The sequence below is a fragment of the Narcine bancroftii genome, chromosome 4 (genome assembly GCF_036971445.1).
Source record: "Narcine bancroftii isolate sNarBan1 chromosome 4, sNarBan1.hap1, whole genome shotgun sequence".
Lineage (NCBI taxonomy): Eukaryota > Metazoa > Chordata > Chondrichthyes > Torpediniformes > Narcinidae > Narcine > Narcine bancroftii.
The window spans coordinates 118,386,412-119,481,282 of NC_091472.1; the positions used below are offsets into that span (position 1 = coordinate 118,386,412).

Here is a 1,094,871-nt window from a genome sequence, read left to right on the forward strand (position 1 = left end):
GTTTCTTTTCCTTAAAAAGCTAAAGTTCCAACTTGCAGAATTCCTTGGGGTCAAATGTATTCAGGAACAGGCACTGGAAGTCCCAGGATTTAGGTTTCCTGTCCTGTTTTTATGGCCACATTTGCAAATAGTGAATCAGTTTTGTGATAACTGTGAGGGCAATACAAGGTAGCATGAAAGCAGATGATATCTTTTGTTTTAAAAGATAGTCTCCTTTCTGGAGGATGCTGATCACATTCACACGATTGCAAATTATGACATTTACTGGAAAACCAGAAAGGCACAAGCTTAGAACGTTCTGGAGTCAAGGTTGGCAGAGTTCAACATGATTACTCCAGGGGAAAGGAAAAGACAAAGCATTGGTTGTAATGCCTGTTGTCTCAAGATATTCAAGACTTGGTTGCATAAAAGTAAAGGGAAATCCTGAAAATATTAATTAGTGCTAGGAATCCAATAGTACTACATATGGAAGGAGAAACTGGCAAATACATTTCAATAGATGTATATCTCTTTGAGACTTTTAGAAAAATCCCAGTAACATTCTCTTTTAATTGATAAAATTGACTGCTGCAAAATATATTTGTTTTGAAAGAGTCATTTGAAAGGTTTTGGATTTATGTTAAATTTATTTAAAAGAACATTCTGAAAATATAAAGATTTTATAGAGACTTGTCTTTTGTAATGGCTTCTACAATAAAACAAGACTTTAATATTACTGCTAAATACAATAAACAGGTGTTTAAGGAAGCAACACCAGGGTGATTGGAACCCAGCTGCTGTTTCTCCTTGTGTTTTAAGTGCAACATCCACATGAAATTACAAAGCAAGGCTCGGAATGATATTATTATCCACTCACTCATCATTTTAAAAATTTCTCTCTGATCGTGTGTAATTTTGTTTTGATCTTCTTGTTTTGGTTTTTGCGACCCCACTTCTGAACTGGAACAAAAACCCCCCCTTGATGTTTCCAGATGCCCAAACTCCTTTCCCACACTGGTCCTTGATTAGCATGCTGTGGATGCATGCGAAGACATTGTTTAGTTAATGAGACACATGGTTCATTCCAGTCAACTTAATTCTGTCTTCACTGAGCACCCATTTCAAAAAGGGATCAGTGATTGGTGATCGATTTAAATACAACTCAAGTTTCCCCAATCCATCCCTCCTCATCACGCCAGACATGTTGAGATCAGGCCAGATGCACTGGGAACCATTCCAGGCACAGTATCTTAATTCAGGATCTTCCTGATGAGTGACTCAGCCTCACTAACACTTAATGCTGAACTTCAAAGGATTTAAGTCTGGTGGAAGTATATTTGCCCAGGTAAGTGGATAATAGTATACTTTGACAAGCATCAATCTTCAATCAAAAGGTACATTTCCAATGCCTTAACTTTACAGAATACTTGACTATAGAAAGAAAGGTTGCAGCAATTCATTTCCCCTTATATTTTCTTTAACAATACTACAAACTGCTACATAAATGCAATGCTCTTTGATGGTTGTTAAACCATCCACTATCACATCTTCCAAGTAACTAGGAAACTTACGAGCAGGGGAAAAGGGAAGGGACTGCTTGAAATGACTGCTGGTAATATCCATTGGTCTATCTGTAAAAAGTACAAAAACTAAAATGCAACTGTGAACATTTAAGAATGTCATTAACAGGATGGCAATGATTAAAGATCAGTTCACTATTTGACCAGTTAAAACAATTCAAATGTCTAAAGAAGGGAGAAAAAAACTGCTAATTTCACTAATGATTTTGATTCTCATTAGAAAGAGTCTGCTATTACATTCCAGTAGAAAACATGATATACATAAAAGACAGAAGACATTTATTTCAGTTAAGTGGGATGGGATTAACAGTACAGAACAAAGACATCAATTTGAAAGAGGGGCTAACAGCTGATTATTTCTTTATCAAAGATTTACAAGATAAATGTAGCAATTCTGTGCTTAAATACAAGTGAAAATAAATATTTTTCTATTTTTTTTACATTTAAATAAACTCATGCAAATATATTTACAAGCACACACACAGAACACATACCCATAAATGAAGTTTAGTTAAGGAAGTCAACACAATCTTCTCCTCTGGTGGATTCTTTGAATGCCAAGCCAAAGATTAATTTAATGGGGTAGAGGAAGGGGGTGGGTGGGAGAAAAAAAACCTCAAACTGTTGTGGATAAATAAAAGCATAAAATATGGGAAGAAACACCAGGTCAGCACTCAATCAGACAAGATTAGTGCTTCAGGTAGGAACAGGGTGTCCCAAAGTGCTTTACAGACAATGAAGAACTTTAGAAGTGTTGTCAGTGTTGCAATGCTGTGAATATTAGACAATTTGCACAAAACAAGCTCCAGCAAGTAGAAATGTAATAACTAGATCATCAATCTTTAGTGGTCATGTGGTTGGGAGATAAACATCAGCTGGTCCATGAGGGAGAGCACCATTCTTCAAAATAAAGACATAGGATTGTAGCCATCCATCCACAATTGTGAACAAGGCCTTGGATGAACAGAAGTGGTCATCAGTACTGGATCACCAATCAAAATCACTGTGCTTGACTCCTTGTGGCAGGACCTGCACTCACACCTTTTAATAAATCATGAATTGACCCTTTGGTCAGAGTTGGAGAAAACGCCAATGTACAGAGCATCCTTAAAGATGCTTACTGTACATATGCAGAATTTCAAATATTTGTAGCGGTTAGTGCAATGCCTTTACAGCACCAGCAATTGGGACCAGACCAGGGTTTGAATCCTGCTGTCTTTGTACGTTCTCTCTGTGTCCACGAGGGGTTTTCTCTGGGGGCTCCATTTTCCTCCCACCGTTCAAAACATACCGGGGGAGGAGGTTAATGGGTTGTAAATTGGGCGTCATGGACTTGTGGGCCAAAATAGCCCATTACCATGCTGTATGTTAGCAAATTTAATTCAGCTTTCCAACACGTAATTACTTTTTTTTAAAAAAAGAAAAAGGGATACAGAGTTTAAACATTTGTTCCATTTCCATTATCTAGAGAACCATGTACTGATTTTACAAAACCTTTGACAGCAAGTTAATCTTTAAAAAAGACCAGTAGCCATATAATTCTTTAAAACAAAATTACTATTAAAACACCTTCATGAAAAGGCCCACCATATTCCAATAAGAATTGGAGTAATCCCTTTGATAATGTGGCACCAATAGTGAAGGAGTACATACCAATGTGTGCTTACAACACTAGATGTTTAACATTGAAGATATAATAGCTAATAACCAAAGAGACATATGACACAGTTTTCAGACCCAAAATAGTTAAAACTGCAAATTTGCAGAAATTGCCAATCAGAATTTTAGTTATATTGTGTTTACGAGGTCATTGTCTGACATTCACAACTGGATCAATGTGACAAGCAATAGAACCAAGCAACAGATTTAGAAGCTGAAGCGTACATTGAACGTGGACATTAATTGGAGAGGAAACTTTTAAGTTTAAGTTTACTGACACATGTACAAAGATGCAGTAATATGGAAGTTATTTTGTGAGCAGTCCAGTAGGCATCTCATACATAGTACAAGACATACAAAGTGCTGAATTACAGAGAGCAATCAGTTGAAATGGAGAAAAGCAGCATAATTTTTATTAGTCTGGGGTTCATTTAGGAGTCTCTTTGCAGTGGGAAAGTAACAGTCCTTAAATCTGGCACTACATGAACAGGGCTTGGTTCTCATTTGCCCCCAGGCTCAACATCCCAGCTGATATCAGATTCCTCCGTGGATATTCAAATTTGGACCAAACTTTGAGGAGTGGGGTGGCAAGGGAGAGCACATGCACAAGAAATGTCAGATCTTCCGTAATGATGAAGCCAATAAAAGCCGGAGAACTACAGGATCCAGCGTCAACAATCTCCCACCCGTGGAAGTCAATACTTCTGACAAAAAAAGGATAACTGTCAGCAAAAGCAAAAGCTATGCTCCCTTTCAGAATTTTCTTTCAATAATTATTATTTTTGCAAAAGTTTCCATTTCTAGGCAATAACTTGAAAACAGGATAATTAACCATACATATTTATTGTTAATTAATTTGCCAAAACCAGAGGCCAGAACTGATCACAATTGTTGGACACTGGAGACACACAGGTGACTGCAGATGCTGGAATCTGGAGCTAAACACAATGTGCTAGAGGAACTCAACATCAGTAGGAGAGAAAGAATGGCCGACATTTTGAGCTGAAACCCTTTATTGGAACCTGTTAAAAAATGTAGGAGAGAAAGAAGACAGTGCTGGACAGAGGTCATGTTTGACCAGGGGTGTCATTTTTGTGGCCTATTTAATTTGCAGTATTCTCTCTCCTGTAGCACTTGCTAAATCTTATTAAAGAATTGATTCATGTTTGAGGAAAAGGAGCAATTTCTAATATTTTTAGATCAACTGGACAGCAGACTGGAGGAAATAACATCAAAGTTACAACAGTGAAAGCATACAAAGAAGAATACAAGCAAGGAAAATCCTGGCTGTCATTTCAATATTTCCAGGAAGAAATGGAATCCATCAGTGTTTATCAAGTACTACATGTGGACAACATTAACCAAAGGACTGGGGACCACTGAAATTTTCAAACAACATGTAGATTCAGGAAACCCGAAATAAAAACATGGAATGTGCTGGAAACAGTCAGAAGATCAGATAGCACTGTGGAAAGAGGAAGAGGCCAAGGGCACTTTGTCAGTTCTTCTGAAGGGTCTCAGACCTGAAACATTAACTGTTTCTCTTTCCACAGATGCTACTTGACCTGCTGAGAGTTTCCAGCATTTTATGACTGCTGCCAGTAAACTTGAAAAAAACATAGAATCAGGAAAAAGCAAACGTATCTCAAAGGCATTTCCCTATCCCCAGATACCTTAATTCACTTAATATCCAGAAATCTCTCAATCTCTGAACGAACTCGATGATGGAGATCTTTGGGGGAGAGAATCGCAAATGTCTGCATGAAGAAATTTCACTTCACCTCAGTCCTAATTAAACCTATGCTTATTCTCAGGGTGTCAACCTTCACTCCTGGGTTGGGTGAATCATCAACCCCACCCCCACCTCCCTGCAACTAACCCATTGAGCCCATGAGGATTTTGAAAGTTTCAATGATGCTCTCCACTCTCAATCCCTTAAATGTATAATTGGAAATTGTGGCTCTGGGAATCATCTGACAGCACCTGCATCTAAACTATATCACTATTTGTTTTGCTGTGATTATTAGTTTTCATCCTCTCTGGATTCTTGGCATGAGACACTAATCTGGGGATCTGCCTACGGAGCTGATCCCGGATATGGACGTCAACTTAATGCTAATCAAAACTCCCCATAACAGTACGGTCATTATCAGAAGAGGAAGACTGAAGAAAAATGATGATGAGGACTTGTGGTCTCACTCCTTCCTGCAAAAGAATACAATCTTCTGGAGGAACTCGGGGTTGAGCAGCATTAGTGGGAGAAAAAGAATGCTCAACGTTTCAGGTCTGTGAAGAGATTTGGTTAAACTTTGATTTGAAGTAATTAATGAAAGCATTGGTGGCGCTGGGATAGGAATTCAAAATCTATGGGGTTCTGGGGAGTGGAGGCAGCCTGATACTACAAATATATTTCAGACAAAGGCATTTCAATCGCAGCTTGACCCTAATAATTCAAAGAAAACTGATGTCAACCACTGCTCTCTGCTGAGTAATACACATATGCACATTTCAAAAATAACCTTATGCTGATTAGTTTGTTTAAACTGTGGTCCAGCTGCATAATTAACAAGAGTTTCAAAGATTCAGGACACCACTGCCTCATATTATATCAAATGTGCCATATTAACACGACATTGTATAAATCATGTGTATTAAAAGGGACAGAGATACAATTTTTCATTCATTTTCTCATACATCCAAGATTAATTCCCTTGAAAACCTGCGTTTGAGCCTGCTTCTGAAACTTATGCAGTCTTCTGATGAAGGTACTTCCACAACATTGGGTAGGAAGTTCCAGGTTTTAGACAGTCTTCTGATGAAAGAACAAGAAATATTTCCATGTTGGATGATACATGATTAGGAGGAAGACGTACTGCTGGGAATGTTGCCAATGCACCTACTGGCCTGGTGGTAGATGCCACAGGTTTGTTGGAAACAGGTCTTCCTGCTCGCTGCTTCATTCACTGTAGAAATGCCAAACAGTGCCATGACAATTGCCATCTTTGATTCAGTGATGGAACCAAGGCCTTTTGATGAAACAGCTGAAGATGGATGGCTTGAGGCCTTTTCCTGGAGGCATTCTTAAATGATGTCCTGAGGCAGGGATTGACCTCCAGTAACCACAACCTCTGTGCTTGATGCAAAATTTAATTCCAACTACTAGAGTGCGTTCACATGACGCCCATTGTTTTTAAATTACACCAGGTGTTCTTGCTTGATGCTGCACATGGTCAAGTTAATTCTTCACATCATGGGTGGTCAATTTCACATGGAATTCAGCTGTTTAGACCATGGTAATGTTGAGGTCTCAAGCCAAGTGTTGGTGAAGCTCAAATTGGGGATCAGTAAACAAGTTATGATGAATAGTTGTTTGACTGAACTGACCTTCTTTACTGATGACTGAAAGTAGATTGTAATCACTGGGTTTTGATTTGACCTTCTTTTCATGAACAGAATGCACCATAGGATTTTTTTTTAACCACATTGCCAAGTTTATACAGTATTGTAACCATACTGGAATAGCTTGGCAAAAGATTAAACTAATTCTGGGGCTCAAGGCTTCAGAATTACAGCTAGAATGATTTCTGATCCTATTTGCTGTACTAATTCATCTATTAGTATCATTATGGAGTGAAACAAATTAGCTGGAGACCAGCGTCTGTGACGTGGGGCTCTCAGGAGGAATTTCAGGTAGATCTCCCACTCAGTACTTCTGGCTGAACATGCAGTAAAGGTTTGGCCATTAACATGCTGGGGCCTGTCATCATCAAGGAGAGGGAGGTTTTAGAGTTGCCATCTCCTATATAATTGCCCACCACCATTCATGACTGTGGCAGGACAGTGAAGCTTTGATTTGATCCATTGGTTGTGTGATCACATAGCTGTTATTTTATGCTTTTTTAAAAAAAAAATTGTAGGAATATTAGCAAAACCACAAACCACAATTTGCCTGATGTCTGGGCAATTGAGGCATTCAATTACATTGAAAATGTAAAGGATTGCAAAGAAGATTGGTTATAGCATCAGCTCTGTATGCACTGATCTGTTCACCAAGGATGATTGTGGTTTAACCCAGCCATTCTCAACAGGAGCCAAAACAGAGTCAAGTAAAAGCCTTGTTTTCTTTTCACCTCACGCAGCATAAATATTTTATATGTAGACAGTAGAAATATGGGAAAAAAACAAAACACGACTGCTTCACAGGAAAGGGGACCCATAAACATTGAGTCCAGGAAGTGGGGGGGCATATCCAAACAAAAATTGAGAATGGCTGGTCTAACCAACTGTTATCCAAGTGGCCTTATTTCAACACTTTCAATTCTATAGTACCCCTTATAACCATAGGTCACCTCAAAGCACTTCAACACAATGAATATTTGTACAACTTCAAGAATCATTTTAATCAGATTACAGACACTGAATAAACACAAGTTTCATGTGATAATCATCAAAGAAAATTTGACAATTACAGGGATGCTGAAAAAGATAACCAAAGGAATTGGGAAGATAATGTTAAGGGAAGACAGAGAAGCCGATAGACAAAACAGGTTAGGAGGGAATGACAAAGCTTATGGTCTTGGAAGCTGGAGGCACAGTCCCTGATAGCAATTAGAAGGCCAGAATTGAAAGTGATTATAGAAATCAGGAAAGACAAGACCATGGTGGGGTTTGAACGTGGTCTTGGTGAGACTTTCATAAGCAGTTGAGAATCTGGCACTCAAGTTTGAGTGATTTTTCATTAAAGTTACTGAGCTGTGATGTAATTTACCAGGATTTAGATAGCTTCATAATATGAAGCAAAGAAATTGTATCCCTTTCAATTGAGTTGTAATAATCAATGATAGGATTAGATTCTGCAACGTTAAATCATGTTGTGTCCTTGAGGAGCGAGTCCATTGTCTACAGCAAAGAATTTCACCAAAATTGAGGGGAAACATTGTCTTGTATCAAGTGATAACATTTCAAAAAATTGTTTACGTACAAAACAAATGAAGAGCTAAACAAATGGAGAGAGAATGCAACCAGAAATGCCAAAAAAAAAAAATTTGATGTGAGTGGAGTGATTGGAATGGGGTAAAGAGATGGATTAGGACAAATCCTAAAGGACACAATCCTGACATTTGGCCGATAAACCAATTGTCAGGCTGTGAATAGTGCAATGGCATGCAATGATTCATTTTGGGATCATTGAGTTTGACAACGCCATACACTTACATTTGCTGACGGTTCAAAGTTCGGCAGCAATGTAAGCAGTACAGATGAGTGCATTCAATTAGAGATCATTAATAAATTTAAGCAAAGGGGCAATATTGTGCCAAATGGATTTCAAATATAAGTAAATGAGAGCTTAATTTTTTTGAACCCAAATAGTACAGAACAGAGCACAATCCAAATGAACTGTGTACCTCTGAAATGCAAGCAAGAAACAGGTGAGATTAAAGTATACAAGCTTGGAAAATATGAACAGAGGTTGTATGTAGGAGGTATAATTACCAAAGATTAGGCTACAGCAACTTAATGTCATGGTTTACTAAATTTGGAGCAACATGGGGACAACCAACTTTAGAAGGATATACAGGTCTTGGGTGAAGTGCAAATTTATCAGAATAATAAACTATACTAAGAGTTTAATAATGATTATATATAGAATGGAGTGATATTTGTTGGAATTTAGGCAGCTGAGGAGGAATTTCAAGGTTTTCAAGATACCAGGAGCTGGAGATTTGGTAGAACAGCAGAAACTATATTTACTAGTGCATGTACAAAATAAAGCCAAGGCTTTCTTGAATGAATGCAGCAAAAATGCTAAATTCCTCTACAAACTAATGATTGAAGCTGGGTCAAGGGATATAGGTCAATTGAGTTAGATCATCTATGTTCTCACTGAATGATGAAACAAGCCCAAGAATTATTCTTGTACCTATCAAAAATTAACCAAAATTAGGTTGAACCAGAGATGCAGAATAACAGGGGAAACAGTAATCGTAAAAAAACATGAGAAATTAATGAGGTGAAGATGAGGAGTTATTCCACACATAAATTGATGAACTCCATTAACTGCATCAAAATATTATAAATGAAAATGTTATTTTGTTTTGCAATTAAGAGCAAGAAAACTGGGGTCCTGGAGTGAGAAAATAAAGTGGATGCCAGACATCGATGGGATTAATGTTGATTTTAACTGCAAACTTGAATTTCCACAGTGCCTTTCAAACTGCTTTTAAGATATTGAAAACCATTTTGCAGCTAATAAAATGATTCAGAAGTGCAGCAAAGATTCTAAAGTAGGAAATGCACCAAGCTCTGACAATTAGCATGCTGACCAGCTCATGGTGCAAATGTTGAGAGAGAAATAAGTATTGACTGAATTTCAGGGCATTATTTCCCTGGTCATCATGCTGACATATATATTCACTTGACAGCATATCTAACAATGCAGCCCATCCTCAGTACTGGAGTGTCAATCGAGATCTTTGTGCTTACAATTTTAATGTAATCTTGAATATGAAATGCACACAGGAGGTGACAAGACAAGCCTCCGGCCCATAAGTGATATTGCAAGCAATCAATTTTTAGTCCTCTCTTCAGAATAACTGGGAATGGATTGTTAATATAGGTTTGGTGATCTTGGAAGCAGCATATAGCTACTGAAAGGCTCTGCACATCTCAATGGAATTAAATACTTGAATAAAAGATGGCTGCATTTTTCTTAAAATAGTAAAAATCTGACACATTTCGAATTTTATTCCACAAGAAAACCTTTGATTGTTCCACCTCAGACCTGCTTTAAATGATCAAAAGGATGAAAAACATAAACCAAAATAATCTGGATCCAAACCAAAAAATGTAATACCCTCAAGACAAGATGGTGCAAGTACAACTCACAGGTTTACTTTGGCATTGGTAACCAAGGTCCATTTAAGTGGTCAACATCACAATGTATCACTTTAGCTTAAAATGCATGATAAACATGCATCTGAGTTATTCGCTGGCAACTCATTAAATAATATGCATGATATTGTATTGGAAATAAATGACACCGGATTTGATTGGTTCCTTCCTTTTATCAGTGCAACCTATCTCCAGCCACTATTTTAGTGAAGGAATGGAGAAGCAAGAACCCTGCTTCCAGCTCTGTCATCATCAAAAGATGCAGGGAGGAATACTTGCTGACTTGACTTGTCTGCCTGTAAGGTAAAGTTGCCTCACCTCACTAGCTCAATAAAACCATGTCAATAACCAAAAACTTATATTGGTGAATCACAGACACACAACCCTTGCATTTGACTGTGCAATGTAAAAATGACCTGAATATCTGATACCCTACCTATCCACAGATGGAATCACCAAAATTGTGAAAACAAGAGAAGTCTAACTTTCTTTTATCTTTATCCCAGGTGTGATCATTCCTCTTCTGGGTATCTATAAAACTGTCAATTCCAACTTTTGTTTACTGATGAGAATCTTTAATAATGTTTTAATAAATTGTATTATTTATCTCTACAAATAACCTTAAAGCTTTGAGAGTCTTGTGCCCTGAAGCAATACACTCCCATATGGACTTCATACAAGCCCGCCTAGACACACAGGTGCGCGCGCACACGCACACGCACACACACACACACACATTACACTCACATACAAGGTTGTCTAATGGCATAACATCTCATTCTCGAGAATTTTAAACTATCTTTTGGCTGATGTATGAGCATCACTTCCTCCAAAGAAGGAAGGGAATTGACAAGCTTTGGTGCCACACAATTGTGCCAACATCTATTATCACAAAATAAAAGGTACTTCATTTGTCAAACTATATTGTCAAGTTTGAATGGCAGGCCAGACCAACTCTTCATCACCATAAAATCATTCAGAGTTCCAGGTTAATACTAATGCAACACTGCATGAACTTTTACACAAGATCGCCATAGATCGGCAAACACACAGCAGTGGCTTCAATAAAAACCACAACCTCCTTGACAAGATGCTAAAATGTCACTTTACGGTGCAGAAGAGACAAAAAAAAGAAGCAAATATTTGTGGTGGGCCAGCCCTGGTTTGAAACCATGTTTCAGATTGATTTTACCACCTCTGGAGAAATAAGGCTGCAGCTGGTTGGGCCAGAACACACAGAGCTGCTGTGACAGAGTCTTCACAGTGCGTCCAACTTTACAGCTGCTGTGGTCAATGGCTGTTCACACTGAGATCTCGTAAGTGGTCCCGCCCACACCCGACACTTTTTTGACGTTTGACTGCCTGGTGGGACTGACTGTAGCACCGTGGGAAATAGAGGATGAGCTTAGCCGGCTATCGACCCTGGACAAACGTTTTGGCTGTCCATTAATTTTGTTGTGAGCCGTCTTCATTTGAACCTCGTCACTGAAAAAACAGAAAGGTAGTCAGTTCATACATTCAATCCACATATTCCTGGAGCACACCGCAGGATTATTCAGGATTATGACCAACTCTATTGTGGAGGGGGCAGTAAAATACATTTGTTTTTATGGAGTCATGAAGTGAACTAATGCTGTCATTTCTATAACCAAGCTCCCCATTTACACATTGTTACCAACATGTTACAAATAATTTGCAAGGTGGCAACAAAGACTACCTTCATGAGTACAAAGATCAAGACAGGGGCCATAGACCCTCTAATGAAGACCTACACCAACATCTGGAGAAGGTGAGTTGGGTGTAGGGGGAAAGAATAATATGAGGCTGGAGTGGAAAGACAGATTTTGGGCAGGAATTAGAAAAGTGGTGGGCACTGGGCATTAAGACCACCATCAAGAGACTCACTCTTTCACAGAATCAAGACGATAAATCAATCAAAGGAGATGCATAGGAGACTACAGATGCTAGAATCTGAAGCCAAACACCAACACTGCTGGAGGAACTCAGTGGGCCAAACGGCATTAGTGGGGAAAAAAGTATTTTGGTCTGAATCATCTACCATTCTTTCTCTCTGACTGATGCTGGCCAAGTTCCTCCAGCAGAGTGCATTTGGAATAAGATCAAATAGTGAGGGAGCAGCCCTCAGGTGGAAGGTTGAGAGAAATGGTGAGTGTAGGGCCTCAAACAAGTAGGAGACTAACTTTAAAGGGAACTCAATATGCTGTAGTGGCATGAAGATCTAGTTGTCTTAAGGGTGCCCAACCACAATTGAACATGGGATAACATAGTTTAAGATCCGTTTAAAAGCTGCAAAAATAAAACTGCACAGTTCCCATGTGTAAATAATGCAAAAGTCACACAAGGAATGCAATGGTGACTTATGCTAGGAAATTCCCAGTTAAATTCCTGAAATTATCCCTCATATCTATCGCTCCAGAAAACAAAATGATATGTTGGTGCAAATTGTGAGTGTATTTCAGCTTTACAGAGTGGAGGAGTTTTACCTACCGTGGGGTTATCAGAGGCTGAGATACTCCTTCTGACATTTCCATTGCAGTGACAAAGGAGAGAGGCTTTTGGCTTCCATAAGTTGGGGATCGAATCAATGAGGAGGGTGGGATTTGATGTCCTGGAGACCTATATGAGGTCTCAACAGATCTGCTTTGCAAAGTGTGGTTGGACTGCACATTGTTGTTTGCTATATCTGCATGGAGAGAACTAGTGGAAGTCCTTGCTACCCTTGACACTGTGCTCGAAAGGGAGGAGGCAGAGGCGCGCAGTTGAGGGCTCCTCGTGTTGCTGGTAGCAGCAGACACAAGGTTATCTCGAGAACCACACATGCCAGTAGTTGTCCTTCTCGAGTCCTCTGAGAAAGTGTCCATTTGTTGCAAGTTGTATGACGCCGGCGCATCACATGCCCCCAAGTCCAGTAACACCGAATCAGGTGAGGCTCTAAGTTTTCTGCGCTCTTCCATTGCCTTTCTCTCTTGAATGGAGGCCATGATTTGCTTAGAAAGGTTGTCATATCGAACTGGCGATGGCTCCCGTTGCTGTGGAGAGGAGCCCCTATGTACCGGGCTGTAACCTTGCACAGATTGATGCTGAAGATCTGCCCCACGAATCTGGCACATTTTGGCTGATAAATATGGGGAGTGGTACCCTGTGGTTGGAACTCCAACATGTGCTGTGGAATCTACCCCTGAATGTGTAGAGGGGGGATTTAACAAACTATCATAGGATAGGCTTCCATTTCTGTTGGACAACGAATTCAGACCCAAATTATTTTTATGCTGATTGGGGGATGAGCTGTCAGACTTCATTTGGTGTATCTGAGCCTTGTCCATTCCTCTCCTGTGGGCAGATTTCAGGCTCAAAGAGCGAGAGTTAACAGAGAGTGAGTCAAGCTGAAACGGTGATGATTGGTAAGTCTTGTGAAGCGATGGTGACCGGTAGTCAGGGATGTCGAGATTTGGCTCCGACCTGTAATCATGGGCTCTGCGGCATTCTTCCATGATAGGCGCCTCTTTATGTCCCTCCAGCATGGAAATCTTTCAGATAGGAGATTTAACAATTACCAAAATTAATCAATTTCATCAGTCAATAATCACAGCCAATGTTATTTTTTTATTTAATTCAGTTGATTCCATATGATCCTGCTTGAGTTAAAGATAACAAGTGGTTTTGGTTTTAACTCACTGTAAATTTGAATTTAAAATGTCTGGTGGATCAGTTGGTTCAACTATCCCCTTTGAAGTGGAAGACTGTGGGTTCAAATTCTACTTCAGACACTTGAGCACAAAAATCTATCAAGACATTCCACTGCAACAGCAAGAAGTAAAATTTCCAGATGAGGTGTTAAGCTAGGACCCCAGCAGCTCTAACAAGTGAAAAGTTCCAGTGGTGCAGCTCTGAATTACAGGAGGGATGTCCTTCTTTTGGCCTGACTCATATTTCATCCCTCAATCAACTTCAATTAAATGGACCACCTGAAGATAATCCCACTGCATGTTGTGATCTTGCTGTGCTACAAATTGGCTTCCACATCCTTCACTGCAAAAACAACCAGTTTCCAGAAGGAAAAATTTCTGTGCTTGTGTACCTCGTAAAATGTACATGACAATAAACTCATTATCATTACTTAAATTGTTTTGGGATGGCATGGGGTCATGGAAAGGCACTGGATAAATGTACATAGGCAGTCCAATGGTGCACCTCAGAGTCTCAAAGCTCCAGTGCTCTGAGTTCAATCTTGATCTCTGGTGCTGTGTGGAGTATCCACCTTATTTTTCTGACTGTGAGAGGTTCCTTGGTTTCCTCTCACATCTCTAAGGTGCATGAGTTGGTAGGTTAATTGACTTCTAACTTGTACTTTGGTTGTCCGATTAAATCTCCAGAGTGTTGCATGCACAAGCAATGAAATGAAGCATTACCCAAAGGTGAACCAGACTGCAATGTAGCTTTATCTTACTTAGAGATTTTAAAAGCTGAGCTGTTATTCCAATGGTTAGAATACCAGTCTAATATAGACATTTGGTAAATTCTAGACTGGTGATATTTGATTAAAAAACTGATGGCTCATTAAGAATCAATCTATACCGAAAATCCACTTTGAAATCTAATTCATGCGCTATATTTTGTGACAAATTGTTTGACCACATTAATGGCAAGAAATTAATTGAAGAGGTTCCTTCTTTCTGACATTTTTCCTTGTTGATTCACAAAGCTGATTTTCCATTGTCTTCTTATGTAATGTGAACTTACAGACTCGGCAAATTACTACTTTTATAAAGTGAACTGTTTTGTTTTTAAATGTAAATCAAAACATTAAGAGTTTTAACTGCAATATACAATATTGATGGTGACCACAGTGAGATTCCAGTTAATCAATCTTAACTTAAAGTATCCAACTCCTAAACCTTTTTAAACGTTCAGAATGACAAAAGAAATTCATTTTTGAAAAATTTCAAGACTTCAAGAATATGGTTCAGATTCCTTTCCTTATTCAAGGTCTAAAACATAGAATAGCAATCAAAAATTTCCTGTTAAAAACTATACAATTTATTTAATTTTCTTGACATTCTATAGTGACGTAATGGTTTATAGATGTATCCAGTAGAATACTGCATTCTTTGAGTTATATTAGTGTTAATTACTTCTATACTCAACTCTTTCCATCCTAACCAAGTTATGTAAAGCAAAATAAAAGTGCCCCATCAAAAAGCAGTGCCCAAGGATTATTGTCTAGCACCAAACCCTGCATTTCCTCACCTTCTCACTAGCAGCATGGTAGAGAACTTTGGGGTTTGCACCTGAACTGCTGTATGCTGGTCGATACTTAAACATGGCAGGAGTGGGTGGGTTGATGGGCTTGGATGAGAGACCACTATCTGCAATAAGACAACGACAATGTAGTACAGGTAGCAATACACACAGACACAAAGGTACACTCCAACTACTGAAAAACAACAGAAGGGAAGCAGTAGCTTTAAGACGGATTGTAATAGAATGAGGATGTATTTAGGAAACTGGTAGAGACAAAAATAAACCCTTTGAATACTGAGGTAGTATTTATAATATGTTTAAAATAATTTATAGAAGTAGCCATTATTGTTATTTTCATGTGAAGACATATTAAACAATCTATATGAAATTTATTTTCCATATTACATCACAATAGGCTCCAGTTGAGTGCAGAATTTACAGTTTTCCATAAGTCAATCTTTTCACAGTGTGCGGGAAAAAAAACCAGCATTCAAAAAGAGTTTATTACGTAAACTGAACTGTAAGATGTTTGACTAGGAAGTTCGTGTTCCACACAAACATTTAAATTGTATTTACAATTATACCTCTCTCATCTGACTCTTTGTGGTCTGGCAACTCCCATGATCCTGCATGTTTGAATCTGCTGCTGTTTGTACAAACTCCTTACAGACAGCGCAGGATGCTGATGCTGTAATGGTGTGGCACTAACCGCGATGCTACGGTGCCCCCCCGCACAGTATTATTTCCTGTTTTAACCTTTGTTCTATTTTTGCTATGTTTACACAGGGGGTTCTCTTTGGGGACAATTTCTGTTTTCTGGCATTTTCCAGCAATGGCCAGGTCCCAATGTCGCCAGATTAAAGAGGTATAACACCTGTAGTAAGATTGTCTATGAATAATTACAAAATGTCATCAGCATGAACCTCCCATTCCCACAATTCTTTATCACAATAATTGCTTTAAATCTGTTAACAACTTAAGCCCTAATTTTTTTGTATTCTGAAGCTTTAAAGAATAAATTTGGAAAATGATGAAGAAAATATTTTGTGTGATAAGGTTGATTATGTCAAGAATACACCAAGTTAAGGTCAGGTCAGATGATTTCAGTCAAAGAGATGACTTAATCCTGATTGTTGTTCTTTTGTTCAGGGAACAACCAGGAATTCTGGTAATGATTATTAACCAGTGATCGTGCGTAGGCACACGTGGATATTCACATTCTGGGTTAGAGTGCTTGAAATGTAGTTGAAAAGTGCCTTATTCTGTTCAAATGTTTCACAAATCTCAATACAGTGCTGTTCACTTTAGCAATAGAGTTGACTATCAGAATCAACATGGGCCCTTCAAACTGTTTCCTTTCCACTTTCCACTCACATGCAAGTATATATTCACACACGAGCAGAAGAAAGGAACATCCAGTCACATATTTCAAACATTACCAGAAAAATACTTGTGGAACAAACGGAATAGTTCATAGTTAAATGAATACTGTAATTATTAACTGCACACATTATTTTACCCCATGGCACATGACGAATTACATCAAACCACTGGGTGAACACCCGATCTGACAGTGCAAGGAAAGGAAAATGAGACATTTTATTGTGGACCTAATGTGGCCTTTCCAAGAGCACAGAAAACATTTTCCATTATTCTCGATCAATTATAAACAACCAATTTCTATTTGTCAATGATGATCTTGAGCGGCTAATTTACCGTGAAAAAGATTATGGTTCAGAGAATGAAGTAATTTAAAGAAATGAATGGATAAGGACAGAAAATGTACACTAATTATATTAAAGCAATTTCACTTTAAGAAATGCTATCAATTTATATTTAAATCTCAGCTAGCCAGTTTTGTTGAAAAGAAACACCAAAGGTTGGCGCATGGGTCAGATGATAGATCAGTCAGGAATGACCAACAGGATTGGGGGGCTGAATGGCGACTTCCTTTTATATCGTGCCCTCTATCACAAAACTTTAAAAATACAGGAAATAAAAGAGAAGTTTGTCAGTATCTAAAATCAAACAAAGGTTAATGCTTTGCTCAGCTCGGTTTCTAATATTTGTGTAATTTCTAATGATATTGCTTATCTAAAAGTAGTCAAACTAAAAGGAACAAGGTGCATTCCCTCAGCAAGATGCAATGACAAGTTGGTGAAAATATCAAGGAATCAAATGATTGGAGAAAGTTCACAACAATACAAACTTAAAATACTGAAAATCAGAAATGTGAAATGCTGGCAATGTTTAGGTTCAGGCACGTAGGAGGAGAGTCACAGTGAGTTCATTTTTTTTTTTTCGGTCTAAAATTATCGGATATTTTTGGGTTGAGAGGCCAGAACAATAAATTTCTACAGGGATCAGTACTGGCAAGCTCCATCCATTTCAGTGAGAGGATGATGTACAGTACATCCAAGTTTTGCAGATGCTACAAAATTAGCTGCAGGAAGCAGGGAAGTTTCGGGGGATATAGATAGCTAAAGAAATGGGTAAGGAAATTTCAAGTGGAATGCAAGATGAAAAAAGTAAAACGTGCACTTTGGTAAAAAGAATAGAGTACATTTTCACTGGGTGGAGGTTGAAAGGTTTAAGTGTTAAGCAGAATTTGTCTGTCTATGTATAACTAAATGTTAATACACATGCTCATCAGGTGGGTAAGAAAGTGAACAGCATCTTGGTCTTTAAAAGTAATGATATCTTGCTCCAATAATAGTGCTCCGTGAACAGACCCACACCTGGAATACTGTGCAAAGATCTGGTCTCCTTGTGCAAGGTAGTATAGACCCATGATAGTGGAAGTATAGCAAAAGTTCACTAACAGATGATCAAAATTAAACTTACAAATTCTTACAAAGCTTGATAGGGTTTTGTGGAGCTGATATTTTCCTGGATGGGGTTTCTAGTGGAAAAGTGGAGTTGGAGATTTATGATGAGGGGGGAAGTATTTAGGAGTGAACTCAGAAGAAGGTTTGTACATAGAATGAGCCTTCAAAGGAAACTTTACAAGCAAACACAATAAATACACTCAAATTAAATTTGAACATGAGGGGCTTGGAGAAATATGGGCCAAATGCAGGCCAAATATGGGCCAAATGAACATGAGGGGCTTGGAGAAATATGGGCCAAATGCAGGCCAATGGGATTAGCCCAAAATGCCAACTTGGCTGGCATGGACAAGTTGGGCTGAAGAGCTGTACAACTCAATGACTTTAAGAGAAAGATCAGCAATGATTTCATTGTCTGGTGGAGTGAATTTTCAGGGCCAAATTGGATCCTGCTGTTTCCATTCTTCTGAAATGTTGTTTCTCATTCTATAGAGGCAACCTGACCTTTCAAATATTTCCAATTTTTTTTCTTATTTTTTAAGCTAATAAGAATAAGCTATAACACAGGTTGAAGGGAAAGAATAAAAATAACAATTGTGATTTCAAGGAAGTAGAATACTTATTATCTAGCATGAAACTTCCATTCCATTATCCACCTAAAACAATCAAATAACAATAAGTTAAATACTTGCTTGGAACAGAATTATTGCTATTTCTCACTGAGTTAATTACCTTCATTGACTGAAGTACTGAGTTGGTTTTTAAGATTTGAATATTTGCTTGGACCTAGTTTAGGTGGGAGGGGGGGCTCGACGTCTGTTGATTGAACATCCAAAGCCTCCAAACTTCCTTTTGACTAAAAAAAAATTAGAAAAGAAATGCAATTTTTAAATTTGGAACATCACAATAGCTATTTTAACTTTAATTTTTAAGGTCAGAATTTTTTTCTTGTATATTCATATACTTCAATTAAAATGTGTAATTTTGAGCCTTCACATCAGAAATTAAAATCTTTGCATTCTACAAAGGTGAGAGAATTTTATACATTTTAAAGTCAAAAACCAGGTGCAAAGTGTCCAGAAATCATGGAAATTACAGTGGTTGATAAAGGATAAATATACTCATGGAATAATAATCAAAATGGACTACAGACAGTGCTTTATTTAATACCCTTTTTAAATTCATTGATTAGGCTTGAATGCCTGCTGCAAGTAAAAAGTAATGTATTAAAAGGCATTTTGGTAATGGGAAAATATTTGATTGTCACATTCAATATTTTAATTGGCCAGGTTTGTCTGACAGACAATTCAATTTCCCTCTTTCTTTCTCCAAAACTAATTATGATGCATAATTTAATAGATAAAAATAGTTTGGACACCCAACCTATTAAAAAATACGCAAAAAAAATTGGAGATCTTTGCTCCAATTTTTATCTTTCGCATCAAAATTGAGATTACACAACACTGGGTTAACATCATAAGTGATAAAACTGATAGGTTCATTAAATTCTGAATCCTTTATGCTGAGCTACCAAATATACAGTGGAACCAAATTAAATTTATAACTTTATAATCTGATATCATAGCACCAAGAAAGTTTCTAGAGCCATAAAATGCTTAGCAGCAAATGTGTCCAATACTGTTATATTGCTATTTTCTTGCAGTTGCAGAATCATGGGCACGTAGCAGCTACTACTGCTGGAGAGGTTACGCTCAAAGAAGAGACACACACTAGGGGAGTGAATTCAATACTGGTTTATTGAGCCTGCAGCTCTGCTTATAAAGGGCTCAGAAGCCCATCTCTGATGTCATTATGCCACCCAACTGGTGGCAATACAATCCACTTCCTGAAATTGGTTGTTTTGTGCTATCTGGGGAGTAGCCAATCAATGAGCCCCTCTGATCCCCGGGTGTGGCTGCTTCCCTAACTCCACTCGATGGGCTGCCGCTGGCCAACCCATCAGAGTGGGGCAGTGCAACTGCATACTGCTGAGTTGCCAACTTCTAAGAGCGTAGCCCAACTCAGCTAGCTGTGTAGGCCGCGGGCTCCCGGTGTCAGGTCACCGCTTTGGGCATGGCATGTTCAGAGGCCCGCAACAGGCAGTCAATCCAAAATGCAAATAGTTTATAAAGCCAACTAGAGTAGTACAAATATTCAACAATTTTAAAAACACAATTTCCATCTCTTACCTTGGTCCTATTCAGATTGCCCTGAATTCCATTGTCATTTATCTGAAGCGTAATTTGTTTTTCAGACAACTGAAGTCTAACAAAAGGAGATTTCACTGTTACTGCTTCTTCTTTTTTGTAGTCAACTATATACCTAGGGACAAGATAACCACTTACGTTATACACAGAAGTATTAAAATTATAATAAACCAACATCACTATGATTAAACCACACTATTGGATAATACAAATTGTATATCCAACATCATTAAAAAAAACTGATTAAATCATCCCATGAAGCTCAATGAATATTATGAACGAAGGGAGGGCAACCTATGGCTTGCAATCCAAATTAATCTAGCCTGGTGCACTGCTGCCCCACTCAGTGTGAAGGCCCCCCCCCCAACCCCTGCTCTCGGTGCATTGGAGACCCCACCCTCTGTTGTGGATACACCCATTTGCCTTCTACACTGGATAACTCCAGCCACCCTCTGTGCAACTCCCCCCCCCCCGTCCTCTATGCTTGAACATCCCCCGCCCTCTGTGCTTGAGACTCTTCCCCGTCCCCTCCCCCTATCTGTGCGTAAATCCCTCTCTCTCTAACTTCCTCTCTCTGTGACACACCCCTCTCTTTGTGTGATATTCTCCCCCTCTCATTGCTGTCTGTTTTGGGTTAGTTATTTTGTTTTTATTGTGACTTATTTTTCTCCTTTTTGACTTTGTTTTATTTATTTCATTTTAACTCGTGATTTTTGGTGCATTTCCAGATTTGAAGATTCCTTCCCTGACCTGAAATGCATCATTGTATTCATTGCATTTATCTATACATTTATTTATTTCATTTATGGTTACATCAGTGTGACCCGCTGTTCAACCAGTGACAAACCATCCAGTCCACACATGGTATAAGGCTGCCCATCATTGTTATAAACAGTAAGAAAATCAAACAAGGTTACATTCCACAGGGGATGCATTAAGAGCATCCTATGTAACTGCATCACTGTCTGGTCAGGAACTGCACCATCCCAGAATGCAACTCCCTGCAGCGGAAAGTAAAGACTGGTGAAGGAACTATTGGGGGTCTCGCTCCCTGCCATGATGGACGTTTATAACAGCCCTTGTTTGCGGAAACTCATAAACATCATGAAGGACACCACACACCCCTCCCGCAATCTGTTCTCCCTCCTGTCATCCGGGAAGAGGTTCAAAAGCTTTCGGGCCCTTATGACCAGATTACAACATAGCTTTTTCCCCAAGCTGTGAGGCTTCTGAATTCTGGGGACACAGGGCTAGCATACATAATATGATATTTATAAGTGATAATGTTATTTATAAAAAGTTTCTGAGCAAATTTATCCATGTAAATAACCAGTTCCACGGTCCGGAGAAACACTATCTTGTTTTCACTGTATACTGCAAGGTTTATGGTATGAATGACAAATAAACATGACTTGACTTAATCAGATAATATTGAGGTCCATCAATGTAACCACGTAGCTACTATAGCAAATTAACATCTGCCACCCAAGAAGGGAATTTTAAATCAATTTAAATAATTATTGAGATGATGGGCCCGTTTCAAACTAAGGGAATAAAGATGTCACATTGCTATCTGGTTCTTAAGTTTTGAAGAGACACAGAGATTGTAGATGCTGGAACCTGGAGCAAAATAAAACTGCTGGAGAACTTCCATTTCCTTCAACAAATACTGGAGCAACTGGGTTTCTCCAGCAGGTTGTCATTTTTCTCAAAAGTTTCAAGAACCTCATTTATTTGTAAATAGTACAAAGAAAGCACAACACTTGGCCATGCATTATCTATTAAATTTGGGACAAAATACAGAAGTAAGGGTAAACTCCTTGAAGACTTTTCCAGATAAAACATCATGAAGGACAAAGTTTGGAATTTTATAGCATGAGAAGAGAGCTTGTTAACCAAGAAAACCAAGTTATAAGCAAGAGTTAAGTCAATTCAGTGCTGCTCAGGCTCAGTATCATGGGGGGATGCAGGGGCATTTGTAGGCCATGCCCCCAAAATGAGTTATTGTGCCCCTCCCACCCACCCGCAGCACTAATGACACTAGGGGATTATGATCCGCACCAGGTGACAGAATCAGAGGAGATGTCACCAAAATGAATCCTGTGGTTTCATTTCCACGTGCTATAAGCATGCATTTGTCTTTGAACACTGGAACGAGGAGGAAATGTGACAGCGTGGCAGACAGAGGAGGTCCATGGCAGGTATGCCTTCACTCATCGCCCCAACCCCCCCCCTTCTGCTGAGTGAGTTCTCGAACAACAATTTGTGCCCCTCCCCTGCGGTTACCCTAATGCCCCTCGATTAGACAATAGACAATAGGAGCTGGAGTAGGCCCTTCGGCCCGTCGAGCCAGCACCGCCATTTTACAGATCATGGCTGATCACTACTATCAGTACCCCTTTCCAGCCTTATCCCCATAACCCTTAACTCCTTTGCCAACTTCAGCCAACTCTGGTGCTGCTTCTTAAGAATTAATTTTAATGTAACCATAAATACATAGAATTGTATAGGTTGTCTTTTAAGGGAAAAGAAAGTATTGCCTGAAAGCTGTCATGAGCATTTGATTTATCAAATGTGCCAAATTCAGAACAGTAGTTTATTTATATCCCTAATCAGCCATCATCAGGTGTGGCTATAACTTGTTCTTTACTTAAGATGTAAGCTGATGCACTGTTGAATGCACTGAATATTTTATAAATTTAAGATGCCAGGCTTTCAAGTTCAACAACCTTATTGCCAATTTCACAATTAAACTAAAACCTTTATCCAGCCCAAGTTTAATTCAGATACTTCCCCCGCTGCACTACAAATGTGTTGCATATTTATTTTAAAACATTTTAAATGTATAAAGTTCATTTTAAATTTCGCGCATCCATTAAATATTCCGTTTATAGAAGCAAGATGTTGGAGTTGTCATTATAAAAATATTCGCAACAAGAATTGCAACAGAAACACCTACCTGGGTGCTAGAGGACTGCAAAGTACATATTCCACATTACCGTAGCATCCGCGGGTGAATGGGTTTACACCACCTCGAAATTTACCTGTTACCTGCATGATATGCAAAATGTGTTTAGTATACAGCTCATATACCATTTCTGTCCTCTATGACATGAGCAGACCTATTAAATTATCTATTAAGGATATTCATGATAATTTATTATGGTTTTATAAATCAACTTAACACTTCCTGTGAACAGATAAAATAAAAGTGACCAGGGCAGTGACATTACTTTGGAAGCTGAATGCCAAACTTCCAGAACATGCAGCCACTTTTATCCATCCTGTGTCTGATCACCTACTTGTTCATTTGTTGTCCTCCCCCTGGCAACTAAAACCATGTGGAAGCCTGTGAGACCCACAACAGGAATGAAGAAAAGACCTGCTACACACATGACAGCCATGCTTTTTACTTTGGTCAAGGAAAGATCATTTAACATTCAATAAGTACTCATTTATTTTGCTCCGTAATCACAAGAATCCGTACACAAGAGCAAAATTGTTAATTTTTCTCAATCAATTTAATCCAAAGTAAACATTTCTGGATCAAAATTTCTGGATATATTAGGCAATTGCATCAGCACAGTGTGTCAGTTTGATGCTTCGTGAAAACTACCTTTCTGAAATATTATTTTAAAAGCAGGCAGCTTGAAATTGGTCTTATATGAATATTAGAGTTTCTCCCTTTGATTATTAGTGGTGAAATTATCAATTATATTATATAATCAAGTTTCATAAATATTACTTTCGTATCCAATGTTTCCCATATTTTCTGAGGGAATTGCTTCGTAATGATGCATAGCCCTCAAAAGCCTCTGACACGATTATTCATTCATTGATCAATTGCTATCATGGGGACATCAGAGCCAGATCAGTTCTCATTCTTTCTTCAGTTCCAGACAATGATATGCACTACACTGTGAAAGTGCAGGGATATATCAGTTTATATCAAGGGCAGCAGGAGATCACTTAGGAAATGAGAACAATCATTAAATAACCTGATAGAGGTAAATAAACCATCTTTAAACTTGTTGGTGCATACTTTCACCTTCAAACAATCTCCTCAAAGGGAAGAGGGAGAAGAGAGCATGGCCAAGGTGGCAGCCTGTCTGCCAACACCATCCTTCAAATAACTGTAATTTGAGATATTAGTTCACACTGTTCCAATAAAGATAAATATTATCTTCAAAATTTTCTCCAACAACTTCCTTAATGTTTTTATTTTTCACACTATGAACCATATCAATCAAAATATGTACAAACGTTTCTCATTAAATTTACAGTGGTCTTTTCTCCCCTTTTTTCCCCTTTCCCTCCCTCCCCTCTACCCACCCTCCTCTAAAACCCATAAATATTCAACATATACAATAAAACAATATTTTCACACAAAGGAAAATAAACAAGAAAAATGCATCATCTATTTATTACACACTGAATCTAGTTGTTTTGTCTTCTTATCATTTTCATTCTCATTTTAGGGGATGGAGGTCGTAGGCAAGCTCTCTCTGATATATTCCATGTATGGTTTCCAAATTTGTTCAAACATTGTGTCTTTATTTTTTAAATTATATGTTATTTTTTCCAATGGAATACATTTATTCATTTCCATGTACCATTGCTATATACTCAGGCTCTCTTCCATTTTCCAAGTTGACCTTATACATTTTTTTTGCTATTGCTAAGGCTATCATAATGAATTTTTTTTGCACTTTATCCAATTTGAGGCCTAATTCTTTGCTTCTTATGTTACTTAAAAGAAATATCTCTGGTTTTTTTGGTATGTTATTTTTTGTAATTTTATTTAGTATCTGATTTAATTCTTCCCAAAACGTATTTACTTTCATACATGCCCAAGTTGCATGTAGTGTTGTTCCCATTTCCTTCTTACAGCGAAAACATCTATCCGATAATGTTGAATCCCATTTTTAAAATATTTTGAGGAGTAATATATACCCTGTGTAACCAATTATACTGTATCATGCATAACCTTGTGTTTATTGTATTCTTCATAGTTCCAGAACATAACTTTTCCCATATTTCATTTTTTATCTTTATGTTTAGATCCTTTTCCCACTTCTGCTTAGGTTTATAATTTATTTCATTTTCCTTATCTTGCAGCCTAATGTACATGTTGGTTATAAATCTTTTAATTATCATTGTGTCTGTAATCACGTATTCAAAGCTGCTTCCTTCAGGCAATCTCAGTCTGCTTCCCAATTTATCCTTTAAATAAGCTTTCAATTGATGATATGCAAACATTGTACCATGAGTTATTCCATATTTGTACTTCAACTGTTCAAATGTTAATAAATTATTTCCCAAAAAATAATTTTCTATTTTTTTGATTCCTTTTCTCTCCCATTCTCTAAAGGAAAGGTTCTCTATTGTAAAAGGGATTAGTGGATTTTGCATCAATAGTAATTTTGGTATTTGAGAATTAGTTTTTTTCCTTTCTAAGTGGATCTTCTTCCATGTATTAAAAATGTGATGCAGTACTGGTGAGTTTTCATATTGCACCAGCTTTTCATCCTACTTATAAAGTATATGTTCCAGTACCTTTTCCCCTATTTTATCTAGTTCTCTCTTAGTCCAGACTGGTTTTTCCCTTGTCTGGTAAAAATCTGATAAATACCTTAATTGTGCGGCTCTATAATAATTTCTAAAATTTGGTAACTGCAAACCACCTTGATTAAACCTCTCTGCTAATTTTTCTAATGCTACCCTTGGATTCCTCCCTTTCCACAAGAATTTCCTTATTATTCTCTTTAGTTCCTTAAAGAATTTTTCTGTTAAAGGAATTGGTAACATTTGAAATAAGTATTGTATCCTTGGGAACATGTTAATTTTAATGCAGTTTACCCTCCCTATCAACATTAGCGGTAATTCGTTCCAATGTTCTAACCTGCAATTTCTTTATTAGTGGCTGATAATTTAGTTTGTACAAGTGGCTTAAGTTATTATCTAACCTGATCCCTGGGTATCGGATTGCTTGTGCTTGCCATTTAAATGGTGATTCTTTTTAAAATTCAGATAGTCTGCATTACTCATTGGCATCACTTCACTTTTATTTGCGTTGATCTTGTACCCCGATATTTCTCTATATTCCTTCAATTTCTTATGTAATTCTTTTACTGATACCTCTGGTTCTGTTAGGTATATTATGATGTCATCTGCAAATAAGCTGATTTTATACTCCTTCTCCTTTATTTTTATCCCTTTTATTTTATTTTCTATTCTTATCAGTTCTGCCAAAGGTTCTATTGCTAAGGCAAACAATGAGGGGGATAGTGGACATCCCTGTCTAGTTGACCTACTTAATTTAAAGTGACTCAATACATATCCATTTACTGTTACCTTCCCCCACGGTCCATTATACAATGCTTAAATCCAATTTATATATTTTTCTGGTAGATTGAACTTCTGTAATACTTTAAATAAGTAATTCCACTCTACTCTGTCAAAGGCTTTTTCTGCATCTAGAGCAACAGCCACTGTTGGTTTCTTATTCCCTTGAACTGCGTGGATTAGATTAGTAAGTTTGCAGACATTGTCTGCTGTTCGTCTTTTCTTAATAAATCCAGTTTGATCTAGTTTTACTATTTTAGCTACACAATCGGCCAATCGGTTTGCTAATAATTTTGCTATTATCTTTTAAGTAGAGATATTGGTCTATATGATGCTGGTATTTATGGATCTTTCCCCATCTTTGGTATTACTGTAATTATTGCTATTTTACATGAATCTGGCAAGTTTTGTGTTTCTTCTATCTGGTCCATTACTTCCAGGAGAGGAGGAATTAATAACTCTTTAAATGATTTATAAAATTCTATTGGAAATCCATCCTCTCCTGATGTTTTATTGTTCGGCAGATTTTTTAATATATATTTCCTCTATTTCAAATGGTTTTATTAGTTTGTTTTGTTCCTCTTCTTGCAATTTCAGCAATTCAATTTTAGCTAAAAATTCCTCTATTTTGTCTTCTTTCCCCTCGTTCTCAGTTTGATACAATTGTTCATAAAATTCCTTAAAATTTTCATTAATGTCTGTTCGATTATATATAATTTGTTTGTCCATTTTCCTTGATGCCAGTATCGTTCTTTTAGCTTGTTCTGTTTTAAGTTACCAGGCTAATATTTTGTGTGTTTTTTCTCCCAGTTCTTAATATTTTTGCTTTGTTTTCATTATGTTTTTCTCCACCTTGTACGTTTGTAATGTTACGTATTTAATTTTTTTGTCCGCCAATTCTTTCCTTTTCGTTTTTCATCCCTTTTTACTAAATCTTTTTCTGTACTTACTATCTCCCTTTCCAACTGCTCTATTCCCTGATTGTAATCCTTTTTCATCTTAGTCACATAACTTATTATCTGCCCTCCAATGAAGGCTTTCATTGCGTCCCATAATATAAATTTGTCTTTCACTGATCCCGTGTTTATTTCAAAATATGTTTTAATTTGGCATTCAATAAACTCCCTAAATTTCTGTCTTAAGTAGCATGGAGTTTAACCTCCATCTATATGTTCTTGGTGGGATGTCCTCCAGTTCTATTGCTAATAATAGGGGCGAATGATCTGATAGTAGTTTAGCTTTATACTCAGTTTTCCTGACTTTCCCTTGAATTTGGGCTGACAACAAAAACATATCAATCCTTGAGTAAGTTTTGTGCCTACTCGAATAATATGAAAATTCCTTCTCTCTTGGGTGTTGCCTCCTTCATATATCCGTAAGTTTCATTTCCTGCATTGATTTAACCATAAATTTGGCTACTTTATTCTTATTACTTGTCTTCTGTCCAGTTTTATCCAACATTGGATCCAAATTAAAGTTAAAATCCCCTCCTATCAATATATTTCCTTGTGTGTCTACAATCTTCAAAAAAATATCCTGCATAAACTTTTGATCCTCCTCGTTAGGCGCATATATATTGAGCAAATTCCAAAATTCTGAGTATATCTGACACTTTATCATTGCATACCTCCCTGCCGGATCTATTATTTCCTCCTCTATTTTGATTGGTACATTTTTGTTAACTAGTATGGCTACACCTCTAGCTTTTGAATTATAGGATGTTGCCGTTACGTGTCCTAACCAGTCTCTCTTTAGTTTGTTATGTTCCGCTTCAGTTAGATGCGTTTCCTGCACAAATGCTATATCTATTTTTTCCTTCTTCAATAAATTTAATAGCCTCTTCCTTTTAATTTGGTTTTGTATTCCAGTAATGTTTATAGTCATATAGTTCAACATGGCCATATATCTTGCATACACCTCTTCGCCACCTCCATCCCCCCTTTCCGCATTTTCATCTCTTAGTTTTCTCTTAATACACTTAATGTACGATAACACATATAAAACACAAAGTATCCCCATAGTTCCCACACCCACTAATACATTGACCCCAAAAGACCCCCCCCCTCTCTGAGTTGCCCCATATCCCTTGTCGGGCAACCACAACTCCCCTTTTCATTGGGATTGCGATCATGTTCACAGTGTCAACTGATTTTGCAGTGATGGTTATTCCCCCTCTACTCAGCCCTCTCCAGAAAAAACTTTTTTCCCCTCTTACTCCCTTCCTTCCCTTCTCTGTTCCCTTTTTAGTTCTTTACATATACATTGCTTTTACATCTTTATATATACTTCATCGCCGTTCTTCATTCTTGTTACATCTCTTCTCCTGTTCTGCAAACGTTCTGCGAATTCTTGCGCTTTCTCTGGATTCGAGAACAGTCTGTTTTGCTCCCCGGGTATAAATATTTTAAGCACGGCTGGATGTTTTAATATGAATTTGTAACCTTTTTTCCATGAAATCGATTTCGCTGTATTAAACTCCTTCCTCATCTTTAAGAGTTCAAAACTTATGTCTGGGTAAAAAAATATTTTTTGACTCTTATATTCCAATGGCTTATTTTCTTCTCTAACTTTATTCCTTGGCCATTCCAGTATATTTTCTCTTGTCGTGTATCTCAAAAATTTTACTAAGATGGATCTTGGTTTTTGATGTGCCTGTGGTTTCGGAGCTAATGCTCTGTGTGCCCTTTCTATTTCTTCCTGCATTTCTGTCATTCCCAGGGCCTTCGGGATCCATCCTTTTATAAATTCCTTCATGTCTGTGCCTTCTTCACCCTCCTTCAGGCCCACTATTTTTATGTTGTTTCGCCTACTATCATTTTCCAACATAACAATTTTCTGAGTCAACAACTCTTATGTCTCTTTAATTTTTTTGTCACTTTCTTCCAATGTTTCTTTACTTCCATTTCTACAGCCATTTCCCGCTCTTCCACATTCTCTACTCTTTTCCCTATTTCTGTCATTACCAGTTCTAACTTTTGCATTTTATCTTGTTCTTTTCATTTTCCTTTTAATTGCATTAAATTCTAATGATGACCATTCTTTTACTGATCTCATTTGTTCTTCAAAAAAGACTTTATCTATATTCTGTTCATCAGTTTTACCTTTTATTTCTCTTTGTCCATCAGTTTTTCCTTCTATTTTTTCTGTGAAGATCTTGATCTTCTTCCTCTTCTTCTGTGTCTGTATCTGTGTTTGTGTCTTCTCTTCTTTGTGTCTGTGACTCTTCTGTTTTTCCTGATGAGCTGCTTGTATCTGTTTGTCGTGCCTCTTCTTGCTGGGCCTCTTGTTGCTGGTCCTCCCCTCCTGGGCTGCTCGTCTGTTGTGCTTGCTGACGTTGATCTTGTCGGTCATCCTTCCGTCTATCTCCCTCATCTGTTTCATCGCTCCCTCTTCTGCTTCCTCGTCGTCCAGATGAGCGCCCTGGTGTTGGGTGTCCCTCAGCTGTTCGCTCTGTGACAGCCTACTCCTCTGCTGAGCCCCACCTCCCACTGGTGTCCTCTTTCTCCTTTGATTGCGCAGTTGCGCACTTTTGTTTGACTCGTCCTCCTTCTTGATACTGACACGGGCTAGAATATTAGCATAACTCTCTTAACTCCCTATCCCTGGTGAATTTCAATGAGGTATTCATTAAGTAACCCACTGGCTCTAAACAGACTAAGAAAGCCTTAATAGGGACAATATGGGAATTAACAGGGAAGATGGTGGATGGAGTTTATGACTTGTTACAGTGATAGATATATGATTCTAAATGCAAAGTTTTAAGTGTCAGGGAATTTAACATGAGAAAACATTTTCAGGGTGGGAACAGGAGCTTAATCAAGTTGGTGGGATCAGTGGTTTTCAGGGGGAGGGCTCATAGCACTGCAGTGCAGGATAGAAGGGAAAATAATGGTACTTGACAATGGGGTCCCAATTCAATGTGACACTATGAAAGTATGGCTGTGCTGCACTCTTGCAATAATGTGGATTACTTTTCCAAAATTACTGTAGAGCAGCGGTTTTCAACCTTTTTCTTTCCACTCACATACCATTTTAACTATTCCCTATGGCATAGGTGCTCTGTGATTAGTAAGGGATTGCTTAAGGTGGTATGTGGGTGGAAATAAAAAGTTTGAAAACCACTGTTTAATCATACTTAAATGACTCATTATGTGCATGGTTTCATGGCTCCAAAGGAAATGGACCAATTACAATTTTTCTCAAGCAAAATATTTCAGTAACAATTAGGTCGAGAGCAGTGATTCTCAACCTTCCCTTCCCACTCACATACCACCTCAAGCAATCCCTTACTAATCACAAGAGCATCTATGGCAAAGGGAATACTTAAAGTGGTATGTGAGTGGAAAGAAAAAGGTTGAGAACCACTGCAGTAGAGGGAGCAATTATTACCCACGGAACAATAGCATTTGATCGTCTGCTGATGCGGCGGAACCTCTGAGTAATGACAAACAAGTTCAGTTACGTCTTTTATCAAATATTCTCGCTTAGAGAATTTTATTTTCACACTTGGTATAAAACATGACGTGATTGAATTTCTAAGGCTCATATTTGCAACACTTTTGCATATTTGTAGATTACTGTAATATTTTGTAAGCTGGTGAATCTTATAGCTAATGAAATAAGAAGCACCAAAGGTTTAATCTTTTCTCAAAAATAGGTTTTAAAGACTATCTCAAAGACTTGCTTACTTGGCTCAATGTAAAATTTTGTTGGTACTCTGTGTGAAATGCTCAGTATCTCTACTATGCCAAAGGGACTGTTTAAATTGTTGATGCTTACTTATATCCATAACTATGTGCAGAGAATATACAAATTTAACATATCAAAGGAGGTCACATCAAACAGAACAAAAGATTATGTTGTAATACAGCAAAGGATACGTGATGGCAGTACGTGGGGTAGAAAGCTCTTTAACATGGTGTAAGACATAAATTAGCCCAAAAATAAACACTCCAACCATGTGTGTGCTAAGGGAGAGGAGAAAGAGGAAGAAGTAGCGGTAATTTCTTCGTCCTATGCAGTTGTTCACCCACGGACAGTGATGATCAAAGTCCTGGAAACAAAATCAAGGGGACAAAAATCATCATTTTTTTTCTTATTGTTAAGTTTTGATACAAAATCTTTTCTATTACAGGCTATAATCTCTTTGAAATAATAGGTACAAATGTTCAACTTTTATGGTCTGCTTCTCAGTGTTTCTCATTATTATGAAAAATAGTAGCAGAAAATGAAATGCAGCCACTCTCTGGTGTCGCATTTCACTTCCTTCTCAGAGTATAAATGTTGTGCTACAAGTTTTTAGGCTTCGTAGCAGTGTCAGCTGTGGGCTGTTAGCGACTGGATCATGGGAACCCTGGGCACCGAAGACTTCTTGATCATGTTGGTGGCTTAGATCTGGAGCTCAGGTTGCCAATTAATTGAGCAGAACTCTGTGTGGCTGCAGAGGCTGTGGCAGCTCTGGAGAAGAATCTATGAACACTCAGTGACTCTGAAGGGTCTCTCTTTTGCTTCTTTTTCTCTCGTAATGTAAAGGTGGGCAATACTAATGGTGTCTGTTTGTCTGCCTTACGGCAGACAAAAGTCTGTTATGTCTTTTAATGTATTATTACGTGACAATAAAAATAACCTTGATTTCTTAGAGATTCTACTTAGTTGGTATTAGTTGTGATACAAGGCCTGTACAATCTTTACAAATGTTCAACAATTATTTGGTTGCGATATTAAACTGTCAAGAAGAACATTCTGGAATGACATGCCAGCAAGAAAAGTGCACCAAGACAAATTATTAGTGTTGTTTTTGCACAATCCAAATATTTTATGGATCCAACCCAGTCTTTTAACTAACTGTAATTTGAGATGTGAGTTCACACTTGAATTAATTTTTATGCTTTTTAAAAAAAAATTGATCTGATTTTAGCCAATACATGAAAAAATGGTTTTACAGAAGTATAGCTATCAATAAAGAGAATTTATAAATGTTGTAAGCCATCTGGACCAACAGAGGTAGACTAAAGGAGACAATGGTGACAACCTTGTTCAAAGAAGGGTCAATTGACAAGCCCAGCAACTGTAGGATGGTCAATTAATCTAAATGGTGGAAAAATGTTTTGGAACAAATTCCAGAAGAGATTTGATACAGCGAAGTTTATAGAAGAAAGTAAAAACTGATGGCGTAGCAAGTAAATATTATACTTGGATTCGGAATGGGGCCTCAACTTTTTCACAATTTATATAAATTATTTGGTAAATGCCACTGAAGATACTAAATACGCTGATGAAACAAATATAGGTTGGAAAGGAAGTTGTGAAATAGACAAAGGTGTGCAAGTAGATTAAACTAATCGAACAAACACCAGGGAAATGGGAGTGTAATGTGGGGAAAAAACAGAAATGGTGCACCTTGGTAATGAAAATATGAGAGATAACACAGCCCAGATATGCTGAGGGATTTGGGTGTCCCAGTACAAGATTAGCAGAAGGGCAAGAATTTTGGTTATCTGATTTGGAAAGGTCACAGATTTATATTTTCTATTGCTGGGGGGGAATTGAATGGAAAAAGTTAGGAGCTGATGCAGCAATTAAAGAACACGTACACACATTGGAAGCAGTTCAGAGAAGGCATGGCTTCTAATTACTGTTCACAGATCTCACTGGAAATACATGGGTGGGGAGCTCATGATCAGGATTCAGCTAGGGATATTGGTTATTTGAGCAAAATAAACAAAAGTTCCAAGCATCTGTTAAGTCACAGCCAAGGAGCATCCCAGAAGAGGGGAAATAATTGGCAAGACAAATGCAAAAGGAAAATCATTGTGCGTGTGCTAAGTTATTTAGCAACCGTAACAGCAGCATCTCTTACCTCAACGCAGTTATTACATACACTGCAATGAGAACATCGGGGTGGTCTGTAAAAATGGCATGTTGCGCACCATTTCATCCGTACTTGGATTCCTTTGATTTCCACATTCTTGTAGAGTGGAGCTCGAAAGTCATCGTCCTTATCCTCATCCTCATGAGCTGAAAGATTTAATTATTTTTACCAATAGATATCATTGGAATTTGAATTATCTTCTTTATTACACAAATTTCAGATAAGATGATTGTAATCATAAATGATTATGCATCGGTGCCTAAAATACACAACTTTGATTCAATACATTGGAATCCCTTGCATTGAAGATATGCCTCAATGTGGCTTCAATCCTTACTTTGCCAAGTGTTGTGAATAAAAGTTGTGGCCACAAAAATTTTATTTTTCTCCATAAATAAACTTCATTAACAATAAAACTATACACAGAAGAAAAGAGTGCAAAGTCTTTGCACATCCCTCGTGTCATATTCAGAGATACATTCCATTCCTGTACATTATAAAGTTAATCTTCTAATTTGCGACATCACTGTTGCAACAAATAAGGCCCATTATAATTATTCAATCCCTCTATTGTTTGAGGAGCTTCCCCTTCAGTCTCACTCGCTGAATGCCCACTGTGATCTTCACCTCACCCCCCCCCCCCCCACCACACCAAAGACCTTGGTTTGGCTGCACCAAGCCTAAGTGTGGCCCTGACCGGGTCTCCATTCCATCACTCACATCTCACTGTCAGACCAAAGGGCACCTTTCACCGCACTGATGATATTCCAGCAACTCTGGATGACTGTCTCTGCATGCATCACCAGGAACAGCCAGTAAACCAGAGAGTCCTCTGTTATTAACAATCTGGAAGAGGGGACAGAGTGCAGTGTATCTAAATTTGCTGATGACACTAAATTGAGTGGAAAAGCTAATTGTGCTGAGTATATGGAGACTCTGCAGAGAGCTATAGATAAGTGAGGTTAAGTGAGTGGGCAAGGATCTGGCAGAAAGAGCACAATGTTGGTAAATGGTGAGGTTATCCATTTTGGAAGGAAAAATGGAGGATCAGAATATTATTTAAATGGCAAGCAATTGCAGCATGCTGCCATGCAGAGGGATTTGGGAATGCTTGTGCATGAATCGCAAAAGGTTGCTTTGCATGTACTGCAGGCTATCAAGAAGGCAAATGGAATATTGGCCTTCATTGCTAGAGGGATTGAATTTAGGAGCAGGGAGGTTGTGATGCAACTGTAAAAAGTACTGATAAGGCTGCATTTGGAGTAATGCATTCACGCAGTTCTGATCTTTTTACTTGAAGAAGGAGATACTGGTTCTGGAGGTGGTCCAGAAGAGGTTCACCAGGTCGATTCCAAAATGAGGGGGTTAGCCTATGAGGAGAGATTGCCTGAGCCAGACCCTCCAGCTTACAGTACTATAAAGTCAACCACATGCAGTAGCTCTTCCTCTTCAGCCCTGAGAAGATCTCTGCTGTGGACAACACTGGAGTAGTCGCTGGTAAGGTGTACATTACATAGGGATTGGAGCTGTTGTACACTAAGTGCCTACTTTAGTCAAGGAACAGCATGTAGAGTATGATGCTCCTTGGTTGTGATAAATTTGTATGAACAGTTGGTAGCATCGGTAGTATCAAGTTTAATGCGACTCGCTGCACTCTGTTGTATGATTGAGAATACTTGTGTGTGTTGGTTATGTATCTTTAGCTTTGCTATATAAAATAGAGTTTGATCTGCTAGGTTTTTCAAGCATTGTGTTTAATCTTCAACCACAGTGTATGCAGACTTTTGTGTTTAATTGCGTGTGTTATCCCTGTTGCAATCCCCTTACGAGTGTTTCAATAAAGTGTTCCTACATTCAGCCTGTGTCCAGACCCACTATTCTTTGAACCCACCAAATTTTTCCCTTCCCACACAACAAATGGTGTCGTGAACAGAGTTCATGATGTGTCTGAATTTCCTGTCGTGTGTATGTGTTTATGCATACTTCCTCTTGAAAAGGAAGGATCCCACAGCTAGGAACTTCAAGGCACGAGAGTAGAATTCCTGGGTAGATTAATGATAATGCGGGATTTAGTAAGTTAGCGAGTTTACTGGTGAACCATGGGAGAATGTTAGACAGGGTGACAGTATGAACCCACAGAGGTAAAAATTGGGCATCACGTGGCGTCCCTCCTTGAGAATTCAGGATTTCCTGAGACCAAGGGAGTTGTGGGGAGACCCTTTGGCTTATGGCATCTCTCCTGAGACACCAATGGGGAATTATAGCAGAGTTAGATCAACAAGGTGCCCAGAAGGTAGGGAAATGGAATCCCTCCAGCTTTGCTGTAGTGCCCTACAGGAGGCAGTGCAGACTGCCCTGACATCCCACACTGGCCACCCCTGCCCTGATGTCCCACACCGGGGAGGGGCAGCGGGGAGGGTGGCTGTCAGGCGCTTGCCAGCTGATTGTCATCCCCTTAGCAGCCGCTTTCAGGAGGCTGCATTCAGGTGTCTGGGAGGACCTGAGCGCTCTGGTGATTATCCCTCCCGGAGGAGGGTTACAAAGTGCGCCTCGCAGGTGCCTCCTGCGCTTTCAGGTGGCCTCCCGACAGCCACATAGGGGTATAATATGTGACTTTACATTAGGGTATTTTGGCCATCTGTAAGTGCCTAGAGAGAGAGGGAATTCAGTTCTGCAGTTTTACAGTCAGCATCCTCAGCAGGAACTGGAACAGGATAAGCTGGAAAGCTTGTGAAAAAACCACATTTGGAAAACACTCCATTTGGAAAACGGGTTGTAACTGCTTAGTTCAGCCTGGTCAAAGCCCTTGTGGTATATGCAAGAGGACTGGCTACCTAATGTTCACTTGAAATAAGGGAAACAAAAAGGAACTCTGTGGTGACCTGAAAGAAAGAGGTTATCATCTGGAGAACTCTGATGCATTTCTTCGGCAAGATAATGAAGTGGGTGATTACAAGGAATCAGTTGTGGGTGTCCAGTGAACAACAAATCTCTCTCTGAAAACTGACAAGAACCTTCCTGAGCGGTAACCATTTATCTTTCAAGTACCAAAGCCTGATGAACTTTATAAATGTTAAATTCTGTGCACAGTCTAAGAATTGCCTGCAACCAGTGAACTTGGTTGAATAAGAAGTGAGATTGGACTGTAAATCAAAGAACTTTTCTGAACTTACACACACATTACATACACGTGCACTTAGAATTAGAAGGGGGTTAGGTTAGGTTAGTTAAGTCAATAGTGAAGTTAAAGTGTGATTCTGTTTTCATGTTTAAATTAAAAGCAACTTTTGTTGAAGTAACCATTGTCTTGGTGAATTATCTATTGCTGCTGGGTTGTGGAATCCTCTGGGCTCGTAACATATGTGACTAAGTTGTACTGTGCTTGTGCAAGTGTAAGCAGTTACTGGTATTGGTAGTGTAAAGTCCGATGTGACAGATTGTGTTTCAAAAAAGATTATATCTGCCATTCAGCCTGTGTCCAGACCTGCTATTGTTTGAACCCAACGAACTTTCCCTTCACTCACAACAGATGCCAATCTGATTTAAATGCATTAGGCCTCTATCCTTCCACAGCTCTCCAAACCAAGTACCTGTCCAAGTGCTTCTTCCAACTGATTTGTATTTACCTTCAACACCTCTTTTGGCACCTCAATACTGAGCACTGGTGTCCCTCAGAGTTGAGTGCTCAGCCCACTCTGTTCACAGTACTGACCCTCAACTGTATCACCAGTTCCAGCTCCAACAGTGTCATTGTTTGCAGATGACACAACAGTAGTTGGTCTCATCAGCAACAACGATTGAGTCACACTACAGAGAAGAGGTGAAAAATCTCCTGAAATGGTGCTAGAGTTACAACCTGAGTCTCAACATGGACAAGATGAAGGAGATGATCGTGGACTTCAGGAGGACCATGAACGACCACCCTCCACTATGTATCAACAACTCTGCAGTAGAGAGAGTGGAAAGCACCAAGTTCCTTGGAGTTCACTTAACTAGTGACCTATCATGGACCTCAACATCTCCTCACTTGTCAGAAAGGCACAACAGTGACTGCACTTCCAGATAAGACTGAAGTGGACAATGCTACCAGCCACCTTTATGTCAATGTTCTATAGAAACTCTACTGAAGGTGTCCTGGCTGGCTGCATCATAGTGTGGTACAGTTGCTGCAGAGAACTGGATTGGAGGTCAATCCATAAGGACAATAGGATCAGTGATCCATAGGATCACTGAAGTCTCCCTCCCCCCAATCAATGTGATCTACTGGGATCATTGTCTGAAGAAGCACAAAACCATTGAGGACCCCTTCCACCCTGCATAGAATATCTTTCAGCTGCTCCCATGGGGGAAGTAATACAGGGGTATCAGAGCCAGCACCACCAGGCTGAGGAGCAGCTTCTTCCCACAGGCAGTGAGAATACTGAACAAACAAAGGAATTGCTCACACTAACCATCCGAGACAACTCACATTCATGAAACAAAATTTATTTATTTATTTGTATGGATGAAACAAGACTTCAAAATGTATTGTTTGTGTGCATGTGTATTGTCTGAGTACTTTTGCACCAAGGACCGGAGAATGCTATTACTGATATTCACAATCCTGTGTGTGAAAAAAATTATTTTCAGATCTGTAAATTTCTCCCCCTCACTTTGAACTTCTACCCTCTAGTTCTGGACTCTCCAACCTTGGGGGAACAAACAGACTCTGCCTATCTGTCCTATTTAAGTCGCTCAATTTTATAAACTTCTTTAAGATCACCCCTCAGCCTCCTGTATTGCAGTGACAATAAGCTCAGCCAGTCTGCTTTCCATGTAACCTTTCATCTAGGTAACATCCTGGTGAACCTCTTCTGCATTCTCTCTGTGGCTACTATATCCTACTATAGTATAACAATCAGACACAATACTCCAAGTGTGGTCTGACTGATTGCTCTTTATCTAAATCCTTGTAAATACATGCATTGTGACAGGCCAGTTTGGCCCTTAAGACCATGCCGTCCATTTAACCTACAATCTTTGGCATGTTTCAAAGGGTGGGAGGCAACCAGAGGCCCCAGGGAAAACCCATGTAGACAAAGGGAGAACGTACAAACTCCTTACAGACAACGTGAGATTTGAATCCCGGTCCCAATCGCTGGAACTGTAACTGTATTGCATTAATCGTTAAGCCAACTGTGCTGCCTTTATCTCCTTCAAGCATTCATTATGTTCTTCTTGAAAATTACGAATAAAGCTGCTTCCAACATTTCTGAGCTCTTAACTCACTGTGGGCGGTGGGGGGTGGAATGGGAGGGAACCTTCACAAAGTACAAATTCCATCCATTATTCACAATGAAAGATTCAACTAATGGAAAGCAAAAGATAGATGCAGCTTGTGACAGAAATCAGGCAAATTAAGGATCTTGTTGAGATGTAAATTATTATAATAAAACTGTGATGTGCAATTCATCCAAATTATTAAATAATCAATATTGAAAGTCAACCAGAGATCACATAATCAGTACATGTACACTGAAAATTTGCCAAGATGCAATTTCTAAATATATTTGTTCCCCTGTAATGCTTCCCCATTTCTGTAAACCTTGTACTGCTTTTGCAGCAAGCAACACAATCAGCTGGAGGAACTCAGCAGGTCGAGCAGCATCACTGGGAGAAAATGAATTGGCAGCACTTGCACCCACACCTCTTCCCTCATCATCATTCAGGGCCCCAAACAGTCCTCCCAAATGAGCCAACACTTCACTTGTGTATCTGCAGGAGTCATCTACCACAACTGGTGCTCCTGTTGTGGCTTCCTCTGCATCGGTGAGTCTGGATGCAGATGGGGAGGGATCATTTTATTGAGCACCTTCACTCTGTCTGCTGCAAATTATGCAGACCTCCCAATGATCAACTTTGAATTGCACACCATATTCCCAAACCAATGCCTGTCCATGGCCTTATGCATTGTCAAACCGAAGCCACCCACAAATGTGGAAATAATAACATTCCATCTGGGCTCTTTCCAATATGGCATTAACATCATCTTCTCTGGATTCTGTTGGGTGCTCCCTCTCTCCCTCCCTTCCATCATTCCTTCTCTCCCACCTATCCTCCCTCTGTCACTCCCTCTCACCGTCCCTGTCTCCCTCCATCATTCCCTCTCTCACGCCTCCCACTCTCCCTCTCCACCTCCTACCCTCCCCTCTCCTTGGTCTCCCTCTTTCCCCCACCTCCTACCCTCTCCTCTCCTTGGTCTCCCTCTCTTCCCCCACTTCCTCTCCTCTCTCTCCCCCACCTCCCTTCCTCCATCTCCCTCTCTCTCTCCCCATGTCCCTGGCTCCCACTCTCCCTCTCTCCCCTGGCTCCCTCGCCCCTCCCCCTCTCTCCTCTGGCTCCCTTGCTCCCCCCTCCCCTTGGCTCCCTCGCTCCCCTCACTGGATCCCTCATTCACTCCTCCCTCCAGCTCCCCCCACCTCTCTCTCTCTCTCTCTCTCTCTCCCCTCTTCCTCCCCCTCCCCCCCCAGAACATAACTCCACGATCAAACAAATGTCTATCTGATTATAACCTCACAATTATTTTTGCACAACCTATAACTGTGAATATTTATCTATCCAATTATTTTATTCTCTTTCGTGTGGTAAGTTCATTTATACTTGTTGATTATTTGTGTAGTTTACGTACTGTGTGGATTGTAGAGGCTCATGTGACCTCTCTGGCTGGAAACTAGTCGGAAGACTTCACCTGCCAATCAACATCAAGCACCACCCACATATCAGTGCATATCTGGTCTTTGGCCCCTATAATGACCTCATCAATATCTGGGCTGGACTCTGCAGCCGATATAAAGCCCACCATGTGTGGACCATCTGCCTCTTTCTCTTCTGGGATGAACCCCAGCTTCACTCCAGGTTGTGAACCATGGGCAGCGCTGGAGAGTCATTGGTAAAGTGTGCACAGACAAAGGATTTGGAGTTGTCTATGGTGTATCTGGAAATCACTGTCCCCAGTTTAGAGTAGTTAAGAGTCATGCCTGCACTATATCAAGGGGTAACAGGTATCGTATGCTATAACTTGATTATAAAGCTTTCTATCTCTTGAGTGGTTGCAAGTGTATCATATAATTGAGTGAGCGATTGAGTCTTTAACCCCTTTTGTGACTCCACTGCGCATGTAAATAAAAACCACTGTTCAGCCAGCTTGTGTTCAAGGTGATTGCTCTAACAAACTTGTCAAACTTGTTTCTTCACACAACATTGTGGCTGCAGAAAGCAAGAATTTCAGTGCATTGTACTTATGTGCATGACAAACTCATCATCATAATATCAGCAAACATTCTCAAGTCCAGACTGACTTTTCCCCCCCAGTAAACTGTTTAACATTATTGACGCAATTGCTGGTCATGAGCATAAATGCCATTATGAAAACAGGTTAATTTTAGAGCGGGATTTTATTTTACTAACTACCTTCATAAACTCTGCACTAATTATTTAGTCTTTAAAAAGTGCAGAAAATTTGCAAACTGAAGTCATGTCATCTCAGCATACCAACCTCGTGGAAATATTCCAGGGTCCATAAACGTTGCCATGCTGAAGTTTGCCAAAACAAAGAGAAATACGAGGCCATTGTAGACTGGAATTGCTGGCGAGATTTCTTTTGTTAACCAAGGACACCTGTTGTTAAGAACATAAAAAGTGGATTAAGAAAGGAATCAACCAATGCTCTTTACTCATGGTTTCCATACAGTCATTTTTGCTGGAGTAATGTATCAATGTTCAACATTCACTATTTGGACAGAGTGCTGCAAATACTGCAAGCAACAGATGCTTTTCCTGAGCTACAAACAGAGGAATAAACAAAATAAAATGTATGAACATCCTGAACAGCCATCAGTAAAAAAAAATACTAAATAGAAATGCAATCGGTCATTTAATAGTTGGAGCTCATAAGCTAATTGATGCCTGGGCATCTACACCTCCATCACTATTTAGGATGGATGGCCAATTGAACCAGGGACAAATCAATGCACCATCCCACCAATGGCACCTTGAGGTTGAAGTCATGTATCCATTTTCTATGAGAGATCAACAAATATTTGGCAAGTCACTTTATATTTCCTGTATTCAAATCATTTTACAGTAAATCCAAAATACCAATGTCTTTGAAATAACTTGCTGTAATCCAATGTCGACGGTCAATGATGTACAAGGACAACCAGATCTCTCTAAACAACAAAAACTTTCAATCTCTTTCCAATAATAGTTTTTTTTTAAATATTTTTCAACCTCCCATTTTCACATTGTATTTAATTGGTTTATCCACCACCGTTCACTTAAACTTTTTAATTTAGACATACAGCACTGTAGCAAGTCACCTCGGCCTATGAGCCCATGCCACCCAATTAACCGACAACTCCTGTAATGTTTTGAACAGGAGGAAACTGGAGCTCTTGGGGAAAACCCACAAAGGCATGGGGAGAAAGTACAAACTCCTTACAGACAGCCTGGGATCGAACCCTGGTCCAAACCACTGGCGCTGTAACACCAATCATGCCACCCTTAAACAGCCCATATCTGCCTGAAACTTCTTTCTCACATATTCAAATATTTTCAAGAATTTACTAAGTTTGAGTGCCATATATTTCATGATCATCTTCATAATATGAAGGCCCAAAGCCAAGAATATGATTATTGGGAGTTATGAAAGAATTTGTCAACCCAAAACCCCACCAGTTTCCATTGCAAGCAGCCATGCTTTAAACTGCCAAAGTCCTTTGAATTCTCTCAATTTTTCTTTCCATTGACATTTATTAAAATGAGCATATTTTTAAGTTTTGGTTGGTTGTCCTAATATCTATTTCAGAGTGTCTGATGTAGATTTTATCTGATAATGGGAATGATGAACATTGCAGATGGATGTCTGAAATAAAAGCAGGAAGTGCCGGAAACATTCAACAAGTGTGAAGTCTTCCGATAAGGAAGCTCAGAGTAAAATATTAACTTTACTTCTTTACATATTGCCTGACCTGCTGAGTGTTTCTAGCATTTTCTGATCTTCTTTTGTCTGATAATAATGCTGTGAAGGGCCTCTGGGCCCTTCACTAGATTAACACTGTCAATTAAATGCAAACTGTTCATTGCAGGGTTTGTTTCTTGCAAAGTCCTTTGTCATAGCTCTGTTCAGTAAAAGCACAATATAATTATTACACAGAGAAATTGGAAGGCTTCTGGAACCTGTTAAGTATTTCTCTTTAACCAATGAAACCTTTTCTTGTTTGCAGCTTAACAAATGTTCTTTTTTAAAAAAAACTATTGGTGGAAAACAATGTTCAAAGTGAGTATCTAAAGGAGAAAAAAAATGAAGCAAGAGAAAACATTCCCTTAACAACTTCTGCAGGAGCTCCGCTGAAAACATCCTATCAGGATGCATCGCTGTGTGTTTATGGGGAATCATTCCACCAAAGACAACAAGAAATTGCAGGGCAGTGGGAATGTAGTTCAGTCCATTATTCACCCAACTACCTACTTTTCTCAATCAATTCCATCTACACTTCCTGCTCCCTTGGTAAAGCAGCCAACATATGAAAAGACTCATCAACCTCAGCCACACACTCTTTACCCCATTCCCATCAGGAAGAAGTTTCATACACCACTAGATTCATCAGCAGTTTCTTTCTTAACAATGTCAGATTCCTGAATGAATCCCAAAACTAGAATAATGTCACCTTTGCTCCTTACCAAGTGATCCCTCTGTAACTCAGCATTCTTGTTCTGTGTTTTACTTCTTCTATATATCACAGTTCTGCTGGCAGCAACTTCCTTTGAAGAAGACCGCAGAGCCCACCTCACTGACAAAAGGCAAAGGAGGAAAAACCCAACACCCAACCCCAACCCACCAATTTTCCCTTGCAACCGCTGCAACCATGTCTGCCTGTCCCACATCGGACTTGTCAGCCACAAACGAGCCTGCAGCTGACATGGACTTTTACCCCCTTCATAAATCTTCGTCCGTGAAGCCAAGCCAAAGAAAGAAGATATAAGATGTCTCCTGGTCAACTCACAAAACAACCTCTCATTGTATCTTGGTACATGCACAAATAAACTTGAACTTTTAATAAATACAGTAGCATGGTTACAAACAACACCAATATCACGTAATGGAGCGCACATTCCAATGGTATTGTCCATTCAATACACTCCACACTGAATAAACAATTCCGTGCCACAACTTCACAGATTTCACGAGCGACCTTGTCCCCTTTTTAAGTTGCAAGATCTGAGCAATCTCTTAACAACTGTTACACTGTCCATGAAACCCTATAATGTATTGGTTCCAGAGCCATTGAGACTGTGCAGGATTGGAATGGAATGGGTCACACAGAATGCTGCACAATTTAAATTCTGATGACTGAAATTTCAGTGCAGCTGGTTGTAATACTAAAGGAGAAGCGGCAGGTGACAATTGGCTTGAGCCGATACCTCCCAGATTGGTTTGTGTCATGGTGGAATCCTCTTTCTAGTGTAAAATTGAAGCAATATCACAGGAGTTTACTTCTCCATTTCTAGATTAATTTAATTGCAACACACATCGATTCTCTCATCATTTTTTCACACACCACATATCAGCTACTTTTAACCTTTTTATCTTTCCCAATTATTTAGGTGCATCCCACAAATTCTTGAGTGGCAATCATGAAATTTAATGTTTTGATTCATTTGTGTACATCTGAGCTACTGATACACTGATATACCACTGGAAAAATGGAACAAATCTATCCTCAAAACTTTTTTAGAAATCTAAAGGGAACAAAATAATGAGTATGAAATACGAGTACTATATTGCCTGAGCTTCATATATTCTGTAGCTCAAGTTTAAAGACCAAAAGTGTGCCAAGACTATAATCTTGAAGCTGCCTGCTGTTTACAAATGCTGTAATCCAGAAGTAATGATACATGACAATGACATGCAAAGAAACAATTTTTTTAAAAGCTTACAGTCGTCAATTGTTGTTGCTGAGAGGGCTATCAAAAATAACTTGGAATGTTTAAATCTTTTTGGTTAATGTAAATGTTGAACAACAAACATCATTCAAATCAGAGATTTATTATTTTCAGATATTAATCTGTTGTTAATTTAAAGACAAAGCATGAAATTAGGAAGCTCAGCAGCAAGGGGGTTGGAATACAAGTGACAATTACAGTTTTAAATCACCTTATTTCATGAAGTATCCATTTGCTTTGTCAACAGTGTAACAAATTTTGACTACATTGGGTCATAGATTGACGAGGCAATGATAGTGCTACAATAGTGCAGAATGAATTCATTCCCTGGTTCAATGAATGAGAGATGATCTCATAGAGACGAGCAAGATTCTAATGGAACTTCTCAGAGTGGCTGTGGAGATGTTCTGGTGAGTACAGAGGGAGGGGCATAGTCCTATGATAAGGCAGACCAAGGAGAAATTTCTTCAAATCTGTGGAGTTTACATTTCCTTTTGAAATAGGAGTGTATTCGGCCCAAGTTTATGTCAGTTTTCAGAGCAAAGCCTTCACTCATATTCCCCACTTATTTCCCAGTATTGTATTCGCCGTTTACATCCTGTACCGCACGGATGGCAGTCTTTTCAATCTGAGGCACCTGCAAACTCACACCAAGACACAAGAGAAACTTGTCCGTGAACTACTCTTTGCAGACGATGCCGCTTTAGTTGCCCATTCAGAGCCAGCTCTTCAGCGCTTGACGTCCTGTTTTGCGGAAACTGCCAAAATGTTTGGCCTGGAAGTCAGCCTGAAGAAAACAGAGGTCCTCCATCAGCCAGCTCCCCACCAAGACTACCAGCCCCCCCACATCTCCATCGGGCACACAAAACTCAAAACGGTCAACCAGTTTACCTATCTCGGTTGCACCATTTCATCAGATGCAAGGATCGACAACGAGATAGACACAGACTCGCCAAGGCAAATAGCGCCTTTGGAAGACTACACAAAAGAGTCTGGAAAAACAACCAACTGAAAAACCTCACAAAGATTAGCGTATACAGAGCCGTTGTCATACCCACACTCCTCTTCGGCTCCGAATCATGGGTCCTCTACCGGCATCACCTACGGCTCCTAGAACGCTTCCACCAGCGTTGTCTCCGCTCCATCCTCAACATTCAATGGAGCGCCTTCATCCCTAACATCGAAGTACTCGAGATGGCAGAGGCCGACAGCATCGAGTCCACGCTGCTGAAGATCCAGCTGCGCTGGGTGGGTCACGTCTCCAGAATGGAGGACCATCGCCTTCCCAAGATCGTGTTATATGGCGAGCTCTCCACTGGCCACCGTGACAGAGGTGCACCAAAGAAGAGGTACAAGGACTGCCTAAAGAAATCTCTTGGTGCCTGTCACATTGACCACCGCCAGTGGGTTGATATCGCCTTAAACCGTGCATCTTGGCGCCTCACAGTTCGGCAGGCAGCAACCTCCTTTGAAGAAAACCGCAGAGCCCACCTCACTGACAAAAGACAAAGGAGGAAAAACCCAACACCCAACCCCAACCCACCAATTTTCCCCTGCAACCGCTGCAACCGTGTCTGCCTGTCCCGCATCGGACTTGTCAGCCACAATCGAGCCTGCAGCTGACGTGGACATTTACCCCCTCCATAAATCTTCGTCTGCGAAGCCAAGCCAAAGAAAGAAAAAAAGATTCACTCAAGCAACCTTCCTACACATCCCCAATCCTCTTTTCACCCTTCTGTACCAATTAATCTCATTACCAGCACATCTTTGGGCTGTTGAGGGAAAGTGAAGCATGCCACAAGATACATTGGAAATATGTAAACCCCACACAGATCTTCAACCCAGTCAATTAAATTTTGGTAAAAATAATTCTCAGCTACAGAGAGCTATGGTGGGTGCTGACTTGTTAGCCTTTGTGGGTGCAATATGGATAAGGATAATATTATGGTTGCAGGTAGGGTTTGGCAGAAATGGTCTTTTCTGACCTCAAATAACAAGACTTCCTAAAATTCCCTAAACAATCAATATAAATGGGAGGAGTCACGTGATGGAGTAGTGGCCGGACGGTGAACTCCAGCCCTCTCCAGAAAAGTCGGGAAAAACAAGAGAAAACACAAAGGCACAGAAATAAAAGTTACGGAAAAGTGAGTATAAAGGTGGAAAGAAGATGGCGACAAAAAAAGAAAAATCGAAAGCAACGGTAAGAAGAGAGGAAGAGAAGACAAAGGAGGAAAAAGGTGAAGGCCTTACCTGTCCGAAGAGGCCCGCTGCGGAGAGAGAAACCCGCTCCCTCAGGTCGGTAAATAATGGACTACAAAAATGGCTCGCAGAGCCGAGTAAAAGTGCGCAACCGCGCATGCGCGATGCGAATGAAAAAAAACACACCGACGGGAGGGGGGACCAGCTGGGGAGTCGATCTCCACAGCCGGCAACGACAGCTGCAGAACACCTGCAGCAAGAAGAGACCACAGAAGACAATAGAAACAAGAAAGAAGAGGAGGAAAGGGCAACAAAGAAACAACAGATGGCCAACCCAGAGGAAGAAGAAGAGGAAGAGTATGGTGAAATAGAAGAAGAAAAGAAAGGCAAGGTAAAGGATATACTTGCTCTTATTAAAGGATACATGGAGTCATTTAAAGAATGGCAAACACAGGAATTTAAGGATTTAAGAAAAAGAATAAACAACACAGAAGAGAAAATAAATAAAATAGAGATGACCTTAACAGAAATGGGAAAGAAAATGGACAAGATGGAAGAGCGGGCAGTAGCAGCAGAAATGGAGGTAGAAGACTTAAAAAAGAAATTGGAGAAATCTAATAAAAAAACTAAAGAGACACAAGAACTACTAGCTCAAAAAATAGATACAATGGAAAACCATAACAGAAGAAATAACATAAAGATAGTGGGCCTTAAGGAAGATGAAGAAGGCAAGAATATGAGGGAGTTTATAAAAGAGTGGATCCCTAAGACCCTAGGATGTCCAGAACTACAGCAAGAATTGGAAATAGAAAGGGCACATAGAGTATTGGCCTCTAAACCACAACCACAACAAAAACCAAGATCTATTGTAGTAAAATTCCTAAGATATACTACAAGAGAAAAGGTACTGGAGAAGACAATGGAAAAAGTAAGAGAGGGCAACAAACCACTGGAGTATAAAGGGCAAAAAATCTTCATTTATCCAGATATAAGTTTTGAACTCCTAAAGAAGAGAAAAGAGTTCAATACAGCAAAGGCGATTTTATGGAAGAAAGGGTATAAATTTATACTAAAGCATCCAGCGGTATTGAAAATATTTATTCCAGGACAACAAAACAGACTATTCTCGGATCCAGAAGAAGCACGAAAATTTGCAGAACAATTACAAAAATAGACTGAGGGAGGAAGAGGGGTAATGAGAGTTAAAATGATCACGATTGATATGTATGTGGGTAAAGACAAAAATAGACTGAGGGATGAAGACGGGTAATGAGAGTAAAAATGATCACGATTGATATGTATGCGGGTAAAGAGGTATAAGAGGGAATAGAGACAATGAGCATACATGAATGTATCTGTACTTAGAGGAAAATATAGATAGTATAGACAAGAATTAATAAGGGAAGGTAATGGAATAGAGAGAATAAGGAGGAAATTAAAAGAGTGACCTTTGTGACATATGAAAAGTGAAATCTTTTCTGGGGGAGGCGGGGTGGGGGGAAATAGCGGTCATTGCAAAATCAGTTGACGCTTGCGAGTGGATTCGCAAATCCAAATGGAGAGGGGAGATGTGGTTGTCCGACAAGGGATAAAGGACAACTCAGGAGGTGAAGGGGAGATTGGGGATAAATAAGATAGAAATAGGAGAATAAGGAAAATGTTGGATGTTGTAGGAATGTTGTCTTATAAAGAGTTGAAAATAAGAAAACAGAAATGGAAAAGGAGGAAAGGTAATGATGGAAAAACGGAAAGAGAAGATAAACAAAATATAAAAGGGCTACGCTGAACTATATGTCTTTAAATATTAATGGAATACATAACCAAATTAAAAGGAAGAAACTACCAAATTTAAATGAATAAATGTATTCCATTAGAAAAAATAACATATTGGTTAAGAAATAATATTGAAATATTCGAACAAGTATAGGAGCCTTACATTAAATACAATAGCGAAAACCTACCGGGGACAAACATTACCTAAGTTGATGGAAGGAGAAGGAAAGAAAAGACTCAGTAGAATTTCTGGTGTAATTTTGTTGAATGACAACATTGTCTGACTGGCTTAATGCAACCTAGATTGTATACCTAAAATGGATGAGAGGGGGGGGGGGTGGGGGGGTGGTTTGGGAGGAAAGGGGGGGGAGAAAAAGTCACTGTATATGTGTGAAAAAGAAATAGTGTATATCATGGCTAATGTGATTTATGGTGTGAAAAATAAAAAAATTTAAAAAAAAAACAATCAATATAAATGCAAACTATTATGAGTTAAGAATACTTAAAATTTCAAGAGGGTTTACTGGTGACATGGATTATAAATATCACTGTGCTCTGTAAAAGAAATATATTATAATGAAGCCACGTTCTCCATTCGAAGGCTTGATATCTAGATTTGATGTTTCAGCAAGGGAGAGATGCACTATTCTTAAGACAGCTTAAGATGGATGAAAAGATCTCATAATTATTCTGAAAGACAAGGGAATGTTCTCAACAATATCAGCTTTGTTGCTTTATAAACCTGCTAGTCTACAAATATTTTGAACTGTTTTAACAAAATGGATTGTTGATCTAAACCAGTGTCCTAATACATAGACAATATAGACCAAGTAAATACACATTTGACACGATTATAAAAGGCCTCCAATTGGAATAATTATTTAAACTGGGGATGATTAACACTATATAATTAAATTCTGTTGGACAGTCAAAGTAGTCAAATTAAAATGCCCACTAATACAGCTAATCAAATAGCAAATTATTTTTGCCACAGATTGAACAGTATATCTAGGTTATGACTTAAGGTGTGGATTTGTAAAGGAACTTTTTATTTTAAAAGTACTAAAAATTTGAACCTGCAACTATTAATAATTTACAGAGATTTTAAGGGGAAATCAAATAAACACATCAAGAAAAAAGGAATAGAGCACACATGTCAAACTCTGGCTCGCGGGCCAATATTTGGCCCACAAGATCATATCAAAAGTGTATTAGAGGTGGCCCGCTGGCCGCCGCGCCAGTATAGCGCATGCACAGTAACCGCTGTGTCCCAGGGTGAGAGAGAGAGAGAAAAATCCTGGTCATTGAAAAGTAGTGGTGGGTGGTTTTATAAACACGCTGTTGTGTCCCCCCGCCCCCCCCCCCCCCCACTGCAGCGCGACCTGGCCAGTGTCAGGGGAAGCCAAGGCCGCTTCCCAGCGCCCGGAACCCCAGTGGCACAGCGTTTCTTCGAGCTGCAGATGGAGTCGGGATGCCGGAGGGAAGATTGGGGCTCCCCGCCAGGCGATGGGGGCGCCAGCCGCCCTGTGCCTTCCCACCGGACCAGCGGCGGGTGCCCGGAGTACACGTGGAGAGCGAGGGTGGTCGGGCAGGTAGGGTGGAAACCCCCACCAATCTCGGGAGTGGCGTGGGCTGGATCTGGATTAGCCGCGCTCACCTGCTCCTCCACCGCTGACCAGAATCCCAGCGTGGTCCTGAGCGCGGAGACTGCCCTGGAAAGGTCCTGGCACACCGGCACGGAAAGAAGAGCAGGGTCCGTAGAACATTACAGATCAGAAACAGGCCCTTCGGCCCTTTGACTCTACCTCGTGAAAACCCAACACTGGAGAAACTCAGCGGGTTAAACCGTATCCTTTATCTAGCAGAGAGGTACCTGACAATGTTTGGCCCTTGATCCCCCTCATCAATGTATGAGCAAAAGTCTGTGGTTCTCGTAAAAACACCAGAAGGGAGAAACTCAGCAGGTCAAAGGGGGTCCGGGAGAAACTCAGCAGGTCAAAGGGGGATCCGGGAGAAACTCAGCAGGTCAAGGGGGAGGGGTCCGGGAGAAACTCGGAAGGTCAAGGGGAGGGGGTCCGGGAGAAACTCAGCAGGTCAAGGGGGGGTCCAGGAGAAACTCAGGTCAAGGGAGGTCCGGGAGAAACTCAGCAGGTCAAGGGGGGTCCGGCAGAAACTCAGCAGGTCAAGGGGGGTCCGGCAGAAACTCAGCAGGTCAAGGGGGGTCCGGGAGAAACTCAGCAGGTCAAGGGGGGTCTGGCAGAAACTCAGCAGATCAAGGGGGGTCCGGCAGAAACTCAGGGGGGGCCTGACCTCGCCAGGACCGTTGCCCACTCCCCCTCCCAGCCGCAGGCCGACCCGCGACTCACGGTGACGGGGCCGCTGATCCGCCGAGATGCCGCCCTGCAGCGAGAGCCGATGCTCCCGCACTGTCGTTGTCCAACCCGATCGCCCGCAAACCCCGCCCTCCCGCACACAGGCCTGAGTAAGTATTATGAACTTTAATCTCAGGATAAAACGATCTTCCAATAGTTTCATGTCACAGTGATAAATATATTCCTGGTTAAAAATGGTCCTGCACCTGGATACAAGCTCATTAGGCATAAAACTTGAAAAGTGTGTAAATCAAAGGATATCTGTACCAATGGAAAAAGGGCATGGCAAATAACCCTGCTAGAGTTCATGCCCACAATCAGTCACCCATTTGATTGTTTCTGGAATCATGTTATTCTCCCACATTCTCAATAGCCCTCAGATTTTACTATTCGACAGCACACTAGCAACATTTGACAAATCCTCTATAGAGAAATATTATTTATTGAGTATTTTATATCTCATTTGTTAATGCTTCTGAAAAGAGTTTATCCAAAACTATTATTAAACATTTATTTTAGTAAGAAAAAGTTTAACATTACATATGTTGAAAGAAGAGAAAACATGCAGATGTTGTTGAAAATTTTCAATAAATATTTAGTTTGGCCCTCGACTTAGTCCAAGTTTTTAATTTTGGCCCTCTGTGAATTTGAGTTTGACACCCCTGGAATAGAGGATCATGTTGAGATTAAAAAAAAGAGGCTCAAGGCTGGAGACCTGTGACTAGTGGTGTGCCTCAGGGATCAAGGCTGGGACCATTGTTGTTTGTCAGCTATATCATTGATCTGGAAGATAATGTGGTAAATTGGATCAGCAAGCTTGCAGATGACACTACGATTGGAGGCATTCTGGACAGCAAAGAAGGCTTTCAAAGCTTGCAGAGGGATCTGCACCAGCTGGAAAAATGGGCTGAAAAATGGCAGACGGAATTTAATGCAGACAAGTGTGAAGTGCTTCATTTTGGAAGGATTAACCAAGCAAGAACATACACCGTGAATGGTAGGGCACTGAGGAGAGTGGTAGAACAGTGGGATCTGGGAATACAGATACATAATTCCTCGAAAGTGGCGTTACAGGTGGATAGGGTTGTTATGAGAACTTTTGGCATATTGGCTTTCATAAATCAAGGTATTGAATATGGGTGCTGGGATATTATGGTAAAGTTGTGTAAGGCAAATTTGTTTATTGTGTGCAGTTTTGGTCACCTAACTACAGGAAAGATATCAATAAGATAGAAAGAGTACAGAGAGGATTTACTAGGATGTTGCCTGGACTTCAGGAACTGAGTTACAGAAAAAGGTTAAGCAGGTTAGGACTTTATTCCCTGAGCGTAGAAGAATGAAGGAAGTCTTGATTGAGGTATTTAAAATTATGAGGAGGATAGACAGAGTAAAAGTAGATAGGTATTTTCCACTGAGGATAGGTGAAATACAGACCAGAGGACATGGGTTAAGAGTGAAAGGAGAAAATTTTAAGGGAACGTGAGGGGGAACTTCTTCACACAGATTGTGGTGGGAGTGGTGAATGTGGGCTCAATTTTAGCATTTAAAAAGAATTTGGATAAGTACATGAATGGGAGAGGTATGGAGGGCTATGGACTGGATGCAGGTCAGTGGGACTAGGCACTAGGTTAAAAAAAAATGGTTTGGCACAGACGAGAAGGGATGAAGGGGACTGTTTCTGTGGTGTAGTGTTCTATGAATCTAAGTGGATTATAAGCATTGATATTGAGTGGTTGGGCTGAATGTCCTTGTTCAGTGATGTAACTCTGACTCAATTCATGTGTTCTAAGCAAGCACCATTACATTAGATGCAACATCATTGACCAAACAACTACAATACATATATTGCACTTTGGATTTTACTTCAAATGTTTCAGATCTTGCATTGGAACACCAGATGGCATAGAGAGATTTAATTAATTTACAAATATGTTTTGACATAAAAAATCCATTAACACTTCTATCCAATATTATACACCACAGAACCAAGAATTATATAGGAAAAGTTAAAACATCCATTCCAGGAAAAAGGATAGTTCCTGTGTACACATGAGGAATGGGAACAGGAAATAATTCTTGTACAATGCTGAGGAATGCTCAGTTATCATTACATTGCTCTGTAGCAAATTAAGTTTCCTCAATTCTCCACGTAACACTGCCAATTGTCTTTCCAAAGAAGAGATTATGTGAGAAAGAGAAAACCTGCACTCTTGGGTATTAAAGAAGATAGGCAAATAAATCAATGATGTGGCATTCTCAACGGCAGTGAGACCAAACAGACCTAACTAAGCAAATGTAGGTCCAAGATAGAACTCCTGGCAACTAGCTACTTGAATTCCCCTCACAATTCCTATACAGAAGGTCTGCGCTTGACCTCATTCATTGACAGGGTGAGGCTAATGTAAAGTAGAGGAACAGGACATTATATTCCTCCTGGACAGCCTTAAACTCAAAAGGCATGAACAATTAATTTTCCAATTTTAGGATAACCCCTATTTCTACCTTTCTTTTACTTGCTCCCAGCCTTGCTTTTCTCTCCAACCTTCCTCTCATACCGAAAAAATGATATAGTAAGCATTGGAGGCAGTCTAAATGAGAGATTTAACAGGCTAATTCCTGGGAGAAGTTTGTCCTATCAAGAGAGTTCCTTGCACTTATCCTAGTAGCTGTCACACTGATATTTGGCTATCAGGAAAGACTGAGACTAATTACACAGCTCTTTCAAAAGGTTGGCAAAGGCATGGTTGGTCAAATGATTTCTTTCTAAATGGGTGATGCTACGATTTTATATATCCTGAATACATAATAAATCTAGTAGTCATCATAAAAACAAGTCAATCTTCAAAAGCCACTTAATAGCATTCAGAAATGGTGAAATCAGTATCTCTAAGAAAAAAAAACCAACACAGAAGAAAACATTAAGAACCATGAAATTTGAACACATGTCTCATTTAACTCATTCCACAATGGGTCTATTCTTTCCGCAGCCAAAAATCTGGCTTGATTGCTGAAGTCTGAATGATTCACTGGATAAAATATAGCTCGAAGCACAACAGATGTTAAACTAAACATCAGCGATTTTGAGCATTGGACAATGGTTGAGAAACTAGCCACCCACCAACATGTTTTGAAATAAGAGAGAGAGCCACACTTAGGTAATACGTGCCAAGCATTTGAATTTGTTCATTCTCAGGTTTAATAACCCCTTGACTTGTTAAATGCCGCCCTTTAGTTGGTTAAGCATCTGGTGACTAAGTACCAACATCTGCTGTAAAACACAAAAAGTTACAGACACTGTGATTGAAGTAAAAACACAAAGCTGGAGAAACTCAGCAGGTCAAGCAGTGTCCTTGATGTAGCAAAGGTAAAAATACATAACTGACGTTTCGGGCTAGAGCCCTTCATTGAGGTATGGAAAAATGTCATCAGGCATCCATTTCTTCATCAAGGACACTGCTCAGCCTGCTGAATTTCTCCAGCTTCGTGTTTTTACCAACATCTGCTGGTTTGTGCAACTTGAGAATCATGCAAATGAACGGGAGCACAGATTGAAGGTGTGTGACCTCTCTTTTGCTGTGTACCTAAACTACTCATAACAAAAAGTGGGCTTGAACACATCAATTTAGACGGGTAAGAGTCAATTCCAAACATCATAATATTATCAGTAATTGAAAAAAAGTTGAATGGATCTAAATAAACTGAATACAAATTATTTATTTTCAAATGTAACTTAATCTACTTTGAATTCACAATCTTCTTCTTTGGCTTGGCTTCGCGGACGAAGATTTATGGAGAGGGTAAAAAGTCCACGTCAGCTGCAGGCTCGTTTGTGGCTGACAAGTCCGATGCGGGACAGGCAGACACGATTGCAGCGGTTGCAGGGGAAAATTGGTTGGTTGGGGTTGGGTGTTGGGTTTTTCCTCCTTTGCCTTTTGTCAGTGAGGTGGGCTCTGCGGTCTTTTTCAAAGGAGGTTGCTGCCCGCCAAACTGTGAGGCGCCAAGATGCACGGTTTGAGGCGTTATCAGCCCACTGGCGGTGGTCAATGTGGCAGGCACCAAGAGATTTCTTTAGGCAGTCCTTGTACCTTTTCTTTGGTGCACCTCTGTCACGGTGGCCAGTGGAGAGCTCGCCATATAACACGATCTTGGGAAAGCGATGGTCCTCCATTCTGGAGACGTGACCCATCCAGCGCAGCTGGATATTCAGCAGCGTGGACTCGATGCTGTCGACCTCTGCCATCTCGAGTACTTCGACGTTAGGGATGTAAGCGCTCCAATGGATGTTGAGGATGGAGCGGAGACAACGCTGGTGGAAGCGTTCTAGGAGCCGTAGGTGGTGCCGGTAGAGGACCCATGATTCGGAGCCGAACAGGAGTGTGGGTATGACAACGGCTCTGTATACGCTTATCTTTGTGAGGTTTTTCAGTTGGTTGTTTTTCCAGACTCTTTTGTGTAGTCTTCCAAAGGCGCTATTTGCCTTGGCGAGTCTGTTGTCTATCTCATTGTCGATCCTTGCATCTGATGAAATGGTGCAGCCGAGATAGGTAAACTGGTTGACCGTTTTGAGTTTTGTGTGCCCGATGGAGATGTGGGGGGGCTGGTAATCATGGTGGGGAGCTGGCTGATGGAGGACCTCAGTTTTCTTCAGGCTGACTTCCAGGCCAAACATTTTGGCAGTTTCCGCAAAGCAGGACGTCAAGCGCTGAAGAGCTGGCTCTGAATGGGCAACTAAAGCGGCATCGTCTGCAAAGAGTAGTTCACGGACAAGTTTCTCTTGTGTCTTGGTGTGAGCTTGCAGGCGCCTCAGATTGAAGAGACTGCCATCCGTGCGGTACCGGATCCAAGAAAAGTGCAGAGAACAAAACAAAGGACTCTACATCACCTTTGTTGACCTCACCAAAGCCTTCAACACCGTGAGCAGGAAAGGGCTTTGGCAAATACTAGAGCGCATCGGATGTCCCCCAAAGTTCCTCAACATGATTATCCAACTGCACGAAAACCAACAAGGTCGGGTCAGATACAGCAATGAGCTCTCTGAACCCTTCTCCATTAACAATGGCGTGAAGCAAGGCTGTGTTCTCGCACCAACCCTCTTTTCAATCTTCTTCAGCATGATGCTGAACCAAGCCATGAAAGACCCCAACAATGAAGACGCTGTTTACAATTCACAATACACTACTGCTAACCACCTGGACCACACCCCATCAGGTTGAATTTGACTTGGTTCCACTTAAAGCAGTCCTTTTTGTTAGAAGCAGATTTTAACGTTTTCAAATCTTTCATCATTCTCCTTCCCCACTTCCAGTAAAGCGATAAAAGATCCAAAAACCACCATGCAAGTACAAGTCATCGTCTCCCTTTCTCTCCAAGATACTTTCTAATTGAAAGGCACATCTGCCTATTCCAAATGATACATGACAGATTAACAAAAAAGTAATTTTTGCTCAGTATTGTAACAATAGGATTCCATTCAATCCATGTATTTTTTTTTAAATATTTTATTTTTGATTTTTCAGACTCATGCAAATCCAATAAACAGAATTTACACTCTCTTTCCAAATAATATGATTTACAGTCTTTATTTCCCCCTCCTTATACCCTCCCTATCCCTTAAATTATACACATACCAAAATATAAAAATACAGACATACAAAAACCACCTAAATACCAACAAAGAAAACAATCCTCCTTGAACCTAGAGGACCTAAAAATAGGTAGAGGCAAAAACATGTCGTCTGCATCACATCCTTCATTTCATATTCTTAATCCTTTACCTGCTGGGACAGATTTTTTTTCCCTCTTACTGGGGGTGGGGGGGGGGGAAAGAAGAGAGGGTAAATTATATCTGTGCACCTATGTGCCTCAGATACTGTCACCACACCTCAACGAATGTGTCATATCTCTTCCGCAAATTGTAGGTGATTTTCTCCAGGGAATGCAACATTATATTTCCATATTCCATTGTGCAATGTTTAGCTGGGAGTCGGACTTCCACGTAACTGCTATATACTTCCTGGCTACTGACAAGGCAACTTCACAAACTGAATTTGGTGTTTGGACAGTCTAAACTACTTCTCCAATGCCCCCTAGAAGGTACAACTCCGGATTCTGTGGAAAGTCCACCGTTGTAATTTTTTTTAAAGAGTGTCCCCCAGGTCTTCCCAGAAGGATCTCACACTTGTACAGAGCCAAGTGGAGTGGACAAAGGTTCCTACCTCCACACAGCACCTAAAGCACATGTTCGAGATTTCTGGCTTTGAATTGTGTAACTTTATTGATGTGAGGTATAGCTGATGCAAGAAATTATTATTGCACCAGCATATGTCTGGCAGTAACAATCTCAATCAATGGATTTTGACCAATCTTCATTTAGGTCACGCCTGAATTATTATCGACTAACAAAAACAACCCACAATCCACATTTAAGAAAATGAGAATGCTCAAACACAAAATTCTCTATTTCTAAGATCCTTGTAATTTCAGATTCTAATATGAGGGAAAAAAATGGGTGTAGAAGTATAACTGGCATACAATATTCTTTTTCTATTTGGCTTCACTCTTTTTAAGTACATTTGTGTTTGATACAACTGAAGGAATTTATTCTGAAGCTATATGAATTTATTCAATTTGAAACTTAAAGACTTCAAAAATGTCAGTGCCTTGTAGCTGTGATTTTGTGAGCTAATGTTTTATGACTGAAAATATGGAGTGAATCGAGGCAAATGTTAGTTAAACAAAACCAAAATATGAACCTATTTAGCACAATTCAGTTACAAGTACATTGGTTGTTCTTCCTCAATATATCCATGAACCCTGGTTACTGCCCCTCCTGTCAGCAAGTTTTTCCACATTTAGTTTATTTTCACAATTTTATTGGCTCCATTACATTTTAATCTTCTCTGTTATCTCTACATAGAGCATTTCACAAGGTGATTTCCTCATTTCTTTATAACAAAGGAATTGCATACAGCAAAGAATATAACATGATTTAATTTCTCATCCTTCCTTTCACAGAAGAATTTTATCTTGTTTAGGTTTTTGTTTTCATCATCCCCTCAGCTTCAGCCCTTTGCAAGGGTCTGAAGTTCATTGGTTGATAACTCAATTGCACAAAAGGGTAGAAATGCTGATGCACCATCCATTTGCCCAAAAGGAATTACTCAGTCTTTATTCCCCCCCCTCAAAAAAAACACCCACCAGAAAAGATGACAGTCTCCCGACGAGAATTCCAAGGGAGTTCTTAAAAAGAAAATGATACTCATATGCAGTCAGAAATCCAGCTTCCGTGCAATATTAAATTTTAAAGCACCACTTTGTGTCCAATTTATTTTTAATTTGCATGAGTAATTCTGTTAATTAGAATAGACAGAATGAGGCTGCCACTTTTAGGATACTTTATTCATGTTTTTTTGTTCTGTCATGCACTTAACTCTTCCTCTTCATCCCATGCTTGCATTCCTCATCAACAACCTGCTACTTGCACTGAATTAATTTTTATGCTATTTGTACTCAGATATGGCACCGAACATTGAAAATGAAAATCTTAATCTTCTATTAGACTGAGAGGTTTGGCCATGTTAATATTAAAATATTTAAGGCCGTCAGCCATTAAAAATGAACTTAGATTAAAAACGTTACAACCTTCAAGAATCTCATTGCAAGAGGATCTTTAACTTAAAATGCATGCTTATTGTTTACAATAAATAAAAATAATGAAAAAGTACTTTGAAGTAAAAATGTTCTTCGCAAACCAGTTTTGGCTCAGCCATGGTAATGACTAATAGATTCAAGTTTATTCAGAAGCGATTTCTCCAAAATCAGGGACATCAAATGAGCTTTGTGACATCAAACCAAAACCATATAGACATAGTTTGAGGATTCCCAGCAGTACCAATGGATTCATCACTTCTCCATTGTCAGATGATTGACATATTTCAGCATTACTGAGGTGATTCACATTAAAGTCCTTGCTTATTGCTGCATTACAGGATTACACTGAAGTTCAAGCATCATTTCTTCCTAGGTAATGCATACATTGTGTACATCCTGATACCATGCCACTTTAGTTGCTTACATTCCATACTCTGAAAATGCATACTTTAAATATAACTATTTGAACCTGATGATGACTTGAACCTAGAGATGCATACAACAGGATGCTCTTTATCAACCACAGTTCCACATTTAACACCATCGTCCTCTCAAAACTGATCAGCAAACTCCAAGTCCTGAGACTCAACACCCCTCTGTGTATTTGCATTCTTGATTTCTTCACCTGCAGACCACAATCAGTGAGGATTAGAACACCTCCTCCACAATCTCCATCAGTACCGGTGAACCAATGGGCTGTGATCTTAGCCCCCTGCTCTACTCACTTTACGGCTACGACTGTGTGGCTAGGTATGACAGTAACAGCATTTACAAATTTCCTGACAATAACATGGTAATGGGCTGTATAAAGAACGAGGGTGAGTCGGCATATCGGAGGAAGATTGAAAACTTGGATGAATGGTGCACCAACAACAACCCTGCACTCTATGTCAATAAAATAAGGAGATGATTGTCAACTTCAAAAGGGAAAGGCAGAGGTTTACAATCATTGGGGGATCAGAGGTGGAGAGGACAAGCACTATCTTGAGGATCTTTCTTGAGCCCAACACACCAATAGCATCGTGAATAAAGCTCATCAGCACCGAAACCTTGGCAAATTACTTCAGATGTGTCGTGGAAAATGTGATGACTGGCTGAATTATTGTCTGGTATGGGAATACCAATACCACTAAGCATAAAGCCCTCCAAAAGACCAGGACATCACAGGCAAAACTCTCCTCACGACTGAGAACATCTACAAGGAACACTGCCATTGGAGAGCAGCAGCAATCATCAAGGATCCACACCACCGAGCACACACTCTTGTTCTTGCTGCTGCCATCTGGAAAGAGGTATAGGTGCCACAAAACTTGGCACCACCAGATTCAGGAACAGCTGCTACCCCTCCATCATCAGACTCCTCCACAACAAACTCAACAAGGGACTCATTTCAGGACTCTTCTTGCACTCATTATTGATTTTTAAATTCTCTCTGTATTGCACAGTTCATTTCCATTCATTATCTGTTTACAGTTCTTTATTTATTTAGATGTATATGCTGTGTATATTTTTTACACTAGCAATAAGTGGTAATTCTGCTGCACTCACAGAAAGAAGAATCTCAGAGTTGTATGTCCTCTGACAATAAATCTGAAATCTATGGCAAATGTTCTTTGTCCACTTTCCACCTCATGCGTACAACAAATTATAGAAAATCACAGAAAGCCATTCAAACCATTATGTCCACAGCAGTATAAAAAGTTCTTCAGTCTAGTGTATCCTTCCAGTACTTTGCCTGTACCTACCAAACCTCCACAAACTCCTGAGGAAGTAGAGGCGCTTATGTTCTTTCTTCACGAAGAAATTAAGTGTGTTAGGTCAATCTCCCTCCTGTAAGATGATTCATCGCCCATTTTTTTATACAACAATTTTGTATAAAATTGCCAGGTAATTTGTAGATAGTATTGTTGTACTGAGCCACACTGTCATAGCTGTAAAGGGAGTAGAGCAGGAGAATGCACCCTTGTGGTGCTCTGGTACAGATGAAGGATATGTTCTTACCAATCCTCCTTGATTGTGATCTAGAGGTGAGTTAATCCAGGATCAGCGAGTTGGAGCTTGTTGGAGATTGCTGATCAATTTTGTGGGGATGATGTTGAATGTTGAATTGTAGTTGATAAAGTGCATCCTTATGTAAGTGTTTTTGTTGTCCAAGTGATCCAGGGCTTTGTGTAGAACCAAACAGATGGCATTTGCTGTAGACCTGTTGCTGCGGAGGGCAAATTAGAACAGATCTATATTGCTGCTCAGACAGGAGCTAGTAGACTTCAACACCATCCTCTAAAAACATCATCACTGTGTATACAAATTTCACTGGTTGGTGACCTTTTTGGCAGGTTACAGTTGAGGCCTGTTTGAAAGAGGTGGATAACACGTCTTGCAGGAGTGAGATGTTGAAGATATCCAAGAATACATTGGCAAGTTGGTCAGCACACATTTTTCATACAAGGCTACTAGCAGTAGCTTGTACTAGCAGTACAAGGCAAAGTACTCCATCTGGACCGGATGTTTTCCTTGGATTCACTCTCCTGAAGGCAGCCTGCATGTCATCCTCAGATACTGACCATAGAGGATCATCAGGATACATGGGGGAACACACTGGTTCTTCCTTGTTCTAGTGGTCAAACAGAGCGAAGAAGGCATTGTGTTCATCTATGATTGAAGCTTTGCTGTCTCCTACTGCAATGGATTTTGTTTTTGTAATTGGTTATATCATTTAAGCCATGCCTCAATTGTTGTTTCCATTCTTGTCTGGAATCTCCACTTCGCCTATGAGATGGCTTTTTGTAGGACATACATGCTCCTTGTGTAGGGTCTAGATATCTGGACTTAAATGCCTATGATCTAGCTCTCAACAGGTTCTGAATTTCAATGTCTATCTAGGGATTTTTGTTGGGGAAAACCCCAAATAATTTGATGGGGACATGCTCGTCCACAGCTTACAGCAGGCAAAAGGAAAGTTTGTGTGAACTACAATTTTAGTAGTCTTATGTGTCAAATTAAGTAATCTTGAATCTATAATCACAACTCTTGAAGTACATGTGCAACTACTGTTTAAATGTGTTATGGGTTTACACTCTATTACCTACAGTATTTGGGCAGTGAGTTTTAGACTTTGTCACCTCTTAGAAAATACAGTTTTATTCATCTCCCCTCTATTCCTACCAATTACTTTAATTCAAACCCCCTTCTTTTTTGACTACCCTGCTTAGGGAAATTGAACCTTCCTAATTGTTCCACTTGGGCCCCTCAATTTTTATATTCTTCAGTTAAGTCTCTGCTGAGCATCCTCTGTTCCAAAGAACACAATTTTTACTAGTCCCAATCTTTCCGCGTTTGTATTTTACCAATGGAATACAACTTTGAATCTCTGTTTGCCGTCTTCCTAGTGTTTAAAAAAAATCTGATTTCAAATAATAGCAATACATTTCCTTGCTATTTTTACAGTTTTGGGGCCCGTATGCTCGAACATTAGGTTTGAATTTATAAATAATTCCTTTGAATCCTCTGGACCAGAGAAGTCTTCCCTAATAAATAAATAAAGAATGTTTTATAAGGCAATCCAATTCAATATATATTCATTATGTATTTTAGCAATTTAGTTTCCTTTTTGTAGTTTATTTTAGTTTTTTTTAGTGGAGGGTAGAAGGGTTTGGGGATTAGGAGGGTGTTTAGTTTGGGTTTAGATGGGGTTCTTTCTGTTTGTTATATATGTTGTTGATTTGAAATAAAATATTCCAAAAAAAGTTTCTATTTTACCAATGACAGCAAAATTTAATAATGGGAGATTGAATTGACCTATGAAAAGGAAGTAGCTCGGAATGGGCTATCTAGACAAAAATTAAGAAAACTGAAATGTTATCATTAAAATTATGACTTTTAAAGAAGTCTGACAAGAGAGTGCATATGCAGCTTAGAATACTTGTTCTGGCTGAAAGCGTTGAGGTACATGTTTTGGGACAAAGATTGGGCCATTCAGGGCAGAATCAGACGAAGTTTCTTCACACAATTGTTGTAAATCTATGGAATTCTGCTCGGGACATGCTTGCTGCCTTCAGGAGAATGAATCCAAGGAAAGGATCCGGCCCGGATGGAGTACCTGACAGAGTATAAAAGATCTGTGCTGATCAACGTACCAAGGCATTCACCGATATTTTCAATATCTCACTCCAGTAGGGCATGGTACCCACCTGCTTCAAACAAGCGTCAATCATACTGGTCCCCAAGAAGATTGCAGCAACCTGCCTTAATGACTATCAACAATGATGATGTTTTGAAAGGCTGCTGATGAACCATATCAGCTCCAGTCTGAGCGGTGATATGGATCCATTCCACTTTGCCTATTGCAGAAACAGGTCTACGGCAGATTAGTGGTAGTTCTGCCGTGCCGGAAAAGGAATCTCATCTGGAGAACCCCAAGGGGGCAAGTTTCTTTGGCAAGACTCTGAAGTAGCTGATGGAAGTAAATCAGTTGTGGGTATCCAAGCATTCTCACTGGTTCAAAACAAAGACCTGGTACACTTGGACTGCAAAGATGCATACATCAGGATGTTCTTTATTTGACATTTAACACCATCATCTCCCTCAAAAACAATCAGCAAGCTCCAAGATCTGGGAGTTAACACCCCAGTGTGTAATTGGATCATGGATTTCCTTACCTTCAGACCACAATCAGTGAAGATTGGTAAGAACTTCTCTTCCTGCTCTACTCACTTTACTCCTACTTGGTCCAACAATAACACCATTTATAAATTTGCCAGTGATACCACGGTAGTGGGTTGTATAAAGGAAGGGGATGCATCAGCATACAGAATAGAAATGGAAAACTTGGCTGAATGGTGCACCAACATCCACCTTGTAATCAATGTCACCAAAACTAAGAAGCTGATTGTTGACTTCATGAAAGGAAAATTAGAAATATACAATCTGGTGATTATTGAGGGATCAGAGGTGGAGAGGGTGAGCAAATTTAGGATTTTCCCTGGACCCAACACACTAATGGCATCAAGAAGAAAGCACATCGTCTCTACTTCCTCAGGAGTTTGTGGAGGTTTGGTATGACACCAGAAACCCTGACATATTTCTACAGAGGTGTGGTGGAGAGTCTGCTGACTGGCTGCATTGTGGACTGGTATGGAAACACCAATACACCTGAGCATAAAGCCCTCCAATAGGTAGTGGACCAAGCCCAGGACATCACAAGCAAAACCCTCCCCACTGTTGAGTACATCTACAGAGAATGCTACCGTCAGAGGGCAGCAGCAATCATCAAGGATCCATACCACCTTGCACAAGCTCTGTTCTTGCTGCTGCCATTAAGTGGTATAGTTGCCACAAGACTCGCATCACCAGATTCAGGAACAGCAGCTACCCCTCCACTGTCAGAATCTTCAATGACAAAGTCACTACCACATTTAATGACTCATACTTGTGCACTTTATTGATTTTCTTTGTTTTCTCTGTATTGCACAGTCAGTTGGTTTACATTTGTTATTGGTTTACAGTTCTTTTATTTGTTTACATGTTTATGCTGTGTACAGTTTATTTTTTGCACTACCAATTAGTGGTAGTTCTGCCGTGCTGGAAAAGGAATCTCATGGTTGTATGTAATGTCATGTATATATACTCTGACAATACATCTGAAATCTGGTTGTTCATCTATTGTCAAGATTAAGATCAATAGTCTATTTTAATACAAGGATATCTGGGGATATCACACAATTGTGGCAAACCCCATTTAGAAGACGGGTTGTGAGTTCTTAGTTCAGCCTGGTCAAAGCCCTTGTGGTTAATGCAAGAGGAGAGGACTGGCTGCCTAATGTTTCACTTGAAATAAGGGAAACAAAAAGGAACTCTGTGGTGACCTGAACGAAAGAGGTTATCATCTGGAGAACCCCAAGGGGGCAAGTTTCTTCGGCAAGACACTGAAGTAGCTGATGGAAGTAAATCAGTTGTGAGTGTCCAGCAAACAACAAATCTCTCTCTGAAAACCAACAAAAACCTTCCTGAGCGGTAACCATTTGCCTTTCAAGCACCAAAGCCTGGTGAATTTTATAAATGTTAAATTTTGTACACAGTATAAGAATTGCCTGCAACCAGTCAATTTGAAGGAATGAGAAGTGAGATTGTGTATTCCCAGACTCCTCAGCATATGAATATCTACAACTTTATAACTAGTTATTTTTAAAAATACCTTTTGATGTTCTTCTGTGTAAATGAACAGCTTTAGACTTTCCATATTAAATGTTACTTTTTACCTTCACATCCATTCATTTAAACTATCTGCCTCCAATTACAGATTCGGCATCTATCTCAAAAGATCACTTTCCCACCAAGCTCCAACTAAAATTCTAAAGTTTAAAAGAATGAGAAATAATGTCATTTAGAAGAACAAAATTCTGAAAGGGCTTTTACCAGGTAGATGAAATGAAGGTGATTTCCTGGATTGTCTATAGCCCCTTTTCCATTGGCATCCCAGTTAATTGGCTGTGCAGTGTCCCAGGATAGGAAGCCCTTTGTACCATTTCCACTGGGCCACCCTTAACTGGGACACTAATTGCTTTTCCACTGAACACACTCATCCCCAGGTTTGTAGTGTTCTACCTTCAACTGGAAAGAGGTGACTTTCTGCTGTCCCTTTTCCACTGGTTTTATCAGCACGCCGGCATCAGTATATGTCAGGGATATGGATTGGGATAGAGGGGGTTAATCCTTGGCATGAAATGACATCATTTGACGCCGACATTCAGACAATGTTCCTTTTCCACTGGACCCTGTCCCAGTAAATTCCCAGTTCATTCCTGGGACAGGGTGCCCGAGGAAAAGTGGCTTATAACTAAGGGTCATAGTCTCAAAAGATGTGCTCAGGATGAAAATAATAATAACTTTATTGCCAGAGTCGTTGAGATTGAGCTATATCCTTATTGAATATTCAAGTGAACGCAAGGATCCAAATTGCCTATTCCTTATTCTATTATATTGTTAAAAACAGTTTGTTTTAAGTTTGTTATTTGCCTTCAACAATATGCAGTAAAATTAAAAGCAACAAAATCAAATTCTTTGAACTAATTGGAAGGAACTTCCATACAAAATTATTACAGAGTTTGTTCTTCCAAGGGAAAGATTAACAGCTACTTACCTTAATCCCAGATCAAATCCTGCTTAATCTATTTCAATTCACAAGTCTATTTCAGTTAGAACATTATCTGAACGGGAAAGGTTGAAATGATATATGGAGTGCCCTAAAAAGATCAGATTTTACAGCACAAATGAATCAGCAGTCAGTTGACACTCTGCTTCAACCTGAGCATAGCTGCCATCCTCAGCGTTCCTTTTCCAATGTAAAGAGTAAAGTCATACTCCCACCATTTTTAGAACCAGTGGGACTCACTCCAAAGCTTCAGCTTATGTCACAAAAGAAGTGTGCAAACCAACTCTGATTCTGATGTGACCCCTGTACCAAGGGAAGAAGCCATGTATGATCTATCTTCGCATGACTGAAAAGGAGCAGTCTATGACTATTTCCATGTTCTTTAATTTAAAAAAAATTCTGTTGTAGTAGAGCCCAATATCACTATTAGCATTCTTAAAAGCCCAGTGCACTTTCACATTGACCTTCAGTGACTCCTGTTCCAGTGCACATAGGTCCCTTCGAATCTCATCACCACCTAATCTGTTATCATTAAATAAACAGTCCACATGCTTGTTTTGGGTACTAAAGTGGATATCTTCACATTTTTAGGTTGTACTTGTCATTTATCCATATCCTCAAAAACCCTCTTTTCATCCTCTTCTGTCCTTAATTCTCATATTGTTGAGCTTCAAATCAATAAAACCATTTTCTAGTAAATATTCACTATTTGAAGTTGTACCATTTGACAAAATGTTTGGCCTGGAAGTCAGCCTGAAGAAAACTGAGGTCCTCCATCAGCCAGCTCCCCGCCATGACTACCAGCCCCCCCCATATCTCCATCGGGCACACAAAACTCAAAACGGTCAACCAGTTTACCTATCTCGGCTGCACCATTTCATCAGATGCAAGGATCGACAATGAGATAGACAACAGACTCGCCAAGGCAAATAGCGCCTTTGGAAGACTACACAAAAGAGTCTGGAAAAACAACCAACTGAAAAACCTCACAAAGATAAGCGTATACAGAGCCGTCGTCATACCCACACTCCTGTTCGGCTCCGAATCATGGGTCCTCTACCGGCATCACCTACGGCTCCTAGAACGCTTCCATCAGCGTTGTCTCCGCTCCATCCTCAACATTCATTGGAGCGCTTTCATCCCTAACGTCGAAGTACTCGAGATGGCAGAGGCCGACAGCATCGAGTCCACGCTGCTGAAGATCCAGCTGCGCTGGGTGGGTCACGTCTCCAGAATGGAGGACCATCGCCTTCCCAAGATCGTGTTATATGGCGAGCTCTCCACTGGCCACCGTGACAGAGGTGCACCAAAGAAAAGGTACAAGGACTGCCTAAAGAAATCTCTTGGTGCCTGCCACATTGACCACCGCCAGTGGGCTGATATCGCCTCAAACCGTGCATCTTGGCGCCTCACAGTTTGGTGGGCAGCAACCTCCTTTGAAGAAGACCGCAGAGCCCACCTCACTGACAAAAGGCAAAGGAGGAAAAAGCCAACACCCAACCCCAACCAACCAATTTTCCCCTGCAACCGTGTCTGCCTGTCCCGCATCGGACTTGTCAGCCACAAACGAGCCTACAGCTGACGTGGACATTTACCCCCTCCATAAATCTTCGTCCGCGAAGCCAAGCCAAAGAAAAAAAAAATTTGACAGGAACCAAGATATGCTCACTCTATTTTTCATTTGAGATTGCAAAGTCATTGTATTGAAGAATTCACCTTCCACTACTCCAAAAGATATTTCCAGAGATGTTTAGGTTTTCTCAATTTGGGAAATGGCAAAAAGTGAGTATCTTGGGAGTCAAAAAAGATGTTGAGAGATAGAGGAACAGTAGCATGCCAAGTCAGATGATTCTTTCTTTCATAAAGATTGGTTTTAAAGTGGACACTTGCTGAGGAGATGAAACTGTTCATACTCATTATTACCAGCCCAGGGAAGTAAATTGGGTGGAAAGCAGTTGAGAGGGAATATGGCTAAGTGAACATGAAGAGGTCTCTAGGAAAAGGTGAGAAGGGCAACAATTATGAAGGTAAGAGAAACATCAAGAAAGAAAATGTGTTCAGACCAGGGACTTGTATCTTTTCCACATTCAGAAGTCTCAAGTGCAGCAAAAAATTGAAGTAAAATTGTAGTGGGGCTAGAAACTGAAATAGAACAGAAAATGCACAAAAACTAAGCATTGGAAAGAGAAACACATTTCAAGACTTTTGGTAGCATTCAGTAAATTTTTATAACTTTAGTTACACAAATTGCTGAATTGGAAGACTGGATATTTTTTAAAAAAACAAATGTTCAATTATAACAGTGGAAATTGCTATTTCACTTTTTGAGTCTTTGCCATCTTCCATAGAGCATGGCCATTCTCATTCCCACTCTTCCTATTTCCTTGTCCCAGTGCAACATTCTCTTTCATGTGGCATCAATTGCTCTTTGATTCTTTTGCTAATTACTTGAAGCAATGGGCAATACAGAGTAACCGATTTACCTACAGGACAGCTTTGGGACAGAAATTCAGGTGGTCACAGAGAGAACAAGCAGATTGCACCCAAGATCAGGATCAAACCCAAGTCCTGGTAGCTGAGGCTGCAGCACCAATTGCTCTGTCAACTAGTCTCCTAGTGTCTTGCTTCTTAGCTTTATGCCACTTTTAAGGTGGTGTATCTAGCATTGTCCACTTATTGGCCAATTTTCATTCAAGAAACATTTTGGACATTTTAATTCCTTTATCTTAAATGCGCGTGTTTAATTATAGAAGCTTTGTGTGTTTTAAATGTTTTAACATCTTTTCTAATTTATCATTTAAAAAAGTTCCAATGTAAAAACATTCCGACAGCCTTCTCTGCAAGAACTTTAGGAACCAATTATTTGTTTGCCATTGATCCAGGATCAGCAAAATCTAGCCCAATGACAGAGGTTGATAAACTGAAATCCTTGTTAGAGGGAGACCGTAGGTGGCAGGGAAAATAGATTTAAAGGTATGGATGCATTTTCAACAGATTCCAGAAAAGTAGTGGGTGCTTTTAGCAGGGCAGGGTAAAGCACAGTCAAAAAGCACATAATCTGGTCCACCCAATGATCATGCATTATGGAATTACAGGTGCCTAACCTTTAATTCAGGATTCCAAAAAACTGCAACCTCCAAAACCCGACACTTTTTTTTTGTAGATGACGTCTGTTCAGCAAAGATGGAGTTTGGTGCCAAATATGACCTGGCATAACCCTTGCTCAACTCCTGTGTATCCTGTCATGTTCAGTGTCGCTAATTAGTGGTATCATACCTATTGAGTATGATCCTCGCTCAACTCACACTGGAATATCCTGTGTCGTTTCACTACTTTATAAGCGCTTCTGAATCGCTGTATACTGACACACGTCCAGCATCACGGCACTTGCAGTCGTCCTTGCAGTGGCTCAATGCGAGATCAATGACCATCATTGCTACCCATAAACCCCCATGCAGCTGAAATCGCTGTACCAGTGTCTGCATAGGGAAACTGAGAATGGAGGCAGTCCCTCTGGTGTTGGTACAGTGGTGTGGGGTGGGGGTGAAGAGAGAGATGGCAGCACAACTCAGGCAGGTGAGGGGGGGGGGGGGGGAGAGAAGAGAGACAGCAGTGTGACTTGCGTGGGAAGGCTTAAAGGGACCATCATTTTAAAATGATTCCAAAATCCAGAAGATTCTGAATAACGGCAGGTGTCCGGACCCAACGATCCCAGATAAAAGATTAGGCACCTGTATAAACATGTGACAGACATCCAGAAATGACTGATTTGCCAATCAGATCTGGCAAGGTTGATGGTGAGACTTTATCTACACAATTATACTTTTCAAGGCAATTTCATTAACGAGGCTGGGTCTCTTTTCCTTTTATGCTGTTCCTCAAAAGCCACCCAGTCCTACATTTTCATTAGCCATTCTTTTGCTTGGTGTGCAGTTTTCTTCATTCCTTGAGTGTGATTTGTTTAAAAAAAGGTACACATGCAAAATGATGATATTCTTGATTTACTGAGATAAACAATAGTTACATGCAACTCCAAACTGTATTTGCCCCTCTCCTTCACCCTACCGAAGTTAGAACAAATACATCCTTCTGACACAAGCTTTCCCCAATTCATCTGCATCTTAAAGAACAAATTAGGCAGCTCAGAGTACACACAAGGTTGAAAGTACTCCATTTTATGATATCCCAGGAATGAATCTTCCAGCTCCCTGAACTCAACCGCCTCATTTCACCATGGACTTCTGATTATTATAGACCTCTAAACCAGGGGTGTCAAACTCAAATTCATGGAGGGCCAAAATTAAAAACTTGGACTAAGTCGAGGGCCGAACTAAATATTTATTGAAAATTTTCAACAACATCTGCATGTTTTCTCTTCTTTCAACATATGTAATGTTAAACTTTAGGATATAACTTTAGGAGGATAATGTTACAGGTCAGGAGTAGGTAGCTCAAGTTCACCCTTTGCTTGACCTGAGGGAAACATATTTGGTCCCTATGGAGATGTAGTCAGCATTCACAGGCTGTGTCCATTTTGGCCTGCATCAGGACTCAGCATTTCCTGCTCACTCCTCAGGCTCTAGGCCTCTATTCACCCTCGACCCACCATCACTCTACCTGACCAGTCCTTTACCCAACCTCTACTCACCCCTCACTCCACTCGCTCTGCCTCTACCCACCCCATCCTATACACGCCCCTCTACTGCCTCTCCCCTCAACCTGTTCCTCCCTCTACCCGTCTCTCACCCTCTAATCACCCCTCCCCTACTCGCCCTGCCCCTCCCCTTTCACCTCTTCCCTATCCACCCCTCCTTCTACTCATCCCTCCCTCTAACTGCCCCTCGCACCACCATAACTTCCCCTGCCCATTACTCCTCACCTACACCCTCTGCCCACCCCTGCTTACCCACCCACTCAGGCCCAGCGTGCTGCCGATCAGCCTTTGCGGAACAGCGGGGGCCGTGCGCAGCCTGTCATGTCCGTCGCGCCGACATGAAATCACAGGCGCTCGCCAATCCGCCGCACCGCTCGACAGGTGGGAGAAGTGACTGGTTGTGCAGGGAGCCTTCCAACTGGCTTGCCGGCTGATGACATCGACAGACTTCTCGTGTTACAATTTTGTTTTCCCCGTTCTCAAAGTTTGCACGGTCAACCTGCAACACTCTTGCTCCCTCCGCGTCCTGTAGATCTGATGCCCGGGTGTTGTTAGGATTCCCAGCAGAAGGTTTGTCGAACTTTACCATTCTGGATTCCTTTTTGAGAATATTCTGGCCATCTTTTAAGGGGGGTGGTTTTAGGGGGGAGGGGATAGTTAGGAGGTGGGGAAGGATGTGCAATGAAGGGGGAGGATGGTGGGGGTGACATTACCAAAAAAACAGCATCGGCTCTCGCTGCAGGGCGGGCCACCTCTAATACATTTTTGAAATGATCTTGCGGGCCAAATATAATTATATCGGCCCGCGGGTCAGAGTTTGACATGTGTGCTCTAAACCCTATACCGAAGTCCTCAAAGCCCTTTGTTTCTTCCTTGACAACAAACCCAACTTGTCTTCCTCCACCTCCACCCTCCTCCGAATGGCAGAACTTATCCTCAACCTCAATAACCTCCTTTTACTCACCCTGCCTTTCTCCAAACCAAACAGGTAGCCATGGGTACATGCATGGGCCCCAGCTATGCTTTTTGTTGGCAACATGGAGCAATCCATGCTTCAAGCCTACATAGGCACTTGGGGATACCTCCGAGGCTTTTAAATTAAATTTAAAGAACAGTGGCAACCCAGAAAACCATTCAGCTGCAACCTGTGTGGGTTGAAAAAGAGCTGGTTGGCCTGCATCCTCTCTTGAGCAATCTCATCTTTCTTGTAACAAGGTGACCATGATACTCAAGCTAGTCTAACTAGTTGAAAACAGTTGTAGGACAGCATTCCTCAGCTAATGCCCTTTCAAACATCTTTGGCTTAGCTTCGCGGATGAAGATTTATAGCAACACACAAAATGCTGGAGGAACTCAATGGGTCAGACACCATCCATGCAAAATAACAGACAATCAACATTTTGGGCTGAAAACCTGCTGGTTGACCTGCCTGGATGTTGCCACACCCATCCAGCATTTTGTGCATTGCTCTAGTTTTCCAGCATCTGCAGTCTTTCTTGTTTGTCCTTTAAACCATCTTTGAGATTTATGGGCAGAAGGTCAAAGTTCCTTCTGTTATTCAACCACTGGATTTTATTGCATTTATTGCGTGATCTGCTGCACCACTTCATTTGTCAACTAACCAGACTATCTAGTTTCCTTTTCACTGTCAACCACATGGCCAATTTATCCATTATACACAAAGTACTTCAAAATAGCCCCAATACACAAATCTAGATCATTAACATACAAATTCCTAATCTCGACTCAGATGGATTCAACATTTTCCTCCTTAGATCTTACATTTGATTTTAGACATACAACACAGTAACAGGCCATTTAGGCTCACAAATGAGTGTTGCCCAATTACACCTACAACTCCCGGTACGTTTCTAATGGTGGAAGGAAACTGGAGCCCCCAGGGAAAACCCATACAGACATGGGGAGATCATACAAACTCCTTGTAGACAGCACAGGATTCAAGCCCCAGTACTGATCGCTAGCATTATAACAGCGTTGCGCTAACAGCACAACGCTGCCCCCATCTCTCACTATTGCCCTGATCTCATCCTTAACTAAGAGCACTACTTCGCCTTCCTGCTCCTTCTATATTATCTGATAACCTTGGATATTTAAATCCCAATACTCTCCACGCTGCAGCCATGTTTCTGTATAGCCACTAAATCATACCCCTTAGTACTGGTTTGTACCACAAGTTCACTGACCTTGTTTAGAATATTATGGGCATTCAAATAAAATGGTCTTGTACTCATTGTGCTTTTAAAATCTGCTCATCTTTGCCTCTTTTGCACTTGACTTTTTATACTCTCTTACTTTCCTCTTTTTTAACTTTTGCTTTTATTTAATCCACACTCTTCTCTTTTACTTCAACTCTCTCCAATTTGTTGAACCCACCACCCCACTATTTAGTTTAAAGCCCTATTAACAGACCTAGTTATCCGATTCACCAGGGTCCAGGTCCAATCACAGTTCATATAAAGGCCGTCCACTGAACAGTTCCTTCCTTCCCCAATACTGCTGCCAATTTCCCATGAATTGGAACTCCCTTCTCCCACACCAATGCTTGAGCCACACATTTAACTCTCTAATCTTTTTGACCCTGCGCCAATTGGTTCTGCTTTTTAATTTTGTCTCTAGCTCCTCATATTCTCAGCAGAACCTCTTTCCTGGTTCCATCCAAACTGCTGGTACCCAGATGGACCATGACAACTGGTTCTTACCTCTTCAACAGCAAATTCTTCTGCAGGTCATATAAGATAACCCAAGCCCAGGCAGGCAATACATGCTCTATCCCTGCGAGAGAAATCTGTCCATTCCTGTAACTATACTGTTCCCAATTATCACTACATTTCTCTTCTCTCCCACCCCCCCCCCCCCCCCACTTAAATGGCTTTCTAACCATGGTGCCACAGTCAAGTTGCTCATCTTTCCTATAGCTCCCACACAGGAAGTAAGAATCTCAGACCTACCAGACAAGATCAAGGACTGAGGCTACTCCAGGATTGTTTCTTGGATCTCACTACCTACGTCACTCACAGACACACCCTCTTGCCCTTGACCACAGACCAAATTTGAGATAGCTAATCTAATGGGCGTGACTGCCTCCTGAAACAAAGTGTCTAGGCACCGCTTCCCCTCCCTGATGTGTCACAGTGTTTGAGGCTCAGATTTTTGGTCATCAATTTTTAACCCGAGTTCTCAAGCAACCAACACTTGCTGTAGATGTGCCCATCAGAAACTATTGGCTCCCTTATAATGCAGTGTCCTGACCCAAAATGTTGAATGATAATTTCTCTCCATGGACACTGCCTGACCCACCAGCTTCCCCTCACTTGCTCAAAATTTCATCATCTGCAGTTTTAGTGTTTCTCTGGACATAATTAATTGATGTGAATAATATTGAGATGACTATTTAGGATACAAAGGAAAGACAGTATTAAATTACAACAATTTGCTATCTGGTGGAGTTAAGTGACTGGTCTGTAATTAGATTATGCCTACCTCACATTTTTTAAAAAATTTGTACAACGTTAGCAGTCCTCCAATCCTCTGGCACCAATACTGAGAAGACTGAAAATTTGCAGTCAGAGTGTCTGCAATTTTCTCTAACAAAGAGTAAGTTTTGCTTTATGCAACCAACTATAACTTTACCAGAGCTAAGGGTGGACGATTTTCTCAAGGAAGTGAACCTGGCAGATTTTAAAGCCAACCTAAAAGCTTTTATATAATTTTTGCCATATTTCTTCATGAGAAGAATTTATGTTTGCCTATTTTAGAGACAAAGCCTGGCTTCTCACATTTGTTATGCAACATGTGTTGTCAATCTGAGAGCTTGGCTCAGAGGTACTCAGAAGCCAATACCATTTGCAGTCCCAGTGATAAGGTAAGAACAGAAGGATCACGTGACAGACTGTTACTTCTGTCTGACTGAAGTATTTGACTTCTCTGCTAAAAGAAATCTTTTGAATACCCAAATCTGTCTTCAGACAACAGTTTTCCAGTTCCAAAGTCACCAGAGAAGGTGATGGATTTTGCTATTTGAGACAGATGTTTCCAATAATAACTGATGCCAACATTAGGGAAGGCATTTTTGTTGGTCCACAAATCAAACATGTTTACAATGACAGGCGAGTCGAAGATCTGCTAGTGAGACTGGAAAAATAGTATAGAATAAATGGTTATATGGTTAAAGCATTTAAGGATGGTGTTGAGAATTTTCTTGGCAACTGCGGAGCACCAAACTACATCCAGCTGATTGACAACATGCTTCACGCAGACAAAACCATGAAGTACAACGTGTCATTGAAAATTCATTTTCTGCATTTGCACTTGGACGTCCTCCTGGCTGATCTTGGTGCAGTCAGTGGCGAACATGATGAAAGGTTTCACCAGGGTATTGCAACCATGGAAAAAGTGGTATCAGGACTACTGGAATCCATCAATACTGGGCGACTATTGTTGGACACTAACACGAGAAGCATCATTTGCCAAGTACAAATGAAAATCAGCAGCCAAACATTTTTAGGTCAGTTGAACTAACATTTTTTCTTTGGCTTGGCTTCGCGGACGAAGATTTATGGAGGGGGTAAAAAGTCCACGTCAGCTGCAGGCTCGTTTGTGGCTGACTAGTCCGATGCGGGACAGGCAGACACGGTTGCAGCGGCTGCAGGGGAAAATTGGTTGGTTGGGGTTGGGTTTTTCCTCCTTTGCCTTTTGTCAGTGAGGTGGGCTCTGCGGTCTTCTTCAAAGGAGGCTGCTGCCCGCCAAACTGTGAGGCGCCAAGATGCACGGTTTGAGGCGTTATCAGCCCACTGGCGGTGGTCAATGTGGCAGGCACCAAGAGATTTCTTTAGGCAGTCCTTGTACCTTTTCTTTGGTGCACCTCTGTCACGGTGGCCAGTGGAGAGCTCGCCATATAATACGATCTTGGGAAGGCGATGGTCCTCCATTCTGGAGACGTGACCCATCCAGCGCAGCTGGATCTTCAGCAGCGTGGACTCGATGCTGTCGACCTCTGCCATCTCGAGTACCTCGACGTTAGGGGTGTGAGCGCTCCAATGGATGTTGAGGATGGAGCGGAGACAACGCTGGTGGAAGCGTTCTAGGAGCCGTAGGTGGTGCCGGTAGAGGACCCATGATTCGGAGCCGAACAGGAGTGTGGGTATGACAACGGCTCTGTATACGCTTATCTTTGTGAGGTTTTTCAGTTGGTTGTTTTTCCAGACTCTTTTGTGTAGTCTTCCAAAGGCGCTATTTGCCTTGGCGAGTCTGTTGTCTATCTCATTGTCGATCCTTGCATCTGATGAAATGGTGCAGCCGAGATAGGTAAACTGGTTGACCGTTTTGAGTTTTGTGTGCCCGATGGAGATGTGGGGGGGCTGGTAGTCATGGTGGGGAGCTGGCTGATGGAGGACCTCAGTTTTCTTCAGGCTGACTTCCAGGCCAAACATTTTGGCAGTTTCCGCAAAGCAGGACGTCAAGCGCTGAAGAGCTGGCTCTGAATGGGCAACTAAATGAACTAACATAATGTGCCAGCATCATTACGTGATTAACATGCTAAATTCAATAAAAGTTCATTTAATGTTTCTCCAATTCCCTAAGTGATACAGGAAATCTGAAATCATCTTTGTGTTAATCTTGGTTTTCTATCATAATCCCCAATTTCAGAAAGCAAAACTTTTGAAAAAAATTGTTCAGTGAAACCTGTCAGCCAATTTACTTGCAACAAATTTTCAATAAAACCGATGAGATAACTGGATTATCTGTACGAGTAATGATGGCTGGGATTAAATATTGATCAGAACTCCTGGGAATATTTCTCCGGAGTAAACATCTAACTGGGAGGACAAACAGTGTCTCAGTTTAATGTTTTATTTTTTTAAATGCCAGTTCCGCCAGCACAATGCTGTCCCTCAATAGTAAAGTTCAACTTGAACGAGTTTGTCATTGATCCAGTGTGCATTTGGTCCAATGACTTTTAGTGCTACCATTAAACCTTAGCTGACACCCAAGCTCATCATGGTGGTATCCTCAGAACAGAGGATACCAAAAGAGTTGATAAAAAGAAATATATGAAGCAAAATTGAGTGGTGGATTTTATGGTTTTTTTTTTAAACTTTTTTTTCCAAACTCCTCTGCAACTTTGAGGCAATTATAATTTTTTTGTGGTAAATGTTAAGTGCATTGATCAGTCATTTAAATTGCATTAAAGGATGAGTAGAATATTTGATTGAGCACTTAACAGACCTTGGCAGACAAACCAATCATTCATTCTGCTTCAAGCACTCCAAGATCACATTTATTGCTCAATGAGCATTTACCCAACTAATTTATTTTCACAAAGCAATCGTGTCCTGCTTTGGTACCACTTTGCTTATGACTAATTGAACTACGTATCTAACCTCATCCCAGGAACACCTGGCTGTACCATTGGCTTTCACCTCCTGTGCAAATGAAAATGGAAAAAAGGAACTCATTTGAGATGGGTGAGAGGCCTATATCTGTGCCGTACAATTATAAACACCAGGAATGAACAATGTTGGAGCATGGATTGATTTGAAGCTTGTTTACAACACAAAGCTGTTCCACAAAGCAACCCCAATCACATGCTTCAACAGTAATTTGCTGCATCAAGGCACTTGGTGCCTGAGGATGCAAAATAGGGTATGTAAATGAATGCTTGTTCTTTCCTTTCACATTACCATATTGGAGAGCCATGGGAAATTGGCGAAGATGGCACAAGAAACCATGCAGATTACAATTGCAGATAAAATTCAATGAAATGTATGAAGCAATAATTCAGAATTAACACAGAAGTAATACAGAAAAGACATACCCAGTGGATAATTAGATTTTCAAAGTAGAGAAGGGACTTAAAACATGTCATTGCAAGCACATTAAGCAGGATAAATAAATTGGAAAAAGGAGTTTGGAGGAACTTGGAACTTGTTTATACAAGAGGCTAGAATATAGAACTCTCTCCACTGTAAAAGGTCTGTGACTGGCTTAATAAAAAGCAATAGGGCACTCATATCAAAAGTAACCTCAAAAAGAACAGTGTATCATAGGAATTAATTAGAATGGAGTATTGCCAGGAGGTGCCAATATGGTCCCTTTCTGAGCCATATATTTTATGGTTCAATGCCGCTGATTCAAAGGACGATTTACTCAAAGAACAGTGAATGACAATGACTTTGCATTCTCAGTGCCTTTTATCATAAACTGTAAACCTGCACTTCTCTTAGATGAGAACTTGATTTTACTTCATTCTCACTCCAGAAAGTACAAAATCTAGGCCAACTCTTCAATGTTGTACTGCGGGTATGTTATATTGTCAGAAGTTTCTTTTTGGACAGGTTGCTAAACCAAAAAACAATGACCATTGCCATTGCCAGTAATTTGTATAGTAAATCTTCCTTACTGAAAATTGTGATCAACACGCTCAGTCCTAGTAAAATTTCTGCCTCACTAGGATTGTGAACTGGGGATTTGAAAAGAAGCTAGTTGAAAGAGGATAGGATGGCAGGGATAGAATTTGGGCGTGGGTGGGGGGGGGGGGGGGTGGAGAAGGTTGTAAAGAGTGCTGAAGAATCCAGTGGGGAAACTGGGGCAGAAGGGGATTGAAGCATAGAGGAGTGGGTAAGAACTGCACACAATATTCCAAACTTGGCCTCACCAATGCTTTAAACAGTCTCAACATCACCTCCCAGCTCCTATATTCTATGCTATGATTTATAAAGGCCAGCATACCAAAAGCCTTCTTCACCACCCTTTCCAGATGGGAATCCACCTTCAGAGACACGAATAGACTGAGTTTAAAAACAGACCAGAGACTGCGCATCCTGGAGTGAATACTCCACCTACAAGGCATTTTCCTGGATCAGTGATGACAATAACTTTGAAAATCTCAACACAATTCAAAACAAACTAACCATCCAAACATTAATTCTCTCTGGCATTAGTACACAGTGGCTGCAGTTTGCAACATCAACAAAGTATACTGCAATCACTCTCCCAGGAAGTTTGTTAGTCCCTCCCAAATCCATGATTTCTACTACCAAGGACTATGACAGCAGATGCATGGGACCATTGCAGGTTTCCTTACAAGTTGCAGATGACCGATCTCAAGCTTACTATGCTGCTTTCGGCTCTTCAAGACCTCTTACTTGCATGAGGGAGACAGTCAAAGAGCCACTCAGACAAAGGAAGCTGTGGACACAACAAGAATCTAGTCAATCTTAGTGAAGCACACACACAGAGGACATCATGGAAAGTCTCCCTGTAAGTCAAAAATATCAAGTTTTACATTTATTAAATCCAAAAAAGGAATATATCATTGTTTACATTGATCATAAGACTCCAGTTTCCATATCACTGGCCTGAAGTGGCAGGCTGCTTTGTGACATTCCAGTGCCAATCCAATAGGGAGCAATCTTTGCTTCCACAGCCGCACTTTGTAATTTAACAAGTTCACTGCTTTTCAGTAGTTTGAAGGTGGTTCTTTGCTTATATCAATGATTCTAATATTAATTATATAACCTCTGAATATGGCTCTCTAGAATTGGGGTACAACATCTTATTATACTATAGTATATTTCCCATTATACACCACCAACATTCTAACCCCAGTTAAATGACTGCACTTACTTTTCCTCATTCACGGTGCAAATGCCCATATCCACAAAGGAAAGAGGATTCTTGTTAAAAGTTTTGAATGACCTTTCATGAGATTTCCTCCACTCCCCTCTGGAGTAGAGAAAAAAAGTTTTGCAAGGTGGGAAACTGAATCCTTAGTCACAACCTTGAGTTTAATTATGTGGAAAACTGACTTCCAGTTACTGAGATATCAATGCAGCATTTGAAAAGTTAGGTACCATATGTTATTTCGGTGATAATGTGTTGAGAGATGTCATATTTTTCCCTAAAGGTTTTTAGTAGGACTTTATCTTAAAAAGTGCACTGACAACAATCCTTAAAAGCATATTAGTTTGCTTGGATCATGTCTTAAAAGTTTTAACCATATAACCGTTTACAGCACGGAAACAGGCCATGTCGGCCCTTCAAGTCCGTTCCGGTTCACTTGAACAACTCCACTAGCTCCTCCGCAAACTCCTGAGGAAGTAGAGGCTTTCTTCATGATGCCATTGGTGTGTTGGTTCCAGGAAAGATCTTCCGAGATAGTGACTCCCAAGAACTTAATTTGCTCATCCTCTCCATCTCTCTGTTCAGAAATCTGATGGCGGCAAGGAAGAAGTTGTAAGTGCTGATTTAAGGTGATGGTGCAATCGCTCAACTAGCCCATTGGCCTCATTGTGATTCCTGCACACGTGCCAAATGGTGTCATGCACTCTTTCCCTTGTGGTGCACTGTACATGGTGATCATTGACTTTCTGCTGAGCAACAATGGACCCAGAGGCCAGACCTGAACTTGCAAGAGTTTTAGTCGACTAATTGGCTGGTTCTCTGCTGAAAATCTGCAAGGGAGGGAGAGAAAGGAAGTAAAACATGGAAGTCTGCAAACACCATGGTTGAGGTAAAAGCATGATGCTGGAAAAACTCAGCAGGTCAAACAGTGTCCTTTATGTCAAAAAGGTAAAGATACAGAACCAACACTTCAGGCCCGAGCCCCTCATCGAGGCAAGGACAAATGTCGGCAGGCGTCCAAAGAAAATGGTAGAGTAAATAAAAATTTGCTTACAATTACAGATCATGCAGAATTAAGTCAGATAGCTGAACTATCCATACCACACGACTCCCAATGACCGCTTTATATTTTTTTCTACTGTTCAGAACAAGGATGTGCTATTATAACAGTTCTTTCATATTTTAACATTTGTGCACATCTGCAAGAAGTTTAAGACAGATCTTTAATTTGGACAAAAGAAAAATGCCTGGAGGAAGGAACTGAGAGAGAAAAGCAGCATCTGGGGAAGTTGGGCGAAAACTGCCAAATCTCATTCTGAAACATCGATAATTTCTTCCATGACCCCATTCAGTCTCCCCGCCCCCCACACAGTTGTTCCATAACCCATTGAGCTTTTTCAGCAGTTTGCTTTTTGCTCTAGATTCCATTATCTACAGTCTCTTTTGGAAGCAGTCCTTTAATTTGGTCTATTTTACTCAGATTATTTGACAATGAGTGTGCCACAGTGGTGTGAGTCCTCAATGCATTTCACCAGCTTTTGAAAAATCCTTTTAACAGAAGTGACAACTTGTACAATATTTAATTAAGTCACATTAAATCCTGGTTAAATGGCAATATTTCCCTAAATTTTGTTTAAAATTATATGGCATAAGCTGCAAACATGTCTTCTTTACTGTAACTATACAGTTGATCTCACTGTGATAGATTTAAGACAATGTAGAAGCATAATCATCAACAATTTGAAATACAAAAAAAATGTGAATACATTTTCTCATCTTCCCTTACAACAGAGGTGGCTATTTGGCACTTTCCCATCGGTCTCAATCACTCTGGATTTCCCTGTAAGTAGCTCTCGTTCACATGATGTAATAGAATGGAATAGTACATTTTTGGCCTTCTATTCTGCTACTTCTGGCAAAGACCATCGAATAATTACATCAAAATGAGAAAATACCTTTTGTTTCCCCCCTCCCCCCACCAGAATGAAATATTCTGGCAATTGTTGCCCATCTTTCATCACACTTAAACTTACTAGGCCATTGAAAAGTCAGCCACTTTGGTGAGTACAGAATCAGACAAAGGTCATTTTAGGTAAGGATGTTGTTGACTTTTTCCTCCTGAAGGGATGGATGCTGAACCAGTGAGATTTTGTTTTCTGATAAGTCTGATAAAATCTAATAACAAGTTCATGTGCTGATAATCCAGCACATGAACTTGTTTTTTTTTCCCCTCAAAGAAAAATTTACTTTCAGGTTTCAAAAGCTATTTTCTGCAACTTCACGAAGGGTGAAGATAACTAGATGTATTTATGAATCACAAAAAAAATATTTTTTTCAATTTCCTCAGTTCTCTGGACATTTACTGACTGAATTTGCTCTGTTTTTTACTGGGTTTATTAACAGAATTAAATTCCATCACACCCTTAGTGGAATTTGATCCACTTCCACCATCATTGTACCCTGATACATTCATATCCTGTTAAATTCATCATCATCTGTGCAAGTGTAACCTTTGTAAATTATTTTAAAGGTCTGTACAATGTCCATTCAGAGTTTAAACTTCACATTCATGGATAAGTGTTTGTTGAAGTACAGATTGAATGATGACAAGCTTAGCAGTGAAGATAAGACATCACAACTCACATGTTCAACATAAAGAACCAGAATGGCAACATAGAATGCAGATGATACTGGATTCCACATCACAGATCACTGGATCACCAATGCTATGGATCTCAAGAATTCTTTTGCAGTGAGGAGGAGTCACATGATGCAATAGTGGCCGGTAGGAGAATATCAGCCCTCTCCAGAAAAGAAGAAATGAAGTGAAGAAAACGCAAAGTTTAAGAAACACAAAATACAGCAAATAAAAGCTAAAGGTGTGGAGAAAAGAAAGAAAATGGCACCCAAGAAGGAAAAAAGCAAAAACAATGGGAAAAAAAGAAGAAAAAATGCTGGAAGAGAAAGGAGAAGGCCTTACCTGCATGAAGAGGCAGGGAGCCGGCATGGAGAGAGGAGCCCGCTCCCCAAGGTTAGTGGTGACCCCGTAGAGTCGTGACCTCCTGACCGCGGGACTGCAAAAATGGTTCTCTGATCCAAACAGAATTGCGCAACTGTACATACCAAGGAAAAGGAAAGCCCCGACGGGAGGGAGGGGTGGGTGCCAGCTGTGGAGTGAACTGACACAGCGCGACCAGCTGAGAGATGCCCAACAGCAGGGCTCTCAGCTGGAAGAAGAGGGAAGCAACAGGAAAGGGAGTGATAAGAATGAAATACAGCAACAGGAAGCCCAACAGATAACTAGCCAAGAAGAAGAGGACCAACAACAAGAAGCTATGCAAAAAAACACCCAACAAACTGAGGCAAGCAGCTCAACAAGAAAGTCAGAAGAGACACAGATACAAGGAAGAGAAGTAGAAGACACAAACGAAGAAGAAGACGACGACGAAGAAGAAGAAGAAGACGACGACGACGATGACAACGACAAAGAAGAAGACAATGACAACCAAGCTCTGCCCAGAGGAATAGAAGGTAAAATAGATGGACAGAATGTAGATTTTAAAAAATTTCAAGAACAAATAAGAGCATTAAAAGAATGGTTGACATTAGAATTTTGAAAAATGAAAAGTACAGAAGAAAAAGTGAGTAGAATAGAGCTGGTCATAACAGAAATAGGGAAAAGATTGGAAAATGCGGAAGAACGAGAAATGGCTGTAGAAATGGAAGTGAATGACTTAAGAAGAAAATTGGAAGACAGTGACAAAAAAACTAAAGAGTCACAAGAGTTGTTAGCTCAGAAAATTGATATAATGGAAAACTATAGTAGGTGAAACAACAAAGATAGTGGGCCTAAAGAAAGATGAAGAAGGCACAAATATGAAAGAATTTATAAAAGAATGGATCCCAAAGATTAAGGGAATGACAGAAATACAGGAAGGAATGGAAATAGAAAGGGCACACAGAACACTAGCCCCAAATCCACAGTCACAACAAACACCAAGATCCATTTTAGTAGAATTTCTGAGATACATGACAAGAGAAAATATATTGGAGAAGGCAGGAATAAAATTAGGGAAGACAAAAAACCATTGGAATACAAGGGTCAAAAAATATTTTTTTACCCAGACATAAGTTTTGAACTCCTAAAGAAGAGGAAGGAGTTTAACATAGCAAAATCAATCCTATGAAAAAAAGGCTATAAATTTATGTTAAGATATCTAGCTGTGCTTAAAGTATTTATCCTGGGGGAGCAAAACAGACTGTTCTCGGTTCCGGACAAAGCACAACAATTTACAGAATGCCTGCAGGACAGAAGGAGAGATGAAGAGCTGTAACAAGAATGAAGAACGACGACAAATTATATATAAAGATGTAAAAATAATTTATAAGTAAGAACTAAAGAAAAGGGAAGTAAGGGAGAGGGAATAAATGCGGGTGGTGGAAAGAGGGTGAGCTTTGTTAAATGTGAAGATAAAAGTCTTTTCTGGAGGGGGTTGTGTGGGAGAGAATAACAGTCACTGCAAAATCAGTTGACGCTTGCGAGTGGGTTCGCAATCCAAATGGAAAGGGGAGTTGTGGTTGCCCGGCAAGGGACAAGGGACAACTCAGAGAGACGGGGGGGGGGGGGGGGGGGGGGCTTGGGGTTAAGGGAATTTTAGATGTGGGAGTTGTTGAAGTATTTTATGTTTTAAAAGTGTTGTCATACATTGAGTTCAAAAAGGGAAAACTGAGAGATGAAAATAGGGAAAGGGGAAAGGTGATGGTGAGGAAGTGGAAATGAGGTGTAAACAGAGTATGAGATGGCCATGTTGAACTATATGACTATAAATATTAATGGAATACATAACCAAATTAAAAGGAAGAGGCTATTAAATTTACTGAAAAAAGAAAAAATAGATATAGCATTTGTACTGGAAACGCATCTAAATGAAGTGGAACATAATAAATTAAGGAGAGACTGGGTAGGGCACGTAATGACAGCATCATATAATTCAAAAGCCAGAGGTGTAGCTATATTAATCAATTAAAATGTACCAATCAAAATAGAAGAGGAAATAATAGATCCAGCAGGGAGGTATGTAATGATAAAGTGTCAGATATATTCAGAATTCTGGAATTTGGTCAATATATATACACCTAATGAAGAGGATCAAAAGTTTATGCAGGATATTTTTTTGAAGATCGTAGATACGCAGGGGAATATATTGATAGGAGGGGATTTTAACCTTAATTTGGACCCAAAGTTGGATAAAACTGGACAAAAGATTAGCAAAAAGAATAAAGTGGCCAAATTTATGGTTAAATCAATGCAGGAAATGCAACTTTTGGATATATGGAGGAGGCAGCACCCAAGGGAGAAGGAAAACTTATATTATATTATTCAAGTAGACATAAAACATACTCAAGGATTGACATGTTCCTGTTGTCAGCCCATATCCAACAGAGAGTGAGGAAAACCGAATATAATGCTAGAATGCTATCTGATCATTCACTCCTGTTATTAGCAATAGAACTGGAGGACATCCCACCAAGAACATATAGATGGAGATTAAACTCCATGTTACTTAAAAGACAGGAATTTAGAAAATTTATTGAACGCCAAATTAAAATGTACTTTAAAATAAATATGGAATCAGTGAAAGACAAATTTATATTATGGGATGCAATGAAAGCCTTCATTAGAGGGCAGATAATAAGTTATGTAACTAAGATGAAAAAGGACTACAATCGGGAAATAGAACAGTTGGAAAAGGAAATAGTACAGAAAAAGAACTAGCAACAAGGGAAGATACAACAAAAAGAGAATTGGCGGTCAAAAAATAAAATACGAACATTACAAAAGTATAAGGTGGAGAAGAACATAATGAAAATAAAGCAGAAGTATTACGAGCTAGGAGAAAATACGCACAAAATATTATCCTGGCAACTTAAAACACAACAAGCTAAAATATCTGCATTGGCATCAAAGAAAAAAGACAAACAAATTACATATAAGCCAACAGAGATTAATGAAAACTTTAAGGAATTCTATGAACAATTATACCGAACTGAGAACAAAGGGAAAGAAGACAAAATAGATGAGTTTTTAGCTAAAATTGAACTACCGGAATTGCAAGAAGAAGAGCAAAATAAATTGATAAAAACCATTTGAAATAGAGGAAATACAGGATATATTAAAAAAGCTGCTGAACAATAAGACACCTGGAGAGTATGGACTCCCAATAGAATTCTATAAAACATTTAAAGAGTTATTAATTCCTCCTCTCCTGGAAGTAATGAACCCAATAGAAGAAACACAAAACTTGCCAGATTCATGTAAAACAGCAATAATTACAGTAATACCAAAGACGGGGAAAAATCCACTAACACCCCTTTCCATAAGAATTTCCTTATTATTCTCTTTAGCTCATTGAAGAATTTCTCTGTTAAGGGAATTGGTAATGATTGAAATAGGTATTGTATCCTTGGGAAGTCAACCCTAACCCTAACCCTAACCCTAACCATCGTATAGACTAATATCTCTACTTAACTCAGATTATAAGATAATAGCAAAACTATTAGCAAACAGATTAGCCAACTGTGTATAAAAATAGTAAAACAAGATCAAACTGGATTTATTAAGAAAAGACGAACAACGGACAATGTCTGTAAGTTCATTAATTTAATCCATGCAGTACAAGGAAATAAGATACCAACAGTGGCTGTTGCTTTAGACGTTGAAAAAGCCTTTGACATGGTAGAATGGAATTATTTATTTAAAGTATTACAGAAGTTCAACCTACCAGAAAAATATATTAATTGGATTAAAGCATTATATAAGGGACCATTGGCGAAGGTGACAGTAAATGTATATGTATCGAACCAATTTAAATTAAGTAGGTCAACTAGGCAGGGATGTCCACTATCTCCCTCACTGTTCGCTTTAGCAATAGAACCATTGGCAGAACTGATAAGAAAAGAAAATAAAAAGGATAAAAATAAAGGAGAAGGAGTATAAAATCAGTTCATTTGCAGATGACATCATAGTATACTTAACAGAACCAGAAATATCAATAAAAGAACTACATAAGAAATTGAAGGAATATGAAAAAATATCTGGGTACAAGATCAACACAAATAAAAGTGAAGTAATGCCAATGAATAATGCGGATTACAGTTTTTAAAAAAAGAATCACCATTTAAATGGCAAACACAAGCAATCTAATACCTAGGTATTAGATTAGATAATAATTTAGGCTACCTATACAAATTATCAACCATTAATGAAGAAATTATAGGATGACTTAGAACACTGGAAAGAATTGCCACTAACATTGAAAGGGAGGATAAATTGCAATAAAATGAATGACTTCCCAAGGATACAATACCTATTTCAATCATTACCAATTCCTATAACAGAGAAATTCTTCAATGAGCTAAAGAGAATAATAAGGAAATTTTTATGGAAAGGGGTGAAACCGAGAATAGCACTAGATAAATTAACAGAATGGAACAAACAAGGTGGTTTGCAGCTACCAAACTTTAAGAATTATTATAGAGCAGCACAATTAAGGTACCTATCAGATTTTTATCAAACAAGGGAAAAACCAGATTGGACCAAGATAGAGCTAGATAAAATAGGGGAGAAGGTACCAGAACATAAGTGGGATGAAAAACTGGTACAATATAAAAGTTCACCACTACTGCACCATTTACTCAACATATGGAAGAAGATTCACGTAGAAAGGAAAAACACAAATTACCAACTACCAAAATGATTAGTGACGCAAAATCAACTTATCCCTTTCACAATAGATAACCTTTCCTTTAGAGAATGGGAGAGAAAAGGAATTAAAAGAATAGAAAATTGTTTTTTGGGAAATAATTTATTAACATTTGAACAAATGAAGTAGAAATATGGAATAACTCACGGTACAATTTTTGCATACCACCAACTGAAAACCTACTTAAAGGACAAATTGGGAAGCAGACTGAGATTAACAGAAGGAAGCAGCTTTGAATATGTGATTACAGACACAATGATAATAAAAAGATTTATAACAAACATGTACATCAAGCTGCAAGAGAAGGAAAATGATGAAATAAGCTATAAACCCAAACAAAAGTGGGAAAAAGATTTAAATATAAAGATAAAAAATGAAATATGGGAAAAGTTATGCTCTGGAACTATTAAAAATATAATAAACATGAGGTTACGCATGATATAATATAATTGGTTACACAGGTTATATATCACACCCTAAAAGTTAAATAAATGGTATCCAACATTATCAGATTGATGTTTTCGTTGTAAGGAGGAAACTGGAACACATGCAATTTGGGCATGTGAGAAAATGAAAATGTTTTGGGAAGATCTAAATCATGTATTAAATAAAATCACAAAAAACAACATACCAAAAAATCCAGAGATCTTTCTTCTAAGTAATATAAGAAGTAAAGAATTAGGCCTCAAACTGGATGAAGTGCAAAAAAAGATTTATTATGATAGCCTTAGCTGTAGCAAAAAAATGTATAATGTCAACTTGGAAATTAGAAGAGAGCCTGAGTGTACAACAATGATACATAGAAATGAATAAATGTACTCCATTGGAAAAAATAACATACATTTTAAAAAATAAAGTCACATTATTTGAACAAATGTGGGAACCGTACATGGAACACAACTGAGAGGGCTTGCCTTGGACCACCGCCCCCTAAAATGATAAAATGAGAAGACAAAATGACTGGGAGCAGTTCAAGATGCACCAAAGGAGGACAAAGGGATTAATCAAGAGAGCAAAAATAAATTACGAAAGTAAGCTTGCGGCAAATATAAAAACCGACTGCAAAAGCTTTTATAAATATGTCAAGAGGAAAAGATTGGTGAAATCCAGAGTAGGTCGTTTGCAGTCGGAATCAGGGGAATATATAATGGGGAATAAAGAAATGGCAGACCAATTAAATTCTTACTTTAGTTCTGTTTTTACAAGAGAGGATACAAATAACCTCCCAAGGATGTTGGGAAACATAGAGACTAATGCAAGGGAGGAACTGAAAGAAATCAGTATCTCTAAGGACTTGGTCTTGGGGAAATTGATGGGAATGAAGGCAGATAAATCCCAAGGGCCTGATAATCTACATCCTAGGGTACTTAAGGAAGTGGCCACATTCAGATAGCAGATGCTTTAAGAATTATTTTCCAGAACTCGATAGACTCAGGATCAGTGCCCATGGATTGGAGGGTAGCTAATGTTACCCCACTATTTAAAAAGGGGGGTAGAGAAAAAGCGGGGAATTATAGGCAGTAGTGGACAAAATTATGGAATCCATTATTAAGGATGTAATAGCGGAGCATATGACTAGCAGAGAAGGGATCGGACGGAGTCAACATGGATTTACAAAAGGTAAATCGTGCTTGACAAATCTATTGGAATTCTTTGAGATGGTGACAGGTAAAATAGATGGGGGAGAGCCAGTGGATGTGGTGTACCTGGACTTCCAAAAGGCCTTCGATAAGGTCCCGCATAAACGACTGGCTTCCAAAATCAAGGCTCATGGGATTGGGGGCAAAGTATTGATGTGGATTGAGAACTGGTTGGCAGGTAGAAGACAGAGAGTTGGGATAAATGGCTCATTTTCTGAGTGGTAGGCGGTGACCAGTGGGGTGCCACAGGGATCTGTACTGGGACCCCAGCTGTTCACAATTTACATTAATGATCTGGATGAGGGGATTGGATGTAATATCTCCAAATTTGCAGATGACACTAAGCTAGGAGGGGTTGTGTGCACGGAAGAGGGGGTCAGGAAGCTCCAGTGTGATTTGGATAAATTGAGGGACTGGGCAGATACATGGCCAATGCACTACAATGTGGATAAATGTGAGGTTATTCACTTTGGTAATACAAACCAGAGGGCAGATTACTATTTGAATGGCAATAGATTAAGAAATGGGGAAGTGCAGAGAGACCTAGGGGTACTTGTACACCAGTCTCTGAAGGCGAGCATGCAGGTACAGCAGGCGGTTAAAAAGGCAAATGGTATGTTGGCCTTCATATCAAGAGGGTTTTAGTATAGGAACAAGGATACCTTACTGCAGCTGTACAGGGCCTTGGTGAGACCCCACCTGGAGTATTGTGTGCAGTTTTGGTCACCTGATCTAAGGAAGGATGCTCTTGCAATGGAGGGAGTGCAGAGGCGATTCACCAGGCTGATAGCTGGAATGGCAGGAATGACTTATGAGGAAAGATTGCACAAATTGGGATTGTACTCCCTGGAGTTTAGAAGATTGAGAGGGGATCTCATAGAGACATATAAAATTCTAGCAGGACTGGACAGAATGGATGCAGATGGGATGTTTCCAATGATGAGAAAATCCAGAACCCGGGGCCATGGTTTGAGGATAATAGGCAAACCATTTAGGACCGAAATAAGGAGGAATTTCTTTATCCAGAGGGTGGTGAATCTGTGGAATTCATTGCCACAGAGGGCAGTAGAGGCAGGTTCATTAAATATATTTAAGAGGGAATTAGATCTATTTCTTCAGTATAAGGGTATTAAAGTTAAGGAGAGAAGGCGGGGACGGGGTACTGAATTTTAAGATCAGCCATGATCTCGTTGAATGGCGGAGCAGGCTCGAAGGGTCGAATGACCTACTCCTGCTCCTATCTTCTATGTTTCTATGACTTGATCCAGTGTGTAAAAGTAGATGACACAATTTTCTTGTTTATTTTCACTGTGTGATGACATTGTTTAATGGTTTTATTGTATTGTATATGTTGAACGTTTAATGGATTTGGAGGGGGGTGGGAAGGAGGGACGGAAGGTAGGGGGGAAAAAGGGGAGAAAATGCCACTGTGTATATTTAAGAGGGAAATATTTGTATGTATTTTGATTGATAAGGTTCATAGTGTGAAAAATAAAAAAAATTTTTAAAAAAAATTATTTTGCAGCTTTAACAGCAGAATGCCAAACATGTGCATGCTCTACTTTTTCATGACCAATGCTAACAAAAGTTGGAGAGAACCAGAGAACCAAAGAAAACTACAGCATAGAAAACAGGCCATTTAGCCTGTCCGTGCCGAAACATCATTTCTCTTGTCCCATTGACCTGTACCCATTCCATAACCCTGCAGATCTCTCCCATCCACGTATCTATCCAATTTATTCTTAAAACTTAAGAGTTCCCTTAAAAGAAGCATGATTGGCAGCTCCTGGCATTCTGTTACTTGTGTGAAATATAGTGACAAATTAAAAACTGCAGTGCTCAAGGGTTATGAATCTTTGAAGATCAATAATCATTTTCTTATGTTTCTATAGGGCCAAATATCAAGCCATTTAAAAGACACACAACATCAGATTGAACTTATAGTTGTTATGATGGCAGCCTCGCAGCAATAAACTCTACACGCAGCAATAAACTCTACAGCAGTTCAATATGCCAGTACCTTCCAAGAAGAAATGTCAGCCACATCTGAATTTGCAAAATGAAAATGAATTCAAATACTTTAAAAGTTTTATGCGTCCAGTTCAAATTTTAGTTTGAACTGAAAGGACCCAATATCACTTGTTACAAAATATTTCTTAACATTTCACTCAAAAGCAGCAGCAAAGCCCACTCAGAAGGAAGGACAGAGGATTTCTCCCAACAACATGCAATTTAACACATGCCATGAAACAGCAACTTGTGTCAGGACAGACTCAATAAAAAACTAAACCAACAGAATTAAGTTGGATAAAATAAATAAAAACACTGCTTACTTCCAATAAGATACTCAGAGAGAGAAGCATCTTATTAAAGTAATAAACAAAATGTCACTCACTGTGTGGTCCTAATTTTACATGGCAAGTCAATGTTATCAATGATGTGAGAAAGGATCCACCTTAATAGTGGAGCAGGTTCAAGGGGCCAAGTGATCTATCTACTCCTGCTCCTAACTCGCATGTACCATTACTAAATATGCTTTTAAAAATTACTTACCAAATTAAAATAATCAAACAAATTCTCATTACTATTGTGCAAGGATTGAATACAGCTGTGTTATTCTCAAATTATCAAACGGCTGAAGAACTATTGATGCTACAAATTAGAAACCATGCGTTGGGTTGAGGTTAGGTAGCTTCTGAGGAGACAGAAGCTATGTTTCAGGAGAATAACTTTCTATCCTGTAATGATCAAACTTCACAGTAAAAACAGGCAATTAAATCTCAGTTAAAAAACCAGCTCATGAGAAAGGGATTTGAAGCAGAATCTGTTCGCGACAGGTGGATGAGGGGCAGAAGAGGGAAAAATAAATTTTATGAAGTGTGAAAATAACATTCTGTAAACAGTAATAGAAAAAAAAACTGGAAGCACTCAGCAAATGAGACTCCATGTGTCAGTGCAGAATAAATATTTAATTTTCCCCATCCTTATCCACAGGGGATATGTTTCACCTCTCCTTGAAGACCAAGTTAGGAAACTTGAGCTGGATGAACTCCAGATAATTTGGGAGGCGGAGGCTGTTAATAGAGAGGTGCTTCAGAGTGACAGTCATTCTCAAAAGTCAGGAGGCAGGTAGCAGGGTGACTGTTAGAAGAGGGAAGGGGAATAGGCAGACAGTGCAGAGCACCCCTGTGGCCAATCCCCTCAACTGTTTGGAGGAATGATCTACCAGGGACAAGTTGTAGTGGTTACATCTCTGGCACATAGACTGGCCCCTCAGCTCAGAAGGGGGGAGAAGAGGAGAGCTATGGTGACTGGGGACTCATTGGTTAGACAAACAGATTGGAGGTTCTGTGAATGAGAGTGAGGCTCCCAAATGGTATATTGCCTCCCAGGTGCCAGGGTCAGGGACGTCTGAGTGAGTTAACAGCATTCTGAGGTGAAGGTGAGCAGTCAGATGCCATGTTTCAGGTGGGGTCCAATGACATGGATAGGAATCATGATGAGGTAAGAAAAGGGAATATAGGGAGTTAGGAAATTTAAAAAGCAGGACCTCAAGGGTGGTAATCTCAGGATTACTGCCTGTGCTACATGCCAAAGAGGGTAGGAAAAGGAAGTTATAGCAGATTAATGTGTGGCATAAGAGTTGGTGCAGGGATTCAGATTTGTGGATCATTAGGGTCTCTTCTGGGGAAAATTTGGCCTGTTCAAAAAGGACAGGCCACATCTGAAGTAGAAAGGCACCAATACCCTGCCAGGCAGGTTCAAGCTGTTGAGGAGGATTTAAACTAGTTTGGCGGTGGGTGGGGGGGGAGGCTGGTTGGGAACCAGAATGTGATTGCAGAGAATGATATAGAAGGTCAAAAACATGATGCCATGTGGAAGGACAAGCAGGGGACAAAACATGAATGTGGCCAGTTAAGGGGGTTGAAATGTGTCTATTTCAATGCTAGGAGCATTAGGAATGAAAGGGATGAACTTAGGGCATAGATCAGTATATGGAATATGATGATCTGTTACAGCGCAAGGCTGAGGGAAGGGCAGGATTGGATGATGTAGGTACCGGGGTTTAGGTGTTTTAAAAAATTGGGGTTGGGGGGGCAGAAGTAGCATTAATGCTCAGAGATAGTATCCCAGCTAAAGAAAGGGAGAACGCTGCAGTGGGAGTGTTTACCGAGTTGGTGTGGGGTGGAAGTCAGAAATTGGAAGGGAGCAATCACTGTAATAGGAGTAGTCTATAGGCTCCCAAATAGCTTTCAGGACACCGAGAAGCAGATAAGTAGGCAGATATGGAATGGTGCAGGAAATAATAAGGTTGTTGTTATGGGAGATTTCAACTTCCCTAAAATTGATTGGCACTTCCTGACTGCAAGTGGGATAAATGGAGCTGAATTTGTCAGGTATGTTCAAGAAGGATTCCTGACACAGTACGTGGACCAGCCAACAAGAGGAGCGGCTATAGTAGATCTAGTTCTGGGTAATGAACCTGGTCAGGTGGCAGACCTCTCAGTGGGTGAGCTTTTTGGTGAGAGTGACCACAACTCCCTGAGCTTTAGCATAGCTATAGATAAGGATAAAAGCAGACAAAATAGGAATGTGTTTAATTGAGGAAGGGATAAATACAAAGGGATGAGGCAGGAACGAGCGAGAGCCAATTGGAAACAGATGTCCAAGGGTAAAAGGACAGAACTAATGTGGAGGAAGTTTAGGGATCACTTGCTGGGTTCAGGGTAGGTTTGTCCCATTAGGATAGGGAAAAAATGGTAGGAAAAGGGAACCATGTTTGACAAAACAGGCGAGGCAGCTAGTCAAGAGGAAGAAAGAATATATAGGAAGCAGGAAACTGGAAGGGCTCATGAGAAATATATGGTAGCCAGGAAAGAGCTTAAGAAAGAAAAGAGCTGGAAGTGGGCATGAGGCCTTGGCATGAAGGATTAGGGAGAACCCCAAGGAGTTCTATGCGTATGTGAAGAAGAGAAGGATGACAAGAATGAAGGTGGGGCCACTGAAGGATAAAGAAGGAACCATGTTTCTGGAGGCAGAGGAAGTTGAGGAGGGCCTAAATTAATACTTTGATTCAGTATTCAGAAAAGAGGACCTTGATCAGAGTGAGGTTGGAATAGAACTGGTGTGTGTGCTAGACGATGTTGAGATTAAGGAAGAGGAAGTGTTGGATCTTCTTAAAAACATCAAGATTGATGTCCCCGGGGTCAGGTGTGCTATACCCCAGGTTGCTGTGGGAAGTGAGGGAAGAGGTAGCTGGGGCAGAGGCTATGATCTTTGAGTCCTCTTTGGCTGCAGGGGAGGTGTCAGAGGATTGAGGAATAGCAAATGTAGTCCCCTTGTTTCAAATAAGTAATAGGGAGAATCCTGGGAATTATATACCAGTGAGTGTTGCGTCAGTGATTGTGCAAAGTATTGGAAAGAATTCTTAAGAAATGGATTTAAGAGCATTTGGAGAAGTACAGTCTACTCAAAGATAATCAACATGGCTTTGTGAAGGGAGCCTAATTGAGTTTTTTGAGGAGGTAATTGATGAAGGTAGGGCAATATGGTCTATATGGATTTTAATAAGGCATTTGACAAGGTCCCCCATGAGGGACTCGTTCAGAAAGTCATGAGGCATGGGGTCAGTGGAACCTTGGCTGTGTGGATAAAAAATTGGCTTGCATGTTGAAAGCAGAGCGTAGCAGTGGAAGGAAAGTATTCTGCCTGGAGGTCAGTGACTAGTGGAGTTTTGCAAGGATCTGTATTGGGACCTCTGTTCTTTGTGATTTTTATAAATGACCTGGATGAAGAGGTGGAAGGATGGATCAGTAAGTTTTCAGATTATACAAAGGTTGGAGGAGTTATTGATGGTTCTGAAGATTGTCATGGGTTACAAGGGGATATAGGCAGGATACAGACTTGAACAGAAAAGTGGCAGATGGAGTTCAATCTGGGTAAGTATGAGATGATACATTTTGGAAGGACAAACTAGAAGGCTGATTACAGGGTTAATGGCTAGTTACTTAAGAATGTGAATGAACAGAGGGAATTTGGGGTCCAATTCCATACATGCCTCAAGTTCGCTGCGCAGGTTGATAAGATACTGGAGTTAAGAAGGCTTCATTAAAAGGGAGATTAAGTTCGAGAGTCAGGAGATCATGCTGTAAACTCTACAAATCTTTGGTGAGACCACACTGAGTATTATGCTCAGTTCTGGTCACCTCATTATAGGAACATTGTAGAAGCTATGGAGAGGGTGCAGAGGAGATTTACCAAGCTGTTGTCTGATTGGAAAATAAGTCTTATGAGGAAAGGTTATCAGAGCTGGGACTTTTTCCTTTGGAGTATAGAAGGATGAGAGGATACTTAATTGAGCTCTACAAGATTTTGAAAATAATAGATGAAGTGAACAACCAGCACCTTTTTCCTAGGGCAGGAATAGCAAACACCAGAGGACACATGTACAAAGTGAAGGGAGGAAAGTTTAGGGGAAGCATCAGGCGTAATTTTTTAAAATATATACAGAGAGTTGTGGATGCCTGGAATGTCTTGCCAGGAATGATGGTGGAGACTGAAACATTAAAGGCATTTAAGAGATATGGGTGTAAGAAAAATAGAGGGTTACGGGTAAGGTAGGGTTTTGTACTTTAGGAATATACAGATTGGCACAACATCAAGGGCAGATGGGTCTGTATTGTGCTGTAGCGTTCTATGAATCTGTTAGAAGAAAAGAATCTAAATTTATCTTTACTTTTCATAAAGTAATTAGTTAACTGATGTTAATTGGAAAAGCTTTTGTTTCATCAAAAAGTACTGAAAGCAAAATTCATAATTTAGCTTTCAAAAAGGAAATGTGTAACCATCTAGGAGCAGAAATATTTAAACTAGCCCAAGGATGTGGAAGGTTAATGGGACATGAGGAGAAGTGCCTCAAAAGACTGGAACTGCCCGTTTTTAAAAACACCATTCAAGGTTAGTCTTTAATCCTAAATTATGGCAAATCTTAAATATGACATCCAAATTTGGTGATTTGCTATAACAAACAAAAAAAAAAACAACTCAGTTTCTAACTAGCAACCTTTACAGATACATTTTCCCCCTTATCTGTACTGATGCACATAAAAAAATAAATTATCTAATGTAAACTAGTCCCAGACTGCCAAAAGATGTGTTTGCACTATTGAAACTTCACTACCCCCTCCCACCAACCCCCCCAACTTTGCACTAAATGTAAATTTGAACATTTTTCTCCTATCCCTTCTTATTATTTTCTCTCTTAGCATATCATTTTAATTTATATGGCACTCTCACAGTTGGCATATCTCACATATCTGTTTTTTTAAAATTTAGAGCTCTAGATCCAAACTTCCCACAATCAGGAAGACTTTGGGACCCCTTCTTGCCATCAGCACCCCTCAAATCATGGCTCAGTACCTGGTTCCCATGAGCCAGTGTCCAGTAGCCCACAGCCACTGTGGGTCCTTTGACCCGCAAGTTGCCAATAGTTCGCAGCTTGTGCGGGTCCCTCAGCCGCATGTTGCCTGCAGCTTGTGTGGTTCCTTTAGCCGCTAGTCGCCAGCAGCCCACAACCTGTCTGAGTCCTTTAGCTGCTGAACCCCTTGCTGGTCCACTACTGTGCTCACTGTAACAGCATCGTAACAGGCCCTTATGGTCAATTACACACCAACATGACCCTGTTTGACTGCAGCAATTTAGAATTCTGGCACATCTATATGTTGCATTCATGTACGTAACAATAAACTCTAATTCTTTGGCTTGGCTTCGCGGACGAAGATTTATGGAGGGGGTAAAAAGTCCACGTCAGCTGCAGGCTCGTTTGTGGCTGACCAGTCCGATGCGGGACAGGCAGACACGATTGCAGCGGTTGCAAGGGAAAATTGGTTGGTTGGGGTTGGGTGTTGGGTTTTTCCTCCTTTGCCTTTTGTCAGTGAGGTGGGCTCTGCGGTCTTCTTCAAAGGAGGCTGCTGCCCGCCAAACTGTGAGGCGCCAAGATGCACGGTTTGAGGCGTTATCAGCCCACTGGCGGTGGTCAATGTGGCAGGCACCAAGAGATTTCTTTAGGCAGTCCTTGTACCTTTTCTTTGGTGCACCTCTGTCACGGTGGCCAGTGGAGAGCTCGCCATATAATACGATCTTGGGAAGGCGATGGTCCTCCATTCTGGAGACGTGACCCATCCAGCGCAGCTGGATCTTCAGCAGCGTGGACTCGATGCTGTCGACCTCTGCCATCTCGAGTACCTCGACGTTAGGGGTGTGAGCGCTCCAATGGATGTTGAGGATGGAGCGGAGACAACGCTGGTGGAAGCGTTCTAGGAGCCGTAGGTGGTGCCGGTAGAGGACCCATGATTCGGAGCCGAACAGGAGTGTGGGTATGACAACGGCTCTGTATACGCTTATCTTTGTGAGGTTTTTCAGTTGGTTGTTTTTCCAGACTCTTTTGTGTAGTCTTCCAAAGGCGCTATTTGCCTTGGCGAGTCTGTTGTCTATCTCATTGTCGATCCTTGCATCTGATGAAATGGTGCAGCCGAGATAGGTAAACTGGTTGACCGTTTTGAGTTTTGTGTGCCCGATGGAGATGTGGGGGGGCTGGTAGTCATGGTGGGGAGCTGGCTGATGGAGGACCTCAGTTTTCTTCAGGCTGACTTCCAGGCCAAACATTTTGGCAGTTTCCGCAAAGCAGGACGTCAAGCGCTGAAGAGCTGGCTCTGAATGGGCAACTAAAGCGGTACAAGGACTGCCTAAAGAAATCTCTTGGTGCCTGCCACATTGACCACCGCCAGTGGGCTGATAACGCCTCAAACCGTGCATCTTGGCGCCTCACAGTTTGGCGGGCAGCAGCCTCCTTTGAAGAAGACCGCAGAGCCCACCTCACTGACAAAAGGCAAAGGAGGAAAAACCCAACACCCAACCCCAACCAACCAATTTTCCCTTGCAACCGCTGCAATCGTGTCTGCCTGTCCCGCATTGGACTGGTCAGCCACAAACGAGCCTGCAGCTGACGTGGACTTTTTACCCCCTCCATAAATCTTCGTCCGCGAAGCCAAGCCAAAGAAGAAAAAAAAAGGTTTAGATCTTCCCAGAAAGTTTTTACTTTTGAACATGCCCACAACCTGTCTGAGTCCTTTAGCTGCTGAACCCCTTGCTGGTCCACTACTGTGCTCACTGGAACAGCATCGTAACAGGCCCTTATGGTCAATTACACACCAACATGACCCTGTTTGACTGCAGCAATTTAGAATTCTGGCACATCTATATGTTGCATTCATGTACGTAACAATAAACTCTAATTACTCCTTACAAATTCTCAAAACAAAAGGTGAAAATTTTCAGTAAGTTTTACCATTAGCAATTTGACACTAACTGCATAAAATAGATTACCAGAATAAAACTAAAGTTTTAGTTTAGCTTTTATACTTAATCAGGTGCCATTTAAATCACAAGGCACCAAGATTTAATAATTCCCCTTCAACATGCCATCTTTATTTAAGCCGATTTTCTATTTCTTTTCCGTCTATGCAGCTGTTCAGATTTAATTTGTGCTGTGAAATGACTATAATCATTAATGAATGAATACATGGTTTGCTGTCAAGTACAAACAGATTAAATTTATGGACACAAGGAAATGGAGGTGGAGGAATATACTGTAGATGAAGAAAAAAAGCAAGCTGCTGGAAGAAGTTAGCAGGTCAGGCAACAACCATCGAAGGAAATGGATAGTCGTCGATGCTATGGGTTAAAACCCTGCTTCAGGACTCAATGTGACCTGCTGAATCCCTCTGGCAGTTTGGTCTTTAACCACATTTTCTTTTTCTACTTCAAAGTTAAAAATAAGAATAAAAGTGAAACTCACACAAAAGTGATACCTGTCCAATAAACTATTTTTCTTTTGATGGCAAGTTACAGTGAGTTTTTTCAGAATTCCTTGTGTATATTGAATGTACATTACAGATAATTTAGCATGAGAAAGCATATCACAATTATGTTTTCATTAAACATTTGCCTCTTCTTTTCATGTTATCTGACCTATGAGGCACATTCAGCATTTTTAAAATATATTGGCATCTTTACAGAATTAAAATAAATTTCCCTGTTTAATTGTCATGAGCTCTATTCATCTTTGGCAAAAAAAAATCAATTGGGACTTCGTCATGAGCCATCCCGTCCACTTCTGTGCCTTGTGCATGATTTGTAGAAATAATGTGCTTCTTGTTCTCTTGTTTGAAACAAAGTGCATCATCAACTATCAGATTAATTTATTGTCAAGGTTATACAGTACAGACACTGGCCTTTCAGCCTAATTCATCCATGTCAACAAGTGGCTCCAATTCAAGTTACCAAGGATTGTTGCACTTTTAGTTGCCCGGACTCAAGACAGCATAGAGCAGAAGTAATTAAAAAAAAATCAATAGTTGTTCACTCTTGTGCACATCGGCAGATAAAAACAATTGGAAAAAGTATACAGGTGGTCCCCACATTTATAGAGGGTCCCCGCATTTATAGAGGGTTGTGTTGCTAGAATAGACAATCAACAAGAAATGAAAAGTTTAAGTTTTGATTTTCGACCCCCTCAATACAAAGTCAAAGAGAATGAATCAATTCCGAATCTCAACCTTTTGAGTCATGATATGTGAATTCTGCAAGAGCAAATATTCACAATTGAACAGGCATAACACCTGTACCTTAGAACAGGGATGGAACTAAACAGATACTTGAAGAAACACATCAAATTTTTTTGCCACTTAAATAATGTTTTCTTAAAATAAATTTTGATAACTAATCAGGCAAACAAATTTGTAATCCATAAATCAAACTTCACAACGTTAACCAAATAATTAGATAACAGAATTTTGCTAATGTCAAGGGACACTTACTGAACTTGTATTATGTGAATATTTAAAAAATATCAGAATAATTAGCTTGTATTAAAAATTCAAACTGCTCCTTCAACTGTTAGAATATCAAATGATATTTTCTTGCTCGAGGCCTGATATTTGACAATCAACTTTCGTGAGCATTTGGAGGATTGACAGGATGGTGGCTGATATTTTGAAATGAAATACTCAACACAGATCCATAATACCCTGTAATGTTACGTCATTCCGATTCTTTCTTCCAAAGTGCATACATTACAAATGAAATTCAAGGACAAACTATTTGAAGAAATCAAGACAAAAAATGCAATTTGAGCACACTAGTAATGACAAAAATAGAAATTTCCAAATGGAAACAGGGCATTCAGCTGTCCAGCTATTTTTAAACCCACAAGGTCCTCTGGTCAGACTCCAGTTGTTCCCATATCTTTAAATATTCATGTTCATATCCGAACATTTCTCCGCATTTATTGAAGTTGAACAGGTAACCTCCAGCATTTTCCCTTAACTAACTCCATCACAAGTTAATTGGTCATTCAAGTCATTTCTGATGAACACTAATGGTTCCCACATTTGCTGACGTAACAGTCAAGAGTTAAGTTTTGTTGAGAACAAGAGTTAAGTTTTGTTTTTGAATCATTTCAAGACTCAGTATAAAAATGTTTGTCTTTCTGATTTCTTATTTTGAAAGGAATCCCATCAGGACAGCAAAAACAGCCTTGAATAAGTTTACCACAAATAGAAACATTTATATTACAATCAAAGTATTAGTGCAAGAAATTCTTTCTTCATTTCACCACTGAAATTATAACTTAAATAGAGCCTTGTATTTAGAGTCAAAGGCAAACATGGCAAGATTAAATACAGCTGTTCATGCTCCAACATTCAAATTGTACTCCACATGACTGACGTCAGTGCAAAACCAAAATTACTGCACACAACTTATAGAGCGAAAAGAATTCAGAATGACTTATTTTAGAATAGTTTTATGAAGATCACATTTTATGTTGCTAAAAGAAAAAAAAATTAGATTATGCAGGTACCATGTCTTCAAATTTTCTTACCAAGGTTCTTTGTCATTTTTAAATGATCAAAACACACAATGACTCAGAATTAAAAGTACTTCCGCAACACAGAATAAATCGCACATGTTGAATCATGAAATGTTAATTTTTTTTATCCCATCAGCAGCTGAATTTTGAACTTATCAAAATAACTTGGTATACAGTGTGTATGATCAGAACTACCTTGGAACATCCAAACAACCTATTTATAGCCTGAGAATGTTACAGCTAATACATGGGACCAAGTTCCAATGATGAAATCATGCCACATGGCACTCAGAAAATGTTACTAATTGTGTGACAGCATGTCAAAGTACAGTGGCTATATTTTCAAATCAAATAAATTTACATTGAAGCTAAAATAAAATTTAATCCAAAACACCAACCAAAGCATTATTCTGGTTTACTGGGCGACTATCTTAATTGGGAAAGAATGAAATTTCTATCCATGATTTTTCTGATAGATTAGTAATTTGAGATACTAATCTTTCAATTGAAACGCATACATATAACCATTTCTCTTTCATAAGGATCTGTGTTACTGCTTTCATAATTAGGACACAATTAACATGTGGAAGTATATAATTCAATTATTACAGAAGCATGGATTGAAAGTCACTGCAGACATATTAATGTTCCTGGCTATGGGGTTTTCAGATGAGTTCAATACAGGCAAAGGAGGAAAAACCCAACACCCAACCCCAATCAACCAATTTTCCCCTGCAACCGCTGCAACCGTGTCTGCCTTTTATACATTTTTAGAGAATGAAGCTGGACAGGTGGAAGAGAATCACTGGGAGAGAATGTTTATGGTAATAATTATAATCTAGTTTAAATTTAGCATAGTTATGGTCAAGGATGAAGTAAAAATGGGAATAAATGTTTTTATGAGGCTTATTTAATAGGACCCACAAGAATCCAAAATTAACTGAAAAACTATGAAGGTAAATCAAGACACAAAGATGCTGGAGGAGCTCATTCATAGAAAAAAATTGATTTTATTCCTTATTGAGCGTTCTAGATTATTCATCTACCCTTTCCTGAACTCACCATCTTCCATATCCTTCTCCTTAGAGAATACAGATGTGTTCATTTAGGACCTCGTCCACATTGTCTGGCTCCACATTGATTATTAATTTGGTCCTGAAATGGACTCCTCTGCTCTCTCTTCCCTCCCACCTCCCACCCCCAAACATTTTTCCTGAATGCAGTCTTGCTTTTGATGCACAGATTGTGAAAAATCTGGAGTAAATTTTTCAGTCTTACAGATAATTTAATGGATACCTGCCCAACTAGTCTGTAATGTTTAGAGTCTAGACTTCCCACATTCCACTAGATTTTACTTAATCTTGCTCCTAGTTAGACTGTGGCAATTAGTGGGTGAACATCCCTCAGTTCATAGTTTATGAGATTATTGATAGTTAATAAAGACAGATAATTGAAATACACCTATGTGAGATTTTCAGAGAAATACATTAAAAGTGTAAAATACAAGCAGAGGCTTCAAAGGGCTAAACTGAAAAAGATGTGCATGCAACACAGACTTCAAATCTGAGCAGATAAATAACAGCATTTGTAAATTATAACATAATTTGTAAATCAATTTTCAGCTGGCCAACAATGGTCACCAAGCTTGCCATCAAGTAAGGTGAGGGTGTGAGAGGGGGGGGTGGGGGGGGTGGCTTGGGAGGAGGGGGGGGGAGAAAAAGTCACTGTATATGTGTGAAAAAGTGTACATCATAGCTAATGTGATTTATGGTGTGAAAAATAAAATTTTTTTTAAAAAAAGTAAGGTGAGGGTGGTTAAAAATTTAAAAAAATCTAAATCTTAGAACTTTTGAAAAAATGCTTACAGAATTCAGAATGAACACAAGAGTTATCACAAATATGTGTGCACAAGGTTCTTCTGCTCTTCAAGTTGATACTGGTGATTTAGACTCTGTTTCAAAACTCCCTTTATTTTTGGCTTATTTCCTTAATCTTCATCTCCACTGAAGATCAAAAATTATGCTGTCTCAGATTTGTATATTCTAATGGCAGTTCCTTAAATGTCATTGGGGGAAAAAAAATCCCAAAAATTCACAAACTTTACAGAAGAAATTCACCCTCACCATTGTCTTATTCTGAGACAATGGACCCTTTTATGAATACAGAGGAAGATACACACAGAAATAAATTTGTAATAACCATCAGAATACTGCGTGTTCCAATGAGATTACATCACATTCTTCCACATTCTTGATGTTAATTTTTCTTTGCAATCTTCCATTCTCATTCCAGGAATCAATTTATGGGGTACTGTACCTTCAAGTGCACAACTTCAATATACAGTAAAACCCCAGGTAAACAACACCTATGGTAACCGGTAGATGCCGAAAAAGTTGGTTGAGGTTGAGAGTTGCATCATTGGTGAATTAATGGCAAGGCGAGCCAATTTTAAACTTCCTTTTTTTTAAACCTATTTATTTTTGGCTTTTTTTTGCCAGATGCTTGAACTCTGGATAATGGGGATTTTACTGTATGTTGTCTCCTTAAATATGACCATAACTGTACAAATCATATTTTGGTCACTTATTTAACCTGTCTATAAAAATTTTATTCAGAAAATTCCAAGAAGTCTCAATAAAAATCATTCAACAATTATTTACTTACAATGCATTAAATAATTTCAGTGAGGGAATGAATCTTATTTAAATTCATTCCACAATATCAACAGCGCCTCAATAAATCTGACAACATATACACTTGAACATGCTTGGCTCACAAAAAGTCCAAAATATATTATGATGTAATATGACAGGACCATTCCTCCCCCCACCCCCAAAATAAACCTCCACAATGCAGGCTTGCAGAATAAAAGCTTCAGAATTTTGTGCAATTGAAAATGCGATCAAGGCCTGCCAGTATTATTCAAGCATAAACATTCCTCACCATGGGAATTTTTCCATCATGTATAAAAGGAAACATTTTGGAATACAAACTGGGATCAAGCAAACTTCCTTAGATGGAAATTTATTTTAGAAACAATTTCAAAATCTTAATCTCATACAGCAACAATGTTTTTTTTAAAAGTTAGTTCTCCAATGTGCGTCACTCCAAATGGTTGGAACACAAAATATTTGCCCTTGTTTTCAGCTGTGTTGCAATGAGGATACATTTGGTCTGAAAGGTGGGAAATAAAATGAGTAACTTACTTACCTTGCAAGTTATAAAACTATTATTTCCAGATAGATTAAATCTTCCAAGTTACATTCAAGGGCAATTTTATTAAATGGTAAATAACAAATAAAATTATACTGGTAGTCTCTTAGCAACCTCAAACATACAAAATATTAACAAATCAAAATTATACATCATAAATCTATGTTACTATGAATTAAAATCTTCACTGATGTTTAATTAAGAGGTAGAACAAAGGGAAACAAATGTACAAAACAAATATTGACAAAATCAAAAGCAGGTTGCGCAAACAATGGAATGGATAATCATTTATTAGAAGCCAAAAAGTCTTCTGGTTATTCCAAATTTACAATCGGTGCCGAGAAGGCCAACAATATTTGCCCTATATCATTATACCGTCTTCTAAGCACTGCCTCTGAAGAATAAAGAAACCTTGATATAGAGCTTCCCTAACAGGCCACTGACAAAAATAGATTAAATAAACAAACTCAATTATTCCAAGAGCTTAACGGAGCTTAACAACTAAAATCTGTCTGGCATGGAAATCAAGCTTAGAATAAACTACCCTTTTTGAGCTTCAGCAATCACAGCAAGGGTTCAGAATAATGCTCTGCAGCAATGAAAGACGGAAATAATATAGCAGCGGCCAATCCAACACGAATCAGGGTTTTAAAAAAATATTTTATTTTGGATTTTCAAAGACTAACAATGAATCAGTCTTGGTAACATTTTATACAACGGACTTTTTAGAACTTGCAGGCGCATTTTTGAATTTCAAAATACTGTCAAACAATATTCCCTTGACAAACATATGCTTAAAAAAAACCGCACAATAAACTATTTATACAGCACCTTTGAACGTGTCTCAATGCAGTTCACAGGAATGCTCTCAGGAAACATGTGGCTGAGGCACAAAAGGCCACATTAAGATAGCCAGAACAGTTGATTGAACAAAAGTGGCTTCAAGGTGTGGGAGAGCTGAAGGTGGTTAGGGAGAAATTTTTAAGAGTTCAGTCTTGGCAGATGCAAGTAGGGCTGCGAGATGGTGGAATGATCAAATTCAGGAATATGCAAATAGTCAAGCACAAAGGATCCTGTCAGACTATTGGGCTAAAGAAATATCAGGAAAAGGTGAGGACTTTGAAGTTCAAAGATGTGAATTTTAACAGCTACAGATACTGCCGATTCCTGCTGACAAACTATTGAAGATTTTCTTGGCATTTGCAGAGCTTGCAGGCACATTTCATTATAAACAGGTACATTCATAAAAACTCCTTAATGTGTAGTGTCATTTTGAAAAGATTTAATTTTGGCATGGTTTCTGATATTACTCAGACAATTTTCAGCTTTCAGAATAAAATAAAAGTTCTTTCAAAGAGACATATTGTCAAGAAACTTCAGTCACTTTCCTACTCTCTAAAGGAGAGCAAATACATTCCCTGATATTGAAATAAATGACCACAAACTGGAAGAGTAGAAAGATAAATTACAAAGACTGCTTGATAATTTCCTAGCGTGGTTTGAGGACATGTAGAAGCTGAAGTCCTGCTTCTCCTTTCTTGCAATTCATGGTTGATGTGATCAATGATAGTTGTCCAGTTCCTGGCTCTCTGGTTATAGATTCGTCTGCCATGGAAATGGGACTAATGGAATTACAGGAGGATCTGGGTCTAAAGATGATTCATAAATTGAGTTCTGAAAGCAAGTTCCAGAAATAAAATATCCTGATCTGAAGAAAACCAGAGTGTGACTCATCTCAATTTTCAGTACAAGATACTGCTGTGAATCACTGTACTCTGTCATGAAGCTTGTGAAGTTGAAGCATCATGCAATGCTTACAAATCAACACCTGACAGGGCTAATTCTTATAGCCTTGACAACATATCACCTGGATTTTCAATGACTCACAGCCAAGATGGAGGCTCACAATAATCAGTCAGTATATGGTATGCATATGTGTACTTTTTGATTATTGAAACTAATAAAAATTAGCAGTTTAAAAACTATATACATGAATAAATATTATGTACAAGTATTTTCTTAAATTTGTATAAAATTTTTACAACAAATGTGCATGCAAGAGTAAAAACGCACATCTAATATTTTTCATGCCTTGAAAAACATCTGAAGTTTATCATATGTGGCTCTTAAGTTGAGCGCATTTCACCACCCCTGCTCGAGATTGTGGTCCTTCCCCCACAATGCCCTTGAATTGGCTGCACCAAGCCTCTGTGCATCCCTTAGCATGTACTCCTGCAGCCTGGAATGTGCCAGCCGGCAGTATACACTCACTGACATCTCCGTGTGCTGAAACACCAACAGGTTTCAGGCAAAGCTAGAATTATAATTAGTGGGAAGTCAACACAAACAAGCTAATCAATGCTATATTGTAACTCCACAAATTACACCATTACAGAATTCGCCTCATCAAGCCAACTTAATGAAATAAATCACTCATTAAAAGATACCGGAGACTTTCAGTTGGCTGCAACATGGTGTAACAGCAGCAGTCAAATGCTCCTGTTCCATCTATTTGGTTCTTTATTTTTACAACCATAGTTTTTCATATTATTCACCTTTCCTTTCTTTTACCTATACTTGCATTGAAATGGTTACAAGAAGTGGCAAATCAGGGAAGAAAGGGGTGCCAACTAATCTGACTGTGGAGGCTATTACTGAGCTACTGAATAAGCATAGACAGTCATTAGCCGACGATTTTAAAGATACCTTGGGTCAGGTTAATACTAATCTTGACCATATCCGGAGATAAGCCGAGGAACATTGTGAACGTTTGTCATCTGTTGAGCACTAAATAAACAACTTGCGTGACCGTGTCGACGAAGCGGAAAATTATGATCCAGATTAAGTAACAATAATTTGAAGCTAACAGCAAAACTCATTGACCTAGAAGGCAGGAGAAGATGACAAAATCTACATATTCTGGGCTTGGCTGAATCTACAGAAAGTGGCCAAATTACAAAATTTTTTCCGGAGTTGTTTTGTGTGGTTTTTGGGAAGGAGCTGCTTCCGTTACGCATGCATCAGCAGAGCAGCCGCTTCAAAGATCACGCCGCACGGCCTTTTTCCGACAGAATCTCAGGGCCTGCACGTGCACTGGTAGCACACTCTCGTCATAATGATGTGGTTTCTGGCGCACGGGCGGGAGCATTGAATGCCTTTAAATGGCAGAGCGCAAGTTCCCACCGACTGGTCTTGTTCATTCACTTGGTTAGCTCACTACATTGGTGACCCCGACAAGTCCAAACGTTTATTTGGACTGCCCAACATGGACGGTGTAACAGTAAGTGCCATTGTGCTAAAATTGCCTACTTTCTGGCCACTACAACTCTGCACGTGGTTCAAATAAGCGGAGGTACAGTTCCAGATTAAACAAATCTCTTCTGACTCTACCAAATACTATCACGTGGTCAGCTCCTTGGACCAGGAGACCACAGCCAGAATAGACGACATCATCCAGGCCCCACCACAATGAGCTGAAAGTGTTAACCATCAGCACATACAAGCTCTCCAGACACAAGAGGGCAGCCAGGCTCATGCACCTGGACGGCCTGGGGGACAGAATGCCATCTGCCCTCATGGACAAGAGGCTGGCAGATGGTCACAAACCCTGTCTCATGTTCGAGCAGGCTTTTCTTGAGCAGCTGCCTGTTGACGTTCAGCTACTGTTGGTGGATGCAGATTTCAGCAACCCCAGAAAAGTCGCTGCCAAAGCAGACATCCTCTGGTCTACCAAGCAAAAAAACAAGTCAATCGTCAGTCAGCTGGGCAGATCTCAGCCAGAGCCACAAACCAAACCCCACTCGTCCCGAGACCAAAAATGCCCCCGCAAAGCATCCAAGGGAGGAGACAGCAAATGGTGTTTCTACCACTAAAGGTGGGGAGGAGACATTCATAAATGCAGACAGCTCTGCACGTTACCGCTGATGGCTTCAGTGGCTGGCCACCCCAGACAGCCTCCCAGATTTCTCATTGACATAGGCACAGAAATTAGCGTCATTCTGCCAAATGCACTGTAAACCGATACAAAACAGCGTGGCCCCACTCTGCAGGCTGTCAACAACGGCTCGATAAAGACTTAAAAAGCAGAGTTTTAAAAAATATTTTATTTCTTTCTCTACAAGTCATATCAATAACAACATCCACAAATGATCATCATCAATACATACACAGTTTCACACATTTAAATCTTATTGTGCTCAAAATTATGTTTTTTACGAGATGGAGGTTTGTGGTCGGCATTCTCCAACATATTTTATGTCTGGTTCTCAAATTTGTTTAAATAATGTACACTTGTCTTTCAGATTATATGTAATTTTTTCTAATGGAATACATTTATTTATTTCTGTACCAATGTTGTATTTTAAGGCTTGTTTCCATTTTCCAGGTTGTCATAATACACTTTTTTGCTCCTGCTAGCTCTATTATAATAAATTTTATTTGTGCTCTGTCTAATTTTAGTCCTAATTTTTTGTCTCATTATTTAACAGAAATTTTTTTGGATCTTTTGGCATATTATTTTTTTGTGATTTTGTTTAATATTAGGTTTAGATCTTCCCAGAAAGTTTTTACTTTTGAACATGTCCAAATTGCATGTAACGTTGATCCAGTCTCTTGTTTACAGCGAAAACATCTATCCGATGCTGTTGGGTACCACTCTTTTAATTTCTGAGGAGTAATGTATCATCTATGTAGCCAGTTATATTGTATCATACGTAATCTAGTATTTATTGTGTTCCTCATTGTTCCTACACATAACTCCTCCCATGTTTCGTTCTTTATCCTTATATTTAAATCTTTTTCCCAACTTTGTTTCAGTTTATACTTTGCTTCATCTTCTTCCTTATGTTGCAATTTGATGTACATGTTTGTAATAAGTTTTTAAATTATCATTGTGTCTATGATTAAATATTCTGGTAATCTCAAGCTATTTCCCAGTTTATCTTTTAAATAAGTTTTCAATTGGTAATATGCAAACATTATACCTTGTGTTGTTCCATATCTATCTTTTAATTGCTCAAATGTTAATAAATTATTTCCCAGAAAGTAATCTTCTATTTTCTTGATTCCTTTTCTATCCCATTCCTTGAAAAATAAATTATCTGTTGTAAAGGGGATTAATGGGTTTTGTGTCAATAGCATTTTTGGTATTTGATAATTTATCTTTTTTTTCTTCAAGGTTTATTCTTTTCCATAATTTAACTATGTGATGTAGTACTGGTGAATTGTTGTATTGCACCAATTTTTCATCCATTTATAAAGTATATGTTCTGGGATATTTTCTCCCTGTCTAATTCTATCTTAGTCCAGTCTGGTTTTTCCCCTCTCTAATAAAAATCTGTAAAGTTTCTTAACTGTGCTGCCCTGTAGTAATTTTTGAAGTTTAGTAGCTCTAACAGCCCCCCCACCCCATGTTTGTAACTCCATGTTCATTTTTCTTGCGCTATTCTTGATTTCTTACCTTTCCATAAACATTTCCTTACTATTTTCTTCAGTTTTGCAAAATATTTTTCTGTCAGGGGAATTGGTAATGTTTGGAATAGATATTGCACTCGTGCAAACACATCCATCTTAATTCAGTTTACTCTTCCTATTATAGTTAATGGTAGTTCTTTCCAATTCTCTAAATCTTCCTGTATTTTTTTTTAATTAATGGTTTATAGTTTAATTTGTATAAATGTTTTAGGTTGTTATCTATTCTGATACCAAGGTAACGTATCGCCTGTGATTGCCATTTAAAAGGGAATTATTTTTTAAATTCTGTATTATCAACTTTGTTCATTGGCATCACTTCGCTTTTGTTAATGTTAATCTTGCATCCTGATATCACTCCACTCTTTCAGTTTCATATATAGCCTTTTATTTGATCTATCTGGCACTGTTAAATACACTATGTCATCTCCAAATAGGTTGATTTTATATTCTTTCTCTTTTTATTCCTTTTATCATAGTTTCCTTCCTTATCAACTCTGCCAGTGGTTCAATAACCAAAGGGAACAGTGAAGGGGATAATGGGCATCCCTGTCTTGTTGACCTGCTTAATTTAAAGTGATCTGATACATATCCAGTTATTACTACCTTTTCTAATGGTCCATCATATCATGCTCTAATCCAGTTGATAAATTTTTCCCGGTAGTTTAAATTTCTGTAACACTTTAAACAAATAATTCTACTCTACCCTGTCAAAGGCTTTCTCTGCATCTAACGTAACAGCTACCGTTGGCATTTTATTTATTTATGCTGCATGAATTAAATTGATAAGTTTACAAATATTATCAGCTGCCCATCTTTATTTTCAACAAATCCAGTTTGGTCTTGCCTGACTAGTTTTGGTACATAGTCATTCAGCCTGTTCACGAGTAATTTTGCTATTAATTTATAATCTGTATTCAATAATGATATTGGTTTGTATGATGTTGGCAATAGTGGGTCTTTTCCCGCTTTCAGAATTACTGTGATTATTGCTGTTTTACATCATTCTGGTAAGTTTTGGGTCTCTTCCACCTGGTTCATTACTTCTAGGAGGGGAGGGATTAATAGATTCCTAAAAACTTTATAAAACTCTATAGGGATTCCATCTTCACCTGGTATTTTATTGTTTGGTAGTTTCATTAATATATCCTGTATTTCTTCAGTTTGTGTTCGTCCACAGAGACGTGCACTGTTCGCCCCTCCAACCAACTTACAAGGACCTTTAAAAAGTAATACGGAACAACGGCTCTACTTTCACTCTGGACATTGGGGGAAAGGAGGTGTAGTTCTACCATTGACCATTTGAAACCAGCACACCTGAATTTAAGTCAGCCTGTCTCACTATAGCCGGCCGAGTGTAGAAGATCCCCTAAAATGAAGACTGTGCAAACCTTGCAGAATGCAGACACTAGCACCGGTTCTGGGGTGGTGGGGGTTGTGTGGCGAAGCACATAATTGATGGCCAAGCAAACGGGCTCCGCGTGTTATGCACATGTCAGCGGAACAGCAAAGATGGCACAATGCGGCCTTTCTTTTCCAGCAGAAGCTTAGGTAGTGCCCTTGCACCATAATGTTGTGGTTTCTGGTACGCAGGGGCAGGATCTTTGAATGCTTTAAAATGACACCGCATCAGCCGTAATAAAATTCACAACTTCTGGTTTCTTTGGTTAGCTTACTTCACATTCATTTTTCTCTTAGTGATAATGGTTCAAATTTTTACTTTATCATATAAAATTGCATGAGAATTTTTTAAAAAATGTTTGTAATCATAATAGAATTAACAATAGTTTGGAAGAGCTGATTATATTTACATTAACAGCAATGGAGCTAGAGATAACAATTCCAGCAGGAAGATTTGTTTGAGTGCAAAATTGATTGTTTTGAAGAGCTTGCTGTTGACATATTTGGCAGCTGTCTGGCTTTGGTGTTGGAAGGAGGGTGTGGGGTTGTTTTCTTAAGGCTGTGCCAGCTTTAGGAATCTGTACAAGTTCCGACATTGTAAGGGTAGTTTACAATTTATCACTAGTTTCAAATTTTTGCCTCCGGTTGATACCTGGAGTCTAGATATTATTTGTCCTAATCAACCCATTTTTTAATAAAAAAAAGTATTGATAATGTTGTTAATTTCCTTAGTTGGAACACAAAAGGTTTGAATCATCTGGTTAAGAGAGGAAAAGTTTTCACATATTAAAAAACAAAGCTACTATTGTATTTTTACAAGAAATGCATATTTGTAGTTGTGATAATTCTCAGCTCATGACAAAGTGGAGGGGCAGCATTTTCATTCCTCCTTTCAGACTAAAGCCAAGGGCATCTCAAATCTTATTAATCAAAATATTCCTTTTGTTTTTAAATGTTGTATCAAATTCAAATAGTCCTTATGTCATTGGTTCAGGGAAATTGTACAACAAAATGGTAGATTTTGCTAATATTTATGCCTCCAATGAAGATGATGTGGGGTATTTTTAATTTTTTTTTCTTCCTTGCTGGACTTGAGTTTATACTCTCTGGTACTTGGTGGGGATTTTAATGCTTGGTTCGACCCTGCTTTGGATTGATCATCTCTTAACCCTACCACAATGTGCAAATCTGCCTCATTAATTCATTCTTTTTTTAATCAAATTATTGTATTTCTAATGTTTGGTGTTTTCTTTACCTTTTCACATATTCATCACATTTATTTGTGAATTGATTATTTTCTTATTGATAATCAACTGATCCCATTGACTCAGTTTTGTAATTATCAGAGTATAGTAATATCAGATCATGCCTGTTGTATTATCTATGACTCTTCCTAGCCTCACTCAAATAAAAAGACATTGGTGTTTCAATTTGACTTTATTATCAGATAATGAATTTGTTAAATTTATGGAGGAGCAGGTATCTTTTTTCTTTGATACAAATATTTCATCAGAAGCTTCTAGTTTAATTATTTGGGATGCTTCGACAGCTGAGGGTGGAAATTATTTCTTATACCGTGAATATAAAAAAAGACAATAAAGAAATATTAGAATTAATCAAATAGATCAGAATATGCTCAAATTAAAATCCTGAGTTATATAAAAAGCAAGTTGAACTTCAAACTAAATTGAATCTCCTTCCAACGTATACAATTGAATGCCAACTTTTGAAGAGTAAATCAGTTTTATATTCATGGTGATAAATATGGTAAGCTTTTAGCTAATCAGTTGAGAGGTTTAGAAGCCAAGCGGCAAATTACAAAGACTTGAATGGATGATGATAACATTACTACAGATCACTCTGAGATAAATGATACATTCAAGAAATTTTATTCCCGACTTTACACTTCTGAATTCACTAATGATAGCAGTTCGATAAAGAGTTTTCTGGATCACAAATATTCCCACACTTTCTTCGGATGACCAAACGAGACTAGATGAGTCTATAATCACAAGAGGAAATTGCTGCTATTTCTTCATTGCATTCTGGAAGAGCTCCAGGACCTAATGGGTTTCCTATGGAGTTTTTCCAAATCATTTTCTCAATTCCTTTCACCTCAATTAAGTTATGTATTATCTGATTTGTTTAGGCAGAGTAATCTCCTGCAACATTTAATGAAGCGTGTATATCATAGTAAAAAAAAGGTAAAGAGATCCAACTGAATGTTCCTCCTACAGGCCAATTTCTTTATTAAATGTTGATGTTAAAATTTTGGCTGAAAATTTGGCCCATGTTTTACTATCTATCATCTCTGAAAAATCAGACAGGTTTTATTAAAAACATTATTCTTATTTTAATATACATCACTTATTGGATATTTTGTGCTTAACTTCCAGTGCGGTTCCTGAATGTGTTCTTTCCCTTGATGCAGCAAAAACATCTGATTGTAAATAAATACATCCACTCAACCCAATCTTAGAAAAATTCAATTTTGGATCGTTTTATTGCATGGATTACATTTCTGTATTCATGCCCTACAACTTCAATTCTCACTAATTTTCAACAGTCACAACCTTTCAATCTCCAATGAGGAACCCGTCAAGGGTTTTCTCTTGGTCCAATTCTTTTTGATTTGGCCATAGAGCCATTAGCGATTTCATTTTGAGAGAGCGAGGATATTTCAGGGATTTGTAGGAAGGGAATCAAACTTAAAGTTTCACTTTATGCATATGATTTTCAACTTTTCTTATCAAGCCCTGACACTTTATTACCATCCATGCTGTCAATACTTTCTCAATTTAGTCAGTTTTCATAATAAATATTAAATTTGCACAAAAGTGAACTTTTCCCTTTAAATGCATCTGCATCAGTGTACACTAGTCTTCATTTTAATATTGTGAAAAATCAATTTAATTGTCTCTGTATTACAGTTACAAAGAATCATCAGTATATTTTTAAACAAAGTTTCTTACATTATTAAAGCACATGAAACAGTCTTTATTTAACACAATGGTCACTTCTATATCTCTGGTTAGTTAAAATGAATATCTTACAAAAATTTTAAATTTCTTTTTCAATCTACACCAATTTTCATTCCCAAATCACTTGATTTGGCTATATCATTTTATATATGAAAGGGTAAGCACCCTCGTCTAAATAAAGTTTATCATCAAAAGATTTTATTATCGGGCAGCCAAAATATGCAACCTTTATGTTTCGGTTAATTTTTCAAAACCGAGCGGACCATCCAGTATGGGTAGCAATGAAGTTGAATTCTACTCAAAACTTTTCCCATTTCAGCACTTCTTGGATCTTCACTTCCCTTCTCTAAATAAATCCTGTTGTCAGGCAGACTGTGAGAGCATGGGAGAAGTTCAGAAAACACTTTAGACTTCATGATTTTTCTCTTTCAAGCCCCAATTTATCCAATCATATTTTTCATGATCAGTTTTTCAAGATTTGGGTATTGAAAGTTTCAAAGATCTTTTTATTGATAACAGCTTTCTAAAAAGTTCAATTTACCAAACACTAATTTTTTTTTAGATAGCTGCAAATCAGGCATGCAATCTCAGATACCTGATTTTCCTTGGGAACCCAATGCAAATATTGTTGATCTATTTTCTTTTAAGTTTACAACATTTTTGCAAAGATTTAATATCCATTATTTATGATAAGTTGGTGGGTTTGAGACATGCGCCTCTAGTTTAAAAATGCCTGGGAAGAAGATTTAAACCTCATTAATCGGACTAAGGTTTGGGATTTAATTTTTAAGCTGGTTAATACTACATCCTTATGTGCCTGTCATTGTTTGCTCCAATTTAAAGTTGTACATAAGGCCCATGTGCCTAAAGTATGGGTCTCCAAAATGGTTGATATCTACCCCTGGGGATTGATTAGACTATCCAAGGGGTCAAAAAATGCCAGGGGGGGGGGTCAAAAGGGGTTGAAAGAATTATAGAGCCAGAGTTCCTCGCTCCTGCCCAATAGCCCAAGCTGACTTCTTCAATGTGGAGAGCACCGCACCCGATATTGAGAATGGAGTTACTGTTGCTAATGCTGGTCTTGGACCCAGCTAGGTTTGGCATCTTCCTGGCCAGAAGTTTTTTTTTTAAACTGTTATTGTAATCACTTGCTTGATTAATTTACAGATTTGTTATGTGGCAATTAAGGTTTTGTAACAAAGTTTGGGTTGTTGCTGGGAGGTCTGGACACCATATATATGTAGTTTCCCTGACTAATGCATATAGAAACTGCACATCTATTTAATTATCTATTTATTTTTGTGTATGCCTGGGGGTCTATGAGGGATCAAGAATTCCATGAAGGGGATGATGGTCTAAAAAGTTTGGTGATCCCTGGTCCAAAGTCAAATTATATCATATCCATTCAGATGTAAACTCTTTTTGTGATAAATGTGAGGGGAGGCTTCTTAATTCATATGTTCTGGACAGCTCCTATCCTTGAAAAATATTGGAGGGTTATGTTTCAAACATTTACTTTAACCCTTAATGTATATCTAGCGCCTTATCCTTTGGTTGCCCTTTTTGGTACAACTGGAGAGGATGATGCTCTGTTAACTCCAATCAAATGTCATCCTCTGCCTCTCTTTTGGCCAGATGTGTGATACTACTTAGATGGAAGGTTGCTGCCCCACCCACTCATGCTCAGTGGCTGAGGGACATTATGTCCTGTTTAAATTTAGAAAAGATCCGTTAATTAATAACTCAAATATAAGGTTTCAAATGCTGTGGCCACCATTCCTGAATTATTTCCAAAATCTCTAGGCATAATATTAATCACAAATTTCAGTACTTTAGTGTTTTATTTCAGGAATGAAGTACATTTTTTCTTTAGTCGTAAAATATTAGTTTAGGGATGGGGTTTAGAGGTATGCCTATATGTGATAACATTTTCTTTTTGATGTACTTTTGTATTATGGATGCGCTATATGTGCTTTTATATTTTGTTGAGTTATGTAATGTTATTATTGCATTTTGTTTATTTGTGTAAAAATCAATAAAAATATTAACATTAAAAAATACCAAACATCTGACCACAGTTTGACTGAAACACTGTGTGCATAATTAGCCGAGGTTTTGAAATTCAATGCATTTAAAAACAAATCATGAATTCCCCAAAGAACATTTATTACAGCCATCAAGTAAGGATCAGCTGATGCAGGCCCCCTTGATGTCTGTAATCCTGCCTTTTAAGCTCATGCATTATAAACCACTGTCACTTCATGACAATGACAAGGCAAAAAATTGTTTAAAGGAACATAATTTAGTCTTACTCTTCCAAAAAAACACAAGAAATAATAACTGGGAAAGCTATTCAAATTTCGCAGGGAATCAGAGAGCTGTCCATTTATTAATTCCATCAATAAAGTACAAGTGCTTCCATAGGAATTGCCATAATGTCATGAAACAACTCAGGAGTTATTTTTCACCAGCTTTTGATGAATGCATCTGAAACATCATGTCACTGTCTCAGATGTTTTATCAGACAAAATTTTAAAGATATGTAATATATAATTATTCTGAAGAAAAATAAACTTCCTTCTTGACGACATACTTCACACTTAGTTCCCTAACAGATGGCTTCAACTAGTTCTTGGATGAGATAAATAGCATTTTCTATGATAAATTAATAATTTGTCCATACACATCTGGCTGTACAACTCTGCATCTTTCTGAATGTGAGATTATACACGTACAATTTACCTATCAGTGCCAATCTATTCTGGATTTGCATGTGCAGACAGATAAGGAGCAATACAAGTCAGTACAGGTGCTCCTCAACTTATGAAGGCGTGGCATTCCGACAAACCCATCATAAGTCAAAAAAGAATACAGGTTCACTTTGTATAACACCTACAGCACTGTATCAGCCCCAGACTGATCCCGCTGCTCTGCTCTCTCCCAACAGTGCTGTATCAGTCCCCACATTGATCCCACTGCCTCGCTCTCCCAACAGTGCTGTATCAGTCCCTGCAAGCTTTCCAACTGAACTAAAAGAAGTGATTGACCAAGGATGCTACAAAGAATTCACCTTAGAGGAATTATCAATGTTTATTAGAAAATCATCAATGCTTGCAATTACCTTACTTTAACGTATTACATGAAAGTAAACAAGTCACGCTATTGTACCTTCGAAAAATCGTAAGTCAGATCATAGTAAGTAGGGAAGCACCTGTAAAGGAAATTTATCATTTCCAGTCTCAAAGGGCCACACATCATAATATACAGAGATACTTGGGGCAAATTTCTGTTTTGCCTGAAATGGGGAAACTGAGTGTCAACTGGATTTAGTTACAGTTCGTGTTTCAGTCTTAAATAATGAGGATAATTGTGAAATCTACAGCTTTTGTGAACGAATCTTTCAACTCAATTCATTATTTTCCTTGTTCTTTGAACTGTGAACATTTTTGGTATACTTAAGTTTAACAATCCATAGTGTTAGAATTACAGCTGAAATTGGGCACATCACAAAAGAGAAATTATTTTGCTTCTGAACCTCCACCTGCAAATATAGGGTAATGTGAATTTAAAGGCAATTTGATGACCTTCCTTAAATGAGTTCAACAGAAACTTATCAATTTTGGGTTTTTTTTTGATGTTGGACTATGATAATATTTTTAGAAATGATTGGATAGATAAAATTACTTTTAAACCAAAGCTAAAGGCAGCAGAAACTCAATACACTTTAAAATAATTTGCATTTAAAATTCCATGATCTTTTGAACTGGTTTTGCCAACATCAAGAGAATTACAACAACAAACTTGCATAATTTTTAACCCACCATGCTTTGCAACAGAAGAATTGTTATCTCTATCTGGACAAACATCTGTAGGGTATATTTTCAAATGATGTGACTATGTGGTTCGGTACACCATATACAAATTTGCTGACGATACCACTGCAGTAGGCTGTATAAAATGCGGTGATGATACAAGAGGGAGACTAAAAACTTTGCTGAATGGTGTATTAACAACAACCTCTCACTCAATGTCACCAAGACCACAGTTTATTTATAATTCATTCTTTTGTTTACATTCCTTTTTTTGTATACATTTCTTTCTTCTTGAGTACAGTTTCCAACCGATACAGAATCTCAGGGCTGTACATAATGTCATCTATGTATTCCGACAATAACTTTGAACATTAATTTTAAAGTTACATTCCTATCCAGCCAATGGAATTGCAAAGTTTGATAGGCAGCAAATGGTGACAAATAGTTTCAATTATGACACCTTGATACTTTTGATATGGGCAGATTCAACTAATCAATTTCTATCCATTGAATCAGATATTTATTCAACATGGAAACAAGCCATTTGGCCCAACTTGCTCACACAAACCTAAAATGTCCCACCTACCTGCATTTTGCCCATATCCCTCTGAACCTATCCTACCATGTATCCTTTCAATTTTTGTTCTTAAACAATGCAATTGTACCTGCCTCAGCCACCTCTTTAGGCAACCTGTACCATACACTCTCCACCTTCTGTGCTAAAAGGTTATCCTTCGGGTTCCTGTTAAATTGCTTCCCCCTCACTTTCAACCCAGGTTCTCTGGCTACCAATTCCCCAATTCTGGCAAAAGACTCTTCATTCACTCGATCCATTCTTCTCATGATTTTATACACCTCTATGAGATCACCTCTCATCCTCCTGCACTCCAAACAACAAAGCCCTAGCCTGCTCAACCTCTCCCAATTACTCAGAGATCCAAGAGTCCTAGAAACATCCTTTTCAATCTTCCCTGCATATTCTCCAGCTTGACATCTTCCCTGCAGTATGGTGACCTAAAATGAACACATTACTCCAAATAGAGCTTCACCAATGTCTTATACAATTACAGTATCACCTCCCAATGACCATACTCAATACTCTGACCGATGAAGACCGACGTGCCAAAAGACTTTTTGATCACTATCTACCTGGGATGCTACTCTCAAGGTTCTATGTACCTGTACTCCTCGATAACACTTCCCGGATTCATAACGTAGGTCCAACTCGTGTTAGAAAATGCAAGATCTTACATTTCTCTGTATTAAATTCTATCAACCATTAATTCTTCTGCCATCTGCCCAACTGATCAAGACCCTGCTGCAATCTTTGGCAACTATCTAATGGCAATATCTAATTTCTATTGAGAAATTAATTAGTGAAAATTTCCTGTATCAAATAAAACTTTTGCAGATGCTATTACGAAAATCTTATTTTTTTTACATCTTCTATATTCAAACTACCACCAAACTAGTTATTCTAATTACATTGACAATTCTCAGAAAATAAACCTCCACTTGCCATGCAAATTTCAGCTTAAGGCAGCAAAATGATGTGAGGAGGGGTGAATAATGCAAGTGCTCAATAAACAGCTAAGAAACATTCCAGCTTTAGATTCAAATTTCACAAATGAGAAAATCTGGAATTTCACATGGAAATAGGCCATCAAGGGACCTCTATAAAATAATGCAAGGACAACATCAATTATTTATAAACAGACCTCGGATTTTAAGGAACTTCAACAGGATTTGGCCTTTGATGAAGTGTGCCAAAGAGACCGATACTATTTAAAAATAAAATTACAATCAACAAGGAACATTTGTCGAGACTGGACTTGATGTAGGGTGACCAATCCTTAAGAATTATCCTGGAGTTTAAAAACCTTAAAAATTAATCTGAACGTGATTCCAAGGGGTAAAATCATTGAATTTTTTTTAATTGTTTCAGTATTAGTTACACAATTATCACAGGCAGAATAAAAATATTTTGAGACAAAGATCATCTAATCAGATCAATAAATTCATTTCACTTTCTAATAGTCATGCAAAGGTCATGCACAGCAAGCATGGACATGTTTGTTGTGCAAACAAAGAAGAAAAAGGGGGCAGGAAATGGATGACAGGAAATCACTCGAGTTCAATCACAATCCAATCATAACTCACAGGACATAGCTCGGGTTCAACAAAATCAAATATTTTATTTTGTTAATGTTAAAGCTTGTATCTTTTATTATTCAAATTCAAATTTGTGCACCCTGATTATTTCAGTTCCCATAATTTAAAAAAATTCTATTTAATATACCAGTATATAAAAAATGCACAAGTTTTTCCAAGGTTGTGAAAGGCCAAGCACATTCATTCATCACTCCTAACTCAGTTTAGTAAAATGTACACTATTCACTCTGACCATAAAGGAAAATTATAATTAAATAAGAAAGTCTGTAGTTTATACAAAATTTCTTGAGAACTCAACAAGTTACACAGCATTCTTGATGTAGCAAAGATAAATATATGTAATCAATGTTTCAGGCCTGAGCCCTTCATCAAGGTATGGGTAAAATGCAGGCAGGCAACTGAATAATAGTGGAGAGAGGGGCAGGAGAAGCACAGGCCTATGGGCAAGAGATCATAGGTGGATATGGGAGGACACATGATAAAAACAGGTTGAGAAGCAAAAAGGAGAGGAGAGGGAAGGAGTGAAGAGCCGGAGGAAGAGGGATGGAGAAGAGAGGAAGTAGGGGAGTGGCTTAACTGAAACTGAACTTAACGTTAATGACATCCATTTGGTGAGTGCCCAAACAGAATAGGAGGCGTTGCTCCTCCAATTTACAGGTGGCCTTGGCTTGGCAGTGCATGATGCCATGGACATACATTTCAGAGCAGGAATGGGGCACAGAATTGAAATGGTTGGCCACTCATCGTGTGATCCCATCATTGCTGCGACAGTGCGAAGGTGCTCAGTGATGCAATCTTCCAGTCTGCCTCCAGTCTCTCCTATGTAGAGAAGGCCACAAAGGGAGCACCTTATGCTGGAGATGACCCATGTAGATTCAGAAGTGAACTGTTTAACTTGAAAGGACTGTTTGGAGCCCCAAATGGTGGTGAGGGAAAATAGGTGGGTGCATGGTTTGCACTTTCTGTGGTCACACGGAAGGTACCAAAATCTACCCTCTTTTCCAGACTTTCTAACCAAAATAAGACCAGAGGCAGATTAAAATACCAATTTATTTTCTTCCACTCTTTTGGCACAATTAACTGATGACACCGATAGCAAAAAAGAACAAATGCATTCATTTTGAGAGAAACTATTGACAGAAGTTCACACTTGTTTTATAAATTTGTGCCTGCATTTAAATATTTTGTCAAGCAATTTTGTTTCCTGGTTCTTCAGACCACATAAAAGAAGCAGGATGAATAAGTGCTGAAATAAATGTAACAGATATACATTCATTCCAGAGACTGGATATTTTAAATGTATCTGCCTTAAGAAATTAATACAAAAGCAAATTGCAGGAATTGCTGGATTATTTATATTAAAAAGTGAATGAAAATGGTCAAGGATGATAATGGGAGGGAGCCTAATGATGTTGATAAATTAAATGGCCGGGGTAGGTGATCGACTTTCTATTGTTGGCGGTGGCACTCCTGCCTGGCACTTTTGTGGCACAAACATAATTGACCACTTGCTAGCTTTGTTTGCACCAACGCTGTGATAAGGTCAAAGACCAAGGGAGTAACTGTTAGGGACAACTATCATTATTTTCTTGAAAAAAAAATCACACAAATGCTGGAGAAACTCAGCAGGCCAAACAGTGCCTTTATGTAGTAACGTTAAAGATACATCACCAAAGTTTGGTTAGGGTGGGAGACTGCAGGGGAGGGGGGGGAGGAGTCTAGGCTTGGTGGGGAGAGAGAGAAAGGAAGTAGGAACTGGAATGACTGGTTGGGGTGGGATAGAGGGGGAGGAAGAGGCAAGATGATTAGTGGAATACAATGAACTCAATGCTCATGCCCTGGGGTTGGAGAATGCCCAGATGTTCCTCCAATCTGCAGGTGAGTAGGGTGGGTTAGTGTGAAAGGCCATGGACAGACATGTGAGCTTTAGAGTGTGACTCAGAATTGAAATGGTTGGCTATGGGGAGGTTGCTTTTGTTGCAGATGGAGAGGAGGTGCTAAGTGAAGTGATCTCCTAATCTGTGACTGGTCTCTCCAATGTTGAGGAGGTCACAGAGGGTGCAGTAAATGAGTTCTTTGGAGGTACAGGTGAAGTGTTGCTTCATCTAAAAGGTCTGCTTGGGACCTCAGACCATGGTGAGGGAGGAGGTGTGGATGCAGGATTATACCTCCTATGACCACAGTGGAAGGTGTAAGGGGCAATGGGTGGGCAGTGAAGAGTACACAAGGAAGTCACAGAGGAAGCGGTCCCTACAGAAGGCTGAGTGGGGAGGAGAAGGAAAAATATATCTTGTGGTGGGATCCTGCAATAAGGGCCGGAAATTCTGGCTGATAATGAATTAAATGGGAGGCTGGTGGGGTGCTTGGTGAAGTTGAGGGGAATTCTGTGTTTATTGTTTCTAGGGGCCATGGAGGCTAGGGCAGATGAGTGGAGAATGGAGGAGATGAGGGTGAGGGCCGAGTTAAGAGTGGTGGAGGGGAAGCCACGTTTGTTAAAGAAGGAAGACATTTCAGAGGCTCTGGACTGGAAGACCTCATCTTGGGAGCAGATGCAGTGGAGACGGGAGAAATTGAGAGAAAAGGATGGAGTCTTGCAGGTGTAATACCTGCACCCACACCTCCTCCCTCACCACGGTCCCAGGTCCCAAACAAACCTTTCAGGTGAAGCAACACTTTACTTGTACCTCCAAAGAACTCATATACTGCATCCAGTGCACCCTCTGTGGCCTTCTCAAAATCGGAGAGACCGGGTGCAGATTAGGAGATCGCTTCGCCCAGCACCTCCTCTCTGTCCGCAACAAAAGCAACCTCCCCGTAGCCAACCATTTCAATTCTTAGTCACATTCTCAAGCTCATGTTTGTTCATGGCCTTTCACACTACCCCACCCTGACCAACCGCAGATTGGAGGAACAACACCTCATTTTTCATCTGGGCACTCTCCAACCCCAGCGCATTGAGTTCACCGCATTCCACTAATCAGCTTGCCTCTTCCTCCCCCTCCCTTAACTAGTCATTCGAGTTCCTACTTCCTTTTTCTCTCTCCACCTAGCATGGACTTCTCCCACCTTCACCTAACCCCCCCTCTTTTTTCAGACATCTCTCATCTTCCCCCACACCTCGATGAAGGGCTCAAACCCGAAACGTTGGTGATGTATCTTTACCTTTGCTACATAAGGGTATTGTTTGACCTGCTGAGTTTCTCCAGCATTTGTGTGCTTTTTTACTTAACCACAGTGTCAACAAAAACCTGTGTTTTATCCATCATTATTTTCTTAATGTTTGTCTGGTTGGTATTTAGTCAGATTGCTCATTTAAGCAGCAGTTATAAGGAACAAATCCAAACACTTGGCCATCTTCTCGAGCATCTCCTTTAATGGCTTGTCGGCAAGTTCTGTTTGGAACATTTCTGTGAAGAATCTTGGAATATCTTACTTTGGGAAAAATGCAGAAAGAATAGCAGACAGCATAGTGAAGTACAAGTTCCATAACCAGCATTGCTATAAAGTAACCTTGGAAAGTTAGTGGTAAATATGATCCATTTATGCTTCTACAACCATGATTCAGAAACATAGCAAATTGCTACTTCTTTGTAACTTAAATGCAGAAGATTCTGCATTAAAAAAGGATAATGCTGTAAGATCACAAATGCCAAGTACACATTTCCATCATAACCAGCAGGACTTAAGTGGAAGTGAGTTGTTTTTGTACTTACTCATCACTAACCACTCACTGCCCACATCTGTCATATTCTTTTCCTCATCCATTGTCTTTTATCCTGTCCTCCCCACAAAAGAATATGAAGTCACTTTTCTATTGAAGAAGAAACGAGAGCTCAAGAGAAAATCCCAGGTAGTTACAGGGAGGTGGTTCAAACTATACACAGTCCCAGAGTTTAGAATCAAAATCCTGTACATGTAGCTGCAGCTCTTGTGAGACAATATATTGAAATCCCCCTCACCACCTTTTCACCCCAAGGTTCTGAACTGAAATGTCTCGATGGATTTATTGCCAACTCCCATTGTGTACATTTTTGTCTTCCACTGCCTTACATTCTTTGAAATAACCAAAGGCCAGTGTCCCTCCAAAACTGCCAGCAATATGAGAAAGATCTTGACCATTTATTCCCCCCACCTTAACTTTAACGAATTTATTCAGAAATAGCTAATTTTCTACCATCACATTCCTGATTGAAATAGAGAAACCTTATCCAATTAGGTTGACAACAACATTGCAAACCATCCTCTGGTGCTTCTCACAACAGATCACATTATACACAATTGGTATTTTTTTAAAATATAGATCAGTACTAAAAAGGAGCAGAAAAGTAGATATCAGTAAGCATTTGTTGCTCTTTGGTGTTATTTTGATTCAATATTCCATTTATTGTTATGTACACAAAATTTCCTTTACTTGCTCTGTAAAGACCCACAAAAAGGCATCACCAATACAAGAAAGAGAGCATCTTCAGAGACATCAAGTGCCCATGGATCCTCCCACCTCCTCTGATGCTGCCACCTCCTGTAATCACTGTTGCTACAATGTGTAATACCCTATCCAATGGTGAACCCAAGTTTGAGGCAAGTCACCCACCTCAGTTCCGAACCCTCAAGGCGATTAGGAAGCTGTTCATGCCAGAGGTTTTTTTTGGATCCCTGCTCACTATCAGCACCCTCATGAATTCTGGTCCCAGTAGGTGGTTCCAAGAAGCCTGGGGTGCAGTCCCAAGGTAGTGCTTGGTCCGCTCCAACCTCACCAAATGTCTCGATGATATAAAGTGCCAGATGGCCCACAACTTCCTCCAACTTAATGAGACAAAATCTGAGGTCATCCTGTTCGGCTCCCCTAATTTCACCAAAAAGTTACATGACTCCCTAGGTAATCTATCCACTCTTATTAAAGCCCACATTAAATCCATTGGGGTGCCATTCAACTCTGCCTTCAAATTTGACAAACAGGTCAACGCTGTGGTGAAGGCCTGCTTTTTCCAGCTCTGCACCATTGTTAAAGTAAAACCGCACCTCTCACTCAAGGACCTCGAAGGGGTTATTCACGCCCTTATCTTCTCACATCTGGACTATGTTAACTCTCTATACACTGGAATTAGTTCAGAATGCCATGGCTAGGGCCCTAACAGGTGCCAAGAGGGTCCATATCACCCCAATTCTGGCCTCCCTCCTGTGGCTGGCGGTGTGGCTCAGAATAGATTTCAAGTTGCTGCTATTTAAATACAAGGCCCTCAATGTCAATACCCACCAGCCCCACCTCTCTCCCACATATCTGATCTGCTTACACCCTACTCTGCTCTCTGCTCCCAAGCAGCTCAGGTCAGCTACCACAGGACACCTGGCTGTTCCACACACTAAGCGCACACAAAAAGAGACTGGGCCTTCGCTGTTGCGGCCCCCAAACTATGGAACAGCATTCCCTTGACTATTAAACTAGCCCCCTCCCACAACTGCTTTAAATCTAGGTTAAAAACATACCTTCTGTCCTTAGTGTTTAATGCCTAAAACCCTTTGTACATTCCTAAACCTCCCACAGCGATTCACTGAAACTGTGGTCTATTTATAACGTCTGTTATGAATCGTGTGTAATAAGCAGCAATAGGTAATGAACCAAACAGTTTAATTTTAAAACACTAATTTTATTTCTCTCTTAAACTATAGTCTTAATTTTTAAACTTTACTTAACACTAAATCTATCCCCAACCATGCACAGGTATTCTTTGTATGTGTGTGTGTGCGTGACCCAAACCAGGCCGAAATCTAGAAAGTTCAGTCTTTTAAATTCAGTGTTGAAGTGTAGGCCTTTGAAATTTAATGCCCAGAATTAATGTTGAACTGATGGGAAGACAGGAGTTGTGGCTGCTACAGACTCAAATTCTTCTTGCGTTCCCTTTGAAGAAATGTCCATCCACACAAACTGTGGTCACAACACTCCTGGTCCTTTTGTAGGCAAGACTCCAAATGGGTGGCCTCCACAAAGCTTTCAAGACCCTGGCACCAGTCTCTCCAAGTAACTTCACTGCTAGTCACACTTAAGATGAAGCAGTCTCTCCAAGTGACCTCCACCGTTAGTCACTATCAAAATGAAGCACTTTGCTTCCCAAAAAAAACCCTCCTGGCACAGGTCATTCCACCAAAAAGGCCCAGTCATTCACAGAACATGCTTTGCTCTGAATTCCACAAAATGGCTGGCCACAAGGGTTGCTTTGAAAGCTTGTATTCTCTCCAGCAGTCAGAATGTGATTTTGCAAGGGAGAACCAATGTCTCAGCAAATGTATCAAATTCTGGAACAGACTGAGACAAGCCTTCCTTCATTTCTTCCAATGTATCGAATTATTGCTGGGCTATGACTTGTGTTGTGCTTGTGTGAAATGTTAAATGTTAACGGTGACTATTCAGTCCCTCTTGTCTATCCTATCCCTTACAGTAATAATACCATTTTACTAAAACAGGAGGCCATAATACGTCTTAATCCATTGTTCTGTAAACAGTTGTAGTTTCAATCGATGGCCTTGGTTTGTATAGTACTTTGCTCAATGCAAGTTGAAAAAATGTGCTATATAAATTAAAGAACTTGAACTAGGTAACTGCATTTAATGGAAGACATCTTCAAGATATTTAATAACATTAATAGATACAAATATTTAGAAAGTGTAGTTCACTGTCTTCATGCACAATGTCCTTTTTGTGCAGAACGGTGACATGAAAAAGTATTTCCAGCCTTTACCAATTGTCAACGTCTGACTTACACCAAAGGATCATCTCCCCACTGCCCCAATTGGCTTTGGAATCAAAGCTGCACGTTTCCTCAAAATTCAAGAGTTAGGCCCAACGGCATGGTAATCCATATTTTACCTGGCTTGAACAAGATTTGGGGGGGGGGGGGGGGGAACAGTACTGGCAGCTCTTTTTTTTAAAAATTCACTGGACTTTTGGGTAGACTTTCTTCCTATCTTTTCTCATTCTGGTTTTCCAGTGCCATACAAATTAAGCTCATTTATTTTTCATTAAACTCTTGTTAAAGTTATCTAATCTTAAGCAGAATTATAAATTACAAAATGGAGTAAAAAGATAGCGTTGCCACATCCAACTTTGATGTATTGCACAAAGTCGATGGCAATGCAGATTGAAAATTTGTAGTTGCAGGTCTGGTAGCAGACATGCTGCATTAGGTAACCTTGGCTACCATTGATTTAATTGCTGTGGCTGGAAATTGAAGGCTAATGAGGGATGGAAGAGAGAAAGAAGAAAAATGGGCAGCATAGTATCACAACAGTCAGTACTATTGCCGCTCAGCTCCAGAGGCCCAGGTTGCATCTTAATTTCCACTTTTCTATGTGGACTTTGCACATTGTGACTTCTGCCAGGTGCCCTGGTTTCCCCCCCAGATCCCAGACATAGTGGTTGGTAGCTGTAGCCAACACCTGTAAACTAGCCCTAGTGTAGCGGTTTTGTGACGAAAACTGGACGGTTATTGGGCATGCAAGAGAGATGTTAAAGGGAAATAAGTGGAGGAATTGGATTGATGGAATTTCCTCAGGGAGCTGGCATTGACTTAAGGACTGGTGGCCTCTTTCTATATCATATGAAAAAAACATTTTCCAGCTTCAGATGCCTCTCCAAAAATCTCAAATAGAAAACAAACATATGGCTGGGTACTATTGTCCACTGACAAGCCTGTAGTTTTAGAGCAGTTTTTCAAACAATTACAAATATATCCATTTGAAAACAGAAATTGCTTTGCACTTTAGAGGTTCATTACAATTGGCATTTCAGTATTTAGTTAGGCATCAAACACCAGAAAGCTTTAGCTAATGCAGTATTTTGTTCATTTCAACAGGTAGGCATACAGACACCAAACTGCAAGTGAGAGTCAAGCCCCTTTCACACTTGCAAAATGATCCCAGGAATTTACTGCAAATCAGCCTTTTAAGTGGCAAGCGTGAAAGCAAAATCTGCTCAACGCCAACATCAGATGACGTCAACCTGGCGTCTGTAGATGTCGGCGTTGAAATCAGTAAAGTATGAAACGGGGCTCCCTCGGCATTGTGAGATTGAAATGACCCAAGTTTTTGTGTGAGTGAAAGAAGATTAAAATGAAGGTATAAACTTTGCCATGGGAAAGTCGCAGAGGGGCAGGGGGAGAAGAGAAAGAGAGAGAACAAATAAATAGCAATAGCGGACAATTTTTAAAGAGTGGAAAAGTTGGTAGTACTGTAAGCGCACAATTTATAAAGACTGTGGGGAAAAAAGCAATGGTGGACCTAACTTCCCAGAATGCTGAGCAGCAAAGAAACCCTTCTATACACCCCTTTCTCTGCCACATGGAATTCTGGGAGGCAAGGTCTGCCATCGCATTTTCCCCCTCAGTATTTATAAATTGTTTGCAATAGTGCTACAAGCTTTCCCACACTATATAAATTTGAAGCTCAGAATATTTGGGAATTAGTTCAGGAAATTAACCAGATAAACAATTATGCTTTTTACACAATCACTTCATTCTAGCCCCATCTTTTTTTTTCCACCAAGGCACCTATTAAAATTTCCAAACCATTAGCAGTGTAAATGGCATTCTGGGATCAAATTGGGTCATCATGTGTATTGCGTACTGTAATTTATTTTAGTGCCTCCTGCTCTCTCCCGTGGCCTGCTGCCCCACTGTCCTAGCAATCCGCTGCCCCACTCTGTTGTTGAGTGCTCTTCATTACCCTGTGCCTGGAATTCCTATGGAAAAAAAAGTGGAAAGATTCAGGGAGGGCTTAAACTTCACCAAACCCCAAATCATTGGAAGAAGGTACAGAGAGGAAAACTCACCCCAGGACACCCTAGCACATTAAGTAGCAAAGGAGAAGAAGTAAGGCACCGATCCCACCAGGAGCTAGCAGTGTAATGAAAGCATGGGCCAACCAAAAGTGGGAGTTGATAGTGGCACAGAAGTTCAGAGGGGACTTCAGTGAACACAAGAGTGATTATTATCCTGCTGACAGCATCTTGACAACCTAATCCTAGATCTGCCAGATTGTGAGCAAGTTGGTCTATGGGTTTTTCCTCAGTTTGAACAGTCTGAAGCCCACTCCCACTAACCCTAACTCACCACCAGCCCCCAACGATAGGTAGTGGTGAATAGTAAAGGATTACTTTAGGTGGTATGTGAGTGGGAAAAAAAGTTTGAAAACTACTTCAATAGATCAATATTTGCAGTAGATTTTCCCACACTCTTTATAAACTGTGCGCGTTTTATGAAATTGTGCTTGTTTTTTCCCCACATCCTTTTTTAAATTGTGCGCGTATGTGTTTTATTCCTGTTACACTTTTCCTATGCTCTTCAATTAATAGTTGTGTGTTAATAAAAGTTATGTTCGATTGCAAACCCTTGTGTCCAGACTCTTCCTGACCTGACACCTTCTCAACACAATAATGACCAATAGTGCTACTAGGCCTTTTCAAACTGCCATGTGAAATGGGGTTAACCAGGCAATTTGCCCAGTAAGCACACCAGTTATGCGGCAGTTAGAAAAGGTCTGATTCAGTCAACCTCATTGGAATCCAACCAGGTCCCTGACCTACCTCTGAGGTAGGTCAGGGAACCCAGTTAAACTTACCTAGATCATGTCCACAGGCAATGTGAACACAAAAATAGCCAACCCGCTTATTCTGGTGACGCCAATGCTTGCGTGTGTGCATCACCGGGTAGCCAGCATCTGAATATCCAGCAGTACTTTCAGTCAGCGCATGATGCATCATTGCAGGGGCTGGATCCCCCTTAAATTGTCGGGTTGACAATTTAATGGGTCAATCTCCCTGTTATTTAAAAAGGTGCTTCCTCGGTAATCACACCTGGGTCCCAGGAGGGCTACCCAAATGCTGCAATTTAAAAGGGCTATTGTCTACATTACTCACCATTATCACCCTAATTTCAACCTGGCATACAAAACTGGGGGAGTATTTTTTTGAACCATTTTTTGGGAAAAAAACAAGTGGGACTAACATGGCATCAAATACGACATGTTAATCGTGACACTAGATGCAGACACCAATGCTGTTGAGTTACACATCCCGCCCCTTTTGTTCGTGGATTGCCGACTTGCTGTGTAAAAATGACACAATTACCCTGAAAAATGCCAGCTTTGTTAGTTTCAGTGTGAATGCCCAATGCCGGCATATTGGAGGATCTTCATCAAGGAAATATTGCTGTATTAAAAAAATGACACTTATTTGTCAGACTAATTGCAAATTGAAACATTTTAAAACAGAATGTTTAAACTTCATTTTAGAGTACCAAAAATGTCCTTAAAACTGTAGATTGATAAATACTGCCCTAACATATTATATCCAAACTGAATTAGTTTGTTCCCATGCAAGGTTAATTTTTTTTGCTCTTATAAGATTGTTACATCATAGTAATTAGTGAGAAGGCAGAGGATTGGCAAGTATTTATAAACTTGCAGAAGGTATCAAAAACACTCACAAGGAGCGAAAAGATGAAATGTGAAAGTAGGGTAGCAAAACAGTACAACTCTGATTAACCAAAATCAGATTCTCCAAATTTCAGATAAACGAGGATATTCAAAACATATCATAAATCCTTATTTATCAGAATTTTTTTTCAGAGCCAAAGTAACTGGGGATGTCGGGATCCCAGCGGTGGCAGGGATCTCACGCTCCCGGGCAGGAGCAGGACTCTTGGGCTCTCGGTGGGGAGGTATCAGTGATTGGTAGTGGCCAGCATTTTTTTTTGGTGAAAGCGCTGTTGCAGGTGATATGCTGTTGCTACTGGGCTGTTTTTTAAAAAATGATCAGTTCTCCAAAATAAAATAGGCTCAGTCCCGACCATTTCGGATAATCAGAGTTGCACTGTAATATATAGAGGATGCAAAAAAACTTCAAGTATATAAAGAATAAAAGAGAGGTGAGATAAATATAGGACCATTAGAAAGTGACATTGGAAAATAATAATGGGAGACAATGAGATGGCAGAGGAACTAAATGAGTATTTTGCATTAATCTTCACTGTGGAAGACATCAGCAGTGTCCCAGATGATAAAGCGAAGTGAGTGCAGTTACTATTTTAAGGGAGAAGTGCTCAGAAAGCTGAATGGTCTAAGGGTGGATGCCTCCTGGATTACATTGATTGAACCCTTGGGTTCTGACAGAAGTAGTGGTAGAGATTGTGGGGGCATTGGAAATTATCTTTCAGTAATCAATGGATTCTGGCATGATCCCAGAGGAGTGGAAAAGCACAAATGTCACTCCACTATTCAAAAAGGGAGCGAGCCAGCAGAAAGCAAATTATAGACAGGTTAGCCTGATGTCAGTGGGAAGATGTTGGAGTTGATTGCAAAGGATGAGGTTACAGAAATATTATGTATTATAAGTGTTTATATAAAACTGAAGGACATTTTTGTATTTGGATATTAATAAATGTATGAAATATAAATAAAATTTAAAAAGGATGAGGTTACAGAGTACCTAGAGGCACATGACAAGGAAGGCCAAAACCAGCTTTGCTCGACAAACCTGCTAGAATTCTTTGAAGAAGTGACAAGCTGGCTAGTTTGGTTGTTGAGTATTTGGATTTTCCAAAGGCCTTTGACAAGGTGTTGCAACATGAGGCTACTTAACAAGATAAGAGCCCATGATGTAAGAGGAAACATGCATGAGTGGTGCATTAGCTGATTGGCAGAAAGCAGAGAGTCAGAATACAGGAATATCTGGTTGGCTGCCAGTTGGTAGTAGTGCTGTTCTTCAGGGGTAGGTGTTGGGGCAGCTTATTTTAAACCGTAAATATAAAAATATGGAATTAATGGCTTTGTGGCTAAGTTTGCAGATGATCAAAGGCAGCCTTGAGGAGCAGGCAGCCTTGAGGAGCAGGCAGCCTTGAGGAGCAGGCAGCCTTGAGGAGCAGGCAGCCTTGAGGAGCAGGCAGCCTTGAGGAGCAGGCAGCCTTGAGGAGCAGGCAGCCTTGAGGAGCAGGCAGCCTTGAGGAGCAGGCAGCCTTGAGGAGCAGGCAGCCTTGAGGAGCAGGCAGCCTTGAGGAGCAGGCAGCCTTGAGGAGCAGGCAGCCTTGAGGAGCAGGCAGCCTTGAGGAGCAGGCAGCCTTGAGGAGCAGGCAGCCTTGAGGAGCAGGCAGCCTTGAGGAGCAGGCAGCCTTGAGGAGCAGGCAGCCTTGAGGAGCAGGCAGCCTTGTGGAGCAGGCAGCCTTGTGGAGCAGGCAGCCTTGTGGAGCAGGCAGCCTTGAGGAGCAGGCAGCCTTGAGGAGCAGGCAGCCTTGAGGAGCAGGCAGCCTTGAGGAGCAGGCAGCCTTGAGGAGCAGGCAGCCTTGAGGAGCAGGCAGCCTTGAGGAGCAGGCAGCCTTGAGGAGCAGGCAGCCTTGAGGAGCAGGCAGCCTTGAGGAGCAGGCAGCCTTGAGGAGCAGGCAGCCTTGAGGAGCAGGCAGCCTTGAGGAGCAGGCAGCCTTGAGGAGCAGGCAGCCTTGAGGAGCAGGCAGCCTTGAGGAGCAGGCAGCCTTGAGGAGCAGGCAGCCTTGAGGAGCAGGCAGCCTTGAGGAGCAGGCAGCCTTGAGGAGCAGGCAGCCTTGAGGTGCAGGCAGCCTTGAGGTGCAGGCAGCCTTGAGGTGCAGGCAGCCTTGAGGTGCAGGCAGCCTTGAGGTGCAGGCAGCCTTGAGGTGCAGGCAGCCTTGAGGTGCAGGCAGCCTTGAGGTGCAGGCAGCCTTGAGGTGCAGGCAGCCTTGAGGTGCAGGCAGCCTTGAGGTGCAGGCAGCCTTGAGGTGCAGGCAGCCTTGAGGTGCAGGCAGCCTTGAGGTGCAGGCAGCCTTGAGGTGCAGGCAGCCTTGAGGTGCAGGCAGCCTTGAGGTGCAGGCAGCCTTGAGGTGCAGGCAGCCTTGAGGTGCAGGCAGCCTTGAGGTGCAAGCAGCTCGAGAAGTGGCAAATGAAATATAATATTGGAAAGTATACTGTCATGCAATTTGGTAGAAGAAATAAGCAGCCAGACTTTTTTTTTTAAAATAAATGGGGAGAAAATTGAGAATTCCCAGATGCAAAGAGACCTGGGAGTCATCATGCGGGATAGCCTGAGGGTAAACTTGCAGGTTGGGTTGGTAGTGAAAAAATGCAAATTTTAAGAGGGAATGAATACAAGAACAGTGATGTGATATTTATGAGCAGTTTTAGGCTCCTTAATTAAGAAGTGATGTGCTAAAGCTTGAGAAGGTTCAGAGGAGGTTCACAAGGATGATTCCAGGAATTAAAGGGTTATCATACGAGGAATATTTGACAGTTCTTGACCAGTACTCGCTGAAATTTAGAATGAAGGGGACCTCATTGAAACATTTCAAATGTTGAAAAGCATGGACAAAGCAGATGTAGGAAAGCTGTTTCCCATGGTGGGAGAGTCTAAGACAAGAGGACACAACCTCAGGATTGAAGGGCGTCCACTTAAAACGGATGCAGAGGACTTTCTTTAGCCAAAAAGTGGTGAATCTGTGGAATGTTCCCATAGGTGGCTGTGGAGGCCAAGTCATTGGGTGTATTTCAGGGGTAGATTGATAGGTTTTTGATTAGCCTGGGCATCAAAGGTTATGGGGAGAAGGCTGGATAGTGGAGCTGAATGGGAAAATGGATCAGCTCATGAATGAATGACAGGGCACACTGGATGACTGAATGACCTATTTCTCACTCTATGTTTCATGGTCTAATCTCAAAAGACATTTACTTTCCTTTCCCAATTTTAAATGTTATTGTATCCACTTCTACCATTCCTTCTAGCAGCACATTTTGTATACCCAAAATGTGAATAACTTGCCCCTCGAGCCCCTGTCAAGTCTTTCCATTCTTCCCTTAAACCAATGCCCTCTAGTTTTATATTTCCCTACCACAGTAATAGCTTCTTGAACATATGTAGTTTGGACCTCCTGCCCAAGGAAAGATGTACTTGCAATAGAGTGAATGATAGAAAGGTTTACATCATAAACTTTCAGGACAGTAGGTTTGTCGTCCATAAAAATTGAAGGAGGCTCCAGAATTTAAGAATAAGAGGTCATCTCATTGAAATATCAAAATTATAAAAGGGTAGGTGTGAAGTGGTTGTTTTCTCCATCTTGTGTATTCAGAACCATGTCAAAATTAAGGATTGACCACTTTGGATACATGAGATATTCTTTCCTCAGAGGATAATGAACATTTTGAATGCTCTGTCCAAGAGAGGATTGAAGGCCCAATGGCTGAGTATTTGTGGTGGTTATGTAATTATTATCAAGCTGTGCAGTAGGCACGAGAGGCTCAACAACCTGCTCCTACTTCCATTTTTTGAATGTTATGTGACTTTATCTTGTCACAAATGCCACATCGCCTGCAAAAGATGCTACACTGCAGAGCTAGAAGACAGCAGGTATTTACCTTACATTGTACATTGCCTAAAGAAATCTCTTGGTGCCTGCCACATTGACCACCGCCAGTGGGCTGATATCGCCTCAAACCGTGCATCTTGGCGCCTCACAGTTCGGCGGGCAGCAACCTCCTTTGAAGAAGACCGCAGAGCCCACCTCACTGACAAAAGACAAAGGAGGAAAAACCCAACCAACAAATTTTCCGCTACAACCGTGTCTGCCTGTCCCGCATCGGACTTGTCAGCCACAAACGAGCCTGCAGCTGACGTGGACGTTTACCTCTCCATAAATCTTCATCCGCGAAGCCAAGCCAAAAGAAACAGAGTTGTCAACAGAGTGAATCCAGAGACCTCTTCCCTTGCTGCTTGAATACAAAATCTAGTCATAAATTTCAGATTTCCATACAGAGCATCATCAATGCAAATGATTCCTTTAGCATAGTCCTTTTATTTCTACATTAGCGTGTAACCAATACAAGGAAACCAAAAAGAAGCACATTATGCTTCTATGTATGTGTCAAGTGCTGCTAATAGCATACAAGCAGATTCTACAAATTGGAATTTATGGTCGTAAAACTAAAAATGCTGGGCAGATGAATCTGCTGATCAATGGCTAGGGTTACCTGTTCAGTATGGACACTGCAATTGAAGGCAGCAATGGGAAACCTTTTCAGTATATTTTCCCTTGTATAATCAAGAACACAACATCAACTACGGTCTCAGCTCAAAGATGAAGCCTTCACCGAAGAACAGGAGAGGCAACAACTACAATTCAGAGGGTCAGAGATCATGTCGGATGGAGAGACAAGATCACCCACACTGAACAGCAAGGCATCTGAAAAATGAATAGCATAGACATTCTCAACAGACCAGGTTATAAGTGAGAGGAGAAAACAAGCTACATTACAGAAAGATGACAGCCAAAAATGGCAATGCCTGGTGCAAAATGAAAGAGCAAGCTACCTAAATAGAAGAATTTGATCTCATATCCAGATGGCTGCAATGAGCTCAAATAAAATCAATATCGTACCTCAAGCCACCAATATTGTAAGAAACCAGACACAGGAGAGTGGGAGTGAGATGGACAATTTCAACTGAAAATTCAAAGTCATGCTTGTGGATTGAACACAGCTGCTCTGCAAAGCTAATCTACATTTTTTTTTCCAATGTAGAGGAGACCACATTGTGAGCCCCAAATGTATTACACTAGATTGGAAGAAGTGGAAGTGAATTATTGGTTCACCTGCAAAGACTGAGGGAGGCCCCATGATGGTGCAAAAAGAGGTTTAAAAAAACTGCTACATCATCTGTGGTTGTACGAAGAAGTGGCATAAGACAGTGAGGAGTTCATGGAAATGGAAGAATGGAACAATAAGACATGAAGGGAATGATTCCAATAAAATGCTGAAAGAAGAAAGGAAGAAAACACGTCTAGTGGTGGAACCTTGTTGCTTTAAGGCAGAAATTATGAAGAATGATCTGTTGTACAGAGTACCTATGGATAGATGTTAAAATTCTCAAAGATACACTACACTTAAAATCACCAATGCCTGAAGAGGGCGCACAAAATCAGTGAACCGGTGCGGACTCGAAAGGCCAACTTGGCCTACTTCCGCTCCGTAAATGGTTATATGGTATGTACAGCTGATGGAATGGAAGTGTTCTTCCCTGAAATTTCCACATTCCTGCTATAAGCAAGACTCACAAAGCAGCATAATGTGCTCCCAACTGCAATATTTAGACTCAACTTAGTGATATTTTCTCTGTTCTACCCTTCCCTCCCGACTTTCTTTGCAACTGAAGCCTATTTATTTTCCACTCTCTCAGATCCAGTCTGTAACAATAGCTGTTTTCTGTCTACGGATGCTGCCTGATCCGCTGATTCTTTCCAGAGATTCCTTTATCCCTCAAAATTACACCTTTGAGACGGTTCTTTTGAAAACTGCTGGTACTTAATCATGTTAAACAAAAAAAATTACAGATGCTAGGTCTAATGCCATACACAAAAGTGCTGGAGATATTCAGGAGGTCAAGCCACATGTATTAAAAGTAAAGGGCAGTGGACGTTTTGGGTCAGAGTCCTTCATCATTCCATTTTGAAGAGCAACTCTTCTCCCCATCGTACTTACAATGCAGCATCAGCTCAATGTCTATTGATCCAATTGTTCAGTGTCACAGTCACTAATGGAGGAACTAAAAATAGCACCATTTCATTGTAGTGAACTTTCAGTGGATGGCTTCTATTTTTATACTGCCTTCACTAAATTTACGAATGTTCACTCAAGGTCAAATGTATCTTGACCTGTTATAGACCACATCTTCCATTCCAGATGGGCACAGGGAAATTAAAGACTTTACAAGTCCTTTCCAGATTGCTAGCTTCAAGACTTTTAAATACTACCTCTGGTTTCCACCTTGAAACACATGGCTTTGCACTATGCTACATTGGAGGAGAGGTTATTATTGAAAGCCCAAAGATCACATTTGCTGCAGTATTATTTTCCCAATCAAAGAGAGTTTATGGGACTAAGGTAATACCATTTACACTCGTGTAACAGTCGAGTTTTTTTTTTGGACCAATTTTTCAGGTCAAATGGGGGGGGGGGGGGGGGTGTCAAATTTACACAGATCATACTTTTGACTGCACTTAGTACCTACATCATTCAAGGTCTCTGGAGTTCGTATGGGCTGGCTAGGCCTAGGAGAGAGTCTGTGGCCTGGGTGATGGGACCTTGGATGGGCGATGGCTGGGGGGCATCTGGAGCACCAGTGGGCGGGTGGCTGGGGGCACCTGGAGCGCAGGTGGGCGGGAGGCCGGGGAGAGGGACCGTGGTCAGGACATTGCGAGTTCTTGTGGGCAGGCGGCTGAGGCGAGGATCTGAGGTCGGGAGCACCACTGGACTGGTGGCATGGGCGAGGGTTCGTAGTCAGAGAGTCAGGAGCTCGGGTAGGCAGACGGTCAGGGTCTACTTTTACGTGGGATATACAAAAAACACGTGATTTTTGGGCCAAATAAAGGGGGTTGTTGACTATATACAGTAATCAATATTATGCCAACAGTATATGTCTTTTCACTTTGGCTCATGAATACTGTTGGCATTGTTTTTACAAGACATTATAATAATGAGGGAAAGTGGGAAGAGGAGAATGGGGCAGAAGGGGAGAGGATAGGGGAGAGAATACATATAATTTAAATGGAGGCTTTCATGACCTCAGACTACATTTTAAAAAATAATATTATTTAGGAATCTGCATGAGCTATTTTATACTTAAATGACATACCAACAAAGAGTGAACAATAGCCAGAAAATCTTGAGATATTGGTTGTGTTAAATATGGGACTGAGTGCTCAGGGATGTCACCTGCTCTTTAAAAAGTATGCTAGGATCATTTAGGCACATACAAAAGGACAACTGGGCTGCTATTTATCTGATGTTATTGTACTTTATAAAACTTTTACAAATATGATTTGGAAGCATATAACAAAATTCAATTTGTAACAAGACAACACAGCTCCCTGAAACTGCTCCAAATCATTGTGGGGAATTATTTCAGTGTCCAGTGATTCAAATTACTTTGCTACATATCTGAAATTGTCACAGACACACCCTTCTGTGGGGCTAAGAATAGCTGCCTCAAAAGTTAAAAACATACATTTGCTTATAATGATGTTGTAGTGCATAGGGTGAAGGTATAAAAGTTATATGCACAAGGAATACTGGTTGTTGTCGTCCTGAGGAGTAGCAGATGATAGTTTTGAGGTTGAAAACTTAAGCGCAACAGAGAAAATGGGAATTACGGAAAACCCACAGCAACATCTAGCTTAATTTGCAAATCATTTGAAAAGTAACATACATTATTAAAGATCTACACCAAAGCACATCAGCTGTTTCCTTTGGAATTTGAGATAGGGAATCTCTTGGCAACAATCTTATTTATAGAATCCATTTAAATGTCATCTTAAATTTCAACCAGCTAAACTTTCTCCTTCAGTTTAAAAGGCATCGACAGCAAATACGCACATGAAACATGCCATTTTTAAAATAATCTGACAACAACAAGAAAAAAAAGCAGAATTCATTTCAAATCATAACCACCTTATGCATCTGCTGCATCATTTTAAAGTTGGTTTCCCACTTAAAAACAGTTTAAAGAAAAAAAATCAGTTTCAGTCTAATTATTACTGAAGAACTACTTTCAAATGTTGCTTAAGTGAGACCTGTATTGAAGACAAAGAAATCAGTTGTTAAAATGGCCTCAATGAAATTATTTTATATTAATGCAAGTACTCCCTATAAAATTACTCACAACTTAATTGAATTTCATCTGTAGGACATCAAAAAGTCAATAACTGTATTTGAAGTATGTCAAAAATCACAGCAATCTGCAATTACCTCAAGGATTAATTCAAATGAGCTGATCAGTGTGACAATTTGAACTGGGACCTCAATGTTTTAAAAGTATTTTTACAGTCAGAAATCACTCTTTTGAAGAGTACTTTTAATTGGTGCAATGTACGAAGCACAGTATTCAGTCTTCAGAAAGCAACGACTCACAAATACCAATGAAATATCTGGCCAGATCTTATTTTCTTGATTGTAGCTGTGAGATGTGTATTAGCCAGGAGGCTGGGAAAAGTACTGGTGCAGAAAGAACTTTAAATTCACGGCAGATGGGTGGAGACTCAGTTCAACATCTCGTCTGACAGCCAAATACACCCTAATCATAAATAACCCTTTTTCCATCACATTGGCTGAAGCCACAAAAGGCAATCACTTAACTGCATCTCTGAATCCATACAACACCATTTTACATAGAATCTGCATAGTAAAACATGGTAAATTCTCGTGCAGAAATAAAACATGACAAAATACAAGGAAGAACGGATGAAAAACCAACAAAATATATAATGATTTCTTGCCTAATGGAAGTACATTGTCCAGCATGGGAACAGGCCCTTTTGCCCACCACGTCTATGCGAACTATGAAACAAATCTAACCAATCCCATCTGCCTGCACATGGTCTGTATTCTCCACCCCACCATTCCTTGACTGTACTTGCACTTGTCTAAATTCAGACTCTACAACTATATCTGCCTCCACCAACACCCCAGTTAATCAGTCACCTTTATTTAAAAAGATAAACTGATCTTCGGCCTGAAATGTTAACGGTCTTTTGGTTTTTTTTAAAAAGGATGCTGGTGGCCTGCTGAGTTTTTCCAGCTCTTTTGGTGTACGACATTGCACAGAATGCCATGCAAAATCTAATTCCCAGATAGTAAATATTTTTTTAACCATCCACAAGTTGGAATTGCGGGTAAAAGCTATCAGTTTTCTGAGTTGTAAGCTGTTCTGCTAAAATCAGTACTTTGAAATAATTATTTTAAATAATCATCCAAAGGGAAAAATAGCAGTCAGTGGAATCTGAGAAGTAATCATCATCTTGAATTCACCAGTGAATAAATGCGAGCACATCTTTCTTGAAAAAATTATTGAACAATTAGTTAAACAGCACTTTACAATTTATCAAATTGCCATTTAACATCAAGTAGTTAACCAGAGTCAAATTATTCATCAGCTTCAAAAGAAAGACTAACAAGAAAATATATTTGAAATTCTATAGCTGCTCAACAAAGCCAAGAACATCTCAAAACACACTTGGAACTAAAAAGCAAACAATCACAAATTTATGATCAGAAACCAAACCACGCAAGTGGTTAAGGCTTTGCAAATACATTTAGCTGGAAGTGATGAGTGGTTGATGAAGCTAAAATTTCAACCAGACATCCCCAACATTACAGATGCCAATCAAATTTACACCAATGTGATATCAAGAGAGCACTGTTCTCATAGCAGAGGCTATGGTACCAGACATCATTCCAAACACAGGTTCAAGTTTATTGTCATGTTTACCAAGATACAGTGAGAATGTTGTTTTGCAAGCAATTGAACAAGTCAACCCATGCACAACAATAAAGACATATTAGAGAAGAGAGAGAGAGAGAGAGAGAGAGAGAGAGAGAGAGAGAGAGAGAGGGGAGATCTGTTGGGACCAATGTGAGGCTTGTTCTTGAGAATGATAACAGCAGGGATTGAGAGTTGTCCTGGCACCAAGCCATTATCTCCCTTCTATGTTAGGATTTTTTTTTGAGATCTAGCATATGGTGGTGGGATCATCTATTTATGGAACTAGAGCAGTGTTTGGTTGCATAGTCATTGGTGTATGGCAGGGATGGCCAACTTGCATTACCAAAGAGCCACATGCAATAAACTTCAGAGCTGCAAGACATGCATGTTTTTTTACTCCTATATGCACGTTTGGTCACAAAAAATTGTATAAATATTAAATACTTGTACACAATAATATTTATTCATGTGTGTAGTTTTTTAACTGCTAATTTGTATTAGTTTCAATAATCAAAAAGTACACAAAAATAGCAAATATTTTCAAAATCCTGGTTGATTATTGTGAATCTCCATCATGAATTTTCAACATATGAGATGTTGAAAATCCGGCTGAAATGTTGTCAAGGCTGCACGAATTAGCCCTGTCAGGTGTTGATTTGTAAGCATTGCATGATGCTTCAACTTCACAAGCTTCATGACAGAGAACAGTGATTCATAGCAGTATCTTGTACTGAAAATTGAGATGAGTCACACACTGGTTTTCTTCAGTTCAGGATATTTCATTTCTGGAATTTGCTTTCAGAATTCAATCACAGACTGGGATTTATGGATCATCTTTAGACCCAGATCCTCCTGTAATTTCATTAGTCCCATTCCCATAGCAGATGAATCTGTAACCAGAGAGCCAGGAATTGGACATCACATTGATCACATCAACCATGAATAGATTTACAAGAAAAGTGGAGCAGAGCTTCAGCTTCTACAAGTCCTCAAACCTGACTAGGAAATTATCAATCAGTCCATAGGCACTCTTACACAGCCACTGAACAGCAGAAAATTTCAGGAAAATTTCTGCTGTGGTGGCAGTGTAAAAATGTCAGGTCGAAATTTTTTATGCAAATTCCATCCCATAATTTTTCCCTACACAATTTTTCTCATAGCCCTACACATTTTTATGGAGCGGTTGCAGTGTAAATTGACTGCAGCCACTCCGTAAGAAACAGGCCTAATGAATATGGCGTTCCTCTGACAAACTCCCCAACACAGGAAGACTGTGTAAAAGTGCCCCTGTGTAAGCAACCACATCAAGACACATCAGAGATAAAACTATGCTAATTTCTTTTCAGAATAATTCCGAAGTCTCTGTGTAAAAAAATGCCTTTGTATTCTTCCAGTTTTGTAGTTATTTATTACAATATCAGGGAATGTATTTACTGTCCTTTAGAGATTGTCAAGAAACTTCACTTTCCCAATGTGTCTCTGAAAAACTATTTTATTTTGAAAATTGTCTGACTAATATCAGAAGTAATCCTATCTTTCCCTTGGAGTGCCAATTTGAGTTTGTAGAAGATTCACTATTATATTCTCAGGAACATTAGATCTTGCATCATTTTCTAGTTGAGGAGAGAATCTTTTCTTCAAGAAAAGTAATAACAGGTTCCAACAGATACACAAACTGACTCAAGACATTGCTGGTAGACAGCCAACTCACACTGCAGAAGGAAGAGACCTAACTGGATTTATCTTCATGTTCCAGTTCTTCAAAAAACTTTTTGAACTGTCGGTGGGTCTTCCCATTTAAACGCATGAAACATAAACTGATAATTTCAAGGACAGATTTCATGACAGTGTTCGGGTGCCAGGAGCTTGGATGGGAGTGTAGTCAGGGCATTGGGAGCTCAGTTGGGAAGGCAGTTGGGGCCTTGCCAAAAGTCCGCAGTTGGGGGCATCAGTAGCTTGGACAAGGAGACTGGGGCGTCGGTAACTCAGATTGATGGTCAACCAAGGCCTAGGTGGGAGTCAGTAGTCTGGTCATCAGGAGTTCGGATGAGAGGGCAGTTGGGGCGACGGAAGCTCGAATGGTCTCAGCCAACATATTTTCACAAGCTGCACATTATACATCATAGAGCCTTGTGTGGCTCATGAGCCGCGGTTTGGTCACCCTGTACAGGGAGTATAGTGGAGCTTGAGTACAGAGCCATGTGGGGCACTTACTGTTGGAAAGTAAAACTAGAACAGCCATAAGCAAATATCATGGGAGTCTCACAAGTATCTGCTAGCAGTGTAACTCCACCATGTTAATTTCAAGGAACTAGGAATTCAATGGGCTGTAGAGAACATAATCTGTCTTTTGATAGTTAAAAACACTTCTGCTGCCATCAATAATTGACTAATTATTAATAAGCAGCATTTAATGCAATTTTTTTTAATCAATAAAAACTCTAGAAAATGTAATATGCACATCTTAAACGTCAGAGCATCAGGAAAAAATTGTAAGCACTCATTTGGATTTGGATACCTAATTGAGCATCTATGATTTAAATGATTGGTGAAAGAGATTTGAGGAAGTGTGTACTCTCCACTTGTTCACGTGACACATCCTTCCTAGTCTGGATATTTATCAACGTCAATGCATAAAAGGCAAAGTATTAAGAAGTTCTGAAATAGAAATAATAATGGCTGGTAATAGGATTCTGCCTCATCCAATTTCACCTTCTAATAAAAATTATGCAGATATTTGCTGCAGAGTATAGTAAATACGCAAAAACAGATTCCATAGCAGTCTCCAGCTGTGTTGTGGTGTAGTGAAAAGATGAAATATGAACACAAATAGAAGCCAAGTAACTGTGCTCAATGTTCAAATGTCACAACTTTCTGAACCTAAATCCAAACAGATACTGTTCACCATTGAAATGTGGGTTCAAATGTACAGTTGATTCTACAATTGCAATCACTATCAGTGTTTAAACAGCAATTATGTTACCTACTGGGCTCATTCCATCTCTACTCAATCTCTTGTGTACTTCCAGTTCAAACATTAAAAAAGGCTGTTGGCTTGTTTAAATATTCATCCTTAGGACATAAGCAACACTAAAACCATTTCATTTAGCCCAAGCCAGTTTCGGGTGATCACTTTCTTTGCCAAAGCCAAGTCAGTGAACTAGTTATATTTTTACAGCTTTAAATATACACTTACACTTTTCCTGACAATTATTTAAAAAATACTGTGAATTCAATTTCTCGATTTGTCATGACAGTGTTTGAAATGACGACCAGTCCAGGTTCCCAGCCCTGACCATAACCATCAGGCTACCGTGAACCTGACAAATACAAAATACCACAGACCAACTTTTTATTAAGTGTGGGTATTTTGTTGAGAAGATTAGCAGTATACAAGACCTCGAGGGAGAAATACTTAATCAGTTTTATCAATATTTATCAACACGAATAGCAGCCAAATTTAATGTTGAAAGATTCCAAGTCATAGTTCATAAAGCTTTCAGTTATGAAACTGAGTAGACATTTCTCCAGCATTCTGCAAACTAGTTTGATGCACAGAAAAGCTTAAGTTCCAATTTATAAATTGAAAAGCCAACTTCTGAAACTAATATAGCAATAAGCACACGCTCAATAAAATCCAGTGGGATCTTATTGATATAATCTCTGACAGATTAAAAGATATAGGCCAAAAGAGCTCAAATATAATCTTCATCCAGGACAAAATCTTTTACAAAAATTATCCATCTAATGTTTTTTTTGCATTTCTAGCCTCCACAGTAACTATAGACCCTTTCACACTTGCCAGTGACCCCAGGAATCAAACACCAATTGGCCTTTAAAGTGGCAAGTGTGAAAGCAAAATCTTCTCAACGCCGGTGGTGTCAGATCACATCATCTCACATCGGGAATTGCCAGCCTCAACTCCTAGTACAATCCCTGCCATCTGTAGATGCCGCCATTGAGATCAGGAAAGTGTGAAACTGGGAATTGCATTGCAGGCACTTTCTATTAAAGGTAGAACAGACCAAACTCCAGGGATAAACCCTTGCAAGTGTGAAAGCATTCAGTGTCCCAGTTAGGAGTGGTTTAGTGTTAAAGGCCAAACTCCCATTCCTATCCCGAGACACTGACCAGCCAATTTACTGGAATATAAGTGTGAAAGGGGCTTAAAATTCTGAGTGTATATCCCAACTTTCAAGTAACATTTTGTATGATAACAAACATTGTTACAATTTTTACCTATGTGACCAAATTTTCACAAGATCACTCTATTCAAAGCAATTTTTACATTACTGGCATGATTTTGCAATTATTTTTCCATAATCAGAATAATTATAATCCAAATTTATACACTCCTCAAATTAATTTTAGATTATTATATCTATCAATTTGTAATTAAGATTATAGAAAATAGATGAAAGCACTGGATTATGCAAATTTTGACTGTCGTAATATTCATCTTTTATTCAGAAATGTTGATTAAAACACTCAAGTTTTGATTGAAACAGATCTATCAAGAGCAAGGTAATGTACAACTGTGAGAAGTAGAAGCTGTATCCAATTTTTTAAAAGACTCGAGTTCATTTGACTGCCATGTTGATTTAAATAATCTCTTCAGTTTTGTGAAAGGTCACAGAGACACCTGGACCTACTAATTAATTGTTAACTAAGATTTAAAAGGATGTTCTGCTTCATGAAACAGCAGAAACCACTACAAACAGTACCTGATTCATCCAATCAAACACAGTTCATGACTCAATAGAGGATGAAGTAAAACACAAAAATCTGTAGACACCACAGTTGAAGTAAAAACACAAGCTGGAGAAACTCAGCAGGTCAAGCAGTGTCATTTAAATAGCAAAGGTAAAAATACATAACTGACGTTTAGGGCTTGAGCCCCTCATAAAGGTATGGGAAAATGTTGGCAGGCATCTGAACAAAGCCCAAAACATCGGTTATGTATTTTTACCTTTGCAGGGGTTATAGATGGGGAGCAGTGAGAGAGAATCTGTTTGACTTGCTGAGTTTCTCCAACTTTGCATTTTTACTCAATGGCGGATAGTGTGAAATATATCAAGTGATTATCAAATGACATGGTCTTTGCCCTCAGACAGCTCCAAGAAAAGTCCAGAGAACAAAACAAAGGACTCTACATCACCTTTGTTGACCTCACCAAAGCCTTTGACACCGTGAGCAGGAAAGGGCTTTGGCAAATACTCGAGCACCTCGGATGCCCCCCAAAGTTCCTCAACATGGTTATCCAACTGCACGAAAACCAACAAGGTCGGGCCAGATACAGCAATGAGCTCTCTGAACCCTTCTCCATTAACAATGGCGTGAAGCAAGGCTGCGTTCTCGCACCAACCCTCTTTTCAATCTTCTTCAGCATGATGCTGAAACAAGCCATGAAAGACCTCAACAATGAAGACGCTGTTTACATCCGGAACCGCATGGATGGCAGTCTCTTCAATCTGAGGCGCTGCAAGCTCACACCAAGACACAAGAGCAACTTGTCCGTGAACTACTCTTTGCAGACGATGCCGCTTTAGTTGCCCATTCAGAGCCAGCTCTTCAGCACTTGACGTCCTGTTTTGAGGAAACTGCCAAAATGTTTGGCCTGGAAGTCAGCCTGAAGAAAACTGAGGTCTTCCATCAGCCAGCCCCCCCACATCTCCATCGGGCACACAAAACTCAAAATGGTCAACCAGTTTACCTACCTCGGCTGCACCATTTCCTCGGCTGCACCATTTCCTCGGCTGCACCATTTCCTCGGCTGCACCATTTCCTCGGCTGCACCATTTCCTCGGCTGCACCATTTCCTCGGCTGCACCATTTCCTCGGCTGCACCATTTCCTCGGCTGCACCATTTCCTCGGCTGCACCATTTCCTCGGCTGCACCATTTCCTCGGCTGCACCATTTCCTCGGCTGCACCATTTCCTCGGCTGCACCATTTCCTCGGCTGCACCATTTCCTCGGCTGCACCATTTCCTCGGCTGCACCATTTCCTCGGCTGCACCATTTCCTCGGCTGCACCATTTCCTCGGCTGCACCATTTCCTCGGCTGCACCATTTCCTCGGCTGCACCATTTCCTCGGCTGCACCATTTCCTCGGCTGCACCATTTCCTCGGCTGCACCATTTCCTCGGCTGCACCATTTCCTCGGCTGCACCATTTCCTCGGCTGCACCATTTCCTCGGCTGCACCATTTCCTCGGCTGCACCATTTCCTCGGCTGCACCATTTCCTCGGCTGCACCATTTCCTCGGCTGCACCATTTCCTCGGCTGCACCATTTCCTCGGCTGCACCATTTCCTCGGCTGCACCATTTCCTCGGCTGCACCATTTCCTCGGCTGCACCATTTCCTCGGCTGCACCATTTCCTCGGCTGCACCATTTCCTCGGCTGCACCATTTCCTCGGCTGCACCATTTCCTCGGCTGCACCATTTCCTCGGCTGCACCATTTCCTCGGCTGCACCATTTCCTCGGCTGCACCATTTCCTCGGCTGCACCATTTCCTCGGCTGCACCATTTCCTCGGCTGCACCATTTCCTCGGCTGCACCATTTCCTCGGCTGCACCATTTCCTCGGCTGCACCATTTCCTCGGCTGCACCATTTCCTCGGCTGCACCATTTCCTCGGCTGCACCATTTCCTCGGCTGCACCATTTCCTCGGCTGCACCATTTCCTCGGCTGCACCATTTCCTCGGCTGCACCATTTCCTCGGCTGCACCATTTCCTCGGCTGCACCATTTCCTCGGCTGCACCATTTCCTCGGCTGCACCATTTCCTCGGCTGCACCTTTTCCTCGGCTGCACCATTTCCTCGGCTGCACCATTTCCTCGGCTGCACCATTTCCTCGGCTGCACCATTTCCTCGGCTGCACCATTTCCTCGGCTGCACCATTTCCTCGGCTGCACCATTTCCTCGGCTGCACCATTTCCTCGGCTGCACCATTTCCTCGGCTGCACCATTTCCTCGGCTGCACCATTTCCTCGGCTGCACCATTTCCTCGGCTGCACCATTTCCTCGGCTGCACCATTTCCTCGGCTGCACCATTTCCTCGGCTGCACCATTTCCTCGGCTGCACCATTTCCTCGGCTGCACCATTTCCTCGGCTGCACCATTTCCTCGGCTGCACCATTTCCTCGGCTGCACCATTTCCTCGGCTGCACCATTTCCTCGGCTGCACCATTTCCTCGGCTGCACCATTTCCTCGGCTGCACCATTTCCTCGGCTGCACCATTTCCTCGGCTGCACCATTTCATCGGCTGCACCATTTCATCGGCTGCACCATTTCATCGGCTGCACCATTTCATCGGCTGCACCATTTCATCGGCTGCACCATTTCATCGGCTGCACCATTTCATTGGCTGCACCATTTCATCGACAAGGATCGACAAAGAGATAGACAACAGACTCGCCAAGGCAAATAGCGCCTTTGGAAGACTACACAAAAGAGTCTGGAAAAACGACCAACTGAAAAACCTCAAAGATTAACGTATACAGAGCCATTGTCATACCCACACTCCTGTTCGGCTCCGAATCATGGGTCCTCTACCGGCATCACCTACGGCTCCTAGAACGCTTCCACCAGCATTGTCTCTGCTCCATCCATAACATTCATCGGAGCGACTTAATCACCAACATCGAAGTACTCGAGATGGCAGAGGCCGACAGCATCGAAGCCACACTGCTGAAGATTCAACTGCGCTGGGTAGGTCATGTCTCCAGAATGGAGGACCATCGCCTTCCCAAGATCGTGTTATATGGCGAGCTCTCCACTGGCCACCGAGACAGAGGTGCACCAAAGAAGAGGTACAAGGACTGCCTAAAGAAATCTCTTGGTGCCTCCCACATTGACCACTGCCAGTGGGCTGATATTGCCTCAAATCGTGCATCTTGGCGCCTCACAGTTCGGCAGGCAGCCCAACCTCCTTTGAAGAGGACCGCAGAGCCCACCTCACTGACAAAAGACAAAGGAGGAAAAACCCAACACCCAACCCACCAATTTTCCCTTGCAACCGTGTCTGCCTGTCCTGCATTGGACTTGTCAGGCACAAACGAGCCTGCAGCTGACGTGGACATTACCCCTCCATAAATCTTCGTCCGCGAAGCCAAGCCAAAGAAAAGAATCATCAGTAACTTTGGTTTAATTGGCAGAGGAATATGCCTCGAGACCACAGAAAGCAAATCGGCTTCATGAACCCAACAGGTAGATAGGACTCCAAAAGAAATCTTTGTGTAAAGCAGCTCAAGTAAAATAATACAAGAGCAAAATGAAATGCAGCTGATATGGTCATAATTACCTTTATTTGACCAAAGGAGTTCAGACAATAAAATCTCTTATTAAATTCACAAATCACTTTAGGCAAGTTAATGTCAAAACAATAATTTTGCCAAAGCCCAGTCTTAGTCTAGTGTAGATGTACTGAAGTCCAAAGGCATAATTGAGCTTCTAGTTCAGGGGTGGCCAAACTTGCTTAACAAAAGAGTTTCATACAATAAACTTCAGATGTTTGTGAGCCAAAAGACATGAAAAATATTATACTCGTTTTTAACCTTACATGTACATTTTGTTAGAAAAAATATATACATAAATATTTAGAAATACATGTATATAATATTTATTCATGTATGTAATTTTCAAACTGCTATTTTGAAGACAATAATCAAAATGTACACACACCATATACTCATGTAATAGTTAAATTTTGTGGACCAACTTTTTGGGAAAAATTTAGGGGTCAACTATTACACACATACAATTTTTTAAATCGCAGTAAGTACCTGAGTCACTCAAAGGGTCGGGAGCTCATATGGGCGGGTAGCTGGCTGAGACCTGGTGGCAAGTCCACGTTCAAGATGTTGGGAGCTCCAATGGGTGGGTGGGCAGCCAGGGCTCAGGTGAGTCTGCAATCAAGAGCTTGATAGGTGGACGGCCAGAGCATTGGGAACTCAGATAGGTGGGAGGGCAGGGCCTAGGTTAGAGATGGGTGTCAGGGCGGCAAGAACCCAGATGGGCGGACAGCCGGGGCATCTGGAGGGTGTCCTGGACCATATTTACACTCCACAAATTTCACTTCCTGCACCACAGCTGCACGTGCCACACCCACTAATACCACACAGCCAACATATTTCCATGAGCCGCATATTCACGTCAAAGCGCTGCATGTGGCTTACGAGCTATGGTTTGGCCACCCCTGTTCTAGTACAATGATTCTGTGTTATAATTAAGAATTTTTTTCTTTAATTTTTTTTTTTTTTTTAAAAAGTCTTGTGTTATTCAGGTTGCGTAAAATCTTATGACCAAAAATAGGTATGTTATGATAAAAGTAGGAAATGATGACCAGTCATTTAGACAAAGAACTGGCCTGGAGAGGTGAGGCTCTGATCCAAATCCATTGCTTACAATTGCATACATGGTCAATAAATATTACAAGTTAACCTACCTTAGAATTGAATCAAATGGAGTCAACCTATCAACTATGCTGATTGCACCATTCAGTAAATCCTATAGTTGACATTGCTTATGAAGAGGTACGCTCATGCTCTGTACATCAAATTCATAGAAACATTTATCTGTAAAATTATACAGAAATTGTGCTTGCCTGACATTTAGATTTGGCCACTTCGAACAGAGAATAAAAACAACTACTGCCATTCCTTTAATTTTCTTTGCACCACTGCAACTCACTTTATTGCACTAGATTACTGTGAATACCTATTATCTGTCGTATGTACTATATATACTAGTGTAAAAGTCAGCCTCAGTTGCCCGCAACATTTCCCACAATGCAGATATGCAACGCGGTCCCAACCTTTCCTGAGGTCAACCCCATAAATTTAACATTAAAAATAGTTCAGAAAATGTGAATTTTACACAAGTATATATTGTCTTTTTTAATTCACTTAGTTTACTGTTAGTTTTTTCCACAAGTACCAATTCAGTTGTAGCAAGAAAGAATTTGGTGTCCATCTACAGTGTTTTAAGTGACAATAAACATTATCAATTTCATTGTGGAAGGGTAATTGAAAAAGGATGTCCTAATTTATGCATCATATATTAAAAAAAACAATTTGTACCTTTGAAATTATATTTAACAATATGATTCAAGATTATTTTATTATGTAATAGAACAGAAAATGTAGTACAGTTTTACACAAAAATTCATTTAGTCTGCCATAAGGCAAAAAATTGCCATTAGTGTTGCCAGGCGCATGTTACTGCAAGAGATCAAGGGTGGCACGGTTGGCATAGCGATTAGCGCAACGCCTTTACAGCACCAGCAATTATGACAGGGGTTAGAATCCCGCATTGTTTGTAAGGAGTTTGTACCTTCTCCCCGCCTCTGTGTGGGTTCCCCAAGGGGCTCCATTTTCCTCCTACCATTCAAAACATACAGTGGGTGTAGGTTAATTGGGTGGCACTGACTCATGGGTTGAAATGGCTTCTGACTGTGCTGTACATCTAAATTTTAAATTTAAATTTAAAAAGGATAGTAATTGGGTGGGTTTTGATGTAATAAACTAAGTCTGTCTACTCAGAGAGGTGGCTCCCAAAATAAGGGAAGTAGTCCATATTTTTCAGCATCTTGGTATGATCCTTTAATTGATAGATAGTGCCATGCTGCAGGGCAAATTGATAGAAGAATTCTGACTTGCAAATGTTGTGTGCAAGTTCATCTCTTGGAAGAGTTCTGTGAGAGTCTCTCTGCTGCTCTCAAGCTCTACCACCACATTCTGACCCAGACTTGCTTCCACACCCATTTGTCTTTCCTGCCTACTTTTGTCCACCACCACCATGGATTCCAGCTCCAATTCCAAGCTTTCTCGTTTAGCCCCCACCGGGATCTGACTCATGCTCTCTTCATTTCTCCTGTTGTATCCTACAACTACCCTCAGCTTGAAGTGCAGATACCAGCGGACCCTTCACTCTCTCACTACCACAGCGCTGTACCTTACTCACCATGATCTGCCACAAACCTCTCCTACACTTCATCCTCTGCCTCATTCACACATTCAAACGCCAATTCTACGCACACCTGACATTCAAGGATCATAAGCTCATGTCTCTAAAGACTGTTGCCTCGAGGGACCCACCCTCCCCTACCTGAGTCTCCACCTTTGCCCAGTGATCTACAGGACAAGCCTCTGACATGAACTTTCACCCTGAACCCGCCGGCCTACAGGACCATGCTTCACATGCAGGTCTCCAAATCGATCCCAGCAACCTTTGAGATCGCACCTCCAACATGAACTTTCACCTTGAACTCAGTGACCAACAGAACTGAGCTTCAAAACGGGTTTCCACCTTGTCCCCTGCAACCTACAGGACCAAGCCTCCAATGTGAGCTCCCACACTGGTTCTGGGAGTGCACAGGCCTCTCTCTCTCCACCCTCTGACTTTCTAACCCTTCCCATCCTCCCTTGGACTCCTCCTACCCTTCACCTCCTGATCCACTGCCACCCCATCCTCCTCCCTGACACCCTCCACCTCATTGAACCTCTCCATTAACCCCTGCCTGGTCTTCACCATCCCCTCCAACCTTCCCCTCTTGGAGGCTGAACATTTGGTCCTCAGTGGAGGCCTCACCTTCATCCACATGTTAATGAGTTCCGTGCACGCCATGTTGAACTCTTCTTCTGTCAGCTCCATCTCCATGCTTACTTCCATAACCATCATTCACCACCCCCAACTACAGATCTCTTTCCTTGCTTTAAAACATCTTCCTCCTCCTGGACACCTAGCTCCAGTTTTTTTTTTAAAAATCTGCTCTGGACATTTATAGTTCTAACTGCCGTAGTGTCATCAACCATATCGACTTCACTACTCCCTTCACTCATTCTAATTCACCCCCTTGGAACATCTGGCCCTCCACTCTCTCCAAACCAATGCAAACCTCACTATCAAACCTGCAAACAAGGGTGTTGATGCTGTGATCTGGTACACTGATCATTATCTAGCCAAAGCCAGACAATAACTGATACCTCCTTACTTACCCCTCCAACAGTACCCCACCAAAACTCATCAAATCACTTAATCATGCACCATCTCTGAATGCATAGCTTCCAGTCACCTCCCTGGAACGGCTTCAAATTTTATTGCTTCCTAACCCTGTACAGTTGTCCCACCAGCAGACCCATCATGTCCACGTGCTCCTGCCCCACCAAATTGGTCTCTCCTTATTTTGAGTGTTTTGTCCCCCCCCAGTCCAGTCCCTCCCCACCAACATCTGAGACACTTCACATCCCTTCCATCACTTCAACAACTTCCAGTTCCCCAAACTCGATCACCTCATATTTGCCATTGATATACAAAGCCTATACACCTCCATTCTCCATAATGAAGGTCTCCAAGGCCTTTGTTTCTTTCTGGACAATAGAACCAAACAGTCCCCCTTCACCACCACCACCCTCCACCAGCTGGAAGAACATCCTCATCCTCAATAATTTCTCCAGGTTAAAGGGGTAGCCATAGATACCCGCATGGTCCCCAGTTATGCCTGCAAGGCCCCTCAACTCTTTCTCTGCAACAATGATGTTAGGACTTTATTCCTTGGAGTGGAGAAGAACGAGGGGAGATTTGAGAGGTTTACAAAATTATGAGAGGGTATAGACAGAGTAAATGCAAGTAGGCTCTTTCTACTTAAATTAGGAGAGATAAATACAAGAGGTCATGGCTTTAAAGTGAAAGGGCAAAGGTTTAGGGGGAATATTTTCACTCAGAGATGGGAGCGTGGAACGAGCTACTATCTGATGTGGTGAATGCTGGCTCACTCTCAATTTTTCTAAATACATACATCTTTGTCTAATTGATCTTCTTTCATATAGTCCTTTATTTTAGATGCGCAATTTATTATTTGTCTTCTTAAATAGGCTTTCATATAGCCCCATATAATAAATTTATTTGCTACTGAGTGTTCATTAATTTCTAGAAAAAACTGTCTTATTAAATTCACAAAAGTCCTTCTTTAAAAGTAGCTTTAAATCTCCATCTATAACCTACATTTTGTTCTTCTTCCAACGCAATTGACATCACTAAAGGTGAATGATCCAATAATATTCTTGTTTGATATTCAATCTTCTGAACTTTAGCTTGCAATTTAGTAGAGACTAAAAACAAATTAATACGTAAATATATCTTATGTCTAAAAGAATAGTCCCTATCATTAGGATGAATTTACCTCCATCAACAAGTCTCATCTCATTCATTAAATCGGTCACGATTTTAACTACTTTATTTTTAACAATATTTCCACCTGATCTATCTACTTTTGAATCGAAAGTAAAATTAAAACCTCCAACCATTATTATTTTCCCCTGAGCACTTGATAATTGCAAAAAAATACCTTGTATAAATTTTCCATCATCCACATTTGGTGCATTAATTCATTAATGTCCAATATTCTGAATAAATTTGACAATTAATCATTACATATCATTCTTGAGTTTTAAGAATAAATTGGATAGATAAATGGATGGGAGAGGTCTGGAGGGTTATGGAATGAATGCAGGTTGGCGGGACTTGCAGAATGATGTTTCAGCATAGACTAGAAGGGTCAAATAGCCTTTTTTCTGTGCTGTAGTGTTCCATGGCTTGGTTCAGCATCATGCTGAAGAAGATTGAAAAGAGGGTTGGTGTGAGAACACAGCCTTGCTTCACGCCATTGTTAATGGAGAAGGGTTCAGAGAGCTCATTGCTGTTTCTGACCCGACCTTGTTGGTTTTGGTGCAGTTGGACAATCATGTTGAGGAACTTTGGGGGACATCCGATGCGCTCTAGTATTTGCCAAAGCCCTTTCCTGCTCACGGTGTCGAAGGCTTTGGTGAGGTCAACAAAGGTGATGTAGAGTCCTTTGTTTTGTTCTCTGCACTTTTCTTGGAGCTGCCTGAGGGTAAAGACCATGTCAGTAGTTCCTCTGTTTTCGCGAAAGCCGCACTGTGATTCTGGGAGAATATTCTCGGCGACACTAGGTATTATTCTATTTAGGAGAATCTTAGCGAAGATTTTGCCTGCAATGGAGAGCAGCGTGATTCCCCTGTAGTTTGAGCAGTCTGATTTCTCGCCTTTGTTTTTGTACAGGGTGATGATGGTAGCATCACGAAGGTCCTGAGGCAGTTTTCCTTGGTCCCAACAAAGCTTGAAAAACTCATGCAGTTTGGCATGCAGAGTTTTGCCGCCAGCCTTCCAGACCTCTGGGGGGATTCCATCCATACCTGCTGCTTTGCCACTTTTCAGTTGTTCGATTGCCTTATATGTCTCATCCTGGGTGAGGACCTCATCCAGCTCTAGCCTTAGGGGCTGTTGAGGGAGCTGGAGCAGGGCGGAATCTTGGACTGAGCGGTTGGCACTGAAAAGAGATTGGAAGTGTTCTTTACATCCGGTACCGCACAGATGGCAGTCTCTTCAATCTGAGGCGCCTGCAAGCTCACACCAAGACACAAGAGCAACTTGTCCGTGAACTACTCTTTGCAGACAATGCCGCTTTAGTTGCCCATTCAGAGCCAGCTCTTCAGCGCTTGACGTCCTGTTTTGCGGAAACTGCCAAAATGTTTGGCCTGGAAGTCAGCCTGAAGAAAACTGAGGTCCTCCATCAGCCAGCTCCCCACAATGACTACCAGCCCCCCCCCCCCCCACATCTCCATCGGGCACACAAAACTCAAAACGGTCAACCAGTTTACCTATCTCGGCTGCACCATTTCATCAGATGCAAGGATCGACAATGAGATAGACAACAGACTCGCCAAGGCAAATAGCGCCTTTGGAAGACTACACAAAAGAGTCTGGAAAAACAACCAACTGAAAAACCTCACAAAGATAAGCGTATACAGAGCCGTTGTCATACCCACACTCCTGTTCGGCTCCGCATCATGGGTCCTCTACCGGCATCACCTACGGATCCTAGAACGCTTCCACCAGCGTTGTCTCCGCTCCATCCTCAACATCCATTGGAGCGCTTTCATCCCTAACGTCGAAGTACTCGAGATGGCAGAGGTCGACAGCATCGAGTCCATGCTGCTGAAGATCCAGCTGCGCCAGAATGGAGGACCATCGCCTTCCCAAGATCGTGTTATATGGCGAGCTCTCCACTGGCTACCGTGACAGAGGTGCACCAAAGAAAAGGTACAAGGACTGCCTAAAGAAATCTCTTGGTGCCTGCCACATTGACCACCGCCAGTGTGCTGATATCGCCTCAAACCGTGCATCTTGGCGCCTCACAGTTTGGCGGGCAGCAACCTCCTTTGAAGAAGACCGCAGAGCCCACCTCATTGACAAAAGGCAAAGGAGGAAAAACCCAACACCCAACCCCAACCAACCAATTTTCCCCTGCAACCGTGTCTGCCTGTCCCGTATCGGACTTGTCAGCCACAAACGAGCCTGCAGCTGACGTGGACATTTACCCCCTCCTTAAATCTTCGTCCGCGAAGCCAAGCCAAAGAAAGAAGAGTGTTCCATAGAAAACTCAACATGCTCAATTTTCTGGAACATATTAAATCAAATTTATTAACTTCACCCAAATATGCAATCTTGCCAAGGCACATGAACTGATTACAAAACACTGCATATAATTCTCTATCCTCTAAAATTATGGGCAATGATACTTCAGGCGACATTTTACATCTCAATCTTAGCTCTTAGCAGTACTGCTTGGTGCCAAAAGAGAACAACTTGAAGCTTGGCTTTATATTTTCAAATTTCTGGTGCTATTTACCAGAATCTTTACAATACAATGTACTTGCAACAACAACAAAAAAAAAATCACTGTTCTGTCTCCCTACCTTTTCCTCTTGTAATTAATAATTAAAACCTAGGCCTGTCCAATCTTTTGGTTACTGGCTCAGCATTTATTGTTGTTTGATTCAGTTTTTATGAAATCTACAAATTGTACATATTAAGAGAGTTATACAAATCCAATTTGTTATATAAATACAACAGGTTGTTTCTGCAGTTTTCTGATACATTAAAGATACGAGCTCTCAAAATTTGGCTGCTGATGCATTATCTTTTTGACTGCTTATGCTTTTCTTCTCCTATAATTTAACCTTAGATAGTGCTCCAGTCTTTCTGGACTCTTCCACCATCAAACATACCAAAGTTTTGTCTTCTCCCAACAGACCTATTCTCCGGTCTGATCAGTTTCATTTTGCATTATCTGCACTACATCTCTGTGCAATTCACAAGTGCTGGAAAAACTGCAGACTTTCCTGTCTAGCTCCCAAAAGTGACCTTTTGTGGACCCAACATACAAACGTAATTGTGAGGAAAGTACTTCAGCACCTGACTAACTGCATCACAGCCTGGTATGGGGGGCACCAATATCTCCAAACAGAATGCCCTGCAAAAGGTAGTGGACATAGCCAGTACATCTCAGGCAAAACTCTCCCCACCATGGAACACTGTTGTCAAAGAGCAGCAATAATCATCAAGGATCCACACCACACAGGACAAGCTCTGTTCTTGCTGCTGCCAACAGGAAGGAGGTATAGGTGCCACAAGACTCCTGCCTCTAGGTTCAGGAACAGTCTCTACCCCTCCACCATCAGACTCCTAAACAACAATCCAAGCACATTATTTATTATTGTGTATTGCAGTTTGTTTGCATTTTCTTCTTTGTTCACTTTTATTTCTTTGTATATGTATCTTTTCTTGGTACAGTTTTTTGCAATACCAATAAGTGGTAATTCTCCTTCACCTACACGAAAAAGAATCTCAGGGTTGTATGTAACTTGAGGACCTCTGCTGTTTCCCTTGGTCCAAATTTCCATCGAAGCTTTCTCCTCTTGTTCTTTTCTGAAATTAAAAACTGAGATTCTAGGTCAACAGTATTGGTAAAGATTGATCCAAAACACAGCTGTTCAGCAGGAGAGCCTCTGGATCTACTAGTCTAACCTCAACTACCTTTGAGTTCACGAGACTTGGTACAAAAGAATGAGACAGTAGTTATCCCTGCCCTCCTATATGCTTCTGAGGCTTGCAACACAAGAAAATAGCAGCACAACACTGGACACACAAAAACTTCCAGTGTTCCTTCTCAAGCAAGCATTCCCAGCATTCAGGCCCCATTCCTCTCTGTCATTTACGTTGGACTAACCACATCATTCACATGCCCAATATTAATCTCCTGAAACAAAAACTGCTTTCCAAGATTTGATGTTAAACAATTTATCAGGTGGACAAATAGTTTTAAAGAGTGTGTTGAATAGCTTTCTTGAAGGGCAATCAAAAGAAGTACATTTTCTTGACTCAAGGATAAACAATGACCATCTAGTTAGGTATGCGCTGAACTGACCAACATAAAGAGAAATTCCTGAGAATGGATTACTTGGGCAGAACAGTTCCTGTACCAAGGTGTGATGCATCTGTGAAGAATATTTTCTATTGTGTATTTGTAAGAATTGTTCAGAGCAGGGTTGCCAATTTCCTTAGACTTCTGAGAAAATTCCTGACACCATGCCATCAGACCATCTTCTTTCTGTTCAGTATTTCCTAAATGCATCAGATGGCCACACTTAGTATTGCTTTATTCATGTTAAAAGTTTTAACTGTAATCCAGTTGTTCGTAATTTTTTTGAATGGAAGTCCCACTTGTCCTCAGTCAGTAAGTTCCACCCCCACTGTAAATGCCTGATGACATCACTAGTCTTTCTTTATAAGGGAACCAGCAGTGCCAAGTACATTTCATTGATTTTTTGTGAGAATTTTCTTATATGTAAATATTATCAATGACTCACAGTCCCCATGTAATGTTTGCCACCAAATTCTTCCCTGCATTCTCCTCTCTTACCACTTCCTCTGACAGGATCGTGTGCCCCAGATGGGAACCATTGCTGCAAACTCCCAACTTTCAGGGGAAACAAACTAACTGTCCCTGTGGGAACATTGAGACAGCTTACATCTCACCAAGTGATAACAACATGAACAAAACAAAAAAAAAAATCACAGCAAATGACATGCTACTTGTCAGAACGATTAAATGATTAATTTTTCTATAAGGGCACAGTTCCATAACATTGCCCACGCTCTTCCACATTCCAAAAGATGAAAAGATCAAATTCTAAAGGAAGAATGAAATACAATGACCAATTCTCTACTCATAGAACATTATTTAAATTAACCTTGCTCAAGCATCAAAGCAATGAGTTAATAAACCCTCTGCAGGCATTTTACTCTTCAACCTTATGACAGGCTTCAGAGTTTTCAATAAATAAAAGCCCTTGTAACATCTGAGAATAAATTATTCCCATTTCATCTTGACATTATGCCCAGCAGACCATGGGAGAAATTCACTTAGATTATTTTATTTTATCAATTGATACTGTGTCTAACAGGACTAAAATTAAATGTAAAATTTATGACAACACAAATGCTGCACATTCAGACTGAATTAATTTCAAAATATTTTTAATGATTTCTTTTTACTAACCTGCGGAACTTAAGAGAATGGGTTTTTATTTCCATTTGAAAGGACGTAGTGTAGAAAAAGGAATGAACACAACCATAAAATCTGTGTGGCAAATACAGAAACTAAATTAAAGCAACACATTTCCAGGTAAAAATAATTCTTAAAAAAAGGGTGATCAATCAAAGTGACAAAGACAAAAATGAATACTCTCTATGACATTACTTTAAATTTCATTGTTCTGAATTTGCATTTCTGATTTATAAATTAGATGATTTTTTTCAAATCTTTGCTTCAAGTGACAGGTGACTGAAAGCTCAGGGTTGTCCCTGGGAATGAATAGAGATATTATGCAAAAGGAAGATATATTTGGTGTGGATTCCCACTGGGTAGTTGAAATGATGGAGGATGATCCATCGTACATGAAGGTGAGTGGGGTGGAAGGTGAAGATAAGGGAACCTCAATCTTGTTCTGGCTGGAAAAGGACAGAAGCATGGGAAATGGTAGAGATGCAGTTGAGAGCATCATCAACTATGGCAGAAGGGAAGCCAGGTTAAAGGAAAAAAGCTCATCAAAGACTACACTTTCACAAAAACATTCCACTTGCTCTCACATATTTTATCCTACAACTGTGTCGAATGCAACTTATCCCCCCCCACCCAACCCCTCCAATTCTGCTTCCTGTTAGGACACCTATCCCTACTCCTGGAATTATCTACCTGCAGATGTGGTGGAGGTTCCAAGTGGCTTTGTAAGAGGGAAATGGATAAATAACAAGAAACTGCAGTGAACTTAGCTCAGGCCTTCACACATACTTCCTGTCCATCAACTCCATTTACAACTCCCAAAGCCTTAGAAAAGAAGCCAACATATTAAAAGACTAATCGCACCCTTTCAAATTCTCTTCACCCCTCTTCTACTAGGAAGAAGATTCACAAGTATGAATCACACACCACCATATTCAAGAATAGTTTATTTTCTGCCATTATCAGACTCCTGAATGAATCCAAAATTTGTAAAATTATGTTGCCTTTGCTCCATATCAACTGATCCCTCTGAGTAACTCTGTACTTGTGCACAGTGTCTTTCTTGTTCCAAGTTTCTTGTCTCACTATGCAAAAGAGGGCCACTGTTTTGCAAGCAGACCAGTCCATCACTGCATCTGGGAATGTGTTAATAAACAAATTTGATGATTTGAAATACATGGTCAAGAAAATTTTTAAGATTATGGAGAAAGGTTGAAGAGAGTTGCTTTGGTCGAGAGCTCCCATGGACATTATGGGAATAATGGCTTCCTTCAATTCTGTAATCATTGATATTGTTCTATCCTCAATACTACTTCAGAAATTTTTTTATTCAAATAACATCTGGATTCATGTCACAGTTCAACCTTGACTTTAAAAAAAAAATCTACTTTTCCATTCTCTGTCAGTGATCACACCTCTCGGATTCTACATGGCAGAAAGAACCACATCATCTGATCTGCTTTCAAGTTACTTTCAGAATTCCTTCTTACATCAGTTTATTTTCAGTCCACTATAATTTTCATTTCCAAAGATTAAAGGAAACTTATTCCTGAAGGTCTTTCTTTATTGGTATCACCAAGAAGCCTTAGAATCCATCAACTGAATGCTCTATTGAGTCAAATAGCAGGGATAAAATGTATTTGATAAAAATAGCATTGCCATTCAGATCCTACCTGTGAGATCAGAATCAGGATGAGAGACCTCATTTGATTTCATGGCAATTTTAGGTTTGAGAGATTAGAAAGGGAAAGTTAATTTTTAAAAATTATCTTGTTGCTTTAGTATTTTTATTATTACGAGCTTTAATGATATAATCAACATCACATTTTAAAATTAAATTATTTACTCCAATTTTAATAGCTGAAGGAAATAGTTCAAAACAGAATATTAGTCTTTGCCTAATGTGTTCAAAGACAAGCGTCCAGACACATGCACGCAAAATGTACCCAGAATATAATAATGTCCAATGTTCAACAGTCTATTGTAGCAACATTCATTGGCTAACTGAGCTTCATATAAAGTATAGAGATTTTGGAAACTAACAAAAGAACTACAAGCATTTACAGTCAACTTTGTACATCTGGTCCCATTTAGTGCATCTTAAGTGAGGAGGTTCTGCTGCAATTGTTAAGTTATACTTGAAGTTCCCGGACCCCTTACTTGAGAAATTATATGCTGAGTCTAAAGGTGGTGTAGAGTAAGTGCACTGAGTTGTTTCCAGAAAAGGATTCAGCTCTTGAGGGTAATTTGAATAGTCTGCAACTATACTCATTGGAGTTTATAAGTATGATGGAGGATCTCAGAGATATACAAAATTATTAAGGGAATTAATAACAAGGAATCAGAGATTGTTTTCACTAACAGATGAGAGTAGAACTAGGGGACATATTTAATATCATAAATTTTATTTACAACATGGTAAAAGCCAATTCCAGCCACTTCAACCCATGCTGCCCAATTCTTTCTTTGGCTTGGCTTCGCGGACGAAGATTTATGGAGGGGGTAAAAAGTCCACGTCAGCTGCAGGCTCGTTTGTGGCTGACAAGTCCGATGCGGGACAGGCAGACACGATTGCAGCGGTTGCAAGGGAAAATTGGTTGGTTGGGGTTGGGTTTTTCCTCCTTTGCCTTTTGTCCGTGAGGTGGGCTCTGCGGTCTTCTTCAAAGGAGGTTGCTGCCCGCCAAACTGTGAGGCGCCAAGATGCACGGTTTGAGGCGTTATCAGCCCACTGGCGGTGGTCAATGTGGCAGGCACCAAGAGATTTCTTTAGGCAGTCCTTGTACCTTTTCTTTGGTGCACCTCTGTCACGGTGGCCAGTGGAGAGCTCGCCATATAACACGATCTTGGGAAGGCGATGGTCCTCCATTCTGGAGACGTGACCCATCCAGCGCAGCTGGATCTTCAGCAGCGTGGACTCGATGCTGTCGACCTCTGCCATCTCGAGTACTTCGACGTTAGGGGCTAAATTAACCTACAAGCCCATACATTTTGGTCAGTGGGAGGAAACCCACACAGACACTGGTTTAATGCACAAACTCCTTACAGACAATGCTGGATTCAAACTTGAAAGTTGGCACTGTAATAGCGTCGTGCTACACTAACCATACCGCCGGAGCATAATTCTATGCAAGACACAAATAGATAGATTAGGGGAATTAAAGATTATGGTGACAGGTGAGTAAATGGAGCCAAGTCAATGGTCAAATCAGCTATCTTACTGAATGGAACAGCAGGCTGAACAGGCAGCATGGCCGATTTCTACTTCTCCATCCCCTCCATGAATGCTCCGTGCATGCAGCTCTTTCTCTGCCGCATGGAATTCTGCGAGGGCAGGTCTGCCATCACTTCCCCCTACCCCCCCACACTATTTATAAATTGTACAATATAGTCCTACCAACTTTCCCAAGTTGTAGAAATTGTCAACTCTCTCACCATTTAAAAATTGACCACTATTGCTATTTATTGGAAGCACTTTCCCACGGTCCCTTATAAAGGTTTATATAGGTCAGCACAACAACAGGGCTGAAGGGCTCATACTGTGCTGTACAATTGTGCTGTACATAAAGTATGTTATAATTAGGCATGATTAATTTTGTTCAAATACAAGATCATAATAAATCAATCTGGATTTAGGGCAATGCTTAAGGACATCACCAGTAACATTTAGACAGTCCTAACACTGGGGATGGCTCCTTGCAAGTGTGAAAGCATTCAGTGTCCCAGTTAGGAGTGGTCAAGTGTTAAAAGCCAAATCCCCATTCCTATCCCAGGACACTGAACTTAAGAGCACGCTCATGGCATTCTCAGGAGTAAGTCAGATGTGGTCCATGTGGAGACCAATGGCATGGGTAGGAAGAATGATGAGGTCCTGCAAAGAGAGTTCAGGGAGTTGGGCACAAAGTTGAAGGTCAGGACCTCCAGGGTTGTGATTTCAGAATTGTATCCATACCACATGCTTGTGCAGTAAGAAACAGGAGGATAATGCAGTTTAACACATGGCAAAGTACATGGTGCAAGAGGTAGGGCTTCACGTTTCTGGATTATTGGGAAGGTGGGACCAGTTCCAATGGGACGGTTTGCCTCTGAACTAGAAGGGGACTAATATCCTTGTCGGAAGGTTTGTTAGTGCTGTTCTGGGGGGGGGGGGGGGGGGGTTTAAACTAGATTTGCAGGGGGCTGAGAATGACAGGGGAGGGGAGGAGGGAAAAGAGGACGTGAAAATTTAATGTAATGTTAGAAGTCAAAGGGTCATGCGTGGTGGAATTTTTCTCAGGTGCATCTATTTTAATCCAAGAAGTATTGTGGGAAAGGCAGTCGAGCTTGGAGCTTGAATTGGCACATGGAATTAGGGGCAGGACTGGCAGCTCAATGTTCCGAACTTCTATTGTTTCAGATGCAATAGAGCAGGGAAGATGAAAAGGAGAGGAGTACCATTGTTCATCAGGAAAAATATCACAGCTGTGCTCAGGCAGGACAGACCAGAAGGCTCACCTACTGAGGCTTTATGGGTGGAGCTGAGGAATGGGAAAGGTATGATAACAATGGTGGGAGAGTTGATAGCACTTTAATGCACAATTTATACAGTGTAGGAAATGTTTGCAGCACAATTTAACAACTTGGGAAAGTTGGTAGGACCATCATGTACAATTTATAAATAGTGATGGCAGACCTGCCCTCCCAGAATTCCGTGTGGCAGAGGAAGAGCTGCATGCACGGAGCATTCATGGAGGGGGATGGAGAAGCAGAAATCGGCCATGTTGCCTGTCCAGCCTGCTGTTCCATTCAATAAGATAGACCACCAAGGAGAATTTGAAGAGCAAATCTGCAGAGAGTTAGCAGATAGTTGTTATAAACACAAGGTTGTGATAGGAGATTTTAAATTTTCCACCAATTGATTGGGACCCCCATACCGTAAAAGGGCTGGATGGCTTGGAGTTTGCCAAATGTGTTCAGGAAAGTTTTCTAAACCAATATATACAGGCACCAACTAGAAACTGCAATACTGTATCTCCTATTATGGTACAAGACAGGACAATTAACCAGAAGTATGTGTCGGTGAACATTTGGGGTCCAGTGATCATAATGCCATTAGTTTCAACTTAATTATGGAGAAGGATAGGTCTGGTCCTCAGGTTGAGATTCTCAATTGGAAAAAGGCCAATTCTGAATGGATTGGGTTAAGTTATTTTCTGGCAAGGATGTGTGAAGCGAGTGGAAGACCTTCAAAGTTGAAATTTTGAGAGAACAGAGTTTGCAAGAGAGGCAACATGGAGCAAATTAGGTACTTAAGGAGTATAAAAATGCAATTAGAAAACTCAAGAAAGAAATCAGGAAGTCTAAAAGAAGACATGAAGTTGCTTTGGGAGACAATGTGAAGAAAACTTCTAGGGGTTTCTTAAGGTATATTAAGATCAAAAGGATAGTAAGGAACAAAATTGGCCTCCTTGAATGTTTGGAACCTAAAAGACATGGGGGAGATCTTAAATGGGTTTTTTGCATCAATATTTATTCAGGAAACTGGCACAGAGTCAAGGGAAGTTAGGAAAACGACCAATACAGATTAAAGAGGAGGTGGCGCTTGCTGTTTTAAAGCAAACAAAACTGGATAAATCCCCAGGGCCTGACAATATATTCCCTTGAGGGAGACTAGTGTAGAAATTGGAGGGGCTCTGGCAGAAATATCCAAAATTTCCTTAGGCACTGGTGAAGTATTGGACATAGTTGTTAATTTGTTTAAAAAGATCTCCAAAAGTAACCTTGGAAATTATAGGCTAGAGAGCCTGATGTCAGTAGTAGGAAAATTATTGGAAGGTGTTCTAAGAGATCAGATATACAAGTATTTGGATAGCCAAGGACTGATCAGATACAGTCGTAGGTGCGTGGTAGGTCATGTTTAACCAAACTGATAGAGTTTTTCAAGGAGGATATCAGGAAAGTTGAAGGCTAGACTTTAGTTAAGTCTCTGATAAGGTTCCATGTGGGAGGTTAGTCAGGAAGTATTCAACTGGATTCAACATTGGCTTATATGGAACAACAGTACATGCAATTTGGGCATGTGAGAAAGTGGAAAAGTTTTGGGAAGATCTAAATCAGGTATTAAATAAAATCACAAAAAGCAACATACCAAAAAATCCAGAGATCTGTCTTCCAAGTAATATAATAAGTAAAGAATTAAGCCTCAAACTGGATGAAGTGCAAAAAAGATTTATGATAGCCTTAGCTGTAGCAAAAAAATGTATAATGCCAACTTGGAAATCGGAAGAGAGCCTGAGTGTACAGCAATGGTACATAGAAATGAATAAATGTATTCCATTGGAAAAGATAATATATAATTAAAAAATAAAGTCACATTATCTGAACAAATTTGGGAACTGTACATGGAACACAGAGAGGGCCTACCGCAGTCCTCCACCCCCTAAAATGATAAAATGAAGAGACAAAGTGACCTGATCCATTGTGTAAAAGTAAATGACACAATTTTCTTGTTTATTTTCATTGTGTGATGACATTGTTTAATGGGTTTATTGTATTGTATATGTTGAACGTTTAATGGGTTTGGAGAGGGGTGGGAAGGAGGGAGGGGGTAAAAAGGGGAGAGAATGCCACTGTGTATATTCAAGAGGGAAATGTTCGTGTGTATTTTGATTGATATGGTTCATAGTGTGAAAAATTAAAAAAATTTAAAAACATTGGCTATATGGGTGAAGCCAGAGAGTAGTGGTGGATGATTGCTTCTCAGACTGGAGGCCTTTGACGAGTGGTGTGCCAAGAAAGCACATACATGGTAAATGGTACAGCACTAAGGAGTGTGGAAAAACAGAGGCATCTGGAAATAGATACGCAATTCCCTTAAAGTGGCATCACAGGTAGATACTGTTATAAAGAGAGATTTTGGGATATTCGCCTTCATAAATCAAAGTATTGAGTATAGGAGCTAGGATGTTATGGTAAAGTTGTACAAGATATTGGTGAGGCCAGATTTTGGAGTATTGTGTGCAGGTGTGGTCACCTAATGACAGGAAAGATATCAACATGATTGAAAGAGTGTAGAGAAGATTTACTAAGATGTTACCTGGACTTCAGGAACTGAGTTACAAGGAAAGATTAAACAAGTGGTGGTGGGGAGGGGGGGGGGGCGTGACGTTGGGGGGCATCATCACATGATGCAGAGAGAATAGGAGGCAGAATCCAAGAGCCCCAAAGACAGAAAGAAAATGAGCAGAAAAACTTCAAAGGACTCACTAGAGTACACACAAAGGACATAGGAACACGTCAAGAATACAAAAATGACAAAGAAAGGCAAATCCTCATCCAGAAATGGAAAAGAAGCAGCTTTGAAGCAGAAGATCAGATCCAAGGAGCCTCGTGACGAGGAAAATGGCTGGGCCACGACAAGGCCCGCTGAAGGAACTGTCACTCCAAATGTGCAGCCAACCCAGCATGAGAACTCAGTCCAGAGAAAGGACATTGCCCAGATCGTCGGGTAGCAGCAGAAAGCTCCAAGACAAGCAGTGGGGAGAGATAAAGGTTGAAAGCCCCCTTCCCCCTTGCAGCTGGAGCGTTGGAACGAGCAGCTCTGTGGTACAGGTGATCCCTGTGGCGGTCCCAACGGGCGCGATGGTCGCAAGATAGAGGAGTTGAGAACCACAGAGACAGACCCAAGCCTGCATACGAGGAGGTTGGGAAGGTCCGATATCAGGCCTGATGTTGGTGTTTGTGTCTCTTTTTATTTTATTTTGGTTAGCTACTTTAGTTTTTACCTTTGTTCTTGCTGTTGTCCTTGTTTCCTATTAGTAAAATATGTTACCCCAGTCTGTTATTGTGTTTCCTTTTTTATTTTAGTGTAGTTAGTTATTTTAGTTTTTGTCTTCATCCCCCAGAGTCTGGTGTGGTTCAAGTGGTCAGGGGCGAATGGCTGATGGTGGTGGGCTAGATGAGGAGTGGTCTCAGGGCAGCAGAGGTACAAGGAAATATTACTATGATAACCCCTGGGGCAATGGCCAAATGTATAAGGTTTCCAAGTTTCAATGTTAATGGTCTGAACAGACAAATTGAGAAAAAGTGTCTTGGCACACATTAAGAAAATGGGAGTGGACCTGGCCTTCCTCCAAAGAAACTCATTTATCAGAACTAGAGTACCAAAAGTTAAAAAGAGGATTGTGCCAGGTATTGGTCTCCTCGTTCGGTTCAAAAGCAGTGTGGTGGGGGGGGGGGGGGGGTGGGTTCTGATAGGAAAAGTGTTCCAGTGAAAGTGCAGGGTGCGATGACAGATAAAACCGGTAGATTTATAATAGTTCACTGTCAAATATACTCAGAGTCCTGTACCCAAATGAATCTACCGGCCCCCAATGAATCTACCGGCCCCCAATGAATCTACCGGCCCCCAATGAATCTACCGGCCCCCAATGAATCTACCGGCCCCCAATGAATCTACCGGCCCCCAATGAATCTACCGGCCCCCAAAATAGATGAAAAATTTATGCAGGATATTTTCCTGAGATTGGCAGAAGCAAAAGAGAATATTGTAATTGGGGGAGACTTTAATTTTTGTCTGGACCCTGTTTTGGACAAGCTAACAAAAAGAATTTGATAGATGTGTGGAGGCGGAAGCATCCGAGGAAGAGGGATTATTCGTTTTACTAAAGACAACATGACTCCTACTCTAGAATAGATTTTTTTCCTGGCTTCAGCCCATATAGAGGGTAGGATCAAGAAGGCTGAGTACAAGGCAAGACTTCTCTCAGGTCATTCGCCTTTAGTAGTCAAGATTCAGATGCTGGATAAGCAAGAAACCAGAGTTTTGAAGTTTTATAAGAACTCAGATGTGTTTTGAGGCTAACTGTACCTCCACTCAAGATAAATTCCTTTTATGGGACAGCCTCAAAGCATATTTGAGGGGTCAAATAATTGGATATACTAAAACAATAAAGAAAGAATGAGGGAGGTGGGCAAATTGGATCAAGAAACCACTCATCTAGAATAGGGCTTTCACAAAAAATAAATAAACAGAAAGAAATTATATATATTTTTTTTTTTTTTAAATCAGGCTCAGAAGACCAATATAGGGTTTTAACAAATAAGAAGTTGAAGCATAACACGCTTCAAACATAGAGCATCGAAAAAGCCATAATACGGTCTAAGCAAAAATACTATGAATTAAGGGAAAAACCCCACAAGATCCTGTCATGGCATTTGAGAACAGAGCAAGAATGATCAATGTGATACAAACAGGGGATGGCAGAACATCTTAAAAACCAAAGGAAATTAATGACACATTCTGGAAATTTTATGAAGGTTTATAAAATCAAAATTGGAAGGGAGATCAGATAAAATTAATGAGTTCCTGTCTAAGATAAAGTTGCCAAACTTGGATCCGGAAAGGCAGGAAGGTTTAAACTGTCCCTTTATGGAAGAAAATGTGAGTACATTGAATTCGCTTCAGGGGAGGATGGGTTTCCACCTGAGCTCTACAAGGAATTCAAAGATCTGTGGATACAAGCCTGTGTTCCCTGGAGAAAACTTGAGGGGAAGGTAGGGTACATTCCAAAAAAATTTGGCAACCGTACCTGAAGCATATAGGAGCACGGTTATGAAAAGGACAACTTTGCCTTGAGGCCTGGTTCACCCCAATCCCTCCCCAATTCTGGGGGGAGGAGGGGTTATAAAAAGGTCTGCCTCAGTCCAGTATCAACCATTACCCACTGAAATTTGCAATCACTGCTTAACCTTGGTGTCATGATAATGAATATGTATGAGATGTACCGGAAGTCACGTGGTATGGGAGAGAGATAAGAACACAAGCAGGAGAACAAAGGAAACGGGAGAATAAAGCCACTGAGAAGTTTACCTGATATAACTTGTGTTTAATGTTTTATTAACTTCACATTTCGGGCCACAAATGTGACATTGGCGACGAGGATGAAAGAAGCTTGAAGAAAATTAAAGACTAAACAAGATTAAAGAGGATTACAGACATCTTCAAGGTGATAAGAATTTTCTCTTGTCTCAGTACTTTTGGGGCTGGAATATTTCCTCATGGCTGGTGCAGACGGTGACTTTCTAACACATAGTGGAATTGCTCATTTTGACCCAACGGGTGATGCAAGCACTGTAAGTGTGAAGTGGAAGGTATGGCTGGAAGAATTTGAATCCTACGCCGACAGTCGTGGCCTATTTCTAGATACTGGTACGGTTGAACAAAAAGCGCAGAGAAGGGCGTTACTTCTTTTCACTGCGGGAACTGCAGTTCAGGAAACATTTACGACACTTTTGAATACTGGAAGAAAGGATGAGTACCAGAAAGCGGTAGATGCATTAAATGCACACTATGTAGTGACACCGAATGCTACATTTCAACGCCATTTGTTTTGGAGAACGAGACAAGAAGATGGTCAGACAATTGCTCAGTACGTGACGAGACTACGCCAGCTAGATGTTGGATGCAATTACATGTCAGCTGATTTGGACAACCAATTACTGGATCAAGTGGTACAGCACTGTAGATCAGATAAACTCAGAAGACGTCTACTGGAAAGAGGTAGTGAGTTGGAACTCTCTGATGCTTTAACCATTGCTGCTACATTAGAGGCTGTTGAAGGGCAATTTCATACCATGACCCTGAAAAAACAACTCAAGCCAGCAAATTAAGAGGCTCTCACATCGCCATAATCAGCCAAGATATTCGTCGACACAGGACGTGGAGTGTTATCGATGTGGAAACCGAGGTCACTTTGGAAAAGACCCATATTGCCCGGCCAAAGCCAAAGTTTGCAGAAAGTGTGGAGGTAAGGACCACTTTGCAAAGAAGTGCAAAAGCAAGTCCAATGCAGACCAGAAGAGGAAGAGTACAACTTCCAAAGGCAAAGCCTGGGGGAAAGGAAAGTATCCTGGAAAGAAAGATACCATTCGCCAGATAGACGGTGACGATGATGATACCCAGGAGGAACAGAGTTGTTACCAATTTACGTTGAATGAAGTACATCATGAGAAGGTCCCAGTGATCATTGGTGGAGTGACAGTGCAGGTCATTGTAGACTCAGGCAGTGACAGTAATGTGATTGATCGACATTTATGGGAGAAGTTGAAAAGGAAAAAGATCATCTGTACCTCAAAGAAGTATTCCAAGAAACTGTATCCATACACAGCAACCAAGTCATTACAGACCATTGGATGTTTTACTGCAACTGTTGAAGCTGGAGATAAGTACACCGAAGCAGAGTTTATGGTCATAGAAGAGAGGGGAGAACCATTGCTGAGTAGAAGCACAGCGCAAGACCTGGCAATACTTCATATTGGAGCTTGTGTCAATTCAATTCAGTCATACGAGGATATGAAGCAAGAACTCCCCGCAGTCTTCCAAGGAGTAGGAAAGCTGAAAGGTCAACAATTGAAGCTAGCGGTAGATGAAATGGTCAAACCCAAGGCACAACCAATGCGCCGAATTCCGTTTGGACTTCGTGGGAAAGTCGAAGCCAAAATTAAAGAATTGATCGAACAAGACATTATTGAACCGGTGGAACATTCGACACAATGGGTCAGTCCCGTAGTGATTGTGCCCAAACCAAAGGGTGACATAAGACTATGTGTTGACATGAGAATGGCCAATGAAGCTATAATTAGAGAACGACATCCTATACCAACAGTGGAAGAAATACTTCAAGAACTAACTACCAGGGGGAGTCACGTGATGGAGTAGTGGCCGGACAGTGAACTCCAGCCCTCTCCAGAAAAGTCGGAAAAAACAAAGGAAAACACAAAGGCACAGAAATAAAAGTTAAAGAAAAGTGAGTATAAAGGTGCAAAGAAGATGGCGACGAAAAAAGAAAAGTCGAAAACAACGGTAAGAAGAGAGGAAGAGAAGACAACGGAAGATGAAGGAAAAGGCCTTACCTGCTCGAAGAGGCCCGCGGTGGAGAGAGAAACCCGTTCCCTCAGGTCGGTAGAAACTGGACTACAAAAATGGCTCGCTGAGCCGAGTAAAAGTACGCATGAAAAAAAAACTCACCGACGGGAGGGGGGACCAGCTGGGGAGTCGATCTCCACAGCTGGCAACGACAGCTGCAGAACACCTGCAGCAAGAGGAGAACACAGAAGACAATGAAAACAAGAAAGAAGAGAAGAGAAGGGCAACAAAGAAACAGCAGGTGGCCAACCCAGAGGAAGAAGAAGAGGAAGAGGAAGAGTACAGTGAAATAGAAGAAGAAGGGAAAGGCAAGATAAAGGATTTACTTTCTCTTATTAAAGAATACATGGAGTCATTTAAAGAATGGCAAGCGCAGGAATTTGATGATTTAAGAAGAAGAATAAACAGTACAGAAGAGAAAATGAATAAAATAGATATGACCTTATCAAAAATGGGAAAAAGAATGGACAAAGTGCAGGAACGAGAAGCAGCAGTAGAAATGGAGGTAGAAGACTTAAAAAAGAAATTAGAGGAATCTAATAAAAAAGTTAAAGAGACACAAGAACTGTTAGCTCAGAAAATAGATATAATGGAAAATTATAACAGAAGAAATAACATAAAGATAGTGGGCCTTAAGGAAGATGAAGAAGGCAAGAATATGAGAGAGTTTATAAAAGATTGGATCCCTAGGATCCTAGGATGTCCAGAACTACAGCAAGAAATGGAAATAGAAAGGGCACATAGAGCATTGGCCTTTAAACCACAACCACAACAAAAACCAAGATCTATTTTAGTAGAATTCCTAAGATATACTACAAGAGAAAAGGTACTGGAGAAGACAATGGAAAAACTAAGAGAGGGCAACAAGCCACTGGAGTACAAAGGACAAAAAATCTTCATTTATCCAGATATAAGTTTTGAACTCCTAAAGAAGAGAAAGGAGTTCAATACAGCAAAGGCGATTTTATGGAAGAAAGGGTATAAATTTATACTAAAGCATCCAGCTGTATTGAAAATATTTATTCCAGGACAACAAAACAGACTATTCTCGGATCCAGAAGAAGCACGAAAATTTGCAGAACAATTACAAAATAGACTGAGAGATGAAGACGTGTAATAAGAGTAAAAATGACCACGATTTATATGTATGTGGGTAAAGAGGTATAATGTGCATACGTGAATGTATCCATATTTAGAGGAAAATATAGATAGTATAGACAAGAATTAATAAGGGAAGGAAAAGGAATAGAGGGAATAAGGAGGGAATTAAAAGAGTGACCTTTGTTACATATGAAAAGTGAAATCTTTTCTGGGGGGGGCTGGGTGGGGAGGAGTTGCGGTCACTGCAAAATCAGCTGACGCTTGCGAGTGAATTCGCAAACCCAAATGGAGAGGGGAGATGTTGTTGTCCGACAAGGGATAAAGGACAACTCAGGAGGGGAAGGGGAGATTGGGGCTAAAGAAGTTTTAAATCGGAGAATAAGGAAAATGTTTGATGTTTTAGCAATGTTGTCTTATAAAGGGTTTAAAATAAGAAAACAGAAATGGAAAAGGAGGAAAGGTAATGATGGAAAAACAGAAAGGGAAGATAAACAAAGTATAAAATGGCTACGTTGAACTATATGACTTTGAATATTAATGGAATACATAACCAAATTAAAAGGAAGAAACTGCTAAATTTACTGAAAAAAGAAAAAATTGATATAGCATTTGTGCAAGAAACACACTTAACTGAATTGGAACACAAGAAATTAAAGAGAGATTGGGTAGGACATGTAACAGCAGCATCGTATAATTCAAAAGCAAGAGGAGAGGCTATATTAATTAGTAAAAATGTGCCATTGAAAATAGAAGAGGAAATAATAGATCCAGCAGGGAGATATGTAATGATAAAATGTCAGATATATTCGGAGTTTTGGAATCTACTGAATGTATATTCACCTAACGAAGAAGATCAAAAGTTTATGCAAGATATCTTTTTGAAGGTAGCAAATACGCAAGGGAACATATTAATAGGAGGGGATTTCAACCTGAATTTGGATTCAAATATGGATAAAACTGGGAAAAAAATTAACAGAAAGAACAAAGTAACCAAATTGAAAATTAAATCAATGGAAGAAATGCAACTTTTGGATATATGGAGGAAACAACACCCAAAAGAAAAGGAATATTCATATTACTCGGCTAGACATAAAACATACTCAAGAATAGACCTATTTTTGTTATTAGCTAGTATACAAGATAGAGTAAGAAAAACAGAATATAAAGGTAGAATACTATCGGACCATTCACCCTTAATATTGACAGTAAAGCTAGAGGTCATCCCTCCAAGAATGTATAGATGGAGATTAAACCCCATGTTAATTAAAAGGCAGGATTTTAGAGAATTTATTGAAAAACAAATAAAAATGTATTTTGAAATAAATACGGAATCAGTGGAAGATAAGTTTATACTATGGGATGCAATGAAAGCATTCATTAGAGGGCAAATAATAAGTTATGTAACCAAGATGAAGAAGGACTATAATCAGGAAACAGAGCAGTTGGAAAGGGAAATAGTAAATATAGAAAAAGAATTAGCAATGAAGGAAGATACAACCAAAAGAAGAGAATTGGCGGATAAAAAAATAAAATATGAAACACTACAAACATATAAGGTGGAGAAGAATATAATGAAGACAAAACAGAAATATTATGAACTGGGTGAAAAAACGCACAAAATCCTAGCATGGCAGCTTAAGACAGAACAAGCTAAGAAAATGGTATTGGCATCAAGGAAAAAAGACAAACAAATTACATATAATCCAAAAGAAATTAAGGAAAACTTTAGAGAATTCTATGAACAATTATACCGAACGGAAAACGAAGGGAAAGAAGGGAAAATAGATGAATTTCTGACTAAAATTGAATTACCAAAACTACAAATAGAGGAACAAAATAAATTAACAGAACCATTTGGTATAGTAGAAATACAAGAGATAATAAAAAAATTACCAAATAATAAGACACCAGGAGAGGATGGATTCCCAATAGAATTCTACAAAACATTTAAAGACTTATTAATTCCGCCCCTCCTGGATGTAATCAACCAAATTGATGAAACACAAAGCTTACCAGATTAATGTAAAACAGCAATAATAACAGTAATACTAAAGCAAGGGAAAGATCCACTCTCACCAGCGTCATATAGACCAATATCTTTACTAAACACAGATTATAAGATAATAGCTAAACTATTAGCAAACAGATTAGCAGAGCATGTACCGAAAATGGTAAATTTAGACCAAACTGGATTTATCAAAAAAAGACGCACAACAGACAATATTTGTAAATTTATTAACTTAATTCATGCAGTAGAAGGAAATAAAGCACCTACAGTAGCAGTTGCTTTAGACGTAGAGAAGGCCTTTGACAGAGTAGAATGGAATTATTTGTTCAAAGTATTGCAAAAATTCAGTTTACCGGAGAAGTATATTAATTGGATTAAAGCATTATATAAGAGACCGTTAGCGAAAGTGACAGTAAATGGACATGTATCAAAGCAATTTAACTTAAGCAGGTCAACGAGGCAGGGATGCCCACTATCACCTTTATTGTTTGCGTTAGCTATAGAACCACTAGCAGAATTGATAAGAATAGATAATAATATAAAAGGAATAAAAATAAAAGACAAGGAATATAAAATCAGTCTATTTGCGGATGATGAAAGAATTATATAAGAAATTGAAGGAATATGGAGAAGTGTCGGGTTACAAGATAAACGTAAATAAAAGTGAAGCAATGCCTATGAATAATGCGGATTTCTCAAAATTTAAGAAGGAATCACCATTTAGATGGCAAATGCAGGCAATAAGATACCTAGGTGTACAAATAAACAAAAATCTCGGCCAACTATATAAACTCAATTATTATCCACTAATGAAAAAATTACAGGACGATTTAGAGCATTGGAAAGATTTGCCACTAACACTAATAGAAAGGATAAACTGTATTAAAATGAACATTTTTCCAAGGATATTTTACTTATTTCAGGCATTGCCAACACAACTGACAGAAAAATTCTTCAAGGAGTTGAAGAAAATAATAAGGAATTTTTTATGGAGAGGGGGGAAGCCGAGGATAGCACTAGATAAATTAACAGAATGGTATAAACAAGGAGGCTTACAACTGCCAAACTTTAAAAATTATTATAAAGCCGCACAATTAAGATACCTGTCAGATTTTTATCAAACAAGGGAAAAACCAGACTGGACGAGATTAGAATTAGATAAAATAGGGGAAAAGATACCTGAACACATATATAAATGGGATGAAAAATTGGTACAACATAGAACTTCTCCAGTATTACATCATCTCCTCAATATTTGGAAGAAGATTCATGTAGAAAGAAATAAAACAAATTATCAATTACCTAAACTAATATTGACGCAAAACAAGTTACTCCCTTTTACAATAGATAACCTTTCCTTTAGAGAATGGGAAAAAAAGAGATCAAAAGAATAGAAAATTGTTTTTCAGGAAATAGATTCTTATCCTTTGAACAAATGAAAGATAAGTACAATATAACTCAAGATTCTTCTTTTCTTTGGCTTGGCTTCGCGGACGAATATTTATGGAGGGGGTAAAAAGTCCACGTCAGCTGCAGGCTCGTTTGTGGCTGACCAGTCCGATGCGGGACAGGCAGACACGATTGCAGCGGTTGCAAGGGAAAATTGGTTGGTTGGGGTTGGGTGTTGGGTTTTTCCTCCTTTGCCTTTTGTCAGTGAGGTGGGCTCTGCGGTCTTCTTCAAAGGAGGCTGCTGCCCGCCAAACTGTGAGGCGCCAAGATGCACGGTTTGAGGCGTTATCAGCCCACTGGCGGTGGTCAATGTGGCAGGCACCAAGAGATTTCTTTAGGCAGTCCTTGTACCTTTTCTTTGGTGCACCTCTGTCACGGTGGCCAGTGGAGAGCTCGCCATATAATACGATCTTGGGAAGGCGATGGTCCTCCATTCTGGAGACGTGACCCATCCAGCGCAGCTGGATCTTCAGCAGCGTGGACTCGATGCTGTCGACCTCTGCCATCTCGAGTACCTCGACGTTAGGGGTGTGAGCGCTCCAATGGATGTTGAGGATGGAGCGGAGACAACGCTGGTGGAAGCGTTCTAGGAGCCGTAGGTGGTGCCGGTAGAGGACCCATGATTCGGAGCCGAACAGGAGTGTGGGTATGACAACGGCTCTGTATACGCTTATCTTTGTGAGGTTTTTCAGTTGGTTGTTTTTCCAGACTCTTTTGTGTAGTCTTCCAAAGGCGCTATTTGCCTTGGCGAGTCTGTTGTCTATCTCATTGTCGATCCTTGCATCTGATGAAATGGTGCAGCCGAGATAGGTAAACTGGTTGACCGTTTTGAGTTTTGTGTGCCCGATGGAGATGTGGGGGGGCTGGTAGTCATGGTGGGGAGCTGGCTGATGGAGGACCTCAGTTTTCTTCAGGCTGACTTCCAGGCCAAACATTTTGGCAGTTTCCGCAAAGCAGGACGTTTTTCAAGCTTTGTTGGGACCAAGGTAAACTGCCTCAGGATCTTCGTGATGCCACCATCATCACCCTGTACAAAAACAAAGGCGAGAAATCAGACTGCTCAAACTACAGGGGAATCACGTTGCTCTCCATTGCAGGCAAAATCTTCGCTAGGATTCTACTAAATAGAATAATACCTAGTGTCGCTGAGAATATTCTCCCAGAATCACAGTGCGGCTTTCGCGCTAACAGAGGAACCACTGACATGGTCTTTGCCCTCAGACAGCTCCAAGAAAAGTGTAGAGAACAAAACAAAGGACTCTACATCACCTTTGTTGACCTCACCAAAGCCTTCGACACCGTGAGCAGGAAAGGGCTTTGGCAAATACTAGAGCGCATCGGATGTCCCCCAAAGTTCCTCAACATGATTATCCAACTGCACGAAAACCAACAAGGTCGGGTCAGATACAGCAATGAGCTCTCTGAACCCTTCTCCATTAACAATGGCGTGAAGCAAGGCTGTGTTCTCGCACCAACCCTCTTTTCAATCTTCTTCAGCATGATGCTGAACCAAGCCATGAAAGACCCCAACAATGAAGACGCTGTTTACATCCAGTACCGCACGGATGGCAGTCTCTTCAATCTGAGGCGCCTGCAAGCTCACACCAAGACACAAGAGAAACTTGTCCGTGAACTACTCTTTGCAGATGATGCCGCTTTAGTTGCCCATTCAGAGCCAGCTCTTCAGCGCTTGACGTCCTGCTTTGCGGATAACTCAAGATACAGTGCTGGCATATTACCAATTGAGATCCTACTTGAAGGATAAATTAGGAAGCAGTTTGAGTTTGCCAGAGGCAAGTAACCTTGAATATGTGATTACAGATACAATGATAATCAAAAGATTTATAACAAATATGTATATTAAACTGAAAGAAAAGGAGAATGAGGAAACAAATGGTAAAACTAAACAAAAATGGGAACAAGATTTAAATATAAAGATAAAAAAGGAAACATGGGATAAGTTATGCTCTGGAACGATGAGAAATACAATAAATACGAGGTTACGTATGATACAATATAACTGGTTACACAGGCTATACATTACACCGCAAAAGTTAAATAAATGGGACCCAACAGTATCTGATAGATGTTTTCGATGTAAAAAAGAAATGGGAACAACAATTCATACAATCTGGACATGTGAAAAAGTAGAAAAATTTTGGGATGATCTCAATCAGATATTAAATAAAATAACAGAAAACAATATACCAAAGAATCCAGAGATCTTTCTCCTAAGTAACATAAAAAACAAAGAATTTGGAATTGATTTGGAGGATGCACAAAAAAGATTTGTTAAGATAGCTCTAGCCGTAGCAAAAAAATGTATTATGTCAACCTGGAAATTGGAAGATAATTTGAAAATACAACAATGGTATATAGAAATGAATAAATGTATTCCATTAGAAAAAATAACATAGTTTAAGAAATAATATTGAAATATTCGAACAAGTATGGGAGCCTTACATTAAATACAATAGCGAAAACCTACCGGGCACAATCATTACCTAAGTTGATGGAAGGAGAAGGAAAGAAAAGAAGGGACTCAGTAGAATTTCTGGTGTATTTTTTTTTGAGTGACAACATTGTCTGACTGGTTTAATGTATCCTAGATTGTATACCTTAAATGGATGGGAGGGGGGGGTGGGGGGGGAAGAAAATGTCACTGTATATGTGTGAAAAGGAAAAAGTGTATATTATGGTTAATGTGATTTCTGGTGTGAAAAATAAAAAATTTAAAAAAAAAGAACTAACTACCAGCAAGGTATTCTCAAAAATTGATCTGAAATGGGGCTATCATCAATTAGAGCTGGATCCAGGTTCCCGAGATGTGACAAAATTTGTGACTCACTGTGGATTGTATCGTTACAAGAGACTATCATTTGGAATTAATGCAGCTTCAGAGATCTACCAATATGAAATCCATCGAGTGATTCAAGGCATTCCTGGAGTTGCCAACATTTCTGACGACATCATAGTCCATGCACCAACGAAGGAAGAGCATGACAAACGGTTGAGGCGTGTACTATCTAGACTACAGGAGGCAAGCCTTACCGTGAATGGAAACAAGTGCCAGTTCGGTGTGTCAGAAATGGACTTCATGGGACACAGACTTACATGGGAAGGACTAAACCCTGCAGAGGCCAAGGTGAAAGCTATTGCAGAGGCACGTGCACCTCAGAACGCAACAGAGGTGAGGAGTTTCCTGGGATTGGTCAATTTTTGTGCAAAGCAGGAGAACAAAGGAAACGGGAGAATAAAGCCACTGAGAAGTTTACCTGATATAACTTGTGTTTAATGTTTTATTAACTTCACATTTCGGGCCACAAATGTGACACTTGGTAACAATAAACAATGTCAAAAGGCCTGTGATCAAATCAAATGAGTAGGAAGAAGATGGTCTATATTGAGTAACTCAGTTGGATGAAAGGCAATGATGGGATAAAGAAGAATACAAAAAATGCCACTGTTGGAAGGTCACAGTACAGAATTTGCCTTGGATACAATGATGTCCTGAGTTCACACTCCAGGACAGAGATTTTGGTGAACTATTAAATGCTGTTGGTGCCTTTGCTGTTGAAGGCATGGTCAATGCTAATGGGGTGATTAAAATTGGAATTGCATTGGAACCCAAAACTGCAATGTTGAAATTTGAAGATTTTTGGCCTGGAGGTGAAAGGGAGAATGAGAAAACCAAGGAAGATTTGTGAAGGAGAATAAGAATTTCAAAGTCAAAGCTTTTCTGGACTTGGAGCCAAACACAAATCGGCGAACAACCAGGCATGGCAAGTTGCATCTCTCATTCTAGCAGCTACCAGTGCACTTCGGTTGCACTTCGGTTGCTGAACCTCAGTGTTTCTCCACCTCCAAGATGTCCTTATTAACTAGCTTCCTGGCCAGCAGCCTGATTTCTCTGCAGCTCATGCCCAAATGTTCTTATTCAATTACTCTCTTAAGGAATGCCTTGGAATGATTTATCACATTCAAGATGCTACAAATTCAAGCTGGTATAGAGTAACAATCACCAAAATGTAGGGAACCAATTACCACAAAATTGAGTAAAGTGGGAGAAATAGCAGCATGGAAAATACCAATAAATTACTGTTTTACTATGTTTAACAAGACAAACCTTTGAGAAGTCTATTCAAAAACTGAAATTTCAGTTCTGCTATTGATTGAAGTAGAGCTTTCCCACAAAGAAAGCAGCCGTCTTTAGTTCCCAAACACCATGAAATGGCAAATAATGTGAACCTTTACAATGACATTGTCTTTATTCAAGTAACAGTTCAAGGGAATGCAAACATTTTTTCAAGTACAATAACAGTTTAAATAATGAGATGTGACAACAAAGTTTTGCTCACCATTTTGTTATCTATAAATATTGTTTAAAGAGGTAGACTCTTCATCCCATATATTAGTAATGACTAAAGTATAGGTATCTGCTCACGCTTCCAGCAACTTACAGTGCAAAATTAAAAGGAGTTCATGGGCAAAGAGAAAAAAAGATCAGTTTATATGGGTCACCAGAAAATTCTCTGAAAAGCAGAGAAAAGAAATATATATCACATCAGCCAAAGACTGAATGTGAAACTTGGTCTCCACATGAGCTTCCAAACATTTTTGTTCATTTGACTTGAATCAATTTATATTACAGGCAATGTCCTGCTTGAGAAATTATTGGCCGAAGTTACAACTTACCAATTTGTTTCCATATTTTGTGAATTACCATATTTAATAGCAGACAAGACCCACCCGCCGCCTCCCCCCCCCCAAAATAAATGGCTCAAAAATATCCCCTAGGTCTTGTATGCAAAGTTGAAATTAGGGTGATAATGGGGAGTAACGCCGACGGTGATTATCGTCACCGTGTGGCTCACTAGCATCACCACCATTCATCATTGGGGGCTAGTAGCGGACTGTCGGGAGGCTCTCCCAGCGGCCAATTGTCACTTCCCACACTGATCCCACCATCCTGCTCTACCCCCAACAGCCCTCCATCAGTACCCACACTGATCCCACCGCTCCGCTCCCTACCAACAGCCTGCCACCAATCCCCACACTGATCCCACCGCCCCACTCCCCACCAGGAGAGAGTGGGACAGTCAGACCAGCACAGGAACCAACAGCAGCAGTTTGTTTTCACAAAATGTTTTCTGATATAGCTAAGCTACTTTCTTTTGTAAATTACAGCAGTATTATTTTTCCTCCAGTCCAGTTGCATGTTTTGTCCAAGTCTTTTTTTGCTATACTGTAGCTACATATTTCAGTTACATTAAATACTTACCTGTAAATACACAAAAAAATTCATAATATTCCCTGCTGAAATGGGGGGGGGGGGGGGGTCTTATAAACCATCAAATACTGTATATAGCTAAGTTTTTTTTTGTCTAAACCATCTCTCATACCAGTGTGTATATTCAAGAGGGAAATGTTTGTGTGCATTTTGGTTCATAGTGTAAAAAATATTTTTTTTTTTTAAAAACCATCTCTCATACCAGAAAGATAGAATGTTCCTGAATCACTCACTGCTAAAATAATGCAAATGACTCTTCCAAATTGAAAGACCCTGAAGTATTTATTTCATCTGGAAATAACTGGAGTGCCATTTAGCTACAAGTTGTACAATTAAATAAATGCAGAACAAAAATCTACATTTCAAATGCTTGAGAATATGACAAATCCTGATGCAGAGGACAGCTAAAGAAAATGTACAATATTTCAGTGCTGATCAAACCAATCACAAGCATTTGTCATTTATCTCGAATAGGAGTGCAAATCAGTTCTGGGTCATCTAAAAAAAGAGAAAAATCCTTTGTTGCAAGTCCTTTAAGATAAGCTTCCAAATATACTGAGATACCCTCAAACCAATATTTTTCATTATCCTACACAAAAAAAAAGTTGAATGTCCCTGACCAATCTGAAATATCAACTTAAATTCTCTCACCACAAATGGTGCCTGGTGTATTGAGCATCTCCAACAACAATCCATGACTTTTATTGAAACTGAAACCTTCTTGTGAAAATAGGAACTTGTACAATGAAGCAATGCTTGAAATTTACTTCTGCATTCAGACTTTCACCAAAAGATTGCTGATTCAATTTTAGTGTGAAGATCAAGGTTAAGATGATAAACATGAACATCACACACATCCAAAGGAAATACTTTCCCTTTTGTAGTCCGGTCGCTTTCAAACCAACAGCCATAGATCTTATAGTTCACAGTGTAACAACATGGTCTACACCCACACAACTTGCTTCCCACGTGCTCATTTAAAATATTTTCAATGGCACATCACTTCAGTTGCAAGAGAGTTGATCACATCACATGCAACCCTTGGGCTATGGGTTCCGAATCACAGTTGTGGTCACAATGCCAATTTAATCGTTTAAATGTAAAGAACCCCAGTTGTAAAGCACACCACACCACAGAAATGAGAAAGTGATCGTGGCATGCTGTCCAAGGCTTGTTGAATATAGAACATTTCAGCACAGTACAGGCCCTTTAGCCCATGATGTTGTGCTCACCTACATATTACTACCAAAAAAAACTAAACATTTCCTTGTAACCCTTCATTTGAACTTGAATCTCATCCAGTTTTCCTGAAATTGTTGACTCTCCCCAAGATCCTTCTCAGCAACCCCAGACTCCTCACTATTGTTCCTTGTGGCCCTAAGGTTCTGACCTCCCCCTTGTCTCTGAGCTCCTTCCCTGTCCACACTTCCCTTCCCTGCTCCGGTAACTAATGCCTGTCATACTCGTTGTTCAAACTCCCACTGTCCAACACTTACAAGCGGCATCACCCCATTGGCCAATAGAAAGCCGCAGTGGCTGTGTCTGACCAATTGCACACTAGGCCAATAGAAAGCCGCAGTGGCTGTGTCTGACCAATTGCACACTAGGCCAATAGAAAGCCGCAGTGGCTGTGTCTGACCAATTGCACACTAGGCCAATAGAAAGCCGCAGTGGCTGTGTCTGACCAATTGCACACTAGGCCAATAGAAAGCCGCAGTGGCTGTGTCTGACCAATTGCACACTAGGCCAATAGAAAGCCGCAGTGGCTGTGTCTGACCAATTGCACACTAGGCCAATAGAAAGCCGCAGTGGCTGTGTCTGACCAATTGCACACTAGGCCAATAGAAAGCCGCAGTGGCTGTGTCTGACCAATTGCACACTAGGCCAATAGAAAGCCACAGTGGCTGTGTCTGACCAATTGCATACTAGGCCAATAGAAAGCCGCAGTGGCTGTGTCTGACCAATTACACACTCGGCCATCGCTGGACTGCCTCCATATAAATTGAGATCATGGCAGGTTCCCCCAACTCCCATGGAGACCTGGCGGAAGGTGAGTAACATTTCCTGTGCTCTGGCATTCAGGGAGTCAATCCCAGCACCTGTGACAGGATCACCATAAGCTGTAAGGGTACAGGATTATGCCAACAATTAACATGAGGGGTGAAATCTAGGCTGAGGGCAGACTACCCACAATGTCCCGTCTGGGAGATCAGAGGGAGCTTCACTCTATACCCAACCGACTTGGTCGGATGGTGTGGAGGGAGTTTCACTCTGTATCTCACCTCAGGAGTGTGTGATGGGACAATGTGGAGGGAGCTTCATTCTGTGTCTGACCGCCAGGAGTTTGACGGTGCGGAGGGAGCTTCACTCTGTGTCTGACCCTGGGAATGTGTGATGGGTTGGTGCGGAGGGAGCTTCACTCTGACCCTGCTAGCACAGATCCCCTCTAGAAGAAAGATTAAAATCACAGCTAATATTCAGAGTAGCATACTGGGCAAAGGAGGAGTAGATTTCAAAAATCTTTGTCATCAATAACAGTAACTGGTCCTTAAGAAAGACAATGCTGAGAGGTGACTAATCACTAATCAGTTACGTTCTTCCCCACAGGTAGCAACTTTTCTCTTTTTACCTACTTCACCTAAGCACTGCAGAAATAATGCACATCATAGCTGGAAGTCATCAGTCATCATGAACTCCAGTAGGGATTGCAATAAAACTTTGCATGAAGTGTGATGAGAAAATGGATTTGACTCCTATTGGGAGCAGAAGTGAGCAGTGTTGATGTTTAAAGAGAAGCTGGACAAATATAAGGGAACAGAGAAAAGAGGCTACATATCAATTTATAGGAAAATGACAATGCTGGCATGCACTGGTGATGCTAAATGGTCTGCTACTTTAGCATAGGTCCCATCCAATTGAATTTTGCCACATACAAGACAAAAACAGGTTAAGAAAGAACGCCATGTAAATTCAGAGGTGAATCACAATTGGGAAAAACTGCTTCATGGCAAATTTGTATCTGTCAATTGGAAGCCTTTTAAAAGTGAAAAAGCAAGAGTTCACAGCTAATGTGTTTCCTCAAGGGTCTCTGTGGGTCTCTGTATGAAAAGAAATTAATCAGGCCAAGAGGAACCAAGGAAGAATGTTCGGAAATAAGGATTTAAGGATGAGGAAAAGGTGTTATACAAGTATTATTTCAAGAACAGGAAGGTAACCAGGGAAAGAATGGGACCCAAAAGAGATCAAAGGGGTAATCTGGAACACATCAAGACTAAAAAGTATAAAATTTATTCCATTTTACACTTGCTCCTTTTTAGTCTTGATGTGTTTCACAATATTGCCTTCAATCCCCCTGATCCCTTTGCCTACAAGGTCTTTCCCTTCAAATACATATGAAAATCCATTTAAAAACTTGCCCATGTCTTCTGGCTCCAGGCCCAGATTACCTCTTTGATCTCCATTGGGCCCCACTCTTTCCCTGGCAGGAAGGGAGAAGATTCCTAGCGACCTGACAGAGATACCCTCCTTAATGTTTGGTACAAAGATTTTTCCCCCCCCCCTTTATTTACCCATGCTCCATAGTTACAAATTTGTAATCAAACAATTCACATGATTGAAGTGCACATTCCAGATTTTATTAAAGGGTATTTGTGTACATTTTGGTTTGACCATGTAGAAATTACAACACTTTTTATACACAGTTCTCTCATTTCAGGGCTCCATAATATTTGGGACATAGCAATGGTATGTACAGTATGTTAAAGTAGTCCTGTTTAGTACTCTGTTACATATCCTTTGCAATAACTGCTTGGAGTCTATGAATCATAGACGCCACCAGGTGCTCAGTGTCTTCTCTGGTGACGTCCTGCCAGCCCTCAACTGCAACCATCTTCAGCTCCCATTTGTTTCAGGGGCTTGTCCCCCAAAATTTTCTCTTCAACATATGGAAGGCATGCTCAATTGGATTTAGATCAGGTGACGGGTTGGCCATTCAATAATTTTCCTGTTTTTAGCTTTGACAAATTCCTTTGTTCTTTTAGCAGTAGGTTTGCAATCAGTATCTCGCTGTAGGATGAAGCAGCATCCAATGAGTTTAGAGGCATTTGCTTGAACTTGAGTAGATACGATGTTTCTATACACCTCAGAATTCATTTTGCTACTGGTACAGCAAAGTTACAGCATCCACGAAGAGGCGCGCACCAGTACCTGAGGCAGCCATACATGCCCAGGTCATAACACCCCCGCCACCACGTTTCACAGATGAGGTGGTAGGCTTTGGATCTTGGGCAGTTCCTTTACGCTTCCACGTTTTGCTCTTGCCATCATTCTGATATATTTAATCTTGGTCTCATTTGTCCACGAGACCCTTTTCCAGAATTCTGCAGGCTCTTTTAAATACTTCTTGGCAAACTGTAATCTGGCCATCCTGCTTCTGGGCAAACGAGTGGTTTGCATCTTGCAGTGTCGCCTCTGTATTTCCGTTCATTAAGTCTTCTGAAGATAGTAGATTTTGACACATCCACACCCACCCACCTCCTGAAAGGTTTCAGATCGGTTGGACAATTGGGGATTTCTCTTCATTATGATGAGAATTCTTGTCATCAGCAGTGGAGATCTTCCTCGGCCGACTAGTATCCTTGTGATTGCTGAGATCACCAGTACGCTTTCTTCTTAATGATATTCCAAACAGATGGTTTTGGTAATCTTAAGGCTCTGGCAATTTTTATTCTGGTTTTTCAGCCTCATAATAGCTTCTTTGACTTTCATTGGCAAATTCTGGTCTTATATTGAAAAATGTCAACCCTTGTGATCGCTGCTATCTTGGGCACAAATCTCGTGGCTGCAGAATTTTGCAAACTCTGGGGAACCCGCGGACTGACATAGGGCACCAGAAACTGGGATTAAACACCCCCTCCCCCCAACACCGACAAGGAGAAGCATGGGACACCACCCTACAGGTGGTGACCATGGCAGCAGACTAGCGAGGGGCTCAGCAGCTGAGAGACCACACAGTCTGCAGGCAACTTGCAGTCAGGAGACCCACACAGGCTGCAGGCTGCTGGAGACTGGCTCATGGGAACCAGAGCAAGAAGGGCTCCCGAAGGACCTTGGACGCTGAAAGCTTTCTGATCCTGTTAAAGGTTTGGACCTGGAGCTCGGGTTGCCAATGAATCAAAGTCTGTGCAGCTGCAGAGGATGCAGGAGGGCTGGAGGCAAAACCAAAGACACTCAGCGAGTCTGCAGGGACTCTCTTTTGCTATTGTTAGGGGCACCAGGTGCCTCTTTGTTTGTCTCACAACAGACAAAAGTTAAAGTATATCATGCATGTTACCTTTTTTAAGTATTATATAATAAAAGGAACCTTGAACCTCTCAAGTCAATTAGGTATGAGTATTAAATATAGGTAAACCAATAACACCCATATCCCAAAGAAATAATAAAGTATGAAAGTACTGTCACCATCCCCCTCCATTGCAAGTCATCCTTCCATACCCTCAATAATAACTCTATGACCTAATGAAGCTGGAGGAGAAACTGCATATAATCTTGTGAAAGCAAGATTATAATTAGCAAAGCTAATTATACAAGTGCTGTAAAATGGAATTTGAATTCAAGAGACTAAACATCAAATGAGTAACCCTTAACTGCCAACCATATTTCCATTATTCCATCAATGCTCTCAAATGTCGAGCAGGAATCAGACTAAAGCAGTGGCAGATGGATGGAAGTGGCTTAGCCACAGGCAACTGCAATACAGTGCTTTCCAGTTATTGCAAAGTCAACAAGAAGCCAAGCATCCTTCTAGTTGAAGTAGAGCCAGTTGCAGAGGAGAGAATTAAAAAAAACAATTATTTTGTAACATTATTCTGATACATTGCAACAGAACTTAGAACAGGGCTTGTCAAACTTGCTTACACAAGAGCCACATATGATAAACTTCAGATGTTTGAACACAATAATTGTGAACGTAGTTTGCGATCATGTAATGTTGCTCATACGATTTCTATCTCCGCCAACATATTTCCGCAAGCCACACATTATAAGTCAAAGAACTGCATGTAGCTAGGGAGCCACAGTTTGGCCACCCATATGATAGAACAAAGAATACAGAACAGTACAGCACAGAAGCAGCCGCTTCAGCCCACAATATCTGTGGCAAACTCCATTCCCTGCATATTCATATATTCATCTCAACCTCTTGAACAATGCCATTGCATCTTCTTCCACCATTACCCCTGGCAACCCATACCAGGCACCTATCACTCTCGAATTGACCTTTGTGTGAAGTGGAATGAAGTGTGTGGCACAAGAAGCTAAAATACAACTTTTTCCGAAGTGTAGTGGCACCAATAAAACCAATCTAGATGCAAGGTATAGATCTTAAATGAAATTTGTAAAATAGTAAATATTCAATAATATTGTATTGTTTAAAAATAAAACTAGTACATTATTTTAGAAAGCACAAATGGGTATAATTTGTAATAGCTCTTTTTCTACTTAATATAACTGAAGCTATGAACATCCACATGCTTACAAAAAACTATCCATTTTAGGCTTGGAAATGGAAATTGTCTTTAGCACAACAGCCTCTTGAGTAGCATGTCCCAAAATTCATTCAATCCACACTTGGAAGAGGATGCTACATATTTGACTTAGTTTGGGTAACACCAGAAGTTCAGTATTGTTATAACACACATTATTTGACAAGTTTCATTCATAATATGGATGTTTTGTCAGCATTTGAATTGTAGATATGTATTTCACCCATGTCTTCAACCTTTGTACACAGGTTACTCCTCCAAGTACAAATCATCGTCATCAGCGTGTGAACACAAAACATGTATCCATTACAATTATTACACAGCAAAGTGAACCTTGATTTTCTCTTTTATGAAGGGTCAATGAGGAAAAAAAAAGATAAACAAGTCTGACTTAAACCCACTAAGAGAGAACACAAGCTAGGAATCAAGAATTAAAATTAAATTGAAAATTCAATCTTGTCAAGTATAACAAGGGAGTTATTTAGAGAGTTGCAGAAACCAGGCACAACAGCTATGAAAATAAGCCAAATTATAAACTGGAAAAATAAAAGCATTTTTAGTACTCAAACTGTTAATACTGCCCCAATGAATGAGATTTTATCTTTTCTGCCAGACATTTCCATTATCATCAGATCTTTAAAATAGACAATATTATCCACAATCAAACCATTCGGTTCCAATTTTACTCAAAAATATACTATAAAAAGGGCAACAGCAAATTACAATTATACAGCACATTTAACATACCAAACCAATGCAGAAATGTTACATGCACAGTGAGTCAATTTCCATATTATACACCTTAAAGAATAGAAGTTTACAAAGATTAAACTATTATTTAAGATGTATATGTAAATAATGCTATTTATTAACAAAATTATGAAGCTTTACACTCTCAACCCCTCTTTTAAGTCACTCTACAGAACAGATTGCACTTTAACTGAAAATGTGAATATTCTGTACGCTGCCAAACAATGGGCCATTTATTTCATATTTGCTCTGAGCCCATAAGCAACATTAGCAAGATTTCCCATCCAGTGACTAAAAATGGAGATGAGTGACTCATTCCATGAATCTCTCCAGGTTTTACCTCCACCTGATGATGGGTATAGAACTCGAGGATAAAAGACTAAAAATATCGTCATGTTTGCAGCATTATTTTGCAGAGAGGAGCCAAATGCTTTGCTGGTCTGTGTGGGTCAGTCTGGTTCTTGTTAACATTGCCCTTAAATGTGTTGCAAACTCTGGAGTCACCAGGAAATCCATAATTTTAGTTAGGTTCCACAACTCTCTCCCAGCCAGAATAGAAAGTGTACCATGAAATTAAATATCTAAATGATAATGAATTTATTGTCACATACATTGTAACATGTATACTTACCTGTTGCAGTCAAACAGACACTTCATAAAGAAAATCTACAATATTATATATTAAATTAAAAAGAAATAAAATATAATAAATATTCAGTTACCATTATGCAAGAAAAAGTCTTACAATAGTGTAGACAGTCCTTTTTGCGTTGGAGCAGTCCACAATTAGTGCAACAAGAGATTCAAGAGCCTGTTAGCCACTTTATAATACCCTGTAGCATAAATTTCAATTACGTAACAAATGTAATGATTTTAACATAATGAAGTGTATCAATAATATATCTGGCATTCAATGCTGACAAAGCATCCTTATTATGAATGAAACTTGTAAAACGATGCATGTTATAACAATGCTGTAGTTCTGTGTTACCCAAACTAAGTCAAATATTTACCATCCTCTTACGAATGTGGATTGAATGAATTTTGGGACATACTAATCTCAACCAAACATTGAAATCTTTAACCTGTATCAGTAACTGCTTCTCTTTCCAGTTTCTGTTTGACCTGCTGAGTTCTTCCAGCATTATCTGTTTCATCTCTCTAACTTTCCCAGAAGCAATGTTCAAATTACAAGTCTACTCCAAGAGAGCAATAAATAAAAGCAGAATAATCAGTACTCAATGAGCCAAGTGCACAATCCATGGCCCACATGCAATAAACAAATTTGTCAATAATAGAAAAATATTTGCATGCTCTATTCAATAATCTGAGAAAAAAATGATCAAGGTGCAGCATCAACTCATTACCTTAGCATCATAATTAACATACATCAGACCTAAAGTACAAAGAGTGGAAGAAAATATTTTGTTGCTCTCAATTCACCACATGGAAGCTTCCAGACCTCTGCTGCAGTGGGGAACATGGAGTTAAAATAAAGCAAAAGTGTAGCCCAATCCCACTATTAACCAAGACTTCTAAATTCCCCAGCAATAATGTCACATTTTCCCATTCCTGTCATTACCTTCATCTCAGTCATTAATATCTGCAGACTACTCCAACTTTACTGGCCAATCTCACTTCCATCTTCCATAATTTTGCTGCCTATATCCTGACTCTCATCAAGTTTGATGATCACCCTTGCACCATGTAAACGAAACAGACATGCCATTTAAAACCACTGCAGACTTAAATTTCTCAATTATTAGACAGTTCCTCAGTTTCAAGAATGCCACTCTTGTTCCATGGTCAGTGAGCCAGCCAATGAGACAAAAGCACAACCTGCAGATTCTGTCACAAGTGGGATGAGGTGCATGTCTATGTAAGTAGGTGGTAATTTGGAAGGTGGTAATATCCTTTTTATGTTTACACCTGTACTTCTATATGATCCTGACAAATGAACTTGGGACGAACACAATTCTAAATTCTCTTTTCATGATTTGAGCAATCTAATGGAAAATGGATTCCTGATTTGTTAGGTATGTTACATTTTCTACAAAGAGGCTTTGCAAATGTCCATGATTCATTTCCTCATCCCACCCAGCAATCTATTGTCCCAACAGAACTTGAATAGAATGTCAATCTTCCAGGGACCCATCATGGACCTTTATTATGGAGGTGCATGATCAGTGATGTACTGTAGGGTCTATGGCCCCTTGACAGTCAAGAATTTTGAGTTCCAAAAATGGCAATACATATCTGGTTAATTAATCTTGCGGCATTTCATTTGTCATTGATGTGTGCTGAAGATAAGTCCACACGGTGTTAGGGAGATGGATCTTCTGCTCTAGGAGTCAGTCATAGAATACAGAAACCAATCCTTCTGTCTCCCAAATCTAGACCAATCATTCAGAAACCATTTACATTAGTCACATCTCACTAGTGGCAATTTCCAGTGGCCAATTAACTTTATAACCAGCAAGTTTGTCTAATGTGGGGAAACGCACGAGGTCACAGAGGGAATAAGTAAACTCCAGACAGACAGCTCCAGTGGTCTGTACGGAGCCCGGATCACTGAAGTTGTATTGCACCATAAGCAGCCCCTGCGTCAGAAGAGGTGGTTGATAAAGACCATGCTTGTCACCAGGCCTCAATACCAAAGAAAATGCTGTCAACTCTGGTAGTGTTGACTTTTCTTATGACAGTCAGCAGGAAGAATCCTCTGTAATTATTACACTTAATTAAGTTTATTTTAACATTGTCATAATTACAGCAGTCTGTGATTCCTTGGCATACTGTTCAAAGCTATGGGAGACAAGACTGAAGTTTTGGGAACTTAAGTAGGGAGTAGGTTTTCAGGTAGCACTGTGTCTTGTCAATCTTTTGTCAAGCCTGGGATGGCATTGCTGTTAAACAAAAAAGTCCTCAGATTCTGGGGTTGAGTGCAATACTCAAAGGTTCTGGAGAAATTTAGCAGGTCATGAATTAGGAAGTAAAGGGTCACCAAGGTTTCAGGCCTGGGCCCTTTGAAAGTGTGTCAGATAGATTCTAAAGGTGGAATCAATGACACTCATTGCAACAGTAGAGCTGTGGTTGAAAGATTATTGAACCATGCACTGGCTGCTTCTTTATTTTAGACATAAAGCACAGGAGCCCATATATCCCAAATACACCAATCAACCTCCAAACCCTATACATTTTGGGAGGTGGGAGGAAAATCTCGCAGGTCACAGGGAAAACATACAAACTCCTTACTAACAGTATCACGTTTATATCCAGATTGCTGGTGCGCTGTGCTAATCTGTGTTGCTTTCTCTATGATTAGCTCATCTCCCTAATGTTCCCCCTAAACCTTTCCCCTTTCACTCTAAAGCCATGACCTCTTGTATTTATCTCTCCTAATCTAAATGGAAAGAGCCTACTCACATTTATTCTGTCTATACCCCTCATAATTTTGTAAATCTCTATCAATCTCCCCTCATTTTTCTACATTCCAAGGAATAAAGTCCTAACCTGTTTAATCTTTCCCTGTAACTCAACTCCTGAAGGCACGTCAACATGCAAGTAAATCTTCTATGCACTCTTTCAGTCTTACTGATATCCTTCCTGTAGTTAGGCAACAAGAACTGCACACAATACTCCAAATTTGGCCTCAACAATGTTTAATACAACCTCACCATGACATCCCAACTCCTATACCCAATACTTTGATTTATGAAGGCCAAGATGCCAAAAGCTTTATTTCCACCCTGTATACCTGTGATACCCATTGCTGTATCTGACCCGACCTTGTTGGTTTTCGTGCAGTTGGATAATCATGTTGAGGAACTTTGGGGGGCATCCGATGCGCTCTAGTATTTGCCAAAGCCCTTTCCTGCTCACGGTGTCGAAGGCTTTGGTGAGGTCAACAAAGGTGATGTAGAGTCCTTTGTTTTGTTCTCTGCACTTTTCTTGGAGCTGTCTGAGGGCAAAGACCATGTCAGTAGTTCCTCTGTTTGCGCGAAAGCCGCACCGTGATTCTGGGAGAATATTCTCGGCGACACTAGGTATTATTCTATTTAGTAGAATCCTAGCGAAGATTTTGCCTGCAATGGAGAGCAACGTGATTCCCCTGTAGTTTGAGCAGTCTGATTTCTCGCCTTTGTTTTTGTACAGGGTGATGATGGTGGCATCACGAAGATCCTGAGGCAGTTTACCTTGGTCCGTGAAGCAAGGCTGTGTTCTCGCACCAACCCTCTTTTCAATCTTCTTCAGCATGATGCTGAACCAAGCCATGAAAGACCCCAACAATGAAGACGCTGTTTACATCCGGTACCGCACGGATGGCAGTCTCTTCAATCTGAGGCGCCTGCAAGCTCACACCAAGACACAAGAGAAACTTGTCCGTGAACTACTCTTTGCAGACGATGCCGCTTTAGTTGCCCATTCCAACCTTGGTTTGTCCTTCCAAAATGCAATACCTCACACTTGTCTGCATTAAATTCCATCTACCATTTTCAGTCCCATTTTTCCATTTGCTCCAGTTCCCTCTGCAAGCTTTGAAAGCCTTCCTCACTGTCCACAACACCTCCAATCTTAGTGACATCAGCAAACTTGCTGATCCAATTTACCACATTATCATCCAGATCATTGCTTTAGACAACAAACAAAGGACCCAGCAGCAATCCCTGAGGCACATCACTAATCACAGGCCTCCAGTCTGAGAAGCAATCATCCTCTACCACTCTCTGTCTTCTCCCAATGAGCCAATTTCCATATAACCATATAACAATTTATGGCATGGAAACACTCTGGTTCACTCAAACAACTCTGCTAGATCCCCCAACCTATTCTCCGCCCATAACCCTCCCACCCCCTCTTATCCATGTATATATCCAGCCTCCTCTTAAATGAAATTAACTCTGCTTCAACTATTTCCTCTGGAAGATTATTCCATTCAGCCACCACTCTGAGTGAAGAAACATCCTCTAATGTTTCTCCTAAAATTTTGCCCCCTTACCCTCAACTTGTGTCCTCTTGTTTCAACTTCCCCTCCTCTCAGGGAGAAGAGTCTACTTGCATCTAATCTATTCCCTTCATAATTTTAAACACCTCTATCAAATCCCCTCTCAACTGTCTACGTTCTAATGAATAAAGTCCTAACCTTTTCAATCTTTTTCTCTACTCTAGGTATCTTAAGCCAGGCAACATCCTTGTAAATCTTCTCTGCACCCTCTCCACCTTAGCTATATCCTTCCTATAATTTGGAGACCAGAACTGAACACGATACTCCAAACCTGGCCTCACCGACGCCTTAAACAGTCGCAGCATCACTTCCCAGCTCTGATACTCTAAGCTATGATTTATGAAGGCTAACATACCAAATGCCTTCTTAACCACCCTGTCAACATAGGAATCCACCTTCAAGGAATAATGCACCACAACTCCAAGATCTCTTTGTTCTTGTCCATTCCCCAATGTCCTCCCCTTTACTACATATGTCCTATTTTGATTATTTTTTCCCCAAAATGAAGCACTTTGGAAAGTGCTTACACTTCTCTACATTAAATTCCATCTGCCATCTTTCAGCTCAACTCTCCAGACAAACCAAATCCCTCTGTAATCCCTGAAAACTTTCCTCGCTATCCACCACTCCCCCTATTTTCGTCTCATCTGCGTATTTACTTACCCAGTTAACCACCCCATCATCCAAATCATTAATATAAATTATGAACAACGGGACCTAGCAAAGATCCTGGAGGCACACTGCTTGTCACAGGCTTCCATTCTGACAGACAGTTGTCCACCATGATCCTTTGCTGTCTATCCTCTAGCCACCTCTGAACCCATCTTACTATTCCTCTATTAATCCCTAGTGACTGAACCTTCCTTACTAACCTTTCATGTAGAACCTTATCAAAAGCTTTGCTAAAATCCAGATAGACAACATCAACTGCCCTACCTCATCTACCTTTCTTGTCACTTCTTCAAAAAACTCAACAAGGTTTGTCAAACATGACTTCCCCTTCACAAACCCATGCTGGGTGATCCTGATCAATCCCTGCTTATCTAGATATTTATACACATCATCTCTAAGAATACCCTCCATAACTTTCCTACCACCGAAGTCAAGCTTACAGGCCTACAATTACTTGGCCGACACCTCATGTTTTTTTTAAACAATGGAACTACATTAGCAACCCTCCAAACCCGTGCCACCACACCCTCCTCCAGTGATCGTTGAAAAATCACTGACAGTGCCTCTGCTATTGGCTCCGTGACCTCCCTTAACGTCCTGGGGAAAATCCCATGAGGACCAGGAGACTTGTACTCTTTAACTGACCTAGAAGCTCCAAAACGCTCTCTTTACTAATCCCTATCTTTTCCATAACTAAGCCATTTGCCCCATTTATCTCACATAGTCCAATGTCCTTTTCCTTCATGAACACAGATGAGAAAAAAAATCATTTAATATCTCTCCCTTCTGGTATGGTTCCTCACACAGTTCACTGCTCTCATTTTCCTGCGGTCCTATTATATCCTTAACCCTCCTTTTACTATTCACATATCACAATCCCTTAGGATTCACTTTTACCTTATAAGCTATTGACACCTCATACCTTCTTTTTGCCTTTCTAATTTCCTTCTTAAGGTTTTTTCTGCAATCCATGTAATAATCATACATCTTATCCATTTTTTGCTTCTTAAATTTAGTCAATGCCCCCCTTCCTAATTTTTCCAGAAAACCACGGTTCCCTTAAGCTTTTGGCCTTGCCTTTCGATCTGACTGGCACATAAATATCCTGTACTCTCAAAATTTCTTCTTTAAATACCCTCCAAATCTCCTCTACATCCTTTCCAGAAAAAAGACCAGCCCATATAATTTTCTGCAAATCCCTTCTCATTTCTTCAAATCTAGCCTTCCCCCACTCGAAGACCTTCAACCTCGGACCTGACCTATCCTTTTCCATATTTAAGTTGAAGCTAATGGTCCCATGATCACTGGATCCAAAGTTCTCACCAATGCACACTTCCATCACCTGCCCTATTCCGTTCCCTAACAATAGATCTAACACTGCCTCCCCTCTAGTAGGCACCTCAACATACTGCTGTCAAAAGCAATCCTGAACACATTGTACAAAATCTAAGCCATCCTGCCCTCTCACTGATTGTGTTTCCCAATCAATGTTAAGAAAATTGAAATCACCAACTGTCACAACCCTATTTCTACTACACATCTCAGCTATTTCCCTGCACATTTGCTCTTCCAGTTCCCTATCCTCTTTTGGCTGCCTATAATATACCCCTATATTTGTAGCCTCACCTTTCTTATTTTTTAGTTCAACCCTCTGAGCCTCGCACAATGAATCCTCCAGTCTATCTTGCCTCAGCACCGCTGTAACATCTTCCCTGACAAGCAATGCCACACCTCCCCCTTGTACCCCACCAATTCTGTCATGTCTAAAGCAGCGAAATCCCAGAATATTTAGCTGCCAGTCACAATCTTCCTTCAACCTTGTCTCACAAATAGTTATCACATCATAATACCACGTGTCAATCCACACCATTAGTTCATCCACCTTATTTACCACACTCCTTGGATTGAAATAAATGCATCTCAGAGATCTTCCATATTTAACTTTCTGCCTCTCACCCTCTCTACAATTGTTACTATGGCCACTATTTATTACCTGCTGCTGTTCTACCTCTAGATTGTGTGAAAAAGCCTTTTTTCTTTGCCTAAAGACTCCATTCTTGCTCTCCTCCCTGATATGAACCCTTGTCCCCAACCTTACTAGTTTAAAGCCCTAGCAAATGCCCTTGCCAGGAAACTGGTACCTCTGGGATTTAGATGTAACCCATTATTAGAGTATAGGTCCCATCTCCCCCAGAAATGGTCCCAGTGGTCCAAAAAATTAAAACCCTGTCATTTACTCCACCCCTTCAGCCACACCTGACTCCATTTTTGTCCTCACTGTCGCATGGCCTAGGAAGAAATCCAAAGATTACACCCTTAGTGATCCTTCTTCTGAGCTCCCTCCCCAACTCCTTATATTCATTTTGCAGGATAACTTCTTCCTTCCTACCAATGTCGTTGGTACCGACGTGAACCACAACCTCATGCTCTTTCCCTTCCTCCTTTAGGATGTTCTGAACTTGTGTAGCCACATCTCGACCCTGGCACCAGGGAGGCAAACCACCATCCAGTTTTCTTCATCTTGTCCACAAAATCCTCTGTCCATCTGCCTCACCAACGAGTCCCCTATAACTATTGCCCTATTCTTACTATTACTTCCTTTCTGGGCTACAGAGGCTGATCCTAACCTCTGCCTACCTTTCCCCTTCCTCAGTACTCAAGGAGAAGTTCTGATTTCTAAGGATTTCAGGCTCAGATGCTCTCTCTAGAGCCCGACCTTTCTCTTTCTTCTTCCTAACAGTAACCCACTGCTCCTCCTCCCGTGGGCCAGGTGTGACCACCTGACTATAACTCCTATCTATGACGGCCTCAATCTCCCTGACCAAATACAATTTACAACTTCTCCATATGTCTGAACCTTCTGAACTAACCTCCCACATAGGACCTTGTTAAAGGCCTTACTAAAGTCCATGTAGACAACATCCACAGCCTTTCCTTCATCTACTTCCTTGATAACCTCCTCAAAAAATCCTTAAGATTCATTAAACCCGACCTACCACACACAAAGCCATGTTGACTATCCTTAATCAGCCCTTGGCTGTCCAAATACTTGTATATCCAATCTCTCAGAACACCCCTCAATAATTTACCTACTACTGACATCAGGGTCACCAGCCTGTAATTTCCTGGTTTACTTTTGGAGCCCTTTTTAAATAACGGAACAACATGAGCTACCTTCCAATCCTCCGGCACCTCATCCGTATTTCTGCTAGGCTTCCTGTAATTTATACACTAGCCTCACTCAAGGCCCGGAGGGATACATCTACCTTTATACACTAAGGCAGCAAGCATCTCCTCTTTCATTTCTAGATGTTCCATAACACTTCTGCTACATGCCCTATAATTTTCCCAGATATCTGCATTACTCCAATTGTTTTCCCTCAGGCTTAAGTCCTATTATTTGGCCAATGGCCCATTGTTCTGCAAACTAAATCTTTTCACCTTCATCTCCAATAAGATACTGCTTTATATTTTTTCCCCAATTAATATTTTGGCCTCAACCCACCACCTCCTTCAGTGGCTCAATGTCAAAATGTTGTGAACATTTCCAAGTAGTACATCAGGATGTTTCAGTATTATTAAGGTTACTATACTATGGAATAGAACAAGTAACCTCCATACAACTGATTAACAAAGCAGTTGCCCAACATCCTTCCAGTTGGGAGATGAGCTCACGTTCAGGAGGGATTTTGTTTCAAATTGTTCAAGCAAAAAAACTTTGTAATCATTCTTCACATTTTATTTTACTGAATCAGATTCTAAATCAGTAGATTGTAAATGTTATAATGAGCCCACCTCACTGACAAAAGGCAAAGGAGGAAAAACCCAACACCCAACCCCAACCAACCAATTTTCCCCTGCAGCCGCTGCAACCGTGTCTGCCTGTCCCGCATCGGACTTGTCAGCCACAAACGAGCCTGCAGCTGACGTGGACTTTTACCCCCTCCATAAATCTTCGTCCGCGAAGCCAAGCCAAAGACAAAGAATGAGCATACTGACAAGACCAAACCTAGGCATGATTGGGATGAAATAAACACACAACTGACAACTTGTGAATCAATAATGCAATGAACCAACTTCCTGACTGCTATTCTGGAGAAATACCCTATGAACATCATAGGCATTTTTTTTTTTTTAAATAAATGTTTCACAAACTGCCACTGATTTCCAGATTAATGTCATTCAACGGCAACAATAGCAAATAAAATATGAACAGACATCATTCTCTCACAGGACTTCAGTAATAACAAAGTGTCTTTTGCCACAAATCTAACATGCACCCAAGATTACGAGATTTAAGTTCCCAGTCTGTCCTGTTCTACATATCAACTCAAACTGGAATAATAATTTCAAGTTCCACAGACACAAGTTCTCTTTTATAATAGTCAAGTAAACAGTTTTCAGATTTCAGAAAAATAAAGTACTTCTTGGACCCCATTAGAAGTATCAAATCCTTACATGTTGTTCTAGTTGTATTTTGTATGTTATCTGTGTAATGGACAACACCAACATGGGTTGTTCGGACACTGATCACAATGGCTTTAAAGAATTTGGATGTTCTGATAGTGAATAACCGAAAGATAATATTCAGGTGCAGTAAACAAAGAAGCATGAAAAAAAATAGGATTTATTGGAGCTAAAATACAACACATTTGTGCGTGGAAGGTCGTGTTTGACCAATCTTGTTGAATTTTTTGAAGAGGTGACTAGGAATGTTGATGAGGGTAGAGCAGTGGATGTTGTCTATATGGACTTCAGTAAGGCCTTTGATAAGGTTCCGAATGGAAGGTTAGTTAGGAAGGCTAAGTCCTTGGGTATTAATTTAGAGATAGTCAAATGGATTCAACAGTGGCTGGAAGGAAAGTGCCAGAGAGTAGTAGTAGATAATTGTTTGTCAGGATGAAAGCCGGTGACAAGCGATGTACCTCAGGGTTTGGTATTGGGAACGTAAATTGGATTAGTAAATATGGAGATGATACTAAAATAGAGGGAATTGTGGATGATGAAGAGGGTTTTCAAAGATTGCAGAGGGATTTAAACTGCTTAGAGGAGTGGGCAGAAAGATGGCAGATGGAGTTTAATGCTGATAAGTGTGAGGTGCTTCATTTTGGAAATAATCTAAGCAAGATATATGTGGTAAATGGGAGGGTATTGAAGAATGCAGTGAAGCAGAAAGATCTAGGAATAACGGTGCATTGTTCCCTGAAGGTAGGAGCACATGTGGATAGGGTGGTGAAGAAGGCCTTTAGTATGGTTGCTTATATAAATCAGTGCATAGAATATAGGAGTTGGGAAGTAATGACGAAACTGTACAATGCATTGGTGAGGCCAAATTTAGAGTACTGTGTGCAGTTATGGTCACCAATTTATAGGAAGGATATTAACAAGATAGAGAGAGTGCAGAGAAGATTTACAAAAATGTTGCCTGGATTTCAGCATCTGGAATACAGGGAAAGACTGAGCAAATTAGGTCTTTATTCCTTGGAACGTTGAAGGCTGAGAGGGGATTTGATAGAGGTGTTTAAGATAATGAAAAGGATAGATTGAGTTGATGTGGAAAGGCTTTTCCCATTGAGAGTAGGAGAGATGGATACAAGAGGTCATGGGTTGAGAATTGATGGGCAAAGGTTTAGGAGTAACATGAGGGGAAGCTTCTTTACTCAGAGAGTGGTTACTGTGTGAAATGGGTTTCCGGGAAAGGTGGCAGAGGCAGGGTCAATTTTGTCATTTAAGGAAGAGTTGGATAAGTATATGGATGGGAGGGGGATGGAGGGATATGGGCAGAGTGCTGGTAAGTGGGATTAGAGGAGGGTACTTGGATCAGTGCGGACTAGAAGGGCCAAAATGGCCTGTTTCCGTGCAGTAATTGTTATATGGTTACATTTTAAATATTTATGGCTCTTGTAAGATGTTTGGAGCATAGTGCTTGGAGCATAGTGCAAAGGTTTGGTTCCCTCGTACATTTCTTTGAAGGGAGTGAAACAAAAGTTCACCCCATTGATTCCTGAAAAGAGAACACTGCCAATCAAGAGAGACACAGAGAGACAGAATGGGTTCCTATTTGATGAGAAGTGATTTCATTTAAAAAAATTAGAAACTATCTTTTCAAGTTCTCAGAGACCATTTGGAGAGTGGAAAACTCAGGATAAGAATCGTTGGATAAGCCATGAATCATTTGGGATGAAGTTAAGACATTTCATATGAATATTGGGTCATTATTTTGAGTTTGAGTGGTCAAATCTGAAATTGAGCAGATTCTGAATTAAGGATATAGTGATGGTATAGGAAAATTAAGCTAAAGGTATCAGCCATCGTTATACTCAATGGGAAGGGTAGCTTCAAGGTCATCTGCTCCTATTCCTATTCCAATATCTTCCTAAAAAACATGAGACAATTTTGTTCTGTTATAAAACTTAAATATTTAAATACAACTTGCTGATTACAATGATAGTACAACACTGAAATTTCTAAGCAACAAAAATGAAAGAAAGTGGACAAATTATTTAGATACCTGTAAACAAGGCTCATTTACTGGGCTGTATTCTCCTCCACCTATAACATATCACACCATACGGGACCACAGATTTCACCTCTAGGAGTTTAATTACTAAGATACAGAATGATTGCATTGGAGTGCATTTAAACATTTTTATTGCTATGTGCATCAAGATACAGTGAAGAGCTTTGTTTTGCTTGCCACTCAGGCATCAACACAGTAGGCAGTGCGATAATAACAAATTAACTAATAAATAAGAACATTATTGGGAGCAATGTTACAAAATAATACAGGCTATAAAGTATAAAAATGTAATGCAAGGCAGAGAGAAAAGTACAGTTAAAGGCAGTGCAAGTAAGAGATCCATTTAATAATCTCATAACAGGAAGAAGCTGTTCTTGAATCTGGCCCTTGCCATATGAGCACAATTTCTGTGCTTCATATTATTCATATTCCTTAAGGAATTTTGATGTTCCACACCTTCCTACACTGGAATTTCCAGCTGTGACAACATTAGTACAAATTTCTTTGATCAGAGCCTTCCATCCAAATTTGCATCTTAAAGCAAATTTAAAATATTGATGGTCCACAAAACAGTAAACTTTAATTGAAGTCTTGCTGTCTCCTCTATTTCTGCCACTGCAATATTCCAGTCTTATCGCCATTAAGCAACCAGCTCACTCACACAATTTTAATGTGCAATCAAGGAGATCCACATCTGATCTCATAATCCAAGTAATTGACACAAATTTATACATTGACAGGCTTAGGAAGCAGGAAATCTTAGAATCCTGCATACAAATAAAGCATAGAATAAAAGGGGGGAAATGGAGCAGTCACATTGGATGGTAGAATGTATGATTAATACTCCACATTATAAACCACCCTTCCACAGCCAAAATAAAATCTTTACATAGAACAGAGCTTGCAGCACTTAAAACGCCAAAAAAAAAAAAAATCACAACCAGCATTAAAAATCAGTCTGTCAATAAGAATGTTTTTTTTTCAACTTTGGCATAAAATATTGACTTGGGCAGGAATGACCTGCCAAACAAGTTTTCCAAACCCAAACTAAAATGTAGTACTGAAGAATCATTTCTAGCAGAAGCAACACAAGAAAATGCTTTTCCTGTCATGCCTCATTTAATGATTGAAGCTCTTCCATTCATGGATTTTATTAAAACACTGCAGATTCAGAACAACAAATCTTTCAGACTGTACAAGATAACACTTCGCATTTGAACAACTTAAGTGCAATTTTTAATAAGGAATTTTAAAAAGAGTTAGTGTAAATGCTGTATATAGGAAGAGAAAGTAATTAGGAAAGCCAATTGAAGGTCACCATTTATTTCAAGGGGGACCAAATACTGAACTAAAGTGAGGAAATCATGTTTGAGTTATACTGGACATTGGCAAGACCACATATGGAGTACTGTGTACAGAATTGTTCTCCCCTTAATGCATGGCTGAGGTTCAGAAAAGGTTTACCAGCCTGGATAGATTGTCTTTCAAGGACTGGTTTGAACATACCAGGATGTGTCCAGAGAGTGAAATTACATTTGGAGAAATTAAGATCTTAAAGGGTCTTAAAGGGACATGAATAGAGGTTTCTTTTTGTGGGAGAATCTAGAACAAAGATTCATCATTTAAAAATAAGGGTTAACCATTAAAGACATAGATGATATTTTTTCTTTTTTAAAAAAAAGGCAGCATGGTTGGCATAGTGATTAACGCAATGTCAGTGATCGGGACCAGGGTTCTAATCCTGTGCTATCTGTAAGGAGTTTGTACATCCTCCCCAAGTCTGTGTGCACTTTCCCCAGGGGCTCTAGTTTCCTCCCACTATTCAAAACATAATGGGGTGCGTTAAATGGATGCTAATTGGGAGGCACGGACTCATGGGCCAAAATGGCCTGTTACTGTGCTGTATTTATGTATATTTAAATCTTTGGAACATTTTCCCTGAAAGGGCAACAGAAATAAACTCTCTGAATATTTTTGTGACAGAAGTAGTAGTCATAGCAAAGTTGGCTTGCAGGGTTGAGTGGCTTACTCCTGTGCCAAACAGGTATGAAACTAAAATTGGCCAATCAACTTCCAAAATGAGAGGTGGGAAGTAGAAGGAGTGGGGGAGCCAAAATCTATAGTTCCTTATCTGAACTAGAATTTCAAAAGCACAAGAGACAATATTATATAGAATATACAAGGACAATCCCAATTGGTTTAGACATGACAAGAGAACAAATTGCTGATGAACTGAGCACACTCTGAAAACCTACACAGGAAAGAAAAATATTGCTGAAAAAGTAGATTTTGACAGAGGTATGATCCAAATAAATGGACAAGCATAGTGAGGCAACAGAATGGGAAAAGTGAAATCACAATGAAAATGGAGTAGTCCTGGCACAAAAAAAGGGGCAGGAAGTCAAAACAAGACTGGAACAGAAAAATAAATTACAATCATTGGAAGTCTGAAGGGGAAAAAAAACAGCAGAAAATCCAACAGCATCTAAACACAAACTGGATAGATGAACTATTCAATCAGAATAAATCATGTTAGAGTTGACCTTGCTTCTAAATAAATCTACAGAATTTAAACTCAACACAAGGCCAAACTGGTCAAAAGTTTCTGCATAACTATTCAATAAATGTGTGTTTTTAATATACACCTATTTATAGGAACTCTCATTGCAAAGAAAGTACAAGAGTGAAATTTATTGCAATAGCCCATTTTAATAAAATTAACCTTTGTCAAAATTAGGATAAGATTTCAGATTCAGTTTACTTCAGAACTACCATTATTACAAATCTCGGAGCACTGAAATCCATGCCAATTCAAAACAATGCAACTCAACACTTCAAAACTCAACACGTTAAAATAAAATAATAATTTTTATTTGCAAAATTATAAACAAGGAGAAAATATTTGTTTGCTATTTCTGTAAAACATCCAAAATCTTTTTCAATATGTACCATCTAACACCATTCATACTAGCAGTGATTTAAAAGCCAGATCCCACCATCTAAAGATTCTCTTATTTTAAAAAAAAATTCCTAGTTTTCACATCTAGCATCATTTTTCTCATGACGGAACTAAAATTTCAATGTTACATTTTCTGAACTGCAAATGAGAACACCAATCTCTAAATATACAAAGCAATCTGCACCAAATAGTATGCCACAGGTCTCGCCTGTAACACATGCACATACATGTACGAGTCGCCACACACATGTATACCACACATCCCAGGCCTGATCTGGGGTCTCCGCCAGAAACGTCGAACTCTCGCTCCCGAATGTCCTCCCCCACCCCTCACTCCCACTGATGCTGTCGGGTCCCCGAGTTCCTCCAGCAGTTAATTACCTCTGTGCACATGCATAACAGCACTCGTACGACGTAACCCATCGTTGGACACAAACATAGAACACTTCTACGTCGAAGGGAACAGTCAACATTTACACGCATCGATAGAACAGTTGCGTAAACCGCAATTTGTTGAAAACATATCACAACAAACCAAAAAGGTGGGACATTGATCTATGTGCTTGGTGCATAAATACAACGTCCAGGGCAGATGTTGAGCTGGATCAGCAGCCCCGGGGCCTGCGGTTCCTGTCCCCTCACCAAATAGCACTCAATCCCTCGCACCCCAGCCGGCCCTCGACCCACCTCACCCCCTTACCCTGGGACTTACGTGAAGGCGAAAAACAAGGTGGTGGCTCCCACTAGCAAGGCGGCGGCTGTCGAGACCGGGATGTACTGGGTGGGTTTAAATTTCTTTCCACTGGGCATCCTGTAATTCCCACATAGTCTCGAGAGGGGGGGGGAAAGAGTGTGACGGGCCGAGCCGAGCCGCGCCGCGCGCAACAACTCCTTCCACCGCCGAACCGATTCACTGGGTGGGCAGGCGAGCGGCCGACTTTGAGGGCTGAAGGCCGCAGTTCAGAGGCGGCGGAGGAGGAAAAAGAAAGCCCCTCCCCCCCCTCCCAGCAACCTAGCCCGGGCGGAAGGCGGGGCCTCCGTGAGCGGGACGGACGGGTGGGAACGTCAGACGGTAGGACACCGCCCCCTCCTTCTAATTGGACGCTCCGGAACCTCCGCCCACCTGCGGAGAAACCCGTCCTGATTTGCATCGAACAATAAGAAGGAGACGATGCTTCTCTTTCATTGGTGGTTCGGTGTCGAGGCGAGTGCGTTTCTATTGGCTGTTGTGAGGGGGCAGGTGCCCCCCCCCCCCCCCCCCACGCATCTGCTCCATTCATGCTGAGTGCGTGAGATAGTTTCGTGTAATATGATCCCGAGCCAGCGTCCTTGTTCATCTGAAAATGGCTTGTCTTCCCAGAAAAGGAGGAGATTGAGGGGTGGCCTTAGGCCCTTCAGCCCAGCTTGTCCATGCTAGCTAAGGTGCTTTCCGAAGCTCGCTCTTATTTGCCTCACATCCTCCATGTGTGGCAGAGATCAGGTCGATGTGAGTCAGATGCAGGCAAATAAGGGCGAGCTGCTCCTGAAAGCACCTGGACAAGTTGGGCTGAAGCGATGGACGTTCAAGCACAGAGCTTGGCCACAACAACACAAAGGTTCAGAAGCCAGCTGCATGAATTACTATCTCCTATTTTTTTAAAATAAATACAAATATATCGTCGGAAGTAAAGTGCATCACTATAATCAGTGGAATTTAGAAGAATGAAGGGTAAACTTGCTGAATCACATAAATTCTGAGGTGGTTTGACAGTCTGGAAGGAGAGATAAAATGTACTTTCGGGGCTTTTTTCTCTGGAGTGTAGAAGATTGAGGGGGGACTTGATAGAGGTGTTTAAGATTTTGAAAGGGACAGACAGAGTAAACGTGAATAGGCTTTTTCAATTAAGAGTGGGGGAGATTCAAACTAGAGGGCATGGTTTAAGATTGAAGGGGGAAAATTATAAGGGGAACATGAGGGGAAATTTCTTTACGCAAAGGGTGGTAGGTTATTTAGTCTGCCGATGTAGTATTGTAATTTTTATTACTTTATGTTTAATCTTTTTACTGGAACTTTCTATTTTATTCATGTTATAAAAATCTTAAATAAAGTTTTTTAAAAAAAAGCAAAGGGTGGTAGGGATGTCGAATGAGCTTCCGACAGACGTGGTCGAGGCGGGATCATTGGTTACATTTAAGGAAAGACTGGATAGTTACATGGATAGGAGGGGATTAGAGGGGTATGGACCGGGTGCTGGTCAGTGGGACTAGGAGGGTGGGGATTTGTACGGGATGGACTAGAAGGGCCGAACTGGCCTGTTCTGTGCTGTAAGTGGTTATATGGTTTTATGGTTATAGGTACGTGGATGGGAAAGAGATATAGACCAAACGCAGTCAATTGTGTCAGCTTAGCATATAAAGTTATTATAAAAACTTAATATATATTTATCATTTCCAAAAGCAAACTTTGTTGCAAGCACTATGATTGGATAAAATGATCACTACTGCTTTATGTTGTGAAGGAAGTATTTTTCATGACCTCTCTTTGATCAGAAGATATTAGTCAGCAACATCACCTCCTGCTAACCTTGAAGAAAACTGCCCACATTGATCTTTCAACCTGACAGTGGGCGTTTTCTCTTTCAATTGTTACTGAAATATTTTCCTTGAGAAAAATTGTCATTGACCCATTTCCTTTGAAGTTATGAAATCAAGCACATAACTAGTCAATTAGGTACGATTAAAACAGTGGTTTTCAAACTTTTTCTTTTCACTCACATCCCACCTTAAGCAATCCTTCACTAATCACGGAGCTCCTATGGCATAGGGAATACTTAAAGTGGAAAGAAAAAGTTTAATTTCCCCTCACCCTTCTACGCTCCAGGAAATACATTTATAACCTCTTTAACTCTTTAACTCAGTTCCTGAAGTCTCGGCAATGTCCTAGTAAATCCTCTCTGCCCTCTTTCCATCTTATTGATATCTTTCCTGTAGTTAGGCAACCAAAACTGGGCACAAAACCCCAAATATTTCCTCACCAATTTCTTCGATACAATCGTAAAAATATCACAGTGCACTGAAATGACCATGCCGCAATGATTTGATTTGATGACAAATTATTTTTGGGGAAACAAGAACTGATTTGTACAATTTCATTGATTTAAAGTTAATGACATTTAATTTCACTCATTTCTTCTTAGCCAGTCTCTTGTATAATCCAAGTACAGAAGTCTCAGATGTACAGTTTCTGAACCATAACGAAAAAAAAACCAGCTCAGTAGGTAGGACCAAAAAAAAAGCCATTTCCTCATTCCTCCTCCCCTATTTACCTTGAACCATATTTACATATTTCCCTATAACATAGGAGGCTCTTCAGTCCATCAGCTCTATGCCAGCTATTCTCTATAATCCATCCTCCTCACATTACCCTCACTCTACTTCCCACCTGCTCACCTGAGGCAATTTATGCCAGGCAATCAACCCAACAATCTGCACCTCCTTGGAATGTGAGAGCACCTGGAAGGTGGGTGGCGAACCCCATGTGGTCACAGAGAAAATGTGCAAACTCCACATAGATGGCACTGGAGATCCAGACTGACCTTAGGTCATTGGATCTATGAGGCAGCAGCTCCACTAGGGGCACCCTGTGCTACACTGAAACTCATTCAGAGAGTAATAGGACACTAGCATGTGCTGATTTATTATTCTGCCTAGTGCAGAATTAACCCAGACCATAACACTCCATACTCCTCCCATGCACATATCCATCAAGATGTTTCTTAAATGTCAATATCGAGCCCACATCCATGAGTTCAGCTCGGAGCTCATTCCACACCCTCACCACATTTTGTGTGCATTTGCTGTGAGCAAATTGTTTGCTGTATTTCCTGCAATGCACAGTCATTGCAACCCATAAACTCCTCTGAATCTTCCAGAAAGGCATAATTACTTTCAATTTAAGTGTTATTTTGATTGACATTGTGGAAACCTACCTCTTGTCAGCACCTTATCTCACAAATAAATTCATGAACTTCCACTAGATCAGGAATGGCCAATCTTTAAATTTTTAATTTAGACATACAGCACGGTAACAAGTCATTTCAGGCCATGTGTCCATGCCACCCAATTAACCTACATCCCCAATACGTACTCGTGGGCCGAAATGGCCTGTTACTGTACTGAATGTCTAAACTAAAAATTAAAAGGTTGCCCATCTAGATTCCTCTAGATCACACATGTCAAACTCTGGCCCGCGGGCCAAATTTGGCCCGCGATATAATTATATTTGGCCCGCAAGATCATATTAAATATATATTAGAGTTGGCCCGCTGGCCGCCGCGCAAGTATAGCACATGCACAGCAGCAAGCAATACCATAGTAGTTTTTAGCACTTCCACAGCAGGCACAGCAGTACACTGATATAGTTAACGGGAACGTTAATTAGATATTCACAGCGGCGCCGATACAACGGACCCGCCGCCTAGCTACAACGGACCCGCCGCCTAGCTACAACGGACCCGCCGCCTAGCTACAACGGACCCGCCGCCTAGCTACAACGGACCCGCCGCCTAGCTACAACGGACCCGCCGCCTAGCTACAACGGACCCGCCGCCTAGCTACAACGGACCCGCTGCCTAGCTCCATGTGGCTGGACGTGGTGGGACACCTCCGCGTCTCCTTGAGCTTCATCTGTGGGCGGGTGCTGCTGGGCATCGGACTTTCCGCTGGGGTGGAGGTCGTGGACGAGTTCCACCGCTCTCACGATATTCCCGGTGAGATGGCGAGACCAGCGGGACTCCGTGGGTTGTTGGCGGCGGTTGCGGCAGGCGGAGGAGGGAGAGGGGGCGGGGGGGGATGCCGCTCGGGTTTGCTGGCTGGGCTGGGGAGGGCTCCCTGCAGATCTCTGCTCCCTGGCATGCTTCTCGGCAACGTGCGATCCTTGGCTTAAAGGTTAGAGAGAATTATTATTTATTGAATATTTTATTTCTTATTTGTTAATGCTTCTTGTGGAAAGAGTTTAACCAAAACTATTATTAAACATTTATTTTAATAAGAAAAAGTTTAACATTACATATGTTGAGAGAAAACATGCAGATGTTGTTGAAAATTTTCAATAAATATTTAGTTCGGCCCTCGACTTAGTCCAAGTTTTTAATTTTGGCCCTCGGTGAATTTGAGTTTGACACCCCTGCTCTAGATGTTCTGAAACAATAAGGAAAGTCCTGTTTCAATTTAATACTTTAGTTCCCTCTTTTCTCATCAAAGTAAAGGTAGCTAGCACAAAGTATAACTCCATTGGAAAGCAATTTAATTATTTCACTTTCCAAAAACTTGTTCCAGCAAACCAAATTATCTGTAAAATTCTGTTGCACCAATCAGTTGTTTAAATCATTTGATCTCATGCTTCATTAAATTGTCCTGAGGTGCGTTATTGGGGAATTAGATTGGAAAATGATTACAATAATTTATAATGTTGTGTTGCCTTCTGAACCCCCCCCCCTTCTCTCTAATCTCCTCATGACATAATTCTGCCAGCATCACAACTATTCATTCACTTCTACTTTCAGTGCTGCAAGACCTTAATCTCTTCAATTAATTCTGTAAACCTCCCTGCCTCTCTCTCAAGTGAGCTAGTGATCAGGAGAAATAAAATCTATTGGTACAGCTGGTAGGATTCTGTTCAAGGAATAAACTCGGAATTAAGGAATTAATTTCAAAAATTATGTTCATGAAACTGACAAGTCTTCATTTGAAAAAAATCCAAATGGTTCATTTGCAATCTTTCTCTTTCTGATCTCCATGTGACCTCAAATCCAGAATAAAGCATTTGACTTTACCCTGTCCCTTGAATGCTCCAATAGATTGCTCCAGTACAATTGTTCTGATGCTGGTGCCATGGCAGTATCTTAACCGTGAGAAAATGCTCACCACCATCAGGGTCCAGTTATAAAATGTTGGCAACAAGCAGGAATAAACAGAAATATGGGCTAGTTTTCTTCATTATGCAGGCAGGGCTTTATTCTACTGCACATGAAACAAGCCCCTGAGACACCAATCTTTGCAAACAACAGTATTTAAAGGGTCAAAGAGATTAACCTTTGAATCAAATCCTATAATCAGACAATCAGTGACAATAAACTCAGATAAAATCCATCAAGTCAGTTGCTCTGTTGCCCAAATTAATTTTCATGTCCAAGAACAAGAAAGATGAAGGAACAGCATTCGGAATAATTTTTATTGTAGGCAATACCTGACAAAAGTAAGTCAAAGAGAAAATGGGGAAAAGGTGAATCAATGGTCCTGCCCCCCTGGCTTAGGAAGAACCAATATAGCTGATTCTGGTGGTTATGAGCATAGCCATTGCACCATTTGTGCTGATTTCAGGATGACACATTTAATTCTTGTGGTGAGTACTCTGAGACTGGATTACAAACTTTGCCTTCCTCTTTTGTTTGTTTTCTGTACGTCATTTTTATATCAAGATCGAATATTTGACCACATAATAGCTCAGACCCCTAAAAAGCAACAGAGTTTGCAGCTTGGATCTAAAATGACGCAACTATTATACACAAGCCATGGAATCATAGAGCTGTACAGCAGAATACAGGCCCTTCGGCCCAACTCTTCCAAGCCACCCATATCCTGCCAGGATCCATCAATGCTTGGTACAGGAATTGCTCCACCAAAAGATCATCAGAAATTTCAGAGTGGCAAACACATTTCAGACCATCACACAAACTCCCCTCCCTTACATCATTTCCATCTACACTTTCTGCTGCCTTGGAAAAGTAGCCAACAAGTAAAACGACACATCAAACCCCAGCCATTCTCTTTACACGCACCTTTGATTGTGAAGGAGATTCAGAGTACATGATCCTGCATCACCAGATTCAAGAACAGTGTCCTTCCTGCTACGATAGTTAAAATGACTACCAACTACTGTCTTCACAAAGTAATTGTGTTCTCTAATCCAGTTGAATAGATTGTTCAAATAATTTAATGATAAAAATAATTTAGTTGAGTGTTCAGAGTTTGGGTTCAAAATTCTATTTAGCATTGGGACTGCTCACTGGCCCTATTCAAGAAATTCCAAGCCATACTTCTGCTCTCTTAAATGACATTAATTATATCTGAGGAACTACTGTGAGGCCCTGCTGCAGCAGTAAGCAGACACAAAACTCGAGAAAGACTGTTCAACAGGCTTTATTTAGTTAAAAGTCTCTGCTACAGTGGTAGCTGTACTGTTGCCTCTTGAGTGACTGCCTTGGGAGGGGCCGGCTCAGGATTAGATCCCAGGCAGTTGATTGACAGCTGGCCAGGTGGAGTTAGGTCTATTCAGGTCAGCAGATTGACAGCCGGCCAGATGTGGTCTGTCCTCCTGTGATCTTCCTGCAGGTACAGAGATCGCCTCCTGCAGTAGGCTGTAACACCACCATCCATCGATTGAAGCATAGATTTTACTCCAAACAAGTAATCAACTGAATAAGATAGATTTAAATTAAGACATACAGCAAGGGAACAGGCTCTTTGAGCCCATGCTGCCCTATTACACCCAATTGACCTACATTTTGAAAGGTGGGAGGAAACCGGAGCCCTCAGAAAAAAAACCACACAGACACAGGGAGAACGTCCAAACTCCTTACAGACAGTGTGGGATTTGAACCCACAGTCCTCATCACTGGCACTCTAAAGGCATTGCGCTAACCACCAAGCTGACCATACTGCCATGTGGAGGTGGGTGAACAGTATGAGATTGGGAAGGAACACAACCTTCAGATGTCTGCTTCCCAAGGCACAAGGAGATGAGGATAGAATCAAGGAAGAGAATGTCAATTTGCATTCATAATTCTCTGGAGGTATTTATTTCTGAACATTTTATTTAAATTCCATGCATGGGCATGAATTAATCCAAATGCAACATATATTTGGAGATGCTCTTGAAGCAACTCCGACATGTTTTCCAAAAAGCATCATTTCCCAGCATCCCTGTTATTTTCAGGAGCTTGTTGAATTTATATTTATTAAACTTATTATAGCGCTGAAGAGCTGGCTCTGAATGGGCAACTAAAGCGGCATCGTCTGCAAAGAGTAGTTCACGGACAAGTTTCTCTTGTGTCTTGGTGTGAGCTTGCAGGCGCCTCAGATTGAAGAGACTGCCATCCGTGCGGTACCGGATGGTACCGGATGTTGAGGTCTTTCATGGCTTGTTTCAGCATCATGCTGAAGAAGATTGAAAAGAGGGTTGGTGCGAGAACACAGCCTTGCTTCACGCCATTGTTAATGGAGAAGGGTTCAGAGAGCTCATTGCTGTATCTGACCCGACCTTGTTGGTTTTCGTGCAGTTGGATAATCATGTTGAGGAACTTTGGGGGACATCCGATGCGCTCTAGTATTTGCCAAAGCCCTTTCCTGTTCACGGTGTCGAAGGCTTTGGTGAGGTCAACAAAGGTGATGTAGAGTCCTTTGTTTTGTTCTCTGCACTTTTCTTGGAGCTGTCTGAGGGCAAAGACCATGTCAGTAGTTCCTCTGTTTGCCCGAAAGCCGCACTGTGATTCTGGGAGAATATTCTCGGCGACACTAGGTATTAATTTATTTAGTAGAATCCTAGCGAAGATTTTGCCTGCAATGGAGAGCAACGTGATTCCCCTGTAGTTTGAGCAGTCTGATTTCTCGCCTTTGTTTTTGTACAGGGTGATGATGGTGGCATCACGAAGATCCTGAGGCAGTTTTCCTTGGTCCCAACAAAGCTTGAAAAACTCATGCAGTTTGGCATGCAGAGTTTTGCCGCCAGCCTTCCAGACCTCTGGGGGGATTCCATCCATACCTGCTGCTTTGCCACTTTTCAGTTGTTCGATTGCCTTATATGTCTCATCCAGGGTGAGAACCTCATCCAGCTCTAGCCTTAGGGGCTGTTGAGGGAGCTGGAGCAGGGCGGAATCTTGGACTGAGCGGTTGGCACTGAAAAGAGATTGGAAGTGTTCTGACCATCGGTTGAGGATGGAGATCTTGTCGCTGAGGAGGACTTTGCCGTCTGAGCTGCGCAGCGGGCTTTGGGGTGAGGGGCCGTACACAGCCTTTAGAGCCTCGTAGAAACCCCTGAAGTCGCCAATGTCCGCGCTGAGCTGGGTTCGTTTGGCGAGGCTAGTCCACCACTCATTTTGGATCTCCCGGAGTTTGCGCTGAAGATGGCTGCATGCGCGACGGAAGGCTTGTTTCTTCTCTGGACAGGACGGCTTTGTAAGGTGAGCTCTTCAGCGCTTGACGTCCTGCTTTGCGGAAACTGCCAAAATGTTTGGCCTGGAAGCCAGCCTGAAGAAAACTGAGGTCCTCCATCAGCCAGCTCCCCACCATGACTACCAGCCCCCCCACATCTCCATCGGGCACACAAAACTCAAAACGGTCAACCAGTTTACCTATCTCGGCTGCACCATTTCATCAGATGCAAGGATCGACAATGAGATAGACAACAGACTCGCCAAGGCAAATAGCGCCTTTGGAAGACTACACAAAAGAGTCTGGAAAAACAACCGACTGAAAAACCTCACAAAGATAAGCGTATACAGAGCCGTTGTCATACCCACACTCCTGTTCGGCTCCGAATCATGGGTCCTCTACCGGCACCACCTACGGCTCCTAGAACGCTTCCACCAGCGTTGTCTCCGCTCCATCCTCAACATCCATTGGAGCGCTTTCATCCCTAACGTCGAAGTACTCGAGATGGCAAAGGTCGACAGCATCGAGTCCACGCTGCTGAAGATCCTGCTGCGCTGGATGGGTCACGTCTCCAGAATGGAGGACCATCGCCTTCCCAAGATCGTGTTATATGGCGAGCTCTCCACTGGCCACCGTGACAGAGGTGCACCAAAGAAAAGGTACAAGGACTGCCTAAAGAAATCTCTTGGTGCCTGCCACATTGACCACCGCCAGTGGGCTGATAACGCCTCAAACCGTGCATCTTGGCGCCTCACAGTTTGGCGGGCAGCAACCTCCTTTGAAGAAGACCGCAGAGCCCACCTCACTCACAAAAGGCAAAGGAGGAAAAACCCAACACCCAACCCCAACCAACCAATTTTCCCCTGCAACCGCTGCAACCGTGGCTGCCTGTCCCGCATCGGACTAGTCAGCCACAAACGAGCCTGCAGCTGACGTGGACTTTTTACCCCCTCCATAAATCTTCGTCCGCGAAGCCAAGCCAAAGAAGAAGAAACTTATTATAGTATGTTCAGTCTAATCATCAGCAGATTTGGTTTAACCTTTCAACAATGTGGCAATTATCAATTATCCCCAGACTGACACGTATTGTTGTGGTGGATGTTTCAGTGCAACAGAAAACTAAACTGCCTGCCCCCTCTAGTGCTGAAATGAGAAATTACTAATGCTTGTGAAGAGTGGAACAAGGTGAATTATCGACCACAGAAAATTTGTGCAAGACTGTCTATTGATATTTAAACCACTTCTTGAAATCTGCCCATCAACTAATCTTTCCCTTAATTTATTCTTTAGCAACATGAAAACTTCTTTGTCAATGATGACATCGTGAAAAGGTACGAGACCCAGAAAATACATCCAAAGTAAAACCTTTCTCTATTTTTTTTAGAGAGGCTGTGAGGTTAAAGTGTGGGTTTTGGTGAGCACTGGGCAAAAGAGAGGAGAGCGAGTACTGATCAGGTATCAAACAGGTGATGGGCATCAGGATCTTTTGGGTCATAATCCCAGGATCATGGGGCCATGTTCTACTGAGAGTAGAAAAAAAGGACAAGAGAGATACATAGAATTGGTTAAAAAGGGAGTAATTTAGATCTGGTACAGGTGGGGCCTATACAAGGAGGACAAATTACATTTAAACTGGAAGGGACCAAGATCCTTGAAGTTGATTCTTAGCTCTTGGGAGGATTCAAATTATTCTCCCCACCTGCCTGCCAAATTGACTCAAATACAAGGCAGTTCCATGAGCCCAGCAGATTATGGATCATTGGGGAGCTGGCAGGCTCAACTGTATTTACTTTAATGAAAGAAGACACATGGGTACAGGTGATTTTAGAGCAAAGTATTTATGTTATTGCAATCACAGAAATAGGATTCAGTGATGGGCAAGAGCTGCAACTTAAGGTTCCAGGGTGTTCCAGGGTGCAAAAGAGGCAGATTTTTAAAATATTATATTTAATCAACATATGCAAGTTTCATAATAGAATGTTAACAAATACATCCTGAAACTATATATATAAAAAAACTAAAACTGGAAATTAAAAAAAAAAGTAAATCTCTCCCCCTTAAAATGCCAGATAAGTTGGCATTACCACCCTCCGTTATACAGGTTGTGGTCAACCACAAAAATACATGCAGGTGTCAGAGAGCAACATGTCCAACCTCCTACTCCCAGTGGAAAAATAAATTTTCTTGTCATCAAAATATCAAGACTAACAGAAAGAAAAGGAGAGATTCCTCCCCCCATTCATCGACAAGTCATTTCAACAAGTCTTCTGTGTGCCAAGCCTTGGGTAAATCTTTAACATAGTCTTCAGCTTGAATATAACTGGTGAAGAAAGTACACTGTTGATCTGGAATGAATACTTTCAACGGAGCTGGATAATGAAGCACAAATCTCTAGCCTTTATCATATTATAGAACCTTCTTAACTGGGTTAAACTCTTTCCTCTTCTTCAAAAGAGCTCAACTCCAATCCAGATTAAAAAAGATCTTATCTCCTTCATAATTAAAAGGCCCATGTTCTCTAGATCTTTGCATTGCCAGTCCAAGTATCTTCTCCCCATCCTGATAATTAAGAAATCTGATCAATATAGACCGAGGTCTCTGATTTGGTCCCAGCTTTGGCTGAAGAGCCCTATGTGCTCTTTCAATCAAAATCTTCTCTTCAAAATGGTCTTGCCCGAATATTTCAGGTATCCAATTCTGAAAAAAAACCGAATTACATTCTTTCCTTGCAGACACCTCTATAATTTTATGGTTGTTTATTCTGCTATAATTCTCCAAGATATCAACTTTCTCTTGTAACTTTTCATTCATAGAGACCAAAGCAGTAACAGAATCTTCATTAACATTCACTCTTTCTTCAATTCGCTGAACCTCTTCACGATCATCTTGCATTCTGTCTTCTAACTTATCAACCCTTTGTGAAACATTATTTATTGATTTAGTCAAATGCATTTTAACTTCTTGTAATTCCCCAGTTAAAAATTTGAAATTATTTTCCTTTGCATTTGTAAGTTTATCAATTTTATTCATTTTTTTATTATGTAACTTGACCTTGCCTTTAAATTCTTCCTCTTTTGTACTCACATCATCTTCTTCATTTGTAGAATTGCTAGAATCCTCTTCTATCTGGAAAATAATCTTCTTGTTCCACAGCTGGGATGCAGGACAGGCCCTTTAAAAGTATGGAAGACCTTTTAATTGCTTTTGGGTATCCCCAGCATGAGGAGTTGCGCATGCGCAGTGGAGATCCAGTTTTTGAAATGGCGCCATCTTTGCGAAAAACCGCAGAGGTGGCCACGTGAGATGGTCCCTCACCGGGGCTGTCTCCAGCGGTCCCAGGAAACACTTGTCAAGTTCATTTGCAAGGTAGGCCCAAGTTCTTTTTTCCTTCGCGTTTTTCTTTCGGTGTGATCTTCAAGTATCTTGCTTGGCGCGGTGTCATTGTTTTCTTGTCAACAGTAACTTTACATTAACTTTAAAATAGTTTTGACGAGTTAAACTTTATTGAATTAGGACTTTTTTTAGTAATTCCTCTGGGAGACGCGAGGGTGCGTCGCGTCCTCCGTCATCACATGACCTCCTCCCCCCAACCCCCCCAGAGTTTCAGTTCTGATAAGGGGGAACTTCACAGCAGTACCTGAGGATATTTTGAAGGTATCAAAGAGGCTTTATGGGTGGGGGGGGGGGGAGAGGAGGAAATCACTGCTGGAATTCTTCTGCATCCTTCTCAAGAATCAGCAGAAATAAAAGGATCAAATATATAAGCAAACTCCAGAAATATGTAATGCAATAGGGATCTAACAGGGTTGTCTAAGTGCAAGGTGAATAGATGGGGTGGAATTTTATTATTATTATTGTGACGCCTTAAGGGCAGAGCTACAAGCAAAACGTCTGACTCAAGTGGAAGTCAGCAAAAAATGCTTTAATCCGTTTTACAGGCAACTTTTATGTCACTTCCGGTTCGACTGCACCGAAACCAGAAGTGACGTCACGACTCTCCCAACGCATTCCCCAGTCTTCGTCCCCGAGATGCAGGGGATCTCGCGCAATCTTAGCGCAGATCCACTGAACACATGGTCGGCCGGAATCGTGGGGGCGATTCAAGCATGAAGTCCCACGACAATTATTATTATCTTTATAAAATGTAGTCTTTCCAGAAAACGTCTCAAGAAATGAAACAAAGCTGGTGGAAATGTCAATTCAGGAATACTTTGGATAGAGTGATGATAATTCTGTACATTTAAAGACGGTGGTCAACATAAGGTCCTAAAATGAGGAAAATGATAATTTTGCTTTCAGGAGGAAGAATCCAGCAAAAAGTATGTTAGGAGCACAAATGCAAGCAATTAAATAGGAATCTGACAAATGGGAATCTCTTAGATGAGTTTGCAAAAATTCAGGGACATGTCCCATGAAGGGTGAAAGGCAAATATGGAAAGATGAGGGGACTTTGGATGACAAAGATTCTTAAAAGTTTTGATCAGTAACAAAATAAAAAGAAGCATCAGTGTAGGCAGCTACAATCAATCATCATTTGTGGACTATAGAGAGTGGAAGAGAGCACTTAAAATAAATTATGGGGATAAAAAGAGGTCCTGAAAAATCCTTGACTTGGGATTCTCCTTAATTACATCAGGAGCAAGAGTTAAATTTATCATAGTAATAAACAGTGTCATACTTCATGAAATTTAATTTTGTCTGCTGCAAAACAGACAGATTCGCCACCAGCAGGAATTGCCCAAGCACCTCATAGACTTAGTCAGAGAGAGAGAAAAGCAAATAGTTCCCCCAGAGTCACTGAGTTCCCATAGATTTGATTCCAGTACTTCTGCAGCCACAAAGTCCAGTCCAAACCATTGGCAACCCGAGCTCCAGATCTGAACCTCTGACACAGTCAGGAACCCTTCCGTGCCCTCGGCACCTCCTCACATCCTGGTTCTGATACCTGGAACCCCTCCAGCCAGTTTGAGCCAGTCTCCAGTCGTCTGCAGCCCAGTGCGTCTCCTGACAGCAGTCTCCAGCAGCCCATGGCTTCCTTGCCTCGAGTCACCAGCAGCCTGCCGCATGTACTGGTCCCTCAGCCGCAGGGCCCCCTCACTGCTCTGCTGCCGTGGTCCCTGCCCTCACAGGCCGTTTCCTCCACTTCTCAGATGGGGGGTGGGGGTGATTTTCCTGTCTTCTGGTGGCCTGCTCGTCCTCCACTTCCCTGGAGTCTGCATCCCATTAATAGTCATCACTATCTTGGTCGCAGGATTTCAAATAAATCCACTGTCAGTGCTTTCAACAGGCCATTCAAAGCCTGTGTGGAGCTGATGGTAGCTGAACCCCAAAGGAGTTCTGTATCTCTGCTCTCACTTCCTGTGGGTCCGTACCAGCACTGCCATTATCAGAAGAGGGTACCAGGTTAATAATGGGTCTCCCATATGTGGAGCTCGAGGTTGTGGAAGACGTCCCAAATACATTCCTTGTAATATTTTATTTATCATTTTAAATGTAACAATCATAACAAATACAAATCAAGAAAGCTCCTCTTTCCACCCCTCCCCTCTATATGTCCTATTAAACAGAAAGAACAAAGAAAAAGAAACACAAAAGAGCATCCCATTGTCAGTGTGTATAGTGAAACATATGGAGTCATGATAATACCAGAGTTAAAATCTTTAGAGGTCTACTGGCTAGTTAGTAGCAAACCTATATTTGGCACCAGTGAGGTACCTATATGCTCCAAATAAGGCTGCCAGATTTTTTAGGAAGGTCTTGTATCCCTTTGTGAGATTGTATGTGACCTTTTCAAATAGGATGCAGCTATTCATCCCTGAAGACCACATATCCACGAGTAGATGGGAGTCAGACTTCCATGCTACTGCTATGTATTTCCTGCCCACACATAGGGCAATTTCTGTGAAGTTAATTTGAGAATTAGTGATCTACCAACCCTGGTGAAGTTCCCCAGAAAACAAAGCTCTAGGTCTATTAAGGGTATAAGTTCATTCTGCCTTAAAGGTGTCTTCAGTGACAATCCTCTTTTCACCTGAGCCTCCACAGGTCTCACACCCATATTTTAACCAAGTGTTTTAAAATGGGGTTGTCTGTCCTGCTGGCTATAAATCTGGGATTCCATTTAAACATGAAATTATTATACACCTTTCAGAGAGTACAATCCAATTTGTACCCAGAAGAGGGTATCATCCCTCTTTAAAAAAATAAAGAATCTAATTTGGGCTGCCAAATAATATTTTTTGAAGTATTGATGCCTCCTAACCTATAAACCCATGTTAACTTTTCCATGGACATTCTAGGTACCTTACTGTTCCAAATAAATTGCTCAACATACTTATTAAGGGGGTTTAAGGTTTGAGGTCGTTGAATGGGGAAGGACTCGAAAAATATGTTGCAATCTGCATCTTTACACAGTTGACTCTGCCAATTAGAGTGATGGGCAAATTCATCCACCTACTCAAGTCTTCTTCAATTTAATTAAATATCAAGAGGTAATTGAGTTTGTACAAGATCACCATCCACCATTATTCCAAGGTATTTCCAAATACATATATTTACGAAGGAGATGGGAGATAGAGTTCAGGGAAGGACGTGGTGATAGTCTGGAGTATGTAAGTATTATGAAGGTAAAGGAGTTAAACGGTCTTAGAATATACAACAATGTACAAATCCCCAAGACCAGAAAGATCCATCCCAGAATGGTCTGGGAAATGGAATCTCTGAGGGGTTGATGGAAATTTTTGTAGCTAATATTGTTCCATTATTCAAGGGTTGCAGGAATAAGCCAAATAATTTCTAGCTTTTGTGATGAAGGAATTCACATTTATTTATGATGAAGGGTGTGGAGAAATAGACAGGGTGTAGGAAACGAAAGCAATTTAAAGGTATCGATCAGGACAAGTAATGGCAAGAACTAGAACTATTTGACAGAGGACCAGAGAATGCTGTTTCATCAGCTTGTACAGATGACAATAAACATGATAACACAATCAAAGACACCAGGGCAGTAGATGCGATTTGGTTAAAAAAAATTAATTAATCCTCCAGTTTATGTCCAAGATGATAAAGATCAATGAAGACCAAGAGAAGGTTGAGATTGACCTGGGTGGATGGAGACAACAGTAAATGAAACCAGACACCATCAGACATGATTCCTTCAGATGAAATTTTGTAATCTTTGGTTTTATATCTTCCCCACCCTTCTCTTTGTAAAATTTACTTACAGAAAACCATGCAACACTTTTTTCTAAGTCTAAGAGGTCACACAAGCAAAATGTTCCAACAAATAGATTCTTTGAGACAAACTAGTCACAAACAAATATTTAAAGGGAGATTTTCCCACTTGACTCCAGTTTCCTCCTACCCTTCAAAATGTACAGGATTGTAGATTAATTGGTGCATTAGGGAAGCGCGGGTCAGAAAGACCTAAATTTAAATTTGTTATATTTTCCATTGATGAAATTGCCAAATAGAATAATGATTTTTATTAAAAGCATGTCTTCTTTCAAAACCAGCAATTCATCCATTTTGTAATTTGTGGGTTGCACATTCTGAATTTCCTAGTCTTTGGAAGGAAGCTAAAAATGGGAAAAATGCTTAAGTTAGGAAAGAAATGTCAAGACATTTACATTTTAAGCAGATGCAGTATGGATTCAGGAAATAGAGGTCATGTTAAAAATTCACTGGAGCTCTTTGAAGTTAGAGAATAGGTGCACATGGTATACTTTGATTTCTAGAAGGCTTTCAAAAAGCTGTGTAAAAGACGTCTGTACAGGTTAACTGATTTTTTTTAAAAAAAGCAGAGTTGGGATAAATGGGTGCTTCTTTGGTTGGAAATCAGTGGTTCATGGTGTGCCACAGGGATCGGTGTTGGGCCCACAATATGCACAAATGATTTGGAGAAAATAACTAAATGTAACATATCCAAGATGGCTAACACTAAAAGCAAGTTGTGTAGAGGACAGATTGCAGAGAGATTATAGATCAGAAAGTGAGTGGTAGAGTATGACACAAAATTAAAAGTCATCCACTTTTGAAGGAAAAATACAAAGTTTGACTATTTAAATGAAAAATCGTAGCCTGCTATTGTGCAGACCAAGGAGTGCTTGTTCTCAAAAAGATAGGTATCTAGGCAGCAAATGGAATGTTGGCCTTCATGACTTAGAGGTATTCAATTTGAAAGCAGGAAGGTTCTGTTTCAACCACACAATATACTGGTGAAGCTGCACCTAGAAAACTGCATGCAATTCTAGTCTCTTGTGTAAGACTTTGGAAATTGGTTCCACAATATAGGGTAAACTTGTGATGAAAAACTTAAGATTTTCACTATATATTCATTAGAATTAAAGATTTTTGTTGCGGGGGGGGGGGGGTGAAATCTTTGAGAGAAAGGGAGGTGGTTTCCACTTGCAGTGAAGTAATGGATATACAGTAGCCTCAAGAATCTTGGGGAATAGATTCAAAACAGAAATGAAGAGGTATATATTCTCCCAGGGAGAAATAAATCCATGGAATTCCAATAGAGGCTACCTAACAAAAAATATATTGAAGGCAGACTGATACATCCTTGATAAGGGACAGAAAGGAGCTGAATCTTGCCTAATCAGCAATAATGGCAGAGCAGATTTCATGAGCCAGATTGATTACTTCTGCTTCTAATTCTTATGTTCTTACACGACGAACAGGATCTCAGAATGTGGCAGTGTTATTCCACAAGCCATGATCACTACTAACTAAACTGAGGATCAAAAGACATGAAACAAATGACAGAATAGGTCAACATTTGAAGCATATTACAGCATAAGCTTCGAGTTTTTTTCCCTGCATTTCCACACCCCTAAACCAATCATGTTAAGTGAAATGTAATAATTGCACCATAAAAGCAACCCTTTACTGAGCAACAAGACATCCTGAGAATTTTCTTAATCAGACACTGAACAGTTCAGAAAAAGGGTGAGACAAAAATCAAATCAAGTATGGAAAGAAACAACTGGAAAGAGAAAGGAACATTTTTAAAACACAATGATTTATTACATCCATGAATGAAACAGTTAATGTTCTTGCTGTATGAGTTTTATATGCATATCAGCAATTATCAATAAAAAATCACTTCCAACATTAATGCATTAATCAACAATTTGTTAAATGACTGAATGATGAAAAGCAATGCTGTTTATGCAAGGGGGTATTGCAGCTTAAACTGATCAGCCAATTCTGAAGTTACAAAATATCCAAATACCATTAACTCAATAATTGATCTGTTCATTAATAAAAACCGAGCTCCATATTCACAGAGCAGAATGGAAGCAGGTCAAACTCAGCAGATGAATATAACGTGCACACAAATACAATGAATGAAAGGGTTTGGATGATGTCTATCAACATTCAACAACCCAATAATGTAGAGCAATGGTAAACAAAGCTGAACTAGGATAAAACTTGACCCAAATAGTTGAACCATGATAATAAAAAGGATTGATTTTGGGCAGCATGGTGAGAGTAGTGTTTAGCGTGATGCAATGAGTGCCAGCAACCTGGGTTTGTATCTGGCATTGTCTAAGGATTTTGCATGTTCTCCCCCTGACTGCTTGGGGTTTCTCCAGGTGCACCCATTTGCTCTCACTCTTCAAAACATGTGTTGTCCATTAATTGGGTATAACTGGGCAGTATAGGTTTCCATGGCCAGAATCAGCTTCAACCATGGTTGCAAATAAAATGTATTTTTTTGGAAAATTACTCTCAGATAATCCACAATACAATAGAACAATCCTATCCATCATAGGATTAACAGCCAAATATTTGACAGGAAAAAAACCAGAACGCAGCAATATACAGCACATGGACAACCCTCCACTTTTATTAGTTCCATGTACCTATTGATTATGGAGTCTTAAAAGATCCCATTGTACTTGCCTCCACCACATTGCTGGCAGCGCATTCCATGCACCACCACTCAGTGTGAAAAATGTACCATTTACACTCCCCATACTTTTTCCAAACACCTTAAAACTATGCCCCCCTCAAGTTTGCCATTTCAACTCTAGGGAAAAAAAGCATCTGGCCAGCCACAAGATCAATGCCTCTCATCTATCTTGTTTATCCCTATCAAGTCACCCCTCATCTTCTGTTGTTCCATGGAGAAAAGGCCAAGCTCACCCTATCCTTGCAAGGTATGCTCTCCAATCAGGCAGAATTTCTGTAAATTTCCTGTACCCTCTCTTCAGCATCAACATCCTTCCTGTTATGAGGTAAACAGAACTGGACACAGTATTCCAAGTGGGGTCTAAGGTCTTGTATAGCTGCAACATTACTTCATGCCTCTTGAATTCGACCCCACAGTGAACAAAGGCCAGATTTTATCTTGCGAGTTTAAAAGAGCAAATTCAAAGAGAGGAAGCAGTTGAAGAAAGGAATTGAAAAGATTAGGTAGCTGAAGGCAATGAGCAGTAGAAGTACGAGATATACATGCACAAGTAAAGAAAGAGTGTCCAGAAATACAAGAGTTGTGAGACATTCAAGTCTGACATAGGGTCAACAGCAAGGGGGAGCATCCACAGGCGTTGCCCCCTCAGTCATGACCATCGCTCTATGTCAGACCCAACCCTCCTGCATCACTAGTGTCTAGCTTGATGCAAGCGACTCTTCACTCAACTCTGGCCACTTTGCTAGTGTGCGTCAAAGGTCAGTCGTGTCTAGTGACACTTGACGCAATAAAAGTAGTGCCCTCATCACCTACGTTGGAGGAGTGGTGTTAACATTCATCCACAGGTAGGCCCCAGCATCCAATAGTACCGCCCCCCCCCCCCCCCCCCCCCAAAACTGAGCAAGTTTATGGGCATTCTATTGTGCCCTCCCAACATTTGTTCTGGCGCTGTCCCTGGTCTGATATTCTGAACAAGAGAACATCTTTCATTGCCAGATAGCACCAGAGGAAGATATCGCAAAGAAATCTGGCTGGGGAAAAAACATTTCAGAAATATCAAAAATGCATAAACTGAAAATTTTATGAAATATATGTCACCAGTCTTACAAACAATACTGATTAGTTGTTTAAAATCACAGCCAATAGTACAGAACTCTTTCTCTGAATGAAAAGCCAAGACCTAGGTGTGAATCAAGTCTGATAGTAGTGATGTATCAGAAATAATCTTCAATGTTTAGATCAACTGCTGAGGCATACCTTACTTCACTCACATGCGATAGGAAAACCTCTCATAGAAATGCAACTTCACGTGAGTAGATGGAAAAACAAAATCAAATATAACCCATAAAACATTGCATGCTGTTTGCAAAAACCTTTATTGCAAATTTCCTAACTATCAATTTTCAACAGTTTCAGTTATAAGTTTCCCCGTTACAAAACAGAAGATCAAGATGGTTTGTTCATTCCAACAGAAACAAGATTATACACAAATGTTTGTGGTCCATGGCAAGCATGTGCAAACTATCAGAACAAGTTCTCCCTTCCAAATTGAACAATGTTTTCTAATGGATAAAGCTTGTATAAGAAATGTTGTGCATGCCAATTGAACAGCTACGGTTATAGATTCTGTTGTTACCAACAGCATAGCTGTAGTTTGCAGGAAAAATCAAAGAAACCCATTGTTAAGCTATCAGCATCACTCCCTCCTTGCATGCAATACTTGTGTATTTTATTAGTACCATCAGACAATATTTGGTGTCAGTTCAAGATGTGATAGTAATGTAACTGGACTTATTATTAAATGGTTTGCAATTTTCTGGGGGTACCACTGGGGCAACAACAGATCCAACCTAAAGCATTGACACTTACCAGTCTCCTGCTGCTTGACAGTTTCTTCATTGGGATACTCTAACCAAGCCTGGTTAATTCCATTTTGTTTCTCAGTTTAAAAGCCCAAAAATTATCAGGCTAAAACTTCAACTAAACCTGCAAAATGAACTTGCCACAAATCTTTCTATCCTGTAATCAGTTACCAATTTGACAGGGGGAAAAAAAACACTACAGTAAATTTTTAAAATAATCTTAAATGTAACCTTCTAGCATTGGTGGTCATACTTGGCCCAGAACTATTGCAGGGCAAAAATTATAATAAAAGACCTAAGAATTTTTTTTTGTCATGTACAACTAACTGAATTTTATTTGGCTGTAAAACCATTTGCTACCCAATGTGGGAATTCTGACATGGAGTCTCATTCACAAAACAAAATTTAAAAAGTCAGTCATACACTGTAAAGCATGTTATAATCACCAATTTTCAGAATTTAAAGCAATAGATTTAAATATTTCTCTCAGAAGACTGTAAATATATAAGGCAGTAGTTAACACTCCTAGAATTTTCACCAAGGAATACATTAGCACATTTATTGTTGCTGATGACTGAGGAATGGCATTCTGTGAAGGTACTGTATCTTCAGAATCAATTTGGGAGCACAGGGCAAGAGCCTTAGAAAAGAGCTCGCCTGTGTCCAAACCCAGTTCATTACAGTCTGCTGTAAAAAAAGGAAAGGGAAACAAGGACCAAAATTAATTAATTCTCTTCATTTTTTTCACTGGTCCCTTCTTTCTTCTCACATTCTTCTTCTTTGGTGGATTCTTTGTTATCCTCCTTTACAGACAATTCCTCTAGTTTTTCAGCAACCTTATCTGCATTTTCATCATCACCTAATAGGAAACATATTGAGAATGTCAATTAAAAAAAAAACTTTATTTAAAGAGAATAGATTATTTAAAAAGGATATTCCCAGTTGCCAACAATTTTAATTCCTCTTCCCCAATTCCCACACATCTGTCTTTGGCATCCTTCACTAACAGAGTGAAGCCAAATCCACCAAGGTAGCCTATAACCAAATGGCACAGAGTTCTTCCCTTTCAGGTAATTGCACCACCTTAGTTCTGTTCCCTTTTCTTCTGATACACCCAGGTCCTCTCAATTCCTTCCCTCAATCCAGTTTCATTTGCTCATCACCCACCTCACCTTTCAAAACCAGTCAACTTCCCTTGACACTCAGCTGTGATGCAAGGTCTTGAACAAAAACTATCCACATTTTCCCTCCACAGTCATTGCCTAGTCCACTGAAATCCTGTGTTTTTGATGGAGATGCTGTCAAACTGGACAACAACCAAAAACATCAGGAAAGTCAATCACCTATACTTTTGCTGCCATATTTTCTCATACTGTGCAACAATAAATATTCTTAAAAGTCATTCAGTGGGTCTAAAGGTTTTGGAAATAGTGACCAGGAGAAAAGTACATTTCATTAGAAATGTAATTTTTTTTAAAAAAAATCTCCCAAACAGCAATCAAGATACCCACAATACATGCACACAAAAATGGCAGATGGACACATTCACACTTAAATGTTTCATCATTCAGTTTCCTAATCCTGCAACATTCAGATTCCTACCCACCTTCCAGATCCCTCAATTCCTTTAATATCCATTGTAGCAGCTCACTGGAAGATTAATCGAACCTGCATGGGAGGTTCCAAGTGATATCATGACGTCACAATACAATGACATCATTTAGAACGCGTGCTTCATTTCGCACTGGAACACAAATGACCCCTGACAGGTTCAAATGGATTTTGGACTCAACGTGGACAACGCAATGGTTTTGCTCCAACTGCCTGTCTTTTGGACCACTCAAACTGAAGTAAGTTTCAGATAGGCTGAGGTTCAGTTCCACATTTGCAAGATAGAAGTGGTGCCACTAAGTACTAGCATGCGAGCTGCATGGCTCCTCCATATTGATGGCTTAGGGCAGGGGTGTCAAACTCAAATTCACGGAGGGCCAAAATTAAAAACTTGGACTAAGTCGAGGCCGAACTAAATATTTATTGAAAATTTTCAACAAAATCTGCATGTTTTCTTTTCTTTCAACATATGTAATGTTAAACTTTAGGATATAACTTTAGGAGGATAATGTTACAGGTCAGGAGTAGGTAGCTCAAGTTCACCCTTTGCTTGACCTGAGGGAAACATAGTTGGTCCCTGTGGAGATGTAGTCAGCATTCACAGGCTGTGTCCATTTTGGCCTGCATCAGGACTCTCACTCCTCAGGCTCTAGGCCTCTATTCACCCTCGACCCACCATCCCTCTACCTGACCAGTCCTTTACCCAACCTCTACTCACCCCTCACTCCACTCGCTCTGCCTCTACCCACCCCATCCTATACACGCCCCTCTACTGCCTCTCCCCTCAACCTGTTCCTCCCTCTACCCGTCTCCCACCCTCTAATCACCCCTCCTACTCACCCTGCCCCTCCCCTTTTACCTCTTCCCCATCAACCCCTCCTTCTACTCATCCCTCCCTCTAACCGCCCCTCGCACCACCATAACTTCCCCTGCCCATTACTCCTCACCTACATCCTCTGCCCACCCCTGCTTACCCACCCACTCAGGCCCAGCGCGCTGCCGATCAGCCTTTGCGGACAGCCACCATCTCTCTCTTCACGTGCAGGGCCGAACCAGCCGTCCCTGGGGTCCGCGCGGGTGCAAGCGCTGAAGGCCGTGGAGACCGGGAGAAGTGCGCTCGCGCTGTGGAAAGGCCGTCCGGTGCCAGTCGCGCAGGGCTCGCGCTGCCCGGGGGCCGTGCGCAGCCTGCCATGCCCGTCGCACCGACAGGAAATCACAGGCGCTCGCCAATCCGCCGCACCGCTCGACAGGTGGGAGAAGTGACTGGTTGTGCGGGGAGCCTTCCAACTGGCTTGCCAGCTGATGACATCGACAGACTTCTCGTGTTACAATTTCTCGTGTTACAATGGGGAAGGATGTGCAATGAAGGGGGAGGATGGTGAGGGTGACATTACCAAAAAACAGCATCAGCTCTCGCTGCAGGGCGGGCCACCTCTAATACATTTTTGAAATGATCTTGTGGGCCAAATATAGGGCCAGAGTTTGACATGTGTGGCCTAGGGGATTGCATCCCTTCAGAGTTAATGAATGACATTTTGGTACGAGCAGACAGCCATAGACCTTGCTTGCTCTTCAAGCAGCTGTTTTCAGAGCATATGCCAGAAGACATCTACCTCATGTTGGCTGATGTGGACTTTGATAATCCTTGAACAATGGCTGCCCATGCAGACATTTTGTGGCACGTGAAACAGCAAGGCCCACAAAAAATTAGTGTTGTATCACACCCAAAGGCCCAGGCTCCAATAGTACCAGCGAAGAGGGCGCATGTTCCCCTGGACAAGCATTACTCTGTGATAATGGCTACAGCGGCTGGCAATCATAACAGCCTACTCTATGTCTGGGACGAACTCCCCCAGCGCAAATTTCTAGTGTGGAGGTTAGTGTCCTTCCTCCTTCAGGCTTTGACACTCTTACCAGGAGCGCTGATCTAGTGCTCACTGCAGTGAATAACAATTCGATTTGTACATATGGCACACAGACTATACCACTAAAATTCAGCAACAATAAGCTCACATGGAAGTTCATTCTTGCTGCTGTGTCCCAGCTGTTGCTGAGTGCAGACTTCCTCAGAGCCCACTGATGGTGGACAACATTTCAAACTTTCTGCCTTGGAAAAGCCAAACTACCCGACCTGCACCAAGACACCGTGGAGTACTCAAACAATGAATGAATTCGCCACACTTTTTGCAGAGTTTTCGCACACCACATCCTCACCCAAGGACCTCCTCTACGCGCCTACTGCCCTACAAATTACAGCTTGCAAAACAAGAGTTCCACAAAATGGAGGAACTTGGAATCATATACAGGTCTGATAGCCCATGGGCTATTATACATGGTGCCCAAAGCCATGGGAGGCTGGAGACCTTGCATTGATTACAGGCATCTCAACGATGCTGCAGACCACTACCCTGTGCCCCATATATAGGACTTTACAGCTAATCTTCAGGAGGACAGGATATTTTCTAAAATTCACGGTGCATGGGTACCACCAAGTACCTGTAAACCTGGAGGACTGCCATCATAACACTATTCGGCCTCTTCAAATTTTTGAGAATGCCTTTTGGACACAAAAATGCTGCACAAACATTCCAGCAATTGATGGATGCAGTGGGGTGTGACATGGATTTCCTTTTCGTATACTTGGACGACATACTCGTCGCCAGCCACTCCTGCAAAGAGCACCTGCAGCATGTGTTTACTCTGCCGCCACCTACAGGAGTTTGGGCTAACTGTAAACCCTGCCAAGTGCAAATTCAGGCATTCCTCTATTGAGTTCTTGGGACATCAGATCAGTAGATGGGGTGTCATTCCATTGCCTAGCAAGGTGAAAGCCAACCTCAAATTTGCTAGGCCCAATACTATTAAAGGACTCCAGAAATTTGTGGGGATGGTCAATTTCTATTGTCATTTTCTACCCAGTGCAGGTCATATTATGAAACCCCTCTTCGACCTCATATCCAGTGGACCCAAAGAAATCAAATGGACAAAGGAGATGACAGTAGCATTCCAGCAGACCAAAGACACCATAGCAAAGGCAACAATGCTGGTCCATCCACAAACGGATGCATAGACGATAGACGCGGCAGTAGGCGGGGTCTTGGAACAGTACACCAATGGATAATGGAAGCCTCTTGTTTTTTTTAGTAGGCACCTTTGCCCTCTGGAAAAGAACGCAGCTCATTCAATAGGGAATTGCTGGCGCTGTTCTTTGTGGACAGACACTGTCTCCATTTTTTTTGAAAGGGAGGGACTTAACAGTTTTCACTGACCACAAACTGTTAACGTTCACCTTCATGAAGGCATCAGATCCCCAGTCGGCCCATCAGCAATGCCACCTATCTTACGTAGGTTTTATGCCTATTTGAGTAATATGAGTACTCTTTCTTTTGGATGCTGCTTCCTCCATATATCAATTAATTTCATATTCTGCATTGATTTGGTAAATTTAGTTACTTTATTCTTATTGTTAATTGTTTTCCCAGTTTTATCTTTCATTGGGTCCAGGTTCAAGTTGAAATCCCCCCAGCAAAATATGTCTCTGTATCTTTAGAAAGATGTCCTGCGTGAATTCCTATCTTCTTCGTTAGGTACATAAATATTTAGCAAATTCCAAAATTCGGAGTAAATCTGGCACTTCATTATTACATACCTGCCCGCTGGATCTGTTATTATTTCCTTTATCTTAATTGGAAAATTCTTGTTAACTAGTAGAGCTACTCCCCTGGCTTTTGAATTGTATGATGATGCCACTACATGACCTACCCAGTCTCTCTTCAATTTACTATGTTCTATCTCAATTTAAGTGTTTCTTGCACAAATGCAATGTCCACTCTCTCCTTTTTGAGTAATGTCAGTAACCTCTTAATTTGGCCCTGTATTCCATTAATACTTAAGATCATAATTCAATGTACCCATCTTATACCTCCCTTTTCAGTTCGCTCGCCTCCTCAACTCTTCCATCTCCCTTTTTCCAGTATTGCTCTTTAAATTATTCTTGCTCATCTCAATGCACGACAACACAACTTAAAAAAAACAAAATACCCCAGAAACCCCCACAAAAACTAACACACAATATACTCCTAACCAAAATAACATTAACCCCCCCCCCCACATTTGGTTGCCTCTGACTCCTTGCCAGACAATCACAACTCCCTTATCCACTTGGGTTGCGATAATAACGGCAACCGTCAACAGATTTTGTAGTAGCAGATCTTTCTCTCCCCCCCACCCCCCTCCCCAGCACCCCCCAGAGAAACACTATAGATTTTTCCATAAATATAAAGTGTGGCAGCACAAATCCTCATGGCGAACTGGCCCAACTTGTATCGCCACGTGGCGGGGCAGCCATGGGGAAATGGCGTCGTCAGAGGTTTCTCTCGGACTCCAGCATCCCTTCCAGCGTGCACCCTGAGCAGCGATTATGATATCACAAATGCACCAGGTGACCGAGCTCATGGTACCCTTATAGGGGCGTGCTGAATTTGCATAAAATCAGTTGTTAACAACCCTCAACGTGGGTTGTGTTTCTTCCACTGCTCACACCACCACAGCGGTGACCCTGACGAGCCCAGACGTTTTTATGGACTCCAAACACCATGGATTCAGCAGAGGTTAATGCTGTCTCCATCAAGCTTCCCCCCTTTTGGACCCACCGACCGAGAACGAGAAGCACAATTTCAACTGCGCAACATCTCCTCAGATGCCACGATGTTCTATCATGTTGTGAGCATTCTGGACCAAGATACAGCAGCAAGGGTAGACATTATCCACCCCCCCTCCCCAGCTACAGGCAAGTACACCACCCTCAAAGATCTGCTGCTTAGAACTTTCTGGCTAACTCCCCAGCAACAAGCTTCCAGGCTCCTTCACCTAGATGGGCTTGGGAACCGTAGTCCGTCGGTGCTGATGGACGAAATGCTGGCCCTGGCGGAAGACCACAAGCTTGTTATTCCTGGAACAGATGCCGGAGGACATCAAGCTGCTCCTCACAAATGAAGACTTCTCAAACCCGAGGAGAGCAGCAGCCCGTGCGGATGCCCTCTGGCACATGAAAAGGGAGAACAAGGCAGCCACGATCAGAGCCAGCCGACCGCAAATCTCCCAAGACCAAGCCAGAGAAGGGCCAGTTGACCTGGTGTTTCTACCACCAACACTGGGGAGCGCCAGCCCGTAAGTGCCACCAGCCCTGCAGGTTTGAAATAGGAGAAACAAGAAGAAACTCTGTGGTGACCTGAAAGAAAGAGGTTGTCATCTGGAGAATCCAGAGGGTAGCATTTGTTGTCTTGGCCCAACTATAGATTCACATATATAAACATTCTATAAATTACAACTTCATAGGAAATCTATGATAAAAATCAATCATTTGATTTCATGTGAAGACTCAATTTAAATGCAAACATTTTTGTAATTTTCAAACAGCATATTCCACTATTTGTGGTTAAAATAGGTTGCACCAAAATTTGAGATACATTACCCTTTAGTTTCATCTTCTCTTTGCAATCTTCAAACTTTGCCTTAAACTTCTGTGCATCTAATAAGTGGAAAAAACATTATTCCCAATTACAATAAAGTTTTAAAACTATGACATTTTTAAATGAATTAGTGTGCAATTTAATATACAGCATGAGTTGCAGATTAAAAAGTGTAAAGACCAACTTAATGTGTAGCAATTTCAGCACTCTGAAATTTCTTGAAAACTTAGTAACCACTCTGTTATGAATTTCTAATATGCAAATTCAGACCGTATCCAAATTTTCCACATGGATCCTGCAAAGCAGTTTTGATAGTACAACTCCATTTATCTGAAATTGGATTATCCAAAATGTTTTTGGACCAGAAAGTGACGCCTGGTTGGCTCTGAAAAATTTCGGATAACTGAGGATATCCAAACAACCATAAATCCTAGTAATCTGAAATATATTTGGAGCTGAACTGACCTCACCAGCTAAAAAATAATTCACCTCATATGAAATTAGAATGACCATTGTCCTCATTTCAGGCAACTCTCTTTCCATTTCTTCTTTGCCTATCCCATTGTCTTTTCTCTCCAACTCTCCCTCTCAAACTGCGTGCCACTCTCTCCCAGCTGCAAATGGTCGGAAGAATCCCTTGACCTGGCCTCATCAAAGAGAGTGGCCAACTGGTGGATTGGGGACCTCGGTGGGGAGGTGTCAGTTGGCAGCGGCTGGGAAGGAGAGTGGGCACAGGCAAGGACTGGATCTGTATTGGGTTCCAACATAGAGAACCAGGATGCAAAGCTGGAACAGCCCCTACTGGAACAAGTCCACAGGGAGACAGGAGCCCACCAACTCACCAGTGAGTGTTCCCCAGGGATTGGTGGCAGCGGTGGGGACGCGTCAGGCATCAGCAGCAGCCAGCATTTTTTTTGTGAGAATTAAACATTATTTTAACATTTAAAATGCTTTCCCTTGTTTATTGTTGTTTAAATATTGATAGAAGTGATTTGCTGTTGCTACTGGGCTGTTTTTAAAAAAATGACCAGTTATCCAAATAATTCAGTCATCTCAAATAGGTCGTCTTAACCATTTTGGACAATCGGAGTTGTGGCGGCCCACTCACTACGCACATGAACAGCTCCAAAAATGGCGGTAGCACGTCAGCAAAGAGGCCGGCTCCCAAGATGGTGTCAGACTCTCTGCATTGAGGAAAGCCCACGTGCAGGAATAGAAATGCGTATGAAGTCAGGGCTACAGGCCCAAATAAAGAAGTCTTGAGTACAACTCCAAATGTGTACATAGTTGTTACTTTAGTACTGTGTGTAGCACATTACTACAATTAGTAACCACAATGGTCCAGATGTTATTTGGACCAAAGATAACAAACTCATCCATGCACACAGTCGCGATGAAACTCCCAACCTTCTGGATGTCGCAGCCAAACGCGTGGTTCAACCAGGTCAAAGCCCAGTTTCAAATTCGGCATGCAACCTCAGACTCAACGTGCTATTATTACGAAGTAAGCTTCCTTGACCAGGAAACGGAAAGCTGGGTTACGGACTTTATATAGGAAATGCAGTATTCAGAAGAACCTTTGGCCTTTCATGGCGCAAGCCTGCTCTACATGGACAGTCTGGGGTACAGACCCCCATCAGCATTGATGATGAGATGTTGACCCTGGCTGAAGGACACATGTCCTGCGTTATGTTTGAGCAGGTTCTTGGAACAGCTACCCGAGGACACACACCTACTACTGGCCGATGCTGATTTCAGCGACCCCCGGAAGGTGGCAGCCTGGCCAGATGTGCTGTGGAAGGCTGAGAGTGTGGCATCCATTGGACAGGTTCTGAGGTGTCACAAACAGCAACAGACCAGATCAGGCCCAGCAATAGAACGCTCACAGGCAAGTGAGCAGTGGTGTTTCTACCACCAGCAGTGGGGCAGAAGCCCACTAGGGTCGCCCACCCTGCACATTCCTGGGAAATGCTGGGGCCACCTGCCGTTGATGGCTGCGGCAGCTGGCCACCAGGACAGCCTCCTGTACGTTTGGGACAACCAGTCCATATCCTACTTTTTGGTCACCACAGGAGTGGAGATCAGCATCTGCCTCTGATGGGGCACGACACCAGCAGCAGGAAGACAGATCCACGCTGAGGGCAGCAAACAGCAGTGCGATAAGGACAGACCAGCTACAGTTTGGCAACAGCAAATTCACAATGGCCGCTGTGGCCCAATTGCTCTTAGGGGCAGACTTTCTGTGAGCACACAGCCTGCTGGTCAATCTGCTTGTCTACACCAAGACATTCCAGACGTTCTCCTTGGGTGAAGCCAGGTTACCATTCCCACACCTGGACTCCATAACACTCTCGGAGGACGAAATCACCAAAATCCTGGCGGACTTCCCTTTGGTGCTGGCCCACAGTTCATGTCAACCATACCCAAGCACGGAGTGTAACATCACATAACTGACCCAGAGACTACCACTCCAGGCCAGAGCACGGAGACTTCCCCAGACAAGTTCTGCCCAGCTAGAGGAGTTCAGTGGATAGAGAAATTAGGGATCAAACAGCAATCTGACAGCCTATAGGCCTTCCCCTTGCACATGGTTCAAGGCAGCTGGGGGCCATGCAGCGTCTACCGCCAGCTGAACAAGGCATCAAGTCCAGACTGCTACCCCGTGCCATACATACAGGACTTTGCAGCGAACCTGCACAGGACAAGCATTTTTCCCCCAAAGTAGACCTTGTCCAGGGACACTATCAGATCCTAGTACACCCCAAAGACATTCCCAAACAGCCATCATCACCCCATTCAGCTTGAGTTCCTCTGCTTGCCATTCAGCCTAAAGAGTGTTGCAGACATCCCAGCGGTTAATGGACGTGGTGGGACACAACCTAGATTTTGCATTAATCTATCTGGAGGATATCCTGGCCAGCAGCAGTCACTAGAAACATTTGTCCCACAATTTTACACCTGCCAGAGTGAGTTCGGCCTCACGATCAACCGGGCCAAATGCCAATTTGGACTTGACACCAAAGATTTCCTGGGCCACAGGATTACCAAAGACTGCGACGCCACTACTCACTAAAGTAGGTGCCATCTGACTATTTGCCAGGCCCAACACACAAGGACCTGCAGGAGTTTATCGGCATGGTGAATTCCTATCATCGCTTCATCCCTTCTGTAGCCCACATCATGTGCCCCTTGTTCGCCCTGATGTCGGGTAAGGCCAAAGATATCACTTGGGGTGAAGCCTCCACAGCCACCTTAATGCAAGCAAAAGAAGTCCTGGCAGACACCATGCTTCTGACCCATCCCAGGACAAATGTCCTGACTGCCATCACAGTGGACGCCTCCAATACGGCAGTCGGTGGGGTGATGGAACGATTCATCAAAAGGCAATGGATACCGCTGGCATCCTTCAGTAGACACCCAAGGCTGCCCAAGCTTAAGTACAGTTTCATCTGGGAGCTGTTGGCGCTGTACTTCGCCATACAATATTTCAGGTACTTCTTAGAAGGCAGACCATTCACCACTTTTACAGACACTTTTGTGTCGTGTTCGCAAAGAGGTCGCATTCTTGGTTAGCCCGCCAGCAATGACATCTGTCCTACATCTCCGAATACACAACTACTATCAAGCGTGTCTGGGGAAGGGCAATGTCATGGCAGACACACTTTCCAGACTAACCATCCAGGTGGTGTCCCAAGGGGTAGACTTTGCAGTACTGACAGAAGTGCAGTAGGCGGACGAGGAAATGCCCAGCTACAGGACCAAAGTCTTGGGTTTGCAAGTACAAGACATCCCCGTAGGCCCAGGCGGGAAGACTCTCCTGTGTGATGTCACTACTGGTCAACCTCGCCCCATCGTCCTGGCAGCATGGAGACGGTGAGTTTTCGACTCCATACACGGGTTTGTGCACCCATCTCTCAGGACAGCAGCCTGGATGGTTGTCAACAGGTACGTGTGGCACACTCAGAAAACAAGTTAGCAGAACGGCAAAAATGTGCACACATTGCCAAGCAGCCATGGTATAGCAGCACACCAAAGTAGTTCACGCCCACCCATTGAAGGTTCAACCACATCATTCACATAGATATCGTGGGGGGCCCTTGCCAGTGTCGTGGAAAGCACGGTATTTCGTCACCATAGTAGATCACTTCACGAGATGGCTAGAGGCAGCCCCATTCAATCGACACAACCACAGACTTCTGCACCAGATCATCAATTGCGACCTGGGCAGCATGTTTCGGAATACTGGCCCACATAACATCCAGCCTGTGGTCAGCCCTAGCTAGCCTTCGGGAAATGCAGCTACACCTCATGATTGCATATCACCCACAGTCAAATGGACTAGTAGAATGTTTTGACAGACACCTAAAGTCAGCACTTATGGCTCACCTGAAGGAGGCCAACTGGGTAGATGAGCTTCCATGTATCCCACTTGTAATCTGCACGGCACCCAAGGAAGATTTGGGCACCTTGTCAGCAGAGTTGGTTTACAGAGCACCCCGGATGTCCCTGGCGAGTTCGTACCAGCCCTACAGAGGTTCTTCTTAACCTGCAGCAGTTCTGGTCAGACTACGCAAGAGGCTCAGAACCCACCCCCATGCCGACATCACACCACAGATGGACCCATGTCCCCAAAGATTTGCAGAACTGCTAGTTCGTTTTCATAAGAAGAGGGGCACATTGGGCATCATTGCGGAGACCATACAAGGGGCCATTCAAAGGGTTCAAAAATAATGGGTTGTGGTGGCTCACCACGAGGCAGGCGAACCAGCCCCGCAGCAAGGCAGCCGGCCAAAATGGCACCATCAGGGGTTTCCCTTCCTTCCAGTATGGGGCTCAGAAACCCACATTGGGGGACCACGTGACGCCTGGGTGATGGCAGCGCCCTCCAGCGTAGTTCTCAGCCAGGTCCAGGCTGGGAGTATAAGTGCAGCCCAGCAGCCTGCAATAAACTAGTCGTGTAGCTGCCGTTACAGGGTGCACGTTCTTTCTGGACATGAGGGAAAGAGGAAGTTTTCATGGTTAATTGACTTAAACTGGCCCACGTGGACTTGGCTTAACCAGTAGTGTTCTAGACACCATGGTGCAGGGGCAGACCACCCGAATAATAACTGATCAAGACTTTGGGTGTCAGAACATGTATCATCAGATTTTTGGGGGGGGGGGGGGGGTGGCCCACTCACGACACACGCAAACTGGCTCCCAAAATGGCAGTCCCACATCAGCAAAGAGACCACCTCCCGAGATGGTGCAGGGCTTTCTTCATTGAGGAGAGAAAGCCCATGCGCAGGAAGAACCCTTTGTATTTGCTGGCAATGTCATTTCCGCTGGAAGCGGCAGGAACAGAAGTGCCTATGAAGTCGGGGCTGCAGGCCCAAATAAATTAGTCTCAAGATTAGTCTCGAGTACAACTCCAAATGTGAACATTGTCACCTGGTATTGGATGAGACTACCTTAAATTTTCCGGTTCTCCTCTTCTGGAAAATACTATGGAACAAGGTTGTTAATCTAGGTGGTTTGTAACTTCAGGTGCGTATTCTACAAATTTAAAAATTGTACTTTGATAGTTTATTTCCTATCTAATACTTACTTTCTTTGTTCAAGAATCGGATTGCCAGAAGTTCAGGTTTTGGTTCTTCATCTGCAAAATCAGCAGGTGCATTCCACACCCATGCCCGGTCACTACCCACATTAGGCCTTAGTTCCATGGAAGGTGTAACTGGAAATAAAATTAAAAACCAGACATTAAAATAAACAATTTGTTGAAAAAAAAAACGGTTTTTAGCAATGTCTGAACTATCTACACAAATAAAATCGAGTCATTCCATAGCATCAGGTGTCAAGTTCAAATTTATTGTCAGAGTGCAGACATGACAACACATACAACCGAGATTCTTTTTCCTACCACTTATTGGTAGTGCAAAAAATTATACAAGATATGTATACATTTAAACAATCAATCAAGTGCAAGAGTCCTTGAGTTTGTTGTTGAGGAGTCTGATGGTGGAGGAGGTAACAGCTATTCCTGAACCTGGTGATGCAACTCTTGAGGCACCTCCACCTCTTTCCTGATAGTTCCCTGTAGATGTCCTTGATGGTGGAGAGGGTTTTGGCTATTAAGTACTGAGCTGTGTCAACTAGCTTTTGTGGGCTTTTGGCTCAGGAGGTATCGATGACCCCATATCAGACCGTGATGCAGCCGGTCAGCACATTTTCCACACCTCTATAGAAAATTGCCAGCATTTCCAAAGTCATACCAAACCTCCACAAATACCTAGGTAGAGGCGCTGATGCATTTTCTTCAATGTCATTTGTGTGTTTGGTCCAGGAAAAACCTCCGAGATAGTGACTCACAAGAAATTAAATTTGCTCACCCTCTCCACCTCAGATTCCACCAATGATCACTGGATCATACACTTCTGGTTTTCCCTACCCAAAGTCAACAATCAGCTCCTTGTTTTTGGTGACAATTTGGTGCACCATTCAGACAAATTTTCAATCTCTCCTGTATGGTGACTTATTGGCCCTTTTTATACAACCCACTACTGTGGTATTGTCAGTGGATTTTTAAACGGAGATTGTGGAAAAGACGTTCTTATCAATCCTCACTGATTGTGGTCCAGAGGTGAGGAAATCCAGGATCCAATTACACAGTGGGGTATTAAGGCTCAGGTCTTGGAGTTTGCTGATCAAATTTGAGGGGATGGTATTGTTGAATGCCGAACTGTAGTCAACAAAGAGCACCCTGATGTATGTATCTTTGTTGTCCAGGTGTTCCATACTTTTGTGTGGAGCCAGTAAGATGGCATCCATTGTAGATGCAAATTGATAGAATCCATGTCACCGCTCAGACAGCAACTTCAATACCAGCCTTTCAAAACATTTCATCACTGTGGATGTGAACACCACTGCTCGATAATTATTTAGGCCATTACCACAAGCTTCTTGGTTCTTGATTGAGGCCAGTTTGAAACAGGTGGGTACCATGCCCTGCCGAAGCGAGATGTTGAAGATATTCATGAATACATTGGCAAGTTGAACAGAACAGATTTTAAATATTCAACTGGTTACTCCATCCAGACTGGATGCTTTTCTCAAAATTACTTCCCTGAAGGCAGGATGCCAATCTTCACCTGTACAAGATGACAGTTTCTGATTAGCCAGCTCAGCAGAAGACTGGAATCTCGTCTCAGTGGTCATCACACCCACACTGAAAGCTTTAGCAGATTTCTGGAAGGTCACATTCTTTTGTGCAGGGTCCATCTGGAACCCAACAGCAAACTTCAGAATCACTGAGTAGTCAAATAAATTTTTCCACCATTGCAATCATATTGTGTGCATGTGCATACTAAAGCAAATGTAACCAGTCCAAAAAAAATCTCAGTACGCTTCCCCATATCCAAAACGCTTGGGACCAGACGTTTTTCAGTTAGTTTTTTTTGGGTCATCAGAACAATGGCTTTAAGCAGCTCAATAGCATCAGCAAATACTTGTATCAGCGGTTAAACAACAAAAAAAAACACAACGGCAGGCTTTTCAAGCAGAAAATAATACCTATCAAAAAAAATCTCTATTTACAAAATAAGACAAATATAGTACCAAACACTAGAAATTCTCCTCGATGACCTTTTCAGGTCAGAGATTGTGATAATTCCAACACCATAGTCTTCTGCAAGATGTCTCACACTTACACCACAGTCCAGTTTTGCCAACAGGTATAGACAAACATAAACCCTTCCTCTTTTTCTTTTCAATGGCATCCATACTGCTATCTGGAGACCTTTATGCAAGTTGCAACTATATCTTTGTACAGTACACGAGAGCTTTGTTGTTATTAAGATGGCACCAACACAGCATCAGAGCCCCACATATGGTCAAGTTGGGTGATAAAAATTTTTTCAACTTACAATGACATGTTGTCGCTGCAAAAAAGTTAGGTTTTTGGATCTTTTGGGTATTCAGAACTTTGAAATCAATAAGGGCAGGGAACCACCACCATGAAGTTAATGGAGGGAAATAGTTGAAAAAAAAATTATAAATAATAAACAGATCCAATGACAATATTAGATAAAAGGAATCCAGTGGATCTTCTGCATTTGGATATACAGAAGGTCATCAGAAGAAAGCTGGGATAATACACCAGTTAAGGGTAAAAACCAGGGAAGGAATAAATGCAATATTTGGATTGAGGCTGCAAGCCTGTAACTGGGGGTGCTGCAGAAAAACAAGCTATTCAGTTTAAGATTAAGATGAGAAAATCAAGTACAGCAAAATCTGTTATCTGGAATTCAAGCAACCAGCAAAAAAATTAGGGAAAATACATATTAAAAAACATGGGAGTTTAGCACCTTCTAGTTCGTCAATCACACAACACACAATCTCAAGCAACCAGCAAATACACTTATCCAGCATCTACCAATTCATAAGAACCAGATACTAGGGGTTTTATTGTATAAATATATCCATCTACTGATGATACTGAGCTGGATGCTTGTGTGGAGTGTTAAAAAGAAATAGAAAATAGGGGCAACCTCCTCAAGCCTTCTTCGTCATTCATTTTATTGAAATTGATTATGTATTTCAAACATTTCATCCCTTCCCATTCCTCTGGATTTCCCATGTGTCTGGAAATTTATCCAATTATCTCCTAAAATATATTCAGCGAAAGCCTCCAAAAACTTTGATGGCACCAAATTACACAGATTTACCAAGTGAAGTCAAGAAGTTTCGTCAGTCCCAAATCTCTTGCATTGCAACACTATTGCAATTCTCATTCTGGAAATCCGAGCCAGAACCATCATCGTCCCTCAAGCAACCTAACACAGCATAATTCAATGCATCCTCCTAATAGCAATAAATATAATTATAGCCAACCAGATCTTTTTTCACACAGCAGTCTCACAATCCTAAAGGAGTCTTAACTTTTGTTGCACTCCCTTTGTGTCCTTTCCAGGTCTGATCCCATCAAAATAAGATGCAAAGTTTCAATGGGATATGGGCAGGCTATACCCTTGAATGGGCAAGGATATGACTGATGAAATAACATGGAAAATTCCATGTAATCTACTTGAGCAGAAAAATTAAGAATATTTTAAAATGTGAACAGAATAACAGGTGTCAACATTAGTGGATATATTTGTAAACAAAGATGCACAAGTATAGCAAGCAATAAGGAAGACAAATAGTATATTGACCTTTATTACAAAATGATATTTTGCTGCAATTATAGGGAAGGGGCTGAGATGAGACCACATCTGCAACATTGTGCACAAGTATGATCTCCCTAATCAAGTAGGTATATATTTAAAACAAAGGTTCATACCAATTCCAGAATTTTGGGAGAAAGTAAAGGATAAATTAACTCATTGTTATTTAGGAATTTTTATACATTTGACCACATAAATATTTACTGGCTGGGCATCCATCATCGACCACAGGTTGTCATTAATCTCACATTCCCAACTCCTCTCTAATTCCATCCACCAGTCTATAACCTATCGTTATAGTCTTAGGGGGTTTGCAACATTGCAAAGTTTTGTGTCGTACACAAGTTAAAAATTTGCTTTGTACCCTAGTTAGTCATTTATATGGAAAAAAAAAGCTGTGCCCCCAACATCAATCGCTGGGGAAACACCACTATTCATTTTCCTCTAATACATAAAATAAATCATAATTCATCCTAACTGTTGCCCATTACTTAGCCAACTTCATATCCATCCTATCAACATCCTTTTATGCAACTTTCAGAATAAGTCAGTCTCAAAATAAAAGAGTCAGCTCCAGGACAGAGATGAGAAGAACTTATTTTCATATAAAGTCGCACAAAGAGGACTCCATTACCAGAAACAGAAAAAGAGGCAGAGCAGAGGACTCTATGTGTGCATGTCTGAAAAGTAGCCTGGTAGAATGTTTCCATCTATTTTCAGACTTTGTTTTTAGACATTCAGCACAGTAACAGGTCATTTCAGCCCACGAGCCAGTGCAGCCCAATTACATCCAATTAACATACACCCCCGGTACATTTTGAACAGTGCGAGGAAATCGGAGACCCTGGGGAAAACCCGTCCATGAAAGGGGAAAACCCGTCCATGAAAGGGGAAAACCCGTCCATGAAAGGGGAAAATGTACCAACACCTTACAGACACTGTGGGATTCGAATCCTGGTCCCAATCACTGGCGCTGTAACAGCGTTGCGCTAACTGTTACACTAACCATGCAACCTCAAGGTTTTGTTCGTCATAAAGATTTCATCATGTCCCCCAAATTTTCAACATAATTTTCTTTTGCTATCTTCTCTGATCTTATCAGCATGAATGGAATGGAACAAATGCTCCATTTCTGAACAGTGGATTTAAAAAATGTAAACTACAAGTAATTCTTCCAGACACGGGTAAAAGATAGTACCTCAGATTCACAACACCCTAACTTATTATTGAAAACATTAAACAAATGCAATGATAAAAAAAATATTTTACCAGAATGTCATATTAGCAACTTTGTTTTGTCATAGGCTAGCCTTGCCTACCTTAAATGTGCTCAGAACACTTACCATAGCCTACAGCAGGGCAAATTCATCTAAAACAAAGCCTATTTTATAATTCAATATTGAATATCCTTTCATCCATACTGGAAAAAAAAACCCTAAAACACAGCAATAACGACCATCCAACTTTGAAAAATCTAAGCAAGTAGAAGTATTTTCTTTAAACTATACCAACTCCAAAATACTGGCTCTTTAGAATAAAGACTACACATGAACAAATATACACATTGAAGAATGTTAAAGTTCTAATCTTGATGACCAAGACATATCCAAAATGACTTGCAACTGCCAAATGCAGAACCATATTTAGACTTTGAGTTAAGTGACCTACGATAGTGGTTTGCACAGATTTTGAGAGTTTTATCTCTCCTCATCAGAAGGCGAATTGTTCCTTTTTCCTTATGCTTCAACAACTTCACATCTCCAGTTCCTCGTTCTTTCCATTCAGGAGGGTCATTTTCAGAGGCATATCTAAAGAGTTTTGCACGCCTGATGAAATAAAATCAAAATTAGACCAATTAAACCACATCTCCATTCATTTTGAAACATGTAGTCATAATCATGACAAAGAAGAACATACAGCAGCAGTAAGTAAATTGCCCCTCCAGATCAACTTGAACAGTGCAAACGTTCACTGAAAAGGAGATGACAAGCAGGAACAGAATATTCACACAATTAAAAAATGTGCCTCTGGTTGATATTAGGATACTGGACAATAGTAAGCAAACTTTGGTCAGTTTAATACAGTTGAATATTTGGAATACTCAAATGTAACTGAAATATACTGGTTGGTTTCCATTTTGATATTAAAAAAAAGCCAAAACATAATTAAAGGTAAAACTTTCCTCCAGAGTGGGCTTACAATTCTTATACTGTTGAAAATATATTCTCTAAAAACAATTTTTCATTTCTAATTTATCAGGGAAAACAAATGACTGGCAGCACTGCTGCCTCCAAGCCAAATGGCTGTGAATTTAGTGGCACTTTATGGAAATCTACACTGAAGCAGTATCATGTTCCACACATTAAAGGTTCCCATCAAGGACACAATATTCCATGGCACTTTCTGACAAAGAGCAGGGATGATTCCTTGGTGTCATGGTGAATTGAACTCCTGCGCCCCCCCCCGCTGCCGGTCCCTCCTGCGCCCCCCCGCTGCCGGTCCCTCCTGCGCCCCCCCGCTGCCGGTCCCTCCTGCGCCCCCCCGCTGCCGGTCCCTCCTGCGCCCCCCCGCTGCCGGTCCCTCCTGCGCCCCCCCGCTGCCGGTCCCTCCTGCGCCCCCCCGCTGCCGGTCCCTCCTGCGCCCCCCCGCTGCCGGTCCCTCCTGCGCCCCCCCGCTGCCGGTCCCTCCTGCGCCCCCCCGCTGCCGGTCCCTCCTGCGCCCCCCCGCTGCCGGTCCCTCCTGCGCCCCCCCGCTGCCGGTCCCTCCTGCGCCCCCCCGCTGCCGGTCCCTCCTGCGCCCCCCCGCTGCCGGTCCCTCCTGCGCCCCCCCGCTGCCGGTCCCTCCTGCGCCCCCCCGCTGCCGGTCCCTCCTGCGCCCCCCCGCTGCCGGTCCCTCCTGCGCCCCCCCGCTGCCGGTCCCTCCTGCGCCCCCCCGCTGCCGGTCCCTCCTGCGCCCCCCCGCTGCCGGTCCCTCCTGCGCCCCCCCGCTGCCGGTCCCTCCTGCGCCCCCCCGCTGCCGGTCCCTCCTGCGCCCCCCCGCTGCCGGTCCCTCCTGCGCCCCCCCGCTGCCGGTCCCTCCTGCGCCCCCCCCGCTGCCGGTCCCTCCTGCGCCCCCCCCGCTGCCGGTCCCTCCTGCGCCCCCCCCGCTGCCGGTCCCTCCTGCGCCCCCCCCGCTGCCGGTCCCTCCTGCGCCCCCCCCCGCTGCCGGTCCCTCCTGCGCCCCCCCCGCTGCCGGTCCCTCCTGCGCCCCCCCCGCTGCCGGTCCCTCCTGCGCCCCCCCCGCTGCCGGTCCCTCCTGCGCCCCCCCCGCTGCCGGTCCCTCCTGCGCCCCCCCCGCTGCCGGTCCCTCCTGCGCCCCCCCCGCTGCCGGTCCCTCCTGCGCCCCCCCCGCTGCCGGTCCCTCCTGCGCCCCCCCCGCTGCCGGTCCCTCCTGCGCCCCCCCCGCTGCCGGTCCCTCCTGCGCCCCCCCCGCTGCCGGTCCCTCCTGCGCCCCCCCCGCTGCCGGTCCCTCCTGCGCCCCCCCCGCTGCCGGTCCCTCCTGCGCCCCCCCCGCTGCCGGTCCCTCCTGCGCCCCCCCCGCTGCCGGTCCCTCCTGCGCCCCCCCCGCTGCCGGTCCCTCCTGCGCCCCCCCCGCTGCCGGTCCCTCCTGCGCCCCCCCGCTGCCGGTCCCTCCTGCGCCCCCCCGCTGCCGGTCCCTCCTGCGCCCCCCCGCTGCCGGTCCCTCCTGCGCCCCCCCCGCTGCCGGTCCCTCCTGCGCCCCCCCCGCTGCCGGTCCCTCCTGCGCCCCCCCCGCTGCCGGTCCCTCCTGCGCCCCCCCCGCTGCCGGTCCCTCCTGCGCCCCCCCCGCTGCCGGTCCCTCCTGCGCCCCCCCCGCTGCCGGTCCCTCCTGCGCCCCCCCCGCTGCCGGTCCCTCCTGCGCCCCCCCCGCTGCCGGTCCCTCCTGCGCCCCCCCCGCTGCCGGTCCCTCCTGCGCCCCCCCCGCTGCCGGTCCCTCCTGCGCCCCCCCCGCTGCCGGTCCCTCCTGCGCCCCCCCCGCTGCCGGTCCCTCCTGCGCCCCCCCCGCTGCCGGTCCCTCCTGCGCCCCCCCCCGCTGCCGGTCCCTCCTGCGCCCCCCCGCTGCCGGTCCCTCCTGCGCCCCCCCGCTGCCGGTCCCTCCTGCGCCCCCCCGCTGCCGGTCCCTCCTGCGCCCCCCCGCTGCCGGTCCCTCCTGCGCCCCCCCGCTGCCGGTCCCTCCTGCGCCCCCCCGCTGCCGGTCCCTCCTGCGCCCCCCCGCTGCCGGTCCCTCCTGCGCCCCCCCGCTGCCGGTCCCTCCTGCGCCCCCCCGCTGCCGGTCCCTCCTGCGCCCCCCCGCTGCCGGTCCCTCCTGCGCCCCCCCGCTGCCGGTCCCTCCTGCGCCCCCCCGCTGCCGGTCCCTCCTGCGCCCCCCCGCTGCCGGTCCCTCCTGCGCCCCCCCGCTGCCGGTCCCTCCTGCGCCCCCCCGCTGCCGGTCCCTCCTGCGCCCCCCCGCTGCCGGTCCCTCCTGCGCCCCCCCGCTGCCGGTCCCTCCTGCGCCCCCTCGACCGCCCGACTCGCGCTGCCGGTGTCCCCAGCCCCACCAGTCTCTCACCCAACCGGTCTCCCCTCCCCGACCGCCTGACTCACGCTGCCGTCTCTCTCACCACTTTCCGATGTCCGGATAAAGGATCGTGTGCCTGTATTAACTATGGGGGTGGAGGTAGATACCATTGTATATGGGGACAAAGGCTGGAATGGAAAAACCCTTACTTCCTGCTCCATTATTAATGGTTTCCCCAAAGATTGGCAGTATTCTTCTATTCCTCCCACTAATCCAAATGATGGGACCTAAATTAGCCTGTATACACTATCAGCCTCTCCCCTGATTCAGTGACATCAGTACTTATTCAACACAAGCTAAAATTCCCTTCAATTAAGGCACTCTTCACCAGCATCCCATCACCAGACAATCTTATCTCAAACCACAGATTTAATTCACTTCCCAAGAATGAACCAGACAATTTGAAACCATTTCCCATGCTCTCATCCCCCACTCCCCTTATGCTCCTTAGCTCATCCCCCTCCTCCACTGTTAGAGAAGTTTATCTACAGTGATGTCATCCATCAGCCTCAACTATTCCACTGTTCTCCCTCTATAACTTGGTGGTAACCCAAAACTCTTAGTTGGTAGTGCAATAAAACAGAAGTTTAGGAACAGCAGAACTTGTGCAAGAATGGATGCAATACCACTTTCTTCATTTGATACATATGCAACCCACACTCTTGACTGGACACAGGATACAATTAAGGCGGCACAGTTGAAAGATTTAAAAAAAAATGAAAGTGCAAGGAGCTTTTCCTTGGCTCAGTGATAACTCATTGATAAGAGTAGATTTTGTTTGGGAAAGCTATACAAGTAGGGTGCTCTCCTAATGCCCTGATGGCCATTATTTCATCAATATTTGTGGTGTCTCCCAACCTGCAAGAAGGACTACATCCTTGCATATTGATATTCTAGTGACTACACTATACCACAAATGTATCCATGGCAGACTGTTCATCAACTTTTCTACTGTATTAACACCATCATGCCATCAATAAAAAAAAAATCAATAATCACCAGGCATCTGGGACTTTAGTTCTCACTTTGCAACTGGATGCTTGGCTTCCTCAACAGCATTCCCAAATCAATGTGAATTAGCTACATCACCTTCCCATCATTGACCATCAACAACACAGGAGTACCTCAAGCCTGTGCACTTAGTTCCTTGCTCTATTCTCACTATACTTATATGTAGCCAAATTCATCTCCAGCACAATCTATAAATTCACTTCCACCAACAATGTTGGCCAATTAGCCAGTAACGATGAAACAGATTTTCAAAATTATTATAAAGCTGCTCAGTTAAAATTCATTAATAGAATGTTTGATTCTGATAGTTTGTTGACTTGGGCAAACATAGAATTAAATAGAATTAATGAAAATAGAAATGATCAATTGGTTTATAAATTGAATACTAAATTATTATGCCCATATAAGTCGCCAATATTATCTCATTTGATAGAAATATGGGATAAGGTAAATAAAGAAATTGGTACTCAAGATACATCTAGATACATTCCTCTGTATCAGAATAAACTTTTTAATTTCATGGTTAATAATCACCTTCTTAAAATTTTGGATCAGAAAGGTATTAAGATAGAAAATAATTGTTATGAATTAAATCAATATCTTTCATTTAAACTCATTCACTCTTATATCAAATTAAAATCGGTGTTTTAGGATTCTTATGGGAAAAATTTGGAACTTACAAAGGAGTTGAAATTTGATTTGATAATTCAGGAAGGTGGAAAGAAAAGATTTATATCTGAAATGTATAAAATTATTGCAACAGAAAATTTCTAAAATAAATTTACAAAAGATTAAAATGGGAAAAGGATTTTGGAGTTGAATTTAATATAGATCATTGGAAAACTATTTGTAAAGATAGCATGACAAAGATTATTAATGTTCGATATAGACATTATAATTTTATACATCAATTATATTTAACTCTGGAACGTTTAAAAAGATACAATTTAATTTCTTCTGATTTATGTTTTAGATGCAAGGATAAGGGGACCTTTTTACATTCATTATGGTTATGTGAAAAAGTTAAACCTTTTTAGTCTCAGGTTAAAGAATTTTTACAAGATATTTTGAAAATTAAGTTTTCTTTGAATCCAAAAGTTTTCTTAATTGGTGATTCAAGTACAATTTGTTTGAAAAATGTTTAGACAAATTTCAAATAGCTTTTTTAAGATTGACTTTAACAGTAGAGAGGAAGTGTATTGCAATTACATGAAAGACCAGATGGAACTTAATTTACAGAGATGGCATTCAGAATTAAGATCTTGTATTCCTTTAGAAAAAAATAATGTATAATTTGAGACACAAATACTCTACTTTTAGGAAGGTTTGGAGCCCTTATATGGATTATTTATATTTGAAATTTTAAAGATTTGGACTAAGTTGTGGCAGGGTTTCACCATCACATGGCTTGGTTTTTGTTGTTTTCGGTTATTTTTCCTCTTCTCATTTTCCTTCTTTCTTTTTGAGGTTAGTGAGATTATAGATAAGGGTTTGATGTTGGGAGGGGGGGTAATGTTAGTATAAATGGATAGGAGTAGATTTAGAGGGGCTTTTAATATATAAACCATGTTTGCTTTGAAGGCATCTTTTGCATTAATTGTATTAAGTGTTTAAATTTTAAATAAAATATTCAAAAAGAAAACGATGAAACAGATTATAGGATGACATTTTGTTGTATGGTTCCAGAACAACAATTTTGGTCTCGATGTCAGCAAGATCAAAGAGCGGATTGTGGGTTTTAGGAAGGGGAAACTGAGGGAACTTTCAGCCTTACTGGCAGTGGAAATAGTTAGCATTTTAAAGATCCTGGGTGTCCACAAACTGCAGAACTTTTCCCTGGCACTATCTCATGAAGGCAGCCAATATCATAAAAGTCCCCCAACACACTATCACTGTCAGGCAGAAGGTATAAAAGCCTAAAGAGCACACCTTTGGGTTAAAGTACAATTTTTTTTCCCTCCTCTCTCCTAACAGCTGTTAGATTCTTAAATCTCCCCATAGCTTCACAACATTTTACAGGAGCACAATGGAGACTCTTCTGCCTGGATGTATCATTGCATGTTAGGGTAGCTGCAAATCATTAGACGGGAAGTTAATGCAGAGGATTATCAAAACAGCCGAGAAGATTATTGGACTCTCCCTCTTCTCCATTGATGACATTCCCTGGGAGCATGGCTTGAATAGGGGTCAAAGAATTATGGAGGATCCTACCATAAATCACACAGGAACTCTAACCTACTACCACCAGGAAGGAGTTACAGGAGCATCAAATCAGATCTGCAAGCATCTTCCCTCAGGCCTGTATCCTGTAACCTTGGTTCTTTAATAAATGAAATGAGTCAATTATTCCAAAATATTTAAATTTATTTAAATTATCCTTACCTATGTATACATGTGATTATTGCATGTTATGTATTATGCATTGTGATCTGGAGAAATGCTGTTTCATCTGGTTGTATACGTACTGTCATAAGAAATAATAAATTAACCTTAAATTTGTATCACTCAAATAGTAACAAGACCTGACACGACAGCAATCAGAACACATTTTGTGCTCTACTGGCCAACTGGTAACATTTAAAAAAAAAACCTTTTATTTATTTTTTCTCTTCATAACATAATAATTATTCTTATTTTATTTACCATGTTTAATACAACTGCAAATCTGAGGCAAATCACTTTCATTGCATACATCTATTTTACTTGTCTATGTGGCAATAAACTCAATTTCAATGGACTTCAACCAGGCCAGCCTAAAGTCTCTGACAAACTACCATCAACATATTATTTGGACAACAAGAGGAGCCAACAAACACGACCACTATTAAACCACCATCAAGAAAGCTGAATGCGTCATTCCACACTTGCACTTTGGCAAGTCTGATTACCTGACTGGAGGTACTTCTACTCCTGGCATACAGGCAGAGACTGAGGACTACAGCACCAGTGAAGACACTGAAAGTATGGTCAAGGGACACTGAAAGTATGGTCAAGGCAGAGGAGCGCTGGCAGGACCTCTTTGAATCGGTGGACTGGACTATATTCAAGGATTCATCTTCAAATTCTCATACCGTGAATACCTCAAAAGTTGTGGATGAACCAAAGGATTTGTAATGTGCTAAGGGCAAGGTTGATGTTGTTTAAGAACGGTGATTCAGATCTTTTTCAGAAGTTCAGGTATGACCCATGGAAGACTATCGTAACATGAAAGAAGCAATTTTGTGTGAAATTAGAAACTGAATCAGATACTCACAGGCCATTACATTCTACAAGGTGAAACCTAACAAAAATAGCTGTGATGTTTCACTCCCTGAGGAGCTGAACACCTTTGAAAAGGAGAATTTAACTGCATCAGTGAAAATTCATGCAGAAGCTGGCAACCCTAATATCTGTTTCTGAGGACAAAGTCAGAACATCTTTCAAGAGTGTGAACCCTGGGAGGGTACTGAAAATCTGTGCCAACCAACTAGCTGGAGTGTTAACAGACATTTTCAATCTATCACTGCAGGTAGATTCCCACCTACTTCAATAGGCATCAATTATATTGGTCCCCAAAAAGGGCAGGGTGACCTGCCTCAATTACTTTTGCCCAGTAGCACTCACATTTACTGTAATGAAAATTTTTTGAGACATTGGTCATGGCCAGAATTAACTCATACCGAAAACCTGGACCCATTGCAACTTGCCGACTGCCCCAATGGTTCCGCAGCAAATCCAATCTCACTGGCTCTCCACTCAATCCTGGATCACCAGGACAACAGCAAGATCTACATCAGGCCATTTTTCTTCGATTACAGCTTAGCTTTCAACACCATAATCCCCTTGATACTGGTCAGCAAGCTTCAAAACCTGAGCCTCTGCAAAAGGATCCTTCACTTCCTTATTGGAATACCACAGTCAGCATGGATCAAACACAATATCTCATCCTCACTGAAAAGCTAAGCCCATTGTCCTACTTTCTACCTGACTGTATGGCTTGGCACAATTCAAATGGCCTTTACAAATTTGCCAATGACACCATGGTTGTCAGCACAGGAGATAAATCAGCAAGTTGACTGGTATCACAACCACCACCTTTCACTCAACATTAGCAAAACCAAGGAACTGATTGTGGACTTCGGGAAGGGGAAACAGTCATCATCAAGGGGTCAGCAGTGGAAAGGGTAAGGAACTTCAAATTCATGGATGTTAAACATCTCTGACCATTTACCCTGGAGCCATCATTTTGATGTAATCATGAAGAAGGCACATAATCAGCTATATTTTGTTATGAGTTTAAGGAAATTTAGAATGTCACCAAAGATTTGCAAGTTTCTACAGGTGTACCGTGAAGATCATTCTGACTGGTTGCATTACTATCTGTTGTGGAGGTGCCGATGAACAAGACAAGCTACAAAAGGTTGTAAACTCGGCCAGCACCATCATAGGCAAGCACGTCTCCATTCCATTAAGGCTATCTTTAAGAGACAGTCTCAACAAAGCAGGCTCTATCATCAAGGACCCTCACCACCCAGGCCTTGCCTTTTTCTCACTGCTACCATGAGGAATGAGGTACACTAACCTGAAGATGCACAACCAATGCTATAAAACAGCTTCTTCCCCTTTTGCTATCAGATTTCTGAACATAATTAACCTATGGACACTACTTCACTTTTTCTTATTATTGATTTTAAATCTTGTAATTAAGGAATTGTAATTAAAGTAATTCTGCACCTGTAGTGCACAATGCTGCTATGGCAAAACAACAAATTTGGTAACATATGATCATGATAATAAACCTAATTCTGATTCTCAATTCATTTATATTGAGAAATTATATAGCTGAACATAAATGAAAAATCTGGATTACCTAGTGGCTGAAAAATATGTTGGTCAATAAAAGTTATTATTTAATAAATCCTGTGATTTTTTTTTGGGGGGGGAAGAGAAGAGAAACAGAGCAATTGATTATTTCTCTCTATTCCTGTGGGACCTTGCTTTGTACTCATTGGCTTGTCAGGTTTCACCACAAAAGTATTAGTGACTACATTTCAAAAGTATCCACTCAATGCTGCTGTGGCATGTGACTAAAGTCGGCACAAACTGAAGTTACTTGTTTTCCACTGTTATTTTAAACAGATCAGAATTAGTTATTAAAAGATCAAAAGCACGACAGATGAAAACAGGAAGCCAATATTAGCAATGTAAACACCAGAAAATAATTGGGGAATAAACAACAAGTGAATCTACTTTGCCTACACTGATGAAGTCCAATACTACTGAAATGGACAAGTTACAAAAAAACATCAACAGTCCATGAGATACCAAGCTAAGATATTATTATTAACATCAGCTTACTAAACAGTATGAACTGATTGCAGGCACAATATGCAGACTTACTGTGTACTTCACACATTAGTTACTTACATCCTAAAAACTTCCTCTTCATCTTCTTCCAATGTTTTTACCTCTTGCTCAGGAAGTGAGACTATTGGCTCAAAGTGAGGATCATGGTTTGAATCTTCATTCACGTTCTCTGTAGTAGCATCATGGTCTCCTGTATCCTGTAGGCAGCAAACCAGATAAATGAAATAGGAATCCTTTTCAATATGCACAGAAAATACAGGAAACATTCAATGTTTCTTTACACAAAAACTGCAAGACCTTCTGAGTATGTTCAGCCATAGTCTATTTTTATTTTGCAATTTGAAGCATGCAGATTTTATTTTCATTCTAATAAAATTATGTAATAGCTATTATACGTTGATTCCAGAAGCATTTAATTATGTCTGATAGCTCACTTTTTTTTGCAATAATCTCAAGAATAACATACAAAAGTTGATATTCCAATCTAGCTACCCAGCAGTAATTTGAAAAATGAGTTCTAATGGTTAAATCTGCAAATGGAGAATTTCCATCCAGTTTACTGCATTAAAAGTAATCCAGGTCGATCTTGAAACAATTTCTCCCACTGTTGATGTCATTATTATATAGGTAGGTCTTATTTTCACTCATCACCAATCATTACCACCAGCTGCATTTCACAAAACTTATCCTTCACTCCAATGGCCAATGTTCTATCACTAATCATTTGGCAGCAAACCTAAGTGGATACAAGCCTCAATTTGTGATCTTCTATCATTAGCTGTTTTTTTCATTCATGTAAATAGTCCAGGTATAGTTTGCAAAAACACAGTTATAAATTGTTCAGAATACATTTTTGAATTCTGAGATGAAACAGCATCATATAGACTACTTCCAATGCATGTTTTAAAGGTTCAGTCGCCATTCTGAAATGATTGCCAAAAATCTACACAAGAAATTAAAGCTTAGCTTGAATGAAGAAAATTACAACGCAAAGAAAACATCAGCCATTCAGATGTTACACAATCTTTAAATACATTAAACTACTAAGAATTAAAATCTGGTGAAATAATTATACACAAGTAAAATGCTATTTTCAGAGAGGCTCAAATAGAAAAACAAGTGCCATGAAAATGACTTCTTAAAACAAAGCATTACCTGCTGGGAATACAATTAAGCATTGCAAAAGTAAATCAGAAGAAACATGCACATATTCCCAAATATACCAAAATTTATCAGAATATTCTTTCACATCTCACAACACAAATGAGAATGCAGTTCTTTCTCTCCGCACCCCACCTCCCTCATCTGGATAAAACCAACTGAAGTCGAATGAGGCAGAAAACTTCTTTTCAGATACATGAAAAAGAAACTAAGATTTCACTCGAGTGTTTAAAAAAAATGGCAGGGTCATGTGACAGAAATGAATGGACACGTGCACCCAGGTACTTATTTCTCCAAGCAATAATGGCAAGGCTTTGTCCTATCTATCTCATTACTTCTTTTAACCGAAAAAAAGACAAAGTACAGGGGAATTCTATTTCTTTTAAATTATTATCTGGATTTACAAGTTTTTTGCTAAATATTTCCCTACCATACACTCTAGTGCAACAGAAAACTCGTCAAATTTATCCTCCGATTCCCTTAAAATTCGGACATTCTTCATTCAATAAATTTAATCTTAAAATGTGTTTTGAAAAACGTGTTTATGTCGAGGTAGAATTTAATATTGTTACGATTTTGGACTGAAATTCGCTGAACCCCATCAATGAAAAGATAGGGAACGTTGTGCCAAGTTACCATGAACCATTTAATTGTTCTATCAAAATACATTGCAAAAAAAAACCTACAAAGGGAGAAAGCAGTTAGAGAGCTCTCAGTTTTCTTACAATTCATGATTGACAAACAAAAAAAGCAGACAGCAATTTCAAAGTTACTCTTATCGGAAACAGCTTCCCAAAATGTTGATACTGTCTACAAAAATCTACGAATTCATATAACTGGTGAAATTAATTCACCTGCCACGGATGATAAAACTTACTTAATCAACACAGCCAAAATGTTAACTTGCACTTATTTCAGTAAAATAATTAAAATTTATGGGAGCAACGCGTAATAAAACAGGCGCGGAAGAAGATGTGATAACATCTGTAATTTTCATATTTTAAAGTATTTAAGCCAGATTCATTTTCCTCTTGAGGAAACACATACAAGTAGACGTTACCTCATCGTCTTTTAGAATAAGTGGAGAGATTTTAAAAAAAATCACTACATCATATGAAATAACTCTGGCGCACTATTCGATCCCCAATAAGTGCGGGAAAACGAAACGAATCCCTTTCACAGAAAATTAAAATCATGGGGACAAAAAAAATGAAATGGCTCGAAAATGATTTGCCGTTCACTTAGGCCACTGGTGGATGGATTTTACTGCGGGGGAAAAAATAGGGAAGAGGTTAAAGAGTAAAGGCCTCGAGAAAAATAAAGGTACAAGTTTAAAACGTTTAAACGAGCCGGCGCGAAATAAAAAAAAAGATTTGCCAATAACGGTTTTCCATTACTCTGAATGGTCGAGACGAGTAACAGAGGCCTCGACTCGCGAATAACTAACATCGCAGCCCCACAGCATCATCGTGACTTTCGTACACTAGTTATCAAATATAGAAAATAAATATAAACTTGAGGGAGACTCCCAACTTCACGTGTAGGGGGATACTTACTCTCTCATCTGCCATTTTAAGGGAGGATGGTGTTAGATTGTGGATGACAAACAATAAAACGCTTCCCCGGCTCTTTCACTTTCGCGCTTGATTTTGCTCCCCCTTCACCTCGCTCCAATATGGCCTCCCTAGCAACCGGGCCGGCTCCCAAACCACCAGCAGATTCGCCTCACATTACACCCTTCATCCTAATAACTTTATTATTGGGGGAAGGGGGGGGGGGAAATCATTACATTTTTTCAAAGCAAGGAAAATGTTAAATAGAAACGATTCTTGTCTTATAATGTCTCAGCTATCGGTCCCCCTATGGGTTAATTCCCGAAGTGCTCTGCGGGACTACCCCACTTTGCCTTGACAAAATGGCGGAGCCGAGAAGGAGGATGGTGGCCGGTGGTGAGATAATGAGTTAGTTCATGTCAGGTGTGTTTAGGTTCTGGGATTCATTTTTTGGTCGTGCGTCCTCTCAGTCGTGTGAAGGATGTGAATGGGTTGTTTGTTTTTAACCCGTTGCAGCAGCAAAGGAAAGAAAAACAGTTTCTCCCAGAATTCCTGTAAATGCTCAGTCTTGTTCGACATCTCATGAGAAAAAACGCGCATCATAGCTTATATTTTCTTACATTTAGTATTACAATAATCCGTATGTTTTGTGTTTAAGGGTTACACGTGTTTTTTTTCAGTTTATTTAAATGTATGTGATATGCTTCTAAATGCATTAATTTTTGTTGATCATATTCCACGGTAACTATTGTGAAATAATATACCAAAAGACTCCATCTGCATTGTGTGTTGAAAGCTTTGCATCAAATGCATAACACTTGATGTGTCAAATTATTTCACCAAAATTCCTACTTTTACTTCTAACTTTTTGTCGACTAGATACTGAATTAATTGTGGTTGGTAAACATTATGATTTGCAAATTAAAACACAATTTCCTATTAAATTAACTGTCATTGCGCGTCTTTTTCCAGATGATTAACTTGCTGACTTTCTGCATTTTAAAAAATTTACTTCAGATATCCTCATGAAGTCTTGGGATGAATGAACCCAGGAAATTCAGTCAAATACTGCAAAAATAGGGCAGACAAAAAATTGTTGGAGGATCTCAGCAGATAAGACAGCAACATTTGTAGAAATAGTCAGTAAATATTTTAAGTCTGAACCCTTTATCAAGACAATTGTGCAAAAGCTAAATTTTGTGCATTTAATAAAAGATGAATTTCTTGTACCTTGGTCTAGCATAATGAGCAAAGAAGCACATTAGAATTAAATAATTGAGACCTGTTAGCTTTTCTGTAGATTGACAGATGGTTTGGATTTGAGGCTAGAGATGGGGAGATAAGCATGTAAAATCATAATGCATGTGATTTTTTTTTGCCAGAGAACAGAATAGATTGGTTATTCTACACCCAAGTGAAGATATCTTTGTAGGTATTTGTTTCCATAGGAGGCCTTTCAGCCAATCACATGCATGCCTGCTCCCAATAGAGCAGATCCATTTCCCAGTTTATTATTTTCCTGTAGCCTATTCTAGCTGTATCCATCAATTCCACTTCATTCTTGTGCCATCCAAGAGAATGAAGGAAAGGAGAATATCAAAAGTTAACAATTATTGATGCTTTAACATCCCTACATTTGTGTCACCCATCCACCTTTGTGCACATTGCAACACTAAAGGCAACATCTTACTCTAAAATGAGTGACAAACAACAATTCTTTTGCACTCGCTTACAGTAAGGGGTGATTTGCAACCTTACCAATAGATCATTGGGATTGGGATGAAACCAGAAGACCCAGTAGAAAGGTTGTAAACTTCACATGGAGGGCACCCAGGTTTGTAATCAAAGCTGGTTCCTGGACATTTTGAGATTAAAGCACTGCTTTGCTTCCCACAATACAGTACTGAGGGAAGGGAAGACATTTTGACTTGCCCCACTTACATCCTTTCTATAATCTGTTTGTAGTGCAACAGTAGACACATGAATTCAGTTTGGCAGCATGGTTACATAAAATAATTTTAAAGTTGTTAAGAATAATAACAAAATCTAAAATGCAAAGCTTTTAGTATTCAATCAAGGTCTTAATATTGCTGGGGATTGCAAAAATGAATGATCATTCTTTTATGTAAAGAAAAATGGCGCTGCTACCTGAACTGTAACAGCAGCACTATCGCTGGTGTGGTCCAGGGGAGAGAATAGGGAGTGGAGACACAGCACTCCCCTGCGGGGTCCTACCACCCAGTCCACCTGTAACTTTACAACTGTTTTATTACATGACAATAATCTTGAATCTCTCAGGTGTAGAGAAAATACATTTGTTAATCATTCATCGGAATTTAGAGTTGACAATGAGGAGGTATTTGGTGATGAGATGTGTGAACTGCAAATATTGGATGAAGTATTGTCTGTCAGCCAAAAGCATTGTGTAGAATGGTAATAATGATGTTGTTCTTCTTTTAGAATCTTGGCAACATGGCTGAAGAAGGAGCCAGTATATCTCCTGGAGCTGTAGAAAGAGAAACATGTGAGTTAACTGATGTAAGTGTGATGGAGGAAAATGAAAAATCAAGTCGCTCAAATGAAACTCAGATAGAGACGGATGAGTCTGGGGCTGACGTCTATCGATATATCAAAGATGATCTTTTTACATCTGAGATTTATAAGATTGAAATTCAAAACCTCCCAAAGTTTGTAAGCTTCAGTGATTTAAGAAAATTCCTCAGCAGGAATAATCTGGTTCCTCATAAAATTAAACTGTTTGGAAAAAAACCTTTTGCATTTGTGACTTTTAAAGAAGAAAAAGATCGCGATCAAGCAATGGAAGTCCTTCAGGGACAAGTTTGGAAAAACAGGAATTTGCATGTCCGATTAGCTAAGCCAAAAGCGGATCCTATTGCCAAAAAACGAAAACAAGGTGGCATTGAGGATGATGATCATGAGCCAAAGCTTCCTGTTCCAGTGGAAGTTTTAGACAGATCTTTAAGTGAGCAAATAGCAGATGTTGTGACACCTCTGTGGAACATTCCCTATGAAGAGCAATTGAAAAAGAAAGAGCAGAATGTCTTGCAAGTTTTGGGAATATTGACCACGTATGTATGTTATTTCCCTTCGGATTCTGAGTTTGATGGCACAGCAACAAATGTTGATGTTTATCATGTATAAGAATGTACACATGCAAGCACAAGCAATACTTGGGTATGTCAAATGGGCAGTTAAAAAATAAATTGAAGATTTCTTTTCAATTAATAGTGAGGGGCCCAGGCCCAAAACTGTGGTACTCTTTAAGCTGTGTGACATGAGTTTCTCCAGCACATTTGTGTATTACACTTGACCCCAGAATCTGCAGACTTTCTTATTAAAATGGAAAACTAATGGATTCATTTTGAATTGGAAGATTCTGCTAAATGAGCTTTAGCAAGAACCAATGCTGGGGCCACACTTTTCAGACAGTAGTAATAATTTGGATGAGGGAGTGAACTCAATAACCCAAGGTTGCCGAAAATACAAAGCAACCTTGTGAAGAGGACAAGAGACTCTTAAAGGGCATGTTAGCAGGTGAAGTGATTTGGCTAGTGGAATGCATTGTGAGAAAAAAATATGAGGTCATCCACTTTCGTGGAAGAAAAGGGCAGAGTTTTTTAAAATAAAAACACAACGCTGGAGAAACTCAGTTGGTCAAACAGTGTACTGAGCAAAGATAAAGATACATAAGCAACATCAAGGTATGAAAAAATGAGGGGAACATAATGGTGGGGGCAGGAGGAGGAGCACAGTCCCAAAGGCAAGAGGTAATAGGTGGATAAGGGAGTGAGGGCTCACCAGCAAGCAGGGTGAGGAGGAGGAAGGTCGGCTCTGTGAATGGAGAGGTAAGGGAATGGAGAGCTGGAGTGAGGAAGACAAAGGGAAAGGGAAGGGAGGGAGAACAGAGAGTAGGCTAGCGGAAGTTTTTTAAATGATGAGAGTTTGAAATGTGTTGAGGTTTAGAGGCATCTGGTTGTTATGCGCATGAATTGCTGTAAGTTCAATCAATTCTACATCAGCCTTTACTGCAGAGGATTTCAGTTCAAGAGTTTTTCAGGTTTATTGTCACATTATACCTGGTACAATGAGAAGGGTGATTTCAGGTGCAGTCCAGCAAGTCAACATGCATGCAGCAGTTCAAAATAAAAGAGCAAAATTAAAATCTGCAGTGTTACAATGTAAAGATGAATTTATATTTAAAATAAAAAGCAAGGTAGGAGATGGCTGTGAGAGAAAAACTGTCTTTGAAACTCTTGAACATTCTCTCCAATGGGAGGAAGATGTGCCCTTCATTATGTTGGCTTCCTTTCTGAAGCAATGGGAAGAGCAAATGGAGTTGATAGTGAGGGAGGTTTGTGTAATCTTCTGAGTTGCAATCACCACCTTCTCTGGCTTAAATTAAAAAAATCTATTTTAAATTAGATATTCAGCAAGTAACAGGCCCTTCCAGCCCGAGGTGCCAAAATACGTCAATCAACCTTCAACCCCCGAATGTTTTGAAGGGTGGAAGGATATTAGAGCACCTGGAGGAAACCTACGCAGACACTGGGAGAATGTACAAACTCTTTGTAGTCAGCTCTGGATTTAAACCCATGTCCCTTTCACTGTCATAGCATTGCACGAACTTGTAGGCCAACTATGCCGTTCGCTAACCACTTCTTCCAATCTCATATAGAGGAAAACCTGTGACCATGCTGCGAAGCAACCAGGTGGAATGCTAGGATTCCATTGACTTGTAACTGGTGTCTTTACCTTGGTAAGGGGATCGATAAGTGCAGAGGGATGGACAATTTGTCTTAAGGTGGTTAAATAGTCTATTTTTTTCAGAGATGAGATTGAGAGATGATATTACTGAAGCACAAAAACTTTCCATCTCTGGGTGTCTGCAATTCATGGTGAGCCATTTAGTATTGTGATAAATCATGAGAATTGCCTGCCCAGGAAGTTGCTGACTATATTCAAGTCTGAGATCCATAGATTTTAAGGATTCTGGGGCAAATGCAGGAAAGTGGCACTGATGTGAAACATTAGCCATGGATTGCAGAGTGGACACAAGGGGCTGAATGGTTTAATCCTACTCTTGCCTGTATTTTTAATTTTCATCCGTGTAATTATTTCCCTTGTGTTTTTTTTAAACTGTTAGTGAAATTGGAGCCCATAATCGTGCCTTTGTGCCATGGGTTTTTCAACAGAAAAAGATGTATGGTGGAACCTGTTGCCCATTAGAAGGAGTGATGCCATCGCCAGTGCTGGTATGTAAACACTCAGTCGGTCACGTGACATGTGTCACTTTGTAATCTTGTTTCCATTTTGGAGCTTTTCATAAGACATGAGCGAACAGAACAGTGGTGAACCTGAAAGAGTTGAAGCTCAAATACATTACTATAAATATACAGACTGGCTTTGAGGATTAATATCAGCTTCTGAACACGTTTAGATCCTGTTTAACAACTGTAGATTAAGAAAGCAGAACATCTTTTATAACTGGTCTTGATTGTTAAAAGGTTTCCACATGGACAATGAATAACAAAAATATACAGATACAAAATAGAATTTTTCAAGGCAAGCCTTTAATAAACTGCTCAACAAATTTTTTTAAAGGTTTGCTTCCTGAAATAAAATTGGGGATTGTGATAGACAACTTCAAGCAGAACACAAAGATAATTTCTGATTTGCTGTATACAAGCCATGAAAGACCTCAACAATGAAGACACTGTTTACATCCGGTATCGCACAGATGGCAGTCTCTTCAATCTGAGGCGCCTGCAAGCTCACACCAAGACACAAGAGCAACTTGTCCATGAACTACTCTTTGCAGACGATGCCGCTTTAGTTGCCCGTTCAGAGCCAGCTCTTCAGCGCTTGACGTCCTGTTTTGCGGAAACTGCCAAAATGTTTGGCCTGGAAGTCAGCCTGAAGAAAACTGAGGTCCTCCATCAGCCAGCTCCCCACCATGACTACCAGCCCCCCCACATCTCCATCGGGCACACAAAACTCAAAACGGTCAACCAGTTTACCTATCTCGGCTGCACCATTTCATCGGATGCAAGGATCGACAACGAGATAGACATCAGACTCGCCAAGGCAAATAGCGCCTTTGGAAGACTACACAAAAGAGTCTGGAAAAACAACCAACTGAAAAACCTCACAAAGATTAGTGTATACAGAGCCGTTGTCATAACCACACTCCTGTTCGGCTCTGAATCATGGGTCCTCTACCAGCATCACCTACGGCTCCTAGAACGCTTCCATCAGCATTGTCTCTGCTCCATCCTCAACATTCATTGGAGCGACTTCATCACCAACATTGAAGTACTCGAGATGGCAGAGGCCGACAGCATCGAATCCACGCTGCTGAAGATCCAACTGCGCTGGGTAGGTCACGTCTCCAGAATGGAAGACCATCGCCTTCCCAAGATCGCGTTCCATGGTGAGTTCTCCACTGGCCACTGAGACAGAGGTGCACCAAAGAAGAGGTACAAGGACTGCCTAAAGAAAGCTCTTGGTGCCTGCCACATTGACCACCGCCAGTGGGCTGATATCGCCTCAAATCGTGCATCTTGGCGCCTCACAGTTCAGCGGGCAGCAACCTCCTTTGAAGAAGACCGCAGAGTCCACCTCACTGACAAAAGACAAAGGAGGAAAAATCCAACACCCAACCCCAACCAACCAATTTTCCCTTGCAACCGCTGCAACCGTGTCTGCCTGTCCCGCATCGGACTTGTCAGCCACCAACGAGCCTGCAGCTGACGTGGACTTTACCCCTCCATAAATCTTCGTCCACGAAGCCAAGCCAACGTAGTAGTAGTATCACATAGGAAGTTGGAGAAACATTAAACTTTCTAAATTCAATATAAATTAATCACATAATGATGCTGGCACATTGTGTTAGTTCAACTGATCTAAAAACGTTTGGGTGCTGATTTTTATTTGTACTCAGCATCTGATGCATCTTGTGTCAGTGTCCAACAGTGCTGACTAGTATTGATGTTGCCCTGATATCATAGTCGCAATGTCCTGGTGAAACCTTTCACCATGTTTGTCAATGACTGCACCAAAATCAGGAAAGAAGTCCAAGTGCAAATGCAGAAAATGAATTTTCAATGATAAGTTGCACTTCATGGTTTTTTACGCTTGAAGTAGACTTAAAATATCATATGAAATCACAAAAATAGGTAATTTCTAAAAATTGATATGTGATAGGAAAATTTTACGGTGACTTTTGTGATCACCAGCCCAAAATCCAAAAATATACCCAAAAGTGTTCAGGAAGCAAAATCTTCATTATCCAGTGTAAGTGAAATGTTTTGAACCTGTTGTGAATTGTAGCTGATTAGATGGTTGCCACTTTGTGTAACGTATGTGTGAGTATATACTCATCTTTGAATTGTTATTTGTCTTGTATAAATGTTGATTGGGACATTACCAAATGCATTTAGTCACTTAAAAATTGGCAGCTACAGTAATGCAACATTGATGTTTGTTCTAATTATCGGTTCAGTCTTCCAGTTGGTTTCCAGCATTGCAATTTTCTGTTTCAGACTGAATACCGTAACAAGTGTGAGTTCCTAATTGGCGTTGGAGCAAATGGAGAAGATAAGACTGTAGGATGGCGCTTGGGTAAATACAAGGGAGGATCGTGTGCAGTTGTAGAGGCATTTGATACTGTTCATATACCAGCCAAAACAAAGGAAGTTGTCAAGGCATTTCAGAAATATATAAGGTTATTAAAGCCACTCATTATTTCAGTGGATGATTATCTTGTGTTATTAGTTGCAATGTTTCCCATATGTCTTTGCTTCCCTCTGCCTAGTTTATGCAAATGGTACCTCCTATTCACCTGTGACACCCAATTGACCAACAACCCCCATACTTTTTGAAGGGTGGGAGGAAACTGGAGGACCTGGAGGAAACTCGTGCAGACATGGGGAGAAGGTACAAACTCCTGACAGACAGCACCAGATTTGAACCTGTGTCTCTGGCGCTGTAACAGCGTTGCGCGATCTGCTATGCTAACCCTGATGCCCTATGAAATTAATTTTATTGGGTGTAGGTCTTGACTTCTTTCTGGCATTCTAGGGTAAGATTTGGGCTTTGTGTATATCTCTTGTTGGTTGAAGTACCGGTCCAATATTCTTATGTTTACATCATAACCACTTGAAAAATGGTATACTGCAATTAAATCTGCTTTTATGTCTCTTGGCAGTTTAAAAGCTGTTCCATCAATGGCTTTCTTTTTTAACAGTTTAGCAGTTGTTGTTGAGTTATGGATATGGCAGTCACACAAAATTGTTTTGGACCTTCTCGTGGTTTTTCAACATAAAGGCAAAACAGACACAGAAATCCATTGCTGAAGTTTCACTTTCTGTTAACCATTTTGCTACACCTGTCATGTAAAGGATGGTGTTGGCAAATTGGATTGAACTGAAAAAAAAATTGTGTTAATGCCACCAGTAACGTAATGAACAGGCTTCACCCCATCTCCAATTCAATCCCAATCTTTTTGTTTGCAGGTCATCTCCTTATTCTGTGTATAGTCCAGAAACTTATGAAGGTCATTGGAAGCAGTTGACTGTACGCATTTCCAGAACCAAGCAAGTTATGGCTATCATCTACTTCAACCCTCAGGTACTGTTGTCTCTCATTTAGGTAAAGCTAAATCATTTTTGTCATTTTGTATTCAAGTCAAGAGACAAGGCCAGGACTCTTATTTATTGTAGCATCTGTCTAAATTGCCATGGAAAGGTGACAAAACAATTTGTCCACATGGCAGTTTTGGTGGTCTTTTCCCTCTGTGGGTTTTATGACTATAGTCAGCTTGTTCAGAATCAGAATTTATTGTCAAGAACATGTCACAAAATTCATTGTTTGGTGGCAGCATCAGAGTGCAAATATTTATATAAACCATCATATAACCATATAACCACTTACAGCACAGAACAGGCCAGTTCGGCCCTACTAGTCCATGCCGTAACAAATCCCCACCCTCCTAGTCCCACTGACCAGCACCCGGTCCATACCCCTCCAGTCCTCTCCTCTCCATGTAACTATCCAGTCTAACCTTAAATGTAACTAATGATCCCGCCTCAACCACGTCTGCCGGAAGCTCATTCCACATCCCTACCACCCTTTGCGTAAAGAAATTTCCTCTCATGTTCCCCTTATAATTTTTCCCCTTCAATCTTAAACCATGCCCTCTAGTTTGAATCTTCCCCACTCTTAATTGAAAAAGCCTATCCACATTTACTCTGACTGTCCCTTTTAAAATTTTAAACACCTCTATCAAGTCCCCCCTCAATCTTCTACGCTCCAGAGAAAAAAAGACCTAGTCTGCACAACCTTTCCCTGTAACTCAAACCTTGAAATCCTGTCAACATTCTTGTGAACCTTCTCTGCACTCTCTCTATTTTGTTTAGATCTTTCCTATAATTTGGTGACCAAAACTGTACACAGTACTCCAAATTTGGCCTCACCAATGCCTTTTACAATTTCATCATAACCTCCCTACTCTTGAATTCAATACTCCGATTTATGAAGGCCAACATTCCAAATGCCTTCTTCACCACACCATCTACCTGAGTATCAGCCTTGAGGGTACTATTTACCAACACTCCTAAATCCCTTTGTTGCTCTGCACTCCTCAATTGTCTACCATTCAATGTATATGACCTATTTAAATTTGCCTTTCCAAAATGCAGCACCTCACATTTATCTGTATTAAATTCCATCAGCCATTTCTCAGCCCACACCTCCAGCCTTCCTAAATCACCTTTTAATCTACGGTAATTTTCCTCACTGTCCACAACACCACCAATCTTTGTATCATCCGCAAACTTGCTTATCCAATTCTCCACCCCTACTTCCAGATCGTTAATATATATAACAAACAATAGTGGACCGAGGACCGATCCCTGAGGAACTCCACTAGTCACCGGCCTCCAATTGGACAAACAATTTTCTACCACTACTCTCTGACACCTCCCATCCAACCATTCACTACCTCCTCATTTATACCTAATGCCTCCACCTTTTTTCTTAACCTCCTGTGGGGAACTTTGTCAAAAGCTTTACTAAAGTCTAAATAGACAACATCCACAGCTTTTCCCTTTTTTTGTAACCCCCTCGAAAAACTCAATCAGGTTTGTCAAGCATGATCTACCCCTGACAAAACCATGCTGATTACTCCCTAGCAATCCCTGTACCTCCAAATATTTGTAAATACCATCCCTCAGAACACTTTCCATCAACTTGCCCACCACAGACGTATAATTTCCAGGTTTACATTTAGACCCTTTCTTAAACAGCAGAACCAGATGCGCCACCCTCCAATCCTTTGGCACTACCCCCGTGGCCAGTGAATCCTAAATATCTCTTTTAATGGCTCCACTATCTGTCCACAAGCCTCCCTGAGTGTCCTTGGGAATATTTTGTCCGGTCCCGGAGATTTATCCACCTTTATCTTTTTCAACACAGCCATCACTACCTCCTCGGTTATCCTTATATGCTTCATGACCTCCCCACTATTTTTCTTTACTTCAACTGGTTCAATATTTTTTTCCCTAGTGAATACCGAGGCAAAGAAATCATTCAAAATTTCCCCCATTTCCTCTGACTTCTCACTCAGCCTACCCTCGCTATCTACAAGGGGTCCAATTTTATCCCTCACTAATCTTTTACTTTTAATGTACCTATAGAAACCCTTTGGATTTATTTTTACTCTGTTTGCCAAAGCCTCTTCGTGCCTTTTTTTGGCCTTTCTAATTTCTTTCTTAAGATTCCTTCTACACTCCTTGTAGTCCTCCTTCAAACTCTCAGCTCCCTGCTCTTTATACCTCTTGTACACCTCCCTTTTTCTCCTAACCAAATTTTCAATATTCCTCGAAAACCAAGCCTCCCTATGACTTCTAGCCTTTCCTTTGATCCTCACTGGGAGATATCTACTCTGTACCCTCAAAATTTCTTTTTTGAATATCCTCAATTTTTCATTTACATCCTTACCTGAAAATATCCTGTCCCACTCAATACTCCCCAAGCCCTTCTTATTCCTTCGAAATTTGCTCTTCTCCAATCCAGAACCTCAACTTTAGGCCCCTCCTTGCTCTTCCCTAAAACTACCTGAAAACTAACAGAGTTATGATCACTAGACCCAATTTGTTCACCAACATTAATGTCCGATACCTGACCTAGCTCATTCCCTAACAGGAGATCTAGTATTACACCTTCCCGAGTCGGTTCTTCTACTAATTGATTCAGAAAACAATCTTGAACACATTTAACGAACTCTAGCCCATCCAGCCCTCTAACTGTATGGGTATCCCAATCAATGTGAGGGAAGTTAAAATCTCCCATGATCACTACCTTATGATTCTCACACATATATGTTATCTCCCTACAAATTTGTTCCTCTAATTTTCTTGGCCCATTTGGTGGTCTGTAATAAACCCCTATTAGCACCCTCATGCCTCCTTCACCCCTCAATTCCACCCAAACAGCCTCACTGGACGATCCCTCCAGACCATCCTGCCACCTCACGGCAGTAATGTCCTCCTTAACAAGCAGAGCAACTCCTCCCCCTTTTTTACCCCCTGCTCTATCACATCTAAAACAAATGTATCCTGGAACATTAAGTTGCCAGTCCTGCCTCTCCTGTAGCCAGGTCTCACTAATTGCCACAATATCATGACACCAAGTATCTGTCCAAATTATAAAATAATTAAAATAGTGTAAGAAAAAGGACAAAGTAAGGCAGTGTCTTTGGTTCATTGATTATTCGGGAATCTGATGGCAGCAGGGAAGAAGCTGTCCTTGTGCCGTTGAGTGCTCATCTTCAGGCTTTTACCCGATAGTACTAAAGGAGGCATGGCCTGGATGGTGGGGTCCTTGAGGATTGAGGCTGCTTTCTTAAGACACTGCCTCATGTAGATGTCCTTGATGGAGTGAAGTCTGGTGCCTGTGATGTCGCAGGCTAAGTTAACAGCACTCTGGAGTTTATTGTTGTCCTGAGTGTTGGCGCCTCCATACCAGGCAGTGATGCAACCAGCCAGAATGCTCTCCACATTACACCTTCAGGAGTTTCTAAGAGTCTTTAGTGATGTATCAAATGTTCTCAAACTCCTTACAAAGTATAGCTGATGACAAGCCTCCTTAAGCTTGTTGGAGATACTCTGGGAATGGAAATGTGAAATGAATGGAATTGAAATTTTTCCAGTACCCCGCAGTTGTGCATAACTGACATCTTGACTTGAAAATTTCACCATAGGCCTTGTCCAATTTGTTGCATCATGTGGTAATGTAATTTCTTCAGATCAATAAAGGTGAAACAAAATTTTGCTCCTGTGAAATTGCTGATAATAGTCATGAAGCAAAAAAGTTACAATAATAATTTTACTGATCTACACATTCAGTGTCTTCAGCACCATCAACCTCTCAGAAAGGAATTTTATTGTTGGCTAATATGAATGCCATTTAATGGTTTTAATCAAGATGGACCATGTTAAATGCATTTGTCTGCATAAATCTGAGCATTTGAAATGACCATCAGTTGTTGGTAGAACAAGCCCATCAATCGGAGAGAGAAAGAATCCTGAAATGTACATTTTAAATAATACGTGGTTTGGATGATGGTATCTTTTAGAGGACAATCTGAGATTCACACTGTTGCCTGAAGTGATAAATGATTACATGTATTTCCACCCCTTAGTAGTGCGAATTTCACCCTCCTTCCCCTCCATCATTTCCTCCCAAGATTCTTGTTTTCTCCATATGCCACCACCCCATTGATCATCAAAAAAAAAACATGTATTTCTACGCAATAAACAGGCATCTGGATTTGACTTCTCACTTCTGGACAGTAGTTTTGTTGATGATTTTTCTCTTCTGCAGAATTATATTTGTAATATTTCATTTTGGAGCTGGGTTCATTTTGCCTCTTCAGTCCTTTCATTAGCAGGTTCATAATTTTGTAACTTTCTATACTGGGGTGACCAAACCACAGCTCACGAGTCATATGTGGCTCTTTGACATATAATATGCGACTCGTGGAAATATATTGGCTGGAGTAGATTCCAACGCTCCTGAAGCTGCCCTGAGACACTCTGAATCCCTGCAAGTCCCCAAGGGGACTTGGGGCAGTCACAGCCCAGGCTGCATAATAATGAAAAGGCACTGGAGGAATGACCCCTGCAGAGGAGCGGAGCAAGCAGAATGCACTGAAGATGGGTTCTCCTTGCTCGGGCCAGCTGGACCATATCAGAGTGCTGCCAATCATGGGGTGTGTGATAGGAAGGTTGGCCAAAGCTTAGGGTCCTCTGCAGGAAACAACCACAGAGATTAGGAAGCCAGGGCTGAGCCAGTAGAGCTCCAATGAGGCATGGCCCGTCCAGAGCAAGGGTTTCTGTCCATGGCAGGTACTCTGGCAGGGGGTAGCAAGATGATAGAGACATGGGAAAGAGAGGCTGGAGGGGGTCCCCATTGAGGACCTCATCCAGGTGCCAAGCTAGGACAGAGCTCAAACTGGCAGCAGAAGTGAAGGTTTTGTCAGTGGCCATGGGCAAGCCTTGGTGGCCCCACCGGATGGAGAGTCAGCAGCAGGCAGTTCAGAGGTTAGACTGCTCCATAATCTAGCCTTCGCTCCCAGGAGCTGCTCCCTCCATCATGCCGGTGAATGGGAAGAGGGACGCAGAGGGTGGGAAGGGGAGGAGCTGAACCATGGTCCCCTTGTCCTGCTGCAGGAGGCCTCTTTGCATCGGGTCGCTTCCCACATCGTGCTCTCGGGTGTGGATGTTGCAATGGTGTAGATATCTGCAGAGATCAGTGGCAGCAGTGTTCCCGAAGAGAACACATCAGAAATGGGAGCAGGAGATGTCCATCCGGCCCGTTGAGCATGCTCCCACATTCATTGAGATCACAGCTGATCTGGTTATGGACCCAGTTCAGCCTTTCCCCCCCCATAACCCATAATTCCTCCATGATAGACCTCTTACGGTATCATATATATATATTTAATGAGGCAGCCTCTACTATTTCCTTGGGCAGAGATTTCCACAGAAAATCAGTCACGATTTTACTGATAAAATTAAGTATTGAGGGATAATGATTGATCCAAATATTCAATAATTGTATAATTTAAATTACGTACTGCTAATGAGAAAGATCAAGGCTGATTTGATTAAATGGAAGGATTTACCTTTGTCATTAATAGGTCGAGTAAACTGTATTAAGATGAATATTTTTCCACAAATCCTATATCTTTTTCAATCTATTCCTTGTTTTCTTTCAAGACTTAAATAAAGTTGTCCAATAATTTCTTCTTCTTCTTTGGCTTGGCTTCGTAGACGAAGATTTATGGAGGGGGTAAATGTCCACGTCAGCTGCAGGCTCATTTGTGGCTATGGAAGGGAAAATTAGCAAGAGTAGTGATGCATAAATTGACTTGGAAGTATGCTTTGGGAGGTTTGCAATGACCCCATTTTCAAAATTATGAGGCAGCTCAATTAAGATTTATTAATCGTATGTTAAATGTTTTGTGTCCCCCTAGTTGGGCAAGGTAGAATTGACTGATATATTGGAATCTTGTCCACATCAATTTGTATTTAAATGGAATTCTGTTTTATTACAAAGATGTAATGTTTTGAAACACTTATTTGGGATTTGGACTAAAAGGAACTTATTAATAGGCTCAAAAGGTAAAATATCGGTTCAGGCCCCAATATATCAAAATAAATTAATTCCTTTTACATGGAATAATAAATTTTTAAGAAATTGGTAGATCAAAGGAATAAAGTTATTGCAGGATTGTTTTGAAGAGGGTAAATTTTTATCATTTACCCAACTTAGAGAGAAATTTGGAATTTCAGGGAATTCTTTGTTTATTATCAAATTAGAGCATAAATGAAAGAAAATTTTGGAAGAGAAATGAAAATTCCCAAGTAAATGAAATTTGAGTTTATGATTTCTCATTTTCCGGATAAGAGTTTTATTTCAGAGATGTATGCATTGTTACAAGATAATATGGATAAAATAAATTTAGATAAATCCAGGATTAAATGGGAAAATGATTTAACTTGTGATATTGATTAGGCCGACTGGGAGATGATATGTTTTGAGGGTGTGAATAAATTGTTTAATGTAAGATACAGTATGATTATAATATTTTGCATCAGTCATATTTAACCCCTGAGAAATTGAGAAAATATGGATTTAGTAATTCAGAGTTGTGTTTTAGATGTGGATCATGTGTTGGAACTTTCTTACATTCTGTTTGGTTTTGTGATAAAGTTCAATCAATTTGGTATAAAATTAGGGAATTTCTTCAAAATTTGTTTAAAATTCAATTTTTATTAGATCCCAAAAAAATTTCTGTTGGGTTATATTGTTCCATTTATGGACTTGGGGTTAGATAAGTTTCAGACAGCATTTCTGTGTGAAGCATTGACGGTAGTGCGTAAATGTGTTACGACTTCTTGGAAAGACAAAGTTGAGATAAATGTGAATCGTTGGCATAATGAGTTGAGGTTCTGTATTTATATGGAAAAAAATAATATAATCTGCATGATAATTATGATTTTTTTTGTTAAGATGTGGTCGCCTTATTTGAAATGTATGAATTTAGTAATATCTTAAATTGTAATAAATATTTTCTTTAATGCTTCCCTTGTGGGGTCTGTTGGGGGGGAGGGGGTGGGATAGTTTTAGTTCTAATTTTTATATTATGGATTTTGGAAAATATCAAATAAGGTTCTAAAAAAAAGGAAATCAGTCATGATTTTGAAAATGTTTGGTATGTAAATTTATATACAAATTAGCATTTAAAAACTACATACATGAATAAATGTTATTGCGTACATGTATTTTTTTTAAATATTTCATTTTTGATTTTCAGATTCCTGTAAATTCAGACATAAAATGGAATCTCTTCCAACACCAGTTGGAAATACATGTATTTCTGAATGTTAATATAAAATTTTTGTCACAAATTATGCATGTAAGAGTAAAATTAATGTTAATATAACATTTTTGTAACAAATTATGCGTGTAAGAGTAAAATTGTAAATGTAATATTTTTTCGTATCTTACGGCTCTCAACATCTGAAGTTTATCATGTGTGGCTCTTTCAATAAGCAAGTTTGGCCACCCCTGTTCTATACCATTAAATTTTCTCTCCATACATTTATAGAAACTAACTAAACCAGAAATTGCAGAACTGCAATCCGAATTAGCCAAATACTTCACAGAAGGTGACGGGAAAGATTGTGGAGTGACTTCACTTTATTTTGCAGAAGAAGGTCAGAGGTAAGGAATAATTGGAAGTGGTGATTATCACTTAGTTTTAAGAAATTGTTAAGCCTTTCGCGTTAGTCAGTGGGATGACTGACTTTTTATGAATTTAATCAATACTAAATAACATTCAGCTAGCAACATAAAATTTTCCTGAAGTCAGGAAAAATACTTGACCGAACTTCACTTTGTTTCATGAGAATTGGCAATGTAACTCAGCAGTTCTGGCTCCATGTTGCTGAGCTCCTGCAATTTGGCCATTCTGTGTGAATATTGAAATGAACTGCATTGTTACTCAATACAGTGGAACCCCATTATAACACAATAATTTGGGTCCAAAAAAAATCATATTTGTGAAAAAGCGGGGTTGCGCTAAATCGGAGTTCACAAAAAAGTTTTCAAAAAAATCAAGAATACATGTACAATACATCTTTTTATTTCTAATTAAAGCGATCAAGTGTTCGTTGCTCGAACGCAGCTTGTTGTGGGCTGCGAATGTCATCTTTGCTAGACAGCGTGCGGTGTGGGATCATCTTGTAGCGGAGGCTTGTTTCGTCGCAGTTGTACACTTGTTCTTCGATGTAGCCACCGCCTTCTAAGAGAGTTTTAGTTTTGCTGGCGGTGGCACTGTTGGCTGAGCAAATTTCTCCAGTCACTAACACTTGAGAAATCCCATGATGGCATTTAAACTGGACTAGCCATCCATTGCTAGATTTGAACTGTGAGGTTTCTCCATTGATCAGCTGGTCAAACTTCTCGGCTTGAGTTTTGAGAATAGGCCCGGAAATTGGAAGTCCTTCTGAGCATGTTTGAACGAACCACTCATACAGGGAGTCATCGAGGCTGACATCTTTGGCTCTCTTCATGCGCTTGGCCTTTAGTCCCGCCTCTTTCTCAACTTTCCAAAGCGACGCATGTAATTTATCTTCTTGAGATTTCCAGCCATAAGGTATTGATACAGATATGCCTGAGGTCGCTTGCAACTTGTGTTTGACTTTTTCTAGATCACGTCAATTGCATGAAGCTTATTTTTCACTGAAAAATATTTTTGTCTTCTAACAGTGTGTTCCATTTTGAAAACAATTTCAATTCCAGAAAGACCAAAAAAGGGTCCAATGGCTCATTACGTTATATCTGGATTCGCGTTAAATTGGGGTTCCACTGGATATTGTACACAATACACAGATACAGTACTGTAAATGTAAAATTAAAACAGAAAATTCTGGAAATACTTTGCAGGTCAGACAGCATTTGAGGAGAAAGAAAAAATGTTCTGAGTCAATGGTGTTTCATCAGAACTTGGAGTAGTCAAGGAATAAAACAAGGTATAACTGCAGAGAAAAGAGGAAGAGAACAAAAAAAGGTGAAATAAAAGAGCAATGACCAAAGAGAGATACAAGTGTGAAGTATCAAAAGTCTGGTGAAGTGCAAATGGAGAATAATTATTCAGTAACTTCTGGTATGGAATGAATGGTGGAAATTTGAAATTAAAAAGTTTGGAAAAAAAATTTTTTAATTCTGATTTTCTGCATTCTTTCCACATTGATAAATGTTTTTACATACCTTCAGACTTTGTTACCTCACAATACACCTTTTTATTTCACTCAATAACGCTCTATTTGTAACTTTTAGCAAAAGAAGGGCTTAGTTGTATAATGAAATATTGCAAATAATCCCTTTAATTTTTGAGCCTATGCTGTTCCTTCCAAAAACATCTTTGCATTTGGTGCCCCACTAAGTTGGGAACAAAGAACCAAGTACTGGCTGCACAGTCACTATTGCTACTAAGTCCTGCCACGTTCCTGTGATAGCTGAGTTTCATGTAGTCTCGTCTTTGGACTACTTGAATTATCTTAGCCAAATTTAATCTTCAAAAAGCAGGATGAATTGGGCTGAAGGAAAATTTAACAATCATTGCTGTCTGAGATCCTGTTACAAATCACCCAAGGGGCTGCAGGTATTTTCCCTCTCCTTCGGCTTAAATAACAAACCTTGTTTTATTTTCTAAACATTTCTAGAAAATCTCCTAACTTGGAAGACTTGCCCTTGGACCATGTACATGGAGACAAGTACTTATATGAAGATCTCCTGGGACTTCATTTCAGAATTTCCCCTCATGCATTTTTCCAGGTGATGATGATAGTTTAAAAATAGTTTAGAGCAAATTACAATTCTGTTATTCCTTTGCTTCACAGTTTGTAGATTTTTAGCATATAAAGTGTGCATTCTGGTAGTATTACCAAAACACGTATTTGCGTTATACCTTTCCCAAAATAAAGTGGTCCAACAAAATTCACCAAAGCATTACCAAGCAAAGTATGACATCAACCCTTAGAAAGTGAAATTAGAGTAAACAATCTAAACTTTGTCCGAGATAGATATGTTTTCTAGGTGAGGTACATTTGCCAATAGTGGAGCTCTTAGAATTGGGGATGCTTAAGAAGCCAGACAATGACATTGCCTGTCTGCAGTTATTTAAATTTGGGATTCTGCTCTGAGCATTGTTACCATAGATTCTACTGTGTGTACAATATTGCCTCCCATAATTGGGGTGGAGCATTGCTTATGGGTTGTTGTTTGTAGATTGCCAGACAATGGGGGGAAAGGCCATACCCAATGTGGCCCTCATCCTGATGACCACTTGTGTGTGGTTGCATCAGGCTGTGTGTGGAACCAAAGTATGAGGGCACCAATGCCATTACATGCTCAGGTTCTACATTACCCAGGTGTTGTGAAGAATAGGCCTGGCCCCATTGCCGCACAATGTCTCAGTCAGCTGGACTAGGCAACCTATCCTTTGTGGAAATGTTTTTTCCAGAACAACACCTTTGACCACAAGGCCATCAGGCAGTGGTCAGCATGGAACGCCCTGCAGACAAGAAGAGACGAGGACTTGACGGACTCGGTGGGGTGGTTCCCTGAGCAGACTGTCCAGTTCATCTGGCAGAATGCTTCATTGCTATTGCTCAGATTCACTAGAACTTGGCCTGAGACTGGCAATGAGAGGAGCCCACCCAGTCAGATCCATCCTGTATACCAAGAACATCAACAACAATGCACCTTGTTATTGATAACTGCAGTGGAGACTGTCACCCACCTCTTTGCAGAATGCAGATTCGCTAAGATGAAAATTCTCCAGTGGGTGTGCGTGAATGGAAAAAGCTCTGAATGGTGTCCATTATTAAGTGGTACACCCTAATGCAGTGTTAGGCCCACATTTGTTTTTACTCTCAATCAGTGACATTCACAGAAAAGTCACAAGCACTTCTAGACTATTTGGAGATGACTCTCTGGTATACCATCAAATTAAGTCAGCTGATTTTGAGGATGCTCTCCAAAAAGATTTTGATATCATGGTTGAAAGGTTACAAAAATGGGGCATACAGTTCAATCGTTTCAAATGCAAAACCATGCATGTCACCAGGAAGAGAAAACCTAGCAAAATATCATACAAAATCTTGGCTGTCGCCCTTGATGAAACCAAACCGACCAAATACCTTGGCACCAAAATCCAGAACGAACTGCTTTAGAATGATGAAACATATCAGAGAACGGTGAAGGCAACAGGAGTCCTAAATTTTCTGAGACACAGCTTCCATCATTGTTCCAACTTCTGTCAAGGAGAAGTTGTACCTCACCCTCGGCAGACCACATTTGAATACACAGTAGCTGCATGGAACCCATACATAAACAAAAACACTACTACCACCAAAGGAGTTCAGAGACAGGCAGCCCGATTTGTCACAAATACATAGGAAGAGAAGCGAGTGTTACAAAGCTCTTGAATCCATTAATGTGGTGCTCTCTTCAAGACAGAGTGAAACACACCATCTGACCTGTTTTTACAAAATGCTAAACTGCCAGCGCGATACAGACTACCAATCCTATACTGAGCCCAAGCCTGCTAGGAGCAGACGAGGTCATGCAACCCATTTTGTAGTACCATCTTCCAAGACAGATATGTACAGCAATTCATTCTTCCCCCATATAATTAAAGCAAGGAATAATCTCCATCCTATCATGCTCACACAACCAGACCCAATTAAATTTAAGACCGCTCTTTAAAAATCTCCTCCTTCAGCACACCCTCCCCCACCTCCAGTTTAAATTCGGAATATTTTAGAGGATCAAGAAGGATGCAAGGGTCCTTGTCAAGGTTCATCCCCGGCAGCAGTGTGACAGGACTTTCTAATCTATGGGCTGTTCCCAGGACACACAGTCAGACAGTCATAACTGCTGGAAGATCAGCATCTCTGTGAAAGATGCACTTTGATCTTTGGAGATGTTGGTGCAGGAATGCTACTGACTGGCACATTCCAGGCTGCATGCTGAGGGACACACTGAGGCTTAATGCAGTCAACATGAGGGCACTGTGATGAAGGACCACAATTTGGAGTCCTTCCCTTACCGGGCATTGAGGGGCTGAGACCAAGGGGAAACCACTCAAACAACAGCACGGAATAATGACAAGATGTCACAGTGTTGGTAATGGTGTAAATATAAATGAACATAATAATGTACAGTGATGGAAATATATGGTACAAAACTAAGGGTGGGAAGAAACTTTGAATGCTTTTCCTTTTGTAACTAATTTATTGTGAATAAAGTCTATTTTTGCTTAAAACAAAGGCAACACAAGCAATTGTTGGTTGTTTTTGTCCTATAAGCTGCTTTTACTGAGATTTGGAGGCGAATTTAATTTGTGACCTGGGGATAGTCGGCCTCATCACCAGCAATGAGTCACACCACAACGAAGAGGTGGAAAATCTTGTGAAATGGTGCGAGAATAACAACCTGAGTCTGAATGTTGACAAGACAAAGGAGGGTGACACAGTTAGCAATAGTGGTTCACACAACGCAGTTATAGCACCAGCAAATGGGGTTTGAATCTGTAATGACTTTGTACATTCTCCCCGTGTCTGCGTGGGTTTCCTCTGGGCGCTCCAGTTTCCTCCCACTGTTTAAGAAATACTGAGGGTGTAGGTCAATTGGGTGTAATTGGGCAGCTTGGGCTTGTGGGCCGTCAGGGCCTGTTAGCATGCTGTTTGTCTAAAAAAAAAATGATTGTAGATTTCAGGAGGACCAAGTATGACCAGCCTGGACTACACATTAATAACGGTAATGAAGAGAGTATAAAGTTCCTCAGCAATCACTTAAGTTGTGACCTATCATGGACGCACATTTCCTCACTTGTCAGGAAGGCGCAACAGTGACTGCACTTCCTATGAACACTGAGGCACCATCCTGTCAACTTTCTACAGGAACTCTATTGAGAGGATGGTACATTTTCTGTAGAGCATTGGATCAGAAGAGGGGCAGAGAGGATCACTGGAGTCTCTCTCCTCATCGATGAGATTTACCGGGATTGCTGTTTGAAAAAGATTGCAAAATTGTTGAGGACCTCTATCACCCTGCATGCAGTATCTTCCAGCTACACCTGTCAGGAAAGAGATTCAGGAGTATCAGATCCAGAATCACCAAGTTGAGAAACAGCTTCATCCCACAGGCAATGAGACTGCTGAATGACAGATGAACTGTTCATACAAATCCTCCAAGACTCTACTATTTATTTGACCATATTGATTTATTTTTATATAGATATGTATGCACTCCATATGTATTGTTTCTACGTGTGATATGTCTATATGTGTGTTTGCGTTTTTGCACCGAGGTCTGAAAACACTTTCATCAGGTGGTACTTGTACAAATCAGATAATAAACTTGATGTGCACTCAGGTTTGCTTGTGCACTGGAGTAGGACACAGAACAGGACAGGCCCTTCAATGTCTGCCACTCATGATGTCAATCAAAGCTAATCCCATCTCCCTGCATGTGGTTTAAATTCCTCCATTCCCTGCCTGCTCATGTGTTAAATGTCTCTGAAACATTGCTTTCATATCAGCTTGCACCTTCTCCCCTTGAATTGCATTCCGGGCACAAAAAAAAAACAAACTTTCCGGACAAATCTTCTTTAGACTCCTCCACCCCCCACCTCTCCTGGACTCTCAAGTATTTGACATTTTCACTCTGGGAGAAAGACTCTTTCTGTGCCTCTCATAAGTTTATATATTCATATCAGGTCACTGCCCAGCTTCTAATGCTCCAAAGAAAACAATCCAAGTTTGTTTGACCTCTCCTCACAGCTGATATTCTCTGATTCCTACAGTATCCTCATGAACCTCTTTTACTCTCCAAAGCCTCCACATCCTCGCTATAAGAGTTCGTGGAAGTTTAGTATGACACCAGAAACCCTGGCAAATTTCTACAGATGTGTGGTGGAAAGTGTGCTGACCAGCTCCATCGTGGTCTGGTTGGGAACCTTTAAACATAAAGCCCTCCAAAAGGTAGTGAACACAGCCCAGGACATCACAGACAAAACCCTCCCCACCATCGAGAACATTTACAGTGATTGCTGCCATCAGAGAGCAGCAGCAATCATCAAGGATCCACACAACCCAGAACACCCTCTGCTCTCACTGCTCCCATCAGGAAAGAGGTATAGGTGTCACAAGATTCGCACCACCAGGTTCAGAAAGAGCTGCTACCCCTCCACCATCAGACTCCTCAACAGCAAACTCAATCAGGGACCCATTTTTAAGGACTCTTGTGCACTTCACTGATTTTTAAAAATTCTCTCTATTGCACAATCAGTTAGTTTACATTCATTATCTGTTTACAGTTCTTTGTTTACATGTATATGCTGGTGTACAGTCTTTTTGCACTACCAATAAGTGGTAATTCTGCCTCACCCGCAGTAAGGAGAATCACAGTTGTGTGTGATGTCTCTGACAATAAATCTGAAATCTATAGTGTAATGACCAGAACTGCACACAATATTTCCAAATGTAGCATGACCAAAGTTTTGTACAGCTGAAACATGATTTCTCAACTTTTATACTCAAGGCTCCAAAATATAGAAAGGAATGTTTTAAACTAGGAACTTTATGACTTAATCAATCAAATATATTTTTGACATAAATATTTTTATATTTTAGGTGAACACCCTGGCTGCAGAAGTGCTTTATTCAGCGGTTGGAGACTGGGCTAATCTTAACCAAGACAGTACTGTGTTGGATGTTTGCTGTGGCACTGGAACAATTGGTCTTTCTCTGGCAAAGGCAAGTGAAAAACTGTGTTAGCAAAGGTGTTGAAGGATCAAGAGGTATTAGAATTTTGGCATCAGAAGTTATGAAGAGCAGCAAAGAAAGGAAGATCATTTGGAAAATTATAGGAAAATATAAGGTTTAGTTTTTGAAATCCTGTAGGGATAAGAGGATGAAATAAACCATTGGCTTGTGGATTTTGGAGCATGGGGATGCTTCAGCAAGTAGACATGTAGTAACCAGAACTCGATCAATTCAGTCAACAATGACTCGCAGTGTACTCACAGAAATTTCTGTCCTCCATGTTATCATTTCCATTCTCAATGCATTTAGTTTCTCCAGTCAAGACTGTTCTGTGCAAAGAACACCTCTGGCTTGATATTGCCAAGAGCTTAATATCAAGAAGCCACTTGACATATCAAATTCACTTTCTTTATGTTTGATGAATTGGAGGTTAAGCATTATTGGAAAAGATTGAGGTTTTCTTTATTTGCATCTTCCAGCCAGACTGAGGAGGAATTCTTTGTAAAGATACCTCTCCACAGATTTTTAAAAAATATTAGTCGTCTCCATGTGTTGTCTTCCCTTTTTAATTAGTGGCATGTCAAAGTCTGAAAATCTGTAGATTGTTTTTAAAGGAGCTGAAATTCCAATCAGGACTCGACTAGACCTGAAGCAACATTTATCACAAGGCTAAGGGCCAGCGAATTCCACCATCTTCACTGAAGATCAGTCATTCCAAAATTAGTTGGAACTGCAGAGTGATACTTTCATTAGATCCTTGTTTAAAATTAATTATTTTTATTGTGTCCTCAGAATGTAAAGAAAATAATTGGAATTGAAATGTGCCAAGAAGCTATTGAAGATGCTAAAGTGAATGCAAAAAGAAATGGTTGGTAATATTACTGAAAAATATTCTATTAATGTTGGGAATCTTCCTCCCACCAACCATCAACCCTACCATCCACCCACCCCGTAACCTCAATCCCAAAGACCAACTTGCACCATGCACTGTTCAGGTGCCTCATTTGGCACAGCAGGAGGAAGAGGAGGATCTTAACTGATCTATGTGTTGTCAGAACGACATCATGATTATTGAGTCCAATCCTGGTCATCAGACTTTAGAAAAGATTATGATTTTAGAGAAAGTGCACAATAAATAAATTGCTAGCTTTCAGGAACAAGGTTCAACTGAAAAGGCAAAGGCTATTTCCTTGAAGCAAGGTTGGGTGGAGATCTATGATCTGGAATTCTCTGCCTGTAGGTGTGCTGGAGAGAGGATGAGTTTTCAAAAGTGAATTGGTGTGACTCAAGGGAAAATCATTTTCAGGGCTGGGGGGGGGGAGGGGGAATAGGGCAGGTGGGATTGCTCTAAAAGTTGCCTCCCGTGTCATAACAATTTGAGGCTGATCACGAGGAAATGGCAGAAAAACTCGCAGGTTGGGCAGGTTCCGTGGGAACAGAAACAGTTAACTTTTTAAGTTCTGATGAAGAGTCTTTGGCACGAAATGTTAACTCTCTTTTCAAACTTAAACTCTTGACATTCTTAGTGTTTCAAACATTTTATTTTTCTATTTTGGATTTTCATATCTATTGATTGCCACAAAAGTCATGGAATAGAGAACATTATTTCTTCCTTGCACCCAAATTCTCTTGTACACATTTTGATATTGTGATTAACACTTGTTTTGAGATGGCGTCCTACCATCTTTGTGCATTCATCAATGAGATACACATCTTGTGCCTGGTTTATTTTAAAAAAAATCCAAGCTTGAAGAATATCTCCCAAGAATACTCATTCGGCATGAATGATCTGATTATTGTAGGTTCTTTCAATGGCTTCCTCATCTGACATGAATCAAATAAGTTTCCTGGGTAATCTGGAAATGCCATTATTTTCTTTATCAGTGCCTGAAAATATTTATTTTCAGAACTTTAATGTTCCTATTCAAAGCAAGCTGAAAGCCTATTTCATTGAAGCTTTTGGTGACATTAATCAATTCTGTTTAATCTTTGATTCTCTTTAGGTCTGTCTAATGTGGAATTCTTGTGTGGAAAAGCTGAAGATCTCTTTCCCACTGTAATTAACTCCATAACATCACAAAACCTGGTTGCTATTGTCGACCCACCCAGAGCAGGACTGCGTAAGAACAGTTTTGTTACTGAACTCATTTATTTTTTTGCTAATCCATTATTTGTCATTTTTTTTGATTGCCCTTTTTATTTTTGTCTTGCAGATTCCAGAGTTGTCCTCGCAATAAGAAGGGCAGAACACCTGAAAAGACTAATTTACGTTGCTTGCAATGCTCGAGCAGCTATGAACAATTTTGTGGAGTAAGTTGTGCATTTATTATTTTATATTTTCAAATAGAGAAATATAGTTGTGAAATTGATAAAGTCCAGATCTCACCAGCTTTTTTTTAGTTGGGGATTTGCTGTACCAGTTTCTTGCCCATTATCCTATTGTATTGTTCCTAAATATGGAACAAGATATCGGCTCACTTCTCCACAGTCTTCCCAATCATGAAAGTTTGTTTGTATGGTAAGTAGTCCGACTTTCACACAAGTTAACATCCCATCTGGTAATGAAACATCTTCGTATGGCAGGGCACACCATATAAATGGGCCACAACAGTGACCCTTCTGGAACAAACTGGGTTCAATCCTGCCCATGTGAAATTTCTATGTTCCTCATGATTGCATGGGTTTCCTCCCATATCCCCAAAATGTGGAGATTGGTAGGTTAATTGGTCACTGTAAAATTTCCTTTGTGTTGATGCAAATATATGGAGAATAAAATGAAGTAGGGATAGGATAAGTGAAAAAATGATTGGTGTGGACTCTCGGCCAAAGGACTTGTTTGCGTGATGTATCTCTTTCACTCTCCAACTCTGCTATTGGAATTTGAATGTGTTTATACTTAAAAGCTACCCTATGGTATGGTGGAATAAACTCGTGTCTCAGGACTGAGCTACTGAGTCTGCAAAGATCTTGGTTTGTGGTTCCTGTAATTCCCATCAAGAATTGTGCAATAAATTAGAAAATTAATAAAATTGAAAACTTGGAATTTGGATAGTTTTGATGTACCAGTTTACAAAGAAAATGGAGTACTAGTTAATTAAGGAAAACCAAATTATTCCATTCCTTTATTTGATAGGATGGCGTTTATAGATTTGAGTGATTATTGTAAAAGGAAACAAGTTGAGCAGCACATTCTTTCAATGTGCCGAGCAGTATTTGAGATACTTTAAAATAAATGTTAAGTGGTCTAATTATTTCTTGATCTTTATTCTACTGCTGCGATTTAGCAAAGTGCATTCTTTCTTTTCTCTGGAATGGGAGATTTTGATTGCATGGTGTAGGTTGGGACTCTGGCTCCCTCTCTGCAAAAATTAATAAACAGCACCATTGAAAGTATACTGTATTCTATAAATTATTTTGTCTTTTTCCACAGCCTTTGTCGTGCCTCCTCTCACAGAGTAAAGGGATCTCCTTTTCGTCCTGTTAAAGCTTTAGCTGTTGACCTTTTCCCACAAACAATGTATTACGAGCTGTTAATATTGTTTGAGAGAGTGGAATGATCACATACTTTACAACTGATCAACACAAAGGTTATTGAATTCAGAAAAGTTAAAAAAGCAGGAAGTTTTATTCATGATTTCAAATAGCATTGCAGAACTTATTTCTTGTATTGACAATTTAAATTACTTGTTGATTACATTTTAAGACAGCACTATGCAGGCAACCGAGAAAAAACAGGGCTTGTCTCTGAACTGTGAAGTATTTCTCTGTTGGGCTAAATAAAGTCTGGTCAGTAGCTTACAACTTTGATATTCTAATAATTTTCCAGTTACAAATCATGACATGGAAATAAATTTCCAATGAAAATTAAGGGATAATTGAAGAAAAGCTTGTGTTCCAAATCGTGCAGGGCATTTCTTTCTATTTCTCTAGCAACTCTCTCCCTTTCCTCGATCTCGGTCTCCATTTCAGGCGCAAACTCTCAACCCACCAAACTATTACCTCTTCACACCCTGGCACCTGTAAGGATTCCATTCCTTTCTATCAATTTCTCCATCTGTTGCATCTGCACCCAGAATATCAGGGATGTCCCTCTACCACCATCAATTCAGCACTCACCTACATATCCTCCATTGCCCACACATCTGCCCTGGCCCCCTTTGCCCCATGTGCAAGAGACTGGATTCCCCTCAACCTCACCTACCAACCCCCCCCCCCCCCCAATCAGCTTCCACATCTATGCCATTTCCACCACATTTTTTCCTGCTCCTCCCCACTCTGCAGGGACTCCCCCCTCTCCCCATCTATTGCCATCTTGGCACCTACCCCCGTTACTGTAGTAGATGCTCCACTTGCACCAACACCACCACTCAGGTCCCCAAACAGTTCAAGTGAAGCAACACTTGAATCTACAAGAGTAATCTGCTCCAGCCAGTGTTCTGTTGTGGTCTCCTCTACATTGGAGAGACTGCAGACTGGGAGATCACTGTGTCATTCAGCTCTGTCCACTACAAAGAGATCTCCCAGTGGCCACCATTTCATTTCCCCACCCCATTCCCATGCCAACATGTGCCCAGTCTCATGCATTGCCAGATTGAGACCACCTGCAAATTGGAGGATCAACATGTTATCTAGTGACCCTCCAACAAGATGGCATAAAACATAGATGTTTCTGTTAGCTGCTGCCCCCATGTCTCCTTTCTTGTAACTGTCCCTCTTCCCTTTTCATTTCATCAGTTTCCTTGACTAAGATTCATGTGGTTAAAGGTTAATGAGGCCATAACTCTTTCCTGGGGTCAGTATGAGGTATTGCCTTAGGTCAGCAGCTTTTCAGACTCTATTGAACTCAACAATTTCAGATAACTTGCTTTTTCAATATCATGTCTATGCCCATTAACAATCTTCCTGTATTGTTTGAAGCTTCTACACATCCTCCGATGATTCCACAACCCAGATTTGTTTTTTTTTTAAAAAAACTAGTCTTTCTCACAACCAAGGAAAGCATCTGGCCAAATGCACCATTCTCAGCATTTGCATTTCCATCAAACTCTTTCTCAGATGTGCCCATCAATCCAGTCTTATTTTTATGGTTTTACAGTAACCAAGAATTTTTAAAACATCTTTGGGATGTGGGAGGAAATCAAAAGACAGTAGTAACTGCTATCTAGGATACCCATCAATTTGTATCACTGACACTGTCCCATTAATCAACCTCATTCCTGTAGAAAACTCCCATTGATATAGCCATACATATAAATAAGACAGGCATTCTATAATGAATTATCTAACTTTATTGCTTCAAACTACAGAGCAAAAAAAAAATTACATTTGTAAAGTACCACACACAAATATCCAGATGGCTGAGCAGTGCAGCAAGCATAGGCTAAAGGACATGGACGTGAGCCTTGAAGTTAGCCACTTGTAACGGCACAAAATTCATAAGTGCAACATCACTCTTGCACTGCAAGTTCCTGTCAGACAAATTACTTCTTTAAACAAGACTCAACAGATCAATATCTGCATTTTAAAAAGACCGAGACCAAATTTCCCATGTAACACAAACTGCAACTGTGTAGTTCTTATTTCTTGCTAAATAAAAATCATAAAAATACTAACTTTGTCCTTTAAAATTCTACTAAAGATGTAATTTAAAAAAAATGAACTTCAATTTCAGAATCCCGTTTCTCAGACCCTGATAAAGAGTAATAGTGTGTTGACCATAGAATAAGACCATAATAAATGAATTAACCAGTTTTAAAACTGGGGAAATCTGCAGTGTTCTTGTTTCAACCAAGAATACCAATGATCACACCAAAGAATTTGTAAATGCACACATACAGGATGTAGATTTCCACAAATGCTTTCTTTTTGTTCACTGGAATTAATTTGCTCTTTGCCAGTTTGTTGAGTCAGTCAAAAACTTGCAACATGCAAGATATTATTTATTACAAGCTTTGTTGGAATAAATTCAGAAATACTAGTGGAAACTGAAATTGATGGGCAAATCAGATGCAATTTTAAAAACAAAATAGTTGCCTCACTTTGCTTTCAAATTTTATAAATGTTGATACTTGGAAACCCATCTTAAGGGTGTTAGCCCCTCTTTCCCATTTTGAATTAACATCAAATTTTATTACAGTGTGCATTTAATAAATGTTTTCCAAAACTATTTATTTCATATGAAATTAATTTGCTTTTAAGCCCATTGGTTACTCATTCCTATAACATGAGGCATACAATGATGCACTAATAAGACATGCTTTTTTTTTTAAAAAAAGGTGAAACAATGCCCAACCAAGAGCCAACCCATAATCATGTTTGGTTTCCAATGGATTGAAAAAGGCCATCAAATTACAATGGTTTACTTTATCATCATCTTCAAGACAAATGTGATGGTTTATATTTTGTTTAAAAAGACATCTACATAGAATATAATGTACTTGCACATTACAATCCATACACAAATACCAATTTTAAACATACAAATCAATCAGAAAGGCAAGACAACTAGTTTTCATTTAGGATTTACAAAGTTGATCACGCAAATGCAATTTTGCGAAATCTATACTCACAGCAGCTCTTGTGCTTATGTGCAAAGGCAAGAAATGTTGCATTCAACAGAGAAGTGTAGTCGACATTTAAAACACACAAAAACTTGACAAAACAACAGTGCACATCAGTTCAAATACAAGTTTTTGTTCCAGCAGTTATTGCATTTTTTTTTAAACCATATCCCTTCTACAGCACTGTTGAAGCCTGCAGCAAGCATTTAAAAATGTATTTGTTTCTCACGTTGCATAAGACACGATTATGAAGCTTTGGTTCACGTTACCAGGAGTACACAGGAGCTGGTCACGGTACTCTGTTTCCTTCAGGTTATAATTTTGTGTTTAAGTAGAAAAGCTAAGTTGTCAAAGTAAATATAAGACAATGAGAACAACTTCAAGCATCTATTTCAAAACCTCCAAACTTGGTTATAATGTAATTTTAAGGTGAGTTGCATTATATTTTCATCAACTCTCCAGCGTGAGACAACTCAAACCTGTTCATTTGCACCATTATTAATTTGTTCCAAATAAAACATGAATAAAAATCTACTACCAAAAAAAATGACTCAAGAAGTTGGAAATGCAAACTTGAAAAATCTGGGTTAAAAATAAGACTGCAAATCAAAAATAGAAATTAAAAAGGACAGCTCCAGCTCAGATGCAGTCTTCAAAACTGATGATACTATATTACTGCCACTAAACACCACTATTCTGTTGTTTAGCAGATTATATTACACATTATCTGCTAAACCACAGAAGTTGAAAGTGAAAGACAAACATCACAAGCTCTTCAATAGTGTCTTGCAGTCTTAACATGCATTCCAGTTACTTATACAGGGTCCAGATATTTGACCATTTCCATATAAAAACTGCATATTAATTGAAATCAAAATCACAATTAGTACAAAATGTGTTTAAAATGCCAACGTGTCCGAGTAGCAGAGACCAAGGTAGTCACTTATTTCCAATTTAAGAATCGTTTTGTCAATGATTACATCCTACAAAGGCCACTGTTCAGTTAAAATGTAAGTACCTTGAGCTCTAATAATTACAATGCAAATCCAATTTTCCCAAAACTTTTGCTTCAAACGCTCTTACATATAAACTGTGTTTCAATAATGGCTAGCTAAGTGTCACTTTATTTAAAATGTAGTTTACTAATAAAGTTGCTTGATAAATGCTTAAAACCTGCTAACAAAAATAGTTCATATTAAAAGAAATAACTTAGATTGTGTCTATGAAAGCCATCTCCCTGGCACCAGGTTACATGTAAACAATGAAAAGTATTTCTTCAAGCAAGTTACCCCCACAGTACATTAAGAGTTAACAGACCATCAGCTCAGTGCATATTTCAATTGCCATTCTATAGCTCACCAATGCAGGAAAATTAAAGGCCCTTAAAATTTAATTTAATCAAATTAAAGATTCACTGGTCTAAAGGCTCCTTTTTGAGGCAATATCTAAAATCTCTGTCTACTTTTAGGCCTGTGTTCTTTCTTGTCAGAGGTAAAGATTCAAATCCAATTTTTTTAAAAATTGCTTCTTATAATGGAAAATGCTGATGTATAATTATAGCAGTACACTGTCAAGCTTGGATGGGGAGACCTTACATCTTGCAACCCAAATCCCCACGGTTGCAAAGATAATCGTTGAGGATGAATTTACCCAGTGTGTTATTGCTCTCCATTTTGCAGGACTTTATACATCAACAGTACAGAGAGGTTCGCTGCCTGGCTGTGCAGATTCCATTATTGTCATTTTTGGCTTCTTACGAGTTTCCTCCTTTGTGGGGGTGAGAAGGAAATGGAGAAGAGAGGATAAAAAAAATTACTTGCATGATTTTCAAATCTTTAAGACTATTTAAAGAAACGAAATCAAGGGTGACTGAATGTAATTTGGTGAAATAATGTCAATGAGGGTCGTGCATTTGAAGCAATCTACATTTATTTTAGCGAGGCATTTGATGAAAACCCACACAATAAGCTAGAGATACATTTCATATGAAAAATTGCAAGCTGAATCTAAGAGCAGCTCAGTGGCAGAGGGCAAAGAACAATTGTAAATTATATAGTTTTAACTGGAAGACTATTTCCAATATAGTTATGCAAAAACAATTCAGTTTTTATGGTTGCACATCAAGTTAACATAATTGACATTTTTCAGGGGTTGGAGGGGAGAGGGAAAAAAAACGGAATGGTTAATTTGCAGATTGTACAAAAATTGACTGCATGGTTGACGAGAACAAAAATCTCTGGACTAAACAGAAGGCTAGTCAGATACCAAATTCAATCTGGAGTTATACATTTGGGGATGGAAATCAAAATGAGAGAAGACACAATAAAGTGAAGGACACTGGAGGGACAGAGGGATCTTGAGTTCCAGCCCATCGATCTCCAAAGAAGAGCGACGTGCCTTCATTGGTCCACATACTAAATGGCAATTGAAACAAAAATTGGGTGGCATGGTTGGTGCAAAGATATTACAGGGGCAGTGACCCAGGGTCAAATCTGGCACTGTCTGTAAGGAGTTTGTATGTTCTCTCTTGTCTGCATTGGTTTCCTCCCACCTTTCAAAAATATACAGGGATTGTAGGTTAATTGGGATATTTGGGTGGCATGGGCTCATGGTTGGGAGGGCTTGTTACTGTGTTTTATGTCTAAATTTAACTGCAGATGAAACCTTGAGTGAATAAAGGCAGGCAGCATTCATGGAGAGAAATGGTTAGTCTTTATACACATCAAGATTGCCTGATTTTCAGCACTCCTGAGGAAGGGCTCAACCTAAAATATTGACTACCTATGACTTCCTCCAGATGCTGCCACCAGACCTCTAGCTTCTTTATCCTAACTTAGTATAGCAAGGACTAACTAAAACATTAAAATACTGGTTGGGATGTGGAATAAGCTTCCAGCAGAGGTGGATGAAGCAAGGAGGTTATTTACATTTAAGGAAAGACTGGATAATTACATAGAGGGGAGAGGATTGGAGGGGTATGGACCAGGTGCTGGTCAGTGGGATGAGGAGGGTGGGCATGGACTCGTAGGGCCAAACTGGCCTGTTCTGTGCTGTATATGGTGGTGGTACTAGCTGGACATAGATGGTGCTCTGATCACTCTGAGAGGAAAAATTTGATACCCTTGGATGTTGTGTTAACACTTAAATAAATAAACCAGTGATGACTTCTTCTTTGGCTTGGCTTCGCAGACGAAGATTTATGGAGGGGTAATGTCCACGTCTGCTGCAGGCTCGTTGGGACTGACAAGTCCGATGCGGGTCAGGCAGACACGGTTGCAGCAGTTGCAAAGGAAAATTGGTTGGTTGGGGTTGGGTTTTTCCTCCTTTGTCTTTTGTCAGTGAGGTGGGCACTGCGGTCTTCTTCAAAGGAGGTTGCTGCTCGCCGAACTGTGAGGCACCAAGATGCACGGTTGAAGGCGATATCAGCCCACTGGAGGTGGTCAATGTGGCAAGCACCAAAAGATTTCTTTAAGCAGTCCTTGTACCTCTTCTTTGGTGCACCTCTGTCTCGGTGGCCAGTGGAAAGCTCGCCATATAACACGATCTTGGGAAGGCGATGGTCCTCCATTCTGGAGACGTGACCCACCCAGCGCAATTGGATCTTCAGCAGCGTGGATTCGATGCTTGCGGACTCTGCCAGCTCGAGTACTTCGATGTTGGTGATGAAGTCACTCCAATGAATGTTGAAGATGGAGCAGAGACAGCGCTGATGGAAGCGTTCTAGGAGCCGTAGGTGATGCCGGTAGAGGACCCAAGATTTGGAGCCGAACAGGAGCGTGGGTATGACAACGGTGTGAATACCAGAGGCGCAATACCCATGGTCGATCATGTGCAACAAAGGCCAAGAAGGATGTTCAGAGAATGTGTACAGGACTCAAGAATGCAAGTTTGATGGAAAGTTTGTCCAGAAGCTGGAGGAGAGATTCAGCTGAGAATCATGAAGTTAAGGAAGACCTGGAAGGGTATTCAGAAAGAACTCAAATTTCAGAGGGTTCATTTCAGATACACTGTAGGATGAGAGTTAAGAGAATAGTTTGCAGCCAGTGTTAAAAAGTCATGGCAGGCAACAGGCCCTTTAGCCCAACTCATCTAGGCCAAACAAGTTGACATTCTGGGTTAGTCCTATTTGCCTACATTTGGTCCATACCCTTGCAAGCTGTTACTATCATACATTTGTCTAAATCTCTTTTGAACATTGCAATTGTACCTGCTACTACAGCTTTCTCTGGCAGCTCCCCCTTAAATTTTTCCCATCTCAGCTTCAACCAATGCCCTACCGTTCTAGAATTGTTTGCTCTGAGAAAAATTCTGTAGGGATTCACTTTATATGTGCCCCAGAGTGAAGGGAACTCTGAAAGAGTCGAAGAGGCAGGACTCCCATGATGTGGGAGTGAGGAGGAATAGAAGAGTGCTTGAAAGTTTGGTAATCAGCAAGGCTCTGAATTGAGAGCAAGAAAGTAAGATTAGTTTCCAGTAAAACATGAAAATCTGTAGACACTGGTTGAAGCAGAAAACAATGCTGGACAAACTCAGCAGGTCAGAATACTTTATATAGCAAAGATAAAGATACATTTATCTTTTGGGCTTGAGCACTTCATCAAGGTATAGCGGCAGCTACACTGCTAACTGAAGGATCGCACAACCAGACAGGCTGAGTTCAATGAGCAAAAACTGATTTATTGCAGGCTGCCTGGCTGGTCTTATACTCCCAGCCCGGAACTGGCTGAGAACCGCGCTGGGGGGCTCCTGACGTCACCAGGGCGTCATGTGGGTCGCAAACGCGGGCTTCGGAGCCCGGTGCCGGGTTTGGAGGAAACCCCGACGGCACCATTTTGTCCAGCTGCCCCACCACGTGCGTGACAAGCAGGGCCAGTTCGCCTGCCTAATGGTGTACCACCACACAGCCCCCCCCCCCCCCCCAGAACCGGTGCCAATGTCTTTTTTTGCTGGGCGGCCTCACTTGTGTTGGGCCACAACTACTGGCTCGGTGGGGTCGAGGAGGGCCGGCTTTAACAGTTCCCTCTTACCACCGATGTCCAGTGTGAAAGTGGATCCTGAACACTGGATAACTTTGTATGGTCTTTGTAGAGGTACAGTGGACGGGCCCCGCCTGATAAAAACGTACTCTGCGGAATATAGCTCGCTGGGGACGTAAGAGGCCCCTGTGCTGTGTCTGGGTGGCAGTGGGGGTGTGAAGGAGTCCATCTGGGCCCGGAGGCAGGGAAGTAGACCGTGTGGTGACTGCTGGGGGTTGTGAGGTGCGCTGACGAATTTACCGGGTAGGTCTACCGGTGCACCGTAGACCAGCTCAGCTGATGATGCCTGTAGGTCTTCTTTGGGTGTTGAGCAGATGCCCAGGAGCACCCAAGGCAACTCGTCCACCCAGTCAGGGCCGGTGAGGCAGGCCATCAGTGCTGACTTAAGGTGGCGGTGCAATTGCTCGATTGGCCTGTGGGTGATAGGCCGTGGTGTGATGTAGCTCGATCCCCAGTCTGTTGGCGAGCTGTGCCCAGAACACAGAGGTGAATTGGGCGCCCCGATCACTGGTGAGGTGGTTCGGGGCGCCGAACCGGGCAACCCAACCTTTCAAAAGCACTCGAGAGCAGGAGTCCATGGAGGCATCTGGCATAGGGATCGCCTCAGGCCAGCAAGTGGTGTGGTCTACCACTGTGAAAAGCTAACGGTTACCTCTGGAAACTGGTACTGGTCCGATGATGTCCACATGTATGTGGCTGAACCGTTCCCAGACGTGTTCAAAATCTTGTACAGGCACTCTGGTGTGCCTGTGCATCTTGGAAACCTGGCAATGGGTGTGGGTTCTGGCCTAGTCCGCAATCTGCTTCCGAAGCCAGACAAAACGTTCTGCCACCATACGGACCGTGGACCTGATGGAAGGATGGGTAAGGTCACGGATATGGTGGAAGACTTGCCTGCGCCACTGCTGGGGAACCACTGGACGCGGGGTGCCCATGGAGACATCGCACAGGATGGTGACCTCATCGTGAGGAGTCGGGAGGTCCTGGAACCGCAGGCCCATGATGGCAGTCCTGAAGGTCCACGTCTCCTCGTCAGACTTCTGGTCCCAAGCGAGCTGGTCGAAGTCGAGGCCGGGTGTCAGCGCGCAAATGGCCGTCACGAGAGTGCATCGGCGACCACGTTGTCTTTCCCTGCCTTGTGCCGAATGTCGGTGGTGAACTCTGACACGAAGGAGAAGTGACGCAGTTGGTGGGCCGACCAGGGATCTCTTGCCATAGCGAGGGCCCGAGTGAGGGGTTTATGGTCGGTAAAAACGATGAAAAGCCTCCCCTCCAAGAAATAGTGGAAATGACGCACCGCCAAGTACATGCCCAGCAACTCACGATCGAAAGTGCAATACTTGCGCTCTGGCAGGCGAAGAAGTCAGATAAAGAATGCCAGTGGTTTCCACTGTCATTCACCCGCTGCTCCAGGACGGCGCCAACAGCTGTGGCAGAGTCGGTGTGTGGGTGGACGAGCAGGGTAGGCTTCGTGAGGGCGTCTTTCATGGCTTCGAATGCCCTGCTGTCCTCTGGAGTCCAGGCGAGTGTCTTGTCTTTGGCTGCAATGAGGGCATAGAGCAGCTGCATGATGTATGCAGCACCTGGAATGAAGCGGTTACAGAAATTGACCATACCCGCAAACTCCTTTAGCCCCTTGACATTGTCCAGGCGTGGGAACTCCCTGACTGCAGTGACCTTCGTAGTGGCAGGTGTAGGTCCTTCAGCCGTGATGGTATGGCCCAGGAATTGCATGGACTCTTTCCCGAACTGGCATTTGGCTGGATTTATTGTTAGGCCGAAGTCAGCCAGTCGGGAGAAGAGGGTGCGCAGGTGAGACTTGTGTTGTGCCCGGTCTCTGCTGGCAACCAGGATGTCGTCCAAGTAAATGAATACGAAATTCAAATCCCTGCCCACTGTGTCCATGAGGCGCTGGAAGGTCTGGCGGCGTTCTTGAGCCCGAACGGCATGCATAGGAACTCAAACAAGCCAAAGGGGGTGATGATGGCTGTTTTCGGTAGGTCCTTGGGATGCACCAGGATTTTTTGATACCTGCGCACCAGGTCAACCTTGGAGAATACCCTCGCATCATGCAGGTTGGCCATAGAGTGGTGAGGCCCAAGGACTTTCGGAGCGTCGAATGATCCCCAGCTCCTGCAGATGCGAGAACGCTTCCTTCACTATCTGGAGCTTATCCGATGGGAGCCGGTGTGCCTTGGGTGTGGATGTAATGAAACACCCTGTGGCGTGGTGAGGTGGCAGAGAACTGCGGCTTGTGGATGGATGGGAACTTGTCCAAGATACGCTGAAACTTGTTCGTGGGCGTGCTGACAGTGGCCACCTGCGGCTGCTTTGTGCGGGAAGCGTTGAGGTGAACGGATTGGAAGGTACGGGCATCTACCAGTCACTTACCTCAAATGTTGACCAGGAGTCTGTGGGCAAGGAGGAAGTCGACACCCAGGATGGCAGTTGGAAGGGACAAAATGGCAAACCTTCACGAGAACTTCCGCAGGCCGATCTGGAAGTGGACGGTCTTGTCTCCATATGTTCAGATCTCTGTCAAATTGGCTGCACAGAAGGGAGGTCCTCGAAGTCGGTTCCGGGACTCGATGGATGTGGCCGGAATGACGCTGATCTGGGCCCCGGTGTCGGCGAGGAAGCGTTGGCCACTGACTGAATCCCGCAGGTAGAGAAGGCTGTGTTGTTGGGCAGCCTCCGCAGCCATCAACAGTGGCCAGCCTGCTCGTTTCCCTGGAACTTGCAGGGCTGATGACACTTCCGTGCCTTGGCTCCCCAGCATTGGTGGAAGAAGCAGAGGCCTGAAGTGGATGGTTTGCTTCTGACTATGCTCTTTGAGGCCCCTGCAGGGGCCAGGTATTCCACCACAGCTTGGCATAGTCTTGTCCATGACTTGTAACCTGCTGGACTGCTGAGCCCTCCGGGAATCGTTCGAGCCATAGCTCCTGAGCCTTTTGAGCGACCTTCCTAGGGTCAACGAAGCTCTCCTGGGACAGCAACTGCCGGATGTCTTAAGGCAGATGGTCGAGGAAGATGCACTCGAAGAGTGGGGAGTTAGTGTGACCGCCCATGAGCGCGAGCATCTCCTAAGGCGTTGAGGCGCAGCATCCGATCGGCACTCTGGTGGAGAGGCCGAGGGAGTCGATGAGCACCTGCTTAATGGTCCTGTACTTATCTTCCACGGGTGGGTGCTGAACGAGGTGCAGCACTCATTTGGCCTTGGCCTGGTCCAGGCGGCGACAACATGGTAGAACTTGGTCGAAACCGATTAAATCTGGCAGAGATGAAACTGAGCCTCTGCGTGGCTGAACCAGGTCTCCGGCTCCTGAACCCAGAAGTCGAGAAGTTTGATGGCTATAGCGTTGATCGAAGGGTCATTCTTGTTGGGTTCAAAGAAGTTTGAACTTGTTGGGGTCACCAATTGTAGCGGCGGCTCCACTGCTAACTGAAGGATCGCACAACCAGACAGGTTGAGTTCAGTGAGCAAAACTGATTTATTACAGGCTGCTTGGCTGGTCTTATACTCCCAGCCCTGACCTGGCTGAGAACCGTGATGGGGGGCCCCGACATCACCGGTGTGTCATGTGGGTCGCCAAGCACGGGCTTCTGAGCCCGGTGCCAAGGTCGGGAGGAAACCCCCTACGGTGCCATTTTGGCTGGCTGCCCCGCCGCGTGCATGACAAACAGGGCCAGTTCGCTTGCCTAATGGCGTACGGCCACAAAGGTTTAAATCATGATTAGTCTTCACTTTTTCAGATAGCATGGCCTCCTTCTGTGCTACAAGTATCAATTTTTGTTGGTAGCAGTTTTTTTATATTAATTGAAAGGGGAACTAGGCAATGAATGAGTTTCCTTATAACTGTGAAACTAACCTGCCAGAATTGGTAGTGTGTGTCAAAGGAAAAAAAAGTTTGGCTAATAAGCCACAAATAGTCCAGTTTAATGCAAAAGAATTTGCACAGGATGAAAAAAATCAGATGCAGGCCTTGCTGAAATCAATTATATTTACAGCAATCAGAGCAAACCACTTCCCCCCCCCCCCCCCCCTTATCTCTCCAAGCAGGCAAATATTTACCCTGTCTCGTGCCAGCTTCTTCATTTCATCCCGTAACTTGTTCAAAATATGCAGATTCGGTTTGTTCTTTTTAGCAAACTGTTGCAGTTCAATCACACTTTTATCAGACATTTCCTGTGTCAAAATATCACAAATACATGCATATTAAAATAGTAGATACAAATTCTGGGGTTTTATAAGCAGTATACTAATCAAGCAGCAGGAATACAAGAAACAAGTTGTTTAAATTCCATATATAAAAACAGCAGGTCACAACCACATTTACCAAATGTAATTCATGGTAACGTATTGTATCAGTAATGGGAACTGCATTGTGAAATTTTATTCCACGGGGCCATCACTGATTTCAACTGCAAACTGAAGTTTCAGCAAGTTCATCTCCAAGCTGCAGACTACCCTGGAGCTCTTTGGCCAACAGCATTGAGTGAGAACATTAACCAAAGAGCTTGCACCAATTAAAGCTACAATCAGCAGCACTTTATTAAAGACAATCAGTGGTGGGGACTGGATTTTGACCCTGCCAGCATTATCCACAGCCAATGAGAATATAAACGGGGGAGGGTTCACTGAATAATTGCTTTTGTAAAATCACCATTTTAATTTTCTCTCAGAACACTCACTTAATTCAGTCTGTGATGCAAAATGGGAAAGCTTTGTCACAATTAATACATTTTGTCACACTTAATTAAGTTACTACTCTGCCCCAACCACAACTGTGATCAAAAATGCAGCTTCTTTAAAAACTCCTATTTTAAGGACCAAATACAGGAAGATAGTCTTCACTGAGTTCCCAAATATTACACGTAATATTCATATTTACAACTCCACAATTTACCTGTTTTACCATTTTATTGCTTTCCCTGCCATACATGCGTAGTAGTGAACCCCAGTTTTTCACATGAGGGTGTAGTAATTGTAGGATTTTCTGAGATGCCAACTGCTTGCCAACACGTTTGTTTTTACCTGAAAAAAATTAATAATTAAAAAAAATCATGGGTCGTAGAGGTTGTGCACGACAGGAAATTGCAACTAGCCTTCAAAATAATCGAGTGGTTCCACTTGTAAAACAGGGAATGCAATGCATCAAGATCATTAGGAGGCTGTCAAGAAAGAATACATCCATAACTACTTTTTCTTGAAATCCTAAGTTTTTGCAATTCTGGAGATCACTTTCCAATGTTTTTACCTATACCAATCCGCAGGGATAGAAACTGCCACAAGTAGTCCTGAATACCTTTTAACAAAAGTATATTTCACCTGCAGGCTGGCATAATTTACAACTGCATTTTCTTTCAAATTAATGATCATTTACTGTTTCTCAAAGTTATAATTTCTCTGGGACACATTGATATCTCTCAGGAGGGCATTCTGTGTTCGAGGCCTGAAAATGAATTATGCCATTTAGGTGCAAAGGAGGGGCAAAGGCATAACTTACCTTGATCCAAATCCAGCCAATTGTTCCACAGACACATCTTCAATACAAAGAAGGAAGCAGCTGGTAAGTGCGTACCTTGCCAGTAGCACCCACATATCATGCAAATAAATAGTGTTGCTCAGTGTCCAAAACACATCCTATTATGCAGCAAATCAGAACCCTTTATACCTGACAAGTTGTAGACCGACTTATTATTCTCTCTTTCTCAACATATTCATGTAATTTCAAACTCTGGAGATGGAACCTAGGAGCTAACGAGTCAACAGGTTTTGGCTATTCTTTCAGTAGCATGAGAATCAGTAGGAATGCACTCAGAGTTTGAGAGAACAAAAATCAAAAAGCAGGAAGAAACCAGCAGGTTGAGAGGTTGTGTGAATAAGGGAGGGGGTTGGTAATGGGTAATGGGAGTTGGGGGGGGGTGGGGGTAATGGGAACAAGGACAAAAATGGGAAGACTGGAAGTGGTTGGAAGATTGCAGGGGGTGGGGAATGGTTGCTTGAATATGTTTTAAAGAAACAAGCAGATGATTTAATTTGTGTTGGATCAAACATGTCACTAACATTAAAAATAAATCAAAGCTTAAACTTCCATCATCACAAACTTTTAAAATTAAAAACATTTTAAAAATTAAGATGGAGTGACAAGGAAAGTAAAAATTCATTAACTTTGGGAAAAATAAAACCTCGGGAATGATAAATAGCTCAGAACCATTCATTTTTATGTAAAGTTCAGAAAGTCCAGTTTCCCTTCTCTGTAGCTGCCAAAAAGTAATTTCCAAATTTGAAAATTTGTTTCAAATGTGCAAGAAACTTTTCATGCAAATACAAATACTCCATTGCATTTTAATTAAAAATCAAATCAAAAATATCAAATTCTTAAAGTCTAAGTTAAAATAACATTACAGTAAACATTCAGAATTCAATCAACCAGAAAATCACACACTGGCAAAAAAAAACACAAGACTGGGCAGATGGACCCCGTGGGGGAAGCACTGAGACATCACTGGACACGTACAATTTTGCTCCACTGAACCAGCAACGTGTACGCATTCTTTTTGCTGTCCCCACTTGTGCGGAGGTAAGTCAGGTTGCATCAAGGGCCTGACCAGGACATATGTTTGGAGCGGAGTCGGATTGCGTCAACGGTCTGACCATTACACCTGGATGAAGAGCTGATTGATGCCAATGGGGTGACTCTCCAAAGTGTCTCCCCATCTTTGTCTAGTAAGTCTTTATTTTTATTAGTATTAGGTATGCTAGTAAGGCTTTATCTGTAAACAGGGTCGGGGTGGGTTAAATTGTGATGGCGGCAATGCTAGGGTACTAGCAGGCACAATACTTATAGTGCTAGCAACTGAAGTTCAAATTTAAATTTTGTCAATTACATGATTAAAGTGATCATTACATAATTAAAGGCGAAAATACTTTTTTTAATCAAATTATATTTTGCACTGTCTTTTGTCTTTTTAACGTTCTTCATGCAATTGTATTAGCTTGGTATTGTAAGAGCGAGTCTCAGTCAACCTGCAATTTCACATATCCAACATCTGATCCACATGGGTGCTGGATAATGGGGATTTTGCCAAAATTGTTCCGACTAATGCTGTCACAATTGTGAATCGAATCTGAAGCAAAAGCTTCACTCAGGCAGAGAGCAACCTCATAAACAAAGGTTTCAAAATTTCTACTCATGGTGTTTGACTTTTTAAATGCAGACCTGAACTGCTCCAAAGTGCCAATATGTAAGTACTGTATTTCATTCTTCTTCTCCTCCCTCACACCTATTGTACAGGTTTTGTCCTGAGAAGGAAAAACATTTTCTGCCTTCTAATGGCCAGTTAACTGGAGGAATGTTTCAAGAGTTTCATGAAACTCAATGACATGGGCACTTATTATGGACAGCCATTTCAATAATCAAGATTATTTTTAAAAACATCCAATAGTTTTTGTGAATGAAGAATTGCAGAATATGGGACATGAATAACAATCATTTCCATACTTACACCAGCCTCTCACTGTGTGTTTGCCGCAGGTCATGACATATTCACTCTTCTGGTTTTTACCAGGAATGACCTCAAACTTGATGGTTGTGTCACCCATTCCATGATTTCTGAAAAAGAAAATAGATTTATCCTGCACAGTAAAGTTCACACTAATGGAAATAAAAATTCAGACATTTCATCATACAAGAACTTGCAATTTAGATGAGCAAACATGAATTTATTCAGCTCAATTCAGCAATTCATATTGTTAGAGATAGAGAATTTAGGTTAAAATGGCTTAAGTTAAAATGTGATGATTAATCATAAAAAGGGAAGCCAGAACGGACAGGGAGCTTACTAGCAGCCAAGGACAAAAAGTTCAGCTGGATATGTTTTTTTTTAAACATATCTTTTCATGGTCATAGTGAGAGACATGCAGGAGACAAAAGATTGATAAGAAGGGTGAGAAACAGAATTTAGTGTATGTAGAGTTCGCAGCGTACGTAACGAACGTGATAATTAAAAATGCAAGTGTACTTAGAATGATTTTGCAAAAACTAACCAATTAAAACAGTGTTAAAGAGGAGGGGAAGGACAAGCAAAAAAGGTATAAAAATCAATGCACTGTATGTATCGGGGCTTAACTGGTGAGAAGCCAGTTGAGTCCAACTCTGCAGACTTGTAAATAAAGCTTGTCGTGTCATCAGTTTTAAAGAGACTCATGTGTGAGAAGTTTTATTTCTGACAATATCAACAAGAATTTTATTGAACTATTAGAAATGGCATCTTCAACATCAGAAATTCCCACTTGAAAACATATCTGCATTGAAATTTTCACTGAGGACAGAGTCAAAATAACGTGGGATTAGATGTACATGAATCAAGGGGGTAGATGCCCATCCTCAAAGGACTTCACTGAAATAAATACTTTCATAAATTGCAAATTCAGTGGCTTTCAAAAAATTTCCAAAGCCATTCAAAAGTGAACAAGGGAAAATTAAGATTAGTGCCAGGTTTCTGCAGCATCTAGATTTGAGCAGTGGGTGAAATCCTACCAGAATAGGTCTGACTCATGGCTAGAATGAGTGTCCATCTGTCATATCTACAAGTGTCACCTCAGCAGTTCTTTGATCATTTATCCAAATGTTAAGGAAGTCTCTAAACCTGAGTAGGTATGCTCTTTTATCCACATCTGGAAACATATCCATAAACCCAAACCATATAAAAAAATTCATACATTTTCTGAAACGCTCATCCTCAAACTAAATAAACAGATTTCTTAAAATGACTTTGCATTTTTAAGTAGGCTTTAGAATAGCTTTACTTCGGTGTTGAATAGGGCCTCTCAGACATCTTCTCAGGATCAAGGATGATTTGCTGTCATTGCACCTCAATAAGCTTAATGAAGGCAAATGAGACCTGTGTTGGTTTCACAAGAACAGGATAGAAGGTGCTGGACTGGGTATACATTATTGCTGGAATGTATAACAATGTAAATTAGAGTTCAAATATTCTAACATTAGCTGATATGCACAACCCAGGTACTGATTACTGCTTTTTTTTTAAACTGGGCTTCCTTTGTCAGTGAAACGCTCAAAGAAAGATAGAGACAGTTATTCCAACAAACCAGTCCTAAATTTTTTTCAACATACAAAACAAACTGCAAAATACTTCAAGAAAGTTGTAGCAGGAAAGGACAAAAGAGATGGATTAGGAAAATGAGTTACAAAGGCTGGGAAAAAGACTTGGTGTAAAATAGGGATCACTTATTTACTGACCACCTGCTCCTCCACCCCTCCTCTTTTATTTGGGCATCTGCCCATTTCTTGCTATTCCAATGAAGGGTTTCGGTCCAAAACAGCGACTACCTTCCATGGTTGTTGCCAGACCTGCTGAAGTCCTCCAACATTTTGTATGTTAATTCAGTAATAAGCTTTTTTAAAAAATATTTTAATCTTTTTTTAAAAAAAGTGACATTTTAAATATACAAAATATTAAACTTTTTCTCACAACACAAAAACAAAAGTCTCTCCCTCCCTCCTTCCATAAATACAGATCTGTTTGCTGTCAGACCTTGCATATATTTTGTTCCTTTTTATTACTGTATCTGGGCCCCTATATTGTCCAGGTATGGGTGCCAGACCTTTATAAAAGTATATTTATTCTTTAAGTTACGTGTGATATTTTTCATAGGTATACAGCTGTTAATTTCCGCCGTCCATCGCGCTACAAGTAAAGGGGAGCTGGATTTCTGAGTGATCAAGATACATTTTTTCGCTACTGCCTGTGCTATTTTTATAAATGAGATTTAATATTTAGTCAATTTGTCACTTATTTCCATGAAATTATCTAATAAATATAGCTCTGGGTTGCCCGTGAAGGGCACTCCTGTTATCCTGGTTAATTTTTCTGTGATTTCTTGACAAAATGCCCTCACTTTCACGCATGACCACGTGGCATGTAAAAAAAAAAGTTCCTGTCTCAGTCTCACATCTGAAATACATCTCTGACATTTCAGCTTTTGATCCGTGTAACTTTTGTTGGGTAAGATAGAATTGGTGTTAAAAAAAAAACTGAACCAGTCCATATTCTAAATTTATAATTGTTGTCATGTTGTCCTTACACCTTTCTGAAATCACCACACCCATGTCCAACTCCCATCTTTCCCTTGACCTCTGCAAGCCTGGTTTTGCACTTTTGCTCTGGAGAGCATAGTACATTTTTGTTAGAAATTTGGATTTATTCCCCATCCAAACCTTTGGTCCAGTTTCAATAATTTCAGATGGGGTCAACTTTGATCTCCATCTTTCTCTTAAGAACAATCTAAGCTGGAAAAAACAGAGGGTGGTCCCATGGGCCACTCTGTATTTGTGTTTTAAATTTTCAAAGGACACGTGTAGCAGTCTTCAATCTTATACCTTTGTCATACAACAAATTTAATATTCTATTGCCCATGTTCATTGGCAATAACATTTTTACACAAGCGTGCTTTTATTGAAATCCCTACATTTTTTTCCCTATACATTCATTAATTTCTTCCCACATTCTAATCGTATGTATTAGAATGGGGATATCTTTTTTTCTTTAGTGATTTGAAACTCCATTTATAGATAAAGTCCTTTGCTTCCCCCTCCTCCATTGAGTATATTCCCATTTGAACCCAAGATGGAGGGGCTGTCTTCAGTGAAGAAGGCTGCAAGAAATCCAGCCTGTGCAGCTAGATAATATTTTTTGAAATCTGGAAGTCCAAGTCCTCCCAGCTTGAAGTCCATGTCAATTTTTCCAGTGTAATTCTTTGTACCTAATTATTCCATAGGAACTGCCTAATATGATTGTTCAGTAGCTTTAAAAAGTTTTTAGGTAACTGAATAGGCAGCAATTGAAAAAGATATTGCAGTTTTGACATCACTTTCATTTTGACGCAGTTAACCCTTCCCACCAAAGTAATCAGTAAGTCTCTCCATTTCTGTAGGTCTCTTTCTATCTTCCTAAGAAGAGGAACATAGTTTAATTTGTACAGATTTTGCAAGTTATTGTCAGTTGCTATTCCAAGATATTTTATTGCATTTAAATTTACTTCCTTTTTGGTATCTCTCATATTCAAAATTGGTTAATAGGATTATCTCACTTTTATCCATTTTTATTTTGTAGCCTGATATTTTTCTAGTGGTACTTGTAATATTTCCAAAGATTTAGCCAGTTCTAATAGGTACAATAGCACATGATCAGCAAAAAGACTGATTTTGTGTTCTTCTTGCCCAACTTTGAAGCCCTTTATATCCAGATCCCTTCTTATTATCTCAGCCAGCAGTTCAATAACTAAAATAAAAAGCACTGGGGACGGGGCATTCCTGACTATTCGATCTATTCCAGGGGAACACCGCCAACATCTGATTATACTTTAAATCACAAGCTAAAACAATAACAAATAAAGTTTTTATCCAATTTATAAATGCTGTGCCTATACCAAATTTTTCCAGTGTTTTAAATAAAGAGGGCCATTCCAAACATTCAAATACTTTTTCCACGTCCAGGGAGACTGAAATACTTGGATTTCGTTTAGATTTAGCCATTCCTAGATTATTTGAGGAATGCCTTCCTTTAACAAATCCTGCTTGGTCCATTATGTATCAGTTTTGGCAAGTATTGCCCTAACCCATTAGCCAATGTTTTTGCTAGCATCTTACAATCAGCCTTTAACAGGGATATTGGCCTGTTTGACCGTTTTTCGTGGATCCTTTTTTATGGTAACACTGTAATAATCGTGATTGAGAACAACTCCGGGCTTGGTCCAGGACATCCATTAAAAGGGGCATTAATAATTCTTGGAATTGTTTATAACACTCAGATGGAAATCCATCCTCTTCCAGTGACTTATTAGGGTGCCCATGGCTTTTTCAATCCCTTCCCTTGTGAAGGGAATATTTAATTCTATCCTTTCTCTCTCTTTCATTCTCATTTCCAAGTAATTTGTATAGTTTTGAGTAATATTGTCTAAAAGTGTCATTAATTTCTTTTTGTTTATATATCAGTGTCTGTTTCTGTTTTTATAGAATTTATCATTCTTGACGACTCCTTGGTTTTAATCAGCCAAGCTAAAATTGTGTGCCCGTTCACCCAACTCAAGTATTGTTGTTTAGTTTTTAATATAGCTTTTTATATCCTATATGTTATATTTTATATCTTAGCTTTTTATTCTCCAGTAATCTATATTCTTCTTGTCGTTCTGTTCTTTTTTTTTCTAATCCTTTAATAACCATCTCCAAACTGTTTACTTCTGTCATATGTTCCTTCTTAAGATTCTTCAAATAGGATATAATTTGTCCACTTAAGCATGTCCCTTATCAGAAAACTATTATTAGTAGATGGCAGATTGGTTTCACAAAATATCTGTCTCTATAAATTTGCAGAAGTCTGTTCTTTAAAGTAATGTAATATTGAGACATTCTCTTACTTTTCCATTATTGCGATAGTTAATATTAATGGAGAATGGTCTGATGGAAGCCTCACTAGTTACTCTGTGTCTATCACTATTTTTTTTTAACTGGGCAGACATTAAAAATAAGTCAATCCTTGTATGTGAGTCATGCACCCTTGAGTAAGAGGAGTAGTCTCTCTCTCTGTGGGATTTAATTGCCTCCATAGATCGATAAGATTTAGATCCTTCATATATGAAATTGTGGTTTTTGCTGCTTTGACCCTTGCTGATTAATCTAGTATTTATCCTCCAATTAATATATTTTGTCTTCCCTCTGCTGTTTTTAAGAAGATGTCCTTCATAAAGGCTTCATTGTCATAATTCAGGGCAGAAATATTCATAAATGTCCATGCTTCTCCATAAATTTTTACAGTGCACCATTACATACCTTCTGGCTTGATTAATTGAGAGATCTTGTATAAACAATGGTGTATTTTTATTAATTAGAATTGCCACCCTTCTTGCCTTTCAGTTAGTCCTGTTTTGAAATGATCTTTTCAGCCCTCTCAGCTGGTGACTTTAATCTTTTCTTAACTTTCTTAAAAACTCTTCTACTTCTTTATTCTTGAAAATTCGTCCATTACCTTAGCATTGCTGGATAAATCTTTAAATTCCTTTCTTTGTTTGACCAAGGCAGGGCTGAAGTCCTGGAAAAACTTTAATTTGGCATTGTCCACCACTAATGGGCCATTATTATTTTTTGAATATTCATATTCTGCTCCCAAGATCAGATGTCTTTCCTGGTAATTTAAAAGTCTTACCAGGACTGGTCATGTGCCGGTTCTTCTGGCCCTTTCAACTTACAGATTTGCATTTAACTTATTTTGTCCCAGTATTTGTGGGATCCATGTTTCAAAGAAACTTACCGCATCTTTTCCCTCGATTCCTTCTCTCAGTCCAATGATTCTTACATTGTTACGGTTCCTAAAATTTTCCATATGGTTGATCTTGTCCATCAGTCCTTTCTTTTCTGAGTCCCATATTTTTGCTTTTACTTCTAGTGCCTTCAATCTGTCTTTTGTCCAGCTCAGCCTCTGAATGAGTCATTCGTTCATTTAAGTCTTCCACAACTTCTTTAATTTCCATGACCTTCTTTGATATATCTCTCGTCGTTGATTCCACACTCAAAACAACTGCATAAAATTTCCATCATGTTCAGGATGGTGGCTATCCTTGGGCCTACTCCCCAGCTCTGCTGGCTTCAACAGTCCCAAGGCCCCTGCTGAGCCACTCCTCATCAGGCTTCCTGTCAATGTTCCTGGCTGAGCTGTTACTTCTTCAGCTTTTGTTTTCAATTGCCTTGGTCGTTTAGTACTTACTTTATCCATTTTATCCAATTTTATCCAAAATTCTTGTTTTTGAGCTTTTAAACTGACTTTTTGTAGAGAGCTCTTTCAAAACACTTCTGCTAATGCCCCCGCTAATCCAGTAATTCTAAATAAACTTCTTGTGTGCCATCGAAGGCATAATATTGAAGTCTGCTTTAAGTTCCAAAGAGTTGGCATTTATTTCATGGAAGTTCTGTTTCTATTGTTTAAACATCTCTTCTGAGCAAGTATGATAATGCAAACATATCCACAAAGGAACTTCCATGAAATCCAGAAGAGGGCAGCAAAGCATCACAAATTGCAATAAGGAAAGCTTTGAATTCAAGAAATATCTTGGAGGAAAATAAATGAAATTTTGGACAATTGGCATGGATTTAAAAAAGTTTGGGTCACCAAACAGTCATTAAAACATTAAAAACTATTAAAGAATTCTATTCCAGTCACTTTCCTCTTTTGGATTTAGTAGCTCCAAGTGAAACAAATACATTTCTATGCTGGCGACACCTGTACTCTGGTTATTCTGGTAATTAAAATCCGCTCTTATGGAATTTTTAAAAATCACTACCCAAAAATTTGAGGTTCTGAATAAAATTCACTCTCACTGAACTTGCATGTGTAAAAATGCGAAAGGAATACATTTTGTCTATTTTTAAGTTATTTAATACTGTTGGCATCACCACATTGACTGTTATAGCCATGTCCACTCTAGTCTGAGGGCATATAAACAGATGCAGAGCGTGGTGCCGGCATTCTCTTCATCTCTGACATAGCACTGTGGCCGTGGTTGCAGCAACCACAGACAAGTCAGTAAAGAAATTCCTTGCTCTTGACTCCATTTCCACATCATCATGCTTCAATCCAGGAACAATGAACTGCATCTACACCAACTATCTCCATGAACCACAATTGTTGAATACCACCCCCCCACCGCCCCATTCTGATATCCCAACTTCCAAAACCCTTTCATAATCCACGAGACTTGCGTGTCACAGAAAATGCTCCACACATGAAGAGCCTGGCAGCACCACAATCTGAGAAGACTGTTCACATTTCCTCAGTCTGAAAGGGACATGACTGTGACCCCAATCCAATCAATGTGGTGATACCATATCCAGATCTTAATGGCCCCCAGTATTGAGTGACTAAAAATAAAAAAAATTGACAAAATTTGTTGTTTCTTTTGGACATGACATCCATCCCCAGTGTCTAATGATGCCCTCAGATGTTAAGCAACATCAGTGGGTTAATTCATCAGTGACAAAATTACTTATTATGAGAGAAAAACATCCCATCGGAACGCATCTTTGCTTATACCATGGCATTCAACAGTAAAAATCATTGTGTTACAGAAAATCACAACATTAATTGTTTTCTGGGCACATGACCCCTCCATATTGTGGGAGTCACATGTACCAATGTCTACTTTTTCAGAATTGCTCTTAACATTAGATAATATCTACATTTTAAATAGTGCATCAAATGCCATCTCAATGGTGTGAAACAAGAAAATTCAGTTGCTAGGGTTGAGTGCAATACACAAAAGTGCAGGTCACACAGCATTCATAGAAAGTAAAAGACTACAATGCTTTTTTTTTTAAAATACAGTCCTTACATGATTTTTCTGTTCTGAAATGTCTCCCTACTTTCCAGCAGTGGCCGTTCACACAGGAAAGACCAAAACTCCAAATATCCGTATCTGTCCACAAGTTTAGACAGAATACCAGAGACAAGGTATGTAAAGAGGCAGGGCATACAACGTAACTGTGTCAACCGTGACGTACAACATACATGTGGTGTACAGTGCCAGTGTGGCAATATCGTCAGTTGCATCCTATTCATTAACCCGTTGTTCACAGATTGCCCGTAGTTCAGTTTATACTGCAGGGGATCCAAGAAAATATCTAGGGGTCGAGAAAGTAAAATGTCAGAACAGGAATGAGTCCCTTACTCCCATTCCAATCTTTTTACACAGACTGTGTTCCGGGAAAATGGGAATAATTTCCTGGAATTCAGCGGCAGTGTTTAAAATAAAAACACAGATTAATGCCTTTTATTCGCTGTGGGCACTGCATGACCTGTGAGTCACAATGGATCTATTTTGTTAAGCTTCTACTTGTAACAAAGTAATCACACTGGAAACAAAGTTTTTTTTCTTGAACACTTTTGTGTTTATTTTATGGATTTGGAGCTGCTGATCACGGAAACAACCCTAGAATTTTCATAGCATGTACCATTTTTTAGATGTAGTCTATTTTGTGATTTCCTGTCATATAAATCGACTAACACATTGCTCACAAAGCAAGCTGTTTTGGTCAGTCCAGTGCCTGGCCATGCACTTAGTGCAGGTAGGCAATGCAAATGTTGTCTTAGGCCTGGGCATGCTTAGTCAATATAGATGCAGACAGGCTATAAAAGCAGCTCACAAAAACAGATGCTGTGCATGACATTGATACAGATTTTACTCGTGTTGATGTACAGGTTCTTCAAGTAATAGCATCATAAGTGTACTTAACAATAGCATTTATTGCCTTCAGAAAGATTCAATACAGCAAAAAATGTTATCAATGTGTGTGTTTAAACTAAGGACACCTCGCATCACCGTGATATTTTGTCCCTCGCATCACCGTGCATTTTAGGACTACCCGAACTGTTTCTACCGAGCGATGAATACGCGGTGATGCAGGGCGATGCGAGGAATGCGAGGTAATGCAGGGGGATGCGAGGTGACCAGGAAGTCCGATGAGCAATTGAAAACCGCGGGTGAAAAATCGCGACTTCTGGTGAGTCACCCGCGGTGTTTCCACTGCATCACCCCACACCAACCACCTCAAAAGTAGGACGCCAGAGCACCTCGAATCACCGCACATCGGTCACAACCAGATGTGTTTACAGTGCGGCCAGATTCAAGGTGTCACCGCGCCTCACCGTGCTTTTCGCGGCTCAGTAGAAATACCCCCATTGTCACAAGAGGTGCGAAACATTGTTACATTTGTGGCACCATGCACTTAATGTTAAATTCAATAAAAGTTAGTTTAATGTTCCTCCAACTTCCTATGTGATACAGCAAATCTGAAATTATTTTTGTGTTCAGCTTGTAGTTGTCTAACATAATCCCCAATTTTTTTTCCAGGAAGGAAACCTTTTGAAAAATGTGTTGTCCATTGTAATCAGATATAAAATGTAATAGTGCTCTTCTGCAGAGATAGGAGGCATGAGATTGTTTATATTCATCTCATTGGACAGTTTAATATCACACGATTGCCATTTCAGATTTATGTGGTCAAGTTCCCAGAGCAAGACTTTAAAACAGAGCCTGACTCAAGTAATTGCTGACGCTACAAAATATCTTAAAAGAAAACATGCAAACCGGAATTATTCCCAATATCCGACTTTCTGACATGTAACACTATTCATGCTGTAGAGTCTGAAAACATACTCAGAACAGGACTGTGATTTTGATGTAACTGGATGCAATAAATTAGCATATCATTTTAATAGATTGGTCAACCATAATACTACTTAACTTTACAATTATACTGATGTCACCCCTCAAAGAAACGAAGAACTTGCAAGGAATACGAGGCCACATTTCATGTGGAGCAAATAATATGCAAATGATCATTTGGAGCAAGCGAGAATGGCTTACCTCTTAAGGCACTCATGGAGAATCTGATATGGTGACAACAGTCCAGCTTTATTGGTCAGTTCATATACCCTCGAGTCCTCAATACTGATATGGTTGAAGTACTACAATAAAATAAAATTCACCTTAACACTACACAAAACAGAGCTTTATCCTTATACATACATTCTGAGCTTTGCTTTAAATATCAGCTAATACTAATAGTACAATTGTTAAGGTGCAACATTAAGTACTGACACTAGATGCCATAGTCAAACACTACCATGAAAACAAAAAAAAAAACAAATCAAATGGGGAAATTACGGTAAGTACAATGCTGGAGAGAGGAGGTTTAAACAACAGAGTAAAAGAAAAAGAACAAAAGGTCGAAGATTGCAAAGGGAAAATTATATTGTGTACAAAGAAGCTACCTCCCACAAGCTGTGTAACTTTGTCAATAAGGCTCCAGCTCATTATCTTGGCCAAGACATCTGCTGCACAAGGAGCCAAAAGGATAAATTTGCTAGTGAGCGAGCTAATTGAGCAAGTTAGCCTAGATTCAATTCCAGTTTATTGTGCGAAAGGTGATTGCACAAAATTCCAAAAACAAAAGAGAACGAAAATCTGCCAGACTCCTGCTTAAAAACTGCTGATGACTTCATCTGAGAAATTAAGCATCTCTGGTCGGTGGCTGAGGAAATAGGATCCATTCACGTTCAAGTACATGGTGAACACTAATACTCACCAGCCACATTTCAAGACTAGGAGGGCATAACATGTGTAATTCATAACTAGCCATGTTAAATTTCCCATCAAAATTTATGTTTAAGCAAAGTTTTCATAATTTTGAGCAAAATATTGTCTAAATCCACTCTTCCCTACTTGCAACAAAACCCTTACAAACATCAGACAATATTAAAAAAAAATAAAATGCAAAAAAGTTTATCTTTAAAACAATGGTATTTTGTGTACACACAATGCATAGCAGCATTTAAATCGAAGTTAATGTATACACTTGACAAGTGATGGAGCACAGAATCAATTAGTTCACTGTTTGCCATAGCCACACCCTCATTGTTCAAACCTACATACTTCAAAATTTAAGGTCTGGACAAAAATCTGAATTCCTACAGACACACAAAGGCATCATTCCCTTTTTATTTTAGGAGAGCTTTAATGGATAAAAGAGGACAAGAGAAAAGGGAAGACAATTGCCACCATTTATTTGAAGGGCTTAGTGAACATTTCCATGACATTTAGTAAATGCTGAGCATCAACAGAAGAGTTGGGAGAAAGAAGAAACATTTCCAGGGAGGAAATTGCGAGGCAGATGCACTTAGAGAAAGAAAAATTATTTATCTTGAATAAGAACACCAAAGGGCACAGGCTGATATTTAGGGATGGCGGAGATTTGAGAGGTTGTGGGAGACGAAATGATGAAAGAATTTCTAGAGAACTTTTTGTTCAAAAGCCCTCTACTCTCTTCCATTAGCGAAGGAGGCCTTTCAACTGGTCTGAAATGTCACAACATAGTTATCAATCTTAGCTTCAGTTACCTTCCTTTTCAACAAAGAAGATGCTTCGATTCATAGAACCACACAGTACAAAAAAGACCCCTCACTCTAACATGCCTCTCAAGACAAATCCCATTTGCCAACAGTTGACAGCCTTCAATAGTGTGGTACTTCAATGCTCATCAAAATACTTCTTAAATATTTCAAGTGTACTGTATTTTAACTCATAACGCACACACGTGCAGAAAATCTTAAACTATGTAAAATATTCTCATATACCGCTCGCATGCATATACCGCGCAGATTTATTCCAATTCACAAGAGCAATTTGCATTTACTTGGGTCAGGAGACAATATACATTCCACAGTCCCAAATTAATCTCCTGCCACAGTTAATCTCCTGCAATTTACAACCCATTCAACTTCCCCCACAGGTGTCGATTGCCCATTATATAGATAATGTCTACCTGCAAGGTCCATCTGAGACTGTTGCACATGTTATGTGTTTTTTGGAATACCATGCCACTCAGGCCAAAGAGATATTCCCGAGACTGCCAAGATCAAAATTTTGAATTTTGCCATTTTATGTCACCAATTCCCAAGATTGTCTGTAAATTATGCACATTTCACTGCCAGTGCGACTTTCCTATGCTCAATATAAATTGTGCATGTTGTTTCAACAAGTAAAAAAATTGTGTAGCAGGCTCCCAGCTGTTCTTTTAAATATGTTTTCAATTGATAACATGAAAATATTGTACCATGTGATATTCCACATTTCTTTTAACTGTTCGAATATCAATAAATTATTTCCTAAAATGCGATCTTTTATTCTTTTAATTCCTTTTCTTGCCCATTCCTTGAAGAATAAATTATCCATTGTAAAAGGAATTAATGGGTTTTGTGTTAGCAACATCTTTGGTATTTAATAATTTCTCATTTTTCATTCTAGATGTATTCTCCTCCATATTTTTATGATCGAGTATTGGTAGATTGTTATGTTGCACCAGTTTCTCATTCCACTCATCGAGCAAGTGTTCAGGAACATTTGCCTATAATTTACATAAATCTATCTTAAGCCAAGTCAGTTTTTCTCCTGCCTGGTAGAAGTTTGACAAACATCTTAATTGTGCTGCCCTGTAAGTTTTTGAAATTTGGTAACTGCAATCCCCTTTGTTTATATGTCCATGTTAGTTTATCCAAAGCTACTCTTGATTTTTTTGCCTTTCCATAGGAACTTTCTTATTAATTTATTCTTTTTTTTAAAAAAAGAATTCCCCTGTCAAGTGAATCAGTAACGTTTGGAATAAGTAACCGTGGAAAAATATTCATTTTGATGCAGTTTACTTTCCCTATTAAAGTTAGTGGTAGTTCTTTCCATTTCTCTAAATCCTCTTGTATTTTCCTTATTAATGGTTGATACAAGTGATTTAAATTATTATCTATTCTGATACCTGAGTAACGCATGGCCTGTGACTGGCATTTAAAAGGAGATTCCTTTTTACATTTCGTATAGTTGACTTTATTCATTGGCATCACCTCACTTTTATTGATATTAACTTTATGTCCTGAAGTTGCTCTGTATTCTTTCAATTTTGTATATAACCTTTTTATTGATTTATCTGGGAGTATATCATCTGCAAATAAGCTAATTTTAAATCTTCCTCTTATTTTTATTACCTTTATCATGGGATCTTTTCTTATCAGTTCTGCTAATGGTTCTATAACTAAAGCAAACAGGGAAGGTGATAGTGGGCATCCATGTCTTGATTTACTCAATTTGAAGTAATCTGAAACATATCCATTTGTTACTGCTTTTGCCATAGTACCATTATATCGTGCCCTGATCCAGTTAATAAATTTTTCCAGTAATTTAAATTTCTGTAGTACTTTAAAAAGATAACTCACTCCATTCAACCCTATCGAAGGTTTTCTCTGCATCAAGAACTACTACCACTGATGGTGTTTTGCTTGTTTGTGACGCATGATACAGGGTTAATAAATTTAGACACATTATCTGGCGTCCTTCTGTTTTTAAGAAATCCCGTCTGATCTATCTTCACCAATTTCAGTACACAATCCATTAATCTATTCGCTAATAGTTTTGTAATTAGTTTGTAATCTGTATTTAGTAGAGATATTGGTCTGTATGAAGCCAGTGACAGCGGATCCTTTCCTGCTTTTGGAATTACTGAGATTATTGCCATTTTGCAAGAATCATGCAGATTCTGGGTCTCTTCCACTTGTTTCATTACCTCAAAGAGGGGCAGAATTAGTAGATTATTGAATACCTTGAAAAATTCCGTGGGAAATCCACCTTCGTCTGGTGCTTTATTATTTGGTAACATCATTAGTGTATTATATATTTCTGTGGTTGTCAGGGGTTTTAGTAATTTATTTTGTTCTTCCAATGGTTAATGAGGTAATTCAATATTTGACAAGAATTCATCTATTTTGTCGCTGTTCCCTCGGTTTTCAGTTTGATATAGTTGCTTATAAAATTTCTTAAAATTATCATTGATCTAGAGAGGGGAGTCACGTGATGGAGTAGTGGCCAGACGGTGAACTCCAGCCCTCTCCAGAAAAGTCGAGAAAAACAAAGGAAAACACAAAGGCACAGAAATAAAAGTTACAGAAAAGTGAGTATAAAGGTGGAAAGAAGATGGCGACAAAAAAAGAAAAATCGAAAGCAACGGTAAGAAGAGAGGAAGAGAAGACAAAGGAGGAAAAAGGTGAAGGCCTTACCTGTCCGAAGAGGCCCGCTGCGGAGAGAGAAACCCGCTCCCTCAGGTCGGTAAATAATGGACTACAAAAATGGCTCGCTGAGCCGAGTAAAAGTGCGCAACCATGCATGCGCGAGGAGTCGCGCATGCGCGATGCGAATGAAAAAAAACACACCGACGGGAGGGGGGACCAGCTGGGGAGTCAATCTCCACAGCCGGCAACGACAGCTGCAGAACACCTGCAGCAAGAAGAGACCACAGAAGACAATAGAAACAAGAAAGAAGAGAAGGAAAGGGCAACAAAGAAACAACAGATGGCCAACCCAGAGGAAGAAGAAGAGGAAGAGGAAGAGTACAGTGAAATAGAAGAAAAGAAAGGCAAGATAAAGGAGGTACTTTCTCTTATTAAAGGATACATGGAGTCATTTAAAGAATGGCAAACACAGGAATTTAAGGATTTAAGAAAAAGAATAAACAACACAGAAGAGAAAATGAATAAAATAGAGATGACCTTAACAGAAATGGGAAAGAAAATGGACAAGATGGAAGAGCGGGCAGTAGCAGCAGAAATGGAGGTAGAAGACTTAAAAAAGAAATTGGAGGAATCTAATAAAAAAACTAAAGAGACACAAGAACTACTAGCTCAAAAAATAGATACAATGGAAAATTATAACAGAAGAAATAACATAAAGATAGTGGGCCTTAAGGAAGATGAAGAAGGCAAGAATATGAGGGAGTTTATAAAAGATTGGATCCCTAAGACCCTAGGATGTCCAGAACTACAGCAAGAAATGGAAATAGAAAGGGCACATAGAGTATTGGCCTCTAAACCACAACTACAACAAAAACCAAGATCTATTGTAGTAAAATTCCTAAGATATACTGCAAGAGAAAAGGTACTGGAGAAGACAATGGAAAAAGTAAGAGAGGGCAACAAACCACTGGAGTATAAAGGGCAAAAAATCTTCATTTATCCAGATATAAGTTTTGAACTCCTAAAGAAGAGAAAAGAGTTCAATACAGCAAAGGCGATTTTATGGAAGAAAGGGTATAAATTTATACTAAAGCATCCAGCGGTATTGAAAATATTTATTCCAGGACAACAAAACAGACTATTCTCGGATCCAGAAGAAGCACGAAAATTTGCAGAACAATTACAAAAATAGACTGAGGGATGAAGACGGGTAATGAGAGTAAAAATGATCACGATTGATATGTATGCGGGTAAAGAGGTATAAGAGTGAATAGAGACAATGTGCATACGTGAATGCATCTGTACTTAGAGGAAAATATAGATAGTATAGACAAGAATTAATAAGGGAAGGTAATGGAATAGAGAGAATAAGGGAATTAAAAGAGTGACCTTTGTGACATATGAAAAGTGAAATCTTTTCTGGGGGGGCGGGGTGGGGGGGAAATAGCGGTCACTGCAAAATCATTTGACGCTTGCGAGTGGATTCGCAAATCCAAATGGAGAGGGGAGATGTGGTTGTCCGACAAAGGATAAAGGACAACTCAGGAGGGGAAGGGGAGATTGGGGATAAATAAGATAGAAATAGGAGAATAAGGAAAATGTTGGATGTTGTAGGAATGTTGTCTTATAAAGAGTTGAAAATAAGAAAACAGAAATGGAAAAGGAGGAAAGGTAATGATGGAAAAACGGAAAGAGAAGATAAACAAAATATAAAAGGGCTACGCTGAACTATATGTCTTTAAATATTAATGGAATACATAACCAAATTAAAAGGAAGAAACTACTAAATTTAAATGAATAAATGTATTCCATTAGAAAAAATAACATATAGGTTAAGAAATAATATTGAAATATTTGAACAAGTATGGGAGCCTTACATTAAATACAATAGCGAAAACCTACCGGGGACAAACATTACCTAAGTTGATGGAAGGAGAAGGAAAGAAAAGAATGGACTCAGTAGAATTTCTGGTGTATTTTTGTTGAATGACCACATTGTCTGACTGGCTTAATGCAACCTAGATTGTATACCTAAAATGGATGAGGGGGGGGGGGGGGGGTGGGGTGGTGGCTTGGGAGGAGGGAGGGGGGGGGGAGAAAAAGTCACTGTATATGTGTGAAAAAGAAATAGTGTATATCATGGCTAATGTGATTTATGGTGTGAAAAATAAAAAATTAAAAAATTAAAAAAAAATTATCATTGATCTCCTGTGGATTATAGGAAATCGGTCATCCCCCTTCATTGTTGCTACAATAATCCTGGTTGCTTGCTCTGCTTCAAATTGCCAAGCCAATATTTTGTGGGTTTTTTTTCCTCCTAATTCATAATATCTTTGTTTTATTTTAATATTTTTTTCATATTTTAGTTTTTTCTCTCTCAATTCTCTCTTTTTCTCCATATCCTCCCTTTTCCATATAACCATATAACCACTTACAGCATTAAATCTTTCTTTATAGCTACTCTCTTTTTCCAACTGTTCTATGTCCCGGCAGTATTCTTTTTTAATTTTGGTCATATAACTAATTATTTGCTCTCGAATAAAGACTTTCATTCTGTTCCATAATAGGTGCTAGTTGGACATGCTGTGGAGTAATGGATTATTGTTTTGGAAAGCAACTGATGAACAAACTCAGAAGATTAGGTCCGGAGCCGCAGTCTATCTGTGCAGTTGGGTGTTCTAAGAGGGTCATGTGGTTTTCTCTGAGTGAGAGAGACACACACAGAGAGAATTCAGTTCTACAGTTCAGCAGCAGCAGCAGCTGGGACTGGAACAGGACAAGCTGGAAAGCTTGTGGAAAACCCCATTTTGAAGATGGGTTATGAGTTCTTAGTTTAGCCTGGTCAAAGCCCTTGTGGTCTACACAAGAGGAGATGATTGGCTCTGTATAATGTTTCACTTCAAATAAGGGAAACAAAAAGGAACTCTGGGGTGACCTGAAAGAAAGAAGTGATCATCTGGAAAACCCTGATGGGGTAAGTTTCTTTGCAAGACACTGAAGTGGCTGATCAGAAGAAATTAGTTGTGGATGTCCAATGAGCAATAAATCTCTCTCTGAAAACTGTTAAGAACCTTTCTGAGCAGTAGCCATTTACCTTTCAAGCACCAAAGCCTGGTGAAATTCATAAATGTTAAATTTTGTGCACATTTTAAGAATTGCCTGATACTGGTGAACTTGGAGGAGTGAGATTGGACTATGAATCAAAGAACTTTTTTTGTACTTACATACGCATGTGCTTCGAATTAGAGGGGGGTGGGGGTTAAGTTAATAGTAATATGTTAAAATTAATCCCATTTTCGTGTTTAAAAGTAATAAAAATAACTTTTAAGTAACTATTTGTCTTGGTGAATTTCTATTGTTGCTGGGTTTTGGGGTCCTCTGGGCTCATAACATTTTCAAACAGTGAAAGGAAACTGGAGCCCTCAGGGAAAACCCACATAGACACGGGGAGGTCGTACAAACAAAAGATGTGGTTTAAAACTAAGTGTTTTGATAATTCTATACTTCTTATTTTAGTTCCTTGAAATTTTAAGTTCTAAGGCAAGACACAGATTATTAGATTTTTAAAGGACAATGAGTATAAATACACTTTATCAGAATATCAGTTGGAGAAATTATGTGGAGGATTTAATAGAATACAATCATGATAGCTTTCTTGAAGAACAAGGAAACATGCTATCTTATATCTGGTCCTGTGCACTGAGAGACAGGTAAAATTATTGATCTTGCAGTTAGATACACTGTCTGAAAGAGTGAGCACATTATGGTTGAATTTCTCATACAAATGGAAGGTGCAATAGCTTGATCAAAAATGAGCACATTACACAGAAACAAGGGAGACTACCATCAGATGTGGGAGGAGTTCCCTCTCACAGACTGGGAACGCATTCCCTACGGTGGGACAATTGAGGATCAGTGGAAGATATTCAAAGAGATTTTTCAAACTGTTCAACAAAAGTATATTCTAGTTAAAAACAAAAACAGTAAGGATAAGGAGAACACTTTAAAAAGCAACATAGAACAATCAAGCAAGTAGTAAAGAAAGAAAAGATAATTATGAAAGTAAGCTTGCACAAAATATAAAAAGACAGAAAAAGTTTTTAATTATATAATGCAGAAAAGGGATGGTTGAAATGAACATGGATTCCCTAGAAGATGAAATGGGGTAGATTAATATTGGGTGATGCAGAAATGGCTGAGGCCCTGAATGATTATTTTGTGTTGGTCTTTGCAGTGGAAAACACCTCTAACATGCCAAAAAATTATGTTAAGGACTGAAGTGACAGGGAATACCTTCTTCCAGAGGGTCGTGAATAAGTGAATTCTCTGCCCAAGGTAGCAGCTGCGGCTGCCTCAAAATGTAGTTCAGACAGATTTTTCAATTAGATTGGGAATTAAGGGTTCTTTGGCTTGGCTTCGCGGATGAAGATTTATGGAGGGGGTAAAAGTCCACGTCAGCTGCAGGCTCGTTTGTGGCTGACAAGTCCGATGCAGGACAGGCAGACACGGTTGCAGCGGCTGCAGGGGAAAATTGGTTGGTTGGGGTTGGGTGTTGGGTTTTTCCTCCTTTGCCTTTTGTCAGTGAGGTGGGCTCTGCGGTCTTCTTCAAAGGAGGTTGCTGCCCGCCAAACTGTGAGGCGCCAAGATGCACGGTTTGAGGCGTTATCAGCCCACTGGTGGTGGTCAATGTGGCAGGCACCAAGAGATTTCTTTAGGCAGTCCTTGTACCTTTTCTTTGGTGCACCTCTGTCACGGTGGCCAGTGGAGAGCTCGCCATATAACACGATCTTGGGAAGGCGATGGTCCTCCATTCTGGAGACGTGACCCAACCAGCGCAGCTGTATCTTCAGCAGCGTGGACTCGATGCTGTCGACCTCTGCCATCTTGAGTACTTCGACGTTAGGGATGAAAGCGCTCCAATGGATGTTGAGGATGAAGCGGAGACAACACTGGTGGAAGCATTCTAGGAGCCGTAGGTGATGCCGGTAGAGGACCCAACAAAGGACTCTAGATCACCTTTGTTGACCTCACCAAAGCCTTCGACACCGTGAGCAGGAAAGGGCTTTGGCAAATACTAGAGCACATCGGATGTCCCCCAAAGTTCCTCAACATGATTATCCAACTGCACGAAAACCAACAAGGTTGGGTCAGATACAGCAATGAGCTCTTTGAACCCTTCTCCATTAACAATGGCGTGAAGCAAGGCTGTGTTCTCGCACCAACCCTCTTCTCAATCTTCTTCAGCATGATGCTGAACCAAGCCATGAAAGACCCCAACAATGAAGACGCTGTTTACATCCGGTACCGCACGGATGGCAGTCTCTTCAATCTGAGGCGCCTGCAAGCTCACACCAAGACACAAGAGAAACTTGTCCGTGAACTACTCTTTGCAGACGATGCCGCTTTAGTTGCCCATTCAGAGCCAGCTCTTCAGCGCTTGACGTCCTGCTTTGCGGAAACTGCCAAAATGTTTGGCCTGGAAGTCAGCCTGAAGAAAACTGAGGTCCTCCATCAGCCAGCTCCCCACCATGACTTCCAGCCCCCCCACATCTCCATCGGGCACACAAAACTCAAAACGGTCAACCAGTTTACCTATCTCGGCTGCACCATTTCATCAGATGCAAGGATCGACAATGAGATAGACAACAGACTCGCCAAGGCAAATAGCGCCTTTGGAAGACTACACAAAAGAGTCTGGAAAAACAACCAACTGAATTAAGGGTTACAGCAAAAAAAAAGGCAATTGGGTGAAGCAGAGTCCACAACCAGATCAGCCGTGATTTTATAGAATGGAAGAGCAGGCTTGACAGGCCAGATGACCGACTCCTGGTACTTTTCCTTATGATCAAGGGTAACTTGCTTCCATGCTGGCTGTCTGGGTTCTGAGGTGACGAAGGAGGCCAACATAGAAATCTCAGATTCTTGCACAAATAGAGCCTAATGAGACGGGTGTCAGTTTGTAAGATGAGTGGGCACAGTAACAGGTTTTGTGTACCCTCTTAGCATGAACTCGAGATTTTCAATACTATTGTGAACAACCCTTTGCCAATTGAAGTAATCATGGGTACGGTATCAGGGAAGATTTGAGCATAATCTTTAATCTTTTTCCTGTTTGCCAGGATTTCATCCTAAAACATCTTTTATGACTTGATTGAATAACAAAGATTACAAATGGAAACACAGAGAGAAGACAAACAAGAATTAAACTACATTGTATTTACCTCAAGTTCATCACTATCTTTGGGCTTCTCATCAGAAGTTTGTTTGATAAAATCGGGAATAAGTATTTCCAGTGTTGCACGGGCTGGCAAAGTTAGAAGAGTTATTAATTGAGGAAATTACACACTATAGCTAATATACTTAAAACCACACTGCTCTTAAAATAATACAATTACACCACAGCTGAGGGTGTGAATCACCAAGAAAAAGGTGAATACAGAAATAAATTTTAAAATTGCAGCACAATTTACAAAATACTCCTCTGGAAAAAGATGGGATAATCCAAGGATGAAATTATAATCTGCCTCCACCATTGCTATTGGCATTTAAATTATCAACAGTAATTACCAGCTTTATTCTTTGCAAGTTTCTTGCTACTAGCAGTTCCTGTACCATATGTGACTCCATCAATAACGACAGAGGCTCCAAAAGGGTCACTTGGATTTTCTGAAATAAAACAAGATTTAAGAGTTAATAAAGGTAAACAAAAGACTTCATGTACTAGTTTAATATTACAACTTTAAATTACTCTTCTTTAGTTTAATGATTGCAACAGTATTGCTAACTCTACTTGGAAATAATCAGTCTGGGGAACGAGAGCACCTTTTAAGGTTCAACCAACTGCAACCAGTGGTACAATCAGTAATGCCAACATACTTTAAACACAGCTGAGGTCAGATAGACAGATATTTTAACGTTCTTTCAGAAAATGTACTCAGAACAAAGGCCATATTGGCAAAGTTACATTTATCACTTCTCTTGGGTTGGCTTGACAATTGTCTAATTTATAGGGGATCTCCCAAAATATCAGTTGTGAACTTATTGCAGGTATTTACAACAATTATGCCCACAATTCAATCGTGGTCCATGCCTAGTTTCCAATGGGAAGTCAAAGAACTCCCAGTGAAGGTGAGACCACACTGCATGTTATAACATTCTCCGAACACAAATTCCAGTCTGAATTACAGACTGATGCAAGCACTTTTAAGGTCAATAATAAATAAAAGTAAAATCCATTGAAATTGGATTTAATTCACAGACAAAGTAATTTAAAAAATGTCTTGGGCTGTAGCTACTGCGGTACATCCCCATATCAATCTAATTGGATATTTTCTACACTCATCGTTTTCAAAGTGAATCAAAATGCAGTTTTCAACAGGCATTCTACAGAGAAAATAAAAATGTACTTTTTATTATAAAGTTATTGTTCTTCATAACTACTTTTAATTGAAGAAAAAATCTTTTACTGATTACACTGAAATGTCACAATTTCATGCTTCTAGTCATTCACCCTGTTCCTGTGGTCTCACTGACATAAATGCCATCCGTTATTCCCAGGAACCGACCGAGCTAACCTTCCTCCTGTTTCTTGGTTCCACTATGCCTGGCACCCCAATGTCGTCAGTGACGCAGAGAATTCTATCAGTGCCTTGGCTCGCGTTATCACTGCTTGGTCACCTGTCTATGCAAGGGCCAGAGGTCAGGAGATTCAGTTCAGACAATGATCAACAGGAAGCCACCCAGAAGATGAGCATGTGCCACCCTCTGGATATTTTCAAATAGCATGAATTTTTCAGTCTACATCAGCTTTGTGGCATCAATCCTTAATTATCAAATTTAAGGAATTCAACTTGATCTTGATTATTCAACCTCTAATATCAGAGCCAAGACACTTTGGTAATAAAAACATAAATGCTGGAGAAACTCAGCAAGTCTGGCAATGCTCATAGTAAGTAAAGATATATAACTGACTTGGGCCTGAGCCCTTCTGCAAGTTATGAGCAGAAAGCAGGCAGGTGCCTGAATAAAAAAGGGTGGGGGAGAAGGAAAGAAAGGGAAGGGACGCAGAAGCCAACGGACAAAAAGCAATAATTGGATATGGACAGGAGGACAGGTGAGAATTGATTGGGGGAGGGGGTGGCTCTGTGAATACAGAGCTGGAGGAAAGGAGCCAGAGAGAAATAGAACAGAAACCTAATACTTCCCACATGAAGAGAAACTTACCACATTCAAAAAAATTGTAAACAGGGCGAACCTTTAGGACTCTTTGCATATATTCGTGCAGTATACAAACTTCTGATTTCCCATTTGGATTAATGACGAACTCTGACAAAGAAATTATAAGATAGTCAATCAAAAACTCTCGTCACCAGCAGTTTCAAACCCTTGTGAATTGCTTTCAGAATACTAAATAATAAAATTTCATTAAACGCAATGCAATATCTAGATTAAGTACTACCACTAAATTAATCATTCATCCCTTCTGAAATAAATCATACTCTTGATAAGTACCTCGTATTTTCATTAAATAGTCAACCCAGTCATGATAATTCATGCAAAATATGAATACAGATTTAAAATTTTTTAATGATTCATTAGCCATGAAACAATGTCTAATTACCCAAATTTCCTACATCACTCAAGGTCATTCTAATCATCTTTTGTATTCTAAATAATATCTTTTCTTGCAATGTAATTAAATTTAAGTAACAGTCAATAAAACAACAGTGTAGCGCAGCTGGAGGATAATCAACTTAATGAGTTATTAACCAGTATAGGTCAATGGCGATGCCATCTTAATATTACAATGTGCAATTTTGTCCATGACACCACAACAATCAAGAGTTTCCTAGATGTACACTATGCAGTTTTAGGTGAGAAGTCAAACTATATAAGAGGATATAAAGGCCTGGAACACTTTAAGCAATCTCTGGGAAACCAAGTGGAGGCAGACACAAAAATAGCAGAGTGAAAATGAGTTTTTGAACATGCCGCACTGCCTCTGGGTAGGTTACAGGATGCTAACGTTTAGAAATGGGGATGAGGGCAGTGGTGTGAATTCAAGCTGAGTACAATGGGAAAATGACCAGATGGATGATTAGTGATCAGATCTCACCAGCTTCAAGGTTGAAGTTTTCTTTAATACAAGAGTTGTGGATATCCGTAAATAAATATTAAATTCTTAATTCAGAGACCTTTTTAGATTTTCTTTTTCTAAAAACAAGAATTCTACTGACCAGATGACTGCAAAAGTTGGAAGGTGAAAGTCAGTTGAGTGAATGACATCCTCATCGTTCAAATAATCAAGTGTTAAAAAGGCACTCTGTATGATAATTCTTTAAAATTTACAGACTCATCTCTCAAAACAAATCACATCAATTCCAGAAAGGAAATCAAAGATCCAAGGAATATTTATGAGCTGGATGGTATCAGCACTGTGGAGAACTGGAAACACAATAAGGGATTCAGGTCTGATATTTGAAGAGGTGCACAATTGAAAGAGTGAGCTTGGTGGGACAACAGGCCTCTCCTTGCTTATTGCTTCATATACATTCAAGTTCTCATTTGGTATACAATTTCAAAAACTCATAAATCATGCTTACAGAAAATCTGCAAAACAAATATGAATCAAATGGAAAGTGGAGGTCATTATGATTACAAAAGTATGATTGAAGTATTAATCCCTGGTTAATGCAGGAGACTGAATTTTCAATTAAGATTCCTTAGTGGAATTTAACACAACAGCTTCCAGGTAAAAGGACAGGTTTAAATGATTATTAACATCAGCCCTCTCAATGAAATTATTAACATTGCCCTCATCATCTGCTTTCAAGCAAATATGTCAAGAACACAAGAAAGAGGAACAGAAGTAGGCCAGTTCTGCCATTCAATGAGATCAGCCTTTTCTCCATAAACTCTTAATTCCCCTAATACACAAATATTTTTATTGAGGTCGTCTCTCCAGCCTTGAGCAGAAAATTGCAGATTCACTATTCGCTGGGAGAAGCAGTTTCTCCTTCAATCTGCTCTGAATCTTGAGACGATGTCCCCACATTCCAGTCTCACTTACCAGTGGAGACAAAACTTTCCTGCTTCTATTCCTTTTATAATTTTGTATGTCTCTTTAAGATGCTCTCATATTTTTCTAAACTTCAGCAAGTTTAGCCCCAGGCGACTTGCAGGCTAACTCCTTCATCTTCAGAATTTAAACTGTGTACCTCCTCTGTATCACCTCCAAGGCGAGCGAATACAGTATAACTCCAATTATCCGAAATGGTTGGCACCAGGCCCATTTTTTTCGGAGAACCACTCATTCTTTAAAAACATCCCAGTAGCAACAGCAAATCACTTGTAACAGTGTTTATACAACAAGGCAAGGCTTTTTAAGCATTAAAGTTCAATTCTCACCAAAAATAATGACGGCCACCTCTGATCACCGACACTTCCCCACTGAGGCCCTGCTCGTGCCAGGGCCGAGGATCCCGCTGCTGCCGGTACCGAGGGCCCTGAAGGCCGCGCTGCGCTGCTACTGGCACAGAGAGCCTGAGATCCGGCACCAGGAGCCTGCTGTCCCCAGTCAGTTTGACTCCGAAAAAAATTCAGATAAGTGAGGATTTCAGGTGTCCTCATTTATAACTGAGGATTTTGGAGAATCTGATTTCGGATAATCAGAGTTGTACTATATATTCTTTCTCACGTAAGCAGACCAGAACTGCACAAAGCACTTCAGCTGCAACCTCACTGTACAGTTGCAGCAGAAACTTCTGTGCTTTTAAATTCAAAGTCAAAGGAATAAATTTTCCATTTTTCATTTCTACTCGATTTAAAAGGGACAGAGATAAGTTGGGATGCCAGTTAGAAGTTGAGTGAGAGTATATTTTTGGTGGGGGAGAGTGACTAGGAAGGGAAGAGGGGTGAAACAAAAAAAATGAATTCTTTATTTTGTGTTCACAAGATGTAGAATTAACTAAAGGCCTCAAAAAGAAACTGAATGGGAGAGGCGGTAAGTCAGAGTATGGACACTAATTCATGATTTTCCCAATTTACTGCAGTGAAACAAAAGAATAATTCCTGCCCCCAATGCACAATTATAGATACAGTTCATGTTCTATCCCAGGGATGGCCAACCTTTTAATTTAGACATAAACTGTAACAGGCCATTTTGGCCCACAAGTATGGTGTAGGTTAATTGAGTGGCATGGACTAGTGGTCTGTTACAGTGCTGTAGGTCTAAAGTAAAAAGTTGGCCACTCCTGTCCAAATCTACTAATATTGATCATTCCAAATTCCCTGCATTCTAGAATGTCCATAAATTCTGGGAATTACAAAATACAATTCATTGTTCAAGAAATTAGCAACTTTCTCATTAGGAGTGGGAATGTCAAAGAATTTATTTCCCTGATATATTCATTATTGCAAAAAGCAACTCCTAAATTAGGATGGTATACCAGGCAGAGATGGGAAACAGATTTGAATATTACGATAGATCAACACATTTGGGAAAATTTATGTAGAGATTCAATAATGAATACTATTAATTTAAGGTACAGATTAGTTCAATATAATTTTCATATCAATTATACCTTGCACCACTGAAGTTGAATAGATTCAAATCAGATTTATCAGATCAATGTTTTAAGATGTGGTCTTGTCCAAATGTGAGACCCTTTTGGACATCTATAAGTAATTTTCTACAAGTTACAGGAGCTGTTTTCCCATTAAATCCTGATCTATTTTTATTAGGAAATATTGAAGGTACAATGCCTAAATTGAAAGGATCAATTTAAATTTGTAAAATTAACATCAACAGTTGCGAGAAAATGTATTGCAATTCCTTGGAAATCAGATACATCTTTAACATTGCCACAGTGGCATGCTGAAAATGGAAGTTGTATCCCTTTGAAAAAAAATTCTGACAATGCGCCCATATTCCCAGGTAATGGGATTAAAATTATAGTGATATCCTTTTTACCCCTCTGATCCTGCAGAATCCTCTTCTATAAGTTTACATTAGAACTGATGAGTTGCACTACACATCTCTCTCTCCAATCCAAAATTCTTTGATACTTTTTCTATCTTTTTATAAATATTTTTATAACCATATAACAATTACAGTACGGAAGCAGACCATCTCGGCCTCTCTAGTCCATACTGATATAAGTGATCTCCTCTAGTCCCACTTGCCTGCTCTCTGCCCATAACCCTCCAATCCCCTCACATCCATGCACCTAGCCAACTTTTTCTTAACTGACAAAATTGACCTTGCCACAATCACCTCTTCCAGAAGGTCATTCCACTCAGCCACCACTCTGAGTGAAGAAGCTCCCTCTCGTGTTACTTCTAAACTTTTGCCCCCTAACCTTAACTCATGACCCCTCATTCCAATCTCAATTTGTTTTGTTTTGGGGTGGGAGGGAGTTTTGGGATGGGTTGAAAACCATCATGTATGTAATCAATTTGTTTTTTTTTGATATTTGTATATTACAATTGTATTTACTGCATGCATGGAGTATTAAATAAAAGATTTTAAAAAGAATGAGCAACTGAGAAAACAAGAACTATAGGCTCATTAGCTTGACAGCAAAACAGGAGAAAATACAAGAATATGAAGGATAGAACTGCAGGGCATTTGAAAAAAATCAGTACGTCTTCAAGCAGACTGCAAGGTTTTGAAGCGAATTGATTATTCATAAATCTATTGCAAAATTCTGAGAACATGGCTTGCTGATAAACAAGAAGGAACCAATGGGTTTATTAATATAGTTGCCCAGTTGTTGAAGCAAAATACCCAAAAACCTCATGGTAATTTTGTATAGATAAATTTTTCTGTTTCCTGCTCCTTGTTTGTCTGGAGGCCTGAGCACTGAGGCAGGCCTGGTGTTGCTGTTCTGTTTCCCACTGCCTCCCCCTTGCCTCTTTGGAGACCTGAGCACTGAGATGGGTGTATCGCTGCTGTTCGGTTTCCTGCTGCCTACCCCTTGCATGTTTGGAAGCATCAACAGTGAGGCGAGACTGCTGTTCCTCTGCTGTCTCTTGTTTTCTCCTTTGTCTAACTCTACAGGCTTGTGAAGAGCTTCTGCCAATGTTGCTTCACTTTTTGGGGCCATATTGAACTGGGTTTGGATTCTGAATGTACATTGATGCACAGCACTGAAACTAACTGAGGTGTCCCTGGTGCAAGTTCAATTTCTTTTTGAACTTCATATGACCTTAAAGGTTAAATTCAGTGTGGTCATGACATTAAGCATCAAATGTTACCCCTATTAAATCTTCTTGGTCATTTCCAGAGTGCTCATTATTGATTTGCATGGAGAACTAGACAAACAAGCACACACACACACATACACATACACACACACATACACACACACATACACACACACATACACACACACATACACACACACATACACACACACATACACACACACATACACACACACATACACACACACATACACACACACATACACACACACATACACACACACATACACACACACATACACACACACATACACACACACATACACACACACATACACACACACATACACACACACATACACACACACATACACACACACATACACACACACATACACACACACATACACACACACATACACACACACATACACACACACATACACACACACATACACACACACACACACACACACATACACACACACACACACACACACATACATACACACATACATACAAACATACATACAAACACATACATATTAGATTTGGCTTTTGGGTTGTCACTTGATAAAATGCCACTTTGGTTGATACACAATATTTCGTGTAATGTTTGGTGGAATTAAGACAAAATACGAGCTTATGTTTAGAATTGGTGAACATTAAACAAAGGTTGAATAAAATAGTCTTTGAGGAAGGAAAGATGAAAAGAGTTCTGCAAGGTTCAATGTTTGGCCTTCAGCCATTTAAAATCTGTATGATTAACAAACAGAACAGAAATTGTATTTTACAGGAGAGCAGTTGAAAAGAGGGGAAAATTCCAGAAGAAGCAGAGTTGGAGAGAGATTGTAGATCTTCAAAAGAGTTTGGGAGGTGGGGGTGAAATAAAAAATGAGATAAGGGCAAGTTAAGGACATCAAATGGAAGATTGGGAGGTTGGTTTGTGGGGAATTGATCCAAGGGTTGGGGCAACCTGGAAGAAGATGGACTCTTCTTGCATTTTTGAGGGAGAATGGAGTATGTTTTTGCTATGTAAAGGACACATCAGCAAAGTTAAGGCCAAGAAAAGGAATGCAACAGTGTGTACACATGCATTTCTTGACCCAGGCAGCAATGCATCAATTTGCACAGTGAAACTTATGAAAAAGCTTAATCTTGAAGGAAGAAAGTCAAGGATTCCACTGAAAACCACAGGACAAGTTGAAACAAACATGGTTTCAGGGTTAACAGTTGCTGGAATACAGTGACGATTTTTGCAATCTCCCAGGCATATACACACAGAAGACTAGAGCTTTGCATAAAGAAAACATCCCACATCAAAATGATGTGGATCAGCGGTCATATCTGAAGGTTTATATAGCAGAAGATAGCTCTGAGATAGAGGTACTAATTGGTTTAGATGTACCAAAGGCTCTGGAACCAATACCGAATGTAAGAGATGGAACTTGTGCTATCACAACTGTGCTTAGATGGACAATCAATGGACTATTAGAAAGAAAGAATGATACTGCTCAGAAGCAGTTAACAAGTGGCCATATGATGTTGTAAAACTCAATGAATCACTGAAGCAACCGTTCAAGACAGACTTTGTGGAACGCCTCAATAACAACCAAAAACCTTCAATAGAATACAAACAGTTCTTTAAAAATCTTGCTGATGAAAATAAATCAAGAGCATCCAAAGCAGAAAAGAAGAAATTGTTTTCAACAAAATGGATGAAAATGAAGTATTAGAAGATGCTGCAAATACTGCTGGTGATTATTGCTGCAAAGCTAAATCCAAGCAGGAATTAAACAAATGTCTGGGAACAAATCTGAAAGTAGCTCTGTAGCCCAGAACCATCAGCAAACAAGATCAATGAAGAAATCTTGCAGCACCTTTTAAAATGGGCAAACACAGAAAATTGTGCTGATGGCATAAAGGAGCATTTCATTGACAATATATTACAACTGCCTTCAGAAATGTTGAAAAAGGACTTAGAAATATTGGATGTTCCAAAAAGCTGTGACCAAAAGGGTTTTAACTTTGTACATGGAATCAAAACTGATTTTCAGAAAAATGGGAATGAATCGGAAGATTCTTCAGTTTTGAAGGTAACCAAGAGAGAAGATCAGAGAACATTTGACAAGATTGGAGAATTAATTTAAATAAAATTCGTAAAACCAATTGGAAGAATAACTGGTAAAGAAATGAATGCAGTTATTGAAGAAAGGGATTTAGCCTTGTCAAGATGCATACAGTTGAAAGAGGAGATTCACCTTTTAAAAGAGAACAAGTCATTGTTTTAATGACACAAGGCAACTGACTATGGAAAATGATCAAGAATGTACCTTGATGGCCCAGTTAATAATGATGCAGAAAGAATTATTACATTTCAGCAATGTAAAAAGAAAGGTGAAAAAAATTCAAACATCTCGAGTATACTACAGAAGGGATGAAAACAGAGGTAACAATGCACCAAATAAGCTTTTTACTCCAAGTTACTAATTTCTCAGAAGATAATGGGAAAATTACTTTCCTATTGAAAGAATTAAATGTAAAGAGAATTTAATAAAAGACCAAGATAAATGGCGAGAAAATGAGACTGAATTGGAAGCTACAAAATTGGATCTGGAATTACAGGAAAAGACAATAGAAGCCAGAGAGGCTGTTGATGAGCTTGAGAAACCAATGCCATTTGAATCCTCTCTTTTTTATAACCAACCACAGAAGAGAAAGAAAAAGATGAATAATTCTGTTGCTGTGAAAGTTAAAGAATCAAGAGTATCAGATGCCACACTTGACCAATCAATGTTGGATGAAGAAGCTGCGCAAGAGGTAATAAATCGTATCCAAAGCTTCAGGGAAAAAAAAAGGCCCATCTTATGCCCTCCAGAAAGTGTATACAGTTCCTTAAAAATCATGTTCAAGCACTGAATGGGGCTGGGCAAACTTGCAAGCGGATTAAGACTAAAAATGGCTCTATGAACAGACTAATTACCAAAATTTGTCTTTTAAAAGAAGCAGAGAGCTTTAATGATTAAAATATTCAAAAAAGTGAAAGTCATTTTAAATTTTCCAACATTAAACAACACATCACTGACTGATACAGAGTATATCAATATCTTCCAGCAACCTGCATACGTTTCTCCCCCTCCCATTCCCACCCCCAAGAGAAAAGGAAAAGTAGCGGTAACAAGAAAGACGATGAAAAAGAAAAAGGAAAGAGAGGCTGGGTGTGACATGACACTTCCAGTACCTATCCATAGAAGCTGTGGAGCCAACCCCTTGGATAGCTATTTTCTTAATTCATCGGTTGGTGAATCTCTACAAGTCTTTTATGAAGAGGGAAGTCAAACTTCCAGGTCACCACTATGCATTTTTTGCAATAGCCAAAGAGACAAATACAAATTGAATTGGTTAATTGTAGGTTATGTCCATAAGGTTCCCTAGTAGATACAATGTTGAGTCCAGCAGGAAGATTACCTTCATTATTCTAGTTAATATGTCGGCCAAATCCTGCCAAGATGGGGCTACCTTTGCGCAGGACCAGGTTGCATGAATGTTCCATGCTCCACTCCACACCTGAAGCACGTTTCTGATTTTCCCTTGTGGAATTTTTGTGGTGTGAGATAGAGCTAGTGCAGAAAGTTGTATTGGATCAGTCTGTGTCTAGAGTTGATAACTTGTCACACTGTCTTTACACCAATCCAACCAACATCTTTCGTCAATTATGATCCCAGGTTTGACTCTCATCTCTCTCTTGACCCATGTAGCCCAGTTTGGGGCATTCACCTTAAAGTACTGAGTATATTCTTGAAACAAATTTGGGTACATTTCCCAGTCGAAGTAACCACTCAACCTCACAAGGTGTAGGTGGGGCCATTGGTCCTACCTGTCCCTTAGGAATGATCATAATTGAAGGAAACAGTGAAAGGTCCCATAAGACAAATCATATCTGCCCTATAGCTGCTCGAAGGACATACCGTAAATATTTGTGTATAATCCGTTCCGTGTATAATGCGACTCTCCATTTTTGAGGGGAAAATTTTTTACCCCTGTGTATAATACGACCCACCCTCATCTGCCTGAGTCGCGCTGGCTTCTCTCTGCTCGCCCCCACCTCCCGAGTCGCGCTGGCGTCTCTCCGCTCGCCCCCACCTCCGAGTCGCGCTGGCGTCTCTCCGCTCGCCCCCACCTCCGAGTCGCGCTGGCGTCTCTCCGCTCGCCCCCACCTCCCGAGTCACGCTGGCGTCTCTCCGCTCGCCCCCACCTCCCGAGTCGCGCTGGCGTCTCTCTGCTCGCCCCCACCTCCCGAGTCGCGCTGGCGTCTCTCCGATCGCCCCCACCTCCCGAGTCGCGCTGGCGTCTCTCCGCTTGCCCCAACCTCCCGAGTCGCGCTGGCATCTCTCCGCTCGCCCCCACCTTTTTTGAGGGGAAAAGGGGGGCAAATGTTTTTGCATTATACATGAATATTTATGGTAAGCTGTCTCCACTCGCAGCAGTCCTCAATATGATGGATCCCATGCCGACGCCAAATCTCCAAGATTTTATTGCCCTGGTTTATGGGCGTCAGTGATGCCTTAGGTGATATTTCCACGTGCCAGATTTCAATCAGATGATTCAGTTAGAGTTATCTTTTTTGGCTATTAATTTGGCCTCCATTTGTATAGACTTTCACTTTCTTTTGAATATTTACCCAATGTATGCTTGATTTTTTTCTTTGTAATGATAATTATTATTTTAAGAAATAATAATTTTAAGAAATAATAATTAGGGCCAATATTGTATGCTTTAAAATGACTTGTGAGCATATTTTTCAAGAAGCCAGCAAATCTTGTTTACGAATTCCATGAGTGTCTCCTAGTGAAAGCTAATTCCAAGGTTAGCTAACTTTAGCATGTTTAAAATAAGCATTCAGTTTTGAGTTTGCCTTTTTATTGCAGAACCAGAGGAGCATAGAAACTGTCCAGATAATTCTTTTATATGTATTAATATTTTATTGTCTGTTTTATTAACTGTATTAGATATAGTTTTAATTGTTTTAATATAGTTCTTATATAAAGTTTTAAGAAACAGTGAAAAACTCTACACGACTTTAGAACAGACTTTTCATTTAACAAGTCAAAACAAGTAATTCCATGCTGTTTGGGCAATTATAAAGGAAGATAGTCGCAATATTCACTAATGGCTAAAATGTGATCATTCCACGTGCCAATCCACACTAAGCTTGTCTGCCTTTCCTACAATACTCCTTGCATTGAAATAGATGCACCTGAGAACATTTCCACCACATTCAGCCTGTTGACTTCTAACAGTGCACGCAATTTTTAACATAACCTTTTCCCTCCTCCACTCCTCTATCTGCTCTGGCACTCTGGTTCCCCTCTCCATGCAAATCCAGTTTAAACTCACCAGAGCAGCAACAGCAAACCTTCTTGCAAGGATAGTAGTCCCCTTCCAGTTCAGATGCAAACCGTCCATTTGGAAATACGTCCTACCTTCCCTGGAAGAGAGCCCAATGATCCAGAAACCTGAAGCCCTCCCACCTACACCACTCTTTAGCCACATGTTAAGCTGCATTATCCTCCTATTTCTAACTTTTTTAAAAAAAACTTTATTTAGTATTTTTTCAATAAAAATAAACAGACTTTTACAGAATAAGTAGTCTAATAATAAAACAGTAAAACAAACCCATCCCCTCCTCTCTCCCACAACAGATCCCTAAAGGGAAGCATTAAAAATAAACAAAAACATTTGGTAATTTACAATATTACTAAATTCATATTCTTCATATATGATTTCCACATCTTAACAAAAAAAATCATAATTATTATGTAAATTATGTTATTTTCTCCATATAGATACACAACTTCAACTCATTATACCATCAAACTACATTTAACTCCGCTTCATCTTTCCAAGACATAGCAATACCTTTACGAGCAACTGTCAATGCTAGACGAATAAACGCTGTCTGAAACTTATCCAACCCTAAGTCCACCAACGGAGTAAAATAACCTAACTAAAACATTTTTGAATCGAAAGGTTATTGAATTTTAAACCAGAAAGGATGAACTTTATCACAAAACCAAACAGAATGTATAAATGTTCCAACACATAATCCACACCTGAAACACAAATCTGAATGACTAAATCCATATTTTTTCCATTTTTAAGGGGTTAAATATAACTGATGCAAAAAATAATTAACCATACTATATCTTGCATTAATTAATTTAGTGAACCCATCATAACACTATTTCTAAACTTACTAGCACAGGTAGCAATCCCGAGATCACTACCCTAACTCCCTGAACTCTCCTTGCAGGACCGCCTGACCCTTCCTACCCACGTCATTGTCCCAACATGGACCACAACATTTGGGTGCTCACCCTCTCGCCTAAGAATGCCATGACCTCAGACCCTGGCCCCAGAGAGTCAACATATCATTCAGAATACTCGATCTCTTCCACAGAACCTCTCAACTGTCCCCCTACTAATGGAATCCCCTATCATGACAGCTCGCCTCTTCCCTTCCCTTAGCTTCTTTGTCAGAGGACCAGACTCCATCCCAGAGACCTGATCTCTGTGGCGTGTCCCTGCTCAGTCCTCCCCACAACAGTATCCAAAATGATATACTTGTTATTGAGGGGGATGATCACAGGGGTGCCCTGCACTGCCTGCCTGTTCAGTTTCCCTCTCCTGCCTCCAAGGTGTGACAGTGTTCTTGTATCTCCTGTCTATCGCCCCCTCTGCCTGCCAAATGATCTGGAAATCATCCAACTCCAGCTTTAATTCCTTAACTAGGCTTCTCAAGAGCTGCAACTGGATGCACTTCTCGCAGATGAAGTCATGAGGGATACTGCTGACTTCCCTGCCGACCCACATTTTGAAAGAGGAGCATTCCTCTGCCTTGGCTGCCATTCCCATTGTCTATGATTAGTTGAACAAAATATATATCTAAAATCCTGTGTGAATTCTTTTTGTTCCTTAAATCAGGTGGCCTTTTCTGACTTCATCTGACTATTCCTCACCTCTTACCTGTTCTCACCAGCCCACTCTGACAATGACCGCTCCCTCCTTTATCTTCAACTGTAGAATTCAATTGTCCAGTTAACTGCCATCTGCTGAGTTTCTCCTTTTTCAACCCCATTATCTTCATCTGTTGAACTCGATTGCCCAATTGTGGCAAGCTAATCACAGACGAAGCAGTCAAAATGGTAAAGTGCTCACTTGGGGAAGGGACAATTACGGGATGAGGCAGGACTGGGGAGAGTAAATTGGCAAAAGATGTTCATGGGAGAAAGCATAAAAATAATGCAGAGGATGTTTAATGACCACTTGTGCTGGATTCAGTATAGGTTTATCCAACTGGGACAAGGAAAAGACAGTAGGAAAGGGAACCATGGTTGACGAAACAGGTGAGGAAGAAGGAAGCATAATTAGATTTAGGAAGCAGGAAACAGGAAGGGCTCATGAGAATTGTATGGTAGCCAGGAAAGGACTTAGAAGAGCTCGAAGGGGCATGATAAGGTCTTAACAAGTCAGATTAAGGAGAACCCCAAGGAGTTCTATGCCCATCTGAAGAACAGAAAGATGAGATTGAAAGTGGAACCACTTAAGGATAAAGGAGGCAACAAGTGCCTGGTGGTGGATATGGGGAGATCCTCGATGAATACTTTGTTTCAGTATTCACAAGAGAAAAGAGCCTTGATGAGGGTGAGGTTTGAATAGAACAGGTTTGTATGCTGGACAGATGATATCAAGGAAGAGGAAGTGTTGGATCTTCTTAAAAACATTAAGATTGACAAGTCCCCAGGGTCAGGCTATTGTGGGGAGGGAAGAGATAGCTGGGGCATTGGCTTGAACTTTAAAGAGTCCTCCACGGCCACAAGGGAGGAGCCGGAGGTTTGGAGAATGGCAAAATGAAGTCCCTTTGTTTAAAAAGAATAGGGAAAATCCTGGACCAGTGAGTCCAAGGTCAGTGGAATGCAAACTATTGGAGAGGATGTATGAGCATTTGGAGAATTACAGTCTACTCAAGGATTGTCAGCATGGCTTTGTGAAGGGAAGGTCATGCCTCACGAGCCTAATTGAGTTTGAGGTCAAAGAAATTGGTGAAGGTAGGGCAGTTGATCAAATATGGATTTTCATATAGCATTTGACAAGGTCCCACATGAGAGACTCATTCAGAAAGTCATGAGGCACTGGCTCCATGGCATTGTGGATTAAAAATTGGCTTGCATGTAGAAAGCAGAGAGTAGTAGTGGACGGAAAGTATTCTGCCTGGAGGTCAGTGAGTAGTGGAGTTCCACAGGGATCTGTTCTTGGACCCCTGCTCTGTGACTTTTTATAAATAAGCTTGATGAAGCGGAAGGATGGGTCAGTAAGTTTGCAGATGATACGAAGGTTGGAGGAACTGTGGATGGTGCTAAAGGATGTCATAGGTTATAAAAGGATATAGTGAGGATGCAGTGTTGGGTGGAAAGGTGGCAGATAGAGTTCAATCCGGATGCCTGAGGTGATGCATTTTGGAAGATCAAACCAGAAGGCTGAGTACAGGTTTAATGTTCAGATATTTAACTGTGTGGAGGAACAGAAGGACTGTGGGATCCAAATCCCTACATCTCTCAAGGTTGCCACACAAGTTGATAAGATAGTTAAGGTGGCAATGGGATGCTGGGTATCATTAATTGAGGGATTCAGTTCAAGAGTCAAACTCTACAAACGTCTCATGAGAACACACCTACATTATTGCGTTCAGTTCTGGTCACTTCATGATAGGAAGGATGTGGAAGCTATCGACGCACCAGGGGACATCTCTACAAAGTTTAGGGGAGACGTCAGGAGTAAGTTTTTTTTAATAAAAGTTGTGTGTGCCTGGAATGTCTTCCCAGGGATGGTGGTGGAGAAGGGTGAAATATTAGGAGCATTTAAGAGATTTTTAGGCACATGGATGAAAGAAAACTAGAGGGTTATGAGGTAGAAAGGGTTTAGATTTTTTTTTTTAATATAGGCCTGTACTGTGCTGTAATGTTCTACATTCTAAAAATGTAAATAAAGTAGTAGTGGAAGGATACAGGTATATTAAAACAAACATGCATTTGATTTCTGCATGGATTCAGAGAGAATACAAATTTACATTTTGAAAAGAATGTCATATATCTCAAGTTCAAAGTAGGTGATTGGAAATTATATGCATTTCTTTTACCTTTTTTAGTAGGTGCATCCTGGACAGAAAGAGTAATGAGCTTCTGATTGGCTGGCAAAATAGGTCGCTCGGCTTCAGCCTGCTTCCGCTTCATCTCACGATTAAACTGGCGACGTTCAGCCCAGGTCCTGAATTTCTTCACAGTGACTTGTTCGAAATCAAAACGCTTCTCCAAGTATTTTTTAAATTCATCAATAGCTGGAAATTTGGTTGATTTTTTTTATTGTACTGACAATAAAACTGAAGAGCACAGTAGCAACTGGAGTACTTATCTAGACACCCAGTCTGAAGATACACATTTGGAAAGTTAAAATATAACAAAGTTGGTCACAAATCTAAATGCATTGATAAAGAATTGATTCAATTAAGAATAAAATCACTTTTCAGAATGCTTAAGGATGGGTTCTATGAGGATTTGGAGAAATACAGACTACTGAAGGATAGTCAGCATGGCTTTGTGAAGGGAAGCTTGTGTCTTACAAGCCTAATTTTTATGAGGATGTAACAAAAGAAATTGATGATGGCAAGGTGGCAGATGTGGTCTATAAGGATTTTAGTAAGGGCATTTGACAAGGTTACCCATGAAGGACTCATTTAGAAAATCAGGAGACCTTGGCTGTGTGGATTCCGAATTGGCTTGCCTATGTGGATTCAGAATTGGCTTGCCTGCAGAAAGCAGAGTAGTAGTAGAAGGTAAATATTCTGCCTAGAGGTCAGTGACTGGTGGAGTAGTGGAAGAATCTGTTCTGGGACATATGGTTTTTGTGATATTTATAAATGACCTGGATGAAGAGGTGGAAGGATGGGTCAGTAAGTTTGCAGATGACATGAAGGTTGGAGGAGTTGTGGATGAAGCTGAAAGTTGTCAAAGGTTATAAGAGGATATAGACAGGATGCAGAGTTGGGTGGAGAAATGGCAGATGGAGTTCAATCCAGGTAAGTGTGAGGTGATGTATTTTGAAAGGACAAACCAGAAGGCTGAGCAAAGGGTTAATGGTCAGTTACTTCAGAATGTGGATGAACAGAGGGTCTTTGGGGTCCAAATCCATACATCCCTTAAGGTCACCGCACAGGTTGATAGGATAGTTAAAAGTGATGTGATGCTGGGATTCATTAATAGAGGGATTGAGTTCAAGAGTAGAGAGGTCACGTTGCACCTCATTCTAGGAAGGGTGTGGAAGCTATGATGATGATGCAGACGAGATTTACCAGGATATTACCCGAATTGGAAAACAATTCTTATAAGACAACATTTTGCAGAGCTGGGACTTTTCTCTTTGGAGCATAGAAGGATGAGAGGAGACTTAATGGAGGTCTACAAGGAGACATAGATAGGGTGGACAGCCAGCACCTGTTTCCCAGGGTAATAAGAGCAAACCACCAGAGGACACATGTCCAAAGTGAAGGGAGGCAAGTTCAGGGGAGACATCGGGGCAAGTTTTTTTTTAAAACTATATAAGCGTAGAGATGTGGGTGCCTGGAATGCCTTGCCAGGTATGGTGATGAAGGCTGAAACATTAGGGGAATTTAAGAGACTTCTAGACAGGAACATGTCAGAAAAAGAGAGGATAACAGGGTAGAGAGGAACATGGGTCAGCACAACACGGAGGGCCAAAGGGCCTGTATTGTGCTGCATTTTTCTAAAATAACCATATCCATCACTTGAAGCATACCACAGAAATTAGCATTGCTTATTACAATAAGAACTTGATTCACCAAAAAAAAAATCAGACTCAAGGCAGTAATTTCTCTCAAAAAAATCACGCAATTATCATGAATTAGTCAGGTAATAAAGGTCCCACTCAGAAATAGCAAGAACAAAGAAATTTGCACAATAATATTATTCAGATTCTTTGGGAAATCTTAGGCCATATTGCAAAGGCAATATCACCAAAGTCCAAAACTAAGTACGAGATGCATTGAAATCTTCAAACATCTTCCCAAACAGGGAACCCACAGGATAGCTTGGTGTGGAATTAATATTTACGAAAAGGATTGAAAGCATACAACAAAAAAAGTGGCTGAGTTAGCCCACATCTCCAAAATAACCTGTAGAAAGGCCCAGGAGCAAATTCCCTTTATCTTGGAAATCTCACATTCATACCACCAACACACAAACTTCAACAGAAAGGAATAAAAAGTTAGACCATTCTAAATAACATTCTTTTTCAAAAAAAAAATCATCATCTTACCAATTGATTCTTCTTTGCATACTTCTACTTTAGCCTTCACCTGTCCCAGAGCTCCTGCTGCAATAATTCCACCCAAGGCTTCTCTTTCTTCCAAGGATTTAGAGTTTAATGCCCCTGAGCTACTGAGAGATTGTGAATTAGTGACAGGATTTTGTTCGATGGCAGTGTAGTCTGGTTCCTCATTTACTTCCCCGGAAGCATTCTCAACTTTTTCTGGGGATACATCTCCATTCATAGTCATTTTGGTTACCTCACCATTGCTTGCTGCCATATTCTGCTCTCTCTCTTGGTCTCTCATTTTTAGATAGTGTAGACAGGGAATGCTGCTCTGCGGCGGATCGTGTTTCTGCACAGAACAAAAAGAGACTTACAAAACACTGATCCAAAAGAAAAAAATTGCAAGAAAGAGTACCCTCCTGAAGAAGGGCTCAGGCCTGAAAGGTCGATTGTCTTATGCTTTCTAATAGATGCAACATGACCTGCCAACTTCCTCTAATACTTTTGCATACTGCACTGGACCGAAACATCTGCAGATTTCTTGTTTCCCTAGAGAAGAGATTTACCAGGATGTTATCTGAAACTTGGACAAGTTGGTATGAGAAATAAGAAAACCTGGACAAATTTGGATTGTTTTCACAAGTGCATTGAAGGTAGTGGGGAGACCCAATAGGTTTATGAAATTATGAGAGGCATAAATTGGGCAGACAGTAAAATCTTTCTCCCAGGGCAAAAATATAAAATATGACAGGACACGCATTCATTGAAGGTGAAACAGGAAAATTTAAAGGAGGTATGCAGCAAGTTTATTTCTTCACAGTATTTGATAGGTGCCTGGAACGTACTGCCAGAGGTTGCAATGGAAGCAGGTAATGATCATAGTATACAGGTAGTCCTCAACTTCTGATCTACACAAGTTACGCCCACCTGCACATACGACCAAAATTTTTTAAAATCTTTAAAACTACGGTACAATTACATATTTTGTACTAAAATGACTGTGTACAGTAGTCCTCACTCCCCATTGGCAGCCTGAGGTTCCCATTCCATGAATTATGACCAAACCCAAGTTACAACCAATTCTGTCCCTAGGGACAACCTGCATTTCAGGACTTTTGATCAGCATATGAATGGAGAGTTGTGGATCACGTGAAAGGGAGAAAAAATTAATTTAATTTGACATTGTGTTCAGCAGATATTGTGGGCAAAAAAAAGCATGCTCCTGTGGTTTATCTTTGTGTTTTTTGTTCTCAAGGCAAGATATGGCAAAATGTTACTGTGTGGAAACCAGGGTGTCAAGGGTTAAGTGAGGTTAAGCAAAGATGCAGAAATATTACTTTCTAGCTTGAAGTATTAGAGCACAAACCAAGATGCATATAAACTTATCCACTACATTCAAACAAATTAGCATTAGGACCCCAAAACCAGCAGCAGAAATTCACCAAGACAAATGATTACTTAAAAGTTGCTTTTAATTTTCTTTCAACATAAAAAAAAGGCCATCTCACAAGCTCCTCCAAATCTTGTGTTCCTCGATCACTGAAAGAAAACAAAATTTGGGAGCATCTGCGAACTAGTTTATAATCTGCAATGTGTCAATTTCTGATCAAAATTCACAAAGTGCAAGAACTGCTCACCAACACTCATCAAAATGAATCCAAACAGGAATATTTATGTATACACATGGTCTGCAATTGTTTAACAACATCCATCAGAGCCATTTCTCCAGCCACAATTTTTTGGCTTTGATATACTTGAGAAAATGAATAACCTAAACAAATCTCTGGATTCATGCAAATGTTAGTCAAGTCATTTCCCTCAGCAACAAACTTAATTACATATACCATCACCATTTATTTCCATCTTACCCTGATGCTTCCTGTTCCTAAAAAATAGGGTCGTGACCAGGTAACAACTCTGGTTTCTCTGTGCAGATAAACTGGAATACCAGAATTATGGAATGTCATGATCCAACCATCAGGAAGTGGTTCAGTTGGTGGACGCCCACGATCTACAGAAATTAAAATAATTTTAATGCCTTGTTTGGCTGAAAATGTCTGAATTTTTTTCATGACAAACAAACCAAGAGATGAAAATTTAACAAAATTTGTTTAAGGGTCATCTATGCCCCCTAAATTATGGATTCAAACAAAGCATCTTCAAATAACTAATGAAACAAAACTTAATGGTTGTCATTTCAACATCTCCAATATTCTACCTTCCTTTCCTCTTCAACACTATCATTCAGATTATTAAGTACCACAGTTTCGAAATGCTGTTCGTATCCCCAAGGATTACTCACGACCCGATGAATATTTTCAGCATTTTCTGTTTGATGTTACAGGGTACTTGGGTATGTTTCTATGCAAGATAATCTCCAATAACATGCCCTAATTAAGTGACAGATGATCTTCTATACAATCCATTCTGAAGTGTAGATTGTTAAAAAGAAAAAAAAAAAAACCCACAATAATCCTAATACCTAGGCCATTTATACACTGAAAAGCAAAAGAAGCTTACAAGGAGGATAATGTTTGAAACTTAGCCAAAAAAGATCAGGTGCAGGAATAAACAAGGCAACCCAGTCTTCAGATGCTATTCTAATGAGATTAAGGAAATCCAATGTTAAATTCATCAAGTGGGCAGCATGTTTAGCACAACACTACTACAGAGCCAGTGACCTGGGTTTAAATGCGGCACTGTCTGCAAGGAGCTTATATGTTCTGCCCATATCTGCTTGGGTTTCTTCCAGGTGTTCTGGTTTCCTCCCACTTTTCAAAATGTATGGGGGTTGTCGGTTAATTGGGGTATTTGGATACCACGGGCTCAAAGGCTGGAAGGGCCTGTTATGCTGAATGTCCAAATTTTAAAAAATCTTTTTAAAATTTGAACAGGAAAAACAGTATTAACACAAACCAAGAAGTGCATTTTCTATGGTTTAGTTTTAAACCATCCTTCAAATCTTGGGATAATGCCCAAGTTGGATTCGTGAGATATTAATCTCTCAAAAGGATTTGGTTGTGCATTGTTCAATATTAACTAAAACTCCAACATGGCAGCAACCACAGCACAAAATACACTCCATTTTGGCATCAATTCACAGCTTTAAAATACAAAAACTGACATTTCCTACTGCATCAGCAGGAGAAATACCATTTTTTAAAAAAAATATTTGTTCCATTTACATCAGTTTTCCTATTACAATAAAATTAAACTTTGAGTTGCCAGAATAAAATGAACCTTAATTACAGCAAGGTGAATCCATAAATTATAGCAATTTTTCCATATGAAGCCACATATGGGCACAACTCTTCAAAACACAAATGCAAAAGTGTTCCTTCATTTTCTGCCAACTTTTCCAGATGCATGTGCTCATATTTACAAATGATTAGAAATGAAGTTAGCTTCAATGATCAAAGCTTTTGCTTCCTTTTCATTAAGAATTTTTGGATTTGCAGAATTCCTGAACACAAAAAAAGGTTCAAATTTTCACTCAGTACCTAAAAATTAGGGTAGAGGATAGGTCCTTGGAGAACTTGGTAAAGTTTGAAGAGAGAAAGTTACAAAATTAGTGTAATAATATTGATATTTACAGTGGAAACTAATGGATGAGACAAAAAACATCGTTATGAAGTGAAATAAAGCAAAACAAAAAATGAAAACTCTACATTTTTTTTGCACATGAGGGAAGAATTTAGCTGAGTGTTGGTTAGCTTCAAAAACTGTACAGGATTTATGACTGTTCTTTTATTTCTGTGGAGCACAATGTGAGTCAAGATAGCCTGGACAAATGGATAGGAAGTGGTGTAACAGAACATAATAAGCAAGTTTGCTTGTGATGTTTTCTTTCTAACGATCTTGTTCACATATTTCACTTAAGATGCTGGAATGAATCATACAGGACTGCATGTGCCAAGAACCTGATGCTGATCTTGAACTTTCCTTAGAAACGAAGGCATCCAAGATCTCTGAAGAATGCTGTGCTACTCAGTTAATACCAGCTAAATAAGTCTTTACACTTCTCAAATACATTGTGTCAAACTCTTGCAAAACACAATTTTGTAAATAATTGCAATTAAGAAATTACAATTTTTTTTTTTAATTATTAGTTTCAGATTTTTTTTAATATCCAAAGTTAGTTTAGAATATAATGTGTGGTTTTCAGGCAGTGATTTGGAGGTTGATTAAAAAAATGCCCAGTGTAATTCCAAGAGATGAACAAGTAATATAAAGCACTCTTTACCCTCCAAAATGCAAGATTCACCAGACACATACACCAGAGCATTAACCACAATTTGAATGTCATTGTTATAAATAGTAGCTCAAGTCAAAAAAGACACCTGCCAGACATGGTCAGAAGTAAAAGAGAAAGTTATCACTTCCTCCAAAACCAATGCACACAACAAATTTAACTTTGGATGTAAAAAAAACCTGAAATTTTCAAAAACTGATTAAAAAATTATACTGAATATGGAATATTTAACTAAGTATTTTTTAAAGTGTTTTTGTTTTAAAATAATACTCATACTTAAGTATAATTATATATTAAGTTGGAGATCAAACCCTGGTCCTGATCGCTGACGCTGTAACAACAGTGCGCTATCGCTACGTTAACAGTGCTGTGGGGTTAGTGCTTATGGTTAATGTGGACTCAGTGGGTCAAAGGGCTTGTTTGAATGCTGTGCGAAGATGCTAGATTTGTTGAGAGGAAGCACATCAAGATCACTATAAATATTTAAGGTGTTCTGTGAACACCATCTTGTGTTCAGTACTGCCAGTCACTGAACCGGTGTGGACTTGAAAGGCCAACATGGCCTGTTTCCGCTCCGTAAATGGTTATATGAAATTTAACATCTTTTTTAAAAAAAATCATTATTGCTGAAGACTTTAAATTCAAAAATTCAGCAACATTTTCAGAGGAAAGCTACCACTGTTACAAAGTTTACAGATCCATTATGTTGGATGTTTGATACCAACCAATCGATTATTGGAAAGGTGATTACAGGGGTAGGCTTCTGCAGATTTAAGCCAAAACATTTTCAATGTATATCATTCACAGATATGTGCAGATCCACATGAAATTCTGAAATAGCATTTGAGTTTCTCTTTATCAACATTATTCACCACTAGTAGTACACACTACTGGAGGTCCAGAATGACAGTTGTCAATTCCCAATCTGTGCCATTTGATTTTTGCAGGATGATGGTTGTTTTCACATCAAGTTCAAGTTTCTAATAGCTACAAAAACATCTGCAAAAGTGTTTTTGGAATGATATTCAAGGAAGGATGTTCAATTGGGCTGCTTTTTATTCTGACGTTGTCAGACAAGCCTCAAATATAACCCATCTGAGTGAGGTATGAGAAGTAGCCAGAACTCTCTCAACTACAAAACACCTTCAGGAGATTGGAGGATGTGGAATAATTTGCTTACTTTTCAATACAGTTTTAATTTTGGTCATCAATGGCTGCACACTTGTTTCTTCATCAGTCTGGTGGTCACTGTCACCAGTAACATCCTCTTCAGCCCGTTTCCTTTTTTTGGGAGGAGGCAACACTGCCTCCAGGAGTGCATCAACATCATTCTCAAAATCATCCTGTAAAATATAGTATCAAAGGCCATCCTACTATAACAGTGTGAATATTTCTAAATGGGGCAATTACAAGATAACAAGCTGCATTATTAAGTAATTTTTAGCATTTCCTCAATTCAATTGAAGCCAATAGATCACAGTGAATAGCAGCAAATCTCACTGAATTCTACAGAAATGGTCCCTGTGGTAACCTGATGACACAAATATATTTATCTTTAAAATGTTAAGCCTGCTAGGTCATCTCTATGCTAGAAACAAATCTGTTGTTCCTCAATGTGCAATAACTTCATCTCATCCTATAAATCAATCATCCCTGTAATGAGGCAATACATTGAAAAATATCAACTTTAAAAGTATTTTTAGTTTCCATAGAAATAGCTATTCCACAAAATACTTCTTAAAATAAATACTATTATAGCATGCCTAGGTAATTAGTCTAAATTTTCCAAACACATGTTATCACTGGAGATCTTGATTTTACTCATTACACAGAGTCCTGTGGTATAATTTGATGATGTTGCAATTAAAATAAATTTCAGAATACTTAAAATAGGTTCATGTATAAATAAATGGTCTTATATTTATAAAGTGGGCAGGTCATTTCAAATCGAAACACTTACAAGTAATAAAATGAAGATGTAAAAGATACGTTTCATGCTCCTGTTGTCAAAGTTTAGAGTTCCGGTCTGTGATCGATGCCATCATTGTACTGAGCTTTATCTAATGTTCTGGTCAGTCTTCAGAGTTGGTTCATCCATACACACCTACAGATGGGTGGACACAACTCCGACTGACCAATTCATAGACAAGAGACTGGCATCAGAACTGTGTAGCAGTTTGTATAACTGTTCATCCATTCTATTGGCTGAAGGACCAGTTCCAAAAGTGTAAATAAAATAGTAGTAGTGGAAGGATACAGGCACATTAAAACAATCATTGCATTATTTACCTATAATGCAAATCATTTTCCCTTTTTTTAATTTGTTGTAAAATGGAATTTGTTGGCTCTTCACCAGACTTGAAAAGTTACACAAATGGATGAGCTGCTCAAAGGCACCACACAGGGTTCAAAATACTAGACATATTACCTGATGCATGTAAATTTTGAATGAGAAATCAAAAGTATGACCCCTGAAGTGTAAATCTAAATGGTTAAAAAAAAATTTTAAGCCCATTCTTATCTCTTTCAAAATCATCAATTGATGTTAAGAAGGTTACATGCACCAGGTTGGTGTAACGGACAATATGGAAAAGGAAAGGCATTTATAGTCACTAGGATAAATCCACGTGCAATCTCGTATGCGCGTGAGTATTTTGAACCCTGCTCACATACCTCAAATGAATAACTCAGAGCTTCTTCGTCGACGTGATCCTGTTGTATGATCATTTCAGATTTGAAACCTGTTCCTTCTGTATCATCGGTTTCAAAGTTTTCCGGGAAGTCTACTTCATCGAGTACAGCAAATTCCACTTTTTTCTCTTGATTGTCTTCAACTTCTTGTTTATCCGCACTTTTATTCGAGAAACTCCCTGAACGTTCTGCTCCCTTCTTATCAAAAGGAGTACCATACAAACCTCCATTCATGCTATTGCTAAATTTAGTACCTTTCTCAACAGATTCAACACCAGAATATAAGACCTGCCTGTCTTTGCTTATACTATTATCTGAAAAGACAACTCTGATTTTAACATCTTTGAGCAACTTAATATCAGGGGCAAACTTAGGAACAGCTGGTGCATGACGCGCTGTCCTTGGATTCAGTGGACAGCTTCCCGACACTGCTGTGAATTGGTTGTTAAAGACAGTGGATTCCATCATAAGACGCTGGTCTTGGCTGGATGTGTTACAGTCCCCAGCGGGAGTGTCTGAAAGTCCATCACCACCAGAGCCAACGTCCATAACTTCTGCGTCACTGGACGTTTGCAGGGGAGGTGGTGGAGGCGGCGGCACACTCGGAGGAAGAGGTGGGGAGCACAGTTGATTCTCTACATTCGGTGGTAATGAAGGCTCTGTGGCCAGAGGAGGTATGCTTCCAAACATCTCCATCTTCTAAATTAATTCTAATTCTATAAATAATTTCTTACTTAATCCCGTTAACGACGAATTAAACATAAATCAGTCCATGATATATTTAAATGCGAGGGTACTAATCAAAATTTACAGATGATTCAGTTAAGCTGACTACATTATTCTTTTCATTAAAGTAGACAGCTTTTAGAATCACTGTCTCAATTATTGAAAATCACAATGTATTCAGCTTAATCAACGTTAGGATTAGACAGTTCATCATCTTGTATCCTTAAGACCATCTTCTACTCTTTATCACCTGTAGAGACAAAACAAAATGCCATTAATCATTTTCACCAAACCATCATAAACTTTCAAATATCTATGCCATGGCTCTTAATCTCTGCAAGACCCATTCTAGATACAAATACATTCTGATGGAATTATTCTGTGCAGTGCCATTTCTCCTTTAAGTGAGAAACAATCAGTGATCCATTTGTCCTCCTAGAAAGACAAAAGATTCTGTGATAAAATAAAGAAAGCCCTTTTTAAGTACATCATACCCATTATGAAAAGTAGGTTACATAGCATTGCGTTACTCAAATCAGTAAATTCCCAAATTCTACTTGAAGCTTCAATAATTTTGAGAGAATTTTGATACAAAGTTCACAAAATTAAATATACAACTACCTCATGAAAGGAACCAGGCAACAGTAGCACTCCCATTACTTGTTTATGGAGAGGGGGGCTGTGTACTGAGGAATGAATGCATTGGGATATTCATTCATGATTGGAAACCACTGATTTCTATCACTCGTGCTATGATTTGCTCTCTTGAAATCTGCTGTGCCTTCCGAAATGCAATGGAGACAAGATTTCAAATGGTACTTAAGTGTCAATTTTCACTCCCAAATGTTGAAGAATTTCAACGTTGCAGCAAAGGAGGCTCAATTAGCTCCGTCAGAGCAAGTCAGAGGTTTAATTTCTCCATTCTATTCCCAAAGCCCTATAAATCCTTCAATGAAATAATGACTTCATGTCCTTAAATTGACAACCAGTGTTGAGTTATTTGATGGACCCAAGCCCAAAACTTTGATCAGCTGAGTTTCTCCAGCATTGTTTTTACTTAAAAGTTATTCAATATGGAACAAGCTCTTTGAGCCAACTCATGCAGTCAGCGCCAACTTGCCTGCATTTGATCCATATCCTTTAAGCCCTTCTTATCTTTGTACAAGTCTGTGGTCTTAATAACTAAAAACTTCATAGCTAGGAGAGATACAAACTTTCAACAAATGCCTCAAGATTCTGTTATGGTAATTAATCAACCATGACCAAGGGAACAAATTCAAAGGGCCAAAATTGTCCAAGCCCATTCAGATACCCTTCCATCTAAAATTGAAGCAGTGCAGATGTTGGAAACGAAATAAAATGAGAACTTTAAAAATGCTCAGCAGGTCGACTGGAAATGGGAAGACTATGAAACGTTTCAGCCAAGTTACCTGCCAGTGGATTTCCAGCATTGCCAACCCCCCCCCCCAGAGTAAGACACTGCAATCCAAGATAGTTTGGACCATTGGTTTGTGGTTTCAGGACCATGGGAACAGGGAATGAGAAAGGTGTCAAACTGCAGAGAGCACAGAAAAGCGGCTTGTGCTCGGTTTAAGGGTTTAAAGCAAGAACTGTCTCAGTGCGGGGTGGAATGAATCATCTCAGAATGGAACCCCCGTTGTAGGCCCGAGGCGGTGGGCAGGATGAGCACCAGCTCCCCTGAGGGTAAAAGAGCAGGTGCCACAGCAGCTTCACCTTGTCTGTCTGACCCGAGGCCACGGCAGCCCGACTGGGGAGCGGCGCCATCGAAGCACCGAGGCCTCATGACGGCTCGATGCCGTTAACCACCCAGGAGGATCCAGCCAGGCCTGGGGCCTACGACAAGAATAAGGAAACGGAGGCTGCCGGCAGACTCCAAACAGCCCTCAACCCAGACCGGTAAATCATAAGGGCCTTTGCACTTAACTCGCCAACAACCTACCGTCAGGTTCGCCAGTTCCTCACGCAGTTTAATTTCATCGCCTCCCCTCGAATCCTCACTCCAAATCCCCGCACCATCAGCAACCTCGACTCCGAACAACCCCGCCCACATTCGTGATTGACGTCCATGTTCGTCAATGAACGCGGGCTGCAAGGGTTCGTTTTTTTTGATTACGCCAATCAACGAATTGGAGATGACTGATGTCGTGTTTCTCCAATCACTCGGCGAATACATGATTGACAGCTCCCTCCACCAATCATTCCGCTTGTCAAATTTATTTCTTCGCCAATTGCCGTTGCGCAAATCTGAGAGAAGATCAGTTCCACCAATCACCATGAAGGATTCCGTCCGTAGCCTGATTGATCTCCGCCCCAAACACTGAAAGTTCCAAAATTACATCTGAAAATAACTCACAGCTTCAGAATCCTCCCACCACCCCCCCCACCACCACCCCCCCACCCCCCCCCCCACCACCTTCATCAGGCACTCACTCAAACCTTGATGAAGACTCAAACCTTGATGAAGGCTCAGGCCGGATATTTGGTCACCTGTCCCAATAACATGGGCAAGACAAAGGAGATGATCATGGTTTTCAGGAGGACTGGGAACGACCACCCTCCTCTACACATCAACAACTCTGCAGTGGAGAGCGTAGAACACAAAATTCCTTGGAGTTCACTTAACTAGAGACCTATCGTGGACTCTCAAAATCACCTCACTTGTCAGGAAGCGCAAAAGTGATTAAATTTCCTGAGAAGATTGAAATGGTCAAGGCTACTGGCCACCATTATATCATTCTTCTGTAGGTGCTCTATCAAGAATGTCCTGGTCAGCTGCATTACTGTGTGGTACAGTGCTACAGAGAAATGGATTGGAGGTCAATCCACAGGACCATAAGAGTGGCAGAAAGGATCACAGGAATCTCTTTCCCCCCCCCCATATACAGGAATAGGTAGCACCACCAGGTTGTGGAAAAGCTTCTTCCCAGAGGTAGTGAGAATACTGAATGACCAAAGGCACTGGTGTCACTTGGGGGGTTGGGGGGCAGGGAGTGTGGGTGGCACTGGGTGACACCATCAGAGGGGGTGACACCAAAATGACTGTCTATAAAATTTTTGTGCAGTGTTTCAGCAGAAATTTAATATCCTTGTAGTTAGTTATAACAACAAAAACATTTTTCATAAGCCCAGCTTGCATGTATCAATATACCTACAAGGCTAAAACTCTATGCAAATTTACTTTATGAACCTTCTAACAGTCAGAGCTGCCGTAACTCCCCTCCCCAACATACAAAGAACACACATCTTTCTTCTCCTATCTGTCAACCTATTCACTCTCAACTTATTAAAAGGCCGAAGCCAAATACAACATAGCTATCGTACAGGTTGGCCATCTCTGCCATAGGTGTTATTTTCTGTAGATATGCCCTGGGGGGAGGGGGGGTGAAACCATGAGTTAACGCACTGGTGATGCCAGTGCCAAAGGAACTACTCACACTAACTGTCTGAGACTCTCATTTGTACAAAACAATATTTAATTATTTATGTATATAGATAAAATACTTGTCCTCCATATGTACTGTAAGCATGTTTTGCACCGAGGACTGAGAACACTGTTTCATCAGCTTGAACTTGTACAATCAGATGCCTATAAACTTGATTTGACTACAGATGCTGTGTGACCTGCTAAGTTTTTTCCAGCATGTTTATGTACTGCAGTATAATACCAGCCTCTGCAGACTTTTCTGTTTAATTTTAATCCAGTTAAATTCATGAGAATTACAGGAAGCTGTAAAATCCACTTTGTCCATGGCAGCTTTCCTCATCTTGGAGAAAACACTACAAATGCTCAGGTCAGACTGCATCTGAGGTTGAAGACCCCATTCAAAACCCCTTTGGGGTCCAACCAGGACTGTGGATTTTATTTCTTTCTGGCGGTGTGCCAGACCTGTTGAGTATTTCCAGAAATTTCTAAATTTGATTTAGATTTTCAGCATCCTCAGGTTTTTAAGAAAGGCAGTATTATTGCTGATTAGAAGAAGGGAATTCAATTCGGTTAAGAAAACCCTTTCAGAAAAAGGCTATAAGTTTTCATTTTGTTACCCAGCTACGTTGAAGATTTCTAATTTTCAGACTAACAGCAGAGGGTCATGGTGGACAACTGTCTGTCAGGATGGAAGCTTGTGACGAGCGGAGTACCTCAAGGATCGGTGCTAGGTCCTCTGTTGTTCATAATTTATATTAATGATTTGAATGATGGGGTGGTTAACTGGGTAAGTAAATATGCAGTCGAATAGAAAATTGGGGGAGTGGTGGATAGCGAGGAAGGTTTTCAGGGATTACAAATGGATTTGGTTTGTCTGGAGAGTTGGGCTGAAAGATGGCAGATGGAATTTAATGAAGAGAAGTGTAAGGTGCTTCATTTCAGTAAAAATAATCCAAAAAAGACATATGTGGTAAAGGAGAGCACATTGGGGAATGCACAAGAACGAAAAGATCTTGGAGTTATGGTGCAGCGTTCCTTGAAGGTAGATTCCCATGTTGATAGGGTGGTTAAGGCAGCATTTGGTCCTTCATAAATCATAGCCTAGAGTATAGGAGCTGGGAAGTGATGTTGGCCAGGTTTGGAGTATTGTGTTCAGTTCTGGTCTTCAAATTATAAGAAGGTGGAGAGGGTGCAGAGAAGATTTACAAGGATATTACCTGGCTTAAAATACCTAGAGTACAGAGAAAGATTGAAGAGGTTAGGACTTTATTCATTGGAACGTAGACAGTTGAGAGGGGATTTGATAGAGGTGTTTAAAATTATGAAGGGAATAGATAGACTAGATGCAAGTAGACTCTTCCCTCTGAGAGCAGGGGGGTTGAAACAAGAGGACACAAGTTGAGAGTAAGGGGGAAAAATTTTAGGAGAAACATTAGAGGATGCTTCTTCACTCAGAGAGTTGTGGTTGAATGGAATAATCTTCCGGAGGAAATAGTTGAGGCAGAATTAATTCTTTCATTTAAGAGGAGGCTGGATATATACATGGATAAGGGGGGTTATGGGGGGAGAACAGGTGGGGGGATCTAGCAGAGTTGTTTGAGTGAACCAGCATGGACTTGAAGGGCCAAGATGCCTGTTTCCATGCCATAAACTGTTATATGGTTATATGGTCATGATAATAAATAAGAAATTTTTCAAATATTGTAAACAAGCAGCAGAACTTGTGGAGACATAACCTATCAGTGTATCAAAGAAGGGAGTTCAATTTGGTTAAGAAAACCCTTTCGGAAAAAGAAAAAAAGTTATGATTCTATTTTGTTACCTGGCAATGTTGAAGATTCCATTAGCTGATGGCAATAAGAAAAAAAATTTCAGAGATTGTAGTTAAGCAGTAGAATTTGTGGAGATATTATTTATTAATGAATTCAGGGAATGAACTCTGTTTATTTAATTGGTTGATGTAACTTAATTATTAAGATTGATCCTGTGTTATAAGATATGTATACTTGGGAGGTTAGGGGTATTGAGGTCTGGGAGCCTCTGACCATGTGCTTTTTGTGGCAGATGCCACTCCCCAAACAGGGGGGCAGTGCTATGTATTAACCAGCATCAGTAGGAGGAAATTTTTTTTATTTATGTTTTGGATTTCAATAGAAGTTGGGAGTAAGATTTGATTTATCAGAGGACAGTTTGGCTAGATATAAAGGTATAGTATATTGATATACATCAAAAAATGGAAGAGGTAGTTTATTTATACTAATCTTAATTATTCTATAATGTGTAGCAGGCCGAGGGGCCACATAGTGAAGTGTGCTGAACCATCAACTGTACGGCTCGGCAAAAAAACAAATTACCAACTACCAAAATTAATATTGATGCAAAATCAACTAATCCCTTTCACAATAGATAACCTTTCCTTTAGAGAATGGGAGAGAAAAGGGATTAAAAGAATAGAAAATTGTTTTTTGGGAAATAATTTATTATCATTTGAACAAATGAAGTACAAATATGGAATAACTCACGGTACAATGTGTGCATACCGCCAACTGAAAACCTACTTGAAGGACAAATTGGGAAGCAGACTGAGATTACCAGAAGGAAGCAGCTTTGAATATGTGATTACAGACACAATGATAATTAAAAGATTTATAACGAACACGTACATTAAGCTGCAAGAGAAAGAAAATGATGAAATAAGCTATAAACCCAAACAAAAGTGGGAAAAAGATCTAAACATAAAGATAAAAAATGAAATATGGGAAAAGTTATGCTCCGGAACTATGAGAAATACAATAAACACAAGGTTACGCATGATACAATATAATTGGTTACACAGGCTATATATCATGCCCCAAAAGTTAAATAAATGGGACCCAACAGTATCATATAGATGTTTTCGCTGTAAGAAGGAAACGGGAACACATGCAATTTGGGCATGTGAGAAAGTGGAAAAGTTTTGGGAAGATCTAAATCAGATATTAAATAAAATCACAAAAAGCAACATACCAAAAAATCCAGAGATCTTCTTTCTAAGTAATATAAGAAGTAAAGAATTAGGCCTCAATTTGGATGAAGCACAAAAAAGATTTATTATGTTAGCCTTAACTGTAGCAAAAAAATGTATAATGTCAACCTGGAAATCAGAAGAGAGCCTGAGAGTATAGCAATGGTACATAGAAATGGATAAATGTATTCCATTGGAAAAAATAACATATAATTTAAAAAATAAAGTCACATTATTTGAACAAATTTGGGAACCGTACATGGAACACAACAGAGAGGGCCTACCGTGGACCTCCACTCCCTAAAATGATAGAATGAGAAGAAGACAAAATGAACTGACCCAGTGTGGAAAAGTAGATGACACAATTTTCTTGTTTATTTTCATTGTGTGATGACATTGTTTAATGGGTTAATTGTATTGTATATGTTGAACATTTAATGGGTTTGGAGGGGGGTGGGAAGGAGGGAGGGGGATAAAAGGGGAGAAAATGACACTGTGTACATTCAAGAGGGAAATGTTTGTGTGTATTTTGGTTAATATGGTTCATAGTGTGAAAAATAAAAAAAAATTTAAAAAAACTGTACGGCTCGCTGAGCAGCCGCGTAGAACCACGGGCCTAGTCAGTGCTCACTCATCTGCAGGCTGGATTATGGCACACTGGAGAGTTGGGTACTCACCTTCAAGATGGTGCGGGGTTCCTGTCGTCTTAACTTTAAGACAGATGCCCTGCAGGTGAGTGGCAGGCACGGGGTGATGTCACTTCCAGTGCTGGGTGTCCGGGTTGGGAGAAATTTAAAAGTGGAGGCAAATTCAAATTAAGAGTCTTTGCTAACTAACACTGTGTCTGGTGTATTCATTTTGTAGCTCTACTGAAGTAGTTGACAACATGGATGCAACAACAGCAGCAGCTACTGCTACAGCTGCAGTTAACAGTAGGCATTCACCTGTCCCCTTTCTGGGTCCACAAGCCTCGAGTGGGGCTGAGCCAGGCTGAGACCCAGTTCCTGAATAACATGGAAATAACAGATGAAGACATGAAGTTTTGTGTAATTGTGGTGCCCAAGAGCACCAGTGGGTGGAGACCCTGTGGCAACTACCACAGGCTCAATGATATAACTACGGCTGACACATACCCCTTTCTGCACATACACAATTGCTGTGACTTTTCCAAGGTCGACCTCGTCGAGGGATATCATCAAATCCCAGTCCATCCAGATGACATTCCCAAATTAGCAATTATTTCTCCTTTTGGGCATTTTGAATTTCTCAGGATGCCATTTGGTTTGAAGAATGCCGCTCAAATGTTCCAGTGGCTTATGGATGCTTTGGGCAGGTATTTAGAATTTGGATACGTATATTTAGATGACATCCTCATTGCCAGTCAAAATGAGCATGAACACCACTTGCACTTACGCCGTCTGTTCCAACTGCTAGATGAATTCGTTTTTACCGTCAACCCCGCCAAATGCCAGTTTGGCAGAGCAACCATTGATTTCCTAGGGCATAAGATCACAGCAGAAGGTGAATTTCCTTTATCCACCAAAGTGGACACTGCATGTGCTTTCCCAAAACGTATCACGGTTAAGAGAGTACAGAAATTTTTGGGCATGTTGAATTTCAATCACTGTTTCATTCCGGCAGCCACCAACATTCTTGGCCCACTATTTCAACACCTCACCTCAAAGCGCAAAGAAGTTACTTGGGCCGCAGAGGCAGAGCTTGCATTCACAGCCGCCAGAGATGCTCTGGCCAATGCCGCAATGCTTGCGCATCCTAATCCCACCACCCTGGCACTCTCCACAAATGCCTCTGATGCAATGGTGGGTGCAGTTCTTGAACAGTCCATCAATGGTCATTGGCAATCCGTAGCAATCTTTAGCTGCCACATACATCCATCAGAAATTAAGTACAGTGCATTCGATCGAAAGTTGTTGGCGTTGTGCCTGGTCACATGACACTTCTGATACATTTTGGAGGGCCGCCATTTCACCATTTTCACAGACCATAAGCCACTTACTTTTGCCTTTAGCAAGATATCAGACCCTTTGTCAGTCAGGCAGCAATGCTACTTGTCGTACATTTCTGAGTTCACTACGGATGTGCATCATGTTTCAGGAAAAAACAATTTGGTCACTGATGCGCTGTCCAGACTGACAGTGCATCATATCCAGGGTGGCATTGATACCCCTAACTTGGCGAGTTCACAGGCTAAGGACCCATATGTCCAGGTGTACAGAACTGCCATCACAAACCTAGCCATACAACATGTGGCACCACAACTGGGCGGGCTAAGTCTGCTTTGCGACATCTATGGGCTACCCCAGGCCAGTCATCCCCACGTCTTGGAGACAGCACCTTTTTGACGAAGTTCACAACTTGTACCATCCCTCCATCAAGCAACGGTCAAGCTCATGGCATCTAAATGTGCATGGCATGGACTTAAGAAAGATGTTACACAGTGGGCCCAAACGTATGCCCACTACCAAGCTTCCAAAATACAGCAGCACACCAAGGTGCCTCTCCAGTCTTTCCCAGTGGTGCACCAGCATTTTGAGCATGTGCATTTAGACCTAGTTGGACCACTGCCAGTGTCTCAGAACATGAGATACATCCTCACAGTCACAAATCGAGTCACATGATGGCCAGAGGCCATCCCATTGCCATTCAGCGACGCTGAAACATTCACCAGAGCATTCATTGGCAAATGGATCTCAAGATTCGGAGTTCCCACACATGTCACCTCAGACCACGGAGCGTAATTCACCTCTGCGTTATGGACTGTCCTTGCACGCTTTGTGGCACACAACTGCACCACACCACAACGTACCGCCCGCAGTCCAATGGTCTTGTGGAACATTTCCACCGGCAACTCAATACCACACTCAAAGCCCACTCACTGGGCCCAATTGGATAGACAAGTTGCCAAGGGTTCTGCTGGAAGGGCGCACCATCCAGAAGGGAGACATGCCAGTGTCATTCACAAAGATGGTTTATGGTTTAGTTCTCTTGGTTTCAGGTGATGTTCACTTCTCATCCAACTCCTGCCCTTCTCATCTCGACGTGCTTCGACACCATGTCACAGTAAGAAAACCGAATCCAACCAACTGGCATGGAACCTCCAAACAGCATGTGCCTCCAGCCCTCTTCGACACTGATTTTGAGTTCATGCGTAGACAGGCCCCAGGAATTCCATTGCAATGGCCGTTTGATAGCCCTTTCTGTGTGATCACAAGGGATGAGGTTGTGTACTTTTAGACATTGGGGGATATTCTCAACTGTTTAGTATAGACAGATTCAAACCAGCACATGTGGACCTTACTACCCTTATTCGCTGCCCACAGCTCAGGAGATGAAGGCGTCCACCTAAGGCGCGCGCAGCCAAACCATCTCTTTTGGGCGACAATTCTAGAGGAGTGGTGTAACAGGCTGAACAGCTGCATAGCACAATGGGCTGAAATGTCACCTGTGCGGCTCGTCGAGTGGCCACGCAGCACCACAGCCCTGGTCACTACTCACCTGGCCGGGGGGGGCTGCACATGGCACTGCGTGCTGGGTTGCAGCACACTGGAGAGTTGAGTTACTCACCTTCAAGATGGCACGAGGCTCCCGTCGTCTTTACTTTAAGACACGAGCCTTGCAGGTGAGTGGCAGGCATGGGGTAATGTGACTTCCAGTTCCGTGTGTCCAGGCCGGGAGGGATTTAAAAGTAGAGGCAAATTCAAATAAAATGCTTTTGCTGACTAACACTGTGAATGTGTGTATTCATTTAGTAGCTCTACTGGAGTAGCCACTACAAAGGAATATTAGAAGATAAAGAGGTGAATATGAGATTTCTTTGGAAAACAGGTGCCTGTATTTATGAGTTAAATGTTAATTTAGAGACTGTAATGGAAGATTCTAACCTATTTTTTAACCTGTTTTTTCTTAATTTCCAGCTCTTGGTTTTGCAGAGCTGAGAACCTTTTTTTTAAATTTGCAGCTTTGGGTTCTGCAAGGCTGAGAACCTAATTGTTTTTAGAATCAGCAGACATAAGCAAAATTCTACTGAGGGGCCAGAGATGCTGTTATCTGAAGAAAGGACATCTGTGTACCGAGAACATTTAATCTTCCTGCTTGTTTTGGTCACAGACTGTCAGAGGCCTAGCCTTGACGCAATGTTTTGGTCACAGACTGTCAGAGGCCTAGCCTTGACGCAATGTTTTGGACACAGACTGTCAGAGGCCTAGCCTTGACGCAATGTTTTGGTCACAGACTGTCAGAGGCCTAGCCTTGATGCAAAATAAACCATTTATTCGAAGTGATAAGCTATGAGTAAGCAGTTTTTGGGTAATATAAGCCATGGTCCCACTGCTGAAGTGAGAGACTCTCCGAGAGGTGGCAACATCTCTCAGCAAGAAGAAGAAGAACTTCTGGAGTCCAGCCAACGTCCCGGTCAGGGGAGGTGGAGAAGCTGCTACCGGTGCCCTGACAACCTACTACAAGTGTGCAGTCGTTGCCTCGCTTCGGCAGTTGGGACCAGTCCAAGCGTTGATAAGTATAGTTGGGAAGGGCTTGCATATTGTAGTGTGAAATCAGCTTTTGAATTTGTAATAAACATTTGTATAAACTGAACTGTTCTCGGTATGTGTGTCTATTTTCTTTCGGTAGCTCAAACACTGTGACCAATCTAAAACGAACAAAATGAGAGGTATAAGTTTACCCAAGACAGAGACTTTTTTTATATATATATATATATATATATATATATATATATGATCCTCCTTAAGAAACAAAAATAGCACAGAAACTACCAAAAGTTGTAAGTTTTCACCAGGTTATTATACAGAACGGGCAGAAACACCAGTTTGCATTGGCAAATATTGTAAACATGATGAAATCCCCATGAATTTTGACGACAGGCAATAGAACAGTGGAATGGAAAGGTGTTAAAACTGTGCAAACCAGAAGTACAGGCCACAAAAGGACTAGGTTTATCGTGGTGTTATCATGCATGGCCATCAGGACAACGTTAAGATCCATGGTAATCTTCATATGCAAAATTAAACTGAAAATGAAATTCCCTGCAGATATTTTTGTACATTTTCATGAAAAAGGATGATGGATGAAAATGGTGTACAATTATGGATAGACAGTGTGTGCAACAGGTGGCCAGGTGGTTTATGCAAAGAACAGAGTTTGCTGGTCTGGGATATATTTTGTAGCCACTTAACTGAAAAGACTAAAAGTAGATTAGCACTACATAATACTTACATGACGGGGATTATCCTGGGTGGTTTGTCGTCTATATTGCAACCTCTCCATGTCTGCTTGAACAAGCCATTCAAATGGAATACATGGTGTCGAGTGCAGGAAAGTCATTTACAAAAGGTGGGGCAACGCCTGGTGCATCATTTGATATGCTGTGTAACTTTGTGCTCAAGGCATGGGACAAAAGTTAAAGTAGAGACTGATAAAATCATTTAAAGTACAGTATCTCATGAGCAATTGTTGGCATTTTGGAAGATGATTTATTGTGGGACCCTGATGATGAAGCAGAAACCACCTCATCAGATACAGACTGGGACCCATATGATGACTATCTAAACAGTGAGAGTATGGATCTTCTTGCTGCCATCTTTGCTTCAGTCGATGATAGTGAGAATGATTTTGAAGGGTTCTAAATGTAGTTATTGTTTTCAGACAATGATAGCTGTTTTCAAGGGTGATAATTGTGTTGTTGTTTGCAATAAAAATCTCAATGAAAATCTGTTGCAGTTGGATTTTTTGTGGCTTTTTAAGGGTCAATTTATACGCCGTATTAGCACGGATTGGATTTTGAGCTGAATTTAAGGTCTCAAGTCAACTCCCATTTTTTGAGAGTTTTTTTTAGGGTTTCATGACTCATCTTTTATGCTGAAATATCCAGTAAAAAAAAACATGTATTATGTATATAATAATAATTACCTTGAACTCTGAGTATTTTTCTTTTAGCAGAATGTAAATTGAGAATAAGAAATATTTTCAAAGAAACGCATTTGAAAAAACTTTGATTAATTTCAAAATGTACAATTTTATTATAAATTTAATATATGCTCAACAATCCTCCTTTGTCATGATTTAGCAGTTACTGTAAAATCCTCAACCCCGAATCGCAAAATTCACCATATTCATCGTTTGCCGAATAATTCTGTTCAATTAACTTACAAAATGTTAATTTTGGAAGCAGAAGTCATAAATCATGATTCCTATCAGGTGAATATTTCTGGAAATGAATCAAGACTATCTAACTCAAAGATGAAACACAATCTACTCTTTTTAATTTACCTATACTGATATTATTCTCTTATGCGCATAACAAAGCAAGAGCAGAAGATTAAGAAATACAAAGATACGAATGTTGATGGTTGAATATTATTGTATGGTTACAACTGATTAAAGGTTAAAGGAATCATTGTTATAACATGACAGGCACGAGAAAGTTACTGCACATATGCAGATCTGCTGTGGTTGAAAGACACAGAACTCAGAACTCTAGTTGTAATCGGTCTTTATTATGTGCAGCAAACATACAGGGGAGATCAATGGAAGAATCTCAAAAACAAACAAAACCAGTTTTATACTGTTTAGCTAAAATAGTAATACATGGCCAGTGATTGACAATCAATCAAATGTGAGCATGGCCATCTTTGGTAGGATAAAGTAGCCATCTGGGACTTCCCATGGTCCAGTGCGCTTGCTTGAGTCAGAGGATATTGGTGCCAAGCACTTTTACTCCAAATTCCTCTGAAGTCTTCTTGTGGTTGACTTGGTACATTTCCAATCTCTCCATCCTACCTTGACCTCTCATATAATTTCATGAATTTGTCATGGCTTGGAATTTCAATACATCTCCCAAGGAGTTGGTTGGAATTCGATTAATATAACCTTTTGTCTCAGTTGTCCCAAACTGGTCTTGTTATGTTTCTGGTATTTTTGGCCAATCAACCAGAAAAGCCTCATGGCCATGTCACACATGGTGTGTCCCAACACTGAACAAACATATGAGTAACGAGCCCAGAGGACCCCAAAACCCAGCAGCAATAGAAATTCACCAAGACAGCTCTTCATTTTCTTTAAACATAGTTACAGAATCAATCTTTAACATTATTATTAACTTAGCTTAACCTAACTTAACCTCCATCTAATTCTAAGCACACATGTATGTAATGTGTATATGTTCAGGAAAGTTTTCTGTTTCACTGTCCAATCAATCACTTTTCACTCCTCCAAGTTCACTGGTATCAGGCAATTCTCATACTGTGTACAGAATTCAATATTTATTATTTCCACCAGGCTCTCATGGCTTAAAGTTAAATGGTTACTGCTCAGGAAGGTTCTTGTTGGTTTCAGAGATAAATTTGTTGCTCATTGGACAAACACAAACTGATTTCCTCGAATCAGTCACTTCAGTGTTTTGCCAAAGAAATTTGCCCCATCATGGGTTTTCCAAATGATAACCTCTTATTTCCCTTATTTCAGGAGAAACACCTTAGCCAGCCATTTCTTCTTGTAAGAACAGGTTGAACAGGCTGAACTTAGAACTCACAACCCATCTTCAAAATGGGGTTTTTCAACAAACCTGCCAGCTTGCCATTTTGCACCCTTAACTGTTGCTGTAGAACTGACTTCTCTCTCTCTCTCTCTCTCTCTCTCTCTCTCTCCAAAAGAGAAATCACCTGTCTTTTTTAGCTCTCTGCTTGTAAAAACCAAAATCTTCTCCCAAGGCTCCAAATGCCAAAAGATCTTATCAGTATCTGAGCCTGGACATGTCTCACTTCAGCAAAGCTCTTGCATTTTAAATGAGATATCTTTTGTCAAATGTTACTCTGTTTGTGAAGTGTAACCTAAACTAAATCCCCACAATCTATCTCTTTTAATAGACAATAGACAATAGGAGCTGGAGTAGGCCCTTCGGCCCGTCGAGCCAGCACCGCCATTTTACAGATCATGGCTGATCACTACCATCAGTACCCCTTTCCAGCCTTATCCCCATAACCCTTAACTCCTTTGCCCACTAGAGTCTTATCTAACTCTCTTTTGAACATAATCAGCGAATCTGCCTCTACCACCCTCTGTGGCAGAGCATTCCACAGATTCACACTTCTCTGGGTAAAAAAATGCTTTCTCATCTCCGTCCTATAGGGCCTACCCTGTATTCTTAAACTATGCCCTCTAGTCCTCGTCTCCCCCATCATTGGGAACAAGTAATCCGACTTCACCCTGTCTATCCCCCTGATAATTTTGTATACCTCAATCATGTCCCCCCTCATCCTTCTTAAAGACATATTTTACCCATAACTATTCTAACATATCCTGTAACATATGCAAGTCCTTATACACAAACCAATCATTGTCTTCATAAAGACAGTGACCGGATTCCACCATACTTATGTACATGATGGCTGCTTCTGTGTAATAACCAATTACTATTTCACTGGAGAGCAGTCTTTGTTGATACTGTAATACCATGTCATTTCAAAATTGATCAATTCATACAACTATCAATACATTTGGAAGTAGCTTGAAGCCAAATTCTTGCTTGCATTAGTGATTTCTACAATGACAACATTCCGTCTGACTCTGCCTCTCTGCACCTGAACAGTCACAGTTCTAAACTTTATTGCAAAGGTTATTGAGCATACCCATTGTGAGACATTCTGGTGCCACAACTCCAGAGGTTAAAATGATCTCAAATGATTAAAAGTGAAATGTTTCCCTTTGTTAGATTTCCTGGAGCCTTGTGTCGAGTTATGAACATCAGGAATGATCCTCTGACTTTGGAAGGGATACAACTTTACAGGATTAAATGATAATTCAATGCAAAAATCTGGATCGAATAAGAAGAGCAATTTCATTGAGTTATGGAAATGGTTAAGGAATTTCAGAGGTAAGAGAAACTGATGCAAAAAATGAGAACCATAATTTTAAGATTACCGTCAGACCATTTATTTGAGGAAGAAGTGGTGGAAAATTGTAACCCCCTCCCTGTAGAGATTCTTGGTGGGTCAATGAAAATGTTTACACCTAAAACCAATGTATTCTGGAGTTTACAAGTATAATACAATATATTAAGTCAAGTAAAATGGAAAAGCAGGTCAATCATAGTCCAATTAAGGAAAGAATGGTCAAGTCCCACTTTCAATACCATGAGCGCAACTTAAAACCTGTTGCAGAATAAAAACTCAACAATGAGCCAGATTGGAAATGTATAAAAGAACTCTCCACTTCACAATCACTCCAAAATGAACTGAATAAACATTATTCCCATGATATATGCATGATATTTCTGTGTGGGTGGATAAATATTTCAGCAGTAATATACATTCCTTGGATGCAAAGCAACTTCTTCATGATCAACACAAATATTTCCTCCATAACCCAATATTTAGTTTTCAAGAAACCGAAGTTCAGTGGTGAGTTAGGTACTTAAAAAAACATAAGAAATAGGAGCTGGAGTAGGCCATCTGGCCTGTCAAGACTGCTCCACCATTCAATGAGATCATAGCTGATCTAATGATCGGCATATCTCTACTTACCTGCCTTTCCCCAAATCCCTTAATTCCCATACTATGTAAAAATATATATCCAACCTTGTTTTAAATATATTTACTGAGTTAGCCTCCACTGCTTTAACAGGCAGCAAATTCCACGGATTAACCACACTCTGGGAAAGGCAGCTCCTTCTCATCTCCAAGCTAAATCTACAATCCTGAATCTTGAGGCCATGTCCCCTTGTTCTGGTCTTCCTCACCAATGGAAACAACTTACCTATCTCTATCTTATCTATGCCTTTAATAATTTTAAATGTCCCAAGAAGACCCTCTCTCATTCTTCTACATTCCAGCGAGTCGTCAAAGACGGCTCAATCTCACCTCAAAGGCTAACCCCTTCATCTCTGGAATCAACCTGGTGAACCACCTCTGGTTCGCCTCCTCAAGCAGGGAGAACAGAACTGCCTACAGTACTCCAGATGCGGCCTCATCAGTACCGTATGCAGTTGCAGGATAACCTCCCTGCTTCTAAGTTTAATTCCTCAAACCAAGGATTGCTTTTCTTAAGGTTGAACTGTTGTAATGGGCACCAGTAACATTAACCAGTGGCAGCACTGGTTCTGCTTCAGCTGAGTCAGGCAGATTATATGCAGTATGGGAACTGGGCATGAAAATGGAGAGCCAAAAATCTGATCAGCCATAATATGACTGAAAGCTTGAGTATGTGTGAGGGAAGAGCACGTTGTGTAAAGGATGGACAACTTTCTGCTCCATCTGCTCTCTCATTGAACCAGTCAAAGTGAAATCACCAATATTATTCCACCAACCCAAATCTCAGAGACAAACTGGAACCAAAACTGCTCACTCAAGTCGTGTGTTTGAAGTGCAATATATTCTTAGGTATTTTCTGGTTTCAATAAATCATCTATTTTCTCTTTTGCCTTCAGAATACATTAATTCCCTGATCCATAAGCATTGAGGTGTGACTCTGGACACAGAGTCACACAGCACAGTCGGTGTCAATCATTTCACATTCATCTATCTCGAGAGAAATAAAACAACAGTACTGAAGACATGAGAAACTGCCGATGATGAAATCTGGAGCAACAAACAATCTTCTGGGGGAACTCAGAAGGTTGAACAGGAGTGGGAGAAAAAGAATTGTAAACAATTTGGGTTGGAATCTTTCATCAGGACAGACCCAAAACATCAACAACTCTTTTTCTCCCACTGATGCCTGCTCAACCTGCTGATGCTCTTCCAGCAGATTCTTCGTTGGTGATAACAATAACACTAGTCCTTGAAAATTCAGCTTGATGTGTTTCTGACAAAATCAGTGTTGGGTGGAGAGAGAAGCAGCACTGTACTGCTAATTCTTTGGTAAAGCACTCAGCAAGTCAGGCCACATCTGAGGAGAGTGAAAAAAGAGCTGGTATTTCAGGGTCAAATACGAGATGATGAGTATTCCCAATATTACTGTGTTTAATGCTACCAATCCCTCACAAAAGAGAACCAATGTAAAAAGAGTGTAAAAGCTTGTGGAGAGAAAATCATATAATAGAAATTTTACTCAAATAATCCATTTCTCATAGGTTATCAAAACAAAAATACTGATTACAAATATTCCCCACAGGGGCTTCATTAAGCCATTTTTGACAAATAATCTATCAAAGGATTTGTAATCTGAAATTACCTTGGAGTATTTCAAAGAATGTAATTGGACAGGAAAATTCTAGTCAGGTTCATCAAACCTGAAGAAACAAACAGTTTCCCAGATGCAGTCTGTACTGCACATATTCATCCACCTACAAGGACACAATCCCACTCCCAGAAACAGCCACAGAAATAAAGCCACAGTCACACAAACCAAAATATACTTTCAGAGTGTATACTCACATAAATAAACACTGCAAGTTGCATGGAATACTAAGCAGCAAAGACTGTCTGAAATCAAGGCAGTTGCTAAGATACGGTACACTTTAATCAACAATTTACATTTGCAGTGTCCAAGAAACCTGGAGAATCTGCAAAATATGCTTTCATTTTCATTCAATTTTATTTCCTGTTCTTTTCTTTTTTATACTGTGATGAATGGAATGTTGTTAAATCTCAAGTTCAAACTGGAAGGAGCTAACTTTCCATTGGTTTGTGTCAAGCTCGAGCAGGCATCGCTCTGTGAAGGTTACATGGCCTTTAGCATCAACAAGGATGACTGTATTCGCCCTGATAATAAAATGTCAGATATTTCAAAAAACAGAAGTCTGGAGTTAAAAATCAAAATAACAAGAAAACTAAATCTGAAAAGCAACATAAAAATGTTTCTGCTCTTGACCAACGACGTACTAAGTACCTTTCTTAAAACCAGCAAAAACACAAATATATGGAGAAATGAGAGTTTACTCTCAAAGTCTTTGATGAAGTAGTTAATCAATAAATAACACCACAAGCATTTCATAATTCACTCAAGTCCATGACTGCAGAAATAATTCATGGTTTCATGTCTTTTTGCTTTTGTTTAAATAACAGCAGATTACTGATTTGCAAGTGGTATACAGCACAGGTAGTACCTCTTTAATTTGGCGACATTGGGGCCTGGCCATTGCCGTCTCACAGAAAATGCCGTAAAGCAGAAAATGACCCCTAAATGGAATCCTCTATGTATCATGATAACATCTTGAATGGCTAAAATACAACTGAATACAAGAAATTAACAGGACTGTATCACCAAAATACTCGTCTGCAGTGTAAACAGATTTTGGCACATTTATGCTGCTAACAGCACTGCCCTGATTGCAGACCCACAAACTAATGGAGGCAATTTCAACCACGGGAGTTGCCGGACCACAGAGTGCTAGATTAGAGAGGTATGACCTGTACTGGCAGATTTTGAAAACAACTTTGAAAAATTAATGATTTAAAGGTTCGAGTTGTCAGACCCAGTTGCCAAAAATGCTAATTATAAATAAAATCTTGAACCTAAATGATTGAAATGCAAGATATTTCCTTCATGTAGTAAACATACGCAATCCTTTGCAATTAGTATTTTGTCCTTTCCTCTGAAGGTGTTGAAACTTGGCTGAGCAAATAAACATGGTTTTGGTCAATTTGTAATGTGTAACATTCAATTGAACAGGCGGAGGCACCTAATTTGCATCTGATCAGTTATTTATTCACTGTTATGAATAATTCCAGTGAGGGTCAAGTGAAAGAGAACCTTCTTCATCCTCCAAATCCAGGGGTGCCAAGGTCAGTTTGAAAGCACCTACCACCAAGCTTAAACCTACACAACACCTAGTTTCAACATCTGCTGATGAATTAATTGAAGACTGGGAAAGGAGATTGATTTCAATCTTGTAGTTTTCATTTGTGGCTGGGATGGAAATTTGTGGCAGGGATGGAAATGTCTGCACATCAAACCAAAATGATTCAAAGCTAGGTAGGAAAGTGGGCTGTACAAAGGATACAGGAAGCTAAAATGAATAAGCAAATAGATGGCAGATGAATGAGCAAATAGATGGAAAAATGCTCACTTTGGTAGGGTCAGTAGGAAAAAAGGATGTGAAAAGAAACTAGTAGAAAAGTGAATGTTACCCTGCTGAGGGATTCTGGTATATTTGGCTCAAGAAACAAAGAAATTAAGTGTACATGTACAGCAAGCAAACATATGATGACTGGAGTACAAGAAGAATGTCTTAATTGCACAAGGCATTGGGGAGATCACCTCTCAAATAGTGTGTGAAATTTTGTTTCCCTGACTTGCAGAATTCATCTGGCTGATTCTGGGAATCAGGAGCTGTTCCCACGTAGGAGCAATCAGTGGAGGTAAGGGATGATCCCACTGACACATAAAACATTCTGAAAGGGATTAGCAAGGTGAGTACTGAGACCGCACATAGTCTGACTGGAGGATAGTCTCAGAAGGGAACTAAACACTTTTTTCAAATCCAGATGCCTGAATGTAGTCCTCTGAAATGGGTACATGTCGTTGATGTCAGAGCACTTCACTTTGTTACCATTGGTGAAGTAGCACAACTCAAATTGGAATGACAGACTCACCGAGTTCCATAGACAGAAGTGCGAATGAACAATGCTGAGATCTCCTTCAAAAATGGTCGAATCATATCCTGACCCTGCTCCTCTATATCAGTAGCTGGTAAATGGCTGGTAACAAAATGACAAAATTCTACCATCAATCAGAGCTGCTTGGAATTGAATCACCTGCAATAAATCAATGACATTTTCTTTCCAATTTAAAGAAGCAGGTCTGATTCACTGGGGACTGATTATATTCATAAACAAATATAGGCAAGAATCTCTGGTGACACAAGAGATCAAATCTAAAGCAAAAAAAAAACTGGAGGAGCTCACTGGTTCAAGCAGCATTTATGAGGTCGGAACTGGTGACTTTTCGGTCGGGACTCTACTTCAGGGCTGAAAGTGAGCTGAAGAGGCCTGAGATAGGGGTCTGATAGATGGACTGAAAAAGATGGCAGATGGAGGCCACTGAGGAAGGGGAAGGGACTCCTGAGCTGAGGCCTTCTGTTCCAGGACATCTGAAATATCCTCCTTTTTAAATAAAAATGTCTTCCAATCTTGTGGTTGATGGAACATTCTTGTCACATTTCCTCTGTTATACTCTCCTTCCCATCAAACAGAACACAGTTTCTGAAGTCTCACCTTTTTTTAAATAATTTTTTTATTTTTCACACTGTGAACCATATCAACCCAAATATATACAAACATTTCTCATTAAATATACACAGTGGCATTTTCTCCCTTTTTACCCCCCTACCCTCTCTCCCCCTTCCCACCCCCCCTCCAAACCCAATAAATATTCAACATATACAATACAATAAAACCATTAAACAATGTCTTCACACAATGAAAAATAAACAAGAAAAATGTGTCATCTACTTTTACACACTGAATCAAGTCGTTTTGTCTTATCATTTTAGGGGGTGGAGGTCCAAAGCAAGCCCTCTCTGTTAAGTTCCATGTATGGTTCCCAAATTTATTCAAATAATGTGACTTTATTTTTTAAATTATATGTTATTTTTGCCAATGGAATACATTTATTCATTTCTATGTACCATTGCTGTATTCTCAGGCTCTCTTTCATTTTCCAAGTTGACATTATACATTTTTTTGCTACTGCTAAGGCTATCATAATAAATCTTTGTTGTGCTTTATCCAATTTGAGGTCTAATTCCTTACTTCTTATATTACTGAGAAGAAACATCTCTGGATTTTTTGGTATGCTATTTTTTGTGATTTTATTTAATATCTGATTTAAACCTTCCCAAAACATTTTCACTTTCTTACATACCCAAATTGCATGTACTGTTGTTCCCATTTCATTCTTACAGCGAAAACATCTATCTAATAATGTTGGATCCCATTCTTTTAACTTTTGAGGTGTGATATATAACTTACGTAACAAATTATACTATATCATGCATAACCTTGTGTTTATTGTATTCTTCATAGTTCCAGAACATAACTTTTCCCATGTTTCATTTTTTATCTTTATGTTTAAATCCTTTTCCCACTTTTGTTTAGGTTTATAGCTTATTTCATCATTTTCCTTATCTTGCAGCTTGATGTACGTGTTCGTTATAAATCTTTTAATTATCATTGTGTCTGTAATCACATATTCAAAGCTGCTTCTTTCTGGTAATCTCAGTCTGTTTCCCAATTTATCCTTTAAGAAAGCTTTCAGATGATGATATGCAAACATTGTACCATGAGTTATTCCATATTTGTACTTCAACTGTTCAAATGTTAATAAATTATTTCCCAAAAAACAATTTTCTATTCTTTTAATTCATTTTCTCTCCCATTCTCTAAAGGAAAGGTTATCTATTGTAAAAGGGATTAGTGGGTTTTGTGTCAATAACAATTTTGGTATTTGGTAATTCATTTTCCTTTCTAAGTGGATGTTCTTCAATATATTAAGTAAATGATGCAATACTGGTGAGCTTTTATATTGCACCAGCTTTTCATCCCACTTATAAGGTATACGTTCTGCTACCTTCTCCCCTATTTTATCTAGTTCTATCTTAGTCCAGTCTGGTTTTCCCCTTGTCTGGAAAAAATCTGATAAATACCTTAATTGTGCTCTATATTAATTTTTCCAATTAGACCTCAAATTGGATAATTTTTAAAGTTTGGTAACTGCAAACCACCTTGGTTATACCTCTCTGTTAATTTATCTAATGTACCCTCGGTTTCCACTCTTTCCACAACAATTTCCTTATTATTCTCTTTAGTTCATTAAAGAATTCCTCTGTTAAGGGAATTGGCAATGATTGAAATAAGTATTGTATCCTTGGTAAAACATTCATTTTAAGACAATTTACCCTCCCTATCAACGTTAGCGGTAATTCTTTCCAATGTTCTAAGTCTTCCTGCAATTTCTTTATTAGTGGCTGATAATTTAGTTTGTACAAATAGCTTAAGTTATTATCTAACCTGATTCCTAGGTATCGGATTGTTTGTACTTGCCATTTAAATGGTGATTCTTTTTAAAATTCTGTATAATCTGCATTACTCATTGGCATCACTTCAATTTTATTTGCATTGATCTTGTACCCCGATATTTCTCCATACTCCTTCAATTTCTTATGTAATTCTTTTATTGATATTTCTGGTTCTGTTAGGTATACTATGATGTCATCTGGAAATAAGCTGATTTTATACTCCTTCTCCTTTATTTTTATCCCTTTTATTTTATTTTCTGTTCTTATCAGTTCTGCCAATGGTTCTATCGCTAAGGCGAACAATGAAGGGGATAATGGACATCCCTGTCTAGTTGACCTACTGAATTTAAATTGGCTCAATACATATCCATTTAATGTTACCTTTCCGAATGCGCCATTATATAATGTTTTAATCTAATTAATATGTTTTTCTGGTAGATTGAACCTCTGTAATACTTTAAATAAATAGTTCCAATCTACCCTGTCAAAGGCTTTTTCTGCATCTAAAGCAATAGCCACTGTTGGCTTCTTATTTCCTTGAACTGCATGAATTAGATTAATAAGTTTACAGACATTATCCGCTCTTCGTCTTTTCTTAATAAATCCAGTTTGATCTTGTTTTACTATATTTGGTACACAATCAGCCAATCTGTATGCTAATAATTTCGCTATTATCTTATAATCTGAGTTAAGTAGAGATATTGGTCTATATGAAGCTGGTGTTAATGGATCCTCCCCCATCTTTGGTATTACTGTAATTATTTCTGTCGTACATGAATCTGGCAAGTTTTGTGTTTCTTCTATCTGGTTCATTACTTCCAGGAGTGGAGGAATTAATAACTCTTTAAATGTTTTATAGAATTCTATTGGGAATCCATCCTCTCTTGGCGTTTTATTATTCAGCAGCTTTTTTAATAAATCCTGTGCTTCCTCTATTTCAAATGGTTTTATCAGTTTGTTTTGTTCCTCTTCTTGCAATTTCGGCAGTTCAATTTTAGCTAAAAACTCTTCTATTTTATTATCTTTCTCCTCATTCTCAGTTTGGTATAATTGTTTATAAAATTCCTTAAAGTTTTCATTAATCTCTATTGGGTTATATGTAATTTGTTTGTCCTTTTTCCTTGATGCTTGTTCTGTTTTAAGTTGCCAGGCTAATATTTTATGTGTTTTTTTCTCCCATTTCATAATACTTTTGCTTTATTTTCATTATGTTCTTCTCCACCTTGAACGTTTGTAATGTTTCGTATTTTACTTTTTTGTCCGCCATTTCTCTCTTTTTCGTTATATCATCCCTTTTTACTAGATCCTTTTCTGTACTTACTATCTCCCTTTCCAACTGCTCTATTTCCCGATTGTAGTCCTTTTTCATCTTAGTTACATAACTTATTATCTGCCCTCTAATGAAGGCTTTCATTGCATCCCATAATATAAATTTGTCTTTCACTGATTCTGTTTATTTCAAAATATGTTTTAATTTGGCATTCAATAAACTCTCTAAATTCCTGCCTTTTAAGTAGCATGGAGTTTAACCTCTATCCATATGTTCTTAGTGGGATGTCCTCCAGTTCTATTGCTAATAACAGGGGTGAATGATCAGATAGTAGTCTAGCTTTATATTCAGTTTTCCTAACTCTCTCTTGAATATGGGCTGACAACAAAAACATAACAATCCTTGAGTATGTTTTATGCCTACTCAAATAATATGAATATTCCTTCTCTCTTGGGTGCTGCCTTCACCATATATCCATAAATTTCATTTCCTGCATTGATTTAACCATAAATTTGGCTACTTTATTCTTTTTGCTTTTCTTTTGTCCAGTTTTATTCAACATTGTATCCAAATTAAGGTTAAAATCCCCTCCTATTAATATATTTCCTTGTGTATCTACAATCTTCAAAAAAATATCCTGCATAAACATTTGATCCTCCTCATTAGGTGCATATATATTGAGCAAGTTCCAAAATTCTGAGTATATCTGACACTTTACCATTACATACCTCCCTGCCGGATCTATTATTTCCTCCTCTATTTTGATTGGTACATTTTTATTAATTAATATGGCTACACCTCCAGCTTTTGAATTATATGATGTTGCTGCGACATGTCCTACCCAGTCTCTCTTTAATTTGTTATGTTCTATTTCAGTTAGATGCGTTTCCTACACAAATCCTAGATCTATTTTTTCTTTTTTCAGTACATTTAATAGCCTCTTCCGTTTAATTTGGTTACATATTCAATTAATGTTTATAGTCATATAGTTCATCGTGTTATATCTTGTTTACACCTCATTTTCACTTCCTCACCACCACCATCCCCGTTTTCCCCATTTTCGTCTCTGTTTTCCCTTTTTAAACTCAATGTATGACAACACATTTAAAACATAAAATACTCCAACAATTCCCACACCCAATATTACCTTAACCCCAAATGCCCCATCCCATCTCTGGGTTGCCCCTTATCCCTTTCTGGGCAACCACAACTCCCCTTTCCATTTGCATTGTGATCTTGTTCAAAAGCGTCAACTGATTTCGCAGTGATGGTTATTCTCTCCCCCCAACCCCCCCAGAAAACACTTTTTTTTACACATATAACTTCCCCTACTTCCTTCCTTCCCTTCTCTTTTTTCTCTTTAGTTCTTTACATATACATTGTTTTTACATCTTTATATATACTTTATTGCCATTCTTCATTCTTATTACATCTCTTCATCTCTCCTTCTGTCCTGCAAACGCTCTGCGAATTCTTGTGCTTCCTCCGGATCCGAGAACAGTCTGATTTGCTCCCCATGTATAAATATTTTAAGCACAGCTGGATGTCTTAACATGAATTTATAACCTTTTTTTCATAGGATCGATTTTGCTGTATTAAACTCCTTCCTCTTCTTTAAGAGTTCAAAACTTATGTCTGGGTAAAAAAATATTTTTTGACCCTTGTATTCCAATGGTTTATTATCTTCTCTAATTTTATTCCTTGCCCGCTCCAGTATATTTTCTTTTGTCGTATATCTCAAAAATTTTACTAAAATGGATCTTGGTTTTTGATGTATCTGTGGTTTCTGAGCTAGTGTTCTGTGTGCCTTTTCTATTTCCATTTCTTCCTGCATTTCTGTCATTCCCAGGACCTTCGTGAGCCATTCTTTTATAAATTCCTTCATATCCGTGCCTTCTTCATCTTCCTTCAGGCCCACTATTTTTATGTTGTTTCACCTACTATAATTTTCCAACATATCAATTTTCTGAGCTAACAACTCTTGTGTCTCTTTAATTTTTTAGTCACTTTCTTCCAATTTTCCTCTTTAAGTCGTTTACTTCCATTTCTACAGCCGTTTCTCGTTCTTCCACATTTTCTAATCTTTTCCTTATTTCTGTCATGACCAGCTCTAATCTATTCATTTTACCTTCTGTTCTTTGCACTTTTCTTTTAATTTCACTAAATTCTAATGTCAACCATTCTTTTAATGTTCTCATTTGTTCTTGGAAAAAAAAACTTTATCTATATTCTGTCCATCTGTTTTACCTTCTATTTCTCTGTGAAGATCTTGGTCTTCTTCTTCCTTTTCTTCTGTGTCTGTACCTGTGTTTGAGTCTTCTTCTTCTCTTCTTTGCATCTGTGTCTCTTCTGATTTTTCTGATGAGTTGCTTGTCTCACTTTGTCGGGTCTCTTCTTGCTGGGCCTCTTGCTGTTGGTCCACCTCTTCTGGGATGCTCATCTGTTGGGCCTCCTGCTGCTGCTTCTCTTGCCATTCACCCCGTTGACTTTCTTTCTCGCCTTGTACCTCACTCCCTCTCCTGATGCCTTCCTCATCTTCCATCTGAGAGCTCTGGTGTCGGGTCTCGTCAGCTGGTCGCGCCATGGTTGCCCGCTCCTCGGCTGAGCCCCCCTCCCATTGGTGTTTTCTTTTACCTTTGATTGTGCACTGCTCGTGTGCGACTCCTTGTACATGCGCAGTTGTGCACTTTTGTTTGGCTCAAAGAGCCATTTTTGCAGTCCAGCAGTCAGGGGGTCACGACTCCACAGGGCTGGCACCACCCTCGGAGAACGGACATTCTTCACCACCATGGCTCCCTGTTCCTTCGTGCAGATAAGGTCTTCTTCTTTCTTTTCCGGTGAATTTTCTTTTTTTTCCCCCGTTGTTTTTACTTTTTCCTTCTTGGATGCCATCTTCTTTCTCTTCTCTGCAACTTTATCTTCTATTTCTTATATTTTATATTTGTTGAACTTTGTCTTTTCTTGACTTTTTTTCTGTTGAGGGCTGGTTTTACCCTAATGGCCACTATGCCATCACGTGACTCCTCCTGAAGTCTCACCTTAAACCCAACTAGCCTCTGCAACCAGCACATCATCCATTGTCACTTCCACTGGCTGCAACAAGATCACATCATGAGCCACACCTCCCCCTCCCACCCCTTCTGCAGGAACCTTTCCTCCATGACTCCCTGGTCTGCTGATCCCTCCCTGACTCCTGGCATTTTCCCTTGAAACCAAAAGATGTGCAGCACTTGCTCTTACAGCTCCTGCCTCACCACTATCCAGGGACCTAAACAGCCCTTTCAGGTGAAGCAAAGATTCCTTTGATCACGTTTGGTGCTCGCAATGTTGCAAGTGCAATCTTGGAAAATGATTTGCAGTGAACCTGTGCTTTGCAATGGCATCCCAAGCTCCAAGTTGCTCATCATTTCAACTTCGCATTTACAATCCAATCTGTTCATCCTTTACTCTCGCCACTGCTCGGTGAAGCCTAATACAAGTCTCTCTCTTTCCCACAACTCCATTTTTTATCCACCTCTATCTCCAATTTTTGTTCCTTTTCACAAATCCTCCTTCTCCTCCACTCTCCCCATCACCTGTTTTGTCTGCCCACCCCCTCTGGTTCCTTTCATCATCTTCCCACATATTTCACACATTCGATCCCTTCCTCCTGCCAGCTGGTTCCATCTGCACTTCACCTCTCCCTTAATGGTTCTCACAATTGCCTTAATTACATCAGATTCCTGCACTGGTATACTTTGTGTCTCCACCTTCACCTGGCCTGCCCCTCCCTCTCCCATCTGCTCTTCCCCACAGCCTCCCCCTGAACTGCTTCCACCCATCATTCACCTGTCTCGGTTTCCCAATTCAATCCCTCTGAGCTTGATTGCTCATCATCCTTTACACCTCCTTAGTCCACCAATCACCTAGGTTCAGCCCTCCCACCTTTCCTCGGTACACCAGTCTCAGTCCTGATGCAGAATCACAAAACAAAATGTCAACAATTCCTCCAGTAATTTCCTCTTTGCTCAAGAATTACTAGTTTTTCCAATGACACTGATCTCTCAGAGATCCCAAGTGTGAACCACAGCCTTTGTTAGCAGTTGTACTCAAACACATCAAGGTAGAATTACTTGGGAATTGGTTTAAATAGAATGCTTTCCTTGGGACTGACAAGGACTTGATTGATTAAATGGTTTCCATTTTTGCTGGGCTTATGCCATCTCCATTTGATGCCACAATGGACACCAAAGAAGCAAGAAGAGCATTAAGGCAGCAAAACATACAGATTATTGTAGAGTTTCAGATCAGTGAAGTACATGCAGAGACATTTAATTGGTATGTATTGTTAGAAATTTAAAATGAGCATGAGTATTTTAAATAATTAACATGAAAATGATGCACACAATAAAGCTGTACAGGTGCTTTGTTTATCAATGAGGATTGAACTCATTATGTACTGATTGAGCAAGACAATCATATGAATAATTTCATTGGAAACACAATACTGAGTGGGGATTGGAACTACAATTTGGAATGAGAGGTGAAGTTTCCAAGGGATTAAGCAGTACCACCTGGTCCTCAGAAAATCCAGGGTTTTTAATATTCAAAAAATGTATGTCAAGCCAAGCCCTTTGGCACAGAAGTCAAATCCCCCCCTGAACACATTTTTTCAAGTGTACAGTGAACATATCCCTCAAGTCAAAGGAACTAGAATCTGAGCAAATTACCTGTTCCCAACCACATACTCAAGAACCATGGCCACGATTCTAATGTAGGGACCATCATGGTCAAATCCAATTCTGGTCACACCTTCTTTCCAGACTGAAAAGGACACATCTGGAAATAATATTTGCTCCAGTGATCAAAGCTGACATCAGCCCAAATACCATGGGAAAATGGGACCAGTTAAACCAATGATCAAACATGGATCTCCTGTTCTACAAATGGTGGCGCCATTTAGTTTGGAGGCCACAGGAAACTAAATGTTCTTTCATTATGATAAAGAGAGTATAGTCAGGTCTCGGACAATCATGATGCAAAATACATACAATTCTTTGTTATTCAGCATGTCCATGAGCTCTTGCACCAAGTTCTCTGGAGAAAGTGCACAGCTTTTCTGAACTGTTTCTGAAAAATGTTTTTTTCCATTAACAAGTTTCTTCCACGGAGTGTCAAGAAGACTGTTGCAAAGCCCATAAGTACCTAAGAAAACAGAAGGGAAAAAAAAACACCACAAGATGGTATTAATCACAATTACAGCAAAATGTGATTTAAATCTCCCACCTTTAAATGATCATTCTTCTTAAAGGTTTTGTAATCAGCTGTGAAAGCAGCAATGATTCAGGACTGACTTCGACCATGTAACATCATTTTTGTCCAAATACAGCCCATCAAGCACCAAAGAGCAGATCACCAATAGACCAAAGAAAAGCTACGATCTTTTGAGTCCATGACTCTGAAACTACAATTAGGATTCATGATCCAGAACCCACAATCTCAAAGGAGAGCCTATACTTTAAAACAGCCATTCTTACCATTTCTTTTGGCTTTGACCTCCTTAGGATTCTGCTCAAAGTTTATGGGCCCCCTGCCCTGTGAGGCAGTCATTTTTTTTTCTCCATACTTCTCTCCTACTGAGTGCATAAAACCATACAAAATACTTCATGATTTCAGTCTAGGGGCCCCTTTAAATTAGCTGTGGCTGCCATTGAGAATAGCTACTTTAAAATAGCATTGTTATATGCAAACACTAGAGAGTGGAAGGACTCCCAGGTGAGAATTTCTTGGAGGAATTCTGCCTTTATACATTGCAAAAAGACCATGTATTAAATTATAGATGGCGAATGCCAATAACATTTGATCTTGAGGAGCATTGAAGTCAAGTCGAATTTCTCTTCTTTAACAATCTGATTAACATATTTTTTGATCAGAAAATGGAAATCTATGAAAAAATTAAGTAGCTTGATGCCTGGATTATCTTCCTCCCCATCTCACTCCTGTTCAAAGGTGATAAGGTTTACTGTGGTGATGCTGTTGTCCCAGAGATAGGCATATAGGGGATGTGCTGAATGTTGTTTTGTGCAAGAATAATATGGTTAAAAAAAACTGAAATACTATATGCTCCAAACATATAGTATGGAAAAAGCCATAATGCGGTCAAAACAAAAAATACTATGAATTGGGAGAGAGAGCCCACAAACTCCTTTCTTGGCAGTTGAGGACAGAACAGGCCTCAAGGATGATCAATGCTGTCCAAATTAGGAGTGGCAGGATCACCCATTAACCAAAAGAGATTAATGAGACCTTCAGGGAATTCTATGAGGGTTTATATAAATCAGAATAGACAGAGAGGTCCAATAAAGCCAGTGAGTTTCTGTCTAAATTAGTTACCAAATTTAGCCAGGAGAACAGGATGGCCTAGATTTTCCCTTTACGGAAGAAGAGATAGGGAAAGTATTAAATTCACTGCAGACTAACAAGTCTCCAGGGGAGGATAGGTTTTTACCTGAGTTTTATAAGGAATTTAAAGATTTATTGATGCCTCTTTATATGGAGGTGGTAGACCAGGCAAAGGAGACCCATTCCCTCCTGGAATCTTTATCGACAGCAATCATTACAATGATCCTTAAAAATGACAAAGATCCACTAATGCCATCTTCCTATAGTTCAATTTCACTGTTAAACACAGATTATAGGATACCTATCAAAGCCCTGGCAAATAGATTGGCGAAACTAATAAATAAAGATCAAGTGGGCATTGTATAAAAAAGATAGGCAGTGGATAACATTGGCAGACTGTTGAGTATAATGCATCTGGCACAAACTATAAACGAGAGGGGTTTAGCTGTGGCCCTGGATGTGGAAAAGGCATTTGACAGATTATAGTGGGATTTTTTTTATTTAAAGTGCTGGAAAAGTTGGGGTTAGAAACAACAAAGTTGTGACCAATGGACAAACTTCTCCAGCTTTCTCACTGACAAGATTAAGTAGACAACGGTGCCTGCTATCTCCAACTCTGTTCATACTAGCCGAATCCATTCGGCAGGATCCAGACATCAAGGGTTTTAGAATAGGTCAGGAAGAACATAAAATCAATTTATTTGTTGATTACATACTGATATATCTGACAGACCCAGAAAACCCATTGTCCAAGCTGCGCTCTACTCTGGAGTACTACGGGGTGATCTGTGGCTATAAGATCAATTGGGACAAGAGTGAAACCATGCCACGTACTAAAGGGGAATTACAGTCATATCAAGAAAACAGTTATTTGGGGGTGTGGCCATGCTGAGTGGCTGAGCGGATGAGTTTTTTTTCCAAGCTCTCTGAGAAAAAAGTTTTTTCTAACAGAATTTTTGCTTGAAAAAGTGTTTATACAACATTTGAATAAGAAGTGTCGAAGATGACTGGAAGATCGCACGCAGAAAAGTCAAGACCAATGACAAAAGAAGTTCCAGCTTCACCAGCTACCTTGACAGACAGTGTGGGGGAAGCTGCCTCTACTTCTCGAAAAACATGAGAGATGGAAATGCTGCGAAAGAGCTCACCACTCCAGTGAAAGATATGGGAGAAGCAATAAATGATCTATCTCACACATGTCAAACTCTGGCCCGCGGGCCAAATTTGGCCCGCAAGATCATATTGAATATATATTAGAGTTGGCCCGCTGGCCGCCGCGCAAGTAGAGCACATGCACAGCAGCAAGCAATACCGTAGTAGTGTTTAGCACTTCCACAGCAGGCACAGCAGTACACCGATATAGTTAACGGGAACATTAATTAGATATTCACAGCGGCGCCGATACAACGGACCTGCCGCCTAGCTCCATGTGGCTGGTCGTGGTGGGTCACCTCCGCGTCTCCTTGAGCTTCATCTGTGGGCGGGTGCTGCTGGGCATCGGACTTTCCGCTGGGGTGGAGGTCACGGACGAGTTCCACCGCTCTCATGGTATTCCCGGTGAGATGGCGAGACCAGCGGGGACTCCTTGGGTTGTTGGCGGCGGTTGCGGCAGGCGGAGGCGGGGGCGGAGGAGGGAGAGGGGGCAGGGGCGGGGGATGCTGCTCGGGTGTGCTGGCTGGGCTGGGGAGGGCTCCCTGCAGACCTCCGCTCCCTGGCGTGCTTCTCGGCAACGTGCGATCCTTGGCTTAAAGGCTAGAGAGAAATATTATTTATTGAATCTTTTATTTCTTATTTGTTAATGCTTCTTATGGAAAGAGTTTAACCAAAACTATTATTAAACATTTATTTTAATAAGAAAAAGTTTAACATAACATATGTTGAGAGAAAACATGCAGATGTTGTTGAAAATTTTCAATAAATATTTAGTTCGGCCCTCGACTTAGTCCAAGTTTTTAATTTTGGCCCTCGGTGAATTTGAGTTTGACACCCCTGATCTATCTGAAAGAATGGTTTGCATTAAGAGAGATCTCAGTAAACATGAGATTGAAGACCTAAAAAAAAACAAGCTGAACAATGGGCAATAGACAAGAAACTTCTTTTAAATAAAATTGATCACATGGAAAATTTCATTTGGAGAAACAATGTGAGAATAGTTAGCCTGAGAGAAGGTGTAGAAGGCAGAGATGCTGTGAAATTTTTCAAGACTTGGATTTCAAGTCCTTCACACTCATAAACTCAGCATTCGTGTCCACATTGAATGTGCTCACCAAATGCTTGGACTGAGGAGAATGGGTGAAACCAACCCTCGACCCACTCTAGTAAGGCTACTAAGCTTCAAAGACAGAGACAATCTTGAGATTTGCATTTGAACATTCACAAAATATCCCCTCTCCAATAAAGTGGGACAATACAGAGATTAGATTTTTTTTCAGGACTTCAATAATGGGGTAATCCTAAAGAGGAGAGAGTTTGATGGGGTCAAGAGGCAACTCCAGATATGTGATATTGTACCCTTCAAGTATGAGAGTGGATATCTCAGAAGGCAATAGAAGATTCTTTAAAATGAAAGAAGAGGAGGTAGACTTCATTCGACAATTATGAAGAAGATGAAGAGAAAGGGAAGCAGACAGAAGAAAAGTTGACTGTGTAGATAAGACATTTTATGGACCTTGCAAAGTTTTTTTTGTGAAAGGCATCTTAATTATATTAAGAAATGTCAAAGTTTCATCCTATCTATGGCTCTCAGGCAGCTCAAAAAGTGGAAAGATGGTATTGAAGGTAACAGAACCGTTAAAACTCTAGCTTGGGGGGGGGGTGGTTTAATGGCATCAGCAGGGGAGTTTAGTTTTAAAGATGGCGCTTTAGAGTGGGGTTCTTTTTCTTCATCCCTGGAGGTTTCTGTGTACTTTTCTTCGTGGGCTTCAGGTACTGCCTACGTCACCATCAGAGCGGAGGTTGCACAATTTTTAATGAGAGGGCATAGATCATGAAACTGTTTACATAATTATTTATTTGCACAGAATTTACAAAATGCTGCTATGGATAAGACATTGAAATTTATAAGTTTAATGTTAATGGTTTAAAAGATTTGGTCAAGATGAAAAGAATACTTACATATTTAAAAAAGCTGAAAGCTGATGTGATATTTCTCCAAGAAACACGTCTCATGAAAGTCAAACATGATAAACTAAAATGATTATAGGTAGAACAGGTCTTTTCTTCATCATTTAATTCAAAAGCAGGGGGAGTAGCACTTTTAATCAATAAAAATGTTCCAATTGTTATAGAAAATATTTCAAAAGATCAAGCGGGCAATATATAATGATAAATGGCAAAATTTATTCCGAATCATGGACATTGATGAATATTTATGCTCCAAATTACAATGTCGAGGCCTTTAAGAAGGATGTGTTTTTTAAAATAGCAGAGGTAATGCAAAATATACTGATCGGAGGAGACTTTAATTTTTGTCCTGACCCAATACTTGATAAGTCAACAAGAACAGTAACAAGAGCTAAGGCGGCTAAGCTAACTGATTCATATATGAAAGATTTAAATTTGACAGATCTACAGAGGCAATCCAATCCCAAGGAAAGAGACTACTTGTTTTATTCTAAAATGCATGTTTCACATACAAGAATAGACTTGTTTTTGCTATTGTCGAGTCTGAAGGTATGGAAAATAAACCACATGAACTACTATCCATTATTATGTAACAATTTACACACACTATGTTACAAAAGTAATAATCTGTTATGTATTTACTACAAAGGCCACAGTAATGAATAGAAGGCAGCAGGTGGCTGGATATGATGAAATACGTTGTTCTAAACATGATTAGATTAATGGGTGGAGAATAATGAAAATAATTGTAGCGAGCCAAGGGATGACATCTTGTTAAGATACGAGGTTATGAATGATTGGGTGCAGAAATGTGATTAAGTCAGGACTATAATATAAAAAAAAGGGCAGTGTCTCATAGCAACAGGCATTTCAGAGTCCAGGCTTTGATTTGTCTCAGCTTTCGTTTACAAATAAAGGCTTAAACTTTTCTGAAGAATTTTCCACAATTCATGACTCAATTTTAGACATCTAAAAACCACAACAAAGGATAGAGTAGAAAAAATGGAATACCTACCCAGATTACACTTAAATTAACCTTAAACCACTAACCTTAAAAATACCAGAGAAACAAGAAAGTATGTATAGCTGGCGATTGAATATGCTGTTGTTAAAAAGGAAGGATTTTAAACAATTTATAAGGCAACAGATTGAAATTTTTTGTGAAACAAATTTAGGATCAATTCACAATAGCTTTTTGATATGGGATATTTTAAAGGCATACCTACAAGGACAAATCATTTCATTCACAAAATAGATTAAAAGAGAGTTTAATGCCAAAGTGAATAAATTGGAGAAAGAAATAGGAGAATTAGAAAAAGAATATCAAAGAACAGGGAACAAGACAAATATAGAACAATGGAAAATAAGAAAATTCAATATAACACTTTACAAAAATACAGAGCAGAAAAGACAATATTAAACACAAAACAAAAATATTACCAATTAGGAGAAAGGGCACATAAAATATTGGCATGGCAATTGAAGGCTGCAGAATCAGCCACATATAACTAGAAAGAAATAAATGAAATATTCAGACAATATTATAGAAATTTAAATAAATCCGACTCACTGGGAGATGAGACTAAAATAGAGGAATTTCTAGATCATGTGGAACTCCCGAAACTGAATGATAATGATAGATAAGAATTGGATTTAAACTTCACTAGGGAGGAAATTAAAGTCTTTGAGGTCAGTCAAGATGAACACAAAATAAGTTTGTTTGCCGATGATCTATTAATGTACATATCTGAACCCGGGAAATCGCTGGAAAAATTGCAGGAAAGTTTAATAAAGTATGGAAGAGTATCAGGATCGACAATAAATATAGATAAAAGTGAAATTCTGCCTGAAATAAATCATGATTATGAACAATATAAAGCAAACTGTATTCTCAAATGGAAAAGTGAAGGGATCAAATATCTGGGAATTATGCTTGATAACAATTTGAATAATTTGTACAAATTGAACTACTCTTCCCTGCTGGCAAAAATACAACAAGGTCTACAAAAATGGAAGGACCTGCCTCTAATGTTAATAGGGAAAGTTAATTGTATGAAAATGAAGATTATGCCAAAAATTCAATATTTCTTCCAATCGATACCAATACATTTACCAAAAAAGTTTTTTAAGACAATAAATAATTTAATAAGTCAATTCCTATGGAATAATAAAGTACCAAGAATAGCATTAGAAAAATTGGCATAGGATCATAAACCAATCCATCTGCACTCCCAGATTTTAAAAATTACTTGGCTGCACAATTAAAATTTTTGGCATCTTTCTTTGATACAAACCCACCAAAATGGGTAAATATTGGATTACAAGGAATGGATGAAACTGTGATTAAAGATTTTATTTATAAATGGAATTTAAAATTAATTAGGAAAAAAGACTTAAACCCTATATTGATTCATATGGTAAAAATTTGGCTGGATATTAATGATAATATAGGAAGGATAATTGGAATTTCGTTGGGATCAACATTATATAGTAACCTGGTGCTACCTATGATAATGGGAAATAGGATTCTAAATATATGGCTACAAAAGGGGATTGGCCATATCGCGGACTGCTACAAAGATGGTGTCTTAATGTAATTTGAACAAATGAAGCAAATCTATGGAATTCCAAATGGTACTTTCCTTTGTTGTCTGCAATTAAGGATCTCGTCCGGGATGCCTATGTGGGCGGGCTCAGATCGAATGAAGTGAGGCTGCGCTTGCTCGAACAAGGGGTAGAAAAACTAGAGGACGTGGCCCGGATTGCAATCCTCCAGGAGTAAGTGAATTGGAACACACGTTATGGATGGGTAATATACCCAAATTTATTACCCAAATGTATTATGTCTTATAAATGGAAGGGAAAAAGCCTGGATTACATAGATCAAGAGAAAGATGGGAAGCAGATCTGGTAGGGAATATAGCAGAACAATTTTGGTCTGAATGATGCAAAGATGGGGTAACCTCAATTATTAATGCGCGGTATGGCTTGGTACAGTATAATTTTTTGTTTCAATTATATTTGACCCCACAAAGACTACACAAATCAAAACCAGAAATATCAGATAGATGCTTTCAATGTGAAATACAAGAAGGAACATTTCTCCACTTTGTATGGTCATGTAGGAAAGTTGATTCTTTCTGGCAAGAAATATCAGAAGTCTTAACAAGGATTATCAGAGTTAACTCTCCAGTTAGCCCAAACTATATTTACTGGGAAATTTTATGGATATTAGCAATAACCTCATAGAGTTTCAAATATTTTTTATTAAGATTGCATTGGCGATTGCCAAGAAATGTGTAGCAGTTACATGGAAGTCAGATATACCGATTGCTCTGGCACGATGGAAAAGATCACACATAATATAAGAAAAAATATGATACATTCCTCAAGATCTGGCAATCTTTCTTGAATTATGTTTGTGCACAAGTACAATAATGCTGCTGTAGATTCATGGTCTTCCCTCGATTTTATATCTTTTTTAATAGAATATAGATTGTAAGCTCTGATGGTGGATGGAAAAACACAATATTCATCTAATTTTTGTGTTAAAGGGAAGGGGGTAGTGGGGGGGGCTAGAATATTTATTGTTTGAAAAATTTGTTTTATCTGCCTTATGTTTAAAAAGCATTTGTTATATTGATATACAGATATTTATTTTAAAAATTGTATTTTTAAAGAAAAAATAATTTTTTTATGTGTAAGCTGTAAGTATACTTCTTTATTTTATTTACGTAAAAGATGTATATTTGATATATGTTTGAAAACCAAAAATAAAATATTTAAAAAAAAGAAAACAGTTATTTCAAGTGGTCACAAAATGGAATCACATATCTAGGAGTCAGAATAGACAACTTGAATAATTTGTATAAACTAAATTATACCCTCTTGAGGAGGACTTAAATAGGTGGATGTTCCTGCCCATAACTTTGGTGGAAAGCGTCAACTGTGTTAAAATGAATGTGTTTGGAAGTGATTGTTCTACCGTTCTCTGCTGCGGCTTCTTCTCTTCTGCACTGATCCCAATCAAGAAAAGATGACCCAGAAGCTGCCCGTTGAGCCATGATAATCCCTGTTTATTTTTATTATTTGTATTCTTATTCATTTCCTGATTGTTAGTGCTTGTTATTGTTGTCGACATTGTAGCATGAACGAATTGTTTAGTTTTATAGGTGGGGGGAGGGAGGTGGGCAATGACGCGGGCTTGTATATATAGTCCTAGAGAAAAGGAATATATGTACATCTATAGGAGATTGTGAACTGCCATTGTTGGCAGCACACAGTATATGACTACAAGCCTGTATGAAAAATTATAAATAAAATATTCAAAAAAAAATATGTTTCCGAGACTTCAGTACCTCTTTCAGACACTGCATGTGGCATTGCCCTGGGAATTCTTTCAAAATTTGCTCTCATGATTATGGAAATTCCTATGGAATGGAAAGGTAGCCAGGGGCTCCATAGAAAAAATGACCTGAGATTACAGCCTGGGAGGATTACAAATGTCAGAAGTAATATTGGGCAGCCCAGCCCACTCTTTGAAGGGAGAGGTGTACCATCCTGGGCACAAATTGATCTGCATGGGGTAGGTGAGAAGGTAGCAGAGGACTTTATTTATAAATGGAACACTAAATTATTATCTGGGAAAACAGGTAGCCCTATACTAAAACAAATTATCTTCATTTGGAATAAAATTAACCAATATCTAGAATCAAAGGGGGCTGTCCCCAAAACACCCCTGACTCCAAATACCATTGATGGTAGGTAATAAGATCCTGGACACCTGGTGTCGCATTAGCATCAGGTGCATGGAGGACTGTTACGAGCGGGAGGCAGCTAATGTCATTTGAACAACTCGGGCATAAGTATGATTTATCAAATAAGACGTTCCCCTGCTCACTTCAGATAGTTTCTGCAGGACAAATTAGGTCGAACTGTGGCCCTATCAACTTGCAGTGACATTGAGGCCATGATTCGAAGGAGGAACACACGTAAGTTCATCTCGGCAATGTATTTCTTGCTCCAAGCGGAAGGACCTCAACCAGGCCTTCACAAATCAAGGCAGACGTGGGATCAGACCTAGAAATAATAATTGATGAATGGTGCTGGTCCAACTTATATCAGATCAACATGTCTGCAATCAATAATGCACGGTACAGGCTGGTACAATACAACCTTTGACACCATCTGTACCTGACACCACAAAAATTGAACAGATCTAAATTAGAATTGTCAGACCAATGCTTTAGATGTGGCATTGAGAGAGGAACCTTTGTGCACACAACTTGGACATGTACCAAGGGAAGACCCTTTTGGGTGGAACTAGGCCAAGTCCTAGAAAAATATTATAGGTAAAGAATTCCCACAGGACCAAGAGTTGCTCCTGTTGGGGAACATAATAGACTTACAATGAATCTGTCCAAATTTTAAATCTAATTCGTGGTGATCGCATTGACAGTGGCCAGTTAGTGCATAGTAGTTACCTGGAAGCCCAACTTCTGCCTGAGCATTACTTCCTGGAACACAGAAATGCAAAGCTGTGTTCCCCTGAAGAAAATTACTTACAATTTAAGAAAAAAGTATAACACTTTTTTGAAAATTTGGCAACCATACTTAAATTCCATGGGAGCAAGATTATAGGGTCAATCCGATCCCAACCAGGAAAAGTCAAGAGAAGAAAACACTGAACTGCCATGTTGTGACAAACCCATAAAACCCTGATAGATGTCTTACATCTTTGTTGTGAGTGTCTTGAATTTTATGTGTAACTGTGGTTAGTTAAGTGTTAAGTGTGTGTGGGAGAGGGAAGGGGATAGAAAGAGCTTGAACTCTTTCAGAAAACTTTGTATAAAACTGATAATTGTAAACTGCAATCAATACTGATACTGTTAACATTGACAGTGATAATGTTGATAACTGTTTGAGTTAACGTTTGAAAAACCATAACTAAAATATTTAAAAAAAAAAGAATCACATGTTAAAATAAGGTGGTGCAGAGGGCCCTGATCAGTTTCTTTCAGGTAAAGAACACAATTTTCTGGACTTTATGACAATTATGTATGTTAACTGATTTTAGTTTTAGGATTCATTAAGAAGCATAAACTTCTGGGATAATGGGATGTCTTAAAGTAGCAGTTTTGAGAAGAACCTTTTTAAGATGCTGAATAGGCAAACACAATGATAGGAGTGGCAGGACAGACTTGGAAGGGGACACTTTGTTAATCAACACACAAACTGGACACAATAGCAAATAGTAAAAATGCAGAAATGCTAGAGCAGGTCTCACAGAGCATCCATCGGGAAGATAAAGATAGATAACCAACATTTTAGGGTTGAGCTCTTCTTCAAGGTAACTGATATCTGGAAAAGGGGCTCAGCCCTGAAAGGTTCGTTATATATCTCTACCTCCTATGGATGCTGCAAGATCTGCTGAGTTCCTCCAACATTTTTGTGTCTTTACTACAATCACAGCATCTGCAGTCTTTTGTGTTTCACTCCACGATAGCAAATGGAAATTGATATAAAAGTATCAGAGCCTAACAGAGGCAACAAGCAAAACATACATCTGGCTCATTAGTGCTTCAGGGAAGATGGAACATTCCATAGTGACTCAGGGAAAATGCATTCTGTCATTAACAGCTGATATTCTGATCTGGACTCGTGATGTCTCCCTGTGATATATGTGCACTGCTGTAGTTGTGATTTAAAACATGCATTGCATACTAAATGATGTGTCATGAAAAACTTTCACTTGGAGATATGTCATATATTGAGAAAGACAGGATTCAAATTCCCATTGTATGGTACAAACACTTGGAAGTGTTAACCTTGTCAAGCAATGGATTTGATATTACTGTACAATTATGCCCACCTCACTGACAAAAGACAAAGGAGGAAAAACCCAACACCCAACCCCAACCAACCAATTTTCCCTTGCAACCGTGTCTGCCTGTCCCGCATCGGACTTGTCAGCCACAAACGAGCCTGCAGCTGACGTGGACATTACCCCTCCATAAATCTTCATCCGCGAAGCCAAGCCAAAGAGAGACAACTATGGAGCACAAAGAAATAAAAGGAGGAATAGACCATTTGGTCTCCTCTGAATATTCTACCATTCAAAAATATTACAGCTGATCTTTCATCCTGGTTCCATTTCTGTGCCCTATTCATATTCTTTGATATCCAAAGAATGATCAGCCTCCCTTGAACTGAATTTCCACAGTGTCAGGTGGAGAATTCCAAAATTTCACTACCCTCTGAATTAATGGATTTCTTCTCATCTTTAAAGTCAATCCCTTATTTTAGCATTTTGAACCCTCATTCTAGACACTCAACATGAAAAGAAAAATCAGTCCCAAAGAATTTTGTGGATGTTCTCTGTCTATGAGATTTTTTAAAAATATAGACATAGAGCATTGTATCAGGCCCTTCCAGCCCATGAGTCTGTGCCGTCCAAATACCCCAATTAATTAACAACTCCATCCGTTTTGAAGGGTGGGAGGAAACCTGAGCACCTGGAGGAAACCAATGCAGGTCCACAGAGAGAATACACAAACTCCTTGCAGACAGCACCAGATTCAAAACCGAGCAGCTGGCATTCTAAAAACATGGCTCTAACCACTAGGCTAACTTTGCCACCCAACTCCAATTATTCTAAACTTGAGAGAGTAAATTCCTAGTCAACTGAATCTCTCCTCATGCGATAAATCCGCCATCCCAGGTATCCTTCTGATACATCTTGACTCCGTTCCGTTAATCAAAAGTTGATCCTGTCTTAGGTGAGGAGACCAGAAGTGCACTGTACAATTGAATTTCAAGGCCCACACCTGAACTGAGAGAATTCCCCAATTCCTACAACAAAATTTTGAAAAAAAAAAAAAATTTGTTGAAAGGCCAAACTTCCCATAAGAAGTCTGCACCAGGAGAAGCACTCCTGTTTGAATTGGCAATGATTGATTCCTATAACATGTCAGTAAGTGGATTCCACTGACTTGTTCAGACCATATTCTGGAACCTTGCAGTGGCCATTTCACATGGTGTAGGTAACTAAGACAAATAACTTTTGACATAGTGCTGGCACTTTATTTAGAAGCATGGTCAACAGTGACAAGGCATTCAAACATCAATTCCAGCTGAATTTATAAAAGATTCCAATCATGCTTATCCTAGAGATGGGAAATGTATTTATACCTACTCAAAAACACTTTTTCATTTGTATATTAATATCTGAAAGTATTGTCAATTTTGGTTCCCCGACTCTAAAAAGATGAACACAAGGATGTTGCCAGATGAGATTATACTAAATGCACACACATATATTTAATTCAAGAACAGAAGAAAACAGAAACAGGATGACGACACTTGGCTTCTTGATCTGCTCCATGTCTTGTCACCTCTTCTGTGATCATTCCACTTTGTCCTCAGTTCTACAAACTTACTAAAATATCCACCTCCTCTGTAAATACATATAGTGATCCATATGTAGACATTTGGATAAATATATTACATTCATCTGACATTAAAAACTTAGTAGACATAATCGGGACTTTTGCAAAGACAGTGAAAAAAAAATTGTTTTTATGCTAAAGAAACCGGTATTAACGACTTCAGGTCTCACAATAGCACATGTGGTTTAGAGAAGGATCTGTCATCATTTTTCTACAGAGGATAAGAACATCTTGCTTGGCAGTGAAGGCAGGGATTTAAGTTTGAATTTCCTTAAGTGGCGAGATCAATAAGTCTCCTTCAGATCAAACTTGGGATAAGTAGGCAACACATTTTTATATGCAATATAAAGTTCTAAATTAATATTTCAATAAAAAGTTAACTTGGTTATTAAAACACAAACCTGGCTCCAGTACTCTTGGCTCCTGGTTACTTCTATTCCCATAGTAACTCACCGTATCTTCTTTGGTGTTGCTGCAAAATAACAAAATTTGTTTCAGAGATTGCTTTCCTTTGTGCAGGACTGATGATTACAAGTGGTGATTTGAACTAGAATGCCCTTGGGGTGTTTTGGAATTGTGATTATTAGGATGTCTTGGAACAGATCAAATTATTTTGATGGTTATTACATTGCTCATTTTACCAGTGCAGTCTTATTTAGATAACCAAGGTTCAGACTGGGCCCATGTCATTCAAAGCATGGGCCCAGTCTGAACTTTGGTAATCTAAGTTTTCTTCCTCTTGATTACTTTTATAGCAAACAACCCTTTAAAGGCAGGTAATCTGTGGGGTTTTTCCTAGTCAGTTGTAGAAATTAAGGTTAAGGTCAATTCCAAAATTTCTTTCACAAGAGCCACAGGTTTTGTCTCAACATGGTTCAGATCATTATGCATCTGGTAATTTCTGTAAGTCCACCATAGGAAGCATCCTATCAGGGTGTATCACTGTGTGGCACAGGAACGGCCCCACCTAAGACGACAAGAAATTTCGAGAGTTGTGAACATGGCTCAGGCCATCACACATGCCTGCCCGTCCATCTATGGCTTGGAAAAGCATTATTAGACTCATTTCAACTCAGTCATGCACCCCTCCTATCAGGAAGAAGAATCAAGGGTACATATCACTACATCCATGGACAATTTTGTTCCGACAGTTATCAAACCCCTAAACTAACCTCAAAATGGCAAAAGGCTTTACTTCATAACAACCAACCTCTTTCTGAACTCTGCACTGTGTCTTACTTGTGCATAATGGTCTGCTCACAAAACAACCTTTATCACTGAATCTGAGCATGTGACAATAAACTTGACTATGAAGACAAATCACAGTTAAAAGAAATGAAGCTATATAGGTAAAACACTGCAATGAAAAAATGGAACACTATCCTGTTGTGAATGGGTTATCAACCTCAAGAGGATGTAGAAGAGCAAATCTGTCAGAAAATGTTAGATATACACCAGAGCACTGAGACAGCAAGAGAGGAAGGTTTCAATGACACTAACACTTCACTGGGATAAAGACAATGTAAGAAGTGCAAATGGCACAGAATTCCTAAACTGCAGAGAGGAGAACCTTTTTGGACAGATTGGAGCAGGCTACACAAGAACACGGAGAATGATGGTGAGAGAAATTCTGGATTTGATGTTAAGTTATAAAATTAGACAGATGGAAAACAGCATGGTCCTTCCCCAACTTATCCATGTCAACCAAAATGGCATTCTGGGCTCCTCCATGTCATTTAAGCCCTTCCAATCCATAAAACTGTCTTTTGAATGTTGAAATTGTGCCCACTTTTTAAAATTTCAAGCTCTGCCTAGGGCCCGGGTAAAAGTTAATCCACTACTGGTGTTTATTTACTTTTTTATATGCTTTATGTTTATTTATTTATATGCTTGTGTGCACTGGGGTGCAGTGCTGCCAGAGCTCACCAGAGAAGCACTCCAGTACCTCTGAAAATTGTGCCCACTTTGACAGTTTCATCTGGTACCTCTTTCCAGAAACAGACCACCCTGAGTGAAAAATTTGTCTCTTCAATTTCTCTCCTCTCACATTAAACCTATGTCCTCAAAAGTATTGAAAGAGTAATTCGACAACAACTATCATAATTCACGTTATTCTGGCTTTAGAAGATGAAAGATAGCAGAGGATTAAAGGTTTTAAAATGAGGAAAGGCCATTTTATTGCAGAGGGGACTTGACAAAGTGGACTGGAAACAGTAATTTGAAGGTAAATCAATGTCAGAACAAATGGAAGTCATTCAAGGGGGAACCATAGGACATCACAACACAGAAACAGGCCCCACTAGTCTGTGCAAAACTTTTTTTTTTTTGCCTAGTCCCACTGACCTGCACCCAGTCCACAACCCTCCATATCTCTCCCATTCATGTACCTGTCCAAATTCTTCTTAAATGTTAAAATTGAGCCCACATTCACCACTTCAACTGGCAGCTCATTGCACACTCTCACCACTCACTGTGTGAAGAAGTTTCCCCTCATGCTCCCACTACATTTTTCTCCTTTCACTTTTAACCCATGTCCTTTGGTTTGTATCTCACCTACCCTCAGTGGACAAAGCCTATCTACATTTACTCTGTCTATTCCCCTCATAATTATAAAGTCACCTATCAAATCTTCTACACTTCAGGGAATAAAGTCCTAATCTGTTTAACCTTTCCCTGTAACTCAGTTCCCGAAGTCCGGGCAACATCCTAGTAAATCTTCTCTGCACTCTTTCCATCTTATTGATATCTTTCCTGTAGTTTGGTGACCAAAAATGCAAACAATACTCCAAATTTGGCCTCATCAATGTCTTATACAACTTTACCATTACATTCCAAATCTTGTACTCAATACTTTGATTTATGAAGGCCAATATGCCAAAAGCTCTCTTTACAACCCTATCTATCTGTGATGGCACTTTCAGGGAATTATGTATCTGTATTCCCAGATCCCTCTGTTCCACCATACTCCTCAGTGCCCTACCATTCACTGTGTATGTCCTTTCTTGGTTTCTCCTTCCAAAATGCAACACCTCACACTTGTCTGCATCAAATTCCATCTGCCTTTTTCAGCCCATTTTCCCAGCTGGTCTAGATGCCCCTGCAAGCTCTGAAAACCTTCTTCATTGTCCATATCACCTCAAAACTTACTGTCATCTCCAAACTTGATGATCCAATTTGCCACATTATCATCCAGATCATTGATATAGATGTCAAACAACAATGGTCCCAGCACCAATCCCTGAGGCATACCATGAGTCACAGGCCTCCAGTCAGAGAAGCAATCATCCACCACTACTCTCTGGTTTTTGCTATCCAGCCATTGTTGAAGCCAGTTCACTACTTCTCCATGAATACCAAGCATTTGAACCTTGCTGACCAACCTTCCATTTAGGACCTTGTCAAAGGCCTTACTGAAGTCCATGTAGACAACATCCACAGTCTTTCCTTCATCAACTTTCTAGGTAACCTCCTTGAAAAATTATAAGATTTGCTAAACATGATCTACCATGCACAAAGCCATGTTAAATATCCCTAATCAGTTTCTGGCTATCCAAATAATTGTTTATCCGATCTCTTAGAACATCTTCCAATAATTTGCATACTACTGAGGTCAGGCTCACTAGCCTATAATTTCCAGGGTTACTCTTGGAGCCTTTTTTAAACAACGGAACAATGTGAGCTCCCTTCCAATCCTTCCGCACAACACCTGTGGCTAAGGAAATTTTAAATACTTCTGCAGAGCCCCTGCCATTTCGACATTAGCCTCCCTCAAGGTCCGAGGGAATATCTTGTCAGGTTCTGGGGATTCCCCCCCCCCCCCCTATTTGCTTTAAGACAGCATGCACTTCCTCTTCTTTAATCTGTATAGGTTCCATAGCCTCACTGCTTGTTTTCCTTACTTCTCACAACTTTGTTGAGTGAATACTGATGAAAATAAACCATTTAAGATCTCCCCCATCTATTTTTGGCACCATATGAAGCCGACCACTCTGATCTTCAAGGGGATCAATTTTGTTCCTTACTATCCTTTTGCTCTTAATATATCCATAGAAACCCTGAGGATTTTCCTTCACATTGTCTATCAAAGCAACCTCATGTCTTCTTTTAGCCTTCCTGATAACTTTCTTGAGTTTTTTTTTCTTACTTTTTTTTATACTCCTCAAGTACCTCATTTGCTCCATGTGGCCTATACCTATTATACGCCTCTCTCTTCTTCTACACCAGATCCCCAATATCCCTCGAAAACCAAGGTTCCCAATGCCTGCTAGCCTTGCCTTTAATCCTGACAGGGAACATACAAACTCTGTACTCTCAAAATTTCACCTATGAAATTGAAGTGTTTCAGGGTTAAACAAACTGGGGGGGTGGAGGTGGGAGTGTTGTCAAATCTGGAGCACTTTGGAAGACAACTGTACCTTCTACTACCAATCAACCACAATCAGTCAGAGAATCATGATTAATAGGGTTTAATAACCTTACAGTGTCAGCACAGCTTGCATTTTGCTGGCCCGGTTCCAAGGCAGGTACTGAGGTAAGGGTTTGGGCACAACATCCTTATGGGAATATCTGGGATGGAGGAGTCACAGCTTAAGGGGGTCGGCCAGTCCATACAGCACATATATACATCTTTACACATAGTGGTAGCACCACATTCACCCCTCCTTTTTAAACAAAGTGGTGTGGTTTAATGTTCATTGCAGTTCCAAAGTCCCTTACACGTTCAGCCAGTCTGGTGGTCTTGTCTGTCACTGCGACCATTGCAGGGTCTGGTGTGGCACAGCTGTCGATTCCTGGGTGGTATCTTGTGCAACAGGCAGTGCCTCCGGTGTCTGAGGGGCTGTTGATATCATGGTGCTGTTCGGGTCGGTAGGAGTTTGGGGAACGAAATTGGGTGCCATTTGGCCGGTTGGTCAAGGGGTCTCCTGCATGCACCAGGTCCAAGATGGAGACGGTGTCCTGTCGACCATTCTGATACTTCACATTGGCATATTGGAGGTTGGCATGGAGGAGGTGGATCTTCTTGATTGGAGGGTCAGTTTTGTGGTGTCTGAAGTGCCTGCAGAGCAGCTCCAGCCCAGGGTTCATCAGCCAGGACATTAGTGTAGTTCCGGATGCCGACTTCCTGGGGAAGGAAAAGAGCCTTTCATGTGGTGTTGTGTTCGTGGCCATACAGAGAAGGGGCCTGGTGGCACGGAGCACATTGGGGAGGGCGTCTTACCACCTGGAGGTGGGTAGTACTTTTGATTTAAGAGCTAAGAGAACCGCCCTTTTCTAGTAGCCTCTGTCTGATATAGTCAGAACTGAACCCAGTCACCCTCTCGTCCCGTATTAGGCCTACGATGTTGGCTGCTGCAGAGATTCCTTGGCAGTTGTAGGCTCACCCCAGCTGCCACTGTGCCCACATATATTCATCAATCGACTCACCCAGTGCTTGTTCTCAGCTGCCCAAGAGGAATCGTGCATATATAAAGTTCGTTGAGGCCCGGTTCTGCTTCTGCAAAGTCTCTTATTGTTGACTTGAGCAAAGAGAACTTCCCTCTTGTCTTCTTTGCTCCACAGTCGTTGCGCCTCATGAATGTAATGAGGCAGTGCACCCACTGGCCGAATTTAGTCGAGGCCTCCGGATCCTTGGGGTTGGTGTCTAATCTATCCACCTGTACTACCTTGTCCATGGTCTAAAATTAAGGTGATTAAATTGTACTACTAATTAAACACAATCAGGCAGAGATTTGTGATTAATAAGCTTCAATAAGTTTTAATCACCTTAAAGTTCCAAGGCAGGTACTGAGGGAGGGGTTTGGGCATAACAGCCTTTATGGGGATATCTGGGAGGAAGGAGTCACAGGTTCAGGGGGCAGGCCAGCCCATACAGCACATAGTGGTAGCACCACATACATAGCATGAGATAAGGCAAAGAAAATGAGATTATGAGTAATACCTACTGCTTAATACAGAAGCCCAGAAGAGTAAATAAAGTAGATAATATAAAGGTAAAGGTCCCATTATTGCCACGTAATACTATATTTAGAATGTAACAAACATGAAATTCTTTAACTTTTGTCTACCGTAAGGCAGACAGAGAGCCGCCATTTTGTCCAGTGCCCCTCACAGAAACCTACAACACTTGGGTTCTTAGGCAAGTACTGACCAGGCCTGAGCCTGCTTTGCATCTGAGATGGAGAAAGCAAAGATGAGAAAATGCCAGCAAAACAGGCATAATAATTTGTTTGATCTGTAACAATAGAAGAAACCTCACGTTTTTATCTCTATGCATTTGCAAATGTGGACTGTTTTTTATTCAGCATGTCAATGCTGATGTGGAGAATGAATCCAACATTGATGGCTCGCTGATGCTGCTCATTTTAAAACTGCTGATGTCATAGGTCATCAGAGCAGTGAAGCACATCAACAACAGCAGGAGAGCAATATCAATCTGGAATTTTTAGAACATTCTGATTCAGAATGAAAATCTATTGAACCAAAGTCTCTGTATTAACAAGTCACCACAGCGTTGGGAGGTTTTAATTGGAAGGTTTCTGCAGTTAAGCATGAAAATATATTTAGCTATGAGCAAACTTTGCATTTAAAAAAAAGTCAAACAATCCCCCAAATCCTTACCCAAATGTTGGCGACACAAAGTTACATGTTACAAACTACACATTTGTGTATTCCACTTGTTATTTCATTACTTTGGGTTTAGGACTGTATCATTTCATGCTTGATGTAGCAAAAGAATTGAAATATGTTCACAATCTGGGCATATCTTTTTCTTGCTGAGAGTTTATGATGTGGAAAATTCTTCTTGAAAGGGTCATGGAAACAGAGTCGATTGGAATTTTCAGAAGGGGATTGGATGAATATTTGAAAACATTTACAGAATTGCAGGAGAAAAGTCAAGAGAGCAGAATGAATTAGACAGTTTTCATGGACAGTTTTAATGGGTTTAAAGATGAAGAAAAAGAAACATTTAATGAAAATATGTTATTTACACATCACTCAAAAATGTTTTTAGAGTCACAAGGACCCATAATTACACAAATCCTACCCATTTTATTATCTCCACATTTCCAACAACAAAGGTTGAGGCAAGAGAACCTGGTAATAAAAGTTGTACATTGCTGATCTGAGGAAAAAGATGACATCCTAAGCGACTACTTTGAGTAGTAGGTTGATCCATATTCAGAGGCCAACCTTCACAGATACACCACTGTCATCACAAGTGTGTGGATAAATGCATATTGAAGAGAATAAACTGTGGGTTCTCCTAATGGAAACCATGGCTGAACTCAAGGCCCACTCACCATATCTGAGATGCGCAAGTTAGTGGCCCAGCTCTAGGCAACAAATCAAAGTATGGGGGCGTGGCATGATGGTGTAGGTGGGAGACATGAGGATCACCTCTCTCGACAGAACTGGTAAAAACCTGATTTTTAAAGTTTTGTTAAGTTTTTTTAAAATATTAAATAATTTTATAAAGCACTGTTAACTGAAATAATGAGAAAAATAAAGTCTCAGTTTTAAAAAAAATGATCCAGAAGCAACCATCAACTACTGAAGAATTTGGGCCAACATTTGAGATGGAGCCTGGAGGTCGACTTCTCATCATCCACAACCACAGAGACCATCTTCAGGAAAGGTACAGTTGACTCTGGCACCGACTCCTCGGCGTGTTGGCAAAGATGGCACCGGAGCCCAGAGACGTTTTCCCTCAGACTACGAATAAAAATTGCACATGCGCGAAACTACGCTCATGTGCGTTACATCAAGTTTGGCCCGTGGTGCAAAGGGGACCGATTTCTTGCGGCCCAGTGATGCTGGACCATTGAGAGAGAGGTCTAGACCTTGCAGATGGGTTGAGATGTCAACACTTTCTACAGAGGAAGAAGAAGGTGAAGTCATCAGTGGAACTGAAGAAGAAGAGGCTTATCCAGGCACAGAAGAAGAGGAAACTGTGATCTATAAAGGTAGGCCCTTATCTATATATGTTCAGGAGGAGTCTGAAACTTCTCATTATCCAGACCCTGCAGTTCAGTTAGATTTTTTGTCTAAACAAATAGAAATTATTTCAAAGCAAATGAATCAAGGTTTTTCATCTTTGATTAATCAATTTATTGGCACGAAAGAGGAAATGCTAACTATTAAGTCTGACGTGGCAAAGTGTGTGAAGCTGGTGGATAAAGTGAAGAAGATTGAAGAGGACTTCCATGATTGTAACGATGACGCTGTGAATGTCTACCAAGCTGCCTGACTCCCCTCTGGTGAGCCTTGCTGTACTAACATTGGCTGTGCATTATCTCTACTGTTAAGGACACTCCCCTTGGGTATGACTGTGTATGCACCTATTGTCTTTCATTATTGTACCATGAGTTTCTGCTAATAAAAGCCATATTAATATTGTTTGACCACATCGTCTTTGTCCACTTCATCAACTGGCACTTCAATTTTATTAGCAGAGATGGATGCAGCACTCAAGCCAGAGCGGCTGATAATCGATTAGTTTGCCCCGAGGGCCAGAGAAATTTTCAACCACTGGATTGCTTGTTTCGATTACTACATGGCTCGAAACAACGTGGTTGATGAGGTGAATCAGTGGGGCCACATGAAGTCTCTGCTGGGTGAGGTCCCTTTCGCCCTAACGCAAGGAGCTACTACTCTGGCTATAGCCCGGGAATGTCTGATTGCTTACTATGTAGCGCCACGGAATGTGGTGCTTGCTTGACACCAGTTGCTGACTAGACACCAGAAACCCAGGGAAAGTGATGCTGCCTATGTACTGGCTCTCAACTCACTGGCAAATGAATGTGATGTCAGGGCAGTCAATGTGCAACAACACCACAATGCCTTGAAGCTGGATGCTTTTGTCAATGGGATTGACTCCAGTTACATCTGACAGAGGCTGCTGGAGACGGAGCCCTTAACCTACGACCAGGCAGTCACTCTGGCCAAAACACTGAGAAGTGCCATGCAGTCAAGTGAAATGCTAGAAACCAAAAAGGAAACATCCAGGAGTGCTGGAACCCCAAAGGAAAGAAAAGGGCGAACTCCTGAAAAATGCAACTTCTGTGATAAGAGCTAGTACCCCAGACAGAAGTGCCTGGCTTGATTTGCTACCTACAGCTATTGTGGAAAACTCGGCCACTTCGCTAAAGTGTGTAAGGTGAAAAGCACTGATAAGAAGAAGAGAAGCACTAAGAAAATGCATCCTGGAGCTGCAGGAATGGAAGACAACTGTGAAAAGGGGGAATCTTCAGATGAGCAGGCTGAATCGACTTCAAGTGACGGCGAGGTGAGATCCCTTGTGATAGCCCAATTGACTGTAAAGCTTGGGGGATGTTATGGACTGGAACAATCGACTATAAAGGGGGTGGTGAATGGTGAGACTATTGATTGTCTAATAGACTTGGGGAGTACTGACAGCTACATCCACGAGAGAGTTGCCAGAGCCTTAAATTTGCGGAGATATCGAGCAAACCAAAAGATATCGATGGCTTGTAGTGAACTTACAAAAACTGTACGGGACAAGTGTAAAGTTACTTTAAATTTCCAGGGACATTGCCTTGCTGATGTGTGGGTCTTTATTATGCTGGAGCTTTGTGCCCCTGTGTTATTGGGGTTAGATATTCAATCTCAGATGAACAGTGTAGTGTTAAATTTCGGTGGGCCACCCACATTTACCATCCCTCGCGCTAGTTACTGCAGTCTGTTCGCATTAAAGATCAAAGCTCTTTCCCTTTTCAGTGATTGCCACTAAGCGCCGATCTTACAGCAAAGAGGATCGTGAGTTTATCAAAGCGGAGACCCAGAGACTGCTTAAGAGGGAGTAATTGAACCTAGTAAGAGTCCGTGGCGGGCCCGAGTGGTAGTCGTGAAAAATCACAGTAAGAAACGACTGGCTATTGACTACAGCCAGACAATCAACCGTTACACGAACCTGGATGCCTACCCCCTGCCATGCATCAATGAAATTATTAATCAGATAGCGCAATACAAAGTGTACTCCACTATCGACCTCAAAGCAACTTATCACCAAATCCCCATTAAGAAAAGGGAATGGCCCTATACGGCTTTTGAGGCTGATGGGGGGGGTTATACCAGTTTAAAAGGGTACATTTTGGGGTCACTAATGGTGTGTCCATGTTTCAGAGGGAAATGGATAAGATTGTTAGGACGTATGAGTTACAGGGTACGTTTCCCTATCTGGATAATGTCACTATCTGGGAAAACACAGGCTGAGCACGACAACAAATTATAGAAATTTCTAGCAATAGCTAAAGAACTCAACCTTACATTTAACAAGGGCAAATGTGTGTTCAACGCGACAGAGCTACCCATTCTGGGCTACATTGTCCGCAAGGGCGAAATCCGCCCCGACCCGGAAAGAATGGCCCCCCTTAAGAAGTTACCACCCCCAGACAGCAAAAGCCCTTAAAAGTGTCTGGGATTCTTTTCTTACTACTGCAAATGGGTTCGGGACTACGCCATGAAGGCATGCCCTCCGTTTGACACTAAATCTTTTCCTCTCTCTCCAATGGCCTTGAAGGCTTTCGAGAGAATTAAAGCTGATATTGCCAAAGCTGCACTCTCGTCCATTGACGAGGATGTCCTATTCCAAGTGGAAACTGATGCCTCAGATTGTGCCTTGGCAGGAACCCTTAATCAAAAGGGCAGACCTGTGGCATTCTTCTCCCGCACGTTACGCGGACCTGAACTTAAACATCCTGCCATTGAAAAAGAAGCCTAGGCTATTATTGAAGCTGTTCGCTACTGGAGACACTTTCTAGCCGGCAGAAAATTTACTCTTGTCACTGATCAGAAATCTGTAGCCTACATGTTCAGTACTAAACACAAAAGTAAAATCAAGACCGATAAGATGCCACACTGGCGAATAGAACTTTCAGCTTATAATTATGAGATCCAGTACAGACCAGGCAGGTTAAATGATCCCTCTGACGCATTGTCACGATTTGCTGCTGGTGCTCAGCTGGAGGGGCTAAAAGAGATCCATAGCAGACTGTGCCACCCAGGAATCCCGAGGTTCTTCCACTACATAAGGGCTAACAACCTTCCTTACTCTCTGGAAGAAGTCAGGAAACTAATTAAAATCTGTCCCGTTTGCGCAGAATGCAAACCACAATACTTCAAAGCTCTGGAGGCCACTCTCATCAAGGCAACCCAACCTTTTGAGAGGATTAGCTTAAATTTTAAAGGACCATTACCTTCCAACAACAAAAATGTATATTTCCTTACTGTAATTGATAAATATTCCAGGTTTCCCTTTGTGATACCCTCCCCTGACGTCTTGTCAGCGTCTGTCATTAAGTAACTTGACAGAATTTTCAGCATTTTTGGTTTTCCCAATTACATTCATACCGATAGGGGCTCAGCATTCATGAGCGCTGAACTGCGGCGAGCTCTGCTACGGAAGGGGATTGCCACCAGCCATGAGCTGCAACCCGCAGGGCAATGGGCAGGTCAAAAGGGGTAATGCTACAGTCTGGAAGACTGTTAATCTTGCTTTAAAAACACATGGTTACCCTGTGGCAGGAGATGCTGCCTGAGGCGCTACATTCTATTCAGTCATTATTGTGTACTGCAACAAATTAAACACCTCATGAACATATGTTTGCCTTTCCTAGGAAATCAGGAATTGTTAAAGACTGGCCAGCCTGTTTATCTGAGCCATGCTTGGGCACGTAAAACAGACCCCCTAGTCCAACCAGTTCAGCAACTGCATACCAACCCCAACTATGCTCATGTTAAATTCCCAGACGGGAGTACTGACACTGTACCTCTAAGAGATCTGGCCTTGCCTGGTTCGCCCCTTCCTCACACCCCTACTCAGAGTGAGCCTGAGAAATTGGGCTCACCCCCCAGCTTGTGACCCCTAGTAAGCTTTCAGATGGCCATGCTGAGACACCACTGCCTCACGCTGGCGATTCTGGAGCGAGTCCAGAAGTCAGTCCTTCCATACTACAGACCCATGAACTGTACCAGTTCCCAAGGTTGTAAAGGAGCCATCTGTTTTGAGAAGAAGCACCAGAATTCGTAAACAACCTGATAGGCTGACATATTCATAAAATATCTCATTATATTTCAATTGATTGCTAGATACTGGCATATTTTGGCTGTTAGAGTATTCTCAATGCCAAACATGATATTGCTTCAGTCTTTCCTAGCAGCTGTCCTTTTGATTTTAAACCTTCTTCTGCCAGGGGGAGACTGTGGTGAATGTCTGCCAAGCTGCCTATCTCCCCTCTGGCAAGCCTTGATGTATTAACATTGGCTGTGTATTATCTCTACTGTTAAGGATACTCCCCTTGGCTATAACTGTGTATGCACCTATTGTCTTTCATTATTGTACCATGAGTTTCTGCTAATAAAAGCCATGATTATTGTTTGACCACATCGTCTTTGTCTACTTCATCAAATGGCACTTCAGATGTTGAGCAATGTAAAGAAAGGATGGGATAGTTGGAGGATTCTTTTACTGGTTGGGAAATACAACGAAAAGATTTATTAAAGAAGACTGATGCTTTGGAGAATCAGAGCCAAAGAAATAATGCTAAACTTGTTGGGTTGCCTGAGGATTTTGAAGGGGTAGACTCAGTGCAATTCTTTCAGAAATAGATTCCTGATGTTTTGGGAAAGGAATAGTTTCCAAACGGTTTAGAACTGGATAGAGCTCACAGAGCAATTAGGTAAAAGCCTTTTCCTGGACAACTGCCATGTTCTGTATTAATCAGGTATCTCAATGCTTTTTTTGTGGTGTGATAGAGTCGGAGGGGCAAGAGGAGGTGGGGTTGCATTGCTTGTCAGGGAAAATATTACAGCGGTGCCTAGGAAGGATAGATTAGAGGGCACATCCACGGAGGCTATTTGGGTGGAACTGAGGAGTAGGAAAGGAGAGGTTACACTTGTAGGGGTGTATTATAGACCACCCGAAGGGGACCGAGACCTAGAGGAGCAAATCTGTAGGGAGATAGTAGATATTTGTGATAAGCACAGGGTTGTAATTATGGGAGATTTTAATTTTCCACATATAGATTGGGAAACACATTCTGTGAAAGGAATGGATGGGTTAGAGTTTGTGAAATGTGTGCTAGATAGTTTTTTACAACAATATGTAGAGGTGCCGACCAGAGAAGGAGCAGTGTTAGATCTACTGTTGGCAAATGGGATGGGTCAAGTGACGGAGGTTAGTGTTGGCGAGCACTTCGGGTCCAGTGATCATAATGCCATCAGCTTCAATGTCATTATGGAAAGAGAGAAATCAGGGCCAAGGATTGAGGTTTTTGATTGGGGAAAAGCTAGATTTGAGGAGATGCGAAAGGACTTGCAGGGTGTGCATTGGGACAATTTGTTTTATGGGCAGGATGTAGTAGAGAGATGGAAGTCTTTTAAAGATCAGATTTTGAGAGTGCAAAAGCTTTATGTTCCTCTTAGGTTAAAAGGAGGGGCAAAAGGTTTGAGAGAGCCGTGGTTTTCAAGGAATATTGGAAACTTGGTTCGAAGAAAAAGGGAGGCGTACATTAGATATAAGAAGCATGGAGTTAAGGAGATGTTTGAAAGATACATTGAATGTAAGAGGAATCTTAAGAGAGGAATTAGGAAAGCTAAAAGAAGGTACGAGAAAACTATGGCAAGCAGGGTGAAAACTAATCCAAAAGAGTTCTACAAATATGTTAATGGTAAGAGGAAAGCTAGAGACAAAATTGGTCCCTTAGAAAATCAGAGTGGAAAACTGTGTGTGGAACCTAGAGAAATGGGGGAGATATTGAACAGTTTCTTTTCTTCGGTATTCACTAAGGAGAAGGATGTTGTGAGATGTGGGATAAAAAAAGCAAATTGGGTAAATATGGGGAATATAGAGATTACAAAAGGTGTAGTTTTAAGGCTTTTGAAGAATATAAAGATGGATAAGTCTCCGGGACCAGACGGGATCTTCCCCAGGACATTGAGAGAAGTGAAGGAGGAAATAGCAGAGGCTCTGGCGGTAATTTTTCAAATGTCATTAGATATGGGGATAGTGCCGGAGGATTGGCGCATTGCGCATGTGGTTCCGTTATTTAAAAAGGGTTCAAGGAGGAAGCCTGGCAACTATCGGCCTGTAAGTTTGACGTCTGTGGTAGGTAAATTAATGGAGAAAATTCTTAGAGATAGTACTTATAAACATCTGGATAGACAGGGTCTGATCAGGAGCACTCAACATGGATTTGTGGGAGGAAGGTCATGTTTGACCAATCTGATTGAATTTTTTGAAGAGGTGACTAGGAATGTGGATGAGAGTAGCGCAGTGGATGTTGTCTATATGGACTTCAGTAAGGCCTTCGATAAGGTACCACATGGAAGGTTGGTTAGGAAGGTGCAGTCTTTGGGTATAAATTTTGAGATAGTCAAATGGATTGAACATTGGCTGAAGGGGAGAGGCCAGAGAGTGGTAGTGGATAATTGTCTGTCAGGTTGGAGGCCGGTGACCAGTGGTGTGCCTCAAGGATCTGTATTGGGCCCATTGTTGTTCGTTATATACATTAATGATCTAGATGATGGGGTGGTGAATTGGATTAGTAAATATGCAGACGATACTAAGATAGGTGGAATAGTGGATAATGAGGAAGGTTTTCAAGGAGTGCAGAGGGATTTGGGCTGCTTAGAAAAGTGGGCTGAAAAATGGCAGATGGAATTTAATGCTGATAAGTGTGAGGTGCTTCATTTTGGTAAGAAGAATCAGAATAGGACATATGTGGTAAATGGGAGAGCATTGAGGAATACAGAAGAGCAGAAAGATTTAGGAGTGACGGTACATCATTCCCTGAAGGTAGAAACTCACGTGAATAGGGTGGTGAAGAAGGCTTTTAGTATGCTGGCCTTTATCAATCATTGCATGGAATATAGGAGTTGGGAGGTGATGTTGAGATTGTATAAGACGTTGGTGCGGCCTAATTTGGAGTTCTGTGTGCAGTTCTGGTCGCCTAATTATAGGAAGGATATAAACAGAGTGGAGAGAGTGCAGAGAAGGTTTACCAGAATGTTGCCTGGGTTTAAGCATCTGGAGTATGGGGAGAGATTGGACAGATTGGGTCTTTATTCTTTGGAGCGTAGAAGGTTGAGAGGGGATTTGATAGAAGTATTTAAGATTATGAAAGGGATAGACAGAATGGATGTGGATAGACTATTTCCGTTAAGAGGAGGAAAGTTTAAAACAAGAGGACATGAGTTAAGAATTAAGGGGCAGAGGTTTAGAGGTAACATGAGGGGGAACTTCTTTACTCAGAGAGTGGTAGCTGTGTGGAATGATCTTCCGGGAGAAATAGTGGCGGCGGAGTCAATTGTATTATTTAAGAAAAGGTTGGACAGGTATATGGATGAGAGGAAGATGGAGGGTTATGGGCATTGTGCAGGGAGGTGGGATTAGAAAGGGGTGTTTGGTTCAGTGCGGACTAGAAGGGCCTAATGGCCTGTTTCCGTGCTGTAATTGTTATGTTATGTTATGTTATGCATTATCAAGATAGGGAACTGAATTTAAAGGTTGCAGTTCAAAATGCAAGAAAAAAATCAGGGTCCTTTGGTGGTCAAGAATAATAGTTTTTTTCTATGCAGATTTGAGTCAAACTATTATTAAACATCATAAAGAGTTTAATTCTGCCAAAGCTGTTTTGTGAAAGAAAGGATATAAATTTGCTTTTCGATACACTTATTTTTAAAGGTTTTTATGGAGATTTTCAATCCCAGTTTTTTAGTGAAGATACTGAAGCTCTTACATTTGCTAATTCTTTGGCTGATAATAAACAGAAGAAAAGCCAAGAAGAGAAGAAGAATGATGTGCAAGAGAGGGAATGTCAACAGTTGGTTGAAATTGATATTGATGATGATTAAGTCAACAGAGATTTGGAGGAAGCTTATCATACTTGAAATGATTTACTGTTTTATATTGATTGTTCTGTTCGGGGGAAGTGGTTTTGTTTGCTTCTCCTTCTGAAGTCATTGGCCACTTTGTGGCATTAGTCACTTCCCATAATTGAGGGAGGTAGTATTGTGGTAGAGTTCTTTTTTTTTTGTTTTTTTTTGCTGTTATGGGGTTTCTTTTTCTTTTATTCTTTCTATTGAGGAGATGTATCACTTTTTTTTATATTGATCATAGATTGGAGTCCCACAACATTGGGCATGGAGGTTTTTATGAGATAAATTAAGATGATGACCAATTTAAATTTTGCTACTTTAATGTTAATGGGCTCAATAATCCAATTAAGAGAAAAAGAGTTTTGACTTATATTAAAAAGTTGAAAGTTGATATTGCTTTTTTGCAAGAAACACATTTAACTGAGAAGGAACATCATAAACTAAAAAGAGATTGGGTTGGTCAGGTTCGAGCTTGTTCATTTAATTCTAAAGCAATAGGTGTAGGTATTTTGATTAATAAGAAATTATCATTCAAGTTGGAATCAGTAATTGAATCAGTTGGTAGACTTTTAGTTGTGATATGTAAAATTTATTCGGAATCATGGACTTTGATGAATATTTATGCTCCTAATGTAGAAGTTGAAAAATTTATGTTAGATTCCATACTTAATTTGAATCAGGCATATGAAAAAGTTATGATTGGGGTGACTTTAATTGTTGTTGAGATTCATTATTGGATAAATCTCCAAAAGCCGTAACTAGGACTAAAATAGAAAAACAGTTGTTAATGTTAATGAAATATATGAATTTAGTCAATATATGGAGGAGATTAAATACTAAAGAGAAAGATTTTTCATTTTATTCATTTTGACATGACTCTTATTCTAGAATAGATTTATTTTTGATATCAGCATAATTAAAAGGTTGTGTTGTATCACCTGAGTATAAGAGTAGAACATTGTCAGATCATTCTCTTTTATTAATAACATGTACAGGTTTAGAAAGGATTGATACTATGTTCTGATGGAGATTTAATTCTTTGTTGTTAAAAATGTAGAATTTTGTAATTTTATAAGGGATCAAATACAGCAATTTTTGAAAATAAATACAGATTCTGTTAAACAGTACATTTGTTTTATGGGATGCTTTGAAGGCATATTTAAGAGGACAAATTATTAGGTTTACATCTAAAATTAAGAAACAATATTCATCTGAAGTTAATAATGTGGAGAAGGAGATAGATGTTTTAGAAAAAGATTCACAACAGAATTCAATGGAGATTAAAAATATACATTTGATTAATGTTAAATTACAATATAATTAATGACAAGCATAAATTTGAGAAGTTGTCACAGAGAACTAAACGAAGATATTATGAGTTGGGGAAAGAGCTCATAAGGTTTTAACTTGGCAATTAAAAATGTAACAAGTTTTAAGAACAATAAATGCTATTAGGAAGGATTCAATGATTAAATATAAACCTCAGGAGATTAATGATTTGTTTAGGGAATTTATGTAAAATTATATACATCTGAATCAGATAAAGATGAAATTAAAATTGAAATTTTTTTATTTGACCTTCATTTACCTTTTTTGAGTAGTTTGGATATTAAAGAATTGGATGTTCCCTTCACATCTAAAGAGATTATAGAAACACTTTGATCTATGCCTAATGTGAAGTTCCCAGGTAAAGATGGTTTTACTTCTGAGTTTTATAAAAAATGTCAAGATTTATTAATTCCATTATTGATGGAAGTATTGAAACAGGTGATGGAGGTTCATTCTTTTCCAGATTCTTTTTCTCAAGCAATTATTGCAGATACACTTAAAAAAGATCGGGATCCTTTGAAAACTAGAATTTTTGACCTTTTTCATTGTTAAATGTTGATTATAAAATTGTAACGAAGGTTCTAGCAAATAGATTGCCAAAATATTTACCAGGTTTGATTCATTTGGATTAGGTTGGATTTATTAAAAATTGTTATTCGGTGGACAGTATTGTGAAATTGATTTATTTGATTAATATTTCTCAGGAGGAATCCAACCTACCAATGGTTATATCATTGGACGCAGAAAAGGAATTTGACAGAGTAGAATGGAGTTTTTATTTAAAGTTCTGGAAAAATTTAAATTTGGACCAAATATTTATTGGTTGTATTAAGGTTTTATATAAAAATCGTACTGTCAGAGTTGTGACGAATGGACAGTTATCTTTGCCTTTTACATTGAATAAATCCACTAGAGCAGGCTGTCCTTTGTCACCAGCTCTTTTTTCATTAGCTATTGAACCTTTGGCTCAGATGATAAGGCAAGATAATAATATTAAGGGCATTAAAGTGAAGTCTGATGAATTTAAAATTAACTTATTTACAAATGATGTTTTGATATATAAGAATTCTTTAAAATGGTTACATGATAGATTGGAACAGTATGATGAAATATCAGATTATAAAATTGGGAAAAAAATGAGATCATGCCATTAGCTGAAGCGGATTATATTTCTTGTAAACATGTTGTTAAATTTAAATGGTCGGATCGATCAAATTAAATATTTAGGTATTAAAGTAGATAGTAATTTGAACAAATTAGTCATTTGAATTAATTAAATTATTTACCATTGTTTTATAAAATTAAAAATGATTTGAATTGATGGAAAGATTTACTGATTACATTATAGGTAGGGTTAATTGTATTAAGATGAATATTTTTCCTAGGATTCAATATCTTTTTCAATCTATTTCTTGTAAGATTTCACAAAAAATTTTTTTAAACATTTGAATTCTATTGTGAGTAAGTTTCTATGGAAAGATAAAATGGTAAGGGTATCTTTACAAAAATTAACGGAAATATGAATTAGGAGGTTTACAGCTTCTGAAATTTCAAAATTATTACAAAGTGGCACAATTAAATTTTATTAATAGAATGTTTGATTTGGAAAAGTCATAGGCAAATATTGAATTATCTCAAATTGGTAAGAAGATAAATGATCCAAGTTATTACATAATTATAATTTACCTATTTTGATACATTTAATGGAATTATGGAGTAAAATAAATGATTTAATAGGTACACAAGGGAAAATTTCAAGTTAGACACATTTATATCAGAATAAGCCTTTTCCTTTTGCACTTAATAATCAGTTTTTGAAATTATGGAACCAAAAAGGAATTAAATTTGTACAAGATTGTTAAGAAGCAGGTACTTTTATTTATTTTCAAAGAATGAAAGAAAAATATGAAATATCATTAAATACTCTTTTTTGTTATTATCAAATTAAAGCTTTATTATTGAATAATTTTGGATATATTTTATGGTTACCTAGACAATCTAAATTTGAAATTTTACTTACAGATGGTAGGAAGAAGGGATTTATATCTGAAATGTTTTCCTTATTACAGAATAAAATGCCTAAGTTAGTTTAAAATTGGAAAAGATTTAGGAATAGTAATTAATCAAGATATTTGGAGAAATTTATGCAAAGATAGTATGACTAAAATTGTTAATGTGAGATATTGATTAGTTCATTATAATTTTAAACATCAATTATATTTAACTCCAGAAAAATTAAAGAGATATAATTTAATTTCTTCAGCTTTATGTTTTAGATGTCAGAAGGAAGTAGGTTCTTTTTTACATTCTACTTGGTCATGTGAAATGGCAAAACCTTTTTGGAAGTGACAAAGATTTTTTAGAAGTTCTTCTTAAAGTTAAATTTATATTAGATCCATCAGTATTTTTGTTAGGTGATATTAAGAAGTTGAATTTAGAATTGAGATTAATTGTATATTTTAAATTACATTTTTGAGATTAGCATTGGCTGTGGCCTGAAAATGTCCAGTGATTACTTGGAAAAATGAGACTGATTTGAGTATATATAGATGACATATGGAATTGAGATCTTGTATTCCACTGGAAAAAAAACCATATAAATTACATGATAATTTTTTTTAAATCGTAAAACTTGGGGCCCCTATTTGGATAATATGGGTTTAAAATTTGAATTCTCCAGGCACATAGTGGTGGTGTTACTCTAATCCATGGTAATTAATTAATCAATTATGCTATTATGTTTTACATCTCCTTTCTTTTCTTTTTTTCTTTCTTTTTGGGGATTAGGTTAGTTGATATTGGGGGAGGCGTGGGAGGGAGGGGTTACATGGGAGGAGGGTGGGTAGTAGGGGGAGTAGTTGGTTATATAAATACCATGGGTTTTTTTTTTGCATCTATGTATTGTGTTTTTTTTTAATGTGTGCATCATGGTATATAATCAATAAATAAAATATTTTAAAAAATAAATCGAGGTATGACCTCCACAAGGCCAGAAACAAATTGGTATCCAAGATGAACCTCATGGACACTGTGGCACACTATCACCACCTGAAAAGCAAAACCTGTTGCATCCTTCCCCAGTGAACTCAATCCATTCTACACTTGTTTCAAACAGGAAGATAGTGAGGCAACACCTCAGACCACATCAGCCTCAGCCACAGTGCACACATGGTCAATGTCTGGCATCAGATTGGTCTTCCTGAATGAAATTGCAGATTGAGATAGGGATTGGCCTAAACATCGACATGTCCTGCGGAACTGCTTAGACCAACTATTGGGAGGATTCACAGACTCCTGCCAGAGACAAAAGAAGGCCACTGTCACCCTGGTACCAAAGAAAAACACAATAATGGTTCTAAGCAAATCCTGCCCAGTGGTTCTAACATCAACCACCATTTAAATTCTGCAGCACATTCCAATGCTTACATGTCTGTCCATGGCATCACGTACTGTCCAAACAAGACCACCTGTAAACTGGAGAAGCAACACTTAATTTTCTGTATGGGTACGCTCCAACCGAATGGCATTAACATCGACTTCTCTGGTTTCTGCTAGCCTACTCTCCATTCTTCTTCCCATCCCTTTTGTCTTCTTTCCTCCAGCTCTCTATTCTTTTCCCTCTTCATTCACAGAGCTATCCACCCTCCCCCTACTTACTGATGTGCGCTCCCTCCCTATGCTCCTCCCCTGCCCTTCTGCCCCACCATTTGTCATACCTTAATGAAGGGCTCAAGCCTGAAATGTTATGTATCTTTATCTTTGGTCTATAAAGTACACTTTTTTTTTCTTTGTGAGATTTTTCAGTTGGTTGTTTTTCCAGCCTCACAAAGATTAGCGTATACAGAGCTGTTGTCATACCCACACTCCTGTTCTGCTCCGAATCATGGGTCCTCTACCGGCATCACCTACGGCTCCTAGAACGCTTCCACCAGCGTTGTCTCCGCTCCATCCTCAACCTTCATTGGAGCGATTTCATCTCCAACATCGAAGTACTCGAGATGGCAGAGGCCAACAGCATCGAATCCACGCTGCTGAAGATCAAACTGCGCTGGGTAGGTCACGTCTCCAGAATGGAGGACCATCGCCTTCCCAAGATCGTGTTATATGGCAAGCTCTCCACTGGCCATCGTGTCAGAGGTGCACCAAAGAAGAGGTACAAGGACTGCCTAAAGAAATCTCTTGGTGTCTGCCACATTGACCACCGCCAGTGGGCTGATATCTCCTCAAACCGTGCATCTTGGCGCCTCACAGTTCGACGGGCAGCAACCTCCTTTGAAGAAGACCACAGTGCCCACCTCACTGACAAAAGACAAAGGAGGAAAAACCCAACACCCAACCCCAACCAACCAATTTTCCCTTGCAACCGCTGCAACCGTGTCTGCCTGTCTCGCATCGAACTTGTCAGCCACAAACGAGCCTGCAGCTGACGGGGACATTACCCCTCCATAAATCTTCGTCCGTGAAGCCAAGCCAAAGATAAAGTACACTGTTTGACTGCTGAGTTTCTCCAGCATTGTGTTTTTACTTCAATCACAGTGTCTACAGACTTTTGTGTTTTACTTTCATCAACCATCATGAAGTCCTTCGAGAAGTTTGTTCAGATCAACTCCTGCCTCCACTCACTTCAATTCACCTACTGTCTCAATAGGTCCATGGCAGATGCCATCTCTCTAGTCCCATTCTCCCAACCCTGGAAAATCTGAATAACAAGGACCCCTATGTCAAACTGCAGGTCCACCTTCAACACCACACTGCCAAGTAAATTCAACCCCAAACTCCAAGATCTCAGCACTCCTTTCTGCAATTGGAGCCACAACTTGCCTGTCATGCAAATCGCAATCTATGAAGTTTGGTAACAATACCTCCTCCACAATGACCCTTAACGCTGGTGCCCAAACAAGGCTGTGTATTCAGGGACCTACGTGATAACCCTGTACACTCTTGACTGTGTAGCCTATCATCGATCCAATTCCATTAAAAAATGTATGGATGTTACCACCATCATTGGTCAGGTTGCAAACAACAATGTCAGAATATAGAAGGGAGACAGAGGGACTTGAAGCTTGGTGCCAGTCCAGCAGCCACTCCCTTAATGTCAGCAAGACTGAGAAGTTGGTCACAGACTTCCAGAGGGGTGGAGCTCTCTCCCATGTCTGCATCTATGCTCTTGAAGTTGACACAGTAGACAGCTTTAAGTTTTTATGGGCAAATAACCTTTCCAACCACATTAATGCAATGTTAAAATTGCACCCCAGTGCCTCTACTTCTTCAGAGGCCTGAGAAAATTTGACACGTCTCCTTCCCCCAACATCTGCCATTGAAAGTAACTGATCATATTGCACCACTGATTGCTTCAGGAACTGCTCTGCTCAAAGACCAGAAGAAAATGCTGAGAGTTGTGAATAGGGTTCAGGTCATCAGACAAATTACCCACCCTTCTCTCAACTCCATCTAAACTTCCCTCTGCCTTGGAAAAGCAGCCAATGTACTGTAAGACTCATCCTACCCTGGCCAGACTCTCTTCTCCCCAGAGAAAGATCATACAACTTCAGATTCAAGGACAGTTTATTTCCCACCATTAAAAGTCACCTGATTGAACTTCACACAAGTGAAATAATTCTTAATTTGCTCAGTTTTAACTAATTTATTTCTGTTACTCTGAACTCTGAATTGTTTCACTTGCTGTACTTGGTGTGGATTGACGAGCTGAACTGCTTGAAAAATGAATTTTCTCATTGTATATTAGGTCACGTGATAAAAGTCTTGAAACTGATCTCTTCCCAGCAAATCACCAAATTCACCGCTCACACACACACACACACACACACACACACACACACACACACACACACACACACACACACGGTCTAATTTGCAGTGGCTAATTAATCAATGAACTTGCACATGCTCAACAAAGACAGACAGCACCTGAAGTCAGAATTAAACATGGGTCACTGAAGCTGCAGACGGCACCGTCAATGTGCCATCCAATGGACTGCAGGGACATGCAAATCTCAAGTAGTGGTCTGCTTGGAAGACTTTCCTCATGCTCTGGGGGTGTTTTGATTCAAGCTGCTTTAAACCACTCTGAAAAGTCGGTGCTTATTAATGATTTTAAATGCTCCATCCAAAACAGTTATACCTCTAGCTGGAGTGATATCATGCGAAGATATTGTATGGACGCAGATTATTGTAGAAACTTGAATAAACGCAATTATTCAATCCTGGCCTCAACATTTCTGCTGAGGCTTGCACAGATTTGTTTTAGAAAGCAGGGAGAAAAAAAATGTCCAAAGTATCCAAAATGTTATTTGCCATCTGTAACGAGTGTAAATTCTGACCTTCACTGAGTGATCTCCAGAAGCCTCTGATCCAATACCAGTGAATTATCAACTTCCCTGTTCTCTGAACAAGATACAATCTTAACCTGCGCAATTGGCTGTCAGTGCCAGAAGCGCCCACTCTAAATGTACTTCATTTGCTTGAATAAAACCTGTTAAATCTAAGTTATTTGTCAGAAAAACATCCAACAGAAGCCTTGGTTGAATGATATCTTTGTGCAGGAGTCTAGTTACCCATCTTTGCAATGAATACCTTTTCTTGGCAAATCACAGAGAAATATTTCAAAGCTGATAAAGGACTCAAAAGATCTATCATATACATTTTAGAATTTCAACCCCTCAATCTGTGGTGCAAAATTCTAAACTAAATATAGGAATTCTTAAGGAGAGTTTTTTTTTAAAAAAGGAAGGTTCCGCATTGTAGCAGCTTTAAATATCTTGTGGTAATTCTTCCCTTTTTGAATATTTTAAAGTCTATTTCTCCAAGAAGGCAAGTGCACATGCTTAAATATGAGAAAAAAAAAGACTGGAATGTGCACAGGAGGGTGAAAAGTTGAGAGAAAGGAGGTCAGAAGGGAGGATGGCTTAGTGCCTGCAGTTCTTCGCACAAATTCTCAATGCCAGGTAGTATATCCAAAGGTGGAAGTGGGGTTAGCTGTCACAAAAGAAGAGAATTATGTCTACTGACTTATGACTGTTGTTTATTTCATTACTTCAACAAGTCAGCACTGAAAAACTAAATCGGAGAGGTCCTAGAAGATGTAACAAATCCAAATCACTGGATCTGTACTATTTCTACATAAAGGGTTGTTGTGGAAGATGGACTTCCTATTGATTTGAAGTACCACTGCCTTAAATAACCATTTTAAATTAACATTCTTTTGAAATCTCTCTATCTCTCCTCCACTGATCTAAAATCCAAGAAATGTTTTGAGTCATTTAAGAGTTTCTGCTGAAGACAGGAGGATCAGCAACTTCCATTTGGCCAAAATCCATCTTGGATTACACTATCAGATGGAAACATCTGTACCAAACACCCCATAATTAACGGTATCACTGTTGTCTCACAGAGAGACTTGACTGTCTGTGGCAGCAGTTGAAATAACATATTTTAATGAAAGATGTCAAAGGTGTTATATAGAGAATTTAGGTTAAAATGACTTAAGTTAAAATGTGATGATTAATCATAAAAAGGGAAGCCAGAACGGACAGGGAGCTTACTAGCAGCCAAGGACAAAAGGTTCAGCTGAATATGTTTTTTTAAACCTATCTTTTCATGGTCATAGTGAGAGACATGCAGGAGACAAAAGATTGATAAGAAGGGTGAGAAACAGAATTTAGTGTATGTAGAGTTCACAGCGTACGTAACGAACGTGATAATTAAAAATGCAGTTATACTTAGAATGCTTTTGTAATACTAACCAATTAAAACAGTATTAATAAGAAGGGGAAGGGCAAACAATAAGGGTATAAAAATCAATGCACTGTATGTATCGGGGCTTAACTGGTGAGAAGCCAGTTGAGTCCAACTCTGCAGACTTGTAAATAAAGCTTGTCGTGTCATCAGTTTTAAAGAGACTCATGTGTGAGAAGTTTTATTTCTGACAAATGGGGGCTCGTCCGGGATCTACACTCCGGCCGTGAGGGGAGGCGAGAAGAGGGACATCGGAGGTGGTGCACCCCGCTGAGTTCAGCGGCTCCTAGTCCCTTGCTCGTCGCTTCGGGCGGCTTGAGCGAGTGGTATCCGGACAAGGTGACACGACAATACGGAGAGGAGAAGGGTGACGGTTCAATCCCTGAGAAGACACCGGTAAGTGACGACTTACGATTGTGGTGTGGGGATTGGGTAACAGGTGTAACGGGATACACCTGTTAGGATAAAAAACCTAACGTAATAGATCAGGTATAGAGCTTTTGTCGTGGCGTGAGGACCCTGTCGTGGGACTCTAGGATAGACCCCAGGGAAACCTCGGCGGTAACCGAAGGAGGGACAACACCTCCGACGAAGTGCCGAGAAGAGAGGGGTCGACCCCAGGGAAACCTCAGCGGTAACCGAAGGAGGGATAGTACCTCCGACGAGGCGTCTGAGAAGAAGGGAGTAGGGTCCAGAATGAGAGGGTCCTCAGCAACGATAAACGGATCTAGGTGGGAAAATGGGAGGATCAAAATCTAAGGGCTCGTCTGAAAATTCAGGACAATTCCTGGGAGTTCCCCTTGACAGCCCTTTGGGGAGAATGTTTGAAAATTGGGATAGTAAAAGATATCGAGACAAAAACAAGAAAAAGATGGTTCAATATTGTCTCCTTTGGTCGAAACAACCTATTAAAGGTTCCTCGGTCTAGTGGCCGAAATTTGGATCTGATGAGGATTGGGTTAGACAAGCATTAAACATATATGTAAATTCGAGACCAAAGGTGAATCAAGAAGAGTCAGCATATGCATTTTGTTGGGTTCCCTGGCCAGGATCCTTAACAAAATGTTTTAAATTGAGGGTAGCGGGAGAAAAGAAATGGGAACCTCTGTACAACCTTCCCCCTCCTTATATTCCCCCGGTGCCTACTGCGCCCGAGGAAAGCTCATTACCGGAGGGGAAAGGTGATGAATCTGATTGCCCCGAAAGGGGCCGGGAAAAAAAGAAAGAATTAAGGGAGTCGGACCCTAAACTTCCACCGGTAAACCGACCCTGGACAAGATCCCAGACTGGTCCAGGACCATCAAAGTTTTCAATAAGCCTAAATCCCCTGAGGGAAGTTCCTATGGGAGGACCGGGAGGGGGAACGGGATATGTGAATGTTCCCCTAACTAGTACAGAGGTGCGGGGATTTAAGAAAGAAATGAAAAAGTTATTGGAAGATCCTATAGGACTGGCCGAACAGCTCGACCAATTCCTGGGACCAAACACATATACGTGGGAAGAGATGCAGGCAATAATGGGAACATTATTCTCACCCCAGGAGAGGCAGATGATTCGACGGGCTGCCCTCCTCATGTGGGAATATGAACAACCTGGGGACCCCAGACCCCATGAACAAAAATATCCCTTAAATGAACCCAGGTGGGACAAACGAACACCCGAGGGATTGGCAAGTATGAGACAATATAGAGAGTGGACAATTAAAGGGATACGGGAGGCTGTGCCAAAGGGTCACAATTTCACCAAGGCATTTGGGAACCACCAGGGGAAAGACGAGTCCCCTACTGATTTTTTGGAGAGGGTGAGAAAGAATGTCCAACAGTATGCGGGCGTGGACCCTAGTACACCAATGGGTGAACAGCTTATTCGAATTGAATTTGTTTCCAAATCATGGCAGGACATTAGAAAGAAACTAGAAAAGGAGGAGGACTGGAGCGAAAAACCCCTAAGCGACCTGTTAAAAAAGGCGCAAAAAGTATATGTGCAGAGAGAAGAAGAAGATCAAAAGAGGCCGACAAAGGTTATGGTACAGACTATCCGACAGATGAATGCCGAATCCAGACGGGAAAGAAAACAAAACCTTCCTCTAAACAATCCAAGATATCCAAGAGAGGGAAGACCCCGGAGGTTCGTTAAGTGCTATTACTGCAATGAGGAAGGACACTTTAAGAGGGAATGCCCCCGATACAAGAGGGAATTGCGTGCCCTCGAACTTATGGAAGAAGATTAGGGGGGTCAGGGGTTCCAAATGTTAGGGACCAAGTATAAGAGGGAACCCCTGGTAAAACTAAAAATTGGTCCCAAGGGAGAAGAGGTGGTGTTTATGGTGGACACAGGAGCGGAACGAAATAGTGTAATAACTGTGCCAATCGGGACTGAACCTGTAAAAAGTAATTTGAAAATTTCTGGGATAGAAGGGGCTCCCAGAATGGTATCAATAATTCCCCAAGTAACAGTGAAACTGGAAGAAAGAGAAGGGGTACAAGACCTCTTGTTGTTACCGTCGGCTGGATTTAACCTCCTAGGAAGGGACTTACAGACTCTCCTAGGTTTGGGTGCTCTCCCTGTGGACGGAGAAGTGCGAGTCCACCTCTGCGCTTTAAAGGAAGAGGATGAACGGCAGATTGATGAGAGAGTCTGGTATAAGGAGGGAAATCGAGGAGGTCTGGACATCCCACCTTTACATGTCACATTAATACCAGGTCATCAGCCGGTAAGGAAACGTCAGTATCCTATTTCTTTGGAAGGGAGAAAAGGGCTACAGCCGGTAATTGAGACTCTAATACGAGACGGACTATTAGAAGAATGCATGTCACCTTATAACACCCCTATACTCCCAGTGAAAAAGTCAGATGGATCCTATCGCCTAGTTCAGGATCTAAGAAGTTTGAATGCTATTGTTCAGACCCGCCACCCAGTGGTGCCTAATCCCTATACTATTATGAGTCGGATTCCCCCAGACCATGAGTGGTTTAGTGTTATCGACTTGAAGGATGCCTTCTGGACGTGTCCATTAGAAGAGGAAAGTAGAGATATGTTCGTGTTTGAATGGGAAAATCCATGGACAGGTAGACGGAGACAGCTTCGGTGGACTGTATTGCCCCAAGGGTTCACTGAATCTCCGAACCTGTTTGGACAAATGCTAGAACAAATCCTGGCGGACTATCCACAATCTGATGATTCCCAACTAATGCAGTATGTGGACGATTTACTATTATCAGGACCCAAGGAACAAGAAATGAGGGGAGATACAATTAGACTCTTGAATTATCTGGGGAAAAAGGGTCTACGGGTGTCCAGGAACAAGTTACAGTTCGTTGAGAGAACTGTGGTATATCTGGGACACCAGATAAGTAAAGGACAGAAACGGATTACCCCTGAACGGATTGCGGAAATCACTAGAATGCCGTTACCCCGTAATAAGAAGGAAATAAGACAATTCCTGGGACTCTTAGGTTACTGTAGGTTATGGATAGAGGACTACTCAGCGTTGGTGAAGTTTATGTATGAAAAGCTGACAAATGAAAATGAATATCCATTGAAATGGACCCAGGAGGAGGAGGGATGGTTTGAGGACTTGAAGCATCGCCTGACACGAGCCCCGGTACTCATTCTGCCCTCTTTAAAACAGCCCTTCCAGCTATTTGTCACTCATAACCAAGGAACAGCAGTGGGGGTTTTAACACAGGAAAAAGGCGGTCAGCGACACCCAGTGGCTTTCCTTTCCAAAATGATGGACCCAGTGTCTCGCGGATGGCCGACGTGTATCCAGGGAGTAGCGGCTGCTGCTCTGTTGGTAGAGGAAGCACGTAAACTTACTTTTGGAGGAAAGATGACTGTGTACACCTCCCATTCTGTGAGTGTTTTATTAACACAAACTGCCCATCGATGGCTGACTGATTCTCGCATATTAAAGTATGAAACCATTTTAATGGTTGGAGAAGATCTACAATTTGCAAAGATTAATAGCTGCAACCCAGCTCAGTTTTTATACGGCAGTGAAACAGAGAGAGAGGTGGAGCACGACTGTGTCGAGTTGACAGATCTTCAGACCAAGACCCGAGAAGACCTTTGCGATACTCCACTGGGAGAAGGATATGAATTCTACATTGACGGCTCCACCAGATGTGTTGACGGAATGAGAAGAAGTGGATATGCTATAATAGAAGGAAATACTTGGAAAGTAGTAGAATCCACGAGACTACCCGGAAGCTGGTCAGCACAATCCTGTGAACTATATGCCTTGCAGAGAGCCCTCAGAATACTGGCAGAGAAAACTGGAACGATTTACACTGATTCCAAATACGCATACGGGGTAGTGCATACCTTTGGTAAGATTTGGAAGGATGGAAGGAGCGTGGTCTAATTACATCAAGAGGAAAGGAATTGGCACACGAACAAATGATTACTCTGACTTTAGAAGCCTTGACATTACCCCAGGAAATAGCAGTGGTCTACATACCAAGCCATCAGAGGGGAGATACCCCGACAGCAATTGGAAACAGACTGGCTGATGAAGAAGCCAAAAGGGCAGCCATGCAACAAGAAGTCCGTTTGCTGACCTTAATCCCAATAAGGCAAGGCATAAAGAAGGCTCCCATTTTCACTGCTAAGGAAGAAAAGGACATGGCTCAGCTGGGCGCAAGCCAGCTGCCTGATGGAACATGGAAGACACCAGATGGAAGAATGGTTCTAAATAAAGAAATAACTCGCAATATTTTAAAACACCTGCATCATCAGAGCCACTGGGGCACCCAAGCCTTATGTGACACAGTGCTTCGAGAATATGTGTGTAAGGGAATCTACACCTTGGCCCAACAGGAGGTGCAGAATTGTCACCTATGCACAAAAATTAATAAGAAGGTAATGAGGACAGGGACCATGGGAGGTCAACCATTAGCCATACGCCCTTTTCAACGTATCCAGATCGACTTCACAGAGTTACCTCAAGTCCAAAGATGGAAATATCTGTTGGTGATAATAGATCACTTTACCAGATGGGTGGAAGCCTTCCCAACAGTAAATACTACAGCCTCTACAGTAGCTCGCCTCCTCCTAGAGCAGATAATCCCCAGATATGGTATAATGGATTCTATAGACTCAGACAGGGGTCCACATTTTTCTTCAAAAATCCAGCAATTGATTTGTAATGCATTACAGGTTTCTTGGAAATTACATACCCCTTGGCATCCACAAAGCTCAGGGAGGGTTGAACGTATGAATGGAACCCTAAAAATGCAATTGACAAAATTAATGGTGGAAACTAAAATGCCTTGGATAAAGTGTCTGCCCCTGGCTTTATTGAGAATTCGTACAGCCCCACGAAAAGATGTAGGGTTGTCCCCTTATGAAATGATGTTTGGGCTTCCCTTCTGGAGTACAGTTGAGGGGTGTCCCACCTTGGGGGAAGGGGATATATTTGTTAGGAACTATTTACAGGCACTGTCACGCTCTCTTACAGATTTACGAAAGAGAGGACTATTGGCACAAACACCGCCTCTAGACTTTTCTTTACACAAAGTGGAACCACGAGACTGGATTCTCATCAAGACCTGGAAAACTGAAAAACTCCAGCCCCAGTGGGAAGGTCCATACCAAGTTCTCTTAACTACAGAGGCTGCAGCACGAACAAGAGAGAAGGGGTGGACGCACGCATCCAGATTTAAGGGACCTGTAGAGGCGCCTCAGGACCCTGATACGAACTCAGATTGGACTTGTGTTCCTGGAGAAAAACCTCTTACCTTGCGATTTCGCAGAAAGACTTGATTCACAATGTTATTGTTATGTTCTTTGATTTTTCTTAGTTTGCCTATGTCTTTATCAGGTGTGAAATGTAAGAAATGCAGAGACACAGTGGTCCTGTTTCAGGACCACATTTGGGGAAGAAAGGAGGGTAATTTTATTTCCCATACCTCAGTTCCTGAGAAATGCTGGGCAGAAAATACCACCCAACATCCATATACCCCTTGTGTGGAAAAAGAAGGAAATAATATGGGTCATTATATACAGATTCCTAATACCACTCCTTTCCCTCTTAACGGTTGGAAGGGTGACTCAGGCCCACCATGCCCTGATGGACTCTGGTTTTGCATACACACATTTTAAAGAGAGAAAGGGGTGGATTGTTATATAGAGAATTTAGGTTAAAATGACTTAAGTTAAAATGTGATGATTAATCATAAAAAGGGAAGCCAGAACGGACAGGGAGCTTACTAGCAGCCAAGGACAAAAGGTACAGCTGAATATGTTTTTTTAAACCTATCTTTTCATGGTCATAGTGAGAGACATGCAGGAGACAAAAGATTGATAAGAAGGGTGAGAAACAGAATTTAGTGTATGTAGAGTTCACAGCGTACGTAACGAACGTGATAATTAAAAATGCAGTTATACTTAGAATGCTTTTGTAATACTAACCAATTAAAACAGTATTAATAAGAAGGGGAAGGGCAAACAATAAGGGTATAAAAATCAATGCACTGTATGTATCGGGGCTTAACTGGTGAGAAGCCAGTTGAGTCCAACTCTGCAGACTTGTAAATAAAGCTTGTCGTGTCATCAGTTTTAAAGAGACTCATGTGTGAGAAGTTTTATTTCTGACAAAAGGGTCTCTGTTAGAATTTGTTTTATATTTAGAGAGGAGTGTATTTTTAATAAATGATTACTCAGAAAATTTCTTGCCTTTCAACAAAACTGAACTTGAAAATACATGTACAGTCTTTTGTTGTACAAAGCACAAACAGCTGATTTCATGTCTGGCAGAGTTAAATTTATGTGTTCATGGAGAATTTGGAGTGTCTATCCTCAACTACCATAATTTTCACAAGAGTGCTTCCTTTGTATTTTTTTTGTAATATTTTATTTATTATTTTAAATATATTTAACACTGACTAATCATACAAAATATCAAAAGAACCCTTCCACCCCCCCTCCCCGCCAAATGTCCTATTAAACAGAAAGAACGAAGAAAAAGAAACACAATAAAGAGAATCCCATTGTCAGTGTGTACAGTGAAACATATGGAGACATGATAATACCATAGTGTTAAAATCTTTACAGAGGTCTACTGGCTAGCCACCAGCGATTGTAACCCTATGTTGGTGCCAGTGATCTAAATAAGACTGCCAGATTTTTATAAAGGTGTTATATCCCTTTGTGAGATTGTATGTGACCTTTTCAAGTGGGATGCAGCTATTCATCTCTGAAGACCACATATCCATGAGTAGATGGGAGTCAGACTTCATGTTACTGCTATGCATTTCCTGCCCATGCACAGGGCAATTTCTGTGAATTTAATTTGAGAATTAGTGATCTACCAACCCTGGTGAATTTTCCCAGAAGACAAAGCTCTGGGTCCACTTGAAAGGTGACTCTTGGTTAGGATGTCACAGAGGTTATACCAGAAATGTAAAAAGGTAGAATGTAAAAAGGAACCAACCTCTACACCACACCTAAAACACATCTCTGATAATTCAGGTTTATTTTGGTTTAATTTCTGTGGGATGAGTTATAGTTGATGGAGAAAATTATAAATGGACCAAACGATACCTGGGATTGATAGTCGCCAATATGCTTCCCTGACACAGATCTGACCAGTTGTTCATCAAATGTTGTGTCTAAGTCTGACTCCCAACTCGCTCTAGATTTATGCAAACCTGGGCTCTCACTCGTCAATAAAAAGTACATTCTAGAAATAAATTTATATACATTTCCTTCATGGAGTACTTTCTCCTTTTCAGTGAGTCCTGGTAGAGTAATTTCAGGGCCCAAATTGGCCCTAAGGATGGATTGCAATTGGAGGTAACAGAAAAAGGGTCTTATTGGACAAGTCATATTTCTTCTTCAGCTGTTCAAATGACATGAAAAGACCTTTTTCATAACAGTTCTCCAGATGTTGTATCGCCTTATGATACCAGTTTTCCAAGATTTTAATGTTCAAAGTCATGGGTATAAGTTTATTTTGTCTTAAAGGTGTCTTCGGTAAAAATCCTCTTTTCAGTCCAGAGCCTCACAGGTTGCATACCATATTCTAACCAAATATTTTAAAATGGGGTTGTCTGTCCTGCTGGCTATAACTGGAATTCCATTTTCTTATGCATGAAATCATTATACACCTTCTCTTTCAGAGAGTGCAATCCAATTTGTATCTAGGAGAAGGTATCGTCCCTCTCAAAAAATGAAGAAATAAATCTCATTTGGGTTGCCAAATAATAATTTTTTGAAACTAGGCAACCAGATGCCTCCTAATCTATAATCCCATGTTAATTTTTCCACGGCTATTCTGGGTACTTTATAATTCCAGATAAATTGCCCAACATGTTTATTAAGGGTTTTTAAAAAGGTTTGAGGTAGTGGAATTGGCAAAGACTGGAAAAGGTACTGCAATTTTGGCAATAGTCATCTTTACGCAGTTCATCCACCTACTCAAGTCTTCAATTTTACTAAGTAGCGGGAGGTAACTGAGTTTGTTTAAATTCTGAAGATCATTATCCACCATTATTCCAAGGTAATTAATGCCATCCGAAGGCCATTTGAATGGACTTGTTTGCTGGTACTCAGTGTGATCAAAATTTGTTAGTGGAATAATTTCACTTTTTCCAGTTTACCTTGTATCCTGAATCTGTAATTTAGTTAGGGAATTAATCAGATCTGTAAAATACAGGATTACATCGTCTGCCATAAGATTAATTTTGTGGTTTGTCTGACCCACCATAAAACCCTTTATCTCTGGGTCTTGTCTAATTGCCTCTGCCAAGGCCTCAATAGCCAAAACAAAAAATCCTGGAGATAAGGGGCAACCCTGTCGGCTCGATCTGTTCTAAGGGAACGTGGCTGAGATCTGTCTATTAGAGGCGACTCTGATTTTGGGTCTGTAATAAGGAGTTTTAACCTAATTAATAAACAGTTGCCCAAATCCGAATTTGGCAAAGACTCTAAATAAATACGGCCATTCCAGCCCGTCAAATGCTTTTTTCAGGATCCAGAGCCACATTGACACTTGAGTCTTAGTCTTTGCATAGTGGATGATATTAAAGAACCTACTTAGGTTGTTGGCTGAATAAAGCTGCTCTGGTCTGGATTTATTAATTTTTGTAAGTATTGGCCAAGCCTGTTAGTCATGGCCTTAGAAATCAATTTGTAATCTGAGTTTAGTAATGAAATGGGTTGAAATGAAGAGCATTTTAATGGTTCTTTTTTTTTTGAATCACAGTAATTATGGCATTAGAAAATGATTCAAGTAGAATTTGGGTTTTAGATGCTAAGTTAATTACATCCATGATGAGGGGTATAAGTAGATACTTAAATGCTGACGTTAAACCGTCCCCCCCGGTGAATTATTGAGTGTAATGAGCCCAGGGCTTTTTCAATTTCTTCTGAAGTAAGGGGGAGGTCCAAATTTGCTTGATCTTCTTGGTCAAGTTTGGATAGTTCAACTGTGGATAAGAAGTCATCAATCTTAGTCAGGTCTTCTGTGAACTCTGATTTATATAGGTTTGTATAAAACTGTTTAAATGTGTTATTGATTTCTGTAAAACTGAGCCCATTTCAGTATGAATTGAATTTATTGTTATCAAACACTCCTCTGCTCTCAATTGCCAGGACAAGACCTTATGTGCTTTTTCTCCCAGTTCATAATATATTTGTTTAGTTCTTAGAATGTTTTTTTTTTCAATTTTATAAGTGTGCAGTGTATTGTACTTGTGTTTTTTTTTGGTTTACAAGCATTTTATATGTTTCTTTGGAACTAGACTGTTGAAACTCCTTTTCCAATTACAGAATTTCTGTTTCCAGTTCTTCTATGTCTGCCATGCATTTCTTCTTAATACCTTTTGCATACGAGATTATCTGTCCCCTAAGGTAGGATTTTAATGTGTCCAATAGAATAAAACTACTGGGAGCAGAGGGACAGTTTATCTCACAGAACAACTTTATCTGATCCCTAATGAATTTGCAAAATCCTGGTTTTTGGAATAGGGTAGGATTCAGACACCATCTGTATGAGTTAGTTGATTTTTCTGGCATCAAAATAGAGAGAATAGGAGGTGAATGATCCGACAAGGTTCTAGATAGGAATTCAAATTTTAATGTTTTGTGAATTAACTGTGTTCATAACAAAAAAAGGTCATGAGGTACGGAATATAAGGAGTACAGGTACACAATCCTTTATCCCCTTCCAGTCGCGCTGCCATTAGCCCCCCGCCCAACTTGCGCTGCCAGTCTTCCCCCCTCTCCCATCTGACTTGTGCTGCTGTCTCACTCCCCACTTGCCGGTTTTTGGAGCTTTCCAGATTTTAGATATCAAGATAAAGGACTGAGTACCTGTAGTTTCTGGCTCAAGGGTGTGTTTGCCTTCACACATCTGTCAAATTTAAACGTTTCATAAAAGCCAAGGTGGTTTTGACTGCTTTTTATTTTGGATACTATTTGTGTTGATTTGTCCAGAATAGGATCCAAACAAAAATTGAAGTCACCCCCTACAAGTACATTTTGTTTTCCCCTGAAACCTTAAGGAAAATATCATGAAGAAAGCATTCATCATCATAGTTAGGTGTGTATAGGTTTAAAAGTGTCCAGGACTCGGAGTAAAACTGACAATTAACTAATACATATTGGCCTGATGGGTCAACAATAGTTTTTTCAATTGTTATTGCCGTGTTTTTGTTTATCAAGATGGCTACTCCCCCCCGCCCCCCCGGCTTTGGAATTAAAAAATGACAATATTACATGACCTAGCCATCTTCTCCTTATTTCTTATGTTCCTATGTAGTAAGGTGGGTTTCTTGTATAAAGGCAGTATCAGTTTTTATTTTTTTTCGGTGTGCTAAGGTTCATTCCCCTTTTAACCATTCCATTCAGCCCATTCACATTAAAGCTAATAAATTTCACTTCCTTATTCATTAATAACAATCACATAAAATCTCCCTACAAGTAAAAACATATCTCCTTCGACAGAGTAGCAAAAGATCTGATAAGGCACTGACGGTTGAACAATTTAAAAATAAAAAGCCCTCCCTCCCCCTCCCAATGCCAACCTCTGAACATTTGGTATTACTTTCCCCATTAGGCAGGGATGTGCATCCTGCACTCACTAAGTACAGCATATCTAACTAACTCTTAAACATTTTGCCTAGCCCAGGGCTACTATCTAAAAAATATAAACTATTACGCAAGATTATTCAATTTTGAATACAACAATAGGTTTTAAAAAAAAACGCTCAACTGAGAAACAATTACTGTGAAAATCAGTTGGCATAAAAAAACAGTCAGTTTAAATTGGAACTCGTCTATCTATTGTAGGTTGAAAAAGTAACTACAGTTTAAGGCACATATTCTCAGTAGTTCATGAGGACCACGAGTGCCTATCCAATTTTTTACCACCTGCTCTCACTCGCCATTTTATTCTCCTCCTGGCCAATTATGCAAGAATGTCATTGCTTTCTGGGCACCTCACATCCTCCTATATCCGCTGCATCACGTGACCCCCTCCCCTTTGTATTCTTGAGGAAATTCTTGTGATTATTGTAAAAATCCCAAATCTATCAAATTTTGACATGCTGCTTTTTCTACCTTCAAATGCATTGGTTACCTCAGAGTTAATTTCAAGGGGGCATGGCAAGATGGCGTAGAAGAAAGACATGTATTCCACCTTTCCCGAGCTGGATTACTTACATAAAAGTGGTTAAAAATAATATTTACAGTTGTTGAAATAACAGTGATTTATTATGGCAACGAATGTGAAAAAATCTAAACCTCAACTTCAGAAAAAATTACCATACAAAAGTGCAGAAGAACTGAGGCCTACCTGTATAGCTGTATCCACAGAATCGTCGTTGGGAGCCTCCAAGCCACAGAGGACTCCAGCCCATTCGAGTTTGACCTCGGTGCCGATCCTGCCTCCGCAAGATGACGCCGACACTTGGTGAGTTTGGTCGTTGCCGACCCACGTTCATGTGAAGCCGTGTGCGTGGGCAGCATGGCCGACAAGGGGACCCTTGAACCTGTGACCTTGCTGGGCATCCAGCGGCTTTGCCTGGCTTGTGTGGGGCATCCCGGGTCTGAGAATTGCTGGACAAAGTATGGGCTGTGGGGGGAGTCCGAACGCCGATGTCCCGAAGAGGTCGGAGTGCCGGTATCAGGTGTCCAGACCTGCAGCTGTTCAGCTAAAGGATTTATGATGACTGAGGAAGAAGAGGAACTTACCTTATTGGAATTTGTCCAGGAGGAGCCTGTAGTTAAAGGAGGTAGACCTCAAAAAGTGGAGGTGGAATCTGGAATGCATTCAGTGTTCACTGTTTTGGAAGGGATTGTTTGTCAATTGGACAATATGTCAAAACAAATATCAACTCAGATGAATCAAGGATTTATGGAGATGAAAATAAAAATGAATACCTTGTGTGATGAAATGTCAACTATGAAATAGGATATTACTGCAGTTATGAGTGATATTAATAGATGTATAAAATCAGTCGATACTGTGCAAGGTAATTTTAAGAAAATTGAAATAGCCATTTCTGAGTGTCAAAATCAGGTGGAACGTAATAGAGAAAAAATTGAAAAATTGGAAAGTTCTTTTGTAGATTGGGGGATTCAAAGAAGAGACTTATTGAAGAAGATTGATTCGTTGGAAAATCAAAGCCGAAGGAATAATGTGAAAATAGTTGGTCTTCCAGAAGACATTGAAGGTTCCGATCCTATAAAAAATTTTAAGCATTGGATCCCAGAGGTGCTGGGTAAAGAGCTTTTTCCTGAAGGCTTGAAATTGGATCGGGCTCATAGAGCTCTGAGAAGAAAATCACTTCCAGGACAAACACCGAGGGCAGTTTTGGTTCGTTGTTTAAAATACCAAGACAGAGAAATGATTCTACGTATGGCAGTATAGAAAGCACGGCAGAGTCAGTCTCCATTAATGGTTCAAAATAACAGAGTGTTTTTAATGCCAATTTTAGCCAAGAGGTTATTAGAAGATGACGAGAATTTAATACGGCGAAAGATGTTTTGTGGCGAAAGGGCTACAAGTTTGCTTTTCGTTATCCTGCAATTTTGAAGGTTTTTAACGGAAATTTTCAATCTCAATTCTTTGAGAATGATCATGATGCTTTGGTTTTTGCTAATTCTTTGTCGGAACTGCGAAGAAATGGGCATTTTCCCCCATTGTCTCCTAAGAGGAGGGAAAATGGAAATGGGTATGGAAAGAATGGAAAGAAAGAAGAGTTGACACAAGTCTTCTTGATGTTGAAGATCCGGAGCAGTCGTTGGGTTTGGAATCATTGGGTTGAATATATGGACTATATTTGATTATGTTTAATTAAACAATGAATATGTATCTGGCTGGGGGGGGGGTGGATGACATTGAAAACTTTGATAGTCATCTGCCACTAGTGGGTTTACCACACCCAGATTTTTAGGGTATTACTACCTTTGGGTGGTTTTTTTTTGTGTTTTTTTTAATTGTTTTTTTTTGAGGGATTTTTTTCTTTTTTTTTGAAGAATTATATTAATTATTTTATAGTGTGTAAATATATTATTAGTAATTAAAAAGATGTCTAAATTGAATTTTGCAACTTTTAATGTTCAGGGATTAGATAATCCAATTAAGAGAAAGAGAATATTGGCTTATATAAAAAAAAAGAAAATTGACATTGCTTTTTTACAAGAAACACATCTGACTGAAAAAGAACATTTGAAATTGAAAAGAGATTGGGTTGATCATGTTTTTTCTTCTTCTTTTAATTCTAAGGCAAGAGGAGTAGTGATTTTGATTCATAAAAATTTACCAATTGAATTGGAATCTGCAGAGGGGTATGCTGGCAGAGTGAACTGTAAAATTTTTGCTGAATCTTGGACTTTGCTGAATCTTTATGCCCCTAATATAGACAATGAGTGGTTTAATTCAGAAGCTTTTTTACTGTTAACTCAAGCTAATTAAAATGTCTTAGTTGGTGGTGATTTTAATTGTATTCTGGACCCTTTAATGGACAGAAATCTAAAAAGTATAAGGAAATCAAAGATGGCAACACAAATTAATGTGTTAATGAAAGATTTAAATTTGGTGGATATTTGGAAAAAAATGTTAATCATACAGAGAAAGATTTTTCTTTTTACTCTTCATGACATGATTCGTTTTCTAGAATTGATTTATTTTTGGTATCAGCACATTTACAAGGTAGAGTATTATGAGCTGAATATAAAAGTAGAGTTATATCAGATCATTCATTATTACATTTTTCTTGTGAAAGTTCGGAGGTAGTACGTCTATTGTTTAGATGGAGGTTTAACGTAATGTTATTGAAAAAAAACAGAGTTTGTTACTTTTGTTAAAGAGAATATCTCTTTATTTTTGACTGAGAATGTTAATTCTGTGGATAGTGATTTTGTAATACGGGACGCTTTAAAAGCTTATTTGAGGGGGCATATTATTAGTTATTCTACGAAAGTTAAGAAACAATATATGGCAGAAAGTTTAGAGTTAGAAAATCAGATTGCTGAGTTAGAGAAAGATTTTCAGAAAGGTGTAACGGAAGATAAAAAAAGCTGCATTAGCGAGGTTGAAATTACGTTATAATACTTTACAAACATATCAGTTTGAGCACTTAATTAATCAATCTAAACAATGTTATTATGGGAATTATGTTCAGGAATTGGAATTTTCATTTACGGATTTTGAAATTAAGGAAGCTATTCAGGAAATGCCTAATGGGAAGTCCCCAGGGGATGATGGATTCCCTGTGGAATTTTATAAACTTTTTTATGATGATTTCTCTAATGTATTTGGAGAAGTGTTGAATCAAGTTACTGAAGATCAGAAGTTACCAGAATTATGTTCAAGTGCTTTAATAATTGTATTCCAAAAAAAGATAGAGATCCATTAAAATTGTCTTCATATAGACCTATTTCTTTATTAAATGTAGATTATAAATTTATAGCAAAAATATTAGCTAATAGACTTGCTAAATATTTACCCAAATTGGTACATATTGATCAAACAGGTTTCATTAAGAATAGAAATGCATCAGACAATATATTTTGATTAATTACTTTGGTCAACGCATACTGAGAGGAACCTAACCACATTAGATGCAGAAAAAGGTTTTGATAGGGTTGAGTGGCATTTTTTATTTAAAGTTTTAGAGAAATTTAAATTCGGCCCTTTTTTTATTGGTTGGGTTAAGGCTTTATATACGAACCCGATTGCTAGGGTAGTGACAAATGAACAGATTTCTTTACCATTTAAATTGATTTGTTCAACTCAGCAGGGCTGCCCATTGTCACCAGCCTTATTTGCATTGGCTATTGAACCGTTAGCTCAGGCTATTAGACAAAATGAAGAAATTAGAGGGATGAGGGTTAAGAATGAAGAATATAAAATTAACTTATTTGCGGACGATGTGTTGATATACTTGACGAAACCGGAACTATCGTTGAAACAATTGCAAGAGTGTTTGTCGAAATTTGGAGAATTATCAGGATATAAAGTTAATTGAGATAAAAGTGAAATTTTACCAGATGGAGTGGGAGATTATTCTGAATTTAAAACTATTACAAAATTAAGGTGGACAAGTAAAATTAAATATTTAGGTGTGTTTATGGATACTAATTATCAATCATTATATAAATTAAATTATGTGCCTATATTAAGACGGATTAAAGCAGATTTTATTAAGTGGAATGATCTTCCATTAACTTTGATTGGTTGGGTTAATTGTATTAAAATGAATATTTTTCCTCGAATTCAATATTTATTTCAGTCAATACCTTGTTTACTTCCAAAGGGTTTTTTTAAAGATTTGAATAAAGCAGTGCGAGAGTTTTTACGGAAAGGTAAATTAGCTCAAGTGGCGTTGCATAGACTTACATGGAAGTATGCATTGGGCGGACTACAGTTACCACATTTTCAAAATTATTATGAAGCGGCCCAGTTGAAGTTTGTTAGTAGATTGATGGATTTAGATCAGCCTCCGAGCTGGGCTAAGGTGGAGATGGTGTGTATTTCTAGTGTTGAAATACATGAATTTATATTTTGTTGGAATTTGATTTTATTACAGCATGCCGATATTGAAACATTTGTTAAAGATTTGGATTAAAAAATACAGGGTGTTAGGGTCAAAGGATAAATTATCAATTCTAACTCCATTGTATAATAATCAGCTTATTCCTTTTTCAATGTTTAATAATCATTTAAAGATTTGGGACACTAAAGGTATAAAGACAATACAAGATTGTTTTGAAGGGGGGCAATTTCTTTCTTTTAATCAATTGAGAGAAAGATTTGATATACCTGTAAATTCTTTGTGTATTATCAACTCAGAGCTATGATAAAAGATAATTATGGTAGTGAGATGATTTTACCGACTTTGTCGAAATTTTAATCTTTGATTTCCTCTATACTGAAAAAGGGTTATATTTCAGTCATGTATAATTTGTTACAAGATAGTATGGATAAGTCAGATTGGGAGAAATCTAAACTTAAATGGGAGAGTGATTTAGTATTTATTTTTCCCGAAGATGATTGGGCGACTATGTGTCAAGACAATGTAATTAAATTGACTAATGTAAGATATGGAATGGTTAATTATAATTTTTTACATCAATTATATTTGACCCCAGAAAAGCTAAAAAAAAAGGTTTAGTAATTCGGATTCTTGTTTTAGACGTGGCTCATGTATTGGAACTTGTCTACATGCCGTTTGGACTTGCGTTAAAGTTCAATCATTTTGGCAAGGAATTAAAGTAGTTTTGGAAAAATTATATGATTTTATACTACCATTAGATCCAACGATTTTTTTGGGGGAAATTTGTATTCGTTAAGGGGAATGGGATTGGACAAAATTCAAATTGCTTTTGTACGTTTGGTGTTATCAGTAGCGCGTAAATGTGTTGCTAATACTTGGAAAGATGATACTGAGATTAATATATTACACTGGTACAATAAATTGAACGTATGTATTGTCATGGAAAAAATTACCAATAATTTACATGATAATTATTCTTCTTTTGTTAGCAAGTGGTCTCCGTATTTAAAATATATGCATTTACATATACTTTGAAATGTTATTAACATTTATATTTTCTTTTAATATATATATTTAAAATCTATATTTTTTTGTTGCTCCCCTTAAGGGAGCTGGCTGAAGGGGTGGGGTGGGTTTTTTTTTGGATTTTTTTTGTTATTTGTTTTGTTTTGCTTTTTTTAATATATATCTTTGTAAAATCTTTTTTTGATTATTACTCTACTGTATGTCATGTTTTTTATATCTTTTAAATAAAGTTTGAAAAAAAGTTAATTTCAACAGCTTCTTTGTTCTGGCAGCTGACATTGGACTACCTCAGGGGTGAAGCATGTTGACTGGAGCAGGATCCCCTTTGTTTCAAGGGCAACTTAAAACTGTGGAGTTTCTTTACTTGAATTATATACAAGGCTGAAAATGAATGTGCAAAAATACATTATAAAGTCACTGGTGCTTTGAAACTTCAGTATGGTTAAGATGCCAAGGAAACTCACTGAAGCAACTTCCCTAGAGCAATTGGATGCAGAAAATATCTAATTCAGAAAATTACTTTAAAATTCAGTATATTTCCATCATCTTAGTTATACATCACTCCTCATCTTCCATAAAACAGAAGACTTACCATTGTATTCAAAATCATTATTCCTTTAATAAATTGCAGCTTTGTAAATTACAAGACCTGAGCATGCATTTTTAAAATTGGTAACATAACACTCAATTAGAATTTCTCTCCAAGTCAGATAATTGAGCGTGGATAATTTGGAGCAGAAGAATATTGACTAGGATATGTATTTCAGGCAAGAATTTCTGCACATTATAACTGCTTTTAACAGATCATATGGTAATTAGAGGAAAGCAAAACCATTCCAAGCAGAAAAATCCTGAATGGCTCTTTTCCGCTGTGGCATACAATCATTCCTGAAATGACTCCAAAGCCTTTGCTTCCTCCTCCACTCTAATGTACAAGTTGATAATTTCCATTTATATAGTACCTTTATCATTGTAAAATATCCCTACAGGAACATTTCAACAGAAGACAACTTAGCAGAAGAAGTTGTGGAACAGATGACTATAAGGCTTGGTCAAAGGAATAAGGTTTTTGAGGTATTCAGAAGGTGTGATAGGCAAGAGAAATAATAGACATAAGCAACATACTCTTTAAGGGGATAAAGACATAACAGTTGTTTGTAAAATGCCTTCTTTCTTTTGAAAAAGTAGCTTCCCCTTTGCTGTACTTGCTGGAGCATCCCACCCTCTTCCTAGACAGAGCAGAGACTACAGATGCTGAAATCTGAAGCAAAGAGCACTTGCTGTTGGAGGAACTCAATGGGCCAGACACCATCTTAGGAGGGAAATGAATTGTGGATGTTTCAGATTGACACTCTTCATCTTGGTGTAGAATAGAGTTCCCCAGTCTTCACCTTTGTCCAAGTCTCCACATCCAGATCATCCTTCACTACTTTTGTCAGGTCCAACGAGATCCCACCACCTGCCACTTCTTCCCCTATCTGCTTTCCATGGAGTCCACTCTCTGCCTAGTTTGGTTATCCCTTCCTACCCACCCCTTTCTGTTCCCTGGCACTTTCCCCTGCAGCTGCAGGAGATGCAATACTTGTTCCAACAGATGAATGGAGACTGAGCCAAAGAATGACAGATAAAAATTTTAATATGGTAGGTGTAATGATATGGTTTACTGTATGTACAAGCCAGAACAGGCATGGGCTGGCCCGCCTTCCTGATGACATCCTCTCCTGAACTCCTCCGTGGACTCCTCCCCTGTGACCCAGGCCATAAAGGTCGAGTCATCTCTTCCTTCCCTGCACTTCCTTAGCTTGGACCCAGGCCAGAAAGTCTTGTGTGTAATAAAGCCTATCGTTCCCCTCAGTCTTTGTCTTTGTGATTATTGGGGCAACTGGTGGTGCCCAACAGTAGGCTAAACCATGAATGGTTGGGTTTTGGGGAGTGTTGTAAAACAAAAAGACTAGAGGTTCAGGTACATAGTTCCATGAAAAGCAACTCCGGAAAACAGGATGTGAATAATGCATTTGGCATGATTGCCTTCATCGGACAAGACATTGCACACAGGGACGTCATAGTATAACTTTACGGAGTGTTAGTGAAACCGCACTTGGTTTTGGTCACCCAACTATAAAAAATATACTGAAAATCTGGAAAGGATGCAGAAAAGATTCATAAGAATGTTCTCAGGACTGGTAGGCTTGAGTTACAAGAAGAGGCTAGATAGACTGGGACTTTATTCCTTGGAGCATAAGAAACTAAGAGGGACCTGACAGAGATTTTTAAAATTATGAGGGTATTACACGTGGATTGTGGAGAAACACATGACCTCCCTGTCTGTCTGGAATATTGTGGAATGTGGTGGTCACATGTCCTCCCTGTCTGAGACTTATTCATACATCACATCACCTATCAGTCAAGGTTGGACTCCAGCCACCCATTAGTGCACACCGTGCTGTTGGCTCGTTTACATTACCTAGGGTCATTATTGGCCAGATCAGAATTGTATATAACATCAATGCATAGCACATTCTTTCTCTTTGCCTCGTGTCCAAGCCCCGGACATCACTCCATGCCAGGTTGCTACTGTGGACATTGCTGGAAGTGTCGCGGGTAAGGTGTGCACTACACTTAGGATGAACCATAGTACTGCGATAGGTCAGTGCTCGCAGGGAGCCACACCCCCACTGGTACAGGGAACTGGGAGTGTGTGCAAAAGTCCCTGTCTGTAGAGGGTGTACACATGTGTGAGCTGTAGAGTACAGGCGGCCACTGGTATCAGAGTCCAACTTAAGTTCAATGTGAATGTCTATCTACTGTAGTTGTTTAGTAATATGGTGTGATAGTACAGATCTATCACCAATGTACATAGTGTATATAGTTACTGTATCTAGACTGTGCTTACAGCGATTGGCTGAGAGCTAAGCCACACCTATTGTCTGGGCCTTAAAGGGTTGTGTCCCTAGCCAGGTCGGATCATTCCGGACTGGTCGGCCACCTGTGAAGAGCTCCGGTCTTTTGCTAATAAAAGCCTTGGTTTGGATCAACAAGTCTTTGGTTCTTTCGACGAGCTCTACAATTTTATTAGCAAAAGACCGGAGCTCTTCACAGGTGGCCGACCAGTCCGGAATGATCCGACCTGGCTAGGGACACAACCCTTTAAGGCCCAGACAATAGGTGTTGCTTAGCTCTCAGCCAATCGCTGTAAGCACAGTCTAGATACAGTAACTATATACACTATGTACATTGGTGATAGATTCTTTCGACGAGCTCTACATATGGTATTGGGTATCATTTGACATTCGCCCGTTTGTTTCCTGTGTGTTCTTTAAAGTTACCTATAATTGTAACACTTGTGTCGAGACTCATCTCTCTGTGAACCCACTGAACCTGATACTCTTCCAAACACAACAGAGGGATCTCGATAAGGAAAATAGTCATCAACCTTTTTCCCCAAAGTCGGTGAATCTAAAACTATAGGGGATAGATTTAAGGTGAGAGGGCCCCTCTTGTCAGAAGGTGGTGGATATATTGAACAAGCTGCCAGAGGAAGCAGTGGAAGGGGAAACAATAGTATCTGAAAGGCATTTTGACAGATACACAGATAGGAAAAGTTTAGATATGGGCTAAATATAAGCAAATGGGACTAACTTGATATGAATGGATGTTGGATTGAAGGGACTGTAAAAATAGACGCTCATTATTCCCCTACTCTCACACTTAGCACTAGTTTCCTCGCAGGGCTGTGTGGTGAGCCTAATGTTGTATTCTCTTTACACCTATGACTATGCCTTCGAGCATTTCTCTAATACCATCATAAAATTTACGGATGACATGATTGTGGTTGGGCTCATTTCAAGGGTGATGAATCAGTCTATAGGGACAAAGTCCACTGATTGTCAGTGTGGTGCTCAGAAAACAATCTGGTATTGAATTCTTTGAAGACGAAAGAGCTCGTAATGGATTTTAGGAGGAATGGTAAGGGGGCTGTGTGGAAAGGGTTACGACTTTCAAGTTTCTGGGAACTTATTTGGCTGAGGATCGTTCTTGGACTATTAATACCAACACTGTAGTCAAGAAGAATCATCAACGTCTCAATTTCCTGAGAATCCTTCAGAAAATTAATCTCCAGGAGAAGTTATTAATGTCCATTGCTGCTTTATTGAAAGTGTGTTGACTTAATGCATTCCAGTATGGTTTCCCAGCTGTACAGCAGCAGATAAGAGGGATCTTCAGAGGGTTATCAATACAGCCCAGAAGACCATGGAGCTTTCCTTGTCCCCTTTGGAGGATTTATTTTGATCTCGCTGCATCGGGAAGGCAGCTAATATTTTTAAGGATTCTATTCACCCGGGCTATTATCTGTTTGACTTATTGCCCTTGGGTAATAAATTTCTATCTCAGAGCCATCCGAGAATTAAACTCCGCCATTCAGTGCATTTGTATTTTGTATTGGTTTTTTTATCTTGCTTTTACCTTTTTTTATATGCTCTTGTATGTTTTATGGTACCACGGTTGCGCTTTTTAATTTTGTTGTGTTTTCTTATACGACGACAATAAAATACTTACTTACTTAATTCTGTGCTGGAAAAGTTCATGTTTCCATATCCTCTCTTCCACCATCCAGAGACAAAAAAGCCCTTCCAAGGAAGGCAGAGATTGACAGACACCTCCTCAACCTTGTCTTTTGCAATCAGATACATATTGCCCTCACAATTTCTTTCAGCATTTCAAAGGGACCATTTCCTTCCTGACTTCCTTGTCTGCTCGTTTGTCCACTCATACCATTCACCAACTTCTTGTTCCCACTCGATCACAGATATTCCCTTGATCCCATCCATCCTGCTATCTTCTCTGCAATTTAAAAAATACCTGTTTTCCATCTCTTTCCAAGTTCTGACAATGGGACTCTGACATGAAATATAATTTAGTTTCTCTTTCCACAAATGCTACCTAAACACTCATTTCTAATGTTTTCTGTTTTAACTTCAAGTCTGAATTGGTTTCAGACTTTAGAATTATTGTCAGAGAACATACTTGCCATCACATACAACTCTGAAATTCTTCTTCCTGTGGGCAAGGCAGAATTACCATTTATTGGAAGTAAAAAGTAAACTGACTCAATGTACACATGTAAACAAATAAAGAAATAAAAACAAACTGACTGCAATTCACGGAGAGAAAAAAAATCAATAAAGTGCAAAAGTAAGAGTCTTTAAATAAGTCCCTGATTCAGTTGTTCTGGGGGAGTTTGATGGTGGAGAGGTAGCAGCTGTTCCTGAACATGGTGGTGTGAGTCTTGTGGCTGCTATATCTTTTTCCTGAAGGTAGTAGCGAGAACAGAGTGTGTGCTGGGTGTTGTGGATCCTTCGTGATTGCTGCTCCTCTCAATGCCAGCTTTCCCAGGTAATGTTTGCGGTGGGAAGATTTTTACCTGTGATGTCCTGGAATGTGTCTACTACCATGATGCAGCCGGACAGCACACTTTCCACCACCCTTCTATGATCACTGTGGGATCAGAGATGGAGAGGGTGAGCAAATTTAAGTTCTTGAGAGTTAACTATCTTGGAGGATCTTTCCTGGATTGAACACACTACTAATATTGTGAAGAAAGCATTTATTTCCTCAGGAGTTTGCAGAGGTTTGGTATGACATCAGTAACCCTGGCAAATTACTACAGATGTGTGGTGGAAAGTGTGCTGTCTGGCTGCATCATGGTCTGGCATGGGAATACCAATACCCCTGAGTGTAAAGCCCTCCAAAAGGTAGTGGATACCGCCCTGGATATCACAGGCAAAACCCTCCCCACTATCTAGAACATCTACAAGGAATGCAGCTGTCAGAGAGTAGCAGCAATCATCAAGGATCCACATCATTCTGCACATGCTCTGTTCTTGCTGCTACCGTCAGAAAAGAGGTGTAAGTGGTACAAGAGTTGTACCAGCAGGTTCAGGAACAGCTGCTACCCTTCCACCATCAGACTCCTCAATGACAAACTCCATCAGGGGCTCAGTTTATACTTGTCTACTACATTGTTTTTAAAAAAAATTTCTGGATTGCACAGTCGGTTTGTTTACATTCATTATCTGTTTACTGTTCTTAATTTGTTTACATGTGTACGCTGTGTACAGTTTTTTTTCACTACTAGAAGTGGTAGTTCTGCCTCATCCGCAGAAAAAAGCATCTCAGGGTTGTATGGGATATTATGAATGTGCTCTGACAATAAGTCTGAAATCTGAATTTGAATAAGATCAGGACAGAGTTTGGAGAAAGAGGTTGTGTGGGATAAATGGAGAAAAGGGAAGATTATGGATATAGACAGAGAGGGGAATGCAGAGAAAGGGAAATTAAAGTAGTGAATAGTGTGGACCGATGAAGACAGTGAAAGATCTTGCAAAAGTTAAATGTGGTTTTGTTCCACCAGATGTGAAAATGTAAATTGTCCATTCTAAACATTTCTCCATATAATGATACAAAACCCTTGTCAATTAATCATCTAAATTCTTTGTAGGTCTGCAGACAATGTTCACTAAAGCCTTGTCACTCATACAATGCTGACCTAACTCACCAAAATTACTGTCATTAGTTTTCAAAATACCTCTAGAATGCCAAAATATGTCCCTTATATTGATTCATAGATTGACTTGAGGGGTTAAATAGTCAAATATTTTCAGTCATTATCAATGTATAACTTCATTAAAGATAGCACCTCTCAATGTGAACTTACCTGAAGTCAACAGTTAACAAGTTAAATCCATTGTAGAGATGTCCCTCCAAAGATATTTTCTTCAAGTAAGTCAATGCATCCACATTTTGAGTCAGAAAATTTGGCACTAGATAACCTTGAATAACAATATTTTGAAAAGTATCACATGATTTTATAAAAACAACAAAAGGTTTCAGAATATTAAATGAAATAAACAAGTATTCAACATTACACAAGTATTTCTCCATTAAAGGTGAAAACTGTAATATTAAAATGTCATAAAATTATTGAAAAATCAGATTGAGTGCATATCACACTTCATCTACTGCAAAAGGTTAAATATAAAGAGAACAGTTCATTTGCAGAAAAATAATCTTGCTCATTAACTCTCTCCACTTTTCTCCAGACATCCTTTGCTAGGCATATCATTTCCATGCAAACGTAGGATTGAAATTTTTTCTGATACTTCTGAGACTAAAATTATCAATGACATCACAATTAGTGGAAAGGCTGGTCAAAATATCAGCCAAATTATCAAATATTACCAATGCATATCCACAGTGATGAAAGTAATCAATACTTCACCCCAAATGGAAACCATTCCATTGGTTGGAATCATATCTCATACAAAGATAGGTGCAGTTGCTGAACAACTGTGTCAGAAACAGTTGTTAAATTGGAAAGTGACTACAGCTTAATTCCTTCACATTACTTTTCTCTGTCAAGTTACTTTAGCATCACATGAAACCTCATTCCTCTCCTTACTGAATCTGTGCTTCACTGCACAAATGACAGCTCGTATAATTGGAGGTAGTCTTACAATATTAGTTGTAATTGTTGAAAGATAGGCGTTTGAAGAAAGGTTAAAGGGAATTTCTCCAAATTATGGCATCCGTTCTTGGTCGAAAAATTTTCACTTAATATTGCGTGGATTCATTAACAAGACTAACAGTTGACATTTAAGTCAGGACTGCCTAGAAAGATGGGAGTATGATGTTGCAAGAAGACATGGGTCAAGTGAAAGGACACATGATGTCAATGTGCAAGGAGAGAGATCATCCACTATGAAAATGATGAAAATTTGGAATATTTATTTTAATGATATGAAAGATTATTGTCATACATACAAATACAATGCACTGAAATTCTTAATAGCTCCCTGGGAAGCACAAAGGGATTAAATAGATTTGAAGGGGCACAATTCACAAAATGGAAAAGTACATGATTATTGGGGAAGGGGGTGGGTGGGGAAATATAAACAATTGTAAAATTAGAACCAACCTATTCAAAAGTGAACACATGGTATATTCATTCAATAAATCAAAGAGTACAACACAAGACAGGCCCTTTGACCTGGTGCTGCCTATAAGACCAAACTAAATGTATCCACCTGCCTGCACACAGTCCATATCTCTCTATTCCCTGCCTGTTTGTGCCTGTCTATAGTTTCATGTTTATTGTCATGTATATGGTGAAAAAACTCAGTTTTGTAACTTTACAGAGAATAGATCTTTTGAATTGCAATTGGAATTGGAGAAATTGAGAGTGGAAGAAAAAAAAGAAAAAAGGAAAGTGTTGGAGGCTGAGGAAACAAAGGATATATGAGGCGAAGGAAGCTGAAAAGGACAGGTGGTTTCAATTAGAGAAGTTAAGAATGGAGACAGAAAGAAGTAAGAGGATTCAGGCTGTAACTCCTGGGGAGAGGTTTTTGGCTAGTCGAGAAGTAAATCTAGTGCCTCCTTTTGATGAGGGAGATATAGATACATATTTTCAGCTTTTTGAAAAGGTTGCTGAGAGTTCAAGGTGGCTAAAGGAGGTGGCCTTTAATTATTCAAAGTGTATTGAAGGGAAAAGCACAAATTGCTTGACTGCACAGCAAGTGGCAAATTATGATATTGTTAAGCAAGCAGTATTGAAAGCTTATGAGTTGGTTCCAGAAGAATATAGGTAAAAATTTAGCAGTTTGGTGAAAACATGGAATCAATCTTATATGGATTTTGCTCTGAAGAAATCTGTGTCTTTTGACTAATTTTGAATTTAGCACAATTTTGTGAAGCGATATTGACTCTACCTCACCTCCAACACCTTTAATCAAAGTTGTCAGTCCTTTGATCCATAGTTAAAACACTTCCCAACAACAATGACTGAGCAGCCCCAGTATCTCTAAGAATTTTAACTGGAATCTGTGGTTCTCCCTCCTTTATTGAAACAAAGCCCTCTGACACAAAAGTCTTGAAAACATCCATGACCTCCTTACCAGGTTTGGCACATCTGCTCTCCTTAAATTCCTTTGTTTGAATACATGCTTCTGGTAAAACCGGTGGTGCGCCTCAAAAGGAATAAACAATGATTTTGACAGATTGAGAGAATTGATATTAATAGAGGAAATTAAAAGATGTGTCCCAGACGAGATTAAATTATACCTGGATGAGAGAGACGTGGCAACAGGCGGCTAGATTAGCAGACGAATTTGCTCTGATTCACAAAAACACATTCCAGAATAGTAAGCATTTTCAGAGAACAAATGTGGAACAGATTAATAAATCTGTTCATAAGGTGAGTATGGAGCAGGATAGTAGGCCTGAAATAAAGTCTGGAGAAAATGTTAAAAGAAAAGATGAAGGAAAGGACAGAACTTCTGCATTTGTATGTCATTTTCGTAAGAAACCTGGTCATGTGATTGCAAATTGTATAGTCTTGAAAAAGAAAAAGAAAAAAAGAAGTTTTACCAGAAGCATGTATTCAAACAAAGGAATTTAAGGAGAGCAGATGTGCCAAACCTGGTAAGGAGGTCATGGAAGTTTTCAAGACTTTTGTGTCAGAGGGCTTTGTTTCAATAAAGGAGGGAGAACCACAGGTTCCAGTTAAAATTCTTAGAGATACTGGGGCTGCTCAGTCATTGTTGTTGGGAAGTGTTTTAACTATGGATCAAAGGACTGACAACTTTGATTAAAGGTGTTGGAGGTGAGGTAGAGTCAATATCGCTTCACAAAATTGTGCTAAATTCAGAATTAGTCAAAGGACCAGTAGTAATTAGGAGTAATTCCTAAGTTACCCATGGAGGGTGTCTCGTTTTTGTTGGGAAATGATTTGGCAGAGGATAAAGTTGGGTCAATTTTAAGATCGACAAATCGGCCTAGTAAGGATGTGGTTAGAGAGGATTCTGAGATATTTCTTGCATGTGCTGTAACTAGATCTATGACTAAGAAAATGATGACAGCTGAAGAAAATCCAGTAGATAGAGATTTGCCCAGTACTTCTGAAGTACTTTTGAAAGAGTAAGGATTTCTCTTTGTCAAGGAAAGAGTTAATTCAGCAATAGAAAATAGATGCAGTTCTTGCTTTCTTAAGGGAGAAAGTAGTAACTGAAGAGGAGAGTAAAGAAATGGCTTGAAAGGTGAAGTGTTGATGAGAAAATGGAGACCTCTTAATATTCTTGCTAATGAGGAGAGCGGAGTGATTCATCAGGTGGTTGTTCCTAGAAATTACTGGAAGGAAATATCAGATCTAGCCCAAAGTACACCTTTGGGTGTTCATCTTGGAGTAAAGAAAACCATAAATAAGATTTTGAAACAATTTTTCTGGCCTGGTTTGAGGAAGGATGTTGTAAATTGGTGCTGGGAATGTCACGTTTGTCAGGTTGTGGGAAAACCTAACCAGGGTCCTCCAGTGGCTCCATTACAACCTATTCCTGTTGTTGGGGAATCTTTCACTAAGGTTATTGTAGATTGTGTAGGTCCCCTGACAAAATCTAAATCTGGTAACCAGTACTTATTAACAATTATGTGTGCAGTGTCGAGATTTCCAGAGGGTATACCACTGAGAAATATTAAAGCCAAAACAGTAGTAAAGGCTTTGGAAAGATTTTTCACAGTGTTTAGACTACCGAAAGAGATCCAGAGTGATCAAGGATCTAACTTTATGTCTGGTTGTTTCAACAGTTAGTTTATGATTTGGGAATAAAACAGATCACTTTATCTGCGTACCATCCTGAAACTCAGGGAGCTTTGGAAAGATTTAATTCTATCTTAAATATATGATGAGAGTTTACTGTACAAAGAATGGAAAAGATTGGGATGAAGGTATTCATTTATTGTTGTTTGCAGCAAGGGAGGCTGTGCAGGAATCATAAGGTTTCAGCCCTTTTGAAATTGTGTTTATACATCAAGTTAGAGGACCTTTAAGGTTGATAAAAGAATAGTAGGTTAATGAGGATATTCAGCTGAATTTGCTAGATTATATATTTAATTTAAGGATAGGGTACATAAAGTGTGGACTTTGGCTCAAAAGAATTTTGAGAAGGGTAAAATGAAGCATTTATTTGACAGAAAAGCTCAGGTGAAGAATTTTAAGACAGGAAGTAAAGGTTTGATTTTGTTTCCAACACATGACAATCCTTTGAAAGCTAGATTTTCTGGACTGTACACAAGTAAATCAAAATGTTAACTATGATGTTAACACTCCAGATAGAAGGAATAAAACTCAAGTTTGTCACATAAATATGTTGAAACCTTATTATGTAAATAAGGGTAGTGGAGAACAATCTGTATCAGAGGTTTTGGCTGTTGACAGAGTGGAGGAAGTGGTGGATCATAAGATTATGGAAACAGAATCTGTGAGAGTAACCTTAAAGAAACCATAGTTCCTATGTGCCTGTCTAACTCAACAATTTTGGAATATTTGGAAGAAAAATTAGGCCATCTTAAGTTACAAGAGCAGATGCAGTTGAAAGAATTACTTTTGAAATACAGGAATTTGTTCCCTGATGTTCCAAAAAGGACATCAGTGATTTACCATAATGTAGATGTTGGAGAAGGAAATCCCATAAAAAAGCACCCAGAGAGAATAAATATTCAGAAGAGTAAAATCATGGATTAGGAGGTGGAATATATGTTGAGGAATGACATTATTAGACCTTCAAACTCACATTGGTATTCTGGTACCAAAACCAGATGGAACTGTTAGGTTCTGTACAGATTATAGGAAGGTTAATTCAGTAACTAAAACAGATGCTTCTCCTATTTCTAGAATAGATGACTATATTGATAAAATTGGCAAAGCTAAATTTCTTACTAAGTTGGATTTGTTGAAGGGTTACTGGTGTGTGCCTTACTGGTGTGAGGAAAAAATATTTCAGCTCCATCTTGTTTATTCAAGTATAATGTGTTACCATTTGGCATGAAAAATGCCCCTGCAACATTTCAGAGGATGATTAATTTGGTTATCCAAGGGTTAACACATCCAGATGCTTATACTTGGTCACAAAAAGTGACACATGGGAAGAATATCTAAGGAAATTGGACAAATTGTTTGCTAGATTATCCAAAGCAAACTGAACTGTTAATTTAGCAAAGAGTCAATTTGCAAATGCCACGGTAACATTCTTAGGTTATGTAGTTGGTCATGGCAAAGTTGCACCTATTCAAGCTAAGGTGAATGCAATTTCTGGGTTTCCTACTCCCAATGGCAAGAAAGCAGTTAGAAGGTCTTTAGGAATGGCAGGCTATTACAGGAAATTTTGCAGAAATTTTGCTGAGGTTGTTCTTCCTTTAACCAATCTTTTGAAGAAAGGGGAGAAATCTGTGTGGACTAAAGATTGTCAGGCAGCTTTAGAAAATTTAAAGGAGATGCTATGCCATTGCCCTGTGTTAAAAGCTCCTGATTTTGACAGACCATTTTCCGTAGCAGTGGACACCAGTGAGGGAGCAGCAGGTGCAGTTTTATTGCAAAAACATAATGTAATTGACCATCCAGTTCTATTGAAGAAGAGCTGTTGGCTATCATATTTGCTCTGCAGAATTTTGACATACATCTTGATACCTCTCATGAACCAATTGTTATATTCACTGACCACAATCCTCTGGTGTTTTTGAATAAAATGAAGAATAAAAACAGAAGATAGTTAAACTGGAGTTTGATATTACAAGAATATGATCTGCAAATTAACCATATCAGAGGTGAAAATAATGTTATTGTCGATTGTTTGTCAAGATGTTAAAATTGATTGTGTATAAAAATACTTTCAAAATTGAATTACAGAGTATTTTGAGGTGGTTTGGGAGGAATTCTTAGAGTAGTTTGCACACACACACATTTTAAAAACACAAAATTTTTGAGGACTTTTGCAGGGTGCTTTTTGCAGAAAGAGCAACCAAGTTGTAGAATCCAGCTGGCCTGGGAGAGCATGTGATTTTTGCAAGCAGGGAGAGAACAGCTTTGGTCTCTGAGAGGGAGGGAGTGAGAAAGAAAGAGTCACAGAAATCAGTACCAGAGGGACAAGCTGGCAAACTTTGGAAGGCTGCCTGGTCAAAGGAGAAAGCAGGTAGTCTGAAAGGTGACCTGAAAGAAAGAGGATCATCTGGAGAACCCTGAGGGGGGCAAGTTTCGTCAGCAAGACTGATTGAGAAGGCATCAGTTGCGGATGTCCTGGAAAAGGAATCCCTCTCTCTGAAAACCAGCAAGAACCCTCATGTGGTAACCATTTGCCTGGTGAACTTTGTTAATGCTAACTTATGTGCACAGTACAAGAAGTGCCTGCAACCAGTGACATTGAACTGTGATCCAAAGAACTTTTCTTATCTTAAATATACATTACACACACCTGCGCTTAGTATTAGAGGGGAGATTAAGTAGGTTAAGTAAGTTGAAAGTAATAAGTTAAAGTCTAATTCTGTTTTCTTGTTCAATTATAATTAAAAACTACTTTTGTTTAACTCCCCTTTTGTGTTGTGGTAAATATCTATTGCTGCTGGTTTTTGGGATCCTCTGGACTCCTTAACAGATGTAACACAAAGAAAATTAATTGTTCATGTGATCTGTGAGTGAGAAACGTACCAGTGGATTAAATTTTTAGATGGGTTGAATAGGATACATAGGTGGTGACTAAAATTTGTAGTAAAAGATGAGCTTGCTTTATTGTTTGGGAAAATCATGGCTCGTTTGATTGCATCTCTGTTATCTATCCGTGGCCACACTTTACCTCTTTGCTTCACTATTCAGCTCTGTTTTAAAAATATTCAAGGCTTCCTACTTCCATGCCTTTACAAAAATGTAAGGTTATTTTTGCCATAAATGAGTAATCCCTTTAGATTCTCCTACAAGATGAATAGTCTTTTCTAACTCCTCTACATATTTCAACCATTTTCTCTCACTAGCTTTTTCTCAGCAGACTATCAGTCCATTCTGGGTTACAGTCTGGTAAACATATTCCAAACTGCTTCAATATAATTACATTCATCTTGAAAAAATATAGACCAATATTACATACAGTGCTCCAGACGCTATCAGTGCCTGAGATAATTTAAGTTCAAATTCCCTGCTTGTGCTTTGAATTTTCCTGGCAATAAATCATAGCATTCTTCTAGTTTTCCTAATTACACGCTATACCTGCAAAGTAGTCTTGTGTGAAACATGAACCAGATCACACAGATCCTCTGCACAACACAGCTCAGTAATTTATCAGTTATATAAATATACCCGTAAGTACTATTTATTTCCCTGCCAAAATGAATAACTTTTCATTTCCCCCATTGCACTCCATTTACCAGTTCTTTGCTGACCCATTTTCCCATCTCCAACTTATCTTTTAAAATTGCAGCTCTGCCGGAGCTGCTGCAACGGCAGCGCTGCCGCTGCTGCAGTCCCACAGAGAATGGGGACCGGACACACAACACATGCCACAGCATCCAATCGCCCAGTCCCACTTTCGTCGACACCGTACAAGCTTTAAACGACCTGCTAAAGGAGCCAACGGTGGTTTTATTTAAAATCCTGCGACCGTGGGATCTGGGCCCCAGTTGTGCTGCCTATGATCGGCTGCAGTCACTAGAGTTGCAGACTCCGGGAAAGCAGAGGACTGGCGCAGGGCACCAGAAAAAGGGGAGAACACCCCCTCTTCACCACCCCATCCCCCCCCCCCCCACCACTGTTTGAGAAGAAGCAGAGGAGATGATCCATGGCATAGTGACCATGTTGGCAAACCAGCGAGGGGCTGTTGGCAACTGAAGGCGAGGAACCTGCACAGGCTGTGCACTGCTGCTGATTGCGGTCAAAGGACTCACACCACGCTGAGGACTACTGGAAACTGGCTGGAGAATGGTTGAATGGGTACCAGATATCAGAACCGGGATGCAAGAGGGTGATGAGAGCACTGAAGGGTTCCTAATCGATTCGGAGGTTCAGATCTGGACTTGAGTTGCCAAGGGTTTGGACTGGAGTCTGTGTGGCTGTGGAGGCTGCAAGAGCACTGGAGGTGTATCCATGGACACTTAATGACTCTGGAGTGGGGGGAGGGACTCTCTTTTGCTTCTCTTTCTCTGATGGCAATTTCTGCTGATGGCAAATCTGCCTGCCTTATGGCAGACAAAAGGCAATTTTATGTAATATTACACTGTTTTTATTACATGACAATAAAGGAATCTTGAATCGAACTTTGTGGCATTAGCAAATTTTCAATAATATGTCTGTTGCCTTCATCCATGTCCTTAATATTAATTGTAAAATGTTGAGCCCTCAGCACCAATCCCAGGGCACATTACTCATGGAGTTTGTTGGTTAATTGGGACACATGGGCAGCATGGGCTTGTGGGCCAGATCGGCCTGTTACCATGCTGTATGTCTAAAATTAATTTGGGCAGCACTGGCTACATCAACAAGTTCATTGAGGATTTTAGCAAGATCAAATGCTTCACAACCAGGGCTAACCAGAAACCATGGTTGGATGCAGAGGTCTGGGTCCTTTTCAGAGCTCTTGATGGTGCCTTCAGGACAGGGTATAGGATGGCATTAATATTAGCCAGGGCTGAACTCTCCCATGCAATTCGGAAGGCAAAGCAGGGATACGCACAGAAGATCCACAGTCAGCTGTGTGATGTCGGTGACACGAGGTGTACGTGGCAAGGAATCAAGGCCATAATGGATCACAAGTTAATCTTGTGAGTTAAGAATAACACCTCCCTTCCAGACAGATAGTTCCATACACCATTTGATGAGAAGAACAAGATGACACCAAAGAAAGCTCCATGTCCCTCTGATGAATGGGTCCTCTACATTGTCACAGACAAGATGAGGAGAACCCTATCCAAGGTGAATCCACAAGGTGGCAGGACCAGACAACAAACTTGGTCAGGTACTGTACGATGGAGGTCTTCACGGACATCTTCAACACCTCACTGCAGCAGTCCATTATATCCGCAGGGTTGAAGACAAAAGAGTGACAATAACAGGCCCAATGACTACCACCCTGTGGCACTGACCTCCACCATTATGATATGCTTCGAGTGTCTGGTGATGGAACACATCAAAGTACACCTCCCAAAGACACTGGACCCATTTCAATTTTCCTTTAGAAGAAATCGTTCTACAAACGATGCTAAAGCTTTGACCGGGCCCACCTGGAGAACAATGCCTCATACAACAACCTTCAAGCTGTTGTTCATTGACTTCAGCTTGACATTTAGTATGATGATTCCCCAGAGGCTGATGGAGAAGCTGTATTTGCTGGGACTCAACACCCCTCTTTCACTGGATCCTGGACTTCCTAACAGAAAGACCACAGTCTGTTCAGGTTGGTAGCAGAATATCGAGCACCGTTGTGCTGAGCCCTTGTGGTTCATGTAAGAGGAGAGGAGAGGACAGGCTGCCTAATATTTCACTTGAAATAATGGAAACAAAAAGGAACACTGTAGTGACCTGAAAGAAAGAGGTTATCTGGAAAACCCTGATGGGGCAAGTTTCTTCAACAAGACACTTAAGTGGCTGATCTCAATGGTGGGGAGGGTTTTGCCTGTGATGACCTGGGCTGTGTCCACTACCTTTTGAAGGGCTTTATGCTCAGGGGTATTGATGCCCCCATGCCAGATCTTGATGCAGTTGGGGCTGTCCAACAAGCAACAAATCTCTCTCTGAAAACCGACAAGAACCTTACTTTTATTATCTTTGATTTGATATGAAGGTAGAAGTGTTGATTAATGAGGTAATTTATTACTCTGATTAGAATTATGTCTTTTTTTTGGCCAAACAACTTCTTTTTTGGTAGTGGGTTTAGATTTTTTTATAATAAAATATTAATGCAATGTATTTTGTTTGATTGAAAATGTTTGGTATCTTGGATGAAATAATACGATTTAAGTGTAATGTATCTTTTTGACTTTTAACATATAACTTTATGTACTCTGTATTTTTTGTTCTGAAATTTCAATGTTAATAAAAATATTGAAAAAGTGAATGATAAATAGCAATGATGCAATTAAAAGGACTATAGTGCCTGCCTGTCCCGCATCGGACGTGTCAGTCACCAACGAGCCTGCAGCAGATGTGGACATACCCCTCCATAAATCTTCGTCTGCGAAGCCAAAGAAAGAAGAAGTTGAAGCAAAAAAGGAATAAAGCACTCATTTTAGAAGAGGGAGGCAGTTTGAAGAAGCAAAAACACTAGCACCAACCCACAAACCTGAATGATATGTTTCTGGCCTGTAAATTCTACAAGAGATGCAAAGCCCTGAAGCGTTGGTTACTCTATTCTGGTACATTTTTTGGTAACTCTTAAGATCTTACAAGAAACATCTCAAAATTATCAAGGACCAAATACACCTTTAATTCATGGTGTTCAATTTAATTCAACCTTTTAAAAAATCTTGTTACAATGTAAATTTAATGCAACATCCAGCAGGTGGATTTAAAAATAATTTATGAGTGAAACAATTCCCTAATGCAGTTGATCCTTGTGCATCCTATTTTATCTTCAAGGCAACATGAGTGACAGACAAGAGGACAGGTAGTTTATCTGCACTGCAGCACACAACAGGTCAGTCTCCAGGTGGCAGTGAACACTTAAAATAGATTTACTAGCAAGCTAGCAGGTGCTTGGTTTGCAATCTCAAAACAAAAAAAAACATTATTATATTTCAGTATTTAGCAAATTTGTGATGGGAAAATTTGCCCCTGTATATGAGAGAGGAACTGGGAGAGCAGCTTCAATACAAGCCTTCTCAACAATCCAGCAGTAATAAAAGTAATAATCTCCTTGGAATGTGAAATGTTCCATTAGTAACGAATTAAACAAAATCTTACTAAGGCTTGAAAGCTGCCTCTGTTCCATGCATTTGTAATCAGAATTTCAATGACCTTCAGAATTCATCGACTTCACTGAAGGTGATTGAGTAGGTGGGAAAATTGCACATCAATGTGAATATATTTTGGGGTACAAGAACAGTTTCCTAACAGTGACAACACAAGGAGAAAGGTAGTAAAGGATTATGGCACAGAAGGGAGATTGAATACAAGAATTGGGACATCATGTTAAAGCTGTATCAGACTATGGTAAGACCCGCAATATTGTGGTTATGAGTTTATAGGAAGGATGTGGTTCACTAAGAGAGGGATCAGAAAAGATTGATATGGGACCAGAGGGCTTGAATTATAAGGATTGACTGAATAGGCTGAATCCATTCTTCATGGAGTGAAGGAGGTGAAGAAGTAACTTTATAGAGGCATCTAAAAATCAAGAGGGTTGAGGATAATGTGGTTGGCCATAGTCCCTTTTCCAACCTAAAGGAAATGAAGACCAGAGGCTATAGATTTAATATGAGACCGGAGTGATTTAAAGGGGAGCTGAGGGGCAACTTTTTCCTACAGAGAGAGAGGATGGTGGATTATGGAATGAGCTGACAGAAGAAGTGCTTGATATGAGTACAATACTAATATTTTAAAAGAGAGTTGGACAGGATCATGGATTAGAGGGATATGGCCAGAACATATGCACATGGGAGAAGCTGAGGAGAGTACATTGATCAGCATGGACAAATTGGACAGAAGGGCGTGTTTCCATGCTATTATATTCTATGCAATCTCATGCCAATACTCCCAAGCATTAATGTGCTAATTACACTTAATCGAGTCTTTGGGCAGGCTTGTTCACAAGCATACCTGACGCCAAATTTCTGAAAGAGACCTGCTGTTGTAGAAAGGAATTACCAGGTAGACAGAGGCAAATATGCAAAAATGCTCTCCGGGACCTAGAAAAAAATCAAAACATCTCCTCTTGTGGATCTGAAGCCCATGGCTGCTCAAAGAGAATTATTCTGAATAGGACCAAACACTTCAAATCCATGCACTGGGAACTTACAGAATCCAAGCACATCCTTTAAAGCATCTCCTAGCCACCTATGGAAGGATCTACCAGTCCCTTGTTGGCCTCAATAATCACCCAGAACCCATAGTGCTGGAGTGCAAGTTCAATGTGGCACCACTCCCTCTCAAGGACAATTAAGGAAGGGTCATATCAGTGAAGCACAGATGAAGATGAACCAAAATGAAATAAGATGGTATGAGCCAGTGTAGATTACTGATAAGAAAATGGCCAAACTTGTACTTGCCATGTGATTGTACTGGTAAGAAAGTCACACAATTATACCATGAAGAAATTTGTTATTCTCATCAGACAGCTCAATTTTAATTGTGTGAACAAAGAAAAGCCGAGGGGACTCAGAAAGTCAGAAAAATGGTCAGTGAACAGTTTGTGTCAGGAACCTTTAATTGAGATTAAACTGTGAAGGGGATGTAGCACCTGCACTTCTTGTGTACTTCAAGTTTAAGGATCTTCGCCATTTTCAAATCTCTGTTCTGATCATTCCTTAGCTCCATAATTTCCTCCAGCCAGAAAACAATGCAAGTTATCTACATTCCTCCATCTCTGAACTCTTGAACTTGACTGCTCCAACAGTGCTTCAGCTGCCAAGGCCACAAGCTCTGGAATTCTCACGGTGAACCACCACTTTGTGATGTCACATTCCTTTTCTGAGACATTCCTTAAAACTTTACTCTCTTGACTGAATTTTGTACATACATACACACATACAGTTCATAATATATGTACAACAGGATTTTGACAGGAAAAGTGGCAGATGAAATTCAATCGAGATGAATGAGAAGTGATGCATTTTGAAAGGTCAAACTTGAAGGCAGAGCACATGGTTAATGGTTGGATACTTAACAGTGTGGAAGAACAGAAGGACCTTGGGGTCCAAATCCATAGATCTCTTAAAGTTGCCAGACAGGTTGATAGGATAGTTAAGAAGGCCTATGCTGGCAAACTGGGCTTCATTAATCAGGAGACTTTAGTTCAGGAGTCATGAGAAAATGTTGCAAATCTATAAATCTATGGTTAAACGGTTCTGGTCACCACATTATAGGAAAGATTTGGAAGCTATGGAGAGGATGCAGAGGAAATTTATCAGGACATTGACTGGATTGGAAAATATTTCTTTTGAATAAAGTTTAGCAGAGCTAGGGCTTTTCTTCTTTGGAACAAAGAAGGATAAGAGATGACTTAATAAAAGTAATGAGAGGCATAGATAAGGAGACAGTCGACAATTTTTTCCCATGATCAAAGTAGCAAATATCAGAGGACATCTGTATAGTGAAGGGAGGAAAGTTTAGGGGAGACATCAGGAGTTACCTTTTTTTTTAACACAGAGAGTTGTGGGTGCCTGAAATGGATTGCCATGGGTGGTTGTCGAGGCTCGAACAGCAGAAGTCTCAGAAATCAGAATTTATTGTCATGAACAAGTCACAAAATTTGGTGACATTTAAGAGACTCTCTTAGACAGGCACATGATCAAAGTAAAATAGAGGGTTATGAGGTAGGGAGGGCTTAGGTTTTTTAAAATATAGGTATAGAAATGTGTCAGCACATCATGGGCCATTGTGCATGTGTGTGTGTGTGTGTGAGCACATGTAGGTGTGTGCACACAATTATATATGCATGTGTATGTGCCAGCACGTATCTCTACGTGCTGTCTGTGCATATCTATATGTCTATTGTGACAGATTATGTTGTGTTTATATTGTATATAGATATGATTTTGGGAGATAAATTGGGGCAGGTTTTTTAGTGTAGGTCACATACAAACACTTTAAAACAGATCTTATTTAAAATACTGGAGCTCTGCTCATGCTAGACAGGCTGGAGCCAAGAGCCTTTGCAAAATCTTTGGAGAGTGCCCAAGTGACTTGACGAATGGATTGTTGTTTGCAAAAAGACAACAGATGAAAGAACTCATCAGAGATGCATGTTGTCTGGAGTTGAGCTTACTGTTCTGAGGGTCATGTGGTTTTCCAAGTAAAGACAGTAAAACAGGCTTTTCTCTGAAAGAGAGAGAGAATTCAATTCTGCAGTAGTTTTACAGTCAGCAGCAACAGCTGGGACTGGAACAAGGCAAGCTGGAAAGCTTGTGGAAAAACCCCATTTGGAAGACGGGTTATGAGTTCTTAGTTCAGCCTGGTCAAAGCCCTCATGGTTCATAACAGAGGAGAGGACTGGGTGTCTAATGTTTCACTTGAAATAAGGGAAACAAAAAGGAACTCTGTGGTGACCTAAAAGAAAGAGGTTATCATCTGTAGAACCCTGATGCGGCAAGTTTCTTCAGCAAGACACTGAAGTGATTGATTAAAAGGAATCAGTTGTGGGTGTCCAGTGAAAAACAAATCTCTCTGAAAACCAATAAGAACCTTCCTGAGCAGTAACCATTAACCTTTCAAGCACCAAAACCTGGTGAACTTCATATATGTTAAATTCTGTGCACAGTATAAGAATTGTCTGCAACCAGTGAACTTGGAGGAATGAGAAGTGAGATTCAACTGTGAATCAGAGAACTTTTCTGAACTATTACACACAATACATACATGTGCGCTTAGAATTAGAAGGGGGTTAAGTTAGGTTAGTTAATAGTGATAAGTTAAAGTGTGATTCTGCTTTCATGTTTAAAAATAATTAAAAGCAACTTTTGTTTAAGTAACCATTTGTCTTGGTGAATATCTATTGCTGCTGGGGTTTGGGGTCCTCTGGGCTTGTAACACTACACTTAAGTGTGTACATAGATATTATGCACATATGGGTGTGCCTTCACATCTGTATGGGTGTTTTTATGTACCTGTTCGGCTTCGAATCATGGGTCCTCTACCGGCATCACCTACGGCTCCTAGAACGCTTCCACCAGCGTTGTCTCCGCTCCATCCTCAACATTCATTGGAGCGCTTTCATCCCTAACGTCGAAGTACTCGAGATGGCAGAGGTCGACAGCATCGAGTCCACGCTGCTGAAGATCCAGCTGCGCTGGGTGGGTCACGTCTCCAGAATAGAGGACCATCGCCTTCCCAAGATTGTGTTATATGGCGAGCTCTCCACTGGCCACCATGACAGAGGTGCACCAAAGAAAAGGTACAAGGACTGCCTAAAGAAATCTCTTGGTGCCTGCCACATTGACCATCGCCAGTGGGCTGATATTGCCTCAAACCGTGCATCTTGGCGCCTCACAGTTTGGCGGGCAGCAACCTCCTTTGAAGAAGACCGCAGAGCCCACCTCACTGACAAAAGGCAAAGGAGGAAAAACCCAACACCCAACCCCAACCAACCAATTTTCCCCTGCAACCGCTGCAACCGTGTCTGCCTGTCCCGCATCGGACTTGTCAGCCACAAACGAGCCTGCAGCTGACATGGACATTTACCCCCTCCATAAATCTTCGTCCGCGAAGCCAAGCCAAAGAAGAAAAGAAGGAAGACATGTATATGTGTGCAAATTTGTGAGTATCTGTGTGCACACATTTAAATATATACATTTATACATATACAAATATATGTATGTAAATACACACACACACACACACACACACACACACACACACACACACACACACACACACACACACACACACACACACACACACACACACACAGGTATGCATCGCTTAACATCCATTCAGGCAATGTCCGACCACAAATACATCCATCGCCTGTGGTCCATAAGGTTATAATAGAGTTCGGAAATCCTTATTGGAGAACAGGACTTACCGGATGTAACCAGACGTATGCAACAACTTCCCACACGCAACACATCTATCTCATGTCTTTTGTATACAAACGGTTATGTACTGTACTGTACTTTCTATCCATCATGGTTCCCAAACGCAGCAAAACTCATGCTAGTGACAACAGCAGCAAGAGGCAAAGGAGAAGTATCGACTTGGAAGTGAAACAAAAAATTATTAAACAACACAAAGGTGGAAAAGCAGTGAATGCTATGGCTCGCGATTTAGGCATGTTGCACTTGACAATTACGACGATCCTCAAAAACAAAGAAAATATTCTCCAAGCTGTTAAAGACCTGGCTCCACTGTAAGGTAAAGGTAAAGATTCCATTATTGTCACATAATACAAAACTTTGAATGTAATAAACATGAAATTCTTTAACTTTTGTCTACTCTAAGGCAGATAGAGAGTCGCCACTTTGTCCAGTGCCCTTACAAAAATGCAAGAGGGACTTATATCAGATATGGAGAAATTGCTAATGACATGGATTGAGGACCAAACACAAAAGCAAGTCCCTCTCACCATGTTGATGATCACTGCTAAGACATGAAGATGCTTAAAGAAAAAGGAGGACCAGACTACGATATCGAGTTTACTTTTAGCTCAGGGTGACTCAGGCACTTCAAACAACATTTTTTGTTGCATAATGTGAAAGTGAGTGGTGAGTATGCAAGGGCTGATGTGAAGGCAGCAGAAAAATTTGTTCAAATCTTAAACTAATTGGTTATTTATCCCAGCAAATTTTTAATGTGGACAAAACCTCTTTATTCTGGAAGCAAACGCCTTCATCCATAATGAGGCCAAGTCAATGCCAGGCTTTTAAAGGGACAGTGACAGCATTTTTAGGAGGAATGTTGCTGACTACAAGTTAAAGCCATTTCTGATTTGGCACAGTGCAAACCCCAGGGCTTTCAAGAACATTAACAAACACACCTCTCCGGTTATTACAGGAGCTATAAAAAATCCTGGATTACATAAATGCTGTTTCAGGATGCCCTTCTCGATTGCTATGCCAGTGAAATGGAGAAGTACTGCTTGGAAGAAGGCATACCTTTCAAGATTTTGCTAATTGTAGACAATCTCCAGGACATCCCCCTTTCATTGGTCACCTCCACCCCTTTAATCCAGCCAATGGATCAAGGTGTTATTGTAGCATTCAAGGCTTACTACCTGAGGAGGACCTTTGCTCAGGGTGTTACTGGAACTGATGACACTGGCAAGACACTAATGCAGTTCTGGAAGGTGTATAATATTTTCCATTGCATAAAGAATTTTGCTTGGACCTGAGTTGATGTGACCAAAGAGTCATATGGAAAAAAATACTTAAGAAGTATGTGCCTGACTGTAAGGGATTTGAAAAAGATGATGAGATTGCAAGGATTAATAGAGCTGTTGTTGACATGGTAAACACTGAACCTAGACATTGAAGAACTAGAGATGGTTCCTGAGGAACTAACAAATAAAGAGTTGCTGCAGCTAGAGGAAGAAGGAATAGCTGAAGTAGAGGAAAGGGAAAAGAAAACTGGAGAAGAAGAAGAACAGGTGCAGAAGAGGTTCATTGAAATTCTTTGTAGACCTTAACAGCTTGCTGAAGAGATGGTCCCAAACAGTGACTGCTTCTCAGTGATGGAGAGGAATGCTCATGCAGTGGTTACTGCATATAAAGAAATTTATGAAGAAAAGAAAAAGCAAACAACATTGGACATATTGCTGAAGAAGCCAACACCTCCCTAAGAAGATCCTCAGCCAGAATCTTCAGGCAATACAGTGACTGTTCATCAGTGGAGGTTATTCAACTTGAAGCACTTCTAGTGGAGCACTGTGAGGAGGTTGAGGACAGTTATGTGGATGATCCTGATCCTCTTTGTTAAATTTTGTGTGATATAGGCTAAGAAAAGTGAAAATTAAACTGTTTAATTTAACGTAAGTTCAGTATCCCATATAACTTTGCTAAGTATATACAGTAACATGGTGTTCGCACAATGTCCACATCGCATAATACCCAATCTCACAGAACGTATCATGGGCGTTAAGTGGCACATACTTGTGAGTACATACACACACAAACATCTACACATACATTCATGTAACATACATGTAAATACTGTATGTTGCTTCTGCAATAAGAGACACCATATTTATTTACCTTACCTCTGCCAAGGGCATTATTGTTGTTAAAGGGTTGAAGATAGTTGGTTAGTGCAGCACACTTGCCCTTCTTGCTTATACCCAACCATGTTCCTCCTTCTCTCCCTTTTTCCATATCCAGTCCTTTCATGGAACAAAAACAAAACAGAATTTACTGATATGCCACTTTATGATAATTATAATAACCCATATAATTTAGTCCATTCAGAGCCAGCTCTTCAGCGCTTGACGTCCTGTTTTGCGGAAACTGCCAAAATGTTTGGCCTGGAAGTCAGCCTGAAGAAAACTGAGGTCCTCCATCAGCCAGCTCCCCACCATGACTACCAGCCCCCCACATCTCCATCGGGCACACAAAACTCAAAACGGTCAACCAGTTTACCTATCTCGGCTGCACCATTTCATCAGATGCAAGGATCAACAATGAGATAGACAACAGACTCGCCAAGGCAAATAGCGCCTTTGGAAGACTACACAAAAGAGTCTGGAAAAATAACCAACTGAAAAACCTCACCAAGATAAGCGTATACAGAGCCGTTGTCATACCCACACTCCTGTTCGGCTCCGAATCATGGGTCCTCTACCGGCATCACCTACGGCTCCTAGAATGCTTCCACCAGCGTTGTCTCCGCTCCATCCTCAACATTCATTGGAGCGACTTCATCCCTAACATCAAAGTACTCGAGATGGCAGAGGCCGACAGCATCGAATCCACGCTGTTGAAGATCCAACTGCGCTGGGTAGGTCACGTCTCCAGAATGGAGGACCATCGCCTTCTCAAGATCGTGTTATACGGCGAGCTCTCCACTGGCCATCGTGACAGAGGTGCACCAAAGAAGAGGTACAAGGACTGCCTAAAGAAATCTCTTGGTGCCTGCCACATTGACCACCGCCAGTGGGCTGATATCGCCTCAAACCGTGCATCTTGGCGCCTCACAGTTCGGTGGGCAGCAACCTCCTTTGAAGAAGACCGCAGAGCCCACCTCACTGACAAAAGACAAAGGAGGAAAAACCCAACACCCAACCCCAGCCAACAAATTTTCCCCTGCAACCACTGCAACCGTGTCTGCCTGTCCCGCATCAGACTTGTCAGCCACAAACGAGCCTGCAGCTGACGTGGACATTTACCCCTCCATAAATCTTCGTCCGCGAAGCCATGCCAAAGAAGAAAGAAAAATAATTTAGTTGACAGTCCACAGTACAGGTGCCTAATCTATTATCCGGGATTCCAAAGACCGGCACTTACTTCGGAAATGAAAATGCCCAACCACCCCGCCCCCAAACGTCCATCGGTCGTGCCTGCCCATGGCTGTACATTGGTTTCCCCCACTTCCTGGCTGTCCATCACCCCCCCCAATCTAACTCCTGACACGGCAGTAGGGGTGCACTGCTGCCGAGCCTGAAGTTCACTCCTTACTCAGCGCCAAAGCGGTTTTAGCTGCGTGGAGGATTATGGGTAAGGAAGGAGATCATTGCTCCTACATTGAGCCAATTGTTAGCCACCGCCTGCTTCTCTCCCACCTTGCTTGAGCCAAGAGTCACCTTTCCACCGAAGGTAAGAGAGGGTAGGGACAGAGATGGGGATAGCAAAGATGGGAATCTGAGCCAGTTTTATTTTGAAATTTTACTTTAAAATAAAAATATATACTAGTGATATTATGGTTTTAATTTATCTCAATTCATTTAGCGCCCCCAGTTTTGTGCAATTTTGAAACATTGCATTTGCCATTTTAAAATGATTCCGAAATCTGGAAGATTCTGAACGAAGGCGGGTGTCTGGTCCCGATGATCCCGGATAAAAGGTTAGGTAACTGTACTGATCACAGTCATCCTCTGGATGAAGAACATGCAAAATCAATTGGAATGCTACCACAGTAAAATCCATGGCATCTAGAACTCAAGCAACCAGGAGCCTCAAACAACTGGCAAAAAAAAAATCATGGAAAATAAATTAAAAAAAACAAGAATAAAATAATAGGCAAAAAACTTAAGTTTAAAATTGTAAAAGTGAATGTTCTCTGAAGTAACACATAGACCTTTTGGAGCAAATATTCAGTCATAGGAGTGCCTTGGTCATGCTCTGATGGGAGCTGCTGTTTGAATAAAGTTGTGTGTGAAACAGCAATGGCATTGCCCAGGATGAAGAGTTGATTGAAAGCGCTTGCCGTTGGGGTAAGCTCTCTTAAATTATCTCCTTATCCCGCTTCATAAGAGTTGCTTCTGTCAGAGGCTTTATCTGTAAACTTGGGGGAGGGGGGGGTTAATTATCTTTATGTTATTGTTTGTCTTTCAGGTGGCTCCATAGTGAAGATTAATGCAGGTGTATTCATAAGGCAATATAAGAGTAAGTCTTAAGCAACCGGAAAATACACTTAACCGCCATCTACCAATCAATCCACATAAGCTCTGGATACCAAGGGTTTTACTGCACATGATGGAGAAATAGAAGAACAAGAATTCCTTCACAATAATTGATTTAAAGAAAACTTTTGGATTAAGTAAAAAGCACTCTCGGGCCAAATTCCTTCCCTGGGGTTCAGAGGGAATGTGGCAAAATTCAATATGATGTGATAGAATCTTTTCCATCCTTCTCAAGTAACAGATATGAAAACAAAATAAAATGCTAAATGGATTAGAACAGTGGTTCTCAACCTTTTTCTTTCCACTCACTTACCACTTTAAGTATTCCCTATGCCATAGTGATTAGTAAGGGATTGCTTAGGGTGGCATGTGGGTGGAAAGAAAAAGTTTGAAAACCAGTTTTAATCGTACCTAATTGGCTCGTCATGTGCACTGTTTCATATCTCCAAAGGAAATGAGCCAATGACAATTTTTCTCAAGCAAAATATTTCAGTAACAATTGAGTCTTGAGCAGTGATTCTCAACCTTCCCTTCCCACTCACATATCACCTTAAGCAATCCCTTACTAATCAGACCACCTATGGCATAGGAATACTTAAAATGGTGAGTGGAAAGAAAAAGGTTGAAAACCACTGGATTAGAGGTGAACAACAATTTCTCTGCAAATTAAACAATGGCTGGAAGCACAAGTTCCATCTGCAAGTAGAATTTCACATAACCTGGAATGGTTAGAGTACAACAGGCACAGTTTCTGGAATCATGAACTTAAAAAAAAAACTGCAGCTTGAACTCAAGTGATTCAAGCATCGTCCCTGGAGGTAGAGAGACTGATGACATTTCAGGTCGAGACCTTGCATTGGGTCTTTTATGTCTCCATGTCTGGAATCATATCAGAAGCAAAAGCATCCTCTAATGGAGAATCACAATTTTATCTTCTGAAGAACTAGGTGAGTACAGACTCATTATGAAAAATATGGAATGGGCCATTTAAATTATAAATTTTGACATATAGCATGGTAATGGGCCCTTTTGGCCACAAGCCACCCAATCGACTTACAACCCTCATATTTGTACAGTGGGAGAAAACTGGAGCACGCAGAGGAAACCCATGGGGAAAATGTCCAAATTCTTTAAAGATAGTGGCAGATTCTAACCCTGGTCACTGGTGCTGTAACAACGTTGCACTAACCACTTTTAGATGCGAGATGAACAGATGTTTGTTCACATAATGGCTAGGAGAACATAGAAATTACAGCACTGGGTCAATCAAAATTATAGGTGAGGTAAAAAGACTCTGCACCAAGTAACCTCCATGAAGATGACAGTGGCATCCACTAAAATTCATATAAGTGCCAAATTAGAAAGATGGAAACCTCCCAGGGATGCCACTTGCTATATTGCTCACTATTCCTGGAAGAAGAAGATGTGCACAGGATTAATTTTGATGTCACTTCATATCTCCATGTTTCGCATTGTTAACAGGGGAATACAGACAAGGAAACGTAGCTTTGAATCCACAATCCTACAAAATAAATGCAGAACTTAGTACTTCAACAGCAGTCTTCAAGAGTTTCTGAAGAATTTTATAATGTTCAAAATGTGATATCATTGTTGCAGTAACTGGAATAGAAAAAGCAGTCGTGGATAAAGAGAATCCATTTGAAGAGTGGAATTGGCTTGAGGGACTGAATGCCTTCATTTTGCTACCATCTCTGCTATATTTGTCTTTAAATAATGTACAGTTTCATGAAAACCAAGTTATAAAAATGGGGAAAATAAATATTCTTGCAATAGTGTGGATCTCTCAGTGGTCACCCATTTCATGGTCTCATGTACTGCCAGATTGAGATCACCCGTAAATTGGAGGAACAACACTTCATCTTCTGACTGGGCACCCTCCAACTGGATGGCATTAACATTGACTTCTCTGTCTTTTGTTAAACCACACCCACAACCCTTCTTCCCCCATCGTCTCTCCATTCCCTGTCTCCTTTCACACAGACATAATAAATTCTACCTTGTCCCTTATCATTTCCATTAACACTTTTGGTTGGTCTGGATTCCTCCACCATTGTTTGAACCCTTAAAGAAGGGTTCAGGCCTGAAACATCGGCAATGTATCTTTGTCTCCTATAGATGCTGAAAAGACCAGCTGAGTTCCTCCAGCATTTTGGTGTGTTTACTACAATTACAGTGTCTGCAGCCTATCGTGTTTCACTCAATACTGGGATGTAAATCTGGATGATTGAAATAAGGAAAACAACGAGAAGCTGAAGGAACTCTGCAGGTGAGGCAGCATTATGGATAGAAGTGGTCAGTCAACGCTCTGGATTCACAATTCTGTCATTTTTCCACATGACATTTTAATGAGTGATAAAATTCTCTGAACAAGATTTTTCCAGCAACCTCTGATATTGAGGAAGCTCTGGACAAATGTCTGCTTTTGATAAAAACAAATTAAAGTACAGGGAATCGGGATACACTACATGGTAGGTTCTGCTGCAAGGAAGAAATGGGAACTTGTCTTGAATTTCATATAGGCTGCTGGTGTCCCTTTTCCCAAAGGTAACATGGATGTGATTACTGGTGAATCACATTTTCACCAAAGGGAGAGTTGAGAGACCAAAGAATTAAAAGAAAAATATGGAGGCAAAAGCAAAGAGAAGATGAGATTGGTTCAGTTGGGTCAACGTATGTACGCTTGTGTGAAGCCAAACAGAATGGAAGAAGGGGTTGGTGAATTGTTGTCCAAACTCGACTTGACAGGCACTTGTTGATGCACATCAGCTCCTGTCTTTGCGGCGACATGGATCTGTTCCAATTCACCTATCATAGCAACAGTTCTACAGCAGCTGCCATCTCATTGGCTCGACACAAAGCTTTGGAACACCCTAACAGCTAAGATGCATACATCAAGATACTCTTTATCGACTAAAGTTTGGCATTTAACACCATCATCCCCTCAAAGCTGATAAGCAAACTCCAAGATCTGGGTCTCAACACCCTGCTGTGTAATTGGATCCTGGATTTCCTCACCTACAGACTACAATCAGTGAGGATTGGTAAGAACTTCTCCTCCACAATCTCCATCAGTACCAGAGCACCACAGGGCTGCATTCTTAGCTCCTTGCTCTATTCGCTATACACCTACAACAGTGTAGCTCAGCGTGACAATACCACCTTCTACAAATTTGCCAGCATACCGTGGAAGTGGGTTGTATAAGGAGGGAGATTGAAAACTTGGCTGAAAGATGCAGCAACAACCACCTCACTCAATATCACCAGAACCAAGGAGCAGCTGATTGTTGACTCCAGGAAGGGAAAACCAGGGGTATATGATCCAGTGATCACTGGGGGATCAGAGGTGGAGAGAGTGAGCAAATTTAAATTCTTGGGAGTTATTTCCTCAGAGGATCTTGCCTGGATCCAACGCACTAATGGCATTGTGAAGAAAGCAATTAAAACACAATTCTGGAGAAGCTCAGCAGGTCAAGCAGTGTCCTTTCTGCAGCAAAGGGAAAGATACAGAACTGATGTTTTGGGCTTGAGCCCTTCATCAAAGTAGGAGACTCATACAAAGTTCAAGCCTGAAATGTCAGTTCTGTATCTTTCCCTTTGCTACAGAAAGGACATTGTTTGACGTGCTGAACTTCCCCAGCAGTGTATGTTTTTTACTTCAACCTTTGTGCCCACAGAATTATGTGATTTACTTCATGAAGAAAGGACAACAGCACCTCTGCTTCCTCAGGAGTTTGCGGAGGTTTGACATGACACCAGAAACCCTGGCAAATTTCTACAGATGTGTGATGAAAAGTATGCTGACTGGCTGGTATGGGGACACCAATACTCCTTAGTGTAAAACCCTGCAAAAGGTAGTGGATACAACCCAGGACATCACGAGTAAAACCCTCTCCACTAATGAGAACATATACAGGGAAAGTTGTTGTTGGAGAACAGCAACAACATCAAGGATCCACATCACCCAACGCATGCTCAGTTCTCACTGCCATCATCAGAAAAGAGGTATAGGTGCTACAAGACCCGCACCACCAGTTCAGACCCGCACCACCAGTTCAGGAACAGCTGCTACCCCTCCACCATCAGATTATTTAACAACAAACTCAATCAGAACATTACAGCACAGTACAGGCTTTTCAGCCCTCAATGTTGTGCTGCGCCATATATTCCTTTAAAAAAGTACTAAACCCTCCCAAACTCCCCTCCCTTAACTTTATATATATATCCTCTGGTGTTTGCTGTTCCTGCCCTGGAAAACAGGTGCTGGCTGTCCACCCTATCATAATCTTGTAGACCTCTATCAAGTCTCCTCTCATCCTTCAGCACTCCAAAGAAAAGTCCCAGATCTGCTAACCTTGCCTCAAAAGACATTTTTCAATCCAGGCAAATCTCAGCATCCTCTTCATAGCTTCCACATCCTTCCTATAATGAGGTGACCAGAACTGAACACAATACTATAAGAGTGGTTTTACCAGAGACTCCTTTTTCAATATTTATATTGATTTTTACAATACTATTACACATATAGGAGCCATAAATCATATATAAAAGAAAGCCTTATATAATAAAAAAAATACATATAAACTAGATATAATATTTGGAAAAATGAAAAAGATTTTAAAAAAGTAAATATAATACTATACTAAAAATTCCACCCCCTTCCGTTCTGAAGTTTTCTGGTAAATATAATTTCGCTACCATTAAAAGAAAACACAAACTCACAAAGCAAGATCTAGTGATCTTATAGTTTACAAAATAATTAATAAAAGGACCCCATAAACTTAAAAAGTTTAACTCTGTTACATTAGAAGAACATCTGATTCTTTTCCAAAGTTAGACATGACATCATATCAGATAGCCATTGAGTAGGAGGGACAGCATCTTTCCATCCCATCAGTACTGATCGTCTAGCAATAAGTGGAGCAATAGAAACTACATGGGATTGAGACAGAGTTAAATTTGTTATCAGTTGCCTTAACTGATCCAAAAAGAGCAATTAAAGGATTAGGTATCAGATTCACATTGAGAACTAAAGATAAGGTATGAAAGATATCTTCCCAAAATGCGGAAAGGAACAAGACCAAAATATCTGTAACTAAGTATCTTCTTCAGCCCAACACCTTTCACTTTCGAAGAAATGTTAGAATTAGCCAACTGAACTTTAGAAAAGTAGGCTTGATGTACTACCTAAAATTGTAAAAGTGAATGGTGGGTGCACAAAGAAGAATTTACCAATTTTAGGACCGCTCTACTCCTGAACTTAATCCCCTATTAATGAAGCCCAGCAGCCCATAGGCTTTCTTAACTATCCTATCAACCTGTGTGGCAACCTTGAGGGATGTATGGATTTGAACCACAAGGTCCCTCTGTTCATCCACATTCTTAAGTAACCGACCATTAACCCTGCACTCAGCCTTCTGGTATGTCCTTCCCAAATGCATCACCTCACACTTATCCAGATTGAACACCATCTGACACTTTTCTGACCAATTCTGTATTCTGTCTAAATCCTTTTGTAACCTTCAACAACCTCCAACTCCTCCAACCTTTGTATCATCTGCAAACACCATCCTTCCACCTGTTCATCTAGATAATTTATAAAAATCACAAAGAGCAGATCCCTGCAACATTCCACTAGTCACTGACCTCTAAGCAGAATACTTTCACTACTACTCTCTGCTTTCTTCCTACAAAACAAGGTTCTACCGACTTTCTGGATGAGTCTCTCATGGGGAACCTTGTCAAATGCTAACATTCATGTTAACAAAATCTACTGCCCTACCCTCATCAATTTTGTTACCTCCTCAAAAAACTCAATTAGGCTCGTGAGGCACGACCTTCCCCTCACAAAGCAATGTTGATTATCCTTATAATTCTCCAAATGCTCAAAGATCCTATCCTTAAGAATCTCCTTCATAAGTTTCCACTCCATTGACATAAGACTCAACAGTCTATAATTCCCAGGATTCTCCCTATTACTATTTTTTAAACAAGGGAACTATATTTGCCATTCTCTGGCACATCTCCTGCAGCCAAAGATAATTCAAAGATCATAGCTACTATGCCAGCTATCTCTTCTCTCACTTCCCACAGCAACCTGGGGTATATCACATCCGGCCTCAGGACTTACCAATCGATGTTTTTAAGAAGATCCAACACTTCCTCTTCCTTACTCACCATATTTGTCCAGCACACAGGCCTGTTCAATTTTTACTTCACCGTGATCAAGGTCCTTTTCTCTTGTGAATACTGAAGCGAAGTATTCATTTAGGACCTCCCCAACCTCCTCTGCCTCCTGGCACATGTTGCTCCTTTATCCTTTAGCAGCCCCACCTTAATTCCTTTCATCATTCTTCACATTCACACAGAATGCCTTGGGGTTCTCCTTAATCCTCAATGCCAAAGCCTTCTCATGCCCCCTTCGAGCTCTCCTTAGTCCTTTCTTAAGCTCCTTCTTAGCTACCATATATTTCTCATGAGCCCTTCCTGTTTCCTATATCTAACATTTGCTTCCTTCTTCCTCTTTACTGGTTGCCTGATCTGTTTCATCAGCTACAGTTCCCTTTTCCTAACATCTGTTCCTTGTCCTAGTGGGACAAACCTACCCTGAACCCTGCGTAAGTGATTCATAAGCTACTTCCACATTACTTCTGTGCTTTCACCCTTAAACATCTGTTTCCAATTTACTTTCACTAGTCCCTGCCAAATCCTTCATAATTAGCCATTCCCCAGTTAAGCATTTTGTCTGTTTTTATCCTTTTCCATAACTATGCTGAAGCTAAGGTCACTCTTACCAAAATGCTCCCCCTCTGAGAGGTCCACCACCTGATCAGATTCATTCCCTAGAATCAGATCCAGTATGGCCTCTCCTCTGGTCAGCTGGTCCACATACTGCGTAAGGAATCCTTTTTTTAAAATCTTTTATTTAAAATTTTAAAGCCACAATACATTCAATTAATAATGAATTATCTACAAGAAAATGCATGTGGTTTGTAACCTAATCCTCCCTCCCTCCCAACCCAAAGTCAGAAATCCTTCTTGAACACACCTGACAAATTCAGCCCCATCTATCCCTCTTGCAGTCAGGAGGGATAGATTTGTGGGTTGCACTTTATTAATTTTTTCTTTCTCTGTATTGCATTGAGTTTATTTCTTTATTTGTTTACATGTGCATGTTGAGTCATTTCTTTTCATGCTGATGCTATGTATGTATTCTGACAATAAATTTGAAATCTGACTTTTCATGGGCATGGAAACATGACAGGTATGCAGGGTTGATCCATCCATTCTTCTCTTCCAAATAACATTCCAGTTCTTGCATGCAACTGTTTCTTCAATTTCTTCACACAAGAAAGGAGGCAAGCTTTGCTGGGTGGGGCCAGGACATCAATGTTCAGTCAGATCAAAACCCAGAAATGTAAATTGCATCACAAAATGTCCCTTTTTCTTTTCTCTTCCCCATTTTCCCATCCACAGTAAATAGATTTTTATACAAACGATTGACTGAGGAAACCTCATGTTTCAAAATCTCTGAGCAGAGACTGAATTACACTAAAGGATCAAGTCAAGTAAACCCTGACAAAACATTGTTTCCCCAGCACTCGGTTCAAAAACATGCAAACACACATACAGACACCTGTACACAAAAATCAAATATTGATAAATAGTCGAGTTTCAGTTTTCAGTATTCATTTTGGGCAACTTTTGTAATAACTGTAAGCCTTCAAGCTCCAAAATATTTTGTGGTTGGCTTCTTTTTGCCTATCAATTGTAACAACATAGCTGTGAACTTAAACTCAGCAAGGCTGCTCATCAGAGAAATAAACATGCATTGAGGCTCAATCTCCACGGTGAGAGGCCCATCTTATACATCAAAAAATGTACTTAGAGAGAAGGCTGAGGAGTGTGAAAGCACACACCATAAGCCTTAAAGGCAGTTTCTACCCTGCCTCTATCAGGCTCCTGAATGAACCTTGTATCAGTGCGATCTCGATGCCTGTGTGGCTTGGTACAGCACAATATACAAATTCACTGATGATACCACGGTAGTGGGCTGTATAAAAAGGAGTGATGAGTCAGCAGACAGGAGGGAGATTGAAAACTTACCTGAATGGCGCACTAACAACAACCTGACATTCAATGTCACCAAAACCAAGGAGTTGATTGTGGACTTTAGGAAGGGAAAACCAGAGGTGTACAATCCAGTGAATATTGGAGATCAGAGGTGGAGAGATTAAGTAAGTTTAAATTCCTCGACATCTCTACCTCAGGTGACCTTTCCTGGACCCAACATACTAATGTCATCGTGAAGAAAGCACATCAGCATCTCGACTTACTCAGGTATTTGTGCAGGTTTGCTATGACACTGGAAACCTTGGCAAACCTCTACAGATGTATAGTGGAAAATGTGCTGAATGGCTGCATCATGGCCTGGTATTGGGGCAGCAATACCTCTGAGAGGAAAGCTCTGCCAAAGGTAGTGAACACAATCTTGTACATCACAGGCAAAACTCCCCCCACCAGGTTGAACAGCAGCAATCATCAAGGATCCTCACCACCCAGAACACGATCTGTTCTCACTACTGTCATCAGAAAGCAAGTATATTTGACACAACACTCATCACCAGGTTCAGGAACAGTTGCTACCCCTCCACCGTCAGACTCCCAAACAACAAACTCAATCAGAAACTCATTTAAGGACACTTACTTTGCACAATATTTATTACTGATTTTTTTTCTATACTTGCACAGTTTATGTTTCTTTGTTTATTTTTTTCTCTTTGGTTATCGTATTTTATTTCTTGAGTAGAGTGTACCAATAAGTAGAAAAAAATCTCAGGAGTAATTCATGAAAGTCGCCGATATAGTGATTGAAGTAAAATCACTATGCCAGGGTAACTCAGCAGGTCCAACAGCGTACTTTATAGAACAAAGATTTCTTTCTTTGGCTTGGCTTCGCGGACGAAGATTTATGGAGGGGGTAAAAAGTCCACGTCAGCTGCAGGCTCGTTTGTGGCTGACCAGTCCGATGCGGGACAGGCAGACACGATTGCAGCGGTTGCAAGGGAAAATTGGTTGGTTGGGGTTGGGTGTTGGGTTTTTCCTCCTTTGCCTTTTGTCAGTGAGGTGGGCTCTGCGGTCTTCTTCAAAGGAGGCTGCTGCCCGCCAAACTGTGAGGCGCCAAGATGCACGGTTTGAGGCGTTATCAGCCCACTGGCGGTGGTCAATGTGGCAGGCACCAAGAGATTTCTTTAGGCAGTCCTTGTACCTTTTCTTTGGTGCACCTCTGTCACGGTGGCCAGTGGAGAGCTCGCCATATAATACGATCTTGGGAAGGCGATGGTCCTCCATTCTGGAGACGTGACCCATCCAGCGCAGCTGGATCTTCAGCAGCGTGGACTCGATGCTGTCGACCTCTGCCATCTCGAGTACCTCGACGTTAGGGGTGTGAGCGCTCCAATGGATGTTGAGGATGGAGCGGAGACAACGCTGGTGGAAGCGTTCTAGGAGCTGTAGGTGGTGCCGGTAGAGGACCCATGATTCGGAGCCGAACAGGAGTGTGGGTATGACAACGGCTCTGTATACGCTTATCTTTGTGAGGTTTTTCAGTTGGTTGTTTTTCCAGACTCTTTTGTGTAGTCTTCCAAAGGCGCTATTTGCCTTGGCGAGTCTGTTGTCTATCTCATTGTCGATCCTTGCATCTGATGAAATGGTGCAGCCGAGATAGGTAAACTGGTTGACCGTTTTGAGTTTTGTGTGCCCGATGGAGATGTGGGAGGCTGTGTTCTCGCACCAACCCTCTTTTCAATCTTCTTCAGCATGATGCTGAACCAAGCCATGAAAGACCCCAACAATGAAGACGCTGTTTACATCCGGTACCGCACGGATGGCAGTCTCTTCAATCTGAGGCGCCTGCAAGCTCACACCAAGACACAAGAGAAACTTGTCCGTGAACTACTCTTTGCAGATGATGCCGCTTTAGTTGCCCATTCAGAGCCAGCTCTTCAGCGCTTGACGTCCTGCTTTGCGGAAACTGCCAAAATGTTTGGCCTGGAAGTCAGCCTGAAGAAAACTGAGGTCCTCCATCAGCCAGCTCCCCACCAGAACAAAGATAAAGATACATAATCAACATTTCAGGCTTGAGCCCTTCATCAAAGTATAAGTTGATGAAGGGCTCAAGCCTGAAACATTCATTATGTATCTTTATTTTTGCTATACTGCATAAAGTACGTTATTTGCCCTGTTGAGTTTCTCCAGCATTGTGTTGTTTGCTTAAAAGAATCTCAGGGTTGTGTGTAATATCGTCTGCACTTAAATAAATGTGAACTTGGACTTTATTGTCCTCTGAAGATGGTTGTATGAATGCTAGAGATAACATGTTAATTGATAAAATGAAATAACTGCAGAAGGACCCTTCTCACTGTAGGTGATATTTTGTGACAAATAAACATAAAATTAAAAAAGTTTTCTACATAAGTTAACACAAGATTACACGTGAAATTAGGGCTCAGTGAACGCACCATGCCAACAAGCCTTAAGAGTCAGTGAGCACATCAATGTGTCTTGTTCATGCTGAAGGCAAATGTTTTTATTTGATAATGGCAGGAGCTTTACTCTGCAATTCATTGAATGACATTTTAAAGCACAATAAAAAAAATGCAAACTAAAAATCTTCAATTAAGACCCCAACAGTGGACATAGGTAGCAGTGGTGCAGCAAGTGGAGCAGCTGGCGCATAGCTGGGTTCAATCCTGACTTCATTGTTGTCTGTGTGAAGTGCATTTTCCCTGTATTGGTGGGTTTTTCTGAATGTCCATTTTCCTCCCACATCCCATAGAAGGGTGAGTTGTTAAACTTATCAACCATTGCAAATTACCGAGTTTGCAGGCGAATGGTAGAATTGTGTGGCTCGGTACAACAATACACCATCTACAAATTTTCTGATGATGCCACGGTCGTGGGTTGTATAAAGAAAGGAGATGAGTCAGAATATAGGAGGGAGATTGAAAACTTGGCTGAATGGTGCACCAACAATAACCTTGCATTCAATGTCACCAAAACTAAGGAGCTAATTGTTGACCAGAAAAGGAAAGCCAGAGGTATACTATCCAGTGATCATTGGGGGATCAGAGATAGAGAGGGTGACCAAATTTAAGTTCTTGGGAGACACTATTTTGGAGGATCTTTCCTGGACTCAACACACTAATGGCATTGTGAAGAAAGTACATCAGCACTTCTACTTCCTCAGGAGTTTGCAGAGGTTTGGTATGACACCAGAAATCCTGGCAAATTTCGATAGATGCATGGTGGAAAGTGTGCTGACCAGCTGTATTATGGTCTTGTATGAGGACACCAATATCTCTGAATGTAAAGCCCTCCAAAAGGTAGTGGACACAACCCTGGACATCACAGGCAAAACTCTCTCCACTATTGAGAACATCTATAAAGAACGCTGCTGTCAGAGAGCAGCAACAATCATCAATAGTCCACATTACCCAGCACATGCTCTGTTCTCGCTGTTGCCATCAAGAAAGAGGTATGGGTGAAATAAGACTCGCACCAACAGGTTTAGGAACAGCTGTTAACCCTCTACCATCAGACTCCTCAACAACCAACTCAATCAGGGGCTCATTTAAGGTCTCTTACTTGTGAACTTTATTGATTTTTCAAAATTCTCCAGTTTGTTTACAGTCAGTTTGTTTACATTCATTTCCTGTTGAAATTTCTTTATTTGTTTACATGTACATGCTGTGTTCAGTTTTATTTTTGCACTACCAGTAAGTTAAAATTCTGCCTTGTCCACAGAAAAAGAATCTCAGGGTTGTATGCGTATATACTCTGACAATAAACCTGAAATCTGCTCCATGAGACCATTCTGACAGTCAACTTTCTTTTCCCAATATGAAGTGATGTAACAGAAGCCCTTTAATGAGGGGCTATACCCAAAATGTTAATTAGTCTCTCAAAACACTGGCTAGTGAATCATTTCCAATTATTATACCACACCTGACTGGGGAGTGATCAAATGCAAACAGCTGCTCATTAAAATCCATTAGCAAAAGAGCTTCTTGATGCTCATCAACAATTAATTACATTTTCTTCATTGTAAGTAGGTTCAACACAGCAGTTTGTGAATTGTAGTTTGTAACTGGATGTTTCTTGTAAAACAGTCCCGATTTTATTTTAACCACATGAACTTCAACTGCACAAGAACAAACTGAGGCAGTCTGATCTTGGAATTTGCTGTATCCATCACATTTAGGAATTACCTTAAGCTGCAGGATGTTTGATCAATAAATAAGTGAAAAAGTGAACCGATTCTTTGTCCTTGGAAAACAATTGCCTGAAAAACCTTAGACTAATCAAAATTATCTGATGACGCTTCAAATTTAATTCCAGCTCATCACAAAATATGAGATAGAAATCTTCAATTAAATATTTCAGGCAAAGCATCAAATCTTCCTCTTGAATCCAGATGTTTTGATCAAGATAGCAAGTATGCAGTACAGATCTAAAGTAAAATGGATTTCCCAAAGTTTTTTTGTCAGCTGAGCCAGATTATCATCAGCCTTGACACAGACTTTGTTTTATGAGTTGACAAGAATACTCACTGGTATAAGTAACGATCCTCAAGGAACAATACTGAAGTCAAGAAGATAATATTACTATAACATAGAGCCAAGCTGTTGAGAAATGTAATTGAATTAGAGTGCAAACCCATCTGGAACAAACTGCCTGTGGGACTAGCTTCACACAAGCAGCCTCCAAATGTGGATTGCACTCACAATTCTCCACCTATTATTCTGGCATTTGCTGGTTGTCAAAGGTGAAAAAAGTTTCTTTTGGTCTGTTTCAGTGAAGAGACATGGGGGCAACATCAAGGTAAAAGTCAATATCCAGTAGGATCATTAAGACATTGAAACAAATCAATGGGAAAGTTAGACCTCTTAGCCTGCGTGGTCTTTACCCTCCACCGCCACTGATGTCGCCGCCATCTTGGTGCTGGCTGGGTTTCCCCAACTTCGGGCCACTGCTTGTATCGTGCCCAACAGCACTCCTGCTGCCTCAGTCGCGGCCCTTCCCTGACGCTGTCCTGCTCCCAACAGCACTCCTGCCGCCTTGGTCGTGATACTCTTCTGACGCCCCAGGTCCTTCCTGGGTTGCCCTTGCTCACCTCCTCCAGTGAGCTCGTCTCTTGACAATTGCAGCTTCTTGTGAGAAGGACCAGATAGTCTTGATTTTCACACAGTCGAAGACCATTTTTACGTGAGCTTCTCTTCTTGACATCCCCCATCTTGAAGGAATTTAAGTCCATTAATGCTGCTTGACACGCTAAGTTCCTCCAGTGGATCGTGTTCAGCTTCAGATTCCAGCATCCGAGTCTCCTATCTCTAAATTTCTTACAGCACTGTAAAGAGCACAATGACAGAACAGTGGATTGCAATGGAAAGAAAAATCAATTAGCAACAAGGGCACCCAATGTTAAATGAAACATTGCTAATCTTTCAGGTTGGAGTTCATTCATTCTGGAGTTCTGCTAAAATCTTGCACACGAAACATTAACACTGTATTAGATTTTTAAAAATTTCACTCCACTGATAGTGCTACAGCCTTGTCCCACCACTCATCCTGACCACCTGGAGAATGACGCCACATATGCCAGGCTGCCATTCATCAACTTCAGTTCAGTGTTTAATACGACCATTCCCCATAGGCTGGTGGAGAAGCTGTCCTCTCTGGGACTTAACACCCTCTCTGTAACTGGATTCTGGGCTTCCTAATGGAACGACCACAGTCCGTCTGGGTCGGTAGCAGAATATCAAGCACCATTACGCTGAGCATTACATCTCAGGGCTCTGTGCTCAGCCTCCCCTGTTCATGCTCCTGGTGCACGACTGCATCACCAGATCCACCTCCAGAAGATTCATCAACATGGCAAATGACACAACAGTAGCAGACTTGCATATGTATTACTCTATTTGTCTGCCTATCTTTCAAACAGCATGTCTCTACTTCTGGTTGAGTGTTGCATGTTTTTCATTGAAGACTGGAGAACACTGTTTCGTTGGGTTGTACTTGAGCAATCGGATGATCACATGTACTTGATGTTTTCCCCTCTAATTTTTTGTCCTTCATTGTATGCCCAACTTCTGCATCAAATCACTCCACTCCCATAAACTAGGACTATTGACACCAAATACGTACCTACTGCTGTGTGGAAGAGCAGCTACCTCAGTATCCAAAAGACTGGCCTCAACTTGTTGAATGGCACACTATTGCCTGGACCAGAATTTAGCTGGTGAGAAACCAGTCAATTAATCTCAGTTGTTCAGAACATTCTACAACATTAAAGGCACTACATAAATGCAAGTTGCAGCAGTAGTTGAAGTAATTTGGAAAAATCATCAGTCAAAAATATTACCGGGCAATATTAACTTTTTCTTTCTTTGGTTCAACATGGACATTGAATTCACATTTTATAGTATTATTGTAATTTTTCTTTCTGTATAATCATTGAATTGCTTGTTGACTCTTTTTTCTCATTTTCTTTAATATCGATATGCAGATCGATATTTGTAGTATTTTGTTAATATTATTGATATTGATGGTTTTCTTTTTGAAAATAAAATATTTAAAAATAAGAATATTGCCAGGCAGGATGTGACAGTGCAGTTTCCTTCATCACCCTGAAGAACAAAAGATGCAAGGCATAGTGATCCTGTCAAGGCTACTTCATCTCTCATTAAAAGAACTACAGCAACAAAAGATGCATGTACAAACAATTAACACACAGCAAAAATATCACAAAGAGTATATTTTCATGAATACTTTCAAACAAAATTGGACTGCCTGCCACTTAAGGCAATCTGAAAGCGGGTGACAAAATCAATGGCCAAGTAGGTGGCATTTGGTAGAAAAAATATTTCAGGACAAGCCTTCAACTACATCAAGTAGTTGAAGGTACAACGACTACTAATGGAGATATTAAATCCAGGGATGTTCAGAAGGCCAGAATTGGAGAAGGACGGTTATCTTGGAAGGTTTCAGAGCTGAAGAAGATTACAAAGATAAGAGAGGCAAGGTTCTCTATGAAAATAGCCTTACTACATATGTGAAATTACTCAAGATCCTCTTGGTCTCCACCCTAACAGGATTTATTTTTGTCTTCGTTCTCTCCATCCTTTCACCTTCTCTGCCACATAAAACTTGTTTGATTTCTAATGTTGCAATGGTTAGAAAAGTTGACTGACCCAAAATATTAACTTTGTTTCTCAATCCACAGATGCTGCCTTACCTGCTGATCAGTTCCAGAACTTTCACATTTAATTTTTACCAACTGCAATCTTTCAAGGCAGTTGTGTTGCATATAGCACTCAATTTGCACCACACCTGTGACACTGCTATGTTGTATTTCTGCTGCTGATAGCCTTCTGCTCACAAAAAAGCTCAACCGTCCAGGAAGAATTTTATTTTGCTTTGCTTCAAAACAAAAACATTTCACTGAGTAATAAACAAAAAAAATTGTAGATCATGCTTGTTGTAAATTCAGTGAGATGGGGTTCTTACCACTTAAGATATTGCAGTTGGTCTCCCAGAATGCTGCTGGCTTTGCTGGTCTGGAATAGGTTTCATCTCTGTTTGCTGCTAGGATAAACCTGCAGAAGAAAAAGTACAGAAACGTACTGCACAATAATCTTTATATTTATTAAAATCTTGACTGTAAAATGCATCTCAGTGAATTGAAAGACTAGTTTTTAACCTCATAATGCAATTTGTAAACCCCACATTTTAAAATTTTCGTTCACAGTCTCAATTTACTGTGGTAATTGCTGTAAATTACAATTAAGGGGGCAGGATTTTTATTGAAATTACTCACTTAAGGACTCTCACTTTGCTCATTATTTTTTACTGAATATTTATTTTCTGTATTTGTACAGTTTATTTACATTTCTTTCTTCCTGAGCAGTTTATTTACCAGTAATTAGAAATTCTGCCAGACCCGCAGCAAAAAGCGTTTCAGGGCTCCACGAGATGTCATGTATGTACTCTGATAATAAATTTTAAACTTTGATTTGGAGAGAACTCAGAAGGATAGGAGATGCAGAATTCTTTGAACATGTACTGCGTCAGATAATATGTGAAAACATGAAGCAGTCCTTTTACACAACCAAGCAGCAATCAGAAAAATTACCAGTTTGGTACTCGCGGCTTTTGGTGGTTAAGTGAGGGGATTTAACTAAAGCTCTCACAGAGAGTTCTGCTCTTCTTTCACATAGATACAGTGCCCTCCATAATGTTTGGGACAAAGGCACTTTTTTCCTTATTTGCCCCTGAGCTCCACAGTTTTAAATTTGTCAGCAAACAATTCACTTGTAATTAAAGTGCACATTCCAGATTTTATTCAAGGTTATTTGTATACAATTTGGTTTGACCATGAAGAAATTACAGCACTTTTTATACATCGTCCCCTCATTTAAGAGCACCATAATGTTTGGGACATTTAGCTTCACAGGTGTTTGTGATGTCTCATGTATGTTTAATTGCTTCATTGATGCAGGTATAAGAGAGCTAGGCTTGCTTCTAAGTTTTTGATCAACTTTGGAGTTTCAACATGAGAACCAGAGTTGTACCAATGAAAATCAAAGAAGTCATTATGAGGCTGTAAAACAAGAATAACACAGTAAGAGACATCACCCAAACTTTAGGATTACCAAAATCAACTGTTCGAAACATCTTTAAGTAGAAAGGGCATACTGCTGAGATCAGTAATTGTAAAGGGACTTGAAGACCAAAGAAGACTTCCACTGTTGATAACAGAATAATTCTCATTATAATGAAGAAAAATCCCCATATGCTTGTCCGACAGATCAGAAATACTCATCAGGTGGCAGTTGTGGATGTGTCAATGACTACTGGTCGCAGAAGACTGTCGTACCAGCAGCAATAAAAATTCGCCAAGACAGTGTTATTTTTAAAACAATATATTTATTAATTACTAGTAATATAACACATTCGTTAACTTAACCCTACTATGTGCAAATATGTGTGTGTATGTGTGAAGTGTGTGATACCTAAACCATTACAGCTTTGGCACAATTATGGGAAAGTTATTCCAAAGTTCAGTCTTGGAAATCCTGTGTTGAAACTCAGATTTTTAAATTGATGCACAGAAGTAATCACGAAGGAGGTGAGAGAGACTGAGTGAATGGACTGTCTAAAACTCACAAATCTTTGTCGATTGGTTTTATTTTTTCCGAAGATGATTGGTTTGATATCTGTTATGATAGTGTCACTAGATTGATAAATGTACGTTATGCAATGATTAACTACAATTTTTTACATCAATTATATTTAACACCTGAAAAATTAAAAAAATATGGTTTTCTTGAATCAGATTTGTGTTTTAGATGTGGTTGGAACTTTTTTTCATGCTGTTTGGTCATGTATACATATACAATCTTTTTGGAAGAAAATTCAATCGTTTTTAGAATATCTGTATAAGATTAAAATAATTTTAGATCCAACAGTATTTTTATTGGGTAGTTGGCAACCTCTGAAAGGCTTGGGATTAGTTAAATTTCAGCTTGCTTTTGTATATTTAGCTTTATCCGTAGCGAAAAAATGTATTGCTAGTACATGGAAAGATACAAATATGATTGATATTAATCGATGGCATAATGACATGAAATATTGTTCAATAATGGAAAAAATGACGTATGTTTCATGTGATAATTATATTTTTTTAATTAATAAGTGGTTGTTATATTCAGAATATTTATATTGATTAGATCTTAATATGTATATTTAATTTTTCTTTAATATTCTTTTTATTTCTTTCTTTATGGCTCTCCTTAGGAGAGTTGGCTGAAGGGGGGGGGGGGGTTCTTTTCTTTTCTTTTTTATTCCATATATTAAAAAAAACGTTCATGTTTATGGTTAATTGTTACATATGTCATATATTATTTGTGTTTTGAATGAATAAATAAAGTTTAAAAAAAAACCAAATCTTTGTCGATTGCTTCCACAGCAATATCCTTTCATACGAATGGTTGTCACAATTCCCCTCTTCCTTGTGTTGGGGAAACAAAATGTGTGACTTCCACAATGCTTCCAAAACACAGGGTCAGATGAAATGACCATCACAATGGTCATGATCCATTGAAGCAGTTCTCCTGCTTCCTTTACCCAGATATGAATCAATCAAAACGACCATTACAATGGTCACGGTGGCTCAATAATTCCCCCAAGAAGGAGAATCAGCAGAATTGTTCATTTCACACAGTCACTTCACCTGTGTGCTCATGCTGATCAATAATGAAATCTGTTTCTTTAAGTGACCCAGTCACACCCTCAATCACATGGCTCTCACCATCTGTTTTTCCTGAATAAACAACGATTATTCTTTTCTTCTTCCAGTGTATCAACTTCTGTTTAAAATGGTGCCACTCCATCTCACCACAAGCTATGAATGGTTGTAGTTTATACTTATCCTTAATATGACAGTCATACTAAATGAAATGTGAGCTTGTAATAATGAACAGAAATATAGAGGTTACACTGCAAGATGCAAACCACTGTTTAGCCACCGAAACAGGATGACCAGATGAGTTTGCCCAGAAGAATTTGAAAGGGCCTGCAGAATTTTGGAATTCTTGTGGACAGATGAGTCCAAGATTGCTCCTGCTATCACTCTGAAATAAGTTAAAGTGTGGAGGTGAAAAGAAACTGTCCAAGATCCAAAGCATTCCACCTTATCTGTGAAACATTGTGGTGGGGGTGTCATGGTCTAGACATCTATAGCTTTCACAAGTACTGATGCACTTATCTTCATTGCTGGTGGCAGTAGCAAAATGAATTCTGAGGCGTATAGAAACACCTTATCTACTCAAGTTCGAGCAAGCCACAAAACTCATTGGGCAGAACTTTATCCTACCGCAAGTCAATGATCCCGAACACACTGCTAAAGCAACAAAGGTATGTTTCAAAGCTAAAAATGGGAAAATTCTTGAATGGCCAAGTCAGCCGCCCGATCTAAATCAAAATGAGCATGCTTTCCATGTACTGAAGAGAAAACTTAAGGGAAACAAGCTCCAAAAACAAGCAGGAGCTGAAGATGGCTGCAGGAAGGCCTGGTAGAACATCACCAGAGAAGAATCTCAGCAGCTGGCGATGTTTATGAATCAGACTTCAAACAGTCATTGCATGCAAGGGATCGGCAACCAAGTACTAAACATGGTGACTTTAATATACATGCCATTGCTATATCCCAAATATTATGGTGCCCTAAAATGAGGGAACTATCTATAAAAAAGTGCTGTAATTTCTACATAGTCAAACCAAAATATATACAAATAACTTTGAATAAAATCTGGAATATGCACTTTAATCACATGAATTGTTTGATTACAAATTTAAAACCGTAGAGCTCAGGAACAAATAAAGGAAAAAAAAGTATCTTTGTTCCAAACATTATATGAAGCATTGGATAATAAATGCAAATATAGAGAAGGTCTTGAAATTACTCCTTTAGGGGAGAGGAGTCACGTGATGGAGTAGTGGCCGGACGGTGAACTCCAGCCCTCTCCAGAAAAGTCGGGAAAAACAAGAGAAAATACAAAGGCACAGAAATACAAGTTAAAGAAAAGTGAGTATAAAGGTGGAAAGAAGATGGAGACAAAAGGAGAAAAATCAAAATCAACGGAAAGAAGAGAGGAAGAGAAGACAACGGAGGAAAAAGGTGAAGGCCTTACCTGTCCGAAGAAGCCCGCTGTGGAGAGAGGAGCCCACTACCTCAGGTCGGTAGAAAAAGAACTACAACAATGGCTCACAGAGCCGAGTAAAAGTGCGCAACCGCGCATGAAAAAAAACACACCGACGGGAGGGGGGACCAGCTGGGGAGTCAATCTCCACAGCCGGCAACGACAGCTGCAGAACACCTGCAGCAAGAAGAGACCACAGAAGACAATAGAAACAAGAAAGAAGAGGAGGAAAGGGCATCAAAGAAACAACAGATGGCCAACCCAGAGGAAGAAGAAGAGGAAGAATACAGTGAAATAGATAAAGGGAAAGGCAAGGTAAAGGATATACTTGCTCTTGTTAGAGGATACATGGAGTCATTTAAAGAATGGCAAACACAGGAATTCAATGATTTAAGAAGAAGAATAAACAACACAGAAAAGAAAATAAATAAAATGGATATGACCTTAACAGAAATGGGGAAAAAAATGGACAAGATGGAAGAACAGGCAATAGCAGCAGAAATGGAGGTAGAAGACTTAAAAAAGAAATTGGAGGAATCTAATAAAAAAACTAAAGAGACACAAGAATTACTAGCCCAAAAAATAGATATAATGGAAAATTATAACAGAAGAAATAACATAAAGATAGTGGGCCTTAAGGAAGATGAAGAAGGCAAGAATATGAGGGAGTTTATAAAAGAATGGATCCCTAAGGGCCTAGGATGTCCAGAACTACAGCAAGAAATGGAAATAGAAAGGGCACATAGAGCATTGGCCCCTAAACCACAACAAAAACCAAGATCTATTGTAGTAAAATTCCTAAGATATACTACAAGAGAAAAGGTACTGGAGAAGACAATGGAAAAAGTAAGAGAGGGCAACAAACCACTGGAGTACAAAGGGCAAAAAATCTTCATTTATCCAGATATAAGTTTTGAACTCCTAAAGAGAAAAGAGTTCAATACAGCAAAGGCGATTTTATGGAAGAAAGGATATAAATTTACACTGAAGCATCCTGCGGTATTGAAAATATTTATGCCAGGACAACAAAACAGACTGTTCTCGGATCCAGAAGAAGCACGAAAATTTGCAGAACAATTACAAAAATAGAGTGAGGGATGAAGACGGGTAATGAGAGTAAAAATGATCACGATTGATATGTATGTGGGTAAAGACAAAAAGAGACTGAGGGATGAAGACGGGTAATGAGGGTAAAAATGACCACGATTGATATGTATGCGGGTAAAGAGGTATAAGAGTGAATAGAGACAATGGGCATACGTGAAAGTATCTGTAATTAGAGGAAAACATAGATAGTATAGACAAGAATTAATAAGGGAAGGTAATGGAATAGAGAGAATAAGGAGGGAATTAAAAGAGTGACCTTTGTGACATATGAAAAGTGAAATCTTTTCTGGGGGGGGCTGGGTGGGGGAAAAGAGCGGTCACTGCAAAATCAGTTGACGCTTGCGAGTGGATTCGCAAATCCAAATGGAGAGGGGAGATGTGGTTGTCCGACAAGGGATAAAGGACAACTCAGGAGGGGAAGGGGAGATTGGGGATAAAGAAGATAGAAATAGGAGAATAAGGAAAATGTTGGATGTTGTAGGAATGTTGTCTGGTAAAGAGTTGAAAATAAGAAAACAGAAATGGAAAAGGAGGAAAGGTAATGATGGAAAAACGGAAAGAGAAGATAAACAAAATATAAAATGGCTACGCTAAACTATATGACTTTAAATATTAATGGAATACATAACCAAATTAAAAGGAAGAAACTACTAAATTTACTGAAAAAGGAAAAAATAGATATAGCATTTGTCCAAGAAACACACTTAACTGAATTGGAGCACAAGAAATTAAAGAGAGATTGGGTAGGACATGTAACAGCAGCATCATATAATTCAAAAGCAAGAGGAGTGGCTATATTAATTAGCAAAAATGTGCCATTTAAAATAGAAGAGGAAATAATAGATCCAGCAGGGAGATATGTTATGATAAAATGTCAGATATATTCGGAGCTTTGGAATCTACTTAATATATATTCACCTAACGAAGAAGATCAAAAGTTTATGCAAGATATCTTTTTGAAGGTAGCTAATACGCAAGGGAACATACTAATAGGAGGGGATTTCAATCTGAATTTGGATCCAAATATGGATAAAACGGGGAAAAAAACTAACAGGAAGAACAAAGTAACCAAATTTATAATTAAATCAATGCAAGAAATGAAACTTGTGGACATATGGAGGAAACAAAACCCAAAAGAAAAGGAATACTCATACTACTCGACTAGACATAAAACATACTCAAGAATAGACCTATTTTTGTTATCAGCTAGAATGCAGGATAGAGTAAGAAAAACAGAATATAAAGCGAGAATGCTATCGGACCATTCACCCTTAATACTGACAGTAAAGCTAGAGGACATCCCTCCAAGAATGTATAGATGGAGATTAAACCCCATGCTACTTAAAAGACAGGATTTTAGAGAATTTATTGAAAAACAATTAAAAATGTACTTTGAAGTAAATACGGAATCAGTGGAAGATAAGTTTATACTATGGGACGCAATGAAAGCATTCATTAGAGGACAAATAATAAGTTATGCAACCAAGATGAAGAAGGACTATAATCAGGAAACAGAGCAGTTGGAAAGGGAAATAATAAACATAGAAAAAAAATTAGCAATAAAGGAAGATACAACCAAAAGAAGAGAATTGGCAGATAAAAAAATAAAATATGAAACATTACAAACATATAAGGTGGAGAAGAATATAATGAAGACAAAACAGAAATATTATGAACTAGGTGAAAAAACACACAAAATCTTAGCATGACAGCTTAAGACAGAGCAAACTAAGAAAATGGTATTGGCAACAAGGAAAAAAGACAAACAAATTACATATAATCCAAAAGAAATTAAGGAAAACTTCAGAGAATTCTATGAACAATTATACCGAACTGAAAACGAAGGGAAAGAAGGGAAAATAGATGAATTTTTGACTAAAATTGAACTACCAAAACTACAAATAGAGGAACAAAATAAATTAACAGAACCATTTGGAACAGTAGAAATTACTCCTTTAAAGGTGGAGGATGTCACAACAGTCATCATAATGACAAAATATCTGGAAGATCTGAAACTTATAAGGGTACAGACCAAAAGTTGGGATGTGTGAGTTAACAAAGTTTCTTTTTGACTGGCATGGACCCGAATGGCCAAATGCCAACTGGTGTCACGGGTTTATAAGGTTTGTAAATACAAGGTGAAATCTTTCTGCAAAGACTCAGGTTCTGTTGACTCTTTTTTTTTTTCTTTGGCTTGGCTTCGCGGACGAAGATTTATGGAGGGGGTAAAAAGTCCACGTCAGCTGCAGGCTCGTTTGTGGCTGACCAGTCCGATGCGGGACAGGCAGACACGATTGCAGCGGTTGCAAGGGAAAATTGGTTGGTTGGGGTTGGGTGTTGGGTTTTTCCTCCTTTGCCTTTTGTCAGTGAGGTGGGCTCTGCGGTCTTCTTCAAAGGAGGCTGCTGCCCGCCAAACTGTGAGGCGCCAAGATGCACGGTTTGAGGCGTTATCAGCCCACTGGCGGTGGTCAATGTGGCAGGCACCAAGAGATTTCTTTAGGCAGTCCTTGTACCTTTTCTTTGGTGCACCTCTGTCACGGTGGCCAGTGGAGAGCTCGCCATATAATACGATCTTGGGAAGGCGATGGTCCTCCATTCTGGAGACATGACCCATCCAGCGCAGCTGGATCTTCAGCAGTGTGGACTCGATGCTGTCGACCTCTGCCATCTCGAGTACCTCGACGTTAGGGGTGTGAGCGCTCCAATGGATGTTGAGGATGGAGCGGAGACAACGCTGGTGGAAGCGTTCTAGGAGCCGTAGGTGGTGCCGGTAGAGGACCCATGATTCGGAGCCGAACAGGAGTGTGGGTATGACAACGGCTCTGTATACGCTTATCTTTGTGAGGTTTTTCAGTTGGTTGTTTTTCCAGACTCTTTTGTGTAGTCTTCCAAAGGCGCTATTTGCCTTGGCGAGTCTGTTGTCTATCTCATTGTCGATCCTTGCATCTGATGAAATGGTGCAGCCGAGATAGGTAAACTGGTTGACCGTTTTGAGTTTTGTGTGCCCGATGGAGATGTGGGGGGGCTGGTAGTCATGGTGGGGAGCTGGCTGATGGAGGACCTCAGTTTTCTTCAGGCTGACTTCCAGGCCAAACATTTTGGCAGTTTCCGCAAAGCAGGACGTCAAGCGCTGAAGAGCTGGCTCTGAATGGGCAACTCAAGCGGCATCATCTGCAAAGAGTAGTTCACGGACAAGTTTCTCTTGTGTCTTGGTGTGAGCTTGTTGACTGAAGGCAGATAAATAATGGAATTGGTCACTATACAAACACAGGAGAAAACAGTGTAGTGGATGAAAATCCTGTGCAAGTGTATAGCCCTTTCAATCACTGCCCAGGAGAACACTATATGGACCTCTGAGGTTACTTGAAGGTGGTGAAGAGAAACAGTGGCAGGCACACAGGTAATTTTAGTAGCAATGCTAATCAATGAAGGAGTACACATATAACTTGACGTGGGAAAATGTATTTCCATTGGCTTGAAGAAGGGCAAGAAACATGTGAACTGGAGTACAGAATCAAGAATGGTGCAATACAAAAATAAAAAGTAGAAATGACTGGAAATACAAAAGAGGTCAGCCAGCATCTGTGAGAAAGAAAACCAATGCAAGTCAATGATCTTTATTTGCTGCCTTACCTGCTGAATGCAGTTGGTTTTGTATTTATTCCTAGTTTTAGTTAAGTAATAAAAACTCAAAAAGGGACCATTGTATAGATTTTAGAAAGAGAAAAGTTTGGAAGCTGCAGAGAAGGTGAGAAGAACAAGGTGAAATTTTGCACTACAGACCAAAATAGTGATGAAGGGTCAACAAAATTTAAAAATATTTGTGACGTAAAATACAAGTAACCTTGTGTCAAATGGGCATTTTGTAATGGTTGATAAGCTACTGTTTTTTTCTGGAGTGAAGGAGACTAGGGCCTCAGAGGCTAATATAATCACGAGGGTGTGGACAAGATGGATAAGAAGTCTTTTTCCCAGAATAGGGAAGTCTAAAACTGAAGGTCATAGGTTAAATGTGAGAGGGGAAAAATTTACAGGTAGATCTGTCGGGCAGGTTTTTCCACACGGGGGTGATAGAGTATATAGAATGAGCTGCCAGAGGATGTTGTAGAAGTGGGTAAAATTACAACATTTAAGAAACATTTGGACAGGTTAATGGATAGGAAAGGGTTGTAAAGATATTGGCCAAATATAAGCAAGGGAGATAAGGTCATGAAGACACCTTGGTCAGTATGGATGAGTTCAGTCAAGGGCTGTAGATCTCTATTGAGAGCTGATATGAAAATCTAGAGTTAAACCAGCAGAAAAACCCAAAGCAAATGCCATGCTCAGACAGAAAAGAGCAAATCCCAACAACAAATCAATAATCACTCAAATAGTGGTGCTAAATACCCTCTGCAGACACTGAACCTGCCCATATACAATTTTAGCCAACTAATTAAGACTCATTGCTGCTGGTAATCTCCAGTGAATTTATCCTAAAGAATGAAAGAAAACTCATGTGTGGCCTGTACCTTAATGAATGCTTAGCACAAGATGCCTTGCAAAATATGAGTTATTTATTCCATAGAAATACAGTAAAACCCCTGGTATCTGGCAACTATGGGATGAAGTGAATTTTCTGATTGCTTGAGATTGCATTTTGCATGATTGGAATTAGTGAACTAATGGTGAGGCACACCATTTTAAAATTTCTGTATTATTTACCAATTTATTTTCCGCAATATTTTTTTGCAGTTTGCTTAAGGCTGCTGGTTTCTTGAATTCTGGATGACAGGGGTTTTAATTGATGTATAATTTCAACACTTCTACATTGTTTTAGAGAGACCGTGAGAGGGGTGTGTCAGAGAGAGAGAAATAGAGATAGAGAAGGGGAAAGTGTGGGGGGTGGGAAGAGAGAGAGAGAGAGAGAGAGATAGAGAGAGAGAGAGAGAGTTTTTGTTAAAAAAATGCAATGCCATTCAAATAGCAACAATAATGTGTTCATAAAACCTGAAGGTGCACCAAATTCCATTTAAGATTCTGCACCGTTTTTATTGGACTCCAGGATAGTAATATAGAATAGGGTTGAAAAAAACTCCTGAATGCTGGTGCTCTGAGGTGGATAAAGGGGACTTAGTACATGTGCTTTGGTCTTGTCCCAGAATTCAAGAATTTTGGATTATGATAGATAAGTATATTGGTGAAGTTTCAGATATTCAAATTCCTTTTTGCTCCAGACTCCTCATTTTGAGAGACACATGGGTTATTTGGGGATAAATACTCTCAAAGTTATATTCAGACATGAATAATGGTAGGAAGACAAATTAAACGGAGAAGTTGAAAGGATATGAGGAAATCATCATTTCAGAAGTGGGCCTCAAAAATGGCCAAAGTGACAACGTTTGAACGCATGTCTTAAAGTTTGATAAATTGGGCATCTATGCACAAAAATGGAGCAAACATCTAGGTTTCATGGGGGGAATAGTGGTGGATATTGTGATGAAGCACATTAATGAATGGCAGCTTTTTCTACTATTAGAGGTCTAAATAGACACATAGTGTTATTATATTGATTTTTTTTGAGCCCATGCTTGTTTTTATTTTATGGATAAGTTTGTTTTGTAATTTTAGCAATGACTAAAAAGAACTCAATAAAATTTAAATCATTAAAAAAAATGATGTGTTCATTTTGAGCTTTTATAACAAAAGGAGGTCCTAAGGTATCTAAGCCTATTTAATGAGACCCTGAATCACTTGGAGATGACACCAGCACAGTCAAAGAAGAATAACTTTAGTATAATCTTCAAGAGGCAGAGAGATTTAACAATGTAGATTCAGAGCCTTAGGACAGCTGTCCATAGAGGACCTGACCAAGGTGCTTTCATGAGCTCATCTTATTTGCATGCAGATAAAGGCACAGCTGCCCATGGTGAGCAATTAAGGCAGAATCACAGGAGGGTCAGAGACCAAAAATGAGAAAATGAAAACTGAGTGAGGACAGAATCAGTAGCCAAAGGCAGCTAATGAGCACAGAGGAGATCAATGGGCAGCAAGGATCCGGACACAGGTTGGAGAGTTTTCGATGGACTCACTTTGAATGAAATGGACCTCGTCAGTTTAAGGGGCAATAAAGGTGTGGATGAATGTCTTGGTAGTGGATCCCTTGATGCAAATGCCATATTCATTTAGTAAATTTAACTGTCAGCTTTAGTGATGCCATAGATGTGTGATCTGAAGCTCACTTTGGGTACAAGAGTTAAATTGGCAGGGATTAGCAGCGGGCCAATCAAGTAACAGAGTGAGAAAGCTACACACAGGTTGGGGATAAGTGTTTAAAACAAGGAGTGTTTCATGGGTGTCGCTACATTAGCAGCTGACCAATTAGGTTGAAGAGCGAGAAAGCTACACAGAAGCAGGAGTAAATGAAAGTAAAACAGAGACAGAGTGAGTGGCCATGGTGTGAGTGGCTTACTGTAGGAATGGGAATCTGAGGCTTTGGTTCGCGAGGCTTCGGTGAGCAGAGGCTGAGGAGTAGGTGCAGGAGTTGAGGCAGGTTGTTATAACTTATTTTCTATTTCAGAGATAGTGGGAATGGCAGCCAGGGCATGGACATGCATCTGTGACTTCATCTGAAAGAAGTGCACCCAACTGCAGCTCCTTATAAACCATGTTAGGGAATTGGAGTTGGAATTAGATGAACTCCAGATCATTCTGGAGGCTGAGGGTGTGATAGACAGGAGTTAAGGGATGCTGTCACACCTTAATTGACAGACAGGAGAGGGAAAAGGACAGGCAGTCAGTATAGGGCACCCCTGTGGTTGTTCCCTTCAATAACAGGTATACCATTTTGGATTCTCTTGTGAGGGGGATGACCAAGCAGGGTCAAGCTACAGTAGTCAGGTTTCTGTTATGGACTTGTCTTAGTGGCAAAGAAGGGAAGGGAGAAGAAGGGGTGAGCTCAACTGATAGGGGATTCCAAAGTTCTGTTGAATAGACTGAGAATCCCAAATGGTACGTTGCCTCCCTGGCGCCAGGGTCTGAAATATCTCAGATCAAGTTCATGGCATTCTTACCAAAACTAATATTGATGCAAAATAAGCTACTCCCTTTTACAATAGATAACCTTTCCTTTAGAGAATGGGAAAAAAAAGGGATTAAAAGAATAGAAAATTGTTTTTCAGGAAGTAGATTCTTATCCTTTGAACAAATGAGAGATAAGTACAATATAACTGGAGATACAGCGCTGGCATATTACCAACTGAGATCCTACTTGAAAGATAAATTAGGAAGAAATTTGAGTTTACCAGAGGGAAGTAACCTTGAATATGTGATTACAGATACAATGTTAATCAAAAGATTTATAACAAATATGTATATTAAACTGCAAGAAAAGGAGAATGAGGAAACAAATGGTAAAACTAAACAAAAATGGGAACAAGATTTAAATATAAAGATAAAAAAGGAAACATGGGAGAAATTATGTTCTGGAACGATGAGAAATACAATAAATACGAGGCTACGTATGATACAATATAATTGGTTACACAGACTATACATTACACCACAAAAGTTAAATAAATGGGACCCAACAGTATCTGATAGATGTTTTTGATGTAAAAAAGAAATGGGAACAACAATTCATGCAATCTGGACATGTGAGAGAGTAGAAAAATTTTGGGATGATCTCAATCAGATATTAAATAAAATAACAGAAAACAATATACCAAAGAATCCAGAGATCTTTCTCCTAAGTAACAGAAAAAACAAAGAATTTGGAATTGATTTGGAGGATGCACAAAAAAGATTTGTTAAGATAGCCCTAGCCGTAGCAAAAAAATGTATTATGTCAACCTGGAAATTGGAAGATAATTTGAAAATACAACAATGGTATATAGAAATGAATAAATGTATTCCATTAGAAAAAATAACATATAGTTTAAGAAATAATATTGAAATATTCGAACAAGTATGGGAGCCTAACATTAAATACAATAGTGAAAACCTACCGGGGACAAACATTACCTAAGTTGATGGAAGGAGAAGGAAAGAAAAGAATGGACTCAGTAGAATTTCTGGTGTATTTTTGTTGAATGACAACATTGTCTGACTGGTTTAATGCAACCTAGATTGTATACCTAAAATGGATGAGAGGGGGGGGTGGGGGGGTGGCTTGGGAGGAGGGAGGGGGGGAGAAAAAGTCACTGTATATGTGTGAAAAAGAAAAAGTGTATATCATGGCTAATGTGATTTATGGTGTGAAAAATAAAAAATTTAAAAAAATTAAAAAAAGTTCATGGCATTCTCATGAATGAGAATTCATGAGCAGCGAGATGTCATGGTCCATGTCAGGACCAATGACGTGGTTTGGAAGGTTTATGAGGTCCTGCAAAAAGCTGTAACAGCAGCGTGCTGCAAGTGTGGACTTGTGGGGAGTGAGGAGTGGAGATACAGCACTCCAGTTGATTGCCATCAACTCTGTGCAGGCTTTGAATGGCCCTTGAAAAGAGCTAACGGTAGTTTTATTTAAAATCCCTCAACCATGGGATCTGCGTGCAAGATGGCGGCGTCTATGATAGGCAGTAGCCATAAGGCGTTGCAGACTCAGGGGAGCAGAGGACTGGCGCAGGGCACCATAAAATGGGGAGACCATGAGAAGGAGGAGCAGAGGAGACGACCCATGGGACAGTGACCACTGTGGCAGACCGATGAGGGGGCTCTGCAGCTGAATGACCCAAGCACACAGTGGATTGCTGGCAACTCGAGGCAAGGAACCCATGGAGGCTGTGGGCTGCTGGAAACCGCTGTTGGTGGACTCACGCCAGCCTGTAGACTGCTGGAGACTGGCTCAAAGCAGGCTGAAAGGGTACCAGGTATTGGAATGAGGATGTGAGGGGGTGCAGAAGGTGCTGAACGGTTCCTGATTGGATCCTGTTGGATTTGGAGCTGAGGTTGCCAGTGGTTTGAACTGGACTCTATGGAAGAGCTGGAGGAAAATCTCTGGGGGGGGAGTTTCTTTTGTTTCTCTTTCTCTAATTATAAGAGGCACTTCAGGCAATTTCTGTTGATGGGAAATCTGTCTGCTTTACAGCAGGTGTAATATGACACTGTTTTTTTCCATGACAATAAATTGAATCTTGAATCTTGAGAGTTCAATGAATTAGGTGCCAAGTTGAAGGACAGGACTCCAGGGTTGTGATCTCAGGATTACCAGTTGTGTCATGTACTAGCGAGGTTAGAAATAGGAGTATAATGCAGTTTAATACATAGCTAAAAAGATGGTGTAGGAGGAAGGGTTTCACATTTCTGGATCACTGCGCTCTCTTCCAGGGAAGGTGGGACCTGTTCCAATGGGACAGTTTGCATCTGAACTGGAGGGGGCTAATATCATAAAAACATAGAAAACCCAAGGCGCAATACAGGCCTTTCGGCTCACAAAGTTGTGCCAAACATGTCTCTACCTTAGAAAATACTAGGCTTATCCATAGCCCTCTATTTTCCTAAGCTCCATGTATCTATCCAAAAGTCTCTTAAAAGACCCTATCGTATCCACCTCCACTACCGTTGCCGGCAGCCCATTCCACGCACCCAGCACTCTCTGCGTAAAAGAATCTTAGCCCTGACGTTTCCTCTGTATCTACTCCCCAACACCTTAAATCTCTGTCCTTTTGTGGCAACCATTTCAGCCCTGGGAAAAAGCCTCTGACTATACACATGATCAATGCTTCTCATCATCTTATGCAGCTCAGAATCAGAATCAGAATTTATTGTCATGAACAATTCACGAAATTTGGTATTTTGTGGCAACATCATAGTGCAAATATTCATATTATAAACCATCTTACAACAATAATTTTTTTTTAAAGTGCATGAAAAGTAAGGCCGTGTCTTTGGTTCACTGATTATTCAGGAATATGATGGCAGTAGGGAAGAAGCTGTCCTTGTGCTGCTGAACACTTGTCTTTAGGCTCCTATACCATTTTGCTGAAGGTAGCAGAGTGAAGAGGGCATGGCCTGGCTGGTGGAAGTCTTTTGAAGATAGAGGCTGCTTTTTTAAGACACTGCCCATGGAGATGTCCTCGATGAAGTGAAGTCTTGGGCCTGTGATGTCACAGGCCGAGTTAACAATCCGCTGGAGTTTTTTCTTGTCCCGAGATTTGGTGCCTCCATACCAGACATACCTGTACAAATTTTTCAGTCTTCCTTTCTTTTGAGTTGTTTGAGGAGAGTCTACTAAATCTCCTCAAACACCTCACAAAGTATAGCTGTTGGCGAGCCTTCTTCATGATTGCATCAATGTGGAGCTCCAGGACTGATCCTCGGAGATGTTGACAACAGGAATTTGAAGTTCTTGACTCTGTCCACTACTGAGCCCTTGATAAGGACTGGGCCACGTTTCCCTGACTTCCTCCTGAAATTCACAATCATCTCTTTGTGAGCCCTGATGGTGTGTGGATTTATATTATGGAAGGGAGGGGGGAGGGGTTGTTTTTATTTGTTTGTTTTTTTGTAAGAAAAAATTTTACACACACACTTTGATATTGGAGAGTTTTCGATGTATATTTATGAAAAAAAAACCAAAATATTTTTTAAACGTTCAGCACGCAAATAAGATAGTGAAATAGTTACCAAAGTTAATTCATGTAGATCAAGCAGGATTTATTCCAAATTGTTATTCAGCTGATAATGTTGTTAAATTAATTTAATTAATTAATGCTTCAAGAGAACAATGTGATTTACCTTTGGTAGTGGCTTTAGATGCAGTAAAAGCATTTGATCGTGTTGAATGGCATTTTTTATTCAAAGTTTCCGAACATTTTAAATTTGGTCCAGTTTTTATTGGATGGGTAAAAGCCTTATATAACTCTTCAGCTAAGGTAGTACAAATGGAGTAATTTCCTCATCATTTACTTTATCAAGATCAATGAGACAGGATTGTCCATTGTCTTTAGCTTTATTTGCTTTAGTGATTGAACTTTTAGCTCAATCTATTGGACAAAATATTAATATTAAAGGTATTACTGTTTGGGAGGAAAAATATAAAATTAATTGATTTGCGGTTGATGTTTTAATTTATTTAACAAATCCTAAACAATCTTTAATTTATTTACAGACATGTTTGCAACAATATGGAGAGATGTCTGGATATAAAATTAATTGAGATAAGAGTGAATTATTACCTGTTTCAAAGGATCATTATTTGAAATGTAAACAGATTACTCAGTTTCGTTTGTCTGAAAAGATAAAGTATTTAGGAGTTGTAATAAATGTGGATTATAATCAATTATATCAGTTGAATTATATACCGTTGTTAAGAAAAGCAGATTTGAATAAATGGAAAGATTTAACATTAACTTTAATGAGAAGGGTGAATTGTATTAAGATGAATGTTTTTCCATGAATACAGTATCTTTTTCAGTCTATTCCTTGTTTCTTACCAAAATCTTTTTTTAAAGAATTGAATTCGGTCGTTCGTTTATTTTTGTGGAAGAGTAAATTATCTAGAATTTCATTGCGAAAATTGACTTGGAAATATGCATTACGAGGTCTTCAGTTACCTAATTTTGAAAATTATTATGAGGCAGCCCAATTGAAATTCATTAATCAAATGTTAGATAGAGTAAAAACTCCTATATGGGCTAGAATAGAATTAAGTCAACTTTCAGAAAGTAATGAAATTCTTTTATATATTGGTGGAGACCAAGTTTTTTGAAGTCTTATAGTGTTCATGTACTTCGACATTTAATTGATATTTGGTATGAGAGAGATTGTATAATTGGATCTAAGAGTAAAATTACTGTTGGACTCCTAAATATAGAAATAGGATTATACCATTTTCAATGGATAGTTATTATTTAAAGGAACTGGATTGAAAAGGTATTCAAAGAGTAGAGGATCTTTTTGAGAAAGGAGGCTTTCTTTCTTTTAATCAATTACAAGAAAATTTTCATATTTCAATGAATTCAATATTTGCTTATTATCAAATATGAGCTTTTTTAAAAGAAAATTTTGGACAAGAAATTAAATTCCCCAATCTGTCTAGATTTGAAAAATTAATCACAGAATCTTTGAAAAAAGGATTTATATCAGAAATTTATAGCTTGCTGCAAGAGAAGATGAAGAAACTTGGTGTTTTTAGAATAAAAAGTAAATGGGAGAAAGATTTACAACTTACTATATTGGAGGATGATTGGTTAAAGATATGTGAGAATGCGATAACTCAGTTAATTAATGTAAGATATAACTTAGTTAATTATAATTTTGTACATCAATTATATTTGACACCGGAGAAGTTGAAAAGATACGGTTTTAGGGATTCAGATTTAGGTTTCCGGCATTCGGTTTGGTTATGCGAAAAGGTGCAAAATTTTTGGTTAAAAGTTAGAACGCTTGTATAATATTCAATTATTGTTTGACCCTTTATTATTTTTATTAGGGTTTATGATGGATTTAAGGCATTTGAAATTGGATAAATTTCAGATTGATTTTATTCAGATTTAACTTTAGCTGTTGCAAGAAAATGTACTGCAGTAACATGGAAAGATGATGCAGAGATTAGTATTTCAAGGAGGCATAATGAGTTGAAATCTTGTATTTATCTAGAAAAAATTAACAGCTTACATTATAATTATTCTTTTTTTAAATTAAACATATGGGTCTTAGTATAGGTTAACTATGCTATTTTAATTAATTTTTAATTAATTTTCATATATGTTGTATTATGGTATTTTAATCTTTGTACAAGGCTCCAATAGTTTGTAGAAATAGGGATAGTTTTTTTTAGGGGGGTTGGGGGGGTTTGGGGTCGGGGTCGATTATTAATTTACTAATTTAAGATTATCTATTTTACGAATGTATTTTTGTAACAATGGGGTTTGTATTTTTGATTGCATTATCTTTTTTAAAAATATTACAAATAAAGTTGTAAAAAAAGAATTTCAGCAGACTTGAAGTGTTGAAGGTCTGTCTTCTGTGCTGTAATGTTCTATGATTAATGCAGAGACATATGAAGGGTCAACAAAAACCAAAGTTGTGCAATAAATGCACAAAGTCAGGAGGCACAAGTTGAAAGAGTCAACCTCCATCTGTCTCCAGAACTAGAATATCCCTCAGAGGCAACTCAAATCCATCAAAATGGAATTTTTCTGCTCATCCAAGTTCTTAAGTGAAATGGGTTGTAGATTCAACTGATTTTGTCCAAAGTTCTGTAATACAGCAGCAACAAAAAAAAAGAAGCACCAATGGCAATCTCATCTGGAGCATGCACAAAGGAGAAAGCAAGCTTTGTGGTGAACTGAAAGTCAAATTGATCATTTATGGAAAGTATTCTTTAGATAGAGTGAACCATGTGCTTTGCGAGATCAAGTTGATCTAGATTTGCTGAATGCTGATTGGGTAAAAGGCAGCAAAGCATTCATTGCTGGAATGTTCTTTTTTTTATCATCTTAACTTAAAACTGTGAAGACAAAAGAAAACAATCTCTCACTGAAACTGCAAAAATATATTCTCATAGTTTAATATTGATATTTCCTTGCTGAACTACAGCTCTCAATTTATCCATTTGGTTGTGGTATTTTACAATAACCTCGTTATGAACAGATAAGTTGACAGAACTAGGGCTTTTCTCATTGGAACAAAGAATGAGAGGTGACTTCATACAATTATCTAAAATTCTGAGGGGCTGAACATGAGTGGCAGCCAGCACCTGTTTCCTGGGGCAACAATAGTATAATACGAAAGGACATCTATTTCAGGTGAGTGGAGGAAAGTTCAGGAAAAATGTCAGATATTTTTTAACAGTGGTGGGTGCCTGGAATGCATTACTGGGGGTGGTGGTGTTGACTGGTACTGTGGAGACACTCAAAGTCTTTTAGACTGGCACATAGATGTAAGAAAAATGGGCAGTTATAAATGTGAAGTTGGAAAAATTGGATTGTTGTGTAGTAGGCTTACATAGGTCAGCACAACGTTGTGGACTGAAGGGCTGATACTGTACTGTATTGTTCTATGTTCAATGTTTAAGCTAAAAATAATCTTTACCTCACAAAATTAAAACAAGTGTGCTCATTTCATCAATACAGTGAAATACCCCAAAATTAATGATTCAAGCAACATTAACAATAAAAATTATATGTTACTTTTATGTAGTAAAATGTCCCAAAGTGTTTCATGGCATATTTAACAAATTTGACAAACCATGCAAGGAGAAATTACATCAAAAGTCTCAAAGCGAGGAGTCACGTGATGGAGTAGTGGCCGGACGGTGAACTCCAGCCCTCTCCAGAAAAGTCGGGAAAAACAAAGGAAAACACAAAGGCACAGAAATAAAAGTTACAGAAAAGTGAGTATAAAGGTGGAAAGAAGATGGCGACAAAAAAGAAAAATCGAAAGCAACGGTAAGAAGAGAGGAAGAGAAGACAAAGGAGGAAAAAGGTGAAGGCCTTACCTGTCCGAAGAGGCCCGCTGCGGAGAGAGAAACCTGCTCCCTCAGGTCGGTAAATAATGGACTACAAAAATGGCTCACAGAGCCGAGTAAAAGTGCGCAACCGCGCATGCGCATGAAAAAAAACACACCGACGGGAGGGGGGACCAGCTGGGGAGTCGATCTCCACAGCCGGCAATGACAGCTGCAGAACACCTGCAGCAAGAAGAGACCACAGAAGACAATAGAAACAAGAAAGAAGAGGAGGAAAGGGCACCAAAGAAACAACAGATGGCCAACCCAGAGGAAGAAGAAGAGGAAGAGGAAGAGTACAGAGAAATAGAAGAAGAAAAGAAAGGCAAGATAAAGGATATACTTTCTCTTATTAAAGGATACATGGAGTCATTTAAAGAATGGCAAACACAGGAATTTAAGGATTTAAGAAAAAGAATAAACAACACAGAAGAGAAAATAAATAAAATAGAGATGACCTTAACAGAAATGGGAAAGAAAATGGACAAGATGGAAGAGCGGGCAGTAGCAGCAGAAATGGAGGTAGAAGACTTAAAAAAGAAATTGGAGGAATCTAATAAAAAAACTAAAGAGACACAAGAACTACTAGCTCAAAAAATAGATACAATGGAAAACCATAACAGAAGAAATAACATAAAGATAGTGGGCCTTAAGGAAGATGAAGAAGGCAAGAATATGAGGGAGTTTATAAAAGAGTGGATCCCTAAGACCCTTGGATGTCCAGAACTACAGCAAGAAATGGAAATAGAAAGGGCACATAGAGTATTGGCCTCTAAACCACAACCACAACAAAAACCAAGATCTATTGTAGTAAAATTCCTAAGATATACTACAAGAGAAAAGGTACTGGAGAAGACAATGGAAAAAGTAAGAGTGGGCAACAAACCACTGGAGTATAAAGGGCAAAAAATCTTCATTTACCCAGATATAAGTTTTGAACTCCTAAAGAAGAGAAAAGAGTTCAATACAGCAAAGGCGATTTTATGGAAGAAAGGGTATAAATTTATACTGAAGCATCCAGCGGTATTGAAAATATTTATTCCAGGACAACAAAACAGACTATTCTCGGATCCAGAAGAAGCACGAAAATTTGCAGAACAATTACAAAAATAGACTGAGGGAGGAAGACGGGTAATGAGAGTTAAAATGATCACGATTGATATGTATGTGGGTAAAGACAAAAATAGACTGAGGGATGAAGACGGGTAATGAGAGTAAAAATGATCACGATTGATATGTATGCGGGTAAAGAGGTATAAGAGTGAATAGAGACAATGTGCATACGTGAATGTATCTGTACTTAGAGGAAAATATAGATAGTATAGACAAGAATTAATAAGGGAAGGTAATGGAATAGAGAGAATAAGGAGGGAATTAAAAGAGTGACCTTTGTGACATATGAAAAGTGAAATCTTTTCTGGGGGGGCGGGGTGGGGGGAAATAGCGGTCACTGCAAAATCAGTTGATGCTTGCGAGTGGATTCGCAAATCCAAATGGAGAGGAGAGATGTGGTTGTCCGACAAGGGATAAAGGACAACTCAGGAGGGGAAGGGGAGATTGGGGATAAAGAAGATAGAAATAGGAGAATAAGGAAAATGTTGGATGTTGTAGGAATGTTGTTTTATAAAGAGTTGAAAATAAGAAAACAGAAATGGAAAAGGAGGAAAGGTAATGATGGAAAAACGGAAAGAGAAGATAAACAAAATATAAAAGGGCTACGCTGAACTATATGACTTTAAATATTAATGGAATACATAACCAAATTAAAAGGAAGAAACTACTAAATTTAAATGAATAAATGTATTCCATTAGAAAAAAATAACATATAGGTTAAGAAATAATATTGAAATATTCGAACAAGTATAGGAGCCTTACATTAAATACAATAGCGAAAACCTACCGGGGACAAACATTATCTAAGTTGATGGAAGGAGAAGGAAAGAAAAGAATGGACTCAGTAGAATTTCTGGTGTATTTTTGTTGAATGACAACATTGTCTGACTGGCTTAATGCAACCTAGATTGTATACCTAAAATGGATGAGAGGGGGGGGTGGGGGGGTGGCTTGGGAGGAGGGGGGGGGGGAGAAAAAGTCACTGTATATGTGTGAAAAAGAAATAGTGTATATCATGGCTAATGTGATTTATGGTGTGAAAAATAAAAAATTAAAAAAAAAGTCTCAAAGCTTTGCACAAAGAAAGGCGAAAGAAGAATCTTCTGAAAGGCAGAGGGAGAGGTAGACGTTAAAATGACAGAATTTTGGAGTGCAGGACCGAGGCCCCAAATGTCAGCCATCAAGGTATACTAAATGCAACGTGATGTGCAAGAGCCCAGAATAAGGTGTGTGCAGAAATTGGAAGTGTAGGTGAGGAGGAAATTACAGAGATGACCACAGGAAAATAGGTGTTGCTTATCTGAGAGCTATTTAGGTCTGTGGGAGTAAGAGTTATGATTGATTAGTCTCTGTTGTGATTTAAGGTACAGATAGAAGACTGATTTGTGGAGGACAGAAAATAGGAGATGAAATGAGAGATCTTTGGAATAATCCAGTGTACAGTTTTGAGCTGCAGATGGGCAGGATGAGTGAAGAGTCAGGTAGTATAAAGAAATGGAGATAAGGAGCAGATTGTCAGATCAAATTCAAAACCAATGTGATAACCAGTCTGGTTCAAGTTGTGTTTCCAGGGACAGAATGTCATTACTTGCTCATGACTTTTAGGATGAACCCAAGACAATTATTTCTAGATAACACACTAGAAGAAATTAATGTTTAGTTAATTCAGAATGGCAAAAAAATTTAAACAGAATGAACCCGAGCAGTTGAAAATATTGATACAAAGTATTGCAACATTCAATCTGCACAAAATTGATATTGCCTTCAATTAATATGGGGCTTTCTGTAAACATCAAACATTTAGCACAAATGAAATTCCAATGTTAAGGCACAGATGAGTCCAAATGTATATTATAGAAGTTGATAATGATATAATGGTGTGTTTTCACATAACTGGAATGCTATTTTGTGTTTTTCATTAATGATACTGAGAAGCAAATGAATGCAAAACAAGTGAAGGAGATCCATTTGGGCAAATCCAGAGGGAATAGTGCACGAGATCTTTTCTGAACTGTCAAGTGAAACAAGTTGGAAAACAGAAATACATTATCACTGAAAGATTTAATGTTAGCACAAAGCTATTAGAGCATTAGCGAACCCAGGTTCGAATCTGGTGTTGTCAATCATGACTGTGTGGATTTCCTCCAGGTGCTCCAGCTTCCTCCCACTCTTCAAAACGTATGGAGGTTGTAGGTTAATGAGGTGTTTGGGTGGTATGGGTTCGTGGGTTGGAAGGGCCTGTTACCATGCTGCCTGTCTAGAGTTTTTTTGAAAATAATTTTTAAAAAAAGTTTGTAGTAACATTAAATGTTCAAATTGTGCTTTCAGAATTCAAACCCCACTTTTGCCACTCTGACCCTGAAATTCCAAAGGATATTTCTCATTCTGTATTTCTAAAAACACATAACAATGTTCCTGGCAATTCTTTCTATAAGATACGTAATCTCATTCAGCTCCATTGGTTGCATTTATGGTTTGACCTTCATGAATTAAACAAGTGCAGACTATGCAACCTTGTGAAGAAGATTGGAGTGGGAGAAGAGGTTGTGCCGGGATGTGGGGATCAGGGGAAGAAATAATGATCAATTCAATGTTTCCATTAACTTGTACATAATCTCTGCAAAATTGACAGAATAGTCAAGAATTGCACTGTAAGTTATCTTTGGTGCACAAAAGTGCTGGAGAAACTTAGCCCCAGCATCTTGCTTGAGTTCAAATTCAAGTTTATCATCTGACTGTACAAAAACAACCAGATGAAATAGCATTTCTCCAGACTACAGTGTGCACATATACATGTTAATAACATAAAAATATACAATTTATAATAAATGTATTTAAATATTTTTGGATTATTTTCTTGGTTAAAGGATACTTTTATTCAGTTACCTCCATGAGTAAGCTTATGAAAGGAGATTTTGCATTTAGGAGATGTGTACATAAATACCTGTAAGCAGAAGTCGACTTTGGATTGAAATAGAAGAAGATGATACACATGGAGGCCTCGGACTAGCTTCAATTCTTTTGAGCAGATTACCAGAACACGGGCTGTGGAAAAATGATTCACATTAATGATAATGAACCAGGGTGATCCAGATGAAGCCAGCTAACATTCATAGCATTAACTTCTCGTTGACACCATTAAGCTACCAAGAAATGGACACTTCCAGATGCATATCATCCAACCTAATCTGCTACATTCTGTGCACCTAGTCTGGCCTCCTTTACATTGGTGATGCCAAATGCAGATTGGGTAAACCAGGAAAATGCAACCCGGTGAACCTGATTTCAGAAGTAGGTAAATTATTGGAGTATGTGCTAAGAGATCAGATAGTCAGCATGGCTTTGTGTATGATAGGTCTTGTTTAACGAATCTTAGAGTTTTTTGAGGAGGTCACCAAGAAAGTTGATGAAAGAAAGGCTGTGGATATTATCTACATGGACTTTAGTAAGGTCTTTGACAAGGTCCCACATCGGAGGTTAGTTAAGAAGGTTCAAACACTAGATATGGATGGTGAGGTTGTAAACTGGATTTGAAATTGGAAGAATGAGAGAAGACAGAGAGTGTTAGTGGATGATTGCTTCTCAGACTGGAGGCCTATGATTAGTGGTGTGCCTCAGGGATCGGTGCTAGGATCATTGTTGTTTGTTGTCTGGTGTTTTGACAGAGTTCATAGTCTTCCCACCATGCGGAGGTCACCTAGGATGATGGCTGGTGTCACCCCCAGATCCGTGCATTTGTCAGCCATTTTGCAGGTTGGTTCGCATCTCCATACACGGGCTGCTACACAACAGCACCCCCCCCCCATCCCAAGAACCAGAAACTGAGCAATTGTCTGTTGCTTTTGGTGGCCTGCCACTGTGTCACAGGGGTAGAGTGCAAATTGGCTCATTACAGTCCAGATATGTCAGTTTTAGGCAGTCAATGGTAAAAGTCTCTTCCTTACTGCCAATGTCGAGGATGAAGGTGGAACCATCGTCTCTAATGACCTAGTAGGGTCATTGTAAGTCCTTAGGTCATTCTGGACACTATGCTTGGGCTGGCCATGCCGCTGGACCAAGGACCTCAGGTTCTGCCACAGGCTCTCCAGGTTCGCGGTAGGATCTTCTGAGTGTTTATCAGGGGCTAGGAATTCCCCAGGGATGATTAAAGGCATGCCATAGACCATCTCCACTGCCGAGGCATTGAAGCCCTGCAAGGTGAGGTGCTCCGGAACCACGAATCGGGACACTCATGTGTCAATGTGCCTTGACACAGGTCTCTGTATCAGCCCGCTAGACCACCTCCGGCCACCTTGTGGAGCAGTCTACCATGGTCAAGAGATATCTTGCACCACAGGAAACTGGTAACGATCCCACTAAGTCAATCTGCACCTGGCTGAAGCTGTGCTGCACCGGATCAAAAATCTGTATGAGCGCTCTGGTGTGAACCTGCACTTCGGAGGACTGACAGTTCGTGCAAGTTTTGGCCCGCTGGCTGACCTGTTTATGGAGGACATGCCAGATAAACCTGTTGGCCACCATTTTAACCATTGCGCGGATGGCAAGGTGTGCAAGGTTGTGGACAGCCTCGAAAACTTGGCATCTCCACGCAGCCAGGACAATGGGATGCGGGCTGCCTGCAGAAACATCACACAACAATGTCAGGATATCTGTTGGGCATTTTGGCCTCATTGAGGCAATGGTAGTCCTTGTATGGCCTCCAAGCACCTGCTGATTTGGGCATCAGGTGGAGGGGAGAGGCCCAGGGACTGTTGGAGCGCAGCACAAACCCAAGCTCCTTCATCTTTTTGAACTCCTCGTTCGCCAGGCTGAGTTTCTCGGGCAGGAGTCAGCCTGTCCTGGTGAGGAGCGGGGGGCCCTTGGTCAGTATATGGTGCCTTACCCCGAGCTTTGGCTTGGCTGTTGAGAACTGTGGCACCATTATTGAGGGAAAGTCTGCCAGGATGCGGGCGAATTCATTGTCCGAGAGTGTAAGGAGTCCAAGTGGGGCAGGTAGCTTGGCTTCCCCAAAGGCAGAGTCTGAAAGGTTTTGGCGTGCACCAAGTGCCATCCTTTGAGGTCACCCAGCAAGCAGTGGGCCTGATGGAAGTCGGCCCCCAGGAGCAGTTATGCCACTGCCGCAAAGGTAAAGGTCCACGTAAAGCAGCTGTTGCTGAAACGAAGGGGGATAGTGCGGGTCCCAAAAGTTCAAATGTAGAAGCTGTTGGCTGCCCTCAGTGTTGGGCCCTGTTTGCCGCAGCAGGTGTTGAGGCCTGCAGCGGGTAGGACACTAATCTCGGATCCTGTGTTGACCATGAAACGCCTGCCCAACAGTGAGTCCTGGATGTGGAGGAGGCTATCATGTGGGCTAACCGCCACAGCCATCAATGACTGTTGACCAGGGCATTTCCCGAAAACCCACAGGGTGGGTGGCATCGAAGGGCCTCCTCACCCCATCGCTGGTGGTAGTATCATTGCTGTCCCGGGGAGTTCACTTGACTCTCCCTGGCCTTGATCTAGCCGGGGATGTTTGTGGGGATTGCTGATGTGGTCTACGATGGTGCTGGTGTCCTTCTTCACTCTTCAGAGTATGTCTGCTCAAGTGGCGACCCTCCAAGGGTCACAGAAGTCCTTGTCTGTGAGCAAGAGCCACATATCCTTAGGCAGCTGCTTCAGGAAGATTTGCTCGAAGAGCAGGCAAGGTTTGTGGCCCTCAGTTAACGTGAGCATCTCTCTCATTAGAGCAGACAGGGACCTTCCCCCCAGTCCTTCTATTTACATCAATTGAGCAGCATGCTCACACCAGGAAAGCCAGAAAGTGCGGGTTAGTAGCTCTTTAAGGGCTGCATATTTGCCTTTGCCGCTGTGTTCTGATCAACGGCACTCACAATGTAGAAGTAGCAGGTGTCATTGGCAGTGATGAGGCGAAGCTGGAACTGGGTCCCGGGCTGCTTGAACCACACGTGTGGCTGCCCGAGGGAGACTGCAGTATGGTCACTGGCTCTGCTTGATCTGTCATCTTTAGGTCCAAATACGAGTTGGACCTGTCGGGGTCACCAATGTAGTGTACGTACTACAATGTGTGTGGAAGGAAGACACACACACACATGAGTCAAAATTGAAGATTGCTTTATTGTACTGGCAGCTCTGCTTATATGAATCCTCATTGCTGACATTGGGGGCCCACGTCATCAGTGCACCAACCTCAAGTTGGCCAATGTTCCCACCAGAATTCCTAGACTTCCCACTGTGCAGAGGCCACCAGGGACAACAGCCAGTGTCACCACCAGGTTCATGCAGTCGCCGTGTTTGTTACCCATTTTGCAGATGGTTCCCATCTCTGTGTGCAGGCCACTACAATGTACGGTATATTGTGAACAATTGTGGGACCAGCATCGACCCCTGCGGCATATCGCTCATCTTTGATTGCCAACCAGAAAAACACCCCTGTACCCCAATGCTCTGCTTTCTATTGGTTAACCAATCTCCAATCCATACTGATTCATCACCCCAACTCCATGCATCATTATCTTTTGTCTTTTGTGTAACACCTTATTGAACGCCTTCTGGAAATCCCAGTAAACAACATCCCCCCTGCTCCCTTCTATCTACCATGCTCATTATATCTTCAAAGAAATACAGTAAATTTGTCAAACAAGACCTGCATTTGCTGAATCCATGCTGCGCTTGCCTGATGGATTCATTTCGCCCCAGATGCCTTGCTATTTCTTCTTTAATGATAGCTTCAAGCATTTTCCCAACTACAGATGTTAAACTAACTGGCCTATAATTCCCTGCCTTTTGCCTACATCCTTTTTTGAATAGTGGTGTGATATTTGCCATCTTCCAATCCACGAGGACCTGCTCAAAGTCTACCAAATTTTGGTAAATTTCACCAAAGCTCGACTACAACTTCTGCCATTTCTTTCTGTATCCTGGGATGCATTCCATCAGGACTAGGGAATTTATCTATCTTTAGACCCTCTAGTTTTCTGAGTATAACCTTTGTAGTGACAGCTACTACATCCAGAACCTCACCTCCCATCACTTCCGTAACATCAGTCTTTGGCATGTTCAACACATCTTCCACCATGAATACTGACACAAAATAATTATTCAAAGCCTCAGCCATTTCCTCATTACCCAATATCAATTCTCTCTTCATCAGAGCAGAGCTGAGTGGTGTCAATGGGCTTCTACTCAGACAGAACAAAATAATCATTCATCAAACACTCCAACAAGTTATGCTGAAAAGGTTGAATGAGGGACATCTTGGAATGGAAAAATGCAAGAGGAGGGCCAGAACTGCTGTTTATTGTTCAGAGATAAATGCTGACATTGACAGGATGGTTTCCAGCTGTGAGACCTGTCTGAAACATCATGCAAAGCAGCCAAAGGAACCTATGACTTACCAACGGAACCATAGCATAAAGGTCAGACTGATCTGTTCCACCTGAATGGAAAGAATTACCTGTTGATTATTGACTATCTATCGAACTATCCTGAGATGGCGCTGCTTCCTAACAAGTCTGCACTTGTGAGATCAAATATACAAAATCAATCTTTGCAACACGTGGTATTCCTCAAATCATCTACAATGATAATGGTCCATGCTACAGTTGTAGAGAATACCAGAATTTTGCAGAAGAGTATAATCTTTGGCATGTGACCCCTAGTCAAATGGTAAAGCAGAGAAAGAATTTCACATAATTAAACAGCTGCTCAAGAAAGCACAACAGTGGCTCAGATCCTTGTTTAGCTCTGCTGAGTTACCAAACTTCATCAATTAAATATGGCCTGTCACCCATTGAGCTCCTGAGGAGATGTAGACTACACACAACACTTCCCTGCTCTGCAGATCCAAACAAGAACAGAAATGTCAAACGGAAACAAAAGCTTCTGCAAAAGATACAAAAAGCAAACTATGACAAGAGAGCAAAAAGCTACGGGCACAACATGACACAGTGGGACTCAGAAATTCCAACACCTGGGACAAGAAGGCCATTGTTCTGGAGGAAGTAAATCCAAGATCCTATATTGACAGAACAGAGGATGGTCAAATACTGAGGAAGAATTGAAAGAGCATGCTGAAAATGCAAGAGACACTGCAAGAACAGACAAATGCAGAAGATCCAGCCTGCACACCAACAGATGAAACATTGCCAGTGCCAGACAGCAGAGCTGACACATGCACCTGTGTTAATAAGAGCCACAAATGTTATCAAAGCACCTGACAGGCTAAGTCTCTAAAAGAAAAAGAACTGCACACTTCAAAAGTTTGGGCTGCTGATATTTGTGTTTGTGTTTAACTTTAAACTGAAATGAATACTCTATTAGCATGTAAATCCAGGAGTACTCAGCCAAACTCCTTAAGGAAAGGGGATGTGGTGATAGAGTGCTAATGATACTCCTGACTACTAGAAGGAGTCAGAGAATAACACTGATCTTTGGTAACATACAAAAAAAATGGCTGCTCCATGAGGTTGTGAGTTGTTAATAAAATATTAATATAAAAGAAACCAAGTTTTTTTTTATTACTGAAAAGAAACATCACAATGTCCAGGAACCTTACAAGGTTATGGAGATCCAGGAGTACTCAGCCAAAGAACTGACTGGGCCAGGGGTTCAGGTAGCATCTGTCCGTAAGGTTGCACTGGCTGAGGGATGTGGGTCCACCAGCGTGAGCCATTCCCACGAGGAGACAAGTATCCTGGGTGATTTATCTGCTCAGGAGAGGATTAATAATGCCCAACAGGTAATCCAGGATGGGGCATCCCAGTGGGTGATAGCAGTGGTCTAAGTAAAATATACCTCAATGAAGGAACGGGATTGACAGTGCTGACCACATTGGGGCACTGTAACAGAATATTTGAGGGCTAGTCACAAGAATCTATATGGGGGCCTGCAATGAAGACTTCTCTGACAACGCCGGGGAGGCAGGTACACTAGTGGGACACTTGGTCACCATCGCCCATCCCCTACCTCAAAGGGGTAATCCTTTTCCTACTGGGCCCCGCGGCAGGGAGAACATCAACCTAGAGTATGTAGAACAGAGGAGTGCCCGCTCAAGATTAGAAAGCGGAGGCGAAGGTGGAGGACCTGACTGTCACATTTGTGGCCCGAAATGTGAAGTTAATAAAACATTAAACACAAGTTTTATCAGGTAAACTTCTCAGTGGCTTTATTTTCCCGTTTCCTTTGTTCTCCTGCTTGTGCTCTTATCTTTCTCTCTCATACCACGTGACTTCCGGTACATCTCATACATATTCATTATCATGACACTGACCTCCCACACGACCCACAAGGAGCTGTTGTTACGAGCCCAGAGGACTCCAAAAACCAACAGCAACAGAAATTCACCAAGGCAATGGCTACTTAACAAAAGTTGTTTTCATTTTTTTCCAAATATAATAATAAGATCAATCTTTGACTTAATACTCTTAACTTAACCCCTTCTAATTCTAAGCACACATGTATATAATATGTGGTCAGATAAGTTCTTTGTTTCACTGTCCAATCATTCATTTTTCACTTCTGCAAGTTCACTGGTATCAGGCAATTTTCCACATTGTGCATAGAATTTAACATTTATGATCTTTACTAGGCTCTGGTGCTTTAACTTAAATGGTTACCACAAAGGAAGGTCTTTGTTGGTTTCAGAGAGGGAGATATTTGTTGTTCGTTGGACACACATATAAACTGATCTCTTTCAATCAGCCACTTCAGTGTCTTGTCGAAGAAATTTGCCCCCTTCTGGGTTTTCCAAAAGATAACCTCTTTTTTCAGGTAACCACACAGTCCTTCTTTTTCCCCTATTTCAGGAGAAACACATAAACCAGTCACATCCCCTTGTAACTGACTACAAGGGTTTAGAATAGGCTGAATTCAGAACTCAAAATCCATCTTCAAATGGGGTCTTATGCCACTTTTAGCCTCCAACACCAACTCCTCCTGTAAACTGATTTCTCTCCCTCTCCAAAGAGAATCACATGTTTGTTCATCCTCTCTCTGTTTGCAAAAACCACATGACCCCTCTTAGAACAACAAACTTCAACAAGACTTGGATTGTTGGCACCAGAATTTGATTCTGAGCCTGGACATGTGTTTTAAAAAGACAATAGTGAATTTATTCCACAACATGAGTCCAATATTAACACCTACTTGTGAAGTCCTTCTCCAAAGCAGTTCCATTGTCTCTGCAAAGACTTGTAGGCTCCACCTTAGGCATAGCTCTTGTATTTTAAATGAGATGTCTGTTTGTGAAGTGTGGCCTAAACTAAACCCCACAATCTATACCATTTTAAGCTACTTTTTTATCATAATGTTATTAACCCAATCAGTAGCACTCTTCATAGCACTACTGTGAGTCAGGGTGGAGCGGAGCCGTATCAATGGAGTACCCTCTTCAGCCCTGTCCAGACTCTGGAAGGAGCACTGTGGGGGTGGGGGGGGAAAGAACCTAGTAGAGGAGGAGCTTGTTTCCCCTCACCCCCCCAAAAGCAGAGCATGGCTCTACCCAATCTATTCTCAGCTCCTCCCTCCTCTGAGGAGGCACCAGAGTCTCTGAGTGCAGAGATTAGGACTTTGTTTTTGGAGGAAATAGCCAACATGCAGCAGCAACATCTCCCCTCCGATACCATAGTTGGGTGGCCAGAGCTCCCCATGGATCAATTCAGAGGTCCCATATTACCATATTACCATAGCAGCTCACTGGGGTAACATTCAGAGGTGGAACGTGCTGGTAAACACGGGGGGAGAACACATCATCATTCCCAAAACCCTGCTGTATGGTGAGGTCTCTGCAATGAACCACCCCAGCTGCTATTTGTCCTGGTCAGTGCTCCCCAGAGTGTATCTGGGGATGTATAATCTTAGCCCCTTACACACTGCCAACCCTCCCAGGAAGCAGGAAAACTTACAGGGCATGCTGCACTCGGGAGCCTTTTCCACTGCACCATGATTTACCTGATTAATCTGCAATCTGGCATTTTAGAGGTGGGGGGGTGTGATCCCACCTCCAGCAGTGACCATACAAGAACAGGTTGTGGTTTCACACTACCAGAAAGCATTTAGTGAGTTAACTCGGCCAGGCTCTGACACTTTCCCCCAACAAGTGTCAAGCCCGGTTGAATTTAACTCATCCTGCAAGGTTTGAATGTTTCATATCGCACGATCACTTCTTATGAATATTCCAGCAGGACCAACAAATCAAACGACTGGATCTGCATGAGGATGTCTGAACACTTTGCCAAAGGACTGCCGCTGACACCAATCCCATTCAATAACAAATAAATGGACTGTTTAGACAAACTTTCCAGAGACGGGTCTTGATATCCTGTTTTGGGGAAGGTCAGAAAATAGTTAGGAAACCAAATTCACGCCTTGCTGCTCTTAACCTCATCTTCAGTGACCTGCCATGGGATGGGGGTTTCATTGGCTGGTATTTCCCTGGACCGCGCGGCTGAGGAAGTTCCGGGCGCTCCCTGCAGGGCCCAGCAGGAGGGGCAGAAGAAAGCTCGCCCGCACTGCCAGCACTCGGCCGCGGCAGGAGCAAACGCATGCAGGCCGATTCCAGGGCGCACCACTCCATAACTGTGGACAGCGGTCGTAGATCTCCAGATATGGTTCGACCTAAAAGGGGAGGCAGGCCTCTTCAGCCCGGTTAAGCAACCTGCATAGGAGAAGGACACTCCAATATAAAATCTACGACCCAAGGACCACGCTGCCACGTCCCAGCTTGCTTGGCCACGGCACACGAACCATGTGTGTAAAGGGTGGGGCCAGTACTGCGCACACTTCACTCCACCTAAAAGCTCCTTTACGCAGGCCCGAGGACATGTCCATGTCCTCCCCCTCAAAAGATGCACACAAACTCAAGCTAGCATGCTGGAACATCAGAACCATGCTAGACAAGGCTGACAGCCACCGACCTGAACGTCAGTCTGCCCTCATCGCACATGAACCCCTCAGACTCGACATCGACATAGCCGCACTCAGCGAAGTCCACCTTGCAGATGTAGGCAGCCTCCAAGAACACGGCGTGGGCTACACACTCTACTGGTCTGGCAAGCCTCAGGCTGAACGACGCCTATCTGGTGTTGGCTTCATGGTCAAGAATTCCATTGCCTCCAAACTCGAAAACCTCCCGACAGGTCACTCTGACCGGATCATGTCCATGCGACTCCCCTTTCAAAACAAACGACGCATCACTCTCATCAGTGTCTATGCTCCAACTCTTCAGGCGGAACCAGCAGAAAAGGACAAGTTCTACACTGATCTGCGCAACCTCATCCAATGCACCCCTACAGCCGACAAGGTTGCCATCCTTGGCAACTTCAACACTCGTGTCGGCAAAGACTCAGAAACCTGGCCAGGAATCCTTGGCAAGCATGGTGTCGGCAAGTGCAATGACAACGGGCACCTCCTGTTGGAGCTCTGCGCAGAATAGCGGCTTGTCATTACTAACACCCTTTTCTAGCAGAGACAGCCTGAAGACTACCTGGATACATCCCCAATCCAAATACTGGCACCTCCTGGACTACGTTCTGGTACGAGGAAGAGACAAACGAGATGTGCTCCACACCAAGGTCATGCCCAGTGCGGAATGCCACACTGACCACCGGCTTGTTTGCTGCAAGCTCAACCTTCACTTCAAGCCAAAGTTCAAGAACAGTGGAGCCCCCAGAAAGAGGTTCAATGTTGGAAACTTGCAGTCAGACGAAGTGAGAGGAAACTTCCAGGCAAACCTCCAAGCAAAGCTCGAGGATGCAAACTGCCTCACGGACACATCTCCTGAAACCCTTTGGGATCAGCTGAAAACGGCCATACTGCTATCCACTGAACAGCTACTGGGCTTCTCCTCCAGGAAAAACAAGGACTGGTTTGATGAAAACAATCAGGAAATCCAGGAACTGCTGGCAAAGAAGCGATCTGCCCACCAGGCTCACCTTGCAAAGCCTTCCTGGCCAGAGAAAAAAACGAGCCTTCCATCTCACATGCAGCCATCTTCAGCGCAAACATGGTTATCCAACTGCACGAAAACCAACAAGGTCGGGTCAGATACAGCAATGAGCTCTCCGAACCCTTCTCCATTGACAACGGCGTGAAGTAAGGCTGCATCCTTGCACCAACCCTCTTTACTATCTTCTTCAGCATAATGCTGAAACAAGCCATGAAAGACCTCAACAATGAAGACGCTGTTTACATCCGGTACCACACGGATGGCAGTCTCTTCAATCTGAGGCGCCTGCAAGCTCACACCTCGACACAAGAGCAACTTGTCCATGAACTACTCTTTGCAGATGATGCCGCTTTAGTTGCCCATTCAGAGCCAGCTCTTCAGCGCTTGACGTCCTGTTTTGCGGAAACTGCCAAAATGTTTGGCCTGGAAGTCAGCCTGAAGAAAACTGAGGTCCTCCATCAGCCCCCCCACAGCTCTATCGGGCATACAGAACTCAAAACGGTCAACCAGTTTACCTACCTCAGCTGCACCATTTCATCTGATGCAAGGATCGACAACGAGATAGACAACAGACTCGCCAAGGCAAATAGCGCCTTTGGAAGACTACACAAAAGAGTCTGGAAAAACAACCAACTGAAAAACCGCACAAAGTTTAGCGTATACAGAGCCGTTGTTATACCCACACTTCTGTTCGGCTCCGAATCATGGGTCCTCTACCGGCATCACTTATGGCTCCTAGAACACTTCCATCAGTGTTGTCTCCGCTCCATCCTCAACATTCATTGGAATGACTTCATCACGAACATCGAAGTACTCGAGCTGGCAGATTCCGCAAGCATCGAATCCATGTTGCTGAAGATCCAACTGCGCTGGGTGGGTCACGTCACCAGAATGGAGGACCATCGCCTTCCTAAGAATGTGTTCTATGGCAAGTTCTCCACTGGCCACTGAGACAGAGGTGCACCAAAGAAGAGGTACAAGGACTGCTTAAAGAAATCTCTTGGTGCCTGCCACATTGACCACCGCCAGTGGGCTGATATCGCCTCCAACCATGCATCTTGGTGCCTCACAGTTCGGCGGCCAGCAACCTCCTTTGAAGAAGACCACAGAGCCCACCTCACTGACAAAAGACAAAGGAGGAAAAACCTAACACCAACCAAATTTCCCTTGCAACCGCTGCAACCGTGCCTGCCTGTCCCGCATCAGACTTGTCAGTCACCAACGAGCCTGCAGAAGACGTGGACATACCCCTCCCTAAATCTTCATCCGCGAAGCCAAGCCAAAGATTTCCCTTCATATAATTTGGCTGACAACATATTCCCAACTCTCAAAGTGACCCCCAGCCAGTCATCAGAGTAAAAGAATGTTAGTGTAGATGCTATAACTAGCGCTGGTTCAACCAGTTGGTAGGGCACAGTGAGTATGAACAGGACCGGTTCCCAGGTGTGATAAGTTCACAGCTGATGGTCCTGTGAAGGTGGGTGCTCCCTGCACATTGAACAGTTCTGGCTCATCGAACTGGGATGCAGCTGCCAGGCTTACCCCTGGCAACCCATGGGTAGTACACTGCTGCTACCTGGAGTTCATCGTACTGTATATACACCACCTCAATGATCCAGGTGAGCACCCAGCCTACTGCGTTCACTGGATCAAAGGGGCAATCAGAGATGGAGTGATTTGGATGATTGCTTGTCCCCAGCATGTCACTATCTAATTGTCTGCGAGGTGATATGCATAACCATTGATGAAGATGTTCATAAATGAGACAGATATGGCACTGAGACACGCTGAGGATGCCCTGAGTTGGGTGGCAGATGGCACTTCAGATCTGCAAAATCAGATGGACCTTAACTACCTGCTGGCAAGCAAGGGGGACACCTGCTTGGTGATAGGCAGAGTGCTGCACATTCATTCTTGATGAATCGGGGAATATCATCCACATAATCAAGCACATCAGAAAAGTTAGGGACCAGTATCTTAAATACAAAACCTCATAAGGAAGCTGGTGGCTGTTTGGGGTACTGTGAAGTTGGTATGCCATCATGATTCACTGGGCCTCCACCATCAGTTGATAGTAATGGAGAAGGAAAAAGATGATGTGAAAATTGAGTGCACCGTTAGAAGTCAATGGGTTTATGTGGTGGCAATGTTTTCAGGTGCATCTATTTCAATTCAAGGAATATTGTAGGAAAGGCAGACGAGCTTAGAGTGTGGAACATTGAATTATGATACTGTGCTGTCAATTCAATGTTACTTTAGACATGATAGAACGATGGGGTGGGGGGCCGCGGAATGAAAGGGGGAGGAGTGGCATTGTTCATCAGGGAAAATATCACAGCAGCTATCCTCAGGCAGGTCAGACCAGAGGGCTCAACTGCGGAAACTATATGGGCAGAGCTGAGGAATGGGAAAAGTATGACCATACTCATGGGGTTGACCGCCCAATAATCAACAAGAATTTGTGAAAATCTGTCAAGAGATTGCAGACAGCTACAGGAAACATAAGTCATGATAGTAGGAGATTTTAATTTTACACATATTGATTGGGACCCTTACTGTAAAAGGGCTGGATGGCTTGGAGTTTGTCAAATGTGTTTAGGAAAGTTTTCTAAATCAATATATATATATACACACACACACACACACACACACACACACACACACACACACACACACACACACACACACACACACATAGGTTCTAACAAGAGAGATTGCAATACTGGATCTCTTTTTTGAGAATTAGACAGGACAGGTGACAGAAATATGTGCAGGGGAGCATTTGGGTCCAGTGATCATAATGTAATTAGTTTCAAGTTAATTATGGCGAAGGATAGGTCTGGGCCTCAGGTTGAGATTCTAAATGGGGAAAAAGGCCAATTTTGAGGACACAATAAAGGATCATGAATGCATGAATTGGGATAAGTTGTTTTCGGGCAAGGATGTGAGAGATAAGAAGAGGACCTTTAAAGGTGAAATTTTGAGAGCACAGAGTTTGTATGTTCCTGTCAGGATCAAAGGCAAGGTTAGAAAGCAAAGGGAACCTTGGTTTTCGAGGGATATTGGGGATCTGTTTCAGAAGAGAGAGGTGTATAACAGGTATAGGCAACTTGGAGTAAATGAGATACTTGAGTATATAAAAAAATGCAAGAAAAACCTCAAGACAGAAATCAAGAGGGCTAAAAGACATGAGGTTGCTCTGGCTGACAATGTGAAGGAAAATCCTAAGGGTTTCTATAGATATATTAAGAGTAAAAGACAAAATTGGATCCCTTGAAGATAAGAGTGGTTGGCTTTAAATGAAACCAAGAGATGGATGAGATCTTAACTTTTCTTTCATCAGTATTCACTCAGGAAACAGGCATAGAGTAAGGAAGTAAGGAAGTAAGGAAAACAAGCAGTGTGGTCTTGGAACCTATACTGATTAAAGAGGAGGAAGTGCTTGGTGTCTTGAAATTTCAGAGACTCTGACAGAAATATTTAAAATGTCCTTAGCCAGAGCATTGGAGGAAAGCTCACATTGTTCCGTTGTTAAAAATTATAGGCCGGTGACCCACACGTCAGTAGTAGGAAAATTATTGGAAGGTGTTTTAAGAGATCAGGTACACAATTATTTGGATAGCCAGAAACTGATTAGGATTAGTCAATATGGCTTTGTGCATGGTAGTTGTATTTAACCAATTTTATAGAGTTTCTTGAGGAGGTTACCAGGAAAGTTAATGAAGTAAAGACTGTGGATGTTGTCTACATGGACTTTAGTAAGGACTTTGACAAGATCCCACATGGGAGGTTAGTCAGGAAGTTTCAGATGCTAGATATTCATGGAGAAGTAGTGAACTGGATTCAATAACGGCCAGACGAGAGAAGCCAGAGATAATTGCTTCTCAAACTGAAGGCCTGTGACTAGTGGTGTGCCTCAAGGATCAGTGTTGGGACCAATGTTGTTTGCCATCTAGATCAAAGATCTGGATGATAATGTGGTAAATTGGATCAGCAAGTTTGCAGATGACACTAACATTGGAGTACTACACTAACAAAAGAGAGCTTTTGGCTTATTGGCCTTCATAAATCAAAGTATTGAGTACAAGAGTTGGGATGTCATGTTAAAGTTGTACGTTGTTTTTCTACACTATCGGGGATTGTAGTGTGCGTGTGTCCTTCTATATATACTATTGTGGGTTGCAGTGAGAGAGAGTATGTGTGTGTACTATTGTGGATTGTAGCGCGCGTGTGTGTACTATTGCGGATTGTAGCGTGCGCGTGTGTATACTATTGCGGATTGTAGCACGCGCGTGTGTGTACCATTGCGGATTGTAGCATGTGTGTGTACTATTGCGATTGTAGCGTGTGTGTGTATCTTTCTAGACAATCGCGGATTGTAGTGTGCATGTATATTTCTATCCTATCACAGACTGTGTGTGCTCGTATCCTTCTATACTATTGTGGACTGTAGCATTTGCTTGTGTTATTCTATACCATTGCAGATTTTAGCGTGTGTCTTTCTATACTATCGCCAATTGCAGCGTGCAAATACATGACCCCTGTTGTGAGTCCCCCCACCCCCGCACGTTAATAAAGATTCTTTCTTTAAAGCGATCTGCATTACTTCTCAGACCCACTAAGCTTATCCCTCACATCACAATGACAGGGACCTGCCAGTAAATTCATACCCTGTGTGTCATTAGAGAAGGTGGTGTTCAACAAGGCTGATCCAATAATAACAGAATATAGTGAGAACAAACTAATTTTTAACCAAAAACTGAACTCAAACTGGAGGGAATAAATTTAAGGTGAGAGAGAAGAGATTTTAGTGGGTTTGGAGTGCAACTTTTTCCACACAGAGAGTGGTTTGTATCTGAAATGAGCTGCCTGAGGAAATTGTGGAACAGGGTACCACTGCAAGGTTCAAAATACATTTTAACAAATATATGGATAGAAAGAGTTCAGAAAGATTTTGACCAAATATAAGCAAAAAGGATAATTCAGAACACCAACTTGGTTAGCAGGAACAATTTGAGCTGAAGGGCCTGTTCCGTGCTGTAAGGCTCAAGGACAAATTGGGTAGAGCCCCAGTTTAACGTCTGACCATATTGGAGAACATTCTGGGCATTTTCCTGGAAAAAGTACATATATTGCAGATTTATTTTATTGCTATCACTGACAATACAAGTTTATTTTCTGTTACATTTCATGCCATTAAGTTAAAATATAGTGAAAAAACAATAGGTGCAAGTTTACAGAATCCTGGTTCGATGCTGCAATGACAAGCAACATTCCTATTTTTCAATATGGACAGTACACACAGTATTGGTCCATTATTTATTGAGTTGGCCCATTAGGTGCAATCTGGATCAAGTGATGATTTTGTGAATCTTCATCACAACTTGTCATGGCAGAATGATACAGGTGCTCATTCAAAAAGCAAAGAATCTGAAAAAGTTGCACATCCAAAATAAAAACAGGAAACATGAGAAATATTCATTAGATAAGCAAACATATATAGACAGTGAAATTGAGTCAAGGTTTCAGGTTGCTGATAATGGATGTTGCTTCACCAGCATTTTCTATTCATATTCCCTAACTGATATTAATTCATTGAAATGCCATTGTAACTCCTCAACAATAATAATAATAATAAAAACAATTTGTTTAATATGGAGAGACAAGTAGAACAATTTTCACAAGCTGACCATGAAATTTCAATGCTGAAGATGGATTACATACTGTCCAATTCACTTGATTGAAAATTATTCTGTTCAAATTACCCTGGACAAAGAAGATTTTGCTTCCTGAACACTTCTGGGTGTATTTTATGGCTTTTGGGCTGCTGATCACAAAAATTACCTGAAAAATTTCCTCCTGTGTACATCCTATTTTTGTGATTTCCAGTCATATTTTAAGTCTACTTCAAGCTACAAAAACGTGAAGTGAAACAAGTAATTGAATATTCATTTGCTGCCTTCGCAGTTGGATTTCCCTGCTGATCTTGGTGCAGTCATGATGAACGTGGGGAAAAGTTTCACCAGGACATTGCGAACATGGAAAAGCAATATCAGGGCAACAGGAATCCATCAATACTAGTCAACTATTGTTGGATACCGACACCAAAGGCACCAGATGCGGAGTACAAATGAAAATCAGCGGCAAAACATTTTTAGGCCAGTTGAACTAATGCAATGTGCCAGAAGAAGAGGACCAACATCAAGACACCATAAAAAAAAATACCCAACAAACTGAGACAAGCAGCTCAACAAGAAAGTCAGAAGAGACACAGATACAAGGAAGAGAAATAGAAAACACAAACCCAAGAGCAGACAGAAGAAGAAGAAGGAGAACACTAAGCTCTGCACAGAGGAATAGAAGGTAAAATGAATGGACAGTACATAGATTTTTTTTTTAATTCAAGAACATATGAAAGCATTAAGAGAATGGCTGACAAAAAAGTTAAAGAAACACAGGAGTTGTTAGCTCAGAAGATGGATATAATGGAAAACTATAGTAGCAGAAACAATAGAAAGATAATGGGCCTTAAGGAAGATGAAGAAGGCAAAGATATGAAAGAATTAATAAAAGAATGGATCCCCAAGGTCCTGGGAATGCCAGAAATACAGGAAGGAATGGAAACAGAAAGTGCACACAGAACATTAGCCCCGAAACCACAGTCACAACAAAAATCAAAATCCGTTTTAGTAAAATTCCTGAGATATACAACAAGAGAAAATATATTGGAGAAGGCAATAACTTTTGAGCTCCCGAAGAAGAGGAAGGAGTTTAATGCAGCAAAATCGATCCTATGGAAGAAAGGCTATAAATTTATGTTAAGATATCCAACAGTGTTTAAAATAGTTATCCAGGGGCAGCAAAACAGACTGTTCTTGGAAACGGAGAAAGCACGAGAATTTGCAGAATGCCTGCAAGACAGAAAGAGAGATGAAGAGATGTAACAAGAACAAAGAATGACGACAAACTACATATAAAGAAGAAAAAATAATGCATAAGTAAAACTAAAGGAGGGAAAGAAAAGGGAAGAAAGGAAGTAAGGGGGGAAAAAAAGAGGGTGAGGTTTGTTATATGTGAAGATAAAACTCTTTTCTGGAGGGGGTTGGGAGGGAGAGAATAACAGTCACTGCGTAATCAGTTCATGCTTGTGAGCGGGTTCGCAATCCAAATAGAGAGGGGAGTTGTGGTTGCCCGGCAAGGGACAAAGGGCAACTCAGAGAGGGGGGTGACATTTGGGGTTAAGGGAATTTTAGATGTGGGAATAGTGGAAATATTTAATGTTTTAGAAGTGTTGTCTTACAGTACGTTAAAAAAAAACGGAAATTGATATGGGGGAAAGGTGGTGGTGAGGAAGCGGAAATGAGAGGTAAACAAAGTATGAAATGGCTATGTTGAACTACATGACTTTAAATATTAACGGAATACATAACCAAATCAAAAGGAAGAGGCTGATAAATATACTGAAGAAAGAAAAAATTGATATAGCATTCGTGCAGGAAACACATCTAATTGAAGTGGAACACAAGAAATTAAGGAGAGAATGGGTAGGGCACGTAACGGCAGGATCATATAATTCAAAAGCCAGAGGAGTAGCTATATTAATCAATAAAAATGTACCAATCAAAATAGAGGAGGAAATAATAGATCCAGCAGGGAAGTATATAATGATAAAGTGTCAGATATTTTCAGAATTTTGGAATTTGCTCAATGTATATGCACCTAATGAAGAAGATCAAAAATTTATGCAAGATACCTTTTTGAAGATTGTAGATACGCAGGGGAATATACTGATAGGAGGGGACTTTAACCTTAATTTGGACTCAAAGATGGATAAAACTGGAAAAAAAGACTAGCAGAAAGAACAAAGTAGTCAAATTTATGGTTAAATCGATGCAGGAAATGCAACTTTTGAATATATGGAGGAGACAACACCCAAAGGAGAAGGAATACTCATGTTATTCGAGTAGACACGAAACATACTCAAGGATTGACCTGTTCCTGTTGTCAGCCCACATCCAAGGGAGAGTTAGGAAAACGGAATATAAAGCTAGATTGTTATCGGATCACTCACCCCTGTTATTAGCAATAGAGCTGGAGGACATCCCACTGAGAATGTATAGATGGAGATTAAACTCCATGCTACTTAAAAGACAGGATTTTAGAGAATTCATTGAGCGCCAAATTAAAATGTACTTTGAAATAAATACAGAATCAGTGAAAGACAAATTTATATTATGGGATGCAATGAAAGCTTTCATCAAAGGACAGATAATAAGTTATGTAACTAAGATGAAGAAGGACTACAATCGGGAAATAGAACAGCTGGAAAGGGAAATAGTAAGTAAAGAAAAAGAACAAGCAACAAGGGAAGATACAACAAAAAGAAGAGAATTGGCGGACAAAAAAATAAAACACGAAACACTACAAATGTACAAGGTGGAGAAGAACATAATGAAGATAAAGCAGAAGTATTATGAACGAGGAGTAAAAACGCACAAAATACTAGCTTGGCAGCTTAAAACAGAACAAACTAAAAGAACGGTATTGGCATCAAGGAAAAAAGGACAAACAAATTATATAACCCAATGGAGATCAATGAAAACTTCAAGGAATTCTATGAGCAATTATATCAAACTGAGAACGAAGGGAAAGAAGACAAAATAGATGAGTTTCTAGCTAAAATTGAACTGCTGAAATTGCAAGAGGAGCAAAACAAACTGATAAAACCATTTGAAATAGAGGAAATACAGGATATATTAAAAAAACTACCTAACAATAAAACGACGGGAGAGGACGGACTCCCAATAGAATTCTATAAAACATTTAAAGACTTATTAATTCCTCCTCTCCTCGAAGTAATGTACCAGATTGAAGAAACACAAAACATGCCAGATTCATGTAAAACAGCAATAATTATAGTAATACCAAAGACGGGGAAAGATCCACTAACACCAGCATCGTATAGACCAATATCTCTACTTAACACAGATTATAAGATAATAGCTAAACTATTAGCAAACAGGTTTGTCGACTGTGTACCAAAAATAGTAAAACTAGATCAAACTGGATTTATTAAGAAAAGACCATCAACAGTCAATATCTGTACGTTCATTAACTTAATCCATGCAGTACAAGGAAACAAGACGCCAACAGTGGCGGTTGCTTTAGACGCAGAGAAAGCTTTTGACAGAGTGGAATGGAATTATTTATTCAAGGTACTACAGAGGTTCAACCTACCAGAGAAATATATTAATTGGATTAAAGCATTATTTAAGGGACCATTGATGAAGGTGACAGTAAATGGATATATATCAAACCAATTTAAATTAAGCAGGTCAACTAGGCAGAGATGTCCACCATCTCCCTCACTGTTCGCATTAGCTATAGAACCCTTGGCAGAACTGATAAGAACAGAAAATAAAATAAGAGGGATAAAAATAAAAAAGAAGGAATATAAAATACGTCTATTTGCAGATGATGTCATAGCATACTTTACAGAACCAGAATTATCAATAAAAGAATTACATAAGAAATTGAAGGAATATGGCGAAGTATCGGGGTACAAGATCAACGCAAATAAAAGTGAAGTAATGCCAATGAATAATGCGGATTTCACAAAGTTTAAGAAAGAATCACCATTTAAATGGCAAACACAAGCAATCCTATACCTAGGTATTCAACTAGATAATAATCTAGGCCATCTATACAAATTAAATTATCAGTCATTAATGAAGAAATTACAAGATGACTTAGAACATTGGAAAGATTTACCACTAACACTGAAAGGAAGGGTAAATTGCATTAAAATGAATATCTTCCCAAGTATACAATACCTATTTCAATCGTTATTAATTCACTTAACAGAGAAATTCTTCAATTAGCTAAAGAAAATAATAAGGAAATTCTTATGGAAAAGGGGGAAACTGAGGAATGGTACAAACAAGGGGGCTTACAGCTACCAAACTTTAAGATTTATTATAGAGCAGCACAATTAAGATACCTATCAGATTTTTATCAAACAAGGGAAAAAACCAGGTTGGACCAGATTAGAGCTAGATAAAATAGGGGAGAAGGTACCTGAACATATACTAGACAAGTGGGATGAAAAGCTGGTGCAACATAGGAGTTCACCAGTACTGCACCATCTGCTCAACATTTGGAAGAAGATTCACGTAGAAAGGAAAAAAACAAATTACCAACTACCAAAATTATTATTGACGCAAAATCAACTAATCCCTTTCACAATAGATAACCTTTCCTTTAGAGAATGGGAGAGAATAGGGATCAAAAGAATAAAAAATTGTTTTTTGGAAAATAATTTATTATCTTTTGAACAAATGAAGTACAAATATGATATAACTCACGGTACAGTGTTTGTCCTTGAAGGACAAATTGGGAAGCAGGCTGAGGTTACCAGAAAGAAGCAGTTTTGAATATGCGATTACAGACACAATGATAATTAAAAGATTTATGACAAACATTTACTTCAAACTGCAAGAGAAAGATAAAGATGAAATAAGTCGTAAACCCAAACAAATGTGGGAACAAGATCTAAATATAAATATAAAGAATGAAAAATGGGAAAACCTATGCTCCGGAACTATGAGAAATACAATAAACATGAGGTTACGCATGATACAAAATAATTGGTTACACGGGCTATATACCATGCCCCAAAAGTTAAATAAATGGGACCCAACAGTATCAGACAAATGTTTTCGCTGTAAGGAAACGGGAACAACAGTACATGCAATTTGGGCATGTGAGAAAGTGGAAAAGTTTTGGGAATATCTAAACCAGGTATTAAATAAAATCACAAAAAGCAACATACCAAAAAATCCAGAGATCTTTCTTCTAAGTAATATAAGAAGTAAAGAACTAGGCCTCGATTTGAATGAAGCACAAAAAAGATTTATTATGATAGCCTTAGCTGTAGCAAAAAAATGTATAATGTCAACCTGGAAATCAGAAGAGAGCCTCAGAGTACAGCAATGGTACATAGAAATGAATAAATGTATTCCATTGGAAAAAAATAACATAATTTAAGAAATAACATCATAGTATTTGAACATATTTGGGAACCGTACATGGAACACAACAGAGAGGTCCTACCGCGGACCTTCACCACCTAAAATGACAGAACGAGAATAAGACGAAATGACTTGACCCAGTGTGTAAAAGTAGATGACACAATTTTCTTGTTTATTTTCATTGTGTGATGACATTGTTTAATGGGTTTATTGTATTGAATATGTTGAACGTTTAGTGGGTGGGGAGGGGGGTGGGAAGGAGAGAGGGAATGGAGGGGGGAAAAGGGGAAAAAATGACACTGTTTATATTCAAGAGGGAAATGTTTGTGTGTATTTTAGTTAATATGGTTCATAGAGTGAAAAATTTTTAAAAATTTTAAAAAGATGACAAGAATGATAAACGCAGCTCAGGCCATCATGCATACTAAGCGCACTTGCAGCGATTCAGTCTGCAGCTCCTGTTATCTTGAGAAAGCTTCTTACTTATTTAAGCCCCAATCATACTCTCTTCTCCCACCTCTGCTGGGTAGAAGATATATGCTGAATTCACAAACCTCCAGGTTCAAGGACAGTTTCTTTTAAATGCATTGGTAAATGCATTTCTAAATCGCACTTTATATCCTGTACTTGACTTCTTGTTACACTACTCTGCAGACTGTCACCTTGTTTAATTATTTACCCAACTATCTGCCCATTTATTGTTATTGCACTGCTTGCTGCTGCAGTTGAGATGCCTGGTTAAAATATAAAGTGAAGCTTTTTACTCAGTACACATGACAATTAAGCAATGAAAAATTCAATCCAATGACAGCATTTGCCCATCAAATGTGTGCACAAGAGTTGAGAATCATTTTATACTGCTTTCCCTTTGAAATCAGCACCAACAATGCAGAGGTAAATTAAACAACATCAATCTGACATTCTCTCACCACTCATTTCCACCCACTTATAGCATGGAAAAAAATCAATTCAAAATTATTGAGCCATAGACTCAATGGCCTCCCTTCATGGGTGAGGATTCTAACAAACAAACAATTCTAACAATCAATGTTAAAAAAAAATCCAACAAATTTCATGGTATCAGAGTACTCCAGTGTTCACAACCAATCATGTCCTTATGAATCATGATCAATATTTCAATTCAGCTTGCCAACTATATACATAAACTCACACTGAATGTCAGAGTTTTGTACCATGAAAATATGCCTGTCAGCCCAAATTGTCCATGCTGACCAAGTTGTCAACCCAAGCTAATCCTATTTGCTTGTGTTCGACCTCTATCCCTCTTATCCTTTCCTATTCAGCTGCTTAAATGTCTTTTAAATATTACAATTTTCCCTATCCTCACCACTTCCTCTGGCAGATTGTTCCACATAATCACCACCTTGAATGGGAATAGTGTCCCCAAGTTCCCTTCTGCATCTTCCTTTATGACCCGCATCCATGCTGCCTTGGTTTAGATTCTCTTTGCATGGGAATAAGTCTATTTACTAATGTGATAATCAGAGTTTTGGGTTCAGCTGACTAAAGCCCTTTTCACACTTGCCAGTGATCCCAGAATCGAACGCCAATCAGCTTTTTAAGTGGCAAGTGTGAAAGCAAAATCTGCTCAACACCGGCATCAGATGATGTCATCTCACACCAGGGATTGCCGGCCTCGACCTCTAGTACAATCCCCTGCATCTGCAGATGCCAGCGTTGAGATCAGGCAAATGTGAAATGGGAAATTGCATTGCACGCACTTCCTATTAAAGGTAGAACAGACCAGACGCCGGGGATAAACCCTTGGAAGTGTGAAAGTGTTCAGTGTCCCAGTTAGGAATGGTCTAGTGGGAAAGGCCAAAGCCCCATTCCTATGCCAGGACACTGAATGGCCGATTTACTGGGATGTAAGTGTGAAAGGGGGTTCAGAGATAAATCAGCAAGGGTACGCAGGACAAATAATATTTCAACTGAATCTTTCTTTTAGAGAGAAAACAGAAAGAACTGACTTAATGATTTATCCCAAAGAAAGCATCTCTGACAGTGTCAGAGCATCCATCAAGATTTTCAGCTCCAGACTAAACTCAAACCGTCTGGGATTTGCTTTCCAGAGACACAAATCTTGAAGTAAATTTCTCCAACATAAAGGAGAGTATATGGACCTCAACCTGTTGGGTTTGGAGAAGTCATGTGATGGAGTAGTGGCCAATAGGGTAAAACCAGCCCTCTCCAGAAAAGAAAAAAAGTCAAGAAAAGACAAAGTTCAATAAATATAAAATATAAGAAATAAAAGATAAAGTTGCAGAAGAGAAAGAAGATGGCACCTAAGAAGGAAAAAGTAAAAACAACGGGAAAAAAAGAAGGCCTTAACTGCACAAAGGAACAGGGAGCCGTGGTGGTGAAGAGCGCCCATTCTCCGAGGTTGGTGTCGGCCCTGTCGAGTCGCGACCCCCCGACCGGTGGACTGCAAAAATGGCTCTCTGAGCCAAAAAGAGTGCAACTCCGCATGCTCGACTCGTCGCGCATGAGCAGTGCTCAATCTAAAGTAAAGCAAAACACCAACGGGAGGGGGCTCAGCCGAGGAGCGGGCAACCACGGCGCGACCAGCTGAGGGACGCCCGACACCAGGGCTCTCAACTGGAAGATGAGGAAAGCGGCAGGAGAGGGAGTGAAGTACCAAGTGAGAAAGAAAGTCGATGGGGTGAACGGCAAGAGGAGCAGCAGCAGGAGGCTCAACAGATGAGAGCTCAGAAGGAGAGGACCAACACCAAGAGGCCCAGCAAGAAGAGACCCGACAAAGTGAGACAAGCAACTCATCAGAAAAATCAGAAGAGACACAGATACAAAGAGAAAAAGAAGACACAAAACACAGGTACGGACACAGAAAAAGAGGAAAAAGACCAAGATTTTCACAGAGAAATAGAAGGTAAAACAGATGGACAGAATATAGATAAAGCTTTTTTTGAAGAACAAATGAGAGCATTGAAAGAATGGTTGTCATTAGAATTTAGTCCAATTAAAAGAAAAATGAAAAGAACAGAAGATAAAATGCAAAGATTAGAACTAGTCATGACAGAAATCGGGAAAAGAGTAGAAAATGTTGAAGAATGAGAAACCGCTGTAGAAATCGAAGTAAACGACTTAAGAGGAAAATTGGAAGAAAGCGATTTAAAAAAATTAAAGAGACACAAGAATTGTTAGCTCAGAAAATTGATATGTTGGAAAACTATAGTAGGCGAAACAACAAAAATAGTGGGCCTAAAGGAAGATGAAGAAGGCACAGATATGAAGGAATTTATAAAAGAATGGATCACGAAGGTTCTGGGAACGACAGAAATGCAGGAAGAAATGGAAATAGAAAGGGCACACAGAACACTAGCTCCGAAACCACAGATACATCAAAAACCAAGATCCATTTTGGTAAAATGTTTGAGATATACGACAAGAGAAAAGATACTGGAGGGTGCAAGGAATAAAATTAGAGAAGACAATAAACCATTGGAATACAAGGGTCAAAAAATATTCTTTAACCCAGACATAAGTTTTGAAATCTTAAAGAGGAAGAGTTTAATACAGCAAAATCGATCCTATGAAAAAAGGTTATAAATTCATGTTAAGACATCCAGCTGTGCTTAAAATATTTATCCCCAGGGAGCAAAACAGACTGTTCTCAGATCCAGAGGATGCACAAGAATTTTCAGAGCGCTTGCAGGACAGAAGGAGAGATGAAGAGATGTAATAAGAATGAAGAATGGCAATAAAGTATATATAAAGATGTAAAAACAATGTATATGTAAAGAACTAAAGAAGTGAAAGAGAAGGGAAGGAAGGAAGTAAGGGGAAAAAAAGGGAGAACTTTGTTATATGTGGTAAAAAAAAAGTTTTCTGGGGTGGTTGGGGGGGGGAGGGGAGAAGAGAATAACCGTCACTGCGAAATTAGTTGATGCTTGTGAGCAGGATCGCAATCCAAATGGAAAGGGAAGTTGCCCGGAAAGGGATAAGGGGCAACTCAGAGAGGGGGTGAACATTTGAGGCCAAGGGAATATTGGATGTGGGAGTTGTTGAAGTATTTTATATTTTAAATGTGTTGTCATACATTGAGTTTAAAAAGGGAAAACTGAGAGATGAAAATGGGAGAAAGAGGGATGGTGATGGTGAGGAAGCGGAAATGAGGTGTAAACAAGATGAACTATATGACTATAAACATTAACGGAATACATAACCAAATTAAAAGGAAGAGGCTATTAAATTTACTGAATAAAGAAAAAAATAGATATTGCATTTGTGGAGGAAACACATCTAACTGAAGTGGAACATAACAAATTAAAGAGAGACTGGGTAGGTAGGACACGTAGCGGCAGCATCATATAATTCAAAAGTTAGAGGTGTAGCTATATTAATTAATAAAAATGTACCAATCAAAATAGAGGAGAAAATAATAGATCCAGCAGGGAGGTATGTAATGATAAAGTGCCAGATATATTCAGAATTTTGGAATTTGCTCAATATATATATGCACCTAATGAGGAGGATCTAAAGTTTATGCGGGATTTTTTTTGACGATTGTAGATACACAAGGAAATATATTGATAGGAGGGGATTTTAACCTTAATTTGGATCCAATGTTGGATAAAACTGGACAAAAGACAAGCAAAAAGAATAAAGTGGCCAAATTTATGATCAAATCAATGAATGAAATGAAACTTAAAAGTTTTTAGCTAAAATTGAACTGCTGAAATTACAAGAAAAGGAAAATTAAAAAAGCTGCTGAACAATAAAATGTCTGGAGAGGATGGATTCCCAATAGAATTCTATAAAACATTTAAAGACTTATTAATTCCTCCTCTCCTGGAAATAATGAACCAGATAGAAGAAACACAAAACTTGCCAGATTCATATAAGACAGCAATAATTACATTAATACCAAAGACGGGGAAGGATCCACTAACACCAGCATCATATAGACCTATATCTCTACTTAATTCAGATTATAAGATAATAGCAAAATTATTAGCAGACAGATTGGCTGACTGTGTACCAAAAATAGTAAAACAAGATCAAACTGGATTTATTAAGAAAAGACGAAGATCGGATAATGTCTGTAAACTTATTAATCTAATTCATGCAGTTCAAGGAAATAAAAAGCCAACAGTGGCTGTTGCTTTCGACACAGAAAAAGCCTTTGATAGTGTAGAATGGAATTATTTATTTAAAGTATTACAGAGGTTGAATCTACCATAAAAATATATTAATTGGATTAAAGCATTATATAATGGATATGTGACAAATCAATTTAAGTAGGTCAACTCGACAGGGATATCCATTATCCCCCTCATTGTTTGCCTTAGCAATAAAACCATTAGCAGAACTGATAAGAACAGAAAATAAAATAAAAGGGATAAAAATAAAGGAGAAGGAGTATAAAATCAGTTTATTTGCAGATGACATCATAGTATACTTAAAAGAACCAGAAATATCAATAAAAGAATTACAAAAGAAATTGGAGTATGGAGAAATATCGGGGTACAAGATCAAAGCAAATAAAAGTGAAGTGATGCCAATTAGTAACGCGGATTATACAGAATTTTAAAAAGAATCACCATTTAAATGGCAAACACAAGCAATCCAATACCTAGGTATTAGGTTAGATAATAACTTAAGCCACCAGTACAAATTAAATTATCAACCACTAATAAAGAAATTGCAGGAAGACTTAGAACATTGGAAAGAATTACCACTAACTTTGATAGGGAGGGCAAATTGCATTAAAATGAATGTCTTCCCAAGGATACAATACTTATGTCAATTGTTGCCAATTCACTTAACAGAGAAATTCTTTAATGAACTAAAGAGAATAATAAGGAAATTCTTGTGGAAAGGGGGGAAATTGAGGATAGCGTTAGATAAATTAACAGAGAGGTACATCCAAGGTTGTTTGAAGTTACCAAACTTTAAAAATTATTATACAGCCGCACAATTATGGTATTTATCAGATTTTTACCAGACTGGACTAAGATAGAACTAAATAAAATAGGGGAGAAGGTAGTGGAACATATACTTTATAAGTGGGATGAAAAGCTGGTGCAATATAAAAGCTCACCAGTATTGCATCATTTACTTAATGTATGGAAGAATATTCTGAAAAGGTACAAGGACTGCCTAAAGAAATCTCTTGGTGCCTGCCACATTGACCACCGCCAGTGGGCTGATAACGCCTCAAACCGTGCATCTTGGCGCCTCACAGTTTGGCGGGCAGCAACCTCCTTTGAAGAAGACCGCAGAGCCCACCTCACTGACAAAAGGCAAAGGAGGAAAAACCCAACACCCAACCCCAACCAACCAATTTTCCCCTGCAACCGCTGCAACCGTGTCTGCCTGTCCCGCATCGGACTTGTCAGCCACAAACGAGCCTGCAGCTGACGTGGACTTTTTACCCCCTCCATAAATCTTCGTCCGCGAAGCCAAGCCAAAGAGAAGAAAAGAGAAAGAGGAAGAATATTCACATAGAAAGGAAAAAAAATGAATTACCAAATACCAAAATTGTTATTGACACAAAACCCACTAATCCCTTTTACATTAGATAACCTTTCCTTTAGAGAATGGGAGAGAAAATGAATCAAAAAAATAGAAAATTGTTTTTTGGGAAATAATTTATTAACATTTGAACAGTTGAAGTACAAATATGGAATAACTCATGGTACAATGTTTGCATATCATCAACTGAAAGCTTATTTAAAGGATAAATTGGGAAACAGACTGAGATTACCAGAAGGAAGCAGCTTTGAATATGCGATTACAGACACAATGATAATTAAAAGATTTATTACAAACATGTACATTAAGCTGCAAGATAAGGAAAATGATGAAATAAGCTATAAACCTAAAAAGTGGGAAAAAGATTTAAACATAAAGATAAAAAATGAAACATGGGAAAAGTTATGTTCTGGAACTATGAAGAATACATTATGCATGATACAGTATAATTGGTTACACAAGTTATATATCATGCCTTAAAAGTTAAAAGAATGGGGTCCAACGTTATCAGATATATATTTTTGCTGTAAGAAGGAAATGGGAACAACAGTACATGCAATTTGGGCATGGAAGAAAGTGAAAATGTTTTGGGAAGATCTAAATCAGATATTAAATAAAATCACAAAAAATAACATACCAAAAAATCCAGAGATCTTTCTTCTAAGTAATATAAGTAGTGAGGAATTAGGCCTCAAATTGGATAAAGTGCAAAAAAGATTTATTATGATAGCCTTAGCTGTAGCAAAAAAATGTATAATGTCAACTTGGAAAATGGAAGAGAGCCTGAGAATACAGCAATGGTACATGGAAATGAATAAATGTATTCCATTGGAAAAAATAACATATAATTTAAAAAATAAAGTCACATTATTTTAACAAATTTGGGAACCGTACATGAACATAACAGAGAGGGCTTGCCTTGGAACTCCACTCCCTAAAATGAGAAGACAAAACGACTTGATCCAGTTTGTAAAGGTAGATGTCACATTTTTCTTGTTTATTTTTCATTGTGTGAAGACACTGTTTAATGGTTTTATTGTATTGTACATGTTGAATATTTATTGATTTTGGAGGTGGGTGGGAAGGGGGGAAAGAATGGACAAAATGCCACTGTGTATATTTAATGAGAAACGTTTGTATATATTTGGGTTGATATGGTTCAGAGTGTGAAAAATAAAAAATTATAAAAAACAAAAAACCTGTTGGGTTTAAACTAGAAGTTGGTTTCAACAAGCTGTTGGAAAAGGTACTTTGCATCAGCACTCAAGTCCAGTCCTGTTACTGGACAGAGGACCAGCCAGTGTAATCAAATCAAAAACAAGGCCATATATCAGGATAGAAGTGGTGAAGCCACAGAGAGCTCGATCAACTGGGTTGGGACAAAAACATGATCTACTTATTAGCACAACATCCTGGTGAAATAGGCCATTTTTATACCACCTCTGTCCAAGAGTGATATTGGCTTGGGATGTTTCTGTGAACTGCCTGGCATATACATTATGAAGAAAGTCCATCTCACTTTGAATGAAACTGGCACAGTAAACCAGGAACAGAGTGTTGCTAACTTCAAGGCTCTACATCTCAATGCAATAAAACTAAACATAATGTTCATAATCTAACCACCAGCTGCCAGTGTGATTTATTATATGAAAGAGTACAACAGAAGACGTTAAACAAAATGGACGTGCATCATGCTGTCATCCTATTTTCATTTAAAATTATGCAATCATTTTGCATGATTCATTCATTGCACAATGAACTCAAAGCAATTACTCAGGGATTTCAAGCCAGCAGGAGGAGGCGGCAGCTGCTTCTGCCACATGATGCACTGCTGGCCAACTAAAGCAAAAACCCTTCGTCCCATGGCTCTCCTGTTACTGAGCACTACAGACATAATTTGTGAGACCATATTTTGGATATACTTGTGATAGTACAGATCTATCACCAATGTACATAGTGTATATAGTTACTGTATCTAGACTGTGCTTACAGCGATTGGCTGAGAGCTAAGCCACACCTATTGTCTGGGCCTTAAAGGGTTGTGTCCCTAGCCAGGTCGGATCATTCCGGACTGGTCGGCCACCTGTGAAGAGCTCCTGTCTTTTGCTAATAAAAGCCTTGGTTTGGATCAACAAGTTTTTGATTCTTTCAACAAGCTCTACAATACTTGTGTACATGTTTATTTAGAGGCAGAGACCCTTAACCAAAGCAAGAGGATAGGATGTTCATTAAGTATCTTGAAGGCAAAGCTAAAAATGTATTATGCATTAGGAGAGAGATCCCAAAGTATTATCTTGCAGTTGAGGAGAGAGGAAACCTCCAGGACTATAAATGCCATTCAAACAAGAGAATGCAAGATTTCATATAAACCAGATGAAATCAATGAGATTTTTTAAAACAATTTTATTCTGAACTTTATAAGTCAGAATCATTGAATGATCCACTCAAAATAGATGATGTCTTGTATAATTTATGGCTTCCAAAGTTGAATCATCAAGATCAAGGAAAATTGAATGTCCCTTTTTCTAGGGATGAAATTGAGAAAGCTCTAAGTTCTCTACAGGCTAATAAATCATCAGGAGATTATGGATTTCCCCCTGAATTTTAGAAAAAAATTAAGAATAAATTAATACCCCTCTTTATGAGGATACTGACTCAGCCTGAGGATACCCAAACTTTCCTGGAAACTTTATCAACAGCAATTATTACATTGATTTGGAAAAAAATGATAAAGATCCATTAAACCAGCATTTTTAGACCAATATTGTTTTTAAAAGTAGACTATAAAATAATAGCAAAAACAGTGGCTAACAGATTGGCTCAATATTTGCAAAATTTGGTTAAATCTGATCAATCAAGATTGATTAAAAATATACAATCATCAGATAATATTGACAGATTATTTACTATTTTATATTTAGCCAAGGCAAAGATGGACCCAGCGTAGCAGTGGCTTTGGATGCTGAAAAGGCTTTTGATAGGCTTGAATGGGATTTTTTATTTAAAACAATGGAGAAATTTAGTTTAGGCTAAGTATTTATTCATTGGATAAGAGCACTTTGTCATCAATCAAGAACTAAAATAATTACAAATGGACAGATTTTATCAGTCTTTTCATGATTTCAATTGAGTAGATAAGGTTGTCCACTATCTCCATCTCTATTTGTTATGGCAATAGAGCCATTGGCTGAAGCTAAAAGGGGTTTAAAGTGGACCAGGTAAAATATAAAATAAATGTATTTGTTGATAAATTAATATATTTGACTGACTCAGCCAGTTCTCTGATCAGACTTAACACCAGACTAGACAATTATGGGAAAGTCTCCAGATTTAAAATAAACTGGGACAAGATTGGGATTTTACCTTTAGGCAAAGAATACTATACCCAATATCAATATGGCAGTCAGTTTAATTTGCTCAAATCTGGTATAAAGTATTTGGAGATTAAATTTAATACAGGTACACTATCCTTTATCCGGACACCTAAAATCCGGAAAGCTCCAAAATCCGGCAAGTGGGGATGGGCAGCTTGGGGAGGTGGCCAGCGGGGGAGGCGGCCAGGGGACCGGCAGTCAGGGCAGGCGGCCGTTGGGGGAGACTGCCAGGCAACTGGAAGGGGGTGGGGGTGGATAGGCAGCACAATTCAGTAGGGATTTCTGAAATCCGGAACACATTGTCCTCCAAGGGTTCCGGATAAAGGATTGTGTACCTGTAGTAATTTGAATGATCTATACAAGCTTAATTATCTCCCTTTGCTGCAGAAAATTGAGGAGGGCCTACATAGGTGGGTAAACCTGCCCAACACATTATTGAGCAGAGTAAATTGTGTAAAAATGAAGATAATGCTGAGACCAATACTTTTTTCAATCCTTACCTATCCAACTATCTAATAAAATTTTCAAAATTCTTAGTGGACATATTCATTCATTTCTTTGGTCAGGTAAATTTTCAAGAATTTTCGTGGATATATTGACTTGGGAATATAAATTGGGAGGGTTAAAATATTATTTAGCTGCACAAATTTTTAAATGAGGTGATTCCTTTCCGGCCTGTAATCAACTTGCACATGATAGGAGAGGAGATGGCAGAAACATTTATTTAGAAATGGAATTTTAAATTAATTAAAAGAAAAACAAATAACCCATTATTGAAACATGCAATTTATATTTGGGATAAAATTAAACAATTTGTGGTAGTAAAAGAAGGATCATCCTCAAAGATGCCTCTATCTCAAAAGAGTTCACAATCCATGACTTTGGGTAATAGAATCTTGGCTACCCTGGTGCATTGAAAATCATTATGATCAATAGAGGAAAATTTATATTTTTTGATGAACTTAAAAATAAATACAATTTATCTAACAACATAATCTCCAATTACGATTCTTTTTTTTGAGGGAAAAGTTGGGACCATTAATTGTCCTACCAATGTCCTCAGACATGGAAATTCTAATTCGAATGCAACCAAAGTTATCTCTAACAAATATGCTCTGATCCAAGGTCAAAGACCAAATTTGGACTACACAGATCAAGGGAGAGATGGGAATTGGATTTGGGCATTTTAATTAATCCACAATGCTGGTCAGATCTATGTTTAGATAGTATGACCATCTTAATTAATTCTCGATATGGACTGATTCATTATAATTTTCTGCACTAATTATATCTCACACCTCAAAAGATTCATAAAAATAAACCAGAATTTTCTGATAGGTGTTTTAGGTGTGGTATAGATGTTGGTCAAACATTTTGGCAGTTTCCGCAAAGCAGGACGTCAAGCGCTGAAGAGCTGGCTCTGAATGGGCAACTAAAGCGGCATCATCTGCAAAGAGTAGTTCACGGACAAGTTTCTCTTGTGTCTTGGTGTGAGCTTGCAGGCGCCTCAGATTGAAGAGACTGCCATCCGTGCAGTACCGGATGTAAACAGCGTCTTCATTGTTGGGGTCTTTCATGGCTTGGTTCAGCATCATGCTGAAGAAGATTGAAAAGAGGGTTGGTGCGAGAACACAGCCTTGCTTCACGCCATTGTTAATGGAGAAGGGTTCAGAGAGCTCATTGCTGTATCTGACCCGACCTTGTTGGTTTTCGTGCAGTTGGATAATCATGTTGAGGAACTTTGGGGGACATCCGATGCGCTCTAGTATTTGCCAAAGCCCTTTCCTGCTCACGGTGTCGAAGGCTTTGGTGAGGTCAACAAAGGTGATGTAGAGTCCTTTGTTTTGTTCTCTGCACTTTTCTTGGAGCTGTCTGAGGGCAAAGACCATGTCAGTGGTTCCTCTGTTTGCACGAAAGCCGCACTTTGATTCTGGGAGAATATTCTCGGCAACACTAGGTATTATTCTATTTAGTAGAATCCTAGCGAAGATTTTGCCTGCAATGGAGAGCAACGTGATTCCCCTGTAGTTTGAGCAGTCTGATTTCTCGCCTTTGTTTTTGTACAGGGTGATGATGGTGGCATCACGAAGATCCTGAGGCAGTTTACCTTGGTCCCAGCCTGAAGAAAACTGAGGTCCTCCATCAGCCAGCTCCCCACCATGACTACCAGCCCCCCCACATCTCCATCGGGCACACAAAACTCAAAACGGTCAACCAGTTTACCTATCTCGGCTGCACCATTTCATCAGATGCAAGGATCGACAATGAGATAGACAACAGACTCGCCAAGGCAAATAGCGCCTTTGGAAGACTACACAAAAGAGTCTGGAAAAACAACCAACTGAAAAACCTCACAAAGATAAGCGTATACAGAGCCGTTGTCATACCCACACTCCTGTTCGGCTCCGAATCATGGGTCCTCTACCGGCACCACCTACGGCTCCTAGAACGCTTCCACCAGCGTTGTCTCCGCTCCATCCTCAACATCCATTGGAGCGCTCACACCCCTAACGTCGAGGTACTCGAGATGGCAGAGGTCGACAGCATCGAGTCCACGCTGCTGAAGTTCCAGCTGCGCTGGATGGGTCACGTCTCCAGAATGGAGGACCATCGCCTTCCCAAGATCGTATTATATGGCGAGCTCTCCACTGGCCACCGTGACAGAGGTGCACCAAAGAAAAGGTACAAGGACTGCCTAAAGAAATCTCTTGGTGCCTGCCACATTGACCACCGCCAGTGGGCTGATAACGCCTCAAACCGTGCATCTTGGCGCCTCACAGTTTGGCGGGCAGCAGCCTCCTTTGAAGAAGACCGCAGAGCCCACCTCACTGACAAAAGGCAAAGGAGGAAAAACCCAACACCCAACCCCAACCAACCAATTTTCCCTTGCAACCGCTGCAATCGTGTCTGCCTGTCCCGCATCGGACTGGTCAGCCACAAACGAGCCTGCAGCTGACGTGGACTTTTTACCCCCTCCATAAATCTTCGTCCGCGAAGCCAAGCCAAAGAAAGAAGATGTTGGTACCTTTTTACAATCCACCCAGTTATGGATGAAATTAAGATCATTTTGGATAGAATTTGGGGAAGTATTGACAAAAATTATGGGGGTGAACTTCCCTCTCGACCCAGAATTGTTTCTTCTGGGGAATTTGGCAGTTATACAAGTTAATCTCTTCAGAAGTAAATCTAAATTTATTAAAAATACATTTTCAATATCCAGGAAATGTATAGCTGTAACATAGAAATCAAATTCCCTACTTCGTATTGATCATGGGAACATGGAAATGCAAAGTTGTATCCCCTTGAGAAGATTACTTATAGTCTTAGGAATAGATGTAGTATTTTTGTTGAAATTTGGCAACCTTGTTTAGATGACTTAAATGCCCAGTTTGTATAATTTATTTTGATATTTGTCAACTAGTATACTCTTTATTAGAAATTTAATACTTTTAAAATGATGTGACTGAGATGTCGAACCTTGCTCCTGTTGCTTTTTATTTTCTATTTTCTTTTTATCTCCCTCTATTCACTGCTGTCTGTCCCCTTTTCTTTCGAATCTGGGGAGGGGGAAATGGGAGAAGAGGGACTCTCCTTTCCTTTTTTTTTATTTCAGACCTTATGAATGTTTTTATATGATTTGATATTCAATATATTATTGTTATTATATTAATTGAGTCCTATATTCTGTATTTTCTTAAATAAAATATTCCAACAAAAAAAAGTATCTTGAAGGCAAAGGTCTTTCACTCATCTGTCACTGCTGGCCAAGTAAAAACACAAAATGCTGGGGAAGCTCAACAGGTCAAACAGTGTACTTTATGTAGCAAAGGGAAAAGTACATCACTGATGTTTCGGGCTTGAGCCCTTTATCAAGGTATGAGAGAATGCTGGCAGGCGTCTGAACGAAAAGGTTGGGGGAGGTGGCAAAGGCAGGAGATGATAGTTAGAGAAAGGAGGGAGGGGACATCAATGAGCAGGAGGACAACATCAATGGGGGGAAAGAGGGATGGCTTGGTGGGTAAGGGGGGGAGGGAGGTGACACCACAGTGTCTATAGATTTTCATGATTTATTTCATTGCTGGCTAACATTATTCACCAACTCTCCACACCCAACAATCAACGTTCACCATGAGACCTTGGTCAATTTGAATCACATCCAATCTCAGTTTAAATTGTTTATTGTCATATGAATAGAGATACAGTAAAAATCTCAGTTTTTCATGCCAAACAAGCAGCTTGTAAAAAATTGCTAGGATCTGGTGTCATTTTGGAACAACGCAATAACAAATTCAGGGGGGGGGAGAGGGGGCAGGGGGAAAGAAAAAAGGGGAAAAAATGAAAATGTCACTGTGTAGATATTAATATGGAATATGTATATTATTGTTACTGATGTTGTTTATGGTGAAATGCTAAATAAAAAATTATTTTAAAAGTTTCAAGAAACAAGGATAATCACCACAATGGTCCCATTTAAGTTTACATAACAGAAAAATCAAATTTACAATTTGAATGAAAAAATAACAGTGGTTTCCTGATGGGAATCGAGCACGAGTGACACTCCATTTATGGTCCTGTAGCTGTCCTGGCTCCAGCCTGGTTCCATCTCCGGGACCATCTCTCACCAAGGCAGATTCTACTTCCATCTCATGTGCATCAAAACAACATTGTGGGAAGTGAGTTCAAAAAGAAAAAAAAGCCTAAAAATTGCACCAAGGTCTCTCAAGCATCAGTGATTTCATGTTTCAGTTATTGGTACCCCAGGGCAACGTTTTCCAGATGGTGGCTCAAATTACACTCTACCAAGCTCTAATAGGTGAATCACATTGTCAGCATACAAAACTCTTCACTTAGTCTGTTTCCAGGACGACAGACAAAATTCTTCAAGGGTACCTTCAAAAGCCTCTTTGTAAAAAGATGATGTGTTCATTTCCACTCAAAAGAATCTTAAGCCCAAGACTCATCAGATGAGGTGCTGAACATGAGGAAACCAAGTCCATAAAGAAAGAATGCAGAAATAACCTCCTGGCGCCACACCTTCCCATGGCACAGGGAGATACCTTCAACCACATCAGTACATACTGTACTCTACTGTAAGCAAGTTATTTTTAACTACAAGGGACTATTGGATTTTGAATGAAAACTACAGGCCACTCAATTTACCAATCGATTTCAAGTGATTTAAAAAAAAGGAAAACTTGATTTATTAGAAAATGCTAAACACCCTATTAGAATCCCAATCACCCTCTTACTAGCCAATACCTAAGGCAATGAGGCCAAATTCACCATCTCCTTCCAGGTTTATGTGCATATTTGGAATAACTTACAACAGCCACTGCTGTTTCCTCAGAGAGGGAGAAGGAAGAATTCCCAGGATAAGTTGGCAATTTCAGACACAGTTCAAGAGAAATTTTTCCACTTGGAAAATGCAAATATTTGGAAATTTTAATTTGAAAGGACTGTGCATTCTCAGAATTTTTAAATTCTGAATGTTGAGATTGATGCAACTTTGGAAACATGGATATGGTGTTGGCGCTGGAAGATGAAGGAGGCATAGAATCAGTCATCAATCCAAGTGAATGATAGATCAGTCTTGAAGGCTCAAGTAGTCAACTCCTGCTTTGATTTCTTATGTGCTTCCCAACAGCAGCAACTGAAGAAATGAACTTGACAAAAATCCTTTAGTTTCACAAATTTAGCTGATAATAACATTATCCACTGTTACTGTTATGGGATCTTTCAAAACAATTAGAATTACATATTAAGACCACAACAATAATTCGATAAGCATGCACTTGCCAATTTTAGACGGGGCCCAATATGCAAGTTATGTTCCCTGGAGGAAGAAATCATGTGATGGGGCTGCAAGTCAGCATTCTTTCTCAATTTGACGACTGGGAAAGGCACTGCAGTGCTCAAACCACAATGAAGGCTCATACCACAAAACAGCTGAAATATGGATGTTTGGTATTTCATGGAAGGTGAAAATATGCGTACATTCCCTTGCAATGAGGTAGACCTGTTCACAGATGCACAGCAAAGTCCAGACTTTTTTAAATACTTGAGTCGCATACTTTGAAATATATAAACACAATTGGTACACTTCCTTCTCCACGATATTGTACCATAACAACACATTTTCTATCGAGTAACTGTTACCCACATTTCCACCTGAACTATGTACCTGTGAAGCATTTGACAGACACTCTTCAAAGATTCCATTCTTTTCTCTCACTTCCTCCATTTCCATCACATCTACTCCCAGGATGAGGTCTTCCATGTCAGATAATTTAAGATGTACTCCCTCTTCAAAGAAAGTGGCTTCCACTCCACCACCATCAACTTGGCCCTCACCCACATCTCCTCCATTACCCATACATCTGCCCTGGCCCCTTCTGCCCCCATGGCAACAAGGTCTGGAATCTCCTTGCCTCACCTACCACCCATCAACATCCAACACATCATCCTCTACCATTTCTGCCACCTACTACATGATCTTACCACAGGACATCTTCCCTTCTCCTCTCCTCCTTCCTCAGGGACCACTCCCCCTGTGACTCCTTCCCCTTGGCATCTACCCCTGTGACTGAAAGAGGTGCTCCACTTGCACCCACACATCCTCTCTCACCACCATTCATGGTCCTAAACAGTCCTTCCAAGTGAAGCAACAATTCATTTGTGAATCTGCAGGGATCATCTACTGCATCCATTACTCCTGTTGTGGTCCCCTCTACATTGAAGAGAGTGGCAGATTGCTTCATTCAGCCTGCGCCGGCCTCCAGAAGTCTCACTCAGAGTTACTGCAGCTACAGCCAGCCTGGCTCTGTGGAAGTCTTTGTGGATTAAAGCCTATTGTACAGTCTTAACCTTGTGTGTGTCTGATTCTGGCTAACAGTGCACCACAATTTAATCCACAAAGAGGACTTTTTCCCACAGCTGCCATGAAAAAACTCCTGAGCGCAGGGAGCCTCGAAGTCGACCCACACCATCCGGAAGCCCAGACATGCTTCAAGATCTGGCGGCACGCGGTTGAAGATATCATCGAGAAGCACGCAGGCAGCATCCTGGACACAGATCAGAAGAGGCTGGTCCTTCTCCGGTCAAAGCTGGGTCCCCATGCCTTCAGGCAACCATAGGCTGCTCCATGTACAAGGGTGCAATGGACACCCGAGAACTTGTACAAGCCCCCCATGAATGCGGTGTGTGCAAGGTACCTCCTCAACACCCGAGCCCAGCAACCCGGGGAGACGGCTGAGTGTTACCTGAGACACCTGCGAGAGTTGGCCCGACCGTGTCTGGCTGAACCTGGGGTAGGCACAGAGGAGGTCGAGAGGCTGATCTGGGATGCCTTCATCTGAGGGCGATACTCAAGGGCATCCGGCAGAAGCTGCTGGAAGATAGTATCTATGCCCTGACCAAGACAGTGGAAGTGGTTCAAACCCTGGAAGCTGCAGCCCTGCACATTGAAGCCTTCAGTTTCAGGTTCCCTCATGGCCCCCTCACACTGCAGCTGCAGCCCCAGACCAAGCTGGGGAGGAGAACATCGCTGCGGCGAGTGCCCGGCGCCCCTGTAAATACTGTGGTCCTGATGTGGGTCAGACAGACGATTGTGCCAAAAATGCCCAGCTTGGAACCAGTACTGTTCCCGATGCGGCAAGAAAGCCCACCTTGCTAAAGTGCGTTTCACAAAACCAGCCGGTGGCTCAGCGGCCCTCTATGACCTCCCCTGCAGACCCCTCCACATGTGCGTGCCAAACAATTGTCCCCACTATGACTCCCGCATTCCCCGACCCTGACGGTGCAGCATCTGGCCCCACCAGCGAAGATCGCGGCGTGTGCCCCAAGCACCTGGACCAGCCCCGCCCCTCACCAAAAGCTACAGTGATGGCACATCTGGGCCACAGTGTGACGTCACTTCTGGCCGATGTAATGATGTCACTTACCCTGGTGCGACAAACACAGCTGGGGAAGGAGGCGAACCATGCGGCGGGCCCCCGCATGCCACCGCCATCTTGGGCTGGGCAGAGACTGACATGGAGGGCCTCCGATGACAAAGGGGATGACATGGTCAACACGGGCAATGACCAGGCCACCCCATCGACGCTTCCCACGCCTCCGGATGTCATCAGTTGCCACACATCACACCCCACGACGACGTGGTCAACATGGGTGATGAACAGGCTGCCCTACCGACGCTCCCCATGCCTCTGGACACTGTAAATCTCCGCACACAGTCGGAGAGTGACAACTCCGACCCCGAGATGGTCCTGGCTACCACTACTCTGACCAGGGACATCCCTTAAGACCTCAGGCGCTCAATGATAGACATCCAAGTCAACGGGCAGGTAACAAGGTGCCTGTTTGACAGTGGCAGCACTGAGAGCTTCATTTACCCAAGCGTGGCCCACTCCCTGAGATTAAGAGTCCACCGTACCACCTTCTCGATCGCCCTCGCCACCGTTGTTACCCTCGGGCACTGCTCGGCTGATATAACTAAGGGAGGGGAGTCATACACAGAGTTCAGGCTCCTGGTCATGCCCAAACTTGGTGGCCCAGTCCTCCTGGGCCTGGATTTCCAGTGCCACCTGCAAAGTGTCACCCTTGCCTTCAGGGGGCCCCAACTTCCACTCACGTTACACAGCGCACCAACCTACCAGTCCCGACCAACCTGCGGCCTCTCCACACTTTACATCACCCACCCCCCTTCCCCCTCGGAGCTCTTCGCACATTTTACGCTGGGCTGCAAGCCAATCGCCTCCAGAAGTAGGCACTATTGCACCGCAGACAGATACTTTATCAAGGCAGAGGTGCGGCAACTCCTGGCGGAAGGTGTCATAGAGCCCAGTAACAGCCCTTGGAGAGCCCAAGTCCTAGTGGTCAAAGGGTGAAGTAAGCACAGAATGGTCATGAATTACAGCCAGACCATAAACCGGTACACCTAACTGGACGCCTACCCCCTGCAGAGGATAGCTGACATGGTCAACGAGATAGCCCGCTACCTATGTATCTATGCACGACGACAGGCTGCAGGCACTGCACGAGCTCCTTTGCCATCCAGGTATCACCAGGTTGCACCTTTTCATTAAGTCTCGGAACCTGCCATACATCATCAGGGACGTCAAGGACATGACTGAGGCCTCCTAGGTCTGCACAGAGTGTAAACCCTGTTTCTTCCGCCCGCCCCAGGCCCATGTCATAAAGGCCACTTGGCCCTTTGAGCGTCTCGGCATGGATTTCAAAGGCCCCCTGCCTTCCACGAACCACTATTTCCTCACGGTAGTGGACAAGTACGCACGTTTTCCTTTCGCTATCCCTTGCCCGGACACCTCCATGGCAACCATCATCAGGGCCCACTCTCACACGTCAACCCTGGCTCCCTCGGCCACCCCTCTGCGCGGCACCACACCAGTCACTCAGACCCCTACCGCCAGCCCCCCACTTCCCCTCCGACCAGTGACCAGGAGCCAGTCCTACAAAGGTCACAGAGACCCCGGCGGCCACCAGATCATCTCAGTCTGTAAAAATTGTATTTTGTATAGTGGGTACGATTCTTTATTTCTGCCCCCCCCCAACCGGGGACAATTTTAAAGGGGTGAATGTGATGGTACACCACCGGCCTATTATAGGGGGCAACCTTTTTACCTGCAGGAGTGCACTGCCAGCCTACTGAAGAGGACAACCTCTGTTCCTGCAGGAGTGTAGGAGACAGGACAACACCTGGCTGGCTGTCAATCAGTTGAGCTGAATGGATCAAGCCCCAACCAGTTGGGTGTCAATCACCCTCCAGGATACAAGCCTGCGCCAGCCTTCCGAAGTCTCACTCAGAGTTACTGCAGCTACAGCCAGCCTGGTTCTGTGGAAGTCTTTGTGAATTAAAGCCTGTTGTAGTCTTTACCTTGTGTGTGTCTGATTCTGGCTAACAGCACACCACACAGACCAACTGGAACAGGAATCTCCAAGAACTAAGAGAAATCAATGTTTCCTTAGCCAGGTAAGCAAACCAACATTCATATCCTCTTTCAGACCGTGTACCAGAATTAAAGCTCTCAATACTATTAGCTAACTCTGGGCAATGGGCCAACATATGTCCATGCCCAATTCCAGATTCCTAAAACAGTTACTCTTCTCCAAGTTCCAATCTAGCAAGCAAGGGAAAGAATGCTAAAGAAAATGTTTCAAGGATAAAAATGTACAACATGGGACTCAGAGGCTTGTAACTGATCAAAATGGTAAATGGTAAGGGAGCACACATGAAGTCCAGAGAAAAGAGCAGAAAGAATGCACTGTTCCACTATATCAACACCCTCCTGTCCAAAGAAACACAGGAAATTGCAGATGCTGGAATTTAAAGCCAAACGCAATCTGCTGGAAGAACTGAGCAGATCAGGAAGGATCAGGATTGAAAAAGAGGAGTTTTGGCTCAAACCTTCAACCATTCTTTTTCTCTGACTGATTGTTTGTAGATTGTTTAGCTTCAGTCTGTGCTCCTGCATATACCTCGGTCACGGCAGAAGCCGCAGAACTAGGGTGGAAGCAGGTCAGCCGAGGCCCTGAGGGACTGATCAAGCCTAACAATTGCAAGAATTTCCATTTTACAGCTTCTGTCAGAATGGAGGAGCAGTCCCGCGAGGCTAAGTTAATATGAGCCCCGGGACAGGAGAGGGGACACCTGATTTCCTGACAACTCAAGTTCGCGTGCTAAATGGCAGGCTCTCAGATGGCCGGGATCCGCTAGTGGGGTGTTGAGTCGAGAGACTTTGGGCTTGAGTGAACCCAGCACGAGCTCGGGATTGACAAGCTCAGATGAGGACGCTGAGGGGTCTGGCCGTGACAGCGACGGGAGTAATGAAGACTGTGGAGTTGGAGATGTGTGTCCACAGGATGATAGTGATGGTGGCGGCCGAGAGAGTGAGGGACACAGCCATGAGGACAGGAGAGGTCGGAAGGCCAGGCTGCTACAGAAAAGGGAGGAGGGGGGCCCGGAGCCCTCCTTAAGAGACACTTTACAGACTCTGACCAAATGGAAGACAGGTTGGAAAAGATAGTGGACAGAAGGCCCAGAGACATGTCAAAAAAATTGGACAGGATGGAGGATGCCCTGGTGAAAATAACAGGCAGGGTGGCAGAGATAGAGGAGAGATTGGGGGCAGGGGAGGATAGAATTGCTACAATGGAACAAGAAATTAAAGGTCTTGAAGAAAGAGATGAGGTATGGGCAAATGGGTTTATGGTCTCTATTTTTTCTTCCCCAGGGCTTGTCGCAGCTTGGATGGAGTGGAGCAATGGGCGGATAGTAATAGGTTGGGGTACGGGGTGGGTGGGGGGGGGTGGGGGGGAAGTGAGGAAGATTATATAGGAAGGGAACCTGGGTGTAATGGTTAAAAATGTAAAGTATGCTACTTTTAATGTGAACGGCTTAAACAGGTTGGTGAAACGAAAAAAAGGTATTGGTGCACATTTAAAAAAAAACGGGGATAGACCTGGCCTTCCTACAAGAGATGCATTTAACAGAATGGGAACATCAGAAGCTAAAAAGGGGATGGGTGGGCCAGGTCATATCCTCCTTGTTTGGCTCAAAGACAAAGGGATGGGAGCAATTCTCGTGGGGAAGAGTGTTCCAGTGCAGGTGCAGGTGATTACAGACAAAACATGGTGCATTGTCAGATATATTCAGAATCCTGGACCCTAGTGAATGTGTACGCCCCCAACTATCATGATGAAAAATTTATACAGGACATTTCACTATGATTGGTGGAGGCAAATAAAAATATTCTAATGGGGGGGGGGGGGCATTTTAATCCATGTCTGGATCCTGTGCTGGATAAATCCACAAAATTAAGACTAGAGCAGCAAAAGCCACTATTGACTGCATGAGAGCTGAATTTGATAGATGCATGGCGGAAAAAGCATCCGAGAGAGAGAGGAATTACTTGTTTTACTCAAAGCAACATAATTTCTACTCTAGAATAGACTTTTTTCTGGCTTCAGCCCATATAGAGGGTAGGATCATGGAAGCTGAGTATGGGGCAAGGCTTCCCTTGGACCATTTTCCCCTGGTTTTGACCATAGAAATGCCAGATAAGCAGGACACAGCATACAGGTGGCGTCTTAACATTCTCATTGAAAGAACCAGAGTTTGTGTTTCATAAGAACAGAAATAGACCTGTTCTGTGAGGACAATTGCCCCTCTACTCCAAATAAATTCCTTCTTTGGGACACCCTTAAGGCATACTTAAGGGGCCAGATAATTGGGTATACAAAGATGGTCAAGAAAAATTATATGCAGCAGGTGGAGGAATTGGAAAAGGACATTACCCAGTTAGAGAAGGACTTCCAGGAATCAGGTTCAGAGGACCACTATAGAGCTCTTACAAACAAGAAATTGGAATACGCTTCAGATGTATAGTATGGAGAAAGCCCTTGAGGTCGAGGCAAAAGTATTACAAGTTGGGGGACAGAGCTCACTAGTTCCTCGCTTGGTGGTTAAGAGCAGAACAAGCCTCTAGAACAATCAATGCAATACGAACAGGGAGTGGCCAGATCTCGTAAAAACCAAAGGAAATTAATAAGACAGTCAGAAAATTCTATGAAGGATTGTATAAATCTGAATGAATGGGGATCCTAATCAAACAGACGAGTTTCTGGCCAGATTGGATCTCCCAAATTTAAGCCTGGAGGAGCAGGCAGGACTAGACCTTCCTTAGAGAAGAAGAGCTAGGGAAAGCATTGAGTGCACTTCAAACTGGCAAATCTCCGTAGGAGGACGAATTCCCACCTGAGTTTTATCGAGAATTTAACGACTTACTAATGCCTCTGTATGTGGAGATGATAGACCAGGCAAGGGAAATAACAGACCCTTCCAGAATCTTTCACAATGCTGATTGTTACAATGATCTTAAAGAAGGGTAAAGATCCACTTTTGCTCTCCTCTTGTAGACCAATTTCCCTACTGAATACTGATTACAAGATCCTTGCCAAGGCTCTGGCAAACAGATTGTTTATTAATTACAGCAGTTTCAATGCCGAAGACAAGGCAAGCTTTGTGCAGGAGAGGCAAGCAGCAAATAACGTTGGAAGATTGTTGAGTATAATGCATCTGGCACAAACTAGAAATGAGAGGGGATTGGCTGTCTCCCTGGATGCAGAGAAGGCTTTTGACAGACTGGAGTGGGAATTTTTATTTAAAGTGTTGGAGAAGGTGGGGCTAGGGCCAAATTTTCAAGATTGGATGAGGGGACGATACCATGTGCCCAAGGCAAAGGTTGTGACCAATGGACAAATCTAGTACCACCGGTTCTCTTCGTGCTAGCAATGGAACCATTGCTGAGGCCATTTGTCAAGACCCAGACATTAAAGGTTATAGAGTGGACCAGGAGGAACACAAAATCAACTTATTTACTGATGACATTCTGATATATTGGACAGATCCTGCGACTTCTTTGCCTCATATGCATGTGGTGCTGAAGGACTATGGGAAATTGGGTGATAAAAGTGAGGTGATGCCACTCATCAAGAGGAATTACAGTCAACCTATGCTGTTGTCCCAGGGTTTCTTCAACAGCTGCTGCACAAGGTCAGAATGTTTCTCTGGAATGGGTCTCTATGGAAAAATTAACATGGGACTATAGGTAACAAGATCCTGGACACCTGGCGCTGTAATGGAATCAGGTACATAGAGGGCTTTTATGAGCACGGGAAATTAATGTCATTTGAGCAGCTCAAAAATTTGCCAAATCGGACATTCCACTGCTATCTTCAAATAAGATCTTTTTTTTTTAAAAACGGGACATATTGGGTCCAAGTATGGCCCTACCTCGGTGCAGTGCCATAGAGACCATGATTTGAAGGCTGAGTGGAAAGAAATTCACTTCTGCAATGTATTTCCTGGTCCAGTCGGATGGACCTAAACTGGGCCTCCATAGATCAAGAGAAAGATGGGAGTCGGACTTGGGTACTGTAATTGATGTGAGATGCTGGTCCAACTATGCCAGGAAAGCATGACCATAGTCATCAATGCAAAGTACAGGATGGTGCAATATAATTTCTTGCACCAGCTGTATCTAACGCCACAGAAAATGAACAGATCAAAACAGAAAATGAACAGATCAAAACCAGAACCCTAGGACCAATGCTTTAGATGCAACAATGCGACTTGGACGTTCATGCATGTAACCTGGTCATGTGCCAAGGTGAGGCACTTTTGGGTAGATCTAGGCCAAGTCCTAGAGAAAAATCATAGGTAAACAATTCCCACAGGACCCAGAGTTGTTCCTGTTGGGAAACATAATAGATATAAGGTTTGCAATGAAACTGTTCAAATTCAGTTTGTGTTTATCACATTGGCAGTGGCCAGGAAGTGCACTGTGGCTACTTGGGAGTATCAAATGTTGGAACATGGAAATGCGGAGCTGTGTTCCCCTGGAGAAAATAACAATTTCGAAGGATCTGGCAGCCGTACATGCACTACATAGGCATATGGCAGTGATCGATTCCCCAGTTCCCTGCTGTGGCGTCCTCTCCCCCGCACTAATCCCAATCAAGGAAAGTTAGGAATGTATACAAGCCCAACAGCCCAAATTATTACTTACTTTTCTGGTGTAGAAAGTTTTGTTGTTAGTTGAAGTCCTGTATTCAATGTTTGGGGGTGGGGTGGGGGGGGGGGGCTTGTAAAGACATAAGCCTGTATACATTGTCAACAATAAGTAAATTTGAATAAGCATTGCCAATTATGGCATTAACAATGTATATGGCTGGACAAGCTTGTGTGAAAATAGAAATAAAATATTTTTTAATATTTCCATTTTCCATTGTTCTTTAATGTATGAAAGGCATGCATAGCACTTCATATCTGAAACTTAAATAACCTTGAATTTAAGCCATTACAAAACATGCAACTTTTATGGAGAAGAATGCATTTGTTGCTATTCTCTTTTACTACCCTTTGATCTGATTTCAACTTGTTTAAAATCAGTGTTTGTGTCCAATAATTTCATCAATAAGCTCAGCTTATAGCCGACAGGCCAGTGGCAAACACAAATTTTACTTTGTACATCATAGAATGCAAGGAAAAGATTAATTTAAAAGGTGTGTGCCACAATTTTATTTTTACAACAGTCCTTTACTTTCTTTTCTCATTATTTACCTTCACAACAACGACTGCCTGTCATGTATTTGATGTTTCAGAAAGCACTGCACGCATAGATATGATGCTTCATTCATTTGTTTAATACAGAACTAAAATGGTTCCCCCAGTACACTGTATATGAGTGACAACATTATCACACTGGGTGTGATAATGATGTCATACTCACACAGGCGTATATACTTAACACTCTCTTCTCCTCCCCACCCGCACAAAATAAATGCTTTGTGAAAATAACATACAGGCAGTACGATGACTAAACTACAATAACAATATGGTGCCACTGGACTAATTAGGAATAAAATATAAAGTAAGTATGTAATATTAAACTGCCAAGTCACTGAACATAGTTCTTCAGTCATCCTGGAGGAAGTTTTTCCCTTTGTGATAGTCTCAGAGAGATAGAATCCGTTGAGGTACTTTGCAACTTCTCTGGACTCTTTGCCTTTGGGAGTGATAGCTCGGTTAATGGCGAGGACTGTGAAGCTTGTCTTTGGTGTTTGGTTGAGTTGGGGGACTGCTTGGTTGTGATGGAGCCTCAATTCCTCAAAAGTAATTCTGCAATGCTCACTGTAGCATAAACCCATGGAATTATGTCATTAGGATCCTTAGCATTGGGTGTGGCCATAGGATCATCCACCTCTCTCAATTGATCGATGTATCACTTCTATATTTTAGTTCGCATCAGCAAAGAACAAGGACTTTGTTTTTTTTTAAAAAAAGGATAATTTCTCTCATCCATGCTCCCGTTGTCCTGGGAGTCTTGCACCAGTACTGGTTCTCCCACTTCCAGAGATCTGGTCATCTTATCAAGAGACGTAGATTGTTCTATTCTAAGGGCAAAGTCCAGATGTACTGTGGAAAATATTGTTCTCAAGTTACATCCAAACATCAATTCAGCTGGTGTTCGGTTGGTGATAGAATGGTATTCATACCAGTTTTCTTCTGAATCCACAAACTGCCCATCCACTATTTTGACTCTTCTTTTCTTTGTTCTCTGTGACTCAGCTTGTGTGGTGTACTGTGAGAATGAACTTGTGTTTCCTTTTCAAATCTTCACTCCAACGTCTGGAGCATCGGGGAGGTGTATTTCGATCCCAGTCACTAATCTGCCACATATTTGATGTTTCAGAAAGCATTGCATGCAGAGACATGATGCTTCATTCATCTGTTTAATACGAAACTAAAACAGTTCCCCCAGTACACTATACATGAGTGATGACCTCATCAGGCCGAGCATGATGATGTCATATCCATGCAGGCATATGATACATAACACTGCCAGCTTTGAACATTGATTAAGTGAATTGCAAGGAAGCAGCCAATAACAACTGGACCCTCTTCTTGGGAGCCAGTTAATATCTGGCAGTTCTTTCTTGTTGCATCAGAGGAATGAACAGGGTTGCTCTGTGTGTGATGCTGTCTGCATCAAGGAAATCTTGTTAATAATATTTACAATCAACTGAGTGAGGTGGATTATGAGTCAATTTAAACATTTTTCCCCTCTGGCACTGATTTACCAATAGAGCTCACACTTTTAAATCAAAATTAATGTGATCCCATTTGCAAAATAAAGTTGTGAGTATTTTAACTAGACAGAAGGACATAATGTCACACTTTCAAAATACGCCAAAATATGATTTCAAACTAACAATTAAACCTAGGAGCTCAGATGACAATCATTATGCTGTTGAGCTTACACTCAAAGTTCCTTTCCTCAGTTTATTATGTTACACTGTTGGAACCAAGGAGTTAAGTAATCATAGAAAATATGCCTATGTACTATACATTATGTATTCATTAATCCAGTACTATGCAACAATTTACTATTTACTTCAATTATACTGTTTAAGGGAAATAGGAATGCAATTAAGTAGCAGCCACAGTATGTAGCAAAGTTGGCTGAGTATAGTACTTGCAGAATTTGCTGTCTCCAAATACAAAAGAGAGAAAATGTATAAATCAATTTAGTAGGAATGCTTAGTCATGAGGAGGTGTTGAGTAGAACAGAGACTATGGCCAGACGAGAACAAAGAGTACCATGACTGAGAATGTCAGAGACAAAGAAAATGTATAAACCAATTCAGTAGCAAGGCTAAGGCATAAGGAGGTGTTGAGTAGAACAAGAAGACTATGGCCAGATAAGAAGAACAAAGAAATAATTAGAAATATATGGGGTATGAATTGATTTCTGATCAAGACAACAGGTAACTGCAGAGCAGGAAATTGCTTGAGATAAATCTTATGCAAGGAATCTAGCAAAGAAAGCCAACTTTTGTTCAGTGTAATAATGTTGATCTATATAAACAGAAGAGACTGGACAGTAGAAGTCAGTCTTTGGGAATAGCTCACTGAGCAAGTGACTTATGAACTAACGACTGAACCAGAGCTCTGTTAAGCTTTATTCTTGTGCTGTGTAATAAACTGATTGTTGAACCGAATACCTTCTCGTATCACTTCATTCAACAAGCACGCTGGACTCAGACGACACATACACTAAATTGAGGGTAGGGTAAAGCCAGAGTCCAACAACACTCAATTTCCAGATGTCAATGATCTCTGTTGGTTGCTTGAAAAATGGACAATGTCAAATTGTTGTGGAAAATTAAACTGGCATTCTCTGCATCAACTCAACAGACAAACAATACACACTGAATAATTACTCTCAATAGAAAAGTGAAACTAATTGAATTAAACTCTCAATAGTTATTACATGAAATGCCAGGTTAGCATATTATATCAAAAAGAGTCAAGAGAATTTAACCTTTGGAAGCAGATTTTCTTCAGGACACATTTGCATGACATACATCATTCTGACTCAAAATTAGCAGATTGGGCTCAAATCCAGACAGTTGTGGAATCAAACTCATTCTCGGAATTCAGCAGATAATTTTTTTCTGAAGCTGCTTGGTTGCAATATCATTCATGCCACCCAGAGGAGGAAATTAAATTGGACTTCCTCACTGAAGTGGACAAAAGTAAACCATCACTTCAATGACGAAAAGTAGAGAGTTGTCCTGGCCAAGTCCTGCAAACGACAAACCAAATTGGCACCTCTTTTGTACTAAATTTGCCATTTCTAATGTTGTTCATTCACATTTGTTTCTTATACCAAATCCTTCGAATTGTGGTTTTACAATGTTAATGTTGCATAAAAAGTTCTACGAATATTCACTGAATCTGTAAATTATGATCCGAGCCGAATTGCTATTGAACGCCTTTCTGTAGGTTTGCAATACACTATTTTTTAGGATGTCAACTATAAATTGGGTGAGCTCACTTTGCCTCTTATGGAGAATCTCAACTATTTTCTCACTGGAGTGCAGTCCAGGTCCCCAACATATCTTTAGTCAGTAATCTTTCTTTCTTTGGCTTGGCTTCGCGGACGAAGATTTATGGAGGGGTATGTCCACATCTGCTGCAGGCTCGTTGGTGACTGACAAGTCCGATGCGGGATAGGCAGGCATGGTTGCAGCGGTTGCAAGGGAAAATTGGTTGGTTAGGGTTGGGTGTTGGGTTTTTCCTCCTTTGTCTTTTGTCAGTGAGGTGAGTGCAGTCTTCTTCAAAGGAGGTTGCTGCCCGCCGAACTGTGAGGTGCCAAGATGCACGGTTGGAGGCGATATCAGCCCACTGGCGGTGGTCAATATGGCAGGCACCAAGAAATTTCTTGAAGCAGTCCTTGTACCTCTTCTTTGGTGCACCTCTGTCTCGGGGCCAGTGGAGAGCTCGCCATAGAACAAGATCTTGGGAAGGCGATGGTCCTCCATTCTGGAGACGTGACCCACCCAGCGCAGTTGGGTCTTCAGCAGCATGGATTCGATGCTTGCGGACTCTGCCAGCTCGAGTAGTTCGATGTTGGTGATGAAGTCATTCCAATGGATGTTGAGGATGGAGATGGAGCCTGAAGAAAACTGAGGTCCTTCATCAGCCAGCTCCCCACCATGACCACCAGCCCCCCCCCCCCCCCCCACATCTCCATCGGGCACACTGAACTCAAAACGGACAACCAGTTTTACCTACCTCGGCTGCACCATTTCATCGGATGCAAGGATCGACAAAGAGATAGACAACAGACTCGCCAAGGGAAATAGCGCCTTTGGGAGACTACACAAAAGAGTCTGGAAAAACAACCCCCTGAAGAAACACACAAAGATCAGCGTGTACAGAGCTGTTGTCATACCCACACTCCTGTTCGGCTCCGAATCATGGGTCCTCTACCGGCATCACCTATGGCTCCTAGAACGCTTCCACCAGCGCTGTCTCCGCTCAGTCAGTAATAATGCAGTGCTAAATCGATATGCAGTTATAAAATCCCCCTCCAATGATAATAGCCCCAATCAATTGTATCTTTCTTCATTATATTAATTCTTTCATCCCAGAAATCAACCTAGTACAAATATATATTTCCTTTAATATGCCGACCAAAACTCTAAATAATTACCAATGTCGTGCAACACATTTTAAATTATATAGTCTTCATAATCAAGGCCAACAGTTTAAATTACTTTCTCTACCCACATGCTAACTTTGTATTATAGCATCCAATGAAGGACTTGCATTGTTTCACCCCAAATCTTCATTGAATAAAGTGACCTGTTAAGTGACCAGAAACAAGCAAATGAGAAACTGGTGTAGAATGCCAGATCTTCAGGCCACAGCAGTAACAATGCAATCTACAGACAGAAAAAAAGTGGCAAAGATTAGGGAATCTCTATGGTCACTTTATTTGTTTTTAATCTAAATCATGGTGCACAAGCCTCACAAAACCAAGCCCAAAATAAGCATCTGCCAACTACAGTGCTACCAAAATGAGAGACGTCCACACAGTAACTGAACTTAATTTTGAATTCCTCGTGCTGCTCAAAGTGACCGCCCACTTCTTGTGAGGGACGTGCTGGCCCTGGGGAGTGACATCAGTGTGTCACTACCTGTCCAGTGGTGGGCAAACAGGAAGCAGTGCTGTCTCACCAGACAACGCGTGTCACCAACCGCAGACTTCTCCTTGGAAGGGAATGGGGGGGGGGGGGGGGCGCACCATCTAGTCGGATGACTGGGGCGCCAATTTGGATCATCTAACTGTGTGGTCACTCAGAGCACTACACCAAACCCCCCAGAATTGCTGCAACTCTTTAAGCAAATGACTGTACTGTCTGTGGGCGGGCAGCCTCTGTGTCTGACCTGGGGATCCGGGGCGGGCTCGCATGAGTACAGATCCACTGCCTTGAGATGGTCAATGGTAAACCTGTCCTGCTGCTCGCCAATGTCCATGGTGAAAATGACACCATCGCGCTGCAACACCTTGAATGGTCCTTTGCTGCAGCATTGTAGGGGTGTCCCTTGCTGTCCTCTTCAAACAAATACGAATCTGGTTGCTTGCAGGTTTGCTGGGATGCGGCAGGGTGGAGAGCTCTGTCGGGAAGGTGGCGGAGGTTTCTGTTTACCAGTTTGTTTCCTCAATCCCTGGAGGATGTCTAGAACACTGGGTTGTGGGCTTGGAGGGATGAAAGTGAATATTCCCTGGGATGGTAAGCAGGGACCATCTCGGCGGACGACACTGGTAGGTCTTCTTTTAGTGCTGTGTGAATTCCTAACAGCACCCATGGGAGTTCATCCATCCAATTTGGTCCTTGTAGTCGAGCTTTCAGGGCTGCTTTCAGATGGCGGTGGAAACATTTGACAAGGCCATTTGCCTGAGGTTGGTAGGCCGTGGTGTGGTGTAACTGGCTGCTGCAGAACTTGACTAGGTTGGTCCAGAGTAAGGACATGAACTGGGCACTTCGGTCTGAGGTGAAGTGGGTCAGAATGCCAAAGCGTGTGACCCAAGTGGACAAGAAAGCTCTAGCGCAAGTCTCTGTGTTGCATGTGGGCAGGGGTATCGCTTCTGGCCAGTGGGTTAAACAGTCAATTATTGTGAATAAATACGGCATACCTTGGCTCACAGGGAGTGGGCAAACGAAGTCCATGTGCACATGGTCAAAACAGCGTTGTCCCAGGCGGAAACTCTGGAGTGGGGCCTTGGGGTGTCTGTGCACTTTGGTGCGTAGGCAATCCAAACAAGTCTTAGCCTACAATGTTACATCACGGCAGAGGCAGACCTACTGTGGACCTTATGGAAAGATGTCAAAGACCTTGTATTTGGTCAAACACCCACCATCGCCAGGTTGCAGGTAGGATGGGTCTGGGGATGCCTGTGGATAGGTCGCACAGTAAAGTCAGGCTCCCCGGTGAAGGACAGAAATTGCTAACCTTCAAGCTGGTGATGGCGGTCTGGTAGGCCTTGTCGTTGGCCAGCTGAGCAACAAAGAGTGCTCCTGAGGTAGAGGTGATGGCCGGTCTGGACAGTGTGTTGGCCACCACATTGGATTTGCCAAGAAAACGTGCACTAACAGGGCCTCAAACAAGAAACAGTTTGTGTGTCCGTCCACTAAGTCCACCATTTCATGCATGAGCTCAGAGGAGTTCCTATCACCCAGGCCTTGCATATCCAAGATGCGGATTGTGTGCTTGTGCCAGCTGAGTTCCAGGGAATCGAGGAGGAAATGTCAGAATTGTTCGTACTTACGCTCCAAAGGAGGATTTTTTAAAATTAAGGAGATTACTTTGGCTGCGGTGGCGGTGTTCAGGGCACTGATGATGTGCTAGAACTTGGTGTCCTCCGAGATAATGCCTCTGATCTGGAGCTGTGCCTTGGCCAGCTGTAACCAATTCCTGGGCTGATTTGCCAAGAAGGGTTGCAAATGCACACCCACGGCATTGGTCGCAGCCATTGCAGCTGTAGCAGTAGTAGCATCCTGCACTTTGTCGCATTCGAGGTGGGTTCTAAACACATTGGAGCCATCAGGGTAACCACAGTAGTGCCTGCTAACAGCAGCGCTACCAAAATAAGAGATGTCCACACAGTACGAGGGTGAACCAGTAACTGAACTTTATTTTGAATTTCTCGCACTGTTCGATGTTACTGCCCACTTCCTGTGAGGGGCGCGCTGGCCTAAGGGAATGACGTCAGTGCATTGCAACGTCACTACCTGTCTCATGGCGCGCAACCAGGAAGTGCCGCCATCCCCCGGGCAACACGTTGCCAACCGCAATCTTCTTGGAAGGGACAGGGGACCTGCGCCACCTTGTGTCGGATGACTGAGGTGGCAATTCGGTCCATCTAACTGTGTGGTTGCTCCACCCAGGATCCATCTAATGGCTGCAGAACTCTCAGAAATGTCCATAATTAATTGAAATACCTTATAACAAATATAGCCAACTGACTGCATAGAAAGCGTGTGCTCAGCAGGGATTCTTTAACAGTTATTACCACCAGTTTCGGCATAAATAATGGAAATACATTCCTGGTGATCAAGGAAAGTCCCAAACTCTAAGCAGTGTTGCCTTATTTTTAAGCAGTTCCTTCAAAATAAATGCACCATTTAAAAAAAAATCAGAATTATTACCATTTATCCTGGTGTTTGACGCCAGAATTTCTGATATTCCTACTCCAACAAAGCACCAGACTCCAAAATTGTTTGGATTTTGGAAAGCAAAAAATTCAATGCAAGTTCCAGCCTTAACACAGGAAGTACTGCTCCATTCCACACAGGAGGCACTCTCCCACTTCCTCGATCTAAAAAAACTCCAATCAAACCATCAGAATGTTATTTCTCAGAAATCAGGAACACAACACCTTTCTTTGTTTATAATTTTATTGCAGCTGAACCAAATAGTCAAAACTCAATGTAAATTAATTCTAATAACTCAGGAAATGAAAATTAAAAAATCAAGAATAGGATTTGCGTTTTTTTTTAATCACTTGTGGCACAATTTGTGATACAGAATGACTTCAACATTCTCTTTGAAATTCTTCGCACATTTAATCAAGTAGATACAGGTAGGTATCGCAGGTTTTCTCTTAAAAAGCAACCTGTTTGCATCATATCACAAAAGGCAAAGGAGGAAAAACCCAACACCCAACCCCAACCAACCAATTTTCCCCTGCAACTGCTGCAACCGTGTCTGCCTGTCCCGCATTGGACTTGTCAGCCACAACCGACGTGGACATTTACCCCCTCCATATATCTTCGTCTGCGAAGCCAAGCCAAAGAAGAAAGAATTCAGGTTCAAGAGATTGGTCTTAAATGTCTATAATAATGTGCAAGCAGGGAAAGTGTACAGGAGGGAGGAAGATGATCAAATCTTTCGCCCCTTTCACACTTGCATCCTACTAAATTGGCCACTCAGTCTCCTGGAATAGGAATGGGGGTTTGGGTTTTCACAATTGACCATTCCTATCTGGGACACTGAATGCTTTCACACTTGCAAGGAGCCACCCCCAAGGTTAGGACTGTTCTACCTTCTACTAGTGATATCATGACACATGGAGTGATGGTGGACCTGCCCTAAATCCTAATTAATGTATTATGATTTTATATTTGAACAAAATTAATCATGTCTAATTATAACATAATTAAGCTTTATATACAGCACAGCATGAGCCCTTCAGCCCCATTTGTTATTGCGGCAACCTATATAAACCTTTATAAGGGACAGTGGGAAAGTGCTAGCAATAAATAGCAATTGCGGACAATTTTTTAAAAAATGGTGGGAAAATTGGTAACACTATAGTTCTCAATTTATATTTTGTGGGAAAGTTTGTAGTGCTAAAGTGTGCAATTTATAAATACCATGAGAAAAGCGATGGTGAACCTGCCCTCCCAGAATTCCATGCGGTAGAGAAAGGGCTGTATGCCGGGCTGCATGGATGGAGTATTCATAGAGGGGTTTCTCCGCCACACGGCATTCTAGGAAGTCAGGTCCGCCATTGCTTTTTCCCCCATGGTCTTAATAAATTGTGCACTTATAGCACTGTCAATTTTCCCACTCTGCTTAAAAATTGTCCTCTATTGCTATTTATTTTCTCTCTCCCCCCCCCCGCCCCACTGCAACTTTGCCACGGCAAAGTTTATACCTTCATCTTAATCTGTCCTTCCTTCATGTTCCTCCACTCGCGCAAAAACCTGGGTCATTTCAATCCCACATTGCAAATAACCCATTTCACACTTGCCTGATTGCATTGCTGGATTGTACTAGAGGTCCAGGCAGACAATCCCCAGTGTGAGATGACATCATCTGACACCAGCATTGAGCTGATTTTCCTTTCACACTTGCCACTTTAAAGGTCATTTGACGGTTAAATCCTGGTATCACTTGCAAGTGTGAAAGGGGCTTAAGAGTGCTGCTTGCACTTAATTGATATCCCTCTGTACCCTTCATATTCATCACCTATTCCAGAAGTCTCTCGTTTTCAAAAAATTCTTTTATTTTTCACACTATGAACCATACTGACCAAAATACACAGATATTTCCCTCTTGGATATACAGTGTAATTTTCTCCACTTTTTCCCCCTCCCTTCCCTCCCTCCTTCACCACCCCCTCCCCACTCACTCAACGTTCAACCTACATGATACATCAAACCCATTAAACAATGTCGTCACACAATGAAAATAAACAAGAAATTAGTGCATTCTACTTTTACATACTTTTACATTACGTCTTCTCCTTCTGTCATTTTAGGCAGTGGAGGTCCGCAGTAGGACTTCTCTATTGTGTTCCATGTACAGTTCCCAAATTTGTTCAAATACTGTGATGTTATTTCTTAAATTATATGTAATTTTTTCCAATGGAATACATTTATTCATTTCTATGTACCATTGCTGTATTCTCAGGCTATCTTCTAATTTCCAGGTTGACATTATACATTTTTTTGCTACAGCTAAGGCTATCATAATATATCTTTTTTGTGCTCCATCCAAATCAAGTCCAAGTTCTTTACTCCTTATATTACTTAGAAGAAAGATCTCTGGATTTTTTGGTATGTTGCTTTTTGTGATTTTATTTAATACCTGGTTTAGATATTCCCAAACTTTTCCACTTTCTCACATGCCCAAATTGCATGTACTGTTGTTCCCATTTCCTTCTTACAGCGAAAACATCTGCCTGATACTTTTGGGTCCCATTTATTTAACTTTTGGGGCGTGGTGTATAGCCGGTGTAACAAATTATATTGCATCATGCGTAACCTCATGTTTATTGTATTTCTCATAGTTCCAGAGCACAGCTTTTCCCATGTTTCATTCTTTATCTTTATGTTTAGATCTTGTTCCCATTTTTGTTTAGGTTTACAGCTTGTTTCCTCGTTCTCTTTCTCTTGCAGTTTGATGTACATGTTTGTTATAAATCTTTTAATTATCATTGTGTCTGTAATCACATATTCAAAATTGCTTCCTTCTGGTAACCTCAGACTGCTTCCCAATTTGTCCTTCAAGGAGGTTTTCAGTTGGTGATATGCAAACATTGTACCATGAGTTATACCATATTTGTCCTTCATTTGTTCAAAAGATAATAATTTATTTCCCGAAAAACAATTTTCTGTTCTTTTGATCCCTTTTCTCTCCCATTCTCTAAAGGAAAGGTTATCTATTGTGAAAGGGATGAGTTGATTTTGTGTCAATATTAATTTTGACATTTGATAATTTCTTTTATTCCTTTCTACATGAATCTTCTTCCAAATGTTGAGCACATGGTGCAGTACTGGTGAATTCCTATGTTGCATCAGCTTTTCATCCCACTTGTGTACTATATGTTCAGGTACCTTCTCCCCTATTTTATCTAGCTCTAATCTGGTCCAATCTGGTTTTTCCCTTGTTTGATAAAAATTTGATAGGTATCTTAATTGTGCTGCTTTATATTAATTCTTTTTTTTTAAATTTTTTATTTTTCACACCATAAATCACAATAGCCATGATATACACTTTTTCTTTTTCACACATTTACAGTGACTTTTTCTCCCCCCCTCCCTCCTCCCAAGCCACCCCCCCACCCCCCCCTCTCATCCATTTTAGGTATACAATCTAGGTTGCATTAATTCAGTCAGACAATGTTGTCATTCAACAAAAATACACCAGAAATTCTACAGAGTCCATTCTTTTCTTTTCTTCTCCTTCCATCAACTTAGGTAATGTTTGTCCCCGGTAGGTTTTCGCTATTGTATTTAATGTAAGGCTCCCATACTTGTTCAAATATTTCAATATTATTTCTTAAACTATATGTTATTTTTTCTAATGGAATACATTTATTCATTTCTATATACCATTGTTGTATTTTCAAATTATCTTCCAATTTCCAGGTTGACATAATACATTTTTTTGCTACGGCTAGGGCTATCTTAACAAATCTTTTTTGCGCATCTTCCAAGTCAATTCCAAATTCTTTATTTTTTATGTTACTTAGGAGAAAGATCTCTGGATTCTTTGGTATATTGTTTTCTGTTATTTTATTTAATATCTGATTGAGATCTTCCCAAAATTTTTCTACTTTCTCACATGTCCAGATTGCATGAAATGTTGTTCCCATTTCTTTTTTACATCGAAAACATCTATCAGATACTGTTGGGTCCCATTTATTTAACTTTTGAGGTGTAATGTATAGTCTGTGTAACCAGTTATATTGTATCATATGTAGCCTCGTATTTATTGTATTTCTCATCGTTCCAGAACATAATTTCTCCCATGTTTCCTTTTTTATCTTTATATTTAAATCTTGCTCCCATTTTTGTTTAGTTTTACCATTTGTTTCCTCATTCTCCTTTTCTTGCAGTTTAATATACATATTTGTTATAAATCTTTTGATTAACATTGTATCTGTAATCACATATTCAAGGTTACTTCCCTCTGGCAAACTCAAATTGCTTCCTAATTTATCTTTCAAGTAGGATCTCAGTTGGTAATATGCCAGCGCTGTATCTCCAGTTATATTGTACTTATCTCTCATTTGTTCAAAGGATAAGAATCTACTTCCTGAAAAACAATTTTCTATTCTTTTAATCCCTTTTTTTTCCCATTCTCTAAAGGAAAGGTTATCAATTGTAAAAGGGAGTAACTTATTTTGCGTCAATATTAGTTTTGGTAATTGATAATTTGTTTTATTTCTTTCTACATGAATCTTCTTCCAAATATTGAGGAGATGATGTAATACTGGAGAAGTTCTATGTTGTACCAATTTTTCATCCCATTTATATATGTGTTCAGGTTTCTTTTCCCCTATTTTATCTAATTCTAATCTCATCCAGTCTGGTTTTTCCCTTGTTTGATAAAAATCTGATAGGTATCTTAATTTTGCGGCTCTATAATAATTTTTAAAGTTTGGCAATTGTAAGCCTCCTTGTTTATACCATTCTGTTAATTTATCCAGTGCTATCCTCGGTTTCCCCCCTCTCCATAAAAATTTCCTTATTATTTTCTTTAACTCTTTGAAGAATTTTTCTGTCAGTTGTATTGGCAATGCCTGAAATAAGTATAGTATCCTTGGAAAAATGTTCATTTTAATACAGTTTATCCTTCCTATCAGTGTTAGTGGTAGCTCTTTCCAATGCTCTAAATCGTCCTGTAATTTTTTCATTAGTGGATTGTAATTGAGTTTATATAATTGGCCTAGATTTTTGTTTATTTGTACAGAGAGGTATCTTATTGCCTGCATTTGCCATCTGAATGGGGATTCCTTCTTAAATTTTGAGAAATCCGCGTTATTCATAGGCATTGCTTCACTTTTATTTACGTTTATCTTGTATCCCAACACTTCTCCATATTCCTTCAATTTCTTATATAGTTCTTTTATTGATAGTTCTGGTTCTGTTAAGTACACTATCACATCATCCGCAAATAGACTGATTTTATATTCCCTGTCTATTATTTTTATTCCTTTTATATTATTATCTATTCTTATCGATTCTGCTAGTGGTTCTATAGCTAGCGCAAACAATAATGGTGATAGTGGGCATCCCTGCCGCGTTGACCTGCTTAAGTTAAATTGCTTTGATACATGTCCATTTACTGTCACTTTCGCTAATGGTCCCTTATATAATGCTTTAATCCAATTAATATACTTCTCCGGTAAACTGAATTTTTGCAATACTTTGAACAAGTAATTCCATTCTACTCTGTCGAAGGCCTTCTCTGCGTCTAAAGCAACTGCTACTGCAGGTGCTTTATTTCCTTCTACTGCATGAATTAAGTTAATAAATTTACAAATATTGTCTGTTGTGCGTCTTTTTTTGATAAATCCAGTTTGGTCTAAATTTAACATTTTCGGTACCTGTTCTGCTAATCTGTTTGCTAATAGTTTAGCTATTATCTTATAATCTGTGTTTAGCAGAGATATTGGTCTATATGACACTGGTGAGAGTGGATCTTTCCCTTGTTTTAGTATCACTGTAATTATTGCTGTTTTACATGAATCTGGTAAGTTTTGTGTCTCATCAATCTGGTTGGGCGGTATTAATAGATCTTTAAATGTTTTGTAGAATTCTATTGGGAGTCCATCCTCTCCTGGTGTCTTATTATTTGGTAAATTTTTTATTATCTCTTGTATTTCTACTGTTCCAAATGGTTCTGTTAATTTATTTTGTTCCTCTATTTGTAGTTTTGGTAGTTCAATTTTAGTCAAAAATTCATCTATTTTCCCTTCTTTCCCTTCGTTTTCAGTTCGGTATAATTGTTCATAGAATTCTCTGAAGTTTTCCTTAATTTCTTTTGGATTATATGTTATTTGTTTGTCTTTTTTCCTTGTTGCCAATACCATTTTCTTAGTTTGCTCTGTCTTAAGCTGCCATGCTAAGATTTTGTGTGTTTTTTCACTTAGTTCATAATATTTCTGTTTTTTTTTTAATTTTTTATTTTTCACACCATAAATCACATTAGCCATGATATCCACTATTTCTTTTTCACACATATACAGTGACTTTTTCTCCCCCCCCCCTTTCCTCCCAAGAAACCCCCCCACACCCCCCCTCTCATCCATTTTAGGTATACAATCTAGGTTGCATTAAGCCAGTCAGACAATGTTGTCATTCAACAAAATTACACCAGAAATTCTACTGAGTCCATTCTTTTCTTTACTTCTCCTTCCATCAACTTAGGTAATGTTTGTCCCCGGTAGGTTTTCGCTATTGTATTTAATGTAAGGCTCCCATACTTGTTCGAATATTTCAATATTATTTCTTAACCTATATGTTATTTTTTTCTAATGGAATCCATTTATTCATTTAAATTTAGTAGTTTCTTCCTTTTAATTTGGTTATGTATTCCATTAATATTTAAAGTCATATATTTCAGCGTAGCCCTTTTATATTTTGTTTATCTTCTCTTTCCGTTTTTCCATCATTACCTTTCCTCCTTTTCCATCTCTGTTTTCTTATTTTCAACTCTTTATAAGACAACATTCCTACAACATCCAACATTTTCCTTATTCTCCTATTTCTATCTTATTTATCCCCAATCTCCCCTTCACCTCCTGAGTTGTCCTTTATCCCTTGTCGGACAACCACATCTCCCCTCTCCATTTGGATTTGCGAATCCACTCGCAAGCGTCAACTGATTTTGCAGTGACCGCTATTTCACCCCACCCCGCCTCCTCCAGAAAAGATTTCACTTTTCATATGTCACAAAGGTCACTCTTTTAATTCCCTCCTTATTCTCTCTATTCCATTACCTTCCCTTATTAATTCTTGTCTATACTATCTATATTTTCCTCTAAGTACAGATACATTCATGTATGCTCATTGTCTCTATTCACTCTTATACCTCTTTACCCGCATACATATCAATCGTGATCATTTTTACTCTCATTACCCGTCTTCATCCCTCAGTCTATTTTTGTCTTTACCCACATACATATCAATCGTGATCATTTTAACTCTCATTACCCGTCTTCCTCCCTCAGTCTATTTTTGTAATTGTTCTGCAAATTTTCGTGCTTCTTCTGGATCCGAGAATAGTCTGTTTTGTTGTCCTGGAATAAATATTTTCAATACCGCTGGATGCTTTAGTATAAATTTATACCCTTTCTTCCATAAAATCGCCTTTGCTGTATTGAACTCTTTTCTCTTCTTTAGGAGTTCAAAACTTATATCTGGATAAATGAAGATTTTTTGCCCTTTATACTCCAGTGGTTTGTTGCCCTCTCTTACTTTTTCCATTGTCTTCTCCAGTACCTTTTCTCTTGTAGTATATCTTAGGAATTTTACTACAATAGATCTTGGTTTTTGTTGTGGTTGTGGTTTAGAGGCCAATACTCTATGTGCCCTTTCTATTTCCATTTCTTGCTGTAGTTCTGGACATCTAAGGGTCTTAGGGATCCACTCTTTTATAAACTCCCTCATATTCTTGCCTTCTTCATCTTCCTTAAGGCCCACTATCTTTATGTTATTTCTTCTGTTATGGTTTTCCATTGTATCTATTTTTTGAGCTAGTAGTTCTTGTGTCTCTTTAGTTTTTTTATTAGATTCCTCCAATTTCTTTTTTAAGTCTTCTACCTCCATTTCTGCTGCTACTGCCCACTCTTCCATCTTGTCCATTTTCTTTCCCATTTCTGTTAAGGTCATCCCCATTTCATTTATTTTCTCTTCTGTGTTGTTTATTCTTTTTCTTAAATCCTTAAATTCCTGTGTTTGCCATTCTTTAAATGACTCCATGTATCCTTTAATAAGAGCAAGTATATCCTTTACCTTGCCTTTCTTTTCTTCTTCTATTTCACTGTACTCTTCCTCTTCCTCTTCTTCTTCCTCTGGGTTGACCATCTGTTGTTTCTTTGGTGCCCTTTCCTCCTCTTCTTTCTTGTTTCTATTGTCTTCTGTGGTCTCTTCTTGCTGCAGGTGTTCTGCAGCTGTCGTTGCCGGCTGTGGAGATTGACTCCCCAGCTGGTCCCCCCTCCCGTCGGTGTGTTTTTTTTCATTCGCAACTTCGCGCATGCGCGGTTGCGCACTTCTACTCGGCTCTGCGAGCCATTTTTGTAGTCCATTATTTACCGACCTGAGGGAGCGGGTTTCTCTCTCCGCAGCGGGCCTCTTTGGACAGGTAAGGCATTCACCATTTTCCTCCTTTGTCTTCTCTTCCTCTCTTCTTACCGTTGCTTTCGATTTTTCTTTTTTTGTCGCCATCTTCTTTCCACCTTTATACTCACTTTTCTGTAACTTTTATTTCTGTGCCTTTGTGTTTTCCTTTGTTTTTCCCGACTTTTCTGGAGAGGGCTGGAGTTCACCGTCCGGCCACTACTCCATCATGTGACTCCTTCTTTCTGTTTTGTCTTCATTATATTCTTCTCCACCTTATATGTTTGTAATGTTTCATATTTTGTTTTTTTATCCGCCAATTCTCTTCTTTTGGTTGTATCTTCCTTTATTGCTAATTTTTTTTCTATGTTTACTATTTCCCTTTCCAACTGCTCTGTTTCCTGATTATAGTCCTTCTTCATCTTGGTTGCATAACTTATTATTTGTCCTCTAATGAATGCTTTCATTGCGTCCCATAGTATAAACTTATCTTCCACTGATTCCGTATTTACTTCAAAGTACATTTTTAATTGTTTTTCAATAAATTCTCTAAAATCCTGTCTTTTAAGTAGCATGGGGTTTAATCTCCATCTATACATTCTTGGAGGGATGTCCTCTAGCTTTACTGTCAGTATTAAGGGTAAATGGTCCGATAGCATTCTCGCTTTATATTCTGTTTTTCTTACTCTATCCTGCATACTAGCTGATAACAAAAATAGGTCTATTCTTGAGTATGTTTTATGTCTAGTCGAGTAGTATGAGTATTCCTTTTCTTTTGGGTTTTGTTTCCTCCATATGTCCACAAGTTTCATTTCTTGCATTGATTTAATTATAAATTTGGTTACTTTGTTCTTCCTGTTAATTTTTTTCCCCGTTTTATCCATATTTGGATCCAAATTCAGATTGAAATCCCCTCCTATTAGTATGTTCCCTTGCGTATTAGCTACCTTCAAAAAGATATCTTGCATAAACTTTTGATCTTCTTCGTTAGGTGAATATATATTAAGTAGATTCCAAAGCTCCGAATATATCTGACATTTTATCATAACATATCTCCCTGCTGGATCTATTATTTCCTCTTCTATTTTAAATGGCACATTTTTGGTTATTAATACAGCCACTCCTCTTGCTTTTGAATTATATGATGCTGCTGTTACATGTCCTACCCAATCTCTCTTTAATTTCTTGTGCTCCAATTCAGTTAAGTGTGTTTCTTGGACAAATGCTATATCTATTTTTTCCTTTTTTAGTAAATTTAGTAGTTTCTTCCTTTTAATTTGGTTATGTATTCCATTAATATTTAAAGTCATATAGTTCAGCGTAGCCCTTTTATATTTTGTTTATCTTCTCTTTCCGTTTTTCCATCATTACCTTTCCTCCTTTTCCATTTCTGTTTTCTTATTTTCAACTCTTTACCAGACAACATTCCTACAACATCCAACATTTTCCTTATTCTCCTATTTCTATCTTCTTTATCCCCAATCTCCCCTTCCCCTCCAGAGTTGTCCTTTATCCCTTGTCGGACAACCACATCTCCCCTCTCCATTTGGATTTGCGAATCCACTCGCAAGCGTCAACTGATTTTGCAGTGACCACTCTTTTCCCCCACCCAGCCCCCCCCAGAAAAGATTTCACTTTTCATATGTCACAAAGGTCACTCTTTTAATTCCCTCCTTATTCTCTCTATTCCATTACCTTCCCTTATTAATTCTTGTCTATACTATCTATGTTTTCCTCTAATTACAGATACTTTCACATATGCCCATTGTCTCTATTCATTCTTATACCTCTTTACCCGCATACATATCAATCGTGGTCATTTTTACCCTCATTACCCATCTTCATCCCTCAGTCTATTTTTGTCTTTACCCACATACATATCAATCGTGATCATTTTTACTCTCATTACCCGTCTTCATCCCTCAGTCTATTTTTGTAATTGTTCTGCAAATTTTTGTGCTTCTTCTGGATCCGAGAATAGTCTGTTTTGTTGTCCTGGAATAAATATTTTCAATACCGCAGGATGCTTCAGTGTAAATTTATACCCTTTCTTCCATAAAATCGCCTTTGCTGTATTGAACTCTTTTCTCTTCTTTAGGAGTTCAAAACTTATATCTGGATAAATGAAGATTTTTTGCCCTTTATACTCCAGTGGTTTGTTGCCCTCTCTTACTTTTTCCATTGTCTTCTCCAGTACCTTTTCTCTTGTAGTATATCTTAGGAATTTTACTACAATAGATCTTGGTTTTTGTTGTGGTTGTGGTTTAGAGGCCAATACTCTATGTGCCCTTTCTATTTCCATTTCTTGCTGTAGTTCTGGACATCCTAGGGTCTTAGGGATCCACTCTTTTATAAACTCCCTCATATTCTTGCCTTCTTCATCTTCCTTAAGGCCCACTATCTTTATGTTATTTCTTCTGTTATAATTTTCCATTATATCTATTTTTTGAGCTAGTAGTTCTTGTGTCTCTTTAGTTTTTTTATTAGATCCTCCAATTTCTTTTTTAAGTCTTCTACCTCCATTTCTGCTGCTACTGCCCGCTCTTCCATCTTGTCCATTTTTTTCCCCATTTCTGTTAAGGTCATATCTATTTTAGTCACTTTCTCTTCTGTGTTGTTTATTCTTCTTCTTAAATCATTGAATTCCAGTGTCTGCCATTCTTTAAATGACTCCATGTATCCTCTAACAAGAGCAAGTATATCCTTTACCTTGCATTTCCCTTTATCTATTTCACTGTATTCTTCCTCTTCTTCTTCCTCTGGGTTGGCCATCTGTTGTTTCTTTGTTGCCCTTTCCTTCTCTTCTTTCTTGTTTCCATTGTCTTCTGTGGTCTCTTCTTGCTGCAGGTGTTCTGCAGCTGTCGTTGCCGGCTGTGGAGATCGACTCCCCAGCTGGTCCCCCCTCCCGTCGGTGTGTTTTTTTTCATGCGCGGTTGCACACTTTTACTCGGCTCTGTGAGCCATTGTTGTAGTTCTTTTTCTACCGACCTGAGGTAGTGGGCTCCTCTCTCCACAGCGGGCCTCTTCGGACAGGTAAGGCCTTCACCTTTTTCCTCCGTTGTCTTCTCTTCCTCTCTTCTTACCGTTGATTTTGATTTTTCTTCTTTTGTCTCCATCTTCTTTCCACCTTTATACTCACTTTTCTTTAACTTGTATTTCTGTGCCTTTGTATTTTCTCTTGTTTTTCCCGACTTTTCTGGAGAGGGCTGGAGTTCACCGTCCGGCCACTACTCCATCACGTGACTCCTGCTTTATATTAATTCTTAAAGTTTGGTAGCTGTAAGCCCCCTTCTTTGTACCATTCTGTTAATTTATCTAGCACTATCCTCGGTTTCCCTGCTTTCCATAAGAATTTCCTTATTATTTTCTTTAGCTCCTTGAAGAATTTCTCTGTTAGGTGAATTGGGAATGATTGAAATAGGTATTGTCTCCTTGGAAGATATTCATTTTATTACAATTTACCCTTCCTATCAATGTTAGTGGTAAGTCTTTCCAATGCTCTAAGTCGTCTTGTAATTTCTTCATTAATGACTGATAATTTAATTTGTATAGATGGCTTAAATTATTATCTAGTTGTATACCTTGGTATCGAATTGCTTGTGTTTGCCATTTAAATGGTGATTCTTTCTTAAACTTTGTGAAATCCACATTATTCATTGGCATTGCTTCACTTTTATTTGCGTTGATCTTGTACCCAGATACTTCTCCATATTCCTTCAATTTCTTATGTAATTCTTTTATTGATATTTCTGGTTCTGTTAAGTATACTATGACGTCATCTGCAAATAGACTGATTTTATATTCCTTCTCTTTTATTTTTATCCCTCTTATTTTATTTTATGTTCTTAACAGTTCTGCCAGTGGTTCTATAGCTAACGCGAACAGTGAGGGAGAGAGTGGACATCCCTGCCTAGTTGATCTGCTTAATTTAAATTGGTTTGATATATATCCATTTACAGTCACCTATAATGCTTTAATCTAATTAATACATTTCTCTGGTAGGTTGAACCTCTGTAGTACTTTGCATAAATAATTCCATTCTACTCTGTCAAAGGCTTTCTCTTCATCTAAAGCAACCGCCACTGTTGGCATCTTGTTTCCTTGTACTGCATGGATTAAGTTAATGAACTTACAGAAATTGGCTGTTGTTAGTCTTTTCTTAATAAATCCAGTTTGATCGGCTAATCCGTTTGCTAATAGTTTAGCTATTATTTTATAATCTGTGTTAAGAAGAGATATTGGTCTATACGATGCTGATGTTAGTGGATCTTTCCCCGACTTTGGTATTATTGCAATTATTGCTGTTTTGCATGAATCTGGCATGTTTTGTGTTTCTTCAATCTGGTTCATCACTTCCAGGAGAGGAGGAATTAATAAGTCTTTAAATATTTTATTGAATTCTATTGGGAGTCCATCCTCTCCCGGCGTTTTATTGTTCAGTAGTTTTTTTTAATATATCCTGTATTTCCTCTATTTCAAATGGTTTTATTAATTTATTTTGCTCCTCTTCTTGCAATTTCGGTATTCCAATTTTAGCTAGAAATTCATCTATTTTGTCTTCTTTCCCTTCGTTCTCAGTTCGATATAGTTGCTCATAGAATTCCTTGACGTTTTCATTGATCTCCGTTGGGTTATATGTAATTTGTTTGTCCTTTTTCCTTGATGCCAATACCGTTCTTTTAGTTTGTTCTGTCTTAGGCTGCCAAGCTAGTATTTTGTGCATTTTTTTTCCTAGCTCATAATACTTCTGTTTTGTCTTCATTATGTTCTTCTCCACTTTATATGTTTGGAGTGTTTCGTGTTTGTTTTTGTTCGCCAATTCTCTTCTTTTTGTTGTATCTTCCTTTATTGCTAATTCTTTTTCTGTACTTGCTATTTCCCTTTCCAGCTGTTCTATTTCCCGATTGTAATCCTTCTTCATCTTAGTTACATAACTTATTATCTGCCCTCTGATGAAGGCTTTTATTGCATCCCATAATATAAATTTGTCTTTCACTGATTCTGTATTTATTTCAAAGTACATTTTAATTTGTCACTCAATGAATTCTCTAAAATCCTGCCTTTTAAGTAGCATGGAGTTTAATCTCCATCTATACATTCTCAGTGGGATGTCCTCCAGCTCTATTGCTAATAACAGGGGTGAGTGATCCGATAACAATCTAGCTTTATATTCCGTTTTCCTAACTCTACCTTGGATTTGAGCTGATAACAGGAACAGGTCTATCCTTGAGTATGTTTGTGTCTACTCAAATAATATGAGTATTCCTTCTCCTTTGGGTGTTGTCTCCTCCATATATCCAAAAGTTGCATTTCCTGCATCGATTTGACCATAAATTTGGTTACTTTGTTCTTTCTGCTAGTCTTTTTTTCCAGTTTTATCCATCTTTGAGTCCAAATTAAAGTTAAAGTCCCCTCCTATCAGTATATTTCCCTGCGTATCTGCAATCTTCAAAAAGATATCTTGCATACATTTTTTATCTTCTTCATTAGGTGCATATACATTGAGCAAATTCCAAAATTCTGAATATATCTGACACTTTATCATTACATACCTCCCTGCTGGATCTATTATTTCCTCCTCTATTTTGATTGGTACATTTTTATTGATTAATATAGCTACTCCTCTGGCTTTTGAATTATATGATCCTGCCGTTACGTGCCCCACCCAATCTCTCCTTAATTTCTTGTGCTCCACTTCAGTTAGATGTGTTTCTTGCACGAATGCTGTATCAATTTTTTCTTTCTTCAGTAAATTTAACATCCTCTTCCTTTTAATTTGGTTATGTATACCGTTAATATTTAAAGTCATATAGTTCAACATGGCCATTTCATACTTTGTTTACTTTTCCTTTCCACTTCCTCATCACCACCTTTCCTCCTTATCCATTTCTGTTGTTTTTTTTTAAAAAACACACTGTAAGACAACACTTCTAAAACATTAAATATTTCCACTATTCCCACATCTAAAATTCCCTTAACCCCAAATGTCACCCCCCCTCTCTGAGTTGCCCCTTGTCGGGCAACCATATCTCCCCTCTCCATTTGGAATGCGAACCCGCTCGCAGCGTCATCTGATTTCGCAGTGACTGTTATTCTCTCCCACCCAGCCCCCTCCAGAAAAGAGTTTTATCTTCACATATAACAAAGCTCACACTCTTAATTCCCCCCTTACTTCCTTTCTTCCCCTTCTTAGTTCTTACTTGTATTTTATTCTTCTTCTTTATATGAAGTTTGTCGTCATTCTTGTTCTTGTTACATCTCTTCATCTCTCTGTCTGTTTTGCAAACATTCTGAAAATTCTCGTGCTTCCTCCGGATCCGAGAACAGTCTGCTTTGCTGCCCCAGGATAATTATTTTAAGCACCGCTGGATATCTTAATATAAATTTATAGCCTTTCTTCCATAGGATCAATTTTGCTGCATTAAACTCCTTCCTCTTCTTCAGGAGCTCAAAACTTATGTCTGGGTAGAAAAATTTTTTTTTTTTTACTTTTGTATTCCAGTGGCTTTTTGTCTTCTCTTATTTTTTTCATTGCCTTCTCCAATATATTTTCTCTTGTCGTATATCTCAGGAATTTTACAAGAATGGATCTTGGTTTTTGTTGTGGCTGTGGTTTAGGGGCTAATGTTCTGTGTGCCCTTTCTATTTCTATTCCTTCCTGTAATTCTGGCATTCCTAGGACCCTGGGGATCCATTCTTTTATAAATTCTTTCATATCTTTGCCTTCTTCATCTTCCTTAAGGCCCACTATCTTTATATTGTTTCTCCTATTATAGTTTTCCATTATATCCATCTTCTGAGCTAACAACTCCTGTGTTTCTTTAACTTTTTTTTAATCAGATTCTTCTAATTTCTTTTTTAAGTCATCCACTTCCATTTCTATGGCTGTTTCCCATTCTTCCACCTTGTCTATTCTTTTCCCTATTTTTGTCATTACCATCTCTAATCTATTCACTTTTTCCTCTGTACCTTTTATTCTTTTCATTTCATTAAATTCTCGTGTCTGCCATTCTTTTAATGCTTCCATATATTCTTGAAAAAATTTCCTATCTATGTACAGTTCATTCCCTTTATCTTCTATTTCTCTGTGCAGAGTTTGATGTTCTCCCTCCTCTTCCCCTGAGTCCACTCCAGGACCTATGTCCTCTACCTCTCTTTCTTGTATCTGTGTCTCTTCTAACTTTCTTGTTGGGCTGTTTGTCTCAGTTTCCTGGGTATTTTTTTTAATTAATGGTGTCTTGATGTTGATTCTCTTCCTCTGGGCTGGTCATCTGTTGAGTCTCCGATTTCCTTTTTTCATTCTCCTCCTTTTCGTTCCCATTGTTTTCTGTATCTTCCCGCTGGGAGCCCTGCTGTCGAGTCTTACTCAGCTGTTCAAGCTGTGGAGTTCTACTCCACAGTTGGTCCCCCCTCCCATCGGTGTTGTGTTTGTCGTGCGCACCTCTATTTGGCTCCGTGAGCCATCCTTGTAGTCCTGCGCTCGGTGGGTCGTGACCCTTCGGGGTTTCCACTGACCTCAGGGAGAGGGCTGCTCTTTCCACGGCGGGTCCCTGCTTCTTCGTACAGGTAAGGCCTTCACCTTTCTCTTCCGATGTCTTTCCTTCTTCTTTTCTTCCTGTTGTGTTTGGCTTTTCTTTCTTTGGCGCCATTTTCTCCATACCTTTATTTTTTATTTGTTGTGGTTTGTGTGTCTGTGGCTTTGCTTTTTCTTTACTTTTTTCCTTCTTTTCTGAGAGGGCTGGTGTTCTCCTACTGGCCACTACTCCATCACGTGACTCCTCCCCAGAAGTCTCTTAAAAACTATCATCATGTCTGCTTCCACCACTACTTCTGGCAGTCCACTCCAGGCACCCACCACACTTTTTTTTTTAAAAAGCCATGCACATCTCCCTTTAACTTCATCAACTCAAATGCCTGTCCTCTACAAGATAATGGTAGATCTTCAACCCAACACAATCTCATTGCAATTATAGTAATGGAGGATTTAGACCATCTTATGCAAGAATGTATACATATGAATCAAGAAGACTTAATCTAATTTCCACCTACTTTGATAATAATGTATGCGTGAATCAGAAGACATAATTTAAATTCCACCATGGGGCCCAGAGATGCAGTTGAATCAGAAGACATAATATAAATTCAACCATGAGGCCCAGAGATGCAGTTGTCTTTTGTTGGTTGCAGACTGTCAAGAGACCTTGAAGAAGGGAGGAGTCACGTGATGGAGTAGTGGCCGGATGGTGAACTCCACACCTCTCCAGAAAAGTCAGAAAAAACAAAGGAAAACACAAAGGCACAGAAATAAAAGTGAAAGAAAAGTGAGTATAAAGGTGGAAAGAAGATGGCAACAAAAAAAGAAAAATCGAAATCAACGGTAAGAAGAGAGGAAGAGAAGACAACGGAGAAAGAAGGAGAAGGCCTTACCAGTTCGAAGAGGCCCGCTGTGGAGAGAGAAACCCGCTTCCTCAGGTCGGTAGAAATTGGACTACAAAAATGGCTCGCTGAGCCGAGTAAAAGTGCGCAACCGCGAAGTTGCGAATGAAAAAAAACACACCGACGGGAGGGGGGACCAGCTGGGGAGTGGATCTCCACAGCCGGCAACGACAGCTGCAGAACACCTGCAGCAAGAAGAGGACACAGAAGACAATGGAAACAAGAAAGAAGAGAAGAAAAGGGCAACAAAGAAACAACAGATGGCCAACCCAGAGGAAGAAGAAGAGGAAGAGTACAGTGAAATAGAAGAAGAAGGGAAAGGCAAGATAAAGGATATACTTTCTCTTATTAAAGGATACATGGAGTCATTTAAAGAATGGCAAACACAGGAATTTAAGGATTTAAGAAGAAGAATAAACAACACAGAAGAGAAAATGAATAAAATAGATATGACCTTAACAGAAATGGGAAAGAAAATGGACAAGATGGAAGAGCGGGCAGTAGCAGCAGAAATGGAGGTAGAGGACTTAAAAAAAGAAATTAGAGGAATCTTATAAAAAAGCTATAGAGACACAAGAACTACTAGCTCAGAAAATAGATATAATGGAAAATTATAACAGAAGAAATAACATAAAGATAGTTGTCCTTAAGGAAGATGAAGAAGGCAAGAATATGAGGGAGTTTATAAAAGATTGGATCCCTAGGATCCTAGGATGTCCAGAACTACAGCAAGAAATGGAAATAGAAAGGGCACATAGAGCATTGGCCTTTAAACCACAACCACAGCAAAAACCAAGATCTATTTTAGTAAAATTCCTAAGATATACTACAAGAGAAAAGATACTGGAGAAGACAATGGAAAAAGTAAGAGAGGGCAATAAGTCACTGGAGTATAAAGGGCAAAGAATCTTCATTTATCCAGATATAAGTTTTGAACTCCTAAAGAAGAGAAAGGAGTTCAATACAGCAAAGGCGATTTTATGGAAGAAAGGGTATAAATTTATACTAAAGCATCCAGCAGTATTGAAAATATTTATTCCAGGAAAACAAAACAGACTATTCTCGGATCCAGAAGAAGCACGAAAATTTGCTGAACAATTACAAAATAGACAGAGAGATGAAGACGTGTAATGAGAGTAAAAATGATCACGATTGATATGTATGTGGGTAAAGAGGTATAAGAGTGTATAGGTATAATGTGCATACGTGAATGTATCTGTACTTAGAGGAAAATATAGATAGTATAGACAAGAATTAATAAGGGAAGGTAATGGAATAGAGAGAATAAGGAGGGAATTAAAAGAGTGACCTTTGTTACATATGAAAAGTGAAATCTTTTCTGGGGGGGGCTGGGTGGGGGGGAATAGCGGTCACTGCAAAATCAGTTGACGCTTGCGAGTGAATTCGCAAACCCAAATGGAGAGGGGAGATGTGGTTGTCCGACAAGGGATAAAGGACAACTCAGGAGGGGAAGGGGAGATTGGGGCTAAAGAAGTTATAAATAGGAGAATAAGGAAAATGTTTGATGTTTTAGGAATGTTGTCTTATAAAGGGTTTAAAAAAAGAAAACAGAGATGGAAAAGGAGGAAAGGTAATGATGGAAAAACGGAAAGGGAAGATAAACAAAGTATAAAATGGCTACGTTGAACTATATGACTTTAAATATTAATGGAATACATAACCAAATTAAAAGGAAGAAACTGCTAAATTTACTGAAAAAAGAAAAAATTGATATAGCATTTGTCCAAGAAACACACTTAACTGAATTGGAGCACAAGAAATTAAAGAGAGATTGGGTAGGACATGTAACAGCAGCATCGTATAATTCAAAAGCAAGAGGAGTGGCTATATTAATTAGTAAAAATGTGCCATTTAAAATAGAAGAGGAAATAATAGATCCAGCAGGGAGATATGTAATGATAAAATGTCAGATATATTCAGAGGTTTGGAATCTACTTAATGTATATTCACCTAACGAAGAAGATCAAAAGTTTATGCAAGATATCTTTTTGAAGGTAGCTAATACGCAAGGGAACATACTAATAGGAGGGGATTTCAACCTGAATTTGGATTCAAATATGGATAAAACTGGGAAAAAAATTAACAGAAAGAACAAAGTAACCAAATTTATAATTAAATCAATGCAAGAAATGCAACTTTTGGATATATGGAGGAAACAAAACCCAAAAGAAAAGGAATATTTATATTACTCGGCTAGACATAAAACATACTCAAGAATAGACCTATTTTTGTTATCAGCTAGTATGCAAGATAGAGTAATTAAAACAGAATATAAAGCTAGAATACTATCGGACCATTCATCCTTAATATTGACAGTAAAGCTCGAGGACATCCCTCCAAGAATGTATAGATGGAGATTAAACCCCATGCTACTTAAAAGGCAGGATTTTAGAGAATTTATTGAAAAACAATTAAAAATGTATTTTGAAATAAATACGGAATCAGTGGAAGATAAGTTTATACTATGGGATGCAATGAAGGCATTTATTAGTGGGCAAATAATAAGTTATGTAACCAAGATGAAGAAGGACTATAATCAGGAAACAGAGCAGTTCGAAAGGGAAATAGTAAATATAGAAAAAAAATTAGCAATGAAAGAAGATACAACTAAAAGAAGAGAATTGGCGGATAAAAAAAATAAAATATGAAACATTACAAACATATAAGGTAGAGAAGAATATAATGAAGACAAAACAGAAATATTATGAACTGGGTGAAAAAACGCACAAAATCCTAGCATGGCAGCTTAAGACAGAACAAGCTAAGAAAATGGTATTGGCATCAAGGAAAAAAGACAAACAAATTACATATAATCCAAAAGAAATTAAGGAAAACTTTAGAGAATTCTATGAACAATTATACCGAACTGAAAACGAAGGGAAAGAAGGGAAAATAGATGAATTTTTGACTAAAATTGAACTACCAAAACTACAAATAGAGGAACAAAATAAATTAACAGAACCATTTGGAACAGTAGAAATACAAGAGATAATAAAAAAAATTACCAAATAATAAGACACCAGGAGAGGATGGACTCCCAATAGAATTCTACAAAACATTTAAAGACTTATTAATTCCGCCCCTCCTGGATGAAATCAACCAGATTGATGAAACACAAAGCTTACCAGATTCATGTAAAACAGCAATAATTACAGTAATACTAAAACAAGGGAAAGATCCACTCTCACCAGCGTCATATAGACCAATATCTTTACTAAACACAGATTATAAGATAATAGCTAAACTATTAGCAAACAGATTAGCAGAGCAGGTACCGAAAATGGTAAATTTAGAACAAACTGGATTTATCAAAAAAAGACACACAACAGACAATATTTGTAAATTTATTAACTTAATTCATGCAGTAGAAGGAAATAAAGCACCTGCAGTAGCAGTTGCTTTAGACGCAGAGAAGGCCTTCGACAGAGTAGAATGGAATTATTTTTTCAAAGTATTGCAAAAATTCAGCTTACCGGAGAAGTATATTAATTGGATTAAAGCATTATATAAGGGACCGTTAGCGAAAGTGACAGTAAATGGACATGTATCAAAACAATTTAACTTAAGCAGGTCAACGCGGCAGGGATGCCCACTATCACCTTTATTGTTTGCGTTAGCCATAGAACCACTAGCAGAATCGATAAGAATAGATAATAATATAAAAAGAATAAAAATAAAAGACAGGGAATATAAAATCAGTCTATTTGCGGATGATGTGATAGTGTACTTAACAGAACCAGAAGTATCAATAAAAGAATTATATAAGAAATTGAAGGAATATGGAGAAGTGTCGGGTTACAAGATAAACGTAAATAAAAGTGAAGCAATGCCTATGAATAATGCGGATTTCTCAAAATTTAAGAAGGAATCTCCATTTAGATGGCAAATGCAGGCAATAAGATACCTAGGTGTACAAATAAACAAAAATCTCGGCCAATTATATAAACTCAATTATTATCCACTAATGTAAAAATTACAGGACGATTTAGATCATTGGAAAGATCTACCACTAACACTAATAGGAAGGATAAACTGTATTAAAATGAACATTTTTCCAAGGATATTATACTTATTTCAGACATTGCCAATACAACTGACAGAAAAATTCTTCAAAGAGTTAAAGAAAATAATAAGGAAATTTTTATGGAGAGGGGGGAAACCGAGGATAGCACTGGATAAATTAACAGAATGGTATAAACAAGGAGGCTTACAATTGCCAAACTTTAAAAATTATTATAGAGCCGCAAAATTAAGATACCTATCAGATTTTTATCAAACAAGGGAAAAACCAGACTGGATGAGATTAGAATTAGATAAAATAGGTGAAAAGAAACCTGAACACATATTATATAAATGGGATGAAAAATTGGTACAACATAGAACTTCTCCAGTATTACATCATCTCCTCAATATTTGGAAGAAGATTCATGTAGAAAGAAATAAAACAAATTATCAATTACCAAAACTAATATTGACGCAAAATAAGTTACTCCCTTTTACAATTGATAACCTTTCCTTTAGAGAATGGGAAAAAAAAGGGATTAAAAGAATAGAAAATTGTTTTTCAGGAAGTAGATTCTTATCCTTTGAACAAATGAGAGATAAGTACAATATAACTGGAGATACAGCGCTGGCATATTACCAACTGAGATCCTACTTGAAAGATAAATTAGGAAGCAATTTGAGTTTGCCAGAGGGAAGTAACCTTGAATATGTGATTACAGATACAATGTTAATCAAAAGATTTATAACAAATATGTATATTAAACTGCAAGAAAAGGAGAATGAGGAAACAAATGGTAAAACTAAACAAAAATGGGAACAAGATTTAAATATAAAGATAAAAAAGGAAACATGGGAGAAATTATGTTCTGGAACGATGAGAAATACAATAAATACGAGGCTACATATGATACAATATAACTGGTTACACAGACTATACATTACACCTCAAAAGTTAAATAAATGGGACCCAACAGTATCTGATAGATGTTTTCGATGTAAAAAAGAAATGGGAACAACAATTCATGCAATCTGGACATGTGAGAAAGTAGAAAAATTTTGGGAAGATCTCAATCAGATATTAAATAAAATAACAGAAAACAATATACCAAAGAATCCAGAGATCTTTCTCCTAAGTAACATAAAAAACAAAGAGTTTGGAATTGATTTGGAGGATGCACAAAAAAGATTTGTTAAGATAACTCTAGCCGTAGCAAAAAAATGTATTATGTCAACCTGGAAATTGGAAGATAATCTGAAAATACAACAATGGTATATAGAAATGAATAAATGTATTCCATTAGAAAAAATTACATATAGTTTAAGAAATAATATTGAAATATTCGAACAAATATGGGAGCCTTACATTAAATACAATAGCGAAAACCTACCGGGGACAATCATTACCTAAGTTGATGGAAGGAGAAGGAAAGAAAAGAATGGACTCAGTAGAATTTCTGGTGTATTTTTGTTGAATGACAACATTATCTGACTGGTTTAATGTAACCTAGATTGTATACCTAAAATGGATGGGAGGGGGGTGGTGGGGGGGTGGCTTGGGAGGAGGGAGGGGGGGGGGGAAGAAAAAGTCACTGTATATGTGTGAAAAAGAAAAAGTGTGTAGCATGGCTAATGTGATTTATGGTGTAAAAAAATTAAAAAAAAAAAGAGACCTTGAAGATAAGTAAACTATTTATTCAGGGTGATGGGCTATGAGTAAACAATTTTTGGGTAATATAAGCCATGGTCCCGCTGCTGAAGTTTCAGACTCTCTGAGTGTTAGAAACTTCTCTCAGCAAGAACATCTGGAGTCCAACCAACGTTCCAGTCGGGGGAGGTGGAGAAGCTGCTACCGGCGCCCAGACAACCTACTACAAGTATGCGGTTGTTGCCTCACTTCGGCAGTTGGGACCAGTCCAGGCGTTGATAAGTATAATTGGGAAGGGCTTGCATATTGTAGTTTGAAATCAGCTTTAGATTTAGTAATAAAGATTTGCATAAACAGAGGTGCTCTAGGCATGTGTCTGTTTTCTTTCGGTAGTTCAAACACTGTGACCAATCTAAAACGAACAAAGTGAGAGGTACAAGTTTACCCAGGACAAATATACCCAAATTTCTTGATTCATTCAATATCCAGAAAACTTGAATAAGTTTCAAGTGAAATGGATACTCAAGCCTCCCAGAAGATGAAAATTCCACAGATTCATCACTCCCTGAGGATGAAGTTTCTCATCTCAGTCTAAAAATAGAGAGTAGATAATTCAGAACTATGGCCCTGACTTCTCCTTGTGTCCATTCTATTGAGCCCTCTAACTATTCTTGGGACAAATGACAGACCACAGATGCTAAAATCTAGAGTAAAACACAATCTGCTGGATGATCTCAGTTGGTTGAGTAGCAAGACATCTTGATGAAAGGTTCTGGTCCTAAAAGTTAACTGTATTTTTTCCCCACTGATGCTGAGAAATCCACCGAGTTCTTTCAACAGATTGCACCCCCACCCCCACCCCACCGTGTATTTGTTTGGTTGGTCTTAGTAACATCGCTGCTCATCTTTTCCCCAAAGTACAGAGAAAGAGACCTATCTCTTTCCAACAACCTTCTCATAAAATGAACACTCTGCCCCAGGAATCAGTCTGCTGAATATTAAGTGCATTCCCTCAAAATAAAGTTTGCCCTTCCTTTAGAACCAAGAAAGAATTGTGGTTCCAAATTGGAACCTTTTTCTGTGTTTACGTAGCAAAACATAGAAAGGACATGATTTAAGATTCAGCTTCAGTATTCCTGGATTTTGAGAATTTCTACAGTCTGAATAGATCGGCTGGCAGAAATATAATTGGATTGATAGTTGCTAAAAATGGATACAACATAATTATCCGTCTGTGGATACATTGTTTTCTGAAAGATTGTTTTTCACAATTTGAAATAACTGTTTTTTTTAAAGAAAAAGAACTTTACATTTTAATAAAAGTGTAAATCTAAGCAGATCTCCGTGAACAATTAAAAAAAAATTCTACATTGATCTGTTTCAAAACATTTAGGAAGAGAATTTGTAACGTTGCAACAGTTTACTCACAATAATCTTGGCATGCGGCTTTGGCTCTGAATAATACTTGCTTGAAATTGAGGGTAGCTGAACTTTCTTGGCTGTGGGTCACATTCAGAAATATATGAGACATTGTCCAAACAATATTAATCCCAGCAATTTTCAACCAGTTACACAACAAGAAAACAGTGTGGTTAGTTCAAAAAACCCCTGTGCCATTGAAAATTCATCTTTTATCAAAATAACAATATGACTTGTGTGTGGAGGAAATGTGGCCTCTCAGCCTGTTGGGAGAATATGTGTATTGAGGGTGGTTACATACCTCCCTATATGAAACTTATTCGTAAGTCACAACAAGGTTGAACTCCAGCCACTCATTAGTGTGCACCTTGCTGTTAGCTAATTTAAATGACCTTATTGGCCAGAAGCACAGATAAGCACATTCTCTCTCTCTGCCTCTTGGTCCAAGCCCCGGACATCATTCCATACCAGGCTACTACTATGGACATCCCTGGAAGTATCATGGGTAAGGTGTGCACTACATTGAAGCTGAACCATAGTACTGCGATAGGTCAGTACTTGCAGAGAGCTACAACCCTGTTGGAGTCAGGGAACTGGGGGGGGGGGGGGGGGGGGGGTTGTAAGAGTCCCTATTTGTAGTATGTGAGCGGGTCAAGAATAGGTTTACTGTTGTCAGAGTCCAACCAAAGTCAGACGTGAACGTCTATATCATTGCTTAAGTGAAATAGTGATCGAGTACAGTTTAATATTCTCTTCTGCTTGTATCCTGTGTGTTAATAAAAGTTACATGTGATTGTTACTCATCTCTCTGAACCCACCGAACCTGATATTCTTCCCAACACAATGACATCATTGAACATTAGTCATTGACATGCTCACATATTACAGCAAGCATTTCTGCATCTGCCGCTCTTAAATTTAATTTAATTGAAGAAAACTCTTTCAAGCTCTCATTCAAAAAGCAGTGCAAAATAAAAACAGGAGAAAAGATCAAGAAAGAGACAAGGCCCTTCTAACATTCCTCAACAGCTCTCAGTAAATACAGTTCATGGCCCAAGTGTCCACCTTAATTATAATGTATTGTATTAATGTAATGTATAAATCTGTAGATGGGCTATGCTATTAAAGTTAACAAAATCAAACAAAGGCACTTCCCCTCAATTTTTGTGAAAAAGTATTCACTTTCCCCACTGTGTCTGGAATTTTCTGCACTCCTTTGCCATCTTTTTGATTCTCCCCACCCCCCCATGTTTAATCAACAGAGGTAAACATTTTCATTGAGTAACATTTCAACAGTTGGTCGAGCAGTTGTTCAAAATGGCAGTGGCATCCAGTGTTGAAATTCCAAAGTGCAATGTACTAACAGTGCAATTCATTGTTAGAGACTATATTCTAATGGGCCATTTAAAACAGGAAACAGGCCACTGTTGCCCTGGGGACCATAGTTTGGCCACCTTTGCTCTCAACCATGTATGCATGAGAGGAAAGTGAAGATGGAAATGAACTGAGAATTGCACTGTAGTTAACACTAAACATTATGGTTCTGATAAGCCAGAGCAATTTGTGTTTTGGAATTTAACCCAGTCCTATGAGATACTGTCCTGTCGTTACTTTATCAACAGAAAGATGGTCTAAGTGTTTGTAAAGCAACTGCAGAGAGCACTTCAGCTTGAAGGTGGTGACTCTGTGGAATTTGCTGTCACACACAGCTGTGGAGGCCAAATCATTGGGTATATTTAAAGCAGAGGTTGACAGGTTATTGATTAGCAAGGGTGTCAAAGGTAATAGTCAAAATGCAGGAGAATAAGGTTGAGAGGAAAAATACATAAGCCACGATTCGAATCGTACAGTAGACCTGATGAGCTGAATGGCCTATTGACCACCGCCAGTGGGCTGATCTCGCCTCAAACCGTGCATCTTGGCACCTCACAGTTCGGTGGGCAGCAACCTCCTTTGAAGAAGACCGCAGAGCCCACCTCACTGACAAAAGACAAAGGAGGAAAAACCCAACACCCAACCCCAACCCACCAATTTTCCGCTGCAACCGTGTCTGCCTGTCCCGCATCAGACTTGTCAGCCACAAACGAGCCTGCAGCTGACGTGGACATTTACCCCTCCATAAATCTTCGTCCGCGAAGCCAAGCCAAAGAAAGAAAAGTCTTATACAATACCAGGATCAGGGAGAGAATTCATTACATTTGCCCAAGAACATCTGTGATAATTGAAGGCAGTTAGTAACCTCTAAATCTGTGCTTGCATGATTTGTTCTTTGATTTTGCTTATTTCTTTCTGCCTTTTCTGACCTTCCCAATTTCAGAAGGGCAAAATAAACTTTCAGTCACAACAAAGTATTTTTCTGAGGACCAACAGTGAAGAAACAAAAATGATACATCAGGGCATCTTGGTTAGCATATTAGTTAGTGCAATGCTGTTACTGCGCCTGCGATCAGGACTGAGGTTTGAATCCCGCGCTAACTTAAAAGAGTTTGTACGTTCCCCCCCACCGTGTCTGCGCAGGTTTTCTCTGGGGGCTCCAGTTTCCTCCCACCATTCAAAATGTAACGGGGGTCGTAGGTTAATTGGGTGGCATGGCTCATGGGTCGAAATAGCCTGTTTGCATGCTGCATGTCTAAAATAAGAGAACATTGCAGCATGCAAACGAGGGTGTGAACATTCTCAAACAGTGATCCATTTTCCTTTGCCCACTGTTTTATTCAAGATCTTAATCTTTTCCTTCCTCTCCAGATTACCGGTCTTAACAAGTGATCATTTACATGCGACACCAGAGCAGCACACATAATACTGTACTGTAGGAACTCCTTGGGTCAAGCAGCATACACGAAAGGCCCCTTCATCGTGTTTCATAAATACATAATAAGGCTAACCTGAAAAATGTATTCATGGGTATTTTAAATTGTGCAAGGTCAGAATATTTCCAAAAACAATCCACGCCAATAATGTATTTCAGATCAGTGAATCAGTGGTCATCAGACTACACGGCAGAATGTAATTTTCAGCACCTAAATATCTTATCTAATTATACTTATGCCGGCTGTCCCATGCCTTTTAATTCAATCCAAGGACTTCCCTGTTAATGGAGCACAAGCAAATCTTGTAACATTTATCTACACAATAAATTATCAAAAAATGTTGATAATTCCAGATTTGCTTCTACATTATTTCAATAAATAAAATTTTAGAATAAGTGATTATGTACCTGATATCTGTAATCATTTTATTTGGCAAAACATTAAGGATGAAACAAGTGTGCCAACCAACACCATCAGCTGTCCTGTATTTTGCTCTTTGTGGTTGGGATATTTCTTGTTTATGTAATCTTTATGGACTATTCGCCATCACTCGCAGCAAGCAAGCCACATTGCAGTTCCAGATCATTGGCTTCACCATTTGAGCAAGGCACACGACTTCCAGGACATGGGTTATTTTAACCCTTGGCTTCACCCTCAAAGGAGGAAGAAATATTAGAAACCAGGCAAGCAAAACAATTACAAATGGTGACTGTAAACTCCAGCATATAAATTGAGAATTTATTTTCTGTGGGACAGAGGGAGTTAAGCAACACTGCTGGTTGGAAAGATAGTGGGCAGAAATGTTTCGATAAAAATTGCACAGCAGGTTTATCTTCTGTCAACTAAAGGATACACGACTATCAGCTTGCTTTTCCTCTTTGCAAACTTGCTGCAGATGTCCTTTAGATTTTTATTCTATTGGAGTTGCCCGATTTTCCTTAATTCCGCCATCAGAGACCGTACTTTATCCAAATGCTTAGACTTAGATCTTGGTCTGTGTGACCCACCGCCAGTACTGAGAAGAAGAGCTACAATTTAGCGTGCAGTCAGAAACTAGGTGAGGGATAGGTAGAGCAAATGGAATGTCTGTGAAAAGGAATTATGAAGAGGGCTAATTCTAAACTGTGTGGCAATTGGGGGAGTGCAAATTATGTCATTATTAGATAGGAGCTGGAAAAGGTTGGAAGCAGCACATGGGAAGATATTTAAGGACTAGCCACTTTGAGTCAAGAACCAGCATGGACCTGTATGGAGGAAGGGCAGGAATGGCAAGGAAAGAGGACCATGGACCATGAGAAAAGTTGTGAATTTAGGCAGAAAGAAAAAGGAGACATTTGGAAAGTTTTGGAAGCAAAAATTAGGCAGAGCCCTTGTGGAATATACAGATTTCAATAAGTCATCAAGCAGGGCATAAGACAGACCAAAACAGGCCATAATAAATGTTTTTGGAGAGTGGAACAAAGGAGGGAATTTGTATTTGGGGACAGAGGAAATTAGTAAAAGTACTAAATAAGTATTATGGATTGGTATTCACCAAGGGGTAGGACATTTTGGATAGTTATAGAGAGGATAGTGTAGAAAATGTTAAGGTATTTTGAGATCAAGGAAGATGTGGTGCTGAGACTTCCCAAAGACATCAAGTTGGGCAAGTCTCGAAAGACTCATGGAATAAACCCAGTAATTGAAAGAAGCAGATTGGTAAAGCTTTGATAAAGATCTTTGTAGCCCCACAGGCAAGGTCAGGAGGGAAGCTAACATTGTTCCTTTGTTCAAGGAAGAAAATTAAGATAATCCAGGAAATTGTAGACCAGTGAGGCTCACATCAGAAGGGAAGCTATTGGAGAGGATACTCAAGGACAGAATGTAAGTACATTTGGAAAGCCATAGGTTTTGTGTGGGGATTCCAGGAACAATAATGGAAGCAGACATGATAGTTCCATTCAGAGGCTTCTAGATAGACATGAATATGGAAGTGATGGAGACATATCTATCAAATGCACAGAGCAAAATTTCTGTCTGATTTGGACATCACGTTTGGCACAGACACATGGGTTCCTGTGCCGTTCTGTATCTTCCATATATGAAGTTTCCGGTGCAAGATACACAATAGCAACACACAGTACTGATACAGGCATATAGAATTTCTTGGACCATGCAGAAGCATGTTAAAGATTGCTTTGTCAGCACATATCTTGTTGATGGATCCACCATAATCGAAGATCAGTCATGCACAAGGATCAAATCATAATGATATGATCTGAAATAGACAGCTTAATGCTCGGATCTTTAACAAATCACAAACTTGTTAATTGCTTGCATGAAGTTTGGACTTAATTTGGGGTGTTTTGTGATAAACTCACTCCTGATGGTTATAGAATTTTCTGATAAAAGTCAATGCTTTCAGTTGTGCTTCTGCAAGGATTTGTTTTACTAAGGACAGTGGGTGGGGGTTGGAGCTATTCCGTGCAGAACATGATTGATTTGTGAAATAATAGAATGAAAAACTGGAGGGATTAAGCAAGTCAGGCAGTATCCAGAGAGAGAAATGTTTAATGTTGAAGGTCAGGACCATAAAAGGTTATTTGGAGTTATGGGAAGGGTGCAGGTTAATGGGACTAGGTGGGAGATGTTCAGCATGGACTAGAAGGGCCGAATTGGCCTGTTTCTGTGCTATAATTATGATATGGTTATATTAAAAGAAAACTGGATGCAAATCCCTCCTGCTTCTCATTGTTTGCTCAACACTCCAGCATCTGCTGTTCTGTGTTTCCGACAAGTATATTTGGATGTGCTGGACCACCTTAATGGAATATTCCAGTGTTAATATGGCCAGACCCATCTTCTGCCACATTTAAAAAGTAATGTCAAATTGAGGGGCAGAATAATATGGCTAGCACATTTTTTTTTTTAAAAGTTATTCACAATGAATACATCGTGGTTTCAGATTGACAATCACAAACCATATTCCCAAGATTCAAATTGGTTTACTTTACTGAAGCCATGCATTTTTTTTTAAAAAACAGAACACTTTTCCCTGATCCTCTCACTTTTTTTGCTCATTGCAGCATAATTAAGTTTCATAATTAGATTGGCTATCTGCACCTGAAAAGCACTTGCTCATCAATGTCCAGCTAGAGTTTCATCAAGATTGTTTGGCATCATACTTCATTGCAGCTTTGCAACAAAAAAAAACAAGGAGCACTTTATTCTAAAGCAAAGACTGAGTGACTGATCTTGAAACAAGGCAAGAGTTTGACAAAATATGACATTAAGGAGCATTGGTAAAACTGAATTCAGTTGGCACCGGGGGAAAGACACACCAAAGCTTCAAAGCTTACCTTGCACAAAGACAGATGGACATGGTTGTCAAATGTCAATGAGTCTGGCCTCATGACATCGCTGCAGGAGTTCCTTCGGCAGTTTTTTTAAAAATTGAATTTGTGTGATTTTACCAGTCTGAAGAATGTCAGAGATTGCAGCATTGGTCGTTCACACATGAACGATCAAAACTCTTATCTCTGTTTCCTTATGCGAGTTTAAACAGCATACTGGAAGTTTGGTAATTAAAGAGGCAGGACTTACTATTCATTAGCCCTTTGTTCACAGAATGCCCGCAGTTAACTTTAGACTGCAGGCATTCTGGGAATTTTACTAAGGGTTAAAGAGGTACAATATCAGAACTGGAATGAATCATTATTCCAGTTCTGATTTTTAAAAAAATACGCACGCACGCACGCACAGACTGCATTCTGGAAAATGGGGAATAATTTCTTGGAATATGGCAGCTGTGTAAAAACATACTATATGTTTCAGCATACCAAGTGGAGTTGTGAAACCCCCAAAGAAATCTCAAAAAAATTGGGGTTGAGTTATACACTGGATATACTTTTGAGACCTTAAATTCAGCTCAAAATCTAATCTGCGCTGATCTGGCATACAAGATGACCCTTGAAAAACCAAAAACCTGGTTGGAACAGACATTTTCTCTGGCAGGGCAGAGGGCTCTGGGGTGCTTTCTTTGTCCACAGAAAAAGCACTTGGAACCCTCAAGGTGCTGCTGCTGAGAAGGAGTCACGTGATGGAGTAGTGGCCGGACGGTGAACTCCAGCCCTCTCCAGAAAAGTCGGGAAAAACAAAGGAAAACACAAAGGCACAGAAATAAAAGTTACAGAAAAGTGAGTATAAAGGTGGAAAGAAGATGACGACAAAAAAAGAAAAATCGAAAGCAACGGTAAGAAGAGAGGAAGAGAAGACAAAGGAGGAAAAAGGTGAAGGCCTTACCTGTCTGAAGAGACCCGCTGCGGAGAGAGAAACCCGCTCCCTCAGGTCGGTAAATAATGGACTACAAAAATGGCTCGCTGAGCCGAGTAAAAGTGCGCAACCGCGCATGCGTGAAGTTGCGAATGAAAAAAAACACACCGACGAGAGGGGGGACCAGCTGGGGAGTCAATCTCCACAGCCGGCAACGACAGCTGCAGAACACCTGCAGCAAGAAGAGACCACAGAAGACAATAGAAACAAGAAAGAAGAGGAGGAAAGGGCACCAAAGAAACAACAGATGGTCAACCCAGAGGAAGAAGAAGAGGAAGAGGAAGAGTACAGTGAAATAGAAGAAGAAAAGAAAGGCAAGGTAAAGGATATACTTGCTCTTATTAAAGGATACATGGAGTCATTTAAAGAATGGCAAACACAGGAATTTAAGGATTTAAGAAAAAGAATAAACAACACAGAAGAGAAAATAAATAAAATGGAGATGACCTTAACAGAAATGGGAAAGAAAATGGACAAGATGGAAGAGCGGGCAGTAGCAGCAGAAATGGAGGTAGAAGACTTAAAAAAGAAATTGGAGAAATCTAATAAAAAAACTAAAGAGACACAAGAACTACTAGCTCAAAAAATAGATACAATGGAAAACCATAACAGAAGAAATAACATAAAGATAGTGGGCCTTAAGGAAGATGAAGAAGGCAAGAATATGAGGGAGTTTATAAAAGAGTGGATCCCTAAGACCCTAGGATGTCCAGAACTACAGCAAGAAATGGAAATAGAAAGGGCACATAGAGTATTGGCCTCTAAACCACAACCACAACAAAAACCAAGATCTATTGTAGTAAAATTCCTAAGATATACTACAAGAGAAAAGGTACTGGAGAAGACAATGGAAAAAGTAAGAGAGGGCAACAAACCACTGGAGTATAAAGGGCAAAAAATCTTCATTTATCCAGATATAAGTTTTGAACTCCTAAAGAAGAGAAAAGAGTTCAATACAGCAAAGGCGATTTTATGGAAGAAAGGGTATAAATTTATACTAAAGCATCCAGCGGTATTGAAAATATTTATTCCAGGACAACAAAACAGACTATTCTCGGATCCAGAAAAAGCACGAAAATTTGCAGAACAATTACAAAAATAGACTGAGGGAGGAAGACGGGTAATGAGAGTTAAAATGATCACGATTGATATGTATGTGGGTAAAGACAAAAATAGACTGAGGGATGAAGACGGGTAATGAGAGTAAAAATGATCACGATTGATATGTATGCGGGTAAGGAGGTATAAGAGTGAATAGAGACAATGTGCATACGTGAATGTATCTGTACTTAGAGGAAAATATAGATAGTATAGACAAGAATTAATAAGGGAAGGTAATGGAATAGAGAGAATAAGGAGGGAATTAAAAGAGTGACCTTTGTTACATATGAAAAGTGAAATCTTTTCTGGGGGGGGGCTGGGTGGGGGGGAATAGCGGTCACTGCAAAATCAGTTGACGCTTGCGAGTGGATTCGCAAATCCAAATGGAGAGGGGAGACGTGGTTGTCCGACAAGGGATAAAGGACAACTCAGGAGGGGAAGGGGAGATTGGGGATAAATAAGATAGAAATAGGAGAATAAGGAAAATGTTGGATGTTGTAGGAATGTTGTCTTATAAAGAGTTGAAAATAAGAAAACAGAAATGGAAAAGGAGGAAAGGTAATGATGGAAAAACGGAAAGAGAAGATAAACAAAATATAAAAGGGCTACGCTGAACTATATGACTTTAAATATTAATGGAATACATAACCAAATTAAAAGGAAGAAACTACTAAATTTAAATGAATAAATGGATTCCATTAGAAAAAATAACATATAGGTTAAGAAATAATATTGAAATATTCGAACAAGTATGGGAGCCTTACATTAAATACAATAGCGAAAACCTACCGGGGACAAACATTACCTAAGTTGATGGAAGGAGAAGGAAAGAAAAGAATGGACTCAGTAGAATTTCTGGTGTATTTTTGTTGAATGACAACATTGTCTGACTGGCTTAATGCAACTAGATTGTATACCTAAAATGGATGAGAGGGGGGGGTGGGGGGGTGGCTTGGGAGGAGGGAGGGGGGGGGGAAAAAAGTCACTGTATATGTGTGAAAAAGAAATATTGTATATCATGGCTAATGCGATTTATGGTGTGAAAAATAAAAAATTTAAAAAAAAAACAATTGAAAACGCGGAGGAGTTACGTGATGGAGTAGTGGCCGGACGGTGAACTCCAGCCCTCTCCAGAAAAGTCGGAAAAAACAAAGGAAAACACAAAGGCAGAGAAATAAAAGTTAAAGAAAAGTGAGTATAAAGGTGGAAAGAAGATGGCGACAAAAAAAGAAAAATCAAAATCAACGGTAAGAAGAGAGGAAGAGAAGACAACGGAGGAAGAAGGAGAAGGCCTTACCTGTTCGAAGAGGCCCGCTGTGGAGAGAGAAACCCGCTTCCTCAGGTCGGTAGAAATTGGACTACAAAAATGGCTCGCTGAGCCGAGTAAAAGTGCGCAACCGCGCATGAAAAAAAACACACCGACGGGAGGGGGGACCAGCTGGGGAGTCGATCTCCACAGCCGGCAACGACAGCTGCAGAACACCTGCAGCAAGAAGAGAACACAGAAGACAATGGAAACAAGAAAGAAGAGAAGAAAAGGGCAACAAAGAAACAACAGATGGCCAACCCAGAGGAAGAAGAAGAGGAAGAGTACAGTGAAATAGAAGAAGAAGAGAAAGGCAAGATAAAGGATATACTTTCTCTTGTTAAGGGATACAAGGAGTCATTTAAAGAATGGCAGACACAGGAATTTAATGATTTAAGAAGAAGAATAAACAACACAGAAGAGAAAATGAACAAAATAGATATGACCTTAACAGAAATGGGAAAGAAAATGGACAAGATGGAAGAGCGGGCAGTAGCAGCAGAAATGGAGGTAGAAGACTTAAAAAAGAAATTAGAGGAATCTAATAAAAAAGCTATAGAGACACAAGAACTGTTAGCTCAAAAAATAGATATAATGGAAAATTATAACAGAAGAAATAACATAAAGATAGTGGGCCTTAAGGAAGATGAAGAAGGCAAGAATATGAGGGAGTTTATAAAAGATTGGATCCCTAAAATCCTAGGATGTCCAGAACTACAGCAAGAAATGGAAATAGAAAGGGCACATAGAGCATTGGCCTCTAAACCACAACCACAACAAAAACCAAGATCTATTTTAGTAAATTTCCTAAGATATACTACAAGAGAAAAGATACTGGAGAAGACAATGGAAAAAGTAAGAGAGGGCAACAAGCCACTGGAGTATAAAGGGCAAAAAATCTTCATTTATCCAGATATAAGTTTTGAACTCCTAAAGAAGAGAAAGGAGTTCAATACAGCAAAGGCGATTTTATGGAAGAAAGGGTATAAATTTATACTAAAGCATCCAGCGGTATTGAAAATTGTTATTCCAGGAAAACAAATCAGACTATTCTCGGATCCAGGAGAAGCACGAAAATTTGCAGAACAACTACAAAATAGACGGAGAGATGAAGACGTGTAATGAGAGTAAAAATGATCACGATTGATATGTATGTGGGTAAAGAGGTATAAGAGTGTATAGGTATAATGTGCATACGTGAATGTATCGGTACTTAGAGGAAAATATAGATAGTATAGACAAGAATTAATAAGGCAAGGTAATGGAATAGAGAGAATAAGGAGGGAATTAAAAGAGTGACCTTTGTTACATATGAAAAGTGAAACCTTTTCTGGGGGGGGCTGGGTGGGGGGGAATAGCTGTCACTGCAAAATCAGTTGACGCTTGCGAGTGAATTCGCAAACCCAAATGGAGAGGGGAGATGTGGTTGTCCGACAAGGGATAAAGGACAACTCAGGAGGGGAAGGGGAGATTGGGGCTAAAGAAATTATAAATAGGAGAATAAGGAAAATGTTGGATGTTGTAGGAATGTTGTCTTATAAAGAGTTGAAAATAAGAAAACAGAAATGGAAAAGGAGGAAAGGTAATGATGGAAAAACGGAAAGGGAAGATAAACCAAGTATAAAATGGCTACGTTGAACTATATGACTTTAAATATTAATGGAATACATAACCAAATTAAAAGGAAGAAACTGCTAAATTTACTGAAAAAAGAAAAAATTGATATAGCATTTGTCCAAGAAACACACTTAACTGAATTGGAGCACAAGAAATTAAAGAGAGATTGGGTAGGACATGTAACAGCAGCATCGTATAATTCAAAAGCAAGAGGAGTGGCTATATTAATTAGTAAAAATGTGCCATTTAAAATAGAAGAGGAAATAATAGATCCAGCAGGGAGATATGTAATGATAAAATGTCAGATATATTCGGAGTTTTGGAATCTACTTAATGTATATTCACCTAACGAAGAAGATCAAAAGTTTATGCAAGATATCTTTTTGAAGGTAGCTAATACGCAAGGGAACATACTAATAGGAGGGGATTTCAACCTGAATTTGGATTCAAATATGGATAAAACTGGGAAAAAAATTAACAGAAAGAACAAAGTAACCAAATTTATAATTAAATCAATGCAAAAAATGCAACTTTTGGATATATGGAGGAAACAAAACCCAAAAGAAAAGGAATATTCATATTACTCGGCTAGACATAAAACATACTCAAGAATAGACCTATTTTTGTTATCAGCTAGTATGCAAGATAGAGTAATTAAAACAGAATATAAAGCTAGAATACTATCGGACCATTCATCCTTAATATTGACAGTAAAGCTCGAGGACATCCCTCCAAGAATGTATAGATGGAGATTAAACCCCATGCTACTTAAAAGGCAGGATTTTAGAGAATTTATTGAAAAACAATTAAAAATGTATTTTGAAATAAATACGGAATCAGTGGAAGATAAGTTTATACTATGGGATGCAATGAAAGCATTCATTAGAGGGCAAATAATAAGTTATGTAACCAAGATGAAGAAGGACTATAATCAGGAAACAGAGCAGTTCGAAAGGGAAATAGTAAATATAGAAAAAAAATTAGCAATGAAGGAAGATACAACTAAAAGAAGAGAATTGGCGGATAAAAAAATAAAATATGAAACATTACAAACATATAAGGTAGAGAAGAATATAATGAAGACAAAACAGAAATATTATGAACTGGGTGAAAAAACGCACAAAATCCTAGCATGGCAGCTTAAGACAGAACAAGCTAAGAAAATGGTATTGGCATCAAGGAAAAAAGACAAACAAATTACATATAATCCAAAAGAAATTAAGGAAAACTTTAGAGAATTCTATGAACAATTATACCGAACTGAAAACGAAGGGAAAGAAGGGAAAATAGATGAATTTTTGACTAAAATTGAACTACCAAAACTACAAATAGAGGAACAAAATAAATTAACAGAACCATTTGGAACAGTAGAAATACAAGAGATAATAAAAAAAATTACCAAATAATAAGACACCAGGAGAGGATGGACTCCCAATAGAATTCTACAAAACATTTAAAGACTTATTAATTCCGCCCCTCCTGGATGTAATCAACCAGATTGATGAAACACAAAGCTTACCAGATTCATCTAAAACAGCAATAATTATAAACTATTAGCAAACAGATTAGCAGAGCAGGTACCGAAAATGGTAAATTTAGACCAAACTGGATTTATCAAAAAAAGACACACAACAGACAATATTTGTAAATTTATGAACTTAATTCATGCAGTAGAAGGAAATAAAGCACCTGCAGTAGCAGTTGCTTTAGACGCAGAGAAGGCCTTCGACAGAGTAGAATGGAATTATTTTTTCAAAGTATTGCAAAAATTCAGCTTACCGGAGAAGTATATTAATTGGATTAAAGCATTATATAAGGGACCGTTAGCGAAAGTGACAGTAAATGGACATGTATCAAAACAATTTAACTTAAGCAGGTCAACGCGGCAGGGATGCCCACTATCACCTTTATTGTTTGCGTTAGCTATAGAACCACTAGCAGAATTGATAAGAATAGATAATAATATAAAAGGAATAAAAATAAAAGACAGGGAATATAATATCAGTCTATTTGCGGATGATGTTATAGTGTACTTAACAGAACCAGAACTATCAATAAAAGAATTATATAAGAAATTGAAGGAATATGGAGAAGTGTCAGGTTACAAGATAAACGTAAATAAAAGTGAAGCAATGCCTATGAATAATGCGGATTTCTCAAATTTTAAGAAGGAATCTCCATTTAGATGGCAAATGCAGGCAATAAGATACCTAGGTGTACAAATAAACAAAAATCTCGGCCAATTATACAAACTCAATTATTATCCACTAATGAAAAAATTACAGGACGATTTAGAGCATTGGAAAGATCTACCACTAACACTAATAGGAAGGATAAACTGTATTAAAATGAACATTTTTCCAAGGATATTATACTTATTTCAGGCATTGCCAATACAACTGACAGAAAAATTCTTCAAAGAGTTAAAGAAAATAATAAGGAAATTTTTATGGAGAGGGGGGAAACCGAGGATAGCACTGGATAAATTAACAGAATGGTATAAATAAGGAGGCTTACAATTGCCAAACTTTAATAATTATTATAGAGCCGCACAATTAAGATACCTATCAGATTTTTATCAAACAAGGGAAAAACCAGACTGGACGAGATTTGAATTAGATAAAATAGGGGAAAAGATACCTGAACACATATTATATAAATGGGATGAAAAATTGGTACAACATAGCACTTTTCCAGTATTACATCATCTCCTCAATATTTGGAAGAAGATTCATGTAGAAAGAAATAAAACAAATTATCAATTACCAAAACTAATATTGACGCAAAATAAGTTACTCCCTTTTACAATAGATAACCTTTCCTTTAGAGAATGGGGAAAAAAAAGGGATTAAAAGAATAGAGAATTGTTTTTCACGAAGTAGATTCTTATCCTTTGAACAAATGAGAGATAAGTACAATATAACTGGAGATACAGCGCTGGCATATTACCAACTGAGATCCTACTTGAAAGATAAATTAGGAAGCAATTTGAGTTTGCCAGAGGGAAGTAACCTTGAATATGTGATTACAGATACAATGTTAATCAAAAGATTTATAACAAATATGTATATTAAACTGCAAGAAAAAGAGAATGAGGAAACAAATGGTAAAACTAAACAAAAATGGGAACAAGATTTAAATATAAAGATAAAAAAGGAAACATGGGAGAAATTATGTTCTGGAACGATGAGAAATACAATAAATACGAGGCTACGTATGATACAATATAACTGGCTACACAGACTATACATTACACATCAAAAGTTAAATAAATGGGACCCAACAGTATCTGATAGATGTTTTCGATGTAAAAAAGAAATGGGAACAACAATTCATGCAATCTGGACATGTGAGAAAGTAGAAAAATTTTGGGAAGATCTCAATCAGATATTAAATAAAATAACAGAAAACAATATACCAAAGAATCCAGAGATCTTTCTCCTAAGTAACATAAAAAACAAAGAATTTGGAATTGATTTGGAGGATGCACAAAAAAGATTTGTTAAGATAGCCCTAGCCGTAGCAAAAAAAATGTATTATGTCAACCTGGAAATTGGAAGATAATCTGAAAATACAACAATGGTATATAGAAAGGAATAAATGTATTCCATTAGAAAAAATTACATATAGTTTAAGAAATAATATTGAAATATTCGAACAAATATGGGAGCCTTTCATTAAATACAATAGCGAAAACCTACCGGGGACAATCATTACCTAAGTTGATGGAAGGAGAAGGAAAGAAAAGAATGGACTCAGTAGAATTTCTGGTGTATTTTTGTTGAATGACAACATTATCTGACTGGTTTAATGTAACCTAGTTTGTATACCTAAAATGGATGGGGGGGGGGGTGGGGGGGTGGCTTGGGAAGAGGGAGAGGGGGAGAAAAAGTCACTGTATATGTGTGAAAAAGAAAAAGTGTGTAGCATGGCTAATGTGATTTATGGTGTGAAAAATAAAAAATTTTAAAAAAAACAATTGAAAACGCCACTACTTGCAAGTTCTCTCCAAATCAAGCACCATTCTGCCTTGGAAACACATCAGACAGCGTCACTGAGTCCAAATCCTGGAACTCCCAACAGTGGTTGCAGTGGTTCAAGGCAGTTCACCAGTGCCTTCACCAGGCTTTACAGCTGAGCACATATCACAATAAATGAAAATGTGTATTAAAAAGATCTTTTAATAGGTTCAATAGGTACTCGAGATGGCAGAGACCGACAGCATCAAATCCACGCTGCTGAAGATCCAACTGCACTGGGTAGGTCACGTCTCCAGAATGGAGGACCATCGCCTTCCCAAGATCGTGTTATATGGCAAGCTCTCCACTGGCCACCGTGACAGACGTGCACCAAAGAAGAGATAGAAGGACTGCCTAAAGAAATCTCTTGGTGCCTGCCACATTGACCACCGCCAGTGGACTGATATCGCCTCAAACCGTGCATCTTGGCACCTCACAGTTCGGCGGGCAGCAACCTCCTTTGAAGAAGACCGCAGACCCCACCTCACTGAGAAAAGACAAAGGAGGAAAAACCCAACACCCAACCCCAACCAACCAATTTTCCCTTGCAACCGCTGCAACCGTGTCTGCCTGTCCCGCAACGGACTTGTCAGCCACAAACGAGCCTGCAGCTGACGTGGACATTACCCCTCCATAAATCTTCGTCCGCGAAGCCAAGCCAAAGAGAGAAGAGTGATGTATTACGAAGATTACAACAGAGCCAAATGAGATTGTAAGAAGAAATAAATTCTGCTATAGATGTGGCTCAAGTCTGTGACTATTGCCTCCAGTTGCTTATTATGAAGGTCCTATTTCTACAATCTCTTAGCATCAAACATTTTCTCAATTAAGGTAATTATTTTGACAGTCTGGTGATTTGGAATTCTCTTGTTCTCCATTGCCAGAAAAATTCTGAACTGGGCTGAAATTGGTTGGTTATTCAGAGCTCCTTATTTAAATTGTGGTCTTCAAAGAACAAGAGATGTTTGGAATTGCCTGGATCATATGCCTGGTTCAGTCAAACAAAAGTTAAGTCCAGTAATTTTCTCTGTGAATTGACCGTGAAAAAAATTATGCATTCAAAAGACAAAGAAATCGGAATCTGGAATTTCATTGAGAGTCAAATTTCAGTGAACTGAACCAGAACTTGCGCATTTCTCAGTGTTTACAAGCCAAAAATCACAAAAAAAGTGTAATTTTAACCAATAAGATACTACAGAGCAAAGCATTCAACAAACAATGAATAACTCCATGCAATTGCAAGGCATTATCTGAAAGCCCTGATTAAATTACATTCAGAAACAAGGCTTGTGTTGTTTTTGTGAACTTCTGACTTACATTAAAGCTGTGAAACTATTATTAACATTATTGCCTTTTTACAAGAATATATGGTGCTGTCTGGAAAAAGGATAGGAATTTATTCTGTACCAGTGTTTAGATGTCACAGTTTGCCTGAAGGCCAATTGGCAGTACATTCCAGGTCCACCATAGAAGAAATGTTCATACAAGTTTAATAATGACTGACATCTTTTATTGCTGATTTAACTTCCCTTTTAATAATGCAAGTGTTTAAAGAGAAACAGTCAGCTTGTATGGGAATGAAGAAGAGCCACATAATGGGAGTGGATTTTTCATCAAAACCATGAAATACCAGAGATTGACTGTTGCCGAGGAAGAATTTATATAATAAAAAACCAATTTAAACACTCATTTGGTTAACATTAGCAAATAAAAATACACCCCACATGAGGGATGCCCAAATTTGTTTTTTTTTGCACTAGAGAAGCGACACAGATACACACAGGTATCAGGTTCTTGAACCTCCCCATGGTATACCAATCATAAACTGCTCCAAAAGAATAAAAGTGCCTGTTTGTATTATTGTAATACCACATGTTTTTGCACTATGGTATCTGTGAATATTTATTATCTATTTTTAATTTAAATGTTTACCATTGTAGTTTCAAAGTGAAGTACATGTTCATATGCTGTAAGAGTTTCAGTGGATATGTAGCAAACTCATCCTCAAATTTGCAACCATTTCTAAGCCCAACGCAGTGAAAGTCAATTTTCCCTTTGATTTGCCACTGTTATGTTGGGAAAGTAATCAGGTTCGGTAGGTTCACTGAGAGAGGAGTCTGGACACACTGTGCCAGTGATATGTTCATCTTCCCAGATGCGGCCCGAAGTGGCCTTATACCTGCACTTCTTAGCCAGTGTCCACAGATCCACCAGGTAGTCGTCAAATCGACTCTCTGGGCCACTGGCGGTGTAGGGTGAGCCGGAGTCTCTCTAGGACCTCGTTTAGAGCCGTCTTGTAGCACGCCTTCTGCACCTTGATGCCAGCCTCGTACGTCGGGCAGTCTCGGACAATTGCGTACTCCTTCGTCCGTACCCTTGAGATGAGCGCCAACTTCCGGAGCTCATCTGTATGGAAGACATCCCTGGATGTGTTCAGGTAGGCCTGGAAGCAGTCTAGCTAATATGCGAACTCCTCAGCTGCATCGGGGGCTGGGGTCTACTGACAGCATACTGGGCTTGAGTCATGCCTCCATCCTGGTTTGTAAGCTAAAAGTTGTAGCACTTGACTGGAGGGAGAACAAACACTTTTATTAGCTTATAGCACATGTAGGATTCATGAACAGGCTTCAGAGGGGTACTGGGTTTAGGTTGGAAACTAGAGTTATATACTGACCCTGGGGGAGGAGTCGGGAGATGGGACCAGTCGGGAGATGGGACCAGTCGTCAGTACAGCACAAGTCTAGTGAATCCCAGCTCACTACACAGGTTTTGTGACTTCTGACTAGTTTAGACAGGGAGGTCACATGATCCTCTGCAATTCACCACATTCCGGACCAGGAGGCCATGTGTTCCTCCACAATCCACATACAACAACCACAGTGGTTCATTCCTAGAGTACTTATTTACAGATCAATCAGATGAAACAAAAATGAAAATCTATTTTCTAAATTCCATACATTGCAAGAATTAAACAAAATACTTTGAAGGGTCTACAGAAAACACAGAAGCTGGTCTAAACAAATGGAATTTTCTGTCATGGCAGCTAAAATTTTGGGTGGCACAGATGTCATAATGGTTAGTACAACATGTTTACAGCGCTAGCGATCAGGACCAGGATTTGAATCCCACGCTGTCTGTAAGGACTTTGTAAGTTCTCCACATGTCTGTGTGGGTTTTCCCCCAGAGCTTCAGTTTCCTCCCACTGTTCAAGATGTATTAATTGGGTGTAAATTGGATGGCATGGACTTGTGGGCTAAAATGGTCTGTTACCGTGCTGCATGTCTAAATTTAATTTTAAAAATTAAAAAATTTAAATTTAGATTGGTTGAATCGTACAAATAGGAATGCCAAGTGGTTAGCATTGGGCTCGGTGTTCTCCATGTTATTAAGCACCACATACATGATAAAGTTACATTATGATCAACATCTCTCACCATGATTAAAATTTCTTGGAAGAAATGAAACAAGAACTTAAATTTATTATCTGGATCAATACTTTGCACTAGTCAGGTAGACAAGGGGAACAAATCTGCATCACATTATGATCCACAGGTGTGATATGGTCATTTTTCGGCACACCCTTGTCTGTCAACCGTAATTGATTGTGGCAGAATTAGATGTTGACCAGGAGGTTTCACTTCACAATTAGGAGATCCAGTTTATGGCACCTGTGCCAAAGTACTTGCAACTTTTTTTTTCAAGGCTACCCAAATTAATTTTAAAAAGTTTCAGATGGATTTCAACTGGAAAAGCTGCAGAACTTGTTAGAGCAGAAAACTGACAGACCCAGGTCATGAAAGGTATTATTTTGCAAGAGGCATAATGCCTTCCATTATGCAAGGGTAGTGGCAGTTTTGTTTTGCAATTGCAGTAGAAAGAGAAGTAGATCGCAACAGCATCATCCATTTAACACAAAGTAAATATCACCATTAAAAAAAATAACATTATGAACATTTTATGACAGCTCATGGTATGCCTTTAGAGATGAAAGGATCTTCAATTTATACGAATGCTCTATAAAACTCTATTTAAACAGCTGTTCTTCTTTGGAATATGAGAGAATTAGTGCTGCTTTGCAAAAAAAAGCAGGTAAAATTATCTGAGGACATGATCTTACCAATTACAGTGGGAAGGCACCTGGACAACAAGCTTCAGTACCAAATTCACCAGGGTACACACATCACTTCTGAACATACTGCATTCACTTCCCCCCCCCCCATCACAATTACTAATATTCTGACCCATAAGCCAACAGCAAAACAACTGGAGCACTCTGAAGGCTGAATTGGAAAGTCAGGAATTCAAAACCAATTCTAGAAATTGGCGCCAATGTGCAAAGTCCAACTAACACAATGCTGCACTGTTAAAGCTACAGTCTTTCAAAAATGTTAAGGTTCAAGGTGCAGACTTCAACAATATCAATGCCACATCATCAACCTGAACACGGATTTAAACAATTTAGGAAAATATGGGTTTTCAATCAAATTTCATTCTTCAACCACTCATTTCTCTTTTCTTGATCATTTTAATTTATTATCAGTTTCATATTCATACTTTACAATCTGGTTAAACATTTTTGTTTGCTTCTGCCTGTCAATCCTTCCCAGAATTTCCTTTTTCTTCTTCTCCCATCACCCTTTTCTATTTATTAATCTTCAACTATTCCTAATCCAAGGCCATCCAACCAAAGTATTAACTCCATTTTGTTTCCTTAGATACTACTGCTCTTGTTGAAGATCTCTAACAGAGTGTTCGGTCTTTTGTTTCTAATTTCCAGCAACCACTGCACCTTTGTTGGCATGTTAAACTACAGGTCTTGTCCAGATGCTTAGTCAAACATAAAAGATCCCACACACAATTTCAAAGCTCTGAGGTGATTATTTCTGGCCAATATTTGCCCATATTTGATCCTGCTGAAATGGGTCAAGATTATATACCTTTGTTGGAAATTTGCATCCTTAATTTGGTTGATGTGCTTCTTATTATAGTCATGAATGCACTTCAAAAGTACCTCAGTGGAAGTAAAGCATTTTAATGCAACCCAAGAGGGATGTGAAAATTGCTCCAATTATGAAAAACTTTCCTTTCACTGAAATGGTGTTTTAAATTATAATTTCTTGAGATTGAAAAAGTAATTTAATACCCTAAAACTAAAAACAAAATCTAAAAATTGGTTGGCTTTGGTTTATTGTTGCTCGACAAGAGAATTTCCATTTCCATTCAAAAAGACGCATCATATAAATGAAAAGATTTTATTATTTGAGAAAGCTCCACAGATTTTTCATCTGTCCAAAAAATATGACGCAAACAACAAAAGAGGAAATCATTGGGTTCATCAGATCTATGCTGAAAGATCTATAGTGGAAAGTTTCTGCTAAATTCTTTGGAGTAAACATCAGCAACGATCTATTTTCATCCATGAAACAACAAATTTCATAACATGTTCATGACAATATTTCTGATTCTGGTACTAAAAGTACACTTTCTCACAAAGAAAATTCAGCAAGTCTCTTATGACATTTTACTGATGCATCATAGCAAGTATCCTGTCCAGATGCATCACAGGTTGGTACAGGAACTGCAATATCCAGGACCACAAGTACAGAGTTGTGAGTGCAATGCAGGTCATCACGTAAATCAACCTCCCTGTGACTCAGTCAAAACCTCCCACTGTATCTAGAAAACTGCCAACCTGGTTACTTTCTCTTCTCCACCCTTCCATCAGGCACAAGATACAGGAGCTCGAAAACAAACCTGCGGATTCAAGGAGTTTCTTTTCTGATGTAAATAAACTCTTCAATGGACCTCTCACTGTAAATAAAGATCCCCTTGTACTGTTTCAACTGAATTTTCATCTATTCCTTGCACTTGGTCTTATGGTAACTCTGCATTTTTATTTTATTATTGCACTGTACTTAAATATGGTTTCACTTGCCTGGATAGCATGCAAAACAAAGCTTTTTTAAAAAAAACTGTATCTCAGTACGTGTGACAACAAACAAATTATTCCATTGTTAAGGAAGAGTGCTCTATATCATTCTCAACGTTTAAGATGGGAGGACAGAGTTGAGTGGGATCCAAAAAGCAATATTTTTCTTTATACACATCTGTATCTTGATAGTGTGACAGATTATGTTGTGTTTGTGTTGTATATAGATATGATTTTGGGAGATAAATTGGGGCAGGCTTTTTAGTGTCGGTCACATAGAAACACTTAAAACAGATCTTATTTAAAATACTGGACCTCTGCTCAAGCTAGATAGGCCGGCGGCAACAGCCTTTGCAAAAGCTTTGGAGAGTGCCCAAGATATTTCACTAATGGATTGTTGTTTACAAAAAGACAACAGATGAAAGAACTTGGAGCCACAGGCTGTCTGGAGTAGAACTTCCTGTCCCAAGAGGGCCTTGTGGTTTTGCAAGCAGAGAGGGTAAAACAGGCTTTCTCTCAGAGAGAGGGAGTGAGAATTCAATTCTGCAGTTTTACAGTCAGCAGCAGGGACTGGAACAAGACAAGCTGGCAAGCTTGTGGAAAAACTCCATTTGGAAATCAGAATGTGAGTTCTTAGTTCAACCTGGTCAAAGTCCTTGTGGTTCATGCAAGAGTAGAGGACTGTTTGCCTAATGTTTCAAATTAAATAACAGAAACAAAAAGGAACTCTGCGGTGACGTGAAAGTAAAAGGTTATCATCTGGAGAACCCTGATGGGGCAAGTTTCTTTGGCAAGACACTGAAGTGGCTGGTTACAAGGAATCAGTTGTGGGTGTCCAGTGAATAACAAATCTCTCTCTAAAAACCAACAAGAACCTTCCTGAGCCGTAACCATTTACCTTTCAAGCACCAAAGCCTGGTGAACTTCATAAATGTTAAATTCTGTGCACAGTATAAGAATTGCCTGCAACCAGTGAACTTGAGAAGTGAGACTGGACTGTGAACCAAAGAACTTTTCTGAACTTACATACACATTACATACATGTGCACTTAGAATTAGAAGGAGGTTAAGTTAGGTTAGTTAAGTTAATGGTAATAAGTTAAAGTTTGATTGATCCAGTTTTCATGTTTAAAGATAATTAAAAGCAACTTTTTGTTTAAGTAACCATTTGTCTTGGTGAATATCTATTGCTGCTGGGTTTTGGGGTCCTCTGGGCTCGGAAGAGTAGAATCAAACACAATTGTGATGTTTAAGAAACATTTATATTGACATTTACATAAGCAAGGCATAGAAATATATGGAGTTTTTTGCAGGCAAAGGAGTTTAGTGTTGATGGATAAGAAGGTTGGCAATTGATATGATTGGCTGAATGGTTCATTTCTGTACTGTCTGTCAGTGATAATTTATGTTGATGACATTAGTGCAGCACCTTTATCAGCCTTTCCTGATACCTCCTCAAAATGTCAGTCAAGAAAATCAGAGATCTCTCCATGCTCCTTGCACTTCATTGTCTAACATCTTGCTAACTGAAGGTTTATAATGTTTTTCAAAATTTATGCAACACCAAATGACCTCAGTGAGAGGATGAATTGCTGGAAGAACTCAGATGGTCAGACAGCACCCATAGTAGAAATGGTCCGTCAATGTTTTGAGTCTGGATCTATTACGGAGAAGAGAGGAAATAACCCTCATCTATTCCCAGTGTCTTTGTTTAAAACAGAAGCATAATAACTTTAAAAGTAGACAGGATCAGGTTTGGCTGGTGTTTCACCAACTCTCCCTTTGGTGGAATCACTAATTCAATTTACTCATGATTGATGATATTTGGTGGATGACTTGATGGACAAAAGACCAATTGGTAATTGTCTGATTGAATATGCTATAAAAAAGTTGCTGGGAAAGAAATGTTATGAAGTTGTGACCAAAGAACCAGTGGGGAAACAAGAAGAATTAATTTTAAACTGTGTATTGCAAACTGGAACACACTTCCTGAAAGCAGAATTCAAAAAGCATTGAGAAAACAACTTCAAAAGAAGAAAAACCAGAACAGTGAGAAAAGAGGGATTATGGAATTATTTGGATAGCTCATTCTAAGAGTTACAACTGCAATGTTCTGCCTGAAATTTGTACCATGAGAAGAATTTGTGTAAGCACATTCAGGTATCTATTCTGATTCTTTTTAGCAAAACTCTGATATATTTCGTAGCAAATAGAAATGGGAGGGAAAAATAGGAAATAAAGTGAAACCAATTGAAAGAAAACTAAAAAGACAATTTAGTTATTGCACAACACCAGACAACCAAGAGCACAGTTTAGTTACCTACTGGATGGCTCATAGACTATTTATATGGGCTCATCATTAGAATGTGGTGCCTTAAGCCATTTTCACAATAAGAACAATATTCAACTCCGTTCACATGTAGGATGGATTCAAGAAGAAAATTGTATCATAGTATGGCAGACTCAGAGGCCCAAGAAATACACAGTTCACCAATGCAGATTTGTATCACCTCCAGAATGGTCATTGAAAATGTCTCTTTTAATTCTCTTTAGCTAAGGCTAATATTTAATGCCTACCCCTTCTTCAGCCTTGATGATCCACATTTTGAACAACCGTTAACCAAACAGTGAAGGTTTGCTCTAACTGAAAGATCATTCAGAAGGTGGTAAACAGTCAATTATGTTGCTCTGGCTCTTTGATTTCACATAGATCACAATGAAATAGGACATCAGTGAATCAGCTAGTTTTTAAAATTACAATCCAAGAATTTAGTGATTGGTATGACTGGAAGAAACTTTTTTTTAAAAAAAACATTCCATCTTGCTTAACTGAATTTAAAATTCCTCTACTGTCATTGGGATTTGAACAGGTCTTGCTCATGATTATATCTTCTGTATTGTGGAGTTTGTTTCCATTTGTTATCTGTTTACAGCTCTATTTGTTAACATATATACACTGTGTACAGTATTCTTTGCAATACCAAGCAGAAAAAAAGAATCTCAAGGTTGTATGTGATGTCATGCATCTACTAGGACAATAAATCTGAAATCTTGAAGACCTGTTCCTTCACTAAAATTATTTTACCACTGGCTACCTGATATATTGACAGAATTATCCAGTGATGAAACCATTTCACAATTTCTTTTAAATTCAGTACAACTGTGTTTGCCAAAATGTATACGTGTGGTGCACCACAAAACCACCGACTTTTGGAAGAGATTGCTGTAACACTGTGGCATATCAACAAATGCAGCAGGTGGGGCTACGAAATCAGCAAAGCTCACTTAGTAGATTTACCACAATTGCTATTAATGTGGAAAGAACTACTACATTTTTGTTTGCATAGGATAAAGGAAATCTATGTAAAATAGTTTATAATACTGAAGATTTAGCTGGGGACTGGTTTTAAGGAAGATTTAAAAAAGGCAGAGTGGAATGTGAGGCTGAAATTGCTGGCTGCACCTTCACATACAAGTGCACAAACCGTTGATGCATTTACCTACTCCCTGAACTTCAAAGTAATTGCTATCTGTGAATTACAGTGGGGCTGCTTCAGAGGGAAGCAATAAATCACAGTAATAAAGGTTTCTGCTTCTTAGTTTCCAATATTCGTACATAGTAAAAAAAATTGTATATTTCAAGGCATGATACTTTACTATCAGTAATAGTCACCAGCAAGTAACTGGATAACTGTTAGAAGAGGGAAGGGGAAAAGGCAGTCAGCGTAGAGGACCCCTGTGACTGTTCCCCTCAACAATAAGCATACTGTTGGGGGGGGAGGGAGGGGGGAAGAGAGTCACGTGATGGAGTAGTGGCCGGTAGGAGAATACCAGCCCTTTCCAGAAAAGAAGAAATAAAGTGAAGAAAATACAAAGTTCAAGAAATACAAAATATAACAAATAAAAAATAAATTTGTAGAGAAAAGAAAGAAAATGGCACCCAAGAAAGATAAAGTGAAAACTGGAAAAAAAGACGCCGGAAGAGAAAGGAGAAGACCTTACCTGGATGAAGAAACTGGGAGCCGCCATGGAGAAGAGAGCCCGTTCTCAGAGGTTGGTGACGACCCCTCAGAGTCACGACCCCCCTGACCGCTGGACTGCAAAAATGGCTCTCTGAGCCAAACAAAAGTGCACAGTGCACTTACTAAGGAGAAGGAGAACACCGATGGGAGGGGGGCTCACCCGAGGAGCGGGCAACCACGGCGCGACCAGCTGAGGGACGCCCGACACCAGGGCTCTCAGCTGGAAGATGAAGAAGGCGACAGGATAGTGAGTGAGGTACAAGGCGAGAAAGAAAGTCAATGGGGTGAATGGCAAGAGGAGCAGCAGCAGGAGGCCCAACAGATGAGCAGCCCAGAAGGGGTGGACCAACAGCAAGAGGCCCAGCAAGAAGAGACCCGACAAAGTGAGACAAGCAACTCATCAGAAAAATCAGAAGAGACACAGATACAAAGAAGAGAAGAAGAAGACACAAAACACAGGTACAGACACAGAAGAGGAAGAAGACCAAGATCTTCACAGAGAAATAGAAGGTAAAATAGATGGACAGAATATAGATAGAGTTTTTTTTTCAAGAACAAATGAGAGCATTAAAAGAATGGTTGACATTAGAACTTAGTGAAATTAAAAGAAAAATGAAAAGTACAGAAGATAAAGTGAATAGATTAGAGGTGGTCATGACAAAAATAGGGAAAAGATTAGAAAATGTGGAAGAACGAGAAATGGCTATAGAAACGGAAGTGAATGACTTAAGAAGAAAATTGGAAGAAAGTGATTAAAAAGTTAAAGAGTCACCAGAGTTGTTAGCTCAGAAAATTGATATGCTGGAAAATTATAGTAGGCGAAACAACATAAATATAGTGGGTCTAAAGGAAGATGAAGAAATTTATAAAAGAATGGATCCCAAAGGTCCTGGGAATGACAGAAATACAGAAAGGAATGGAAATAGAAAGGACACAGAACATTAGCTCCGAAACCACAGACACAAAAAAAACCAAGATCTGTTTTAGTAAAATTTTTGAGATATACAGCAAGAGAAAATATACTGGAGTGGGCAAGGAATAAAATTGGGGAAGACAATAAACCATTGGAATATAAGGGTCAAAAATATTTTTATTACCCAGACATACGTTTTGAACTCTGAAAGAAGAGGAAGGAGTTTAATACAGCAAAATCGATCCTATGGAAAAAAAAAAGGTTATAAATTTATGTTAAGACATCCAGCTGTGCTTAAAATATTTATCCCTGTGGAGCAAATCAGACTGTTCTTGGATCTGGAGGAAGCATGAAAATTTGCAGAACGCCTGCAGGACAGAAGGAGAAATAAAGAGCTGTAACAAGAATGAAGAACGGCGATAAAATATATATAAAGATGTAAAAATAATGTATATATGTAAGAAATAAAGAAGAGAAAGAGAAGGTAAGAAAGGAAGTAAGGAAACAAAAAAGGGTGAACGTGGTTATATGTGTAAAAAAAAAGTCTTTTCTGGGGGGGTTCGGTGGGAGAGAATAACCGTCATTCAAAATCAGTTGACGCTTGCGAGAGGGTTCGCAATCCAAATGGAGAGGGGAGTTGTGGTTGCCCAGCAAGGGATAAGCGGCAACTCAGAGGAGGGTTGGGGGTGGACATTTGGGGCTAAGGGAATATTGGATGTGGGAGTTGTTAAAGTATTTTATGTTTTAAATGTGTTGTCATACGTTGAGTTTAAAAAGGGAAAACTGAGAGATCAGGAAATAGAACAGTTGGAAAGGGAAATAGTAAGTACAGAAAAGGAACTAGCAAAAAGGGATGATATAACAAAAAGAGAATTGGCAGACAAAAGAATAAAATACGAAACATTACAAACTTATAAGGTGGAGAAGAACATAATGAAAATAAACCAAAAGTATTATGAGCTAGGAGAAAAAACGCACAAAATATTAGCCTGGCAACTTAAAACAGAACAAGCTAAAAAAAACTGTATTGGCATCAAGGAAAAAGGACAAACAAATTACATATGGAGATTAATGAGAACTTTAAGGAACTTTATGAACAATTATACCAAACTGAGAAGGAGGGGAAAGATAATAAAATAGAAGAGTTTTTAGCTAAAATTGACCTGCCGAAATTGCAAGAAGAACAAAACAAACTGATAAAACCATTTGAAATAGAGGAGGTACAGGATGTTTTTAAAAAGCTGCCGAACAATAAAATGCCTGGAGAGGATGGATTCCCAAAAGAATTCTATGAAACATTTAAAGAGTTATTAATTCCTCCTCTCCTGGAAGTAATGAATCAGATAGAAGAAACACAAAACTTGCCAGAGTCATGTAAGACAGCAATAATTACATTAATACCGAAGATGGGGAAGGATCCATTAACACCAGCATCATATAGACCAATATCTCTACTTAATTCAGATTATAAGATAATAGTAAAATTATTAGCATACGGATTGGCCGATTGTGTACCAAAAATAGTAAAACAAGATCAAACTGGATTCATTAAAACACCAAGGCGGATAATGTCTGTAAGTTCATTAATTTAATCCATGCAGTTCAAGGAAATAAGATACCAACAATGGCTGTTGCTTTAGATGCAGAAAAACCCTTTGACAGGGTAGAATGGAATTATTTATTCAAAGTATTACAGAGGTTCAACCTACCAGAGAAATATATTAATTGGATTAAAGCATTATATAATGGACCATTGGCGAAGGTTACAGTAAATGTATACATATCGAACCAATTTAAATTAAGTAGGTCAACTAGGCAGGGATGTCCACCATCTCCCTCACTGTTAGCTTTAGCAATAGAACCATTGGCAGAACTGATAAGAACAGAAAATAAAATAAAAGGGATAAAAATAAAGGAGAAGGAGTATAAAATCAGTTTTTTTGCGGATGACATCATGGTATACTTAAAAGAACCAGAAATATCAATAAAAGAACTACATAAGAAATTGAAGGAGTATGGAGAAATATCAGGGTACAAGATCAATGCAAATAAAAGTGAAGCTATGCCAATGAGTGATGCGGATTATACAGAATTTAAAAAAGAATCACCATTTAAATGGCAAACACAAGCAATCTGATACCTAGGTATTAGGTTAGATAATAATTTAAGCCACTTGTATAAATTGAACTATCAGCCACTAATAAAGAAATTGCAGGAAGACTTAGAAAATTGGAAAGAATTTCCGCTAACTCTGATAGGGAGGGTACATTGCATTAAAATGAATGTCTTCCCAAGGATACAATACTTATTTCAATTGTTACCAATTACTTTAACAGAGAAATTCTTTAATGAACTAAAGAGAATAATAAGGAAATTTTTATGGAAAGGGGGTTAGATAAATTAACAGAGAAGTACAACCAAGGTGGTTTGCAGTTACCAAACTTTAAAAATTATTATAGAGCCGCACAATTAAGGTATTTATCAGATTTTTAATCAGACAAGGGAAAAATCAGATTGGACTAAGATAGAGCTAGATAAAATAGGGGAGAAGGTACCAGAACATATACTTTATAAATGGGATGAAAAGCTGGTGCAATATAAAAGCTCACCAGTATTGCATCATTTACTCAATAAATGGAAGAATATTCACATAGAAAGGAAAAAAACAAATTACCAAATACCAAAATTATTATTGACGCAAAATCAGCTAATCCCTTTTATAATAGATAACCTTTCCTTTAGAGAATGAGAGAGAAAAGGAATTAAAAGAATAGAAAATTGTTTTTTGGGAAATAATTTATTAACATTTGAACAAATGAAGTACAAATATGGAATAACTCATGGTATAATGTTTGCATATCATCAACTGAAAGCTTTCTTAAAGGATAAATTGGGAAACAGACTGAGATTACCAGAAAGAAGCAGCTTTGAATATGTGATTACAGACACAATGATAATTAAAAGATTTATAACGAACATGTACATCAAGCTGCAAGATAAGGAAAATGATGAAATAAGCTATAAATCTAAACAAAAGTGGGAAAAGGATTTAAACATAAAGATAAAAATTGAAACATGGGAAAAGCTATGTTCTAAAACTATGAAGAATATAATAAACACAAGGTTACACATGATACAGTATAATTGGTTACACAGGTTATATATCACGCCCCAAAAGTTAAAAAAAAAAATAGGATCCAACATTATCAGATAGATGTTTTCGCTGTAAGAAGGAAATGGGAACAACAGTACATGCAATTTGGGCATGTGAGAAAGTGAAAAAGTTTTGGGAAGGTTTAAATCAGATATTAAATAAAATCACAAAAAACAACATACCAAAAAATCCAGAGATCTTTCTTCTAAGTAATTTAAGTAGTAAGGAATTAGACCTCAAATTGGATAAAGCACAAAAAAGATTCATTATGATAGCCTTAGCAAAAAAATGTATAATGTCAACTTGGAAATTGGAAGAGAGCCTGAGAATATAGCAATGGTACATGGAAATGAATAAATGTATTCCATTGGAAAAAATAACATATAATTAAAAAAATAAAGTCACATTATTTGAACAAATCTGGGAACCGTACATGGAACATAACAGAGAGGGTTTGCCTCGGACCTCCACCCCTGAAATGATAAGACGACGAAATTAACTGACCCAGTGTGTAAAAGTAGATGACACATTTTATTGTATTGTAAATGTTGAATATTTATTGGTTTTGGAGGGGGTTGGGAAAGGGGGAGGGAAGGTAGGGGGGATAAAAAAGGGGAGAAAATGCCACTGTGTATATTTAAGATGGAAATGTTTATATGTATTTTGGTTGATATGGTTCACAGTGTGAAAAATAAAAAAAATATATAAAAAACAGTAAGCATACTGTTTTGGAATCTGTTTGGCGGGACAGCCTACCAGGTCTCTGGCATAGAATCTGGTACTTTGTCAGAAGGGAAAGGAGAAGAGGAGCTATAGTGATTGGGGATTCGTTAGTTAGGTGAATAGATAGGAGGTTCTGGTCATGAGATCAAGGCTCCTGGATGGTATGTTGCCTCCCAGGTGCCAGGGTCAGGGACCTCTGATTGAGATTACAGCATTCTCCAGCAGGAGGGTGAACAGCCAGATGTCATGGCCCATGTTGGTACCAATGACATATATATGAGTAGGGATGAGGTCCTGAAAAGGGAAAAAAGGGGGAGTTGGGCAAGAAGCCAAAAAGAAGGACCTCAAGAGTGGTAATCTCAGGATTGCTGCTTGTGTAACACACCAGTGAAGGTTTGAATAGAAAGTTGTGGCAGATGAATGTGTGGCTGAAGAGTTAGTGTAGGGGGCAGGGGTAGAGATTTGTGGATCATTGGGATCTCTTCAGGGGAAGGTCTGACCTGTACAAAAAGGACAGGCTGTACCTGAACTGGAGAGGGACCAATATCCTGGTAGGAAGGTTTACCCGAGCTGTTGGGGAGGGACTTGGCAGGGAGTGGGATGTGAATGAAGAGAATAGGGCAGAAGGTGAACTTGCAGCATGAATCAGTCGATGGAACTACGATATTGTGGCCGTTACAGAGACTTGGAGGTGGAAGGACAGGATTGACTTTTGCAGGTATTGGAGTTTAGGGGTTTTAATAAGAATAGGTAAGATGGGAAGTAGGGGGGGGGGGGGTGGGGGGTGAAGTTGCATTATTGATCAGGGATAGTATTGTGGATGGAAGTCAGAAATAGGAAGACCCCCAAATAGCCCTCAGGACACAGAGAAACAGATAAGTCGGCAGATTTTGGAATGGCACAGAAATTACAGGGTTGTTGTAATGGAAGATTTCAACTTCCTTGATATTGACTGGCATCTCCTGACTGCAAGAGACAAAGACGGGGCAGAATTTGTCAGGATTACTAACACAGCATAGGACCAGCCAACTGGAGGAGTGGCCTTACTGAATCGAGTACTGGGTAATGAACTTGGTCAGGTGGCAGACCTCTCGGGGGTGGTGGGGAGGAGAGCATTTCGGTGATAGTGACCACAACTCCCTGAGCTTTAGCGTCGCTATGGACAAGGGTAAGAGCAAACAAAATGGTTCAGTGTTTAATTGGGATAAGGATAATTATGATGTAATGAGGCACGGACTAGGGAGAGAGAGTAAATTGTGAAGAGATGTTCACAGGAGAAAGCACAGAAGTATTGTGGAGGATGTTTAGGGACCATTTTCGCTGGGTTCAGGGTAGGTTTATCCCACTGAGAGAGACAAGGAAATGATGGTAGGAAAAGGGAACTGTGGTGAAAAAACAGGTAAGGAAGCTGGTTAAGAAGGAAACACATATTTAATTAAGGAAGCCGAAAACAGGAAGGGCCCATGAGAATTATGTGGTAGCCAGGAAGGAACTTACAAAAGGACGGAGGAGAGCTCAAAGGAGGCATGAAAAGGCCTTGGCAAGTAAGATTAAGGAGAACCCTCAAGGCATTCTATGCATATGTGAAGAACAGAAGGGTGACAAGAATGAAGGTGGATCTCTTAAAAATAAAGGAGGCAACATATGCCTGAAGGTGTGGGAGATCCTCAATGAATATTTTACTTCAGTATTCACCTGAGAAAGGGACCTTGATCCAGGTGATGTCAGAATAATACAGGCTTGTGTGCAGGACAATATTGAGATTAGGGAAGAGGAAGTGTTGGATCTTCTTAAATATATTAAGATTGATGGCCCTGGTGACAAAAGGATATCAACAGGATGAAGAGTTGTGCAGAAAAGTGGCAGATGGGAGTTCAATCTGGATAAATGTGATGTGATGCATTTTGGAAGGTCTGAAGGCTGAGTACATGGTTCTTTCTTTGGCTTGGCTTCGCAGACGAAGATTTATGGAGGGGGTAAAAGTCCACGTCAGCTGCAGGCTCATTTGTGGCTGACCAGTCCGATGCGGGACAGGCAGACACGGTTGCAGCGGCTGCAGGGGAAAATTGGTTGGTTGGGGTTGGGTGTTGGGTTTTTCCTCCTTTGCCTTTTGTCAGTGAGGTGGGCTCTGTGGTCTTCTTCAAAGGAGGTTGCTGCCCGCCAAATTGTGAGGCGCCAAGATGCACGGTTTGAGGCGATATCAGCCCACTGGCGGTATATGTAAAGGAATAGAGGGACCTTGAGGTCCAAATCCATACATCTCTCAAGGTCACCATTCAGGTTGATAGGACAGTTCAGAAGGCCTATGGGATGGTGGGCTTCATTAATAGTGGAATTGAGTTCAAAAATAGAGAGGTCATGTTGGAATTCTGCAACTCATTGGTGAGACCATTCTTCGATTATTCTAGTCACCTCATTTTAAGAAGGATGTGGAAGCTATGGAGATAATGTGGAGGAGTTTTACTAGGATGTTACCTGGATGTTACCCAGGACAGGAATAGTAAACAGCAGGGGACATCTGTACAAAGTGAAGGGAGGGAAATTTAGGGGAGACATCAATGGTAATTAAAAAAAGAGAGTAGTGAGTTCCTGGAATGCCTTGTAACAGATGGTGGTAGAGGATTAAATATTAGGGGCATTTAAGGGACTCTGAGAAAAGCACATGGATGAAATCAAAATAGATTACAAGAGTTATGTATTTTTTGGAAGGAATAGATAGGCTGCACAACATCAAGGGCCGAAGAGACTGTGGTGTGCTGTGATGTTCTATGTTGACTTCCTTAATGAGTTTGGGAAGTCAACATAGAATAAAGTCAACATGAACAACAAAGTTTGAACAAAAAAAATCATAGAATTTCCATATAGAAGCTCCCACGGTCAAGTTTGAACCCATGTCTCTTTGCTAACCAATTTCACTATTATGGTGCTGCCCTTTATAGGACCAGGTTTTAATGATGTTAAAAGTAACAAATGCTTAAAAAGTTATCAGTGAAAGCTAAAATCTAGGCTGGTGAGAGGGGAGAGGGAGGTTCTGCTGGAAGCAATAGCAATTTCATTTATAGTATATAGGGGCCAAAGCATCCCAAGATGCTTCACAGGAGTGACAGTTCACATCCAAGTCACATAGAATGTGACTTAAAAAAAACTTTAAGAGCTTAATAGCAACAATTTAGGATCCTGAAAATTAAGAATGAACGGGAAAGAGAACTTCAGATAACTTTATCTATATGAAATAAGGGGGAAAATTCTCCAATTAGTTAACACTTCTTCAATGTGTGTTTGACACTCTTTGAAACAGTTTAAGGTAGTTCATAGAGCTCATGTGTCCAAGGACAAACTGCCTCATTTTTATCCCATACAAACCCTATCTGTGACAAATGTCATTCTGAGGTAGCTTCCCTGACACATATGTTTTTGTACTGACCTTCCTTGAAAAAATATTGGAAAGATATTTTTGATATTATTTCAACAGTTTTTATTGACCTACAACCTTATCCTATTACTGCACTTTTTGGACTACTCGTTTTGGATTCTGGCCATTTATCAGTTTCAGCTTGTCGTCTGAATGCATTTGTTACTTTAATAGCCAGGAGATCTATTTTACTTAAATGAAAAGACCATAAACCACCTACCACCTTTCAATGGTTTTCCCAAACAATAGCATATTTAAACTTAGAGGGAAAAAGAAAATCAGAAGTGGTACTATTGACCTTTCGATTAAATTTGAAGAAACATGGAAACCATTTATTCAACATCCTTTCCAAATCCTCTTAACTTTTATTTGAGTGCAGAGGAGTGGAGTTAACGACAAAATAATTGTTTAACCGGTGAAAATATGGTAACCCAACTTTTGTTTTTTCTTTTTGTTTTGAAATTTTAGTTAGAGGTATACCTCTTATAATAAAATTTGATTCTTTTCATGTTTGGCTTTTAGAGGTTGGGAGGTTCAGTTTACATATGTTACCCGGTGTCTTTGAACGTTAACAGTTGTTAATGGAATCCTGATCTCTTTGTATTATGTTTATTAACCTGCAACTTAAAAGATAAAAAAGAAAAAAAATATCAAACAAAGCAAATCCAGGGCAAGGATCTTGAGAATCTCTAATACCATTTGGAAAAAATTGTTCCCCAAAATCTGCTGTTCTGTTTCCCGCTGCCTGCCCCCTGCCTGTCTGGAGGCCTGAGCACTGAGACAGGCTTATCACTGCTGTTCTATTTCTTGCTGCTTGCTCCTTGCATGCCTGGAAGCATCAACAGTGAGGCGAGACGGGGAGTCACGTGATGGAGTAGTGGCCGGACGGTGAACTCCAGCCCTCTCCAGAAAAGTCGGGAAAAACAAAGGAAAACACAAAGGCACAGAAATAAAAGTTACAGAAAAGTGAGTATAAAGGTGGAAAGAAGATGGCGACAAAAAAAGAAAAATCCAAATCAACGGTAAGAAGAGAGGAAGAGAAGACAACGGAGGAAAAAGGTGAAGGCCTTACCTGTCCGAAGAGGCCCGCTGCGGAGAGAGAAACCCGCTCCCTCAGGTCGGTAAATAATGGACTACAAAAATGGCTCGCTGAGCCGAGTAAAAGTGCGCAACCGCGCATGCGCGACTCCCGACGGGAGGGGGGACCAGCTGGGGAGTCGATCTCCACAGCCGGCAACGACAGCTGCAGAACACCTGCAGCAAGAAGAGACCACAGAAGACAATAGAAACAAGAAAGAAGAGAAGGAAAGGGCAACAAAGAAACAACAGATGGCCAACCCAGAGGAAGAAGAAGAGGAAGAGGAAGAGTACAGTGAAATAGAAGAAGAAAAGAAAGGCAAGATAAAGGAGGTACTTTCTCTTATTAAGGGATACATGGAGTCATTTAAAGAATGGCAAACACAGGAATTTAATGATTTAAGAAAAAGAATAAGCAACACAGAAGAGAAAATGAATAAAATAGATATGACCTTAACAGAAATGGGAAAGAAAATGGACAAGATGGAAGAGCGGGCAGTAGCAGCAGAAATGGAGGTAGAAGACTTAAAAAAGAAATTGGAGGAATCTAATAAAAAAACTAAAGAGACACAAGAACTACTAGCTCAAAAAATAGATACAATGGAAAACCATAACAGAAGAAATAACATAAAGATAGTGGGCCTTAAGGAAGATGAAGAAGGCAAGAATATGAGGGAGTTTATAAAAGAGTGGATCCCTAGGACCCTAGGATGTCCAGAACTACAGCAAGAAATGGAAATAGAAAGGGCACATAGAGTATTGGCCTCTAAACCACAACCACAACAAAAACCAAGATCTATTGTAGTAAAATTCCTAAGATATACTACAAGAGAAAAGGTACTGGAGAAGACAATGGAAAAAGTAAGAGAGGGCAACAAACCACTGGAGTATAAAGGGCAAAAAATCTTCATTTATCCAGATATAAGTTTTGAACTCCTAAAGAAGAGAAAAGAGTTCAATACAGCAAAGGCGATTTTATGGAAGAAAGGGTATAAAATTATACTAAAGCATCCAGCGGTATTGAAAATATTTATTCCAGGACAACAAAACAGACTATTCTCGGATCCAGAAGAAGCACGAAAATTTGCAGAAAAATTACAAAAATAGACTGAGGGATGAAGACGGGTAATGAGAGTAAAAATGATCACGATTGATATGTATGTGGGTAAAGACAAAAATAGACTGAGGGATGAAGACGGGTAATGAGAGTAAAAATGATCACGATTAATATGTATGCGGGTAAAGAGGTATAAGAGTGAATAGAGACAATGTGCATACGTGAATGTATCTGTACTTAGAGGAAAATATAGATAGTATAGACATGAATTAATAAGGGAAGGTAATGGAATAGAGAGAATAAGGAGGGAATTAAAAGAGTGACCTTTGTGACATATGAAAAGTGAAATCTTTTCTGGGGGGGGCTGGGTGGGGGGGAAATAGCGGTCACTGCAAAATCAGTAGACGCTTGCAAGTGGATTCGCAAATCCAAATGGAGAGGGGAGATGTGGTTGTCCGACAAGGGATAAAGGACAACTCAGGAGGTGAAGGGGAGATTGGGGATAAAGAAGATAGAAATAGGAGAATAAGGAAAATGTTGGATGTTGTAGGAATGTTGTCTTATAAAGAGTTGAAAATAAGAAAACAGAAATGGAAAAGGAGGAAAGGTAATGATGGAAAAACGGAAAGAGAAGATAAACAAAATATAAAAGGGCTACGCTGAACTATATGACTTTAAATATTAATGGAATACATAACCAAATTAAAAGGAAGAAACTACTAAATTTAAATGAATAAATGGATTCCATTAGAAAAAATAACATATAGGTTAAGAAATAATATTGAAATATTCGAACAAGTATGGGAGCCTTACATTAAATACAATAGCGAAAACCTACCGGGGACAAACATTACCTAAGTTGATGGAAGGAGAAGGATAGAAAAGAAAGGACTCAGTAGAATTTCTGGTGTATTTTTGTTGAATGACAACATTGTCTGACTGGCTTAATGCAACCTAGATTGTCTACCTAAAATGGATGAGGGGGGGGGTGGGGGGGTAGCTTGGGAGGAGGGGGGGGGGGGGGGGAGAAAAAGTCACTGTATATGTGTGAAAAAGAAATAGTGTATATCATGGCTAATGTGATTTATGGTGTGAAAAATAAAAAATTTAAAAAAAAAACAAAAAAAAAACAGTGAGGCGAGACTGATGTTCCTCTGCTGTCTCTTGCTTTCTCCTTTACCTAACTCTACAGGCTCATGAAGAGCTTCTCCCAATGTTGATTTGATTTTTGGGGCCATATTGAACTTGTTTTTATTCTGAATGTACATTGATGCACAGCCCTGTAACTAATTGAGGTGTTCCTCGTGCAAGTTCAATTTTTTTGAACTTTTGAATTTCATATGACCTTAAAGGTTAAATTCAATGCGGTCATACATTCAGCATCAAATGTTACCACAATTATAGTAAACAATAATGCACGTCAGTGCTAGTAAATACTTGTACAATAAACAGTAATGCAAGTCAGTGCAAGCTAGTCAAAAAACACTTTTGAACTTCATATGACCTTAAAGGTTAAATTCAATGTGATCATGACATTCAGCATCAAATGCTACCCTTACTGAACCTCCTTGGACATTCCTTGAGTGCTCCATATTGATTTGCACGGAGAACAGACAAACAGACATACATGCACACGTGATGGCGCACATCTCTGTAAGCGAACCGGCCCCGTTTGTACTGCTGGTGGGGCATCTGCAGAAGAGATGGTGCCGTCAGGGCTTACTCAGTGCCTCGTGGCTTAGGCCACTGCTCGCGCCCCGGACCATGTGATGACGCCACTGCTGCGCGGGGCAGCGCGAAATTCAAATAAAAATTCTACTGGAAACCCCACAGAGTCTAGTGGTGTTTTCTGTGTGTAGCAGCCGCTACACACAAAAATATTATTAGATTAGAGATAGTATCAGGCCAGGAATCCCAACTTTTATAACTCTGGTAGTATTGCTCATTCACTCTCACAATCACTAGACTCTCTCCTCCCCATAATTCAAATTCTTGTGTACCAATACCGACTGCAGTTCTTCCACTTGTAGGGAAGCACAACTTTCCTTACCTAAATGAGGGTTCATCTCCATACACTGCTAAGTGCTCACTCCTGCTGTGAGTGCCACAAATTTAAATTACTTAAGCACTTTAACACTATTAATAATTAAAATGTTTTTATTAAACTCAAAATGTATTAGTAATTTGGAGTCATCCACTTTCAACTGAAAAATCAGCTTTTAACAAAGCATGTGAGGTAAATATCCCCAACAGTTTTCCCTTCAGTAATTTCTTTAACTTCTAATTTTCTCTGTTGAACTGAAAATAGGTATTGGTAAGAGATTTTAAATCTTACTCGTCAATAAACTCTTTCATCTACCTATTTATGAACCATTCCTTTATCAAATTCTGACAATTTTAAGCATCCTTTGGGTTAGTGGGGTGTGAAAGGACTGGAGGAAGAGTGAATTTAATTGTGGCTTCAGCAACAAGGTGTGGGAAGGCTTTGATGAGGAAACTGGAGAATTGTGGGGTCACATTCAGATAGTTTGTGAAGAGGGAGTAGGAATGAAAAGGAGGGGAGAAGTCCCCCACTTCAAAAAGATAAAAAAGTGGAGTACAAGGCTAATTTTCGAAGTGTCCTAAACCAGTGGCATTGTAATCAGACTGCTTTTTGGGGACTGCACTGCTACAGTGGCTTTCAGAAGAACTCGGTCAAACCTATCCAGCAAATATTATACATTGTGGAACAAAATGTATGACACCATACTCCAGAACCAGGGTGCGTGTGTATAAACGTACACTATATATCACGGGAATATGCAGACATTGTAGTTTATGGATCCAATTCATACTCAATTCTCCAATGAAACTAGTTGCCAAAAAAAATTAATCCAGCAACAAGTGATTAAGTTCATGGACAATGTTCCAAAGTTCACAATCATACTTACAACATATGCATGTGACAATATTTTTCAGGAACTAGGAAAGGAATTGATTGTTATTGACCTTGTTCCATGGTGCACCATTAGAAATGTTCTCTCAAAATAGTGCAGTGAATACAGTTGCTTCCATCATGAAAAAAAAAAGAGCAGAATACCTGAATAAAGGAACAATCATGAGTGATTTAATACCAGGAATGAAGACAGGGTTTTCAGTTCTCTCTTGTATTAAATAATTTGTGTCACAGGATCAATGCAATGAACCACATTTACCCAACTAAGGATTTTCTGTACCCCTGCTCTTTACTCGTCACTAGCCCATTAGCAATTATTTGGCTCAGACAATTTCAACGTTCCCTTTCCATTAACCCACAGCTGTCAAATGGCCAAAGTGCCTCTGCCACCACACTCAGCAGCCACCTTGAACATCCAACAAGACGTATAATGCTTTATGTTGTCAAGCAATTATTCCATGCAACAAATAACCTTCCATTTTCCACTTGATGAACCCACTAGAGGGGAGTAGAAAGCTTAGGGTAAAGGAACAATTTGGGGACAGTCATCACAATGTGATTGAAATCAGTTTGAGATTTATCAAGGAGAAACAAAAGTCAGATGTAGAACAATGCAACATAACAACATAATAGTCTGTGTCCAATTATTTTTCTGTCTTGTTCCACAGACCTGCACCCAGTCCAAAACCCTCCAAACCCCTTCCATCCATTTACCTGTCCCAAATTTTTCTTAAATGCTAAAATTGAGCCCGCATTCACCACTTCAGCTGGCAGCTCATTCCACATTCCCACCACTCTCTATGTAAAGACATTCCCCCTAATATCCCCCCAAACTTTTCCCCTTTCACTCTTAACTCATGTCCTCTGGTTTGTATTTTACCTACCCTCAATGGAAAAAGCCAACCTACATTTATTCTGTCTATCCCCCTCATAATTTTAAATACCTCTATCAAATCTCCCCTTATTCTTCTGCACTCCAGGGAATAAAGTCCTAACCTATTTAACCTTTCCCTGTAACTGTAACTCAGTTCCTTAAGTTCAGGCAACATCCTAGTCAATCTTCTCCGCACTCAGTTCTCCAAATTTGGCCTCACCAATGTCTTATATAACTTTACCATAACATCCCAACTTCTATACTTAATATTTTGATTTCTGAAGGCCAATATACCAAAAGCTCTCTTGACAAACCTATCTACCTGCGACACCACTTTCAGGGAATTATGTTTCTGCATTTTCTGATCCCTCTATTCTCCTGCTCTCCTTTTTTAAAAACTTGCAGAAGGCATCTAAAAAACTCACAAGGCGGCAAAAGATGAAGTATGAAATCAAAGGATACAAAAAGTTTCTTCAAGTACTTAAAGAGTAAAATAGAGATGAGAGTTTTTGGATCAGCCCTCACTGTGGAAGACACTAAAAATGTGTCCAAGGGTATCTTGGAATGGTACAGTTATTATTACAAGGGAGAAGGTGCTCAGAAAGCTGAATGGTCTCAGGGTAGATAAGTCCCCTGGACCAGATATATTCTGGTTCATCCTTGGGTTCTGACAGAAGTAGCTGTAGAGATTGTGGAGGGATTGGTTAGGAATCAATAGATTGTGGCAGGTTTCCAGAGTATTGGGGGAGAAAAATAATCACAAATGTCACTTCACTATTCAACAAGCAAGGGAAGCAGCAGAAAGGAAATTATAGACCAGCTAGGCTGACATCAGTGGTTGGGAAGATGTTGGTCTATTGTCAGAGATGAGATTGCAGAGTACTTGGAGGCACATCACAAGATAGGTCAGCCAACATGGTTTTCTAAAAGGAGAATCTTGCTTGACAAACCTATTGGAATTTTTTTTTTAAAGAAGTGGCAAGCAAGCTAGATAAATGAGAGGCAATGAATGTTGTGCATTGGATTTCCAGAAGACCTTTGACAAGGTGCCACACAAGGTTACTAAAGACAAGAGCCCATGGTATAACAGGAAACATAATTGCATGGGTCGAGCATTAGTTGATTGGGAGGAATTCTATTTACCATTCACCAGCTCATTGGCAATGATTTGCCTCAGACTATTTCAACCTTTCCCTTCCATTAACCTACAGCTGTCAAATGGCCAAAGTGCCTCTGCCATCTGCACTAAGCAGCCACTTTGAACATCCAATAGGACATGTAATGCTCTATGTTGTCGGTTGTTAGTGGTGTTCCTCAGGGGTTGGTCTAAGGGCTGCTTCTTTTTATGTTGTAAATCGATGATGTTGATAGCCATTCTCAATGGGGCCTGACTAACGCCCACCCCACCCTCCCACTGGCACCATATCACAATTTAACCATTTAAGTAAAAGCCTTGTTTTCTTTTCATTTCACATCATTTTAAAAAAAATGTTTTTATGTGGTCAATAGGAGGGAAGTACAGAAGAAATCAAAACTGACTGCTTCACAAGAAAGGGGGCCCATAAACATTGTGCAGTCCTAAGGAGGCCTCAACCAAAATTAAAAGGTTAAGAATAGCTGATTTAGATGATGGAATGAATGGATTTGTGGATGATAATGAAGATAGATGGAGGAGCAGGTAGTGCTGAGGAAACAGCAAGGCTAAAGAAGGACAGATTCAGAGAATGGACAGATAAGTGACAAATGAAATAAGATGTCAGAAAGTGTACCATCATGCACTTGGTAGAAGAAATAATTATTATCTAAATTGGGAGAAAATTGAAAATTCCTGGATGAAAATGGAACTGTGAGCCCTCAGACATGATACCCTGCTGGTGAAAAAGGCAAATACAATGCTGGCATTCATTTCAAGAGGAGTAGAAGAGAAGGGATGCAATGTTGAGGCTTTATGAGCCACTGGCGAGACCTCACTGAGAAATGTGAGCAGTTTTGGGCTCCTCATTTAAGAAAGGATGTGCTGACATTAGAGAGGGTTCAGGGGAGGTTCACAAGGATAATTCCAGAAATGACAGGGTTATCATATGAGGAATGTTTGAAGACTCTTGGCCTGTACTCATTGAAATTTAGGTGAATAAGGGGGGTAATCTCATTAAAACATTTTTACTGTTGAAAGGTGTGGACAAAGTAGATGTGGAAAGGTTATTTCCCATGGTGGAGTGTCTAAGTTATGAGGGCACATCCTTAGGATTTAAGGGTGTCCACTTTGAACAGAGATGCAGAGAAATTTATTTAGCCAGAGAGTGGCAAATCTGTGGAATTTGTTGCCACAGGTGTTCTGTGTAAGCCTTCATTGGGTATATTTAAGGCAAAGTGATTTGTTTTTGATTAGTCAGGGCATCAAAGGTAACAGAGAGAAGACAGAGTGGGGCCGAGTGGGAAATTGGATCAGCTCATGATTGAATGACAGAGCAGATTTAATGGGCTGAACAGTCTATTTCTGTTCCTATCGGAGAGTAAGTAGGGAAAAAAAAATCTTAGTCTAATTAAATAACACCAAGTGGTGGGAACTGGTCTGATCAATCTCTGTGGAATTCATCTTCAACATTTCCTCTTCTTATGACTGTCATTTTCTTCTCTCTCCTTTTTTCTTTTCTACATCCATCTTTCTTCCCTGATAGCAGTTTCATCTTTTTATTCCTCAATATCCTAAAGCTCTTGTTCTCCTCTCATTTTCTCCTCCAATCCATTCTTTTCTTTCACTTCATCTCTCCTTCCACTTCCCTCCCAATTTATTACCCTTTCTATACACTACATTTGTTTTTATTCCCTACATTTTTTCCTCCCTTTATATCTGTCTTTTCCTCACACTGGCTCCAAATATATCCCACCCACAACTTGGTGGATGAGTAATTTACCCATTTGAAAGAGATATGAGTGTATTGGACAAACAAACTTAAAACTTGTATGCAAGACTGGAGGATAACACATACTTCCTGTAAATGGAAAGTTACTTCACCTTAAATCTTGCCATGTGGTGGATTAGCAAACAGATTTCAGTGGCCTGTCCTTAATGCCTTGACAACTGAGTGGCATGGCACACATCTTCTCAGGGCCAATTATGTAGCACTGGGTTTGAAGGTTATACGTCTTTACAAGAACAGGCAAATCCCTTCCATGAATAATATTAGTGAACTGGAGGTATTTCTTCACGAAACCAAGCTTTCATGAATATTTTACTTCTCATGTCTGTTCAAAATCCTGATGATTTATTAAATCCAATTTTACAACTTGCTGTGGTTTGGTAAATTTTAAATCTTTAGTTCAAGAAAAAAAAACTTGCATTGACATAGACTTTAATGATCCAAGGATAACCCAAATCACTTCACAGGCAATGAAATATTTTTGAAGTGCAGATTCTGATCATTTAGATGAATTCTGTAGCTCATCTGCACAATCCCTTAACAGAGAGGATAACTTACTTATATTCCTATTTTCTACATTGTGAGATAAAAAAGAGGCCAAACAGAAATTGTAGAATCTGCAACAGTTAGAATGTGTAATGCCTGAAATTAGTTAGGTGGTCCACTCCTTTAACCCTTATTTAGGGCTTTTAGATGGATGGATTTGAAGTTCTCAATAGCGTTCTGAATGCTTTTTCACCTTGGCATGTTCATGGGCCAGAGATGTGCTGAAATCAGTGAGGTTACATTTCTTCAAGGAGACTTCAAGCATATCCTCAAATCTTTTCCTCTCTAGTGGAAAAAGGTCAAAATCATGTTTCAGGAGTCAGGTATGCAGAAGACTTGTCTGCCTGACGTAATGGACAAAGAGTGATTCCAGCTTTAATATTCCAGTAAAGGTACAGAAAAATTGCACGTGCTGGAATCTTGATCAAACAATGAGAAGTTGGAGGAACTCAGTAGGTCAGGCAGCATCCGAGGGCAGAAATGGTTAGTCAACAACTCTATGAAAGGTTCAGAGTCCTTGACCACACTATTTAAAAGAGGGAGAGAAATTCTTGAACTAACAAATTATTAGCTTGACACCAGTGGTAAGAAGATGCTGGGATATACAATAATGGATGATGTCAAAACATTAAGGAAAGAACATGATTTAGCAGAGTTATTATTGAAAGGGATATGGAGAAGGGAGATCCAGGAGATGTGGTTTATTTGGATTTTCTGAAGACTCATAATAAAATCCCATGTAGGAAGTTGATAATAAACTACACATCAATAAGCTATTGCTGATTGAGCATTCCATCCAAAGTTTGAAAACAAAGAATAGGAATAAACAGATTCTTCTCAGGTGGCAAGGCTATAACTGGTAGGGTATTGCAAAGGTATAGTTGTGTTCCAACTATTCAGTCTGTATCAACAATTTTGGTGGAAGAGAGCAAAAATAATTTTTCTAGGATTACTAATAACAAGAAATTATGTGGGAATGCAATTTGTGATGAGGATACAGAGAGGCTTCAAGGCTACATAAATAAGCTGCTCGAGTGCCCAATGATAGGTCCAATGGAATACAATGTGGAAAAATGTACAGTTACCTCTGGGGAAAAAAGGAGTGCTGCTTTTGTTTCAACATGGCAAAAGAGTCCAAAGTGTGATTATCAAAAAGATTTCTAACTGCCCTTGTGCACACATTAAAGTTAACATGAAGGTGCAGCAATCGTGCAGAACTGTAAATGGGATGTTGCTTTCTGCTTGAATTCCAAAACAAAGATGTAATAATGGCTCCAAGCTCTGCCTGTCTTTTTGTGGGGTATTGGAACAGTCGTGATTTCAGACTTACCTGGGCCCTCTTCCTTAACCTTGTCAATCCATCAATGACTGTATTGATTTGGTCTTTTGTTTAAAATATTGGAGAAACTAAATCCAGGTCAGGGGATGACTTTGCAGAACACCTGAATTGAAACCACAGGATCGACTCAGGGATTCTCATTCCCTGCCACTTTAGTTCTCTATCCCACTTGCACTCTGACTTCCTGTTTATTTCCCCACTCCTTTTCTTCCAAAAGTCAAAGACATGTCCAGCCTCATGTATTGGGCACATCTGCTTTGGATGTTAGGATAGATTTCCTCCATATATGCTGGACAGAAACATAGGTAAATGCAAAGTTAAAACAGTTTTTAAAAAAAATATTATATGACACACTATACTTATTTTTTGATATATTACCTGAAATATAAACAGATGCAGAAAACTTTTCCTTAGGATAAAAAAAATGGTGCTTGACTCAATTAACCAAAAGAGATATTTAACAGTGAAAAATTATAAATAAAACCCCACAAGATAGACTTAAAATAACAAATAAATGAGCCCAACTGAATTATAATGATAGTAGAATTGAATTCAATCTTGCATAACTCAGGAAAATTAGAAGACAATGTAGGTTTATGGCAGGATCTGTCAAACCTCCTTGACCTGTTCCTTGCTACCAACTCAGGAAGCTTTGCCATTCTAATTCTCCTCGATCTTAGTGCAGCATTTGATACAGTGGATCATGCTATTTTAATAGATAGCCTCTGGCAGAGGGTGTTGACAGCATGGCCCTGAATTGGTTTAAATCTTATCTCAGTGATAGGACTTTCTCAGTCAACATGGGCAAATTTTCATCTTTGCCTACTACTCTTTACTGTTGGGTCCCACAAGGGTTTACTCTGGGCCCCATTCTCTTCTTATATATGCTTCTCCTTGGCTATATCATCCAAAAACACTGCATCTCCTTTCACTGCTATGCTGATGATACCCTGCTCTATTTCCCCCGAAGCCCAACGATCAAACAAATATAACCAACCTCATTGACGGTCTGGAGGACAAAGTGCTGGATGGCTCAAAATTTCCTGCAGCTAAAAGATGACAAATCTGAGATCATCCTATTTGATGCACACCAAAATTATCACAATACCCTCGTCAACTTAGCCACCCTCATTAAACCACATGTCAAATCCCTTGGTATGATATTGTATTCCTTCAGACCTGTGGAATGGTTATTTAGGTGGCAGCTCTGAAAGTGCAGCGCTGGCCATCTGAAAGGGACGGCTGCACGGAGGCGCCTCAGAGCGCACTCCGGCTCCTGTCTCTTTGGACTGTCGGGGTTGGGGTGGTCGGCGTGGTCTGTCCCCACACTGATCCCACTGTCCTGCTCTCTCCCCACAGCCCCGTATTGGTCCCCACACCAATCCCACTGACCCGCTCTCCCCACAGCCCCGTGTTGGTCCCCACACCGATCCCACTGACCCGCTCTCCCCACAGCCCCGTGTCGGTCCCCACACCGATCCCACTGCCCCGCTCTCCCCACAGCCCTGTGTCGGTCCCCACACTGATTCCACTGCCCCTCTCTCTCCCCACAGCTTTGTATCAGTCCTCACACTGATCCCACTGCCCTGCTCTCTTCCCAGAGCCCTGTGTCAGTCCCCACACTGATCCCACTGCCCCACTCAGCTCTGTGTCGGTCCCCAAACTGATCCCACAGTCCTGCTCTCCCCACAGTCCTGGGTCGGTCCCCACGCTGATCCCACTGCTCTGTTCTCTCACCCCAGCCCCATTTCGGTCCCCACTGATCCCACAGCTCTGCCCACGCCAGGGGGCAGGGGCAGTGGGGCTGTCAGGCACTTGCCAGCTGATTGTCATCCCCTTAGCAGCCGCTTTCAGGCAGCTGCATTCAGGTGCCGGGGGGACCTCAGTGCTCCAGTGATTATTCCTCCAGGAGGGTTACCAAGTGCTCCTTGCAGACACCTCCTGCTCTTTCAGGTGGCCTCCCGACAGCCACATGTGGCTTTACATCAGGGTATTTTGGTCACCTGAAAGTGCCTATTTTCTCCCGGTTAGATCACTCCAACTGTCTTTAAAAAGGAATTAGTCAGTCGTGATTATCCCATCTGCAATTGGTAGACTGCTTCAGCAAGTCTCCTAATAGGAGCCAAGAAGAGGGACCATATCACCCCTATTCTCAACTGCCTTCACTGGCTGCCAGTATGGCTCAGGATAGATTTTAAAGTTTTCCAGTTTGTTTACAAAACCATCAATAGATTAGCCTCCTCCTACATCACCGATCTGTTAATGCCCTACTCCACTTCAAGACCCTCAGATCAGTCAATTTTGGTTGTTCCGCATCAAATGGCAAGCTCAGGGAAGATTGCGCCTTCGCGATAGCAGCCTCTAAACTATGGAGCAATATTCCTCGCTCCATCAAATCAGCCCATTCCTTTAACTCTTAAATCCAGGCTGAAGTTATATTTTTTTACTCGGAAGCGCTTTGAAGTGATGATTGCTTGTTATTCGTTATATGTACAATTCAAAACCTCGGGTACTCGTTTTATACTGTGCTTTAAATAGTTGCTTAAGTTAAGATATAATTTGTGACTTGGAGAACACATTGGTCAACGTGAGGTGTTTTTAATATGCCATATAAATAAACTAAACTGAACCATATCTCAAGGAAGTGATTTCAGGAGAAGGCAAATCACAAGAACACCAACCGCATTGAAAATGGATTTTGATAAAGCAAATAAATAACAACAAAGACCAATAAATGTACATATTTCTTACTGTTTTCTTGAATATCCTTCACACTTTGTTAATCAGGTGCCTCAAAATACTTGAGGAAAGCAGCCCAGCAACGTCCAACGTTATTGGTACAAACCACTTGAATAACAAAAGAGGACCCATTTGCTCTTCTGATTGGAAGATATTTAGATATATATTCCCTTTTCCGATTGGGTAATATCTATGTCAGTCAAATCAGAACCTGCTCTGGTATTCTTTGTGTCCCGCCTAATAATAGATATCATTGGCGCAAAATGTCGATGCCTCTGATTAATCAACCTCCATGTCAATCATCTACCAGTAATCAAAGAGGCCGAACGCTGATTGGCTAGATGTAGTGCCAATCAGAATTTACTGCGTGTCTATAGGCAAATACCGATGGTCCTCACGGTATCCCGGTTTGTGATTGGTAGATATTGGAGGGGGAGGGCGAGATTTGAGGAGCAGAAGGTGGTGTCGTGTATGTCTGTGAGGGAAGGTTTGCGCCCCGCGACGGGAGCAGGAGCGGAGAGAGGCATCGTTATCAGCAGTGGTTTTTATTTTAATATATATCGGCTGGGATTCGTAACTGGCCGCTGCGAGCGCGTTTCTCTTCTCCCCTCTAATTGAATTTAGTGAAGGGCGGGAGTCTCCCGGCGCTGCCCTTCCCCTTGTTCAGGTACGGTACTCGGCGGCGAAATCGCCCGAGGAAAACTCTGCGGCAGGTTTCTTTAAAAAGGGAGGTGATTAGCCCGCTTCAGCGTGTTTCGGAGGGGTTGGAGTGCTTTCCTTCCCCCGAAGAAAGAGAACTCATTTTATTCCAGCTTGAATCCTGCTATTCTGAGTAAGGCTGGAAGTAACGACAAAAGGAGAGGCCCGAGCCGAGTTGCCGCTGGTGTGGCGAAAGGGGAGGTCCGCCACAAGTTAACAAAAGGTGTTGTAATTGATCCGTCTGGGACGGCGCCGGGTCCGAGGAGGTAGAGAACCAGAGTCGGAAAATCCTCCGCCCCTCGAGTCCGCACAAACCAGGTGAAGTGTACAAGCATTCACTTTTGTTCGAGAGAATTTTCGGAAACGAACCTGTATTTTATCTATTTTTCTTTTCTTCCACTGCAAATGCGTATCAGATATGGTTTTTTGTCACTGTATTGGAGTAATTTTAAACTCCCTACCCAAACAAAACCTGTTATCCGCACCTTGACCAAGGGCTCAGGCCCAAAGGGTTATCATTTTGGACGTTGCGGGACCTGCTGAGTTTCTATGGCACTTACAATCTCGGCATCTGCAGTTTTTTTTTGTTTCAGTTTAACGTTTTGAGCGCGGTGTATAGGTTAATGATTATGGACTTTATCTCCCCACGAATGAGCCGGACTGACGGAATCATGTTTTGGAATCTTGTCTTTCGATCAAAGTAAAACCAATCAGGTTTTATGTAAATTAAAAAAAACCCCACCTTCTTCTGCGGTATCAGGTTGCGATTTCTCATCGGCCTCAATGGGAGCGTCGAAACATTGTAACAATGCCTCACGGTTAAACATAAACGCGATAATTTTGATATTTAAAAAAAAAATCCCGACCTTTCCAAGTGGTGTCGCATTTGGTTCTTGAAGTAGTTTTCGGAAATGTGGAAATAAAATCTGTTTCTCAAAAATGGGTCTAAATAGTAATTACGATTTTTTGAAAACCGTTCCAATTAAATCTTGCTTTTTTTGGGGGTAAACCATGGAGTTTTGAGATCTTTCCTGCCGTGTTTCTAGTCAAAATAATTTGTTCTGCTTTGCCGGAAAGTTGATATGGAAGTGTTTTCGGTCGCAAGTGAACTAAAAGGCTGTGACGATTCGCAGCATTAAATGAGAACCGACGCCGCCCCTGCTACTTTGACCAGAATGGATTTCATTAGTATAATAATTTTTTTTTGCTGATTGTTGCAGACGATTGCTGTAGAACGGACATACAATGTAGGAATTTAAGTGTAGGAAACGGTTAACATTTATTGCTTTCTGGTCTGGGAATTGAAGAGTTGTTTGATTTGCTTTTGTATTTGATTATGGCCAATCTGTCCAAATCAGTTCCTTTTTTATTGGAAGGGGTCCTCTGAAGCATTTGGGTACTTTTTCTATTATGAAAGATGCCAGTTTATCAATGTAAGGAAATCCGTCTTATTGCTTCAAGAAAGTTATATATTTGTGTTCCTTCGTCAAATGCTGAAAGAATTTGCATTTAAATCGTGCGTTTCCTAATCTGAGGATGCGCCAAACTTTCGCAGCCAATGGAAAAAGTCCATTCAGTCATGAGCTTAATCGAGTGATGCTCTTTTGTGGGCGAATTGGTTGGTTGGAAGGAAGCGTCTCTTCATAATGCCATATTTCACATTCATCTGTAAAGCTAAACTTGCTCTTTAGTTTACTTCAGCCTGAACGTGGGACACTGAGTATTGGAGTGCCAAAAAATTGGTTTATTTGCTCCTAAAAAGCTCACTATCCTTTGAGTCAAAGGATCCTTGGGCATGGTTGACAAACATTTGATTATTGAGTTGGTCCTGTTTCGCCCTGCAGTCAACTTGTCAAAATAACAGCTTACAATCTTGGTGGTATAGGCAGTTGACATTTCAGGCCTGAGTCCTTCATCAGCAATCCCGAAACATCAACTGACCATTGCTTTCCATTAATGCGGCTTGATTTGCTTTTTTTTTCAGTTCTCCCGTATCTGCAGACTTGTTTAACCATAATTCAACTCTTCCCATTTCAATGAAGGACAGATGTATTTCAACTGGTTAAAATGGGTCGCCTATAGATTTTCTCAACATCTAATGTTGGTGTTTCATGTCAGAATATGAAGTGTTTTCACTGATGGAATATAGGAAATGCAGCATAATCTGAAAGAACATTGTGATTAAAACTAGAAAACCTTGTTTAGTCAGATTGATTTTGGAATCTGAGTCCAGATGGTCATAAGCAGTTCAATATCAAGCTGAGACAAGGATCACTCAAGTTCTGCAGAACTACTTCAATTTGATATCTCAAAGCTGCCCCCTCTGTGCAGAGTTCCCTCTAGTATTGCACTGAACTGTCAAGTGTGGTTAAATTTCTGAAGTGCGAATTGAGACCAAAGATGACTACAGATGAGAATACTGACAATTGAGTAAATTAGTGGCAGCTTGCTCTTTTCACCAAGAATATTGTGACTTTTCCTATTTTTGGCTCTGGGGCTTAACATTGTAAATGTAGCAAGCATTTCTCTGAGAAGTTGACATGTTAACCTGGTGTTCAATTCAATCTAAAACAGTGATTTTCAAACTGTCCCCTAAACTTTCATTCCATCTATGCCATAGGTGCTTTGATTAGTAAGGGATTGCTTAAAGTGGTACGTGGAAAAAAAATGGTTTGAAAATCACTGTTTTAATTGTACCTAATTGACTTGTTATGTGCAGTTTCATAACTCCAAAGGAAATGGGCCAATTTTCTCAAGCCATCTAAAGGGCATGAATGATGAAATAATGTTTGGATCAAAAGAAGCATCGTGATCACGGGAAATAACTTTAATAAAAAAAAATAAAAAAAAATCTTTGGCATTTCCCAGTTGTTGCAGCTGGTTAAATCTTTGCACAAGATTAGTCTTATATTCTCGAAGTAAATCTAGCAACCAATTTGTGCACATGAATACTGAAAACAATGTTCAGGAAATAGGCAGCATCAGTGGATGAAAATAAAATTATATTAATGACCTGTTGATCTTTCATAGGAAGAAGTAGTTTAATATTATGATGGTTTAAGATTCCAGTCTACAAGAAATGAAGGTCTGTGATAGATTGAAAGGCATTGCATATCAACTTCAACTTGCTGTGGAGGTCACAGGATAGAGATGGAGCAATCCATCAGAAATTAGGTGAGAAATAAATGGGAACAATAAGCTGAAAGTTTTGAACTTGCAGGTTTTGCAAAATGACCTAATCAGGAGATAGAGCTGTCCTTTTAAGCTTGTATTGGGAGTACTGGTACCGGTAATTGAAATAGTGTTGAGAGTAGAGGGTGGATAAAGGATGGGAATATAATTGGTGACTGGAATTTTAGACCAAAAGACAATGGAGCAAAAGTAGGCTATTCAACCCAAAGAGTATGGTAGCAGTTACCCAGTTTGTTTGCCTCAACCCACAGTATCTTTTTGCCAATATAGACCTGAGTATTTCCACCATTTTGTTTTAATTTCATATTTCAACAATGCACAATGATATCATTAAAGTAATGATGTTTAATCTGTTTTGTTTTCTGGCCAAGATTGGACTCACCAAAGGTTTTAGCCTATAGTCCACGGCTAATTTTCATGATTTATGTTTGCACTGTCTCATAACTGCCTTTTCCTTTCAATGTCTGGTCCTTGTATCTCATGTAGATGGAATGTGCCTTCTATTGTTTCCTTAAATGTAAACCAGATCATTCCCATATCGCTGTCTTGGGGCTCAGTGGAAAATGCTCTCAATTTGAACTACTTTAGCACGTGCTTATGTGAAGTATGTTGTTGCTTTGAGAACACCAATAATCACTGCGATTCTTCTGAAATTTATGGATTATGATATTCATAATGTCTCTTTTTGGGACTTCTCAATATGGATCTTATGGCACAGTGTTAAAGCTACTGGACAAATCTGGAGACGAAGAGCCTTGTTGGCATCCCGCAACAGCTGTTGCAGAACTAAAACTGGCATCAGGAAAATTGATTAAGAAACACCACCTGGTTCACTATTGCCTCAACAGAAGGAAGTAATGACACTTCCACAATGTGGTTTTCTATTCAAGAAACAAAAGGCTATCCGGGATCTTGTGCCTTCTCTGCCATTTCTGTAAGATAAGGACTAATCTTTTAACTTGGTACTGCTTTTCAATTCTAAACCTTGTCCCTTCTTGACATGAAGAAAAATATTAAAAATCTGTCTTGAACAGCTTCCACTGTTGAGCCTTTGCAACTCTTGAGCAGAGAATTCCAAAGATTCTGTAGTCTGTGAAGAAGCCTTTTCTCATCTGTCCTGAGCAGTAGTTCTTAGTTTGAAATTATGATTTCCTGGTTTGATGTACCCCAACTATAGTAAACAATATTGCCATACCATTCCACTGTAGTCTTGTAAAATTCTGTTTTTCAAAACTTTGGTGGCATGCCACTGATACAAGTGAAGAACAGACAGGAAATGCTGGTTGAGCATCTCCCAAGAATTTTCAAATTGAAATTAGTTGCTTTGGAATAATTTCTGCTCTTTCTTTGAGCTGGGAAATGTTACGAGCATAGTGCTATCTTGAATAAGGAAAAAAATGTTCATTTCTTTTGCTTCATTTACCATTATCCAAAAGAATGCAATTTCTGAAAGTTAAACAAAAGTAGAACTGGAAATATCAACTTCCTTGTGTAGTGGTGACTGACTGACTTGTGCTTGTTTCTATTCATTTCCACTGGTTTTAATGTTTGTAATTTTTGCCTTGTAAGGGAAGACTGAAAAGGGTTTAGTGCACCTTGCAGCTTCTAATGAAGTATACTTTCAATTGTAAGATCCACCCCTTGTGTTCTTGGACTCTGTTGTTTCAGTGACTCATAAGGAGCAACATCTGTTTCACCTTGTGGACTTTTGAAGTAACTCCATGAATTTAGGCCAACTGCTTTGTGACTTGGAATGTAGCAGTTGGGATTGAAATTTGTCATGATTCGTATCTATGCATAATTATGACCATATTTAGCAACAGTCATGCTGATCCTACCTTGCTCGCTATCTTATTTGCTCCACACCCTTCCACTTCTTTCCACCCACCCTGCTATTAAATCTCTGATGTTAGCCTGATCAGATAAAGGGTCAGTCAGTGAAACTGTTTCAGGTGCTGCTTAGCCTTAAGAGTATTTCCTGTCTTTACTGGTTATTTCAGGCTGGCGATCTGAAGTACTTTTTGCAACAATTCAATAAGTTGGATTTCAATAATTTTATGAATTTAGACATACAGCACTGTAACAGGCCACTTCAGCCCTATGAATCGGTGCTGCCCAAATGACACCCCATTAACCTATATATACCCTGTTTTGAGTGGGAGGAAACGAGCATCCAGAGAAAACCCACATGGCCATGAAGAATGTACAAACTCCTTAGAGTGCAGGATTTGAACCCAGGTCAGGATGTTGTGCTATCTGCTATGACAACCATGCCATTCAGGAGATGCTTTCTCTACCACATAAGCGGGTTCTTGCCTTAACACTTCTTTTAAATAATGGGTACTGTATATTTTTGTCAGTTAGTTGACCTCAGTTTTCTGGCTGCCTTAAAGTGCCCTGTTGACTGGCATACAAATCAACTCCCAAAACTCGAGATGGGCCATTGAGCTGCATAGATATCGACCCCCCCCCCCCACAGATATGCTCAGTGTTAGTTAGAGGTGATTGCTATCATGGAGGGTCCATTGACACAACAGCACACAATGAAATGTGAGGCAAGCTTTAAGTTGTAAATAATAGAAATGGCCAAGAAAACCAACAACTGCACTGCTGCAAGAAAATCTGATGTATATGAGTTGGTTCAAGATTGGAGGAAGAAAGACTTCAAGAAAAATACCAAAAAGGCAATGTTCTTTGAGGAAAAGAATCACTCATTGGCCAGAGTTGGAAAAAAATCAAGTTAGAGAATGGGTACGTGAACAGAGGCAGGATTGCTACATCGTCTCCTGAAAATAAAATAAGAACATTTCCACTGCAATGAGCAAAGTTGCACCCAGACCTCAGTGATTTTTAGGCTACAGTAGGGAGGTGCAGTCGTTCCATGAACAGGAAAAATCTGGTATTACGGCAAAAAATAAAAATGGTACCAAAAGATCTTGATCATAAAGTTTTCACCAGTTTATTATGCGTAACCAGCAGAAACACCAATTTGCATTGGAAACATGGGCAAAACTTCCATGAATTTTGACATGATAGGCAACAGAACAGTGGAATGGAAAGATGTTTGAAAACTGTACAAGCCATGAAAGAACCATGTTTACCATGGTGTTATGCATGCCATCGTGACAAAGTTAAGTGCCATGGTCATCTTGAAATGCAAAATTAGACTGAAAATGAAATTCCTTGCAGATCTTTTTATACATTTTCATGAAAAGTTAAGATGGATGAAAATGATGTAAAACTATGGATAGACAGTGTGGAACAGGTGACCAGATGGTTTACGCAAAGATCAGAGTTTGCTGGTCTGGGATATGTTTTGTAGCCACTTAATTGTGAAGACTAAAAGTAGATTAGCACTACATAATACTTGCATGTCAGGGGGTTATCCTGGGTGGTTTGACGTCTATATTGAAACTTCTCTGTCTGCTTGAACAAGCCATTCAAAGGCCATGTGTGTGAGGAATGGAATGAATACCTGGATGTTGTTCATCATTAACCCTATAACCATCAACTTTGTTAGTGCTCAACAACCCATCCAACATCTGGGCTTCTTCGGAAAGATGAACAATTTATGAAGTCACAGGAAAACAGTGCAGGCTGTGTTTTACAATTTTGTTAAAATACCTGAATTTCTGATATAATCTCCTATATGTGCAACATTATACCAATATGATGAAGGATTTCCATTATAATTTTCAGATGAATTTAGAAACATCATTCCAGGCTAAACAGGCCATTTATAGTTATTTTTAAATTATTTTGTACATTATTATGACCATTCTCCAGAGGGTTTTTGAAATAAAATTACAAATGAACTTTAAAAAAAAAAAAAAAAAAAAAAATACCTGGATGTTGAATGCAGAAAAGTAGTTTATAAAAGGCAGGGCAATGTATGTTGGATCACTTTGTGCTCAAGGTATGGGACAAAGTTAAAGGAGAGATTGATAAAATGATTTAAAAAGTATGGTATCTTGCCCAATTGATGGTATGGAAGATGATTTATTGTGGGACACTGACGAAGCTGAAACTGCCTCATCAGATACAGACTGGAACCCATATGATGACTGTTTATGTGCTTGCTGCCATCTTTGCTTCAGATGGGTTTTAAATGTGTTATCAGACAATGATAGCAATTTTGAAGGGTACTAATTGTTTTAAATGAAAATCTGTTGGGGCTTTTCAAGGGCCTATTTATACACTGGATCAGCTCTGATTGGATTTTGAGCTGAATTTAAGGTCTCAAAATTATATCCAGTGTATAAGTCGACCCACATTTTTCTTTTTGTTTTATGACGTACACCAAAATGTGTGGTTTGTATCAAAGCGAACTTTTGAATCATGAAGCAATTCTTAATGGAATTGGTTCATCAAATGGTTTTCATAATTAACTACTTCTGTGCACTGGCTGTGCTTTTCGTTTACTCATTCAGATTGTTAAAGTGCATACATGAATCACATATAATCTTGAGATTCTTTTTCCTGCTGATGATATGCAATACCACTTGGTAGTGCAAAAAAACTGTACACTTGTATAGATGTAAACAAAGAACTGTAGTTAGATAACATGTAAACTGCAATACAGAGAATTTTAAAAATTCAATGAGTCCCTGATTGAGTTTGTTGTTTAGGTGTCTGGTGGAGGGGTAGCAGTTGTTCCTGTACTTGGTGGTGTGAGTCTTGTGGCACCTATATTTCTTTCCTGATGGCAGCAGTGAGAAGTGTGCCCAGGTGGTGTGGATCCTTGATGCTGCTGCTCTTCGATGCCAGCGTTCCCTGCAAATGTATTCAATAGAAGGAGGGTTTTTCTAACATGTCCACTACCTTTTGGAGGGTTTTATGCATGGCTATTGGTGTTCCAATACCAGATTGTGATGCCGCTGGTCAGCACACTTTACACATTTGCAGAAATTTGGCAGGGCTTCTGGTGTCACACCAAACTTCAAACTCCTGAGGAAGTGGAGGTGCTGATGTGCTTTTTCATGATGCCATTATTGTGTTGGGTCTAGGAAAGATCCTCTGAGATGGTGACTCCCAAGAACTTAAATTTGCTCACCCTCTGATCCCCAAATGACTGCTGGATTGTATGTCTCTGGCTTTCCCTTCCTGAAGTCAACAATCTGCTCCTTAGTTTTGGTGACAGTGAGTGCAAGGTGGTGGTTGGTGCACCATTCAGCCAAGTTTTCAATCTGCCTCCTGTATCCTAACTCATTAGCTTTTTTAAATACACAATCCACGACTGTGGCTTGTGGCAAATTTGGAGATGGTAGTGGTGTTGTACTGAACCACAGAGTTGTAGATGCAAAATGAGTAGAGCAGAGGGCTGTGGTACTGATGGAGATTGTGGAGATGTTCTAACAAATTATCACTGATTGTGTTCTGGAGGTGAAGAAATCCATGATCCAATTACACAATGTGTTCAGTCCCAGAGGAGTTTCTTGATCAGTTTTGAGGGGATGATGATCTTAAATGCACTTCTGTGATGTTGCCATATTATAAGTGAATACAGTAAAACCCTGGTGTCAATAAGAACCCTGGTGAATAAGAACATCCTGATGTTTGCATCTTTACTGTCCAGAGTTCTAGGGCTTTTGTGTGGAGACTTGTTACTATCTTGTGCACTTTGTTCAGTGCCTCCATGAAAATCGTTTGTAGTCCCTACTTTTTATTCATTGCCTATTTTGTTCTTGGTTAATGAATGGTGATGGGCTTGAGTGACTGTGAAATGAGTAGTCATACTTTGTCATGAGTTCCCCAAGTGAAGTTAAATTTGGCCAACTTGGAAGTATTTTGGTTTGGAAGTAAGACAATAATGAGCTGGACACTTGTGGTTTCTCCAGTCATTTCCTTTCAAATGCATCAGAATATCCAAATTTGCAAAATAAATTTATTGAGGAAAAACATTTGTGTGGGGGGGGGGGGGGAAATTGCTACATTTTTGTTGTAAACGTAAAGTGTCTTAGCAAATTGGATAGCACTAGATAAATTAACAGAATGGTATAAACAAGGAGGCTTACAATTGCCAAACTTCAAAAATTATTATAGAGCCGCACAATTAAGGTACCTATCAGATTTTTATCAAACAAGGGAAAAACCAGACTGGACGAGACTAGAATTAGATAAAATAGGGGAAAAGATACCTGAACACATATTATATAAATGGGACGAAAAATTGGAACAACATAGAACTTCTCCAGTATTACACCATCTCCTCAATATATGGAAGAAGATTCATGTAGAAAGAAATAAAATAAATTATCAAATACCAAAACTAATATTGACGCAAAATAAGCTACTCCCTTTTACAACAGACAAACTTTCCTTTAGAAAATGGGGTGAAAAAAAAGGGATTAAAAGAAAAGAAAATTGTTTTTCAGGAAGTAGATTCTTATCCTTTGAACAAATGAGAGATAAGTACAATATAACTGGAGATACAGCGCTGGCATATTACCAACTGAGATCCTACTTGAAAGATAAATTAGGAAGCAATTTGAGTTTACCAGAGGGAAGTAACCTTGAATATGTGATTACAGATACAATGTTAATCAAAAGATTTATAACAAATATGTATATCAAACTGCAAGAAAAGGAGAATGAGGAAACAAATGGTAAAACTAAACAAAAATGGGAACAAGATTTAAATATAAAGATAAAAAAGGAAACATGGGAGAAATTATGTTCTGGAACGATGAGAAATACAATAAATACGAGGCTGCGTATGATACAATATAATTGGTTACACAGACTATACATTACACCGCAAAAGTTAAATAAATGGGACCCAACAGTATCTGATAGATGTTTTCGATGTAAAAAAGAAAGGGGAACAACAATTCATGCAATCTGGACATGTGAGAGAGTAGAAAAATTTTGGGATGATCTCAATCAGATATTAAATAAAATAACAGAAAACAATATACCAAAGAATCCAGAGATCTTTCTCCTAAGTAACATAAAAAATAAAGAATTTGGAATTGACTTGGAAGATGCACAAAAAAGATTTGTCAAGATAGCCCTAGCCGTAGCAAAAAAATGTATTATGTCAACCTGGAAATTGGAAGATAATTTGAAAATACAACAATGGTATATAGAAATGAATAAATGTATTCCATTAGAAAAAATAACATATAGTTTAAGAAATAATATTGAAATATTCGAACAAGTATGGGAGCCTTACATTAAATACAATAGCTAAAACCTACCGGAAACAAACATTACCTAAGTTGATGGAAGAAGAAAAGAAAAGAATGGACTCAGTAGAATTTCTGGTGTATTTTTACATTGTCTGACTGAATTAATGCAACCTAGATTGTATACCTAAAATGGATGAGGGGGGGGTGGGGGGGTGGCTTGGGAGGAGGGAGGGAGGGGTGGGGGAGAAAAAGTCACTGTAAATGTGTGGAAAAGAAAAAGTGTATATCATGGCTATTGTGATTTATGGTGTGAAAAATAAAAAATTAAAAAAAAAAGTGTCTTAGCAAATTGGATGAAATTTAAGATCGGATTATACAATTCATAATCTGGTAATTAGTTTTATGAGCATCTTGTTTTTCTCAACTGTTAATGTACCAGCTTTTTTGTTTCTGTTGAGAATCAATTTCTATTGATGCCTATGCATCTTGAAACCTGAAATTTCAAAATCAAAAAGATTAACTACTACTGATTTATATATTGAGTTTAAAGTTATGAAGCCGACTCGGGTGCTTGTCAAGCATTAATTTTTGAATTTCTGAGTTGACCAGCTGTTTCACGGAACCATGTCTCACATGATGTAGGACTCTATGGATGTTGCAGTGTCTTGAGTTACTGTCTTGCATTTCTGGGGACCTGATCCTCACCATAGGTGGAGTTCTTGTGTTCTCCCTCAGGCAGTGTCATTTACCTCCCAGGTGCTTTGGCTGCCATCATTTCCCAAAGGTATGCTGGTTACATAGAAACATAGAAGATAGGAGCAGGAGTAGGTCATTTGACCCTTCGAGCCTGCTCCGCCATTCAATGAGATCATGGCTGATCTTAAAGTTCAGTACCCCGTCCCCGCCTTCTCTCCATAACCTTTAAAACCTTTATACTGAAGAAATAGATCTAATCCCTCTTAAATATATTTAATGAACCTGCCTCTACTGCCCTCTGTGGCAATGAATTCCACAGATTCACCACCCTCTGGGTAAAGAAATTCCTCCTCATCTCGGTCCTAAATGGTTTGCCTATTATCCTCAAACCATGGCCCCAGGTTCTGGATTTTCCCATTATTGGAAACATCCCATCTGCATCCATTCTGTCCAGTCCTGCCACAATTTTATGTCTCTATGAGATCCCCTCTCAATCTTCTAAACTCCAGGGAGTACAATCCCAATTTGCGCAATCTTTCCTCGTAAGTCATTCTTGCCATTCCAGCTATCAGCCTGGTGAATTGCCTCTGCACTCCCTCCATTGCTAGAACATCCTTCCTTAGATAAGGTGACCAAAACTGCACACAATACTCCAGGTGCGGTCTCACCAAGGCCTTGTACAGCTGCAGTAAGGTATCCTTGTTCCTATACTCAAACCCTCTTGATATGAAGGCCAACATACTAATGAATGATGGTGAGTTGCTCCTTGGTTTTGGGGGTGATGTTGATGGATACGTGACAGAAGGCTATCAAAAATGGGCATGGCATTATGATAGGTTATCTTTGAGAGTAAGTTTTAACTTGATGGACCAAACTGTCTAAATATGAAGAGCATTTAGTTTTAAAAGTTTCCCATCAGTCAGTCAGGGAGGGGAAGTGCCTGTGATTTGAGCCCTTTTTTCCCAGACCATTGGGATTTTTGTTTTATTTACAAAATGTTTGTACTATTTGTTTTCGTAGTTGAATTTACAAGTTTGTCTTGCACATGTTTTGTTTATTGAGTAATCTTTGTCTATATTGCAGCACATTATGTGAACCACTTATGGTGCATAGACACAGGTTGGGAAACTGATTTTAAAGTCCTGCACTTCTGTGATGTTGCCAGATTATAAGTGAATACAGTAAAACCCTGGTGTCAATAAAAGATTTAGTTGGCAGTTCTTTGAAAACTAATTTATTTTAGGAAAGTATACTGGTAGTATGCAGGTGTCATCGATGTCGAATTTGGCTGCTGATCTTGGATGAGATTTGAAATGTGAGAACAGCTCTTGTAAACAGTAAGGTAATTGCATTTGTCTTTGCCTTTCACAAAGGTCAATATCTCCAGCTTTAATTACAGTATTTAAAAAAAAACAGCATTTTAGTGTGTACTGTCTGGTGTTTGCCATGGAAGAATCCAATTAAGAAATTTGCTTTACAAGTTATTTTTCACCAAAGAATAATTAAAGCTGTCTCTTCTGGAATTGTATCTGCCTGCGCATGTGTTGTGAAAATGTTAGTTTACAAAAAAAGTTAAATTGATCCACAGCCAGCCATCAACATTGTGCAGCTATCTTTCAGTGAACATCAGCCACCCATATATATTGAGCACATGTGACTTCTTGGTCTCAAAGGTTTTCATGTTCTGAAAGTTTCTGTTAGATGGAGACATGAACATAGAAACTTGGTTTTTTGAGCTGCCTTTACTATTGCTTAATTCTGGTATCCAATTTATTTGTGGTGACCTTTGATTCATTGACATCTACTTTGCCTTTAGAATATTCAATGACTTTGCTACCAATGCTCTTTAAGAAAGACTATTCTGAAACTTCTGACACTTTGGGAGGGAAAACATAAGAAATAGGAGCAGGAGTAGGCCATTGAGCCTGCTCCGCCATTCAGTAAGATCATGGCTGATCTGATTATTGACAACTCCACCTACCTGGCTTTTCCCCATTATCCCTCAATTCCTTTAAAATAAAAATCTATCTAACTGAACCTTAAATAAGTTTAATGAAGTAGCCTCAACTGCTTACCTAGGCAGAGAATTCCACAGATTTACTACTCTCTGGTGGGGGGGGGGGGGTGGAAAGAAATGTTTTCCTCTTCTCCATCTTAAATCTACTCCCTGAATCTTGAGGCTGTTTCCCTAGTTCTCAGCTACCAGTGAAAACCATTTTCCTGCCCTAACTTGTCTATCCTTTTCATAATTTTGTTTCTATAAGATCTCTTGTTCTTCTGAATTCAAGTGAGTATTATCCCAAATGATTTAGTCCCTCCTTGTGGGTCAATTTCCCTCAATGCCAGAATCAACCTAGTGAACCTCCTCTGGACTGCCTCCAAGGCCAGTATACCCTTCAAGAATGGAGGCCAGAACTGCACACAGTACATTGTATAGTTGCAGCATGATCTCCCTGCTCTTGAATTCAATTCCTCTAATGAAGGCCAACATCCATTTGCCTTCTTAATTACACGCAACCCAACTTTGTGCAATTCATGCACAATCATAACCAAGTCCTCTATACTTCAGTTTTTCTTCATTTAAATAATCTGCTCTTCTATTTCTCCTACCAAAGTGGATGACCTTGTATTTACTAGCTTTGTACTCCATCTGCCAGACAGTTGCCCACTCATCTAATTATCCATCTGCAGCTTCACCACATCCTCTGTACAATTAGCTTTTCTACTCAATTTAGTAACTTCTGCAAACATGGCTACACCCTATCCCCTCTTCCAAATATCAATGTAAACGGTGAACAATTGTGGGCCCAGCACTGGCCCCTGCAGCACCTCACTTAGCACTCTCTGCCAATTAGAGTGTCATGATAAATGGATGTTTTCCTGCCTTCTGTCAGTTAACCAATCCTCAATCCATGCCAATATACTTCCCCGTCTATTCATCTGCACCTTTATTAAGTCTCTTGTGTGGCAGCTTATCAAAAACCTTCTGGAAACCCAAATACAATATCAACCTGTTTCCCCTTTATCTACTGCATTCATTATAATCCTCAAAGTTTGTTGAACAAGAGCTGCCCTTTCTGAATCCATGGTCTCATTTGTCTTAAATATCTACAAACAGGAGAACGAAGAAATAAGCTGTAAACCCAAACAAAAGTGGGAACAAGATCTAAACATGAAGATGAAAAATAGGAAAAGCTATGCTCCGAAACTATGAGAAATACAATAAACAAGAGGTTACACATGATGCAATACAATTGGTTACGCAGGTTATATATCACACCCCAAAAGTTAAATAAATGGGACCCAACAGTATCAGATGTTTTCGCTGTAAGAAGGAAACTGGAACAACAGTACATGCAATTTGGGCATGTGAGAAAGTGGAAAAGTTTTGGGAAGATGTAAATCAGGTATTAAATAAAATCACAAAAAAGGAACATAACAAAAAATCCAGAGATCTTTCTTCTAAGTAATATAAGTAGTAAAGAATTAGGCCTCAAATTGGATGAAGCACAAAAATGATTCATTATGATAGCCTTAGTTGTAGCAAAAAAATGTATAATGTCAACCTGGAAATCAGAAGAGAGCCTGAGACTACAGCAATGGTACATGGAAATGAATAAATGTATTCCATTGGAAAAAAATAACATAATTTAAAAAATAAAGTTACTTTGTTTGAACAAATTTGGGAACCGTACATGGAACACAACAGAGAGGGCCTATCGTGGACCTCCACCCCCTAAAATGATAGAATGAGAAGACTAAATGAACTGACCCAGTGTGTGAAAGTAGATGACACAATTTTCTTGTTTATTTTCGTTGTGTAATGCCATTGTTTAATGGGTTTATTGTATTGTATATGTTGAACATTTAGTGGGTAGGGAGGGGGGTAGGAGGGAAGGGAGAGGTGAAAAAGGGGAGAAAATGACACTGTATATTCAAGAGGGAAATGTTTGTGTATTTTGTTTAATAGTGTGAAAAAAAAATCTTCAAACAGTGACCATCCTCCAATTGATTGAGATTGTACCACATGGACTTGGTTAAGATTAATTGTGTACTCCAGATTTATCTGCTGGGACTGAAGTTCTTGACTTTTTTTTCTCCAAAATGGGAATTGGTTAGAAAGCATTGAGCAAAATTGGCTGGGGGTGTGGGGGTGGGTATAAAAAGTACAACAGAGCTGGGAATAGCATAAACGCATAGTTTGTCATTCGTTTGAGTTGAGCAAATTTCAACAGGTTATCATGGACATGAGAATTGATACTTGGAGTTCCATCTTTTCAGTCCAAAGAGATTTGCTTGAAAAAAAGCCAAATGTTTCCTAGTTTTTTTATTTTATTAATTTTTTTATTTTTCACACCATATCTAGTTTGTTGTTGATGTAAAATTGTCTGAAATTGAGGATGTAAAGTTTGAGTAGAATTGAATAAGTTCTGAGTTTAAGTAGATGTCGGGGTGGGGTGGGGGGGGGAAGAAATCGAAGCATCCTCTTGTGCACAAAACTAAATAGTGCACTCACTTCTAATGATGATGGTTTGGTCTTAAAGCTTGTGTGAATGTAGCAAACTGGAAAGGTCAGGGAAATCAGTCTTTATGGAATTAAATCTGGCTTTGATACCATACCTTGAATATTATTTACATTATAATCTCCAACTCAGAAGGATATATTTGCCCAAAGGGAGTACAAACCAAACTCACTGAACTGGTACCTACAATGACAGGTTTGTTGTATGAATAGACAAAATTTACAATCTCAAGTTGAGAAGCATGACTGGTAATTGAAACTGGATTCTTGGAGGGTTTGATGTGTTTCAGGATTTCTGAATATGATGTTTGCTATATGAGACTGAGAAACCATTCCAGTGTAATTAATTTATGGAATACTTGAGTGAAAGTACAAGATGAGCTATGATTTTGGGTGGAAGAGTAAACTTGAAGGTGCATTTCTGCAGTACGTGGTGGTTTCAGTTTATTCTGGAGCAATAGTTTCATCAGTTGACAAGAAATGCATGAAAAATTTAGATTTCATAATAAATTGTAACATGATTAATTAAATGGCACGAAATTGCTTTACATCAAATTTAATCATCCGCTGCTGATTCTGCCAATTCATTGCTTCCAAACCTCTCATTAAAGTCAGTTTGCTGGAGGAACGAAACAAATTGGAGAGAGTAGTCAACATTGCAAGTTGGAATCCTTCATCGGATTCATTTTTCTCCCACTAATGCTGCTTGACCTTAGTTTCTCCCGCAGATTGTTCCTCCAGATAGCTCCCATTAAAGTCACTTAGAAAATTGCAATGTTTAAGAAGAAATACTTAACAAAACTAAAATTCTGATGGTTTAAAAATTTCAATTGCAGAATAAGTGGGGTAGGTGGTAGATGTACTGTCTTGAAAAGAATATTCATGCAACTCTTCACAAAGTTCATTACATGAAATATGAACTAAAGGAATTGGTCGAGGACTGAAGAACAGAAAAGATCAGCAGGAAATGGGTCTTGTCCAAGTTGCCAAGCTACACTGAGCAGAATTCCTTGGTTTGATGTACTAGTTTCCTGCTGATGTTAAATGAAGTGAGGGGGGGGGAAAAAAGCATTGCCGTTAGTACAATGCTATTACAGCACCAGCAAATCTGTTTCAAATCCAACAAGGAGTTTGTTCTCCTCAAGACCTGGGTGGATTTTCCCCTGGGTTCTCTGGTTCCCTTCCACTTTCCAAAATGTTAGGGTTGGTAGGTTAATTGGATGTTTCAATGGTAAGAATCAACTTTTACTATATTGTAAATTTAAATAACTAACTTAGCATAGTTTGCCACAAAATGTAGCCAACTTGTGGTAACTTGAGTATGATATAAGCAAATGGGAAAAACAATAATTTGGCAAGAGAATCAAATCAATAATTGAGGTGATTGGAAAAATAAGTTATGTACAGAGGGAACTTCCTGTTCAACTTTATGACAATAACAGAAGAAAATGGTATGTTGAATTCCCTGCTGAGGTTTGATGCAGGAAACTTACAATTGTACAGGCTTCTGTTTAAAGATCAATGTAAGAACTGTGGGCAATTCTGGGAGGATAATCTTGGAGAAATCTGAAATTAAAAAAAAATTGAAACCACAGTGCAGGCAGCATGCGTTGAAAAAGCAATGGATATATTCTGTAATATGGATAGCTTTGTTTACTAAATTGGAGGTGTATTTATAGAGATTGTAATTTGAAGCATATATCAATTGTAAGTGACTCCTTGAGGAGATGTGGCCACTTTGGTTTGCCCATGTACTTGTGTTATGAAAAATATGTAAATAGATCAAGATGAGCACATCAATGATCTCTGCCTGTTGTATTCAAAGTTTGTCATAATTCAAAATATAACATGCACTACTTTAACTTTTGCCTCTTGTAAAAGCCATATAATACATCTTTAAGAAAATTTAGTTTATTATTTCAAAATATGACCAACTTCATCAAATTTAGCTGCCCCCACCCTCTGTTCCAGCTATTTCTCAGAGGATGCTTTGGCTTACTGTCTGCAAATTGATCAACCAGTTGGATGAAAATACCATGCATCAATTGGTTATTTTTTCTTGTTTGGAAATTTTGTCATTCTTGATTGCTTTGTGCACAGTCATTTTGACTGTCAAATGGAAACTTAGTACTGACTTTTACTATTTTCTGTAAAGAATGCATATTGATTTGAGTTTCATTTTAATGTATCACGTTCAGAGTTTTAGGTGAAAAATCTTCAAATATACCCAATTGATTTTTTTTTACCAAAAACAGCAGTGGTGGGGGCACTTTAAATTTGACATCGCTGAATCCTATTCCTCCAGGAGTTCCAGATTACACCTTTGGAAGTTTAAACATCTGAACACTTTTTTCCAAAATTGTTTCAGAAATTTGCCAAGCTTAAGTTTTCTCATTAAAATCCATTTTGCCATGCAAGTACCTCAGGAATTTTTCATGGCATATGCATCCGTCTGTTGTGCATGCATGTCTTTATTTTTGTGACATTTCCTTCATTGTTATTCAGACAGTGGTGCCTATCTCTGCACACACCAGAAATATTGAAATACTTCAGGGCTAAATCTGTCAATGAATCTTGCATGTGAAATGTGTGAAAATGGCCGTGGGGAAAATTAAACCATTATTTTGTATGAAATAAGCACCATTTCCAATGAGTTCCTTTTGGTTTAAAGTTAAAATTGAGCAGGACCAGTAATTACAAATGAGTAAAACAAAAGTAAAACATACAAGTCAGCAGACACTATAGCCCTTTTCCACTGGCACCTGGTCCCCAGAATTAACAGGGAATAAACTAGGACAAGTTCCAGTGGAAAAAGCAAACAATTGGCACACTGGTGCCAAATGATGCTGGGGACTGACTGCCTTGTCCCTACTCATCCCCAGTGTCATTTGGCACTGTGCTGATTTTTCACGTGAGCATGTTCCACCACATACTGAGGCAGTCTGCTGGAGTGGAGGCAAGGTTGACTGGTTCTTCCCCTCCTCAATTAGAAATGCAATCCAAATTATTGTAGTCTTAAAAATCAAGTGCATTATTAACAAAAACAAGTGGAATAAAATCTTTTTTGCTATTTTAAAAGATCATTCAGGAATAACAAAATGTCTGCAAACTGGGGTGATAGAAGTCCAAGAGCTACTTTCACTGAGGTTGGAGGCTGTATGGCAAGGTTTGATGTGCATCATTAAAGATAGCAGGTTTATTTTGAGGATAGCATTTAAGGTCAGGATAGCGGGGGGGGGGGGGTTTAACAAGAGCAAGTCTTAATTCATGAATAAGCTGAAGACACTTCAGAGGAGGTTCCATCAGGTTATGGACCACAACTGGAGGAGTGAGAAGGGCTGATTGGACTGGCCTTATTTTCAACCAGGCTTATTGTATCTGTGGTGTCAGCAAGCAAGCTGAGCCACTCTCCCTGATAGCTAACATGCAGCCTAGTCAGGGGTGGCTTTGTAATTTCATGAACACTGTTTGCATATAGAGGAGGTGGAGGGACTGGATGCCTATTGTATCTTGTTGGCACCATGTCCCCCAACCACCTCAGTACCTCATCTGCCCCAGTTGCATCCTCCCTCCCCTGTACTGCATCCTCTTCCAGCCTTTCATCCATTGCCAGTACCTCAGCCACCCAGTAGACAGCAACTGTCCAGTAAAGGGGGACCTCATCTGCTGCTCCACTAGAGGCTGGTAAGAATCATATTTTATCTGTTGTTGTTTATTTGAGTTCATGATGTGATGAGGCATGTAAATCTTGAGTGACACTTGTTATCCAGGAACCAAAGGGAGTAGGCCACAACTGAACGATGTGAACTAGACTTGGTGGACCAGGAAAGAGCATGGGAGTGTAGGGAGAGGCAGTCAGTCTGGAAAATGACACTGACAGGCATGAGTTCCAGGCCAATAATGGATTATCATACCTTATCACTAATATTTGGCAGGAGATGCAGGCCTAGACATCAGTGATGAGGAACCTGGCAGCATCAGTCAATGTGATTGCCCATGTCCAGCCTTCCTCCTCCCACCGTTCAATCCCCTCCTCCCACCGTTCAATCCCCTCCTCCCACCGTTCAATCCCCTCCTCCCACCGTTCAATCCCCTCCTCCCACCGTTCAATCCCCTCCTCCCACCGTTCAATCCCCTCCTCCCACCGTTCAATCCCCTCCTCCCACCGTTCAATCCCCTCCTCCCACCGTTCAATCCCCTCCTCCCACCGTTCAATCCCCTCCTCCCACCGTTCAATCCCCTCCTCCCACCGTTCAATCCCCTCCTCCCACCGTTCAATCCCCTCCTCCCACCGTTCAATCCCCTCCTCCCACCGTTCAATCCCCTCCTCCCACCGTTCAATCCCCTCCTCCCACCGTTCAATCCCCTCCTCCCACCGTTCAATCCCCTCCTCCCACCGTTCAATCCCCTCCTCCCACCGTTCAATCCCCTCCTCCCACCGTTCAATCCCCTCCTCCCACCGTTCAATCCCCTCCTCCCACCGTTCAATCCCCTCCTCCCACCGTTCAATCCCCTCCTCCCACCGTTCAATCCCCTCCTCCCACCGTTCAATCCCCTCCTCCCACCGTTCAATCCCCTCCTCCCACCGTTCAATCCCCTCCTCCCACCGTTCAATCCCCTCCTCCCACCGTTCAATCCCCTCCTCCCACCGTTCAATCCCCTCCTCCCACCGTTCAATCCCCTCCTCCCACCGTTCAATCCCCTCCTCCCACCGTTCAATCCCCTCCTCCCACCGTTCAATCCCCTCCTCCCACCGTTCAATCCCCTCCTCCCACCGTTCAATCCCCTCCTCCCACCGTTCAATCCCCTCCTCCCACCGTTCAATCCCCTCCTCCCACCGTTCAATCCCCTCCTCCCACCGTTCAATCCCCTCCTCCCACCGTTCAATCCCCTCCTCCCACCGTTCAATCCCCTCCTCCCACCGTTCAATCCCCTCCTCCCACCGTTCAATCCCCTCCTCCCACCGTTCAATCCCCTCCTCCCACCGTTCAATCCCCTCCTCCCACCGTTCAATCCCCTCCTCCCACCGTTCAATCCCCTCCTCCCACCGTTCAATCCCCTCCTCCCACCGTTCAATCCCCTCCTCCCACCGTTCAATCCCCTCCTCCCACCGTTCAATCCCCTCCTCCCACCGTTCAATCCCCTCCTCCCACCGTTCAATCCCCTCCTCCCACCGTTCAATCCCCTCCTCCCACCGTTCAATCCCCTCCTCCCACCGTTCAATCCCCTCCTCCCACCGTTCAATCCCCTCCTCCCACCGTTCAATCCCCTCCTCCCACCGTTCAATCCCCTCCTCCCACCGTTCAATCCCCTCCTCCCACCGTTCAATCCCTCCCCACCGTCATCCCTCCTCCCACCGTTCAATCCCCTCCTCCCACCGTTCAATCCCCTCCTCCCACCGTTCAATCCCCTCCTCCCACCGTTCAATCCCCTCCTCCCACCGTTCAATCCCCTCCTCCCACCGTTCAATCCCCTCCTCCCACCGTTCAATCCCCTCCTCCCACCGTTCAATCCCCTCCTCCCACCGTTCAATCCCCTCCTCCCACCGTTCAATCCCCTCCTCCCACCGTTCAATCCCCTCCTCCCACCGTTCAATCCCCTCCTCCCACCGTTCAATCCCCTCCTCCCACCGTTCAATCCCCTCCTCCCACCGTTCAATCCCCTCCTCCCACCGTTCAATCCCCTCCTCCCACCGTTCAATCCCCTCCTCCCACCGTTCAATCCCCTCCTCCCACCGTTCAATCCCCTCCCCCACCGTTCAATCCCCTCCCCCCACCGTTCAATCCCCTCCCCCCACCGTTCAATCCCCTCCCCCCACCGTTCAATCCCCTCCCCCCACCGTTCAATCCCCTCCCCCCCACCGTTCAATCCCCTCCCCCCCACCGTTCAATCCCCTCCCCCCCACCGTTCAATCCCCTCCCCCCCACCGTTCAATCCCCTCCCCCCCACCGTTCAATCCCCTCCCCCCCACCGTTCAATCCCCTCCCCCCCACCGTTCAATCCCCTCCCCCCCACCGTTCAATCCCCTCCCCCCCACCGTTCAATCCCCTCCCCCCCACCGTTCAATCCCCTCCCCCCACCGTTCAATCCCCTCCCCCCCACCGTTCAATCCCCTCCCCCCCACCGTTCAATCCCCTCCCCCCCACCGTTCAATCCCCTCCCCCCCACCGTTCAATCCCCTCCCCCCCACCGTTCAATCCCCTCCCCCCCACCGTTCAATCCCCTCCCCCCCACCGTTCAATCCCCTCCCCCCCACCGTTCAATCCCCTCCCCCCACCGTTCAATCCCCTCCCCCCCACCGTTCAATCCCCTCCCCCCACCGTTCAATCCCCTCCCCCCCACCGTTCAATCCCCTCCCCCCCACCGTTCAATCCCCTCCCCCCCACCGTTCAATCCCCTCCCCCCCACCGTTCAATCCCCTCCCCCCCACCGTTCAATCCCCTCCCCCCCACCGTTCAATCCCCTCCCCCCCACCGTTCAATCCCCTCCCCCCCACCGTTCAATCCCCTCCCCCCCACCGTTCAATCCCCTCCCCCCCACCGTTCAATCCCCTCCCCCCCACCGTTCAATCCCCTCCCCCCCACCGTTCAATCCCCTCCCCCCCACCGTTCAATCCCCTCCCCCCCACCGTTCAATCCCCTCCCCCCCACCGTTCAATCCCCTCCCCCCCACCGTTCAATCCCTCCCCCCCACCGTTCAATCCCCTCCCCCCCACCGTTCAATCCCCTCCCCCCCACCGTTCAATCCCCTCCCCCCCACCGTTCAATCCCCTCCCCCCCACCGTTCAATCCCCTCCCCCCCACCGTTCAATCCCCTCCCCCCCACCGTTCAATCCCCTCCCCCCCACCGTTCAATCCCCTCCCCCCCACCGTTCAATCCCCTCCCCCCCACCGTTCAATCCCCTCCCCCCCACCGTTCAATCCCCTCCCCCCCACCGTTCAATCCCCTCCCCCCCACCGTTCAATCCCCTCCCCCCACCGTTCAATCCCCTCCCCCCCACCGTTCAATCCCCTCCCCCCCACCGTTCAATCCCCTCCCCCCCACCGTTCAATCCCCTCCCCCCCACCGTTCAATCCCCTCCCCCCCACCGTTCAATCCCCTCCCCCCCACCGTTCAATCCCCTCCCCCCCACCGTTCAATCCCCTCCCCCCCACCGTTCAATCCCCTCCCCCCCACCGTTCAATCCCCTCCCCCCCACCGTTCAATCCCCTCCCCCCCACCGTTCAATCCCCTCCCCCCCACCGTTCAATCCCCTCCCCCCACCGTTCAATCCCCTCCCCCCCACCGTTCAATCCCCTCCCCCCCACCGTTCAATCCCCTCCCCCCCACCGTTCAATCCCCTCCCCCCCACCGTTCAATCCCCTCCCCCCCACCGTTCAATCCCCTCCCCCCACCGTTCAATCCCCTCCCCCCCACCGTTCAATCCCCTCCCCCCCACCGTTCAATCCCCTCCCCCCCACCGTTCAATCCCCTCCCCCCCCACCGTTCAATCCCCTCCCCCCCCACCGTTCAATCCCCTCCCCCCCACCGTTCAATCCCCTCCCCCCCACCGTTCAATCCCCTCCCCCCCACCGTTCAATCCCCTCCCCCCCACCGTTCAATCCCCTCCCCCCCACCGTTCAATCCCCTCCCCCCCACCGTTCAATCCCCTCCCCCCCACCGTTCAATCCCCTCCCCCCACCGTTCAATCCCCTCCCCCCCACCGTTCAATCCCCTCCCCCCCACCGTTCAATCCCCTCCCCCCCACCGTTCAATCCCCTCCCCCCCACCGTTCAATCCCCTCCCCCCCACCGTTCAATCCCCTCCCCCCCACCGTTCAATCCCCTCCCCCCACCGTTCAATCCCCTCCCCCCCACCGTTCAATCCCCTCCCCCCCACCGTTCAATCCCCTCCCCCCCACCGTTCAATCCCCTCCCCCCCACCGTTCAATCCCCTCCCCCCCACCGTTCAATCCCCTCCCCCCCACCGTTCAATCCCCTCCCCCCCACCGTTCAATCCCCTCCCCCCCACCGTTCAATCCCCTCCCCCCCACCGTTCAATCCCCTCCCCCCCACCGTTCAATCCCCTCCCCCCCACCGTTCAATCCCCTCCCCCCCACCGTTCAATCCCCTCCCCCCCACCGTTCAATCCCCTCCCCCCACCGTTCAATCCCCTCCCCCCCACCGTTCAATCCCCTCCCCCCCACCGTTCAATCCCCTCCCCCCCACCGTTCAATCCCCTCCCCCCCACCGTTCAATCCCCTCCCCCCACCGTTCAATCCCCTCCCCCCCACCGTTCAATCCCCTCCCCCCCACCGTTCAATCCCCTCCCCCCCACCGTTCAATCCCCTCCCCCCCACCGTTCAATCCCCTCCCCCCCACCGTTCAATCCCCTCCCCCCCACCGTTCAATCCCCTCCCCCCACCGTTCAATCCCCTCCCCCCCACCGTTCAATCCCCTCCCCCCCACCGTTCAATCCCCTCCCCCCCACCGTTCAATCCCCTCCCCCCCACCGTTCAATCCCCTCCCCCCCACCGTTCAATCCCCTCCCCCCACCGTTCAATCCCCTCCCCCCCACCGTTCAATCCCCTCCCCCCCACCGTTCAATCCCCTCCCCCCCACCGTTCAATCCCCTCCCCCCCACCGTTCAATCCCCTCCCCCCCACCGTTCAATCCCCTCCCCCCCACCGTTCAATCCCCTCCCCCCCACCGTTCAATCCCCTCCCCCCCACCGTTCAATCCCCTCCCCCCACCGTTCAATCCCCTCCCCCCCACCGTTCAATCCCCTCCCCCCACCGTTCAATCCCCTCCCCCCCACCGTTCAATCCCCTCCCCCCCACCGTTCAATCCCCTCCCCCCCACCGTTCAATCCCCTCCCCCCCACCGTTCAATCCCCTCCCCCCCACCGTTCAATCCCCTCCCCCCCACCGTTCAATCCCCTCCCCCCCACCGTTCAATCCCCTCCCCCCCACCGTTCAATCCCCTCCCCCCCACCGTTCAATCCCCTCCCCCCCACCGTTCAATCCCCTCCCCCCACCGTTCAATCCCCTCCCCCCCACCGTTCAATCCCCTCCCCCCCACCGTTCAATCCCCTCCCCCCCACCGTTCAATCCCCTCCCCCCCACCGTTCAATCCCTCCCCCCCACCGTTCAATCCCCTCCCCCCCACCGTTCAATCCCCTCCCCCCCACCGTTCAATCCCCTCCCCCCCACCGTTCAATCCCTCCCCCCCACCGTTCAATCCCCTCCCCCCACCGTTCAATCCCCTCCCCCCCACCGTTCAATCCCCTCCCCCCCACCGTTCAATCCCCTCCCCCCCACCGTTCAATCCCCTCCCCCCCACCGTTCAATCCCCTCCCCCCCACCGTTCAATCCCCTCCCCCCACCGTTCAATCCCCTCCCCCCCACCGTTCAATCCCCTCCCCCCCACCGTTCAATCCCCTCCCCCCCACCGTTCAATCCCCTCCCCCCCACCGTTCAATCCCCTCCCCCCCACCGTTCAATCCCCTCCCCCCACCGTTCAATCCCCTCCCCCCCACCGTTCAATCCCCTCCCCCCCACCGTTCAATCCCCTCCCCCCCACCGTTCAATCCCCTCCCCCCCACCGTTCAATCCCCTCCCCCCCACCGTTCAATCCCCTCCCCCCCACCGTTCAATCCCCTCCCCCCACCGTTCAATCCCCTCCCCCCCACCGTTCAATCCCCTCCCCCCCACCGTTCAATCCCCTCCCCCCCACCGTTCAATCCCCTCCCCCCCACCGTTCAATCCCCTCCCCCCCACCGTTCAATCCCTCCCCCCCACCGTTCAATCCCCTCCCCCCCACCGTTCAATCCCCTCCCCCCCACCGTTCAATCCCCTCCCCCCCACCGTTCAATCCCCTCCCCCCCACCGTTCAATCCCCTCCCCCCCACCGTTCAATCCCCTCCCCCCCACCGTTCAATCCCCTCCCCCCCACCGTTCAATCCCCTCCCCCCCACCGTTCAATCCCCTCCCCCCCACCGTTCAATCCCCTCCCCCCCACCGTTCAATCCCCTCCCCCCCACCGTTCAATCCCCTCCCCCCACCGTTCAATCCCCTCCCCCCCACCGTTCAATCCCCTCCCCCCCACCGTTCAATCCCCTCCCCCCCACCGTTCAATCCCCTCCCCCCCACCGTTCAATCCCCTCCCCCCCACCGTTCAATCCCCTCCCCCCCACCGTTCAATCCCCTCCCCCCCACCGTTCAATCCCCTCCCCCCCACCGTTCAATCCCCTCCCCCCCACCGTTCAATCCCCTCCCCCCCACCGTTCAATCCCCTCCCCCCACCGTTCAATCCCCTCCCCCCCACCGTTCAATCCCCTCCCCCCCACCGTTCAATCCCCTCCCCCCCACCGTTCAATCCCCTCCCCCCCACCGTTCAATCCCCTCCCCCCCACCGTTCAATCCCCTCCCCCCCACCGTTCAATCCCCTCCCCCCCACCGTTCAATCCCCTCCCCCCCACCGTTCAATCCCCTCCCCCCCACCGTTCAATCCCCTCCCCCCCACCGTTCAATCCCCTCCCCCCCACCGTTCAATCCCCTCCCCCCCACCGTTCAATCCCCTCCCCCCCACCGTTCAATCCCCTCCCCCCCACCGTTCAATCCCCTCCCCCCCACCGTTCAATCCCCTCCCCCCCACCGTTCAATCCCCTCCCCCCCACCGTTCAATCCCTCCCCCCCACCGTTCAATCCCCTCCCCCCCACCGTTCAATCCCCTCCCCCCCACCGTTCAATCCCCTCCCCCCCACCGTTCAATCCCCTCCCCCCCACCGTTCAATCCCCTCCCCCCCACCGTTCAATCCCCTCCCCCCCCACCGTTCAATCCCCTCCCCCCCCCACCTGCAGCCAAATGGCCCATTCAGAAGTCCTCTGTCTTACCACCAGCAGCTGTCCCTAAACAATACTCTTCAATCCTATCACCTTCGAGGCTGTTCCATTCCAAATTCCCTCCCACTGCTGTCTTCCTGCACCTGTAAACCCCACGACATGCGAACTGCCATGAGCCCTCCCTCAAGAAGGGCACACCTGTCATGGTGGTGACGATGACTCCCTCATTTTTCATTTCCACATCTCTTGGGTCCAGGCTCTTGAGGAAGGGTGAGAATATCAAGCAAGTCATTGCACAAGATCAGCCAGAAAATCAGATGTTTGTCACCATTTGGAAAGTTTACATTTATTCAGTTGTAATCGTTGATGAGTCGGGCAATACATTGATCTATTGTCAAGTTACAAATGAACACTACAAACTTTTCAATTTTAAAGTTGCACTGTTTTGTTAATGCTTACAAGATAAATGTTCATGTGGATCTCAGGGAAATGGAAAATGCCAACACTGTTTACCTAACGTGTTAATTTTTGATTTAGAAATGCTCTGCTTTTAATGACATTTTATGTCTCTGTTTACAAATGTTATGTGACTTTCTTATGATCATTCAGAACTTTATTTTTACACTTTAAGTTATCATTGCATTATACTCTAAGATGAGCAATAAATTCTATTGAAATTTAGCTGCCATGCCTGTTGTCTTCATGTCTACACAAGATGGTCCCTGCCCAGTTGTTCCCTGTAGGCAAGTTTCTGGCAGAGGGAGATCTGTTTCAACACTCTTCCACTCTTCCAGGAAATGTTCTTTGTTAATCGATCTCTAAAATGTGATGCAAGACACAGCAGGTGGCAACCTCTGACACAAAGGTGGTATTAATGTCCATTCTTTTAGGCAGGCACCTCCAGTAGCCTTTGAGGTGTCCAAACACATTTTTCCACAACCATTCGCACAGAGCAGAGTTCATATTATAATTTTTGCTTATGCCGATTGATGACATGATGCTGCGGGTTACCTTTATCAGCCACTTTCTTATTGGGTAGGCTGGGTCCCCGATCAAATATGCAGGGACTTCCACTCCATCAACATCTTTGGAAACCTGTCAGCTGAGGAATGATGAATTACAGGGCACTCATAGTACAAGGAGTATAAGAAAGAACTTGAGGCCTTTACCTGACACTCTAGATGATTAAATGTGCATGGCAGAAGCTTTATCTTTTTCTTTGGCTTGGCTTCGCGGACGAAGATTTATGGAGGGGGTAAAAGTCCACGTCAGCTGCAGGCTCGTTTGTGGCTGACAAGTCCGATGCGGGACAGGCAGACACGGTTGCAGCGGCTGCAGGGGAAAATTGGTTGGTTGGGGTTGGGTGTTGGGTTTTTCCTCCTTTGCCTTTTGTCAGTGAGGTGGGCTCTGCGGTCTTCTTCAAAGGAGGTTGCTGCCCGCCAAACTGTGAGGCACCAAGATGCACGGTTTGAGGCGATATCAGCCCACTGGCGGTGGTCAATGTGGCAGGCACCAAGAGATTTCTTTAGGCAGTCCTTGTACCTTTTCTTTGGTGCACCTCTGTCACGGTGGCCAGTGGAGAGCTCGGCATATAACACGATCTTGGGAAGGCGATGGTCCTCCATTCTGGAGACGTGACCCATCCAGCACAGCTGGATCTTCAGCAGCGTGGACTCGATGCTGTCGACCTCTGCCATCTCGAGTACTTCGACGTTAGGGATGAAAGCGCTCCAATGGATGTTGAGGATGGAGCGGAGACAACGCTGGTGGAAGTGTTCTAGGAGCCGTAGGTGATGTGCATGGCAGAAGCTTTATCTAACACTGATACTTACTTATTTCATGAGGAAATAGATAATCACCTGCATCCTCAGCCGTTTGAAAGTTGATAAGAACTCGAGCATCATGGGTGTGACCAGGCCAACCCACATCTGTTAAACTGGAAATATAAAAGGACAATGCATATAATGACACAAGGTCTGATTTCTTCAGTGATGAGCATCAATATTAGGAAATTATCCTTACTGGCAATTATGATGAAAAACAGCATGCAGAATAATTGAGTGCCAACCTTTGATTGTAGTAGGAAGATGGATCTTGTGGGGTAAATATGGGAATATGTGTGCCACTGATGGCACCAGCACATATTGGATATCACCCCTTTCAAATGCAGTGATAGTCTCTGGAAGCCATTCTCTGCTCTGCAGCTCAATGAAACTATTCATGAAGAGCTTTTTTTACTGCTATTGTCACTTGCCTTACCACCTTTGATACAATGGCTGTTCCCAAATTGAACAGCACTGATGGAACGATACTCACAAGGGTGGCATACCAACATAAAAGCAATTGCAAGTCTGATATGAGGCTCCAGATGCTTCTGGTAGTTGGTGATCTTGCTCCTCAGCTGTGGCTTGAGGATTTCAGCAATGAGATCAAAGATTCCATGACAGATTCTCACTGCACTGCTCATTGTATTTTTCCATGACTTCATTCCAGAACATGGGTCCTTGAGGTCTCTTCCCCTTTCACATTCTGCTACTATGCACCTTTGAAAAATATCACATTATAACCAAATGTTTTCTCCAGTGGCTTGTTAACACAGCTTGACTCTCCTTCTCAAATCCCTCCCAGATTATCTGCTTTATATCAGTAAAATTCTTCCCCTTAATAGTGGGGACTCTGGCTCGATCAGGCTCCCTCATTGTTTGTATTAACTTGCAGATAAGGAGACTGAGACCTGACTGTCTAGCGACAGATCCACACAATTTCAGGGTGCCCAAAACGACTTCTCTGATGTCTGCCATTGTTCTGATGAACTATGATATCACTTGCTATTGCATGTTACGTAACATGGGACTTTCCAGTCAAAGGTAAAGACTCCAATCCCTGGAGGTCTTGTGTTCAGTGGAAAAGCAGTCAGTGTCCTGATTAAAGTTAGCCCAGTGGAAACAACACAAATGGCTTCCTATCCTGGGGCACTGCATGGCCAATTAATTGGAATGGCATTGGAAAAGGGGCTTGTGATTGAAGTAATAGTGAAATGCTAGAGAAGCTCAGCAGGTTAAACCGGGACTTTGTGGCAAAGATAAAGATTATATAACCAACGTTTTCAGGCTTGAGCCTTCAATCAAGAAATGAGCAAAATGTAGGGAGGCACTTGAACAAAATGGTGATGGGGGGCAGGGGGTGGTGTTGCAGGTAGAGCACAGTCCTGCATGCAAGAGATAATGTGTTCATTTTGAAATTCGAAAAGGAGAGGCTAATGTGTGATATGTTCGTTTTTCAGTGAAATAAAGGAAATTACTTTCACATGAGAGGGGAACTGGCCAATGTTGACTTGGGGGAAAAATATTAATGAGGAGGATGCTAATCAGCAATGGCTGGAGTTTCTGCGAGAAATGGGTAAAAGTGCAGGACAGGTACCTACCAAAAAGAAAGAGAATTGTGAATGGGAAAAATGAGACAATTGTGGTTGATCAGGGAAATCAGCCAAAGTAAAAGCAAAAGAGGGCATTCATGGAGGCAAAAATAGACTGCAGGATAGAGCATTAGGAAACTTCTTTAAAAGGTGATTAGGAAGGAAAAGATGATTATTAAAAGTTGGTGAGTAATATCAGAGCATAATGTTTTTAAAAAAAATAGAGTAAAAGAACAGCCAAAGTAGACACAGGACCAATAGAAAATAATGCTGATGAAATTATAATGAGTCAAGAAGATGGCAGAATAACTGAATATGATCCCTTGAACCATAATGTTTCCCTACACATACTTTTGTCACCTGTCCTGTCCCGTTCCCTTAGAAGAGATCCAGTACTGTATTGCACTCTTTAGTCACTACCTCTGTATATTGATTGAGAAAGCTTTCCTGAACATGTTTGACCAACTCCAAGCCATCCATCCCTTTTGAAATATGGGATTCCCAATCAATATGTGTAAAGTTTAAAATCTCCAACCATCCCAGCTTTGTTTGCTGCAGCTGTCTGCTATCTGTCTACAGATTTGCTCCATTTCTTGCTGACTATTGGGCAGTCTGTAATCCAACCCCATTCTTGTTCCTCAGCTCTACCCACAAAGCCTCAGTGGATGAGCCCTCTGGTCCTGTCTGAGCACTGATATTTTCTCCTTCCCCTTTCGTGTCTATTGCTTCTGAAACAATGGAAGCCTGAAACTCTATTACTTATTAAATTGAGCTGCCAGTCAAGGCTCCCAGCAACTATTTTGCTGATGGCCACAATGTCAGAATTCACGTGCTAATCTATGGTCTCAGCTTGTCTACCTTTCCTGCAATACTTGAATTAAAATTGATGCACCTGAGGGCATTTTCACCACATGCAACCCTTTGATTTCTCTTGTTACCTGCATTATCCTCCTATTTCTAACCTCACTAGCATGTGGTATGAGTAGCAATCCTGAGATCACAACCCTGGAGGTTTGATGAATTGCTAACCTTGCTCTTTGCCAGAAATTGTGGGGTTGTGGATTCACAGTGAAGACCAAGTTTTCCCACTTAAAAAAAAACTTGCCATAGAAGCTCCACATAGATGAGAAATATTAGCAAAGTTTTAAGGAAACATAGGAGCCAATACCTCTGGTAGTGAGAAGGGAGTGTGTGCACAAGGGCCCATGGAGAGCCAGGTACTGAACATTTGGTGTCTCAAATATTCAGATTAGCACTGTGACTCCACCACCACAAGTTTTATGTCCACATAAGGATTATATTGTATTTCTTACTGTTCCAGGAAATATTGATTATTTTCTGCATCATTGCTTTAGATATGACAATTGTTTTCTTCTTGAATACCAATTCCTCTCCACAGTTATTGACATTGTCTTTGAATCTCTGTCTCAAGTGCATTACTCTAATTTCTCTTGCTTTCCCTTCTGCAGAATTGTAATGGTCCTGCTCTTCTGCCCCATAAACGTTGGGTCCTTTCAAGCTGCCATGTTAACTGGGAAATTTGCACAGTTGCATGGTGATTTGAGAGGGTCCAACCACCCATTCAGAACCCAACTGGTCCCTGGCCTACCTCAGAGGTGGTCAGGGAACCCAGCAAAACTTGCCCAGTGTCCTGTCCTGACAGTTTGAAAGGCTGACCCGGTTACTTTGGAAACCCTGTCTGAGGTGCCCTTCCACAGTTATGGGAAGAGAGGTCACTGCCGTGATTGGGGTTGGGGGGATTGGGGGTGGGGGGGGGGGGGGTGTTGTGATGTGCTGCTGCTGTGAATGCTGCTCCGGTTCTCTGATGACTCCGTACGGGAGCAATGGCCATGGCAGAGCATTTCTAGTGGGTAAGGAAGTTGGCCATTGATGTGGCGATTGGTGGTGGCAACTGATGGGAGGTGTGGCAACTAATTAGGGGAACTACTGATAGCCTATGGGGCTACTAATGGATGGGTGGAGGGGGATCCCCCTTAAATCGCTGGGTTCGTGATTTTAATGGGTTGATCTCCCTGGGATTTGAAAGGTCCTTCCAGCACCTTTGTCCCAGTAATCGAACCCAGGTCCCAGGAAGGCTACCCAGATACTGCAGTTTGAAAGGGCTTGGAATACTGCTGGAAGCTGCTGATAGAATCAACTCTTATTTTCCAAGCTTTGTGATGACATAGTAATAGCTCTGCATTGGATCAGATGGGTGTTGACCATTGCTAATTTGAAATATTGTTCCTCCGGCTGTCATTTACATAAATGTTATTTATTCCATGGGTCATGAAGTGCTGTTGGGCATTTTTAAACATTAAATAAGATGCTGTTGTGATAAGGCCCAATTGTTATTTTTTGTTTTTGACTTGCAGAAATGTTCACTTTTAATAGAAAATGAGAACTTTTGGATTTTCAAACTATGTCATTGTGGGGGTGTAAATGACAACCTCTTCCCTGAAGGTTTTTGTGAGCATCAAATCTGTAACATCAAGTTTTGCTTTATTCTGAGCATTTGTCTGTTGAGATGGTTTGTACTGTTTAAGTCCTGCTTCCGTTTTTATTGCTAATCGGTCACTTTGTTACAAAATAGTGCAAATTGATTTATCTTCATGTTACGTGACTATTGGATTTTGTGTTCTGCAACTTTACCTACAAGTCATGATTAGATCTTTCCATGACACTTCAAGCTGTCCTCCATGATAGAATATTATTTCAGGAAAAAGATAAATTTCAATGCAAAAATGTTTTTTAAAAAAAATAAAAAAAATCTTGTTTTAATTGGTTATTTTGGGTCCTTTTATGGTCAGCAATGCTGAAGTAATGAAATGGATGAAAGGATTACTTGGTGCTAATCCCAATGTAGGACAAAGGATAATCACTTCATGGTCTACTGGTGATGTGCAATGATTGGAATTTGAATACAGTGCCAATTATTTGTTTATTCCATTTAACTGGAAGTATAGATTCTAATTTGGGGAAAATATTGTGGATGCAAGCTAAAAGTCACTCAACAAAATGATAAAATGTATGACTTTGTGTCTCTTTTAAAATAAACAGTTTAAATTGCTATAATCACTCTGGATGTGAACAAGAAGCAATTTACATGCAGGTAAAATACACAAAGGGCACATTTCTTTGTCCATTTCCAGCGACACTGTCCCCTTTCTCAATATCCATCTCCATCTTGAAAGACAAACTCTCAACAGATGTTTTCTGCTTATTCCTTGAAGGGCTCGGGCCCGAAACGTCGAAGTATAAACTTTGTTTCCTATGAATGCTGAAAGACTGACTGAGTTCCTCCAGCATTTCAGTGTGTTTTTACTACAGTTACAGCATTTGGACTTTTGTGTTTCACTCCAATGCCACCAAATTCCACAGTGACCTTGACTACACCTCTTCACAACCTGTTTTCTGTAAGGATTCCATTCCTTTTTCATAATTTCCTGATGTATTCTGGATGAATAGTCAACCCCATAAATTTAACTTTAAAAAAATTATCTACAAAATTAGATTTTTACGATAGTACAGATTCCCCAGGTAGAAGACGTCTGATTTATGAACAACCCATTTGAGGATGGTCGAGTCTAATATAAATTATTTTTCTTAAACTGTAAGCAATCTGAGGCAGGGCTTGCAAAATACAATTTCTTCAGATTTTGATTCATCTGAATATTAACCAAATTGCAAATACAAATATAACCAACCTCCCAGACACCAAATGCCCACCATCACAGAACTTCCAGAAATGGGTTTCTAACCTGTCCCCAGCCACCCACGGGCTGGATCTTCCAATGCCACTGATTTGGGTATCCACCGCGACCTCGGCTACCCACAGGTGGAGCTCCTGATGACTCCGAGATAGGTTTGCATCTTGGCCCCTGATTCCCATAGGCCTGAGCTTCCAATGCCTCCACTGCTAACCCATGTCCCCACCAACCAAGTGCTGGAGTCGGTCTTCTCTGCCAGTGACCCCAACTGCAAACATACCATAGCCCCCAATGCCTCATTTACAGGTCCTTGTCCCAACCAACACCATTCCAGCACCCACGCCAACTCTCATCACCAGTTCTCACACTGACCTCTGCCTCTACAAGAGGCATTTTACCTACAATGTGTAAAATGGGTCAGGCCAAACAAAGAAGGGAGTAATAGTTAATACTTTAGGAACTTGTGACTGTATGCAGTTACATTTATTGTGTACAGTTCACTGAATTATTACCTGCATTATTATGTACTGTATCCATGTATTGGGAAATGTTGTATACATATAAAGGTACTGTGTGTGTGTTTATATACACACACAAAGATAAACATTTGACTGATGCTAAATAATAATTGTATGTACTTGTTACGACGCATACAAATTTGAGTTCTGTAAACAAGGTCTGTAACTCATTTTCAACCCGGGAACTGCCTGTTAATACAGTAAGAAAAACTTTGCATATCCCATTGAGTTGACAGAATTGTGGTTTCATGGCTCATTCACAAGATGGTAGGACATAAAGGCATTATTTTTCTGTTTAATTAAAATTTCAATGATTTCCACTAGTTTCTGCAAGCTGAGCAAGAGGTGAGAAGTAGGATGGTCATGTGAGAACACCATGAAGGGTCCTGATCCAAAACAATTATATTTTTTTAAATTGAAGAACTTGAGTGATTTTTTTCCATTCTGAAGGGTCTCCCTATCTTCTGGGAGTGGGCATTCACACAAGAATGACCAAAACTCCAAATGTCTGCATCACACCAGATGTGTCGTAATTAAGGAGGTGGGGCTTGCAATGCCACTGTGGCGACATCAAGTGTGACGTGAATTGTGTGTCGTCAATACGTGCTATTCATTCATCCATTGTTGATGGATGCCTGCAGTTGTTTCATTGCTAATCTGACTCTTCTCACACTTATACATTGAGCACGTTGTGTTTTATTGCTGCTACGACTTTCCCACGTATGTTATAAATTGTACATGCATATTTCATTGCCGTTCAGACTTTTCCCATGGCTGCTGTAAATTGTGTGTTGCCCCTGTTGCCTTTTTCCCTTGTCCTTTACTACCAAAACTGTCCAGAGTCCATGCTTTTGAGACCTACCAAATCTGTTTCCTCACTTACAACGTGTGGTGACAAAGTTTGGGCTGCCTGGAGGTGAAAGCCTGATTCCTAGGCAATGCTATGGTATGGCTGGTCCAGTGGGACATTTGGTCACTAGGCACTTTTATACAGCCACTGAACAGCAAAAAAATTTCTGCTCCGGTGGCAGTGTAAAGATATCGGGACAGAATTTTTAATGCAAATTTCATCCCATAATTTTTCCACTTGTACCCCAGCCCACATTTTTATGGAGCATCTGCAGTGTAAATTGACTGGAGGCACTCCATAAGAAATGGGCCTAATGAATTACTTACCCCTCTGACAAACTCAGCAAAACAGGAACTGTGTAAAAATGCCCAGAATGTTATGGGATTTGACAATGAGTAGCAGGAATTGTGAAATTGTTTCATGCAGTTGCATGTTCGCTGGACCAGAGAAGGGCAGCAAATTTTCTCCCCTAAACTATTTTTGTGAATTATCTTTCATGAAATAGTTTATATAATAATCGTTAACTATTCAAAAAATATTTCACCCACACCTGCCCATCCAGATTCTGTTTGACCTGTTGAGTTCCTGCATGTGATTCAAACCAAAGAAATAGACTCTGGCATGAAAAATGGCGGCCTGCTGAGCAAATATGTGCAAGTGACATGAGCAGCCATGAATTTCATTTTTTAAAAATTATTTATTTTTGCACTGAGTCATATCAATAACAACATCCACAAATGATCATCAATAATATATACATAGTGACATTTTTTCTTTCCCCCACTTCCTCTCTCCCCTTCCCCACCCTCATCAAAAATCAATAAATGACAAAACCCTTAAAACAAAGAAATAACCAAAAGAAAAAAGTCGTATCATCCACTTTCACATATTTAAATCTTATTGTGCTCATAATCGTGGTGTTTTTCGAGATGGAGGTTTGTGGTCGGCATTCTCCAACATATTTTATGTCTGGTTCCCAAATTTGTTCAAATAATGTACACTTGTCTTTCAGATTGTACGTAATTTTTTCTAATGGAATACACTTGTTTATTTCTGGATACCACTGTTGTATTTTTTTTTCAATTTTTTATTTTTCACACCATAAATCACATTAGCCATGATATACACTATTTCTTTTTCACACATATACAGTGACTTTTTCTCCCCCCCTTTCCTCCCAAACCACCCCCCCACCCCCCCCTCTCATCCATTTTAGGTATACAATCTAGGTTGCATTAAGCCAGTCAGACAATGTTGTCATTCAACAAAATTACACCAGAAATTCTACTGAGTCCATTCTTTTCTTTCCTTCTCCTTCCATCAACTTAGGTAATGTTTGTCCCCGGTAGGTTTTCGCTATTGTATTTAATGTAAGGCTCCTATACTTGTTCGAATATTTCAATATTATTTCTTAACCTATGTTATTTTTTCTAATGGAATAAATTTATTCATTTAAATTTAGTAGTTTCTTCCTTTTAATTTGGTTATGTATTCCATTAATATTTAAAGACATATAGTTCAGCGTAGCCCTTTTATATTTTGTTTATCTTCTCTTTCCGTTTTTCCATCATTACCTTTCCTCCTTTTCCATTTTTGTTTTCTTATTTTCAACTCTTTATAAGACAACATTCCTACAACATCCAACATTTTCCTTATTCTCCTATTTCTATCTTATTTATCCCCAATCTCCCCTTCACCTCCTGAGTTGTCCTTTATCCCTTGTCGGACAACCACATCTACCCTCTCCATTTGGATTTGCGAATCCACTCGCAAGCGTCAACTTATTTTGCAGTGACCGCTATTTCCCCCCACCCAGCCCCCCCCAGAAAAGATTTCACTTTTCATATGTCACAAAGGTCACTCTTTTAATTCCCTCCTTATTCTCTCTATTCCATTACCTTCCCTTATTAATTCTTGTCTATACTATCTATATTTTCCTCTAAGTACAGATACATTCATGTATGCTCATTGTCTCTATTCACTCTTATACCTCTTTACCCGCATACATATCAATCGTGATCATTTTTACTCTCATTACCTGTCTTCATCCCTCAGTCTATTTTTGTCTTTACCCACATACATATCAATCGTGATCATTTTAACTCTCATTACCCGTCTTCATCCCTCAGTCTATTTTTGTAATTGTTCTGCGAATTTTCGTGCTTCTTCTGGGTCCGAGAATAGTCTGTTTTGTTGTCCTGGAATAAATATTTTCAATACCGCTGGATGCTTTAGTATAAATTTATACCCTTTCTTCCATAAAATCGCCTTTGCTGTATTGAACTCTTTTCTCTTCTTTAGGAGTTCAAAACTTATATCTGGATAAATGAAGATTTTTTGCCCTTTATACTCCAGTGGTTTGTTGCCCTCTTACTTTTTCCATTTTCTTCTCCAGTACCTTTTCTCTTGTAGTATATCTTAGGAATTTTACTACAATAGATCTTGGTTTTTGTTGTGGTTGTGGTTTAGAGGCCAATACTCTATGTGCCCTTTCTATTTCAATTTCTTGCTGTAGTTCTGGACATCCTAGGGTCTTAGGGATCCACTCTTTTATAAACTCCCTCATATTCTTGCCTTCTTCATCTTCCTTAAGGCCCACTATCTTTATGTTATTTCTTCTGTTATAATTTTCCATTGTATCTATTTTTTGAGCTAGTAGTTCTTGTGTCTCTTTAGTTTTTTTTATTAGATTCCTCCAATTTCTTTTTTAAGTCTTCTACCTCCATTTCTGCTGCTACTGCCCGCTCTTCCATCTTGTCCATTTTCTTTCCCATTTCTGTTAAGGTCATCTCCATTTTATTTATTTTCTCTTCTGTGTTGTTTATTTTTCTTAAATCCTTAAATTCCTGTGTTTGCCATTCTTTAAATGACTCCATGTATCCTTTAATAAGAGCAAGTATATCCTTTACCTTGCCTTTCTTTTCTTCTATTTCACTGTACTCTTCCTCTTCCTCTTCTTCCTCTGGGTTGACCATCTGTTGTTTCTCTGGTGCCCTTTCCTCCTCTTCTTTCTTGTTTCTATTGTCTTCTGTGGTCTCTTCTTGCTGCAGGTGTTCTGCAGCTGTCGTTGCCGGCTGTGGAGATCGACTCCCCAGCTGGTCCCCCCTCCCGTCGGTGTGTTTTTTTTCATGCGCGGTTGCGCACTTTTACTCGGCTCAGCGAGCCATTTTTGTAGTCCATTATTTACCGACCTGAGGGAGCGGGTTTCTCTCTCCGCAGCGGGTCTCTTCGGACAGGTAAGGCCTTCACCTTTTTCCTCCTTTGTCTTCTCTTCCTCTTTTCTTACCGTTGCTTTTGATTTTTCTTTTTTTGTCGCCATCTTCTTTCCACCTTTATACTCACTTTTCTGTAACTTTTATTTCTGTGCCTTTGTGTTTTCCTTTGTTTTTCCTGACTTTTCTGGAGAGGGCTGGAGTTCACCGTCCGGCCACTACTCCATCACGTGACTCCCTCTCCACTGTTGTATTTTAAGGTTTGCTTCCAATTTCCAGTTTGTCATAATATATTTTTTGGCTACAGCTAGTGCTATCATAATAAATTTTATTTGGGCTTTGTCTAATTTTAGTCCTAATTTTTTGTCTTTTATATTATTTAACAGAAATTTTTAAATGATTTTGTTTAATATTATTAGGTTTAGATCTTCCCAGAAAGTTTTTACTTTTGAGCATGTTCAAATTGCATGTAATGTTGATCCAATCTCTTGTTAGCAACGAAAACATCTATCTGATATTGTTGGGTACCATTCTTTTAATTTCTAAGGAGTAATATATAATCTGTGCAGCCAGTTGTATTGAATCATACATAATCTATTATTTATTGTGTTCCTCATTGTTCCTATACATAACTTCTCCCATGTTTCGTTCTTTATCTGTGTTTAAATTTTTTTCCCAACTTTGTTTCGGTTTATATTTTATTTCATCATCTTTATATCACAATTTGATGTACATGTTTGTAATAATTTTTTAAATTATCATTGTCTGTGATTTAAATATTCATAGTTGCTACTTTCTGGTAATCTCAAGCTATTTCCCAGTATATCTTTTAGATGAAGTTTTCAATTGGTAATATGTAAACATTATACTTGGTGTTTGTTGTTCCATATTTATTTTTAATTGCTCAAATGTTAATAAATTATTTCCCAAAAAGAATCTTCTATTTTCTTGATTCCTTTTCTATCCCATTCCTTGAAAAATAAATTATCTGTTGTAAAGGTGATTAATGGGTTTTGTATCAATAACATTTTTGGTATTTGATAATTTATCTTTTTTTCTTCCAGGTGTATTCTTTTCCATAATTTAAGTATGTGATGTAGTATTGGTGAATTGTTATATTGCACCAATTTTTCATCCCATTTTTATGTGTTCCGGGATATTTTCTCCCAATTTGTCTCATTCTATCTTAGTCCAGTTTGGTCTTTCTCCTCTCTGATAAAAATCTGATAAGTAACTTGATTGTGCCGCCCTGTAGTAATTTTTGAAGTTTGGTAGCTGAAACCTTCCTTGTTTGTAACTCCATGTTAATTTTTCTAGCGCTATTCTTGATTTCTTAACTTTCCGTAAAAATTTCCTTACTATTTCCTTCTGTTTTGCAAAAAAATTGTCAGGGGAATTGGTATCATTTGGAATAGATATTGCACTCATGGGACCACATTCATCTTAATAACTTTTACTCTTTCTATTAAAATTAATGGTTCATAGTTTAATTTTTATAAATGTTTTATGTTATCTATTTTGATACCAAGGTAGCATATCACCTGTGATTACCATTTGAAAAGGGTATCTTTTTAAAATTCCGAATAATCAATTTTGTTCATTGGCATCACTTCTTTTATTGGTGTTATCTTGTTCCCTGCTATCTCTCCATATTCTTTCATTTTCAGTTTCATATGTAGTTTTTTTATTGACTTATCTGGTTCTGTTAAATATACTATGTCATCTGCAAATAGGCTGATTTTATATTTTTATTTTTATTTCTTTTATCAAATTTTCCTTCCTTATCAACTCCATTTTTGGTTCAATAACCAAAGTGAACAGTGAAGGGGACAGTGGGCATCCCTGTGTTGACCTGCTTAATTTAGTGATCTGATACATATCCATTTATTACTACCTTTGCTAATGGTCCATTATATAATGCTCTTAGGTAGTTAATTTTTCCAGTAGTTTAAATTTCTGTAACACTTTAAACAAATAGTTCCACTCTACCCTATCAAAGGCTTTCTCTGCATCTAATGTAACAGCTCCCATTCGCATTTTATTTATTTGTGCTGCATGTATTAAATTAATAAGTTTACAAACATTATCAGCTGCTCATCTTTTTTTAACAAATCCAGTTTGGTCTTGCCTTGCTAGTTTCTGTACAGTGGTTTAGTCTGTTTACTAATAATTTTGCTATTAATTTATAATCTATATTCAATAATGATATCTGTCTGTATGAAGATGGCAATAGCAGGTCTTGTCCCTCTTTTGGGATTACTGTAATTATTGCTGTTTTATCTGATTCTGGTAAGTTTTGGGTCTCTTCTTCTTGATTTATTACTTCGAGGAAGGGAGGGATTAATAGTTCCTTAAAAACTTTATAAAACTCTATCGGGAATCTGTCTTCACCTGGTGTTTTATTGGTCGGTAGTTTTATTAATATATCTTGTATTTCTTCAGTCTTAAAAGATTCTGTCAATTTATTTTGTTCTATTTGTAGTTTAATGTTAGATAAAAATTCATCAATTTTGTCACTTTTTCCCTTATTTTCAGTTTGATATAATTGTTTATAGAATCTTTTAAAATTTTCATTAATCTCCAATGGATTATGTGATCTGGTTATCGTCGTCTTGTCACTTTTAGCTTGTTCTGTTTCAAGTTGCCAGGCCAATATTTTGTTTGTTTTTTCTCCCATTTCATAATATTTTTGATTTGTTTTCATTATATTTTTCTCTATTATTGTAATGTTTCATATTTTAATTTTTTCTGTCAATTCTTTTTCTCTGCATCTTCTCATTCCGCTAATTCCTTTCCATGATTATCTCTTTTTCCAACTGTTCCACTTCCAGATTATATTCCTTTTTAATTTTAGTCGTATAGCTAATTATTTGTCCTCTAATAAAGGCCTTCATTGCGTCACATAAAATGAATTTATCTTTTACTGATTCCATATTTATCTCAAAGTATATTTTTAATGTTCAATATATTCTTTGAAACCTTGTCTTTTTAACAGTGTAGGATTTAGTCTCCATCTATGTCTTTGGTGGGGCATCCTCTAATTTGGTGGTTCCCAACCTTTTTTATGTCCCACACCCCTAAAAAAAATTTTAATGTTTTCGCACCCCTTAAAGTAATAATTTATTTGAGTGAAGGTGACCAAAACAAATTTGTATAATCAATTTTTAAAATAAACAAAAATGAAACTTATGGAAAAGAGAGAATATTACAACAAATTCAAAGTTGCATAAACTCTACAAAAATAAATTTTCATCCATGCATGAAATTTGTTTTTTTTTAAATTAAAGAACTAATGTTCATAAGCCAATTTAAATTTAATGACTCTTTTGTTCCTGTTTATTGCTTGAGGCTTTCATCTGTCTCTCTGGTCTTTTCCTTTTTTGGTGCCATCTCTTGAGTTTTCTTGGTTTCTTTATCTTTCAGACCTTTTTCTGACAGCTTTACTCTTTCTATTTCTATACTCTGCTGAGGGCTATTCTTTGGCCACTACTCCATCGGCGTGATGTCATTGTTGAGGCAGGAAGAAAATAGGTGATTTGCCATAAGGAATATCAGCACATTTAATTGGTTTTAGTTAATGTCAGGAAGGATTATTTACTACAGTTTTGTGCAACTTTCAAGATTAGGTAACACTGTTTTAGTGCATTGAAAAGAACTGCTAATTGTTTGGATGATTGGGTTGAATGTGTGAAATTTTGAGTCATCTTGCTTCAGGCAAAACAACAAATCATATCAGCTGCTTGCTATCTTTATCATGTTGAGATACCACTGAAAAGTCACTTTTTATTGAAATTCATCAAAATTACAAGCATGTGATGCTTTCTGCATGGTTCCAAATCAACTGAGCTCGGTTCCAAATCAACTGAGCAGTTGAAATTCAGCATTATTATTCAAGATTTAAGATTCATTTTATTATCATAGTGATAAAACTGTCATATTGCATGAAATTTTGTTTTGCCTTCTGAGAGAGATCTCTGTAGATTTGCCTCTTGGGCCTCTGCAGCCACAGAGTCCAGTCCAAACCATTGGCAACCCGAGCTCCAGATCCGAACCTCCGTCACAGGAACCCTTCAGTGACCATGGCACCTCTTCGCATCCTGGTTCTAATACCTAGTACCCCTCCAGTCAGTGCGAGCCAGTCTCCAGCAGTATGCAACCCAGTGCGAGTCTCCCAACAGCAGTCTCCAGCAGTCTGCAACTTCTGCAGGTTCCTCACCTCAAGTCGCCAGCAGCCTCAGTGCTCCCTTACTGGTCCACCACAGTGGTCACCATCCCCACAGGTTGTCTCCTCTGCTTTTCAGATGGGGAGGTGATAGTCCCATCTTCTGGTGCCCTGCTCCAGTCTTCCATTTCCCTGGAGTCTGCAGCCCCTCGTGGGTGCTGCTGATTAATAGGTGTTGCCATCTTGGGCGCAGACCCCATGGTCACGGGTTTTCAAATAAAAACATTGATAGCTCCCTCAATGCCTGTGTGGAGCTGATGACAGTCAACTGGGCAGCTGGACCTCGCAGGAGCACTGCATCTCCACTCTCTGCGGGTCCACACCAGAGGCAGCACTGCTGCTATAGCGGCTCTGGCAGTGCCACCATTTTTTAATGTCTTGTGAAGAAGTTTGACTGTAAGAAATGTAAGAAGTGCATAGGCAATTTCTGCTGGTGGCAAATCTGTCTGCCTTGCAGCAGGCAAAAATAAATTTATTGTAAAAGAACACTTATTATTCCGACCATAAATTGGATCTTGAAGGACCAAATTTCTGCCTCTTGAATTACTGTTTACTAATTACCTTGGGGTTTTTTTATATAAAAAAAGTTTGACATGGTCTGTGAATTAACTCAGCAGCTAGTTCTCTTGAGTGTCTCTGTCCCTTGTGGGTTCGTTCAACATGTATTTAATCAAATTTTATAATAATGTGATATGGTTTTTGTTGTTTGTGTTGATCTTAAATAAAATAGTTTAAAAAAAAAAGGATTGTGGCCATTGCATTAATTGCTCCCAATCTCACTGTGCAGAGTCCTCGAAAACAACATACCTGTTTTTGTACCTGTTTTTGGAAGTTACTTTGACAACTCACGCCAGATATTATCCTCTCGAATTTTAATTTAAAAAAAATTTTAAATTTAGACATACAGCACATTTAGTCTCACGAGTTAAGCCTACCCAATTTACATCCAATTAACCTACAGAGTTGGTATGCTTTGAACGGTAGGAGGAAACTGGAGTCCCAGGGGAAAACCCACACAAACATGGAGAACAAAAACTCCTTACAGATAGCACGGGATTTGAACCCCAGTCCCAATTGCTGGGGCTGTAAAGGCATTGCGCTAACTGCTACATCAACTGTGTGCTGTCCAATGTGTGCCTTGAATGGAAAGATGCTACTGGTTAGGTTTACCCTTTAATCTCTCATATCAGATTAAACCTATGCCCTCCAGTAGAATCATCTACATTTTGATTGGGAGGGGGGGGGGGTAGAGAAAAACTAGACATTTACCTTATCTGGGTCCTCTCCCCTCGACCTTCTGTTCCAGGGAATAACATCCAGCAGTAAAGAAGTAGTTAGCAGATGCTGGAGAACTAACATTTAGCAGATTTGCTGGAGGAACTTGGCAGGTTTCACGGTGTTGATGCTGTGCAACCTGCTAAGTTCTTTCAGCACTTCTGTTTGGAATAAAAGATCCACCATTCTCTTGTAACTAAAGCCCTCCAGGCCTGTAACAACTAGGTGAAGCTCTGCTCACCCTTCCTCAATTTGATATCCTATGGAGACTGGATGCTAAATTGGTTTCCCCTGAGTTCAGGAAGTGAAGAACTAGGGAACAAATGCCAAGTATCAAGCTAAATATTGAGTGTGTTTTGAAATTCCACATCTTAGTTTAATGTTTGAGACCAAAATAAATCAAGAACAATATTGTGAGATTGGCATTGAAGAACACAAGGCTAATAAAATGTGTTTTCTGAGGCAATTCTACACGGGGCTAAACATTTGGCTTTTCTAAAAAATTGTATAGCAGACATTGCAGTGATCAAACGGTTTATCCAGGCATCACAATGGTCTGAAGTGTCTTTTGAATGCAGCAGAATTTTCCATCATAAGGATTTTGCGTGACACAACGCACTCAATGGTGTTCGCCACTCTGTTTAGACACGTTCAGTTTTGAACTCTGTACAGCCTGTGTGAAGTTTGCATGGGTTCATTAGCTTTTAAGCTGCAGCACCTGGGTAGCCCTCCAGATACAATAACTGGGACAAAGGTGCTGGAAGTGCCTTTTAAATTGCAAGGGTGTCTATTGTGACAGAGTATATAGATATATATTTGGGAGATAAATTGGGAAAGGTTTGTTAGTAGGTTACATACAAATACTAACACAGATCTTATTTGAAATACTGGAGCTCTGCTAATGCTAGACATATTGGCTCCACAGCCTTTGCAAGAGCTTTGGAGAGTGCCCAAGAAACTTCACTAATGGATTGTTGTTTACAAAAGGCAACAGATGAAAGGTCTTGTTGGAGTTGCATTCAGTCTGGAGTTGTGCTTGCTGTTCGAGGAGGGTCATGTGGTTTTGCAAGCAGAGTCCAACAGATTTTTAACAAACACACGACGCCCCTCCCCCCCCCCCCCCCCCCCCCCCATCCTTCTACAGTGTTACAGTTGGTAACAGAAGCTTGGGACTGGAACAGGACAAGCTGGTAAGCTTGTGGAAAGCGCCATTGGAAGACTGGTTTGTCAGTGCTCTGTTCAGCCTGGTCAAAATCCTTGTGGTTGAGGCAAGAGGAGAGGACTGGCTGTCTAATCTTTCATTTGGTATAAGAGAAACACAAAGTAACTCTGGTGACCTGAAAGAAAGAGATTATTATCTGGAGAACTCTGAAGGGGGCAAGTTTCTTCAGCAAGACACTTGAGTGGCTGATTAAAAAGGAATCAGTTGTGGATGTCATCGTACAACAAATCTCTCTGAAAACTGACAAGAACGTTCCTGAGTGGTAACCATCTTTTAAGCACCCAAGCCTGGTGAACTCTAAATGTTAAATTCTGTGCACAGTACAAGAATTGCCTACAACCAGTGAACTTGGAGGAATGAGGTGAGATTGGACTGTGAACCAAAGAACTTTTCTGAACTTGCACACATGACATACATGTGCATTTAGAATTAGGAGGGGGTTAAGTTAGGTTAGTATATAGTGATAAGTTAAAGGTTGATCCTATTTTCATGTTTAAAGATAATTAAAAGCAAGTTTTGTTGAAGTAACCATTTGTCTTGGTGAATATCTATTGCTGCTGGGTTTTGGGGTCCTCAGGGCTCGTAACACTACCCACTAAATAGCCAACCCGGCGATTTAAGAGGGATCCTGTCCCCGCAATGATGTGTAACATGCTCACCAGAAGTACTGCCGGATATTTAGATGCTGGCTGCCCAGTGACGTCACTGGAATAAGTGGGTTGGCCATTTTGGTGTTCAAATTGCCTGTGGACACAACTTGGGTGAGTTTAACTAGGTTCCCTGACTACCTATGAGGTAGGTCAGGGACCTGGTTGGATTCCGAAGGGGTTGACCAGGTTGGACCCATACTTAACTGCTGCATAACTGGGGCGCTAACTGGGCAAATTGCCCGGTTAACTCCATTTTACACGGCATTTTGAAAGGGCTTACTGTAACAATGTGGATCTTATCTGGGTGTTCCTCATGTGAGTTGGTGGATTAATTGACCTCTGTTACATTGTCTGGAATGTACATGGTTGAATAGGTAGGATGGAAAGAGAAATGGGATCAGTCTGAGCTAGTATCTATCTGATGAGTCAAATGGGTGTCTCCTGTCCTAAAGCAATAGTTGTATCTAGGACATTTCTTTTTAGATGTTGGTTGATCTTTTAGTGCATCAAAAAATTTGGTACAATTCATGGGTGGGGGTGGGGGGGGCAAAGAGCGCAAACCACAATTTGAAACCATAATTTGCAGATATCAGTGTGGATGCATTTATCCATGCAAACATCATTGGACATAAAGTTTTTTGTAATGAGATTTTTTTGTGGTTGGGATATCCTTAAAAACACAAATTGTGGTGTTTTGCACTAGAAGCACTCAATGAATGTTACAACATAAAAGTGAAGGAAAATTCCTTGTGGCTCGAGATGAATTTATGGCATTAGGCCCTTTCATGCCAGGCTGGACTATAAGTGCGGAGGGTAAATGTAAACTTACTTTACTTGAGCAGCCTTAAAAGGCTGCTCCTGTACTGCATTCGTGTTGAATGACTCCTCATAGCGCCTTCCAGAGCCAATGGGGGGGGGGGGGGGGGGGGGGGGGGGAGGGAGGGAAATGGGTGCCATAATGCCACTGTCTTAAATATGCAGCAGAATGATCGCTGTCTTCCCTACCTGTATTACCCCAACCCCTGTTTCCCAGAACGGTTCCAGCTGTATGGGGGATTATAGGTTGGGGGAAAAGGCCAATACTCTGCCGTATTTTGAGCCTCTGACAAGCAGACCTAAAGGCTGAAGTGGCCCAATTAGGTACTGGGCAGCCCCTGACCGAACGGATGGCATCATGGAGGGAGAGGGGAGATGGGTCGCTGGCTGATGGAGTCATTGCAATGTTGTACAGCCATTTGCAGTGGCTGTACATTGATGTTTGGTGGCAGAGTGCAGCACTCCACCAATGATCCTTCCCTGAGAGGGATTGCAGTCGGCTCCTTGGAGCTGGCCACAACTCGTTCTTTGATGTAAGCCTCCTGATGTAAGGGTGGAGAATCTATGCCTCTACAGTCAGGGTTTTTCATTTCTTGAAAAGGCCTCATGCCTTTTTTCAATGCAGTTTGAAAATCCTGGATCTAATTTAGAATCCGGTTTATTGTCATGCATGTGTTTTAAAAAAAAATTTGTTGTTTTGCGGCAGCAGTCTTGTGCAAAAATTGCTATAAATTAGTTCTGTAAATGCAATATTTAAATATAAATAATTGGTATCGAAAGGCTCATTGTCTAATCAGAAATCTGATGGAAGAGAAGTGTTGGGTGTGTCTTCAGGCTCTTTGACCTATCATGATGGTAGCAGTGAGAAAAGTGCAAGGCCTGGGTGGTGAGGATCTTTGTGTGACATTTCCTTTTAATGATGTCCTTAATAGAGGAAGACTGATGGCACTGGATGAGTTTACAACTATGTTGCTTTTCTCTGTCCTGTGCATTTGGCACTTCTATACCAGACAGTATCACAGCTAATCAGAATGCCCTCGATGATACAACTGTAGAAATTTGCAGGAGTCTTTGGTGATGTACCAAATCTCCTCAGATCATAATGAAATCTAGCCACTCACGAGGCTTCATGATTGCATCAAGATGATGGCCCCAGGATAGATCTTCAAGGATGTTGATATCCAGCAATTTAAAGTTCTTTACCGTCTCCACTACTGATCCCATAATGACGATTGGTTTGCGTTCTCCTGGTTTCCCTTTCCTGAAGTCCACAGTCAATTTCTTAGTTTTGCTAATGAGGGCAAGGTTGTTTTATCATTGCCCTCTGATAATCTGCCAACCACTGGTGTTGTCGGAAAACTTGTGGGTGGCATTTGAGTTGTGCCTAGCTACGCACTCATGAGTGTTGAGAGTAGAGCAATGTGTTAAGCACACATCCTTGAGGTGCGCCTGTGTTGATAGTTGGTGAGGAGGAGACGATGTTAGTGATCAGCACCGACTTACTGTCTGGTGAAGAAGTTAAGGGTCCAGGTTTTGAAGCTTGCTGACCAGTACTGAGGGGAGCTGTCATCGATGAAAAGTAGCCTGATGATTGTGTTGCTTTTGACCAGGTGATCCAGGGCTGAGTAGAGAGCCAGTGAGATTGCATCTGCTGTGGAATGATTGTGATGGAAGGCAAATTGCACTGAGTTCAGGTCTTCCCTTGGGTATGTTAATTACTATGTCAACAGTCTTTCACTTTGGAATGATTTTTGCTTCTGAAACTCTGCTATTCTTAACACTCTCCAAAAATATTTGAATTGATAGCCTTGTCTTCCCTCTGGTATTTCTGATTCATTATAGGTAATTGGTGTTGAACTTAGTAATTGGTGTGACCCTGGTACCTATTTAAAATCATAAATTGAAATGCTAAGTGTTGATGAGACATGGATTTTGTGGAATAATCTGAAATAAGATGGTTTCAACACACACCATTTAGTCTTGGCCTGCTTACCTGCATCTGCCTGATTGTATGCAGAGGACTTTGAGGACAATCCCTTGTTGCCCTTTTACCAGGCATCCTTGCCGAAACAGAGATGCCTTCTAAGTCAGGTTTTAACAATGATTGGGCCTCATTATCCTGGTGTGCCCTGATAGAATTTGAAGTGGAAATACTGGGCAGAGCTTTGCTTTCTAGGAAGATGTGAAGACTATGAATTTTTAAAAAATCATTCAGTTATTATTGGAATCTAATCAGATAGATTTAAATGCATTAAAATATTGTAAAATTATTAAAATGAAAACATTTAAAATGCCTAATGACTTTCATACTTGTCATTGGGGCTTGAAATTCTAGTTTGATCTGGTTTTGCTGTTGGACTTCATGTGGAGTGAGGTGACAGATGCACTGGAAGCCTGAACCTGGAGCAGGTCCAGAAAAATCCAAGATTTGGCTGGAGGTGGTTCTGTGGTTTCCTTTGGAACTGTGAAATGCACACAATCTGACTGGGCCAAAACAACTTTTGGAGTTGATCTTTTGACAATTTCTGGGATCCCCACCCATTTCCTGACATTTACATGCACCCCACTGTCATGTAACATTGCAACTTCAGATGTGGTAAACACCACCACACCTAGTCTTTCAGTCATTTAAGAAAAGCTGAAGCATGGTTTCAAACTAATCCTCAGATTGATATATTTGTTGTCTTCTGGGACCTTTAATACCAAAAGAATTGAGGTTAATAATCTCATTGCACGTACCTTAAACCATGATGCAATTTTGAAAAGCCAAAATCCCCCATTTATGCACCTTTCTGTCACATTGATGTGACCTTTGAGCACAGTCCATTCCCTTTTCAATGAAACACAATTTTTATTTGCTCTTTGATCATCAATTTCAGCTGCTGCCTCGATCAATTAAGACTTAATATTTACTTTCCTGGTTCAAAAACTAAACCTGCAAAGGCAAGTGAAGAATTCAAATGTTTGTGTGTGTGTCACACATGGGACTCAACAGCCACTACAGACTGATTCCATGGAAAAAGAAATGCAGCAACTCATCCTTGGCCTCCAAGTAATTTCTCAGACTACAACATACTGGACACCTTTTTCTCGCTCCCATCTTTTGACTCCTGTGGAAAATGCTTGAATGTATAGCCCAAGTGAGAATATGGCTGGAGCTAGTCATGTGTCACCATTCCACCTCTCAAGCATGATGCAATTTTGCAAATAGTTGAAAATGTGTCCATGCACAGTCAAGCTCCCCAGTGTTATATAATATCTGGGATGGGTTGTAAACATGACAGTACCCTGTACTGTGGAAGAGAACACATGATTTTGGTAATATTTCAAGCTTTCATAGTGGCTGATGTTGAATTTGCAAAATTAAACTCATTCTCTAAATTTAAGATGATAAATTTGGTTTGTTTTTTGAATATTTCATTCACTATTGCCATTCTACACAGCAAGCTGAGCATAAATTTTGAATGACGTGCTATTTAATCTCATCCAAGCTGACACTAAAGTCCCTGGCATTGACGTTGAGGAATGTAATTATCTGAATTGCTTGATCCTGATTGCCTGTGAGGATTCTTGTGGTCAATTTAAAATGTGTGCATGCCAGAGCTAACATGGAATACACAGTGCTGGAGAAACTTTACAGGTAATGCAGTGTATATTGAAAATAATAAAAGTTACTGTAGCATGCGTGCTACAGCAAAATATGGAAAGACACGAGTCGAAGTCAAATGGATTTATTGCACAGGCAGCACTGATCTCTGATTGGGCAGCATTTCTGCTGTTGCTCACTGCTTCCCACTGTGCAGGAGGTAACCTGGGACGAAAGCCGATGGCCCTTGTGGGGTCTGTGCGGTCGCAGTGTTCATCATTTTGTGTTCCAGGTCATGTCCCGGTTAGTGGGCCGCTACATGATTTCCCCCCCCAGAACTGGCGATCGGAGCACTGTTTGCTGCTTTTGGTGGCCTATCTGTGGTGCGGGAGTGATAGGCACAACGGGAAGGAAGATATTTTCACTAATTACTTTATATGGCCCCTCATACGGCTGTTGCAGAGGTGTTCATTGTGCCCCCCCAAATGAAAATGTACCCTCAGGTCTCTAAGTCTTTGGGGATGTAGATTTTGTCCTGGCCATGTGGCGGAGGCTGCAGAGGTGCCAGTTTTTTCTCCTCAGCTTAGCCAATGAGGTCGTGGGGTCCTCCAAGTTCTTGACAGTGGCTAAGAACTCCCCAGAATTACCAACAGTGTGCCATCTACCATCTCTGCTGTGGAGGCAGAGAAGTCCTTTTTTGGTGCAGTGTGGATCCCCAGGAATACCCAGGGTAACTCGTTCGGCCCCATCAAGCCTTTAGGTGCTTGTGAAACCGGTCCATCAACCTGTTGGCCTGAGGGTGTTGAGCCGCAGTTTGGTGGCAACTTGGCCAGCACTGCTGTGATGTGAACTGTGTACCTCTATTGGAGGTCATATGCACTGAGACTCAGAACCCCTTGCACCCAGGTCTTAATCAGTGCCCTGGTGCAAGTCTTGATGGTTGTATCAGCCAGTGGGACTGCTTCTGGCCACCTTGTGGAGCGATCAATCATAGCGAGGAGATATCTCCCCACCCCCCCCCCCCCCACCCCCCCCACCGGCCCACAGGAGCCTGGCATCTGCCCTATAATGTCAATATGGACGTGGCTGAACCGACATCGCCCTGACTCAAATGTCTGGGGTGGGGGGGGGCGGGTACCTTGATGCACATCTGCACTTTTGACATCTGGCAGAGCATGCACGTCTTGGCCCACTGGCCTGTTTCTGGAGGCTGTGCTAAATTAATCTACTGGCCACTATTATAACAGAAAACCTGATGGCTGGGTGCACCAGGTTGTGCAGTGTTGAAAACCACCTGCCTCCACACTGCTAGCATGATGGGGTAGGGTTTGCCAGTGGAGATATAGAGGAATGTCTGGTTGCCAGGATCAATGGCAACTCCAGCCTGAGGCTGGAAACTGCTGTTCTGTCTGCCAGGATCTTGGGGTCCTCCCTTTGTGCCTTGGCTAGGGCAGAATAGACTATTCCCTGGGACAGGTCCTGGATTGACTCTATCACAGGGCGGTTCAGTGCATTGGCCATCACGTTGATTTTGCCTGCAATGTGTTGGATGTCCATGGTGATTTCAGACACTTGAGAGGTGTTGCTGCTGCCTGACCAAACATAGGTCAGACACTTTGTGAAAGGCAAAGTTCAACAGTTTATGGTCTGTGAAGACCTGTAATTGCCTGCCTTCCAGAAAATACCAGAAGTCCCTGACTCATCTTAACGCCAATAGCTCCCGGTCAAAGGTTTTGTATTTGAGTTTGGGTGGCCGGAGGTGCCTGCTTTTTAAAAAAAAAAAGGGCCAGGAGTTGTTGCCATTGCCCTTCAATGAATTGTTCCAATACATCCCCCTACCACTGTGCTGGAGTTGTCTACTGTGAAGGCGGTTGGCGCCTCTGGCCTGGGGTGTGCCAAAAGGGTGGAGTAGGCCAGAGTGCCTTTCGCATCAGGAATGCCTCCGAGGCCTCATTGTGCAGGTCCCATGAGTGTGAAAAGGGGGCGTATGGTGCGAGCCTCTGCCACTATGAATTGGTGATTATAGTTAATCATACCAGTGAATTTTTGCAACCCCTTCACTGTGTGGGGGGCTTTGCAAACCACAGAATGGCCTCTACCTTCTCAGGCAGGGTTTCACTCTGTGCCTGTTGATCAGATGTCCCAGGAAGTCTTATCGATTCCAACCCGAACTGAGATTTAGCACAGTTTATCGTTAGTCCGAATTCCTGCAGCTGGGCACACAGATACCTCAGGTGGGCTGCGTGCTCAGTGTTGTTGCGGCTGTCCAAGTAGATGAACGTGAATGGGAGATCCTGACCCACCGCATCCAACACCTCTGGAAGGTCTGGGCTCAGAAATTGAGTCTGAAAGGGGTAATGATGGTGGTTTTGGGATGTCATTGAGATGGACTGGGATCTGATGATAATCCCTGATGAGATTGACTTTAGAAAACACCCATGCCCCTTGTAAGTTGGGGGTCGTCTTGGATGAGGAGCACTGGGTACCTGTGGTGCCCTCGATGAGGCGGCGATAGTTATCACATGGCCTCCACCCTCCTGCTGCCTTCAGAACCATGTGCAAGGGGGAGGCCCATGGGCTGTCGAAACACCACACTATCCCTAGCTCTTCCATTTTTTAAAAACTCCCCTTGGCGAAGGTGAACTTCTCGGGGGTGGGGGTGCGGAGGTGGTGCCAGGCAGTTTTTGAAGCAGAAACTCATCTTGATCTTGTCATTGTTGAGCAATAGCATTGAAAGTTTATTTTAATAGTATACAATTTCCAGATGTTCAGTATGAGTGGAGCTGGTATGCTTTTCCCTGTCCATGTTAAAATCTTCAGAGTGGGACTTGGAGAAACAAATGAGGCTGATAGCAGAGGTAGTTGAATGGATAAACATAGCATGTTTGAAATTTTTCTCTTGTGAATGTTGCTCCTTTTGACTATGTATAAGATTTGACTAATACATGGACGTAGGGATATTCCAGCTTGTGTGTGTTCAGCTTTAGTTGAAACTAATAACTGAGCAAGAAGTCTAGCATCTGAGGCCATTCAGCATTGAGAGCTTATTTCAGATTCTGAGTACATGAATGACATCATACAAGAGTGAGATTCTTTTTCCTCTGGGGGAGGCTGAATTACCACTTACTGGTAGTGCCATAAAACTACTCAATGTACAGATGAACAAAGCTTCAATTTGTATTTCTTTCACACCAGAATAAATCGCAATTCCTTTATTAAGATAACTCCTTTAGTAAGTTTTGGAAGCTGATTTCAAAATAATGCAGTTTCATCAAGGCCATCCATTCTGCGAAACCTGTTACAGCCTGCCCCTGGTAAACAACGTATTTAATGAAGATGTCTTACGAGATCATGAAATATAGCATCACATATATTGTTGGAGCTTGGGTGAAAGTTACACCTTCAATATGCCAACAGTTTTTTTTGTCTCAAGGTGTGTGAAGATGAAAAACCTTGAATGTGGCACTTAGCTTTCAATTAACTTTTCAGTAGTGGTGTCTGCTGATTTTATTCCAACATTGGCTTCCTACAACATGGATACTGGGTCTCAATGCTGTCTCAGGAAAATCCATCAAATCCATTGGCTAACATTGCAATTTTTCCCAGGCCAATATCCTCTTCACCAAGAGGTGAATTACGCAGCCATCTTCTGGCCAGGTAATGTTTACATTTTGATAGCAAACTTTCAGAACAGAAACTTACTCAGCTCTGTCAGTGATTTGAGAGCAAGATTGAAGGATTTTCTCAACACATTTTTAAAACAAGCGAAACATTCCCAAACTCAGGACATTGCCTATGATCAGTGGAGTAGGAGGAGCATTTTGGATGGAAGTGAGAAAGTTTTGTTTGGGAATGCACAGAAGCCTTGTGAAAGGTCTGAACAATAGAATAAATGTGCCACCTTTGAAGTTATCTATCCATATCTAGCACAATCCACAGAAGGTGTATTAACTTCATTACCAATTTCATTCTGAATTTGTTGGACTTTGGAATAAAGTTTTGAAGTTGTATTTTTTTAAAAATACCATGTGAAGATTTGCCTTCTGGCTGAACTTGTAACAATTCGAACAAACAGGGACATTTATTATCTCTGATTCCGTCCGTGACTGCAGTTTCAAGTCCTCCCATGTTCTGTTTGTCTGAGAGTTCATACCAAGACTCTCAACCATCTTATTTCCTCTTGTTTTAATATTTTGGAATTAAATTCCTTAAAGTGAAAGGATTTATCTTCAAAATTCTTAGTTTGCATCATTCCTTTTATCGAAACCGTGTATAATCCTTGAGATCATTTTTTAAAAACTCATTTGTATTAGCATTATTGAAGGAAATTATTAATACAAAATTACTCACAGAAAACAAGGGAGGTATAGACAAAAGTAAACTTACTTTGTATAAATTAATTTTAGAATAAAACTTGTCATCTGTAAAAGAGATTAGTTGAATTTTGCTATGTTGTGTTTGCTGCAGTTAAATATATTTTGACTTGCATGGATTGTACACAAAACAAAGCTTTTCACTGTATTAATGCAACAATTAGCAATTCAATTAATTTGTACCACATTTCCTTTGGCCAGTGGGGTTGGCAATTCAGTCAGGTCTACTTGAGATTAGATGTTGAAAACATGATGCTCCAACACATTTCCTCATTGTTCTGGTTTCACTGTGTGCAGACTGAAATTGTTTGAAGGCACAGATTCAGCAGTGCAAGTCACACCTTTGAGGAAAAAAATGAGTTTAGAAAATGTTCTTTTGAAGCAAGCTGTAAGTGACAAAATGGTCAAGTTGCTTTTCTGTTTACTACTCCTCGATTGCTTCCGAAGTATTGCACGAATAAATATTTTTGACCTACAAATGGTTTTTAAAAAAAAAAAAATGGCAGATTGAAAATTTAAATAAAAATAGTAATACTGGAGGCACTTGGCAGTATTTGTGGAGAGAGAAATGAAGTTAATGATTCAGGTCAGTGATCCTTCATTAGAAGTGCAACAAAAGAGAACAGTATATGAAAGGCCATTGAACTTGTGTGTTTACTGTTCCTTAACTGCTGCCTGACCTGTGGAATATCTCCAAACTTTTTATTTCCTCATTTAATTCTGTTTGCAACACATCGCTGAAAATTGCACTTAATTTAAAAGGAAGAATAACTGCTAAATTCTTTGTTACCCAGAAATATTCATAGGATGCTTTTTTGAAAACCGAGGAGGATAATTGATTTTCTTTGCAGACCATGAATACTCAATTACTTGGAAGCTACAATTAAATGACAAATTGTTCGCCTGATGCTGCCAGTTTTAAACATTTATGGATAAAGAAACTTGAAACATAAAAACCAACATCTACATTTTGAGTTTCTGGCATAAATCCAGTGTAATAGATGAGAATGGTGGAAGCTTCTGTCAGCTGTAACTAACATAAAGCAGACAAAAATCCTGCATGGTCACATGCTCAAATTCACTTGTAATAAAACGACTAGCATAAAGATATGTGCTGCTAATTGTAAGCAAACACTGATTTGAAGGATGCATTGTGACCTTGTTTATAATCCATTACCTGGAGTTGACTTGAAGTCCAGAGTAGCAAGTTCGCCTTAAGAATGATTTTTTCTGGCTTGCTTTGCAAACTGAAACAAAAGTGGACCAAAATATTTTGTATTTCATCAGGACAAATGAGGTGAATGCTTTGTGTATAGTTATTAAGCATTTTAGACAATAGATTTATCAATCATACATTTGCATCTTTTGAATTTAATTTGCCCTCCTTTTTAATTAATAAATTGATATATTTTCTTTCCTCCAGCAGCTTGCATAAAAAGTATATATTGGAGCATCTCCCAAGATACTTACAGGTCCTTGGGTAAGTGAAATAACTTTAAAATTCAATTTGAAAAGAAATAATATGCAGCTGGGTGAACATATTTACCAGTTACTAAGATTTTGATAAATGGAATTTCCAACAGTTTAGATAGCCCATGTATTTCAGAAGCATGAAGTACACTGCACACGATGAACCACAATGTTATTTTGAGCATGTTTAATATATAATTATGAAAAACATGGTTCAGAGGGTTTTGTGGATGTGAAGTTGGCTGTGAAAGTTGATAGACTAGCTGCAAAAGGCAAACAACAATGGAGCATTCTTTTCTTGAACCTTCTTTCCCATGGTATTCTTTTAACCCTTTGGACTCTGGCCATTTTTAATCTTTCATAATGTATCCTCTGGACTGGCTCCATGGGTAAACTACAGCATGGATACCAGTATGAACTAGCTGGTCGTTGGGTGTCAAGCCAGTCCAGGAAATGGGCTTGTTGGTAGTTCCTGAAAACCAGGACATGGACTCCACAGGGTTAAGTTATAATGTGTTTTAATTTTTCTTTTTATTTTCAAAAACTCATACAAATCCAAACAAATGAGATAATCTCTTTCAACAATAGTATATAACACGCAGATTCTATTTAATCCCCTACCCCTCTCCCCTCCCTCTCATACCCGAATACAAAAAAAGGTTGTATAAACAAATATGAAGAACCAAATATTAAAGTTACAAACCCTTAAGGGAACTTAAGAAAAACCCGAAGAAACCTAAAATAAAAAAAATAAAGAACAAAATACAAGAGCACGTCACCTGCGCCATGACCCACTTCATTGATTGCAATCATTTCACTACTGCCACAGATTGTTTCATTTTCTTTATTCAGAAAGGGTATAATTATATCTGTATACCAATGTGTCAAATTACAATGTTGACTAAGAGGGGATAGGATTGATTCCACCACTTGGGATACTTAAGTCATGTGACATGATTTATTTTAAATTTTCTGCATATTAGGTCATCAATGCCTGTCAGTTTTCACTGTTTATTGTATGCATTTGATATTTCATTTTTATTGAAGAGGAAATTTTTCCTAATTTCTTCTGCTTCACAAATGCAATAATAAATTTGCAGGTCTGCTGATTGGTGTTGAGGAAGTTTAGCTTTGAGAATTGGATCCTCTGGTCTTCCAGTTTTTATTCTTTTTTCAGGATACTCAGCTTTGGTCTTTTTGACATTCCGCTTAGTCTTTATTTACATTCATAATTTTTATTTAATGAAATCTGAATCACCATGAAGGGTTTTATTGTAAGATAGAAAGGGTAGCTTTTTTTTGTCACCCAGCTTCTCTTGCCATTGACATTTTGATGGTTCACCTGTTCACCTTGATGTAATTTTGTACATCATTTAATGACTTTTTAATCATCCCTTCTGACATTGTTCACCAAGAATGCATGGTGTACACAGAATTATTCTATTTATGATTTTTACACAGAAATAAATGAAAAATTCCATAAAAATTTACATACTTATCTCCAGAGTGGATATTTACACAGGAAGTACTTTTACACTGCCTTCCTGTGTTGCGGGGTTTGTCGGAGGGGGAACATTGTATTCATTAGCCCAGTTTCTTAGAGTGCCTGTGGTAAATTTACACCTGCTCTGTATTTATTTAAAGAAAAGTGTAAGGTTCTTGTTGGAAAAAATTACAGGATGGAATTTAGCAAATAAATTCTGTCATATTTTTACACGGCCAACGGAGCAGAAAATTTGTGCAAATTTCTGCTTCTCAGTGGCTGTGTAAAAGTGCCCATTGTCGTATCTGCCAATATTCTGATGTATCAAAATCTTCAATCCACCCTGCTTCTATGCTTTGACTTCTACCAAATGTGTGCTGTTCAGAATCTGGGCATGCTAATCTGAACTAAGTACAAATCGATGCAAACATAATCTGTAGGGATTTCAAAGTTTAATTGTATAGCAAATGATCAACAGCAAATCACTTGTAATAGTGTTTAAACAACAAGGTGAGGCTTTTTAAGCATTCAAATAATGTTTGAACTCACCAAAAAAAAAATGCTGGCCACCACCACTGATCAGACACTTCCCCACCAAGGGTCCCGCTCTTACCCGGGAGCTTGAAGTCCCTGCCGCTGGCACCAGAAGCCTGAAGTCTGCTGCTGCTGGTGCCGGGAGCCTGACGTCCCTGGTCAGTTCAGCTCTGAAAAAGTTTTAGATAAATGAGGATTTTGGAGAATCCAGTTTTGGATGACAGGAGTTGTACTGCATTTCTGATTCTGCTAAAATATTTATTTTACATTTCTAAATACAGAAACTCTAAAAATATTAGCTAATGCTCTTAGAACTCTTTCATATTTGTACTCTGAGCTTCCTTTGTTTTGCATATCCTGATGGAAATGAAATGGCAGAAGGTTTTGCCCCAGTAGAAAAATTCCTCTGCAAGATATCAGTTGACCAGAGACTTATTAATGGCAGATGCAAAGGGAAGGTGAATGTTGAAATGCTGCTTTTGTTGCTAATGCAGTAATAGTTCTTCTCAGTTGTTGACCTGTTTTAAATGTGACCTGTGTTTGAAATTGAAGATTGACGTATGCTTGACCTGTTCAAGGCCAGCTTTCTTGTCCTGTTGCACTCAACTTGGCTTCACACTATAACTTAGCATTATGACATTGTGATTTGTAAAAGACCATAAGAATTTATGGTCTTTTACAAATGAACAAGTTCTTCCATGTATTTGTGACTTTTTAAAAAAAAATGTTTAATTTAGAAACAAAGCTAGTTTACTTTGTAGTTTCTTTGAACACCTTTTGTATTGAAATTACTGTTTTCTTTCTATCCTCTTTTCAAAAAAGAATATTGAATTTGAGCATAGTGGGCTCTGCATGTGAAAGCTTCCTTTGCTGATCTCATCCTTGTTGAGTAGTGAGGTTTTCAGGGTGATTTTTTTTTTTGTTGTTGTAGGGTCTCAGCTCTGAGGCCCAAACCAGCCCTCTATCAAAGATCCATGACATTTGAGTAACTTTTAAATAGCAGACATTCTGATACTAACTTCAGAATTTTTTTTTAAAATTTTTATATTTCACACTATAAACCATATAGATCAAGATGCATACATTTTCCTTCTTAAATATATAGTGACGTTTTCTCCCCCCTTTCCTCCTCCCCTCCCTCCCTCCCTACCTCCCCTCCCATTTATTTAAAGTTCAGAAAATAAGATACATTAAACCCATCAAACAATGTTGTCACTCAATAAAAATACACAAGAAATTCCACTGAGTCAGTTCTTTTCATTCTCTTCTCCTTCTGTCAATTTTAGGTGGTAGATGTCCATGGTAGGTTTTCTCTATTATGTTTCATGTATGGCTCCCATATTTGTTCAAATATTGTAATGTTATTTCTTAAATTATGTTATTTTTTCTAATGGAATACATTTATTCATTTCTATATACCATTGTTGTATTCTCAAGTTATCTTCTAATTTCCAGGCTAACATAATACATTTTTTTTGCTACAGCTAGGGCTATCATAACAAATCTTTTTTGTGCACCATCCAAATCAAGTCCAAATTCTTTGTTTTTTATGTTACTTAGGAGGAAGATCTCTGGGTTTTTTGTGATGTTGCTTTTTGTGATTTTATTTAATATCTGGTTGAGATCTTCCCAAAATTTTTTTCACTTTCTCATGTCCAAATTGCATGAATTGTTGTTCCCATTTCCTTTTTACAGTGAAAACATCTGTCAGATACTGTTGGGTCCCATTTATTTAACTTTTGAGGTGTAATGTATAGCCTGTGTATCCAGTTATATTGTATCATACGTAACCTCGTGTTTATTGTATTTCTCATAGTTGCTGAGCATAACTTCACCCATGTTTCATTCTTTATCTTTATGTTTAGATCTTGTTCCCATTTTTGTTTAGTTTTACCATTTGTTTCCTCATTCTCATTTTCTTGGAGTTTAATATACATGTTTGTTATAAATTTTTTGATTATCATTGTGTCTGTAATCACATATTCAAAATTACTTCCTCTGGTAACCTCAGACTGCTTCCCAATTTGTCCTTCAAGTAGGATTTCAGTTGGTAGTATGCCAACACTGTATCATGAGTTATATTATGTTTATCCTTCATTTGTTCAAAGGATAATAATTTATTTCCCGAAAAACAATTTTCTATTCTTTTGATCCCTTTCTTCTCCCATTCTCCAAAGGAAAGGTTATCTATTGTAAAAGGGATTAGCTGATTTTGTCAGTATTAGTTTTGGTAGTTGGTAATTTGTTTTATTCCTTTTTACATGAATCTTCTTCCAAATATTGAGCAGATGATGTAATACTGGAGAATTCCTACGTTGTACCAATTTTTCATCCCATTTATATAATATATGTTCAGGTATCTTCTCCCCTATTTTATCTAGTTCTAATCTAGTCCAATCTGGCTTTTCCCTTGTTTGATAAAAATCTGATAGGTATCTTAATTGTGAGGCTCTATAATAATTTTTAAAGTTTGGCAGTTGTAAGCCTCTTTATACCATTCTGTTAATTTATCTAGTGCTATCCTCGGTTTCCCCCCACCTTTCCATAAAAGTTTCCTTATTATTTTCTTTAACTCCTTGAAGAATTTCTCTGTCAGTTGTATTGGCAATGCCTGAAATAGGTATTGTATCCTTGGGAAAATGTTCATTTTAATACAGTTTATCCTTCCTATTAGTGTTAGTGGTAAGTCTTTCCAATGCTCTAAGTCGTCTTGTAATTTTTTCATTAGTGGATAATAATTGAGTTTATATAGATGGCCGAGGTTTTTATTTATTTGTATACCTAGGTATTGCATTGCTTGCATTTGCCATCTGAATGGTGATTCTTTCTTAAATTTTGAGAAATCCGCATTATTAATTGGCATTGCTTCACTTTTATTTGCGTTAATCTTGTACCCCGACACTTCTCCATATTCCTTCAATTTCTTATGTAATTCTTTTATTGATATTTCTGGTTCTGCTAAGTATATTATAACGTCATCTGCAAATAAACTGATTTTATATTCCTTGTCTTTTATTTTTATCCCTTTTATATTATTTTCTGTTCTTATCAATTCTGCTAGTGGTTCTATAGCTAACGCGAACAATAAGGGCGATAGTGGGCATCCCTGCCTTGCTGATCTGCTTAAGTTAAATTGTTTTGATATATATCCATTTACTGTCACTTTCTCCAATGGCCCCTTGTATAATGCTTTAATCCAATTAATATACTTCTCTGGTAAGCTGAATTTTTGTAGTACTTTGAATAAATAATTCCATTCTATTCTGTCAAAGGCCTTCTCTGCGTCTAAAGCAACCGCTACTGTTGGAGCTTTATTTCCTTATACTGCATGAATTAAGTTAATAAATTTACAAATGTTGTTTGTCTTTTTTTTAATAAATCCAGTTTGGTCTAGATTTACTATTTTTGGTACATAGTCGGTTAATCTGTTTGCTAATAGTTTAGCTATTATCTTATAATCTGTGTTAAGTAAAGATATTGGTCTATATGACGCTGGTGCGAGTGGATCTTTCCCTGTCTTTGGTATTACTGTAATTATTGCTGTTTTGCATGAATCTGGTAAGCTTTGTGTTTTATCAATCTGGTTGATTACTTCCAGGAGGGGAGGAATTAATAAATCTTTAAATGTTTTATAGAATTCTATTGGGAATCCATCCTCTCCTGGTGTTTTATTATTCGGTAGTTTTTTTTATTATCTCTTGTATTTCTACTATTTCAAATGGTTCTGTTAATTTATTTTGTTCCTCTTTGTAATTTCGGTAGTTCTATTTTAGTTAAAATTTCAACTCTTTTGTCTTCTTTCCCTTCATTTTCAGTTTGATATAATTGTTCGTAGAATTCTCTGAAGTTTTCATTAATCTCCGTTGGATTATATGTGATTTGCTTGTCTTTTTTCCTTGATGCCAATACCATTCTCTTAGTTTGTTCTGTCTTAAACTGCCACGCTAGAATTTTGTGCGTTTTTTCTCCTAGTTCATAATATTTCTGTTTGTCTTCATTATGTTCTTCTCCACCTTGTATGTTTGTAGTGTTTCATATTTTATTTTTTTATCTGCCAATTCTCTTTTAGTTGTGTCTTCCTTCATTGCTAATTCTTTTTCTATATTTGCTATTTCCCTTTCCAATTGCTCTGTTTCCTGATTGTAGTCCTTCTTCATCTTGGTTACATAACTTATTATTTGCCCTCTAATGAACGCTTTCATTGCGTCCCATAGTATAAACTTATCTTTCACTGATTCCGTATTTATTTCAAAGTACATTTTAATTTGTCGTTCAATTAATTCTCTAAGATCCTGCCTTTTAAGTAGCATGGAGTTTAATCTCCATCTATACATTCTTGGAGGGATGTCCTCTAACTCTATTGTCAATAACAGGGGTGAGTGGTCCGATAATAGTCTAGCTTTATATTCTGTTTTCCTAACTCTGTCTTGCATGCGAGCTGATAACAGGAATAGGTCTATTCTTGAGTATGTTTTATGTCTACCCGAATAATATGAATATTCCTTTTCCTTTGGGTGTTGTTTCCTTCATATATCCAAAAGTTGCATTTCTTGCATTGATTTAATTATAGATTTGGTTACTTTGTTCTTTCTGTTAATTTTTTCCCCAGTTTTATCCATGTTTGAATCCAAATTAAGGTTGAAATCCCCTCCTATTAGTATGTTCCCTTGCGTGTCTGCTATCTTCAAAAAAATATCTTGCATAAATTTTTGATCTTCTTCGTTAGGTGAATATGCATTGAGTAAATTTCAAAACTCCGAATATGTCTGACAGTTTATCATTATATATCTCCCTGCTGGATCTATCATTTCCTCTTTTATTTTGATTGGTACATTTTTACTGATTAATATAGCTATTCCTCTAGCTTTTGAATTATATGACGCTGCTGTTACATGTCCTATCCAATCTCTCTTTAATTTCTTGTGTTCCACTTCAGTTAAGTGTGTTTCTTGTACAAATGCTATATCAATTTTTTCTTTTTTCAGTAAATTTAGCAGTTTCTTCTTTTTGATTTGGTTATGTATTCCATTAATATTTAAAGTCATATAGTTCAACATAGCCATTTCATACTTTGTTTATCTTTCCTTTCCGTTTCCTCATCATCACCTTTCCTTCTTATCCATTTCTGCTTTCTTTTTTTTGAACACTTTATAAGACAACATTTCTAAAACATAAAACATTTCCCTTATTCTCCTATCTAAAATTCCTTTAACCCCACTATCCCCTCCCCTCCCTGAGTTGCCCTTTGTCCCTTTTCGGGCAATCACATCTCCCCTCTCCATTTGGATTTGCGAATTCACTCGTAGGCGTCAACTGATTTCGCAGTGACCGTAACTCTTCCCCACCCAGACCCCCCAGAAAAGATTTTAATCTTCATATACAACAAAGGTCACTGTCTTAATTCCCCCCATACTTCCTTTCTTCCCTTTCTTTCCCTTCTTAGTTCTTACCTATATTCTATTTTTTTTAAAATATATACATACACATACATATAGTTTGTGGTCATTTTTGTTCTCGTTACATATCTTCATCTCTCTGTTTTGTAGTTCTGCAAATTTTCTTGCTTCCTCTGGATCCAAGAATAGTCTGTTTTGCTCTCCTGGAATAACTATTTTAAGTACCGCTGGATACTTTAGCATAAATTTATATCCTTTTTTCCATAGGATCGTTTTTGCTGCATTAAACTCCTTCCTCTTCTTCAGGAGTTCAAAATTTGTGTCTGGATAGAAAAAATTTTTATGACCTTTGTATATTCCAGTGGTTTTTTGTCTTCTCTTATTTTCCTCATTGCTTTCTCCAATATATTCTCTCGTTGTATATCTTAAGAATTTTACTAGAATGGATCTTGGTTTTTGTTATGGTTGTGGTTTAGGGGTTAATGTTCTGTGTGCCCTTTCTATTTACATTTCTTCCTGTAATTCTGGTCTTCCTGGGGATCCATTCTTTTATAAATTCTCTCATATTCTTGCCTTCTTCATCTTACTTAAGGCCCAGTATCTTTATATTGTTCTATTATAATTTTCCATTATATTTATCTTCTGAGCTAACAGCTCTTGTCTCTTTACCTTTTTTTATCGGATTCTTCTAATTTCTTTTTTAAGTCCTCTACTTCCCATTTCTACGGCTGTTTCTCGTTCTTCCACCTTGTCCGCTCTTTTTCCTATATCTGACATGATCATCTCTAATCTATTCATTTTTTATTTTGTACTTTTTACTCTTTTTATTTCACTGAATTCTTGTGACTGCCATTCTTTTACTGATTCCATATATTCTTTAAAAAAAATATCCATTGTCTTGCCCTTCCCGTAATCTTCCATTTCTCTGTTCTTCCTCCTTCTTCTGAGTCCATTCCAGGATCTGTGTCCTTTACCTCTGTCTCTTCTGGTTTTCTTGTTGGTTTGTTTGTTTTATTTTGTTGGGTATTTTTGGTCGTCTTATTTTAGAAGTGTCTTGCTGCTGGTCTTCTTCCTCTGGGTTGGTCATCTGTTGTTTCTTTGATTTCTTTTTACTCTCTTTCTTGCTCTCATTATTTTCTGTGTTTTCCTCTTGCTGCTTTGTTGTGGCTGTCAATTTCAGCTGTGGAGATCGACTCCTCAGCTGGTCCCCCCTCCCGTCAGAGTTATTTTTGTCTTGTGCGGTTGCGCACTTTTGGCTCCTTGAGCCATTTTTGTAGTCCAAAGTTCGGGGCTTCAACTGACCTTAGGGAGCGGGCTTCTCTCTCCGCGGCGGGCCTCCTCGGACAGGTAAAGCCTTCACCTTCTTCTTCCGACGTCCTTTCTTCTCTTCTTCCCGTTGCTTTTGGCTTTTCTTTTTTTCGCTGCTATTTTCTCCACACCTTTATTTTCACTTTATTTTGGTTTTTGTGTTTGTGTCTTAGTTTTTTCACTCTTTTTTTAACTTTTCTGGAGAGGGCTGGAGTTCCCCGACTGGCCACTACTCCATCACGTGACTCCCCCATAATTCATACTTTTAAAAGTTTAATGAAAAGTGCAATACAGTTTGTTTTCAATTACAACTGAAGTAAAATACTTAAAACTTCTTCTGTCTCCCTAACTTAGGTTGAGAATCACCATGCAATTCGTGGTGTCTCAGATCCTACACCAAATCTGATCTGGAGTAAGATCGGAGTGTTACCAGAATCAGCAACCCTAGGCTTGACTGCTCCTGCATCTGTTGTCACTCGATTAATTTTGAACTGTTGTATTCACCACCATATCGTCACAGAATCATAGAGCCAGAAGGCAAGAAAATTGGTCCTACAGCCCACCTTGTCCATGCTGACTTAAATTTCCCATCTGAGTGCCCCATGTCCCTCTGGTTTCAATTGGAGCCATTGCCTCCAGCAATTAACACTTATTTACGTTTTAAGATCTGCAATTGTAGTGTTTTGTTTTCACATTAGATAAAAAGAATTTGCATTTCTATTCAACAAAAATTATTTGGAAATTTAGGGGAACCTTTCTTTGGATAAATTTGTTTTGCCAAATGCACAAGCTTTGAGCAACAAGGATATGGTGTGTAGAAGTAGGGGATTTTCTGATTTGCTTTGGGTTTCGTGTTGGCTGTATACCTATTTGAAAAAGGAGCAGGATTGAGTGTTCGCACTTTAAAAATGTGTATTGCGATAGAACCATAATTTGCCACCTTTTGACTTAATTTTTGCTTGTTGATTTCTGGAAAATGTTAAGATCATGTGAGTTGTGTTCCAGGTCAATGCAGTAAAATCCCTATTATCAGGCACCTGCGGGGATAGTGGATGTTAGCTATGTGAATTTTCCAGTTGACTGAGACTTGTACACCATTTAAAAGATGATGCAAACTGAAAGTAGCTTGAAAGAAAATCAGTGTTGTAGTCTTTAATTATATGAAGTTCACTTTAACCAAGTATTTCCCGTAAATAACAAAATTTAAATTCTAACCCTGGTTGTTGGCACTGTAACAACACTGTAGCTACTGCAATAACCATGCCACCAGCATAATTAACCACATCCCCCAAGTTTACAAATAAAGCCTTACTGATATACTTAATAAAAACTCTTACCAGGCAGGGATAGACACACTTTGGAAGAGTTGCCCCAGCAGTGAAAGGCATAGAACACTTTGGTTCGACATCAAGCACTTCTGCTTCTTTAAACTATATAGGTTCCATGACCTAGCTGCTTGTTTTCCTTACTTTCCATTACTCTGTGCTTGTTTCCTGAATGAATACTGATTTGGGGGGGCGGGGGGGGAATTTTTAAAAAAAAAAGTTATTTCCCATCTCTTTTGGCTCCATACAAAGCCAACCATTCTGATCTTCAGGGGACTGGATTTTATCCTGATGTGCCTGTCAAACCCTTGATGCAACCCAAATTACCTCCACGCCAGTGTCCCCTCCCAGTCAAGGCCTTGGAGCACCTTCATCTGTGGACAACCTGACTAACCACTTGCAAATGTCCCAGTGAAGTTTTCAGCGCATCTTCCTCGCACGGCACTACCTGACTCACCTCCACACAAGTGACCTGGTCAGGCTGTTGGCGCATCTTCCTCGCACTGACAACCCAGCTCATTTCCACACAAGTGGCCACAATGAAAAAATACGCACCCATCGTAGGGCATTGCCCATTCTGCAGGGCATGCATGTACAATGAATTCTCAGCACTCCCCATTCTCCCAGGGTCCATTCACCCAGTCTTATTCACTGGAATTTAATTGTCCTCTTTTTAAGCCAGTTGATTGAATGTAGGAAAATGGGGACTTTACTGTTTCTAACTTGTCTCTGGACCACTTATTCCAGGTGGTCTGTGGTGACATTGCAAAAATGAATATTCAATGATATAATAAGTGTGTCAAGCAATGGTGAAAATTCATGGCAAAAACTAAATAACAATTTTCCCTCAAAAACATAAATCCTATTGGTCTGGGATGGGGCTTGAGCTCACTATCCAGCTAACCACTGGTGGTCTGAGTTTGTTATAGGTAGTTTGGTAAATAAAGAATAATTGAGAGAATGGAATAAGGCTGAGAACCAACTTAATAATTGTCATTTAAATAACACTCTAGAAGTGGATGAAAAAAGACTGAATTGAATCATTAGGCACTTTCAGGTGCCCAATTGGCCCCCTTGTAAAGCCGCATATTTTGGCAAAATACGGCTGTGGGAAGGCCACGTGAATGTGCAGGAGGTGCCTGCAAGGCGAGTTTGGTAATCCTCCTCCAAGAGGGATAATCTCCGTAGCACAGTGGCCTCCCCAGCCATCTGAATGCATCCCCCTAAAAGTGGCTGCATTCAGATGACAGTCAGTTAGCCAGTGCCTGACAGCTCCTCTCCCAGTCCCCATGCTGTCAGGCAGCCGGCGCGGGCTGTAAGCGCCCTGATCCCGCTGCCCTGCTCGTAGCCAGCGCGGGGTGTCCCCACACTGTCATGACTGATTTCGGGAGTGGGGAGAAGGGGGCTGGAGCGGGCGGCGGGGGAGAAGGGGTCTGGCAGAAACAATGACAGTACCCGATTCGAGTGCCTCTTCTCCCCTGCCGGCCACTCCAGCCCCCGCACTCACCCGCTGGCCGCTCCAGCCCCATGAGTGGGACAGCAGGATCAGTGTGGGGATGTCCCTGCACTGATAGCCCGCGCTGGCTGACCTAGCTAACACCCAGCCATCCTGAATTGACAGCCCAAGAGACAGGAGCCAGAATGCACTCAGATGTGCATCCTGGTGCAGCTGTCCTTTCAGGTGGCCAGTGCTGCGCTTTTAACGCTGCCACGTGATCTGCAATTTAAAGGGATGCTTCTGCTGCTTCAGGCGCATTCTTAGTGGTGGATAGTCCACTTGGAAAAAGCCTAATGTTTCAGTACATTCTTGGTGTACACAGAAGAAATTTTTGAAAGGCCTGGCATGGAGACAACTTTAATTGAAGCCAAGATCTGTTTATCTGTTTATGAACCTTGAGTTTGTGTGATCAGATTTTATGCTTGTCTGTTTAATGTTGCTGAGTAACAGAATTTTTAATTTGTACTCTTCAGGCCTTCCTTTAATTTGAATAGGGCAGATTTATTGCATAAATCATTTCAATCACTGATTTAGGAAGTTGAGTGCAACTTCAGCAGATTAAATCCCATTGAGGGTAGTAGAGGAGCATAGTAGAATGTTGACTTGTACAAAATCCTGAGCTTCCTGCAAAATAAGACATGGATTATTCTAATTTGGATAGTTTCATGAAGGAAATGGATTGAGGTTGATTTTCAAAAAATTGTCAGTAAAATTGATCATGTATTGGGTCAAAAGCAGGATAAAGTGTGAATAAAGCTTTTGAATCCAAATTTGAAAATTTGTCTTTTCATGTTGGATGGATCACTGAAGTGACTGCTGAGTTAGATGCTTCATGTTCACTGCAAAATCTGTCTTATGGTTTTTAGGTAGTAAATCTGTCTTGGGTTTTTAGTAAATTCTTGAAATTTCGAATGCTGTCTGTTTTGTGGTTTCTGTAGTAGCTGAGGCCAAAGTGGGATTGGCAGGTGGTGTCTGGACAAGGATAGTTTGTGATGTGCTACTGGGGCAGAGCTTGTGTCCAATTTGTATTTGTGATTTGGTCCCGTTTAAAACTTGTTAATGCAGGGTTGTAATGCTTTTGGAGGTAGGTGGTGAGATGATTTGGTCTGGTACAGGCAAGCCTTGAAGGGCAAGGCTGTCATGGTGGGTCTTTGGCAGGTTGAATGAGATGACATGAGGCCCAAATATGCTTCAGTTTGTCTTGTCAGTCCACATTTGGCAGATGCTTTCCTCCATGATGGCAACAGCAAAAGTGACCAACACTGTCTTTGTGGAGCCCAGGTCTAAAATTGACAGAATGAAGGTAATCAGTGTTTTGTTCCACAGTGAAAACTAATTACTTGAAATTGTACAATTCATTATTGATTCTGAAAGGATCCAACATGTCAAGAAGGAAAATGAGGTGCTGTTCCTCATACTTACACTGCCCTTCGTTAGCACAGTTCATGGGATTGGGATAAGGTACAGAACAAAAGTGACAGGTAGCTGGAATTTCAACTAGGTTGTGACTTGGTTGAGCAGAGATCAAGGGTTGCCAAACTTCTCTATAAGAGCCATAAACTATTAACTTCAGATGTTTGAGAGCCACAAGACATGAAAAAAATAAATGTACAATTTTACTTTTGCCTATTTTGTTACAATTTTTAATAAATATTAAAAAATGCATGTATGTAATTATTCATGTAGTTTTAAACTTGTATTTTAATTTGTTTTACTTTCAATAATCAAAAAGTACACATACTGTATATATTGGTATTACAGTGGAATTTTGTGGACCATATTTTAGGGTAAAATTTAGACTGTCAACTATTATGTGCATACTATTTTTGACCACGTTAAGTTCATGTGTCATTAGGGGCGTCTGGAGTTCGGATTGGCAGGCGGGCAGCTAAGACCAAATGGCAAGTCTGAGTTTGGTGCTTTGGGAACTCAAATGGGCGGGCAGCCAGGGCAGAGGTGAGAGTCTATGGTTGGGAATTCAAGTGTTTGAGGGTGGGTGACTTTGATCACACTTGCACTCCACTAATTTCACTGTCTGCAACACAGCCACATGCCACAGCCATTTGCTGCACTGCTGCAACTGATCCTGAGTGTTTCAATCACAATTCCATTCAAAACTTAAAATTAAGCAGATCACAACCTCCATGGAGCAAGATGTGGGCACAGACGGGTATGTGGTAAGTAATTATCATGCCAAGGGTGCAAGGCACAGTATTATTCCTGACACATAATGGAATTAATATAATCTCCACCATTAAACCCATCTCAAGCAGTGGGGGAGATATGGAGATCAGCTTTGAGAAATTCAACTGACAATTATTAAAAAAACGTGGCCAAAGTTTGTTTAATTTATTTAACTTTCTACATTCAAAACCACCTGGCTGAATACAAGTTCAAGCAGCAGAGAAATTTTCAATTTGGGAAGAAACACTTTGACAAGAAACACTTTGACCGTGTAAAACACAATGCTATAGCATGTCTACACACGTTTGGCAACAAAAAGCTGATTAAATGAATTATTTTGAGGTACAATTTTGTTGGGTGAAGAAGAATGTGAAAACTTAAACAGAATTATTCACTGCAGTGGGACCATTTTAAGCAAAAAGCTAACATTCTATTAAAGCTGCACAAATTAAATGCACTCTTGTTACATGCAACCTAATGAGTTATGGGTACACCTTTCAAGCACAAATGTTGCATTGCCTGACCTCGCATACATTGTGGGCTTTGCCACAAGCATCATTAATCAAAACAGTCAGTTGCTGAAAATCATCACAATACAAGTGAAAATACCCAAAATCTTGGCAGGAGGAATTTTCCGAATATGCTCCAATGACCGTGAATGGCTCATCAGGACAGCATGACATTTGAAGAACAACTTGATGATTATGCTCTTCTGCATCTGCTCAATTTTCTACTTCATGGAAGTCGGCTGTTTGGCAAGTTATGTAGTAGTTTGGTTTAGAAATGGGGCACATGCCAAATGGATTAGAAACTTGGATATAAATACTTTTCATTGGAGGCCTCAACACCTCTGGCTAATTAAATTTCTCGTAGATGCTGCCTTTCAGGTGGGTGGGGGGGGTGGGTGGAGGGTCCTGGGATTGGCTGGTGATGCTGTTATGGGGATATTAGAATGGTTATGGATAAATATGTCCTTAAGAGATTGATGGTTTAGTGTAGGTCACTTCGCAGAGAAGCACTTCAGAAAAGACATTTCATTTAAAATGCAAGAGCTTGGCTGAAGCTAGATGTTGAGGGTCCAGTTGACTTTTCAGAAGCAATGAAGAATGCTGATCTATTGTGTATAGGCAATAAAGTCCAAGCTCAGAAGTACTGTTAAGATCTTTCAAAGATTGGGTTTGGAGCCTTGGGAGAGGTTTTTGGTTTTTATCAGCAAGATTCTTCTCTCAGAGAGAGAGAGAGAGAGAGAGAGGGAGAGAGAGAGTTCAGTTCTACAGTAGCAGTTGAGGCTGCAAAATGGCAAGCTGGCAGGCTTGTTGAAAGACCCCATTTTGAAGACAGGTTGTGAGTTCTGAGTTCAGCCTGTTCAGAACTCTTGTGGTCCTTTCGAGAAGAAATGGCTGGCGAGAGTATTTCTCCTGAAATAAGGGAAACGAGGAACTCGTTTGGAAAGCCCATGATGGGGCAAGTTCCTTCAGCAAGACACTGAAGTGACTGATTAGAGGAAATCAGTTTGTGTGTATCCAACGAGCAGCAAATTTCTCTGAAACTAACGACAACTTTCCTGAGCGGTAACCATTTAACTTTAAACATCAGAGCCTGGTGAAGATTCATAAATGTTAAATTCTGTGCACAGTATAAGAATTGCCTGATACTGGTGACTGTGAAACAAAGAACTTTCCTGAACATATACAAATTACATATATGTGTGCTTAGAATTAGAAAGGGGTCAAAAATTAGTTTGATTTTTATGTTAGAAATTTAAAAGCAACTTTTGTTTAAATAACTGTTGTCTTGGTGAATTTCTATTGCTGCTGGGTTTTGGAGTTCTCTGGGCTCATAATGCACAGAGCACTGCCTGGCACTTGCAAACTACAAATATTGCCAGCTCATTACCATGCACAGGCCATTCAGCATTTCAGGTTATGAATTTACTTAGTTATCATTTTTCATGTGGTTTTCAAATCAATTCATCTTTAAGAATGCAAATTTCAAGATTTCACTTTGTTCTTCATAATCTTAAGATTGCCAAAATTGTGTCTGTCAATTTTTTTTCCTGTTAAAATCTACGTAGCAATGTAAATTGTGTTACAGTCACTTGGGTCAAGTCCTGAAATAGCAATGAAATCGATGACGAAATGAATGGTGAAAGATCTTGATTAAGAAATGAATGCAGTGATGGTTCAGGTCCAAAAAATTGGTGGATTGACAAAAAAGTGGGGTTGTGCTAAATCAGGGTTCACGAAAAAGTATATTTAAAAAAAAAAAACCATATGAACATTACCTGTATTTGCAATCATCATTTTTAATTTCTTAAAAGATCAATCAAATAGCTATCGGGAAGTGAAATTCAAAGTGCTTCTGAGCTGGAGGATTTTTGGGCTCCACATCCTGGGTCTCCAGCTAACGTTGGCTAACCTCGAGGTACTCAATAACTTCAGACACTTTCAGGGGTGGGGAGGAGCTCCTCATCGACATCATCCTCCTGTGATTCGTGAACGATCTATAGAAATGTTACAGACAATCTGAGTCCGTCCGATTCTCATGTCGGGCATTTGTCATCGGCAGAGCACCACTGGTGAAAATTCTGTTAAATTCAAACCGTCTCTGCGTCTCACTCATCTCCATCTGTGAAGCTGTAAAATTCTTGCTCATCATCTTGGTGGATTTTTGTAATTGAAAATCCTGGACCTGGACTCAGACCATTCTCCCAGCATTTTTCCACACATAAGGAACTGATTGCCCTTCCCACCTAAGTGACTAACGTTCATGCTTTTTAGGTAGTCTTCCAGCATTGTTGATTTGCCTACAATTCTACAAACTAAATTCACACACCTAATTCTGCTTTAGCACAGAGATGATCCCCTGATCTAGGGGCTGGATCTTGGATGTAGTGTTCCTTGGGAGGTAAGAAACTTGGATCTTTGTGTCACAGCCTAATAGGTTGGCAGCTAGTGAGTGGGCGGGACAGTTGTCAAGCAAAAGATGTACTTTGGGTTCTAGCTTTTGCTTCCTTAAATGAATGCAGACAGCAGGGACAAAAGTTTTGTAAAACCAATCCTCAAAGATGACACAGGTCATCCAAGCATAGCTCCTCTGTGGGTGCTCGAATGGTAACGACTTTATGTTCATGTGGCGGAAACAGTGGGGCGAGCGAAATTTGCCAATCATAAGTACTTTTAACTTGTGTGTTCCAGTCTTGTTAGCACAAAACAGTGTCACGCAATCTTTGCGTTCTTGGAACCCCTCGTGTCAGAGTATCATCTTCGCTAGACTGTGCAGTCTGGGATCATGTAGCAGAGGCCTGTTTCGTCACAGATGTACACTTGTTCTTTGATTTAGCCACCTTCTAAAGAGTGTTTATTTCTGTCCGGTATTCATTGGCGGTACCATTGTCGGCTGAGCGAATTTCTCCAGACACTAACACTTGAGAAATCCTGTGGTGTTTAAACTGGTCTAGTCATCCATTGCTTGCTTTGAACTGCGGTTTTTCCATTGATCAGCTGGTCAAACTTCTCGTCTTGAGTTTTGAGAATAGGCCCGGAAACTGGAAGGCCTTCTGATCATGCATGAATGAACCACTTGTACAGGGAATCATCGAGGCTGATGATCTTTGTCTGTCTTCATGTGTTTGTCCCACCCCTTTTTCAACTTTCCAAAGTTACATGCATAACTCATCTTCCTGATATTTCTAGTTACCAAGTGCTGATTAGGTATGTGAGGTTGTGTGCATCTTGGGTTTGACTTTTATTCTTGATTGCGTCAAGTGATTGAAGCTTAATTTTTGTCTTCTAATGGTGCATTCCATTTTGACTGAAAACAATTTCAATTCTGGAAAGGGGATAAAAAGGAGTCTGCTGGCTGATCGTGTTGTAGCAGTTTGCGTTAAATTGGGGTTCCACTGTATTGGCCAGCAGACAGAGAAGATACAAAAACCCAAACTCCTTTGCAGTGGACAGAAAATCAACTGATTGCAGAGGAAAGTGGAGTAAGTAACCAAAAATCTCTCGATACAAATTGGAATTGGCAGCGAAACCAAATGGTGCCATGCAGCTATGTCCAAAAAGCATGCAGTGCAATGAAGCCAGCTCAAGTGGAAGGAAAGCAGAACCAGAGCCAATTGTGACTATCCTAAACATGAAACAACTGTGGTAATTATGTTTTGAAACCAATGAACTATAGAAAAGACACTCCCTGTTAATAAGATGATTGTATAAGAGTCGGTATGTTTCTATCCAGAACCCTCCTATCAAATTTGCAAGGAAAATGCGCAAGTGACACGAGTCACAAAGATTGATAATGCAGGCCAGGAGCATGGGCTTCAGGGAGGGACAGTCGGCTTCAGGGACAAGATGGATCTGAAAATGTATGGATCTGATTCATGAAGCAATTGCTGGAGTGTAACAACGAGCAAATGCACAGTGGTTAAGAAAAAAAATACAACTGCAATATGTTGACCAATAGAGTAAACACAAAATTCCATAAACTGCTGAAGTGCTTTGTCTTTTTCTCTCATCTTTCTCTTAAATGATTCTTGGCTATTAAAGTTGAATCGCATTACAACAGATTTCTGAAAATCTTACTCCAATTCAACCCAATACATTGCAACATCTACAAGAGAAGGCCTGGTTTTTCAAAGGTTGAATTGGGTAGTTCTCGGTGGGTAAAAATAAGTTATTTTAATCAACACCACTTTTCTCAACTTGGTTATTTACTGATATCCACAGGAAATGATAACCTTCCTGACTCATTTGGCACAGAACTGGCAACTTGTCATCTATCATGGCTGGGTGTTTTGAATTTGAGAGAAATCCCAATCTGTAACATTATCATACACAGCACACTTCGTTTTTTTGTTTGGGTCATCTGGCCACAAGCAGCTCATAAATATTACAAATTAAAAAATGAGAAAAATTTATTCAATCATAATCGGGAATGGGTCAGAAGAGGTGAGATTTAATTGAATCCACAAGCTATAATATCTATCACTGACCTAGAGATTTCTGGTGCCAAGTGCAATGCGTTAAAAGTCTTCTTTGGCTTGGCTTCGCGGACGAAGATTTATGGAGGGGGTAAAAAAGTCCACGTCAGCTGCAGGCTCGTTTGTGGCTGACCAGTCCGATGCGGGACAGGCAGACACGATTGCAGCGGTTGCAAGGGAAAATTGGTTGGTTGGGGTTGGGTGTTGGGTTTTTCCTCCTTTGCCTTTTGTCAGTGAGGTGGGCTATGCGGTCTTCTTCAAAGGAGGCTGCTGCCCGCCAAACTGTGAGGCGCCAAGATGCACGGTTTGAGGCGTTATCAGCCCACTGGCGGTGGTCAATGTGGCAGGCACCAAGAGATTTCTTTAGGCAGTCCTTGTACCTTTTCTTTGGTGCACCTCTGTCACGGTGGCCAGTGGAGAGCTCGCCATATAATACGATCTTGGGAAGGCGATGGTCCTCCATTCTGGAGACGTGACCCATCCAGCGCAGCTGGATCTTCAGCAGCGTGGACTCGATGCTGTCGACCTCTGCCATCTCGAGTACCTCGACGTTAGGGGTGTGAGCGCTCCAATGGATGTTGAGGATGGAGCGGAGACAACGCTGGTGGAAGCGTTCTAGGAGCCGTAGGTGGTGCCGGTAGAGGACCCATGATTCGGAGCCGAACAGGAGTGTGGGTATGACAACGGCTCTGTATACGCTTATCTTTGTGAGGTTTTTCAGTTGGTTGTTTTTCCAGACTCTTTTGTGTAGTCTTCCAAAGGCGCTATTTGCCTTGGCGAGTCTGTTGTCTATCTCATTGTCGATCCTTGCATCTGATGAAATGGTGCAGCCGAGATAGGTAAACTGGTTGACCGTTTTGAGTTTTGTGTGCCCGATGGAGATGTGGGGGGGCTGGTAGTCATGGTGGGGAGCTGGCTGATGGAGGACCTCAGTTTTCTTCAGGCTGACTTCCAGGCCAAACATTTTGGCAGTTTCCGCAAAGCAGGACGTCAAGCGCTGAAGAGCTGGCTCTGAATGGGCAACTAAAGCGGCATCATCTGCAAAGAGTAGTTCACGGACAAGTTTCTCTTGTGTCTTGGTGTGAGCTTGCAGGCGCCTCAGATTGAAGAGACTGCCATCCGTGCGGTACCGGATGTAAACAGCGTCTTCATTGTTGGGGTCTTTCATGGCTTGGTTCAGCATCATGCTGAAGAAGATTGAAAAGAGGGTTGGTGCGAGAACACAGCCTTGCTTCACACCATTGTTAATGGAGAAGGGTTCAGAGAGCTCATTGCTGTATCTGACCCGACCTTGTTGGTTTTCGTGCAGTTGGATAATCATGTTGAGGAACTTTGGGGGACATCCGATGCGCTCTAGTATTTGCCAAAGCCCTTTCCTGCTCACGGTGTCGAAGGCTTTGGTGAGGTCAACAAAGGTGATGTAGAGTCCTTTGTTTTGTTCTCTGCACTTTTCTTGGAGCTGTCTGAGGGCAAAGACCATGTCAGTGGTTCCTCTGTTTGCGCGAAAGCCGCACTGTGATTCTGGGAGAATATTCTCAGCGACACTAGGTATTATTCTATTTAGTAGAATCCTAGCGAAGATTTTGCCTGCATCATCACCCTGTACAAAAACAAAGGCGAGAAATCAGACTGCTCAAACTACAGGGGAATCACGTTAAAAGTAGCACTAGGGAAAAGAATGATTTGATAATGGTAATTTACTTTAATCAACATGTAAAAGGTCAAAAAATGAGCTTACCTTTCATAATTTTCCAAATGCGCCAATTTTCATGAAGTAAGCCAACAAAGCAATTAACCACTGTTTCACTGTCTACTATTCCTCCAGAAAATGGGAGCTGCATTCGGACAATTTAATCAAATGAACAATGTTGGGGGAAACTTGTGTTACATTCAGCTTATGGTAACTCTTTAATTACTTGTACCTTTTTAGCAGAGTTGGGAAACTCCGTCTTAATGTATTGACTCTAGTTTCAGGTAAAATGAGCTTAAAAGTTCACCAGAATTATTTTAGTAGGTTTGGGGAGTGGAGGATAGCATCTGAAGTGAAAGGATGTTCTTGCTGCAATTACCAAAACATTAAACCAATTGATGATATTAGGAGGGTACTGTCCACAAAAAAATGACCACTAAAAGTCTTGTTGGATGAGGCCCTTCTTACAAATGGAAAAGAACGAACAATGTTTAAGTCTCATTTCATTACTTCATGACATCATCCAATTCTTCATATTCTTATGTCATGTATTCATATTTCTTATCTTGCTGCTGGGATCTGTCCAAAAAAAATTCAAACCATTTTGGTTATTAAGTTCTAAGACCACAGAACTACTCAGCATGACAAATAACTATATAGAATTTATGCAACTACAGTTCATATTTTTATTTTTCAGCATCTGGACATTTTCGAAGTCAGCATTTCCCACTTAATTGCTTTACTGCTCTCGAAGATGGTGTAAACTGCCATCTTGGACCACTGCAAGCTTCCAGTAAAAATACTCTCACTGCTATAGGTAATACATTTTCAAGCCAGGACATTGTGTGATTTGGAAGGGGATGTGCAGGGTTTGGTGTTCTCTTGCTTCAAATCCTCTGGATAAATCAAAGTCACAGGAAATTTTGTACTTTTGTGTAACTGAGGTTAATTTCATAGACAATACAGCCGCTGTGCATTAGTGAAGGAACGATCCATCTATATTTTGTGCGGTTCATGGCATACTTGTCAAGTGGGCTTTTTGTAGCCGCATCAATATTTGTGTAACCTGAAAAACTTTTGTGGTGCCAGAAGTGACTTGCCACAGTATAGCCAGCCTCTGGAAAGTGGCAGTAGGAAATTAGGGTAGATGCACCTGGAAGTGAAATCCCATTGTAGATGATGGAATTTGCAGAGAATTACAGATTGGCTGTGAAGGCTGACGGGCTTGTTGTAAGGACAAGGGGAATCCATAGGGATTTCTTTCTCCTTGACCATCTGTCCTTTCCCAGCATTCTCCCTCATGCTACCTCCCCACTGTGGCCACAAGAAGTCCACCACTTACACTTGAACCACCTTCCTCACCACTATTTGGGACATTAAACGGTCCTTTCATTTGAAGCAACTCCAATAAAATTCTGACTAAAATCATCTACTTCCTTTGAAATGGCTGAGAAATATTTATCATTTGCTATTTCAATATTTGCTTCAGAGAGCCAATTGTGGCAGATTGTTATATTTTATATTGTATATGGATATGTTTTGAAGGAGATAAATTGTGGCAGGTGTTTTAGTGTAGTTCATATACAAACACTTCAAAACCGATATCATTTAAAATGCCAGAACTCTGCTCAAGCCAAATAGTCCAGGCTTTGGGTACCTTTGCAAAATTTTTGAAGGATGCCTACAAGGACTTCACGAGTAGGTGTTGATTGGACATCCTGTGGAGTAATGGATTATTGTTTGGGAAAGCAACAGATGAATGAACTTGGAAGATTAGGTCCGGAGCTGCAGTCTGTCTGAAGGCAGTTGGCTGCTCTAAGAGGGTCATATGGTTTTCTCGGAGAGTGGGGAAAAAGAGAGAATTCTGTTCTACAGTTCAGCAGCAGCAACATGACAAGCTGGCAAGCTTGTGGAAGAACCCCATTTTGAAGACTGTGAGTTCTTATTTCAGCCTGGTCAAAGCCCTTGTGGTCCATACAAGAGGAGATGGCTGGCTGAATAATGTTTCACTTGTGACAGAATATAGATGTGTTTTGGGGAGATTGGGGCAGGTTTTAGTGTAGGTCACATATCTTCTCTTTGGCTTGGCTTCGCGGACGAAGATTTATGGAGGGGGTAAATGTCCACGTCAGCTGCAGGCTCGTTGGTGGCTGACAAGTCCGATGCGGGACAGGCAGACACGGTTGCAGCAGTTGCAGGGGAAAATTGGTTGGTTGGGGTTGGGTGTTGGGTTTTTCCTCCTTTGCCTTTTGTCAGTGAGGTGGGCTCTGTGGTCTTCTTCAAAGGAGGTTGCTGCCCGCCAAACTGTGAGGCGCCAAGATGCAAGGTTTGAGGCGATATCAGCCCACTGGCGGTGGTCAATGTGGCAGGCACCAAGAGATTTCTTTAGGCAGTCCTTGTACCTTTTCTTTGGTGCATCTCTGTCACGGTGGCCAGTGGAGAGCTCGCCATATAACACGATCTTGGGAAGGCGATGGTCCTCCATTCTGGAGACGTGACCCACCCAGCGCAGCTGGCTCATCAGCAGCGTGGACTCGATGCTGTCGACCTCTGCCATCTTGAGTACTTCGACGTTAGGGATGAAAGCGCTCCAATGAATGTTGAGGATGGAGCTGAGACAACGCTGGTGGAAGTGTTCTAGGAGCCGTAGGTGATGCCGGTAGAGGACCCATGATTCGGAGCCGAACAGGAGTGTGGGTATGACAACGGCTCTGTATATGCTTATCTTTGAGGTTTTTCAGTTGGTTGTTTTTCCAGACTCTTTTGTGTAGTCTTCCAAAGGCGCTATTTGCCTTGGCGAGATACGAGGTCACATATAAACACTTTAAAACAGATCTTATTTAAAATACTGGAGCTCTACTAATGCAAGACATGTTGAGGCCTCAAAGCCTTTGCTAGAGCTTTGGAGAGTGCCAAAGAGACTTCACTAATGGATTGTTGTTTACAAAAGGCAACAGATGAAAGAGCTTGTTGGAGCTGCATTCAGTCTGGAGTTGAGCTTGCTATTCTAGGAGTGTCATGTGGTTTTGCAGGCTTTCTCTGTCAGAAAGAGACACACACAGATCACTTCTACAGTCAGCAACAACAGTTGGGACTGGAACAGGACAAGTGGACAAGCTTGTGGAAAACCCCATTTGGAAGACTGGTTGTAAGTTCTTAGTTCAGCTTCGTCAAAACTCTTGTGGTTCATGTAAGAGGAGAGGACTGGCTGTCTCATGTTTGACATGGAATAAGAGAATCAAGAAGGAACTCTGTGGTGACCTGAAAGAAAGAGGTTATCATCTGGAGAACCCTGAGGGGGCAAGTTTCTTTGGCAAGAAACTGAAGTGGCTGGGTGTCCAGCGTACAACAAATCTCTCTGAAAACCAACAAGAACCTTTCTGAGCAATAACCATTTACCTTTGAAGTACCAAAGCATGGTGAACTTTATAAATGTTAAATTCTGTGCACAGTATAAGAATTGTCTGCAACCAGTGAACTTGGAGGAATGAGAAGTGAGATTGGACTGAATCAAATAACTTTTCTCAACTTACACATTATATACACATGTGCTTAGAATTAGAAGGGAGTTAATTGTAATAAGTTAAAGTTTGATCCTGTTTTCATGTTTAAAGATAATTAAAAACAACTTCTGTAAGTAACCATTTCTCTTGGTGACTATTGCTGCTGGGTTTTGAGGTCCTCTGGTCTCATAACACTATTGTGCTTTAATGGTAGCTTTTGCCATCTGTACCACTCTTAAGGAGTGCGCACATGATGCATACTTCAAACCTTCGAATAACATTAACCCGAAACAATCCAGTAACTTGAGAAGTAAAATGTGTTTTTTGAATATTTTTAATTTTCCAAAGACTTATGCAAATCCAATTAGACAAAATATTACATTCTCTTTCCACATGATATGATTTAAAGAATCCTTATTTTCCCCCTTCTTTACACTTCCCCTTCCTATCCCTTAAATTAATCAAATATCAAGATGTAAAAAGCAAACATACAAAATCCACCGAAATACCTACAAAGATGATGATCCTTCTCGAAGGAAGAGGACCAAAGTAAAACTTCCTCATCCTCCCAGTCTCTTGTGCGGCAATAATTGATCATTAAGTGCTATTTCATCGAAGTTATTAAATTTAGGAACTGTAAGGACTATTCTAATCATTAACTTCATTAAAATCGTTTATAATTTTATTCAAGCTTTATTACCCTGGCAGTTCATGTAGTAATTGGTGTTAAAGTGTAAACTGTTGCCCTTTATTTAAATTTGGCTTCTCTAGCTTTTATTTGTGGTTAAGATTGTTTGATTAATTCTACCCATTAAAAAGAATCCACCAAGGGTTAACTTTAGCATCGCTTAATGCAAGTTAATCAAAATGTTAGGGACACTGTTCTGGATCACCATGCGCCTTGAATTCTGCATCAATATTATTTACCACTTTGTCATGTTTTTGATGCAGTGCAAATTATTTTCAAAAACCTCAGTTAAATAATTGCTGCAAAACTGGTGATTGTGATGGAGCTTATGTTGCAGCAGCTCGTATGAGAAACTGCTCCTTCCCCAAACAAGAGTTGCCCAAACAAATAAATTATTCTCCTTTTTCTTGCTTCTCATTTTCATTTTGGTTCATTAATATTGTGACATCTATACAGTTACAGATGTTGAGGCTGAATGATTTTTGAATTGCTGTAAATGTAATGAATATGTACACCCCTATGAAACCTGCACACTGATCATCAACACAGCTGCACCCCAAGGATGCATGCTTAGCCCACTGCTCTACTGGCCAGATACAATTCCAATGCCATCTATATGTTTGCTGATGACACCACAGTTGTTGGCAGAATCGCAAACAGCGATGAGGAGGCGTTCAGGAGGGAAATAGATCAGCTCGTTGAATGGTGTAATGACAGCAACCTTGCGCTCAATGTCAATGTCAGCAAAACCAAAGAGATGATTGTGGACTTCAGGAGGAAGTCAGGGGAACACATGCCAGTCCTCATCGAGTGCTCAGTAGTGGAGAGGGTGAAGAACTTCAAATTCATGGGTGTCAGCACCTCCAAGGATTTGTCCTGGAGCCTCTTCATTGATGCAATCACAAAGAAAGGTTGCAAGCAGCTATAATTTGAGATGTCTGAGGAGATTTGGTATGTCACCGAAGACTCTCGTAAATTTCTACAGGTGTACCATGGAGAGCATTCTGGCTGGTGCATCACTACCTGGTATGGAGGCACCAACTTTCAGGACAAGAATGAGCTCCAAAGGATTGTTAACTTGGCATGCGACATCACAGGCACTAGACCTCACTCCATCGAGGACATCTACATGAGCTGGTGTCTTTTTTTAAAAAAAAATGCAGAGTCTATCTTCAAAGACTCCTACCACCCAGGCCATGCCCTCTTCACTGCTACCATTGGGGGAAAAGGTACAGGAGCCTAAAGACGAGCCTCAGCATCACAAATACAGCTTCTTCCCCGCTGCCATCTGATTCCCGAGTAATTATATTTTATAGTCATGTCAGATGATTATAATACGTATGTTTGCACAAAATTTCATGACTTGTTCTTAACAATAAATTCAGATTCTATCAACCCTGAGTGACTCCTTGAAATCGTATGTGATTTTGACAATAACCGCTGTATTAGCATTTCAGTGTGCATGTTATTTTCTCAGCAATGTGATGTTTTTCTTTCGTGGCTTAATTTTTTGTATCAAGTTGCCTGCTCCTTTACTGCTTTTTCACATTTTTGTTCCACTGACCAACAGAAGTAACACATTCTGTCTGCATGCTTATCACTTTGCTGACATGGAGTTCTAACAGAGGACAACCCCATTTTTCTCTATTTGACTGTTTATTTTGATTGGTTTAAGTTTCATCTTAACTGAGATCAGGTTAAATTAAAAAAAAATTAGACATTACAGTAGTAGGCCCTTTTGGACCATGAGCTGCCCATTACACCCAATTGACCTATAACCCCTGGTACACTTTTGAAAAAAACGGGAGGAAACTGGAGCCGCGCAGACACAGCGAAAACTCCTTTCAGACAGTGTGGGATTCTAACCCTATTTCGATCGGTGGCACTGTAACAGCATTGTGCTAATTGCTACACTCACTATGCCATCCCAATGGTGAAATAGTACTTATTTATGAAAAATAATTTGGATGGAAATTTGACGTGTTAAATAATTTAGTTTGTTCATTATCTTCCAATGGGCATGATCTACGTTGTGCAAGTCCCATTTCAGTACTTCAATATATTATCCAATTCCTCCAAAGGTTTGTCACATTTTCTTCGTATTTCTCAATTTACTGCTGAAAAACTGCTGTTGTGTTTTTTTTTGAAGGACCAGTAGTCAACAATGAGGCTCTATTTTTGTAATGGTGAACAGGTTGTTTGAGGGAAAAGGGGTTTAATTGTCTTTTGACCACTGAGATGGGAATGAATTAGCCAAAAGTGTTTGCTTTCACTTGCTGGATAAGTTTAGAAAGTGGCTTAGTTGAATGGGTATTTCGTTTAGACTATCTGATGGTTGCTCTTTCACAGCCAGGAACTCTTAATTCCAGAGTTGGCATCTTGTTAAAGTTTATTATGATGAATGCTTTTAAGGTGAGCAAATCCTTCTGGGTTCTGCATTATTGTGAGTGGAGCTATATTTGCTTAGTGAGCAGGATGCAACGAACAGATTTGATGTCAAACACAGATTTGCGATACCTAGTCATTTAATAAGTAACATTTGATTCTCCAGCTGTATATTTGTCTTTCCAAAAATTTAGAGCGGTAATGTTTAATTTGCACCAGATTTGATTTGTTTTGAAATGTTACAAAACGATAACTTAACGAACCAATTTGGAACAAGTAAGATTGAGTTGCTAATTAAGTGTTGGCGTGTATCGGCATCTCCTTTTATTGTCAAAGGACCATAATTTACCAGCTGAAGATTGACTTGGGTTTCATATAAATTATTTCCATGTCTAATGAATATTTTGCTATCAGTTACCAATAATGAACCAATGACTTGTCCATATAATTTATGCTTGGCTAATGATCTGCTATACACTTTTAAGATATGAATATTGTAATTGACTATTAAAAAATATTTAAGAGCAGTAAGATTTGTTTGAAATTAAGTTTATTTTAGGCTGGGTTGATAGACTTATAGTAATGAATTGTGCAGAGATGGGTCCATAGGTTTGCATGGGAATGAGTATATCATATCACATTAAGTTTCTGTGACATTTGATCTTTTTAGGTAAGTCTTAAACATAACAAAATGTTTGTTCCAAGGAGTATTAGTAAACATAATTACAATTTTGCCGTTCTCAAGATATACAAGGGGCAAGGGCATGTTACCAAATATATAATGAAAAGGTTGCTTTGAAATTTTTTTTTGGAAAAACTACGAGTGAGGTGGAAAAATACGCAGTGAATTGGAGCTTGAGATCATGGCAGCTGAAGGAACAGCCCTTAATGGAACAATTGCTTTGTGGTGTGAAGAGATGGAATTGAGATAATGCCAACTGATATGGAGCAACTTTATGATCTTGAGATTTGAGACAAGAGTGAATGATGATACTGTAATAGATGAGGGCCAAATAATGCAAGCATTGATTGAATAATGAGTGTAGGCTAACAAGCATTGAGATGGTAACTGAACAAACATCCATAGTTTGGACTGGCCTGGATTTGATGGCCACCAAGAAATTGGAGTTGTCATCCAGCAACAATTAAAATGAAATTTTCAAATAACACAGTTGGCATAGCGGATAGCACAATGCCTTTACACCGCCCAGGAATGGGGTTCAAATCCTGCATTGTGTAAGGTAAAAACATCATGAGTTGGGACCGGAGAAGGAGTCACCCAGTACTAAGGAGTAACAGGATGCAGGTGTGACCTTGTACGCTCAAGATAAGTGTGGCAATAATAAGATGATGTGCAGCAGACTAACAGAGAAGGGTAGCAACAGCTTATTCATTGGACAATGTAATGGTATGATAATTTACTAAGTGCGTGTCCTGAGGTATATATTAAAAAAAAAAACACCACTTGCTGATATCAGGAGAATGCGCCTTCTCCAACTAACACTGTTAGTTGCAAGTGTTACAATCCGGTAATAAAGAACCTTGATTTCGACTCAGTCTGCTGTCTGACTCACTCATTCTCGAACAAAGCAGACCTAACAATTGTCTGATGAGTTTGTATGTTCTCCCCATATCTGCGTGGGTTTTCCCTGGGGTCTCCGGTTTCCTCCTACCATTCAAAACTTACTGGGGATTGTAGGTTAATTGGGTGTTAATTTGGTGACATGGGCTCGTGGGCCAGAATGGCCTGTTACTGAGCTGTCTGTCTAAATGTAATTTAAAACCGTTTTCAGCAGCAGTTAAGGTAAAATAGCAGTTGGTAATTGATTGAAGAAATTAGCTTTAGCTTGGTTTGTAACCATACATGTCCATCAGGTTGTGAGTAGCATTATGTGGTTACCAGAGAGATTTGTGTTGGTGTTAAAGGGAACAATTCATGATAGTTGTTTCAATCTCACTATTTGCTTTGGAGTAAATTTTTGTTTATTTAGTGCCAGATCACAGATAATCCGGCTGATTATTTCAGAGAATGGAGAGGTCAAAAAGATGATGAGCTTCATCTAGTTTCCATGAGGGTAAGTTTGGAAACTGAAGGTGTTGACATGCTGCATGTGGCTCTGTGGAAAGGGTTTAAGGGTAGACTCCTGGTGCTTGCAAGGAATCCTCTGCAAGCTTCTGCCTGCAAACAGGGTTTGTTCAGTCATTGAAGAGGCTTCAGAGGACACTGTTGAAAAGTATGAAACTGTTCTATTATTCATAAATTCAAAGGCATTCAATGGTGACTTATACAGGCTGCCACGTGCCAGTATGATGGCAACCTGCAGAGGGATTCTCCAGAAGAGTTTGAAGCATGAATTTTGAGATCATGTTTGACATCTTTTGGAGAGAAAATGGATGTGGGCAAATGTGGAGAAGGATTTCAAAGTTTTGCTTAATGTGATGGAAATGGATTTTAAGGAGTGGATTACTAGACATGGAAAGAACCATTTAACCACATAATGGAGTGAAGTATAGAGAGCTATTATAGGTGAATGTTTGAATTGGTGATCAATTGATTAAGTGACTTTTGAATTTGAATGGAACATGGCTTTTAGTGCACTAAACTAGATTTTGTGTGTTGCTTTATGGGAGCATTGTGGCGAGCTCGTTAGTGCCCATACAGGTTAAGTACCCCTTGTGTGAAATGGATGGGAACAGAAGTGTTTTGGATTTTGGAATACCATTTTAAAAATGCACCATCATTCACCCTGACTTAAATATTTGTATTGTAAAATGAATGCATGTCGAGTACAACTCCTATTTTCCAAAATGGTTGGCCTATGTTGGATAAAGTTTTTTTTGAGATCTGGTCATTTTTAAATACCCTAATAGCAACAGCAAATCACTTGTAACAGTGTTTAAACAACAATAAACAATAAGGGAAGGCTTTTTAAGCATTAAAATAATGTTAACCAAAAATTTCTGGCTGCTGCCGATCATTAACTCCTCCCCATCAAGGGCCTGCTTCTGCTGAGTGCCCAAAGTCTGCGCTGCCGCCGGGAGCCCGAGGTCCATACTGGGAGCCCAGTGTCCCCAGTCAGTTTGGCTCCGAAGAAAATTTGGATAAATGAGGATTTCTGATTTGTTTTGGAGAATCCAATTTTGGATGATCATGCATTCACATTGCAATACAAATATTTACATATGCACAAATTAACTTGAGACTTATTTTGAAAAATCTACACTCAATAATGCACTACTTGTGTCCTGTTCTCTGATCAGAAATTCTGAACTCTTATAGCATTTTATCTTCTGGGGTCACGGATAATAAAAATTTTGGAGGATTTCAGGTAATGTGTACTCGACCTGTATTAAAATTAATTTGGCTGATTTTCATGGCAGAACAGCAGTTTTGGAACAGCAAATCCCACAAATGCTTGTTTTGAATTTTTACAAGAATATCAGTATGATGCAGAGAGCTGTAGGATGTTAATTTTTTAAAGACTGATTGTCTACTTCTTTGCAAATCTGATACATTTAATTTGTATACAGTTATTCTTCATTTAAGTTAGAGCAAATTATTTTACATCTGTATTTGCTTTTGATGTTTGTTAATTAAATATTTGAAAATTTAGAGGCTTATGAGTGTTTTTGTGTAATTAAATCCAGAAATTTAGTTTTATATGTCTGAAAAAAGTCAAAATCTGTAAAAAGTCAATACTTCGTATAGCTGAAACTGTACATTGTGATTTTCCATTGCGTTGGTGGAGAGTTAAACATTTTGGTGAATGTTTCATCCTTTTATGAATCTGTAATTGCCCTCCTGTTGAAATTGCAATTACAGTGAAACCTCATTAGAACGCAATTCGTTAATCTGCGGAATTCCTCATAGTGCGAGTATCTGTGGGCCCCAAACTGCTAAGGGGCGGGCTTAAGACAATCAGCTGGTGACCCAACTCCCCACTCCTGACAGCCACCTCCCCGCTGCCCCTGCCCCCAGCATGGGACTTCGGGGCAGGGATGTCCCGCGGTGGCTGTCCTGCACTCTAACATATGCATCTGTTCCACGACTCAGCTGTAACGCGGTATGAAATCTTGAACCCCAACTACCGTGGTTTTACTGTATAATGCTTTTTTAAAGAAAGTCATTAATTTTGGAGAATACCTAATTTGCAACAGTTGTACATGTATACAACACGTTCTACAAATTCACTGATGATGCTACAGTAGTGGGTTGTATAAAAAGGGGCAATAAGTCAGCACACTGGAGGGAGATTGAAACATTGGCTGAATTGTGCACCTCAACAACTTTGCACTCAATGTCACCAAAACTGAGGAGCTGATTGTTGACTTCAGGAATGGAAAACCAGAGGTGAATGATCCAGTGATCATTGGGGGATCAGAGGTAGATAGGGGGTGTAAGTCATTATCTCGGAGGATCTTTCTGGACCCAACATGCAAATGGCATAGTGAAGAAAGCATGTTAGCGCCTCTACCTCCTCAGGAGTTTGGTAAAACAAAAGAAACCCTGGCAAGTTTCAACAGATGTGTGTGGAAAGTGTGCGAATCAGCTGCATCGTGGTCTGTTATGGGGACTCGTTATGTGCAGGCTTTCATATCTCCAAAGGAAATGGCCAATGACAATTGTTACAAGATCAAACCAGCAACCACAAAGAAGGCATATCACACAGGGGTAAAGATGAACAATTACTTTATTAACAAAAAATTCACCTTCAACCTTTAATTCAAAATCCCCCCTTTTATAACAATGCCCACTGGTTATTATGCAAATTCCTATAACAGTGTAAAACGAATAAATTCCGCAGCCTAAATATAACGTATGTAATTAAAGTCTAAGTTATATTTCCAACCAGCCCACAGAAAAACAGACACAAAACACAAGACTCACAAAACTTCGATCTCAATTGAAGCAAAAATCATAAACAAAATTCAGTTTGTTTGGTAAACTGAAGCCAAAAGATCAAGAGCACAAAATTCGAAGTTGTCTTGTGTTGCTTGCAGAGCGAGGAACAACTGGCTTGGTCCGGATCCTTCTGGCTGCTTTCAGAATGTTCATCCTTTTTGAAATCCCAACATTCTAAACTGTCCTCCAGACCATGACTTGTGCTCTGGGCCTTCTTCCACTCCACCGCACCACCCAGTGGTGGTTTATCATCCAAGTCCAGAATTTCTTTTTCATTTTCTGCACATGCTCAGTCCGTCTCCCACTCTCTCAGCAGTCCACCTTCACCTTGGCTCTTAAAGGCAAACGGTCACTTTTTTATAACATAAAACCTCATAACACATAGGCCAATACACAACACGGAAGTCTGTAACACAATTTTACTCAAGCAAAATATTTCAGTAACAATTGGGTCTAGAGTAGTGCCCCTGAGCATAATGCCATGCAAAAGTTAGTGGAAACAGCCCAGAACATCATGGGTAAAACCCTCCCCAGCATCAAGAACATCTACATGTAATGTTGCCGTCAGAGAGCAGCAGCAATCATCAAGGATCCACACCACCCAGCACTTGCTTTGTTCTCACTGGTACCATCAGGTGCGACAGATGTTGTGTTTGTATTTTACATGGATATGTTTTTGGGAGACAAATTGGGGCACGTTTTTTAGTGTAGATCACATACAAACACTTCAAAACATATCTCATTTAAAATACTGGAGCTCTGCTCAAGCCAGACAGGTCGGCTCCTGAGGGCCTTTCCAAAAACTTTGGGGAGTGCCCAAAAGACTTCACTAATGGATTGTTTTTTTAAAATTTTTATTTTTCACATTGTGTACCATATCAATCAAAATACATACAAACATTTCCTCCTTATATATACACAGTGGCATTTCCCCCCCACTACTTTCGCACCCCCCTCCAAACCCATTTAACGTTCAACATATACAATACAATAAACCCATTAAAGAATGTCATCACACAGTGAAAATAAACAAGAAAATTGTGTCATCTACTTTTGCACACTGGATCAAGTCATTTTGTCTTTTTATCATTTTAGGGGATGGAGGTCTGAAGCAAGCCCTCTCTATTGTGTTCTATGTATGGTTCCCAAATTTGTTCAAATAATGTGACTTTAAAAAAATTGTTATTTTTTCTAATGGAATACATTTATTGATTTCCATGTACCATTGCTGTATTCTCAGGCTCTCTTCTAATTTCCAAGTTGACATTATACATTTTTTTGCTAAGCTAAGGCTATCATAATAAATCTTTTTTGCGCTTTATCCAATTTGAGGTCTAATTCCTTACTTATATTACTGAGAAGAAAGATCTCTGGATTTTTTGGTATGTTATTTTTTGTGATTTTATTTAATATCTGATTTAAACCTTCCCAAAACATTTTCACTTTCTTACATGCCCAAATTGCATGTACTGTTGTTCCCATTTCCTTCTTACAGCGAAAACATTTTTCTGATAATGTTGGATCCCATTTATTTAATTTTTGGGGCATGGTGTATAGCCTGTGTAACCAATCATATTTTATCATGCGTAACCTCGTTTATTATATTCTTCATAATTCCAGAGCACAACTTTTCCCATATTTCATTTTTTAAAAATCTTTGTTTAAATCTTTTTCCCAATTTTGTTTGTGGGTTTATAGCTTATTTCATCATTTTGCTTCAAGAGCTTGATGTACATGTTTGTTATAAATCTTATTATCATTGTTTCTGTAATCACATATTCAAAGATGCTTCCTTCTGGTAATCTCAGTCTGCTTCCCAATTTGTCCTTTAAGTAGGCTTTCAGTTGATGGTATGCAAACATTGTACCATGAATTATTCCATATTTGTACTTCATTTGTTCAAATGTTAATAAATTATTTCCCAAAAAACAATGTTCTAATCTTTTAATTCCTTTTCTCTCCCATTCTTAAAGGAAAGGTTATCTATTGTGAAAGGGATTGGTTGATTTTATAATTTTGGTAGTTGATAATTTTTTTCCCTTTCTATGTGAATCTTCTTCCATATGTTGAGTAAATGATGCAGTACTGGTGAACTTTTATATTGTACCAGCTTTTCACCCCACTTATAAATTGTACCTTCTCCCCTATTTTTCTAGCTCTATCTTGGTCCAATTTGGTTTTTCCCTTGTCTGATAAAAATCTGATAGATACCTTAATTGTGCAGCTCTATAATAATTTTTAAAGTTTGGTAACTGCAAACCACCTTGTTTGTACCACTCTGTTAATTTATCTAATGCTATCCTCGGTTCCCTCCCCCCTCCCCCGCCCCTTTCCATAAGAATTTCCTTATTATTCTCTTAAGTTCATTGAAGAATTTCTCTGTTAAGGGAATTGGTAACGATGGAAATGGGTATTATCCTTGGGAAGACTTTCATTTTAATGCAACTTGCCCTCCCTATCAATGTTGGTGGCAATTGTTTCCAATGTTCTATGTCATCCTGTAATTTCTTCATTAATGGCTGATAATTTAATTTGTATAGGTGGCCTAATTTATTATCTAATCTAATACCTAGGTATCAGATTGCTTGTGTTTGCCATTTAAATGGTGATTCTTTCTTAAATTCTGTGTAATCCGTATTATTCATTGGCATCACTTCACTTTTATTTGCGTTGATCTTTCTCTGATATTTCTCCATACTCCTTCAATTTCTTATGTAGTTCTTTTATTGATATTTCTGGTTCTGTTAAGTATACTATGATGTCAACTGCAAAAAAACTGATTTTATACTCCTTCTCCTTTATTTTTATCCCTTTTATTTTCTGTTCTTATCAGTTCTGCCAATGGTTCTATTGCTAAAGTGAACAGTGAGGGATATAGTGGATATCCCTGCCTATTTGACCTACTTAATTTAAATTGGTTCGATACATATCCATTTACTGTCACCTTTGCCAGTGGTCCATTATATAATGCTTTAATCCAATTAATATATTTTTCTGGTAGGTTGAACCTCTGTAATACTTTGAATAAATAATTCCATTCTACCCTGTCAAAGGGTTTTTCTGCATCTAAAGCAACAGCCACTGATAGTATCTTATTTCCTTGAGCTGCATGGATTAAATTAATGAACTTACAAACATTATCGGCTGTTCGTCTTTTCTTAATAAATCCAGTTTGATTGAGTTTTACTATTTTTGGTACACAGTCACCAATATGTTTGCTAATAGTTTTGCTATTATAATCTGAATTAAGTAGAGATATTGGTCTATATGATGCTGGTGTTAGTGGATCCTTCCCCATCTTTGGTATTATTGTAATTATTGCTGTTTTACATGAATCTGGCAAGTCTTGTGTTTCTTCTATCTGGTTCATTACTTACAGGAGAGGATGAATTAACAAGTCTTGAAATGTTTTATTGAATTCTATTGGGAGTCCATCCTCTCCAAGCATTTTATTGTTCTGCAGCTTTTTTTATATATCCTGTATTTCCTCTATTTCAAATGATTTTATCAACTTGTTTTGCTCCTCTTCTTGCAGTTTCGGCAGTTCAATTTTATCTAAAAACTCATCTAGTTTGTCTTCTTCCCCTCGTTCTTAGTTTGGTATAATTGTTCATAGAATTCCTTAAAGTTTTCATTAATCTCTGTTGAGTTGTCTATTTTCCTTGATGCCAATACAGTTCTTTTAGCTTGTTCTGTTTTAAATTGTCAGGCTAATATTTTGTGCGTTTTTTCTCCTAACTCTTAATACTTTTGCTTTAGGCATTTTCAAGCCATTCAGTAGATTACATTTTGGGTGATTCTTTTGAAGTGTTGCTGTTTTTTTTAAGTATTTAATTGCAGGCTTCATAGAAACAGGCCCCTTGGCTCATGTTTTTTTTTACAAATTCACATTGAAATTCATTGCCTCCTTTTTGAATGAAACAAATTACATTTCCTTAAAATTGAGTTCATGAATTTCTTTGCACCACTTTGCTCCTGACCTCTTCCAGCTCCTCACCCAGTTCTCAACCTTTTTCTTTCCACTCACATATCACTTTAAATAATCCCTCTGCCATTGATGCACTGTGATTAGTAAGGGATTGCTTAAGGTGGTATGTGAGTGGAAAGAAAAAGGTTGAAAACCACTACTCTAGATCCAATTGTAACTGAAATATTTTGATTGAGAAAAATTGTCATTGGCCATTTCCTTTGGAGTTATGAAACCGTGCACATAACGACTCAATTAGGTACGATTAAAAGTGGTTCTCAACCTTTTTCCTTTCCATCCATATACCACCTTAAGCAATCCCTTACTAATCATAGAGCACCTATACATAGGGAATTCTTAAAGTGGTATGTGACTGGAAAGAAAAAGATTGAGAACCACTGCCTTGCCCAAATACAAACCAAAGAACTGAATTCCAGGACTGAGCTGTGATTGATGATCCTTGATATTAAGACACAATTTGACTCTGGTAATGAAGTCATGGCAAATTGTTCCAATAATTTGAGTCATGGAAGTGGGGATATTTTAACTTTGAATTCAATCAACTCTGACCTCGAAGTTTCTTGATGACAAAGCTGAACCACATGCAATTAATCCCATGGTTGATTCTTTGGTTTGGCTTCGTGGACGAAGATTTATGGAGGGGTAATGTCCATGTCAGCTGCAGGCTCGTTGATTAGTGGTGAACTATCCTTCAGGCTGGAGTCACAGATGATTTGAAAAAATTCTTTTCACAAGTTCCTAACTTTAAAACCCCACATCTACTCATGGCACTAATGTGATATTATTTGCCACTTTTTCTTGAATACCATTTCCCAATAGGCAATAGGATGAAAACCTTTTCTAACCACCTGTGCTGAGTATCAGAAATTGTAGTCTTCCTAGGATGTTACTAAACACTTGATGGAAGCAAGTATAAATAAATTCAGTAGGAACACATACAGAGTGTTGGGTATCATTGCAAACATTTGCATCATTTGCAATGCATTCTGATGGAATATTCTCCATTTGAATGAGTGCAGTTCCATTTCAAGACAAAGCCATGAAAATGATTTGTTCTGTATCTATCCTTTGTTTGTAATATTTATTCTCTCTGGTACTTTTGCCCAATAGTTCCAACCCTGTCGGCACCCACAAAGGATCAGGGCAGTAAGTGCATGCTATGTCTTTTCCTTCAAGTCTCATGCTCCCCTGGCTGGAAATATTTATTTTGCTTAAATTATGGACTTCACTACCCAACAGCACTGTGTACCTTTAATCTCGGTAGTCTGATGAAGGCAGTTCACCACTTGGTTGTCTCTGCAGACCTTGAAAGTGATGCTCCTGTGCCTGTGAGTTGAAATGAAAAGAGAACCCATATTTAAATACTGTTACAATGTTTTGGGGACAGTATAAAAATAAACCTCACTAATGTTGCCTTTGAAGCGTAGCAGTTTTTTCTTTTGTAATGTATCATTTCAAATCCTGCAGTATAAAATCAGGTCCTTTTTGGTCAATATTCTCAAGTGCCTTGGGGCAATTTTCCTTCAACTAAGAGCCAATGGGAGGTTGATTTTTTTTGTTTGTTGTTGCTTGAACTTTTCACTTCATTGCAGCTTGACATTTTCAAATTGATGTCATTGAATTGCAAAGAACTAGCTGTTTGTCTGATTACAAAGACACAGTGAGATGTGGTAGAAACTTAATGAGGCTATTAGGACTCTATTTAGACCATCTTTGTGCAGAAGTTCAAATGAACATTGCCTGAAAGATACTAGAAGCAAAAAAAAGTAGTTTGCATGTTGAAACCTTTGTTGAGGACTGATAGACACATAGAAATATTGGAAAATTTGCAGTTATACCCAAGTTTATTGGAACAACTAATTCATTACTGTCAGAGGACATGAAATGATGTTCTACTTTCCCTAAATAAAAAGAAAATGCTGATTTTAAAAATTGTCAGTTCTAATGAAAAGCTTGGGACACGAAACCTTAACTCTTTTTCACCAATGCTCAGATCTGCTGAGTTTCATCTTCAGATTTTGAGCATCTGTACATTTCTTTTGGTTCTAATTCCCAAATAGAGGGTTGGTGTGAGAACGCAGGCTTGCTTTACGCCATTGTTAATGGAGAAGGGTTCAGAGCTCATGGCTGTATCTGACCCGACCTTGTTGGTTTTCGTGCAGTTGGATAACCATGTTGGGAGAACAATGAATAAAGGATCAAGTTTGGGTGGGATAGGATACAATTTTTTTCTCCATTTAATGAGCATTGCTTTGCAATTTTGAGGGCATTCATTAAATTCTCCTTTGAGACTGCTTATCACTGAAAATGATGTGGTTGAAATTTGGTTCAGAACACAGCCCAGAAATTGAGCATTTTACATTATCAAATAAAACTGGTATTGATGTTTTTCCATCTGCTAATCATTCTTCTGTGTGACCTGATGAATTTCTCCAGCACAATTGTGTATTGCACTTAACCCCACAGATTGCAGACTTTCTTGTTTACCCTATCTTGCATTTTCATTAAGCCTCCTTGGGTGCATTTATGCTCTATTTCCAGTGGTCAAGTTCCACAATACCATTTCAGATAGCCGAAAAGTCGGGATGGAAAGGTGGAGAAACTCCACCAAAATGCAAAATTACCTTCCTCTCTGAATGTCCAAGCTGCATAATCTAACTCCTCTTGGAGAGGGATAATCTCCGCAGCGCAGCCCACCACTGATCAATCTGAAGTGGCAGCTGTGCTAGGCGGCTGTTTGGGGGCAGGCTGATGATGCCATCAGCCCGGAACCCAACTCCCCATTCATCCATCTCTCTCCAAGTGGGGACAGCGGGGATCCCTCTGGGTGGAAGGGCAGCTGGCACCGTCGGGGTGGCCGGTGCGGACTGGGACAACCACATCAGGCCGCTTTGGCCTTCGGGGCTGCTCTCTGCAGCTCAAAACACAGCAGAGCAATAGCAGTCTTTCCCAATGATAATCCCCATATAGCTGGAACTGTTCTGGGAACCATAGAGCGGTTTCAGCTGAAAATGGGGGATCATGGGTAGGGAAGTCTGTTTTTGCTCTGATGCGGATTGATGACAAGTGGCGCAATGGCACCAGTCGGCCCACCTCCCTGGGGACCTGGAGGGTGCTATGAGGCACCTTTCCTTTGAATGGGAGGCTGGAGCAGCCTTTTAGGGCTGGAGTCTGAATGGTAAGTTCCTGATTTTCGATCTGCCCCATAGTCAGTCTAGTCTCCAGGTGGAGGCCCGAGCTGAAATGGCCTACAGTCTCTATATCCATATGTGAACCCCTTTTTGACAGATTTTCCTTTTTGTTGGTTAAAATCCTAAACGGACTTGTTTTTGCTTGTTCTGACGGAAGGATGATCTTCCACTAATCATTAAGTATTACAAAACTCCCTAAGTAAGTGGTCTGTTCCTCCATTCCTGATTGGGATTTCTCATGTTATACCTGTAAATCTCTATGCCCTTTACAGTTTTTTTTGGTTAACTTAAATTGGAATTCTGGTGTGGGATGAGAAATAAATGCCAATTGTTTTTATTCAATCAACAGCTTGAACATATTTGGCATTTGTGTCCCATTACCTATTTCAATTCCACATTCAGTACTTTGGTATCATTTCCAAATTTTTGATTGCAAGGCATACACTGATTTAAACAGGTCCTAAAACGAATCCATTTGTGATTGCACTTACTGACTTTTTAATCACCCCTGATTGCTTTTCCTCACTTGCTGCAATGAAGATATTTTGCTACTTCTGACTTGGCATTTTGTGACCTTTCCATTTGGCAGTTCAGAGAATCTTATCAAAGCCCTGTCTGGAAATCTAAATGCTGGAAATCTCCCTGTCAAAAGCACATAATTTGATTAAACCTCATCTTAAAACACACTGAAAATTCTGATTTTTTAAAAACTTTCTGATAGATGTCATATTTTTTGTTTTTTCCCCCCATAAATATACATATCAAAATTTTCCATTTTCAAGATGTGTATATATATTAAAAAAAAATTCTTACAAAACAACTCCTTCTCTCTTCCCCTCCCCCCCCAAAAAAAATCCCACATCACATTTTTATAATAGTAGCATCTTTAAAAAAATTTTTTTAGGCCCCTATACAGTTCAAGTATGGTTGTTGTATTTTTATAAATGTCATATTTGTTCTTTAGATTATATGTCATTTCCCCCCGCACCCCAACGGTACACAACTGTTCATCTGTCTTCCATCGTGCTATCTGTAGAGGGGAGTCAGATTTCCAAGTAATCGCAATACTTTTAGCCACAGCTGAAGCTATTTCAAGAAATGAAATTTGGAATTTAGTTAGTTTATTACTTATTTCAATAAAATTGCCCAAAGGATAAAGCCTTCGATTAAGATCCCGCATAAACGACTGGCTTCCAAAATCAAGGCTCATGGGATTGGGGGCAAAGTATTGATGTGGATTGAGAACTGGCTAGCAGGTAGAAGACAGAGTTGGGATAAATGGCTCGTTTTCTGAGTGGCAGGCGGTGACCAGGCATTCCATGAACAAAGGGCTAATGAATAGGACGTTGCTGCAGTGACGTTGGAAGACCTGCCTCTTTACTTACCACACATCTGGTATGCTATTTAAACCCAGGCAAAGAAACAGAGACTTGGAGCTTTGGTTGTTTGTGTGTGAACAACCAATGCCAAGATGTTGGACATTCTTCAGATTGGTAAAATCACGCACAGTCTATCTTAAAAAGAAACATATTAAGGCCACAAGTCTACAGACTCACTACCCACTGGCTAAAGAAATTTCTATTTTAAATTGATGTCCTTTTATCCTGAAATTGTGTCACATCTCCTCTGCCCAGGCCTTTCAGCTTTCAGCATGTCTCTAAGACCCTTCTGTACTTCAATGACTACAGTCCAAGAGTCAATGAATGTTCTTCATAATGCTAACCTTTTCATTCCTGGTGTCATTCTTGTCCACCTTCTCTGAACCTTCTCCAACACTAGCACATCCTTTCTCAAATAAGGTGCCCAAAACTCCAATGTCTATCCTGTTTACTACCAGTGTTTAATCTTTTATCTGAAATCTTTGGGACCAGAAACTTTTTGGGTTTTGGAGTTTTTCACATAACAGCATAATATTAAATGGCGGTACTTTTAAGTAATTGCAGAAGGGGCTGTGGTGGCGTTGGATGGGGGTGGTAAATAAAGTGAGCTAAAGATAGACCGTTCACTCCCTGCTTGCCCACCTGAGTAACGCTACCATATCCTGCCCGATCACTCACCCAAGTCATGTTGCTCTGAGAGGAGGAGAGGCATCTCCTCCATTTCCCGCTTATCTGTCTTGGCCCTCTGTGCCCCCCAGATGCAACCCTCTTCATCCTCACCTACCATCCCATCAGCCTCCATATCCAGCATATCATCCATGGGAATTTCCAGCACTTACTACAGGATCTACCACCAAACACATCTTTCCCTGTCCTCCTCTCACCTTTCTGCAGAGACCACTCCCTCCGCGATTCCCTCATGTACTCATCCCTCCCCCCATCACATCTCCGGCGCCTTCCCCTGTGTCTATAGGAAGTGTAACACTTGCACCCACACCTCCTCCCTCACCATGGTCCAGAGCCCCAAACAGGCCTTTTATGCGAAGCAACACTTGTACATCCAGAGGACTTGTTTACTGCATCTGGTGCACTTTTGGTAGCATTTTCTACAGTGACCTCCCAGGGGCTAACCATTTCAATTCCCAGTCACATTCCCATGCTCACATGTCTGTCCATGGCCTTGTGTACTGTCCCACCCTAACCACCCCCAGGTTGGAGGAACAACACCTTATTTTCCGACTGGGCACCCTCCAGCCAGATGGAATTAACATCAACTTCACAGCTTTCCATTAAACCTGGTTGCCTTTTCTTCCCCCCCCACTTTTTTCCTGTCTTTCCAGTTCTTTCACCTACACAGTCCTACCTTCCCCCCCCCCCACCTCAGTGCTGCTGTCCCCTCTGTCCCTTCTAGGTCTATCATCTCCTGCTCTGCCACTTCCCCTTCCCCCTCCCATCCTTTTGTTCTGACATTGCTGGCATTTTCTCATACTTTTTGTCAGTTACTTATCTCTTCTTTTGCTATGTAAAGGACACTATTTGACCTGCTGAGTTCTCCAGCATTTGGTGTTTTTACTTCAACCACCGTGTCCACAGAATTTTGTGTTTTACTACTTCCATGAAGACTCATCCAAAATATTCATTCAGTTACTCTGCATTCTTCTTGGCTCTCATTATAATCTCTCCAGCATCATTTTCTAATGGTTTTATGTTGCCTCTGGTCACACTTTATATACTTTAAAAATTTTATTTATAATTTTACTTTACAGACTCATATTAATCAAGTGGTATGGGGGAAACAATCCTCCCATTTACAAATCATTGTTTATGGAGTCCTAACTTTTCCTCTTCCCACCCCCCCCCCCCCCCATAGAAATGCACAGAAATACAGAAATTTCTTTAGCCAGTGGGTAGTGAGTCTGTAGGCGCTTGATATTTCTGTTAATAAAGGCGCTCCGGGGAGGCTTTGACGTACTGCAGGTATTGATGTCATATCTCAATGAATATGCCACATCTCCCCCTTAAGTTATAAGTAATTTTCTCCAGGGGAACACCGCTCTGCATCTCCATGCTCCATCTTGCTATGCTTAGCTGAGAGTCAGATTTCCAGGTAACCATTATGCACTTCCTGGCCACCACTAAGGCGACCTTCACAAATTGAATTTTGTGTTTAAACAATTTTATACATAGGTCTGTAATGTCACCCAGCAGGAACAGGGCAGGGTCCTGAGGATATTCCACTCCATGATTATTTTCAAAGTGCCACCTAATTCTACCTAAAAGGGCCTTACCTTGGCGCATAGCCCGGTTGATTGCACAAAAGTTCCTGATCAACATTGCATCTAAAACACAAGTCCGGGATTTCCAGTTTGACCTTGTGTAATTTTTGTGGCAAAAAATTGTATTGCACCCATCTATATTTGGTCTTAATAACTGCCTTCATGCTGTCCTGACAGAGGTCAGACAAGCATCTTTCAGGAATTGTTGTTCCGACTCACATCTCCGCCTCATTTTATGGAGACCTTGTTTCAGACTCTTGTTTTGGAATAGGATATACATAGCCAAAATAAATTTACATGTGACCCCTCTTCAAATTAGAGCTTCCACTTCACTACACAGCGGCAGGGCCATAGATGGACCTAATTTGTCCCTCAAAAAATATCTTAATTGAAGATAGCAGAAGAAGGCCTTATTTAATAGGGTGAATTAATTGTTCGAATGAGGTGAGTTGCCCCTTCTCATACTAGTGCTCGATGAATCTGATCCCCTTCTGGCACCGTGTCCAAAATCTTGTTACCCATAGTCATAGGAATTAACTTATTCTGGGTTAAATGTTTTAGGGGATAACCCTACTTTTAACCCAATAATCTATTTTGGTGTTTTTTTGCCACGTTTGTATTAAGTGCTTTAATATTGGTTGTCTGTTTTTTAAATTATTGATTTGGTATCCCACTTGTAAATAATGTCTCCTGCTATTTCCTCCCCTACAGTGTGCTCAGGTGGGTAAACTATCCCCCTCAAAGAATTAGGCGATAAATCTTGCCTGGGCTGCCCAATAATATTATTTAAAATCTGGGAGTCTCATCCCTCTCAGATTATAATCCTAGGTCATTTTGTTTATGGAGACTCTAGCTACTTTGTTTCTCCACAGGAATTGTCTAACACATCCATTGAGTGTTTTGAAAAAGCTCTGGGGCAGTGGTATGGGCAAAGATTGGAAGAGATATTGTAGCCTTGGCATCACTTTTATTTTAATGCAGTTGACCCTACCCATCAATGCGCATCCATCTGCGCAAGTCCTCCTAATGTTTCCAAGAAGGGGGAGATAGTTCAATTCATGTAAATTTTGTAAATTCTTATCTATCCATATTCCTAAATATTTCATCCCCTTTTGTAGCCACTTGAACTTACTCTCTCATTGGTGTTTCTCGTACTTACCATTTGTTAGTGGCATTATTTCACTCTTATCATAATTGATTTTGTATCCTGAAATTTTGCCATAGTCCTCCAGTATAGTCCACAACCTGGTTAGATAGGGGCAGGCTGATGACATCATGATGATGGGCGACCAGTTGGCTGGGGCTAACCCAGTTAGCTTTGTCAAATATATCAAAACATCATCTGCGAACAAATTGATTTTGTTCTTCCTGGTCCACTTTAAACCCTTTAATGCCTGGATCCTGACGAATGGCTTCTGCCAAGGGTTCAATTTGTCAAAGTGAATAGAGCAGGGGATAGCGGACAACCCTGTCTACTTGATCTGATCAGTGGGAAAGCTGAAGATGTCTGCCCATTAGTGATAACTTTGGCTTGGGTTTGCTGTACAATGCTTTAACCCAATTTATAAATGAATGTCCAAATCCAAATTTCTCCAGCACTTTCACCAAAAAAATCTCACTCCAGTCTATCAAAGACTTTCTCAGCATCAAGTGACACAGCTATATTAGGATCCACCCTTGAGTGTCCCAAGTGTATTATATTAAATAACATACTTATGTTGTCTGCTGATTGGCTTCCCAACACGAACCCCACCTGATCCGGATTTACTAGTTTTGGCAAATACCTAGCCAATCTATTTGCCAAAGCTGTAGTTATTATCTTGTAGTCATTGTTCAAACTGAGATTGGTCTATAGGAGGATGGCTTCACTGGGTCTCTATCCTTTTTAGGAATTACCATAATTATTGCCATCGAGAAAGACTCCAGGAGAGTATGGGACTCAGCTGCCTGTTCCACCACATCCTTAAAATAGTGACATTAACAAGTCCTTAAATTCTAAATAAAACTCGGGAGGAAACCCATCCTCCCCCAGAGACTTATTGGTCTGCAGCGAGCCCAATCCTTTTAGTATTTCTCCTTCCAAGAAGGGAGTATCTAACCCCTCTCACTCCTTGGATTCCAGGTTAGACAATTTCAGGTTGGACAAGAATTGTTCCATTTGTCCAAATCCCCCTTCGACTCAGATTTATATAATTCCGTGTAGAACTGTCTAAACACTTTGTTTATTTCTTTAGACTTATAGGAAATCCTGTCTGGCCCTGTTTGAGCTGCATTGATTGTCCTTGCTGATTCGGCTCTTTCCCCTAGCTCATACTACCTTTGCTTAGATCTTAATATCACTTTTCTATTCTGTATGTTTGCAAAGTGTTGTACTTGAGCTTTTTACTTACTAATGTTCTATACGTTCCCTCATAGCTTGATCTTTGGAAGTCCTCACTCTTTATATACTTAAAGCATTTAGGATCTTCCTTGATATTATTTGCTAACCTCCTTTCATAATTTCTCTTCTCCTTCCTAATCACCTTCTTGGTTTCCTTCTCCAAGTTTTTAAAGGTTTCCCAGTCCTCTATCTTCCCACTAATTTTTGCTTCCTTGTATGCCCTCTCTTTTTGCTTTTACTTTGGTTTTAACTTCCCTCCTCAGACACGATTGTCTCATTTTTTTTACATTAACAGCTTTCATTTTGGCATGTACATCTGCATTTAGCTCATTTTTTGCTGATCTTGTCGGACTCTGGCTTTACCTTACTCTTAATTTAGTCTGTGTGGTCTGAGTCCAGTGTGTTCTTTGAATGAAGTGATAGGAGAAGGTATTCGGTTCAACAGTCAATTTATTACACAGCACAAGAATAAAACTTAACAGAGCTCTGGGTCAGTCGTTAGTTCATAGGTCACCTGCACAGTGAGCTATTCCCCAAGACTGACCCCTATTGTCCAGTTGGCTCAGTTTATATAGATCAACCTTATCATACAGAACAAAAGTTGTCTTCCTTTGCTAGATCTTTTTGCATAAGGGTTATCACAAGTCATCTCCTGTTTTGCAGATATCTGGGGTGTAGCACTCCCATCTTAATCCTCCAGGCCAGACTATCCTGTTGATTGGATCAGAAATTAATTCATCCCCAGATATTTCTAATCACCATTCTGTTCCTGTCTGGCCAATTTCTGCTGTTCTCTTTAACACCTCCTCATGCCTTAATCTTCCTCCTAGACTGGTTTTCCATTCCCTTTGTTTCTTGCAGGCCATTCTTTGTTCTGGTCTGGCCTGTGTCTCCTGTGCTACTCAACACCTCCTTCAGTTTGAGCATTCCTCCTAAATCTTTTTATGCATTTCCTCTCCCTGTATTTGGGAGCAGATAATTTTGCTCAGCCAACTTTGCTCCATGCTGTGATTGCCACTTAATCACATTCCTCTTTTTCCCTGACTCATGCAGTACATATAAACTTATTAATTAATAATTTCTTCCATAATGTTTTAACCCCTATAGATTCCAACAATCTGCATTCCCTTATATGCTTTTCCAATTGACATTGGCCAGATCCTCTGTCATGTTACTATAATTTTCCTTTACTCCACTGAAATATCGATATATTGAACTTTAGCCTTTTTTCAAATTTCACAGTGAACTAAAATCTTATTGTTATCGCTGCCTACTCAGTCCCTTTATTTTAATCTCTCTAATCACCCCTGGTTCATTTGATAGCACTAAAACAACTGATCATCAAGCTGCTTCAAAAAGCCTTCCTGTAGGCATTCATTCCATAAACTCTTCCTCCAGAGGCTGATTCCTGTGCATCAGTTGTCAGTGCACTTGTGTATTTTGGCCAGACACAAACACCCAACCCCAACCAACCAATTTTCCCCTGCAATCGCTGCAACCGTGTCTGCCTGTCCCGCATCGGACTTGTCAGCCACAAACGAGCCTGCAGCTGACGTGGACATTTACCCCCTCCATAAATCTTCGTCCGCGAAGCCAAGCCAAGAAGAAGGAAGTTGTCAAGTCTTCTTTGGCTTGGCTTCGCGGACGAAGATTTATGGAGGGGGTAAAAAGTCCACGTCAGCTGCAGGCTCGTTTGTGGCTGACCAGTCCGATGCGGGACAGGCAGACACGATTGCAGCGGTTGCAAGGGAAAATTGGTTGGTTGGGGTTGGGTGTTGGGTTTTTCCTCCTTTGCCTTTTGTCAGTGAGGTGGGCTCTGCGGTCTTCTTCAAAGGAGGCTGCTGCCCGCCAAACTGTGAGGCGCCAAGATGCACGGTTTGAGGCATTATCAGCCCACTGGCGGTGGTCAATGTGGCAGGCACCAAGAGATTTCTTTAGGCAGTCCTTGTACCTTTTCTTTGGTGCACCTCTGTCACGGTGGCCAGTGGAGAGCTCGCCATATAATACGATCTTGGGAAGGCGATGGTCCTCCATTCTGGAGACGTGACCCATCCAGCGCAGCTGGATCTTCAGCAGCGTGGACTCGATGCTGTCGACCTCTGCCATCTCGAGTACCTCGACGTTAGGGGTGTGAGCGCTCCAATGGATGTTGAGGATGGAGCGGAGACAACGCTGGTGGAAGCGTTCTAGGAGCCGTAGGTGGTGCCGGTAGAGGACCCATGATTCGGAGCCGAACAGGAGTGTGGGTATGACAACGGCTCTGTATACGCTTATCTTTGTGAGGTTTTTCAGTTGGTTGTTTTTCCAGACTCTTTTGTGTAGTCTTCCAAAGGCGCTATTTGCCTTGGCGAGTCTGTTGTCTATCTCATTGTCGATCCTTGCATCTGATGAAATGGTGCAGCCGAGATAGGTAAACTGGTTGACCGTTTTGAGTTTTGTGTGCCCGATGGAGATGTGGGGGGGCTGGTAGTCATGGTGGGGAGCTGGCTGATGGAGGACCTCAGTTTTCTTCAGGCTGACTTCCAGGCCAAACATTTTGGCAGTTTCCGCAAAGCAGGACGTCAAGCGCTGAAGAGCTGGCTCTGAATGGGCAACTAAAGCGGCATCATCTGCAAAGAGTAGTTCACGGACAAGTTTCTCTTGTGTCTTGGTGTGAGCTTGCAGGCGCCTCAGATTGAAGAGACTGCCATCCGTGCGGTACCGGATGTAAACAGCGTCTTCATTGTTGGGGTCTTTCATGGCTTGGTTCAGCATCATGCTGAAGAAGATTGAAAAGAGGGTTGGTGCGAGAACACAGCCTTGCTTCACGCCATTGTTAATGGAGAAGGGTTCAGAGAGCTCATTGCTGTATCTGACCCGACCTTGTTGGTTTTCGTGCAGTTGGATAATCATGTTGAGGAACTTTGGGGGACATCCGATGCGCTCTAGTATTTGCCAAAGCCCTTTCCTGCTCACGGTGTCGAAGGCTTTGGTGAGGTCAACAAAGGTGATGTAGAGTCCTTTGTTTTGTTCTCTGCACTTTTCTTGGAGCTGTCTGAGGGCAAAGACCTCAACAGGTCAAGTACTCAACAGCTATTGTACTCATGATTCGAGCACATAATGAAGTTCATTAAGCTGATAATAGGTACTTCAATCCCTCCAAGGTTTAGGCTGGTGAATTATTACTATACTAAAGTAGTACAATGGTTCTTTTGCTAAGTATATGCTATTTCACACAATTCCTCACATGGAAATTGAACCTTTTAACCAATTTATCAATGCAACCAACTTGTTGATTGCCTCCTCTTGGCCAATATCCCTCTAAATAAGTGGTACTCATCCTTTTTCTTTCCACTCACATATCACTTTGAGTATTCATTATGCCATAGGTGTTCTGTGATTAGTAAGGGATTGCTTAGGGTTGGTATGTGGGTGGAAAGAAAAAGTTTTGAAAACTACTGTTTTAATTTTTCCTAATTGACTCATTATGTGCAAGGTTTCAGAACTCCAATGGAAATGGGCCAATAACAATTTATCTTGAGCAAAATATTTCATTAACAATTGGGTCCAGAGCAATGATTCTCAATCTTCCCTTTCCACCCACATACCACCTTAAGCAATCCCATACTAATTACAGAGCATCGATGGTATATGGTATGTGAGTGGAAAGAAAAAGGTTGAGAACCACTACTCTAAACCTTCCCTGTTTGTCAGACATCAGGCACCTTACTTTGGTTAAGTTTGTTCAGCTTGATGTCTCTTGATCAACCCTGGGAACTCAGCCAACCAGCAGAGGTGTTCAGAGGACATTGCCAGTATGATTATGGTGCATTTATTAGCACTTTTTTAAAACATGCAGAGAATATCTCTGAAGTTTCATATCTCTGTCTACCTGCAATGATAACTGCTTCTCCTTTTGCAAATGATGGCTAATCTGATTTCTTAGATTTCCAAGATTTGCAGTACTTTGATTTAGTGCCTTTTGAGATTTGAGAATCTCAGCTATTTTCTTTTGCTACTTTTTAATCCTTATTTCTTTGAAATTAAAAAGCAGATGAAAGAGTGGAATCATAAAATTGCCAATCTTTGTAGTCCAGATGTTGCTGATTTTAGTTTCTGAATTCTAAACATCACGTCTTCTGAAGAGTCATCAACTTCAGTTCCCAGGTCATTTTAGATTAGAGAGAAACATGATTTCTGTTTACTGGAGAACATCAACGTGTACTTGCAGTTCTCCATCTATTGAAAGTGTTGCATTTCACTGCAGGATGTGGGTTGAGAAATCAGTTTTCTGAGTTATCGTGAAATGGAGATATGCAACTTTTGCACCCAAAAATTTGATTTTGTGAAATTACAATTCATAAAGGTGGATGAAAAGGTGTCTGTTCAAGTCTAATTATAGGATTCCATTTTGTAATTGTAAATGGATAGGGGAAAATTTCAAGTAATTTCTGAATGCAAGGTTACTGTCAAAGTTTCAAGATCTGTGAAACGCAGCTGGTCCAGTTGATCATCTTGGGGCACTGATGAAAGGTGTTGTTGGGGAATATAAGTAATCAGAAGGAGAACCACTCAAGTGGAGATGATAAAGTCAGTAATAGGGGAAATAGTACAATTGGAAAGCAAGAAATGTAGACAAATGACACGTTGACAATTCAATGCTGCAGATAAGACAACAAGACATAGGAAGAGAAATAAGATGTTCAGCCCTTACTTAATCCACCCTGCTATTTTATCATTTTCCATCTCAACCCCACTGCCTGGCCTTCTCCCCATAACCTTTGATGCCCTGGGTAATCAAGAACCTATCAAGCTTAGCCTTAAATACACCCAATGATGGCCTCCAAAATCACTCTCTGGTTGAAGAAATTTCCTCAGCATCTCTGTTTTAATTGGACACCCTTCAATTCGGAAGTTGTGCTCTCTTGCCCTTGACTCTTCCAGCATGGGAAACAACCTTTCAACATCTGCTCTGTCAATGCCTTTCAACATTGACAATATTTCATTCAGATCCCCCCTCATTCTCTGATATTCCAATGGGTACAGGTCAAAAACTGTTAAGTGCTCCTCATATGATAATCCTTTCATTCCTAGAATCATCCTTGTGAACCTCCTCTGAACCTGTTCCAACTACAGTACATCCTTTCTTAAATGAGGAGCTCCGTGAGGTCTCACTAGTATGTGATTTAAAACCTCAACATCACATCCCTGCTCTTGAATTCTATTCCTCTTGACATGAATGCCAGCATTGCATTTGGCTTCTTCACCACCTAAACATGCAAGTTTATCTTCATGCTATCCTGTACATCGACTCCCAGGTCCCTTTGCATCTGGGTATTTTCAATTTTCTCTCCATTTAAAAATAGTCTGCCTGTTTTTTCTGCAAAAGTGCATGACTGTACACTATGACAGGGCAGAGAAGTGACAAATGAAATAAATTCTCCTAATCCAAGACCTTCTGCAGCCTCCCTGTTTCCGCAACACTACCTGTTCCTCCAGCCTTTTTTACACTTGTGTCCCAGTAAATCAGCCATTCAGTGTCCTGGTTAGGAATGGCGTTTTTGCGGTTCACACTGGCCACTCATAACCGGGACACTGCACGCTTTCATACTTACTATGAGCCATCCCCAGGGATAAGAATGTTCTAGCTTCTACCCGTGACATCATGACGCATGAGCGATGGTGGACCTGCCCTAAATCCTGATCAATGTATTATGACCTTACCTTTGAACAAAATAATTAAGCTTTATGTACAGTACAGTATGAGCCCTTCAACTCCTGTTGTTGTGCTGACCTATATAAACCTTTATAAGGGACTGTGGGAAAGTGCTAGCAATAAATAGCAATAGTGAACAATTTTTAAACAGCATGGGAAAGCTGGTAGCGCTAACCCACACAATTTATAAAGACTGTGGGGGGGGGAAGTGATGGCGGACCTCCCCTCCCAGAATTTCGTGCAGCAGAGAAAGGGCTGTATGCATGGCTGCATGCATGGAACACCCATGGAGGGGGTTCTCTGCTGCACAGAATTCTGGGAGGACAGGTCTGCCATCGCTTTTTCCCACGGTCTTTATAAATTGTGTGTGATAGCGCCACGAACTTTCCCACACTGTTTATAAATTCTCTACTCTTGCTCTTTATTGGTAGCACTTTCTCCTCTCTTTTGCTCTCTCTCTGCGACTTTCCCACAGCAAAGTTTATACCTTCATTTTAATCTTTCCTTTCCTTCACATTCCTGCCCTAATGCAAAAACATGCATCATTTCTGTCCTAGAATGCAGTTCTCACCTGGGCACCAGGCTAATCTGCATGCCAGCGTCGGGAGATGCTGGGGATTTCAGTAAGGGGTCGAGGCCGTCTATCCCTGGCATGAAATGATGTCATCATCCTGATGTTCAGACGATTTTGGTTCCACACTTGACCCTTAACAGTCAATTGGCCATTAATTCCTGCGGCAAGTTACACGTGAAAGGGGCTTTCGTATCATCTGCAAACTTGCTCACAAAGTCATTCATTCTATATTCTAAATCATTAGCCCCTTTCACACTTCCAAATAGGCTGAAAAAGTGTCAAGTGTGAAAGCAAAATCGTCTTAACACTGGTGTGCAATGACGTCATCTCACGCAGAGGATAGACTGCCTCATGCAATCCCTGGCATCTGCAAGTGTGAAAGCATGCAGTGTCCCGGTTAAGAGTGGCCAGTGTGAACAGCAAAAACACCATTCCTAACTGGGACACTGAATGGCCGGTTTACTGGGACGCAAGTATAAAAGGGGTTATTGATATGCAAGGTGCAAGGTTAAGAAAAAAACAGCCCCAACATCAATCTCTGGAACAGCACGAGCAACTGGAAGCCGATCAGAATATGATCCCTGAATTTTGATTCCCTGCCAATCAGCCAGTGCTTTACCATGCTAGTATGCTTCCTGTTATACCATGTGCTCTTGTTAAGGAGCTTCAGGTGCATCAACTTGTCAAGGCCTTGTGAAAATTGAAATAGTCAACATTCACGTCATCTCCTTTATCAAGCCAGCTTGTCATTTCAAGACATTCCAATTGGTTTGTCAAGCAAGATTTTCCCTTCAGGAAACCATGTAGGTTTTGCCCTATTATCTTGTCATGTACCTCCAAGTACTCTGTAATCTTATCCACGACAAACAACTCCAACATCTTCACTGATATCGGGCTAATCCGTCTATAATTACCTTTCAGCTGTCTTCCTCCCTTCTTGAATAGTGGGGTGACATTTGTGATTTTCCACTCTTCCGGGGCTCATACCAGAATCTGTTGATTCCTGAAAGATAATTCCCAATGCCTCCACAATGCCTAATGTTACTTCTTTCAGAACCCAAGAGTGCAATCCATCTGGTTAAGGAGATATACTCCAATAGACTATTCAGCTTTCTGAGGACCTTCTCCCTTGAAATAGTAACTGCCTTCCCTGATAACCTTCGACATCTGGTACACTGCAAGTGTCTTCCACTGTGAAGACTGATGCAAAATATTCATTTTGTTCCTCTGTCATCTCCTTGTCTCCCATTATTATTTCTCCAGCATTTTCTAATGATCCTATATCTACTTTCACCTCTTATGCTCTTTGTTTATTTGAAGCTTTTTGTACTTTGATATTATTTGCTAGCCTACTTTCATACTTCATCTTTTCCCTTCTTGTGGGTTTTTTAAAGTTACCTTCTACAATTTTTTTAAAACTTCCCGATCCTCTATCTTCCCACTAGTTTTGCCTTTCTTGTATGCTCTCTTTTGGTTTTACCTTGTCCTGGACTTCCCTTTGTAAAAACACAATGCTGGAATCTCACCTTAATAAAGAGCTCAAGTCCTAAACGTCAGTTATGTATTTTTACCTTTGTTACATAAATGTCACTTTGACCTCTTGAGTTTCACCAGTATTGTGTTTTTACTTAAACAATTGTGTCCACAGATTTTGTGTTTTACTTTTCTTTGTCAGCCATGGGGTTGTGATATTTTTCCATTTGAATATTTCCTCTTTTCGGTTAGGTATTTATCCTGCACATTCCAATCTCAAATTGTAGTCAATCATAATGTAGTCACTGCCCCTGAATGGTTCCTTTACTCTAATCAGTCTAATCACCTCAGGTGCATTATATAAATCCCAATCCAGTACAGCTGATCCTTTATTGGGCTCATTAACACGCTCCTCTAAAAAGTTATCTCATAGGCTTTCTACCAATTCTCTCGGGATCCATTCCCAACCTGGTTTTCAAAATCTACTAAAGTCCCCCATGACTACTATAACATTGCCCTTTGGTATGCTTTTTCTATCTGCTGTTGCAATTTGTTGTCCACAACCTGGCTATTGTTTGGAAGGCTGTACATAACTACCATTAGTGTCTTTTTACCCTTGCCATTTTTTAACTCGGCTCACACTGATTCTATTTCTTATGATCTTGTGTCACCTATTTTAATAATTTACTGTTGTTTCTTGCTAACAGAGCCACACCACCCCCTCTGCCTACCTGCCTATCCTTTTGATTCACGATGTATCCTTGGACATCCATCCCCCAATGGCATCCATCCTTTATCCATGACTCCGAGATGGCCACAAAATCATAACTGCCAATGTTTAGCTGTACGACAGGCTCATCCATTTTATTTCTTGTGCTGTATGCATTTAAATAACAAATATTTGTTACTTTTGACAATCCATATTGTGCCTGGTCCACCTGTCCTTCCATACTAACAGCCTACCAGCTGTTCTGACTTGTGCATCAATGGTCTTTGTCTTTTAACTTTGGTTCCCACTCCCATGTGAATCTAGTTTAAATCTACCCCCCTCTCCCCAAACAACATTAGCAAACTTCCACACAAGGATACTGGTTCCCCTCAAGTTCAGTCACAACCTGTCCCACTTGTACAGGTCACCCCTTTCCCAGAAAAGGTTCCAATGATCCAAGAACTTGAAATCCTGGCCCCTGCATCATCGCTTCAGCCACATAATTGTCTGTGCTACCTTCCTGAAATTACCTTTCCTTGCTCAAAAAGATTGCCACCTTGGAGGTCCTGCTCTTCAGCCTCTTTCCTAACTCCCAAAACTTACTTTGCACGACCTCTACTTGACTCCTACCTATGTCATTGGTACCCCCTTATGAAATTTGTGTACCAGCTCAGAGATATCCTGGACATCTGGGAGGCAACACACTATCCTGGAATATCTTCTGTGGCTGCAGAATCTCCTGTCTGTTCCCCTGACTATAGAGTCCCCCATGATTATCGCTCGACCTGACTTCACCCTTTCCTTCTGAGGCTCAGAGCAGTCCATGGTGCTATTGGTCTGGCTACTGCTGGGCCCAGATGTGTCATCCCACTCAGCAGTATCCAAAGGGGCATACTTGTTGCTGATGGAAATGGCCACAGGTGTACCCTGCACTGACATGCCCTCTCCTGTCACCCAGCTACTTTCCTCTTGCCTCCTAGGTTTAATTGCATCCCTGTAACTCCTGTCTACAACCCCACCCGCCACCGCCTTCTGAATGATTCGGAGATCATTCAACTCCAGGTCTACTGTAGGGTTTTCGAGGAGCTGCAGTTGGACGCACTTCTCATAGTTGAAGCCATCAGGAACAATTGCTGGTTTATGTGACAATCCATATTGTGCAAGAGGAGCATGTCCCTGGCCTGGCTGCCATTCCCACTGTCTATTTAAGAGGAAAGAATTAAAAAAAAACCTGTCTATACCTTGCCTCAACTCTTACACTTCCACCTCAGCCTCTGCTCACTGAAGGCTCTCTTACCAAAGCCTCAAATTCCTTGTACGTGTATGTTTCTGTATTTATTTGGATCCCACTTTCTGATGATCTATCTTTGGATTCTGTCCTGAAAAGGCTAAAATTGTTAAATTGTGATGTGTCTGATGTCTGCATTTAGAATTTGTGTTCCTTTTCTCTCAGGCTAGACAAGAAAAACTTTGGTATATTATCAAGGAGATATTTTCAAATATAGGTATCCCTGAGGAACATGTAAAAATCTTGGAAATAGAACTGTGCATTGAATCATAATGCATCTGAATATGTATGTTGTGTGTACAAGAGGCAGAAAGGATGGGAGAAATGAAACAGGCGAGCCATAATCGAGTGAAAAACTGAAAGGTGTCCATATGTGAAACTTTCTGGGATGAAATATGGATGTTGGCTGTTAAATGAACGGGTAAACCTATTCTGGATGGTGAAGAATGAACATTTTTCATCTTGCATCGTGAAATGTATGGCATTGGAGAAAATACTGCAAAGAATACTTTTTGTTGAATATTGATAAATCAGTTGTGGTTTGAAGCTGAAGATTTGTGCCAAAGATTTTCCACTGTTCTGAATAGAAACCTCAAACAGTAGATGGTGAATCAGCACCCAGTAAGTACGAGTGTTGATAAGATCTGGTTAAAGATCCTAATCCTGAAGTGCTGGATTGTATTAAATGAAGAATATTGGGGTGTGCATAAATAATTCTATCTTTTGGTGGCATGAGTTGCATGAGGCTGGAGAGTGAAAAGAACAATTTTGGGGAAACATGTTGTGGATTTTGTAGTCCTACACTACCGAAAATGGGTGCTTTGATCCACCTTGCTCATGATGACCTCCAAGTGCCCATTGAAAACAACCCCCTTTCATTACCTTTAATTTGTTTCCTTCTCTGCTGCAAGTCTGTGGATCTGTGAAGAAATAAGAGGCCATCATAGAATTTGGAGGAAAAATATCTTTGGCAGTCGCAGTATGGTTCAAACTGCTTGCGCAGCTGGCTTCCAAGCTCTCAAACTGCAGTCTTCTGGATGAAATATTGTTCCAAAATTGTTTGAAAGTGCAGGGCCTCAGAGTTCAATATTTAATATATTGCCCAAATATTTCAATCAATTAGGACAGATGCATGAAGGTGATTCGATGTGCACTTTAATTGCAGAGGAACAGTACAACCCCTGTTGTCCAACACCTATGGGGAATGGTAGATGCCAGATAAGAGAATTTGCTGGTTGCTTGAGATGGCGTGCTGCATGGATTGGCAAACTAATTGCTAGGGGGTGTCAATTTTAAACTTTTGTATTTTTTACCTATTGGTTTTTATTTTGCAGGTTGCTTGAATTCCAGATAATGGGGATTTTACTTTATTTTGGATGATCTGCATTTTAATACAGTGAAATCCCTGTTATTCAGCACCTACAGGGATTGGTAGATGCTGGATAGGTGAATTTCCCAGTTGTTTGAGACTGCGTATTGCGTGAATAGAGAACTAATTTTTTATCCATTTATTTTCTGAGGTTTTTTTTGCCGGTAGTTTGGTGCTGCTGGTTGCTTGAATTTTGGAAAACAGGGATTTTACTGTCATGTGGACTGGAAAATTAGAGATGAGTCAGGGGTGTAGTCAAGAAGCAGATTGATGAAGAGGCATCTTCTGACTGGAAGCATGCATATTAGGATGAAGAAATGAATTGAAGCTCAGGATGATGTAAAAAAGGGCATTTTCTGTGGCAACATACAGATCCTTATAAAGTGAGGCTCCCAAAGCCAATGAACTCAGTTCTTCCAGAATTAGTACAGTAATGTATTTCATGACACTTGCTGAAAACGAAACAAATTTATCCTTCCTTGAGCATTGTGAGTCCAAAAAAGTCTGTTCCTTGCCTGACAACAAAGTTCTGACCCCTGTGTGGTCATATCGTAAAATTATTGGAACTGTGATCAGACTTCACTTGTTAACTGCTTCACACCTGGATTTGATTTCCCCAGCCTTTCCCTGTGAATGAATGAATTTAGTGTTTTGTTTATTGCTATTGTAGATCTCTTGGTTCCATTTTACTTTGGGTAGATCCCCTCTTATACTATTAAAGTTGGTACTTTTTCAATTGCATTTTGCATTGTTCTCTGCTGTCCTCTAATTTCACCTTTACTGCACAATGATCACTTGAGTGTTCTTTCACTGGTACCTGTCCTGTCTCATTTCCCAGTAGCAGATCAATATTGGACCTGGAACATGCAGGTCAATTTCAGACTTTCAACTTGTGTTGTTATTTAGTACATGAAAATGTCTCTTTAACCTGTAGATAATTTTTTTTTTTGCACTAATTGAAGGACAGAAACTCAGTAGTGTAATTGTACCCTTCTGCTTTTCAATTTTAATCAAAAGAATTTTATTTTGACACAAGCACCCTCAAGGATCTGCTGTTGCTAGCAGTCTTCCAGAAGCTCAGTAATTTTCTTCCCAATCTTTTCCAAATTGTTCATCAATGAGCTTTATGCACTCCGTCCTTGATATTTTAAAGCAATGGTTATTATTGCCACTACAGCACTAGCCCACAGAGATGTTTGTGCTTAAACAAAACAATATGCAGGATGCTAGGGTCGAATGCAATACCCAGATGTGCTGGATAAACTCTGGTCACGCAGCATTACCTGACAAAGGGCAAGACCTGAACTGTTGGTGACCCTTCACTTCCTGTGGTGGCTATGTGACCTGAGTTGTTTCTGCTATATATATCTTTGTAGCCTATCCCTTTTTCATCATTAGCTGTCTTTGTTTTTCTCATGTTTCTTGGCCTCTGAGGAATCGTTCTTTCACCACATTTAAAAAGTGATGTATTTAAATTTATTTTCTGTTATCCACATGGCTGCCAATGTAGTTCAAACTCCCTTTGGCTATATCAGTGGACCTCAGCAATATTAGTCTAATCCCATTGAAGAGCAACAAATCCCCAAAAATTAGTTGCCCTTTCCCCTGCTTGAATCCCTTAGTCTTAGACTGATGATTGGGGGGGGGGGGGGGGGGAGAGGGAGGTGCTGAATTTACCAGGCTTTCATCCACCAAAGTAGGTAGTGTCGGAGGTGGAGCATTGCCAAGCAGTCTAGAAGGGCGAGCATGTTGCCGGGTCGAAATGGTAAGGGGAGAAGACTCTGTGATGACTTCATTTGCATGAGTCACAAGTGCTGTTTTGGTCAGCATTTGCTGCAGATCGGATTACTGGTTAAGTCTTTATGAATGCAGTGTATACGCTCCGTAAATGGTTATATGGTTATGGTTGTATCTGAAAAGGTATTTTATTTCTCTGGCTACTGCAGATGCCAACATCTGTTGACTAACTCCACCCACCCTACATCATAACACAGCAATAAGGTCATTGATAGCTCCTGATATAACCTGCTCTGTGAACTCTAGCGGACCACAGTGACTCGAAGCTGTCACCTTTTTCTTTTCTGGTTCTCTTTACTGATTTACGACCCTGGCAAGTTTTTACGTCTATATTCTGTACTTATAAATAGGTGGTTACTATCATATAAAATCATAGTTTCTGTTCGGCATTGAAGCATGTGAACTGAAATTTAAAATAATCGATGATATATAGATGGGAACAAAACATGGTTTAGCGACGCGTAATATTTATCTTCCATGGTCAGGAGCATCTGTGCTAAAGAATATAATTCCACTCCCAAACCTTTCCTTCTCATAAAAGTTGCGATTGTAACTTAAACTACACTTAACCACTTCACAGCTTGGGTCTGGGATTTCCACAAGCACTAACACTCAAGTGTCCCTTTGCAAGGCGAAGTGTCAACACTCAAGGCAAACACCAATAATTAATATGCGACTATACATTTTGGAGAAAATCACAACACCCAGAGAAAGCAAATGCAGGTCGTGGGTAGAACATAAAGACTCCTTTCAAATGGCATGAGACTCAAACCTGGATTGCTGTTGCTCTCATACCATAAAAGTTAACTGCCACACTAACCGTGCTGTCCTCACCACACGAATATTTTTTAGATACTTCCTTTACAGTATACATCTAAAGAAAAACGGAGGGCAGTGACCTTTTACACAAAGATTAGAACTGTTTAAATTAGACAAAAAAAGGGCCTGCACAGGATGTTAATTAGCATATATCATCATCTCAGTTTATAGGACAACATCAATAAATTCATACAAATGGTTTAATCATACTCAGTGGTAAATTAACTAAGTCACAGTTTTTACTGCGAGTTGGATTGCGAGGATTCCAGAAGGAAGTTGCAAAAGATGCACCAATAGAGAAAAAAAAATTAAGGATGTTGGTGAGTACATAACAGCACTCTGAATGGAAACTTCCACAGACCATTTTAAATACCCATTGAAGAAGTTATTTTTGCATCTGAGGCATTGGACTGCTTGTTCTAAGTTGTTGACTCCCTTATCAGGAAGACGGGAGGGGGTGAACTGACTCGAATGCATTTTGCATGTTTGCTCTCTCCGAATCATGAACAGACACTGCAGATTTCTGAATCCATGACTATAAAGAAACCACACTGCTTGTGGTCCAGTTGCTTCTCAGTTGAATTATGAAGTTTGGTAGAATGACATAGAAAGATCTTCATGAGGACTGAGAAAGACAAAAGCATAAGCAGCCAAATAAAATTGTTGGTCATGATGAAATGCAGAGTTGGGGCTGCTTCTGTGTGTGTACACAACAGTGAAACAATGGAGCAAAAAAACTTCATAGAACTCATAATTTAAAGGGTTGGGTTAAAAGGCTACGGTTGTTAATTTACATAGAGCTGCAATCTCTCAGCGACCTGGGTTGATGCTAATGCTCAGCGCACAAAGAATGGAATATTAATATTTTCTCTGTGTTCACAAGTTTCCTGGGGTGCTCCAGTTTCATGCCGTGTCTTTGTTCTGACTAGGAGATGAACCGGCCATTACAATGTATGTGGGCATGGGTTTGGGTTTTGGTGAGTGTGATAGATTGATAGGTTGTGGCAAAATAGCCCACCTTGTTGAACGTTACAGACACCTATACTGTTTTTAACAGTGCTCTGAGCATAGGCGACATGATATTTCTCAACAGTGTAGACCCATGCCAGTGCAGCATGAGATCCCAAATTAATGTAACAGAGGGATAAATTTTATTTGGCTTCCTGTTTAGCACATGCATTCTTGTTCAAAGGGCCTGTCATGTACGGTGTTATTCAAGGCTCTAAGTTTACAGTCCCACAAGCGTGCTCCCCAAGATTCTACCTCTTACTGGCTTGGTACACAAAGTTTTTCACTTGGAGAACATACAACCTACATAAAGAAAGAGCGATTATGTGTGGATTGAACCCAGTTCATGGGAGCTGTGAGGCAGTGGTTCTACATCACACGATGTGTTTTGCATCACACGAGATGCCGTCGCTGCTCTGCTACTCATATTGCCTCTTGGTTTGGGAAGCCGACTTGCTGTCAAAAAGGACTCACCAGCCTGGTTCTTCTGTTCTGTGTAAACAAGCAAGTCGGTTTCCAGAGATGTGTTGTGTATACAGAAATAATGCAGTTTTTCAGTGTAAAAAGGGCTTTAGACTACGTATTGACTTTGTATTTATTTGTATATTTGCTGAATGGTCAAAGATAACACCATTACAAAGTTTTATTGAGAAACTTCAAGATGCAAGGAATAAATTTTTTTTAAAAATCATCTTTTAGATGAGGACTTGAAGCCTGGTCAAGTTAGGTTGTGTACAAACAGCTAAAGATGCTGAAATGTGGCAAAATACAAATTCATGTCATGTTTTGACTTGCCAAACTCAGTATCAAAGAAAACCCCAGTTTTCAAAAGGCAACAACGTTGTCAAATGTTGCAGTGGGGTTTCATTATATGGGCTATTGCCCCGAAAAGAAAAGCAAGCAGAATCAGAATTTATGGTCATGAACGAGTCATGAAATTTGGTGTCTTGCAGCAGCATCAAACGTGCAAACATTCATATTGTAACCATCTTACAGCATTACCTTGAAAATTAAAAGGGCACAAAAAGTAAGGCCGTGTCTTTGATTCATTGATTATTCAGGAATCTGATGGCAGCGGGGAAGAAGCTGTCCTTGTGCCATTGAGTGTTTGTCTTCATGTACCTTTTTCCCAATGGTAGCACAATGAAGAGGGCATGGCCTGGGTGGTGGGCGTCTTTGAGGATAGAAGCTGTGTTTTGATGGAGTGAAGTCTGGTGCCTGTGATGATGTAGGTTGAGTTAACAACCCTCTAGTGTTTATTCTTGACCTGAGAATTTGCACCTACAAACCAGCCAGAATGCTTTCCACGGTACACCTGTAGAAGCTTTCGAGAGTCTTTGGTGACATACTGAATCTCCTCAGACATATCACAAAGTATAGCTGGTAGTGAGCTTTCTTTGTGATTGCATCAATGTGGAGGCTTCAGGACAATCCTTGGAAATGTTGACACCAAGGAATTTGAAGTTCTTGACCCTCTCCACTACTAAGCCCTTGATCATGTTCCCCTGACTTCCTCCTGAAGTCCATAATCATCTCCTTGGTTTTGTTGATGTTGAGCACAAGGTTGTTGTCATTACACCATTCAATGAGCTGATCCATCTCCCACATGTACGCTTCCTCATTGCCGTTTGTGATTCTGCCGACAACTGTGGCATCATCGGTCAACTTGCAGATAGCATTGGAATTGTGCCTGGCCACACAGTCATGGTGAATAATAAGTAGAGCAGTGGGCTAAATATGCATCCAAAATAAATACGCTAATCTTGTGACGTCAACAAGATTGTTTTCTTTATGTGACCTGCATAGCTGATCTTGTAAAACAAACCAGTTGCTTTTCTTCTCTTTAAATCTGATTTTTGATCCAACATAACTGAAGGGCTGGTCTGGTAAGTGGTTGTGGGTATGTGTGGGTGCTCTGACATTGAAATCAAAGGCTTTCTCACTCTTGCTCAGTATTTGGCTTTAACGTTGTTGTTAATGTGCCAGTGCTTCATTGGATTTCAAGGTTCAAAGCTCCTTGCAGTAGTTGCTGTTTAGAGAGATAACTAAAGCTGAAGTACTGTATATTAATCATACACAGCATGTGTCTCTAGGCATCTTTGTCACGAGGAAATTTTTTTCTGTATTGGTCATAGTGTCTGTTACTTTTTATTGCCAAACAAGAATTTAATATTTCTGTTGGATTATGCTATTCCTCATTAGTATTTACTAAGGACACTGGCCAATGTTTTGATGCCTTATTTAGTTATAAAATAATCCAGGAAAAGTAGATAATGCTCGAAATAATGAACATTTCTTTACAACCAGGAAGCAGATGGAAGCTATGGGATTTAGGAAAAACAATAGGCGTGCCTTCATTGATCAGGGCATTGAGTACAAGAGTTGGGACATGTTGGACCTGATTGAGACAACATCTGGAATATTAAGGGTGCAGTTTCAGTTGTTTTATGAGTGGAAGAATGAAGTTTAAGTTGTTGGGGTTCCAGAAATGATTCATAAGGATGTTGTCAGGACTGACAGGCTTGAGTTATGGGGAGAGATGAAATGGACTGGCAATGTTTTTAACGGAGTAAACGAAACTCGGGGGGTAGGGAACACGTTTTAAAATCAGGAGGTACTTGGATAAAACAGATGGCCATTTCGTCTCCCATAGTAGGGAAGTCCAAAACAAGAGGGCATAGATTTAAAGAGAGATTGAAGGGACCCGAGGGGTAAGATTTCCCCACAAATTATGATGAGTTAATGGAATGACTGACTGTGGCAGGTCCAATTACAATTTTTAAAAGATGTTTGGAGACAGTTGGGACTAGATGCATCTTGGTCTGCATGAATCAGTTAGCCCAAAGGGCCTGGTTCAACATGACAATTAAATAATAATCCAATTTGTCAAGTCAATAATGTAGTGAAAATGGGTGGCATGGTTAGCATAGCACTGAGAGAAATGCTGTCTGTAAGGAATTCGTTCCTTCTCCACGTGTCTATGTGGGTTTCCTCTGGGTACTCTGGTTTTCTCCCACCATTCAAACGTACCAGGTTTGTTGGTTAATTGTGTGTAATTGGGCAGCACGGGTTTGTGGGCCGAAAGGGGTCGTTACCATGCTGGATGTATGCTTACTTTTAAAATTAAAAATTGTCTGAATTTAAATTTTGATTAATTTTTGTTTCTGTGAACTAATCATTATGATGGATCTGAAGCACCCAGTGGTAATTTTGCATTTGGACCTGTTCATGTGCCAGACAGGTTGAGAGCACATTTGATTGGGGTTATTATTCTGGCATGATTTATTTTAAAAAAGAAAATAAATTTGAGTGGGGAAATTAATTAACTAAATGAAATTGCAGTAAACAGATAATTTTCGTAGAAATCTCCAGTCATTCCGTTTGCATTTGTGACCCAAGTCTTGCAGCCCCTTTCACACTGGCAACCCTCCTAGGAAGCGGGAAAACTTACTGGGCATGCTGCACTTGAGACCCTTCCCAACTGCACCACGATTTACCTGGTTAATCGGCAACCTGGCATTTTAAGGGGGAGTGGTTCTGCCACCAGCAATGACAATGCGAGAGCAGGTTGTGCTTTCACACCGTTATAAGGCGATTAGTGAGTTAACTTGGCTGGGCTCTGACACTTGTTTCCACTAAATGTAAGAACCCGTTTGATTTTAACTCACTCTGCCAGGTTGGGACGTTTCACACTGCACCATTACCAGGTACCGACCTGGTATATTACCCGGTTCAACCTACTGAGGCTCTGGTATATTGAGAGAAGGAAGTAGAAAAATTTCAGGAGAATATTGACAGGCACAAATGTGAGATTATCCACTTGGGTAGAAAAATAAATATGTGGAGTATTAAATAGTAGGAGATTCTGGGTTCATTAGCGCCTGAGTTCTTCTCTGCATTTCTGAAAGTGGATCTGCAAATATTGAGAGTAGTCAGTTCAGTTGAATCGAGAGATGATTACATTTAGATAGGACTCAAGTGAGACCTTTCTTCAATGGGAAGGTCAAGCAGGTGATCCTTGTTTGACCCTTGAGGTAAGGGAAATTTGTCCTCATAGAATTAACAAATTGCAATGCAAAGGTTTGAGAATTTGCCCTCATGGAATTAAGATGGAAAACTCAATTCAACCTGTCGTGTTGCATGCACAGATTGTCCTCAAAAACTGTATTGCAGTTTTTTTGGAACACACTTTCCAGGTAATGTGTGAATTGCCTGCCCTTGCATTAGAGTAAATGCATCGAAGTATCACCAGATTTATTTTCTTGGAATGGAGGATGTCATTTATGGAAATAAATAGCATTTTTATGTATGCTTAAAATTAAATTTAAAGAAAAGATGATGGAAATCTGACACTATCAAGTTAACAATAAAACCTGATCTCTTGAAATAAATAGCATTTCTATGGTATGAAAAGGGATGATGCTTCTCTGGCTGGATTTTCTAGAACCACAATCTCCAAATGAGAGGCTGACTATTCACGACAAAGACATTTTTCACCCAAAATTCATAAAATCTTTTCAACTCACTACCAAAGAAAATTGCTATCTGTTTACCATTCTTTGTTTACATGTTTATGCTGTGTACAGTTTATTTTTTGCACTACCTGTTAGTGGTGGTTCTGCTACACCCGGAGGAAAAGAGAATTTCAGGGTTGTATGTGATGTCATGTATGCACTCTGACAATAAATCAGAAATCTGATGTGGAGGGTAAAAACAGATTCTTTCGGATATTAGGGGAGTTGCATATTGCGTATTGACTAAGTCTTGGGAATTGGACCTGAGGTAAAAGATTAACGATGATCTGATTGAATGGTGAAGTAGGCTTTTTCCACTAGGCCTTTTCACACCACAGGAACCCTCCCACTTACGATGTGAAGAGCCAAATGGCCAAGCAGGGAGGCCTCGTTATGTCAGTGTTTGCATGCTCTATCATGTAGGCGAGTAAAATGAAACTTAAAAGTTATTTACCTCCTGACAACAGCCGGCACTTCGGCACGTCGTGACGACTGTCCAACGCAGAATGAGTGGCCGTCCTTGTTAACCATAATCCCTCATGCAGCTGGAACCGCTCTGTATTTCTAAGAGGTCGGTCATTCATCCCGCATTGTGCTGCCGTTATGATGTGCTGAAGAGCGAGGGGGGGAAGGGATGAGCAACTGATGGGGGGGAGTGAATGCATAATGTGTCATCGGTTGGGGGCGGGAATTTGGATCGTGGCATGAAGTGCTCAGGAGGCCCTGAATTCCCAGGAATTTCACTAGGACAAAGTAGGGTCACCGCTCACCTGCGGTGTGAAAATAGCTACTGACTATCAATTTCCTGGTTCCATTTGTTCACTTAAACAAAGTAAATTCTGGAGGATTAACATGTATTTGCTTTGAGTATTTTCTTCAATGGATTGTAATATTGTTTGCAGTATTTTGAAATACATCTGGAGTATGAAAATTTGAAGTAGAACAACTGGAGCCAAGACTTAGCAGTACATAGTTTCATTGGATAATTGAAAAGCCAGTGTATTCAAAACACTTCAATACATTTTGCAATAGACATATTTCCAGCAAACGTGAAAATCCTAATGAATGAAATATCTCAAAGCTTATGATACTTGATTGGTGTGGGTTCAAGGTCACATTATTGACTAAGTAAGAAAGTTTGTGAATGGACGCCTCATTCCAGAGAACGCAGCAGCTGGCACTGAGTATTAATGATAATGGACTGATGTTTTGCTGGAGGTAACATTATTTAAATTGCGTAGTAAATGAAAGCTCGTCTGCACACCTGTGTATGATTTTAAACAAGAGTAATGTTCCCCAGTGTCTTGAAGTAAGTTTTTTTGTGACAGCATTTGTAGTTATTTCCTGCACTGAAACAAATGTAGCATTTTAAGTTTTTAATTATGAAAAATTTTGTTTTCCTGAGGGAATGAAGGTGCAACAGAAATGAAGTTTTCAACTTTGATGTGAAAATATTGTTTTGATATCAAATAATGGCTATTAATAGGGTAGTCACATGATGGAGTAGTGGCTGGTTAGGGAAACCAGCCCTCCACAGAGGAAGTTGGAAAAAAAGGTAGAAAAACATGGTAGAGAAGAAAAATATAAAAAAGTCACAAGATTAAAAAGTATAAGAAGAACTTGAAGATGGCTCCAAAGAAGGAAAAGACTATAATGTCTACTCGAGGAGAAGAGATAAAGAAATTGCCGGAGAATAAAGAGGAAGGCCTTAGCAGTATCCGGGAACTATACATAGAATATATTAAAAACCACCAATTTAAGATCTCCATCTCTTAAAGTAATAAGATAAAAGTACGAAAATGTTTAAATATGAAATTTTGGGTGACACGATTTTCTTTACTTTTGTGTTCTTCCATTGTTTATTTTTCTTCTTTCTCACTTTTATTTCTTGCTTTCAGTTAAAGGGGGTGAGGAGGGTGGGAGGAAGGGGGAAATTAAAATGTTACTGTTTATTTTAATGATGAATGTTTGTATATATTTTTATTAACATGGCCCACTCTGATGCATTAAATTAAAAAAGATATTTAAAAAAAAGTAATGGCTTATAGTTCATGATAAAATGGAGGCAAGAAAAAGACTGACAGGTCACTTCACTACTTACCTAACATTCTTATGAGAAAGGGCAAATGGAGGAAATTTTTTTCAATAAGGTTAAATAACTCATTCTGCAGTTTTTGCTGTGTAACATTTCTTGGAGGGGGGGCGGTGGTAAAACGTTTAATACAAAAAAAATATTAAACTCGATCAGTGTCTGCAGACATGTTTAAAAGAAAGTTTATTCGGTTTTTAATTTGAACCTATATTTCCTTCTTTTTGCAGTGGCAAAGCAAAGGCTGTCGTTACTTTTCAGAATAAATACAAACAGTTCTCTTGCATGCCAATTGTCTTGTATTTTTGTCAAGTAGTAAAGAACTACAGGTTTATTGGTCATGCAATCAGTTGTTGCCTCTTCCACTTCAAAATGAAAGCCACAAATCAAGACATGCATCTGTCTGTTTATCGTCTTTTCTTGTCACTAGAATGGTTCTTTTAGCTTGTTCTGTTTAAGTTGCCAGGCCAATATTTTGTGTGTTTTCTCTCCCAGTTCATAATATCAGATCACTTTAAATTAAGCAGGTCAACAAGATAGGGACGCCCATTGTCCCCTTCACTGTTCCCTTTGGTTATTGAACCACTAGCGGAGTTGATAAGGAAGGAAACTACGGTAAAAGGAATAAAAATAAAAGAGAAAGAATATGAAATCAGCCTATTTGCAGATGACATCACAGAACCAGATAAGTCCATAAAAAAACTACATATGAAACTGGAAGAGTATCGAGAGATATATCAGGGTTCAAGATTAACACCAATAAAAGTGAAGTGATGCCCAATGAACAAAGTGGATTATTCAGAATTTAAAAAAGAAATCCTTTTCAAATGGCAATCACAGTCGATACATTAACTTGGTATCAAAATAGATAAACAACCTTAAACATTTATACAAATTAAACTATGAACCATTAATTAAAAAAATACGGAAAGATTTAGAGAATTGGAAAGAACTACCATTGACTTTGATAGGAAGAGTAAAAGTTATTAAGATGAATGTGTTCCCACGAGTGCAATATCTATTCCAAACGTTAGCAATTCCCCTGACAGAGAAATTTTTTGCAAAACTGAAGGAAATAGTAAGGAAATTTTTATGGAAAGGTGAGAAATCAAGAACAGTGTTAGAAAAATTAACATGGAGTTACAAACAAGGAGGGTTTCAGCTACCAAACTTCAAAAATTACCACAATTAAGTTTTTTATCAGAGAGGAGAAAGACCAAACTGGACTAAGATAGAATGAGACAAATTGGGAGAAAATATCCCCGAACACATACTTTACAAATGGGATGAAAAATTGGTGCAATATAACAATTCACCAGTACTACATCACATAGTTAAATTATGGAAAAGAATACACCTGGAAGAAACCCATTAATCACCTTTACAACAGATGATTTATTTTTCAAGGAATGGGATAGAAAAGGAATCAAGAAAATAGAAGATTGCTTTTTGGGAAGTAATTTATTAACATTTGAGCAATTAAAAGATAAATATGGAATAACACCAAGTATAATGTTTACATATTACCAATTTAAAACTTATCTAAAAGATATACTGGGAAATAGCTTGAGATTACCAGAAGTAGCAGTTATGAATATTTAATCACAGACACAATGATCATTTTAAAAATTATTACAAACATGTACATCAAATTGCAATATAAGGAAGAGGATGAAATAAAGTATAAACCGAAACAAAGTTGGAAAAAAGATTTCAACACAGAGATAAAGAACGAAACATGGGAGAAGTTATGTATAGGAACAATGAGGAACACGGTAAATACTAGATTATGTATGATACAATATAACTGGCTGCATAGATTATACATTACTCCTCAGAAATTAAAAGAGTGGTACCCAACAATATCGGATAGATATTTTCGTTGCAAACAAGATTGGATCAACATGACATGCAATTTGGACATGCTCAAAAGTAAAAACTTTCTGGGAAGATCTAAACCTAATATTAAACAAAATCACAAAAAATAGTATACCAAAAGATCGAAAAAAAATTCAAAAAATTAGGACTAAAATTAGACAAAGCCCAAATAAGATTTATTATGATACCACTAACAGGAGCCAAAAAGTGTACCATGACAACCTGGAAATTGGAAACAAACCTTAAAATACTGTTGTATTTTGTTATACAGAAATAAACAAGTGTATTCCATTAGAAAAAAATTACATACAATCTGAACAAATTTGGGAACCACACATAAAATATGTCAGAGAATGCCAACCACAAACCTCCATCTCGTAAAATAACATAATTATGAGGACAATAAGATGTAAATATGTGAAAGTAGATGAAATGACTTTTTTTTCTTTTTTGCATTATTTCTTTGTTTTATGTGTTTTATCATTTATTGATTTTTCATGAGGAACGGGGGGGGGAAGAAAAAATGTCACTGTATATATTGTTGATGATCATTTGTGGATGTTGTTATTGATATGACTCAGTGAAAAAATTAAAAAAAGTGAATCCATCTTGTCACAACTTGCTGAAATTGTTGGAAACAAGTTACTCTATCAGAATTCTAGGCTAGTTTATTGATCAAGAAACTTGAACATCATTGCCTTTAATGTACAAATAGAGCAAAATAAAAATGTTTAATTGACAAATGAGCCAGATCCTTTGACTCTTGCCTCTGGGGTTAAATTACTGAGGTAGAGTGGGAAATGCAAACAACTTAAGATGTGAAAATAACAAAATGGAGAGACTGCTGTTGGTGAATTCTTCAAAAAAAAAACTGCTGATAAACAGTTGAGCAGCATCTGTGAAGCCAAAACAAATGAGAGATGAAATTGGGTAAGGAAGGGTTATCAGCAGATAGATTCAGGTCAGAAGGAAACGGGTGTTGGTAGTGAATGTGGAGGAGGGGAAGAGAGGAAATGGTGAGCAAAGAAAGGGAGAACTTGAGGGACTTTTGTGTTGGAAATTCACTGTTCATATCATTGGTTTGTTGCTACTGATGCAGAAAATGGTGTGTTAAAAAAGGATGATCCTGTATTGAACATTGAGATCTGTACCTTTGCACCACAGTCAGCTTTGTCTGAGCAGACTCATTGAAGCCTAGTCCTGTTTTTGGTTACATTCATGAATTCCTCTGCTTGACTTTTTTCATTTTACCCCTTTACATGTATAATGCGAGTAAGACTTCTCTTGATATATCCAGACCAAATTGCCATTGTTCACACTTGGCCAGCAAATCACCCTGACACTTTTCTGGTGCAGCAGGCTATTAATGTCCCCATCAAGCCTGTGGTTAATGGTCACACTTTGACCCAATTTCACCAAGAGTGGTTTCTGTTCAATTTTTGTTTGGAACAATTGTATATGTTTAAGAATGATAGCCTTATTTTAAATTTGAACTCTACCATTTTCAATTGAACCACAGGCATGTTTAATCTAATTTTTGCTTTTGTTCACTGAAAATAGTGTGCGATGGCAAAATGACATGGATATCATGTGTTAACATTGAAACTGCATTACCTTCAACTGTATTGTGATTGAGAATGTCATGGATATTTGATTGTCCAGAAAGCATTTGGTTGCTTGTTCTGCATGAGGTCAGTGTTCAATTTGACTTTTAAAATTGAGCTTGGACCTAAAGAAAAATTGTTCCAGAATATTTGTTTATATTGATTTTCCAAATATCTCAAATTTAAGTAATTATTTTCTTTGCATTAGAAAACTGGTATCTCAATGCTTTTGGATCTGGCATAATTTTCAACGGGTGGAACAGATATTTTTCTTTTCACTAGCTATGTGTATATTCTTCAGTTCAAAATGATTTTCCTTAAGGTGAATGCCCGTCGTTGGAATCCTATTTTTGGGAAGAAGTAGAAAAGCCCATCTGTTCAAGTGCTCTTGAAAGGCCAATAGACTGCTTGCTTAAAAGGAAGTAAGACATTTCTTGTTTTTTCTTCTCCCCCCCCCCCAACAGCTCAAAAGGTTTGCCGTGACAAGTTGTGGATCAAATGTTCTGTGTTGTACAGAAGTACGTTTTCTTCTAGAACAAGCGGCTCAAGGTAGGCATTAATATTTTAATCTGAAGCATGCAGGTTTGTAGCCCACGGGAGGAGGACTTCTTCACATTCTTACTGCAACAGATTTTTCGACTTTGTTTTATCACCAAGTCCACAAATTTTAAATGGAGATCAAGTAAAATAAAGTGAAGAATGGTTCATGATATTGGAAGAAAAGTTCTCTGCATACAAAAGTAAACTGTGTTGAATATCTTTCTGAATTTAGCTGCCAGATCAGGGTGTGTGGTTTTATAAATGAACAATTTGACATTTAATTTAATGGACGTGTGCTATTTTTGTGGTTTTTTGCTGAATTTTATGTTGCAGGTTGGTTGTAATGTTAAACTTGATTTCGGTTGCTAAAATTGTTTTCATTTTCCTGCATTGTCCGTTTTTATCACATTTATTATTACGCATTTTGAATCTGTTGAAGGTGAGACTTTTTATGCCAATTCATTGTTGATTGGTTAGGATGGTGAAGAGAGAGAAATATTGTAACATTGTTTATTAAAATGAAAAAAGGTTGAGCTCAGTGTGAAAAGTTTGAGTGTTTGAGATTGAGAGTTTTAAGCAAGTAGAACTGGTTGCGTTAATTCTGTTTCCGCCGTTCCAATAATGAATAATTTCCACAGTTTTATAGGAGAATTTAGTTAGTGGAACTTTGTTTTCATTAGACATGAAGACGGTGATGAACTAAATTTTGGGCAGTTCTTTTATAATAAGCTCATGAGAGTTGCCCTGAAACTGCTCCATTACTTAAGGTTATCATTGTAAAAAAAAATTAAACACCTCAATTCAGAATTAGATTTATTCACATCAGTCTTCAATTTCCACATGCAGTCAGAGCTCCCACAATTTTTGTTGAGGGAAGAATGTTGGTGTGTTTGTTAATGGCTTGCCATTCAGTATTTTCAGGGTGAATCTAAGAAAGAGTGGATGCATGAAAAAAAAAAGGCAGGTTAAAGGCAGCTTTGATCTGCGATTCCATAGAAATAACAGAAAAATCTCGTCTGTCAACTGTCTTAGAGAAAAGACAGTCCAGGCCCCAAAGCACAATGTGAAGATTTTGTGGAGCACAGAATTGAAACCAACAAACTATCTTAAATGTATAAGAAACACAAGAACGGCAGATGCTGAAATTTTGAACGAACAAAGCAGGTCGGGCAGCATCCTTGCAGAGAAATAGTTGGTTTCAGATTAGGACCCTTTAAGGCCAGCATGTGAAAGGAGACAGCAAGCAAAAAGCAGTGGTTTTTGTCGGGGGGGTGTTAGTGATGAGGGGAGAATGGAAGGGGTCAAGGTGACAGGGTGCTGGACAAAAGGAGGGAGCTGGGGCAAGACAGATTGGAGAGGAGACACTGGGGGGAGGTGGGGAGTAAAGAGTGAGAGAAAAGTGAGAAGAGGAGCAGGTGGAGATGCAAACAGTGGAACTGGATAGGGATAGGGGTTATCTAAAAATGGAAATCTCAACATTGATGCCATTCAGTTTAAGGCTATCCTGGAGAAATGTTGTTCCAAAAGGTGCTGTTTAATCCATCCCCCCACCACCCAGCAGTGAACGAGGCAGAAAGCCAATGTGGGGGAGGACCAAGTGCACTTGAATATGTTGGATGAGGTGTGTGTGTGCAATTCTGTCTCAGCTGGAAGGAACCTTGAGTGAAAATGGCAATATTTGAAGATTCCAGAACACACACTGTTGTAAACAAAATAAAGCCCATTGCAAGGTCATGACACTTGAATGTGATTCACCTGTAATTAGTTTCTTATTTGCAAGTTTCTCTTGCATTCCATTTCAGTCACAACATAGCATTTGGAGCTTTCAATGAGGTCCTTTGCTGCTTAACTGTCAGTTATTGACTATATCTCTGCAACAATGTATTGGATGAGTGTTTCAGCAACCAGGCTGGAAGGAAAAGAAGGCTTTTGAGTCGCGAACTTCAGTGATGGGTGGCAGCCTGCATTTAGCAGAGATTGCCAGATGTTTTTTTTTCTGCCTCCCCCCCCTCCCATCCCACCCTCCCTACCATCCCCGCCCCCCCCCCCCCAGTCCATTTAAAGTACAAAATCTAGGATACATTAAACCAGTCAAACAATGTTGTCATTCAATAAAAATAAACAAGAAATTCCACTGAGTCAATTCTTTTCATTTCCTTCTTCTTTCGTTAATTTAGGTAGTGAATGTCCCCGGTAGGTTTTCTCTATTGTGTTTCATGTAAGGCTCCCATATTTGTTCAAATATTTCAGTATTATTTCTTAATCTATATGTTATTTTTTCTAATGGAATACATTTATTCATTTCTATATACCATTGTTGTATTTTCAAATTATCTTCCAGTTTCCAGGTTGACATAATACATTTTTTTGCTACGGCTAGAGCTATCTTAACAAATCTTTTTTGTGCACCATCCAAATCAATTCCAAATTCTTTGCTTTTTATGTTACTTAGGAGGAAGATCTCTGGATTCTTTGGTATATTGTTTTCTGTAATTTTATTTAATATTTGGTTTAGATCTTCCCAAAATTTTTCTACTTTCTCACATGTCCAGATTGCATGAATTGTTGTTCCCATTTCTTTTTTACATCGAAAACATCTATCAGATACTGTTGGGTCCCATTTATTTAACTTTTGAGGTGTAATGTATAGCCTGTGTATCCAGTTATATTGTATCATATGTAACCTCGTATTTATTGTATTTCTCATCATTCCAGAACATAACTTCTCCCATGTTTCCTTTTTTATCTTTATATTTACATCTTTTTCCCATTTTTGTTCAGTTTTAATACAGTTTATCCTTCCTATTAGTGTTAGTGGTAAATCTTTGCAATGCTCTAAATCGTCCTGTAATTTTTTCATTAGTGGATAATAATTGAGTTTATATAGATGGCCGAGATTTTTATTTATTTGTATACCTAGGTATCTTATTGCTTGCATTTGCCATCTGAATGGTGATTCCTTCTTAAATTTTGAGAAATCCGCATTGTTCATTGGCATTGCTTCACTTTTATTTACGTTAATCTTGTAACCCGACACTTCTCCATATTCCCTCAATTTCTTATATAATTCTTTTATTGATAGTTCTGGTTCTGTTAAGTATACTATAACATCATCCGCAAATAAACTGATTTTATATTCCTTGTCTTTTATTTTTATCCCTTTTATATTATTTTCTGTTGTTATCAATTCTGCTAGTGGTTCTATAGATAACACGAACAATAAGGGTGATAGTGGGCATCCCTACCGTGTTGACCTGCTTAAGTTAAATTGCTTTGATATATATCCATTTACTGTCACTTTCGCCAATGGCCCCTTGTTTAATGCTTTAATCCAATTAATATACTTCTTTGGTAAACTGAATTTTTGCAATACTTTGAATAAATAATTCCATTCTACTTTGTCAAAGGCCTTCTCTGCGTCTAAAGCAACTACTACTGTTGGCGCTTTACTCCCTTCTACTGCATGAATTAAGTTAATAAATTTACAAATATTGTCTGTTGTGCGTCTTTTTTTAATAAATCCAGTTTGGTCTAGATTTACCATTTTCGGTACATACTCTGCTAATCTGTTTGCTAATAGTTTAGCTATTATCTTATAATCTGTGTTAAGTAATTATATTGGTCTATATGACACTGGTGCGAGTGGATCTTTCCCTTGCTTTAGTATTACTGTAATTATTGCTGTTTTACATGAATCTGGTAAGCTTTGTGTTTTGTCAATCTGGTTGATTACTTCCAGGAGGGGAGGAATTAATAAATCTTTAAATGTTTTATAGAATTCTATTGGGAATCCATCCTCTCCTGGTGTTTTATTATTTGGTAATTTTTTAAATTATCTCTTGTATTTCTACTATTTCAAATGGTTCCGTTAATTTATTTTGTTCCTCTATTTGTAATTTTGGTAGTTCAATTTTAGTTAGAAATTCATCTATTTTCCCTTCTTTCCCTTCATTTTCAGTTTGGTATAATTGTTCATAGAATTCTCTAAAGTTTTCCTTGATCTCCTTTGGATTATATGTGATTTGTTTGTCCTTTTTCCTTGATGCCAATACCATTTTCTTAGCTTGTTCTGTCTTAAGCTGCCATGCTAGAATTTTGTGCGTTTTTTCCCCTAGTTCATAATATTTCTGTTTTGTCTTCATTATATTCTTCTCCACCTTGTATGTTTGTAGTGTTTCATATTTTATTTTTTATCTCCCAATTCTCTTCTTTTAGTTGTATCTTCCTTCATTGCTAATTCTTTTTCTATATTTACTATTTCCCTTTCCAACTGCTCTGTTTCCTGATTATAGTCCTTCTTCATCTTGGTTACATAACTTATTATTTGCCCTCTAATGAACGCTTTCATTGCATCCCATATATAAACTTATCTTTCACTGATTCCGTATTTATTTCAAAATACATTTTAATTTGTCTTTCAATAAATTCTCTAAAATCCTGCCTTTTGAGTAACATGGAGTTTAATCTCCATCTATACATTCTTGGAGGGATGTCCTCTAACTCTATTGTCAATATCAGGGGTGAGTGGTCCGATAATATTCCAGCTTTATATTCTGTTTTCCTAACTCTGTCTTGCATGCGAGCTGATAACAGGAATAGGTCTATTCTTGAGTATGTTTTATGTCTACCTGAGTAATATGAATATTCCTTTTCCTTTGGGTGTTTTTTCCTCCATATATCCAAAAGTTGCATTTCTTCCATCGATTTAATTATAAATTTGGTTACTTTGTTCTTTCTGTTAATTTTTTTCCCAGTTTTGTCCATATTTGAATCCAAATTCAGGTTGAAATCCCCTCCTATTAATATGTTCCCTTGTGTATCTGCTATCTTCAAAAAAATATCTTGCATAAACTTTTGATCTTCTTCGTTAGGTGAATATACATTGAGTAAATTCCAAAACTCCGAATATATCTGACATTTTATCATTACATATCTCCCTGCTGGATCTATTATTTCCTCTTCTATTTTAATTGGCACATTTTTACTAATTAATAGAGCTACTCCTCTTGCTTTTGAATTATACGATGCTGCTGTTACATGTCCTACCCAATCTCTCTTTAATTTCTTGTGCTCCAATTCAGTTAAATGTGTTTCTTGCACAAATGCTATGTCAATTTTTTCTTTTTTCAGTAAATTTAGCAGTTTCTTCCTTTTAATTGGTTATGTATTCCGTTAATATTTAAAGTCATATAGTTCAGCGTAGCCATTTTATACTTTATCTTCCCTTTCCGTTTCTCCATCATCACCTTTCCTTCTTATCCATTTCTGCTTTCTTGTTTTGAACACTTTATAAGACAACATTTCTAAAACATCAAACATTTTCCTTATTCTCCTATTTCTTCTTTGGCTTGGCTTCGCGGACGAAGATTTATGGAGGGGGTAAAAAGTCCACGTCAGCTGCAGGCTCGTTTGTGGCTGACAAGTCCGATGCGGGACAGGCAGACACGATTGCAGCGGTTGCAAGGGAAAATTGGTTGGTTGGGGTTGGGTGTTGGGTTTTTCCTCCTTTGCCTTTTGTTCGTGAGGTGGGCTCTGCGGTCTTCTTCAAAGGAGGTTGCTGCCCGCCAAACTGTGAGGCGCCAAGATGCACGGTTTGAGGCGTTATCAGCCCACTGGCGGTGGTCAATGTGGCAGGCACCAAGAGATTTCTTTAGGCAGTCCTTGTACCTTTTCTTTGGTGCACCTCTGTCTCGGTGGCCAGTGGAGAGCTCGCCATATAATACGATCTTGGGAAGGCGATGGTCCTCCATTCTGGAGACGTGACCCATCCAGCACAGCTGGATCTTCAGCAGCGTGGACTCGATGCTGTCGACCTCTGCCATCTCGAGTACTTCGACGTTAGGGGTGTAAGCGCTCCAATGGATGTTGAGGATGGAGCGGAGACAACGCTGGTGGAAGCGTTCTAGGAGCCGTAGGTGGTGCCGGTAGATGACCCATGATTCGGAGCCGAACAGGAGTGTGGGTATGACAACGGCTCTGTATACGCTTATCTTTGTGAGGTTTTTCAGTTGGTTGTTTTTCCAGACTCTTTTGTGTAGTCTTCCAAAGGCGCTATTTGCCTTGGCGAGTCTGTTGTCTATCTCATTGTCGATCCTTGCATCTGATGAAATGGTGCAGCCGAGATAGGTAAACTGGTTGACCGTTTTGAGTTTTGTGTGCCCGATGGAGATGTAGGGGGGCTGGTAGTCATGGTGGGGAGCTGGCTGATGGAGGACCTCAGTTTTATTCAGGCTGACTTCCAGGCCAAACATTTTGGCAGTTTCCGCAAAGCAGGACGTCAAGCGCTGAAGAGCTGGCTCTGAATGGGCAACTAAAGCGGCATCATCTGCAAAGAGTAGTTCACGGACAAGTTTCTCTTGTGTCTTGGTGTGAGCTTGCAGGCGCCTCAGATTGAAGAGACTGCCATCCGTGCGGTACTGGATGTAAACAGCGTCTTCATTGTTGGGGTCTTTCATGGCTTGGTTCAGCATCATGCTGAAGAAGATTGAAAAGAGGGTTGGTGCGAGAACACAGCCTTGCTTCACGCCATTGTTAATGGAGAAGGGTTCAGAGAGCTCATTGCTGTATCTGACCCGACCTTGTTGGTTTTCGTGCAGTTGGATAATCATGTTGAGGAACTTTGGGGGTCATCCGATGCGCTCTAGTATTTGCCAAAGCCCTTTCCTGCTCACGGTGTCGAAGGCTTTGGTGAGGTCAACAAAGGTGATGTAGAGTCCTTTGTTTTGTTCTCTGCACTTTTCTTGGAGCTGTCTGAGGGCAAAGACCATGTCAGTGGTTCCTCTGTTTGCGCGAAAGCTGCACTGTGATTCTGGGAGAATATTCTCGGTGACACTAGGTATTATTCTATTTAGTAGAATCCTAGCGAAGATTTTGCCTGCAATGGAGAGCAACGTGATTCCCCTGTAGTTTGAGCAGTCTGATTTCTCGCCTTTGTTTTTGTACAGGGTGATGATGGTGGCATCACGAAGATCCTGAGGCAGTTTACCTTGGTCCCAACAAAGCTTGAAAAACTCATGCAGTTTGGCATGCAGAGTTTTGCCGCCAGCCTTCCAGACTTCTGGGGGGATTCCATCCATACCTGCTGCTTTGCCACTTTTCAGTTGTTCGATTGCCTTATATGTCTCATCCAGGGTGGGAACCTCATGCAGCTCTAGCCTTAAGGGTTGTTGAGGGAGCTGGAGCAGGGCGGAATCTTGGACTGAGCGGTTGGCACTGAAAAGAGATTGGAAGTGTTCTGACCATCGGTTGAGGATGGAGATCTTGTCGCTGAGGAGGACTTTGCCGTCTGAGCTGCGCAGCGGGCTTTGGACTTGGGGTGAGAGGCCGTACACAGCCTTTAGAGCCTCGTAGAAACCCCTGAAGTCGCCAATGTCCGCGCTGAGCTGTGTTCGTTTGGCGAGGCTAGTCCACCACTCATTTTGGATCTCCCGGAGTTTGCGCTGAAGATGGCTGCATGCGCGACGGAAGGCTTGTTTCTTCTCTGGACAGGACGGCTTTGTAAGGTGAGCCTGGTGGGCAGCTCGCTTCTTTGCCAGCAGCTCCTGGATTTCCTGGCTGTTTTCGTCAAACCAGTCCTTGTTTTTCCTGGAGGAGAAGCCCAGTACCTCTTCAGTGGATTGCAGTATGGTAGTCTTCAACTGATCCCAGAGGGTTTCAGGGGACGGGTCCGTGAGGCGGGTTGCAACGTCGAGCTTTGCTTTGAGGTTTGCCTGGAAGTTTCCTCTCGCTTCGTCTGACTGCAGGTTTCCAACATTGAACCTCTTTCTGGGGGCTTTATTGTTCCTGGGCTTTGGCTTGAAGTGAAGGTTGAGCTTGCAGCGAACCAGCCGGTGGTCAGTGTGGCATTCCGCGCTAGGCATGACCCTGGTGTGGAGCACATCTTGTTTGTCACTTTCTCGCACCAGGATGTAGTCCAGGAGGTGCCAGTGTTTGGATCGGGGATGCATCCAGGTGGTCTTAAGGCTGTCCCTCTGCTGAAAAAGGGTGTTTGTAATGACAAGTCGCTGTTCTGCGCAGAGCTCCAACAGGAGGCGCCCATTGTCGTTGCACTTGCCGACGCCATGCTTGCCCAGGATTCCTGGCCAGGTTTTTGAGTCTTTGCCGACACGAGCGTTGAAGTCGCCCAGGATGACAACCTTGTCGGCTGTAGGGGTACGTTGGATGAGGTTACGCAGGTCGGTGTAGAACTTGTTCTTTTCTGCTGGTTCCGCCTGGAGGGTTGGAGCATAGACACTGATGAGGGTGATGTGACGCTTGTTTTGAAGTGGGAGTCGCATGGACATGATTCGGTCCGAGAGGCCTGTCGGAAGGTTTTCGAGTTTGGAGGCAATTAAGCTCTTGACCATGAAGCCTACACCAGATAGGCGTCGTTCATCCGAAGGCTTGCCAGACCAGTAGAGTGTGTAGCCCGCGCCGCGTTCTTGGAGGCTGCCTACATCTGCCAGGCGGACTTCACTGAGAGCGGCTATGTCGATGTCAAGTCTGAGGAGTTCATGTGCAATGAGGGCAGACCGACGTTCAGGTCGGTGGCTGTCAGCCTTGTCTAGCATGGTTCTGATGTTCCAGCATGCTAGCTTGAGTTTGTGAGCATCTTTTGAGGGGGAGGACGTGGAGGGGGAGGACGTGGAGGGGGAGGACGTGGAGGGGGAGGACGTGGAGGGGGAGGACGTGGAGGGGGAGGACGTGGAGGGGGAGGACGTGGAGGGGGAGGACGTGGAGGGGGAGGACGTGGAGGGGGAGGACGTGGAGGGGGAGGACGTGGAGGGGGAGGACGTGGAGGGGGAGGACGTGGAGGGGGAGGACGTGGAGGGGGAGGACGTGGAGGGGGAGGACGTGGAGGGGGAGGACGTGGAGGGGGAGGACGTGGAGGGGGAGGACGTGGAGGGGGAGGACGTGGAGGGGGAGGACGTGGAGTGGGAGGACGTGGAGGGGGAGGACGTGGAGGGGGAGGACGTGGAGGGGGAGGACGTGGAGGGGGAGGACGTGGAGGGGGAGGACGTGGAGGGGGAGGACGTGGAGGGGGAGGACGTGGAGGGGGAGGACGTGGAGGGGGAGGACGTGGAGGGGGAGGACGTGGAGGGGGAGGACGTGGAGGGGGAGGACGTGGAGGGGGAGGACGTGGAGGGGGAGGACGTGGAGGGGGAGGACGTGGAGGGGGAGGACGTGGAGGGGGAGGACGTGGAGGGGGAGGACGTGGAGGGGGAGGACGTGGAGGGGGAGGACGTGGAGGGGGAGGACGTGGACCTGTCCTCGGGCCTGCGCAAAGGAGCTTTTAGGTGGAGTGCAGTGCGCGCAGTACTGGCCCCACCCTTTACACCCATGGTTCGTGTGCCGTGGCCAAGCAAGCTGGGACGTGGCAGCGAGGTCCTTGGGTCGTAGGTTTTATATCGGAGTGGCCTTCTCCTAGGCAGGTTTCTTACCCGGGCTGGAGGGGCCTGCCTCCCCTCCTAGGTCAGTACATACTGCCCGGACCGGGGCCGAGGCCGCCGCAGTTCACCCTGTGCCTGGATTGGGGCTGCCGCCTCCCACTCTCTGCCCGGATCGGGGCCTTCGCCTGCCCCACTCGACCTAGGCCGGGGCCGCCGTCTCCCCCTTGCTCCTGCCCGGATCGGGGCCGCCGCCGTCTACCCTTCGCCCGGACCGGGGCCGCTGCTGCTCTCCCTGTGCCCGGACTGGGGCCACCGCCTCCCACTCCCTGTCCGGACCGGGGCCTCCGCCTGCCTCACTCGACCGAGGCCGCCGTCTCCCCCTTGCTCCTGCCCGTATCGGGGCCGCCGCCGTCTACCCTTCGCCCGGACCGGGGCCGGGGCCGCTGCTGCTCTCCCTGTGCCTGGACTGGGGCCGCCGCCTCCAACTCTCTGCCCGTATCGGGGCCTCCGCCTGCCTCACACGACCGAGGCCGGGGCCGCCGTCTCCCCCTTGCTCCTGCCCGTATCGGGGCCACCGCCGTCTACCCTTCGCCCGGACCGGGGCCGGGGCCGCTGCTGCTCTCCCTGTGCCTGGACTGGGGCCGCCGCCTCCCACTCCCTGCCCTGACCGGGGCCTCCGCCTGCCTCACACGACCGAGGCCGGGGCCGCCGTCTCCCCCTTGCTCCTGCCCATATCGGGGCCGCCGCCGTCTACCCTTCGCCTGGACCGGGGCTGGGGCCGCTGCTGCTCTTCCTGTGCCTGGACTGGGGCCGCCGCCTCCACCTCTCTGCCCGTATCGGGGCCTCCGCCTGCCTCACGCGACCGAGGCCGGGGCCGCCGTCTCCCCCTATTTAAAACTTCTTTAACCCCATTCTCCCCTCCCCCTCCTGAGTTGTCCTTTATCCCTTGTCGGACAACCACAGCTCCCCTCTCCATTTGGATTTGTGAATTCACTCGCAAACGTCAGCTGATTTTGCAGTGACCGTAACTCCTCCCCACCCAGCCCCCCCAGAAAAGATTTCAATTTTCATATGTAACAAAGGTCACTCTTTTAATTCCCTCCTTATTCCCTCTATTCCATTTCCCTCCCTTATTAATTCTTGTCTATACTCTATATATTTTCCTCTAAATACAGATACAGTCATGTATGCACACTATATATATATATATACACACACATATACCCCTTTGCACACATACATATAGATCGTGGTCATTTTTACTCTTATTACATGTCTTCATCTCTCTGCTTGTTTTGTAGTTGTTCTGCAAATTTCCTTGGTTCCTCTGGATCCGAGAATAGTCTGTTTTATTGCCCTGGAATAACTATTTTAAGTACCGCTTGGTACCTTAACATAAACTTATATCCTTTTTTCCATAAGATCGTTTTCGCTGTATTGAACTCCTTCCTCTTCTTCAGGAGTTCAAAACTTATGTCTGGATAGAAAAAAATTTTTTGACCTTTATATTCCAGTGGCTTTTTGTCTTCTCTTACTTTCTTCATTGCTTTCTCCAATATATTTTCTCTTGTTGCATATCTTAAGAATTTTACTAAAATGGATCTTGGTTTTTGTTGCGGTTGTGGTTTCGGGGCTAAAGTTCTATGTGTCCTCTCTATTTCCATTTCTTCCTGTAATTCTGGCCTTCCCAGGACCCTGGGGATCCAATCTTTTATAAATTCTCTCATATTCTTGCCTTCTTCATCTTCCTTAAGGCCCACTATCTTTATATTATTTCTTCTATTATAGTTTTCTATTATATCTATCTTCTGAGCTAACAGCTCTTGTGCCTCTAGCTTTTTTATTAGATTCTTCTAATTTCTCTTTTAAGTCTTCTACTTCCATATCTACAAATGTTTCTCGTTTTTCCATATTTTCCAATCTTTTTCCTAACTCTGATATGGCCATTTCCATTTTATTCATTTTTTCTTCTGCATTCTTAATTCTTCTTTTTATCTCATTAAATTCTTGTAATTGCCATTCTTTCACTGATTCCATATATTCTTTAAAAAAAGATATATCGATAGTCTTGCCTTTCTCTTCTTCTTCCACTTCTTTCTGTTCTTCTTCTTCCTCTGGATTGACCATCTGTTGTTTCCTTGTTTTCTTTTTACACTCTTCTTTCTTGTTGTCGTTATTGTCTGTGTTCTGCACCTGCTGCTGTGCTGCAGGTGTCTCTCAGCTGTGGAGATCGACTCCGCAGCTGTTCCCCCCTCCCGTCACTGTTTTTTTTCATGCGCATCGCGCATGCGCGGTTGCGCACTTTTACTCGGCTCTGCGAGCCATTTTTGTAGTCCTGAGCCCGGGACTTCCTCTGACCTGTGGGAGCAGGCTTCTCTCTCTGCGGCGGGCCTCTTCGTACAGGTAAGGCCTTCACCTTCTTCTTCCGACGTCTTTCCTTCTTCTTTTCTTCACGTTGTTTTTGGTTTTTCTTTCTTCGCTGCCATTTTCTCCACACTTTTACTTTCACTTTGTTTTGGTTTTTAAGTTTGTGCCTTTGCTTTTTCTCTATCTTTTTTAAATTTTTCTGGAGAGGGCTGGAGTTCCCCTACCGACCACTACTCCATCACGTAACTCCTCAGATTGCCAGATGTTGATTACTAATACAGGCATACAAAGAATCAAACTCTGATGCCACCTGAGCCGAACATAAAATTTTAAAAATTAGTAAGAAAGGTTTTCTTTTTTGAGCTATTGAGTAGAAGCACTGGTCGTCTCTGATTTACGACTGTAATGGTTGTAACCGCGCGTTGGTTGTAAGTCGGGGAGCGGGGACCACTGCATACAGTACCTTTAATACAAAATATTACTTGTACTGTAGTTTTAATATAGTTTTTTTTTAATTTTGGTGATATATGCAGGTGGATGTAACTTACATAGGTTGGAAGTTGAGGACTACCTATATTCCTTAATGAAAGGAACATGTTTGCTTTTTTTAAATCAAAGTATTCTGGAGCATAAGTCTTTTTTGTGTATTAATGTTTAAATAATAGTCCATCTCTTCACCTTGAATCAGAAGCCCTTTTTACACTGAAAAGCCTTGTTATTGCCGTATACATGACCGGTCTCTGGAAGCTTGCTTGCTCACACAGAACACAGAAAAGCCAGGTCGGTGGGTGAGTCCTTTTACACTGAAAGCCGGCTTCCTGAAGCAAATGAGGTGGAACGTGTAGCACTTCAGCGTCTAGTGGGAAGTGATATTGCTCTGTATTCAAAATGGCAGTAGAACAGCAGGTACGTTTGTTAGCCATGTACATTTTGTGCAGTCTTAGAACACAAGCAAATTTGCACGTTGTAATCAACTTGATTAAGTGTGCGATGCGCCAATCGTGAACAACGTGTTTGTGCAATCAGCAAAACGTTTGAGGAGAAGTGGAAGAAAAGCAGGGAGAAATTTGGGTCAGAAAGGTGTGCGGACCTTGCACGCCATAAACAGACATTTGGTTCTTCTGATTCAATTCACGCTGGAGGAGAGCGAAACCACAGGGGCCCATGTTCTGGGGCAATGTTCTTAACAACTTTGATAAAGATGAGGGGCGGAGTCACTTTCGTATGTCTTGGAACACTTTGAATTTGTATTGGAACTCATTGAGCCCCACCTGAGGTGCAAGACTACAAACTGGCGACATTCTCTGGAACCTCTACTTAGACTTGGTGTTGCTTTGTGGTGGTATATTACCCCATGTCAATATCGATCCATCAGTTGTATTTTTGGTGTTGGACTCGCCACAGTGTTTGTGTAGGTACGCCAGGTTACAGGAGCATTGAGGAGGGCCCTTTCTAAATGTTTTGTTGAACTGCCAAGTGGTGCACATTTCCAGGAGACAATGGACGGATTTGCGATAGGGATATCCAGTGTTTGCGGGTGCCATCGATGGCACACTTATTCCTATCATCATCCCCCAAGATGACGTACAAGCCTAGTACAATCGGAAAAGGTGGTACTCGATTGTTCTTCAAGCAGTTGTTGACCGCAATTTCTGGTAAGGATCTTGGCCTGAGTTACAATTATGTATCTTTATCAGTGAATGCATAATGTGATTCATATATCGATCTGTTCACTCATTACTTTGTTTTTCCAGTTTCACAGATGTATTTGTTGGTTGGTCTGGCCACACGCATGATGCTCAAGTTTTAGTCAATTCAGCCGTCAACAGAAAGGCTGAAGATCAAGGTGGGTAACTCTCCCAATGAAGTAAGTTTATATACCCCATTGCACTGTAATGCATGTGTGGATCATACAATAAATTGGGTTTTTATCATCACATGTAACCATATAGGATGTTATGACAATGACATGTTTATATGTTAAGCTGAAGGAATGGTTTGACTGACTCTACTTGAAATGAAACTTATGACAAGTTCAAGGGTTTGTTTCTATCCTGTTATTGTAAAGCGACCACTAGAAAACATGTGAACTGATTGTTTATCATTTCAGAAGTTGCATAAGTTTTCATAAATCTACATTGCTCTGCCCACAGAAATCCAGAACTGTTAACGGAGTGGAAATCCCCACGCATCTGATAGGAGATCCAGTTTACCTCCTCAGGAGGTGGCTGATGAAGGGATTCACTAATCACCAGGCACTCGATCAACAGCAGCGAAACTTTAACTTCCATTTGCGCTCAGCAAGGCTGGTGATAGAGAATGCTTTCAGACATCTCAAAGGATGCTGGAGGTTCCGGGCCTAGCGACTTGATGTTTGTACCACTTTTGTATCAGACTTTGTTGTTGCCTGTTGTGTTCTGCACAATTTATGTGAAATCAACAAGGAACACTTCTTGCCAGAGCGGAACACTCATCTACCCGATCTCCCTGAGGAGCCTGAACGAATTGCTTAACAGGGTGCTCAAGCACACAGTTTCTAGGCTATCCATTAAGATATTATGTCCATTCAGTAAATTGATTATGTACATTGTGAAAACGTCGGCTGGTGAAATCAACAAATAACACCTTTTAATAAATGTTTATGGTGTGTGTCAGAAGTTTTTAGTGCATATAAACATGTAAAGAACAATAGCAATATAGAGTTCAAATACAACTGGAAATGACAATTTACAACTGTGCAAAGTAAGAAGACACCTATAACGATGGTCAAAGGTATTGAGGCACAAATCAAAGTGAATTAATTTTACATCACTCCAGCAGCTGGAGGAAGGAGGAGGAGGAGGAATGTGAACCAGATTACTCGTGTGTTTCATCTGTCTGGATGAAGCTGAAGTCATCATGTGGCGGGGAATAGTAATGGTGCCTTTGGGATGGAGGAACGTTGTGCTGGGATGCGGGAGGTTGGTGCTGTGGAGAGGGAGAAGTGCACTGTTGTACAGGGATGGCCATGAGTGAAATCACGCCTTGCAGAAGTGAGGCCTGATTCCTTATCTGCTGAAGGTCTTTGAGCATGATGCTGAAACCATTATCTGTGTGCTGCCCATTCTTCGCCTCCTGCACTTCTCCCCGCATCCACTCCTCATGTTCCTTCTGCCCTTCAAGACAACAGCATTTCCTCTCCGCCTCCTAATTGTCCATTGAAGGCAGCAGATCCCTTTTCTCCTTTGAGACGACCTGCGCCTTGGTTGGTTTCTGCGTCTTTGGCTGCGGCTGGTTTCCGAGAGAACAACAACAGAAATGGCATTAGCAAGATGGATCCTTATGGGAAAACTCTCACAAAGACACATGAGTATGATGGTAATCACAAACCAAAATAGTTTTTTACCTGGCTGATCGTGAGGTGCAGTTTGATTGATTCTCGTGTGGCATCCGTCTCCAGACAGCTACTGTCTCATCCTGTATCAACTCTGCTGCTGCCATTGGGAGATACAGCAGGAATGGATTGGGGGTAAGTTGAATCCTCTCTGATGCTCCAAAGAGCAACCAGGTTGGCAGAGTGGCTTGTCCCTAGATGGAAAGACACAGGTCAAAATAGGGCCAGTCCAGTCACCCTCTGCCACTCCTGCCATTATGATCCATGAAATTTGATGAGATTTCTTGCAGAGGCTCTTCAGTTTTGTTATTACCTGGGTTTTGTATCATTCAAAGCCACGGTCCCTGAGTGGAGTGGCCAGCCTTTCAAAAATCTGGCCATCCTTCACTGTGCCCATTAGCTGCCAAATTACTCCATCTTGTACTCTGAGTATTAAGGAGCTCACAGACCTTGAAATCTCCCCAGTTGTAAGACATGGTGAGAGCTGAATGTGTCTTGATCGTTCATTGCTGCAATTGATGTTGGTTAATTTTGAATTTCCTGCACTTGCATCGCATGTAAAAGGCGTCATCACAACATCATCTTCCCTTCCAGTTTCGACCCAGCAACATGGCTCAATCACGCTCCACCTCTGACAATACCTACCTTGGCAGATTAAATTCAGACCCCACCCCCCCACCCCCACCAATCTGCATTCGGGATTCACACAGCTAGGTGAAGTGTGAGAAAGGCAGATAATACCCAGCTTTAATTGTCCGTGTAAAAGGGGTAAGTGATTCTGCCTTTTTTCTTAAACTTTATTTATTCGTTCAAAAAACAAATAATATGACATGTACAGCAATTAAACACGAACATGAACTTTTTTTTAATATATAGAAAAATAAAGAAAAGAACTCCCCCTTCAGCCAACTCTCCTAAGGAGAGCCATAAAAAAAGAAAGAATATTAAAAATAAAGTTATATATACATATTAAAATCTAATAAATATAAATTGAAATGTAAATATTCTGAGTATAACAGCCACTTATTAATTTAAAAATTATAATGATCATGCGAAACATATGTAACTGAACCCTTTCACTGATTCTCTTATCTGTCACTCCCATGACCCTGAATAGATTGTTGTTTGTTGGGATAGAGTTTCATGCATGTACACAGAGTGCTTTATGCTGTTGTTCATTGTGTTAGCTTTGGCAGGTTGCCCAACCTTGAAACATTACATAGAAGACTAATTGAGTATCATTTACATGCAAGTCCACTTCAGAAATATTTTCAGGAGTTGTTGGGTGCCAAACTGTAATATTCCATATATTTCGGCATATAAGTCAACCTCCATTTTTCAGCCTAATTTTAAGGGTTTTATTGTATAAGTTGACTCCTATTTTCGGGCTATCCAGGCCTCCCAGGAACAACCCAAAAATTTTTAAAACACTCCAATCACAAGTAACAAACCTTTAAATTAAGTAAGTATTAAAAAATGAAACCTTGGCCTACCAGACAGCGACAGCCCATGGAGTTGGAGCATGACATGGCGCTCCAGGTGGGAGCAGAAACCTCAGCCTACCAGACAGCAGTGGCGATGGCCCACAGAGCGGGATCACTGACATTGTACTCCCAGAAGGAGCAGGAACCTTGGCCTATCAGGCAGGAGCGGCGACGGTGACCTCAGGGTCCCAAGTAGGAGTGGTTATGCCAGTGCCCAGCGGTGGGGAGGTGTCAGGGAGCAGCAGTGCCGGTGGTGGGGAGGTGCTTCCAGCATAGACATATAGATTAAATTGACATCAATCTGGTTTTTTTGGTGAATTTAAAGTCTCAAAAGTATATCCAGCATATAAGTCGATCCCTCCTTTTTGAGAAATTTTTTAGGGTTTTATGACATACGCTGAAATATACGGTATTTTCTCTCTCTATTTTAAGAGTTAAAACCAGTATTGCTCAGCTTGTTACCATGCTAATTTGGCTTGAAACTGGTCCTGATCCATTGGTTCAGATTTGGTCTTTATCAGATATTGGTACTGGGATTACTTTGGTCAGATGGTGCTGGTGATACAGTATGAAGCTACTGTGTGATTAGTTATCACTGCAGATCATGTGTTAACTCGTTACAGTTCTGAGTGGCTGTATTATAATTCTACATTGTGGAACGCATTGATGATTGGGAAACATTGCATTTAACCTCCAGTTGTGTTTTTGGACTTGATGTCAAGATCAGCAGTTGTCTATAAGGCGTTAATCTGAGATGCTTGTACTTTGTATTTGGCCCCTCATTTTTATGCAGCTATGCCTCCTGCATGAATTGAATGGAGTTGCTGACTTCCAGAAGAACCAGAGAACATTACAGAACAGAGTCTGTGCCAAACTATTTTTTTCTGCCTAGTCCCACTGACCCACACTCAGTCCATAGCCCTCCATACCACTCCCATCCATGTACATGTCCAAATTCTTCTTAAATGTTAAAATTGAGCCCGCATTCACCACTTCAGCTGGCAGACTCCCACCATTCTAAAATACCCCTCCATGTTCCCCTTAAACTTTTCCCTTTCACCCTTACCCCATGTCCTCTGGTTTGTACCTCACCTACCCTCAGTGGAAAAAGCCTATCTTCATATACTCTGTCTAAACACATCAATTTTAAATACCTCTATCAAATCTCCCCTCATTCTTCTATGCTCCAGGGAATAAAGTCCTAAGTTTCCCTGTAACTCACTTCCTGGAATTTGGGCAACATCCTTGTAAATGTTCTCTGCACAATTGGAATCTTATTGATATCTTTCCTGTAGTTCGGTGACCAAAACTGCACTAAAAACTCAAAATTTGGCCTCACCAATGTCTTGTACTACTTTATTAACATCCCAACTCCTATACTCAGTACAGTACACGTACACAATCCTTTATCCAGAACCTTTGGGGGAAGAGTGTGTTCCGAATTTCGGATTTTTCCGGATTTCAGAACAAAAGCCAGCTGCCCCAGATTTAAGCCCATCTGAGTCGTGCTGCCATCTCTCTCTCTCCTCCCCCCCGCCTGTCCAAGTCGAACTGCCGTCTCTCTCCCCCCCACCCGCCCGAGTCATGCTGCTGTCGCTCTCCCCCTTGCCCGCCCGATTCGCACTGCTGTCTCTCCAGTGTTGGGAATATTCTGGTCAAGCCAATTGGTGGAGAGTGATGATGGTATTTCAGGCTAATGCCTCCTTCAGAACTGGGAGACAAGTAAAATGCAAGTTCCGAATTACAGAATATGAGTTGGAAAAGACCAGTCCATCAAGTTCCCAAGAAAGAATGATCAACCTGAAACATTAACTCTAGTTTTTCTTCTTATAACTACTGGGGTCCTCAGTACTTTTAGCACCATTTTGTTTTCAGACCATCCAGCATCAGGAATTATTTACTTTTGGACAATTTTATTTTGGGTTTAGGGTCATTTTGAAATAGAAGGAGCACCTTGTCTGAGTTGGCCACTAAAGCACATTAGAATATGGAGTTCTGCAGTAACATGCAGAATATTTGTCAAGCTGCATTGGTCACTCGAGAGATGTTGAGTAAGCCTTTAAAATTTACTTTTTTGACTGATTAGAGAGGAATAACAGGGTCATCAATAGTTTACAAATTTATGGAAGGTTGGAAAATGTGCTGGAAACTGACATGGTGATTTGGGAAACATGGAAATATGAAAAATTAGAGCAAAGAATGAACTTTTTCCATTGTGTTGAAATACTTGGGGATAGACATGCTAATTCAAGGATGCTATTTAAACTGATGCAACATTTCCAAGTCTACACATGGCAAGTGATATTTTCTGGTTTGCAATGATATGTTCTGTGTAATTTTCCACGTGATGTGATCACTTGGTGTCTTTGTTCATTATCAGATGCTTGGGCTGAAAACATGTCACAGAAAAGCTCTATTTATGGATTTTGCTGTAAAAATTTGGTAGTTCAAACTTCACTGGCTGGTTCCTTTGTGAAATGTTTTGTGCTTCTGTTTGTTTCCCTCTTGTCTGTCCTTTATTATTTGTACTTGTTTCTTGCCTTGAGTCTTGCATTGAAGTTGAACTTTTCTGACTTTGCTAATTCACTTGGTATTTCACTGTTTCTGTACTAAATCCTGTATCTCTCCTTCCTTTGGTTTTCTGCAGCTTGCTGAAATTGGTTGAAGCTATTGGCGTGTTTTCCAAACCTTCCTTGCAGCTGTCGCAGGTGATTCTTGGTCTTTAACTTTAGAAACCTGTTAACTGTATATTTTTCTTTTAATCATAAATGATCATTCCCTTGTTATTGTCTAATTCACACTGAACTACTAACTTCTAACCCTTAACCCGAAGGTTGCCTGATTAGCCACCAGGCAAGAACTTCAGGACGATCATGGATGATTATGATGTAAGATCTGCTGCTAGCATTCTAGCTTCGGTTAAAGAACAGGAAGCCCGTTTTGAGAAATTAACCAGAGCACTTGAGGAAGAGCATCGTAATGTTTCAATGCAGCTTGAGCGTGTCAATATTCCCTCAGACAGAGCAAGTATAACCAACCTTGGCAACAGTGAGTCCTTTGCGTGGCAGCAGCTAGTGTTACAGGTAAACTTCAATTTTTAATCTTGACTGGACAGCAATGGTTATCTTGTAATAAAAATATTGAACTGGATTATAAATGAGAATACACATCCAATTGGCTGCAGGTGTTGGAAATGAAGACAGTTTATGTTGTTGGAAATGCCAACTCAAATACTGAGATCTTTAAAGTATGATATTTCATTGATTTGAGTATGATTTTTCCTGTAAAAACATTGGTAGATAATATTGCAAAATTGATATTGTAGTAACAACTGTTTTTGTAATAAAAATTCCTCTAAGATTGTGGCTGTGCAGCGAGAAATGTCTTGAAGCAGTTTTCATTCTTGTGGAAAGATCACGTGTTTAACTTGGTCGAGTAAGTTAAAATGTAAGGGTGCCCACGCTGAGTATAATAAAAGTATCCTCCAGTTGGAGGTGCTGATGCATTAAGACCCAGAAATCAGTGAATTTAGGTAGAAGATTCTAAATAATTTTAGCCTTTTGACTAGGACTGTAACTGTCCTTCAGAATCTGAAACAGTATCTTCTAACGATATGGAGTAAGGACATTCAGCCCATGAGATTCATGACAGTTTCTAGGAACTAGTATTTCTCCTATTCCTCTCTCTATTTCCATATGGGATGTTATCTCTTGTGCATGTCTATTACTTCCCTTTCAGCCACTAAATGACGGAGGGATAATTTGCCTCTTAACCTACCAGCACATTTTTGGGGTGGGAAGAAATTGGAAAACGGATCCTCATATTTTTTATTTTGCATAGTTTTTAAATGTTAAACATGAGATTGTGCCTGAAATTGTATTTAAGAAATACAAAATGCAAAAATGTTTAATTTTCATATGCAATAAATAGTCGATGCGTTCTAAGATAAAAAATTATTCATGAACTGACCCAATAAGATGGATAATAAACTTGTTTTGAAAAGAAATGTTGACCTCTTCTGCAATTGCAGCTGTGATTCAATGGGAGAGGCATCATTCCTCAGAAGAAAATATCATATTGCTGACTGTGTGGGTGGACCAATACAAGGTGTTCTAGCTCCCAATGGAGTAATCAAGGGTATGAAAGATTGTGGAATTGAAGTGGATGGAAAAAGATGCAAATCAGATAAAATCTGATTGAATGCTGGAAAGAGCTTTAATAATTGGACAAAGAACTTACTTTAGTTCTGAAGATAACAAACGTTATTCAGAACCAACATGTCCAGACTGATGAGAACAAACATTGAATTGGAATAGAACTGTCTTTGTTTCTTATTGCAGGAGGAAGTTTATTATTCATTTATTGGGCTGTTGAAGTTCAGCCAAATCTTCTAAAGTGTGAAGACTATTTGCATTTACATTTTCTTCCAGAAACTGTATGTTTAGATTAACATGGAGAATAGTCTTAAACTGAAATGGTGGAAGTTGTAAGCTTGTAAGTTGTAGGTCTGGAATTTCAGTTAAGTTAGAAGCTGCTGATGTTTGGATGGTTAAGAACAAAGGTCTGGTGTTCTCTCTCTCAGGGACTTTCCTTTTTCAATGCAGTTGCTGTCGAGCATCCGTTTCTGAGATTTTGGGCATGCAGAAACAGTTTATTCAGAAACCAGTCAAGGTTTTGGAGATTTTCATTTGACAAATGAGCAAAATACATGCAAGTTTTAGCAATGTTTTAAGTATTTTATGAAGTGCTAAATAAAGAGTAGGACTTTCATAATGTTAAGTAGAAATTTTAAAAATCCTTTGTTTTAAAATTAAATTATCTGCATGTTAAATGTTATGTTAATTTGGAGGTCAGAAATTTTGAGCTATTGATGGTTTTCTTGGACAAAAGAAAATTTGCTAGGATATGACTCAACAAAATATTCAGTTGTTTTTTGGCAAGGTAAGCTTTATAATATTTGAGCCTTTCACTCAATTGGCTGATTTCATATAATTGCGATGTGTAAGTCTTCAAAATAGTGTACCCTCAGTGCAGTAGAAATTGTCAGCACTCGCATAATTCTGATTTTTTTTTTGCTGTTGTGAAGTAATGGTGATCATGAACCATTTTATCATGATTACTGAAAAATTTGGACTCTAGAATTTGTCGTACAGGAATGGCACTTAAATTCCATATGAGTTTCTCCCTCTTGTAATAAACTTGACAGTTCCTGCAGGCCCACTATCTGAATAAATTAACAACTGCCTTTCTACACCCTTGTCCTGTGTTTGGAAAGACTGAGGCAGCAGGCATAAGAATCTAGGGCAGAACACCAACTGATGGAGGAACTCGTCAAATCCTTTGTCCACATATGCTGCTTGACCCACTTAGTTCTTCCAGCAGTTTACATGGTTTTGCCCCTTTCTGTGGTTGTGTCATTCTGGACAACTGGTTTGTATTTGGTGCCTGTTCTTCTTTTGAATGTCCTGCATGATGTACATAATCAGAAACCTTACCAGCTGGGGATTCACTTTTTGCAGAATAATGCAAATTAGCCCAAGGGAAGGTTTTGCCAGCAGATATTTTGACACCTTGCTGAGCAGAAAATCATCGGTTCTTTCTCCTTTTGTTATCAATTTAATTCCTAGTGGTAATACATGATTCAATAAGAATGAAGAAAATTTTAAAACTTTGTACTAGATGTTGCTAAGAATGATAAATCAGCAACAAACAAGTGATGTTACATCTGCATGTATTTTGAGACTTGGGAGGTGAATTTATTCCCTGTTAAAATCATAATTCTTTTCTTCTTTGGCTTGGCTTCGCGGACGAAGATTTATGGAGGGGGTAAAAAGTCCACGTCAGCTGCAGGCTCGTTTGTGGCTGACCAGTCCGATGCGGGACAGGCAGACACGATTGCAGCGGTTGCAAGGGAAAATTGGTTGGTTGGGGTTGGGTGTTGGGTTTTTCCTCCTTTGCCTTTTGTCAGTGAGGTGGGCTCTGCGGTCTTCTTCAAAGGAGGCTGCGGCCCGCCAAACTGTGAGGCGCCAAGATGCACGGTTTGAGGCGTTATCAGCCCACTGGCGGTGGTCAATGTGGCAGGCACCAAGAGATTTCTTTAGGCAGTCCTTGTACCTTTTCTTTGGTGCACCTCTGTCTCGGTGGCCAGTGGAGAGCTCGCCATATAATACGATCTTGGGAAGGCGATGGTCCTCCATTCTGGAGACGTGACCCATCCAGCGCAGCTGGATCTTCAGCAGCGTGGACTCGATGCTGTCGACCTCTGCCATCTCGAGTACCTCGACGTTAGGGGTGTGAGCGCTCCAATGGATGTTGAGGATGGAGCGGAGACAACGCTGGTGGAAGCGTTCTAGGAGCCGTAGGTGGTGCCGGTAGAGGACCCATGATTCGGAGCCGAACAGGAGTGTGGGTATGACAACGGCTCTGTATACGCTTATCTTTGTGAGGTTTTTCAGCATTCGGTTCTTTCTCCTTTTGTTATCAATTTAATTCCTAGTGGTAATACATGATTCAATAAGAATGAAGAAAATTTTAAAACTTTGTACTAGATGTTGCTAAGAATGATAAATCAGCAACAAACAAGTGATGTTACATCTGCATGTATTTTGAGACTTGGGAGGTGAATTTATTCCCTGTTAAAATCATAATAACATTGAATGAAATGCATTGCAAGATTTTTGGCTATTTATTTACACTTTGTGCTGAAAATGAACTTTCCTTTTGAAAGGTATTTGTTTTCAGCAAGGACAATTCCTTGTATTACATTTGAGTAAACGCTTCATGAATTATTGATATTTCTTTAATATATTTGAAGTTTTATTAGTTCTATGTGGCTGAGATTTAAAATGCTGTTTGTAGCTGCATAATTTCAATTGGGAGCATTTTTGTTCAATATGAAAAATAATATGGTTTAAGTGAAAATAGTATTGATACCACCTGTTAGTGAAATAACTCCTGTCATTTTCTGAGTTCTTAAATTCCTATGAAACATTTGTGTTCATTGCATGAAAAGCTTTTTTTGATTTTTCCCATTGTGTTGGTTTCTAATATAATCACATTTGAACTTAATAAATACAACAAGCTTTGTTTGTTTGGCCATTATGTACAAGTTGATGATATTTATCCTCATCATATCCCTCTGAGTGTTTACATTGTCCAGTATATCTCTTCAATTGAACCTTGCTCTCCTGTTGAGCATTGCTTCTAACCATGTAAGGTTGGTCAAGGCTGCTTTGTGATTTAGAAGGAAGGAAGAAGTGTATGGTTGTTACAATTAACATTTCAACGTGCAAGGTTACCTGGAATATCTTGAGGAACAAACTGAGAATTGTGCCCCACTAATCAATTGTTCAATATATGCTGCTGAGTTTAGCAGATTTACTCCACTCAAAATGAATGTTCATAAACTTGATCTTTTAATTTCTGAGAAGCATCTGAGAGTTATCAATGACATAAGATTAAAGAATAGTAAAATCAGGGATATTAGTGTCCATTTATGTTGAGTGTGAGTTGGACCAGTGTTTAAGCAAGTGTGCTGGATCCAGGACTGATGCACACACAGCATGTTTATTTCACTAAGGTCGATATATAAAGGAAGGATAAGTGACACAATCCTTGTAATGACTTGAGGAAAGAAACAATGATATTGGCAACATTTTTAGTATCACCTTAACGATTCACCTTAACAATGTATTAGTGGTTTAACCAGCACTGAAATTCTCTCTTGTTTGTACATTGTTAGCAGAGCAAGGTTGACGATGTGTATTTTGCGGAAGAGAATTTAGGGTTTGCTTATTGGCAGATGGTTTGAAGAATTCTGTTCACAAGGTTTTTTTTGGGGTGGGTGTTGTGATCTCTTTCCTCTCCACCTTTGCAAGGTTGTTGATTGATTAAATTTGGGGGCTCAGCATCTGATGACAAAGTTTTGTTTGAATTTATGACTTCAGGTGGTAAACTGAGAAGGCATTGGAACTAAAACTGTAGTCCAGGGCTTCCCAAACTGTTTAGCTTGCAGAACCCTTTTGTGGAGCACTTGGAAATTGCGGAACCAACTGGAAGTAGAATGGCGTCAACTTCCATTTCGAGCATGGTTGAGTCTAATTTAAATTAAATTATTTTCCTTAAACAATCTGAGGCAGTGCTTACAAAATCTAATTTCTTCAGATTTTGATTATTTTGCTTCAACCTTAACCAAATTACAAATACAAATATCACCAACCTTCCAGACCCCAAATGTCCACCATCGCAGACCGTCTAGAAGTCGGTTTCAAACCAATCTCCAGCCACCCACAGGCTGGATCTCCCAATGCCTTTGATGTGGGTATCCACCTCGGCACTGGCAAACATGGGTTTGCATCCTGGTCCCTACTGCCCATAGGGCAACCTGGTGTTAAAGCCACCATTGCCTTCGCTGGTGACCCCAACTGCAAACATACCATAGCCCCTGATGCCTCTATCGCCGCAGGTCCCAGTCCCAACTAACACTATTCTGGCGCCCACAACAACCCCATCACCAGTTCCCACAGAAACCTCAGCAAGAGAGGGTGGAGGGAGGAAATGAGGGGTGGAGAGTTTAAATTTTTAATATGTGGCCAATCTCGGTCCAAAAGAAATCAGAGTCTCATTGGTTGAAATGGCTTTTTGAGGCCTGACGTCTGTGCTGTTGGCATCAGGCCTCAAGGTGCTATTTTGTTTTGTTAGTGTCGAGGCAACTGTTTAGAAACACAGATAAAAAGTAATTTAAAATAAATAAAAACAGTTATTACAAGTTTTAGTTATTACTACCCATTGCTTCTGCAGAACCACTGTGCCTTACTGCGGAACCCCTGAACCCAGTTTGGGAAAAGTTGCTGTAGTGTGAAACCTTGCATCACTATTGTGCAGGAGGGGGAAATACTTGATTCTTTTTTATCATAGTTAAAATATGGGGATAAAGTGGCAAGGTTTTGATCTTGAATAAATATCTTGGTCCTTGATGAATCTTAGTTTGGTAAAAATCTTGTTGGTATCGAGCTGATGCTCTGACTTGATTTATCCATTTTGTGAAAGGATCAAAATACAATCTGCAGCTCCTGAGACAACTTCATAAAACTGGGGGAGGTGTTCATGCAAAATATTCTTGTCATTTGATGTGCAACCTGCTGTACAACTCATTGTGCCTTCCAGCAGCTCTGTACACCATTTAATGAATCAAATACATGTGCTTGAACACTGCTGTCAAAGTGTGGGATAACCAAATTATATTGGGTAGTGTGACCTTGAATGTGATTTTTGTGGGAAGCGAGAAGATTGATTTTCAGTTACATCAGCTCAAGGTAGTCCATTTCATCCAAGCACTTAATGCAGTGGAGACAAATTGATTGTTTTCTTGCTTGATATTTGTTCTCTCTTACGGTGGTAGCACAGTGTCTTGAGATGTACTCTGAGCCATTATCCCCTTTCACCTTTGCAAGTGATCCCAGGAATTAATGGCCAATCGGCTTTTAAAGTGAATAGAGTGAAAAGAAAATCTTCTAAACACCAGCATCAGATAATGCCATCTCATACCAGGGATAGACGGCCCCTACCCCTAGCAGACGCCAGCATTGCAATCAGGCAAGTGTGAAATGAGCAATTGTATTGTGGATTGAAATGACCCAAGTTTTACATGAGTGCAGGAACATGAAGGAAGAAAAGATTAAAATGAAGGTATAAACTTTGCTGTGGGAAAGTCGCAGCGAGAGAGAGAAATATCAATAAATAGCAATAGTGGGTAATTTTTAAACAGTGTGGGAAAGTTGGTAGCTCTAAAGCACATAATTTATAAAGACCGTAGAAAAAAGCAATGATGGACCTGACTTCACAAAATGCTGTGCAACAGAGAAACCCCTCCATGCATACAGCCAATGCATAAAGCTCTTTCTCTACCGCGTGGCATTCTGGGAGGCAGGTCTGCCATCATTTTTTCTTACGGTATTTATAAATCATACGTGATAGTGCTACTAGCTTTCCCATGCTGTATAAATTGTACCTGATAGTGCTACCAACTTTCCCCATGCTATATAAATTGTGTCCTATAGCGCTACAATGCTGCATACATTGTGCGCTATAGTGCTAGAAACTTTCTCACCCTGTTTAAAAATTGTCTGCTTTTTTTTGCTATTTATTGCTAGCACTTTCCCATGGTCCTTTATAAAAGTTTATATAGGTCAGCGCAACAACAATGGGCTGAAGGGCTCGTATTGTGCTGTACATAAAGGCTAATTATATTATAATTAGGCATGATTAATTTTGTTCAAATATAAGATCATAATATCAGGATTTTGGGCAGTTGTGCCATTGATCGATGCTTCATGACATCACTGGTAGAAGGTAGAACAATCCTCGCCCCGGGGAAAGGGGCTATTATCTTGCAGTCTTAATCCCCTTTCTCATGCCACTAAATTGGCACTAAACGTCCCACTAAATTGGCTGCTCAGTATCCAGGGACAGGAATGGGGGGTTGGCTTTTCACACTTGACCACTCCTAACTGGAACACTGAACACTTGCAAGGAGCCATCCCCAGGGTTAGGACTGTTCTACCTTCTACCGGTGACATCATGATGCATCAAACGATGGTGGACCTGCCCTAAATCCGGATCAATGTATTATGATCTTATATTTGAACAAAATCAATTATGCCTAATTATGATATAATTAAGCTTTATGTACTGCACAGTATGATCCCTTCAGCCCCTGTTGTTGTTGTGCCAACCTATATAAACCTTTATAAGGTATCGTGGGAAAGTGGTAGCAGTAAATATCAATAGTGGACAATCTTTAAACAGCATAGGAAAGTTGGTAGCACTATCACGTACAATTTATAGATACCGTGGGGAAAAAGCGATGGCGAGCCTGCCCTCCCAGAATTCCGTGCAGCAGGGAAAGGGTTGTATGCACATCTGCATGCATGGAGGACTCATGGAGGGGTTTCTCTGCCGCATAGCATTCTGGGAAGTAAGGTCCCACCATCACTTTTTTCCATGGTCTTTATAAATTGTGTGCTATAGTGTTACTAACTTTCCCATGCTGTTTAAAAATTGTCCACTATTCCTATTTATTGATATTTGTTTCCTCTCTCCCCCCCGCTGCAACTTTCCCACTGCAAATTTATACCTTAATGTTAATTTTTTTTCCTTCATGTTCCTGCACTCATGCAAAAACTTGGGTCATTTCAATCCCATAATGCAGTTGCCCATTCTACTCTTGCCTGATTGCAGCACTGATGTCTGCAGACACCAAAGATTGTACTAGGGGTCGAGGTTGTCAATTCCTGATGTGTGATGACGTCATCTGATGCCGGCATTGAGAAGATTTTCTTTTCGGACTAGACACTTTAAAGGTCGATTGGCCACTAATTCCTGGGACCACTTGCAAGTGTAAAAGGGGCTATATTGTATACATAGTTGATTAAAATTTTATAATAAGCTTTGTGAACAGTATTTTTTTCAACTTGGGAAAACATCAACAAACTAATTTTTGCATCAAAATTAAATATTTTGCCTTGTTTGATTTAGAAAGTTGATATATGAGTTCTGCCTTTGAATAAAACAACAGAGTCCAAAATGATATATGTTGCCCAGTGAAGTGGTAACCTTAATGTTTAAGATATGATAAAGATGAAAAGCCAGGAAGGATTGAAGCTCACGTCTTAGTTTTTGAGCATTTGTGCGCTTGTAAGAATAGGATTAAGTTGATTGATCTGTAGCTCTACAGTTTTTATTGTCAAGTCACCCCTGGCTATTAAGAATGAGGTAGGTCATATGGACATCAATAAAATTCCAATGTGAATTATTTGAAGTTATTTTTTTAAACTTCGCATTCCATAGATGTGTCAAGTCAACTTGAAGCTTTTTAATCTCCTTCCACATTGAGTAAATTCACTCTTAATGGCTGACAAAATTGTGTGAATGCTTGTGTGATTGTTTTTGGTATTCAGAGTGGCCATTTCGTGTGCTAAAAGAACCCTGATTGAAGTGGGATTGTTAGATCTTGAAGGCAGAAGTGCTTGTCAATTTGTTGTGAGCACAGCTGCTGACTGTTTTTGGTTGTACTGGTGATCTCGAAGTGCCAATATTATGCAATGCTCAATATTGTTTTAATGATCTTTGTTTGCTGGGCATTTCCCTGCAGTGCTATGTTCAGTTGCCTGACTGGTTAATGGTTCTCTTTGTGTGGCCATTGTTGTGATGGGTCAAACCAGGTGTTACACTCGATAGCATTCCTTTGCATTATTTTAAATACAATCCAGTCAGTGTTGGAATTCCACTGGGAATTAAATTTTCAGTCTGACAGATGTGCATTTCTATTTCTGTTAAGTTCATATAATTTAGTAAACTAGTTTCTTGCTTTGAGAACAATTTTGCAGCATGGTTTTCAATAAAGACATTTTCACCATTTGTTACTTGTATCATTTGAAATCATGGTCTTAAACATTTAGTTTTAACTAAGCTGTGATGGCAGGCGGTTTGCACAAAGTATTTGAGATGTTTTCTGAACCTTTGCAAATGTCACCCATGGCATTTTTGAAAATGAAACCTGTTTTGGCAAGCACCTGTTCTCACACTGGAATTTTGCCTTCAGTTTAATTAATTCAGCCACCTGTGTATGTCAACAACTGGTGTACAAAAGAGCGAATTGTCTCAGTATGCAGTTCTCTGAACTATTCGGTCGAACATAGATATACGTTAATACAGCTCTGTACTCTGGTTGGTGCACACCAAGATTTAAATTTAAACATTCTTTTGGTAGTTTAGAATTGAGTTGTTTGTCCTATGTGCTGTGATTCTGCCCAGCTTTGCTTTAGTCAATGATGACGTGTGCCATGTTAGGAATGCCTGATGTCCATAATGTTTGTCTGGTGAGCATGTTTGGTTTGAGATTGCGTCTTGGCATCTTTTATGGCCTTCTGCAGCTCATACCTGGATTTCATGTGCAGTGTTGGGTTGCCTGACTTGTGCACTACACTCCTGGCCTTCACTATCTAGACTGCTTCACTGTTCAGCTTTGGCTGCAGGTTGGGGAGCACGTGGAGTGTTCTCTTTTCATGTAGTCTTGTACGCACTGGGAGAGAAAGATTAATGACAGTTGTGGAGTATTCATTAAGTCCGACCACAGAAAAATAAAGACAGTGTTGCAATAACACCAAAGTATGGGATGCAGTGTTGGAGAAATACAGGCAAGTCATACAGGCATCTTGGAGTCTGTTCACAGCCTGGTAATAGCAAGAAAGAAACTGTCCTTGAATCTAAAACTGAACTTTCAACCCTGCTTCATCTGCCTGATGGGAGGGGGGGTAGAAGAGAATATGATTGGAGTGGGATGTGTCCTTTTATATGCTCTGACAGCAATGGCTCTCTGGAGCTCCCAGTTGTGAGCTGTGTCTCCTCTGCTGCCAGAAAAAGGACCAAGGTAAACAAGAGGAACAAAACCAATATTTTGCCTGGACAGTCTGCAGCTCAATGGTATGAAAATGAGATTTTATAATTTGAGGTAATGGGTATTCTCTAATTCTCTGTCACCCTTCTCTCCCTTATTTCCATTTGGTCTTTCTCTTCCCTCCATTCTTGCTATTGAATCAGATTCCAGCACTGGGAGGCTTTCTCCTTGAATCACCCAACCATCCTGAATATTTCATCTTCCTTCACCTGATCCTTTTGTAATTCATGCCTCTCTCTCCCTTAGTTACTTTTCCTTTCTACCTGGTTCATATCTCATGAGGCCCTGACCCACCCTTTCCATCCTGTCCTCTTTATGCTGGCTTCTCACCACTTGCTCGGTTTCAATTTGGGTTCCACCCAAAATGTGGACCATTCTTTTTCTCCCAGTGCTATTTGGCCTTCTGAGTTCCTCCACTGGATTATGTTTACCTCTGTTATTTATTATGTTCGCTGTGTTCCTGAGGTCGTGGGAAGTGAAGTTGGAATTCTGTGGGAGGTTGGTCTGTGTGATTGACTGAGCTGTGGTCACGAACTTTGCAGTTTCTGGCAGGCTTGGGCATCATGACAGAGTACTTCCTCTGCATCAGTTTAAAATTGGTCAGGGACATTGGAGGAGTGCTGAATTTACCTGGGCTTCTGAAGGAGAAATGGTATTGGTGTACATTCTTGGCTGTAGTGTCAATGTGGTTGGCCAGGTTGGAGCCATTTTATCAAAAACTTTATTCCCCACCATCTCCACTTCTGCACCGTTATGCATGCTTATTAGAACCTTGAGACAAGATGCATAAATTTCACGATTTAACATTTCAATGTAAATGTGCAACAGCCCTTGCACTACTGTCCTCCTTCAGTGCAGCATTTGGCTGGAGTTTATTGACACCGTGGTAGTGGATTGTATTAAAAAAAAGGGATGTTGAGTCAACTGAATTGTGTTCGAACAATAACGTAGCCCTCAATGTCACCAGAATCAAGGAGCTGATTGTGGGCTTTAGGAAGGGAAAACCAGAGACAATCCAGTGAACAATGGGAGAGAAATTTTAATTCCTGGGAGTGACTATCCCTGAGGACCTTTCTTGGACCTAACACAGGAATATATCATTGTGAAGAAAGATCATCAGCGCCTCTACTTCCTCGCGAGTTTGCTGAGGTTTGGAATGACATAGAAAACCTTGATAGAGAAAAACCACCATTTAGTGGGTAGTGTACTGACTGTATCATGGCCTGGTATGAGGTCAGCAATAACTCTGAGTGGAAAACACTGCAAAAATAAATGAACGCTGCCATTAATGATTATTAAGAATTCACATAATCCAGGACATGCTCTGTTCTTACTGGTACCATCAGGAAAGAGGTATTGGTGCCCCAAAGCTTGTACTAGCAAGTTCAGGGAGAGATGCTACACCTTCACCATCAGACTTCTCAACAACAAACTCAGAGATACATTTAAGCACATTTACTTGCACATTATTATTTTTTGTTCTGTATTTTACAGTTGATTTGTTTACATTTCTTTCGATATATGTATCTTGAGTACAGTTTTTTTTTGCACTAAAGATCAGTCGAAACTCTGCCTGGCCTGCAGGGAAAAGAATCTTGAGGTTGTATGTGAAGTTATGTTTGTACTTTGACAATAAATGTGAACTCTTTTACAGTGCTGCATAGCTTTTGTTTTCTAATATTAATGGAGCTTTAAATGTAATTTTCAATGGGCAGCAAAAGACCAAACAATTGAAACAAAACAATTTATTGTAAATCATTCTGATCATGCTGTAAAAATTGGAGTGGAACTAGTTATTTGAGGAACATAAACCACAGATGTTGTAATCTTATGGAGAAAAATGGCCAGTCAATGCTTCTGGTTCAAGTCCTGTTTCAAGACTGGTTGTTAGTGATCCTTCAAACCCACTGGTCATTATGAAGTATTTTGGTGTGTTTTTACGAATCAGTACCCTGCAGCTCTGTCTTTGTTGTGCGAGTCCATGTCTCTGAGATTTTATAGAATTGCTCCTTTGCCATCCACCTTGATTTGTTGTCTTCTAAAAGCTAATCGTTTCTTTGTCGCTTTGTTTCCAGAGTTTCAAAGCTCTGGATTGCCCTCAACTTCATTCCACTTGTGTTACCTTTACAGTAAGGGGGCCACTGGAGAATGGAAACTTTTCCTTGAAAGCCATAGCGGGCATCAGCAATGCACCACATAATCGAGTATTCATATAGTTCTTCTGAGTAACTTGCTGTCTGGAGAATTAAGTGTTCTTGAAACAACTCCAAGGTAGAAGCTCGAGTAAGGGTTTGCAGAGTTCAGTGCTAATATCTTCTTTGAAACCCAGACAAAGCTCAGACTCATTGCAAAATAATGAATAGATTGTATTGACATCAGATCATGTTTTAACAAAAATATTTTCATTTAAAAGGGGAAAAGTTAGCAATGGACAATCCTTAAATTTGGCTGACATTAAAAAGCCCTGCATTGGTTGTCTGTTTCAACAAATTATCTTGGCTTGATGCCCAACACACTTACTGATGTGGAAATGGTTAGGATAATTCTTCATTCCAACATGGGCCATAATTTATACTGAAACATTCCTGAGCTTTTAAATAAACACTGAATGAATTTGATCTAGAGTCTGTGAATAATTGGCATAGCTGTGGATGCGAAGACCCTCATTGCTACCATAATTGGTAACAGTCAATTGTGAGAAATGTGTTATTCAGCAGTGGCTTGTTGAAGTTTGACATTCTGATAAAGTAATAGATATCACGTATGTTGTGGGGTGTTTCTTGAAGTGGTTCTTTAACACTTTTAATCCAGTGTGTGAATCAAAGAAAACTTGCACCAACTTGATCCATGTATCTTTGAGGAGAAGGGAAGTGTGTGAAAACTGAGCTTGCTGAAAATTATAAAATAGGCTTTGTAACCTAATGGCAAGTTCTTTTCTCACTCAAGTTGCTTACCGACCAATAGAGGCACATCACTCGATTGGCACTGCACACTGCTTAGAAAGCACATTAACTTTCTTGGATGATGAAAGGTAAGCCGGAGCAATTCAATGGGCCGGGGATATCCATGGATAGAAGTGATCAGTCAATGATTTGGGTTAGAACCCTTTAGCAAGACTTCCTTCTAACTTGGTGTGATCTCTTTATGAAAGTGGTAAAATGTATGGATTAACATAATTTGGTCTATGGTGATGTATCATGAAGGCTTGGCATTGCTTTTATCTTTAAAGATTGCTGAGACTACTAACTTGTTGGAGAATCGTGATGGGTTGTCTGACTTTAAAACTTTGGAAGAACAGCTTTTTCAACTTGAAAGAGATTGTATTTGTATTGTCTTTGCTTTCTGTGATGAGCTTGTGACAAGATTTGGATTGAACTTGAATTTTCAGCAGCGACTGTTATGCTCCACATCATAGATGGGTGTTGGACAAAGGCTGTTGCAGCTAAATTTATTTGTAACTTGACTTGTGGCTGATTGCTTTCTTATAAAATCAAGAAAATGTAAATATTGGTAGTGAGGGGCAATGGAGAGGGACCACTCATAAAGAATGCTAATAGTAAAGAACATGGAAAACACATTGAGCATATAGATCCACACTCTCCAGGCTGGGTTTTGAGTGAACTAGGTGGAATTTGATTGCAAAACTTTAGATAACTGAGTCAAGTGACTTTGTTTCAAAAGAATGTTGAAAGACAGACACTAGTCGAGATAAGATGGAGCAAGCAGCACATGATACTTGGGAAATCAGCTGAATACCACTGTATTCTTGACATTTGGGAAGTATGAAAAATGAAGCTGATGGGTGTTAAAAAAAATGTGAATACTTCAGTCTGGTGATGAGGTTCTTTTTGCTTGACAGGTGGGAGGTGAAATCCTGGGGAAAAAATACTTCACAAACAGAAATGACCAACTATCTTTTGGATCTTTTTACTACTATTAGGCTGGTATACACCTTTTATGCCGACTCATTTTCAGGATTAAATACAAGCCTTTTGTCATGGAAGTGTTTATAGATTTTTTTAAATTCAATTTATTTCATTTGACATTATCGTTGATTTGTTGATCAGACTAAACCTCAAAGTTGTGGAGATGATAAAACTGGTAAAAATCACACTCCATTATAATGAATTGAGCAATATACAGTTTTGGGGATGGCTGAACTGGCTTTCTTATAAGGTATAGTGATTTCTTCTTGATTAATCAAGGGTAGAAATGCATTTAGTGGGTTTGAAATTTTAATACTGCCCATTACAGAAATTCAGCTTGAGCAGTTGGAAGTATTTTAAACCATTCCATTTATGTTATCCAAAACAAAGGTAAATATATCATGTGCAGGGGCTTTAAATCTGAAATTGATTCAGGGAATTTGTATGCTGATATATTTGAGATGAAATTGATCTTGTTGGAGCCTGTGTTGGCAGAGAAAGCATGGAGAATTTATGAAAAAGCATTCATTAAATAGTGTTGTTATCGGGCATAACTTGAGCAGTGTGCATAACGGTTGAACAGCAACGGACTGAAGAGTTAAATGTGTGGACATCTTTTCAAGCATCAATGAATATTGATATAAGGTTATCTGTAGCATACTAATGAGTCTGAGTTCATTCACTAATTTTTATTGCACAAGTTTTGGTTAAAATATGAAGTTGTATGGGATATTGGTTTGAAACCTTTCCGAGACTGTTGGATTGGGTGCATCTGATGTACTGTTCTTGCGATTGTTCATGACCTTCTGTTTTCGTCAAGTTTTTTTTTAAACTATATATAACATGCTGCCAGGAGTAGTGGTGGAGAGATGTAAGAGTGTTTAAGAGGCTTCTTAATGAGCACATGAACATGAAAGGATATGGATCATGTGTAGGCATAAGAGACTTCAGTGAAAAAAAAATGAAATTGGCATGTTTGACACAGACCTATTCATGTGCTGCATTGTTCAGCTTTGAGTTACAGTTAATTCATCTGTGTACAGTGTAATAATAATTGAAAACCATGCAACTGGTCTGATTCCTTTCCCTTCAGGGTTGTGGGTAACATGATGTAATAATTTGCGTACTAAACACAGAAATGCTGGAGGAACTCAGCTGGCCTGTGTCTATAGGAGGTAAAGATACAGTATATTACTGACACTTCAGGTCTCGCCCCTTAAGGTATGAGTGAAAAAAGACAGGTGCCTGAATTAAAGGCTGTGGAAAGGTGTTAATTAGATATAATGAGAGTAAAGATAGCTCTGTGAAAGGAAATAGAGAGAAAATGGAAGAGAGAAAGCTGAAGGAAAGGAGGAAAAAGATGGGGGGGGCGGGTGGAGGGATTGTTTCTAACAGAAATTGGAGACATTGATTTTCATGCCAACTGGTTGGCGAGTGCGCAGATGGGAGATGAGGTTTTATTCCTCCAATTTGTGGACACTCTGTCTAACAATGCATGAGCCAATGGACAGACATGTCAGCAAGACAATGGGACAGGAAATTGAAATAGGTGACCCATGCAATTTCTGCAGACAGAGCAGGGGTGCTCACTGGAACAAACTCCCTGTCTGCATCCAGTCTCTCCAATGTAGAAGAGACACCAGTAGTGTTGCTTCACATAGAAGAACTGGATTTGGGGCCCCGACTGGTAGTGAGTGAGCTGATGTTGGTGCAAGTGGAGTATCTCCTGAGGTTTCAAGTAGGTGACAAGGGGAAATTGGTGGGATGGAGTCATGTGGTGGGGGGGTGGGACACAGACTGGGAATCTATTGCATCCAACCTCCCATTGTGGTGTCCTCCCCATCAGAGAGATTGGAAGCAGACTAGGATGTTGCTTCATTGAGCATATCGGCACTCTCCACCACAACAGCGTGGATTACCCATTTCAATTCCCGCTCCATTCCCATGCTAACATGTCTATCCACGGTCTCATGCACTGCCAGACTGAGACCACCCGCAAATTGGAGGAACAATATCTCATCTTCCATCTGGGCACTGTACAACTGATGGTATTAACATTAGAAATCTTTGCCTCCACCCACCCCCACTCCCCCATCTTCCCTCTGTCTCCTTTCATAGCCAAAATCAATTCTCATCTTTCCTCATCATCTCCAATGACCACCTTTTGCCTGTTAGTCTGTACTCTCCTCTCCCATTTTCCCCCCCTTTCTCTCCTGTTTCCCCCATTCTCACTGCTGCCATCAGGAAAGAGATAGAGGTGCCACAAAACTCGCACCGCCAGGTTCAAGAACAGGTGCTTCCTCTCCACCATCAGACTTCTCAACAACAAACTCAATCAGGGACTCATTTAAGTACTCTTGTGCAATTTATTGACATTTTAAAAATTCTCTGTATTGTAAAATCAGTTTATTCTCTTTATCTCTTTACAGTTCTTTATTTATATGTATACTCTGCAGTTGTTTTTGCACTGCACTCTGACAATAAATCTGAATCTGAAGGGTTCAGGCCTGAAACATCGGTAATATATCTTGACCTCTTAAGTCCGCTTTGAGACAGCTGAGTTCCTCCAGCATTTCTGTGTTTTGGCTACAATAACAGCGTCTGCAGATTTTTGTGTTTCACGTAACAATCTGCATTCAAACAGGCTGCTTTTTTAAAAATTCTATTGCTTTTCAATACCATGGAGTTGAATCCACATCTGAATTTCCTTGTATCCTCTTATCCAATATCTGAATATTATCTTGCAGCCCTTATAAAGATTTCGTTCACTCGATCATGTGTACAAAATCACATTTTTTATTGTTATTTTTCCATTGAGGTCTATTAAATTACACAGTGAAAAGCAGATAAACACTTCAAAAGAAAATGTAGGACTGAAGTCTATCCAACTTTTAGCAGGCTTCACTCCAATCTATTTATAATTTCAGGCTGTTGAATGTTAAGTAGACTCATATGCTAATAACATGGAGCCCTTTTTCAGTATTTTATGAACCATTTATCACATTTGTAAACCAGTATCCCCAACGGTGATGATGTGCGCAGTGCTGGATAAGGTCCGAGGATTGTGGCTGGCGTGCTGTCCCAATGAAAGACTAAATTAAATGAGTATCAGGGATCCTGATTCACATGTTCAGGTCGAGTGCTGTTCACTTTGGAAGCTGGATTTATACAAATTGCTTTTGTCCTCTGCTTAATTTTGCTTTTGAAATGGAAATCATTTTCTCAATACTGTTGGACAAACTTGGATTATTTACAACAAAAAATGTCTACAATTTTCATTGCAGTTGGTGAACAATCTGGTGAATAACTGGCTGAAAGCAAATAACAATTAACTGCTGCAAACTGGGATTTTTGTGGATCTAATGAACTATTTTAAAGTACAGTGTGAAGAGAGGAGGTTTTCAGAATCATGGAACACCACACTACAGATACAGGCCCCTTCGGCCCTTCTAGTCTGTACCATACTATTTTCTTTTGCCATGTTCCACTGACTGCACCTAGTCCATAGTTCTTCATACCTCTCTCATCCATATCCCTGTCCAAATTCTTCTTAAATGTTAAAATCGAGCCAGCATTCACCACCTCAGTTGGCAGCTTGCTCCACACTCCCACCACTCTGTGAAGATGTTCCTGCTCATGTTCCTCCTAAACCTCTCCCCTTTCACTCTTAACCCATGTTCTCTGGTTTCTACCTCACCTACTCTCACTGGAAAAAGCCTGCCTACATTTACTCTTGTCTATTCCCCTCATCATTTTAAATACCTCTATCAAATCTCCCCTCATTCTTCTATGCAGGGAATAAAGTCCTAACCTGTTTTATCTTTCCTTGTAACTCAGTCCCTGAAGTCCGGGCAACATCCTAATAAATCTTTGCATTCTTTCTATCTTATTGATATCTTTCCTGTAGTTAGGTGACTGAAACTGCACACACAACTCAAAATTTGGCCTCGCCAATATCTTGTACAACTTCACCATAACATCCCAACTCCTTTACTTAATGCTTCGTTTTATGAAGGCCATTATGCCAAAAGCTCTCTTTTTAACCCTATTCACCTATGGCATCACTTTCAGGAATTTATATATCTGTATTCCCAGATCCTTCTGTTCTACTGCACTCTTTAGTGTCCTACCATTCACCGTGTATGTTCTTTCTTGGTTTGTCCTTCCAAAATGCAAAATCTCACACCTGTCTGCATTAACTTCCATCTGCCATTTTTCGGCCCATTTTTCCAGCTGGTCCAAATCCCTCTGCAAACTTTGAAAACCTTCTTCACCTCCAGTCTTAGTGCCATCTGCAAACTTGCTCATCCAATATACCGCATTATCATCCAGATCATTTGATATAGATGACAAACAATCATGGTCCCAGTACTGATCCCTGAGGCACAACTCTAGTCACAAGCTTCCAGTCTGTGAAGCAATCATCAACCACTACTCTCCGACTTCTGCCATCCAACCATTGTCAAATCTAGTTCACTACTAGCATCTGAATCTTTCTGACTAACCTCCCATGTGGGACCTTGTCAAAGGCCTTAATAAAGTCCATGTAGACAACATCCACAGCCTTTCCTGGTTAAACATGACCTACCATGCACAAAGCCACGGTGACTATCCCTAATCAGCTTCTAGCTATCCAAATAATTGTATATCCAATCTCTTAGAACACTTTCCAATTATTTACCTAGTATTGATGTCAGGCTCAAAGGCCTATAATTTCCATGATTACTTTTGGAGGCTTTTAAAACAATGGAACAATGTGAGCTACCCTCCAATCTTTTGATACCACACCTATGGCGAAGGATATTTTAAATATTTCTGCCAGAGCCCCTACAATTTCTACAATAGCTTCCATCAAGGTCCGATGGAATACCTTGTCAGGCCCTGGGGATTTATCCACCTTTATTTGCTTTAAGACAGCAAGCACTTCCTCTTTAATCAGTATAGGTTCCATGGCCTCACTGCTTGTTTTCCTTACTTCCCATGACTCTGCCTGTTTCTTGAGTGAATACTGATGTAAAAGAAAATCTCCACATCTCTTTTGGGCTCCATACAAAGCTGTTCACTCTGATCTTCAAGGGAACCAATCTTGTCCCTTACAACCCTTTTAACAACCTTTTTAATATATTTGTAGACACCTGTAGGATTTTCCTTCACATTGTTGGCCAAAGCAACCTCATGTCTTCTGTTAGCCTTCCTAATTTCTTTCTTGAGAGTTTTCTTGTTTTTTTATACACTTCAAGTACCTAATTTTCTCCATATTGGCTATTCTTGTTGTACACCACTCTTCTTCTGAAGCAGATCCTCAATATCCCTTGTAAACCAATGTTCCCTATGCCTGCAAACTTGACTTTTATCTTGATAGGAACATACAAACTCTGTGCTCTCAAAATTTCACCTTTGAAGGTCCTCCACTTATCTTGCACATCCTTGTCTGAAAACAACTCATCCCAAATCCACAGATTCTAGATTATTTCTCATTTCCTTAAAATTAGTCTTTATCCAATTTAGAATCTCACCCCGAGCCTAGACCTATCCTTCTCCATAATTAACTTGAAACTAATGACATTATGGCAGATTATCTGTCTTCAAATCAACAGATTGGGTAATTTGCCTTGTGTACCTCATTGTGGCACATTTGTTATTTTTCTCTTCAAAGTTTGAACTAAGGCTGTTTTTTTTTGGAGGGAAATGTTTTCTTGTGCATGAATGCAGGCCAATGCTGACTTTTGTCCCTGGATGGTCTAATTGTTTAAGCTGCAAAAATTCTGTCAAATGCTGGACCAACAAATTATAAAGCCAAATTTTTAACATATATTCTTTGATATAATTAATCATTGCAGGAAATTTGCCATTAGAAGGTTTTTAAATCTCCTCAGATTAAAATTGTAATGCATTCTGGGTAGGAACAAAACTGATGGCCTTAAAATTGAAAAAGCAGTAGATATGGCCATAAATTTGAATAAGCAGTTGACATCTCATATGCCAGACATCAATTGCTTCATCTTGGCATTTAATAGGATCATTCCCCAGATGTGCGTGGAGAAGCTTTCCTTTCTGGGACTCAACATCCCTCTCTGTAACTGGATCCTGGACTTCCTAATGGAAAGGCCACAGTCTGTCCGGGTCGGTAGCAGAATATCAAGCACCATCATACTGAGCACTTTTGCACCTTAGGGCTGTGTGCTCAGGCCACTCCTGTTCACGCTATTGACCCACGACTGCAACACCAGATCCAGCTCCAACAGTGTCATCATGTTTGCAGATGACACAAAAGTAGTTGGCCTCGTCAGCAACACCGATGAGTCGCACTATAGAGAAGAGGTGGAAAATCTCATGAAATGGTTCGAGAGTAACAACCTGAGTCTGAGCAAGGACAACATGAAGGAGATAATCGTGGATTTCAGGAGGACCAGGAATGACCACCCTCCACTAACATTTGCAACTCTGTTATAAAGAGAGTGGAGAGCACCAAGTTCCTTAGAGTTCACTTAACTAGTGACCTATCGTGGACACTCAATATCTCCTCACTTGTCAGGAAGGCGCAATGTGATCGACTGCGATTGTTGTCTGAAGACGGCATGCAAAATCATTGAGGACCCCTTCCACCCTGCACACAGCATCTTTCAGCTGCTCCTGTCGTGGAAGAGATCCAGGAGTATCAGAGCCAGCACCACCAGGCTGAGAAACAGCTTCTTACCATGGACAGTGAAAATACTAAATGATCAAGGAACTTCATTTACTAGCCAACCAAGACTCTAATTTGTACAAAATAATTGTTTATTTTTATACATATAATACACATTCTGCATATGTATTATTTGTCTATATGTGTATTATGTTTGGCTGAGTTTTTGAACAAATTTGAGATTGTATTTTGCATTATTTAAATAATTAATCAAAAACAATTTCAAGTAAAGTGAGGAGCATTCTTTTTTTTACAGCAGTCATTGAAGTAAAGAATTATTTGCAAGTATGCAGAGCACTTTTAATACTTGAAAATAAAGAATAGTAAAATAAGGAACTTGGTGTTTCGACATCTTTACAAAGAAATCAGAGGGCATTGGTTTAAGTTAAGGGCAAAAGTTGAGAAAATGGCTGAAGAAGAATGGGTGCCTGGAATCTGAAATGCATTACATAAAATTTCAGTGAAGGCAAGTACTCTCAATTATTGACAAATATTTAGATGAGCACTTCAATCATAAAGGCAAAGAAGGCTGCAAGCCATGGCCTGCAGAATTGGTTTTTTATAGATGGGAACTGGATATGATGGCCAAAGGGTTTATTTCTGTGCTCTTAAGTTCTAAATGTACAAGCTGCAAGTGACTGGTTCCAATTGTGTATTTTGGACATAGCTCCTGAAATAACTTTGTTTTCTGCTCACTTCTGATTGGAGCAGACAGAATTCCTTTTGTGTCCACCTTTGAAATCTGTTTGCTTTCACACTTATTGCAGAGCTTTAAATAATCTTGAAAATAATTACTTCGTTGTTGACATACACTCATGAAGTAGTGAATCTACAGGACTGGTACTTAAAACACCACTATTTTCTTTGTCAGTGTTCAATAATCATTGAAGTTATTGAAGCTTCTGTTCAAAGAAAATTTAAATGATGGAAATGAGGCTTGCATTATGCTACATGAAATAAGATTTATCTATGACATGAAGAAAGTGGAACTTCTACATGCATTCAATAAAAATATGTGTATACAGTATTCTTTATCAGTACTCAGGACATTTAGGAACTTCGTCATAAGCAAATCGGAACTTGCAACAACAATTTAGCTTTCAATGGCACAAGCTGAAGGTTAACACTATTTCAAAAGGGCAATGATTATCCTGCCACCCAGGAATAGCAGTGTGAGCTGCCTCAACGACGATCATAGCACAAACATCTACTATGATGAAATAAATGGCTTTGAGGCGTTGATCATGGCCAGGATTAACACGCGCTTATCAAAGGTCTGGACCCACTGCAATTCACCTATTGTCACCACCGCTCCACAGCAGAAGCAATATTGCTGCCTCTCCACTCAGCTCTGGATCACCTCAAAAACAGCAACTCATACAGACAGCTGCTCTTCACAGATTACAGCTCAGCCTTCAACTCCATTATTCCCTCAGTGCTGGTCAAGAGGCTCCAAATCCTGAGCCTCTTCACCCCATTCCTCAACTGGATCCTTGACTTCTTCATCCAAAGATTACAGTCAGTACGAATTGGAAACATCTCTTACTTACTGATTATTAACACAGACGTACCTCAAGGATGTGTGCTTATCCCATTGCTCTACTCATTATACACCCATGACTATGTGGCCAGGCTCAATTCCAATACTATCTACAAATTTGCCGATGAATCATAACTGGCAATGAGGAAGCGTACTGGAGGGAAATAGATCAGCCCATTGAGTGGTGTCATGCCAACAATCTTGCGCTTAACGTTAGAAAAACCAAGGAGATGATTGTGGACTTCAGGAGGAAGTCTGGAGAACACGATCCAGTCCTCATTGAGGGCTCAATATTGGAAAAAGTCAAGCACTTCAAATTCCTGGGCATAAATATCTCTGAGGATCTGTCCTGGAGTATTCATGTTGATGCAATCACAAAGAATGCTTGCCAGTGGCTATACTTTATGAGGAATTGTGATTCGGAATGTTACTGAAGGCCCTCAAACTTCTACAGGTGTACTATGGAGAGTATTCTAGCTGGTTCCATCACTGGTATGGAGGCACCAATGGCCACGATGAGAAAAACACAGCCTGTGATATCACAGGCAGCAGACCTCACTCCATCGAGGACATCCACAAAAGGCAGTGTCTTAAGAAAGCAGTCTCTATCCTCAAGGACCCCCACCACCCAGGCCATGCTCTCTTCACTCTGCCACTATTGGGAAAAAGCAAGAGTCTAAAGACAAACACTCAGTGGTACAAGACAGCTTCTACCCAGCTGCCATCAGATTCCTGAATGATCAATGAACCAAAGACACTGCCTTTCTTTGACTTTTTTGGCACTATTTTTATTTGTTGTAAGGTGGTTTATATATACATTACATTTGCACAGTGACGCTGCTGCAAAACAATGAATTTTGTGACTTGTTCATGACAAAAAAATTCTGATTCTGTTCTGTCTATACAAATACTGCCTAACCTGAGATTTTCCAGTATTTCTGATTGTCACCATTTGCTCTATTTAAAGCAAAGTGAATTAGAGCAGTGAAAGATTCCTGGGTGTTTGATACTGTCATTAAATAAAAAGTGACTGAATTTTGTGAAATATGAGGACAGGAGGCCCAAAGTGTGAGGTAAAATTCAAAGAACACATGGAGAGATTTAGGTATTTCTGACTTGGCAGCAGAAGGCATGAATGCCAAAAGTAGTACTGACCTTTGGAGTTGCAATGAGTTGCTTGTGAAATCTTGGAAGGTTTGTTGGTCTAGAGGGATTAAGATGAGGAACAGGAAGTGATTTTAAACTTTATCATTCAAATTGTTTAGCAATACTTGGAGCTGAATTTGGAGTTGAAGGATGTAGTCTTCTCTGCAGGAACAAGTTTGGGATTGCAAAAACCCCATTCAGGGGAATATATGAAAAATTAAAAATTCATTGCTTGTTGTGAAATGGTGCAGGAATACACTAGATTCTGTGTGCAGTTGGTTTGGCTATCAGCTTTTAACCATTGGCCCCTTTTTCTCATTGCACCTGAATAATGTGAAACTGTAACAAAACAAGAGGTTTAAAACCAATATAATGCTTCAGAATATTGTGTGCCTTTGGTGCACTGTTCCTCACGCTTCATTGGGGTAGACTGGTGCAGGTTCCTCCTCCAGACCAAAGACATACAGGTAAATTGATTGGCTGCTGCAACCTCTCCCCACTTCCACCAATTTGCATTTGGTTGATCGAAAAACAATTTAATGTGAGAGAGAATAGGGAGCAGGGATATGAATGAGAAAAGAGGAATAAATGATAGAATTGCACCGATAGCTGGTATAGACTTGATGGGCTGAATAGCTTGCGGTATTGTAGTAAGTATGGGAAAATTGCTTTGGATATTCTAATCATTCATGACGAAAGCTGGATGTGAATAAAGTACAATTAAGTTGCCAGAGTGATAAGGAATAGGTTGGTGTAAATAGTGTTATGCCAGAAAATGGATTAAAAGTACAGTGATTAGTTTCAAGCAACATAAACTTTGTAGATTTGCCTAGCTTCAGATTTTTAGGCCTGGATTGGAGAGATAGTCATCAAAATTAATAATAATTCTTATTGCAATTTTCACAAGCTGGAGAGAAAATTGTGTGATGGCCAATATTTAAGGGCAATCTGTGATGGAGCTAGAAAGATCAACTTCAATAAAATCCACATTTCCTCTTTAATGATTACATTTCCATTGATGTCCAGGCGCTTTGTAGTCTTGTTGTGCCAGTTAACAAAGTCTTTGATCATAACATTTGATGATGTCAAGACTGCATATAAAGACCAAAATCAAAGGGTGTGGTAGAAATAATGTTCTCAGGTGCATCTATTTCAATGCAAGGAATATTGCTGGAAAGGCAGAAGAACTTGGGAGTGTGGACTGGCACATGGAGTTACGACATTGTGCCATTAGTGAAACTTGGTTGCAGGAGGGGCAGGACTGGCAGCTCAATGTTCTGGGGTTTTGTAGTTTCAGTCGCAATAGAGTGGGAGGGATATAAGAGGAAGGAGTGGCATTGCTTGTCAGGGAAAATATCACAACTATGCTCAGACACGAGAGACCAAAGGGCTTGTTTTATGGGTGGAGCTGAGGATTGGGGACGGTATGACCACATTAATGGGGTTGCATTAAAGACCACCAATCTCTGACCATTATAGTCAGAGAACTGGAGGAGCAAATCTGCAGTTGCAGACAGCTGCAGAAAACAGAAAGTTGTGATAGTGAGGGATTTTAACTTTCCACATATTGACTGGTTCTCACATACTGTAAAAGGGGCGGATGGCTTAGTTTGTCAAATGTGTTCAGGAAAGTTTTCTAAATCAATATATTGAGGTACCAACCAGAAAGAGTGCAATTCTGGATCTACTATTGAGGAATGACAGAAGTATGGAGGGGATCACTTTGGGTCCAGTGATTATAACACCAATAGTTTCAAGATAATTATGGATAAGGATAGGTCTGGTCCTTGGGTTGAGATTCTAAATTGGAGAAAGGCCAATTTTGAGGAAATCAGTAAGGATAGGGACAGGTTGTTTTCTGGTATGGATATGCTTGGTAAGTGGGAGGCCTTCAAAGGTACAATTTTGAGAGTACATAGTTTCTATCTTGCTGAAAAGATAAAAGGCATGAGGAACCTTAGCTTTTGAAGAATACGAGATATCTGGTTATGAAGAAAAGACGTGCATTGCAAATAGAGGCCACAAGGTGCAAATGAGATACTTGAGAAGTATTAAAAAGCAGGATAATCAGGACAGCTAAAAGAAGATGTGCTTTGGCAGACAAGGTGAAGGAAAATCATAAGGGCTTCTATAGACATATTAAGAGCAAAAGAATTTCAAGGGACAAAATTGGTCCTCTTGTAGATCAGTGGTCAGCTCTGTATGGATCCAGAAGAAAGGGAGGAGATATTAAACATTTTTTTTATATACATCTGTATTTACTCAGGAAACTGGTGCAGAGTTCAGGGAAGTGAGGCAAGCAAGCAGTGAGGTGATGGAGGAGATATTTGCTGCCTTGAGTAAATCCCCGGAACCTGAAAAGGTATTATTCCCTCAGATCTTGAGAGAAGGTAGTGCAGAAATTACTCAGGCCCTGGCAGATAAATTTTAAATGTCCTTAGCCACAGGTAGGTGCTAGAGGATTGGAGGGTAGGTCATATTGTTCTGTTGTCTAAAAAGGCTCCAAAATTAATCCAGGCTGGTAAACCTGACATGAGCCAAGAGATTGGATATGCAAGTATTTGGCTAGTCAACGTGGCTCTGTGTGTGGTATGTAGTGTTTAATGTATTTTTTTTTAGTATGTTACTGGGAAAGTTAATTAATGAAAAGTTGTGGATGCTGTCTGTATGGACTTCAGTAAGGCCTTTAACAAAGACCCCCACATGGGAGGTTAAACAGGAAGGTTTAGTCGCTTGGTATTCATGGTGAGGTATTAAAGTGGATTGGACATTGGCTTTATGTGAGAAGCCAGAGAGTGGTAGTGGATATTGCATCTTTGACTGGAGGTCTGTGCCTCAAGGATCATTGCTGGGTCTATTTTTGTTTGACATCTACATCACTGATCCAGATAGTACTGTGGTAAATTGGATCAGCAAGTTTGGAGATGGCACAAAGATTGGATGTGTTGTAGACAGCAAGGAAGATTTTGAAAACTTGCAGAGGGATCTGAACCAGCTGAAAAAAGGGCTGAAAATTGACTGGTGGGATTTGATGCAGACAAGTGTGAGATGTTGCATTTTGGAGGGATAAACCAAGGTAGGACAAATGCAGTAAGGAGTCCAGTAAGTATGCACTGAGGAGTGCAGTACAACAGAGGGATCTGGGAATACAGATGCATCATTCTCTGAAAGTGGCGTAACAGGTGATAGGGTTGTAAAGTTAGATTTTGGCATATGGCCTTCATAGATCAAAGAATTGAGTGTAGGGGTTTGGATGTTACGGTAAGGCTGTAATTGACATTGGTGAGGCCTAATTTTGGTATTGTGTGCAGATTTGGTCACCTAACTACAGGAAAGATGTGAATAAAATTGAAAGAGCATAGAGAAGTGGTGGGACTGAGTTATGGGGAAAGGTTTAAAAGGTTAGGACTTAATTCCCTGGAGAAGAGTAGAATGAGGGGAGATTTGATAAAGGTATATAAAATTATGATGGGTGTAGATAAATAAAAGAAAGCCTTTTTCATTGAGGTGAGGAGATATACAAATGAGAAGACAATGGGTTTGGCACAGACAAGAAGGGCTGAATGGCACTTATTCTGTGCTGTAATATTCTGCGGTTCTAAATTTCTAACTGGTCACAAATTCGCTAAGTTTGTAGTGTGGCTAAGTTAGATTTTGACAAATTTGTTGCATTCCTTCTTGTGAAGCTGTGCCTCCAAATGGTCTTTTTCAGTAGAAGCATGTGAGATATTGGATCAGAACTCTATTCATAAACTGAATTTAAAAATTACTTCTATTTGGGGTACAGCACTTGACTTCTATTAGGTTCTGTTTGATTTGTTGGGTACTTTGCTGAGTGTAATTATAATCGAAGGTAAGACTTGGTTTCTTGGTTGACTTTGTGCTGCAGTCAAATTTTGTTGTTTGGGTGGATGTTTTCTGTTAATTAAATGGAGATGTATCAGATTCAGCAGCTTGTAGCATCTGCATTACTCTCAGACTGTCTAGCTCAGGGGTGTCAAACTCAAATTCACGGAGGGCCAAAATTAAAAACTTGGACTAAGTCGAGGGCCGAACTAAATATTTATTGAAAATTTTCAACAACATCTGCATGTTTTCTCTTCTTTCAACATATGTAATGTTAAACTTTTTCTTATTAAAATAAATGTTTAATAATAGTTTTGGATAAACTCTTTCCAGAAGCATTAACAAATGAGAAATAAAATATTCAATAAATAATATTTCTCTATAGAGGATTTGTCAAATGTTGCTAGTGTGCTATTGAATAGTAAAATCTGAGGGCTATTGAGAATGTGGGAGAATAACATGATTCCTGAAACAATCAAATGGGTGACTGATTGTGGGCATGAACTCTAGCAGGGTTATTTGCCATGCCCTTTTTCCATTGGTACAGATATCCTTTGATTTACACACTTTTCAAGTTTTATGCCTAATGAGCTTGAATCCAGGTGCAGGACCATTTTTAACCAGGAATATATTTATCACTGTGACATGAAACTATTGGAAGATCGTTTTATCCTGAGATTAAAGTTCATAATACTTACTCAGGCCTGTGTGCGGGAGGGCGGGGGTTTGTGGGCGATCGGGTTGGACAACGACAGTGCGGGAGCATCGGCTCTCGCTGCAGGGCGGCATCTCGGCGGATCAGCGGCCCCGTCACCGTGAGTCGTGGGTTGGCCTGCGGCAGGGAGGGGGAGTGGGCAACGGTCCTGGCGAGGTCAGGCCCGAGGCCTCCGGTTCCGGGCGCTGGGAAGCGGCCTTGGCTTCCCCTGACACCGGCCAGGCCCCAAAACCAGAGTCCACGGTGAGACCCTGCAACGTAAACAGAGGAGGTAGGGGCATTCTGGGATTTGTTGTATTACTGTGCATGCGCTATACTGGCGCGGCAGCCAGCGGGCCACCTCTAATACATTTTTGAAATGATCTTGCAGGCCAAATATAATTATATCACGGGCCAAATTTGGCTCGCGGGCCAGAGTTTGACATGTGTGGTCTAGCTGGTATTTTAATTAGAAGTATTTTAAGATTAAAAGTAAGCTTCTATTGATCATAAAATTGAGGTGATTTGATTTCTGAATGAACATCAGCTTTCAATATTGATGTGTAATTAATGATGAATATTCCTGAATCTATACTAGCTGCAGGAGGATTCAAATTAAAATTTGAATTTTCTTGAAACAAGATAGGGGTTTCCAAGTGTAATGTGACTACAGTATTTTTACGAATATAATGCATGCGTTTTATGTGGGTTTTTTTTACAAACTGGGTAACCCACCATGCGTTATATGCGTGTGCACTCTGAGCAAGAATCTTTTCACATTGAAACAACACACACAATTTATAGCGGGCGTGGGAAAGTCGCTTTGACAATAAACAATGCACACAATTTATAGCGGGCGTGGGAAAGTCACTTCGGCAATAAACAATGCACACAATTTATAGCGGGCGTGGGAAAGTCGCTTCGGCAGTAAACAATGCACACAATTTATAGCGGGTGTGGGAAAGTTGCTTCGGCAATAAACAATGCACACAATTTATAGCGGGCGTGGGAAAGTCGCTTTGGCAATAAACAATGCACACAATTTATAGCAGGCGTGGGAAAGTCGCTTTGGCAACAAACAATGCACACAATTTATAGTGGGCATAGAAAAGTAATAGCTGCAATAAAACACAAGCGTACAATTTATAGTGGGCGTAAGAAAGTAATAGCGGCATTGAAACATGCGTACAATTTGCAGGCAAACATCACCCATCTTTGTCTAGATTTATGTAACCCTTGTTTCAGGCTACCCATTTGAAGTAGGAAATACGCTTTTGAAATACATTTCTTTGTAGTCCCCCTTCAAACCAGAGTCTCCACTTCACTGTGGTAAACTCATCATTGGGCCAAATTTGTCCCTTAAATAAGGTCTTAATTGAAAACAGCAGAAGATAGTGTTATTGGTTTTGCCATATTTGGTTTTTAATTGATCAAATGACATTAATTGCCACTGCTCATAACAATCCTCAATACACCTGATCCCGTTTTGGGACTAGGTGTCCAGGATTTTATTGTCCATTGTTAAAGGAATAAACCTTGTTTTGAGCTAGAGGCATTTTAGAAGATATGCCTCCTTTAGACCTGATTTGATCATTTATTTTATTCCAAATATAATTATGTTTTAATAAGGGGGCTTCTTTTACACTCAAAATTAATTTTAAATTCCATTTATAAAATCTTCTGCTATCCTATCTCCAACCTTATGCAGCTCTGTTTTTAATCCAAGAAAGCTTGTCTGCTCTGTCAAAGAGGGAGGTGAAAAACTTCATTTGGGCTGCCCAATAATATCTGGGAGCTTCAAACCTCTCATCTTATAATCCCATGATAATTTATCAATGCAGACTCTGGGTGGCTTACCCTTCCACAGGAATTTCCTGATGCTTTTGTTTAAGTCTTGAAAAACTTCTGAGGTATTGGAATCAGTAATGTTTGGGCTCTTGACAACACATTCATTTTTATACAATTGGGAGACACATCCATTTACCAAAGTCTTTCTCAATTCTTTTAAGCAAGGGAAGATCATTCAATTTATAAATTTTGTAAGTTACTATCTACCTTAATCCCAAAATATTTTATACCATTTAGTGGCCACTTAAATTGTGAATTTCTCTGAATTTGATCATAATTCTCTCCCAAAAGTGGCATAATTTCACTTTTATCCCAATTGATTTTATAACCCAAAACTATCCCATAATCCTCCAATTTAGATAGCAGTTTTCATAATGAGGTTGCTGGCTCTGTCGAATATATCTGTGTGTCGTCAGCAAATAAATTAATCTTGTGTTTTTCCTGATTGACCCTGAATCCTTCTGTCTGGATTTTGTCAGATACATTCTGCTACTGGCTCTATAGCAAGGATAAAGAGAGCTGGAGATCATGGGCAACCCTGTTTACTAGATCTGGATAATTTGACAATTAGTAATCACTTTGGCTTTAGGCTCAGAATACAGAGTTTTAATCGAATTCAAAATGTTGCTTTAACCCAATTTTTTTCAACACCTTAAATAGAAAATCCCATTCCAATCTGTCGAAGGCTTTTTCCACATCAAGAGCCAGAGCAACACTCAAATCATCTCTTGTTTGTGCCTGATGAATTTTGCTGAGCGATCTGCAGATTGCACAAAGCCTGTCATATCCGTATTAGTTAATTTTGGCAAATACTTTGCCAATCTATTTGCCAAGGCTTTGGCATAATCTCATAGTCTGAATGATATGGGTCTATAAGATGATGGTTTCAATGGATCCCTATCTTTATTAGGTATCCCCATAATTATTGTTGAAAAAAGATTCCGGGAGGGCACTAGCTACAAACTGCCTGATCCAATACCTCTATGAAAAGAGGTATTATTTAAATTCTTTTTATAAAATTTGGGGTAATCCATCCTCTCAAGGAATTAATAGTTTGTAATGAAGCCAATGCTTTCCTTATCTCTGCTTAAGTAAAGGGAGTATTTAGACCTCTTTGTTCTTTTCTAGGTTAAAATTTGGAAGGTCAAATTGTGATAGGAATCCTCTATTTTATTCTCATCTCCCAATGATTGTGATTTATATAATTTAACATAAAATTGTTTGAAAACTTCATTAATGTCTTGTGGTTTATAGGAAATCCTGTGTGGTTCTGTTTTAATTGCACTTATCATTGTAGAGATCTGTTCTGCTTTCAACTGCCAGGAGAGGACCTTATGGACTCTTTTCCCCAGCTCATAGTACTTTTGTTTAGTTCTAATTATAATTTTTTCTGTTCTGTAAGTTTACAATGTATTATACTTGAACATTTTGTTAATTAATTGCCGATATTTTTCCTCAGAGCCCCTTTGTTGAAGGTCCTTTTCCAAGCATAATGTCTCCTGCTCCAATTCTCCGACTTCCTTCATGTATTCCTTTTTAATCCTAGAGGTATAACTAATTATTTGTCCTCTTAGGTATGCTTTCAATGTGTCCCATAAAATAAATTTATCAGTAGTTGAATTACAGTTGTTCTCACAGCCAAATCTTTTTTAAAGAATAATAATACCTCTGTCCCGCTCTCTCGTGGAGGCCTGCAACAATTTTCTTCTTTGGCTTGGCTTCGCGGACGAAGATTTATGGAGGGGGTAAAAAGTCCACGTCAGCTGCAGGCTCGTTTGTGGCTGACCAGTCCGATGCGGGACAGGCAGACACGATTGCAGCGGTTGCAAGGGAAAATTGGTTGGTTGGGGTTGGGTGTTGGGTTTTTCCTCCTTTGCCTTTTGTCAGTGAGGTGGGCTCTGCGGTCTTCTTCAAAGGAGGCTGCTGCCCGCCAAACTGTGAGGCGCCAAGATGCACGGTTTGAGGCGTTATCAGCCCACTGGCGGTGGTCAATGTGGCAGGCACCAAGAGATTTCTTTAGGCAGTCCTTGTACCTTTTCTTTGGTGCACCTCTGTCACGGTGGCCAGTGGAGAGCTCGCCATATAATACGATCTTGGGAAGGCGATGGTCCTCCATTCTGGAGACGTGACCCATCCAGCGCAGCTGGATCTTCAGCAGCGTGGACTCGATGCTGTCGACCTCTGCCATCTCGAGTACCTCGACGTTAGGGGTGTGAGCGCTCCAATGGATGTTGAGGATGGAGCGGAGACAACGCTGGTGGAAGCGTTCTAGGAGCCGTAGGTGGTGCCGGTAGAGGACCCATGATTCGGAGCCGAACAGGAGTGTGGGTATGACAACGGCTCTGTATACGCTTATCTTTGTGAGGTTTTTCAGTTGGTTGTTTTTCCAGACTCTTTTGTGTAGTCTTCCAAAGGCGCTATTTGCCTTGGCGAGTCTGTTGTCTATCTCATTGTCGATCCTTGCATCTGATGAAATGGTGCAGCCGAGATAGGTAAACTGGTTGACCGTTTTGAGTTTTGTGTGCCCGATGGAGATGTGGGGGGGCTGGTAGTCATGGTGGGGAGCTGGCTGATGGAGGACCTCAGTTTTCTTCAGGCTGACTTCCAGGCCAAACATTTTGGCAGTTTCCGCAAAGCAGGACGTCAAGCGCTGAAGAGCTGGCTCTGAATGGGCAACTAAAGCGGCATCATCTGCAAAGAGTAGTTCACGGACAAGTTTCTCTTGTGTCTTGGTGTGAGCTTGCAGGCGCCTCAGATTGAAGAGACTGCCATCTGTGCGGTACCGGATGTAAACAGCGTCTTCATTGTTGGGGTCTTTCATGGCTTGGTTCAGCCCGCTCTGTCCCGCTCTCTCGTGGAGGCCTGCAACAATACAGCAAAGGTAAAAGGCAAAGTCGATCTGGCTGACAGTGAGTCGTTCACCAGGGAATACAGTACTTGACCGGCAGGCACTTGGTGTTTAGTTCATCTTGGAAGTCTATGCATGCTCCCATAAATGCAGAAGTCTGAAATGAGCTGTAGATGAAATGGCAGTGGCTGGAGACGAAATGAGCTGGTGGTGAAATCCTCTACTAGACTCACCATTTTGTTTGGTGGGTGAAGCACTAATGTGTTGCTGGGAGGAGAATGAGAGATGATTTAATTCATAAATACATAATTCATGGTCTTGACAGGACAAATGTAGAGTGATGGCCTTTCAAAATATGCCTTGATCATTCATGAATAAGATAAAATGCATCATCAAAGGGTGCTGAATCTGGAACTCCACAGAAGGGGGGTGTGAATGCTCAGTTACCTATTGTATTCAAGACATTCACTAGGCTTTTTCAGGTGCATTCTATGCTAAGGCATTTAAAGTGCAACACCAGCCACCTGAAGGACACAGCTGCACAGGATAAAGCTCTGAGCACACTCCGGCTCCTGCCCAGTGTCAGCTATGATCAGCAGCCTGACCCTTTAACATCCGCTTTCAGCCAGCTGCAGTCAGATGCTGGGGGAGCCACTGAGCTGAGCCGATTATTCCTCTCGGAGGAGGGTTACGTAGCTCGTCTCAAGAGTGCCTCCTGCACATTCAGGTGGCCTCAAAACAGCCGCATATTGCCTAAACATGTGGCTTTACATGCGAGGCAGTTGGCCACCTGAAAGTGCCTATTGACAGACCAGATATTAGGGTAGAGGAGATTAGTGTTAGGGAGTGGCATTGTGATAAAAGACCAGACTCCACTACTGATCCCATTGCCCTGCTCTCAGCTGTCTACAGGCATCTCTAGTCAGTTAGCAAGATGGTTTGTGGGTTTGTCCTCAGTTTGAACAGTCTGAAGCCCCAATATTATCTTTCTTTATCTGTCACCAGTTCCAATGATAGATAGTAGTAAGGGATTACTTAAGGTGGTGTGAGTGATTTTTGAGGTGTGTATTAAACTCTGAAATGCACTAAACAGTTCTCATTGACCGCTCCCGGCCTGGGGCTCAGCTGCCAACAGTCGGGCTATGCGGGCTGCCGGGGTTTGTCTGGCGACGGCAGCGGTGCGGGCAGTCCCAGTCTCAGCTGGCTGTCTCTCCCCACGATGCGGCCATTACCTCAGGCAGACTCGTGCAGGACCTCGGGGCCCCCCCAGGCGGCAGCAGGACCTCAGGTCTCCGGCGGCGGCAGCAACAAGTCCTGGATGAGGTCTTTACCCAGGAAGAGACGTATAAGGCAGTTGAACAACTGAAAAGTGGCAAAGCAGCAGGTATGGATGGAATTCCCCCAGAGGTCTGGAAGGCTGGCAGCAAAGCTCTGCATACCAAACTGCATGAGTTTTTCATGCTCTGCTGGGACCGAGGAAAGATGCCTCAGGACCTTCGTGATGCCATCATCATCACCCTGTACAAAAACAAAGGCGAGAAATCGGACTGCTCAAACTACAGGGGAATCACGCTGCTCTCCATTGCAGGCAAAATCTTCGCTAGGATTCTCCTTAATAGACTAATACCTAGTGTCGCCGAAAATGTCCTCCCAGAATCACAGTGTGGCTTCACGCAAACAGAGGAACTACTGACATGGTCTTTGCCCTCAGACAGCTCCAAGGAAAGTGCAGAGAACAAAACAAAGGACTCTACATCACCTTTGTTGACCTCACCAAAGCCTTCGACACCGTGAGCAGGAAAGGGCTTATTGCCATGCCAGGTGGGCTTTAGACCAAGAAAGGTTGAGAACCACTGCCTGTTTCTCGTTAATCAAGACATCCCTACTCTCAAGTTAGGTTAGCATACTGTTTGCTACCTTAATTGCTTGCTGAATCTGCAATGTTAACTATGTAATTAATGAACAAGGGTACCCAAGTCACCTGCTTACCAACAACTTTCAAACTCTCACCATTTAAAAATTAGTCAATTTTATTATTTTCTCATTGACCTTTCATACTGCTGAATCATTCCATTATTTTCAGTGTCTTGTTCATTCCTATTCAGTGCGAGATTCCTACACTTGTTCTGTCAGATTAATGGAGCCGCAGTTTGCTATTTGTTCCAATTCATTTTTACAAAAGAATCGAGTCACTTTTTCATCTCTGGGAACTGGAGTTAATCAGCTAATCTGTAATCTCGTTGATTGCCTCTTTCATAAACCTAATAATGAAAATCACTCTTGGGCATTTCCCCTCAAATAATGGCAGATTACTTAGAAGCGAAAGGAAGTGCCACATATAGCATTGTCCTGTTTTCTTCCCAAGCTGTTTCAAAATACTGCTTGATTGTGCATTGATTAGGAAGCTGCTTTGTGTTTTAAGCTTCTTCGCATTTTTCTTTTGAATGAACTCTGGATTCACAATTATTGCCTTTTTAAAAAATAAGTCATACAATCATCATGTATAAAAGACAAGTTTCTGAGGCCTTTTGTCAAATATTTAAATGCAGTCAAGTGTTGCTTAATGTCCACGATACATCCTGTAAAATAGGACGTTATGTGATTTGGATGTTGTGCAAACACCATATTCTTCTGGCGATCTATTTGTTCCTTTCAGTCAGTTTGTGGGGTTTGATGTGAGGATACCCCACTCCTCAGAAAGGAACAGCGTGTGTGTGAATGGATTTGGGTGAGATGGGGTTGCACAGGTCCAGACCCACCCTCTCGATAACCCCTCCCGGATTCAGCGGCATGGTGAGGTTCAAGACGGCTAGGGGGAGTCTGTGGCAGTGAATGGCCAGACCAAGCTTTGATGCAAGGCTTTCTGCGCTTCACCGCACGTGTTAGCTAGATGACTGTTGACCCTACAAGAGGGTTTATCCGCCCTTTTATACCATATTATGTACTTAGCAAAGCTATATGGGATATTGTAGTCGACCTGGGTTGGCTAAATAGCCAAGATACTGTACACATACAGTACTCTATTTCAGCTGTTGTATCTGGCATGGTAATATATGGGTTAAGTAGCTTAAAACTACAATATTGTGAACTTTTTATTTTTAAATAGGGTAGTTCACATTAAAATAATGATAGAAAGTACAGTACATACATAAGCAGTAACTTCGGTGTTTATTATGACTATCAAGACCTATGTATTGTATGTTATATGTACTATACTACATGTACTATACAAGACTCATGAGATACACGAGTTGCATGCAGGAGGCTGTGGTTTACTATATCTGGTTATGTTCGCCATGTTCCATTCTCTGATCTACATTTCTGAACATTATTATAACCTTTCAGGGCCACAGATGTATATGCAGTCATTGCCCAAATGGATGTTATGCGGTGCATGACTGCACAAGCTATCTCTCACTTTTTAAACTTAAGTCTGAATGTTTTCACCATTCAAAGTGAATTTTCTAACTGTTATGAATATTTAGATCCACCAAATATCATATGCATCTTGTAGTGTTGTCACAATTTTTCATTGCTATTGACCGTAATAGATGAGTTTGCTTCATTCTTTCCATGTTTTCAAGCAGCAAATGTGTTTGTTTGAGCAAATTTGGAAACTCAAATTTGCTGCTTTTGAAAACTCAAAATTCAAAGTCCAAATCAGAAGCTTTATTTGCTTGTTTTAAATGGCTCAGCAATTTCATATTGGAATCCCAATTTATTCTCTCGCGTACACTTCAGAACCAAATACTTGAGTGACTGTCATTCTGTAAATATCCTGCAGTAATTCCTATTAATTAAGATGGGGCTTATTTGGAAAAATTTAAACAATAACAATTTTACTTGAATGGCATTGTGGTTGCCTGAACATTGGTCATCGAGTTTGCTTGCAAATTTTTTCCCCTTTTCTTTAGTAAGGAAAATGGTATTTAATACCAAGTTGTAAACAGTTGTAAAGAATTTTCACATTTATAGATGAGCAACATTTAGCAGTTTAGCATAAGGCTATAAACCTTCTTTTGTCTGCGAAAGTTTCTAAAATGTCACCAGATAGCAGAGGTGCAAGAATACCCAAGGCTATATCTTTGTAACATAGATTCTTTGTTTCATAGCAAGAAACCTTGAAAAAGAGCACTTGTAAATTTTTTTTAAATACATGCATTACAATATACTTCATTTTTATGCATATAACGCATAAAATGTGTATTTTACAAACTAGGCACCCCCGCATGTTATATGCGTGTGCACACTATACAAGAATATTTTTATACATTGAAAGAACATGCATAATTAATTGCGGATGTGGAGGAAGTCCAACCAGCAATTTATAGTGGCGTGGGAATATAATAGCAGCATTGAAAGAACGTTCACGATTTATAGTGGCTGTGGGAAAGACACACTGACAATTTATTGTGAGTGTGGAAATTTTATAGCAAGAATGAGAATGTAATAGTGGTAATGAAAGATTGGGCACAATTTATAGCAGGCGTGGGAAATTTTGACCTTGGAAATATCGTTATGTACTGAATGCCATGGTTTTCCTATGTCAAAAAAAAAGACATTCTGGCTGGGTCACTGCACCTTATCAGTGTTGATTGACCAGACCTGTCCCTAAGAGAGATTAACATATCAAGTGCCTCTGATTTGGGGCAACTTTAGAATTAAAATCTTGTTTAATTCTGAAGGCTGTCTTTGATCTATTTAATTGATTCCTCTCCCAAGCTTGTTAATGTGTTGCAGTAGGATATCATCAATATAATGGGTGATTGACATTTCTGGGGAAGTTTATTAGCTGTGGGATATTAGCTGTGGCAGATACTGGTATGTTTTGTCTCATGTCCAAATTGCTTTTGTCATTTGGAATTTAGAATACTACACCCATATGGTTGGTACATGTGTGTGCACGTTATATGAAAATATTTTTACACAATTTGTGATTTTGTGTGTGTGTTATATGCATGTACACATATGTGAAAATACGGTATAGTCCATTGAAAATTAATATGGTGGAGAGACACTAGAATTACCTGGTCCTGGTGACTTATCCAATGTCATGCTTTACATAAGATCCACACTTTCTCTTTATGTCAAAATGCTGAAAACATTGAAGTCAAGCAGCATGGTGGCAAATGAAAAAGTTGATAGGTTCAGGTCTGGAATCCTTGATCACGACTGGGAAAGTAGAAACAAAATGGTTTCATCCGGTTGGTTCTCAAAATGGGGTTAGCTTTTGAGAAATTGCAGCTTGTAAACACACAAAATTATGCAATGATTACAAGTGTAGGGAAGTTGTTTAAACTAGCAGGTAAGATTAGAACAAGAGGACAAAGCCTTAAGATTTAGAGGAGTAGATTTAAAGGAGAGATGAGGTGGAAGTGTCCTTCCCAAGAACAATGCCTCTGGAATTTTCTGTCCATGAAAGCAGTAAAGGCTGCTTAATTGACTGTATTTAAGACAGATTTATGGAGAATAGATTTGTAAGTGGAACTGTCTGTGGTCTGATCACTTGCCATCTTGCAAAATGTTGGATCATGCTGGATGGCCAGATGGCCTATTTCTTGTGCATTTTTGTTCTCCTGATAGTTTTCAGAGAAGGGCTGGGTGGAATGAGGAAATAGACTAGAATGGTTACAAAAGCATTAAGCCTCATCAAGAAATGCTATTCTAGTTCTGGGAGAGAAAGTGAGTTACCCAAAGCTAGAGAATTTGATATGGAGTTAAAAAGGCTGGAAAATGTCCAGATGAGATTGGTTTCACAAGCTAGCACACATTTTAATTTTAGTCTCCCCATAAGCTTGCTTCAAAGGACAAGTTCCGATACATGAGCAGCATCTCAATTTTTTCTTGAGTACTTGTGAAGTAAAGGGTTCGACACAATTGAAGAAAGTTCCAGCATTGGAGACAGAATTTTCTTTAATATCACAAATGCTAACATTTCCAATTTTTTTTAGCCTTGAAATCATTTGCTTTTTAACTATTCTATTGCCTTGTTACCAGATTGAAATTAGTAGCTGAGAACCTGTCTGAGTTGATGGTTCCTTCAGTAATTAGTAGCTGAGAACCTGTCTGAGTTGATGGTTCCTTCAGTAATTAGTAGCTGAGAACTTGACTGAGTTGATGGTTCCTTCAGTAATTAGTAGCTGAGAACCTGTCTGAGTTGATGGTTCCTTCAGTTATTCTACTATACACCAGGCAGAGTTTGAGGCACAGTCTTGACACTCTTCCTAGCAGAGCTCTCAAGCTTTTGGTAAGTGGGAAACCAGTTATATTTCTTTGGTTCTGGCTTATTATGCCTGTCACAGCTGTGTTCTGTTAACTTGACAAAGGGGTGGAATCCAGACTGAGAATTCAGAGAATCTGCAAGTGCTGTCTGTTTTCTTAACCTAGTGCATGCAAAACATTCACTAACTTGAATTGCATCTCAAACTTTCATGCACCAAAAGTAAAATCACATAACCACTATTCTTTAAATCTGAAAATGATTGTCAGGTGTCGTTCACAACTGGTTTTGTGTGAATGAAGCTCACAATTGTTAAATTCAAATGAAATGGTGTACTGTTTAGTTGGCGGTATTTCTTTTTTCTGTATTGCGGACATGTTGAAATAGTGAAATTTTTATTTGTGCTGTCTCTAGCAACCAGCCGTAAATGTTGCCGTATTTTTCTCTCCATTTCTCCAATGGCTGCCATTATGTAGCATTTCCATCAGCAGGTAGCAACCCAAAAACACAAACTGGAGCAGGAGCAGGCCATTTGGCCATTAATCAAGATCATTACCTCAAAACTATTTTCTATATTTATTCCAACTTCCCCTGCACGGTTTTGCATGAGCCCCATGACTTGGCCTTCACAATCCTGCCCTCAGAGTGAATACATTTCTACCTCAATTACTGCCACTAAGACTGGTCCCTAGTTTTGGATGTCAGCCAAGAGAAACATTTTCCTTGCATCTTCCCCATAAGACCTTTGAGTTTTAAACAAATATTTTAAAAACATGAGTTTATAGGTATTGGCTTGTCAATCATGAACAAACGTCATTTATAAAACCAGTCCACTGAATCGTCATTGCACTCTTTTGCAAGTACAGATCCTTTATCCGGAACCACTGGGGGACAGTGTGTTCCGAATTTTGGATTTTTACAGATTTCTGAAAGCCAGATTTAAGCCTACCTGAATTGTACTGCTGTATCCACCCCCACCCCCTTCCACTCACCCTGCTGTCTCCCCCCACCTCCTCTCGCCTGCCTGACTCGTGCTGCCGGTCTCCTGCCCACCCGATTTGCGCTGCTGGTCTCTCGCCCGCCCGTCTCACGCTACCAGTCTCTCGCCTGCCTGACTCGTGCTTCCGGTCTCTCTCTCTCCCCCTCGCACTGCCGGTCTCTCCCCCTCGCCCGCCCGACTCGCGCTGCCTGTCTCTCCTCCTCACCCTCCCAACTCGTGCTGCCACCTCTCTCCCCGCTTGCCAGATTTTGGAGCTTTCCAGATTTTAGATGTCTGGATAAAGGATTGTGTACCTGTACTTCCATTCTGGGGCAATGTAAGGTAAAACATCATGAGATGGGAATGTGTAAGGAGTTACCCTGTACAGGGCTGTAACAAGATGTGAATGCATCCTTGTACTTACAAGATAAGAGAGACATTGATGGATTGAGAGGCAGGAAGCTAGCAGGGAAAGGATAGCAACAGTTTTAGTCATTGGACAAGTAATGATATGATGATGTTCTAAGCATGTATCCAAGGGTATAAAAAATCACCATTTTGCTGATAACGGCAGAATGCATTCTCCGACTAACATTGTTAGTCGCAAGTGTTACAATCCGGTAATAAAGAACAAAGAACCCTGATTTCGACTCAGTCTGGTGTTTGTCTCACTCATTCATGAACAAAGTAGACTTAACAGGCAAGGAGACTAAAACTGTGCAGAATTCTGAAGAAATGGTCGCAATGTAATTTCTCAATATAAATGTAGAAAGATATCTTTATTCCTTTATTCAAATCCTCATATCACCTTCAGATAAGAAATTGCATTTGGCAGACACCTTGGACAGTGATCTTGGTTCAACATGAAAGTTTAATGTATAAGTAAGATATAGCTTCCTGTATTGTTTGCTTTATTATTTTTGCAACAATTTGCTTGTTGGTAATTCCATGTTGCTCATATTGGTATTGTATTTTTTTTGTGGAGTTGATCCTGTGATTGGATATTAACACAAGGTTGAATTCAACTATTGTTCACATTTATTATCATCTGACTGTGCATGCACAACCTGTTGAAAAGCATTTCTGTGAACCACTCTCATGATCTCTGTTATGTCTCTGTATTACTTGGGAGGCTTTTTAAATACCTTAGAGATGCAAGATTCAAATAACAGAAGAGACTTCCACTGTCTCAGGACTGTTCTCACGCACACTCATATACATATAGATACGCCCCACAGTGGTGCACTACAGTTACTATAGTGAGATGCGTGTATTCTTACATGGTTACAAAATAGTTCACATTATCCTGACTATAATATCACTCCTTCTCAAGATAAACAAAAATTTAGTGTTCTTTAAAACTTTCTTTCCAGTGCAACTTAACTAACTGAACTTGAACACTAGTTTATTTACACAATTATTTTTCAATAGTTCTTATTGATATCACACTGGCGGCAGTATGTTCCTTCACCATCTTGTGGATTTGTCTGCGACCGTTGGGCTCTGTGTTGCTGGTACACGTGTAGGTGATGGAGCTTGTTGTGCTTCACCTGACAACTGCTGTGCAGATGTTTCGTTATTAGTGGTTGTGGTCTCTTCACTTGATACCTCACTTGATATTGGTGTTGCAGGCTTTGCTGGTATTAAAGCTTTCTGCTTCATCACATCTTGTGTCGACCGCATGTGTATTCTGTTCCTCCTCAACTGATTACCAGAGTCTGTCTTGACAATGTATGATCTTGGTGTCTCAGCTTCTCTGATGACCTTTGCTGGGGTCCATGTTTTCAACATCGGCTCTTGAATATGCACATGCTGCCCTCTGAAGAGTTCGGGCAATGTTTGTGCATGTTTGTTGTAATGCTGGCGTCCTTGTGTATCAACCAGTCTTCTTCTGGTTTCCTCTTGGTCTTCTGGAGGGTGTATTTTGCTTGGCAGAGTTGTTTTATATCTCCTTCCATTTAGAAGTTCTGCCAGGGACTTCATGTCGGTCCTTAAAGGTGTTGCTCTTAATGATAGAAGAGCTGGGTATGGGTCTTCTTTTGTTTTGGGACACGGTTTGAACTTGTCTTTCAATTAACCCATGACCTTTGGGGTAGTGTGGGGATGATATAAAGACTACAGACCCATACTCTGCAGCCAGCTTTCTGAATTCTTGTGATGTGAACTGTGTTCCATTGTCATATATTACTTGCTGGGGTATTCCTTGTTCAGCCAGGAGTGCTCTCATTTCTGAGTTGATAGTTGATGTTCTCGGGTCTTTCGCCCTTTTGACGAATGGAAACATAGAGTCGTAACAGGCTACTATTAAATAACATTCTTGAGTCTGATTGTGTTCTTTATAGCATCAACCTTTCCTTCTCTTTGGTGTGGGTGGGTCTGCATAGATTGGGATTTTATTTGCATCCTCGTGGCTTCGAAGGCACTGGCTGTGTCTATACCTTCAGTCAGCTTCAAGCTATTCTTCTCCATAAGAGACACTTCCCCCATATTAGTTGATCAACTAATCTTTCCTCTATATCCTTAAATAAATCTGCATTTTGCAGCAACAATTTTTAGTCTAGTGAGGAAGTTATCAACAGTTTCATCAGCCTCTTGCATTAAAGCTTGAAATTCCAGCATTTAATTCTTTGATTAGACCTGGTTCAAGGTGAGAAGAAAACTTTGCTAATATCTGCTCTGGATAATTTTTCTCCACCTCTGTAAGTTCCCAGCTATTGAATAAGTCAAGGCCTCGCTCCTCTGTCCAGAGAAGTATATAACTGACCCTCTCTGGTGTTGCATTTTAAAAATAGCTCTTGAATGCTAAATTGCTCTTCTGCTGAAACTTTTTAAATGATTCAACACTGTCTTCACCCTCCCCATCCATCACTGGGTGAACTGCTGTTGCTCCAGCTATTTTTTTCAGTAATGTTTTTTTCCTCTTCTTCCCTTTTGTATTTCAGTGTCTTAAAATCAATTGTGTGGCCTTATCCTTGTTCTCTTATACTGCTGCCACCATGTTATGTTTCTGCATTACTTGGAAGGTTTCTTAAATAACTTAGAGATGTGTTACGGGTTATATTATATTTTATATTGTATATAAATATGTTTTTAAAAGAGAGATTGTGGGGGTTCAGTGTAGATCACTTCACAGAGTAACAAAACACATCTCATTTAAAATACAAGAGCTTTGCTGAAGCCAGACATTCAGACACCAGTGATTTTTGCAAAGACAATGGAACTACTTTGAAAAAGAATTTCAAAAGGAGGTTCAAATAAAGTTATCATTTGGAAATCGGCAAGGCACTGAAGTAAGTGACTGATCAGAGGAAATCAGTTTTTGTGTGTCCACCAATCAACAAATATCTCTCAGAAACCAACGAGATCTTTCCTGAGTGGTAACCATTTTTCTTTAAACACCAGAGCCTGATGAAAATTCAGAAATGTTAAATTCTTTGCACAGTATAAGAATTGCCTGATGCCGGTTAACTTGGAGAAGTGTATGATTGGATTATTAAAGAAAAGAACTTTCCTGAACATCTACACATTACATGCACGTGCGCTTAGAATTAGAAGGGGGTTAAGTTAATAATAATAAGTTAAAGTTTTATTCTGTTTCTATGTTTAAAGAAAATTAAAAGCAACTTTTGTTTAAGTAACCATTTGCCTTGTGAATTTCTATTGCTGCTGGGTTTTGGGGTCCTCTGGGCTTGTAACAGATGCAAGATTCAAATAACAGAAGAGACTTTGCTTACTGATATCTTCCACCATCTCAGGATTGTTCGCACACACTCATATTCATACATATACGCCCCAGAGTGGTGCACTAAGTTACTACAGTGAGAAGGGTGTATTCTTACATGGTTACAAAATAGTTCACATTATTCTGACTATATAATAATCTCAAACAGATACAATTCACATGGATGTAATTTAAACTAAAAGTCTATAAATATTTTGAGATGTATTACTTGGATACAGGATATTGTTCATCAATCTCACATCTTGCTGGAAGAAGCTATTTCTCAGCCCAATGGTCCTGATTTTGCTTCTGTACCACCTTGATCGATGATAGTAGCTTAAAGTGCTATGTGCTTAATAGAAAGGGCCTTCTGTTATTTTTTAGACCTATTTAAGCATTGCTCCAGATACATGTCGTGAATAAAGGAAAGAGAGACTCCAGTGATCTGCTCAGCAGTTTTGATGATCCTCGTTATTGACTTCTGGTTTGATGCTTTGTGGCTACCACAACCACACAATGATGCTGCCAGGCAGAAAACTCAATTGTGCTCCTATTAAAAAGTTTTTGATGGGGCCGGTAGCCTTGCTCTCCTCAATCTCAGGATGTGCAGGCATTGCTGTGCCTTTCTGACAATTTTAGTTCCATCTTTTCATTTGAACATTTATCACTAATTTTTGCCCAAATGATTTCTTTGATACCTATTATCATGTGGCACAGCATTTTGTTATTCTCAAGACAATTGTGCAGCAGTAAAATGCAGAACTCTAGGGGAGTGTTAAGATTTTAGTTTTGAAGAGGGTTGGCAGTCTCATTTTAATGCACTTTGTTTTTCACTGCAATTGCAAGTTGTTAATTGAATGTTTCATTAAATTACATTAAAGCATGTGGGAAGGATTTCAACATTAATGTGATATTTTGACTCAGGGGCCAGGCTTGAGATCTGTTGACTGTTTAATATGAGTGTATTATTGAATCATTACACTGCATGAGAATTATTAAGCTTATCTACATCTTTAATGCATCCGTAAAGGTCTCAAAGTGTTCATTGCCTTTGTTTTATAATTGCCTTTTCTCCCATAGTGGATGAACAGAATCCTGAGTAAATGAACAGAATTTGGCCTGCCTTTACTGACACTGAAACAAGGAAGTCTGCAGACAAAGATTATAATTAATACACAAGTGTTCGAGAAGCTCAGCAGGTTCCGCAGCACAGTAGGAGACTAAGATGTCTAACCAATGTTTTGGGCCTGAATCCTCAGTCAAGGTAAGGGATCAGGCCCAAAAACATTGGTTATATAGAGTGCCCTCCATAATATTTAACACTTTTCCCCCCCTTTATTTGCCCACAGTTTAAAATTTGTAATCAAACTTTTCACTTTTAATTAAAGTGCACATTCCAGGTTTGATTATATAGAAATTACAGCACTTTTTATACATTCTCCTCTCAAGCAGGAAATTGGGGGAGCTTTGATCAAGTGACCCAGAGTTTAAGTAGAGCATCGCCATAAAAGTGAGGAACCATGTAGCAGAGCAGTCATTGAGGGAGCATTCTTTGTTGGAGTGGTCTGAGGCAGAGTGTTAAGGCTTTGGCTCAATGGGCTTTGGCGAGAACAGATAATAGACGAGGGTTATAGTGAGGGTGAATATATTATTTCATATTTATTAGTGTTGATTGGTTTGGCATTATGACTGTTGGGTTAATGCTCTGTGTAGTGTCAGATGTGGGGTCCATGGGAGTCTTCAAACCTTCCAATGCCCATATCTGTGCCAGGTGGATCGAGGTGCAGCTCCAAAGAGACCATGTTGAGTAAATGGAGCTGTAGTTTAATGACCTTAGGCACATTAGGGAGCATAAGGAAGTGATTGGAGCAACAAGGTGTATGTAGTGAACACCTCTGTTGCCATCCCCTCAGCAACCAGTTTATCATTCTAGATAGTATTGGGGAAGATGATCCGACAGAGGACCACTATGGTGACCGGGTCTCTGACACTGAGCGTGGTTCTGTCGCAGAGAGGGAAAAGAGGCATGAAATAGTGATAGGAGATTCCATTGTGAGGAATTCAGACAAGTGATCCACCCAACAAAGACACCAGGATGGAGTGTTGCCTCCCTGGTCCCAGTGTTTGGGATATCTCCATTCAGGTCCAGAACATTCTGAAGGGAGAAGGTGGACAGCCAGAAGTCTTGTTACATGTTGGTACCAATGACTTAGGTAGGATAAGTCAGTGGGTCCTGAAGAGGGAATACAAAGAATTAGGTAGGAAGGTGAGAAGCAGTGACTCCAGGGTGGTAATCTTGAGATTGCTGCCTGTGCCACATAGCAGTGAGAGCAAAAACAGTGAGACCAGGCAGATAAATGCATGGCTGAGAAACTGATGTGGGGGGACAGGGCTTCAGATTCTTGGATCATTGAGATCTCTTTTGGGAAAGGTACAACTGATACAAAATGATGGATTATACCTAAACCCAAAGATGGAGGGCAGGTTTAATGTAACTGTTGGGGAGTGTTGAAACTAATTTGGCAGGGTGATGGGAACAAGAGTGGTTGGGCTGAAGAAGGGGGAAACAGCAGTAAAGCAAAGATGGTGTGCTGCAAGAATAACAGGCAGGCAAAGAGACAAAATAAAAGCAGGAGGAATAACGGGAAGACAGTACATTCAAAAACTGGTTTAAAGGTATTATACTTGAATGCATGCAGCATTAGAACCACAGAATATTACAGCACGGAAAACAAGGTGGATGATCTTGATGTACAGCTGTAGGTTGGAGGGTACAATGATGTGGCTATTACTCAGTTGTGGCTAAAGGATGGGTGTCATTGGTTGCTGAATGTCCAAGGATACACAATATATCACAAAGATAGATAGGGAGGTAGTGGGGCAGTGGGGCTCTGCTGGTCAGCAACAATATTAAATCATTAGAAAGAAGGGACATAGGATCAAAAGAGATAGAGTCCCTCTGGGTTAAGTTAAGGAATGGTAAAGATAAAGGACACTAATGACAGTTATGCATAGGCCTCCTAACAACAGCCTGGATGTGAATTACAAAATACAACTGGAAATAGATAAGGGATGTCTGGAAGGGCGGCATTACGATAATCATGGGAAATTATAACATGAAAGTAGATTGAGAAAGTCAGGTCAGTACGGGATCTTGGGACAGAGTGTTTGTGGAATGCCTATGGATGCCTTTTTGGAGTGGCTTGTTGATGGGCTTGGCTGTTTTTGATTGAATGCTGTGTAATGAACCAGAGGTGATTAGAGAGATTAAGGTAAAGCAGCCGTCAGGAGGAAGTGATCACAATTTCACTTTGAAATTTGAAAAGGAGAGGCAATGTGTTGGACTTTTTTCAGTGTAGTAAAGAAATTATAGTTGCACGAGAGAGGGACTGGCCAAAGTCTATGGGAAAAAAACACAAGTGGGAAGGCAGCAGATCAGCAATGACCGAAGTTTCTACAGGAGATGAGAGAAGCGCAGGACAGGTACATTCCAAAAAGAAAGAAGTTTGAGAATGGGAAAATGAGACAATTGTGGCTGATGAGGCAGATTAACGCCAAAAGAGAAGGCATACAAGGAAGTGGGAAGACAGAGCACTGGGAAATTTCAATTATAAAAACTTGGAGAAGATTATTAAGTAGATGATTAGGAAGGAAACGTTGAATTTTGAAAGGAGTTGAGCAAATAATAACAAAGAGAATGCTAAAAGCTTCTTTAAATTTATGAGTAAAAGAATGAGATAAGTTGACAAAGGACCAATCGAAAACGACTCTGGACAAATTGTAATGGGAGACAAGCAGATGGCAGAGGAATTGAATAAATATTTTGGATCATTCTTCACTGTGGAAGACATTAGTAGCCTATCGGACTCTTGCAGCTCTCTCAAAAGAGAAGTGAGTGCAGTCAAGATCGTGAGAGAGAAGATCATTGGAAAGCTAAATGGTCTAAGGGTAAGTAAGTCTCCTGGACCGGGTATATTGCACCCACTGGTTCTGGAGGTAGCTTTAGAGATTGTGGAGGCATTGGCAATTATCTTCCAGGAATCACTGGATTCTGGTATGTTTCCTATGGACTGGAGTATTGCGAATGTTACTCTGCTGTTCAAGAAGGGAACAAGGCATCAGAAAGGAAATTATAGACCTATTAATCTGACGTCGAGGGTTGGGAAGCTGTTGGAGTTGATTGTCGAGGATGAGGTCATGAAGGTTTCTTTAAAGAAAAATCCTGGCTAACAAACCTATTGCAATTTTTTGAAGAGATCCCGAGTAGCATAGAGAGGGGAGATGCAGTGGATGTTGTTTATTTGGACTTTCAAAAGGCCTTTGATAAGGTACCACACACAAGGCTGCAAAGCAAGATGAGAGTCCATGGAATTACAGTAAGGATACTCGCATGGATAGAGCATTGGCTGATTAGCAGAAAACGCAGAGTAGGGATGAAGGGATTCTATTCTGGTTGGCTACCGGTTACCAATGGTATTCTGCAGGGCTCATTGTTGGGGCCACTTTATGTTGTAGATAAATCCACATCCCGGCTTTTAGGAGGCCTGTATATAACTGTTATTAGTGTCCTTTTACCTTTACCGTTCCTTAACTCAGCCCAGAAGGACTCTTTTGATCCTATAGCCCTTCTTTCCAATGATTTAATATTGTAGATAAATTATTTGAGAGGGTCTGGAGAAGATTTACGGAATGATAATAGATTGAAAGGGTTCACATCTAAGGTATGTGAGGAATGATTGCTGGGTGATTAATTGGCGATGAAGCCAACTCTGTATTAACTAGGATGTTATGGAGTAATGATGGCCCTTGTGACTAATACCAATATCATCAGTACATAAAATAATTTAACCAGCTAATTCAACATAATTGTTCAAAATTTGCCATGAATTATAGGCATGAAAATTATTACATTTTTTGGTATTGCTAAATTAATTTTTGCAAGTAACATTAGAAAACGAAAGTAAAAGTTAAAATAGTTTCATATTTGATGGCATCGTCCAAGAAAATGGGAGATCTCAACTCTGAAATGAGTGTTAAAAAACATGGAGTTTGGAGTATTGTTGTTGAGCTATTAGTATCTGCAGTGAGATCAGATTTGTGTAGTTCAAGTTGTTAACTTGCTCAAATTAGTAAGTAATTTCCAAAAAAAACCTAGAGCATATTGGCATTGTTGTAAAATAGTGTGGTACAGTGTGAGCTTGATAGAGCCAGTGCATGTACAGACTTTTCAGCTTGGATCTGTTTGTATTTGAAGTTGAAGGGTTGTGAGCTCATAAAGGTTCTCTCATCCAGACAACTGGGGAGTACTCCATCATCCTCCTGACTTGTGCCTTGTAAATAATGGCAAGGTTATGAGGAGAGTCACTTATCACATGATATTATCTGGTATTTCCTTCCTGCCACATGATGCATCTAGTCCATTTGAATTTCTGGTCACAATCCCAGAATGTTATGATAATACTGACAAAAGGTAGATTTGTCCAATTGTATCCAAAGCGTGATGAGCTCTTCAGCCAATGCATGAACAGAATTGGACAATAGTGCACTTCTGGAAATAGGGACACATAAATGTGTAGTCTGAAACATCATGGAAGCAGTAAATGATAATGAAAGAAGAAATTACTTTTTTTTTGTATAAGAATACAGCAAGGTAACAAGCCTTTCCGGTGCAATCCAATTATACCCATGTGACCAATTAACCTACTGACACATGCATCTTTGGAACGTGAGAGGAAATCTACACAGTCATATGGGATTGTACAAACTCATTGCAAACAGTAACTGATTTGAGCCCGGGTAGCTGGCGATGTAATAACGTTGCATTCACTGCTGCACCACTGTGCTACCTTTATATTTGAGGATGCAACCACATTAATAGGAACTCAGACTTCAGATCACATCTGTTGAGAGAGAAAGTTTGTTTCCTGTCAATGAACAACTTCAAAATCAACCGTCCATCCTTTCTGAATTTTTCAGAAAGGCCACAACCTCAACCTTTTTCACTAGGCTGAAATCCTTTCATTCAAAGTCCTTCTGTTTATGTCTTATTTCAAACAGCATTCAAGATCCCTTAAAATTACTATTTCATAGCTTGTCACTCCCATGTTATTGAATTGAAGAGTATTGTCAAGTAGATGCATAACTTTCATTGATATTTTCTACTTTCCAAGATTAAAGTGCATAAGTAAAGTTTCAAAGGGAGCTTATTTGAAGTTGGCCAAGATACGGACATAGGATAAATTGTGCTAAATTTTTCGGGGAATGGTTTATTTTCCAAGACATAACTCAAATTGCTACCGTCTGTGCTATAATTGTCAATTCACTGCCAAAAATGCAGTATTTAGGTCAATTACATTTTGGCAGTGTGTTGTGTCTAATCGTTGTGTAACTATTTTCAGAACAAAATGCATGCATGCTGAAGGCTTAATTATTGCCTTGCGAGTAGTTGAAAGATGTTACAGGGTAGATTGGAGCTTGTGTCTCCCCATTTGGCATGTCTGGAAACCAGGGATTACAGTTTTGTAAAGATACAGATAGTTCAGCTGCTGAGTATTCCTGACAATGGTCAGTAGATTTTAAGAATGATATGAAATGAATACGGGGCTGTGGAGCTGAGGTAAAAGATTGCCCATAAAAGTTGTAGGCACAAGGTAATAAAGAATCTTGTTCTTGTTCTAATGTTGTAAGTAGTGCCATCTTTAGCATTTTTTAAAATATTGTCTGTGGGAAGTTTCTTCCTTTTTAATAACCTTTTCAAGCTATTTCTTCATGTTTGGATTCTACTTCAAACATGCCACAAACCTCTTGCTGCTTAGCCCATAAAACTCTAACCTTGCACAACAAAAGCAATTTTTTTACGGCCTGTTCTGCACAGTTTTTATTTGCACCTTATGTGAATGCAGACCAGCTGAAAATGTGAGGGAACTCTGGAATGTTAAAACACCTACCAGCAACCAGTGGATAATTATTAACACAAGTCAAAATATTTTTGTAAATCATTGGGAACTTCTTTGTCTTAATGATGTATAATGAATAATGCTTCAAACTCTGAAATTGTTGGAGGAAAATTTGGAAGACCATATAAAAAATTTGCCATTTGATCCTTCTGTGCTTCCAATGCCAAAATGAGTTGTGCTGTTCCAATTCATGCTATCTTTCTTTTTTTCCTTTGTCAATATTTTCCAGTGTTACAGATAGTTGTTAAACATTGAACATTACACCACAATACTGTCCTTTCAGCTTTGATGATTTGGTCACCTATGTAAATTTGTTCCACGATAATGTCATCTTTCCCTGCCTCATGCCCGTAACCCTCTTTTTTGTATCCATGAGTTGAATTAAGAGTCTTTTGAATGTCCTCATTGTACCAGCCTCCACCACCACCTCAGACCATGAATTCCAGGCACCCACCAGTCTGAAGACGAAAAAACGTCTCTGACATCTCTAAAAATTTCCCCCACTCACCTGAAACAGATGTCCTCTGGTAATGTTGTTGCTACTTTTCTCTTTCAAAAACCGATTGTGGCACAAAGACAGAAGGTAAATGCATTGCAGCTTGCAATTGATGTCTGTTCCACACTAACTTTGTGCTTCCTAACTCCCATGGCTTTCTTGGGTAGACCTGCTGACCTGAACTGTTCTCCATCTGACAGCAACCTGAGGATAAAGGTTACTTTTGCCATGATGATAAATGCTCAAACTTTTTATTCAATTATCCTTAACTGTGTGTTTTAAATTTGAGTGCTCATTAAAATGTATTAAAACTGTTAATTTGGTTTGCAGCATTTTAAGTTGAATAACCAAGGGTTTGTCAAAAGTAACATTCTTTTAAGAAACAAAATATCGTTATTTTAGACCATAGTTTCTCAAGGTGGAGCATAGGAATATTTTGGGAAATAATTAAAAAGTTGGTTTGAAAAAATAAGCTTGTGTTGATGTGAAAGATGCTGTCAGAACAACACAATTGTGGTAACAAAATTGTGGTCGCTGCCGCGGTCGGGCCTCGCCAAACAAAAATATACTCCGTGGAAAGCAGTTCGCCGGGAACGTGAGACGGGCAGGTGCCATGTCTGGGCGGCGGTGGGGGTTTGAACAAGTCCAAGCGTGCCCTGAGGTGAGGAAGTAGTTCGTGCGGCGTCCGCTGGGGATTGTGAAGTGCATTAATGAACTCACCATTGGAGCGCTTTCATCCCTAACGTCGAAGTACTCGAGATGGCAGAGGTCGACAGCATCGAGTCCACGCTGCTGAAGATCCAGCTGCGCTGGATGGGTCACGTCTCCAGAATGGAGGACCATCGCCTTCCCAAGATCGTGTTATATGGCGAGCTCTCCACTGACCACCGTGTCAGAGGTGCACCAAAGAAAAGGTACAAGGACTGCCTAAAGAAATCTCTTGGTGCCTGCCACATTGACCACCGCCAGTGGGCTGATATTGCCTCAAACCGTGCATCTTGGCGCCTCACAGTTTGGCGGGCAGCAACCTCCTTTGAAGAAGACCGCAGAGCCCACCTCACTGACAAAAGGCAAAGGAGGAAAAACCCAACACCCAACCCCAACCAACCAATTTTCCGCTGCAACCGTGTCTGCCTGTCCCGCATCGGACTTGTCAGCCACAAACGAGCCTGCAGCTGACGTGGACTTTTTACCCCCTCCATAAATCTTCGTCCGCGAAGCCAAGCCAAAGAGGTAGTGCCAGCGGTGCACCGTAAACCAGCTCAGCTGATGACGCCTGCAGATCTTCCTTGGGAGTGGAACAGATGCCCAGGAGCACCCAAAGCAGTTCGTCCACCCAGTCGGGGCCAGTGAGGTGGGCCATGAGTGCCGAGTTAAAGTGGCAGTGCAGACGTTCGACAAGTCCATTGGCCTGCGGGTGGTAGGGCGTGGTGTGGTGTAGCTGGATCCCCAATCTGTTGGCGAGCTGTGCCCAGAGCACTGATGTGAACTGGACACCCCGAATGCCGGTGAGGTGACCTGGGACGCCAAACCGGGTGACCCAGCCATGCAACAGTGCTCGGGAGCAGGAGTCGGAGGCGTTTGGCATCGGGATCGCCTCGGACCAGCGAGTAGTGAGGTCCACCACCGTAAAGAGGTAAATGTTGCCCCAGGAAATTGGTAAGGGCCCGATGATGTCCATGTGAATGTGGCTGAATGTTCCCGCGCTTGCTCGAACTCCTGTACAGGCGCCCTAGTGTGCTTGTGCACCTTGGACGTCTGGCAATGGGTGCATGTTCTGGCCCAGCCCGCGATCTCCTTCCACAGCCCATGCCATACAAACTGTTCTGCCATCATCGGACCGTGGACCTGATGGATGGATGTGAAAGGTCGTGGATGCGATTGAAGACCTTCCTGCGCCACTGCTGGGAACCACTGGCCACAGGGTGCCCAAGGAAATATCGCACAGGATGGTGCCTTCGCTGTTCGGAGTCAGTGGGTCTCAGAACCCCAGGCCCGTGAAGGCCTTCGTCTCCTCATCAGATTCCTGGTCCTGGGCGAGCTGGTCGAAGTCAAGGCCGGGCATCAGCTTGCAGATGGCCAGTCGCGAGAGTGCATCGGCAAACGGATTGTCCTTCCCCGCCTTGTGCTGAAGGTCGGTGGTAAACTCTGACACGAAGGAGAGGTGACGCTGTTGGCGGGCCGACCAGAGATCTTTTGCCATCACCAGCACCTGGGTGAGGGGTTTGTGGTCGGTGAAAATGGTAAATGTATGTCCTCCCCTCCAAAAAACAGCGCAAATGCCGCACTGCCAGGTACACACCCAGTAACACGCTGTTGAAGGCACTATACTTGCGTTCTGGCGGGCGGAGAAGGTGGCTGAAGAATACCAGCGGCTTCCAATGTCCATTCACCTGCTGCTCCAGGACGATACCGACGGTTATGGCAGAGGCATCGACAGAGTGCCATATGCAGGTTGGTGTGTGGGTGGGCGAGCATGGCGGCCTTCACGAGGGCGTCCTTGGTGGCCTCGAATGCGGTGCAGGCTTCTAAGTTCCAAGCAAGTGTCTTGTGCTTGGCTGCGATGAGGGTGAACAGGAGCTGCTTGATGCGCGCAGCTCCCGGGATGAAGCGGTTGTAAAAGTTGACCATACCCGCGAACTCCTTCAGCCCCTTGTGGCTGTCCGGGTGTGGGAACTCCCTGATAGCGGTGACCTTGCAGCGGTGGGTGTGGCTCCTTCAGCCGTGATGGTAGGGCCAGGAACTCCATGGACTCTTTCCCGAACTGGCACATGGCTGGGTTGATGATAAGGCCAAAGTCGGCCAGCTGGGGGAAAAAGGCACGTAGGTGGGCCTTGATTGCATCCCGTCCTTGCTGGTGATGAGGATGTCGTCCTAATAAATAAAGACGAAATTCAAGTCCCTACCCACAGAGTCCATGAGGCGCTGGAAGGTCTGAACGGTGTTCTTGAGCTTGAACGGCATGCGCAGGAATTCGAACAAGCCAAAGGGGGTGATGATGGCCATCTTGGGTATGTCCTCAGGTGCACTGGGATCTGGTGATATCCGCACACCAGGTCAACCTTGGAGAAGACCTCTGCACCGTGCAGGTTGGCTGTAGAGACTTGGATGTGAGGGATGGGGTAATGGTCAGGAACGGTTGCCTCGTTGAGCTGTCTACTGTCTATAGTCTCCATAGGGACGCAGCCGCCGGAGGCTTTCGGGACCAGGTGGAGCAGTGAGGCCCACAGGCTGTCGGAACGCCGAATGATCCCCAGCTCCAACCGGTGCAAAAACTCCTCCTTCGCTACCTGGAGCTTGTCAGGCAGGAGCCAGCATGCCTTGGCATGAACCGGGGGGCCCTGGGTGGGGATGTGGTGGAACACCCCGTGGTGCGGCGAGGCAGTGGAGAACTGTGGCTTGAGGAGTGTCGGGAATTCGTCCAGCATTCACTGGAACTCGTCTTTGGGCGTGCTGATCGAGGGCATCTGCGGTTGCTCTGAGCAGGAGGCGTTGAGGCGAATGGATTGTCATTGCGTTCGCCGCAGGGAGGGGAGGTCAACGAGGTTGGTTCCTGAACTCTATGGCCGTGGCTGGGATGACGCTGATCTGGGATCCAGTGTCAACGAGGAACCGCCAGCTGCTGACTGAGTCCCACAGGTAGAGGAGGCTGTGTCCTTGGCCAGCTGCCACGGCCATTAACAGTGGCCAGCCTGGTCGTTTCCCTGGAACGAGCAGGGCTGACGACACTTCCGAGTCTTGGCTCCCCAGCGCTGGTGGTAGAAGCAGAGGCCTGAAGTGGATGCTGTGGCCTTGGTTATGCTCTTTGGGGCCCCTGCAGGGGCCAGGTGCTCTTCCGCAGCGCTAGGGGCGGGCTTGGCGTGGTTGTGCCTGTGCCTTGTGACCTACTGGACCACTGAATCCTCTGGGAATCATGCAAGCCATAGCTTTTGGGCCTTCAGGGCGACCTTCCTCGGGTCAGTGAAGCTCTCCTGGACCAGAAGCGGCCAGTTGTCCCCAGGCATATGGTCAAGGAAAATGCGCTCGAAGAGTGGGCAGTTGGTGTGCTCACCCATGAGCGTAAGCATCTCATCCATCGGGGACCTGTCCCCCAGGGCATTGAGGCGCAGCATCCGAGCGGCACACTGGTGTCTGGATAGTCTAAGGGACCCGGTAAGCACTCGCTTGATGGTCTCGTAATTGTCCTCGGTGGATGGGTGCTAAACAAAGTGCAGCACGTGTCTGGCTATGGCCTGGTCCAGGGCAGCGACCACATGGTAGAATTGGTCGTGTCGGACTAAATCTGGCGGAGGTGAAACTGGGCCTCTCCGTGGCTGAACCATGTCTCCAGCTCCTCAACCCAGAATTCAGGCAGATTTACGGCTATAGCGCTGATCCCAGGCTCGCTCATGTTGGGTTCAAAGACATTTGAACCAGTCGGGGTCACCAATTTTAGCGGCGGCTACACTGCTCCTGCAATAACACACACAACCAGACGGGTTGAGCTCAGTGAGCAGACTAATTTATTGCAGACTGCTGGGCTGCACTTATACTCCCAACCCAGAACTGGCTGAGAACCGCTCTGAAGGGCGCTGACGTCACCCAGGTGCCACTTGGTCCCACAGCATGGGTTTCTGAGCCCCATGCTGGAAGGAAGGGAAACCCTCGACGGTGCCATTTTGGCCGGCTGCCCCGCCGCGTGGCTTACAAGTGGGGCCCGTTCGCCTGCCTCGTGGTGAGCTGCCACAATTGTTGAATATGTGTTTGAGATGGTTAACATATTGAAGTAGTACTTGAATATGAAATGTGTTCCAGTGTAGTGTATTCCAAACCATAATTGCATTGAAATACACTTGCAGTAAATTATTTAATTAAAACATTTTTTGAACAATTTTTTCCGCTAATGTTGGGGCGTGCTTTTTTTTTTTGAAAAATTAAGTGGGGCCTAGGGCAAAAAGGTTGAGAACCATGCTTCAGTCACTGCTTTATCTGCTGAGTTATTGCCTTTTTCCCCCCCTTAATTTTGTTTGTTTTATTGAACTAGTTGCAAGTAAGAATTTAAGAAAAGAGTGGACAAATTCTACTGTGTTCAGCAATATTCCAGTTGGAATATTTCAGAAAGATGGAGAAAGGCTGCTAATTGTAACCCACATTGGACTGTTCATTAAATTTGATGTGATTTCCAAATGAGGGGTGATTATTCAGGAGACAATGCAATTGAACACAATTTGAAATCTCAATATTATGAATTGGTCACTTTAAGCATTGGAGAGGATTTGAATCAAAATTGTGACAGCTTCTCTTTGCTCTTCCATTTGCTTTAGATGTAAAGATGTTGAAGAATGATATTTTAACAACTTTTGAATAAAGGTGTAGTAATTTGCACAGCTCTAGCTTAAATAGGTTTCATGTAATATATAGACTTGAGAAAGTGAAACAAATTTGACAAACTTAATTGTTAGGGCTTCTGGGGAATTTGACGATAAGTATGATGCAGAAGGTCAGAACCTCTGCTCTGAGTTGTGAAGCCTTGGAACTTCCATAATTTCAGATGCCTGTATATCGGAATCACCAGAGGGTAAAAGTTTGGGAGTTCAAACTTCACTCTAGAGACTTGAATGTAAAATTTCAGCTGATCCTGATGGTGTTCTGTTTTTGAAGATGGCAATTAAATATCATGGCCACAACTGCCTTCTCAGATTTGGGAAAAAAATTCAATTACACTGTTCAAATAGAAGTTACTTGGTATACTTCAATCAGTGTAACACAAAGAAACTTTATCAAGATGTGACTGAACTATTATTTTTCAGATACTCCTGTGGGCAATTCGGTTGCAGTGTTCATTTTATGGTATTGACTCTGTTTCAAAAATATTTTTGCTTGATTGGCATCTTGGGATAGCCTGAAATTGTGAAAAGTACTGTATAATTGTAGGGTTTAATTTTCCATCATGCTTCAAGACCTTTGGGACCTCACAATGGTAAAAGCTAACCAGAGTAATATGGATTTGTACAAGTCATGATGGCTGAGTTCCCAGCCAAGGGACTTCTCATGACAATGGTAGCAATTGCAAATGTTCCCCTTTCTTCAATGCTGATCGCAACATTGTGCTGGGGAATCTAACTGGCATCCAATTTCTCTGCCATTCAGCAACCAATGGATGGAATTGCAATTTATCTGGACTATCTGGATTCTTTATCATCCTTGACCACACACACACTGAACCATACCAACATCTCTTGTTCAACAAGTCCCAGTCATTGTGAGTGAAGTCTGGGTCTACTTGTGTGGGGCGACTGAACCCTCCTGATTTCTCTTGCTGGGTCCACAGAAGGCTTCACAATTGAGCTGAAAAAATTTAATCAGTTTTCACCAATAAGAGATGTCTTGATATGTACTTTGTTGGAATGCCATATATTTTTAAAATAATGTTCATTTAATCATTCAACATGAAAATTATTTTTGGATGGCTTGGAAGTTCTATTAATGATCTAATGAGTCTATCGTTTACTCATTGGCTAAATATGTTTTCCCTGGAAATGTGTTACAGTTGCACATTGTGGAAGCAGGTCCTTGACTCCATCTCATCCATGCCAACCAAAGTATCTCACTGAATTGGTCCCATTTGATAAATATTCTCCAAAGCTTCCATGTCCATGAACCTATGCAAATATCTTTTAAACTTGGTAATTGTTCACCTTGTTTAATAGGTTAAAAGTGTATCCACCACTTTCTCCAGCAGGCATGTTCCACGTAACCACTACTCTCTGTGATGGGAAAATGTGCACCTCAGGTCCTCTTTACTACTTTTCTTTTCTACTTTAACCTTTGCCCTCTTGTTTTGGACTTCCACTACTCTGGGATAATGCATCATATCCATGCCCTTCATGATTTCATAAATCTTTGTATGGTCACCTCTTAGCTGCCTTTTTGCTCCAAGGAAAACAATCCCAGCCTACCTTTGTAACTCAGTCTTCCAGCAAAATCCTTGTGAACCTTTCCTCCACCCTCTTGCTTCAAATTCTCCTTGTAGTTTGGCAACCAGAACTGCTCACAAAATCTGAGGTGTAGGCTTACCAACATCTTTTACAGCTGACATGTCATCCCAACTCTGATTAAGTGAAGCTTGCAATACCCCATCTTCATCTCTTTGTTTACCTGTGTTGCCACTTTCAAAGAACTATGTTGTTTTTACTCTTAGCTATTTTACAACATACCCTGGGCTCTGTCATTCAACATGCATTGTCCTGGTGCTTCTCCTCGGCAGTGGAATATGATACTTGGCTTACAGTTAGACCTCTAAACTAGTTTTGTTCCTATTCATGTTATTTAAACTTTTAACAAAGGTACAACTTGGATCAATATTTCTGCTAATTGAAGAAAAAATTGTTTAAAATATTATCAGAACTAGAAACAAAATTATTTCTTTATAAATCTTACAAATAATGTATACTTTGTTTCAGCTGTGAAGCCTGCAAACTTTCAATATATATATATAAAAAAAATCTTACTGGGGGAAAGGTCACCTTCAGGCTTGGTGCGTTGGTTAATAATGAGCATGCTTACAGTCTTGACAGTTCTGATGGCAAGGAATGAATAATCCACGGCAAATTATAGAAGATGTGAACATGTTTCAGCCTCAAAATAAACTTTCATTATATATGCTAAAGCATCTTGCGTTAAGACAACATGATCATTCTTGCTCTGTATTTTAGCAGTTTCTTCACAACAGAAGTTCTAATTGCATGTCATTCAGCATGTTTGGAGGTCAAAGAAGATGTTATGTGAATATAGATTTATTTAAATGTCTTTTATCTTTTGTACTGATGGATGCAGAAGAAGCTATGGTATCTTGTGAGATGCCACCTTGGATTTTGGCATGAATGTTTTCGCAATCTTGGCTAGCAATCCATGTGGGGGAAATATTTGCTTGTTTATTATAGAACTTATTCACTTTGATTATGTTAATGAATTACTTAAAATGGTTTAGATTTTGTTCTCTTCTCTTAGCTATCTTGACCAATGATTTTTTTCAGTCCAATTAAGTTGTTTTTCTGATCGTTGTGGGTTAATTATGCTGTTTTCCTTTGCCATTCTCTTTGCTTGATGTTCTTCCCTGAATAAATGTTTGGAACTTAATAATTGTTTTTTAAGAGGCTAGATAGCTTCAGGCTTTTCTCCCTGAAGTTAGTCAGCTATGGGGGAACATTTCAAAATCAGAAAATAATGGCCTTATTTCCAGAGTTGGTGAATCTAAAACTGGAGGGTATAGATTTAAGGAAAGAGGGAAAGGGGAGAGATTTCAAAGGATCCTGAGGACACTTTCACACAGTGGGTGGTGGGCTGCCAGCAGAAGACATAGAAGTGGGGACAGGTGTCAGGTTCAGAAAGCATTTCAGAAGGTACCTGGATAGAAAAGGTTTGGAAGATGGAATAAATGTTAGAAAATGGATCTAGCTTGACCCACCACTCTAGATGCCATTGAGGCAGATGACCTGACAGAGAACGACCATCAAGACCGGGTGTCTCGCACTGAGCATGGCTCTGTCATGGAGAGAGTGAAGAGATTCCATTATGAGGAGAACAGCCAAGAGATTCTGTGAGGCTGATAAAGATACACAGTTGATGTGTACCTCCCTGGTGCCAGGTTATGGATTTTCTCCAATTGGATCCACAACATTCTGAGGGAGAGGGCAAACAGCCAGAAGTCTTGGTGCATGTTGGTGCCAGTGACGTAGGTAAGATAAGATAGGAGGTTCTGAAGAGGGAATTCAGGAAATTAGCGAGGAAGCTGAGAAGCAGGACCTCCAGGATGGTCTCAGGATTACTGCCTGTGCCACGTGCTAGTGAGGGCTTCAGATTCTTGGATCGTTGGGATCTCTTTTGGGGAAGGTACAACCTATACAAAAAGGGTGGGTTACACTGGAACCCAAAGGGGACCAATATCCTGGGGGAATAAGTTTAATATACCTGTTTGGGAGGGTTTAAACTAATTTGGTAGGAGGTTGGAAAGCAGAGTGCTCGGTCTGAAAAAGGGGAAAACAGCAGAAAAGTGAAGATAGTGTGCAGCAAGTATGACAGGCAGGTGATGAGACAAAATAATAGCCGGTGGGATGACAAAGACACAGTATATTCAAAAAATGGTCTGAAGGTGTTATGCACGTAGGATTAGAATCAAGGTGGATGATCATGTAGTAGAGAAACATATTGTAGGATATGATGTGGCCATTACTGAGTCCTGGCTAAAGGATGGATGCCATTGGCAGCTGAATGTCCAAGGATACACGGTGTATCACAAGGATAGACAGGAAGGTAGAGGGGGCGGCAGGGCTCGGCTGGTCAGAAACAATATTAAATCATTGGAAAGAAGGGACATAGGATCAGAAGAGGTAGCGTCCTTCTGGGTTCAGTTAAAGAATGGTAAAGATAAAAGAACACTAATGACAGTTATATACAGGCCTCCTAACAGCAGCTGGGATGTAGATTACAAAATACAACTGAAAATAGATAAGACATGTCATAAGAACAGTTGTATGATCATCATGGGGGATTTTAGCATGCAAGTAGATTGGGAAACAGAAGATGCAGGATCTCAGGAGAGAGAGTTTGTGGAATGCCGAAAGGATGACATTTTGGAGCAGCTTGTTTTTTTAACATTTTTTATTTTCACAATATGAGCCACATTAACCAAAATACACACAATCATTTCCCTCTTGAATATACACAGTGTCATTTTCTCCCCTTTTCCCCCCTCTCTCCTTCCCACCCCCCTCCCTACCCACTAAACTTTCAACATATACAATACAATAAACCCATTAAACAATGTCATCACACAGTGGAAATAAACAAGAAAATTGTGTCATCTACTTTAACACACTGGGTCAGCTCATTTCGTCTTCTCATTCTGTCATTTTAGGGGGTAGGCCCTCTCTGTTGTGTTTCATGTACAGTTCCCAAATATATTCGAATACTGTGACTTTATTTTTTAAATTGTTATTTTTTCCAATGGAATACATTTATTCATTTCTATGTACCATTGCTGTACTCTCAGGCTCTCTTCTGATTTCCAGGTTGACATTATACATTTTTTTGCTACAGCTACGGCTATCATAATATATCTTTTTTGTGCTTCATCCAAATTGAGGCCTAGTTCTTTACTTATATTACTTAGAAGAAAGATCTCTGGATTTTTTGGTATGTTGCTTTTTGTGATTTTATTTAATACCTGATTTAGATCTTCCCAGAACTTTTCCACTTTCTCACATGCCCAAATTGCATGTACTGTTGTTCCCATTTCTTCTTACAACGAAAACATCTATCTGATACTTTAAGAATTGTTATAGAGCAGCACAATTAAGATATCTATCAGATTTTTATCAAACAAGGGAAAATCCAGATTGGACCAGGTTAGAGCTAGATAAAATAGGGGAGAAGGTACCAGAACATATACTTTATAAGTGGGATAAAAAGCTGGTGCAACATAGAAATTCACCAGTACTGCACCATCTGTTCAACATTTGGAAGAAGATTCACGTAGAAAGAAAAAAACAAATGACCAACTACCGAAATTATTATTGACACAAAATCAACTAATCCCTTTCACAATAGATAACCTTTCCTTTAGAGAATGGGAGAGAAAAGGGATCAAAAGAATAGAAAATTGTTTTTTGGGAAATAATTTATTATCTTTTGAACAAATGAAGTACAAATATGGTATAATGTTTGCATATCACCAACTGTAAACCTACTTGAAGGAAAAATTGGGAAGCAGGCTGAGGTTGCCAGAAGGAAGCAGCTTTGAATATGTGATTACAGATACAATGATAATTAAAAGATTTATAACAAACATGTATATCAAGCTGCAAGAGAAAGAGAACGATGAAATAAGCTGTAAACCCAAACAAAAGTGGGAACAAGATCTAAACATATAGATAAAAAAATGAAAAATGGGAAAAGCTGTGCTCCTGAACTATGAGAAATACAATAGATGCGAGGTTACGCATGATACAATATAATTGGTTACAAAGGCTATATACCACGCCCCAAAAGTTAAATAATTGGAGCAGCTTGTTGATGAGCCCACCAAGGGATCAGCTGTTCTGGATTGGGTGGTGTGTCATGAACCAGAAGAGATTAGAGAGCTTCAGGTAAAGAACCCTTAGGAAGCAGTGATCACAATGAGTTCACTTTACAGTTTGAAAAGGAGAGGCTGTGTCGGTATTTCAGTGCATTAAAAGAAATTACAGTCGCATGAGAGAGGAAATGGCCAAAGTCTATTGGAAAAGCACAGTAATGGGGAAGGCAGCAGATCAGGAATGGCTGGAGTTTCTGCAAAAAAAAATCAGTAAAGTGCAGGTCGGGAACATACCAAAAAGAAAGAAAATTATGAATTGAAAATTGAGTCAATTGTGGATGACAAGAGAGGTTAAAGCCATAGTAAAAGCAAAAGAGAGGGCTAAAAACTTAGAGAAGAAAACTCAGAATATGATTAGTAAGGAAAGATGAATACTGAAAGGTTAGCAAATAACGTTAAAGAGGGTACTAAAAGACATAGGACCGATAGAAAACGATGCTGGAGAAATTTGTAATGAGAAACGAGGAGATGGTAGAGGAACTGAATTAATATTTTGGATCAGTCTTCATTGTGGAAGACATTAGTAGCATACTGGATTCTCATGGTTCTTAGAAGAGAAGTGAGTGCAGTCAAGATCGTGAGAGAGAGAAGGTACTTGGGAAGCTAAATGGTCTAAGGGTTGATAAGTCTCCCAGATTAGATGGAATGCATCATTGGGTTCTAAAGGAGGGAGCTTTGGAGATTGTGGAGGCATTGGTAATGATCTTCCAGGAATCACTGAATTCTGGCATGGTTCCAGTGGACTGGAGGATCGTGAATGTCACTCCACTGTTTAAGAAGGGAGTAGGGCAGCAGAAACTACATTATGGGCATGTTAGCCTGATGTCAGTAGTTGGGAAGTTGTTGGAGTTTATTGTCATGGATGAGATTAAGGAATACCTTGAGATGCATGAAAAGATGGGCCCATGTCATCATGGTTTCCTAAAAGGAAAATCATGCCTGACAAACATATTGCAATTTTATTTGAAGAAATCACAAGGAGAAGAGACAGTTTCCATTTCAGGTTGAGTACCCCTTATCCAAAATGCATAGGACCAGAAAGAAGTGTTTCAGATTTTGGATCACCATTTTTAAAAAAAAAAATCATCATTCACTCAGACTTGGGTACATGCATTCATATTAATACAAAAATTTACATATGCACAAATGATCAGTAGACATGTATTGAAAAATCTACACTCCATAATGCACAACTTCTGTCTGCTATGTCCCGTTCTCCGATTGGGATTTCTGAATTCTATTGCTTATTACCTATGGGACCACAGATGAAAAATTTTCAGCTTTTGGATCATTTCAAATTTTGGGTATTCAGATAAGGGGTACTGTACCTGTATTAGCTGAGCCCTGATTCTTCTTTGGCTTGGCTTTGCGGACGAAGATTTATGGAGGGGGTAAAAGTCCACGTCAGCTGCAGGCTCGTTTGTGGCTGACAAGTCCGATGCGGGACAGGCAGACACGATTGCAGCGGCTGCAGGGGAAAATTGGTTGGTTGGGGTTGGGTGTTGGGTTTTTCCTCCTTTGCCTTTTGTCAGTGAGGTGGGCTCTGTGGTCTTCTTCAAAGGAGGTTGCTGCCCGCCAAACTGTGAGGCGCTAAGATGCACGGTTTGAGGCGATATCAGCCCATTGGTGGTGGTCAATGTGGCAGGCACCAAGAGATTTCTTTAGGCAGTCCTTGTACCTTTTCTTTGGTGCACCTCTGTCACGGTGGCCAGTGGAGAGCTCGCCATATAACACGACCTTGGGAAGGCGATGGTCCTCCATTCTGGAGACGTGACCCATCCAGCGCAGCTGGATCTTCAGCAGCGTGGACTCGATGCTGTCGACCTCTGCCATCTCGAGTACTTCGACGTTAGGGATGAAAGCGCTCCAATGGATGTTGAGGATGGAGCGGAGACAACGCTGGTGGAAGTGTTCTAGGAGCCGTAGGTGATGCCGGTAGAGGACCCATGATTTGGAGCCGAACAGGAGTGTGGGTATGACAACGGCTCTGTATACGCTTATCTTTGTGAGGTTTTTCAGTTGGTTGTTTTTCCAGACTCTTTTGTGTAGTCTTCCAAAGGCACTATTTGCCTTGGCGAGTCTGTTGTCTATCTCATTGTCGATCCTTGCATCTGATCTAATGGTGCAGCCAAGATAGGTAAACTGGTTGACCGTTTTGAGTTTTGTGTGCCCGATGGAGATGTGGGGGGGCTGGTAGTCATGGTGGGGAGCTGGCTGATGGAGGACCTCAGTTTTCTTCAGGCTGACTTCCAGGCCAAACATTTTGGCAGTTTCCGCAAAGCAGGACGTCAAGCGCTGAAGAGCTGGCTCTGAATGGGCAACTAAAGCGGCATCGTCTGCAAAGAGTAGTTCACGGACAAGTTTCTCTTGTGTCTTGGTGTGAGCTTGCAGGCGCCTCAGATTGAAGAGACTGATCCCTGATTCACATACATGCAAAACATCGATCGTTGCAGTTTGCACTGATGTTCTGGCCCAAGAGAGATTTGCCTTCTGTTCCCACAACAAATTAGTTTCTAGATTAATTTCTTGTTCACTATATGTTGTCCTTGTACAACAATATCAATACTCCTCCTTGTCTTCTGAGTGTTTTCAAGTCTTTCACTATCTCCCATGATGGATCAAAGATGGATGAATCTTATTTCCTATTGTCAGTAGTAATCTGTTGACTTGTATTTGGCCTTGTGTTTTCAGCATCACCACGTAGATTCACACTTTAAGAGCTCTTTTGACTGACACAAGCATGTTTTACAATAAATTCTTTTATAGTTCTCTTGGCTTCACTGCAATGATTGCTTCTTTTTTTTCATTGGGAGTTGTTTGTGTCTCCTGTATAAAACACAGCAACTTTACAGTTCAATCTGGGAGCGCCTGAGGCAGTCAGGCGGACAGGAAGTTGGAATAAAATGATATTGTTTGAAATTGAGGATTCTTTTGTGCAAAAACAAGCAGAAGATGGACATGGAAGTGAAATTAGTTGTTTACACATGAAAGCCAGGGGCTGGGGAGGATTCTGGTTGGATTACAAATGGAACTAATAATTTGTATAAAATTCAGCAGATTCAACCTTTTCAGTACCAGTCCCATTCTGTTTCAGGAGTTTGTACTAATGGCAGCAGGTTCAACACGTGCTGGACCACGGAAGTTGCCAGACCACAGAACACCGGATAATAGAGGTTCAACCTGGTATTGGGATTTGATGAGTTGACATGTAGTGCTTTCACTGTTGGGTTTGTTTGAATGGTGAGGCTATTACTCTACCTTGATTGATACTTTGATTGAGGTGGATATGCCATGCACAGTTGCAATCAAGTACACACTTTGGTGGTATGCAAATAAACAAGATTCTAAAGTTGCTTTATGGTTATTGAACCATTGTCCAGAGACAAGGACTATTGATCCGGCAATATCAAAACCTGACATGCCAATATGACTTCAATAACTATGAAACCACCTGCTTGTGGTCTACCAAAGAAGGAAATTTACATTTATTTGTCCCAAAGTACCCAGTGCCATGAAAAGAGTTCTTCTGCAAGCAGTCTTAACAGGTTTTCTCAAATATTCAAACAGCCACTTGAAGAGCACAATTTTAAGTGTATAGGTTGCAATGAAAAGGAAACTCCATTAGCAGCAAGCAAGGGCAGCACAGTAGCACCACTGAGGTTTGTTCAAGAACCTCTTGACTGCTGAGACAAAGCAGTCTGTTAGTCCATGCTTTTACACTCTTTAGCTTCCTCTTTGATAGAGGAAGAGTGTTTCTACGGTGAGATGTGTCCTTCAATGTGCTGGCAAAAGGGTGGGTAGATGGGAGTCCATGGAGACGAGAGAAGTTTTGTGATGTTTTGAAATTTGTTTCCTTCACGCATTTTGGAGTATTTATAACTCCAGCCCACAATTTTGAATTATCGAACATCATCTGCAGTAATGCAACAAGCCCTTCATTTTGGAGACCGTTTGGAATAGATAATAAATGTGCCTCCTCGAGTTATGTGAATGGATGAGAAACTCCTCAGCAGTGTGAGGTGTGAACTAATTTGTGATCAGTGATTTTTTTTTTCCCTCAGGGACTGCTAGTATCTAACAAAATTTGTTTATCTTTTTGTGAAGAGTAGAAATATTATCATGATCAAATGCACAGAATATCATCGTCACTTGTGAGAACGTATGGACAACATGAGTAACTGCTGAACATGACTATTACTTGGTTACTGAGAATTTTCAACATTTATATTAAGAGAGCTGTGCAGTGTTAATTCAAGGGGCACTTAATGGCTGCTTGTACTTGGGAGATCATACTGCGTTGATATTAAATTTTCTGTCAACATGGAAGTCATTGACCTTATTGAGAGGTTATGGTGCTGTATACAGCATATCAGATTCTTGAACATTTAAAACATTTTCAAAAAGTAACTGTGTGGCCATTCAGTTGAATAAATTCTGTGTGTGTGTGTGTGTGTGTGGCCTTTTCACTCAGAGATATTCTCTAGGTATGTGTGTGGCCCTTTGGTGAAGAAATATTTGCTGCATTTTTCAAATGGATACTTGGATGTTCATTAATAGGTTTGCAGTTTGCTTTATTTAGCCATCTTAAGTTGGGAAAGACAAAGGAGTTAGTTCTTGGACCAGTTGTGTGAAAATGGACTGGGGTGGGGGCCGGGGGGAGGGGTGTGTGGTGGTGGAACTTTAGGAGAGGTGGAAAGTTAGGTATGCTTGGTGATAGAAGAATCATTCTTCAACTCTGAAGTGTAACAACATGATTTTATTTCCTCATCTTGCATGAGGCTTATGGAGGTATTAACAATTCAAGCAACTTAGCATCCCCAATGCCATGAGCCATGCCATTAGGAGTGGGCTTAATCGCAGGTACTTTGATCGTGATTAAATTAATGTTGTGCCTGGTTAAATCTTATCATTCAGTCTCTGTCAGCTCATTATGGCTAATCATTGTGGGATACTGCCTGCTTGCAATTGATTTTCAACTAACAGTAAAGGTAAATAGATTTTCTAATTTTGTAGCTTGAAAGCAGCACAAATCAAAGACCACAGATACTACAATTTATTTCCTCACTGGCTAATAGCTTTGCATTTAATATAACAAATTGAAACTAGAGATGATTGACCAAAGCATATGTGGCATTAGAGAGACATAGATTTGGAGGTCTCACCAAGATGTTAATGAGAAAATTAGGAGTCTTGTATCACACATTACTTGGACAGTGATTGACTGAGAATATGGGCTTGGAGAGTATTTTACTAGCTGTGGGAAGGACATTATGCGCAACATTTAATTTGTGCAATCTTGGATTGATGAGGAATATTTATAAGTCATGGACCATCTTTTGTGACCTACCAAAAGAAATTGAACAATTTAAACATCCATTCAGGTTATAAATTTGTTGTTACAAATGGCTCTAAGTGCAAATTAAATGATTTTTTTAAATAGAAATTTACTGCAAGAAATGTTTTGCTGATATTTGGAGACAAATCTTAAGGAAGTGGCTTTCTCATCCTGGACTTGAGCTTTTGATCACAGAATCCTTCTCAGTACAAACACTACCTACTGCATAAATTCCCCTCCTGAAGCCCTCAATTTTGGGGGCGGTGGGGGGGGGGAGGTGAAAGACAAGTCGGGTTCAAATAATTTGTGCAACTTAGAGTGGCCAAGATAATTTAATCAATACCAGAGTTAATTGTGACAATAATAAGGTTAAGTTATGCATTCAGCTGCATCTTACAGAATATCACATTTACTTTGCAGGAACAAAGTCCTAATAATCAGACTTCAAAAGCAAAAATGCAGGAACCACATGAGTTGGTGGAAGAAACGGTTACTGTTGAGGAGGACCCTGGCACTCCCACTTCGCATGTGTCAGTGGTGACGTCGGATGATGGAACTACAAGACGAACTGAAACGAAGGTAAGAGAATATCACGATTGTCTTTTTTGTTGTACATGAGGGTGATTGAGGTGTTTTTCTCTCCACGCAAGCTCCCCAATATTGGGCATTTTCCAGCACATTGCACCCTCTTGATGCTAACAATTGACACCATCTTTGACTTCTGTTGATCCATGAAAGAGATGAAATGGGGGGGGGGGGAAATAATTGACAACATTATATAACTCATTTGTTTAACATTAATAGGATAAGAACTCTGGTACCGATGAAATGGCAGGTATTGTCAGTCATCCCCTTGAATCAACTTTATCATTCAATGAGTTTCTGGTTGATACAGCCTTAACCTCAGCAACATGCCCCTAAAGTCTCCTGTTGATCAAATGTGTCCATGAAGGTCTTGATTGGAGAAATGGCTTAGTTTATTTAGAGGTCTAACAATATTTTTCGTGTCTTCTAAATAATGTCTTTGTCCAAGATTATTATCGTGTCTTGAGTCATTACTCAGAAATGGTCATGATTTAGGGTGCGAGAAGATGATCTTGATTTGTGCTTCCTGCTCAATGTATCTTAACAGCGAACTTCTGAACAGTGGCATTTCTGTGCACAAATAAGTGGAAGAGAGACCCTTGGCTTTATCAAAGTGAGGCCAGGATCAACTCAAGCCTTTGTGTCAGCAGTTTCCCTTCTGTTTTTTAAAATGCATCAACTACAAGGATGTAGAGCAAGCTGATACTTAAAGCAGTTTTTGCGAATGCAGCATTCTCAGGCTAATTATGGTATCGTAATAACCCTCTGCTAATGAACAATTTATTGGAAAATGTTTTTTTTCAACATTTCACTTACACCTGTGATGCCCATAGTTAATATAGCTATTTTTTTTACAGCTAGCTAGAGATCCATTTGGTGTGAATGCTGGAAATATGATTTAAAGCAAATGTTAGAAGTGTGTGACAGGCCAGGTTGGGTGTATTGCAGCAGGGTCAGTTTTGAGATCAGTGCTCTTTCATTCGAAGCCCAAGAAATTAAAATAATGAATTTGAGCAATAATAGAAGAAGAGGCAAAGTACAGATGAGAAATAGAAAGAATGTAACAAAATGTAGACAGGCGCCTGAACAAAATGGTGGGGGAGGATGTGCCTCCCTCCATTTTGTTCGAGAGCTTGCCTCTCCCCCACCACCATCTCAATCTTGAAGCTTGTTTGAAGTGCCACTGAAAAGGTTGTTAAAAGTCTTAATGACACCACAACCACTGAAGTTCTCTGCTGTTAATAACCCATTTTCATTTCATGTATCAGTGTCTACATTGCTAATATATTATTGTTTGATTGTGCTACGTTCACTTTGTCCAGCTTTCTCCTGTTGATGTCAAGTTAAATATCTCCTTCAGGAATAATTTTATGACTAAAAAGATGGTGTTGTAGGGGGGAAAGAGGATAATGGACAAGAAACAGAATATGAATCCAGGTAAATTGATATCGGTCAAGAGAGACAGCACAGTAACTGATTCTGTGCCAACCATCAGCCACCTATCTATATGCTAATCCTACCCAAACCCATTTTTTTTACCCAACATTTCCATTAACATTGTCTGGATTCTGCCACTCACTTGCATGTGTGGTTGGTTAAAGAGGCCCAATAGCCAATTAATCAGCATATCTGTGGGATGAGGGAGGAAACTGCAGCAGCCAGACAAACCACATGTGATTACGGAGAATCACCGAACTCTGTGTGAACAGCAGTCACGGTCAGGATTGCGCCTAGGTCACTTGTGTCATTAAACTGACTTGCAGCTGTACCACTGTGATTAAATGACACAGAAGTCTGCTATCCAAAAACACTAACTCTTCATATGATCAGAGAATTGTTATCACATTCCATTCTGGCATTTATAGAATGTTCTTTTCTCTTTCATTGCCTTGCTTGCAAAGATGTAGTAATTGAAAACAGAGGTCAATGAGCATTTGATTTATTACCAAGAGTTTGGACTGAAGTTTACCCAGATCCTAGAAGGGCATCAATCATCCCGATACCAAGAAGAGTAGCATGCATTGTCTCAATAACTACCGCCCAGTGGCACTAACTTCTTCTGTGATGAAATGCTTCAAGAGGCTGGTCATGATCAGAATTAACACATAACTAAGTAAAAATCTGGACTCACTGCAATTTGCCTATCGTCACAATCGCTCCACAGCAGATGCAATATCAATAGCTCTCCACTCAGCTCTGGATCACCTTGAAAACAGAAATTCAAACATTCAGCTGCTCTTCATAGACTACAGCTCAGCCTTCAAAACCATTATCCCCTCAGAAGCTACAAGCTCTCGTCCTCTGTATACACACCAGCAACTGGATCCTTGACTTTCTCATCGGAAGACCACAGTCAGAATGAATTGGAAACAACGTCTCCTCCTCACTGATCATCAACACAGACGCACCCCAAAGATGCATACTTAGCCCACTGTTCTACTCATTATACACCCATGACTGTGTGGCCAGGCACAATTCCAATACCATCTACAAGTTTGCCGATGGCACCACGGTTGTCAGCAGAATCACTAACGGCAATGAAGAAGCATAAAGGAGGGAGATAGATCAACTCGTTGAATGGTGTAACAGCAACAACCTTGCACTGAATGTCAGCAAAACCAAGGAGATGACTGTGGACTTCAGGAGGAAGTCATGGGAACACGACCCAGTCCTCATCAAGGGCTCAGTATTGGAGAGGGTCAAGAACTTCAAAGTCCTGGGTGTCAACATCTCCGAGGATCTGTCCTGGAGCCTCCACGTTGATGCAATCACAAAGAAGAGCTTGCCAGCGGATATAGTTTGTGAGGTATCTGAGGTGGATCGGTATAACACCGAAGACTTGTAAACTTGAACAGGTGTACCGTGGAGAGCGTTCTAGCTGGTTGCATCACTGCCTGGTACAGAGGCGCCAACTCTCAGGGCAACTCTATTTTAAAAAGACCCCCACCACCCAGGCCATGCCCTCTTCACTCTGCAACTATTGAGAAAAGGGGTACAGGAGCTTAAAGATGAGCACTCAATGGCACAAGGACAGCTTTTTCCCCACTGCCATTAGATTCCAGAATAATCAATGAACCAAAGTCACTGCCTTACTACATTTTTGTGCATTATTATTGTTGTTATTATTTTTAATTTTATTGTAGCCATGCGCTACTCAAAAGAAGCACACACACATCGTGTAGTCAGGTTAAGCTCTGAGTTTTATTAAGGCTCAGGCCCGACTTTTATACTTTCACTGTTCCCGCCATGGCCCCCTTGGCTGACGTCACAACATGCATAACAGAAGTGGGTTTCCCGCACGTGGGTACTTTCTTGCATAACAATATCCTTCTTCCCCACACACCACTGTCCCTATCTGTTGGCTGCGCAGCATAGCCAGCACCATTTTGGAGTTGCTGACCTTTAAGTTGCCCTTGCCATTCACCCGCCGGTTTGCTTGTTGGGGCTAGTGCTGCTGCTCAGGCTGCTGGAATTTGATTACATTTGCCACCCTGAGCACAGGCTCGATTGCCACCATGATGGGCTGCCACATGACCCACCCCACCCCACCCCCAAGAACCTGTGGTATTGTCCGTGGTATTGTCCTTGTTATTATCCTTGGTACCCAGAGGCAAAGTCTCTACAGCCTTCGGTGTCCTGCCTCTTCAACGTGGTCTTGGTGTCTCAACCAGGCATGCCAGGTCCAGGTGTGCCAGCTTCAGCCTGTCTGTGGTGAAGACCTCCTTCTTTCCTCTGACCTCCAGCTCGAACGTGGCCCCATTGTTGTAGATGATCCAGAATGGACCCTCGTATGGCCTCTGAAGTGGTGGACGATGTGAACCGCTTAGCCTGTTGAGGAATGCTGCCAAGTCGTCCTGTTGTCCTGCTGAGGATAGTATGAGTTCTCCCGGGACCACCAGTGGAGCTCGATAGATGAGTTTGGCTGAAGAGGTGTTGAGGTCCTCCTTGGGTGCCGTGCGGATGCCTAACAGTTCCCATGGTAGCTCGTTTACCCAGTTGGGTCCTTGGAGTCTGGTCATGAGTGTGGTTTTGAGGGGCCTGTGGAAGTGTTCGACGAACCCATTGGAGTGTGGGTGTTAAGCTGTTGTGTGATGCAACTGGGCACCCCACAGGCTGGTGAAGTCGGACCACAGACTGAAGGTAAACTGGGCCCCTCTGTCAGATGTGATGTGGGGTTGTAACCCAAACCATGCCACCCAGGACGAGATGAGGACCGTGGCTCACAAGGTTATAGACGTGTCTGCCAGCAGGACTGCTTCTGGTCACCTGGTGAAGCGGTCGATCGTGAACAGATTGTGGGAAACCCTGGGATTCTGGCAGGGGTCCTACTATGTCCAAGTGGATGTGGTTGAACCTTCGTTCTGCGGGCTTGAAGAGCTGAGGTGGGGTCTTGGTGTGCTGCTCTACCTTGGTTATTTGGCATTGCGTGCAAGCCTTCACCCACCCGTTGACCTGTTTCTGCAATCCACGTCACACGTATTTTGCTGGCCACCAGCCGGATCATGGTCCTGATGGATGGGTGAGCCAGTCCATAGATGGAGTCAAAAACCTGTCATCTCCAAGCCGCCAGGATGATAGGTCATGTCACGCAGGAGAGTGTTGTTACCTGTGCCGACTGAGATGTCCTGGAGCTGCAGTCCCGATTATGGCTGCCCAGTACTGGGGCATCTCCTCATCTTTCTGCTGCACCTCCGCCAGTGCCATTAAGTCCACTCCCCTTGATAGCGCATGGATACTTTGCCCAGTCAGTGCTTTGGCCATCACGTTGTCCTTGCTGGAGACGTGTACTCTCCAAGATGTAAAACGGGTGTCGTTGCTGGCAGGCCAACTAGGGGTCCGAGAACTTAGCCAAGGCAAAAGTCAGGGGCTTGTGATCTGAAAATCGTGAAGGACCTGCTCTCTAGGAAGTCGCGGATGGTGAAGTACAGCACCAGTAGCTCTCTGTCAAAAGCACTGAACTTCAGTTCTGGAGGCTGCAGATGTTTGCTGAAGAAAGGCTGCAGCTACCAACTACCTTCAATCTGCTACTCCAGAACTCCGCTGATTGCTGTTCCTAGGGCATCCACCGCCAGGACCATTGCAGCATCCGACCTGGGATGTGCCAAGAGAATGGTATCTGCCAGGGCTGCCTTGGCCTTCACGAAGGTTTTCGCTAACTCCTCATTCCAAGTGATGTCCTTCGCCTTGCCTGCCATCCAGGCAACAAGGGCTGTATGATCTGAGCAGCTGAGTGGATGAACCTGTGATAGAAATTGAACATCCCCACGAACTCCTGTAGTTCCTTGATCATGTGGGGTCTGGAGAACTTTACTGGGTAGTGGTATGTCTCCTTACCTGGTTATCGTGTGGCACAGGAAGTTGATGGCCTCCAATCCGAACTGACATTTGGCTGGGTTGATCATCAGGCCGAACTCGGTCAGTCAGGTGTAGAGATTGCTGAAGTGCGCCATATGTTCCTGTTGGTTCCTGCTCGCCACCAGGATGTTGTCCAGGTACACGAAGGTGCGGTTCAGGTCTCGGCCCATTGTGTCCATGAGTCGCTGGAAGGTCTGTGTGGCGTTCTTTAGCCTGACAACATTCAGAGGAATTCAAAGATGCCGAGCGGGTGATGATGCCAGTTTTGGGGATTTCATCGGGGTGTACCGGGATCTCTTGGCACATCCCAGGTCGGATGCTGCAATGGTCCAAGGTCCACCTTGGAGAAGATCCTTGCCCTGTGCAGGTTAGACGCGAAGTCCTGGATGTGTGGCACAGGGTACCGATCCACTGTTGTGGCCTTGTTGAGCCAGCAGTAGTCAGTGCATGGTCTCCAGCCACCATTTGCTTTGGGTACCACGTGCAGCAGGCCCTGGGTCAGGATGTGGTGCTGTACTCCATGTCGGGGCATCGCAGTGGTGAATTGGGGGGGGTGAGCACTGCTGGGAACTCGGCCAATCTCCTTCCCTTAAGGTCCACTAAAAGGCTGTGGGCCTGCAGTAGGTCTGCCCCAAGGAGTGGCTGTTCCACTGCGGCCAGCGTGAACACCCACGAGAAGAGCTTGCCTCCTGGTTGCATTTGGGTATGTCAGGTACTGAATCATGCTGTTGTTGGCAGCCCTCAGCATGGTGCCTGAGTGACTGTTCCTGGTGTCCTGTCCTGACGGGGGCATGATGCTGACCTCAGCTCCTGTGAACATAAGGAAGCATTGTCGGGTTGGCTGTCCCAAATGTACAGGAGGCTGTCTTGGTGGCCAGCCGTCATGGCCATTAGTGACGCTGGCCCCAGTGTTTCCCTGAACATGCATGGTGGCCTGCACTGGCGGGCTCCATCTCTGGTGATAGAAACACCACTGGTCATCTGGATCACCTCCTCTGAGGCACTGCTGTTCTCTCAGTGGCTCTGCATGGGTCTGGCTGCGGGGTTTAGTGACAAGCCCCTTGGACGCTGAGCACTCTCTCTTCTGTTTCCACAGAACGTCCACTCATGCTGATTTTAAGGGGATCGCTGAAATCTGTGTCAGCCAGGAGCAGTTGGATGTCCTCGGGGAGTTGCTCGAGGAATGCCTGCTCAAGCATGATGCAGGGCTTGTGTTTGCCCAGGAGGGCCAGCATCTCGTTCATGAGGGCTGACGGGGGCCTGTCCTCTAGCCCATCCAGGTGGAACAGACATGCCCCTCTCTCACGCTGTCAGAGCCCGAAGATCTCGATCATCAAGTCCTTAATGGCAATGTACATGCCTTCCAATGAGGGCTCCTGGATGAAGTTGGCCACCCAGCCTATTGTGTCCTGGTCCAGGGTGCTCACCACCTGGTAGTACTGGGTGGATTCTGCTGTGATCTGCCAGATCTGGAAAACTGTGCCTCAACCTGGTCAAACTACGCGTGTGGTTGATTTGTCCAGAAGGTCGGCAGCTTGAGAACAACCGTATTGACTGCTGCCAGTTCGCTCATCGCTGGTTTTAGATGCCGTCTAAATGGTCAGGGTCACCAATTGTAGCTGCGCGCTACTCGAAAGAAGACACACACACCTAGTGTAATCGGGTTGCGTTCTTGAGTTTTATTAGGGTTCAGGCCTGACTTTTATACTTGTACTGTTCCTGCCGTAGTCCCCCTTGGCTGGCACCACAACGTGCATAACAAAAGTGGGTTTCCCACGCGTGGGTACTTCCCAGCATAACAATACCCTTCTTCCCCATCCCTGACCCTGGCTGCACAGCAAGGTCATGGCCTTTAAGCTGCCCTTGCCGTTCACCTGCTGGTTCGCTTGCTGAGGCCAGTGCCGCTGTGCGGGCTGCTGGCCTTCGGTTATGCTCGCCTCCCAGAGTGATGGCTCGATCGCCGCGGCAGCAATCCACCACATAATGATTTTATTTTATATAGTAATGTGATAAGATGGTTGTAATAATTATGTTTGCCCGATGATGATGCTGCTACAAAACTGAATTTTTTAACTTGTTCATGACAATAAATCTTGATTTTGACACTGAAGATAGGGAGTTCCAGGATTTGATCCCAGTGATAATGAGGGACCACAGTACATTTCCAAGACAGGATTGTGAGTAGTACAAAAAGGAACCTACAGATGATGGGGTGATCCTATGCTGCACTTTCCCTTTTTGTGGTTAAGATCACTGATTTCGGAGGAATATGTGAGTTACGGCAGAGAATTTTTCAGATCTGCTGTGTACCGATGGGAGAGGGAATGAATGAATGAGTTCCAGCAACACCCAAGGAGCTTGATATCCTCCATGGCAGCTGCTTTAATATGGATGATATGAAGTTGCTTAAGTGATGCAAAAGCTGCTGTCCTCTAGGCAAGTAGAGTATTCATCAAATACCTGATTTATGCCTTGGTTACATGTTGTTTTTGGGAAGTATTATGAACTTTACATAACAAGCAGCAATAGACAATGCACCAAACGGTGTTTAATTTTAAAACACTAAATTTATTTCTACTCTTAAGCTATAGTCTTAACTCTTCACCTATCGTTAACGCTAAATCTATCCCCAGCTATGCGCAGGTTTCTCATGTATGTTTGTGCGTGTTATACCCAAACCATTACAGTCAAGGCCAAAATCTAGAAAGTTACTTCAATGTTCACCCTTTCAAATTCAGTGTTGAAGCATAGGCCTTTGAAATTTGATGCCCAGACTCACGGATTCTTCTTGCGTTGCCTTTGAAGAAATGTCCATCCACATGAGCTGTGGTCATAACATTCCTGGTCCTTTTGTTGGCAAGACTCAAACTGGGCAGCTTCCACGAAGCTTTCAAGACCCTGGCACTGGTCTCTCCAAGTACCTTCACTGCTAGTCACACTTAAAATGAAGTAGTCTTTCCAAATGACCTCCACCATTAGTCACTATCAAAATTAAGCACTTTCCTTCCCAAAAAGACCCTCTTGCTCAATCCACTGAAAAGGCCTAGTCATTCACAGAGCATGCTTTGCTCTGAATTCCACAACAATGACTGGTCACAAGACCTGCTTCAGAATGGTTCTCCCTTTGCGAAATCACAATGTCTTTGCCAATGTATTAAATTCTGGAACAGAGTGTGACAACAAACCTTCCCTTATTTCTTCTAATGTATTGAATTATCACTGGGCTGTGACTTGAGTTGTGCTCGTGTGAAATGTTAACAGTGACCATTCAGTCCTTCCTGTCTATACTATCCCTTACAGTGATAAGCCCAGTTTACTCAAATAGGAGCTCTTAATAGAAAGCTTGTGTCTGTCATTCAAATTTACCTGTCTCCAATTAACCATGAACTGAGTGAAGCACAAAAATCTGCAGACGGTTCACTTGTAGGGAAAACACAAAAATGTTGGAGGAACTCACCAGGAATCAAAGCATCCATAGGATGTATAAATAAAAAAACAATGTTTCTGACCTGAGCTCTTTGTCAAGGTATGAGCAGAAAGCATGCAGGCGCCTGAGTGAAAAGGCTGGGTGAGGAGGAGCACCAGCCAACAGGCAAAAGACTATATTTGGCCATGGATAGGAAGCTGTGGAAATGATTCTGGAGTACATAGACATAGAGTTTGAGAATAGCAGGGGTGCAGAGGAGGAGCAATGAGAGAGGCTCTCATAGAACTCCCTTTGAAGAGAGAACTTCAGGGGAGGCATTCCTCAAAGAGGAGTTTTTGGCCCTTTTCAGAGCATAGATTAGGAGCACGTTTTTGGCCTTGGCATTAGGTTTAAGATTGTCAGGAAAATGAATTCATTTCACTGAAGGATATGAGTGATCCAAATGTGCCTCTGTATGTACCTCCATAACATTGGCAAGACAAAATACGGATCAGTTGACTGCTTTGCGAAGTACCTGCACTCTGACTTTGTGTCCTTGCTGGAGCTTATCCATGCCAGCATCTTTAATTCCCTCTGAGCATAGAGCATTATAGCACAGTAGAGCTCCTTCAGCCCACAATGTTGTGCCTTCCCTACCTCGCACCAATAAACACTCTATTTTTCTTGTTCTTTGTGCCTGACTAAGAGTCTTTTGAAAGTCCTTATTTTGCCAGCCTCCACAACTACACCTGGCAAAGCATTCTAGGCACCCACTACTCTCCATGTGGGGGTAGAGGGGAAAATCTTACTTCTGATCTCTCCCTGAAATTTTCCTATCATCACCCTGTATAGATATCCTCTAGTGTTTGCTAGTCTTTCCCTGGGGAAAAGGTGCTGGTTGGCCACCTTATTGATGCCACTCGAATCTTGTATACTTCAATTTCATGTCTTAACCTTCTTCACTCCAAAGAGAAAAGCTTAGTTAACCTTGCCTTATCAGACATATTCTCCATTCTTCATAGCTTCTACATTCTTCCTGTCATGAGGTGACCAGAACTGAACACAATATTCCAAGTTTTGCTTGCCAATAATTTTAATTCCTTCTGCTTGCAAACAATTTTAATTCTCCTTCCTAAATCGTTCTTATCATTTCATAACAAAAAAAAATATTCTCAACAGGCAAACTTTCATATTCCTTAATTTCTTTATCTACCACTGTCAGAGAGGTGGCAAATGTACTTTTCTTCAGTTTTGGTTGAGGATATGATTTGGACTTCTCAACTTTACTCACTGTTTGAGTATCTTCAATTCCCTATACTGGATCTGCGATAATATCCACTTGTCCTTCAATAAACTCCACCAAATACCTAAAGGTAGCTATCACATGTTATCTTCTTTGATATTCAACAACTTGTCTTTTCCATAATTCTCTCATTGGTTTGGTAATTTATCTACAACGTTTACCATATTATGAGGCATGTCAAGCTCTTGAAGATGGACAATCTCAGTGATGACGTTGGAACATCCTCTTAGAAAGAGTGCATAAGTTTGTAAAAGATTTGTCCTCTGGTCTTATTCTTTCTTTGGCTTGGCTTCGTGGACGAAGATTTATGGAGGGGTAATGTCCACGCCAGCTGCAGGCTCGATTGTGGCTGACAAGTCCGATGCGGGACAGGCAGACACGGTTGCAGCGGTTGCAGGGGAAAATTGGTTGGTTGGGGTTGGGTGTTGGGTTTTTCCTCCTTTGCCTTTTGTCAGTGAGGTGGGCTCTGCGGTCTTCTTCAAAGGAGGTTGCTGCCCTCCGAACTGTGAGGCGCTAAGATGCACGGTTTGAGACGATATCAGCCCACTGGCGGTGGTCAATGTGGCAGGCACCAAGAGATTTCTTTAGGCAGTCCTTGTACCTCTTCTTTGGTACACCTCTGTCACAGTGGCCAGTGGAGAGCTCACCATATAACACGATCTTGGGAAGGCGATGGTCCTCCATTCTGGAGACGTGACCTACCCAGCGCAGTTGGATCTTCAGCAGCGTGGATTCGATGCTGTCGGCCTCTGCCATCTCGAGTACTTCGATGTTAGGGATGAAGTCGCTCCAATGAATGTTGAGGATGGAGCGGAGACAACGCTGGTGGAAGCGTTCTAGGAGCCGTAGGTGATGCCGGTAGAGGACCCATGCTTCGGAGCCGAACAGGAGTGTGGGTATGACAACGGCTCTGTATACGCTAATCTTTGTGAGGTTTTTCAGTTGGTTGTTATTCCACTCTTTTGTGTAGTCTTCCAAAGGCGCTATTTGCCTTGGCGAGTCTGTTGTCTATCTCATTGTCGATCCTTGCATCCGATGAAATGGTGCAGCCGAAATAGGTAAACTGGTTGACCATTTTATGTGCCCGATGGAGATGTGGGGGGGCTGGTAGTCCTGGTGGGGAGCTGGCTGATGGAGGACCTCAGTTTTCTTCAGGCTGACTTCCAGGCCAAACATTTTGGCAGTTTCCACAAAACAGGACGTCAAGCGCTGAAGAGCTGGCTCTGAATGGGCAACTAAAGCGGCATCATCTGCAAAGAGTAGTTCACGGACAAGTTGCTCTTGTGTCTTGGTGTAAGCTTGCAGGCGCCTCAGATTGAAGAGACTGCCATCCGTGTGGTACCAGATGTAAACAGCGTCTTCATTGTTGAGGTCTTTCATGGCTTGTTTCAGCATCATGCTGAAGAAGATTGAAAAGAGGGTTGGTGCGAGAACGCAGCCTTGCTTCACGCCATTGTTAATGGAGAAGGGTTCAGAGAGCTCATTGCTGTATCTGACCCCACCTTGTTGGTTTTCGTGCAGTTGGATAACCATGTTGAGGAACTTTGGGGGGCATCCGATGCGCTCTAGTATTTGCCAAAGCCCTTTCCTGCTCACGGTGTCGAAGGCTTTGGTGAGGTCAACAAAGGTGATGTAGAGTCCTTTGTTTTGTTCTCTGCACTTTTCTTGTCTGAGGACAAACACCATGTCAGTAGTTCCTCTGTTTGCGCGAAAGCCGCACTGTGATTCTAGGAGAACATTCTCGGCGGTCTGGTCTTATTAACGACCATGAAAAACCCTTCTTGTCACCAAAATGTTTCTCCTGTAACCACTTGGCTGTTTTGAATCCTTGATTTGGAGCCATATGCTGGCAACCTTTTACATGTTCATGTAGTTGTCCTCTTGTGATCTGATGCAAATAATGTAAACAATCCTCTGAACTTTGACTCATAGTTTCATTAGTGATTTCAAAGCTTTTCATAAATGCTTGGAATTGAAATGGGTCACCATCAAAAACTGGAATCTTTATCTTGGGCAAAGAAGAGAGAGTCTGTAACTGAATTAACAATGCAGCCAGTTCCTCTTGCCTTGTCATGCCTAGGCGTACATTACTTTGACATCCCAGATTTCTAATATTGCCAGGAGAACCTGGTATGATCCTACAAGAGATGAAATTTGGCTCCCATCTTTGTCCAATGCAGCCATCATTATGGTTTGATCTCTGGCTCCTTGGATCAACTTGGTTAATTCAGGATCTTGCACATCTTGCAGCCATGGTGCTGGCTCAGCCCAGTACCTTAACCTGCCTGGTCCCTAGCCCATCTTGTGGCTGTAGCAATGGCTCAGCATCAAGTCTTGATTTGCTTAGTCCTTGACCAAGTGCTTCTTGTGGTTCTATCACTGACTTAGCTTTGGTAATTAATAGTTTATTTCTCTGAAGTCCTTATCAAAACTTGATGCTTTCAATAATTGAGCACCAAATACCACTGAGCCTTCTAGTGCATGTGACCTGGTCTCAGTAGCAGCAATTTTTTTTGTCTATTTCCAGTTGCTTCTTCTGCTTTTTTAGTTGCATTTTGTCCTTTCTTAGCTGCTCCTCCCATACCTATTCTTCTTTCCATCACTGCACCTCCTGTTGCTCCTTTTCTTGTCATTGCCGCACCTGTTAAGGATACTTAACCGTTCCTCCTTATTTTTTAAGTCCAAGTCAAACTGAAGCATTGCCTTTTCCACTTTATGAGCTGCTGCATCTACTTGATTCTTTAAAAGCATAGATTCAGAACTTGAAACTCTCGAGCTCCTCCTGCTAGTAGTATTTGGCACTCTATCACTAGGTCCTATTGGCACTCTATCACTTTATAATTGATTGCAGAACATGTAGGCGTCATTGTTTGTGTTTCGTTAAACAATGAAAAGTCTGTTCCAAAGTAGCATTGAATTTTTCACTATTAATTTGAAAACAGTAAACTATTCTTAATCCAATTAATAAACAGATAATGACATATTAATATATTCAAAGTAAACGGTCAAAGAAATAATCTGAACATCACAAAAGCAAATTCAAAACTAAAATTCTCGAAGATGGTCAGAAACACAACTTTTAACATTGACTGGAAGGCTATAACTTGGAGACACTCAAAAGAATGTCAACAATCTTCTGCAGACTGTTAGAAACTGGCAAAAATATGTTTACAAGTCATTTTAAGTTATTTTAGCACTTGCATCCAGCCTCCGGATAGTACTCAAGTAAATTAATTACTCTTACAATGCCCTCTTTGTATTGTTGCAGCCAGCCCCCCCACTTCTTTAACTGGAAATATTATTTCAAAATCTGATCTACTTCCTATCATTTCAGCGTCACCTGTAGCTGGACTAGTTAAGAGAGTAATTTACTGAACCACACAGACTTGCTCCATTTAATTCTTGGTTTGTGTTTTCCTCTTTTTCTATTGGCCTGTGCACTCTTGAATGAGTGTGAGGTGACGTAAGGCACTTTCAGGTGGCCAATTGCCCCGCTTGTAAAGCCGCATATTTTGGCAATATGCACAGGAGGCTCCTGAGAGGTGAACTATCGCCTCTGAGAGGGATAATCGCCGCAGCACAGTGGCCTCCCCAGCCATCTGAATGCAGCTGCCTGAAAGTGGCTGCATTTGGGATGACAGTCAGCTGGCCAGCACCTGACAGCTCCTCTCCCAGCTGCCCCTTCCCCCGATGCAGGACGTCAGAGCAGGGGCAGCTGGCTGGGCTGTCAGCGCGGGGACTACAGGGATGGAGCAGCCGGTGGGGGAGAAGGGGGCTGGAGCGGCAGGCGGGGGAGAATGGGGCTGGAGCGGCAGGCAGGTGAGTACGGGATTGGGGCGGCCAGTGGGTGAGTACGGAGCTGGGGCGGCCGGTGGTGAGTATGGGGCTGGGGCGGACTAGTGCTAGCATTGCTGTAGTTCTGGCGCAGTACTGGCACTAACAAACAGCAGTAGAACTGGACAGGTTTGGGTACAGGCACCAGCATTAAACTGGGATGGACATTGGATTAGGTCTGGTCTCAGCAATGGGGCACTAAACCTTGCCGTAACGCTGGCACTAATACTGGCATTGGTACTGGAACTAGTTCTGACACTGGGATCAACAGTGGAACTAGGACTGACATCATCACTGTAAGTCATAAAGACCAGTGCATATATTCACGTATGTGAAGTGAGTCAGGAGATTTGGGGCTGGAGTGGCCATTACCATCAACGTTATCTCGGCACATGCCATAAAACCCCACTTCTTAAAGATGGCCACAAAATGTGTCCTTCAATACCCGAATAGTCACCCATAAGAGAAGACATGAGACCAACCTGCAAGTGTAGGAGAGCGGTTTGAGATGTCCTATTTCAGCTCCAATATGTCAGTTCTGACATCAAATTGCTTTTAATCACTAAATCCAAAGTGCTGTTATTTAAAAGTTGTGTTTTATCTCGCATTCACTTGATCCCGTAAAGGAAGCTGTAAGTTCCTAGGCACCTGGATCTGAATGATGCCTTTGTGTCCTTTACCCTCAGGAACACACCAGACCCTCTCATTATGCTAAGGCCTTCTTTAATCTAGCTCTGTACTTACAAAAAAACATTCAACATTTCATCATTTGACTTATCATTCAGTTGGCAGCGCTAACCATCTGAAGGGACAGCTGCACTGGGATGCGCATCTGAGCGCACTCCGACTCCTGTCCCTTGGGCTGCCAAGTTAGGATGGCTGTCTGTCCCCACACTGATCGCTCTGCCCCCGGCAGGGGAAGAAGGGGGCTGGAGCAACTGGCGGGGGAGAAGGGGGCTGAAGCGGCAGGCTTTTAAATAACATTTTAAGTTAATTAAGCGTCGGTATTGTTCAGAACTGAGAACCAAATTTTATTGTATTATTGTAAATGACTGTTGATCAGCAACACGTGATTCCACTACAGAACATATCCTCGAATAAGTATGGGCCACCATCCCTAGACAGCCAACCATAATAAAGCAGCGGGGAATAAGAATATCACCAGCTTTTATAATGATTTAGTTGTTCTAATTTTTGCCAAAAATTGTAATGTTCGATCCACTGAGGATCTGCACTGTGGAAAAATCATCCTCTTTTCCCCAAAGAACATGCTGAACTAGCAACATGGGAACTTGGGGATACTGCGACCATGTCCTTGCTTTCCTCCGCCAAGGCTCGAGCACACTGATGCTAAGCTTGTTACCAGGGCTCGAGTCAGGTACCGGCATTGTCTCGGCCAGCCCCCTTCTCCCCTGCCAGCTGCCCCAGCCCCGTACTCGCCTGCAGAAAGCTCCTGCCCCCTTCTCCTCCGCCTGCCGCTTCAGCCCCCTTCTCCCCCGCCAGTTGCTCCAGCCCCCTTCTTCCCCTGCCGGGGGCAGAGCGATCAGTGTGGGGACAGACAGCCATCCTAACTTGGCAGCCCAAGGGACAGGAGTCGGAGTGCGCTCAGATGCGCATCCCAGTGCAGCTGTCCCTTCAGATGGTTAGCGCTGCCAACTGAATGATAAGTCAAAGGGCCACTTCCTCTGGCGCATTCTTAGCGGAGAATGCACCTGAAGAAGCATGTAGAAAGATCCGGAATTGCTTCTCTTTCCAATCCATTCAACTGTGGCTGTAAAAAGATGACTCTAGTTGCAATACCCCATGCTGTTGAATCATTCTTGCCGAAGTTGCCAGGTGGAGCATGATTGCTTTGAGATCCTTGCTCACTGGTTTCTCTTTGAGAAAATGGTGCCTTGAGTTCAGGAAGTAAAATAAAATTGATAACATTTGGGAACAAAGACATTGGGGAAAAATGCAGCTTATGCATCAAATATTCAGTCTCATTTGTAAAAGCTATTATTTTTTAATAACAGATTGAACATTAAGTTGGGCACCTGATCTAATCCAGGTTGTACAAATTGAATTGTGAAATCAAATCTTTAAAAAAAAATTCCAATAATTGATGTGTTTACTGCCCATTCTTCATTTATCAATCATTTGAACATTGTTTGCATTTGCAAGTACTTTTTTTTTGAACGTTCAATTAATTCTTCTTTGTGCACAATTTGCCACATATAATTTTCTACAATGCGTAATTCTCCATTTGTAATCACCTAGTACCTATATTTGGTTTCTTTTTATGCTTGCGCTGACTTAATATTAATCATTCTTGGTGATCCTTGTATCAATCACCCTTTGTTCAATTTGTATTTACAGGTTACCAAAGTGGTTAAAACTGTGACAACTCGAACAGTGCGTCAAGTGCCACTTGGTCCAGATGGATTGCCCATAGAGGGTTCGTCCCCAGCTGGCAGTTGTACAGATTCCATCGATAGAAGATACATGAAAAATGGTGACCGTTACATCACACCGCAGGCTAATTCTACTTTAACTAGAGTCTACAACAGCTATCCAGATTCGTACGACAATCATCATGACCTGTATCGCTCATATACTGGCCAAGATGGATTTGCAGATGTATCTGATAACTATGGGAGCTTGTCACGGGGTGTCCATTACCGCCCTCGCTATGCCTACATGCCTCGTGACAACTACAGACCAGATGAAAGTTATACATTGCCTAGCCGAAGCAAATATCCTGTTGCCCAGCCGCAAGTACAACCAGATGGTACTTATGACCTGAATCGATCTCAACCAGAACGTTTTCAGCCAGAACCTTATGGGCTTGAAGATGACCATAGAAGTCTAGGACCTGATGACGATGGGTATGAACTGGATGGAGAGCCAGAGCCAGATTACTCCACAACAGGACGAAGAGCACCCACGAGGGCTAATGGAAGGAGACCAAGGAGGTAAAAAGATGATTATATTGAAATCCATTTTCTAATTGAAGCTGATTTGATATGATTTCTCATCAGTCTGCTCTGTCATTCTATCATGAGCTGATTCATCATTCCACTCAGCCGCACTCCCCGGCCTTCTCCCCGTGACCCTTGATGCCCTGACTAATCAAATACCTGTCAAGCTCTGCCTTAAATACACCCAGTGACCTCACTTCCATAGCTGCCTGTGGCAATAATGTTTTTAATGTATTGTTCTTTCCTCTCCATATTTAACTTAACTTCCCTTAATGTGCATTATCAATTTAGGAGTCTGCTATTTTACTTCTATTTTTTGTTTAACAACACCTTCTGCAGCCAATATTAGACACTCACATGAATTGATGCTTTCCCACTGTTCTCTGAAATGAAAGCATTAACTGTCATGGAATTTCTTGTGTGGTATTTTGGAGGTATACTATCATCTTTGCTTTATTTTTCACCAATGGTTCAAGCAGCTGAAATATTCAACACAAGCATTTCTATTTTAAGATGATCTAATCTGTTGCTGAAGCTTCAAAAATATTGAAATTTGCAATAATTTAAAGTAATGGAATTTGAATTGAGTGATCTCTTACTGTGCTTTGAAAATGAACCATTGGCAAGAACTTGTGATTAATTTGATGGATAGAAAGAGGAATGCAAGCTGAATTGCCACTTACCATGCCCCAGATGTGTTGACTCCAAATAATCTCCAGTATAATTTCCGGCCATTTAACATTTTATCACTGAATATTAAAATGTATCTGAAGGGCAATTAAAAGCAGTGAGGGGATGCTGCCGACTGGCACAATTCAGGCTGAGGGACATAGAAGATTGGCATAGCCAACAAAAAGGCTTCCTGGGGAAGGAACCATGTCAGCTACTAGGCATTGAGGGGCTGAGTCTGGTGGAGACTCCCCTCAAAATAAAATATATTGGGAGTAACCACAGGGGGCCATATTAGTGGCAGTGGTGCTATATAATGAAATAAATTATTAATGCTACAAAATAATGCACAAAGAATGTGAAAAGACTGCACTGTTCTTCTTTGTATTTATATTATGCATAGTTTATTTTTTTTAACATAAGATTGCTCTTATAGGGACTTGTATTTGACAGTGCAAGTGGTTTTATGCATCTAAAAGTATTTAGTCCACACCCAATATACATCAAGTAGCACTAGCAAGATATTGGATATCAGGAAAAACTTGTGCTGTGAGGGAGAAGAGATTTGGGATTGTGATTGTCAGGGAGGGAATTATGGAAGAATTGCCTTTGAGATCATCATGGGTTGGAGCTTGAAACGGGGAAGTGCCAAACCTATGAGACCAAAAGGGCACTGTGGTAGTAGGTTGGCAATACTGTCAAAGGCATAACTCTTCACAAAAAAAACAACAGGATCTTCAACTTAAGAGCTTTTGTTAGTTATTAAGATCTGCTATTAATTGTAACCCAAGTTCCTTGCAATCGCCGTTTTCACATTCAATTTAAAATTTTAATTTTTAGTTTAGACATGCAGCACAGTAACAGCCCTCAAGCCCATGCTGCCCAATTGAATATTCCAGCCCCAGGAATATTTTGAACAGTGGGAGGAAACCAGAACCCCTGGGGAAAACCCACGCAGGGATGGGGAGAACTACAAACTCCTGACAGAGACAGCACAGGTTTCAAACTCTGGTCCCAAAAAATGCTGGTGCTGTAATTAATCGCTACGCCAACTAATCGCTACGCCAACTAATCGCTACGCCAACTAATCGCAACTGTGCTGTTTCACCGTTATTTTGTTTTGCCTCATTGCTACTTTGAGAGTCAATAACTTTTTGCAGAACCAAATGAGTTTAAAGTAGTGTTGTTTGGGCAAGTCTGTATTTAATTTATTCCCAGAAATGATGCTTTGTTTACCAAATAATTTATTGACTCCAAATTGATTATGCCCGCCTACCAATTTAGAGAGGAGCATCACCTCATAATTTGCGCAAGATTCCAGCATCTGCAGTTCTAGTTTTACTCTTCAATTTCAGCTTTGAATGGTTTGTATTAAATTATCCAGTTCATGCTCTGAAAATGTCAAATTTTAAAAAATCCACCAATTAATGGAAGTTCTGAAAAGAAGTTTTGAGCTGTTGTTCTGCCTGCAGCATATGGGTAACGACAATTGAAAGGAAGTTCAGATGGGTAATGTTGTTGACCTTGCCACTGTGGCCCACTTCCAATCAATGAAAGGAAATGACACGCAGCGCCACTGACAGTCCTTAAGCTGATTGAATATTTCAAGCATTTTGTTTTTGTGCAAGCAGTACCATCAAATTTTGCCTGTGCTTCAAATATTTATTTTAACCTTACAATTTTAATATTAACTTATTAGCGTTCGCCATTCCAAAGTTGCATTTTAAAGGTTTCATTACTTTTCATTTCACTGGACCCTGCCCTCCTACATCCCTTGTTGAATGTGGAATGAGATGACTGGAGTTTTTCTGAATTTGCAAGGATTGCTGTTCAGAGTCCCAGTCCCCGAAACAAACTGAGAGGCAAAAAGGCTAGGGCAGTAAATGCCGTTTTCATTAAAGCCACCAAGACTTTGCACTCAGACATGCTCAATAAGTTATTAGAGACATTTTAAAGCTTAATTTTGCTTTTGGTAATGAAAATATAAATTCAGCCACTTTTAATATAAAAAACAAAAATGTTATGTTAATCATTTGCAATAAGTAAAATAAAAAAAAACTTTTTATCTTTTGTAGAATAGGAATGCTCATTGTAAATAGGTTCCCTGTTCCTATAACAGGAAGGACTGCCATTGGACCAGGACGGTGGATTCCCAATGTAATACGGACCTGGCTCATCTGGGACCATCAGAACAACTTAAATTTGAGACAAACTTTTCCAGTTAAAGAATATTATACAGCATTTCACTTTTTTCTCCACAGTGCCAAATTATCAAGGCTGTTGGCCAGGGTTTTCTGAAATCTAAAGATAAATTTGATTCACCTCCTGTATGAATATAATTGGTTTCTAGAAGTCTAACCACCCACAAGTAAACCAAATCCAAGTGCTTGGATAACAATGAATAGCAGTGTGTTGGCTGTATGTACTGGAGATGTTATTGGGCTTGTTTCAGGGCACATTGTACTTGTTAGTTTTGAACTGAGTGGTTGTTACATAAGGCTCTTTCAGGTGGCCAGCATACCCCAATGTAAAGCCGCATATTCTACCCCTATGTGGCTGATGAGGTACCCACCTGAATGTTCCGAGTGTGCCTCTGAGGTGCTGACACCAACCCTCCTCTGGGAGGGATAATCGGTGGATTGCTGGGCTCCGCTGAGGCACCTGAATAAGCTGCCTGGGTGTGGGCTGATTACTCTATCAGCCGGCGACCCAACTCCCTGCTGCCTGACAGCCCCCGCCACACAAACTGACAGCCCCGCTTCCCGACAGCCCCCCACCCCGCTGCCTGACAGCCCCCCGCCCCTGCTGCCCGACAGCTCCCCCGCTGCCTGACATCCCCCGCCAGCTGCCCCTGCCCCAACGTACCGCTGACCTCCCCTCCCCAGTAGGGCAGGGTCTGTCAGACAGCGGGGCGGAGGTGGGGGTGGGGGGTCTGTCGGAGAGCAGGGAGGAGGACGGTTGGGCAGCAGGGCGAGGTCGGCCGGCGGGGGACGTCGGGGCAGGGGTGGCCAGTGTGGGCTGTCGCAGCCTGGCTGGCCGCTTCTACACCGGGGCCTCTCTCTGCTGCTCAAAATGCGGCATAGTAACGGTGAACTTCCTAACCTATAAACCCCCATGCAGTTGAAACTGTGTGGGAAACAGAAAGCAGTTCCACCTGCAAGTGTGATTATGGGTAGGAAAGATAGCTATTGCTATTCCGCATATTTAAGATGGATAGCGCTGCGGCACCAGTCGCCCCGCCTCCATCAGATGTGGAGGTGATACGAGGCACCTCTTGATATCAATATCAAATGGACTGGGCAATGCTGTAGCAGCCTTTTAGGGCTGCCACCTGAAAGGTGAGTCTTCACGTTGTGATCCGCTCCTGCAGCCACCCTCAAGTCGGAGGATGCACCTGAAAGCGGGTATAGACACTAACCATTTCCTGTTCTGTCTGAAGCCACATCCAGGTGTCCATCAGCATCAAGGCACAGCCCAGCCTCTCCAGCCTGCCAATCAGGTGTGAGCCCACCAGCCAGAGCACACACTCCCATTGGCCAGCCCTATACCTCACAGCCCCTGCTGAGCAGGGGAAATTATAAACTGCAGCACCTCAGTTTCATTTTCTCTTTTCTATGTGGTTGCAGGTACGGGACTCACAACCCCTTAAGTTAACCAGGGTATCACTGTAGACACAGCCGATTCTGGTATTGTAGCTGTGCTAACAATTGTCAGGGGTACAAGAGCATGTATACCCCTGTAGGTAGCCCATGTGTAGGGTACCTTCTGTAATTGGAATCCCCTTTCCCTATGGGCATATTCTGGGATTGGAAGCTGGTTGTGTTCCCCCTCCTCTCTCCTGGAACTGCTTCTGATTGCATGTTTTGCTGCTGGCTTTAGGTTCCAGCTGTATGTACATTGCTAATTACTTTGCTTTGTGCTGCTAATTGCTCCTGATGTGCCTCTGTGTTGCTTGGGTAGCCAACTCGCTTGTTTCTATAGGCTTCTTCAGGTGAATTCTCCTCCAAGAATGCGCCTGCAGAAGCAGATTCAGACCTGTGGCTGTCGGGGTTGAGATGGCTGGCTGTCAAAGCTGGGCCAGCCGGAGCGGGCTGTCCCCACATTGATCCCACTGCCCCGTGCTCTCCTCACAGCCCTGTATCAGTCCCCACACTGTGGGGTGGCTGGCGCAGGCTGTCAGAGCTGGGGTGGCCTGTGCGGGACGTCCCTGTGCTGACAGCCCGCACCGGGGGGGGCGGGGCAGCTGGGAGGGGGGCTGTCAGGCACTCACCAGCTGATTGTCATCCCCTTAACAGCCGCCTGAAAGCGGCTGCGTTCAGGTGCCAGGGAGGACCTCAGTGCTCCAGCGATTATCCCTCCCAGAGGAGGGTTACGAAGTTCCATCTTGCATGCGCCTCCTGCGCTTTCAAATGGCCTCCCGACAGCCTCCCGACAGCCGCATATGGGCATAATATGCAGCTTTAATCAGAGGATTTTGGCCACCTGAAAGTGCCTTATGTTAATAAATCCTTTAGTTATCCATTTCCTGTGTCTTGACTCGTTTCCTTCTGATCCCCAAACGAATCTCAACACAACAAGAGTCAAAATTCAGTCCAAACCTTTATCTATATGTTGCAAACCATGGGAAGTGCAGAGTGCAATGACAGCACTCGTGACACAGGTTCAAATCTGGTGCTATTTGTCTGGAGTTCATACATTCTTCCCATGACTTCTGTGGATTTTCTTTGTGTGCTCCGGTGTCCTCCCACACACCAGAAACACAGGGTTGGTAGGATAATTGTGCGGTGCAAGAATAAGCTTTGGCTATGTTTGATCATTAAATTAACTCCAGTGGCCATTGCTTATCATTAAATTAGATCATGATTGAATAAAAAGCAACTACTTTAGTCATTTTTTTTATTTTGAAAGTAGCCATTTTTCAGAATTTCAATTGAAATAGTTTTCAAATATATGTTGTGGATAGTATGACACTGAACGAAAGAAACACGCTGAGTCAAGCTGAGTTTCAATTCAACTGGTTTACTAATTCAAAATCGCATGCTTAAGAGGCCCACACTTCCTAGTTACCCTCGTGCCCTGCGGGGCGGAAGTGATGTTGGCTTCTGGGCAGAGGTTTTGCCCCGCATTGAGAGTCCCCGTGGATGCCGCTGGTTGTGGACCTACCTGCAACCGCAGGAGCCAGTTTGCTTGCTGTGTGGGTAAGACGCCACAATGTAAGTAGCACTGAAAACATTGAAGTTGGTAATCCTTGTCTCAATTTTGTTGCGACCAAAGTCTCCAGAAGTAGTTGGGCAAGCCCATCTAACTGTGCTGCCCTTGAAGCTTGATTACTCATTGTTGGATGCAGGACTGGCACTACCTTTAGGTGAATTAGGCATCTGCCTAGGGTGCAGACCACAGAGGGGCGCTGTGCCCTGACCAATATATGGTGATCAAGAGACTGTCCGGTGAGTGAGGGGAGTCGTGGATGGCAACAGGATAGTGGCTCCCCGAAGAAGGAGATGGGGGTGTGTGCACATTCACTCACCCTGCCCACATTGGCTCGGTGCTGAGTTGCTGGAGCCCAATGCGTCACCCCGTTCTCACTCCCAGTTCTCACTCCCAGCTCTCCTCCCCCCCCCCCCCCCCCCCCCGAGCTCCTGTTCAATGCTAAGCTGCTAAGCCCTGGGTGAATGGTTCCACGAGGTATTATTCTAAGAACTGACTCAACTATTCACTATTAACATGGCTTCTGTTATCAGTTTAAAAGATAAGCCAAGGTTTCAACAACATCTGCATGTTTTCTCTCAACATATGTAATGTTAAACTTTTTCTTATTAAAATAAATGTTTAATAATAGTTTTGGTTAAACTCTTTCCATAAGAAGCATTAACAAATAAGAAATAAAATATTCAATAAATAATATTTCTCTCTAGCTTTTAAGCCAAGGATCGCACGTTGCCGAGAAGCATGCCAGGGAGCGGAGAGCCCTCCCCAGCCCAGCCAGCAAACCCGAGCGGCATCCCCTCCCCTCTCCCTTCTCCGCCCCCACCTCCGCTTGCCGCAACCACCGCCAACAACCCAAGGAGTCCCCGCTGGTCTCGCCATCTCACCGGGAATACCGTGAGAGTGGTGGAACTCGTCCGCGACCTCCACCCCAGCAGAAAGTCCGATGCCCAGCAGCACCCGCCCACAGATGAAGCTCAAGGAGACGCGGAGGTGACCCACCACGTCCAGCCACATGGAGCTAGGCGGCGGGTCCGTTGGAGCTAGGCGGCGGGTCCGTTGGAGCTAGGCGGCGGGTCCGTTGGAGCTAGGCGGCGGGTCCGTTGTATCGGCGCCGCTGTGAATATCTAATTAACGTTCCCGTTAACTATATCGGTGTACTGCTGTGCCTGCTGTGGAAGTGCTAAAAACTACTATGGTATTGCTTGCTGCTGTGCATGTGCTATACTTGCGCGGCGGCCAGCGGGCCAACTCTAATATATATTTAATATGATCTTGCGGGCCAAATTTGGCCCGCGGGCCAGAGTTTGACATGTGAGATATAGATCTTGGCTCAGTGGTATATTTCTTCTAACTTTATTGCATTACATTGAAGTTACACCAAAGATGGGGGTGTAACGAGTCCAGAGGACCCCAAAACCCAGCAATATAAATTCATCAAGACAAATGGTTACTTAAACAAAAGTAGTTTTTAATTTTCTTTAAACATAAAAACAGGATCAAACTTTAACTTATTACTATTAACCTAACTTAACCCCCTTCTAATTCTAAGCGCACGTGTATGTAATGTGCATAAGTTCAGAAAAGTTCTTTAATTCACAGTCCAATTTCACTTCTCACTCCTCCAAGTTCACTGGTATCAGGCAATTCTTATACTGTGCACAGAATTTAACATTTATGAATTTTCACCAAGCTTTGGTGCTTAAATGGTTACTGCTCAGGAAGGTTTTTGTTGGTTCCAGAGAGAGATTTATTGCTCATTGGACACACACAAACTGATTCCCTCTGATCAGCCGAAGAAACTTGCCCCATGATGGTTTTATAAATGATAACCTCTTCTTCTGCAGGTTACCACAGATTTGCTTTTGTTTTCCTTATTTCAGGTGAAACACTGTAGCCAGCCACTTCCTCTTGTATGGGCCACAAGGGTTTTTTTAACAGACTGAACTCAGAACTCACAACCCATCTTCAAAATGGGATTTCAACTTGGAGAAAGCCAGCTTGGTATCCTCTTCTCTCTCTGCTTGCAAAACCACATGACCTTCTTAGAACAGCAAACTGCATCCAGACAGATTGTGGCACCAGACCTAAACTTCTGAGTCTGTTCATCTGTTGCTTTCCAAAGCAATAATGCATAACTCCACAGCATGTCCAATTAACACCTACTTGTGAAGTCTCTGTAGGCTTTCTTCAAAGTTTTTGCAAAGGCACTCGGAGTCTGGACTATCTGGCTTGAGCAGACTGTCTGGCATTTTAAATGAGATCTATTTTGTGAAATGTTTGGGCTTGTTTGTGATCTACACTAAACCCACAATCTATCTCCTCAAAAAACATATCTAAAATATAAAATATACACCCATCACAGGATGTATTCAGCACAAACGCTGGGCAGCAAAGTTTCTGCTCAAATCAAGTGCCTTCCTGCTCTCTCCATTTCATTTTAATGGCATCACCTTCCTTCCTCATTATTTTCCCCGTTAACATGTTTTGCTAACTGATTCAACTAACCCATCTGGGATCAAGTTCTCTATTTTCATTACTGGAAAGATGTGTGAAATAAAAGGTGTTGTGTGGCCCTGGGTGGAGGGATGCATTTTACCGAGTGCCCTTTAATTCAAAATGATTTATGTGGCAAAATATTTTCTTTTGTATTTGAGAAAGATAATCAAAGATTGATGTATTTCTTATTTTTGCAATTTAAAATAAATTTAGCAGTTTCAAGTTTTGTGCTTTTCATTTTTTTTCAAAACATCTGTTTTTGAAAGTGGAAGTTGACATTTTTTTTGGGGGGGGAGGCTGCATGTGGTTGGTTTTCCCTAGGGCGCAAAATAGCCTGCCACCGACCGGCCCTGGTTGGATGATGCTGGTGGGGATTTGCACAAACTCGACCCAACCCATTAAATGTATTTTCAATTCATTTTCAGCATTTGCCGTCATTTAATTGGAATCTGTTATAGAGTCGTCAGTACCTCTCAGATTTTACACAAGTTCCCTTGCGTGGGATTAAAAAGCCGAAACTTGATGTTTCAGTGCTGCTGTCTGTTAATACTATCCCCAATCTATCTGTACCTCTTCCCTTGCCCCACAACGCTCCCCTCACCTCAATGTTCACTGCACAGCTGTGATCTTCAGTTGTAGTAAATTGAGTTCTTATTCATCTATAATCACTTAGATGGACGGTGCTTCTGACAGCTACTCTGTCCAACACTCATTCTGTTGACTTGAATCGTCCTGATATGTGTTGATTCATTAAAACACAAATGTGAAATGCACATTTTGATTGAACAAAATGACATTGATGGCACTCGCTTTTCAGACAAGAGAGTAAACTCTTACTGTGTGAGGGTAAGGAGTCATTCAGATAGGGAAATAAAACAGTTTCCCTCCAAACTACTGAAGCTGAATTTGACAGCTTGATGACAAATGGATTCATTTCTGGTTAGGAAAACAGAATGTGTGTGTTCTTGCTCTTGGGATTTTTCTGGTAACTTTGACTTCGGAATTAATAGCAATGGTGAAGTAGATTCAAATAAGCTCATTTTGGCAATTGAAGATCTTTGTTCAGCAGTTCTGGGTGGGTGTATCTGCACCTATGCACTATTAACTGGACAACTGCATGTGCCCTTGAAAATTTATCATGTTCCTTGGCAAGTAACTCACTGTTCAAAAAGATTCGTTGTTGCTTTGCTTGAATTAAATAACAGTTGAAAAGGAATGAGATGGGAAGCTTGATATTTTTTTAAACATGTGTAGTTCAATTGAGCAGGAAGTGAAAATGAACATTTCAGCTCTGCTCTTGTACTATTTTTAAATATGCCTTGTTATTCAGAATCTTATTGGATCAAATTATATGTTTCTAATCCTGAAATTCTGGGGGGAAAAATCTAGTTCTGCTGTTAGTTGAAAATGTTCCCATTAAAGCTGCAAATAAATTGAATTGCCAGAACTACACCTGTTTCTTTCAGCGGCAGCTGTCCTGTGTCCAGATGCTAAGTCAATGCCACATTGTTGATTATTTTCTATGATGGGACGTGTGTCGAGTCGCTAGTTGGCACATAATTCTTTAAACTTGGCAAATGGCATAGACAAGACAGAACTGAGTTTCAAGGCAGAAACGAAACCTTCTGGATTAATTCTAATGCTTCACAGTTGATTTTTAAATTCATTTCATTAATTCTAAATATGACTTGTTCAAATCTTTGCTTTCAGCTTCTTTTACTTGAGAATTTACAGCTCCATGATGAAGTCTGTAAAGTCGACGACTAGCGATCATGGGTTTGCCATCTTTGGTAGTGTAGTCCAGATTAGAAGTGGCTTCAACTTCATGTGTTTAAACTTTATTTTAAACTGGAGTGGAGTCTGAGAAAGAGTAGAGGGAATAAGTCAGAACTTTTATAGCATTGTCACCAATGCATAAGTTATATCGTTGAAAATCAATTAATCTCACACAATTAATCTGTCATAGTGTTTTACAGATTGGTAAGGAACAACATAGGTACTTTGGCAAATCTGGTAACATGAGGAAGGATGGTCCTGGTTTGTTATTTGAATAAAATTTGAAGTTCCATTTTTGAAATCATAGCTGCATGAGTGAATCGATGCTGAAAATGCTCCAAATATGTATACCACATCAAGGTCAATATCCCATTCTGTTGTTGATACTGACTGTCCCATGCTGTCAATGAAGTGCTAATTCAGTTTCCACATTTCTAACCATTACTGCATTTTGAGTTAATTTTTTAAAAAATTATTAGAAAATGAATTTTTTGTGGGGGTGGGTAACTGGTAGAAGCTGGGGTTTTTTGCAATGGGATTTCACAATTCTGGTTCTGTTCCAGAGGCTATGAAGATCCGATCGAAGCGGAAATTATTGAAGATCGGATGCCGTATTTGACAGGAGTGTACAATGCACCCCTCGCTCAGCCAGAAAGGGGAAGCATGGCTAGCCTGGACCGCCTTGGTAGGCGCTCGCCATCGATAGATAGTATCCGGAAAGATCCTAGGTGGCGTGACCCTGATCTTCCAGAAGTAATTGCAATGCTCAGCCATCACCTTGATCCCGTCAAATCGAATGCTGCAGCCTACCTACAGCATCTGTGCTATGAAAATGACAAAATCAAAAAAGAAGTGAGGCAGCTGAAAGGCGTACCTATTTTGGTAGGACTTCTGGATCATCCTAAATCAGATGTCCATCGCCGGGCCTGTGGTGCCCTGAGAAATATCTCTTATGGCAAAGATCACGATAGCAAAGTGGCAATCAAGAATTGTGACGGAATTCCTGCCCTGGTTCGATTGCTGAGGAAGACCAATGACATGGAAGTCAGAGAATTAATAACAGGTGAGTGGAGAGATTGTTCATTGTGGAAAATTGAATGAGATAAAACACCATATTCAAAAGACTGAGCTTGTGTAATACGAGCTGGTCCTATAGATTTGATTGACAGCTTTGGATTGTTCCCAAATTGGTTTCTTTGGAAGTCTTGCCAAGCAATCCCTTGCAGGTTGTGAGTTTTAGGAGTCCTTGTTCAAGGTTGGAAAGGGTGCAGTTTATTCTTAATGCTGAGTATTTCCTTACTGTATGGCTGTTTTCCAACTGGCAGATGTGAAAAGCCAAGTCTTTAGAAGGCTGTGACCCAAAGTCACTTTTTCCTGACCGCATCAGGAGAGATTATTGATGATGATTAAATTTGAGGGAGAGAAGGACAGTGAGGAAAGATATTGCCATTAAAATATTTTTTTGGTCTTGTATTATTTCATTGCTGTTCCATTTGTATGATCTATTAATTTCTGATTTTAAAAATTGCTTTGCAATCTTTGGCTTGGCTTCGCGGACAAAGATTTATGGAGGGGTAATGTCCACGTCAGCTGCAGGCTCGTTTGTGGCTGACAAGTCTGATGCGGGACAGGCAGAGCGATTGCAGGGGAAAATTGGTGGGTTGGGGTTGGGTGTTGGGTTTTTCCTCCTTTGCCTTTTGTCAGTGAGGTGGGCTCTGCGGTCTTCTTCAAAGGAGGTTGCTGCCCGTCGAACTGTGAGGCAGTATTGCTTTTCAATACTGTGTCAGATAATTTGTGTATTGTGTCAACAGCTCAGACAGATTTCCTGTTGTCTCTTTTGTTCTTTGGGGTATTGTTTGATTTGGTTGACAGACTGACAGTATGCAGCATTTCTAAAAGCAAGTTGGGGTGTCTTTGTTTTTTTTCTGCATTTGGGCTGACCTGCTTTTCAATTAATAGCATGAATACAGCTGTGAGAATCCACCTTACAGTATTTCAGTTCAGGTTCTCGTGGAGCAATATAATTGAAATTCTGAAGAATTTCTTCAAGAATCAGAATTTAATCTGTAAAGTGAATGGCATTAAATATAGAGCAGATTGTTGGCTACAAATGACTGAAAGTGGGGCATGTGAATCCAGGTTATTACTGAATTACAAAATAATTTTGTAATGGAATTTGTCAAGTATCTTGACTTGCCTAATTTTGGACTTGCATGAAATTATTCACCATAAGCAGATGTCAATCAAAGTCATGAATGAAAGAGTGCAATAATTTGACAATATTCCTCCAACATTAATATGTTGAGTATCTCAATGTTTCCCTACCTGTTGGAATAAAATCACCATTTACAATTGTTAAAATATGATCCCTTCTCAATCATGTCACAGACTGTATCTTTTTAAGTTAGTGTTGTCTCTGACATTCCTGGGTCGAACTTGCAGATCCACAGTAAAGTTTAAAGAAATACTATGAAGTATCTCAGTGGTTTTTAAATCTGGGCTATGTGTAACCTCTTGATGATTGGCAGGTGATATGTTGGGGGCCACTCCCTCAGTCCCAAGCACAATCAGCGAAAAGGAATAGCTGGGACTGATTTATCAGAGAATACTGAAATGTTCCTAAGACATTTTTTCCCCTTATGAGTTTGCCTATTCATACCATACTGAAAAACTCTAAAACAAATTAATTGAACATTGTGGGCATTTTCCCCACTGGATCCCTCATCTGCTGTGTTGGTCAGAGTCCTGGTGGCATCTTCTTTTCCCCTACCCCCCAAAATAACAGTGTGGTGCAATTACACTGTGCAGCACTTCGGGGCATGAATAGATTGGGATTGAAAGCCAAGTTCCTTCTGGGTTAATTAATTTGATGGAATTTGCAGTCAAGATTTTGAAGTTTATATTTGTTAACATATTCATATATATTCTCTTTGGATGGGATTCCAACTTGGATAAATGAGAGTATGCATGGAACTGTGACAGTGATGTCTCTGCTGTTCAAGCTAACAAGATTATATTTGTATAATTCTTATTATTTCACAATACAAATTCAATAAAATCCTGATTGCCAAGTTGTTCTGTGAGGGAAATTGCATTTTAGCATTTTGGATTCGTGTTGAACGGGGAGGTGAGAAGGTTTAATATCTTGGATGGGAAGTTCCAATTTCAATTAGGCATGTATTCTTAGTTAAAACACAGTAAATGCTGGAGGAGCTCAGCCGGTTTAGCAGTGTCCATAGGAGATTAAGATAATTTTGGGCTTGAGCCCTGCTTTGAGACCAGCTGAGTTTCACTAGCAATAATTGTGTGTTTTTATGACAAACATAGTGCCTTCAAGACTCCGTGTTTCACTCCATGCCTCCTTAGTTGCTGTTATTATTCAGCAGCCCTAAAAGTCAGATTTAGGTGCAAGGCCAGAAAATGTATCCACAATGCAGCCACCATCCTAACAACGTAATACAGGAGCACAATAGAAAGTGTCCTGGCTGGCTGCACCATCCTGATGCAAAGCATCAGATTTGAGTGAGTACGGAGGGTGATTTCCACTGCTAAGAAGATCAGTGGGGTCTCCCTTCCATTTATCAATGTTATTTACAAGGGAGCGGTGCTTAAAGAGGGCTCAGAATCATCGAGGATCCTTACTATCCAGCTCACAGTCTCTTTGAAACACTACCTTCGAAGAAGAGGTAGAGGACCATTAGAAAGGACTACCAGGCTGGGAAATGGCTTCTTCCTGCAGGCGGTGAGATTGTCGAACAACCTGAGAAACCAGTAAATTATTTTTTGGAGCTGATAGAAAATCTATTCTTCTACTTTAAATGAAATTGTATTTCAAGCTCCCATGCAGTAGTCATCTGAGAGTTGGGATGAATTTGAGTATCCCTTTCAGTCAGCCTGGTGTCTCATGCATGTAGAATCCCACCATCATGGTTTGAATCACACTTGTAGTTGGTTCTGAGGGATCTGCTGGTGTTCTACCACTTTAAGGTTCTGGACCTACAGAGTTATGGCTGCCAATGTGTCTTTCACTCTGCTTCAGCATAATTTTACAAACCAGTCCAGGTATGAGAGGGACAGCTTCATTAATTTCAATGAGACTTACCAACCAGCAGATAAAAGATGGGATAGGCTTAGAACACTAAGTTGGTTTACTTGATTTTTGATTTTGATTCGATATTTTTAATTTTTCAAATATCAATTTTAACATTTAAACCAATCTTGATACTTCTCCATTTTCTAAATATCATGTTTAAAAGCTCTTATTAAGGCTTGGTTGATGCCTCACTTCCCTCTGAAGACTTTTGGGATGTTCCATGGCATGGTTTCAGTGGTATGGTAAAGGCCTCACTGACTTGCTGAACAACTCCCTGGTGTTGCGTACTTCAAATCGAGTCAAGTCACCTTTATTTATCGTTCATGTTCACACGATAAAGTTGAGATAGCATTTCTCCAGGACCACGGAGCGTATTTACGTAACTATAAGTTAGAAGAGAAGTTAAACACATTAAAATATGAAGAGGTATACAGTAAAACTCCATATGTTCTGGGAATTCAAAAGCCTGATGGCTTGGGGGGTGGGGAGGAGGGAACTGTTGCCCAAACTGTTGCTCTCAAAATAATTAAATTTTCTGGGCAGAATTAAAAAGCCAAGGATTTGTATGAGTTAATTGATTTAATTTAATATTGCTGTAATCCACATCCATCTTCTTTTGTCCTCGAGAAGTTTGGCATGACCTGATGAAAGTTTTGATGCTAACCTTGTGACTGATAAGATATGATTGATTTTTTTTGGCAATTTGACAAAAGAATTTGACATTTATAGCAGCCATTCTCAACCAGGGCACTACGAACCCTGTGGGAGCCACAGCACATATAAGTAAAAGCCTTGTTTCCTTTTCATCTCGCGTAACAAATATTTTTTTTAATTTTTTATGTAGGTAGTAGTAGAAAAATACAGAAGAAACCAAAACTTGACTCCTTCACACAAAAGAGGACCCGTAAACGTTAGAGCAGAGTCTAAAGGGGGACCATGGTCAAAAAAAGATTGAGAATGGCTGCTTTTAAGTACAAAAAACATCAAAGATTTCAATCATTTCCTTCCTTGTTTCCATGCTGTTTTGCCACAATAAATAAATTAATGCTTCTTTCAGGCTAAAATAGACCAATTGTCTTCAAATGTCATTTTGATGAATCATTTCCAACATATTAAAATACTGCTTTCAAATAGGTTTTAAAGGAGGATATTTTTGGGTGTGGTTATTGAGAGATGTGCTGCAGGACACTAGACCTTAATTATGTTTGAGAAGTAGGGTATAATCTTCCTTCCCTGTTCTGCTTCCAATTGCACTATGCAACTGTTGAGATGCCTTTTGTCATCAGCATTTATGACGTGTGCTATTTATCCACCTTGATTTTCAATATAACCAACACTACCTCCTCATTAATTCTTATATTATCCACGAGCTCCCTACCGTATTTCTTCACTTCATCTGGCTAAATAGACTTTTCCTTAATGAATACTGAAGAAAAATGTATTCATGATTCGGCCATTCCTTAATTCTATCCAAATAGCCTCGTTGGACGATCCCACAAACCATCCTGCCACAGTTCTGCTGTAATGTTCTCTCTAATAAGCAATGCAACTCCTCCACCTTTTATCCCCCCCACCCCGCCCCCTGTTCTATCATGCCTAAAACAAAGGAATCCTGGAATATTTAACTGCCAAACATGCCCTTCCTGCAACCAGGTTTCACAGTTGGCCACAATATCGTATTTCCATGCCTTAAGCTCATCCTCCTTATTTACAATGCTCCTTGTATTAAAATGTATGCACTTGAAAATCTGTCCTCCACATGTACTCCTTTTGTTACCAACTACCCTACCTTCCTCCCTCCTTCATTTATTTTTACATTCAGTTCACTCCATTTCTTCCAATCTAGGTGTTCTCTGTACTCTAGAGTCACAGAACACTGACTCTGTCTGGCACTTCGCAGAAGTGTTCATTATTTTTATTTTATTTTTTAGACATACAGCACAGTAACAGTCATTTCAGCCCATGAGTCTATACCACCCAATTTACACCCAATTAACCTACATCCCCAGTACATTTTTGAACAGTGGGAGAAAACCGGCGTCCCCGAAGAAAACCCACACAGACACTGGGAGAAGGTACAAACTCCTGACAGACAAAACTGGACTCTAATCCCAGTCCTGATTGCTGGCACTGTAAAGGCGTTGTTTTAACTGTTACACCAATCATGCTGCCATTACGCCAACAGTGCTGTCTTCCATGCCTAATTTATTGGGTTTGTGAATTGTGTGGAATTTTTCAAAAGTATGACTTGTGGGTTGGTTTTCATTTTTTAAAAATTTGAATGCCTTTTTTTTGCAAAGTATCCCAGTGTATTTCACACGAGGACAAAAACAGAAGTTGACATCAATTGATAAAGGATTGGAAGGTCCCTTCCCTACAGAATGCTAGCAAGAAGTTGACACCAAACATGGGGTTCAGGGAGCATGGTTTGAATGATACATGTTCAAGAATATCTTGAAACACAATTTTTGCAGCTCAGAAGCTGGTCCTTTGGCGCACATTGTCCACGCTGACTAAGTTGTGCATGAATCTTTAAAAAATTTGTATTGTACATGGATCTTTTAAAAAGTTGTCATTGTACTTGCCTCCACCACTCTCCCTGGCAAAGTTTCTTTGATCCTCTGTGGGGAAGAGGTGCCCTTAGACCCTTATTTATCTTTTCCCCACTTTGGTTTTAATTCCCCCTTCTTTACTTTGGGGAAACTATGACAATCCATTTTATCCATTCGCTTCATGATTTTATGGTTTTATAAAAATCTCAGCCCCCTTTGCATGGAAAACATTACCAGCCTATCATTGTTACTCAATCCCCTCAGCCCTGGTAACATTTTCAAGAATCTTCTTTGCTCCCTTTCCAGCTTAAGACATCTATGCTCTTGCAGTGAATTGAAACTGCATTCAGAACTGGAAAGAGTAATGGAGTTACAAAGCCACTGGCCTTTGCATTTTAGGTTACGGGTATGAACTCAGTCACAATTGGAAGAATGCAGTTATTTTGGAGAATTGAAGTGCTGGAAGAGATGGAGGAGATGGAGAAAAGCTGTAGAAGGAATTTAAAGATTGACAATTTTAAAGTGGTATTGATTGCTTAATCAACAAGTACCAGCAAAAGTGGAATGGGAACAGCAGCAGTTTTGGAGGTGCCTGGAAGTCAGGGTACCAGTCAAGAGCATATTTGAATTGGCCACGTGATGCGGGGAGAGTAGGAGGAGGTGGAATCCTGGAGCTTCCAGGATTTTTAAAGAATAAATAGGGTAAAAGCCTCAAATGAATAACAAAAATGCAAAAAAAAAAGTCGTGGGAAGAAACCTACAATAAACAATGATTAAGAAAAGTAAATTTGCAAATAAAAGCACGAAAGAATCTCCATTGAAACTAGAGGCCCAGCTAGGAATGCCTCGTGATGAGGAAAATGGCGGTGTCGCCCTGAGGCCTGAGGAGGGAGCTGCAGCTTCAGCTGAATGACCCACCCAGCAGGGAGGTCGAGATTCGGGCAAGGACAGCATTACTGCCCAGCAAGTAGACAACGCCTTTCCGAAGCCCCTGGAGGTGGGGAGAAGCTTGGGGCCCCCTTCCCAACAGTGGTGGGGCCCTTGCAGTATGTGTGAGGCCCGAGATGAAGTCGGCGCCTGTAACAGTGACGGAGCAGCAACACTGAAGAGTGTGGGGAGTGGGTTGGCCTGGACAGAAAAGAAGCTGCGAAGAACCAGCGTCGATTCAGGTATTGAGGGGGAGGTCAGTGCTCACCTTGGCTCTAGTGGCGGGTCCGGAGCCAAGTCGTGCGGTGTGGCTGGTGATGAAGCAGCGAGCGGCATCGGGTTGAGCGCAGCAATAATGGGTCCAGCGATAGACTAGAAGAGACGACGAGCACCGGCAGCAGTGGCGACGAGTCCAGGTGCTCTGAAGAGAATGAAGGCAGTGGTGGAGGAAGGCTCCGTTGGGCTGTGGGAATGAAAAAAAGGCCCTCTCAAAACAAAGCAAACAGGGGGGCTCAGAGACCTCCTTATGCTATGTAATTGACACGTAGGGCCAGATAGAAGGCAGTCTTTTCCAAGCTGTCGAGAAGAGAGCTCAAGACATGGGAGAGAAGCTGGACAAGGTCCAGGGTGCCCTATCTGGGCTGATGGGTGGGGTGGCTGAAGTGGAGGAAAGGGTGGGTAAAAATGAAGACACCATACATGATATGGGTAATAAATAGGAGATGCTGCTGAATGAAAGAGAGAATATCTGGAGGAAATTAGATGCCCTTGAGAACTACAGCAGGTGAAATAATGTTAAAATAGTGGGGCTAAGGGAAGGGATCAAAGGCCAAAACCCAGTGTTGTTTTCAGATCTGGATCCCCGAGATGCTGGGCATACTGGGAGAAAAGGGATAGAAAGGGGTCATAGATCCCTTTTCCCAAGACCAAGTCCTGGGCAGAGACCGCGTTCTGTCCTGATATGGTTGGTAGAGACACGGGCTTGTATATATAATCATAAAGAAAATGAATATATCTATATTTCAATGTGAGCTGCCATTGTTGGCAGGACACTGTATATGGCTGTATGAGCTTGTGTGAAAATATAAAAAATATTTTAAAAAGAGCATATTTGAATTGTAAAGCATAGATGAGGGTTTTGAACACATTGAATAAAGAGAACTGAATTTGGCGGATGCAGCAGGAATTAAATCCCTAGAAGTACTTTTTGGAAGGCTTTATAACATGCATTTGGAATTTTGGAATAGCAAGGGAGTTGCAGTTGGTAGCTGAGGAAGTGATCAAGAAGAGATCTCTTGGGTGGGAAGTAATAATTCACAAATTTGTAGCTGAGGATCTTGTGATCTCTGGGTTCTGATTCACTGGACCACAGTGAAACCAAGAATGAATTAATTCGAATTTGTGTAAAGAGAACTTGAAATTTTATATTTGGAAGTATGCTTGATGATGCAGAGAAAGAGAGTTTTAATTCTCTTCCAAACAGGCACCATTCTGATGCTTTTGATGCAGTGCAATTGCTACTATAACTTGTACATGTTAAATTCTCAATTGTGTTTGTTCCATTCCACTATCAAACTTATTAAAAGTTGCTAATACAGTTGGGCCAAGCTCAGTAGAAGCTGTCATTTGCAGTAATTGATTTTTATGTCTGTTTGACCTTAATAAATTATGTATTTTATCGGTCTTTTTACAACTGTTCCAGGCACAATGTAATACAGTGTATAGAGTCAATACTTGATTTTGTTGTTTTAGTAACTGCATATTCCTTCACTCCTTCGCATATTTGAAACAAGTGTGTGGTTCTGGCTTTCTTCTTTGGCTTGGCTTCGCGGACGAAGATTTATGGAGGGGGTAAAAAGTCCACGTCAGCTGCAGGCTCGTTTGTGGCTGACCAGTCCGATGCGGGACAGGCAGACACGATTGCAGCGGTTGCAAGGGAAAATTGGTTGGTTGGGGTTGGGTGTTGGGTTTTTCCTCCTTTGCCTTTTGTCAGAGAGGTGGGCTCTGCGGTCTTCTTCAAAGGAGGCTGCTGCCCGCCAAACTGTGAGGCGCCAAGATGCACGGTTTGAGGCGTTATCAGCCCACTGGCGGTGGTCAATGTGGCAGGCACCAAGAGATTTCTTTAGGCAGTCCTTGTACCTTTTCTTTGGTGCACCTCTGTCACGGTGGCCAGTGGAGAGCTCGCCATATAATACGATCTTGGGAAGGCGATGGTCCTCCATTCTGGAGACGTGACCCATCCAGCACAGCTGGATCTTCAGCAGCGTGGACTCGATGCTGTCGACCTCTGCCATCTCGAGTACCTCGACGTTAGGGGTGTGAGCGCTCCAATGGATGTTGAGGATGGAGCGGAGACAACGCTGGTGGAAGCGTTCTAGGAGCCGTAGGTGGTGCCGGTAGAGGACCCATGATTCGGAGCCGAACAGGAGTGTGGGTATGACAACGGCTCTGTATACGCTTATCTTTGTGAGGTTTTTCAGTTGGTTGTTTTTCCAGACTCTTTTGTGTAGTCTTCCAAAGGCGCTATTTGCCTTGGCGAGTCTGTTGTCTATCTCATTGTCGATCCTTGCATCTGATGAAATGGTGCAGCCGAGATAGGTAAACTGGTTGACCGTTTTGAGTTTTGTGTGCCCGATGGAGATGTGGGGGGGCTGGTAGTCATGGTGGGGAGCTGGCTGATGGAGGACCTCAGTTTTCTTCAGGCTGACTTCCAGGCCAAACATTTTGGCAGTTTCCGCAAAGCAGGACGTCAAGCGCTGAAGATAAACCATATTCAAATCCTGTTTAGCTTATTGATCAACCAGTGAATGAAGAAGCACTTCCTGGTTCCTATTCTGAACTTCTTGCTTGAAATTCTGATCTAACTGATCTAATCTGTAGATGTGACCCTTGCAGTTGTGAATGTCTGTCCATCGAAATGTTCGCATACTGTTTTTGGCAGGTTTTAATTTTACAGGAGGCACTTCACTACTGATTTTACAGGCATTACTTCACTACTGATGGCACGGTTGGCGCAGCAGTTAGCGCAATGCCTTTACAGCGCCAGCAATCGGGGCCTGACCTGGGTTCGAATCCCACACTGTCTGTAAGGAGTTTGTACGTTCTCCCTGTGTCTGCGTGGGTTTTCTCCATGGGCTCCAGTTTCCTCCCACCCTTCAAAAACGTACCGGGGTGTAGATTAATGGGCTGTAAATTAGCCTGTTACAGTACGGTATGTCTGCATTTTAAAAATTAAAAAAAAATTTAAAAAAGATCAAATCACTGAGGATCAGTTTGAGAGGGAGAGGGAGTGTTAATGAGAGCTTGCAAACCACAGTTAAGTAGCATGTGTTCTTGAAAGTGCTTGTGGATCTTTACATTAGTTCAGTCATGTTGGATAAATGTTAAGCTTAAATTTCATCATTGAATTTTAGATGAAGCTGCATCAGAAAATTGCAAGGTTTCAGGGAAAGGGTAGGGAACTGAGATTAGTAACAGAGTAATTGTAAAGGCAGCACAGACACAGTGAAGTGAACTGAATAATATTTCACTGTCTTGCCTTGTTCCATGATTCCACAGTAAATTTTTGCAGTATAGATGTAAATAAAGCACAATTGTCTCTTGTAGGTACACTGTGGAACTTGTCTTCCTACGAGCCACTGAAAATTGTGATTATTAATCACGGCCTTCAGACTTTGACAAATGAGGTAATCATCCCTCATTCAGGCTGGGAGAATGAACCCAATGAGGATTCCAAGCCACGTGATGCTGAGTGGACAACTGTCTTCAAAAACACATCAGGATGTCTAAGGTGAATCTGCCGCGGGTTTTTTTTTTGCATCACTAAATGTTTTGTTTTGGTATTATGTTGACTCAGTTGGTGATACTATTCAATTTATGAGCTGAAAGTTCAGTTATCTCAGGCTGTGACAAGGTTTAAGCTGACAGTTCCGCCAAAAGCTGCCCTTTGTTGCACATCAAGCCCAGATCCCAAATGAATAAAACATTTGGCAACATGAGAACAGTATACTGACACAGCAATAAAAGCAACCTTTGCATCCTTTGAAATGAGGAATAGTAAGTATAAACTTGGTACAGAATCATTGTTAGTCCCCAATCATTTTAAATTTGTGATCAAAAGAGCTGAAAATTGTGGCAAAAATGATTAGCCTTCAGTACAGATTTGTCATTAACAAATCAAAGCCAGGGCTTCTTGACTTGTAGAACTCAATGCCATATGGGTGGTTCAGCCAAATATTGTGGATGCATTTAATGGAAAACAATAAATTAGTCCTTTTTTCCCCCCATCACTTTTTGTTCCATAACCTTTATGGTTTTTTTGTTATCCTTTTTAATTAAACTCCTTATCTGGAGGGAGACTGCTACGCACATGGCTATCTGTATTCATAAATGATGTAGCCTAGTTTTGTTTCTATTTTTTTTCTTTGATACATGGAGATATATGGAAGATGTGAACGTTTTGTAAAGTGACTGCAACTCCCCCTGTTTAGGCAAAATGCCATTGTGTTGGCAAGATTCCTTTCGAAGCTGAGCTGTGAAAATTATTTTTGTCCCAGTATCTTTGGCTTGGCTTCGCGGACGAAGATTAATGGAGGGGTAATGTCCACGTCAGCTGCAGGCTCGTTTGTGGCTGATATAATGCTCTATTAAATACATAACAGATGTTCATAAAATACTGCATGTTGGCTTATGATAAATAAAGAATATGCAACGTTCTCTTTCCTGAAAGCCATAACCACATAGTCATGCTATTTTCTTAATTACTTGCTGGTACAACTCTTTAGAATAATATCTTCTTTCAGTGTATTTTAGTTCCAATATAATAAATTGATTCAGAATTTATTTTTAATTTAAAAAGATCATTGCAGATAGCGATGACATATAGGTTCATTCCAATCAGCAATCCCAATGGCTAATAAAATAAACTTTTATTAAATTTTATCAGTACTGCTTGTGTGATAATCCAAGGGACAATATCAGAAATGCAACTCCTTCAACAGTATTTTGATTTTCATCTCCAGCAGGTCTGCAGGATATCCATTTGGGTATGTGCTGGTGTAAAAAGTATATTTTGGTCAGAGCGGGGTGAAATTTGGGGAACTTTTAAATTCTGCTTCAACCATTAGTTTTGTAGGTGTGGGCAACCCTTTAATTGTTAATTTAGACATACAGCACAGTAATAGGCCATTTTGGCCCACGAGTATGTACCAGGGGTGTAGGTTAATTGCTAGGCACCAATTCGTGGTGTCTAAATTAAAAGTTGCCAACCCTTGGGTTTAGCAATGAAATAATAATTGAATGGAGAGTTGAAAAGGGGGGAATAGTTTTGGGGGAAAAGACATATTAAACTTGAAAGAATTTGAGGGAAGTATTTCTGAGGATATCATTTCCGGTGTAAAGCGCTTTACTAACATTCATAATCTGATTCTATTTGAAACTTTATTTAAATGATTTTTCTCGCCATGGCTGAAAGATTTTTAGTTTCCAAGTTTAAGCCACTTGCAGTGGGTAAATCTGGTCTCAATTTGAACAGAAATGGGAAGTTTTGAATCATCATTTAAGTACAATTTATTGTCAAATTTGATTTCTATGATTTTTTTGAACACTCAGATAAAACCTTGCCCCAAGCAACAAAGGATTCTACAAGTTCTCAGAGAAGTAAATTTATTCACTCTCGAGGCGAAATAGATTAAGCACGAACCTATAGGCTCTGTCTTAATTTTACTTTGATTTTTAACTGTGTGTAACCACTTAATGTAGCCACTGAAGTAGATTCAAGAACCAGTTGATTCCCATGGCCACATGTTTCATGTTACAATGCTAATAAAAAGCAAATTCAATTTTGCTGGTATCTGGTTGTGGTTTTATTTGACAAGTTGAATTTTGTATATTCCTCAGGGTGAAGATATAGGATTAAAATATTTTCATTGATACAAGAATAATACTACATCACTAGCATGTAACACGTAGGTTAGGAAACAGGAAAGCAAGTTCCCAAGCATCTCCAATTCATTCACATTTTAAAATGGGATTGTCTGAACATCAAGTCTGTTTCCTTTGAATTATATTCAATACAAAAGAAAAAAAAATAATTTGCATGTTGCAGTGTTGATGAAATTCTCTTTCCTTGTCCTGTGAAGTGAAACTCAATGAATATTAAGCTTGCTGATTTCCAGATTGATTGATTGATCTCCACGTTCATCCATTTATAGAAAATATTACTTCTGTTCTCGGATGACTCTCTCAGCATCCCATTTAAGAGTTCAGATTGCAATGATGACCACTGGGCTTGCTTTTTTCGTTTAGTTGAGGCAGAAATGCTCATGAATTCTGAGGGAACAAGAAGCTAGATGGACTCTGCGGGTCAGGCAGCATCCATGGAGAGAAATGGTTGGTAAACATTTCAGGTCAGGATCCTTTATCTCAATAAAGGGTCCTGACCTAAAGCATTTATTTCTATCTGTGGCAAGTCTATATATGACGATCAAAAACCCTCAGGGCCTTGGCATAGTTTCGGGAAGGTCAGTTGCTTTAATCTAGGCTAAGCAAATGAATCTGCATCAGCTTCCCCAATTGTTTGGACATGATATTAAGATGGCCAGGGTTTTTTTTTATATTGCAGGTCTTTTATCTGTAATTTTTTTACATTAAATAGTTGACCACAAATCAGAATGTAAAAATTGATAGCATGTTTTGCAGATGCCATTCTCAAACATACAGTACTTTGATGACACAATGAGTAAGTTAAACCACAGGGAGTTTGGTACTTTGCACAGGATCCCAGGTCAAATAGCATGAAGAAAAACCCACTTTCCTAATTTATCTTGTGAAGATAACACACTGAATCGACATCAACTGCAAACATAGAAACTGCTAGAGCAGCCAATTTGCAACTAAGGACTCTTGGATGGATTTTCAACAACTGTGGTGTTTTTCTTTGAGTTTTTTGGTTGTCATTTAGAAGGAGGTGCAGGTCTGCAGGCGAGTTTAACAGGAACTGCATGTGGAGGGTTTTGAGTGCCATGGAAAGGCAGAAGTAATATATTGGGTAAGCATAGAAGGAAATAATTCATTGAGTCCCTCACCTTTTTGTCATTCAGTTAGATCAGAGAAAATGCTGTACATTAATGCCATCACAAGAAAGACTAATAAACCCAAGGCGTTAAATTTAATTTGATATTTTTGGGAATGCTGTATTAGATTTTGCATGTTCTTGCATCTAATGTACCTTTCACAACCTCTGGAGGTTCCAAAGCTCTTTACAGTCATTGAGGTTCTGAAATGACTGTTCTAATTTAAGAAACAACAGCAAGCTCCCATTCATTATAAAATGATGTTAACTAGATCATCTTTAATCGAGGGATATATGTTAGCAAAGTCTTGATAATGATGATGTGCTATCTATTGTACTGTGTACATGTGCACCAAAATTCTTGCTGGAACCAAATAGGTACTTTGTACACCCGTATCAATAATTTTGATGGTGACTATGAAGAATGTGAACTGCTTCCAGCTGCATCAGATTATTTTGAGTCATTTACAAGAATTATTTTTTTGAAATCTCACCATATATACACAAACTTATGATTTAAATAAAACTGTCTAAACTATTTCTACACAAACCAAGTTGACAGAGACTGTTTCTCACTTGGAAAATCAGATGAAACTTTGAATTACAACACCTTGAAGGTGTACTTTTGAGGTTTGCTGAAAGCATTGAGTGCCTGAGTTACGACAAAATACTCAGCTGGACTGTCACAGGACTGGCTATGAGCAGCTGCGTTTACTCTGTTAGGAAACTGAAGTTGAGATGAATTGCATAAATTTTGCCATTAGAATGAGTTGTTGAACTGTGAAGTACAAAAAGCTTGCACATTGATTGGGATTTCTTTGAACCACCCATTCAGATGAATATTCTTGTTCAGATTTGATTTTGAAAATGGACTGTCAATTAAAGCAGAACTTGGGATATTGAAAAGTTGAAATTGAATTGCACCATATAAATAAGCGGAAAATGTCCACCAGATGCCTCATATCATCATAATATGTAAATGGTCTTCGTGTACTGGGCAGGGGTGGTGAGATGTGAGAAGTGTCTTTGTGGCTTATGTTTTGAAGGGAGCCTATTCTACATAACTGTACTCTGAGGTCTCGCTTGGAGAATCCAACAATATGACATGTGACTGGCCTGCAGCCCAAGCACTTAACAGCAGAAGTGAATCTCGCTGCTTGATTATCCTGGAGTTGAATATTTGAGGTTATGAGCTTCAGGAAGTATACATGTGTATTCATAAATCATACAAAGGGCTTGTGATGTGAATAATGGCACCATTATATAACTGAAGATGAAATAAAGTTGGAACCAAGCTTTCTTACAGCCTCTGCAAAACAGTTTGCTTTTGTATGTTTTAGAAGTTTTTTTTCTATCAGCTTGGGTCCTTGTCTTCTTCAAATCAAGAATTCTTTTGATGACCTATTCCCAAGGCACTCTAAACACTGTTGTCAGCTGAATATGACATCAATAACATTTTCTATGAGAATCTTGAGCAAGTCTATTGAGCAAAATAGCAGATTCCATGGTCTTAGTTCAGCAGCATTTGTGGCAATGCATGGGACTTCTGACAAGGATAATCAAATTCAAACCTCTAACTGATTAGTTTGCTCGCCGGTGATTAGTTTTGGCTTTATGTCGGTAAATCGGGTAGGTAAATCTTTGCAGGGGAATGGATGTTCCTTAAAATGTACATCCCAGACAATGACTGTTAATGGTGCTGTGGTAACACTTGACTAAGTTAGTGAGTCCACATCATTCAAATCAGGCAGAATGAATTAGTTGACCTTTACTACAGCATTAACAGGTGTTAGGAAGAGATGAAGCAATTCGCTTTGGATTGGAGTCAGAGAATGGAGGAATTTTGCCAGAGTATGGTTTTGCAAATCACCAAAAGGCCAAAGGTAATCAGCCTGCAGTTTTCATGTCCTGATGTTTCAGTTTTTTGAAGTTTAAATATTAATATGAATCTGGAAAGGGTGCAGAAAAGATTCACAAGAATGTTGTTAGGATTGGTGGGCTATTCTAGATATTCTAGAGGAGGCTGGATAGACTTGGACTTTGCTTCTGGAGCAAAGTCCCAAGTGGAAGTTGATAGAAATCATGAGGTGCATAGATAGGGAAAATTGTCCTTTTAATCGGTTAAGGGATTTAAAACTGGAAAACAGATTTAAGGTGAGAGGGGAAATATTTAAAAGGGACTTGAGGGCCCCTTCACGTGACGCTAGGAGTATGGAATAAGATGTTGTAATGTTTAAAAGGCATTTAGATGGGTACACAGACATGGAAGTGGATTGAACATGGGAAAATGTGACAATTTCAGTGGACTGCTTGGACAGCATGGACGTTGGGTGAAGGACCTGCTTCCTTGCCGTAAAACTCTGACTCCATAACATCGAAATTCACATAATTAATTTCAGTTCCTTTTTTAATGTCATCATGAAAAATGTGCAATGAAACTATACTCTGGAAAGAGAATAGCATTATTATTAATTGTCAGATTATGATAAGAGCATAATTAGCACAAATATTTGTGGGAGTTATCAACCATTTCCCTTTGCGATGTGGAGAAATAAATTTTAGTCATGGTTGTAAAAAGATTGGTATAGTATTTCAAAATGAATAGAAAGCAACTTTTTGATAACTTGCTCATTAAAGATCCACTACTTATATTTCAGTCTGAACAGCACCTTGTGTGATGTAATCCATCATCTTTGCTTTGACCAAATTTATTTTTGTTGAATTGCCTCTACTTTTTGTCTTGAGAAAAGAAGTTTAATCAAATTAAATTGATAATTGAGCTTAAATGGGGGTCAAATGGTTTAATAATATGGAACCTTTTGAAAATTATTAATTAATTTCATTTGTTCATGTAGCCATCAGAAGGATTATTCATTGATTTGGCTTGTTTCAGCTTTGATCTTACAGCATCTTCTGCTGATGTTGAGTCAATTTGTTTTCATTTGATTTTCTAAATATTTGTCTAATAGCAGTGTTGTGAGTGATGGATCATTGCCTTGAAAATGGTTTTCTTCAGTATTGATGGTAAATCAGCTATATAATTATTTTTCATCACTCACAATGGAAAAGGTCTTGTTAGAAGCTACATAGTGCAACTTTTTAAGCAGTTTGAATGCTTTGTATAACTCAAGTAAGTTAAAAAAATTCAGGGCTGCAATTTCAAAGAGCCTATTGTTGAGACAGTGTATTGTAAACGTGGAAAGTTCAGCAGCGTCAATAATACTAAGTGCATTCCGAAGCAATTAAATAATGGACTGAAAAATTTATTGAGCTCATATTTCTAGACAGCCTTCAGGCAATAAGAATTTATTTGCCTTTTGCTGTAATTTTGTTGCTTTCATTTTGCAGAAATGTGAGTTCAGATGGAAGTGATGCTCGTCGAAGGCTTCGGGAATGTGAGGGTTTGGTTGATGCACTCCTTCATGCTCTGCAATCAGCAGTGGGCAAGAAGGACATGGACCGGAAGGTAACATTTATTTTAAAATAACAGCTTGTCAGATTATGTCTCTGCCATTGCTTCATGAACTACACACTATTCAACATGAAGCTGCTAGGCCTGTTTATATAATGTAAATTCATGTTCTTCTTGTTCCTGTGGGCTTCCTCCAGCTGCTCCAGTTTTCTCCCACAGTAATATATACTGCCCTGAGTATATATTAAGTGGTAGAGTTTGGGAAGAATGAAATGTATTTGATAGGATGAGTGTAAAAACAGGTGCTTGTTATTCAACATGCACTTGGTGAATCAAATCACCTGCTTCTATGCTGTACTTCATTTATGACCATAACTTTTAATGAACTCCATTTTGCTCATGCCAATCTCTGATTTCAAAGTGCAGATAAGAAAACTGATGTTTCTTAAAGCTTTGTAGGAGCTCAGTGACTAAATATGGCTTTTGGCCTGCAGTTTCAAAAGCTTAAAACCAGAATTTATATCAATAAATGTTGGTCAAGAAGATTGTATTTGTGCACGAAAAATGCCTTGCACTTTGATTTGTAAGTAAATTGGACTCATTAAAGCATGATGAATCTACTTTATAACATTTATCTTGGAACTGCATATGCTTTTCAATTGATAGTCTTGAATATGAAAGTCCATGGAATAATAAACCTGAATAGTACTAATAGTTATCTTTCCATTATATTAACAGCCTTCTTCTTGGGATATTCTTGTGTTTAATTGCTTTTGATATTAAACGTTTACATTCTGGTGGATAATGTTAACTGGAGAATTTTTTTCAATAGCCTAATCTAGCTGAACACCAGGAACCTGTCTTTCGTTTGGAAATCTGATTCACATAAATTTGCCTCCCAGGATATCAGTAGGCCCCATCAGTTTCATGAGAAAATGTATTATAGTACTGTTTTTTTTCCCAAGTAAATCAAAAATGTGGTGTAAAAATGTGATTATAGTAATATCTGGCAGTGCATCCACACCAAAATGTCTGTGGTGCTGTGTTATTGAAATTTTACTGAGTGCAAGTCGAGTGCAAATTCAGGCAAAAGTTCCAGCTTTACTATGTATGTCAGCCCTCTGAAGATTTGCCATCTCTGTGGGATGAAATAGTGTTTTCCTAATATTCAGGCATCTCTTCATTTTGGAGCAATTGGAATTCCTCAGTGAAATCTTGGACATAGCTTCAAAAGACCTGAAAGCGTAGAAAACCAGCCAGTTAGGTGAAAGTTGAATGTTGTTCAAGTCGTGGAGAGGAAGGGGCTGACGCTGCGATCACCTTTCGGTACTTCAGATTTCTTCCTGAAGAGCAGCCATTTACTTGGAAGTGTGAGAGACTGATTGGCACTGTTCTGCTTTTAAGGCTATTGACAAAAATATCAGAGTTAGTGCAGGAGAATGGGGTACGGTTCCAGCTAATTCAAAACTGTCATTGCAGATGGTGTGCACAGAATTAATCAGTCTGGGGTGAAATAGTTTTCAACCATGGTTGTAGAATTATGTGGAAAGATGTCTCTTTGCAACATGAAAAATGCATTAAAATAATTACTGGAGAATACAGGAATTGCCGATGCTGGTTTCTTTAGCAAACTAAGAAAAACTGGAAGGACTCAGTAGGTTAGACAGAGGAATGGGTCTTTTGTTAAAGTTGGGGTTTGTGTCGATCAAATGGAGAGCTGTGGGTTCAGAGGAGTGGGATTTATGTCGAAACTATATTTTTTCATTGAAGCTGCCAAATCTGTGGAGACCCACCAGCTTTTCTTCACTTAAAATAATTACTGCCTATTTTTCAGGATATTTGGTGATCTGTAATTACATAGATTTGAAAATTAATGGCTCCGTTGGTTACTTAATTTAGATTAAGAGAGTTGTTGAACATTGAGCAGCATGCATTATGCTCTGACTTGTTTACTACACAAATCAGGAGCAGGTCCAAGAGGAGGTGGGGGATGTAGGTCCACAGTGGCTTGGCAGTGAGTGGTAAAGCAACTGTCCATGCAATTAAATTCCAACTGGTTTTGGAACCCTTTCAAAACCTCTCAAAAGGATTAAAAACCCAAATGTCTTTCAAGGTTTGATCACAGCTTAGGAAATGTACTTGTGAACTCTGAGATGAACCTTAAGTTTAGAAAGGAGAGTTCAGGGAAGGTATTGGGAGAAGTATAAAAGATGTCTTTGGCTTGGCTTCGCGGACGAAGATTTATGGAGGGGGTAAAAAGTCCACGTCAGCTGCAGGCTCGTTTGTGGCTGACAAGTCCGATGCGGGACAGGCAGACACGATTGCAGCGGTTGCAGGGGAAAATTGGTTGGTTGGGTGTTGGGTTTTTCCTCCTTTGCCTTTTGTCAGTGAGGTGGGCTCTGCGGTCTTCTTCAAAGGAGGTTGCTGCCCGCCAAACTGTGAGGCGCCAAGATGCACGGTTTGAGGCGTTATCAGCCCACTGGCGGTGGTCAATGTGGCAGGCACCAAGAGATTTCTTTAGGCAGTCCTTGTACCTTTTCTTTGGTGCACCTCTGTCACGGTGGCCAGTGGAGAGCTCGCCATATAACACGATCTTGGGAAGGCGATGGTCCTCCATTCTGGAGACGTGACCCACCCAGCGCAGCTGGATCTTCAGCAGCGTGGACTCGATGCTGTCGACCTCTGCCATCTCGAGTACTTCGACGTTAGGGATGTAAGCGCTCCAATGGATGTTGAGGATGGAGCGGAGACAACACTGGTGGAAGCGTTCTAGGAGCCGTAGGTGGTGCCGGTAGAGGACCCATGATTCGGAGCCGAACAGGAGTGTGGGTATGACAATGGCTCTGTATATGCTTATCTTTGTGAGGTTTTTCAGTTGGTTGTTTTTCCAGACTCTTTTGTGTAGTCTTCCAAAGGCGCTATTTGCCTTGGCGAGTCTGTTGTCTATCTCATTGTCGATCCTTGCATCTGATGAAATGGTGCAGCCGAGATAGGTAAACTGGTTGACCGTTTTGAGTTTTGTGTGCCCGATGGAGATGTGGGGGGGCTGGCTGATGGAGGACCTCAGTTTTCTTCAGGCTGACTTCCAGGCCAAACATTTTGGCAGTTTCCGCAAAGCAGGACGTCAAGCGCTGAAGAGCTGGCTCTGAATGGGCAACTAAAGTGGCATCGTCTGCAAAGAGTAGTTCACGGACAAGTTTCTCTTGTGTCTTGGTGTGAGCTTGGTGTGTACATAATTGTTTATTGAAAGGTAATATTTTGCATGTCATTGAAATCATTCAATTGGCATTTGTGTTATGTAAAATGCTATATGGATTCAGTTATATGCTAAAATTAGTTATCAGTGCTGAGTATTACAGACCATCCTGTGACTATGAGTCCTAAATGATGTCCATGGTTATTGCATTAGGAAGAATATTTCGGCTCCCCCCATGAACGCAAGTTGAACTGTGGCCAAGAGTAATGTAGCGAGTACTATTTTTAATTTTCATGTTGTACAGATTCTGAGAGGGTAGTTTGGACACTCTCAATCCATTTGAAATATGCTGTATTGTTTCTAATTGCAGCTTTTTTTTTGTCTAAACAGTCAGTTGAGAATTGTGTATGTATTATGAGGAACCTCTCCTATCAAGTGCATAGAGAAGTGCCAGGAGCTGATCAATTTAGAGAACCATCAGCTGAACAGTTGACTGGAACAGGAGGTGCTCAAAAGAAAAAAAAAGATGATTCTGGTTGTTTTGGTGGAAAGAAAACAAAAGGTAAGAGCGCAGCAGGTACAAAATGGATTTAAATAATAATGTGTCATGCAATAGTGTGAAATCATGTAGCGATGCTTTTTAAAAGCAGTAGAAGATGAATTATTGCAAAGATTGGATGGCAGATGTTTTTAACTTGGAATCTTGGTTTTGCTTGGTCTGGGGTGAAATTTTGCCCATGAAACCTTCAACTCTTCCCTCGTCCATCTGAGCTTCCCTATCCCCTCTTCTCTCAGCAAGTCTTGTTACATATCTGTCTCTGTGATATATTATTGCAACCATGAACAATGGCTGAAAGTCTTTTGTGCACTGTTCTAATGTGAATGAATTGTTTTGCCTCAATGATGATTCTGTATCAGCTGTCAAAAGTGTTAATTTGATACTTGAATGTTTGTTCTGAAATTTGGACATGACAACCAAACTTGTACATTTGTAGAGCAATATTAGGATCAGGTTCAATTTAGTTAAGATGAATCACAATATTGATCTTACAAGAAGTGAAAATTTGCGTGTTTAAGTTTTACATTTTTAATATTGTTATTGCCAAAGGTGACACTCTTCCTTGTCCTTTGCAAATCCTATCATACTATTTTTCATATTGTTTGACTGTTCCTTTCTTTGCACTTTTCTTGTTTACTCTTATGCCATTTAGAGGAGTGGTTTAATCAAGGTAAGACTCCTTTCACTTTTTTTTGGCTGAGCTTGTTACTTAGACTGTTAATTCTATTTAGAATGATGTGGTGTTTGTAAACTATTGTAAAATAATTGTTCCAGTAGATATTACCCCATATATCGCAGGGTGGAAGTTGTTCTTTGTGGGAAACTCCCGTTAGATTATTTGATACTACACCTCAAGGGACACATTGACTTTGAATCTATTTGTAAACCCACCATTATTTATGAGTATCGATTGCATGGTTTTACTTGTCTGCTATCATTCAAATATAAAAGGTTAAGAGGAATATGATTGACATTTTTAGCAGAGTAAAAGGAATTGCAAGGATACACAAGAAACTCATTCGTTCAGGAAAACCCAGCGCAAAATGAATTCAGAAATTTAAAGATTAGTCTATTGAGGGATGATCTCAGGAAGTAGTTAGATATTGGAAACTTTCTCTCCCAAAAAGCTATTGGATAAGTGCTGTTTAAAAAGAAATTCAAAACATTGTTTGTGAAATCACAGAAGGTTATTGAGCAATGATGCAAATTGAATGGGGATACATTCCAGCCTTCGGTTAATGGTGGAGAATGGCATGCACTCCTTCCTGTTGACTCCCAATTTCAAGAGCCATACTAATGACTTGAGTTTCGTGTTGTTCAAAGTTTATTTGCTGAATTTTTGGCATCGGATGTGAGGGTGAGCACTGAGCAAGTACGTTATATTTAATGTGATTGTTTTAATGCTTACAATAATGGTTTGCAATCTAGTGACTTCCTGCCTTTGTTTTTCTCGTCTGTGCTCAGGCAAAAGGAATGTGGACACTGACAAGAATTTTGATACTTTGGACTTACCAAAACGTATTGAACCAGTGAAAGGTACCTGTATACACTGAATGTCCCAGATGATTTGCTTGCCGAAAATCTAGTTGATTAGATGTTGTAGAACTCAATCATTAGTTAGTTTTTTTTTCTTCTTTTTTTTTACTCCAGTTCTGCACATTTAAAAAAATATAATACATTACTCCAAAAATATATGATGTGAGTTATTCATAATTTATAAGCAAGGTTAATATTTTCACCAAATTGTGTTAGGATAAATATGAAATTGTCTTTTATTTCCCCCTCATACAAAAAGCCTGTTTCATTGTTAAAAGACATTTATCAGGAGTTTCTGCAAAAATGAACTGATCTGAGTTGAAGACAGCAGCGTGGACATTGCAACTAAACTTTTCTCACCCCCTCCACCCACCCCAAGATTTTCAGGATGGTGAGGGAGAGACAATTTCTGCTCCCAATAAGCCCAAATATATTTTCTCTCATTCTGAAGGAAATGCTGGCAAAGATTCTATGTCTTCATTTCATTTCAAGTTCAGCCCAGGTAACAGCATTCATGAAATTGTTCTTTTGTAAATAATGGGCGACGGAAACACTGCAGCAGTAAAGAGACAGCAAACTGCACAGGGCAATGTTACTCCAGACCCATTACAATAAAAAATAGTTTGCAAATATGAGAACATCGTCAAGATGAGGAGCAAATGGATCGAAGTTTGAGTTCTGAAGAACTTTCCTCAGCACTAGGAGAGGCATTGGGCACAGTCAGGAAAATGAAGCTCAGAATGGTTAAACTGAAATTGCAGGCTCTAGGAACCTCAACCTTTGATCCTTGTTAGTTTTTACACATTCATCTTGGTAATATTGTTTTTCTTTCACCTATTGTGCCACTTTTTTACAATTTGTTCGTGCAATCTACTAAGGACAGCCAAATAAGTCATGAATTGTGTAAGAAACTCAAGGGACTGAATGGTCTCGTCCTATGTTCTGAGCTTGGGCTTGATCAGTGAATATTTATAATTTATTTTTATTTCTGGAGTGCTTTTTTTTCCTTAAGCTATTTCTCTGAAATATCTCCTGGTCCTGAGACACAAGTGATGTGTTTTGAGTAAAACAATAAAAGTAAAACCTGATAAACCAAACGGGTTTTGATCAAACTTTTTCCTTTAGAGTATAATTAAAGGCCTTTGTGACTCTCAAACTACATAATAACTTTGGTTTCCCTGGTAGGCTGGATCCAAACTGGAAGCACCTTTGGGTTCATACTGCCTTGCACACCTTTATGTTATTCTGCTTTTTAAAATTTAATCAATTATCAAAGCAGTAAAGAATAAAATACACCCTGAGCATTATGAATCCAATACTTGACTTCAGGGATTGTGGTTGGTGGAAGAATCCCTGTTAATGGTGTTGTTGTTGATGCTATTTGAAGGCTTTTTATCTTAACTTCATTGGATCAAATGAGGGTATGATAACAATTTTAACAAAGAATTCTTTAGGTTGAGCTTAAAGATTTTCGGGTATTCCTTGGAGACAGAAAATTGCAGATGTTATAACCTTGAGCAGACTATGAAAAGATGGAAGGACAGGTCAGGCACTCAATAAGCAGTTGAAGTTTTGGGTAGGTATTTTTTTGAGGCTTAGATGGGAAGAAGAGACAGCAGGCTTAAAAACAAAGAAGGAAGGCGATGGCAAGGGAAGAAGGCAAGAGATAATTCTAGTGGACGGGTGAAGGAAGGTGGGAGGGGTGGGGAGACAGGCAGGTTAATGGGAGGAGTGAAAATCAGTACTACAATAAAACGGGGAAATGAGAACAAGTAAAGAACAGGTGGATACGAGTCAGATAGAGAATACCTGAAATTGGAAAATTCAACTTTCACACCATTGGACAGGAATATGATAAGCTGTTTTAGTTTGTGATTGACCTCACCCTGGCAATAGATGAGGCTAAAGATGGATAGGTCTGTGTGGGAACAAGAGACAAATTGAAGTGGCTGGCGACTTGGAGTTGAGCTGGTGAACAATGACAGAATCTAGGTGCCTGCCTTCGCTCCTCCAGCCTAATTTTGAAAAAAGGGCCCTGATCTGAAAGGTTGCCTGTCCATTTCTCTCCATGGATGCTGCCTGAGTCCTTCTAGCTCATTTTTATTTGTTCAAGTATTCCTTTGAACTACATTGCTGTAATAGTTGATTATTAGATCAGAAAAAAATATAGACTGAATTATTCATCAGTGAATTCATGTGCCTAATTCAATGAGATTATCACGTTGTCATGTTTTCCCCATTGCTTGGGTGACCTTTTCAAAAAAATGAACAACTGGATTTGGAAGCAACAAATCAGATGTTGCATTGGCTTATGTGCACATGATCAACGGTCCATTGGCAAATATCTTTTTGTCATTCAACTCGGATTAAACAATTAAGACAGGTGATTCATTGGAGTGAACATAAAATGGAAATAATTGGTAAGATTGTTTATTTTTACAATGATAGGATTTGGGGCTTTGCTGATAAAGACAGCATTTGTTTTGCAAACCTGATTTTGCATGAGGAAATGACAAGTATCTCATACTTTTAAGTTCTTGTAGTGAAGGTGCATCCATATTCTGTTCAGCAGAGTTCTAGTACTTGGATAATGAAGTACATAAGTGATTAAATTGCAACTTGACCTGGGTGCAATCCTGCTTGTTTGTTATTCCTTCATACTCCAAAGTGATTGAAAGGGATTTGGCATGTTCCAATAAAGATACTGAGTGAACAGCTGCAGTGTATGTTGGAGACTACATATGGGTGGAGGGAATCAATTTTCTTTCTGTTTGAGTGGATAAAGTGCCAGTCATTGATGGAACTGTATTAATCAGAGAAATTGAGTGGAATTGAATATTGTGTATTCATTGAATTTAACAATGGAGAGATGGTCATTGATAAAGATCATGGGTCTGAAGACCCTTTTTTGAAGAATTTTTGCACCAGTGTCCTAGAACTATCCTCAACCACCAATACTATCAATTTTTGCTCAAATATGACTTCAGAGATGAGTTCTGTTCAGTAGGTATTTTCAGTGGGTTCTATTCAGTGGGGTAGTTTCTGTGGGATCAAGCTCAGTGCCGGTATTATTTGGTTGAATGACTAGATAATTATGATGGTCATTGATAAAGATCATGGGTTTGAAGACCCTTTATTGAAGAATTTTTGCACCAGTGTCCTAGAACTATCCTCAACCACCAACCTCAATCCTCAAATATGACTTCAGAGATGGGCTCTGTTTAACTTTTTTATCAGATTCTTCTAATTTCTTTTTTAAGTCATCTACTTCCATTTCTATGGCTGTTTCTCGTTCTTCCACCTTGTCTACTCTTTTTCCTATATCTGTCATGATCATCTCTAATCTATTCACTTTTTCTTCTGTACTTTTTATTCTTTTTATTTCACTGAATTCTTGTGACTGCCATTCTTTTACTGTTTCCATATATTCTTTAAAAAAATATATATATCCCTTCCCTTCATCTTCCATTTCTCTGTGTTCTTCCACTTCTTCTTCTGAGTCCACTCCAGGATCTGTGTCCTTTACCTTTGTCTCTTCTGGTTTTCTTGTTGGGTTGTTTGTTTTATTTTGTTGGGTATTTTTGGTCTTCTTATTTTTATTAGAAGTGTCTTGATGTTGATCTTCTTCCTCTGGGTTGGTCATCTGTTGTTTCTTTGATTTCTTATTTTTACTCTCTTTCTTGCTCTTGTTATTTTCTGTGTTTTCCTCTTGCTGTTGTGTTGTAGTTGTCTGTTTCAGCTGTGGAGATCGACTCCTCAGCTGGTCCCCCCTCCCGTCAGTGTTATTTTTGTCTTGCGCGGTTGCGCACTTTTGTTTGGCTCCGTGAGCCATTTTTGTAGTCCCGAGTTCAGGGCTTCGACCGACCTCAGGGAGTGGACTTCTCTCTCCACGGCGGGCCTCCTCGTACAGGTAAGGCCTTCACCTTCTTCTTCCGATGTCTTTCCTTCTTCTTTTCTTCCCGTTGTTTTTGGTTTTTCTTTCTTCGCTGCCATTTTCTTCACACTTTTACTTTCACTTTGTTTTGGTTTTTATGTTTGTGCCTTTGCTTTTTCTCTATCTTTACTTTTCTGGAGAGGGCTGGAGTTCCCCTACCAGCCACTACTCCATCACGTGACTCCTCAGAGATGGGTTCTGTTCAGTAGGTATTTTCAGTGGGGTAGTTTCTGTGGGATCAAGCTCAGTGCCAGTATTATTTGGTTGAATGACTAGATAATTATGAAGTAGCAGATTCTCTCCCCTTTGGTACAATGTTACATCCTATTGTCCTTGCATCCAGTGCCATGACAAATGACTATGCTGCTTTTCACTCCAGTCTGCAGATTTGAGAGGAATGTAAACTGTAATTTTATTTTGAAAGTACAGTATGTGCACAATTTTTCTCTTTGTAGATATATTTCTTGAAGGCAACTTTCAAGCCATGAAATTTTATAAAATAACAAATTAAAATGTTATGCCGTTTTTATTTAAAAAGTTCACTTTAGAGATTGAAAGAATAGAGTGAAATGTTTGTATACTGAGACAGCATGAAAATTGTATTAAGAGGTCAAATTTGTGGATTATGAAAATTCACTGAAGTAGTTTCCTTCAAATTTATCAGTGTACCCTAAGTATATTAAAATCTAAATTGTAATATATATATTTTGAGATATACTTGTGGTTTCTATAATTAGCTATTGTAATCCTGTTAATGAAAAAGGGCTAATTTTAGTGATTTGATTTTTACACCCATTGTGTTTGATAATTTTTCAGAAGTTATTATTCACTTCATAGTAAATAGCCTAATTGCAGTTTTGGGCAGTAATTCTGACCAAATATTTTGGCCCTAAAATTGGCATCCAATTCACTTTAAGATTAGGAAGGGAAAGTCAGCGCATTATAGAAAATGTCTTTGAAGAAGCCAGAGCTGGAGGTAGGAAATGTGAAATGTAACTTGGGGAAGAAGTTTTATTTTACGAAAATGGACTATGTCATAATCAGATGAAAGGTCCAGCAAAGATTAATTAGAATGATAAAAGTTGTAGCTTTCTGACAGAAATGTGCATAATTGTGGGAGATAGGTATTTATTGAATTATAATTTATATTTGGTACATGCCAGCATCCTATCTAATTGATGTTAGCACTTTGGGGTGGGGGGGGGAACTGTAATATTTGAGTATTGAATTATCTCCAGATGACCTTGAAGCAGCAATAATAAGATCAAAAATATGATTGTTAATTAAGAGCATTGAAGGTTGCACGGAAATGGGATTGGTAGATATTTCAGTTAAACCTGCAAAGGATTAAGTGGAAGCCATCCTTTGTTTCATGAAGAAAAGTGCTACTCTTTCCCTATAGTCTAAGCATCACGATTCTTGCTCTGTCATGTCATTTCAAATAAAACTAATAATAAAAACTGCGCTCAAGAATAATTTTTCCTTCAAGGAATTTTTGCTGTTTAAATATGAGGTGATTTTAATTGGGATATGAGTATGTCTGTTAATTGATGAATGGTCCCCTGTATGCTGCTAAATGTCATTCCTATTCGTCTTCTCAGCATCCCTGAAAACCATGATGTTCAGAGATTTGAAAATTTTCAATTGTCATTGTATTTTTTTTTTGTTTACAAAGTTACAAAGCCTTTTTCCTGCAAAACCAAGCAACTTCATTTTTACAAAAATAATCCATTTTGGTCAATCAAATAATTTCAAGTGAAATTAACAGTTCACTTTCACCTCAACTTGTTGTTTCCAAAAGTTGTAACTTAAGTAAGCATTATGACCTCCTTAATCTGCAGTAAATGCAAATTGACAATTAATTAGAGAAAATATTAGTTGTGGTTGTGCCTGTTTCACTGTTAATTGGAAAGGGATTCGAGATTTGACAGAACAAAGGATAGTCACTACTTTCAGTTGCGGGAAGGAAGTAATGAGCTGCCATGTACAGCTTGGATAATGTATTTTTAGCACCCTTTATCTGCAATTTTCAGCAAAATCTGGAATCTTGGCTCCTAAGCAAAATGTCTTATTGAAATGCACAGGCCATGCACTGGTGTGGATGTAGAATATAAACTGAGGTCATTGAAATAATTCCAGATTTTGTTTACAAAAAAAAGGCCCTTAACCTACTAATCAGTGCCAAACAGCTTGAACCATACAATTTACATAGATTCTAAGCATTAACAGTTCTAATGGAGGTATATGACCTGAAATATTACCTGCTTTTCTTTCCATAGATGCAGCCTGACCTAAATTGGTTTTTATTTCAGATTTCCAATGTTTATCTTTTTTTTTTGTTATGGGCTGTTGAACATTTTGCAATTTCAGTGAAATCATGGCAGTCTGTCAAACTTGTAAACCACCTTTGGCCTTGTTGCTTTGTTGAACTTGAGTGCTTTGTGAAGTAAACCCAATGCATACAGTTACCCTTTCCTTTAGCAGTCATGTGCCTTGCATTTACAAGGCACGGTTGCATGGCTGTCCCTCGATGTGGTGAGAAGGCTTCTTGCTCTTGGATTTCTCAGTATTGTCATAATGGCAACTGATAAAGAATAGCATTTAATGATGGCCCCATTCAAATGAAAGGAATTGTGCTTGGCATGTTATCAGTTGGTTTGAAGCTAAAGGCAAGATACAGTCTAGTCTGAAAGATGAGGAGTACCACTGGATTTTTTCTGATTGGTGAAGTGTGACCAGGATCCAGAGGGTTTAATGTACCCATATATGCATGATGTCTGGCTCATGGTTCTTTGTGGCTCCTCCAGCGAGTTGTCAGCGCAATCCTGCAGAGTGTCTGAATTTAAAATTCTAATCAATGTCATTTCTCCTACGTGGACAATATGTGAGGCCCCAAATGCAGAATTCTTGGAGTAACCTTGATTTCAATTCTCATCCAGATTTTCAAGAGCTTCCACAGTGTGACCCTTTCTCTGTAATCTTCAGTGTTGTCACCATCTGGTATATGTTCTCTTCCAAAACTGGCCTTCTAATTCTGCCAAGGCCCAAAGTTGAGCAATAGCTTGGGAATCTCTTCCAAATGTTTATTTTTCTGTGTTTAAACTTCTGGTCTTGTTGATGATCGCTAATGTCTTTGTCCCTACGAAAGGCCTTCAGGTATTTTGCTATGTTAATCATGTTAATTAATTGCAAGTGGTTGTGTGGCATTGTTTGCGTTGAAAAAGCAATATTTTTAGATCGTTGAGTAAAAGTAGCTCATCTCCACTTGGCCCTTTGCTTCCTTTAATATCTCAAACTTTGAATCAAATCATCCCTTGTCTTCCTTTATTATTGTGATCATAAATCTGGTTTTTGTAAGAGTTTTCTTATCTACCATTTGATGTCCTGGAATCAATAGAGTAAATTCAAGATACCCTTCATCCCAAGGCCCATGTTTCTTGTCTAACATGCAGGTCCCAGAAAAGTTCTCCAATTGAGGTGGGGGGAGGGGGGGCGCGGAAAGGAACTTTGTAATTCTTTTGCATAAATTGTACTGTACTGCAAATCTCAAGACAAGGAAGTAAACTTTCAAATTATCCTTTATTATTTCATTATTTCCAGGACTTGTTAATAACTTTAATACACACATCCCTATGTCCCTTTGGACTTCCACTACTTTAGGCTTTAGAATTTAGAAGGTCTTGAAGTGGAAATACAAACATTTGCTGCATTAAAATTCACGTTGGAATCATTTTAATTTGTTGCTTCTGTTGATGTGGTTTAAAATGAGACCTGGCATCTTTATTGTCAACAAACTTCATCCAAGCTTTTTATTTCTGTAATGTAATGGATAAAACGTCAATCTTTCATCCTTGCTGGACTGACACTCAGCCAGTTCCTTAAACTAGTCGATGGTCTGCTTTTAATTTAGTGTGCTGCATTTTGAGTTTATAGTCTCTCAAGAAACTTTATCAAACATTTTTGGAAGTCTATGAAAATATTCTGCTAACATTTTTGTCAAATACATTAAATTCTTAAAATTCTTTTGTGTTTGTCGACCTCCTATTCATTAAACCAAGCTGGTCCACTGATTATGTGAAAATGACAGTTAAAGCTGTTGAGTTCAGGTGGAATTGGACAATTGTTATGGTTTTAAAGTGATTGATCTGGACCATTAACTGTTCCTTTCTCTACTGATGCAGCCTGACCAGCAGTGTGTGTCCACGCTGTTTTTTTTTTCTTGACATGCATCCTTTATTCTGGGTTTGAATCCTTGGTTGACACTTTTTGTCCAACACTGGAAGAAAATTCAAGAATCAATTTATTGTCATTGAAATAAAACAGTGCCATATTACATGAAATTGCTCTTGCCCATCGTAAGGCAGACAGATTTGCCATCAGCAAAAAATTGCCTGAAGCACCCTGTTATAGTCAGAGAAAGAGGAGCAAAGGAGAGTCCCTCCATAGTCACCGAGTGTCCGTAGATTCACCTCCAGTGCTTCCGCAGCCTTTTCAGCCACACAGAGTCCATCCAAACCATTGGCAACTTGAGCTCCAGAACCTCCGACATGGTCAGAATCCCCTCAGCTCCTTCGGCAACCCATCGCATCCTGGTTCCGATACCTGGTATCCCTTCAGCCAGTTTTGAGCCAGTCTCCAGCAGAATCTCCCAACTGCAGTCTCGAGCAACCCCCAGCCTCCATGGGTTCCTCGCCTGGAATCACCAGCAGCTTGCTACATGCATGGGTCTTTCAGCTACACTGGTCCGCTGCAGTGGTGACAGCCCAGGGGGTCATCTCCTCTGTTTCTCCTTCTCAGACTGGGGATGATCTCCCTGTTTTCTGGTGCCCTGTGCCAGTCCTCTGCTCTCCTGGAGTCTGCAACCCCTCGTGGCTGCTGCCATTTATAGGCACCACCATCTTGGGCGCAGATCCTGTGGTCTTGGGATTTTAAATAAAACTACTGTTGGCACCTTTAACAGGTTATTCAAAGCCTGTGCTGAGCTGACGGCAGTTGACTGGGCAGGTGAATCCCACGGGTGCGCTGTATCTACTCCTCACTGCCCAAGGAGAGAACTGCAGCAGTTCAAGAAGACCACTCGTGAATGCCTTCTCAGTCAATCAGGGATGGGCATTCAATGTGACACTTCCAGAGATGGCCACTTTAAAAACAAAATTAAGATAATAAATGTAGATACCTGTTTAACATTTTTAACACTGCACAGAAAATTAAAATTAGATCAAATTAAAAAGTTATCATGGTTTTCCCAAGTTTTCTTTCCTCCCTCTGTGAATTGGCTGAGTATAAAATTGTGGTCATTTAACTACATTCAAATCACACTTTTTCAAGTTTGACCAGCAGAGATGAGACCGGTTGGACTGGTGTCTGCAGTGGAACTTGAAGTCCAATGTCTCCAGTCTCCAACTGACCAAAATTTTACATATAATATCTCCTTTTTCTCAGTGCATTCATTAATGCCTGGCATAACTGAGGTGGCAATTTTATTTTATTTTATTGTTAATAGTATATCACCGAAACACCCTTCAATTTGGTTATGTAGTAACAAACTGGATTTGTCCAAGACTTGGTAGGCCCACTGTTTTGTGTTTGTTTGTACTTACTACTTACCACAAGTAGTTTCATGATTGAAAGGTAAATTCCCATGTTTTTGGTGAACTCTTCTCTGTCGTTCCTGTTTCCATATGACATTGAATGGGAATTGGAAAGAATGAAGGTTGGAGAACAAGAGCACAAAAATGGAATTGGACTCTGCTATGGAATGAAGTAGTTAAGTAAAGTGAAAGGACAAATTCATCATTTTCCAATAGGCTGAACAAATGCACAGATTTATTTCTTGAGTTTAGTTAATGCAGTGAGTTTTCATTCTGGAAGTCCCCTGTGGCATGCTGACACATTGAAGTATCCTTAGATATATTGCTTCTTGTTCGCATGAGAGATGCCATTGATTATTAGTCAGTTTTTCACCTGAATACTTGTGAATTATGTGTGTAATGCATGAATGATTTTTGACAACTGAGTCTGAATTGTATTTTCTCTGGCCAAAATACAAATATGTTTTACAAAATTTATCAAAGGAACTGTGATGACCAATAGTATGTTCACATATTTTAAATATCCCCTCCATCAATATGATAAAGAATGAGCTGTCTTTGTAGTTTTATAGACTATTATGAAAATCTCAAAACTTTCTCTCTCAAATTGCTTTTGCATTATCACGTTAGGCATATGCACATAGAAATGGATTTAAAATGGAAACCAGTCATGTGTAGTTTAACGTCCACGATGCGTTCTATGTAATGGGTGTAATGCGATTTGGACGATGTGTATTGTATACTTAGCAAAGCTAGATGGGATAAGTGTACAGGTAGGTACCTGTAAACTTTTTAATTTGTAAGTAAGGATCAGTGTGTGGACTGATATGGGGCTGTGGGGAGAGGACGGGCGGGGCAGTGGGATCAGTGTGGGATCTGACAAGAGGCTATGGTCAGTGTGGGGACCAACACAGGACTGTGGGGAGAGAGCGGGGCAGTGGAATCAATATGGGGACCGACACTGGGCTGTGGGGGGAGAGCGGGGCAGTGGGATCAGTGTGGGTATACAGTATACAATTTCCTATAGCTAGTGATCACTTTTTCTAAAATGCTGCAGACCTGCTCACAGTAACTGAATAATTATGGGAACATGGATGTATATGCAGTTGGACATTGCCCAAACGGATATTATGTGTGTGTGACTGTATAATATTGTTACTCATTGATTTGACTTGGTCTGACAAAAACAAATTGTTGTCGGAAATGTAATGTTATTTTTCTGAAATGCAAATATTACGAGGCAGACGCCAGCAGAGGTGTACCCCTCAGCTAAGTGTTTTGTGAACTGGGATTGCATGTCGACCCATCAGCTCATGATTCTTGATTGACAACTTAACATGATCATGAAAGTTGGTGAAAAATCCATTGCAAATGGATATCTCAAGAACTTTGCTTTGAACATAACCTGATATCCATATGATATGCAGTTATGTTTGGAGGAGTAAATGCAAAAAGAAATGTAATCTGGAATTTGGAGTAAAAACAAGCTGATTAAGTAACTCAGAGGGTTGAGCACCATCTGTAGGGGAGAGGAGAAACTGTCGATGTCTACAAGTGTGTAATTTCATCCAAGTCCATTATTAACAATAAATCCATTTTAATTTGCTATTTCACACAATTTTATACTGATGAAGAATATAAAGTCGCGCAAGAGATTTTTTTGATAGCCAATAATTCAGTCAACAAGAAAATTCAAACTTAAATATTGGTTCTGGAACTTGTTGACAGCAATTAATTATCTTCTAAGTATCTTCAACATTGCTGTTGCTTACCAGCCAAACGGGTAAATAATAAGCAAGGGCAATGTGGTCATCACATTGGTTTTAAAGACCTTTATGATGGTTGTGATCTGCCTGTTTTTTCTGAACTGAGTCACTGCAAAAATTATTTTCAACTAAGGTTGCAGTCTCAACCATAGTGTGCCTAAATTGCTGTATTGGTACATGAAGAAATTTGTACACGATGAAAATTGAAATAGATGAAGGGGATTAATACTTGTTCACCTCTTGTGCTCATTCCGTAGAACCCTTTTACAGTTGTTTGTGAACACCTCCAGAAAGATTTCAGAGAAATGTGATGTGATATTCCCGTATAATCTTTGAGGCTCATGGGAATGGGCATTGTTGCATTTTTAGCTGGGAAAGTCTTTGTTTGGGCCAATTCTCCCTTTGGTTAGACTTGTCAATTTGATTTCTAAGGAAGGGATTTAACATTCAAGTTTAACTTGTCATGAAAGTGGTCTCTCTTTTAAAAATAAGCTGTTGGAGCTCAAGGAGGAAAGGAATCTTGCACAGTTTGCATTTCCATTTAATTAAACCTTGTTATAGGCTGTGAGTGCATGCTTCATACCTTCAGCTTCTTTCTTGAAAGATGCTCAGATTAATTATCTTCATGCTATTGGGATGTTAATGTTCGTCTGGTCCAAACCCCTTTATAGTACCAGTGATCTGGGTTTGGATCCCACGCTGTCTGTAAGGAGTTTGTACGTTCTCCCCATGTCTGCAAGGGTTTTCTTCAGGGGCTCCAGTTTCCTCCCACCTTAAAAAAAAACCATACGGCGTAATTTAGGCAGCATGGGCTTGTAGGGCCAAATTGGCCTGTTACAGAACTGTATGTTTAATTTTTAAAAATAATTTTAAAAAGATGGAAGTCTGACTACAGTTAAACATGGTAATTTTGCCATAAGAAGTGATATTGAGCAGGCTGGGACTTCACTATTTTGTTGAAACTTGATTTGAAGGCTTGAAGGTTTAGATGTGGGGCGGGTGTTTCCTGTGGTTTGGGAGTGAAGGACCTGTGCACGGTTTGAGCAAACTGAGATCAGGAGAAAGTTCTTCGCAGTGTTCTGATCCTTTGCAATTCTCACCCAGAGCAGCTTTGGAGGCTCCATGGGTATATTAATAGAAAATGGGGGTCAGCAGATTTCTGGCCCTGAAGCGATCGAATAATGTGGATGTAGTATTGAGATATATCAGCATGGTGTTGATTTATGGTATCTGCTCAAAGTACTGCTCTCATTCCTCTTTTTTGGATTATTATATGGAAGTGATCTCTAGTTCTCTTCTGACTCACAGCTATCTCCCTAATGTTTGTTGATGGCATTTTGTTTTAAACTGGCAGGCACTTTTTTCCTCCATGTCTTTTTTTTTGCAAAACCTAATTAGATCATGATTTGAATCTTGTTTGTGAGCATCTCTTAGTTGCACTTGTCAGAGCTTGCTGAAATAAAGTTGAATTCTGAGGGAATGCATGAACCATTAATTTTAAATTTAATTGAGATATGCACCGCAATAACATCACTTCCAGCCCACAAGCCCGTGCCACCAAAATAGCCCAATTAACTTTCATCTTCCGAACATTTTGAAGGGTGGGAGGAAACTGGAGTACTCGGGGGAATCTCATGCAGATGCAGGGAAAATGTACAACTTCTCACAGACAGCACTGAATTTGAACCGAGGTCACTGATGCTGTAATAAATAGTATTGCACTAACCTGTACATTAATTGGTCTCAGGAAAAAAAATCCATTTGTTGACACATTCAGCTGGCATCAACAGATAGTAGATACAGTTCAGTTCTGTTTCACATATTTGACCCCAATTAATAGATGAGGCAAATTGGATTTTTTTTCAAAATTTTGTTTTATTTTTGGTATAAATGTGGAAAGAGAAAAGTTAATTGTGCAATTCATTGATTCTGATATTTGCTGCCTTCATTTACAAATAGTGGAGAGCTTCCCACTTCAGAATTTATTCTGCAAGACCAAGCACATTCATGTGAAACACTGAGAAATTAGGTGGTAAAGGCTGAATAGAGCCATAGAAGTAAGAGGGAGACAAAAGTAGCAGGATTATGTCAAGTAGGCTTCCAAAGGGCAGAAGGGAAATTTGGGAAAATGACAAAGTTGTGCTCATAATCAATACCAAAAATTGAACAAAAGAGAAGCTACGATATGAGAGGCCTGGGACAGATCAACTGTGAATGTACTGAATGGTAGGCAGACTTGGGCAGGATGGCCTGTCCTGTGCCTTTTTTCTAGTGTTGAATTTGGAGCAGTGTAATGAAGTAACCACCATCTTTTTTTGTTTAACCTTCTGGAAAATTGGCTGCACATAACTGTTGTTGGCCTCTTTTGTTATTGAGCAAAACATTCAGCCTGTTTGTCTTGGTAATCTTTCAAACTTGGTGCAGAGCTTGAGTGAAAGTGCTCTGAAAGGCCAAGTTTTAGTTCTCTTATTTTGTCAAAAGAATTCCAGTAAATTTGTGAGGCATTCCTTTCCTGAAATAGTGATTTATGTCATGTTTGTCTTGCATTGGTGAACGAGGCTTTGCAATGCTGTTCAACTTTTCTGTCGGACAATCTATTATTACGAGGCCAGAGGACCCCAAAAACCCAGCAGCAATAGAATTACATTTTAGCTTATCACTATTGACTTAACTAACCTAACTTAACCCCCTTCTAATTCTAAGCGCACGTGTATGTAATGTGTTTGTAAGTTCAAAAAAGTTATTTGGTTCACAGTCCATTCTCACTTCTCATTCCTCCAAGTTCACTGGTTGCAGGCAATTCTTATACTGTGCACAGAATTTAACATTTATAAAGTTCACCAGGCTTTGATGCTTGAAAGGTAAATGGTTAATGTTTAGGAAGGTTCTTGTCAGTTTTCAGAGAGAGATTTGTTGTACGCTGGACACCCACAACTGATTCCTTTTTAAACAGCTACTTCAGTGTCTTGCCAAAGAAACTTGCCCCCTCAGGGTTCTCCAGATGATAACCTCTTTCTTTCAGGTGACCACAGAATTCCTTTTTGTTTCCCTTATTTCAAGTGAAACATTAGACAGCCAGTCCTCTCTTGCATGAACCACGAGGGCTTTGACCAGGTTGAACTAAGCACTCACAACCCGTCTTCCAAATGGGGTTTTCCACACACTTGCCTGCTTGACCTGTTCTAGTCCCAACTGCTGTTGTTGACTGTAAAATTGTAGAATTTCTCTCTCTCTCTCTCTCCTCTCTCTCTCTCTCTCTCTCTTTCTCTCTGAGAGAAAGCCTGTTTTATTCTCTGCTTGCAAAACCACGTGACCCTCTTGGAACAGCAAGTTCCACTCCAGACAGTCTGCGGCTCTGACAAATTCTTTCATCTATTGCCTTTCTGTAAACAACAATCCATTAGTGAAGACTCTTGGGCACTCTCCAAAGTTTTTGCAAAGGCTCTGGGGCTGATATGTCTAGCATTAGCAGAGCTCCAGTATTTTAAATAAGATAGATTTTAAAGTATTTTTATGTGACCTACACTAAAAAAAACCTGCCCCAATTTATCTCCCAAAAACATATCTATATACAAAATAAACACAACATAATCAGTCACACTACCCTTGCCTTTTTAGATATTAGAATAAAATTTATTGTCCTCCCCCCCTCCCTGCAGCACATCACCATATCTTGTGAGCACAGTCAAACTGAATTTCAAATGTCTTGCTTCCTGTTGTTTTTTTTAAAAAATATGTACATGCTTTCTGTAGCTATTAGCACTCATAGTCCTGAAATCAGTATCTTATTATTTTTAAGATTTATTCTATGTTTACTGAATCTTGGTTTATTTTCTGGCTCCTATTTCAATCATTTTTTGTGCAACACTTTTACTTCAGTGAATTCAAACACTTTACCAACTTTTATTTGAGTTTTTTTATTTCCAGCTGAAAATATAATCTTGCAACCATTCTCTCATTCCATATTCTCATTCTCTATTCAATTTCTTTTTCCCTTGTAGCAACTAAAATAGCCACATGTCTGCTTAGTTCAACATTTTATCTGTGCTTTTCTGACCTTTGGTTACAGTTTTACTTTTGACATCCCAGTCAGGGCAGGTATACAAGGATTTTCCCTGTTCTTAGCAAGTTGATTGATCCAGAGAGTACAGTTGAATATGGTGGATTTGCTGTAAGGGGAGAGAGATTGAACCAGCTTTGTCTCAACTTTTGAAGGTTTAGATGCAGGGTGGGTGTTTCTTCTGGCTTGGGAGTCGAGAACTGTGGGCATGGATTAAGAATAAAGGTTGTTAAGTTTGTATTTTAGGACAGAGATCAGGAGAAAATTCTTAATTCAAATTGTTTTGATCATTCAAAATTCTCACCCTGAATAACTATAGAGGCTTCGGGGTTATATTTATTGAAACTAGATATTGATAGTTTTCTGGGCATGAAGCTAATCAAGGGATGTGTTCAAGTTGAAATTTGTGTCCAAGAACATACATAACATCACATAAAATCCTGAGATTCTTTTTCCTATGGATCAGGTTTAATTGTTTTTATACTTGTGACTGAATTTGAAGAAAGAAGGAACTGTAAACAAACTGCAAATGCAGATGTAGGTATAAATGTACAATAATAAATGAGCAAAGTACGAGTCCTTAAACGAATCAGTCTATTGTTCATGGGTCTGATAGTTGAGGGGTAGCAACTCTTCCTGAACCTGGTGATCTGAATCCTGTGGTACCTGTACCTCTTTCCTGATGGCAGCGAAAACAAGTGTGTCCTGGGTGATGCAGATCCTTGATAATTAATGCTGCTCTCTGTAAGGCAATGTTCCATGTCGAAATTCTTGATGGTGGGGAGAGTTTTACCTGTGATGTACTGGGCTGAGTGCATTACCTTTTGTAGGAGTTTGCGCTTCAAGGTATTGGCGCCCCATACTTTCCACCACACATGTAGATGTTTGTCAAAGTTTATGATGTCATACTGAACCTCTACAGACTCCTGAGGAAGGAGAGGTGCCATTGTGCTTTCTTCACAGTGGCATTAATATGATGTTCCAGGATAGGTCCACTGAAATTGTGACACCCAGAAATTTTAAGTTGTGGAGGGAGGTCATATTGAGATGGAAAATAGCGGGATCTTGATGAGTTGCTGTCCTTGCTCAGGGGTCTGTATTCCTGCTCATCTTAATTGCATTATTACATGAGAGGGGTCTGCAGCTCTGTCTTTGGTTGCAGATGATGTTTGTTGATGAACTTTTTACCAGAAATAATTTATCCCCATGTTTTATTTGAAGTTTTTCTTTGGCAAAGCCTAAATTGGTCATGATTGAAATCTTGTATTTTATCTCTCGTCAAATTATTTATTTCTTCAATACCACTGACAACTGCTTTTCCAGTAACTACCTACTTTCTAAATCTGTTTCTAATGAATCCAATTGCACTCTCACTTTCAGAAGTTGGAAATAAATAGGAACTTTCAGAACTTAATTTTTGTTTACCTATTTGTTCTTCTAATGAATGGAATCCAGCACTTTCCATTTAAATTTGTATTTCAGGATCATTGCAAAGCAATGAGGGTGTATTTTATCTGCCAGAAAAAAGTCTCATTGGCAAACATTTGTCTTATCATAAAAGTATTATCCCATAGGATGAGACAATGAAATGAGTAGAATTGCTTGTTATTGCAGTTTCAAATTAAAAACAAAACTGGAGCAATTCAAGTCTATTATTTAGTCTTGAGAGAGAGAGAGAGCATCAGTTTAATTTTCCTTTGTGGAGATAATATTGGCAGTTTTAGCAGAGTTATCTGAGCAAAGGTAAATCAACAACTTTTGACATTCTTTCTCCATCACTTGCTTGTCTTATAAACAGGTGTACAGATTTGGACCTCCGTTGTTTAGCCAAGAAGAATGCACAAGCTAACTTGTCAGTTCATTGTTGGGGTTGGACAGTGGGGTTTGTATGGGGAAGAGAAGAAGAAAGTGCATTCTTAATCTAGTTGAATGAAAAGATCCATTTGTGATCATTTGGAATGTAGCAATCAGCCACAAAGGGTATTCATGGTATCTAATTTGTCAGTGTGGAAAGGTCAGTTGTCATACCGTTGCAATAGCAACTTAAGATACAAAGTCACACTTAATCTTATGAATCAAGAATAAGATCAGGAAATTGTTTTACGGGGAGAGACTGGAATCACAATTAAGGACACAGACAGCAGGGCTGTACTTTCTTTGTTGATTTTAAAATTGGGACAAAACTGTATCTGCATTTGCAACATTTGATGTATGTAGTACTCATGGTCGGATCATTGGTATTGTCAGGTAACAGTACCTAGGATTCATTTAGATGGAGGTATTTTGAATGATGGATTCATTTTTAGATTCACTGCCTGCTCTTGGCTATGAATGAGAAATCAAGCTGTTTTCTTTGCTATTCAGTTTATTGTAATTCTCCAAACCCCATTACAACTTTTATACAGAGAAGTTTGGATTTATCAGTCATAGAATTACACTTTGTAAACTGGTTGCAGTTGTCTTTTGACATGTGATTCATGTAAATTACCATGATATTTTTGGTAAGTTTGTGTGGTAGTCTTGCCTGAAGTAAAAATAAAATGCCTTGCAACATTGCCATTTTTGAATATCTAGGAATGTAGAAAAATAAATTATTTAATTCATCCAATTTTTAAAATAATGTTTAATATTAGCCAACCACTTGTTTTATTGGTTTGATGTGTATGGGGAATTTTATGCAGATTAATTCATGATTTTTAAGTGTTTATGTACTGGCAGTGGAAATGTTTGTCATTGAAAGGCATAGCACTGCTCTTGATCAGTGGCCATGCTGAAAGATGCAATTTTAAAAAACCCTTTCTTTTTGGTTCCTGCTGGTTTATTTTAATTCAGGGCTGTCTGTCTCTGGGTATTGAAGCTTACTGAAAGGAAATGTGATCCGTTGCTTCCAAGGGAGAGTTTGTCTGCTTAAACGCTGAGATTCTTTTTTTTAAAAATAGAAAAATAACAGCAGGAATTTTTTTTTGTACTTGAATCAAGCTTTCCCAAAGCTATCCTGCAGCTGTGATAAAATATATTCTCCATGCAATGACATTACGTACAGAGTTTATTAGAAACCCTTTTTTATTAACCTGGCATCTGAAGATAAGGTTAACAGTGCCATCTCAAATGGATGAAAACCCCAGTTCGTAGGTCTGTTGAAATGTGCTTGTTGTTGGATGAACAGGGGAATTCACCTTTATCTCATGGGCTAGTATTTATAATTACAAATTGCTACCAGCTTGTAGTCAATTGTTTATTTCCTTGCCAAGATCAGCACGACTTTATTGTCTCTGCAGCATCTTGGAGAAAAATGTAACAGGAATGCTTGTTTGTTTATTCTTTAGCAATCTGAATCTCATACGTTTGTGCTAGTTAGATGACAATTAACTTCATTAATGCAAGTAATATTGGCTGATGGGAAAGCAACAAATTGTTGATCTGAAATGAACCCTATGCTGTGGCTTGCTGCCCTGCTCTTGCCAGAGCATTGCTTTTAATCTGAGTATTATTCCCAAGATAATATAGAGATACAGCATGGTAACAGGCCCATCTAGCCCAAGTTGCTCATATACATTCAAGTGACCAATTAATTAATTTACTGCCTATGTGTTTAGAAGGTTAAGGAAACTCAAGTTAACATGGGAGGAATGTACAAACTCCTTACAGATGGCAGAAAATTCAAACCTGAGTTACAAGTTCTGTAATAGTATGGCTCTAACCGACCCACTCAAAGAACCACAGATTGGCACATACACATAGAGTGCCTTACTTGGATGTGTCTCAAGTCTTGGAGCTTGGAGGGTAAGATCCCAACATGACCTTGAAGGTTTATTCTATCAGGGTTGCAGGTTACATCATATACCCTAGACCAGACATTCTCAATAGGGGCCACACAGCACCCCCCACCCCTATCCTTTGAGGCCCACAGCGCATTTAAGGAGGGAGGATGGACTGAAATCGTTAAAAAAAAAATTTGTTTTTTTTTATGTAGTTTATTGGAGAGAAGCAAGAAGAAATCAACTAATCTTGACTGCCTCATAAGGAAGGAGACCCATAATTTTTGTGCAGAGTCCTAAGGGGGATAGAGCCAAAAAATGGATTAGGAATGGTTAAGACTGACCAACAGAGTGGTCCTTCTCAGGGCCATCGTCTGAGCTTTGGGGAAGATAGTAAAGGCTCCATGAACAAGAAATGTAAGGTGGATATTGAAGAAGCTGTACATTATGATGCAGTGCTTTTTGGAGGAAGTTGGAGAACTTTCACAGCTCATTCCATGGACGATACAACTTCAACCGATTCTTTAATGGGGTGTTTTTTGTCCACTTCCTTGAATTTAAATCCACATTCTCTTGTACAAAATTTTAGGAGCAAATTTGATGCTAATCTGATGAACGCAATGTATTTCCTCACAAATATTTAAATATTGACGATAGTCAACTTCACACTGAATGAGTATTTATTTTATATATCGCTTAGTAAAAACAAAAATAACTGGTGCAGACCGTGGAGAACAAAGAACAGAGACACAGCAACTGCTCTGAAGGTTTCAACTACCTAGTTCTCATGCTGGAGGCTTCATATAGGCTTTAAACAGGCAATAAAAGGAGTCAATGGTGTTTCTAAGTAAAATTCTGCAACTACGAGGTCTTTGCCTACGATAACATGGGAAGATGCAAACTCCAGGAGTGCAGCGGACTGGCGCAAGGCACTCAAAACAGAAACACCCTAGTTGAGAAGAAGCATGGGAGTTGACTCTAAAAGATGGTGAACATGGCAATGGACCAACGAGGAGATCAGCAGCTGAAGGACCCTGCAGGACTGTGACTACGGCAGCAGATCACCAAAGGACTCAGTGGCTGAAGCACTCACACAGTCTTGGGGTGATGCGTTCAGGGGACCCACAGGAGCTGCAGCTACTAGGCATTAGCTCATGGAAACCAGGTATTGGAGCTGGGATTCGAGAGGACAGGAGGGTCTCCTGAAGGGCCTCGGATGCTGAAGGCCTGATCGTATTGGAGGAGAGGAGAGGATTGGATCTGAAGCTCAGGTTGCCGATGAACTCAACAGGAATCTGTGGGGCTGCAGGAGCACTGGAGGTGAATCCACGGACACTCGGCAACTCTGAAGGGTCTCTTTTCCATCTCTTTCTCATACTGTAAGGGGTGCTGGGCAATATTAATGGCAACTTTTCCTGTGGCTGGCAAAAGTTTGTCTGTCATGCATATTACATTCTTAATGTATTATTACATGACAATAAAATGAACCTTGAATAACTAATTTTTCCACAGATTAAGTTCTTTATTGCAGCATAAAATCCAGACGTTCCAGTATTTTGCTGAAAAGTCTGAGAGGGTGTTTGATACCATGTCTTCAAACAACAGAGAGGGACATCAAGAGTTACTTTCTGCAGAATTCTCCAAGGGTCTCTTTGTCTATTGTGTGCATGAATGTACTGTGAAAGCAAAGATCTCCAAAAGCAATAATCCAAGAGGATTAGTATTTCCATGTAGGACCTAAAGTGTTTGGTAAACTGTATTCCTTAACCTTAAGTGTGAAGTTATTTGAATTATCAAAGATAAAAACTTCATACAATAAAATACTCATTATCCGGAATTCAAGCAACCGGCAAAAATATCAAGGAAATAAATATCTTGAAATATATAAGAATAAAGAAAAAATATTTTAAAGTTTAAAATTGTAAAAATAAATGTTTCCTGAGGTAACACAAATCTTTGAGGATGGGGGCAAATATTCATCCAGCGGAATGTCTTGGTTGTGCTTTGCTAGTAGAAGCCATTTAAATAAAGTTGTGTTTGAATACAATAGATGAAGAGCCTGATGATGCCACTCACTGTTGGCTGCCTTTTTAGTAAGAGTCTTATCGTGACGATAAGCAAATTGCAGTGTATGTCATGTATGTACTCAGACAATAAATTTGAAAAATAGATCACTGCTGTGTTCCATCCTTTTATTTAGCTTCCCCTACATTTCAACAAATTTCCCATGACACGAATGCTCCTATTTTATCATGTGTTTTTATTTTGAGCAAGTGTCATTGTGATTTACTATATTTAGCTGAGGAATTCAATCAGAATCTCCTTGAGAATTTGCATGAATATTTTGTCATTGTGCTTTACTTCCACTCAACTGTAGATTAAGTCTCTTCTGATTATGTTATTATGCCTTATTCCTGCATAGCATTTAATACTCGCCAATCATATTTGCTCTACATTTGTAAGCCTTTGTAATTTTGTGCCCTCTTGTGTTTTGCAGCAATGCTGACATTGAGTCCAGTTATTTGCATATGGATTAAATGTCACTTGTATCTTCCCAGGCTATGAGCTGCTGTACCAGCCCGAGGTGGTGCGACTATACCTGTCTTTGCTGACGGAAAGTCGAAATTACAACACGTTGGAGGCCGCAGCAGGTGCTCTGCAAAACCTCAGTGCTGGGCAGTGGACGGTGAGTGTAACCAGATACTGACACACTAAAAATTGTTTGCTCCAACTTTAAATCCACCACACCAATGGCCAAACGCATTGCACTATCACCTAGTTTGATCATCTTTTTAAATGACGTGCATTGCTGTGTAATGAAAATTGTTGACTTGGTTGAAGAGACATTTTTTCTGCACTTAAAACTATCGAGTGGAAAACCCACACAAATTCTTCAGCAAAGTGTGAAAACAAGAAATAAAAGCAGGAGGAGGTCATTTGGTCCTTTGTGCAAGGTTATGGTTGATCTTTTACCCGAGTGCCACTTTAATCATATCCCACAATTTCCTTATCATTTGAAAGCCTCCACTGAATGTACAGGTGCTCCCCAACTTGTGACCTATGCAATTTGCATCCATCTGCACATACAACCGAATTTAAAATAAATATGTATTTATACATATAAAGTATACAAAGTTTATATTGTATTTCACAAACTATAACAGAGATACAGGGGATGTAAGAGCCAAAATGTGCATCTTTGTTAGTTGCTGTCCTGGAGTCCGTAGGCTGGGCGCGGCCATCTTAATTCCTGTGCACATACACGAGTCTTCGGTTGATGCATGCGCAGTGGGTTTGTGTATTGGAGTTCAGTTGGGACATGCGCTAGAGTTAAGGGCAAGAATTCAATATCCTCAGGGCGCTTAACTGTCTCACATGCACCAACTAAACTCCAATACGCGAACCCACCAAAGGCTTGTGCATGCGCCAACCAAAGACTCATGCAAGTGCACAAGAATCAAAATGGCTATGCCCAGCTCAGGGACCCCAGAATGCTAACTAGCACGGTAAGCATGGACCAGAATGTGGAAAGATCTGCTAAAGTTGATCAATATATTCAGGAAGCTTTAAGTTGTTAAGATTAAATCTATGATGAAAAAAGAATTTATTAAAAAGTTTACTTAAAGACCTGAGAATTGACCAGTTCTTCGGTCCCCATTACGGTCGTAAGTCAGGGACTGCTTTTACTCAGCAACTGACCGTCACATCTCTCAGCTGGAGAATTCCCATGGTTCACTCGAAGATAGGTAGAAACATTTGTTCTCAGCTCTTATTCTGTGACCCCTTGGACAATACCACTGCCACTATGTCCCACAATGTCACAAATCACAAATAAAAAAAACCAATTACATTGCAAACACAAACTAGTAAACAAAGAAGTGAATTGATCAATGTGAAAAGTACTTCCATATCCTGCTTTAAGCCTTCCCAGAAAATGCACACTCAAACTGAAAATTTGTTGAGATATACTTTGCAATAATGGGGACCTCGTCAGAGAACCATGAATTAAGGCTGGATTCTCAATACGTATGTGGTTAATGGCTAATGCATTAAATGGTATTGATCCCAGAAGGTTGAGATGAGTATTAATTCCCTTGGGTTAGTTACATTCTTCAAGAGCAGACATATTGTCGACCAAGCGATCTCTGAGACTGTGGACTTGTGAATTTTTACTTAGGAGTTTATGTGGGCCTTTGCTAGTTCGATGTGATCCCTTCCACTTTTTAGAACTTCAGCGACATTGTATCACATATATGTTAATGGAAGTACTTTGATTTTTTTTTTAAAGAATGTTTGACTCTTAAACTAAAGGCAACATTCAAATGTGTTTTACTGCTTAGCTGCAGCGTGCATTTTCGCCTGGGTGACTTTTTGCTGCAGTGCAGTGTCACTCATCTGAACTTAATGGGTGGAAAAGGTAGTTGCAGTTTATAGAAGTTGGTTTTGGAAGATGAGAAAATGGTGCATTATTACAATGTCTGGGAGAGAGGGAAGAAATACTTGAGCCATGCAAATGAATGCGAGTGTGGAACTACAAAGGTCATCTTTGATGTTTCTCGTGTTTTTTTTAAATACTCTTAATTTTCTCCCAAATTTTAATGTCAACTTGTTTTTGAGAATTGATAATAAATGGTCACTTTTTTTTTTAAAACGATGGGATTTTGTCTTTTCTTTTCAACTTCATGTCACAAATGTAAGTTATCAAACAGCTGAAATTAGCTGCTCGATCAACAAAACAATGGCAGGATATTGGTAGATTTTTTTCATTCAGGTAATTCATAATTTGATTTTCAAATTCCAATCAATATGCAAATTTTGCATGTAAAAGCAAAGTATTTCACAATTCCTTTTGTGGTCTTGACTTCTGAAACTTGAATGGAACTTTACCTGAATGACAGGCCATCACTGAATTTCACTGCCATATGGTATTTGTTTCTCCAGTGAGGATGATTGAAAGTTTTATTTTCTTGTAATTGTAGTGGTCCAATTACATTCGATCAACTGTGCGGAAAGAGAAAGGCCTCCCAATCTTGGTGGAGTTGCTGAGATCTGATTCAGATAAGGTTGTACGAGCTGTGGCGATAGCACTGCGGAATCTTTCTGTGGACGGGAGGAACAAAGATCTCATTGGTATGATGCCAAAGATAAATGTCAGGGAGTTTGTAAATTTTATTTTATCTTGAATTGTTGGATGTGCCATTTTGTCCATTTTCGTGTTCTACACAAAGCTTCTTCCATCTTTCCTCAGTCAAATCATTCTCTGTTCATTCCCCTCACGTGTAGGTCTTTAAATGTACATTTGTGCTACAACTACTCCTTGTGAGACAGAGATTCATGTGCTTTGGATGAAGGTATTTTTTCTAGGTTTTCTGCTGGATTTCTTAATGACAATATTATATCACTGGTCTCTCATCATGTTCTTTTCAACAACTGAAAATGGCATTCTCATCCCTTCCTGTTCACAAGCGAAGAGAGACCCAAATTGTTGGTACTCATTAATACACATCATGTTTGTATTTCTATTATCATTAGTTATATTGGTCATTGTTGTCTGGATGTTCCCTGACATATTTCTGATAAGTGCTCTACTTTCTACTTTTCTGGAATGAGTCGCACATGTATTCGAAGAACCCTGTTTCCTTCTCCCCTTTAACTTGGTATTTTGTTCAGTTTATATTGGAGTGAATTTAAATCCCCCATTCAATGTTTTTCTTCCATTTTTTCCTAATTTGCATAATTTTCCACTGTTGGGTGACCTTCTGATTGATCCTTTAATATTATTCCACTTGCTTGGTTCCAAATCTATTTTCATTGCATCCTTCCCCACTCCACTGATCTTTCCCAATATATTATATTTATAACCTTGCCTCAGTAGTCCCTACTGTCTTTCAAGACTAGGACTGGGACATCCCTGTATTATAACAGCTGTTTTATCAATGCTATAAAGATAGCTTTAATGCATTTTTATTTAGCACTCATTGAAATTCAGAGGGAACGTAATTGAAAGCTATCCTCAACTCTATCCTGTTGCTTGAACTGGCTTAGTCTTTCTAATATAGTTTGCCGATTTTCATTTGGTTTATTGATTAGATGTATTATAGAAGCAATGAAGGTCCCGGTGAAGGAAAACTGCCATGATCTGTGTCAGCCTGTTCCAAGAAAAGTCAGTCTCATCTGATGATAACATGATTTGATCAATGGCTTTAGAGGTCCTTAGCACTTACTGTGTTACTCTTGCAATTAAAAGAGGCAATGAGCCAAGAAGAGACCATAAAGAACTAGCTGAGGGTGAATTGATGGGTAGTTTGCTGCAGGGTTGTTTTTTTTTCTTGTCAGTAAGTGGAAGGTTGTCTGTATTTTCTCACTGCCCAGTTAAGCAGTGACAAAAATATTCTTCCCCTCCTTCTCCAATTTCTTCACAAAGGGACAAAATAACAATGGATTTCAAGACATTGACTATCTGTGTGAAAGGATGTTGGGGGAGGATTACAGTTGCTGGATTTAATCTTGTATTAAAACTTCATGAGGATCTTTCACACCTTTCAGAGCAAGCATGAACATCTGCTCAGCTCTCTTGCAAGTTCAACTTTCTTGTCATCTAATTGTAGATATACATATACAACACAACAAAACCGTGCATCTCCAAACCATGGTGCACCCATACAGACACACACTGCACCTTGCACACAAATGATATGTACACATAGCAAAGCAAAATCAATATATATAAAAATAATTTACAGGTTTCTAGGATTGCAATTCAAAAGCATTGTATGTTAAAAGGTGATGTTTGGGATATGACTTTTGACTGAATTCACCTTGAAGGCCCACCTGTTATTGCTTTCTTTTGAAGTGAAACGAATTTCAAATTGAAACTTATTACAATATTTCAGTTTACTTTGTCGGTAAGACATCACAATTATGTTCTCTTAACAACATAGTGCATAAAAGGGAGAAGAACACAGGAGATCTTTGATTTGCCTGTGAAACTTAGTTAGATTTGTCAGATATTTAGTTTCAAGTCCAGACCTTGACTCCCATCTCGGACTGAATGCAAATAATTTTCTTCCTTTCTGAACGTTCTTCATGACTTGAGTCTTTTTTTATTTAATATGTGGCTAATATAAGCAGTATTAAAAATGCTAGTTTTATTTCAGATGTACAGTGAATATTTTAAAATAAATTAATTTAGACAAACAGTACAGTAACAGCCCATTTTGGCCCACAAGCCCATGGGGCCTAATTACACCCAAATAAACCAACAACTTTCAGTACATTTTGAGCGATGGAAGGAAACCAAAGCACCTGGAGGAAACCCATACAGACACAGGGAGAACATGCAAACTCCTTACAAACAATGCTGGATTCAAGCCCATGCACTGTAGCAGCATTGTGCTAACCCAGTGGTTCTCAACCTTTTTCTTTCCACTCACATACCACTTTGAGTATTCCCTCTGCTGCAGGTGCTCTGTGATTAGTAAGGGATTGCTTAAGGTGGTATGAGGGTGGAAAGAAAAAGATTGAGAGGCACTGCGCTAACCACCCTTCCATCATAAAGTATAATCTTCACAAAATATAGAAGCAGAAGTCTAATCATGAGCTCATCCATCCACCTACTTAGCCCAACTCGCTGGCTTCCTCCCCATAACCCTTGATGCCCTGACTAATCAAATTCCTGTCAACGACCTCTCTTCCATAGCTACCTGTGGCAACAAGTTCCAAAGACTCACAACCCTCTGACTAAAGAAATTTCTCCACATCCTTGTTTATCCTGAAATTATGTTCTCTTGTCCTAGATTCCCCTATCATGGGAAACAACCTTGTCAGACCTACCGTCTCCAGGCCTCTAGCATTCAAAATGCCTTAATGAGGTCCCCCATCATACTTCTGTACTCCAAGTACAGTCCAAAACCTGTCAATCATTCCTCATAAACTAACCCTTTCATTGCTGGTATCATTCTCATAAATCTTATCTGAACCCTTTCTAATGTCAACATGTTTTTTTTTCAACCCCTGTACATTTTGAAAGGTGGGAGGAAACCAGAACACCCAAAAAAACCCACGCAGATCTGAGAAGAACATACTAGCTCCTTACAGCGCCAGATTCAAATCTGGGTTGCTGGCGTTGTCATAGTATCTGAACTTTGTTGCAGGGAAGTCGTGGCAGCAGATAAAATTGCAACATTCAAAATGCATTTCAACATGCTCATGAGCGGGCAGGGAATATAGGGCTGTGAACCTTGTGTCAGAAGATGGAATTGCAAAGGGTCTGTTCCTGTGCTGCATCATTCTGAGAAATACAGAGGAATGCATTTATAACCTTATTTTTGATTGCTGGTAGCTCAAAAATATGGGTAGCACAGTGGCTCACCTCTTTTGGTAGATGTATCTCCCTTTACATGGCTAGCACGGTGGCTCACCTCTTTTGGTAAATGTATCTCCCTTTACATGGCTAGCACGGTGGCTCACCTCTATCTCCTTTTACATGATAGAGGAATTAGGGGATATGGGGAGAAGGCAGGTAGGTGGAGTTAGGTCATAAATTAGATCAGCCATGATCTTATTGAATGGCGGAGCAGGCTCGATGGGCCATTTTTGGCCTACTCCTGTTCCTACTTCCTATGTTCCTCACAGCATCAGAACCCCACCTCTGTTCCGCCCTTGGGTGATGTTTTGATGTTCTCCCTGTGCCTGCAAGAGTTTTATCCTAGTGGAAATGCTGCTGGCAATATTGGTAAGTGATAAGACCCTGTTGAGAGTTGATTGGAAGGTGGGGAGAATAACATGAGATTAATGTGAGATGAGTGGAGATAAAGGCATAATGGACAAGGTTGGCTGAAGGTCTGACTTTATGACCCTTTCACTTCCTGCTCCCTTGTCATTTTTGAGAGAAAAATATTCTTTGTTAATATATTTATTGTGAGGTTTTTTTTCCTGCAGGTAATTACGCCATGCATGATTTGGTTAGCAATCTAACAGGTGGCCAACAAAGACCTGCCAAGAACCTTGAAGAAGACACGATTGTAGCAATACTCAACACTATCCATGAGATTGTGACTGATAGTTCATCAAATGCCAGATCCCTGATTCAAGCCCAGGGCATTGAAAAGCTTGTGGCAATCAACAAATCAAGGTGAGCTCATTTACTTGGAATAGACAGCATCAGGCAATTTCTTTTGGATTGGAAGAACCTCTTGATGAGCTATTTCACCAACTTCATCAGTAGAGAACCTTTCCTCATACTTACATCTGTCACAAAGAGAGCTAATATTAGCATAAATACAAGCTCATTTAACTTTTGACATACAAGCTTTATGCACACTTTAAATTGTAGTAGTAATTGACGGGCACATAGAGATGATGTATTAAACAACCTAAAAATGGAATTCTGTTTTAAGAATCTTAAGAAATTGAAATATGGAGGTCCTGCTCCTATGTCTTTTTAATTTTGCCTTGATTTCAACAAAGCTTCATAACCTTTTCTGAGATGGATGAAGATTGTAAATTGTTCCATCAAATTCATAATAGAAGCCTGGGAAAGGTTTGATAGTTGAGAATGGGGAAAAGTCCTAATGTGAAAATATCTTTAAAAAAATGAGAATTTGGTAAATTAAATTTGGTAGAAAGTTTCTCAAATGTAGCAAAATTATTATCAAAAAATAAATTATAAAAACATTTAATACCTAATCTAAACCAATCCTGAAAAGCAGAGTCCATCAAAGGAGGAAAATTGTCTGTTCCTTAAGCCTGATTAAAAATGGCTGCATGTTTTCATACATGTTCAATAAATATTGCTTTTAAATTTGCTGATTTTTCATAAAAAAGCTATTTTTTCTCCTCCAATATGGTTTAAAGCCAAATTGGTCTTCCTAGTTTGAAGCTTGCTTGCCTGTTCAGTATTTGTCCCTTTGTGTGCATTTTTTCCAGCACCCTTTAAGCCCATTTTTTCTTTTGTATCCATTTTGAAAACACATCTTTCAGAAAACATTGATTGTCATGTAGATATTTTCCCCCTTATATGTGTAAAACAAATGCTCTATAATTTCTGTTTTAAGGCTGTCATACCTGAATTTGAATGTTGTTTTACTTGTGCTTAACCTGTTTATTCATTTGGCTTCAATATTGTAGCCAGTCAGTCAGGGAGATGAAGGCTGCAGCCCATGTCTTGCAAACTGTATGGAGTTACAAGGAGCTGCGAAATCCTTTGCATAAAGATGGTTGGAACAAGTCCCACTTTCAGGTATGAATCATGTAAATGTTGGATTATTCTTCGATGTTTTTAATGCTGCTTTGGGGATTAGTTGGCTGGAATGTAACACAGTTGCAAGGTGAGCTGTTTTAATGAAAGCGATGGCAGCAAATTAGTACAAACTGTGGAATTTTACCATTAGTGCATCACGTGCACATTCACCAGGCCCTTCAAGTCTAGATAGTACTGCAATTTTTCAGTTTAATGAGCTGTTTGTACTACATTATTTGTTACGAGATCTACAATTCCCACACTTATCCCACCTCTTCAGAAATTAAGTGCCTTTTTTGGTTCGTCTCCTCTGAATAAGAAAATCAAGTTGCGCTCTGAAGCACAAGTTGAGTAGATGTGAAATGGGGACATTCTGGAAATGTCCATCAAATCTGGAAGCACTTGGGGATGCCAAAACAATTAACATTTAAACTCATTGTTCTTTCACCAAAGCAGAAGCATTTGCTTGAATATGATTTAAATCTGAATGAAAGATCTACTGCCAGCAACTTAGGGCACAGGCAAATTACTGGGACTAGTTTCATGCAATGTTCAAGGCCATGTCTGATCTTCCTTCAGAAAGACAAACACTTGCAATCAAAATGCTGATAACAGCCAGCGTCCATCCAAGAGTCTTTGACTTGAAACATAACTGTTTCTTCCTACCTGACCTGTGTGTTTCAGCATTTTCTGCTTTTTTTTTTTGGATTTCCACCCCCTGCAGTTTTTTTTAAATTTTGATAATTTAAGGTGCACATTGCAGCTCTTGACCATAGAACGAGAACTCAAAAAATCATTCAGAAAGTTCTGGTTTTGTGCCAGATGCAATGTGCTCCAATAACTTCGAACAATTCAGAAATTTGCAATATTTCAGTTGGTGGTGTCGATATGTTCATCAGCTGTGAAGATCATAGAAATCTTGAATTCCTAGTCTGAAATCACCCGTGGTAGTATGACTTCAAATACTCTTTTTCTGAAGGGGTAGACTTTGATTTGACTGCAATATTCTGCCCTCAATTCAAGTGCTCGCACCCAATGTTTAGACTTGCACTTTTGGTTAAGATATTCGAGCACGCTTGGCATGTATGAAACCATAAGTAAAAGTTTTTATTAAAGCGCTTCATGTCTAAGGAATTAAATTCTTAAATCTCTCCTGTTTTTTACAATATGTAGCCAAATGCAACTACACTTCCAAAAGGATCTAAAACTGGTGGCAAATTGAGCAGTTATGATGACAGCACCTTGCCATTAATTGAAGGGAACCAGAAAGACGGTGAGTGTTGATGGTTAGCATTGGAGTCTCATTCTTTTCAGTCTTTGTTTTCTTGACTGATTTTTGTCATTGGCCTAGCATTGCCTTGAAGTTTGGGAAAATGGTATTTCTTAAATGCAAGGCATTTATTCATGCAACTGGGTTTCAAGGAATTGGAGGAAAGTTGGGGTTGTAGAATTGATGGTTAAAAAAAATTTCAGCCATCAAAATCAATTTTGTCATAAACTGCAAATGGAATGGCTTCTCAAAGAAAAGCAGTGTAATTTTCCCAAAGTGCACGGAATTGGTCTCAGATACTTGCAGAAGTGTGGTCATCGTTGCAGGGGCAGGATTTAGTGGGTTGATCCCCCTACAGCTTAAAAGGTGCTTCCAGCACCTTTGCCCCAATGATTGCACCTGGGTCCCGGGGGGCTACCCAGGTTCTAGTTTACAATGGGCATCACTTTGACAGTGGTGACGGCCAAGGATGAACAGGGTGGTGTGGAAGTGGAAAGGGGAGTTGAAATGGCATGCATCCGGGACCTTGATCTAGCCATTGTGATGAGACCCCAGAGGTTTTGTGAAACTATCCCAAAGTTAATTGACAGGACTTTGACAAGTGAAGGATGGTGGAAGTTTAGAATTCTTCAATTTAAGGAATTGATAGTAGTTCAATTTTTAACCTCAGATTTTTATGGTAACAGTATTTTTTTGAGGGATATGAGACAAGGCGGGTATTTAGATAAAAGCCTGAACTCTTGATGAGCAAAAGAGGTGAGTGGCCAGTTTGTATTCTTATGAATGTTCATTACCATTTGTCTATTAATAATTTTGTGGTCCTATGAAAGATGTTTTGTCTGAAAAGAGCATAAATATTGCCTGAAGTGAACTACAATCAAAAGTAATGATTAGACAATTCTAGCTGTAAAGAGTTTCTCTGCATTCGTATCATATTTTTCTAGCGAGCATTGTGCTTATTTAGGCACATTTGCAGCTTTTAAGTGCATTCAGCTAACCAGAAGAAGCGGGGAAGTTTTTGGACTCGGGACAATTTTTTTCGGGAGCAGATGAAAATGTTTTGCATTACTGTTGATAGCAAATTGACACCAGGAAACAGATTCCGAAATGAGTGCAGAGGGTACAGGCATGTTTTTAATGCTGGCCCCAATTGAGAGGCTGAGGTCATGTGGGCGTAGGCGTGGCTGGTGTTGCTCAGCAGCACAAGGACAGCATTTTCCTCTCTGCCCATTTTCTTGCACTATTTTTATTTGTAAGGTGGTTTATAAAAATGTTTACACTGTGATACTACCACGAAACGACAAATTTCGTGGCATGTTCTTTACAATAAATTCAGATTCTAGTGCGAGAGTGATGAGATGAAAACAGAGTTGGAGTGAATCAATGAAGGAAAATCAGGGATTAACTATGCATAATGAAGCACAAACTTAGCAGCCTTTTAGATTTGGATGTGGTTCAAGATGCAGTATTTTGCCTGCAGTTCTGGGGCAAACTGGCAGGGAACAGTCAAGAAAATCATTTTTAATACTCTGTTATTAATGTCACTTCCCTTTTTAAAAAATATTTTTCTTGAGTTTAATATGTAAGCATATATAAAAAATTGAAAATTACATTGTAATTCATTTGTACCCAAGTAAACACAGAGAAAAAATTAATGAAAAAATATATAAAACTGCATCAAGAGTTACTTGTAGTATCTTGAACTATTGATAGAAATAATGTATGAAATTGTGTCTGTAATGTTATTTCCAAAACTCTTTTTTTTTTAATTATTCACACCATAAATCACATTAGCCATGATATACACTATTTCTTTTTCACACATATACAGTGAGTTTTTCTCCCCCCCCCCCCTCCTCCCAAGCCACCCCCCCCCCCCCCCACCCCCCCCTCTCATCCATTTTAGGTATACAATCTAGGTTGCATTAAGCCAGTCAGACAATGTTGTCATTCAACAAAAATACACCAGAAATTCTACTGAGTCCATTCTTTTCTTTCCTTCTCCTTCCATCAACTTAGGTAATGTTTGTCCCCGGTAGGTTTTCGCTATTGTATTTAATGTAAGGCTCCTATACTTGTTCGAATATTTCAATATTATTTCTTAACCTATATGTTATTTTTTCTAATGGAATACATTTATTCATTTAAGTTTAGTAGTTTCTTCCTTTTAATTTGGTTATGTATTCCATTAATATTTAAAGTCATATAGTTCAGCGTAGCCCTTTTATATTTTGTTTATCTTCTCTTTCTGTTTTTCCATCATTACCTTTCCTCCTTTTCCATTTCTGTTTTCTTATTTTCAACTCTTTATAAGACAACATTCCTACAACATCCAACATTTTCCTTATTCTCCTATTTCTATCTTCTTTATCCCCAATCTCCCCTTCCCCTCCTGAGTTGTCCTTTATCCCTTGTCGGACAACCACATCTCCCCTCTCCATTTGGATTTGCGAATCCACTCGCAAGCGTCAACTGATTTTGCAGTGACCGCTATTTCCCCCCACCCCACCCCCCCAGAAAAGATTTCACTTTTCATATGTCACAAAGGTCACTCTTTTAATTCCCTCCTTATTCTCTCTATTCCATTACCTTCCCTTATTAATTCTTGTCTATACTATCTATATTTTCCTCTAAGTACAGATACATTCACGTATGCACATTGTCTCTATTCACTCTTATACCTCTTTACCCGCATACATATCAATCGTGATCATTTTTACTCTCATTACCCGTCTTCATCCCTCAGTCTATTTTTGTCTTTACCCACATACATATCCATCGTGATCATTTTAACTCTCATTACCCGTCTTCCTCCCTCAGTCTATTTTTGTAATTGTTCTGCAAATTTTCGTGCTTCTTCTGGATCCGAGAATAGTCTGTTTTGTTGTCCTGGAATGAATATTTTCAATATGGATGCTTTAGTATAAATTTATACCCTTTCTTCCATAAAATCGCCTTTGCTGTATTGAACTCTTTTCTCTTCTTTACGAGTTCAAAACTTATATCTGGATAAATGAAGATTTTTTGCCCTTTATACTCCAGTGGTTTGTTGCCCTCTCTTACTTTTTCCATTGTCTTCTCCAGTACCTTTTCTCTTGTAGTATATCTTAGGAATTTTACTACAATAGATCTTGGTTTTTGTTGTGGTTGTGGTTTAGAGGCCAATACTCTCTGTGCCCTTTCTATTTCCATTTCTTGCTGTAGTTCTGGACATCCTAGGGTCTTAGGGATCCACTCTTTTATAAACTCCCTCATATTCTTGCCTTCTTCATCTTCCTTAAGGCCCACTATCTTTATGTTATTTCTTCTGTTATGGTTTTCCATTGTATCTATTTTTTGAGCTAGTAGTTCTTGTGTCTCTAGTTTTTTTATTAGATTCCTCCAATTTCTTTTTTAAGTCTTCTACCTCCATTTCTGCTGCTACTGCCCGCTCTTCCATCTTGTCCATTTTCTTTCCCATTTCTGTTAAGGTCATCTCCATTTTATTTATTTTCTCTTCTGTGTTGTTTATTCTTTTTCTTAAATCCTTAAATTCCTGTGTTTGCCATTCTTTAAATGACTCCATGTATCCTTTAATAAGAGCAAGTATATCCTTTACCTTGCCTTTCTTTTCTTCTATTTCCCTGTACTCTTCCTCTTCCTCTGGGTTGGCCATCTGTTGTTTCTTTGGTGCCCTTTCCTCCTCTTCTTTCTTGTTTCTATTGTCTTCTGTGGTCTCTTCTTGCTGCAGGTGTTCTGCAGCTGTCGTTGCCGGCTGTGGAGATCGACTCCCCAGCTGGTCCCCCCTCCCGTCGGTGTGTTTTTTTTTCATTCGCATCGCGCATGCGCGGTTGCGCACTTTTACTCGGCTCTGCGAGCCATTTTTGTAGTCCATTATTTACCGACCTGAGGGAGCGGGTTTCTCTCTCCGCAGCGGGCCTCTTCGGACAGGTAAGGCCTTCACCTTTTTCCTCCTTTGTCTTCTCTTCCTCTCTTCTTACCGTTGCTTTCGATTTTTCTTTTTTTGTCGCCATCTTCTTTCCACCTTTATACTCACTTTTCTGTAACTTTTATTTCTGTGCCTTTGTGTTTTCCTTTGTTTTTCCCGACTTTTCTGGAGAGGGCTGGAGTTCACCGTCCGGTCACTACTCCATCACGTGACTCCTCCCAAAACTCATTTTTAATGAAATATATTACTCCCTTTCTAAAAAGGGAGTAATATATTTGAACTTGGAAGTGGAGATCCTTGAAATGTTGGGAGTCAAAGAACTTCAAAAATGCTCTTTAAATCCTCAATGTTTTGGCATTGTTTGAAGTTTACTGACTTCAAGTGGATTCAAATTTTGCATACTTGGAACCTCATGGTCAGTTCTATTTTTAGGTAACAAATGGTCTGGTGAAATGATGCCCATGGAACAGTTTGGTCCAGGTAAATATGAATTCCTCTTGCTCTTTTTTTTTAAATTCCTCTTGCTCTTAAGAATTCCTTTTGCTTTTGTTCAAGTAAGAAGAAACAATCGTACAGAATGCATTTTATTTATCTCAGAGGTTTCATATTTTTGTTTGGCTCCAGATTAATAATTATGTTGCTTTGATTTTAGGTAGAGTGCTTAGCAATGGGTTGAAACACCCTAATTATGCCATACTTATTTTAATTTTAAGTGTGTGGTCTGTTTTCAAATGTCATTGCAGTGCTTGAAATAGCTTCAGGAACATTTTAAAGCAATTCATCTGCAGCCTCTGGGTGTGAGAATCCAATACTGCAATGAGCAAAACTGCATATACAAAATATTGTAGGTTCTGGAAATCTGAAAATATGTGGGTTCTGGGAAATGCTTTGCACGATAGACAGCAGAAAGAGGCAGGGTTAACATCTCGGATGGTTGACTATTGCTCAGTATTGCTAAATTTTCATTCAACATTTTACAATATCCTTTTTTAATTTATCCAATCAGAAAAATAGTCTGCCATCTTTCATTTTGATTTTGGACTGTGTTATCTTGTTATATTTTTGGTATGTGCATGAGTGCTCAGCATTAACTGTTCATGAATTTGCCTGGCTTCCTTGTCTTGCCTGAAAATGCAAAGTGCTTAATGGTTATCGTGCACAAGGTGATTGACTTTTTGTTTGAACTATATATTTTCCACCATAGATACTTACTCCACTTTGGATCAAAGGGAGAAGGAACGCAAATATAAGACAACGGATATTTCTGGGGATGCTTTTGAGCGTCAGCCATTGCGGGTAGGCTACATAACAGTTGATTATACTTCACAAGCAATAAGCTGAAAATCCTGCTGTTTCTACACATATCTTGTTGTTTATGGAGGCCATTTTCAGTTGCCCTGTTGGGACAGACTTTGCAGTGAGATGATTGTCTTTGTGGCATGTTTTGATGGTGATGGATATTGTTTGTGATATTTATAAATGCTGATACAGTCAGCAATTTTGATGGGAATAAAGATTTCTGTTTTTTTCTTGGTAGTAACCTCTGCTTTATCTGTTTTCTTGCTCTCGTATCAACTCTTTCTGTGTTTGATTTGCTGGCTATTTGCATGAACGTTTAATGTTTCCTCAATCAGAAGGTTGTGTAAGTGTGTACATAAATTTTGCATGAACTGTGTTCTCATATTGCTCCAGAAATGTCACGGCCACATAAAAATATATTTTTAAAATACCTTTAAGTTTCAAAGAATTTTGTAAAGCTTTGAGAGGAGTGATGCATTTTGCGTCACTAGTTTAGCTTTTTGATCTGTCAAAATGGCACCAGCATCCCACATAACCATCCCTGATTTACTAATGTCACATTTGAATTTGATCAGCTTTGAGAACAGGATAAAATGTTTGTTCAACAAACTATCACTTTCTAAAAGTTAAGACACTATTAGTAAACCAAATATGTGAGTTTTGTTAAAAAGTAGTGTGACTCTAACAGATCAATGTCATTTTATGGCTAAAATGATGGTTACACCTTTCATGAGAGGTATTGGTTAGGGCTTTCTTGAGAATAATCACACACAATGCAACCTTATTTTTTTTCCACTTAATGATGCAGCTGGTCTAATTACAATCAGACATGACTTTTTGGGTGGAATGATTTACGAAACAAAATGTTCTGCACAAACATTATAGTTTTTAATCCACGGTTATATAAAATGTTAAGTTATCCCAAACTTTCATTTTTATTAAGGGTCTCTGAAAAATTGATCCATAAACATTGAGGAAAAATGTAATAAATTTTCCAGAATATAGTGCTTTATAAATTATTTGTAATTGTTAAAAGTTTTGTGGTAGCACAAAAAATTTGCATTATTTTAAGTAAAGACCTTCATGGATTTGAACCTTCAATTTTTAATGCATGTGTTTGTATTTTTGATTCCATCTCATTTACATTTTAAATATATTAAGAAGTTTGCAGTTATTGTTGAATGTTAGTCTTGTATCTAACTAAATTTTCATACAAATTTCACATTAGAAATTTTTATGTGGTCTTGATCTTTGAACTGTTGAGTATACTTTATTGCTTTCTTTTTAAGCTAACATGCCTTTATCTATACCTGTTTAAGGCCAGCTCTCTTGCAATTAACCCTTTCCCTGTTGCCACAGAATGATACAAATAAGAGAAACATTAACAGGATTAATAGGGCCTCAGTGAATCTTGTGGATGCTCATGACACTAAACCACAGCCCGTTGACTCCTGGGTCTAAGTGCATGCATGGTAGGTGTCTTTGGGTTGCAATCACCTGATTTGTAGTCTTGTCACGTGATAGCTTCCAATCACATTGGAGTAAAATTGTAAATCTTGGTTTCAAAATCAGTGACAATTTTGCACTGGAGTTGTTTCCTTGTTTTGTCACTTCATTCAGAAATTGCAAATAGTTAAATCTTTCAAGAAGCTTGTTATTTTATATAAATCATCAATTTTAATTTTGTGTTTCTCACGTCAGAAAAATCTGTTCACTAAGATTTTAGGCTAGTTCTTTTTATCCAGGGGCAAGTAATGAATCCATGGCTGCGATGGGAAGCAATGTTTTTGTGGGTTCATCGGCCAGGATTTGAACAGTGGAGAAGACTTGAAGGGCTGAGTGGCCTAATACTGCTCCCAAGTCGTATGGTCTTGTCTTCCCTTGCTCCAACTTTAAATCAGAAGTTATCTGTTTGTCGTTGTTTGCGTTCCCCCAGGGTGCAAGGCCTGCCTTGCACACACGCACTTAAAAAGGAATAATTGTATGAAATGTATCACGTGTTTGGACATGAAAGACCACTGATTTGCAGGATAAAAGTCTGAATCAGAGCACTTGTTTTCTTAGTGAATGTTCTCAAAGTGCTGCACAGCCTAATTATATTCTAAAGTTTTGTAGCTTTTATTAAACCTTGTACGACAGGGCATTTTACAATTTGAAATAACCAATCAGGACAATCCTTCATCCATGAAATTTCAAGCTGAAAAGTACACTGGTGTTTTTGTGACATTTTGGCTATTCTTTCGGCACCTTCAAATAACCACAAAAACATTCTGTCTCGTTGCATCAGTGCCTAAAAATATTACTGGGAAGCATTCCATTTCTAGCCAAATTACAGCATGCTTCAGAAACGTACTGTTTTTTTAACACACTTTTTATGCGATAAGATGACCTCCTACATTCAGGATTTTAAGGAACTGAAAATTCTGGAGCAAAAATAAAGTCTTTTAAAACTTGGTCTGACTCCTGTTCCTGGCTTTTGGAGGGTAATTTTCTTTAGATTAAATCTTTAGATTTAATCTTTGGTCAACCGTGTGGCTACAGCACATTCCTTACATTGGCTGTTGTTGTGCTGTTTAATCCCATCTTCATTGGCAGTGCCCATCAGACAACTCATGAAAGGTAGTCCAATAATTTCTCTGCTTTTCCCCTCTTGTTTCACGGCCGATCAGTCCCTGGCATCATCTCTAAGACTTTGCCCCTGTTTTGTTGGATGATGTAACAGCAAGTCCATCAGTTGCCTGTCACTCAAGCACCCTGTAGTTATAGCCTATACAACATGGAGTGATGGCAATTGTCTTCCTGATGTCTTGCCAAGGCTGGTAGTGAACCATGCAGCCAAGAAGGAGTCACTGTAAGCTTCCTTGGTGCCATATGTTGATCTAATTTTAAGCAGTTTCGATATATCCTGAGGAAGCTCTTCTGTCTTGGATCATATTGAAGAACTGATGGAACATGAGAAACAAAAATTACTAGAATATGGAACTGAAAACAATCTATGGGAAATTAAGGGTAACCCAATGTTTTGGGCCTGTGCCTTTTGTCAAGGTATGCCTTCCGTCCCATAGATGCTACGTGGCCTGCTGAGTTTCTCCAGCACATTTGTGTATTGCATTTGATCCCAGTGTGTTAGATTTAGACATACAGCACAGTAGCATGCCCTTTTGGTCCACGAGCCTATGCCACCCAATTGACCTTCAACCCCAGTACATTTTGGATGGTGGAAAGAAACTGGAAACTGGAGTCCCTGGAGAAACCCCACGTAGACACGGGAGAATATACAAACTCCTTATAGACAGCTCAGGATTCGAACCGCTGGTCCCGATTGCTGGCGCTGTAACAGCCATGCACTAACTGCTACGCTAACCGTGCCGCCCGTGTTTTTGGGCCTGAACATTGTTATTTTTATCCCATCATTTCCCAGTGATGCTGCTCAACCCACTGATTTCCTCCAGCAGGCTGGGTTTTTTTAAGACCTGAGTTGGATCAAGTGCTGGGGATTGCAGCACTTCGTGTACTCTGTCCACAACTATCTATGTTCCCAGTCACAACTATTATCAATCTCAGTTTAGTGGCTTTGTAATTGCACACTTATTCTTTACAATTCCAGTTGCAAGTCATGTCCTCATTTAGTCAGTGGCCAGGGCACAGTCAGAGAAGCCACTGAAACTCAGAAGTGCTGAGGTTCCTATTGGATGAGTTCAACAAAATATTTTCGGGAATTTGCTTGCTGCAATGCTCATTGCTCAATGCTTTTTAACAAAGAATATTGAGAATTCACTGTTAACAGCCATAATTTAAATAATCTGATTTTCCAAGTGTTGTGCCCATAATATGGGCAAACTTGCCAATGAAGTTGTTTTTCACGTTCTCCCTACGCCTCTGTCGGTTTTCTCCGGGGGCTCCGGTTTCCTCCCACTGTTCAAAATGTACCAGGGGTGTAGGTTAATGGGGTATAAATTCGGTGGCATAGACTCGTGGGCTAAAACAGCCTGTTACCATGCTGTATGTCTAAATTTAAATTTATTCAGTTAACTTGTTTTGATATTAGTATTTTGGTTTAAAGGATTCCAAGTGACACCAAATGAGTCAACAAAACCCACTATTCTGTTTATTTTGCAGTGATGCCAAGTTGGCTGAGACCTCTTCTCACCCACTCCCCCGGCTCATGTCCAATGTCCCTTTACCACGTCAACCAGAGTTTACTCCTCAATTGCTCTGACTCCAGACTAATATGGTTCTAGTTTAGATACTGTACTTAATGTTGATGTTAATGAAATAAAAACTTTACTGAAGAATAAGGAAAGTTGCAAGTGGTGTGGCATGTTCTCTTGCAGAGCCAATGAAGCAGTCACCTCACTTACTTCCTGGGACATTACAGATTCTGAACATCCTGCTCACCTGACTATGTCTTAACTTGTATTTTCCCATGCACATGGTTGACATAAATTTGCAAGTATTGTTTAGGCCTGCTGAGGATGTTTATACCTGATGTGGTTCTCCTTCTCCACTTTCCCAACTGATATCCAATATTAATTTTTAAAAAAAATTAATTTAGACATACAGGCCATTTTGGCCCACGAGTCCATGCTTTGCCAACTGTGCCATACCTAAGTGAGGCACCAAGAAGAACATAAGAAATAGGGAAAGGGGTCAGCCTGTTGTTCCTGCTCCGCCATTCAATAAGATTATGGCTGGTCTGGCCATGGACAGCTCCACCTCGCTCCTTTTTCTCCATTACCCTTAATTCCCCTACTATGCAAAAATGTGTGTTTTGTCTATGTACAATGAGACAGCCTTGACAGAGAATTCCACAGATTCACTACTGACTGGGGAAAGCAGTTCTTCTACTCTCCATCCTAATCTACTTCCCTCCTTCTTAAGGCTATGTTCCCTAGTTCTAGTCTCACTTATTGGTGGAAACAATATTGTTGTCTCTATTTTATCTATCCCTTGCATAGTTATATATTTAAATGAGATTCCCTCTCATTCTCCTCAATTCCAGCAAGTATAGTCCCAGATGACTCAAACTCTCCTCTTAGGCCAACCCCCTCCTCTCTGGAATCTACCAGATGAACCTCCTCTGCACCGACTCCAAAGATAGTATACCTTCCCTAACATAGAGAGATCAGAATACATGCAGTACTCAAGGTGTGGCCTCACCAGTACCCTGTACAGTTGCAGCAGAGCTTTTCTCTGCTCTGAAATTCGATCCGTTGAGCAATGAAGACCAACACGCTGCTTGCCTTTTTGTATACCTGTGGCACCAGCCACTATCCTTTTACAATTAAAGGGAATAGATATGAAGTCTGTAGGTGCTGAGTTCTTGTACACTTTTGTTTATTCTACTCAACCCCAGCATCTGCAGATTTTCTTGCTTAAGTCCAAAAGAAAAAGCCCTGAGTCTTAACTCCAGTCATCAGTGGTTAATTTCAATAGCCTTTTTAATTTGTATGCATTGTTGTAAAGCAAAAGATGCTTATTTGGGTCCTTACAATGGACATTCATGCACAAGTTCACTCAAACAGAATAAACACTAGATCCCTGGTTTTTTTTTTGGTTTTTTTTTTAAATTTTTTATTTTTCACACCATAAATCACATTAGCCATGTTGTACACTATTTCTTTTTCACACATATACAGTGACTTTTTCTTCCCCCCCCCCCACCCCTTTCCTCCCAACCCACCCCCCACCCCCCCCCCCCTCTCATCCATTTTAGGTATACAATCTAGGTTGCATTAAGCCAGTCAGACAATGTTGTCATTCAACAAAATTACACCAGAAATTCTACTGAGTCCATTCTTTTCTTTCCTTCTCCTTCCATCAACTTAGGTAATGTTTGTCCCCGGTAGGTTTTCGCTATTGTATTTAATGTAAGGCTCCTATACTTGTTCGAATATTTCAATATTATTTCTTAACCTATATGTTATTTTTTCCAATGGAATACATTTATTCATTTAAATTTAGTAGTTTCTTCCTTTTAATTTGGTTATGTATTCCATTAATATTTAAAGTCATATAGTTCAGCGTAGCCCTTTTATATTTTGTTTATCTTCTCTTTCCGTTTTTCCATCATTACCTTTCCTCCTTTTCCATTTCTGTTTTCTTATTTTCAACTCTTTATAAGACAACATTCCTACAACATCCAACATTTTCCTTATTCTCCTATTTCTATCTTATTTACCCCAATCTCCCCTTCACCTCCTGAGTTGTCCTTTATCCCTTGTCGGACAACCACATCTCCCCTCTCCATTTGGATTTGCGAATCCACTACTGGATCCCTGGTTTAACGTATAATGCGATCAGCCAGCCAACCTTTTTTTTTTTTTACCTTTTTCCGGAATTGAAATTGTTTTCAGATCAAAATGGAATGCACCGTTAAAAGACAAAAATATTTTTCAGTGAAAGATAAGGTTCTTGCACTTGATGTGATCAAGAATAAAAATCAAACCCAAGTTGCACGCTACCTCGGCGAACCTGAATCAACACTTCGTGGCTGGAAATCTCAGGAAGATAAGTTACATGCATCGCTTTGGAAAGTTGAGGAAGGGGTGGGACTAAAGGCCAAACACATGAAGACTGCCAAAGATGTCAGCCTCGATGATTCCCTGTACAAATGGTTCCTTCAAGCATGCTCAGAAGGCCTTCCAATTTCCAGGCCTATTCTCAAAGCTCAAGCCAAGAAATTTGACCAACTGATCAACAGAGAAACCTCATAGTTCAAAGCTAGCAATGGATGGCTATTCTGGTTTAATCGCCGTGGCGGGATTTCTCAAGTGTTAGTGTCTGGAGAAATTCGCTCAGCCGACAATGCTACCGCCAATGAATACCCCCAGCAGAACTAAAAACTCTCTGGCTATGCCAAAGAAAAAGAACTTTGATGGAACAGGCCTCTGCTACAAGAAGATTCCATTTTGTTAGACGCTGTCTAGCAGAGATGACGCCCATCAAAGTGAGAGGTTCAAATAATGCAAAGATCATGTAGCATTGTTGTTTTGTGTTAATAAGACTGGAAAATGAGTTAAAAGTGCTCATGATTGTGGCAAATTTCGCTCACCCTGCTGTTTCCACCATGTCAAAGTGAAGTCGTTACCATTTGAATACACTCATAGCATCTCTGCTCGGGTGACCAGTGTCATCTTTGAGGATTGGTTTTACAAAACGTTTGACGCTCCATGCTCATTTGTGTAAGCAAAAGTTAGAACTCAAAGCTCTTCTTTTGCTCGACAACTGTCCCGCCCACCTGCCAGCCTAGTAAGCTGCGATGGAAAGATCCAAGTTTCTTACCTCCCAAAGAATACTACATCCAAGATCCAGCCCCTAGATCAGGGGATCATCTCCATACTCAAGCAGAATTACAGGCGTGAATTAATTTGTAGACAAATCAACAAAGCTGGAAGACGATCTGAAAAGTATGAATGTTAGGGAAGGTGGGAAGGGCTGGGCAGCAGTCAGCTCCTCGTGTGTAGAAAATGCTGGGAGAAATGTCTAGGTCCTACCTTTCACCACGACAATCCACCAAGGAAGTTGAAGATGATGAGCAAGAATTCCACAGCTTCCGAGATCAAGAGATGAGTGAGGCACAGAGACTGTTTGAAATTAGCAAAGAGGATTTTCACCAGTGCAGTGGTACTCTGACGATGACAAACGCCCGACATACGAGCATCTGACAGACTCTGAGATTGTCCGTAACATTTCTATAGCACTGGTTCACGAATCACAGGGCGATGATAATGAGGAGCCTCTACCCCCACCCCTGAAGGTGTCTGAAGCCATTTAGTACCTTGACACTAGCCTACATCCTGACCCAGGATGTAGACCACAAAAATCCTCTAACTCTGAAGCATTTTGGATTTCACTCACAGCCAGCAACATGCTGCATTCAGGCAATGAACACTCAATTGTTTTTTTAAGAAATAAAATGATGATTGTAAGAGATTAAAAAAAGATGATCGCAAATACAGGTATTGTTCGTGTCTTCTTTATTTTTTTGAAAACACTGTCCATCGTGAACCCCGATTTAGCACAGCCTCACTTTTTTCACAATCCAATTTTTTGGACCCGAACCATCGCGTTATAATGGGGTTCCACTGTACTGAATCGTCAGTGTCACTGTTTTCGGCAGTTTAGGGAAGCTACACCTTCAGCAATACCAGCGAATCTTTTGGGTCCATCTGCCCTCAGTATTAGGGCCTAATGACAACTCATCCGAACACCAGTGTTTCTGAGTACAGCATCCCAATATTTATTGAATTATCAGCCTAAATTTTTGCCAATTTTAAATTGCTGTTAACTGATTCTAAATCATTTTCTAATTAGTTTAATGTGAACAACTTTTCACTGTTTGTTGTTATCCACAACTTGAACCATCATTTACTTTGTCACTTGTCTCTTTCCTTGATTTTCAAATGCCACTGGTTATCAAGACATACTGATTCTTTTTAATGCAATTAAAATTGCTAAAATTGCTTTTGCAAGCCATAAAATGGGTTTTAAAAATTTTTATTTTTAATCATCTATTTTGAGAATTTTTGCAGACCATTCTAGCAGTGGGTGTTTTATATTGCAAAACTTGAGAAAGGGCTGATGTTTGTTTTAAATCTGCATGCTTGATTTAAGAAGAAACACAGAAATGCTGGAGGAACTCAGCGGGCCTCACAGCATCCATAGGAGGTAACATGTATCACTGACGTTTTGGGCCAGATCCCTCGATCAAGGTGTGAGCAAAAAGCAGGCAAGGGCCTATATTAAAAAGCTAATGAAAGGGGAAGAATGGGAGAGGGAAGAAGTTCGGACTAACAGACAAAAGGTGTTAATTGGATACGATTAGAGGACAGGAGAGGAGAGAAGGTAGTTTTTGGCTCTGAAGGGAGAGGAAAAGAAGAGAAAGAGAGACAGAGCTAGAGGAAAAGAGACAAGGAAAAAATTGGGGAGATGCGAATGGAAATTGGAGAAGTCGCTGTCAATACTATCAAGTTGGAGGGTGGCATTAACTTGAGGCTTTTCATTTTCAAAATATCTTTTGCAAGTCCTGGCTGAATCTGCTTTTGATCTGCATGTCGAGTTATTTTTGTCTCTCCTAATGAATATTTACCACTCATCCCAGGGAAGCTTTGTTGTATCCTTCATGGGGCACAACTGCGCTAACTTTTGGCTTGCACGTATTCAGTTTCTGTTTTTTGTCTTATAATTTAATTATTAAAAGTATAAAAATCTATAGCCTTTCATGCTTTATCTACTTGCATTTGCACTTTTTAAAAAAAATGATCTTGTTGGTTCCATTCCTGCTCACTACTCATTTTTCCATTATGCAAGGACTGTTCTGCTTGCACGGTCTGCATGCTCTCATTTTTGCCCTTCTAATCTTTTGTTAATCCAGCTTTCTATCTTGTTTCTGCCTTTCCTGTTGATCCATGTTCTTAACAGCAAGCTACCATTTAAACACATTTCATCAAATACCTTTTCAATATCCATCTTCCTCATATGCATTCACTTTATGGATAAAACATTGAACTGGCCAGATGTGTTGTCCATTTAACAAATCCTTGCCAGTTTTTACATGGTAGGTAATTTGATCATATGATTTTGCCTAGTTTATTCCATTCACTCAGAGACTCTTACATTGAATTGTGATAATGATACCTACAAGCAGCTTAATTATTAGCCAGAGTCCTTGGGACTGCTAATGTGGGTTGGATATTTTGCCAAAAAGAAATTTGATCCTGTCCCATTTGCTATGCTGTCTTCATTGTGTAAGAAACAGATTATCTCCATTCTGTTCAGATATGCAACTCTGTCTGTTTGGCCACTGTTGTGCTCTTTTCCCTGGTGTAAGCAGGACACATAAAGGTATTACCAGAAAAGTCATTCAGAAAATTTGAGCAAAAGTGTTCATTGGTCAGTAAATGTTGGGACATGACAGAGTGGGATTACTTCATTTTGAGTTTCAGGGATCTTAAAATTCACACAATAAACTGGGATGCCCTTTTAATATTACAAACTGGGAAATGATTTTGAACTGAAAAACTGCTTTCTGCTGAACTGAGTAATTATTTTGGACGGTTTTTTTCTGGTTAAGAAAATAACTTTTAGCAAAGAAATTCACAGTAAAACTCGTGGCATCGAGTCCAATAAAGTGTCCAGTGACAACAGGAGCAGATGTAACTTGAAATTATCATTATTTTCCATATTATGTAACTTGTTGATCTTCCAAACTTGTTTCTTCCAGGCATGAACAACAGCACAGCAATCATGGAGCATTATACCGATGATCTCATTGTTCACCATTGCTGCTAGATTTGGAAGACTTCATCTCATTGAAGCTATCAACTAAATTGACAGAGGAGCCAACAAGTCCTAATGTTCCAATTGTAAAATGCTCCACATTTCCAGGGATATAAAGGGGTTGGGGTGGAGTAGGGAATCAGAAGATGCAAACCAGTATCCCAATGTAGCAACCCAATGGAGCCACAGATGAGCTTTTAGTCTGGTTGGCTCCATTCATCTTCCAGAAGGTAGAGTGAAAGATGATGAGAGAATGTGGTATGGTGAAATGAAGGGTGTTCCTTTTGAAGAAAAAAAAACCAACTTTTCTATGCTTTTCAGAACTGGATTCAGAATAGCTTTTCCACAGTTGAAACCATTTACCATAGCTTTGCTAGAACTTGGATTTTGAATTGTGAAAATCAAGTTTAAATTTGTGTTAATTTTATCATGGCATTTTATTCTAAGTGAATTTGAAGAGACAGATGCTGGAAGAATTGGAGAAACGTCGTCGAAGGAAGGAGTTTGCTTTGTGAAACAGGAACGCTTTGAAATTAATCATCTGAATTACCAAACGTACCGCTGGGTTTAGGAATCAGTGTGTATTTATATACAATTTTAATTGAGATGTTACATGATCCATTTAGAAAGTACAAATATTTTAATTGACTGGGACAGAATCGTGCCAATGTTTGGAAATGCTAACACCAAATGGCATTTGACCATTTTCTCCATTTTGTGAATGTAGCTTGTCAATTTGGGGTTTTTGCTGAAACCCTCAATGTTATTTTGATGATTTATGACACGAATAACATTGGTATCAAACTAGACCTGTGTAACACAGTGGCAAAACAGTCTCTCTGTACCCTCTGCTCAACCACTGTACCAACAAAATAGATCAAAGAATTAAAGGTGCTGTTCCAGTGCAATTACATGTGTGTATGTATTTTGAACTGTACTATGTCTTTTTACTCCAAAACAAAAATCACTGTCAAATTCCAGTTGATTTTTCTTAATTGTAGCTGAGTTTTAAACTGTGAATTTTCAATCCAAACCACTGGAAGCACACATGTTTTTCAAAAAGAGTTGATGTTATTTTGCATTCATAGTAACTGGCGTGCCCAGTATCTGTATCTATCCCTCATGTCTAACAATAGTAACTTTGCAATGCCATTTTTGAAGCAGAACTTTGGGGTTTTTTTGGGGGGAAGGGATGATAATTTTGAAGTTTGTTTGAGAAATTCTCTGATGGATGAACTGGAATATGTCATTTGCCAAAACGGTGTCTGGGTGGAGTTGACATGACATTCACTGTTAATTCTCTTTTGTTACCAAAGGGTTGGAAAATGGAGAAGGGTCTCTTAATTACATTTATAAGACCAGTTTGACCTTTAATTTTTTTTTGTGTAGTATGTGCTGCAGGTAATTGCTTTGAAGATTCAGTAAGCAAGGTCTGCCATTCTGGTTGTAGATATTACTGTTTGGATTTTTGGAAACTTCTGGTTAATAGTGGCAAATGTGTTTGTACGATCATGTGCCTTAAACTTTTCATGGTAGAAAGAGATAAAGTGTTTTTATAAAAATATATAATATATATTACTCTTAGCATAACTGTAGTTTATACCGGTGGATATTGCATTGCATTACACTGTAATATAAATTACACTTAACAATGACTTATGCTTTCTTAGAACTATGCTACAGAGACCGAATGTATCATGTTTAATTCCACTAATACCCTGCAGCAACTAGAAAGCTTGTTAATCCAGGTTTGTAAAATTATCACCTTGGTGTTTTCAATAAACAGTACCTGGAAATTGTTGTTTCTTCAAATCATTCGTTAGCTTGTGTCTTATTTCTGTGAGTTTCTATTCAATGACCAGCTCATCTCGTTAACCAATAATAAACAAATAACTGAGTCAGTCTCATAACTTCATGTCCCTTACAGTTGTGGTCATGTTGAAGTCTTGCTAACTTTTGTGACGTTCCAAGTTTTGTCACGCTCATCCAGTGTATTACCACCTCTGAGTGCCTTCCTAATCGTTGGGATTCAATGTAGAGCACGGGAGCCTGAGTTAATCAGAATTTATTGACATGAACATGTTACGAAATTTGTTGTTTTGTGGCAGTATTACGGTGCAAATATTGCTGTGAATTACATTTCAAAAATAGTGCAAGAAAATAGGAGAAAGTGAGGTAGTGCTTGGGGTTCATTGATCATTCAGGAATCTGATGGCACAGGGGACGAAGCTGTCCTTGTGCCACTCGTTGCTCATCTTCAGGGTCCTGATGGTTATAGTGTGAAAAGTCCATGGCCTGGGTGGTGGGGTGGGGGGTCCTTGAGGATAGAGGCTGCTTGCTAAAGACACTGCCTCTTGTAGATGTCTTCGAAGCTCTTGATGTCATTGGCTGAGTTAACAAATTTTTTTCCTGTCCTGTGCATTGGGACCATTATAGCAGACAGGGATGCAACCAAACACAATACTCTCCACCATACATGTGTAGAAATTTTTGAGTCTTTGGCAACATATCAAATCTCCTCAAACTCGAATGCCATATTGAATGTTTTATTCAGTTTCTTGATGGTCCAATCACTACAAATGCAGATGATAACTATGACTTGAAGACTGCAACTTTCTCAGAGTTGGAGAAGATTGGATGGGAAAGAGTAATAGTGAGAGGAAAGTATTCTGCCTGGAGCTTGGTGACCAGTGGAGTGCCGCAGGGATCTGTTCTGGGACCCCTGCTCTTTTTTAAAATTTTTATAATTGACCTGGATGGGACAGATCCCATTCAGTGGGTTTGCAGATAAGGCGTATGTTGGAGGAGTTGTGAATGGAGCTGAGGGTTGTTGAAGGTTACAAAAGAATATAGACAGAATGCAGAGTTTGGCAGAAAAGTGGCAGATGGAGTTCAATCTGGAAAGTGTGAGGTGATGCATTTTGGAAGGTTTAACCAAAAGGCTGTGCTGAATTGTATGTTCTCAAACTACAGAAATGGCCAATTATTTCAAACCATGGTGTATGAAATCCAGGGCCAGCAAGAAGTTTTAGAGGACCTCTGTCATGCCACTATCTGGAGGAAACAAAACATGATGAAGGGACATTGTCTTTGACTACCAAGTTATGCAAGTCACTTGTGCAAGATAATAGCAAAGTTAGTCAAGAACAACCTTCTCAGCAAACTGCCAGTTTTCTGGTGGAGACTAGATGCTGGATACCCTCACCATCACACTCCGAGGTCGAATATAGGCCAAATGCAGGCAAATGGGACAAATTTAGCTGGGGAAATTGACTGGCATGAAAAAGTTGGGTTGAAGGGCCTGTTCCGTTCTGATTCTATTGCAGAACACAAAAGTACTGGAGGGACTCAGCATCCATGGAAAGCAATCGAGTCGACATTTTGAGCAAATTATGAATACACACAAACACTAAATCTCATTTGAGTTCACTCATTGGGTATTTCAGACTTTCTCTGACGCTGTTGCAATCTTCAAAGGTTCACAATTTGTCTCATGATAATCCTGACCTTGGATTTCTTACTGTTAGAAACAGAAGTACCTTCACAGAAATTGCTCGAGACAAAAATTGCGAACAAAGAACATTTTTTTTTTTTTTTTTTTAAATTTTTTTATTTTTCACACCATAAATCACATTAGCCATGATATACACTATTTCTTTTCACACATATACAGTGACTTTTTCTCCCCCCCCCCCCCCCTTTCCTCCCAAACCACCCCCCCACCCCCCCCTCTCATCCATTTTAGGTATACAATCTAGGTTGCATTAAGCCAGTCAGACAATGTTGTCATTCAACAAAATTACACCAGAAATTCTACTGAGTCCATTCTTTTCTTTCCTTCTCCTTCCATCAACTTAGGTAATGTTTGTCCCCGGTAGGTTTTCGCTATTGTATTTAATGTAAGGCTCCTATACTTGTTCGAATATTTCTATGTTATTTCTTAACCAATATGTTATTTTTTCTAATGGAATACATTTATTCATTTAAATTTGGTAGTTTCTTCCTTTTAATTTGGTTATGTATTCCATTAATATTTAAAGACATATAGTTCAGCGTAGCCCTTTTATATTTTGTTTATCTTCTCTTTCCGTTTTTCCATCATTACCTTTCCTCCTTTTCCATTTCTGTTTTCTTATTTTCAACTCTTTATAAGACAACATTCCTACAACATCTAACATTTTCCTTATTCTCCTATTTCTATCTTATTTATCCCCAATCTCCCCTTCACCTCCTGAGTTGTCCTTTATCCCTTGTCGGACAACCACATCTCCCCTCTCCATTTGGATTTGCGAATCCACTCGCAAGCGTCAACTGATTTTGCAGTGACCGCTATTTCCCCCCACCCCGCCTCCCCCAGAAAAGATTTCACTTTTCATATGTCACAAAGGTCCCTCTTTTAATTCCCTCCTTATTCTCTCTATTCCATTACCTTCCCTTATTAATTCTTGTCTATACTATCCATATTTTCCTCTAAGTACAGATACATTCATGTATGCTCATTGTCTCTATTCACTCTTATACCTCTTTACCTGCATACATATCAATCGTGATCATTTTTACTCTCATTACCCGTCTTCATCCCTCAGTCTATTTTTGTCTTTACCCACATACATATCAGTCGTGATCATTTTAACTCTCATTACCCGTCTTCCTCCCTCAGTCTATTTTTGTAATTGTTCTGCAAATTTTCGTGCTTCTTCTGGATCCGAGAATAGTCTGTTTTGTTGTCCTGGAATAAATATTTTCAATACCGCTGGATGCTTTAGTATAAATTTATACCCTTTCTTCCATAAAATCGCCTTTGCTGTATTGAACTCTTTTCTCTTCTTTAGGAGTTCAAAACTTATATCTGGATAAATGAAGATTTTTTGCCCTTTATACTCCAGTGGTTTGTTGCCCTCTCTTACTTTTTCCATTGTCTTCTCCAGTACCTTTTCTCTTGTAGTATATCTTAGGAATTTTACTACAATAGATCTTGGTTTTTGTTGTGGTTGTGGTTTAGAGGCCAATACTCTATGTGCCCTTTCTATTTCCATTTCATGCTGTAGTTCTGGACATCCTAGGGTCTTAGGGATCCACTCTTTTATAAACTCCCTCATATTCTTGCCTTCTTCATCTTCCTTAAGGCCCACTATCTTTATGTTATTTCTTCTGTTATGGTTTTCCATTGTATCTATTTTTTGAGCTAGTAGTTCTTGTGTCTCTTTAGTTTTTTTATTAGATTTCTCCAATTTCTTTTTTAAGTCTTCTACCTCCATTTCTGCTGCTACTGCCCGCTCTTCCATCTTGTCCATTTTTTTTCCCATTTCTGTTAAGGTCATCTCCATTTTAATTATTTTCTCCTCTGTGTTGTTTATTCTTTTTCTTAAATCCTTAAATTCCTGTGTTTGCCATTCTTTAAATGATTCCATGTATCCTCTAATAAGAGCAAGTATATCCTTTACCTTGCCTCTCTTTTCTTCTTCTATTTCACCATACTCTTCCTCTTCTTCTTCCTCTGGGTTGACCATCTGTTGTTTCTTTGGTGCCCTTTCCTCCTCTTCTATCTTGTTTCTATTGTCTTCTGTGGTCTCTTCTTGCTGCAGGTGTTCTGCAGCTGTCGTTGCCGGCTGTGGAGATCGACTCCCCAGCTGGTCCCCCCTCCCGTCGGTGTGTTTTTTTTCATTCGCATCGCGCATGCGCGAAACTTCGCGCATGCGCGGTTGCGCACTTTTGTTCGGCTCTGCGAGCCATTTTTGTAGTCCATTATTTACCGACCTGAGGGAGCGGGTTTCTCTCTCCGCAGCGGGCCTCTTCGGACAGGTAAGGCTTTCACCTTTTCCCTCCTTTGTCTTCTCTTCCTCTCTTCTTACCGTTGCTTTCGACTTTTCTTTTTTTGTCGCCATCTTCTTTCCACCTTTATACTCACTTTTCTGTAACTTTTATTTCTGTGCCTTTGTGTTTTCTCTTGTTTTTCCCGACTTTTCTGGAGAGGGCTGGAGTTCACCGTCCGGCCACTACTCCATCGCGTGACTCCTCCCCAACAAAGAACATTTATTATACAACAATGAAAAGTTGGGTGCTTCCCCTTACCCTGGGAATACACACTACACTGGGGCTCACCCAACTTTTATACAGTTTATTTCAGTATAGGAATACCCTCCCCCTTACATTCTTCTGCCTCCTGGATAGGTTTGGCATTAGGCAATCCTGTCTTGCCTACGTGCTGTTTCTGTGAACTTGGAGGACCAGGGGGTATCCTGTTGGTGTCTCATCATGTCATTATCCTCATTGTCCTTATTCACAAACCTGTCTTTGTTCTAATTTACACCTTCCCAACTCTCAGGGCTACAACCTCTTCATATGTAGAACTTGCTAATACTGTCTAGGGCTTACTAATTACATACGCAAAACCTGCTAATTCTATCTAGGGCTAGAAGACCCTTATCTTACTCAGACTGACTGCTTCCTACATTCTAATATCCATTTCTTATCCTGTTCATACTGGCTTTATTCATTTACCCATATATCTATTTTAGTTTCCTCATCTTCATATTTTTATATCAGCTTTACTCATCTCTCACAATCCTCACTTTTCTTTTAGATCAGTGATACTGATCTCTTACATTACCAAATATTAAAGGATTAGAAATTTTAAGTTGCTTTTAAAAATGGATTGCAAAATTTGGAATTAACTTCAAAATGTAAACGTTTCACAGTGCAGAATCATGATGGAGGAATGTATTTATTTGCAAGTGGACTTGAACTCGAGTTCGGAAGTTGGTGAAATACCAAAGCTCAGTTCAAAAATGACCAAGACAAAACAGATTAATCCAAATACTGTTGTGTCTGAATAAAAAATATAATAGCTGAGTTACATGGATCATGATCAAACCAACCAAAAAACCTGAGTTCACTTCAAGAGAAAGATATTTGTCAATTTCTCAAATTCTGTGATTATGTTATTCAAAAAAAGATATTTAAACACATTAGCACTACATTTACTTTTGATCTTAATTAATTTAAAGTTAAATTGCTATAACACCTTTTATAACCTCATGTCACATCTGATAATTGGTCACAATTGTAAAGATGGAAACTAAAAACTCCATAGTTTGTTCTTTTGAACAATATTGCCTTCAAACTTGCAGAAACCTCTACACCCAAATTGTGCTATATCACCATCTCCTTTTTGGTATTTAAGAGGGCACAAGACACTTCCTGTTGCTTGAACAAATTGTCAATTTGTTATGTAAATAGTTTGAAATGTCCTGACCTTATCCAAATAACACAGGGATACTTCCAATGTTGATACAACATGCACTCTTCTTCCACCTCCCCGTCCCTCCTCCCTCTCTCTCCCACCATTGATTTCCCCCCCCCCCCCTCTTTCCCTCCTCTCTTCCCCCACTCACCACACCAGTTCTGGGGTGACTGGTGTCTGGGATTAAATGCATGTGGGGTGCTTACCACTCCCTCCTGCAATTAAAACCTGTGAGAAACCGAAGTACCTTCACAGAAATTGTTCAGACAAAAATTGAGAACAAAGAACATTTATTGTACAATGCAAAGTTGGGTGCTTTCCCCTTACCCTGGGAATAAACACACACACACACACTGGGGCTCACCCAACTTTTATACAGTTTATTTCGGTATAGAAGTACCCTCCCCCTTACATTCTTCTGCCTCCTGGATGAGTTTGGCATTAGGCAATCCTGTCTGCCTACGTGCTGTTTCTGTGAACTTGGAGGACCAGGGGGTGTCCTGTCTGAGTCCCATCATGTCATTGTCCTTATTCATGAATCTGCCTTTGTCCTTATTCACACCTTCCTGACCCTCAGGGCTTACTAACTTCTTATATGCAGAACTTGCTAATTCTGTCTAAAAGGCTAGAAGACCCTTATTCAGACTAACTTTACTTCCTACATTCTTTTTCTTTGGCTTGGCTTCGCGGACGAAGATTTATGGAGGGGGTAAAAGTCCACGTCAGCTGCAGGCTCGTTTGTGGCTGACAAGTCCGATGCGGGACAGGCAGACACGGTTGCAGCGGCTGCAGGGGAAAATTGGTTGGTTGGGGTTGGGTGTTGGGTTTTTCCTCCTTTGCCTTTTGTCAGTGAGGTGGGCTCTGCGGTCTTCTTCAAAGGAGGTTGCTGCCCGCCAAACTGAAGCGCCAAGATGCACGGTTTGAGGCGTTATCAGCCCACTGGCGGTGGTCAATGTGGCAGGCACCAAGAGATTTCTTTAGGCAGTCCTTGTACCTTTTCTTTGGTGCACCTCTGTCACGGTGGCCAGTGGAGAGCTCGCCAAATAACACGATCTTGGGAAGGCGATGGTCCTCCATTCTGGAGACGTGACCCAGCTCTTCAGCGCTTGACGTCCTGCTTTGCGGAAACTGCCAAAATGTTTGGCCTGGAAGTCAGCCTGAAGAAAACTGAGGTCCTCCATCAGCCAGCTCCCCACCATGACTACCAGCCCCCCCCACATCTCCATTGGGCACACAAAACTCAAAACGGTCAACCAGTTTACCTATCTCGGCTGCACCATTTCATCAGATGCAAGGATCGACAATGAGATAGACAACAGACTCGCCAAGGCAAATAGCGCCTTTGGAAGACTACACAAAAGAGTCTGGAAAAACAACCAACTGAAAAACCTCACAAAGATAAGTGTATACAGAGCCGTTGTCATACCCACACTCCTGTTCGGCTCCGAATCATGGGTCCTCTACCGGCATTACCTACGGCTCCTAGAACGCTTCCACCAGCGTTGTCTCCGCTCCATCCTCAACATCCATTGGAGCGCTTTCATCCCTAACGTCGAAGTACTCGAGATGGCAGAGGTCGACAGCATCGAGTCCACGCTGCTGAAGATCCAATTATCTATCCTTTCATACTGGCTTTATTCATCTCTCACAAACCCATCCAGGATAGAGGGTCACTTTTAAATCAGCAAGCTGGTGGTTCTGTTTAATGACGTCATAGTTTCATCATGGAGTACCACTCAAAAACACATACACACCCTTGAAAGTAGCCCAAAACCTGCAACTCCTGAGTGCTCAGAATTTCCTACAGTCAATCATCAAAACTAGCCCAATTGTGCTGCTATTTTATCTAGATACGCCACTGTGTAAGTGGATCCTTGATTTCTTCACTGACCACAATCAGTGAGGATTGGTAAGAACTCTCCACAATTTCCATCAATACTAGATCATCACAGCTGCTTTTTTAACCCCCTGCTCTACTTGCTTGACACGTATGCCTGTGGCTCGTGTCGGACTCTGGCTTTACCCTACCCTTAATTTAGTCTATGTGTCGTTTGAGTCCAACGTGTTCGTTAAATGAAGTGATAGGAGAAGGTATTCGGTTCAACAGTCAGTTTATTACACAGCACAAGAATAAAGCTTAACAGAGCTCAGGTTCAGTCGTTAGTTCATAGGTCACCTGGTCAGTGAGCTATTCCCCAAGACTGACCTCTACTGTCCAGTCTCTACAGTTTATATAGCTCAATCTTATCATACAGAACAAAAGTTGGCTTCCTTTGCTAGATTTCTTGCATAAGATTTATCACAAGTAATTTCCTGCTCTGCAGATATCTGGGGTGTAGAGCTCCCATCTTAATCCTCAAGGCCAGAATATCCTGTTGTTTTGATCAGAAGAAATCAATTCATACCCCAGATATTTCTAATTATCTTTGTTCTCATCTGGCCATATTCTTCTCTGTTCTACTCAACACCTCCTGCCTTCTTACTGAGTTAGTTTCCATTCTCTTTGTTTCTGACAGTCTCTGTCAGGATTCTCTTTGTTCTTGTCTGGCCATCGTCTCCTGTGCTAATCAACACCTCCTTTTGCCTTAACTTCCTTCTAAATTGTTTCAAATACATTCTCTCTTTTGTATTTGGGGAGCAGACAATTCTAAACCTACTGTAATCAGCCAACTTTACTACATACTGTGGCTGCCCCTTACTTACATTACTCTTTCCCTTCACCATGAGGTAAATATTAAATTGTTACATAGTACTGGATTCATGTATACAAACTAAATAGTACATAAGCATATATTCTACATATTTTCTATGATTAATTAACCCCTATATTCCAACACTCGCTACGACAACAACACCATCTGCACATTTGCTGAGGATAAATGGTAGTCATGGAGCTGATTGTTGACTTCAGGAAGGAAAAAACAGATGTACAATCCAGTGATCATTGGGGGATCAGAGGTGGAGAGGGTGAGCAAATTTAAGTTCTTGGGAGTCACTATCTAAGAGGATCTTTCCTGGACCCAACACACCAATGGCATCGTGAAGCAAGCACGTCAGCGCCTCTACTTTCTCAGGAGTTTGTGGAGGTCTGGTATGACATCAGACACCCTGGCAAATTTCTTCAGATGTGTCGCGCCAGCTGCATCATGGTCTGGTACGGGGTCCCCAATACCCCTGAGAGCAAAGCCCTGTGAAAGGTAGCAGATATCATAGGCAAACCCCTCCCCACCATCAAGAACATCTACAGGGAATGCTGCCGTCAGAGAGCAGCAGCAATCAAGGATCCACATCACCCAGCACACATGCTCTGTTCTCGCTGCTGCCATCAGGAAAGAGGTATGGGTACCACAAGACTCGCACCCCCAGGTTCAGGAACAGCTGCTACCCTTCCACCATCAGACTCCTCAACAACAAACTCAATCAGGGGCTTTTACACTTCATATTTTTATGTATTGCAGTCAGTTGTTTACATTTCTTTATTGCACTACCAATTAGTGGTAATTCCGCCTCGCCTGCAGTAGAAAGAATCTCGGGGTTGTATGTGATGTCATGTATGTACTCTGACAATAAATCTGAAGTCTGAATCATCATGAGTTCATGGAACATGTGTTTGCAAATGTTGGGATATTGTGGCCATGGTCTGAAAGATGCTAGTGCAGACTTGAGTGCAGATAATTACACGAGGAATTTGCATCTGAAGATAGACGGCAGCAAATGTCATGCCCAGCAGCCTTTCAGTACAACCATCCATGGTACACGTTTGAACCAGGATACACAGAACTGAGGAGGGAAAGTACTTTTTCCACCTCCAAAACAACTAATCCGCAAGACTGATGGTGTCAGATGTTGCTGTGAGTTTCTAATGTAATGAGATGGAAAAGCTGAAAACAAGTTTTTTTTCTCATGCAGTGATTGCAATCGAAACAGAATTTGCTCATACAAAAGCTTGGCCTCCAAGAGAGAATCTGCAAATTTATTAGAGTGCAGGGGTTTTGGATCAAATCATCTTTTGCTGGGCTGCTGTTTGAAGAATTTTGCAATGATAAAGCAGTTGCTTGTAAAGGGAAATAAACTCAACAGGATTGATAGCACCATGGCAACTCGCACTTAGGGAAAACAATTTTAAAAGGTTGCATTTAGTAGGGATGGAGGGGGAAAGCAGCTAAATGTTTGACAGTTTCTAACAAAGTACAATTTTAAATGAGCTCTGTTGGAGGAACGCTGACAAAAAGTTAATAGAGTTAAATAATAAAATCTGGAGATACTGGAGTTGAGTGCAATGTAAGTTAATGTAGCATCCACACTAGAGCACACCAGACTCCAAATGACAAATCCATGTAATTGATGTCATCTGCTGAAATAAAAATTGTTTGAAATTTCTCTCGGGATTGGGCATGCATTTCCAGATTGCTTTTGATTTATTGTAAGTGCCTTCACTAAGTGAGTTAGCATTTCTACATTCAGTAATTGGATACTGGAGACACTACTGAGTGATTCTTTCATTCAAATTGAAAACCAATTATTCAAGACGGAGGAAATGTAGCTTCTGAAAACCGCATTTTAACTGAAAAACTTTTAATTGATAATGATTACTGCAAATATTCCATTGACATTTGTGATTAAATTCTTCCTTAATTCTTGAAATAATGTTTCTGCCACCGTGAAGGAAATAGTTTCTATTTCGGATAATGTGTTATGCATCGGGGCTTCTTAACATGAATCATAAAATAGAAGGCAATTAAGAAACCAAATGGTGCATCAGGCCTTCATTGAAAAGGATTGAAATGGAAGAGGAAGAAACTTTGTAGAGATTTGGTCTTTGGACTATAGTGTACAGTACTGGACCAAAGAGTGAATAAATCTGCCTTTAAGAGGATGCAACTTATTTGTTGTATATTTGATTCCTTGGGAAATATCAGCATTGTTTTTCTGTTGTAATTAGGTCATCAATCTAATTGAGGTGAAAGTCCCCTGGGCTAAACTCTCAAGAACTGTGATTGAATGATTCAGGACAAAAAGTTCAGAAGTTACTTCATTTGGATGCACGAAGACATGGAACCAATAAGCACCAGTTTTTTTTAAGGGAAATGAGGCAAGGGTAGGAGAGATACAAGAGTCATTAGTGGAGAGTTAAGATTGAAAACAGAGCTTGTGAATTGCAAAATAATGCAAAGTGTTCAATTATTATGGTATTCTGAAGCAAGATTTAAAATAATTCATGGAAATTATATCAACAGAACAATGTTTTCAGCAAGGTGTGACAAATAGAAATGTTTTTGGGAGATAAATTGGATTTTTAGTGTAGGTCACATACAAACAGATCTTATTTAAAATACTGGAACTCCACTCATACGAGACAGCCTGGCTCCAAGAGCATTTGCAAAAGCTTTGGAGAGTGCCCAAGAGACTTCTAATGGATTGCTGTTTACGAAAAGGAAAGAGATGAAATAACTCGTAGGAGCCACTTGCTGTTCTAAGAGGATCATGTGGTTTTGCAAGCAGAGAGAGAAAAACAGGCTTTTTCTCTGAGTGAGAGAGAGAAAGAATTCAGTTCTGCAGTGCTACAGTCAGGAGAAGCAGCAGCTGGGACTGGAACATGTTAAGACCAGCAGAGAGCTGTTAAAGTCTACATCTGGCTGCATATGTGTGGAGAGAAACTGCTAACATTTATTGCAGTTATGGAGTATCTATCATGGAAGCCTGATGTCTAGGAATCAGACAATGCCCATCCAGAGATGGGGAAATGTAAGTGGGACCTGCATGGCAGGATGTTGCCCTGATAAATTGGTTTGCATATCCAACGAATGATTCTTTTGTTAATCTGATGTGCTGGTGACAGTGGAATACCAGTGTGTGCTGGTGAAACTAAGTAGGTCACACAGCATCGATCATAAGAGAAGATCCAGGCCCAAAATGTTGGTAACCCTTTGGTTATGGATGCTGCGTGACCAGCACATTTGTTTATTGAACTTGACCCTTATGCTGTGGGATGGAGCCAAGGACAGAATCTTAGCTGAGGAATTCCTTGCAGTACTCCTTCCAGCAGATGCATGTTTACTCTGATCCAGAATGATAGGTGCTGGAGTGTTTGGGCTGCAGGTGATGGTGGCTTCATTGAAAAGTCCACACGCCATGGGTGATCAGTTACTGAATCTCCTGCTGTCTTTCCATCCTCCACTGCTCTTCAGATGACCTATTCCACCTCAGCCCAAAGTTTTTGCTGATTTTTTTAAAACTATGTTGAGGCATGGTTGAAGCTTGAGCAGTCAGGAGAGCTGAAGACACTGAACTAGCCTTCAGATCTGAAGTGCAACCCTGAAATGAACATGGTTCAATCATGGTATCATGAGGTGGATGGAGGGCAATGGTCCAGGTGTAGGTCAATGGGACCAGGCTGACTCAGCACCCATCTACCTGACTCATTTCTCAAGAAATGAAACGAAAGCTAAAAATCTCCAAAATTTAAAGTTAAATGTTTACATCTTCTCATTCCAGAGTTGTTGCCTGACCTGAGTATTTTGAATACTTTGTTTTTATTTTCACTAATTCCTCTGTTGGTTCTGGACTTCAATCATTTTGATGCCTTGTTCTGTTGAGGGTGTAACATGTATGAACACAATGACTTTTTTTTATCAGCTTCCCCCAAACCTTACTCGAAGGTTAATAATCACAACTCCTGTCTTGGCCACAGTTAGTAAACCGTCCTGATTGGACTGCAGCATTCAGCTGGTGTGGTCTGGCTTGTCACTGCAGCAGATGGTCTTTTCAACTCAGATTAAAGTGCTTGTTTGGCAAAGCACAGCTTTGACTCCAAAACCTTGCGTATCAAGCGTAATGGTAACGTGATCGCAGTCAGAAATTCCAGTCACCACAACAGCCCTGCTGCTGTGAGCGTATGACTTAGGGGTATGTGTGGGTACAAAGTTAAAACCAGACCCAATCACAGCCAATCCAAGGCAACCCAAGCCCATTCTTGTGTAATTTCTTTTCCCTTTTAACCGCAGAGGCATCTGCAGAAAAGATGAGAAAGACTTGCTGCATTTCTACATAGCTGTGATCAAGAATAGGATACTGAGATATTGAGTTTCAAAAAGCAACTGAACAGATTACAACAAATAGGAATTAGGTTTATTATTTAAGGACAAGAATTAAATGTTCTTGATGACCTGTGGAGCTCCAGGCTAGAATTGTTCAAGTGTACACATTTTGCACATGTATGATATGACAACATTATGAACATTCACTTGATAAGCAATGAGCGCTTACTTAGATTTTACATACTTTAGCCCTTAAAGACAGCCTTTTCCATTCCATCTTTTAGTTTTGTATATTCCAGGTGAGAGGCGTAGTGTGTGCACTTGTAATGAGGGTTGTTCCGCACGTACTGCAGAAATTCTGGAGCTCCTGGTGAAATTACGTTGTCTGCCAGGAGAACCGAACCCTTTCTCAACAGCCCGCACTCCTACAGAAAAGGGAGGAAATACTCAGCAAATGCAAAAGGCTGAGAATTTGATGAAGAACCAAGATTATTTGGGCACTGAGAGCTGCAGCATCAACAGACTGATGAAATAAAATGCCTATTTGAAGATCTTGCTTCTCTGCCAGACCCTAACATTGAGTAGAAATGAATCCTAAGCATTCTGCAAATAGCAAGATAGGAGATTAGTGCCTGTCCAATTCAACAAAGGAACTGTGCACTGCATAGTGATGTATCAACTTTCTTCCCTCATCTTTCCTTGAAGGCATTCAATCTTTAATTGAGTTAAATTACACACAATCTATCTGAAGCCTGAATCTGAAAGCAATCAATTTGAATGCTGCGGATACGTCTTGGCTAACATTTGTTCCTCTGTTTACTGGGACATTATTTGGTCCTTTGCTATTGAATTGTGTGAGAGCTGGGTGTGTATAAATTGATTGTCACATTTTCTACATTACAGCAGTGTGTACACTTGCTATGAATTGTGTTTAATATCCTGAGGTGCTCCAACCAATTCTCTATCAATCGGTGTCTGGTCTCCACTACATTAGGACAATGGATACTAATTGGGAGATCATTTTGTTGAGCACCTTTGCTCTGTCTGCAGCAATAACAGGGACCCCAGGTGTCCAAGCATTTTAATTCCACGCACCATTGCCATACTGACATGTCAGTCCATGGCCTCATATTCTGTCAAATCAAGGCTGCCCGTAAATTAGAGGAACAACACTGGAAGACAACCAGATGACATTAATATCGACCTTCAATTTCTGTTACCCCCTTCCCCCAGTCTTTCCCTACCCTTTTGTTTCTCTTCCTCCGGCTCCCCACCCCTCCCCTTCTTTTTCCTGTCAGAACTTCCCTTCTTTGCTCTCTCTCCTATCATTTCTCAGCTTCTGTCTCTTGTACCATTTTAGATCTATCTATTTATTACCCCTTCCCTGTTAGCCTGTGCTCCTTCCCTTTCTTCCCCCACCACCCCACCCTTCCTCCTTTTATTCAGGTGGAACTTTCATCCGAGGGACAGTAATGTGTCAAGGAAGAATTCTTGGTGAAGAGCTCAGACAAAAAGGTTGGTTACCTTTTACTTCCTAGGGATGCTGTGTGACCTGCTGAGTTTATCCAGCACTTGTGTGTATTGTGTGTATCCCCAGTATATTCAGGTTTTTCTTGTACTGCCCATAGTTCCTTATGATATCTGTCTCCTTGTTAGCAAAGAGGTTGGGAACAAGGGAACATAGATACAGTGTAATTGGTGGAAGGATTACAAGGAACTTGAGAAACAATATTTTCACCCAGAGACTATTGGGGAAAATGATTTTTGTTAGGCTATGTTGAAGGTAAAAATCCATCAGCACATTGAAGAATTATCCAGAAAAGCACTTAAATAATAAAGTAATGAGTTTTCTTTCCTTTCACGTGGCATTGATAAGATGGGTTGGATAGCTTTTTAATGATGTCTTGCAACATATCTTACCTCCAGGAGTCGGGTATCAGGAAGATACTGATCCTTCCAGTGATCGAGGAAAACAAAGTCCACCATCTCCACTTTGTGTTGCCTCTTCAGTTGAGGAATGATGTCTTCCGATGCACCTTCCAGAAATTCCACCTAAAGTCATTGGAGATGAATTAAAGGATCCCTGCCTAAAACTGCCTACATTGGAATCTGGGCTGCATGAAAGCTCTTTGTGAGGCCTGCCATTGAAATATCATGTCAAGGTGAAACTCTAGCTATTGTAGTGAGGCAAAACCTTGCTCTTTGAGCAAATTAATGATCTTCTGATGGCAGGTGATGGACTGGAAATTTGAGTCTGCAATGGAACCCCCTGCACCAGAGTAATCACTTTGCCTTGCCTTGTGAGTAAAGACAACAAGACAGCATTGGGAGTATTCCAAGTGAACCAACTCCCTGTGCTTTCCTGAATGTCTTAGAATCCTGTCATTTCTTTCTACCATTTATTAATAAAATTGAAACCTGTTTCAGATGTAAAGATCAAACAGATTGAGATAGTTTGACTCGCCACAGCTTAATCCTGAGACCTTCATATGGTGTGTCTCAGCAATGTCCATCTATTACTCTGTGGCACATGACTACTGGAAGCATTTTAATTGGCTTTGAAGCTTTTTAGGATTCTGGAGGTCATGGAAGACATTATGAAAATATATTTACCTCTGATTAGATTTTTTTTAAGAAATATTAAATTTAAAGTTCTCTTTGCATTGAAACTGGCCAATGGTAAATTAATGGTTAAGATAAAGTAGACTTTATTAAATGAATAATTGAATTTTTCCTTCCGGTCCATAAGCTTTTTACCTTGCCCTCCACTCCAGCGAAGTGGAAGATCTGCTTTGCAACAACTGCATTGGTTGGATTGAACTCCACAGTCAGCAGACGAGTGCCAGGTTTGAGCACACAGACCATGCGCAGGGCCGAGTAACCACAGTAGGTCCCCAGCTCCAGCACCGTGGAAGGACTTGCCTCTTCCAACACTCTGTCCAAAATTGCACCTGCATAGAGACCACAGAAACAGGATTAAGGGGCAAAACAATATCCATGGCACTTCACCCAGATCTCCCAATTCCTGTTGACCCACTCTTCTTCTTGTATCCCTTGAAGAAGGTATCAAATAATCTCTGACCAGAGTAGGTCTTGCAATGAATGTTTTTCAGGGTGTGGATACACCAGCAAGACCAGTATGCATTGACCCTCGCTGCATGAAGTTTCTCTGATGGTGTGCATTTCCCCTGGATGCTTTGATTTCCTCCCTCACTCTGGAGATGTGGTGCTTGGTGACTGTATATTGCCCCTCATGTAAGTGGGGAACCTGTGAGGAACTAAGCATGGGAGAGAGAACTGGTTACGTGGAAGTAAAGGGAGAATGAATGTGAAGGGAATTCTTGAAGAGCTGGCATCGATACAATCGGCCTCCGATACAGGGAGGAATATCTGAATTTGATATCCACTCAAGGGCCCTCTGAACATGGCTCACATTTCAGAGGGTAGTTAAGGATGAACCACATTGTCATGAATCTGCATCCAGACTTGAAAGAAAGGATGGGTGGAGTGTTTCTGACAATATCGTTCAGATTCATCATTCCCATTTTTATTCCAAACCTATCTAATGACTTGAATTTGCATGCTGTCTTATTAAGGTTTAAATTTTAAATTTAGACATTCAGCACAGTAACAAGACATTTGGGCCCACGAGTCCATGCTGCCCAATTTACATCCAATTAACCTCCAATGCTTAATTATCAAATGGTGGGAGGAAACTGGAGCCCCTGGGAAAAATCCACACAGACGCGGGGAGAACGTACTAACTCCTTAAAGACAGCATGGGTTTCGAACCCCAGTCCCGATTACTGGTGCTATAAAGATGTTGTGCTAACCGCTATGACAACCGTGCCACCCATGTTTGAATCTCATTATCTTTTCCAAAAGCTTTAAAAATGTTCTTTTCTATGTTGCAAATCACCGAATTCTAACAGTGGATAAGGAGATCACTCAGTCTCTGCTTCCCTAATGTGATTCTGGAGCTCCACATTGGTTCTGAGGAAAATCTCAGATAACTCCTGACTGACTCCAATCAGCTGTTCCTCTTCCAATATCATAAAATAATTCTTTGTGACAATTGTGAAATTTTGATCGTGCTTTTTGAATCTTTTCAGTTTTGCTCTCGGCTCCCTTGCCAAGCTGGTCACTATTAATCATCATTAATTTTTAAACCATTAATTTTAATGATACAGCACAGCAGAAGGGACCTTCCGGTCATGAAACCCGAGCCGCCTAATTACACACAATTAACCTGGTGACCTCAAACCTTTTTGGAGGGTGGGAGGAAACTGGAGCACCCAGAGAAAACCCATGCAGGTCACAGGGAAACAGAGCCACTCCTTACAGACCGCACTGGATTCGAACCTGAGTCACTGCATTGGAATAGCATTGGGCTAGCCATTACGCTAAAAGAAAAGTTTGTGGCCACAGCCTTGGTAACAAGATTAAAATAATATAATTGTTTTATATTGATTTTATTAAACCTTTTTCACAAATCCATCCAACTAAACTCTGTTAATGTGTGCATTGAAATTATATCAAAAGCTACATCAGAGTTTAAGCCTTGGAATTTTGGGGAATTGTCCCCTGCTGGATTTGTTTCTGACATTCCGCAGTCGAGATTGAATGTCTTGATCTGAAATGTCGACCATTCTTTTCTCTCCCCCACTTCATGCTGGTGAACCCACTGAGTTTCACCTGCAGTTTTCTTATGCTCAAGATCTACAGTCTCTCATGTCTTCTCTGGTTTTCATAATTACTTGAGAAGGAGTGTGTCACTTTGGGTCATGGTGAGTTGGTCATGCACAAGTTTCAACCTACAACTGACGAATTTTGTAAAAGAACAGGAAGGATTGGGATATGCTTAAACTTATTCACAGCCTTGAATGATCTATTAGCAGTTTAACAAACTTTTTATGGGCATTACAGTCACAAATTATGCATACAATGGCTGCAGAGGAATTGACGGTGCCATCCTGATTGCTACCTGCTGATCTGACCAAGGCTGAAGAGCTCAAGACCACTAGAGGTCATGCCTGCAGCGTGAGGTAGTTGTGAACCCCGAATCAAGGGTGTCCGAATGAAATATACAAGTGTGCCTGACAACTGATGTACAAAAAGCAGCCTCGGACCATGTTCGGGGCTCATTTGGTTATAGATATCCAAGGTTTATGAGCAAGACTCTGTATATCAATTGAGATAAGCAAGCTTGCTAATGAAGGGTGTCTGGTTTGAAGTTTGTTGGGTCTGAAGCTATTCCCTCAATCTGAACCAACAAAAGAATGAAGCCTCACACAACTTAATTGTCCAAGGCAATTGATCAGAAGCTTCCCTTCAGTTGGTGTGTACAGCTTTGAACAGATGTGACTGGAGAATATTCTTGAGCAGGGCTTTAATTGACTCAGTTAACAGTGCCCAGAAATGATGGAAGAAATCAGGCATCCAAACAGTCTCTGTGGAAAGAGAATCCAAACACTGTTTCAGGTCAAAGGCCCTTCATGAGAAGAAGGGCTCAGGCCTGAAACATTGACTGCATTTTACTTCCTATGAATGCTGTCATCTGAACACATGGTGCTTCATTGATGGAGTTCCAACAACATGTGGCTTTATTTTGCATTCCAGAACCTCAGTTTTACTTATGTTCCACATGGACTATTTTCTGACTGCCCAACCCACCACGGGCAGCCTTTGACTTCTAATCACCCACTCCACCCTGTGTGTCTCACCTTCTTCCACCTCATCCCTTTATTTTCCTTTCTCTTTGCCTTTGTCTGGTGTCTACCAATCTACTGCATTTGTTTGCCATGCTTCACTAATCCCACACTGCCTTCCATCCCATGCCCTGTCCTCTTCACACTGGATTCTCTTCTCTCTATCCCCAGTCCTTATGAAGGGTTCCAGCCCAAAATGTTAAATGTTCTTTATTTCCCACTGATGCTACTTGACTGAGTTCCTCCAGCAGATTGTGTTTATCTTCCCTAGATGCATGGCTCAGATCAGTCCTGGAGAATGACCAGGAGCTTTGCCTTCATGAGCCCCTCTTGTGAAATTTGCATTCATTGCATTGTGAAATAACGAGTCCCTCAATGATGCAAGAGCAGGTAACGACAGACACATGAAAAAACTTCCAATCCCTATTCACCTCATTTGAAAATTTTAATTCTGTTTACAAATTTTGACTTATATAATGGTCAAAATCAATCCTGGTACCTTTTTCTTGAAAACAATCTCTTACAGCATTTTACCATCAAAGAATAAATTATTCTGTGATCGTATCAATTTCTTTTATATTGAATTTGGCAGGTAATCTACAATGTCCCCTTGATTCAGCGTCGCCAGTAGATAGCTTCCATGGTAACAGACGTGCACACAGTATTCTCAGCTGCACATTTCAGCTGAAGTACATTGTTTTCTGGTATGGTTCATTAATCATGGGTGTCGTTTGTTATTTAAGGCATGAACCCCTCACTGATCAACCTGGCATCTTATTGAAGATTACTGAAAATCAAAACTACTTTGACCAACAAAAAATCATACCAGCACATAGTAAAGGATCTCTTTTGTCCAGGATTTAAGAGACTTTGCATTAAAGTCACAGTTGCAATTAAAGTTTAGGAGTCACAATTCGGTCTCTTTGTCTATGGACAGTGGATTCAAAAAGATCCACTTCTTTTTGTTAACTCCTTTTTGTTAAGGTCCTGTTAGATCTGAACAGCACCATGACCTTAAACAATTGTTTGGTCTCTTGTGCCACAGAAATTTTCTGTTCTTATTCAAATGCTCATTGTTTGTTGCTTGCAAATTGTGAATAAAATGGATCTCTGACATTAATTTCTTTAACTTCTAAGTCTCTCTCCAAAGAACCATTAGCACCCTAATTCTAATGCATTTTCCTCACATCTCCTGAATTCCCTCCCCCTCAAAATTTCACTCTCCTTAGTATATGCCCCACAGGTTCCCGCAACAATAACTTGATAGTATCTGTTCCTGGAATATTGATCGCAGGATAAAAGTTGGCCGGGACCTCTCCTGTGGATGTCTGAAACCAAGACCACCCATAATTGGAGGAGCGACACCTAATTTTCTGTCTCAGCACTCACCTGCCAGATGGCATAAACATCAACTTCTTTGGTTCCTACTCCCCATTCTTTCTCTCTCTTCTCCATTCCTCTGTCATCTTTCCTCCAGCTCTCCCCCTTCCCTCTCCATTCACAAAGCATTCTCCCCTCCTCTTGTTTGCTGGTGTTCGCTCCCTCCCTTATTCACCTATTACTTCCTGCCTGTGGGACTATGCTCATCCCCCCCCCCCGTCCCTCCCCACCATTTTATTCGGGCACCTGCCCACATTTTGTCCATACCTTGATGAAGGGCTCAAGCCCGAAATGTTGGTTATGTATCTTTATCTTTGCTATATAAAGTACACTGTTTGACCTACTGAGTTTCTCTAGCATTGCTTTTTATGATATTTCTTTTAAGATACTTTGAAAGATTGTTCAGTCTTTTTGGAAAAGATTCATAGACCTTTGGTTTAACCACTTTTTCAAAAGCCAGCACTTTCAAAACTTCAATAGTCCCTCACCTCTGTCAGCCAAGATTTTGTTGTTCATTCCTCTGGTGTTAGGACTTGAATACGTATTTTGGGATTTGGAGCCAAATGAGATATAGGTGTCGCATGACACACATGATGCAGGAAGCAGATGTCCCTCCACATGGAGATTTGATGTGTGTTGTCTGTATTCTGTCCTCCTCCGCTCAGTCCCCTTCTATTTTCTATCAAGAAGTCCGGGACTCCTGCAGAAGTGTAGGTGTCCTGAACTATCTGATGGGGCTCTGGAGTTTTGCTGGCTGTTCTGTCATGTTGGAGATTTATGGATTGTAGACAGCACAGTCAATATTGAAGTACCAATAACTTAATGTCTTTAAAATATTATGTTGTAAGAAATTTATTGTTTTTTTTTAAACTTTCTGCCAATTTGAAACATCTATGTACACATTTTCATGTTGAATGCAATCAGTAGCTGAATAAAATTCAATAAAACTGCAGATGCTGTAAATCTGAAATAAAAACAAAAAATGCAAGAAACACTCAGAAGGCCGGACAGCATCTGTGGAGAGTAAAATGGTTAACGTTTCAGGTTTTAGACACTTATAACTTATCTGAAGAAGGGTCTGAGACCTGAAACATGGTTTCTCTTTTCTCAGATTTTGCCTGATTTGCTGAGTTTTCCAGCCTTTCATGTTTTAATTTCATACAGTCTACAACTGAGGACTTGCTTCATACTTAACATCAAAAGGGAAAAGGTTGGAAACACTCAGCAGGACAGGCAATGTCTGTGGAGAGACAAAGATGAAGATCCTTCATCAAATATGTGAAATTGAAAAAACAAGTTAGTTATAAGTTGCAGAATGGGAGGGGAGAAAGGAACATCAGCAGCTCTTGGTTCAAGAACAATCTCTTTCCAACAGCTATCAGGCTCTTGAACCTATACACTAATTATGGACTGCTCCACCACCACAACAAGGACTATGTGCTATTGCAGTCACTTTTTACACTTGAATAGCTGTGAATATTTATTATCTATCTTTCATTTTTATTGTATCTTTTTAATTCAATTATGTATGCCATTTTTAAAATAATGAAATACCTGTTCAAGTGAGAATTTCAGTGCATGTGGTACTTTGCACAATGTATTTGGCAAAAAACTCATTATCAGCAATATCTCTGATAGGCTGGAGTTACCCAGATGATATTAATGTTATGAGCCACAATTTTCATAGATAGCTGAGAGAGGGAGGGAAAAGAGAAACAAACAAAAGGACAGGTGTCAGGGGTGTGGTTGAAAGGTAAAACCAAAGGGAGAATGTTGGAAATAGAAAACCTATCACAAGTGGATAATCTGAAAATAGACCTCGCACATTCAGACACAAACAGGAAAAATGAGTTGTGTGAAATTATAAAATTTGATATTGACTCTGTTAATAATTTTGAGCTTTTGTTTGGGCTCAATTTCTAGATAATAAGGACATCACACCAAATTAATGTGCAATATACTGCACCATGAGGTAGTTTAAAATGTAAAACTGCCTACCTTTCTCATCACCAACATTCATTGCCCATTCCTTCTCTCTGCAGTATTTGTCAATGTTGTCCACTACACTCTTTGCATCACCTTGCACAGCGTTCTGCAGCACATATTCTAAAATTCGGTCCTCTCTGCTCTTCCCTGTTACAAGCTTTGCCATCTTCTCTTCAACAACAGTGTGCCAGAAAATTGCTGCAGCACTGTTGTTTTTAAACAGGATGGGGAGCAGGAAGAAAAGCAGAAGTAGACTGGCCAACAAGATACTGATGGTTGGAAGATACTCCTCCATCTAGGAGAAGGAAACATATACATATAAACATATATGAGCATCTGCCAATTTATAAAAGCAAATAAGAAATAGGAGCAATACAGTTAGTGCAGGAGTTAGTGCAAGATTATTACAATGACAGCAACCCAAGTTCTCATCCGGCACTGTCTGTAAGGAGTTTGTATGTTCACCCCATATGTGCGTGAGTTTCCACCAGGTGTCTGGGTGCTCCAGTTTCCTCAAAACATATCGGGGTTGTAGGTGTATTGGGTGTAATTGAGCGGCACGGGCTCGTGGGCCAAACTTCATTTTTGTGCTTGATCCTGAAAATGTTTGACTCGCCATAATCCAAAGGTCTTTCTATCTTAACCTTGGATATTTTAAATGTTCTCAACATTCTCAGCCTTCACATCTCTCAGAGGCAGAGATTTCCAAACATTTGCAATTTTGTCAGAAGAAATTCTTCCTTATCTGCATCCTGAACGGCTGACCCTTTTGTTTTAATGCTCTGCCTTCCAGATTTTCCCAGTCAGGGAAACATCCACTCGGCATCTATCTGTCAAATGCCCTCCTGTCTGCCTCCCCCTCCCTTCCCCCTGCCCCAGCACACTAAACATCTTGCCTCTTCTGTCAAACTGTTTCTCATTCTTCTGTCCTCATGAGAGTTTTGATCGATGTACACAATATATCCTCCTTCAATCCAGCAATAAATAGTCTCTTCTCTTCTCCAAGGCATGCTATCCTCCCTTTAATAAGGAGAACAAAATTATATGTTGCTGACCTGATTAGGTCTTGACAAAATTCTGCCAAACTGAAAAAAGATCTCCCTTCGCATAGCTCTCTTTCCCTTTATAAGGCAGCATTCCATTTAATTTGCACATTACCATCTTCTCTGGGTGCCAATAGATGGCACATAATCTAAAGGAGAGGATTAGCTTTCATAATTACTCGGAAGAAATTCAGAGTGGGGACGCAATGAATTTACTGCCCTTTCTCCAGCACATCCCAGCTCCATTTTATCATATCCAATCCTACTGCGATCAACTCAACTACTGATTCCAGAAATTGAATCCTCAGTCAGACATTCAATGTCTTGACAGGACTCTGTTTTGCTTCTCTTTCTTGTCTTAATAGTGGTGCTGCATTGGGGGTGCCTCATTCTGCTCCTTTATAGGGCAAATAAAGAAAAAACTCTTTTTGTGCATTTTTTTTGTGGATGTAACAATAAACAGCGACCAGTTTGGATAAATAACATGCTGCCAATTCAGAGAGGTGGCCATGCACTGTAGTTCAGAGTGTGCAACACTGAGGGGTCCTACTACACCCATAGGAATCTGAATATAAAAGGCAACAGTTCACAGGACACAGTAGAAGTGTTTCTTACTTTGTTACTCCAGTAGGGGTAAGCTTTTTGGATGCTGGTTTCACCAGCTTTGGCAACAAAGCTTACTGGTACATTCTCCAGCAGAGTGTCTATTTCTGTTCATGGATCTGTTTATACCCTCTCCTTCTTGGCTTTCTATCATGTTGCTTTTCACAAGAAACAACATCTCTTTTTTAAAAACTCCTTTTTCGTAACTGAGCTGAATTCAGACATTCTGGTTGTCACAGTAACACCCTGAATTCCCAGTGGAAATAACAAAGCACCTTCATGAGGTGCTTGATCTCTTCAAATCATTGCTACGTTAGTTCTGTTTTTGAGATAATCACTTCAAAGCTCAAGGAACAATCAATTTTTGTTGCTCACTGCTCAGTTCCTTCATTATGCTTCAAAATACAAATTGTACAAGTATTATTGACCTATGATAAATTTACAACTGGTTTCACATAGAGGGGTGAGGTAGAATTATCCATGTAACAAATACAATCAGTTTATCCAACCAGTCTAATTATTAGAAGATACATTCCAAAAAATTAATTACCTTTGGAAAGGAAGGTTATTCAAACCCAGTCTCCCTCTTCAGACGAGCTGGTTTGTGCAAGATATTGTCTGGGTAGAGCTTCCAAGTGTCAATCAAAAGTTGTTACATCATGCTCCAGATACAACAACTGACATCTGCTTTGCCTTTCTTTTTAAAGAATGTTCATTCAATGTTGACCTTTTCTGGTGCTTTCCCTCAGGGGTGAGCTTTGCTTTTTTTTATTATCTTTGACAGCTTTTTCCTTTTTTTTCCCCAATGTTGACGATTCTATTTGGTTCTTCAATTTAACAAATCAATGAAGTGATTGGAGCAAAGATCTTTCCTCAAGCTCAGTTCCTCTCTTGATGACACAGCTTGGTCTTGGAGTTCAAGCCTCCGTGATGAGTGGTGACAGTTAACAAAACCATTGTTCACAAAACCAAGGTCAAATGAGTCTTTTTTTGTGAAAACTTTATTTATTTAAAAAATCATTAATAGAGAAACAATGTACAATCCAATATAATTAATTTTATATAATTGTATATAAAAAAGAAAATTAAAAACATAAACACAGAAATTTTTTTAAAAACCCCTCCCACCCCATCAGCCAGCTCTCTTAAGGAGAGCTAAAAAAAGGAAAAATATATAATACATCAAAGAACATCTAAATGCATATATTCCAAATACGGTAACCACTTATTGACGAAAAAAAGAATAATTATCATGCAAATTATATGTAATTTTTTTCCATAACAATACAAGCTTTCAATTCATTATGCCATTGCGTTATATTAATCGCTGTGTTATCTTTCCATGTACTTGCTACACATTTTCGAGCAACAGACAGTACTAAAGGTACAAATCCAATTTTGAAATTTATCTAGCCCTAATCCCTTTAACCATGTAACCCATTTAAAAAATAGATGGATATAATGGTAACTTAATGTTACATAATTTTTTTTCAAAATTAACCTAATTTGGGGAAGTCACGTGATGGAGTAGTGGCCGGTCAGGGAATTCCAGCCCTCTCCCGAAAAGTTTAAAAAAAAAGCACAAAACACAAAGGTACAAGACTAAAATTTAAAACAAAGTAAAAATAAAGGTGAGAAGAAAATGGCAGCGAAGAGAGAAAAGTCGAAAACAACGGGAAGAAGAGAAGAAGAAAGAAAGTCAGAAGAAGAAGGTGAAGGCCTTACCTGTCCGAGGAGGCCCACCGCGGAGAGAGAAGCCCGCTCCCTCAGGTCAGTGGAAGTCCCGGGTTCGGGACTACAAAAATGGCTCACAGAGCCGAGTAAAAGTGCGCAACCACGCATGCGCGACTCCTCGCGCATGCGCGATGCGCATGAAAAAAAACACACTGACGGGAGGGGGAACAGCTGTGGAGTCGATCTCCACAGCTGAGAGAGACACCTGCAACACAGCAACAGGTGCAGAACACAGACAATAACGACAACAAGAAAGAAGAGGGTAAAAAGAAAACAAGGAAACAACAGATGGTCAACCCAGAGGAAGAAGAAGAAGAACAGAAAGAAATGGAAGAAGAAGAGAAAGGCAAGACGATGGATATATCTTTTTTTTAAAAATATATGGAATCAGTGAAAGAATGGCAATTACAAGAATTTAATGAGATAAAAAGAAGAATTAAGAATGCAGAAGAAAAAAATGAATAAAATAGAAATGGTCATATCAGAGATAGGAAAAAGAGTGGAAAATGTGGAAGAACGAGAAATAATCGTAGAAATGGAAGTAGAGGATTTAAAAGAGAAATTAGAAGAATCTAATAAAAAAGTTAAAGAGGCACATGAGCTGTTAGCTCAGAAGATAGATATAATGGAAAACTATAATAGAAGAAATAATATAAAGATAGTGGGCCTTAAGGAAGATGAAGAAGGCAAGAATATGAGAGAATTTATAAAAGATTGGATCCCCAGGGTCCTAGGAAGACCAGAATTACAGGAAGAAATGGAAATAGAGAGGGCACATAGAACACTAGCTCCGAAACCACAACCGCAGCAAAAACCAAGATCCATTTTAGTAAAATTCTTAAGATATACAACAAGAGAAAATATATCGGAGAAAGCAATGAAGAAAATAAGAGAAGACAAAAAGCCACTGGAATACAAGGATCAAAAAAATTTTTTTCTATCCAGACATAAGTTTTGAACTCCTGAAGAAGAGGAAGGAGTTCAATACAGCAAAAACGATCTTATGGAAAAAAGGATATAAATTTATGTAAAAGTACCCAGCGGTACTTAAAATAGTTATTCCAGGGCAACAAAACAGACTATTCTCGGATCCAGAGGAAGCACGAAAATTTGCAGAACAACTATAAAACAAGCAGAGAGATGAAGACATGTAATGAGAGTAAAAATGACCACGAACTATATGTATGTCTGTATATGGGTATATGTGTGTATATATATATATATATATATATATATATATATATATACATAGAAGACCGCAGAGCCCACCTCACTGACAAAAGGCAAAGGAGGAAAAACCCAACACCCAACCCCAACCAACCAATTTTCCCTTGCAACCGCTGCAATCATGTCTGCCTGTCCCGCATCGGACTTGTCAGCCACAAACGAGCCTGCAGCTGACGTGGACTTTTTACCCCCTCCATAAATCTTCGTCCGCGAAGCGAAGCCAAAGAAAGAAGATATATATATATATATATATATATATAATATATATATAGATGTGTATGTATGTGTGTGTATACATGAATGATTCTGTATTTAGAGGAAAATATATAGAGTATAGATAAGAATTAATAAGGGAAGGAAAGGGAATAGAGGGAGTAAGGAGAGAATTAAAAAGTAACCTTTGTTACATATGAAAATTGAAATCTTTTCTGGGGGGGGCTGGGTGGGGAGGAGTTATGGTCACTGCAAAATCAGTTGACGTTTGCGAGTGAATTCGCAAATCCAAATAGAGAGGGGAGATGTGGTTGCCCGACAAGGGATAAAGGGCAACTAAAGAGGGGGAGAGGAGAATGGGGTTAAATAAGTTTTAAATAGGAGAATAAGGAAAATTTTTGATGTTTTAGAAATGTTGTCTTATAAAGTGTTCAAAACAAGAAAGCAGAAATGGATAAGAAGGAAAGGTGATGATGGAGAAACGGAAAGGGAAGATAAACAAAGTATGAAATGGCTACGCTGAACTCTATGACTTTAAATATTAATGGAATACATAACCAAATCAAAAGGAAGAAATTGCTAAATTTACTGAAAAAAGAAAAAATTGATATAGCATTTGTGCAAGAAACACATTTAACTGAATTGGAGCACAAGAAATTAAAGAGAGATTGGGTAGGACATGTAACAGCAGCGTCGTATAATTCAAAAGCAAGAGGAGTAGCTATATTAATCAGTAAAAATGTACCAATTAAAATAGAAGAGGAAATAATAGATCCAGCAGGGAGATATGTAATGATAAAATGTCAGATATATTCGGAGATTTGGAATCTACTCAATGTATATTCATCTAACGAAGAGGATCAAAAGTTTATGCAAGATATTTTTTGGAAGATGTAAGGTACGCAAGGGAACATATTAATAGGAGGGGATTTCAACCTTAATTTGGATTCAAATATGGACAAAACTGGGAAAAAAATTAACAGAAAGAACGAAGTAACCAAATTTATAATTAAATCGATGGAAGAAATTCAACTTTTGGATATATGGAGGAAACAACACCCAAAGGAAAAGGAATATTCATATTATTCGGGTAGACATTAAACATACTCAAGAATAGACCTATTTTTGTTATCAGCTCGTATGCAAGATAGAGTAAGAAAAACAGAATATAAAGCTAGACTATTATCGGACCATTCACCCTTGATATTGACAATAGAGTTAGAGGACATCCCTCCAAGAATGTATAGATGGAGATTAAACTCCATTCTACTTAAAAGGCAGGATTTTAGAGAATTCATTGAAAGACAAATTAAAATGTATTTTGAAATAAATACGGAATCAGGGAAAGATAAGTTAATACTATGGGATGCAATGAAAGCGTTCATTAGAGAGCAAATAATAAGTTATTTAACCAAGATAAAGAAGGACTATAATCAGGAAACAGAGCAGTTGGAAAGGGAAATAGTAAACATAGAAAAAAAATTAGCAATGAAGGAAGATACAACTAAAAGAAGAGAATTGGCAGTTAAAAAAATAAAGTATGAAACACTACAAACATATAAGGTGGAGAAGAACATAATGAAGACAAAACAGAAATATTATGAACTAGGGGAAAAAACGCACAAAATTCTAGCAAGGCAGCTTAAGACCGAACAAGCTAAGAAAATGGTATTGGCATCAAGGAAAAAAGACAAACAAATCACATATAATCCAACGGAGATCAATGGAAACTTTAGAGAATTCTATGAACAATTATACCAAACTGAAAACGAAGGGAAAGAAGACAAAATATATGAATTTTTAACTAAAATTGAACTACCAAAATTACAAATAGAGGAACAAAATAAATTAACAGAACCATTTGAAATAGTAGAAATACAAGAGATAATAAAAAAAATTACCAAATAATAAAACACCAGGAGAGGATGGATTCCCAATAGAATTCTATAAAACATTTAAAGATTTATTAATTCCTCCCCTCCTGGAAGTAATCAACCAGATTGACAAAACACAAAGCTTACCAGATTCATGTAAAACAGCAATAATTACAGTAATACTAAAGCAAGGGAAAGATCCACTCGCACCAGCATCATATAGACCAATATCATTACTTAACACAGATTATAAGATAATAGCTAAACTATTAGCAAACAGATTAGCAGATTACGTACCTAAAATGGTAAATCTAGACCAAACTGGATTTATTAAAAAAAGACGCACAACAGACAATATTTGTAAATTTATTAACTTAATTCATGCAGTAGAAGGGAGTAAAGCGCCAACAGTAGCAGTTGCTTTAGACGCAGAGAAGGCCTTTGACAGAGTAGAATGGAATTATTTATTCAAAGTTCTCAAATTCAGTTTACCAGAGAAGTATATTAATTGGATTAAAGCATTATACAAGGGGCCATTGGCGAAAGTGACAGTAAATGGATATATATCAAAGCAATTTAACTTAAGCAGATCAACAAGGCAGGGATGCCCACTATCACCCTTATTGTTCGCGTTAGCTATAGAACCGCTAGCAGAATTGATAAGAACAGAAAATAATATAAAAGGGATAAAAATAAAAGACAAGGAATATAAAATCAGTTTATTTGCAGATGATGTTATAGTATACTTAACAGAACCAGAACTATCAATAAAAGAATTATATAAGAAATTGAGGGAATATGGAGAAGTGTCGGGTTACAAGATTAACGTAAATAAAAGTGAAGCAATGCCAATGAACAATGCAGATTTCTCAAAATTTAAGAAGGAATCACCATTCAGATGGCAAATGCAAGCAATAAGATAACTAGGTATACAAATAAATAAAAATCTCAGCCATCTATATAAACTCAATTATTATCCACTAATGAAAAAATTACAGGGCGATTTAGAGCATTGGAAAGATTTACCATTAACACTAATAGGAAGGATAAACTGTATTAAAATGAACATTTTCCCAAGGATATTAAACCTATTTCAGGCATTGCCAATACACTTGACAGAGAAGTTCTTCAAGGAGTTAAAGAAAATAATAAGGACATTTTTATGGAAAGGGGGGAAACCGAGGATAGCACTTGATAAATTAACAGAATGGTTTAAACAAGGAGGCTTAAAACTGCCAAACTTTAAGAATTATTATAGAGCCGCACAATTAAGATACCTATCAGATTTTTACCAAACAAGGGAAAAGCCAGATTGGACTACATTAGAACTAGATAAAATAGGGGAAAAGATACCTGAACACATATTATATAAATGGGATGAAAAATTGGTACAACGTAGGAGTTCTCCAGTATTACATCATCTGCTCAATATTTGGAAGAAGATTCATGTAGAAAGGAATAAAACAAATTACCAATTACCAAAACTAATTTTCTTCTTTGGCTTGGCTTCGCGGATGAAGATTTATGGAGGGGGTAAAAGTCCACGTCAGCTGCAGGCTCGTTTGTGGCTGACAAGTCCGATGCGGGACAGGCAGACACGGTTGCAGCGGCTGCAGGGGAAAAATGGTTGGTTGGGGTTGGGGGGTGGGTTTTTCCTCCTTTGCCTTTTGTCAGTGAGGTGGGCTCTGCGGTCTTCTTCAAAGGAGGTTGCTGCCCGCCAAACTGTGAGGCGCCAAGATGCACGGTTTGAGGCGATATCAGCCCACTGGCGGTGGTCAATGTGGCAGGCACCAAGAGATTTCTTTAGGCAGTCCTTGTACCTTTTCTTTGGTGCACCTCTGTCACGGTGGCCAGTGGAGAGCTCGCCATATAACACGATCTTGGGAAGGCGATGGTCCTCCATTCTGGAGACGTGACCCACCCAGCGCAGCTGGATCTTCAGCAGCGTGGACTCGATGCTGTCGACCTCTGCCATCTCGAGTACTTCGACGTTAGGGATGAAAGCGCTCCAATGGATGTTGAGGATGGAGCGGAGACAACGCTGGTGGAAGCGTTCTAGGAGCCGTAGGTGATGCCGGTAGAGGACCCATGATTCGGAGCGGAACAGGAGTGTGGGTATGACAACGGCTCTGTATACGCTTATCTTTGTGAGGTTTTTCAGTTGGTTGTTTTTCCAGACTCTTTTGTGTAGTCTTCCAAAGGCGCTATTTGCCTTGGCGAGTCTGCTGTCTATCTCATTGTCGATCCTTGCATCTGATGATATGGTGCAGCCGAGATAGGTAAACTGGTTGACCGTTTTGAGTTTTGTGTGCCCGATGGAGATGTGGGGGGGCTGGTAGTCATGGTGGGGAGCTGGCTGATGGAAGACCTCAGTTTTCTTCAGGCTGACTTCCAGGCAAAACACTTTGGCAGTTTCCGCAAAGCAGGACGTCAAGCGCTGAAGAGCTGGCTCTGAATGGGCAACTAAAGCGGCATCATCTGCAAAGAGTTGTTCACGGACAAGTTTCTCTTGTGTCTTGGTGTGAGCTTGCAGGCACCTCAGATTGAAGAGACTGCCATCCGTGCGGTACCGGATGTAAACAGCGTCTTCATCGTTGGGGTCTTCCCTTTTACAATAGATAACCTTTCCTTTAGAGAATGGGAGAAAAAAGGGATCAAAAGAATAGAAAATTGTTTTTCAGGAAATAGATTATTATCCTTTGAACAAATGAAAGATAAATACAATAAAACTCAAGATACAGTGCTGGCATATTACCAACTGAGATCCTACTTGAAGGACAAATTAGGAAGCAGTCTGAGGTTACCAGAGGGAAGTAACTTTGAATATGTGATTACAGATACAATGATAATCAAAAGATTTATAACAAATATGTATATTAAACTGCAAGAAAAGGAGAATGAGGAAACAAATGGTAAAACTGAACAAAAATGGGAAAAAGATTTAAATATAAAGATAAAAAAGGAAACATGGGAGAAGTTATGTTCTGGAACGATGAGAAATACAATAAATACGAGGCTGCGTATGATACAATATAATTGGTTACACAGACTATACATTACACCGCAAAAGTTAAATAAATGGGACCCAACAGTATCTGATAGATGTTTTCGATGTAAAAAAGAAAGGGGAACAACAATTCATGCAATCTGGACATGTGAGAGAGTAGAAAAATTTTGGGAAGATCTAAACCAGATATTAAATAAAATTACAGAAAACAATATACCAAAAAACCCAGAGATCTTCCTCCTAAGTAACATAAAAAACAAAGAATTTGGAATTGATTTGGATGGTGCACAAAAAAGATTTGTTAAGATAGCTCTAGCCGTAGCAAAAAAATGTATTATGTCAACCTGGAAATTGGAAGATAATTTGAAAATACAACAATGGTATATCGAAATGAATAAATGTATTCCATTAGAAAAAATAACATATAGTTTAAGAAATAATATTGAAATATTTGAACAAGTATGGGAGCCATACATGAAACACAATAGAGAAAACCTACCAGGGACATTCACCACCTAAATTAACGAAAGGAGAAGGAAATGAAAAGAATTGACTCAGTGGAATTTCTTGTTTATTTTTATTGAATGACAACATTGTTTGACTGGTTTAATGTATCTTAGATTTTGTACTTTAAATGGATGGGGGGAGGTAGGGAGGGTGGGATGGGAGGACGGAAGGGGGGGAGAAAATGACACTGTATATATTTGAAAAGGAAAATGTATGTATCATGGTCAATGTGGTTTATGGTGTGAAAAATAAAAAATTAAAAAACAAATTAACCTAATTTCTTCCCAAAATGGTTGTACATAAATACAAGACCAGACAGCATGTAAAAAAGTACCAGTATATACACCACATCTAAAACAAGAATCCGAGTTACTAAAACCATATTTTTTTCAATTTCTCTGGAGTTAAATATAACTGATGTAAAAAAATTATAATTAACCCTTCCATACCGTACATTCGTCAATTTAGTTACACTTTTGTAGCACATGCATGCCCAATAATCTTCAGGAAAAACAAAAGCTAAATCATTTTTCCATTTAAGCTTAGACTTTTCCCATTTCGCTTTAATCCATATTGTCTTGTAACACTTGATACATAACAGAAATATAACTCTTTTTTGGTATAGAAGAAATCAAAGATTCAAATTCCATCAATACAGGTAAAGTCATCTCTCTACCACACATAACTTTCACCAAAGCTCGAAGTTGATAATAAACAAACAAAGAATCTTCAGTAATATCGAAACATTCCCTCAATTGATTAAAGGAAAGAAACTGTCCTTCCACAAAACAATCCTGCAATGTCTTTATACCCTTAAATCCAAATAGTTAAATATTGAAAAAGGAATAAGCTGATTATTATATAATGGAAATATTCCATCGATATATAAATTGATGCACCTCAATTTCATAAATGCAAGCCATCTCAATTTTCGCCCAATTTGGGGATTGGTCCAAATCCATCAATCTACTAATAAATTTCAACTGGGCTGCTTCATAATAATTTTGAAAATGAGGTAATTGAAGCCCACCTAATGCATACTTCCAAGTAAGTTTATATAATGCTACCGTGATAATTTACCTTTCCATAAAAATTCTCTCACAGCTTTATTTAAATCCTGAAAAAATCCCTTTGAAAGAGAACATGGTATTGATTGAAATAAATATTGAATTCGACGAAGAATATTCATCTTAATACAATTAACTCGACCGATTAAAGTTAATGGGAGATCTTTCCATTCAATTAAATCTGCTTTAATCTATTTTAGCAAAGGAACATAATTTAACTTATATAAAGATTGATAATCAGCATTAACAATCATTCCTAAATATTTAATTTTATCAGACCATTTCAATTTTATAATATCTTATATTCTGAATAATCTCCTTCTCCAACTGGCAAAATTTCACTCTTATTCCAATTAACCTTATATCCAGATATTGTTCCATATTGCAATAAACATTCCTGCAGATGTGGCAATGATCGTTCTGAGTCTGTCAAATATATCAATACATGATCTGCAAATAGATTAATCTTATACTCTTCATCCATAACTCTCATCCCACTTATCTGTTCATTCTGTCTTATTGTTTGAGTTAACAATTCAATAGCCAATGCAAACAAGGCTGGTGACAATGGACACCCTTGTTGAGTCGAATGCGTCAATTTGAATGGTAATGAAACTTGACCATTTGCCACCACCCTGGCAATTGGGTTTGTATATAAAGCTTTAACCCAACCAATTAAAAAAGGGCCAAATTTAAACTTCTCCAACACCTTAAATAAAAATTCCCATTCAACTCTATCAAAGGCTTTTTCCGCATCAAGCGCAACCACCATTGGATGGTTGGGCTGCTGTCGATATGCATTGACCAAAGTAATCAATTGAAGGATATTATCTGATGCGTTTCTATTCTTAATAAAACCTGTTTGATCAATATGTATCAATTTAGGTAAATACTTGGCAAGTCAATTTGCTAACATTTTTACTATAATTTTATAGTCTACATTCAGTAGAGAAATAGGTCTGCATGAAGACACTTTCAACGGATCTCGATCTTTTTTGCTAACCTGCCCGCTCCCTCTCCCCTCCTTCCCCTAGGTAACCATCGATCGCTTGCCTGTCTGCTCTCTCTCCCCCGGCCATCTGTCGGCCACTCACCTGCGCACTTCCTCTCTCTCCCACTCCCCCCGGCTGACCATCAGTCACTCGCCTGCCCACTCCATCTCCCTCCCTCCTCCTGACTGACCATCATTTGATTTCCTGCCCGCTCCCTCTCCTTGCTTCTCCCCCAGCGGTCACTCTCTCCCCCCCCAACTGCCGTCCATCAGTTGCCCACCAACTCCCTCCCTCCCACCCACCTCCATCTGTTGGTCACTCACCTGCCCATTCCCTCCCTCTTCCCCGACCGTCCCATGGTTGATTGCCTGCCTACCCCACCCTTCTGCACTTCAGGGAAGCTTTGGCATGTCACGACGGTGGCATAATGAGGGACAAATGGCTGACTTTGTTTCCCATAATCCCTCACGCAGTTGGAACCGCTCTGAGAAATACAGCTGTGTGAGGGATTATGGTTAACGAGGACAGTCGTTCATCCCGCATTGTGCTGCTGTCACAATGGGCCAAAGTGGCCTGCTTTAGGCAGGCGGTATCTTTTAATTTTAATCCAGACCACCCTCTCCCTGCTTGGCCATTTGGTTCTTCACAACGCAGGGAGAGGGTGGATTGGGAAAATTTCCTGGGGCCATGACCCTATCTATGAAGTAGGGCTGCGGGCCTGTTTAAAATTCTCGGGTCGACCTTTTCACACCACAGGTTCACAGGAGGGTTCCTGGGAAAATTTCTGGGGAATCTCCATTTTACAATGCAGTGTGAAAAGGCCTCTTGATACAACATGTGAGTGATCAAAACCATTGCAGGAAACCAAGAGGACCAAATGTTTTGTGCAATATTTTTGTATTTGCACACTTTTTTATGAATTAGTTTGCATTATAATCGGACAATTGATATATTGTTGCAGTCAGGCATTCCAGTTTAACTGAGAGTTTATACTTTCAATGAAGGATGTTATTTTTAGCTTTATGTCCACCTTACTGCCTGCAAGATAAAATACATCCACAGAGACCATACCTTCAAACAAAATTACCATCTACAACCAAATTAGATAATGCTGAGGAAAGGGAGAATTGGAATGCTGATGCATTAGACATATTCTACGGTCTGGCCAATGAAGGTAAGCCATGCCATATGCTCTCATCACTGCCCTTTTTACCTGTGTTGCTACATTGAGAGAATTATAGATTTGAACTCTAAGTCCTAACATAACTCACCACCCTTCCATTTACCATATAAGCCTAACTCCTATTTGTGGTCCCAAAATGTATCACCAGCATTTTTCCCAATCTAGTGTACAGCATACAGTGTTTGCAAAGTAGTCCCCACTGCAATGGAGAAACAAAATGCAGACTAGTTGATCACTTCACAGAAAACCAGTTGCCTGCTGCTTTAAATCGTCCCTCCCACCCCCCTACAACGACCCCCCAATTGAGAACCAGCACTTCATCTTTCCAATTCCTTTTAATCACCTCCCCGGTATCTCTCTTTCCTTTGGTCTTGTGTCTCCCTTCCTACAGCTCCACATCTCCTTCACTTCCTCCAATCAAAGAGTTAGCCATCACCCCTCTCCCCATCACCTTTCAGGTTATCTCTTCTACCTTCCCACCTATATCCACGTTTTAACTCTTAGCCTGTGCTCCTCCCTTCCTCCTCAATCCCCAACCTCTTTATTCAGGCCTGATTTTCAACATTCCTGACGAAGGGCCCAGGGCCGAACCATTGGTTACCTTTTCCTTCCCATGGACGCTGCCTGACCTGTTGAGTTTCTCCAGCATTTCTGTGCCCTGCACTTGGCTCCAGCATTTGCAGATTTTCTTGTTTATCCCATCTTCCCTTGGTACTTTGCAGCCTTCTCAACTCGATATTCAATTCTCCAATTTTAGGTAACTATATAGTGTGTGTATAGGTGTAACACGTCTGAACGCACTCAGAGACAAGTGAGGAGTACAAACAGGCTTTTAATAGCTTACAATCAATGGCCAGTAGACACATTAGTACTCAGGTGAATCTGAGGTAAGACGGGAAAACCAGGGTTTATATTGGGGGAAGTGAGGGTGGAGCCAGGGGTGGATCCAACCATCTGAACAATACATAGACGGTGAATTCCAGTTCACTGCAATAAGTAAGTGTGTGTATATATGTATAGGTGTGTGTGTGTGTGTGTGTGTGTGTGTATCTATCTCTCTAGCAATAGTTTGGAGGAGGGGACTAAGTTTATCTAAGTTTGCTTGTAACACCAAATTGAGTGGAAAAGCAAATTGTATAGAGGACGAAAAGATATATATGGGATAAGTAGTGGTCAAGGTTCTGGCAGATCGAGTACAGAGGTGGTAAATGGGAGATCATCCACTTTGGGGGAAATTGCAGTTTGGACTTTTATTTAAAACATAGAGCATTACAGCACAGTAGAGGCCCTTTGGCTCATGATGTTGTGCCAACCAATAGATGCCTACTCAGCAAACTAAACCTTCCCTACCTCACACCCTTAGCCCTCTATTTTTCTTGTATCCATGTGCTAAGAGTCTTTTAAAAGTCCCTCATACCAGCCTCCTCCACCACTCCTGGCAATGCATTCCAAGCACCACTACTCTCTGTGTTTAAAAAAAAAATCCCTGATGTTTCCCTTAAATTTCCTTCCCTCCCCCTCACCTGTATAGATGTCTTCTGGTGTTTACTCCTCTTAGCCCAGGAAAAGGTGCTGACTTCCCACCATATCTATGCCTCCCATAACATTGTAGGCCTCTATTAAGTCACGTCTCACTCTTCTTCACTCCAAAGAAAGGCATCATCCTGGTAAATCTCCTCTGCACCCTCTCCATAGCTTCCACATTCTTTCCGTGATGAGTTGACCAGAATTGTATTCCAATATTCCAAGTGTGGTCTAACCAGAGTTTTACAGGGCTGCACAATTAAATAATGGGTAAATGGGATGTTGGCCTTCATTGCAGGAGGGATTGAAGAGCAGGGAGATTCTGCTACATTTACAGTGCCCTCCATCATGCTTGGGACATTTTTTAAAATTGCCCCTGTGCTTCACAGTTTTAAATTTGTAATTAAATAATTCACGTGATTAAATTGAACATTGCAGATTTTATTCAAGGTTATTTGTATATATTTTGGTTTAACCACGTAGACGTTACAGCACTTTTTATACATCATCCCTTCATTTCAGGGCACCATACCATTTAGGACATAGCAGCACATTTGGAATCATTGACTTGCTGTCAGATGAAATGCCATTCAATGAGTTTGGAGGCATTTGCTTGAACTCGAGCAGACAAGATGTTTGTACACACCTCAGAATTCATTTTGCTACTGCCATCAGAAGATACATCATCAATGAAGATAAATGTGCCAGTGCCTGTGACAGCCATACATGTCCAGGCCACAACACCCCCACCCCCACCATGTTTCACAGATGAGGTGGTAGGCTTTGGATATTGGGCAGTTACTTTATGCCTCCAGACTTTGCTCTTGCCATCACTCTGATACAGGTTAATCTTGGTCTCTTCTATCCACAAGACTTTTTACCAGAATTCTGCAAGCTCTTTGAAATACTTCTTGGCAAACTGTAATCTGGCCGTCCTGCTTCTGGGCAAACTAGTGATTTGCATCTTTTTCTAAAAAATTTTTTATTTTTCACACCATAAATCACGTTAGCCATGATATACACTTTTTCTTTTTCACACATATACAGTGTCTTTTTCTCCCCCCCCTCCCTCCTCCCAAGCCACCCCCCCACCCCCCCTCTCATCCATTTTAGGTATACAATCTAGGTTGCATTAAGCCAGTCAGACAATGTTGTCATTCAACAAAAATACACCAGAAATTCTACTGAGTCCATTCTTTTCTTTTCTTCTCCTTCCATCAACTTAGGTAATGTTTGTTCCCGGTAGGTTTTCGCTATTGTATTTAATGTAAGGCTCCCATACTTGTTCGAATATTTCAATATTATTTCTTAAACTATATGTTATTTTTTCTAATGGAATACATTTATTCATTTCGATATACCATTGTTGTATTTTCAAATTATCTTCCAATTTCCAGGTTGACATAATACATTTTTTTGCTACGGCTAGGGCTATCTTAACAAATCTTTTTTGTGCATCCTCCAAGTCAATTCCAAATTCTTTGTTTTTTATGTTACTTAGGAGAAAGATCTCTGGATTCTTTGGTATATTGTTTTCTGTTATTTTATTTAATATCTGATTGAGATCATCCCAAAATTTTTCTACTCTCTCACATGTCCAGATTGCATGAATTGTTGTTCCCCTTTCTTTTTTACATCGAAAACATCTATCAGATACTGTTGGGTCCCATTTATTTAACTTTTGCGGTGTAATGTATAGTCTGTGTAACCAATTATATTGTATCATACGCAGCCTCGTATTTATTGTATTTCTCATCGTTCCAGAACATAATTTCTCCCATGTTTCCTTTTTTATCTTTATATTTAAATCTTGTTCCCATTTTTGTTTAGTTTTACCATTTGTTTCCTCATTCTCCTTTTCTTGCAGTTTAATATACATATTTGTTATAAATCTTTTGATTAACATTGTATCTGTAATCACATATTCAAGGTTACTTCCCTCTGGTAAACTCAAATTGCTTCCTAATTTCTCTTTCAAGTAGGATCTCAGTTGGTAATATGCCAGCGCTGTATGTCTGCCTGTCCCGCATCGGACTTGTCAGCCACAAACGAGCCTGCAGCTGACGTGGACTTTTTACCCCCTCCAAAAATCTTCGTCCGCGAAGCCAAGCCAAAGAAGAATCTCCAGTTATATTGTACTTATCTCTCATTTGTTCAAAGGATAAGAATCTACTTCCTGAAAAACAATTTTCTATTCTTTTAATCCCTTTTTTTTCCCATTTTCTAAAGGAAAGGTTGTCTATTGTAAAAGGGAGTAGCTTATTTTGCGTCAATATTAGTTTTGGTAATTGATAATTTGTTTTATTTCTTTCTACATGAATCTTCTTCCATATATTGAGGAGATGGTGTAATACTGGAGAAGTTCTATGTTGTACCAATTTTTCGTCCCATTTATATAATATGTGTTCAAGTATCTTTTCCCCTATTTTATCTAATTCTAATCTCGTCCAGTCTGGTTTTTCCCTTGTTTGATAAAAATCTGATAGGTACCTTAATTGTGCGGCTCTATAATAATTTTTGAAGTTTGGCAATTGTAAGCCTCCTTGTTTATACCATTCTGTTAATTTATCTAGTGCTATCCTCGGTTTCCCCCTCTCCATAAAAATTTCCTTATTATTTTCTTTAACTCTTTGAAGAATTTTTCTGTCAGTTGTATTGGCAATGCCTGAAATAAGTATAGTATCCTTGGAAAAATGTTCATTTTAATACAGTTTATCCTTCCTATCAGTGTTAGTGGTAGCTCTTTCCAATGCTCTAAATCGTCCTGTAATTTTTTCATTAGTGGATTGTAATTGAGTTTATATAATTGGCCTAGATTTTTGTTTATTTGTACACCTAGGTATCTTATTGCCTGCATTTGCCATCTGAATGGGGATTCCTTCTTAAATTTTGAGAAATCCGCGTTATTCATAGGCATTGCTTCACTTTTATTTACGTTTATCTTGTATCCCGACACTTCTCCATATTCCTTCAATTTCTTATATAGTTCTTTTATTGATAGTTCTGGTTCTGTTAAGTACACTATCACATCATCCGCAAATACACTGATTTTATATTCCCTGTCTTTTATTTTTATTCCTTTTATATTATTATCTATTCTTATCGATTCTGCTAGTGGTTCTATAGCTAGCGCAAACAATAATGGTGACAGTGGGCATCCCTGCCGCGTTGACCTGCTTAAGTTAAATTGCTTTGATACATGTCCATTTACTGTCACTTTCGCTAACGGTCCCTTATATAATGCTTTAATCCAATTAATATACTTCTCCAGTAAACTGAATTTTTGCAATACTTTGAACAAATAATTCCATTCTACTCTGTCGAAGGCCTTCTCTGCGTCTAAAGCAACTGCTACTGCAGGTGCTTTATTTCCTTCTACTGCATGAATTAAGTTAATAAATTTACAAATATTGTCTGTTGTGCGTCTTTTTTTGATAAATCCAGTTTGGTCTAAATTTACCATTTTCGGTACCTGTTCTGCTAATCTGTTTGCTAATAGTTTAGCTATTATCTTATAATCTGTGTTTAGCAAAGATATTGGTCTATATGACGCTGGTGAGAGTGGATCTTTCCCTTGTTTTAGTATCACTGTGATTATTGCTGTTTTACATGAATCTGGTAAGTTTTGTGTCTCATCAATCTGGTTGATTACATCCAGGAGGGGCGGTATTAATAGGTCTTTAAATGTTTTGTAGAATTCTATTGGGAGTCCATCCTCTCCTGGTGTCTTATTATTTGGTAATTTTTTTATTATCTCTTGTATTTCTACTGTTCCAAATGGTTCTGTTAATTTATTTTGTTCCTCTATTTGTAGTTTTGTTAGTTCAATTTTAGTCAAAAATTCATCTATTTTCCCTTCTTTCCCTTCGTTTTCAGTTCGGTATAATTGTTCATAGAATTCTCTGAAGTTTTCCTTAATTTCTTTTGGATTATATGTAATTTGTTTGTCTTTTTTCCTTGTTGCCAATACCATTTTCTTAGTTTGCTCTGTCTTAAGCTGCCATGCTAAGATTTTGTGTGTTTTTTCACCTAGTTCATAATATTTCTGTTTTGTCTTCATTATATTCTTCTCTACCTTATATGTTTGTAATGTTTCATATTTTATTTTTTTTATCCGCCAATTCTCTTCTTTTGGTTGTATCTTCCTTCATTGCTAATTTTTTTTCTATGTTTACTATTTCCCTTTCCAACTGCTCTGTTTCCTGATTATAGTCCTTCTTCATCTTGGTTACATAACTTATTATTTGCCCTCTAATGAATGCTTTCATTGCGTCCCATAGTATAAACTTATCTTCCACTGATTCCATATTTACTTCAAAATACATTTTTAATTGTTTTTCAATAAATTCTCTAAAATCCTGTCTTTTAAGTAGCATGGGGTTTAATCTCCATCTATACATTCTTGGAGGGATGTCCTCTAGCTTTACTGTCAGTATTAAGGGTGAATGGTCCGATAGCATTCTCGCTTTATATTCTGTTTTTCTTACTCTATCCTGCATACTAGCTGATAACAAAAATAGGTCTATTCTTGAGTATGTTTTATGTCTAGTCGAGCAGTATGAGTATTCCTTTTCTTTTGGGTTTTGTTTCCTCCATATATCCACAAGTTTCATTTCTTGCATTGATTTAATTATAAATTTGGTTACTTTGTTCTTCCTGTTAATTTTTTTCCCCATTTTATCCATATTTGGATCCAAATTCAGATTGAAATCCCCTCCTATTAGTATGTTCCCTTGCGTATTAGCTATCTTCAAAAAGATATCTTGCATAAACTTTTGGTCTTCTTCGTTAGGTGAATATATATTAATTAGATTCCAAAGCTCCGAATATATCTGACATTTTATCATAACATATCTCCCTGCTGGATCTATTATTTCCTCTTCTATTTTAAATGGCACATTTTTGCTAATTAATATAGCCACTCCTCTTGCTTTTGAATTATACGATGCTGCTGTTACATGTCCTACCCAATCTCTCTTTAATTTCTTGTGCTCCAATTCAGTTAAGTGTGTTTCTTGGACAAATGCTATATCTATTTTTTCCTTTTTCAGTAAATTTAATAGTTTTTTTTATCCTTTTAATTTGGTTATGTATTCCATTAATATTTAAAGTCATATAGTTCAGCGTAGCCCTTTTATATTTTGTTTATCTTCTCTTTCCGTTTTTCCATCATTACCTTTCCTCCTTTTCCATTTCTGTTTTCTTATTTTCAACTCTTTACAAGACAACATTCCTACAACATCCAACATTTTCCTTATTCTCCTATTTCTATCTTCTTTATCCCCAATCTCCCCTTCCCCTCCTGAGTTGTCCTTTATCCCTTGTCGGACAACCACATCTCCCCTCTCCATTTGGATTTGCGAATCCACTCACAAGCGTCAACTGATTTTGCAGTGACCGCTATTTTCCCCCACCCAGCCCCCCCCAGAAAAGATTTCACTTTTCATATGTCACAAAGGTCACTCTTTTAATTCCCTCCTTATTCTCTCTATTCCATTACCTTCCCTTATTAATTCTTGTCTATACTATCTATATTTTCCTCTAATTACAGATACATTCACATATGCCCATTGTCTCTATTCACTCTTATACCTCTTTACCCGCATACATATCAATCGTGGTCATTTTTACTCTCATTACCCATCTTCATCCCTCAGTCTATTTTTGTCTTTACCCACATACATATCAATCGTGATCATTTTTACTCTCATTACCCGTCTTCATCCCTCAGTCTATTTTTGTAATTGTTCTGCAAATTTTCGTGCTTCTTCTGGATCCGAGAATAGTCTGTTTTGTTGTCCTGGAATAAATATTTTCAATACCGCAGGATGCTTCAGTATAAATTTATACCCTTTCTTCCATAAAATCGCCTTTGCTGTATTGAACTCTTTTCTCTTCTTTAGGAGTTCAAAACTTATATCTGGATAAATGAAGATTTTTTGCCCTTTATACTCCAGTGGTTTGTTGCCCTCTCTTACTTTTTCCATTGTCTTCTCCAGAACCTTTTCTCTTGTAGTATATCTTAGGAATTTTACTACAATAGATCTTGGTTTTTGTTGTGGTTGTGGTTTAGAGGCCAATGCTCTATGTGCCCTTTCTATTTCCATTTCTTGCTGTAGTTCTGGACATCCTAGGGTCTTAGGGATCCACTCTTTTATAAACTCCCTCATATTCTTGCCTTCTTCATCTTCCTTGAGGCCCACTATCTTTATGTTATTTCTTCTGTTATAATTTTCCATTATATCTATTTTTTGAGCTAGTAGTTCTTGTGTCTCTTTAGTTTTTTTATTAGATTCCTCCAATTTCTTTTTTAAGTCTTCTACCTCCATTTCTGCTGCTACTGCCCGTTCTTCCATCTTGTCCATTTTTTTCCCCATTTCTGTTAAGGTCATATCTATTTTATTCACTTTCTCTTCTGTGTTGTTTATTCTTCTTCTTAAATCATTGAATTCCTGTGTTTGCCATTCTTTAAATGACTCCATGTATCCTCTAACAAGAGAAAGTATATCATTTACCTTGCCTTTCCCTTCATCTATTTCACTGTATTCTTCCTCTTCTTCTTCCTCTGGGTTGGCCATCTGTTGTTTCTTTGTTGCCCTTTCCTTCTCTTCTTTCTTGTTTTCATTGTTTTCTGTGGTCTCTTCTTGCTGCAGGTGTTCTGCAGCTGTCGTTGCCGGCTGTGGAGATCGACTCCCCAGCTGGTCCCCCCTCCCGTCGGTGTATTTTTTTCATGCGCATCGCGCATGCGCGAGGAGTCGCGCTTGCGCGGTTGCGCACTGTTACTCGGCTCTGCGAGCCATTGTTGTAGTTCTTTTTCTACTCTCCACAGCGGGCCTCTTCGGACAGGTAAGGCCTTCTCTTTCTTCCTCCGTTGTCTTCTCTTCCTCTCTTCTTACCGTTGATTTTGATTTTTCTTTTTTTGTCGCCATCTTCTTTCCACCTTTATACTCACTTTTCTTTAACTTTTATTTCTGTGCCTTTGTATTTTCTCTTGTTTTTCCCGACTTTTCTGGCGAGGGCTGGAGTTCACCGTCCGGCCACTACTCCATCACGTGACTCCTCCGTGATTTGCATCTTGATGTGCAGGCTTTGGATGTGGTCTTTCTTCTTAACGATGCTCCAACAGTTGATTTTGGTATTCCATAGGTTTGGTCAATATATCTACTGTTTTATTCTTTTTTTCAGCCTAATGATGGCTTCTTTGACTTTCATTGGCTTGGTTGGCATAGCGGTTAGTGCAACACCTTTACAGCGCCAGTGAGTGGGGCTGAGGTTCAAATCCCACACTGTCTGTAAGGGGTTTGTACATTCTCCCCATGTCTGTGTGGGCTTTGCTGGGTGCTCTGGTTTCCTTCCATCGTTTGAAATTGTACTAGGGGTTGTAAGTTAATTAGGTGTAAATTGGGCTGGGCGGATTCATGGGCAGAAATGGCCTGTTATCATGTTGAATGTCTAAATTTAATTCTGGTCCTCATATTGAAAAATGGCAACTACTGACTCTAAAGTGATCAAAAGCTTGGAAGCAGGCCTAGCTCTCTTATACCTGCACCAATGAAACAATTAAACATAATTGAGTAATCACAAACACCTGTGAACCAAATGTCCCAAGCGTTACTATGCACTGAATTGAGGGGGTATGTATAAAAGGTGCTGTAATTTCTACATGGTCAAACAAAAATGTATACAAATAACCTTGAATAAAATCTGGTGCGTGCACTTTAATTACGTGTGAATTGTTCGATTACAAACTTAAAATTGTGGAGCACAGGGACAAATAAAGTTTAAAAAAATGTTTTTGTCCCAAATATTATGGAGGGCTCTGTATATACGGTCCTGGTCTCTTTACTCGAGAAGGGATGAACTGGCTTTGGAGGTGGTGCAGAGGAGGTTAACCAGGTTGATTCTGGAAGTGAATGGGTTAGGCTTTGAGGAGCGATTGAGTAGTCTGGGACTATATTCACTGAGTTTAGAATTATGAGTGGTGGGGGGTCTAATAGGAATACATAAAATGATGAAAGGACAAGATAAGATAGAAGCAGGGAATTGTTTTGACTGGCAGGTGAAACTTGAAATAAGGGAAATAGCCTGAAGATTCAGGGGAGTAGATTTAAGACAAAGATGAGGAGGAACTGCTAGTCCCAGAGAGGAGTGAATCTGTGGAATTTCCCACCCACTGAAGCAATAGAGGCTGCCTCATGAAATATATTTAAGACAGAGATCTTTTTTTTTAATTTTTCACACCATAAATCGCATTAACCATGATACACACTTTTTCCTTTTCACACATATACAGTGCCATTTTCTCCCCCCCCCCCTCCTCCCATCCCACCCTCCCTACCTCCCCCCTCCCGTCCATTTAAGGTATAAAATCTAGGATACATTAAACCAGTCAGACAATGTTGTCATTCAATAAAAATACACCAGAAATTCCACTGAGTCCATTCTTTTCATTTCCTTTTCCTTCCGTTAACTTAGGTAATGATTGTCCCCGGTAGGTTTTCGCTATTGTGTTTAATGTAAGGCTCCCATATTTGTTCGAATATTTCAATATTATTTCTTAAACTATATGTTATTTTTTCTAATGGAATACATTTATTCATTTCTATATACCATTGTTGCATTTTCAAATTATCTTCCAATTTCCAGGTTGACATAATACATTTTTTTGCTACGGCTAGAGCTATCTTAACAAATCTTTTTTGTGCATCCTCCAAATCAATTCCAAATTCTTTGTTTTTTATGTTACTTAGGAGGAAGATCTCTGGATTCTTTGGTATATTGTTTTCTGTTATTTTATTTAATATCTGATTGAGATCTTCCCAAAATTTTTCTACTTTCTCACATGTCCAGATTGCATGAATTGTTGTTCCCATTTCTTTTTTACATCGAAAACATCTATCAGATACTGTTGGGTCCCATTTATTTAACTTTTGAGGTGTAATGTATAGCCTGTGTATCCAGTTATATTGTATCATACGTAACCTCGTATTTATTGTATTTCTCATCGAAGACAGAGATCTTTGAAGGAGAATTGAAGGTGATGGGAAACAGAGAGATAAGTGGAGCTGAGTCTACAGTAAGATCAGCCATGATCTAATTGAATGGCCGAGCAGACATGATGGGCCAGATGGCCAACTCCTGCTCCTATTTCGTATTTGTGCCCATTTCTGAAGTGGCTACTTCTGGTGCAAGACATACATCCATGATATTGTCTCAAATTTTCTCTCTCTGTTGTGCATATTCTGCCCTGCTATTATAATGCATCACCCATGAACTGCACCATTAACTCACTTAATTTGGGTACAGTTGGTGAAGACCCTGAAAAAGCGGGAGCAGAGCCACATTCAGCATTTTTCTGCAGGGTCCTATTTCCCAGCCAAACCAGCTGACAGCCCCATGCAAGTTCAATTTGCATGTTGTGGTGCTACCACTATGTGTATATATGTGCTGTATGAGCTGACCTGCCCCCTGAACCTGTGACTTCTCCCTCCCAAATATCCCCATAAAGGTTGTTATATCCAAACCTCTCCCTCAGTACCTGCCTTGGAACCAGGCCTGCAACATGAATGCTGTGCTGACACTTTAAGGTGATTAAAGCCTGTTAGTCATCATTATCTGTCTGATTGTGGTTGATTGGTAGTGCACATGTAGAATGGGGCTAGCCATTAAGATTCACTGTGCCCAAGATGGTATGATCCATGTTCAATGGCTCAGACCTCGAAAGTTGTGGTAGTTCTCAGTTGAGACTAAGGGTTTCAGACTTGAAATTGTTACTCCATTTCGATTTTCATGGATGCTGCCAAAATTTTAAATTTAGACATGCAACATGGTAACAAACCCATTAGTGGTGCGCTATTGAACAGAAGCAAACACACAGAACATAAAGTCTGTTCTACAGGCTTTATTCAACATAAACTTCCACAGAGCTGGCTGTGAGAATGCTGTTGCAAGCTCTGAGACTGGCTTCGAAGGGCCAGATCTAGCTTATATCCCGGAGGGTGATTGGCTGCTGACCGGGTGGGGCTTGTCCATTCAGGTCAGCTGATTGACAGCCAGCCAGGTGGTGTATCACCACACCATCTGGCTGATAAGCCCATGACCAAAAATGCACAAATTAACCTACAATCCCCATAGGCTTTTGGAGGGTGGGTAAGTACCTGCATAGTTTGGGCCTTCAGGAGCTTGGATGGGTGGGCAAGTGGCTGGGAACAGGTGTTAAGTCCATGTTCGAGTTGTTAGGAGTTTGGATGGGCTGGGAATGGGTGGTAAGTCCATGTTCGAGTCGTCGGGAGCTTGGAGGATTTGGGCAGGCAGCCAGCTGAGGCGAGAGTCCATGGTCAGGGCATTGGGAGGTTGGACAGGTGGACAGCTGAGGCAAGGATCCACGGTCAGTGTGTTGAGAGCTCAGATGGTTGAGTAGTCAGGGCATTGGGAGCTCCTGTGAGCAGGTGGCCAAGGCGAAGGTTTGCAGTCGAGGTGTCGGGTGCTCGAATGGGAGGGTGGGGCCAAAAATAGGGAATATGGAAAAGACCAGATTTTTGGGGCAAAAAAAAAGGGAGTTGACTTTTGCATGGTATTGACTATTTCAGTATACAGTATTTATAGAGAGATTATTTCTTGGGGTTTAAAGTTAGTTTTATATGTTATCATGTTGCATGTCTAAATTTAAAATTTTGGCAGCATCCATGAAAATGAAAAAAAGTTTCATGTCTGAAACCCTTGAACTCAACTGAGAAATATCAAAACTCTCGAAGTCTGGGCCATTGAACATGGATCACACCTTCTTGGAAGCTTTCATTATGTAAATCTGCTCAATTAATATCATCATTGCTGTTGGGTTAACCTGGGTTTAATCATGTGCTGGAGAGATTTGCCGCAAATGTTTAAAATGCTCCAAAGATCCAGAATTCAATGGACTACATCCGTGAACTGTACAGTTAACTTCATCACAGTGACAGTCATCGATAACACAAATCGATAACACACCACTGTACAGCAGTTGAATTTCATCCATCCTTTGCAGTAAAATTCAATTTTCCCTTTTACATCTGGCACTACACCATCTTCCAGAATAATGGGGCATGTAAGCCGAGGGAAGAAAAAGATTAATTTACATCATGAGTTATTAGGCCCTTTTATAGTGGAAAAAAAAGCAATTGTAAAGACCGATATTCTCTGTCTTTAAATCGCTTCACTTACCTTCATAAAAGATCCGAAGGAGGAATGGCTGGTTGAACATCATCCATCCACCTAGTGGAGTGAAGTCCTCCACCTCCTCTGTAAAAGGATTGCCACTGAATGCGGCTGATGATGTCATGATGACACTGTCAGCCCGCAACCCAAGAGCGCAAATTTTAAAGAACATATATGGTCCAAAAAGGTGATTACGTTCCGCAGAAGATCTGCATGAGTCCTAAGATTGCTTGCACAGATCTCCACTAGCGCTCATACCTGCTCTTCAGTCGCCATTTTCGGAATAGGCCACTTTCCCTTCCCAGTGCTTCTGTTTGAGACACGGTGGTGGGTGGCGCTAAAGCACTTCTCGTCCCACCTCCTTCAGCTTCGGAAGCCGGCTCGCGATTCACCCCTGCATAAAAGTACCATGCGATCTGCATTTTTGGTCGTCATCATAAAAGGTAAATTTGCCTTTTATTTTAAACTTGAGCAGGTGATTATGTGCCTTTTGTGTATAAAAACACATTGGCATTGTATGCATTGGAAGGAAAAGATGGAGGAATCAGATTCATTCATAACTTTGAAAAGAGTATTAGCAAACGAAGAGCAGTGGATGTGGGATTACTTGATGGCTCATTCACAAAGTCCACGTGCTCAATGGGATTAACTGCCTCATGTACACATTGATTCACAGCAGTGAATTAGAGTTTTCCTCAAAATTATGTCGTACCTGTAGCATCAGCCACAGACCAAAATGGCTTGGTCAGTATTGAAGCACTAATTTCATGTAATTAAAAAGTCCTCAGTTGCCCTTCAATTTGAAGTCATCTGCATTCTTCAGCAGCTTCTTAAAATCATTGATTTTGAAACCTAACTATCCTCTTCATTGTTGTCTCAAAAGTGTTCTTAAAAATCCAAGGTTATTAGAAAAATATTTAAAGTTAGAACACTGAATATTACATCACAGTACGGTCAATGATGTTGTGCTGACTAGATAAGCCACAGTGCCCCTCAATCTGATTCTTCTGAACCTCACAGCTCATAACCCTCTATTTTTCTTACCGCAATGGACGATTCAACTGACAACTTGATCACATGAAGGTCTTGTAAATAATTATTTGATTTTAATGTAGTTTATTTTTAAAATATATTCAGCACAGTAATTGGCTCACATGCCCATGTCGCCCAAATACACCAATTAACCGAGAAACCCAGAACAATTTTGGAGCGTGGGTGGAAACTGGAGCACCAGGAGGAAATGCATGCAATCACAGGGTGAGTTACAGACAGCGCCGGATTCAAACCCAGGTCACTGGCACTGTAATAGCATTAAGCTAAATGCTACGCTAACCGTAAATAATTTAACACCTGTAATCCATCGTTGGTGTTGGTTGAAGAAATAATGGCTTGATCACTCAGAGAAATCTCTGTTGAATAATATTTTAACATCTGTCTAATCTACTGAGCTGTTTGATGAAGACTTGATGTAACATTATAAGGTTTGACAGCATCAATAATATATTCCTTCAGCATTGCCCTTGATGGCGACCCCTGAAGAAATTGGGCCTTAGATTATGATTTCATCCTGTAGAATGTGCCAAGGGACATTTGTTTATCTAAGGCCGAACAGTAATTGATGCAGTACCTTCTCTCCACATACCTTCGATTGGACTCCAATGCATAATAAACAAGAGCAGAAATCCTCTCTATTTTTTCCCCACCCTCTCCCAAGCAAAAAATTCTGTTGTCAGGGAGTTACAAACTTCCCCAACCACCATCCTGTCCTAGACCAGTCAATTCGGTAGAGTTCACAGATTGAACGTAGAACATGTCTGAATAGAAATCTGACATCAGTGTTTAGTAGATTGAATTAAACAAAAATGTTGGAGAAACTCAGTGGGTCACACAGACTTCATAAGGGTAACCAAGGCTTGGCCCTGAACCCTTCTTCAGGATCTCGAAAAACAGGTAGACGCTTGAATGAAAAGGTGGGAAAAGGGGGAGAGGCACATGCTAACAGGTTAAGAGGTGGCTGGAGGTAGGAGGGTAGAAGAGAGGTGAAAAGTTATAATAGGGGGAGAGGGTTAAGCAAGGGTAGCTCTCTGTCAGGAGAAAGGAAGGAGGTGGGGAGCTGGAAGAAAGGAGACATAGGGGTACTGGGGAGGATTTAATGGAAATTGGAGATCAATATTGGTGCTGATTTGTTGGAGACTCCTGAGATGGAATGTAAAGGTTTCTTCCTCCAGTTTGCGCGTGGCCTCGATTGGACAGTACGTGTCGTGGGAATCTGTGTAATTAAATTGGTTGGCCACTGGGAGGTTCATGCTGTTGCAGCAGGCAGAGCGAAGGTGCTCAATGGAACGATCTCCCAGTCTACACAATGTGGAGGAGCACTGGATGTAGTAAATGACCCCGACATGTTTACAAGTGCAGTGATGCTTAACTCTGCTCAGCTTACAATGACATCAAATGGAATTCTCCTGGCAATCAAAATCAGATCAGTTGTTTCTGGAGGCAGATGCTGTTGGTGTTGAGCAGCTGCTATTTGTTTGTTTAACAACAACTGTAATTTCGGTGACTTTCATTTTATAGATAATTCTGGTTCAAGACATATTCCAGTATTTTAAGGCAGCAGTTGCTTCAATCCCTGTTTTCTTTGGCTTGGCTTCGCGGACGAAGATTTATGGAGGGGGTAAATGTCCACGTCAGCTGCAGGCTCGTTGGTGGCTGACAAGTCCGATGCGGGACAGGCAGACACGGTTGCAGGGGAAAATTGGTGGGTTGGGGTTGGGTTTTTCCTCCTTTGCCTTTTGTCAGTGAGGTGGGCTCTGCGGTCTTCAAAGGAGGTTGCTGCCCGCCGAACTGTGAGGCGCCAAGATGCACAGTTTGAGGCGAGATCAGCCCACTGGCGGTGGTCAATGTGGCAGGCACTTTACTACTTGGCCTTTACATTGCATGCCCGATGAATTTTTGTTGTCCTTCTGAGGAACTGAAATAAGCCATCTGGCCTGGGGCAAATATGCAGTTGAGCAGGAATCAAAAGACCAGCAGACATTTACAGGAGAGTTGTCTGCTCACCCAACTTCATACATGTGTAGGTGGGGAGAGGAAGAGGGACCAGCACTCAGAGAAATCAATGAAAACTACAGGAATTATCAGCAGTGAAAACTGTAACATATTTTCACTTGTTCAACCACAGATTGGAAATATTCAGATGCAGTGTCATTCTGGTTTTTTTTCTTTATTTTACAGGAACCTGGTGCTGCTGGCAAGTCTACCATTTGTTGATTCTGTTGCCCCTGAGAAGGTGGTGAGAGCTCTCATCCTGAGTCACTGCAGTCCTTCTGGTGAAAGATCATCCTCAATTCACAGGTCAGACTTGGTCATAAAGGAGGACAGCTGATCTCTTTCCGAGCAAGGACGTTATGCATCTGGAAGGGATGCTTGGAGGAAGCTAATGGGGAAGGGTGGGTGGGAGGTTGTTATCCCCGTATGCCAGCAGTCTTTGTCCTTCTTGACAGTAGACTTGTTCAAGATTCATTTTATTCTGATGTCATAGTACAGAAAATGTAATATTACACAAAATTTATTTTTGCCTGCCAATAGGCAGACAGAGACATCATTACCATTGCCCTGGCACTCCTTACAACAAGAGAAAGAGAAGCACTTGGAGTAGCCTGGATAAGTAAGAGCAGGACATTTTGTCGAAGATATGCAATGCACCTATGCATGAATTTCTTTTTATCACAGATTGAATCTATGGATAATTTCAAAGCCACAACGATTTTGAAAGTTAATGTTGGTTTGAAATATGAAGAACATTGATTTTTAATTTTTTTCCCAATTATGTTTATTGGTTAAATTTTTAATCAAATTTTTTTTATCTTCTTTTCACTTAGCAGAAGGATATAAAAATGGCGACGATCCTTGCTGACCAATGTCATCTTGTGGTCAAGTTGACCAGTTCCAGGAGATAACAAATGCCCTTCTGATTGTCACTTTGCCTTTTGTGAGATGTTGCCAGTCTCAGAGTGGGGCAATCTATCGCTACCACAGCCCTCCCCCTCAAATGCCTGCTGACCAAAAATCTCTTCTTATCCACCTCATCACCAACAGATATTGGGATTAGAATGTAACACACATTTACCAAAGGATTAAAAATGAATGCTGCCTGGTCTACTAATTCAAGAGTTAAATTATTTACATCAAGTGAACCTCTCGAGTGTGTGAAGAGACATTAGGTATAGGGCTGCGGACTGAGGATTGGCAGGTGGTATTAGTTTAATTTTTTTTTGGATAACATGGTTATTAGTAGGCTGAATGGGAGGCAAGTGAAGCAATGAAGGTAGTAATGGTGTGTGTGGGGGAGTGATGGAGGGGAGAAGGAGAGAGAGAGTAGTTGACAATGTTCGGTCAGGATGAATGAATTGAAGAGCTGATTTCTGTGCATTATGACTATGTATATAAAACAAATTTAAAATAAATGGTGATTGCCTTACAGGATGAAATTTGGGAATTAATGATTGCAACCAGGGAACTTGCTGTAATTCTAAATAATTAAATTGGTCTTCACAGTGGAAGATACAAAGAGCATTATAATGCATAATCAATAGGCTACAGGGAGGGAAAAAGGACTGTGCCAAAGGTCAACATGTACCCGGAGCTTGATGGCCTGCATCCTGGATATTAAATATCCAAACATAAGTGGATGTGTTGGTTGTAATATACCAAAACTCCGTGTGTTCCAGAGAGAATTGTAAAACTGCAAATACAATGCCTTATTTAAAAAAGGAGGGAGACAGACAGAAAGGAGATAACTCCTCTGAAGAAATCCTGGATTCCTTTGCAGACAATTCCCATGAAGGTTGCATTCCTAGAAAATGGTCCATATTGGAACTTTCTAAATGTGAAAATATGTCATCTGTTCATTCATCAAGAAATAAAAGTTGAAAAATAAATTTTGTTTATTTACTTTTTTCCACATGAGTTCAGTGAGAGTGAACTTTATTTCTCAAAATTTTGAGTCATGATTTGTGAATTCTGTAAGATCAAATTTCTGTTATCTAAACAACTGTAGTGTGGAGATCACTTGTATTTGAAAGGTAATAGCACAATATTTAAAAAGTCATAAGATAATCAAGCAGTCAACATGGTTTTATAAAAGGAAGTCTTGTTTGACAAAATAGCTGCAGCTCTGAAGTTGTAACACACAAGGCAAATAAACAGAGAGAACAATACAGGCCCTTCACTCACGACTGCACTGACCAATTGGTGATACCAACTGAACTAACCCCATTTGCCTACACAAGGTCCATAGCCCTCTATTTTCTGCCTGTTCATTTGTCTCTTAAAATGCCTCTTAACAGTTGTTATCATATCTGCTTCCACCACCCCCTCCATACACCTGTAGTTTCGGTGGCAAAAAAAAATTTCTTCCAGATCAGTGGTTTTCAAACTTTTTCTTTCCACTCACATACACTTTAAGTAACCCCTATGCCATTGTTGCTCTGTGATTAGTAAGTTCAGCGGGCAGCAACCTCCTTTGAAGAAGACCGCAGAGCCCACCTCACTGACAAAAGACAAAGGAGGAAAAACCCAACACCCAACCCCAACCAACCAATTTTCCCTTGCAACCGCTGCAACCATGTCTGCCTGTCCCACATCGGACTTGTCAGCCACAAACGAGCCTGCAGCTGACGTGGACATTTACCCCTCCATAAATCTTCGACCGCGAAGCCAAGCCAAAGAGAAAGAGACTTAAAGTGTATGTGAGTGGAAAGAAAAAGTTTGAAAACCAGTTGTAATTGTACCTAATTGACTCGTTATGTGCACGGTTTCATAACTCCAAAGGAAATGGGCCAATGACAATTTTTATCAAGAAAAATATTTCAATTGAGTCGAGCAGTGGTTCTCAACCTTTATTTCCCCTCCCCACTCTCATACCACCTTATTAATAATCCCATACTAATCATAGAGCATCTATGGCATAGAGATTACTTAAAGTGGTATGTGAATGGAAAGAAAATATTTGAAAACCACTGTTCTAGGTGCCGCTTGACCTGCTGAGGTTCTCCAGCACCTTTGTGTATTGTCTCATAAATTCCCCTTTCAGTTTTTTCCCTTTCATTTAAAACCTATACCCTCTATTATTTGATATTTCCACCCTGATAAAAAGGCACGAACATTCTTTAAAAAGAAAATGGCAAACTGCCAGTCACCAGTCTGCTCTTTCTTAATGATGTTCCAAACTGTTGATTTTGGTCATCCTAAGGTTTGGGTAGTCTCTTACTGTTTTATTCTTGTTTCTCAGTCTCATAATAGCTCTGGTCCTCATGTTGAAAAATGGTAACTAGACTCCAAAGGTGATCATTAGCTTTGAAGCAAGGCTAGCTCTCTTATATCTGCACCAATGAAGCAATTAAATATTCCTGAGTAACCTGTGAAGCCAAATGTCCAAATATTATGGAACCCTGAAATGAGGGGACTATGTATAAAAAGTGCTGTACTTTCTACATGTTCAAACCAAAATGTATACAGATAACCTGAAATAAAATCTGGAATGTGCATTTTAATTACAAGTGAATTGTTTGATTACAAATTTAAAACTGTGGAGGAAAGGAATAAAGTGTCTTTGTCCCAAACATTATGGAAGGCACTGTATATCAAAGATCGCAAAAAAAAACAATCTGCTGGAAAAACTCAGTGTGCTAAGCAGCATCAGTCGTCGAAAAAAAGAACTGTTCACGTTTCAGGTTGGAACCCTTCATCAAGATAGATATCATGGGCCCTCACCTGTAGCAGAGGCCCTCCACCTGCTCCATTAACCCTGTTGAGCCACAAGAAAGTCTGCAGACACCATGATTGTAGTAAATATATAGCAGGTCTTGCAGCATCCAGAGGCAAAGATATATAACAAATGTTTCAGGCCTGAGGCCTTGGTCAAGGTATGAGCAAAAAGCAGGCAGGCACCTGAACAACAACAAAGGGGGAGGAAGAGAAAAGGGACAGGAGGAGGAGCAAAGGCCAACAGCTAACAGGCTATAAGTGGATATGGATAAGGGAGAAAAGCTGGGATGTGACTGAGAGATGGTGAATGCAGAGCTGTAGGAAGAAAGAGGGAAAGAAAGAGAAAGACACACACAAAGAGTAGGGAGCTGAGGTAATAGTTGTAGGGATTGGGAGCAAGAGAGACAATGGATGGTTAATGGAACCAGAGAAGTCGATGTTATTGCCATCTGGTTGGAAGGTGCCCAGATGGACATGAAGTGTTGAGTCCATGGACAGGGAATGGGGAGGGGAATTGAAATGGGTGGCCACTGGGAGATCCCTGCTATTACAAGAGACAGAATGAAGGTGCTCAGTGAAGCGATCTCACAGTCTGCATCCAGTCTTTCGGTTGTAGAGACCACAATGGGATGCAGTAGATGACCCCAAGTGTGCTTCACTTGGAAGAACTGTTTGGGGCTCCAAATGGTGGTGAAGGAGGAGATATGGGTGTAAGTGTAGCATTTCCTGTGGTCACAGGGGTGGGTACCAAGTGGGTGACTGGTGGGAAAGTAGAGAGTGATCCCTGTGGAAGGCAGAGAGGGAAAGAAGTGTCTGGTGGTGGCATCACATCGTAGGTGACAGAAATTGCAAGGGTTGTTATAGTGGAATGTGGAGGCTGGTGGGGTGGTAGGTGAGGACAGGGAATTCTGTCCTTGATGCATGTGGGGGTGAAGGGAGCCAGAGCAGATGTGTGGGAAATGGAGGATAAGTGGGTGAGTGCCAAGTGGAGGGAAAAAGCACGTTTTTTTGAAGGAGAAGGATCTCACATGGAAGACTTTGTCCTGGGAGCAGATGTGGCAGAGTCAGAGGAATTGTGAGAAGGGAACAGAATCTTTACAGGGGACAGGGTGTGAAGAGGCGTAACTGAGGGAGTTGGTAGGGTTTGCAGAAAATATCTATAGTGTTTGTCTCCCTAGATGGAGGCAAAGAAATCAAGAAAGGGGAGAGTGTTGCTCGAGATGGATCAAGTGAATTTGAGGATAGGGTGAAAGTAAGGCAGCAAACTGGAATAAAGCTGAGGAGCTCATCAAAGGTGCATGAAGTAGTACCAATGTAGAAGCGTTGAGGTGCTGCCTGTGTAAGCTTGTAGCATGGATTGTTCAACACAGCTGTTAGAAACAGAAGTACCTTCACAGAAATTGCTCAAGACAAAAAATTGAGAACAAAGAATATTTATTATAGAACAATGCAAAGTTGGGTGCTTCCCCTTACCCTGGGAATATACACATACACTGGGGCTCACCCAACTTTCATACAGTTGATTTCAGTATAGAAGTACCCTCCCCCTTACATTCTTTGGCATTAGGCAATCCTGTCTGCCTATGTCCTGTTTCTGTGAACTTGGAGGACCAGGGGGTATCCTGTCGGTGTCCCATCATGTCATTGTCCTTATTCACACCTTCCTGACTCTCAGGGCTGACTAACTTCTTACATGCAGAACTTGCTAATTCTGTCTAAGGCTAGAAGACCCTTATCTTATTCAGACTAACTTTATTTCCTACATTCTATTATCTATCCTTATCTTATTCATACTGGTGAACTTGCTGATTCTGTCTAAGGCTAGAAGACCCTTATCTTATTCAGACTAACTTTACTTCCTACATTCTAATATCTATTCTTATCCTATTCATACTGGCTTTATTTTTTTTTATAAATTTTTTATTTTTCACACCATAAATCACATTAGCCATGATATACACTTTTTCTTTTTCACACATATACAGTGACTTTTTCTCACCCCCTCCCTCCTCCCAAGCCACTCCCCCACCCCCCCTCTCATCCATTTTAGGTATACAATCTAGGTTGCATTAAGCCAGTCAGTCAATGTTGTCATTCAACAAAAATACACCAGAAATTCTACTGAGTCCATTCTTTTCTTTCCTTCTCCTTCCATCAACTTAGGTACTGTTTGTCCCCGGTAGGTTTTCACTATTGTATTTAATGTAAGGCTCCCATACTTGTTCGAATATTTCAATATTATTTCTTAAACTATATGTTATTTTTTCTAATGGAATACATTTATTCATTTCTATATACCATTGTTGTATTTTCAGATTATCTTCCAATTTCCAGGTTGACATAATACATTTTTTTGCTACGGCTAGGGCTATCTTAACAAATCTTTTTTGTGCATCCTCCAAATCAATTCCAAATTCTTTGTTTTTTATGTTGCTTAGGAGAAAGATCTCTGGATTCTTTGGTATATTGTTTTCTGTTATTTTATTTAATATCTGATTGAGATCATCCCAAAATTTTTCTACTCTCTCACATGTCCAGATTGCATGAATTGTTGTTCCCCTTTCTTTTTTACATCGAAAACTTCTATCAGATACTGTTGGGTCTCATTTATTTAACTTTTGCGGTGTAATGTATAGTCTGTGTAACCAATTATATTGTATCATACGCAGCCTCGTATTTATTGTATTTCTCATCGTTCCAGAACATAATTTCTCCCATGTTTCCTTTTTTATCTTTATATTTAAATCTTGTTCCCATTTTTGTTTAGTTTTACCATTTGTTTTTACTGGCTTTTTTCATTACACATATATCCATACTAGTTTCCTCATCTTCATATTTTTATATCAGTTTTACTCATCTCTCACACAGCGAACAAAAAGGCAGGCATCGCACCCTGAGTTTTACTTGTACCCTGAAGGGATCAGGCCCGAAAGATCAGTTATAAATTGCTCCAGCAGATCTACTACAATCACAGCGTCTGTGGAATGCCGGTTTTCGTGGGAAGACTTTTGATTTGGAGAAAAGTGAGATGAGCTCCCGAGGGTGAGGACATGTCCCGCCAGGAACAACTGGTCGGGTCCACTGTTGAGAAAGAAACGAAATGGGTATGGAGGGGTGTGGTGATTGGACGTCCTTCCCCCGCAGACGCTGGTTGACCAGCTGAGCATTCCCATCCTTACCGTTCGCGTTCAGGCCGACCCAGCGCTCCCGGCCGCGGCCGCCGCAGCAAAAGGCCCCCCAGATTGTCCACACTCCGCTCGTGCCGGCGGAGCGGGGAGCCGTCACGTGGTTGGAGACCATCCAACGCAAAGTACATATTTCTCAAATTTCCTTCAGATCGGTATGGAGTTTTGTTGTTTTAAAGGCACGAAAGCCCGTGGAGAGGAAGAGGGATTTTCTGCTGCTGACGGGAGGTCGGGCGGTGCGGCGGCCAGTCGAGCCCGGGGTCCTCCCGCGCGGCAAGATGGCGGCGCGGCGGCTGTGGAGTTGGAGGAAGGCAGCGGAACTCAGGGTCGGGGCCCGGGGGTTAACAGGTAGGTAGGTAGGGGGCCTGAGTACGAGAGCCTGGGACTTTTGCGGGCAGGTGGAGGAGCTGAGGGCCAGAGCCTGGGTGGGTGTGGGTGGGGGTGGGGAGTCAGCAGCCAGTTAGACTCGGAGCTGAATGGGCAGATTGAGGGGCTAAAGAGGCCCTGGCCGGTGTGTTAACCGGGTGAGTAGAGGGGCTGAGTGCCGGAGCCCAGGTGTAAACGGGCAGGTGAAGGGGCTGAGAGCTGGAATCCAAAGGTTAGCGGCTGTTGGAGGGGCTGATACTCCCGGGAGTTAGTGGACACGTCGAGGGACTGAGGGTTACAACCTGCGATGACCATTTGCCATAAGCAGACACTCAGATCGGTGCCAGTTTCCTTTCAGTTGTCTTTACCCCCTCCCAACTCTTTTGTCCCAATTTTCACTCCTTAGTTTTTGTAGACCCCTACTCTTAACTTTACCTTGTCCCCTGTTGTCCTGCAATTTATGCCTTCTCTACCCAGCATCTGCTTAACCTCTTAATCTTTCCCTCCTGCTTCTCTGGCCCCTCCCCTTGTCCCACTGTTTGTCCTCTTTCATATCATCTCTCCTTGCTCCTTGTAACTTCCTCATCCTCTCAACTTGAACTTGTTTTGTTTATCTCAGTCTGATCTCCATTTGCTCAGGGTTACCATATGGTTGGGAAAATGTATCCTTTTGTGGGATACATTTTATGTATCCCTATTATATGTCATATATTAAAATTAAACATTTGTTCTAGATATGGTTTTTGATTTTTGTTATTATCATGCGATCTTCCTCTAACATTACACTCTCTATTAAGCAAAGACAGGAACTCAAAATTTTGTCAGAATGTATGGTGAAGGAAAGACCCAAATTGATTGTGTGATAAATATGGATTATTGAATTCCTAGTTTTGCCTTCTCAGTAGGGAAATTCTTATTTTTAAAAAATACCATTTGTCCTGTTTGGGAGCTTTAGTGTACAGGGACTGGGCATGGTCTTTGCTGCTGGGCTAGAGAATCCATTATATTGTCCTGTGTCTAATTTGTACTTTTGTCCTTTTTTACACGCTGGCTGTTAATTTACAGGAAAACACGATTATGATCTTTTGGTGATTGGAGGAGGTTCTGGCGGCCTTGCTTGTTCTAAAGAAGGTACAATGTAAATAGCATAAACCAGAATGATTAATTTGAGCATATTCTTTAACCTGATGTTATCACCAGGCGAGGGGACCAAACCTAATTCAATGAGGAATGTAGCAGAAGTAGCACCATATGCAAACCAGTGTAGAGTTATGACCACGTAAAACAGTAGAAAGGCATGATGTGAACTGATCTGTGATCCCAGGAACAACAGTGGCAATGATAAGAGAATACATTGATTTGTTGGTACAATAAGTATAAAGACAGACATCTGAATTGTATTTCCTGTATTTATATTATAACATAAATATATATTCTTGTGAATGAAGTTTTTTTAAAAATTAACAAATCCTATCCAATAAACAAACTCTCAGCAAAAAGTATTCAAGTCCTGTAACATTTAGTCATAAATAGCAATGAAAGAACACTATGTTCCCAGATTGGAGTTCCACACAAGAGTGATCAAACCAAGTTGTAATTATTTAAAGCCATACAAGCCAAATGGACTTTGGCCACTGCAGATTCCTCTTTAGCCAATTTGATTTCCTTCAAGTTGTAGTGAGAAGAGACTTGAGAGGACTAGAAATGGTCAAGGCATCATCATCCTGGTCATGTTATTAAAAAGCTATGCTCCAGAATTGGCTGTTTCTCAGTTTACACCGTTATAAGGACACTGTAAGAGACATCGGAATAGGCTATTCAGAGCATCGAGTCAGCCCCACCATTTAATTATGTCCACTCTGCCCCACTGCCCAGGCTTCTCCCCATAATCTTCGATGCCTTGGCTAATCAAGAACCTATCAATCTCTGTCTTAAATACACCCAATGAGGCTTGAAAAGGCACTGATGATACTTCCAAACCGCCTGTGGCAACAAATTCCACAGATTTGCCACCCTCTACTGAAGAAATTCCTACACATCTCTGTTCTAAGCAGATGCCCTTCAATCCTGAAGTTGTGCCCTCTTGTCATAGACTCTCCCACCATGTGAAACAACCTTTCCACATCTACTCTATCCACACCTTCCAACATTTCTCCTAAAATCCACAAGGACAGTTGAGCTGTCAAATGCTTCTCATTTGATAACCCTTTAATTTCTGGAATCATCCTAGTGAACATCCTTTGAATCTCCAACATCAGCAGATCCTTTCCTAAATAAACTGCTCACAATACTCTATGCGGTCTCACCAGTGCCTTATAGAGCCTCAACATCACATCCCTGCCCTTGTATTCTAAGCCTCAAAATGAATACCAACATTGCATTTGCCTTCTTCACTACCATCTCAACATGTAAGTTTACCTTCAGGCTATTCTGCACGAGAACACCCACGTGTTTGGGTATTTTCAATTTTCTCCACATTTAAAAAATAGTATGGCTATTTATTTTTTTTCCACAGTGTCATGGGACCAGGTGAACTGAATGACATTCTGTGTAGTAATGATTTGATTAGTTTGATTGGTTTCCATCAAGCAGTGCAGAAAAGTGCCAAGGAGCTTCTTGTCCACAAAAACAGGACAAAGGAAGTTGTCACTCCATAAGTTTACTTCTCCCTTTCTTAGAATAAATGCTGTTAAGTAACTTGCCAAAACTCTGTTCATTTGTTTTCATTTTGAGTTCATAAGGACCAAAGAGTCGGATTTTAAAGGTGAGAGTGACTGCCCTTATTATCAAGGTAGATATTTAACTGAGAGTGGCATCAAGGTTAAGATTTAACTTACTGGGAATCGAAGATGATGAGTCAAAACTCTCTCTGGCTGGACAAGTAACCAGCAAAGGAAGATGGCTGTATTGTTGAGGTCAATCATTAGTGCCAGGACATATCTGCTGAAACAATATCCTTCGGTCAAACACTCAACGACTTCATCAGTCGCCTCACTTCTTTCAGAAGACCAGATGAACTTGTGGAGTGTCGTGGAAGTTTTCTAATTTACATACCATTCTAATTAACAAATTAATTTCTGTTTCTTTGTCAAATTCTCCTGTTCTCTGCCAGACAGCTTGAGGGAGTATATCCACAAATAAGAATGCTTTGAACACAACTTGCAAAGTCTTTCTGGGGGTAAAATGGGTGGGGGAGGCTTTGCTCGTCGAGTCCACATTGAGGAAATAATGTAGCTTTTACAAAATACCTCCTATCTCTCTTCATTTCTTTGTGTCAACAAAACCTATTTCTTTCTCTCTTGTGTTTATCTTGTTTTCCCTTAAAACCACCCTTATTAATTGTTTCAACTGATTGTGGCATTAAGTTGCACAATCAACAATTCTTTGGGTAAAGTGTTTGGGAATGGACATGGGAATGAGAGTGATTGGCTTGCTTTTTCAAAGGTCAATGCAGCCACATTAAGTGGACTGTACTATACAGTGCCTGTTGGCCACATTCAGCTTTGTGGCAATACTGATGACTGAAAGAGCAAACTACTCACTCCTACTGCCGCTTAACCTTTCATACACTTTACCAGTGAAATTCAATATCCCAAACATGGAGGCAATTAATACAGTTGTGTTTAAGAAAAAAATTGTTATAATTAGCAGTTGTCTAAAACATTTGTTCCACTATCCTCCAGTCACTATGCCATGATAAGAGGGGAACAGGTGTTTTTATTACTTTTCATGCAAGCTCCATCTGTTCAGTACCTAGCCCCGGGGTGGCCAAACTTGCTTAATGTAAGAGCCACAAAACGATAAAGCTCAGATGCTTGATGAGAGCCGCAGGACAAGAACAAAATTCACACATACGTTTTTATTGTTACATACACATTTTGTTACAAAAATTTTATATAAATTTTAAGAAATGCATATTAAATGCAATAATATTTATTCATGCATGCAGTTTTTAAATTGTTCATTTGTATTAGTTTCAGTCATCACAGACACAAATATGTTATAAAAAAGGTAAACCAAAAAATGAGAGATATTTTAATCAGATTTCCACCTTACAAAATGAGTCTTATTATAATTATATATTTAAAAAATTTTAAATAAAAAAAATTAATTATAATTAATTATATTATATTTTTTATAACTAAAATACAATGCTACAAATATCAGGCTATTAAGGATGCAAGTCGGGCGGGTGAGAGATTGGCAGTGCAAGTCGGGCAGGCAAGGGCAAGAGACCAGCAGTGTGAGTCGGGCAGGCGAGGCGGGGAGACCGGCAGCGCGAGTCGGGCGGGCGAGGGGGAGAGACCGGCAGTGAGCCGCATGTTAAAGGTCAAAGAGCCCCATGTGGCTCGTGAGCCGTGGTTTGGCCACCCCTGACCTAGCCTGTGTCTCAGTTCAAATTTATGGTCAGAGTACATACATGACATCACATCCAACCCAGAGATTCTTTCTCCTGCAGGCAAGGCAGAACTTCTACTTCTCAGTGGTGTAAACTGAACTCAAGAAAAAGATACCTATACAAATATAAACAAATTGCAAATACCAGAAAAAAAAAATTCAATATTTATTTATTCAATACAAAGTAAGAGTCCTGAACTGAGTCTCTGATTGAGTCTCTTTGGGAATCTGATGGTGTAGGGGTAGCAACTGTTCCTGAACCTGGTGGTGCGAGCCTTGTGGCATCTATTACCTCTTTCCTGATGGCAGCAGCAAGAACAGAGCATGTCCTGGGTGATTGGATTCCTGAACAGAGCATGTCCTGGGTGATTGCAATCCAAGAAAGATCCTCAGAGGTCGTGAATCACTGGAATTTAAATTTGCTCACCCTCTCCACCTCTGATCTGCCGATGATCAGTGGATTATACACCTCTGGTTTTTCCTTTCTAAAGTTCACAATTAGCTCCTTGGTTTTGGTGACATTGAGGGAGAGGTTGTTGTTAGTACACCATTCAGCTATGTTTTCAACCTCCCCCCCCCCCCCCCCCCAGCTTCTGCATGCTGATTCAGCACCTCTTTTTATATAGCCCACTACTACGATATTGCCAATAAATTTGTAAATGGTGTTGTTATAGAAACAAGCTATGCAGTCATAGGTGTAAAACGAATAAAGCAAAGGGCAAAGTAGGTCTGTGGTGCTGCTGTACGGATGGAGATTGTGGAGGAGATGTTGCAATTCCCACTGATTGGGGTTTGGAGGTGAGGAAATCCAGGATTCACTTACACAGTCTGCCCTCAGGCCATGTGTACAGATGTTGGCTTTAATCATTTGTCTGTTCCAAGAAGGAGCAATGTTCTTAACTGGGCCACTAGATGGAGATCTTAAATTGGAAGGAATGAGAATCTAAACGGTTGATTATTTTCATCACCTCTTGTAAGTTTGTCAAACTGGAAAGGAATATGTGTTTTCATGAATTTAAAAAATATTTAAACATATCTGAAATTCACCATGCTACATGTGGCGGAAGAATGGATTTTGGTTCCCTGATTACGGGAACAATTGCACAACGTATAAAATGAATGGTGAGCAGACACTGGCAGCACAGTGTGGAGTTACTGTATCATAGCTCCAACAACCTGGGTTCAATCCTAACAGCCACTACTGTCTATAAGGAGTTTAAATAAACTTACTTTCTACATTGAGTGATATGACCTTAATGCAGGCAAGAGTGACTAGTTTAGTTAGGCAAGATAGTGGGCACAGATGCAATGGGCTGAGAGCTTGTTTCTGTGCTAAACAACACTGTGACACTGCAATGTCTCATTCTGTGAGGTCATTATGGAGGGTGGTGAATCTTGCTGCTAGCATTTATTGTAAAGATGCTTTTGAAACATACTAACAACCTGATGATTGTCTGCATTTAATTCCCTACAGCAGCCCAGTATGACAAGAAGGTTGCAGTATTAGATTATGTGGAACCTTCACCTAAAGGTAAGGAAATTAATTCCTCTGTTGAAGTTTCCTGCAATCAGTACAACTTGATACTTGAATTTTAGCATTGCATTTTGATTGGAATAATTCAAATGCATTTATTTGAGTCTCTTTCAAAGCTTTCCTCCTCTCTGACAGGAAGCACCATCAGTATTGTGTCTTTATTTTGCTGGTTTATTAATGTATGCTATATTTTGAATAATATATTTCATGTTTAATTAGTCCCTTTCACACTATCCCTTTAACTCAATATACTGGTTAACATGCCAGTGTGAATGCTTGTGAACTGGCTTGCAAGGGTCAAACCGTCCCGGGAATGAACTGCCTAGATTCATTTTGAATCGGCATACTGGTTCACCCAGTGAAAGGGACAGGGGGTATGCAGGATGACATCACTGGAGGATAGGCGCCCCTTTGCTGTGCAATGCTGGGTGGTGAATGTGAAAGGGTGCAGACACCAGTTAACATTGGTCCAGTTTGAACGGCTCTACCAGTATTTTAAAATGGTTCATTGAACTGCCAATTTAATGGTTCACCAATGTGAAAGGGGCTATAAAATAATGTCAAATTGTATAAAGTAAAACACATACTTTAGCATTCTATGAGAATATAGAAGTAGTGAAATAGTATTCAGATTTGTTCATTTTTAGGGATGTGGGCAAGTTGTGGGGAATGCAATATGTAACATGCCATTGTTTCCACATCTTTCAGGTACTAGATGGGGCCTTGGAGGCACTTGTGTCAATGTGGGCTGTATTCCAAAAAAGTTGATGCATCATGGAGCCCTTCTGGGGAATGCCATAAAAGATGCCAAGAATTATGGTTGGGATATATCGCTTCCTGTACATCATGACTGGTATGTTCATACTTAAAATAAATATAATAAATCACTGAAATGGTCAGGACCAGGCCTCTGTCAGATAAACAGTTTTTTCAGAGAACTGGTCATTTTTTAAAAACAGCCCAGTAGCAACAGCAAATCACTTGTAACAGTGTTTAATCAACAACAAACAACAAGGGAAAGTTTTTTAAGTATTAAAATAATGTTTAATTCTCACCCAAAAAATGATGGCAGCCGCCAGTTACCAACACTTCCCCACCGAAGTCCTCACTGCTTCCTGGGAGGCTGCTGTATTTGATGACGCTGGGACATGAGATTCTTCTGACTACTTGCGGCTAGGAGACAGTGGCACGGAGTTTGAGAAGGAAAGTTGGAGAGAAAAGTCAATAGGGGAAGGTAAAGAAGAAATGGAAAGAGCGAGGGGAGGGAATTACCTGAAATGATGGCAATTGTCACTCTAATTTCATGTCGAGTAAATTTCTTTCAACCTTTGAGGTCAGTTCGGCTCCGAAAAATAAATTAGGAAAAATGAGGATTTCTGATTTGGTTATCCTCACTTAGCTGAAATTTAAAAAAATTTTTGATAAATTAGGATTTCAAGAATCCGATTTCAGATAATCGCAGTTGTACTATATGTCCTTGTTCAAGAGCTGTGTTCATAAGTGTTGGAAGTCCTGAGACGAGACATTTATCCCATGTATTCCCAAGGAGAAGGATGATGAAGTAAGGTGACAGCCATGCAGGATGCTCATTAACATTTCCCTGGGTGTTAGTTAATGCACATATGGACATAAATTCGAGTTAGTTACCCAATCATAATGTCAATATAAGGGATACATGAGCATAGTTCTATTCCTCATCCTGCATTATATTTATTATCAGCAAATATCTGCTTTTTTTTTAAAGTTTTTATATTTCACACCATAAATCACAATAGCCATGATATACACTTTTTCTTTTTCACACATTTACAGTGACTTTTTCTCCCCCCCCCACCCTCCTCCCAAGCCACCCCCCCACCCCCCCCCCCCCCCTCTCATCCATTTTCGGTATACAATCTAGGTTGCATTAATTCAGTCAGACAATGTTGTCATTCAACAAAAATACACCAGAAATTCTACAGAGTCCATTCTTTTCTTTCCTTCTCCTTCCATCAACTTAGGTAATGTTTGTCCCCGGTAGGTTTTCACTATTGTATTTAATGTAAGGCTCCCATACTTGTTCGAATATTTCAATATTATTTCTTAAACTATATGTTATTTTTTCTAATGGAATACATTTATTCATTTCTATATACCATTGTTGTATTTTCAAATTATCTTCCAATTTCCAGGTTGACATAATACATTTTTTTGCTACGGCTAGGGCTATCTTAACAAATCTTTTTTGTGCATCTTCCAAGTCAATTCCAAATTCTTTATTTTTTCTGTTACTTAGGAGAAAGATCTCTGGATTCTTTGGTATATTGTTTTCTGTTATTTTATTTAATATCTGATTGAGATCATCCCAAAATTTTTCTACTCTCTCACATGTCCAGATTGCATGAATTGTTGTTCCCCTTTCTTTTTTACATCGAAAACATCTATCAGATACTGTTGGGTCCCATTTATTTAACTTTTGCGGTGTAATGTATAGTGTGTGTAACCAATTATATTGTATCATACGCAGCCTCATATTTATTGTATTTCTCATCGTTCCAGAACATAATTTCTCCCATGTTTCCTTTTTTATCTTTATATTTAAATCTTGTTCCCATTTTTGTTTAGTTTTACCATTTATTTCCTCATTCTCCTTTTCTTGCAGTTTAATATACATATTTGTTATAAATCTTTTGATTAACATTGTATCTGTAATCACATATTCAAGGTTACTTCCCTCTGGTAAACTCAAATTGCTTCCTAATTTATCTTTCAAGTAGGATCTCAGTTGGTAATATGCCAGCGCTGTATCTCCAGTTATATTGTACTTATCTCTCATTTGTTCAAAGGATAAGAATCTACTTCCTGAAAAACAATTTTCTATTCTTTTAATCCCTTTTTTTTCCCATTTTCTGAAGGAAAGTTTGTCTATTGTAAAAGGGAGTAGCTTATTTTGCGTCAATATTAGTTTTGGTAATTGATAATTTGTTTTATTTCTTTCTACATGAATCTTCTTCCATATATTGAGGAGATGGTGTAATACTGGAGAAGTTCTATGTTGTACCAATTTTTCGTCCCATTTATATAATATGTGTTCAGGTATCTTTTCCACTATTTTATCTAATTCTAATCTCGTCCAGTCTGGTTTTTCCCTTGTTTGATAAAAATCTGATAGGTACCTTAATTGTGCGGCTCTATAATAATTTTTGAAGTTTGGCAATTGTAAGCCTCCTTGTTTATACCATTCTGTTAATTTATCTAGTGCTATCCTCGGTTTCCCCCCTCTCCATAAAAATTTCCTTATTATTTTCTTTAACTCTTTGAAGAATTTTTCTGTCAGTTGTATTGGCAATGCCTGAAATAAGTATAGTATCCTTGGAAAAATGTTCATTTTAATACAGTTTATCCTTCCTATCAGTGTTAGTGGTAGCTCTTTCCAATGCTCTAAATCGTCCTGTAATTTTTTCATTAGTGGATTGTAATTGTGTTTATATAATTGGCCTAGATTTTTGTTTATTTGTACACCCAGGTATCTTATTGCCTGCATTTGCCATCTGAATGGGGATTCCTTCTTAAATTTTGAGAAATCCGCGTTATTCATAGGCATTGCTTCACTTTTATTTACGTTTATCTTGTATCCCGACACTTCTCCATATTCCTTCAATTTCTTATATAGTTCTTTTATTGATAGTTCTGGTTCTGTTAAGTACACTATCACATCATCCGCAAATACACTGATTTTATATTCCCTGTCTTTTATTTTTATTCCTTTTATATTATTATCTATTCTTATCGATTCTGCTAGTGGTTCTATAGCTAGCGCAAACAATAATGGTGAGAGTGGGCATCCCTGCCGCGTTGACCTGCTTAAGTTAAATTGCTTTGATACATGTCCATTTACTGTCACTTTCGCTAATGGTCCCTTATATAATGCTTTAATCCAATTAATATACTTCTCCGGTAAACTGAATTTTTGCAATACTTTGAACAAGTAATTCCATTCTACTCTGTCAAAGGCCTTCTCTGCGTCTAAAACAACTGCTACTGCAGGTGCTTTATTTCCTTCTACTGCATGAATTAAGTTAATAAATTTACAAATATTGTCTGTTGTGCGTCTTTTTTTGATAAATCCAGTTTGGTCTAAATTTACCATTTTCGGTACCTGTTCTGCTAATCTGTTTGCTAATAGTTTAGCTATTATCTTATAATCTGTGTTTAGCAAAGATATTGGTCTATATGACGCTGGTGAGAGTGGATCTTTCCCTTGTTTTAGTATCACTGTAATTATTGCTGTTTTACATGAATCTGGTAAGTTTTGTGTCTCATCAATCTGGTTGATTACATCCAGGAGGGGCGGTATTAATAGATCTTTAAATGTTTTGTAGAATTCTATTGGGAGTCCATCCTCTCCTGGTGTCTTATTATTTGGTAATTTTTTTATTATCTCTTGTATTTCTACTGTTCCAAATGGTTCTGTTAATTTATTTTGTTCCTCTATTTGTAGTTTTGGTAGTTCAATTTTAGTCAAAAATTCATCTATTTTCCCTTCGTTTTCAGTTCGATATAATTGTTCATAGAATTCTCTGAAGTTTTCCTTAATTTCTTTTGGATTATATGTAATTTGTTTGTCTTTTTTCCTTGTTGCCAATACCATTTTCTTAGTTTGCTCTGTCTTAAGCTGCCATGCTAAGATTTTGTGTGTCTTTCACCTAGTTCATAATATTTCTGTTTTGTCTTCATTATATTCTTCTCCACCTTATATGTTTGTAATGTTTCATATTTTATTTTTTTATCCGCCAATTCTCTTCTTTTGGTTGTATCTTCCTTTATTGCTAATTTTTTTTCTATGTTTACTATTTCCCTTTCCAACTGCTCTGTTTCCTGATTATAGTCCTTCTTCATCTTGGTTGCATAACTTATTATTTGTCCTCTAATGAATGCTTTCATTGCGTCCCATAGTATAAACTTATCTTCCACTGATTCCGTATTTACTTCAAAGTACATTTTTAATTGTTTTTCAATAAATTCTCTAAAATCCTGTCTTTTAAGTAGCATGGGGTTTAATCTCCATCTATACATTCTTGGAGGGATGTCTTCTAGCTTTACTGTCAGTATTAAGGGTGAATGGTCCAATTAGCATTCTCGCTTTATATTCTGTTTTTCTTACTCTATCCTGCATACTAGCTGATAACAAAAATAGGTCTATTCTTGAGTATGTTTTATGTCTAGTCGAGTAGTATGAGTATTCCTTTTCTTTTGGGTTTTGTTTCCTCCATATGTCCACAAGTTTCATTTCTTGCATTGATTTAATTATAAATTTGGTTACTTTGTTCTTCCTGTTAATTTTTTTCCCTGTTTTATCCATATTTGGATCCAAATTCAGATTGAAATCCCCTCCTATTAGTATGTTCCCTTGCGTATTAGCTACCTTCAAAAAGATATCTTGCATAAACTTTTGATCTTCTTCGTTAGGTGAATATATATTAAGTAGATTCCAAAGCTCCGAATATATCTGACATTTTATCATAACATATCTCCCTGCTGGATCTATTATTTCCTCTTCTATTTTAAATGGCACATTTTTGCTAATTAATATAGCCACTCCTCTTGCTTTTGAATTATACGATGCTGCTGTTACATGTCCTACCCAATCTCTCTTTAATTTCTTGTGCTCCAATTCAGTTAAGTGTGTTTCTTGGACAAATGCTATATCTATTTTTTCCTTTTTCAGTAAATTTAGTAGTTTCTTCCTTTTAATTTGGTTATGTATTCCATTAATATTTAAAGTCATATAGTTCAGCGTAGCCATTTTATATTTTGTTTATCTTCTCTTTCCGTTTTTCCATCATTACCTTTCCTCCTTTTCCATTTCTGTTTTCTTATTTTCAACTCTTTACCAGACAACATTCCTACAACATCCAACATTTTCCTTATTCTCCTATTTCTATCTTCTTTATCCCCAATCTCCCCTTCCCCTCCTGAGTTGTCCTTTATCCCTTGACGGACAACCACATCTCCCCTCTCCATTTGGATTTGCGAATCCACTCGCAAGCGTCAACTGATTTTGCAGTGACCGCTCTTTTCCCCCACCCAGCCCCCCCAGAAAAGATTTCACTTTTCATATGTCACAAAGGTCACTCTTTTAATTCCCTCCTTATTCTCTCTATTCCATTACCTTCCCTTATTAATTCTTGTCTATACTATCTATGTTTTCCTCTAATTACAGATACTTTCACGTATGCCCATTGTCTCTATTCACTCTTATACCTCTTTACCCGCATACATATCAATCGTGGTCATTTTTACCCTCATTACCCGTCTTCATCCCTCAGTCTATTTTTGTCTTTACCCACATACATATCAATCGTGATCATTTTTACTCTCATTACCCGTCTTCATCCCTCAGTCTATTTTTGTAATTGTTCTGCAAATTTTCGTGCTTCTTCTGGATCCGAGAATAGTCTGTTTTGTTGTCCTGGAATAAATATTTTCAATACCGCAGGATGCTTCAGTATAAATTTATACCCTTTCTTCCATAAAATCGCCTTTGCTGTATTGAACTCTTTTCTCTTCTTTAGGAGTTCAAAACTTATATCTGGATAAATGAAGATTTTTTGCCCTTTATACTCCAGTGGTTTGTTGCCCTCTCTTACTTTTTCCATTGTCTTCTCCAGTACCTTTTCTCTTGTAGTATATCTTAGGAATTTTACTACAATAGATCTTGGTTTTTGTTGTGGTTGTGGTTTAGAGGCCAATGCTCTATGTGCCCTTTCTATTTCCATTTCTTGCTGTAGTTCTGGACATCCTAGGGTCTTAGGGATCCACTCTTTTATAAACTCCCTCATATTCTTGCCTTCTTCATCTTCCTTAAGGCCCACTATCTTTATGTTATTTCTTCTGTTATAATTTTCCATTGTATCTATTTTTTGAGCTAGTAGTTCTTGTGTCTCTTTAGTTTTTTTATTAGATTCCTCCAATTTCTTTTTTAAGTCTTCTACCTCCATTTCTGCTGCTACTGCCCGTTCTTCCATCTTGTCCATTTTTTTCCCCATTTCTGTTAGGGTCATATCTATTTTATTCACTTTCTCTTCTGTGTTGTTTATTCTTCTTCTTAAATCATTGAATTCCTGTGTTTGCCATTCTTTAAATGACTCCATGTATCCTCTAACAAGAGAAAGTATATCATTTACCTTGCCTTTCCCTTAATCTATTTCACTGTATTCTTCCTCTCCTTCTTCCTCTGGGTTGGCCATCTGTTGTTTCTTTGGTGCCCTTTTCTCCTCTTCTTTCTTGTTTCTATTGTCTTCTGTGGTCTCTTCTTGCTGCAGGTGTTCTGCAGCTGTCGTTGCCGGCTGTGGAGATCGACTCCCCAGCTTGTCCCCCCTCCCGTCGGTGTGTTTTTTTTTCATGCGCGGTTGCGCACTTTTACTCGGCTCTGTGAGCCATTGTTGTAGTTCTTTTTCTACCGACCTGAGGTAGCGGGCTCCTCTCTCCACAGCGGGCCTCTTCGGACAGGTAAGTCCTTCACCTTTTTCCTCCGTTGTCTTCTCTTCCTCTCTTCTTACCGTTGATTTTGATTTTTCTTCTTTTGTCTCCATCTTCTTTCCACCTTTATACTCACTTTTCTTTAACTTGTATTTCTGTGCCTTTGTATTTTCTCTTGTTTTTCCCGACTTTTCTGGAGAGGGCTGGAGTTCACCGTCCGGCCACTACTCCATCACGTGACTCCTAGCAAATATCTGCTTGACTTAATTTTTGCATCATTGTTACTTGTAATGCTGATGTTATTGGAGGCTCATCTTGTACTCTTCAATTTTAAATACGTAATTTAGCTGAAGACTTGCATTGCTGAGGGATCGCTACATTGTCTGGGGATCAGCTTTTGATCAGAAGGCTTGTTCTGAAAGGAATGCAAGGATCGAGACGTCATTTTGGCCCCTTGACAAACAATGGTCTCTGAATCAGTGTTTCCATAAAAATCTTTGATTGGCCATTCAACTCTTGTGCTCTTTGATGGATCTCATAACATGCAAGTTAATTGTTGCACTTCATGTTCTTCCAGAGCAATTGCAGTTCAAAAGTAATCCATTAGTTACAAAGAGCTTTCATGGAAATGCAGTCTAAATGCAGCCTTTTTGATAGTGTTTGCTTTAGACTTTTTTTCAGTTGGATTTTCCGAGACTACTTCCAAATTTTATAATTGGAGGACCAACTCAAGTCATTGTCCTTATCTAAACATCCTGAAAGGATGAAAAATTTGCAGTTGCAGATGAGTGGTTGTTCTTCAGTTTCCTTCTGTGCTGCTATTCAGTAGAGTGTGCAGTAGTTAAGTCTATAGCAGCTCACCCAAGGAGATGTTCAGGTGCAAGCTTAATGAAGCATGGGAAATATTGCAGCCGAACTGATTCTGTCTCACACCCATGTGCTCACTTTTCTGCTTCTTGAAGGCTGTGAGTTGTGGTGAGCATTGTCCTTTCTCTTGATCTGAAATGTTCAACAAATTGAATCCTGGATTAGATCAGCAATGACCAGCACTGAGCACAATGACCAGCTGTATATGTGTGACATTTGCAGTCTAAATGATTTATTGGCACACTATCATGGCCAGTGTAATGTATGAAAACAATTAAGGACATCTTTGTTATACTATAATGTTTTCTGAGGAAGCTATTGTTTTTCATTTCCCTGCACTTGGATTGTTGCCAGACAGATGATTACATCCACTATACAATAAATCCTAATGTAAGAGGCACAATTAATCTTTGCATTGACTGCTAAATAAGAGCTTTTTTAAAAAACTTTATTTATTCGTTCAAAAAATAAATAATATATGACATATACAGCAATTAAACGTGAACATGAACATTTTTAGATATATATAAAAAAAGAAAGAAGAAAGAGAACCCCCCCTCCTTCAGCCAACTCTCCTAAGGAGAGTCGTAAAAAAAGAAAAAAAGAAAGGATATTTAAAAAAAAGTTAAACATACATATTAAAATCTAATCAATATAAATTGAAATGTAAATATTCTGAATATAACAGCCACTTATTAATAAAAAAATTATAATTATAATGCAAAACATAAGTAATTTTTTCCATTATTAAATAATATTTGATCTCATTATGCCATCTATTAATATCAATAATATTTGTATCTTTCCACATACTAGCAATACATTTTTTCGCTACGGATAAAGCTAAATATACAAAAGCAAGCTGAAACTTATTTAATCCCAAGCCTTTCAGAGGTTGCAAACTACCCAATAAAAATACTGTTGGATCTAAAACTATTTTAATCTTGTACAGATATTCTAAAAACGATTGAATTTTCTTCCAAAAAGATTGTATATGTATACATGACCAAACAGCATGGAAAAAAAGTTCCAACCGTATCACCACATCTAAAACACAAATCTGATTCAAACGCTTGGATCTGGATTGCCATCTTGGATTTTTTAACTTTCTTCGGAGATTTATCTAATAAAGGTTCCAAAACACAATTAAAATCACCACCAACTAAAACATTATCATTAGCTTGACCCAAACATAAAAATACATCTGAAATAAATACTTCATCATCTGCATTTGGAGCATAAATATTAAGTAAAGTCCAAAATTCACTAATAATCTTACAATTCAATTTAAGAATACATCCTGCCTTTTCCTCCATTGATTGTAATTCAAAAGATAAATTTTTATGTATCAAAATTGCTACACCTTTAGCTCTAGTATTAAATGAAGAAGAATATACATGCCCAACCCAATCCCTTTTTAATTTCACGCTTTCCTTCACATTCAAATGTGTTTCTTGTAAAAAGGCAATATCAATTTTCATTTTCTTAATATACGCCAAGACTCGCTTACGTTTAATCGTACTATTTAATCCTTGAACATTAAAAATAGCAAACCTCAACTTTGACATATCTACTATTATTACTAAATACCAATAATATCTTGATATAAAAACTCAAATCAATGTATATAGGCCCTCCAATTAAAAAAAAATCACAAATTAAAAACTAAGAAAAAAGTTAAAAATAAAAAGATAATAAAGAAAAGAAAAAAACCCCCCCTCAAAAAAACTACAAAAAGGTAGTAATCCCCTGGTGGATCACCCACCAGTGGCTGATGACTAGTAAAGAACTTAGTGCAAATCGCTCCCTCCCCAGCCAAACAATCAGTAACATCAAAGTATTATAATAATAAGAGAAAAAATAAAATAAGAAAATTTTTCTTTTCATCCAAAAGACTCCAATCTTGAAGATCCCATTTCAGAAGGAGGTAGACTCCTTCCATTCCCATTTTTCCCATTTCTGCCATTTCTTCCGTTTCCAGAGCTACCAAATTTTTCTTTAGGAGTTAATGGTGAACTACGTCTTTGTCCTCTTATATCTGGCAATGAGTCAGCAAAAATTATTGCTTCACAATCAGTTTCAAAAAACCGAAATTGATAGTCTCCGTAAAACACCTTCAACACTGCAGGGTAACGAAAAGTAGACTTATAACCTTTACACCACAAAACTTCTTTAACTGGATTGAATCGACGTTGACGTTGAATGACATCTTGACTCAGATCAAGATTAAAAAAAGACTGTGCTATTCTGAATCAATAATGAGGTTTGTCGTTGTCTCGCATTTTGTACTGCAAGTCGAAGTATTGCTTCTCTATCCAAATAACTCAAACATTGAATTATTACCGGTCTTGGTGGTTGACCAGCTGAGGGTATTCTTCTTAAAGCTCTATAGGCTCTTTCCAGTGCCAATCCCCCAGGGAAAAATTCTTGTCCTAATATTTGCGGAATCCAGTCTTTAAAAAAAACGAAGAGGATCTTGTCCTATACCTTCTGGCAAACCAACAATTTTCACATTTTTCCTTCTGCTTTGATTTTCCAAATAATTATTTTTCTTTGTAGCTCCTTCTCTCGATCTCCCAATTTTATGACTGATTTTTCCACCTTCAACACTTTTTCTGTTAGAAGTCACTTGTTTACAGTCCAAAAAAGCAGTCTGAAATTTTTTTAAAAACTTCATAAGATGCATCCACACGTGCCTTAACCATATTTAATTCTGAACTTATACCAGCATTCATTTGAGCCATTTCATTCATTAGAGATGTCAACAAAGGTTGAATAACTGCATTCAGTTGCATACATTGTGAATCTGTAAATCTCGGCTCTGCTCTCTCTGACATGGTGGCAGAATAAGGTAACTGCAGCTCCTGCTGCAGTTCAGCAGAAGGCATTTTAAAAGTTTGACTGGGGGTCTGGATTCCCAGCGACGGCACCCCGATTTCCTCAGGGGGTCGCTGCTGGTCTCCCCCCGCATCTTGTTGCTTTCTCATCAAACCTTCTTCCGGAGAATGGGTAATTCCAGCGCCATCCTTCATTTGGTGAGTAATAGGTTTTTTTTCAGCCCCCACAGGCTATCTTTAGGATTTAGGCAATGAAGAAATTGAGCCTGGGGCTGTTTCAAGTCGTCTAGGCCCCAGATCTTCAACACTTCGAAAATGTATCTTCTTTTGAACTTGAGGTTTAGTCTTTTTACCATTAGTGGCCATAATAATTCCTCAATACTTTAAACTAAGATTTAAAAAGTTTAAACTTGAAAACAAAGGGTTAAAAAAATGGGTATTTAAAAGTCTGGCCAGAGAGGTCGAGATTGCACGTCAAGACTCTACGCTATCTTGCCATAACCCCCTAAATAAGAGCTTTTGTGAGTACCATAAAACTACTGGTCATGGCATGTATTTTAAAGATAACCTACCAGCACCGCCATTTAAAAACAGTAGCAGTACTTATACGGATTAATGATTATATAACAGTATTTTTAGATCTTTTTCTTCTCCTTCTGTTGATTAATTTGTGGAAGGGGTGTGGGAATAAATATTTAAATAACTTCCTCAGCTGATAATGTGGGGGAGCTCAAGTAATACTGTTAGAATATAGTACAATAGAGGACAGTACAGACTCTTTGGCCCATGATGTTGTGCCAATCTATATAAGCCTACTCCATAAAAGTAATTCATCCCTACCTCAAACCCATAACCCTCTATTTTTGTTACATCTATGTGTCTATCTAAGACTCTTTTAAATGTTCTTCCACCTCCATACATTGCAGACACTCACCGCTCTCTGTGTAAAACAAAACTTACCTCTGATGTCTCCCCTAAACATTTCCCCACTTACCTTAAACACATATCCTCTGGTATTTGCGATTGTTGCTCTAGAAAAAAGGTGTCAGTTGTCCTAACTTCGACCTTCATAATCTTTTTACCTCTATGAAATTGCCTCTTGCCCTTTGTCAGTCCAAATAGAAAAGCTCTATCAACCATGCTTCATATGACATTCTCCAATCCAGATATCTTGTTAAATCTCTCCATCCTTAATGAGGTGACCAGAACTGAATGCAATATTCTAAATGTGGTCTATCCAAAATTCTGCATAGCTCCAACATTACCTCACAGTCTTTGAACTCAATCCCCTGACTAATGAAGGCCAATACATTGGCCTTCTTAACCAGCCTATCAAATTGTGCAACAACCTTGAGGGATCTGAGGACCTGGACCCCAAGATCTCAATTTTCCTCCACACTATAGAATCCTGCCGTTATCCATGTACACCGCTTTCAAGTTCGACCTTCCAAAGTGCATCACTTCACGTGAATCTGGATTAAACTCCATCTGCCACTTCTCCACCCAATTCTGCATCCTGTCCATAAGCTGTTATAACCTACAATAACCTTCTTTATCTGCAACACCTCCAACCTTTATCATCTGCAAACATACTTACCCACCCCTTGACTTGTTCATCTAAGTCATTTATAAAAATCTCAAAGAGCAGGGCTCCAGAACAGATCCTTATGGAATGCCACTAGTCACAGATCCTTAGGTAGAATGCTTGCATCATTTATCACACTCTGCAGGCAACCCAATTCTGAATCCCAGCAATTGAGGTTCCTTGAATCCCATGCCTCATGAGCCTACCATGGGGAACATTATCAAATCCACTGCATTACCTTCATCAATTTCCTTTGTCACTTCATTAAAAAGCACAATTAAACTTGTGAGCCCTGACCTGCCTCTCACAAAGCCATGATGAATATCCCTAAAAATATGCTTTTCTAAATGCTTGTTAGACCTATTCCTAAGAATCCTCTCCAATAGTATGCCCACCACTGACACAAGACTCAAACTGAACCATAATTTCCAGGATTATTCCTCTCGTCCACCTTGAACAAGGGGACTATATTTGCCATTAAAAAAAAATCCTTTGTTCCTCTCCTATGACCAGGGAGAATGCAGAGATAATTGTCAGCACTTGCAAGCTTCCCTTCCAAGTGTCTCACCTTCCTGATTTGGAAATGTATTGACAATCCAGGAATTCCTATCTCAGCAATGCCACGGGAATAGATCGACAGAAGAATGGCAAAAGTTCAAAAAGATGGTTCATGCTTTCTTCTTGGATATTAAGGAATGGGCAACAAATTATGTCTGTATCTTGGAAATAACTAACAAGTAGTTATTTGTGGTAATACTCAAAATATAAACGAGATGTTTTGTCACTTTGAAATAGATCATGTATCCCAAGTAAGGAATATGGTATTAACTGTTTTTAACATTTTCCCAGCTGGTTTTATTTTTGTGATAAATCTGACAAAAGGAATAATTGAGAAATACAGTGCTTCATTTGACAAAGAGCCTTTGGTGGTAACTCATCACGTTTCAGAGTATGCTGCTTGCTAGAGTTTATTTTTTACTCGTGACTTGATGTCCCAGATTACTAGTGCATTGTTCGTAACTTCTGATCATAGGAATGTGACTTTGTCCATGAAATGGGATTGTTCATTTTAGACCAAGAGAGGAGATCCATATCAGTATCATAGAGTTAGTAAAATTGTAAATTAACCAGAATTTGGTGAGATGACTTGACATTTGTGTTGGGAGAAGGAAATAAATTTCCAACTGTTGAATTTTCATCAGGATTGGACAAGGTTTCAAATGAAAGCAAATCCTGAAATAATGAAAGGGATGGGTCAGAGGGAAGGAAGATGCGAGATAATAAGGTGGAAGGCAGGAAAGGATAAAAGATAGAAAAAATAATGGTGCAAAGCAATAAAACATAGTAAAAAGGCAAGGGAAGAAAAAAGATGGCTGTAGACAAGTTGAATGATACTTGCAAATATATTCTGTTGTGGTGTGGATATTTCTTTCCATCAGTGATGTAATGAGACTGACCCAGGTTCCTATTCTGTATACCAATGTATTTAATTACAATACCAAGAAGTTACTATTACAATCTTTTGAAAGAAAGAACCGTGAGCTGTCAATATGACTGCAGAGGAAACAAGCTACAGTATAACTCCGATTATCTGAAATCGGATTCTCTGAAATCCTCATTTGTCTGAATTTTTAAAAAAAATTCAGATTAAATGAGGATATCTGAAACAAATCAGAAATCCTCATTTATTCAAATATTTTTCAGAGCCAAATTGACCTCACAGGTGGAAAAAAATAAATTGCCATGAAATTAGGACAACGATTGTCCTTTTCAGGCAACTCCCTCCCCTCTTGCTTTTCATTTCTTCTTTACCTTCCCCTATTGATTTTCTCTCCCTCTCAAACTGTGTGCCTCCCAGCTGCAATGGTCGGAGGAATCCCTTGTCCCAGCTTCATCAAGGAGGCGGCTTCTCTGGCAGGAGCAGGACTTCTGGCTCAGTGGCATTCCTTCCCTCCCCTTCCCTCCCTCTCTCTCCCCTTCCTTCCCTCTCCTCCCTCCCTCTTTGGTACAATGGAGCTCCCGACACTGAACCCTCCCCTCAGCTTCCCCTGGTGTGCATGTATGATAGGCTTTGGAGAGAATTCAGAATCAAGGCTCAGGATTCAAGAGCTTCAGTGACAAGGGAGGCAGGAGCCCTCCAACTCGCCAGTGAGTATTCCACAGGCACGGGAAGGCTCTTCAGAGATCGGCGGCAGTGGTTGGTCGGTCTCGGTGATTGGCGGCAGCGTTGCAGCCAGCTTTTTTTTGGTGAGAATTGAACAATGCTTTAAAAAGCCTTCCCTTGTTGTTTGTTTGTTGTTTACACATTGATGCGCCATCCGATGCTGAGGAACTTTGGGGGACATCCGATGCGCTCTAGTATTTGCCAAAGCCCTTTCCTGCTCACGGTGTCGAAGGCTTTGGTGAGGTCAACAAAGGTGATGTAGAGTCCTTTGTTTTGTCCCCCAAAGTTCCTCAACATGATTATCCAACTGCACGAAAACCAACAAGGTCGGGTCAGATACAGCAATGAGCTCTCTGAACCCTTCTCCATTAACAATGGCGTGAAGCAAGGCTGTGTTCTCGCACCAACCCTCTTTTCAATCTTCTTCAGCATGATGCTGAACCAAGCCATGAAAGACCCCAACAATGAAGACGCTGTTTACATCCGGTACCGCACGGATGGCAGTCTCTTCAATCTGAGGCGCCTGCAAGCTCACACCAAGACACAAGAGAAACTTGTCCGTGAACTACTCTTTGCAGACGATGCCGCTTTAGTTGCCCATTCAGAGCCAGCTCTTCAGCGCTTGACGTCCTGCTTTGCGGAAACTGCCAAAATGTTTGGCCTGGAAGTCAGCCTGAAGAAAACTGAGGTCCTCCATCAGCCAGCTCCCCACCATGACTACCAGCCCCCCCACATCTCCATCGGGCACACAAAACTCAAAACGGTCAACCAGTTTACCTATCTCGGCTGCACCATTTCATCAGATGCAAGGATCGACAATGAGATAGACAACAGACTCGCCAAGGCAAATAGCGCCTTTGGAAGACTACACAAAAGAGTCTGGAAAAACAACCAACTGAAAAACCTCACAAAGATAAGCGTATACAGAGCCGTTGTCATACCCACACTCCTGTTCGGCTCCGAATCATGGGTCCTCTACCGGCACCACCTACAGCTCCTAGAACGCTTCCACCAGCGTTGTCTCCGCTCCATCCTCAACATCCATTGGAGCGCTTACATCCCTAACGTCGAAGTACTCGAGATGGCAGAGGTCGACAGCATCGAGTCCACGCTGCTTAAGATCCAGCTGCGCTGGATGGGTCACGTCTCCAGAATGGAGGACCATCGCCTTCCCAAGATCGTGTTATATGGCGAGCTCTCCACTGGCCACCGTGACAGAGGTGCACCAAAGAAAAGGTACAAGGACTGCCTAAAGAAATCTCTTGGTGCCTGCCACATTGACCACCGCCAGTGGGCTGATAACGCCTCAAACCGTGCATCTTGGCGCCTCACAGTTTGGCGGGCAGCAACCTCCTTTGAAGAAGACCGCAGAGCCCACCTCACTGACAAAAGGCAAAGGAGGAAAAACCCAACACCCAACCCCAACCAACCAATTTTCCCCTGCAACCGCTGCAATCGTGTCTGCCTGTCCCGCATCGGACTTGTCAGCCACAAACGAGCCTGCAGCTGACGTGGACTTTTTACCCCCTCCATAAATCTTCGTCCGCGAAGCCAAGCCAAAGAAAGAAGACACATTGATGCAAATGATTTGCTGTTGCTACTGGGCTATTTTTTAAAAATGACCAGATCTCTGAAAAAAAAATTTATCTGACAGGCCTGGTCCTGACCATTTCAGATAATCGGAGTTGTACTATAATTTGATTTTTTTGCCTGACATGTACTGTAGAAGTTGAAAGTTAGAACACTACTGTTTTTAATTTTCTAAGGTGTTTCTGCTTAAAGACATTGGTTGGAAATGAGTTAATCTGTTTTGAATTTGTGTGGCACCAGTCTGATGATCTCACCTGTCAGCCAAAGGCACATTTGGGCAGTGAGGCGCCAGTCGAAAGTGACTAGAATACAAAGAATGTTAGTTTGATAATGCTCTCTGAACCCAATGGCAAGTCTACAGTGTGTGTTGGCTCACACCTCTGACGTGATGAAGAAGTCATTCTAACCTGTCTGCTCTTTGACTGATGCACAATAAACATACAGCTGTCAGATTGCTTCAGGGAGGCGTTTCCATCAGGCAACAAAAATAGCAGGTGTTTGATTCATGCTGTGTGTCCTCAGGCAGATAGTATCCTTCAGTCATCAGTTGATGGACTGTATGTACATTTTGTAGTGCAGGTGGACATACAAAATAGATTACAAGAAGCTCACCGAGAAAGGTTGTAAATAAGAAATAAACATTAATTTTAGAAATTTAAAATTAATTGTTACTGTATTGAAGAAACTGTATTAATGTAGTGAATTGGGTAGGACCTGTTGAATGTGATTCTGGAGATTATGGGGTTCGCCTCTGAGGAAGGATTACCAATAAGAAACCTGGAACTATACTCGTTGGGATTTAGAAAAATGAAAGGTAATCTTGACACACAAAATTATGAAAGGAGCAGATGAGATTGAAGCAGGAAAGTTGTTTCCACTGGTCGATGAGACTAGAACTAGGGGATATAGCCTCAAGATTCAGGGGAAAGTAGATTTAAGCACTTCTCCCTGAGAGAAGAGAATCTGTGGAATTCTCTGCCCAAAAAGGCAGTAAAGACTGCCAAGTTCAATAAATTTAAAATACAAATAGGTGGAATTTTGCATAGAAGGAAAATTAAAGGTTATGGGGAATGAGCATGTATGTGTCGCTGAGTCTATAGTCAGTTCAACCATGATCTTATTGAATGGCAGACTAGGCTCTACAGGCCAGATGGTTGACTTCTATTTCTGAGGTTCTTGTGTTGCAGAGAGCAGATAGAGGCATTGCAGTTGGCATGATGTATGGACAAAATTGAATGAGGTCATTAATTTAAAATTATGAATTTGTGGCAAATGCTAATTCTGCCATGAATATCAAAATTAATTAATTTAAAGAAGGATGAGAGTACCAGACAAAGGTCTGGAAAAGACTGGCTGAAATGGCTTTGGGGATAAACCTTAGTTATTTGGAACCCCTTGGGTTGCTATCCTAGGTGGTCAAATTGTTAAGTGAATTTGTGATAGAATTGCTCGCAGAATAGAGTCGTAGGATAGTTGCAAAAGTTAGTATCCTTATCCTTTCCCCCCCCCCCCCCCCCCCCCCCCCCCCGCCTTCACCAGCATTGAAATGAATTGGCTTGCTGTTCCTGTCTCAGGACTAATCTGGGGGAGAGGCAGCAGAAAGGGTTTCCCTTTATAAAGTGTCATTTGACCCAACATCTTGGTATTGGTTGAAAATGTGCTGCCTAGCCTCATCATCTCAACTCTATTTCTGCATCTTGGTATATTTGACAATAAACCTGAACTAATCCCACATCCCACCACTGTCAGTAGCCCTGCAGGTCACAGCTTGCATCTAACTACAATATTTTGTAAATGTGATGAGCATTTCTGCCTTCTCCATGCTTTCAGGCCCGATCTTTGGACAATGAAACTTTCTATTAACACATGTATTATCTTTCTACTAATTACTTGCTCCTTGTTTTAACATCAAGAGAAATTAGGAAGGGTATGGAACTTGGTTCCATAAATCTGCTATGCAATTTTATAAGATACAGCTGATCATTCCTTTTATGAAAATACTTGCAAAATATTCATCAGGAACCTTTTCCACATTCTCTGCTTCCACACACAGGTTATATCATTTGGTCCCTCTTTCTTTATGTACTTTGAAAGCTACACAAGATCATGAATAGTCTGGACAAGCTAAGGAGGAACTGCTCCAACTGCAAGGGTTAAGAACGCAACTTTAAGGATGGCAAAAGAACCAAAGGTGGCATGAATAAGTTTTTTCATACAGTGGTGGTGATCTAAAACTATCTGGAGGGCAGAATACTTTTTTTTTAAATTACTTACCTAATTAATAATTTGTTCCCTTCCCTCCCCACACGGAAAAGATTTGGCTTGCAAATCCTACATTAGGTCTAAACTGAGGCAGAGTCAGTAAAAGGTACCCCTTTGTAAGTGCTACAAAATTAAAGCAAGTCTGACTTCTGTATCAGAGTGCAGTAAGCAACCATCAGTGAAGAAATGTTGAGATTGGAGGCTTGACTTGTAAGGAGATGCTGGATCAACTGAGACTGTTTCCCTGGAACATAGGAAGCTAAGGGGTGACCTTACAGAAGTATATCAGATGACATATAGGCAGCATCAATAAGGTCATACTCTTTAAGGTTAATGGGCATAGCTTTCAGATGAAAGTGGAAATATTTAAAAAAAGGTCTTGAGGGACACCTTTTCATATTGAGGGTGGTGGGTATGTGGAGTGAGCTGCCAGAGGAAACGTAGAGGTGAGTACAATTGCAACATTCAAAAGACATTTGGACAGGAACATGAATAGAGGAATAAGGTACAAATACAGGCAAATGGGGACGATCTTAGGGAGGAGACAAGGACCTGTTTCCATGTTATAAAACATTTTGGCTCTCATGACCGTGAGTTCAGAACTTGTGTGTTTGCCCAGGGATCCTGAACTTGGTGGTGCTTGCTTGGAGAAATGTCAACAATTCAGCACAGTGCTGTTATAATTTCCTGCATGTCCGGGCTCATGATTTGCCTTTAACAAATTCAGGCAAGTTTTCCAATAATGGCTGGGTGAAAGTCCAGTCTACAAAATGATAAAACACTACAGCATTTAGACTTATAGCATGGTAACAGGCCCTTTCGGCCCATGACTCTGTATCGCCCAATTACACCTAATTAACTTACAATCCATGGTACGTTTTGAATGGTGGCAAGAAACTGGAGCCCCCAGAGGAAACCCACACAGGCACGGGGAGAACGTACAAACTCCTTACTAACAGCGTGGGATTCAAACCCGAGGTTGCTGGCATTGTAACAGCGTTGCGCTAACCATTGTTGCAGACAAACTCACGTAAATTAATTTGGCTCTGTCTAACATGATGGGTGGGTGGTTGGCAGAGGATGGAGAAAATTTGTCTTATCTATATATTTAAACAATTGCAGGCTGTTGAAGATGCTCCAGACCCTCCAGTCTGTACCAACCCATTGCTATGCTATGTCATTCACAGTATACACAATTCATAGCTGGCCCAAAACCACATGGATACTTTGACAGGAATGAAACTGCATAACAAGCCAGGCTAATTTTGCAGAGGATGGTTATGGGAAATTACTCACTAATCCACATGGTTATTCGAAATTACGAGATATCAATAACCTGAATTTCCTGCTCCAACCAGAAACCAGTCTCTCGAAAGAATTCCCTTTGATTAGATTGTGCCATTGAAATTGAATTTTTTTTGGTTCTTAGAGTTTCTATGATCTTATTTCAAGTTACGTTTTTATTTTATTAGCTAACCTTACTGTTTGAACAAACAGAATCATTTTAGTTTTTCTCTCTTAAATAAAAGTTGGTTTTTGAAGCTCCATTCATAAAAGATATAGTAATTTCCATTTTCACCTCATTCGTTTTCTTGTTTTGATCTTTAAAAAAGGATGATAAAACTCGTGAACAATACTGAGTTGACCTTATTTGATTATCATTGGATTATTTTTGAAATAGTCCCAGTACATAAATAGTATCATGAGAATCGTCTGAGTGGGCCTCTGATGGCCTCCTCAGCTTGTTTCACCATTCATGCATAAATCATTTGTATCTATCCCACTTTCCAGTTCTATCTCTGTCATTCCTTGATTAGTGCTTGAATATTCCATTGATTGTGGTCTTGAATACATTTACTGAGCATTTACAGTCTTAGGGTAGTGAATTTGTGAGGTTCTCAAGTCTTCAATGAAGAAATTTCTCCATGTTTCAGCACTAAATGTTCAACTCCAAATCCTGAGTTTAAATTTCTCCTTGCCTGCATTCCAAGGCTTTTTCCCCTCAGTGAGGAGAGTTTCAGAATGTAAGTCTGTCAAGTCTTCTAATACTTCATGCATTTAAATTATTCTGAAATCCAGACAATATTAACCCCACTTAAGTTATCTCTTTTCATAAGATACTGCTGATCCCAAGAAATTTGATGAAACATAATTGTACATCTTCTAAGACAAATATAGCACAATAATCCCAGAGATAAGTAACTTGATGAATTAGTTTAGATTTAGTCTACCCAAATTACTTTTCACTCTCTTTCATTCCAAGTATAAAAACTTCCAAATTACCATCTTTATTCAAAACAAAAATACTCATGAAAAGAATGCTCTCCTGCATTTCGGTCGATCCCTTCCCTCCGGATTTATGCCACAAACATTTCTGCAAGCACCCTAGGTGTTATTTCAGTTTTCACATCAATTACTTTGTTAAAGTTCCATGAAAATGTGAATATTTGTTTTGAATTAACTTTGCAGTGAACTTGCCAGCAACAATAACAACATCACATTGTAAGCCAGGAACATAGGGTTAAGTTGCATAGCCCAGCTTTGCTTGCTGTGGTTGTTTCAGAGACACTTTGTAGAAGTTGAAACTGGCTCTTGTTTGGACTGTCAGTTTTAGCACAGTACTGATGAAGCATTGCTTCATCAGTGGTGTGGTATTTTGGGTAAATTGCTATGCAGAAGGATTGGGGCATTTGGGTTGCATTATAGGCCTCTTCCTGATTCCATTGCTTTATTCAGTGTTTCGATATAGCATTGGTTTTTAGATACAATATTTAAATCCCTTCACTATAACCATTCCCTTCCTTTCCTTCCTTAGGAGTGTCATGGCAAATGCTATTCAAGACCATGTGAAATCCTTAAACTGGGGACATTTTGTGCAACTTCAAGATAAGTGAGTGTAAGATGCGTCTGCTTTACATTGGAACTTGTGTGATCTTTTAGTTTCTTAGACATGTATAAGTTTTCATCTATCAGAAATAATATTTAATAAGTACATAATTTCTGAAGTGGAGCTTTACCCTTTCATCATTGACAGGAAGGTGAAATACCTGAATTTCAAGGGTGTTTTTGTAGACCAGCATACCATTCAAGGGGAGTCCAGAAAAGGTGAAAAGGTAAGTGTTTGAATATCTGTGATGCAAGCTTGTATGTTTTCTTTAGCGATTTGGAATATGAGGGAGGAAAACATTCTGATCAATCCGATTTTGTCCTTGATAGGGAAGAAAAGAATAAAGAGTAATCTTTCCATTAAAACCTTTCACTGGCTCAAAATGTTTATGTTGCCATATGTCAAAGACTGATAAATAACTGAATCCTATGGTCTTGGGGATACCAGAGAAGTTTACATGTCAGTTTCTCCAGCATTCATTGAATAATTTCACCGATAACTGCTTCAATTCTTTTCTACTTTTGTGCTTGGGACTGAAGCCTGTGTGTGGGGATGAGGGTGAAGGAGGAGAAATCGTGCTGATATTCCGGAATCAGATCAACAGTTCAGGTCAGGTTCCAGTTACCAACATCTTAAGTAGCATTTCTAACATAAAAAGAGTTTCTGCAACAAGGTAACTTGTGCTTGTGTCAGTCATGTAAATGTATTGGATTATGCTGAACTGCCTTTCAGAATTGCTGCCTAACCTAATCCAGATGTAGAGGCCTGATCGCGCAGGAGACACACAAGAGACTGCAGATGCTGGAATCTGGAGCAAAAAACAACCTGCTGGAGGGATTCAGCAGGTTCAGCTGAATCAGTGGGAGAAAAAGAATGATCAACATTTTGACTCTGATCTGGCCTGAAACATTGACCACTCTTTTTCTCCCACTGATTCTACTTGACCCACTGAGTTCCTCCAGCAGGTTGTTTTCTGATCACGTAGGAACTCCCAAGCATCAAGTTGGGTATCAAGAGTTCAAGGAAAACAAGGCCGAGGGTGCCGTAGCTTGGAGATCCTGTATCCAAACAAATTTACCAGAACATAAAGCTAGAATAGAGGTTTACTTTTTGACAAAGGTATCAATAAATTTAATGGCTATTAAAAGTTAAGTAAAATAGAGGCTGAGTATTAAAATTCCTCAATTTAATTAATAACTTTAAGCTATTTCAAGGTGATCATCACAAAACAAAAAACATACCTTTCCTAATTGTTTTAAGTCCCACTGAATCTGTCAGTATTTCAGACTCTCATGGCAAGCAGATAAATCCAATACTGAGCACTGTCAAAATTTGTCTATTGCTTTGACAAGGTTGCTATGATATCTCAATAAGCAGAGAAGTTGTGCCATTGGAACATAATAATGATTTAACAACTGTATGTAGAAATGAGAACAAAAATTTCTCTTTTGAAACATCCAAGTGATGATACTGTACCATCTCTTGAGAATTGCACTCAAAGGTTAGTCTGGATTTTTAGACCATTAATTCACCTATTGTGAGGCTTTAATTGAAATTTGTGTGAGAGATAATGAAAGGCAGTGTGTCCCTTGCAACTTTATCTGACTCGAGGGCCAATAATTTTGACAAAGTATTGATTTATTTTTTTTGCAGACCCGTCTGACTGCTGAAAACATTGTTCTAGCGGCTGGAGGGAGACCAAGGTATCCTGTAGATGTAAGTATTAATTGCCTTTTCTGAAACTTGTTGATAATTTTGCATTTAGGCTGTTGAATCTGGTAATTTATATGAAGTAATTTGCATTAAGTAAAAAGAGCACACCATAATGTTTTGATTTTCCTCATGACTGAGTATTGATGGCTTTGGTATAGAACCCTGTGGTGGATGTAAGGTAATGGCTAAAATTCTGCATTGCTAAATCAATGCTCGGTGACTCTTCGGGAGAATGAAACATTAGGCACCTCTGTTGGGTGGTAAAACTTTGCCAGACTTCTGACCTTTAACTATGGTGCACATTAGCAGATTTTGTGTCTCAATTGAGATTTAATAGAAGTTTGGTAAAAGTTGCTTGTAAAATCTCCGCAGGGTGCACAAACACAGGAAAACCAAAGTGGAAGCATTGGAAAAACATCTTCACTGACAAATTGAATCATTCAAGTTGTTTTCTTTATAAACTCAATAAGCCACAGTAAAATCATGTTCAAGTTATGGAATGGGAGTGATATTCAGAGGCTTGGACTCGGTTTAAATCACACCACAGTGGCTGAATGAAACGATGTATCTTTAATTAAAAATCCAGTATCAGCAATGAATGTGTGTCCTTGGGGGAAGGAATTCTACCACCATAACCTGTTGAGCTTTAATGCTATTTCACACGCCATGTGATTGATACTAACTTATTGCCCAAGGAAGGCACTCGGTCAGTGTTAGACACTAAATGCTGATCTGCGGATCTCTGAGTGAGACTGTTTGAATCTCGACGATGCGCTTTGCTGGGTGGCTTTCGCTTTGTGCATTGTTTAGTCTACCTTGTCCAACAGCAGTTGGTATCAGAGTTGTGCTTTTCAAAGTCGAATGTAATTCCATTTTCGTGTTCTTTTTTTTAAATGTTTTATTTTTCACACCATAAATCACATTAGCCATGATATACACTATTTCTTTTTCACACATATACAGTGACTTTTCCTCCCCCCCCCTTTCCTCCCAAACCACCCCCCCACCCCCCCCCCCCTCATCCATTTTAGGTATACAATCTAGGTTGCATTAAGCCAGTCAGACAATGTTGTCATTCAACAAAATTACACCAGAAATTCTACTGAGTCCATTCTTTTCTTTCCTTCTCCTTCCATCAACTTAGGTAATGTTTGTCCCCGGTAGGTTTTCGCTATTGTATTTAATGTAAGGCTCCTATACTTGTTCGAATATTTCAATATTATTTCTTAACCTATATGTTATTTTTTTCTAATGGAATACATTTATTCATTTAAATTTAGTAGTTTCTTCCTTTTAATTTGGTTATGTATTCCATTAATATTTAAAGACATATAGTTCAGCGTAGCCCTTTTATATTTTGTTTATCTTCTCTTTCCGTTTTTCCATCATTACCTTTCCTCCTTTTCCATTTCTGTTTTCTTATTTTCAACTCTTTATAAGACAACATTCCTACAACATCCAACTTTTTCCTTATTCTCCTATTTCTATCTTATTTATCCCCAATCTCCCCTTCACCTCCTGAGTTGTCCTTTATCCCTTGTCGGACAACCACATCTCCCCTCTCCATTTGGATTTGCGAATCCACTCGCAAGCGTCAACGGATTTTGCAGTGACCGCTATTTCCCCCCACCCCGCCTCCCACAGAAAAGATTTCACTTTTCATATGTCACAAAGGTCACTCTTAATTCCCTCCTTATTCTCTCTATTCCATTACCTTCCCTTATTAATTCTTGTCTATACTATCTATATTTTCCTCTAAGTACAGATACATTCATGTATGCTCATTGTCTCTATTCACTCTTATACCTCTTTACCCGCATACATATCAATCGTGATCATTTTTACTCTCATTACCCGTCTTCATCCCTCAGTCTATTTTTGTCTTTACCCACATACATATCAATCGTGATCATTTTAACTCTCATTACCCGTCTTCCTCCCTCAGTCTATTTTTGTAATTGTTCTGCAAATTTTCGTGCTTCTTCTGGATCCGAGAATAGTCTGTTTTGTTGTCCTGGAATAAATATTTTCAATACCGCTGGATGCTTTAGTATAAATTTATACCCTTTCTTCCATAAAATCGCCTTTGCTGTATTGAACTCTTTTCTCTTCTTTAGGAGTTCAAAACTTATATCTGGATAAATGAAGATTTTTTGCCCTTTATACTCCAGTGGTTTGTTGCCCTCTCTTACTTTTTCCATTGTCTTCTCCAGTACCTTTTCTCTTGTAGTATATCTTAGGAATTTTACTACAATAGATCTTGGTTTTTGTTGTGGTTGTGGTTTAGAGGCCAATGCTCTATGTGCCCTTTCTATTTCCATTTCTTGCTGTAGTTCTGGACATCCTAGGGTATTAGGGATCCACTCTTTTATAAACTCCCTCATATTCTTGCCTTCTTCATCTTCCTTAAGGCCCACTATCTTTATGTTATTTCTTCTGTTATGGTTTTCCATTGTATCTATTTTTTGAGCTAGTAGTTCTTGTGTCTCTTTAGTTTTTTTATTAGATTTCTCCAATTTCTTTTTTAAGTCTTCTACCTCCATTTCTGCTGCTACTGCCCGCTCTTCCATCTTGTCCATTTTCTTTCCCATTTCTGTTAAGGTCATCTCCATTTTATTTATTTTCTCTTCTGTGTTGTTTATTCTTTTTCTTAAATCCTTAAATTCCTGTGTTTGCCATTCTTTAAATGACTCCATGTATCCTTTAATAAGAGCAAGTATATCCTTTATCTTGCCTTTCTTTTCTTCTTCTATTTCACTGTACTCTTCCTCTTCCTCTTCTTCTTCCTCTGGGTTGACCATCTGTTGTTTCTTTGGTGCCCTTTCCTCCTCTTCTTTCTTGTTTCTATTGTCTTCTGTGGTCTCTTCTTGCTGCAGGTGTTCTGCAGCTGTCGTTGCCGGCTGTGGAGATCGACTCCCCAGCTGGTCCCCCCTCCCGTCGGTGTGTTTTTTTTTCATTCGCATCGCGCATGCGCGGTTGCGCACTTTTACTCGGCTCTGCGAGCCATTTTTGTAGTCCATTATTTACCGACCTGAGGGAGCGGGTTTCTCTCTCCGCAGCGGGCCTCTTCGGACAGGTAAGGCCTTCACCTTTTTCCTCCTTTGTCTTCTCTTCCTCTCTTCTTACCGTTGCTTTCGATTTTTCTTTTTTTGTCACTATCTTCTTTCCACCTTTATACTCACTTTTCTGTAACTTTTATTTCTGTGCCTTTGTGTTTTCCTTTGTTTTTCCCGACTTTTCTGGAGAGGGCTGGAGTTCACCGTCCGGCCACTACTCCATCACGTGACTCCTCCCATTTTCGTGTTCTTCATGCAATTACAGTCAAGCGTTGCTTAACATCTGCGACACGTTCTGTGAAATAGGATGTTATGGACGTTGTTCGAACACCATATTATATAGTTAGCAAAGCTCTATGGGATACCTGTATTGATCTGTAATATTTTCAAAAGAAAATTAAAAAGAGAGATAATGCTACAACACTTGAGACCCACGATACACGAGATTGGATGCTGCTGCCTACGAGTTGAAGCATGCACTGTTATACAGTAAAATTTTTATTTGTAAGTAGGGAAAATTCACATTAAAATAATGATAGAAAGCACAGTACATAAGCCAGTAACGTAGGTGTTTATTATGACTCAAGACATTTGTAATATAGGTTATATATGTATTGTACCATTATACGCCTGGCAGCACAATTGCTTTGTGTACATGAGATACATGTATTGCGTGCAGGAAGCTGTTATGTTTACTACGCCCAGTTCCATCTGCAATGTCCCATTCTCCACTTGGGATTTCTGAACTCTGTTATAACCTTATGGAACTATGGACATGTAGGCGGTTGGATGTTGCCCAAACAGACGTTATGGAGCGCATGACTATAATCACATGGTTTGATTTTTGTGTTCTTTTTATTCAGTCTGCAGTTGTGATAATGCAGATTGTGTGGGCTTGTGTTGGTTCAGCCCCACAGATAAGCATGCCCCAAGCACATTTACTTGCAATCAACGTTGCTAGATGTCCATTATAGGAAGTAAAAATCCAGATGTATTTTCTCTGCTCATGAGGTGAATGAAAATGGCTTTGCTGATTTTGAGATCTCTGTGGCTGTGTTTCGGATGATTTGGCATATGGCATCCAGCAGCTGCTTCATATAGATTATAATTTTGTTGGACTCTTTCTAATTAAATGAGTGTCATCTTTGAGAATAGTATTTCTACAGTAGATCTCTTTTGGAACAGCTTTCTTCACCCCATTTGCTGTTTATTTCCTTGCAGCAGACCAAAACGTAGAACAGTATTTTGACTGTAAAGTGATCATTTACTTTTGAAAGATTCCAGGGGCCGAACTTGGCATTTCCAGTGATGATCTTTTCTGGCTACAAGAGTCACCTGGAAAAACGTGAGTAAAGCGTCTATTCAACTGGATATGAATGTATTTCACTGGATGATCTACTGGAAATGGGAATAGTTATTTGGATTTAAACTGTGCTTGACACTGCTATTCAATGAGTATTTCCAATAGTAAACTGCACATTATTCTTGATCGACCACCTTTTTTTTAAAAAAAAATCTCAAGTTGGCCACTTAATGAGCTGCCCACAGTGTGCCTGATGTTTAAAACTTGAATCCATCCACCAGAAAAATACATCAGACTTCATTACAAGCTCTTATTCTGATGTTTTCAAAATGCATTTACTGAAGAGAGCCAAGGTTGATTATACCTCTTTTGGGCAATATTTAAAGTTTGGTACCAAGGTCGCTACGGCTACCGCTAGGTTATAGCTCTCTGTTATAGTTGAATCCGCAGGAGACGAAAGACACACACACACCAGTAGAATGTATATGACACTGAGCTTATTCATTGGCAGCTCTGCCTTTTATAGTCAGCTCGACCATGTCACCACCAGGGCGTGGCTTGATCAGGCCGGCTGCTGATTGGTCACCTCGGATGCCCAGACCCCGATTGGGCCCCCTGCAGTCCACCGGCAGTGATTGGCCAGTTTCACCGATCAGCCGGAGGCCGATGGAAACGAGTGTTTCAGCCTGCAAGATGCTTTGGCAGTTGCCGAGTTAGACGGCCATTTCCTGTGTTGGCCTGAGATGTAGACTGCTACACGACACTCCACCCCCCCCACCCCCCAGAACCAGTGATCAGGGCACAGTTCTTAGGAGGCGACCCTGCACTGTGGGATCGGGTGTGTGATGGGCTGGTCAAAGTTCAAGTAGCCCGGTTTCAATTGGTCAAGTGTGTAGGTCTCTCCCCTGCCACTGATGTGCAAAACACAGGTGGAGCCATTGTGTCTGAGGACACGGTGTGGCCCATCGTAAGCCTGCTGTAGAGCTGGCTGGTGAGCCCTGCGTCAAACAAACACATATTTACAGTCAGTAAAGTTCTTTGGGATTCAAGTGCAGGGTTGGCTGTGGGGGTCTAGGTTTAGCAGGGGCCAGGATGCCTAGGCGCTTGTGTAGTCTAGACATTGTGGTTGCTGGCGGCTCCCTTAAGTCCTCAGAGGCTGTCACAAATTTGTCCAGTATAATTAGGGGTACGCCAGAGACTAACTCAGCAGAGGATGCCTCGCGGTCTTCCTTGTGCGGTATGGATGCCTAACAGGACCCAAGGGAGTTTATCGGCCCAGTTAGGTCCAGTGAGCCGTGCCATTAAGGCTGCCTTTAGGTGTCTGTGGAACCTCTCCACCAACCCGTTGGCCTGTGGGTGATGCACCGTGGTGGAGTTGGGTCCCCAGCGTGTGGGCTCAGGCGGTCCACAGACTGGAAATGAATTGGGCCCTCCCGTCTGATGTAAGGTGTTCGGGCACCCTGAAATGTGCTACCCAAGTATTGAGTAAAGCCCGCGCGCATGATTCGATGAAGCCTAGTGGCACTGTCTCTGGCCATATGGTCATCCGGTCGACCATTGTGAGAAGGTAACGTGCACCTCTGGATATGGGTAGGGGCCCCACAATGTCAATGTGCACATGGCTGGCTCGAATGTCTCTGGTGGAGTTTTGATATAAGACTGGATTTTGGATGACTGGCCCACAGGTCGACCTCTTTGCGAGGCCATGCCAGACATACCTGTTTGCCACCATTTTGACCAAGTCGAAAACCTGCCTCTTCCATGCAGCTGGAATGACAGGGCGAGGTTTACTCATCAAGGTGTTGCAGAGCAGTGTGTGATTGCTGAGGGTGATCTGGATGTTCTCCAGTTGTAAGCCGGTGAGTGCTGTCTGGTTCACCGGAATGTCAGTGTCTGCTTGCTGTGCCAGGGCCACATAGTCAATGCCAGGGGGAGGGTTATGCACCACTGAGATAGCCGGACAGTATAGGGTGTCGGCTACCATGTTGGATTTGCCGGCTATGTGTTCAATGTCCATTGTAAATTCGGAAATGTAGGACAGGTGCCGCTGTTGCCTGATCTGACACCTTACTGAAGGTGAAGATAAGGGGTTTGTGGTCAGTGTAAATTTTGAATTTCCTGCCCTCCAGGAAGTAATGAAAGTGCCGAGTTGCCAGGTATAAGGCTAACAGTTCTCTATCAAAGGCACTGTACGAGCTCTGGTGGCCTGAGGTGTTTACTGGAAAAGGCCAGCAGTTGCCATTGTCCATTCACCAGTTGCTCAAGAACACCGCCATCCTCTGTGCTGGAGGTGTCTGTTATGGGGGCAGTTGGGGCATCAGTCCACAGGTGCACGAGGGAGGATGATGTTGGTTAGGGGTTTTTTTTGTGGCCAAGAAGTCCTCGGTTGCCTTCTGGGTCCATTGTATGTTTTTACCAGGTCCTGCCATGAGGGGAAAGAGTGGGCTCATGATGCGGGCCGCTGCAGGTATGAAGTGGTGATAAAAGTTGATCATACCTGCATATTCTTGTAGTCCCTTCACTGTCGATGGCATGGGGAAAGAGCGAATAGCATCCACCTTAGTGGGTAACGATCTGGCTCCATGTCGGTTGATACGATGGTCCAGGAAGTCAATAGTCTCTCGGCCAAACTGGCACTTGGCTTTGTTGATGGTTAGGCCGAAATCGCTCAGCCTGGAGAAAAATTGTTTTAAGTGGGTGGCATGCTCGGTGCAGGTGTGGCTGGCGATTAAAATGTCGTCGAGATAGATGAAAGTGAAATGCAGATCCCAGCCCACTGAGTCCATCAGCCTCTGGAAAGTCTGAGCCACGTTTTTTAACTCTAAGGGCATGTAGAGGAATTCAAACAATCCAAAGGGAGTTATGATGGCAGTTTTGGGATGTCATCGGGGTGTACTGGGATCTGGTGATAGCCCCGATGAGGTCCGCCTTTGGGAATATCCGTGCCCCTTGCAGGTTAGTGGTGAAGTCTTGGATATGGGACATTTGATATCTGTCCAGTATGGTGGCCTTGTTGAGATGGCAGTCATCTCCTCATGGCCTCCACCTAACCGCTGCCTTGGGGACCAGGTGGAGAGGGGAGACCCAAGGACTATCAGAGCACTGCACGATGCCGAGTTCCTCCATCTTTTTGAATTCGTCTCTGCTAGGTTGAGTTTCTCGGGTGTGGGGTGGAGGGGGAGGTGACACTGCGCCCTGTCGTGGATGGGAGGGAGGGCCCTCTTTAAAGATTTTGTACCTCACCCCATATTTGGTTTCTGCTGAGTGGAAGTGAGGTGTGGTGATGGAGGGCAATTCTGCTCGGACCTGAGCGAATTCATTGTCTGCAGTACTCACTGAGTACAGGTGGGGGCTGGTTAGTTCAGTGCCCTTGAGTGACAGTGACTGCAATGTCTGGGTGTGCACCAGCTGGCGTCCCCTGATACCAACCAGGAGTGAGTTGGCCCGCAGGAAATCTGCACCCAGTAATGGTTGTTGCACGGCCGGCCGCCACCATAAACATCCAAGTGAATTGCCTGTCCCTGAAGTGTTGGGGAATGGTGTGGGTGCCGAATATTCAGATGTTGGAGCCGTTTGCTGCACTGAGCTCCCAGCCCACTTTGCCACAGCAGGCCTCCAGGCTGGTCAGGGGAATGACACTGTATTGTGCCCCAGTGTCCACCAAGAAATGTTGGCCCAACAGGGAGACTTGAAAGTGTAGCAGGCTATGCATTTGACTGGTCATTGCAGGTCATTAACAATGGCCAGCCTGGACGTTCCCTGGAACATACAGGGGGAGCGGCATTGATGGGCCTCTGAACCCACCGTTGGTGATAGAAACAGTACTGCTCACCAGTGGGGTGTGTCGTTCAGTGGTCGTTTGGTCAGTCGGTTGGTGGTCTTTCTGGCCAGGCACTGATGACACGATGCTGTCACCTGCTGGAGCAAAGCGCAGGCGTCCCTCTTTGCCAGCCATAGCAAGTCTGCTTGGGCAATCTCCTTCCTGGGGTCATCGAAGTCTTCCTTCATGATGAGCAGTTGGATGTCCTTGGGCAGCCTCTCCAGGAAGATCTGCTGGAACAGCGGGCAGGAGATGTGGCCATCGTTGAGAGCGAGCATGTTGCTCATGAGGGCATAATGGGCCCTGCCCCCAAACCATTGATATGCAACAGTCAGGCAGCGCGCTCAAGCTTTGGGAGGCCGAAAATGTGGGTTAACAGCTCTGATGGTCACATACTTTCCTTATTCCAGGGGCTGCTGGAGGAAGTCGATGATGCAGGCTGCGGTGTCCTGTTTGAGGGTGTTGACCTCATGGTAGTAGTGTGTGTTGTTGGCGGAGATCCGTCGAATGGTGAACTACGGATCGGCTTGCTGGAACCATACCCGTGGTTGTGACGACCAGAAGCCGGCAGCTTCAATGCTACGGCGATGATCGCAAGTTGCTCTTCCATCTTTGAGTACAAAGCGCCATTTGGTCCAGTCGGGGGTCACCACCGCAGTAATGTCGCTATGGCTCCAGCTAGATTATAGCTATCGATTATAGCCCTAAGGCTGTAGCTTGAATGCACAGGAGAAGAAACACACACACACAAGCACCAGTAGAGTGTATTTGACACTGAGTTTATTCAATGGCAGCTCTGCCTTGTATAGTCAGCTCGACCGCGCCACCACCATGGCGCGGCTTGAGCAGGCCAGCTGCCGATTGGTTACCTCAGATGCCCAGGCCCCAATTGGGGACCCCTGCAATCCATTGGCGGTGATTGGCCATTTCACTGCACTGCCAGCAGCCTATGGAAATGGGCGTTTCAGCCCTGCATGATGCTTTGCTGATCGCTGCGTTCGACAGTCATTTCCTGTGTCGGCCCAAGGCTCAGGCCGCTACAGTTTAGTGAATAGTTGTGCCAGTGATTAGTAACTATATAAAATAAAATGTGTGGCTTTAGTGGGCAAATTGAGCTGATCCTATCCTATATCACAGTATTATTCTATGGTATGTTATGTAGGACTAGATGTTAATATCTCTTATTGCATTCCTGAAACTTACTGCCTATGCTCTACAGGATAGCCAAATGAGTGGTGGCATCTTCTGGATTATCAAGTGGGCACCCGCCTTCCTCAATGTTTCACTGAGTGACCCACTACACCTTTAGAGTGTTCAGCAGTGAATCCCGATGTCCCAGGCTCATCCCCTAGATGCCATTCACTTACTTGGGGGCCCAAATGAAATCCTTTCTCCTCATACAGAGCCACTGACAACCCTTTACAGCAGCTCTAAAGCGATCTTGGACTGCTTGTCGTTGTATCTTTCCTTGCACTCCCAACTCCTGAAGTAGCCTTGATGTCGATGTGGCTACAAATCCTCTGCAGCCTACTTCAACCAGTTGGACCCTTGTCTTCCAGCCACATTGCTGCACATCAGCTGTAAGCTCAGCATACCTTAGTTTCTTGTGCTCCTAGGGCCTCCTCCCAGGGCATTGTAAGCTCTGATGTAAACGAGATGTAGTGAGGCCGACCACAGCACGAGGTCTTGTCTGAGGTTGGTTTCCGCAATTTAATTTGGGAAGCAGAGCCTCTGGCCTAAGTCTGCTGTCATCTTCCAATCAAGTGCTCGTCTTACTGCCCAGAGTCTGATTTTTGAAAAATTTTGAATATTTTATTTTCATTTTTTAAGGCCATACATGTATCAACAAAAAAAAACTATTCAGTATACTTGTAAATATTTGTAATCAATGATACATGGTGACTATAACCCTGAAACCCTCCCTTCCTAAGAAATGAAAAAGAAGTAAAGATAAAGAAAGAAAGGATTCCAAAGATAAGTAAAGAAGGAAAATAGAAAAGACATGAAAAAAAAGATAGAGAGGAATTGTTGGGGTCCACCTCCACTCTAAAGGGTCAAATTTCCATTGCTTACGAAGATCAAGGTTCAAGGGCAAGGAGGGGCATCACTAGAGGTTTACACCTATGTATTGTAACTATGCCATATTTTCAAAAATGTGCTGTACTTCTGTTGTAAGTGATAGATAATTTTCCCAAGGGGAACACAAGTATGCATTTCTGCATTCCAATGGGCTATACCCAGGTGGGAATCAGATTTCCAGGTAACCATTGTACATTTCCTGGCCACTGCCAAAGCAATCTTGACAAATTCTGTTTGATATTTCGACAGCCTCATTTTAGGTATTAATGCCTGCAATATTCCCCAGTAGGAACAGTTCTGCGTTTTGTGGAAATCGCTTTCCAATAATTTGTTTGATGGAATTTCCTAGATATACCTGTAAGGGTACATCACCTTGAATGTAAAAAGCTTCCTGTCACTTTGCAACATCTAAAGCATTGATCTGAAATATTAGAATTTAGTTTATGCAATTTTTGCAGCGTGAGACACAGCTGGGCCAATCTATATCTTACATTTAACTTATTAGTCATACTGTCCTGACATGAGTCAGACCAGTTTTTTTCAGCAATGTTTATATTCAAGTCCAATTTCCATCTTTGTCTAGATTTATGTACCCCCTGTTTGGGGACTCCCATTTGAAGATGTACATTGCTGAAGTAAATTTCCTTGTGTTTCCCTTTCCAATCAGGTCTCCATTTCAGTGCACTTTGATAGAATCATTGTTGGGCCCAATTTGACCCTTGGATAAGCTTTTACCTGGAAATAGCAGAAGACTGTGTTATTGAGAATATTATATCTAGCTTTTAATTGTTCAAATGACACAAGTTGACCTTGCGCAAAACAATCCTCAATATACCTGATCTCCTGCTAGGACCATTTATCCAAGATCTCATTATCCATTGTTAAACGTATTAATCTATTCTGAGTCATGGGTATTTTTGGTGCTATCTCTTCCTTTGTTATAATTTGATTATTTATTTTATAACAGATATTAATTATGTTTTTAACAGGGGGGCTCCTTTCCTGAAATTAATTTTTAGTTCCATTTATATATAAAATCTTCTGCTATCTTTTCTCCCACCATGTGCAATTCAATTTTCACCCATGAAGGCTCCTCTCCTCCTTCAAACAGAGAGGTGACAAATTTCATCTGGGCTGCCCAATAATAATATTTAAAACTGGTATTTCCAAGTTAATTTCTCCACGAAGACTCTGGCCATCTTACCATCCCAAAGAAAATTCCTAATGTATTTATTTAAGTTCTGGAAGAACCTCTGAGATAATGGCATAGGCAGTGTCTGGAAGAGATATTGAACTAATGGAAACACATTCATTTTTACTCAATTAACTCTTCTAATATATTATTGGAAGGGTCATCCACCTATTCAAGTCTTCTTCAACCTTTTTAAGCAGGGGGAGATAGTTTAACGTAAAATTCAGCAAGTTATCTATTCTGATCCCTAAATATTTTATCCCATTTTTAGGCCATTTAAATTGAGAATTCTTTTGACAATGACTACAATCCCTGTCCATAAGTGGCATAATTTCACTTTTATCTCAATTTATTTTATATCCCAAAACTTTTCAATAATCTTCCAGCTGTGAATACAATTTTTGTAATGAAGTTACCGATTCTATCAGATATATTCATACATCGTCTGCAAATAAATGAATCTTGTATTCTTCCTGGTTAACCCTGAATCCCTTAAGGTATTGATCTCATCAAATTGCTTCTGTTAAAGACTTTATAACCAAAATGAAAAGAGCTGGAGATAATGGGCATCCTTGCCTGTTAGATCTAGTCAATGGGGAGGCTGGAGAAACTTGTCCATTATGATATGATACGATGCCTTTATTGTCATTTAAGACCAGACTCTAAAACAGTACACAGTAATAAACAAAATAACATTCCTCCAAACCATAATGCTACCTACACATCACAAGATTACACAAAAACAACATAAGACTACGCCATTTCTACTGTGACAGATTATGTTGTATTTTGTATAGTATATACCGGTAGATATGTTTTAAAGGAGATGATTGTGGCAGGTTTTTTTTAGTGCAGGTCACATACTTCAAAGCAGATCTCATTTAAAATACTGGAGCTCTGCTCAAGCCAGACTTACCAGCTCCAAGTGCCTTTGCAAAAACTTGGAAGAGTGCCTATAGGGACTTCACAAATGGATTGTTGTTTTGGAAAGCAACAGATGAAAGAACTCGGAGGATTAGTGTAATGGAGGATTTAGACCAGCTTATGCAAGAAGGGATGCAGTTGCATCAGAAGACACAATCTAAATTCCACCATGGGGCCCAGGGATGCAGTTGAATCGGAAGACGTAATCTAATTTCCACCATGAGGTCCAGAGATGCAGTTATCTTTTGTTGGTCGCAGATTGTCAGGAGACCTTGAAGATAATTAAATCATTTATTCAAAGAGATAAGGTATGAGTAAACAATTTTTGGGTAGTATAAGCCATGGTCCCACTGCTGAAGTTTGAGACTCTCCGAGAGGCGGCAACATCTCTCAGCAAGAAGAAGAACTTCTAGACTCCAACCAACGTCCTGGTCGGGGGAGGTGGAGAAGCTGCTACCGGCGCCCAGACAACCTACTACAAGTGTGCAGTCGTTGCCTCGCTTTGGCAGTTGGGACCAGTCCAAGCGTTGATAAGTATAATTGGGAAGGGCTTGCATATTGTAGTTTGAATTCAGCTTTAGGTTTAGTAATAAAGAGTTGTATAAACTGAAGTGCTCTCGATGTTTGTGTCTGTTTTCGTTCGGTAGCTCAAACACTGTGACCTATCTAAAATGAACAAAGTGAGAGGTACAAATTTACCCAGGACAACACTCCAAAATAGATTTTATTTAAAATACTGAAGCTCTGCTCAAGCAAGACATGTGGCTTCAAGTGCCTTTGCAAAAACTTTGAAGAGTGCCTATTGGGACTTAACAAATGGATTGTTGTTTTGGAAAGCAACAGATGAAAGAACTCGGAGGATTAGGTTTGGAGCCGCAGTCTGTCTGAATGCAGTTGGGTGTCCGAAGAGGGTCATGTGGTTTGCAAGCAGTGAGAGTCAAACAGGCTTTTTTCAGAGAGAGAATTCAGTTCTACAGTTCAGTAGCAGCAGCTGGGACTGAAAAATGTTATGATCACGCGTCATAAAATTCGTTGTTTTGTGGCAGCATTGCAGGTGCAAAAATTTCCATAAATTACATTAAAAAAAAAATTAGTGCAAAAAAAGTGAGGTAGTGTCTATGGTTCATTTAGAAATCTGATGGCGGCGGGGTAGAAGCTGTTTTGTAATGTTAGGTGTTTGTCTTCAGGCTCCTGTACTTCCTTCCTGATGGCAGAAGTGAAAAGAGGGCATGGCCTGGGTGGTCGGAGTCTTTGAGGATAGAGGCTACTTTCTTCAGACACTGCCTCTTGTACATGTCATTGATGGGGTGAGGACTGATGCCCGTGATGGCAATGGCCAAGTTCACAACTCTGTTGTCTTTTCCTGTCCTCTGCATTGGCACCTCCATGCGAGGCAGTGATGCAACCAGCCCGAATGCTTTTCAAAAGCCTTTGGAGACCTACCGAAACTTCTCATGAAGTATAGCTTCAATGGAGTGAAGACTGATGCCCATGATGATGCTGGCTCAGTTCACAACTCTGTCATCTTTTCTTGTCCTGTACATTGTCACCTCCCTACCAGACAGTGATGCAACCAATCAGGATGGTCTCCATGGTCTACCTGTAGAAATTTGGCAAGAGCCTTTGGTGACCTCAAACTCCTAACAAAGTATTGCCTGCTACTTAAGGAGAAAGAGTGTTTGTTCAGTTTGACATCAGTAGTAAGAAGATGCTACAATCTGTTAATTTAAAAAAAAACTTTATTTAAAAGATAATTAAAGAAAAACAGTATACTATCCAGTAAGAACAATTTTGTATAAGTATAAATAAAAAAAACACAAAAAAAACCAAAACCCCCTCCCACCCCATCATCCAGCTCTCCTAAGGAGAGCCAAAAATATAAACAAAAAAAACCTAAAAGTATTTAATAAGTCAAAGTACATCCAAATGCATATATTCCAAGTAAGGTAGCCACTTTTTAACAAAAAAAATTATCATGCAGATTGTATGTAATTTTTTCCATAATACAAGCTTTCAATTCATTATGCCAACGTATTATACTAATCGCTATATTATCTTTCCATGTACTAGCTAATCATTTTCGTGCCACAGACAACACTAATCATACAAATGCAATTTGAAACATCCAACCCTAATCCCCTTAAAGGAACCATGTAGCCCATTAGAAAAATGGATAGGTCTAATAGTAACTTAATTATATTTTTCCAAAACTAACCTAATTTCTTCCTAAAATGGTTGTACTTTAACACAGGACCAAACAGCATGTTAAAAAAAAAAGTTTCAGTACATAAACCACATCTAAAACAGAATTCGAATTACTAAAACCATATTTTTTCAATTTCTCTGGAGAAATTCTCTGATGTAAAAAAAAATATAATTAACCCTTCCATATCATACATTCATCAATTTAGTTACATTATCATAACACATATCTGCCCAGTAATCTTACGGAAAAATAAAAGTTAAATCATTTTCCTATTTAAGCTTAGACTTCTCCCAGTTTATCCATACTATCTTGTAACACTTGATACATAACTGAAATATAATCCTTTTTTGGCATAGAGGAAATCAAAGATTCAAATTTCATCAATACAGGTAGAATCATCTCTTTAAATATCTTTTACCAAAGCTCTGTTGGTAATAAAAAAAACAGAATTTTCAGAGATATCAAATCGTTCCCTCAATTGATTAAAAGAAAGAAGTTGTCCTTTCTCAAAACAATCCTGCAATATCTTTATACCCTTAGAATCTCAACTCTTTAAATGATTATTAAACATTGAAAAAGGAATATTTGATTATATAATGGGGATAACATTGATAATTTACCTTTTGATCCTAGAACTTTATTTCTTCTAGTCCATACCTTTAACAAATGTTTTAATACCGGCATATTATATTTCTGCAACAAATTCATATTCCATCGAAATATAAATTGATGCACCTCAACTTCAGAAATACAAGCCATCTCCACTTTCGCCCAACTTGGAGGTTGGTCCAAGTCCATCAATCTACTAATAAATTTCAACTGAGCTGCTTCATAATAATTTTGAAAATGAGGTAACTGGAGTCCACCTAACACATATTTCCATGTGAGTTTATACAATATTACCCGCGGTAATTTACCTTTCCATAAAAATTCCCTCACAACTTTATTTAAATCCTGAAAAAAACATTTTGAAAGGGAACATGGTATCGATTGAAATAAATATTGGATTCGAGGAAAAATGTTCATCTTAATACAATTTACTCGACCAATTAAAGTTTACAGAAGGTCTTTCCATTTAATTAAATCTGCTGTAATCTTTTTTAATAAAGAAACATAATTTAACTTATATAATTATTGATAATCAGCATTTACAGTTATTCCTAAATTTTATCGGACCATTTCAATTTTATAATATTTTTATACTCTGAATAATCACCCTCTCCAACTGGCAAAATTTCACACTTATACCAATTAACTTTATATCCAGATAATTTTCCAAATTGTAATAAACATTCCTGCAAATGTGGCAATGACTGTTTTGGTTCTATCAAGTATATCAAAACATCATCTGCAAATGGATTGATCTTATATTCCTCATCCATAACTCTCATCCCTCTTAGCTGTTTATTCTGTCTTATTGTCTGAGCTAATGGTTCAATAGCCAATGCAAACAAGGCTGATGACAATTGACACCCTTGCCAGGTCGAACGTGTCAATTTGAATGGTAAGGAAACTTGACCATTTGTCACCACCCAAGCAATTGGGTTTGTATATAAAGCTTTAACCCATCCAATAAAAAAAAGGCCAAATTTAAATTTCTCTAACACCTTAAAAAATCCCATTCAACCCTATCAAAGGCTTTTTCCGCATCTATGCTTTCGATATAACACCAAAGTTATCAATCGAAGAATATTATCTGACACATTCCTATTCTTAATAAAACCTATTTGATCAATATGTATCAACTTAAGTAAATACTTGGCAAGCCGATTTGCTAACACTTTTGCTACAATGTTATAATCTACATTCAATAAAGAAATAGGTCTATACGAAGACACTTTCAACGGATCTCAATCTTTTTTCGGAATTACAGTAATTAAAGCACTCAAACAAGATTCCGGTAACACCTGTTCTTCAGTTATTGTAATACATCCCCAAATACAGAAGATGTCTTCATAAAAAATTTTATAAAATTCCACAGAGAATCCATCATCCCCCGGTAACTTTCCATTTGGCCTGTATGACCTCATTAATCTCAAAATCTGTAAACGGAAATTCCAATTCCATAACATCTTCCTCCCCAAATACCGGTAACATTAATTTAGATAAATAAGATTCAATAGAACCATTATTCTGTTGCTCCTCAGAGGTATATAATTTTTGATAAAATGAATAAAACTGGTCATTGATTTCCTGAGGTTTATAGATAACTATTGAATTCTTTTTAACTGCATTAATAGTCTGTGAAATCTGTTCAATTTTTAATTGCCATGCAAGTACCTTATGTGCCCTCTCACCCAATTCATAATAACACTGCTTAGATTGATTAATTAAATGCTCAAATTGATAAGTTTGCAATGTATTATAACATAATTTCAAGTTTGCCAGAGCCGCTTTTTTATCTTCTGTCACATCTTTCTGAAATTCCTTCTCTCACTCAGCAATTAATTTCTCCAACTCTAAACTCTCTGCCATATTTTGTTTCTTAACTTTTGTAGTATAACTAATAATCTGCCCTCTTAAATAAGCTTTCAGTGCATCCCATAATACAAAATGACTATCTACAGAATTAACATTCTCAGCCAAAAACAAAGTGATCTGTTCTTTAACAAAAGTAACAAACTCCGGTTTTTTCAATAACATTGTATTAAACCTCCATCTATAAGATAAACATACCACTTTCAATTTTACACAAGAAAAAACAGTAAAGAATGATTTAATATAACCCTACTTTTCTACTCAGCCTATAATACTCTACCCTGTAAATGTGCCGATACCAAAAAAAAATCTATTCTGGAAAATGAATCATGCCGAGATTAATAAAAAGAAAAATCTTTCTCCATAGGATTAACTCTTCTCCAAATATCTACCGAATTTAAATCTTTAATCAAAGCCCCAATTTGTATCGCCATCTTTGATTTCCTTATACGTTTTGGTGATCTAGCCAATAAAGGGTCCAAAACACAGTTGAAGTCTCCCCCAACTAAGATATTTTCATTCGCCTGATTTAACAACAAAAAAGCTTCTAAAATAAAATGTTCATCATCTATATTAGGTGCATAAACATTAAGCAAAGTCCAAGATTCAGCAAAAATTTTACAATTCACCCTCAAAACTCTCCCAGCATTTCCCTCCAAATTGTAATTCAAAAGGCAAACTCTTATGAATTAAAATCGCTACACCCCTCGGCTTAGAATTAAAAGAAGAAGAAAACACGTGGCCAACCCAATCTCTCTTCAATTTCAAGTGTTCTTTTTCAGTCAGGTGTGTTTCTTGCAAAAAAGCAATGTCAACTTTCATTTTTTTAATATAGGCCAAAACTCGTTTCTGCTTAAATGGATTATTCAACCCCTGAACATTAAAAGTTGCAAATTTCAAATTATACATTTCTACAAACTAACAATATGATCACACACTACTAAATATTGCTCCCCTTGTAAATCCTTAAAAACACAATCCCTCCTCTTTAAAACGTCAAGAAAAAAATTAAAGAAATATCACCCCTAAAAATCTTGGTGTAGTAAACCCCACTAGCAGCAGATGACTGTCAAAGATTTCAGTGCCATCCACACCCCCCACCACCCTAGCCAGATGTACATACATTATTCAATTAAACATAATCAAATACAGTAAATATATTCAACCCAGTGATTCTAGTCCCAATGATTGTTCTGGGTCTTCAATATCAAGAAGACTTTGTGTCAGCTCTTCTTTCTTTCCATTCTTCCCATTCCCATGCCCATTTCCATTTGCCCTTCTTTTAGGTGACAACAATGAAGATCGGCCATTTCCTCGCAAATCTGGCAACGACTTGGCAAAAATTAATGCATCATGGTCATTTTCAAAAAATCAAGATTGAAAATTACCATAAAAAACTTTTAGCACAGCAAGGTATCGAAAAGCAAATTTATAACCCTACTGCCACAATACTTCTTTAGCTGAATTAATTCCCGATGTCACCTGATAATTTCTTGACTCAAATCTGCATAAAAAAGTACTCTATTATTTTGAGTCATCATTGGAGATTGACGTTGTCGGGCCTTTTGCATCGCCCACCGTAATATCATTTCTCTATCTTGATATTTCAAACAACGAATTAAAACCACCCGTGGCGATTGTCCCGGAAACGGCTTCTTCCTTAATGGTCTGTGCTCGATCCAACTCCAAACCTTCCGGAAAAAACTCCTTGCCTAACATCTCAGGAATCCATTTCTTTAAAAAAATTATTGGGTCGGAACCTTCAATATCTTCTGGAAGATCCACTACTTTCACATTATTCCTCCGTCTTTGATTTTCCAATGAATCAATTTTCTTCAATAATTCTTTCTTCTGAATTCCCCAATCCACAAAAGAATCTTCCACTTTTTCCATATTACGTTCAACATGATTTTTACATTAAAAAAAAGCTGCTTCCATTTTTAAAAAATTATCTTGTACTGTATCAACTGATTTTATACATCTATTAACATCACTTTTAACTACAGACATATCTTGCTTCATATTTGTCACGTCTTCACACATAGTACTCATTTTAGTTTTTACATCCAAAAATCCTCGAGACATCTGTTTAAACATATTGTCCATGTGGTAGGCAATCCATTCCAGATTCCATCACCTCCCTTTGAGGCCTACCTTCCCTGGTCTCCACCTTCATTTGTTCTTGTGTGTTGCCCAGTGAAAGTAAGTCTTCTTCTTCAGACTCCGCTGGTCCTCTTTCGGTGTGGCTGCAGGTCTGAACACCTGATGATGGCGCCCCCACAGCCCACACCCATTCTAATAAATCCCGAACCCTTGAAGCACCTCGCATGCCCGGTAGGACCAGCGACTGTGCAGGTGCGTCCTCCGACGTGACACTGCGCATCCACAGCCCACCCGACAACATCGTGGGCTCAAGGGCCCTTCTCTCGGCCGGACCGCCCTTGCGCCCGACTTCACAGACGGGCGGTTCAGCGCCGGCTGAGCTTGTTGTCAAGCCGGCACCATCTTGCGGAGGCAGGATCAGCACCGGTGTCGTACTTAACCAGGCAGGAGTTCTCTAAGCCTTGGGGATTCCCACCGACGACTCCGTGGTTTCAACTGAACAGGTAGGCCTCAATTCTTCGACACTCTTGTAAGGTAGTTTCTCCTGTAATTGAGCTTTAGTTTTTTTTCACATTGGTAGCCATTGTAATCCTCTAATTTTCCAATAACTGTAAATACTACTTTTAATCACATAAATTTTAAAAATGGGTATTTAAAAAAACTAGCTGGTGAAGGGTGGAATTGCACATCTGTCTTCTATGCCATCTTGCCAAGCCCCCCTACAATCTGTTAATATATGGTAGCAGAGCATCCAGAAAATAATAATGTAAATGTAATGAAAAGGAATTCAATGGAGACGGGATCCAATGTATACTATGCATTTGTGCTTTGAGAGACCTTTTGTTAAGTTGCCAAATGTGCTAGTAAACACAATTGAGATAGAATGAGGATTGCTTGGTGGATGGAAAATGGAGCAGAAATAAATGAGTTTTATTTGAGTGGTCTTGAATATGTTGGCATTAATCAATAGGTCTATCTATTTGTATTCTTATCAGTTATTTGAATTAAGTGATTAAGTGTAATGTATCCAAGTTTTCTGATGATATAAAGCAGGGGTGACATAGTCTGAGTTGTGAGCAGGTCGCAGAGAGCTTCATTGTGAAATTGGCATGTTAAGTGAATGAGCAAGAATACAAGATAGCAGAAGTAGGAGCAGGCCACTCAAGCCTGCCCTGCCAATCATGGCTAATCTGTGCTGGACTCATTACTCTTTTGTTCCAGTTCCCCATAACCCTCATTTTCCTTAATGTTTCAGAAATAATCGTCCTCCACTTTAAATACTACTTGTACTTCTACCACCCACTGGGGAAGAGATTGAGTCTTGAGTTTTGAGATTCATATTTTCAATATTTTATGGAAACAAAGCAATGAATTTTGTGACTTGTTCATGACAATGAATTCTGAAAAAGTTAGATAAAATAAGTCTTTTTTCTTTTGGTTGTCGCTGTTTCATTGTACTACCACCAGATAGCAGTAAAGGTCCAGCATTTGGAAACCAATGGGCAATTATTTCTGCATCAGGGTGAAATCAAAGCCCTTGTGGGCAGAAAAACACCATAAAAATACTGATTTTTTTTTTCTGGCAATATTTTATAATTCTTAAAGCTATCTATAGTTTGTAATTGACAGGGTGAAATTAATCACTCTGAGGGCTGCAAATAGCAGTGATCTTGATTATACACACAGTGGATCTTATTTCTAATTCTATTTTTGTCAGGTTCCTGTTGATACAGGTTTTAACAGAGTATGGGAGGTGTACTGCTGCTGTTTACATTGTCACATTCCATTAGTAATAGTTGGATTAAAGCTCGAGGCATTACAGTAGCTTTGCTGCACTGTCAGTAAGTAACATGTTCCTGGAACATCTCATTATATTATCCAATTGTACAATTCATTAACTTGATTTTCAGCCTATTTCAAGTCACTGCCTTGATCTAAATTACACTGATAGCATTGATGGGAATTAGATTATTATTGGAGAGGATTTGGTCGAAAAATATCGGAACCTTTTTGAAATATGTGACATCTACCTGATATGGTAAATAAGGTTGTAAAAGTATCATTCTGCGTGCTCCGCAAGACCGCAAGTATACTATTGTTTTGCACTGGTGTATTAAATTCAAAGTATGTTACTTAGAAAGAGGGGTGTACTGTGTGCTGTGATTTGACAGCCTGTAGCAAACTCTAAATATTAACTTTCAATTTTATAAATTCTCACCCCTGTAGATTTTTTTTAAAACATGTGTTTTGCTGCTGCAAAGGTTGAACACAATGTCTAGTTTATCAAGTATCTAAAGGGCTGAACTGGAATGACAGGTCAGAAGATGCAGTTGTACAGTTAGAGTACTCCATATCCGAAGTTCCAAAAACTGAAAAGATCCAAAAATTTGATATTTTTTTAGGGCCGACATGATGTCACAAGTGGAAAAAGATTCAACACCTGACTTGCTCTGATGTTTTGTTGCTGCTGCTTTGTTTACAATAACAGTTTTTAAAAAAAAGAATTAAATCTTTGCTTCTGGCTGGGAAGATGCCATACGGAGCTGGGTCCAAGTCATCAGCATTAGCTGCAGCCAGAGTCAGTGACAGGTGACTCCATTCTCAACATAGGGTGTGGTGCCATCCCCATCAAAGAATTTGCCTCTGGCTCCTGGGCAGGAGTGGGGGGTGTTGGTGGGAGGTGTTGGGGACCATCGGCAGAGATTAAGTTTTCGGTTTTGTTCCAAAAACGTTTTTTAAAAAACCCAAAAATCGAACAACATCTGGTCCCAAGTGTTTCAGATACAGGGTACCATACTTTCATCATTTTGCAAATATCACTTGGCAAAGTTTCATTGGCGTAGTGAATAAAAGAATGATTTAAAAAACTTAGCTCAAGAACTGCATTCAGCGAAGGACCTGCAAACGTTTATCCCCCTCTGTTCTGAAGATTAAGCCACATCTGAGAGGTGGTCTCAATACCTTTGTACAACAGCCACATCAAGACCTGACTTGTATTTTCCTGCCAAATTTGTGTCAATCACTTCAAAATATGCTGTTGCCATAGTCAAATAGTTATACCTCCGCCCCACCCACGAATTGTGCTGGAGGTTGAAGGATTGTTTGTAAATTCAGTAAAATTTCCTGAAATCAACATAGTTTATGAACTGGCTCAAACTGTCTCCATACCACAATTAATTTTGTGTCCATGCCATTTGAAGCACCTTATTCTATATGTGATGGTCTACAGCAGTGACTTCGCCTCCCTTCAGAATTCCTGATGGCCCTTTGACAATTCACTACTGTTAAAAAGATCTTTGAAGTGCGTTTATTTGTCTCTTATGAACAGAAGCAGGTGAAAACAGTTCAAAAGGGATTTAAAAAAATTAAGAAAACTAAAATGGTTCAGTTGTGTCTAAAAACAAAAAGAAATGTGAGATGAATATTAATGCAAAATATTGAATAAAACAAAGGGAAACAGTTAACGAGAATCATTTAAGTTGAGGTCATGGACCCTATTCAATTTTGAATTGGTTATGTGCAATGAGACAGAGAGAAGCTCTGTTTGCAGACTATCCAGGCATGTCAGTCTATACAGATTGGCAAGAATAAAAATAAAATGTAACAATAAATCAGAAGTGTAGAGCATCATGTTAAAAAGAAAAGTATGTTTAAACAGTGCAAGGCATAATTTTGTACTCATGGGAGGTCTATTCAAGAGCCTGAAAATAGCAGAAAAGAAATTGTCCTTAAATCTAGTGTGTGTTTTCAAACTTGTATCTTCTGCCTACAAGGAGGAAGGACGAGGTGGTGGGCAGGTGGGGGTTGGAATAGAGAATGTAACTGGGATGGAGTGTTCTTTAATTGTTGAATGATGAGATGATGTACAGGAAGGAGATAGAGAATCTAGTAGTAGAGTGTCTGAATGTAACCTCTCCCTCTGTCAGTAAAACTAAAGAACTAATCAGTGACTTGAAGTACATCCCTGTCTGTATTAGTGATCCTGAATGGAGGTTACATAGAACTTTTTTGGAGTAAATATCATTAATAACCTGTTGTGGCCCAGCAACACTGATGCTTCAGCCAAGAAAGTGGCCTCTACTTCCTCAGAAGCCTGAGGAAATTAGGCATGTCCCTTCGTATCTTTTAGTAATTTTTATTGATGCAGCATAAAATTATTCTATCTGAATGTATTATAGCTTAGTATTGGGAATTGCTTTTCCCATGAGCACAAAAGAACCTGCAGAGAACTGTGAACAAAATAACTTACTTAATTTTGAGTACAAGTGAGGAAGTCATGTTGTTGCCATAAAAAACCTTGGTTCTTTCACACTTGGAACACTGTAATTCTGGACATCCTATTATAGGCAGGATATAGAGGTTTAATGAAGTGGCTGGGTTTTTTTCCCCCTGTTCATCTGTTTTATACGTTGAGCACAGGGGAAGACAACTTTCTCAGTTTGGTCAAAATTAGACTCTTCCATGTCAAACAGTGGGATTAATTGATGATCTGATGAGGAACATCATTATGACATGGACCATTTGGTCAAAGAGAGGGCCTCTGCACCATCTTTTGGAAAAATAGAATGATGAATATCCTTACTCCATTATCTTCACCCCTTGAAAAAAAGTGTCAACAGTCCTTATGATTATCCAGCATAGAAGGAGGCCATTCATTCTTACATCTATACTGACTCTTTGAAGCATCTATTCAATCAGTCCCAATTATTCTTTTCACATAGCTCTCAATTTTTCTTTTCCAAAGGTTTATACTTCTGTTTTGCTTCTAGTGCCTTTTGGGGCTTTATGTCATAACAACATGCTGCACTCGAAGAATTGTTGCTATTTCTGATTCTTGGGCTGTCACCCTGTAATGATTGCGAATTTTTTTTCATTTGGTTTGGGTGTCGTTCATTTGATTCACAACAACCTTTCGGATATTTGGCTAGAGCTAAACCTTGAGTATTTTGTTGCAGGTTAGTGCTTGAGGGGCCCTGGGAAGGGAAGGACCTGCTTGCTCCTAAGGAGCTGCATTGTAATTCAGCCCACTGTAAAATGATAAATGCATCATCCATGCTCTTCTCTGTCCATTGAATGGATCTGTGTGTGCAGCTCTTGAGCTGATCACAGTGGCTTGTTCTTTGCGATTTGTAGAAGTAGCTATCCAGATTACCTGCCACATTTCTTAACACTGCATGTTTTGGAGGGGAAAATAAAATGCAAGTATAGCACACATTTGAGAGGATACCCAATCAAACTTCTGGATCCTGATGTTTGATATTACAAATTATTGATTCAGAGATGTGAGATCATATCCTAGCCTGATATCTCAAAATTAGAGAAATCAATTGAATGTGGAAATTGTTAGTGAAAAATGTAGCTATGGGCATTTGTGGGCCAAGTTATACCTATCCTTTTGTGGGATATGTAGATTAATCTTTGATTCAGTCCCTCAATATTTTAGCTAGGATGTTGATGATTGCATTAGTGCTACCTCATTCGCTTGTGAAGAATTTGACATTTTTGTTACTGTAGTTGTCAATATCCACCCTCTCCTCACCATCACGTGGTCAATCTCTGACTTCCTTTTATGAATCATTCTGTCAACATCTCAAGAAATAAACTAACTACTAACATACATTTGGGAACTTACTGACTCAACTTCACGTTTCACTTTGCCTTCAAGACAGACTCTACTCCATTCTCCCTTTTCCTCTGTCTCTTCCCTTTGATCTGATATAAGACTTTCTGTAGAGGTGCCTCTGATATGTCTCTGTTCCTGAGCCATGCCTTGCTCTCTTCCATTGTGACAAAGCCCTTGCCGCCTCTTGTCCATTTCCTGTACCTCTGCTCTCATCCCCTCTCTTCTGGGACAAATCAAGGAGAGAATTCTCCTGAGCCTCAATTTCCACCCCATCATCCTCTGCATTCTCCTTCAAGAGATTCTTCCACCAGAGCCTTCTTTCCATCTCTTCTCCCACTTCTACATTTGATCAAAGAACTGATACCTTCACAACTCCCTAATCCATTCTCACTGTTCTCTTGGCACTTTCCCTTGTAACTCGAGGCATTACAGCACTTGTTATTTCACTTCATCTGTTCTCAGCAAATAGTCTTTTCAGAAAGTAGCGACCCACTTGTCCTTCCAAACTAGTGCATTACATTCAGTGTTCACAATGTGGTCTCCAATACCTTAGAGAAACCAAGCACAGATTGAGTGACCACTTTGTGAAAGATCTGTGTTCAGCCCTTGGAGGTAAGCCTAACCTTCCCATTGCTTGCTATTTTTAATTCTCCATCCAACTCCCATTCTGACCTATCAGGGTCTGGCCTCCTGTACTGTAAAAATAAAGCCCAACAGAAGCTTGAGGAAGAACGCTTCATCTTCCTTCTGAGAACATTACAGCCTTCTGGACTCTAATGAATTCGGCAACTCCATGTAACTTGATTTCTGTTTGCATCAGTCATCCCTCTATGTTGTTAACTTGTTTCTTTGTTTCCATTTTTTTCTTTTTGGGTTGGTGGAGTTATGTAGCCTGACTTGCCTGGCATGTTCTTCTGTCCATGTTCATTTGTCTTTGTTTTCATTCTTTAACTGCTCCCAATCACTCATCACCAGGTTATCATGCTTCCCCTCTCTACCTTCCATAAGGACCACTCCTTCAGTGGCTCCCTCATGCACTCAATCCCTCCCTACCAATCCCCCCTCCACGGCACCTTCCCCTATGGCTGCAGGAGGTGTCACACTTATGCCCACACCTCCTCTCTCACCATAGTCTTGGGCCCCAATTAGGCATTTTAAGTGAAGCAACACTTCACTTCTGTATCCGCAGGATTGATTTACTGCATTCAGTTTCCTTCTCTACATTGGAGAGACTGGGCGCAGACTGGGAAATTGCTTCGCTGAGCTCTTTCACTCTGTCCGCACCAGTGGCAGGGACCTCCCAAGGGCCAACCATTTCATTTCTGTGTCCCACTCCCATACTGTCATGGCCCACCAAAACCACTCAAAAATTGGAGGAACAATACCTGATTTTCCATCTGGCACTCTCCTGCCATATGGTATTTATATTGACTTCTCCGGTTTCTGCTAACCTGCTCTCCTTTCCCCCATCTTTTTTCCCTTTGCTCACCACTCTCTTCCCTTTCTATTTCACCCAGCCATCCCTTCTCCCCTGACTTGCTGCTATCCCCTCCCTCCCTTCTCCACCTATTACCTCCTGCCTTTGTGACCATGTTCCCCCCCCCCGCTAACCTTTTTATTCGGATGCCTGTCATCATTTTTCCATACCTTGATGAAGGGCTGAAGCCTGAAATGTCAGTTACGTATTTTTATCTTTGCTAAAGATAAAGGACACTGTTTAACCTGCAGAGTTCTCCAGCATTGTGTTTTTGCTTCATCCACAGTCCACAGTGTCCACACACATGTTTCACCACCAGATAATCATATTTGCAGCTTATCCCCATGGTCACCCAGTTTTACCCTATAAAAGATATTCCCCACCCATGTAGCTCAACAAGCATTTGTCATCTCATTTCTGGTGAATGGTTTTTGACCTGAAATATGGGTTCTTTTTCTCTTCCCACACGCCAGGCCTGACCAACTGAACAATTCTAGCATTTTCTGTTTTTATATTAATTCAAAATGGAGTTGGAATGAGGTAACAATGACTGCAAACTACTAAGGATCTTATAACCTAATCTGGTTCAGTGAAGAAAGCTGTCTTGTTCATCCTATTTGACTTCCCTGTGAATGCAGAATCAGAATTTATTGTCTTGAAATTGGTGCAGGTGCACTAATAGAGTTGGCTCTCAAGTGGCTGAGCAAGACACTGTTCAGTGTCTAGAGATGGACAATAATTTCCAGTCTTCGAATCAACATCTGCATTCTTTTCATGAAGAAATTGTGTTAAAAATCCTAATGATGACATCTTCACTTTTTTTGCAGGTTAGTTATTGGTGCAAGCTGTATCCTTTTGAAAATCCTTTTGGATTAATAAAGGCATAATGTTGGTTCTGACTGAAACAAAGCATTATTTTAAAACCAAAAACATAACACAGTAGAGTTTGGATCTTTAGCCTGATGCCTCATCAGATGTGGCCTTGGAGTGTGCTGGCTTTCTAACTGGGATTGGCTTGGATACTTCACTGATGGTGCGAAGCATACCTCTCCGTGGCTTTGATCAGGTATAAATTTAGTTGTTAAGAATGTTTGATTTTCCATAATTTGGTGATGTGTTAATCTATATTTACATTAAATAAACAGAATAAAATGCTTAATATGCTTAATTTAGTGTTGTGCCTTCATGTTTTAATCTTTACATACATCAGACTTTTAACCTACTTGTTGGCAGCTTAATATCACCCCTTGAATAGAAAAAGTGTCAAGCATTGTGTTCCAATCATAAAGAAAGGCATTGAGACCTAGATGGAAAGTTTGAAGAGAGTTTTTGACTGCTGGGCTTTAGGAGGTGATGGAATTAGAAAGGTTTAACAAGAAAGCTCTGGTCTATGGCCCCTAAATTGAGCGGTGCAAATTGTTGTAATACCAGGTTAATTAGCTGGTTGACATCTAGCCCAAGTAACACCTAATATTACTCTCCCTTGGTGCCAGTCCCAAGAACAGGTTGGTTGGTGCCAGCTGAGTGATGGTGAAACTCATTGGTGGAGGTGATATGCTTGAGCAACCACTTCTCCCCTCTAGTCCTTGCTTCTCTCTCAAGTGCCTTTCTGGTCCCAAACAATTGATAAATGGTGCAGAGAAGGAATGGTGCTATCGGTCAGCAATGGCTACCCCTATCCAAGATCAGCAGTGGAATCATCTGTCCAGCTGACCATTTGTCTCACACTGATTCATTTTGTGGAACCTCTCAGAACAATGACAGTGATTGGGCAGTGGCTAAGAAAATTAGCTCTTAATGCCCACAAACACCATGGCCACTTCCTCTTCCTCTACTTGTGTTTTCTGAAGCCAGCCTTAAGCAGAGGATGATGAGTCAGATGATTTAGGAAAATCCTTCCATTGTTATAACATCTTTCCTGTCTGTCTGAAATATAGAGAATGTAGCTACTCAAGCGCAAGAAGTTCCCACAGCAGTAATATGATGATCAGGAAAACTATCTGTGATTGTGCAAGACTAGGCTAAATGCTGTTTAGGAAATTGGTGTAACAGTTTATCAGGGTATTTTGCAGGTTGAAATGTATTTTAGTTTTGGAATGTTGTTCAAGACATCCTGAAGGTGGTAGTGAAATTGTTTATCATCTGTAACAAAGCATTACATGTATGTGTCACCCTTTGTAAATTCACAAATGACTCTATTTCACAATCTCCTTTTCCTCTTCATTTAATGTAGCAAATGGCTCACTTGGTGACAGACTACATGATGTCTTATGGTACCCGAATCTTTTGGAAGTGCACACCTGTTAAAATAGAAAAACTGAACAGTGGCAAACTTCAGGTTGTGTGGAAAAATCTGGAGTCCAATGTAGAGGAGCGAGAGTCCTTTGATACAGTTATGTGGGCAATAGGTAAGAATGTGAACTTGAATCAGCAAACAACATTGCTAAATTGCTTAATATAGTACATCTGGTACAGTTGGGGGTGGATACAGGAGTGACCATAGCTCTGGATGTGGAGAAGGCCTTCAACAGATTGGATTGAGACTTCTTGTTCAAGTACTGGAGGAATTTGAGTACGTCAAACTTTTATTAATTGGGTGAGGACACTTTATTATAAACCCCAAGCAAAAATTATTACAAATGGGCAAATGTCTCCAGTGTTTCCATTGAGCAGGTCCAGTAAGCAGGACTGTCCATTGTCTCCAATGCTGTTCATTCTAGCAGCTGGCGGAAGCCATTTGGCAGGATCCAGACATAAAGGGGTTCAGAGTGGTCCAGGTGAAACACAAAAATCAACCTTTTTGCTGATGTTGTGTTAATTGACAGACCCTGAGATGGGGGGGTGGGGGTGGGGTAATTGGCCAGGCTGAGTACCACACTGGAGAATCATGGGAAGGTCTCGGGGTATAAAGTAAATCTGGACAAAAGTGATATTATGTCTTTGATGAACAGGGATTATAGACTATATCAACAGAAAAGTCAATTTAAATGGTCGCAAAGGCATTAAATATCTGGAGATAAAAGTAGAGAAAGATTTATGCAACTTATACAAATTTAATTATCTCCCTTTGCTCCGGAGGATTGAGGAGGATCTTGCTAGATGGAGGACTCTGCCCGTAACTCTGGTGGGCACAGTTAACTGTGTCAGAATGAAGGTGATGCCAAGGCTCCAGTATAATTTTCAATCATTACCCATTTCGTTGTCCAGGGCTTTTTTTAAGATGCTCAACGAATATGTAAGGAAGTTCCTGTGGAAAGGTAAAGTGGATAGAATCTCCATGGGAAAAGTTGACGTGGGGCTATAATTCGGGGGGGTTTAAAATTACCTGATTTAAAAAAATATTACTGGGCAGTCCAGGTAAGGTTTATTGCCTCACTCTTTGAGGGAACCCAACCCCCAAGCTCTTCCTGGGGTGGGGTGAGGTGAAAAGATAGCATTAGTCTTTATGTAAAAATGGGTCACTGAATTAATTTCAAAGAAAACAGATAATCTTGTACCTAAGATATGGCAAAGAATAAATCAATGTATTGGATTCGAGCATTGAGGAACAAATACGATTTGTCTAATAGAACATTCTTCTGCTATATGGAGATTCTCATTCAACAGGGGAATGTATGTAAATTTATCTATAAGATGTATTGCATATTCCAAAGTGAGGGCCCGAAACCAGGCTTAAACAGGTCAAAAGAGAGATGGGAGTCGGAATTGGCACAACAATTAATGAAGAGTGGTGGCAAGACATGTGTCTGGACAGTGGACTGGGGTCATTAACACCAGATGCAGGTTGGTGCCATACAACTTCTTGCACCAGCTGTACCTCACACCACAAAAATGACATAAATCAAAGCCAGAAACTTCATAAATGTGCTTTAGGTGTGGTGTGGAGATTGGAAGCTTTGTCCACTCCACCTGGCTATGTACAAGGGTGAGATCCTTCTGGGAGGACCTACGGGGCATTCTGAAAAATATTACATAAGTGGATTTTCCACAGGATCTGGAATTGTACCTTCTGGGAAATATTGGAGACATGAATTTTAGACTGTCCAAATACCAAATTCAGTTCGGTAGCCAGGAGGTGTATAGCGGTTACGTGGAAGTCTGATTCCCAATTTATCCCTTGGAGAAAATCACATACAATCTAAGGAGGAAATAGACACTTTCGTTAGTGTGTGGCAACCCTATTTGAAATATATTGGTACGCAGATTTGACTAGCCTCACCCCCCCACCTCGAAATATGGGCACTGTAACAATCCGTCCCAGCAGGGAAATGAGTGGATTAAGGAACCATGACATGATGTAGACTATGTTTTAGTTTTGTTTTTTTTCTTTTTATTCCTTACCGTTGTTATTTAGTCACCCTGGTTGTTTTTCCTAGTTTTCTGTAGGGGTCATGGACTCTACTAGTACTTATATCTGTATATTTTATATGACTGCATATGTTGGGGTAGGGTAGGTGGGGGGGGGGGGGAATAAATATGGTCTGAAAACCAAAAATAAAATATTCAATAAAGAATGTGAACTCTTAACATTCCAACAACAAGCACCAATACTGCTGTAAGGCATTTATAAGACGTGCATTTACATGGTTTGGTTGGAAGTATTATGTTTCAAAATTGCCAACAATGCAGCCCACATTTGAATCACCCTCATAGTTTTACAGATCATTGGAATGCCAAAATTTACTTTATATGTTGCTCGTCATATTCTTTATTATTTTTGTGTGATGTGCATTCATGCATTACTTGACAGTATTTCCATATATCATTAAAAAAAGTTGGGTTTTGCTTCATTGAGTATTGTTCGTTGTATGGTTCATTGCCTGAGTCCTCATTGTTCACAGAACCTTGTTGCATTGAAGGCTATTTGTAGAAGGGTGTCATCTATAATTTCTAAAACTTGACTGACAGGAACATCTGGTATGCATTCAAGTCTTGTCATTTTCATCTGGGAAGAAAAGACCATGTAAGGGGATCACGTAGACTCATGAATGTGACTTTTTTGCGTAAGAGCCAAACCTGATTAGTTATTTACAGGTCATCCTGTTGTCTAGTTTGAGGTGGTCCTCAACTTGTTCTTGAGGAAGTTCAGAGGGATCTAGGTGTTCTGTGCTTGAAACATGAAATGTTACCAGGCAGGTCCACAAGAAGTTAAGAAATGAAACGGCATTTTGTCCTTTATTGCAAAGGAATTGGAGCTGAAAATAGGTAGGATTTGATCCAGTTGTGCAGGATGTTGGTGACCTGAAATCCTATGCACTGTTTTGGTCTCCTTCAAAAAGACAATATTGTAGCATTGGAATCAGTCTAAAGGAGGTTTATCAAGCTGGTTCCTGAGATGAGGAGGTTGCTAGACAGTTGGGGTTGGATTCCTTGGAGTTTAGAAGAATGAGGGTCACCTTATTACGGCACAACAGGGTAAATGTTGAGGTGTTTTTGTGAGCGGAAGAGTCTTGGCAAAGGAAATGTAACTGCAAAATATGAAGCAGGTTATTTAAAACTGAGGAGTGTTGAAATCTATTTTTACAGAGGATGGTGGATTTCTGGAATTATCTACTACAGGGGGTGTGTCGAGATGATGATTAAAATTATTTAACTTGGCGACAGATATATTTTGGAATGATGAAGGAATTGAAGTTTATGGTGAATCTTTGCAGAAGAGGAGTTGAGGTTCCCTTGGATCAGCCATGATCATGTTGCTGAGGCAGACGTGAGGGGCCTAGTGGTGTGTTCCTCCCAGTGGTCAAAGTTATTCTCTAAATTGCACTTTATCGTTAGCAACTCCAAGAAAATGTAGGAAGCATGAATCTGGCTGTTGTCTTTCTTGGCCTTGTATTTGATCTATATAAATCTGGAAAGTTTTAAGGGAATAAGATGTCCTATATTAATCTTCCATTGGTCAGCCAATTTCCCACTGAATTTAGAGGCATGATTTCAAGATTGGATAGTGGCGGTCCTTTCCTGTGCAACAATGGGAATTGCAACACCAAGCTTTCCACTTCCTGCCTTCTCCCTGCCCAGTGCCCCAAATACAAGGCATCACTTGTAATGGAAAAGCGAAAGCATGTGAAGCACATTGTGAGAATTTATTGCAGCATTCTAAATTGAAAGAAGCAAGACCTCTCAGAGGCACCTCTAGAAATTCTCATCATTAGAGACTAAGGAATTGGGAGAATGGAATGAAATCCACGTAGAAGGAAGTATGGCTGAGAGCGCTTTGGTAGTCTGTTGATTCATTGTGGGTATTTATTGCTTCACCTTATCTATCTCTCCTCCTCGCAAATTGAAACTAATTGCTTTTTGTTTCTCCAAGTTCTGATGAAGGATCATTGATCTGAAACATAACTCTTTTTCCCTTTTTGTGGATGCTGCCTGACCTGTTGAGCGTTTCCAGCATTTTATGATTATTCTGTATTTTTTCCCAATTACTATCTCGGGGCCCAGCCTTGCGTGCATCCATTGTTCACACTTGCATGAAACACGTGATCTTTTCCCTCATCTAGTGTGATGCTGAATCTCCATTGCCATGGTTAATCAGGCAACTAATTTGTTCGTTTTGACCACTTCTTGGATCAACTCTTGAGTTATTGAGGTTAGCATTGTTTGAGAAGCAGTTTATGGTTACACCATTATTTTTTTTAAACCCTCAGGAATCATCCTTCATGGTCATTCCAGTCTTATGGACTCGTAGGTATGCAAACAAAATCTGTACAATTTTTTAAAAGTCTGCTTGCAGTGTGAACTATGCAAATCATTCCAATTTGTGAATACAAACATGTCCTAAGACAGGTTCAACAAGTAATCCACCTAACTTTTCTCAGTCAAGATTTTTAACAATGAGCCCATCATGATCTTGTCATTTTTTTTGGCCCAACCCCCACCCTTGCTCAAAACCCGTTGATCTGTGGTTTTTGAGTCAATGTCAGTTTTTTCTAAATTAACACACCCATACCAGGTGTTTTAGGCAGGTCAAGAAAAGTTGGATCATGGCAGTTAACCCTTTAATTACCATGGCACATCATTACTGTGACACTGCTGAGTTATTATGCCTGCTGCCACTTAAGTAATACAGGTACTCCCCAACTTACGACCATATTTGGGACCGAAGGATTGGTTGTTTCTCGAAATGTACGTAAGTCGGAATTCTGCCCGCGTGTGTGGACTACCGAAGTCTTAAAGCAAAATGTTTAATTGAATGTTGCATTTGACAAATGTAACAAGATGCAGGGCATGTAAGAGCCAAAATGTGCACACTTACTTTGTTAGTCAGCGTCCTGGGGTCTGTAGGCTGGGTGTGGCCACCTTGATTCCTGTGCCCATGCGCGAGTTTTTGGATGACGCTTGCAGGGTGGGTTCGCATATTGGAGTTTGCTTGGCACATGTGCGAGAGTTAAGCACCTTGACAATATTGAATTTGCGCCCTTAACTCTCATGCATGCACCAACTGAACTGCAATAAGGGAACCAATATGCATGCGCACTGGAATCAAAATGGCTGCGCACAGCCTACGGCCTGGATGCCAACTAACAAAATAAGTATGTATATGGCCCTGTAACCCTGATATAGTTTGTCAAATACAACATGGACCACTTTTATTTTTGTTTTCTTATTTAAATAAAAATTCGGTCGTATGTGCGGATGGACATAAGTCGCATAGGCTGCAAGTTGGAAGTACCTGTACTGCAACATTTTAATTCATTCTGAAACAGCATATAGTCAAACATTTCCTCCATTAGTTTCTGATTCCCTTTTGCCATTGCGGGTGTCCTCACTTTTAACCATTGTGTGACTGGATATATTTGTATATTTCACTGTTGTTTCTTGTGAGGAGCTATATGCCCCTGTTTTCTTTGAGTATGTGATAATATAGGGAAAATAAAACATTATTGATCAGGGAGACCAAGCTCCACAGAGCAAAAGGCCTGGGTTGAAGCTGATTCTGAGAAACCCTATTTTATATTAGGTAAGCTATGTAGAAAATGTAAATGTTCTGGGACCCCCCTCCTCTTTGTGATTTTTTTTATAAATAACCTGGAGTAGGAAGTGGAAGGGTGGGTTAATAAGTTTGTGGATGACACGAAGATTGGTGGTGTTGTTGATAGGAGGGCTGCCAGAGTTTACATCGTTAGGATGAAGAGCTGGGCTGAGAAGTGACAGATGGAGTTTAACCCAGAAAAGAGTGAAATGGTCCATTTTGGTCAGTCAAATTAATGGTAGGACTCTGAACAATATGGAGGGTCTGAGAGATCCGGGGTCTGTATCCATAGGATGCTCAAAGCTCCTGCACAGGTTTTTTTTAATTTATTTTTTATTTTTTATTTTTTTATTTTTCACACCATAAATCACATTAGCCATGATATACACTATTTCTTTTTCACACATATGCAGTGACTTTTTCTCCCCCCCCCCCTCCTCCCAAGCCACCCCCCCACCCCCCCCTCTCATCCATTTTAGGTATACAATCTAGGTTGCATTAAGCCAGTCAGACAATGTTGTCATTCAACAAAAATACACCAGAAATTCTACTGAGTCCATTCTTTTCTTTCCTTCTCCTTCCATCAACTTAGGTAATGTTTGTCCCCGGTAGGTTTTCGCTATTGTATTTAATGTAAGGCTCCTATACTTGTTCGAATATTTCAATATTATTTCTTAACCTATATGTTATTTTTTCTAATGGAATACATTTATTCATTTAAATTTAGTAGTTTCTTCCTTTTAATTTGGTTATGTATTCCATTAATATTTAAAGTCATATAGTTCAGCGTAGCCCTTTTATATTTTGTTTATCTTCTCTTTCCGTTTTTCCATCATTACCTTTCCTCCTTTTCCATTTCTGTTTTCTTATTTTCAACTCTTTATAAGACAACATTCCTACAACATCCAACATTTTCCTTATTCTCCTATTTCTATCTTCTTTATCCCCAATCTCCCCTTCCCCTCCTGAGTTGTCCTTTATCCCTTGTCGGACAACCACATCTCCCCTCTCCATTTGGAATTGCGAATCTACTCGCAAGCGTCAACTGATTTTGCAGTGACCGCTATTTCCCCCCACCCCGCCCCCCCCAGAAAAGATTTCACTTCTCATATGTCACAAAGGTCACTCTTTTAATTCCCTCCTTATTCTCTCCTATTCCATTACCTTCCCTTATTAATTCTTGTCTATACTATCTATATTTTCCTCTAAGTACAGATACTTTCACGTATGCACATTGTCTCTATTCACTCTTATACCTCTTTACCCGCATACATATCAATCGTGATCATTTTTACTCTCATTACCCGTCTTCATCCCTCAGTCTATTTTTGTCTTTACCCACATACATATCAATCGTGATCATTTTAACTCTCATTACCCGTCTTCCTCCCTCAGTCTATTTTTGTAATTGTTCTGCAAATTTTCGTGCTTCTTCTGGATCCGAGAATAGTCTGTTTTGTTGTCCTGGAATAAATATTTTCAATACCGCTGGATGCTTTAGTATAAATTTATACCCTTTCTTCCATAAAATCGCCTTTGCTGTATTGAACTCTTTTCTCTTCTTTAGGAGTTCAAAACTTATATCTGGATAGATGAAGATTTTTTGCCCTTTATACTCCAGTGGTTTGTTGCCCACTCTTACTTTTTCCATTGTCTTCTCCAGTACCTTTTCTCTTGTAGTATATCTTAGGAATTTTACTACAATAGATCTTGGTTTTTGTTGTGGTTGTGGTTTAGAGGCCAATACTCTATGTGCCCTTTCTATTTCCATTTCTTGCTGTAGTTCTGGACATCCTAGGGTCTTAGGGATCCACTCTTTTATAAACTCCCTCATATTCTTGCCTTCTTCATCTTCCTTAAGGCCCACTATCTTTATGTTATTTCTTCTGTTATAATTTTCCATTGTATCTATTTTTTGAGCTAGTAGTTCTTGTGTCTCTTTAGTTTTTTTATTAGATTCCTCCAATTTCTTTTTTAAGTCTTCTACCTCCATTTCTGCTGCTACTTCCCGCTCTTCCATCTTGTCCATTTTCTTTCCCATTTCTGTTAAGGTCATCTCTATTTTATTCATTTTCTCTTCTGTGTTGTTTATTCTTTTTCTTAAATCCTTAAATTCCTGTGTTTGCCATTCTTTAAATGACTCCATGTATCCTTTAATAAGAGAAAGTATATCCTTTATCTTGCCTTTCTTTTCTTCTTCTATTTCACTGTACTCTTCCTCTTCCTCTTCTTCTTCCTCTGGGTTGGCCATCTGTTGTTTCTTTGGTGCCCTTTCCTTCTCTTCTTTCTTGTTTCTATTGTCTTCTGTGGTCTCTTCTTGCTGCAGGTGTTCTGCAGCTGTCGTTACCGGCTGTGGAGATCGACTCCCCAGCTGGTCCCCCCTCCCGTCGGTGTGTTTTTTTTCATGCGCGGTTGCGCACTTTTACTCGGCTCAGCGAGCCATTTTTGTAGTCCATTATTTACCGACCTGAGGGAGCGGGTTTCTCTCTCCGCAGCGGGCCTCTTCGGACAGGTAAGGCCTTCACCTTTTTCCTCCTTTGTCTTCTCTTCCTCTCTTCTTACCGTTGCTTTCGATTTTTCTTTTTTTGTCGCCATCTTCTTTCCACCTTTATATTCACTTTTCTGTAACTTTTATTTCTGTGCCTTTGTGTTTTCCTTTGTTTTTCCCGACTTTTCTGGAGAGGGCTGGAGTTCACCGTCCGGCCACTACTCCGTCACGTGACTCCTCCGCTCCTGCACAGGTTGATGGTGTTGTTAAGAAGCCATATGGTGTGTTGGGCTTCATTGACCGTGGGATCAAGTTCAAGACCCTTGAGGTAATGTTGCAGCTATATAAAACTTCAATTATACCCCACTTGGAATATTGTGTTCAATTCTGGTCACCTCCCAACAGGAAGGATGTTGGTGATACAGGGAAAGTGCAGAGGAGATTTACAAGAATGCTTCCTGGATTGGAGGGCATGCCTCATGATAGGTTAAGTGAACTTGGTTTTTTCTCCTTGGGGTGACGGAGGATGAGGGGTGACCTGATAGTGTATAAGATGAAGAGAAGCATTGATCAGGTGGATGGCCAGAGCTGAAATGGATAACTCAGGGGGCATAGTTTTCAGGAGTGAGAGATTAAGTACAGTGGGGATGTAAATTTATCACAGACTGGTGAGTGCATGGAATGCACTGCCTGCGACAGTGGTGTGGGCAATTACAATAGGATCTTTTAAGAGTCTGAGCTAGGTACCTGGAAACTGAGAAAATGAAAAAGGTTATGCAGTAGGGAAATTCTGGATAGTTGTTAGAGTATGCTATTAGGTTGGTACAAGACTGTGGGCCTTAGGGTCTGAGCTGTAATTTCTGTGTTCTATAAAGAGTCCTCACATGAGCAGAGGGGATCTCAGAATTGCAAAAATGCCTGATATCTCCCTGGTGTCTCTTTGTTTTACTAGTTCCAAATTAGCAATCATAAAGTTGTTGACCAAAACATAATGTTTCAGATTAAAACTTGTTTTTTTTATTTAACATTAGTTCATACTCTTTTTGATGCATTATGTGACAATTTTTAATTAAAGTATATGGTTAAAGTCCACTTTATTAACTCTCTCCACTGGGCAATGTATCAGCACATGAATGTTGGAAGGTAGATTGCAGTGCCCTGTTCTTCCCAATAAATCCCTGTCTTGACATTGCTGTTGTCAGCCATGACTTGTATCAGTACTGTTGCCTGAATTTAGAAGGTTGTGATTTTTCCTCTAACAACATATGAACAGATATGAGCTGACAAGTTAATGTACTGATGACAGAATTCTACCGAGATTGCTGCATTTCATGTGAGCTATTGAATTACTCATCCCTATCTGTTCTCTGACACCAATGTGGATCTCCCTATTCAAGTTATCCCTAGACTTCTCTCACTAAAACAGATGGTGTGGTTATATGCCTAATTTTTTTTTGTTGCTGCATGCATGTTGGCTGTGGTATTTTTCACTAAACTACAATGATATCTCCATCGGGCACACAAAACTCAAAACGGTCAACCAGTTTACCTATCTCGGCTGCACCATTTCATCGGATGCAAGGATCGACAACGAGATAGACAACAGACTCGCCAAGGCAAATAGCGCCTTTGGAAGACTACACAAAAGAGTCTGGAAAAACAACCAACTGAAAAACCTCACAAAGATTAGCGTATACAGAGCCGTTGTCATACCCACACTCCTGTTCGGCTCCAAATCATGGGTCCTCTACCGGCATCACCTACGGCTCCTAGAACGCTTCCACCAGCGTTGTCTCCGCTCCATCCTCAAAATTAATTGGAGCGACTTCATCCCTAACATCGAAGTACTCAAGAGGGCAGAGGCTGACAGCATCAAGTCCACGCTGCTGAAGATCCAGCTGCGCTGGGTGGGTCACGTCTCCAGAATGGAGAACCATCGCCTTCCCAAGATCGTGTTATATGGAGAGCTCTCCACTGGCCACCGTGACAGAGGTGCACCAAAGAAGAGGTACAAGGACTGCCTAAAGAAATCTCTTGGTGCCTGCCATATTGACCACCGCCAGTGGGCTGATATCGCCTCAAACCGTGCATCTTGGCGCCTCACAGTTCGGCGGGCAGCAACCTCCTTTGAAGAAGACCACAGAGCCCACCTCACTGACAAAAGACAAAGGAGGAAAAACCCAACACCCAACCCCAACCAACCAATTTTCCCCTGCAACCGCTGCAACCGTGTCTGCCTGTCCCGCATCGGACTTGTCAGCCACAATCGAGCCTGCAGCTGACGTGGACTTTTACGCCCTCCATAAATCTTCGTCCGCGAAGCCAAGCCAAAGAAGAAGAACAATGATATCTTCACTTTAGGAAACATGCAATTATATTTAAGGAATGCAAGAGATCTGACAGTACTTTGTATCCAATTAAGTACTTTGAAGTGAGTCAAAATGGAGCAAGAATAGAGTTCCTCTGGTGCTCACTCTCCATCCCACTGGCCTCAGCATTAAACAGATTATCCTTTTGGTCACCATCAATGAGATTCTGTCAATCTTCATCTCCCATCCCCTTTCATCACTCTGAAGGGACTGTTCTCAAAAGTCCTATTCCTGCTGCTAATGTGCATGTCATATGAGTGGCAGATTTTAGACTCTCATATGTACTTCCTTGACCCTCCTACCCATCCTCTTGCACAATCCCAGTTGGACTGTTTTGCTCCACCATTTCACTGCAATGTTTTTATTGCATCATGTGACAATATTCAGTTTAATTTAATATACTTCATCTCACACAGTAGCTTTTCTACATTTCCACCCTGTTGTTGAAGATGTTTGGGTTCCTACTCCTCATTTGGGCATGGGGAACCCATTATCAAATGTCCTACTGTTCAGCTGGCTGAGCTTTTGGTGGAGAATATTTAGTGATGTCACTAAACCATGGATATTGATTTTAAAACTGCTGTGGAAAGCAGTAGTTCGTGGTTTTTAAGTCTTCTTGTTTGGTGGAGTGTGAAAGGCACATTTGGAAGTAGTTTATTCTCATTAGTGTTCATCAGAGAAAAACATATTTCCCAAAGTCACAATTTCCAGGAACTAACAGTAGGTGTCTATTAGATTAGTGGACTTCAAAGTCAAAATAGATTGAAACAAAACACCTCAGGTAATGAAGAAAATGAAAGGAAGAACTGAGGGCCCTTGGCAAGACTCCATATGGAAATGTAAGGATTTTGGAGAACTGGAAAATAATAGGTGTTGCAACATTGTGTGGATAACTCATACAGTGAATTCATTAGTTTGGGATATAGGTTACACCCTCAAGTCTTAAATCAAGACTTGTATTATTTTGAGTCTTTCAGAACATTATTTTTTTTAAAAAATGAAGTCATTTTAACGTGTGAATGAAAAATTTGGCGCAATGTCTGCTCAGGCAATTCATATTTGTACAGTGTTTTACAATTCTGTCCAGTACTGTACACTCTACTCATGTTTTATATTCTCCCATGAAATCTATAGAAAAATGTTGTGAACTTCAATTAAATATAAAGAAGTGTATGACGACAAATAATGTGGGTACAACACAACTTTATTAGCTTTGCAAAGTGAGTGCCCCTTTACATGAGAAGACCTGTTGTAACCTATAGCAAGGTCTTTCTGAATGGAAGCCCATAAGCAGATGGGCACAAGCTTTTTTATTTCATTTAGCTTCCCATGTTGCAGCCTGTTCACATGACCTGTAATCACTTGTATTTTGCAGACTTCAGCAGAACATCTAGCACGAATTTTGAGAACAGAATGGCCTTGGTTCTAATGTCTTATAGCTGTGCTACTAAAATAAAACAATTTCTTTAACAGTCTCTTTTCTTATAAAAAAATATTCTTTTTAACCCTTTTCTTGCTGCTGAAATTTATAAAAAGAAAATAAGCAAATCTATACAATGCTATAATCTATCAGTGTGGTATGGCAGCATTATGTTCAAGTTACTGGCCTAATAGAACTTTACTGACATGGGTGGTTTGATCCTGACCTAAGGAGCTGTCTGGACTTTGTATTTTCAAAGATTCATACAGCAGGGAAGCAGAACATTTGGCCTAACTTTTCCATGTTGTCTGAGACGCTCCCTGACTGCATAGGTTTCCTCTGGGTGCTTCAGTTTCCTGCCGGAACATGTGGATAGATTAGGTTGTTGCATGTACCCCTAAAATAGGTAGGTGACAGGAGCATTGGAGATCCATGAGAGAGAATAGAAGACAGGAAAAATGGAGAGGCATGGCAGTAATATGGGGACCAGCATAGATGTGGTGAGCTGATTGACCACCTTCTGTGCCATAAAGTATGAGAAAAGCTTGTGGATGAAATCTTGCACAATACATGAAGTTTCAGTCTTTTGCCACCTTTGCAAATTTGCAAATTCTAAAAGGGGATTTCTTATTTGGCAATATCCTTGCAAAGTCTTAGAATCTCAACATGAGTTTCAAGCAACCCATAAAGTTATGAACAGAGAGGAAGTTTCTTTCAGAACGATTTAACTGATCTGACTGTAAAGATATAAATTATGTTTGTGAGGCCCTAATTTCAAAATTAAACTCGGTGGCAATAAATTTAGCAGTCTGTGAGGTAATCAGAGCACCCTGCTTTGAAATTCTAGTTGTTATCAGAGCAAATAAGTATGAATATCATTTTGACCAAGCATAACATTTTGGTCTTGAATAAGAATCTGATTTCAGAATGTCTGATGGCAGAAATGTGAGATGTAAGATTTTATTCAAGGTACCAGCAAATGTACGTGGCAGGAGGCATGAATATTTCCAGTTAAGAACCCAAAGGAAATTTAAATTTTCAAATTTAGTTGATGTATAATTGTGGTTATTCCTTTCTACTGTTGAGATTTTTTTGGGTTGATCAGTGTATGTTTAAAAAGCACAATCGTGTACCTCAGTATTTCTCAGTAACTGGCTTGTGAACAGTGTTCTCAGAAGCTGGCTGACTAACCAAATTATGTTTCTTTAACATTAATGCTTAATTTCAGAATAAAACAACTGTTTATTTCTGGATCTTTTTAAAAAAAAAAGACATTGGAAGAGCAAAGAAGGGGAAAATTTAATTGCATTTTTCCCCATATTTATGAAAGCATTTCCCATGGATTGATGCAACTAAAGCAGAATGTGAGAAACACTCAGCAAGTTCAGGCAGCATCTGAAGAGAGAGAAACCAAGTGAATATTTCAGGATGAGGATCTTTTAATGCGAACCATTGTCATTTGCCAGTTGTTTGCACATAAATAGTGTGATATTTTGTTGCAATATCAGAGACTTTTACAGAAATACGAGAAGATGAGAACATAAGCAGAGCAGAACATTTGGCCCTATTATACCTGCTCCACAATTCAAAAAAAATAATGGATTGAGAATTCCAAGGATTCAGTATCCTCTTTATGATAATTAATCTGTCCTGAGGGCTGACTCCTGTGTGATTTCTGGTTGTGAATACCCGAGCTAAGAGAAATATGATCATCCATCAAAGTCCATAATATTGTCCATTTCAAAGAGTTCACTTATCATTCTACACCGCTCTAGAGACACAATCTCCTTAATCTCACCTTGTACAACAAACCTACCATCCAAGAAAAAAAATCCAGTTGACTGATAGGAGACCAGTCCTTTTACAGTTTTCAGCTGTTCCCCATCAATTTGGCCCCCGTGTCAATTGAAAGGTTGTTGCAAGAAAACCAGTGTTAACAATCCTGAAACTGTTTGAAAGGCAGCTGATATCCATCAGAAAACTCATCAACTAAAGAACAAATAGTGAGAAGAGAAAGTACCGGCACTGATAGGCTAGATGTCTATTCTTCAGTTGCATCAAGGCTATTCTACAGCACAAACAGCCAAGGTTTACAAATGGAGATGAGCATCAGCGAGGAATTCCTCACCTGCTGGAACATTTTATTCACCTGCTGAATGGTGACTGTGTCCTAGAAGTGAATGTCCTAACTCCATTCCACAGGAGCCTTTTCAGGTAACTCTTGTGACTGATATGAAGTCAAAATGGCCATACAATGGCCAAGAAGGTAAAGGCCTGAAGTGCAGAAGTATCCTTGATAAAGTTATAAAGCTCAGCAGTGAAGAGCTTCAGTCACAAATCCACAACCTTATTCTCGCCATTGGGAATAGAGGAGGATGTAATTGTGTCCATTGTTTAGAAAGTAAGCTATTCAACTGTAGTCACCCTACTGTCCGCTGCAGGGTGATCCTCAACTGCCTGCTCCCTGAATTTCAGTGTGGATTCCATCAACTTGGAGGCACTGAAGAAATGAAATGCAGGGAGCATCAGCAATCATGATGTGCAGCCTTTCTTGACCTTGTTAAAGCCTTTGACACTCTCAATTGGGAGGCACAATGAAAAATCAAATTTCACTGTTCTCAGAAATTCATCTTCCTCTCGTGTCTTTTTATCATAGCAGCTGTCATGGTTATGATTTGGAATTTTCTGTCAGAAAGATTGGTTGAAGAAGATTCAAAGATGACTTTAAGGAGTTGGTGGCAAAATGATTTTTAAAGATAGTAACATTGAACCTTCAAATCTTTCAATAATTCCCAAAAGTTTGTGGTATCTTGTTATCATATATTCATACTCCTCATTTCACTTAAATATGTATATTTTTTTAGAAAGATTTTGCAGATGGGGCAAGAGGGATGCTCTCCTGTCCCAGCCATGTGTTCAACATTTGTCCAGGAGATTCTATGCACTGAAGAGCCTTAAATCACTAACCTCCCACCCTGTTAAAACATAGAGTTGGTTGGTCATTTGCTATATTTGGGCAGCATGGCTTGTGGTCTGGAAGGTTCTGTTACTCTGCTGTAGGTCTAAATTTAAAACTTATATGAGCTGGTGTCAATCCCAGCTCAAACTTGGTGCAGCTCTCCGCTGAAGGAATGCACTGAGTTGGGTGTGCTTACAGTTCACACCAGAGATTCCCTGACACCTCACACCTATATTTTTTTTAAATGGGGGGTGGGAGGAGAGAAGCGTGGTTAGCTCAACACAGTTGCAACGCCAGCGACTGGGTTTCGAATCCACCACTGTCTGTAAGGAGTTTGTGCATTCTCCCCATGTCTCTGTGGGTTTCCTCTGGGTGCTCGGGTTTCCTCCCATGTTTCAAAATGTACTGGGGATGTAGACCATTTGGGTGTAATTGGATGAAACGGACTCGTGGGCTGAAATGGCTATTACTGTGCTGTATGTCTAAATTTTAAATTTAACCTGTTTGCCTTTGCACCTCTTCAGATTGTAACCTCCCTTTTCTTCCCAAGCATAATGACGAAGCAAATGACATTCCTGCCTCACAGCACCAGGGGCCTTAATTTGATCCCCTCAGGTGCTATCTGCATACCACATTCTCCTCTGACCACAAAACCTGGGTTTTTTAATAACTTTGGCTCCTGGAGTATTGCATACTGGAATGGCTGTTATTCTCTCCACAAAATTCCAATTTAATCCTATGATGTTTGTTTTTCAATTAATTACTTTTTTTTTTACTTAAGTCTCTAATTAATTACTATTTTCAGATTAATACAAAGATTTAAAATTTTTAAAATATTTTTGACATGGCAACAGGCCATTTCAGCCCACGACCCTGTGCCACCCAATTATATCCAATTAACTTATACCCCCAGTACGTTTCGAACTGTGGGCGGAATCCGGAGCCCCTGGGAAAAATCCACGCAGACATGGAGAGAATGTACAAACTGCTTACAGACAGTGCGGGGTTCAAATCCCCGTCTCAATTGCTTGCGCTGTAACTACGTTAATTGCTACAGCAACTGTGTCACATGACATAATTTAGCTTTCTTGTTTCAATGTGAATGATCTAACTTTTTGTCCAAAAGAAGCACTTTGCTGAACCTTGATGTTTTTGTTCTTGGACATGTTCCTAATCAGACATGCTGGATTATGAAATCCCTCCTCAGTTTTGAAGTGTAATCTTTGAACCAGTTAATGTAATGCAATGTAAACTGCACTGATTGGTTGATTTTGTGCATGAATGCATCTAATCTTTGAAAAACGTGGTGTAAGAGTTGCAAACAAATTTTGGGCAAGTTCAATCAACATGAATTTTGCAGTGATAATTAGATGTAAATTGCACATGGTATTGGAACCCAGTTGTCAAAGAACTTTCAGATTTATTGTCAGAGTATATACATAACATCACATACAACCCTGAGATTCTTTTTTATGTTGATGAGGCAGTGTAGTGATGGAACACTGTTGCATCGAAAACCTTGGCAATCTTCTACAGACATGGTGGAACGTGTGCTGCCCAGCTGCATCATGGCCTGGTATGGAAGCACCAATATCTCTAAGCAAAAAATCCTGCAAAAGGTAGTGGACTCAATCAGCCCAGTACACCACAAGAAAAACTTGAACAATAGAGGATAACTATACTCTTTTAGAGACTAATTTAAAAAAACTTGTATGCTCATTATTTTTGCTGCACATTTACATCTACATTTGTAGTTTGTTTACAGTTCCTGATGAGTATAGTATACAGTTACTGGTATAGAATTGCTAAGCCCAACCTGCAGAAAAAAGTATCTAAGGGTTGTGATGTCATGTATGTACTCTCACAATTAATTTTAACTTTGAATGTTTTGAACTTTATATATAATTTCTCAAGCAATGCCATAGTTTTAATTACTTATGAACTTGGCCATTGATATAGGGAACTATTAGGAGGTCAGCCAAACATTTAGTCATAGTGGTCAGTCTTATTTAAGAAGTGAGGAGAATAAAAGTGGGATTGTTGCAGGTGGATGCTTGATAGAAGGCACTCTGTGGGCCTAAGGGCTTGTTTTTGTCTTGTATGATTCAGAGAGGCAGGGAATTTCTGAGTTTGCTGCCCAAGCTTGTCAGGACACATCTGCCAATGGTGAAGTCATGAAAACTGGAAATGTACAAGAGCTTCATTTGGAGGAATGCCAAGATCTTGGAGAGAGAGTGTAAAGGGGCGTGAAAACAAGAATAAGCATTTTAAAAACACATTCAGCATTTAAAAAAAATCTGCAGCAATTCTGCAGGTAAAGCAGCATTAGAGGGAGATAAAGACCTGTTGCCATTTCGGGTTGGTCACCTTGGTTCTTGGCTGAAATGTCAACATTTAATTTTCTCTCCCTCATGCTGCTTAACCTGTCGAGTTACTCAAGCAGCCTGTTTTTTTGCCCCAGATTCCAGCATCTGCAGTCTCTTGTTTCCAGTTAAAATGCATGTTATGGGTTTAAGATTCAACTTAAATGAATGTGAACAGAAAGAGACCAGAGTGTACCTGTGCCTTCCATACATTATGATGCCAAGGTCCATGTTACTGCCATTTGGAGTCACATGCTGATGCTTGAAATAATTTGGTGGAAGCAGAAGCTCTTGCATGGGATGGATGGAAAAAATATTTAAAGTTCTGATCTTATAACTGGTTTCTGATGACACCTCCTTTTGATTGGAAATTCATAAGTTTGATGGTTTTATAAGTTTAGTCATATCATGTAGTACAGAATGAGGACAGGGTCAGCTTTGCTCACAGTGGCTCCCAGGAATGAATCAGTATCACAGTTGGGCTTCACGTATAAGAGATAGTCATTGAAGTGAAGGACCTGAACCTTTAGCAACCCAAGTTGCCTTTGGTTTTCAATTGGCAACTTTGTTTTCAGCTGTCTGAAATTCTACTTGAACGAGGAGCAATAGTAGGTAATTCAGCTCCTCTGCCATTCTGATTGCAACATCAGGGACATAAGAGACTACAGATGTCAAAAAGTGGAGCAAAATTGTGGACCCAAAACATAGATTCTTCATTTCCCTCCACTTGATCTGATGAATTTCTCTTGCCATTTATTTTTGCTTTTGTTTGTTTTCTCAATTCCCATCTATCGTAGGTGAGCTCTCTATCAAAATGTATCTTTTATTAAAAATATTTAAAGACATGTTTCCCTTTGTCCTTCAAGGAGAGTTTCAAAGACACAATCCTTTTGAGAGAGGGGAAAAAAAATGCTTCTTTTAATTAGCATTAGGTGCCTGTTTTAAATGGGTGATCCTCTCATCCATCAAGATGCCTTTACTAAGGTTTAGTCATTTGGACTTTTGTCACTGTGACCCATTGCTAGATTTTTCTCTGTCTTGGACTAATTTACTGTTGCCTCTCCAAGTGTTGGATTAATCCCCAAGGTTGTCTTTGGCTCCATGCAAAGTTGTTTTAGGGCAGAAGTTTGGAAATGTGGAGAGTACCTTCATACCAGCTTGGTTACTTATCCATGCATGAGCATTCTTGGTCTCTACAGTGAATTTCCCATTCATGTGGTAATGGAGTTCTGCGCTAGCTTTCAACCTAGCCGCTTGACTATCTAAAAGAGGGTTGTGACTTTCCTGAACTTTTACATTCAGACAGTTGTGGAACTCATTGTCGTAGAAAGTTGTTGAAGCTGATTCATTAGATATGTTCCAAAGGGAGTGGGGCATGGTCCTTGTGGCTAAAGGGATCAAGGGGTATGGAGAGAAAGCAGGATTAGGGGTTGAATCATATGGTTGGCCATGGTCGCATCGAAGGTTGGAACAGGCTCGGGGGTGAATGGCCTACTCCTGCACCTATATTTTATAATTTTAATGTCTGCTATTCTTGATATTTATCCGCAAATTATTACTAAGCTCCGTAAAGAAAATGTTCTTCAAAGAAAGCTGACCCTGTCCAGCATCACTCACTGTTACATCAGGCTGCACACTTGAAGACTCGTATTGATATGTAGAAGAACTATTTTGGCCTATCACCAAAAAGATGCACAAGTTAGTAAAGAAGTGGATAAAGCCAGACTGGCTTGATAATTACTTGAATTGTTGAACAAGCCTGAAACCACAGCGAGTGCAGAATCTGGAGAAATACTTGATCATTTAACAAATTTTTTGCCCAACTTTTTTTTTATAAAATGGTTTGATATATCAAGGAAAGGCTCCTCTAAATTTGCAAATCCAGCTACTTAAAATCTGTGGTGGTATGCAATCATGTGGAACTGCAGATTTCATGACATTTTATTGCTGGCAGAATCTGATTGATACCTCCATGGCTTCAAAACTATTTCACGTGTATCACAAAGTATAAACGTCATTGTTGCAAACTATATGAATTACCGACATACCAATAACATATTGCTCTTCCCATTTTTTTCTAGGTCGAACACCTGTAACTCAAGACCTGTGTCTGGACAAGGCAGGGGTCCAGATTAATCCAGAAACCAGAAAAGTCATTGTTGGTGCTAATGAAGAAACCTCAGTTTCTCATATTTATGCAATTGGAGATATAGCAGAGGCAAGGACGTAATACACAAAATCCAACAACACACTTTACTGTTACTAGTAGCAAACCAGGAAGAGGGAAATTGGTTGACTATTTATATACTTTCATTGGACTGTTAATTTATTGTTTTGATATGCGATAGTACTTGTATTTGTTCGTTGCAGTTCAGGTTGAGAAATAGCAAGCTTCCACACCACATATTGTCTGTAAATTATCCAGTTGTTGATGTTTTTGAAAGTTGGAATTCAAAATTTGTGCTTTCAGCCCATCATGTCTGTGCCAACCATGATGTTAATCTAAAGTAATCCCATCTGCCTGCATGTGGTCAATATCCCTGTATTCCATGCCTTCTATGTGCCTGTGTACATTCTTCCCAGATGTTGCTATCCTATCTGCTTCTATTCACCTCCCCTGGCAGTGAGTTGCTACCACTCTTTGTCTAGGAAGATTTGCCTTTCACATCTCCTTTAAGATTTCCCCCCTCTCACTTTGAACCTCTGCTGTCTAGTATTTGACCTTTCCACAACATTAGAGCTGTAACATTACTAATTTGCTCAGCGTACCTCGTGCTCACTGTTATCCCTTCTAACAGGGACGACCAGAGCTCACACCTCCAGCTATCAAAGCAGGCAAGATGCTGGCACATCGGCTTTATGGCAAATCTGCTCAGCTGATGGACTATGACAATGTGAGTAAACTTGTGAGTGAATTCTGTAGCAGTCTACCGAAAATTTACTGTGAAGGAAGGAAATGAGTTTTTAATTGTGTGTATGTGTATAATAAAGTATTAATGTAAGATCTTACTGCAACAATAGAAGATGAGAGTTTCCTGTAGAAAGTAGTTTCCTCTTTGGCTATTGAAGTGCATACTCTGTCACGAGCTGTTGCAATGATGAACCTGATACCTTTTCAACCTGAGACCAAGCCAACTGGCACACTTTCAGTTGCAAAGAAAAAGTAGCATTTCAGTAGCTTTTGTGATTTCAAGGCATCCTGTAAATCAGTTTGCAGCCTTTCAAATACTTTAAAAAGATAGTTATTGCAATATGTGGCAGCCCCTTTGAATACAGTATGTTCCCATTGATAGTAATGAATAATTAATGCTCTGTTTTGGTGATTGAGGGAAGGATGTTGGCAGAATCCTCACTGCTTTCCTTTGGGTTTTTTTTTACAATCATCTGAGCAAATAATTCAGAGTTTGGACAAGAAGGTTGAAAATATAATTCGCCAAAAGAACTGAAACAAAGTTTGTATTTTGTAATAATGCTCATTTCCAGTGAAATGTTTTTTTTAAACTTAGGTTGCTACAACAGTTTTTACGCCACTAGAGTATGGATGTGTAGGCCTGTCTGAGGAGGAGGCAGTACGTCGACACGGGGAGGACAGCGTAGAGGTAACAAATATAGAAGCACACTTTGCTTGATTCTATCCACACTTTCCACTGCAGGAAAGCAAGACAATATGTTAAAAGACCCATCATGCAAACTTCCTGAACCATGTGTTGGTTTTCTCAAATGAACGTTATTTGTTCTTGAATTACACTGTACGGAAGAAGACCACTTATTTGGTTCATTGTGTCTGTGCTTTGTGATAATTATCTGTCCAGGTATGTTCTATTGCTCCTTCCCAATAGCTCTGCAAAATTTTTCAATTTATGACCATATCCAGTTACATTTTGTAAGATTCAATGTTGTTTCAAGCAGTATATTCAAGGTTATCATAATTCGCTTTAATGAGCCAAAATGTTTCCCTGTGTTTTTATGCTCTTTTCATAAATGAAACTCTTGATTATCGACCCTTCTTCCAGAATAAATAATTGCCTCTATAGGAGAAACTAATAATCTTGAACATTCAGAATCAGAATTTATTTTCATGAACATGTCGTGATATTCATTGTATTGTGGCAAAATTGCTATAAATTACATTAAAAAAATTAATTTAGTGCAAAAATAAGAGAAAATGAGGTAGTGCCCATGGTTCATTGTCCATTCAGAAATCTAATAGTATAGGGGAAGAAGGTACCAGTGAGAGGAGGACATGGCCTGGGTAGTGAGGGTCCTTAAGGATGGAGGGTGCTTCCTTGAGACACTGCCTATTATATATGTCCTTAATGGAGTAAAGACTGATGTCCATGATGATGCTGGCTGACTTCACAACTCTCTGTCGTCTTTTCCTGTCGTGTGCATTGGCCTTCCATACCAGACAATAATGCAACCAATCAGAATGCCCTCCACGGTACACCAGTAGAAATTTCCAAGAGTCTCTGGAGACATACCGAAACTCCTCAAGAAGAGGCTTCTTCGACATGGATGATTCCGTGGTTGAGTGGCTGATCCATCTCACTCCTGGACGCTTCCTCATTGTTGTCTGTGATTCTGCTGACAACTGTGGTGTCATCAGCAAATTTGTAGATGGCATTTGAATTGTGGTTGTGGATCTGTGGATTGACCTCCACTTCATTTCTCTGCAGCAACTGTTCCACACTGTGATATAGCTGGCCAGGATGCTCTTGATAGAGTTCCTGTAGAAGGTTGACATTATGACTGCTATTGTCTGCTTCATTATTCAGAAAGTGCAACCACTTTCACATCTTCCTGACAAGTGAGATGTTGTGTATCCACAATAAGTCACTAGTTAAGTGCACAGTTATGGGTGTAAAGTGAATAGATCAGGGGACTAAAAGTGCATCCTTGAGGTGCGCCTATGTTGATTGTCAGTGAAAAGGAGACATTGTTTCCAATTTGGTCTTCTGATAAGGAAGTCAAGGATTCAGTTACAGAGAGAGATGCAAGGCCCAGGTTTTGAAACTTGCTGACAGTACTGGGTGTATGATGAGCTGTAGTCGATGAAAAGTAGCCTGGTGTTTGTGTTGCTGTTGTCTTGATGATCCAGTGGTGAGTGAAGAGCCAGTGACATTGTATCTGCTGTGGAGCAATTATGGCAAGAGGCATATTGCATTGGGTCTAGACTTTACTTGGGTTTGAGTTGATTTTGGCCATGACCAAACTCTTCACTCCATCAAATATTTCTTTAGCCATCTCTATTCCAAAGAAAAAAATTCCAGCTTCTTGAGTGATGCCCATACCTTATTGTTATTCTATTGTACTCTACACCCTGCCCAAAGTATTTACCACTAGAGCCTAGAGTCAGACAGAGTACAACTTGCAGAAAACAAATGAGTTATAAAGGATTTCTAATAGCTGCTTCCTTTTTTTCTTCAATTTTGAATGGAAGGTATTTCTTCCACTCATTAATTCATGTCAAGAAATAGCAATGTTTTTTTTGCATTTGATGAAAATGTTGAGTTTTTGCTGATGAGAATTATGACTGATTAAATTCAGGACAAAACCTCAATCTAAATGGAACACCTTTGTTCTGCCAGTATAATGTTTCTGTGGCATTTGTCCCACTTTTTGTGACTTCTCTAAATGAGGCCGAGGGAAGTTGAGGATTTGTGAACGAGTTTGTATTATGGACTTGTGTCAATTAGGTGTTGAGCATTTGTAAACACCAAAAGAGCAGGCTTGAAGTGACTTGGAATGAACACGAGCTCCAGAGGTTTCAATTAAGCAAATGCCCTTCACAATCTCTGGATATTTTTGGAACAAATATTATGATGTAGTAAATACAATCGACAATTGACACAGTCAATTTCCACAAACAGCAACTTATAATGTCAAGGTCACTATATTATTATATTGAGTGAGTGATAAATATTGTTTAGTATACAGTTATACTTGGGGAAACATGTTACTCAGCCCAACTAAGCATATCATGGACAACTGCTGAATTGTGAGATTTTTTTTAGATAATGAGAAAAAGAGCAGATGAGATCTCATTTTAGTATCCCATCCAGCCTCTCACAGTGCTCCACTTCCTCAATGCTGAGGTGGAATGTCAGCTGGATAATATTTCTAGTATGGCACTTGAGCCAAAGCATGACTTTGCCCAGAGTTCTATCTACTGGTACACAGCTGACACCAGGATGATGTGATAGAAGAGAAAATAACTGTGTTTCTAAACTTGAATATGGGACCATGAGTTTGATCCCAATATCTCCAACAGCGTTTTGGTTCTGTGAGGCCCGTAAAGACTGGTGCGGACGTGAGCCTCAATTGGGTTGGAGGAACACAAATATATCAAGTTAGCCAAATGGTCCCTTGAGCTTAGTGTGCTACCAATATGACTCTGTGCCTCATCCATTCCCACCTGATCACTGTCTCCTCAGGTTCAGATCCAACCTTAACCTTGAATAACCAACCTTAACCTTGAATAACCAACCTTAACCTTGAATAACCAACCTTAACCTTGAATAACCAATCTTAACCTTGACTAACCTTAGTGACTGATCAGCAACAGTCCTTTGAATATATACAGGTCCCCTTGGTTTGTGCAGATGTAGTGTACCTAATCTAAAATGTATTCAGATCTCTCAGGCAGTTTCCAGGAAAAAATGAACAAATTTCATAATTTTCAGGTTAAACATTTATTGCTCAATTATTTTTCTAAACTTAGTTTTCTTTTCATTATTAACTACTGTATATAAACCTGAATACTCGTGTTTTGTTCTGTAAATATCAGAATTTTTATTTAAACCCAGACAAACCAGGTGTTCCCATTATTTTAATTGTCAATTTTTCAAAAATATATGAAATAAATTACTAAACAAAACTGTCAAATTATCTCACTCGGTTTCCAGTTTAGTTTCAAATTAGAAATCGCAAATTAATTATTAGCCACTGTCAGTCACTCAGGACACATACGCTTTTTCTCATTTCTATTTTTCAATTCAAACTAGTTTTCCTTTTGAATTTTAAAGTTATAATTACTGCCTTTGTCCCGTTGATAGTAATTAAATTGTTTACACTTCCTCACAGAAATATCTTAGAACAGCACATTTATTTTCTGCAAAGAAATTATTGTTGTTATATGTGGAATTCTTCAAGTCTGGACCAGCTTGAGGGGTTGATGAGTTGAGAATCTAGGTTTACTTTTTTTTACTATTTCAGACTGATAAGAAGTAAAATGTTTTCTCTAGAACACTCATGAATCTTTAGACATCTTCCCCGAAGGCTCGGAAGCAGAATATTTTTTAGCCGCCTGTTGGAACAAGATAAAGGGTGAAAGGTAGTCAGGAATTAGGAGGTTGCACACAGATCAGCCATGAACTTACTGAATGCTGGAGCAGGCTTGAGAGGCCCAGTGGTCAGCTCTTGCTTCTCCTTTGTATGTTGATATGTCACATCTTTTCCTTTTCTGATTCCAATGGGCACCAGGCTTTAAACAGTCTCACCTTGGTTTCTGCAGCCTTCTCCCACACCGCAACTACTATCACAAACTATCGTGCCATATCCTCCTCAGTGATGACTGTTATTTTTTTAAAATTTCACATTTCCTTACATTTTGTCCATGGAATCTATGCCAAGTCCCAGAGCAATCTTATTCTCCCACTTATTTCCCAGATCTCACACATACCCACTCCATGATTCACCTACCCACACAAACCAGTGGCAGTAGGCAAAAGCCAATGAATTAAGCAGCCAGCATAGCTTTGGGTTGTGGGAGGAAACCAGAGCACCCATATAGTCAGATGGAAGCTGTAGAATCTCTGCACAAAATGGTAGTGGAATGAACTTAGGTCTTTGGAGCTGTGAAACTGCATCACTATATTGTACAGAATGGTAAAATTTAATTTCCTTTATTGGGAGGTGTAATAACAGTATGTGCAAACCCATTAATATTATATTGATAGATATGGACATTTATTTTGTAAATATAAAAGCAAGTGTGGAATTTGTGGCCAGTGAGATTATTGATTAATATTTCCACTCACTACACCTTGCATGTATTACAGTTTGAAATTGACTCGCAATATTTTCAAAAGTCAGAAAAAATTTACTATAGGCAGCAATTGAATTTAAAATGTCTACCCACATTTATGATAAAAATTGTCCATTTCGAGCGACCTGCTACCCCTTGATCCCTTTACTCATTCACTGAGGTTCTTTCACACACACCATTCATTCCACCTAGTTCGCTGTACTCAGTTCCTTTGCCCTTGGGTGCTATCTCCACCTTCCCTCCCCAACTGTTCCCAACTGACTTCAATCCCTTGTTTAAATGGCTCCACCAATTTCCTCCATATAGCAAATGTCTCCACCTTCACTCTCTCCACCCCCCTCCTGGCTCCATTTGCCATTTTTTTTCACTTTCTTCCCTGCTTTCCCCTGTGCACACACCCCCCCCCCCCTTCCTTTCTCTTATCTCTTCTCTGCCCCACACGGCTACATTCATCAGTCATCCTTTAGCCTCTCCTTGGACAACATAACACCCCCTGACTCCTGCCCCCAGCTCTTTAATATAGGTCATTTTCTCTCTCCTACCTTAATCCTGTAGCAGGGTTGTGACCTGAAACATCAAGTGTCCATATCCCTCCATAGATGCTTCCTGGCCTGCTGAGTTCCTTCAGCAGTTTTTTTTTTGCTCTAGATTCCTGCATCTGCAGTCTCTTTTATCACCATTCCATTAGTAGAGTGCAAATCTGCCTTTGTGATTGGTTTACATGGATAGATTTTGTTACAATAAGAGAACTGATAAGTCATGGAATATAACTGATGTTCAAAATGGCAACCAAGCTATATTTGTATGGCATGATCCAACTATCCCCACACCCTCAATGCTTTTCCTGAATAACAAACTTGATCTTGAATTTTTATATGAAGAGCTAATGCAGACTGTTATTCATGTTTTTGTATACATGCATACATGTATATGTGCCTACATTTTTATAACATGATATATGCAGACTCGTACACTAAATCTTTGTTCACCTATGCAAATATGTACAGTATCTAGAATGCATGTAGGCGTAGGAGCATAGTTTTATAGTAACCTGTTATTTTGATCTTTTACTGTTTAGATTTATCATGCATATTACAAGCCATTAGAGCTGACAGTAGCTCAACGGGATGTCACTCAATGCTATGTCAAGATGATTTGCTTGCATGAAGATGACCAACGTATTCTTGGGCTTCATTTCATTGGACCAAATGCTGGAGAAGTCATTCAAGGATTTGCACTGGGAATTAAGTAAATTCAGAAGATTTTTTTCTTGTTCTGTGTTAAAAGTAGCTATCAGTTAAAATGGTGAAATTCTACAAAACCTGTAAATCTTTTTAATAGAATTTTCAACAATTAATAGCATTTACCTAAATAATGCAGTTTAATACTTAGCTTTTTAATTTCTTGACTTTAATTCGTATTCCAATTCAATGTGATTTTATTGTGCTAAATCAATACCAGGAATCAATTAAGGTTGCTTTGAGACAGGTAAGTATAAAGCAACTGCAAATTTTTTAAAAAAACTGCAGATGCTGGAAGTCTGAAAATCAATCTGAAAATGGTGGGAAAACTCAGCAGGTCAGGCAACATCTGTGAAATGACAAACAGTTAACATTTTAGGTCTGGCATGCTTCATCGGGACTGAGAGAAATAGGTTTGTCTGGGAAGCAAGCAGAGAAGGTGGAGGAGAGTGCGAGGTGGAACAAAGGGACTTTCTCTGTTAGAGTCAAATAATATGACCATTAAGGGCAGTTTAGATTCTTTGTGTAGAATGTGTTGCTAATGTTGTGATGTCGCATAGTATTGCTGACTGAGACCTGCCCAGAAGGCCAGAATATACAAATGAAAGGGAAAGGAAAAAGGAATGGCATGCAAAAATAGTCTATCCTGTTACAGTTGGAAAGAAAGAGTAAGTAATCTGAAGTTAGACTGACAAAAATTTCCATGAATTTTTGTATTGGTGTACTCCAGTCAGAAATAAACCAGGAAAAATGTCAGAGCAAAAGAGTATTTTTGTTTAAGTTCACCATTCAGTGTCCAACTGTATCTATCCTGACCTGCAAGACCACTTCAGAGAATTTTAGGTGTGGAAGTGCTAAGGACAACAGATTTCATTCAGAGGGGTGTATGTAACTAGTGGATTTTAATGACGTTTCAGTAATTTTATATTCCAACATTTTAAGTTACTTGCTGGGATTCAAGCTCATTTTTCCAACTTGAAAATCTATACATCTGTATAACTGAACCACCAGGCAACCCTATCCACAGAGGGATTTTGCACATTTAAAAGAAGACTGTTCAGCACATTTGCTTTTAATAAGAGAAGGAAATAGTGTGAAATAAATTATTCATTTCTCAAAGGCAAATGATAGAAACTGGACTCTGAAAAGGGGGTATGCAGGCAGAGCGGAGCAGATCCGTACAATGAGGGTGAAATCCTTGAAGGTAATAGAACATAGAACGTTACAGCACAACACAAGCCCACAATGTTTTGCCAACCTATTCAAACTAACCCTTCCCTTCCTCACTCTCATAACCCTCTATTTTTCTTGTATTCATGTGTCTGTCCCTATTGTACCAGCCTCCTCCACCACCCTTGGCAATTATTTCAGGCATCCACTACTCTCCATATTTAAAAAAAAATTACCCGTGATGTCTCCCCTAAACTTTCCTCGCCTCACCTTGCACAGATGTTCTCTGATGTTTGCTACTTTTTCCCCGGGGTTGGGGGGGGGGGGGGGGAGGGAAGGTGCAGGCTGTCACCATAATTTATGCATCTCATAATCCTATAGATCTCTATTAAGTTATCTCTCATCCTTCTTCATTCCAAGGAGGAAAGCTCTAGCTCTATTAACCTTGCCTCATAAGACATGTTCTCTAATCCATGCAACATCCTGGTCAATATCCTCTGCACCCTCTCCATAGCTTCCTCATCCCTCCTGTAATAAGCAAACCAGAACTGAGCACAATAATGCAAGTGTGATCTAACCAGCGTTTTATCTTCTTCTTCTTCTTCTTTGGCTTGGCTTCGCAGACGAAGATTTATGGAGGGGGTAAAAAGTCCACGTCAGCTGCAGGCTCGTTTGTGGCTGACAAGTCCGATGCGGGACAGGCAGACACGGTTGCAGCGGTTGCAGGGGAAAATTGGTTGGTTGGGGTTGGGTGTTGGGTTTTTCCTCCTTTGCCTTTTGTCAGTGAGGTGGGCTCTGCGGTCTTCTTCAAAGGAGGTTGCTGCCCGCCAAACTGTGAGGCGCCAAGATGCACGGTTTGAGGCGTTATCAGCCCACTGGCGGTGGTCAATGTGGCAGGCACCAAGAGATTTCTTTAGGCAGTCCTTGTACCTTTTCTTTGGTGCACCTCTGTCACGGTGGCCAGTGGAGAGCTCGCCATATAACACGATCTTGGGAAGGCGATGGTCCTCCATTCTGGAGACGTGACCCATCCAGCACAGCTGGATCTTCAGCAGCGTGGACTCGATGCTGTCGACCTCTGCCATCTCGAGTACTTCGACGTTAGGGATGAAAGCGCTCCAATGGATGTTGAGGATGGAGCGGAGACAACACTGGTGGAAGCGTTCTAGGAGCGTTTTATAGAACTGCAGTAATAGATAGATTGGGGCACTGAAGCTATGCAGAACTAGCAGCAGATGTAGAGGGCAGAGGAGTCTCCAGGTGGAACTGCAGGCTGCTTGGAGAATGGAGCCAAGCCAGGGAAGTGTAAATGTGCATTTCTGTAGGTGTTTGTTAGCAGCCAAACCAGTAAGATTTTAACTCCTGTATGTGTTTAGAGGTTGAGATGGAACATGTCTGAAGGGCACTCATTAGACCAAAAAGGCCTGTGTCTTTGTGTGTGGTTTTATCTCTGTGGAGGGGATGCATACTGCTAAATGTATGTTTAATTCAGGGTTTAACCTTGTGTTTCCTCACAGATGCAATGCCACCTACTCTCAGTTGGTATCCACTGTGGGCATCCATCCAACTTGTGCCGAAGAGGTGAATAAGTTGAACATCACTAAGCGCTCAGGTTTGGATGCAACAGTCACGAGTTGCTGAGGTTAAGTGTCATCCCTGAGCTAACTGGCACACCACAAGCTCTGCACCATTCAGGAAACAACCATGGAACATGCATGAAAAAAGTGTTATATTAGAATTTTCAGTCAGCATTTGCAATTACCAACATTTAAAGTTTTATCTTCATGTAACCAAAGCCAATACTGAATTAAGTATATAGAAGTAATATTTGTCTTTCCACATTTTTTTGTAATTCAGTGGTATAAATATTTGGGATGGCGTCCTTGAGTGTCCACCTTGCTGGGATGGTGGTGACGATAGAATAAGTGTTGGTATTCACTGGCCAGGTGACCTATTGTGAAAGTAAAGCACAGTTGCTGAATCGCCCAGCAGAGGGGGATCTCAGATTGCTTCAGTGGATGTGAGAAAGGGAATTTCACTGGCAAGTTTATTGTAGACTGTCTATTGCAACTGTTCATCTATAAATATGGAACCGTATGAGATAATTTAGACTCTAAAAATCAACACGTCGATGAGAATGTTTTTAGGGTAAGGTGAAATAGTTTTTTTCCCTTCTTCCCATTATAGTTTCCATTCCACAGTCCAGAGCTTTTTTTGGTGTGCTCATCAGGGGTGACGGAAGAGAAGAGGGTCAAAATGGTTTGACCCATTGTTAACTGGCTGTACTGCATGTGCACTGCACATCCAGTGTGTATCACATCATAGTCAGGCTGTGGAAATGCCAATTCATGATGACATGTTTGTAAACCCATTCTATGGGATAGGCTAGTCTGATAATGTGGCATTAATATAATTATATATAATATATATTGAATAAAGTGATACTTCATCTTTTGCTTGGAGTTTTTCTTAAATTGCTTTGAAGTAATGAGTTATGGGGAAAATTTTGCATGCCATGTTTGGCAGTTGTTTAGATGAAACAGAATGCTACCGTATAAAAACCCCTTCAGCATGAATGTGCCAAAGTAACACTTGGAGAGTCTGTCCTTGTGTCCTTTTAATATTATTGGAAAATCTTTTTGCAAAACTGCTAAATAATGTCCTTTACTATTTTTTTAATTGGGCATTCAATGTTCTAACAGTTCTTAATATTTAAATTTAAATACAGATATATATTTAACAGGCCCCTTCGCCCCATGAGCCCATGCCGCCCAATTACACCCAATTCACCTACAACCCCCGTAACCAGAGGAAACCCAGGCAGAGAACATACAAACTCCTTTCAGACCGCACTAGTTTCGAAACCAGGTTGCTGGCATTGTAGCCTAACCCTAACTCTGCCATTCAATATATAATGCAACATTTAATTTGAGTAAACTTGAATTTCTATTCTTTCTGTTTTCCTACTATTGTTGATTCATGAAATGGAGCTTAAACTAATGATACGTTGACTCTGGCTTACAGATTTCCATAGACTTTCTACTGATTACTTTCTGGCATGAAACAGCAGCTGTTGTAAGGGAGGGACCTAGTGGAGTTGAATGAAAACATGGAAAATGTGCAAGAGTAGGCCTTTCAGCCCTTTGAGTCTGTATCACGATTCAATATGATCATAGCTGATTGTGTGACTCCAGTCCCCTATTCCTTTTTTTTTCCAAAAAGGATTTATTGAGCATCAAAAACAACTTTCTACTCATTATACAGATCTACATTGTTCTCCTATTTTTATTTTTTAACAGAAAAACCAACGCGCAAATACACAAATGTTCATGTATACCTCAGATAAACGTCCAGACCTCCCCACCTCCTGACCACCTTGCTTTGAGTGTCTGTGGCTCACTGTAGAAAATGAGTCACTTAACTTTTGAATCTCCTCACTCCCGCTAGCATTACAAAGGATTAATAAAGAAATTGTACGTTCAATTGGTTCTACTGTTTCTGCTGTTTGCCTTCTTACAGCACGGGCTGACTTTAACATGTGGACATTCACCAGTAGCACCTGTTTCTGCAAAACTTACCTGCCACTAATATTTTTTCTATAATTTCTGTCTGCTATCATATTAGATGGTACAAATTGGATGTGTTTATTAAGATAGCTACCCCTCGTGATTTAGAGTTGAAATTGGAATGAAGAAACCTGACTTACCCATGGACCTCATAGCCTTAAGTGGTTTTTAATGCAAAGGTGAGTCTCCTGCTAAAATACTAAATCAGGTTTTAACCAGTTCAGATGGGATAACACTTTTGATAGGGCTTCACATTCCTCTGATATTCTAACTGAGAAATCTGACCGGCCTCAGCCCCACCCCACCCTTGCCAGGAGTGTTCAGATTCATTAGATTATACATTTTGATTTTGTGGGCTGTACTGTCCTAAATGAGTGTAAGTGCCAAGGTGGCCCCCCCCAACATACACAAATCTACATACATTCCCACATACTACATTCATCCCTGTGTTATAACTAAGCCATGGGGACAACACTTTACATCCACGTGGTCTAAACGTCCTCGCCCCTAAGTATCAAGGACTTGGAGAGCGAGCTTAAGTAGAAAAGAAACATAACCATACAGGCACATTGCAAGGCATTTCTGTTAGCTCTACTTTGTACAGCCCAATAAATCTGCATATAAATTTAACAATATTAATGCTGTATCATGTGTCTTGGAGTTCCACTGTAACAAGTTTGGTAACTGCATATTAAGAGCACTCAACAAGTGGCAGTGCCTCATTGCACTGGCACTTTAATCAGTTGTTTTCAGTGTCTTGACATATACTCTCACTTCTTCAGCCAAGAGGAAATTCTTCACCTCGTCACCGTAAGTGATTTGTAGTTGAGCTGGGTAGATTGACCCATATCGGACCCCCTGCAGGGTATGGAGTTCTCATCCGATGTCAAACGCCACCCAGGCTTGGGCCACTTTCGCAGTAAGATTGGTGAAAACTGAGATAGTTATCCCCTTCAGTTTTACCTCGTGGCATTCTCTGGCACAGTGTAGGACATCCACACAATCTCTGTAACAGTGAAGTCTGGCCACTGTGGCCTGTGTACGCTGTCTCAGCCCTAGTAACAACCATGGGGTGCGCTGTGCTCAGTCCACCAGTGGCTCTTTATCCAGTCCAAATAAAGCTGATACTATGTGTTTTAATTCATGCTGTCAGTTCCTTTGGGAACCCCTACTATCCTGATGTTTCTCCAGAATCTCACTTCCAAATCCTCATATCTGTTTTCCAGCTTTATCATTATCAGGGGTGAGAGTTTTAATTATTTTTTGCATTGAACAGATGTTTTCGGTACACCCTGACATTGAACATTCTATGTCCCCCACAGTATCTTTATCTCATTTTAGTGTCCTGTGGATGCTTTTATGGCCATGAATTGTGTTTTTACCATCTGTAGCATTGACTTAAGGGCAGCCAATCTTTTTCAAAATATGTTCTCAATCTCCATTTTAATCAGCTCTACAATGGCTTCCCGAAGTTCAGTCAGTTCTGATAGTTTTAGCCATTCGAAGTCAGTTAGGCTGACAGTGAGCTTCCCAGGGAGACAGGATCAGGTGAGTGAGGTTTCAGCCTGCTGGGTAGGCCTGTGGGGCTGCTGCTTGCTGTCGCTACTTTTAGCTGCCTTGTTAGGTAATTCAAGACTTCAAATTTCACAGCCATTACTTCAAAGCATTGCCAACTATAATCAAATGCCTGGCTTTTGCTGTTAAATAATACTTCATTAATACAATTTGTAGGAGCTCTGTAGGTTAGTCACAACTGCTCTCTATTCTTTGTTTTTACTTCAAATCCTTGATCCATTTAGTCATAAGTTTCACATCTGAATGGATTGATAATCAGGATAATTGAACTATTGATGCAAAATCCAAATACTGTGGCAGCTTGAGAAATTATTATCTGCTCTTTCAGGAAGGAAACATCCTTTTCTGCTCTGTCCTGTACGTGACTCCTCAATCAACAATGGGGTTGACTTTCACTTGCCCACATCATCTGGATGAATAAAATGAAAACTCCCTCAGTTCAGTTCCTGTCAATGAAAACTACTGTTACAGTGGCAGCCATTACTTCATTTCCCCTTTGATGAATCCTACTTTTCAGGAGAATTCAACTCTAGCATCAGGCTCTGGTGCCATAACTGGCAGGGAAGTGAAGATATGTGCCAACCAACTAGCTGGAGTCTTCATGGACACTTACAATCTGTCACTGCTGCAGTCCCACCTGCTTCAAGAGGGCACCAATCGCACCAGTGCCCAAGAAGAGCAGGGTGAACTTCAATGACTATTGCCCTGTAGCTCTCGCATTTACTGCAATAAAATGTGGGCCCAGGTCTTTTCTTAGTAACAAGTTCATTCTGGCCATGAACAACCTCTCAACTTGTTACTAAGAAAAGACCTGGACCCACTACAATTTGCCTATTACAAGTACACAAAACTTTATCCTTGGGGGGGGAGGGGGGGGTGACATTATGTTCCAAATTTCTGATTTTTCCGGATTTCAGAACAAAAGCCAGCTACTCCAGATTGAAGCCCGCCAGAATTGTGCTGCTGTATCCACCCCCTTCCATTTGAACTGGCGTCTCTCTCTCTCCCCCTCGCCCACCTGAGTCGCACTGCCGTCTCTCTCCCCTCGCCCACTTGAGTCGTGCTGCCGTCTCTCTCCTCCCCGCCCAAGTCGCGCTGCCGTCTCTTCCCCGCCCACCCGAGTCACGCTGCCGCCTCTTCCCCCTCCCACCCGAGTCGCGCTGCCATTTCTCCTGCCTGCCTGAGTCATGCTGCCGTCTCTCCCACCCCCCCCCGAGTCACACTGCCGTCTCTCCTGCCCGCCTGAGTCGCACTGCCATCTCTCCCCGTCGTGTCACGCTGCTGTCTCTCTGCCCGCCCAAGTTGCACTGCCATCTCTCCTCCCCACCCACCCGAGTCGCGCTGCCGTCTCGCTCTCCCCTCTCCCACCTGAGTCACACTGCCGTCTCCCCCTGCCCAACCTAGTTGTGCTGAACCCCCCCCCCCACCCCCCTCTGCTGAACCAGCACCAGGAAAAAAAATGCTTGTTTTTGGAGCTTTCCAGATTTTAGATGTCTGGATAAAGGATTGTGTACCTGTACACAATAACTGTTCCACAGCAGATGCAATCTCACTGGCTCTCCAGACAGCCCTGGATCACCTGGACAATAGCAAGACCTACATCAGACTATTTTTCATTGATTACAGCTCAGCTTTCAACGCCATGGTTCCCCTAGTACGGTTTAGCAAGCTTCAAGACCTGGGCCTCTGTATCTCCCACTGCAACTGGATCCTTGACTTCCTCACCGGAAGACCACAATCAGTGCAGATTGGTAACAACATCCCCTCCTTAATGACAATCAACATAGACGCACCCAAGGATGCGTGCTTAGCTCACTGCTCTAATCTCTTTAACACCCTTGACTGTGAGGCTAGACACTATTCAAATGTCATCTTCAAATTTGCTAATGCCACCTGGTCTAATTACTTTTTTAAAACCTTGTGTTTACGGAATTGTAGTTTTAAGAAATTTTGCACCTTCTTATGCCCAATACTTTTGCCGCAAAACCAATTTCATGACACGTGCTCATGATAATAAACCTGATTCCGATTTTCTTTAAACTTTTCAATTAAAATCTCTGTAAAGTAAAATTGATTTTGATTCCTGTTTGTATGTTTAAAAAGCGACAGTTTAAGATCTTTCCTGGAACCAACACACCAATGGCATCATGAAGAAAGCCTCTATTTCCTCAGGAGTTTGCGGAGGAGCTAGTGGAGTGGTTCAAATGAACCGGTACAGACTTGAAGGGCCGACATAGCCTGCTTCCGTGCTGTAAACGGTTATATGGTTATATAACCTGAATTTTGTGGTTGCAACGTGCTGAGCGTTGCTGTTGATCAGAAATTAAATTGAATCATAATTTCCAACAGACACCCATCTGCGAATGAAGGCAAGAAATGGGAGTTGCTGTTTGAATTTCTCTGCTTCACAAGCTTCATTCTCTGGTCATCTGGGTATGAGGCTCAATGTTTAAATGCATGTGAAGTTGAAGTTGAATCAAACAGGCTGAGAATTGGGATTGTTCCTTTCAATGTTGTCGTAATTACTGCCAAACAACTCTCCTGTGATGAAATCCTTCAGATTTTAAATGATTTTTAAAATCTTCCTCAATCTCACTTTCTATTCATTCAATATATAATTACTTACAAATGTAATTTTTTGATTTTACACTTCCAGATATAGTGAGTATCTTTTTTAATACAATATAATTAAGTTACATTCAATTGTAAATTATTTCAAAAGAAATTATACATGTGATGCATATCCTCCCACCTCCCATCCCCCCACCCCGAGAAAAGAAAAATCTGGAGAATGCCAAGGAAATGAAACATTTATACAGTAAAGTCTATTGGAGGTTACCAAGAAGTGAGGTCTTCAGAGATTCAATCATACATGCAAACTAAAATTTTGTAAATATGGGCTCCATATTTTCCAAAAAACATGATATTTACTTTGCAGATTATAAGTAATTTTCTCTAATGGTATACAACTGCGAAGTTCTGCATGCTATCTTTCCAAACCTAAATCTAGCAAGTACATGTCTGAGGATACTTCATTGTGCTGCTTTGCCTATGCACTGTGTAGGTTTCCATGCTGAAGCTTGCCTGCCGTTGTAAACAAAGTCTAAAACTTCCTCACTGCACTTGAATGTCAAGAACAGAGGACAATGAACAGGAGTAGATCACTCGGCTCCTCAAGCCATTCCTACCATTCATTAGGATGAGTATATCTATGCTGGGTCAACTCCTCTTCTGTGCCAGTTCCTCATGGCCTTCACTTCCTCCATTCTTCAAGTATCTATCTCCTCCATAAATATATCTAGTGATCAGTCCTTCACCTCCCTCAGAGGCAGCAAATTCAGAGGTTCACTACCCTCAGTCCAGAAATTTTTGTGTATCAGTTCAAAATGACCAGACCCTCATTTGGTAGCTATGTCACCTTGTTGGTAACTCCCACTAATGGAAACATCTCAACATCTTCCGGGATAAGCCCAGTTTAAATCCTATGTTTGAATAAGATCAGTCTTATTCCTCTGAAGTCAAAGGAGTACAGATCCAAACCATCTAAACTCTCCAGTTGCAGCTCTAGTTGCCATACTACATGAAGGATGTGACTAATCTAACTTAATTAAGTGTAGTCTCTCTTGATAGGATAACCCTTTCATCCCAGGATTAGCCTGGCGAATCTACCTTCAGATGCCGCCAATCCATATATTTGAAGTCAGGGGACCACAACTGCATGCAACATCCCAGACTTGGCCTCACAAGCATCTTGTTTGGTTGTAAAAAAACTCCCTATTCTTCACCTCCAATAAAGGCAAAAAAAACCCACACTTGCTGCTGTAACTACATGTTGGATCTGCCTGTTCATTTTTTGTGATTCATGCACTAGAACAGCTCAGTCCCTCTGGATTTCAGTCATTTGCAAATAGTGCTTTGCGGTTGACCCTCAGGAAAAGAGCAAGAGGATGGTAACTAGCAGCGACAACATATTTATCTTATTATGCAATATGGATCGAGTAAAGAATTTACAGTGCCCTCATCTCAAAAGGCAATGGAAGACTGCAGGCTTAAAAAGCTGCCTGGGAAAGGTAATCCAACCGCTGTCTGCAATGAGTAACGCTGCGTAAACAAGTCTAATTACGTCATTCCTCTGAGTGACTATTCCAAAAGAAACAACAATATCCCTTGTTCATTCTGAAAGTAAAATGTTATCAATAATATAATACTTCAATAAAACTTTATTTTAGACTCCCATCATTAAATGCTGTTGCTTTTAACTAAGCAGTTTCCCAATACAACCCCATTACTTCAGGGAGAAGGGCAGATATAGTCCATATTAATCCCTTCAATTGACAGCAGATGGATTGGGCAAGAGCAGTTTCCCTTTTGTGTATGAATATGGGGTTCATTATTGTGCATTGCTTCTCTGTGGTTCACGTCAGCTCTAAGTAGAGTCACATTCTCGGCAAATTGATATTTCACTGACTGTACAGGGGGAGACTGAAGCTGCAACCCATTCATGGGAGCAATGCTATACTGCTGGAATGCTATGCCAAACAACTGAATCACATTAAATTATGCCTCACTTGTAAATTTTCCCATGAGCAGAAAAAATTTCTCTTTATTCTTCTGATTCCCTTAGTCATTTTAAGTACCTTGAGAAGACCTGCCTATTCTTTTTTAACAACTTTATTTTTTCATGCTTTTTTTACATATATTCATACAGTCTTTTATACATTTCAACTATATATTAACTATTTACAAACAAAAGAAAATAGAACATTTCTCCCCCTTTTCCCTCCCACCACACACTAATATAACTTTTTGTACTGTCAGAGCTCTCATTTCTTTCATAATTTTTTTTTTCTGGGATATCACATCTTTATATACTTTGAAGAGTCCGGTTTTTCAATTGGACCCCTGCATAATCTAAGTATGGTTGCCATAACTTAATAAAAGTGTCTTTTTTTAAAAAGTTATAGGTAATTTTCTCCATGGGTATAAAACTACGGGTCTTCACTGACAAAAGACAAAGGAGGAAAAACCCAACCCCCAACCCACCTATTTTCCCTTGCAACCACTGCAACTGTGCCTGCCTGTCCCGCATCGGACTTGTCAGTCACCAACGAGCCTGCAGCAGACATGGACATACCCCTCCATAAATCTTCGTCCGTGAAGCCAAGCCAAAGAAAAGAAGAAAAAGAAGATAAAACTATGCATATCCCAGGCCCATCAAGCAATAAGTAGGGGAGAGTTGGACTTCCAAGTGATTGCTATACACTTCTTAGACACAGCTAGGACTACAGATTTGAAATTTAGTCAATTTGTTGCTCACGACCATAAGATTGCCCAGTAGGTACAGCTCTAGGTCATATGTGAAGGTCACCCCTGTTATTCTTGTTATAGAATATATGTTTCAGTGATATCTTGCCAGAATGGACTTGCCTTCATCATCGACCATGTAGAATGTTGGAAAGTTCCAATTTCGATGCCACATCTAAAGCACATTTCAGAGTTTGATTTATGTATTTTTGTGGTGTGAGATATAATTGATGCACAAAATTATGTTGAACCATATCTCACATTAATCATTGATGTCGTACTGTCCAAACTCCAGTCGGATCAGCATTCCTCTGGTATTGAGACACCTAGATCCGACTCTCACCTCAATCTCGACCTTTGTAGGCCTGGCTTAACACTTTCGCCAAGGAGAGCAGAATACATCCGAGTTATAAATTTAGGTGCATTTCCCAGTCGAAGCATCCCCTCCACTTCCTTACTTGAGGGTGGGGCCATTGTGGGACCTCATCTCTCTCACAAGGATTTAAAGAAAACAGTAGGTTCCATTTGACAGATTATATTTCTGTTTTAATTGTTCATAAGTAGCCCTTCTTCATAACAATCTTCAATATGTTTAATTCCTTTCTCATGCCAAATATTTAAAATTCTATTCCCCAAGTTCATGGGTAATAGTTCTTTTTGGCCCAATGTGCTTTTGGTGATATCCCCACTATTTTTCCAATACTTCCATTAATCTCATGCCAAATTTTAATCATATGTATTAGAATGGGGTTGTCTGTTTTTTAATTATTGATTTGACATTCCAGTTATAAATGAAATCCTTCACTGCACCCTCTCTCATTGTATGTAGTCCCATTCGGATCCATGAGGGAGAATTCCCTTCTTCGAAAAAGGAAGAGAGGGCTGCTAAATAATATTTTTAAAAATCTGGTAATCTTAATTCTTCCAATTTATATTCCCACATCAATTTTATTCCAAAGAAATAGTCTTTGATACTTTAAGTATCATTAAGAAAAAAGGTTTTAGGCAGAGAAATCGGCAGTAATTGAACGAGATATTGCAATTTCAGCATCACTTTCATTTTCACACAATTAACCCTTCCAATTAAAGTAATAGTTAGATCTCTCCATCTTTGTAAGTCCTCCTCTATTTTTCCAAGCAAGGGGAGAGAGTTACGTTTGTATACATTTTATAGATTATTATCTACCATTATTCCTAAATATTTAATTCCATCCATTTTCCATTTAAGCCATCTTACTTTTTGGTATCTTTCATAGTCAAAATATGTTAATAGCATTTTTTTCCCCAAATTAATTTTATATCCTGAAACGCTCTCATATATTTCCAGTGTAATTTGATCCAAGACTCAGCCGGTCCTTCAGTATAGCAGCACGTCATCTGCAAATAAATTAATTTTATGTTCTTTCTGGCCAACTCTAAATCATTTTATATCTGGATCTCTCCTTATAATTTCTGCTAATGGTTCGATTGCCAAGACAGAGGCCTGGAGTCAATGGGCACCCCTGTCTACTGGATCTACTCAAATGAAACATTGATGACATTTTGTTATGGCAATAGTTATAATTTTGACTTGTGGTTTATGGTAAAGAGTTTTTATCCAATCAATAAATGTTTGGCCCATTCCAAACTTCTACCACTTTGAATAGGAATGGCCACTCTAGTCAATCAATTGCCTTTTCTGTATCCAACAATACAATTATACTTGGGTTTTTTTTTAGACTTGGCCAAATTAATTATATTAAATAATCTATTCAGATTATCTGCAGCTTGTCTTTTTTAAAACAAAGCCCACCTGGTCCGAATTTATCAGTTTAATTAGATATTCTCCTAGTCTATAAGCTGGTGCTTTTGCCAAAATTTTGTAATCTGCATTTAACAAGGAGGATGCCTGTATGATGGCGGTTTTTGCGGGTCTCTTTTTTTTTGGTAGTACCATAATGATAGCTGTTGAGAAGGATTCCAGAAGAGTCTTACTTTCCACTGCCCGATCCAGTACCTCCATAATGAGAGGTATCAAAAGATCTTTAAATTGTCTAAAAACTCAGGTGGGGAAACCATCCTTTCCCAGTGACTTATTTGCCTGTCATGTAGTCAAAGCTTTTTCAATCTCTTCTCTAGTGAAGGAGGCACCTAATTCTATCTGATCTCTGTCTTCCAAATTTGGCAGTTCAATTGCTGAAAGGAATTTATTTATTTCAGTAGAATCCCCTCTCAAGTTTGATTCATACAGCTTGATAAAGTATTGTTTAAAAGTATCATTGATTTCTTTCTGATTATATATAAATTTGGCACACTCTGTTTGAATTACATTTATCATCCTTTTTTTTTTTAATTTTTTATTTTTCACACCATAAATCACATTAGCCATGATATACACTATTTCTTTTTCACACATATACAGTGACTTTTTCTCCCCCCCCCCCTTTCCTCCCAAACCACCCCCCCACCCCCCCCTCTCATCCATTTTAGGTATACAATCTAGGTTGCATTAAGCCAGTCAGACAATGTTGTCATTCAACAAAATTACACCAGAAATTCTACTGAGTCCATTCTTTTCTTTCCTTCTCCTTCCATCAACTTAGGTAATGTTTGTCCCTGGTAGGTTTTCGCTATTGTATTTAATGTAAGGCTTCTATACTTGTTTGAATATTTCAATATTATTTCTTAACCTATATGTTATTTTTTCTAATGGAATACATTTATTCATTTAAATTTAGTTGTTTCTTCCTTTTAATTTGGTTATGTATTCCATTAATATTTAAAGACATATAGTTCAGCGTAGCCCTTTTATATTTTGTTTATCTTCTCTTTCCGTTTTTCCATCATTACCTTTCCTCCTTTTCCATTTCTGTTTTCTTATTTTCAACTCTTTATAAGACAACATTCCTACAACATCCAACATTTTCCTTATTCTCCTATTTCTATCTTATTTATCCCCAATCTCCCCTTCACCTCCTGAGTTGTCCTTTATCCCTTGTCGGACAACCACATCTCCCCTCTCCATTTGGATTTGCGAATCCACTCGCAAGCGTCAACTGATTTTGCAGTGACCGCTATTTCCCCCCACCCCGCCTCCCCCAGAAAAGATTTCACTTTTCATATGTCACAAAGGTCACTCTTTTAATTCCCTCCTTATTCTCTCTATTCCATTACCTTCCCTTATTAATTCTTGTCTATACTATCTATATTTTCCTCTAAGTACAGATACATTCATGTATGTTCATTGTCTCTATTCACTCTTATACCTCTTTACCCACATACATATCAATCGTGATCATTTTTACTCTCATTACCCGTCTTCATCCCTCAGTCTATTTTTGTCTTTACCCACATACATATCGATCATGATCATTTTAACTCTCATTACCCGTCTTCCTCCCTCAGTCTATTTTTGTAATTGTTCTGCAAATTTTCGTGCTTCTTCTGGATCCGAGAATAGTCTGTTTTGTTGTCCTGGAATAAATATTTTCAATACCGCTGGATGCTTTAGTATAAATTTATACCCTTTCTTCCATAAAATCGCCTTTGCTGTATTGAACTCTTTTCTCTTCTTTAGGAGTTCAAAACTTATATCTGGATAAATGAAGATTTTTTGCCCTTTATACTCCAGTGGTTTGTTGCCCTCTCTTACTTTTTCCATTGTCTTCTCCAGTACCTTTTCTCTTGTAGTATATCTTAGGAATTTTACTACAACAGATCTTGGTTACATTTATCATCCTTGATGTCTCCTCTGTCTTTAATTGCCATAATAAAAATTTATGTGCTCTATCTCCCAATCCTCAGTACTTCTGTTTTGACTTTAAAATAGATTTTTTAAATTCTATGTTTGTAAAGTATTATATTTCAATTTTTTATTTACCAAAATTTTGTAATTTTTCTTTTCAACTCAATCTCTGGTATTCTTTTTCCAATTCTGTTATTTCTTTCTATAGGCCACTTCCACTTTATTTTTTCATAGAAGAAATTATCTTTCCCCTCAACAAAGCTTTCAATGGGGGGGAGTCACGTGATGGAGTAGTGGCCGGACGGTGAACTCCAGCCCTCTCCAGAAAAGTCGGGAAAAACAAAGGAAAACACAAAGGCACAGAAATAAAAGTTACAGAAAAGTGAATATAAAGGTGGAAAGAAGATGGCGACAAAAAAAGAAAAATCGAAAGCAACGGTAAGAAGAGAGGAAGAGAAGACAAAGGAGGAAAAAGGTGAAGGCCTTACCTGTCCGAAGAGGCCCGCTGCGGAGAGAGAAACCCGCTCCCTCAGGTCGGTAAATAATGGACTACAAAAATGGCTCGCTGAGCCGAGTAAAAGTGCGCAACCGCGCATGAAAAAAAACACACCGACGGGAGGGGGGACCAGCTGGGGAGTCGATCTCCACAGCCGGCAACGACAGCTGCAGAACACCTGCAGCAAGAAGAGACCACAGAAGACAATAGAAACAAGAAAGAAGAGAAGGAAAGGGCACCAAAGAAACAACAGATGGCCAACCCAGAGGAAGAAGAAGAGGAAGAGGAAGAGTACAGTGAAATAGAAGAAGAAAAGAAAGGCAAGATAAAGGATATACTTTCTCTTATTAAAGGATACATGGAATCATTTAAAGAATGGCAAACACAGGAATTTAAGGATTTAAGAAAAAGAATAAACAACACAGAAGAGAAAATGAATAAAATAGAGATGACCTTAACAGAAATGGGAAAGAAAATGGACAAGATGGAAGAGCGGGCAGTAGCAGCAGAAATGGAGGTAGAAGACTTAAAAAAGAAATTGGAGGAATCTAATAAAAAAACTAAAGAGACACAAGAACTACTAGCTCAAAAAATAGATACAATGGAAAATTATAACAGAAGAAATAACATAAAGATAGTGGGCCTTAAGGAAGATGAAGAAGGCAAGAATATGAGGGAGTTTATAAAAGAGTGGATCCCTAAGACCCTAGGATGTCCAGAACTACAGCAAGAAATGGAAATAGAAAAGGCACATAGAGTATTGGCCTCTAAACCACAACCACAACAAAAAACAAGATCTATTGTAGTAAAATTCCTAAGATATACTACAAGAGAAAAGGTACTGGAGAAGACAATGGAAAAAGTAAGAGAGGGCAACAAACCACTGGAGTATAAAGGGCAAAAAATCTTCATTTATCCAGATATAAGTTTTGAACTCCTAAAGAAGAGAAAAGAGTTCAATACAGCAAAGGCGATTTTATGGAAGAAAGGGTATAAATTTATACTAAAGCATCCAGCGGTATTGAAAATATTTATTCCAGGACAACAAAACAGACTATTCTCGGATCCAGAAGAAGCACGAAAATTTGCAGAACAATTACAAAAATAGACTGAGGGAGGAAGACGGGTAATGAGAGTTAAAATGATCACGATTGATATGTATGTGGGTAAAGACAAAAATAGACTGAGGGATGAAGACGGGTAATGAGAGTAAAAATGAACACGATTGATATGTATGCGGGTAAAGAGGTATAAGAGTGAATAGAGACAATGTGCATACGTGAAAGTATCTGTACTTAGAGGAAAATATAGATAGTATAGACAAGAATTAATAAGGGAAGGTAATGGAATAGAGAGAATAAGGAGGGAATTAAAAGAGTGACCTTTGTGACATATGAAAAGTGAAATCTTTTCTGGGGGGGGTGGGGTGGGGGGAAACAGCGGTCACTGCAAAATCAGTTGACACTTGCGAGTAGATTCGCAAATCCAAATGGAGAGGGGAGATGTGGTTGTCCGACAAGGGATAAAGGACAACTCAGGAGGGGAAGGGGAGATTGGGGATAAAGAAGATAGAAATAGGAGAATAAGGAAAATGTTGGATGTTGTAGGAATGTTGTCTTATAAAGAGTTGAAAATAAGAAAACAGAAATGGAAAAGGAGGAAAGGTAATGATGGAAAAACGGAAAGAGAAGATAAACAAAATATAAAAGGGCTACGCTGAACTATATGACTTTAAATATTAATGGAATACATAACCAAATTAAAAGGAAGAAACTACTAAATTTAAATGAATAAATGTATTCCATTAGAAAAAATAACATATAGGTTAAGAAATAATATTGAAATATTCGAACAAGTATAGGAGCCTTACATTAAATACATTAGCGAAAACCTACCGGGGACAAACATTACCTAAGTTGATGGAAGGAGAAGGAAAGAAAAGAATGGACTCAGTAGAATTTCTGGTGTATTTTTGTTGAATGACAACATTGTCTGACTGGCTTAATGCAACCTAGATTGAATACCTAAAATGGATGAGAGGGGGGGGGGGTGGGGGGGTGGCTTGGGAGGAGGGTTGGGGGGGAGAAAAAGTCACTGTATATGTGTGAAAAAGAAATAGTGTATATCATGGCTAATGTGATTCATGGTGTGAAAAATAAAAAATTAAAAATATATTAAAAAAAACCAAAGCTTTCAATGTATTCCCACATTCAGAAACTATCATTAGTAGAGGGTTTGTTTGTTTCACAAAACAATTCTATTTGTTCCCTGATAAAATTACTGGTCTGTCCTTCTCAACAATGTATGATTAAGACGCCATCTGTATACATGCATACAAATGTATACATGTATACATTTGGTCAGAGAGTAGTCTAATTAAGTATTCTTTCAACCACTCTCTTTTTCAATTGTGCAGACATAACTGATAATAAATAGGTAAAAAATATAACTATCGTTTTATTTTTTATTCTATTTTTTTAACATTTACAGTTAACTTAGTCTTTATTCTTTTTCTTCTTTCTGTCATCTATTTTTGGGTCCCCTTTACAGTTCTTGTAGAAATCTCTCTACTGTTATATAAAATCTTAGGGATCCCTCTGTTACATCAATTCTAAGCATCTCTGGGTACAGCATTGCATATTTTACATTCTGTGTTCTTAATTGTCTTTTAACATTGTTAAATTCTTATCTTTGTTTTACTAAATTAGCACTTGTCTTGAAAGAATAGTATCTTTCCTCCTTCCTTCATGACTGGGCCACCATTTTCATGATACCTCAGAGGTTATCAAGGAACCCAGTGAAATTTACCTAGGTCGTGTCCACAGGCAATTTGAACAGGAAAATGGGTGACCCAGTTACTCCAGTGACATCAGCACTTGCAACCCTGGCTGAAGTGCCTACCACGATCGGGGAGAGAGGGGGGTTGCTGCTGCGGGGCCTGGGGTGGGGAGGGTAATAGAGAGGGGAGCCACAATCGGCGGGAGAGAAGTCGCTGCCACAGGGGGGTGGGGGGGGGTGGGAGTGCTACGATCGGAGGGAGCGAGGTTGCTGCCATGGGGGGAGAGAGGTCACTGCCACGGCGGGGGTGGGGGGGGGAGTGTGGAGGGGCCGTGAACTGCCACGGCTGCAAACACAACCTAGTTTGCAATGACGGCTTAACATTCGCAGCAACAGGACATTGCTGGGTGGGTGGCAACTGATGGGGGGAGGGTGACTGACTGGGAAGGTGGTGATTGATGGTGAGTGGTGACTAACAGGGGTGGCGACTGATGGCTGGTGGGGGGGGGTGGAGATTGACTATCGATAGTTCCCGTGAGTGAGTGGCACATCATTTACTGTGTCATTGCAGGGTGGGTTCCCCATTAAATCTCCAGGTTGGTGATTTATTGGGTAGATCCTCCTGCAGTTTAAAAGGTGCTTCCAGCACCTTTGCCCCAGTAATCACACCTGGGTCCCCAGAGGGCAACCCAGGTGCTGCAGTTTAAAAGAGTCTAGTGTTGCCTCCTGATCCCTTAACTCAAAAATCTCAGCAGCTTGGTCTTTGGTCATCTGCACTCCTGGGGCCAAGGGTCCGTTGAGCTCTCTCTATTAGTTTTTCCTTCAATTTTTCCACTCCCAGCACTTGTGGGATCCACTCTTCAAAGAAGTGCACCAGAACTTTCCCCTCAGTCCCCTCTCTCAGCCTGATGATTCAGACATTATTTCTTCTGCTGAAATTTTCCATGTGGTCGATTTTGTCCAGCAGCAGCTGTTAATCTGCTTTCCATTTCTTTGCATTTGTTCTTGAGTCATTATCAGGTTGTTTTCAATCTGGCCCACTCGAGTATTCAGGTCTTCAATTGCTACCGTCATTACTGTTATTTTTCCTGCCACCTTTCTTTGCACATTTTCCACCTTGGAGAATCGTTCATTCAGAACTTCCACAGATGTTATTATTTTTTGGAAATTCTGTGTGGATCCCCCATTTCCTTGGGCTTGTGCTGACATCTTGGCTGCACCTTCTTCACCACTCCCTTGTGGACTTTCTGTTGACAATTTTGGCGATTTTTGAACTTCTTCAGTTTTATTTTTCTGGATCTTGTTCTTCTTACCCATCAATCTTTTGTTTTTAATACAAAAAAATTATTTTGCTGACTTTAAATCGATCTTTTAATCAATCTTCACGGAGAGCTCTTCCAACTTCTGTCTTTCTAGGTCCTCAGCATGGCCACACCTGAAGAACTGCCTATTCTTTTATTTTGAAATTAAGACAATCCATAAATGCAGAAATAAGCTCAAACTGTGTTCTGTCAGCCTTTCAATGGTTTGCTATAATTTTTAAATTTTGAAACATTTAAAAGTGGAGTGTGAATGGTGCATTTACTGATTTCTGATCAATAACCTGACTTGCCATTTTTTTGATATTTATGACTGGACGGTTCAATGGTGCAGTGGTTAGTGTGCTATCTTACAGCTCCAGAGCCCAGATTCAACCCTAAATTCTGGAGTTATCTGTGGAGTTTGATTGTTCTCCCTCTGACTCCCTCTGAGTTTCCCCCAAGTATTCCAGTTTCCTCCCATATACGAAGATGGCTGGTTAATTGACCACTGTAACTTGTCCCTGCTGTAGGTGGATGGTAGAACAATCGGAGGAAAGTTAGCAGGCATGTAGGGGAGAACATGATAACGGGGAAACGTTGAGAATGGAATTTGTGGGCTAGCATAGTTGATAGACAGAATGGCCTCCAATGTCATGAGGAAAAGTAAAAATAAAAATTTGGACTTGAAAGTACAAGATAAAGTTTCCAAGTTTACGGATGAGACAAGGTTTGGAAATGTGGTAAAGTGTTACAAGGAGAGGAGCAAAAACAAATACATTGAAGGAAAGACAGCAAATTAATTTTAACACAGCAGCATACAAAGGCATAATGGGGGATGAGATGTACAGAAAGAGAGGTCTGGATAGATCTGTGAATTAATCCTCAACAGTGATGTGGCAAGTTGGAAAATAGTTTTGAGAAGCAAATAAGATGTTGAACCATAAATTGAAGCCTAGAGTGCAAAACTAAGGAGTTTATGATGAATCTGTTTAAAATAATTTCAACCACAAATGGAGTATTGTATTGACAGCTGGTCATCACACTTTAAGAAGAAAGTAGCCCAAGGGAGGGTGCAGAAAGGATCTACTTGAATTGTTTCCGAGATAGGAGACACATATACTAGGCAGCAAATAAATTAAGATTTTTTAAAAATTTAGACATACAGCATGATAACAGGCCCTTTCAGCCCACATGCTTGTGCCACCCAATTGCCCTACAATCCATGTTATGTTTCGAACAGTGGGAGGAAACTGGTACCCTTGGAGAAAACCTACACAGTCATAGGGAGAATGTACAAACACCTTGCAGATATATGCTTGACTTACAAGAATATGATGGGTTCAGACAAATAAATGGAAGGAAGCCCTTTCCTTTTAATGGAGGGGTTGAGAACTAGAGATCATTGAGATAAACTGAAAATATCCAGGGGTGTCAAGAAAAACATTTTGTATGTACAGTATTGGTAATCTGGAATGCACAAGGTGGGTACAGGTTCATTTGTGGTTTCCCAGAGGGAAGTGGATAAATATTTTTTGGTAGTAAATAGATGCAGCACAATAAATTATATTTTTATATAGAATCACCTAGAATGTGTGCACTAAATTTAACTCAATCTATGTTGGTGTTTTGGATGCCTAACACTTGTCCACTCTTAGCTCAACAGAATTAAATGGGCTTTCTGATATAAATACATCAAACTCCAGATTGGGAGGGGTGGCGGGGGAGGTGGGGGGTGTGTTTCAACAATAGATTTGTGACTCATTGAAGTCAAACCCTCATGCTGTGTCTATACCATGACTGAAATTAAGACTCTGACAATGAGAATAATTAGTAGTCAAGAATCTGAAATGTTTGTTTCCCAATTTCTTCTGCAAAGTGCCTGTTGTATGTTGTGAGAGTGTTCATGCAAATTTTAATGCAAAGTCTTTGCTTAAAATTCTAGAGTCATTCACCTGGTCAGATTGAGAGTGGCCTGCACCATCAGTGTGCCATATTCAGGTCATCTACTCTCTTGGGTGGGCAAAAATGTTCTTTCGATACTATTTCGCAGAATGTGTAAGTTCTTCCCTATGTTCTGGCCAACACTTGTCCTGTTAGGTTGCTGAAACCAAATGCTCTGGTTGTTATCATGCCCCTATTTGTGGGAGATCACTGCATTCAAACTGCTCTCGCATTTCTGTGATTGGGTTGGTGACCACAGTTACAAAGTACCTCATTGGCTGCAGATGCTTTGGGATGTCCTGGGAGGAAATGAAATGGAAAGGGGATGAAAAGTGCTGTAGTTGTGCAAGACACTCTTTGTGTTGTATCAGTATTTTTACACTACTATTCCTCAGTACACAGAAAGCTCAAAACAACAGTGGCACCGTTAGCTTAGCGGTTAGAGCCACACTATTGCAGTGCCAGCAACCTGGGTTTGGATCTGCCACTGTCTATCAGGAGTTTGTGTGTTCTCCACGATACCGTGTGGGTTTCTTCCGGGTGTTCAGGTTTCCTCCCACATCCCCAAAAATGTGCAGGGTCATTGGGTTCATTGGTGACATGAGTTAATGGGCCGCAAGAGCTTTTTTACCATGCTGTATCTCTTAAATAAAACCACTACAAACGTTCTGCAGTGAAACACTTTTTGATGCATTGAAATCTCTGTCTGGATGTCCATCATTGAAGCAATGCCAGAAACACATTGACAATGCTTTTAAGTAGCAAGGGAGTTGCTCACTTGCGATTGCAGTGGTATTAACACAAGAAAACACCTGGTTAATTCTTTAGAAGCAAATTGACGCATATCAGTGAAAACTGAACTGTGCCAAGCTTGTCAACGCTTCCTTCCACCACCTCCCCCCTCC

General features: G+C 40.3%; 8 protein-coding genes and 3 long non-coding RNA genes across 41 annotated transcripts; 5 read left to right on the plus strand and 6 right to left on the minus strand.

The window, feature by feature from the left end:
• Positions 1-606: 606 nt before the first annotated feature.
• On the minus strand, positions 607-215,080 carry zdhhc8b (zinc finger DHHC-type palmitoyltransferase 8b). Of its 5 annotated transcripts, none has more exons than XM_069932567.1 (12): positions 203,059-203,401; positions 158,149-158,229; positions 41,157-41,278; positions 33,611-33,768; positions 31,632-31,804; positions 23,709-23,811; positions 23,366-23,457; positions 20,389-20,521; positions 18,932-19,055; positions 15,378-15,496; positions 12,618-13,657; positions 607-11,594 (listed from the first exon to the last, which is right to left on the minus strand). In XM_069932567.1, the coding sequence occupies exons 1-12, from the start codon at positions 203,154-203,156 to the stop codon at positions 11,411-11,413; spliced, it is 2,427 nt and encodes an 808-aa protein (XP_069788668.1). In that variant the 5' UTR covers positions 203,157-203,401; the 3' UTR covers positions 607-11,410. The 5 variants fall into 5 exon arrangements, with proteins under 5 accessions (XP_069788668.1, XP_069788669.1, XP_069788672.1 ...); XM_069932568.1 differs by lacking the exon at positions 203,059-203,401 and adding an exon at positions 202,574-202,623; XM_069932571.1 differs by lacking the exons at positions 158,149-158,229; positions 203,059-203,401 and adding an exon at positions 214,620-215,080.
• LOC138761044 (uncharacterized) lies at positions 53,942-90,832 on the plus strand. 2 transcript variants are annotated; one of them, XR_011356086.1, is made up of 4 exons: positions 53,942-54,104; positions 80,838-80,888; positions 81,029-81,106; positions 90,342-90,832. It is a non-coding gene; the product is annotated as an uncharacterized lncRNA (long non-coding RNA). The 2 variants fall into 2 exon arrangements; XR_011356085.1 differs by lacking the exon at positions 81,029-81,106.
• On the plus strand, positions 214,798-280,513 carry trmt2a (tRNA methyltransferase 2 homolog A). Of its 5 annotated transcripts, none has more exons than XM_069932574.1 (12): positions 214,798-214,901; positions 255,750-256,378; positions 258,454-258,562; positions 260,852-261,033; positions 261,824-261,938; positions 269,485-269,600; positions 271,604-271,715; positions 276,581-276,703; positions 277,505-277,580; positions 278,716-278,832; positions 278,926-279,022; positions 280,143-280,513. In XM_069932574.1, exons 1-12 carry the CDS (start codon positions 214,839-214,841, stop codon positions 280,267-280,269), a joined length of 1,866 nt encoding a protein of 621 aa, XP_069788675.1. In that variant the 5' UTR covers positions 214,798-214,838; the 3' UTR covers positions 280,270-280,513. The 5 variants fall into 5 exon arrangements, with proteins under 5 accessions (XP_069788675.1, XP_069788678.1, XP_069788676.1 ...); XM_069932577.1 differs by lacking the exon at positions 214,798-214,901 and adding an exon at positions 253,036-253,059; XM_069932575.1 differs by lacking the exon at positions 214,798-214,901 and adding an exon at positions 253,631-253,712.
• ranbp1 (RAN binding protein 1) lies at positions 222,815-253,608 on the minus strand. Its single transcript, XM_069932579.1, has 6 exons — positions 253,293-253,608; positions 250,636-250,772; positions 241,273-241,430; positions 235,989-236,117; positions 230,404-230,460; positions 222,815-224,178 (listed from the first exon to the last, which is right to left on the minus strand). The coding sequence occupies exons 1-6, from the start codon at positions 253,305-253,307 to the stop codon at positions 224,045-224,047; spliced, it is 630 nt and encodes a 209-aa protein (XP_069788680.1). The 5' UTR covers positions 253,308-253,608; the 3' UTR covers positions 222,815-224,044.
• Positions 224,921-231,677, plus strand: LOC138761043 (uncharacterized). Its single transcript, XR_011356084.1, has 2 exons — positions 224,921-225,169; positions 231,450-231,677. It is a non-coding gene; the product is annotated as an uncharacterized lncRNA (long non-coding RNA).
• Positions 280,514-281,977: 1,464 nt separating the features above from the next.
• On the minus strand, positions 281,978-344,291 carry dgcr8 (DGCR8 microprocessor complex subunit). Of its 2 annotated transcripts, XM_069932572.1 has the most exons (14): positions 344,153-344,291; positions 341,449-342,442; positions 339,956-340,118; positions 336,392-336,534; positions 334,527-334,872; positions 332,335-332,532; positions 318,156-318,257; positions 316,500-316,598; positions 316,154-316,236; positions 305,749-305,849; positions 295,818-295,924; positions 293,216-293,343; positions 292,381-292,494; positions 281,978-285,039 (listed from the first exon to the last, which is right to left on the minus strand). In XM_069932572.1, exons 2-14 carry the CDS (start codon positions 342,160-342,162, stop codon positions 284,956-284,958), a joined length of 2,382 nt encoding a protein of 793 aa, XP_069788673.1. In that variant the 5' UTR covers positions 342,163-342,442; positions 344,153-344,291; the 3' UTR covers positions 281,978-284,955. The 2 variants fall into 2 exon arrangements, with proteins under 2 accessions (XP_069788673.1, XP_069788674.1); XM_069932573.1 differs by lacking the exons at positions 341,449-342,442; positions 344,153-344,291 and adding an exon at positions 340,736-341,442.
• A 10,859-nt stretch (positions 344,292-355,150) lies between these two features.
• tango2 (transport and golgi organization 2 homolog (Drosophila)) lies at positions 355,151-616,675 on the minus strand. Of its 6 annotated transcripts, XM_069932595.1 has the most exons (12): positions 616,570-616,667; positions 614,816-614,867; positions 613,810-614,107; positions 569,762-569,832; positions 492,303-492,403; positions 468,515-468,603; positions 450,575-450,694; positions 432,580-432,694; positions 384,252-384,322; positions 370,930-371,083; positions 362,207-362,311; positions 355,151-360,373 (listed from the first exon to the last, which is right to left on the minus strand). In XM_069932595.1, exons 5-12 carry the CDS (start codon positions 492,350-492,352, stop codon positions 360,253-360,255), a joined length of 825 nt encoding a protein of 274 aa, XP_069788696.1. In that variant the 5' UTR covers positions 492,353-492,403; positions 569,762-569,832; positions 613,810-614,107; positions 614,816-614,867; positions 616,570-616,667; the 3' UTR covers positions 355,151-360,252. The 6 variants fall into 6 exon arrangements, with proteins under 6 accessions (XP_069788696.1, XP_069788694.1, XP_069788693.1 ...); XM_069932593.1 differs by lacking the exons at positions 613,810-614,107; positions 614,816-614,867 and adding an exon at positions 507,294-507,412 and having other exon boundaries at positions 616,570-616,675; XM_069932592.1 differs by lacking the exon at positions 613,810-614,107.
• Positions 616,676-616,999: 324 nt separating this feature from the next.
• On the plus strand, positions 617,000-929,665 carry arvcfb (ARVCF delta catenin family member b). Of its 11 annotated transcripts, XM_069932581.1 has the most exons (23): positions 617,000-617,224; positions 617,370-617,574; positions 672,894-672,947; positions 743,311-743,395; positions 762,626-762,686; positions 762,812-763,061; positions 831,208-831,366; positions 847,629-848,224; positions 858,943-859,442; positions 869,558-869,741; positions 876,372-876,489; positions 880,022-880,193; positions 880,843-880,860; positions 881,655-881,726; positions 903,394-903,521; positions 905,815-905,965; positions 909,776-909,968; positions 910,964-911,075; positions 912,249-912,348; positions 916,706-916,753; positions 917,478-917,569; positions 918,932-919,044; positions 927,798-929,665. In XM_069932581.1, the coding sequence occupies exons 6-22, from the start codon at positions 762,852-762,854 to the stop codon at positions 919,031-919,033; spliced, it is 2,955 nt and encodes a 984-aa protein (XP_069788682.1). In that variant the 5' UTR covers positions 617,000-617,224; positions 617,370-617,574; positions 672,894-672,947; positions 743,311-743,395; positions 762,626-762,686; positions 762,812-762,851; the 3' UTR covers positions 919,034-919,044; positions 927,798-929,665. The 11 variants fall into 11 exon arrangements, with proteins under 11 accessions (XP_069788682.1, XP_069788681.1, XP_069788685.1 ...); XM_069932580.1 differs by having other exon boundaries at positions 617,000-617,574; positions 672,891-672,947; XM_069932584.1 differs by lacking the exon at positions 617,370-617,574 and having other exon boundaries at positions 672,891-672,947.
• LOC138761047 (uncharacterized) lies at positions 876,264-888,051 on the minus strand. The gene is made up of 3 exons (XR_011356087.1): positions 887,922-888,051; positions 881,703-881,842; positions 876,264-877,840 (listed from the first exon to the last, which is right to left on the minus strand). It is a non-coding gene; the product is annotated as an uncharacterized lncRNA (long non-coding RNA).
• A 12,537-nt stretch (positions 929,666-942,202) lies between the features above and the next one.
• On the minus strand, positions 942,203-987,604 carry LOC138761049 (catechol O-methyltransferase-like). Of its 5 annotated transcripts, XM_069932599.1 has the most exons (7): positions 987,322-987,604; positions 977,633-977,768; positions 952,104-952,227; positions 951,220-951,502; positions 944,891-945,084; positions 944,054-944,185; positions 942,203-942,558 (listed from the first exon to the last, which is right to left on the minus strand). In XM_069932599.1, exons 1-7 carry the CDS (start codon positions 987,440-987,442, stop codon positions 942,379-942,381), a joined length of 1,170 nt encoding a protein of 389 aa, XP_069788700.1. In that variant the 5' UTR covers positions 987,443-987,604; the 3' UTR covers positions 942,203-942,378. The 5 variants fall into 5 exon arrangements, with proteins under 5 accessions (XP_069788700.1, XP_069788701.1, XP_069788703.1 ...); XM_069932600.1 differs by lacking the exon at positions 977,633-977,768 and having other exon boundaries at positions 987,322-987,602; XM_069932602.1 differs by lacking the exons at positions 952,104-952,227; positions 977,633-977,768 and adding an exon at positions 987,035-987,223 and having other exon boundaries at positions 987,322-987,410.
• On the plus strand, positions 987,325-1,075,735 carry txnrd2.2 (thioredoxin reductase 2, tandem duplicate 2). 2 transcript variants are annotated; one of them, XM_069932597.1, is made up of 16 exons: positions 987,337-987,675; positions 988,759-988,824; positions 993,566-993,622; positions 994,334-994,478; positions 1,015,207-1,015,281; positions 1,015,426-1,015,504; positions 1,016,932-1,016,994; positions 1,021,325-1,021,392; positions 1,044,080-1,044,099; positions 1,044,227-1,044,318; positions 1,045,486-1,045,660; positions 1,064,905-1,065,041; positions 1,065,622-1,065,717; positions 1,066,330-1,066,422; positions 1,071,949-1,072,118; positions 1,074,799-1,075,735. In XM_069932597.1, exons 1-16 carry the CDS (start codon positions 987,606-987,608, stop codon positions 1,074,920-1,074,922), a joined length of 1,530 nt encoding a protein of 509 aa, XP_069788698.1. In that variant the 5' UTR covers positions 987,337-987,605; the 3' UTR covers positions 1,074,923-1,075,735. The 2 variants fall into 2 exon arrangements, with proteins under 2 accessions (XP_069788699.1, XP_069788698.1); XM_069932598.1 differs by lacking the exons at positions 1,065,622-1,065,717; positions 1,066,330-1,066,422; positions 1,071,949-1,072,118; positions 1,074,799-1,075,735 and adding an exon at positions 1,049,900-1,049,940 and having other exon boundaries at positions 987,325-987,675; positions 1,064,905-1,064,991.
• Positions 1,075,736-1,094,871: the final 19,136 nt, after the last annotated feature.

Excerpts from the sequence above, each read along its gene's own strand:
- zdhhc8b (XM_069932567.1), bottom strand. The coding sequence starts at position 203,156 with ATGCCCAGTGGAAAGAAATTTAAACCCACCCAGTACATCCCGGTCTCG. Across the intron at positions 158,230-203,058 it reads ACCTTGTTTTTCGCCTTCAC|ATTTTATGGTTGTGTTCATT; the intron begins GTAAGTCCCAGG and ends TTTGCCACACAG. Across the intron at positions 20,522-23,365 it reads TGCAGTCCTCTAGCACCCAG|GTATATAGTTGACTACAAAA; the intron begins GTAGGTGTTTCT and ends TCTTGTCCCTAG.
- trmt2a (XM_069932574.1), top strand. The coding sequence starts at position 214,839 with ATGGTCCCTCACCGGGGCTGTCTCCAGCGGTCCCAGGAAACACTTGTC. Across the intron at positions 258,563-260,851 it reads TGATGCCATCGCCAGTGCTG|ACTGAATACCGTAACAAGTG; the intron begins GTATGTAAACAC and ends TTTCTGTTTCAG. Across the intron at positions 277,581-278,715 it reads AGTGAATGCAAAAAGAAATG|GTCTGTCTAATGTGGAATTC; the intron begins GTTGGTAATATT and ends GATTCTCTTTAG.
- ranbp1 (XM_069932579.1), bottom strand. Across the intron at positions 241,431-250,635 it reads GAAGAGGAAGTTTTTAGGAT|GCGTGCAAAACTCTTTAGAT; the intron begins GTAAGTAACTAA and ends TTATTTCATCAG. Across the intron at positions 230,461-235,988 it reads CCGATTCTTGAACAAAGAAA|ATGCACAGAAGTTTAAGGCA; the intron begins GTAAGTATTAGA and ends TCCACTTATTAG.
- dgcr8 (XM_069932572.1), bottom strand. The coding sequence starts at position 342,162 with ATGGAGATGTTTGGAAGCATACCTCCTCTGGCCACAGAGCCTTCATTA. Across the intron at positions 305,850-316,153 it reads AAGATAGTGATGAACTTGAG|TACTTCAACCATATCAGTAT; the intron begins GTAAATACAATG and ends ATTTTATTGTAG. Across the intron at positions 295,925-305,748 it reads CTCCATGAGTGCCTTAAGAG|AAATCATGGAATGGGTGACA; the intron begins GTAAGCCATTCT and ends TTTCTTTTTCAG.
- tango2 (XM_069932591.1), bottom strand. The coding sequence starts at position 492,352 with ATGTGTATCATCTTCTTCTATTTCAATCCAAAGTCGACTTCTGCTTAC. Across the intron at positions 362,312-370,929 it reads ATGCTGAATAACAAAGAATT|CCATTTACCAGCTACTGATA; the intron begins GTATGTATTTTG and ends TTTTGTTACCAG. Across the intron at positions 360,374-362,206 it reads ACTTCTGTCTATGGAACTCG|GGCGAATACAGTCATCCTTG; the intron begins GTGAGTCTGTCA and ends TTTTATTATCAG.
- arvcfb (XM_069932580.1), top strand. The coding sequence starts at position 762,852 with ATGGATGATTATGATGTAAGATCTGCTGCTAGCATTCTAGCTTCGGTT. Across the intron at positions 763,062-831,207 it reads GGCAGCAGCTAGTGTTACAG|GAACAAAGTCCTAATAATCA; the intron begins GTAAACTTCAAT and ends TTTACTTTGCAG. Across the intron at positions 848,225-858,942 it reads AATGGAAGGAGACCAAGGAG|AGGCTATGAAGATCCGATCG; the intron begins GTAAAAAGATGA and ends GTTCTGTTCCAG.
- LOC138761049 (XM_069932599.1), bottom strand. The coding sequence starts at position 987,442 with ATGGTCTCCAACCACGTGACGGCTCCCCGCTCCGCCGGCACGAGCGGA. Across the intron at positions 951,503-952,103 it reads GAAACAGTTTGACAGAAGAG|ATGGAGGAGTATCTTCCAAC; the intron begins GCAAGATGTTTA and ends TCCTTCTCCTAG. Across the intron at positions 945,085-951,219 it reads GAATGTTGGTGATGAGAAAG|GTGCAATTTTGGACAGAGTG; the intron begins GTAGGCAGTTTT and ends GTCTCTATGCAG.
- txnrd2.2 (XM_069932597.1), top strand. The coding sequence starts at position 987,606 with ATGGCGGCGCGGCGGCTGTGGAGTTGGAGGAAGGCAGCGGAACTCAGG. Across the intron at positions 993,623-994,333 it reads TGTGGAACCTTCACCTAAAG|GTACTAGATGGGGCCTTGGA; the intron begins GTAAGGAAATTA and ends CACATCTTTCAG. Across the intron at positions 1,045,661-1,064,904 it reads TACAGTTATGTGGGCAATAG|GTCGAACACCTGTAACTCAA; the intron begins GTAAGAATGTGA and ends ATTTTTTTCTAG.